The following is a 986,828-nucleotide window of genomic DNA, read 5'->3' as shown; positions in this document are numbered from 1 at the left end:
GGATGCAGTTTTCTGCAAAACCACACGATATGCATGCAAATGACGCTCTTGGCAGAACGCGCTTGTGGATTTCTACCAAACGACGTGAAAAGCATGCCAATGCTGCTCTTTGTAGAACCCGCACATGGATTTGTGCCAAAACGCGTTTTAAGCATGAATATGACACTTTTGGTAGACGAGGATGCAGTTTTCTGCAAAACCACACGATATGCATGCAAATGGTGCTTTTGGCAGAACGCGCGTGTGGATTTCTACCAAACGACGTGAAAAGCATGCCAATGCTGCTCTTTTTAGCACCCGCACATGGATTTGTGCCCAAACGCGTTTTAAGCATGAATATGCAACTTTTGGTAGACGAGGATGCAGTTTTCTGCAAAACCACACGATATGCATGCAAATGACGCTTTTGGCAGAACGCGCGTGTGGATTTCTACCAAACGACGTAAAAAGCATTCCAATGCTGCTCTTTTTAGAACCCGCACATGGATTTGTGCCAAAACGCGTTTTAAGCATGAATATGACACTTTTGGTAGACGAGGATGCAGTTTTCTGCAAAACCACACGATATGCATGCAAATGGTGCTTTTGGCAGAACGCGCGTGTGGATTTCTACCAAACGACGTGAAAAGCATGCCAATGCTGCTCTTTTTAGCACCCGCACATGGATTTGTGCCTAAACGCGTTTTAAGCATGAATATGCAACTTTTGGTAGACGAGGATGCAGTTTTCTGCAAAACCACACGATATGCATGCAAATGACGCTTTTGGCAGAACGCGCATGTGGATTTCTACCAAACGACGTGAAAAGCATGCCAATGCTGCTCTTTTTAGAACCCGCACATGCATTTGTGCCAAAACGCGTTTTAAGCATGAATATGACACTTTTGGTAGACGATGATGCAGTTTTCTGCAAAACCACACGATATGCATGCAAATGGTGCTTTTGGCAGAACGCGCGTGTGGATTTCTACCAAACGACGTGAAAAGCATGCCAATGCTGCTCTTTTTAGAACCCGCACATGGATTTGTGCCAAAACGCGTTTTAAGCATGAATATGACACTTTTGGTAGACGAGGATGCAGTTTTCTGCAAAACCACACGATATGCATGCAAATGGTGCTTTTGGCAGAACGCGCGTGTGGATTTCTACCAAATGACGTGAAAAGCATGCCAATGCTGCTCTTTTTAGCAACCGCACATGGATTTGTGCCCAAACGCGTTTTAAGCATGAATATGCAACTTTTGGTAGACGAGGATGCAGTTTTCTGCAAAACCACACGATATGCATGCAAATGACGCTTTTGCAGAACGCGCGTGTGGATTTCTACCAAACGACGTGAAAAGCATGCCAATGCTGCTCTTTTTAGAACCCGCACATGGATTTGTGCCAAAACGCGTTTTAAGCATGAATATGACACTTTTGGTAGACGAGGATGCAGTTTTCTGCAAAACCACACGATATGCATGCAAATGACGCTTTTGGCAGAACGCGCATGTGTATTTTTACCAAACGACGTGAAAAGCATGCCAATGCTGCTCTTTTTAGCACCCGCACATGGATTTGTGCGAAAACGCGTTTTAAGCATGAATATGCAACTTTTGGTAGACGAGGATGCAGTTTTCTGCAAAACCACACGATATGCATGCAAATGACGCTTTTGGCAGAACGCGCTTGTGGATTTCTACCAAACGAAGTGAAAAGCATGCCAATGCTGCTCTTTTTGGCACCCGCACATGGATTTGTGCCCAAACGCGTTTTAAGCATGAATATGCAACTTTTGGTAGACGAGGATGCAGTTTTCTGCAACACCACACGATATGCATGCAAATGACGCTTCTGGCAGAATGCGCTTGTGGATTTCTACCAAACGACGTGAAAAGCATGCCAATGCTGCTCTTTTTAGAACCCGCACATGGATTTGTGCCAAAACGCGTTTTAAGCATGAATATGACACTTTTGGTAGACGAGGATGCAGTTTTCTGCAAAACCACACGATATGCATGCAAATGGTGCTTTTGGCAGAACGCGCGTGTGGATTTCTACCAAACGACGTGAAAAGCATGCCAATGCTGCTCTTTTTAGAACCCGCACATGGATTTGTGCCAAAACGCGTTTTAAGCATGAATATGACACTTTTGGTAGACGAGGATGCAGTTTTCTGCAAAACCACACGATATGCATGCAAATGGTGCTTTTGGCAGAACGCGCGTGTGGATTTCTACCAAACGACGTGAAAAGCATGCCAATGCTGCTCTTTTTAGCACCCGCACATGAATTTGTGCCCAAACGCGTTTTAAGCATGAATATGCAACTTTTGGTAGACGAGGATGCAGTTTTCTGCAAAACCACACGATATGCATGCAAATGACGCTTTTGGCAGAACGCGCGTGTGGATTTCTACCAAACGACGTGAAAAGCATGCCAATGCTGCTCTTTTTAGAACCCGCACATGGATTTGTGCCAAAACGCGTTTTAAGCATGAATATGACACTTTTGGTAGACGAGGATGCAGTTTTCTGCAAAACCACACGATATGCATGCAAATGGTGCTTTTGGCAGAACGCGCGTGTGGATTTCTACCAAACGACGTGAAAAGCATGCCAATGCTGCTCTTTTTAGCACCCGCACATGGATTTGTGCCCAAACGCGTTTTAAGCATGAATATGCAACTTTTGGTAGACGAGGATGCAGTTTTCTGCAAAACCACACGATATGCATGAGAATGACGCTTTTGGCAGAACGCGCGTGTGGATTTCTACCAAACGACGTGAAAAGCATGCCAATGCTGCTCTTTTTAGAACCCGCACATGCATTTGTGCCAAAACGCGTTTTAAGCATGAATATGACACTTTTGGTAGACGAGGATGCAGTTTTCTGCAAAACCACACGATATGCATGCAAATGACGCTTTTGGCAGAACGCGCATGTGGATTTTTACCAAACGACGTGAAAAGCATGCCAATGCTGCTCTTTTTAGAACCCGCACATGGATTTGTGCCAAAACGCGTTTTAAGCATGAATATGACACTTTTGGTAGACGAGGATGCAGTTTTCTGCAAAACCACACGATATGCATGCAAATGGTGCTTTTGGCAGAACGCGCGTGTGGATTTCTACCAAACGACGTGAAAAGCATGCCAATGCTGCTCTTTTTAGCACCCGCACAAGGATTTGTGCGAAAACGCGTTTTAAGCATGAATATGCAACTTTTGGTAGACGAGGATGCAGTTTTCTGCAACACCACACGATATGCATGCAAATGACGCTTCTGGCAGAATGCGCTTGTGGATTTCTACCAAACGACGTGAAAAGCATGCCAATGCTGCTCTTTTTAGAACCCGCACATGGATTTGTGCCAAAACGCGTTTTAAGCATGAATATGACACTTTGGTAGACGAGGATGCAGTTTTCTGCAAAACCACACGATATGCATGCAAATGGTGCTTTTGGCAGAACGCGCGTGTGGATTTCTACCAAACGACGTGAAAAGCATGCCAATGCTGCTCTTTTTAGCACCCGCACATGGATTTGTGCCAAAACGCGTTTTAAGCATGAATATGACACTTTTGGTAGACGAGGATGCAGTTTTCTGCAAAACCACACGATATGCATGCAAATGGTGCTTTTGGCAGAACGCGCGTGTGGATTTCTACCAAACGACGTGAAAAGCATGCCAATGCTGCTCTTTTTAGCACCCGCACATGGATTTGTGCCCAAACGCGTTTTAAGCATGAATATGCAATTTTGGTAGACGAGGATGCAGTTTTCTGCAAAACCACACGATATCCATGCAAATGACGCTTTTGGCAGAACGCGCGTGTGGATTTCTACCAAACGACGTGAAAAGCATGCCAATGCTGCTCTTTTTAGAACCCGCACATGGATTTGTGCCAAAACGCGTTTTAAGCATGAATATGACACTTTTGGTAGACGAGGATGCAGTTTTCTGCAAAACCACACGATATGCATGCAAATGGTGCTTTTGGCAGAACGCGCGTGTGGATTTCTACCAAACGACGTGAAAAGCATGCCAATGCTGCTCTTTTTAGCACCCGCACATGGATTTGTGCCCAAACGCGTTTTAAGCATGAATATGCAACTTTTGGTAGACTAGGATGCAGTTTTCTGCAAAACCACACGATATGCATGAGAATGACGCTTTTGGCAGAACGCGCGTGTGGATTTCTACCAAACGACGTGAAAAGCATGCCAATGCTGCTCTTTTTAGAACCCGCACATGCATTTGTGCCAAAACGCGTTTTAAGCATGAATATGACACTTTTGGTAGACGAGGATGCAGTTTTCTGCAAAACCACACGATATGCATGCAAATGACGCTTTTGGCAGAACGCGCATGTGCATTTTTACCAAACGACGTGAAAAGCATGCCAATGCTGCTCTTTTTAGAACCCGCACATGGATTTGTGCCAAAACGCGTTTTAAGCATGAATATGACACTTTTGGTAGACGAGGATGCAGTTTTCTGCAAAACCACACGATATGCATGCAAATGGTGCTTTTGGCAGAACGCGCGTGTGGATTTCTACCAAACGACGTGAAAAGCATGCCAATGCTGCTCTTTTTAGCACCATCACATGGATTTGTGCGAAAACGCGTTTTAAGCATGAATATCCAACTTTTGGTAGACGAGGATGCAGTTTTCTGCAAAACCACACAATATGCATGCAAATGACGCTTCTGGCAGAATGCGCTTGTGGATTTCTACCAAACGACGTAAAAAGCATGCCAATGCTGCTCTTTTTAGAACCCGCACATGGATTTGTGCCAAAACGCGTTTTAAGCATGAATATGACACTTTTGGTAGACGAGGATGCAGTTTTCTGCAAAACCACACGATATGCATGCAAATGGTGCTTTTGGCAGAACGCGCGTGTGGATTTCTACCAAACGACGTGAAAAGCATGCCAATGCTGCTCTTTTTAGAACCCGCACATGGATTTGTGCCAAAACGCGTTTTAAGCATGAATATGACACTTTTGGTAGACGAGGATGCAGTTTTCTGCAAAACCACACGATATGCATGCAAATGGTGCTTTTGGCAGAACGCGCGTGTGGATTTCTACCAAACGACGTGAAAAGCATGCCAATGCTGCTCTTTTTAGCACCCGCACATGGATTTGTGCCCAAACGCGTTTTAAGCATGAATATGCAACTTTTGGTAGACGAGGATGCAGTTTTCTGCAAAACCACACGATATGCATGCAAATGACGCTTTTGGCAGAACGCGCGTGTGGATTTCTACCAAACGACGTGAAAAGCATGCCAATGCTGCTCTTTTTAGAACCCGCACAGGCATTTGTGCCAAAACGTGTTTTAGGCATGAATATGACACTTTTGGTAGACGAGGATGCAGTTTTCTGCAAAACCACACGATATGCATGCAAATGGTGCTTTTGGCAGAACGCGCGTGTGGATTTCTACCAAACGACGTGAAAAGCATGCCAATGCTGCTCTTTTTAGCACCCGCACATGGATTTGTGCCCAAACGCGTTTTAAGCATGAATATGCAACTTTTGGTAGACGAGGATGCAGTTTTCTGCAAAACCACACGATATGCATGCAAATGACGCTTTAGGCAGAACGCGCGTGTGGATTTCTACCAAACGACGTGAAAAGCATGCCAATGCTGCTCTTTTTAGAACCCGCACATGCATTTGTGCCAAAACGCGTTTTAAGCATGAATATGACACTTTTGGTAGACGAGGATGCAGTTTTCTGCAAAACCACACGATATGCATGCAAATGGTGCTTTTGGCAGAACGCGCGTGTGGATTTTCTACCAAACGACGTGAAAAGCATGCCAATGCTGCTCTTTTTAGAACCCGCACATGGATTTGTGCCAAAACGCGTTTTAAGCATGAATATGACACTTTTGGTAGACGAGGATGCAGTTTTCTGCAAAACCACACGATATGCATGCAAATGGTGCTTTTGGCAGAACGCGCGTGTGGATTTCTACCAAACGACGTGAAAAGCATGGCAATGCTGCTCTTTTTAGCACCCGCACATGGATTTGTGCCCAAACGCGTTTTAAGCATGAATATGCAACTTTTGGTAGACGAGGATGCAGTTTTCTGCAAAACCACACGATATGCATGCAAATGACGCTTTTGGCAGAACGCGCGTGTGGATTTCTACCAAACGACGTGAAAAGCATGCCAATGCTGCTCTTTTAAGAACCCGCACATAGATTTGTGCCAAAACGCGTTTTAAGCATGAATATGACACTTTTGGTAGACGAGGATGCAGTTTTCTGCAAAACCACACGATATGCATGCAAATGACGCTTTTGGCAGAACGCGCATGTGGATTTCTACCAAACGACGTGAAAAAACATGCCAATTCTGCTCTTTTTAGAACCCGCACATGGATTTGTGCCAAAAGGCGTTTTAAGCATGAATATGACACTTTTGGTAGACGAGGATGCAGTTTTCTGCAAAACCACACGATATGCATGCAAATGGTGCTTTTGGCAGAACGCGCGTGTGGATTTCTACCAAACGACGTGAAAAGCATGCCAATGCTGCTCTTTTTAGCACCCGCACATGGATTTGTGCCAAAACGTGTTTTAACCATGAATATGACACTTTTGGTAGACGAGGATGCAGTTTTCTGCAAAACCACACGATATGCATGCAAATGGTGCTTTTGGCAGAACGCGCGTGTGGATTTCTACCAAACGACGTGAAAAGCATGCCAATGCTGCTCTTTTTAGCACCCGCACATGGATTTGTGCCCAAACGCGTTTTAAGCATGAATATGCAACTTTTGGTAGACGAGGATGCAGTTTTCTGCAAAACCACACGATATGCATGCAAATGACGCTTTTGGCAGAACGCGCGTGTGGATTTCTACCAAACGACGTGAAAAGCATGCCAATGCTGCTCTTTTTAGAACCCGCACATGGATTTGTGCCAAAACGCGTTTTAAGCATGAATATGACACTTTTGGTAGACGAGGATGCAGTTTTCTGCAAAACCACACGATATGCATGCAAATGGTGCTTTTGGCAGAACGCGCGTGTGGATTTCTACCAAACGACGTGAAAAGCATGGCAATGCTGCTCTTTTTAGCACCCGCACATGGATATGTGCCCAAACGCGTTTTAAGCATGAATATGCAACTTTTGGTAGACGAGGATGCAGTTTTCTGCAAAACCACACGATATGCATGCAAATGACGCTTTTGGCAGAACGCGCGTGTGGATTTCTACCAAACGACGTGAAAAGCATGCCAATGCTGCTCTTTTTAGCACCCGCACATGGATTTGTGCCAAAACGCGTTTTAAGCATGAATATGACAATTTTGGTAGACGAGGATGCAGTTTTCTGCAAAACCACACGATATGCATGCAAATGGTGCTTTTGGCAGAACGCGCGTGTGGATTTCTACCAAACGACGTGAAAAGCATGCCAATGCTGCTCTTTTAGAACCCGCACATGGATTTGTGCCAAAACGCGTTTTAAGCATGAATATGACACTTTTGGTAGACGAGGATGCAGTTTTCTGCAAAACCACACGATATGCATGCAAATGGTGCTTTTGGCAGAACGCGCGTGTGGATTTCTACCAAACGACGTGAAAAGCATGCCAATGCTGCTCTTTTTAGCACCCGCACATGGATTTGGGCCAAAACGCGTTTTAAGCATGAATATGCAACTTTTGGTAGACGAGGATGCAGTTTTCTGCAAAACCACACGATATGCATGCAAATGACGCTTTTGGCAGAACGCGCGTGTGGATTTCTACCAAACGACGTGAAAAGCATACCAATGCTGCTCTTTTTAGAACCCGCACATGGATTTGTGCCAAAACGCGTTTTAAGCATGAATATGACACTTTTGGTAGATGAGGATGCAGTTTTCTGCAAAACCACACGATATGCATGCAAATGACGCTTTTGGCAGAACGCGCGTGTGGATTTCTACCAAACGACGTGAAAAGCATGCCAATGCTGCTCTTTTTAGAACCCGCACATGGATTTGTGCCAAAATGCGTTTTAAGCATGAATATGACACTTTTGGTAGACGAGGATGCAGTTTTCTGCAAAACCACACGATATGCATGCAAATGGTGCTTTTGGCAGAACGCGCGTGTGGATTTCTACCAAACGACGTGAAAAGCATGCCAATGCTGCTCTTTTTAGCACCCGCACATGGATTTGTGCGAAAACGCGTTTTAAGCATGAATATGCAACTTTTGGTAGACGAGGATGCAGTTTTCTGCAAAACCACACGATATGCATGCAAATGACGCTTTTGGCAGAACGCGCTTGTGGATTTCTACCAAACGAAGTGAAAAGCATGCCAATGCTGCTCTTTTTGGCACCCGCACATGGATTTGTGCCCAAACGCGTTTTAAGCATGAATATGCAACTTTTGGTAGACGAGGATGCAGTTTTCTGCAAAACCACACGATATGCATGCAAATGACGCTTTTGGCAGAACGCGCGTGTGGATTTCTACCAAACGACGTGAAAAGCATGCCAATGCTGCACTTTTTAGAAACCGCACATGGATTTGTGCCAAAACGCGTTTTAAGCATGAATATGACACTTTTGGTAGACGAGGATGCAGTTTTCTGCAAAACCACACGATATGCATGCAAATGGTGCTTTTGGCAGAACGCGCGTGTGGATTTCTACCAAACGACGTGAAAAGCATGCCAATGTTGCTCTTTTTAGCACCCGCACATGGATTTGTGCGAAAACGCGTTTTAAGCATGAATATGCAACTTTTGGTAGACGAGGATGCAGTTTTCTGCAAAACCACACGATATGCATGCAAATGACGCTTTTGGCAGAACGCGCTTGTGGATTTCTACCAAACAACGTGAAAAGCATGGCGACGCTGCTCTTTTTAGCACCCGCACAAGGATTTGTGCCAAAACGCGTTTTAAGCATGCATATGCATCTTTTGGTAGACGCGATTGCAGTTTTCTGTAAAACAACACGATATGCATGCAAATGGTGCTTTTGGCAGAACGCTCACGGGGATTTCTACCAACGACGTGAAAAGCAAGCCGATGCTGCTCTTTTTAGCACCCGCACAAGGATTTGTGCCAAAACGCGTTTTAAGCAGGCACATGCATCTTTTCGTAGACGCGGACGTTGTTTTCTGCAAAACCACACGATATGCATGCAAATGGTGCTTTTGGCAGAACGCGCACGTGGATTTCTACCAAACGACGTGAAAAGCATGGCGACGCTGCTCTTTTTAGCACCCGCACATGGATTTGTGCCAAAACGCGTTTTAAGCATGCACATGCATGTTTTGGTAGACGCGGACGTTGTTTTCTGCAAAACCACACGATATGCATGCAAAGGGTGCTCTTGGCAGAACGCACATGGATTTCTACCAAACGACGTGAAAAGCATGCCGATGCTGCTCTTTTTAGCACCCGCACATGGATTTGTGCCAAAACGCGTTTTAAGCATGCATATGCATCTTTTGGTAGACGCGATTGCAGTTTTCTGCAAAAACACACAATATGCATGCAAATGGTGCTTTTGGCAGAACGCGCGTGTGGATTTCTACCAAACGACGTGAAAAGCATGCCAATGCTGCTCTTTTTAGCACCATCACATGGATTTGTGCGAAAACGCGTTTTAAGCATGAATATGCAACTTTTGGTAGACGAGGATGCAGTTTTCTGCAAAACCACACGATATGCATGCAAATGACGCTTCTGGCAGAATGCGCTTGTGGATTTCTACCAAACGACGTAAAAAGCATGCCAATGCTGCTCTTTTTAGAACCCGCACATGGATTTGTGCCAAAACGCGTTTTAAGCATGAATATGACACTTTTGGTAGACGAGGATGCAGTTTTCTGCAAAACCACACGATATGCATGCAAATGGTGCTTTTGGCAGAACGCGCGTGTGGATTTCTACCAAACGACGTGAAAAGCATGCCAATGCTGCTCTTTTTAGAACCCGCACATGGATTTGTGCCAAAACGCGTTTTAAGCATGAATATGACACTTTTGGTAGACGAGGATGCAGTTTTCTGCAAAACCACACGATATGCATGCAAATGGTGCTTTTGGCAGAACGCGCGTGTGGATTTCTACCAAACGACGTGAAAAGCATGCCAATGCTGCTCTTTTTAGCACCCGCACATGGATTTGTGCCCAAACGCGTTTTAAGCATGAATATGCAACTTTTGGTAGACGAGGATGCAGTTTTCTGCAAAACCACACGATATGCATGCAAATGACGCTTTTGGCAGAACGCGCGTGTGGATTTCTACCAAACGACGTGAAAAGCATGCCAATGCTGCTCTTTTTAGAACCCGCACAGGCATTTGTGCCAAAACGCGTTTTAAGCATGAATATGACACTTTTGGTAGACGAGGATGCAGTTTTCTGCAAAACCACACGATATGCATGCAAATGGTGCTTTTGGCAGAACGCGCGTGTGGATTTCTACCAAACGACGTGAAAAGCATGCCAATGCTGCTCTTTTTAGCACCCGCACATGGATTTGTGCCCAAACGCGTTTTAAGCATGAATATGCAACTTTTGGTAGACGAGGATGCAGTTTTCTGCAAAACCACACGATATGCATGCAAATGACGCTTTTGGCAGAACGCGCGTGTGGATTTCTACCAAACGACGTGAAAAGCATGCCAATGCTGCTCTTTTTAGAACCCGCACATGGATTTGTGCCAAAACGCGTTTTAAGCATGAATATGACACTTTTGGTAGACGAGGATGCAGTTTTCTGCAAAACCACACGATATGCATGCAAATGGTGCTTTTGGCAGAACGCGCGTGTGGATTTCTACCAAACGACGTGAAAAGCATGGCAATGCTGCTCTTTTTAGCACCCGCACATGGATTTGTGCCCAAACGCGTTTTAAGCATGAATATGCAACTTTTGGTAGACGAGGATGCAGTTTTCTGCAAAACCACACGATATGCATGCAAATGACGCTTTTGGCAGAACGCGCGTGTGGATTTCTACCAAACGACGTGAAAAGCATGCCAATGCTGCTCTTTTAAGAACCCGCACATGGATTTGTGCCAAAACGCGTTTTAAGCATGAATATGACACTTTTGGTAGACGAGGATGCAGTTTTCTGCAAAACCACACGATATGCATGCAAATGACGCTTTTGGCAGAACGCGCATGTGGATTTCTACCAAACGACGTGAAAAACATGCCAATGCTGCTCTTTTTAGAACCCGCACATGGATTTGTGCCAAAACGCGTTTTAAGCATGAATATGACACTTTTGGTAGACGAGGATGCAGTTTTCTGCAAAACCACACGATATGCATGCAAATGGTGCTTTTGGCAGAACGCGCGTGTGGATTTCTACCAAACGACGTGAAAAGCATGCCAATGCTGCTCTTTTTAGCACCCGCACATGGATTTGTGCCAAAACGTGTTTTAACCATGAATATGACACTTTTGGTAGACGAGGATGCAGTTTTCTGCAAAACCACACGATATGCATGCAAATGGTGCTTTTGGCAGAACGCGCGTGTGGATTTCTACCAAACGACGTGAAAAGCATGCCAATGCTGCTCTTTTTAGCACCCGCACATGGATTTGTGCCCAAACGCGTTTTAAGCATGAATATGCAACTTTTGGTAGACGAGGATGCAGTTTTCTGCAAAACCACACGATATGCATGCAAATGACGCTTTTGGCAGAACGCGCGTGTGGATTTCTACCAAACGACGTGAAAAGCATGCCAATGCTGCTCTTTTTAGAACCCGCACATGGATTTGTGCCAAAACGCGTTTTAAGCATGAATATGACACTTTTGGTAGACGAGGATGCAGTTTTCTGCAAAACCACACGATATGCATGCAAATGGTGCTTTTGGCAAAACGCGCGTGTGGATTTCTACCAAACGACGTGAAAAGCATGGCAATGCTGCTCTTTTTAGCACCCGCACATGGATATGTGCCCAAACGCGTTTTAAGCATGAATATGCAACTTTTGGTAGACGAGGATGCAGTTTTCTGCAAAACCACACGATATGCATGCAAATGACGCTTTTGGCAGAACGCGCGTGTGGATTTCTACCAAACGACGTGAAAAGCATGCCAATGCTGCTCTTTTTAGCACCCGCACATGGATTTGTGCCAAAACGCGTTTTAAGCATGAATATGACACTTTTGGTAGACGAGGATGCAGTTTTCTGCAAAACCACACGATATGCATGCAAATGGTGCTTTTGGCAGAACGCGCGTGTGGATTTCTACCAAACGACGTGAAAAGCATGCCAATGCTGCTCTTTTTAGAACCCGCACATGGATTTGTGCCAAAACGCGTTTTAAGCATGAATATGACACTTTTGGTAGACGAGGATGCAGTTTTCTGCAAAACCACACGATATGCATGCAAATGGTGCTTTTGGCAGAACGCGCGTGTGGATTTCTACCAAACGACGTGAAAAGCATGCCAATGCTGCTCTTTTTAGCACCCGCACATGGATTTGGGCCAAAACGCGTTTTAAGCATGAATATGACACTTTTGGTAGACGAGGATGCAGTTTTCTGCAAAACCACACGATATGCATGCAAATGGTGCTTTTGGCAGAACGCGCGTGTGGATTTCTACCAAACGACGTGAAAAGCATGCCAATGCTGCTCTTTTTAGCACCCGCACATGGATTTGTGCCAAAACGTGTTTTAACCATGAATATGACACTTTTGGTAGACGAGGATGCAGTTTTCTGCAAAACCACACGATATGCATGCAAATGGTGCTTTTGGCAGAACGCGCGTGTGGATTTCTACCAAACGACGTGAAAAGCATGCCAATGCTGCTCTTTTTAGCACCCGCACATGGATTTGTGCCCAAACGCGTTTTAAGCATGAATATGCAACTTTTGGTAGACGAGGATGCAGTTTTCTGCAAAACCACACGATATGCATGCAAATGACGCTTTTGGCAGAACGCGCGTGTGGATTTCTACCAAACGACGTGAAAAGCATGCCAATGCTGCTCTTTTTAGAACCCGCACATGGATTTGTGCCAAAACGCGTTTTAAGCATGAATATGACACTTTTGGTAGACGAGGATGCAGTTTTCTGCAAAACCACACGATATGCATGCAAATGGTGCTTTTGGCAGAACGCGCGTGTGGATTTCTACCAAACGACGTGAAAAGCATGGCAATGCTGCTCTTTTTAGCACCCGCACATGGATTTGTGCCCAAACGCGTTTTAAGCATGAATATGCAACTTTTGGTAGACGAGGATGCAGTTTTCTGCAAAACCACACGATATGCATGCAAATGACGCTTTTGGCAGAACGCGCGTGTGGATTTCTACCAAACGACGTGAAAAGCATGCCAATGCTGCTCTTTTAAGAACCCGCACATGGATTTGTGCCAAAACGCGTTTTAAGCATGAATATGACACTTTTGGTAGACGAGGATGCAGTTTTCTGCAAAACCACACGATATGCATGCAAATGACGCTTTTGGCAGAACGCGCATGTGGATTTCTACCAAACGACGTGAAAAACATGCCAATGCTGCTCTTTTTAGAACCCGCACATGGATTTGTGCCAAAACGCGTTTTAAGCATGAATATGACACTTTTGGTAGACGAGGATGCAGTTTTCTGCAAAACCACACGATATGCATGCAAATGGTGCTTTTGGCAGAACGCGCGTGTGGATTTCTACCAAACGACGTGAAAAGCATGCCAATGCTGCTCTTTTTAGCACCCGCACATGGATTTGTGCCAAAACGTGTTTTAACCATGAATATGACACTTTTGGTAGACGAGGATGCAGTTTTCTGCAAAACCACACGATATGCATGCAAATGGTGCTTTTGGCAGAACGCGCGTGTGGATTTCTACCAAACGACGTGAAAAGCATGCCAATGCTGCTCTTTTTAGCACCCGCACATGGATTTGTGCCCAAACGCGTTTTAAGCATGAATATGCAACTTTTGGTAGACGAGGATGCAGTTTTCTGCAAAACCACACGATATGCATGCAAATGACGCTTTTGGCAGAACGCGCGTGTGGATTTCTACCAAACGACGTGAAAAGCATGCCAATGCTGCTCTTTTTAGAACCCGCACATGGATTTGTGCCAAAACGCGTTTTAAGCATGAATATGACACTTTTGGTAGACGAGGATGCAGTTTTCTGCAAAACCACACGATATGCATGCAAATGGTGCTTTTGGCAAAACGCGCGTGTGGATTTCTACCAAACGACGTGAAAAGCATGGCAATGCTGCTCTTTTTAGCACCCGCACATGGATATGTGCCCAAACGCGTTTTAAGCATGAATATGCAACTTTTGGTAGACGAGGATGCAGTTTTCTGCAAAACCACACGATATGCATGCAAATGACGCTTTTGGCAGAACGCGCGTGTGGATTTCTACCAAACGACGTGAAAAGCATGCCAATGCTGCTCTTTTTAGCACCCGCACATGGATTTGTGCCAAAACGCGTTTTAAGCATGAATATGACACTTTTGGTAGACGAGGATGCAGTTTTCTGCAAAACCACACGATATGCATGCAAATGGTGCTTTTGGCAGAACGCGCGTGTGGATTTCTACCAAACGACGTGAAAAGCATGCCAATGCTGCTCTTTTTAGAACCCGCACATGGATTTGTGCCAAAACGCGTTTTAAGCATGAATATGACACTTTTGGTAGACGAGGATGCAGTTTTCTGCAAAACCACACGATATGCATGCAAATGGTGCTTTTGGCAGAACGCGCGTGTGGATTTCTACCAAACGACGTGAAAAGCATGCCAATGCTGCTCTTTTTAGCACCCGCACATGGATTTGGGCCAAAACGCGTTTTAAGCATGAATATGACACTTTTGGTAGACGAGGATGCAGTTTTCTGCAAAACCACACGATATGCATGCAAATGGTGCTTTTGGCAGAACGCGCGTGTGGATTTCTACCAAACGACGTGAAAAGCATGCCAATGCTGCTCTTTTTTGCACCCGCACATGGATTTGTGCCAAAACGTGTTTTAACCATGAATATGACACTTTTGGTAGACGAGGATGCAGTTTTCTGCAAAACCACACGATATGCATGCAAATGGTGCTTTTGGCAGAACGCGCGTGTGGATTTCTACCAAACGACGTGAAAAGCATGCCAATGCTGCTCTTTTTAGCACCCGCACATGGATTTGTGCCCAAACGCGTTTTAAGCATGAATATGCAACTTTTGGTAGACGAGGATGCAGTTTTCTGCAAAACCACACGATATGCATGCAAATGACGCTTTTGGCAGAACGCGCGTGTGGATTTCTACCAAACGACGTGAAAAGCATGCCAATGCTGCTCTTTTTAGAACCCGCACATGGATTTGTGCCAAAACGCGTTTTAAGCATGAATATGACACTTTTGGTAGACGAGGATGCAGTTTTCTGCAAAACCACACGATATGCATGCAAATGGTGCTTTTGGCAGAACGCGCGTGTGGATTTCTACCAAACGACGTGAAAAGCATGGCAATGCTGCTCTTTTTAGCACCCGCACATGGATATGTGCCCAAACGCGTTTTAAGCATGAATATGCAACTTTTGGTAGACGAGGATGCAGTTTTCTGCAAAACCACACGATATGCATGCAAATGACGCTTTTGGCAGAACGCGCGTGTGGATTTCTACCAAACGACGTGAAAAGCATGCCAATGCTGCTCTTTTTAGCACCCGCACATGGATTTGTGCCAAAACGCGTTTTAAGCATGAATATGACACTTTTGGTAGACGAGGATGCAGTTTTCTGCAAAACCACACGATATGCATGCAAATGGTGCTTTTGGCAGAACGCGCGTGTGGATTTCTACCAAACGACGTGAAAAGCATGCCAATGCTGCTCTTTTTAGAACCCGCACATGGATTTGTGCCAAAACGCGTTTTAAGCATGAATATGACACTTTTGGTAGATGAGGATGCAGTTTTCTGCAAAACCACACGATATGCATGCAAATGACGCTTTTGGCAGAACGCGCGTGTGGATTTCTACCAAACGACGTGAAAAGCATGCCAATGCTGCTCTTTTTAGAACCCGCACATGGATTTGTGCCAAAACGCGTTTTAAGCATGAATATGACACTTTTGGTAGACGAGGATGCAGTTTTCTTCAAAACCACACGATATGCATGCAAATGGTGCTTTTGGCAGAACGCGCGTGTGGATTTCTACCAAACGACGTGAAAAGCATGCCAATGCTGCTCTTTTTAGCACCCGCACATGGATTTGTGCGAAAACGCGTTTTAAGCATGAATATGCAACTTTTGGTAGACGAGGATGCAGTTTTCTGCAAAACCACACGATATGCATGCAAATGACGCTTTTGGAAGAACGCGCTTGTGGATTTCTACCAAACGACGTGAAAAGCATGCCAATGCTGCTCTTTTTAGCACCCGCACATGGATTTGTGCGAAAACGCGTTTTAAGCATGAATATGCAACTTTTGGTAGACGAGGATGCAGTTTTCTGCAAAACCACACGATATGCATGCAAATGACGCTTTTGGCAGAACGCGCTTGTAGATTTCTACCAAACAACGTGAAAAGCATGGCGACGCTGCTCTTTTTAGCACCCGCACAAGGATTTGTGCCAAAACGCGTTTTAAGCATGCATATGCATCTTTTGGTAGACGCGATTGCAGTTTTCTGTAAAACAACACGATATGCATGCAAATGGTGCTTTTGGCAGAACGCTCACGTGGATTTCTACCAAACGACGTGAAAAGCAAGCCGATGCTGCTCTTTTTAGCACCCGCACAAGGATTTGTGCCAAAACGCGTTTTAAGCAGGCACATGCATCTTTTCGTAGACGCGGACGTTGTTTTCTGCAAAACCACACGATATGCATGCAAATGGTGCTTTTGGCAGAACGCGCACGTGGATTTCTACCAAACGACGTGAAAAGCATGGCGACGCTGCTCTTTTTAGCACCCGCACATGGATTTGTGCCAAAACGCGTTTTAAGCATGCACATGCATGTTTTGGTAGACGCGGACGTTGTTTTCTGCAAAACCACACGATATGCATGCAAAGGGTGCTCTTGGCAGAACGCACATGGATTTCTACCAAACGACGTGAAAAGCATGCCGATGCTGCTCTTTTTAGCACCCGCACATGGATTTGTGCCAAAACGCGTTTTAAGCATGCATATGCATCTTTTGGTAGACGCGATTGCAGTTTTCTGCAAAAACACACAATATGCATGCAAATGGCCCTTTTGGCAGAAAGCGCACGTGAATTTTTACCAAACGACGTGAAAAGCATGCCGATGCTGCTCTTTTTAGCACCCGCACATGGATTTGTGCCAAAGCGCGTTTTAAGCATGCATATGCATCTTTTGGTAGACGCGATTGCAGTTTTCTGTAAAACCACACGATATGCATGCAAATGGTGCTTTTGGCAGAACGCGCACGTGGATTTCTACCAAACGACCTGAAAAGCATGCCGATGCTGCTCTTTTTAGCACGCGCGCATGGATTTGTGCCAAAACGCTTGTTAAGCTTGCACATGCATCTTATGGTAGACGCGGACGTTGTTTTCTGCAAAACCACAAGATATGCATGCAAATGGCGCTTTTGGCATAACGCGCACGTGGATTTCTACCAAACGACGTGCTAAGCATGCCAATGCTGCTCTTTTTAGCACCCGCGCACGGATTTGTGCCAAAACGCTTGTTAAGCATGCACATGCATCTTTTGGTAGACGCGGACGTTGTTTTCTGCAAAACCACACGATACGCATGCAAATGGTGCTTTTGGCAGAACGCGCACGTGGATTTCTACCAAACGACGTGAAAAGCATGGCGACGCTGCTCTTTTTAGCACCCGCACATGGATTTGTGCCAAAACGCGTTTTAAGCATTCACATGGATCTTTTGGTAGACGCGGACGTTGTTTTCTGCAAAACCACAAGATATGCATGCAAAGGGTGCTCTTGGCAGAACGCACATGGATTTCTACCAAACGACGTGAAAAGCATGCCAATGCTGCTCTTTTAGCACGCGCACATGGATTTGTGCCAAAACGCGTTTTAAGCATGCACATGCATCTTTTTGTAGACGCGATTGCAGTTTTCTGCAAAACCACACGATATGCATGCAAACGGTCCTTTTGGCAGAACGCGCACGTGGATTTTTACCAAACGACGTGAAAAGCATGCCGATGCTGCTTTTTTCAGCACCCGCACATGGATTTGTGCCAAAACGCGTTTTAAGCATGCATATGCATCTTTTGGTAGACGCGATTGCAGTTTTCTGCAAAACCACACGATATGCATGCAAATGGTCCTTTTGGTAGAACGCGCACGTGGATTTCTACCAAACGACGTGAAAAGCATGCCGATGCTGCTCTTTTTAGCACCCGCACATGGATTTGAGCCAAAACGCGTTTTAAGCATGCACATGCATCTTTTGGTAGACGCAGACGTTGTTTTCTGCAAAACCACACGATATGCATACAAAGGGTGCTCTTGGCAGAACGCACATGGATTTCTACCAAACGACGCGAAAAGCATGCCGATGCTGCTCTTTTTAGCACCCGCACATGGATTTGTGCCAAAACGCGTTTTAAGCATGCATATGCATCTTTTGGTAGACGCGATTGCAGTTTTCTGCAAAACCACACAATATGCATGCAAATGGTCCTTTTGGCAGAACGCGCACGTGGATTTCAACCAAACGACGTGAAAAGCTTGCCGATGCTGCTCTTTTTAGCACCCGCACATGGATTTGTGCCAAAATGCGTTTTAAGCATGCATATGCATCTTTTGGTAGACGCGATTGCATTTTTCTGTAAAAACACACGATATGCATGCAAATGGTGCTTTTGGCAGAACGCGCACGTGGATTTCAACCAAACGACCTGAAAAGCTTGCCGATGCTGCTCTTTTTAGTACCCGCACATGGATTTGTGCCAAAACGCGTTTTAAGCATGCATATGCATCTTTTCGTAGACGCGGACGTTGTTTTCTGTAAAACCACACGATATGCATGCAAATGGTGCTTTTGGCAGAACGCGCACGTGGATTTCTACCAAACGACCTGAAAAGCATGCCGATGCTGCTCTTTTTAGCACGCGCGCATGGATTTGTGCCAAAACGCTTGTTAAGCATGCACATGCATCTTATGGTAGACGCGGACGTTGTTTTCTGCAAAACCACAAGGTATGCATGCAAATGGCGCTTTTGGCAGAACGCGCACGTGGATTTCTACCAAACGACGTGCTAAGCATGCCCATGCTGCTCTTTTTAGCACCCGCGCACGGATTTGTGCCAAAACGCTTGTTAAGCATACACATGCATCTTTTGGTAGACGCGGACGTTGTTTTCTGCAAAACCACACGATACGCATGCAAATGGTGCTTTTGGCAGAACGCGCACGTGGATTTCTACTAAACGACGTGAAAAGCATGGCGACGCTGCTCTTTTTAGCACCCGCACATGGATTTGTGCCAAAACGCGTTTTAAGCATGCACATGCATCTTTTGGTAGACGCGGGCGTTGTTTTCTGCAAAACCACACGATATGCAAGCAAAGGGTGCTCTTTGCAGAACGCGCATGCATTTCTACCAAACGACGTGAAAAGTATGCCGATGCTGCTCTTTTTAGCACCCGCACATGGATTTGTGCCAAAACGCGTTTTAAGCATGCATATGCATCTTTTGGTAGACGCGATTGCAGTTTTCTGTAAAACCACACGATATGCATGCAAATGGTGCTTTTGGCAGAACGCGCACGTGGATTTCTACCAAACGACCTGAAAAGCATGCCGATGCTGCTCTTTTTAGCACGCGCGCATGGATTTGTGCCAAAACGCTTGTTAAGCATGCACATGCATCTTATGGTAGACGCGGACGTTGTTTTCTGCAAAACCACAAGATATGCATGCAAATGGCGCTTTTGGCATAACGCGCACGTAGATTTCTACCAAACGACGTGCTAAGCATGCCCATGCTGCTCTTTTTAGCACCCGCGCACGGATTTGTGCCAAAACGCTTGTTAAGCATGCACATGCATCTTTTGGTAGACGCGGACGTTGTTTTCTGCAAAACCACACGATACGCATGCAAATGGTGCTTTTGGCAGAACGCGCACGTGGATTTCTAAGAAACGACGTGAAAAGCATGGCGACGCTGCTCTTTTTAGCACCCGCACATGCATTTGTGCCAAAACGTGTTTTAAGCATGCACATGCATCTTTTGGTAGACGCGGACGTTGTTTTCTGCAAAACCACAAGATATGCATGCAAAGGGTGCTCTTGGCAGAACGCACATGGATTTCTACCAAACGACGTGAAAAGCATGCCAATGCTGCTCTTTTAGCGCGCGCACATGGATTTGTGCCAAAACGCGTTTTAAGCATGCACATGCATCTTTTTGTAGACGCGGACGTAGTTTTCTGCAAAACCACACCATATGCATGCAAATGGTGCTTTTGGCAGAACGCGCACGTGGATTTCTAACAAACGGCGTGAAAAGCATGGCGACGCTGCACTTTTTAGCACCCGACCATGGATTTGTGCCAAAACACGTTTTAAGCATGCACATGCATCTTTTGGTAGACGCGGACGTTGTTTTCTGCAAAACCACACGATATGCATGCAAAGGGTGCTCTTGGCAGAACGCACATGGATTTCTACCAAACGACGTGAAAAGCATGCCGATTGCTCTCTTTTTAGCACCCGCGCATGGATTTGTGCCAAAACGCGTTTTAAGCATGCATATGCATCTTTTGGTAGACGCGATTGCAGTTTTCTGCAAAACCACACGATATGCATGCAAATGGTCCTTTTGGCAGAACGCGCACGTGGATTTCTACCAAACGACGTGAAAAGCATGCCGATGCTGCTTTTTTTAGCACCTGCGCATGGATTTGTGCCAAAACGCGTTTTAAGCATGCATATGCATGTTTTGGTAGACGCGATTGCAGTTTTCTGCAAAACCACGCGATATGCATGCAAATGGTCCTTTTGGCAGAACGCGCACGTGGATTTCTACCAAACGATGTGAAAAGCATGCCGATGCTGCTCTTTTTAGCACCCGCACATGGATTTGTGCCAAAACGCGTTTTAAGCATGCACATGCACCTTTTCGTAGACGCGCACGTGGTTTTCTGCAAAACCACACGATATGCATGCAAATGGTGCTTTTGGCAGAACGCGCACGTGGATTTCTACCAAACGACATGAAAAGCATGGAGACGCTGCTCTTTTTAGCATCCGCACATGGATTTGTGCCAAACCGCGTTTTAAGCATTCACATGCATCTTTTGGTAGACGCGGACGTTGTTTTCTGCAAAACCACACGATATGCATGCAAAGGGTGCTCTTGGCAGAACGCACATGAATTTCTACCAAACGACGTGAAAAGCATGCCGATGCTGCTCTTTTTAGCACCCACACATGGATTTGTGCCAAAACGCGTTTTAAGCATGCATATGCATCTTTTGGTAGACGCGAGTGCAGTTTTCTGTAAAACCACACCATATGCATGCAAATGGTGCTTTTGGCAGAACGCGCATGTGGATTTCTTCCAAACAACGCGAAAAGCATGTCGATGCTGCTCTTTTTAGCACGCGCGCATGGATTTGTGCCAAAACGCTTGTTAAGCATGCACATCTATCTTATGGTAGACGCGGACGTTGTTTTCTGCAAAACTACAAGATATGCATGCAAATGGCGCTTTTGTAAGAACGCGCACGTGGATTTCGACAAAACCACGTGCTAAGAATGCCGATGCTGCTCTTTTTAGCACCCGCACACGGATTTGTGCCAAAAGGCTTGTTCAGCATGCACATGCATCTTTTGGTAGACGCGGACGTTGTTTTCTGCAAAACCACACGATATGCATGCGAATGGTGCTTTTGGCAGAACGCGCACGTGGATTTCTACCAAACGACGTGAAAAGCATGGCGACGCTGCTCTTTTTAGCACCCGCACATGGATTTGTGCCAAAACGCGTTTTAAGCATGCACATGCATCTTTTGGTAGACGCGGACGTTGTTTTCTGCAAAACCACAGGATATGCATGCAAAGGGTGCTCTTGGCAGAACGCACATGGATTTCTACCAAACGACGTGAAAAGCATGCCAATGCTGCTCTTTTAGCACGCGCACATGGATTTGTGCCAAAACGCGTTTTAAGCATGCACATGCATCTTTTCGTAGACGCGGACGTGGTTTTCTGCAAAACCACACGATATGCATGAAAATGGTGCTTTTGGCAGAACGCGCACGTGGATTTCTACCAAACGACGTGAAAAGCAAGCCGATGCTGCTCTTTTTAGCACCCGCACAAGGATTTGTGCCAAAACGCGTTTTAAGCAGGCACATGCATCTTTTCGTAGACGCGGACGTTGTTTTCTGCAAAACCACACGATATGCATGCAAATGGTGCTTTTGGCAGAACGCGCACGTGGATTTTTACCAAACGACGTGAAAAGCATGGCGACGCTGCTCTTTTTAGCACCCGCACATGGATTTGTGCCAAAACGCGTTTTAAGCATGCACATGCATCTTTTGGTAGACGCGGACGTGGTTTTCTGCAAAACCACACGATATGCATGAAAATGGTGCTTTTGCAAGAACGCGCACGTGGATTTCTACCAAACGACGTGAAAAGCAAGCCGATGCTGCTCTTTTTAGCACCCGCACAAGGATTTGTGCCAAAACGCGTTTTAAGCAGGCACATGCATCTTTTCGTAGACGCGGACGTTGTTTTCTGCAAAACCACACGATATGCATGCAAAAGGTGCTTTTGGCAGAACGCGCACGTGGATTTCTACCAAAGGACGTGAAAAGCATGGCGACGCTGCTCTTTTTAGCACCCGCACATGGATTTGTGTCAAAACGCGTTTTAAGCATGCACATGCATCTTTTGGTAGACGCGGACGTTGTTTTCTGCAAAACCACACGATATGCATGCAAAGGGTGCTCTTGGCAGAACGCACATGAATTTCTACCAAACGACGTGAAAAGCATGCCGATGCTGCTCTTTTAGCACCCGCATATGGATTTGTGCGAAAACGCGTTTTAAGCATGCATATGCATCTTTTGGTAGACGCGATTGCAGTTTTCTGCAAAACCACACGATATGCATGAAAATGGTCCTTTTGGCAGAACGCGCACGTGGATTTCTACCAAACGACGTGAAAAGCATGCCGATGCTGCTCTTTTAAGCACCCGCACATGGATTTGTGCCAAAACGCGTTTTAAGCATGCATATGCATCTTTTGGTAGACGCGAGTGCAGTTTTCTGTAAAACCACACGATATGCATGCAAATGGTGCTTTTGGCAGAACGCGCACGTGGATTTCTACCAAACGACGTGAAAATTATGCCGATGCTGCTCTTTTTAGCACGCGCGCATGGATTTGTGCCAAAACGCTTGTTAAGCATGCACATCCATCCTATGGTAGACGCGGACGTTGTTTTCTGCAAAACTACAATATATGCATGCAAATGGCGCTTTTGGCAGAACGCGCACGTGGATTTCTACCAAACGACGTGCTAAGCATGCCGATGCTGCTCTTTTTAGCACCCGTGGACGGATTTGTGCCAAAACGCTTGTTAAACATGCACATGGATCTTTTGGTAGACGCGGACGTTGTTTTCTGCAAAACCACACGATATGCATGCAAATGGTGCTTTTGGCAGAACGCGCACGTGGATTTCTACCAAACGACGTGAAAAGCATGGCGACGCTGCTCTTTTTAGCACCCGCACATGGATTTGTGCCAAAACGCGTTTTAAGCATGCACATGCATTTTTTGGTAGACGCGGACGTTGTTTTCTGCAAAACCACACGATATGCATGCAAAGGGTGCTCTTGGCAGAACGCACATGGATTTCTACCAAACGACGTCAAAAGCATGCCAATGCTGCTCTTTTAGCACGCGCACATGAATTTGTGCCAAAACGCGTTTTAAGCATGCACATGCATCTTTTTGTAGACGCGGACGTAGTTTTCTGCAAAACCACACCATATGCATGCAAATGGTGTTTTTGGCAGAACGCGCATGTGGATTTCTACAAAACGACGTGAAAAGCATACCGATGCTGCTCTTTTTAGCACCCGCACATGGATTTGTGCCAAAACGCGTTTTAAGCATTCACATGCATCTTTTGGTAGACGCGGACGTTGTTTTCTGCAAAACTACACGATATGCATGCAAATGGTGCTTTTGGCAGAACGCGCACGTGTATTTCTACCAAACGACGTGCTAAGCATGCCGATGCTGCTCTTTTTAGCACCCGCGCATGGATTTGTGCCAAAACGCCCTTTAAGCATGCACATGCATCTTTTGGTAGACGCGGACGTTGTTTTCTGCAAAACCACAAGATATGCATGCAAATGGTGCTTTTGGCAGAACGCGCATGGGGATTTCTACCAAACGACGTGCTAAGCATGCCGATGCTGCTCTTTTTAGCACCCGCGCACGGATTTGTGCCAAAACGCTTGTTAAGCATGCACATGCATCTTTTGGTAGACGCGGATGTTGTTTTTTCCAAAACCACAAGATGTGCATGCAAATGCAGCTTTTGGCAGCGCGCGCACTTGGATTTCTACCAAACGACGTGCGAAGCATGCCGATGCTGCTCTTTTTAGCACCCGCCCACGGATTTGTGCCAAAACGCTTCTTAAGCATGCACATGCATCTTTTGGTATACGCGGACGTTGTTTACTGCATAACCACAAGATATGCATGCAAATGGTGCTTTTGGCACACCGCGCACTTGGATTTCTACGAAACGACGTGCTAATCATGCCGATGCTGCTCTTTTTAGCAACCGCGCATGTATTTGTGCCAAAACGCTTTTTAAGCATGCACATGCATCTTTTGGTAGACGCGGACGTTGTTTTCTGCAAAACCACACGATATGCATGCAAATGGTGCTTTTGTCAGAACGTGCACATGGATTTCCAAACGACGTGCTAAGCACGCCCATGCAGCTCATTTTAGCACCCGCGTATGCATTTGTGCCAAACCACTTGTTAAGCATGCACATATGTATGTTTTGGTAGACGCGGACGTTGTTTTCTGCCAAACCACAACCTATGCATGCACATGGTGCTTTTGGGAGAGCGCGCGCGGGCATTTCTGCCAAAGGACGTGCTAAGCACGCCCATGCTGCTCTTTTTAGCACCCGGGCAATGGATTTGTGCCAAACCACTTGTTAAGCATGCACATGCATGTTTTGGTAGACGCGGCCGTTGTTTTCTGCCAAACCACAACCTCTGCATGCACATGGTGCTTTTGGGAGAGCGCGCACGTGGATTTCTGCCAAAACACGTGCTAAGCACGCCCATGCTGCTCCTTTTAGCACCCGCGCATGGTTTTGTGCGAAACCACTTGTTAAGCATGCACATGCATCTTTTGGTTGACGCAGACATTGTTTTCTGCAAAACCACAAGTTAAGCATGCACATTGTGCTTTTGGCAGCGCGCGCACGTGGATTTCTACCACACGTCGTGCTAAGCACGCCCATGCTGCTCTTTTAAGCACCCGCACATGGATTTGTGCCAAACCACTTGCTAAGCATGCACAAGCATCTTTTGGTAGACGCGGATGCTGTTTTCTGCAAAACCACAAGTTATGCATGCACATGCTGCTTTTGGCAGAGCAGCGCGCACATGGATTTCTACCAAACGACGTGCAAAGCACGCCCATGCTGCTCTTTTTAGCACGCGCGCATGGATTTGTGCCAAACCAATTGTTTAGCATGCACATGCATCTTTTGGTAGACGCTTACGTTGTTTTCTGCAAAACCACAAGTTATGCATGGACATGCTGCTTTTGGCAGAGCGCGCCCGAGGATTTCTGCCAAGCGACGTGCTGAGCACGCCCATGCTGCTCTTCTTAGCACCCGCACTTGGATTTGTGCCAAACCACATTTTAAGCATGCACATCCCTTCTAGAAAATCCTATTTGTTTTCAGACGGTTTTCATCAAATAGGGTGATGGAACGGGATCCCGTTTATTCGTATTCTATCCTGGTCTGTTTAAATCCTGTTTATTCCTGTTTAAACCTGACCTGTTTAAATCCTATTTATTCTTGACCCGTTTAATTGCTGTTTAATCCTGACCCGTTTAATGCCCTGTCCTATCTAACCCAAACCTGTTTGCCCCTGTTCAGACCTATTTTTTGCTACATTCACCGCAGGTCTTTGCAGATTGGATTGGTGTTGCTTAATATAATTCACTCTTTAAACATATTTTGTACACTTTTGTATTTGTGATCAGCATTGAAGAGAAGTAGATCTGCATTATGTTTGCAACAAGAATGCCACTTTCACATGCAGGTTTGCCTGGTATATTGCTTGATACGAAGATGAACACAATTTTCGGAATAAATTGATTAGCACTACCAACACTGATATGATACATCATGAACAAGCTTTGTGTGACCTACGAGTACGTTCTCCATGTATGACCTACAAGAAAATGCACCCTGAAGAAGACTGTACTTCATTTTCATATTTACTACAAGTATGCAAATGTAATTCTTGCAAGTTTAGTACATGTTTGATTACTTTTATTCGTCTTACTGCAGTGCTTTTTGTTGTAATGGTTTGTTCACAAATCCAGAGTAAAGCGTAATTTTTGGGTGAAAAATGTCAGGCAAATTATTGGCATGTACTTGTAAGTGAAAAAGACAAGTATACTTTATTTAGGTATTTCTGTACATCCACTTGAGCTTTCATTAGGCCCGAAGGCCTCCGGCTTAAGTAACATGTCATAAATGTCCCAAGCACTGTTTATTGGACCTTCTAACGGTATTTCGATGCATCCAGTCTGCCGAGAGAAGACCGCTGGAATGGGTTGCTTGGGTGAGAGCGAGCAGGGCACCTGAAAAAGTCAAGCCAATAATTTATCTTGACTCATGCAACAGGTTAGCACATAGGCGAATTTGCCTATATTCCCACAGATAAGAAAGGTTCAGCATTCCGGTCATAGGAGATAATGAATAAATCCTATTGAAAAATATGTGGTTTCATGCAATGCCTATGTTTCAAGGGAACATAGATTACTATGGGAGAATAAGCTCTCATAATTAGCAGGCGATTGAAACAATTGTTATTGGAAAAAGATGGGCACATGGTTTGATTATTATTAACTAGTATTGAAGCAACAGAAAACAAATATGAAATACCTATAAAAACAACACCGACAGGTTGAGATAATAAATTATTCAGAAACTAAACCCTTCTGGCAGCAAAATACCGTATTGTACTGGCCTTGACATTGCGCTGCTCAGGCAGAGGGCATGGGATTGAATCCCGGCCACAATGGCTGCATTTCGAAGGCCGGGAAAAGCAAAAACCCCTACGTAAGGTCTATTGGGCAAACGTTAAAAATGACTAGGGATCCCACCAACTTGAAGTTATAAAAACTGGGGTAAATGTTAAGATAAGCAAACTCACAAAAGTAGAAGGCCCTGGCCATGCGAAGACCATATAAAGCCTTTCAAGGTAGGTGCCAGCGGCCGGTAAATTTCTTGCAAAAGCGAAATATAGCAGAAGCGGCATTTTTTCGTAGATCACTTTTGCAAGGTATTTTACATTTTGACACCCGACATGTTGGGCATCTATGGGCAACAGCAATTCTTGCACAGATCATAGCAAACACTGTTGCACTTAGGTATACATAGGCACATAGGTATAGGTACAGTCGCCGACTGATTTTCCGGACTCGAAAAATTCGGTCATGATTACTCAGTCTGCTTCATGGCACCGCCATTCTCCCCATGCACCATAATGTATAACAACTTCCGAAAGTTCGGACACCTTGCAACCTCTCGTCTGATTTTTCGGACACTCCTTGAGCCAACTCGATCGAGACCACCATGCACCGACTCTGACCATCGCATGGTTCGACTTGCTGAACGCCATTTTTGTTTTGAACGGAGCCTCCTTGCTGCCCCATGAAGTGGCGCTACCGCAAATCCCTGCTCATTATCATCGTTTCTGCCTGGTTTGTAGCTACAGCAGTTCCGGTCTCAGCTTAGTATGTCATGTCAAGACAATGCAGCAGCTGATTTGTTTGTTTCTTCGTGCACGACGCTGCGAGTACACCAGGTTTTTCGTTTGTGCGACTGATTTCGGCGTGATGATGTTTGACGAAGCAAGATGGGCCAATTCATTTCACTAATATCTAGAACAGCTACCTGTAAGCGCCACCTACCTTTCAACTACATTTGCAAAGCAAAAAACCTCATCCTAAAAAGTCTGCACTTGAAGACATTGGTAGCATCATCAGCGTGGGGCCTCAAGATAATTCGGCAAGCCAAGAAATTACTGACAGCACGAGTACAAGCATACCAACAGGAAATCAGTGGCTGAATAATGCACCTTCTACCAATTGGTAGACAGTGCATTTTCGCAAAGCCCTAACTACAGCAGATCATTGTTCAGGAGTTCCCGAATGCACCACTCTATGCCATTTTCACGCCGACCCTAGGGAAGCACCTCTGCACAGTTGCAAGAAAAAAAGCTGGATGCCCCAAGAGAAATGAGCCCCCTCAAGCCATGGAAGTTAATTTTACCTTGACTTCCTACAACAACTCTAAACCTAGGACTGCTGTTTTGCACAAGGAAACAAACGTCAACATTGGTGCCTCGCCCAACACAAGTGACCTGCGCCGTAGAAGGTGCCATCAGTCAGCCCACAGATGAGACCCCCACCAGTGCTGTCAGTGTGCTGTACAAATTGCAGAAGCACAGCCTACAAGCTTGTCTGCCTTAGTGGATCCCACCAATGAACGAAAACCAACAAATCAATTTTGTTTCGTGCTGAGAACAGTTGCCTCATGCTGGATTTTGAATCTAAATGAAGGACATGAATCTCGATAGCGCATCGGGCACTTCCATTTGAGACCCTTTCCGATACTTAAGCTCGTAACGATATCCCGCCAAGATAAGCGCCCATCGTTGCATGCGCGCAGCGGCCAAAGTTGGTATCGGCTTGCAGGCACCTAGAATGCCGAGTAATGGCTGGTGGTCCGTAAAAAGCGAAAAACGATGGTCGTACAGATAGCGATGAAAGTTCTTCAACCCATATATTATGGCCAACGCTTCTCTTTCCCTTTGCGACTACGCGCGTTCCGCTGCCGATAATGTTCGAGAGGCAAATGCAATGTGCCTTTCGTCCCCGTTTGGTTGCACATGCGAAATCACTGTGCCCAGTCCGTACTGGGATGCATCGCAACTGAGTACAAGTGGTCACTTTGGGTTGTAGTAGCAGAGTACAGGGCTCGAAGTGAGCAGCTTCTTTGTTTTGTGGAAAGCAGCAGCGCATTCTTTGGACCAGTGCCATCGCAGGCCTTTCTTTAAAAGAGCGTACAGCGGTGCTGCCACGGTCGCCAAGTTTGACAAGAACTTGGAATAAAATGGCAATATGTCCAAGAATGATTTCAATTCCGTTGCGTTTGAGGGTTCTGGCGCAGCCGTATTTGCTTTACCTTTTGATCCCAGAGGCTGGATTCCGGCTGCAGATATCCGAAGGTACCGAAATTCCCTTTGAAAAAACTTGCATTTTTCCTCTTGAAGAGTTACATTGGGGGCCTGAAACCGCTGGAGTACTTGTTCTAGCCGCTCGCGACAGTCCGACGTGATGGTACCTCCAATGATTACATAATCAATGTAACATCCTACGTGAGGAATACCACTGAGAATTCTGTCCATGGGCGACTGGAATACTGCCGGAGCGCTTGCCGCACTTGTTGTCAGCATCCGCCATGGTCCCGGGAAGCCACTTGCGTCGATCCCATCCTCGTCGCCATGTGTTGGGAACTACGTGTGGACGGGGACGCGCCCAGGCACGCAGCGTGACGAGCAAGAAGACCAGCGGGCTCCGGAACAAAGAATGCTTTATTCGGAACAGCGCGTGCTTCTTATACACTTTGGCCGTTGCTTATCCGCTTCTGATAATAAACAATGAACGACGCCTGTCGGCGCTATCACACCTATGCCTTGTCTGATTGTCCAGATTGATTTGTCTGTTCGTCTTCGTTCCATTTACTAGGCTTTGAAAGCTTACGTGTTATTGCAGTTTGTCGGCGCGACTACGCAATAATTTTTCTCAGTGGGTATGTGCCACAGTTTATGAGGCCATCATCATCAACAGCAAGCAAGCCTCGTCTCTCGTTTTTCCGGTTGATGATCTATTGTCTTAAGTGTTGAAAGTGTGGTTGCTTGGGCTGTGGAACAACCTGTGAAGTCGTTCGGCTTGCACCATTATGTCCGCGAAAGTAAGCTGGCATCTGTTATTCAACTCGTTTCTAACACCAGGGTTATAGCAGGCGTTCCATCTCAAAAGAGGCTACTAATCCACTCTGAGCTTGGAGAAGATTGAGCGGTTTGTCTCTCGCCTTCACGTTTCTTTTCAAGGCCGTTGGACTGTACCAAACCGTTGGCACTCTTTTCCTCGTTAAGCACAGTATCAGCTTCCGCTTATCCTGTTTCCGTGCCTTTCGGCTACACTTGCCCCACAAGGTGAATAAGTTTATTGCGGGTGACCGGCAAGTGAAACGATATAAAGGAGCGAGCGTGTGGCTCCTTGGCAAAGACGTCCTAGCAGACGGATCACAACTGATGTCCATCCTATATGCACCAATCGGCAGCATTTATCATTCTAACGTCATGTAAATGACTTGGCCAGCGTCGAGAACTGTGAGGAATGGAAAGCTGAAGTTGGAAAGGGGGCGCGATCGTTTATTTCTTTATTACCAGAGATTTTTTTCGAGGTCTGTACACCAATATTGAGTTAACATCACCCAATATTAAGGTGGCCTTAATGTGTACTTAGTGCACATATACTGAACCGAAAGCGGGGTGGATTAGCATTCCTTCAGTTCGCTGCCAATGCCGTTGAGTAACATGCGGCAGTCGAGCCGTTTGTGTCGAGACATCTGTGCGGTCCTGAACCTAATAGCATCTGTAGATATTGTTGATATTTGGTATCCTCAAGCGGAAATATTTTTTGTTAGCTGATCATTTATGTCGTACTCAGGAAAAAAAATTAGCTGCGGCTGCCCAAATATACTCATGATAATAAATTCTGAATTCGAGAGTAACAAGCGGCGCAACGTGTAAGTGCCCCGCTTGCAAAACGTGCGCCGCAAGGGCAAAACTACGGCTGGCCTTGTAGTTTTGCGCTTGTTTCCATCCACATGGTATTCTCAGGATATTGATAATTAACTGGGAAAAAAGATGAAGGTTTAACATAAGTGATTGTAAGCTTACAAGTCTACGTGTTTGGTATTCTTTCTACAGAAGGATGACGACGCCAACCAGACAGGTCAGAAAGCTGCTGGACCTAGCAATGCTCCTGCCGCTTCGCCAACGAGGCATAACCGGCGGAAATCAAGAAGAAGCGATGTAGCTTCTCCGGACGAGAATCCCAGAACCGGAAAAAAACGTGCCAGCCTCCATGGCTTCAAGAAGCAAAAGCGAGATGGTGCTCTCTCCACAGGGAGCTCGTTACTTCAGGAACGGAGGAGGCGCAAGTCATCAGGGAGAAACCGTTCAAAAGCGGCTTGCGTCGCCGGGCAAAATCCGCACAGAGAAGAAGCGCCTGTCGAAGAGTTATCCGAAGCGGCACTGGCCCTGCACGATGAGGACGCAGATGTCATCGCGGATAGAGACGAAAAACGCGCCGATAGTTCTGCGAAATTCATCCCGAACGTTAGCGACAACGGCCACACCCAAGTGCGATACGCAGTAGCCGACATAACGGCAAGCTTTTCCCCGATATCTTCTGACTTACGAGTAATACGTGCCTCCACAACAGGTGTGCGCAGCCCCGAGCCACTCTTGGTAGCCACAAGTATATTTTCAGCGGACGGGCAAGCAAAAGATATCTTTCCCGCAACAAGCCCCATTATGTCACCTTTAATACAAGCAGATTCCCTCGAAAAGGCCGTCAGTGAAGAAATCTCTTCTCGCAGACAGCGCATTCACCGTTCGCGACAAGTTTCTAATGCCTACAGGAGCAACCCCGCGGAATCCAAGTACGATGCTGGGCACAGTGGAAAGAATCCGGTGTCCGTGCAGCGTGGTATATCGAGAAAACGCTTTGATGTTCCGAGTCATTTGGGAGCGAAACGCATGCAAAGCGCTGCAACCAGCCCTAGGAAATCTTTTCACCGTGTTGAACCCAATGAAGATGCAAATATGGCAGGCCTTTCTATTACTGCCAGCGTAGGAAGAATAATGGCCAAAGGGGTTACCTTGAATGAACAAGAACGCCCTCCTGGAACCAACCAGAAGGAAACATTGCTGCCTAAACCACCTGGTTCTCAAGTTGCTAGAGACGTCAATAAATATTCTTTCGTGCACTCAGGTGTTCAACCAGAGGAAACGGAAGCTAAGGAAAGAGACCTTACTGATCAGATAACTGAAGGGCACCAATTTCACCGTTTAAACGTGCTGCGTGAAACTTACCGGGCACATAGTTCGCCACCGGTGATTGACGAGCAACACTCGTTTGGTAGGGAGGCACATCATGAAGTTACAGAGCGGCCATTTATGGACCTCTCACCAATACTAAACCAAGAACTTGCTCCTGATCAGAGTGCTTGCCCACGAGTGGCTGTGACCGCTCTAACTGAACACATGGCCCGCGCGAAGGAAAACGACCACCCTCAGAAACTGGACGGCTGCTCCCAGAGCAAGCAGCGAATCTCTGAGTACAAGGTCAGGGATCCGGCAATGGAACGTGACAGGCTGAGTGCGGCAGGAAAAAAAGGGGATCTGCCATCCCCCCTACCAACTAGGACAAGGACACGATGCCACGGGAAAAGGAGAGCGGACCCAGGCGCTCTGCTCAACCATGACGGCAGGTCCCGAGGGAATATCGATGTGAGTGAGAATGGAGCTTTTCCTTGTCCTCGACATGCAAGTAAGGAGAATAGACTGGACAAGTTGGGGATTACTCATGTTTAAGGTTAGCGTGTAACTCTTACAAGCACGGAGAGAAAAAACAAATTGACCGGACGAAGCACTGTCCAGTCATTCAGTGTATTTTATTGTTTCATGCGTAAGTTTTCAAAATTTTAATGCTACTCTTCAGAGAGGTCATTAGCAGCAAGGTTCAGTCTAGACATCGCGAGAAAAGCGACGACTAACTAGCGAGACGGAAATACATGCAGAACTAAAATCAGTTAGGACAGTCCCTTATTTATTCCTTGCTTTGGAGCTGAACCGTGCTCCTTCAAGGGAAACAAAAATATAGCGCCTTTTCTGCCTCAGAATTACTCTCTGTATCTCTTTTTATACCTCAAAACAATTACTTCCGCGCCAGGTACATTTCTTTATCGCTAACGTTTACAATAAGGGTGCACACACAGCAATCAACAGATTTCCTTATATAAGCTGCTTCAAATATTTCTTTCTATTTATGCGAAATACATTCTTTGCCTACTTCAGGCACTTTGGTCCGTCCGTCCGTCCGTCCGTCCGTCTCCGTCCGTCCGTCCGTCCGTCCGTCCGTCCGTCCGTCCGTCCGTCCGTCCGTCCGTCCGTCTGTCTGTCTGTCTGTCTGTCTGTCTGTCTGTCTGTCTGTCTGTCTGTCTGTCTGTCTGTCTGTCTGTCTGTCTGTCTGTCTGTCTGTCTGTCTGTCTGTCTGTCTGTCTGTCTGTCTGTCTGTCTGTCTGTCTGTCTGTCTGTCTGTCTGTCTGTCTGTCTGTCTGTCTGTCTGTCTGTCTGTCTGTCTGTCTGTCTGTCTGTCTGTCTGTCTGTCTGTCTGTCTGTCTGTCTGTCTGTCTGTCTGTCTGTCTGTCTGTCTGTCTGTCTGTCTGTCTGTCTGTCTGTCTGTCTGTCTGTCTGTCTGTCTGTCTGTCTGTCTGTCTGTCTGTCTGTCTGTCTGTCTGTCTGTCTGTCTGTCTGTCTGTCTGTCTGTCTGTCTGTCTGTCTGTCTGTCTGTCTGTCTGTCTGTCTGTCTGTCTGTCTGTCTGTCTGTCTGTCTGTCTGTCTGTCTGTCTGTCTGTCTGTCTGTCTGTCTGTCTGTCTGTCTGTCTGTCTGTCTGTCTGTCTGTCTGTCTGTCTGTCTGTCTGTCTGTCTGTCTGTCTGTCTGTCTGTCTGTCTGTCTGTCTGTCTGTCTGTCTGTCTGTCTGTCTGTCTGTCTGTCTGTCTGTCTGTCTGTCTGTCTGTCTGTCTGTCTGTCTGTCTGTCTGTCTGTCTGTCTGTCTGTCTGTCTGTCTGTCTGTCTGTCTGTCTGTCTGTCTGTCTGTCTGTCTGTCTGTCTGTCTGTCTGTCTGTCTGTCTGTCTGTCTGTCTGTCTGTCTGTCTGTCTGTCTGTCTGTCTGTCTGTCTGTCTGTCTGTCTGTCTGTCTGTCTGTCTGTCTGTCTGTCTGTCTGTCTTACAGGCGTGAAAGTCTTGTCAAATTTGAGTATGTGCCGCCAGCAGCAGTGGGGCAGTGGGTAAGACAAAAAAGAAAGAAGGCATTCGCCTAGCAGTAACTGAACTTCGGCTGGCGTTCAGGACCGTCGGTGCGTCCCAACAACTTATTTATTTATTTATTTATTTATTTATTTATTTATTTATTTATTTATTTATTTATTTATTTATTTATTCGGTATACCTACATCGCCAGTACGGCATTATCGTAGGCGGGTTAAAATACAGGTGGTCGCAATGGAAACATATTCAGCAACTTCAAAAGAATACATCAGCAAATACAACATACTTTAAGCACTGAAATTCGCTAAAGCGGAATAGAAACTAACAAAGTACAAAACAGAGTGAGTGACAAACTAACTAACAAAACAGAAAAAAGTAACGTATGTGCAGAGATGAATAACATAACAATCACAGAATATGGCTCTCAATAGCATTTTCAAAACTAGAAGCTGCCATCACTTCATTAATTCCAATCGATAATGGTGTTACGAAAAAATGAATACTTAAACACATTGGTATGGCACTGATAAGCTCTAATTTTGTTAGCGTGGTCTTTCCTAGATGAAACGTAATTCGGCTCCTTGACGAACAGTGTTTTGTCGATACCAGTTTTACTTTTATATATATTATACAGGAATTTCAATCTTAGGATTTTCCTGCGTGAAGAAAGAGTTCTAATAAAAAAATCCTCTCTACAAAGAAAAAAATAAATAAAAAATAATAAAAAAAAATAGAAATAATAAAAATAAATTCTCTCTACCAAGAGAGTGGTATAACAGAGTAACAGAGTAACAGAGTGGTGGAGGTGCAGGGTACACGACGTCGGCATACTACGGAGTCGCAGCCACTTGACTTCGCCGGAGCCGCCGTCTAGCCGGTCTCTCGCCGACAACGGTCATCATGCCACAGAACGGAGGACCAGACCCGGAGCCAGTTGCAACCCGCAAAAGTCAACGCCAGCTGCCGCCGCACACGATTACATGGAACCAGGCTCATTCGTGGGAAGAACGGGAGAAGACGTGTGCGAGTGGCCGATATAACCACTGGAACTCGGTCACAAAGCTTGACAACGTCGTCTTATATTTGAGAGAAACCGCACTGATGTAGTTCGAGAATGACGAAGAGTTCTTAACAACATGGGAGTTCTTTGTTAACGAAATAGGAAAATATTTTTGCGCCTCGAACTCGGATGGCAAAAAGAAACGTGCGGAGAGAACCCTGGGCAAAAGTGCTCAAACTCCGATAGAGACATGCACTACCTATATAGAAGTACTCAAGTTGTGCAAGATCACAAACGCGCGGATGTCTGAGGAAGACCGAGTCGTATATCTTCTGAAAGGCATCGCAGAAGGCGTTTAAAATTTTCTGATAGCTACAGATGACCTCACGTCCGTCTCAGATGTCTTGCGTCACTGCCGTACACTTGAGACGTTCAGACGAGTCGTATTGCGCCCAAATTTGGACGACTGGTAAACGTGACAACTGTCGTCAGCGTCGATATGAGTCCGTCCACTGCCCTTGCCTCTACTATTCTGGAAATAGTACGCGAAGAACTGCGGCGACACAATGAACTAGTGTGAAACACAGTTCAACTACCGCCTGTGTACGCAGTATATCACTTAGCCCCCGGAGCACCATGCGCTACTTTGCAACCGTCTGTGTGTGTCATGGACGTCGATGTGGCTCAGACGACGTGGCCATATTCAGAGACGTATCCGTCAAAACAGCGATATGGGCAACGTTTTCACCCCAGCCTTGATGCACAGAGGCAAACGGCTCCTGATCAGCGTACTGAGGCGCCGTACCAAGTTCCATGATCTGCCAGCCGAACGCTTTGAGCGGCATTTCGTCGAGCGTCCTCTGCCGTTGTACTACTACAACTGTGGTATCGAATGCCACGTGGCCCCCAACGGCGCCAGCCGCTGAGGTACGACCGATCAGTAATATCTCACCAGTAAAGCCGAGACCACACGTACGCTTGCGGACGCGCGTAAGCTCGCGTCCGCGCGCCTAGCGCCTGCGGCGCCTCGCGAGTAATGGCGGTTTGCATCCTAAAAGACGCGCGACAGCGCGCGCTCACTGGGCTCACTCACAGACGCCCTGGTAGGCACCGCTTCGTACTTTGTTATTGACAGTGTTTCAAAATGCTTCAATTTATATAAACGTAATTGTAAAATTTTTATACCTGTTAGAGCAGCGTAAAAAGGAAGGAACCACTTTCTTGCATGATATAAAACTGCTTCACCGAGAGAGGAACGCTTCGCGCCGTAGCTGCATAGCTGGGGCCGAATCTTATAACGGTTCGGAATACGAACCGTTCGCTTCGTCGCTTACGTCACTATATGTGCCACTCCCAAGCCGGCGGTGGAAGAAGGGGAGGACGCGACCAATAGATGAGAGGGTGCCACCTCTAAAGCGTACGTCATTATATGACGAGCTAATCGAGGAATTGCAGAATGTTTCCGCTTGCTAAATAAATGTAAAATATAAATTTAATATTTTACGCCAAGTTCTGAAGTATAAACGTGTGGTGCCGGGCGTTTACGCAATTCAGAAGTAATTTATTAATGTCATTCTTTTTTATTCTCAGCCGACAGGCGGTATCGCAAGCGTAAATGAGTTGGCAGAGCGCTGCGCTATGTCGTCTGCTACCAGGAGCTCGCAGGATGCACGCAACAGGAACGCACTGCCGGCACTTCTCAAGTAGCGAGCGCGACAAAACCATGAACTGTTTCTTAGGGACACCTTTACTAGCCGACTATATCAATTTTCGATCTTTTTTCGCCCTTCGTCATCGGCTCGGACATGACTCGCTCGCAGCCGCGCTGCCGCTGTCCCTGCGATAAGCCCCACGGCGCGTCGCGTGATAAAAGCAATAGAACTTGAAATCGAACATTACGATACACGGGCCCTGCATTGCTTGCGCGAAGTCAAATCGAACAAGTGTGGTGCTGACGGTGCGCGCTGTGCCGTAAAATTGAGTAACAAAGTGCGGCACTCGCGAACCAAAGAAAAAAAAGGCAGCCAAATAAGAGATCTCCACAATATCTTCCCGTCCTGACTGTATAGTTTTATCAGCCGAACGATGGAAGTGCTGAACCAGCCTAGGTTGAACCCTTCTGACTGCTGAACGGCGATCTGCAAGCTATTCACGCTGGCGATAGCACTGAGAATTCGATCTCACCATGCAAATATCTCCTTGGCATTGGCTTTGAAGCTGAGGTCACGGGAAAGCTGACCCAGCCCTTCAACCGGCCAACACAGTAATTGCGAGAGCAACTTTATGGACGGTGTCGGCAGCAGAGATCTAGGTCATTCCAATGAATGCTTCACGTCCGACCGACCTCTGGGAGCTGCAGGCCAGTGGCGATGAACAGCAGCGCGCAATATTCCTTCCTCTGCGTGGAATGGCCACTCGTACGCTTGCACCTGAGTCCCCTACATTTGATAGCGTAGCCTGCAAAAGGTTTACTTAGAAAGCCAGCAAGGGCGGTGCAACTCATTATCCGTCACTTCTTCGAACGCGTATCGCGCTTCCAGCCGTGGTCGACACCGAAAGAGGAACGCCACGCTGACGACGAAGGCAAGTAATAGCCTCCGAAGCAACCAACGCACGCGCGCGCGACGTCCGCGTGTCTCCGGAGTCGCGCGACCGGCGCGCGCGGCCAGGGTCACAAGCCAAAGCCAAGCCACAGCAACGGAACCCAAAGCGGACTACCCCTTCGCCGGTTCCTACGACCGGTTCGCTTTGAAGATGATTGACAGATGCTTGAGGTTGTCATAAATTGCGGTACCGCCCCGTTGCCTCTGCCGACCTGTGACGTAATCAAAATTTTGGCCAATCAGGTGAGGCCAAAGAAACGGTTCCCCAAGCGAACCGTTATAAGATTTGGCCCCTGGACGCGCCTACGCGAGTCAACCGAAGCGCTCGATAACAGAGCGGCGCTGTTTCCCGAGATCGCGCCGCGTTTCGACGCGTACGAGCCATGCCGCACCACCTGCGCATGCGTGGGCGTGTGAACGTGAGCTTGCGCGCGTCCGCAAGCGTACGTGTGGTCTGGGCTTAACGCGTTGCCCGTGCGTTCACATATCCAGGATGTGTGTCCAACGAGATCTTGGAAACGCTGCGAAACCGTTCACTGGCCTCCGATCGTAGCTTAATATCACCGCCTGCCTCTCGCGTAGGCCGGTCACCGTCTACCCGGCGCCGCTACCCGTCGCCTTCATCGGAAAACTAGTCAATAGGACCATTGGACGTGAGGCTGCTGGACAGTCTTCCAATATGAGAGAAATGCCTACGCCAATTCGCATACTGAAAAATAAGGTATGGGTAGGTGCAGATGGCGTCAAAACAGTGGCCTTAGTGGGCACTGGAGCAACCATTTCCTTAATGAGTTACGCTTTGAAATGCCTGCTAGGACGAAAATTGGTGTTTTCATGGGACCGCGCCGATGTGTTTCGTAGAGTTGATGGAGAACTATTGTACTCTCTAGGTGTGTGCAGTGCAGCAGTTAGCTTGGGTTGTGAAACTTTTAAGGTGGAGTTCGTAGTTTTACCTGATGCTACACATGACCTAATTCTGGGCCTCAATTTTCTGAAGCTTTGTGGTGCCAATGTTGATTGCCGAACGGGAGAAATTACTGTAGATTTCAGCTTTCCGGCCGTATTTGGGGAACACCCGCCGTGTTACGATAGTGGCCTTTGTGTGTCTGCAGATACCGTTGTACCACCGTTGTCTGCCAAATGTGCCCCAGTCACCTGCTCTCCTGCAACTGACAGGACATCTGACGCTACCGTAAAGGCCGTTCACCTTAGTTGCATTAAGAAGAATGTTCTAGTGCCCTATTGTACGCTGTCGGTTATCGACGGGCATGCTGTGTTATAGACGATAAATTGCTCCAATGAACGCACAATGCTACCGTGGGGTCTGAAACTTGCAGCTATTCGTGAACATCATGTATTGGCGCCCGCCATCCTTGCAGAAGCCCCCGAAGCCAAGGATAAGTTCCATTCTGATGCATGTGCCACGTACACTTCCATGATGGCTATGATAAACAAATCGCTCAGTACTAACCAACGTCAGGAACTGGAAAATATTCTACGGAAACACTTAGCAGTGCTCAACTTTTGCCACAAGAGGCTCCACCATCCTTTCCCCCTTCTCGTGTACAGCATCGTACAGACACGGGATCTCTCCAGCCTCTGTGACAAAAGCCATACCCGGTGTCACCTTCGGAGCGCAAGGTGATCGATGATCAAGTCCGTGACATGTTAAAGAAAAATATTATCCAAGTGCCGAGTAGTCCGTGGGCAGCCCCAGTAATTCTAGTCAAAAAGAAAGATGCACATGGTGATTTTTCGTTGATTACCGCCGCCTCAAAGCCGTTACCAACAAGGACGTATACCATTTGCCCCGGATCGATGATGCTATAGGTTGCCTTTCTTCGGCCTGATACTTTTCGAGTGCAGACTTGCGGTCCGGATACGGGCGGATTTCGATGCACAAGGCAGACAAGGAAAAACAGCATTAGTTACACCAGGGGCCCTATAACGTAAACCAATTCCAAACTTTTCTATTCCAATTCTGCAATCAGCCTTCTGCGATTGGTTGAAAATGTTTTTGGACCACACCCACTTCTCCTGTCTGTCACGCGATGTCACGAAAACCGCAATAACTCAACATCTGATAAGACGAGCACATACTGATTATACATGATTTGACAGAACGAAAGATAAATAGTTATATCTGATTCAACGCCTCTTCGCCATTAGCCCTCGGCTTTTGGACAAAAGTTCCGGGCTGCACCCACTTCACCTGCCTGTGACGCGATGTCACAAAACCGCAAAAACTCACCGCGTCATAGGGACGTGTGCGCGTCAAAGATGCATTAATATGCCGAACAAAACAGAATTTTCTTTTGAATAGCCGCAGGCTGCCCAGTTCCGAAAGGAATAAAAGATGGCTGCCGCCGATCGCTCAGGCACTGGCTACTCGCACCTGCTGGAGACCATGGATTTATTTGCGTGTAATGAAACTTGCGTGGCCGTGTAACGTTTTCGAGCCATTTCGGAACGTTTATGACCTTGTTCTGCAAACTATTCGTTGCTGAGGATCCGTTTTAGCATAATTTTTAAGCTTCCGTTGCATGCGGCCGCGATCGTCAGCGAGCCACTGAGAGCTATGTAAGGGAAAGTGGACCAATCGCAGACGCCGGCCCCACCCTCTTAATCCGGTGTTTGCGCAGGAATTGTATTCGAGGGGAAAGGTCCTGATCTATCCAAACCTTTAAATTCAAATTGTTTAGCTTGTAGGAATTAGCCAGAATACTGCATTGTCTTTTAGTGTAGAAACTTCCCTATGACTGACCGGTGCTGTCCTTGCCTGTGAGATCCCATGTGATGTGCACGTTCAATATCCGTTACCTCGAGGCCAAAGTGATCTCTGCAGAAGCTTTCAATGAAAACTTGAGGCGCCTAGTAGTCTTCTTTCTTTGCCTCGGGCAAGCCTATAAATATCAAACTTTTTCTGCACATGCGATTGTTGATGTCATCGACGAGTTCAACTATGTTAGGTTCAGAATCCCACCTATCAGAAAGAGATGAAAGATCGCTTTTGATGTCACCGGCACCTCTTTTTACTTCAGATAACGCTGTGACATTTCCCAAATTATCGTATAGCAAAGCTTCCACTTTCGAAAGCGATTCCTAAGGTCAGTTATTACTAATAAAATGTCCTTCATCTTACTGCTGATTTATTTTTGAAATTTTCGACGCGCGAGTCGGTATCCCTTAGGGCATCAAGAACCTTGTCTATCTTGTCAGGGTCGGGATCGACTTCGATGTCACCGCAGCAGATTAGGAGATGAACCGCATAAAACATAAGATCAATCAGTCGCCCTCACGGGCACCATCTAGCAAATGAACGAGCAGGTGCATGAAAACGAAGCCTTTCACTACTGCTACACCGTAGTCGTTGGCTATGGCTACCTATCCGCGCTCGATATGTGGCAATTTCAGCACCCACACTGTACACATATTTTTTTTCTGTTTACAGAATACTGCAGGCCAACTTCTGACCCAGGCAGCAGGGAATACGTTCATACAGTAATGTAATTAAATAAGTTCAAAAGAAAAGAAGTGCATATGAAATATGAAATACATTGAATCATATGAGGTACATTGAAGGATGATATAAATACATAAAAAACACATTCTACAAGCATACAATGCAAGGGATTGAATTGAAAGGAGAGAAATATTTACAGCACCAGTTTACACAGTTGACACAGTTTTTTTTTCGTGCTACCAGGCATGAAAGTACTCATGTGGTCACACGTTTATTTGATCATAGGCACTGAGTTTGGCATTTTCAGCGTGCACTGAGGTAAAGGTTACAACGATATGAACCTGCACTCACCCATAAAAGGCAGAAGAACGATGTTTAGCGCTTTTCACAAACGCTGGAAATCCCAACGAAGCACAATCCACAGGGCGAGCGATTTTGTTGAGCGCTTCATGGACAACTTTCCGCGTGGTTTGAAGTGAGTAGTCTGCATGTGTTATCTGGATGATGTGTTTTTCAGACGCACGTTTAGTGAACACAACGCTCGCCTCAGTTTTCTACTAGAGTGCCTAGACAAAGCACGCTTGGTACTAAACTCCGAAAAATCTCGCTTTGGAAAACGCCAAAAGGCCACCTAGCGGACAAAGAGGACATAAAAGCTTATCCAGCGAAAACGGCTGCGGTCGAAGCCTTTCAGCAACCTCGCTCAGTAAAAGAGCTTCGAAGCTTCTTGGCCCTCTGCTCATACTTCCGTCGGTTTATTCCCCGATTTTCTCACATTGCGCATTCGTTGACGAGTCTGCTTCAGAAAGGCGTTCACTTTGACTAGACCGAAGGATGTGCGTGTGCTTTTCGTGAACTGATGTTCCGGTTGACGAGCCATCCAGTTCTCAAACACGTCGACCTCTTGGCTCCCACAGAACTGCACATGGATGCTAGCGGTATTGGTGTCGGCGCTGTTCTTATTCAACGCTTCGACACCAAAGAACACGTCGTAGCGTACGCGAGTCGCCCTCTAAGCAAGCCCGAGCGCAATTACAACGTAAGAGAACAGAAATATCTAGCGGCGATTTTCCCAGTACAGCGCTTTCGGTCATACCTGTACGGACGCCCTTTCACCATCGTCACAGACAGACAGACAGACAGACAGACAATGAACTTTATTTGATCCTGAGGAGCTTCAGCGGAGGCCCCTATCGGGGACCCGCGGAAGCCGCTGGCCGCGTCCAAGTCGGGGCAGGAACGCCGTGATGTTCCGCCCTTTCTCGGGCCCTCTGGATTGCCTCTAGTTGTGTCTGGAGCGATGGGCTCCGGAGTGCCTCTTCCCAGTCGGCTTCGCTGGAGAGAGGGCCGTTAGGTAACGCGGGGCATTGCCAGAGCATGTGCGCTAAGGAACAATAGATATCATTACAGTCCGGACAGCTCGAATCGACGTCTCTGTAGATACGGCTGAGAAAGCCCAGCGAAGGGAATGCGCCCGTCTGGAGCATTCTAAGTAACACTGTCTGAGACCTGTCTAACTTACGATAACTTTTTGTGCTGGCTCGTCAATCTGCGTGATCCGTCTGGTGGGCTTGCAAGTTGGACACTCCGTCTACAGAAGTACGACTTCACCATTGCCTATAAAAGCGGTCGACGACATGCCAATGACGACTGCCTGTACCGGCTACCACTTCCCACGGTGGACTGTGAAGCGGACAAATTTGACCACTACATCGTATCCTTGGAGCCCGCATTTCCTGATCTCAATACCTTTAGGAGTGAGCAGCAAAACGACGACACTTTAAGACAACTGCTTCCTGCCAAACAGTATTCAACAGCCACTCGTTTTTGCACATGTAATGGGCGTCTATACGAGAAGAACTATTCTACGACAGGCTCACGATATCTCCTGGTGGTCCCGAAAAGTCTGCACACTTTCATCTTGCGCGATAATGCATGAAGAACCAACCTACGGACAAAGTTTAAGCACAAAAATGCTTAAACGCATTTTTGTTCTTGTCAATCGATGGCCACCAAACAAACGACCTAGCAAGCATTTTCATTCTTTGCATTCCAGGGTGTTCTTCATGCAGCAATGTTAATAGTGCTTCTTTGAGTTCGTCCGGAATGATCACTCACTGCCCCACGTGACACAGTCTTGCTCGTACGATAGTTCGTTTCGACGAACGTAAAAGGGCTGAAATTTATCGTCGTAGGGTGCGCGCCAGCCAGATAAGGTGAACTGCAGAACTTTGGAAATAAGGCGGTCCCTTTTAGCCGCAGCAGCAACTTGGCTCGCAGTGAGAGGCGTTGCATCAAACGCTGCAAGACATTCTTCAGTGTCGTCTTTATGCTTGACCAAAAGTGGAAGCCTTGAAAGTGCGTCGGCTCCATGTTTTTGCCGTTTTTGTAGCGCAGTGTGTACTGATAAGCTGCGAAGGTGATGGCCCAACGCTGAATCCTGGCTGCGGCCAAAGAAGGATTTCGTTTATCCGATGCCTAGATCCCCAACTGCGGTTGGTGGTCTGTATACAGCGTGAATTTGCGCCCGTATAAGCATCTATGAAACCTGCTTAGATCAAAAATCAGGGCCAGGGCTTCCTTCTCGCCTTGCGCATAGTTGCGCTCCGCTGCACTTAATGTTCTGGAGGCAAATGCGATGTGTCTTTCTGAGCCATCGGGTATGACGTGAAAAATAACGACCCCAAGACCGTAGACCGACGCGTCGTCGCTTAACCCGATTGGCTTTTTCATGTCGTAAAAAGTCAATACTTGACTGTCGATGAGGCGCTGCTTGGCTTCCTCGAATGATCTTGAGCATGCGTCCGTCCAGACCCAAGTCGTGTCCTTTTTGAGCAAGTCATACATTGGTGCAGCTACTGTAGCTAAATCTTTGATGAATTTTGCATAGAAATTCAGCAGGCCCAAGAAGGCTCGCAGTTCAGTTACGTTGCTTGGCTTAGGTGCTTCTGTGATTGCCTTTATCTTTGTTGCGGTTGGAAAAATGCCATCTGATGTCACTTTGTGTCCCAGATAAACAACGGATGGTTTGAAAAATTCACACTTCTGTTGTTTTTGGGTAATATGGTGCGTTGACAGTCGTTGAAGCACCTTTTCCACGGTTTCTTGACAGTCGTCTATGTTGTCGCCTACGACGTTGACGTCGTCGATATAGCAATCCACTTTTGGAATCCCTTTTAAGACTTCGTCCACTAAAGACTGAAAGATATCAGGTGCGCTAGAGATACCGAATGGAAAGCGCTGATATTGAAATAATCCGAGATGAGTGTTCCCCGTTAGCAGCGCTTTGCTTTCCTCAGCAAGCGGCACTTGTTGATAGGCTTGCGATAGATCCAAGACGCAAAAGCTCTTGCCTCCCGTGAGCATGGAGTACAAATCTTCCGGCAATGGCAATGGGTAATGGTCTGTTTTTAGAACAGGATTAACCGTGCCCTTGTAGTCGCCGCATAACCTTAATGCTGCGCCGCCTTTCTTCGCGACCACCACCAGAGGCGTTGCCCAGTCACTTTTCGTGACCCTCTTTAGTATTCCGGCTTGCTCGAGCTTTTCCAACTCATTTGCTACTTCGTCTTTGATAGCAAATTGTGTTGGCCATGCTTTTGAGAATACTGGTCGAGCCCTTTCCTTAACAAAGATGCGAGCTTCGAAGTTTTTGACGACACCCGGGGTGCTCTTGAAAACCTCGGGACACTTCTTCCGTAAAGCTTCTACCCTCTGCTCCGGTGGTCTCTCCGTGGACAGACTGTATACTGCTTTCCAGTTTATCTGCAGTTTTTCCAGCCAGTCTCTTCACATGAGAGCGGGAATCGGCGTTCCATTTCCCTGCACTGCCACCGCGGGCAAAGAGATCTCGCTTCCTTCCTGTTTGACTAATGCGTTTGCTGTTCCAAGTACCTTTTTTCTCCTGTGTAAGTGCGAAACGACACCTTTGATTCCACACATCTGACATGCGGGAAATACTGCTTATACAACTGGTCTGATACGATCGTGACTGCTGCACCGGTGTCAATTATCAGCGAAACAGTCTTCCCTTCCATGTTCAGGTCGATGCTGTAGCCCCTTGAACTTTTGCCCGAGTAGAACACAGTGTGACAATTCAAGTCTTCAGATTCGTCGTCCGTGGTGTCAGCATATCTGACAGCTTTCTCTCCTCTTTTGCAAACGGCTTGCAAATGCCCTTTTTTCTTACAATTTCTGTAGGTGTGGTTCCGATACCAACATTTTTCTCTCGCATGACGCTTTCCGCAATGCCTACACGCACTTTGTTGCTTTCCCTCTCGCTTATCTTTCGACCATAGAACCGTCGTCGATTTCTTTTGCTTATCACGGTGATGTTCGCCCTGAATGACGCTGACGCTGCGCTGTCTTGTGTCAAACTCGTGCATTTGCTTCGCCTGTTGCGCAGCGGACAAACATCCACGCAGAACAGATGATATCATGAATGCGTCATAAAAATGAAGCGCAGTCTGTTTTTGCTAACAGTTGTGGAATCGATCTCTCGTTCATGAAGAAAATTTAGAAGTAGAGGTATGCTGTGTTGGAACATTTGTTCTCCATATTTAGTTCGGCAAAACGGGACTTTCCAATACTCTTTAGTGCGTGTGTTGTATGTAGGTTGCCTAGTCCTCAAGTGCGATAACGACGTTATGATGTCTTCCTTAGTATTCATGCTCTGTTTGCATCGTATGGCCATATTATATGAATATAGATTACGAATAGGTACTACATTAAACCGATTGAAAAGCTGATCTACAGCGCTACATGAGCTAGTGAGTCGTTAAATTACCACATCGCATTGTAACACTAACGCGTAATACTACCCGATGTGTGTGAGAGTGGTGTGATTCGTAATTAGAATATTGTTTCGCTGCGCAGCAAAACCTCTTAGCATTTTCTCAAGTATCTGCGAGAGGTACGACTTTTTTATCGTTTATGTACCGTTGCTCTTGATGGGACATGAAGATTCCAGGAGTAACGTTTTTACGTAGCGCAGGCGCCAACACCGTCCCCTCCAGAGCTTAAGCAGAAGAAAAAACGATACTAAAATAAAAGGGCTTGTACACACCATGTCATTTCCCACCATTCTGTACCTTTAAAAACATTGGCAGTCACGCGGCAACTTACAGCAGTTCGCCTTGCTTCGGCCTCTTTTCTTCTTCTTTTTGCGTATTCTCGTTGTTCTGTATCAGCCAGGCGGTCTGATAAGATTGTACCGAGAATGACGTGTGCCTGACCGGCATGCAGCGTTATCTACAAAAGCACGCTGCTGCCTTGAATAAGGGGCTTTTTGCGTTGCTGCCACCGAAGCGTCTGTCTGCTGCTTAAAATAGAACATCTGGCGACGAGGACGGGATCCGGCGCGCAGCAAACCAACACCGGCCAGCAGCAGTCACGAGGCTGAACCGCCTACGGTGCAAGGCGACACGGAGCCCTTGCAGCCACGACTTCATCGACTGGAGCAGCGCAAGAACTTCAAGAAGCAAGGCGTCACGGAGCCCTTGCATGGACTTCAGCGGCTGGCTGGAGCAAGCGAACAAGAACCGACACTACGGACAAGCCACATCAAGGAACACGACTGGGCAGATAGGTGAAATTTGGTCATTATGGCAGAAGCCGGACGTGGTCCGAAGCTCGGCAGAATGACAGGATATGACCAAAAAATCGAAAACACACGCTCGTATTTTGAACGCTTCGAGAACTACGTAGACATAAATGATGTCCCTGCAGACAAGAAACTCAAATTGTTTCTGAATGTACTCGGCGCGCAAGCGTATAAAGAGCTAAAGAAGATAACTGTTCCTCATTTGCCTTCTCAGAAGACTTTCGAAGAAATTAAACAGCTCCTGGAAGCTCATTTCAGCCCAGCTCACTCAATTATCGCAGAGCGCTGTAAATTTTTTCGCCGAATGCAGCAAGAAAATGAAAGTGTCAAGGATTTCATCACTGAACTGAAGCATCTCGCCAGAGATTGCAATTACGGCACATCCTTAAATGATGCCTTAAGGGACAGACTAGTGGCTGGTTTGCGTGACGAGGAAACGCAACAGGCTCTTTTTGCACAGGCTGACTTGAAGTTCGAATTGGCGTGCAAAACAACGCTAGAAAAAGAACTATGAAATGAAATAAAATGCATATTAGTTTGCTGTCTGCAAACTAATATGCATTTTATTACGGACATTTCATTTCATGCATACGGCCCTGCAATTATCTGTATCTTCTGTATTTTTTTTCTTTTTTCCCAAAGAGAATATGTCCAATAGTAGTCCGTCCCTGAAATTTTGATATTGAAACGTATGCTGTATTTGTTTTTCAACGCTTCTTGTGCTCATATTATGTATGAAATGTTAGTCGCTGGTTTATACTACTGTATGCCTTGTAAAGGGAATACGAACCTTTGTCAAGTGAATTCACTTTCACTTTTTAGTTCGGACTTTCCCCCATTCAATATGGAAATAAGTTCAATTCAATTCAATTCAATAGATTGTCTTACCTTGGTGCGCACGATGATGTGGTCACACTGTCTTCTCAGCTGGAACTGTGGAACAAAGCCGCTGGTCAAATAGTTGTGTGACTCCAGGGATATTTTTTTTTTACCTTCAGCCGATCATGAGTAAAGAAGCTTTTAACATGCATAAGGCAGTCTTTGATATCCGAAAGCTCTGCCTTAGGTACGAGCGCAAGATCACATGATGCCTCTTTGGAAGCTAGCACAAGTGGATCGACGCCACCGCTGAGCTCCTCTTTCTCGACGTAGCGCTCCTTTGTAACGGCCTCTATATGCTGCGCGTACGCGTTTAAGCGAGTTAATGAGGGGCTGTCATTCATGCTTACACCTTTGCAAGAGATCGGCGCCTTACTTCACTCCTTTCAAAGTAAAAAAGCACATGCATCGACAGAGCTTCAACAGTGGAGATAGCATTTCTTGACAACGGCTCCCCAAAAATATGGCGGTTTCATAATGACCAACGCAGTTCGTGCCCTTTCCGCTACTGCGCCCGCCAGCCTGCTCTGACGCCACGTGAGTACCCCCTATACCATCCACCACCGTATCCCTACCCGATCAGGTTCCACCAAAAAGCGCTAGCTTTGCCAAATAAGTTCTGCGGAAGCCCGCAAGGTGGAGGAAAGTTCGTGAAAGGTAGAAAAGGTAACCAGTGCAACTGTGGCACGAAGACACAAAGGAAACCTCCTTACAGGTTTCTCAGAAGTAATGCTTCCCTGTTGAAGAAAGATTTCTCGGGGTCCGAGGAGGAAATGCAGTTGTGTAACCGTCCGATTCTTAGGTGGGAAGTCCTAGCTTCGAATCGCTGTGCCATCGGCAAGCGACCAGTTTTTTAATGACGAGGTGTACGATGACTCTTTGCTTGCCTACATGGGTTCTCATCTCGAAAGGCAGCCCTGTAGAGATTTACGAAGGATTGTGGCACCCCTTGTCACACCATAGCTTTGTTGAAATAGTCGAGAATCAGCGTTTGCTCTGGGAAGCAGACAAACGTTAGTATTACAATATCACTCTAATGGGGACGGGTACTGTTGCCTGATTTATTATAGGAGATCGTGGAGCAGATTTCCTTGGTGAAGCCTGTGTTCCAAGACAGATACCGTCGAGGAAGCTACATTATCTCGGCCGACATGGAGCAGTTCATTGCCAACCATGTCATCGCCACCGGGAGCGTTGCAGAGGCACAGGCTGACAAACTGGCTCCGTAAGTGCTGTCGCAATCGGACAGGTTGTACCGCAGCTGCTGTAGGGTACCTGAAACGTCATATGCATGCTGCAAATCATGTTATGAGCCTTAGGGTACAGAACTGGGCCAAACAAATGCAAAAGTAACCTTTCCGCGCGTAGGAAGTTTCATACTTGCTTATGCCCTGGCACGGTACTAAAACCGAAGATGCGAAACGCTACCGGATGGTCGTTGCGCATCAATCACCTCTTGGTGAGAAGAGCCAACAATTAGCCCCTTTCGTAGCTTTCATGAATCTAATTAGAAAGCTTAGATGCCTAACGTAGGTTACAGCTATTGGGCGTCCTACGGTCTAATTTCGCGCTCGTGCTCGCTCCCTATTCGTTGTGAGCCCGTTTCTTTTCATGAGGGTGTTCAGCCACTGGAGTAAAGCAATGCCTGCCGCCCTTCTGGTCCCTCAGTCCCGCCACCCTCGTGGATGATTGCGCTTCCTATCGAGATGGACGCATTACAGCGTAGTCAAAGAGGTTGTCTCTTTCTCGCTGCCCCAGACCATTCGCTCCATTTGTGAACCGTACGCGTCGGACTAAGGGGACCGTAACAGATAAAGTGTGAATTTTCTGCCAAACAAAATTGATGTCGCAGTCGTCGGTCTTTAACGGCTGATGAGCACTGGCAAGAGTTTCGTGGATTATACCTGTTGTGGCTGAGTGAACTCGCTCAAATGTGCCCACTACATCTAGGACTTAATGCCGAATTATGAAACTTTGAACGCCGAGTGAGAGGATAAATTTACCCACGATTGCGTCACGCGTGGAATATCGACTCCATCCGTGCATACAAAATATGCGTGATCAATCAATGGCTGTTTTCGTCTAAGCAAAAACACTAATGTTAGGCGCGTTGGTAGTAGGGTTGCAAAGATATAAGCTATAATGCTGTAACATAAAATGGTGATTAAGAGTTCTTTTGATTCAGGAAAATTTGTGGATTTGGTGTCCGGCTCTGACTGGGGCCTATTATCCGAGGAATCTTGTGCTAACAAAGCATTCAGCACTTTAAATGAGAAACTAACAGATATTATAAATACTTGTACGTCTGTATCCTCCATATCACGTTGGTATTCCACCCCAAGGCATCCGTGGATCACTAGAGGACTACTGCGCTCTATAAATAAAAAAGATAACCTCTTCAAAAAATTAAAACTCCAACCATTTAACCTCGCCCTTAAGGCTCGATTCAAATTATATTCACAAACTCTCACCGTCTTACATAAACAGGCTAAGAGAACCTACTATGAAAATAAAGTGCTCGAAAATGGGAATGACTGGAGAAAAAATTGGAATATAATTAAAGAATTTTTAAATCATAATCAACAAGACACACCTGTAACAGCGTTTCCTGACGGCACCAGCACTCTAACTGATCCTATAGATGTCGCAAATTCATTTAATGAATCATTTTTCAAGAGCTCTGCAGCCGGTGTCCCTAACTTGCCCAAGTTGCCCCGCGTGCCTCACTCCTTTTTCTTAAAACCCACATCGCCAAATGAAGTTCATCGCACTATAATAAGGCTCAAGACAACAGGCTGTGGCCTAGATTCAATTCATCCATCAAAAATCAAACTTGTTGCTCGTGAGTTATCTTTTGTCCTCTCTGATATTATTAACACTGCATTTCGTACCGGCGTTTTTCCAACGAGTCTCAAACAAGGAAAAGTCACTCCAGTATTTAAAAAAGGTGATCGAAATATCTTTTCTAATTATCGCCCTATAACGATACTGCCATTTTTTAGTAAAGTAATTGAGAAGCTCCTTGTTAATCGCCTAACGAACTACCTAACAAAATTTAACCTTTTAACTTCTAAGCAGTTTGGTTTTTGTGCTAACTTATCAACTGAATTAGCACTGATAAAGCACTGACAGCCTAAAGCAGTTTATCGACAATGGGCTATGGGCGGGAGCGGTATTTGTTGATTTAACTAAAGCTTTTGACACTATTAACCACTCCATTTTGTACGCTAAACTTGAATCATTTGGAATTTGTGGACCTGCTTTAGCTCTTTTGCAAAGCTACCTTACTAATAGAACCCAGGTTGTTAGATATGGAAGCATTTCATCCAACCCAATAACAACGAACCAGGGCGTTCCACAAGGATCAATTTTGGGTCCTCTGCTATTTCTCATTTACATTAATGACTTACCATCATCGCTTAACAGTTCTGAGTGCATCCTCTATGCTGACGATACAACGATATTCAGTAGTGATAAAGACATTAACAGTCTACTCAGAAAGTTAAACACCGATGTCACGAATCTTGTGTCTTGGTGTAAAAATAACTTGCTAAACGTAAACCCTGTTAAAACAAAGTTTATGTTATTTCACTCGTCCCAAAAAACGCCTACAAGAACCCCTGAACTATACATTGATAACTACGTCATTACCCCATCTAATTTTGTAACTTTCCTTGGTGTTACATTAGACCCCCAACTTAAGTATAACATTCACGTAAACTCTGTCACTAAGAAGACTGCTTTCGGCATCCGCGTGCTCATTGGAACAAGACACTGTTTTCAGCAATATATACTAAAATCACTTTACTACGCTTTCATTAACAGTCACCTTACTTACTGCATTTCATCATGGGGCAACACATATCCTGCACATCTGACAACCCTCATTCACCTTCAGAACCGGGCGGTCCGAATAATTACCCACAGTTAATACATCACATCAGCAGCGCCCATTTTTCGCACTCTTGAGATTCTACCATTAACTTGCACATTTCTACTGAAACTATGTCTTATGTTATATAGAAGTAGAAACCGTGACATTCCAGCTGAGTTACTTCCCTCAACGCAACTTTTCAATACAAATAACACGCGGTTTTCTGAAAATAATAATCTCTTGCTTCCTAAAGTCAACACTAACTACGGTAAAATGACAGCCTTCTTTTCCGCAATTTCATTTTGGAATTCACTGCCTTCAAATATTAAATCATGCTCTTCATTACACTGTTTCCGGCGGCTTCTAAAACAGTTCTTATTAACAACATACCTTACCTGATTATTCGACAAGTGTACATACTTTTATATGTGTGTCTATATATAGGTGTGTATCTATGTGTGCGTGTGTGTATACATTTATTACTGTGTAGCCATGTTTCATTATTTTTCTCTATTTATGTTGATAGATTATCAGTCGTTTGTAAATTAGTTTTGTTGCACTGTTGGATTGCCCACTTTTGTTCATAATCATTAAACTTCTATTCAATTAACGTGATGATAGTACCTTCAAGTGTATTTCAATATGGAATTATTCTTGCTAATTTTTGTATAATCTTCAACTACCCGATGTTTCAGTAATTACTTCTAATATGTTCATTGTATTTTCACGCTGTTCTTACCCTCGTGGCTAATCCTATATTACATATTTTGTGCATGTTGTAACAGGAGGTCCCCCTGACAGTTTTTACTTTGGGACCTCCTTCTGTATTACATTTTCTTTGTAATTGTATTGTATTGGGTAATAATAATAATAAACTTCAACCTAAACTTCAACATGTGTTCATTACATGCGATTTTAGTAAGTGACCCCCTGTGACCAGGTTTAAAGATTTTTCACGTAAAACAATACAAGTGTAAAATCAAAGAGAAAGAATCGTTCAGGATAACTTCGGTGCAAATATCCTACGTGGTCTAATTAGTTCAGTGGACATTCCGCAGGTCTTCTCATGTCCTCCATCCCTAAAAGTCTTAAATCAAAGTGGACAGGTGGGCGTTCGATTTTCGCTTGCCATTCTTAGTGGACGATGCAAGGCTCCCTTGTACAAAACTCGTTTCACACCAATTATAAAGAGAAATGTTGACGTGATAGCTCGTCATATTTCCGAGAGCGTGGTGTCTTGTGCAGTGGTATTGCGTAATTCGGAACTTGTAAGAGACTTGATGTTATACCGCATATGAAATTCTGGGCATTGACATTTTCGAGCAGGCACAAGCTCTTCCTTGTGCTGCTCCTCGGCACGCTGGCTGTCCTTTTGCTGCTTTTCTATATGCTACCCGAGAGCAGCGATGACCTCATTACAGTCAACACCACCAGTGGCCTGGCGCACGGCTTCGTCACCACTGTCCAAGGAAGGCAAGACAGCATTCTGGCATTTTTCGGATTACACTTTTGCGCGACTATGGTTAGCAATATGTTGTGAAGATATTGAAGCTGGTTATGATCCAGTGTATTCCTAGTCCCTTCGGAAAAAAAAACATACTTAGAATTTTTCATAATGTTAACTTCAATCATAGATGTCCTATATATATATATATATATATACAAGAAGAAAGGGGGTTAACCGAGGGGCCCGATTTTTGTTAGTCATACCATAAGAAGCCAACAAACACTGACACCTAAGACAACATAGGGGAAATTACTTGTGCTAAATAAATGGATTAATGAAACGATAAATTATTGGAAATTAAAGTGGATGAAAAAACAACTTGCCGCAGGTGGGAACCGAACCCACAACCTTCGCATTTAGCAGGAGGACAATATGAAAGGTCAATAAGCAGGAATAGGCTCCAAATAGGCAAATATGCAATCATTACTAGCATAATGAAAGTAGAAATAAAAAGTAAAGGGGTGACAATAACTAAAACATAAAATAGTGGTTACGCAAGTGTACAAAAAGTAATTTTCAAATATTTGTGTACAGCGTACTAGTGTATATGGCATAGGTTCAAATGCGTTTAGATAATTAACACAGCGATTTCACATTACGTGCAGTGTTTACATCGAAAGAAACGGGGAAAACTATAAAAAGTTAAAATAAACAATAAGCGATAACAACAGGTCCCCGACGAGGCTACCGACAATGAAATTGGGGGATGGGAGTGACATAGCATGTAATTAAAACAACTCTAATCCTTTAATACCTTCAATTGTACTAGTGAATTGAGGAAAGTTTTGATATTTGTGATAGATGGATACAGTTCATTCCATTGTTGTGTAGCTAGTGAAAAAAGAGAACGTTCAGTTTATTGGGGTCGTTCTAACGTCTAGTTCAGGATTCAGAACACGAGATGCATTTTGACGGGGCTATATTAAAGTTGTTGTGAAGAAGCTGGAACAAATACTTTAGGTGTACTTATATCGCTCTGTCTCATATCTAATAGCGTTTCTTGACTGGATGCAGCTAAAAGATGAGCCGGTGAGTCATTGTATTGTACTTATCATCGATAAATCTGATAGCTTTCCATTGTGGTCCTTCCAGATTTGCTAAGTTTGCCATTCTAGACAGAAGCCAAACTGAGCGTGTGCTGGTGGGCGAGTTGGTTATACATGATTGAAGCCAAACGACATTTGCGTATTCCACGATCGGTCTCATGAAAGGCCTGTAGACGAGCAACTTAAGAGAAGTAGGCGCAAGCTTTGGGCATCTTTCAAGAAAACGCACACACACACAAACACACAAACACACACACACACACACATATATATATATATATATATATATATATATATATATATATATATATATATATATATATATATATATATATATATATATATATTTATATATATATATATATACAGTAATGGCCTACTTGTATTGAGCCTGAGAGACGCGGCGAAGGACCCTCGACACAGTCCACTATGACGATGCGACTACCCGCACGAAGCAGGGCACACACATGCTGATGATAACATACAGATGATGCAGAAGTGCACAATAAACGCCCTCACTAATTTCCCCCATGCGAGAAAGGCCATCCTGGCCGCAGCCTAAAGGTACGGTGAACGCCGCCTGAAGGATTTCATACGAGAAACGTGTACCACTTCGGCAGAGCGGCAACGGCGGTGAGCTGAGGGAACAACACGAGTCACACGTTAATTAATGGGAGAAGCAATTTCCAAGACCGTGTATGGGCCAATAAAGCGGGACTGAAACTTCTCACACAATCCAGGAGTGTGAACTGGTGTCCACAGCAGCACTTCATCGCCGGGCTGGCAGAAAACTACGCGATGAGATGCGTCATAATGATTTTTGCGATCCTGTTCTCTGGCTTCGGTGTTGAAGCGGGCACGCTGGTGACAATGGTCAACGCGGGAAACATATTCTTCAAAGGAAGATGGACATGGAATGACAGGGGCAGAAATGAAAGAAACGTCCAGGAAGGAACTGGGCGAACGGCCATAAACAAGCTAGGATGGCGAGTAACCGGTTGTGCGTTGAACAGTGGTGTTATACACGAAGGTGACGAATGGCGAAATTGCGTCGCAATTTCTGTGATCTGGTTGAAAATATGCGGCTATCATGTCAGAGAGCGTATGATGAAACCGCTCAGTCAGGCCGTTCGCCTGAGGATGGTAACCTGAAGTAGTCTTGTGAGTTGTGCCAAAGGCTCTGAACACTTCGCCTACCAGTTCTGAAAGAAATGTTTTTCCGCAGTCGCTCAGAAGGACTCGAGGGGTGCTGTTAAGGAGGATTATGGCTTGAACAATGAAGGGAGCAACTTCGGAAGCTGATGCAGAAGGGACACAAGCTGTTTCGGCATAGCGCGTGAGGTGGTCGATGGCTGTAACTCTCAATTGACTACCGACTGGAGTCATGGGAAGTAGCCCATAGAGATCAATGTCAACAACCTCGAATGGTTCCGCAGGACACGATACCGGAAGTAGCTGCCCGGCGGGAGCTGATTTTGGCCGCTTTCGACGCTCGCAAATGCCACAGGAAGAGTCGTCTCTCACCACACTGGTAGACAGGCCAGGTCAGTAGAAGCGACTTCTTATGCGGTCGTAAGTATTCTGGATACCAAGGTGGCCAGCAGTCGAATCGTCGTGAGAGGCCTGAAGGACACTAGCACGAAGGCAGCGAGGCAGTACGGGCACCCAGCATTGTCCGTCAGGATGATGGATATGGCGGCACAGCAAGGAGTTTTGTAGCTTGAATTGTGTCAGCTCTCTACCGAGCCTGGCGTTAGGTGGGAGCGAAGCTCCGCGAAGGCGGTCTATAATACGTCGACAGTACGTATCGGCGAGTTGTTGAGACGAAAATTATTCATGGTCGTCCGAAGTGAGATGGTCAAGAGTGGCGAAGGGCAAAACCGCCGTAAAAGAGACGTCGTGGGTCGCGTCTCTGGAGGTAGTTGCGGAGTCATTGATGAGTGCGGCTGTAGGAAGCAAGCAGCGACAAAGAGCGTCTGCGTCTTTGTACTTCTTACCAAACTTGTAGATGATCTCAAAGTCATATTCTCAAAGTCATATTCAGTGACCAAGACATCCTGACACGTTCTTGAGTGTGGAGAGCCAACATAAGGCGTGATGGTCCATAGCGATGGTAAAATGGCGGCCGTGGAGATAAGGGCGAAACTTCTGGACGGATCAAACGACAGCTAGCCATTCCAGCTCGATGGGAGAAGTAATTCTCTTAAGATGGTGATATAGTTTTTCTCGGCAGGTGCGAATGCGTGGCTTGCATATGCAACGACTCTCTCACGCAAAGAGGTGTCTCGGCGGAGGAAAACAGCACCAATTCCATGGCCGCTAGCGTCCGTGTGCAAGATTGTGGGTGCAGTCCCATCAAAATGACACAGGGCAGGTTCAGATGTGAGGGCGCCCTTCAGCTGGTCAAAGGCAGGTTCACATTCCGGTGAGCACATGAAGGGGAGCACCAGAACGAAGTAGGTTGTGTAAAGGAGCACATATAGAGGTGAAGTCGCGTATAAATAGACCAAAATAGGAAGCGATGCCAAGGAAACTGCGCAGTTCCTTGGCATTTTGTGGTCGAGGAAAGCAAACCACCACCAAAATTTTGTGAGGATCAGGTCGAATAACATCCTTACTCACAATGTCACTTAACACCTTTATCGCCTTGCTTGCTAAATGGCACTTTTTGGTGTTGAGCTGAAGACCAGCGTTAGCGAGGCATGTGAGGACCTCGTCCAGGCGTTGCAGGTGCTGGGCAAATGTCGATGAGAAAATAACGATATCGTCCAGATAGCACAAGAATGTTTTCCACTTGACGCCGCGGAGAACAATGTCAATCGTGGGCTAAAAACTTGCGAGAGCGTTGCAGAGGCGCAAGAGCATGACGTTGAACTCGCAGATGCCGTCTGGGGTTGCAAATGCTGTCTTTTCTTTGTCGTCTTCGTGCATCGGAATTTGTCAGTAACCTGAACGCAGGTCCAGGGTAGAGAAGTACTCGGCACCTTGCAGAGAACCGAGGGCATCGTCAATGCGAGGCATAGGGTATCCATCCTTGCGCGTGATCTTGTTGAGCGCTCTGTAATCGACACAAAATCGCACGGAACTTCTTTGTTTCGGACCAAAACGATGGGAGATGACCAAGGGATACCAGAGGGGGCGGACGGTCGCCATCTTGCCGCCGAGCAGTGCGGACGTGTTTCGCATGGGCTGCGGACTTTCGACCGATGTTTGGCAACATTACGAACTACGACGACCTGGGAACATCACACCGAGATCAGTGAGGGCGCTGTGCACCTAACCGCTACGTTTTTGGAGACAAGACCTGCACATAGCCAGATTTCGGGCACTTCTCCCCCGAGCCGCACGTAGCCGTGCTGGGCCTACTTTAGGCCTACCTAAGAAGAAGAATGCGACGCCGCTTGCGTCATCCATCACCACCGACGACGGCAACGGCAAGGCCGCCGAGAAAGAGAAATCGGCCGCTGGCCAACCAACAATCAGAAGAAGGAGACCGCTTCCTCGCCTCCCGACCATGGATTATAAAGTGGTTTTCAGACCAAAAGTAGGCCTCGATCTCCGTTTCCACACCGCCACCACTCTCCTGAAAACGGTATGCCAGGGGCCCGACACGCACATCGCTACAGCTCGAAAGCAAGACCAGGTGCGTGTCAACCCAACCAATAATTCTTTCACCGTGGTCATCATTTTTGGAAGGCACGCGGAAGAAGCCACGATAGCAATAGCTATCACAAATACCGCAGCCAAAATAATTTTGTGCGACTCCAAGACGGCAGTGCCTAATTTTGCAGAAGGCAGAACCCATGAACCGGCGCTACCAATTCTAAAAAAAGTACATCTCACGCCCCGCCAGATCAAAATTATCTGGATCCCTGCGCACTCGTCCCATCCCGGGAACGAAGGGGCTCACGATTTCGCCCGAGGACTCGTCAACCGGGCAGTGAGCCAACCGATCCTGCGAGGAGCAAAACAGCGCATGATAACCTACCACGAAATTACGCAATACTATAAAAACTAAAGACTCGAATACCCACCCCTTGACAATTCTTTAACCAAAAACCAGCATGCGACGTGGAGGCAACTCCAAACACAGACCTTCCCCAACCCGTAAAAACTATCCATAGTCTACCCAGGGACCCACTTCCCCAAATGTACTCTATGCGAGGCCGACAAAGCCGATTTAGCACACATCTTGCACGGATGCCCTGAGCCCAAACCTAGAGCTGAATGGCAGCTAGCCAACTGGAAGCAGTGGGAGGCTGCGGTGACGAGCTCGGAACCCGCGGTTCAAGTGCAGGCCGTGACCTGGGCTTCAGAAGTCGCCGTAAGACACGGTCTGACGGCCACGTCACGAAGCCATCATGACTTCCCACATGTAATCTCACAAATCTTTTTCTGTTGACGAATTAAACTTTTTCCCACCACCACCACCAGGGTGCGGATTATCTAACGTTGCAGCATGTCGGCGACGTTTTCCTCAATAATCTCGCGCTCGGCTAGAGACACCCGATACGACCGGTGACGTACGATAGATCTGCCGTTTGTCTGAATGCGAGGCGTTGTGACGGAAGTCCAATCCAATGACGAAGAATGAGCATCCAATGACGTTTCATGCCTCTTCAACAAACTAAGTAACTGTTTGTCAGGAGTGACAAGCATAAAGAAAGAAAGAAGACGAGGAAGAAGGAGTGGAGCGAGCGCGTGGAGCCGCCATCTTGGAGGAGGGGCACGCGCAGAGAAGGACGTGGTGACCGGGCGCAGCGTTCCAAGAGAAGACGGCCGGAGATCGCCTGTCTGGGTCCTGCCCCAGATCTTAGGCGACACATAGACGTCCCGCCCGAGTACCAGGCTCGGCGAGCAGATGTCCGACGTCCCTGGAACTACCGCTGGCCCGGATCTACCTGCTAGGACAAGTCAGCGTTGCTGCCGCTGAACGTAGACGCGCGGAGGCTGGCTACAGCCAGTCACCATCCCGTCCGGAGAACCAAGCTGGGCCGGTGCGCACCGGGAGGGCCAGCCGGCACGAGCCCCGCTCTGCCGGAGCGCGACAGCCCCTCAGCGACCGTGCCGTCGTCACGTCGGCTGTGGCATCGTTGACGCCCGACAATAACAACGATTGACGACGACCAGATCGCATCGACGGACCACAGACCGGGGGACGCCGATACCCGCGCCGAACAGTACCGGTACTGTAAGCGCTCCTACTACAGCGAATAGACAATCGCCGCACAGACGTTTGTAAACGCGGTAGTGTGAGCGGAAAGCTTAGTAAGGGAGGACGCATGCCGTGTGCGATAAGTCGAATGTTACCGTGTTTTCCTGTTCTTAAAAGTCCGTATTGAATGAATGTTGTGTGTGCTGCACCTTGCGTTCATGTGTTCCTTCCGCTCGCTCAAGCAAGCGTACCAGGCGTTAACCTACTCGTGACAACATTGGCGAGCCTGCCAGGATCCCTTTAACTTCGTCACGTGCCTCGGGGTGTATTGAGTAGCGGAATGGACCTTGAACGTTTGATGGCGGCTGGGAGTGCCGCGGGCATGTCGGCTGAGGCCATAATAGCACTGTATCACGAGGAACAAAAGCGATTAAGAGAAGAACGCGTAGAGGCGCGAGAGGCTGCGAAGGAAGATGAGGAGAGAGCGAAGGCAGCTGAGGAGAGAGTCAAGGCAGCTGAGGAGAGAGCCAAGGCCGCTGACGAGAGAGCGAAGGATGCGGACGAGCGGGCATATAGGAATTTGATTTTGGAAAAAGAGCTTACAGAAAAGAAATTGCAGCTGCGCATGAGTAACAGTGGAGAAGAGGCAGGAAATAGCTCAGACGTGCTACCTAAGAGAATAGCGACAGTGTGTCCCCAAAAGCTTATCGCCCCTTTTGACGAAAGGCGATATGTCCTAGATGCCTACATGCAGCGTTTTGAGCGAATAGCAACTGGACAAGGCTGACCGAAGAGTGACTGGGTGACGGGATTGAGTATGTGTCTCGTAGGGGAAGCATTGGCCGTGTACAGCCGGATCTCAGAGACTGACGCACTACATTATGAAAAGGTAAAGAAGGCTCTCCTACAACGCTTCAGGCTAACGGCCGAAGGTTTGCGGGATAAATTCCAAAGCTCCAAGCCACACGATAACGAGACAGGCCAGCCATTCGCCGCTCGAATCTCCAACTACTTTGATCGTTGGTTGGACATGGCTAACGTAGAGAAGACATTTGAAGACTTGAGGGACAACATGATTGCAGAACAGTTCCTAGCATCATGTCATCAGGGCGTGGCAATATTCCTGAAAGAACGCAACTTGAGGACGGTGGCGGAACTATCTGAACACGCCGACCGCTATTTAGAAGCCCAAGGCCAAAAGAATTTGGGAAAGGGGAAGGAAGATAAAAAGACACCAGATGAAAGAGAACAGAGTCGAAGCACAATCAAATGTTTTATGTGTGACAGGATAGGGCATCGGGCTATGAATTGTCCCTTGGGTCGCACTCGCAGTTCGACCTTGAAGTGCGAGGAATGCGGACGGCAGGGACATACAATACAAACCTGTCGAGCTAATTCAGAAAATAATACTGCATGTGTTGTCGCGAGCAAAAGTCACATTTATGGTGAGAGGACGCAAATGGAACAGGAGTCCAGCGACAAAGCAAGTGCTGTCATGACGGTTCCGTCGTCTGACGACCCGGAGACCTCGATGCCAGTAGTAGAGGGAATGCTGCAGGGACGAAAAGTGTCTGTACTCAGAGACACTGGGTCCAACATTGTTCTGGTAAGACAATCCATGGTGCCGGAAAGAGATATCACCGGGACAGAAACGCCAGTTCGATTGGCGGATGGTACAGTAAGGCGAATGCCTATGGCTCGTGTGTTGCTTTTGATGCCTTATTATTGCGTCTGGATTGAAGCCCGGTGCGTCAAAGAACCGCTTTACGACGTCATTCTTGGGAATGTGCCAGGAGTCAGAAGAGTGGATGATCCAGATCCCCTCAGGAGTTTTCCCAATATCTAGATTACAAGTAGGACGGATCATGAATCCAGCGAAGCCGGTGGCAGAGACAACGGAAGAAGTTCGGATCCGTATACCGGAGAAGCTAGCATATTGTCAGTAGAGAAAAGCCCAAGGAACCATGATAGGAAAGATGTCGGTATAAAGAATACTTCAGGCACCGGCATCGATATAACTGCGACAGAAATGAAGCAAAGGCAAGAAGTGGACAGTACGCTGCGACATTATTTTGAAATGCTAGGGAAATGGATTCAGAATAAGAAGAGCCGGGTCGTACATAAGTTTCAGAAGGTCGGAGAATTACTTTACCGTATAGCCAGAACTCACGATGGAAGAGAAACACGACAGCTAGTAGTGCCAGTGAGTTTACGAAGAGCAGTCCTCGAGCTGGCGCACGACACTATAATGGCTCGCCATCAAGGAGTAAGGAAGACGACCAGCCGAGTATCAGAACAATTTTTTTGGCCGTGCATGCAAAGTGACACTAAAAGGTTTGTGAGTTCTTGCGAGGTATGTCAGAGAACCATACCAAAAAGGTTGATATCAAAGGTACCTCTAGGGACTACGCCTATTGAGAAACATTTCAAAAGGACGCAGGAATGGTCATCACAGAGTTGGTTGCTGAAAGCCCATACCAAGCAGACATCCTAGCAACAGAATTTACCCCTCAGAAGGCGAGGATATCAAGCATGATGTCTAAGCCGAGCGTATGTGAGAAAAGACGGGCTCAAGAATTGAAGAACAATGGACGCATCATCGCTTTGTCCGACAACTTTGACAAGCCCAGGGCATGCATGTCTGGGTCTCGCGCCAACCCCTGGTGGCATCCAAATCATTCTGCTCGAGGCAATTACGCGGCGAGGCGCCGGCGTCAAGAGTCAGGACTAGTGCACAGCTTCCTGTCTGGCTGTATCGATGTCACACAACTACCGGTAGGCAGGAGTACGCGGATTAAGTGAGTGAACGTGACACGAAGGACATCACTGACTTTGCGGAATATGTTCGTTTACGTGTTTACCGTGTGAATGTGTTCGTATACTGGGGAACAGTTTGCGGCGCATGCATATAGTGTTTAGAGCTTCTGAGGAGTTTTTCTGAAACATTCGCGGAATACAATGCCTTGTGAATGGTGCTGTCATTGACATTGACGTAGTGTTAAGACTCGGCATAAATTTGCATGATGCGCGGTGAAGCGTAGTGATGTGTGAATGAAGAAACGACGAAGTCAAGGTATATGTGGTGGGTGCAGTGAAGTGCGTGAAGTGCAGTGATGGGTGAACGAAGCGGTGAAGTGAAGTTATATGTGGTGTAGGGAAGTGAAGTGCGGTGTCCGTGTAAACCCAAGAGGTGACCAGCAGTGAAGAAAGTTTTCGCGGAGCGAAAACTCGGAAAACAAGGGGGCCATTGTCAGGAGTGACAAGCATAAAGAAAGAAAGAAAGAAGACGAGGAAGAAGGAGTGGAGCGAGCGCGTGGAGCCGCCATCTTGGAGGAGGGGCACGCGCAGAGAAGGACGTGGTGACCGGGCGCAGCGTTCCAAGAGAAGACGGCCGGAGATCGCCTGTCTGGGTCCTGCTCCAGATCTTAGGCGACACATCGACGTCCCGCCCGAGTACCAGGCTCGGCGAGTAGATGTCCGACGTCCCTGCAACCACCGCTGGCCCGGACCTACCTGCTAGGACAAGTCAGCGTTGCTGCCGCTGAACGTAGACGCGCGGAGGCTGGCTACAGCCAGTCACCATCCCGTCCGCAGAACCAAGCTGGGCCGGCGCGCACCGGGAGCGCCAGCCGGCACGAGCTCCGCTCTGCCGGAGCGCGACAGCCCCTCAGCGACCGTGTCGTCGTTACGTCGGCTGGGGCATCGGTGACGCCGGACCATAACAACGACTGACGATGACCAGATCGCATCGACGGACCACAGACCGGGGGACGCCGATAACCGCGCCGAACAGTACTGGTACTGTAAGCGCTCCTACTACAGCGAATAGACAATCGCCGCACAGACGTTTGTAAACGCGGTAGTGTGAGCGGAAAGCTTAGTAAGGGAGGACGCATGCCGTGTGCGATAAGTCGAATGTTACCGTGTTTTCCTGTTCCTAAAAGTCCGTATTGAATGAATGCTGTGCGTGCTGCACCTTGCGTTCGTGTGTTCCTTCCGCTCGCTCAAGCAAGCGTACCCGGCGTTAACCTACTCGTGACACTGTTGCGTCTGCGAAAGGGTCAGTAGGGGCTGATTACGGCTGCAAGAGCGGAGGTAGAGGGAGAATGTCCAGCATAAGTGATTTCAGGGGGAGCCGCCTTCAGGGGAACGACACAGAGAGGCTCGGAATAAACAACGCAAGCCAACGTGGAGCCTTTAGGAAGGAGAATTTTCACGGATGTTGTGTTCCTTGAGGCGAAAAGTGCAGATCCATTGTCAAATCTAACTACGCCTGATACAATGGCTATCTCCTTTGTGAAACAACGAGCAGAAGGTAATACTAACGCACATCCAGGTCCATGATGTCGGACGTGATGGTCAGAATTTGCTGACAGCCTGGAAGTAGCACGCTATCTTCTGCAGCGAGCAAGCGAAGTGGCTTGTACTTTTCATCGCCACGCAAATAATCAGTGTCGGTCATATGTACGACACGTTGCCCGCAGCAGATGGCAGCAGAAGCAGAGGCAAGGAAATCCGATCCTTAAATAAGCTGGTGGGAGCGTGGCGACAGCACAGCAAACGGTATGTGGCAGATAATGCCATCGATCATTACACTCACAGTACAAAACGACGAATGGCGGATAGAGTCCCCTTGAGCTGCAACCAGCAGTGGTCTATCGTAAGGCATTGTAACTTTCCTGAGACGCTTACACAACTCGGCATGCATAACAGATAAAGTGTCACGAGTGTCCACCAAGGCTTCAACTTGCACACCCACAACGAATACAGAAATCATATTACAAGGGCGCGCTGGAGGAATCTTGTCGGTAAAGGCAGTTTTTCCTGCGAAAACTGAATTACTTAGTTTTCCTGGCGACGGTCAACGGTGAATGTGGCAGGCCGGAGGGGTGACGAAGAGCGGCGGTAGGGCGAAGGTGAGCGGCGTCTGGTGCTGCGGTAACAATTCAGTGTCTCGGTCGTTGCGGGCGGAGTTGTGGAAAGGCGCGGAGGGGACGGGTAACGCCGGTTTTGACCTGTGGCACCACCAGAATACGCATCGCGTTCACTCATGTCACACCCGCGGCGCTCGTCTTGTTGGCGCTTGCGGCGAAAACAGGATATGTGGCCGCGATAACCACAGTAACAGCATATAGGATGAGATGGTTGCCAAGGCGGGTAGTAGGGCCCGCTTGATACGCTGGGAGATAGTGCGGTCAGATGGGGTGATGTAGGCTCAAGTAGTATTGAGGGGACATTGGCCGGAGGAGCGACACCAACCTGCGCGTATGTGGGTAGAGTCAATGTAGAACGGACGCCGGTTGGAGGCGCGGTAGCCGCCTGGGCGTATGTTAGCAGGGGGTAAGTAGCAGAAGGGTCAACATGCGCAGAGCATTTCATGGACGCGAGCTCCTCCATGATGACGCAGCACAACGTCCTACCAGAAGGCTGAGGAGGAAGGACCAATGGAGATGGAAAGCCAAGTGATTGAAGTTCCTCGCAGATAATCGCTAGAATCATTACACACAGGTCAGGGTCCGCCGTAGGACGGTGTTCGCAGTCGGGCTGCAAGCGTACGGACTCGAGCTCACCGAGGTGCTGGCACGTCAAAACGATTTCACCTACGGTAGCGAGGTTCCTCACGGCGAGCGCGTTGAAAGCCACAGCCCCAATGCCTTTCAGAATATGACGTACTCTGTCCGACTCAGCCACAGAATCATTGACACGGCAACAGAGTGCAAGCACATCCTCGATGTACGATGTGTAGGACTCACCGGAGTGTTATTTGCGAGCATCGACAGTTTTCTTTGCAAGGGCGGAGTGAACCGCCGGCGGTCCGAATACTTGTCGAAGCTGCCGCTTGCAAGTGGTCCAATCGGAGAAATCAATCTCATGGTTGAAAAACCAGGTCTTCGCGCCACACCCGTCAGATAGAACGAGACATGGTGGAGCTTGAGTAGATCATCCCATCAATTAGTAGAGCTTGCGCGCTCGCAATCGTCTAGCCAGTGTTCAACATCTTCACCGTGAAGACCAGTGAACAGATGGGGATCCCGCTGCTGGCAACTGATGATCAGAGAAGGTGCTGCTTGTGGCGTCGGGATGGTTACGGTAGAAGCGCAATACGTGCTGGCGGACAGTCGGCACAAGCGGCGACCTGTACGAAGCTCCAGGGAGTATGACAGGCGTGCAGAGGACGGGGGATTAAGAAGCACCTCCACCACTTGTGACGGCACAGTAAGGGCCGACTTTTATTGAGCCTCAGAGAAGCGGCGGAGGACCCTCGGCACAGTCCACTAAGATGATACGACTACCCACACGAAGAAGCGCACACACATGATGATGATAATATACAGATTATGCAGTAGTGCACAATAAATGCCCACAGCATATTATATATATATATATATATATATATATATATATATATATATATATATATATATATATATATATATATATATATATATATATATATATATTGTGAGACGAGGTTTAGGCAGCCAGTCTCTTCTTTATTCTCTCGAGACAGAGCCCCACCACCAGGCCCCAAAACGGTGATGATGAGTATGTACAGGTGAGAATATGAAGCGTATGAATAATGCTCACACTAATTGCCCCGCACGCGCAAGCGGCCAGCCAGGCCGCGTTTGGCAAGCGGCCAGCCAGGCCATTTGTTTGTGGGTGATATGCGGATGTCATCTTATGAACTGTGCCACAAGCTCCGAGTACTTCTGCGAGCATTGCTGACATGAAAGTCTTGCCGCGGTCACTTAACAGTACACGAGGGGCACCATGGCGCAGCACAATGGCATCTAGAAAGAAGGTGGCGACGTCGGAGGCTGAACTAGAGCGTAGAGGAGCTGTCTCTGCGTAACGTGTGAGCTGGTCAACAGCTGTCACGACCCATCGATGACCCGCTGGCGTTATGGGCAGAGGGCCGACTAGGTCTATCCCAACGATGGCAAACGGTGTCTCGGGACTTGGGATGGGCTGTAAAAGCCCAGCAGGAGGCGAAGTCGGTCGTTTCCGCCGTTGGCACTGAACGCAAGAAGCGACGTACTTGGCCACAAAGGTAGACATGCCTGGCCAAAAGAAACGGCTCCTAACGCGGTGGTACGTTTTGTGGAATCCCAAATGTCCAGCAGATGGGTCGTCGTGCAAGGCTTCAAGCACTTGTGTGCGCATCGAGCGTGGAAGAATAGGTACCCAGCTGTGTCCGTCGGAGTTGTATATGTAGCGGTACAGCACATCGTTGTCAAGCTTAAATAGTCGCAGTTGTCGACGTAATCTGGCATTTGGTGCAGATGTAGTTCCGCACAGGCGTTGGATGATGCTGTCGCAGTAGGGGTCAGAACGTTGACACGAGGCGAGATGAGTGAGGTGATTTGAAGATAACGTGTCAGTAACCATGAGAGGTAATAACGGTAATAACGGGAGTGACGACTTAGTCTCATCATCAAGTGGCGAGCAATGGAGAGGTGTACTCGAAGCTAATAATGGCAGCGGGCAGCGAGAGAGAGCGTCGGCATCTTGATGCTTTTTCCCAGACTTGTAGACAACGTCAAAGTCGTACTCTTGTAATCGTATCACCCAGCGACCAAGTCGTCCGGACAAATTTTTGATTGACGACAACCAGCATAAGGCGTGGTGGTCGGTTATGACCGTGAAATGGCGTCCGTAAAGATATGGTCGAAATTTTTGGATCGCCCAAACTACTGCGAGACATTCCTGTTCTGTGATCGAGTAATTCGTTTCGGCAGGTGTTAGTGCGCGACTGGCATAGGCAACAACTCTCTCTCGTGAGGTGGTATCACGCTGTAAAAGTACAGCACCGATCCCATGGCCACTAGCGTCGGTGTGCAAGCAAGTCGGTGCGTTGTCATCGAAGTGACAGAGGACAGGGTCGCTGGTTAATGCCTGCTTGAGGGCTTGGAAAGAAAGTTCGCATTCATCTGTCCAAGGGAAAGCAGAGCCCGACGTGAGCAACTTGTGTAGCGGCGACGCCATGGCTGCAAAATGACTGATGAAGCGGCGGAAGAAGGATGCCAGGCCTAAGAAACTTCGTAATTGCTTTTGATTTTCAGGGCGAGGGAAGCGATGCACGGCAGCAACCTTTTCGGGATCCGGTCGAATGCCATCTTTGCTGATAAGATGGCCCAATACTTTGATGTGCTTTCTGGCAAAATGGCATTTTGTTGTGTTGAGTTGGAGTCCAGCGTTGGAAATGCAAGTGAAAACTTCGTCCAAGCGCTCAAGGTGCTGACTAAAAGTTGTAGAAAAGATAACGATGTCATCTAAATAGCACAGACAGGTCTTCCACTTAAGGCCACGTAAAACTGTGTCGATCATGCGTTCAAATGTTGCAGGGCCATTACATAAACCGAATGGCATGACGTTAAACTCGTAAAGTCCGTCTGGCGTTGCAAAGGCTGTCTTGTCCTTGTCCGCTTCGTGCATGGGGATTTGCCAGTATCCGGATCGGAGGTCTAGACTAGAGAAATATTCTGCACCCTGGAGGGAGTCAATGGCATCGTCAATTCTTGGCATCGGATATACGTCTTTGCGCGTGATCTTATTAAGGGCTCGATAATCGACGCAGAATCGTACGGAGCCGTCTTTCTTGCGAACCAGCACGACAGGAGACGACCAAGAACTGGAGGATGGCCAAATGATGTCTCTTTTGAGCATGTCATCAACGTTATCCGCAATGATTTTCCGTTCTGCGGAAGACACGCGATACGGGCGGCGGCGTACAACCGAACTGCCTTCGGTTTCGATGCGATGTACTGCGACGGAAGTGCGCCCCAGAAGCTTGGAGTGGACGTCAAATAAGGCTCTGTGTTTGTGCAGGAGTGCCAGAAGGTCTTCTTTCTGCGCAGTGGTCAAATCGGGATTTATCGCAGCCGTTAAAGCTGCGGAAGCAGTGTGATAATCAGTTGTGGTAGACAAAGGTGGTGATTCGGTGTGAAGCGGTACCAGCGAAAGAGGCTCGGTGTCAGTAAAGCATGTCACAGTAGAGCCCTGGGAGAGCACAACTGGCGAAGAAGTAGGGTTATGAACAGCGACTGAGGCTCTGCCGTCCTGAAACCGTACTAGGCTAGGAGTAAGGCTAAGCCCACCAGAAATGCAGTAACCACTCGGTGCAAGGAACACATCACCATTAATAATAGTGTCGGAAGTCAGCGTCAGAATATGCTCAGTGCCCGCGGGAATGAAACAGTCGGTAGACGTGACAAAACGCAGGCTGTGATCATTGACAGAGGAGGAAGATTCAGTGTCTGTCATATGAATAGTTCGCTGACGGCAAGAGATTAAAGCTGAGGCGGAGGACAGGAAGTCCCATCCCAAAATCATCGCGTAAGTGCACGAAGACAGCACGACGAACTGAATGTGGTGGAGGATGCCATCAATGAAAACGCGCGCAGTGCAAACACTGGAGGGCTGAACAAGAACTGCATTAGCACAACGAAGGGGAGGGCCATTATACGGTGTCTTCACTTTTCGGAATCGAGAACACAAGTCAGCACTAATAACGGAAAGCGATGCACCTGTGTCAACCAAGGCTTCGATTCGGACACCTTCAACAAACACCAAAAGTACATTTGACGGGCGCTCCGGAGGCATTTCACGTTGTCCAAAAGATGCAGCTTCCCCTCCTGAAGCTGCACCATTTAGTTTTCCGGGCGGTGATCGGAGGACGAAGTAGCCGGTCGTAGAGGGGAAGAAGAGCGCCGCATCGGTGATGGAGAGCGACGACGCTGGAAACGCGATGAACTGGCAGTGTTGAAGTCCTGTGGAGATGGGGAACGTGGTGGATAATACACGTAGTCAGTACGCCGACGTCGTGGTACAGGGCCAGAAAACTGATCCCTTTCAAAGCCGTCATAGCCACGTCTTTCATCTTGCTGACGGCGTCGGCAAAACCTGGAAATGTGGCCACGGATGCCGCAGTAGTAACAAACCGGTCGAGGTGGGCTCCATGTGTTATAAGACGGAACAGGCGATGGTCTTGCAGTGAGAGGATTCAGGGACATGTGCGGTGCAGGTGCCTGTTGTGGTGGCTGCTGGGGGGGTGGGGCTATAGAGGCAACCTGAGCGTACGTTGGCGTATGGGTAGGGTGCGGGCTCGTGATTTGCGGGCAGGTCACTGCAGCTAGCTCTTCCCTCACGATATGGCGTAGGCCGCCACCAGGAGGCGTCAGATGGACCTCAGGAGGGTTGGACGAAGCTTGGGCGTGCAGTTCCTCACGGATGATGGAGCGAATCAAAGCACGTAGCTCGCTGTCGTTGGACGCCTTGAAATCAGATGTGTCAGGGGGCAAGCGGAGCATATGAAGGTCATCGAGACGCTGACACGTACTGATGATGTCGGCGACGGTAGTGGGATTCAGCACTACAAGAGCATTGAACGCCGCAGTCCCAATACCCTTGAGCAGGTGGCGTACACGGTCACTCTCTGCCATCGAGGTGTTCACGCGGCGGCAGAGGGCGAGGACGTCCTCTATGTACGAAGTGTAGGACTCGCCTGAGTGCTGTACACGCTCAGCAAGCTTCTTCTTAGCGATATCGGAGCGGACAGACGAGTTCGCGAAAATCTGGCGTAGCTGGTGTTTAAAGATGCTCCAGTTGACCAAATCGAGCTCATGATTGTAAAACCATGTTTTCGCAACTCCGGTTAGGTAGAAAGCGACGTGAGCAAGTTTTGCTGATTCGTTCCAGTGGTTGAAGTCACTCACGCGCTCGTATAGCTCCAACCAGTCTTCAACGTCGTCACCTGGAAGCCCAGCAAATACCGGTGGATCCTTCTGAGGGGTGGTGACTGTCCAAGAAGGGGTTCCCGCAGGAGTCGGCAAGGTGGATGTCGAGGTACTGGTCTGCTGGTCTTGCGACATGGTCGAGTGCAGTAGGTAGAGGCGGCGACCCGAGCGGAGCTCCAGGGATGTAGCGTAGGTGAAGCTGGAGAGAGACCGGGAGCGAGAGGGCGAAGGGACCGGACAGCACACTCCACCACTTGTGAGACGAGGTTTAGGCAGCCAGTCTCTTCTTTATTCTCTCGAGACAGAGCCCCACCACCAGGCCCCAAAACGGTGATGATGAGTATGTACAGGTGAGAATATGAAGCGTATGAATAACGCTCACAATATATATATATATATATATATATATATATATATATATATATATATATATATATATATATATATATACATATATATAAAACCCCACACAATGATGTGGGGCTCCCGCACCGCGGGACGGCGCGCGCAAAGGTCGGCGCCATGAAAGAAGATGAAGCTCGTGAGCTGCACGTTATTCTTCTGGCCCGCCAATAAAGAGAAGCGTCTATTTTGTAAGACTCCCTCTTGGATCTACGTTGCATTTTTGTCGTGGAAGTGCTGGGTACATACTACCACTCTCAGATCGAACACCGCCTACAAGCCTAGTACAAAGTCCGGCCGAGCTGACTGCAGTTTACGTACGGATAAGCCGTCAACTTCAAGGACTGCCGCCTGAGCACGAGGCTCCCAATCCAATCAGAATGATGAGTACATAAGTTCCGTCTTCTTCCTCAACGGCACCGACCGAGGTCGTTGTTAACCAGCCGTGAATTCCCACATCCTTCGATGGGGACGCCTTCGAGGATGTTTAGGACTGGCTCGATCACTTTGAGCGTGCCGCAGAATTCAACAGCTGGACACCAGAGCGCAAGCTGCGCAACGCCTACTTTGCCCTCGAGGACTATGGGCGGACATGGTTTGAGAATCGTCATGTGGTCCTATCGACCTGGGACTAATTCCGACGGCAGCTAATCAGCACATACGCCAGCCTCGATCGCAAGGAGAGAGCTGAATCTGCAATTCAGGCTAGAGTTCAGCGGCCGAACGAAAGTGTCGCGATGTTTGTCGAAGATATGTGCCAACTTTTCTGACGCGCGGATCCATCCCTGCCGGAAGAAAAGAAGCTAAGGAACTTGATGCGCGGCGTCAAGCAAGAGTTATTAGGTGGCCTAATATGCAACCCACCTAAGACCGTGGCAGAGTTTCTCGCGGAAGCCATATCCATGGAACTATCACTGCAACAGTGAACAAGGCAGTACAACCGCGACGTGCCGAGCCTATCGCGTGACCCTCTTGCTGTGCCCTTGGATAATACCGACGCCTTGCGGGAGTTCATTAGGCTTGTTGTCCGAGAAGAGCTTCAAAGACTTCAGGTGGCTCAGGTATCGGTACCACGACTCGCTCTGGCTCAGGTCGTCCGGGAGGAAATCAGGCAGGCAGCCCAAGTCCCAGAGTGACGCCAGACACCACAGCAGCAGGTACGGCAGCCACAACCTCGCATGTCGTATTCGGAAGCTGCGCGAAGTTCGTTGTCCCCTGCTTTTTACGATGTGCGCAACGTCGCGGACTTTCATTGTGTGCGCGCCGTTGAACAAGCAACTGCGACTTCAGGCCTCATCGCATGCCATTCATTGCTGAAACACGACCACCCAACAAGAGCGACGTATGGTTCACTGTAGACCGGAGGCCCTTGTGTATTCATTGCGGTGAACTCGATCACACCTCTACAGGGCCTGTCCTTAACGCCGAGCTGGCCTCTGTGGATTTTCGCTGCATGCGCCGTGCCCGCGCAATGGTGAACGCCCCCTGTAGATTGAAGCCTACCTCGCGGATGCCAGGACCTCGTTTGCCCCACGATTCCGTGTCCCCCGGTCACCGTTACCCACCGAAACAGGTCTTACAGCTCCGTCTTCACGCCGAGTGCAACAAGGCGTCACTCACCCAGTACTGCCTCCCGGGAAAACTGAGTCCAGTGACCTGCGGAGGTGAGTACACTGACGTTCCGAACGCTGAAAATTATCCACTACGATGACCGCGATATGAAGTAAAACAGTGTAGTTCGGTGTCAGTATCTTGCGACGTACCGGTTACCATAGATGACTACGAAGTCGCGGCGTTAAACGACACGGGTGCGGACACGTCTGTTGTGAGCCAGAATCTCGCGCGTACACTGAAAAAAATTTCGACGCGATGGAACGGAACTCATATTCGTACTGCAGGAGGGTACCTCATAACTTACAGGGCCGGTGCACGGCACGAGGCTGCATTCGGGGCTTCACGTAAATCGGCGACTTCGTCATTCTTCCTGAATGTTCAAAGGACCTTGTACTCGCCATGGATTTCTTTCAGGCGAACGGTGCCATCATCGGCCTGCAAAAGGCTACAGTCAGCTTCGCTACTACACTCGCCATAACAAACAGCAATGACAACGACCGTGACATCGCACTTCGCGTAGCTGACGATCACGTCACGTTGCCACCCAAGAGCAGCGTGCTTACCCTTGTCCGATGCGACATGGAGGACGACGACGAAGGAATTGCTGAGGCAAACATCCCCCTGCTCCTTGAGCGCCACATCTACATAGCCAGAGGGCTTCTTCAGGTGCGCAACAAAGGTGCAGTCGTCTTGCTAGCAAACATTAGCAACGAATATCGGCACGTACCGCGGGGAAAAACAATCGCATTTCTTCGCGAAATCATTGATGTTACTGACATTGCCACATTATAAATCGTATCGTCTCTGAAATCTGGGTTCCCCAGCCTAAAATAACGGATTCACGTTAACGCTGCTCTGCCAGACCACCAGAAAGACCGTCTACTGGGTCTCGTGTATGAATTTGCGGACTGTTTTTCAACGTCGTCCAAAGTACGGCGCACGTCCACCACAAAGCACCGCATTATAATTGGACGAGTCCACACGTCCTGTTTGTAAGCATCCTTACAGAGCACCTCCAATGAAAAGGGAAGCGATCCAGCATCAAGTGAAAGAGATGCTCCAAGACGACGGGATTCAGCCGTCCCCAAGCCCGTGGGCCTGCCCTGTAGTGTTAGTCAAGAAGAAAGACAACACGCTGCGCTTCTGTGTAGATTATAGAAAGTTGAACCGCGTCACCAAGCGCGATGCTTATCTATTGCCATACATCGACGACACATTGGATCGTCTACAACATGCCAAGTTTTTTTCTTCGTTGGATCTTAGATCAGGGTATTAACAAACCGAAGTTGATGAACAGGACCATGAAAAAACAGCGTTTGTGACACCTGACGGGCTTTATGAGTTCGAAGTTAACCCTTTCGGCCTCTGTTCCGCACCTGTCAACTTTCAGCGGATAATGGACACTGTGCTTGCTGAACTCAAATGGCAAACCTGCCTCGTATACTTGCACGACGTCGTCGTATTCTCGAGCACGTTTGACGAACATCTTGCACGACTCGAGAGCGTCCTCGCGGCGATCCGTACTGCTGAACCATAACTGCGCGTCAGCCTAGTTGGAACAGATTCATCCTAAAACTTAAACATCTTAAACGCACAAAAAGTTTTAAGATGAACCGTACTGCTGGCCTCACCATCAAGCCTGAAAAATGCTACTTCGGGTTCCAAGAGCTCAAACTTGTTGGCCATGTCACTGGTCCTAAAGGGTCCGACTATATTCCGACAAGTTAGCTGCCATAGCCGAGATTTCGCCACCCACAGATGAGAAGGCTGTCCAACCCTTGCTTGGTTTGTGCGCCTATTATAGGCGCTTCGTCGAGGGATTCTCGAGAATCGCTGAGCCTCTGGCACGGCTCAGACGCAACGATGTGCCTTTTATTTGGGCGGACAAGCAGCGACAGTCGTTCAATGAATTGCACAAGCGCTTGCAAGCGACCCCACTTCTTGCTCATTTTGACGAAGACGCTGACACTGAAATTCATACTGACGCCAGCAATACGGGTCTCAGTGCAGCTCTTGTGCAGTGGCAAGCTGGTGTGGAACGCCCCATTGCTTATCTAAGCCGCAGTCTCACCAAGGCTGAGAAAAAGTACTCAATCACCGAAAAAGAATGCTTAGCGGTTGAGTGGGCAAATAGTAAATTCCCACCCTACTTGTACGGTAGACCCTTTACTAAAGTCAGCGATCACCACGCCCTGTGGTGGCTTGCCAACCACAAGGATCGCTGAGGCAAACTAGCCCGTTGGACAATGCGCTTACAAGAGTACGACATTACAGTTGTCTACCGATCTCGAAGAAAGCACAGCGACGCTGGCTGTTTATCACGCGCACCACTCCCTACGACGTCCTCGGACCCTGACCATGACTTGCCATTTGTCGGCGTTATCGACGCCATAAAGATGGCTGAGCGCCAGTGCGCCGACCCTCAGCTGCTGCCGCTGATCGAGCACCTTAAAGGAGTTGAAGCTGCCTTACCCCGATCGCTCATGCGTGGCTTATCATCGTACTGTTTGCACAACAACGTAACTACAGGAAAAACTGCGGAAGCTGTCCAAATGCGTACCTACTTGTCGTGCCATCGGCACTGCGGCAAGACATTTTGCAAGCCTGCCATGATGAGCCATGCGCGGGACACCTCAGATTCGCTAAGACATTAGCAAGGATACGTCAGAAGTATTACTGGCATGAATACTTTGTTTAGCGCAAAACAACAGACACAAGAAAGACGACCCCACCCCCCCTCCAGGACAAGGCGCTACTCTCAACTGACATCATTTTCTTTCGTCACTCCTTTATAGACGGCTGAAACTAGAGGAACATGCGCAGTGAGCACCATGTGGAGGAACCACCAACATCCGATCCCAAGAACGCACTCATGCGACAGAATAAAAAAAAAACGTATTCAGCACTGCACAAGGTTAAGGAAAAGCACATTAATGCACTATGACCCCAATGACTGAATGAAGAATGCTTCCAATAACTCTTGGGCGGTGGCGTCACGGCTCTCTTTCAAAATCGTGTAATCACGAAACGTGGGTTTGCACTTACATATTTTACTGTGCTGAGCCAAACGGGAACATGTGCCAGTTAGTATGGATCGCTCATGTTCTCTAAGACGCTCGTTGACACAGCGGCCCGGCTGCCCTATGTAGACTTGGCCACATGTCAAGGGAATCTTATATACCACACCGACACTGCAATCTACAAACTTCGCGTGGTTCTTTTCCGAATCTGGTTTTTTGCTGGTTTTAGAAATACGGCTACACAACATTGACAATTTCTGAGGAGCACAAAACACTCCCGGAATTTGGTATCTAGTGGCTGCATTCTTCAGATTGTCGGCCACTCTATGGCAATACGGCACAACTTCAGGCATCATCTTTTGTGTAATACGCTTACTTTGGGGCGGCTTCCCTTTCAGTTTCTGAAGCAATACCTCCGAGACTGACGTCACCACCACGCTTCGGTAACCAGCAGCCTGCAGCCTATTTAACTGTGCAATAAAACTCAGGTTCGCGGAGCGATGAAAAGATTTAATTAACGATGATTCTAGACACATCAAAGCAATGGCGCATTTCACAATCTTTGAGTGCGCAGACGCGTATGGTGAAAGTTTCTTACGTGGATGTGGCGAGTACACCCAACAGGCATGGCCTGTTTGTAAGGATAGCTGCATATCTAAAAACTGGAGTTTACAGTCCTTAGATAGCTCATGTGTGAAAGGTAAACCTTTGTCGTTGTCATTGATCAGAGTTAAAATGTCAGCTACGGTAACGGAGCATTTATTGTTATTCTGTTTTATCACAACAAGAAAATCGACAAGATATCTAACAATTTGAACCGAGTCATTTTTTAAGGCACTCTTAAGAGCGCGGTCAACAAAGGATAAAAAAATATAACAAAGAGCAGCCGCCACACATGAACCAATACACACACCATTTTTCTGAATAAGAAGGTTACCATCGAATCGGATAAATGTTGCACTTAGATGAAATTCAAAAAGGGACGTGAAATTTTCCGATGACAACCCGGTCGCATTGCGAAAATCTACCTCGCCACTTTCTTCGATGCACGTCATCACACTGCGAAATAGCTCATCGTGCGGTATTGAGTAGTAATGATCTTCGACGTCAACAGAAAGAATGTCCGCTACTGTATGGTTGTCTTCCAGAAAGGAAAAAAAAAACATTGAAAGAATTCTTTATGCCATAAGGATAGTCAATAGTTAAATGCTTCAACTGTTTTTGAAAAAGCGGCTAACCAAAACCTGCCAACAGTTGTTTTCACAGACTATTGCACGAAAAGGCACATCCGGTTTGCGCGTTTTTGCCGTGCAAAAAACCCCTTGATCAAGCACCTTAAATTGTTTTACATCTTAAACAATCTTGGCGAAGCCTATATTTTCCAAAAGAGAAATGGCTTTGCGTTTAAGCTTCTGAGCTTTCTCATTTGCCGAATGAAGTTCTTGTTGACAGCCGGAATGGTTTTTTTTGTTGAAGAGCGCAGACGGAGCTATCACGAAACCACCCTCTTTGTCACTCAGTAACAGCCGAAGTTCATTGTCTATAAAGAAAGATACTGTTCTTTTCATCACAGCTGTCGAAAGTGGCGCGCTTCTGGTGACGGTCCTACGAAGGCAATCCACCCCATCGAGGAGGCACCGCTCCTTGTCCTCTAGCCCTCCTTTCCTTGCGATGTGCCTGTTCAAGGCCAGTAACTCATGTGCAGGAATTCTCGGTTCCGTGCTAACCTTCGGCCCATTCTTTAACAATGCAGCAACTTCGTCAGGAAGCCTGACGTCACTAATACCTGGAAACCAGCGGTGACAGGTCGCGCTTTTTTTCTTTCTGCGCAGGAGTTTGGACGAGAGGAGTAGCAGCAGCTGTAGCTACAGAATTCTGTAGTCTGAGTTGATAAACCCCTGTAGAAACGAAACTTCCTCTCGGCCACAATAGACGCATCGTGCGAATAGCAGAAAGCCCTTGACCCGTCGTACAAAAGGCGTACCTGCCGCCAAATTTTAGAACGAATAATCCGACACATTCGCTGTACGTGCCTCACGGAAGGCCTGACGTCCCCGAAGAGACTTGCCACGTCTTGAGGAACATGTCCATCCTTCATGCAGAACCTAAGTATCCTTGCATGGCACACAGCAAAAGCTATGTGACTGACCAGGACGGCAGGTTCTGGAGATGACGCAGACACACAAATATCAGAGCTCACAGTAGAAGAAAGATAGTTGAGCACAATGCGTTGGCAGGCTAGTTGGTGAGAACCCATGAATACTTTGTTTAGCGCAAAACCACAGACACAAGAAAGACGACCAGGACAAGCGCTACTCTCAACAGGCATTTTATTGCGTCACTCCTTTATAGACGGCTGAAACCAACATCCGATAACACGAGAGCACTCGTTTATTGTGGCCGAGAGGAAGTGTCGTTTGTACAGATGTCTATCAACTCAGACTACAAAATTCCGGTGGACACAGCTGCTGCGACTTCTCCGGCCCAGACTCGTGCGCCGAAAAAAAAAACGCAACCTGTCACCGCTGGTTTCCAGGTACTTGGTGACGTCAGGCTTCTTGACGAAGTTGCTGCATTGGTAAAGAATGGCCGAAGTTTAGCACGGAACCGACAATTCTTGCACATGAGCTACTCGCCTTGAACAGGTGCATCGCAAGGAAAGGAAGACTAGATGACAAGGAGTGGTGCCTCCTCGATGGGGTGGATTGCCTTCGTAGGACCGCCGCCGGGAGCACGCCACCTTCGACTGCTGTGATCAAAAGAACAGAATCTTTCTTTAGAGACAATGAGCTTCGGCTGTTACGGAATGACAGAGGGCGGTTTTGTGATAGCTCCGTCTGCGCTCTTCAACAAAGAAGCCACTCCGGCTGTCAACAAAAACTTCATTCTGACAAATGAGGAAGCTGACAAGGTAAAACGCAAAGCTATTTCTTCGTTGGAAAATATAAGCCTCACCAAGATTGTTAAAGATGTAAAAGACTGTAAGGTGCTTGCTCCAGTGGTATTTTTGCCATCAAAAACGCACAAAGCGGATGTGCCTTCCCCTACAATAGTAAGTGAAAACAACTGTTAGCAGGTTTTGGTTAGCCGCTTACTGCAAAAATATTTGAAGCATTTAACTATTGACGATCCTTATGGCACAAAAAATTCTTTCGATGTTGTTTCCTCTCTGGAAGACAACCATTCAGTAGCCGACATTTTTTTCTGTTAACGTCGAAGATCTTTACTTTTCGATACCGCACGATGAGCTATTTTGCAGTGTCATGACGTGCATCGAAGAAAGCGGCGAGATAGATTTTCGCAATGAAACCGATTTGGCACACCTAAATTTCATGTCCCTTCTTGAATTTTATCTATGTGCAACTTTTATCCGGTTCAAAGGTAACCTTCTTATTCAGAAAAATGGTGCGTGTATTGGTTCATGTGTGGTGGCGGCTCTTTGTAATATTTTTTTAATAGTTTGTCGGTCGCGCTCTTAAGAGTGCTCTAAACAATGACTCGGCTCAAGTATTTGGAAATGTTGACGATTTTCTTGTGATAGAACAGACTAACAACGAATGCTCCGTGACGGTAGCTGACATTTTAACTCTGTTCAATGACAATGGCAAAGGTGTAACTTTAACACATGAGCTATCTGGGGACTGTAAACTCCAGTTTTTAGATATGCAGCTATCCTTACAAACAGGCCACGCCTGTTGGGTGTACTCGCCACGTGCACGTACGGAACATTTACCATACGCGTCTGCGCATCAAAGATTGTGAAACGTGGAATTGCTTTGATGTGTCTAGAATCATCGTTAATGAAATCTTGTCATCAGTCTGCGAACCTGAGTTTCATTGCAAAGTTAAATAGGCTGCAGGCTGCTGGTTAACCAAGTGTGGTGGTGACGTCACTCTCGGAGGTATTGCTTCAGTAACTAAAAGGGAAGCGGCACCAAAGTAAGCGTATTACACAAAAGAAGATGCCTGAAGTTGTGCCGTATTGCCATAGAGTGGCTCACAATCTGAAGACTGTCGCCACTAAATACCAAATTCCGGTAGTATTTTCTGCTCTTCAGAAACTGGCAGTGTTGTGCAGCCGTATTTCTAAAGCAAGTAAAAACCAGATTGTGCGAAGAACAAGATGGCGCGATGTTTGTAGATTGCAGCGTCGGTGTGGTATATAAGATTCCCTTGTCATGTGGCCAACTGTATATAAGGCAGTCGGGCCACTGTGTTAACGAGCGCCTTAGAGAACATGACAGATCCACACCAACAGGCACAGGTTCCCGTTTGGCTCAGCATAGTAAAATATGTAAGTGCAAACCCACGTTTCATGATTACACGATTTTGAAAGAGAGCCGTGACGCCACCGCCCGAGAGTTATTGGAAGCATTCTTCATTCAGTCATTGGGGTCATAGTGCATTAGTGTGCCTTCCTTAACCTTGTGCAGTTCTGAATGTGGTTGTTTTGGATTCTGTCGCATGAGTGCGTTCTTGTGATCGGATGTTGGTGGTTCCACAACATGGTGCTCACTGCGCATGTTCCTCTAGTTTCAGCCGTCTATAAAGGAGCGACGCAATAAAATGATGTCAGTTAAGAGTAGCGCGTTGTCCTGGGTCGTCGTTCTTGTGTCTGTTGTTTTGCGCTAAACAAAGTATTCATGGATTCGCACCAACTAGCCCACCAGCGGCTTGTGCTGAGTATTACTCGCCCCACCTTTTTCTTCTGTGCAACGGCACGTGAAGACCTGCCATGATTATCAGCGCCGCAAGAAAACACCAGTTAAACCAGCTGGCATTCTCCACCCGGTGTACTCTCCTCAAGCACCGTTCCAACAAATAGGAATGGATTTACTTGGGCCCTTCCCAGTGGCCTCTTCGCACAACAAATGGATAGTCGTCGCTACGGACTACTTAACCCCGTACGTCGAAAACCAAAGCTATTCCGCAAGCAAACACGTATTAAGTGGCCAAGTTCTTTGTACACCACATTGTCCTACGGCATCGTGCACCGTTTTTTGTCATCACCGACCACGGTGCAGCCTTTACAACCGAACTTAGGCAGGACGTTCTCCAGCTGACGCATTGCTCTCACCGCAAGAGCACTGCCTATCACTCTCAAACCAATGGATTAAGTGAACGTCTGAACAGAACGCTGGCCGATATGCACTCCATGTATATCGACGTAGAGCACAAGACGTGGGACACAACGTGGCACAAGACTATGTGACCCTCGCCCATAACACTGCTGTACAGGTGACTACATAGTTTACGCCGTACGAACTTGTGTACCGGTGCCACGTCACGCCAACACTTGACGCTATGCTACCTCTGAATGATAATAGCCCGACCAGCGAACACGCGGAAGAGTTCGTACAAGAAGGTGTAGATAGGTGTACGGACAGCTCTTGAGTTAAAGCCACTCTCGCAAGCCGAAGAAGCACACCAGCTTGCTCGGCATCATATCCGGAGCCAACAGCATACCGACACCCTTCGATACAACCAGGGTCGACGCGACGCCCATTACAATACCGGCGCCTTCGTGTGGGTCTGTACGCCCATCCGTCACCGTGGACTCTGAAAAGTTGCGCCATCGGTATTTTGGTCCCTACAAGGTTGCACGCCGCCTCAGTAACCTGACCTACGAACTCGTCCCCGGCAGTTCTGACCCTGGTTCGCTCCGTCGTCGTCCAGGCGCAGAAGGTTTTCATGCAGTGCGCAGGAAACCCTACTATGCGCGCACGTGAACGCCGAGATATACCTGAGGAGCTCCATTTCTTGTCACTGAAAAAAATGTTTTTACGCGACCGAGACAGTCGCTTTTCGCATGGGGGGCAATTCACACAATGGTGTGGGGCTCCTGCACCACGGGACCCTGCACGCAAAGGTCGGCGCCATGAAAGACGATGAAGCTCGTGAGCTTCGTCGTCTTCTACCCACGTTAGAATATGCCGGCGTAATCTGGGACCCTTATCAGTCAGGCATAATTGTGAGACTGGAAAGAGTTCAACGTCGAGCAACATGGTTTATTCTATCGCGTTATTCATGACAGATTCAGTCCCCGAAATGCTCGGTTTGCTGGACTTGCCTATGGTCGCTGAACGCAGGCGCAAACCAAGGTTAAAGTTCTTTATTCTTCTCACTAAAAACGCATTCAACATCAATAGCGAACCGTAGTTGACAGCACGACAAGGTAGAACACTACGGAAAAGCAAATATACTAATTTTAAAATACCTCAGATGCACAGTAACGCTTACGCATTTTTTTCTTCCCAAGAACCATTAAAGAATGGAATGAATTACCGGTGTTAACGCGAGAAAGCATCAGTGCGGAAGAATTTGAGGAAAACTTACAGCAACATTGAAAGATGCACGCACGTATACTTGCTCACTTTTTTTTTGAAGGGGGGGGGGGGGTGTATGACCTCACTTATTAGCACTGCATTTATAGTCATATTGCTCGGAGTATCTGCAGAATATTTCGCTTATGTAAGTTATTTGTTCGCTTATGTTCACCTATTAAAACACTATTCATGTAGTGCCTTAGTCATGTACTGTACTAATTGCCGAAATACTGCTATCGACTTGTTTTATTTTTGTGCTATATGTATTATTGTAATACCAGGTATTAGAAGTGCTGCTTTGACCCACCCTGTAACGGCCGACAGGCCAACAGTATGAGTAAATGAAAAAAAAATAGCCAGAAAAAACAATATAAATATAGCGATGCCACTGGCGATGATAGCGATACCGTACACGTGGTGCACAGTGCAGAAATGAATCGTTCGTTTACTCAATATTACAATGCCAACCACTTGAAACCAACAATAAATAGCAATTATTACAATAAAAAGACACACGGAGATAATAAGGCACCGCGTGATAATACATTCAGGGTGCGGGTGAAGTGCACTGCTCAATTGCAGTACTCGTCATAGCGAACAGGATGAATCACCAGGGCTTTTATTGGCATGCGTACGGTAGAATACAGTGTCGTGTGGAGACTACGGACATTATGTGACACAGAATTCTCGCAACAGCGAAAAAAAAGACAATAATAACAGAGGGTTCTTTATAGAAAGCTGCGTCTCATGGCATATATAAGGCGTCGCGGCTAATTTCAAGGATGCTTAGTAGGCATGCTGGTTACTGTGCCTGTGCTTTCATTAATGCCAGACTACACGGTGTTAACCTTATAGACTAGGTAAGATTCGCGGACTTCGCGATCGTTATGGGAATGAAAGCCTGATTCAAGTATAGTGGCCTTGAGTTTTTCTAAAGAATGACCTGTTAAGCGAATATGTCTGGATAATAGTAGGTTAGGAAGTGTATTAGCATGCGATCTGTGGTTAATAAAGCGTATTTGAAATGACGTTTCTGTTTGGCCAACATACTGTTTTCTGCAGACTGTGCACTCAAGCATGTATACAACATTCGAGGTATCGCAATTGAAAGATCCGCGAAGTTTTAGGGTTAAGTAGGAGGACGTACTAATGACACTTTCTGTGGTTTGCATGTGCACACAAACCTTGCAACGCGCTTTGTTGCAGGGGGCACAGCCAGATGTCTTGTTGTGCTCATTTAATTTTGAGTATGTTAACATATCGCGGAGGTTCTTACACCGTCGGTAGATGACGCGAGGCGGTTCAGGAAAAATATCGAGAAGATGTTCACTTTGGGAAAGGATATTGTGGTGGCGTGTAAATATAGAAAATATTTTTGGTGCTGATGCCGAGAGCGTGAGTACAAGATTGGTGCTGTTATGTTTTACGGGTTACCGTTTTTCGCTAGGAATATCGGCTCTGCATAATTCATCTGCTCGGCATATGGCGTTGTCAACTAACTTTGACAGATACTGCCATTTAACGAGAGTACTTTTGAGTTGTTCGCAATTAGAAATGAAATCTTTGCGATCCGAGCACAATCGCTTGAAGCTGTGAGCCTGAATGTAGGCGATGCCGGTTTTGCAATGTCGCACATGGCTGCTCCGGAAATGTAGAAGCTGGTTACTATCAGCAGGTTTGCGAAAAAGTTTTCTCAATATTTTGCCTTGCGATAGCGTAACTGTGACATCCGGAAGGTTGAGCGAAGTTGACGAGTAATTGACTTTGACAAAGGCTGGTCAACCAGCCAAAACGTCAGTCAAATATACTGCGCTTATTGAACGCACGTCGCTCTCTTCTTCTTCATTATACTACCGGGGCCAGCGTGATTCCTCAGCCATAACTATTTACCCACAATGGCCCCCGCAACGACTACGTTAAAGCACATGAGCGTGAAATATCCCCGGAAGAAAACTTCCACAGTCATCATCGACGATTCACAGTTCAAGTATTTGTATCAGTATTTTTATACCGGTTCACAAGGAACACCGGCTTTCATTTCGGAAGTTGGCGCCAACATTGAAGATGTGCGGTCGCTGCTCAATTTTTGCCGGAAACGGCAAACACGCTGATGCTTCTGGTTGCCACAAATGACATGGTGTGAGCTAACGGAGCAGCAGCATTCGAGAAGTACCGATCTCTGGTGTATCTGATTAAGAGGACCATGCTGAATACCTGCAGAATTTCTGCTACGCAGATCCTTCCTCGTTGTTCCAATCGTCGCAATGGTAACCACAACATTTCCTTCGTCCGACGCTGCAACCGGGAGGCTTGCTATTTCCATCAACTGCTATGTAGATTCTGCAGTCGCTCAAAAAAAGTATTCTTCGTGGACCACGGCTTCCAATACCTTCCCCAAAGTAGGGTACTGGCTGCTGACGGTCTCCATCCGAGCTTCGAAGGTGTCGCGGTCATGGCTAGCCACATTCGTGAACTTTGCTGCAAGCACCCCGACAACGATGTGTCGCTGCGGCGTGAATTCGCGTCGTGCAACCCCTCGCATGGTGCCACCCTGAGTTCTCCTATGACGCCCTACTCTCAACCCTCTCCAGACGGCACCCACGGATCTCCCGTTTCGAAGCGTTGCAACCCTCGTAAAGGAAGCACACAGACTACTCCGTCTGTGGGTCACCGCTACCCTGTACGCAAGCCCTCCACTGGAGACAACACCGCTAACTGACTACCAGTGCCCGGCAACTCTGCTTCACATTTGCCTTCTCGTACGTTCTTAAAAGTTAGAAAGATTGCTGAGAAAGGCATCCGTTCTGAGTTGCATGTCACCACGTTGTTGCCCTACATGAGCGCTTTTGTAGCTCCAAAAGGCTTACAGCTAAGACTGAAGCCGGCCACCTCTGAACTTTCCGCATTTAACAAAACAAAGTGGCAACAGACTATAAATAATGCCTCGTTGGAGTTACTGCGTGTTGATCAGTACGTTGATCAACAATGTGTTGATCAATACAAATCGTGTTTCTTACGTCTTGATAGCGAAGAAAAGCGCCTCGCTACGCAGTTGGGGACGCGTGAATCTGAATACTTGGCAGCCTTTAAACACACTAAGAAGAACTTCTCTGCGCTCAAACGAAATAAGTTTTTTCGCGACGGTGTAGCCCCTACTCAATGTATTGCCAATGCAAAGAATGTCCTCGTTGAACCATCACTTATAAGTAAGCCCACTGAACCGAGCAGCAGCGTTGTAAACCTTTCCACGGTTACTCTCTCCGATGCTCATATAACTGCCTTATTGAAAGGTCTTACTTTTTGCCCTGCCTCAGATGGAGTCAGTGAATTTAAGCTTTTAAAAAACCTAGACAACTTTGCTAGATACATGCGCCTTAAACAGTACTTTCATAAGCACGATAGTGCTTGCGAAACTAGACTACTTGTGCCCACACACAAGCACTGTACACCACCGCCGCAACGCGATAAATGTCTAGATATGTACATCAATGCTGTACAACGGGCGCAGCGGTGGCGTAGAAGCAGAACACCCGCCTCGCGTGCAAGAGGTCCGTGGTTCGAATCCCGTTGCCGCGCAATTTTTCACCGGATTAAACGAAAACTCCGCGTGGTAATAAAATTGCATGAAGAGGCCTGGAGTGTGGCCTGATCCCGGTAACCAGAACCGGTAACGCACTCCCTCACCAGAGCAGGATTGGCCACCCTGGTGCAGTACTTGGCCACAACCTCCTATATGAACCCAACAATCAAACCTCGGCCCTCAGTCCCCAGCAGCTGCGAAGCAACTGACCACGGTGGCGGTCATACCTGCGACGCAGCAGAGGGTGCTACGAATCCCTGGCTCCGGACAGGCTGCCATTGGAATATGAACCTCGCAACGTTTTACGCTAGAAGGTTATCTAGTGAGGCGAGTCAAGTAGTGCCACTGGAGGAATTAGAGGGCAGTAAATGGGATATAATAGGGCTCAGTGAAGTCAGGAGGCCAAAGGAATCATATAAAGTGCTAAAAAGTGGGCACGTCCTGTGCTTAGCGGAGAGACGAGAAGTAAGAGTCGGATACCTTATTAATAAGAATATAGCTGGTAACATACAGGAATTCTATAGACACTGATATAGACGCAATATGAGAAAGATTTAAAGCCATTGTATCCCACTGCATCAACAACTATATTTCAATAAGAACCAAACGAATAAATAGAAATACCCATGGATAACACGTGATGTCATTCATGCGAAGCGCAAAGTGAAGCGGCTAAGAAAATCGCTCAAAACAAAAAAGGTCCTCGACATAAACGTAAACTGACGTGTGCTGTCAATGAAATGAAAGCAATGCTTAGGACAGCGAAAGCACATTTCTTTTCAGTTACGCTTCCTAACTTTTTAAAACATTCTCCTGGAAAGTTTTCGAAGTATCTGAGCCCCAAAAAACAAAGCAACCCTCTCAATTCTCAGGAACAAAATTGAAGTTTTGCAAATTCAATAAATACATACTTACAGTCTGTGTTCACTGCTGGCGATGGTCGGATTCCGTAGCTGAATCACTACAACCAGAGACCGCTAGGCATGCCAACGATAACTTAGTCAGGAGTTCTCAACTTATTACTATCAATAGACACAAAAAAAGGAAACGGCCAGGACAATATTCCCAACACTTTTCTTAAAAGATATGCCGAAGTCAACGCGAAATATCTACATCTAATATTTAACAAGTCCTTATCAACATGTAGCCTTGCAAAGGAATGGAAAATATCCAAAGTTTTCCCTGTTCATAAAGCAGGAAGCAAAAATGATGTTGGTAATTACAGAGCATTATCGCTAACGTCCACAGTAGGTAAATTATTAGAGCATAGCATATTAAAGCATATCACGAGCTATCTCGAGCAACCAGAAATATTATCGCCTCTCCAGCATGGTTTCCGGCGGGGACTTTCAACAATAACCCAATTACTTGAAGTAACGCATGACTTATCCCAAAGCATTGATAACCAAACAAGTTGAAGCATTAGATTTTTCGAAGGCGTTTGATAGAGTAACCCATCAAAAACGAATCAGCAAACTGAAAACAACTTTAGGCGATGGTTCTATTGTCAATTGGATTGAAGATTACCTAACCAACCGGTTTCAGTATGTTGTTCGTAACAATGAAATTTCTTTTATTGTACCAGTTACATCGGGGCTGCCTCAAGGGTGCGTCCTTGCTCCCACTTTATTCCTTATTTTTATTAATGATTTGAACATCCGCGTTAAAATTACGCTTTTTACCGACGACTGCATTCTTTTTAATGAAATTAACTCTATGAATGACCACGTTGATTTAAACAGCGCCCTTCACGATTTAGTGAAGTGGTGTAAAAACTGGCAGATGAAACTGAACATAAAAAAACGGCATTTTTATCTATAACTCGCAAAAAACATAGGTCGGACTTCGAATATACGATCAATAACATAGCAGTCACCCGAGTTCATGGGCATAAATATCTTGGCTTGATCATTTCACATGACCTAAGATGGGAATCGCGTATTAACAGTATCATACCATCTGCTTTAAAACGGCTGTTCTTCCACAGAAGAAGACTTCGAGCGGCACCACCGGAAATTAAACTGCTATCATACAACGTATTTATTCGCCCAGTTCTCGAATGTGGTAACACAATTTGGTTGCTTTATACACAACAGCTTATTAACAAACTAGAAGGAGTGCAGTGAAAGGCTATTACATTCATCTTTAACAAATACAAGAATACCGATTAACCTACCCAACTGCTAAAACAAGCCGGTATTCCTATTCTGCGAAACCGCGCCAAGCTAGCAAGACTAAAATTTTTGTTCAAATTATTGCACAACGCATTACGAACAAATACTTCGTTGTATATATCCCTAGCTGACACCAGACCTTCCCGCCATAAGCATTCATTAACACTTAACGAATATGCATTTCGCACTGACTGTTTTAGATATTCGTTCTTTCCTCTTGCAATAAGCGAATGGAATAGACTGGACCCCTTCATAACGACTAACACATCGTTGTCGAAATTTATAACCCTTGTAGAAGAGCTGTAGCGCAATAATTAGGTTATGTTAGCCGGAAATAACAACACTCATGTCATTGTATAAAATGAAATCTGTATTAGCATTGTATTTGCCTATGTATATAATGTCACCCCCTTTTGCCGAATGAAATGTACCCTTGTCTTATTTCCTACCATATGTGTATATGCTTTGTGTGGATTGCAAATATTGTTGAAATCATGTAAACCTATTTTTATCGCTATTTGTGATTGTATAATATATGCCCAACCTGTAAAAATCCCGCTGGGATTGACAGCATATGAAATACATAAATGATGACCAGGAAGTCGAAAGCTTCTGTGAAGAAGTTGAATCGGCGATGGGTAGACTGAAAACAAAATACACCATACTCTTGGGCGACTTCAATGCCAAGGTAGGCAAGAAGCAGGCTAGAGACAAGGCTGTAGGGGAATACGGCAAAGGCACTAGGAATAGCAGGGGAGAGTTATTAGCAGAGATTGCGGAACAAAATAATATGTGGATAATGAAAACCTTCTTCCGCAAGCGGGATAGCCGAAAGTGGACGTGGAGGAGCCCGAACGGCGAGTCTAGAAATGAAACAGACTTCATACTCTGCGTTAACCCTGGCCTCATACAAGATGTGGACGTGCTCAGCCAGGTGCGTTGCAGTGACCATATAATGGTAAGAACTCGAATTACTCTAAACCTGGGGTACATAAGAAGCCAATACATGAGATAACGGTAAGAGCGAAAATAGAGGCATTGCAGATCAAGCTACATAACAGGTATTCGGCTTTACCTCAGGAAGAGGACCTTAGTGTTGAAGCAATGAACGACAATCTTGTGGGCATCAGTAATGAGTGTGCAATAGAAGTCGGTGGTAACTCCGTTAGACAGGATGCCAGTAAGCTATCGCAGGAGATGAAAGATCTGATCAAGAAACGCCAATGTATGAAACCCTCTAACCCTACAGCTAGAATAGAACTGCCAGAACTTTCGAAGGTAATCAACAAGCGTAAGACAGCTGGCATAAGGAAGTATAACACGGATAAAATTGAACATGCTCTCAGGAACGGAGGAAGCCTAAAAGCAGTGAAGAAGAAACTAGGAATAGGCAAGAATCAGATGTATGCGTTAAGAGACAAAGCCGGCAATATCATTGCTCATATGGATGAGATCGTTGAAGTGGCTGAGGAGTTCTATTGAGATTTATTCAGCACCGGTGGCACCCACGACGATAATGGAAGAGAGAATAGTCTAGAGGAATTTCAAATCCCACAAGTAACGCCTCAAGAAGTAAAGAAAGCCTTGGGAGCTATGCAAAGGGGGAAGGCAGCTGGGGAGGATTAGCTAACACCAGATTTGTTGAAGGATGGTGGGCAGATTGTTCTAGAGAAACTGGCCAGCCTGCATACACAATGCCTCATGACTTCGAGCGTACCTGAATCTTGGAAAAACGGTAACATAATCCTAATCCACAAGAAAGGGGACGCCAAGGACTTGAAATATATAGACCGATCCGCTTACTGTCCGTTGCCTACAAAGTATTTACTAAGGTAATCGCAAATAGTGTAAAGAATACCTTAGACTTCAGTCAACCAAAGGACCAGGCAGGATTCCGTAAAAGCTACTCAACAATAGACCATATTCACGCTATCACTCAGCTGATAGAGAAATGTGCGGAATGTAACCAATTCTTATTTATAGCTTCCATTGATTACGAGAAAGCGTTTGATTTTGTCGAAACCTCAGCAGTCAAGGAGGCATTACGGAATCAGGGTGTAGACAAGCGGTATGTAAAAATACTGAAAATATCAACAGCGGTACCACAGCCACCGTAGTCCTCCATAAAGAAAGCAAGAATATCCCAATAAACAAAGGCGTCAGGCAAGGCGATACGATCTCTCCAATGCTATTCACAGCGTGTTTACAGGAGGTATTCAGAGACCTGGATTGGGAAGAATTGGGGATAAGGGTTAATGGAGTATACCTTAGTAACTTGCGATTCGCTGATGATATTGCCTTGCTTAGTAACTCAGGAGACCAACTGCAATGCATGCTCACTGACCTGGAGAGGCAAAGCCGAAGGGTGGGTCTAAAAATTAATCTGCAGAAAACTAAAGTAACGTTTAGCAGTCTCGGAAGAGAACAGCAGTTTACAATAGGTAGTGAGGAACTGGAACTGGTAAGGGAATACATCTACTTAGGACAGGTGGTGACTGCGGATCTGGATCATTAGACTGGAATAATCAGAAGAATAAGAATGGGCTGGGGTGCGCTTTGCAGGCATTCTCAGATCACGAACAGCAGGTTGCCATTATCCCTCAAGAGAAAAGCATATAACAGCTGCGTCTTACCAGTACTCACGAACGGGACAGATACCTGGAGGCTTACGAAAAGGGTTCTACATAAATTGAGGATGACGCAACGAGCTATGGAAAGAAGAATGATAGGGGTAACGTTACGGGATACGAAAAGAGCAGTTTGTGTGGCGGAACAAACGCGAGAGACTGGTATCTTAGTTGAAATCAAGAAAAAGAAATAGGCATGGGCAGGCCATTTAATGAGGAGGGAAGATAACGATGGCAATTAAGGGTTACGGACTGGATTGGAAGGGAAGGGAAGCATAGCAGAGGGAGGCAGAAAGTTAGGTGGGCGGATGAGATTTATAAGTTTGCAGGGACAACACGGTCACATTTAGTACATGACAGGGGTAGTTGGAGAAGCATGGGAGAGGCCTTGGCCCTGCAGTGGGCATACCTAGGATTTTGATGATGATGATGATGATAATTTTGATGATCATGATGATGTACAACGTGATATCCTCGAGACATACAACCCGAGTTCCTTATCGACCGAATCTGACGAAGGAAAAAAAAAGATCGCTAGAACCATTGGGCAATAACCATGACATTGTTATTAAACCTGAAGAGAAAGGAGGAGCTATTGTTCTCCTTAATAAGCAGGATAATATAGCAGAAGGTACCAGGCAACTCTTGGATGCCACTTTCTACGAATCACTTCCGGATGACCCAGCCGATAACTTTAAGGGCATTTTGAAGGATACGCTTATGGCACCACTCGGTTATGCGAAGCCGCTCGGTCACTTGTACCACTCAGTCTGGTGGCTGGTAGATTTTGCTTGCACCCGAAGATTCCCAAACCAGGAAACCCGGGCCGCCCGATTAATTCCGACGTAAACACTACAACTGAGAACCTATCGCGCTACGTAGACTCCCTTATATTGAGACGTATACTTATCTTTATCGGGCGACCACGTTTCGCCGCCGAACAAATGTAATCGCACAGCGAGGGACGCATCCGACGTTTCTGGAAAGTTATCGATGCTTCAACCCGGCTGTCTGTTGTCGCCGAACCTTGTGTTATCTGATTTCATCGCGTAACGCGAATGGTGTAGAACTTTGGGAAAGGCACGCGGGTCCGAACGATTAGTCTGGAACATTCGACGACTGCGCTATAAAAGCCGACGCGCTTGACCCGCTGATCAGATTTTCGATGATCGCCGACCGTGTTCGCCGCTTTTGTTGTGCTATAAGTGTAGCCTGTTTTGTGGGCACAGGTTCACCCAATAAAAGTTAGTTTTGTCTTTCACAGTATTGCTACTGTGTTTTTAACGTCACCACCACGTGAGAACTGGTGGAGGTGCTTTTGGTTCATGTACTGGACGCGCCCGACAAGCCATGATCCAAGCCCGGACCATAAAGAGAGCACCAACGTAGTCACGGACCATCGAGTAAGCCGTTGCCTAGAACAGCTGCCCCCGGAGCACGGACTGCTTCCTGAGAAGACCAAGAAGATTATGGCCAAGGCCCCCAAGGCAGCCCCAGTGTTCCCCATCGTGCTGCAGCAGCCCAGGGAACCACCGACGTTCCGCGGTTCCACATTTGAGGACATGGAAAGCTGGCTGGGAACATATGAGAGGGTCGCTACGTTTAACAGCTGGGCAAGCGACGACAAGCTGCGACATGTCTATTTCGCATTGGAGGACGCCGCCAGGACGTGGTTCGAGACTCGAGAAGCCACCTTGACGACGTGGGACCTGTTCCGCAGCGGCTTCCTGCAAACATTTACAAGCGTCGTGCGAAAAGAGCGAGCCCAAGCTCTACTGGTGACCAGAGCGCAGCTGCCGAATGAGACGATTGCGATCATCACTGAGGAAATCACCCGTCTGTTCCGCCACGCCAACCGGGAAATGTCAGAGGAGAAGAAAGTGGTGCGTGGTGTAAAGGAGGAACTTTTTGCCGGAATGGTAAGAAGCCCACCGAAGACCGTCGGTGAGTTCCTTCGTGAGGCGACGAACATTGAGAAGACACTGGAATTGCGGAACCGGCAATTCGACCGACGCACCAAGCCAACAAGCTACGCCGGCGTTCAATCAGTGGCCACCGACGACCTGCTCGAGACTGTCCGGGCAATCGTACGAGAGGAGCTTCAGAAGATCTTCCCTTCATCGCCACCTCAAGTGGCCTCAATCGCCGAAGTTGTCAAAGAAGTCCAGCAATCGCTCGGAGTTCCCGAGGTACAATCACAATCATCGCAGATCCAGCCAGAAGCGATGACCTATGCCGCCGTTGCACGCCGTCAAGGTCCCCCTCCGCGACCACGCCAAAGCCCTGTCACGCCGCAGTTTCGTCGTCCGCCGCCGCCGCCGCCAGCACGACCACCCGTCGCCCAGTGCACCTACGCTAGGAAGACGGATATTTGGCGCGCCCTCGACCACCGCCCGCTCTGCTACCACTGCGGCGAAGCCGGCCACGTCTACCCACGATGCCCATACCAGGAGATGGGACTGCGAGGTTTCGCCGTCAACGCTCCGCGGCCGCAGCACGGTGAACGCCCACGCGATATCGCCGACTACCTCGCCGCTACCTGTCGCCGCAGCGCCGACCACACCGGCCCATACCGTTGACCGGCCCAGCCCGGGGCCGGTCAACGAGCCCATATCCGAAAAACTAAAAGCAGCAACTGATGGAGGTGCGGTTGCTGTTCGTCGAACTGACGAAGATCCTCCGCCGCCGACGAAGACGACGAAGACGACGAAGAGACCATCTCGACTACATAATAACCCCCGTCAAGTGGACTGGCTTCCACTTTTTGTTCGGGCCTCCTTCCAAAGTTCTTTGGAAAAATAAACATGATTTGATTTGATTTGATCTCGCCTTCCAGACGAAGTCAGGAAGCCATGACTATAGCGACGAAAAATTGCTTGACGACGTGACGTTACAACTTCAGTTACGACACGACGCAGCCGTGATCCGACGCCAAGACCAAACTGCAACGCCAGACAAAGAACCACCGACCTCGACGTGCTTCTCGATGGACACGCAGTCACCGCCTTAGTGGACACAGGTGCTAATTACTCCGTCATGAGTGGACACATCACCGCCCAGTTGAAGGTTAAGACTGCATGGGAAGGCCCTCAAATTCGGACCGCTGGAGGACACCTGATTACGCCGACTGGAATCTGCACGGCAAGAATAACCGTTCATGACGGGACGTACCCTGCCACCTTCGTTATCCTCCAACAGTGTTTACGAGACGTCATTCTCGGTATGGACTTCGTGAACCAACACGGCGCAATCATCAATCTGAAGTCAAAGTCAATAACGCTGTCGGAAGATAAAGTCATACCGCTGGAGAGCCTTCGTAGTCACCACGCCTTGAGTGTGCTCGAAGATCAAGTAAGCAACCCGCCTCGCTCCAGCATTCTTATTTCGCTCGGCACCGAAATACCCGTTGACGTAGAAGGCGTCATCGAAGGCGACCAACGTCTTCTGCTCGACCATGAAATATGCGTCGCAAGAGGGATCGCTCGACTGCACGGAGGAAACACGAAAGTGTCACTGACAAACTTCAACCAGGAGTTCAAGCACATCAACAAGTGCACGATGATCGCATACATCGACGAAATTCTGAAAACGAGCAATGCGTTTGTCCTCTCAGATTCCATCGCATCCACCCCGACGACCGTAGTTCCCGAGCCAGACTTCGACATAAATCCAAGTCTCCACGTGATTAAGCGGCAACAGCTCAGAAGTCTGCTTCGACAATGCAAAGACTGCTTTTCGACGTCATCGAAGACTCGACAGACACCAGTCGCAAAGCATCGCATAATAATCGAAGAGTGCGCTCTACCACTCCGTCAAAGTCCTTACGGAGTTTCGCCGCGAGAACGTGAACCTATAAGAGAACACGTCGATGAAATGCTGCGTGGCGACATCATCCAGCTGTCGAAAAGCCCGTGGGCATCCCCTGTTGTCCTGGTGAAGAAAAAGGACGGAACCCTACGTTTCTGCGTCGAATTTCGTCGTCTGAACAAGACCACGAAGAAGGACGTATACCCCCTCCCATGGATAGACGACGCATTGGATCGGCTCTGCAACGCTAAGTACTTCTCCTCGATGGACCTTAAGTCTGGCTATTGGCAAATAGAAGTCGACGAAAGAGATCGCGAAAAGACCGCCTTCATCACCCCAGACGGCCTCTACGAGTTCAAGGTTATGCCATTTGTACTGTGCTCGGCGCCTGCAACGTTCCGGCGCGTGATGGACACAGTTTTAGCGGGATTTAAGTGGCAGACCTGTCTTGTTTACTTGGATGACGTCGTTGTTTTCGCCGGAAATTTCGACGATCACCTTAGGCGGCTTGCCACCGTACTAGAGGCCATCAAGTCATCAGGGCTCACTCTGAAGCCAGAAAAATGCCGCTTCGCTCACGATGAGCTTTTGTTCCTAGGCCACGTCATCAGTAAATCCGGAGTACGCCCCGACCCCCAGAAAACAGCTGCCATCGCAAACTTCCCGCAGCCCACCGACAAGAAAGCAGTGCGAAGATTCCTTGGCATGTGTGCTTACTACAGGCGCTTTGTCAAGGACTTTTCACGCATCACCGAGCCGTTGACACGTCTAACTAAATATGATGTTGAGTTCAAGTGGGAAACGCCGCAGGCCAATGCATTTGAAGAGCTCAAATGACGCGTGCAGTCGCCGGTACTTGCGCACTTCGACGAGTATGCCGATACAGAAATCCATACTGATGCCAGTAGCCTAGGCCTCGGTGCCGTTCTAGTCCAGAAGAAAAACGGAGTCGAACAGGCGATAGCTTACGCTAGCCGGTCACTGTCAAAAGCGGAAAGCAACTATTCGACGACCGAAGAAGAATGCCTCGCCATCGTTTGGGCTACAGCTAAATTTCGCTTTTATCTTTATGGCAGTCCATTCAAAGTCGTCAGTGACCATCACGCGTTGTGTTTTCTAGCGAGTATAATGGATCCTTCACGACGGCTGGCGCGGTGGAGCCTCAGACTACAAGAATACGACATCACTGTAACCTACAAGTCCGGACGAAAACACTCCGATGCCGATTGCCTATCACGCGCCCCCATTGACCCGCCGCCGCAAGACGACGAGAATGACGACGCCTTCCTTGGAATGATGAGCGCGGAAGACTTCGCTGAACAGCAATGGGCAGACCTGGCTCTAAAAGGCCTCATCGAATATTTGGAAGGGCACACCGACGTTGTCCCAAGGGCATTTAGGTGCGGATTATCTTCCTTCACGCTTCAAAACAATCTACTCATGAAGAAGAACTTCTCCCCAGTCCGCGCCAAGTACCTTCTTGTTGTCCCGCCAGGACTTCGCCCAGAAGTATTGCATGCCCTACATGATGATCCGACCGCTGGACACCTCGGATTTTCCCGGACACTATCGAGGATACAAGAAAAGCATTATTGGCCGCGCCTGACCGCCGACGTCGCGCGTTATGTCAGAACATACCGAGACTGTCAGCGACGCAAGACACCGCCGACAAGGCCAGCCGGATTACTACAGCCAATCGAGCCTCCTTGCCAACCATTCCAGCAGATCGGGATGGACTTGCTAGGACCCTTTCCGACGTCAACAACCGGAAATAAGTGGATCGTCGTGGCGACGGACTACCTCACCCGCTTCGCTGAAACTAAAGCACTGGCGAAAGGTAGCGCAGCCGAAGTGGCGAAATTCTTTGTCGAAAACATCCTGCTGCGACATTGCGCCTCAGAAGTCCTCATCACCGACAGAGGAACTGCCTTTACAGCGGACCTCACCCAAGCCATTCTGAAATACAGTCAAACAAGGCACAGGAGGACAGCGGCCTACCATCCGCAGACGAATGGTCTTACGGAGCGGCTGAATAAGACCCTCGCCGACATGCTAGCGATGTACGTCGACTTCGAACACAAGACCTGGGATTCCGTCCTGCCGTACGTCACATTCGCTTACAACACGGCGGTGCAAGAAACAACACAGATCACGCCGTTCAAGCTGGTCTACCGCAGGAACCCGACGATGACGCTCGACGCCATGCTGCCGCACGCCAGTGACGAGGAGAACCTTGACGTCGCTGCCTATCTCCAGCGCGCCGAAGAAGCCCGACAGCTCGCCCGCCTGCGGATTAAGAACCAGCAGAGGACCGACAGCCGACACTACAACCTCCGACGACGCTTCGTCGAGTACCAGCGCGGCGACGGTGTTTGGGTATGGACCCCGATACGCCGACGAGGACTCAGTGAGAAACTACTCCGACGCTATTTCGGACCCTACAAGGTCATCCGACGTATTGGCGCGCTGGACTATGAGGTCGTGCCAGACGGCATTTCGCATTCACAGCGGCGCCGCGCACGATCTGAAGTGGTCCACGTCATCATCATCATCATCATCATCATCATCAGCCTGCTTACGCCCACTGCAGGGCATAGGCGTCTCCCATACTTCTCCAACAACCCCGGTCATGTACTAATTGTGGCCATGCCGTGCCTGCAATCTTCTTAATCTCATCCGCCCACCTAACTTTCTGCCGCCCTCTGCTACGCTTCCCTTCCCTTGGAATCCACTCAGTAACCCTTAATGACCATCGGTTATCTTCCCTCCTCATTACATGTCCTGCCCATGCCCATTTCTTTTTCTTGATTTCAACTAAGATATCATTACCTCGCGTTTGTTCCCTCACCCAATCTGCTCTTTTCTTATCCCTTAACGTTACACCTATCATTCTTCTTTCCATAGCTCGTTGCGTCGTCCTCAATTTGAGTAGAACCCTTTTCGTAAGCCTCCAGGTTTCTACCCGTAGGTGAGTACTGGTAAGACACAGCTATTATATACTTTTCTCTTGAGGGATAATGGCAACCTGCTGTTCATGATCTGAGAATGCCTGCCAAATGCACCCCAGCCCATTCTTACTCTTCTGATTATTTCCGTCTCATGATCCGGATCCGCCGTCACTACCTGCCCTAAGTAGATGTATTCCCTTACGACTTCACGGGCCTCGCTGCCTATTGCAAATTGCTGTTCTCTTCCGAGACTGTTAATCATTACTTTAGTGTTCTGCAGATTAATTTTTAGACCCACTCTTCTGCTTTGCCTCTCCAGATCAGTGAGCATGCATTGCAATTAGTCCCCTGAGTTACTAAGCAAGGCAATATCATCAGCGAGTCGCAAGTTACTAAGGTATTCTCCATTAACTTTTATCCCAAATTCTACCCAATCCAGGTCTCTGAATACCTCCTGTAAAGACGCTGTGAATAGCATTGGAGATATCGTATCTGCCTGCCTCACGCCTTTCTTTATTGGGATTTTGTTGCTTTCTTTATGGAGGACTACGGTGGCTGTGCAGCCACTATAAATATCTTTCAGTATATTGACGCATGTACTTATCTTTATCGGGCGACCACGTTTCGCCGCCTAACAAATGTTATCGCACAGCGCGGGATGCACCTGCATGTATCCGAAGTTTCTGGAAAGTTATCGATGCTTCTATCCGGCTGTCTGTTGTCGCCGAACCCTGTCTCATCTGATTTCATCGCGTGACGCGAATGGTGTAGAACTTTGTGGAAGGCATGCGGGTCCGAACGATTAGTCTGGAACATTCGACGACTGCGCTATAAAAGCCGACGCGCTTGACCCGCTGATCAGCTTTTCGACGATCGCCGACCGTGTTCGCCTCTATCGTTGTGCTATAAGTGTAGCCTGTTTTGTGGGCACAGGTTCGCCCAATAAAAGTTAGTTTTGTCTTTCACAGTATTGCTACTGTGTTTTTAACGTCACCACCACGTGACAATATACAAGATTCCCGAAACATTTGCGTCATTTTTAAAAGATACCAATCACTTTCTTCAAGATGTATTAAATTTTGCCATTCCGCATAACGCAGTCCTTGTAGCACTCGACGTCACCTCTCCTTATACTAACATACCGCATGTCGATGGAATCGCAGCTGTACTTCAGACTTATGAAGAATAATATTTATAGAAACCTGTTGATAAAGAAACCGTGGGATCGTTGTTAACGCTCATATAGAAGCTTAATAACTTTGAATTTAATAATTGTCAATACGTTCAGATTAGTGGTACGTCAATGGGAGTTCGAATAGGCCCAAATTACGCTAATATCTTCATGGGTGCTCTGGAAAATGATTTTTTCTCCAATACTAACCTGCAACCTTTCTTTCATGAGCGTTTTATTGACCATGTCTTCTTAATTTGGGCTCACGTAGAGACTAGCCTGTTAAAGTTCATAGAAAGGCTCAATCACTTTAACCCTTCAATTAAATTTTTGCACAATTACTTGTCAACCTCGCTCAACTTTCTGGAAGTCACACTTACGCTATCACAGGGCAAATTATTGGCAAAGCTTTTTTGCACACTTACTGATAGGAACCAGCTTCTACATTTCCGGAGCAGCCATGTGCTACATTGCAAAACCGGCATTCCCTACAGTCAGGCTCACCGCTTCAAGCGACTGTGTTCGTATCGCAAAGATTTCATATCTAATTGCGAACAACTCAAAAGGGGTCTCGTTGAACGGCAGTATCCGTCAAAGTTAATTGACGACGTCATATGCCGAGCAGATCAATTAAGCAGGGCCGGTATTCCTAGCGAAAACCGGTTACCCGTAAAACGTAACAGCACCAATCTTTTACTAACATCCTCGGCATCAGCACCAAAAGTATTTTCTATATTGAAACGCCACCATATTGCCCTTTCCCAAAGTGAACATCTCGATATTTTTCTTGAACCACCTCGCGTCGTGTACCGACGGTGTAAGAACCTCCACGATATGTTAACAGCCTCCAAATTAAATGAACACAGCAAGACGTCTGGCTGCGCCCCACGCAACAAAGCGCGTTGCAAGGTGTGTGTGCACATGCAAACCACAGAGAGAGTGATTAGTACGTCCTCAGACTTCACCCTACAACTCCTCGGATCTTTTAGTTGCGATACCTCGAATGTTGTATAGATGCTTGAGTGCACAGTCAGTAGAAAACAGTATATTGACCAAACAGAAACCTGGTTCCGAATACGCTTTATTAACCACAGATCACATGCTAATACACTTCCTAGCCTACCATTATCAATACATATTCGCTTACCAGGCCAGTTTACCAGGCCAGTTAGAAAAACTAACGGCCACTATACTTGAATGAGGCTTTCATTCCCATCACGATCGCCAAGTCCGCGATTCTTACCTAATAAATAAGTATAACACCGTGTCATCTGGCAATAATGAAAGCACAGGCACACTAACCAGCATGCCTACTAAGCATCCTTTACATTAGCCGTGACACCTTATGTATGCCATGAGACGCAGTTTTCTTTCAAGAACCCTCACATATTATAGTCTTTTCTTTCTCTGTGGCGTCAATTGTGTGTCACATTATGTCCATGATCTGCACACGACACTGTATTCCACCGTACGCATGCCAATAAAAGCCCTGGTCATTCATCCTGCTCGTTATGACGACTACTGCTCATGAGCAGTGCACTTCATCCGCACCCTGAATGTACTATCGCGCGGTGCCTCATTATCTCCATGTTTCTTTTTATTGTTTAATTTTTATTTATTGTTGATTTCAAGTGGTTTGCATTGTAATATTGAGTAACCGAACGATTCAGTTCTACACTGTGCGCCACGTGCGTTGTATCGCGATCGCCAATGGCATCGCTATATTTATGCTGTTTTTTCTCGTTGTCATTACGTCGCATAACTTTATCTTGTATATTGCGGCTTTATAAGGAAGCCCAAATGCATGTACATGTTACTTTGAGAAAGGCTGGTCCTTCAGCTGTAACGTCAGTCAAATATACTCTGCTTATTGAACGTAGGTCGTACTCGTCTTCATATTACTTCCGGGGCCAGCGTGATTCCTCAGCCATACCTATGTATATATATATATATATATATATATATATATATATATATATATATATATATATATATAATGCGATGAGGTTTATTGTCGTTCACAACGGTGTGGAACGCTGGATAAATCAAAGCACTGCAAGGGCTGTCCGGGGCTCGCTCGCGATCATGGCACGGCCCTTCGTTTTCCTCTTCAGACGGCACATACGCAAGGGCGCGTCTGCTTTATTACAATGCCCCGGGAGTGAAGCGTAGCCATCCTGGCGACTCAGGGTGCGGAAAAAATGAGCGGGTCGTAATACGGTTTCAGGCGGTTGACATGTACTGTCTCGCGGCCACGACAACGCAGGTCTGGTGACATGGTGAGCGGCTCGACGATGTAACTTACCGGTGAAGTGGCCTCGATGATACGGTACGGACCATGATAACGGGCCAGGAGTTTGGAAGAAAGGCCAGGAATGTGGGCTGGTATCCAAAACCACACAAGCGAACCAGGAACAAAGTTGTGCGGTGGTTGATGATCACGGTCATGTCGTGTCTTTTGAAGTTCTTGAGTTTCACTAGTCAGGGTACGTGCCAGCTGACGGCAATCTTCAGCATATTTGGCGACTTCGGAAAGCGGAGTATACTCTGTAGCGTCAGGTTGGTATGGCAGTATGGCGTCGAAAGGACATAAAGGCTCACGGCCATAGACAAGGAAAAAGGGGGAAAAGCCGCTGGTCGCTTGTGTTGCGGTGTTGTACGCGAACGTAACAAAGGGAAGTATGGTGAAGTTGGAGTGGTCGGATGAAATATACATCCGCAACATGTCGCCAAGTACGTGATTGAAGCGCTCGGTCAGACCGTTTGTCTGGAGATGGTACGCGGTCGATTTGCGATGAATTATCCTGCACTCAGCGAGGAGGGCTTGGATACCCTCCGACACGAAGACACGGCCCCTATCACTCAGTAATTCTCGGGGAGCACCATGGCAAAGAGCAAAATTGCGAAGAATGAAAAAACCAACGTCACGGGCGGTCGCTGCTGGCAGAGCTGCAGTCTCAGCGTAGCGAGTAAGGTGATCTAGGTCGACAATAATCCAGCGATTTCCACGCCCGCTGCATGGAAACGGGCCATAGAGGTCGATGCCGACGCAGTCGAGCGGACGACACGGGCATGGTAGCATCTGAAACGGTCCTTTCAAACGCTGGGTAGGCGTCTTGCCTTGTTGGCATGTAGTGCAAGACTGAACGAACTTTTGCACAAAGTTGTACATGCCTCTCCAATAATAACGCTGACGCAACCTTTTGTAAGTTTTGAGGACGCCGGCATGGGCGCTTAGGGGATCAGAGTGAAAAGACGTGCAGACGTCAGAGCGCATATGACGAGGTATAGCGAGGAGCCATTTGCGTCCGTCGGGCATGTAGTTGCGACGATATAGAATGTTGTCCCGCACGGAAAAGTGGGTTGCTTGGCGACGCAGTGCTCGTGTCGAAGGGACATCAGACGGAGCAGCAAGGTAGTCGAGTAACATTGCAAGGGATGGGTCCTTGCGCTGCTCTGTGAGCATGTCAGGGATGGTGAACGGTGACAGGGTGGACGAGGAAGCTGACAACGACGCCAAATCAGGCGTCAGTGGGGAGCGAGAGAGCGCATCAGCGTCGGAGTGCTTGCGACCGGAGCGGTACATGACGCGGATGTCCTACTCTTGCAAGCGAAGCACCCAACGTCCCAAGCGTCCAGTCGGGTCTTTCAAGGAAGAAAGCCAACAAAGGGCATGGTGATCAGTAACAACGGCGAAAGAACGGCCGTAAAGGTATGGGCGAAATTTGCTTAGTGCCCAGATGATCACTAGGCACTCCTTTTCTGTGATGGAGTAATATAATTCTGCTTTCTTTAGAGTACGGCTCACATAAGCGACGACATATTCTTCATAGCCAGCTTTCTGTTGCGCTAAGACCGCGCCAAGGCCAACTCCACTAGCGTCAGTATGGACTTCCGTGGGAGAATCAGGTTCGTAGTGGCGAAGAATCGGTGGTGAGTTGAACAAGTGGCTTAACTGCCGAAACGCTGCATCACATTCAGGTGACCACGCTGCTATGCCGTTACTGGCAGAAAGTAAACTTGTCAAAGGTGCCATGATAGATGCGAAATTGCGTACGAAGGGACGAAAATAGGAACATAATCCAATAAAACTTCTGAAGGTTTTGATAGACGTGGGCGTTGGAAAGTCGGCAACGGCGCGGAGCTTGTCTGGGTCCAGGAGGACGCCGTCTTTCGAGATAACGTGACCCAATATGGTTAGTTTTCTTGCAGCAAAACGGCACTTCTTGAGGTTAAGCTGTAGGCCGGCAGATGTGAGACAGGCCAGAATGTCATGCAGGCGAGCGAGGTGTGTCGGAAAATCGGTAGAGAAAACGGCGATGTCGTCTAGGTAACATAAACAGGTCTTCCATTTCAGACCACGAAGGATGGTGTCGATCATACGCTCAAAAGTAGCAGGCGCGTTGCACAACCCGAAGGGCATGACGTTAAACTCGTAGAGGCCATCGGCTGTAACGAATGCGGTTTTCGGAAGGTCAGGCTCGGCCATTGGAACTTGCCAGTACCCGGAGCGCAAATCCATGGAACTGAAGTAATCTGCGCCTTGTAAACAATCGAGAGCGTCATCGATTCAAGGCAGTGGATAAACGACTTTTCTCGTTATCTTGTTTAGGCGTCTGTAGTCGACACAAAAGCGAATGGAGCCATCTTTTTTTCTCTCCAATACCACAGGTGAGACCAAGGATTTGAGAGGGACGGATGACTCTACGTTTGAGCATGTCGTCCACTTGCTCCGTGATGAGTCGGTGCTCTTCGGTGGAGACACGATACGGGCGCTGTCGCAAGGGGGAGTGGGAACCGGTTTCGATGGTGTGAGAAACACCGGTGGCACGGCCCAGTGACGTCTGATTACAGTCGAAGGAGTTGACAAGCTGGTGAAGGAGAGCGAGAAGTTGGCGGCGGTGAGGTAGGGAAAGAGCAGGGTCGATGGCGTTGTCAAAAACCACTGAAGGTGATGAGCCGGACACCGAAGCGATGGCGTCAACATGACGGAGGGAGTCGGTAGGAACATCGAGGTCGTCGACGTAGTTGACCTCCTGGAAGTATCCTACGGTCTCTCCACGCACTAGGCTAATCGGGTACTGGTAGTAGTTGCTGACCAGCATCACAGTCGACCCAGATGTTACAGTGAGCACGGCAAACGGAAGAACAATGCCCTTACGTTGAGCAAACACATCGGACGGCGTGAACACCACAGTGGCATCAGATGTGACATCAGACGACAAGACAACAGCCATCGACGACTCAGGCGGTATGGTTGTGTCGGCATCAACAGTGCGTTTGTCGGTAAAGTGAGGAGAGCTGGTCGGCAGTGATTCACATGGTGGTAAAAGCGACAATTCTTCACGCAAACAGTCAATGACCGCATGATGACGTTACAGCAAATCCCAACCAAGGATGAGGTCGTGAGAGCAAGATGGTAGCACGAAACACTCGATAATGTACAAAACGTCGTTGATGACAACACGGGCTGTGCATACAGCTCAAGGGTGAATTCGCTGCGCCCTGGCAGTGGAGAGCACGAGGCCAGAGGGAACTGTAGTCACTTTTCGTAGCTTGCGGCAAAGGCTCTCGTGAATGACGGAAACGGCTGCTCCGGTATCGACTAGTGCGACTGCGGGTACTCCCTCTACAAAAACGCTAATAACATTTTGCGGCGAAGATTGAGGTCTTGAAAACGTCGATGTATTTGCAGTTCTTGCCTCAGGAACTGCAGCAGTCAGTTTCCCTCTTCAGAGGGAACTCGACGACGCAGGGGCGAAATCGAACGCCGACGAGGGGAAGTAGAGCGCCGAGATTCTGACCGGCGATCAGTGTCGACACGTCGCGCTGAAAATGGAGGTGGGGCGGTGTATGGTGGCGCGTAGCTGGGCGTGTCAAAGCTGGTACGCTCAGTTGGGGTGCGGCGGCGACAGAAGCGCGCTACATGACCAGCAATGCCGCAGGCGAAGCAGATAGGCTGGTTGTCTTGAGTGCGCCACGTCTCGGTGGGACGCAAAAACTGTGGCGACGGTCGGGCAACTCGAAATGAAGCCGGATGCATGGGGGTTGAAAAGGAAGCTGTCTGTGCAGGTGGCCGCGCAACCATGGCTGCATAACTGAGCGGCAGTGACGTAGGGTGAGTGGCAAAAGTGGTATGGGCCAGCGGCACACTCACAGGATTGGGTGGGGGTGTTGTAGGAGCTGCAGGAAACGCTTCAGATATCTGAGTTCGGATGGCTTGCTGCAGCGTTGGAGGCAAAGTTGTGGTAGGTGCGTCGCTGTGAGGGAGCAGCGAGAGCTGCCAGGCCACCTCTTCACGAATGAAATCTTTATTATGCTGCGAGAGGGTCGAGTTTGTTATCTCCGCAGAAACCGCGACGCTCGAGACGGAATCGGCGTGCTGAATGTTCTGACAGGCGATGGAACGTTGGCGGCGCAGCTCGTCAAAGCTCTGGCAGAGATTAATGAGGACTGATACGCTAGTTGGGCTTTTGGCCAGCAACGTCTGGAATGCGCTGTCCTCGATGCCCTTGCGGATGTGTTTAATCTTGTCATCCTCTGACATGCTGGGATTTACCCGCTTGCACAAATCGAGAACATCCTCGATGTAGCTGGGGAATGTCTCTCCAGGCTGCTGTGCGCGCTGGCGTAGACGCTGCTCAGCGCGTAGCTTACGCACAGCCAGGCGATCAAAGACTTCAGCAAACAGAGTCTTCAACGCGGACCGGCTCGTAAAGTCTGATTCGTGGTTGAAAAACCAAAGTTTGGCTACGTCGGCTAGGTAGAAAGGCACGTGGGTCAGCTTAGACTGGTCATCCCATCTGTTATGGGCACTTACACGTTCGTACGATGACAGCCAGTCTTCGACGTCGTGTTCGGCGGTCCCACTGAAAATGGGTGGATCGCGTTGACGAGGGACGCAGGCGCAGATGACAGTGGCAGCCGGGGGTGCAGGCAACGTGGTGGCGGGATCAGGCATTGTGCTGGGCGATCTTGATGGCAGGGTTCGAGTGTGGAGCTCCAGGACGAGGCGAAGGATCTCAGCAACCTCCCCCAAATGCGATGAGGTTTATTGTCGTTCACACTGGTGTGGAACGCTAGATAAATCAAAACACTGCAAGGGCTGTCCGTAACACGGGGCTCGCTCGCGATCACGGCACGGTCCTGCGTCTTCCTCTTCAGACGGCACATAAGCAGGGGCGCGTCTGCTTCATTGCAATATATATGAATATATATATATATATATATATATATATATATATATATATATATATATATATATATATATATAGTGGTACGTGTAGAAAGATACAGGCGGAAGAGGCTATTTACATTGGACTGGAGCCAGAGAGCCAGGCCGACATTTTCTCGCGCCAAGGGCACAGACCCACTTCGTCGTCGTTCTCGCGGCGGCTCGTCTCTCGGGTATCTACCGATAATATCGTAATACCATGCCCCGGCGGCAAAAGCACCGTCACGGTGCTTTTAAATAACCAAGGCACGTGGAGAGTTGTAGGGGCTCATTCGGGTGACGTGGACAATATCACTGGTTGTCACACCGGAGGACATAGTGGGCTTGGCTAGAAAAATTTCAAAGGTGACATCGGTCACTTGGCGGAGCACGCGATATGGGCCGGTATAACAGGAAAGCAGTTTCTCACAAAGGCCAACTTTACGCGATGGTGACCAAAGCAACGCGAGGGTGCCGGTCGCAAAATGGACATCACGGTGACGCAGGTCGTAGCGTCACTTCTGTTTGTTTTGCGAGACTTGTAGATGAACGCGTGCAAGTTGACGAGCAAGGTCAGCACGGCCAATTGCATCACGGGCATAAGCGCTTGTTGAAGCTGTGGTGGACCGAAGCACGATGTCTAGTTGTAGCGTCGGTTCGCGGCCATACAAGAGGTAAAACGGAAAAAAGCCGGCAGTTTCGAGACGGGAAGAGTTGTATGCAAAGGTAATGTAGGCTAGAGCCAGGTCCCAGTCAAGGTGGTCGTCTGAAACGTATTTGAATAGCATGTCTGTAAGGGTGCGGTCCAAACGCTCAGTGAGCCCGTTCGTTTGAGGGTGGTAGGAGGTATTAAATTTATGCTGAGCAGAGCAGGCCCGCATCATGTCGTCAATGACTTTCGCCAAAAATGTACGGCCATGACGCGGAGCACCATGCATCAAAATGATATCATGTAGAAGGAAGTCCGCAACGTCAGTTGGGAAACTGGTCGGAAGATCGCGGGTTACGGCGTAGCGGGTTGCGTAGTCAGCCGCGACTGCAGCCCACTTGTTTATTGATGTAGATTCCGGAAATGGGCCGAGAAGGTCTAAGCTAACACGATGGAAGGGCTCGGCAGGGATGTCGAGCGGCTGCAGGTAAACAGCGGGGGGGCTGGGAAGGCTTCTTGCGTCGTTGACAAAGTTCACAAGCGCCTACGTAACGTCGTACAGAACGGGCAAGGCCCGGCCAGAAAAAACAGCGACGTACACGGTCATAGGTTCGAGATACGCCGAGGTGTCTTGCCGTTGGTGCGTCGTGGAGCTCTTCTAGAACGGTTGAGCGGAGGTGTTTAGGTACAAGTAGGAACTCAGAGCCGTCCGGATGAAGTTTACGACAGTACAGAGTACCGTCGCGGAGGATGAAGAGGCGTAGAGTGGCATCGGCCGGAGAGCGTTCAAAACGGTCGATGAGTCCTCTGATGTTGGCGTCACGACGTTGCTCGTCGGCGAAATGAAGCAGCTGCGACACATAGAATACACAAGCAGCACTGGTAATATTGGAGGAGTCGGGGTCGTCAACAGGGTAACGCGACAGGCTGTCAGCGTCTTGGTGCAGGCGGTCAGACTTGTAGACCACAGAATACGAAAATTCTTGTAGTCTCAAAGCCCATCGACCAAGCCGGCCTATAGGATCTTTTAGGGATGAGGGCCAGCAGATAGCATGATGGTAAGTGACTATGGAAAAAGGGTGACCGTAGAGGTAAGGACGGAACTTCGTAACCACCCAGACTACAGCAAGGCATTCTCGTTCCGTAATGGAATAGTTGCACTCCGATGGTGTGAGGAGGCGGCTTACATAAGCGATAACGCGATCCTGGCCACGTTGACGCTGGGCTAAGACGGCACCTACGCCATCACCGCTGGCATCTGTACGCAATTCTGTAGGGGCATCAGGGTCGAAGTGGGCGAGAATGGGTGATGAGGAGAGAAGAGTGACGAGACGATAGAAGACGGCGGCTTCTGCAGTACCCCACGGGAATTGTACGCCTTCCTTCAAAAGATTAGTGAGAGGTCTAGCAATTGCCGCAAAACCTTGAACGAAACAAAGAAAGTACGAGCATAGGCCGACAAAACTTCGAACGTCTGCGGCTGTCTTCGGAACCGGAAAGTCTCGGACAGCGCGAGTTTTCTCGGGATCAGGCTGCACTCCGGAAGCATCAACGAGGTGGCCAGAACAGTAATTTGGTGGTGGCCGACACGACATTTCGACGAGTTAAATTGCAGCTTTGCCTTTCTAAATACATCAAGTATAGCTGTTAGACGCTAAAGGTGAGTGTCGAACGTGGGCGAGAGGACGATGACGTCGTCGAGGTAGCAGAGACATGTGGACCATTTGAAACCACGGAGCAAGGAGTACATCATACGCTCAAAGGTGGCAGGGGCATCGCATAATGCAGACGGCAACGAAGATCGATAGAAGAGAATAGCTGGAACCGTGGAGGCAGTTAAGGGCGTCATCTATACGTGGGAGCGGGTAGACGTCCTTCTTAGTAATGTTGTTCAGATGGCGGTAGTCTACACAGAAGCGCCACGTGCCATCCTTCGTCTTAATCAACACTGCAGGTGACGCCCAGAGACTCGAAGAAGGCTCAATGATGTTTTTGTCTAGCATTTTGTTGACTTCGGTTTGAATTACTCGGCGTGCCAACGCAGAAACTCGATACAGTCGTCGGTGAATAGGAGTAGCATCGCCAGTAATAATCCGATGCTTGACCGCGAGCGTCTGGCCTAAAGGGCGATCGTCGAAGTCGAAAGTATCTCTGTAGGACGATAATAATTGGTAAAGGTCTTGAGCCTGCGCAGAAAACGGGTCCATTGCAACCATTTTCTGTATCTTGGGAATGGTGGCCGAGGCTGGCACGATGGGCCTGCTAAGCTCGCAAGAAGCATCGGTTGATAACGCTGTCACGTGATGGTACCCGAGACAATCAACGTTGGCAAGGCTAATACGTACCTTGCGGTAAAATTTGCTTTGCCAAACCAAAGTTAAAGATAGGTATGCGAGTGCGGTTCGCAGTAATAGTAAGTATACTGTGAAGCACGGTAACGTCATACTGTAGTGGAATGTCGGGCAGAGGAGTGACGAGGTACTGGCCATCAGGGACTGGTGGGGAAGACAAGAGTTAAATATAGGCTATTTATTTTGGCGACAGGCGAAAAAAGCCGGTGGGGCGTAGGTGGCACTGGGGTGCGTCAGAAGGTTCACCGAGAATCGGCAACTCAAGGCGAAGGGTACTGGCAGAGCAGTCAATGAGGGCAGAATGCGCGGAGAGAGAGTCGAGGCCGAGAATTAGGTCGTGGGGCCAATGAGCAATCACGGTGAAGAGAACAGGGGTGTGGCGGCCGGTAATGCTGACTCGTGCCGTACACATGCCGATAACAGGCACAGTACCGCCATCCGCAACACGGACGACGCGGGCCGACGCTGGGGTGAGGAGCTTTTTGAGTCGTCGTCGGAAGGCAGCACTCGTAATAGAAAGATGTGCGCCTGTATCGATGAGTGCAGTGACATGATAGCCGTCAACGTCAACGTCAAGAAGGTTTTGGTTCGTTGGTAACGTGGGCAGAGGATTTGAGGGCGGGGTCGACAACGCAGCTTCACCTCCAGAAGCTGCGTTTCTCTTTTGGTAATTTGTCCTTAACATTGACGAGTGATAGTGTGATTGTGTGATGAGTGATAGGTGTTGTGTACGTTGTCCCATGCGCGGACTGCGACTACGTGTACATTGGCGAAACTGGTGACTTTGAAAGGCGTCTTAAACAGCACAATTATGACGTCAGAAAAGAAAATGTGAAATCCAGTGCCTTGGCTGAGCATGCCACTTCAAGCGGCCACGCAATCGACTGGGGGAAGGCACGTGTCCTTGCCAGGGAAAAAGGGCTATCTCGACGCCTTTATCTTGAGTCCCTCATGACCCAGACTACGCCACACACTCTGAACAGGAGCGATGGCAATCTGCCGTCAGTGTATGCGCGCTGCCTGCGTCACGTGTTCTAGACTATTTAAGCGAGCTGCCCGAGCACCTTTGTTTATATTACCTGTGAACAAGGCTCCCATGTGGGAGCCGAAACGTCTTATTTTCTTTTGAATCTTTATTTGGTCGGCGAAGTGCCCCGGGTTTTTGTTTACCCTTTTAACCATGTTTCATCCCGACCAGACGGGCTTCCGTCAAACACTGAACTTCATTAACGGCCTGCATCATCGCAATCGTGGTTGCTGGCGGATCGGGAGGCGTTGCGGCAAAAGCTGGCGGACAGGCGGCCTCGAGCTTGCGGCGAACAATACGGGTGACGTCGTCACAGGTGGTAGCCTGACGTGGTCGACCCTCACATGTCGACGTAGCAGCAGTGTTGGGTAGCCGCGTGATGTGGTGTGTGATACGGCGGCTTTTAGCCTGTTCAAGGCAACAGCATTCTTTAATGATGGCGTCGATTGTCAAGACGTTGCCGAAAACAAGTAATTTGAAAGCGTCGTCGGCGATGCCATTTAGGCCATGTGACACTTTATCAGCTTCAGACATACCGTCGTCAGATTAGTAGAACTTGTTGTTGGGCGAGTTGGTAGGTATTAGCGAACATTGTTTAACTGCGCGAGCAAACGAGCCACAAAGACAGCGAGGGACAGGTCCCTCGCTGTCTTTGTGGCTCGTTTGCTCGCGCAGTTAAACAATGTTCGCTAATACCTACCAACTCGCCCAACAACAAGTTCTACTAAACTATGTATCTTCTACAGCGGGCTATGGTTTTTGTGTTCCCACTCCTGTAAACCGTGTTCCGGAGATCATCGCCAACATCGTCACTGCGAAGTGCCGCGCGCGCTTAAAAAAAAAAACTGCGCCCGTCCTTGTCCCTCGCTGTCTTTGTGGCTCGTTTGCTCGCGCAGTTAAACAATAATCGTCGTCCGATTTTCGGCATAGAACCAAGACGTCGAGTATGTATGAAACGTATGGCTCTGTAGATGTCTGAACACGAGACGCAAGAGCCTTTCTCGCGGCAACCTTGCGGCCAATGGGGTCGCCGAACAGTTCCCTGAGCGTTTGTTTGAAATTGCCCCAACTGGTTATCTCATCATCATGCGTTTCGTGCCACACGCGTGGGGTGCCGCCGAGATAAAATATGACATTGGCGAGCATGATCGTTGGGTCCCACCTGTTATTAGCGCTGGCATGTTCATATAGCTTGATCTATTTGTCGACGTCCTGTCCCTCCAGGCCAGAGAACACACCAGGGTCGCGATGTTGGGCAACCGTGACGACGGGAGCAGTCGGACAAGCCGAAGCCATTGCAGAGGTGGCCTCATCACCGGAAGGCATGGTGACAAGCTTGATGTACCGACCACTCCGGAGTTCTGTGGCGAGGACGGGGATCACTCACCTCCACCAGAATGTAACGTGTAGATAGATATAGACGGAAGAGGCTATTTACAAGCTATTCACACTGGATTGGAGGCAGAGCGCCAGGCCGACATTGTCTCGCGCCAAGGGCACAGACCCACTTCGTCGTCGTTCTCGCGGCGGCTGGTCTCTCGGGTATCTACCGATAATATCGCAATGATATATATATATATATATATATATATATATATATATATATATATATATATATATATATATATATATATATTGCTGCGGGAAGAAAACAGGCCCACAAGAGTAAAATAACGTATAATTACAGATTATGGATATGGCGTTAGGGCAACTGCCAGACTTCGTCTTTTTCTAGTCCAATTCAACTTCTTTCACTTCACCGTAACATCACCCTCCCGGCGGGGTAGCTCTGTCCCGGTGCAAGTTATACAGCCTCACTTAATGGGGGGACATTGGGCTTGAGCCTGGTGACGTGAACAACATCGCTGGTTACGTTGGGAGGCACTGAAGGCTGACCGACTGGGGCGATCTCGTATGTCACGTCGGACAGTTGGCGCAAGATCTGGTACGGGCCAGAAAAACGGGACAATAGTTTTTCCGACAAGCCGACGCGACGTGAAGGCGTTCAGAGAAGGACAAGGGAACCAGGTGAAAAATGGTGGTCTCGGTGCCGAAGGTCGTAGCGTCGCTTTTGAGAAGCTTGCGAGACTTTGAGGCGATCACGGGTGACATCTCGGGCCAGGGCGGCTAAGTCAATAGCATCGCGAGCGTAACCAGTGCTGGGTGATTGTACTGCGGAAGGTAGCAACGTGTCAAAAGGCAAGGTGGGGTCGCGGCCATACAAAAGGAAAAATGGTGAAACTCCGGCAGTGTCGTGACTGGACGAGTTGTATGCGAAAGTGACGTATGGTAAAGCGACGTCCCAGTCGCGGTGATCGTTGGAAACGTACATGGCGAGCATTTCAGTGAGTGTGCGGTTGAGTCGCTCGGTGAGGCCGTTCGTTTGAGGGTGGTACGTGGTAGCAATCTGATGTTCTATAGAACAGGAGCGGAGCAGATCATCGACGACCTTCGATAGAAAGTAGCGGCCGCGATCCGTCAGCAACTGGCGAGGGGCGCCGTGGTGCAGGATGACGTCTTTCAGTAAGAAGTCGGCGACATCTGTAGCGCAGCTGGTTGGAAGCGCTCGTGCGATGGCATATCTAGTGGCATAATCGGTTGCTACAGCAATCCATTTGTTTCCTTTGATGGAAATTGAAAACGGGCCAAGGAGGTCGAGGCCCACACGGAAGAAGGGCTCCGTAGGTATATCAATTGGTTGAAGCAAACCAGCGGGAGGCATAGCAGGTGTCTTCCGGTGCTGACAGAGGTCGCAAGAAGCGACTTAACGGCGCACAGAGCGATAAATGCCGGGCCAGAAGAAGCGGTGCCGCAGGTGGTCGTAAGTACGAGTGACACCCAGATGGCCAGCAGCAGGAGCGTCATGAAGTTGCTGGAGCACGGCGAGTCGAAGGTGCTTGGGGAAGACTAGGAGGAGCTCCGGGCCGTCAGGACGAGCGCTGCGACGGTATAAAGTTCCATCGCGCAAGGTGGACATCCGAAGGGACGGGTCATTGGGCGAGGAGCTTAGGCGTTCCATAATTGTTCGAAGAACAGGATCCTTGCGCTGCTCGTCGCCAATATGGAGGAAGCCGGAGAGGGACAGAACACTGATGTCTGAGTCTGCATCGGTATCGTCCGGTTGATCCACGGAAGTGCGGGACAGGCAGTCAGCTCCTTGATGCAGGCGCCCTGACTTATATATAATAGAAAATGTATATTCTTGTAGGCGCAATGCCCAACGTGCAAGTCGTCCAGTTGGGTCCTTCAAAGAGGAGAGCCAGCAGAGGGCGTGATGATCGGTCACAACGCAGAAGCTTCGACCGAAAAGGTACGGTCGAAATTTCGCGACCGCCCATACGAGCGCGAGAAGTTCTCTCAGTAATGGAGTAATTTCGCTCGGGCGTGGAAAGAAGGCGGCTAGCGTAGGCGATGACACGATCCTGGCCCTGTTGACGCTGAGCGAGGACAGCGCCGATGCCATGACCACTCGCGTCAGTTCGTACTTCGGTGGGCGCAGAAGGGTCAAAGTGTGAGAGAATCGGGGAAGTTGTAAGCCGCTCAATCAGGGGAGAGAAGGCTTTCTCCTGTAGTGGTCCCCAAGAGAAAGAGGCGTCTTTCTTAAGAAGATCAGTGAGAGGGTGAGCGATGTCGGCAAAATTCTGCACAAATCGCCGGAAACAAGAGCATAAGCCCAGAAAACTACGGACATCGTTCGTTGAACAAGGTAAAGGAAAATTTCGCACGGCGTGAACTTTCTGTGGATCAGGTTGGATTCCGGCGGCGTTTACGAGATGACCAAGCATGTTAATTTCACGGCGACCGAAATGGCACTTGGAGGAGTTTAGCTGAAGGCCAGCCCTGAAAAACACGAGAGTATGGTTGTGAGGCGCCGCAGGGGGCTCTCAAAGTTCGGCGAAAACACAATCACATCATCGAGGTAACACAGGCATGTAGACCACTTCAAGCCGCGCAAGAGAGAGTCCATCATGCGCTCGAATGTAGCTGGCGCATTGCATAATCCAAAGGGCATGACTTTAAATTGGTACAGACCATCCGGTGTGACGAAGGCGGTTTTCTCGCGGTCCATCTCATTGACGCTAATCTGCCAATAGCTGGAGCGGAGGTCAATTGATGAAAAGTATTTGGATATGTGAAGGCAGTCAAGAGCGTCATGAATGCGAGGCAGGGGATAAACATCCTTTTTTGTTATCCGGTTGAGGTGACGGTAGTCAACGCAGAAGCGCCACGAGTTGTCTTTTTTCTTTACTAAGACAACCGGTGATGCCCACGGGCTACTGGAAGGTTCAATGATGTCCTTGTCCATCATCCTGTCTACCTCTTTCTGTATGATGGCCCTTTCTGTTGCCGAGACACGATATGGCCGCCGATGAATGGGGATGGCGTCACCGGTGTTGATACGATGCGTGACAACAGATGTCTGGCCAAGTGGACGGTTGTCCAAATCAAAGATGTCCCGATAAGATGACAGGAGGTGACGAAGAGCTGTTGTTTGCTCGGAAGGAAGGTCGGATCGATCATCTTAGAAACATCGTCCGCAGGCGTCGAGCACGAAGGAGTGGATGACAAAGGTCCGTTCGTATTGACGAAGGATTCAGAGGTCAAAAAAGAAATCTGAAATTCTTCCAAAGGAGTGATATGCGCTACGGTGATACCGTGTGGCAACACATGTGACGAAAACCCAAAATTGAGGATGGGCACGCGAGCGTAGTTTTCGCGGATCCGAATTAAGGTGCTCGGTAGGGCAATATTACGCGACAAAACCACGTCAGTAAGCGGCGACACGACGTACTCGCCATCAGGTACGGGAGGACAGGGCGTCAGGAGGACATTTGTAGCCGCCTATGGAGACAGCCGTGCAAATTCAGCAGAACATAAGCGGTGTGGAGCACAAGTGGTTGCGTCGCCAGGAAGGGGCAGATCCAACTGTACAACACCTGCGGAGCAGTCGATTTGGGCAGAGTGTTTCGAAAGGAAGTCGAGGCCGAGAATTAGGTCGTGTGGACAGTGTTCAAGGACGATAAATAGAACAACGGTATAATGGCCCCCAATGGTCACACGTGCTGTGCACATTCCAAGGACTGGTGACGTACTCCCATCGGCGACTCGCACGGTGGACGGTGCGGCGGGGGTCAGAACCTTTTTGAGCCTTCGGCGGAGAGCAGCGCTCATAACTGAAAGCTGCGCTCCTGTATCGACGAGAGATCTAACAGGAACGCCATCAACTTCAATGTCCAGAATGTTTCCACATGTAGGCAGGGTCAACAGAGGATTTGTGGGCCGTGTCGGAGTTGCAGCTTCACCTCCGGGAGCTGCACCGCCTAGTTTCCCGAAGCGAAGCGACCGGTTGCAGAAGGAGACGAAGAGCGGTGAACGAGTGGCGAACGGGACCTACGACCTTGCGGAGACGGAGAGCGGCTGGATCTTGGTGGAGCACTGTTGGCGTTGATTTTCCTAGTCAGGGTATAGGGCGAGAAAGTACGATTGTCTCGTACTTGGCGGTAGTGACTCGGAGACGACCACCGAGGAGACGACGACCAGTGGTTGCGGCAATGACGGGCGATGTGTCCAATACCGGAACAATTAAAACAGATGGGTTTATCATCCGCTACGCGCCATTCAGCTGGGTTGCGGCGGAGTGGTGGAAAGCTTTGCGTGTGGGAGCGAGCGGTCGGAGAAATTTGGTAGGTGTTTGTTTGGCGGACCGAGCAGAGAGATGGAATGCCGAAACTTGCTATTTCCTCCCGAACGACCGCTTGTATAAGGGAGATAGCGGTTACGCTTTCCCGACAGTCTGAACGAACTGGAGCCGGGGCCATGGCCTCAAGCTCACGGCGAACGATGCGCGTTATTTCTTCCGGTCCTGTGGGCTGAACGAACCGCGGTGGGTCTTCGCAAGAAGATGTCGCGGCGGTATTGCGCAATCGGTCGAAAGTTTGAGTGACGCGGTGGCCCTTCGCTTGTTCGAAGCGCCGGCACTCCTTAATAATTGCATCCACAGTGGCACAATCCTTACACATCAAGAGATTGAACGCATCGTCTGCAATACCTTTCAATATATGGCCAATCTTGTCTGCCACCGTCATGTTGTCATCAGCCTTGCGACAGAGGGCCAGCACATCCTGTATGTACACGACATAGGATTCTGTGGACGTCTGAGCGCGGCACGCAAGTTCTTTTTTTGCTGCCAGCTGACGACCGACAGGTCTGCCAAACAGGGCTCGCATTTTTTCTTTGCAGACATCCCAGCTCGTTAGGTCAGCTTCATGTGTGTCATACCATTGCGTCGCAGTTCCCCTCAGATAAAATATTACGTTTGCAAGCATCATTGTAGAATCCCAAATATTGTTGTCGCACACCCGCTCGTACATCGTAAGCCAGTCCTCGACGTTGGCGTTGTCCGTGCCACAAAATGTTCCCGGGTCCCGTGGGTGAGTGAGGATGACCGTTGGCACGGGCTGCCGAGGCATTGTCGCTTGTGTCGGTTGATTTGCCATTGTGGCAGCAGGTAGATGACGTCCGCTGCGAAGTTCCGTGGTTGTACCCCGCACCTTCCACCAAAACGTTGCGGGAAGAAAACAGGCCCATAAGTGTAAAATAACGTATAGTTACAGATGATGGATATGGCGTTCAGGCAACTGCCAGACTTCGTCTTTCTCTAGTCCAATTAAACTTCTTCTTTCACTTCACCGTAACAATATATATTATTGTATTATACTCTCTCTCTCTCTCTCTCTCTCTATATATATATATATATATATATATATATATATATATATATATATATATATATAGCGCTGGCGTAGGGGTAGAGCATCCGCCTCGCGTACAAGCGGAACGTGGTTCGAATCCCGTGCCGCGCAATTTTCCACCGAATTAATAAAAAAATCCGCGTGTTGCTAAAATTGCACAAAAAGGCCTGGAGTGCGGCCTGATCCCGGTGACCAGAAGGGGCAACGCACTCCCTCACCAGAGCAATATTGGCCACCCTAGTCCAGTACTTCGCCACAACCTCTTACAGGTATACAACAATCAAACCCCGGCCCTCAGCCCCCAGCAGCTGCGAAGCAGGTCTGACTATGGCGGCGGTCAGACTTGCGACGCAGCATAGGGTGCTAAGAATCCCTAATTCAGGACAGGCAGGCCGCCATTGGAATGTGAACCTGGCAAGTTTAATGCCATAACGTTATCAAGTGAGGCGAGTCTGGCAGTGCTATTGGAGGAATTAGGGGGCAGCAAATGGGATATAGTAGGGCTCAGTGAAGTTAGGAGGACAAAAGAAGCATATACAGTGCTAAAAAGCGGGCACTTCCTGTGCTACCGTGGCTTAGCGGAGAGACGAGAACTAGGAGTCTGATTCCTGATTAATAAAGATATAACTGGATACATACACGAATTCTATAGTATTAACGAGAGGGTGGCAGGTCCTGTTGTGAAACCTAATAAGAGGTACAAATTGAAGGTCGCACAGGTCTACGCCCCTACATCCAGTCATCATGACCAGGAATTCGAAAGCTTCTATGAAGATGTGGAATCGGCGATGGTAAAGTCAAAACGAAATACACTGTACTGATGGGCGACTTCAATGCCACGGTAGGCAACAAGTAGGCTGGCGACAAGTCAGTGGGGGAATATGGCATAGGTTTTAGGAATAGCAGGAAAGAGTTATAGTTGAGGTTGGAGACCGAAACAATTAGTGCACAATGAATACCTTCTTCCGCAACGGCATTACTTGTGCTAAATATTTGTGCTTAATAAATGAAATGAAGAAACAGTAACGTAATGGAAATTAAAGTCGACAAAAAAACTTGCCGCAGGTGGGAACCGAAAGCACAACCTCCTCATATCATTGATTAAGCACAAGTAATTTCCCCCTATGTTGTCCTTGGTGTCAGTGTTTGTTGGCTTCTCATGTTATGACTAATAAAAATCGGGCCCCTCGGTTAGCCCCCTTTCTTCTCGTTTATTACATAACCAGGATCTCGAATCCGGCAACATTGATGCCTTCAGGTAGCATAGCTGGGTTTATTGACCAGTTGCCTTCACCCAAAAAGATCACGTTCTCGTGACGCCTGCGGCAACAAGGACGTTCGACGTCCGCCGCCAAGGTCTGAGTGGTGGCGCTGGCTAACACTCCCGGGGTTGTACTAGTACACATAAATACTGAAGAAAGTGGATGGCGAAACAGCGCCGCGGTAGCTCAGTCGGTAGAGCATCGAACGCGAAATGCGAAGGTTGTGGGTTCGGTTCACACCTGCGGCAAGTTGTTTTTTCATCCACTTTATTTCCATTACCTTTTCGTTCGTTCATTTCATTTATTAAGCACAAGTAATTTCCCCTATGTTGTCCTTGGTGTTAGTGTTTGTTGGCTTCTCATGGTATTACTATATATATATTTATATATAGTCACGTGGTGGTAACGTCAAAGAACACAGTAACAATACTGTGAAAAGCAAAACTAGCTTTTATTGGGCGAACCTGTGCCCACAAAACAGGTTACAATTAAAGTACAATGAGAGCGGCGAACGCAGTCGGCGATCGTCGAAAATCTGATCAGCGGGTCAAGTGCGTCGGCTTTTATACAGCAGTCATCGAATGTTCCAGACTAATCGTTCGGACCCGCATGCCTTCCACAAAGTTCTACAACATTCGAGTCACGCGATGAAATCAGATAACACAAGGTTCGGCGACAACACAGCGGATAGAAGCATCGATAACTTTCCAGAAACTTCGGATACATGCAGACGCGTCCCGCGCTGTGCGATAACATTTGTTAGGCGCCGAAACGTGGTCGCCTGTTAAATTTAAGTACACGTGTCAATACCCCCCTCTTAAAAAGCATCGACCCGATGCTGCAAACAAACGAAGTTAATAAACAAAAGCACTCTTAGCAAAGAAAACAAAAATAACGAAGTTCGTCAGCGTCCGTAAAAGGGTTTAAGGCGCACCATGTGGACCACTTCAGATCGAGCGCGGCGCCGCTGTGAATGTGAAATGCCGTCTGGCACGACCTCATAGTCCAGTGCGCCAATACGTAGGATGAACTTGAACTCGTAGAGGCCGTCTGGCGTGATGAAGGCAGTCTTTTCGCGATCTCTCTCGTCGACTTCTATTTGCCAGTAGCCAGACTTGAGGTCAATCGATGAAAAGTATTTAGCGTTGCAGAGCCGATCCAATGCGTCGTCTATCCGTGGAAGGGGGTACACATCCTTCTTCGTGATCTTGTTCAGTCAACGATAGTCGACGCAGAAGCGTAGGGTTCCGTCCTTTTTCTTTACGAGGATTACGGGAGAGGCCCACGGGCTTTTCGACGGCTGGATGATGTCGTCGCGCAGCATTTCGTCGACTTGTTGCCTAATAGCTTCACGTTCTCGCGTCGAAACTCGGCAAGGGCTCTGGCGGAGTGGTCGAGCGCTCTCTTCGGTTATTATGCGATGCTTTGCAACTGGTGTTTCTCGAATCCTCGATGACGTCGAAAAGCAGTCTTTGTATCGTCGGAGAAGACTTCTGATCTGTTGCTGCTTACTCATAGGAAGACTTGGATTCACGTCGAAGTCTGGTTCGGGGACAATGCTCATCGGGGTAGATGCGGCTGAATCCGAGAGGACAAAGGCATTGCTGGTTTCCACAATTTCCTCGATGTATGCGATTGTCGTGCCCTTGTTGATGTGCTTGAACCCTTGGCTGAAGTTGCTGAGCATAACTTCCACCTGCCCTCCGTGGAGTCGAGCGATCCCTCTTGCGACGCAAATTTCACGGTCGAGCAGTAGATGTTGGTCGCCCTCGATGACGCCTTCTATGTCAGCGGGTGTTTAAGTGCCGACGGAAATAATAATGCTGGCGCGCGGCGGGATGCTCACTTGATCTTCGAGCACACTCAAGGCGTGGTGACTACGACAGCTCTCCGGCGGTATCGCTTGATCTTGTGAAAGCGTTATCGACTTCGACTTCAGGTCGATGACTGCGTCATGTTGATTCAGGAAGTCCATGCCGAGAATGACGTCTCGTGAACACTGTTGGAGGACAAGGAAGGTGGCAGGGTAAGTCCGGTCATGAACGGTAATTCTTGCAGTGCAGATCCCAGTCGGCGTAATCAGGTGTCCTCCAGCGGTGCGTATTTGAGGGCCTTCCCATGCAGTCTTAACTTTCCTCAACTGGGCGGCGGTGGATCCACTCATGACGGAGTAATCGGCTCCTGTGTCTACTAAGGCGGTGACTGCGTGGCCGTCGAGAAGCACGTCGAGGCCGGTGGTTCTTTGTCTGGCGTTACAGTTAGGTCTCGGCGTCGGATCGCGGCTGCGTCGTGTTGAACTGAAGCTGGAACGTCGCGTCGTCAAGCCGTCTTTCGTCGGTGTAGTCTTGGCTTCCTGACTTCGTCGGAACGGCGGCGTGTCGTCATTAGGTCGTCGAGATGGTTTCTTCGTCGTCTTCGTCGGCGGCGGAGGATCTTCGTCAGTTCGACGAACAGCAACCGCACCTCCATCGGTTGCTGCTTTTAGTTTTCCGGATATGGGCTCGCAGAGCGGCCCCGGGCTGGGCCGGTGTATGGTCGGCGCTGCGGCGACAGGTAGCGGCCTGGTGACGGCGAACGGGACGGCCGTCGAGGGCTCCACTGAGTAGCGGCGAGGTAATAGGCGATGTCACGTGCGCGCGCGCCAAGCTGTGGACGCGGCGCATTCACGGCGAACCCTCGCAGTCCCATCTCCCGGTAGGGACATCGTCGGTCGACATGACCCGCTTCTCCGCAGTGGTAGCGGAGCCGGCGGTGCTCAGGAGCGCGCCAAATGTCCGTCTTCCTCGCGTAGGTGCGCTGGGCGAAGTGTGGTCGTGCTGGCGGTGGCGGCGGCGGACGACGGAACTGCGGCGTGACAGGGCCCTGGCGCGGTCGCGGAGGGGGTCCTTGACGGCGTGCGACGGCGGCGTAGGTCATCGCTTCTGGCTGGGGTTGCGGTAATTGAGATTGCACCTCCGGAATTCCAAGCGACCGCTGAACCTCATCTTTGACGATGTCAGCGATCGAGGCCCGCTGAACCTCATCTTTGACGATGTCAGCGATCGAGGCCACTTGAGGCTGCGACGACGGCAGGACCTTGCGCAGTTCTTCACGCACAATGGCCCTGATGGTTTCTTGAAGGTCGTCCGAACCTAGTCCTTGGATGGCATACTGCGGCGTGTGTCCCTGGCGGTTATACTGCCGGGTGCGCATCTCCAGAGTTTTCTCGATCGTCAATGCCTCTGCAGAAAACTCAGCTACAGTCTTCGGTGGGTTACGAATAAGTCCGGCGAAAAGGCCTTGCTTGACGCCGCGCATCAGGAAGCGAACTTTTTTCTCCTCCGACATTTCCGGGTCGGCGTGCCGGAAAAGACGGGCCATCTCCTCCGTGAAGATTGCGATCGTCTCGTTTGGCAGCTGCACTGTGGTTTCTAGTAGAGCTTGGGCTCGCTCTTTTCGCACGACGCTTGTAAACGTGTGCAAGAAGCCGCTTCGGGAAAGGTCCCACGTCGTTAAGGTGGCTTCCCGATTCTCGAACGACGTCCTGGCGGCGTCTTCCAATCTGAAATAGACATGCCGCAGCTTGTCGTCGCTGTCCCAATTGTTAAACTTAGCGACCCTCTCATACGTTTCGAGCCAGGTTTCCGGATCCTCGAATGTTGATCCGCGGAACGCCGGAGGTTCCCTGGGCTGCTGCAGCACGATGGGGGACGCTGGGGCTGCCATTGGGGTTGCCTTGTCCACAATCTTCTTGGTCTTCTCAGGTAGAAGTCCGTGCTCCGGGGGCAGCTGTTGAAGACGGCGGCTTGCTCGATGCTCCGGGACTACGTTGGTGTTTTATTTGTGCTCCGGGCTTGGATCACGGCTTGTCGGGGGCGTCCGGTACATGAAAGAAAAGCACGTCCACCAGATGTCACGGGGTAGTGACGGTGAAGAAAGCAAGAATACGGTGGAATACAAAACTAGCTTTTATTGGGCGAACCTGTGCCCACAAAAACAGGCTACCCTTATAGCACAGCGATAGCGGCGAACACGGTCGGCGATCGTCGGAAATGTGATCAGCGGGTCAAGTGCGTCGGCTTTTATACAGCAGTCATCGAATGTTCCAGACTAATCGTTCGGACCCGCATGCCTTCCACAATGTTCTACAACATTCGAGTCACGCGATGAAATCAGATAACACATGGTTCGGCGACAACACAGCGGATAGAAGCACCGATAACGTTCCAGAAACTTCGGATACATGCAGACGCGTCCCGCGCTGTGCGATAACATTTGTTAGGCGGCGAAACGTGGTCGCCTGTTAAATATAAGTACACGTGTCAATATATATATAAATATAAACGAGAAGGCAGGGGATTAACCGAGGGGCCCGATTTTTTCGTTAGTCATATAATAAGAAGCCAGCAGACACTGACACCAAGGATGGCATAGGGGAAATTTCTCATTATGCAAAAGAGAGGTGAGGCGTGCAGACAGGAGACAAGAGTATAGAAGTGGACAGCAGGGACGCCGACTATCAACTGAAGGGAGCACTGAGGCGAAAAGAGAAAGAAGACACATAACTCATCTGTGAAAGCTCAGGAATGGTATCACAACCTGTCAGTCGGGTACATGTGTCGATCTGCGAGAGAGATAACTGTTAAGGCACGGAATCTCTTCCTTATGTAAAGTAATCGAAGGCTGACTCACGCACGCACTTCCACCGTTATAGATATGCCATGCCTTTACCAAAAGACGCGTATCTTCATTCTTATGCCTGTACAATATCGCGCATTCATGTAACTCTGGCGTGCAGTTACAATCTTGGCAATGTAGGGAACGATTAGAAGGCGATCCACCGGTTAACGACCTTTTATGTTTCATTAGCCAGTGATTGATACACCGCCCCGTTTGGCCTACGTAGAACTGGCCACAGCTAAGGGAACTTTTATAAACCACACCCATACGACAGTCAGTGAACCTGTTCTTATTGTGCTTCACTGGAGAAATATTTTATTTCTTCACTGGAGTTTATCGTCTGCATGGCAGCACATGTTTTACCTAGCTTAGTGGGAGATGTGAAAGCAACATTAACATCATATCTATTTGAAACGTTTTTAAGCCTATGCGACATTGAATGGTCAGGTCAGATCAGTTTATTTCCTTAAAGGCCCCTTTATCAGAGGTGTTACAAAAATTCAACATGATAACAAAGGAAACATTTGAAAAGTGGTAGATACTTTGTATAAACAAGTGCATACTCGTGTCAAATTGTCATTTATAATAAAAAACAACAACAGTTAATTTGGCCGAAGAGAAGAAACAGTGGCAATGGACAAATAATTTCAGTAACTAGTGGAACATTTGAAAAAAGGTAGATACATTGCATACAATCAAAAACGTACGGCAGATGATGAATTTGTACAAAGAGGTAATTAATTTGACAAAATAGAAGCAAGCTCAGCAATGAACACATGGTGATTATCTGTATATACAACATGGTGGGGAAGGGCATTCCAAGCAGTTGCTGTTCGCGAAAAAAAGAAGCAGAGAAGGTAGTTGGGTGTGAGCGTGGTTTTAAAACTTGGAGTGGATGACGAGCGCGTTGCGATATTCTTGCGGGTGGAATGATGTATGGCACACGGTTAAGGGAACTGTAGAAATTTTTGATATGGGTTCCAGATTGCTGACGCATATTCGACTTTAGGCCGGATAAGTGATTTGTACGCCGCAAGTCTGACATCCTGAGGTGCATGACGCAAGTGGCGCCTCATAAATCCGAGTGTTTTGTACGCTGATGATACTATGCGTGTTGATATGCGTGCCCCAGTTAAGATCACAAGAAATTATGACGCCTACGTACTTGAATTATTTTACTGTTTCAATCCGATTGCTGGCTATTGTGTAAGAAGGTGAGAATGGTGTACAACTACGAGTAAATGGCATATGTTTACATTTTTTGGGATTAAGAGTCATTAGCTAATGGGCACACCAAGTCTGTACATGGCTGAGATTTTGTTGCAAATTGTCTCCATCAGTGTCAGTGTTAATGGTATGATAAAGCACGCAGTCATCAGCGAACATCCGAATTTTGCAAGTTACATGAAGGGGTAAGTCATTGATGTATATTAAGAATAGAAGTGGTCCAAGAACAGACCCCTGAGGTACGCCTGATCATACCGGGAAGTTGACGAAGGACTGGTCGTTGATAGTAACGAATCGCTCGCGCTTAGTGAGGAACGTTTCTAGCCATTTCAATACATCCATGTCTAAATTCAAGAAATAAAGTTTATTTAATGAGTAACGGTGAGGGACTTTGTCAAAAGCTTTTTCATAGTCGAGGAAGATAGCATCAGTTTGTTTATCACAGTCAAGATTCGCATGAAGGTCGTGAAGGAAAAGGGCTAGTTGGGTATCGCAAGAAAAGCCCTTACAAAATCCATGCTGAGCAGGGAAAAAAAATGTTGGCGTCTAAATGGTCCATGATGAGTGAGTAAATGACGTGCTCCCTTACCTCATATGGAAGACTTGTTAAGGAGATGGGGCGATAATTTAGTGGGTTATTCCTGTTGCCTCCCTTGTAAATAGGAATGAACTTTCCTACTTTCCACTCATAAGGGATGTAACCTGCTAAAGGTGACTGAGAAAACAAGAGACACAAAAATGTAGCTGAGATATGCTTAGTATTTTTTTAATAGTTTCGAGTTAATACCATCGACACCGGTGGATGAAGATAGCTTGAGGTTATCAATTACTTTGCAGATACCATCTATGGAGAACGCGATGGCCACTATTACAAATACTATGTTACTAGACATTAATGGTAGGGGAGAACTAGTATCTTTAGTAAAAACTGAGGCGAAGGCATAGTTGAACTAAATGGCGCAGTCAGAATAGCCGGAATGAATGTACGGAATGACTGTACGGAATAGCCACTACTGTTTTTTTGCTACTACTGCTTTCTGTAATCACGTCTGTCCCCCTATAAACCGACTTCTTTAGGCACTCAGCCACAGTGGCCACTGCTACACTAGGATAACCTGATTCTAATAGGCGCCAGACCTGCGCATTAAAACTGGCGCTCATTTCGGGCATGCAGGGTCTGGTGAGAGAAAACTTCAGGCACTTCTCTCACCTTAAGTCTTCTCTAGTGAGAGAAGACTTAAGTCTTCTCTCACTAAAGAAGGTTGCTGTAGCTGCTTAACATGAAAGTTCTTTATATGCTACATTGTCAGCGGTTTTCGGAGTCGCAAATCTGCTTGCTGACCAGCTAGTGAGTCGCCATCTAATTACAAGAAAGTCAATAAGAAGCTTCTGCGTGATGACGCAAAGACCGCTGTGGAGCTTTACTTGCACCATAATACGTATTCCCGTTCACGCAATGCCAGATCACCGGATAAGTGCAACGCGGCAACAATGCTGGTAGAGAGATTTTTTGTGAGGCTTTGGGTGGAGAGCACATAAAGCTGCAATGAGCTTTCATATTCTACTTATCTACTGGCGTAATGTTTTCGTTAGGGACATATTCATTGATGTGCAATCATTTTACGATTTTTCTTCTCCGAGAAAACTCGCGCAGCCCAATAAAGTTTTGTTGCGCCTTGTGTTTAAGTATCGAAACGGGAGTTGACCGCAATGCAATAGCATGGCTGGAGAGATGTGTGCTTACCTCAGCAGTTCTGGAGTGCCTGGCCATTTACGGATTTTCACCGCACATGTCGAAACGAGTTCACCGCTAGCGTCACGCCACGCCAAACTAATTTCACAACTGAAATACCTGATGCAACTCGTAGTTGAAGAAATTGGTTTTGGTGCTTGCGAGCGACAATCACGTACACGAAATACCCGCCTTATCCGCATATCTCCCGGAGGCCGCGCCATCCGCGCTTTGGTTCGCAACAGTCAAACTTACACTCGTGAGACCGTTAAAATCAATGATGTGTGAAAGTCCCTAGATGCGAGGCAACCCCATTCTTGCATTCCTAAGACTACGTAACAAAGCGCCACGCAAGAGAATCTTCGTTAACGAACTTACAGAGGCATCATCATGTGCGCAAAAGATTTCATGCGCATGGGCGTACACAGCACAATACGGGGGTTACGTACAAGTGTCATGGCACAGACACAAGTAAAAAAAAACAAAGAAAACAAAGGGCCGGCTGCACATGGATGTTGGCGCGCTGGTTTTTGTCGAGACGGCGCGAGCGCCACCACTTTACTCTGCTCCACTATTAGGATTCATTATGCAAAATAGAACTGAGGAGTGGAGACAGGACACAAGCGTAGAAAAGTGGACAACACGAACGCCGACTATCAACTGAAGGGAGCACTGAGCACTCAGCATTTCTATTTTGCATAATGAATCCTTACCAACTAGCTCAGCTTTCTGTCGTTCCACCAATAGGGATGCGCAGAACTCGCGACGCCTGCCCTCGCTGGAAGGCTCTGACTGAAAGATATAAGAATGTCACTGTGTTTTGTTGTATTCAGGTGGCTCAGTGGCAGCAGTATCAGCTTGAGAAGCGGAGTTCAGCCAAAGTGCATAGTTTTGCGTGGTGATGTTGCGATAGCCCCAGTATCTTGATTCTTAAAATACAGGATACACTCTTTCATGTATCTGAAATAGGTACGTATTCAATTTTTGAAAGGTATATTGTTATAAAGGTACAAGATACCCACAGAGTATCTAAGCTACATGTATCTTCGATACTGCGGAGCATTGAGTATAGCATTGCCATTTGTTGGGCGTGTTGGTAAATTGAAAGCATATTTAGCGCCAGCAAACAAGGACGTAAGGGAGACGACAACACAATGCGCTATAGGTAGCATAGTTCTCGCCACGTTGTTGAACTCGTCCTGGCAAGTTCCGTTTGGTGCGCAACTTGCGAACGGCTGGACGACCAAATAGCTCTGCGAATTTTGCTCTGTAGTCCAATGAGGTGGTAAGGTTAGTCTCGTGCTTGCGGGAGCTCTCACTGGCGATGTCAGTCAAGTAAAGGATGAGATTGTTGAGCGTGTGTGCGTCGTTGCATTTATTGTGCTTGCTTACGGTGTCGTATCACTTAAGTCCTGGTCGTCGGTTCCGCTGAAGAAACCAGGCTCGCGTAGCCGAACAACGCCACAACAGACCTCAGTCGGAGGTTGGCAAACAACCTGTTGCTCTTTGTCTGTGGCTTTGAGAGAAACTGGAGGCAAGGTAAAGCTGCAGAGTTCCGGGGCTGTAGCGAACCAGCAACCTCCACCAAATATAATGGGGGTTTGGGATGAACACTCTTTATAACTAAACACAATCTCAGCCAGCGAAGTGGCCTTTGAATAAAACAGCGCAAACCTAGCGCTCATCAATCGTCGTTTTCTTCTATTCTTCCAGCGTGATCAGCGCACTATGCTTCTTGAAATAGCTGTAATATTCTTCAAAACATATTAAACATCAAAGAACACTTTGCTTACAACCAATCGCCCCATATGCGAGGAATCGGCCGAAAATTTCTCGCCATCTTGTAGTGCTTCATTACTGCCTTCGAAACTCAAGCACATAACGTTATCATCATCCTGTCAGTATAAAATATGACATTGTGTCCGATATATAGGACATGCGGCATTTGTGGTTTAAACGGCAAAGAGAAACCCGATGGTGCACTTTATCCTAAACTTGTTCACACATTTTATTGTCGGAAAACTAACTAGTGATAGCAATCTGCGTTCGTGAAATGCCTTAGAGCACCTTTAAAATTGCATGGTTTGCCGCTTGGCATAGTATAGAAATGAACGCTGTCTCAAGCAACAGCGTCCGGAACCATGTGCAACACACACAGAGTAACAGGCGACACTGCCTTGAGCCCAACAATTCGGTGGGAGCTGCAGTATAACCACCGCGGTCGCGCGGTCCGGAACCCTCGAGGATGTGCATATTAAGAGATGCAAGCCAGGCGCTCAATATTTTTTTCCTCATCCGACGAACAACTCGCCCAACAATACCTCTTCTAGAAGGCAGGTCACGCTCCTGTATGGCTGCACTCTACTGCCACCCACGATAAATCACGTCATGATAGTTTAGTGCCTCCATGTGGCACAAACGCTACTAGATCCAAGCGCTCAACTTGAGTAAGCTTATGCCTCGCTTCTTTAATGCCATTGAATAGTTCTCAACCTGCGTTTGCTAATTTCTCCTTGAAGTGCTTATACGCAACAAGACTGTGCTGCACTCCATCGCACACATCGAGCGAATTTGTTGTGCGGCTACTAACCGTGTTACACGAAAACATGAAAAATGACCGACAAACTTTTCATAACGTGATTGTTCGTTAGAGAAGTGCAAAACGACGTGGCAAGGTCTGTGCAGAGTGCACTCGAACAGTCATGCCTGCTTGCTATATTTAAGGTCTTCTCGAAGTGGTAATAAATCTCGGGAGCAAAGTTAGCTAAGCACAGAGGACTATTCTTTGGTTGACGAGGTACGAACGCGTCACCTCCTTTGGGCCTGTCGCGGCCAAGGGCATACACCGTCCTTTCGTGGAGGTAATAGCGCGGCGGGTGTGCTTAGAGAACAATCGTAAACAAGGGCACTGTGCAGCTAAAACGGACAAAGCATGGACGCTCTTTCATCAAGTCTCTGTCACATGTCATGGAGTTCGAGACAGAGCACATCTTACCCCATCTTTTCCACATTTCAAATCAATAGCGCTAAGTAATCTCCGGCTTCGCCGCGGGTCGTTCCTGGAGCGGCGGGCCTGTGATGGCTCCTGGTGCGCGGAGTGCTGACTGCTTGCTGTAAAAAGCCTGTTGTTTATATGTCGCATATTGTCAAGTCAGTGTTGTGACAGTGAGCTTTCGTGGTGATCGAGTGAGATTTTGTCATGTTTGCCTGTGGGCTAGTGCAGTTAATTTAATTAGTATGTGAATGTTTACTACCGGTAGGCATCTTGACACTATTACGTTGTTGGCTGATGCATATAGGCCACTGCCCAGTCACATGATAAACTCAGACGTGGCGCTTTCAGGGACGTGTACACTTTTTTGGCAATCCCCTTCGCGGGCAGCGTGGCTTCTAAGGCACGTTTCTTGCAACCGAAACCGGTGACGTCACGGCGCGAGTTGGTGGCGAAGCGGGCGGACGCGTGTCTGCAGTCTAGGCCGGCGCCCGACGGAGTGATCTCCACTGGCAACACCACCGAGGACTGCCTGCAATTGAACGTGTGGACGCCAGTCGACCCAAGCCAGCGCTCGGTAAGGAACGATATCATGGGCGAGATCGACGAAAAGCTACGTTTAGGTGCCTCTGCATATAACAGCTGCTATTTCTTTTCACTTAGTTCTTACTGCTCACTTATACTTTATGGACTACTTTGTTCGATGACTATGTTCACGGCGTTGGCAATATTGCGCAAAACGGCTACCTGAATAATCGATCACAAGCGTTCGACGTCCGTTTAAATGAACTTCGTAAGAAAGTATTTAGGGATGGCACATGTTGAGTCCACAGCTCTTGCACAGTTTTTCCGTTCACAGTCGCGCAAAATCATGAAGACTGAATAATTTGGAACGCCTCCTAAATGTTTAGTACGCAAATGCATTGAAACGGTTACAGAATATTCTACACCAAGGTGTTCAATATCACCAAAACTTCAATACCACATTTAGCGTTTGACGTAGAAGTTCTGCGAAAACCCTCAAGGTGGAGAGAAGTAATTAATAAAGGGAAAATCAGACATCCAGCCTTTCGTACCAACTGCTACAAAGGAAACCCATACGGGTTCCTCGAAAGAAAAAGCCTCAGAGGTGAAGCCTCAGAGGTGAAGAAAAATGTGTCATGGTCCGGGGCTAGAGCCAGAGACTACCGCCTTTCCGAGGCAGCTGCTCTACCATCTGAGCTAACCAGGCGGCTAGCAGATGGGAGGGCGAAGTAGAATTTGTCGACAACACGAAGCAAAGGCAAGTGTTTGATGTTTCCGCAGAACTTCTACGTCAAACACTTGCCTTTGCTCCGTGTTGTTGACTAATTCGACGTCGCCTTGCCATCTTCTAGCCACCTGGTTAGCTCAGATGGTAGGACAGCTGCCACGGAAAGGCGGTGGTCCCGGGTTCGAGCCCCGGACGAGGACGAATTTTTCTTCAACTCTGAGGCTTTTTCTTTCTGGGAACCCGTATGGGTTCCCTTTGTAGCAATTGCTACGAACGGGTGGCTGTCCAATTTCCCTTTATTAACAATATTTTGATAAGCTATCTCATAATGCTTCAACTAGGTTTATGAAATAATATTGGTAATTCTGGAGAACGGATTACTGTAATCATCAATAATCCTATGTCTTATCCAGCTTCATTATAGCGTTTCAAGTCCTGTTTCGTACTGTTTAAGAAAATTTCTAAGTCGGAGAATAACAGCCCAACTATTTTTTCCTGTTACTATAATTAAAGAATCGCCTTTGACATATAGGCAAAATCTACACGCGAGACTGGATTGTTCGAATATAATTACAATATCTACACGGCAAATAAAAAAGTACTTATTTATATATCTGCAAGATATAAAGGTGAGGGTAGGGGCCAGAATAAAATGCAAGAGTAAAGACTGCAGGATCAGTTGTAAAAAAATTATAACAAAGGAAAGGTATTGAAAAAGTTGTAGTGTTTCAATAACAGCCAGACAAAATTATTTACAGAATATGGTTAATAAAATACAGACTGATACAAGCAGGCAATGTCCCCAAATAATATTATTATACGGTTTCGTACTATACAATATTTCATTGTAATTACTACTGATGCTTACTGATGATGCAGGTAGCTCATTCCATTTGACTGAAGTCCTAGGAAGGACTGTTTTTAAGCACGTGATGCTGCTATGACAGGGTACGTTAGCTTTCTCACGGGATCACGACGACTTGAATAATAAGGCGCTGCGTGGGAGCAAAGACATGTCTCAGTAGATTGTCTGAAAAAGGTAAATGGATGATTCTGTTGGAACGCGCTTCTCGGCAGCGCAAGGCGAGTGAGCCACGCGCGTCTAAAACAACAATGGAACTTTTTTTAGCTATGATACTCACGAAGATAGCTCAGCGTGCTCCGCGCGCATGCGCCCTTGGCACTACACTCAAGACCCCGTTATTTGTAGCCACAGTAGTGAGTGCGCGAACAATGGGCGCACTCGTACGGCCCGCTGTGGTTCGCGCAAGTTGATGCGCAACGGAGGTCTTGGTACGCCGCGTCAAGCTTTGTACGACCTTTCCTACCTTGTCTGTTTGCGGTGATGGAGCTCGAGTTGATGCAAGTAGTTCGCTGTCGCAGTCCACGTGTGCTGGTTTTACATAGTCCAACGAAACCACGTCGTGACGGCCAACTCAGTCGATCGTAATGTGCTTGTATCCACGTTTCACCACCCATGTACACACGGGGGCCGGAGTGGACGATGTACGGCATCGTGCCTCACAAAGACGCGAGAGCAAGAGGAGAGATCGCGGGCAAGACGTAAACAGGCTGTGCTGCTGGCGGACGCAGAGAGACAGCGCGTCGCTTCCTCATGATGTCCTGCAGTGGCAGGGCGTAGTCGGTGTTTGAATGAACGTTTGCCTATTTACCCTCAGCGATAAACTCCCCTGGAAGACCAAGTGTAGTTCAGCATACCAGTTCCGCCGAGCAGCACCGCATATCTGCCTTTAGGGCCATCCTAATTCCAAACAGAAGAAAAGGTAGTGCCTCCACCCAAGAGTGCTAGAAGTTGTCGTCGGGCTAGTCTTCAGCTGCCGATGGGACCTTTCCACCATATTGTTGCTGATGGGATGGCGGGCAGTTGTTTTGATGCGGGATGTTCCAAGGAGCCGTGTGATATTCGCGCAATAGGACAGACTCGAATTGCGTTCCCCGATCCGCAGTCACTGTAGATGGTGCTTTGAACCGGGCTACCCGGTATGTTAGAAATCACCCACCCCGGCGCCTCTCAGCGATAACGACCTGGAATGTATCACCTGTCTGGAGCAAATCGAGGAGATTCCCGCGACGGCGCTACGCTTTGCGAGGTATGTGTATGTCACTGCTCATGTAACATGCTTAGGCGAGGGTGTATATCCTGCTTCCCAAAATCAGTCGCTTTGTTGCCGGTGCTGCAACCGGAACTATAGAGTGTCACCATAGTGTAACCTTTACTAGACATTTTTTTGTGCGCAGTAAACGCGACCCCATTCACATTGTCGTTCAGGGATGGATGGGCCTTAGTAGCACCATTCATCACTAAGCAATATTAATACCCAAAGTGACATTCATGGTGATGTACCAACTTCTATTTTGCACCATCATGATTGTTCCACAAGCAGAACATGTGCCATATTTCCTGAAAACGTTATGCAAAGCGCCTTGAGTTTGGGAGCAGTTTATTCATGCTTGAAATAAGGGTATACTGGAAACTGAATATTTCATATTTGAAATAAAAGTAATAAATAATAATAATCGCAGTTATGTAAATTGCACCTAATAGTACATCTAAAGTTCAACACATTGATGTGTTATACATGGCTCTCATTTATACCGCTATTAAAAATAAATGCTGCCTGCCACGCTAGGTCATGTGGGAGGTAGTGCAGTATTTGGCCACTACCTCCCTCAGGACGTCTGAGGCGCAAATTGGGATCAAGTAGTGCAAGACAGGGGCAATGGGAGATCGCAGGGAGAGGCCTTCGTCCTACAGTGGTCATAAAAAATAGGCTGATGATGATTATGACCTCCCACATTTATGTTCACAGTAGAGTGCAGTAAACACTTCCGATGTCTCATAAATAACTTTGCGTGTGTTTACTGGTTCAGACCATACATTTGTTTACCAGATGTTACAGGGACCGCAAGATAGCAGCACCATTGCGTACACATGGTTTTGCAGATATAAGGACATTGTTGTACCTCAGTGTAGACATTTGGGCTTGTTGGTGTAACATGCTTGCACATTAGTTTCTTGTGCCAAAAAAACATGCACATAGAAGAATGAAGACACACACAGGCACCGTGTGTCTTCTTCGACGTCCATATGCTTTTTGCGCACAAGAAAATTTGGAAACATTGTTGTACCGGCTAGCTATAAATATGTGTGCGTGCACTGATGATTATTGGTACTATTGAAACTCGCAGGCCTACATCACTGAGAATCAGTTTTACCCACTGACAATGCACAACTGTGATGCTAAATGCACGGCCACCCCCTCAGTCTTCTGCGAGATGGCTCAAGAGCAAGGTAAGAATCCATCAGTGTACAGATACATTCACTCAACTGCATGCACATGTAGTATCTCATGCTCTTTTTGACATAAATAATCATCAAAATTAATTGCACTCAAATGCAGGTGCAAATTAAGGCATTGACCATGCCTCATCTGAAAAAGAAAACATGCCGACGCAAGGTATGTTATCAAAGGAACTTGTAACGCAGCTGCCTATAGGTGGAAATCATTTATGAGCTTCAAATTTTACTACTAATCCATGTAATGCACTCTAATTGCAGATGGCTCTCAAAATAATGCACGTATTAAAGTTACATCACAGTGCTTCAGAGGATTGTGCAGTCGTGAGCCACTAACTACTTTGGCCACAATGCAAGGTATGTATGCTCCTCCAATGCATATCAATTTAGGAACTCTCCAGGCCGATAACATTTCTGTGTTACATGGCAAAATAATAATACAATAATATTTGGGGTTTTACATGCCAAAACCACTTTCTGATTATGAGGCACGCCGTAGTGGAGGACTCCGGAAATTTTGACCACCTGGGGTTCTTTAACGTGCACCTAAATCTAAGCACACGGGTGTTTTCGCATTTCGCCCCCATCGAAATGCGGCCGCCGTGGCCGGGATTCGATCCCGCGACCTCGTGCTCAGCAGCCCAACACCATAGCCACTGAGCAACCACGGCGGGTATGGCAAAATGCCATTGTATGTGCTTCAGCATTGCGTAATATAGAAGCTTGCCCAATTCTCTGAACTGCTAAATTCAGTAAACATATATTTTTGGTATTGAAGCACAAAAAGGTTCACATGGAGGCCGACACATGCGCTTGTTGCATGCCAGTCTGAATGTGCAGACTTCTATACCATAAATAATAAGCCCAGTTGTCCATCCTTGTGCAAGAAACCTCGTTCTGTACTTCCTGATCCTTAATCTGAATACCCTTTGAATACAAGGGGTATTCAGATGCTGCACTGACGAGGGAAACTAGGAACACATCACAATACTGGCCATTTTCTGCAGCCACTCTTATTGATGCATTTTTATCTAGTGAAGTGCATTTGTTCATTGTTGTACTTTGTACACCCGCAAGCTTATGAGCAGGTGTTTTGTTTCCAATTCAGTTTCCTGTGCAACAAAGCCAGGGCGATCTCTTCTGAAGCCAAAAATGTGTGCATCTAGATTCAGCCTCGGGCAGGTGCCACAGCTACCAGGCAGAAGTGTGAGCAAAAATGGTACAAGTCTGCTCATATCATTGCTATTGGATGTGCTTTATGACTTAATTGCAGGCATATTTTCGATGTGTATTATATAATTGAGTGCTTATTCTCATTTATAACCTTCAGGATTTGACCTTGTCTGTGCAAATCCTGGGCAATCACTGTTGAAATGACACCAGGCATCGAACCTGCAGCAGGATGGGCAGCCAGTGACTTGCAGCATGCACACTGCCACCGAGTATAAAGTGTAGTGTCATTGACACATCGATGTGCTCTACAAGTTCATGACAGGTAGTGCAAATGTGTTTGTATTTGTGATTTTCAGTGGCCAGTTTTCATCACATGCAACCTGGGCAGTCACTCCTGAAAGAACACTGGGCAGTTCATGCACCCAACATGAAGCTAAATAGGTAGCCAGCAACTGGTGCTCTGGGAAAAACTGGTAAGTGCTAACAAGGCTGCTAGATATGCTATGTTTTGCTTAACTTATGCTGCAGATATATATTGCATAAGTGCCTATCCAACTTTTAGAGGCAATTCTTCCAGAAATACTACCTGGCCAATCAGTACTACGACAGCAGCAAGTAAATTATGTGCAAAGTCCAAAGCAGGACACACAACCACCTGCCAGCACTTTAGGCAAACGTGGTAAGTTAAATCTGACAAGTTATCATACTAGACTATTGGGCATGATATGTATGTTTGGTCAGTATGCAACAGCCATTCAAACTTCCAGGACTTAAAATTGGTACTGGCCAGTCACTGCTAAAGCGCAAGCAAGAACTTTGTGACCTAATACAAAGGATGCACAGTCAATCGTTCCTGGTGGGATCACAAGAGGTTAGTGTTGATGAATGGCCCTGCACAATTATAGGGCTCGAGTCTGCTTTTGAATACCGCTGCAAGTATGTATTTGGCATTTACAACTTTCAGAGTCCAGCAGCACAAGCATAGGCCAAGGTCAATCATTGTTAAAGTCACGAGCAGGTGAGGATAGATAAAAAACATGGAATGTGAAGTTTATGCGTGCAGAGTGGTACTACATTTGTGTATTTGACTCAGAATGCGGACTGCAATGGATCATATGCTGGATTATTTTCAGAAAGAAATGCTGAAACAGAGGCAGCAGCTGATATATTGATCCTGAAAAGGAGGCTCTTTGCATCACAGCGGAGAGTCAGAGTGTTGGAAACCGAAAACAGGAATCTCAAAGCAGGTATACAGTGCTATTCCTGTGACACCCCTTTGTGAATTTAACCTTGATTGGGATCACTATGGTGGAACAGGTAAAAGGGAAAAATAGACACAAGTAGTACCACAACCCCACATGGTAGCTTAGTAGCTATGGTGTTGCGCTGTAAAGCATGAGGTCCCGCAAACAAATCACGGCCCAGCGGCCAATTTTGATGGGGTCGAAATTCTTTTTCAGCGCCATTTCACCAATTCCACCACAGTTATATTATGTTCAAACTTGTGCAACAAGCAATTCTTGTGAATTTCATTTTTATGCATTGCACATCCAGGTATTGCAGGCTACCCAGACAGCGACCAGGCACTTTGTCTGCAGAAAGGGACAATGCTGGGTACAGCATGGAGCACGGAAACTGTTGTAAAGGCACTCAAACTAAAGCTGTCATGCCGCTCTCAAGGATACAACGTGGCCCGTGAACTGGGTATGCCTCTACCCTCAGAACGAACTCTACAGAGAAAATTATAAGGGTTCAAGTTTGCTCCTGGACTGCAGCTTGAAGTGATAGATTTGCTGAAAATTAAGGTGTGTACTGTTCCTGGTTATTCACTCTCTTCCTATTACTCACTGTATTCATATAGTCTCGCTATACCTCTAGCACATTTTGCTGTTCAATTGTACAGATGGCCCAGCTGTCACTCAAGGAGCGTCACGCAGTTCTGATGCTAGATGAAATGCAGATTAGCAAGGGTCTGGACTTTGACTCATCCACTTGCACCCTGCTGGGAAAGTCAACAATACCCTTGACCAGCAACATAATTCCGGAATCTTGCTATGCCACGCATGCCCATGTCTTTATGTTGGGAGGAATTTCTACTCCGTGGAAACAGACGGTAGCTTATGAGTTTACTGGTCATTCCTTCCTAGCTGACATAGTAAAGGAAAAGGTCAGTACGATCATAAGTACCTGTGAAGATGCGGGTGTTATATTACATGATGTTGTGACTGACATGGGGCCATGCAATCAGGCACTCTGGAGGCTATTTGGCATCACTGTCAGAAAAAAAGCTCGAAAGTGCCATGCTCCACACCCATGTGATAGTAACAGGCGGCTATATTTTATTGCCGACGCACCACATGTGTTGAAGAACTTGAGAGGGAATTGCACGAGAGGACACAAAATTCACCTTCCAGAAGATATTGTGGAAAGGAATAAACTGCAATAGCAGTGGTCTCCGCCAACCATGTCGAGCAACTTCTTGAATTGGAGGAAGACAATGACTTCCGCCTGGCCCCAAAATTAACCAACACCTGCCTGAGCCCAGGGCACTATGAAAAAATGAAGGTAGGCCCTGCATATTCGCTCATACATCATGACACCGCTGCTGTTTTGTACTGCCACGCCGAAAAGGGCAATCTTGAGAGGGACGCTCAAACAACTGCATGGTTCTTTGACAAGATGCACACTTGGTTTACACTAATCACATCCAGAACCCGGTAACCGGCTGAGAGACGTCTTGGTGCGAGAGGCGATGCCTTTTTTTAAGAAATATATGGCCTCGTCGAAGCAATAAAAATTGAAGGATGGAAATCATATTGACCGCAAAAAAGACGGGGACAGAGGAAGAAAACACATAAACAGTAATGATTTGCAGTAAGTACCAACTAGACCAAACTGAAGTTATTTTGAAGGAGGCAGCCGTGGATGGAAGCCAGTGCAGACAGGAACCATCCTGACCACAATTGCAGCCATGGAACTGCAGGAACACTTTGTAGTGAAAGAGCGCTTCCACTTTGTGCTGCTTTCCAGGCTAGGGCAGCATGCATTGGAAAACTTCTCAACAGAAAGAATGAAGAACCCCGTTCCATCTCCTCGCGAATTCAAGCCCGCACTGCACACTGCTTCTCTTGCTCAGTTTCTTCGGTGGAACCCCAGAGGGAACTATGAACGTTCAGACGCAGAGGAACTAATTGGATTTCCTGACAAAGTACAGCAGCCTTCTTTTGGTATTATATATCAGCCAGCACCACAGACAGTGGAAAACATCGAGTTAGATGACGCCTTCCTCTATGTGGGCGGCTATGCTGTAAGAAATGTAAAAAAAATTGCAGCACATGTCACATATGTGCAGATGCTATCACAGGTGAAGCTCTTGATGCCGCAGAAAACAAGTGGTTGCGGCTAAAGTCGTACTTGCCTGAAAAAATTCCGCTTGAATCGGCATCAAAAGCAGCACAAGGTTTGCTGAAGTATTGCGAGGCCTCATTTAAGATGCATGAGCAGAGCTTTTTATATAGCAGGATTCAGCTGCAGCATCTCACAGATGAAATTCTGAAGAACACAGTAAATGCAATACCCACATGCCATGATGTACCCCACAAAATAGTGAATTGTTTTTTGAAGATGATGATGCACATATTCTGCAACCACCAAAATGTGACAATCAAGAAGGGTGCTGCAACAGCCAAATGCAGCAGCAGAAGCATTGGAATGCATGAAGCCGCTCAAGCCATTCGATGACTGAAGAATGGTGACAAGCAGTTTTAGAAAAAAAATGTGCCGACTGTCACCTTTCTCCTGAAATTAAGTGTTTATGCATGTGGCACTTTTCGTTGCTGTATGTGATTAAGTTTTCAGAAGCGATTGTGAAATGACAGTCTAAAAATAATACAGGACTGCACGTAAGAGAAATATATAAGGCCGGGAGAGCAGCGCATGAAATCAAGCTAGTCATCACACTCTAGTCAGATTATTCAAACAGTTGGGAATGTGATGCTTAAATATTCAACTGGCATTTTATACGTGGTAGTTCATTGGGCATTTCAGGATACAGCGAAGTTCTTCCTATGTCTCAAGTATTCAGCTAGCACATTGTGAGGTCACATGCTTTACTTTGTTCAAGTTATACATAGGGTTTAGCTGAGTGGACCATCTGCAACGTCCTAAAGACGAGAATATACTCCTGTGACCACCAAAAATGGCGTATCAAAGATGCCTCAAGACCTAATTATAGGAGGAAAAAGCATCAGAATTCATCAAGCTGCAAAAGCCATTAGAAGACCAAGGAACTATGTTGTTACAATGCTGAACGGAAGGAGAGTGCAGGGTTGAAGGAGAGTGCAGGCTTGCAGTTAAAGATGATGGTGTGGACTTGCCTGCTCTGCCATTCACTTGTATATAACCTGTAAATACATTTCCCTGTTTTTTGCTCCTTGTATATTCAGAATCTTCTTGCCCTCTGCTGCGAGGTGTACGAGCGAATGCCAAAGAAAAGATGAACCATGTACTGACGGGCATAACAGACGACACATTTAACCCTCTTGCATACAAGAACTTACCAGCAGCGGTGGCATAAAGTGAATGCCAGTGTTTCAAAGAAGCTAAAAGCTGCCGAATCGCGCATCTGTATACCCGTATTCCAAATATAGCTGCAACATCATTGTGTGAAGACCATTCCGCACCTCAGCGGACCTCATCCTAGAGCAATGTTCGCATTGTCTGCAGAGAGATAGACATTGCATTGCTGGTTAGCTCCCAGACGGCTGCCCCTCGGCTATTTACACGCCAGAGTCGTTCGCCTTCACTACCACCTATCGACCTTGACTATAGGAATGTCGTCGTCTCGCAGTAATTTTTCGTCTTCTTCACCAACTGCCTTTCCAAACTTCCCAAATATGATCTGTACTAATCGTCCGCCTCAGCACGCCGACCAGTTACGTCGGTTCCTTGCCTCATTCAGCGAAATGTTTGACCTGAATGGTCGCCCTTTAGGTCCGACTTCCATCGAGAAGCATATCATTGACATTTGGGATGCCAATTCAATTTACCGGAGACCATACCGTCTGGCCTTGGATGAGCCTCAAGTGATTGAAACAGAAGTAGAAAAGATGCTTCCTCAAGGAATCATTAAGCCATATTCCAGCCCGTAGGCATCACCTGTAGCCGTAGTTAAAAAGGACAAAGCCTGGTGCTTCTGTGTGGATTACCGGCACTTGAACAACATAGTAAAAAGATGTTTACCCTATCCCACGCATCAATGACATCCTTGACTACTTTCACGGCGCAAAGTATTTTTCTTCCACTGTCCCTCATTCGGCTGCTGGCCGATGGCTGCAGACATGGACCGCGAGAAGACGGCCTTTGTAACACCGGGCGGTGTTACTCAATATAAACGCACGCCAATCGTGACATGCAGTTCTGGAGAGAAAACCTCTTGGTATCACCTCACTTCTATTATTTCAGAGCTTACGAATAGGGCGCCTTGTTGTCTGTGATCGAGCCTTCACAAGGTATTGCAAAACAATGGCCCGAAAAGAATGCGGGAGCACCGTTCAAAAAAATAAACTGGCCACTAGGGCAATACACGAAATCTGTCGGTTTGTTGCTATCTAGTCTAGTACCTAAGTGGGCTATATGCAACATCTTTAAAATGCTTTATGAAATACTGGCAATTGTAAAAAAAATGCAGGGAAGGAAAAGCAATATACTAATGATGTTCTATAGACATTTGTCAGCATTCTCTAGCAGATGACACGCACTTTAGCATTCTCAACACTTGTTGCAGGAACTCTTCAAAATGTACAACTGTAGATTTATGTTACAAAGTGACATACATGAGATCAGTGGTCTTATGGATTGCTCTACAAGCTGTATGCTTTGAACTGAAAAGTGAAATAAATGCGAAATTTTGTACTGGTCTTGCAATAATTTTGCACAAAGTTCAGCTTTACTTTGAACGCATTTGACCAGGGTGCGGGACCGAAGTTCCGATTCCTAGAGAGACAAATTTTTCAACTGCGAGGTCTGCTTACTAAGGAAACCTCTGCACTATTCTGCTATGTCAGGCGGAGAGCAATGGTCCCTGTGATAAGACTTCGTTTAGCTAGATGATTTCTGCAGAACATATTGGATTTTAAGGCCCTGCACTGCAGAACAGAGCACTTGGAAATCAGTTCTGTGGAAGACGGCAAGGTAGAGGAAGAATTGTGAAAGGGAAAGTTTGTCATCCACCCAACAGTAGCCGAAGCATTAAAAAATGTTGACTGACGTGGCTGCTTGGGCATGTTAATATGACATGATTGAAGATTTTAGCACACAAGACTAGCACGAGAAGTAGGCATGACGCACATGGGTACTGACTTTCTTGTCCTGCCATGCGCGAAAAGCTTCAATGATGAAAGAAGCCTGTATGGGTTATTGGAACAGTTTAGTTTGAAGCACGGGCCCAACATGTAGGCCAATTTGAAGCATGGGGCCATATGTAAAGGCACAACCCTGTTCCACTTTATGCAAGTATGACAGCTCTTTTAGGGATAGAGCGGTAGACGGTTTTGCCACACAGGTATTGCCTAACCGGTCGATGGATTCTGCCTTGATAATTTCCACTGTGCGGCAAACCAGTCTATTGCTCTATCTCGCAAGGAGCCATTGGGCTTGCATGATCACAAAAAAATGACTGCAGGTTGTGCATACGTGATGTAAAATAGGGTTTTGTCTCTATATATGGTCCCATGCTTCAAAATAAACTTGTAAGTCGGCACTTGTGTGCTTCATGTCTGCTTCTCGTCCAAGCCCTGTATGCTAAAAGCATCAGTTAGTATTTGTTCATACAATAGCCGTAGGTATAAGCCAATTTCACATTTACTTCACAAAGCTTGGGTAGCTCTTAAAGCATTCAGCAAATTAACGCTGCTTCACTTCACCAAAAACGCAGATGTACTTTCGACCAATAACTAAACTGCCGTACATCAAAATTTGAACGCTTTGAGTAAAGTTGAGTAAGTAAGGCTAAAAGCCCCTCCATCCTCGCTCCTGCCGGCATAAAACTTCGGTGGCGCGTGGATGGAAATGCTTTAGCACTTAGGCCAGGGACGGATACAAGCGCGACAACAGATGTATGACACGCCTACCACCCGAAATACTGCCGTGCTCGCCTCCTGAACACTCACAATAAAAAAAAATTGCCATCGTAATTTCACCTTCCAACACACATTTCGCCGTACACCTTTGCTCACGCCACAACACACGAACATATTTCGCCATACACATCTGCTCGCGTCACAACACTAACACAATTCGCAGTGCGCATCTGCTCGCGTCATCCACACAATTCGTCGTACACCTTTGCACGCGTTACAACACGTGCGCACGCACCAATTCACTGCACACCTCCGCTCATATCACACAAGAAAAGCACACTTGTTTCCACCATGTCACTGAATGCCCTCCACGCAAATTTGAACTTGTTATATTTCATGGCTTCGCGTCATTGCAGTTCTTCAAGTAGTGCACGCACTTGAGACGTTCGTTACCTTCGATCTACCGTACGAGACAAGTTCGAACTCAGAATCAACAGCATGAACTCTATGCGTCTGCCGTACGAATTGGCGTCGCGAACTCCGTCGCTAAAATCCCCTCCAGCCATACGTGCTGGCTGGAGGGGATTTATGCTTCCAAAGAAGAAGAGTTCAAAGGGGACAAGTTGTTGTATTCCGCTGAAGTAGTAGTTTGCGGTCGCTGTTTTTCAAATGCACGAAAAACGGGAGTGGTCTCCAAGCACCCAGGCACTACATTCCACTGTACGTTGTCTCTCGTGGCACAAGCCGTCGCAGGTTGACGTGAAGCAGCGAACACGACCAGATCGCCGATTACGATAGGCGGTGGTTCTTGGGTGGAATCGCATTAACAGTTTTAACCGCAGCTCTCTATCGACGCGAAAGTAAACAATGCTAAAAAACATACCGTCACTTCCACTCGGAACAGTAAGCTGAAGCTACGTAAGTTCCGCTTTACGCCGGAAGCTAAGGAGGTGAGAAGTAGAGGAGCGTGGAGGAGAAGGGTAGGTTGGCGGTACTTAACCTGGCTGGCGGTGGCGCGTAGATGCAGGGTCTTTAGGTAAAGAAGGCAGCAAAACTGTGATTAACGAAACTTGCGTTCTGTTGGGCGAAGTTGTGCCCTTTTGTGAACTTGTGCCCTATTGATTGCAATGAGTGCAAAAAAGTGCGCCAATGTTCGGTCGTGTGACCATTTTAGGGAAGTGCAAGAGCAGATACGAACGCGAAATCTTAGAAGCTTTTCACATTGAAAATGAGAAATAAATTTGTGTCCGTGATACGTTTTTGTCTTTAACGGATAAGGAACGGAATGGGCATGGAAGTACAAGCAGGATGACAGTCTCATACCGTATCTTGCTATTGCAGTTTCTGGCGATGCTCACCGAATGCGGTAGGAATCCTGCAGCCCCCGACGATGTCTTCAGCAGCATTTCTTCGACGAACACAGTTTCCAGGCGCGTAAACGGGGTGCAATCGCACCCACCTATCCGTGAGCATCTTGGCTTTCACACGTGGAGCGCGCCTGACACCCTTCCCGGACACTGCCAGCACTGCCACCTAGGCAGAGTGACGTCAACCCAGACATCGCCAAGCATAAAAGCGGACATCTCCCGTGTCGTCACCAGTGGGCATGGAAGTACAAGCAGGATGACAGTCTCATACCATATCTTCCTATTTGTGCAGTTTCTGGCGATGCTCACCGAATGCGGTAGGAATCCGGCAGCCCCCGACGTTGTCTTCAGCAGCATTTCTTCGACGAACACAGTTTCCAGGCGCGTCAACGGGGTGCAATCGCCCCCACCTATCCGTGAGCATCTTGGCTTTCACACTTGGAACACGCCTGACGCCCTTCCCGGGCACTGCCAGCACTGCCACCTAGGCAGAGTGACGTCAACCCAGATATCGCCAAGCATAAAAACGGACATCTCCCGTGTCGTCACCAGTGGGCATGGAAGTACAAGCAGGGTGACAGTCTCATACCGTATCTTCCTATTTGTGCAGGTCGGTCATTTTTCTATGCTGCCTACTGAATGTTTCAGGTCTGAAGACCGCTTTGTAATTGTGCTTCCATGCCCAGAAGCAGTGTGTGGTTCTTTTTGCAAATTACTGTTGTTGTTGAGTGGTGACATAGAGCAAAACCCTGGTCCGGATGATAACGTTATGGCCGAATTGCTTAAAACTGTAAAAGAAACAAACGCGCGTTGTATTCGCATTGAAACAAACCAAACCAGTATGTCACAGGTGATAGAAGAGCTTAAACTTTCACAGCAGTCCATCACACTTAGCATCACCGATATGAATGAACGCCTACAAGCTCTACAATGTCAGACTATTGGCTTTGAGACGTTGCAGCAAGAAGTGAGTCATACATGTCAAAATATAAAACGCGTGCAGCGAGAAACCACCACGCTTCGTGGGCGACTTGACGATGCCGAAGACAGGTCACGACGAGAAAATCTTATATTCTTCGGGATACCGTATGGCCCGTCTGAGAATGCGCGTCAGTGCGAAGAAACAATTATCTCTATCGCCTCAGACAAACTGGATATACGTTTACCACTTGATAGTATAGAGCGTTCACATCGAATCGGGAAATTTGCCAGCGGCAAAAATAGGCCTCTAGTGGTGAAGTTTACCACATTCAAGACAAAAGAGCTGGTGTTCTCCAAACGGTCGTCTTTAGCGGGAACTGGCATCAGCGTAAGCGAAGACTTTTGCGAAGCCACACGTCACGCTCGAAAGAAACTTTTGGAATTCGGTAGAGGCTTGAACACTAACTTCAAATTAAACTACAAAAGACTATTTTCGGAAGGAAAGTGCTACATGTTCAATGCCGACGAAAATTCCGTTATTGACGTGAACACTGGCAGCAAACGAGCAATGCTATGGCCATATCCCCAGGAGCAACGCATTCTGGACGTGTCTATGCGGGAAATAAATAGGCTCACGAGAGGGGTGGAGGCCCATCGGCAACAGCATCCGTAATCTTTACTAATATTCGGAGCGTTTTTCCTAAAAGAGATAGTTTGAACAGTTTAATTAACGATACCGGAGCTGATATTGTTGTACTAACGGAAACCTGGCTTTCTAACAAAATAGAGACACGCGAGCTCTTCCAATGCAACAAGAAATTTACTGTATATCGGCTAGACCACACCGATAAAATAGGCGGTGGTGTTTTAATTGCTATTAACTCTAGTTTTGAATCATTCCTTTTGAATGTAACTACTAATTTGGAATTGCTCTGGTGCTGCCTATCTATTGGTTTCAAAAAAATAATCATAGGGGTCTGTTATCGTCCCCCTAATCCCGATAGTGATTTTGCAGACAAAATTCTTGACACCCTAAGCGAAATATCCATTCAATTTCCTGGATCACCTATGTTTCTTTTAGGAGACTTTAATTTCCCCACTATCGACTGGTCGCGTTCCTGCCCCTTTTCTAATCCGACATCTGAAGAGGCTACATGATTTCTTAACGTTTGTGTAGATTTTAACCTTGCACAGCTCGTTATCAAACCAACACGCGTCACATCTACTACAAGTTCGTTGCTCGACTTGATTCTTACCACTCATGCTGATAAGGTTTCACCAGTAACCCACGTGCCTGGCCTAAGCGACCATGACATCTTACACTTTAACAATTCCATCCCGCCTACAAAAGTAAAGAAACGCACCAAGTATATTAGGGATTACAAAAAGGCTAACGTTAACGCTATAAACTCTGAGCTATCATCCTTTCTTGACTACTTCCTTATAACACATGTGGACTTATCAGTTCAAGAAATGTGGTTGTCTTTTAAAACTACAGTAATGCATGTTATCTACAAATATATTCCACTTAGAATAATTCGTCAGTCTTCTAACGCCCCTTGGTACAATATCCATCTGAAAAGATTATCCAACAAAAAATCCAGACTTTTTCGTTCCGCCAAAAGGTCATTAAACGCTGATCGATGGTTAGCATATACATCCGCTGCGAAAGCCTATACAAGCGCTTTAAAGACGTCCAAATTTAACTTCTTTAACTCAACCCTACCGTCTTTGCTAAAAACTAACCCAAAACGCTTTTGGAACGTTATGAAATGTACCAAAGATAGCGCTATAAGTCTCGTAAACGATTCAGGCGATCAAGTTCCGAATCATCTTCGCACTTCTGTACTAAACAACACGTTTGCCCATTCATTCTGCACAGAAAATTTAAGTGACTATCCCCCTTTTACATCCCTTAACATTCCGGTGATGGATCCCATTACCCTGGACCCAGCAGGTATCTGAGCCAGAATTTTCACGATAAAGCGGTCATCATCATGTGGTATTGACGGTATTAATTCCATGTTTCTCCAAAACACTGCAGAATACAGCTCCATCATACTTACCTTTATTTTTACTATATCACTTAACGACAGTACCCTACCCATTGATTGGAAGGTAAGGTTACCCCGCTTTTTAAATCGGGAAACCCACATCACCCTTTGAATTACAGACCCATCTCATTAACTTCCGTACCCTGCAAAATTTTTGAGCACATCATTTTCACTCACCTTGTAAACTTTCTGGAATCAAACAATTTTTTTAGCCCTTATCAGCACGGTTTCAGAAAATCCTTTTCTTGTGAAACATGTGGGGTCTTCGGGTCTCACAGGAGTACCGACCACCGCGGGTTCGAGCTTAGCGAGCCACAGGGCCGCGTCAGCCGTCAGCCTCTAGCGCCGCTGTGCGCGAGCTCAGGCCACAAGGGGCTACCGAGCGACGCACGCAAAAACACAGTATTGCCCTAAAATGAAGGAAACCGTTTATTGCCTCCAACGGCACCCAACACTGCACAAACGCCCGGTCCCGGGACGGCGGGAAACCAAAGGGGTCCCGCACCAAGGGCGAAAAATACAGCTAGGGGCGCCTGTAGCACGTCGCTGCGAGAGCACAGGCTCAAGCTGGGACGCGCCGCTAGGAAAAGTCTCGGCGGCTATGCTACTTGCTCTCGCGATAACCAATGGGCCAACTCGCGAGAGCTCGGGCAATCTCCTTCGGCTTGGGCCTCCGATGAGTGCGGCTCGGCGTGGTACGACCTCGCGCGAACACTAGGCACCCGTTCTTCGGCTTAGCGTCGAGATAGGAAACAACACGAGGTACGCGCTCCCCGCACGGGCAAAGGCGCCGTGCGTGAGCTCAATCCTAGTCACAAAGGTGTCGGCGGATGAGAGAGAGCATCGTACGTACCGGGTGCTGTCCGAAGGCAGAAGAGAGCCGGTACCGTCACGGCAGTAGCCACCAGGGGCCGCTGCGTGACGTCACTAGCTCCGCCCTCACCCGCGAACCATCGCGAGTGGAGCGCCACCGCTAAAAACCGGTTCGGAGCAAGGGCGACGTGGCTTGGATTACAGACATGGGTGAAATGCGCCCGCGCAATGGCGCGTCGAATTCCCCACATCCCCACAAACACAACTAATAACATTCACTAATGACTTGCATGCGTTCTTGGACTCGGGTTTTGCGATGGACTGTATTTTTTTAGACTTTTCTAAAGCCTTTGATAAAGTTAATCACCAGTTACTTATCTATAAGCTAAGCCTTTTAAATATTGACCCTTTAATATTCAAATGGATTTGTAGCTTTCTTTGTAATCGTACCCAATATGTAACCATCAATGACAATGACTCACCAGAGGTGCCAGTAGAATCGGGTGTACCACAAGGCTCTGTGTTGGCGCCATTACTTTTCCTCATTTATATTAACGACCTGCCTAATCAAATCACTAGCTCTATTTGTTTGTTTGCCGACGATTGCGTAATTTACCGAAAAATAACTAATGATTCTGATATAGTTACATTACAATCAGACCTTGATAACGTTACAACCTGGTGCTCCCACTGGCACATGAATCTTAACACTTCAAAATGTAAATTCATTAAAATCTCACGCAGCCAAGTATCTTTTTATACCTACCATCTTAACAAAATCACACTTGAATCAGTATCATGTTATAAATACCTTGGAGTGCACATTACAAATAATCTCTCATGGAAATGACATATCGAACACATTACATCAAAAGCTAACCACATGCTGGGCTATCTTGAACGAAATTTTTCACTCGCACCTTCTTCCCTGAAGAAGCAGCTATATGTCACCTACATTCGGCCTAATCTAGAGTATGCATCCTCAGTATGGGACCCTCATCAATTAACATTATTTACAGCTTAGAAGCAGTGCAGAATCGGTCCGTTCGTTTTATTCTTAACAATTACTAGCGCACAGCAAGCGTAACTAGCATCAGACTTGCCCTCAACATATCTCTCCTTTCCAAACGCAGAAAAATCGCTCGCCTTTGTCTGTTCCATAAAATATACCACTTAATTCCTACGCTCAAATCACGCTTTATCGAACCAGCCTCTTTTACTTCTGCACTCTTGGACCATCGTCACAAGGTGAACATCCCATTCCACAAAACGTCTACCTATGGTACTTCATTTCTTCCAAAATCATGCCAGGAATGGAATCACCTACCGGATCCACTAGTCTGTATAACTAACACAGATAACTTCCGTAAGGCACTTACTAATATTATCTAGTATGCCTTGATGTGAATGTATAACGAAGCAATTCCGTTTTCTCCTGAATAGTATTGTTGATAAGTTTTTATTTTTATTATCTACCTAATCTGTAAACATTGTATATTGTATTATACTTTATTTTCTAACATTATGTGCTTATTGTCTCACTCTAACCTGTCCTATACACCACGTATTTATATTTAATCTGTATTACTGAAGTTTTCCATTTTTCTTTGTATAATTGTATTTTTACCGCATTATGCTTTTTTGTGTCGCTCTCGAGTTATTTTTACGCTTACTATCCGTTGTCATCTGATTAGTATTCGTGTTTCCTTTCTCCTTTCTTGCATACTTATCTGTAATAATTAGCCCCTCCCCTCTGTAATGCTTCATTGCAAGCCCTGAGGGTACTATAAATAAATAAATAAATAAATACCTATCGAGTATGTAAAATATGATTTATAAGAAACTGTCATTCATGCGCAGGTCTTGGGAGGAGTGGAAGTTGCGCATGCGTTGGCTGTTTTCACATGGTAATGTAACTTCGAGGTGTTATTTGTGCACATGTCTTGGAAGAAGTTGAAGAGGCGCATGCGTTGGAGGTTACGTGCGGCAATGTTTATTTCAATGAAATACAGTTGAAAGTCCAGCGTCCGTCCGTGTCTAAGGCCTTTTCCTTGTGTGCGCGTCCTTTGTGTTTGTCTGGTACCCCCTTTTTCAAGTTCATCATGCACCAACTGGCCCAAGAGCTTGCGCTAATGCAAGTCAAACCTGTTTAGCAAAGAAGACACAGTATAGTTTAGAGGCTTCAAACCATAGTTCATACGTGAGTTAGAGACAGACCAGTATTCACGGTGTCGTGTAACGTGGTAGCGAATGTTGGTGTGGAGGTTAGCAACTTCAGGTAAAAATACGCCGTGTTAAAACTGTGATTTGTGTAGCTGTAAAAGACCGTAATCATACGGGTTGCATAAGCGAATGATGGGACATGTGCTTCTTAATGTGTTCTGTAAGGCACGGCAGCTATTGCTTTAAGCGCGTTCTTCGGCACAACTGAGAGCTTCATGATGTTTTTGTGTGTCCTACTGCCCCACATCAAAATGAAATATTTGAATTTGCATGAAAATTATGAGTGGTACAACACAAGCTTTGCTTTTAGAGGTAATAAACGCAAAAATGTTCTTAGTGAAAACTGAAAATACGCGGGCAAGTTTGCCTTGCAGATGCTCAGTATGAGCATCCCATAACATGAATTCATTGAAATGTACTCCCAGTGTTTTGACTGGGTTTGTAATTTCTACGACATCTCCTCCTAATTCAAGAGTAGCGCTGATAGAGACTAATTGCTAGCTATGAAAATGAGCTTACTTTTGTTAGAGTTTATAAGGAGAGAATTTTTAATGGATGGAGAGCGCAACTTTTCTAAGATTTTATTGGCTTATTTGGCCAAATCATTCGCATGAGTACCTGATAGAAATGAGCTCGTGTCGTCTGCATATATATTATACTGACTCTCAGTATCTCTTTCAATAAAACCATTTACATAAATATTGAATAGCGAAGGACGAAGCAGACTACCTTGAGGAACGCCGTGTAATAATATAACAGGACAAATCATGGTCGCCAATAACCACATATTGAATGTGGTTGCGCAAGCAAGCAGATAATAAACGAAATAACTCCCACGCCGTCAGTTCTGAGTTTTAGAACTGTCGTGTGGTTGGTCCCGCAAACGTATTCGAAAAATCTACAAATATTCCTAAAGTCATCAATTTGTTTTCTGTGTTTACCTATTTGATTTTTTTTTATTTAAACGTACTGCCACTGTCCAAAAAGGGAGGGCAAGAAACCTACAATACGAAAATGCAAATCGAATAGTGAGTATACTGGCGGAATGATTTCTTGTGGAGTAGTGAAGGTATTACAATGTTGTTTTTTATGCGAAACATCTACCGTCATCGAGTCATCAAGTGTACATCATAAATATGCTTCAACACAGGACTAGTACTAGGTGGATTAGATTAGATAGTTTTTTGCTTTTCTTGTGCATTATACAATTTTTACAGAGAGATGAATATTTGAAGAAACCAAGAACAACAACTCGCAAGTTTTGTATTGGTATTTGCAACACAATGGAATACGGTCGACGAGTCAAGTCTGCGAGGCGTGTAGGTGACTTTCATATCATTGTAAAGAGAATTCTAGTGATTGACTGAGAATAACATGTGATGGTAAGTTGTTCCATTCTCTGCTTGCGAGTGGAAAGAATGAAAATCTGAAACAGTCTGTGCTAAACCTGTAGTCTCGTAATGACTGGAGATGATTATGACATGTCTGTCTAGTCTCAGATTTACAAAATTAGCGGCAGCTGTCTGTAGAAAATATCTTATGTAACAGCTGGTAAATTACATTCAGACGAGAAAGTCTGGCATGGTTTTGTAAAGTGAGTAATCCGGCTCGGAATATTAGTTGGGATGGACAGGAACTTAGGTCGCACTCGTTGTAAATAAATTTCCCAGCTCCCTCTCTAGCACTGGTATTAGTTTATTAGTATATGGAAACCAATAGACGTTTGCGTACACTAGGATACCCCTAACAAATATAGTACAAGTGAGTAGTTTATTTTTCTGGTGTAGATTAATGGAGGCACCTTCGGAAACAGAAACATATTTTCAAAGCTTTCGGTGTTATATATACAAAGTTCATTTAGAAAGTTCTTTTTTTAGATGTTGTTTTTAGAATGTACTTCTTGTTTGAGAAATGGAACTTCGGTAGGCGATATTTCTCTAAAGCCAAACTGATTACTAGTTAATAAACCATATTTGTTAGAAAAATATAAGAAGACGCACATAGATAATACGTTTTAATCCTTGGAAAAAATTGGTAAAATCAATATGGGCCTATAATTACTGAAGACTACCTCAGCACCTTCTTTATGAAGGATGACCAATTTCGCTTTTTCAATCCTATGAAAAACACCGGTACAAAGAGACAAATTATAAACAAATGGTAAACTGTCTAGTACAGCGCGAAACGGAACCAGGGACACAGAAAAAAACGAGGACAAGCCTGTGTCTCCTGTCCCGCTTCGCACTATATCCCACAGTGTAAAATGGACAGCTGACCAGCACAAACCATCACCCTTATGTGTTAGAATTGGTCACATAACATCTATGACTTGTAATACAGGCGTCATTCTGAACAGAAGTGTCTGCGCATTATTTTGCTCTCATACGCCTAAAAGAGGCTATCACGTCATCACGATCACACTATAAGGCCCATGTCACAAGAAGCCAACATACACCGACAGCAAGGACAACATAGGGGAAATTACTCGTGTTTAATAAATGACGTAAATAAACGATAAAGAAACGGAAATAAAAGTGCATGAAATACCTTGCCGCAGGTGGGGAACGATCTCACAACCTTCGCGTTTCGCGTGCGATGCTCTACCAATTGAGCTACCGTGGCGCCGTCTCCCCGTCCACTTTTTTGAGTATTTATTTTTCCTTGTAGAACTCTGGGATTGTTAGCCAGCGCCAGCACTCGCATACCTTGGCGGAGGACGTGGAACATCCTTTCTGCCGCAGGCGTCGCGGGAACGTGATCTTTATGGTTGAAAGCAACCGGTCAATAAACCCACATGTACTATTTGAAGGCATCAATATTGCCAGATTTGAGGCCCTTGTTTCGTTATAAACCGGAAGAAAGGAGGTTAACCGTGGGGCCCGATTTTTATTAGTCATATCATAAGAAATGCGACAACCTTCGCGACAAGCGAAGGTTGTGCAATCGTTGTGCAATCGTTGTTTTTTCATCCATTTCCATTTATTTATTGTTTCTTTATTTCATTTATTAGGCACAAGTAATTTCCCTTATGTTGTCCTTGGTGACAGTGTTTCTTGGCTTCTTTTGACGTGAATAATAAAACTCGGGCCCCTCGGTTAGCCTCGTTTCTTCTGGTTTATTACATAACGAGGGTCTCGAATCCGGAAACAATGATGCCTCCAGGAAAAGGCCAAGAATTTGGTCTTCATTTAAGAACTTCATATTTCGTGAGAGATTATTTGCCTCTTTTTGAAGCTTGAGAAGGTGTTTCTGTAGATTTCTCACATTGTTTTTAGATTTGTCATGATGTTTCATTTCATTTATTGAAGCCTTAAAGGCTCGGAGGCATTACATGGAGAATGTTTAAACTTATAAAAAATTATGCGGTTTTAGGTGCCTAAGTCACTTGCTGATTATGAGACACGCCGTAGTGGGGGACTCCGGAAACTTGGGCCACCTGGCGTTCTTTAATGTGCAACTAAATATAAGTTAACTAGTATTTCGCATTTTGCCCCCATCGAAATGCGGCCGCCGTGGTCGGGATTCGATTCCGTGACCTCGTGCTTAGCAGCTCAACACCATAGCCACTTAGAAACCACGACGGGTGTGTATTTTAACTTACTGTGGGCTACTGTAAGGTTTGGAATATTGTAAGCTTTGCCGCCATAGAATCAAATGAATCGGTCGCACTAGTCAATGCGGTTTCCTTAAGGTGCACATCCTCGGAAATCGAAAAAAGTCATTTATAAGCATTGCTGACGTCTTCTCTATTCCCGGATCTCTCAGCGCACATCGTGTCTGCTGAAGTAGCAGCATATCTAAATTCTTGCGTAGTTGAGTGAAGGGAGTCCTCCTTTTCTCTTGATGAATCTTGTGTGGTTGCGTCATCACTCAGGAATGGAGGCGCATGGGCACATCGTTACCCTCGGTGGCCTTTGTTTTTTAGGAAGTTCTGCAAGCAAATAAGTAAAAAGAGAGAATGCGCATTACATATACATTGATATAGTGGCAACTTGAGCCGTAATAGAAAGCGCGCCAACAAACTTAATACATATGTGCACGAATCATTTCATGACATCGCTTTTTCTAATGCAGATAATTAAGTGATAAGCAATGTTGCAACTTCTATCACAGTTAGGAGGCATATTACTCACGCAAACGAAGGGGTTGCAGCACAGCGCCGGACAGGAATACCAGTGTAGCAGGCTATAAGAACGCACTAGCAAGTGCTGTGCTTGCGCCAACCAACCTTTCTTTTTCATCACTAGCAGTGCCGACCGAGAGCGCCAGCCTTTAGCGTCTGCGTCTGCGCGTATCGGCGTCGGTGGGCGTTAGAAATACTCGTCCACGAAGTGGAGACGAAGCTAACTGTACTCGTCGACGAAATGGAGACGTTGCTGTCTCGGTTTGCATGCAGCGATGACATCCGCGGGGAGCTCCGGGGGAGGTATCTTGACGTGGGCCGGTTTCAGATGGTCTAATGAGACTACCTATTCACGGCAATTCAGTAGGATGGTGGCGGACTTTGGTGTCTTGTGGAGGACACGGTATGCCCCATAGCAGGAGGGTGTGGGAGGTGCCTTTGCAGCGTCTCGTCTGAGAAAAAACGTGGGTCGAAGACGCAAGGTCCGAATGCACCAAGGTGGTGTGGTCCGTAGATGGAGGCGGGACGGGGCGCTGTTGCTGAATGCAGCCCTGTATGCTTTGAAGGTGCTGCAGCGGCTTGGGTTAGGGGCCCGAAGGAGCGAACTCTCCAGGATGCCGCAGAGGTGCACCATAGAGAAGTTCGGCTAGAGAATAGCCAAGGTCGAGACGAAGGAGAGCGCGTAGGCCCAGAATCACCATAGGAAGGTGGTCGACCCAGTGCTCCGGATCAAGGCGCGCAGTGAGAGCAGCCTTGAGCTAGCGGTATGGCCGCTCCACCATGCCGCTGGCACTGGCATGATCTGCAGTGGTACGGGAGTGTTGAGCGCCAGACAGGCGGCTGAGGGAAGTAAAGAGAGTACAGTGAAATTGCCGGCCGTGATCAGTCATTGCGCTGCTACGGCAGCCGAAGCTCGAAACCCATGCTGAAACGAAGGCTTTGGCGACCATTTCCGAAGTGATGTCCGGTATGGACATGGCTTCGGGCCGACGCATGAAGCAGTCGATCATTGTTAGAATGTACTGGTAGTAGTGAGAGGGAGGAAGTGGTCCAACCAAGTGCCGAGATGGACGTGGTCAAAGAGACAGCCTGCTGGCAAGAAAGACTGCTAGGGAGTCTTTTTGTGGCGGGCCGCTTTGGTGTTCTGGCACGCGAGGCACGAACGTGCCGACTGGTGAACATCGGTGTTAATACTTGGCTGTGTAGCGAAGTGCTAAGGGATCTGCATGCTGGTATGGCAGGTGCCGCGAATGGACTGGAAGAATGCACGACGGAAAGCAGCGGGAATGAAGGAGCGAAGTGCAGCCGTTGACATGTGCCACCACAGCGAGCCAGGCACAAAGTGAGGAGGAACGAGTTGTAGACGGAGGGCACGGAGATGGCCGAGCAGCTTTTGCAGTTCAGGGTCTTCCATCTTCATCCGAGCTAGAGGTTTCCAATGCGCAGTTCATGTACAAGTGCCAGTTGAGAGCGAATCAGCTGCCTTTTTTGTCGGTGCCTTTGATGTGCCGGATATGTGTCGTGAACTCCGACACATAGGCCAGATGACAACGTTCACGTGCGACGTACTTGGAAGTTTCTTGTACAGGGCATAACAGGCAGGAAAAACTACCAAACACCTCATGAATCTCAAAAGTATCACGAAACACGAAAGCAAATTAACCCATATTGCTTCCTGTACAGCCCAGTTCCACAGTTTTGGCGCAGAATATCTGTCCATGCTTCTCCTCATGCTCTTTGACTTTATAGAATGTTAGTGCTCCAACCGCGGTTTGCCGGCTAGCACTTTGTAAAAGAAATGAACTTTTATTGCAAGGAAGCCGTGTGGCGAGGACGATGCGCTGAACACAATGGCGGAGGGAGTGCCCAGAAACCGGTCCAGATGGCGTCGACTGGTTCAAAAGCTGGCATCACCTTAAGCGGTGCCGCGCACCGAGGCACCCTAGGGCGTCTTTCTTAGCACGGCAGAAGCAGCGCGCCAAATTCATGTTTTTTGTATTTGTGTTTTTGTTTTTTGGTGTTAGAATGGTTAGGTTAACCGAACAATCAATATATATTATTTTTCATGGTTTCCTGTTTCTTGGTCTTTATCCTTGGTACTGGTACGACACGCGACGAATGTGGTTGTTCTCTCGACGCGACCAAGGGCATCGCACTCTTGTTAGTTCGCTAAAGAAACTTAGGTTCATGAAGCATAACTGCGAGTCGGCCTAGTTGGAACAGATTCACTTTAAAAATTTGTGCGCAAATAAACAGGGACGAACAGGGCAATAGGAGCAACACAAGGACGAGCGCTTTCTAACAACTGGTTTATTTTTGAAGAACAATCTGCTTAAATACCAGGTCCCTGTTTCATCCCTGTTTGTTTGCACACAAAAAGCTTTAAGGTGAATCTTTTCCAGCTTGGCCGACTTGCTGTTATGCTTCAGTTGATTTCTAGTTCTTCCGGCCCTCTTTCTACTTGTCCGAACTGCAGCTCAAACAACCCAGCAGTTCAGCTGCCTATTATCGTGGTCTGCGAGTGCAGAGCACGGGTGTTAAGCTGGTCTTGAAACTTGGAAAATGCCCTGCTGAGGTTTTGTTGGTGACCGGATGGTTGTCCCCCTCTGTAGGACACGGGAGAAGAATAATGAAGATCTTGTGATCAGAGAGCCGGAGACATGTTAGACATTTTAAAGAATGTCTAAAGGTGGCCTGTTCGTCTGCTTCCGATGGTCTTTTCAAAGTGAAGGCTTTGCGGGACTGGTGCAGACAGGCAAATATTGTGAATGAGTTATTATGGAACAATGTTCGTCGAAAATCGCCGAAGAAGAAGAAAAGGGAAGTACCAGAGCGACGCCTTCTATTACTAGAGGGTGCATGGTGCAAGAACGGCATCAACAGGTACTCAAGTTGGGGCCAAAGCTCTGCGTGCAACCAAGGATCGGCATCATCGACAGGTTAGCACTTACAAGGGACATTGCCAGGTGTGTACCAGAGATAGAAAAGAACGATGTGTGGTGGAATGTGTCGACGTGGTGGCGAAAGCTTCGGTAAGCGATAGATCCAGACCAAATGTTGATAGGACTGCTAAGTACTTGGTTGAAAATAATCTGCGTGTTGTTCGAGCAGACAAGGAAGGCTTTCTAGTTGTTGCACCACATGATTGTTGTTTACAAAACGCTTTTTTTGCGGTGAACAAGTTCTTTAAGAAATGTGATGTGAATGCAGAAAACGAGAAAATGAAGGCGGTGGAGCTATTGAAGAAATGTGACGAAGTAAAACTTGCGTCACATGAAAAGAACTCAAAAGGAATGAAATTGGAGATATTTTTTTACGGCAAAAACACACAAGCAAGGAATTTCGTTAAGGCCAATTGTGTCCGAGTGAGGGTATTGACAGGTTCCGGTCGCGGGGTTACTGCAAAAAATGTTGAATTCCTTAGAAGTACAGGATCCGTACTTATTGAAAAACTCTGAAGGCGTGAATTTTCTGGCATCAGACAGTACAAACTGCAGCTGGGGAGTCAGCATAGATGTTCAAGATCTCTACTATTCCTTACCGCATGGGCCCCTAATAAGCAGTGTTAAAGATTGCATAGGAAATGAGAATGACGAGATGTCATTCTGCAACACGTGCGGCATCTCTGTTGAATCCTTTCTCGAACTTCTGCATTTTTGTTTAGCAAATACACATGTAGGATTCTGTGGCAAAACGTATATACAGGCAAGGGGTGTGTCATCATCATCATCAGCAGCAGCAGCAGCAGCAGCATCAGCAGCCTGGTTATGCCCTCTGCAGGGCAAAGGCCTCTCCTATACTTCTCCAACTACCCCGGTCATGTGCTAATTGTGGCCATGTTGTCCCTGCAAACTTCTTAATCTCATCCGCCCACCTACCTTTCTGCCGCCCTCTGCTACGCTTTCCTTCCCTTGGAATCCATTCCGTAACTATTAATGACCATCGGTTATCTTCCCTCCTCATTACGTGTCCTGCCCATGTCCATTTCTTTTTCATGATTTCTACTAAGATATCTTTAACTCACGTTTGTTCCCTCACCCAATCTGCTCTTTTTTTATCCCTTAACGTTACACCTACCATTCTTCATGTGTGTGCATCGGGTCAAAGGTAGCTCCAATCCTCAGTAGCATTTTTTGGGGAAGCATAGAGAGAGCACTTCGTTCGTAGCACTTGCTACGAACGGGTGGATGTCTGATTGTCCCTTTATTAACAGTCAGAGAGTTGACCAAAGATTGAGAAGGTGTAGGAAATAAGGTATACAGATATGCCGAAGACTACTTGATATTAGGCTATCATGCAGACCAGAGTGCTTTCAGGAATAGGGTTGTAGAAGCCTTCAATTCTCTGGGCAAGGGCTTAAGATTTATTTGGGAAGTACCGGTAGATTATAAGCTACAGTTTCTTGATGTCAAGTTAGAATTCCTACCGGAACCTGCGTATTGGTCATTCTCGCCCCGAGCTGGAAAACCGCTAATGAGCTGTGCTTCAAACCATTCCAGGCTTGTGAAGAATAGGATACTCATTTCATGTTTCCGGTCAGCGTTGTTGAAGTCATGTCACCACACTGTAAACATTGCCCTTTTTGAGCAAGTTGATAGGTTGAGCAAGGCTCGGTACCCGCTCGCTGTGATGCTGGCTCATGCGCTAGACTAATGAAAAAAAAAAGCCATAAAAAGGGTAAAGAACAATGCACAAAGGATCAAAGGCAGAAGGATATAGCTTCCAACATTTCAGTGATTCTGTATGTGCACGGCTTTTCACACAGACTTAAAAAAGATGGTTCGTAGTTACGGAGTAAAAAAGGTATTTTCGGCAAAAAACAATATAGGTAGTGTGTGTTCTAAGTTTAAAAATAATCTCGAAAGTAAGGATGGTGTAAATAAAGAATGTAGTGTTAAACATCCGCGCAAGAACCAATTTGTTTATTGCGCGAAGAACGTTGTTTACCAGATTTCTATGACGTGTGGTCATGTGTACGAAGGGTAGACTGCGAGATGCATTAACAAGAGGTTAAGGGAACACTTGTCTAGTCTAAAAGGTCGCCCTAGTACGCATTTGGCAATGCATTGCCATTAACATAATTGCTCACCTTGTCGTAGTAGCACCGAGATTTTGTATAGGCATAGGACTCAAACCGCGAGAGAAATTGTGGAAGCACACTGGATTGAAAAACAAAAAGAAAAATGCATCAGCCATCCTTCTGTTTCATTGTTGTATAAAGAAAATTCACTTCTATCATCACATCTTTAACGCATCTTATTGTAAGTGGTTGCTTCATGCGCCCTACTGCTTTTATGTAGACCGGGTGGCTTTGGTCCACGTCTTTTTATCACAAGTGTTGTTATATGAGCCATAGACGTGCTCTGTTGACTAGATCGCGCAGATCTGTAGGCATTTAAGCTCTTCAAAAATAAAACCAGTTGTTAGAAAGCGCTCGTCCTTGTGTTGCTCCTATTCTTCGCACCTGTTTGCGCACAAAATGTTTTAAGGTGAATTAGGTTCATGTTTGTAGTTTATTCCTCTTTTTCAAGTGACACAACCTCAAGCGCTATCCGGCTTTAACATTCCGTAGTAGCGGAACCTGCAGTGACCAGCATTTCCATTAGGGCGAAATGCGAAAACACCCATGTATTTAGAATGATTTCATCATCATCATCAACAGCATCATCATTATCAGCATGGCTACGCCCACTGCAGGGCAAAGGCCTCTCCCATACTCCTCCAACTACCCTGGTCGTGTGCTAATTGTGGCCATGTTGTCCCTGCAAACTTCTTAACCTCCTCCGTCCACCTAACTTTCTGCCGCCCCCTGCTACGCTTCCATTCTCTTGGAATCCAGTCCGTAACCCTCAATGACCCCCGGCTATCTTCCGTCCTCATTACATGCCCTGTCCATGCCCATATTTTTTCTTGATTTCAACCAAGATGTGATTACCTCGTGTTCGTTCCCTCATCCAATCTGCTCTCTTTCTTCTTCCTTAAGGTTACACCCATCATTCTTCCTTCGATAGCTCATTGCGTCGTCCTCAATTTAATTAGAACTCTTTTCGTAAGCCTCGAGGTTTCTATCCCGTAGGTGAGTACTGGTACGACAGATCTGTTATACAGTTTTCTCTTGAGGGATGATGGCAACCTGCTGTTCATGATCACGCGGTTCATGGCAGAATGCCTGCCAAACTCACCCCAGCCCATTCTTATTCTTCGGATTATTTATTCTCATGATCCGGATCCGTGGTCAAGCACCTGCCCTAACTACAGGTATTCCCTTACCACTTCCAGTGCCTCGCTACCTAAAGTAAACTGCTCTTCCCTCCGGAGACTAGTAAACATTACCTTAGTATTCTGCAGAATAATTTTGGACCCACTCTTCGGCTTTGCCTGTCTAGGGTAAGTACCATGCATTGCAATTCGTCCCCTGAGTTGGTAAGCAAGGCAATATCATAGGTGAATCGCAAGTTACTAAGGGATTCGCCATTACCTCTTATCCCCAATTCTTCCCAATCCAGGTCTCTGAATGCCTCTTGTAAACACCCTGTCAATAGCATTTGAGAGATCGTATCTCCCTGCCAGACGCCCTTCTTTATTGGAATTTTGTTGCTTTGTTTATGGAGGACTACGGCGGCTGTGCAGCTGCTATAGATATCTTTCAGTATTTTTACATGCGGCTCATCTACACCCTGATTCCGTAATGCCTGCGTGACTGCTGAGGTTTCGACTGAACCAAACGCTTTCTCGTAATCAATCAAATCTATATGTAAGGGTTGGTTATATTCCGCACAGTTCTCTATCCCCTGATTGATAGTATGAACATGGTATATTACTGAGTAGCCTTTATGAAATCCTGCTTGGTCCTTTGGTTGACAGAAGTCTAAGGTGTACCTCATTCTGTTGGCGATTATCTTAGTAAATACTTTGTAGACAACGGACAGTAAGCTGATCGGTCTATAATTTTTCAAGTCTTTGGCGTCCCCTTTCTTATGGATTCAGATTATGTTGGCCTTCTTCCAAGATTCCAGCACGCTCGAGCACATGAGGCATTGCGTATATAGTAGGGTGGCCATTTTCCTAGAACAATCTGCCCACCATCCAGCAAACGTCTGCTGCACCCTGATCCTGTCCAGTTGCCTTCCTCTTTTACATAGCCCACAAGACTTTCTTTACTTCTTCCTGCGTTACTTGTGGGATGTCAAATTCGTCCACACTATTCCCCCTTCCATTATCTTCGTGGGTGCTACAGGTGCTGTATAAATCTCAATACAACTCCTCATCCACTTGAACTATCTTATCCATATTAGTAATGATATCGCCGGCTTTGTCTCTTAAGGCATACATCTGATTCGTTCCTATTCTTAGTTTCTTCTTCACTACTTTTAGGCTTCCTCCGTTCCTGAGAGCCTGCTCAATTCTATCCATAATATACTTCCTTATATCAGCCATCTTACGCTTGTTGATTAACGGGGAAAGTTCTCTCAGTTCTATTCTAGCTGTAGGGTGAGCGGCTTTCATACATTGGCGTTTATTAATTAGATATTTAGTCTCCTACGATAGCTTACCGGTATCCTGTCTAACGAGGTTACCACCGGTTTCTTTTGCACACTCCTTAATGATGCCCATAACATGGTCGTTCATTGCTTCAACACTAAGGTCAGCTTCCTGAGTTGAAGCCGAATACCTCTCCTGTAGGTTGATCTGGAAATCCTGTATTTTCCCACTTTGATCTCATTGAACTCATTGGTCGCCTTCTTACGTACCAGTTTACTCCATTCCCTCCTCAAGTCTAAGCTAATTCGAGATCTTACCATCTTATGATCACTGCAGCGAACCTTGCCGAGCACGTCCACATCTTGTATAATGCCAGCGTTAGCGCAGAATATGAAGCCTATGTCATTTCTACTCTCACAATTCGGGCTCTTCCACGTCCACCTTCACTTATCACGCTGGAGGGAAAAGTATTCATTATCCGCAAATTATTCCTTTCTGCAAATTCTACTAATAACTCTCCCCTGCTATTCCTAGAACTTATGCAATATTTCCTCACTGACTTGTCTCCAGCCTGCTTCTTGCCTACCCTGGCATTGGGGTCACCCATCAGTATAGTGTATTTTGTTTTGACTTAACCCATCGCGGATTCCAAGTCTTCATGAAAGCTTTCGACTTTCTGGTCATCATGATTAGATATAGGAGCGTAGACCTGTAAGACCGTCAATTTGTACTTCTTATTAAGATAGCAACAAGAGCTCCCACCCTCTCGTTAATGCTGTAGAATTCCTGTATGTTACCAGCTATATCCTTGTTTATCAAGAACCCGACTCCTAGTTCTCGTTTCTCCGCTGAGCCCCGGTAGCACAGGACGTGCCCGCTTTTCAGCACTTTCTTTTGTCCTCCTAACCTCACCGAGCCCTATTACATCCCATATACGGCCCGCTGCTTCCTCTAATAGCACTGCTAGACTTGCCTCACTAAATAACGGCCTTCCAGAAAGTTGTACACCATTCGCGTCAGGTCATGAAATCAGATAACATAAGGTTCGGCGGTGACAGACAGCGGATAGAAGCATCGATAACTTTCCAGAAACTTCGGATACATGCAGGCGCGTCCCACGCTGTCCGACTACATTTGTTGGGCAGTGAAACGCGGTTGCCCGATAAAGATAAGTAAACGTGTCAATACTATAAGAAGCCAACAAACAATGACACCAAGGACAACATAGGGGAAAATACTTGTGCTTAATAACTGAAATAAAGAAATGATAAATTCATGGAAATGAAAGTGGATGAAAAAACAACTTGCCACAGGTGGAAACCGAACCCACAACCTTCACATTTCGCTTGCGATGCTCTACCAATTGAGCTACCGCGGTGCTGTTTCCCCATCCGCTTTTTTGGGGTAGTTATTTGTCCTAGTAGAACCCTGGAAACGTTAGCGAGCGCCACCACTTACATACCTTAGCGGTGGACGTGGAACGTCGTTTTTGCCGCAGGCGTGACGAGAACATGATCTTTTTTTTTTTGGGGTGCAGGCAACTGGTAAATAAACCCACACATGCTACCTGAAGGCATCAATGTTGTCGGATTTGAGACCCTCGTTATGTAATAGACGAGGAGAGGGTGTTAACAGAGGGTCCCGATTTTTATTAGTCATATGATAAGAAGCCAACAAACAATATCAAGGATAGCATAGGGGAAATTACTTGTGCTTAATAGATGAAATAAAGAAATGATAAATTCATGGAAATTAAAGTGGATGAAGAAACAACTTGCCGCAGGTGGGAATCGAACTCACAACCTTCACATTTTGCGTGCGATGCTCTACCAATTGAAGGTTGTGGGTTCGGTTCCCTCCTGCGGCAAGTTTTTTCATCCACTTTGATTTCCATGAATTTATTATTTCTTTATTTAATTTATTGGGAAACCCTTGAACTCGTAGAGGCCGTCTGGGGTGATGAAGGCCATTTTTTCGTGATTTCTTTGGTCGACTTCTATTTGCCAATAGCCAGACTTGAGGTCCATCGACGAGAAGTATTTAGCGTTTCAGAGCCGATCCAATGTGTCGTCTATTCGTGGAAGGGGGTATACGTCCTTCTTCGTGGTCTTGTTCAGACGACGATAATAGACGCAGAAACGTAGCGTTCCGTCCTTTTTTCTTTACTAGGACAACATGGGATGCCCACGGACGTTTCGACGACTGGATGATGTCGTCGCGCAGCATTTCGTCGAATCGTTCTCTTAGAGTTGCCCGTTCTCGCGGCGAAACTCGGTAAGGGCTCTGGCGCAGTGGTCGAGCGCACTCCTCGGTCATTATGCGATGCTTGGCGACTAGTGTTTGTCGAATCCTCGATGACATCGAGAAGAAGCCTTTGTATCGTTGGAGCAGACTTCTGAGCTGCTGTTGCTTAATCACGGGGACACTTGGATTAATGTCGTAGTCTGGTTTGGGAACCATCGTCGTCGGGGTAGATGCGGCGGAACCCGAGAGGACAAACGCATTAATGGTTTCCAGAATTTCCTCGATGTACGCTATCGTCGTGCCCTTGTTGATGTGCTTGAACTCTTGGCTGAAGTTTGTCAGCAACACTTCAGTTTTCGCTCCATGCAGTCGAGCGATCCCTCCTGCGTCGCAAATTTCGCGGTCTAGCAGTAAACGTTGGTCTCCTTCGATGACGCCTACGTCAGCGGGTGTTTCGGTGCTGACCGAAATAACAATGCTGGAGCGAGGCGGGATGCTAACTTTATCTTCTCTTCGAGCTCACTCAAGGCGTGGTGACTACGAGGGCGCTCCGGCAGTATCGCTTTATCTTCCGACAGCGTTATTGACTTCGACTTCAGGTCGATGATTGCGCCGTGTTGGTTCAGGAAGTCCATACTGAGAATGACGTCTCGTGAACACTGTTGGAGGATAACGAAGGTGGCAGGGTAAGCCCTGTCATGAATGGTTATTCTTGCCGTGCAGATTCCAGTCGGCGTGATGAGGTGCCCTCCAGCAGTCTAAATTTGAGGGCCCTCCCATGCAGTCTTAACCTTCTTCAACTGGGCGGCGATGTGTCCACTCATTACGGAGTAATCGGCTCCTGTGTCTACTAAGGCGGTGACTGTGTGGCCGTCGAGAAGCACGTCGAGGTTGGTGGTTCTTCGTCTGGCGTTGCAGTTAGGTCTTGGCGTCGGATCACGGCTGCGTCGTGTTGAACTGAAGTTGTAACGTCGCGTCAAGTCATTTTTCGTCGCTATAGTCTTGGTTTCCTGACTTCGTCTGGACGGCGAGATGTCGTTATGTCGTCGAGATGGTCTCTTCGTCGTCTTCGTTGGTGGCGGAGGATCTTCGTCAGTTCGATGAACAGCAACCGCACCTCCATCGGTTCCTGCTTTTAGTTTTCCGGATATGGGCTCGCAGAGCGGCCCCGGGCGTGGCCTGTGTATGGTCGGCGCAGCGGTGACAGGTAGCGGCCTCGTGACGGCGTAGGGGACGCTCGTCGCGAGCTCCACTGAGTAGCGGCGAGGTAGTCGGGGATGTCATGAGGGCGTTCACCCTCCTTCGGGCGCTGTGCGTTGACGGCGAATCCTCGCAATCCCCGGTCGTGGTATGGGCATCGGCGGTATACATGGCCGGCTTCGTCGCAGTGATAGCAGAGCGGGCGGTGGTTGGGGGCTTACCAAATATCTGTCTTCCTCGCGTAGGTGCACTGGGCGACGGGTGGGCGTGCTGGCGGCGGCGGCGGCGGACGATGGTACTGCGGCGTTACAGGACCCTGGCGTGGTCGCGGAGGGGGGCCTTAACGGTGTGCGACGGCGGCTTAGGTCATCGCTCCTGGCTGGGGCTGCAGTAACTAAGGTTGCACCTCAGGAACTCTAAGCGATCGCTGAACCTCATCTTTCACGATGTCGGCGATCGAGGCCACTTGAGGCTGCCACGAAGGCAGGGCCTTGCGCAGTTCTTCGCGCACAATGGCCCTGATGGTCTCTGGCAGGTCGTCGGAACCCAGTCCTTGGATGGCGTACTGCGGCGTGAGCCCCTCGCGGTTATATTCCCGGGTGAGCATCTCCAGAGTTTTCTCGATCTTCGATGCCTCTGCAGAAAACTCAGCTACGGTCTTTGGTGGGTTACGAATAAGTCTGGCGAAAAGTTCTTGCTTAACGCCACGCATCAGGAAGCGGACTTTTTTCTCCTCCGACATTTCCGGATCGGTGTGCCCGAAAAGACGGGCCATCTCCTCCGTGAAGATCGGCTCGCTCGTTTCGCACGACGCTTGTAAACATTTTCAAGAAGCCGCTTCGCAACAGGTCCTACATCGTTAAGATTGCTTCTCCATTCTCGAACCAGGTCCTGGCGGCGTCATCCAATGCGAAATAGACGTGCCGCAGCTTGTCGTCACTGTCCCAACTGTTAAACGTGGCGCCCCTCTCATACGTCTCCAGCCGGCTTTCCGGGTCCTCAAATGTGGAACCGCGGAACGTCGGTGGCTCCCTGGACTGCTGCAGAACTATTGGGGCTGCTCCGGCTGCCATTGGGGCTGTCTTCTTGGTCGTCTCTGGACGAACTTCTCTGACGACCTTCTTGGTCATCTCTGGTAGAATTCCGTGTTCCGGGGGCAGCTGCTGTAGCCGGCGGTTTGCTCGATGTTCCAGGACGGCGCTGGTGTTGTTTTTGCGGTCCGGACTTGGATTACGGCTTGTCGGGGGCGTCCGGTACATGAACCTAAAGCACCTACACCAGATGTCACGTGGGGGTGACGTTGAATAACACAGTAGCAATACTGTGAACGACAAAACTAACTTTTATTGGGCGAGCCTGTGCCCGCAAAACAGGCTACACTTATAGCAGAACGATAGCGGCGAACATGGTCGGCGATCGTCGAAAATCTTATGATCGAGTCAAGCGCGTCAGATTTTATACAGCAGTCGTCGAATGTTCCAGACTAATCGTTGGGACCCACGTGCCTTCCACAAAGTTCTCCACTATTCGCGTCGCGCATACATGCAATCAGATTACACATGTTGCGGTGAAAGACAGTGGACGGAACCATCGATAACATTCCAGAAACTTCTTTTAGATGCAGGCGCGTCCTGCGCTGCGCGATAACATTTGTTAGGCCGCCAAACGTGGTCGCCTGATAAAGATAAGTACACGTGTCAATAGTGTGGTTGGTACTAGAAGGAACCTACGCGTGCGTTATTCCGAGTGCAAGCTCCCTCACGCTTTGGAAGAAACACGGTTTCAGTCAGTACGCGAAGCAAACGGGGCAGTTTTTTCGTAGCATGCGTGTGCTAGGGTCACCAGTAGACCATCTAGAGCAGGAGAAGGATGAGCTAGGTAAACGGGTTGGGAAGCTAGAAAAGAAAGTCAAGAGCAAGCAGAAGCAGCAGAAAGTGGCAGAATATAAGCTAGCCAACGTAGAAATGAAGCTGAGGGCCTCCATTCCGCAAAGTAGTGGTGAACGCTTTGATGCGAGTATGGTGAACAAGGCTGGCACTAAAGCGAGAGCAGCTAAGGAAGGCGAGACTGCCCTGCCGGAAAATTGGCCGGTGCTTCAGTGATGGTCACGAAAAAAATTTGCTCGCAGACAACTTTTAGCTATGAAGGAGTCAAAGCGAATGGAGGCAAAGCGCGGAAAACAGAGAGCGCTTCTGAAGAGTCCCGCGTTTTCTTCCCCATTAGCTTAGGCTGGGGAAGAGAAAATATAAACACCTTATTAGCAATGGTTAAATCAAAACACACCACCGAATGTAAACGTTTATTTATTTTGCTGCTTTTCCCTTCTGCGTCTGGGCAAACGCGAAACTGTCACTCAACGAAGCTGCGTCGATTCATCGTTTGTTCTGAGCGAACAAAAAGCACAGTCAAATGCTGGCGGACTACTTGGCGCGGCAACATATGTGCAGAAGCTCCGCCCTCGTAGCTTTCCTATCATAACCACGGATAGTTGTCCGCCGGTATACCACTGATTTCCTGGCTGCGGAAGACAGCAAAGTTAAGGGTGAGGATGATACAATGGGGGAGGTCGTCGCACCACAGTTTCAGCTTCGGCCAGCGTGGAGGACGAATACTGTCGAGCTGTCTCGTTTGGGATTCAAACATGCGCAAAATAGGACAAGTGATAAGAGATAGGTTTAGTGCAGGCGAGCGAGTTCAGATTAGCGACCTTCCAGGGAAACCGATTAAGGAAGTTAAGGTGAAATCCAAGCAACACATGAGGGACACATTGGAGGAGAGGCAGTTAGTGGTGATAATGGGTGAAGTAATTGACGTGCTGCAAAGACAGGGGAGAGGGATCGCGAACCAAATAGCCAAAGGGTTTAGCAACGTGCGGATTGTTTCAAAGGAAGTGCACATCGCAGTGTACACAGTCCCAGAAACTGAAAGGCCGGAGTATGCAATTGAACATGCAGTGCTTGCAGTAAACCGGGAAATGTAGACGCTAGGTAAGGCGATGAATTTTATGGTCAGTGACATCAACCGAGAAGTGCACCGAGCAGGCCGCGAAGGTGCTTTTAGCGATACATTTAGCGACTATGAAGCAACAATGGTTGGACAATTATTTATTTATTTATTTATTTATTTATTTATTTATTTATTTATTTATTTATTTATTATACATCCAAGGTCCCTGAACAGGACATTACGTGAGGGGTGGGCATATTGAAAAAACGGCGTGTCAGGTTAGGTGATGTGACTTGAAAGACGGTCTTCGATGGCAGCTTTGAAACGAGAAATGTCGGTCATGAGGGCGATGTCAGAAGGAAGGGTATTCCTTTTACAGGCTGTGTATAGAAAAGAAGAACGTTGATACGTAGTGGAATGGGTGCACACAGCATTAGGATGTGTGTGGCGGGAACAACGATAGGCTGGAATGATGACCAGGTTACCTGTGGGCTGTAAATGAAAGAGCCGAAAAAATAAAAGAAGACGAGCACTTTTGCGGCGGGAGGCGACCGAGGGAAGACAAAACCTGGATTTTAAGGCTGAAACACTTGTGTTATAGGAGTAGTCAGAAAGAATGAATCTGGCCGCTCGGTTATGAACCGCTTCAATGGTGGTCATTATATTAACCTGATGGTTGTCATAAATAGCATAAGCATATTCTAGTTTAGTTCGGATTAAGGTTTTATATGCTAGTAGTTTGACTGAGGGAGATGCTGATGACAAGTTACGGCGTAGATAACCTTGTAATGGCCTAGTAATGGCTTGCAGGGAAGAAGATAAGTGACTAGATATACGCACGCCTAGATATTTTAACGTTTCACACTGTGTTAAAGGGCAGTTGTTAAGGGAGTAGGACGTTACTACATATTTACGACGCCGATGAATGCACACGTGGGAACACTTACTGATATTGAGGGACATGTACCATTTGCTCCACCATGCCTGGACTTGGAGGAGGTCTTCCTGAAGAGCGGAGCAGTCTAAAGCATTTGGTATTTGTCTATAAAACGCAATCGTCCGCGAAAAAGCGTATGTTGTATGATATGTTAAGTGGAAGGTCATTAATATATATGAGGAAGAGGAGACGCCCAAGGACAGAGCCTTGGGGCACACCGGATAGAAAAGGAGGTAGGATTAAGGAGATCGAGTTAGCGGAAACAAACTGAAGGCGCTCGGTTAGAAATATACGGATCCAATGAAAGATGTCTGGGTGAAGACTAAGGTGCGAGAGTTTGTGCAGAAAAGGAATATCGGCGAAAATCACTTTATCGAAGGCTTTTTCGAAGTCCAGAATGAGAGCATCAGTGGGGTTGTTGCGATCAACATGAGAATGCAAATCGTGTAGGAACAGAGCAAGTTGTGTGTCGCAAGAATGATCTCTGCTAAATCCGTGCTGATTAGGATGAATTTTCGGCAAGGAGAATTGAAGGTGAACTCCAGGAAACAAGGAAGGAATATTAAGTGTTGAATGATGTGACATGCCCGCAAAGGGTAGAGTTAGACCACAATCAGGCTAGGGAAAAGCGTACAAAGGATAAGAATAGAGACGGTAAACTTGTTGCATCAATATGCAGGGTTGTAGCAAACAGGAAAAATGGCTGGAAGTTCAGACGAAGCAGAATTACGAAGCTATTAGCGTATACGCATTGAACTAAACACATATTGACACGTGTACTTATCTTTATCGGGCGACACGTTTTGCCGCCTAGCAAATGTTATCGCACAGCGCGGGACGCGCCTGCATTTATGCGAAGTTTCTGGAAAGTTGTCGATGCCTCTATACGCTGTCTGTTGTCACCGAACCTTCTGTTATCTGATATCATCGCTCGACGCGAATGATGTAGAACTTTGTAGAAGGCATGCGGATCTCAACGATAAGTCTGGAACATTCGACGACTGCTGTATAAAAGCAGACGCGCTTGACCCGCTGATCAGATTCTGGACGATCGCCGAGCGTGTTCGCCGCTATCGTTGTGCTATAAGTGTAGCCTGTTTTGTGGGCACAGGTTCGCCCAATAAAAGTTAGTTTTGTTGTTCACAGTACTGCTACTGTGTTATTCAACGTCACGACCACGTGACATCTGGGGGAGGTGCTTGTGCGTTCATGTACCGAACGCCCCCGCAAAGCCACGATCCAAGCCCCAAGCCTCAGGACAAAACCAACGTCGACCAAGACCAGCGAGCTAGCCGCCGACTGCAAGGACTGCCCCCAGAGCACGGACTCCTACCTGAGGCGAGCAGGAAGATTGCCACCAAGTCCTCCCCAATGGCAGCCCCAGCATTCCCCGTCGTGCTGCAGCAGCCCAGGGAGCCCCCCACGTTCCGCGGTTCAACATTCGAGGACCCGGAAACCTGGCTCGAGACGTACGAGAGGGTCGCTGCATTTACCAGCTGGAACAGCGACGACAAACTGCGACATGTCTTCTTCGCATTGGAAGACGCTGCCAGGACGTGGTTGGAGAACAGAGAAGCCCCGTTAACGACCTGGGACCTTTTCCGAAGCGGCTTCCTGCAGACATTCACAAGCGTCGTACGCCGAGAACGAGCCCAAGCACTACTGGAAACCCGAGTGCAGCTGCCCAACGAGACCACCGCGATTTTTGCAGAAGAAATGAGCCGCCTATTCCGCCACGCCGACCCGGAAATGTCCGCAGAAAAGAAAATCCGGCTACTAATGCGTGGTGTTAAGGAGGAACTTTTCGCCGGTATGGTACGAAACCCACCGAAGACCGTCGACGAGTTTCTTCGCGAGGCCACTAGCATCGAAAAGACACTCGAGATGCGAAACCGGCAATTCGACCACCGCACCAACTCTACAAACTATGCCGGAGTTCAATCACTGGCCTCCGAAGGCCTGCGCGAGGCTATCAGGGCAGTCGTACGAGAGGAGCTTCAGAAGACCTTCCCGTCGTCGCAGCCTCAAGTGGCCTCGATCGCTGACATCGTCAAAGAGGAGGTTCAGTGGCCGCTTGGAGTTCCGAAGGTGCAACCTCAATTACCGCAACCCCACCGCAAAGCAATGACCTACGCCGGCGTCGTACGCCGTCAAGGCCCTCCTCCGCGACCGCGCCAGGGCCCTGTAACGCCGCAATTCCGTCGACCGCCGCCGCCGCCGACAGCGCGCCCACCCGTCGCCCAGCGGAGCTACCCGAGGAAGACCGACGTTTGGCGCGCTCCTGACCACCGCCCGCTCTGCTACCACTGCGGGGAAGCGGGTCACGTCTACCGACAATGTCCATACCGGGAAATCGGACTGCGAGGTTTCGCCGTCAACGCTCCGCGCCCGCAGCAAGGTGAACGCCCTCGCGATATCGCTGATAACTTCGCGGCTACTCAGTGGAGCTCTCGACGACCGTCGCGTACACCATCACCAGGCCGCTACCAGTCGCCGCAGCGCCGACCATACACTGGCCCAGCTCGGGGTCGGTCAGCGAGCCCACATCCGGAAAACTAAAAGCAGCAACCGATGGACGTGCGGTTGCTGTCCGTCGAACTGTCAAAGATCCTCCGCCGCCGACGAAGACGCCGAAGAAACTACCTCGACGATATAACGACACGCCGCCGTCCCGAAGAAGTCTGGGAGGAAAGAATGCGACGACGAAAGACGACCTGACGACGTCACATACCAGCCACAGGTCAACGCGACGCAGTCGTGATCCGACGCCAAGACCGAACTGTAATGCAAGACAAAGAGCCACCGACCTCGACGTGCTTCTCGACGGCCGCGCAGTCACCGCCTTAGTCGACACAGGGGCTGATTACTCCGTCATGAGTGGACACATCGCCGCCCAGTTGAAGAAAGTTAAGACTACGTGGGAAGGCCCTCTAATTCGTACCGCCGGAGGACACCTCATAACGCCGACTGGAATGTGCACGGCAAGAATTACCATTCACGACCGGACTTAACCTGTCACCTTCGTTATCCTCCAACAGTGTTCACGAGACGTCGTTCTCGGCATGGACTTCCTCAACCAACACGGCGCAGTAATCGACCTGAAGTCGAAGTCAATAACTCTGTCGGAAGACCATGCGATACGGTCGGAGAACGCTCGTAGTCACCGCGCCTTGAGTGTGCTCTAAGATCAAGTGAGCATCCCGCGTCGCTCCAGCATTGTTATTTCGGTCGGCACCGAAACACCCGCTGACGTAGAAAGTGTCATCGAAGGCGACCAACGTCTACTGCTAGACCGTGAAATTTGCGTCGCAAGAGGGATCGCTCGACTGCACGGAGGAAACACGAAAGTGTTGCTGACGAACTTCAGTCAGGAGTTGAAGCACATGAACAAGGGCACGACGATCGCATACATAGAGGACATTCTGGAAAACAGCAATGCGTTTGTCCTCTCGGATTCCGCCGCATCTTCCCGACGACCATGATTGCCGAACCAGACTACGACATTAATCCAAGTCTCCCCGTGATTAAGCAACAGCAGCTCAGAAGTCTGCTTCGGCTATACAACAGCTGCTTTTCGACGTCATCGAGGATTCGACAAACACCAGTCGCCAAGCATCGCATAATCACCGAGAAGTACACTCGACCACTGCGCCAGAGCCCTTACAGAGTTTCGCCGAGAGAACGTGAAGCTATCAGAGAACAAATCGACTAAATGCTGCGCGACGACATCATCCAGACGTCAAAAAGCCCGTGGGCATCCCCTGTTGTCCTGGTGAAGAAAAAAGACGGAACCCTTCGTTTCTGCGTCGATTATCGTCGTCTGAACAAGATCACGAAGAAGGACGTATACCCTCTACCACGGATAGACGACGCATTGGATCGGCTCTGCAACGCTAAGTACTTCTCCTCGATGGACCTCAAGTCTGGCTATTGGCAAATAGAGGTCGACGAAAGAGATCGTGAAAAGACCGCCTTCATCACCCCAGACGGCGTCTACGAGTTCAAGGTTATGCCCTTTGGACTGTGCTCGGCGCCTGAAACGTTCCAGCGCGTGATGGACACGGTTTTAGCAGGATTGAAGTGGCAGACCTGTCTCGTTAACTTGGGTGACGTCGTTGCATTCGCCGAAAGTTTTGACGATCACCTTAGGCGGCTTGCCACAGTACTAGAGGCCATCAAGTCATCAGGGCTCACTCTGAAGCCAGAAAAGTGCCGCTTCGCTTACGAGTAGCTTCTATTCCTAGGTCACGTCATCAGCAAATCCGGAGCACGCCCCGACCCGCAGAAAACAGCTGCCATTAAAAAGTTCCCGCAGCCCACTGACAAGAAGGCAGTGCGTAGATTTCTTGGCTTGTGTGCCTTCTACAGGCGATTTTTCAAGGACTTTTCACGCATCGCTGAGCCGCTGACACAACTAACTAAATGTGACGTCGAGTTCAAGTGGGAAACGCCACAGGCCGATGCATTTCAAGAACTCAAACGACGCATGCAGTCGCCGCCCGTACTTGCGCACTTCGACGAGCACGCCGATACCGAAATACACACTGACGCCAGTAGCCTAGGCCTCGGTGCCGTCCTAGTCCAGAGAAAAGATGGACATGAACACGTGATAGCTTACGCTAGCCGATCTTTGTCAAAAACAGAAGACAATTATTCTACAACCGAAAAGGAATGCCTCGCCATCGTTTGGGCCACAGCGAAATTTCGCCCTTACCTATATGGCAGGCCATTCAAGGTGGTCAGCGATCATCACGCGTTGTGTTGGCTAGCTGACCTAAAAGACCCTTCAGGACGGCTGGCACGGTGGAGCCTCAGGCTACAAGAATACGACATCACTGTAACATACAAGTCCGGACGAAAACACTCAGATGCCGATTGCCTATCCCGCGCCCCCATTGACCCGCCGCCGCAAGATGACGAGGATGACAACGCCTTCCTTGGAATAATAAGCGCGGAAGACTTCGCCGAAGAGCAACGAGAGACTCGGAGCTAAAAGCCATAGTCGAGTATTTGGAAGGGCACACCGACGTTGTCCCAAGGGCATTTAAGCATGGATTATCTTCGTTCACGCTTCAAAACAACCTACTCGTGAGGAACTTCTCACCAGTCCGCGCCAACTACCTTCTTGTTGTTCCGTCGGCGCTACGTCCAGAAGTACTGTACGCCCTACATGACGATCCGACCGCTGGGCACCTCGGTTTCTCCCGGACGCTATCGAGGATACAAGAAAGGTATTACTGGCCGCACCTAACCGCTGATGTCGCCCGTTACGTCAAGGCATGCCGCGACTGTCAGTGACGCAAGACCCCACCGACAAGACCAGCGGGATTACTACAGCCGATCCAGCCGCCTTACCGACCCTTTCAGCAGATCGGGATGGACTTGTTCGACATCAGCTTCCGGAAATAAGTGGATTGTCGTGGCGACGGACTATCTCACCCGCTTCGCTGAAACTAAAGCTCTACCGAAAGGCAGCGCAGCCGAAGTGGCTAAATTTTTCGTCGGGAACATCCTGTTGCGACATGGTGCTCCAGAAGTCCTCATCACCGATAGAGGAATGACTTTTACAGGAGAGCTCACCCAAGCCATTCTGCAATACAGCCAGACAAGCCACAGGAGGACAACTGCCTACCACCCGCAGACGAATGGTCTCACAGAGCGCCTCAACAAGACCCTCGCCGACATGCTAGCAAAATACGTCGACGTCGAGCACAAGACGTGGGACGCGGTCCGGCCGTGAGTGACCTTTGCATACAACAAGGCGGTGCAAGAAACAACACAGATACCGCCATTTAAGCTGGTTTGCGGCAGGAACCCGACGACGACGCTCGACGCCATGCTGCCGCGCCTAACTGACGAAGAGAATGTTGACGTCGCTAGCTATCTCCAGCGCACCGAAGCCCGACAGCTCGCCCGCCTGCGGATCAAGAGCCAGCAGAGGACCGACAGCCGACACTACAACCTCCGACGACGCTTCGTCGAGTACCAGCCTGGCGACCGTGTTTGGGTATGGACCCCGATACGCCGACGAGGACTTAGTGAGAAACTACTCCGACGCTATTTCGGACCCTACAAGGTCATCCGACGTATTGGCGCTCTGGACTATGAGATCGTGCCAGACGGCATTTCTCACTCACAGCGGCGCCGCGCACGATCTGAAGTGGTCCACGTGGTGCGCCCTAAACCGTTTTACGGACGCTGACGAACTTCGCCATTTTTGTTCTTTTCTTTGCTACGAGTGCTTTTGTTTATTACCTTCGTTTGTTTGCAGCATCGGGTCGATGCTTTTTAAGAGGGGGATATTGACACGTGTACTTACCTTTATCGGGCGACACGGTTTGCCACCTAGCAAATGTTATCGCACAGCGCGGGACGCGCCTGCGTTTATCCGAAGTTTCTGGAAAGTTGTCGACGCTTCTATCCGCTGTCTGTTGTCACCGAACCTTGTGTTATCTGATATCATCGCTTGACGCGAATGATGTAGAACTTTGTAGAAGGCATGCGGATCCCAACGATTAGTCTGGAACATTCGACGACTGCTGTATGAAAGCAGACGCGCTTGACCCGCTGATAAGATTTTCGACGATCGCCGAGCGTGTTCGCCGCTATCGTTGTGCTATAAAAGTAGCCTGTTTTGTGGGCACAGGTTCGCCCAATAAAAGTTAGTTTTGTCGTTCACAGTACTGCTACTGTGTTATTCAACGTCACGACCACGTGACAATATATATGATTTGTAGCATCCACCCATTATTGACAAATTTGTATGGGATGGCTGCAACGCAATGTCTGGGTCAAGGAAAGGCGGAGGCATAGGCATACTAATTAGGCAAGGTCTGAAGGGGAAAAGGGTAAAGGAGACACGTAAGGATCAATAATCGATTAGCGGCCCATGAGAACGCAGAAAGACATGGCTTGGAGTAGCTTCCTTACCTATGGACAGCTAATGACAGCAAAGATATAAACGAAGAATTGTGATTGCATTAAAAACAATATTATAGAGTTCAAGGAGTCGGGCCAGGCGATATTAGTGTGAGATATGAATGCGCACATCGAGAGTTTAGACGGATATACTGCTTACAACAGTTTTGTATTGCTGTATCTTTGCGATGAACGCAGCCCTAAAGTAGTGAACAGGGAGAATAAGTGTCAAAGGCAAGTAACGTGGCAATGCGGAAATAGGCAGTCATGTATCGATTACGGCTTAGTCTGAGAAACGGTCTAAGAAGGAACGAAAGAAATGACGCTAGATGAGCGTGGGAAAATAAGCCTGGATAACGGTAATGAAGCCTTAGCCCCAAGGCTAATGCTTTAACCCATTTGGGAGAGATACTAACTCAAATCACAAAGCAACAGTATCAAAATTTCTAAAAATAATGAAGAACAGATAAAAGAGTTCGCAAAGAACATAGTGAAGAAAATTGAGGCGTTTCCTACAACATTCTCGCAATATAAGGAACTGATAGACGTAATGCAGCAGAACAGCAGACACGGCAAAAGAATTGTTGTATTGGAAAGAGGAAACCGCCTAAATCATGGAACAAGGAAATGAAGCAAGCTATAGAAGAACGTAAGCAGGTGTCTAGGGATCACAGAGAAGCAAAAAGTTGGAATTACACAAAGAAGAGGTCCTCCAGAGACGTAACACAAATTTTAGGATGGGGGTTGAAGACTAATATGCAGAAGACAAAGATAATGTTCAATTGTCAGGGCATGGGAAAGCAGCCGCAATGGTTTCCACTAACAAGTTCTGCTTTTTTGTACAGTTGGCGTCCATGACTGGCACGTGCTTCATGGCTACTGCACTACCAACCACGCAGCCATCGGCCAGTGTCATCGACTTCGACTTATCCATGAAAATGTGTCCTCTCATCGATCGTGAATGCTTCGCTCAAGATCACGCAATCAATAGTGGAACGACAAGCCCCCCTACTGGTACCTGGCATTCTCAGCAACAGAACCATCATCGCTGGGACACTATATAAGCATCCAGCGCAGCCAAGCTCCTTTCAGTGGGCATGGGAAAGCAGCCACAATGGTTTCCATAAACATGTTCTGCAATTTTGCATAGTTGGCGTCCATCAAGGGTACGTGCTTCTTGGCTATTGCACTAGCAACCGCGCAGCCGTCAGTCAGCGATATCGACTTCGACTTACCCATGGGCGTGTGTCCTGTCATCGACCGTGACTGCTTCGCACAAGAATATGGAATCAGCAGTGAAACTACAAGCCCCCCCTCCCCTGCTGCTACCTGGCAACCTCAGCAGCAGAATCATCATGGCGGGGACACTACATAAGCATCCAGCGCACCCAAGCTCCTTTCATTGGGCATGGGAAAGCAGCCGCAATGGGTGCCATAAACAAGTTCTGCATTTTTGTACAGTTTACGTCCATCACGGGCACGTGCTTCATGGCGACCGCGCTACCAACCGCGCAGCCTTCAGTCAGCAATATCAACTTCTAACACATGGGCCTGTGTCCTGTCATCGATCGTGATTGCTTCGAACAAGACAACGCAATCAACCGTGGAACGAAAAGCCCCTCCCCCCACCACGCCGTCTATCTACTGCTTCCTAGCAACCTTAGCAACAGAATTAGCATCACTGGGACAATACATAAGCATCGAGCGCGCCCAAGCTCCTTTCAGTGGGCATGGGAAAGCAGCCGCAATAGTTTCCATAAACAAGTCCTGCGGTTTTCTACAGGTTAATCCATCTAAGGTCGTTTTTTTCAAACGTTCTAACAACAATGCGTTACTGCTATTCCCATGCAGAAGTTTGTTAGCCTCTGTTGTGATTTAGTGCGTTCATTTTTGTAAGGTATTCTTGCCTTGTGAGGACGTTGAGCTTAATCCGGGTCCTCACGAAGGAAAATGTTGCAAACAGCACAACATAGTAGCTGATATCTCTAATCTGTCTAAGTACTTAAACACTCGTCATGATAATCTGATCAAATCAATTGATGAAGCAAAGGAAAATGAAAGAGTACTCGATTCCAAGGTATCTGACATTACATCACGATTCACTAATTTTGAAGGCATAGTGAACTGCCTCGAAAGTATTCATGATGATTCACTCTTAACGCAATTGGTTATACAACACTTACGAACGAAAGTGCACTTCTACGAGCACAGTTAGACGATCGGGAAGACCGCGCCCGAATGCACAACCTTATATTCTATGGCATTAAAGACTATGCTACAGAGCCCAGCGCAAGCGCGGAAATAAACTTTCGCAATGAAACAAACATGCGCACTGACTTGGGTCGTTTATCCCAAACAAATCATCATCATCAGCCTGATTACCCCCTTTTTCAGGGCAAAGGCCTCTCCCATATTTCTCCAGCTACCTCGGTCACGTAACAACTGTAGCCATGTTGTTCCTGAAAACTTCTTAATCTCATCCGCCCACCTAACTTTCTGCCGCCCCCTGCTACGCTTCCCTTCCCTTGGAATCCAGTCCGTAACCCTTAATGACCATCGGTTATCTTCCCTCCTCATTAAATGTCCTGCCCATGCCTATTTCTTTTTCTTGATTTAAACTAAGATGTCATTAACTCGCGTTTGTTCCCTCACCCAATCTGCTCTTTTGCTATCCCTTAACGTTACACCTATCATTCTTCTTTCCATAGCTCGTTGCGTCGTCCTCAATTTGACTAGAACCCTTTTCGTAAGCCTCCAGGTTTCTGCCCCGTAGGTGAGTACTCGTAGGACACAGCTGTTATACACCCCAAACAGGTGCAGGCCCATAATCGTTCGGCTTTCCTCGTGTAAAGTTCACGACGACATTTTGTCCATGAAATCTAAACTTTGGGGCACAGGCGTCTCAGTTAGCGAAGATTTTTCAAAAGCCACCCGCACAACGAGAAGAAAGCTGCTAGAATTTGCGGAGGCAACTGGACAGCCATATACGTTGTACCACAGTAAGCTGATTGTGAACAAAATGATTTAGACCTATTGCCCTGTTACGGACAGAAGTTGCCAACTTGACGCAAGCAACACTACGTTAGCCAATCGTTCTGTTGCTGAAGCGTCAATAGCACAGCCTACTCCTTCGCAGAAATAGCTAAAGATTGCTTCTCGGAATAGCTTCTGTTTTGTCATGCAAGATACATAGCATAGTCAATAAACGTGACGCCCTCTCGTCACGGGTTGACTTCTGCTCAGCAGACATCGTTATTTTAACGGAAACGTGGCTCTCGGTGTCATTAGATAGCTCAGAACTTTTACACTACAAAAAGAAGTATAATTTTACAGATGCGATCGAGGCACGCGTGCGGGCTGCAATGTATTAATTGCAGTGAGTGAAGACTTTACATATTCTCGTTTCATCACCAATAAAATTCGTCTGCGCATGCATCCATATTAACCACAATGACGTCATCTTTTGTGCCTGATGCCCTCCTAGCATACCACCATGGTTTCGCTTCGAACTTTACGGCGTTTTTGAATAAATTACAAGTCAGGTACCATGCTGCGTCAACTTTTCTTATAGGAGCCTTCAATTCCCCTACAATATCATGGAAAGACCCTAACCCAGTGGCGAATAGCGGTTCCTCAGAATGCGAAGCGTTTATTAACAGCAAGCATATTTAGCGCCAGCAAACAAGGACGGAAGGGAGACGACAACACAATGCGCTAACTTCAACAACTCAATTTTCAGGAAGTACACCTATATAAACCATGCACAGTGGCGCCACCTTATCCAAATCTTACCCGTCCAAAAAAGCCGTCTCCTTATCTAACAGGTCGATTGAAGGGGCACTAACGCACGTGTCTCTATTCCGCCAGATAGCCAGGGGTTCAATGATCTCTCGCACGCCTTTATCTTTGTGCTTCGCAAGAACCCGGCAGGATTCATACACCGGCGCACAGCCGCATTCTTTACAGTGGGTTGATAGATGACCGTATTGCTTATTTTTCACAGTTTGGCAATGTTCCCGTAACCGGTCATTGAGACATCTCCCTGTCTGTCCGATATATTTTTTTCCCACAGGACAGCGGAAGCTCATATACAACACTCTCTATGCATCCCACTGGCGCTTTTCGATGATTCGTAGAGCACCCGGCAGCTGGCTGACGGTACGGGTCTGACAATCGACATATTTTTGCCAGCTTTTCTGGAGCGGAAAAGACCACTTTTGTGTCCACCCGGCTAGCCATTTTCTTAAGTTTATGTGCCGGTCTACGCAGGTAGGGCACTACTACTACCTTCCTTCTACGTTCCATCCCTTGATTTGCCCTGTCCTGAATTGTGCTATCTGACCTGCACCTTTTTAGCAGCCCCTCGACGACCGAAACTTGCACTGATTCCGGAAACCCTGCTGCCGATAACCTTCCCGATTGACCCATAAGGCTCGTATAGATCTTGTGGTGGCAAGACTTCTTTAGAGCATTTCCAAAGCAAAAGTTTCGCAATGCTCCTCTTGACGAGCTTCGAGTGGGCTGACCTATACGATAACAGGGGCTTATTAGCTGTAGGTTTATACTTCCAACACGTGTGCCGTTCCATGAACTCGAGCTGAATATCTAGGAAGCGCAGCACGTTATTGGAGGGCTCTTCAATCGTGAGAGTAAGTGGTCTAAGGCCTGCAGAAAATACTTCGTAAAGCTTGCCTACTGTAAAACGTGCGTCTGGTTCAAAATGAACGAAATAGTCGTCAACGCATCTGACAACTTTAACCACCTCGTGCTCCGACAAGGTACGGGATAGGTTTCTGTTATGGTGAGCCAGAAAAATGTTACTTAGTATGGGCGCCAAATATGAACCTATGCAAACCCTTTGCTTTTGAATGAATATGTCGACAATCCATGCTGCATATGTAGAGTGAAGGTAGCAACTAAGCATATCTAAAAACCCCTGAACAGAGAAACCTGCTGTATTTTGGAACGAAACCACACCATACTCGTCTATGCACTCTTCTACACAAGTTATGAGTTTCTTTTGAGGCAAGGAGTAGTACAAGTCCTTTATGTCAAAGGAGGAAGCTGATAAGCTTATGTCAGAATTTTCTTTCAGGAAATCTACGATTTCTGCAAAGCCCCTAACCAAAAATGGGTCGTCACCATTAAGAATTCGCAGCTGATCTTGCAAGAAAAGAGCGAACTTTTTCTGCCAGAAACTATTACCCTTAATGGGTAATCGGGTTTGTGCGTGTTCGCACTAAACATAATTTGAAGGCAACCAGGCTTTGCGTTGTCAATTTCACAAACCAACTGACTAAGGTCTGCCTTCTTACAAAGACGCTTTGCTTCTAGCTTGATTTTTCGGAGAATGCTTGATTTTCGGAGAAAACTGTCAAGAATGCGGCTGTGCGCCGGTGTATGAATCCCGACGGGTTCTTGCGAAGCACAAAGATAAAGACGTGCGAGAGATCATTGAAGCGCAGGCTATCTGGCGGAATAGAGACACGTGTGTTAGTTCCCCTTCAATCGACCTGTTAGATAAGGAGACGGCTTTTTTGGATGGGTAAGATTTGGATAAGGTGGCGCCACTGTGCATGGTTAATATAGGTGTACTTCCTGAAAATGAAGTTGTTGAAGTTAGCGCATTGTGTTGTCGTCTCCCTTCCGTCCTTCTTTGCTGGCGCTAAATATGCTTTCAAATTACCAACACGCCCAACAAATGGCAATGCTACGTTTATTAACACCTGTGCCGATTTTAATCTTACTCAATTAGTTAAGCTACCTACCCGTACGACGTCCTCGAGTGCAACCATCCTAAATATATTATGAACTTCTCACCTGTCAATGGTACAATCAATGTCACTTTTGCCAGGTTTGGGTCATCATGCTGCCATACAGTTCGATTTATTTTATACTTCACCCCGTGGACACAAAGCTGTGAGCACTATCACAGATCACGCGAGAGGGAACTTCACTTTGATAAATACTGATCTTGTAATTTTTTTGACCGAGTGCGTATTGTGCTTTCCTGATAGGTATGTACACGAGAACTGGCTTCTTTACAAATGAAAAGTATTCGAACTTACTAGCCGCTGCATACCACTTCGCAGAATCAAAGGAAACAATCGCGCACTTTGGTTCACACCATCGCTGAGACGCTTGCGCAATAACAAGCAGTGTCTCTGCAGAAAAGCCAGGCTATCGCCTGCCCCAGCACGTTGGGCAATATATCGTGCTACAGAAAGCGAGTATCCGCATGCTCTTTTACTAGCTATGACTATTTTTTCAAACAACGCTTCTCTCTGTGTTATCATTTCCACGAAAATTTTGGCATGTGGTAAAGAGTGATACGAAACAGACAGTCGAATTAACCACTGCCAGGATGTTGTCTCTAGGGATGATTGTTGCTCTTTACTTAACTCTGTCTGCACTATGTCATTAGTTAATACTGAACCAATTTCATTTCCTTATATTACTACGCATAATTTCTTTTGCAATTGACCGTCTCGTTATAGATTTTGCTTGGATAAGCCACCCAATCTGTAATACAGAGCTTTTTGCCCATGTTGTAGACAGTGTATATAAACCCAAAGTTTCTCACAAATCCTGAAACCTAGTCCTTCATCATACTTTCTATGATTTTTTCGTGGTCCCTAGAACATGGTGTGCTCCCGGACGATTGGTAGACCGGGAAGGTGGTTCCCTTGTAGAAGACCGGTAGTAAACATAACACTGATAACTATGGACCCATTTCACTGACTAGTGTACCTTCAAACTCATGGAGCATATCATTCCTTGTCATCTGGTAACATTTTTTGCAAACAAACACTTTGTTCACTACACAACAACACGGGTTTGGAAAGAATTACTCCTGCGAAACACAATTTTTGGCTTTCAATAATGGCTTATTTACCACTTTGTATAGCTCTTCCTTCATGGACTGCGTTTTCATAGATTTTACGAAAGAATTCGATTCGGTATGTCATGAATTACTACGCTTTAAGCTACACGCGCTTCATTTAGACCCTAACTTACTAAAATGGATAGTGCTTCTTGTTTGGGCGCACGCATTTTGTAACAGTTAACGACCACAATTGTGCTCCTTGTCCTGTGACATCGGGTGTACCACAAGGGTCAGTTCTAGGACTCTTGCTCTTTCTTGTTTCATTTAACGATCTACCTAACAACATTTGTTCGCCCAGAAAACGCTTCGCGGATGATAGCGTTTTTTATCGTGAAATGGTAACTGCTAATGACCATCTAACACTTTCTTTTTCATTTCATTTATTGAGCCTTCAGGGCCAAAGGCATTAAAGAGGGGAGTGGTTACAAAACAAATATACATAAATAGATACAATGCCTATTACAGAACAAGTATTATCCTCCTCCTGTTATACAATGTTAGTTAGTGCAGAAAGAAAATGCTGGTTATCAATTATGTCGACGATATCTGCGGGAAGGCGGTTCCATTCACGTGATGTACGAGGCAAGAAAGACTGAAATGCAGTTTTAGTGTGACATGTTTCAATACCAACTTTGTGACAATTAGCAATGCGATTTGATACGTATCTGGGGGACGAAATGAGGGAATCGCGTAGCATGGGGTGATGGTATAGTTTATGAAAAAAGGCTCAAACGAATTGTCTGCCGGCGGAATGCTAAAAGAGGTAAAGAACGATTAGCTTTCATGCTTGTTACACTTGCGGTACGGTTAAAGTTGGACAGGATAAAACGAGCAGCGTTATTTTGAACCAGCTCAAGTAAAGTTATCAGTTTTTCATGATCGGGATCCCATATCGCGGTAGCATAATCCAGATTAGGACGTATTGGTGTTTTATAAAGCAATGATTTCAAACAAGATGGAGTTTTGGAAAAGTTACGGCGCACGTAGTCCAACATGCGTTTAGCTTTGTTAGTAATGTCCTCAATATGGCGCGTCCAATTAGGTTCAGTAGAAATATGAACACTCAGGTATTTATATGAAGTAACCGCTTCTAACGCAACGTTATTTAGGTTGTACACAGGTGGAGAGTCGGCACTTTTTGATATTCGCATAATTTTGCAATTATTAGTGTTAAGTTCCATAAGCCACTCATTGCTCCAAAGAGAAATGTTAGAGAGGTCACGCTGAAGAATGTTAGCATCGTCGGGGGATCTTATTTCGCGGAAAACAACACAGTCATTAGCAAAGGAAAGAATATGTTAGGTGATACAATGAAATAGAGATCATTGATGTAAATAAGAAGTAAAAGGGGTCCAAGCACTGACCCCTGTGGCACGCCCGAGTATTCTTCGCTGAAAGGTGAGTTAAAATTATTACGGTAATTAAACTGCGATCGGTTAAGAAGAAACTATTTAATCCATTTCAGAACATTGTAGTCGATATTCAGTTGGGTTAGCTTTAAAAATAGTAAACGGTGCAAACCTTGTTGAATGCTTTCGAGTAATCTAGAAAAATGCAGTCAGCTGCTGATGCGCGATCAAAAATATGGTGACGTTTGATAGTGAAGCTTTGAAGCTGTGTTTCGCAAGAAAATCACTTACGAAAGCCAAGCTGTGCGGGTGTAAAAAAGAATTAGACTCGAGAAAGTTCAGAAGGTGAGTGAAGATGACGTGTTCTAATAGTTTGCAACAAGTACTAGTGAGCGACATGGGGAGGTAATTTGTAGGGGATGTTCTATTTCCTGATTTGAATATTGGAACCACCTTCCCGACTTTCCATTGTGTTGGGAGAATGGAACGATCGAGAGTCTGCTGGGATATCTTTGTTAGTATTACAGAACTGTAGATAATTGCATTTAAAAAAAAATTAGCATGAATGCAGCCAAAACCGGGCGATGAATGAAATTTTAGGGCATCAATAAATTTATCAACGTCAGATGAATCGATGAAAATTTGAGGCATAGTAGAGAAATTATACCGGAGTGGAACGGGATGCTTGGTGTTTGATGTGCGCGAGAAGTTCAGGACAAAGGTTTCGTTAAGTTCTGATGAGCATAAATGAGCCGGAATAGGGTCACCTGACGCGTCAGTTAATAGATTCTTCGGTATGCGGGTTGATGACGCGACAAAATCTTTTAATGTTGGTAGAGAGCATCGATGGAAAAGTGTTAGAAAGGAAGTTATCTTTTGCTTGTTTAAGCGCAGTTATATACGCATCGGTGGCAGCCTTGTATGCGTCCCAGTGTACGTTACATTGTGATAGCCTGGTTGTACGGTATCGGCGCTTTTTTCTGTTAGATAGGCGTCTTATATGGGCGGTATACCATGGGGCTTGAGGATTAGAAGTGATGGTGCGTCTTGGAACTTATTTATGAACATATCCAGTTAGTTTGCACATAGCGTTCGTCAAAGTTTCTGAAGAAGTTTTGAGTAAAAAGTTATAATATATTGGTAATGCCATTGAAGACTGCTCTATTATAATCTAGTATGGTTTTTTTTCTTTCTTGCAGGTTTAGGACAGGCAGTGTTAATATTGAAAATGAGCAAAGAGTGATCACCTATGTTAGGTAAATAGGCGATGGCTGAAGCAAAGTAGGCTCGATTTGTTAGGACCAAATCCAAAGTGTTGGCTGTGTTGACTTCAATTGGACCTACGTAGTATATATGCATGGGGCGAGACTTGGTTAAGGAAAGTAATATTAAGAAATGTAAGGCAATGAGAGTTACCCGCCGTACTTCTGACGATGCACCATGTACTTATTCTCTTAATAACGTGCCCCTAACCAAGTTTTCCACTTGCATATACCTTCGTATTTATATTTCTCAGAACCTTTCCTGGCAAACTCATGTTGATCACAAAAACTAGCAACGCTAATCGTACTCTTGGTTATATCAAACGTAACTTTAGTCTAGCTCCCACCAACTTAAAACTTTTGCCACAGAACTATAAAAACTTAGAGAAGGGAAACTGTACCTTCCCTAGTGCAACGAAAGTAAGAGTAGCGGTGGTGTTGTGAACTAGTGTTTGCGACCTAGAGATGGCACTGGTAAAATCAAAACTAATATCACCATCATTACGTAGTGAGCAATATGGCTGCTACGGTAGCGGCTGGTGGAGTCCGTTGCGCTGCGCGCTCGCTGGTTTTAAGCGTTTTGCTACCGCGTTTGGAGGGGACAGTGTTCTTGTGTACGATACCTTAAAATGACTACCGATACCTTCATTATATCGCCAGGTGACTGAGAGGCCTCAAATGGCAAAAAAAACACGTCAGACAAGTAAGCTTACATTGTTTATTGTCACTTGTGAAGAAGCAGTACATGCCCAAAATTTTCGCACAGGTCAGGTGGAGCTAATGCTTTCAATCACCAAGTTTACTACATACAGAAACACAGAGAGTAATCTGTTTACCGAAATTAAAAACTGAAATCGAGCCAAGTTATGTCATCGTGTTTGGCGTGCCACTAAAGCAAGGACAACGATATTGTGCTGGGCTACACTCGTACTTGTGTTGCGTACAATGCTGTTTAACGTGTTTCATACCATACGAGTGTTGTCTGCCTTCTAGGATTTCAGCTAGATGACAAAAAGAAACATAGGTGCTCGGCAAAGATGTACTGTCAGTAAGGTATGCTCGAGCTGCAATGTCGCATTGTTTTCATACCACATTGGCGATAGGCACGTTGTGTAGAGGAAAAAGAAACATTATGCTAAATGGTGGATCACATATTATGTGTTCTTGATATTTCTACTGCACATTTAGTGTTCAGGTGCAGCAGTAAAGGCTTTGACACAAGTGGAGTACTCGTAGGAAGGCGATCAACGTTATGGAGACGACCGTGCTTACAAAGACCTCTGAAAATATTGTGTATAAACAAGGACACTATCTAAACATATTGTTAGGGGAAGGAAGAAGCGTTCGTCTATATACAGGTGGCATTTATTGGCTGAGCCAACAAGCGTAGAGCGTCCATACGGCTAAACACTTTTTCGTCGTTTCTAAGACCACCATCAGCGTCGTCTTCTTTCCACATTACCGACTGTGACATCAACCCAGTCGGAAAAAGCACCTGATTGGTGCGGCTCATCGGTCTGAGAAAGGTGAGGTTTGAGACGGCTGACGTGGATGATGTCAGAGAGAGGTGAAGGCACCGTGGCATCCAGCGGAGACACTTCATATGTGACAGGTGTCACCTGGCGAAGGATGCGGTAAGGGCCATAGTATTGCGAGAGGAATTTCTCGGAAAGACCAACATGCCGAGTTGGATACCACACTAGCACAAGAGCATCTGGTTCGTAGTTCACGTCGTGATGGCGCTGGTCGTAACGGCACTTCTGGCGTGTCTGTGAAGCAGAAATACGAATTCGGGTAATCTGGCGTGCTTGGGTTGCTGTGGCTATTACATCCCGAGTGTACTCTGTCGGCGAGTCGAGTGTGGTCGAAAGGAGAGTCTCGAAAGGCAAAGTCGGCTCACGGCCGAAGAGGAGATAGAAGGGTCAATAGCCAGCTGTGTCGTGGCGCAAGGAATTGTAGGCGAACCTGACAAATGGTTGAGCAATGTCGCAGTCGCGATGATCAGAGGAAACATACATTGCTAGCATGTCAGGTATTGTGCTGTTCAGGCGTTCTGTAAGACCATTAGTTGGAGGATGGTAAACGGTAGTAAGTTTGTGTTTAGTAGCACATGATCGAAGTAGGTCGTCTATGACTTTGGCAAGAAAGTATAAGCCGCGATCGGTGAGAAGTTGACGAGGTGCACCGTGGTGCAAGATAATGTCGTGAAGCAGGAAATCAGCGTTGTCGGTAGCGCAACTGGTCGGTAGGGCTCTAGTAATGGCATAGCGAGTTGTATATTCCGTAGCGACGGCAATCCACCTATTTCCGTCCTTGGATATAGGGAATTGTCCAAGGAGATCAAGGCCGAAGCGAAAAAAAGGGTCAGCCGGTATATCCAAAGGCTGCAGCAGTCCGGCAGGAGGCACAGCTGGTATTTTTCGGCGTTGACACGACTCACACGCGGCAACGTAGTGCCGGACGGAGCGGTTGAGACAGGGCCAGAAAAACCATCGCTGAATTCGGTCATAGGTCCGCGTGACGCCAAGGTGTCCAGTGGTGGGAACGTCGTGCAGTTGCTGCAGTATAATCTGTTGCAGATGAGACGCAATGACGGTTAGGAGCTCGGGCCCGTCGGGGTGCATGTTGCGGCGATACCGGATGCCATATTGTAGTGCGAACATGTGAAGGGATGGGTCAGACAGAGCTGACAGCAGGCGTTCTATAATTGGGCGTAACGACTCATCGCGTCGTTGTTCAGCGCCAATGTCTTGCAAGGCTGAGAGCGAAAGAACGTAGATCGGTGCGACATCCACTAAACCGTCCGGTACACCGACGGGATGACCAGGCAGGCAGTCGGCATCCTGATGTAGACGACCCGACTTGTAGACCACAGTGTATGTGTATTCTTGCAGCCGTAGTGCCCAGCGACCGAGGCGTCCGGTGGGATCCTTGAGGGAGGAAAGCCAACAAGGGGCGTGGTGCTCGGTTGTAACTGTAAATGGTCGACCATATATGTAGGGTCGGAACTTTCCCACCACCCAAATGAGCGCGAGGCACTCACGCTCAGTAATCGAGTAATTGCGCTCGGCGGGAGAGAGGAGGCGACTGGCGTAGGCGATAATGTGGTCGTGCCCACATTGGCGTTGAGCTAAATGTGCGCCGATGCCGTAGCCACTGGCGTCAGTGCGGATTTCTGTCGGAGGGGAGGGGTCAAAATGGGCGAGAACAGGAGGTGTGGTAAGGAGCGTGATGAGCTGCGAGAAAGCAGGCGCTTGTTCAGAGCCCCAACAGAAAGGCACGTCTTTCTTCAGGAGGTCAGTAAGGGGGCGGTCAACATGGGCGAAATTTTCCACAAACCTGTGGAAGTAAGAGCAAAGGCCCATAAAGCTGCGAACATATTTGGCACAAGTTGGTATGGGGAAATCCTGCACAGCATGAACTTTAGCGGGGTCGGGGCGAATGCCTTACGAATCGACGAGGTGTCCGAGCATAGATATTTGACGGTGACCGAAGTGGCACTTGGATGAGTTGAGCTGCAAGACAACGGTGCGAAAAACAGAAAGAACAGATGAAAGTCTTTCAAGATGAGTCGCAAAAGTTGAAGAGAATAGGATGACGTTATCCAAGTAGCACAAACAGATGGACCATTTCAAACCATACAAGAGCATGTCCATCATCCGTTCAAAGGTCGCCGGGGCATTGCACAAGCCAAATGGCATTACTCGGAACTGATATAGTCCATCTGGTGCGAAGAATGCGGTTTTTTCACGGTCCTTTTCATCCACGGCAATTTGCCAATATCCAGAGCGAAGGTCTATGGATGAAAAATAAGTGGCACCGTGGAGACAATCCAGAGCATCTTCAATGCGGGGAAGTGGACACACATCTTTCTTGGTCATCGTGTTTAGATGACGATAGTCAACGCAGAATCGCCAGCTGTTATCCTTCTTTTTGACGAGAACAACAGGGGACGCCCACGGGCTGGAAGTGTGTTCAATAATCCCTTTGGCAAGCATCTTGTCAACCTCGCTCTGGATAAGTTGTCGCGCACAGTGCGACACCTGGTATGGGCGTCTGCGAACAGGTGCTGCATCGTCGGTATTTATCCGATGCGTCACGACTGTAGTTTGACGCAAAGGGCGATCGTTCAGATCGAAAATGCCGGAGTAGGACTCGAGGAGGCCACGGAGCTGTGCGGCTTGTTGGGTTGAGAGGCCCGGTGCAATCATCTTTGTAACGTCGTCGGTCGGGACTGATGCAGAAGGCGCAGAATGAGCAGTGGTTGAAGACGGCGCAACAGATAGAGCAGAAATTTGGCACTCGTGCGTTGGTGACAATGTGGCAACAGACATGCCTCGAGTGACTACTTGCGGGCGCTGTCCGAAATTTAGGATAGGAAGACATGTATGATTGTCCGCAACAGAAACGATGGTGTATGGGAAGGAGACATTGTGAGAAAGTAGGACTGACATCGCGGGAGTAAGGACATAGTCTCCGCCAGGTACAGGTGGGCTGGCTAAAACAGGGATGAAGGTTGCTGCAAGAAATGGAAGCGTATAAAATGTGCGGAACAAAGCTGAGCTGGAGCTTGAGCAGGAAGGTCAATGGGAACAGGTAGGGGTAGGTCAAGTTGTACTACACTGGCGGAACAGTAAATCGGAGCAGAATAGATGGACAAAAAGTCGAGCCCCAGGATCACATTGTGAGGGCAACGTTCAAGCACACTAAGCAAAACGGACGCGTGGCGACCGGTGACACTGACACGAGCAGTACACATTCCAAGAACAACCGGAGTTCCACCATCGGCGACCTGGAGCAGTCGATTCGGAGCAGGAGTAAGTATTTTTTTCAAGCGCGTTCGAAGCTCCGCACTCATGATGGAAATTTGGGCTCTAGTGTCGATGAGTGTTGTAACGGGCAAACCATCCACATCCTCCACGTCCAGAAGGTTCCGATTAGTAGGCAGGGTCAGCAGAGGAATTTCAGGCCGGTTTTCTAGACCAGCGTCACCTCCAGGAGCTGCCCCAGTTAGTTTCCCGTCGGAGAGCGGTGACGGTAAGCTGGGGATGGAGAGCGACGCAGCTGGGGCGAACGGGAGCGGCGACTATATGGTGATGGCGATCGGCTGGTCGCGGTGGCTCGAGCGTTGTCAGGCGCGTCTTCAACCTCGGTGGAGAGCGATGGCGGGCGAGGATTCAGTGGGGAGCGGCGGTAGGTAGGAAATCTTGGTCGAGGGCGGGCTGGCCAGGAACTTCGACAGTGGCGAGAGATGTGGCCCACACGTCCCCAGTAAAAGCAGATGGGTCTATCGTCATGGGTGCGCCATTCGGTCGGGTTGCGATAGCTCGGATATGGACCGTATTGGCTCCGGTGAACAGAGGCAGAGGCAGCAGGCGAAGCACAGTCAGGACGGCTGGCGGAGCAGATGGATGGAATACTCACATTGGCAAGTTCTTGGTGAATGACCGACTGAATGAGTTACACAAGTGGTCGGGTATCGTCGAAGCACTGCGTGACTGGCGTGGAAGGAGACGCTGCTTCGATTTCTCGCCGAACGATAGGCACGACGATCTCACAGGAGGTGGACTCACGCGGTGGACAAATGTCTTCGCACGTCGACGAAGCTGTGGTATTAGGTAGATGAGTAAACTGTCGAACTATGCGGCGACTCTTCGGGTCTTCAAAAGCGGCGGCATTCGTTAATGATCTCATTGAGCGTTGTGATGTTCTTATAAACAAGCAGGTTAAACGCGTCGTCCGCGATGCCCTTTAAGACGTGCCTGACCTTGCCTGTCTCTGCCATATTGTTATCTAATTTGCGGCAAACAGCGAGGTCGTCCTGGATATACGCCACGTAATATTCAGGGTACGACTGTGCATGGGTCCCAAGGTCCTTCTTCGCAGCACGTTGGCGGCCGACGGGTTTGCCAAACAAATCTCTAAGCTTCTGTTTACACTGGTCCCAACTCGCAATCTCTTGTTCATGTGTTTCGAACCAGATCCGTGCTATTTTCTTGATGTAGAATATTACATTAGCCAGCATAAGCGTGTTATCCCACCTGTTGTATGCGCTGACCCGTTCATAATTCTGTAACCAGTCATCGACGTCAACGTTGTCAATCCCGGAAAACATGCCAGGGTCGCGAGGCTGGGCCAGGATGACCGTCGGTGGCGACGACGGGGCCGCGGTTGAACTCTCTCTTTCGGATGACATGGCGACCAGGTTAGGTCCGCTGCGGAGCTCCGTCTTGCTCAAGTGATTACCCCGCACCTCCGCCAATGATGTAACGGGAAGGAAGAAGCGTTCGTCTATTTACAGGTGTCTTTTAATGGCTGAGCCAAGAAGCGTAGAGTATCGATACTGCTAAACACTTCTTCGTTGTCTCTAAGACCACCATCAGCGTCGTCTTCTTTCCACATTACCGACTGTGACTATATAAGTGTACCCAACTGATTCCCTGGACCCTTGTAAAATGCAATTTACGGTTTCGTGTTCAAGGAACATCTCGGTTTGGGTGTTCGAACAATGCAAAAAGGTTAAAAGGAGATGAACACTTCACTTGAGTAACAGAGTAGAGCAACGGAAGCCTCAGCCTGTAGCCAAAGTTTCAACAATCAAACATATTTGTGAGGACCGAGACGAAGATAAGTTGCCATGCCGAAGCTTTCCTTGCTAGTCCACTGTTGGTTGGCTGAATGTTACCTTCGATTACATTCCAAAAACATATTGGGAAGACACTGTCCTAAGGTATATCACCTGCTGTTTGAAGAGAAAGAAAAATTGATTTTGTTGGTTTGTCATGTTTCAGAAGTGTGGAGCAGGTCAATTGTGTGAAGTTGCCTGTTCTAGCCACCTCTTACGGTGCAGGGCTAGCCTATTCACTGATTTCATGAAAACTGGTCATGAGGCTTTTGTAGTTGCAAATGAAAAATGCAACATCCAGATATAATTCTATTGCTGTCATTTACCATCATGACAATGTTCGCTTAGATTTTGTCGCGTCCTATAAATGTATTGGTGCGCACATTACAAATATTTTAAATTGGACCAATATGGAGTATGCCATTAACAATACTATTCACCTGCTGGGGTACTTACAGTGCAACTTTTCCAAAGCTATGTCTACTTTAAAACTACACCTTTACGAGATGCTAATACGCTCAAAACTGGAATATGCATCTGAAATATGCGATCCCAGTCGCGTTAGTCTTATTACTTTACTCGAACTAGTACAAAATAACCCTGTTCGTTTCATTCTTTCTAATTATAAGCGTACCGCGGCTATAACCTTGATGAGACTAACCAGCACTTATTCTCCTACCTAATCGCCGCAGTCGCCATGTTTCGCTATTTCATAAAATTTTCGGTCATACCACACTTCACGACGACTTCATACCGTGGCCTCAAGTACACTTTAAACAGCATCGATCGTCACAGTAACGCAGGGATTGATTCTTACTACACGAAGTCTTTCTTTCAATCTTTCATCCCCCGTACATCTCAGGAATGGAACCACCTTCCCTCAAGTATCGTAGCCATCACCGATAACAAACTCTTTTTTGCAAAACGTTAGCTAACATTGTATGATCAGGAGAATAATTGCTTTACCAAAACTAACTGCTCTTGTTCGTTTGTTTTATTTTACTGCTTTGTACCCACTCCCCCCTTTAATGGCATATGACCCTGAGCGTACTTTAGGTAAAATATAGAATAATAAAATGAAGTGTGACTGCGAGAGGTTTAGTGAACATCATGCATCATTTCCTTAAATTGCACTGAGTGGTTTTGAAGGCTTTAAAATTCATTGCTGTTTCATGTAACAAATTAACGCTGTGAGGGAGCATGTGATACTTGATGGTAATGCCCGTCAATCAGATTTGCAAATAGCAGATGATAAGAGTTTGTGCATTAGCAAGTAGGACCTTACTACATGACGAGAAAAGAAACAAGTCGGGACTCAACTTGTTACTACTCCGATTGTCATAAAATGCCCTTAAAATCAAGTAAGCTTGTATGTCAAATTTTAGCATTCCTGCTCGGTACGATACAAAACTGTAGACTGCTGCTTTCCTGATAGCACTCACAGCCCTCTATGTGGTAAACTTGCAAACATTTTATGGTGAGACACGTTGTTGAAGAAGACCTGTTGTTATTACGGTGACCGTTGAGCTTCTTATGGCTTGGCGTGGACAGCTTGCAGACCAATAACCTCCCTTTTGTCCTTCTTCCTAAAAGATGAATCATGAAGCCTTGACAAACATGCAAGCAAGAATGATGGAACAAAATTTGTCCAATTAATGAACAGATCACAGTTCTAATTGAAGTGTTCAGAACCATACCTTGCGAGGATTCTGGCTCTGTGGTGACAGATTCACTGTTCAAAGGCGTGTGCGTGCGTGTGGTTTTCTGTCATGGGGCATTTAGTGCACTGTCCTTACTCATACATGCATCGCAAACTCACTCACGCGTCCACAATAGTAATTCAGGCTTTCTTCTTTTGCCTCCAGTCTCCAATATGCTGCTCATATTTGATCACGGCTTTGAACTCTATTATAGTCTCTGGACGTACAAGTAAAAAAATTATCAACACGTGATCAGATGTAGGAAACGCGGTGAAGAGAATGTTTCTGAGATCAAGATTAGTGAAAAAGATTTACGAATTACGTCACCAAGGATGACCGCGAGCACTCATTATGACAACACTGGTACGATGAAGTTTGGCAGCAGCGGTGAGCGAACCGCTCTTTGGGCTACCTTCCGCTTCAACGCGAAGTAGGCGCGCGAGGACGCAATGCACACGAAGCCATCGGCTTTTGGCGAACGTACAGGGTCCCGAATACGTTGCTTGAAGCAGTGCGCGCAAAAAAGACTTTGCGCGCACTGCTGCACTGTTCTCTCTAAAATTTTACAGAACGGTCGCATTTTCGCGTCGACTTCATTTTGTATACCACTTAGCACAGTAATTGCTTGGTTATTAAGAAACATATGCAAATTTGCCTGCACTTATGGGAATGTAAGCTGCTGCCGCGACTGCGCAAGCATAATCTTGTGTCATCGCCTGCCGTCAGCTAAAGAAAGTACCGTTTCAGGGAGGACAGTCGTCGGTTCCAGGAGCGGGAGACACGCGGTAGCCCTCCCTGAAACGCTGCCTTCTCCAGCTGACGCAGGCGGCGACACAAGCAGAACAATTTGCCTTGTTTTCTGGTGTCTTGCGATTTAGCCACTAGGGAATAAAACGAGGATATCACTTATGTCTGAACCACAGCAATACTGCTAAATAACTTTCCTGCTCACCCCCTTCCATTTCAGTTCTCACGAAACCCAGCAGAGCATATTTACCCTACAAAACTGTGGCCGGTTCATGCAGAGGTGACATCCTTCTTTCATTACAAGCAGCAGCATTGATACAAAAATATCATCATTGTCATTTGTTGTCCGTGTTGGTAAACTGAAAGCATATTTAGCGCCAGCAAGCAAGGATGGAAGGGAGCGCTTTGTGGTGTCGTCTCCCTTCCATCCGTGTTTGCTGGCGCTAAATATGCTTTCAATGTCGTCATTATCACCACAATCACCAATTTATTTTTATGTCCACTGCAGGACGAAGTCTACTGCGGCTGCCTGTGATTTTGGGGGCACGCCACCGTACGGAACAAGGTCATGCAACTGCCATTCTTTCTGCAGGCCGCCATTCAGTGGGCCATCGCCCATCTGCCAAACTGATTCGTGTGCAGCGAGGTAGCCTGGATGCTCCATCGCCACCTGCCATCTCGTAAGGAATACCTGCCCGTCCAACCCGAAGCGGATCATCGTCTCTTCGCTTTGCCTCCGTTCCTAGCCACGAACGCACTTTCCGTCTGGCAACGTGGCTGCACTATTGGTGAGGCCGCCCCGTCCCTGGTGCTACTTAACCCGGAACTGTTTCCCGGCCAGTCGGGGCACGCCACCGTACGGAACAAGTCATGCAACTGCCATTCTTTCTGCAGGCCGCCCTTCAATGGGCCATCGCCCCTCTGCCCAACTGCGTCGTCCGTAGCGAGGTAGCCTGGATGCTCCATCGCCACCTGCCATCTCATACGGAATACCTACCCGTCCAACCCGAAACGGATCATCGTCTCTTCACTTTGCCTCCGTTCCTGGCCATGAACACACTTTCCGTCTGGCAACGTGGCGTTACTATCAGTGAGGCAGCCCCGTCCCAGCTGCTACTTAACACGGAACTGTTTCTCGGCCAGTCGGGGCACGCCACCGTATGGAACAAGGTCATGCAACTGCCATTATTTCTGCAGGTTAGTTAACTTGCAAACGCAAGCTGCTTCCGTGCCAATGACCATTTCCTAATGGCGGTGTTGGGCCCCCCTGAGTTGATTTACAGTTGTCGCAATTATTTATGCAAGTCGTTATACTCCTGTTACGTTACTTTTCACTATGTATCTCTTTTGCGTATAGTGTGAGGTTTATAGCGCGTTAAAAAGACAAGGACGAAAGTGAGACGTGACACACACAGGCGCTAACTTGCAACAATCTTTATTTCGAGCAAGGCACCCACACATATATACAACTTTTTCGCGGTCATCCTAGATGCGCTGTTTACAAAAATACCCTTACACACTATTGCGCAGGTACGATAACTCTTTGCGGGAAAGGGCAATTGATGGTTTAGACACACAGTTATCGCCAAGCCTATCAATCATTTCTGCTTCTATAATTTCGCGGGTTATCCTACCTCGGGCTTTTCCCACAATGCAGCAGTCTCTGCATGCTGGAGCACATGTCGAGTGGTTACCATCATCCACCCCGGCAACAGTGTAGCTGCAATGCCTGCAGTGGGCGTCAAGGAACCCGCCCCGCTTTTCTGCTACATTATACCGGTGTTCTTTTAAACGCTCGTTGAGGCACCTTCCGCTTTGCCCGACGTAGTTCTTCCCACACTTTAAAGGAAGGTTGTAAACAACTTCTTCCACACATTCAACAAACGGTTCCTGGTGTTTCTTTTTGCACGTGCGCTTATCAGAGAGGTCTGGTCTGGTTAGTCTGCACAGGCATTGCAATTTTGTAGCAGCTGAAAACACAACCCTAACATTCACACATTGGCCTATTTTCTTTAAATGGTGCGATAAGTCGTGGATATATGGGATGACAGCAACGCTCCTCTTATCTACACAAGGCACGCTGGCGGAATTATTTGATAGCTTCGACTTGAGCAGACCCTCAGCAACGCTAATAAGTACATGTGTATGGTAACCTGCCAATCGAAGACAAAGGATCTGATCCTTCATGCTTTCGGTCATCAGCTCCGGGCATGACTTACATAATGCGTTTGACAAGCATGTCTTTGTGATTCCCCTCTTAACCAACTTAGAGTGCGCCGACTGATATGGGAGCAGTGGCTTGTTAGCGCGAGGCTCGTACTTCCAGCGTACATGGTCTGTGAAAAATAAAAAACCTAATGTCAAGAAATCGGATACTTCCGTCAATCGGCAGTTCATGCCTTATTTTTAGAGGAGATAAACCCTCGCGTATAAAAGAAAGTGCATTAGTGGTTAAAAAATTGCAACAGTTAGAACTGCAGTCAAGTAGAACTAAGAAGTCATCGACGTATCTAAAAACTTTGAGAATCTTAAAATCTGGAAGCCGACCGCTTATGTTCTTGTCTAGTTCAGCTAAAAATATGCCGCTAAGAATGGGAGCTATACACGATCCGATGCAAATTCTCTCCTTCTGTATAGAAGGCTGCCCTTTCCCCTGAATGAAACTAGACTGAAAATAAAAGCTAAGAAGTCCTAAGAAATCGTCATTCGACATCCCGGTGGTGTTAGCGAAGGCAACGTTTCCAAAGGCGTCAATAGAACTCTGAACACTGGAGAGCAGACCTGAGTGAGGTAAAGACTAAAACAGGTCTGGTATGTCTACAGAGAAGGCCTTAATATTCTTATGGGTTGACGACCTGAAATAATCGATTACTACATCAGAGTTCTTTACAAGAAACGGGTCCTGAATTGGCAACATGTGCAGCATTTTTTGAAGATACAATGCTATACATTTTTGCCAGGTGCTGTTTTCAGACACAATGGCTCGAAAAGGTGCGTCCATCTTGTGTGTCTTTACACTGAAGAACACATCAAGGCAATCAAGCTTGCTCGCACCTATCTCTTTTATAACACCATCTAAATGCAGGCGTTTACAAAGCTTCTTGGCATTCGCTTTCACTTTTGACGCGCACGGATTCCTACATGGGATAAACACTTTCTTTACTGCATCTAAGGATTTACTGCATCTTTGCATCTAAACGCATCTTTACTGCATCTTCGTCCTTGTCTTTTAAACGCGCTATAAACCTCACGATGTCTTACCAACAAGCCCAAATAATTGCTTTACTGCGTATGCTGGCTGGCGACGTGGAATTGAGCCCCGGCCCTGTCACAGGCACTGCTTCTTCATTTGAATCTATTTCCAATGCACTAACTCGTTTGGAATCTTCCCAAAGCACCGTGCTAAATGAACTCGCACTAATCCGTACTTCCCAAAGTAACATTGATGCTACGATCAGTGCTCTTTCTGCTCGTGTTGATATGTTTGAAAAAAGGGTTGATGAAGTTCAATCGCTGCATTCACAACATTCTTATGGCACAAGTGACTACTTCGCTAATATGGGTTGCCAATTAAAAGTGCTGGCTGAAAAATGTGACGACGCGGAAAACCGACAGAGGCATTCTAACCTGCTGTTCTTGGGAATTGCCGATGCTAACAACGAAAGCTGGGCACAATCAGAAATGCACGTAACCTCATCCTTATCCGAGAAGCTTAACACTTCCTTTGCAGCGGCTCATTTAGAGCGTGCACACAGACTTGGTCGCTTCCAGAAAAACAAAAATCGTCCCATCATCGCCAAATTCGCACGTTTTAAAGATAAAACCACCATCCTTCAAGCAGCTTCCAAACTTAAAGGCTCCTCTTTTGCGGTTCGGGAGGATTTCTCTACGAGCGTGCGCGCAGCGCGGCAAAAGTTATATTTGTTTGGTATACAAACGGGCTCCCAATTTTAAAATTCGTTTTGACAGGCTCATCATAGAAGACAAGCAGTTTGTTTATGACGCCGAGTCTGATTCAGTCATAGAACTAACAAAGTAGCCATCAACTCGAATTGAAAATCATCCATTTTCCCAATCTACCCTAGCCAGTTATGCGCCGTCAAGGAGCCCCACGTTTCACACGATGAGAGGCATGTTAACCAATGCTCGAAGCTTCATGCCGAAAAAAGAAACACTGGAAACCATCATCACGGATGATGACACTGGCATTGCTGTTATCACAGAGTCATGGCTAAACTCTGATATCGAGGACCATGAACTTCTGAACAACCCATCGCATACCGTTTATAGGCAAGATAGGACCGGTCGTCGGAGGGGTGGGGTCTTGGTATTTTGCAAACAATGGCTGGTCTGTTCTCGCTTGTCTACTGAAACTCGCCAAGAGATCCTTTGTCTCAAGATAGTACTGCCGACAAGCACGACCATACTGATTTCTTGGTACCATCCCCCTGATTTTGACATTACATTTACAAAAGAACTTAATTGCATCATCTCAATCTAATCTCCCGTTTTCGTCGTGCTAATCTCGTGCTATGCGGTGGCATCAACTTCCCGGATATTGACTGGGAAAACTGCATGGCTTCAACCCGCGCGTCCAAAGATTTCCTAGAAGCAGTTCTTATGTACAATCTTAGCTAAGTATTTACCAGACCTACTCACAGTAATAACATTCTTGATTTAGTACTTACTACCAATAATGAACTAATAAATTAATTACAGTATGTTAAAGGTGTTAGCGATCACAACATTTTGTTTTTTACCATAGCTATAGAACTTCATACCTGCCAGCCGTCTACTAAATACAGCCGAGATTACAATAAAGCAAACTTTGCAGAAATTAACAATCAGCTGGAATCATTTTTGTAGACTTCCATCAATCAGCATCTTCCAGAACAGTTGAGCAAAATTGGTTACTCTATAAACATGAACTTTGGTCTCTTCTTGATGCGCATGTTCCTCTTGTACGTATTCGCGGGGATGCCGGCAGACCCTGGTATTCTAACAACCTTAAAAAGCTATCGAGGAAAAAAAGCGCATTTTCGGCGAGCTCAAACGATGCAATAATCCGCAAAAATGGGGAAATACTTGACGGTATTGCGAAAATATGCAAGTTTGCTGAGACAATCTAAACGCAAATATTTCCACCAGGATCTCCTGAGCATTCTGCGTGTCAACCCTCGCAGATTCTGGAACTCGCTATCACTTAGACGTACTTCATGTCACAGTATCACAATAGTCAACTCGTACTGGTCTCCTGTTTCAGTGAATCAGCGTCCCGATGTCATGAACTCTTATTTTTGCTCAGTTTTCACTAATGAACCACCCGCTGATATTCCTACGTTGCCAACTACTCACTTTTCGGAAATTCCGGCTGTTTCTAAAAATACTCAAGGAATCTCCAATTTAATCGATCACCTTAAGCTTTCCAGTGCGCCAAGCCCAGACGGCATATTGGACAAAGCTTTAGAGGGCACCAAATCTCAATCTAGCCGCTTCTTGAAATTGATTTTCACTCAATCTATTGCCTCTTCCACTATTCCGAGTGATCGGAAAATTAGCAGTATTGTACTTGTGTACAAATCTTGTAGTCGTTCCAGTCCATGTAATTACCGCCCTATTTCCCTAACTTTCATACCTTGTAAAAATCTAGAGCATATATTGTAATCCAGCATTGCATCTCATTTAAACAAGCACTCTTTTTTCTTTCCCAATCAACATGGATGTAGACTAGGCCACTCATGTGAAACGCAGCTGTTCGAATTCACCACAGACGTTCAACTACAGCTTCACGCCCGTTTCCGAACCGACGTTATCTATTTTGACTTTGCAAATGCGTTCGTTCGTGTCGCCCATCTACGTCTTAACGCGAAACTTGCTTGTCTTCATCTCGACCCACTTCTACTGTCCTGGATTGAATGTTTTCTCACAAACCGCTCATAACACACTGTTATCGATAACCTCAAGTCGACAAGTAGTCCAGTCCTGTCAGGTGTACCACAGGGATCTCTGCTCGGACCTCTTTTGTTTTTAATTTTTATAAATGACCTCCCTTATAGCATTCTTTCATCAACTCTGTTATTCGCTGAAGACTGCGTCTTGTATCGGCGCATATCCTCCCATAATGACCAACTAATACTCCAGGAAGACCTAAGCAAAAAGCAAATTGGTGCTCTATTTGGCTCATGTCCCTCAACGTTTCCAAGTGCAAGTACATGTGTGTAACTCGCAAGCGGGACATCTTTAACGACCAGTACTTTCTTAATTCCACACCCCTGACTAAAGTTGACTCTTACCGTTATCTAGGCGTTACTATCACTAATCAGCTTACGTGGTCGGCACACATGCCTCAACTTACAAACGACTGTTCTAAACCACTTGGCCTATTCAAAAGATCGATTTTTCTGTCTCCTGTTGCCGTACGCAAGCTCGCCTATGAAACATTCATTCGTACTAAACTTGAGTATGCCTCAGCAATTTGGAACGCTCACAAGTCTCATCTTACTAACTCGCTCGAAGCAATGCAGAATCGCGCAGCACGTTTCATCGCTTCAAACTATGACTGGCATCGAAGTATAAGCGCCATAAAATCATCCCTCAGCATCCCTAGCTTAACACTTCGTAGGAAGATTTCACAACTTTCCCTTTCCCACAAACTCTATTATAATTTTCCACATCTGAGGAACACTCTTTTACTTCCGCCCAACTGCGTTTCTAAGCGTCTCTTTAACAATTTGAGTCTACAACGTCTCCATGGTTCCTCTAATGGCTTCAACAAATCTTTCTTACCTAGTGCTATTGAATTGTGGAACGCGCTTCTCAACAGCATAGTAAATGAAAGTAATCCAGATAAATTTGGACACCTACTGTCAAGTTTTTTAAACCCTTAGCCTACCACTACTATGCTGTTACTCTGTTATATTTCCCGTTGTGTTGCCATTTCTACTGCCGCTTCGTACCTTAACTTGTTTTGTTGTTTAAGTTTTCTTGCCCATCGTCTACTAGCATGTATACTAAGTTTCGTTTACCGTTGTACAAATTAGTTAACCATTGTATAATAATGACCATAATGTTTCTTGATGCTTTTGCCCCCCCCCCCTTATGTAATACCCTGAAAAGGGGCCTTAAGGGACAATGAATGATGATGATGATGATAATGATGATATCCATTTACCCCTGTCTTGCGCTAACTGATTCCAACTTCCTCTTGCATATTTCGTAATTTCATTACCCCACATCGATTATTGATGTGGGGTGATCGATGTGACCGCCATTATAGACTGCACTTCCTATCTCTTGGAACCCATTCTGTAACCACAATGGTCCTTCGGTTATCCACCCTACGCACAACAGGCCGGCCCATCTCCATTCTTTTCTGGTAATATCAGTCAGAATATCGGCTTTCCTCGCTTTCTCGCTTATCCACACTGCTCGCTTCCTGTTTCTGAACGTTACGCCTCACATTTTCGTTACATCGCTCTCTGAGCAGTCCTGAACTTGTTCTCGAGGTTCTCTGTTCACCTCCAAGATTCTGCTCCATGAGTTAGCACTGATAAAATGCAATGACACTGGTAAGCTCCCACTCAGCATTTGGCAATGCCTGTCGTAGGTAATCCAATCCATTTTTATTCTTTTTTAAGTATCCTCCTCTTGATCACTGTGCTCTGTGAGCAACTGACCTAGAGGTTGACTAGACGATCGTGAATTCCTTTTCCTTTCCCGGCTATTTCATTTCATTTATTTTCTCTCAGGGCCAAGGCATTACAGAGAGGAGTGGGGGGTATCAAAACAAATTAGAATACGCATTTTAGCAGCATAGCAGGCTTACTAAAAGGTATTAAAAAGGACGTTTTTGAATTCGTTAGCGTTGACGATTAAAACAACGGAAGCGGGAAGGTGCATCCAGTCGCCGCTTGTGGGAATGAAAGAATTGAAATGGAGGTTATTGCGGCAACATGACACGCTAGCCTTGAACTGATGATCGTTTCTGGAAGAAATGTACAATGATGGTAACAAAAGAGGGTCGTTTAAAGTGGGACTAATGATAGATTTTATGAAATAGACAAAGACGTGAAATTTCGCGACGCAGTGACAGGTTAAGAAAATCAAGATTGAATTTCATTGAAGTGAAACTTGCTGTACGCGAATAGTTAGATAAAATAAAACGCACTGCACGGTTCTGAATGGCTCCTATGCTGAGGCTAAGTGAACTGGCATGAGGATCGCAAATGAAAGATGCATATTCCAGCATGGGCCTAACTAGTGTTTTATAAAGGAAAAGCAGGCCCCGCACATTCTCGAGTTCCAGCGATAGCCGCAGAGGGCGAAAAATCAACCGTGGCGCGTTCCAGCATAAGCGCGCAAGGGGAGCTACTGTAATTTGGTCGCATACTTTAATTTGTATCTTTTTCTGCTAGGGGCTATCAACGCAGCTCAATATTGGATCTATTATTGTACATATAGTAACTGTCAAACATAGTTAACGTGCAATTTCTTGCAAAATGAACAGGCAACTTTTTTTATTAAACCTACGTTATTAAATCCTGTGCCTTATGACTTGAATAAAGGTTTTGAGACTTCACTGACTTGTGAAAATCAGCAGCCCACTGGTGTCGATTGCAGCCCGTGCCGTTTATCGATTCAAATTGTACGGCGGCTATATTTGCGAACGGGGTGGTCGTTTCTTTTGTCCGCATCATGCAGGTCCTCTTTAATTAGGCAACAATGATATCTCAGCCCGTTTGTGCGTCCGACATTCGATAGCCGCTGCCAGGCAAACGTGTTTAAACATGGTGAATTTTATCAGCTGCGGCATTCCACTGGCGTAATGGCTACATACATGGCTTCCGTCGTCAATGATCCGCCGCGTCTGGCCGCGTAATGACGGGTTGCTTGAAAGAAATGCACTGGCTAGCGTGAAATCTCGTCACTGGAACGGATTAACCTTGCAGCCTCTCGGTGTGAGCCCCGGTGAGTAAAAAAACACTGCTACGCAGTTTCAACTTTCGATTTCTTCCGGGGTGCGAGGCGGCTAAACCGATTAGTATAGTCAATTTTCTTTTCAAAGTAGAAAATCGTAATATTATTGCTATTCAAAGGCAATTAAAGTTCAAGCAATTCCAAGGTGATTTAAAGTTTGAGCGCCCAGCTGCCGCACCAACTTGTACTTTCATTCATTTGTGCCAAAGACGTCACCGGAATGGAATCACCTGCTTGCCTCTATCACCAGCAACCCTGGTTATTCTTCATTGAAGACGTACATCTGCAATGATGTACCACAACTGTACCACTACTCTCTGTAGCACCAGCACTGGCAACTCGAGTATTCCAAATAAGTAATACAAATAAATAAATAAATAAATAAATAAATAAATAAATAAATAAATGAGTAAATAAATAATGAGCACTACAATTTATACGACCAATGAAACTAAACGTGTTGTTTCATGTTGTGTAATAATTTCCTATCACAATCAATGACTCCCTTTCTGGCTAAACCGCGACATTTCTTTTTATTTTTGATATCTTATGACCCAATGTTTTACGCTCGCCTATCCATGAATAAAACAAATATATCGCTTTTTGCTACTTCGTGCGTGGCCGAGGCTTACGCGATTGTCAAGCGATGGTCACCGAACGTCTCATCAGACAGTTCACAGAATAAGTTCTTCCCGCAAAATGGTACGAATGAAATTATCCTGCGGGCATAGGAGGCAAGCTGACCATAGCGGCCAATCACTGCAGGGCTGACTGATGCCAAACTCTGGCGCTATAGCGAGCACACACGCACTCAACTTGCGCAGGGTGTCCTGCGCACGGTGCTCGTGGTCCTTCATGGGGCGGACTTCAAGTGGACACAAGACTACGACGGCTCGGGCCTTTCGGCTCTCGGTGACCTCGTGGTCGTAGTGCCGTACTACCGCCTGCACTTGCTCGGGTTTCTCAGCAACGGCACTGACGCTGCGCCGGGAAACCTCGCACTTCATGACCAGATACAGGCACGTACCACTTTGGTAGAGCCATACGTGAGATTTCCCACTGAGCGTAAGAAAAGGATGTAGTATTTCGCGCATATTGAAGCTGTGAGAGGTACTCGCGTTTTCAATGGAGTTCTGGACTCACGTGCTTACTGCGGCAAACTTTCGCAACGATTACCTCCAATTTTTTTACACCTAAAACAGGTGCATAATGTCAGTATGATTCGAGCTGAGAAGGTACAGAATGCCGTGGAGCATAAAAACAATATGGAACTTTCGCACAAAGGCGAAGCATTGAAATCAAGTTTTAGCGTCGCGCTCGAGCTTCTTGAACGTTGCTCTAACAGTACACGGAAACGTCACGGTGACGCGGCGCAGCTCGCGAGACAAACGCTACTGTGCAGCAATGAAAGCATCCCGATGGCATCACGCGAGGCAGGCGTGAGGGTGAGTGCCTCCACGTCCACGAGATTTCAACGAAGGAGACCCGTCAGCGCTCGTACAGATCTTGAAGCACACTCACTGTCTGTTCCGCTAGACAACCGAATGCACCACTCCGCCGTATGGGCACATTTTCCCGTAGGAATGCTAGCGTTTGTTCGGCCGTGTTTGAACGTGGCGCACGAAGCTCCTACTACAAGCCGTGAAAGGCACAATGCTGTCCTGGCTCCGCCGTAGGGCAGACTGAGTGCAACGTGGCAGTGCATTTAAATTGGCTTCCTTGAGTTGATGCGAAAGCGTCCAATGATCCACTGACCAAAAAAATTACATATATTGAGAGAATTGTCTCCTAATGTGTAGCATTCTTTGCATCAGTTCACGCTTTTGCCTGAGCTGATGTTTCTCTATGTTTAGCCTACGGCGCGATAACGCAAGACTACTCTGAACATAAATTGTTCCCAAGTCCAGACGTCATATTGACGTGGTTGTTTCTGCGAATGGGAGCGGGAACCCGTGACGTCTTTCAATCAACGGCTTTCATCATTTCCGGAAGCATGTTTTGCTTGTTTTGTACTCCTGAAGGGTCCGTATAGCGACATTATTTTAGATATAAATACCTAATAAAAGAATAACTTTGGGCTAGTGAAAGCAAAATTATTTGATAATCTTTTGATGCGCAAATGGTTCAAGCACATTTCAAAGCAAGCTCAAGTATTTCATTTTTCGAGCCATAGCCACACATGCGTCAATTCCACATCAACTCCATTTCGCTGTGCAGACATAAGATGGCGGCTGTGCTACAAAATCTGATTGGTTCCGTGACCCTCATTAAGTGCACCTTTGTCTATAACGCTGCGCGGTGACATTAGATCTAGGCTACCGAGGTGTACTTTCGCCTGAAAAAATTTTTGGAAGCTGGAAACATCATGGACATGAAAGCCTAAGGCAAGGTGAGTGAACGTCATTCTTGCTTGCGCCTAATGCCTGAACAGTAGCATGTGAACATTTGCGATGATCGTGTGATGCTTACTTTTGCTTTTATTGAGCTAGGAAACGCAAGAATACGTGAAGATTGGAAGGCAGTACATCTGAACAGATAGCCAGCAAACGTTTTTGTAAGCGGTCACAACTGTCTCCAAACGTCCAGAAGGTGCGCAGGGATTAATTCCCCCAGCCGGTTGCACAAGTTATTCGTCTTGGCTTAACTAGCCCGCGAAAACGTTGTGGTCCCTTTTAAATTATAATGTGGTGTAAACTTCTTCAGTGGTTTGGGGCCGGGAATATTTTTTCTTCTCTTCCACCTATCATTAGGAACTGGTAAATTTTCTACATAGGAGGGCACGAAATTTTTTATCCTGTTTACCGATTTTATATTTAAGGATCATGAACTGGGCAACAGCCACTGGGTTTTGCGGACTGCAGGGCAGATGCTGAATGTGCATGGCAGGGGCAGCTGACGGACGCGGAAACCGCGAAGGCCGTCACATTACACCAGTTTCTGCTTGAGAAAAATAGGCCGGTATGCACAATGCGGCCATGTTTTTATTTTTAGGGGATTTTTGTACATGTTAATGCAACTTGCACCTTCATCATTCATTACATGCATCTATAGTCGTTGGGTTGAAGTGCTCATTAGCTGGTGTATGTTTATATATCCGCTGTGGGGTGTTCTTTTAACTGCTTCATTAGGCCGTCACATAGCAATTTACATACGATTTGGATGGGTACATGTGCCACCACAGCGTGATGATCGTTTGTGTATCAATTTAATTGATCACCGGCATTAACTAGGCAGCAGCAAAGATGTGGTGTAGAGCTCCCATGCTTAAAGTTAATGCATCTATGTAATAAAAACGATTTATATTGCATGTTTGAGCACGTCATGGACCCTTGTGGTCTGAATGTGTGAGCTTTTTTATTGGCTTTACCATGTAGCATAGGAACACTGCATGATCCTTAAATGGAAAAGTGTTATTGCTCTCTTGGACTCCATCAGTAAATCACACTCCTGTATTTCTTACTGGCAGATGCGGTTCGGTAGCATTTGCTACCTTTTAAGAAAGTTGTAACATGACAGATCGTATAGAGTTTCTATTTTCATTTATCACCTGGCATGCATACGTTCTAGCCACCCTCAAGAGTAATCTTGATGAAACTACAACCCTTACAAACATTGTCATATCAACATTTACATTGCATATCCGCTAATTGCACACAGTGAATCTGCTTTGCTGGATCGTCAGCAGCTGGTGGAGGAGATGAGGGCGTGGCGCAGCTGCAGGTGGCAGCAGCTGGCACAGCAGACGCGGGACTTGCGGGGGGTGACTGCGCTTGTCCCAGGCACAATGCACCTTGGGTAGCCATTGCGCATGGCCTTCGCGAGACGCTTCAGCCGTGATGGACTTCAGTGTTTCTTTTTTTCGTTACACATCATACGTTAGTGCAACCAACTGCAAATGTAGCTTATCTTTCCATTTAAACTGACGCTGCGGCATTTGATGGTGGTGCTCGCAAGCTATTGAGGCCTGTGCTAGCAAGCCGTGTTAAATGATATGCAGATCACGCATGCCAGTGGGAACAAAAACTGATAATGCCATGATGCCACTTTAAACACAAATGCACATGAAACATGTTTTATATGTCGCGTGAAAGGATTATATGACTGTTTACAGCACACGCGTTAAATGATGGTTTCACAATCTGATTACTGGGCCTGCTGCAAGACACAATAGGGTGAAAAATATGTGTTGCTCCTTCATATTTTTCAAGTGTCTCTTCTTCATGCGTAGTTTTACTTGCTGTACAAGTTTGTTCCCATGAGAAAGTTATTACAAACTGCCAGTCCAATTTTTTTTTTACCTTTCTGGTTGGGTGTGATTCTATTATTCTGTTACCGTGATGTTTGAATATACGCTGCTTTTCAGGGAACTTTCAATTAAATTCAGTCAAATTCAATTGTGAACTTCACACATCAGGAATGCAGGGAGCAGGGGCAAAAACCTTGTGAATCGACAAGATTGATGTATATCCCTGTACCCTTACAGTCATTAGCAGCGTGACAGCGGTTGTTATCAACATCAGAGCATTATATAACATCATAAAAACTTCGATTCTAGCGAGAATGCAAAATCAGCACTTGTAAAATGCAAGAAATGTGAACAGACAAGGAACATGCAAATATAGTGAAATAAAAAATAAATAAATAAAACATATGCAACACAACGAACATTCAGAGCAAGTCTGTAGGGGTCCATGATACCTGATTAACAAAACTACTAAAAACGATTTACAAAGCAATATTTACGAATACTATGCCTCATACTGAGGACATATATAATTTGTAATAAGGGGGTAACTGCATTATACACACACAGACAACAAAAATTGAAATTAACAGGACGGGCGAAGATTCAAAACTATTTTATTACGTGATGGCACACACACACACATATATATACATACATATATATATATATATATATATATATATATATTGACACGTGTACTTTTTATCTTTATCGGGCGACTTCTGCTCACTGCCTAACAAATGTTATCGCACAGCGTCGGACGCGCCTGCATGTAACAGTTTCTGGAATGTTATCGCTGATTCGCTCTCTTTAATAATAATATTTTGAGTTTTACGTGCCAAAACCATTTTCTGATTATAAGGCACGCCGTAGTGGAGGACTCCGGAAATTTTGACCACCTGGGGTTCTTTAACGTGCACCTAAATCTAAGCACACGGCTGTTTTCGCATACCGCCCCCATCGAAATGCGGCCGCCGTGGCCGGGATTCGATCCCGCAACCTCGTACTCAGCAGCCCAACACCATAGCCACTGAGCAACCACGGCGGGTTCGCTCTCTTTCCCCGCAACTTGTGTAATCTGATTGCATGTATGCATGACGCGAATAGTGTAGAACCTTGTGGAAGACACGCGGGTCGCAGCGGTTGCTCTCGAACATTCGACGACTGATCTATAAAAGCCGACGTGCTTGACCCGCTGATCAGATTTTCGACGATGGTCGACTATGTTCGCCGCTATCGTCGTGCGTTAAATGTAGCGTGTCTTTGTGGGCACAGGTTCACCCAATAAAAGCTAGTTTTGTCTTTCGCAGTATTGCTACTGTGCTCTTTAACGTCACTTCCACGTGAAATCTGGTGGAGGTGCTTTCCGTCCATGTACTGGACGCACCCGACGAGCCGTGATCCAAGCCCGGACCGCAAAGAGAGCACCAACGTAGTCCCGGACCATCGAGCAAGCCATCGTCTACAACAGCTGCCCCCAGAGCACGGACGCCTAGCTGAGAAGACCAAGAAGATTGGGGCCAAGGCAACCACAAGGGCAGCCAGTGTCACCCATCGTACTTCAGCAACCCAGAGAGCCCCCTACCTTCCATGGAGCTACGTCGGAGGATCCGGAAACCTGGCTCAAAACCTTCGAAAGGATCTCGGTCTTCAACCACTGGACCCCTGAGGATAAGCTACGACATGTGTATTTCTCCTTGGAAGATGCCGCGAGGACTTGGTTCGAGAACCAGGAGTCCACCCTTGCGACATGAGACCTGTTCCGCAGTAACTTCCTGAGGATGCTCACGAGCATTGTCCGAAAAGAAAGGACCGAAGTTCTGCTGGAAACCCGAGGCCAACTACCCAATGAGACCATCGCCATCTTCACAGAAGAGATGACCCGTCTTTTCTGGCATGCCAACCCGGAAATGTCCGAAGAGAAAAAAGTGTGTTTCTTGATGCGAGGCGTAAAGCAATATCTTTTCGCCGGACTAATCCCAAACACACCTAAAACCGTAGCTGAGTTTCTGACAGGGGCTACGACAATTAAGAAAATTTTAGAAATGCGCACTAGGCAATATAACCACGAAGTGCTTACGCCATCAGGGCCATTGTGCGCGAAGAACTGCGTAAGGTGTTGCCTTCGTCGCAGACTCAAGTAGCCTCGATCGCTGATATCGTGAAATATGAAGTTCAGCGATCGCTGGGAGTTCGAGAGGTACAACATCAATTACCGCAGCCTCAGCCAGAAGTGATGACATGCGCCGCTGTCGCACGCCGTTAAGGTCCCCTCCACGACCACGTCAGGGCCCTGTTACGCCGCAATACCTTCATCGACTACCTCGCCACCACTCAGTGCAGCCCTTGACGACCGTCCTCTTCGCCGTTACCAGGCCGCTACCTGTCGCTGCAGCACCGAGCATACACTGGCCCCGCCCGCGGTAGGTCGGCGAGCCCATATCCGGAAAACTAAAAGCAGCAACCGACGGAGGTGCGGTTGCTGCTCTTCCAACCGATGGAGGTCCTCCGCCACCGACGAAGACACCAAAGAAAATACCTCGACGACACAACGACAGGCCGCCGTCACGACGAAGTATGGAAGCAAAGAATACGCCGAAGAAATACGACCTGACGACGCCACGTATCAGCCACAGGCCAACGCGACGCAGCCGTGATCCAACGCCAAGACCTAACTGTAACGCAACACAAAGAACCGCCGACCTCGACATGCTTCTCGATGGCCACACAGTCACCGCCTAAGTAGACACAGGAACCGATTACTCCGTCATGAGTGGACACATCGTCGCCCAGTTGAAGAAGGTTAAGACTACATGGGAGGGCCCTCAAATTCGGATCACTGGAGGACACCTCAATACGCCTACTGGAATCTGCACGGCAAGAATTACCGTTCATGACCGGACTTACCCTGCCATCTTCGTTATCCTCCAGCAGTGTTCACGAGACGTCATTCTCGGCATGGACTTCCGAACCAACGCGGCGCAATCATCGAATTGAAGTCGAAGTCGATAATGCTGCCACAAGGTCGAGTGATACCGCCAGAGAGCTCTCGTAGTCACCATGCCTTAAGCGTGCTCGAAAGTCAAGTCAGCATTCCGCCTCGCTCCAGTATTGTCATTTCCGTCAGCACCTAAACACCTGCCTACATAGAAGGCGTCACCGAGGGGGACCAACGTCTACTGCTAGAGCGTGAAATTTGCGTCGCAAGAGGGATCGATCGACTCCACGGAGGGAAAGCGGAAGTGATGCTAACCAACTTCAGCCAGGATTTCAAACACATCCACAAGGGCGTACGAAAGCGTACATCGAGGAAATTCTGGAAACCAGTAATGAGTTTGTTCTTTCTGGTTCAGCCGCATCTACCCCGACGATCATAGTTCCCGAACCAGACTTCGACGTAAATCCAAGTCTCCCCATGAGCAAGCAGCAAAAGCTCAGAAATCTTCTCCAACGATACAAGGACTGCTTTTCGATGCCATCGAGGATTGCACAAACACCAGTTGAAAATATCGCATAATAGCCGAAGAGTGCGCTCAACCACTCCGCCAGAGCCCTTACCGAGTTTCGACGCGAGAACCTGAAGCTTTCGGGTAACAAGTTGACAAAATGCTCTGGGACAACATCATCCAGCCGTCGAAAAGCCCGTGGGCGTCTCCTGTTGTCCTGGTGAAGAAAAAGGAAGGAACCTTACGTTTCTGCGTCGATGATCATCGACTGAACAAGATCCCAAAGAAAGACGTATACCCCCTTCGATGGATACACGACGCATTGGATCGGCTCTGCAACGCTAAATACTTCTCGTCGATGGACGTCAAGTCTCGCTAATGGTAAATAGAATTCGACGAGAGAGATCGCGAACAGACTGCCTTCATCACGCCAGGCGGGCTCTGCGAGTTCAAGGTCATGCCATTCGGACTGTGCTCGGCGTCTGCAACGTTCCAGCGCATCATGGCCACGGTGTTAGCAGGATCGAAGTGGAAGACCTGTCTTGTTTACTTGCCTGACGTCGATGTATTCGCCGGAAATTTCGACGATCACCTTAGGCGGCTTGCGACAGTACTAGAGGCTATCGAATCAACAAGGCTCACTCTGAAGCCAGAAAAGTGCCGCTTGGCTTACGATGAGCATCTGTTCCTAGGCCACGTCATCAGCAAATCCGGAGTACGCCCCGACCCGCAGAAAACAGCTGCCATCGCAAAGTTCCTGCATCCCATCGACAAGAAGGCAGTGCGTAGATTCCTTGGCATGTGTGCCTACTACAGGCGCTTTGTCAAGGACTTTTCATGCACCGCGGAGCCGCTACCGCATCTAACCAAATCTCATGTCGAGTTCAAGTGGCAAACGCCGCAGGCCGACGAATTTCAAGAACTAAAACGACGCATGCAGTCACCGCCGGTATTTGCAAATTTCGACGAAGACGCCGATACCGAAATCCACACTGATGCCAGTAGCCTAGGCCTCAGTGCCGTCCTAGTCCGGAAGAAAGACGGAAATGAACGGGTGATATGCTAGCCGGTCACTGTCAAAAGCGGAAGGCAATTATTCTACAACTGAAAAGAAATGCCTCGTCATCATTTGGGCTACAGCAAAATTCCGCCCTTCCCTAAATGGCAGGCGATTCAAAGTCGTCAGCGACCATAATGCGTTGTGTTGGCTGGCTAACCTAAAGGACCTTTCAGGACGGCTGGCGAGGTGGAGCCTCAGACTGCAAGAATATGATGTCACGGTAATCTACAAGTCCGGACGAAAACACTCAGACGCCGACTGCCTATTAGGCGCCCCCATCGATCCCTCAACGGAAGACGACGAGCATGACTATGCCTTCCTCGGAATAATAGGCGCAGAAGACTTCACTAAACAGCAACGAGCAGACCCGGTGCTAAAAAGCCTCGTGGAGTATTTGGAAGGGAACACCGACGTAGTAGCTAGGGCTTTTAAGCGCGGATTGTCTTGGTTCACATTACAAAACAACCTGCTCGTAAAGAAGAACTCCTCCCCAGTCTGCTCCAGCTACTTTCTTGTTGTTCCTTCAGCGCTGCGTCGAGAAGTACTGTACGCCCTACATGACGGTCCAACCGCTGGGCACCTCGGATTTTCCCAAACGTTGTCGAGGATGCTGGAAAGGTATTACTGGCCGCGTCTGACCACCGATGTCACCCGTTTTGTCAAGACATGCCGAAACTGTCAGCGACGCAAGACACCACCGTCGGCGTATCGGGGTCCAGACCCAAACACGGTCGCCGGGCTGGTACTCGACGAAGCGTCGTCGGAGGTTGTAGTGTCGGCTGTTGGTCCTCTGCTGGCTTTTGATTCGCAGGCGGGCGAGCTGTCGGGCTTCTTCGGCGCGCTGGAGATAGCTAGCGACGTCAACATTCTCTTCGTCAGTTACGTGCGGCAGCATGGCGTCAAGCGTCGTCGTCGGGTTCCTGCCGTAGACCAGCTTGAACGGCGTGATCTGTGTTGTTTCTTGCACCGCCGTGTTGTACGCAAAGGTTACGTACGGCAGGACTGCGTCCCACGTCTTGTGTTCGACGTCGACGTACATTGCTAGCATGTCGGCGAGGGTCTTGTTCAGGCTCTCCGTGAGACCATTCGTCTGCGGATGGTAGGCAGTTGTCCTCCTGTGGCTTGTCTGGCTGTACTGCAGAATGGCTTGGGTAAGCTCTGCTGTAAAAACCGTTCCTCTGTCGGTGATGAGGACTTCTGGGGCACCATGTCGCAGCAGGATGTTCTCGACGAAAAGTTTCGCCACTTCGGCTGCGCTGCCTTTTGGTAGAGCTTTAGTTTCACCAAAGCGGGTGAGATAGTCCGTCGCCACGACGATCCACTTAATCCCGGATGTTGATATCGGAAACGGCCCCAACAAATCCATCCCAATCTGCTGGAATGGTCGGCGAGGAGGTTCGATCGGCTGTAGTAATCCTGCTGGCCTTGCCGGTGGTGTCTTGCGTCGTTGACAGTCTCGGCATGTCTTGACGTAACGGGCGACATCGGCGGTCAGACGCGGCCAGTAATACCTTTCCTGTATTCTCGACAGCGTCCGGGAGAATCCGAGGTGCCCAGCGGTTGGATCGTCGTGTAGGGCGTGCAGTATTTCTGGACGCAGCACTGACGGTACAACAAGAAGGTAGCTGGCACGGACTGGTGAGAAGTTCTTCACGAGCAGGTTGTTTTGTATCGTGAATGACGACAACCCGCGCCTAAATGCCCTAGGGACAACGTCGGTGTTCCCTTCCAAATACTCGACGAGACCTTTTAGCTCCGGGTCTGCTCGTTGCTGTTTAGTGAAGTCTTCCGCGCTTATTATCCCAAGGAAGGCGTCGTCGTCCTCGTCGTCTTGCGGCGGAGGATCGATGGGGGCGCGCGATAAACAGTCGGCGTCGGAGTGTTTTCTTCCGGACTTGTATATTACCGTGACGTCATATTCTTGTAGTCTGAGGCTCCACCGCGCTAGCCGTCCTGAAGGGTCCTTTAAGTTAGCTAGCCAACACAATGCATGATGGTCACCGACGACTTTGAATGGCCTGCCACAGAGGTAAGGGTGGAATTTAGCTATAGCCCAAATGATGGCGAGGCATTCCTTTTCAGTCGTAGAATAGTTGCTTTCCGCTTTTGACAGCGACCGGCTAGCATACGGTATCACCCTTTCAAGTCCTTCTTTCCTCTGGACTAGGACGGCACCGAGGCCTAGGCTACTGGCGTCAGTGTGGATTTCGGTATCGGCGTCCTCGTCGAAGTGTGCAAGGACCGGCGGCGACTGCATGCGTCGTTTGAGTTCTTCAAATGCCTTGGCCTGCGGCGTTTCCCACTTGAACGCGACATCACATTTGGTTAGATGTGTTAGCGGCTCCGCGATGCGTGAGAAGTCCTTGACAAAGCGCCTATAGTAGGCAGACATGCCAAGGAATCTGCGCACTGCCTTCTTATTGGTGGGCCGCGGGAGCTTTGCGATGGCAGCTGTCTTCTGTGGGTCGGGGCGTACTCCTGATTTGCTGATCACGTGCCCTAGGAACAAAAGCTCATCGTAAGCGAAGCGGCACCGTGTTCGCCGCTATCGTTGTGCTATAAGTGTAGCCTGTTTTTGTGGGCACAGGTTCACCCAATAAAAGCTAGTTTTGTATTCCACCGTATTCTTGCTTTCTTCACCGTCACAACCCAGCACCTCCACTAGATGTCACGGGGTAGTGATGGTGAAGAAAGCAAGAATACGGTGGAATACAAAACTAGCTTTTATTGGGCGATCCTGTGCCCACAAAAACAGGCTACACCTATAGCACAACGATAGCGGCGAACACGGTCGGCGATCGTCGGAAATCTGATCAGCGGGTCAAGTGCGTCGGCTTTTATACAGCAGTCATCGAATGTTCCAGACTAATCGGTCGGACCCGCATGCCTTCCACAAAGTTCTACCACATTCGAGTCATGCGATGAAATCAGATAACACAAGGTTCGGCGACAACACAGCGGATAGAAGCATCGATAACTTTCCAGAAACTTCGGATACATGCAGACGCGTCCCGCGCTGTGCGATAACATTTGTTAGGCGGCGAAACGTGGTCGCCTGTTAAACATAAGTACACGTGTCAATATGCACTCTAGTGCATATGTATATGTCGCCGACTGTTCTGCGGCAGTGCACAGGGAACACGGACTTATTTTGTTCCTGTTACTCTGCATTCCCTGCCGCGCATCGACTGCTGTGAAGGGCCAATTCGTGCAGCAAAGACGGTTGCAATCTCATTATCTGCGGACATCGTTCGGGTGGCTACCTGGCGCATGCGTGCTTCATAACGAAGTTGGCTACGACGGTGGCGCCACACCAGCGTACTTAAGGAGGACGACAGCCAACTGCGACTACAGTTCGGCGACAGTGCACAGGGAACACGGACTTAACTTTTTCCTGGTATTCTGCAGTCCCTGCCACGGATCAACTGATGTGAAGGGCCGATTCGTCCAGCAAAGGCCGCTGCTATCTCATCATCTTCGGACATTGTTCGGGTGGCTGCCTGGCGCATGCATGCTCCATAGAGAAGTTGGCTACGACGGCGGCGCCGCACCAGCGTACTTAAGGAGGACGACAGCCAACTGCGACTACAGTTCGGCGACAGTGCACAGGGAACACGGACTTAATTTTTTCCTGTTACTCTGCAGGTGAGGCTAATTGCTATCCTCAAACAAATCCTTACAATGCTTGCAGTGCTGCCGAACACAACGTGGGCCACGAGTGTCGTATTGTTTCTCGTTGATCGAGAGCCTACTGTGCGCTGTCCTTGTATTCTTACCCCACTTCTCTTAGCTGCCCGCTTTCGACCTAGTTATGACTAAGGACGCCAAAGATTTTTTTAAGGCTCTTGATGAATTGAAGCGCGAACTTCGGGCTGAACTAAGGGGTTTGAAAGAAAGTGTGAAATAAATTCTGCAGTGACACATGTGATGGTGTAAATGATATTAAGCAAGAGTTAAAGGAATTGCGAAAAGAATTTCAAGGGTTAGTGAAAAGAAATGAAGAACTTGTAGCCGAGAACCGCAAATTGAGCAACAGAGTTGAAGAGCTGGAACAGCATCAGAGATCTAACGATCTGGAAATCAAGGGTGTGCCAACCGAAGGAGATGCTACAGAGGTCGTTAAGAAAATTGGCGTCTTCTTGGGTGAGCCAATCGTTGACACAGATATTGACATTTGTCATCGCGTCGCTGCACACAACTCGGAGGAGAAAAACATAGTAGTTCGTTTTGTACAGCGTACCAAGTGAAATGTAATCCTGCAAATAAGCAAAAAACAAAGGATAACTACGAAAGACCTTGCCTACGGAGGAGAAGTTTCTCCCGTATATGTGAATGAACATTTGACTGTCTTAAACAAAAGGCTTCTGGGGGCTGCGATTGCCAAGAAAAAGTCTGCAGGGTGGAAGTTCGTGTGGTGCTCTGGAGGGAAAATTCTTGCTCGAAAAGACGAGGGCTCGGTTGCTATCAGAATTCCTAAACAGTCTGATCTGGAGAACATAAACTAAGGATAATGGTGCACCCACCTGTTCGACACACTTCAGAAAAATGATGGCAGGACAAAATGATTGCCAGTGCTACGATTGCCAAACTTTTATTCAAAAGCACAGATCAAACAAAAGACAATTTTCAGATATACATATAAACATGCGAAGCCTAAAAAACAAAGTGAATAGTCTTGAGATACTTCTTTAGTCCCTACACATTAAGTTTTCTTCAATAGTATTAACAGAAAGTTGGCTAACATACACGGCACCGCACCTTCCTGGTTACAAGTGCGTAAGCCTTAGTACGGATATAAAAAAGGGTGGATGGTATAGCAATTTTTTATAAATGAGAGTGTATAGTATGAAGTGCTGAGCGACCTGACTAGATGCGATCAAGTTATTGAAAGCCTGTTTGTCACATTGTCGTACGTCACTGTTGGCGCGATCTACAGACCGCCAGCAGGCAAATCGATGGAATTTATCGACTTCATGGACAATGCTCTTCGCACTTTACAGACTAACAAAATCATTTATGCTTCTTGGTGACGTCAACATAAACACCATATCAGTTAGTCTATGCGCAAGAGACTTTCATGACATACTAAATTCCTATGCCTGTTCTAATCTGATATCACTGCCAACCAGGGTCAAAGTAGATGCTGCCACGTGCCTTGATATGTGTGTTACCCACATAGATGATGCAAATGTTACGGCTGGTGTTCTCAGATATGACATCAGCAATCATTTGCCAGTTTTCTGCTTGGGCTTACCTTCCGAGAAAAATGTTTTTCCTTAAGAAAAAATTTTGTATCGAGCAATCAATAATGAAACCTTGATGAAGTTTCATAACTATATAGCAGAAGAGAACTGGGATGATGTGTTCAAGCAACGCAACGCCACACTGGCTTACCAGGTCTTTTTGATGAAATTTCAGCATTGCTACGATTTGGCCTTTCCACTCCGAGAAATTGCCCAGAAAAGCAAACGGATTAGAAAGCCATGGGTTACTAGGCAGCTGCACCGAAGAATAAAAGAGAAAAACCGAAAATTTCAACAGTTTCTTAAAACCCGAGATCCATGCGTACTGAATGAATTCAAACAACTGAGAAAGAAATTGAACTCAGATCTGAAATACGCAAAGTTTAATTATTTCCAAACTAAATTCCAGGACGTTCAAAATGACGGCAAAAAAGACATGCGAGCTACTAAACAACATATTAGCAAGAAATCAAGCTGACTGTGGTGTGAAGGAAATCTGCATTGACAATGTGGTTCTAACTGGGAACAATTTAGTAGAAGCAATGAATCGGCATTTCATTAAAGTAGGTGTTTATTCAGGACTGCATGGCACTTCCACTGACTGCGTACATATAAATAGCTTGATGCAGTCAATCATGCTTGCCCCTACAACGTCTCATGAAATTGAAACAATAATAGGAAATCTAAAAAACGAAGTCGCATGTGAAGACGACGGGATAAAAGTTTTGCCTATTAAGCATGTGGTATGCTTGATAAGCCCCATATTATCGCATATAATAAATCAGATGCTTCTTGGCGGAGATTTTCCAGACGATTTGAAGATTGCAAAAGTTACACCTGTCTACAAAGGCAGTGGTGAGAAAAACATTAATAATTATAGGCCCATTTCAGTTCTGACAGTGTTTTCAAAGGTATTTGAATACGTCATCCATCACAGGCCAAGCGGTTTCTTTAATAAACACCGAGTAATAACAGAAGCTAGGTACGGCTTTCAAGCAAACAAATCAGCAGTGATTGCTCTCGTTGGCATAGAGGATAAGATAACTGAAAATATAGAAAAAAATCGCTCACTCTTGGCTTATTTAGATATTTCAGCAAAGCCTTCGACACTGTTCAACATAACATATTGTTAAGAAAATTGGAAAAATATGGTATTAGAGGAGTATCAATAAAACTAATCCGGAGTTATCTAGAGAAACGTTATCAATATGTACGTGTTAACAATTGGTCCTCCAGTAAACTCGAAGTACATCAGGGCGTTCCCCAGGGCTCTATTCTGGGACCCCTACTTTTTCTTATATATACAAATGATATTATAGCGATACATGGATCCCCGCAAATAATAATGTATGCAGACGATACTAATGTTTCTTTTCACCGGAGAAACCACGCAATGTTTAGAGACGTCTGTTAATGACTACTTATTACAGTTATCTGCATGGCTTCAAAGCAACCGCTTGCGTCTAAATCTAAATAAAACAAAGTACGTCATCTTTAAGCCAATTAATAAACATGACTGCTACCCGGTTAACATTAGATTTGAAGGACGCTTGCTGGAGCAGGTTACTGAACAAATGTTTTTAGGTGTCTGGTTTAACCACAATCTCTCTTGGAATACTCACTTTATTCAACTAAAATCAAGCCTTTCTCCCACCATTGATGCATTTACAAAGTACGACATCCAATACCCAAACGTTTAAAGCAGGCACTATACTATTCACTGGTTTACTCTAGAATGAGCTATGGAATCTTGACTTGGGGAACAACAACGGCTACTAACTACTACAAACGTAATGTATTACAAAAGCAAATCTTGCGCGTACTGGAAAATTTCAAAGGCAACAAGCAGTTATGGAGAACACAGCCGTTTGTTACCAAATATAACATGTTGAAGGCTGACCAGGTGTACTACTTTGGGCTATTGCAATGGATCAATAAATACAAGTTACATATTTCCGCAGTGCCCAGCTCAAGATCATACAGTACCCGAAACCCAAAACGAAAAATGTCGCAAGTAAGAACCAACTATGGAAGGCAAGCATTATCTTTTCAAATAACCAATGCTCTCAACAGAAGAGATATGCAAGTCGACTTTAATAACAATGTACATACATTTAAGAAATACTGTAGGAAGTTGCTTGTGAACAGTGACATTATGTTTTCATTATTGTAAATTACCTCACAGAGTGCGCTTTGTTCTCCCTTGCCATGCTCCTCTCAGCTACTGCAATTTTTATACATGGCTGTGAAATTGTGCTTGGTTTTTGTGTCTTGGTTTCTGTGATGAGTGCCATGGCTATGAATGATGTTGTTGAACGTGCTGACTGATAACTGAATTGCTGTGTTCTGTATTTACGTTGCAGACATTATGTTGCGTATGTAAATATTATGTACCAAATATTTGCTGACTTCATATTCTAGCAGTGACTAGTCTCCCTTTTTAATATTGCCCACTGTCTGAACCTATGATGTCTGCCTGACTGAACTTTGTTGATGTATTTTGTCTGTGTATATTGTGCAAGGGGGCCGGGGCCCTTGTCAGGCGCTCTGTCGCCTTTAGCCTCGGCCCCCTCTTAGACTGTCTGAGGAAACAATAATGAAAGAAAGAAAAAAAAAACTAGGGAGGGTACTGCAGGAGTGAAGGGGCTGATTTACTCTTGAAAGCGTTGTTTTACTCTAAAAAAATGTAGAGTGGAGTGAAAGGCCCTGTTCACTCATCAGCAAAGAGAGCGTGAACGGTGCTTTTCACTCTATCCTTCTGAGAAAGAGTAGGATGCCCGTTGTACTCTTGCGGCAATAGAGAACAAAATGTAGCGTAAACTTCTGCCTCAACTGTAGGAGGCTGGCCCCGAACATGGCGATGTATCACCCACGCACGCTGAACATGGAACACACCATTGTCTTCTAAGAGAATAGGCAGCCACAGTTCAAAGAAACGCGGAGCCAGCACTCTACTTTTTTGCTCGGAGATGCCCCACCGCACGCGCGCACAACATCGTGGTACAGCACAGCGCCGGAGAAAGCTTATCCGTCCTGCGAGCAGCAATGAAAGTCGCCCAAGGGAGGTCGTGTATCAGCCATCTTTTGTCGCCGCGAAAAGACGACAGTCGTTCGTCATTCGTTGGATATAACAACAAATCCTCCACGGTAAGTGAATTCTAACTCAGTACACATTCTGCGTATGTGACATGCTATCGCCAAGAATTGGTCGCGGCGCTTGGCCGACGCGATTGACAACGGATTAGGCAAGCGCTCTGTGTGTCTCGATGTCAATCGAAAAAGCCAGTCGTCGCGATAACTGCATGTGATTTTGCCACTGTCCTTAAGAGCTTTGAAAATCGCAAATGCTCTCAGAACCATGATGTGCTGAATAAGACGTGAGGTGAGATGACGCTTAAAATGGTTTGTTCATCAGCCCATGATTCTGAGCCCATGTGGAACGTGCTTAGCGCGCGCATTGTATCTAATTTTATTCAGTTTGGCAGTCTACTCTGCACGGAACGCTGTTGAAATAAGGAGTCACATAACAGAAAGCGTCATTTTGCTGACTGCATGCTTTTGTTATAAATAGGCCGAGCGCTTGACGGTGTCTTTAGGCCATGGGTAATCTGCGACCACTGACGTTACGTAGAGCGCCAGTGCTAGTTAGAATTTTTGCAGCAGGCATTCAGCTGCACTCTGCAAGAGGTCCATTGGGCGCGTTATCTTGAACTTACGGAAAGCACATGAGGAATTCATAATTTATGCTGAATAAAGTATAAAGTACAGCGGTGGCGGTAGAGCATCCACCTCGCCTGCAAGAGGACCATGCTTCCAATCCCGGTGCCGCGTAATTTTCCACCGGATTAAAAAAAAATCCACATGTTGATAAAATTGTATAAACAGGCTTGGAGTGTGGCCTGATCCCGGGGACCAGAAGCGGTAACGCACTGCCTCACCAGAGCAGGATTGACCAGCCTGGTGCAGTACTTGGCCACAACCTCTTATATGAATACAGCAATCAAAACCCGGCCCTCAGTCCCTAGCAGCTGTGAAGCCACTGACCACGGCGACGGTCAGACCTGTGACGAAGCAGAAGGTGCTAAGAATCCCTGGTTCCGGACAGGCCGCCATTGCACCAGAACGTTATCTAGTGAGGTGAGTCTAGCAGTGCTATTGGAGGAATTAGAGGGCAGCAAATGGGATATAATAGGGCTCAGTGAAGGTAGGAGGAGAAGGGAAGCATATACAGTGCTAAAAAGCGGGCGCGTCCTGTGCTACCGGGGCTACGAGAATTAGGAGTCTGATTCCTGATTAATAAGGATATAGCTGATAACATAGAGAAATTTTATAGCATTAACGAGAGGGTGGCAGGTCTTGTTGTCAAACCTAATAAGATGTACAAATTGAAAGCGGTACAGGTCTACGCTCCTACATCCAGTCACGAGGATCAGGAAGTGGAAAGCTTCTATGAAGACGTGGCATTGGCGATGTGTAAAGTCAAAACAAAATACACAATACTGATGGGCGACTTCAATGCCATGGTAGGCAAGAAGCAGGCTGGATACAAGTCAGTGGGGGAATATGACATAGGTTCTAGGAATAGCAGGGGAGAGGTATTAGTAGTTTCCAGATCGGTATAATTTGCGGATAATGAACACCTTCATTCACAAGCAGAATAAACGAAAGTGGACGCGCGGGAGCCCGAATTGTGAGACAAGAAATGCAATAGACCTTATACACTGCGCCAACCCTGGCATCATACAAGATGTGGACGCGCTCGGCAAGGTGCGCTGCTGTGACCACAGCATGGTAAAAACTCGAATCAGCGTAGTCTTGAGGAGGGAACGCAAGAATCCGGTACGTTACAAGCCGGTCAATGAGTTAGCGGTAAGAGGGAAATAGAGGATTTCCGGGTCAAGCTACAGAACAGGTATTCGGCTTTAACTCGGGAAGAGGTCCTTATTGAAGCAATGAACGACAATCTTATGCGCATCATTAAGGAGTGTGCAATTGAAGTCGGTAATAACACCGTTAGACAGGATACCAGTGAGCTATCGCAGGAGACGAAAGATCTGATCAAAAACGCCAATGTATGAAAGCCTCTAACCCTACCGCTAGAATAGAACTGGCAGAACTTTCAAAGCTAAGCAACAAGCGTAAGACAGCTGACATAAGGAAGTATAATATGGATAGAATCGAACATGCTCTCAAGAACGGAGGAAGCCTGAAAGCTGTGAAAAAGGAACTAGGAATCGGCAAGAATCAGATGTATGCTTTAAGAGACAAAGCCGGCAATATCATTACTAATATAGATGAGATAGTTCAAGTGGCGGAGGAGTTCTATAGAGATTCATACAGTACCGGTGGCACCCACGACGATAATTGAAGAAAGAATAGTCTAGACGAACTAGAAATCCCACAGGTAACGCCGCAAGAAGTAAACAAAGCCTTGGGAGCTATGCAAAGGGGGAAAGCAGCTGGGGAGGATTAGGTAACAGCACATTTGTTGAAGGATGGTGGGCAGATTGTTTTTATAAACTGGTCACCCTGTAAACGCAATGCCTCATGAATTCGAGCGTACCCGAACCTTGGAAGAACGGTAACACAATCCTAATCCATAAGAAAGGTGATGCCAAAGACTTGAAAAATTATAGACCGATCAGCTTACTGTCCATTACCTACAAAGTATTTACTAAGGTAATCGCAAATAGAATAAAGAACACATTAGAGTTCAGTCAACCAAAGGACAAGGTAGGATTTCGTAAAAGCTACTCAACAATAGACCATATTTACACTATCAATCAGCTGATAGAGAAATGTGCGGAATATAACCAACCCTTAAATATAGCTTTCATTGATTACGAGAAAGCGTCTGATTCTGTCGAAACCTCAGCAGTCATGGAGGCATCACGGAATCAGGATGTAGACGAGCGGTATGTAAAAATACTGAAAATATCAACAGCGGTACCACAGCCACCGTAGTCCTCCATAAAGAAAGCAACAATATCCCAATGAAGAAAGGCGTCCGGCAAGGCGATACGATCTCTCCAATGCTATTCACAGCATGTTTACAGGAGGTATGCAGAGGCCTGGATTGGGAAGAATTGGGGATAAGAGGTAATGGAGAATATCTTACTAACTTGTGATTCACTGATGATATTGCCTTGCTTAGTAACTCAGGGGACCAATTGCAATGCATGCTCACTGACCTGGAGAGGCAAAGCAGAACGGTGGGTCAAAAAATAATCTGCAGAAAACTAAAGTAATAGTTAACAGTCACGGAAGAGAACAGCAGTTTATGATAGCAGCGAGGCACTGGAAGTGGGAAGGGCAGGTAGTTACCGCAGACATCTACTTAGGGCAGATAGTGACGGCGGATCCCGGTCATGAGACTGAAATAATCAGAAGAATAAGAGTGGGCTGGGGTGCGTTTGGCAGGCATTCTCAGATCATGAACAGCAGGATGCCATTATCCCTCAAGAGAAAAGTGTATAACAGCTGTGTCTTACCAGTACTCACGTACGGAGCAGAAACCTGGAGACTTACGAAAAGGGTTCTGCCTAAATTGAGGACGACGCAGCGAGCTATGGAAATAAGAATGATGGGTGTAACGTTAAGGGATAAGACGAGAGCAGTTTGTGTGAGGGAACAAACGCGAGTTAACGACATCTTAGTTGAAATCAAGAAAAAGAAATTGGCATGGTCAGGACATGTATTGAGGAGGTAAGATACCCGATGGTCATTAAGGGCTACGGACGGGATTCCAAGGGAAGGGAAGCGCAGCATGGGGCGGCAGAAAGTTAGGTGGGCGGATGAGATTAAGAAGTTTGCAGAGACAACATGGCCACATTTAGTACATGACCGGGGTAGCTGAAGTATTGGAGAGGCCTTTGCCCTGCAGCGTCCGTAACCAGGCTGATGATCATGATGATGAAAGAATAAAGTATAAACCAGATGAAAGCGTTCTTGCACGTGACAGCGACAAGTGATGCGATGGCGATGGTTGTCGCGTTCGCTCGTCGCCTACAAGTCCTACCCCATGTGAGCGACGAAGTCGAGCGACGTCTCCCCGGTCTTGCCGGCATGAGGGCAGCAAGTACGCGTCGAATCTAGCGTGACTTGTGCTTTATTAGTTTAAGTTGATGTACTTTCTGTAAAGAGCTGCATAAAATATTTCCGAAGGTCCTGCATTAGGTTCTTATTTTTGCGCGTGTAAAAACTCAACCGTTTGCTCGTTCCGTGCTACAGTGAGTAGTATTTGAGTACGTACAGTGCGCACGGAATGAAACGCGTCAATTTAGGGCTAAGTAATGCGCATACTTTCGCTTCCACCGGCTGTAGCTCGTGTCACATCGACGTAATTTCGGTGCGTACACTTACCTCGTAGTCCTCGTCACCTTTGGTGACCAAATTCCTTGCGACATGACATGGTGCTCTCGCGTACTTTGCACGTATGCAGGGTTTTACTAAATGCTCCGTGTCGCGTTTCATTCCGTGAGCACTGTACATGCAGTTCCGGCTTCGCGTTATTGGCTAGTCGCTGACAGCACTTCTGCGCGATGAGCGATGAATTCTATATTTGCAAAACTGAGCAATCGAGCGACGAGACCGAGCTATCTGTGCATGCGACGGCCCGATCCGTCGTTCGTCGCTGTCGCGCACACAATCGCTCTCATGGGGTTAAGCCTTAAACCCCATATGAGCGATCTTGCGTGTGACAGCGACAAGCGATGCCATGGAGAAGGCTCTTGTGTTCGCTCTTAGCCTGCAAGTTGGACTACGTGCGAGTGAAGGTTTCAGGCGACGTCTCCTCAGTGTTGCTGGTATGAGGGCTGCAAATATGCGTCGCAATCAGCATAACGCGTGCTTTAGTAATTTAAGTGGATGCATTTTACTATAAAAAAGCAGCATCAAATATTTCTGAAGGTCTTGCAGTATGTTCTTATCCTTGCACGCATAAAAAAATCTATCGTTTGCTCGTTCTATTCGACAATGGATAGTATCTGACTAATGTACATCCAGTTCCGGCTTCGCACTATTGGCTAGTCACTCATAGCACTTACGGGCAACGGGTGACGAGCGACGAGTTATAGTTCTAGATTTGCAGAACCCAGCGATCTGTTCAAGCGACGACCCGTTTTGTCGCTGGTCGCCGTCGCAGAATATGGCTCTCATGGGGTTTAACCCTAAGGCTGAAATGTTCTTGCTCATGTAGTGAAATGGTGTGATATGTCCGATTTTATGTGTCGTGTTCGGGTTTTCGAGCAGGGCGCGAATCTGCAAGAGAGAGAGAGAGAAAGGCAAAGGAAAGACAGGGAGGTTAACCAGAGATTATCTCCGGTTGGCTACCCTGTTCTGGGGGAAGGGAAAGGGGATGCAATAGGTGAGAAAGAAAGAAGGATAAAAAAAAGAAAAAAGAAAAAAAAACTAAGCACACACACGCACGTACACACGAACTATTTCTGTGGGCACTGTCACGCAACCCGCAAAGGCATTCCTAGTCTTACGCAGTGTCACCGTACAGTCCTGCGCCACACAGTGTAGTGTCACAATTTGTCAGAAAGGCCCGTGTCTTTCAAGTATCGCAGCAGCGCCTTCATAGCGGATCGCGCTGATGTTCGCGTAGGCCGGGTTCCAAGGATCTTGTCTTCTGTCATTGGGCGCTTGTCCAGTTTGTCTAAGGTGGCTGAGAGGACAGTTCTTTGTAGGTTAAAACGAGAGCACTGACAAAGAAGATGCTCGATCGTTTCGTTGCACCCGCAGACGTCACACAGTGGGCTGTTGGCCATTCCGATAAGGAAAGAGTAGGCATTTGAAAAGGCTACTCCAAGCCATACACGGATAAGAAGGGTGCAGTCACGTCGTGGAAGCTCGGACGGAATATGGAGCCGTAAATTAGGGTCCAGAGTATGGAGGCGTGCACTTGTGAAAGCGGATGAATTCCACTGGGCTAATGTCAGGTCACGCGCAAGTGTGGCAAGTTTTTTCGCTGCGTCGGCTCTCGAAAGAGGAATGGCAACGCAGTTGACGCCGTCATGGGCAGATCGGGCAGCTGCGTCTGCTCGATCATTGCCATGTATGCCACAGTGACTAGGCAACCACTGATATATTATATCGTGTCCTTCGTCAACTAGTCGATGGTGGACTTCTCTGATCTCTGATTTTTCGTTTTGGGTTTCGGGTACTGTATGATCTTGAGCTGGGCACTGCGGAAATATGTAACTTGTATTTATTGATCCATTGCAATAGCCCAAAGTAGTACACCTGGTCAGCTTTCAACATGTTATATTTGGTAACAAACGGCTGTGTTCTCCATAACTGCTTGTTGCCTTTGAAATTTTCAAGTACGCGCAAGATTTGCTTTTGTAATACATTACGTTTGTAGTAGTTAGTAGCCGTTGTTGTTCCCCAAGTCAAGATTCTATAGCTCATTCTAGAGTAAACCAGTGAATAGTATAGTGCCTGCTTTAAACGTTTGGGTATTGGATGTCGTACTTTGTAAATGCATCAATGGTGGGAGAAAGGCTTGATTTTAGTTGAATAAAGTGAGTATTCCAAGAGAAGTTGTGGTTAAACCAGGCACCTAAAAACATTTGTTCAGTAACCTGCTCCAGCAAGCGTCCTTCAAATCTAATGTTAACCGGAAAGCAGTCATGTTTATTAATTGGCTTAAAGATGACGTACTTTGTTTTATTTATATTTAGACGCAAGCGATTGCTTTGAAGCCATGCAGATAACTGTAATAAGTAGTCATTAACAGACGTCTCTAAACATTGCGTGGTTTCTCCGGTGAAAAGAAACATTAGTATCGTCTGCATACATTATTAATTGCGGGGATCCATGTATCGCTATAATATCATTTGTATATATAAGAAAAAGTAGGGGTCCCAGAATAGAGCCCTGGGGAACGCCCTGATGTACTTCGAGTTTGCTGGAGGACCAATTGTTAACACGTACATATTGATAACGTTTCTCTAGATAACTCCGGATTAGTTTTATTGATACTCCTCTAATACCATATTTTTCTAATTTTCTTAACAATATGTTATGTTGAACAGTGTCGAAGGCTTTGCTTAAATGTCTAAATAAACCAAGAGTGAGCGATCTTTTTTCTATATTTTCAATTATCTTATCCTCTATGCCAACGAGAGCAATCACTGCTGATTTGTTTGCTTGAAAGCCGTACCTAGCTTCTGTTATTACTCTGTGTTTATTAAAGAAACCGCTTGGCCTGTGATTGATGACGTATTCAAATACCTTTGAAAACACTGTCAGAACTGAAATGGGCCTATAATTAATAATGTTTTTCTCACCACTGCCTTTGTAGACAGGTGTAACTTTTGCAATCTTCAAATCGTCTGGAAAATCTCCGCCAAGAAGCATCTGATTTATTATATGCGATAATATGGGGCTTATCAAGCATACCACATGCTTAATAGGCAAAACTTTTATCCCGTCGTCTCCACATGCGACTTCGTTTTTTAGATTTCCTATTATTGTTTCAATTTCATGAGACGTTGTAGGGGCAAGCATGATTGACTGCATCAAGCTATTTATATGTACGCAGTCAGTGGAAGTGCCATGCAGTCCTGAATAAACACCTACTTTAATGAAATGCCGATTCATTGCTTCTACTAAATTGTTCCCAGTTAGAACCACATTGTCAATGCAGATTTCCTTCACACCACAGTCAGCTTGATTTCTTGCTAATATGTTGTTTAGTAGCTCGCATGTCTTTTTTGCCGTCATTTTGAACGTCCTGGAATTTAGTTTGGAAATAATTAAACTTTGCGTATTTCAGATGTGAGTTCAATTTCTTTCTCAGTTGTTTGAATTCATTCAGTACTCATGGATCTCGGGTTTTAAGAAACTGTTGAAATTTTCGGTTTTTCTCTTTTATTCTTCGGTGCAGCTGCCTAGTAACCCATGGCTTTCTAATCCGTTTGCTTTTCTGGGCAATTTCTCGGAGTGGAAAGGCCAAATCGTAGCAATGCTGAAATTTCATCAAAAAGACCTGGTAAGCCAGTGTGGCGTTGCGTTGCTTGAACACATCATCCCAGTTCTCTTCTGCTATATAGTTATGAAACGTCATCAAGGTTTCATTATTGATTGCTCGATACAAAATTTTTTCTTAAGGAAAAACATTTTTCTCGGAAGGTAAGCCCAAGCAGAAAACTGGCAAATGATTGCTGATGTCATATCTGAGAACACCAGCCGTAACATTTGCATCATCTATGTGGGTAACACACATATCAAGGCACGTGGCAGCATCTACTGTGACCCTGGTTGGCAGTGATATCAGATTAGAACAGGCATAGGAATTTAGTATGTCATGAAAGTCTCTTGCGCATGGACTATCTGATATGGTGTCTATGTTGACGTCACCAAGAAGCATAAATGATTTTGTTAGTCTGTAAAGTGCGAAGAGCATTGTCGATGAAGTCGATAAATTCCATCGATTTGCCTGCTGGCGGTCTGTAGATCGCGCCAACAGTGACGTTCGACAATGTGACAAACAGGCTTTCAATAACTTGATCGCATCTAGTCAGGTCGCTCAGCACTTCATACTATACACTCTCATTTATAAAAAATTGCTATACCACCACCCCTTTTTTATATCCGTACTAAGGCTTACGCACTTGTAACCAGGAAGGTGCGGTGCCGTGTATGTTAGCCAACTTTCTGTTAATACTATTGAAGAAAACTTAATGTGTAGGGACTAAAGAAGTATCTCAAGACTATTCACTTTGTTTTTTAGGCTTCGCATGTTTATATGTATATCTGAAAATTGTCTTTTGTTTGATCTGTGCTTTTGAATAAAAGTTTGGCAATCGTAGCACTGGCAATCATTTTGTCCTGCCATCATTTTTCTGAAGTGTGTCGAACAGGTGGGTGCACCATTATCTTTAGTTTATGTTCTCCAGATCAGACTGTTTAGGAATTCTGATAGCAACCGAGCCCTCGTCTTTTCGAGCAAGAATTTTCCCTCCAGAGCACCACACGAACTTCCACCCTGCAGACTTTTTCTTGGCAATCGCAGCCCCCAGAAGCCTTTTGTTTAAGACAGTCAAATGTTCATTCACATATACGGGAGAAACTTCTCCTCCGTAGGCAAGGTCTTTCGTAGTTATCCTTTGTTTTTTGCTTATTTGCAGGATTACATTTCACTTGGTACGCTGTACAAAACGAACTACTATGTTTTTCTCCTCCGAGTTTTGTGCAGCGACGCGATGACAAATGTCAATATCTGTGTCAACGATTGGCTCACCCAAGAAGACGCCAATTTTCTTAACGACCTCTGTAGCATCTCCTTCGGTTGGCACACCCTTGATTTCCAGATCGTTAGATCTCTGATGCTGTTCCAGCTCTTCAACTCTGTTGCTCAATTTGCGGTTCTCGGCTACAAGTTCTTCATTTCTTTTCACTAACCCTTGAAATTCTTTTCGCAATTCCTTTAACTCTTGCTTAATATCATTTACACCATCACATGTGTCACTGCAGAATTTATTTCACACTTTCTTTCAAACCCCTTAGTTCAGCCCGAAGTTCGCGCTTCAATTCATCAAGAGCCCTAAAAAAATCATTGGCTTCCTTAGTCATAACTAGGTCGAAAGCGGGCAGCTAAGAGAAGTGGGGTAAGAATACAAGGACAGCGCACAGTAGGCTCTCGATCAACGAGAAACAATACGACACTCGTGGCCCACGTTGTGTTCGGCAACACTGCAAGGATTGTAAGGATTTGTTTGAGGATAGCAATTAGCCTCACCTGCAGAGTAACAGGAAAAAATTAAGTCCGTGTTCCCTGTGCACTGTCGCCAAACTGTAGTCGCAATTGGCTGTCGTCCTCCTTAAGTACGCTGGTGTGGCGCCGCCGTCGAAGCCAACTTCTCTATGGAGCATGCATGCGCCAGGCAGCCACCCCAACAATGTCCGAAGATGATGAGATAGCAGCCGTCTTTGATGGACGAATCGGCCCTTCACATCAGTTGATCCGTGGCAGGGACTGCAGAATACCAGGAAAAAGTTAAGTCCGTGTTCCCTGTGCACTGTCGCCGAACTGTAGTCGCAGTTGGCTGTCGTCCTCCTTAAGTACGCTGGTGTGGCGCCACCGTCGTAGCCAACTTCGTTATGAAGAACGCATGCGCCAGGTAGCCACCCGAACGATGTCCGCAGATGATGAGATTGCAACCGTCTTTGCTGCACGAATCGGCCCTTCACAGCAGTCGATGCGCGGCAGGGAATGCAGAGTAACAGGAACAAAATAAGTCCGTGTTCCCTGTGCACTGCCGCAGAACAGTCGGCGACATATACATATGCACTAGAGTGCATATTGACACGTGTACTTATGTTTAACAGGCGACCACGTTTCGCCGCCTAACAAATGTTATCGCACAGCGCGGGACGCGTCTGCATGTATCCGAAGTTTCTGGGATGGTTCCTCCTTAATAAAATGAAGAGCCGCACGCAGGGCTACGAGTTCAGCAGCTGTCGTTGATGATACATGTGACGTCTTTAGCTGTATCTTGACGGATCTTCTTGGTATCAGCACAGCGGCAGCTGCGCTTGCAGATGTAACTGAACCGTCGATGTAAACGTGTACGCGGCCACTGTGCACCTCATGTAAATGTTCTAACGTGGCCTGCTTAAGGGCAAACGAGGACATGTTGGCTTTCTTCATGATTCCTGGGATGGTGAGGCGTATGTCAGGTCTGTGCAGGCACCATAAAGGTAAGGATGGTCTTGCTGCAGGCATGTAGTTCGATGGCAATGAGGGGCGATTGGCATCAATTAAACGACTGAAAGTTGTGTGTGGGCTTTCTGTGGGTAGAGCGGCAAGATGGTGAGAAGGTAATCGGGCAACCTGCCGAATATGCGCCCTGAGAGCGTCGGTTGCCAAGTACGTTGATATTGGGTGGTCTGCAAGGGTGCTTATGTGTACGAACTCGGTGAATTCTCAAGCAGCGAGTTATGCATCGGCATCGAATATAATGGCTGCTTGGTGGAATTAAAATTGCAGGGGTGTTTTGCACACGCTTACAGTTTTGGACATGCCTGAGCTTCCGAGTTATGTCATATGAACAGCTACATCACCCTTCCTCTGGGGGTTACAAGCTTAATGGGTGCATTTTATACTGCATGGCAGATCAAAATGTGTTAATCGCTTAAATATATTTAGTGTAGAAATAAAGTATCAAAATAAAACGTTCCTTTTTTCCGTTACCAGTTGTCTGCCGTATACAAAACAAGGCGTTGGTCTAATAAACTAATCACTGCGGTCTAACTGCAACTTTTACTTGCCTTCACGAATGTAAAACTCTAGATCTAAAACTGCAGCAGTAGCAGAGTCAGTAAAAATGACTCCGTTGCGCACCTTATCAATGAAAATAAGTTCATGCCTTTTAGTAAGCTTAGATGCAGGCTGCAGTGAACTGTTCTTATTTTTAGTATTGAAATGTGGGTAAGCTCGCAATAACATGCCTTGTTGCCGATTCTTATAGGCACATCCAATCAAATCCATTGAACTGGAGGACCATATTTTCATGCCTACTGAGCATCATGTGTGCAGATATGATCCTCAAATTATGGGTTGAGCAGGCGTGGCACAACTAGAGATCGTGCGGGGAGCACACTGGACATGTGCTTAGAATATGTCCCAAGTGGTGTTTGCGACACACCAGAATAATGACACACTTATGACATCTGACAATGACCAATATTCTATTTACTGGTATGAGTTTTGTAACATTGCTGCTGTACGAGGATGGTCTGTTGGTTACTCCCTTTTTCTTTAAATATATAAATTGAAGTTAGTTTAGCAGCTGACTGTTGCAGTCATTTAGATGTTTCGCATGCATTTTAGTAAGAAGACTAAGAGCTACGATTTTCTTTAAGTGTGTTGACCGTATTTCTTGAGTGTTTCGATGTTGTTTTACAGCCTGTCCTCGGGTTGACTTTTGCACACAATATTTTTCAGGCACCGCTTTATATAGCGCAAGAAGGCAGCTGCAAGGACACAAGCATGTGAAAGAGCCAGTACAGCACGACTCTACGTACTGCAGAGGAGCGCACGCCAAAGAATCTAAATACATTGCCATGCAATTCAGACGAGAAAACTAGAATGTGGGTATATTGGGTGTACGATTTGAATAAATGTCAAGAAAACTTTCAAAATACAGTATGTCACACAAAGATGAAAATTCTTACGTGTTTTAGGCAATCCTCTTAACATGGTATATTTATGTAATGTCTCTGATGGGAAAGTCAAGATGGACTATGCTCTCTGGAGGATAAGAACAGGAGAAAATATCATTGAAAAGTTAGAAATGTGTTTAAAAAAAGATGATTGCTTTTGTGAGAAGTGACTGCTTTTTGTCTTGCCTCTCAAGAGATATATCCATGTGATAAAAAGTAGTGGTACAATGAAATTGAATATTTGCTTAGTGACAGAATACATACTTTCAATGAGAACGGTACCTGTGCTCACTATAAAAAGCAACCGCGCATGCTTGGTTAGGTGCTTACATAATTTAACAGCACGTGAATGCTAGGGTGCAAATACAAACCACTGTCATTCTGTATTTTAAATACTGACATCTATTGCTTCATCTATTTCTTACACCTAATTTTAGAAATATAGCTTCTTTGGTCCCAGAAGAAGGAAGCATTGGGGCAGAGTATGCCATGTTTGAGAACTCATTATCACTTACGTGCATGCTCACGAAACCAGTTAAATAAAACCGCTCGTGCCTCCCGAAGGAGCAATTAAGGCCTTTAACTACGTACACCGTGGTGCACACCTTAGGTCTTAGGAGCCACAGAGTCACTTGCAATTGAAAATTATTTTTATTATGTAATGTGGCTTCTTCTGTGGAATAGTCATATGATAGCTTCTGGCAGGTATTTCATATTTTAATTGCGGTGACTCAATCTACTTGCCAACCAAGTATCCTAGTGTAGGCAGAGATGTGTTCAATGCAAAGAACTGAGAGGAACACTTGTTCATCAATTGTTGGATGCGAATATATAGTGTTAATCCAGCAAAAGTGCGTTAGTTTGCTGGCTTCCACAGACAATTTTTATCAGGCAAAATGAATTTTAAAGCATTTTCGCACATGGTAAATTTCTGGACTTAGGATATAGTGCACCCTGAGGCAATGTATTAATCTTCCTAGACACATATGCACTTGTTTTGAGGCGAAGATAGGATGCTTTAGAGCGCGATAATTTTTCTTTAGCGCACCTTAACCACTTCAGTAAAACAAAGCTTTGGTTTAAGGTAGTTGGTTCATTGTGCAAGTATATACATTGCCGCATGGAAAATCCACTTGCATGAAACGGATATGCGAAACGGAATGGTGCCATTCCCAATTTACGGTTTGCTTCTTTGTCCTTTTCGTGCAGTCCCCTGCCTGTACTTATAATTATGTCGCCTTTGATGCAAAATGTTTATCTCATTTGATTTTGGCTCACATCTGAAGTCATGATATGCTCTAGTTGGCTTGTATTTTCAACTGGTCACAATAATTGATCATGTAACTACGCATGCTGCTCCTCAGAAGTATAGCATTCTTAGCGTAATGGGAATGAAAAGCTACCATACATGAAAAGAAATTCGATGCGCAAGCTTTTAATGTCAATGCTATTTGCAGTTTTATACTCATTTGCTACACACTAGATAATATTGTAAATATAATTTTATTTATTTGTGAGAAAGTATAATGGAGCAATCCTAACAGCACCTGGAAACTACTTTCGTGAGGAGGACAACCGAATAGAAAATATGATTTGCCACTGTACTGCTTTGAGACCAGGCAGGATATTGCTGCAGAATCACGACAGGACACTCTTAGAAACAATGGAGTGCAGCCCATACATGAAAAACTTTATGTAAAATATAAACAACGTTAGCTAGACCTACGGCCTTTCATAAGAATATACAACACATTTATAAATGCACTGTAGTCTCAGTCAGGAACATCCATACGCTGTACAGGACGTTACCAAATGAGCTGCTGTCTTGGAATATGGCACACAAAAGAAGTTTCTTGCACAATTTATCTACGTCACCAGCAACATTCCTAGCAGCTCAAGTGATAACCTCTGCCATTTAAATGCATGCGTTGTGTGCCAGAAATGCTTTTGCAGGCCAGTAATGCGGCGCATATTTCTCTTCGATCGTAGTGCCAACACTTGGCGAGTTTGTCACGTTTGTTCTATCTTTAACTTTCTATTGCATGCTTTATTTTTGAGGAGGTGGAGCCATTTGTTATAAAGGATATTTTTACACTGTAATACTAATGAAACTTTAGAGAATGTACTTATGTTTTGTTACAAAATGTGGTGTAATGTTCACGGGCACCATAATATCTAACTTTGTGTGCTTGTCCGTATGTTTCTCAAATGATTATCCAGTTTGTCTTGTGACTGATCAATAAAGATTTTGACTTTTTAAAACAGAAAATGTTCGATTTGAGTAACTCGGTGACTACAGATTACATCCAATTCGCCAAGCAAAAGTGCAGGAGCTGCTTATGAAGGAATCAAATAATCCCCACGTGTAAGTATTGCGAATCCCTTCTAACGTGATCATGGCTCTACATGCTCTTTCACGCTATTGGGAAGAGTACTAGCACTCTCTTATCAAGGAGTACAAGCGCTCTGTTTGGCGGAGTAGAAACACTCGGCTTGGAGGAGTAGAAGCACTCGGTCTGGGGGAGCGCTATTATCCTTGTGGGGAGAGTATTATCACTCTGCGGAAGAATACTAAAACTCTCTTGCTGTGGAGTAATAAAACTGCAAGATTATATTATATATAAATATAAATATTATATAATTAATAAATAAATATATAATTATTAGTATATATATATATATATATATATATATATATATATATATATATATATATATATATATATATATATATATATATATATATATATATATATATATATATATATATATATATATATATCAGCACCTATCAGCGCATATATATATGCCACCTGTCAGCATCAGATGGCATTCGCCCTGATGCTGACAGGGTTTCGGCAGTTCAGCACTTCCCTCGTCCCGAAAAGACCAAAGATTTGCGTAGTTTCCTAGGCCTCGCTTCCTATTTTCGCCGATTCTTACGAGGCTTCGCTTCAATAGCGTCACCTCTGCACAAATTACTGGGTTCTAATGTTCCCTTTGTATGGTCTCCCAAATGTGAATCTGCGTTCGCCCATCTGAAGCGCGCTCTCACATCTGAACCAGCACTACGCCATTTTGATGAAGCTGCTCCTACCCTCCTGCATACGGATGCTAGTGGTCACGGAATTGGGGGCATCCTCCTACAGCGAGACGACACTTTAGGTGACAGGGTCGTCACATATGCAAGTCGCGTTCTGCCAAAGGCTGAAAAGAGTTACACCATCATGGAGCAGGAATGCCTAGCTATCATTTGGTCTGTGCAGAGGTTTCTACCTTATCTTCACGGCCGCCAATCTACGATCGTTACAGACCATCATGCATTAGGCTGGCTTTCAACGCTGAAGAACTTGTCTGGGCGACTTGGTCGGTGGATTCTTCGTCTGCAAAAATACGACTTTACTATTGCCTACAAGTGCGGAAAAAACACCAAGATGCAGACGCGCTTTCTCGCTGTGCACCTCCTACGACACCATGCAATGGACCTCCAACTACCATCCGTGACAGGCTTTCGGGCGATCCCTCCTCACACGCTTTCTTGTTGGCCACTGTCGATGAGATGCCTCCACACGACAACAAATCCTTCCAATTTCATCAACTTGCCGAATCTTACTGTCGGCGCATCATAGACCACCTTCAAGGAGCTTCGTGCCCGCCCAACGCCCGCCTTCGTCGGCAGCTGACGCAATTTAAGATTGACAACCACATCCTATACCATCATGTCTTTCACCCTGACGGTCAACGCTGCGTTCCTGTCCTGCCACGCTCTCTACGTGCTCATGTCCTGCAGGCTTCTCATGACGACATGACTGCTGGTCACCTTGGTTTCCAGAAAACCTATGACCGTATCAAAGGTCGCTTCTACTGGCCTGGATTGTGCGCCGGTGTAGCGAGGTATGTCGCTTCCTGCGCCCTATGTCAGCGTCGAAAGCTCCCTACATCAGCTCCAAGCGGACAACTGCAACCGGTTCCATGTCCGTCGCAACCATTTGAGGTCATTGGCGTTGACCTGTATGGTCCTCTTCCTGTGACTCTCACCGGTAAACGATGGATTGTGACAGCCGTTGATCACTTGACACGCTACGCCGAAACAACTTGTGTGAGTTCTGCCTCAGCCTCTGAAGTTGCTGCACTCATACTTCAATCCTTAATACTGCGTCACGATGCTTCTCGCGTCCTCCTGAGCGACCGTGGAAAAGCATTCCTCTCGCAACTACTAGACGAAGTACTCAGAGCCTCCGGAACCACCCACAAGACTACCTCCAGTTACCATCCGCAAACCAACGGTCTCACAGAGCGATTTCATCGCACGCTGTCAGACATGCTAGCCATGTACATCGACCCGCATCACATAAACTGGGACGCAATTTTACCATTCGTGACTTTTGCATATAATACCACCCTTCAAAGCACGACCGGTTACTCGCCATTCTACCTTGTCTATGGTCGTTCGCCCTCTTCCTCTTCTGACGTCTCTTTCTTCGCGCCAACTGTCCATCAATGTCCATCCTCCTGTGAAGAATATGTGTCCCGCATTCTGCGTTGTCACCAGCTCGCCCGCATCAACGCCGGAGCACGGCAACAGGACCGCAAGCAGCATCTCATCTCAACTCTCATCGCGTCGTGTGCTTCCGTCCTGGCGAGGAAGTGCTACTCCGGACACCAGTTCGTACTCCGAGCTTGTGTGGCAAGTATCAGCTTCGGTTCATCAGTCCCTACAAAGTCTTGGAGCAGACTTTTTCGGGTAACTATCGCGTGGAACCAGTTATTGTTCCAAACGATCGCCGCTGCAGCGCCACTGAGATTGCCCACGTTTCCCGTATAAAGCCTTTCACGAGACGTTCACCGCCCCTTTGAATTGCGGCCAGGATGGCCGCTCTCGCGCGAGGGGACATTAGTGTGGGAATTTATAAGCTATTCTTTGTCATCTGCACATGATCATCATCATGAGGGGTTCATATGGGGTTCTTCTTCATCATCGCTTGAGGGGCTGGCTCTCGAGTGTGATCCGTGCTGTGGGCGTGGTCGGTCGCCCAGGCCTTAGGGCCCGTACATGGTCGCTCCGCACGTCCGTTCCGCCCTCGTCCGGTCGCGTGCGGATAGCTCTCTACTGGCGAGCGAGGAGCGGACGCAAGTTTCCCGTCCGGCCGCCTGCTCGTCTCTCATTGGCTGGTCCGAGGCGGATAGTTCGGCTGTCGTCACAGCAAACATGGCGCGTGCTCGAAGCGAAGCGAAGCAGGGACGCAAGGCCTAGGCTACAGCCGCGTCAGAAACAGTCTATTTTTTTCTCCTTTTTGTGATTTTTACCAGAGATATGTGGCACCCACGGAGATAGTCATCGGAAGAAGCAAGCCGGTGTACGCTTCCAGACCTCATCAGTGCGTGCGATCGCCAACAGAAACAGACGGAGCGCAGGAAGTGTGTGTTGTGTTTACGAGAGCGTCGGAAGAAATATTTCAAGCCGTCGACTTCGTGATTTCTTGTGCCATGCACACGCGAACTCCATCACATACACGTGCATTCTGAGCAGCACACACGTTCAAGTCGTGGCGAAATAAGTAGCGTCCGATTTGCGCACCCAGCGTGCACGTTTGGTTTCTGCTCTGTGTATGCCGATCGTTGCCGCGGTGTGGTGAACGCCAGCCCTTCGCAACTTACCAAAAGTAACGATACGATCAGTAGCGATAAGTTTTTATCGCCTAGTTATCGCTGCCATTCTGCGTGTGCTGTACTGCGTATGAGCCGTTTTGCCGGCTGCGATGCGCCGTGGTGACCGCGACGTTCGAGCTGTGCTCTTGCCGTTATGAAGTGCGTTTGTGAGCTACAAATCATGATATATATGTGCGATGTGTTGCAGCGTTACTGGGTGTAGAAGTGGTCGTACTACGCGATGTTCGTGTGCTCAGAAGTGAGCTGAGCATAAGTGTTGCCGATTGCGTTTTCTTATGTAGTCCGATAGAGAAGCCCTATCACACCGGCCTTTTCTGCTTCGTACATCTATCGTTTGTTTCAAAAGTTGTTACTGCACGGTTAAAGATGCTTCTATCGGTGGGGGGAAATTAGGGAACAACATTATAATTGCATACGTCAAGACGTTCAGCGCTGTCGTGAAATGTGGACGCGCCTGAGAGCACATGTCATGAATGCAATTAAAATTTCCCGAGACAGTATTAAGAGAACGGCTAAAAAAGAAAACACATGAGAAGGTAAGCACAGCAGCTTGTGAACCCGCTCCTATAATACCTCGACCCGCGTCTGTTTGTAAATGTATGTTTTCTTGCGTATGTCAATTTTTTTCTGTTTCCCAGATTTCTTTACGTTGGAGTTCTTCTTAGTTCTCGCATTTGTGTGTGAATACGTGCCTGTTTCCATGCGTGCTTGCGCTTACCATTATATCTGTCCTTTTATATTATATTAGCATTTGCTTTTGCTAGTTTTCTTTCAGGAAAGTCATTAGACATTTTCATAAACCAATCTCATTCAAAGCACTAACTCATGTACATGGCAGGGCAGGCCTCTTCCATCTCATTAAAACCTTTCTCACTGGTCTACCTCGTCTTCTCAGTCTGCCTACTCGCTGTGTTTTCTGTCCTTGCTTCTTGTGTTGTTGCTGCAGTGTGATTAACCAACTTGCTCAAAACAGATTTTCATCGCCTATGAAAACAGAAAGGTTTAGAGATAGATTTTCTTAAAAGCGTCATGGGGGTTGCACAGCAACTTAGCCTCTTACCTCAGTTCATGTTTATGCATCAGTGCATGTGGCAGCTCGCCAGAAGTGCACATGAAAGGGTGCCATATTGTGAAACTACACCTTGCTATGCTGTTGCATTTTTCATGCAATCAGTCTTAGTAAACGGATGGTTTCGCTGCCCATCACATATGATGGCAAAAAAGTTCAACACGAATAACATTGTGCAGTGGGGTGTCATTTCCTGTCTGATACTTTTGTCGTTGCAAAGACATTTTTCAGTAAATGGAGCCCAGCAAAGCAGTGCACTGATAGCTTTTGCAACTTTCACCATTTATTACTTCACAAATGTCATTGTTTGAACCTGGCCGTCGATCACTATGCCGATGGCTTGTGAATTTAATAATTGCCTCAATAAAACACATTCAACTTCACTCAGAATTTTTTAGTACAAACAATGCTAGCAAAGCTATTCAGGGTGAATAATTGTGCTTACATTGGTGTTACTTGCCGTGAGATAAACAAATACAACAATGGCTGCGACATGACTGTGATTTGACGTGCAGACTGCTAATGGTGCATTTCAAGCGTGCCTAACTAAGCTAATGATGTTTGATAATTGTTCTCCTATTCACATTACTTGCCTGGGCCAGGTAACCAAAATAATGCCGCCACATGAATGTGTGTTTGCATGCAAGCTGCCAACAGTGGCTGTCATTTTCTCATTGAGTGCTGCCGTTTCACAAACAGTGGCGACGACTTGACTGCGCTTTGACGTGCAGACTGCTAATGGTGCCTTTCAAGCGTGCCCTCGACTACTGCTATGAATAGTTACCCGACTGAGTATTTTGGGCCTAACTAAGCTAATGATGTTTGATAATTGTTCTCCTATTCGCATTACTTGCCTGGGCCAGGTAACCAAAATAAACAATGCCACCACATGAATGTGTGTTTGCATGCAAGCTGCCAGCAGTGGCTGTCATTTTCGCATTGAGTGCTGCCGTTTCACCAACAGTGGCGACGACTTGACTGCGCTTTGACGTGCAGACTGGTAATGGTGCCTTTCAAGCGTGCCCTCGACTACTGCTATGAATAGTTACCCGACTGAGTATTTCGGGCCTAACTAAGCTAATGATGTTTGATAATTGTTCTCCTATTCGCATTACTTGCCTTGGCCAGGTAACCAAAATATACAATGCCACCACATGAATGTGTGTTTGCATGCAAGCTGCCAACAGTGGCTGTCATTTTCGCATTGAGTGCTGCCGTTTCACCAACAGTGGCGACGACTTGACTGCGCTTTCACGTGGAGACTGCTAATGGTGCCTTTCAAGCGTGCCCTTGACTACTGCTATGAATAGTTACCCGACTGAGTATTTTGGGCCTAACTAAGCTAATGATGTTTGATAATTGTTCTCCTATTCGTATTACTTGCCTGGGCCAGGTAACCAAAATAAACAATGCCACCACATGAATGTGTGTTTGCATGCAAGCTGCCAACAGTGGCTGTCATTTTCTCATTGAGTGCTGCCGTTTCACCAACAGTGGCGACGACTTGACTGTGCTTTGACGTGCAGACTGCTAATGATGCCTTTCAAGCGTGCCCTCGACTACTGCTATTAATAGTTACCCGAATTAGTATTTTGGGCCTCACTAAGCGAATGATGTTTCATAATTGTTCTCTTATTCACATTACTTGCCTGGGCCAGGTAACCAAAATAAACAATGCCACCACATGAATGTGTGTTTGCATGCAAACTGCTAAAGTGGCGATCAATTTCGCGTTGACTAGTGCTGTTTCACCTACAATGGCTACAACATAGCTGCGGTTTGAAGTGCAGATGCTGAAGGTGCCTTTCAAGCATACCCCGATGACTGTTATTTCATGGTGTACTTGATGTACACAAACGTGTACAGCTATTATAAAAATTAAAATAGCATTACAACATTGGCTCATGTCATTTAGAACATACTCAAAAATTTTTAGAAGTGGAAACAAAGTTTCCACTTACCATATGCTCGTCGGATACAAAGGCTCAACTCTTTGTATCCCAGCTGCAACACATGTTGCCATTAGGAAGAGCTGCACCACAACTTCTGTGCTGTAGTTGGACCCCACTGAAACACGTGTTACATCAGTGCTTTGATACAGCCACACAGATTGCACAACCTGAGGAGCAGTTACCCGCCGTGATTGCTTAGTGGTTGTGGTGTTGGGCTGCTAAGCATGTGGCTACGGGATCGACTGCCAGCCACAGCGGCTGCATGCAGAGGAAGATGATTTACGTATGTAACAGTTACTCATCCCTTGAAATGTGAATGACCCAAACCTTCGCGAGCATATCAGTCGCAACCATCCAGCAGCACAAGTGGGAACACTTGTGCTATCCCAAACGAAAACAAGTAGAATAGTACCACCGTCTCAGCTGGTTTGTTGTGATTACCTTGCCTGCAAGTTGCTTGTTTATATTGGATAGGCTTCCTACTTCCTACAAATAGCTTGTATACATATTTGACCTGCACCACAAAGAGCTGATGTGACAAAAATGTGTACACCGTAGTGTTATGTTGCTTTTCATGGTGTCTCGGTTTACTTAATACAGTTTTGAATTTACAGATTGCTTCACATGTTTATAGCTAAACACCACTGAAAACTACTTGCATTGTGACTGCGAGGTCACAACACGAGGATTTGTGTGGTATCCTTCCTGTTCATCGGTGTGTCCTTGCACTATAAATGTAAAATGTCACACCTGCAAACCTGAGCATCCACCCTTACATTTCAAACACTTTTTTGAATGCTCGGCAGTTATGCTTACAAGCACATTGTGACAGCAAATCCACACCACCTTAATTTAAGTGCGATGTAAAGGATTGTTTGTGCATATCCAAGCTGTTCTAGCGTGCCTGCAGGGATACAGCATTGTCCAGTGGCACTGTATAGTTCAGGCGTAACAGTGAACTAGTAAACAAAACGGCTGATAATACTAAGCTGACCCATATGTAGGAGCATTATTTTATCTAACCCACATGCAAAGTTGCTTTCAGTGTACTGAATAACCGCAGCTTTGATTTACCAAGTTATATTACTGCACACACAGAGCGCTGAAACAAAGCCTGTACAATGGTGAGAAATGTGCCAAGGAATGAAAGATTACTTGTGATGTGTGGATTTGAATAGCAGATGTGAATGCATACCCAATTCACCAGTATGCATGTTTTCTGTTGGAACAATTTTACATTTGGCACAGAGGCTGAGCCACTGCGGCCTCTTGACTGCAAATTTCTGTGCTCTCACAGTGCTAATGGGAGTATCGTTCATTTGGCTACCCAAATAGTGTATAGGTAATGGAGCACTACAATCTTTCAGTTTTACACAGAACACCTTGTGCATTATTCACAAAACTGAACCTAAGGAACTATTCGCTGGTTTGTTATGGAAATAAAAAAATGACAATGAATGTTTCCTCGCTTTTTGTGTGGCCCTGTCTTCTGCCCTACGCACCTTCATTTCATTGTCATGTGCATGTTAAAACAGCAACTAAGTAAGAAAGACAAACACAAAACTACTAACTACATCAACCTTTTCACACCACAAGAGGTCACTGAGCTCGCTGCTAAGCTACACTTGATAATGTCGGTTTGCTCTCAAATAAATACAGGCACTAGCCAGCTGTTTAGGTTATGCTATGCATTTTTCATTTTCCTAAAATATGGCTGTGCATGAGCTAGCAAGGTTGTTACTACATAAATACATAAACAACATGCAGCTCATGCCCAACTAACTCATATAACCTGATTAGAGCTTATTTTTTAAAAGTAGAGTAATCAAAATAGAACATGCATGTATGATGCCGACAGTATCAAACAATCTCAAGTCGAACATCCTTGTTTGGTGCCATGGGTGAGAGAGGGAGCATGCCTGTCAAGGTACTGCTTAATTTTGTGTGCTTTGGTAATGTTTGTACATTGTTGAAATGTTAAATTAGGTATGTTAAGTAGTAAGCTGGCAACATATTGGGTAGCCAGGCTGGCAAGAAAGAATGCAATTGTTGGATTTCACTCAAAATAAGTTTTCCTATCAGCAATGTAAATTATATGCTTTCAAATAAGTACTCCCCTTGGAAACATATCTCATGAGTATGCATATATCTGCATAAGGTCACCGCTATACATACATATTGCTTTAAGCCAGTCATAATGAATTGTAGATTCACTGCTTAACCTTCAATTCCTTGCTGCATGAAGTTAACCACTTATGCATAACTTTTTTTTTTGCACACGGTGAGAACTTCAGTCATCGCTGAGCAAATAATTGAAGGAAAAGGCATTCCATGAATCCAACTGCTTTAAGCACTCTCTTAAAATTGGCAGACTGAAAAAAAAAAGCACGAGCAAGCGTGTCAGCAAGCTGTACTCGGAGCCTCACACGCGTGCTCAGTGGTAAAAAGGTGCGGTGCGTCTTGGCGACCTACGCAAATGCATTCCGCGACAGATGTGCGTGTGTTCCGTATTCTTGCAAGCTGTCACTAGCACTACAGAAACCGCGCCACCGCGCTTCCGGCGACACTATCAGTTTCGCGTGACGTAGAACGCATCACGTTGGATAATTAGAGAGGTTTTGTTCAACCAGCCAAGGCAGCGTGCACTGAAAGTAATCGTCCGAGAATACGTCGCGTGCTGCGACGTGATGCGGTTGCAATGCATCTGTAAAAGGTGGCGCAGATAAGACGACTGTGCAATGTTTCGAAGAAGGATGACGGTGCCAATGCAACACATACGGCTGAAGAACAGAATGTGGCAGCCTAGAGTCGCATTTTCACCGGAACGCGGAAACTTGAAATCAGCTCTGCGAAAATATGCCAGTGTCGTCTGCTGTCAAAGGTCGTTGCCAACCTTGAACACCTTTGCTCCGCCGAACGGTTGCCAGCTGTCAACAGGCCGCGTCGCCCAATAGGAGTGCGCGTGCGTTCCGGTCGTGCGGATTGAGCGTGCATCGAATTTTGCGACACCTTCCGCCTTTCGGGCTTCCGCACGCGGCCGGGCGAGGGCGGAACGGACGGGCGGAGCGACCATGTACGGGCCCTTAACGCGGAATAAACGTCGTGAGAGCGGCTGCGTCACTATATATATATATATATATATATATATATATATATATATATATATATATATATATATATATATATATATATATATATTGACACGTGGTAGTGACGGTAAAGAACACAGTAGCAGTGCTGTGAAAGACAAACTAGCTTTTTATTGGGCGAACCTGTGCCCACAAAACAGAGTACACTCAAAGCACAACGATAGCGGCGAACACAGTCGGCGATCGTCGAAAATCTGATCAGCGGGTCAGGCGTGTCGGCTTTTATACTGCAGTCGTCGAATGTTCCAGACTAATCGTTCGGACCCGCGTGCCTTCCACAAAGTTCTACACCATTCGCGTCACGCGAAGAAATCAGATAAGACAGGGTTCGGCGACAACAGACAGCCGGATGGAAGCATCGATAACTTTCCAGAAACTTCGGATGCATGCGCGTCCCTCGCTGTGCGATTACATTTGTTAGGCGGCGAAACCTGGTCGCCCGGTAAAGATAAGTACACGTGTCAATATATATATATATATATATATATATATATATATATATATATATATATATATATATATATATATATATATATATTGTGAGACGAGGTTTAGGCAGCCAGCCTCTTCTTTATTCTGCCGAGACAGAGCCCCACCACCAGGCCCCAAAACGGTGATGATGAGTATGTACAGGTGAGAATATGAAGCGTATGAATAATGCTCACACTAATTTCCCCGCACGCGCAAGCGGCCAGCCAGGCCGCGACTTAGCCAGGAGGGGAACGCCGAACGAATCGTTTTAGGCGCGAAACGTGAACGATCTCCGAACCACGACAACGATGGTCGGAAGAAACGTCTACGGGAGTAACGCGATAGTTCACGGGGGATGTTTGTTCGTTAATAATATAGGGTCCAAGAAAGCGGGATTCAAACTTCTCGCACAAACCGGGTGCACGAATGGGCGTCCAAAGAAGCACTTCCTCTCCGGGACGAAAGGAGACGTCGCGACGAGAGATGTCGTAACGTTGCTTGCGATCTAGCTGACTGACTTCTGTGTTGAAACGAGCACGTTGACGGCATTCCTCAAGTCTCGAAACGAACTGTTCGGGTGTACTGTCTGAGGTGTTAGTTGGAGCATTGAAGAAAGCGGCGTCGATGCTGAATATCGGTGAACGGCCGAAAACTAGGTAGAAAGGTGAGTATCCCGTAGTTCGTTGGATAGCGGTGTTGTGAGCAAAAGTCACGAAAGGTAAAAGTTTGTCCCAATTGTCGTGGTTTGGCCCGATATACATCGATATCATATCTATTAGTGTGCGATGAAATCGCTCGGTTAAGCCATTTGTTTGTGGGTGATATGCGGATGTCGTCTTATGAACTGTGCCACAAGCTCCGAGTACTTCTGCGAGCATTGTTGACATGAAAGTCTTGCCGCGGTCGCTTAACAGTACACGAGGGGCACCATGGCGCAGCACAATGGCATCTAGAAAGAAGGTGGCGACGTCGGAGGCTGAACTAGAGCGTAGAGGAGCGGTCTCTGCGTAGCGTGTGAGCTGGTCAACAGCTGTCACGACCCATCGATGACCCGCTGGCGTTATGGGCAGAGGGCCGACTAGGTCTATCCCAACGATGGCAAACGGTGTCTCGGGACATGGGATGGGCTGTAAAAGCCCAGCAGGAGGCGAAGTCAGTCGTTTCCGCCGTTGACACTGAACGCAAGAAGCGACGTACTTGGCCACAAAGGTAGACATGCCTGGCCAAAAGAAACGGCTCCTAACGCGGTGGTATGTTTTGTAGAATCCCAAATGGCCAGCAGATGGGTCGTCGTGCAAGGCTTCAAGGACTTGTGTGCGCATCGAGCGTGGAAGAATAGGTACCCAGCTGTGTCCGTCAGAGTTGTATATGTAGCGGTACAGCACATCGTTGTCAAGCTTAAATAGTCGCAGTTGTCGACGTAATCTGGCATTTGGTGTAGATGTAGTTCCGCACAGGCGTTGGATGATGCTGTCGCAGTAGGGGTCAGAACGTTGGCACGAGGCGAGGTGAGTGAGGTGATTGGAAGATAACGTGTCAGTAACCGAGAGAGGTAATAACGGTAATAACGGGAGTGACGACTTAGTCTCATCATCAAGTGGCGAGCAATGGGGAGGTGTACTCGAAGCTAATAGTGGCAACGGGCAGCGAGAGAGAGCGTCGGCATCTTGATGCTTTTTCCCAGACTTGTAGACAACGTCAAAGTCGTACTCTTGTAAGCGTACCACCCAGCGACCAAGTCGTCCGGACAAATGTTTGATTGACTACAACCAGCATAAAGCGTGGTGGTCGGTTATGACAGTGAAATGGCGTCCGTAAAGATATGGTCGAAATTTTTGGATCGCCCAAACTACTGCGAGACATTCCTGTTCTGTGATCGAGTAATTCGTTTCGGCAGGTGTTAGTGCGCGACTGGCATAGGCAACAACTCTCTCTCGTGAGGTGGTATCACGCTGTAAAAGTACAGCACCGATCCCATGTCCACTAGCGTCGGTATGCAAGCAAGTCGGTGCGTTGTCATCGAAGTGACAGAGGACAGGGTCGCTGGTTAATGTCTGCTTGAGGGCTTGGAAAGAAAGTTCGCATTCATCTGTCCAAGGGAAAGCAGAGCCCGACGTGAGCAACTTGTGTAGCGGCGACGCCATGGCTGCAAAATGACTGATGAAGCGGCGGAAGTAGGATGCCAGGCCTAAGAAACTTCTTAATTGCTTTTGATTTTCAGGGCGAGGGAAGCGATGCACGGCAGCAACCTTTTCGGGATCTGGTCGAATGCCATCTTTGCTGATAAGATGTCCCAATACTTTGATGTTCTTTCTGGCAAAATGGCATTTCTTTGTGTTGAGTTGGAGTCCAGCGTTGGAAATGCAAGTGAAAACTTCGTCCAAGCGCTCAAGGTGCTGACTAAAAGTTGTAGAAAAAATAACGATGTCATCTAAATAGCACAGACAGGTCTTCCACTTAAGGCCACGTAAAACTGTGTCGATCATGCGTTCAAATGTTGCAGGGGCATTACATAAACCGAACGGTATGACGTTGAACTCGTAAAGTCCGTCTGGCGTTGCAAAGGCTGTCTTGTCCTTGTCCGCTTCGTGCATGGGGATTTGCCAGTATCCGGATCGGAGGTCTAGACTAGAGAAATATTCTGCACCCTGGAGGGAGTCAATGGCATCGTCAATTCTGGGCATCGGATATACGTCTTTGCGCGTGATCTTATTAAGGGCTCGATAATCGACGCAGAATCGTACGGAGCCGTCTTTCTTGCGAACCAGCACGACAGGAGACGACCAAGAACTGGAGGAAGGCCGAATGATGTCTCTTTTAAGCATGTCATCAACGTTATCCGCAATGATTTTCCGTTCTGCGGAAGACACGCGATACGGGCGGCGGCGTACAACCGAACTGCCTTCGGTTTCGATGCGATGTACTGCGACGGAAGTGCGCCCCAGAAGCTTGGAGTGGACGTCAAATAAGGCTCTGTGTTTGTGCAGGAGTGCCAGAAGGTCTTCTTTCTGCGCAGTGGTCAAATCGGGATTTATCGCGGCCGTTAAAGCAGCGGCAGCAGTGTGATAATCAGTTGTGGTCGACAAAGGTGGTGATTCGGTGTGAAGCGGTACCAGCGAAAGAGGTTCGGTGTCAGTAAAGCATGTCACAGTAGAGCCCTGGGAGAGTACAACTGGCGAAGAAGTAGGGTTATGAACAGCGACTGAGGCTCTACCGTCCTGAAACCGTACTAGGCTAGGAGTAAGGCTAAGCCCACCAGAAATGCAGTAACCACTCGGTGCAAGGAACACATCACCATTAATAATAGTGTCGGAAGTCAGCGTCAAAATATGCTCAGTGCCCGCGGGAATGAAACAGTCGGTAGACGTGACAAAACGCAGGCTGTGATCATTGACAGAGGACGAAGATTCAGTGTCTGTCATATGAATAGTTCGCTGACGGCAAGAGATTAAAGCTGAGGCGGAGGACAGGAAGTCCCATCCAAAAATCATCGCGTAAGTGCACGAAGACAGCACGACGAACTGAATGTGGTGGAGGATGCCATCAATGAAAACGCGCGCAGTGCAAACACTGGAGGGCTGAACAAGAACTGCATTAGCACAACGAAGGGGAGGGTTATTATACGGTGTCTTCACTTTTCGCAATCGAGAACACAAATCAGCACTAATAACGGAAAGCGATGCACCTGTGTCAACCAAGGCTTCGATTCGGACACCTTCAACAAACACCAAAAGTACATTTGACGGGTGCTCCGGAGGCGTTTCACGTTGTCCAAAAGATGCAGCTTTCCCTCCTGAAGCTGCACCATTTAGTTTTCCGGGCGGTGATCGGAGGACGAAGTAGCCGGACGTAGAGGGGAAGAAGAGCGCCGCATCGGTGATGGAGAGCGACGACGCGGGAAACGCGATGAACTGGCAGTGTTGAAGTCCTGTGGAGATGGGGAACGTGGTGGATAATAAACGTAGTCAGAACGCCGACGTCGTGGTACAGGGCCAGAAAACTGATCCCTTTCAAAGCCGTCATAGCCACGTCTTTCATCTTGCTGACGGCGTCGGCAAAACCTGGAAATGTGGCCACGGATGCCGCAGTAGTAACAAACCGGTCGAGGTGGACTCCATGCGTTATAAGACGGAACAGGCGATGGTCTTGCATTGATAGGATTCAGGGACATGTGCGGTGCAGGTGCCTGTTGTGGTGGCTGCTGGGGGGGGTGGCGCTATAGAGGCAACCTGAGCGTACGTTGGCGTATGGATAGGGTGCGGGCTCGTGATTTGCGGGCAGGTCACGGCAGCTAGCTCTTCCCTCACGATATGGCGTAGGCCGCTACCAGGAGGCGTCAGATGGACCTCAGGAGGGTTTGACGAAGCTTGGGCGTGCAGTTCCTCACGGATGATGGAGCGAATCAAAGCACGTAGCTCGCTGTCGTTGGACGCCTTGAAATCAGATGTGTCAGGGTGTAAGCGGAGCATATGAAGGTCATCGAGACGCTGACACGTACTGATGATGTCGGCGACGGTAGTGGGATTCAGCACTACAAGAGCATCTAATGCCGCAGTCCCAATACCCTTGAGCAGATGGCGTACACGGTCACTCTCTGCCATCGAGGTGTTCACGCGGCGGCAGAGGGCGAGGACGTCCTCTATGTACGAAGTGTAGGACTCCCCTGAGTGCTGTACACGCTCAGCAAGCTTCTTCTTAGCGATATCGGAGCGGACAGACGAGTTCGCGAAAATCTGGCGTAGCTGGTGTTTAAAGATGCTCCAGTTGACCAAATCGAGCTCATGATTGTAAAACCATGTTTTCGCAACTCCGGTTAAGTAGAAGGCGACGTGAGCAAGTTTTGCTGATTCGTTCCAGTGGTTAAAGTCCCTCACGCGCTCGTATAGCTCCAACCAATCTTCAACGTCGTCACCTGGAAGCCCAGCAAATACCGGTGGATCCTTCTGAGGGGTGGTGACTGTCCAAGAAGGGGTTCCCGCAGGAGTCGGCAAGGTGGATGTCGTGGTACTGGTCTGCTGGTCTTGCGACATGGTCGAGTGCAGTTGGTAGAGGCGGCGACCCGAGCGGAGCTCCAGGGATGTAGCGTAGGTGAAGCTGGAGAGAGACCGGGAGCGAGAGGGCGAAGGGACCGGACAGCACACTCCACCACTTGTGAGACGAGGTTTAGGCAGCCAGCCTCTTCTTTATTCTGCCGAGACAGAGCCCCACCACCAGGCCCCAAAACGGTGATGATGAGTATGTACAGGTGAGAATATGAAGCGTATGAATAATGCTCACACTAAATATATATATATTGACACGTGTACTTGTCTTTATCGGGCGACCACGTTTAGCCGCCTAACAAATGTTATCGCACAGCGCGGGACGCGCTTGCATGTATCCGAACTTTCTGGAAAGTTATCGATGCTTCTATCCGCTGTCTGTTGTCGCCGAACCTTGTGTTATCTGATTTCATCGCTTGACGCGAATGGTGTAGAACTTTGTAGAAGGCATGCGGGTCCCAACGTTTAGTCTGGAACATTCGATGACTGCTGCATAAAAGCCGCGTTCAGATTGACCCGCTGATCAGATTTTCGACAATCGCCGACTGTGTTCGCCGCTTTCGTTGTGCTATAAGTGTAGCCTGTTTTGTGGGCACAGGTTTGCCCAATAAAAGCTAGTTTTGTATTCCACCGTACTGCTTCTTTCTTCGCCGTCACTACCACGTGACATCTGGTGGAGGTGCTTTACGTCCATGTACCGGACGCCCCCGACAAGCCGTAATACAAGCCCGGACCGCAAAGACAACACCAGCGCCGTCCCGGAACATCGAGCAAGCCGCCGTCTTCAACAGCTGCCCCCGGAGCACGGACTTCTACCTGAGAAGACCAAGAAGATTGTGGACAAGGCAACCCCAATGGCAGCCCCAGCATCCCCCATCGGGCTGCAGCAGCCCAGGGAACCTCCGACGTTCCGCGGATCAACATTCGAGGACCCGGAAACCTGGCTCGAAACGTATGAGAGGGTCGCTAAGTTTAACAGTTGGGACAGCGACGACAAGCTCCGGCATGTCTATTTCGCATTGGAAGACGCCGCCAGGACGTGGTTCGAGAATCGGGAAGCCACCTTAACGACGTGGGACCTTTTCCGAAGCGGATTCTTGCACACGTTTACAAGCGTCGTGCGAAAAGAGCGAGCCCAAGCTCTACTCGAAACCAGAGTACAGCTGCCAAACGAGACGATCGCAATCTTCACGGATGAGATGGCCCGTCTTTTCCGGCACGCCGACCCGGAAATGTCGGAGGAGAAAAAAGTTCGCTTCCTGATGCGCGGCGTCAAGCAAGACCTTTTTGCCGGACTTATTCGTAACCCACCGAAGACTGTGGCTGAGTTTTCTGCAGAGGCATCGACGATCGAGAAAACTCTGGAGATGCGCACCCGGCAATATAACCGCCAGGGGCACACGCCGCAGTATGCCATCCAAGGACTAGGTTCGGACGACCTTCAAGAGACCATCAGGGCCATTGTGCGCGAAGAACTGCGCAAGGTCCTGCCTTCGTCGCAGCCTCAAGTGGCCTCTATCGCCGACATCGTGAAGGAAGAGGTGCACCGATCCCTTGGAGTTCCTGAGATGCAACCAGAACCACCGCAGCCGGAAGCAATGACCTACGCCGCCGCCGTCGCCCGCCGTCAATGCCCCCCTGCGCCACCGCGCCAAGGTCCTGCAACACCGCAATTTCGTCGTCCACCGCCGCCGCCGCCAGCGCGCCCACCCGTCGCCCAGCGCACCTATACGAGGAAGACGGACATTTGGCGAGCCCCCGACCACCGCCCGCTCTGCTATCACTGCGGAGAAACCGGCCATGTGTACCGCCGATGCCCATACCGCGACATGGGACTGAGAGGGTTCGCCGTCAACGCGCCGCGCCCACAGCTTGGGGAGCGCCCACGTGACATTGCCGATTACCTAGCCGCCACTCAGTGGAACTCTCGACGACCGTCCCGTTCGCGGTCACCAGGCCGCTACCTGTCGCCGCAGCGCCGTCCATACACTGGCCCAGCCCGGGGCCGCTCTGCGAGCCCATACCCGGAAAACTAAAAGCAGCAACCGATGGAGGTGCGGTTGCTGTTCGTCGAACTGACGAAGATCCTCCACCACCGACGAAGGCGACGAAGAGACCATCTCGACGACATAACGACACGCCGCCGTCCCGACGAAGTCTGGAAGCCAAAACTACACCGACGAAAGACGACTTGACGACGTGACGTTCCAACCTCAGTTCAACACGACGCAGCCGTGATCCAACGCCAAGACCTAACTGCAATGCCAGACAAAGAACAACCGTCCTCGACGTGCTTCTCGACGGTCACGCAGTCACTGCCTTAGTCGACACAGGGGCCGATTACTCCGTAATGAGTGGACACATCGCCGCCCAGTTGAAGAAGGTTAAGGCCGCATGGGAAGGCCCTCAGATTCGCACCGCTGGAGGACACCTCATCACGCCGACTGGGATCTGCACGGCAAGAATAACCATTCATGACCGGACTTACCCTGCCACCTTCGTTATCCTCCAACAGTGTTCACGAGACGTCATTCTCGGTATGGACTTCCTGGACCAACACGGCGCATTCATCAACCTGAAGTCGAAGTCAGTAACGCTGTCGGAAGATAAAGCAATGCCGCCGGAGAGCCCTCGTAGTCACCACGCCTTGAGTGTGCTCGAAGATCAAGTGAGCGTCCCGCCTCGCTGCAGCATCGTTATTTCGGTCAGCACCGAAAGACCCGCTGACGTAGAAGGCGTCATTGAAGGCGACCAACGTCTACTCCTAGACCATGAAATTTGCGTCGCAAGAGGGATCGCTCGACTGCATGGAGGGAAAACTGAAGTGTTGCTGACAAACTTCAGCCAGGAGTTCAAGCACATCCACAAGGGCACGACGATCGCGTACATCGAGGAAATTCTGGAAACAAGTAATGCGTTTGTCCTCTCGGATTCCACCGCATCTACCCCGACGACTATGGTTCCCGAAAAAGACTACGACATTAATCCAAATCTCCCTATGGTTAAGCAACAGCAGCTCAGAAGTCTGCTCCGACGATACAAAGACTGCTTTTCGACGTCATCGAGGATTCGACAAACACCAGTCGCCAAGCATCGCATAATCACCGAGGAATGCGCTCGCCCACTCCGTCAGAGCCCTTACCGAGTTTCGGCGCGAGAACGTGAAGCTATACGAGAACAAGTCGACCAAATGCTGCGCGACGACATCATCCAGCCGTCGAAAAGCCCGTGGGCATCCCCTGTAGTTCTTGTTAAGAAAAAGGACGGAACCCTACGTTTCTGCGTCGATTATCGTCGTCTGAACAAGATCAGGAAGAAGGACGTATACCCCCTCCCACGGATAGACGACGCATTGGATCGGCTCTGCAACGCTAAATACTTCTCGTCCATGGACCTAAAGTCTGGCTATTGGCAAATAGAAGTCGACGAAAGAGATCGCGAAAAGACCGCCTTCATCACCCCAGACGGCCTCTACGAGTTCAAGGTTATGCCATTCGGACTGTGCTCGGCGCCTGCAACGTTCCAGCGCGTGATGGACACGGTTTTAGCAGGATTGAAGTGGCAGACCTGTCTCGTATACTTGGATGACGTCGTCGTCTTCGCCGGAAATTTCGACGTTCACCTTAGGCGGCTGGCAACAGTACTAGAGGCCATCAGGTCATCAGGACTTACTCTGAAGCCGGAAAAGTGCCGCTTCGCTTAGGAGGAGCTTCTATTTTTAGGCCACGTCATCAGCAAATCTGGAGTCCGCCCCGACCCGCAGAAGACAGCTGCCATAGCAACGTTCCCACAGCCCATCGACAAGAAGGCAGTGCGTAGATTTCTTGGCATGTGTGCCTACTACAGGCGATTTGTCAAGAACTTTTCACGCATCGCTGAACCGCTGACGCAGCTAACTAAATGCGACGTCGAGTTCAAGTGGGAAACGCCGCAGGCCGAGGCATTTCAAGAACTCAAATGACGCATGCAGTCGCCGCCCGTACATGCGCACTTCGACGATCACGCCGATACCGAAATCCACACTGACGCCATTAGCCTAGGCCTCGGCGCCGTCCTGGTCCAGAGAAAAGATGGACATGAACACGTGATAGCTTACGCTAGCCGGTCGTTGTCAAAAGCGGAAGGCAATTATTCTACAACCGAAAAGGAATGCCTCGCCATCGTTTGGGCTACAGCGAAATTTCGCCCCTACTTATATGGCAGGCCATTCAAAGTCGTCAGCGACCATCACGCCTTGTGTTGGCTAGCGAATTTAAAGGATCCCTCAGGACGGCTGGCACGGTGGAGCCTCAGACTACAAGAATACGACATCACCGTAACATACAAGTCCGGACGAAAACACTCAGACGCCGATTGCCTATCCCGCGCCCCCATTGACCCGCCGCCGCAAGATGACGAGGATGACGACGCCTTCCTTGGAATAATAAGCGCGGAAGACTTCGCCGAACAACAACGAGCGGACCCGGAACTTAAAGGCCTCGTCGATTGTTTGGAAGGGCACACCGACGTTGTCCCCAGGGCATTTAGGCGCGTATTATCTTCCTTCACGCTTCAAGACAGTCTGCTCGTGAAGAAGAACTTCTCGCCAGTCCGCGCCAATTACCTTCTTGTTGTCCCGTCAGGACTTCGTCCAGAAGTATTGCATGCCTTACATGACGATCCGACCGCTGGACACCTCGGATTTTCCCGGACACTATCGAGGATACAAGAAAAGTATTATTGCCCGCGCCTGACCGCCGACGTCGCCCGTTATGTCAGAACATGCCGAGACTGTCAGTGACGCAAGACACCGCCAACAAGGCCAGCCGGATCACTACAGCCAATCGAGCCTCCTTGCCGACCATTCCAGCAGATCGGGATGGACTTGCTGGGACCCTTTCCCACGTCAATAACCGGAAATAAGTGGATCGTCGTGGCGACGGACTACTTCACCCGCTTCGCTGAAACAAAAGCACTGCCGAAAGGTAGCGCAGCCGAAGTGGCGAAATTCTTTGTCGAAAACATCCTGCTGCGACATGGCGCCCCAGAAATCTTCATCACCGACCGAGGAACGGCCTTTACAGCGGAGCTCACCCAAGCCATTCTGAAATACAGTCAGACAAGGCACAGGAGGACAACGGCTTACCACCCGCAGACGAATGGTCTTACGGAGCGGCTGAATAAGACCCTCGCCGACATGCTAGCGATGTACGTCGACGTCGAACACAAGACCTGGGATGCCGTCCTGCCGTACGTAACATTCGCTTATAACACGGCGGTGCAAGAAACCACACAGATCACGCCGTTCAAGTTGGTTTACGGCAGGAACCCGACGACGACGCTTGACGCCATGCTGCCGCACGTAACTGACGAAGAGAATGTTGACGTCGCTAGCTATCTCCAGCGCGCCGAAGAAGCCCGACAACTCGCCCGCCTACGGATCAAAAACCAGCATCGTACGGACAGCTGACACTACAACCTCCGACGACGCTTCGTCAAGTACCAGCCCGGCGACCGTGTTTGGGTATGGACCCCGATACGCCGACGAGGACTGACTGAGAAACTATTGCGCCGCTATTTCGGACCTTACAAGGTCATTCGACGTGTTGGCGCACTGGATTATGAGGTCGTGCCAGACGGCATCTCTCATTCACAGCGGCGCCGCGCACGACCTGAAGTGGTCCACGTGGTGCGTCTTAAACCGTTTTACGGACGCTAACGAACTTCCCTTATTTTGTTCTTTTCATTGCTACGAGTGCTTATTTGTTACTTTCGTTAGTTTGCAGCATCGGGTCGATGCTTTTTAAGAGGGGGGTAATGACACGTGTACTTTTCTTTATCGGGCCACCACGTTTAGCCGCCTAACAAATGTTATCGCACAGCGCGGGACGCGCTTGCATGTATCCGAACTTTCTGGAAAGATATCGATGCTTCTATCCGCTGTCTGTTGTCGCCGAACCTTGTGTTATCTGATTTCATCGCTTGACGCGAATGCTGTAGAACTTTGTAGAAAAGCATGCGGGTCCCAACGTTTAGTCTGGAACATTCCATGACTGCTGTATAAAAGCCGACGCGCTTGCGATCAGATTTTCGACGATCACCGACTGTGTTCGCCGCTTTCGTTGTGCTATAAGTGTAGCCTGTTTTGTGGGCACAGGTTTGCCCAATAAAAGCTAGTTTTGTATTCCACCGTACTGCTTCTTTCGTCGCCGTCACTACCACGTGACAATATATATATATATATATATATATATATATATATATATATATATATATATATATATATATATATATTTATTTATTTATTTATTTATTTATCTATATTGACACGTGCACTTATATTTAACAGGGGACCACGTTTCGCCGCCTAACAAATGTTATCGCACAGCGCGGGACGCGTCTGCATGTATCCGAAGTTTCTGGAAAGTTATCGATGCTTCTATCCGCTGTGTTGTCGCCGAACCTCGTGTTATCTGATTTCATCGCGTGACTCGAATGTTGTAGAACTTTGTGGAAGGCATGCGGGTCCGAACGATTAGTCTGGAACATTCGATGACTGCTGTATAAAAGCCGGCGCACTTGACCCGCTGATCAGATTTCCGACGATCGCCGACCATGTTCGCCGCTATCGTTGTGCTATAAGTGTAGCCTGTTTTTGTGGGCACAGGTTCGCCCAATAAAAGCTAGTTTTGTATTCCACCGTATTCTTGCTTTCTTCACCGTCACTACCCCGTGACAATATTGTTACGTTCAAGCGCGTAAAAGGGACGCAGCCTAACCTGACACCACCCTAACCTGACATGCCTGGAAACGACTGCCAGATTCTCGAAGGATATGACGCGGCTTCAAGGCCAGCACCTGGTGTTCCGTGGCAATACTACCGGGTACCACTCACTTTCGGAGGAAAAGCCGGGGAAGATGTCGACAGCTGGCTCACGAACTACCGAAGGGTGAGCCGGTCTAACGGTTGGAACTCGACCGCACAGTTGTCCAATGTTGTGTTTCTCCCTTACCGATGCAGCCCTAGTCTGGTATGAGAATCACGAAGACACGCTCACTTCATGGGAGGTTTTCGTCGAAGAGCTCAGAGCGTGTTTTGGAGAATCTAGCGCAAAAGAAGAAACGTGCTGAACAGACGCTTTCGGAAAGAGTTCAGATTCCCCGCGAGACCTGTGCCACTTATACCGAAGAAGTGCTGAAACTGTGTAAAATAGTCAACTCTCAAATGTCTGAAGATGACAAAGTTGGACATTTGTTGAAAAGAATAGCCGAAGACGTCTAGAATGTTTTGATCGGCAGGGAAAGCTTGGATTCCGTGTCTGACCTCATTTGCCACTGCAGGACCTTTGAGACGCTGAAGATGTGACGGATAATATCGAAGTTTGGTCGCCTGGCTAATGTCACAACGGTGGCAAATGTAGACCCGAGCTCGTGTGTTGACCTTCCATGAACAATACGGCAGATTGTTCGCGAAGAGTTGCTCCATCAGGAAGAGATGTACCGTTGCACACCCGGCATCACTGGTGCTTACTTACCACATGAGATGAGAAACACGGCCGTTTTCGATTGCACGGCATCCCACCATTTAATCAGCGACCGTCGTGTATAGGTCTACCCCACAAACGAGAGGGACCATCAGCTATCAAGATAATGACTACGACCAATGCCCTCGCCGCACGCACGTCTCCCGGCGGCCGGTTCCTAGGCATAATGAATGTGACCCACCTGCTGGCTATGCAGTCAACAGCGACATGCGTGACGACGTGGAAGAACATCGAAATTTGCGGCATCTGCCGGTGTGTTTCCATTGCGGTGTCGCGGGCCACATTGCGAGGCTTTGCAATTGTCGCCTAACAACGTGGAGTAGTCGATCGGGGTCATCAATGAGGACCATCAATGAGTTGTTCTTCTATGAGGACAACTCAACAGCCGTACACCACCTCTTGGTCAGCTGGCGTCCCTCCCGGCAACGATTACTGGCAGAGAAGGTTTCGGAGCCACTCGCCGACATCTGACAGGATCTAATTAATACATTGTTGTGCCAAAAAAAAACGAAAAAAGTGACTTGGAAAGGAAGAGTACGAAACGACAGATTGAGCGCTGAGGAAGAGTACGAATCGACAGATTGAGCGCTACTCTTCCTTCCCAAGCCTTTTTTTTTTCTCTTTTTTTGGCACGACAATGTATTCATTATATTCCAACCAACTCGCCCACGAACAAGTTCTACTCATCTGACAGGAGTTTGACGCGACCGCCAACTTCTCGTGCACCGCGTTTACGTCAATCTCCATCGCCAGTGCGCCGCTCCTCCTCGCCTTCACGACCGGAACACTAGCTAGCGCGGCCGATGGGGGTAACGTCGCTCGACACGGGCAATCGACAGAAATGCCCCCTGCAGTTTCTATAAGTAAGAACAAAGCGCATTTACTTGTTGATGGTGCTCCTACAATGGCTTTAGTGGATACCGAAGCAACTGTATCCGTAATGAGTCTCGGTTTGAAATGTCGGTTATGGTGTATCCACACGACGGACGGCACCGCGCAAATCTGTGCCGCGGATGCTTATTCCGCCACCTGTCCAGCTGCGAAGCGCATCCAGACGATGGACGAACTGAGTAGACGACTGCGCCGGAAAAATAAAGATGGCGGCTACGCCCGAAGCGACTGCCGTCCGCCTCGAACCTGTCAAGTCGTCTTCGTCCACTGTGTGGCCCGTAACTTTCCCACTGAGGATTGTATTTGGTTTAAATTTGTGTCCAGAAGCTTCGACAGTAATGTATTTGTGATGAGTGGACACCGTTTCCGAAAGCGATACTCAGATTCTCGGCCTGTAGGCTTAAGAGTGGCTGTATTGGCTGAACATGGCCTCGAAGATGTAGCGGTGGCCCGGGCGGATCTCAGTGGCGGGAAGGTAATATAATTGCTTGTTTTTTACTCGCTCTAGATGGCGCCATCGGTGTAACAAAGACTTTGTCATAGGTATTTTCCCTCTGAATGAAAATGAAGATCGAAAGGAAATGACGGTTGGCCGCAAAGGCTGTTGTTTTGTCCGAATTGGACACGAATGGTGCCAGCAGCGATGAAGCTGTTTGAGAAAGATCCCAAAGCAGCGCTTGTTTCTAGACTGTAGAGCATGCTAGGCTAAATCCGTAGCATTCGACCCCCAAAATCCGGATGCGAAAAATAGCTCAGCATTTCCCCTCCGTGGGGGTCACGGACGACGCGCGGATCCGTGACGCGTAGTCACGTGATGCGCAGTCCGTCGCGAAATAGACGGATTTCGTCCGTCGTGTGGATCCACCATTAGGGCGCAAAGTTGTATTTCCGTGGGACCAGGCTGCAATGTTTTGTGGAGTGAGCGGCGGGTCGTTGCGCCCTGTTTGTGTGTGCACTGCTGAAGTATCCTTGGCTGGTGGAGTTTTCGCGACGGAGTTTGTAGTTATTCCCCGATCGACACACGAAGTGATTTTGGGCAGCGACTTTTTGCAGCAGTGTGGTGCGACCGTTGATTGTCGCACGGGGGTAGTTTGCGTCGATGGCCATGTTTCGTCCGTGCTCTTACAGTAGACTTGCAGTCAAGGGGAACTTTGTGTGTCTGCAGATACTGTTGTGCCTGCGTCCACCTCTGTGTGCGTGCCGGTTGCATGTCATGGTGAAGTTCCAGACAGTTGCGATGCCTCCGTAGAGCCAATGTATCTAAATTGTATGAAGAACATTGTTGTCCCTCATTCTGTGGTATCCATCGGCAAAGGGCGTGCTAGCTTGTGGAAGGCCAACTGCTCGACAGAACCTGTCTTGCTTCCAGACGGCTCGGAACTTGCCTATATTACAGAATACATGTCTTCGTCCAAAGCCGTACTAACAGACCCGCCGTGTGAATCTGCTGACCTTCACCACGTCTCAGGGAAAATGCTTCTGTCTATGATAAACAAGTCGCTCAGCGCAAGGGAGCGCCATACCTTGGTGGATACGTTTCTAAGCATCTGTCAGTGTTTGACTTTCCGCAGCCGTACAAAGCATTCTCGATTCCCAAGTCACGAACGCGCCATACTATCGATACGGGATTTGCGTGCCCGATCAGGCAAAAGCCTTATCGCGTGTCGCCTAACGAGCGCAAGATAATCAGGGAACAAGTGAGTGACATGGATGAAAAGGGGGGAATAAAGAGTCCACGAGTCCTTGGGCAGCTCCGGTCATACTCGTCAGAAAGAAAGACGGTAACTGGAGATTTTGCGTCGACTTTTAGAGACTAAACGCCGTCACTAAGAAGGATGTCTACCCGTTGCCCCGGATTGATGATGCGATTGATTGCCTTCATTCGGCCTCTTATTTTGCTTCAGTGGACCTACGCTCAGAATATTGGCCAATCCCGATACATCCGGAAGACAAGGAGAAAACAGCCTTCATAACCCCGATGGATTATTCGAATTCTGTGTGATGCCATTTGGGTTGTGCAACGCTCCAGCAACCTTTGAAAGGTTCATGGACACCATTCTGCGTGGGTTAAAATGGAACATCTCTATGTGCTATCTTGACGACGTTGTTATATTGGGGCGCACATTCAATGAGCACAATACGCGCCTGCATATTGTCCTCGACTGCATCAAAAACGCTGGTCTGGTTTTGAACTCCAACAAATGTAACTTTGCTGACTCTCAAACCCTTGTGCTGGGTCATCTTGTTGACAAAGACGCTATCCGGCCTGATTCCCTCTAGACGGCAGCTGTAGAGGCATTCACTGCACCGCAGTCAGTGAAGCAGCGTCATAGCTTTCTGCGTCTTTGCTCTTACTTTCGTCGATTTATTACTGGTTTTGCTGATGTCGCTTATCCTCTGACAAATCTTCTACATAAAGACGCACGGTTTGAGTGGACACCCCAGTACGAGTCTGCATTTACCCCAGTGCGAGTCTGCATTTCGTCAGTTAAAGTTCCTGCTGACCTCCCGACCTATCCTTCGCCAATTTAATCCTGCTGCGCCGACAGAAATCCGCAGATGCTAATGGCGTCGGTTTGGGCGCCGTCTTGGTCCAACGTTATAACGACCGTCAGCACGTGATTGCTTATGCAAGCCGCTCATTAAGCAAACCTGTACGAAATTACATGGTGACAGAGCAAGAATGCCTCGCTGTAATCTTTGGAGTTCAGCAATTTCTCTCGTACTTGTACGGACGCCCATTCCTAGTCGTCACAGATCACCATTCCCTGTGCTGGCTCATGAACCTTCGCGACCCTTGTGATCGCCTTGCGCGCTGGGCTTTGAGGTTGCAGGAATATAACTTTACTGTTTCCTATAAGAGTGGCCGAAAACATGCTGACGCAGACTGCCTTTCCCGTATGCCGCTTACCACGGCAGACGATTTTGATCATCTCGTCGCTTCTGTGACATCCGATATTCCAGGTATCGATGCGGTCAAAGCAGAACAACGAACACACACCAAATTGGAGCCACTCTTCACTTCTGCCCGTTCAAGTGCAACAAGCAGCTACTGTCTACGTGACGGGCTCCTGTACAAAAGGAACTACTCAAGCACCGGCGCACTCTTCCTTCTAGTGGTGCCGGAGCGTCTCCGGCCAGCAATCCTTCAGGCTATGCACGATGACCCTACCTCCGGTCACTTAGGCACTGTGCGCACCCTTTATCGCATTGAAGAACGCTTTTACTGGCCCCGGATTCGAGATTCGGTTGAGTTGTATGTCGCCAGCTGCATACAGTGCCAACGTCGGAAACGCCCAACCACTGCCCCATCTGGTCTCCTTCAACCTGTGCTGCCTTCCAGCTCACAGTTTCGGCAAGTTGGAATTGATCTGTTAGGCCCTTTTCCAAAGTCATCTAAGGGGAACCGCTGGATAATTGTCTGCGCTGACTATTTCACACGCTCTTGCAAAACGGTGGCTATACCATCAGCAACTGCCACCGAAGTGTCGCTTTTCTTACTCCGCGCTATTGTTCTGCGACATGGACCGCCTGGTGTTATCATAAGCGACCGGGGACGTCCATTCATGGCGGATATCGTGGAAGAGCTTGTGCTCGCACCTCAGGTACTCGACGCCGTATCATCCGCAAACGAACGGCCTCACTGAGCGCACTAATCGAACAGTCACCAATATGCTTTCCATGTATGCTGCGTCCGACATCCGTGCCTGTCTTGTGTGTTCCTTCTTTGTCCCTTGTTTTTGTGCGGTTGCATGATGCATTCCAATAACGATCACAAGAATTGGGATGAAGTTCTACCGTTTATTACTTACGCCTTCAACACCGCCAAGCGCGAGACAAGCGGCTACAGCCCCTTCTTCCTTCTATATGCTCGGCCGCCCCGGTATACGCTCGACACTGTTCTCCCTTTTTACCACTAGGACAATCCTACAGTCACCGATACGCTATGCCTCGCTGAAGAGGCTCGGAGACTTGCACGTCTGCGAACTTTGGCATCACATGAAAACTCCAAAGCCCGCTACGACGCACGAAATCGGCCTACTAAATATCACCCTTGTGATCTCGTTTGGCTTTCGACTTTCACAAGAAAGCGCGGTTTGTGCCAAAAGCTTCTTGAAAACTACGATGGACCGTATATTGTCATCGACAACGTCAGCGAAGTGAACTATGCTCTCGCGCGCCTCACGAACACTAATAGACGTTCTGCTAGGACACAAGGCGTGCTTGTCGCACGGTTGAAATCATGCATGCCAGGACAATCTAGTTGACTCGCCCAGGGGGTTTTGTCTGCGAGGAGAGGTAGGTTACGTCGAAGCACGTAAAAGGGACGCAGGGATCAAAAAGAGGAGCGAAGAGGAGAACGAAGACTGTGCAGCGGCCACTCCTGTTGTGCGTAGCCTGCCGTTCCTGGTCTCGCACGCCTAAATAAACCCTTCCACGCGCTTGTAACAATATATATATATATTGTTGCAAGCACGGGGAAAAGGGGTTTATTCAGGCGTGCGAGAGCAGGAACGGCAGGCTACGAACAACAGGAATGGCCGCTGCACCGTCTTCGTCCTCCTCTTCCCCTCTCTTCTTGATCCCCGCGTCCCTTTGACGCGCTTGGACGTAACATACCTCCCCTCGCAGACAAAGCCCCCTGGGCGAGTCAACTAACTTGTCGTGGCGTGCATGATTTCAACCGTGCGACATGTGCGACTTGTGTCCTAGCAGAACGTCTACCAGTGTTCGTGAGGCGCGCGAGAGTATAGTTCACTTCGTTGACTTTGTCGATGACAACATACGGTCCATCGTAGTTTGCCAGCAGCTTTTGACACAAACCGCGCTTCCTTGTGGGAGTCCAAAGCCAAACGAGATCACCAGGGTTATATGTAACTAGCCGATGTCGTGCGTCGTAGCGGACTTTGGAGTTTTCTTGTGATGCCAAAGTCCGAAGACGCGCAAGTCTCCGAGCCTCTTCAGTGAGGCACAGCGTATCGGCGACCGTAGGATTGTCGTGGTGGTAAAAAGGGAGGACAGTGTCGAGCGTATACCGGGGCGGCCGAGCATATAAAAGGAAGAAGGGGCTGTAGCCGGTTGTCTCGTGCTTGGCGGTGTTATATGCGTAAGTAATAAACGGTAGAACTTCATCCCAATTCTTGTGATCGGACGCAACATACATGGAAAGCATATTTGTGATCGTTCGATTAGTGCGCTCAGTGAGGCCGTTCGTTTGCGGATGATATGGCGTCGAGTGCCTGAGGTGCGAGTGACACAAACGCGCAAGTTCTTCCACTATATCCGCCGTGAATTGACGTCCCCGGTCGCTCATGATAACACCAGGTGGTCCATGTCGTAGAACAATAGCGTGAAGTAAGAAAAGCGACACTTCGGTGGCAGTTGCTGATGGTATAGCCGCCGTCTCGCAATAGCGTGTGAAATAGTCGGCGCAGACAATTATCCAGCGGTTCCCCTTAGATGACTTTGGAAAAGGGCCTAACAGATCAATTCCAACTTGCCGAAAGGGTGAGCTGGAAGGCGGCACAGGTTGAAGGAGACCAGATGGGGCAGTGGTTGGGCGTTTCCGACGTTGGCACTGTATGCAGCTGGCGACATAAAACTCAACCGAATGTCGCATCCGGGGCCAGTAAAAGCGTTCTTGAATGCGATAAAGTGTGCGCACAGTGCCTAAGTGCCCGGAGGTAGGGTCATCGTGCATAGCCTGAAGGATTGCTGGCCGGAGACGCTCCGGCACCACTAGAAGGAAGCGTGCACCCGTGCTTGAGTAGTTCCTTTTGTACAGGAGCCCGTCACGTACACAGTAGCTGCTTGTTGCACTTGAATGGGCAGAAGTAAAGAGTGGCTCCAATTTAGTGTCTGTCCGTTGTTCTGTTTTGAACGCATCGATATCTGGAAAAGCGGGTGTCACAGAAGCGACGAGATGATCAAAATCGTCTGCGTCGCAGTCCGTCGTGGCAAGCGGCATACGGGAAAGGCAGTCTGCGTCCGCGTGTTTTCGGCCACTCTTGTAGGAAACAGTGAAGTTATATTCCTGCAACCTCAAAGCCCAGCGCGCAAGGCGACCACAAGGGTCGCGAAGGTTCACGAGCCAGCACAGGGAATGGTGGTCTGTGACGACTTGGAATGGGCGTCCGTACAAGTACGAGCGAAATCGCTGAACCGCAAAGATTACAGCGAGGCATTCTTGCTCTGTCACCGTGTAATTCCGTTCAGGTTTGCTTAATGAGCGGCTTGCATAAGCAATCACGTGCTGACGGTCGTCATAGCGTTGGACCAATACGGCACCCAGACCAACGCCACTAGCATCTGTGTGGATTTCTGTCGGCGCAGTAGGATTGAAGTGGCGAAGGATAGGTCGAGAGGTTAACAGGAACTTCAGCTGACGAAATGCAGAATCGCACTCGGGTGTCCACTCAAACCGTGCGTCTTTATGTAGCAGATTTGTCAGAGGATAAGCGACGTCAGCAAAACCAGGAATAAATCGGCGAAAGTAAGAGCAAAGACCCAGAAAACTACGAAGTTGCTTCACTGACTGCGGTGCACTGAATGCCTCGACAGCTGCCGTCTTGAGGGGATCAGGCCGGATACCGTCTTTGTCAACAAGATGACCCAGCACAAGGGTTTGACGGTCACCAAATTTACATTTCTTGGAGTTCAGAACCAGGCCGGCGTTTTTGATGCAGTCGAGGACAATATCCAGGCGCGTATTGTGCTCATTGAATGTGCGCCCGAATATAACAACGTCGTCAAGATAGCACATACAGATGTTCCATTTTAACCCACGCAGAATGGTGTCCATGAACCTTTCAAAGGTTGCTGGAGCGTTGCACAACCCAAATGGCATCACATTGAATTCGAATAATCCATCCGGGGTTATGAAGGCTGTTTTCTCTCTGTCTGTCGGGTGTATCGGGATTTGCCAATATCCTGAGCGCAGGTCCACTGAAGAAAAATAAGAGGCCGAATGAAGGCAATCGATTGCATCATCAATCCGGGGCAGCGGGTAGACATCCTTCTTAGTCACGGCGTTTAATCTTCGATAATCGACGCAAAATCTCCAGTTACCGTCTTTTTTTCTGACGAGTATGACCGGAGCTGCCCAAGGACTCGAGGACTTTTGTATTATCCCATTTTTCATCATGTCACTCACTTGTTCCCCGATTATCTTGCGCTCGTTAGGCGACACGCGATAAGGCTTTTGCCTGATCGGGCGCGCAGATCCCGTATCGATAGTATGGCGCGTTCGTGACTCGGGAATCGAGAACGCTTTGTCCGGCTGCGCAAAGTCAAACACTGACAGATGTTTAGAAAGCGTATCCACCAAGGTATGGCGCTCCCTTGTGCTGAGCGACTTGTTAATCATAGACAGAAGCTTTTTGTCTGAGACTTGGCGAAGGTCAGCAGGTTCACACGGCGAGTCTGTTAGTACGGCTACGGACGAAGACGTGTATTCTGCAAAGTAGGCGAGTTTCAAGCCGTCTGGAAGCAGGACGGGTTCTGCCGAGCAGTTGGCCGTCCACAAGCCAGCACGCCCGTTGCCGATGGATACCACACAATGAGGGACAAAAACGTTCTTCTTCACACAATTTAGATGCATTGGCTCTACGGAGGCATCGAAACTGTCTGGCACTGCACCGCGACATACAACCGGCACGCACACCGAGGTGGACGCAGGCACAACAGTATCTGCAGACACACAAAGTTCACCTTGACTGCAAGTCTCCTCTAAGAGCCCGGACGAAACATGGCCATCGACGCAAACTTCCCCCGTGCGACAATCAACAGTCGCACCACACTGCCGCAAAAAGTCGATGCCCAAAATCACTTCGTGCGTCGATCGGGGAATAACTACAAACTCCGTCGCGAAAACTCCACCAGCCAAGGACACTTCAGCAGTGCACACACAAACAGGGCACAACGACTCGCCGCTCACTCCACAAAACGTTGCAGCCTGGTCCCACGGAAATACAACTTTGCGCCCCAACCGACCTTTAAAACCGAGACTCATTACGGATATAGTTGCCCCGGTATCCACTAAAGCCATTGTAGGAACACCATCCACAAATACATGCACTTTGTTCTTAATCATAGCAACTGCAGGGGGCATTTCTGTCGATAGCACGTGTCGAGCGACCTCACCCCCATCGGCCGCGCTAGCTAGTTTTCCGGTTGTGAAGGCGAGGCTGAGCGGCGCACTGGCGATGGAGATTGACGTAAACGCGGTGCACGAGAAGTTGGCGGTGGCGTCAAACTCCTGTCAGATGCCGGCGAGCGGCTCCGGAAGCTTCTCTGCCAGTAATCGTTGCCAGGAGGGACGCCAGCTGACCAAGAGGTGGTGCATGGCTGTTGAGCTGTCCTCGTAGGAGGTGTGGTCCTTGTTGAAGACCCCGATCGACGATTCCACGTTGTTGGGCGACGATTGCAAAATCTCGCTATGTGGCCCGCGACACCGCATTGGAAACACACCGGCAGATGCCGCAAATTTCGATGTTCTTGCACGTAGTCACGCATGTTGCTGTCGACTGCATAGCCAGCAGGTGGGTCCCATTCATCATGGCCAGGCATCGGCCGCCCGGAGGCGTGCGTGCGGCGAGGGCGTTGGTCGTAGTCATGATCTTGATAGCTCAGAGTCCCTCTCGTTTGTGGGGTAGACCTATACTCGACGGTCGCTGAGTGAACCGTGGGTTGCCATGCGGTCGAAACGGCCGTGTTTCGCATCTCGTGTGGTAAGTACGCACCAGCGATGCCGGGTGTGCAACGGTACATCTCTTCCCGATGGAGCAACTCTTCGCGAATAATCTGCCGTATTGTTGATGGAAGGTCAACACACGAACTCGGGTCTACACTTGCCACCGTTGTGACATTAGCCAGGCGACCAAACTTCGGTATTATCCGTCGCATCTTCAGCGTCTCAAAGGTCCTGCAGTGGCGAATGACGTCAGACACGGAATCCAAGCTTTCTTTGCCGATCAAAAAATTGTAGACGTCTTCGGCTATCCCTTTCAACAAATGTCCAACTTTGTCCTCTTCGGACATTTGAGAGTTCACTATTTTGCACAGTTTCAGGACTTCTTCGATATAAGTCGTACAGGTCTCGCCGGGAATCTGAGCTCTTTGCGAAAGCGTCTGTTCGGCGCGTTTCTTTTTTGCGCTAGAGTCTCCAAAACACGCTCTGAGCTCCTCTACGAAAAGCTCCCATGAAGTGAGCGTGTCTTCGTGATTCTCATACCAGACGAGTGCTGTGTCGGTAAGGGAAAACACAACATTTGACAACTGTGCGGTCGAGTTCCAACCATTAGATCGGCTCACCCTTCGGCAGTTTGTGAGCCACTCGTCGACATCTTCTCCGGCTTTTCCTCCGAAAGTGAGTGGCACCCGGTAGTATTGCCACGGAACGCCAGGTGCTGGCCTTGAAGCCGCGTCAGAACCTTCGGGAATCTGGCAGGCGTATTCAGTCATGTCAGGTGATGGTGGCGGAAGTCCGGCAAGTCGACGGCTTCGGCGAAGTTGTAGCAGCGTAGGCTCCGTGGTTACGAGCTGTACCCCGCACCGTCCACCAATTTGTTGCAAGCACGGGGAAAAGGGGTTTATTCAGGCGTGCGAGAGCAGGAACGGCAGGCTACGAACAACAGGAATGGCCGCTGCACCGTCTTCGTCCTCCTCTTCCCCTCTCTTCTTGATCCCCGCGTCCCTTTGACGCGCTTGGACGTAACAATATATATATATATATATATATATATATATATATGAAGCGGTCTGCGCTGGACGCATGAAAGAAGACGAAGGAAGGTGCTAGGGGAGAAGTGAGAAGGAAGAAGTTGAAATAAAATGGCGGACGACACCCGTCTCACTTAGATGATGTCATTTCTGTTGCCGTTCTAGTTAGGAACGCTACATTTTGGCGCAGCCGACAGTTTTCGAAGACCAGCGATGCGGGTGACGTTTTTCGTGGACCAGGCGTCATCAGAGTCTGTTGTGTTCACCCGATACCAAGTGCACGGTGAGCCAGCGACGGACCCCATCTTGCGAATACCGGATTTTTCCTTGCCTTTCGTGCTGAACACGGACGCATCACATTATGCTACCGGTGCAGTTCTATACCAGAAGCCATCCAAACAAGCTGATCAAACCAAACACTACGTCGTGGGGTACTACAGCTATACCCTGAAACCCGCCGAAATCAATTACTGTACCACAGAAAAGGAAGCTCTGGCCGTCCTTAAAGCTGTGCAGTACTTTCGTACTTACCTGGAAGGTGCCAAATTCATACTTTTCACGGACCATCAAGCATTGACTCAACTTCTGAGCATGGCCCAGCCAAGAGGCCGCATTGCTAGATGGGTGAACTATCTGCAACAATTTGATTTCGTAATTTCGCACCGTCCTGGCCCACTCCTCACTGACGCTGACGCACTATCAAGATTACTTGTACAGGAATCAAGCAATAATCCAGATACAATCAATCATATTAAGCTATGGGAAGGTACAGAAGAGCTCCAGTTTATCAATGGAAGGTATCACGTACCACCAACTATGATTCCAAGGATTCTTCATCTATACCACGACACCCCTGAATCGGGTGGACATGATGGCTTCTGGCGCACTTATAAGAAATTGCTCATGAGATTCACATGGCCGGGCATGAAGAACGACATCAGCCATTACATCCGCACATGCCACCTCTGCCAGGTGAACAAAGTTAAATTCAAGCAATCGACAGACGTTATGACAAACCCTGAATATTCAAGCATCCCGTTCGAAGTAATTCATTTGGACTTCGCGGAGCTCAAAAAGAAGGGGGAAGGAGTCAAGCGAACGCAAGCTTTCTTGCTCTCCATAGATGAGTGCACACGGACGATTGCGGCTAAAGCTGGCAAAGAAGACGCAAACAGCGTAATAGACCTCCTCAAAGCTGAGTGTTTTAAACACACAAAGACGCTCGTCTGCGACAACGGGCCGGCTTTTCGGAGTGCCAAATTATCAAAGTGGGCCCAGGAGCACGGCATCATGATAAAGTATTCTTCTCCATACCACCCGGCAGCAAACGGCCTAGCGGAACGTGCCATACGAGACATCAAACAGTATCTGAAGATGTATCCAGACTTTGCCGGTGGCTGGAAGTGCTGTCTCGAGGCCGCTGTGAAGCATCACAACAGATCATACACCACGAGTTTAGGCTGCAGCCCTCATTTTGTAACTTCAGGTACAGCGCCCATACTTCCTGCAGATCGTGAGCTAGGTCTCCTAGAGAACCTCGAACTTGCGGAAGTAAGGAAAACTGTCAAAGAACAGGAGGTATGCAAGCGCCGCATGAAGCGAAACTTTGATAAAAGGCACAGTAGCGAGATACCGGACATACAGCCTGGAGACTATGTCCTTGTAAGGAAAGGAGCTGTGCCCTCAAATTCAAAATATTGCGGACCATTTCAAGTTATTAAGACTGCATGCCAGCATGGAATATTGAAGAATGTCTGGTACACCGGAGCCTCGGGCCAAACGGAGTGCGCCGCTATTGGAAACGTATTCAAGTATTACCCCAGGAGGTGTAATTAAAAGAAATCCGGAAGAGTGAAGCGGTCTGCGCTGGACGCATGAAAGAAGACGAAGGAAGGTGCTAGGGGAGAAGTGAGAAGGAAGAAGTTGGAATAAAATGGCGGACGACACCCGTCTCACTTAGATGATGTCATTTCTGTTGCCGTTCTAGTTAGGAACGCTACAATATATACATATATATATATATATATATATATATATATATATATATATATATATATATATATATATATATATATATATATGTGTGTGTGTGTGTGTGTGTGTGTGTGTGTGTGTGTGTGTGTGTGTGTATATACAGCCCGCTGGGTGGGTAACTGTTACGTCCACTCGGAATCACGGCGATGACAGCGTTTTAGGGGGGCGACGTGAACAGGCTGCGTCTTCTTAGACCCGTAGCCATTGGAAACGAGATGAGCAATCGAATAAGTCACATCATTTAGGCGATTGGTAACGACGAAAGGCCCGGTGTAACAAGCCAGAAACTTCTGGCAAAGGCCGCGCTTGCGAAGTGGTGTCCAAAGCCATACTATGTCCCCTTTGTCGTATGGCACATTCTTATGGCGTGAATCGTAGCTGATCTTGGAGCGCTTCTGGGATGCCAACGTATGGAGCTGAGCTGTGCGGCGTGATTCCTTAGCGCGGCCGGGAGTCTAGGCAATAGAAGAGTCCTCATGAGGAGTAAGAGGAAGGATGGTGTCAAGGAAGCTGCGGGGTGGTCTGACATAAAGAAGATAGAAAGGACTGTAGCCGTTAGTTTCATGCTTTGAAGTGTTCCAGGCTTACTTGATAAAAGGGAAGGTATCATCCCAATTATTGGGCCTGGAATCGACGAACATCGAAAGAATGTCGGTCAAAGTTCTGTTAGCGCGCTCGACGAGACCATTTGTTTGTGTGGGATACGGGGTCGCGTGGCAAAACTGGCAAGTACAGAGACGCAACAGCTCTTCGACTATCTGGGCCATGAACTCGCGGCTATGAATAACACGAGGGGGTTCCATGACACTGTATAACGGAGGACAGGAGGAAGCTCTAAACATCAAGAGCCGTGGCCTGTGGCATCGCTGCGGTTTTAGCATAAGGCGTCAGTAGGTCGTAGCAGACTAGAATCTAACGGTTGTCGTTTCTTGAGCGCGGGAATGGGCCCAGAAGGTCCACTCCAACCATTTCTAAAGGAGTTGATGGTGGCGCCACAGGGGGAAAGAGTCCGACCGAAGCAGTAATAGGGCGCTAGAATTGCTGGCACCTGTTACAACTGGCGACATACTTTTCTATATCCTGTCGCATAATAGTCCAGTACAATCGGCCTTGAATTCGATGGCATGTTCTGGTGAAACCTAGGTGCCCAGTGGTCTAACCGTGCATAGCACGGAGCACGTGTGCTCGCAAATTCTTCGGGGCAACTAAGAGGCGGCGGGCGTCATCAGCCACCTAATTCTTCTTGTAGAGCAGACCATCTTGGCTGACAAAGCCATTTTTACCAGTTGGTTGAGCAGCTGAGGCGAAGAGGGCATCCAGGCTGCGGTCAATTCATGCGCACAGAGCAAACATTCATTCACGCATCTAATCAAACATTCATAACGCACCACGCTCAAGAAACCTCATCTCGGCCTTATATAATGATATCGAAGTATCGCTAACACACAAGCTGCCTTTCTTGCCTATGTGATAGGCTTGAACCAATTCCCTTGCTCTAGTATCTTGCGAGTTGCGAGCGGCGCCCTGCCCCGTTTTCATCTCTTGTGTGTGTCTGTTTATTTGGCGTCTTCACATTTTATAATAAATAGCACTTCTCGTTGGCTAAAGTGACATTTCTTGGAGTTGAGTGTAAGGGCAGCTTGTTCAAGGCACGTCAGAACAACGTCCAGTCGATGGTTGTGCTCTGCAAAAGTGCGGCCAAAAATTACGATATTTTCTAGATAACATAAACAAACCTCCCATTTCAGGCCACCCAGTATCGTGTCCATAAACCTTTCAAGTGTTGCAGGCGCGTTGCACTAACCAAACGGCATGATGTTGAATTGAAACAAGCCGTCTGGGGTCACACAAACGGTTTTCTCTTTGTCAGCCGAATGCACGGGTATGTGCCTGTTGCTCGATCGGAGGTCTGCAGATGAGAAGCAGGATGCGGAATGAAGGCAGTCGATAGTGTCATCGATCCGGGGAAGTGGATACATATCCGTTTTCATCGCAGAATTGAGACGCCAGTAGTCGACACAAAACCTCCAGGACCCATCTTTCTTTTCACAAGGATGACCAGCGCAGCCCAAGGACCAGAGGAATCTTGGATGACACTCTTGGCTAGCATGTCGTCGACCTGTTGAGCAACGATCTTGTGCTCTGACGCGGACATGCGGTGAGGCTTCTGCCTGATGGTTTGCGCTGACCCCGTGTCGATCCTGTGGCGAGCCCGTGTAGGTCGAACGCGAACTTTGTTAGCGCTCTGCGCGAAATAAAATAATGACGCATGCTTGCTAAGGACGCTGACCAAAGCTTGACGCTCCTCTGAAGGCAGTGACTAGTTGATCATTTTTTTAAAAAGACGACGAGTCTTCAAGGACACCGTAACCAGCCCCGCGCTCTTGCGCCTGTGCTGATACTGGTATCCACTTCAAAAGAGACTAGTCGCATACTGCTGGGTACAACAGACTGGGAGGCTAAATTTGACACCGACAGTGTAGTTGCTCCGCAGGCCACAGAGAGGACGCATCGAGGTACGAGCACACTTTTCAACAATTGCATCAAATGTACCGGCGTCGACGCCGCAAGCAGGAACGCAAACTCTGGATTAGGAACGTGCTGGTAAGACACCATCTTCGGTGACGGCGAGAGCGCGTGAACAGGAAGCAGGTTGGTCGGCAATAGGAGACAGGAAAAGCTCACCAGTACCGCAGTCAACAGTGGCAGCGCACTCTTGTAGAAAATGGAGGCCAAGAATTACGTTGTGAGTCGATTGAGCAAGCACTGCAAATTGGGCTTGATACACGTTATCGGAGAAATAAATGTTCGCGGTGCAAACACCAATAGGCAGAAGCAATTCTCCACTCACCGCAAGAAATGCACTAGCGTTATCCCAACGAAACATCACTTTACGGCCTAGTCAGGTTTTGAAATCCAGGCTGATAACGGGGACACTTGCTGATGTGTCCACTAAGGCCAATATAGCAACATTGTCCACTAAAGCATTGAATCTTGTTATGACACATTGTGACTGGCGGAGGCATAGGGATGTGTAGTGGATGAAGACTGGCGACCTCAGCTCCATTGATCGCGTCGCCTAGTTTTCCGATAACGGTGACGTGAGATGTCGTGGAGATGGAGACCTGTTCTGGCGTCAAGGCTGCGGCGTCAAGCCCCGCACAGAAGCTGGTGAGTCGCTACAGTAATTTTCCCGGTGGTTTGTCCTGCTATAAGAGTGAGCAGGCCAGCGTGTCCCGTCGCCGTTCCGATTACTATGCCACTAAAAAGTTCGCGGTCGCTCATGGGACGGTGGTGATGTGCGACGGCGATGAGGACAAAATCTGCCGACGTGACCGCGAATACCACATTGGAAGCAGATGGGCGCTCACGGGACGTACTGAAATTGTCAGTAGCACTGCTGGATAACTGGCACGGCCGTCCCACTCGTGAGAAACTGCAGGTGGTCTGGCTGAGTAACCGTCATGGAACTGATAACTGTGATGCGCTTTCATAGTAGGGTTTGGCACTCTTGAAGGAGGAATGAGTTTGTAGGCGTCTATGGAGGCGGCATTGATGGACGTCTCACGGAAGTAGCAGTGAGGAAAGGGCTCTCGAGCCCGCGTAGTCGAGAGGGAAGACGCCTTACGTTTGTCAAAGTCTTCGCGCACCACTTGCCGAATAACTGATGCAACGTTGGATGGAGCTAAAACCGCGTCAACACAGGCGACGTTAGTTAAGTGGGTCAGGCAGCCGAACTTCTGTGTGATACGCCGAGCTTTCAAGGCTTCAAATGTACGGCAGTGCCGAATGACGTGACTTCCAGACCCTCTTTTCCGATCAGGACCTGGTGCACGTCTTCGGCGATCCCTTTTTAAAGATGACCAACTTTGTTCTCTTCTGTCATCTGAGGGTCCAGGGCCTTGCACAACTTCAGCATTTCCTCGATGTACGTAGTGCAGGTTTCGCCGGGAACTTGGGTTCACTGCTTTTGGGTTTGCTCGGCACGCATCTTTTTAGCTGGTGAATCTCCGAAGAACTTCCTGATTTCGTCTACGAACGTTTCTCACGTCGTCATGCTTTATTCGCGGTTTTCAAGCCATACAGACGCGGTTCCCTTGAGGAAGAAGGCAACGTTGTTAGCATGCGCAGTGGCATTCCAGCCATTGAACCGACTTGCACATTGGTAAAAGCTGAGCCATTCATCCACGTCTTCCCCGGCTGTTCCGGCGAAGGTTCGTGGTTAGATGTGTGTGTCATCTTTCACACAATAAAATTCAGCTGCGCGCGTCGTGTCCATTTCTACTTCTGTTGTCCATGTGTTTATAGCGAAGTAACCCCTGTATTACAAGCTTCCACCAACTAGGCCAACTTACCGTTCTACGACATCTATATCACAAGGAATTAGCGGATTACTAGACTTTGTGATCAGTTTTCTTTTGTAATTTAAGCATAACAGTTTTTGCGCATATCTACTATAGATTCATTTAAATATCATGTTGTGGTAACTGTTACGGAAATTCCCCGTAAGGATTTTCATGCTATATTTTGTCAAGTTTGCATTATCACATCTTTAGTGCCTATCCAAGCCACAAGTGACCTTATCCTACACTTCTTGTTAACAGCCAGTTGCCTTTTACTTTTGATAGGTATTGTGATATTTCAGGTGTCCTTACCGATGACAGCAACACAATCTAGTCCCCTTTATAGTTAGGCACAGTTCGTAATGTACTTTACGTAGCCATCGACGTGGCCACTCTTGTACTGCATTCACTACCAGGCTGTTCTTGCACCTGTTGCTACAAGAAAGAGAATTGAAGTGCGAAGTGTTTCCGCACATATGTTGTTCTTTAAAAGCATGTGGCGGCTTTTTTATGCTGGTGGTTCATGAGGCGGCAGTAGTTATTGAACAGAAATTCTATTTTGTGCTACCAACATGTTGAATGCATAACAGTCAACACTCGTGACATATTTTCTGCTGTTAAGTGGCTGGGTTAAGGTGTTGGTTGTACATGATCTTTAAGAAATCATGCCATCATCATCATGCCAAGCTTTTGTAAGCGTGAAATCGCACCCTCTGTACTTACAGCTCTGTTTCGGAATGATTGTCATTTGCATTTATATAGGATGATGCTGAAGATCTGTTACATCCTTTTATTTACACCTTGGTTTGCGTGTACTTGATTTTCATCAAGGTTACACGCACTTGACCTAATATTTGCCAGTAAATGTAAAATTGTATATCTATTTGGAAAGGAACGTTCTTCCAAGGGAGAATGATCACTTGGTCTTTCAAAAAGGAACTTTGCAGTGGCTGTGTACAAAAACCGAGCAGGGCCTACAAGCTTTGTGTGAACACTACAGATAGTGGAGTAAAACGTGTCGTACTTTGCTGCACCCCAAATAGGATACAAGCAGACGAATGCCATTATCCTTCCATGCACAATGCAAAACGCGGTGAGGGTGTCGCTGGTGACTGTTAGTGAAAGGCATCAAGATGACAGTAGCAATAGCAGCAGCAAATTAAATGGTAAACTCCTGCCGCCCAGAGAAGTGGCTATGGTATTCTGCTGAGAAGCACAAGGTGTTCCATCCACAGCTACTAATAGAAAGTCTGTCACACAGTGTTAGTGTGGAATGATGCAATCATGTTCAGCAGTGACAGCTTAATGACACAGGCTACCTGAAAATACTGGTGATACCTTGAAGATGTGTTAAAAGAGAACAGGTAATTCACTAGTAGCCAAAACATCTTCGCATTTGCTCCTTCTTTCCATTAGGCATACGTGCGTGACACTGCAGGCACGTGCTTAGCGCTGCTGTTGGTGCTGCTGCTGGCGAAGCCACCTGCGCACCTTTCTCGTGTAGAGCTGGTGCTGCTACCGTGTTGCGCCAATAAGCTCATCACACCATCCCGGGCAGCACGTTCACGTTGGTGCAATGGTGGCCCCTGTGGTAGGGGCCACCATTGTCATCATCACTGCTGCTGTTGCAGCTGCCTTCAACGACGTCATCAAAGAAGCTGCCACATTCACCAAAACACATATTTTACAACACTGCACATGCTCAAACATAGTGGGCTGCACGGTTCGGTTCACATTAAAGGGCAGGGTACCGCTGAAGGCAGCGGAAGCGGCTCTTCAGATGCGCAATGCACCGCACTGCTACAGATCGCATGGCAGCGTGTGCGATTCTGTACCGGCCTTATGAACTGTGCGTGGGAGGATGGCATGCAACTGGAGTCTGGAGCCATGGTTCCAGAGGGTATTCGCTGTCACTTGCATGACCATAAAAATGATAATAAGTTATATCTTTATGCGTAAAATTGAGTGAGTGAGTGAAGCATGAGCCATGTAACATATACCTACCACACAGAGGCTGTAATATAAGAATGCACAGGCTGAGCGCCTGGCGCTACTGTGGTCTGCAAATATAACAACTGCGGGTAGATAGTAAAATGCCAATAAATAGTGTTCAGCAAGGTGGTTATTCGATAAAGTTGGAACTGCATTCTTTAACGAATATTAGTGCAAAAAGGAAAGTGGCCAGACACATGCGCTGCACTTCAAACTGAATATGCTAAATAAATAATAATTTGAAGTACCGCACATGTGTGTGACTACTTTCTGTATCGCACTGATGTTCCCGAGTAGTTAAGCTAATATAACATAAGTGGTTCAGGCTTCAACATTCTCTTATGGTGTGAGCGTACTTGAGCGTATGTAGCCAAAATTGCAACTGCATCAAGTTTTCCCTCTACTCACCGAGGAGGTGGTCGCCGGCTTTGGAATGTGTCTCTCCTGGAACGGACGACGTAACCACGTAGTCTTCCAGTGTGGGGTTGTGCGACTCTCACGCGTCTCTCGATGTCTTGTTTTCGCCCCATGGCTCGCGTCTCCTGTAATCCAGCTTATCCGCGCAGCTTACTGCCGGCGGCGCTTGGTCTGGTTGAAGCGCTTAGCGATGGATGGATGGATTCATGGATGGACGGACGGACGGACGGACGGACGGATGGATGGATGAATGGGTGTGTGGGTGGGTGGATGGATGGATGGATGGACGGATGGACGGACGGACGGATGGACGGACGGACGGAAACGGGGTGGTGGGTTGTGCGGCCAAGCTCTTGCTATTGAAAGTGAAAAATAAATTATACTGCCTAATGTCCTACCTAGGTTAAAAAAGAAAAAAAACGTGATGAATTTCTGTAACCAAATTTTCTCACCCCCAATCGTTAACTTTGTTTTCTTTAGGTCTCCGTTTTTTGTCGTTTTCCTACTTTATTTCCACGAATCTTCTTATCGCCTCTTACTAATCTCTGTTGCGGACATGTTTACTTTTCCACTGCTCTCGCTGAACCCAAGGGCTTCAAGGAGGCCAGTGGTTCCTGAATCGACCACTGGGCACACGTCTTCACATTCTTATAAACCATGCTCCATCGTTTCCTTAGCTTTACCGCAGCAAGGAAATGCTTCTTCTTACTCCTTATGTCTCGCTTTGTAGGTGCGTGTTCTAAGGCATCCTCATCTCGCTTCGAAAAGTAATGAGTTTCCCTTTGAGATATCATAAGTGATTTCTTTCTGGATTTCCTTTTCTCCTCATAAGTTGTCACTCATGGCAAGTTTCTTTTCCATTGCCGGCACCCATGAGATTACTTCAGCCTCTCTGACTTTCAGCTTGACGTTCTTTGTTGCTGTGTTGCTCACCTTACAGGCCGCATACTTGCTGGTAAGCTTCCTAGTTGTTTTCCTCCTCTGTGAATCGATGTTTTTCCTGTACAAATAGTTTAACACTCTTCCAGCTCATTTAGTTTCTTCCATATTCGACAGTCGTTCTTCATATTCAATTTTACTGTGGCCTTCACTGACTTCAAAATTTACCCAACCCATCTCCCCCTGTACAGCCAGCTTCATTTGTAGTCTTCCCGTGAGTGCCCAATGCGAGGCATCCCACTGACCTTGGGTTGCCATTCAGTCCTAATTGTACCCCTGATTTCAACAAACCACCGCCTTTCCAAAAGTAAGCCATGGAACTATTACACTTTGAGAAATGGTTTTAGGCGCAAAATAAGTAAGACGCAGACAACATAATAAAAGACACAGACAGGAGTGAAATAAAGCCGGAGTGGCCGTGGTTCCTTGGACAGCGCTGTGTCTTATCTGAGACAGAATGACCTGCACCTCTTAGTGGTGGACAAATAGGTGGGGTTTGTGCTCATGAAAAAAGACCCTTCGCCCTCAAGTATACTGAAGCTTATACGGAAGAATCTCAGCAGTGTACGGCTGTCAGCACCCAATGTAAAAGCTCAGGCTGTTCTGTGCAATAATCATGGCTTGCCTAGGTTAGCAAATAGCATCAGGGAGTGCAAAGAGAGTAATATTTGTGTTTTTTGACGCCAAAAGTCATACACCTTAGGTGCACTTCAGCGATAACAATTATTGGCAGGTGCTCGTCAGTCTGTATTTGTTGAAGCCGCTTAACAGTCTTGCAGTAGACGACTAGCCTTTAGTAAAAAATTCAGGTGACATTATTGCGTTTTTTGAAGACAATCGCTATCTCGGGTATTTTTTCTAGTTTGATGTTGAGATTTTTTACTCTATACACCGCAGGGAGCTTTTTATGGCTATGCGGTCATATATTGAAGAAAATGGGAATATATTCTTTCAGAACAAGGCTGAAGTTCCGGTAGAAAGCTTTTCAGCTCATTTGGAGTCTTATCTTGGGGAACGCTCGTCTCATTTGAAGATGAGCTGTCTGTTCAGATGAAGGGTATATGTATAAGATCATGTGTGGCGCCTGTGTTATGCGGCATTTTTCTTGCGAACATTGACCATGACTTGGAAACCGCTTTGTTAAAGGACAAGGTTTTGCAGATCTTTAGGTATGTGGTTGACTTTTTGATTGTTTTGCACAAGCAACAGGACGGTGCATACACAGAGTGTGTCAAGGACGTTTTAGACACTTCTAAAATGCTTCGACCGGGGCTCAAGTTTGCCCATTAGCTTCCTGCTTTGAACGAATGCAATTTTTAGACCTTCATCCTACCCTTGAATAAAACCAGGTTTGTTGTATGTACCGTTTCCGTGCACAGAAGGAATTCTCGCCAGTTCATTCCGCCCATTAGAAAACAGTAAAACGAGCTGTTGCAATTACTAGCTTACAGTTGGCTCCAAGTAGGTCTTGCACCCACGTCATTCAGGAAAAATTTAGTTTGCAGGAGCCCAGGCTTGGCTCGGCGCGCTTCCGTGCTTTGTTAGTTTCAGTGAGGGAAGTTTTGTTCAAGATATATCGTTGTGAGCCTAACAATGCTTTAGGAGAACGTGAAAAGAAACGGAAAACGAGCCCTTTTGTCATTCCGTATATACACAAAGTTGCTCATTCGTTAAAGAATGTTGCTTCTAAGTACGATGTACCAGTAGTGTTTTCGCTACCTCGGAAACTCTCTCGTATTTGTGCGCACCTGTCTTCCGCTAAAAGGTCCGAGCATTTAAAGAACCATGTAAAGTGTTTCTTGAACAATGTTCCACTGGCAACGTGTATAATATTCCTTTAGACTGCTGCAAGGTATACATCGGCCAGATTGGGCGTTGTGTAAATGACCGCCTGCGAGCGCATGATCTATCAATCAAGAATGTGACTGGCTCGTACTTGCCTTATCACTGCAAAGTAGGACCGTGTATTTATTCATTTATCTATTTATTCGAATACCCTAAAAGCCCGGCAGGCATTACATAGGGGGGGGGGGGGGACAACAGTAAGTACAAAGCAACGCAGTACTACGATGTGTACAGAAGTCACTGACCGGTAACAGCATATTCAAAAGAAAAACTTGAAATATAAAGCCATACAGCAACAATTATCAAAAAACATTCCATTGTTACAGAGAGTAGCGTTGTATATACACACATGTAAAAAATAGGGGAATGAGGTGGATGAAGGTTACAGCTCAAGGTGACGTTTCAGGCTGGTTACAAACGCTTCGTAGTCAATGACAGATGCAACGGTGCCAGGCAGAAGCTTCCATTGACGGATAACTAGGATGAGCGGCGAATGAAAGAAGAGGTTAGTGCGAGCAAAGATGGGTTCAATATTGAGTTGGTGGTCAATGCGTGGGAATATGCGATGCGCTGGCGTGAGACGAGACAGCAAAGGAAGAGTGCCTGTGATATAATTTGTGGAAAAAGGACAGAATTGAAAGCGTTCTAGGTCTTTCAAGAAGAAGTAACTTCGGAGTTTTCTTTATTTCAGTCACAATTGCTGTACGCCAGTATTTCTTCGATATGAATCGAGCAGCTTTATATTGAAGAGATTCCAATTTTGTTATTAAGTATGCTTAGTACGGGTTCCAAATCAAAGAGGCGTAATCCAACTGCGAGCGCACTAATGTGGTGTATGCTAAATCTTAGTGTCTGCATTAGCTAAACGCAAATTGCGTCTGATAAATCAAAGTGTTTTAGAGCCTTGTTAATGACCGTATCTATGTGAATGTTCCATGAAAGGTGAGATGCTAAATGGATCCCTAAATATTTTATGACAGGTACCGATTCTACGGTCATGAGGTTTAGAGTGTAATGGCAAGGTTCAGGATCAGTTTTTGTGGTAAATGTCATGACTTTTGTTGTCGAGGTATTAATTTCCATTTTCCATTGCGTGCACCAATTGTTAATTTTGTCTAAGTCCGATAGTAACTGAAGTGAATCAGGAGGCTCATTAATTTGCCTGTATATCACGCAATCATCTGCAAACAATCTGACCATAGAACTCAGTTTATTGCTTATGTCATTAATATAAACTAAGAATAAGATAGGTCCGAGTACAGACCCTTGTGGTACCCCAGATTTAACGTGGGAGAGGGTTGATGAATGACCATTAACAAAGACTAATTGGTAGCGATTGGCCAACACACTTTTAATCCAAAAAACAACCTTCGAATTAATGTTGAGATTGTCAAGTTTTTTTATTAGACGTTTGTGTGAAACTTTATCGAACGCTTTGGCGGAATCTGCAAATACGGCGTCTATATTCGAGTGAGCATGAAGAGCGCAATGAAGGTCAGTAATTAATTCGAACAGTTGTGTTTCGCAAGATCGACCGTAGAGGAAGCCTTGCTGATTCGCAAAAAAGAAGTTATGCTTCGCCAGATAGCTCATGATGGCCGATGAGATTATGCGTTCTTGTAAATTTGCAGCTGATGTTGGTTAGCGAAATCGGTCTGTAATTTGATGGGTTGGAGGCATCACCAGATTTGAAAAGGGGTATGACATGCGCAATTTTACAGCCGTTTGGGACAAAGCCCGTATCTATAGATTGCTGAAAAATTGCGGCTAAGATGGGGCATATTGCAGGCCTTGCCATTTTTAGCAATTTAGGACATATTCCATCTGTGCCGGGTGCCGAGTTAGTAAGGACATGGTCTATGGCAGAATATACGCCTTCTGATGGGACAGTTATGTCAGGCATAGTTGAGTGCAGCGGTGGGAATTGTAGGTCAGTAGGTAAGGGGCTCTCGTAAGTGAGTACTGAGCAGAAAAATCGGTTAAATTCCTCTGCTACTTCAAGGGAAGGAAGAAGATTACCTTCTTTATTTATGGTTACTGAGGAGGTTGAACTGTAACTTGGATTAACAACCCGCGAAATGTTTTTAGGATTGTTTATCATGTGTGAAAGGTCACTGTTATAAAATTTGTCCACCTCTGATTCAATTTCACTTTTGCGCAGTTTCGCATGTGCGTTGTGGTTGTTCCAATCCTGTTCAGATGCTGTCAGTTTAGCTTTTGCGTACAACCGTTTCTTTTCGTTTATGCATCGTTTCACGTGCCTTGTGAATCATTTGCTTTGTGTAGATGTGGTAATGGGGACTTTAGGCAAGTGTGTATCTTTCAGCAGAGTTAGTTTATCACGGATGAGGAACCAGTTCTCATTTGCACTCCGCATATTGAAAGAGTGTAAAACATGTGTGGAAAATAATGACAGTTCTTTAAGGAGAGTGTGCAGATTTGCTGTGGTATAATCAAATATAACTTTTTTATGTTTTTCTAATTTATTCCTGACTACTGTAAAATCGCACTGCAGTATCATGTGGTCACTGATGCCATCTAATACGGCTGCGTTGTCAGTGCAAGATCTAAGAAAGAATGACCACGCGTAGGTGTGGAAACTATTTGGTGCAGATTGAAAAGTGTTAGCACATCGAGAAAATCCTGGCATTCGCGCTTTCTTGTGCCGTGGAGGGCCTGAATGTCTTCCAATCAATATTCGGATTATTAAAGTCGCCGGCCAGGAATACTGGTGCGCGTGGAAATTTGTTCTGAATGTGAGTTAAAGATTCATTCAGGTGTTTAGGGAATTCCTCGGGTGAATCAGGTGGGCTATATCACACCCCAACGGCACATGTTAGAGACGGTGATAGACGTAACGTAATCCACAAAATTTCCAGGCACGATCCCGTATCAACAACAAACGCTTCCAAGCTTTTCCTTACCGCGATTATTACCCCACAGCGCGTGAAGTAATGCGGTCCTTCCTAAATAATGAAACCTGGATGGACAAAAATAGTTCGGAATTATCAACATCGGGAGATAACCAAGTCTCTTATCCTAACACTAGGTCAGCAGAGCATGCTTCCACATAAGAACAGAAATGATCTTGCTTTGCAAGGAGGCTACGGAAATGTGTCCCCAAAATTGACAACGCTGAATTTATCCCTTTATTTTGTAGTCAGTTGTCCTGAGTGGTCGTGTCGCCTTCATGGGGAGCAGTCATTTCATTTACACCGTTTTTCGAAAAATAGCCCCATCTGTAGAGTGGCGTCTAGGAAGAGCAGTCACTTCTCTAGTGGTGCTTCCTAATAAATTGCATCCTAGGTGAAAAGTCCTCTTCTGTCCAAACGGAAGCAGATTTAAGATCTTTCAGTTTGTATGAATTTTTGAGAACGCAGTGCTTATCTTTGAAATGTCAGAATTTTACAATTATCGGGCGGGTGTGGTTCTCCCTTCGTTCTCCTATTCTATAGGCTTGCTCGATTTCGCCAATTAAGATTCCCAAGTTCTTGCTTACAAAATTTGTCACAACATCTTCAGTATCATTCCATGTTTCCGTTGTCTGCTCAGCAATGTTTTTGAAGATCAAGGTATTTCTGCGCATTCTATTACTGAGGTCATCAACAAGTTTGCTAGACTGTCGCGTTTCAGTTGTTTCTATGCTTTGAAGCCTGTCTTGCGATTCTTTCAGCATCGAGCCCAAGGTGTTCACTTCCTTAGAGATGTCAGTGACAGCGGCCGAGCTTTCTTCTAGCTTAGATAAGCGCCGTTTGATTTCTGTAACGCTAAGCTGTGCATCTTTGATTTTTCCAAGAACTTCTTTTTGAAAATTTTCACTGGCTAATCTTGTTTCTTTAATTGCAGCAAGAACTTGATCCGATTTATCTGGGCGGGGATTTTTCTCAACGTCACCAGCACAGATTAGCGGCAGCCGTGTACACGACACAGCCAAAGTCAGTTGAGCGCCTAGGCATATCCCAGTGGCAGCGCAGCCTGGACGAAACCAAAAGGTGAAAATGACTAGGTATCCCTCCCAAATAGCGCAAAACAGCCTATTCGGACGCGGAATGTGAAAATATCAACACCGATCACAACAGAATTGACAGCTCAGAAAACTACAGTTGGAATTTGTGACCAAGACATTTTTTTTTCTACAGAAGCTGTGTATATGGGTCACACTCACCTAAGTGGGAAGAATAGAAGCGTGAATAGGAGCAAGGTTCGGCCGCAAATCCCACTCGGCAGCTGATGTTCGGTCTTTTTATTGTGATTCCAGAAGAGGGTGCTGCCGCTGGCAGCGATGGTGCTTGCGCTGTGGACTGTTTAAGACATGCGATGAGTTGATGAACGGGCGGCGAACTGATAATCCGGCAGGGATCCTAGTGAACAGGTGGCGGCAGGTAGCTGCCACGAATGGTCGGCCGTCAGCCAATCCGTGTAGGTTGGCGTCCACGGCACAGTCGTTCCGTCACCTAAGGGTGAAGAACAGAAGTGTTAATAGGAGCAAGGTTCGGCCGCAAATCCGCTTGAAAACACAAGCATATTAAGATAAAGTAGGGATAAGGTGGCACGGGAACGAGCAGAGGCGATGTATATCAGAAAGTTTGGTGGTCAATTTATTACCGTTTCATCATTGTGTATTTACGAGATTGATTTGAGGTTCCTAGTTGATAGAATGTGATTAGGTTTGGATTATATATCATGTGATCTCACTCGTGTAGGTTCCTGTTGGCATGCCCGAGCATATATAAGTGAAGCATGAGGAAAAATAAAAAAAAAAATTAGTTGCGAGTGTGCGCCTGTCCGTGTCTTTTATTCTGTTTTCCACGTCTTACTTTTTGCGCCTGGAACCATTATTTGTAAAAGCTATGCACCAACTAGACCGGCAGCAGACGTTAATGAACCATTCCACCCTTCCACATACCCCGGAGCACCTCATACCTATTGTATCAACATAGCGCTCTGTGCTTCTTTATGGCTGAATTTCTCTTCGCTTGTACTATTACTGTTTTTGTGTTAGTGTTTCCATATATCTATTGCCTTCGTTTATCTATGTACCAAGATATTTATGTTCTTTTACCCGAGATATTACCTGGCTCTGTATTGCCCTAGTCTCTTTACTGTTTTCATTGAGTACCACAACACCTGATATTCTAACGCTAAATTTCAGACCTAAATTCTCGCCTTCCTTTCAACAGATATTAGCCAGCCTTTACAAATCACTTTGTTTGTTAGCTGGCAAGTGTTGCGCTGCTGACGCCGCCTGGCGGTGGTGTTAGGCGCCACGGGGAGTAGGTTCTTCCTCTTTGGGCTTCAATCGGTAAGCTGCACGGACGTTCCGAGCGTGCACCGAATCATGCTTCTGCGAGACCGTCTCCCGAGGCCTCATTCAAATGCGCCACCGTTCGTATGACCGTACATAGGAAGCACGAAGCGTTGATGACCAGCACAGGGCGAACATATTCGTTCGCTACCGGTCGCGGTTACTCGAACTTTCTCAATGTGTCACACGTCCATCGGCATATTTTGTGAGTAGCAACTCGGCTAGCAGGCATTAGTCTACGAAAGGTGCAATAAATGCCCTTGTGATTGTTTGTCCTACTGTGCTCTCGTTTCTTTCACCCAACACAAGGAATGAGACCCCCCCCCCCCCCCCACTAGACATAGGTATCATGCTCCGTCCCCTGTCGCAGAGCGTCCACGGCAAGAATCTTCATGCCGCGTCACAGATCTGACGAAAGCGAGCACAGCGTCAGCCAAGCGTTGCTATTACAGGCAAATTGGCAGGTGAAAACCGGTACTTACGAACGTTGTGTTGATGCCATAATGCACCTTGCGTCACATGAAAGGCGCCTTCTGCTCACCCTTCGGTACGTTGACGGTGATAAAGCTAACGACCACACATCCGATGACTCAGAACGACAGAAAGCTGAGCTAGTAGGCAAGGATTCTAATACTATGCAAAAAAGAGGTGAGGCGTGCAGACAGGACACAAGAGTAGAGAAGTGGGCAATACGAACGCCTACTATCTACTGAAGGGATCACCGAGGCGAAGAAAGAAAGACGACACAAAACTCATCTGCGCAAGCCCAGCAATGGTATCACCACGTGCCAGTCGGGTACATGGGCCGGTCTACGTGAGAGATAACTGTTAAGGCACCCAATCTCTTCCTTATGTAAAGTAATTCTTTTTTAACTTTTTGGCACAATGAATCCTCGCCAACTAGCTCAGGTTTCTGTCGTTCTAAGCTTCAGTTGTAGTACTCTGAGGCCGTTTCCATGTTCCCCTACTTATCTGCACAATCCTGCTTCGTTAGCTTCCAAAATTGCGATATATATGTTCCGCGCTAGAACAATGTCGTGGTTCAGTCGTAATCGTGTCGTCCCATAGGGAGTTCAAATGATGTGCGGCTTCCTTCAACCATCAACTGGGCATGCCAGGAGGGTTGGAGCTATTCTTTCCGCTGAATCATGGCGCCAAGTTAGGTTCTGTCAAGATTGTCTAAAAGTCTTTTGCGCAACGCTGGGAGACGGTCGCCATTGGAACCGCCCCTACGCCGATCGGAACAGGGTAGCCGTGCAACACGCGGACTTCCTATGGAGAATGAAACTTCCGGAGCTTCAACAACGTAAGAGGAAACGCTATCTAATAATTCACCGTCAAATAACGTACTGGATCTTGGAGATGCCATCGTAAGTGATACCCATAGAAAAACCCTTGCTTTAGGTCCTAAACACTGATTTAAGCCTAACGTAAAGCCCGTTGACGTTTTCAGCATACCGCGCTACATAACCACATTGGACCCGGAAGAAGAACGCTCGCGCTGTGTTACAGGTTGCATTGCTAGCAATAAACAATCAAATTCTCATTTTAAGACGCCTGATCCTGTCCGACCGTTAGTTAATTACCTTGTGGAGCATAAATTTAGACCAGTAATATCAGAAAAGGAAGGTTATTTCATAATTATGCCAGATGACATGTTTTCAGAAAAAGCGATTTCAGCCATAGGAAAGAATTTACAGCCAGTAAAACTCAAGCCGTCGGCAGTTAAGCAACGTGTGGTCGATCTCCTGTCAAGACATAATCTTGATAGGGTTGTCTCTAATGTCACGAAAGCAAAATCCCTCACCTTAGAACTGTTTTTCCCGGTGAAGACCCATAAGCAAGAAATTCTATTTCGTGCTATGGTGTCAGAGAGAGGGACGTGGCAGGTTTGTGTCACTAGTTACCTACAAAACTGCGCTGCGCTACAAAACTGCGCAAAATGAGTGCGCTGCGCGGACTCATTCACGCACAAGGGCAAGAGTCGGCTTTTATTAACAGATGCGGTGTTTCCAGGGGAGCTTTTCTTGAAATTCTTTCAATGTACTTGAAGTCGACGCTGACTGCGTGGAGAGATGGCATTTTTCTGCAGAAATGAGGCATTTGTATTGGCTCAAAGGTTGCGCCTATTCTTAGCAATATTTACCTGACTAAGGTTGACTGCTGCTTAGAGAAAGCCTTAGGTGATAGCGTTATCAAGATATTTCGTTACGTTGATGATTACCTGATTTTCCGCAATAGGAAAGGATTCTATTCCGCTGCTATCTCAATAAGTGAGAAATTTAAACTTTATGGAGGAGGAATAAAGTTTACTAAGGAATTTCTTCAGCGACGTGTAATTCAGTTTCTTGACATTTCCTTGGTCTTCGAACAAAATCACGTTTGTTGGCAGTACTCCCCAAGGTCTTCGAAGCCGTTGCTAAACTTTCAGTCCAAGCATTCCAAAAAACGAAATTGCCATGCCGTGCCTTAAGTCTTCTCTCACCAGATCCTGCATGCACAAAACGAGCGCCAGTTTTAATGCGCAGGTCCAGCGCCTATTAGAAGCAGGTTATCTTAACGTAGCAGTGGCCACTGTAGCTGAGCGCCTAAAGATGTCGGTTTCGAGGGGGACGGACGCGATTACAGAAAGCAGTAATAGCAAAAAAAGGAGTAGTGGCTATTCCGTATATTCATTCAGTGTCGCACAGGCGTAAAAAGTTGCAAGTAGATACGATGTTAATGTTGCTTTCACTGCTCCCAATGGGCTAGGTAAGATATGCGCTGCCGTATGGAGGAAAAAGCAGCAGGTAAAAGGCAAAAAAGAACAGATATTTGTCCAGTGAAGCACAATAAGAACATCAGTTTTACTGACTGTCGTATGGGTTTGTTTATAAAATTCCCCTTAGCTGTGGTGAGTTCTACGTAGGGCAAACGGGACGGTGCATTAATCAGAGGCTAATGGAACATAAAATGTCGTTAACCGGTGGATCGCCTTCTAATCTTTCCCTACATTGCCAAGATTGTAACTGCACGCCAGAGTTAGATGAATGCGCGATATTGTACAGGCATAAGAATGAAGATACGCGTCTTATGGTATGGCGTATCTATAATGGTAGAAGTGCATGCGTGAGTCAGCTTTAATTACTTAACATACGGAAGAGATTAAGGGCCTTAACAGTTATCTCTCGCGTAGACTGGCACATATACCCGACTGGGACGTGGTGATACCGTTCCTGAGCTTGCGCGGATAAGTTTTGTGTCTTCTTTCTTTTTTCGCCTCAGTGCTCCTTCAGTTGATAGTAGGCGTTCGTGTTTTCCACTTCTATAATCTTGTGTCCTGTCTGCACGCTTCACCTCTTTTTTGCATAATGCATCCGATGGCGCCGGGAATAGCGCCGCGCTGAATGGCGCCTGTCTATCAAGGCCACCTTTTCCTACAACGACTTCAACAAGTGGACACACTTGTTGCCTGTCACGGCGTCGACGATTGTCTCTGCCACGCATCGCACGTACTTACTGACTGCAGGCTGGGTAATCTAAATCGCCTCATCGCCTCCTACCAAGGCGTGAGAACTCCCTATGGAGAAAGACCGCAATGCGCACAACACTTCTCGCTTCACCAACAGCGCTGTTGCGCGCACGTCTCCAAGTTCCTTAGAACGACAGAAAGCTAAGCTAGTTGGTAAAGATTCATTGGGTGGGTGGAGAGATGGCGGTTTTCTGCAAAAATCAGGCATTTGTATAGGCTCAAATGTTGCCCCTAGTCTTGCCAATATTTACCTGAGTAAGGTTGACAGCTGCTTAGAGAAAACCTTAGATGATAGCGTTATCTAGATATTTCATTACGTTGATGATTACCTGATTTTCTGCAATAGCGAAGAATTCGATTCCGCTGCTACCTCAGTAAGTTAGCAAGTTAAACTTTATGGAGGAGGACAAAAGTTTAACAACCAATTTCCTCAGTGACGCGTGATTCAGTTTCTTAACATTTCCTTGGTCTTTGAACGAAACCACGTTTGTTGGCAGTACTCCCCAAGATCTTCGAAGCCGTTGCTAAACTTTCAATCCAAGCATTCCAAGGTAGTAAAAAACGGAATTGCCATGTCGTGCCTTAAGTTTTCCCTCACCAGATCCTGCATCCACAAAATCAGCGCAAGTTTTGACGCGCAGGTCCGGTGCCTATTAAAAGCAGGTTATCCTAGTGTAGCAGTGGCCACTGTGGCTGAGCGCCTAAAGAAGTCGGTGTCGAGGGGGACGGACGTGAGAACAGAAACCAGTAATAGCAAAAAAAAAGAGTAGCGGCTATTCCGTACATTCAATCAGTGTCCCACAGGCTTAAAAAAGTTGCAAGTAGATATGATGGTAATGTTGATTTCACTGCTCCCAATGAGCTAGGTAAAATATGCGCTGCCGTACAGAGGAAAAAGGAACAGGTAAAAGGCAAGAAATGAACAGAAGTGTCCAGTGAAACACAATAAGAAAAAAAAATTGTTTACTGACTATCGTATGAGTGTGGTTTACGAAATTCCCCTTAGCTGTGGCCAGTTCTACGTAGGACATACGGGACGGTGTATCAATCAGAGGCTGATGGAACATAAAATGTCGTTAGCCCGCGGATCGCCTTCTAATCGTTCCCTACATTGCCAAGATTGTAACTGCACGCCAGAGTTAGATGAATGCGCTATATTGTACAGACATAAGAATGAAGATACGCGTCTTATGGTAGAGGCATGGCATATCTAGAATGGTGGAAGTGCATGCGTGAGTCAGCCTTCGATTACTTTACATAACGAAGAGATTAAGAGCCTTAACAGTTATCTCTCACTTTGACCGGTACATGTACCCGACTGACACGTGGTGATACCATTCCTGAGCTTGTGCAGATGAGTTTTGTGTCTTTTTTTTTCGCCTCAGTGCTCCCTTCAATTGATAGAAAAACGGCGCTCATGTAGTCCTCTTCTCTACTCTTGTGTCCTGTCTGCACGCCTCACCTCTTTTTTGCGTTATGATTCCAAGTTCCTCCCCACTGCTTCACGCAGCCACCGCATAGTTTCCTTCTTTAGGCAAGCGTTCGGCCGAAATAAGTCGTCTTGCATGTCAAATGCGTTCTCTGGCTCCCTTCTCCAACGCCCGAGCTGCCGCCGCTAACACCAACAAGAAGGCAATAATTTTACACTTCAAACGGAACGGGACAGTCTGCGGTTATTCCGAGATATTGTGGGGTTTGTTAGACATAATTAAGCATAGTTAGTTCGTGAAGGTTACTTTCACGTGTCATTTTTGGGACTCTTGATGTCGCTGGACATACAGGTAAATTGTCCGTGTCCTGAGGCATTTGGGCCTATCAGAGAGGGATAATGGCGGATTTGGGATAAAATACTTTGGAATAGTCTTACGTTACACCGACGCTAGCGTGCTTTTCTTTCCCTGTTGCCCCACCCTAAATTTAAAGTTGGCCCACGCCCAAATCCAGTTTGGCCAACCCCTATACCGCCCCTAAAATCAGGTTGCCCACCTGATTTTGGCAATCAACGTCAGCTCGGGCCAACATTCGATACGTATTGGCAGCTCCCGGCCCTATGATGGCCTAAAGTTAACAATGTCGTTCAATAAGGGCGGTGTAATTTTGATTCCTTCACCAGTGATGGTCTCATATCAACAGCGTGGATCGAACATTGGCTGGGGCATTCTGGCAGAGATCCAATGCTGGTTCTGTGTGCACATGTAGCGAACAATATTAGCACTGACATTCAACAAAGCGGCAATTATTGGACGGACATTCATCCGGATTTAGCCACATGGGTTAATAAGTTGATTTTCTTGGAAGAACACACGACAAGTAAGGAAATTTTTTCTTCGTGATCTTTCAAATAAATTTATGTACGACTTGCTAAGCTTAACTGACGTTTAAAAAGTCAATGGAAACTTAAATTGCGGGTTTTTACGCACTTAAACTACAATGTGAAGAAGAGGCATGTAGTAGTGGGGGACTTAGGATTTATCATACCCGCCTTTGGAAGTTTCACGAACACCTTTAGGATGGTACACGGGCGTTTTTCCACTTCACCCTCACCAAAATGTGCCACCTAAAAAAAGCCAATGCACAAGGTATCAAGCATGCATGGGAAGTCGCATATCGGGCAAAGTAGCCGCTGCTTCATTGATGGTGCAAGGGAACACGAGCTTCGGATAAGAAACAATGTTACTGCGCATTTGCCTGCGAATTGTGGATTTTGCATGTGCGCTCCGCAGCCTTGCAGGACCAACATTTGGGTTAAATCAAGAATTGCACTGCCGGAGAGCTTATAAAACCACTTTATATTGTCACCCCAGTAAAAACTTTTCTCAGGTTATTGGCTTACATGTATGTTGCCTAACCATAATTTGTGAATTTGATGGCCTGCAAGCCTATCGGTCTATGAACATACTAGCCTAATGAACTAGGCTACTAGTCGGCAAGAAATTGTGTAGGCGAGACAACTATATAAATGTATATGTTTGTTGATTGAATGAATCTTCATTTTGACTGTAACTGCACAACAGTCATTCAGGTTCAGTGCTTTTGAACACCTTAGACGCCAGTTGGTATTTATGATCGCTCACTGCATAAGTAAGCTCACCATTCCGTGTAAATTTCACTCATTGTATGTGTGTGATGTGCGAATCAGATTTTTAACATACTGAAGCAGTATGTGCAGAGATAAAATTTCATCATCTGAAAAATCTCTTTTCAATCGCCTCCTTCGACAGGGTGTTGTGCAAATTGTGAAAACGGCTCCACAAAAGAATCAATCATTATTGCCATAAAACAGAGAAAACTAAGTACATTACAATGTACTTAAATAAAGGGAAAATCAGACATCCACCCGTTCGTTGCAATTGCTACAAAGGAAGCCCATACGTGTTCCTCGAAGAAAAGCCTTGCAGTTCAAGAAAAATTGTTCCGGGTCCAGGGCTCGAACTCGGCACCACCGCCTTTCTCGAACAGCCGCTCCACCATTTGAGCTAACCAGGCGGCTGGCGGATGGCAGGGCGAATGAAGGTTTCTTTCACCCCGATGAATTTTTTTTCAACTGCGAGGTTGTTCTTTCGAGGAAGCAGTATGTGTTTGCTTTGTAGCAGTTGCTACGAACGGGCAAATATCTGATTTTCCCTTTATTAATTACTTATGTCCACCTTGCGGGTTTCCGCAAATGTGTTACGTAATACTCTTGCATTTACTTCAAGTTGTTGACAAATTTGACTTCGCGCTGCCATCTGTTAGGCGCCTGCTTAGCTTACATGGTAGAGTGGCTGCCCGGAAAAGGCGGTGGTCCCGTGTTCGAGTTCCGGATTAGGACGAATTTTTCTTCAACTGCGAGGCTTTCTCTCGAGGAACCCGAATGAATTTCCTTTGTAGCAATTGCTATGAACAGGTGGATGTCTGATTTTCTCTTCAATAATTACTTCTCTCCACCTTGAGTGTTTCCGCAGAACTATTACGACATTACAGTACACTGAGAAACATTGAGGAATTGAGCATTAACCCAATAGTTGGAATGACGCTACAATTGCTCCAATCTGCTACATTTCACTAAAGCTGCTCCAGGGTGAGTTGCGGTGCGCCATATCGCGGACCATGGCAAAGAGAACTTGATCGGAAGTTCAGCTGGCACTTGCCACCACCCCAGGTGAATGGCACCGCCGCATCTCCTACCATTATTAAAAATTAAATGAGCTAAAGGGTCACGCAGCTAATCCACTCCAGCGCAGTCGCACATGTCTACGGGCAGCCATTTAGAAATTCTATGTGGTTTGACAACACCTGTAGATGGAGTAGATGGTGCATTGCAGGTCGGCGAGGAATAAGCGCCCAGGAATACGCATACGAACAGCCGAGAAAGACAGAGAACAGGCGCTAACTCGCATCTATTTCATTTACAGCCAAGATAGGAAATATATGTGGAAAGGGTGACATGCGCACTGCATGACAACAATGGAAAAACATAAACCAAGCTTTTAAAGCAACAAAGAAAAACAAGGCTTTCAAACCCAGATTCGGAAGTTGGAAAAAGCAGGCTTTCCAACCTCGATGTTAACCGGAGTAGCTGAAGCCTTGCTGCGAAAATTGAAGAAAGAAAGCAGAAAAAAGGGCGACCAAGATGAGGTCACAAAAAGAAAAAGTTGGCTGGTTGTCATCCCGTATACTCATAAGGTAGCGCATAATGTGAATTATGTGGCGACGAAATATAAGGTTCCTGCGGTTTTTTCCGCCCCGAAGAAAGTGGCTGGCTTGTGCGTTCAAATTGATCCCAACAAGGTAAACAGAACGGAATGTAAAAGGAGACATGCAGCTCCACTTGTTAAATGTGTCATGGGAGTCGTATACCAAATTCCTCTCACATGCGGAAAGAAGTACATCGGACAAATCGGCCGCTGTATTAACGACTGATTAGCGGAACGAAATCGGGATTTACAAAATGGCACTGGTTCTCATCTGCCGCATCATTGTAAAGCCTGCGGAGAAGAAAGGAAGATTAAGTGTGTGGCAAGGCTGAAAGAAGCAAAGGTGTTAAACAGAAGTGAGGACCAGACAGCCCATTAACTGTTGGAGGCCTTCTATATTAAAAGAAACTGTAGCGATTGTGTTAGTGCCCCACCTATCTCAATTTATAAGAATGAAACTGCTTATCTTGATACACGGGCGTGCGATATGTGTGTGCCTCACCTATCTATTGTCTGCTTTTATTGTAAAACCCTCGAGCGCACGTGTGGTTCTTGCTACCCATCTTGATTTGTCCTTACATTCATTCGCATACGCGGTGAATAAACAGTCCGAAGTTGCGCCTGTCCCGTCTCGCTTGCTATGTGTTGTCTTTTTCGGCGATACAACCCTCTTCTGGAAACATGCACCAACTAGCCGCCCAACAAGTATTACATAGTAACAAGTCAAACCTAAATAACTAAAACTGCAACACACGTTCAAGAAATTTGATTTCTGCCTTGAAAAACCCCACACACGTATCGCTCACACATTTATCTCCCCCTTTCCTAATGTAAGAGGCTTCCAATAATTCAGGCGCAGTATTATCGCAACCTTTGCCTTCGATTCTTATCCGCGACTCAATAGTCTTATCCGCTAGTAGACTTATCCGCGACTTGACCGCGACTGAGTAGTCGCGGTTCACACACTGTGCAGTTGGAGTAATGATAAGACAAATTTGTCCCACTCCCCTAATAACCCTCAAATGACCCCCTCCCCGGTCATTAATGCAATGCCCAGTCTGGCCGATGTCAGCCAACCCATAGATGAACGGGATCCCCATACAGCAGTTAACAAACTGATTGGCATACTTTTTTCTGCATCCATTCGGAGTTCGATCACGCGAAATGCGTGAGCACGGCTGGGCGATCTTCTTCGGAGCTGAGAACACCACATGCACGCCATGTCGGTTCACCACGTTTTTCATGTGGCGGACCATGCTTTGCGCTCGATAACGGAAAGCAAGGCAAGTTTAAACATATTAGTATTTGACTGTAATTGCAGATGTGATTCTGCTGGGGAATGTTACCTGTATTTTAAACAAGGGTCCAATGTTCTGTCAAGAACCAAGGATTGCGGGGCATGAGATGCTCGCACTGAACAGTCGAACTGCTAGAAAGGCTTCAGGAGAAAACCAAGAAAGATGCTTGCTTGACGGTGTGGATGCGCTGATGAAGACTACAAGGACTACTGATCGCCGCTATTAGGATAGATTACGGGAGCTTGTCCTCATCATCATCATAATCAGCCTGCTTACGCCCACTGCCGGGCAAAGGCCTCCCCCATACTTCTCCAACAAGCCCGGTCATGTACTAATTGTGGCCATGTCATCCCTGCAAACTTCTTAATCTCATCCGCCCGCCTAACTTTCTGCCACCCCCTGCTACGCCTCCCTTCCCTTGGAATCTAATCCGTAACCCTTAATGACCATCGGTTATCTTCCCTCCTCTTTACGTGTCATGCACATGCCCCATTTCTATTTCTTGATTTCAACAAAGATGTCATTAATTCACGTTTGCTCCCTCACCCAATCTGCTCTTTTCTTATGCCTTAACCTTACACCCATCATTCTTCTTTCCATAGCTCGTTGCGTCGTCGTCAGTTTAAGTAGAAACCTTTCCGTAAGCCTCCAGCCCGTAGGTGAGTACTGGTAAGACACAGCTATTATATGCTTTTCTCTTGAGCGATAATGGCAGCCTGCTCTTCATGATATGAGATTATCTGCCAAACGCACCCCAGTCCATTCCTAATCTTCTGCTTATTTCCATCTCATGATCCGGATCCGCCGTCACTACCTGCCCTAAGTAGATGTATTCCCATACCACTTCCAGTGCCTCGCTAATTGTTGTAAATTGCTGTTCTCTTCCGAGACTGTTAAACATTACTTTAGTTTTCTGCAGGTTAATTTTCAGACCCACCCTTCTCCTTTGCCTCTCCAGGGCAGTGAGCATGCATTGCAATTGGTCCCCTGAGTTACTAAGCAAGGCAGTATCATCAGCGAATCGCAAGTTACTAAGGTATTCTCCATTAACTCCTATCACCAATTCTTCCCAATCCAGGTCTTTGAGTACCTCCTGTAAACATGCTGTGAAAAGCGTTCGAGAGGTCGTATCTCCCTGCCTGACGCCTTTCTTCATCGGGATTTTGTTGCTTTCTTTATGGAGGACTACGGTGGCTGTAGAGCCGCTATGGATATCTTTCAGTATTTTTACATACGGCTCGTCTACACCCTGATTCCGTAATGCCTCCATGACTGCTGAAGTTTCGACTTAATCAAACGCTTTCTCATAATTAATGAATGCTATATATAAGGGTTGGTTATATTCCGCATATTTCTCTATCACCTGATTGATAGTGTGAATATGGTCTATTGTCGAGTAGCCTTTACGGAATCCTGCCTGGTCCTTTGGTTGACAGAAGTCTAGAGCGTTCCTTATTCTATTTGCGATTACCTTAGTAAATACTTTGTAGGCAACTGACAGTAAGCTGATCGGTCTATCATTTTTCAAGTCTTTGGCGTCCCTTTTCTTATGGATTAGGATTATGTTGGCATTCTTCCAAGATTCCGGTACGCTCGAGGTCACGAGGCATTGCGTATAAAGGGCGGCCAGTTTCTCTAGAACAATCTGCCCACAATCCTTCAACAAATCTTCTGTTACCTGATGCTCCCCAGCTGCCTTCTCCATTGCATAGCTTCCAAGGCTTGCTTTACTTCTTCCGGCGTTACTTCTGGGATGTTAAATTCCTCTAGACTCTTCTATCTTCCTTTATCGTCGTGGGTGCCACCGGTTTTGTGTAAATTTCTATAGAACTCCACAGCCACATGAACTATATCATCCAAATTAGTAATGATATTGCTACGAGTAGCTAATGGCCTATGCTATTTACAATTTATTCACAGTGCAGCTAACGGAGGCGAAAAATGGCGACGCTATATCATGCGGGCACACGTCGTCTTCTTCCTCCTCTGTGCAGCCACACTGTGGCGGCTGTTCCGCATCGTCACCCCCGGCAGTAGAAGCACGGTCCCGGTACTTAATGTACACATCCGCGGTAAAAGATGTGTGGTATGACTTTAGTCTCTCCACGTGAACCATTTCACTTGCAGCTGACGATGACTATGAAAGGTCGCCGGGGATGATTTCGTACCTGACATCGGTCAGTTGTCGCACCACATGGTATGGGCCAGTGTAGCGCGAAAGCGGCTTTTCGGAAAGGCCCACACGTTGAATGGGTGACGAGAGAACCACCAGAGTACCCGGAGAAATGTGCACGTCGCGATGGTGGCAATCATAGTGGCGTCTTGATGCTCCTGCGAAGCCTCGAAATGGGTGCGGGGGAGCTCGCGTGCGTGGTCGGCGTGTGCGATAGCGTCCCGGGCTTATTCAGTGGCTGAACGTGTGGCCGAGGGCAGCAAAGTGTCCAAGGGCAACGCGGGTTCTCGGCCATATAGGAGATAGAATGGTGAGTAGCCGGTGGTGTCGTGACGCGATGAATTATACGCGAACGTCACATATGGTAAGTGAAGATCCCAGTCGTGGTGGTCGGTCGTAACGTACTTCGAAGGCATGTCGGTGATGGCATGGTTGAGGCGCTCCGTGAGGGCGTTGGTATGCGGGTTGAACTTGTGCTTTGTTGAGGACGAGCGGAGGATATCCTCGACGACTGCCGAGAGAAAACTGCGGCCACGGTCAGTAACTAATTGGCGCGCAGCACCGTGCACTAAAATGTCACAGAGAACAAAGTGAGCAACGTCAGTAACACAACTGGTTGGGAGGGCTCTGGTGATTGCGTACTGCATCGCATAATCAGTAGCGAGGGCCACTCATTTATTTCCGGAGCCCGAGAGAGGAAATGGTCCAAGAGTGTCTGGACCAACACGGAAAAAGGGTTCGGGTCGGATGTTGATCGGCTGGAGACATCAACCTGGAAGTGTGGAGGGCTTCTTCCGGCACTGACAAGGCTCAGAAGCGGTGACGTAGCGCCGCACGGAGCGGGCGAGACCCGGCCAAAGGAATCGACGGCGTACACGGTCGTATGTGCGCGAGACGCCCAAGTGTCCAGCCAAGGGGCCGTCGTGAAGTTGCTGCAGGGCATCGAACGCAGGTGTAATGGAATGACGAGCAGAAGATCAAGGCGGTGCGGATCGAAATTGTGGTGGTGAAATGTCCCCTCCTTGAGGACAAACAACCGAAGAGAGGTGTCACCAGGCGCTGACTGCAGACGGTCCATGAGGCCTCGTAATGAAGGATCGCGGCGTTGCTCGTTGCTGATGTGAAGCAACTGGGATACAGATAAAATGAAAGCGATGGTGTCCGCATCAGCCGGTTTGTCGACGGGGTAGCGGAACAAACAATCGGCATGCGGTTGCAAGCGTCCCGTCTTATATTCCACGGAGAAGGTATATTCTCGCAGGCGTAACGCCCAGCGAGCGAGTCGTCCCGTGGGGCCCATGAGCGAGGATAGCCAGCAGAGAGCGTGGTGATCAGTGATCACACAGAAGTGGCGTCCGTACAAGTACGGACGAAATTTTCCAACAGCCCATACAAGAGCGAGGCACTTTTTTTTTATTGCGATGAAGGCTTGCCCTTAAGGCATAATTCTTGGAGCGTATATGTGTATTATATGTGTATTGTGAGGCCTGTGTTGTGTATGAATTGAAGCAGTGTTTTGTAAAATCTGTTGTCATGTATCCAGCGGTCATAGCTGGTTGCCACACTGTAGCGGAGGCCGGTTTGCAGTAGGAGACGCGAGCGTTCCGATTGTAAACCCGTACATGTCCATAATAGGTGGTATGCATCTGATTCCACCACAGGAACGGAGCAGTATGGACATGTAGCACCGAGTGGTAAATGCGACCAGTTCCACCTTGACACAACAGCCGGTGTAAGGGCAACCCCGGCCCGAAGCCTCCTAAGCACAACTTCCTCCGCCCTAGTAAGGTGAAGGGGGAGGGAGCAGACACACGGTGGGATAAGAGCGCGTGTGTCCTGCCGGGGAACATTTTTACGGGCTCGCAGCGAGTTACGGGGTTGGGGTGGGAGGGGAATAGGTGGAGGATCAGGATTAGGAGGGCAGTGTGCCTGCTGGTCAGCAGCAATGTTGTGAGGGTTCGCTGAATGGCCTTGAATCCAGTGTACCTTGACGCAAGTAGCTGTCTTACTATTCATAGTGTGTATTCTCTCGCAGATTTCCATCGCCTTATCAACCTTCTTGAGTTCCTGAATAGCCGCTAAAGAATCCGTGAAGATATCTAGATTCTTGATGGTTGGCAGCTTAGATGTCGCATCTTGCACAGCGTCGTGGATGGCTTGAAGTTCGATTACTAAAGCGCTGGCTTCCGTAGATAAATAGCGCTGGTGGCCGCTGATAAAATTATGCGTAGTACTCAGGAATGATGTCCTTCCGCCGTCTGGGAGAATGGCAGCATCCGTATAGACTTTTCAGGTGTTAAAGCATGATGCATCGACGATGTTGTGTTCGTCAACAGTACCTGTTGTATCGCTGCGTCGTAACTTCGTTGGCCTATTAGTTGTGATGCTGGTGAATTCCCAGGGAGGCATTGGATAGGGCTGATTGTCAATCCGAGAGCCGCGGTGAAAATGAGCATGCAACGCAGCGACAGCCGGAATAAGTTGCTTTTTTATTTCACGTGCTTTTTCACGTTGCAAAATTAGCTCTGCAATTGTGTTGAGCTGGGCATTTTCCTGTAAGGTTGGTATCGGAGTGATGCGGGGCAGTGCTGTGATTGTGCGCATAGCATCGCGATTAATCGTCTCCAACTGTGCCAGCTGTGCCAAAGTCAGCGGTTGAAATTGTGCTTGATATAAAATTCTTGGCTGCAAAACTGCACGCACCAACCGTCGAGCTACGTCAGTACGAGCTCCAGCTGCTTTTGCTGCAATGCGACGAATAAGGTGAAGTGTTTTTGTCGAACTCTGTCTGGTTTTACGGAGCCAGTGTGCACCGCTGCCGGATTGGTGAATATCGAGACCCAGTATGCGGACCTCAGAAGCCTCAGGGATTGTCAGTGCGCCGAGTCTAAATGTAAAGGGGTGCTGCGTGATTCTTGTGCGTCCTTTCTTGTTGGCCACCATAACATAGCTTGATTTTTGGGCGGAAATGTCCAATCCTGCTTTCCGAGCGTAGTTGTTCAGCACATCAAGGGCTTCTTGAAGCTGTTGAGTTTGTCTAGATATATCTTTATGCACGGACCACAAAGTGACGTCATCCGCATAGATTAAGAACCTCACATCTGGAATCCGATGTAGTTGCCAGGCTAGAGGTATTAGAGCAACGTTGAAGAGAAGAGGAGCTAGAACCGAACCTTGTGGGACTCCTCTGTTCGATGTGAAGTATCCTTCTTGCATTCCATCTACTCTAATCGCAAATGTGCGATTCTGAAGGAATGAGTAGATGAATCTTATCACCCGCGGTGGAAGTCCCAGGTCGATGAGGTTGGCTATAATGATTTCATGGTCTATATTGTCATAAGCTTTCGTTATGTCCGTTGCTACTACCGTGCGCACAGCGTGACTGTGTGGAGAAACCTGTAAAACATCGTCTGATAACATAGAAAGTCCGTCTTCAGTTCCCAAGTAAGAACGGAATCCAATTTGAGCAGGATGATATTTATCGTGGCGTTCAAGCGACCAGGAAACTTGCGCTCTGTGATTGAATAATTGCAATCGGCGGGTGATAGAAGTCGGCTGGCATAGGCTATAACGCGATCATGTCCACACTGGCGCTGTGCTAACACTGCTCCAATGCCGTGACCACTGGCATCAGTTTGAACTTCCGTTGAGGCAGACGGATCAAAGTGGGCCAAACTTGGAGGTGTGCTAAGGACAGTAGTCAGCTGCGAGAAAGATGCGGCATGGTCAGGACCCCAAGAAAAAGGGGCGTCTTCCTTGAAGAGGTTGGTAAGGGGACGTGTGATGGTCGCACAATTCTTCACAAAGCGTCGAAAATAAGAGTACAGCCCTACGAAACTACGAACGTCTTTGGTAGACTACAGAAAAGGAAAGTTCGTAACGGCGCGAATTTTGTGCAGATCAGGTCACCCGCCTCTGGCATCCACGAGGTGTCCAAGGACCGTGATTTGGCGGCGAGCGAAGTGACATTTTGACGTGTTCAACTGGAGACCGGCGTGGCGGAACACGTCACGAATCGCTGAAAGACAGTCTGGATGGTTGTCGAATGTGGGCGAATAAACGATGACGTCATCCAGATAGCACAAACAGGTAGACTACTTGAACCTCTGAAGCAAAGAGTCCATCATTCGTTCGAAGGTGGTGGGCGCGTCACAGAGACTGAACGGCATCACTTTGAATTGATAAAGGCCGTCAGGGGTAACAAATGCAGTCTTCTCTCGGTCCACGTCGTCGGCGGATGTCTGCCAGTAGCCGGACCGTAAGCCGATAGAAGGAAAATAGGTGGCACCGTATAAGCAGTCTAGAGCGTCATCAATACGTGGCAAATGGTACACGTCCTTTTTTGTGATTTTGTTCAGCTGGCGATAATCTACACAAAAATGCCACGTTCCATCCTTCTTTTTGACAAATACGACGGGAGAAGCCCAGGGACTACAGGAAGGCTCGATAATGTCCTTTGCAAGCATCTTTTTTGCTTCCTGTTGTATAACAGGGGAATGCCAGCAAACTTTACAGTAGCAAAAAATCGAGAAGCAGACATACACAAAGAGACAGGAAGTTGGCTAATCTCTTTGTAAATGTCTGCGTACCAACTAGCCAAACAATCCAATCTCATGTTAGATAACAGCTCGTTCCAACGCAGAAACACGATATGGAAATCCGCCGTAGTGGCTCAGTGGCTATGGTGTTGGGTGCTGAGCACGAGGTCGCGCGACCAAATACCGGCCACGGCGGCCGCATTTCGGTGGGGGCGAAATGCGAAAACACCCATACTTAGATTTCGGTGCACGTTAAAGAACCCCAGGTGGTCAATATTTCCGGAGTCTTCCACTACGGCGTGCCTCATAATGAGAAAGTGATTTTGGCAAGTAAAACTCCATTTAATTTAATTTTAACGATATGGACATCGGTGAATAGGGTTCGCATCACCAGTATTTATGCCATGGGTCACAACGGACGTTTGACCTAAGGGTCGATTGTCAAAATGAAAAAATGTCGCGATAGCCTTCAAGAACGCGCCAATGGGCTTCAGCTTGAGCAGGTGCAAGGTCAGAGCAAACCGTCTTCTCAATGTCGACGTCAGTACCGTGCGATGACGTCATGGTATGGGCTGAGCTGTAACGATCTTCTACTGTGAATGACTCGACCTCATCATACTACAAAGCGCTAATAGTCAATGAGATCCCCTGATGCAGCACTTGCGCGGCTAGCGCGAAATTTTCAACGGGAAGGCAGGTGCGGTTGCCAGTAATTGCCGTCAGGTACAGCTGGTGAGGACAAGTCGACGCGTGTCACAGAGCGAGGCGGTTGGCAAATAAAATCCACGCAGCTCAAATCGCTTGGTGGCGGGTTCACCGGGTCGGCCAGAAGAGGCAAGTCAAGGTGAAGTGAGTCGGCCGAACAGTCATTGAGGACAGAATGATTGGCAAGGAAATTCAGACCGAGAATGGGTTCGTGAGGGCAATGCTCGATGATGGTAAAGAGGATGACGGTGTGTCTCTTAGCAATGGTGACTCGGGCAGAGCACATATGCCAACAATAGAGACAGTCCCTTCGCTGGCACCTTCGCGGGCAGTGGCGAGCGACATGTCCAATGCTTCGACAGTTAAAACAGATCGGCTTGTCTTTCAGGGTTCGCCATTCGGAGGGGTTGCGCTGTCTATAAGATGAGTAAGAAGAGTGGGGTGGGGACGTGCGTGGAGAAAGATTTATCGAGCGTACGGAACGAATGGATTACAGGCCGGCATTGGACAACTCTTGACGAAAGATGGCCTGGATCAAGGAGATTGTCACCGGAGAATGATCAGGTGATGGGAATGAAGGAGCCGCCTGTTGTGCTGCTTCGTCATCACAACGAAGAATGCGCGTCAAGTTGTCACATCGCCACGACTGGTGGAAGAGGTCGTCACAAGATGACGTAGCAGCTGTGTGTGGAAGTCGCGTGATGTGCTGGAATACCCGGCGGCGTTTAGCATGCTCGAGACGGCGACACTTCTTGAGGATCGTATCAATGCTGGTGATATTCGTAAACGCCAGTAATATGGAGGCGTCGTCAGCAATGCCTTAGAGGAAGTGATTAGCCTTATCCTCCTCACACATGTTGGGGCAAGCCTTGGCAAAAAGGGCCAAGACGTCGAGAATGTACGACACCTAGCACTCGGTCGACGTCTGTACACGTGTGGCAAGAGCTTTCTTGGCATTGACTTGGCGACCAAACGGATTGCCCAAAAAGGTCATGGAGCTTCTCTTTGAAGAGATCCCAGCTCTAGATCTCCTCTTCGTGAGTGTGTAACCATGACAGTGGAGCTCCACCGAGGTAGAATACGGCGTTGGCAAACACAATAGTCGCATCCCACCTGTGACTGGTGCTGACACGTTCGTATATGCGGAGCCAGTCGTCAACACCAGGACCGCCGACTCCGGTGAAAACACCAGGATCCCGTGGGGAGGGGGGGGATGGCGACGTAGCTAGGGGCTGCATTTAGAGACGCTTGCGTAGATGTAGTGCCGCCAGCAGTAGCCTAGTTGGACTTTCGCCGTTGCGACTGTTGCAGAGCTCCATGACGGGCACGGGGAACCTCCGCCTCCACCAAATTAATGTTACGTGTAACTTATACCCAATGCTATTTACAATTTATTTACAGGTAAGCTAACAGAGGCCAAAAATGGCGAGGCTATATCAAGCGGGCGCACGTCTTCCTCCTCAGTGCAGCCCCGCTGTGGCGGCTGTTCCGTTATCAATATTGCCGGCTTTGTCTCTTAACGCATACATCTGATTATTGCCTATTCCTAGTTTCTTATTCATTGCTGTTAGGCTTTCTCTATTCCTGAGAGCATGTTAAATTCTATCCATATTTTACTTCCTAATGTCAGCTGTCTTAGGCTTGTTGATTAACTTTGAAAGTATTGCCAGTTCTATTCTAGCTGTAGGGTTACAGGCTTTCATGCATTGGCGTTTCTTAATCAGATCTTTCGTCTCCTGCGATAGCTCACTAGTATCTTGTCTAACGACGTTACCACCGACTTCTATTCCACACTACTTAATAATGCCCATAAGATTGTCGTTCATTGCTTCAACACTAAGGTCCTCTTCCTGAGTTAAAGCCGAATATCTGTTGTGTAGCTTGATCCGGAATTCCTCTATTTTCCATCTTACCGCTAATGATTGATCGGCTGCTTATGTACGAGTTTCTTCCGTTCCCTCGTTAAGTCTAGGCTAATTCGAGTTCTTACCATCAAATGGTCACTGCAGCGCACCTTGCCGAGCACGTACACATCTTGTATGATGCCATGGTTAGCAGAGTATCAAGGATATTTCCTTTCTAGTCTCGCCATTTGGGCTCCTCCACGTCCAATTGCGGCTATCCCGCTTGTGGAAGAAGGTACGTATTCATTATCCGCATATTATTCTGTTCTGCAAACTCTATTAATAACTCTCCCCTGTTATTCCTAGAACCTATGCCATATTCCACCACTGACTTGTCTTCAGCCTGCTTCTTGCCTACCCAGGCATTGAAGTCACCCATCAGTATAGTGTAATTTGTTTTGACTTTACCCGTCGCTGATTCCACGTCTTCATAGAAGTTTTCGACTTCCTGGTCATCATGACTGGATGTAGTGGCATAGGCCAGTACGACCTTGAATTGATACCTCTTATTAAGTTTAGCAACAAGACCTACCACCCTCTCTTTAATGCTATGAAATTCCTGTATGTTACCAGCTAATCCTTATTAATCAAGAATCTGACTTCTAGTTCTTGTCGCTCCGCTAAGCCACGGTAGCACAGGACGTGCCCTCTGTTTAGCGCTGTACATGCTTCTTTGGTCCTCCTAACCTCATTGAGCCCTACTATATCGCAGTTACTGCCCACTAATTCCTCCAATAGCACTTCTACACTTTCCTCACTAGATAACAGCGTTAAACGTTGTCAGGTTCATATTGCCACATCCTATATGGTCGCCATGGGTATGTGCCAGGCGATGAGCACGCCGCTGAAGTAGCGCGCGAGTGAAAAAACAGAGACGACAATGACGTCGCGTTGACTGCTCCGATAAAGTGCTTCCATACGTCCTCTACGCCGGCTTTCCCGTCTTCTACAAGGCTGCGACACTGGTGGAGGTGCTGGGTAGGATAGCCTCATGCTCGGCACCCCTTCGCGGAGCGATACCTCGAAAACGGAATCACCTTCGTTCGTCGAAACTCCTCTTCACCGGTACAGTCGCCGCCTGCTAGGCCTGACGTCCGAGTTCAACCCTTTGCAGGACCTTGCTGGAACGCATCTACCTACTTCCGCCATGGCTACTGCAACTCCATCGCAGGTGACGCTGCAGAATCCCAAGATACCAGCAAGTTTCCATGGCGATGCTTTTTAAGATGTCCAAGATTGGCTGGACCAATTTGAGCGTGTCGCCAGTTATAATGTGTGGGGCTCCAAAGTAAAAGCTGTCTAATGTCTATTTCGTGCTTCAAGACAGTGCGCGGACGTGGTTTGTGAACCGGGAGAGAAGTTTGACCACATGGGATCCCTTGCGCACCCAGCTGCTAGACACGTACACTAGGACCGACAGAAGAGACACTGCGCAGCGCCTACTCGAATCCCGTATTCAAAAACCAAATGTGAGCGTAGCCATGTATGCAGAAGATATGACCCGCCTTTTCCGCAGAGCAGACCCTGAGATGGCCGAAGAAAGAAGTTACGCTATCGCGTGCGCGGAGTGAAGGAGGAACTGTTTGCCGGACTCGTGAGGAACCCACCGACGACAGTGGTCGAATTCACCAAGGAGGCTACCGCTATAGAACGGCCACTAAAGCAATGGTACCGCCAATATGATCGCGTGAACTCGCCGGTGAATGCTTCAGTTCTACCTGAGAGCTACGGCACGTCTCTGCGTGAAGTCATGTGGGAGATTGTGCGAGAGGAGATCCGGCAACTCGGGATTTCTCCTATGGCACCAGCGGTGGCTTCTGTCGCTGATATCGTTCGGGAGGAAGTTCGACAGGCCTTTTCGTCCCCCGACTGGCAGGTGGTGCCGCGACGACTAACCTACGCGGAAGCTGTCTGTCGTACACGTCCCGCGACTTCGATGCTGCTGACACCGTCGACCACTACGACGCAGCCAGCACCGCCACCCCCGACGCCATATGTTCGCCAGTCACAGCCGCCGCCAGCTATGCCGTGTCGCCGCCAGCCGATTGCTGCGCCTCGGTCTTACGGCGAATCCCCTGTGGGCTACCCGCTAAGAAAGACCGATTTGTGGCGTACCGCTGACCGCCGGCCGCTGTGCTTTCATTGCGGCGAAGCAGGACATGTTTATCGCGCTTGCCACTACCGCGCAGCTGGGTATCCAAGGTTTGCCAACTGCAGTTACCCTGTGTTTGATGCTGCACGTACCTGCGACAAAAATGCTACAAACTTTCGGCCGGAAGATTCAGCGACGCCGCGATCGCGTTCCCCTTCTCCGGCTCGTTATACCCCACCGACCCGTCGCGATTTTTCTGACGCCTCTAGGGACAGGTCCCCTAGCCCGCGCCGGGGAAACTAGAAGCTGCGACCTCCGGGGGTGAGGTTGCAAACCATCTAGCTTTCCAAGAGCCGCCATCACCGACGACCGGCGACTCTAAAACTCTGACCGACCTCTCCAACCGCACCCCCTGTAACCGATGCCGTCAGCGCCGATCTTGTCGTTTTCATTGACGGCCACCAAAAGGCCGCTCTCGTCGATACTGGTTCGCATTTTTCAATAATAAGTCAAAAGCTGGCCGACAGGTTGAGAAAAGTGAAGACGCCGTGGACCGGGCCCAACATCAGAACTGCTGACGGCCAGTTGATGACGCCGATCGGAAAGTGCACAGCCAGGATAGTAATCGCCAGTGAAACCTTCGTCGCCACCCTCGTCCTTCTCTGAGTGCTGCGAGGAACTTTTATTAGGTATGGATTTCTTGAGAGAATATGGTGCAGTGATTAATGTCCGTGACCTCGTCGTCACATTTTCTACGAGCTCAGGCGACGTTGACCACGCGGAGCACCAGCGACCCCGCCTACGTATCGCCGACGATGACGTCACGCTTCCGCCGCGAAGCTGTTCCCTCGTACCTGTTATCTGTGCCAACTTGAACACCGGGACTGGTGTCGCTGAACACATCGATGCACTGGTACTGATTCAAGGCGTTTCCGTCGCCAGGGCCGTAATTAACGTACACGACGGACGTGCTGAACTCCTGCTGACGAATTTTACCAGGGAACGTCGGCACATTGTTAGAGGCACGGCTGTTGCTTACTTAGACAAGTTTAACTCAATACAAGACTGCCTCTCAGTGGAGCACGCGACGGCCACCGTGGCAATGCCTGCCCCTTTGGTTGATATCAGTCCCACCTTCTCACCCGTCGAACGTAACAGCCTTCTTGAGCTCATCGATGAGTTTAAAAGCTGCTTTTCATCTACGTCATGAGTCAGCCAGACGCCGCTCACTAAGCATGGTATTGTTACCGAAGCCGACGCCAGACCAATTCGGCAGAATCCTTATCGTGTGGCACCGAAAGAGCGCGAGGCGATACAAACGCAAGTGAAGACGATGCTTGAGGACGGGGTTATTCGGCCATCTAAGAGTCCTTGGGCATCGGCTGTCGTGTTGGTGAAAAAGAAGGACGGTAAGCGGCGCTTCTGCGTCGACTATCGAAAACTCAACCAGATCACAAAGAAAGACGTTTATCCGCTGCCGCGTATCGACGATTCACTAGACAGGCTACGAAACGCACGTTACTTTTCGTCGATGGACTTGAAAAGCGGCTACTGGCAAATAGAAGTTGATGAGAGAGACCGTGAGAAGACCGCTTTTGTGACGCCCGACGGACTTTATGAATTTCAGGTGCTCCCCTTCCGTTTGTGTTCTGCGCCAGCAACGTATCAGCGACTAATGGACACGGTACTCTCAGGCCTCAAATGGCAAACCTGTCTGGTGTACCTCAACGACGTGTTTGTTTTCTCTGTCACGTTCGAGGAACACTTACGGAGACTAAAGACGGTCTTTGAAGCAATACGCACAGCTGGTCTAACTTTCAAACCTGAAAAGTGCCATTTTGGCTGTGAAGAACTTCAATTTCTCGGTCACGTTGTCAGTCGTGAAGGTGTCCGACCTGACCCTGATAAAATTTCTGCCGTTGCTACTTTCCCAGCGCCACCAGATAAAAGGGCCGTGCGACGTTTTCTGGGCCTTTGCGCCTACTACCGACGCCTTATTGCGGACTTTTCGCGCATCGCATGACCATTACCGAATCTAACCAGAGAAGATGTCCCCTTTGTATGGGGTGACGACCAGCAACGGGCGTTTCACGACCTACGGCAACGGCTGCAGATGCCTCCCGTGCTCGCACAGTTGGATTAAGGCGCTCGTATGATTCTTCATACCGACGCTAGTAATGTCGGCATCGGCGCAGTGCTTGTACAGCTGCAGGACGGCACCTGAAAGAGTGATTGCTTACGCCAGCAGGACGCTATCAAGGACGGAGGCAAACTACTCCACTACAGAAAAAGAATGTCTCGCAGTGGTGTGGGCCGTCCTTATGCTTCGGCCATATTTGTATGGTCGGTGTTTCACCGTTGTCAGTGATCATTATGCACTTTGCTGGCTGACCAATTTAAAGGATCCAGCTGGTCGGCTAGCGCATTGGAGTCTTCGTCTACAAGAGTTCGACTTCACGGTTGTCTACAAATCAGGGAAACGACACACCGACGCCGACTGCCTTTCTCGGTCTCCTGTTCAGACTGCAGTGCACGACGATGATGACACGGCTTTTCTAGGCGTGCTAGATACTGTCGCCGTTTCACGCCACCAACGCGAGGACGCAGAACTGGTTCCTCTTTTTGATTACTCAGATGGAAGAACAGGCAGCGTGCCGAGGTTATTCGCCAGAGGGCTGCCTTCATTCTGCTTACGCCACGGCGTTCTGTGTAAAAAGAACTTTTCACCTAGTGGCAGCAGCTACCTACTCGTCATTCCCGCATCTCTTCGCGACGAAGTCCTACATGCCTTTCACAACGAGCCGACCGCTGGTCACTTGGGCTACACTCGGACATTGGCAAGAATTAGGCTAAAGTACTATTGGCCGAGACTTGCGTCGGTCGTGAAACGTTACACACAGACATGCCTGGATTGCCAGCGCCGCAAAGCCCTACCCGGCAAGCCAACTGGACTGCTGTATCCTGTTAAGATACCGCAAGCGCCGTTCGAACAAATTGGCATGGACCTTTTAGGTCCGTTTCCATTGTCTACTGCCGGAAATAGATGGATAATCGTCGTTACGGATTGTCTTACGCGATACGCCGAAACAGGTGCTATCCAACGTGGAACAGCAGCCGAAGCAGCGCGATTTTTTGTTGAAGCCGTCATCCTCAGGCATGGCGCTCCCACAGTGGTCATAACAGACAGAGGATCTGCGTTCACAGCTGCGCTTCTGGATAACGTGTTGCGACTAAGTGGTACCACTCACCGAAACACCACGGCTTATCATCCCCAAAACGATGGGCTGACAGAACGCATGAATAAGACTCTGGACGACATGATGAGTATGGTCATCGACGTCGACCACAAGAAATGGGACGAGATTTTACCATATGTTACATTTGCGTATAACACGGCTCGCCAAGAGACAACACGCGTGACGCCTTTCAACCTCGTTTACGGACGCGAAGGGACAACAATGTTGGACGCAATGCTGCCGCACGAGTGTGGTGACGCCGAGACTGGTGCCGTGGAGTTTACGCAACGCGCAGAGGCAGCCAGACAGCTTGCGCGTTTGCGAATCAAAGAACAGGAATACGATGCCCGACGCTACAATCTTCGACACAGACCCGTCACATACAACGTCGGTGACCAGGTGTGGGTCTGGACTCCGATTCGTCGGCGGGGGCTGTCTGGAAAGCTCCTGCGAAGCTACTTCGGCCCGTACGCAGTTCTGCGCCACATCAGCGATGTTAATTATGAAGTTGTCCCCGACAGCCATAACTGCCCCAAACGCCGGCGGCATCTGCTCGAGGTTGTGCATGTGCTTCGTATGAAGCCATACATTTCCTCATGACCTCAACTTGGCGCCGTTTGTGCACAGCCTTCGGACGTTGGTGCATCGGCACGATACCTCTTTCTTCAAGGGGTAAGGGGGGGGGGGGCAAATGGCACATCCTATATTGTCGCCGCAGGTATGTGCCAGGCGATGAGAACGACGCTGAAGTAGCGCGCGAGTGCAAAAACAGAGACGACAACGACGTCGCGTTGACTGCTCTGATAAAGTGCTTCGATACGTCCTCTACGCCGGATTTCCCGTCTTCTACTAGGCTGCGTCAATATTACAATGGAGGCCTGTCCGGACCCAGATATTCTTAGCACCCTCTGCTGCGTCACCGGTCTGACTGCAGCCGTGGTCAGTTGCTTCGATGCTGCTGGGGACTGAGGGCCGGGGTTTGATTTTTGTATTCATACAGGAGGCTGTGGCCTGACAAGGTGCCAGGGTGGCCAATCCTGCTCTAGTGAGGGAGTGCATTACCGGTTCTGGTCCCCGGGATCAGGACGCACTGCAGGCCTGTCCATGCAATTTTATCAACTCGTGGATTTTTTTTTTTTATCCGGTGGAAAATCCGCTTTTTGCGACGCCAAACTGCGCATGTGCTGCGCCCTAGCGGCTGACGACCGAAACAATTTGGCAGGCGCACGGCCGGACCCGACTCTCTCCTCCGAGTGAGCGGTATGGCCGTGGCATGCGCTGCACTAGTCAGTGTCTTGCCGTTCTACACGGTGTACCCCGACGTATATCGCGACGACGCCTGCCCATCCGGCGGGCAAACCTCCACTCTAGCACACATGCTCCGGGAGAGTGGATCCCAGATACCCCAAGTTCAGCAAGGAGGAGTGGGACTCGCGTTTGCGTAGCCCCGCTCTAGACAAGCAAATCCTGGCTTTCCGGCATGGCTGTGACCGGGTCGGTGGAGTAGAACTGCCAGACCCAAAGAGGGACTACGTGGGGGTGCGACGAGTTCCCGTCTTCGCCGGAGCTCCAATAAAGTTCTTTCACTCACTTGTGAGCTTTGCCATTCTCGCTGTTGCGCCTATGGAACGCCTTTCCAACATTATTGCCATCGAAATTCGGCGCGATGCCAATGTCGTGTGTCGTTTACGGCTGCACCTGCCGTACCTATCCCAGCAGGGCAATGCGGATTTTCCGATTTCCGTCGGTAAAGTGCGATCGACAGTGCCGTGAAGCTTGGATTGGGGCTGCACTTTGTGACAGGTATGCATTGACATATGCAGTTTACCTCTCTGTTTTTGCGATTAGTGACTCATACGAATTATCTCGACGACGACGCAAATGTATGTTTGAGGTAGCGGAACAAGTGATCTCTGAGCTCGCTCGGCCTGGTTCAAAGTGTTGTTATTTCAATCGTCTCTGTGCGTCCATCGCTAGAATGCCGTCATTTCGCAACTTCACATCGTGCACACTTGCAGCTTTATAAACGCTCAGCGAATGCTCGTGATGTCGGCTTAGTTATCTGTCGGAGCTAAGCTCATCTGCACTGCCGGGCTGAGGATGCAAACAGCGTGCACTCTAAGTAGCTGATAGTGCTAGTTAGCAATCGTTGCTAGTTGTCGGTTCGTCGTTCTTGTCAGCACCAAGTAAAGTAATACTTACTTGCAGAAGGCTTTTGTGTTCGTTTAGTGAATCGGGATGTAGCATGGTATGTACTAAAGCTCATTTTACAAATACAAATACCTTTATTTATTTCAACATTGCGGTTGTTAGGGGTGCACCCAAAAAGCCTATGACTGGACTGACAGAGGGGCGCACCCCCGTACATAAACAGCGGCAGCAACAAAACACGGACTGAACAATAAAAAAATGACTACAGTGCACAGGTAAACATCATATTCAATAAAAGTTTGTGAACATCCTCTTGCAATAACAAATAAGTGAGGGTGGCAGAATTAACACGACACATAAATAATTCGTTTAGCGCAAAACAACGGACACAAGAAAGGCGATAGGACAAGGCCTTGTCCTGTCGCCTTTCTTGTGTCCATTGTTTTGCGCTAAACGAAGTATTTATAGATCCGCACCAACTAGCCCGCCAACACATTGTGCTGAATTTACACGATACGCTCAGGAACACTGAAGAATGCAAAACGAAGAATAACAATAAGAAAGGAAAAGGGTAAAAAGGAGGCGCGAACTTGCAGTAAAACAAAACCGTATCGTTAGGTACTCAGTGCTCATTGCGCCGCTTAAGAAGAGTTGGAATTACATGTCGGAGCATTTGACAACCGTAATTAGTGCAAAGGGATGGCACATACCAGACGTCGTTGTTACGTGTTGGGTAGTAACTAGCATTGGGCCGTAAGTTAGCTGTGTCATCAAAGAATGCGTCATAATTTTTCCGAATTTTTCATATCGTTTACTTAGCAATAGATTATATAGGTCATGATTTGGAGTTACCTTTAATGATGCGAAAAGGGGTTGAGTGTGAGCAGTAAACGGCGCATTCACGATGATACGAATGACCTTTTTCTGTATTTTCTATAGCCTATAGGTATTTGACCGTGTTGTTGTACGCCACGCCAGATGACAATATGAAAGGTTAGATAAAAATAGTGCATTTTAAACTCAACGTCTAACACTCAGAGGTAGTAGAGAGCGGACTTTGTATAACATGTCCGTGCATTTTGCAAATTTTTTAACCAGATTGTCTATGTGTATGTCCCATGAAAGATTACACTGCAGTGTCACACCTAGACACTTTACTGACTCCGCTATTTCAATGCTTTAAAAACCAAGCGTTCGTGTAGGTAAATGTTCCAGTGCTTTGTTCTTAAGTCTAAAAGTACAGCTTTAGTTTTGGTAGCGTTAATTTTCAATAAAGATTCAGTACTCCATTCGACCAATTTGTGCAGAGTTTCATTAGCGTTTAATTTCAAGTCATTAAGTGATTTAGCCCTAAAAAATATGCTGACATAATCTGCATACACTATGCTCACAATGTCGTTAATATAGATGTCAAAGAGCGTAAGTCCAAGAATACTGCCTTGTGACCTGCCAGAATGAATGGATCTAAAGTGCAATGAATAATTGTTAACTAGAACCCGTTGCTGGCGGTATTCTAAATATATAATTAAAAGCTGAAGGAATGTGCCACTAATTCGATAGTGCTCAAGTTTAAGGAATGATATTTTGTGATTTACGGAGTCGAATGCCTTCGAAAAATCCACGAAAACCCCAGAGTTCTTTTTCTTCAAATGATTCTAATATAATTTCCTTCGCGGTTAATAATGCTGTTTCTGTTGATTTTCCTGCGACAAAACCAAACTGGGAAGCTGGCATGACTTTGTGTTCGTTAATAAAGCTTGCAATGCGCACTTGACTTGTAAAAGCTTTTCAAACCATTTCGAAAAACTGGCAAGATCAATATAGGTCGGTAGTTGGAAAAATTATTTTCGTGTCCTCCTTTAAAAATTATGGTAACCTTGGCAACCTGTAGCTTTATCGGAAACGTTCCTGAGGAAAATGCCAAGTTTATTATGTATTCTAATATCGGTGCAAGTATGTGGGATGTGTACTTCGCTGGCAATATTTGGAGGTCGTCAATGTCCTTACTTTTACTATTCTTCAGCGACTATAGGAGCGACAGAACTTCGGTAGTTGTAAAAGGGGTTAAAAACGCGGTTGCGCTAACCTTTTGATTCATGCTGTTGAGGTATTGCTTGGGCTGCATGCCATCTGCAATGGACACGAAGAAATTATTGAAAGCATCAGCTAGTTGAAAACCGGACAAGTGAGTGCCATGTGTGACTATTTCATATACTACAGTCTTCTCTTTTAAGTTTAGCAAATTATTGAGCCTCCCCCAAACAATATCGGAGTGCTTTATTACTTCGTCGTTAAATTGGTTACTCATATAGTTTCTTTGGGCTTGCCGAATAATAATGTTTGCTGTATTTCTCGCTGCCTTAAACTTCTTCAAATCGTCAATATCTTTTGTTTTTAGAAAACGCTTAGAAAGTATGTTTTCAATTCATATAGCCTTTAAGCATTCCTTAGTTATCCACGGTTTACGTGCCTTGGAAGCTCGCACTCTTGTTTAGTATGGAAAAGACTCACAATACAGCAGCTTATAGGTGGAAATAAAAGTACCATAAGCTTCATCAACATCGGTTTCCTCATAGACGCTGCTCCAGTTTACTCGCGACAGTTTATCATAAAACGTTTGTGAAGTAGTCTGGGTTATGTCTTGAAGACGCATAGCAAACTTTTTTGCAGGTTTCTTAGGGGGAACTGTGAGATTTGTAATTAAACAAATTAGTAGTTGATCACTAAGATCAGCTGCCAGTGCACCAGGTATTGACAATTCATCACATGCATTAGTAATGAAGGTGTCTAGTAACATCGCTATTTCGGGCGTAATGAGTGTTGGTTGATTTATGATATTGAAAAATGCGTTGGTCTCTAGTATAGTGTAGAACTCTTGTCGAAGTGTTGACTTTTCAAGCAAGGTTACGTTCAAGTCACCGCCTAATATGAATGAGTGTGTATTTATGATCATTTACCCAGCTGAAGTACTCGTTCACAAAATGGAGAAATTTGTTACTGCTTCCCCTTGGTGGGCGGTATGTGACAGTAAAAGGCAAAAAATTAGATTTTAGAGTACACATCTCGTAGTCATCGGTTACAACACAGAAATTGTCAAGTAATTAGCATTTAAAAAGGTTTTCGACAGCATCGCAACCCCCCCACCTCTCTTAGATGCTCCGGTTAAGGAAAAATGTGGAGTATTCAGGTAGATTAAGAACAGCAGAGTGGCTTTCGTACGATGCCTCAGAGATCATGACAACGTCAAACGTAAAGCTTAAGCTGGAAAGAAAGGCACATATATCATCGCTTTTGTTTCGCGCTGATCGAGCATTGAGATGCAGAAACGGAATGTTACCGCTTTTTGTCTGATAACATGTGCTCAGCTTGTAAGGTGTCAAGAAATCATAACTTGAAGCGTTCACTGATGCCATGGTCTCGGAGACACGGTATGTTGCAGTCTATTAACGATAGCCATACGAAGGAGCCAAAAGAGTTTAAAAAACGATCTTTGAAAAAGAAATACCAATGTAAACTGCAATGGGCATACATATAGCATGGTAAAGAAACAATTTTTTTACCACGTCTGCGCACAAGTTGTACATTTTACAGGGCATGGCATAAAAGTAAGAAAATTTTAAGTCTACATCGAGGAAGAAGGCACTACAGACTCTCTTAGTGCAGCCATCACAAAGGTATTTACAAACCTTATTATTGGTTAGTCTAGCATCGCTGGCAGAAACAAGGGATAAGATGACGAAGAAGTAAATAGCCGTTTTAAATGTCAAAATGTCAAAATATTGCTACGGAACAGCCACCAGAGTGAGGCTGCAATGAGGAGAAAGAAGACGACGTGAGCCCGCTTGATATAGCGTCGCCATTTTGGCCTGCCGTTGCTTCCCTGTAAATAAGTTCTATATAGGATTAGGCTCCAGCTACACGTAACATTAATTTGGTGGAGCTGGACGTTCCCTGTACCCATCATGGAGCTTCGCAGCGTTCGCACCGGCGACAGTGCAACTTCCGCTCCTGCTGGCGGCACTTCATCTACGCAACCATCTCCACCTGCAGCCCCGACCTACGTCGCCGTTTTCCCCCCTCGAGATCCTGGTGTTTTCAACAAAGTCGGCAGTCCTGATGCTGACGACTGGCTCCGCTTATACGAACGTGTCAGCACCAGTCACAGGTGGGATCCGACTATTATGCTTGCGAACGTTCTTTTCTTCCTCGACGGAGCTCCACTTGCATGGTTCCAGACTCACGAATGGAATGGAATGGAAAACTTTATTCACTCTTCAAAGGTTTCAGCGGGTCGAGGCCGAAGTCTTCATTCTTGAAGCTTGAGTCCTCTTCAGCCATGGATGGGCCCCTAGTCCAGGGCTCCACTGAGCCGGGCCGCCTCGCACGCGTGCGCTATTAGAGCTCTTTGAGTCTCTAGCGCGCGGCTGGTGAGCCAGCTCTCCCATTGCTCCGCACTTGGTGTTTTGTGTTTGTGGAATGCCTGGTTTCTTGTACACTCCCATGTAATGTGGTATAATGTTGGCTTAGCTCCACACCACGGACAGGTCGCGCTATACTGCGTGGGGAACATCCTACTTAGTAGGTGTAAGTTTGGAAAGGTGCCCGTTTGCAGGCTCCTCCATCCTGCGGCCTCCTCCTTTGTTAATGCTTTATGTGGTGGCGGATATTGATATCTTAGACCCTTATAGAGGTTTAATATCTCTGAATAGCTGTTCGCGCAGTTGATCTGTGGCCCCTCTGGGGCGGTTGACGTTCCTGCTCGGCTGGTCATCCCTCGAGCTAGGCAGTCCGCCCCTTCGTTGCCCCTGATCCCTGCGTGGCTTGGTATCCAGATAATGTTATGTGTGGGTTGTCCCTCAGCGATTGGAACTCTGCTGAGGATCTTGAGCGCCGTGTTACTTATTCTGCCTCTTATATAGCTCCGGCACGCCTCTTGTGAATCTGTTAGAATATTGAGCGATATTCCTGTTCTATAACCTTCTTCCGCTGCCAGTGCGACAGCAATTTCCTCTGCCTCGGTTATGTTAGCCACCTCGGCCGTGAGTCCTGTGATTAATTCTCCTTGATTATTTACTACTACCGCTGCCGCGTTGTTTTTGTGTGCGTGTGAGTATAGGGACGCATCGGTATAGACTGTATTGTCCCGATGTCCCATCGTCTTTTCGTAAAACTCTGCCCTACCCTGTCTCCTACTCGCATGGAGGTTTGGGTCCATGTTGCGAGGGATAGGTTGTATGCGTAGTTTCTTTCTTAGTGGGTCTGGTATTGTGGCCCTGCTACTTTGTGATTTTTCTACTTCCCGACCTAGCTTTGTCAGGAGCGCCCTTCCCGTCGTTGTATTGCTGAGTCTTCGTACTTGTGCGTTGAGCTGGCTTTCCCTTAGTTCTTCAAAAGTGTTGCTGATTCCAAGTTGCATGAGTTTGTCGTTGGATGTGTTCCTTGGGAGGTGGAGAGCTGTTTTATACGCTTTCCGGAGGATAGTCTCCACTTGCTTTTTTTCGGTTTTGGTGATTGCATGGTACGGCAGTGAGTATGTGACCCGGCTGACTATCAGGCTGTTGACCAACCTGAGTGTGTCCTCCTCTTTCATGCCATATCACTTGTGTGCCACTCTGCTAATCATTCGGCCCACCTGTCCTGCTGCTTTGTTTAGCAGGCAAATTGTGTGGCTGCATTTCCGGCTTCCTTGCAACCACATGCCGAGGATTCTAATCATCTTTTGTTCCGGGATGTTCTGTCCTTCTAGCCTTACTTCGAGCAGGGCATCAGTGGGGTGTCTGCCCACCCTGAGGAGTTCAGATTTCTCCGTGGAGCATCTGAGGCCTCTTTGCTTTGTGTATTCTTCGATGCAGGTGGCAGCTTCTTGTAGTGCCTCTTGTTTATCCCCTAGTGTGCCTTGAGTAGTCCAGATCGTTATGTCGTCCGCGTACATTGCGTGACTGATTCCTTGGATCTTCCTAAGTTTCTTGGTAAGGATGACCATCGCTATGTTGAAGAGTACTGGCGAGATTACTGAGCCCTGCGGTGTGCCCTTGCATGGCGTTTGAAAGGCGTCACTCCGTAGGTCTCCTAGGCCTACTGTCGCTGTTCTGTCAGTTAGGAAGCTTCTGATATAGTCATGGACTTTCTTCCCGCAATTAGTCGTGTTAATCCCCTCCATAATGGCGGCGTGGGAGACGTTGTCAAAGGCTCCCTTAATGTCGATGGCCATGACCACGTTTTCCCCGTGTTTCGGCATTGTCTCGAGTACCTCTTCTTTTAGCTGTAGAAAGATATCTTGGGTAGACAAGTTTGCCCTGAAGCCGAACATGGTGTTGGGGTACCATCCTCCGTCTTCAAGATGCGTTTGGATTCTTCGGGTCACTATTCTTTCGTACAGCTTGCCTAGGCATGATGTAAGCGAAATTGGTCTGAGATTTTCAATTTGGAGTTTTTTGCCAGGTTTGGGAATCATCACCACTACGGCGTGTTTCCACTCCGCTGGTACTTTGCCATCCTCCCATAGTTTGTTGAGGTAGAGGGTGAGCTGATCAATTGCTTCGTCGCTGAGGTTTCGAATTAGCGAGTTTCGGATTTTGTCCGCCCCTGCTGCTGTGTTCTTTGTTGCAGCCCTTACAGCCTCGACGACCTCTTCTCTTGTGATGGGTCGGTCCGTAGTTGAGTTTTCGTCACCCTGGTAGTCGCCTCGGTAGCCTTCTATCGAGATCTTTCCGTAGCATTTTTCCCGTACTGCTTGGAGCAGTTGTTCGTCTGTTCCTTCATACTGGTGGATTAACCTCTGAATGGATTTGCTGCTTTCCGCCTTGCTCTTGCTCGGATCCATGAGTGTTCTGAGGATATGCCATGTTCTGGCTGTGCTTAGGGTGCCATTCAGTGAGGTACTAAACTGCTGCCACCCCTGCCTTGCCAGCTGCGTTGCATACTCCTCTGCTTGCTGAGTTATTTCGGCAATTTTCTTCTTAAGCTTTCTATTTAGCTTCTGACGCTTCCACCGCTTGGTTGGGCCTCGTCGTGCCTCCCATAACCTGAGGAGTCGTTTGTCCACTTCTGGTGCTTGTTCTGTTGGTTCCACTTCTTTTGTGTAGAGATCTCTTATTTGTCTGAGTTGATGGCTCCAATCCTCTGCCGAGGTTATGTCCCCTTTTAGCTGTTTACAGTGGAGTCTAAAGGCATCCCAGTCTGCTAGACTTGCCTTGCCAATCGTCCTCCTGGTGATTTCTGCCTCTGTGCTGACCCTGATGATGTAGTGGTCGCTGCCGAGGTTTTCTTGCAAGTTCTCCCATTCGACTTGCTTAGCGCCCCTGACAAAGGTTAGGTCGGGACACGTGTCCACGCTTACGCTATTGCCCTGTCTGGTGGGTTGCCTTTCATCTGTGAGTAGCTCGCAGCCTATGTTTTCCGCAGCTGTGCAGATACTGCGCCCTTTCTTGTCTTCTATTCTACTGCCCCACTGCGGACTCTTCGCATTGAAGTCTCCTGCTATTATTAGGGTGTTTTGCCCTGCAAGCTTCTTCGCTTTCGCAAAAAGCTTAATGAAGTTTCCTCTGTTTTTAGGTGGGCTATATAGATTGATTACGAAAGTGCTCTTCGCTTTCTTTTTCCGTTTTGGAATCACTTCGGACACTATATGTTCTAGATGTGTGTCTTCTAGTTCCTTATGTGTTATGGTTGTTATTTTGTTGCTTATTAAAGTCGCTGTTCGTCCATTTTCCTGACACGTATATCCTTTTACGGTTGGGATGCAATTTGTTTCCTGTAGTAGTATTAAATCTGGTGGATTTCCTCTAGTGTTAATGAACTGTTGCAGGAGCCCTTGCTTGCGCTTGTAGCTCCTGCAGTTCCACTGCCAAATCTCTAGTTGGTTTGGTCCTGCCATGTTGATGTATTGGTGTTGTTGTTTGTTCCCTGGGATTCTGATCCAAACCTGCGCTCGTTGTAGAGGCGGTCTCTGGTGTCGTTTACTGTTCTCTGTGTAGTTTGATTCTTTACGTAGTTGCGGAAGCTCTGGTCTTGCAGGGCTATCTTTTGATTTAGCTGCTGCATTTGCTGCTGCATTTGCTGCATGAAAGCTTTGAAGTCTTCAATTGAGGTGTTCCCCTCGCTAGTTTGCGTGCTCTCTATATGTTGCCGGGGCGGTGGTGGCGCCCTAACTGGTGAGAAACCTGCCTTTCTCATCTCTTGCATTTCCTGAATTAGGTCGTCTATTCTTTTCCTGAGCTGCCGAGTTTCTTCGCGGCAGAGCTCAAGTTCCTTTTTAAGATTACTGTTTTCGGCACAAAGCCTCTTCTCGTTTTCCGTCTGCATGCTTGTGTTATTGGTTATGTTGTTGTGCGGAGCAAAAAGCGTTTTGGGAGGGCCGGCTCCCCAGCTCACCTTAACTCCGCCGCTTTTCTTCTGCTGATTTGGCTTCGTCGTGGTCTGCTGGCCCGCGCCACCCAGAGGTGGGTAGGACTCGTCCCTCTCCCGGCTTCATCCCTGGCCTTGACTGTGGCTGCGCCCTCGACTGCGGCTCGTGGATTCACTCCGGTAGTCGATCTGTCGCTCTTGATCTTCATTCCGGAACCAGCGCGGTAGCCTTGCTCCGCTTCTGCTCCTGCTGCGTCCCCGCCGCTGCTGGTCCTGGGGTCCCCATCGTAGTTCGTTTGTCGGCTTTAGGCGTTGTTTGCAGTCGTTTGTGCCCGCCGCGTGGGAGCCCCCACAGAGCAGACACTTGGGTGTACATTGATGATGTTCTTCCGGATCTTTCTGGCCACATTGCTTGCAAGCTCTGATTCCAGGGGTCGGGCAGACGTCCGACCGGTGACCTTGCTGGCAGCAAATATAGCAAACTTGCCGCGTTGGTCTGTATGGATAACACCACATCTCTCCCCCGTAGTACAAAACTTGCTTGGGGAGGATGGGGCCATCAAAGGTGATAACAGCTGTGCTAGATCGGCCTAGCATTCTCGCCGCTAAAATCTTCACCCCTTGCGTGCGTGTTCGTAAGTTTGTCTTGAGTTCTTCGGCGGGGGTCCCCGGGTCCACCCCGTGAATGACCCCGCGCAGCGTTCCCTCCGGCGCCGCCACGTGCGCGTTGACGTCGTAGCTGTGCTCACCAACCTTCAGTTGCGTGATGCGCCTGACTTGATGAGCAGCACTTTCGTTGTCTGTACTAATTATGATGATGTTTGAGCCCGTGCGGAGCCGGATGATGAGGTCTTCAGCCCTGCATCCGTGTCCGGTGGCCGCAACCACCGCTCGCGCCACTTGGTGTGTCTGCAGGTTTTTCACTGCCAGTCCCTTCGGCCGGAGGACTATCTTTAAATCATCTCTGGGGAGAGGAGGCAGTATCCTCCTCGGCGCTCTCTCTCCCTCTCCTTGCTTTGTCACAGCTGGTGCGCCGTCTTTGCGCTTCGGCGAGTCAAGGGGATTTTCATTCCCTAGCTTCTTTCCCGCCAAACGTTCTGCTTGTCCGCTACGTTGTCGTTTTCTTTGCCGCTTGGATATGGCGATCTCCCAATCCGCGTCTGTGTCCTTGCCTTGATTCGCTTGTGACATTGGTGTCGCTGGGGTGCTGCCTTTCAGGGCTTGAGTAGTTACCGCAGCTCCGTGGGCGAGGGTCTCCCCGGCGGTGTCGCTGAAATCTTCATCCATAATTTCGTGTGTTTCCGCCATGAAACTTGTCGAAACTTGGGGTGGTAGGTGTGCTAGGTTGGGGTTGATGACTCGGGAAATCGCTCCAGGCTCTTCTGCCGCTGGCCGAGGCTGGGAGGGCCGCGGAGCCCCGCTACCGTGTTAGGCCTAATGGGCCTAGCTTCTGCCGGCCACGTAAGGAATCTTCAAGCTCGTGTAAATCCAAAAATAGTGGACCCACCGGCTCGAAAATGGTGTCCTCGTGGTCCGTTCCGCTTCCGGCGTCGGTTCCGACCAAAATGTGGACGGTCCAATTGGGTTAGACGGGTCAAAAATCCCGAAAACTACGGAGTGCATGTGAAGAAGCAGCCAGGGTCCCTCGATCTTCTTCTTCTTTCCAGACTCACGAAGAGGAAATCTCGAGCTGCGATCTCTTTAAAGAGAAGCTTCGCGACCTTTTTGGTAATCCGTTTGGTCGCCAAATCAATGCCAAGAAAGCCCTTGCCACACGTGTAAAGACGTCGACCGAGTCCTACGGGTCGTACATTCTCGACGTTTCGGCCCTTAGTGCCAAGACTGACCCGACCATGTCTGATGAAGATAAGGTTAATCACGTCCTCAAAGGCATTGCTGATGACGCCTTCAATTTGCTGGAGTTTACGAACGTCACCAGCATTTATGCGATCCTCAAGGAGTGCCGCCGTCTTGAGCATGCTAAAAGCCGCCGGGTATCCCAGCACATCACGCGACTTCCCAACACAGCTGCTACGTCATCCTGTGATGACCTCTTCCGCCAGCCGTCGTGATGTGACAACTTGACCCCTATCATTCGTCGTGAGGTGGAAGCGGCACAACCGGCGGCCCCTTCCTTCCCGTTACCTGATCATTTTCTGCTGACAATCTCCAACCAGGCCATCGTCCGTCAACAGTTGTCCAACGTCGGCGTGCAATCCATTCGTTCCGTACAAACGGAACTTTTGTCTCCACGCACGTCCCCACCGCACTCTTCTTACTCATCTTATGGACAGCGCGACCCCTCCGAATGGCGAACCATGGACGACAAGCCGATCTGTTTTAACTGCCTACACATTGGACATGTCGCTCAGCCCTGCCGCAGCCGCTGGACTTCTCCGACGCGCAATTATCCTGATCACCCCCCTCGTCCTTCAAGTGCATCCTTTTCCTTCGCCCCTTCTATGCCCATTCCATCATCTGACCCTACGACACCTTTGACACGACCCCGCTACTCACGCTCGCCTTCTCCCTCCCGCCCGCCTTCTCCCTCCCTCCGTCTATCTCGTTCGCCCCCGTCACGCCGTGGTCCTTCTCCGGCCTACTCGCCGCACCCCCGACTGGAAAACTAGACACTGCAGTTTCTGGAGGTGAAGCTGCATTGACGACATTGGCACGAAATCCTCGCTTCACCTTACCCACGAACAAGAATCTTTTCGACGTTCTCGTCGGCAATGTTAGGGTGTGCGCATTGATTGACACCGGGGCGCATGTGTCCATTATGAATGCTCCTCTTCGCCGTCGGCTCAAGAAAGTTCTGACGCCTGCCACGAAGCCAGTTGTACAAGTCGCCGACGGAGGAACTGTCGCTATTGTTGGCATGTGTTCTGCCCGAGTCACCATTGCTGAGAGACACACTCTCGTTCTCTTCACCGTCATCGAGCATTGCCCTCACGAACTCATTCTCGGTCTGGATTTTCTTGCCCATCATTCTGCCCTCATTGACTGTTCGGCCGGCTCACTTCGCCTTGACTTGCCTCTTCTTGCCGAGCCTGTGGATCCGCCTCCAAGCCATCTGAGCTGCATGGATTTTATACGCCTACCACCTCACTCTGTGACACAAGTCGACTTGTTGTCCTCACCAGCTGTACCTGACGGCAATTACGTGGCCGCACCAATTCCGGACGTTATGCTTACACATGGTGTTACCGTGCCGCACGCTGTGCTGAAAATTACTGGCAACCGCATCTGGCTTCTACTTGTCAATTTCGAGCTGAACACGCAAGTTCTGCCTCAGGGCATCCCCTTGGCTATAATTTGCGCTTTGCAGAATGATGAGGTCGAGCCATTCACAGTGGAAGATCGTTACAACTCAGCCCAAACCATGACGTCATCGCACGGTCCTCACGTCGAACTTAAGAAGATGGTCTCCTCTGACTTTAGACCTGCTCAAGCTGAAGCTCTTTGCCGCGCTCTTGAAGGCTATCGCGACATTTTTTACTTTGACAATAGACCCTTAGGTCAAACGTCCGTCGTGACCCATCGCATAAACACTTATGATGCGAACCCTATTCACCGACGTCCATATTGTGTTTCTGCGTCCGAACGAGCTGTTATCGAACAGGAAGTCAAAAAGATGCTTGCAAAGGACATTATCGAGCCTTCCTGTAGTCCCTGGGCTTCTCCCGTCGTATTTGTCAAAAAGAAGGATGGAACATGGCATTTTTGTGTAGATTATCGCCAGCTGAACAAAATCACAAAAAAAGGACGTGTACCCTTTGCCACGTATTGATGACGCTCTAGACTGCCTGTACGGTGCCAACTATTTTTCTTCTATCGACTTACGGTCTGGCTACTGGCAGGTATCCGTCGATGACATGGACAGAGAGAAGACTGCATTATTACCCCTGACGGCCTTTATCAGTTCAAGGTGATGCCTTTCGGTCTCTGTAACGCGCCCGCCACCTTCGAAAGAACGATGGGCTCTTTGCTTCAGGGGTTCAAGTGGTCCACCTGTTCGTGCTATCTGGACGAAGTCATCGTTTATTCGCCCACATTCGACACGCATCTAGACCGTCTTTCAGCGATTCTTGACGTGTTTCGCCACGCCGGTCTCCAGTTGAACTCGTAAAAATGTCATTTCGCTTGCCGCCAAATCACCATCCTTGAACACCTTGTAGACGCGAGAGGCGTGCGACCCGATCCGTACAAAATTCCCGCTGTTACGAATTTTCCTGTTCCGAAGTCTACCAAGGATGTTCGTAGTTTCGTAGGGCTGTGCTCTTCTTTCCGACGCTTTGTGAAGGATTTTACAACCATCGCACGTCCCCTTACTGATCTCTTGAAGAAAGACGCCCCTTTTTCTTGGGGTCCTGACCATGCCGCATCTTTCTCGCAGCTGACTACTCTCCTTACCACGCCTCCAAGTTTGGCTCACTTTGATCCGTCTGCCTCAACGGAAGTTCAAACTGATGCCAGTGGTCACGGCATTGGAGCAGTGTTAGCACAGTGCCAGCGTGGACACTCAATCACATTATTCAGTCACAGAGCGCAAGTGCCTCGCTCTTGTATGGGCTGTTGGGAAATTTCGTCCGTACTTGTACGGACGCCACTTCTGTGTGATCACTGATCACCACGCTCTCTGCTGGCTGTCCTCGCTCATGGACCCCACGGGACGACTCGCTCGCTGGGCGTTACGCCTGCGAGAATATACGTTCTCCGTGGAATATAAGACGGGACGCTTGCAACCGCATGCCGATTGTTTGTCCCGCTACCCCGTCGACAAACCGGCTGATGCGCACGCCATCGCTTGCGTTTTCTCTGTGTCCCATTTGCTTCAAATTGGCAACGAGCAACGGCGCGATCCTTCATTACGCGCCCTCATCGACCGTCTGGAGTCCACTCCTGGCGATGCCTCTCTCCGGATGCTTCTCCTTAAGGAGGGGGCAATATACCGCCGCAATTTTGATCCACATGGCCTTGGGTCTTTTGTTCGTTATTCCATCGCACCTGCGTTCAACTGTCCTCCATCAACTTCACGATGCTCCCTTGGCTGGACACTTGGTCGTCTTGCGCACATACGACCGTCTACGCCGTCGATTCTTTTAGCCGCGTCTCGCCCGCTCCGTGCGGCGCTACGTTGCCGCTTGTGAGCCCTGTCAGCACCGGAAGAACCACTCCAAAACTCCAGCTGAATGTCTCCAGCCGACCGACATCCCACTCGAACCCTTTTTCCGTGTTGGTCTAGACCTTCTTGGACCATTTCCTCTCTTGGGCTCCGGAAATAAATGGGCCGCCGTCGCCACCGATTATGCCACGGGGTACGCAATCACCAGAGCCCTCCCGACAAGTTGCGCTACTGCGTTGCTGACTTTCTGCTCTATAACATAATTTTAGCGCACGGTACTCCGCGCCATTTACTCACTGACCACGGCCGCAGCTTTCTGTCGGCAGTCGTCGAAGACATCCTCCGCTCCTGCTCTGCAAAGCACAAGTTCAGCACGTCCTACCACCTACAGACCAACGGCCTCACGGAGCGCCTCAACCGGACCATCACCGACATGCTTTCGAAGTACGTTGCGACCGACCACCACGACTGGGATCTTCACTTACCATATGTGATGTTCACGTATAATTCATATCGCCACGACACCGCCGGCTATTCGACATTCTATCTCCTCTATGGCCGAGAACCCGTGTTGCCCTTGGGCACATTGCTGCCCTCGGCTACACGTTCCGTCGCTGAATACACCCGCGACGCGATCGCACACGGCGACAACGCGCGCCAGCTTGCCCGCTCCCATCTCGAGGCCTCACAAGAGCATCAGAGATGCCTCTATGATTGCCACCATCGTGACGTGCACTTTTCTCCGGGTTCTCTGGTGCTTCTCTGGTCACCCGTTCACCGTGTGGGCCTTTCCGAAAAGCTGCTGTCGCGCTACACTGGCCCTTACCGTGTGGTACGTTAAGTGACCGATGTCACGTATGAAGTCATCTCCGCCGATCTCTCAGCATCATCATCAGCTGCAAGTGACATCGCTCACGTGGCAAGACTAAAACCATACCACACACCTTTCACCGCGGATGTGTAGATTAAGCAACGGGATGGTGCTTCAACAGCCGGGGGTGATGCCACGGAACGGCCGTCACAGTGTGGCTGCACCGAGGAGGACGAAGACGACGTGTGTGCCGGCTTGATATGGCGTCGCCATTTTGGCCTCCGTGAGCTTACCTGTAAATAAATTAGAAATATTATTCCGCTTCAGCTTCACGCAGCTATCTATCTATCTATATATATATATATATATATATATATATATATATATATATATATATATATATATATAAACGAGAAGAAAGGGGGTTAACCGAGGGACCCGATATTTATTAGTCTATAATGAGAAGCCAACAAACACTGACACCAAGTACAACATAGGGGAAATTGCATGTGCTTAATAAATGAAATAAAGTATTGATAAATTAATGGAAATTAAAGTGGATGAAAAAACAACTTGACGCAGGTGGGAACCGAACCCACAACCTTCGCATGTCGCGTGCGATGCTCTACCAATTGAGCTACCGCGGCGGCGTTTCCCCATCCACTTTCTTGGGTATTTATGTGTACTAGTAGAACCCTGGGAGTGTTAGCCAGCGCCCCCACTCACAGACCTTGGCGGCGGACGTGGAACGTCTTTTTTGCCGCAGGCGTCACGAGAACGTGATCTTTTCGGGTGAAGGCAACTGGTCAATAAACCCACATATGCTACCTGAAGGCATCAATGTTGCCGGATTCGAGACCCTCGTTATGTAGTAAACGAGAAGAAAGGGGGTTAACCGAGGCACCCGATATTTATTAGCCTATAATGAGAAGCCAACAAACACTGACACCAAGTGCAACATAGGGGAAATTGCATGTGCTTAATAAATGAAATAAAATAATGATAAATTAATGGAAATTAAAGTGGATGAAAAAACAACTTGCCGCAGGTGGGAACCGAACCCACAACCTTCGCATGTCGCGTGCGATGCTCTACCAATTGAGCTACCGCGGCGGCGTTTCCCCATCCACTTTCTTGGGTATTTATGTGTACTAGTACAACCCTGGGAGTGAACCCTGGGAGTGGGTTCGGTTCCCACCTGCGGCAAGTTGTTTTTTCATCCACTTTACTTTCCATTAATTTATCATTACTTTATTTCATTTATTAAGCACATGCAATTTCCCCTATGTTGTACTTGGTGTCAGTGTTTGTTGGCTTCTCATTATAGACTATATATATATATATACACACAAAGCTCGCGAAAGTTCTATTTCTACCCACAACCCACACAGACATTTACCAAATTTATGTGCAAATTCATTCATTATGTTGTTTACAGGAGCCTCCCTCATCAATCTGTCATCAATCCGACCACTTTTGACGTGTTTTGACTCTGTGCGCCGTCGACCAATTTTGGTACCATCGCTCAGTCACGCCTGCACCAACAAAGATGCTTTTTCTCGTAATGGAGCATATAATTCCTTCGCATTTATAAATATAACGGAGCACAAGGAAGCGTTTCTGGGTTTAGCAAATTATTCACAGTGAAAGAGACGCACGTACAAAGTGATTTGAACAGCATCCGGCCTTGATCGGAACTCATGCGTGGTGTCAGTGCAAAGTATTACACCCACTCTTATCAGTCGGAATGAAGATATCTTTCATACAAAAAGGAATATGCTACCCTACAGGAATGCTCATCAATCTTCCAAAAGAACAGGCGACCATTTATACACGGATGGCGCTTGCAATACCATGTCTGAAAATTCCATGTAAAGGCGGGAAAGTTGAAGTTAGAAACGCAGTAGCAAGGAACACAAACGCGTGACAAAAAACATTTCACGTCATCAAGCAAAGCCGCACAGAGCGAACTGACATGAATAATATAGACTCGGTCTGAAGTGACGGGTTGCCAATATAGACGAATTAATTTTCCTACCCTCCTCTTCAAATCAGACAGCATGGTATCAAATTTTTAAATCTGAAAACATTCACTGGCTTCACTATCCTAAACTGAATAGAACCTAAATTCAGGTAACGTTACTTTCAGGTTGTCAGGTTTCTAGATAGGCACGTTTGCCGACATGTTAACGCGGGATGTATGATACATAAAGCGTAATCTGAATATTAATTCAAGCCTACTTTCACGTAGTAGTGACGGTGAAGAGAGCAGCAAAACTGGGAATGGTGAAACTAGCATTTTATTGGACGAACATGCGCCCTGAAAACAGGCTGCACTCAAAGAACGGCGACAGCGGCGAATACCGCTTGCGATCGTCTACAATCTTATCTGTCGTTCAAGCGCGTCGGCTTTTAAAAACGAGTAATCAAAAGTTTCAGAGTAATCGGTGGTGCCCGGGTGTGTTCCAGAAAGTTCTGCACAATTCGCCTCGCACATGTAAATAAACTACACAAGCTTCGGTGACAACAGAACCATCGATAAAATTTGAGAAACTTCCGATACATGCGGGCGCGGCCTGCGTTGAGCGATAACATTTGTTACACGGTGAAAAGGGCTCACCCGAAAAAGATAAACATGTACAGGTGTCAGTGCCCCTCTCTAAAAAGCATCGTTCCGATGCTACAAACATAACAGGAAAGTGAAAAACAAAAGGACACTTATAAACAAAAGTAAGGAAACAAGAAAGAAATGAAGTGCGAAATAATAAAGTCCAAGAAAAGGAAAGTCAAAAGTTCAGCTACGCACAGTCTCAAACGTCGTTAGCGCCAGTAGAACGGCTTCAGTAGGACAACATGAACTATTTCGGGTTGCGAAATGTGCCGCTGTGATAGCGAAATGCCGTCTGGCACGACCTCGTAGTCGAGTGCGCCGATGCGTTCGATGGTCTTCTGGGATGCGAAATAGCGGCATATAAGCTTCTCGCTAAGTCCTCGTCAACGTATCTGGGTGCAACCCAAACACAGTCGCCAGGCTCGTATTCCACGTATGGACGTCGAAGATTGTAGTGCCAGCTGTCGATCCTGTGCTGATTTTTGATGTGCTAGCTGGCGAACTGTCTGACGTTTTCGGTGTGCGAAGTTGGCGGCGACGTTGAGATTCTCTTCGTGGGTGACATGCGACATCATGGCGTCGAGACTCATCATCGGCTTCCTTCCTATAGCAGCTTGAACGACGTCATTTGGGTTGATTGCAGTGCCGTGTTATACACGGCAGTGTTATGCAAGGGTACTTACGGCAGGACCGCATTTCACGTCTTGGCTCGACGTCGACGTACACTGCCAGCAAGTCGGCGAGGGTCTTTTCATGTGCTCCGTAGGACCATTCGTCTGCGGGTGGTAGGAAGTTGTCCTCCGGCGGCTTGTTTCGCTGTATTTCGATTGTCTTGGGTCAGCTCTGCTGTAAAGGCCATTACTCTGTCGGTGATGATGACTTCGGGGCACCATCTCAAGGCAGGATGTTCTCGACGGAGAATTTCGCCACTTCGGCTGCGCTACTTTTCGCAGAGCATTCGTTTCATCGAAGTTGGGTGAGGCAGTCCGTCGCCGCATCAATCCACTCATTTCCGGTTGTTGACGTCGGAAAGAGTCCCAACAAGTTCATTCCGATCTGCTCAAATGGTCGGCAAGGAGACTCGGTCGGGTGTAGTAATCCCGCTGGCCTTGTCGGTCGTATCTTGCGTCGCTGACAGTGCCGGCATGTTTGGACGTGACGTGCGAAGTCGGCGGCCAGGCGCGGCCAGTAATATATTTCCTGTATCCTCGATAGTATCCAGGATAATCCGAGCGACCTACTGGTCGGATCGTCATGTAGGGCGTGCAATGCTAGTGGACGTACCGCTGAGGGAACAACAAGGACGTAGTTGGCATGGACTGCTGAAAAGTTCTTTTTTACGAGTAGGTCGCCTTTAAACGAAAACGACGACAACCCTCACCTGATTCCCTAGGAAAACTTCGGTGTTTTCTTCCAAATACTCGATGAGGCTTTTAGCTCTGCATCTGCTCCTTGCTGTTCAGTGAAGTTTTGCTACCTTATTATTCCAAAGAAGGCATCGTCGTCCTAGCCATCTTGCAGTGACGGGTCGATGGGGGCGCGTCATAGGCACTGGGCACCAGAGTGTTTTCGTCCGGACTTGTAGATTACAGTGGTGTCATATTCTTGCAGTCTGAGGCTCTACCACATCAGGCGTCCTGAAGGTTCCCTTAAATTTGTTAGCCCACACCACGCTCGATCGTCGAAAACGACTTAGCAAAGGCATAGGTGAGGGTGGAATTTCGCTTTTGCCTGAATAATGACGAGGCATTGCTTTTCAGTCGTAGAAAATATCACCCGTTCAAGTCCTTCTTTCATCTGGACAAGGACGGCACCGAGGCCCAGGCTACTGGCTTCAGTGTCGATTTCGGTATCGGCATCCTCATCCTAGTGCGCAAGTACCGGCGCCGATTGCATGCATAGTTTGAGTTCTTAAAATGCGCCGACCTGCTGCGTTTCCCACTTCTACTCGACGTCACATTTGTATAGATATGTCAGTGGCTCAGAAAGGCATGAATGTCCTTTTCAAAGCGACTGCAGTAAGCACACACTCCAAGTTATCTACGCACTGCCTTCTTGTCGATGGGCTGTTGGAACTTTGCGATGGCAGCTGTTTTCTGCGGGTCGGGGCGTACTCCGGATTTGCTGATGACGGTGCCTGATCCAATGTTGATCCAATGCGTCTTCTATCCATGACAGGAGGTATATATCCTTCTACATGATCTTGTTAAGTCGACGACAATTGACGCAGAAACGCAGGGGCTTCCATCCTTTTCCTTGACCAAGACTAGAGGAGATGCACTGGCTGTCCGTCACCCTGATGATGTCGCTACGCAGTATTCCCTAGACGTGTTGCCCTGTAGCTTCACATTCCAGCGTTGAAACTCGGTAAGCGCTCTGGTGGAGTGGTCGAGGGAACTCTTCGGTTATTATGCAATGCTATGCAACTGGTGTTCGTCGAATCTTCGATGACATCGAAGAGCAGTGTTTGTATTGTCGGGGGCGATTCCTTAACCATTGCTGCTTACTCATGGGGAGGCATCGATTGATTTCGGAGTCTGGTTCAGGGACTATGGTCGTCGGGGTTAATGCGGCAGAATCTAAAAGGATAAACTCACTGCTGGTTTCCTCAATTTCCTCTGCGTGTGTGATCGTCCTCCTATGTGAATACAGCAATCAAACCCGCAGGATGGAAAACCAACAAGCCCAAGCTGCTATTCTAGCGAAGTACATTTCTAGTACCCCGGGCCCTTTTCAGTGTTTCCCTCTCGACTTCCCAGCACTCATTGCCCTCATTGTCAACGCTGTCTGCCGAGCGAGAACCATGTCATTCTGCGCACGTATGAAGATTCTTCCGCCGGGAGTGATTGCCCTGTTTGGAGGGCATGCACCCTAGATAGCCACGGGCGAAGATGTTTGAAGATTTTAAAATCTGAATTGTACCGCCAGGCCCGTCTGTACAGGGACTGCTTACGCCTACGTATCTCCAGCTGCACTCGGCAATGGCGGGATACGTTGCGCGTCATCGACAGGTCTACCGAGGCTCTGTGGAACGTCACCCTGGCGAAGCTACGCACCGACACTACCCTGAAACAAAGAACAGCAGAAACACGGACGCCTGGAAGCAGTGTCCATACCAGCGGAGTCGAGGCTCTCCCTCACTCGATCCTGGAGGTTCTACGTCATGGACCGAAATTTGCCGTCGAGCCGAGGACTTCTACGCCGGAACTACTGGCGATGGTGCGACGAGTTGCGCGCGCAGGGCCAGAGTCTGAAAGTGCCAGGTGCCTGTCCGACGGAGTCGACGTGGTCGCCCGTTGTAAAATGGGCGCGAAGAGCCTACCTGTGGGACAAGTGGTGACGTATTTGAAAGAAAATTTCCTTTCGTTGCTTACTTCTGACAAGGAGGGGGGCTTCGCTGTGATGCCGAAAGACATCTACCAATATAAGGCGTTAGAGGCCATAGGTTCTGTTTTTAACAGTCATGAAAAGTCTGTTCTGCGAAAGCAAAGTCAGCTGCAAAAATCTATGCGGAAATCTCAAGCTCGACCACCTTGTGCGTAGCATCGAAATTAGCAAAAAATCATCTCTTGACATGTTTTTCACTGTAAAAACGCATAAACCTGAGTGGCCCCTGCGGGTTATAGTATCTGCGAAGGGCACATGGCAGAAAACGATTGCCCCGTTTTTGCTAGAAAAACTAAAACTACTAACTGTTGACGATCCTTTCCAGGTGAAATCCTCAGACGATGTAATAAGGTTTTTAAAAGACAATTCTAGCACTGACTTTGCAGCATGCTCTGTAGAGGTTAAAGATTTATATTATTCGATCCCCCAACATGAAATTTTGGAGTGCGTGGAAGAATGTTAGATGCACATGGTGCTGTCGCTTTTCAGGAGGCCTCCGGGGTTTCTACTGGTGGGCTCCTGGAACTCCTTTCTGTATATTTGAAGTACACTTATGTTACGTGGGAAGAGAATGTGCACCTCTAGAAACGCGGCGTCTGTATAGGGTCATGTATTGCGCCAGTACTTAGCGATTTGTTTCTTGCCCAGAAAGATAGATTACTTCAGAACGCCCTAACCAGAACGAACGTCCGGGGAGTCTTACGGTATGTTGGCGATTACTTGGTTCTATGTGATGGCTCTGGCACGAATTCAGATGACGCAGTTTCGGAGGCACTAACATGCTTCAGTCATGCGCTCCAGCCGCTTGCTGTTACCCACGAGGTCCCCACGCAAGGGTCTTGATCCTTAATTCCTTAATCTCCGACTCGAGCTCTCCAAAGGGAAGGTCTGCTGGGCCTATGAACCCAGAGGCGACAAGGCACCACTGCCATTCGAATCAGCGCATTCAAAGCTAGTGAAGAGAGCAATTGCCCACCTTTGTCTAACAAACGCGGTCAAAAAATCGTGCATCCACGCAATGGAACGAAGTTTTCGTCGGCAGGTTGACCGGCTTAGTAGGGCTGGTTACCCGTCGCACCTTCTTGTGTCCGTTGCGGAATAAGTGAGCAAGACCCTAAAACTCGAGCGTGCCCATGGCGAGCCAGGTGGCGAGAAGCCAAAAATGAAAGAAAAACGACGGACCGTGGCCCTCCCATACGTGGACAACTTATCTCACCACTTCAAAAAGATTGGGCGCAAAGCTAGTGTTAATGTAGTGCTTACTGCCCCAAAAAAACTAAAAAGCCTCTGCCGACGCGTCGATGCTGAAGAGCCGATAAACCAGGAAGGGTGCACAATTAATCACCAGAATCGTTTTGTGGAGTGCACAGAAGCCGTGGTGCATTCAATACCTCTGAAATGTGGAAAAAGGTATATAGGGCAAACTTCTAGATGCGCAAATGAGAGACTAAAGGAACACAAACTTAGTGTCGAGCAGGCTAACAGGAATCTAGGCATACATATCAAGGATTGCCCCTCAAGAGATTGCGCCGCAGAGACGCTGTAAAGTGCTGAAGAAACACAATGACCAGCTGGTCCGGGAAATAATTGAGGCAGCCGAGATTACCAGACTTCGTGACCAACGCGTCAGACCGCCATCCTTGTTACTGACAAAAAAGAACTTGAGCTTTTGCACGTGCAACCGCTATCTTGAGTGCATAAAAGAAAAAAAGTGCTTGTTTCACTTGATGTGCGATCACTTGACTGGGACACGTGTGGGCAATGGTTATAAGAAGCCGTGTTTCTTTCGGAATAAACGTTGTTGAAAGTCAGCGCTTGTGGTGTCTTCCTGTCTCGCCTCTTGTCTACATTCTGCGCTGTTACTAGCAGAATCGAACCCTGGCCCTCAGTACCCAGTGGCGGCGAAGCAACTGATCACGCGGCGGTCAGACATGTGACGCAGCAGAGGGTGCTAAGAATCTCTGCTTCCAACACCTATTGAAAATTTTGTATGAGAAATTGAACGAGATGTATGCATATTGCACAGATTTGACGAGAAATTGAACGAGATGTATGCATGTCGCACAGATTTGACGAGAAATGAACGATATGAAGTGCATATTGAACAAACTCTCATAGAAAACAGGCGAGATCAGTATGATTTGCTCTGCAGAGTTTAGCGAAGTGCACGAGATTTATGCAATGTGCGATAAGAATGCATAGAGCCTGTATGACATGTGTGCGATGAGTTGTGTAGACCTGACGAGATTATGTATGACGTGTGTGAGGTGGCGTGTGATGTGTACGCACTGTAGTCGTATAAGCAACTTGATCTTTGAAAATGACTATAAATTGCATAAAAAGTGTGTGCACTTAAGTCGTAGTGCATAGAAAAGCTCATTCATGACAGTCAGATTTATCAGTTGTTTGTATAAATGCAAGAGCGTGATCGATGTGCTGTATGATCACATTGAATCATTGTGACACATATATACCAGCATAAACTACAGAGCAAATAATACGTTCAGAGCTCAACTTCTGGAAATTCATCGCCATCAAAGCTCGTGTCGGTATTTTTGATGCAATGGTTTTCACTTCGGGACGTATTCTCAGATGAACACTTATGGCTATACTACTGCCTTTGCATGACGCATTCCTCGACCCGCCAGTAAGCACTGGATAGCACAATGATATTGTCACGTGGTGGTGACGTTGAATAACACAGTAGCAATACTGTGAACGAGAAAACTAACTTTTATTGGGCGAACCTGTGCCCACAAAACAGGGTACACTTATAGCACAACGATAGCGGCGAACACGCTCGGCGATCGTCGAAAATCTGATCAGCGGGTCAAGCGCGTCGGCTTTTATACAACAGTCGTCGAATATTCTAGACTAACCGTTCGGACCCGCGTGCTTTCCACAAAGTTCTACACCATTCGCGTTACGCAATGAAATCAGATAACACAAGGTTCGGTGACAACAGACGGCCGGGTAGAAGCATGGATAACTTTCCAGAAACGTCGGATGCGTCCCTCGCTGTGCGATTACAGTTGTTAAGCGGCGAAACGTAGTCGCCCGATAAAGGTGCGAAACGTAGTCGCCCGAAATCCCACAGGTAACGCCGGAAGAAGTAAAGAAAGCCTTGGGAGATATGCAAAGGGGGAAGGCAGCTGGGGAGGATTAGGTAACAGCAGATTTGTTGAAGGATGGTGGGCAGATTGTTCTAAAGAAACTGGCCACCTTGTATACGCAATGCCTCATGACGTCGAGCGTACCGGAATCTTGAAAAAACGCTAATATAATCCTAATCCATTAGAAAGGGGACGCCAAAGACTTGAAAAATTATAGATGGATCAGCTTACTGCCCGTTGCCTAGAAACTATTTACTAAGGTAATCGCAAATAGAATCAGGAACACCTTAGACTTCTGTCAAGCAAAGGACCAGGCAGGATTCCGTAAAGGCTACTCAACAATATATCATATTCACACTATCAATCAGGTGATAGAGAAATGTGCGGAATACAACCAACCCTTATATATAGCTTTCATTTATTACGAGAAAGCGTTTGATTCTGTCGAAACCTCAGCAGTCATGGATGCATTACGGAACCAGGGTGTAGATGAGGCGTGTGTAAAAATACTGCAAGATATCTATAGCGGCTCCACAGCCACCATAGTCCTCCATAAAGAAAGCAACAAAATCCCAATAAAGAAAGGCGTCAGGCAGGGAGATACGATCTCTCCAATGCTATTCACAGCGTGTTTACAGGAGGTATTCAGAGACCTGGATTGGGAAGAATTGGGGATAAAAGTTAATGGAGAATACCTTAGTAACTTGCGATTCGCTGATGATATTGCCTTGCTTAGTAACTCAGGGGACCAATTGCAATGCATGCTCAATGACCTGGAGAGGCAAAGCAGAAGAGTGGGTCTAAAAATTAATCTGCAGAAAACTAAAGTAATGTTTAACAGTCTCGGAAGAGAACAGCAATTTACAATTGGTAGCGAGGCACTGGAAGTGGTAGGGGAATACATCTTTTTAGGGCAGGTAGTGACGGCGGATCCGGATCAGGAGACGGAAATAATCAGAAGAATAAGAATGGGCTGGGGTGCGTTTGGCAGGCATTCTCAGATCATGAACAGCAGGTTGCCTTGCTGGTGAAGCAGCGCACGAACACGGACACAGTGAAGACAAGCAGGAATAGACGACACTCGCTGCTTGTCTTCACTGTGTCCGTGTACGTGCGCTGCTTCACCAGCAAGGTACTATGATCACTCACCAACTAGCCCAACTTTCCACGTTACTGAGCAGGTTGCCATTATCCCTCAAGAGAAAAGTCTATAATAGCTGTGTCTTACCAGTACTCACCTACGGGGCAGAAACCTGGAGGCTTACGAAAAGGGTTCTACTTAAATTGAGGACGACGCAACGAGCTATGGAAAGAAGAATGATACGTGTAACGTTAAGGCATAAGAAAATAGCAGATTGGGTGAGGTAACAAACGTGAGTTAATGACATCTTAGTTGAAATAAAAAAAAAGAAATGGGCATGGGCAGGACATGTAATGAGGAGGGAAGATAACCGATGGTCATTAAGGGTTACGGACTGGATTCCATGGGAAGGGAAACGTAGCAGGCGGCGGCAGATAGTTAGGTGGGCGGATGAGATTAAGAAGTTTGCAGAGACGGCATGGCCACAATTAGTACATGACCGGGGTTGTTGGAGAAATATGGGAGAGGCCTTTGCCCTGCAGTGGGCGTAACCAGGCTGATGATGATGATGATGCATGACGTCAAGCATCGTCGTCGGGTTCCTGCCGTAAACCAGCTTAAACGGCGTGATCTGTGTTGTTTCTTGCACTGCCGTGTTGTACGCAAAGGTTACGTACGGCAGGACCGCGTCCCAGGTCTTGTGTTCGACGTCGACGTACATTGCTAGCATGTCGGCAAGCGTCTTGTTCAGGCGCTCCGTGAGACCATTCGTCTGCGGATGGTAGGCAGTTGTCCTCCAGTGGCTTGTCTGGCTGTACTGCAGAATGTCTTGGGTGAGCTCTGCTGTAAAAGCCGTTCCTCTGTCGGTGATGAGGACTTCTGGGGCACCATGTCGCAGCAGGATGTTCTCGACGAAACATTTCGCCACTGCGGCTGCGCTGCCTTTTGGTATAGCTTCAGTTTCAGCAAAATGGTTGAGATAGTCCGTGGCCACGACGATCCACTTATTCCCGGATCTTGATATTGGAAACGGCCCCAACAAATCCATCCCAATCTGCTGGAATGGTCGGCGAGGAGGTTCGATCGGCTGTATTAATCCTGCTGGCCTTGTCGGTGGTGTCTTGCGTCGATGACAGTCTCGGCATGTCTTGACGTAACGCGCGACGTCGGCGGTCAGACGCGGCCAGTAATACCTTTCCTGTATTCTCGGCAGCGTCCGGGAGAACCCGAGGTGCCTAGCGGTTGGATCGTCGTGTAGGGCATGCAGTGCTTCTGGACGCAGCGCTGACGGTACAACAAGAAGGTAGCTGGCGCGGACGGGTGAGAAGTTCTTCTTCACGAGCAGGTTGTTTTGTAGCGTGAACGAAGATAACCCGCGCTTAAATGCCCTAGGCACTACGTCGGTGTTCCCTTCCAAATACTCGACGAGGCCTTTTAGCTCCGGGTCGGCTCGTTGCTGTTTAGTGAAGTCTTCCGCGCTTATTATCCCAAGGAAGGCGTCGTCGTCCTCGTCGTCTTGCGGCGGGGGATCGGTGGATGCGCGCGATAAGCAGTCGGCGTCGGAGTGTTTTCTTCCGGACTTGTATATTACAGTGACGTCATATTCTTGTAGTCTGAGGCTCCACCGCGCCAGCCGGCCTGAAAGGTCCTTTAAGTTAGCTAGCCAACACAATGCGCGATGGTCACTGACGACTTTGAATGGCCTGCCATAGAGGTAAGGGCGGAATTTAGCTGTAGCCCAAATGATGGCGAGGCATTCCTTTTCAGTCGCAGAATAGTTGCTTTCCGCTTTTGACAGCGACCGGCTAGCATACGATATCATCCTTTCAAGTCCTTCTATCCTCTGGACTAGGACGGCACCGAGACGAGGACTACTGGCGTCAGTGTGGATTTCGGTATCGGCGTCCTCGTCGAAGTGTGCAAGTACCGGCGGCGTCTGCATGCGTCATTTGAGTTCTTGAAATGCCTTGGCCTGCCGCGTTTCCCACTTGAACGCGACATCACATTTGGTTAGATGTGTTAGTGGCTCCGCGATGCGTGAAAAGTCCTTGACAAAGCACCTATAGTAGGCACACATGCCAAGGAATCTGCGCACTGCCTTCTTGTCGGTTGGCTGCGGGAACTTTGCGATGGCAGCTGTCTTCTGTGGGTCGGGGCGTACTCCTGATTTGGTGATCACGTGGCTTAGGAACAAAAGCTCATCGTAAGCGAAACGGCACTTTTCTGGCTTCAGAGTGAGCCCTGATGACTTGATGGCTTCTAACACTGTCGCAAGCCGCCTAAGGTGATCGTCGAAATTTCCGGCGAAGACAACGACGTCATCCAGGCGAACAAGGCATGTCTGCCACTTGAGCCCGGCTAACACCGTGTCCATGACGCGCTGAAACGTTGCAGGCGCCGAGCACAGTCCGAATGGCATGACCTTGAACTCGTAGAGGCCGTCTGGCGTGATGAAGGCAGTCTTTTCGCGATCTCTCTCGTCGACCTCTGTTTGCCAATAGCCAGACTTGAGGTCCATCGACGAAAAGTATTTAGCGTTGCAGAGCCGATCCAATGTGTCGTCTATCCGTGGAAGGGGGTACACATCCTTCTTCGTGAACTTGTTCAGTCGATGATAATCGACGCAGAAGCGTATGGTTCCATCCTTTTTCTTTACCAGGACTACAGGAGAGGCCCACGGGCTTTTCGACGGCTGGACGATGTCGTCGCGCAGCATTTCGCCGACTTGTTGCCTAACAGCTTCACGTTCTCGCGTCGAAACTCGGTAAGGGCTCTGGCGTAGTGGTCGATGGCTCTCTTCGGTTATTATGCGATGCTTTGCAACTGGTGTTTGTCGAATCCTCGATGACGTCGAAAAGCAGTCTTTGTATCGTCGGGGAAGACTTCTGATCTGTTGCTGCTTACTCATAGGAAGACTTGGATTCACGTCGAAGTCTGGTTCGGGGACTATGCTCATCGGGGTAGATGCGGCTGAATCCGAGACCACAAAGGCATTGCTGGTTTCCACAATTTCCTCGATATATGCGATTGTCGTGCCCTTGTTGATGTGCTTGAACTCTTGGCTGAAGTTGGTTAGCATAACTTCCACTTGCCCTCCGTGGAGTCGAGCGGTCCCTCTTGCGACGCAAATTTCACGGTCGAGCAATGGATGTTGGTTGCCCTCGATGACGCCTTCTACGTCAGCGGGTGTTTCAGTGCCGACGGAAATAATAGTGCTGGAGCGCGGCGGGATGCTCACTTGATCTTCGAGCACACTCAAGGCGTGGTGACTACGATAGGTCTCCGGCGGTATCGCTTGATCTTGTGACAGCGTTATCGATTTCGACTTCAGGTCGATGACTGCGCCATGTTGATTCAAGAAGTCCATGCCGAGAATGACGTCTCGTGAACACTGTTGGAGGACAACGCAGGTGGCAGGGTAAGTCCGGTCATGAACGGTAATTCTTGCCGTGCAGATCCCTGTCGGCGTAATCAGGTGTCCTCCAGCGGTCCGAATTTGAGGGCCTTTCCATGCAGTCTTAACTTTCCTCAACTGGGTGGCGGAGTAATCGGCTCCTGTGTCTACTAAGGCGGTGACTGCTTGGCCGTCGAGAAGCACGTCGAGGTCGGTGGTTCTTTGTCTTGCGTTACAGTTAGGTCTTGGCGTCGCATCACGCCTGCGTCGTGTTGAGCAGAAGTTGGAACGTCGCGTCGTCAAGTCGTCTTTCATCGGTGTCGTCTTGGCTTCCCGATTTCGTCGGGACGGCGGCGTGTCGTTATGTCGTCGAGGTAGTTTCTTCGGTGTCTTCGTCGGCGGTGGAGGATCTTCGTCAGTTCGACGAACAGCAACGGCACCTCCATCGGTTGCTGCTTTTAGTTTTCCGGATATGGGCTCGCTGACCGGCCCCGGGCTAGGCCAGTGTATGGTCGGCGCTGCGGCGACAGGTAGCGGCCTGGTGATGGCGAACGCGATGGTCGTCGAGAGCTCCACTCAGTAGCGGTGAGGTAGTCGGCGATATCGCGGAGGCGTTCACCTTGCTGCGGGCGCGGAGCGTTTACGGCGAAACCTCGCAGTCCCATCTACCGGTATGGGCATCGTCGGTAGACATGACCCGCTTCTCCGCAGTGGTAGAAGAGCGGGCGGTGGTCAGGAACGCGCCAAATGTCCGTCTTCCTCGCGTAGGTGCGCTGGGCGACGGGTGGTCGTGCTGGCGGTGGCGGCGGCGGACGACAGAACTGCGGTGTGACAGGGCCCTGGCCCGGTCGCGGAGGGGGACCTTGACAGCGTGCGACGGCGGCGTAGGTTATCGCTTGCGGCTCAGGCTTGGGCGATACAGGGGCTACTCCAAGTTGTTGTTGGAGCTCCTCACGCACGGCGTCGGCAATCGAAGCCACTTGTGGCTGTGATGGTGGGAACAGCTTTTCTAGCTCCTCCCGCATGACCGCTCGGATAGTCTCGCGCAGGTCGTCGGTGGCCAGTGATTGAACTCCGGCGTAATTTGTCGAGTTCATGCGGCGGTCGAATTGCCGGTTTCACATCTCGAGTGTCTTCTCGATGCTGGTGGCCTCGCGAAAGAGACTCGTAGACGGTCTGCGGTGGGATTGGTACCATTCCGGCAAAGAGTTCCTCCTTCACACCACGCATCAGCAGGCGGACTTTCTTCTCCTCGGGCATTTCAGGGTCGGCGTGGCGGAAGAGACGGCTCATTTCTTCCGTGTAGATCGCGGTCGTCTCATTAGGTAGCTGCACCCGGGTTTCTAGTAGCGCTTGGGCTCGTTCTCGGCGTACGACGCTCGCGAATGTCTGCAGGAAGCCGCTTCGGAAAAGTTCCCAGGTCGGTAAGGTGGCTTCTCGGTTCTCGAACCACGTCCTGGCCGCGTCTTCCAAAGCGAAGAACACATATCGCAGTTTGTCGTCGCTGTTCCAGTTGTTAAAGGTAGCGACTCTCTCGTACGTCTCAAGCCAGTTTTCCGGGTCCTCGAAAGTTGAACCGCGGAACGTCGGAGGCTCCCTGGGCTGCTGCAGCATGACGGGTGACGCTGGGGCTGCCATTGGGGTAGACTGGGTGGCCATCTTCCTAGTCGTCTCGGGCAAAGGTCCGTGCTCCGGGGGCAGTCCTTGCAGCCTGCGGCTACCTCGCTGGTTCTTGTCGACGTTAGTGTCTTCCGAGTGAGGGCTTGGGTCACGGCTTTGTGGGGACGTCCGGTGCATGAACGCAAAGCACCTCCACTAGATGTCGCGTGGTGGTGACGTTGAATAACACAGTAGCATTACTGTGAACTACAAAACTAACTTTTATTGGGCGAACTTGTGGCCAGAAAACAGGCTACACTTATAGCACAACGATAGCGGCGAACACGCTCGGCGATCGTCGAAAATCTGATCAGCGGGTCAAGCGCGTCGGCTTTTATACAACAGTCGTCGAGTGTTCTAGACTAATCGTTCGGACCCGCGTGCTTTCCACAAAGTTCTACGTTAGTTCGTTAAGGTGGCTTCCCGATTCTCGAACCACGTCCTGGCGGCGTCTTCCAATGCGAAATAGACATGCCGCAGCTTGTCGTCGCTGTCCCAATTGTTAAACTTAGCGACCCTCTCATACGTTTCGAGCCAGGTTTCCGGATCCTCGAATGTTGATCCGCGGAACGCCGGAGGTTCCCTGGGCTGCTGCAGCACGATGGGGGACGCTGGGGCTGCCATTGGGGTTGCCTTGTCCACAATCTTCTTGGTCTTCTCAGGTAGAAGTCCGTGCTCCGGGGGCAGCTGTTGAAGACGGCGGCTTGCTCGATGCTCCGGGACTACGTTGGTGTTTTCTTTCTGCTCCGGGCTTGGATCACGGCTTGTCGGGGGCGTCCGGTACATGAACGAAAAGCACCTCCACCAGATGTCACGGGGTAGTGACGGTGAAGAAAGCAAGAATACGGTGGAATACAAAACTAGCTTTTATTGGGCGAACCTGTGCCCACAAAAACAGGCTACACTGATAGCACAACGATAGCGGTGAACACGGTCGGCGATCGTCGGAAATCTGATCAGCGGGTCAAGCGCGTCGGCTTTTATAAAACAGTCGTCGAATGTTCTAGACTAATCGTTCGGACCCTCGTGCTTTCCACAAAGTTCTACACCATTCGCGTTATGCGATGAAATCAGATAACACAAGGTTCGGCGACAACAGACAGCCGGGTAGAAGCATCGATAACTTTCCAGAAACGTCAGATGCGTCCCTCGCTGTGCGATTACAGTTGTTAAGCGGCGAAACGTGGTCGCCCGATAAAGGTAAGTACACGTGTCAATATTGTCGAAAGCTATCATCAGAGTTTGAGTCCCGTGTTCAGAGTAGATCTGCCTAAGATTTTATTGCAATATAGGAGTCAGGTACCATAAAAGTTTCATAATAAAATGTTATATGTTTGTTTGTGCACGCAGTAAAATAATCTGGCCATGTTATTATAGCACATTGGAGATGCTTCAAACAAGGACGAGTTGGCAAAGTTTATTGCAAGCAGTTTGATCAGTGATAAATTATGTATGCACTTAGTCACATCCTAATAATATCGCTTGCACCAGAGATATCAGTCAGAGATAGTATAAGGGCGAACTTGAACCTGCATATTTTCCAAATAGCCAAGTGCGTCAATCACAATACTGTCAAATACAAATCTGCTAAGAGCATGTCAGTGCCTGTTTATGTCCAATTGTAGAAGGCAGGCATGCGATTGGCCATGCATGCCCACATATAAACAAAAAGCAGAACCACAAGCCTGTGTAAACAGGTTGGTGCACAAATAGCCAAAATAGCAGTCAAAATCCATCGCACTATCTCACAAATAAATAAAACAAATATTGTAATTAAATAACAATCCCTAAAAATGTCATGTGATCAATTGTGCTAATGATCACAGTTACTCCTGTGAAAAAGTATTTGCACTAAGTGTTTCACAACTGGCTGAGAGAGCTTGACGGAGTAAAAATCCTCATATGTGCACCGCAGTGGCAAAAAAACGAGATGAGCGTCACAACCTGGTGACCATTATCTCCATACATACTACACAAAACTGAATTTCAATTTAAAGGAGAAATGACAAAACAGTTCGTGTGCCAATGATGGTTAGGCGCACTGCAATGGCTTGCCATGCGTTGAAAGCTGACCTCCAAGCAACCAAAATGTAAGTGACCCTACATTGAAGCCGGGTCTCTAAATGACGAACGTGTATCACATCCTGGCATTCGCGGACGCAGTCACCAAATGAAAAACACCATTGCAAATCGCAATAACGACGAATGTCACACGCATGCGCACACGGACAGAATGCGAGCAGTTTCCGAAAGCACTCGCGAAAGACTGTACGGACGTTCCTACGCGTTCCACGCATATCAGAAGCGCGCGCGCGCGCGCGCGCGCGCGCGCACACACACACACACACACAAACACACACACACACACACACACACACACGCACACACACAAAAGGCGAGCAGTTTCCGGAAGCACTCGCCAAATCCCGCCGGCGTGGCACCATTTCCCGTTGCACAAAGAACACCACTCATTAACAGTACACATCCGTAGAACGGTGCACAAGCCGGAACAAAGCGCACACGACTCGACGCCAAATCCGTCGTCGATTACGCCTCTGAGAAACGAACACCTTTTAACATTCACAAACCAAACGACGATGTGCTGCGAACTTCAAACAGATTTTACGGCCCTGTACGGTCGATAGGGCTGCTCCACAGGCTGTCCTCGCTCCTGAAAGCAATGTCAGCAAAGTTGTTGAAAAAGGCCGCCTAAAACACGCAGAAACATCGAAATAATACGCCTCTACTACCCACGCTACCCATACGATCACAGTTACCGGAACCACAGACGACGAAGTAAACAAAAGACGTCATTTCCCTTCATTTTGGACCGAAGTACTTTCTCAGTTGTGCGATTCTTCCTTTCGAGCAGGGTGCGACTTGTTCCTGGGACTGTGAGGGCGCTGCGGTCGAGCTCTGCATAAGGTCCCTCTATAATTTTCAAGGTAGCGCCATCTGCCGCGCGCGCCACCTAGGAAGTTCTTGTAGCAGACGGCGCCCACGCTAAACCGCGGCGCCGCGGCATTCGTGAGGTGAAGAAATATCTGCATACGCGCGGAAATAAACCCTTCTGGTGCCTGACTGTGGCGAAAAACGAAAGAAGGACCCGAACTGCTAAATTTAGTCCTTTAATTTCAAATAAGTGCTCCAAGAAAATAGCTCAAGAGAGCGTAATGAGGGCTTGATCGCCTCGATTCCGCGTGTTTACATTTCGTTCGTTTGCGCTCAATCGCCGCGCGAGCCTTGGTGATTGCTTACGCTTAATCCCGTATGCTCTGTGAAATCTTTTGCAAGTAAGTGTGCTGCGTACACATAGCGGTTGCATTGAACGAAGGAGTCGTGTAAAAATGAAGGCTGACAGTCGCTTGGACCGGAAAACTTTCGACATAACGTCGCTCAAACGTGCGATTCTCAACGCCCGTGACCCTCACGGCAACTAAACAACATCCTGTGTGTTTGTGGAAACGAGTGCGCCAACAGTCTTCTTGTCGCTGAGTGTGTCTGTCGTGTAGCGATTACACGACGACTGCTGTGTCTTGTGGTTCAATGCTACGAGCCAGCGCAACTGTCGTGACATGATGAAGAGGTGGTATGGATCGTGTCAGCGTGTCTCCTCGATCGTGTTCGGGCCGCCAGGGCGATCTGATCTCGCGGCACACCAACATCGAGCGTAGTGTGTGCGCGTGTGTGAATGTGGTTGACTGTTCTCGTGAACCGTGCGACGTCGCCGCGTAAACTCGAATCATGACGCGCATTGTTGTGTTTATCCCTTTTCGCCTCCGTGCACCGCTAAATCCCCGTAAGAATTAGAAGGCCCTTATACAAAACGCACGCGGATTTACCTAGCTATTACTGCACTGTGTTTTGCTGGCAATCCGCGTATCGCTTGTGGCGTTTTTCTTATGTTCATTTGCAGTTGTGTGTTTTTCATCAGTAAAATGGCATTGCCGATTACTGAAACATCTTCGAGTGTGAGGGAAACTTGCAAGGAACGAGCTCGCAGCTGTATGTAATGTACTTTGATATACTGTATTACGCTTTATCATTTGACGGCCAGTAGCTGTGGCTATGCAGTATTCGTTTTTAAAAACAGAGTAACGCAGGCACTTAGCTATACATTTATTCACATATGCAATGCACAAAATACGATTAGGATATTGGAAATTACATTTTGGACATGTTGTAAAGCGCAGTTAACAACGCGCGCACAAACACAGGAAAGTGTAAAAGTAGAATTCGCTGCTGAATTTTATTTTATATAGCACGTAACGCAATGCGGATATTTGTCAGCGAGTTAATGCGTTTCTGCCCCACTATTTACTTGCATGCTAGGTCATACTGCACTTGCTAAGTCAACGGGCTCGTAATGCACTAAAATCAGTAATCTCCACAAACTTCGGCCGTCAACATTCATGCGCGCGAATGAAATGATACTGCAGCTCTGCACACACAGGTGTATACTTTCTCTCGCACCTTCGTATCGCTCTAGTTACTTTCCTCGCATAGTCGTGCAGTTACCGACGGTTCAGTCTTTCCGTCAATTTCTATGCAACCAGAATTACCTTCTGGTTAGGTTTTGTTTGCTGCGCGGGATGCAAAATAACTTCTTGTCGTCCTCCGTCTGATCTCGGCACCCATCCGCACAGCAACAAGGCTTTTCGGTCCTTCGCATCCTAGGTCATGCCGACCTATTCAGTGGGCTCACAGCGTACTAAAATAAATAATCTCCACAAACATCGGCCCTCAACATTCATGCACGCGAGCGAAATACTATCACCGCTCGACGACACACGCACGTGTATACTTTTTATGGCACCTTTGTATCGTTGTATGTTACTTGCCTCGCATAGTCGTGCTGTTACCGACGGTTCAAAGTCCGTCCGTGCAATTCTGTGTAACCATACTTTTCGTCGACAAAGCCGGCAATATCATTACTAATATGGATGAGATAGTTGAAGTGGCTGAGGTGTTCTATAGAGATTTATACAGTACCAGTGGCACCCACGACGATAATGGAAGAGAAAATAGTCTAGAGGAATTCGAAATCCCGAAGGTAACGCCGGAAGAAGTAAAGAAAGCCTAAGGAGATATGCAAAGGGGGAAGGCAGCTGGGGAGGATCAGGTAACAGCAGATTTGTTGAAGGATGGTGGACAGATTGTTCTAGAGAAGCTGGCCACCCTGTATACGCAATGCCTCATGACCTCGAGCGTACCGGAATCTTGGAAGAATGCTAACATAATCCTAATCCATAAGAAAGGGGACGCCAAAGACTTGAAAAATTATAGACCGATCAGCTTACTGTCCGTTGCCTACAAAGTATTTACTAAGGTAATCGCAAATAGAATCAGGAACACCTTAGACTTCTGTCAACCAAAGGACCAGGCAGGATTCCGTAAAGGCTACTCAACAATAGACCATATTCACACTATCAATCAAGTGATAGAGAAATGTGCAGAATATAACCAACCCTTATATATAGCTTTCATTGATTACGAGAAGGCGTTTGATTCAGTCGAAACCTCAGCAGTCATAGAGGCATTACGGAATCAGGGTGTAGATGAGCCATATGTAAAAATATTGGAAGATATCTATAGTGGCTCCACAGCCACCGTAGTCCTCCATAAAGCAAGCAACAAAATCCCAATAAAGAAAGGCGTCAGGCAGGGAGATACGATATCTCCAATGCTATTCACAGCGTGTTTACAGGAGGTATTCAGAGACCGGGATTGGGAAGAATTGGGGATAAAAGTTGATGGAGAATACCTTAGTAACTTGCGATTCGCTGATGATATTGCCTTGTTTAGTAACTCAGGGGACCAATTGCAATGCATGCTCACTGACCTGGAGAGGCAAAGCAGACGAGTGGGTCTAAAAATTAATCTGCAGAAAACTAAAGTAATGCTTAACAGTCTCGGGAGACAACAGCAATTTACAATAGGCAGCGAGACACTGGAAGTCGTAAGGGAATACATCTACTTAGGACAGGTATTGACGGCGGATCCGGATCATGAGACGGAAATAATCAGAAGAATAAAAATGGGCTGGGGTGCGTTTGGCAGGCATTCCCAAATCATGAACAGCAGGTTGCAATTATCCCTCAAGAGAAAAGTATATAGTAGCTGTGTCTTACCAGTGCTCACTTACGGGGCAGAAACCTGGAGGCTTACGAAAAGGGTACTACTCAAATTAAGGACGACACAACGAGCTATGGAAAGAAGAATGATAGGTGTAACGTTAAGGGATAAGAAAAGAGCAGATTGGGTGAGGGAACAAACGCGAGTTAATGACATCTTAGTTGAAATCAAGAAAAAGAAATGGGCATGGGCAGGACATGTAATGAGGAGGGAAGATAACCGATGGTCATTAAGGGTTACGGACTGGATCCCAAGTGAAGGGAAGCGTAGCAGGGGGCGGCAGAAAGTTAGGTGGGCGGATGAGATTAGGAAGTTTGCAGGGACGGCATGGCCACAATTAGTACATGACCGGGGTTGTTGGAGAAATATGGGAGAGGCCTTTGCCCTGCAGTGAGCGTAACCAGGCTGATGATGATGATGATGATGATGATACTTTTCGTCTGGTTAGGTTCTGGTTGCCGCGCGCGATGCAAAATAACTTCTTGCCATCCTTCGTCCGGTTTCGGCACCCAACCGCACAGCAACAAGGCATTGCGGACCTCCCGGAACGAAATTATCGCAGCGATGTGCAAAGCACAACAGGCGAAACGCGCGCTCTTCGCCCGGCGCGCAGGGACTTTCATGGCGGCAAAGGGGCGGAGCAAGGTCACATGTCACCGATCAGGCTATCGCAGGCGTTGTCGGCTAGATCAAAGCCTGGCGGTACTTTTAAATGATTGAGGGACTTTAGCTCTGCACCAAGTGAGCGGCACTGCTTTGCTGACATGTGCACGTTACTTGAGGGTGTTTGCGCTTCTTGTGCTGTAGCCGATTTTATTTTCTCATTGCGTGTGCCTTGTCACTGTCCTCGGGCACGTGGCTGGCGGTCGAGGTCTTTTGCGTCCGGTCCAAGTTTTGCGCTCATGGAGACTCTAGTACCGGCGACGTGTGGGTCACCAAGCGTTAACATTGCGTGTGCAATTTGGTTTGTAGGCAGTGGCGTAGCAATAGGGGGGGCCGGGGGGCCGTGGGCCACGGGTGCACGGGGCCAGTAGGGGGGGGGGGGTGTCATATACGTCTGAAGACACCCGAAAATTGTCGATATCCTCGCCTTCCTCAACTACACCCGGGGGGGGGGGGGGGTGACAGAAGAGCTAAGGGCCCCGGGTGCGGGACGACCTAGCTACGCCGCTGTTTGTAGGCCCCCTTTTTTTCCATCTCGCTCCTTTCTTCGGACGTGCACCCCCCAGTATGGTATCTGTAGAATATTAATCTTCAGCTTAAACAACAACAGAAAGAAATAATGGCTGCTTTATTCAGCGAGCACCATGTAAATGCCGAGTGCCGTGACTAACAACCATACTGTGCCAGTCTATAGCAGACGACGCTCGGATGCTTGGCGCGGAGGTCGATGGCAGTGCTGCGGTGGCGGGAATGGCAGCGGGCTGCATGGTGCGCATAGGCGAGGAGTTGGGGTACTTAAAAAGGATCTATAAACGTTGTTGCGCCGGGCGGCCGATGTGATGCTGATCGTTCGATCATATTTATGCGGTGCTTAGAGAACATGTGCTCCTTTTTTGTTTGAATTATCGATCACTAAGCCCTGGGGCCTGTGCAACGCTATTAGCTAGCTGTATGTTTCCTGCGGTGCGCCGTTGTTGATTATCGTAGTGCGGTCAATTCGCGCTTTCTTTGGCCCCGGCTCATGAGAAGCTGTTGTACTCTCGCCGCTCCCGCATCGGGTCACAGCGCACGGAAGAATGTGTTGATAGTTGTGCTATCGCATGCTGTAGTTCACTGCAATTAAACACTACGCTGGACGGACTGTTGCTGCAGTCGATGCGGCGTGAACGGACACGAAGAAGCGCTCACCTCGGAAGGTAAGTCCGGCGCCTGGCGCATTCTTATGGTTCATGTAGTGTACCTTGTCATGCGCAGCAGAAGATGATTAGTACAGCTACAAGAACAATAACAGTGATTCCCTAATGTTCGTTCGATATCGGAGTGCACATTTGGCAAAAAGTTTCACGAAAATTACCCCGAGATTGATGTTGCTAAGAGCTTCATCTATTGTTTATTTTCTTTTTGTTATGAAGTACGCTAGCGCCGGGTCATCGCTTGGTCTGAACGGGCACAAAAATTCAAGCAGGAAATGTCACTGCTTCTGTACGTAATTTCTCAGCAAGAAATCGTATAGACAATTCTAGAAGTACGTTGATGTGTTGTGCAAATGTTTTCACAGCTAACGTTAACGCGCGACGGCATCGAAATGATCTGACTCGTGAGAAGATTTTAGCTTGTATGCAAACTTTTATGCTTTTAGATTGTCGCCAAGGCAACCTGTATTTCTTGTGTTTAGTGTTCTGTTTGTTTTCGTGCCTTTCACACGTTGCATAACCGCCTGTGATGTAAGAATGAAATATTTAATTTCTCTAAGCGGATGCAGCTTCATGTAGCTGGCTGTACGAAAGCTTTCCACAATTTGACGCTATGCTGTCAAATCACAAGTTTGTAGTTTCAGCAGTGATTACAATAAGCTGAACATTTATTGTTTAGGGATGTCACAATTTCCTGAGACGGAGGCATCTCTGCACCACATAGGAGGCTGCGGTACTATGCAGCTTGAACAGCACGACAAAGCATCTGATCTGCCTGCTTTGACAAGGTACGTACTAAACGGTCACAGCCATTTATGTGTTCTAGGGTCTGTTCGTGTATTTGGTACCTGCCAACTTTTCTGAGTTTCTCATGCAATGTATAAATTATTGCTATTCTAGAATTTTACTAATATTCCATTAAGTAATGAGAATGAAGTTCTATTAGTGAAGATGTTCTAAAGCTGTTGAGAAATGGGGTGGCATAGGATTGCGAAAATGCACGTAAAAAAGAGTCATGGCGCTTTGCTTTCTAAATTCCTAGCAATGAAAACTCCCTAACAAAAATAGCAAAGGGACACTTGCTTTAGGTAAGTTTATTAAGATACGTTCCAGAAGCAGGCTAAGTTTGCAGCAACAAAAGCACGGAGAAAAACTCACTGATCTAAAAACATGTTAGTTTCTGCTTTTCCAAGTGTGCTGTTTGTGTACAGTGTGTCAAGGTAAATAATGGTTAATAATGTATGCATAGAAAAATGTGGATGCTGAGGGAAAGCTTTAGGAAAGTGCGTGCTGTCTTTCCAACACAGGAATTCTGTCTAGAATTTTTGTAAAATATGAAGTGCACAGGTTGGCAAACAATGTTCAACACTTTTGCTTTAGATTTTAATGTAGCCAGTTCATTATGTGTCCCTAGTATAGCTTAGCATCAAGCTTGAAGCTAATCTCTTATGTCACATCAGTTGCAGGTTGCAATAACGTGGTATCACAAACTGCTTGTTACGCATGTCAGTCAACCTGGTGCAGTTGTCACAGGTGAGAGTATAACTGAAAGCTGCGCATTCTTTGCCCTTCTGCACATGATGTGGGATAGAGTTCGAACTATGCTATAGTGCCACCATCTCCCTCACCTTCTCTTCCTCATTATTCTGTCAACTTGCAATAATATGCAGAACTTCTAGAGGCTTGATTATGGTGTTGTCTGCTGAACTTGGCTGATGTGAATTTCAGTAGTTTGGGGTACCCTCAAAGCTATGCTGTACTTTGCATTGATTTTAAATTGGTCAATTTGACATATGTGAATGGCTGTGGCATTCTGAGAGAAACAAGGCCTCTTGTGAATAATGCATATATGCATTATTAGCATTTTCTAACACTCTTTCAAGAAGCAGCCTATAGGCTGCTCCCCGAAGAAGTGACCGCTTTTGCTTACGCTACGTGGCAGTCTGGTCCAGTTTACTTAACTTGTCTGCCGTCTATGCACGCGGAGGAGAGAAGCGAAAAGTGGACCTTCGATTTGTTTTTGCACAGATGGCTCATACATTGCACTTTTCTTATCTCGCAGGCTTTGTTAACTCAAAGCTTTCTATGGGCGAATATCAGCATTTCATTCCTATTTATACCTAATAAGAATTACTTTGTTGACAGTGTCACTTTTTATATTATACTCTTGTAACACTAAGCTCACTTGTTTTAATGGAAGTGTTGCTGGGCCTGCAGAAAGAGTAAGCAGACTACTGTGTTGCTGATCAGTGCTGATCTCCACGTCCGAGCTGGTCCCACAACATCCAGGCACCACTGTGCTTTGCTTCATTGACAAGGTAATATGATATAGACACCTTGAACCTCAGTATCAGTTTTGAGAAATATGCTAAGACACAAGAGTTGACTTTGGTGATAAATACACTCGTGTTTTTTTTAAGCGTTCTTCTTGCAGTGTTCCTCATGTACATGTTTTCAGAAGTTGCTTAAATGCAAACTGCCATGAAACTTGTTTATGCCTTAAAGTAGCACTCTTTCACCAAGAGAAAAAGCCCTATTTATAGCACAATTCATAAGAAAAGTGAGGAGGGGACAGGACATAACAGTCTAACAGCCATCCAATTTTCCTGCTTGCACAGCAATATAAAGTGAGAGGTGAAAGGGCAAGAACAGATAAATCGACAATGCATGTTGCTCACACAACTGCGAAAAGGAGCATGGCTACTATAACACTTGTTTTACAATGATAAATAAGCAGTCTTGCTATCTGATAATCCACTGGAGGTCGAGCCAACTCGCAGATTCTCTGTCACACATATAAGGAAAGGCTCACAAATCTTGCCAGCCCTATGCTCGTAACACATTGCCACAGTTGCATAGTTTTCAAACAAACTAATGCTAGTGAGCTTTGCACTACCAAGTGACCACCAAATGACCTGAGCATTCAGTTAACATAGTTGCAGATCCAGTCATTTATACATTGGCCTGTTTTGCCGACGTGGTGTCTACTGCACGACAGTGGTATTTAATATCCATCAACACCCCTGTGCTCTACATACTCTTTCTTGCATGCTTTTTTTTCACAGGTAGTGGAAGGCTACTTGATACCAGAACAATTTGGTTTGCTCTGCACATGATAGTGAACTTGCAAGTCGAATATTAAACATGGAATTGGGTAGAAAGATGTGGTATTTTTTGTGCCCTGGTGCATTCAGATTGTGCAGAGGCTTCAAGCTTGTATTGACGAAAATTGGGATGAAGCCATAAGAGGAGAATTGTAAAAGTGTAACGAAAGCCTCCTGATAGATATGCTGAGTTGTGCTCCTGTGGACACTTATTGGTTATCCCTACTGGGTAACGCTGTTAGGGTTATGGACGCTTTGACACTGTAGGGCCTACAAGATGGCTAGCATTACGGAACACATTAAAACGACTGTAGGGATGCATGTCGTGCTATGGTATCATAATCGGCCCAGAAAGTGACCACCTTTGCTTACACTACGTGGCAATCTGGTCCAGTTTACTTAACCTGACTGCCATCTATGCACGAAGAGGAGAAGGAACTAAAAAATGAAGGGACCTTTGATTAATGTTCTTGTACAGATGGCCCATACATTGCATGTTTCTTATGTTGCAGGCTTTGTTACTTAAAGCTTTCTACGGGCGAATATCAGCATTTCATACCTAATAAGTATTGCTTTGTTCACAGTGTCACTTTCTACATTTACCGTATTTACTCTCATAATGATCGCACTCACGTAATGATCGCCGCCCTGAATTTTGTCGTCCAAATTCGATTTTTTTTATTTCCTGTGTAATGATCGCACCCCTAACTTGCCGCAGCGATACGCCATGTGCCAAGTCTAGCTGTTGCTGATCGCGCTTACCATCTGTCGAATGCTACGCGACAACTCTTCAAGATGAACCAAGCGGTCTGCACGCACCAAACATTTTTAAGCAGATGCTCGTTTTCATTCCTTTCATCACTTTCCGCACTTCCATGACAAAAAAGCTACAACCAAAATTGCCTTTATTATGTGTAGGCTTTGTAATGGTTGTGGTCAACAACAACAAAAAAGGTGCCTTTCGATTCTTCTCATCCGCACTCGTGGGCACGCAACAAATCACGACCGGCAACGATAGCAGCCACGTTTACACTGATACGTTAGAAGTGTACCATATCCATACGCCGACACTTGTAACACAGCTAAGATATTTTCCCACCCTTAGCGGAAACGTGCTGTATTAGAATAGTAGTGAAGACAAATGCCGCAGTTTCCGCAGCATGCCCACCGTGTCTTTCTATGTCACTGGCAGCTAAGCGTGCCCATCTGTTTCTGCCCCCTCATAGTGGACATGGCGACGTTATTGCCACAAACTTACCGATATTAACGATATTATTCATTGCTGATATGGAAGAAACTTTCAATGCAAGTAATGTACTCGAGAGAAAAAAAAAATTACGTTTGGCGCATTTGGTGTTTGCTACGCGGGCCGCCACTTTTGTTTCAGTGTCCCGCACTACATACAGTGGCAGCCACCTATTTGTTGACCTGTTGCCATCCCGCAGCAAGCGCGGGATGAAAAAAATTCTTTTTGCGGGAAATTTAACCGGCATAATGATCACACACCTGAATTTGCGACCATTTTTTTTACAAGAAAGTGCGATCATTATGCGAGTAAATACAGCACTCTTGTAACACCAAGCTCACTTGTTTTATTGCAGGTGTGGCTGGGCCTGCAGAAAAGCTGTAAGCAGACTGCAGTGTTGCTGATCAGTGCTGATCTCCACGTCCGAGCTGGTCCCACAACATCCAGGCACCACTGCTTTCACAAGGTAATATGTTGTGGACACCTTGCACCTCAGTATCAGTTTTGAGTTTGACTTGATAAATATTTAAGAAGACACAAGGGTTGGCCTTGGTGATAAATACACTCGTGTTCTTTTTTTAGAGTGCTCTTTCTGCAGTGTTCCTCATGTACATGTTTTCAGAGGATGTTTACACTCCTTAAATGCAAACTGCCATGGAGCTTGTTTAGGCCTCAAACTAGAACTCTTTCACCAAGAAAAAATCCTCATTTAACGTAGAATTCATAAGGAAGGTAAGGAGGTGACAGCCAGTGTCTAACTATCCAGTTTGACTGCTTGCTCAGCAATATCAAGTGAGAAGCGAAAGGGCAAGAACAGATAAATCGGCAATGCATGTTGCTCGCACAACTGCGAATGCGACACATGGCATGGCTACTATGAATGCTGATATGACGATAAAAATATTGTAGTTTTTACATTAGCCGGTAAGCTAATTAATCTTTTACACCAGCAAACGACCAGATTGGTAGCTGTTGTTGTTGCACTACTTCAGGAGTAAGATATTATTTTTAATGAAAATTGAGTAGTGCTGCGGTTAGCGAAGCTATTTCTGCTTGTACAATAAATTAGGCATTCTTAAAGAGGCGTCATATAACAATTGTGTTAATGTGCCACATAATTAGTAAAGTGAGGGGAGGTTTAAGTAAGCGACAGAAGAAGATTAACCTTGTCGTACAAACAGATCCTTGTCTGAGCTGTCGTCACTGTGATGCAACGGCTCCCAGATAGCTTAAAAGCCTTAAAGAAAAAGCCTTAAAAAGCTGACGCAATAATACGAAAAGCCATTGTAGAAAGTGTGGTTGCATCTTTGTTTGACCAGTGCAGTATCGGGGGCAGGGCCAGACAGCAGCTGAAATGTTATGTAATAGAAGCTGTTCATATTCAGTGCTCTAACATGCTAACAAAAACTGTCATTTAGTTTCTATAGTGGTATTAAAGATGCATTAATCTTTCCTATAAACAATTCTGCACTAGAATCTATGCAGTGTTTTCCATCTGCATATTCCGCAGTGCGGTAGCAAAAAGCTGTGAAATCTGTGTATTCACTTGCATGAGCTGGTTATACTTGTTCATTTAATGTAAAATACTTGTGGAAAAGTATTAGACTATTTCTGTGGTCTTGTATTGCAATTCTGAAGCCATTTCTATTGTTTGTGAAACACGAACTTTTACCAAAGACGAGAACAAGACAATGCGAGGACGAGCACTTGCTTTCAACTGCTGTGGTTAATCTTGAAATATCAATTTACATAGGTAGAAAACTCATAAGCCTCCGTGTTCTCTTTTTCCTGTTTCTCTGTGAGATGTTCACGCTTTACACACAATATTATGCAAGAACCAGCCCAATCAGTTATGCAGTGGAGCTACCTATTGTGCATGTCAGTTCCAATGGCTTGTTGTAATCTAAGAGGGCCGGCTGCTTTGTTTACATTTTTGTGCAGATGCATACGAGCACTGTTTCAAAAATGCCGAGCACTGTGGATACAGAGGCTAGGAGGCTGAAGGACCTGAACAAGCACCTGGCCCCTATGCTTCGGGATGCCAAATAAAGATGGTTTGTGTTAATTGTGGGCCCTAAAAAGTGTCGTCTTTGTCTCTGAGCTGGCACATCGGCCGACTCACGTGATCGAAATTAATCGCTGCAATGTTGGCAGAAGGTGTTACTGTGTGGAACTTCACCAATAATATTGTATGCACAAAAGAACTCATTCAACACAAATGCGAACACTTGTAGAAAGCAGCTAAACAAGAATAGTGTCATTTTGCATAGCTGAATGAGAACATTTTCATGTAGCATACACAAACGACAACGATATCGTTGAGCATCGCCGTGCGAGAACTATCTCGTCAAGCATAGCTATGCGAGCATAATCTCGTTTAAATACCCACACGAGAACGATCTCGTTCAGTGATGATGTGCACTCGTACACATGTGACGTACGACGTCGTTGAGTCTACGGAGCAATAATAGCGTACAGAAGTTCTCGTGAAATTCTCATACATATTTTTTTCAATAGGGACAGGCCGCCATTGGAGTCTGACCCTGGCAACGTTTAACGCTAGAACGTAGTCTAGTGAGGCGAGTCTAGCAGTGCTATTGGAGGAATTAGTGGGAAGTAAATTGGATATAATAGGGCTCAGTGAGGTTAGGAGGACAGAAGAAGCATATACAGCGCTGAAAAGCGTGCACGTACTCTGCTACTGGGGCTTAGCAGAGAGACGAGAACTAGGAGCTGTATTCCTGATTATTAAGGATATAGCTGGTAACCTACAGGAATTCTATAGCATTAACGAGAGGGTGACAGGTATTGTTGTGAAACCTTAAAGTGGTACAAATTGAAGGTCGTGCAGGTTTACGCCCCTACATTCAGTCATGATTACTAGGAAGTCGAATGCTTCTATGATGGGTAAACTCAAAACAAAATACTTTTTACTGATGGGCGACTTCAATACCAGGGTAGGCAAGAAGCAGGCTGGAGTCATGTCAGTGGGGGAATATGGAATAATAATAATACTAATACTAACATAAATTCTACTACTACTACTAATAATAATTATAATAATAATATTTATTGTTGCCATCTTACAATAATCGTACATCAGAAGGCAGGCCCGTCAAAGCCAAGGAAGTGCCTTGCGTGACTTGGCAAGGCATGTCGGCAAACAAAGTCAAAATGGCCACATGTACAGAAATTAAAAGCTCGTGAAGTTTATCACACAACAATCAAATAGAAATCTCAGCTGAAATCAGTGACAGAAGAAATACAAGAAACAAGAAAAGAGAAATGTAGTATTATACATATCTTATAGTGCCTTCAACATTTTTTTCAAGGTTCGTTTCGAAGTCGCAGTAAATGTGTGATCAGGTAGTTCATTGAATATTCTTGGGACATGAGCATACCTACTAGCTTTACCAAATCTTGTGTTGCAGTGCGGTACTATAAAACGCAATGTTTTCCGCAGTGCACGGGGAGCAATATATTCCTGTTTGAAATCAGGGTTCCAAAAATGTTTTACCACAACCGTTTGAGTGAACAAAGTTTGAAATGACGGAAGACCCAGATGTATAAACACGTTCACATTGTCGGCCGAGGAATAGTTATAAGCAATGGACTTCAATATATTTTTTTAGAATTCTGTCAATTCGACAGAGCCATCGAGATGAGCAAAACCCGAACAATGTAATGCTATAACGTAACACACTGTATGCTAAGGCGTGCATGATAGCGATTTTTACAGACATCGGAACAATGAATTTAATGTTAAAAAGCAGCGAGGAATCCCTTCTGAGCCTGCCGCAAAGATATGTCATGTGATCATTCCATGAGAGGTCACTGTCAAAGAAAAGACCAAGGTATTTAATGGAGTTTACATATTCTACAGGGGCACACTGACACGATTGACAAGTACGACATTGTAGAAACAAGGGTAAATTTGTAACCGTTGCTTTAAGTGGATTTCTAAAACACATCATTTTTGTTTTTTCTTTGTTTATTGACAAACAGTCGTTAGCAAACCAGGTCACTGCATCGTACACACTCTCTTGAAGTAACGCAATTGCTTTTGAATAACAGATATGTTTAGTTAAAAGGACAGTGTCATCTGCATACTGAAGTACCATACATTTCGATACAGCTGAAGAAAAGTCATTTATAAATATGTTATAAAAAAGAGGAGACAATATAGAGCCCTGAGGCACTCCAGCTTTCAAAGGTAGCTTGTTATTGATGAATAATTCGTTGTCTAAAGATATCACCTGCGAACGGCCGGACAAAAAATTTTTTTTAGGAACTGGTAAAATGGCCCCCTGAAACCGAGCAGGAATAGTTTTTCAAGCAGGAGTTCGTGGTTCACAGTATCGAATGCTTTAGTAGTATCGAGGAACAAGGCGCATGCAAACACGTTTTGTTCTAAAGCTGTAGTTAATTCGCCTGGAAATTCCTCGAGCAGAGCAATGGTGCCCCGTCCCGCGACAACGCCGAACTGACGACTCGATATAACGGAAAACTTATCTAGAAATGACGTCATAGTTTCTAACAGAAATTTTTCTATTATTTGTGACATGATAGGCAAGATCGAAATAGGTCGGTAACTGTCCACAATACCTTTCTTTCCTCCTTTAAATAATGGAGATACAATAGCCGTTTTTAATTCCGCTGGCATTGTAGCTGTCTCTAGGAATCCATTAGGTATGACCAAAAGAATACGCGATAGTGCGTTGAAGTTTCGTTGGAGCAGAGATACCGACATACCGTCTATACCAGCTGGCTTATGTCGCCTAAACCCTGCAACTATTCTTGTGAGTGTGTCGAATGTTATCGTCGGTAAAAACGCGGAAGCAGATATGATTTTTTCTTTTCCAGAGCGGCCAGCTGGCACCGTTGAGGTTGCTCCCAAAACGCGCGCGAAATGTTGATTGAAGATTGTGGCTGTCTGTGCAAGATCACATGGGAAAGCGTCAGCTAGCTTTGAATTGGTAGTGTCTTTCTCGCGTAGGTGGTTTATCAGTGACCACGTCTTCGCCGGGTTTCGAGCCGATAATTGAAACTGGCATTGAAAGTAGCGCCGCCTTGCGCATCGTATAAGGGCGACGACTTTATTCCTTGCGGTTCTGTAGCTAGCGCGAAGCTCAGCATTGCTTGGAGTTCGTTTAAGCCGTTTACACAGCAAGTCTCGGTAGGCGATTGCGTTCATCATATCCATGGTAAGCCAGTTATGATTTCTTCTTTGTTTAGTTAGAACAATTCGAGTGCAGGCTTCTTGAAAGCTGCGTATTTCCGAACAAAATTGTTCATAGATAAACACTGGCACTCCGGAAACAATCAGTGAAGACCAGTCGAACCTGCCAATAATAATAATAATAATAATAATAATAATAATAATAATAATAATAATAATAATAATAATAATAATAATAATAATAATAATAATAATAATAATAATAATAATAATAATAATAATAATAAAAATAATAATAACATTATTATTATTACAGTGAACTCTCACTTGAATGAGCTTCAAGGGACCAAAGGAAATAGTTCACTAAACTGAATATTCACTAGACCAACATAAGAGATGGCATACAGAGTCAAAAGTTTGAAGTGCGATTCATGGAGCAAAAGACATGGCATCCATAATGTTAGAAATGTGTGAAATGGAATTTATGCATATCAACAAGTACAAGGTTCATAACAGTTATAACGCTGCCTTTCTAAGTTAGAAAAAAAATCTGAAATCTTCTGCACTTGTACTTTTAAAGCACAGGAAGTAACAAAACTGTCCGAAGTGTCAGTGTTTTTGTACACTTCATCTCGCACAGCTTGCTGTTGAGATACAAAGTCTGTCAACTTTCCAATGTACCCTACAACCTCAGCTAGAGTTTTAGGGCTTCAAAGTGGCTCGGCAGTTGCCTCTTCTTCGTCTGTTCTTCGAAAGAAAGAGACGAAGACCATGCCACGACTAGCCGGTCGGAAAAAAACACACACACCACGTGCTTCGTGGTGTGACACATCGCCGCTTTGCTCTGGCGACGTTGTAAGCGCAAGCGATGTTACTTTGTTCATGGCCTCCGGGATTACATGCTTGCTCGTTTTGTGCGGGCGATCTCGGACGCCATGCCTCGTTGCCGTTCGTTTTCCGCACCGCCCCTTTGCCCCAAGGGCGCTGTAGCGCCAGCGACTTTACATTGCCGCTGGAGCGGCGGTTTGATGAAGGTGGGCATCGGTTCTGATCATAAAAATAAGCCTTAGCCCTCTGAGCGAGTTCGTTGAACTGAAATATTGACCCTTCCGAAATTCGTTCAAGTGAAATATTTTTGCATAGAATCTATAAGAAAACTGCCGGTGATTTTTAAAAAGTTCGTTATACTGAAATATTCGATAAACCGACATTCGTACAACTGAGAGTTTACTGTAATAATAATAATAATAATAATAATAATAATAATAATAAATCTTTTATTGCACATAACGTATACAGGGCAATGAAACGGGCCTGTCAAAGCCTCTAGTGGCTTGAGGGACTTGGCCCGGCAAAGTCGGCAGACGGACGTGCAGTAAAACATAAAATAAGAACATAATATAAACACAATATATCAACACAATACTAACATGAAATCAATAGTGACCAAGGTGCAAAAAGTTACGAAAAGTAACATCAACAAGAAATGAAAAATAAAGAACAAGGAACAGTATTTTAACAATTCGTGCCTGATCATGAACATTCTTCAGGCATATAGGAACCGTGTTACAATGCGTGAACCATGATTTTTAGCATTTTTTTTGATGTTGCGGAAAACATTTCCTCTGGTAAGTCATTAAAAATTTGGGGAACATAAACACAGCGCCTGGCTTCCCCATGTCTTGTTGAAGAGCGCGGCACCTGAAAACGAATGGAACTACGCAGGTTTCGGGAGGCTGTATGACGTGTTTTGAAACTGCTGTCCCAGAAATGTTGCACGACTACAGTTTGTAGAAAGAGTGTTCGAAAGCATGGAAGACCAAGGGCTGTGAAAATATTATCAGACACAGAAAAGGGGGCGTTATATGCTATGTTTCTTAGTATGTTTCTTAATAAAGTGTCAACTCTGTTTTGCCATCTGGCTGAGCAAAAAGCAAAAACAGTAATCCCATATCTGAGAATACTGTACACCAGAGCATGCGCAACATTCTTCTTTATGTGAAAAGGAACAATGGATTTTATATGGAAAAACAACCAGGCCGCGCTCCGAAGCTTACCACAAACATGTGATAACTGGCTGTGCCAAGACATATCACTGTCGAAGAAGACACCCAAGTATTTTACCGAAGTCACATAGGTGAGAGGCACGCACTGACAGGGATAACAGCCGTGAACATGTAGAAAAACGGGCGCATCTATAGTTGTTAGTTTTAGTGGGGATCTGAAGCAAACGAGTTTCGTTTTAATTGGGTTAACCTCCAAGCAGTTATTAGTGAACCAAGTCATTGTTTTGTGTATATTATTCTGGAGATTAGTAATGGCCATGTTGTAAGAAAAGTGCTTGGAAAGCAAAACAGTGTCATCGGCATATTGAAATAATACACCTTTGGAAATAACGTGAGATAAGTCATTAACGAACAAATTGAACAGAAGAGGCGATAATATGGAGCCCTGTGGAACTCCGGCCTTCATTGGAAGTTGACTACTTACATTTGTCATGCCGTCTAAAACAACCACTTGTGAACGACCGGAAAGGTAATTCTTGAGCACATCATAAAACGGACCTCTGAAGCCTATGGAGTATAGTTTTTCTAATAAAATACCATGATGAACTGTTTCAAAAGCTTTAGAAATGTCTAAAAATAAAGCAACACTAAACATATTTTGATCGAAAGCTGAAAAAAGTTCATCGGAGAACTCTTCCAGAAGAGCTACAGTACCACGACCAGGAACGAAACCAAACTGGCGGGTTGACAAAATGGAAAATTTTTCAACAAACGATGACATAGATCTCAAAAGAAATTTCTCGATTATATGGGAAAGTATAGGCAAGATCGAGATAGGTCGATAGTTTTTCATGTCGTCTTTTTGTCCTCCTTTAAAGAGCGGTTTAACTAAAGCAGTTTTAAGTTCATCCGGGAAAAACACAGTGCGCAGAAAACCATTTAGCATGAAGATCAGCACATCAGACAATGCCTCGAAGTTTCTTTGGAGCAGATTTGCTGACAAGCCGTCAATACCAGGAGGTTTATTCCGTTTGAAACTAAAGATTATATCACGCAGTTCTTCTTTTGTAATGCTGGCTAGAAAAGCGGACGCAGAGTTTGATTCTTTCAACGTGTATTGGTATGTCTGACTGGAAGATGATTTCTCTGAGGCTAGTGCAAAAAAACGATTAAAACTATCTGCGACTTCAACGCAATCTCCCGGAAAGAAAGAAAGCGGGGAGGTACTTGCAGAATTTTTGCCACGAAGGTGGTTTATCAATGACCACGTTTTAGCGGCATTCCTTGACGACTGGCGAAATTCTTGAGAAAAGTACTGGCGCTTCGTGGACCTTAGCAGAGCGACCACCCTATTTCTTGCGGCTTTATACTGCAGTCGTAAGGCTTGATTTTTTGGTACCCGTTTGCACCGTCTCCAAAGTATGTCTCTGTATGAAATGGCACGGATTACGTCGGAGGTCAACCAGTTATATTCTCTTCGGCGCTTTTTTATTACGACGCGTAATAAAATAATAATTTTATAATAATTATAAAAAATAATAATAATAATAATAATAATAATAATAATAATAATAATAGTGATATTGTTTATTGCCACAACATATGCAATACAACACAAGCAGACTGGTCTAAGCCTTACTTCGCTCTTAAGACCGTGCCAATGAATGCGATAGACAAGGCAAAAAAAATATACCTAAATTTATGAGACATGAAGGAAAAAAAATAAAAATAAAACGAATGGCAAAAAATTGAAAAGAAGAAGATAACATTTGGTTAACTACATATAACAAAAGTTGAAGAGGTAAGCATTGCGTTGCAAAAAAAAAGGAAAAGAGGTTAATTTTACTGTAGCTGTTTTAAGAAGTGCTGGAGCGTGCTTTTTGATGTCGCGTTTAAAATTTCCTCTGGTAATTTGTTAAATATGACAGGCACGTAAGCACAGCGTCTGGCCGCGCCATACCTTGAGGCTGAACGCCGAACTACATAACGGACATGTTTTCTAAGCTCCCTTGCGGCGGCACTTTTTGTTTGAAAGCGGAATTCCAGAAATGTTTAACGACAACTATTTCTATACGCAATGAATGGAAGTTCGGTAGACCAAGTTCACGAAAGATATTTGCAGACGTTACTATTGGGGAATTGTATGCAACATTTTTAAGAATGTTGTTATAATCCGGTCTACCCTGCATCTCCAGCATTCAGAACAAAAGCTAAAGACTGTAAAGCCGTACCTCAACACACCGTAACCTAGGGCATGTGATATAATCTTTTTTACGGAAAAGGGCGCAATAATTTAGATAATAAACATCAGCCACGCTACTGACCTCAGTTTAGAACAAATAAGTGATAAGTGATGTTGCCATGATAAATTACTATCGAAATAGATTCCGAGATACTTATTTAACAAAATCGACGTATGGAATTGGCGCACAGTTACAACGAACCCAGTCTGACTCATGCAAGTAGAGAGGCATGTTAATAACTCTAGTCTTAAGTGGGGAGCGAAAACAAACAAGTTTTGTTTTTTGGCATTTACAACAATTCCATTATTAGAAAACCAAAGCATTGTTTTGTACACGTCATTTTGCAACATTTCCGTGGACGTTTTATAAGAAAGGTGTTTCGCTAATAATACAGTGTCGTCAGCGTACTGGAATACTGAACATATCGAAATTGCCAAAGGGAAGTCGTTAACGAAGATATTAAGCAACAATGGCGACCAAATGGACCCCTGAAGAACTCCAGCTTTTACCGGCAGCTTAGAACTAAATACGCCCTTATCATCGGTAGAGACCACCTGAAATCTGTTGCTCAAGTAGTTTTCAAGAACCTTGTAAAAAGGCCCACGAAATCCCCAAAAATGCAGTTTACTAAAAAAGCTTTGACGATTCAGGGTGCGAAACGCTTTCGCTGCATTTAAAAATAGCGCACATGAGAAAAAAGTCTGATCGAATGCCGAGAACGGTTGATCTGAAAATTCCTGAAGCAGCGCCACAGTACCACGGCCTGAAATAAAGCTAAACTGTCGATGGGTCAGGATAGAAAATTTGTTAAGAAAAGAAGACATAGTGTGCAAAAGAACTTTTTCTAAGACCTGAGCAATAATCGGCAATATAGAAATTGGCCGATAGTTTTCAATACTATCTTTCTTCCCTGACTTGCGTAGTGGTACAACAACTGCAGCTTTTAAGCATTCTGGAATTTCGTCGCCTTCCGAAAAACCATTCAGTATATGCAGGATAATATCTGACCAGCAAAACTTTTTGTTGGGCTAGTTGGTGCATAACTGAAGTACTATAGCGCCAAACAGACGACACAAGAAGAAGAGACACGGACGAGCGCTTACTAACAACTGATGGTTTAATGACGGAAACACACAATATAATAATATATGGGGTTTTACGTGCCAAAACCATTTTCTGATTATGAGGCACGCCGTAGTGGGGGACTCCGGAAATTTTGACCACCTGGGGTTCTTTAACGTGCACCTAAATCTAAGTACACGGGTGTTTTCGCATTTCGCCTCCATCGAAATGCGGCCGCCGTGGCCGGGATTCGATACCACGACCTCGTGCTCAGCAGCCTAACACCATAGCCACTTAGCAAACACACAATATATATACACAAATTTGACGGCGCAACTCGCGCATTGTCAAAACATCACATGGTAAATGGGCAAAAGGCGATAGAACGATTGTGAATGTGACGTTCGTGAAGATGACATGTGGTGTACAGGGCCAAATGACTATAAATGATAATGGTTACGCGATACACAAACACCGCCGTAAGGGAGTACCTCCTAAAGAACTAAAAGATTAGGAATGTTCACCAGGCGCGGACGGCGCAGCAACATGCTCAGATTTAACTATGGGCTTCTACAAATGACATCTCACTTTTATGAAGAATTTTCGATGGTTCGCTTACGCATTCAATGCCCTTCCTTTTAATGTGGAAGGCTTCCTTCAGCTCGCGGGCCACGCTGTCTCGACTTCTGTCCAGAATGATGGTCTCTCTTAGGCGAGGCTTGCACCCGCACTCTTTGCAGTGGATGGCCATATTGGAGCCTGTTCCTTTCTCCTGTGACCTTTCGTGTTCTTTCAGCCTTTCATTTAGACACCGCCCCGTTTGTCCTATGTAAACGTTTTTGCATGAGAGCGGAATTTGATATACTACCCCTTCGTTGCAACTGACAAGTGGATTGGTATGCTCGGTTCCGCAGGTCACGCGTTCTGTTTTCTGGTTGTTAACGCGGGCGCACAATGTAGCAAGTTTTGAAGGGGCTGAGAAAACAACCGGGACTTTGAATTTACTCGCGACCTTTTTCAGGTTGTGCGCTACGCGGTGGGAGTACGGTACAACTACAGGTCTTAATCTCCTGGTTTGTTCTTGCGTGTTTTTTCTTGCTTTCCCTTTTATCTTCCGGAGCAGGCTCTCTACTACAGAACTTAGAACTGTCTGTGGGAACCCCGCCTCCTTTAGACTTTCAATCTGCTGATGGAAGCTGCTCCATATGGCATGCTTACATGACTTCCTCGTAGCCGATTCCAATGCCCCTTTGGCTATCGCTCTTTTTACGGTCTTAGAGTGGGCTGACTCATAAGACAAGAGCTCTTATTGCGCTCGGGGTTGGTACTTCCAGTGCACTTCAGCTCCCAGGCTGAGCTCGAGGTCTAAAAACTGTAACTTATTGTTCTTCGGTACATCAAAGGTGTATTCTATACCATGGCTATATTTCATAAAAACATCTAGCATCTCTTTGACTGTTTCTTGGTGGCCTGGTGGATCCTGTCTGTTTAACACAATTAGGAAATCATCTACATATCTAAATACTTTCAAAACCTTCTGTTTGTCAAGCATGCTGTCCAAAACGCTATCAACGGCCGAAAGAAAAATGTTGCTACGCAGGACCCTATACAGATGCCCTTCTTTTGAACATAAACCCTATCATCAAACTGAACAAGCGTGGAACTGAGATAAAACTTCAGAAGTCTGATGAAATTTTCAACTGACATGCCCACAGAATTCTGAACCGAAATGGTGCCTTTCTTTTCAATACATGCCTGGACAGCTGAAAACAGTTCCTTGTGTGGGATAGAATAGAAAAGATCTTTAACATCGACCGAGAAAAAACCACCTATGGTACCCCAAGACTGTAAAAATCCTACCACATCATAGGAGTTCCTTGTTTCGAAAGGATCTTCTATGTTAAGTGAACTCAAATGCTTTAACAGAAACTGGCTAACATGACGTTGCCAAGATTCCCTTTCGCTCACGATACACCGGAACGGAACTTCTTCTTTGTGGGTCTTAGCGGTAAAAAACATGCCCAAAGTCTTATTTTTGCACTTACTTATGGCATTTGCTATTTTTCCTAGTTCCAGTTCCTTGCAGACGGACACAGCTTGAGATTTCGCCCTAGCCGGCTTGAGGCTTGACGTGGCGAAATTCTTTTCCACAGCTCGGCAGGCCTTCTCCTTGTAATTTCTTTGCGGGAGCACAACGAAGCCTCCTGCCTTGTCATCCTGTAAAAGCAGCAGGTTATTGTCCTTGAAGAATGTGACAACTTTGTTAATCCCAGATCGGTTGCTCGAAGATTTCTTCGTAACTGTTCTTGACAGAGCGTCCACTCATTCCAGTAGGCACCTTTCCTGGTCTTCAGGTGACGCCTTCTCGGCAACACGCCTATTCAAAGAAAGTAGCTCGTGCGCTGCAGTTTCAGGTTCGAGGCTGAACTTCGGTCCCTTCACCAGCACGTTTTTTACATCCTCCGTGACTTGTACTTGTCCCAGGATTTTTACGGCACCACTGGCCTTCTTCTTGTCTGGCGGCTTGGGTGTGTTGTTTAGCATATGTCGCCACCAGAATTCCACCGTTTGAGCCGCAAGCTTCCTGTGTTCCAATGCGCGATGCGCGAGTTGGAACACATGCGTGAGTTGCGCCGCCAAATTTGTGTATATATATTGTTTGTTTCCGTCATTAAAGCATCAGTTGTTAGTAAGCGCTCGTCCGTGTCTCTTCTTCTTGTGTCGTCTGCTTGGCGCTATAGTACTTCAATAATATCTGACAGCGCATTGAAATTCCTTCTGATGGTGTGTAAAGAAATTCCATCATATCCAGTGGAATTGTTAGGACAGAAACTGAAAATAATTTCTTCCAGATCACCCCTCAAAATTTTCGGAAGAAAAGCCGACGCAGATATGGAATGCCCTAACGGCGGAGTGCTTGTATATGGAGAGACGGCCCTTTGGGACGCTTTAACAAAGTGTCTTTTGAAAGCATCAGCCACGTCTGTGGGAGGTTGTTGAAAAGCACCGAAAATAGACCGGTTATAGAAACTCACTCCTCTGAGATGATTTACCAAAGACCAACTTTTGCTAACATTATTTGAAGATTATCGGAATTCATAAAAAATGTAACGGCGTTTGGCGGCACGCAGACAAGCAACAACTCTATTTCTTGCCGACTTGTATTCTAATCAGAGTCTTTGGTTTCTGGGATTTCTTTTGCAGCGTTTCCACAAGTTGTCTCGATACGAAATGGAAGCAAGAATTTCCGTGTTCATCCAGCAGTGACCCTTTCTTATCGGCTTAGCTATCAGCCGTGTGCAACGTAATTCAAAATTTTTCATTTGCATACAGAACCTTTCATATACTTTACCCGAAGAATCTTCTTTGGTAAAGGATGCCCAATCAAACGAAACGATAAGGTTATCAAGCTTGGATTGATTAACAGTAGGGACAAGGCATTTACGCTGCCCAGATCCAGTTTTCACCGATGACGTTCCAGACGCGTCTAGTAAAACAAAACGGCATGCTACAAAATAGTGGTCCGCCATCCGTTGTACAATAGTTCATGGCCTAAATGAACAGCTGGGAGCTCTGACCGCTATGTGATCTAAACAAAATCGCACTAGGCTATTATTAACTAATTCCGCTCTAGTAGGAGCTGCAATTGTACATTCCAGACCATAAGCGGATAACGTAGATAAATAATCACAAACAGTCACATTTTCAGGGCATAAAATATTTATATTCATGTCACCGATCAAGCAAAAGTGGTCCACTGAGCTCTACTGCCGCAGAGCTTGTTCAAGCTCAACAAGAAACCGTGAAAGGCTGCATGCGGGTGGTCGATAAATTGATAAGATATGGACAGAAAATGACCTCTTACAAACTTTGACCATCATAGATTCGGCATGTACAAAAGATGCATCAACAGATGAAACTTCACAGTTGTCGTTTACATAGAGAGCAATGCCTCCGCCACGACGCCCGATTTGTGTGACAAAATGTGAGGAAAAGCCCTGCAAGGTAAACGTATCAAGGCAAGCCTGGGAAACATTGATTTCTGTAATCACAAATACGTCTGCAATGTTAGCTGCCGATTCAGCCAGAAATTAAAATTCGCCCCTGTATTTTCGCAGATTTCGAATATTAACCCATTAGGGACCGGTTTTTTTATTTTCTTGCTACCTTGAAATAAATGTCATATCTTAATCACATTTATACTAATAATTCACATGCAAGAAATTATTACTCTTGCCTAATTAGTTTTTGAAATATAGCCCGTGACCATATGGTCACACTGGGCCCTTACACTACAGCAAAATACGCGAAGTTAAAAACATTTATTTCAAGCCATGGAACATCACAAAAAACATATATAGCGAATAGTCGAGGACTTATTTAGTGTGATATGATATAAATAATCGAGCACACATGCCGACGTCATATTTGTGCACCGCGCGGTTTCAATTATCTCATCCGCACCTCCACCTCTTGCCATTAGGTACTGGTGCAACAAAGTGGGCCACTTGGTCATACCGTGTACCAGTCAGGACATCACCAGTCTTTGGTATTCTGCGTTGACCAGGTCCTCTAGGCTTATTGTTCCATCGCATCAGGTAGCTTTGTGCAATTTGCCTGTGGAATTCCACCTATGTGACGTTGAACCCTGTGCTACGAATTAGCGCCTAAGCGTTGCTGATAGATACATCACAAAGTGAAGTGAAAATTGGCCACCACCACTTTTTGCTACGGATTGCAATCCTATAGGCGCCTGCATTTGCATGCATCTCGTCCGTACCTCCTATAAATTTTGTACTTAGCAACAGTGTGGGATGGGCCACCTTGATTCGCTTCTTGTCAACATACGAGTACTTGCCCTATCGAGTACGGTATTGTCAAAAAGATCGAACAACTCAACAAGTGGAAAGTCCCTGTAAGCAGCAAAGTTTGGGTCGGGAAATATGCCAAGGCTTGTCTGGAGATCACCCTTCGTCCACTTGGAAGCAGTGGATAATTTTGCCGGAATGGCCGCATCAACTACAGAAGAAGAAACCTCTGATATTCTGTCACCTTGCCCGCCGGGGTCGTCATCGTCCGAGTCGCATCCACCAATGCGGCGTCCGTCAGAGAAAACAGTTTCAGCGCCGGCTAATAGCTATCACCTGCTTAGAATGTCAATGAGCCCACCTGAGCCTTCATCGGCTGAGTTTTCATCAGAATAGGTGCTAGCCTCTGGCGGCTCGATATAAACCATTGACACGTGGTCATGTTCCTCTATGACTGCTTCGCTATTTCTTCCAACATGAACCTATGCAGACAATAAAATAAGAAATAACCAATGTGGGAACGCGCCACCAGCCGTGCACGAGATGAGAATGCAGTTAAAAAACATAAAAAGTTAGGTAGCCTAAAGGCCTAGCGTGACCATATGGCAACGCGCAAGATAACACGCACGTTCATGAATAAATCGAACATTATTCTTTCACAAATGCTCATCGAAGGTCACATATTCAAAGAGCAATACGGAGGTAAGGATATCGGACTATTGCTTAAACAAGTAGCGAAAGAAAAACACATTACCCCTTGGAGTGATGCATGGCGACGCTGCTCGCACAGCAACACTTATTCCCGCTTTTGCGAGGGGCTCCCACAATACGACGGACAGCTGGTGCCACTTGGTATCTATAAAGGGAACTCTAATCTGTCAAACGGCACGTCAAAGGCGATTTTGGTGCCGCTTTGTTAATCCTAATTAATTGAAATGCACTGTGCAGTCTAAAGTGACCATATCGTCACGCTGGTCTTTAATGGGTTAACGTTCACAATGGTAAAATCTTCATCAGAACTGCACGAAAAGTTTTTTAAGTTTCAGCGCAATCAATTTTTTAAAGTTCAGTGCAATCAGACATTTGACGTTCCTGATGATTATTATTATTATTATTATTATTATTATTATTATTATTATTATTATTCCCTGCTGGAGGTTGAGGCGATTCATCGTCTGCCGGGCAAACGTAACTCTATTCCAAGGGTCCTTGTGCGTTTCACTTCAATTGCTGCCAGAAACATTCTGTTCGATGCCCAAGGAAAGCTTCTACAACTCTGCGAAGCTACTTTGCTTGAAAAGATATTTTTGAACGAAAACCTGACAAGACTAAACCGTGACCTATTCTGGCGTGCTAGGACTAGAGCAAAGCAAATGGAGTACAAGTTTGCCTGGGTGAAGCGTGGCAAGATTTTTGTGAAAAAGAGTGAAGGATCGTCGCTTCTTCGAATAATCAGACATGCTGACTTGGACAACATTGTGTAGCTATCATGGCCAACACGTGCTACCAGCTTCCACATTTTCAGTCGTTCAAGGACACTTTTGGTGTGAGCGTTGATAATGATTTCACTATTGTAAATACCAATATCAGGAGCCTTCGCAAATACTGGGAAGAATTCAAGCTTGTCGCTAAGTCAGGAATAGGATTCGTCGATGTATTCGTGCTGACAGAAATCAATACTTCAGAAACCTGCTTGCGTACATTTTCAGTGCCAGGCTATCAAAGTCGTTTTGTGATAAGGCCTCATCGTCGAGGTGGTGGAATCGCCATCTTTGTAAGCGATAAATTTGATGTTTTATCAATAGACGTGAACTTCGCGCATGCGGAATGTTTAGCGTTGAAGATAACTTGCGGTGCCCGGTGTTTAAGTTTGTTGGCTGTATATCGACCGCCGTGCGCTAGTATCACCCGATTTCTGTTAGAACTCGAAGAAATATTGCACCTTTGGAATTCCGTGGAAGAAGTATGTTTAGTGGGCGACTTAAACATAAATACATTGTGCCCTACAATGGGTACCGTTTCCGATTACTTGTCTGTCCTGTCCTCATGTGGTTTAATAAATACGACAACATTTCCTACTCGTGAAGAAATGGTTAACGATCATCTAACTAGTTCATGTATAGACCACATTGTCTTACGTGCTCCTAACTACTCGTTTGCCTCCTGTGTTATATTACAGCGCTTCGCGGATCACTATCTGGTTGCTTGTCGTTCGTCTCCATCTTTTCCTTTATCAAATGCTTCACGAAGCGCTGTTCCAAATAACCTCATCTATATTACAATAACGGACCATAAAGTCTTAGATAGCTTAATTAGCAATTTTAACTGGTTAGCAATAACTGAGTCTAATTCACCGGAGGAGGTCTGTAGTATCCTCTGCGAACAAATAAGGAAGTTTGAGAACAATTCTAAACGCGTCGTAATAAAAAAGCGCCGAAGAGAATATAACTGGTTGACCGCCGACGTAATCCGTGCCATTTCATACAGAGACATACTTTGGAGACGGTGCAAACGGGTACCAAAAAATCAAGCCTTACGACTGCAGTATAAAGCCGCGAGAAATAGGGTGGTCGCTCTGCTAAGGTCCACGAAGCGCCAGTACTTTTCTCAAGAATTTCGCCAGTCGTCAAGGAATGCCGCTTAAACGTGGTCATTGATAAACCACCTTCGTGGCAAACATTCTGCAAGTACCTCCCCGCTTTCTTTCTTTCCGGGAGATTGCGTTGAAGTCGCAGATAGTTTTAATCGTTTTTTTGCACTGGCCTCAGAGAAATCATCTTCCAGTCAGACATACCAATACACGTTGAAAGAATCAAACTCTGCGTCCGCTTTTCTAGCCAGCATTACAAAAGAAGAACTGCGTGATATAATCTTTAGCTTCAAGCGGAATAAACCTCCTGGTATTGACGGCTTGTCAGCAAATTTGCTCCAAAGAAACTTCGAGGCATTGTCTGATGTGCTGATCTTCATGCTAAATGGTTTTCTGCGCACTGCGTTTTTCCCGGATGAACTTAAAACTGCTTTAGTTAAACCGCTCTTTAAAGGAGGACAAAAAGACGACATGAAAAACTATCGACCCATCTCGATCTTGCCTATACTTTCCCATATATTCGAGAAATTTCTTTTGAGATCTATGTCATCCTTTGTTGAAAAATTTTCCATTTTGTCAACTCGCCAGTTTGGTTTCGTTCCTGGTCGTGGTACTGTAGCTCTTCTGGAAGAGTTATCTTGAAAATGTCCAACGCAAATGCGTCAGGTTCATATATAATTGTTATAGTTGGAAAAAATCCCCATCAGCCCTTTTGCAAACAGCCAATTTAGAGACCCTACAGGTAAGACGACACCAGGACAAACTAAAAATGTTCTACTTAATTTACCATAACCAACTTGGAATAAATAAAAATGCCTATTTTCATTCAATTACCCAGCGACAAACCCGTTCCTTCCATTCAAAGAAGGTGAGCGAGTTCTTGTGCAGAACAAATACATTCAAAGCCTCATTTTTCCCGAGCACAATTCGTACATGGAATAACCTACCTGCCAATGTGGTTGAGTGTTCGACGGTGTCTTCTTTCTTGAGCGCATTCCGTAATAGCTAACGTTACTTCACATTGTCGTGGCATATTGTTTGTACTCCGCTTTGTATGGCTTATGTGGGTTCTTCTCATGCCGTACTTGCTCGACCAAATGTACATTGTATTCCTACATGCTGTATTGTTATGTACCCCACTCCTGCCTAAAGCCTGACATCCAGGCTGGCAGTATGTAATAAATAAATAAATGAACTTTTTTCAGCTTTCGATCAAAATATGTTTAGTGTTGCTTTATTTTTAGACATTTCTAAAGCTTTTGAAACAGTTCATCATGGTATTTTATTAGAAAAACTATACTCGATAGGCTTCAGAGGTCCGTTTTATGATGTGCTCAAGAATTACCTTTCCGGTCGTTCACAAGTGGTTGTTTTAGACGGGATGACAAATGTAAGTAGTCTACTTCCAATGAAGGCCGGAGTTCCACAGGGCTCCATATTATCACCTCTTCTGTTCAATTTGTTCGTTAATGACTTATCTCACGTTATTTCCAAAGGTGTATTATTTCAATATGCCGATGACACTGTTTTGCTTTCCAAGCACTTTTCTTATAACATGGCCATTACTAATCTCCAGAATAATATACACAAAACAATGACTTGGTTCACTAATAACTGCTTGGAGGTTAACCCAATTAAAACGAAACTCGTTTGCTTCAGATCTCCACTAAAACTAACAACTATAGATGCGCCCGTTTGTCTACATGTTCACGGCTGTTATCCCTGTCGGTGCGTGCCTGTCACCTATGTGAATTCGGTAAAATACTTGGGTGTCTTCTTCGACAGTGATATGTCTTGGCACAGCCAGTTATCACATGTTTGTGGTAAGCTTCGGAGCGCGGCCTGGTTGTTTTTCCATATAAAATGCATTGTTCCTTTTCACATAAAAAATAATATTGCGCATGCTCTGGTGTACACTATTCTCAGATATGGGATTACTGTTTTTGCTTTTTGCTCAGCCAGATGGCAAAACAGAGTTGACACTTTATTAAGAAACATACTAAGAAACATAGCATATAACGCCCCCTTTTCTGTGTCTGATAATATTTTCACAGCCCTTGGTCTTCCATGCTTTCGAACACTCTTTCTACAGACTGTAGTATTGCAACATTTCTGGGACAGCAGTTTCAAAACACGTCATACAGCCTCCCGAAACCTGCGTAGTTCCATTCGTTTTAAGGTGCCGCGCTCTTCAACAAGGCATGGGGAAGCCAGGCGCTGTGTTTATGTTCCCCAAATTTTTAATGACTTACCAGAGGAAATGTTTTCCGCAACATAAAAAAAATGCTAAAAATCATGGTTCACGCATTGTAACACGGTTCCTATAGGCCTGAAAAATGTTCATGATCAGGCACGAATTGTTAAAATACTGTTCCTTGCTCTTTATTTTTCATTTCTTGTTGATGTTACTTTTCGTAACTTTTTGCACCTTGGTCACTATTGATTTCATGTTAGTATTGTGTTGATATATTGTGTTTATATTATGTTCTTATTTTATGTTTTACTGCACGTCCGTCTGCCGACTTTGCCGGGCCAAGTCCCTCAAGCCACTAGAGGCTTTGACAGGCCCGTTCCATTGCCCTGTATACGTTATGTGCAATAAAAGATTTATTATTATTATTATTATTATTATTATTATTATTATTATTATTATTATTATTATTATTATTATTATTATTATTATTATTATTATTATTATTGTGTCAACAGTCCGGCTGGCAGTTGGCAGTCCGGCGGAGCGTGTGAACCTGTCATAATCGCTTGTTCTTCTTGTTAGGTCTGCCTGCGTCGTAGCACTCGAAAACGGTTGACGTGCCTGGTCTATCTACCGCATGGATCGCAAGCTCTGCACCATCTGACGTCATCAACCCACCAGACACCTGACTCTTGCACGTGCTGAGCTGGCATCGTTCAACGAGGGTCCAGCGCCGACCAATCAAAGCATCACACGAAGAACTGGAAACTGTAAAACCGAGCGTTCCCCCACGATCGGCTGCAGTCCGGCGGAGCGTGTGAACCTGTCATAATCGCTTGTTCTTCTTGTTAGGTCTGCCTGCGTCGTAGCACTCGAAAACGGTTGACGTGCCTGGTCTATCTACCGCATGGATCGCAAGCTCTGCACCGTCTGACGTCATCAACCCACCAGACACCTGACTCTTGCACGTGCTGAGCTGGCATCGTTCAACGAGGGTCCAGCGCCGACCAATCAAAGCATCACACGAAGAACTGGAAACTGTAAAACCGAGCGTTCCCCCACGATCGGCTGCAGTCCGGCGGAGCGTGTGAACCTGTCATAATCGCTTGTTCTTCTTGTTAGGTAAGAACAGTTGCCTATGATTCTCTGTTGTTTTCACCTTTCTCCGCCGGACTGACTCGTTGAGCTCGTGAAAGTACCTCGTTTTCTTTTATCATGGTATTTGAAGAGTGCATTGCTTGCCACAGTGCGTTACCCGACGATGGTCGTTTTATGTCGTGCGCTGAATGTAAACATGGCTACCATTTGGGCCAACCTTGTTCAGGCATAGCACTTAGTACTTTTGCGAACAAGAGCCAAGCTAAGCGAGAAACGTGGGTCTGCAAAACCTGTCGGGCTGGCAGGCAGCGAGACGCTTCAGCATCGCAGATGGATTGTAGCCAGGCAGGTAACAGCAGTTCTGTAGAGCCATCCTTGGCTTCTGAGCTCAGGGAGATAAAAGACAGTATTGCTTCTTTGTTAACTCTGCATGCAAAAGTGGATTCCCTGCTTCTGCTGAAAACTGAGTTTACTAAGCTTTCTATGACTGTTAATAACCTAGAGGAATCAGTCTCATTTGTGTCTAAACAGTATGACTCAGTACTGAAGGAGGTGAAAGCGAACAAAGAACGCGGAAAGGACCAGGAAGAGGAAATTTTGCGCTTGAATGAAACGGTCAAGGCCCAAGCGATACAACTTGATCTTCTTCAGGATGTACAGAATGAGAACGAACAATACAATAGAAAGAATAACTTGGAAATTGAAGGCCTTCCACTGGAACAAAATGAAAACCTCGGGCATGTTTTATCAGAGGTAGCCATTAAGCTAGAGCTAACGAACTTTTCAAGCGCTGATATAGAAGCGGTGCACCGCTTGCCTAGTAAACGTAAAACAATCCCGACAGTCGTGATACGATTCACTTCGATAGCAGCGAGAGAAGCTTGGTTTGATTCACGAGGAATGCTGTGGCGATTACACCAGAACGGTTCTCTACCCAAATTGTTTTTCAACGATAACATGGCAAAGGCAAATCGCAGTTTGTTTTGGCGTGCAAGAACCGTATCTAAGGAGAACGGGTACAAGTTCACCTGGGTAAAAGGTGGTAAGATTTTTGTAAAGAAGAACGAAGGTGCACCTTTGATCCGAGTAATCAGGCCAGCTGATATTGCTAGGATTGTTTAAGCAGCATGGCGTCTAGTTTCTGTGTGGTTCCTGATTTTAGAAGTTTCAAAAGTACGTTTGGCTTGAGGTCACAACATAATTTTACTTTCGTCAGCGTAAACATAAGAAGCCTACGAAAGTACTGGAATGAATTTAAAGAGATAGCGGAAGCGGCTAGCAATTACGTTGACGCTTTTGTTCTCACTGAGATAAATATACCACAAGTCGGGGCTGATATGTTTGCGCTGTCTGGTTATCGTTCACATTTCGTGACCCGGCCACGAGGGCGTGGAGGGGGTTTAGCGATTTTTGTTCGTGACATGTATGTGACGTCTGGAATAGATATTACGTTCGTTCATGCGGAATGCCTGGCCATAAAAATAAATCTTTCAAATACAGATCTAATCCTACTTTCGATATATCGTCCACCTTGTAACAGTGTGAGGCGATTCTTGGGAGAGCTCGATGAAATACTGGGCAAATGGGGTTCAGCTGTGCAGTTATGCTTAGCTGGTGATTTGAACATAAATACGCTATGCGTCACTTCAACCACTGTTTCCGATTACTTATCCATTTTGTCTTCTTATGGTTTGGAATCCATCATAAATCATCCGACTAGAGAAGAGTGCTTAAATAACCGAGTCGTAGCGTCCTGCATAGACCACATTGTGGTGCGCGCATCTGACTATTCTGTGGCTGCTTGCGTCATAAATCAGAGATTAGCTGACCACTACTTTGTGGCATGTCGCCTTTCGAAGCCTTCTCTATCTACAGAACATCAATCAGTTGGGAACACAAAAAGAAATAACATGAAAATCCAAATAACTAATACAAAAATGTTGGACCAACACATCACTAATTTTGCCTGGTCTTTGCTAATTGATGGCAGTGCACCCGATAAGGTATACGAAAAGTTCTCCACTCAACTTAAACACTTTGAGCGCCTAAGCACATATACTGTCATGAAAAAATGCAGAAATAATGTTAGCTGGCTTAATGCCGATATTATGCGTGCCATATCTTTTAGGGATTGGCTCTGGAAGCGCTGCAAACGCTCTCCTAAAGATGAGAGATTAAAAGCTGAATATAAAATTACAAGAAACAGGGTAGTCGGGCTCTTGCGAACAGCAAAGAGAATGTATTTTTTTAATAAATTCAACCAGTCGCGCAAACGTCCCGCGAAAACGTGGTCTATAATAAATAATCTTAGGAGAGGAAGTGACGTGCCTTCTAATCCCATTGACACATTTCTAGATGACAAAATAGTGGTAGTTAACGCATTCAACCGCTTTTTTTCGCGGGCTTCTGAAAACGCTTTATCCCAACAGGAAAATAATAGCACGTTGAAGGAATCTGTATCGGCATCCGCTTTCTTGCCTAGCTTAGCAAAACCTGACCTGAAAAGGATTCTTTTTAGTTTCCGGCAAAATAAACCACCAGGAATAGATGGCATACCTGTAGGCACTCTGCGAAGAAACTTCGATGTGCTTGCTAACATCTTGCTTTTTTTAATCAATGGCTTTTTAGAAACTGCAGTAATTCCCGAGACTCTGAAAACGGCTATAGTTAAGCCACTATATAAAGGAGGCAGGAAAGATAACATTGAAAACTATCGGCCAATCTCAATTTTGCCGGTACTTTCCCAAATACTAGAAAAATTCCTTTACGAATGCATGATGTCTTTCTTAATGAAGTTTTCGATTTTATCGCCCAGACGGTTTGGTTTTGTTGTGAATCGAGGTACCACAGTCCTACTGGAAGAATTCTCAGATGAAGTATATTCTGCATTAGAAAACAACTTATTCACCTGTGCGCTATTTCTAGACATAGCGAAAGCTTTTGACACAGTTAATCATAACATTTTACTAGAGAAATTAACTTTAATGGGATTCAGAGGACCATTCCACAGGGTACTGCGAAACTACATGTGTGGTAGGTCACAGATAGTTATGGGTGACAAGGAAACCCTCAGTAGCAAGCAATGGCTTACAGCCTGTGTTCCCCAGGGCTCAATTTTATCACCTCTGTTATTTAACATATTCGTAAACGATCTTCCTCTAGTAATTGATAAAGACACTATATATCAATATGCTGACGATACGGTTATATTAACAAAGCATATAAATTATGAAAAGGCTGTGGGCGCCCTGCAAAATACAATACACAGTGTAATGCACTGGTTTGCGAAAAATTGTATAAATGTAAATATCAGGAAGACACAGTTAATATGTTTTAGAAATCCCTTAAAGACCACAGCAATAAACATTCCAGTATTCTTACATGACCAGCACTGCATTTCATGTACATGTACCCCTGTTCAGTATGTAGACTCTGTGAAATATCTCGGTTTATTTATTGATAGCAGCATGTCGTGGCAGCATCATCTGGCATATCTGTGTGGCAAACTTAGAAGTGTCGCTTGGTTGCTTTTTAATATAAAAGGTTTCACGCCATTATCAGTAAAGAAAACCATAGTACATGCACTCGCATACAGCATCTTGCGATACGGAATCACCGTTTTCGCTTTCTGCGCATTGAGATGGCAGACGAGAATTGACAGTTTACTAAAAAATATATTGAAAAGTGTTGCCTATGGGTGCGGCAAGATGTCAGGTGACAATTCATTATCCGCGTTAGGTTTTCCTTCATTTCAGTCATTATTTAAGCAAACTGTTGTTCTTCGTTATTTCTGGAACGACCAATTGAGAGAAAAATATGTAGCTCCTCGACTTTTGAGGGACAACATTCGTTTCAATGTTCCTCGTTCGTCAACTCGGTATGGTGAGGCACGGAGATGCGTCTATGTGCCCAAAATCTTTAATGATCTACCTGACGAATTTTTCTCGGTTCAGTCAAAAAAGGTTTTAAAGAAGATGTCATCTTCCATTTGAGTTTTCTTTTATGTATTGGTATGTGTTTATTGGAAGTAATTTGGTTGTATTAACCTGCATATCTTTATGAGCTTACAAAAATGTTCATTACGTTGCCATAACTTGTTTTTAATTTTGTTTTTTGTTCTATGTAAGCATAAAAAAAATGTTCACTATGTTGAACTACCATGTATCAAATTTTCTGTTTATTCATCTATAGAAGCGTGAAAATATGTTCACGCTACATTGTATTAACATGTATTTAATTTTCATTTTGTTTGCACAATGTTTTGTCGGCACTAAGGTTACGCATGTATGTACATACACTGACCTCATCGCTGTTGCCGGCACTGCCGGGCCTAGTCACACAAGCCATTTAGGCTTAGACAGGCCCGCTTACTATGTATTTTTTCTTGTGGTGCATAAATAAATATTATTATTATTATTATTATCATTATTATTATTATTATTATTGCCATCTTACAATATTCCCACATCAGAAGGCAGGCCCGTCAGAGCCAAGGAAGTGGCTTGCGTGACATGGACCGGCATGTCGCCAAGCGAAGTCAAAATGGCAACATGTACAGAAATGAAAAGCTGGTGAAGTTTATCACAACAAAATGAAACAGAAACTCAGCTGAAATCAGTGACAAAAGAAATACAAGAAACAAGAAAAGAGAAGATTTAGTATTGCACATATCTTACAGGGCCTTCAACTTTTTTTTTTTCAAGTTTCGTTTCGAAGTTGCAGTAAATATATGATCAGGTAGGTCATTGAATACTTTTGGGACATAAGCATACCTACTAGCTTTACCAAATTTTGTGTTGCAGTGCGGTACCATAAAACGCAATGTTTTGCGCACTGCACGGGTAGCAATATATTCCTGATTGAAATCAGGGTTCCAAAAATGTATTACCACAACCTTTTGAGTGAACAAAGATTTAAATGACGGAAGACCCAGATGTATAATCAAGTTCACATTGCCGTCCGAGGAAGAGTTATAAGCAATTGACTTCAACATGTTTTTTAGAATTCTGTCAACTCGACAGAGCCATCGAGATTAGCAAAACCCGAACAATGTAATGTTATTATGTAACACACTGTATGCTAACGCGTGCAGATAGGGATTTTTACAGGCATCGGAACAATGGATTTAATGTTAAAAAGCAGCGATGAAACACTTTTGAGCCTGCCGCAAAGATATGTCATGTGATCATTCCATGAGAGGTCACTGTCAAAGAAAACACCAAGGTATTTAATGGACCTTACATAATCTACACGGGCACACTGACACGACTGGCAAGTATGACAGTGCAGAAGCAAGGGTAAATTTGTAACCATTGTCTTTCAAGCAGGAGTTTGTGGGTCACAGTATCGAAGGCTTTAAGAGTATCGAGAAACAATGCACTTGCAAACATGTTTTGTTCTAAAGCTGCGTTTAATTCGTCTGAAAATTTTGCGAGCAGAGCGATGGTGCCCCGTCCCGCGACAAAGCCGAACTAACGGCTTGATATAACTGAAAACTTATCTAGAAGTGATGTCATAGTTTCTAAAAGAATTTTTTTCTATTATTTGCGACATGATAAGCAAGATCGAAATACGTCGGTAACTGTCCACAATACATTTCTTCTCACCTTTAAATAATGGAGACACAATAGCCGTTTTTAATTCCCCCGGCATTGTAGGTGGCTCTAGGAATCGTTCTTGCGATCCCTCTTGTGATGTGAATTTCGCGATCGAGCAGTAGACGTTGATCACCATCAATGATACCTTCTACGTGTGCAGGTGTTTCGGAAGAACTTCAGTTTGGCCTAGTTGGTATTTACTGCAAATCATATTGACCGCAAAAAAGACGGGGACAGAGGAAGAAAACACATAAACAGCACAGGCGGTAACTTTCAACTGTTTTATTCATAGCAGCCAGTGGGCATATATAGGCAAAAGGAACATGCGCAGATCGCGGCACACAAGAATGCACATCAGCTTAGCGTGGCAACCAATTATCAAACAAATCCATTTCCGCCTGAAACAACCTAATGGAGGTATCGCTAACACAATCTTGGCCTTTCTTATTTATATGGTAAGCCTCCATCAGTTCACGTGCAGTCTGGTCAAGGCTTCTGCCCAGAATCTTTACCTCCTCAAAAAGAGGTGCACAGCGACAGGCATTGCAGTGCGCAGGTGAGTGCGCCAACTCATCTTTCTTTAACTTTTGCTCATGCTCCCTGGCTCGATCATTTAGGCACCGTCCAGTCTGCCCTATGCAGGACTTGCCACAGGCCAGGGGGATTTCATACACAACTCCTACATTGCATTTGGCATACGGCTTGGTGTGGTTCTTACCACAACCTAGCCTTCCTTTAGGATCACGGGAGGTGCGGGGGCAGAGCCGCGCCAGCTTAAAAGGGGCTGAAAAGACAAGGGGGACTCCAAACCTGCCTGCCACCTTCCTTAGGTTGTGAGCGAGCCTGTGGATATATGGTACTACTTCAGGTCTTATGGCCATAGAAGTCGTCCTCACCCTTGATTTGCCCCTAGATCCTTCTACCTTCTGCAGGAGGGTTTCCACCACTGGCGTTACCATCGAGTCAGGGAACCCTGCCGTCTTAAGACGGGAAATCTGATTGTCAAAGGCAAGCTGCATCTTGTGCACACACGATTTGCGGAGAGCCGACTCTAAGCAGACCATCGCTACTCCTCGCTTAACAATCTTTGACTGGGAGGAATCGTATGGCACCAAGCCCTTTTGTGCCCGAGGTACGTGCTGCCAGCACGCGTGACCTTTAGCAAAGGAAATGCGTAGGTCTAAAAAGCGCAGGGAATTGTCGAGTGGAAGTTCGTGAGTAAAAGAAAGCCCTTTGCCAAGTTGTTTAAAAACGGCTAAAATGCTGTCACAAGAAGTTAGACTTCCTTGCCCGTTAAAAACAATTCAAAAGTCATCTATATACCTAGAAACTTTTAAAATGTTTAAAAAAGCCCCCCCCCCCCCAAACGCCTGATCAAGCGCTTTGTCAATGGTAGCTAAAAAATGTTACACAAAAGTGGTGCAAGGCACGAGCCGATGCAGATTCCACGTTTCTGCAAATAGAACTGTTCGTCATAAATGATAAAAGTGCTATTAAGATAGGTTTCTAAAAGGGCTAAAAACTCTTCCACCGAAATACCAACTGCGTTCTGGAAGCGAATGGTGCCGTTTTCTTCAATACACATCCTCACAGCACCAAACAAATGTCTATGAGGAACGGAGTAGAAAAGATCTTCCACTTCAACCGAAAAAGCCGGACCTATGTCCTGGTTAGCCCTTAGAAACTCAACAACCTCGTCAGAGCTTTTTGCTACAAAGGGGTCAGATATAACAAGCGTCTTTAAACTCCTTAAAATGAAGCGGCTGACTTGAACCTGCCACGTTCCACGCTCGCTAAATGGGATGCCGGGTTTATGCGTCTTCGTAGTAAAGAAAACATTTAGCGCGGCACCTGAAGCGCTACTGATGTCCCTAGCTAGTTTATTGAGATTAAGAGACTTGCACATTCTTATAACCCTGCCTTTTACTCAAGTTTCAGAGTTCTTAATAGGTTTAAAATTCTTCATGAGTGCCTCAGAGGCTTCAGCACCAAACATGCCCTTCGGGAGCACAACAAATCCCCCTTCTTTGTCTGCTTCCAAAAGAACAAGCTCGTTGTCTTTACAAAACGTCAAAGTCCTATGAATGGCGGATACAGTTCGATTAGGAGCCGGTTGCGAGACACTCCTGCTAAGACAGGCAACACCTTCCAACAGGCACCTGTCATGGTGATCCTGCGGAGCCTTCTTCGCCACCCGCCTGTTCAGAGCAGCCAGTTCATGGGCAGGAACTTGATGCTCGACGCTGTACTTCGGTCTTTTAGCAAGCAGGGCGGTCATGTCTTCTGGGATGCTTGCATCGCCCAGAACAAGCGGCTTATTTCCTTGTCCCTGACTAGCCCTCGTATCCTTCCATGCCCTAAGAAAACGACCAACCATGTTCCAGTAATACTCAGTCAACTGATGAGAGGCACGTCAAGCGGCCTTCAAATCCTTTTCCGCATGTCATTCTGTAGCTTTAGTAAAGCATATGATGCGACTAAAGATGCGATGCGACTGATCGTTGATCGATGCGACTGATCGTTGATCGTTGATATGATGCGACTAATCGTTGAGCAGTTAGACTGCTCAACGTTTGGCCTCGCATCATATGCTTTCCTAAAGCTACAGAATGGCATGCGGAAAAGGATTTGAAGGCCGCTAGACGTGCCTCCCATCAGTTGACCGAGTATTACTGGAACAACATGGTTGGAACAACCCAGGGAGCCGGAAATAATTCTGGATTTTGTGTAGAATGTCTTTTCCACGCTCGAAAAAACGTTTCACCGTGAAAATTGCGAACTCGGGCGTGACTTCGCGACAACGTCCATACACCGTGAGTTAACGCAAGCAGTCCCATCCGAGCACAAAGTTTAAAGGGCGTTTTGATGGCGAACAGGCTCGCCGCTGCATGTCGCGGAGGCCGCAGAATCTACAGAGCGCATGGATGTCAATTACGAAACTTTATGAGTATAAGGTTCTCATAAACTATTGATGTGAAACGTGCAAAGTTCCAAAGTTGCGCTATGGATTTTCAATTGCGGAACTTTGTTGGTGTAATGCTGTTATAAACGTTTGAAGCGAAAGTGTATTGACTTTTCTAAAGTCGTACATCGCAACATACAACAAGGCAAGCCAAATCAACAAACTGTCAGACAAGTTGGCAAAGCACGCAGTGAGGTCCGATGAGACGAAGCGTTGTGGTGGTTCATTTGTGCCGCCATTTCAAACAAAAAATACCATTTTTGTCACCTACTCCAAAGCATCCATGTCAAGACACTAAAGTTAGCAAAGGTACCAACGTTCTTATTATTTTTTCTACTTGGACTTTTATTCACGCAGGCACATTGAGCCTCTTCAATGTTTTTGTTTTCGCTACCCGCGGGCTGCCGGAGCCAGCAAGACCGCATGCGCTTTTCTCGTGTTGCCCCGACACCGCGCGGCGTACTTGGATACTTGGATGCGACCACCGCGCGGCGTACTTGCGCGGCGTACTTGGAAACAGTTCAACGAAGGACGTGAAAGTTGCAAAGACGATCCAAGAACAGGCCAAAGCCAGTGTGCAATCACGCACAACAGAATTGCAAAGGTTGATGAGCTGATGAGACAAGAACGGAAGATAAGCATCGATGAACCGGCCGAGCGTGTGAACATTAGCCATGGTTCCGTTTACGCCATAATTCATGAACATCTCGGTTATCGGCTCTTGTGCATGCAATGGATGCCCAAGATTTTTACTGCGAGTCGGCCTAGTTGGAACAGATTCATCTCAAAACTTATTGTGCGCAAACAAACAGGGACGAAGAATAGAAGAAACACAAGGAAGCGCTCGTCCTTGTGTGTCTTCTATTCTTCGTCCCTGTTTGTTTGCGCACAATACTTTTTCACAAGATTTTGAACCACCGCCAGATGACGGAGAAGTTCGGCGCTGCCTTGACTCATCTGATCCGGTATCGCAATGAGGGTGCTGACTTCTTTTCTGCAGTTGTGATCGGGGACGAACCATGGTGCCACTACTAATAGCCTGAAGCACGACGGCAACGCTTACAGTGAAAACATTCGAATTCACCAGCCCCAAGAATTCAAAGGCCATAATTTCCACCGGAAAGGTATTGTTGACTGTATTTTAGATCGTCAGCAGCCATTATTGATAGAGTTTGCTAAATATTGAAACACTATCAATTCTTTCCGATATTGTGAAACGCGGCATCGGCTGCGTTTCTCAATCAAGAACAAACGACATGGAAAATCGACGAATGGGGTCATCTTGTTCCCCGTCAATGCCCATCCCCACGTCGCTGATGTGGTTAATATAAAACTGGCGAAGTTCAAGTGGGAAATGCCGCAATATCCGCCATACAGCTCAGATCTGTCACTTGCGACTTCCACATTTTGGGGGAACTAAAGCAAACGGCTCAAGGCAACCAGATTCTTGTCGGACGATTACGTGAAAGAGCAAGCTGCAGACTTTTTGGAGCAGCAACCCAAGGAGTTTTATGAGATGGGAATCACGCGACTCGTTAGTCAATGGGACAAATGTCTAAATGCTCATGGAGACTACTCCTGAATAAAGTACCCCGTTTGCCATATATTCGCATTGGTTCCCTTTCATTTGACTCGCCCTTGTATATTTAGCCAAACTCCTGCTTTTATACGTGCGCTCTGTTGCGACTATAATTTCGGTGCAATTACTCACGATACACGACTGGTGACAGCTGCTCCTACGTAATACATTGGAGCAAATGATAGCGTCATTGACCTTTTTCACTGGCCGTTGCATGTGTGCCAGAATGTAAACAAGGTTCTTGAATGACGAAGTTTAACATATTTCTCGTCAACTTGTTCATTTCATGGCCTTTACAATCTTCATATCAGCGACATGCAACGCTTTGCAGGTTTTGAACTGATACAGTTCTAAAGTTCGTGTGGTATTTTCTTTAATTATTGAATAGACATAAACATGGAAGCATTGATATCAGTTACTTTGAGCATAATTTTTGGCAGAAAAGAGTATAATATTTGATAAAAAAACTAATTATTTTGATTGTTTTGACAGTGCGTAGCGTTCAAGAATTCGTTTGCAGCATCTTTGGCAATCGAAATGTAGTTATTATTGATGTATTTGATCCTCGACAGATTGTTTAAGAGGATCCTTTAGCTCGGGCACAACTTCAACGTGATCTACTCAGATACATGTAAAACTCAGAAACGCTTTTCTGAGAGAACCCCTGAATTGCTTCTAATGAAATTTCTTGCATTTGAGAGGGAAAGTTGCATTCTAGTGTCTGTTGGAAGCAGAATGTTGATTTAGGGCCTGAATTTTGTTTAAAACAGTTTTAAAATATCGGAAGTTCGAAAAAAATCGAAGCACGGTGTTTACAAACTAATAGGCCTGCATCAAGAACCGATATCACCGTCCTGTAAGCGGCATCTACTATAGCAGTCGAAGCCGACAAATTTGGTATGTCAGTGTGTATCTTACCTGAATTGGTTGAGTTGTGCACAAGGGTTCTGCACAAGCCGTATTCCCATAATACTAAGTTTTTTGAGATTCCTGTGTAACATATCAATTTCGTCCGCTGTAGATGCACTATTAGGTGCAAGTCACAGAATTGTGATATGATTTTTTATTGTTGAGTTAGAGTTTTAAACTTAATAGTATCACTTTCTCAAAATTTGCAGTTTTTTCCAATTTTTAATAAATAATTGACAACCTAAATCAAAAATTCGAAACGAACAGTCACTATAATTTAACCTTTTCTTTCAAATGCAACAAACCTCGCGAACTTCGGTGCTGTGGCTGCTGAGAAAAAGGAATTCTCCTTCTGCATGTGTTTAGATAGGAGCACCCGAGCTAAAGCTACCTCTTAAGGAGGAGGCCGAACTGCAACTGAGCCCCTCCCCCCCGAACGCAATTTCTGGCTACGCCACTGACCATCGCCACTAAGAAATCACGGTGGTCTGCCTCCACTACCTTAAATAAAGTAGCATGAAACAGTGGTTCACAGACACTGTCGTACGTTGCATTCAGGTAATTTGGTTTTTTGGCAGGCGCTGCGGTGGACCGAGCACAACGCAGAGAAGTTCGGCGGAAATGCGACCTCTGTGGTTCTGGTGGGCCATGGCGCCGGTGCTGTGTCCATCGGGCTGCACCTGGTGTCGCCTGTTTGGGAACGCTCCCTGGTCAACGTCTCCCGCATCGTTCTGATGAGCGGATCGCCCCTGCAGCCCTTCGCAAACAACAGCGAACTTGCTTCAGTTGCCTCCTCCCTAGGATGCAACCTGGTGAGTCTCTCTTCGAATCCCGCGTTTCGAGCGTGCGAGGCTGCGGCCGGCGAAGTGACGCCGGTGGCGGAAGCATCGCCGCACATTTGCGCCATGTCTAATTCGACGCCTCAAAGGGGCCCTGAACCACCGTTCCGCCTTGGCGAAATCACATACCTTTCTGGACGGTTTATATCGTAATAAAGTGCATTCCCATACGCGGCTGCTATTGATAGCTGCGATCTGTTACGTAGCGTAGACATCGCGGCCACCGCGGGGTGCCCCCACGAGTCCACTGGCTAAGCCCACTGCGGCTCGCTGAGGTCAACCACATTTGGCTTACGTTTGTCGCGTCGTAGGCACTGAAATCTGAGGTTGTGGCGTCTGCGTTAGCAACCAAAATTAAATGTGAACTGCATGCCACAGGGACATTTAGACGGCGGAGGATTGCGGGCACGACCCACTCTGCCGTGGCCTCCTTAGTGCAAGCCATTGAAAAACTATGCAGAAAGGTTGAAATCCGGGCCTGTTGGTACATACTTGAAGGGAAAATAACAATATAATACACAAAGGACAAGAGGAGAAGTTCACACCACAACGACTGGACTATCATTAGGAAACTAGTTGTGGCACCGCGGAAGTCGCGTTTCATCGCCAGTAACTCCCCTTCTGCTGCACGCATTGAAGTACTTTTTGCGGCAAAGTATTTATGAAATACCGTATTTAAGCTTCAATTTCTCCTCTTCGATAAAAAATGCGCAGTTTCGCCCAAAAGGCGAATCATCGATTGCTATAGCAAATAAATGGACAGCTATACGAAGTAAGGACAGCAGTCCTATAGGCCGTATAAAATTGTAAACATACGCATGTTAAGTAAATTAAGAAGCATCGTGCCATGCGCGTGCGAGCAAACATGGACAGATCTCACACTACAGCTCACGTAGATGCAAGAGACAACACTCAGAGTGTTGCAATCCAACATGATCCGGCACCCACGGAGCCTTCATTTCGTCTTCCCTACCAACATAAAGACCAACATAAATACCGCGAACAGCTTCCAATGCACCGGCATATTGTCATAGATTGCTAATAAAATCTAGTCTTGCCTCCTCTAAACCCTACCCCCCACCCACAAAAACAGTAGGAAACGCTGCTATCAACTTCCGCCTCTCGAATAAGATCACGTTGGCTGAGAGTGCGGTTGCAACAAAGGCGGCGCATGGATTCCCGTGAAGGCGGAACCACTCACCACTCCTGCAAATTAAGCGATCTTTAGGTTCTTTAAAGATCTTTTCTCTCTCTTTCTCTCTATCTCTCGGTCGCTCACTCGATTATCACGGAGACTCGGTGTTAAAAGGCTGTAGTGAAAAAACGTGGCAGCAGCAGCGAGAGAATTTGCCTTCTTGCAGCCGCTTGCATCAACACCAACCTAATCACGAAAACACAGCGAAGAGAGGGAAATGTATCTACAACATAGGACTTTCAAGATACAGCGGCCTCGCTGGGCGCGCCCGGTTGCGCGGGCCGCCTGGAGTGTAACGCGTTCCCCCCACCTCACTACCCTTCCACCGAAATCTTGCTCACGGCGGAAGGTGGCGCGCTTCCTCCCTGCTTTGGTTCGCTGCGTGCGTTAGATTGAGCCGCGATCACCGGCTTACCCTCGCACGCTTTCAGGAGCACATACGCTGTATGGTGCGCGGCGATGATCTTATCGGCCTTGGACTCTAAGAGAACCGTAGGGCGACGCCGACGCGGGTGGCAGAAATGCGCATGGAGTGTCCATGTGATCGCAGTCGCAATAAAATGGTTCAGGGCCCCTTTAATGCCCCGCGTGTGACGCGCTTTCACGTTAAGAGGGGCAATATCCCTGTCTCAGCAATTGACTAACGCGGGCGCGAGCCACGCGTGGTGCAGTTTTGCTACGGCGGCGCATAGTGGTCGCGTGGGTGCTCTATGGCTTCAGCCTAGCGTCACACCAGCGCCAGCATGATAACTAGCGGCGTTAGCCACGCAGTTGTCGCGTGAATGAAACATGCTCACGCACGGCCAAGCTGCTACACGCCAGACCAGAGTGCATAGCGCAGTACTTTCGCGGGCTCGTAGCGTAGCATGCTGGCTCATAGCTCGGGTGCACTGAAGAGAGCGTGCTGAGTTTGCGCGATTTTGCCAAATGGACACGCACTCGGTCGGCTCGCTCGCGGGTGCATACACTGCTGCAACAGCAGATCACCACACTGCTACGGGGCAGGTTCAACGTGATCCTGGCGTCACCGTTATGACGTTCAGGTATTCGCAGGGCACTGCCTTGCACGCCGGAGGCTCTTCTACAGCGAAGCTGTGTATTAGCTGTAGCTGAGAGCGAGCAAGCCGAAAACATACGCAAACGCATATCGCCGCTCGCGTCGGAGTTCCCATTAACGTGTTCCTATGGGTAGGCAGTGCAACCCGGACGAAGGACGAGAGGAAGTACACAGTACGAGCGCAGACTAACAACCGGGTTGTCCGGGTTGCGCGGCCCACCCATAGGAACATGTTCAATCATCAACTCGCCCAGCTTGCCGTGTTAATTCGTATTAACGGCCAGCTGTGTCGAAAACGGTGCTCCGTCGTGGTTGTCTCTCTGTGAAGTATTATATTTTGCGTGACGTAGTGTGCGCCTGATAAATTGATCAAGTAAACGTTTTGCTACAATTTCGCTCCACCGTTCTTATGCGAAGGCCACGCGTCATCCACATGCCTGAAGAGCAACGTATCTACAAGAAGTGACAGCAAGAGCTGCGGCGGGAGGGAGGCCGCCGACGTCGTGTCAACCCGGCGCCCCGAGAGCAAGATCGTGCCCACGATGTGGCACGCAAGCGATTAGCAAGAGTAGACGACGCAAACCGCGACGCCGCATATACGACGGCAAGGATACCGCAAAGAGTTGTCGATGTCACGAGCACAAGGTGTCGATATTTGACGGCGCCTACGCGAGGTTCCAAAGAGACTTTCTAGATCGCTACTTCGGAGCAAGCTGCCGATTAAGTGACTGCCTGCAGTTCGATAGCGACCAATCAGAAATGAACAGCATACGGTCGAAAAAGCGACGGCTGAAGACGGTGGATGGCGGTCGTGGTGCATTAGATGCAGGAACATTGGGCAGCTTTGAGTCCGCAGCACGGGTAGGCAGGCGCAGACAAAGGCTAACTTGCATCGGTTAACTACAACGCGTCTAAAGAAGTTCTCATAAAGGCTTCGCTTCCATGTCTCTTGACGACAAACCTTTACGTGTAGCCGCATGTACCGGCGCATCTTCCAAAGCTCAACGCCGATCGGGTCTGCTTCGCTGGTCATCCACCTTCACACTCTCTCAAAATAAAGAGTTCCGGAACTCTCTTCGAGGGGGTATTTACTTGTTCCATATATACCTCGCCTTTCCATAGTAGATCAACCTCCTTTTTGATGGAACAGAATCGTTTCCCGCCCCCCGACCGAACTTTATTAGTCAACTGTTTGCTGGCGCATCTACAGAAGGTCAGCGCCGGTCGGGTCACCTTCGCTGGTCGTCCACCGTCACACAGTCTCTAAACAAACAGTTCCGGGAACTCTCTTGATGGGAGCATCTACTTGTCCCATATTTAGCTCCTTTTTCCAGAGTAGATCGACCTACTTTGAGAGAGAAGAATGCTCCCCACCGACAGAACTTTATCACTCAACCTCGTGCCGGTGTATCTTCCGAAGTTCAACGCTGATCGGGTCAGCTTCGCGGGGGATCCACCTTCGCATACTCTCAAAACAAAGAGTTCTGAAAACTATCTTCGAGGGAGTATCTACTTCTTCCATATTTAGCTCCCTTTCCCAGAGTAGATCGACCTCCTTTTTTGAGGGAGCAGAATCGTTTCCTGCCCCCCGACAGAACTTAATTACTCAACCGCTGGCCGGTGCATCTAGCGAAGCTCAACACCGGTCGGGTCACCTTCGCTGGTCGTCCATCGTCACACAGTCTCTAAACAAATAGTTCCGGGAACTGTCTTGGAGGGAGCATCTACTTGTCCCATATGTAGCTCCATTTGCCATAGTAGATCGACCTCCTTTGAGAGAGAGCAGACACTGCCCTCGCCCCCCCCCCCACCGAACTTTATTACTCGACCGCTTGCTGACGCATCCTCAGAAGCTAAATGTCGATCGGGTCAGTTTGGCGGGTCATCCACATTCACACACTCTCAAAACAAAGAGTTCCGTGAACTCTCTTCGAGGGAGTATCTACTTGTCCCTTATTTGGCTACCTTTTACAGAGCAGATCGACCTCCTTTGAGAGAGAGCAGAATACTTCCTTCCCCGACAGAACTTTGTTGCTCAACCGTGTGACGGCAAATCTTCGAAGCACAACGCCGATCGCGTCAGCTTCAGTGGTCATCCACCATCACACACTCTCAAAACAAAGAGTTCGGGAAACTTTCTTCGAGGGTGTATTTACGTGTTCCATATTTAGCTCCCTTTTCCAGAGTAGATCGACCTGCTTTGAGAGAGAGCGGAATACTCCCCACCGACAGAACTTCATTACTCAACCTCGTGCCGGCGCATCTTACGAAGCTCCACGCCACTCAGTTCAGCTTCAGGGGTCATCCACTGTTGCGGTAAACATACATTCATTTATGAAAGGTGTTTTTCATATCTGATTGAGCGTACAGATCACTAACTCATTGTTTCAAGCTTAATTTAGAGCAGGCTGTTTGAGGCCGGGCTTTGACGGTTAAAGACAAAATAGTTCAGCAACAGTGCGCCGCAGCGGAGGAGCGAGCCACAGGAGCAAGCTTCGGCGCGCGTCTGAGCTTCCGTCCAGTGGTTGCGTGCCCTCTTCCTCCGACCAACGCGAAATGTAGCGATCGCTTTCCGAGGCGTGCCAATGGTTTGGGCATAATACGACGCAGGCCAGGCGACAAACGGACGCCTTAGCGGACTCCTTTGGCGGACGCCGTAGGGACGCGTTGTCGGCGCTCGTGTGTCCTGAAAGCGGTCCGCGATGGTGCTAAAGTGCTCACCCGCGCAGGCCTCATTTTCAAAGCGATCTGGGGTGTTTTCAGAATGCGCCTTGTGCCAGTAGTTTCGTATGGGCTTCGCTTTTGACGTTTCGTACGCCTTGAAGCGACAGATGCATGGAGGTCAATCCCTAACTCCAGCATTTTCACAGACTGTTCCGCTGTCATCGAGCTATGTGCGTTCATGTTTACCTGTGTGCGCGTGACACCGTGCTGGCTAATTTAGTTAAAACACATTGATGGGCTTGGTGGCTTGAATCCATGATAGAATTTGTAAGCGCGACTGAACAAAGACGTAGAAAAAGCAGACACACAAGGACAGCTCCATGTGTCTGTTTCCTTCTACTTCCTCGTTGAGTTAAGCTTACACATTTCATCAGTGTTAATTTAGTTAGTAAGCGAATGTTTGCAAGTTTATGCGGCCGATACACGTACTATCCTTACTTCGTAGAGTTATCTACTAATTTGCTATCGCAATTGGTACATCGCCTTTCCGGCTTAACTGCGACTTTTTTAAGTGCAGCTTTATTATGCCTGTGTGTGTAGGGCTACCAGGACATCGCCAGCATCATTTTTGAAGGGGGAAGGGTTCAAATTGAGAAGACCATTGGCGCACGTTTTTTTGCTGTTTAAAGAAAGGGTTTTTCTTCTTGTTATACTACGTGTACAACAAGTGTCCACTAGCTTTCTTGATGGGGAGAGGGGTCTGAGAGCAGAAGTTCGGGCATTGGTTGCAGTTCACTAGGGTTGAGGATTGGGTGCGCTGTTATTGCATTCTAGAACTGGTACAGCGCAACATACAAAGAGAGCAACAAGCCGAGCCGAGCAAGGAACAGAGCGCTGTTCCTTTATCTGGCCGGCTCGGCTTGTTTCTTCCTTTGTATGTTGCGCTGTACCAGTTGTAGAATAGGGTACAGTTCGCCATGCTTTTCTTAGCAGTCTTCTTCCTACTCGATGCAGCTGTAGTGGCGCCAGGAATTCAGCAATGTACACGGGGGCCGTCAGGAAAATTATGTGGAAAGTGGTGATGGCATTCCCCGAGCGAGTGCTCAGAGAGTTGACAAAGCACGCTTGTAAAGTGTGTTTTGTGGACTTTAGCCGTGACGACGTGTCCTTAAGCGAGGAAGAAAATTCCGCTGGGTGTGGCTTTCTAAACCTATTTTGCTGCAGAGGGCCACCAACCGGCAGTTTTTTGCTCAAACGAGCATGACGGGGGGTAGTTAACCAGCCGAGAGTGACTAAGAGCGCTTGGGAGGTTTGGCGAGACGAGTGTTGCCTCCGTAGACGCAGGGTAAAAGCAGAGGCAGTGAGACGATCTACGCGTTTTTGTTGCGGTTACTGGAGTGAGCGATATCGACCCCTTAACCACAGATGGTCGGGATAAGAAGAGCAGGTTGCCTGGTCGCATCCCGGCAGGAAGGCTCGCTGCGGAAAGAAACGCTGTCCTCCATCAGACTTTGGTTAATCCTTTGAGTTGCGAGCATGCATTCGGCTAATCGAGGGGCGCCATCTCGGAACACCACCACTAACTACGAACATCGATCCCTAACCATTATACTTATCTATATCATGGTATGCGCACATCATACTATGACTGAGATGGAAAACTAGGTAGCAATTCATTGGAAAGTATGTCGGTAGATCGTGGGACAAACTTGTCAAGCAAACTCGCCTTCTAAAAAGCAAAACGTCACTGTCTACTGCCTTTCATACACAGCCGCGTTTACATGAATGTGACAGAATGCCACAACAGCGCATCGCATTTTCTAGCGCACCACGAGTAATACGATGCGCCAGCATTTACACGTGGCGCATCAGCCCTGGTGGCGGCTGACGCATCCAAGGTAAAGCAGTGCACCGTCGCCACGCCACGCTGCAGCTCGACGAGTGCAGCAGGTCCACAGCAAATTCCATTTCCCACAATTCTTAATGCGATGCGATCGCGTTTACATGCAGAGAGAAAATGCACTTTCTCGTTTCCATTCATCCTTGTCTGGCGCTTTGATGTGACGAGCTTTACTAGCGCATTAGCCCCGTGTGCTAGAAAGTTGATGGGATGAGATGCGATGCGCCAGTTGTCCCATTAATATAAATTCGGCTACTGTATAATGTCCGAGGAACATGTAAAAATACACCCGACACGCAGAACAACGATTGACCAACTTCACAAAATGGTGGGTCAGATGAAGCTTGCAACGCTGCAGGGTTCTCTCACTAAACTATTTTCGCGTTGTAAATTGGTCATGTGATGGCGTTAAAGGCGCCCCACGCTGCTGGCCGCAGAGATGACAAGACGGCTGCAGCGTAACTGAAAACCGCCGTGACAGGGGACTAACCAAGGTAAACTCCTGCGGCTCGTTTTCGCCAGCGCCACTTCCGCAGGCCCCTGGTAGGGCTTACACCATGATCATCATCATAATAAAAACATTGGGCTAGGCGGCAGCAATCCCGGCAACATGCCGAACAATTCCTTTTGCTTCATGCTACAGGTTACGCCGCTTACTCGCGGAAACCAAGCTTCGACTAGCGCCTGTGCTGCTTCGACAACGTTGGTGGGCGTCGACCAAGACGCTGGCGTGCATTCATCGACACGTGGTGAATGCGGCATCATGAATCGACAAAGTTTTCCATGCGTCAGAAGTCCGGCTATCGCCTCCACAACAGTGACGTCAAGTCACATGCCCCATCGGACAGCTATAAAGGCGCCGGACCAGCTGTGCTTCACCAGTGGGCTAGGCGGCAGCAATCCCGGCAACATGCTGAACAATTCCTTTTGCTTCATGCTACAGGTTACGCCGCTTACTTGCGGAAACCAAGCTTCGACTAGCGCCTGTGCTGCTTCGACAACGTTGGTGGGCGTCGACCAAGACGCTGGCGTGCATTCATCGACACGTGGTGAATGCGGCATCATGAATCGACAAAGTTTTCCATGCGTCACAAGTCCGGGTATCGCCTCCACAACAGTGACGTCAAGTCACATGCCCCATCGGACAGCTATAAAGGCGCCGGACGAGGTGTGCTTCACCAGTGGGCTAGGCGGCAGCAATCCCGGCAACATGCTGAACAATTCCTTTTGCTTCATGCTACAGGTTACGCCGCTTACTCGCGGAAACCAAGCTTCGACTAGCGCCTGTGCTGCTTCGACAACGTTGGTGGGCGTCGACCAAGACGCTGGCGTGCATTCATCGACACGTGGTGAATGCGGCATCATGAATCGACAAAGTTTTCCATGCGTCACAAGTCCGGGTATCGCCTCCACAACAGTGACGTCAAGTCACATGCCCCATCGGACAGCTATAAAGGCGCCGGACGAGGTGTGCTTCACCAGTGGGCTAGGCGGCAGCAATCCCGGCAACATGCTGAACAATTCCTTTTGCTTCATGCTACAGGTTACGCCGCTTACTCGCGGAAACCAAGCTTCGACTAGCGCCTGTGCTGCTTCGACAACGTTGGTGGGCGTCGACCAAGACGCTGGCGTGCATTCATCGACACGTGGTGAATGCGGCATCATGAATCGACAAAGTTTTCCATGCGTCAGAAGTCCGGCTATCGCCTCCACAACAGTGACGTCAAGTCACATGCCCCATCGGACAGCTATAAAGGCGCCGGACCAGCTGTGCTTCACCAGTGGGCTAGGCGGCAGCAATCCCGGCAACATGCTGAACAATTCCTTTTGCTTCATGCTACAGGTTACGCCGCTTACTTGCGGAAACCAAGCTTCGACTAGCGCCTGTGCTGCTTCGACAACGTTGGTGGGCGTCGACCAAGACGCTGGCGTGCATTCATCGACACGTGGTGAATGCGGCATCATGAATCGACAAAGTTTTCCATGCGTCACAAGTCCGGGTATCGCCTCCACAACAGTGACGTCAAGTCACATGCCCCATCGGACAGCTATAAAGGCGCCGGACGAGGTGTGCTTCACCAGTGGGCTAGGCGGCAGCAATCCCGGCAACATGCTGAACAATTCCTTTTGCTTCATGCTACAGGTTACGCCGCTTACTCGCGGAAACCAAGCTTCGACTAGCGCCTGTGCTGCTTCGACAACGTTGGTGGGCGTCGACCAAGACGCTGGCGTGCATTCATCGACACGTGGTGAATGCGGCATCATGAATCGACAAAGTTTTCCATGCGTCACAAGTCCGGGTATCGCCTCCACAACAGTGACGTCAAGTCACATGCCCCATCGGACAGCTATAAAGGCGCCGGACGAGGTGTGCTTCACCAGTGGGCTAGGCGGCAGCAATCCCGGCAACATGCTGAACAATTCCTTTTGCTTCATGCTACAGGTTACGCCGCTTACTCGCGGAAACCAAGCTTCGACTAGCGCCTGTGCTGCTTCGACAACGTTGGTGGGCGTCGACCAAGACGCTGGCGTGCATTCATCGACACGTGGTGAATGCGGCATCATGAATCGACAAAGTTTTCCATGCGTCACAAGTCCGGGTATCGCCTCCACAACAGTGACGTCAAGTCACATGCCCCATCGGACAGCTATAAAGGCGCCGGACGAGGTGTGCTTCACCAGTGGGCTAGGCGGCAGCAATCCCGGCAACATGCTGAACAATTCCTTTTGCTTCATGCTACAGGTTACGCCGCTTACTCGCGGAAACCAAGCTTCGACTAGCGCCTGTGCTGCTTCGACAACGTTGGTGGGCGTGGACCAAGACGCTGGCGTGCATTCATCGACACGTGGTGAATGCGGCATCATGAATCGACAAAGTTTTCCATGCGTCACAAGTCCGGGTATCGCCTCCACAACAGTGACGTCAAGTCACATGCCCCATCGGACAGCTATAAAGGCGCCGGACGAGGTGTGCTTCACCAGTGGGCTAGGCGGCAGCAATCCCGGCAACATGCTGAACAATTCCTTTTGCTTCATGCTACAGGTTACGCCGCTTACTCGCGGAAACCAAGCTTCGACTAGCGCCTGTGCTGCTTCGACAACGTTGGTGGGCGTGGACCAAGACGCTGGCGTGCATTCATCGACACGTGGTGAATGCGGCATCATGAATCGACAAAGTTTTCCATGCGTCACAAGTCCGGGTATCGCTTCCACAACAGTGACGTCAAGTCACATGCCCCATCGAACAGCTATAAAGGCGCCGGACGAGCTGTGCTTCACCAGTGGGCTAGGCGGCAGCAATCCCGGCAACATGCTGAACAATCCCTTTTGCTTCATGCTACAGGTTAGTAGATATATGCCAACTCGTAGTTATTGATCGGATAACCGGTTTTCGCTGCTGCGGCCCTGCCCACTGCGTGTTAATTATTTTTGTCTAGTATAATTAGCTCATTAATTAGAGATCTTCTGGTTTGCGGAGACGTAGAAGAAAATCAAGGTCCAACAGAAAAAGATCTCTTGCTAGAACTGTTAAATGGGCAAAGTAAAATTCTTTCTACTATAAATGATATGCAAGCAACACAGAATGATATGCAAAGGAGCCAATCAAAATTAACAGAAAGAACTGATGACATCGAGCGTCGATTGGGTGGTTTAAGCGCACTGAACTCTAACGTAGAAAGCATCAAAACAACAATAACGAACCTCGAGGAAGAACTCGCTAACATTAGTGAACATTTTGATGATCTAGAAAACAGAAGTAGGAGAAATAACTTAATAATTTATGGCTTACATGAACCTAGAGTTGAAACTTCAGAATACTTAGAATGAAATGTAAAAGATGAAGTCTTTAGTAAAAAACTAGGCATAGAAACACATAGAAAGAACACATAGAAACAGGCATAGAAAGGTGTCACAGACTCGGAAGAAAAGACGACAATAAAACCCGTCCAGTGATTCTAAAATTTCTTGACTACCGAGAGAAGAATGCCCTGCTTAGAGCATCGCATAAACTAAAGGACAGTGAACTGTCACTATCTGAAGACTTTCCTAAGCGAGTACGTGACACAGGGAGGCTTTTATGGGAGAGTTCTAAGGAAGAAAGGCAGAAAAACATGAAAGTAAGGCTGCATTACGATAAGTTGAGTATCAACGGGACTTTGTTTGGCTGGGATGCTGAAAAAAAGATGCCGTTATAAGCTGAAGAAATCAAGTTCTGAAAATTGACAGACTAAGCGCAGGCGTGGCTCTTTAGGAATACTTAACGCAAATTGTAGGAGCATTATAAACAAGCGTACACAGTTAGAGGGAATTATTTTGTCGTATAACCTAGATATCATTGTATTGACGGAGACATGGTTAAATGAAGAAATATATGATAGCGAGTTCATTCCACATGGGTATAGCGTATTCAGAAAAAACAGAGGTAGCAGGGGCGGAGGTGTAGCCATCTTTTCCAAGGATAACATTAAGCTCTTAAAGGTGCCTGATTTATGAGATGTTGAGTGCATATTCTGCAAGGCCTACCATGAAAATATTCGATATGTCATAGCTGCTCTGTACCGACCTCCTAATTCTGGTGTTGAAGTTTTGGATTCTTTGAAGCTATACATGAGCGAGCATGTGAAACCCGCTGACCGCATTATTCTCTCGGGAGATTTTAACTTTCCAAGCATTGATTGGGAAACGATGTCGGTCAAACGTGATAACGACAACTTAGGGGAGGTCATGCTGGACATAGTCTTTTCTTTTAATTTACTACAGTTAGTGGATACCTGTACTAGAATACAGGGTAATTCTGAAACAATCCTGGACCTCTTTTTTGTAAGTGGGACCATAAGTAGTCACACTAAGTGCGATGTATTTCCCGGTATATCGGATCACGAGGCTGTGTTACTAACCATGAATAATATGAATTGGAAAGACAGCTTTAGCGCTGTCTGATTCCGCAATTTCTCCCGAGCTGATGATGTTTCGATTATAGATACGCTTTCGTTTTACTTAGATTCATTTTCAGAGAATATTGTAGATGTGCAGGAACTATGGGAACGCATTAAAGGTATGCTTAATAAATGCATTCAAAAGTATGTACCAACTATTGTTAAGAAAAGAAAAAAGAATCCCTGGATTTCTCGGGAGACGCTGAGATTGAAAAGGCAGCTAACTATTTTCGCGCGTACAAATTGCTTTAAATATTCTTTCTTTCCTAGAACAATAAATGATTGGATCTCTCTGCCGGCCGATGTATTCCTGTCCAATAACATATTACATGCCATTGAAAAACTGCATTTCGAATAAACGTGCGACCGCATGAGTACTTTAATGCGTGTTATCATGAAAAAAAAAACCTGTGTAAACTGTGGAAACTGTTACTGTAAATATTTCTTTCCTTTCAATTCAATCCCTTGCATTGTATGCTTGTAGAATGTGTTTTTCTGTATTTATATCATCCTTCAATGTACCTCATATGATTCAATGTATTTCATATTTCATATGCAATTCTTTTCTTTGAACGCATTTAATTACATTACTGTATGAACATATTCCCTCCTGCCTGGGTCACAAGTTGGCCTGCAGTACTCTGTAAATAAATAAAAATAAAAAAGAGGTTAAAAGATAAAATGAAAAAATCAAGCAGTGCTTCACCAGATCAATGGAAGAAATTTCTCTCTTTCATCTAAACTTCGGATCCAATTATCTACTGAGAAACAACGTTACTATGAAGAATCATTGCCTAAATTCATCACAGCGTCTCCAGATAAATTTTGGCGGGAGGTGTCACCGAAACATTACTAATGCGATGTTTTTGAAGTTGATGGCATTCACTTGAATGATGAAGAAAAAACTGCTAACTTATTTAATGAGCATTTCCATTCAGTTTTTACAAGTGATGATGGTGTCTTACCTATGTTTGAGAATTGTTTGCCCACTATTTCTGACGTATCAATAAGTGAACAGGGCATATTCCACATGCCTTTAAAACTTGATGAAAATAAAAGTTCAGGCCCAGACGATATACCCAACACTTTCCTAAAAAGGTATGCCGAATGGGTTTCGAAATACTTGTACATTGTGTTTTTACGTTCCTTGGAAGAAGGTCAACTCCCGAATGACTGGAGAACAGCCCGAGTAACACCACTTCTTAAACAAGGTGCCAAACAGTCTATAAAGAATTACCGTCCGGTATCTTTAACCTCTAACACTTGCAAATTATTAGAGCACATAATACATAAACATATCGTGGATTTTTTAGATACACATAACATCTTAACTAAATGCCAGTATGGATTTCGGAAAGGGTACTCAATTTGCACACATCTAGTTGCTACTATACATGATTTTGCCGTATCTGTAAATAACGTAAAACAAATTGATGCAATTTTTATGGACTTCTCCAAAGCTTTCGACAAAGCATCACACAGGAAATTGTTATTTAAATTAAATAGTCTGCTTAAAAACTCTCAACTTGTTAATTGGATATCAGCGTATTTGAACAATCGCCAACATTTTGTTGCGTTCAAAGAACATCAATCTAAGCAGTTACTAGAAAAATCGGGTGTCCCGCAGGGCTCGGTCCTAGGGCCACTCCTTTTTCTTATGTATGTAAACGACATGGTAGAAGGCATCTCTATCAAAATAAAATTATACGCGGACAATTGTGTTCTATATACGGAGGTTAATGATCAATCTGATCATGCATTGTTAAACAATGATTTTCAGCGTGTTGTTTGTTGGTGTAAGCGGTGGCAGATGTGTATAAACTTCGACAAGACCGTTTTCATGCGGATCACTCGTAAGAAGAGGCCCTCATCGTTTCCGTATAATTTTAACAATGTGCTTTTGTCTGAAGTGTCTGAAAACAAATATCTTGGGCTATGGATTTCCAACAATCTTAGGTGGAACAAACATATTCCCTACGTTACAGCGAATGCTTATAGAAAGTTATTCTTTTTTAAGAAGAACATTACCTGTGGCTACCCCTGCTGTAAGAAGATTAGCATACGCGTCCATTGTACTCTCAGTCTTAGACTATGCTGCAATACTATGGGACCCCTATACAAAATGTAATATTCTGAAACTAGAGAATGTCAAAAAAAAGCCGTACAGTTCATTTATAACAACTTTCGACGTAGCTCAATCACTGAACTACAAGCTCGCGCTAACCTAATCCCATTATCCGATAGAAACCACTCATCGAGACTAAAATTTTTAAATCAATTAGTTAAGGGGCATTGTAAAGTCGAGGTTAGCGAATGGATTACATTTTCTTCCGGTTATTCGACACGCCAAAGACATGAACTAACAATAACACCTTTTCGTTCTCATAATGACTCTTTCAAGTATTCATTTTTTCCACGAACAGTCAGACTGGAATAATCTCAGCAGCTGTACCGTTCAAGCAGACTCTTTGTCAGCTTTCGCATCCCTTCTTGATGGCTGAAACATAATTGGTTATATTATAGTGACTGTCTATATGATTTATACGTTGAGTGTTCGTCTATTTCATTTGCACGTTTGATAAATGTTTTGCTTAATTTTTCTTTTATTCTTTCTTGACTGTGACCTAGGCATGTACATATATTTCGTTTGCCATTATGTTGTATTTTCTCTCATGTATTGTAACCCACCCTGCTAAATGCCCGGTGGGGATTGCAGTATCAATAGGTAAATAAAAATAAAAATACGGCTTTGTCGCTGGAAACTCTAATCTATGCGACCTGCCGCCAAATCAGATGGTGCTTTTGGCACGCAAACCGAACAATTTAAATAATTAGATGTTTGGGAAGAAATGGTAAGTGCTAAAGCTTCCTATGAAGCCTCGTGCAAAGTGTTTTAAAGCATAATTTTGAGAAGCTTCAGAAAAGTCGACTTAGCTTGGCCTCATGATAAAATCTCACTATAAATCATGATAAAAGAAAATCACTGGAGAAACACCATATATAGTAACAACCATCAAAATGGTCTAGGGACTACGGTGATTTTACTCACTACGCAAGAGCGTTGTCGTTCCTCGGCAGTCAGTTGACGTCAGCCAAGAGAGGCAGTGGGCGTGTCTCCTTGGCCAACCGGCGGGCGCCTTCGTGACGGCGGAGGCGTACACCAACCTAGTGGCTGGACCGTCATTCGACTCGGACTGCTTGCCGCAGCGCTGGCCGCAGCGAAGCGACCGGCTGCATCTCAAGCAAGTGCTTATTGGAAACTCGGCCCACGATGGGGTCACCGAGGTAAGACTCGCGATGCTTCATGCCCCCTTCTTCTTGGAATGGCTCTCCCATGGTAGGCGTTGAAAAATACGGTGTCAAATCTGGAACAATCATATTTTTCTGTTGTTTGCAATCAAAAAGGCGTCACAACAGCCATATATTTTACTCTTTCTTGACTCTGACCGCAAGTGGTAGTTAGTACACACACGAATATGTTTTTGATTAACATGGTTAGACCTGATTGCTTGAAAACCAAAAGTTGAGGAGAGGAAATAAACTAATGACAAAATAAACTCAACATAAATTTCACAGCGAAGCTGAACCGCCACTATAAGCGCTTAGAAACACTGTTTTTATGGTGCGCTGAAAAAACTATTTCATTCAAGAAAATTGCCCGTACGACTCTATTAGGGGAAAACTGCGCCATAAACGGTGTAAAACAAAGATGATATGGTAAGTTAACCCCTTGGCTATGAAGTTGTCAATGACAGCCCTAACTGCTTTTTGGTGATAAATGTCATATATCAGAACTCGAAAGCCCAGTTCCTTCTCCGAGTGCAGAAGATTAAGCTGATTGTCTTGTAGCAGCTTCATTATATAAACGCTCGCCAAGGGGATGGAATCGGTCATGGACGGTGTGCCCCTGCCTGCCGTAGTTCTTAGAAGGACGACTCGATCGGACCTGTCTAGCTTCGTGGGAGCGCGGAACACGGGACCGAGGCTGTCTCAAACGCTATTCACTTGTTGGTTTTTAATGGCCAGAAGCAGCTTCTTGGGAAGAGCCGTCAAAATCTTTAGCCATAGAAACTATGACACCTCGTTGGCTCTCCACCGTCCTTGAAGAAACTAACATGATACCTTCCAGGGGAAGCCTGCTGGGAACAAGCCAATAGGAGACGCTCTTTGTCAAATCTGATTTGTCTCTATGATTCGGACCTCACAATGCGGTGAATTCCTGAGCGGGGTGACGCGATGCTGGGGACGGGTAAACGCTCAGCGGCTTTGCAGTATAACAAGGCTGAGAGTTGGGCTAGGTGGTTGGTTCTTTATACCAAAGTGTAAAGAGCGCAATAAAGGACACGGAGAAGACTGAACAGCGCAGGCTTCACTAGCTGGAACTTCTACGCTCTGGTCACTCATTCGTCGGTCAACGCCGTCGACATCTTGGTGAGAAGAACGCCGCTTTTTTCGTCACTCCGCCTCTATCCATCCACGTAGAACTGCTGCACGCGCATACACTCGTGGTCTGCCCTAACCCGCGTGGTGTCGCTAGTGTCCTATTCCTGCGTGTATTTGTTTCTTGCTGCGAATTTTTCATTTCGGTTTATTTTGTGTTTCTTTTCACGCTAGTTATCTTAAACGTCTTGTGTGTGGTTTTGGAACGAAGGGCTTCGTCCATAATTGGGTTTTCGGGCGCTCCACCGGAGGGAACCGTCTGAAAAATAAAGAATGAAAAGAGCTTTAATCATAGTATAAGAGATTAAACCCGATATCGCTTTCCTCTAGCGCCTGTTCCACCCGTACCACGTAAATCTCAAACAGCAGCGGGGATAAATGGCACACCTGCCTCAGTCCCTTGTTAATATCAACTTTCCCCTCATTCCTCGTCCCTTCTCATTCAGCGCAAACGGCATTTTTTCGGTAAATCTATTTCAAAAGGTCCGCGCATGCGGGGAGTCGAGCGCTGTCTGGTGTTGCTGCAAGGAACCCAGCGGCGCACGTGCCGCGTGCCTTCCGCTGTTATTGCATTGGTTTTACAGGGCCCCTCACCAGGCCACATTGAAAATTTTTTTACTTGATGAAAGTTGTTACGTACCCTCTAAGGAGCGTACTACCACTAGAATCTTTGTCAAATTGGTTTATAAATAGCCGAGATAATAATATTTCAGCGCCGCGAAACCACGATTTTAGGAGGCGAGCGCAACTGCCAACATAACGCTCTCACCACTCGCCCCCGCCTAGCCTGCGCAAGAGAAATTCCTTCCCTGCGTTCTCCCATACCGGATCTGGAAGATCACGTGAGGCATACTTCACGGGCCCCGCCTTCCTTTTATTGCCCTGCCTTTTTTGCTGCGCGGCGCACTTTCTCTGATGCAGCGCGCCAGCATACGCGCTGTGAACGAGAACACCTGACTAGCTGTATAAGTCAGTCCTATACGAACACTAAGACTGAAAAAAGCGGCTCAGAGAGCGTGATCGCGTGCTGGAACGATCACGGTAGGAAATGACAGTTTCGCTGTCTGCGCGCCCAACTGCCCTGTATAAGAAGAAGCACACGAAATAGAAATACATCTCTCTTACTACAGCACAAAGTGAAACAAAGACACCCATACAATCGGTTTGTGGCTTTTATTATTATTGCGATAGCAATTATATGGACACTTCAAGCGCATTTGTGCCATCGCCGTGAGGTTCCGTATAAAGCCCATGGGCGATAAAATCGTCTCCGCGCACCGTGTGCTGTATGCGCCAGTGTAAGAGTACAATGGCGAGCCGGCGATCGCGACTCAACCTCTCAAGAAAAAAATTGGAGGACGCTTAAGTTTCGCCTTCAAGAGTGGAACGCGACAGCGTTCCTGTCGACCCGCCAAGGGGTGACAATGGGCTACGGCGCAGCGACTACGCGCCCCGCATCGGACGCGGTGAGCGTCGAGCAAAGCAGCGTTCGGCGCGGCAACGAAATGTGCGCCTGAGCAAGCGACACACGCCTGAGCCTTAGAAAGAGCTCGTTTCTAAGGCAACACCGCATTCACTAGAGGCGCGTTTGTGCCGCTTTGAAGCATCAAACTGGTGGCTGAGTGGTAGCGTCTCCGTCTCACCCTCCGGAGACCCTGGTTCGATTCCCACCCAGCCCATCTTGCAAGTTGTTTTTTATTCATAAAGTGCCTGCTGGGATTTATCGCTCATGGCCAACGCCACCGACACCGATGCCGACGACACCGGCTTTTCTGCGACACGAGGTCCTTAACGCTGTCGCATTAAAAGAGGGAGCGCGACGTCTTCCATCATGCGCACGGTTCCAGGGGAAAGCGTTTGCTCTTCCGGGCGTCTCGTGCACCTCCTCGCGCCCTCCCGGGAAGCTGTATTTGAAAGCCATCTGCGACGCGTGCGTCTAAATGTCGTACAAAAATCCCTCATGTGACCTGATCCTATGTGCCTAGGGACGGCATCGTTTAGGGATTTTTGAAAAGGCACGACAGGGGCGCCGAGTGACGCCATGGCGTCTTCGTCCTTGGCCTGATCGTTTTCTAGGCCGCGCGTTGTTCAACATTGCTCATGTGATTGTGCTTGCGTTAATTGGGTGTTGGTTGTATGTTCTGTGTTACTTGGCGGAAATCCGTGATCAGTGGTGGTTCGGCAGTGCGGCTTTGGCCTCGGGGAGCTCTGGCAGTACAGAATCTGCGTTGTGTGACCCGTGCTTCCTTGAGGAAGTGACAAGTGAAATGTCGAAGTGGCCTAGTGCCTCGGCTGCCAGGTTCTACGAACCGCGATGTGGCGTCACCGTGTCCGACTTTGCTTAACGGATATCGAGGGATGTGCTGCTCGCTACAAGTCATGTAAATGTGACTGCGCTGAATATGTATTTGATGTGCTTCAAACGAGTAGTGCAACCCTGCAGCGGGGGTGGTGGAGCAGCAGAGTTGCTTAGGTGCTCCATTAGCGCGTTCACAGACGTGCTCCCGTTTTGGTCTCAATAGTGGCTGTCGCGGGATTGTGGTGTGCTCCTTGCCTAATATGAACTTTACGATGCTCACACGCAGCATGTAAACGTTTTTCCGTGCTATCTGCCATTTGCACGACGACCGAGTTGAAAACGAGGCATATATCTGTATTCTTTGCGTTTGTGTTGTAAATTATCTACTATTGTGGAATTGCTTGGGTCTTATCCCGCAAGGAGTAGGAACGTAAACATATAAACATATTTCTGTGTGCCTGAAATATTGAATTACCCATAACACCCTTTACGGCTGATAAGTGGGCTACACAGCCCGTTTGAATCAGCTACCTTTTGTTTCGGTGCTCTTCCGTGTGGTCGACTGATGCATGGTGCGCATTTATAGAAGGAAATAGCGCTAAAAAAGACACGGACGAGTAATGACATGGACGGGCGCAATCTCGTCCATGTCTTTTTTTTAGCGCAATTCCCTTCTTTAAGTATGTACGACCGACTCGCCCAACAACGTGCTCTCCTGAAGTGCGCATTTATTTCTGTACTGTTGTAAAAACCATTTGTTTATTCACTGCTTCTTTGCCGCAGTACATTTTAGTTACGCGGTGAAGCATCCTAGAAGTGGTAGGCAGCCGCTATCACCTAACATAGTATGTCCACTTAGGCGACCTGAGACGTGGTGGGTGCGCGAGTGCATAACTAAATAGCACCTATTATGTCCAGTGACAGTGGCCCCTTTCCACTTTTCGTATGCTTCACCACAGTACACTGCTAAGGCTTCACCACGAAACATCGAAGTATTGCAAGAAAGGCAATCCTAAAAAGCCCAATTATGCAACGTTTATTTTAAGGCTTGCTACACCACAATACAGGGGTGGATATACGCATCATGCAGTAAAGCATACTAAAAGGGGAAGTGCACATAGGTTTACACTGCTCATTATCTTCAATTGTGATATAATGTGCAAGCGCATCTGTGCTCGTGGTAAGTTTCGACAATTCTTTGTAAATTACAAATTCATATTGCAGGGAACGTTACTAATACACATTCACCATTATGGAACACATTATTCACCTTCAACGCAGGAACACAATGCGGATTCATGTCCATGCATTTGGCTGGACTGCACATATTCTTTGAGAAATGATTCGTTGTTCATATGTGCACTGGTACTTTAGTGTAAACTGGAGGGCTGAAATTGATGTGGAAGCACAATTTTAATAAGGGGACAAGATGTTGCTAAGGCAGCTGAAACGGAGCATTTTTTTTTTCCAGGCACCTTTTCTACTAGAAGCTTCCATTAAAGTGTTTCGAGCCTCTTTGAGCCAGCATATAGTGTATATAAAAATCAGGCACTGATTGAGCTTGGGAACATCACCTATGCTCTCGGCAGTAAGCTGTGCGCAGGAGAAGTTCATGCCTATCTACAGTAAAATAATATATGGCACGACCAAACAAAATAAAAAAGGGGTGGGCTGCAGCAATACTAAGTGCTAAATGGTGCTTTATCCTTTCCCTTCAGCTTTCTGTTTTTGTGCTTTTTATTACGGATCCTCCACAGTAACCACGTGAGTGCCGAACTTGTGCTTGTTGGTTTTGAGGTCTCAAAGTTGTTACTAACAGAATAATGTGATAAAGGAACAAGAGCTTGGAGGCATCCAGCCACCTTGCTTGCCTCATGGTGTCGCTCCATGAGCACCATTAGCTTCCAGACCAACTAGGAAGAGGTTTGTTGCAATTGCTTCTGAACTATATTGCCACCATGCCAACAGTGCTCTCAATCACAACTTTTGGAGAGTAGAACGCTTGCACCCAGCAAAGTCTAAGAAGGAACCATTCAAGATGTGCGAAGTGGGCTTTTTGAAGCTGGCAGAATTGCTGATAGGGCTTTGCCTGTCTGCTCTCTTTATGGATGCACAACGATGATTTCCTCTTTCAGAGGGATTGTTTCAGAGGCTATTACATGGCAACAGTGTTGGGTGTTTGTAGCAGAGAAGCTTTTCTTTGCCCACTGTCAATTATCTGTACCTTCTTCAGTGCCCCTGTGAAGGGCCTACTTTTTGGACACACAGTGCTGTCCATGCATGCATGCATATTTAGCTTGTAAAGACGTCTATTACCCCTTGCCTCAAGCTGGCCCTTGCTGGCGTCACCCAAGAAAGCATTGGGGAGTATGGCGGTGAACACTTACAAAACACTGCAGATACAAATGAAAGCAGATTAATAGAGCTGCTGTTTTTGTTTTTTCGTCCGCTCCATCCTCGTCAGTTACAATGAGCAGTTCTTTGTTCGAACAGAAGGCATATGTAGGTGGTCCTACATAGCCTGCAGGCTGACTTGACGTGTTATAACGGAGACCTGCCTGAGAACGTTATCAATGTGTATATGCAAAAAACTTCTCATGTGTTGATGACTTCCTTCTCTTGTTTCCCACTTTGCCTGATGAAGCCAGCAACAGGGTCAACCAGATGTTGACCAGGCTTCCTACTAGTTTTCCCAGCCTCTCCTTTACCAGGGTGCTGCTCATAGATATCTGTTCTCTTGACCTTGCGCTGCACTTCAACCAAGGCCACACGAGCTAAATCTATAGCATACGATCAAAAAAGTGCTGTACATCATGTTGCTCCAAACTCATGACATATGCTACAAAGCCTTGAGGAACACCCTCATTTATTTACGCCCTCATCATACTGTATGAAGCTTCGCATGATAATTGCAACGATTAACATCTGCTGGGTTTTCAGTGTTATTCCTGTCCAGCTTGCTGAAAGGTATACTAATTTTTTATTTAAAAATACCTTACAGGCCTCAAAGTGAGGCATTGAGTAAGGAGGGCAGTACACAGAAAATACATAGAATACAAGACACCTATAAACCGCATCTGTTTACGACCTACAACCGGAAGTGCAACTGAGATGAAAAAAGAATTATTTAGTTCACGATTCACATTACGGAAAAGAAGAAAACATAATATAATAAGAAGGAATAAATCACACAGATTGTTTTCAGTGAAGATGTGTAATTAACAATATCAGTGTGTTAAACAGTAATAATGAATAAAAAATGCTAGAAGAGTTACGGACGCGACATTCCAACGGAGCGGTAAACCATAGCGACATAACGGTAATAATGCGACAGGAAGCTGTAAAGAATAGTGCAAGTATAGAAAGCATTGTGCGACAAACGTAAAACTTCACATTTCTTTATTTATTTAGTCATGAATTCAGTCAAGGCAGCAGGAATGAATCGTAGTTGGACTGGCATGCAATGCTGTCCGGGAGCGAATTCGATATTTTGATTGCACGAGGAAGAGCAGAGTAATGGTTCAATATGCAAAATAGAAGTGAGGCGTGCAGACAGGACACAAGAGTAGAGAAGTGGACAACACGAACGCCTGTACTCTTCTCTACTCTTGTGTCCTGTCTGCGCGCCTCACTTCTATTTTGCATTATGAATGCTTACCAACTAGCTCAGCTTTCTGTCGTTCAGAGTAATGGAATGCTTTTGTAGACCAGTAAAGGCGGGCATAGCTGAAATGATTATGAAGCCTATGTGACGTGGAGTGGGGTCGTTTCAAGCTTTCGGGTGTTCGAGTGGAGTGAAGGAATTTGTAGAACAGTGATAAAAGGGCAATGTCTCGGCGAGTGTTAAAGGATTGTAACGAAAGCTTAGGTTTTATTTGTGTTACACTAGACTGGTAGCTGTAATCGTTTATGATGAAGCGGCTTGCTCTGTTCTGGATCCGTGCTAGCATTTCAATGAGGCATTTCTGGTGAGGGGACCAAATGGGAGATGTACATTCAAGCTTGGGACGAACGAGAGTTAGGTAAGCTAGCTTGCGAACATTTGAAGGAACATTTCTTAAGCTGCGTTGCAAGTACCCCAACGATTGGGAGGCATTAGCTGAAACGGACGTGATATGCTCTGTCCAAGAAAGATTCGATATGAATAGAACTCCTAGATACTTATATTGTGTAGTTGTTGTAACAATGTAATTGTTAGTATGGTAGAGATAGGGTGAGGCTGCCGACTTCCGGGTAAACGACATTACCAGATGTTCAACATGCTTCCTACTAGTTTTCCCAGCCTCTCCTTTACCAGGGTGCTGCTAATAGATATCTGTTTTCTTGACCTAGCGCTGCACTTCAACCATGGCCACACTTGTTGAATCTATAGCATGCGATAAAAAAGTGCTGTACATCATGTTGCTCCAAACTCATGACATGTGCTAGAAAGCCTTGAGGAACACCCTCATTTAGTTACGCCCTCATTATACAGTATGAAGCTTCGCATGATAAGTGCGACGATTAACATCTGCAGTGTTTTCAGTGTTATTCCTATCCAGCTTACTGAAAGGTATCCCGAGTGTTTCAAAAGCAAGACTGCTGCCAGACAAGGACTACATAAAGCGAGCGTTGCTATAACCACATATGTCACACAATATGAATAAGGCCACTGAGTGTACAGGCGGTTTACTTCATATCCAACAAGGTTTGTTCTCCCTTTACAAGTGAGTAAACAACTTGCCCCGAAGACACGGCCTCTGACAAACTATGTGCCAGGTGCTGTGTCCCCCTGCAAAGCTGAAGATGCGTACAAGATTCTGACAACTCGCAGCAGCTTCTACACTGGGCAAACAGGTCACTATTGAAACGACTGCTTTTACTAACATGCTAATAACACGAAAACGGGCAGAAATTTGGCTATTCATTGCCCCAACTGCAGGTGCAAGCTACTCTTCCACCAGATGTGTGTTGTTCACAAGAACTGAGCTATACAAATGCACATAAGAACGATATTTGAAAGCAGTGTTTTTAGAGTTGAACAATATTCTGCAAAAGCAGCGCTACCTGCAGCGCTGGTGCCTTATAGCCATAATCCATCACTGTGGCACCATGCAAAGGCGATATTTGTGAATGATTAACTTCTACTTATATTTATGGTGGCAATACACTTCAAGTATATATCATTCATATTGTGTGCAATTTGGTTAAATGATGTCAACTATGATAGCCATTCCTAACCTTAAATGCATCAAAAAAGCAAAAATAGGCAACAAATTTTAATTAAAAAAAACAAAGACAACCAGTGCACATCATCATCATCATCAGCCTGGTTACGCCCACTGCAGGGCAAAGGCCTCTCCCATATTTCTCCAACAACCCCGGTCATGTACTAATTGTGGCCATGCTGTCCCTGCAAACTTCTTAAATCCGCCCACCTAGCTTTCTGCCGCCCCCTGCTACGCTTCCGTTCCCTTGGAATCCAGTTCGTAACCCTTAGTGACCATCGGTTATCTTCCCTCCTCATTACATGTCCGGCCCCTGCCCATTTTTTTCTTGATTTCAACTAAGATGTCATTAACTCGCGTTTGTTCCCTCACCCAATCTGCTCTTTTCTTATCCTTTAACGTTACACCTATCATTCTTCTTTCCATAGCTCGTTGCGTTGTCCTCAATTTGAGTAGAACTCTTTTCGTAAGCCTCCAGGTTTCTGCCCCATAGGTGAGTACTGGTAAGATACAGCTATTGTATACTTTTCTCTTGAGCGATAATGGCAACCTGCTGTTCATGATCTGAGAATGCCTGCCAAACGCACCCTGATAAGTGACAAACTTTCTTTTACTTGAAAAAAAAAATGTCATGTGCAAGTATGCCACCAGCAGTGGGCAGCAAGCTTTCAAGCTTGGGTGACAGAGGTAAAGCTTGGCAAAATGCTACGCTCAAATGTAAAACAGCCTTGGACACAGAAAACAGATATTATAGTGCACAGAATGAAAGGGCAACACTCCATCCAAGAATACTCTATGGCACCGCATACTTGACATGGTGTAAAAGATGTTTACATGCCCTCCCCATAAACTAACTGAAACAAAAGCAAAACCAAGGAAAGCATTCCTGAAAATGCAATGTGCAGAGTCTGAAATCCCCAAAAAACTACCCAAGAAAGGTTTCACTAAGACTTTCAATGATTAAAATTGTCAATCTGTCTCGTCACTTCTTAATGAACCTGCACAGCTGAACAGTGATTCTAGCAGAATGCCAGCAAACTTGTGAGTAGAAAAAAAATCAAGAGGCAGACACAGACAAAGAGACAGGATCTGATCTTCATCCATGAAAACGACGTCCCCCAAGTCTGTACTGAACATGCGATGGCACAACAAAACAAAAACACTCTCAACACCTTATCTATACACGTCTACAGTTATCAAGAAATAAAAGCTGTTTCTTTGTTAGGAACACAGATGGCGCGCTTACACTCTTCTCGGGGCCAAGTTTATAGATGCGATAGGCTTCAATAAGCTCTCTTTCCTGCTGAGTCTTAGCCTTCGCGAAGTTTGAAACGTCACTGAAAATAGGGTTACAACAGCGCTCCTTACAATGCAGTGGAAGATTGTCTCCTGTGCCTGTGGGTATTAGATTTGCATGCTCACGCATGCGATCATTCACACAACGACCGGTTTGCTCTATGTGATATCTACCACATTTCAACGGAATACTGTGCACTACACATGTGTCGGACATGCAGTGCATCACGATATGCTTGGTATTGCACGTACTCTTTCACGAACTGTGCTGCAAGACCCTCATGCAAAGTTTTCCAAGCTTATAAGGCGCAGGACAAACCAAACTGCATTTCTTGCAGGGCATTCGGGAGGACAACAAACCCACCTTCCTTATCGGACTGCAGAATTCCAAGGTCATTGTCCACGAAGAAACGTACAACAGGCCGCATGAGCTTTTCCGAGGGATCACGATAAGGTCCTGAATTCTGGATTTGTTCAATACCCTCCGATAAGCACCTTCCGTTCTGCTCGGAAGGCGCTTTTCGTGATATCTCCGGGACAGTGGCTAGAAGCTGGTGACCACGCAAGCTCGGTGCCAAGGTGAACTTGGGTCCCTTGACCAGTCCCTTGGGTCCTTTGAACTTGGGTTCCTTGACTACTTCGTTCACTAAGAAAGTCAAAGAAGCTTTGGAGAAAAACTACAAGGCTGTGTGTGTAAAACCAGAAAAAGTGAAAAGAAGTGCTTTGGAGTTGCTAAAGAGGCCTAACCTGGAGTTGTTAGAAAATACTGTTAAGAAGAGCAAGGGTGATGTACTTTCCGCGTTTTTCAAACTAAAAAGGCACAAGCCTGACTACCGTATGAGAATCATAGTGACAGAAGAAGGCTCATGAGAGAAGGCTGTTGGAAGGTTCTCGCAACGTTCCTTGAATGCCCTTGCCACTGAGGACCCATACGGCATTGACAGTTCAAACGTAGTGGTCGACGCATTGAGATCGAGAGTGCTAACAGCGAACACGGCGATTTCTGTGGAGATTGAAGAACTGTACTATTCTTTTTGTGGCAGTGCCGGAAGCTATTGAACACCAAGGAGAGACTTCTTTTGAATGTAGTTGTGGCCTCTCGACTAAGAGTTTTATGGAACTGTTATCTTTTTATTTGTCGGCAACTTTTGTTAAATTCGCTGGCAAGATGTTTTTACAGAAGAATGGTATATGTATAGGGTCCAGTGTTGCGCCGGTACTGTGTGATATTTTCCTAGCGAAATTCCACAAGTCTCTGTCAGACGCCATTACCGATTACCGTGTTGCCCGGGTGTTTAGATATGTCGACGATTTCTTGGTTCTCTTAAATGTCAAAGTGATTGTCTCATTGATATCATTTGCAGTATTTTATCAGCTTTTCAGCATTTCTCTCGACATCTTACTTTCACGCATGAGGCAACACAAGAAAATTCCACCAGGTTTTTAAATTTGACTCTAATCTTTCACACTCAAGGGACTATTAGCCCACCCCGCAGGGGCGTCTGCGTCAGCAGGCGTTTGGTGTGTTGCGACACCACGTACCCGAGCACACGAGGGTTTGAGCCTCCCCCGTTTAACCGTGCGTGGCTTAGCCGTGTCCGGTGAAAGGGGATCCTGGGGGTTGAGCCGATGCTGGGTGTTCGGACCTTTAAGGCCCCCCGGCCGAGGCAACACACCCCTTTGGCCTCGGCTTCACGTAGACGGCACCCCCGCACTGACCCACCCGGGGAAAATGGGTATTTGCCTTTTCCTGTCTCTCTCTCCCCCCAGCCTTCGTCTTTCTCTTACTTTTTCATCTTTCCTGTCTTCTCCTAGCTTCCGTTTACGTCCAATATTTCCAGGAAGCAAGGGTTAACCTTGTGTGAATAACCAACCTAGGATATCTCATATTTGGTTAAAGTGATAACGTGCAGCTGGCTTTTGCAGGACCTGTTTTTACAGTCCCTGTAACGTCCCCTTGTAAGGCTCCACGGTGAGTGGCTGGCGTTATTGCCGAAAATTAAGTTCTCCTATGGCCAATTCCTTCCCACCCCTCCTTGATCACCCTCAGAAAAGAGGGCGCACCGAAGATGTATTCATGTTCTTTGGTCGTGAAAGACCCAACTTCCCACGATTTCATGTGATTCAGTCGGAAAAGTCAGACACACAAGTACGCACAATCTCCCCATTGCTAGTTTCAAAGTCTTTAACTGAGGCTCTTCGTCAAGCTTACAAGGCAACAAAGATGGCAAGTGGCGATCTCCACTTGGCGCTCCAGAATTTCAAACAATTTGAAAAGCTACCCAGTCTCGTGTCGTTTGGGGACGTTCAAGTGACAGTGACTCCGCACCGCACTATGAACACTACCCGCGGCGTTGTCTCAGACGATGATTTGCTTCAGCTGACAGACGCAGAGCTCTTGGAGGGATTTAGTGAGCAAAATGTTGTCAATGTGAAAAGAATAAAGGTGAGGCGCGACGGTAAATAGATTGCGACCAAACACATAATAAACCCTTCAATTCAAGTGTCCTGCCCGAGTCAATCGAGGCCGGGTACATCAAGCTCCGTGTTAGGCCGTACGTGCCAAACCCACTCCGTTGTTTCAAATGCCAGCGCTCGGTCACAGCTTGCGAGCTGCCGCGGCCGCCAAACTGGTGGTAAATGCAGTGCCAAAGAACACACCACTGAAACTTGCGAGAACGCTCTCCACTGTGTAAACTGTTATGGAGAGCACACCGCGTACTCGCGGTCGGGCCCATCCTGGAAGAAAGAAAGAGAAATAGTAACACTCAAAGTTAAAGAAAATATCTCATTCAAGGAGGCACGCAGGCGGGTAGCATACCTGCCAAAGAAAAGCTTTGCCGAAGTGGCGCGTCAGGGGGCAGCGTCACAACGGCCTCCGGTGGCTTCAAAAGAACTTCACATTGGCCTAGTTGGTACTTACTGCATATCATATTGACCACAACTAAGACGGGGACAGAGGGAGAAAACACATAAACAGCACGGGCGGTACTGTTTTATTCACAGCAGCCCGTGGGCAGCAGCCCGTGCTGTTTATGTGATTTCTCCCTCTGTCCCCGTCTTAGTTGCGGTCAATATGATGTGCTCCGGTGGCTGTCCGACCCAAAAGCCGTGAGTCGGCAGTCACGACACCTTCTCCCGCGGTGGTTTCAGCTAGCGCTGCTCCGTCAACCGAGGAGAAGGGACGATCGACCCCGAAGGTGGGCGCAGCCGAGACTCCCTCAACCTCCCAGGTTCCTTCCAGCGCTGGCAACGGCCGGCGCAGCCAAATCTCCCAGGGAGCCCCATCGACCTCCGGGCTGGTGGGCGCAGGGGTCTTGCCCTCCAAGGCAGGACCCTCCCTGACAACATCTCACTCGCAAGAGCATGTGTCCTGCGCCTCACAAGAGGCAATAAACACTACACCTGTCCTCACGGCGCGTCAAGCGCCTAAGGAGCAGCGAGGCTCCCTCGAACGCTCCAGAAAGGGTAGAACCCCCGTTACAGGGCCTGGAAAGAGCTCTGTAACCTAAGGCATCACCTCCGTTTCCGTAAACACAGCACCATTTTTTTCTTTAAATAAGGATACACAAATCATTCAATGGAACGTCAGAGGTCTCTTTAGAAACCTTGATGATCTACAAAAACTCATCCACCAACACAATCCAAAAGTGCTGCGTTTACAGGAAACACACTTAAAACCAAAACACACACATTTTCTCCGACAGCCCGTTACTTTTCGCAAAGATCGCGACGATGCTATCGCACCATCGGGTGGTGTCGCCATTGTAGTTCAAAAAAGCATAGCGTGTCAACGTTTACAGCTAAGAATGGCCCTCGAAGCAGTGGCGGTTCGAGTTGTCCTGCTAAACAAACTCATCACTATTTGTTCACTTTACAAACCCCCACATTACAAACTAAACAAACCTGAATTTCAGTCCTTCATAGATGAATTGCAAGAACCTTATGTTGTTCTTGGCGATTTCAATGCACACAACACCTTGTGGGGAGACTCTCGTTTTGATGCGCGAGGTCGTCTCTTTGAACTGTTCCTTTTTTCTTCTGGAGCGTGCCTTCTATATAAGAAAGAGCCCACATATGCAAACAGAACCTTTTCGTCAATAGATCTTAGTATAGTCTATACTGCCCGAACTCGAATGGGAAGTTACGAGCAATCCTTACGGGAGCGATCACTTCCCCGTACTGCAAAGAACATCCAAAGAAAATGAATTTCCTCCACAAGCTCCTAGGTGAAAAATAGATACAGCCGACTGGGAGAAATTTCGAACTCTCACTAGCATCTCATGGGCTGATATGTCTTCTTTAGAAACTCATGCTGCTGTGGAGTATTTTACAGCGTTCATAATAGAGGCTGCATCTAAATGCATATCTGAAGGAAGTGGCTTGGCATGCAGACGGCGCGTCCCGTGGTGGAAAGATGAATGTAGAATCGCACGTAGAAATCGGAACAAAGTGTGGGGGTTGATGCGCGCTTCGCCCACTGCAGAAAATCTTGTCAACTTTCAAAAAGTAAAATCACAAGGCAGTAGAACCCGCAGGCAGGCCAGAAGAGAAACTTGCCAGAACGTTTTACCGAGTATTGAATCGTTTACAGATGAGGCCAAAGTCTGGAACAGACTTTGGCCTCATCTGGTAAATAGGCCTATTGGTATTTGGCCTATTTGGTAAATAGAATTGGAGGTTGACCAGCGTATTCACTCCCACTGGAAAATACACAAGACGACACACTGCAAGATTAGGCAGACTCACTTGGGGAGCACGTTCAGAGCGTGTCGAGTTCCACCAATTATTCAATACCCTCTCGCAAATACAAATAAATAGAAGAATGCAAGCCACTCATAAGAAAGTGTTAGCAGAATGAACGGTTCAACCGTCCTTTTAGTATTGCAGAATTGAGAGCTGCCTTGAGCGCATGCAGGAGCTCTGCACCGCGATCCGATAGAATCATGTATGAAATGATCAAAAACTTACATAATGACACGCAAGTAACACTACTTGCACTTTTCAACACCATCTGGTACGCAGGGTACCTTCCAATGACATGGAAAGAAGCCATTGTGGTACCTGTTTTGAAACAAGGGAAAGACCCTTCTTCAGTGGCAAGTTACCGCCCGATAGCCCTCACAAGCTGCATGTGTAAGGTATTTGAAAAAATGATAAACCGGCGACTCATCCATTTCCTTGATCAAAACAATATGCTTGATCCCTATCAGTGTGGCTTCCGAGAAGGGCGCTGCACAACCGACCATCTTGTACGTATTGAAGGACATATTCGTGACGCGCTTGTACACAAACAGTTCTTCTTATCGATATTCCTCGATATGGAGAAGGCGTATGATACGAACTGGCGCTGCAGAATCTTGCGAGATTTGTCAGAAATGGGCATTCATGGCAATATGCTAAACGTAATGAAAAGCTACTTGTCTAATCGTACCTTCCGGGTGAAAGTATGCAATGTGCTGTCACGTCCTTTTACACAAGAAACCGGTGTACCCCAGGGTGGCGTGCTCAGTTGCACACTCTTTATTGTTAAGATGACAACACTTCGTGCTTCCTTACCACCGGCAATTTTGTATTCCGTCTATGTGGACGACTTTCAAATAGGTTTCAAATCCTGTAACCTCGCAGTGTGCGAGAGACAGGTACAGCATGGTTTGAACAAGGTGTCAGGGTGGGCAGAGAAAAATGGATTCAAAATCAATCCTCAGAAGAGTTCTTGTGTTTTGTTTACAAGGAAGAGAGGCCTGGTTCCGGATCCCTGCTTAGAAATGTGTGGACAACAGATACCTGTAAACAAAGAAGACAAATTTCTAGGTGTCATACTTGACTACAGACTCACTTTCGTCCCCCACATTGAACATATTAAAGAAAAGTGTCTAAATACAATGAACATAATCAAACTTCTATCCCAGATTACGTGGGGTAGTGTTAGGAAGTGCCTAATGAATCTCTATAAAAGCCTCATTCGATCACGACTAGACTATGGCGCCGTGATTTATCACTCTGCCTCCCCCCCCCCAGGCGCACTAAAGATCCACCATCTAGGAATCCGACTGGCCACTGGCGCTTTCAGAACGAGTCCCATACAAAATTTATATGTAGAATCAAATAAGTGCTCACTTCATGTGCAGAGAACATACATCAGCCAAACATACTTTCTGAAAATCCACTCAAATCCTCAACATGCCTGCATTAATACCATTAATGACAAGACATATGCTACACTCTTTCGCAATCGTCCCTCCGTAAGATAGCCTTTCTCGCTGCGTGTGAGGGAGCTTAGTGAAGAAATGCACATTCCACTCCTCGAGCTTCGCCTAATGCATCCAGCCAAGCTCCTACCTCCTTGGGAGTGGCAGCTCATACAATGTGATATATCGTTCATGGAAGTCACAAAGGATGCTCCAGAGATTGAAATCAAGATGCATTTCCGGGAACTCCAGCACAAATACTCCTGCACGGAGTTCTACACAGACGCATCAAAGTCACACGACGAGGTGTCCTATTGTCCTTCTCAGAATCCGACGTACTGCATCCGGAAACTAGTATCTTTATGGCTGAGGCCTACTCAATGCTGTTGGCCGTAAAGCATATAAATAAATCACAACTCCAGAAATCAGTTATATATATGGACTCCCTCAGTGTTGTGAAGGCCTTGATGTCTTTCTGTAATCACAAAAATCCAGTATTTATTTAACCCTACTCCGCACTGTGCAAAGCTTATATATCTAACCAACATGTGATCATATGCTGGGTGCCTGGACATAGGGGCATCGAGGGAAACGTTCTAGCCGACCAGATGGCCACATCAATTTCATTGCATGCAGTTAATCCTACTGCTTCGGTCCGTGTCACAAACCTGAAGCCTTTCTTAAGGAGGAAACTACGAAACCACTGGCAACGCATGTGGGTTGAAGAAATAAATAATAAACTGCATGTAATAAAGCGACAATTAGGTTTCTGGCCTCCTGTAACAAAAAATGGCTGTGGCTTAGGTAAGGTTAAGCCCAGGATGCGAAGCATACTAGCCTTTATTTTAGTTGTTGAACCACTGTTTAGCCTGGTGAACTGCTGTTGCTTGGCTATATTTGGTTCGGCTAGACGAAGAAACAACTCATGCATTACTTCTTCGCCTTCAAGAGTGGAACGCGAGAGCGTTCCCGTCGACCCGCCAAGGGGTGTAAGACAATGGGCTACAGGGCAGCGACTACGCGCCCCGCGTTGGACGCGGTGAGCGTCGAGCAAAGCAGCGTTCGGCGCGGCAACGAAATGTGCGCCTGAGCAAGAGACGCACGCCTTAGAAACAGCTTGTTTCTAAGGCAACACCGCATTCACTAGAGGCGCTTTTGTACCGCTTTGAAGCATCGTACTCGTGGCTCAGTGGTAGCGTCTCCGTCCCACACTCCGGAGACCCTGGTTCGATTCCCACCCAGCCCGTCTTGCAAGAGTTGAGCCAAAGCCACTTCTCCTCTGTCGTGACGTCACGGTGTCACGTGATTTCATGGCGACACCGCCGCGCCTGAGGAGCTGGGTTGAGCTCTCGTAATATGCTTCGCATAAAACCCGCCGGACAGATGTTCTATTCTACCGTCTAAGAATAGGACACACTATTGGCACACAACTTTTTACTCACGGGAAACGAGCCTCCAACCTGTGGTAGATGCGGGGAGAGGCTGACCGTCCTCCACGTCCTACTGGAGTGTCCTCACGTACAATGTGTGTACGTGAGGACACACATTGTACTTTAAAGCTGAATTCGGGAAGCCGAATCCTTAAGAAAAAAAAAACATTTTCTCTTAGCATACCGGCACCACATCCCCCTTTATCCTGTTATGTTACTGGGTCCAGAACCACTCCTTGACACCAACACCGTCCTAGGTTTTTTGAAACATGTTGTGTTGCATGTTATTAGCCCCACACGTTCGTAGCGCTTTCTCTCTCCAGAGGATGCCGCTGCGATAATTATTTTCAATATCACATGCCTCTAGGCCCTTGTGGTTCAAGGGCTCTGGCGAGGCAGTAGGGCTGTAAGCAATTTAACAACTCGCGTATTTTAAACAATGCATCATTCTTTTACCATGGATTTTAATGTTCAAAGCATTCGTCATTATTCATCGCCAGAATTTTATAGCATGTAGATTTTACGCACTCTACAGCGACTATTTTTAGGCCACTTTACTGCCAAGTCACATCTTCCATAATACATCGTTAACACTATCACTTGTCACGGCTCTCTTTGGCCAAACCTGGCCCTTGCGCCACAAAACACCACACATAATCACCATATATATATTCTACTATATATTCTACGCCACTTACAGCTACATATTTTCGGCCCTTCTACAGCCATGTAACATCTACCATGAGGAATTCATTGTGCACGCCATCCATCATACATCGTCAACATTACCACTTCTCGTGGCGCTCTTTGGCAAAACCTGGCCCTTGCACCATAAAACACCACACATCATCATCACTATTAGCCCAGCGAATGTGACAAGATATAAAAAGACGTTGCTACCGTACCAATCCACTCACTCGAAACTGGTGAAGCGTGCCATAGCCTCTTTGTGCTTGTCGAATGCGGTGGATAAGAGTTGTTCACATCTAATGCAAGACAGTGCCACCCAGCAAGAAAGGAGACTGTTAGCGGCAGGCTATCCACAGACTTTGATCACTCCAGTGGCTGAATCTGTGTACAGGTGTTTGAACACGAAAAACAGGGGGGATCTCGAAGTGCGAGACTAAATAAAAAAGTACTTGGTGGTTATGCCATATGTACATGGCATTTTACAAAGATTGAAAAAGGTTGCGGCAAGAAAAGACGTCAGTTTCGTTTGTTCTGCTCCTTGTAAGCTTCAAAAATTTGCATGAGGGTCTCGCAGCACTGTTCGCGAAAGAGTACGTGCAATACCAAGCATGTCGTGAAGCACCGCACGTGCGACACATGTGTAGTGTACAGTAGTAGTCCGTTGAAATGTGGTAGAGATTACATAGGGCAAACCGGTTGCTGTGTGAACGATCGCATGCGTGTGCATGCAGATCTAATACCAACAGGCACAGGAGGCAATCTTCCGCTGCATTGTAAGGAGTGCGGTTGTAACCCTCTCTTCAGTGACGTTTCAATCTTTGCGAAGGCTAAGACTCAGCAGGAAAGAGAGCTGATTGAATCCTATCGCATCTATAAACTTGGCTCCGAGAAGTATGTAAGCGCGCCATCTGTGTTCCTAACCAAGAAAGAGCTTTTATTTCTTGATAACTGTAGACGTGTATAGATAAGGTGTTGAGAGTGTTTTTGTTTTGTTGTGCCTGCGCATGTTCAGTACGGACTCGGGGGATGTCGTTTTCATGAATGTAGATCAGTTGTTAATCGAGCCACTGTCCTCTCTCTTTGTCTACGTCTGTCTCTTAATTTTTTTTCTACCCTCCAGTTTGCTGTCATTCTCGTAAGATAACCATGTACCAACTAGCCCAACAAGCCACTCTCATGAACAGCTGAACAGGAAAGAAAGCCCAATAGCAGGGCCGTAGAAAATGTCACCAAAGAAATATACTTTGCTTACCAAGGATACCTTCGGTGTAGTTGTTGTCTGACTTTGCACAATAATTTTGTATAAGCTTTTCTTGTTTAGAGTGGTTTAGTAGATAGGGAAAAATGGCCATAAGAGCACCAGGTGTATGCATAGTTCATGCACGAAACGCCACTGCTTTCTTACTTTTATTCTTTTTCTCTACTACTAGGCATGAGTATTTAATTGCCTAATAGCACTGCGAACATCCTACTTTAAAACACAAAATTGGGCAAGTTGGGAGAAATAAAATAGCAGTTTCACTCGTAATGTGAAACAATGATGCAGTAGCTGGGGAAATATGCACAGGAAGCTTGCTTCAAGCTGTGTTTATTGAAGTGAACACTTGCCAATGTAAGTCAGTTCTCTGTTAAAGAAGTAAATTAGGTACGAGTCGTAGTTATTTATGGGAGTTGTACCATCCCAGTGTTGAAGTGGAACGACTAGACGTTTCTTCCTCTTCTGTCATATCCGGACTTCGCCACTGGTCTCCACCTAAACAACCCTTAACTTCTTACTGCTGAATTTGTTTTGGTTTTCTCAAATCTGTATTTGGGCTACCCATTGCTAGGTCTCGCGCTGTGCTTGAGGAAAACGAGACACCAACGGCCCCATCCATTAAATCTGAGAAGCCAAGCAGTAGAAGAATATTAATGAAGCAGATGCACCCAATCACTATCATTACATGTAAGAAGAAAAATTAACACAGGACTGCCTTCGTAAGTGGAAAGGTGATGTGTCAGAACATAAAGGCATGGACGCCAGCTATACATACAGCACGCAAACATTGAGCAGGTGTTAGCCAATTATGGCACCTGTTGGCTTGATTGCGCTCTCCAGGATCAGTATTCACCACTGCTGTACCTTCAGCGGAGTGGCGGAAATATAGAATTATGGACTGCCAATCTTTTGATCAGAGGGTTGAATCCTCGCCCCACAATGAGGACTTTATTTGCAGTATTCTAGCAAGAAATTTGGGAATTCCAGTGACAACACCAGTACCCATCAGAAAAACCAAGGGAGTTAGCCCATGTCAGCTATTGCTGTAAAGAAGACTGGCATAAGCCCAAGCACATGCCTCTGTTCTGGCTGTGCTCCCCTACTTTGGCGCTACAGTTAATGATCTCGAATGAGTTCAAGGAGCAAGAATTTAGCCCAGAAAAAATATTGCGCTTAACAGCTGTATCTAGTTGTATCATTTTGCCTATGCAGATTTATACAACCCAGTCAACACTTGCCTAAAGCACATGAGTGGCTTCCTGAAAAAAAAAAGATGAGCTTTTGATATTGCTTCGGAGAAAATTCATCTGTTTCAGCCTTACTGCACATTTTGGTATAGCTTATCACTAACTGTTACGTCACCTTCTTAGCGCATCAGCGAATCACTCCAGCAACCAAATGTGCTGGTCCGGGTTTTACGTGCATTTGCACCTGTGCAGTTGGTAAAACGTCTTTGGCGGTTTACTGTACCTTCATATTTCAAACATTTGGTTGCATAAGAGGTTTTAGCAATACTGGCAACTCTAATGCCTGGGCAGGCTTCACGAAAGGCCACCAGTACCTCCTGGTTGCAGACTGTGCTCGACATTCTTCTTGGTTCGACTGTGACTAAGAACCTATATATCTTCCCTCCAAAACGGCTGGTATTGGCGAAGCTTTGATGCAGAAAGAGACTATTGTCGCATGTGTCAACCTTAGGCCAGAAACCGATCTGGCACAGGTGGAAATAGTCCTGTCTTTCCCATGCCATGGTTCAGCCTCGCGAGGCATATTCCTTCAGTCAATTTGTACACTGTCAGTGTGAGAGAGACTGATTAAAGGTTGGCTATGGTGTCAGGTTTCTTGGCTGGTTTCAGTACTGGCATCATGGCCAAGTGTTTCCACCGTGTGGGAAATTTCAATATTCCAGTTTTCATTTATTACAAGGAATAGTGCTTGCTTCCTCGTTTCAGCAAGATTCCTCAACATCTGCAAAATGACTCCATCTTTGCCATGTGCGTTTTAAGGGTTGACATGTTCGAGAGCAACAACAGGTTCTGCCATCGTAAAGAGGCTTTACATTCCTCCCTTGGCAAGTGGTCATTAAAGTGCGTATTACAACTCTGGTGACAGTCAGTCACTGAGAGGTGGTTGGGGAAAGCATCTGCAGCTTGTTCCTCAAATTATTCAGATGTGCACGGAAGATTGAGCAGCGTGTTTTCAATAGTATTAGAGTATTTGGTTCATCCTGTTTTAGCCGATAATGTGTCGCATCTTACTGAGACCTATACATTCAAGTGACACGCACTGGTCCATCCACTAGTCTCTGCTAAGTTTCTTACTATGTCATCTTGCCTGCTCATCTTGTGCAGAACATTGATCAGGGTTTGTTGCGCGTAGCGACAATTTAAGTACGCAGTATGCAGCTTGGCTTCCTCACCCCAAAGTTGCTGCAGGTGCTTGTCAGGGCTGGATGCTGCCCCAGTAAGTTCTAAATCGCATGTCTCTCTTTGCAGTTTGTAAAGGATGCGTATTGCTAGCGATTCTTCAACACCTGCACAGTCTGCAGACTCAAGTGCATTACGGAAATGGTCCCTGCCTGATACCCTGATGTTGCGAATGTGGCACATTTTCACCTCTACACCAAGTGTTAAACTGGATAATGGTCGCTGCCTCTTGGGAAAGAGTCGCACTGACACTCTGGATAAAGGCCCCAGTTGCCCATGCTGGTTTTAATGGAGGGTGTGGCAGTTGGGATAGTTGGTGTCATTTGTTAATTTGAGATCTGTGGTGTCTGCTTCGTCAAGATGGCGTCCTCTTGGCCGTACGTCATTGCATCCTCAATGTGGGTGATGTGCATTGAGCTCACCTTGACTGAGTATTCTGTGCTCTGGAAAGAAACCTGAAGATGTCAAAGCCAAGTCAAGTCCCCTCGGCTGCGGTGCCTGGTTTTGGGAGAGAGGTAGACCAATGCCAAAACGGCTTCGTTTCATTGCCTTAGTCTGCAGCACACCACCACAACTTTCTGATCAGACATATGTTCATTTAAGCTGTTCTTTCCTTCTCCTTATTCAATAACAGCCAATTTTAGGAGTTGCAAATAAAGCTGACTTCAAAAGACTGCTGATTTTTAGTTAATTCTAGCAGCTCATTGCGTGGTTAATTCTCTAGTTGGTCATGACACGCTTCCTGCTTAAAAAATGAACTGCTTAAAGAATTTTTTTAGTAATATTAGGACAGGCAACTCTAACTAAGTGATTACGGATTTTGTCGCAAAATGTGGCAATGAGCTAGGCAGATGCTCTCACGACAGCGTAGTGTTCAGGTTGTATGTGTATAGAAGAAACAAAATTGGAGTTGGGGAGTTCAAAGCCCTATTTTTACAGCCCCTCTTTATACTGCTGACATTTGAGAGCTTTAGAATAGTGGACGCAAGCAGCTTGCGTAAACAAGAACCCTGTTTGCGTAGTTCTGGGACCCATGTGGTTTGCATAACCAAGCAGCACACGAGTCACTTGCATCTTCTTATCCAACGATATTATTTTTAGTGTAACGCAACCAATATCGCAGTAAGTCTGATCAACCTGCATCAATAGACTAGAATTTTTTAAGGGCTTAAGGTGTGTCGGTTGAGTGTTTAAAGCAATTCACCACACCCTTGGCCACTAGACTTGTGCCTTCCAGTATTACTTGCTAATATACTCTTGAGGTGTCTACATTGTTTTTCTGTGCTGTAAAATTAGTTTGATAGTCCTAATAATATTGTTAAGGTGAAGATCTGGCCTGTTGTATTGGCCATGTCATTCTAAAACTGTTAGGTCTGACACTGTCGAAGCATTTGGCAACTTTAATAAGCTTCACCTCACTACACATGTGTGCTGCGGTGGGGCCATTCAGCGTGTGCTAATAAAAATACCGGGAAATAGGGAGATCAAGAGCACCTGAGATTATAGTAAAGCGGGCGGGGCAGTAGCTTCAGGGTAACGGGGACATCAAAGCTGGAACTAGGGCTGCCACACATCCCGTCACCGCAATACAGTTTGCTTCATCGCATTACACAAGTGTTGCGGTGAAGTTATTGAAGACGCACATATACACAATCATTCGTCCCAACTTTACACAGAAGCTCGCATCCTATTGCTAAAGCTAATAGCGCGAAAAACGGGCAGAGATACAGCTGAACAAAACGGCACAGTATTAGGCTCCACCTCACCGTGTTTATCGCGCCATTAGTACGAATAATATTAAACACCTACTCTGCATTTTAGTTCGCGGAATTCTGGCAGACCATGTGACGTCACAAAAGCTCCGTTAATTTCACAGCACTACGAAATAACTGTCGTAAAGTCCACAATAAAATAAATAACATGAAGTCACAGATGGTGCACTAGCGCTGAACACGATTGAAAACATGCGCTGCCCTATTTCAAGGACGCATGTACAGTTGTTAGCAAACACCACCTTAAGCATATTATTAACGTAACGTAAGTTGTGGCGAAGAACACGTACAATACATCGGCATACGACGCCCGTCAAGTAACGGTGCATGTGCGATGTGATGACGCTGCTGCACAGCGCCGGTTCGCAAATTGCTTTGCCGAGGTGCTACGCCACTTCAATATTTCGATCGTCAGCACCACTGAATTCTTCAGAAATATGGGTCTCACACCACCAGAGTTCACCGAGATCAAAGCCGACATGCCACACAACTACTGCGGCACGACTTTTCGCCAACAATTACTGAACCTACTGCGGAGGCATATTACGACCAGCGGTCGGCGTGGGCCGAAGATTCAACTCGCCACAAACCAACTTTGGCGCCACGGCATCACTTGGCGCCATATCGTCGCGCCTTCTCAAAAGTCCCTAAACGATCCTGTTCCTAGGCACCTAGGTTTAGGTCACGTGAGAAATTTTTGTACGACGTTTAGACGCACGTATCTTCGACGTGTACGGGGTCCACCGGGCGCAAGGGCAACGGACGATCGCGGCTTAAAACCCCTTGATAATTTGAAAGTAGCGACACTCTCCTCCTCGCGGCGCTTTCCTCCTCGACTCTCCTCGCCCGCCAGCTGCGCACAGAACCCTTTTTCTCCTGGGCTCCCATGGGCTCCCGTGGACGGGCTGCAGCATTCAATGGAGGCGCGCTATTGTGGGCCAGTTGCACGCCCCAGTGATGTTGAACATTTTGAGAAATACTGATAACAGCATCGATAACGCTGAAGGCAACGTTTATGAGGTGGTTGGTATTTTCTTAAAACGGCATGAACTGAATGTACTGATGTAAAAGGAGCTTTGAGACGAGTTCTGTTGGGGGCGAGCTCCACCACTGGAAAAGCTGGCGCCACCGTCAGCGTGACGTGGCATGAGGGATGGGCACAGCGGCTGCGTTGGCTGCTTCGGAAGCGCCGAAGCACTGACAACGAAGTTTTAAAGTCCCACCTGCGCCGCGCTTCTTACTAAGTGGTGAGGCTTTACCGCCTTGGGTGTCTGCTTGACAACATTTGAAAGTACTCTAATAGGTAGTGGCTGCCTTTGGAGGCTTGCGTCATGGTAGGCTACTGCTTGGTGCCACAGTGCCGGACGTACACAATGGAGCACGGTATCAGCCTTATTCACAGGTAGCCGCAGGGCAAAGAGCTGCGTGAAGTTTGGCTGGCGAAACTTAGAACCGGCGGACAGCCATCGTCTACAACTCGATTAGGCAGCAAGCACAGATGCGAGGATGCTTTCTGCTACGGCACCGGGACAGCGCGATGTTTGGTGAGTAGCAGGAAATGCGCACTGAGACGCTCGCCCACACCCGGCTAATGTCATGGCGGTTTGGTCTATGAACTTGTAGACGCTAGATACTGGCAAGTTCACTGGAACGGAAAGGGAGCGGTAAGACGCGCATCAAAAAAGGCCTGACATATGGTCATGTTTGTTATAAATTAACGCACTGGATTACGAAAAAGAAGCAGAGGGTAATCGCACGCTGGAAAGACCGATAAACACACAGTGCGACGCAACTTGAGAAATAATATTGATATATCTAAGAAGTTAGAAGACAGAAAAATATTGAATCGTTGCAACGGCACATCACATGTCGCCATAGGCGTCGAAGTCTCTATATCGAAATTATTTTGGAACAGTTATGATAGCGTCCATGCAGCAATGGTTGCTAGTGTACTGTCAAATGCTCACATGCTGTGGCCTAAAGCTCACGGCATGGTGCAAAAACGCGCTCACAGCGAAATGAAAACATTGGGCTCGGACATGCATGCAGATGCGCAGTCGATCGCCGCGAACCCGTGCGATCACTGCATTCAGGTTTCATTCTGTTATGGCCCATTTGGTTACACAGACAGCCCACTATAAGAACATATTTCACATAGTTTACTCTCAGCATTTGCCTACCTTTCACGCAAGAAGCCGGTTCGGGAGACTCCATCGCGGTGACCACGAGCAGTGGCGTTAATTGTACGCATTCGGTAAAGGGATAGCATCTGTAAACGATTTTGTGCTTTCAGTTTGCGCAAAATTATTATATCGACAGTCAAGAACTTCCCTCGTTTTGAGAGTTCCTACGTAAATGTCCAGTAGGGCTGCCACGTGGTGTTTTTACTGAGCACCGTAAGCGAAACCTATGAGGAGCGCGCCGCGTGATCCCTGATACTACGCAACGGAGGCGCTTCCGACAGATGGCGACTCCGTAACTGCTCGCCCCCAATACTTCAGACAATTTTTCTGCCACATCACAAGTTGCTTTACTTTGTGCGCCTTATCTAGTATTGCTTGTGGCACATCCTTTTGTGTGTGGCTTATTAAGCGAAAGCCTTTGATCTCTGTTTCAAGGTCGCGTTCTGAGATACAGAAAATAATACGTGACCGAAAGAAGGCCGGACACCAACCAAAGCATACGCAGCCATGCATAAGAGATGATTACTCGCTAGCAAAGTTAAGTAATCTTTTATTAGTGATCGGATTAAGAAAAATTAAGGTGTATTTAAAAGGGTTAGGCTTTATTAAGGATCATTAAGGTGGATTGAAATTGATGAAGGTGGATCAAAGTGAATGAAGGTGTACTAAGGTGCATTTAAAGGTTATGGTGGATTAGGGAGGATAAGGGCGGATTAAGAAGGAATAAGGCCGATAAGGTGCATTAGGGTGGATGAAGGTGGATTATGTGCCTTAGGGAGGATTGTGGTGCATTAGGGTTGATTAAAATACATGAATGAGTAATATGCTGGATTAAGGAGGATTAGGGTGGGTTAAAGCCGGTGAATGTGAATTAGGGTGCATTAAGGAGGATCATCGTGGATTACGGTACATTAAAGTGAATGAAGGAGGATTAGGGCGGAGTAACAAGGGTTAAGGTGAATTGAGAAGGTTTAGGCTTAATTGAGGTCGATGAAGGGGGATGAATGAAGACGGCTTACGCATATTGAAAGGAAGCTTGATTTATTTGCCGAGCAACCCGCACAAAAATGACTGTTGATTAACCATTGATATATTGTTAGAGAATCGGTGAAACAACGGACTTGAACAAATTTTCAAAGGCAATTGAGTTTGCTCAACACTTGCACAACAATATTAACGTTGAGTGCTCTCAATAAAAAATTTATTGGGCAATTTGTGTTGACTTTTGTAGCTGTTTTTTGTTGTGTTAGGCAGGATACCAGCAAACTATCGCAGGAGACGAAAGATCTGATCAAGAAACGCCAATGTATGAAAGCATCTAACCCTACAGCTAGAATAGAACTGGCAGAACTTTCGAAGTTAATGAACAAGCGTAAGACAGCTGACATAGGTTCAATATGGATAGAATTGAACATGCTCTCAGGAACAGAGGAAGCCTAAAAACAGTGAAGAAGAAACTAGCAATTGGCAAGAATCAGACGTATGCGTTAAGAGACAAAGCCGGCAATATAATTACTAATATGGATGAGATAGTTCAAGTGGCTGAGGAGTTCCATAGAGATTTATACAGTACCAGTGGCACCCACGACGATAATGGAATAGAAAATAGTCTAGACGAATTCGAAATCCCAAAGGCAACGCCGGATGAAGTAAAGAAAGCCTTGGGAGAAATGCAAAGGGGGAAGGTAGCTGGGGAGGATCAGGTAACAGCAGATTTGTTGAAGGATGGTGGACAGATTGTTCTAGAGAAACTGGCCACCCTGTATACGCAATGCCTCATGACCTCTAGCGTACCGGAATCTCGGAAGAACGCTAACATAATCCTAATCCATAAGAAAGGGGACGCCAAAGACTTGAAAAATTATAGACCGATCAGCTTACTGTCCGTTGCGTACAAACTATTTACTAAGGTAATCGCAAATAGAATCAGGAGCACCTTAGACTTCTGTCAAGCAAAGGACTAGGCAGGATTCCGTAAAGGCTACTCAACAATAGATCGTATTGACACTATCAATCAGGTGATAGAGAAATGTGTGGAATATAACCAACCCTTATATATAGCTTTCATTGATTACGAGAAAGGGTTTGATTCTGTCGAAACCTCAGCAGTCATGGAGGCATTACGGAATCAGGGTGTAGACGAGCCGGATGTAAAAATACTGAGATATCTATAGCGGCTCCACAGCCACCGTAGTCCTCCATAAAGCAAGCAACAAAATCCCAATAAAAAAAGGCGTCAGGCAGAGAGATACGATATCTCCGATGCTATTCACAGCGTGTTTACAGGAGGTATTCAGAGACTTGGATTGGGAAGGATTGGGGATAAAAGGTAATGGAGAATACCTTAGTAACTTGGGATTCGCTGATGATAGTGCCTTGCTTAGTAACTCAGGGGACCAATTGCAATGCATGCTCACTGACCTGGACAGGCAAAGCAGAAGAGTGGGTTTAAAAATTAATCTGCGGGAAACTAAAGTAATGCTTAACAATCTCGGAAGAGAACAGCAATTTAGAATAGGCCGCGAGGTACTGGAAGTCGTAAGGGAATACGTCTACTTAGGGCAGGTAGTGACCGCGACTCCGGACCACGAGACGGAAATAATCAGAAGAATAAGAATGGGCTGGGGTGCGTTTGACAGGCTTTCTCAGATCATGAACAGCAGGTTGCCATTATCCCTCAAGAGAAAAGTATACAATAGCTGTGTCTTACCAGTGCTCACCTACGGGGCAGAAACCTGGAGGCTTACGAAAAGGGTTCTACTCAAATTGAGGACGACGCAACGAGCTATGGAAAGAAGAATGATAGGTGTAATGTTAAGGGATAAGAAAAGAGCAGATTGGGTGACGGAACAAACGCGAGCTAATGACATCTTAGTTGAAATCAAGAAAAAGAAATGGACATGGGCAGGACATTTAATGAGGAGGGAAGATAACCGATGGTCATTAAGGGTTACGGACTGGATCCCAAGGGAACGGAAGCGTAGCAGGGGGCGGCAGAAAGTTAGGTGGGCGGATGAGATTAAGAAGTTTGCGGGCACGGCATGGCCACAATTAGTACATGACCGGGGTTGTTGGAGAAGCATGGGAGAGGCCTTTGCCCTGCAGTGGGCGTAACCAGGCTGATGATGATTTGTTGTGTAGCAGTTGAGTCCAGTATCAATAATTAGGACTCGCATATGAAGACATTCAAAAAATTTAATGCGAAACGTTCCAACCTCATTGCTGTCGCTTTGCGGCAGATAGGTTCTTCTTTCGCCTCGTTTTCATGAAAAGAAAATAATGTGTGACTGATGGGGTGGCATTGAACGCCAGCCGTTGAGTCCGGTGCTCTAACCATTAGGCCACGAACGCGCGCATCTTCCTCTAGTTCGACAGCCAGTAAGTTCTGAGATGCTTGGCGCGTGCGCAGCATGGTATTTCCTCGTGCTGTCGCTAAAGCTGGCGCTTTCAAGCGCCTATCTCCGGGACCGCCCCACTTTCGTAGCCGTTTTCTCTCTCTAAAAACTGCAGCGTAAGACTAGCTTCATGACCGCCCAAGTTCATCACGATTTATTTCTTCGCCGGTGTACAAATGCCATCGTCGTTTTAACATACCCTAGATGACATAGAAATTGGTACGATCCAAAATGAGCTCGTTTCGAAGAGCAGAAGAATGCGAAGTTCACTCGCAAACACGGTGACTACGCGCAGGAGGCGTTCCCCAAAAGTAGACACGGCGGCAGCGCGGCCGGCGATAAGACAGGCGCCGACACGCGACGACACTACCTTCGAGCATCCGACGCGCTGTGGGAACCGTAGGATCCAAGCGGCGCACATGCTGCAAACATACACAAGAGAGATCTTCGAATTTCCTGCGACGCAGCCTCTGTCCGGAAAGTAGATATAGCTGTTTTTATCCAACGGCCGTGGTACTAGAGAGAAAACTTTGGGATCGCAGCTTTGAGAACGTTTTGAGGTCGCAGCACGCAGCTGCTGTAACCATTGACTTCAAAGAGCTTCTGATTCAGAAAGAGCCGCAACAGTGTCGCAGCTAATCGCTGTATCTGCGGTTGCTCCCGACTCTCTCCTTGCAAGAAGGGTGCGATTTATTTGAGCCTCGCCGAACTGTCGTCCTCTCCCAAGCCTCCAGGACAGGTCCCTGACGTTCAGTTAAATAGAACACCAAAGGAAAATGAAAGAAACACAGGTAACGGACTCTTATCACACCTTACTTGTGACCTCATCTGCAAAGGTGCTATAAACTATTCTAATAGCGTTACTTTTGTAAAAATGATAAAATTAGTAGTAATTTTTATTCCTAGATGGCGCTACAAACGTCAAGGCAGGGTTCGGGTGTGTGTGCGTGCGCACGTGGTTGCAACCGTTGTAGCTTCGTTTTGAGCACACTTTTGCAACAGTGCACATCGTTACCGCTAGTTTCGTGCCGGCTTATTTTGGTCGTAGTATTTGTTGTTTACGCTACAAATTAGGTTCTTCTTAAATCTTTACGAAGGTTAGGGGATGAAAAATTATTACTAATCAATTAGTCGTTTTTCCATGCGGTTATATTGTGTTTGAAATATTTTTATAACTCCATACGATAGTGAAGCTGTGAACGGCTTTCGGACTTAGTTAGTTGGTCGCCTTGTGCGGTGGTTCACGTTTCGTGCTTATCGATTAAAGTATTTTTTTTCTTTTCGGTCATCATGACGCACATTTTAGTGAAATGCTTTAACGACGATAAGTGGGTCGTTTATCGGTTGAAGTTCTTTGCTGAGTGAGCTACTAGTCTTCGACTGATGTGCGAGCCTGGCTGTTGTGATGAATTGCGTGGCAGAGGTCATGATGCCTGTTGGAGAGAAGGCGCCGGGAAAGAGTCGCAGCCGAGCTTCTGCAGATAGGTAAGTAATCTCCTTTTCTTGGGCACGTAGCCTTTTTTCTGTTTTGACATTGACAAGTGCGAGATGTTAAGCACACCGTTCACTTTCTTGAAGCAAACCGTATGCCCCGCAGCGAAAGCGCGCGATACTAACGATCGCTGCTGCCGTCACTTCGTTTGAAACAATAGTAGGCGAAGAGGCAGCGGCGCCCTACGTGCGTAAAATTGCAGTGCTTCATTTGTTCCTGCCTAATGACCTTTCCTTAATTTGTATGAGAGTACACAATTGGAACATAAGGATCAGCTTCTCTGAGCAGTGATAATTTTGTACAGTTGCCACGCCATATCTTTCATAGGGGCTCACGTGGGCTGTCTAAGCGCTTGTTATCGCGTTCCAATACGTGAGAGGCGCGCTGCCGTTCAAGGTATTTAGGCAGACACTACGAGCTTAGGAGAACCGCGACAAATAATTGTGCAGCAGGTGTGCAGCTGTGCTACGTTTGTACCACACTCCTACCGTCACGCTTAAGCATTTCGTAACTATGGCGGTCGCCGTCGCAACTTGGGGCTCGAGGTCGTGGATACGATCCCTGCAGCGGCCGCATTCCAAAGGAGCGCAATGCAAAAACGCTCGTGCATTGTGCATTGTGTGCACTTAAACATTTCCAGAAAGTCACAATTATTACGAAGTCCCCAACTACGACCTGCCTCATAATCGGAGCGTTGGTCTCGCACGCAAGACATCATGGTGATTTTTTTAAAATCCGTAGTGACTCATCGTGTACCATACGGTTAGTGTGATCACCTTTTGTGCCGTAGCGGTTAGGCGCACCTCGATTTAGGTTGCGCCTAGCGGTGCGGCGCACCGCAAAATATATATCGCCTGTTTGGGATTTGCGGAGAAGGGCCAACCGATAAGTCGCAGCTTCCACGCGGTGACTGTTCACGGATACACAGCGCCGACGGGCTTGCCTTATCGCCTATCACTGCCAAAACTACCGCAGTAAGCATCTTTATCTAGCGCGGTGCGTTTCTGTTGAATGCGTACTGAACAATTTTAATTGGCGATAACCGAAACATGCCGTCGTTCTCTCTGCTGCCTCATTGAGCTGGGCCGATCCGAATGTGCGTTGCTTGCAGAAGCCAAAGGAGCGCCACTCAGTGCGTTGTCGCCTCGAGCACCGTTTGCGCGGCGAAGAATGACGCATGCATGAAGCTAGCTCACTGTGCAGACTCTACCGCGCAAAACGCACAAGGGCGTGTACGCAACGTTCTGCACACAAATCGCGTGGGATGTTCGGAGACACGCCGGAGCGGCTAGCTTCAAAGAAGCAGTGCATGTTCTCACTCGTACAGGCACCCTCACGCTCGCATCGCTCTCGGCGTATCTTTAGGTCATTCCTGCTGCTGGACATCTACCCAAAGATTTGATATCTGCTTGGTGTTGGCTTTGCACTGTCGCGTGGTCTTTGGTTCTGCGAGAGAGCTGGGAATATTTCTCCCCGCTGTGAAACATCGCTGTGCGTATCTTAGCTAACATTTACCATAGTGACCCATTTCTTCCTTTTCCAGAGAGCACTCGTAAAGAGTCGCAAATTTTTACTTTCCAGTATAGTGTGTACTTCTATTTTGTGCGTAGTTATGTGCAGTGTCTGGCAGATTCTGAATCCGCGCAATCTCATTTTCCGTCCGCATTCCCTTCTCGCAGGTTATACATGCAGCAAATGCCCAGATGCTAAAGTGTTCTACGTCAAGAGCAGCTTGGCGTCGTGCAAGAGACACCCGTTGATATGTGGCTGATTAACTAGCAAGCTCACATCTTTGTTGCCACTCTCCATCAAGTGAGATTTTTAACTATTTTTTGTGCGGCTCTGTGGTGCAGTAGCTGCCGCATGGACGTTGTGAAGGCTTACTTTTGATTTGCTCTGACTTTTAGTAGTGAAAGACGGGATACGTTTTGAGGGAGGTATTTCGTTTTGCTTTCGAGAATGTTTACCAGCCTAACCAAGTGATACGTGCGTACTGGAAACAGCAACGCCAACAGAAGCGGACGACGAAATGGGTAGGAGCACACACGAGCGCAAGTTCAGCTTTTACATAAATTATCTTGTCTCGGTATACACCCTGCATTAGTACATTGGATTGGAAATTACCTGTCTGGACGAAGACAGCATGTTTTAATAAACGGCACTAAATCAACACCTGTCACCGTAACCTCTGGCGTGCCCCAAGGGTCTGTTTTGGGGCCTTTGTTATTTTTAGTCTTTATAAATGACATTGTGCACAATCTAGAATGCAAAGTGAGGTTATATGCTGATGATTGTGCCATATACAAGAATGTAGAAAATGATTGTGATGTTAGTAGTTTGCAGAATGATCTAAACAAAATTCATGCTTGGTGCATTAAGTGGGGCATGTCTTTGAACAATGCTAAATGCCAACTTGTGTCATTCACCCGTAAACGCTTTCCTGTGAGATCAGTGTATAAATTCGACGGACTACTTCTTGAAAAGGTCGAACACTACAAATACCTCGGGGTATATTTTTCAGAAAACTTAACATGGAACAGACATATTCACTACTTATCCTTAAAATCATCTCGTATACTAAACCTTGTTAGACGTAATTTTTATAACGCCCCCCAGAAAGTAAAAGAACTGCTTTACATAACAAATGTTCGTCCGGTACTCGAATACGCTTGCCAGGTATGGGACCCTCAAAGCTCTAAACTTATAGAAAAGCTCGAACGCGTCCAAAACCGCGCTGCAAGATTTGTTTCTGGTAATTATAACTTCCGTAGCAGTATAACATTGCTTAAAGAGGACCTTGGTTGGAAAACACTAGCACACCGCCGATTAACTGCAAAATTAGAACTTTTTTTGCGAATCTACTTTGATCTCACAGGAATAAACAAGAACTTGTACATTTTTCCTCCCCACTTCATTTCTAAACGATGTGATCACGAGCTGAAAGTCCTTGAAATGCGCTGTCGTACTGATGTCTACCGTAATTCATTTTTTCCGCATGTTTCCGCACATTGGAATAGGCTTCCCAGGAGCATTGGTGAATGTAAAACGTGTTCAGAGTTTCTGTCTTTATTGTCACGCAGTCTGTCGTAGTATATTATCCCGTTTTCTTTATATCACTTGGCTGGCATTGCACTTCATGCGATAGTGCACCCTTTCCATTTCTGTCTTGCAAATTTGCACCGCATTTCACAAGACCGTTTTGCGGTCGAGATGAATCATCTATGTTACGTATTTTGTTACTTTTACCACCTGTGCTCTGCTGTATCAAGTTTTTTCTCACATGTTCACTTTTCTTCAATTTGTGCCCCCTTGCAATAATGCCCTTGTGGCGCTTCAGGTACTTGTATAAATAAATAAATAAATAAATAAATAAATAAATAAATAAATAAATAAATAAATAAGTTTATTTTTGAAGACAGGGGTATTAAAGACGCTGGTCAATTTAACAAAGGTCAAGAGCCGTGCATGCGTGGCAGAAACAGCCACGAGTGACCAGAAAAAATGTGAAAAAGTCATGTAATGTAGAATAAACGTGCGTGAAAAACGAGAACTATCAGAGAAATCTTTCGAAAAAGCGAAATATTTGTCTGATGAGTGATACTACCCAACGAGAAATACTCTTGAGAACTGCAAGTCTTTCCCACTAAGGGCAACTGATAACTTTGTTATGCATTTGTTTCGTTTGTGATCAATAAATATTGCTTCTGGAACTCCTCTGGTGTAGAGGTATAGAGCAGAAAGAACGGTTGTTTCATCACAAAGACCAGAACACAAGATCACTTGTGGAAGAATAATTTATTGATCACGAATGAAAATTCATAAGCAAGGTTTCTGTGACCCTTAGTGGGAAAGAGTTGCTAAGATATTTCACTTTAATATCACTTACAGGACAAACCTTTCCGTTTTCATGTGTTTTTTTTTTGTTTTTGACGCACATGCTTCTTCGACAGTATAAGTCTTTCGGTCATTTTTTGTTCTGCTGGGCTGTTTCTGCTGGACATCCATGGCTTTTTCTTTGTGAAGTTGGCCAATGTGTTTAAAATGTTTGTCTTCACGAATAAACTTCTAGTTGAGTCAGCGTTCCTGTAGTTTCCTACCTTAATTCATCCTTCTCGTCTCTGTTTGGGTGGTTGTCAAATATGAATGTACACCGAATTGGCGAAGTGTCCATAAAATTGATACATGAAATATTTGCGCTGTTTATTTCAGTAAGAACGCTATAGGGTCGTATCTTCTCTGTTTTTAACACTGATGTACATTTTTCTAGTTCCACTTCAAGGAGTCCCCTAAGGAAGCCAATAAGAGTGATGTTAACTTCATTTGTGTGAGATTTATGAATTTCATCCATTCAAGGCATGACATGTCACAAGCCTGTAGGTATGCAAGTATTCGTACTTTTTAAACATACAGCTCTAGATTTCGGTTCTCATGACGCTGCTTTGTACTGTGCTGCATTCTCCAGGCGCAGGAACCTTCTTTTATGCCGTCAGTACATGGGCTCTTTTTGTATATATTGGAGAAAAAATTATCTTGAGCTCATTTGTGCATGTATATCACTTGTAATTTCTTTTCAACACGAGTGCTGTATCTCCCTCTGTCTTTGTTACTGCTCTGTCCCAATTTTTTTGCAACTTTTATGTATATTATGCCATAAAATTCTGGTAGCATTTTATAACATTTTACCTGTGCAATTAAGGTCATTGGTTTTTCGTATACGCATTTATTTGCGTTTTTCACTGTCTCACCAAACTGGCTATCCAGTCATTGAAACCTTTTCCCATTCTTTATGATGATTTCTGGGGTACTTGATATTGCAAGTGCAGGTGACCATCTATTTGGATATTTGGAATTGTGTTAGCCGTGTGTTACTCCCGATTTTCTGTGCTAAATAATTGTACTTTCTCTTATCGTTCAAGGTATTAGCCTTGCCTTATCTCTTTATTGACTGAGGTACCACTTAGTTGCTGGTTATAGTGAAAAAGGCCCCAAAAAGTGCTCTAATTAGCTTTGTGCAAGTCCAGAAAGATTACCTGAAAATGAGCTCACTAAATTGAGGAAATTCCACCAACAAACTCTTCTGTACCTCAATTTAAAATATACAAATGGTGTGCTGTTCTTACAAACCTGGCTCGTCAGAAACATGATTTAGGTGTTCACCATGCCAGACAACTTTATATATGTGTCATCAATTTGTAGCTAAGTTGAGTGATGGTACTTTATAAAATAATTTTGCAACCTGAAAATATATACGCCTCGGATGACAAAAAGCTCAGACAAGTCTACTTTGGTACTTCATTAAATTTTAATCGCGGTAAAAGACGTGCTAAAGCTTGTATATATTTACGTGAAGTCATTTGTTTCAAGTCTGTTATTTTGCCTTACAATCAGCCGTAACTGTTCCTGTGATGGGTTAGTGTGCAAAATATTTTAACGTAACGTATTCAGATGTCTTGTGTGTGTTCACACGCCAGCAGCTTCAAGTGTTCATGTGTTCAAAGTTGGTTGTTAAAAGGGTATGCTTAAGCAAAACTTTTTGTTGGACTAGTTGGTGCATTACTGAAGTACTATAGCGCCAAACAGACGACACAAGAAGAAGAGACACGGACGAGCGCTTACTAACAACTGATGATTTAATGACGGAAACACAAAATATATAATATAATATATAATATTATAATCGAAAATTCTCTATAAAAGTGAGATGTCATTTTTAGAAGCCCATAGTTAAATCTGAGCATGTTGCTGCGCCGTCCGCGCCTGGTGAACATTCCTAATCTTTTAGTTTTTTAGGGGGTACTCCCTTAAGGCGGTGTTTGTGTATCGCGTAACCCTTATCATTTATAGTCATTTGGCCCTGTACAACACGTGTCATCTTCACGAACGTCACATTCACAATCGTTCTATCGCCTTTTGCCCATTTACCATGTGATGTTTTGACAATGCGCGAGTTGCGCCGCCAAATTTGTGTATATATATTGTGTGTTTCCGTCATTAAAGCATCAGTTGTTAGTAAGCGCTCGTCCGTGTCTCTTGTTCTTGTGTCGTCTGTTTGGCGCTATAGTACTTCGGTATGCTTAAGCCCTGCTTTTTGAGTCGCTTTGCCGTCTAGTCATAAACTTAAGTCGCAAGTGAAGACCACAATGATCGTTTTGATTTAATTCACATGTATAGGTTTTTCAGATGTATTTACACTGGTAAGAGTGCTGTAGGTACTAGCCTATGTCTCCAGGTTCCATGTAGTGGTGCCCTATGTACTGTAATAATGTTTCATGGGCACACATCTTTATGTAAATAAAGGTACATAAAATTGATCATTTTCTCCTTTGCTTTTGTTTGTGAAAGTTATGAGCAGGCACAGGGGCATGTAAGTGTGAATAGCAAAGCAATTTCAATATATAAATAAAAATCCACTAGCCCAACTAAATGTCAATCATATTTCAATGGCCATTTCTGAAACCTCAGTGTCATCTCAACTGGGCCACAACGTACTTTTCAGTGCTGTGACAACAATAACTCAACAACAGGTCAACAGAACTACCATAACGTCAGTTCAATGCATTTTTAATGGTAACTCAAGAACTATTCAACAAAATAAACACAAGCCGTTTAAGCACAATGGAATTTCAATGGTAACTTAACAATTATTCAACTTGGAGACACCCAATGGTGTTCCCGTGAAATTTCAGTGACCAATATTCAAGACCACTCAACAATCAGCGCAACAATTCTCCAACAAAATTTCCACAATTCCTCAATGAAAAACTCAACATTGACCAGTAATAAATCAATGCCTTCTCAATACTTTTTTTCGTACGGGAAGGTGTGAAGCTGGCAAATACCGAGGCTACTGTTAAAACTCTCGAAAGCACTGTTCAGTGTCAACAAAAAAAAATACGAGATATTGAAGACAGAGCCCGGCGTAATAATCTGATTGTGTTCGGTGTAAAGGAAAGTGTTAACGTGACGCGAGAAGACAGAAAATAAGGTCATCAGGAAGATATTTTTCACACTGCTTGGTGTTAAACCGACGTCTGTCGAAAGAATTCACAGACTTGGTAAAAGAAGGGATGACCATGATTGATTCGTTATTTTACGCTTGTACGACTACAATGAAAAAAATGCTATCTTCAAAAACTGCAACAAACTGAAAGGCACGAAGATAAGTATCGCTGACGAGTACTCGTACGAGACGCTTCAAAAAAGAAAGTTGCTCTTTCAATCGGCTAAAACTGATAAAAATGAAGGATCTGAGGTAGGGCTTGTTCATGACAAGCTTTTCGTTAACGACATCCCTAATACATGGAAGCCCACTCTAACTGTAGGGTGAGGATGCGCAGTAACGCCGAAGCCGGCCCCCATGGCCAAGACTGATAAAGAAAAGGGCATGAGCTCAGGCTGATAAACGTAAACGCTCGCAGCATTGGGAAAAAGGTTGACGAACTTGAATACGTGTCGCTATTACATGATCCACATATATTACCAATAACTGAAACGTGGCTGCGTGAGGGCATTGCGGACTATGAAGTCTTTCCCAGCGCATATAACGTGCTTCGTACAGATAGGGCGTCGAGAGGCGGAGGCGTTGCACTGTTAGTTATAAATCACTTAGATATGAAGTTCTGCCGTCAATTTATGCGCATAAAAGCGTATGGTGTAAGTTGTGTTTTTCACCATTTTGCGTTGGGGATCGGTGTAACTTATAGACCCCCGGGAAGCCTTATTGAGTTCTTTGCGAAGATTGATCAGCATTTAACACCAATAACTACAGATAGAAGCAAAGTTATTTTGGTGGGTGATTTCAACTTACCGGGAGGAAATTGGGATGCAAGAATACCTGGGACACTTGAGAGGCCGCATGTGGAACTTATGCTAGAAATCAAGGTGAAACATGGCTTGGTTAAAGTGGTCGAAAAAGCTACGCGAATTCAAGGAAATTCCAACGCCCTTTTAGACCTCTTATTGCTATCAGAGAGTACATTTGAATATAATATTGATGTGGGGGAAGGAACCTCGGAGAATAAAATGGTCGTAGCCATTCTAAAGAATATAAAATGTTTAAATAAAAACCGGAGAGCTCATGTCTATAATTTTCACCGAGCCGATGATACGGCCGTCTTAGATTATTTAGAATTGACTTTAGACCTTATGCCGAAAAAAAATGATGTAGATGAATTATGGAGGTATTTTACAGAGGTGGTCACCAGTTCATTATGTCTGTTTGACCCAAAAAGAGCCAAGCGTTTACATAAAAGCAATCTATGGATTTGTCGTAAGTTAATACATTTAAAACGTCAGCTACGTCGTGCGCGGCAACGAAAACCGAAAAATCCCGAGAGAATGTTGGCCCTTAGCACTCAAGTTCACCAGAAATTAAAAGCGTCTAAAACGTCCTTTTTGGCCACAACAGTAATTACCTTAAAACATCACCTCAAAAATTTTGGTGATACATTGCCCGATAAAAGCCTTCAATCAGTGGAATAGTTGTAAATGATACCGTGTGCAACAATCCCCAAATTATGGCACAAGAATTCAACACTATTTTCGGTTCTGTATTCAGCCGAAGAGATGAGAGTGCTGCAATAGATATAGAATGCGAGGACCATACTAATGATATCATTTTTATCTCTAAAGAAGGCATAGTCGACATGTTGCTAAAATTGGACGTCGAATAGTCTCCTGGTCCTGACAAATACCGAATGAGTATTTAAAACGGTACTGTGAATGGATTGCGCACATCTTGGTTAAAATGTTTTGTCTGTCATTAATGAATGGGGCATTACCATGTCAATGGTTATTAGCAAGGATTGTGCCTGTTTATAAGACTGGAGGCAGGCTAGACACTAGGAACTACCGTCCGATTTCCATAACTTGTACGGCTTGCAAAATCTTGGAGCATATAATTAGTAAACAGTTAGTAGAATATTGTCACATGCTAGTGACGTAAAAGAACACAGTAGCAATACTGCGAAAGACAAAACTAGCTTTTATTGGGCCAACTTGTGCCCACAAAGACAGGCTACACTTACATCGATAGCGGCGAACACAGTCGGCGACCGTCGACAATCTGATCAGCGGGTCAAGCGCGTCGGCTTTTATAGATCAGTCGTCGAATGTTCCAGAGTAACCGCTGGGACCCGCATGCCTTCCACAAAGTTCCATACTATTCGCGTCGCGCATACATGCAATCAGATTACACAAGTTGAGGGGAAAGACAGCGGGTGAAACCATAGATAACATTCCAGAAACGTCTTTTACATGCAGGCGCGTCCTGTGCTTTGCGATAACATTTGTTAGGTGGTGAGAAGTGGTCGCCCGATAAAGATAAAGAAGTACACGTGTCAATATATTGAAAACAATAACATTTTTTACAACAAACAACATCGTTTTCGAAGGGGTCTGTCAAGTGTCAAGCAAGTATTTGAAACAATACACAGTTTTGCAGAAGCCCTTAATTGTCGCGAACAAGTTGTTGTCATCGCTCTGGATTTACCAAAGGCATTTGATAGGATTAGCCATAGCAAGCTTATTGAAAAGCTGTTGGGTATAACGTAAATACAAAAATTAGTAAGTTCATTCAGGCTTACTTACACAACAGACAACAGTTTGTTGAAATGGATGGCGAGTGCTCCTCTTACTTTCCTGTATCATCAGGTGTACCTCAGGGGTCGGTTTTGGGCCCAATTTTGTTCCTACTGTATATTGACGCGTCTATTCTTCTATGCAGACGACAACGAAGATAGGAACATTGACGGACTTCATCTAGTGGGTCAGGGGGATTCGGCGAGGAAGAAGAGGACGTGTCTCTGGCCTGTTTTGTATTTGAGCAAGTCCTGCGGTTCTTGAACGTCTCCCTGTCGACTGTCCGCGTTGTACTGCGACACTGGTGGGCGTGCGGGGTACTGACCACGCCTGATGCTCGGGAGTCCTTCCGAAAGTCGTTCCCCATAATGCGGACACGTTATCACCAGTTACGACACCCGTGCATCGCTTTAGTAGTCAACTGCTAGGCCTTGCTCCGGAGTTCTGCCCTCTTCAACCACCTCTCTCCAGGAGCTCCACACATCTCGCAATAGTCGAAACCAGCCCACTGCAAGCACCCCAAAGCAGCGGGTTTTCCAGTCCACAGCAAGTAACCGTTCTGCATCCTCTGGTTCCCGATCGCTATCGCGGCGCAGTCTTCGAAGACATTGAAGACTGGCTTGACAAATATGAACGCGTCGCGCAGAATTATCAGTGGACTGAGCAGCGAAATTTCTCCCACGTCTATTTCGCCCTTTACGACAGTGGCCATACTTGGTACGAAAACCGCGAAGCTAGCCTAACGACATGAAATGTCTTTCGTCAGAAAATCACGGATACTTTTGCGAGTGCCGGCCGACGCGACTGTGCCCAGCAGATGATGGAGCTAAGGGTACAACAACCTAATGAGTCGGTCACAATGTTCGCCGAGGACATGGCCCGCCTCTTTCGTAGAGCCGACCAGAACAAGACTGAAGAAAGAAAGTTGCGCTACCTATGCGAGGTGTAAAAGAGCGGTTGTTCGCGGGACTTGTGCGGCATCCACCAGTTGCTCTCGCTGACTTTATCAAAGACGCTACGGCTATTGAGCGGGCCCTTCATCAGAGATGCAGACAGTACGATCGACTGTCCACTAGCACCACCATCAATGCCGCCGCACTGACTGGCGAGTATCAGAACCCCTTGCGGGAATGGATCAGAGAACTCGTCAGAGAAGAGGTTCAAATGGATTCTGACACCGACAGTGGATAGACCGGTAGCGTCAATCGCCGGAGTGGTGCTTGACGAAATCAGACAGGCGTTACCGGCAGCCGATCTTCTAGATCACTAGCGTCCCATGACCTACGCAGCCGCTGTCCGATGTCCACCACTCGTTACAACCACACCGCCGTCCCACCAGCCTCCGACAGTCGCTCCTTGGTCGCCGCCGCAAGAGGAGGCTTCGAGACGCGCACCCGTTATGCCGCTGCAGTCCCACCAGCAGCCGTCGTTCGCCGCGCCTTGGTCAACGCCACAAAACGACGCTACGGGACGGCCACAATTTCGGAGGACCGACGTATGGCACACCGTCGATAGGCGCGCACTCTGTTTTCACTGTGGAGGCGCCGGCCACATTTCGCGTCATTGCTGGGATCGCGACACATCATTTCAATCTTTTCGTCTGCGGTCCTATGGTCGACGTGCAAGTGACGACTCCATGCTACGCCGCGACAAAACTGCTTTTCAGGGACCTCCAATAGCGCACCCGAATGACGAGTCTGTGCCGCATGTTCAGTCCGATTTCGGCCGTTGGTCGCGCTCTCCAACTCCTGCACGTCAGATGCTTTCCCCTACCAGACATACTTTTTCTTACCTCCGAGGACGAAGGTCGCCCAGCCCACGCCGGGGAAACTGAAGGCGGCGACCTCTGGGGGTAAGGTTGCAGGCCCACCGCCAGACAATAAAAAGCTCCCGACACTGACGCCGTAGAATGACGTGAAGCCGATAAACCCTGCCACTGAAGAAATTGTGAGCGCCGACATTGATGTTTTGGTGGATAGACAGCCAGTCACAGCGTTAGTCGAAACTGGTGCCGACTTCTCTATAATGAGTCAGGAACTCGTCCTCCGCCTGAAGAAAGTAAAGACACCATGGATGGAACCCCACATTAGGACGCCAGGCGGGCAATTTCTCATGCCTATTGGAAGATGTACTGCTACAATTAGCATCCGGGATTCTTCTTTCGTGGCCACTTTCATCGTTCTTCCTGTGTGCTCTAAAGATGTAATTATTGGGATGGATTTCCAGAAAAAATATGGCGCCGTAATTAACATCCCGGACCGCATGGTGGCCTTCTATAAGAGACCTTGTTCAGTCCATTGCTTATCGCCGCAACGCAGCTCCTTTCGTCTAGCAGAAGACGACGTCGTCATCCCACCTCGATCATGTATTCTTGTATCGGTAGCAAGTGACGCACCGTTTCATTGCGAGGGAGCTACCGACCAAATACCCACGTTGTTGCTTACTCACGCTGTGTCGGTCGCACGAGGAATCGTAAATGTCACCGGCGGGCGCACTAACTTGTTACTAACCAATTTTAGCACTGAGCGACGGTACCTTCCAAAGGCCACGACTGTGGCTTATTTTGATGGTGTTGCGGATGTTCGTGGCTGCTGTTCGCTACTCGAAGAAGCACCTACGCAAGACCCAGCTTCTACACTTGACGTCAGCACTGCTTTGTCGCAGCATGAACGAGAGCGGCTTCTCGCGCTATTGTAGAAGTTCAATGATTATTTTGCGACGACAGCCAGCGTCGGACGGACGCCTCTAACGAAGCATCGGATAATTACAGAAGATACGGCAAGACGAATTCACCAAAATCCTTATCGTGTGACTCCCAGAGAACGTGAAGCCATACAACAAGTGACAAAAATGCTGGCAGACGACGTGATTCAACCATCAACAAGTCCCTGGGCATCCCTTGTAGTTCTAGTTAAGAAAAAAGACGGCAGCTTGCGTTTCGGCGTGGACTACCGAAAACTAAATCAAGTGACATAGAAAGAGGCGTACCCGCTTCCCCGTATAGATGATTCACTCGACAGGCTTCGTCACGCGCGTTACTTCTCTTCAATGGACCTAAAAAGCGGATATTGGCAAATCGAGGTAGATCCGAGAGACCACGAAAAAAACTGCTTTTGTGACGCCAGATGGCCTATGCGAATTTAAAGTCTTGCCTTTCGGCTTGTGCTCTGCCTCTGCTACATCCCAACGCCTCAAGCATACTGTGCTTTCGGGTTTGAAGTGGAAAACCTTCTTAGTGTACCTGGACGACGTAATCGTGTTCTCAGCAACTTTTGAAGAACACCTCGAATGGCTTGAAGCAGTTCTGCAGTCCATCCGGTCCGCCGTCCTCACGCTGAAGCCGGAGAAGTGCCACTTTGGCTTCGCGGAACTACAGTTTCTCAGTCACGTCGTCAGCCACGCAGGTGTTCACCCAGATCCTGAGAAAATTGCTGCCGTAGCACAGTTTCCCGCACCATCCGTTAAAAAAGGCTGTCAGGCGCTTCCTAGGCCTCTGTGCCTATTACCGGTGGTTTATCGCGGACTTCGCTCGTATTGCGTCGCCGTTAACTCACCTGACGAGAGACGACGTTACTTTTGTATTGGACGACGACGAGCAAGGTGCATTCAGTGACTTGCGGGAACGTCTCCAGACACCTCCGGTGCCTGCTCACTTTGATGAGACCGCTCCTACATTGCTCCACACTGATGCCAGCAATGTCGGCTAGGGAGCTGTTTTTCCGCAGTGGCAGGAGGGCAGAGAAAAGGTACTTGCCTATGCCAGCAGAACACTCTCACGCACAGAGGTTAATTACTCCACAACTGAGAAGGAACGCCCCGCCGTAATATGGGTGGTTATAAAATTTCGCTCATGGTTGCATGGCCACCACTTCACAGTTATCAGCCACCACCATTCACCGTATTGGTTGGCAAACCTTAAAGACCCTTAGGGACGACTGGTGCGTTGGAGCCTATGGTTGCAAGAGTTTGACATGACTGTCAAGTACATGTCGGGGAAACGACATACGGATGCTGACTGCCTGTCTCTATCACTGATAGAGTCGTCTCCTCCACCCGAAGAAGACTCGGCATTCCTCTGTGCTCTGGACACATCCACCATCGCCCAACAACAACGGGACGACTCTGAGTTGCTTGAGTTCATCCATTACTTAGAGGGCAGATCTGCGAAACCACCTAGAGTTTTCGCAAGAGGAATGTTGTCGTTTTGTTTGCGGGCGAAAGTCTTCTACCAAAGAAACTTTTCTTCGACCGGGTCCCCCTATCTGCTCGTCATTCCTGCAGCTCTTTGTATGGAAGTACTTCAAGCCTGTCACAACGAGGCGACTTCTGGTCACTTAGGCTACACGAGAACATTGGCCAGAGTGCAACAGGGGTACTACTGGCCGAGACTTAACATCACCCTGAAACATCACGTGCGCAAGTGCGCACTTGCCTCTACTGCCAGAGGCGCAAGTCGCCTCCGTCGAAACCAGCCGGCCTCCTGCAACCCGTCCAGGTTCCTCGCACACCATTTGACCAAAATCGGAATGGATATATTGTGTCCACTTCCTACTGCTACTGCAGGGAATCACTTTGTTATCGTAGCAACCGACTATCTCACACGTTACGTTGAAACAAAGGCAATCCAGAGAAGCACAGCAGCCGAGGTGGCGCGCTTTTTCATTGAGCACATTATGTTGCGACACGGCGCACCAACCGTCGTAATAAGAGACCGAGGAACCGCATTCACGGCTGCGCTTTTAGATCACGTCTTGCTGCTAAGTGGAACGGATCATCGAAAATCAACCGCCTACCATCCACAAACCAACAGATTAACAGAACGCCTAAACAGAACAATAGAAGACGTGCTCTCCGTGTACGTGGATGTTGAACATAAAAATTTGGACGACATCCTACCGTATATCACCTTTGCATATAACATGGCGAAACAAGAGTCAATGCGCATGAATCCGTTCACAGTTGGTCATGGATGGGGTGTATAAACAATGTTGGATGCGATGCTTCCACATGACTTTGACGACACTGATACGGACGCCGTTGTGTTTACGCAACGCGCAGAAGAGGCTCGGCAACTCGTGCGCTTGCGGATCTGCCAGCAGCAAGACTACGACGCAGGGCGCTATGATCTTCACCGTCGAATAGTAATCTACGACATCGGCGACAGAGTGTGGGTTTCGACACCCATACGGAAACGAGGTCACTCCGAGAAGCTGTTAAGGTGACGCTTCAGACCATATCGAGTATTGCGCCGACTCAGTGACGTCACGTACGAGGTCGTCCCCGATATTCCCACTCCTACGCGGCGCCGCACGCACCGTCCTGAACTTGTGCACGTTGTTCGCATGAAGCCGTATGTGATCGAATAACTGTACGCGAGAGACCTTTACTTCCGCAAGTGACACTTCTGGTCTAGCATTGGGACGATGCTCTCTTACGGAGCGACAAATGACTTGTCTATTCTTCTATGCAGACGACAAGGAAGATAGGGAAATTAACGGACTTCATCTAGAGAGTCAGGGAGACTCAGCGAGGACGAAGAGGACGTGTCTCTGGCCTGTTTTGTATTTGAAGAAGTTGTCCTGCGGTTCTTGAACGTCTTCCTGTCTACTGTCCGCGTTGTACTGCGACAATATTAATGATATCGCAACTGATGTACATCCTATGATGTAAGTGCGGTCGTTTGCCGATGACCGCCTCTTGTTTTGCCGCGTTAAGAGTTTTTCGGATCAAGAACGACTAAATGATGCTTTATGTCGAATTTTTAATTGGTGGGGAAAATGGCATATGCAAATCAATTTTGATAAATCTGTTTGCATGACAGTTACGAATAAGAAAACTCCATTGATGTTTTCATAGGCTGTATATAATAATGTAATTAAGCGTTCCACAAACCTAAATTATCTTGGCGTAACAATCACTAGTAACCTCCACTGGAATGAACACGTCGAAAACGTATGTGAATCAGCCCAGCACAAGCTCGGTTTGTTACGCCGTAAATTGAGAGATGCTGCACCAGATATTAAACTTAGGCACACACTACCATTGTTAGACCAAATTTAGAGTATGCTTGCATAATTTGGGACCCTCATCAACACATAACAGGTAAATTAGAGCGCATTCAGCTAATGGCGGTTAGGTTTATTTTTTCTGATTACGACAAAAAGGCCCTCGGTAACCTCCATGCTCGTCAGGGCTGGCCTCACTATGTTGACTGTGCGCAGGAAAATCGCCCGCCTTAAGTTTTATGCGAAGCATATTAACGTAGGTTTCGGGCCTTCGCGCGACGCCCGGCGGTGGCCACCATTGACCCTGAAGTGGGGTCACGTGACATGACGTCACGTGATGACGTCACACAGGCTGCAGATGGGGCCTCATATCGCGCCATCGGTCGCCTCCCGGCGGTGGCTACCATTGACCTTCAAGTGACCTTCAAGTAGGTCACGTGACATGACGTCACGTGATGACGTCACAGCGGCTGCAGATGGGGCCTCATATCGCGCCGTCGGTCGCCTCCCGGCGGTGGCCACTATTGACCCTGAAGTGAGATCACATGATGTGAGGTCACGTGATGACGTCACACCGGCTGCAGATGGGGCCTCATATCGCGCCGTCTGACGTCGCCCGGCGGAGGCCTCCACGCTTCGGTTCGCGCCGTCGCGCGCGACGCGGCGTCGGTGGCACCATCGCTGCATCGTGTGATACATGCTTCGCATCCACTGGGCTTAACCTTGATAAGCCTAGAATTTTTTTTTTTATATCAACTCTGTCACAATAAGCTGAAACTGAATTCCAGTTTGTATTTTAAGCCTCCTGGAATGGTTTCACCACGAACTAACCACAATTACGCTATAATGCCTTATGTGCCAAGAGTTGATGTCTTTAAGCACACTTTCATTGTCAAGACAATTGTTGAGTGGAATAACTTGAATTCTTGTGTGTTTCCGAGCAGTAACATGGTTGACTCTTTTGAAGAAAACTTTACTGCGTTCTTTGCATGAATTTTGTGCTCTGTATTCCCACCCTGTAACAGCCCGGCAGGGCTCACAGTATTGAAAATAAAAAAATAATAGGGAAGTAAGCTGGAATAAGGTGTGTTAAGGAGGATTAAGGCCGATTAAGGAGGATGCAGGATTAGCATGGATGAAGTATTAAGGTTTAGTACTGCAGGCTTTACAGCATTGTTCCTCCTTCATCCACCCTAATCCTTGTTCATACACCTTAATCGTCCTCGTACACCGTAATCAGTCTTATTAATCCTTCATTAAACCTAATTCACCTTAATCCACCCTAATCCACCCTAATACTCCTTCAAGCACCTTAATCTTCTTTCATACACATTAATTGAAATTCATGCACCTTATTCAACCTTAATCCTGCTTAACACACCCTAATCCATCTCTATCAAACCTAATCCAGCTTAATAATGATTTATTTCCATCACCATTACATTGATGGAGGGGATGGGAATAAAAGCGATTGACGCTTGACTAAGTTCCCACCCTCCGTACAGCAGGTGAGCAGTGGCATGCGACGGCACCTCTGTCAAGAGAGCAAATACGAAGTCAAAGAAAGGATTAGTATAAAAACAAGTTTGCAAAATACACAATCACCTGTGCGTGTGAAAAAAATATAAACCGATTAAAAAAAATACAAGTACAGCAACTGAGAGCGAAAACGCTTACGAAACAGCGAAATAACAGCAACCAAAATGCGCTTGTGAACGTTTTTGTGAACACAAAACGTTCACTGATGTCTAAATGCTGGACAATCAAAGCGACGCGTTAATGAGAAAGTAGTCGCGAAGGTTAGAGCAGCTAATACTTCCCAAGTCTATATTTTCATCAATTAATTTGTTAAGTAAGGTTGGAAGTTGAAATGCTACCATTTGGCGCCCATAGTTTGTTCTTAGTTTTGGTAATACCCCGTGTGGTTTATACCGGCGTGGATATGTGCAATGAAATAATTCGATCGGGGCTAAGTCAGATATATTACTTATGCATCTTCTTTGTTCTAGTTTGTAGGTGCGTAGTAGTCTATAGGCATAGAGGTTGAAAACGTTAATGATCTTGTTCTTGAAAAAAAGTTTTTTGTTGAGTGTCTACTTGGCAGGTTATGACTAATCTGAGGGCCCGTTTTTCGAGAGTTCTTAGTTTTTTCAGACCGGTTTGTGTAGCAGTACCCCATACTAATGATCATTAGTTTAGATGTGAGCGAAATATTGCATGATATAGAGAGAGCTTTACCTTTTGTGGGAGATAATTTTTGGAACGCGTTAAAGGCTCTAGACGCCTTTAATGCTACATCGTCTATGTGGTCGTCCCACAGCATGTTTTCGGTGAATGTTACGCCAAGTGTTTTGAATGACCTTACTAACTCAATCTGGTCTCTGCTATAAAATAACTCACCGAAATCACCGCATTCTTTATTTTTGGGACGAAAAAGTACTGCCTTTGACTTTGCAGTATTAACAGACAAAAGATTTTTATCGGACCATACATGTATTTTTTCCAGGAGCACATTTGCATTTGTGCTTAGCTTACTACTGCTATCGTCAGATAAGAACAAACTAGTATCATCGGCGTAGAATATGAAACGAACATTAGTATCCACACTGACGATATCATTAATGTACAGGTTAAAAAGCAATGGTCCTAAGATACTCCCTTGGGGTACCCCGCACGAAACTGTTCGTAAAGTTGACTTATATTCGTTTATCTGAACATACTGTCGTCTGTGCGATAGGTAAGATTTAATTAAGAGTAATGCTGCGCCTCTAATTCCATAACATTCAAGCTTCTGAAACAAGATGCTATAATTTATGCAATCAAAGGCTTTGCTGTAATCTAAGAAGATTCCCAAGACGAGGTTCCTATGTTCAAAGTTCCTTAGAATATATTCCTTCTGGTGTAAAAGAGCAAGTTCCGTCGATCGGCTTTTTCTGAAGCCATACTGGTTGTCAGAAAGTATACTGTGTTTATTTAAAAAACTTTCAACTCGCTTAAGAATGAGCTTCTCGAACACTTTTGAGAAGACGGGCAGAATACTGATTGGTCTATAGTTCCCGAAGTCATTTTTGCTACCTTTTTTATATATGACTGCTACTCTAGCAATCTGCAATCTCGGGGGAAAAGTGGCCGTTTCTAAGCATAAGTTGTGTATGTGCTCCAATGGCGCAGCAATGATATCAATGACGTGCTTAACTGGACGTATCTGTATATTTTCCACATCACACGATGTACTGTTCTTTAGGCCTCTGAACGTAGACAAAATTTCACTTGTAGAGACAGGTTCTAGAAAAAAAGACGTGGGACATCTATCAATAGTTACGTGAGTTGTGTCTGCTGAGGATTTCGGTGCGGCCGTAAAAAAGTTGTTAATTTTTTCTGCAAGAGAATTACCTGAGTATTCTATTCCATCGCTTGTAATTTTATATGGAGTTGTAACCTGCGAGATGCCAGAGTCGAGTGGCCGGATTTTACGCCAGATCTTATCAGGACGATTTAATGCAGCTGCAAAGTAGTTTTCGTAATGTCTGAGCTTTGCCTGTCGTATGTCAGAATTTAATTTATTTCTGCATTTCTTAAAGCGCTCAAGAACAAGAGTATCTTTTGTATCAATAAATAGTTGATACAATTTGTGCTTTTCTTTAATACGCGGGTAGAGTTGACGTGATATCCACGGTTTTCTTATTGTTTTAGGTAGCCTCTTTAATTTTGGAACGAAATGCTTGTTATAGACCTGAGTGAATGCGTCGAGGAATAAGTCATAGGCGCTGTCCGCCCTAGCTTCGCGATATATATCAGAAAAGTCTACACCTAGAAGGTCCGTGCGAAAGCTTTCTAGGGAACCTTCCGTTACACATTGATACATAGCATTTATACCAAGGTAGCGTTTCAAAACCTCCTTCTGGCAAAATAAATATATGCCCATATGATCGCTTATATCACAGCATGTAACTCCTGAGTGCATGAGTGGAGAATTATTATTTGTTAAAAATAGATCGATACAAGTTTGGGAAGTAGGGGTTATGCGGGTTGCTGTGGTTATCATATTTGTGACACAGTAACATCTAAGTAACACATCAAAATTCACGCTGTTCATGGTTGTACATAACATATCTATGTTGATGTCGCCACCGATGATCCCGTCGTACTTGTTGCTCTTTGCCAAGCTTAGATAAGATTCCATGATTTCAAGAAATGAGTCCATGTTACCAGACGGCGGCCTGTAGACCACGGACATTACAATGTTTCCAGATATAACTGAAAGGATTTCAACATCATCCTTCAGGTAGCTGAATTCGTTCAAAATTTCACACTTAAAATGGTCATTAACAAGTATGCATACACCACCTCCACGGGAGGTTTTTCGATTCAAGGAAAAAGTTGAAAATGACGGCAATTCAAAGGTGTCACTGTCGGTCAGCCAAGTCTCAGAGATCATAATAACATCAAAAGGGAAACTGAAGCTGTCTAAGAAAATAGAAAATTCATCTACCTTATTCCTAACTGACCTAGCGTTAAGGTGAAAACATTTAAGTACTGACAGGCTTTTCAATTCGAAGCTAACACTGTTACTGATTTCGCATGGGAGAGGTATGCATTTGGTGCCATCATGCTGTAGGGGGTATTAAGTGCAACAGACAAATGGAACCTGTTTATGATGTTACGTCCGCAAGGTCACTCTCATCTCGAATTATTTGAGCAGAATCACCTTCCTTTTGGCGAACAAGCACCTTGCCGTTTGAGCACCAAACAAACCGGCAATTGTTTTTCTTGGCCCAATCTTTTGTTTGCAGAAGTAACAATTTAGTTCTTCGAGTCAGGTTCTCACATAGGTAGGTGTTTTTTCCATTCCCCGCCAGAGACTTTCGGTTTTGAAGCCATTGGTCTCTTTGTGCTTGTCGTTGAAACCGCACAATAATGGGTGGTATCTTGTTCGCTTTTGCGGGAAGGCGGTGGCAGGCCTCAATGTCACTCTCATTAATTTCTGCAACACCGATTTGCTTAGCCACTTCGTTCACTTTCGCTAGGAGGTTCTCATTCTCAGATTTAGCAACACCATGAATTTATATGTTCTTTTTTCTGCTTCGGAATTCCAACTCGTCCAAATCGGTGTTAAGCTGAGAGAGATGTTCATCCCATCGCGTATTCTCGACCCGTGCCACTCTTTTTCGCAGGTGCGTAATTTCTTTTCCATGATTATGAAGACGCTTGATGATTTCATCGAAATGGTCAGACATCGTCTGAACGGACTGTTCAATGTTATTCACCTTATCTTTCAGCGGCATTAGACTGTCTAGTTTTTTATTCAGCTCTAGGAAAGCAGAGGCCATGTCAAAAGCAGGAGCCTGGGCTGGGGGGGGGGGGGGCATTTTTCAGCTACGAGAAGTCCCCGTTTTGCATGTACGACAGAGGAACGCTTTACGAGAACGAGCACTCAATGATTTACCCGACTCAGAAACTCCGGAGCAGCCTTGTACATGATATGGGTATTGACAGTCTTTGCATTTGACCAAGCTTTCAGGAGTATCAATTGTTTTGTTGCAAGCGATGCAAACTTCTTCCTCTGTATCCGTCATCAAAAACAGTTATATAGAACACCCACGTTGTGACAGGTTTGGCAGCGGCAGTGACGCTAGAATAGAGCCACAGGGCAAAATTAACAGGAAAAAGTGCACCAACCTGAAAGAAGTGCAAAAATCGTGTAAGCCGTGGAAGCCCGTGTCCGTCGCTCGCCACTGCCACTGCCAAACTGCCGAGAGCAGGGGCGCGGCCGGTTATCACAGATGGTAAAAGCAGCGCATGGTTGTTGGATCAACTTGTCGACGGCCGATGTGTCCTGGGTGTCGAAGAAATATAACTGCTTTAACCAAGTTGTTCAGCCCGCGTAGACGGCAAATAAATTCCAAGAGCAAAGCTGGATGACAGCCAGACGGCCAAAGCAGGAGCGGACCTGAAAGAAGTGCAAAAATCGTGTAAGCCGTGGAAGCCCGTGTCCGTCGCTCACCACTGCCACTGCCAAACTGCCGAGAGCGGGGGCGTGGCCGGTTATCACAGATGGTAAAAGCAGCGCATGGTTGTTGGATCAACTTGTCGACGGCCGATGTGTCCTGATAGAAGTGCAAAAAATCGTGTAAGCCGTGGAAGCCCGTGTCCGTCGCTCGCCACTGCCTGATCCTGATCCTGATGAGCTCCTACAGATTTCGATACAGATGAAGAGCTCCTACAGATTTCGACAAGCTTGAAGAAAGATGACGGAAGTGATCAGCCCATTTAAGATGTTCGTCAAATATTACGCCAAGAGGTTTATATTTACTTACGATTTCGATAGAGTAGTCTCCAATAAGCAGTGGGATTGATATGGTTACTTTCCGATTTATCGAACGAAAAATAACCGCCTTTGTTTTATTATGATTAATCTTTAAACTGTTTACATGTGACCAGTTACGGAGGCTTTCCAATATGACGTTCGCTTCAAAGAGGAGTTCATTCGATGAGTTTCCAGATAAAAATAAACTAGTGTCGTCGGCATATATTATAAATTCCGCCTTCTTGGAAATATGAACGAGATCGTTTATATATACGTTAAAGAGGAACGGATCTAAGATACTGCCCTGCGGTACTCCGCATCTTATATACTCAAAACTGGAGCTACAACCATCAACACATACGGATTGCTGCCGTTCTTCAAGATATGACTTTATCAACTTAAGCGGATTGCCTCTTATACCGTATGCATAAAGTTTATCTATAAGAATGTTATGATTAATGCAGTCAAATGCTTTGCTGAAATCGACAAAAATGCCTAATGTTAGAAGTTTATTTTCAATGTTTTGCAAAATTAGTTCTTTTTGTTTAGGTAGCGCAGACTCCGTAGGTAAGCCTTGTCTAAAACCAAATTGGGAATCTGTAAAAAGGCGATTATCGTTAAAGTAAATTTACAAACGCTTAAGCAAAATTTTTTCTAGTGGTTTCGAGAAAATTGGCAGAATCGATACTGGCCGATAGTTGCCCATGTCTTGTGTCGTCCCAGATTTATGGATAACAATCACTTTGGCTAGTTTTAGTCTGTCTGGGAAGGCTGATGAAGATATCGACAGGTTAAATATATACGATAAGTGAGGTGCAAGAAGGTCAGCTACAAATTTTATTGGTTTTACTGACAGACCCTCTGCGTCAAGGCTGGAGCTATTCTTTAAGGCCATTAGTGTAGCAAAAACTTCGGATGGGTGCGTAGGCTGGAGAAAAAAAGAGTCAAGTGTCTGTACAGAAATTAGGCAGGTAGCATCTTTGTTGTAGTCCGTTTTCGGGAGACCAGTAAAATGTTTGTTGAAGCTATCCGCTAGTTCAGTACCCATTAAGGTTACACCGTTCGTTGTAAGACCTCCTATAGAATTGGAGGGCTTGGACATGTTAAGGACTGCGTTTATTGATTTCCAAACTAATTTTGCATCACAGCGACCGTCTTTCTCATATATATTCGTATAATATTCCTTCCGCGCCTTCCGCTACTCGCTGTTTAATTTATTTCTGAACTGTTTGAAGGCAGTCAGATCGGGCGAATCTCGGCTGGATAAAAATTTTTGAAACATCTTGTCTTTCTTTTTTATCTGTTTATAAAGAGACGGCGTAATCCATGGTTTTCTCATTTTTTTTAGATTGGCGCTTTGTGGACCACGGGAAACTTGCATCATATATTTCACGAAATTTATTTATAAATATATTGTACGCTTCATCTGCACTGTTATTAGTATAAATTTCGGACCAGTCAGCAGTGTTTATCATTTCTCTGAATTTATTAAGATTTGTGTCATTAATTGACTGATAGGTAGTAAGGGCTCTTCTAGTGAAAGTTGAAAGTTTTTGAACAACCGACACAAAAACTGGACAGTGGTCGCTAAGGTCGGACGACAATGTACCAGCGCATTCGACAGTAGTGTATGCATTCACGACGTATAAATCTATAGTTGTCTGGCTGGAAGCCGTAATTCTTGTGGGAGACAATATTACGTTTGTAAAACCATTGGATTCAATTATGTTGGCAAGACTAAGTGACGTGTAATTATCTTCAGCTATATTTATATTGAAATCGCCACCCATGAGCACTATATAACGGTTACTAGAACAGAATTCTAGAAATTTGTTTGCATAATTTAGAAACTGGTCACTGTTCCCGCTCGGGGGCCTATACACTACCGATAAGATTTGATGGTTATGACGTAATGTGAGAACTTCATAGTCATTTGTTATAACTGTAAATTCATCAACAAGCTCGAGTGCGTAACAAGATTTAATATAAACTGCCAGGCCGCCCCCGCGGGTCCCTCTGTTCAAGAAAAAGCGCGAGAATGATTCCATCGAAATGAGATCATTTTCTTGTGCCCACCATGTTTCAGTAAACATAAAACAATCAAAAGATACCGGAAGATCATGTATCAGCTGACCTAGTTGTTCGTGTTTATGCCTCGTTGAGTGAATGTTTAAATGCAACGCTGAGAACAAGCCTTTCTTTTTCATACTAGATCCCAGTTCACAGGGGCAAACACGTTCAAAATACCGATTGACTGTCATCAAGAAATGATAAGAAGAATAAAGTACGTGACCATATGGAAAATGGTTGGCAAATGCAACATGTGCAACTGCAAGGCCGAGTTCTTGCTGACATATGCACATATCCCTGGTACAGTAACAAATAATCACGTGGGACTGTTAATTTGTACGATATAAACTTGGGCAATCAAACTGGATGCTTCGTCATGACTGAAACTGTTTAGTGCCAGAAGCTTAAGCACGGGGACACAACAACGTAACATGACGCAATTCGTTTTGGGTATAATATACTCACAAGGGATGTACGAGGGTATAACAAAACTTCTACAGAATAAACATGTCGCACTGCAAGTGCGCTTGGCTTCAGAAACATAGGCATGCGACATATTTTCAAACGTTACCATTTCTGAGCCAGTGACACCTTTTGCTTTAGTCATTATCTGATGACGCAGTGAGCCTCGCAATGTCCTCTCTGCATGCAATTCTGATTGTGGGCGTATCGTCGGTTTGACGAGCAAAGATTTTACCATTGCGCACCCAAACATGCTTCCATTTGGCTTGGCGCTTCTGCGCAGTTGCCTCGCCCAGAATGCGCTTGAGTTCAGGGTAAAGGTGCTCATTAACAAAAATTCGCATGTCAGAACCAAAACCAATGTCAGAGCATACCAATTTCGCAGCGCGCGCTTTGTGGAGAAAAGCGTCACGGACCTGCCTCCGATTGAACTGCACGAGTATATTTTTTACTGCCGAGTTTGCTGTCGGGACGCGGTGAATTACGTAAATGTCAGTTGGCAAAATAGAGGCATTCGCTTTTGCTGCAATTCTACCTATTATCTCAGTTAGGTTCTCTGGCATGTTGCAAGGAACACCTTTGATTTCAACATTTGTGTTTCGAGAGTATTGTTCAGCATGCAGGAGACGACTTTCATGAGCCTTCAACTGCTGTGCAAGGTCACTGCACCGACTTTCAAGTTGAACGTTCGCCTCTTTCAGTTGTTTGTTCTCCACTTTCATTCTATCATACTCTTTACTAATGAACGTCAGGCTGTTCTTCACCTCCCTCATTTCTTTCCGAAAATCTCTCTCGAATGTATCTCTAAAATCTTTGAACTCTGCATGAAGTTCATGTTTCAGTTCCTCGAAAAGAGCCCTGATTTCTTTAGACATTGCAATGCAAAATACACCGTGGCAGCAGCAGCAACAGCAGGAAACCAAACGAAAAAATAAATTCAGTAAAACAGTACAGCGCAGACCTGCGTGGAAGAAGCACACGATTGTGAGTACGTCGTCGCTGTTTTCCGTTGCCGCTGCTGCCGAAATGAACCTTGAGCGGGAGCGCTCGCAGCTTTTGTAGTAGTCTTCTCCTCGAAGAGCCAATGGGAATTACTGTCCGGGTTACGTCACAGGCCTCCAGCAGCACGTGTCATACGGCCAGGTGACGAAACTTTGCTGATATGACGAGCTAGGTGATCAGCTATGTTAGGCCGCAGAAACTTGATGTAGAACAGACCTTGAGCGGGAGCGCTCGCAGCTTTTGTAGTAGTCTTCTCCTCGAAGAGCCAATGGGAATTACTGTCCGGGTTACGTCACAGGCCTCCAACAGCACGTGTCATACGGCCAGGTGACGAAACTTTGCTGATATGACGAGCTAGGTGATCAGCTATGTTAGGCCGCAGAAACTTGATGTAGAACAGGCCTGCCTGGAAGAAGCACGCGATTGTGAGTACGTCGTCACTGTTTTCCGTTACCGCTGCTGCCAAAATTATAACCCTAATAAATTATAAACCCTAATTCACCTTAATCCACCCTAATCTGCCTAAGTCCTCCTTCATCCGCCTTAATCCTCTTTCATACACCTTAATCCTTATTCATGCACCTTAATCCACCTTAATACTCGGTAATACTCTAATCCACCCTAATCCTCTCTAATTCACCTTAATTCAATCATTAATGAATCATTAGTTAACTTGGCTTATCATTCGCTTATACAGGGGTGGACATGCTTTGGGTCGCTTCTGGCCTTCCTTGGGTAACGTGATATTTTCTGCTCAGAAGGCAACCTTGAAACAGCGATCTAAAGGATTTCGCCCTAAAACTTAAATGCAATGTGGACTAGCTAGCACTGATCAGCTGCACTACCATGGGTATTGCGATACCTGCAATACCACGGTATTTTTTCAGGGCTTGCATTCTTTGTATCTGACTAACGCACAGAACGACGCAAAGCAGAAATAATAGCTCCTCTACAAGCCGTATTTAAGTTTTCAGTAAACCAGGCAGCGGATGCTAACACTCACCAAAAGTGCTATCGAGAGGCTGTATCTTCGCGCATAATTTTTCACAACGGAAAGCAATATCTATAGCGCTGCGTTTCTGACTGAATAACATAACAGTTGGCGACGTGCCAGGTGATGGAGCAGCCGCAGAATATTAAGCATACTGAGTACAACCGCATTTTTATGCAACGTACACATTGCCGCAACAGAAATGCTGGTGATTAGGCAGGAAGAATGAAAAAAATGTAGCATTATGGTGTGCTTTGCTACGAGCAATAAGAAAGACGTCTCACCTCGCAAACAACGCTGTTCTTGGAACAAAGTTCCTTCGGCCAATGTTATGCAGCCACTGCTTCCTGCGCAAGCCGTCACTTTTTCCTTCTGGTATCATAAAGACGGCATAACCACTTTCAGGCTTCTCATTGCAGTTATATGCGCAACAGCATGGCATAGCGCTAGCACATATAGCAGTGAACAGCGTAGAACGTTCGGAGGCGAGGAGGTCGCGCGGTTGCGGCAGAATTCAAAGAGTGGCGGTACTTTCAAATTATCATGGGTCTTTATCACGGCACAATCTTGCGCGCCACATATGGAGCAAAGCGGGTAGGCAAACGGGAGGGAAAGAGGGGGGGTATCCACTCTTCCAAAAAGGGCGTAGTTTTCACTAGTGTTCCTGTATATGCTCCCGCAGGGAGCAGACTGTTGCGTAGGTCCGCCAGTATGTCCCAGCTATGAAGTGAAGCCACTCCTCGCGCACGCAGGAGCCAAATGCCGCGTGAAGTTCCATTTGCTTTTTATGCGAATCATATTACTAGAGCTCAACCCAGCTCCTCAGGCGCGGCGGTGTCGCCTTCAATACCACGTGACACCGTGACGTCACGACAGAGGAGAAACGGCGCTCCAACTCGCGCCGTCGCTCGCGGCGTCGCGGCGGTATATAAGCAGCTGCGCTTGCCTCTACTAGACACTCACGAGGTGAGATGCCTCCTGCAGACGGAGCTGCTCGTTGGAATGAGAAGCGAAGGTTGCGGCGTGCTACAGAGACTGTTTCTAGGTGGCTTTGCTACGGCGCAGCGACTACGCGCCCCGCATCGGACGCGGTGAGCGTCGAGCAACGCAGCGTTCGGCGCGACAACGAAATGTGCGCCTAAGCAAGCGCCGCACGCCTGAGCCGACGCCGACGACACCGGCTTTTCTGCGACACGAGCTCCTTAAAGCTGTCGCGTTAAAATAAAGGCTAGTATGCTTCGCATCCTGGGCTTAACCTTAGCTAAGCCACCGCCAGTTTTTTTTTTTTGTCTGCTGGTCAGCAGCTACATGCGCGAATTTGGAAGCGCTGAGCAAGATGGCACTTTTTAATCTGTGCTACGCTCGAAAAATTGGCGCAGCCGGAAAGGGGTAGGGTTCCAACCCCCGGAATTTTGTAAGTACATATTGTCACGTCCAAGTGCGTAAAAGGGATGCGGGGATCAAGCAGAGAAGGGAAGAGGAGAACGAAGACTGTGCAGCGGCCATTCCTGCTGTTCGTAGCCTGCCGTTCCTGCACTCGCACGCCTAAATAAACCCCTTTTCCCCGTGCTTGTAACAAGTTGGTGGACGGGGCGGGGTACGCTTCGTAACCACGGAGCCTACGCTGCTACAACTTCGCGGAAGCCGTCGACTTGCCGGACTTCCGCCACCCTCACCTGACATGCCGAAATACGCCTGCCAGATTCCCGAAGGATCTGACGCGGCTTCAAGGGCAGCACCTGGTGTTCCGTGGCAATACTCACCGGGTGCCACTCACTTTCGGAGGAAAAGCCGGAAAGATGTCGACGAATGGCTCACGAACTACTGAAGGGTGAGCCGGTCTAAACGTTGGAACTCGACCGTCCAATGTTGTGTTTTTCCTCAGCGGCACAGCGCTCGTCTGGTACGAGAATCACGAAGACACGCTCACTTCATGGGAGCTTTTCGTCGAGGAGCTCAGAGCGTGTTTTGGAGATTGTAGCGCAAAAAAGAAACGCGCTGAACAGACGCTTCCGCAAAGAGCTCAGATTCCCGGCGAGACCTGTATGACTTCTATCGAAGAAGTGCTGCAACTGTGTAACATGGTCAACTCTCATATGTCTGAAGATGACAAAGCTGGACATTTGTTGAAAGGAATAGCCGAAGACGTCTACAATTTCTTGATCGGCAAGGAAAGCTTGGATTCCGTATCTGACGTCATTCGCCACTGCAGGACCTTTGAGACGCTGAAGATGCGACGGATAATACCGAAGTTTGGTCGACTGGCTAATGTCACGACGGTGGCAAGTGTACACCCGAGCTCGTGTGTTTACCTTCCATCCACAATACGGCAGATTATTCGCGAAGAGTTGCTCCATCAGGAAGAGATGTACTGTTGCACACCCGGCATCACTGGCGCGTACTCACCACACGAGATGAGAAACACTGCCGTTTCGACCACATGGCAACCCACGGTTCACTACCCCACAAATGGCAGGTCTACCCACAAACGAGAGGGACCCCCAAGGAAGGTCTACCCCACAAACGAGAGGGACCATGAGCTATCAAGGTCATGACTACGACCAACGCCCACGCCGCACGCACGCCTCCCGGTGGTCGATGCCTAGCCATGATGAATGTGACCCACCTGCTGTATATGCAGTCGACAGCAACATGCGCGACTACATGGAAGAACATCGAAATTTGCGGCATCTGCCGGTGTGTTTCCAATGCGGTGTCGCGGGCCACATAGTGAGGTTTTGCAATCGTCGCCCAACAACGTGGAATGGTCGATCCGTGTCTTCAACAAGGCCCACACCTCCTATAAAGAGAACTCAACAGCCGTACACCACCTCTTGGTCAGCTGGCGTCCCTCCCGGCAAAGATTACTGGCCGAGAAGCTTTCGGAGCCGCTCGCCGGCATCTGACATGAGTTTGACGCCACCGCCATCTTCTCGTGCACCGCGTTTACGTCAATCTCCATCGCCAGTGCGCCGCTCCGCCTTGCATTCACAACCGGAAAACTAGCTAGCGTGGCCGATGGGGTTGAGGTCGCTCGACACGTGCTATCGACAGAAATGCCCCCTGCAGTTGCTATGATTAAGAACAAAGTGCACGTACTTGTTGATGGTGTTTCTACAATGGCTTTAGTGGATACTGGAGCAACTGTATCCGTAATAAGTCTCGGTTTTAAAGGTCGGTTGGGGCGCAAAGTTGTATTTCGGTGGGACCAGGCTGCAACGTTTTGTTGAATGTGCGGCGAGTCGTTGCGCCCTGTTTTTGTGTGCACTGCTGGTGGAGAGTGTCCAGCAACCTTTGAAAGGTTGATGGACACCATTCTGCGTGGGTTAAAGAGAAACATCTGTATGTGCTATCTTGACGACGTTGTTATATTTGGGCGCACATTTATTAAGCACAATACGCGCCTTGATATTGTCCTCGACTGCATCAAAAACGCTGGCCTGGTTCTGAACTCGAAGAAATGTAACTTTGGTGACCGTCAAACCTTTGTGCTGGGTCATCTTGTTGACAAAGACTGTATCCGGCCTGATCCTCTCAAGACGGCAGCTGTCGAGGCATTCAGTGCACCGCAGTCAGTGAAGCAACTTCGTAGTTTTCTGGGTCTTTGCTCTTACTTTCGCCGATTTATTCCTGGTTTTGCTGATGTTGTTTATCCCCTGACAAATCTGCTACATAAAGACGCACGGTTTGAGTGGACACCCGAGTGCGATTCTGTATTTCGTCAGCTGAAGTTCCTGTTAACCTCCCCCCTCTCCTTCGCCACTTCAATCCTACTGCGCCGGCAGAAATCCACACAGATGCTACTGGAGTTCTTCTGGGTGCCGTCTTGGTCCAACGCTATGACGACCATCAGCACGTGTTTGTTTATGCAAGCCACTCATTAAGCAAACCTGAACGCAATTAGACGGGGACAGAGCAAGAATGCCTCGCTGTAATCTTTGCGGTACAGCGATTTCGCTCGTACTTGAACCGACGCCCATTCCAAGTCGTCACAGACCACCATTGCCTGTGCTGGCTCGTGAGCCTTCACGACCCTTGTGGTCGCCTTGCGTGGTGAGCTTTGAGGTTGCAGTAATATAACTTCACTGTTTCCTACAAGAGTGGCCGAAAATATGCTGACGCTGACTGCCTTTCCCGTATGCCACTTGCCACGACGGACTGCGACGCAGACGATTTTACTCATCTCGTCGCTTCTGTGACACCCGCTTTTCCAGATATCGATGCCTTCAAAGTAGAACAATGGACCGACACTAAATTGGAGCCACTCTTTACTTCTGCCCATTCAAGTGCAACAAGCAGCTACTGTGTACGTGACGGGCTCCTGTAAAAAAAGGAACTACTCATGCAGGGATGCACGCTTCCTTCTAGTGGTGCCGGCACGTCTCCAGCAAGCAATCCTTCAGGCTATGCACGATGACCCTAACTCCAATCACTTAGACACTTTGCGCACCCTTTATCGCATTCAAGAACGCTTTTACTGGCCCCGGATGCGACATTCGGTTGAGTTGTATGTCGCCAGCTGCATACAGTGCCAACGTCGGAAACGCCCAGCCACTGCCCGATCTGGTCTCCTTCAACCTGTGCTGCCTTCCAGCTCACCCTTTCGGCAAGTTGCAATTGATCTGTTAGGCCCTTTTCCAAAGTCATCTAAGGGGAACCGCTGGATAATGTCTGCGCCGACTATTCCACACGCTATTGCGAGACGGCGGCTATACCATCAGCAACTGCCACCGAAGTGTCGATTTTCTTACTCCACGCTATTTGTCTGTGACATGGACTACCTGGTGTTATCATAAGCGACCGGGGGCGTGAATTCACGGCGGATATCATTGAAGAGCTTGTGCGTTTATGTAACTCGCACTTCAGGCACTCGTCCCCGTATCATCCGCAAACGAACGGCTTCACTGAGCGCACTAATCGAACAATCACCAATATGCTTTCCATGTATGTTGCGTCCGATCGCAAGAATCGGGATGAAGTTCTACCGCTTATTACTTACGCCTACAACACCGCCAAGCACGAGACAAACGGCTACAGCCCCTTCTTCCTTGTATATGCTCGGCCGCCCCGGTATACGCTCGACACTGTCCTCCCTTTTTACCACCACGACATTCCTACGGTCGCCGATACGCTGCGCCTCACTGAAGAGGCTCGGAGACTTGCGCGTCTGCGGACGTTGGCATGACAAGAACACTCCAAAGCCCGCTACGACGAATGACATCGGCCTGTTACATATCACCCTGGTGATCTAGTTTGGCTTTGGACTCCCACAAGGAAGCGCGGTTTGTGTCAAAAGCTACTGGCAAACTACGATGGACCGTATGTTGTCATCAACAAAGTCAGTGAAGTGAACTATACTCTCGGGCGCCTCACGAACACTGGTAGACGTTCTGCTAGGACACAAGTAGCGTATGTCGCACGGCTGAAATCATGCACGCCACGACAAGCTAGTTGGCTCGCCCAGGGGGCTTTGTCTGCGAGGAGAGGTATGTTACGTCCAAGCGCGTAAAAGGGAGGCAGGGATCAAGAAGAGAACGGAAGAGGAGAACGAAGACTGTGCTGCGGCCATTCCTGTTCGCAGCCTGCCGTTCCTGCTCTCGCACGCCTAAATAAACCCCTTTTCCCCGTGCTTGTAACAAGATATACACAGATATACAAACACACGCACGAACGTAAATGTAGGGGGTAGGACACCGCTCCATCACGGGAATAGAAATATGATTACGGGCATAGCTTAAACAGCTCAAAATTTTGTGTGCAAATGCGCTATTCCTTGCAACAAAATGCAACGCAATGTTTTCCAGCATGCATATAAGTTTCCTCACCGAGGCCAGAAGGCAAGAAGTCTTTTAACGGGTGTTTAAAGGAAATTTTATACACGTAAGGTGAACAATTATGTAGACGCTTTGGCTGCTGAAACCAGCGAATTAGTGATCGTTGCCAAGAGAACTATCGTGCCTGCAGTTCTGTCAGGGACCGTTAACAAAGCGTCATTTATCACTAACCGTCGTTCACAGCAGCTACACGTTTTCAATAAATGCGCTGCCTACACATAGATTTAGACGCATTTCAAATGTTCACAAACGCTCATTTCATGCAAAGCTTATTTTTACGATTCATTTATAATTAATACTAACCAGCTGATTTGTAGCAGGAAATCTTCCAGTGGAAAATGATTCAAGATGCACGAGCTTCTAGAGCAAATTTACTGCGTGCAAGGTAATGGATGACCAATGACTGGTGGCATCAGGGGAAGAGTGCAGGTTCTTGGAGCCTTGGCGGTCAGAATTCACAGCAACTGGAAAGGCAACAAGCTATTATGAAGAACACGTTATTTTTGTTGCATTAATCGCGCCAAACTGGCACACTTGCAAATTATTCACACATTGCAGACTGTAGTAAGACAACACATTTTTCTTGATTCTTTTTCATACTAATCGGGTCAGTTTACTGTAACACAGTGCCTATTAAACATACAGGCGGAAGATTACGTTGCTCACGTCGAGTAAGGCCGATCGAACAAGCGAGATATTGGGGGCGGTAAGTGCGTAAGCTATCACAGCTGTCTCAAAAACCGGAAGCGCGCGAGGTTTTCGCTTATTGCAAAACAATGAACACTAGCACGTCAATCAACGTTACATGGAGAATCAAAACACCGACAACAATAAAAAAAATCATAGGTGAGGAAAAGCAGGGTTCAGTGGGCAAATTGTATCCTCTAGTATTTGCACTGTTTTGAAAGCAATGTTCTATAGCCGCATAGTCAGAGCAATAGTACAAGCAACACAGCGAATTGACCAGGTTGGTCACGTAATATTATTGCCGCATATGTGCAGCACGAAACAGACGCGTCGTTCCTTCTTTTCCCGCGTATGTGTCGCACTTCACATTTACGCCAAAAAAAATCCTACAGGTACCTTTCATGCTACCTGTACGCATCTCAGCGTCAACCGGGGTGTTACTCGAGATAACTGCTGCTGTGGTGTAAACAAAGAAAATTCACCTCTGTAAACAAAACAAAAGCATCTCGCATATCGCGGGCCCTTTTGGAGATGGCCGTTCACGGCTAGGACACAGTAGCAATACCAGTCACTGGTGCACGTCTCTCCATCTGCGCGTTACCGAAAAAAAATTGTTTGCCACCGTCCGTGTGCTTTGTGCAGTTGGTGCGCTGCACACCATCACTGGATTACATGTGTAAATATAATGTGTTTCGTATCACGTCACCTAGATCCTTGACTTAATATCCTCGAATACCGTACCTAGAGCCTGGAGTCCATGAATGCAACGCACGCTCGACAGTCCAGTGATTGCAGTGTCGATGGCGCTGACGGAAGTGACCACTAGACATTCGCACCCGTAAAGTTGGCTTCGCAGCAGCACAGTTGAACACTTGACGTCATTTTGTCACACGTGACAGCGCTCAGAGAATAGCTCTGCGAGCGGCACCGGAAAAGTTATGTGCAACTCAGCTGCCTGCGGGAGCATATACAGAAACACTAGTTTTCACGGCCGCGCGCGATCGCGCGCGCCGCGCCGTATTTTGAAACGGATCTGGAAAAAAAAAATTTATTATGGAGTTTTACGTGGCAAAACCACTTTATGATTATTAGGCATGCCATAGTGCAGGACTCCGGAAATTTCGGATCTGAAACAGCTAATACCTTTGTGCGCGCTGTTTTCTGGACTGTCGTGTTTCCGCGATGAACGACACCGTCAAACACGAATGGGAAAGAACCCCCGCCTTTATTGCTCCGTAGTATATATACATATGTGTGCATGTCACGCATGCGCAGGGCATCGTGTCAATTGCCGTGGCATGACAAGAACTAAACACGACAACAAAGCAACGATTATGCCACATCTCCCCTCTTCCAATATAACAACCAACTAAATTACGATAAATAGAGTCAAAAGAAACGTACTGCTTTATATTCAGAAGTCCCGTAACGGGCTGGTTTTCTTACAGCTCTGCCGAATCGTGTAACGTATTCGCCTGGTACCTGCGGCGAAACATTACCATGGTCCTGTTTGGGGTCACATTGGAGGGCTTGGAAGTTAGCCTGATTGCTAACTTCTGCATTTTCCAGGCTAGGTGGAAACTGGTATGTCTCGTTGTACGAGTCTAGAATTCTGCTTGGCACTTGCTTGACTAGAAATTTCCTGTTGCGTTAGATCTGGATGCCGCTCTCCAACGCGACGACATACGACAGCGGCCATTTTACCCTCTGACAGATGACACCTTTTTGCCTGCAGTCCTTGACCCAGACAGAATCACCGGGTGCCAATGGGAAAAGGTGTCGGGCCGCATGACGGCGGTAATAATTTTGCCGCTGCTTTTCCCGGACAACTGCATCATTCTTCCGTACCTCTCTCAGGTTGGGTGTCTGTTACTAGTCTGCCGGATGGATAGGCAGGGTTCTACGAAGCTGCCGCCCCATGAGCAGCTCCGCTGGCGTCTTGCCTAGTGGTCCCGGAATGTCACTGTAGGCTAACAGAGCCGGATAGGGATCATGAGACTTTAGCCGTAGCCATTTTACCACTTTCACCATTCATTCTACCTCTCCGTTTGCCTGCGGGTACCTAGGGCTACACGTCACACCTTGGAATCCATAGGCCTTCGGGGGCTGCTTAAATTCTTCACTGACAAATTGAGCACCGTTATCCGTAACAAGCACTTCGGGTATGCCGTGCCTGGCGAAGACGTCTTTGACATGGCCAACAACACAAGTACTGTTGAGCGATTGCAGCAAATACAATTCTGGAAATCAAGATAGAAAATGCACTAAGAGCAAGTAGTTACGGCCGTTGAGATGGAAGATATCTGCTGCGACCCTTTGCCAAGGTCGAAGGGGTGTCTGGGTAGGGATCATTGGTTCACTTGGCTGTTCTCGGAACTGCGAACACACGCGGCAATTGACAACCAAAGAAGCAAGTTCAGAGCTCAAGCCCGGCCATCAAACAGACTCCCGTGCTCTCGCCCTCCATCTCACAATACATTGATGACCTTCGTGAAGCAGACTTAGCATTCTATTCTGGAGCGAGAGGGGCACAACGAGGCGAGTGCCATGCATGAGAGCCCCTTTACACACTCTCAATGTTGCGCGGTACGGCCACTATGGCCTAATAATGCTTGATAGCGAAGTTGGGCCGAGCCAACCTTGACGAAGGTAACGGCACAACGTACGGCAGGACTCGTCCTTTGCCTGCTCTTCGGCGACCAGTCTAAAGTGATCCGATTCACCCAACTCGATAATGCAACAGTAACAAATGAGTTCACTTCATCCACAGAAAGGAACCCTCGCACTGGTGCTCTAGAAAGTGAAGAAAGCAATTTCCAAATTTTTCCCAGGATCATATACCACATCAAAACTGAATCGCATCAGACGCATTCGGAATCTCTGAATGCGCGGCGGTACCAAATCTAGGGCAGTCTTTCCTAGGAAAATCACTAGCGGTTTGTGATCCGTCTCCAGCGTTATGTGTATGCCACGCACATAACTTTCGAGACGCTCAGTCGCCCATGTTGGAGCTAGGGTCACCTTTTCAATTTGCGCGTAGCGCATCTTTGTTGGAGTCAGTGATCTTGAAACAAATATAACTGCCCGTCTCTCTTTGTTTGGTTGTACCTGAAGTAAAACTGCACCTAAACTGTACGACGACGCGTCTGCAGAAAGAATGGTTTGATTCCGTGGATCAAACTTTGCCATACACCTATCAGAAAAGATAGCGCGTTTTATGCTGTCAAACGCCATCTGCTGAGGCGTAGCCCAAATCCACTCACTGTGCTTGTGCAGCAGCTGACGTAACGGGGCAGACTTCTCAGCTAAGGCTGGAATAAACCGCGAGAAATGATTTGCAAGACCAAAAAATCTCCGCATGTCAGCAACATTTTCAGGCGGCTTCATATCCGTGATCGCTACAACTTTTGCATGATCTGGCAGTATGCCTACTTTGCTCACTCAGCATCCCAAAAAACATAGCATTTTATACTGAACTGACATTTTTCATGATTCAAAGTTATGCCGGCTTCCGTCAGGTGTTCTAAAGTCTGAAACAATCGCTCATCATGCTCTTTCTGTGAAGAACCAAAGACTAACACATCGTCCATTAAGTTTACGACTCCCAGCATTCCATCAAGAATTTCACACATTTGCCTTTGAAAATATTCAGGAGCAGAGGTTATGCCAAACGGCTGGCGTTCAAAGCAATAACGTCCAAAGGGGGTAATAAACGTGGTCAATAGCTGACAATCCTTGCTTAGCTTTACTTGATGGAATCCCGAGTTCGCGCCAGGTTTAGAAAGCACAGCTGCCCCACTTAGTAACCCGAGTGTCTCATCAACAGTGGGGAGCATAAATCGCTCACGTTTCACCCATTATTGAGTTGGGTTAGGTCAACACATATTCGCACTTGCCCGAACGGCTTCAAGACGGGCACTATGCCAGCACACCACTCGGCTCGCCCTTCCACTTTACGAATGACCCCGTTCTTTTCCATTTCTTCTAGCTCGCGTTTCACGCCGTCCCTCAGCGGGATGGGTATACAACGAATGGTGTAAATGGCATAGGGCACTGCGTCTGCTTTGAGATTATTACAGTATTCTCCTTTCATGGTACCCAAACCTCAGAACAAAGAGAGGAAGCACGTTTGCACAGCTTGGTGGATCGAAACTTCGTCTACAAATTTCACTTTTCTGAAAGCTTCTATTGCTGGCAAGCCTAAAATGACATTACTCCCCGAGTTAATGACGAAAACGTCCCGCCTAATCAAACATCGTTTCCACAGAATGTCTGCAGTGAACTGTCCTTTCAGATCTAACACTTCATCGCCTGGCCCTTTTAAGATTACGTTGGAACGCTCTAGAGTCTTGGGTACGCCAGGAAACGGTGCTGGAAAAACGTTTACCTCTGCTCCTGTGTCAATCTTAGCAGACACTGTGACCCCATTAATACCTGAACAAAACGAGCTCTTGTAATTGTACCAGCTAAAGTCCCAACAAAATAGATGGCACACTCTGTATCTCACTCAATGTAGCTGTCCGGGGAACACTGCACAAACCTACCTCGGATGCGCTTGCTTCGGCTATCGTGAAGTTCTGCTTTTGTGGGCAGACCCCGGCGAAATGTCCCCATCGTTGGCACCTGTAGGAGATTGCCCCCCCTGCCGGGCACGATGAGGTTGAATGACATGCCCTGCCGCAAGCAGCAAACTTTCGGACGTCTTCTTTTGCCCATTGGTCCTCTGGACGTCCCCGGCTTGCTCGTCGATGAATTCCGTCGACCTCTAAGCTGGCTGGTTGGTGGTATGAACTGCTGTGAAGTTCCTGTTGTTGCTGTACCGCTTCCTTCATCCTTGCCTTTGTCAGTGCCGTTTTCAGAGTCAGTGCAGCGTCCATTTGTAGGGCCTCGGACAACTTTGTGTCACGTAGTCCAACCACGAAACGGTCGAGGTTGATCCGTTCTTTTATCACGCCATAGTCACATTTCTCTGCCAAAGTGTGTAGGGCCATTACATACTGGTCCATCGATTCGCCTGAAACTTGGTGGCGGTGATGAAAACACACACTTTCGTAGACCAAATTGCGCGTGGCGATGAAGTAGGCGTCGAAACGTTTTTTCACCACTTCATAGTCCTTTGACTGTTCTTCCGACAGCTCAAAAGTGTTGAACACGTTCCGTGCCTGCCGCCCCATGGTATAGAGCATTATCGAATTTGGCGTGCGTACCTGAGCCTCTTGAGTTTGTTCATTAAGGCCAGAAGCAAATCGATAATCATCGAATTCTTGCACCCACGCTGGCCACTCTGACGCCTTGTCAAAGTTGAAGCTCGTTGGTGGCTGTACCGGAAAGAGCTGGCGCGAAATACTAGTTTCCTCACGCGCCATGGCTCGAACCTGTTGTTCCGTTATCGTGTCCGAGCCGAGGACACCAACGATAAAGGTCGGCCGTACCCGTATCTTCTCACGTCACCCGTGGTTCCACTCAATTTGCGAAGGGCACTTCTGACACCATGTCGTGTTTCCGCTACGAATGACACCGTCATGAACATGAACTGGAAAGAACCCCCGCCTTTATTGCTCCGTAGTATATATACATATGTGTGCATGTCACACATGCGTAAGGCATCGCATCAAGGGCCGTGCCCTGACAAGAACTAGACACGATAACACAACAACGATTATGCCACAAGGCCCCTCTTTCGCCGAAGCGAAAGATCGCACGAAGGTGACTTCACTCGCTGTGCTACCGCGCTTGCTCACACCTATGTTTTGAGAGCGACTATCAGTGGTCATTGAGGGTTATGTGTTCATGTTTACTTGTGCGCTCTGACACGATACTTGCTAATTCAGATAGTAAGCGAATGTTTCCAAGCTTACACAGCTGTCACGATTCACCCGGGTGACAAAGGATAACTGACCGCCGAGCAGCTGTGCTCGCCGGTGTTCGTTGGTGGGGTGACCAATGTTGCCTAACTGAGCCGAGCAGGCCACCGAGTCTGGCGGCCCAACGAAGGTTATGCCCGAGGGGGCGTCACGTGCTTGCTACACCACTTTACCCCCAGTTTGTTTGTCGGCAACAAAAAAAGCTTCCAAGTACAATGTACGAGGCTCTGCCTCCGTTCTAGCCGGGTGGACGGTGCCTGCTATCCAGGCGAGTAACGGTCCGGTACTCCGCCTGGGCAGCGGTGTTGATGGGCCGGGTGTGGCAACGCCAGGTGCTGCAGGAGCCAGCCTCACTCCATCGAATGAATCCGCAGTGGTCGGCCTTGTGAGTGGGGCTGGATTTGACACCGGCACAACAGACGCTGCACCATTTGCAACGCTTGCCGCCACCGAGGTGGGTGGTGCTCCGCTGGAAGCGCCTGGTAGTGGTGTTCCGCTGGAAGTGTTCCCGCTATCCTCCTGCGCGCTGAACTTTGAAGTGGCCATCGAGGGTGTTGGCCAGGTCCCGAGGCGAGGCCTAACAAGGTCGGCGTTTCCATGCCATGGGGCCCTGTCTGGAATGCGGACGAGCAGCGATGAGGCACTGGCAGGAGACGCCACCTGTCCGGCGGACCAGGCTGGGCAGGACGGAAGTTCCTGGCGAAAACTGGAGCTCCCAAATACGGCAAAGGCCGGGGACGGCACGCTCGGCCAGTAGCCAGCTTCTGCTTCAGCTGCTTCAGGAGCACTGTGGATCGGATGTCCGGGTGCAAGCCGTCCAAGGTTGTCTTGAACATCCCACTTAGCAGGAGCTCACAGGGGGCACGGCCAGTGACATCCAGGGACGCGGTCCGGTTGTGAAATATTGACACGTGTACTTATCTTTATCGGGCGACCACGTTTCGCCGCTTAACAACTGTAATCGCACAGCGAGGGACGCACCTGAATGTATCCGATGTTTCTGGAAAGTTATCGATGCTTCTACCTTTCTGTCTGTTGTCGCCGAACCTTGTGTTATCTGATTTCATCGCGTAACGCGAATGGTGTAGAACTTTGTGGAAGGCACACGGGTCCGAACGACTAGTCTAGAACATTCGACGACTGCTCTATAAAAGCCGACGCACTTGACCCGCTGATCAGATTTTCGACGATCGCCGACTGTGTTCGCCGCTATCGTTGTGCTTTAAGTGTAGCCTGTTTTGTGGGCCCAGGTTCGCCCAATAAAAGCTAGTTTTGTCTTTCACAGTACTGCTACTGTGTTCTTTCTTCACCGTCACTACCACGTGACATCTGGTGGAGGTGCTAGTGCGTTCATGTACCGAACGCCCCCGCAAAGCCGCGATCCAAGCCCGAAGCTCGAGGACAAAACCGACACCGCCCAAGACCAGCGTGCTAGCCGCAGACTGCAAGGACTGCCCCCAGAGCACGGACTTCTACCTGAGGCGACAAAGAAGATCGTGGTAAAGACAACCTCAATGGCTGCCCCAGCGTCCCCCGTTATCTTACAACAACCCCGCGACCCACCGACCTTCCATGGAGCAGCGACTGAAGACCCGGAATCCTGGCTGGAGACCTACGACCGAATCGCGACATTCAACAACTGGGACTCCGACGACAAGCTGCGGCATGTCTACTTCGCCTTAGAAGACGCCGCCAGAACGTGGTTTGAGAACCGGGAGTCGACCTTAACGACATGGGACCTCTTCCGTAGCGGCTTCCTGCGCACCTTTACGAGCGTCGTGCGCAAGGAAAGGGCCGAAGCCTTGCTGGACGCCCGAGTGCAGCTACCGAACGAGAACGTTGCTATCTTCACGGAAGAAATGAAACGTCTCTTCCGCCACGCCGATCCGGATATGCCCGAAGAGAAGAAAGTCCGCCTTCTCATGCGTGGTGTGAAGGAAGAACTTTTCGGCGCAATGGTACGAAGCCCACCGAAGACCGTAGAAGAGTTCCTTCGCGAGGCCACCAGCATCGAGAAGACACTCGAAATGCGAAACCGGCAATTCGACCGCCGTACAAGCTCTACCCACTACGCAGGAATTCAATCACTGGCCACGGACGATCTGCGCGAGACCATCAGGGCCATAGTGCGCGAAGAACTGCGCAAGGTCTTGCCTTCGTCGCAGCCTCAAGTGGCCTCGATCGCCGACATCGTTAAAGAAGAGGTGCACCGATCGCTTGGAGTTCCTGAGGTGCAACCAGAATCACCACAGCCCCAACCGGAAGCGATTACCTACGCCGCCGTCGCACGCCGTCAAGGCCCCCCTCCGCGACCGCGCCAGGGCCCTGTGACGCCGCAATTCCGTCGTCCGCCGCCACCGCCGCCAGCACGCCCACCCGTCGCCCAGCGCGCCTACGCGAGGAAGACGGACATTTGGCAGGCCCCCGACCACCGCCCGCTCTGCTATCACTGCGGAGAAGCCGGCCATGTGTACAGCCGATGCCCATACCGCGACTTGGGACTGAGAGGGTTCGCCGTGAATGCGCCGCGTCCACAGCTTGGCGAGCGCCCACGTGAAATCGCCGATTACCTCGCCGCTACTCAGTGGAGCCCTCGACGGCCGTCCCGTTCGCCGTCACCAGGCCGCTACCTGTCGCCGCAGCGCCGACCATACACCGGCCCAGCCCGGGGCCGCTCTGCGAGCCCATATCCGGAAAACTAAAAGCAGCAACCGATGGAGGTGCGGTTGCTGTTCGTCGAACTGACGAAGATCCTCCGCCGCCGACGAATACGACGAAGAAACCATCTCGACGACCTAATGACGAGACGCCGCCGTTCCGACGAAGTCAGGAAGCCAAGTCTGCACCGACGAAAGACGGCTTGACGACGCGACGTTCCAGCTTCAGTTCAACACGACGCAGCCGTGATCCGACGCCAAGACCTAACTGTAACGCCAGACAAAGAACCACCGACCTCGACGTGCTTCTCGACGGCCACGCTGTTACCGCCTTAGTGGACACAGCGGCTGATTACTCCGTCATGAGTGGACACATCGCCGCCCAGTTGAAGAAGGTTAAGACTGCATGGGAAGGCCCTCAAATTCGCACCGCTGGAGGACACCTGATTACGCCGACTGGAATCTGCACGGCAAGGATAACCATTCATGACCGGACTTACCCTGCCAACTTCGTTATCCTCCAACAGTGTTCTCGAGACGTCATTCTCGGTATGGACTTCCTGAACCAACACGGCGCAGTCATCGACCTGAAGTCGAAGTCAATAACGCTGTCGGAAGATAAAGCGATACCGCCGGAGAGCCCTCGTAGTCACCATGCCTTGAGTGTGCTCGAAGACCAAGTGAGCATCACGCCCCGCTCCAGCATTGTTATTTCGGTCGGCACCGAAATACCCGCTGACGTAGAAGGTGTCATCGAAGGCGACCAACGCCTCCTGCTAGACCGTGAAATTTGCGTCGCAAGAGGGATCGCTCGACTGCATGAAGGGAAAACTGAAGTGTTGCTGACAAACTTCAGCCCGGAGTTCAAGCACATCAACAAGGGCACGACGATCGCGTACATCGAGGAAATTGTGGAAACCAGTCATGCGTTTGTCCTCTCGGATTCCGCCACATCTACCCCGACGACCACGGTTCCCGAACCAGACTACGACATTAATCCAAGTCTCCCAGTGATTAAGCAACAGCAGCTCAGAAGTCTCCTCCGACGATACAAAGACTGCTTTTCGACGACATCGAGGATTCGACAAACACCAGTCGCCAAGCATCGCATAATCACCGAGGAGTACGCTCGACCACTCCGCCAAAGCCCTTACCGAGTTTCGCCGCGAGAACGCGAAGCTATAAGAGAACAAGTCGACGAAATGCTGCGCGACGACATCATCCAGCCGTCGAAAAGCCCATGGGCATCCCCTGTTGTCCTGGTGAAGAAAAAGGACGGAACCCTACGTTTCTGCGTCGATTATCGTCGTCTGAACAAGATCACGAAGAAGGACGTATACCCCCTTCCACGGATAGACGACGCATTGGATCGGCTCTGCAATGCTAAAAACTTCTCATCGATGGACCTCAAGTCTGGGTATTGGCAAATAGAAGTCGACGAAAGAGATCGCGAAAAGACGGCCTTCATCACCCCAGACGGCCTCTACGAGTTCAAGGTTATGCCATTCGGACTGTGCTCGGCGCCTGCAACGTTCCAGCGCGTCATGGACACCGTGTTAGCAGGATTGAAGTGGCAGACCTGTCTCGTTTACTTGGATGACGTCGTCGTCTTCGCCGGAAATTTCGACGATCACCTGAGGCGGCTTGCGACAGTACTAGACGCCATCAAGTCAGCAGGGCTCACTCTGAAGCCAGAAAAATGCCGCTTCGCTTACGACGAGCTTCTGTTCCTAGGCCACGTCATCAGTAAATCCTGAGTACGTCCCGACCCGCAGAAAACAGCTGCCATCGCAAAGTTCCCGCAGCCCACCGACAAGAAGGCAGTGCGTAGATTCCTTGGCATGTGTGCCTACTACAGGCGCTTTGTCAAGGACTTTTCACGCATCGCCGAGCCGTACAGAATACGACATCACCGTAACATACAAGTCCGGACGAAAACACTCAGACGCCGATTGCCTATCGCGCGCCCCCATTGACCCGCCGCCGCAAGATGACGAGGATGGCGACGCCTTCCTTGGAATAATAAGCGCGGAAGACTTCGCCGAACAACAACGAGCGGACCCGGAACTTAAAGGCCTGGTGGAATATTTGGAAGGGCACACCGACGTTGTCCCCAGGGCATTTAAGCGCGGACTATCTTCCTTCACGCTTCTAAACAATCTCCTCGTGAAGAAGAACTTTTCACCAGTCCGCGCCAACTACCTTCTTATTGTCCCGTCAGGACTTCGTCCAGAAGTATTGCACGCCCTACATGACGATCCGACCGCTGGACACCTCGGTTTTTCCCGGACACTCTCGAGGATACAACAAAAGTATTATTGGCCGCGCCTGACCGCCGACGTAGCCCATTATGTCACGTGTACTTATCTTTATCGGGCGACCACGTTTCGCCGCTTAACAACTGTAATCGCACAGCGAGGGACGCACCTGAATGTATCCGATGTTTCTGGAAAGTTATCGATGCTTCTACCTTTCTGTCTGTTGTCGCCGAACCTTGTGTTATCTGATTTCATCGCGTAACGCGAATGGTGTAGAACTTTGTGGAAGGCACACGGGTCCGAACGATTAGTCTGGAACATTCGATGACTGCTCTATAAAAGCCGACGCACTTGACCCGCTGATCAGATTTTCGACGATCGCCGACTGTGTTCGCCGCTATCGTTGTGCTTTAAGTGTAGCCTGTTTTGTGGGCACAGGTTCGCCCAATAAAAGCTAGTTTTGTCTTTCACAGTACTGCTACTGTGTTCTTTCTTCACCGTCACTACCACGTGACAATAGTATCCGGGCAATGTGCGTCCGGAAATCCCCAGTCTGGCTCCTCTTGAGCTTGCCCTTCAAGGTTTGCACGACCCGCTCGGCTGCACCGTTTGAAGCAAGGTCCTACGGCGGAACCATCATCCGGCGGATTCCATTCTTCGTCTGCCAGGCCAGCTACTCTGTGCTGATGAAAGCAGGACCATTGTCGGACACGATGACGTCTGGCAAGCCCTGGACGCCGAAGACCTGTCGTGGCGCTGCAATGGTCGCGCCTGCTGATGGAGTGGTGACAGGTAGAACCTGTACCCACTTCGTCGAAAAGGCGTCCAACACCACCTTGAAGGTCCCCCCAAAATTCACATGTAAGCGGGACCAGGGTCTCTGTGGGAATGGCCACGCGGTGATTTCCACGTGACGTGACGCCCGCCGAAGCTCCTCGCAGATGTGGCAGCTCTGCACAATGTGAGCGATGTCCTAGTCCAGGCAAGACCATTACCATGGGACCGGGTCACCATCTTGGTCTTTTCTTGGTCACTATCGTGGTGCCCACACCAGGATGACCCACTTGCAGCAACTGCAGGACCCTGGACCGGAGACTTTGTGGGATCGCCACCCTGGAACCCCACAGTAGGCAGCCCCACTGCAACCTCAGCACGGTAGCCTTTTGGTTATAGGCCTGCTGACCCACTTTCCTCCCCACGGGACACCACCTTGACCACCCGAGACAGGACTGGGTCCCGGCTGGTCGCTTGCGATAACGGAGATCTAGAGAGCACCTCCATGTACGCGTGCTCCAGCATGAACACTTCAGCAGGTTCTGGAACAGCATCAGGCACTTCTGGCAGGGGCAGGCGGCTCAGGGCATCAGCAGGTTCCAGGTCGTATCCCGGTAGGCAAACCAGCTGGTAACTGTAAGCTGCCATCCACCAGGCCCAGCGTACCACTCGAGGTGTTGCCTGCACAGGAACTGCCTTGTCAGGCCCCAGCAGCCTCAATAGCGACTTGTGGTCCGTGACCGCCTGAAACTTCCGGCTCCACTGATGCTGGTGGAAGCGCTCGACACTGAACATAAGCGTTAGGCCTTCCTTGTGCAGCTGGCTGTAGCGTTGCTCTGCAGCAAGAAGCCGACGAGAAGCAAACGACACAGGGCGTTCCTGGCCATCCTTGCTGTGTGCAAGGACGGCTCCCACGCCGTACGGCGACGCATCTACGGTCAGGACGACAGGCTTGGCAGGATAGAAGTGTACCTGCAGTCGAGCCTCGGTGACTAGCTCCTTGCTGTGCTAGAAAGCTCGGTCCTGCTCCTTTTTCCAGACCCATTGCTGACCATCTCGAAGCAGAAGAGGGAGCGGCTGTAGATGCTCCAACAAGTTAGGCAGAAAACTCCCGTAGAAGTTGATGAGGCCGAGGTAGCTCTGAAGCTCCTTCTTTTTCCGGATCTTAGGGGCCTTGAGCACAGCATCAACTTTGCGGGGAGCCGGGGCTAGGCCAGCCTGGGAAATGACATGTCTCATGTACTCAACACTGGAGGCCAGAAAAATGCCCTTTTCCAGCTTGAGCTTGACGCTGGCGTCCTCCATTCGTACCAGGATGTTGTGCACGATTTGCAGGTGGTCCCCGTCATCGCGACCAGTAACCATGATGCCATCCATGTACACGGCCACATGCCTCATGCCCCCGAAGAGGTTGTCCATCTCCCTCTGAAATATGGCTGGTGCTGAGGTCACGCCCAACGGTAAGCGCATGTACTGGAAGAGCCCCAAAGTTGTCGATATTGTGACATACTTCTGGGAGGCATCCTGGAGCACCAGCTGCTGGTGCGCATCTCTGAAGCCGAGCTTGATAAAGGTATGTCCACCGGACAACGCTGACCAGAGATCTTCAATCCGGGGCTACGGGTACTTCTCGACGGTAGCGACGGGGTTGGTGGTAACCTTGAAATCCCCGCAGATCCTGACACTGCCATGCCGCTTGAGGACTGGTACGATGGGAGCTGCCCATTCAGATGTCTTGACGGGCACCAGGATGCCCTCTCACTGTAACCGTTGCAGCTCCTGGGTGTCCCCGTCCTTCAGGGCAAACGGCAGTGGGTGAGGCTCGAAAAAACGTAGCTTGGCTCCCTCAGGTACTTAGATACCGGCCGTCGTGCCGGCGAATGTGCCCGCCTTTTCCTAGAACAGGGATTGAACTCGGTCTGGAGGCTGGGGACGTCTTTCAGCACATGCAGGCTAGCTTCATGGTACTCTGATAGACAATCGTCCAGTGCATGAATCCAGTTTCGGCCCAGAAGCGTCGGCGACGACCCCTTGTTTAATTAAAGCGAAAGGTTGAATCCCTGTCGCCAAAGCGAACGCGGACCTGTGCCTGACATTTGACCTGGGAGAGCTGCCCGTAGTACCTGCGCAGCATCAAGCCTGAAGCCTCGACAGACACCCCGGGGAAGGTGCGCTTCAACCGTTTCCCGGCCATGTCAGACATGCTGGCCCCTGTTTCCAGCTCCGTGGAAATGGGGTGCCCACACATTTCGACCCCCGCAGGGGTGTCTACGTCAGCAGGCGTTTGGTGTGTTGCGACACCACGTACCCGAGCACATGGGGTTGGACCCTCCCGCGTGTAGCCGTGCGTGGCTTAGCCGTGTCCGGGGAAAAGGGGATCTTGGGGGTTGAGCCAATGCCGGGTGTTCGGACCTTTACGGCCCCTCGGCGGTGGCAACACACCTCTTTGGCCTCTGCTTCACGTAGACGGCACCCCCGGACTGACCCACCCGGGGGAAATCGGTAGTCGCCTTTTCCTGTCTCTCTCTTCTCAAACCTTCGTCTTTATCTCTTACTTTACTACTTTCCTGTCTTCTTCTCTCTTCTATTTACTTCCTTTCTCCTTGGCGCCAAGGGTTAACCCTGTGTGGCTATCCAACCTTGGGTACACCATATTCGGTTATAGTGATGGCGTACGACTGGCGTCGTGCAGACTTGTATGCAAGCTCTGCCGCGTCCCCTCGTTTGGCTCCGTGGTGGGCGGTCGGCGCTGTTGCCGAATGTACATATATTTTCATGGAAACTTCCTTCCCCTCCCTTGTTGATCGCCCTCAGAAACGAGGGCGCACCGAAGATGTCTTCAAGTTTTTTGGACACCAAATCCAGAATTTTCCGCGGTTCCACGTTATCCACTCTGAAAAGCCAAAGAAAGCAGTTCGAAATATTTCGCCATTCCTTTTCTCAAAGTCCTTGACTGATGTTTTTGGTCCAGGTTACAAGGTGTCGAGAATGGGAAGCGGTGACCTCCTCTTGGAGCTCCGCGATCTGAAACAATATGAGAATATACAGAAATTAGTGTCATTTGGGGAGACCCCCATAACAGTAACCCCGCACCGTACAATGAACACCACCCGTGGTGTTGTGTCAGATGATGATTTGATTGACCCAACTGAGGCGGAGCTCCTGGAGGGCTTCAGCGAAAAAAATGTGATCAACGTCAGAAGAATTAAGATGAGGCGGGATGGTAAAGAGATTCAGACGAAGCACTTAATAATCACCTTTGGTTCAAGTGTCTTGCCCGAGTCAATCGAGGCCGGGTATATCAAGCTCCGTGTCAGGCCATACTTGCCAAACCCACTCCGTTGTTTCAAATGCCAGCGCTTCGGCCACAGCTCGCAGAGCTGCCGAGGTCGCCAAACTTGTGCTAAATGCAGTGCCCATGAACACACCACTGAAACTTGTGAGAATGCTCTTCACTGTGTAAACTGTGATGGGGAGCACGCTGCGTACTCGCGGTCGTGCCCCTCCTGGAAGAAGGAAAAAGAAATAGTAACCATCAAAGTAAAAGAGAACATATCGTTCAAAGAGGCACGCAGGCGGGTTTCATACCTGCCCAAGAAAAGTTTTGCTGATGTGACGCGTCAGGGGGCAGTGACACAACGGCCACCGGCGGCTGTCCGACCCACAACCAGCGAGTCGGCAGTCACGCCATGTGCCCCCGCGGTGGTTGCAGCTAGCCCTGCTCCGTCAAGCCACCAGACGGGGCCACCGACCCCGAAGGTGGGCGCAGCTGAGGCTGCCCCAACCTGCAGTCAAAGCGCAGCCAAATCCCCCACGGAGCCCCATCGACTGGTGGGTGCAGGGGTCTTGCCCTCCAAGGCAGGGCCCTCGCTGGTAAATTCTCGCTCGCAAGAGCACGTGTCCGGTGCCTCACAAGAGGCAATGGACACTACACCTATCCTCAAGGCGCACCCAGCGCCTAAGGAGCGGCGAGGCTCCCTCGAACGCTCCAGAAAGAGTAGAACGCCCATTACAGGGCCTCGAAAGAGCTCTGTAACTTAAGGCATCACCTCCGTTTCCATACAAACAGCACTTATTTACCTTCAAAATGGCGACACAAATTATTCAATGGAACGTCAGAGGTCTTTTTAGGAACCTTGATGACGTGCAAGAGCTTATACAAAAACACAATCCAAAAGTGCTGTGTCTACAGGAAACACATTTAAACCCACAACACACAAACTTTCTCCGACAGTATGTCAAGTTCTGCAAAGATCGCGATGATGCTGTCGTATCATCAGGCGGTGTTGCCATTTGTATTCACAAAAGTATTTCCTGTCAGCGTTTACAGCTACAAACGCCCCTTGAGGCAGTGGCGGTTCGAGCTGTTTTCCTAAATAAACTCATCACCATTAGCTCTCTTTACGTGCCCCCACACTACAAGTTAACGAAACACGAATTCCAATCCTTTATAGATCAATTGCCAGAACCTTATGTTCTTCTTGGCGATTTCAATGCGCACAGATCCCTGTGGGGCGACTCTCGTATAGACGCGCGAGGACGTCTTGTTGAGCAGTTCCTTTTTTCTTCAGGTGCGTGCTTGCTGAATAAGAAGAAACCCACTTATTACTGTCTTGCAAACAATACCTTTTCTTCAATTGATCTGAGCATAGTTTCCCCGTCTGTACTGCCCGAACTCGATTGGGAAGTTACAAATAATCCCTACGGAAGCGACCACTTCCCCATACTATTAAGAACACTTACAGAAAATGAATATCTACCACAGGCTCCTAGGTGGAAGATTGACACAGCAGAGTGGGAGGAATTCCGAAATTTAACTAGTATATCATGGGGTGACATGTGTTCCTTAGAAATCGATGCTGCTGTGGAATACTTCACAGCCTTCATAATGGATGCCGCATGTAAATGCATACGTGAAGTAAGTGGCTCGGCATGCAAACGGCATGTCCCGTGGTGGAACGATGAATGTAGAGTCGCACGTAGGAATCAAAACAAGGCGTGGGGGTTGCTACGTGCTTCGCTCACTGCAGAGAATCTTGTTAACTTCAAGAAAGTTAAGTCTCAAGGCAGGAGAACCCGCCGACAGGCCAGAAGAGAGAGTTGGCAAAAGTTTTTATCGAACATCAACTCGTTTACAGATGAGGCGAAAGTCTGGAACCGCGTAAATAGAATTAGAGGCAGACAAACATATTCACTCCCTCTGGTAAACACACAGGGTGATACGCTGCAACATCAGGCAGACTCACTTGGAGAACACTTTGAGAGTGTGTCAAGTTCAAAACATTATTCGAAATCCTTCCTAAAGTATAAACAAGTAGAAGAATGTAAGCCACTCAAAAGAAAATGTCTACAGAATGAATCGTACAACTGCCCTTTCAGTATTGCCGAGTTCAGAGCTGCCTTGAGCTCATGCAAGAGCTCTGTACCGGGATCAGACAGAATCATGTATGAAATGATCAAAAACCTACCCAGTGATACCCAAGTTACACTACTCACACTTTTCAACACCATTTGGGCTGCAGGATACCTCCCAACTGCATGGAAAGAAGCCATTGTGGTTCCTGTTTTGAAACAAGGCAAAGATCCTTCCTTAGTGGCAAGTTACCGCCCGATCGCCCTCACGAGTTGCCTTTGTAAGGTATTTGAAAAAATGGTTAATCGGCGACTCATCCATTTCCTTGAAATGAGCAAAATGCTTGATCCGTATCAGTGCGGCTTCCTAGAAGGGCGATCCACAACCGATCATCTCGTACGTGTTGAAAGAAATATCCGGGACGCATTTATACATAAACAGTTCTTCCTATCGATATTTCTCGATATGGAAAAGGCGTATGACACGACGTGGCGTTACGGAATCATAAGAGACCTGTCATAAATGGGCATCCACGGTAATATGCTTAATATAATAAAAAGCTATTAGTCAAATCGTACCTTCCGGGTAAAAGTCGGCAATGCACTCTCACGGCCTTTTACGCAAGAAACGGGTGTACCCCAAGGAGGCGTTCTCCACTGCACGCTCTTTATCATGAAGATGAACACGCTTCGTGCTTCATTACCACCCGCCATCTTTTACTCTGTCTACGTGGATGACATTCAAATAGCTTTCAAATCCTGTAACCTCGCAGTCTGCGAGAGACAGGTACAGCATGGTTTGAACAAGGTGTCAGGGTGGGCAGAGAAAAGTGGATTCAAACTCAATCCTCACAAGAGTTCTTGTGTTTTGTTTACAAGGAAGAGAGGCCTGGTTCCAGATCCCTGCTTAGAAGTGTGTGGACAACAGATACATGTAAACAAAGAACACAAATTCCTAGGTGTCATACTTGACTACAGACTCACTTTCGTCCCCCACATTAAACATATTAAAGAAAAATGTCTCAAAACAATGAACATAATGAAACTTCTATCCCAGACTACGTGGGGTAGTGACAGGAAGTGTTTATTGAAACTCTATAAAAGCCTCATTCGATCACGATTAGACTACGGTGCTGTGATTTATCACTCTGCCGCCCCGAGCGCACTAAAGATGCTAGACCCAGTCCACCATCTAGGAATCCGACTGGCCACAGGCGCTTTCAGAACAAGTCACATACAAAGTTTATATGCAGAATCGAATGAGTGGTCACTTCATCTTCAGAGAACATACATCAGCCAAACATATTTTCTGAAAGTCCACTCAAATCCTCAACATCCCTGTTTTAATACCATTAATGACAACATGACATATGCTACACTCTTTCGCAATCGTCCTTCCGTAAGACAGCCTTTCTCTCTGCGTGTGAGCGAGCTTAGTGAAGAAATGCACGTTCCTCTCCTCGAGCTTCGCCTAATGCATCCAGCCAAGCTGCTACCTCCTTGGGAGTGGCAGCTCATACAATGCGATATATCTTTCATGCAAGTTACAAAACACGCTTCAGACATTGAAATCCAAATGCATTTCCGGGAACTCCAGCACACACACTCCTGCACGGAGTTCTACACAGACGCATCGAAGTCACACGACGGGGTGTCCTATGCAGCCGTCGGTCCATCCTTCTCGGAATCCGACGTACTGCATCCGGAAACTAGTATCTTCACGGCTGAGGCCTACGCACTATTGTCGGCTGTGAAGCTTATCAGGAAATCAAAACTCCAGAAAGCAGTCATATATACGGATTCCCTTAGTGTTGTGAAGGCCTTAATGACATTCTCTAACCACAAAAATCCTGTTATAATTGAACTCTATTCCGTCTTATGTAAAGCATATGTATCTAACCAGCATGTGTTTATATGCTGGGTGCCAGGTCATAGGGCCATCGAAGGTAATGTTCTGGCGGACCAGATGGCCACGTCAGTTGCATGGCATTCTGCTAATCCCGCCGCTGCAGTTCCTGTCACAGATCTGAAGCCCTTCTTACGGAGGAAACTACGGAACCACTGGCAACGCCTATGGGACGCGGAAACAAATAATAAGCTCCACGTGATAAAGCCACAGTTAGGTTTCTGGCCCTCTGTAACAAAATCACGCCGAACAGATGTCCTATTCTGTGGTCTCAGAATAGGACACACATTTGCCACGCATAACTATTTACTCACTGAAAATGATCCTCCAACCTGCGGTAGATGTGGGGAGAGGCTGACCGTCCTCCACGTCCTCCTGGAGTGTCGGGAAGCCGAATATGAAAGAAAGAAACATTATCCCTTAGCATACCGGCAGCGCATCCCCCTTCATCCTGTTATGTTACTCGGCCCAGAACCTTTATTTGACACCAACGCAGTACTAAGTTTTCTGAAAGATGTTGTCTTGCATGTATTTAGCCCCACATGTTCGCAGCGGGTCCTCTCCTCAGAGGATGCCGCTGCGATAGCTCTTTAGTATAGCACATGCCTCTAGGCCCTTGTGTTTCAAGGGCTCTGGCGAGGCAGCCGTGCTGGAAGTAATTTTACCATCCTATATATTTTTATTTTGCATCATTCTTCTACGATGGATTTTAAAGTTCATAGTATTCGTCATTAATCATTGCCATAATTTTAGAGTACATAGATTTTACGCACTTTACAGCGACTATTTTTAGGCCACCTTACAGCCAAGTCACATCTTCCATAAAACATCGTTAACACTACCACTTGGCATGGCGCTCTTTAGCCAAACCTGGCCCTTGCGCCACAAAACACCACACATCATCATCATCATTTTGACGGTCAGCATGTACGGTGGCACAGACGACGGCGGAAAGCCTGTGTGCCACATGTCAAAAATCGGTGTGTCCTCGGCCACAACGCATAACCTGGCCGCGGAAGAACTTGAGCCTGCTGCCGCACGCCCGCGCTGCGTACCCTAGCGACGGCTACCCTGGCCACGGGCTTGTGTGGTACCTCGGCTTGAACTAGGCTGCTGCTGCTGTTGTTTCTTGTTCGTCCTCCCCCTTCGGCATACACCTGCCAGCTGCCCAGTTTTGCCGCACGTGAAGCATTGTGCTTGAAAGAACTGACACTGTCAGGGGGAGAGGGCACCCCCACAGCGACCGCAGGTACTGCCCTTTGTCGCCAACTTGTTGACCGCCGCTTCCGCCGACGGTGAGCCAGTCGCTCAGGCAATCTGGCTGGTGTCCTTGGCGGCAGCTTCCATTGCCAGCGCTGCCTTCACAGCGTCGTCTAGCAAGTGGTCGGGAAGCTGCAGGAGTCGGGTCTGCATGGCGGTGTTGTGGATGCCGCAGATGAAATGGTCCCGGAGCAGCGAGTCCAGCTGGTCCCCGAAAACGCAGGCACTCGCTGACCCTCGTAGCACAGCAACGAAGGGTCCGCAGGTCTCTCCTTCCCGGCTGCTCTGGTTGTTGAAGCAGCAACGCTTCATTAGTATGGACATTGCTGGGTTGAAATGCGAGCGCAGTATGAGGAGCAGCTCACCCAGCGTCCTAACATGCAGGGTGGCTGGCTTGAAAAGGTCGAGCAGGAGACTGAAGACGCGGGTACGGCAGCTGGCCAGGAAAATGTCCCGCTATTTGGCCTAGGGTGTGTCGTTAGCACGAAAGAACACGTGGACTTGCTCCTCGTAAATTGGCTAGAAGGACCCATCTCCCTCGAGCAGCTCGAGCCTTCCGTACAGCGGCATGGCGGCAGCAACGGGGGCCGGTGCTTCGCCACTCTCGGCGGCGTGGGATGATCCGTGGGTACTCGTCGCCAGTGTCGTGATCCGCCCGGGTTCGTGAATCAGGGAGGGCTCGAGGCACCCTCCGTTAGATAGAAGCTCCGCATCGTGGTGGTGACAAACGATGATTGACCGCCGAGCAGCTGTGCTCGCCGGTGTTTATTGGTGGGTTGACCAATCTTGCCTAACTGAGCCTGGCGGGTCACCGAGCCTGGCGGGCCAACGAAGATTACACCCGAGGGGCGTAACATGCTTGCTGCAACAGCCTATAAAACTACTAGCCTTATTTCGTACAGGTGTGTACTACTTTGTAATGGCAATCGATGCTTCGCCTTCCGGGCGAGACTGCGACTTTCCTTCTCAAGACTCTAATTGCATTGAAGCAACATATCGAAAAATAACTGTTGTTGCCTTGAATAATTGTCAAAGTCACGTGCCACTAGAGTGACGTCAGAGCACTGCCATGCTCGTAGGCGCACTTGTGTGATATATTGTCACGATTTCAAAAAAACAGGACGCAGGACCAGTATGCGAGAAACAAAACCTGCTCTGTATTCAGAGACCACAAGAGCAGACGCGCCAACTTCGTCTTCTTTCAAAGGGTTGCTGCTCGTGTACCTCAATGCGTTTTCTGCTGTTCTCGTGCTAGTCTTTCATCATCATCATCAGCCTGGCTACGCCCACTGCCGCGCAAAGGCCTCTCCCATACTTCACAAGCTACCTTTATTCTTTAGTCGTGACATTAGCCTCTCTTCCTAAAAAGCATCGTCCGGATGCTTTATCGTCACTACAAAGGAGCACGACATGCTTGCGTTGCAGTGAATTCAGTCGGACTAATAGGGCTCCATCCAAACCACGTGCACAACTTACGGCAGATGCCGTCGACGTCTTGAGCAATGCGGACTATCGGGATCAACCTCATAGTTGACATCAGTGAGCCGAAGAACTTTATACGGCCCGAAGTAGCGCGTTAACAGTTTCTCCGAAAGGCTAGGACGGCGAATGGGAGTCAAAACCCAAACTCTCTTTCCGGGCTCGTAGGAGACTTGTCGGTGGCGAAAATTATAGCGTCTCGAGTGATGATCCTGGTGGCTATGAATACGTATTTGAGCAAGTTGTCGCCCTTCTTCAGCACGCTGAGTGAAGTATTCAACATCCGCTTCAATGCCATCGCATTCATGGGGCATCATCGCATCTAGCATAGTTGTGACTTCATAACTATGTAGAAGACAGAACTCTGTGATTCGTGTCATCTCTTGCTGAGACGTGTTGTATGCGAAGCTGACAGACGGCAAGGTTTCATCCCAGTTCTTGTGCTCCACATCCGCGTACATGGAGAGCATATCCGCGAGCGTCTTACTCAGGCGTTCTGCCAATCCGTTCATTTGCGGATGGAACACCTTTCTTCACTGGTGAGCTGTTCCACTAAGTCTTAATACTGTGTCCAGTAGCTCGGCTGGAAATTCACTTCCGCTGTCAGTTATTACTACTGCTGGAGCACCATGCCTCAGTACAACATTATAAAAAATCGAGCTGCTTCACTTGCCATGCTCCTCTCCGCTCCAGAGCATTAGTTTCGGCGTAGCGAGTGAGGTAGTCCATCTGTATGCTCGTCAATCTGTGGGCCGCAGCAGAAGTTCGGAGTGGGCCTAGAATATTGACACGTGTACTTATCTTTACCGGGTGACCAAGTTTGGCCGCCTAGCAAATGTTATCGTGCCGCGAAGGACGCGCCGGCATGTAAAAGAAGTTTCTGGAATGTTATCGATGGCTCCCTCCACTGTTCTCACAGCATTTTGCGTAATTTGATTGCATGTACGCGCGACGCGAATAGTGTAAAATTTGTGGAAGGCACGCGGCTCCCATCGGTTAATCTGGAACATTGCACGACTGATCTATAAAAGCCGACGCGCTTGACCCGCTGATCAGATTTCCGACGATCGCCGACCGTGTTCGCCGCTATCATTGTGCTATAAGTGTAGCCTGTTTTGTGGGCACAGGTTCGCCCAATAAAAGCTAGTTTTGTATTCCACCATACTGCTTCTTTCTTCACCGTCACTACCACGTGACATCTGGTGGAGGTGCTTTTTGTTCATGTACGGGACGCCCCGAATAAGCCGTGATTCCAGCCCAGACCGCAAACAGAACACCAACGAAGTCCCGGACCACCGAGCAAGCCGCCGTCTTCAACAGCTGCCCCCGGAGCACGGACTTCTACCTGAGAAGACCAAGAAGATTGTGGCCAAGGCAACCCCAATGGCAGCTCCAGCGTCCCCCATTGTGCTGCAGCAGCCCAGGGAACCACCTACGTTCCGCGGTTCCACATTTGAGGACCCGGAAACCTGGCTGGAAACGTATGAGAGGGTCGTTACGTTTAACAACTGGGCAAGTGACGACAAGCTACGACATGTCTATTTCGCATTGGAGGACGCCGCCAAGACGTGGTTCGAGAATCTAGAAGCCACCTTGACGACGTGGGACCTCTTCCGAAGCGGCTTCCTGCAAACATTTCAAAGCGTCGTGCGAAAAGAGCGAGCCCAAGCGCTACTGGAGACAAGAGCGCAGCTGCCGAATGAGACGGTCGCGATCTTCACTGAGGAAATGAGCCGTCTGTTCCGCCACGCCGACCCCGAAATGTCCGAGGAGAAGAAAGTACGTCTACTGATGCGTGGTGTAAAAGAGGAACTTTTCACCGGTATGGTAAGAAGCCCACCGAAGACCGTCGACGAGTTTCTTCGTGAGGCGACGAGCATCGAGAAGACACTGGAATTGCGGAACCGGTAATTCGACCGACGCACCAAGCCAACAAGCTGAGGTTTCTGAGGTGCGACCACAATTACCGCAGCCCCAGCCAGAAGCGATGACTTATGCCGCCGTCGCACGCCGTCAAGCGCCCCCTCCGCGACAACGCCAGGGCCCTGTAACTCCGCAATTCCGTCGTCCACCGCCGCCGCCGCCAGCACGCCCACCCGTCGCCCACCGCACCAACGCGAGGAAGACAGACATTTGGCGCGCCCCCGACGACCGCCCGCTCTGCTACCACTGCGGCGAAGCCGGCCATGTGTACCGCCGATGCCCATACCGCGACCTGGGATTGCGAGGCTTCGCCGTCAACGAACAGCGCCCGAGGGAAGGTGAATGACCTCGTGACATCGCCGACTACCTCGCCGCTGCTCAGTGGAGCCCTCGACGACCGTCGCGTTCGCCATCACCAGGCCGCTACCTGTCGCCGCAGCGCCGACCATACACTGGCCCAGCCCGGGGCTGGTCAGCGAGCCCATATCCGGAAAACTAAAAGCAGCAACCGATGGACGTGCGGTTGCTGTTCGTCGAACTGACGAAGATCCTCCGCCGCCGACGAAGACGATGTAGAAACGATCTCGACGACATAACAACGACACGCCGCCGTCCCGGTGAAGTCAGGAAGGCAAGACTACACCGACGAACGACGACTTGACGACGCGACGTTCCAACTTCAGTTCAACAAGATGCAGCGGCGATCCGACGCCACGACCTAACTGCAACGCCAGACAAAGAACCACCGACCTTGACGTGCTTCTCGACGGCCTCGCAGTCATTGCCTTAGTCGACACAGGGGCCGATTACTCCGTAATGAGTGGACACATCGCAGACCAGTTGAAGAAGGTTAAGACTGCATGGGAGGGGCCCTAAATTCGGACCGCTGGAGGGCACCTCATTTCGCCGACTGGAATCTGCACGGCTAAAATTACCATTCATGACCGGACTTACCCTGCCACCTTCGTTATCCTCCAACAGTGTTCACGAGACGTCATTCTCGGCATGAACTTCCTGAATCAACATGGCGCAGTCATCGACCTGAAGTCGAAATCGATAACGCTGTCACAAGATCAAGCGATACCGCCGGAGATTTGTCGTAGTCACCACGCCTTGAGTGTGCTCGAAGATCAAGTGAGCATCCCGCCGCGTTGCAGCATTACTATTTCCGTGGGCACTGAAACACCCGCTGACGTAGAAGGCGTTATCGAGGGCGACCAACATCTACTGCTCGACCATGAAATTTGCGTCGCAAGAGGGATCGCTCGACTCCACGGAGGGCAAGTGGAAGTTATGCTGACCAACTTCAGCCAAGAGTTCAAGCACATCAACAAGGGCACGACAATCGAATACATTGAGGAAATTGTGGAAACCAGCAATGCCTTTGTCCTCTCGGATTCCACCGCATCTACCCCGACGACTATGGTTCCCGAAAAAGACTACGACATTAATCCAAATCTCCCTATGGTTAAGCAACAGCAGCTCAGAAGTCTGCTCCGACGATACAAAGACTGCTTTTCAACGTCATCGAGGATTCGACAAACACCAGTTGCAAAGCATCGCATAAAAACCGAAGAGAGCGCTCGACCACTCCGCCAGAGCCCTTACCGAGTTTCGACGCGAGAACATGAAGCTATTAGGCAACAAGTCGACGAAATCCTGCGCGACGACATCATCCAGCCGTCAAAAAGCCCGTGGGCCTCTCCTGTAGTCCTGGTAAAGAAAAAGGACGGAACCCTACGATCCTGCGTCGATTATCGTCGACTGAACAAGATCACGTTGAAGGATGTGTACCGCCTTCAACGGATAGATGACGCATTGGATCGGCTCTGCAACGCTAAATACTTCTCGTCGATGGACCTCAAGTCTGGCTACTGGCAAATAGAAGTCGACGAGAGAGATCACGAAAAGACTGCCTTCATCACGCCAGACGGTTTCTACGAGTTCAAGGTCATGCAATTCGGACTGTGCTCGGCGCCTGCAACGTTTCAGTGCGTCATGGACACGGTGTTAGCCGGACTGAAGTGGCAGACGTGCCTTGTTTACCTGGATGACGTCGTTGTCTTCGCCGGAAATTTCGACGATCACCTTAGGCGGCTTGCGACAGTGTTAGAAGCCATCAAGTCATCAGGGCTCACTCTGAAGCCGGAAAAGTGCCGTTTCGCTTACGATCAGCAAATCAGGAGTACGCCCCGACCCACAGAATACAGCTGCCATCGCAAAGTTCCCGCAGCCAACCGACAAGAAGGCAGTGCGCAGATTCCTTGACATGTGTGCCTACTATAGGCGCTTTGTCAAGGAATTTTCACGCATCGCGGAGCCGCTAACACATCTAACCAAATGTGATGTCGCGTTCAAGTGGGAAATGCCTCAGGCCAAGGCATTTCAAGAACTCAAACGACGCATGCAGTCGCCGCCGGTACTGGCACACTTCGACGAGGACGCCGATACCGAAATCCACACTGATGCCAGTAGCCTAGGCCTCGGTGCCGTCCTAGTCCAGAGGAAAGAAGGACTTGAAAGGGTGATATCGTATGCTAGCCGGTCGCTGTCAAAAGCAGAAAGCAACTATTCTACGACTGAAAAGGAATGCCTCGCCATCATTTGGGCTAAAGCTAAATTCTGCCCTTACCTCTATGGCAGGCCATTCAAAGTCTTCAGTGACCATCACGCATTGTGTTGGCTAGCTAACTTAAAGAACCCTTCAGGACGGCTGGTGCGGTGGAGCCTCAGACTACAAGAATATGACGTCACGGTAATATTTAAGTCCAGAAGAAAACGCTCCGACGCCGACTGCTTATCGCGCGCCCCCATCGATCCCCCACCGCAAGACGACGAGGGCGACGACGCCTTCCTTGGGATAATAAGCACGGAAGACTTCACTAAACAGCAACGAGCCGACCCCGAGCTAAAAGGCCTCGTCGAGTATTTCGAAGGGAACACCGACGTTGTCCCTAGGGCATTTAGGCGCCCGTTGTCTTCGTTCACGCTACAAAACACCCTGCTCGTGAAGAAGAACTTCTCACCAGTCCGCGCCAGCTACCTTCTTGTTGTACCGTCAGCGCTGCGTCCAGAAATACTGCACGCCCTACACGCCGATCCAACCGCTGGGCACCTCGGATTCCCCCGGACGCTGTCGAGAATACAGGAAAGGTATTACTGGCCGAGTCTGACCGCCGACGTCGCCCGTTACGTCAAGACATGCCGAGACTGTCAGCGACTCAAGACACCGCCGACAAGGCCAGCCGGATTACTACAGCCAACCGAGCCTCCTTGCCGGCCATTTCAGCAGATCGGGATGGACATGCTGGGACCCTTTCCGACGTCAACTACCGGAAATAAGTGGATCGTCGTGGCGACAGACTACCTCACCCGCTTCGCTGAAACTAAGGCACTGCCGAAAGGTAGCGCAGCCGAAGTGGCGAAATTTTTGTCGAAAACATCCTGCTGTGACATGGCGCCCCAGAAGTCCTCATCACCGACAGAGGAACGGCCTTTACAGCGGAGCTCACTCAAGCCATTCTGAACTACAGTCAGACAAGGCACAGGAGGATAACGGCCTACCACCCGCAGACGAATGGTCTTACGGAGCGGCTGAATAAGACCCTCGCCGACATGCTAGTGATGTACGTCGACGTCGAACACAAGACCTGGGATGCCGTCCCGCCGTACGGAACATTCGCTTACAACACGGCGGTGCAAGAAACAACACAGATCACGCCGTTCAAATTGGTTTACGGCAGGAACCCGACGACGACGCTCGACGCCATGTTGCCGCATATCACTGACGAAGAAAATCTTGACGTCGCTACCTATCTCCAGCGCGCCGAAGAAGCCCGACAACTCGCCCGCCTACGGATCAAAAACCAGCAGCGTACCGACAGCCGACACTACAATCTCCGACGGCACTTCGCTATATCTGTAGCGGCTGTGCAGCCGCTACAGATATCTTTCAGTATTTTTACATACGGCTCATCAACGCCATGATTCCGCAATGCCTCCATTACTTCTGAGGTTTCGACTAAATCAAGCGCTTTCTCCTAATCATTAAAAGATATATGCAAAGGTTGGTTATATTCCGCACATTTTTCTATCACCAGATTGATAGTGTGAATATGGTTAAGTGTTGAGTAGCCTTTACGGAATCCTGCCTGGTCCTTTGGTTGACGGAAGTCTAAAGAGTTCTGGATTCTATTTGCAGTTACCTTAGTAAATACTTCGTGGGCAATGGACAGTAAGCTGATCGGTCTATAATTTTTCAAGTCTTTGGCGTCCCCTTTCTTATGGATTAGGATTATATTAGCGTTTTTCCAAGATTAGAGTACGCTCGAAGTCACGAGGGATTGCGTATACAGGGTGGCCAGTTTTTCTAGAACAATCTGCCCACCAACCTTCAACAAATCTGCTGTTACCTGATCCTTCCCAGCTGCCTTCCCCCTTTGCATAGCTCCCAAGGCTTTCTTTACTTCTTCCTGCGTTACCCGTGGGATTTCGAATTCCTCTAGACTATTCTCTCTTCCATTATCGTCGTGGGTGCCGCTGGTACTGTATAAATCTCTATAGAACTCCTCAGCCACTTGAACTATCTCACCCATATTAGTAATGATATTGCCGGCTTTGTCTCTTAACGCATACATCTCATTCTTACCAATTCCTTGTTTCTTCTTCACTGCTTTTAGGCTGCCTCCGTTCTTGAGAGCATGTTCAATTCTATCCATATTATACTTCCTTATGTCAGCTGTTTTACGCTTGTTGATTAACTTCGAAAGTTCAGGCAGTTCTATTCTAGCTGTAGGGTTAGAGGCTTTCATACATTGGAGTTTCTTGATCGGATCTCGTCAAGAAAGCTATACTGCTGTGTATATCGGTAATTACAAGCATGTAAATTACAGAAGTCGCAGTTAAATGCGTAGCGAAGAACAGTCGCGGACAGAATAAAATAGACCACGGCGAAGGCGGCCGGAGCGGCTGCGATGCCGCACCCCGGCGCTGCTATCTAAAGCCCCTTGATAATTGGAATGTAGCGGCACTCTCCTCCTCACAGCGCTTTCCTCCTCGTTTCTCCTCGCCCGGCGGCTGCGCACGGCGCGCTATTCCTCCTGGGCTCCAGCGGACGGGCCGCAGGATTCCATGGAGGTGTGTTATTTTGGGCCAGTTGCGCGCCCCAGTGGGGTTGAAAATTTTCAGAAATGCTAATAACAGCATTGATAATTCTGGAGGCAACGTTTATGAGGAGGTTGTTTTTTTCTTAAAGCTGTACGAACTGGGTATACTGATTTAAAGGGAGCTTTGAGGCGATCGTTCTATACTCCAGACAATTTTTCTGCCACATGATCAGATGCTCTACTTCGTGCGCCTGGTCTAGTATTGCTTGTGACACATCCCTTTGTGTGTGGCTTTTTAAGCGAAAGCCTTAGACCTCTGTTTCAAGGTCCCCGTTGTGAGCTACAGAAAATATTACGTGACCGAAGGAAGGCGGGAAGCGAACCAAAGCATGTGCAGCCGCGTATAAGAGATGAATTATGATTACCAAAGTAATGATTGATTAGTGATTGGATTGTTGTTCATGCACCCTAATCCACCCCAATCGGTCTTAATACCCTTTCATCAACACTACACCTTAATCCACCATAACCCGCCTTAATCCTCCTCCACGCACCTTAATCTTTATTCATGCATCTTAATCCTTCGTAATGCACTCTAATCCACCTCAATCTTCTTTATTACACTCCAATCAACCTTAATCCTCCCTAATCAACCTTATGTCAACCACTAATTATTCATTAATTACCTTAGGTAATCATTCTCTTATACAGGTTGGACATGCTTTGGGTCCCCTCTGGCCTTCCTTGGGTCACGTGATACTTCCAGTTTACAACGCCACCTTGAAAGAAAGATCTAAAGGCTTTCGCCTTAAAACTTAAAAAAGCTCAATTTTGACTAGTTAACGCTCATCACCTACAATACTACGGGGATACTTGCCAATAATTTTTTCAGGGCGCAAAGCAGCATCAATAACACTGCGCTTCCGACTGAATAACAACAGTTAGCGACGTGCGAAGGGATGCAGCCGCCCCAGAATATTAAGCACACTGAGGACAACCGCAACGAAAACGCTGGTGAGCAGGCCGCAAGAATGAAAAAAAAATGCAGCATTACAGGATGCTTTGCTACGAGCTATAAGAAAGACTCCTCAGCTCGCAAAACACGCTTTTCGTTGTCAGAACAAAGTTGCTTCGGCTAATTTCATGCAGCCACTGCTTCCTACGCAAGCCGTTACGCTTTCGTTGTGGCATCATAAAAAGGCATAACCATCTTCAGGCTTCTTACTGCAGGTATATGGGCAACCGCCTGGCAAAGTGCTAGCACGTGCACATAGACCATAAACACTGCGCACAACGTTCGCTACGCCGAGCTAAAGCACCGAGCCAGCCGTGCTCAGGAGGAAAATGGCGCGAACGAAAAAGAAAAACACAAGCAAAACTGAAGATCCGCCCGTTTCCAAGGGCAACGGCAGGGAGACCAATCGTCGTGCAGAAAAACGGGGGCAAAACTGGTTGCCGCGGGGGAACGCGCAAGGGGCGAGGAGGAGGCAAGGAGGTCGCGCGGTGCCGGCAGAGTTCAAAGAGTGTCGCTACTTTCAAATTATCAAGGGACTTTACTGCTATCGCGCTTCGCGGACTCAGGACGAGAGTGCCTCGAGTGACGTCAATCTTCTCCCCCGTACCCTCGCTCTCGCGCTGGTGCTTGTCATGCTTGATACCTTTCTAGTGCGCCGTCCGGCTGCTCGGCTGTTGACGGTCGGGACGAAGGGGCGCGTGAATCGCCAGTTGTTCAGCGCTTTGCGCTTTCGCGCAGTAGCGGACGGCCGCATCTCGTCAAAGCGCCACGCTTTGAAAGAACCAGAACCCGATTGTGTTTTTGTCGGCGATTTGCAGTCGCGGAAACATTTACATGAAGCACGGCTTCGGTTAAAAAATGCGGACCAGTGCCAACTTGTGCAAAACGAGGCTGGTGTCTAGAGGTCTTCCCTCACATGCACGTCCCTTTTAGCCCGCAGCCTCTCAAAACGTTTAGCATCGCCTTAAAGGTCTTCAATAGTAGGCAGCAGCGCGAGATGACGCCGCTGTATCCGCAACGTCTGATACACTTCCGGAATGGGTTGTCGGGGCTGCGATATTTATCTGCGCCCAGCTCACGCTGCAGCTGAGGGCTGTCACCTTAAAGCCGCAGGCCTTATACATTATTATTTTTCTTTCCGTCATGTGACCACGATACTGCGTAGGCAAAGGATCGCTGCGCTGTCTCGTCTGCTAGACACAGAATTATCCGTGCGCGACGGGTTGTCGATACATACGCGGCATCGTAGTCACACGACAAAAAAAAGATGTATAGGGCCTGCGGATTTAAGGTGGCAGCCGTTAGCTGCAGCGTAAGCTAGATGATGAGAACTACCGCACTCCCCACAACCCCTTCCGGCAACGCATCAGACGTTGCGGCTATAGCAGCGTCATCTCGCGCTGCTCCCTACGCTTAAAGACCGCTAAGCCGATTCTAAAAGTTTTAAGCGGCTACGAGCTCAAAGGGACGCGCATGCGAGGGAAGACGTCTCGACACTAGGCGCCTTTTTCACTAGTTGGCACTGGTCCGCGTTTTTTAACCGCAGCCGTGCTTCATTTTATTCTGTCCGTGGCTGCAAATCTCCGACAAAAACAAAAAATCGTGCTCTGGTTCCTTGACAGCGCGGTGGTTTGATGACCTGCGGCCGTCCGCCACTACGCGATAGCGCAAAGTGCTGAGTTACTGGCGATTCAGGCGCCCCTTCATCCCGACCATCAGCAGAAGAGCAGCCGAACGGCACACTAAAAATGTTTCAAGCAGGAGAAGCACCAGCGCGAGAGCGAGGGGGCGGAGAAGTTTGACCACAGAACACCTATACAAACTTAGAGAAGGAAAACTGTGCCTTCCACAGTGCTACGGAAATAAGCGTAGCGGTGGCGTCGTGAACTAACGTATGCGACCACAGGTGGCGCTGTACAACAGGAAACGGAAACGGGGTTTTGCACAGTACGGCCGCTTTTCCAGGTGTTCTGTGGCATTACTGGGTTTCTGGCTGCTGCGCCTCGATCGTGCTCCCGCCAGTTTAGTTGCTGTGTAGCAAACGTAGCGCCTACATATCCAGAGTGTGCCTTAACTCGATATGACTCAGCGCTACACGTATTCTGCTGAGCCTCGATCGTGCCCCCGCCAGTTAGGCTGCTGTGTGGCAAACGTAGCGCCTACATATATATGTAGGTGCTACGTTTGCCACACAGCAACCAGCAGCAACAACCACAGCAACGCCGTTTGGAAAGCATGCTATCTAACGCTGCGAGAAGCTCCTTTTACAAGCACGCATCCTTGAAACGAAGGCTACCATAAAGCGCTTGGAGAACGATGTGTTCTTTTGCCAACGCATGCTTGAGCGCTCCGTTCCCACGGAATTCCGCGAGATTTTACTCTACTCTAACGGAGCAGCTACGGCGACTCGACAGAAAAGAGAAAGGTGCCAGGAAAAGAAGTTTTCGTCTCTGCTGGACGAAAGTCCGGCCCCTGACAACCAAGCTGGTGTTTGCAACTTGTCATACGACCTTGATACCGCAGAGCTTCATCTACTAAACCGCGACCTGAATTTCAACATTGGTACCACGCCAAGTATACGAAAAATGGCTTGTGCAGTTGAGGAGGCAGTGCGCCATGTCGAGCCGTCTCTGCAGAATGAAGCAAGTACCCGCGCTGTTGGGGCTCTTTCAAAGCTTCGTAATGCTAGGACCTCAAGTATCAGCCACCTCGATAAGGTAGCCCTAAAAAGACTGCAAAATAACAAAGCCATTGCCATCTTGCCTGCGGACAAAGGGAATGCCGCGGTTGTCATGAATCGGGATGACTACGTTTCAATGATGACGGAACATCTCCAGGACCTGACCACATATTCAAAATCAACCGGGACCCCACAAAAAAGACTGAGTCAGAACTTCAGAAGCTACTGACTGACATTTTCAAGATAGTGCCTCCCGAAAAGAAGCATCTGTATAACCAGCTGCTGTGCCACAACGGCTCAGCTCCAGCAATATACGGCCTGCCTAAGGTTCACAAACCTAATGTCCCGCTGCGGCCAATAGTAGACTACACCCGCTCTCCGTTGCACCGTCTCTCTGCCTATCTTCATGGTGTGCTCCGACCCCTCGTTGGACGAACGCCGACATACGTAAAGGACTCCGCTGATTTTGTCGACAAGGTCAGGAACGTGACTTTAGGGAGCGAAGACGTCATGGTTTCCTTTGACGTCAAGTCTATGTTCACACGCATACCTGTGGCTTATGCTGTTGACTGCTGCCCAACAGCATTACAAAACGACACATCTCTGCCTTTGCGCACCCCATTCGAAGTCGACGACGTGTGCCGCCTCTTGGATATTTGCTTACGCAACACATATTTTTCATTTAATGGTTCATTCTACAGGCAGGTCTTTGGAACGGCAATGGGAGCATCGGTGTCAGTGCCATGTGCCAACATTGCTTTGGAGGCCCTCGAAGACAGAGCCCTCACGACGTTTCAGCCCACCCCAAAATTGTTCCTGCGGTATGTCGACGACTGTTTTTCTATTATCCGCCGCGAAGACGTCGTACCTTTTCTGCAGCACCTGAACTCTTTCCAAAGCACAATAGAATTCACCGTTGAAGAAGAAGTTAATGGTTGCTTGGCCTTCCTTGACGTTGAAGTCATGCGTACTGCATTCGGCCTTTCCACGAGTGTTTACCGAAAGCCTACACACACAGGGAAATATCTCCACTTTGATTCGGCCCATCCCCTTGGACAAAAACGATCTGTTGCCTCCACATTGTTCACCCGTGCATTCCGATTATGCTCGACTACTGACGCACGCAGAGCTGAGTTGAAGAGAGTGACGCAGGATTTGGTCAGCAATGGCTACCCTGGCCATATTATAAAGACTGAATAAAAGCAGGCGTCATCTACAAAATTCCTTGCCAGGACTGCCATGCGTGCTACGTAGGCGAGACGGGGAACTTTAAAAGAAGGCTACAGCAGCATCGCAATGATGTAGCCAAAGGACACACGGTCTCCAGCGCCCTGGCAGAGCACCATGAAAAGACTGGGCACAGTATTAACTGGAATTCGGCTTCTATCATCGAAAGAGAAAAAAAATTATCATCCCGATTGCTCCTTGAATCATTCTGCATACAATCTACTACTAACAAGATAAACCGGACACGGGGACCCCTCCCTGAGTTGTTTTCAAGCGCATTACGTCTTCCGACGCATATATAATAAAGACCACCATGCATTCGCTCATTGTGAACAAGGCACCCGTATTGGGCGCCGAAACGACAATCCGTGTTTTGTAATTTTTTCAGTTGGCGAGTGTACGTTTATTCAGCCATTGAGGTACTCTCGTCGCGAGCGAGCGAAGCGTGATAGGAGTGCCATGGTGCAGCCCCGCAGCCGCTCCGACCGCCTTCGCCGTGATCCATTTTATTATGTCCGCGACTGTACGTTTCCGCTACATTTCTTCTGCGCTTTCCGCACACGCAGAGCCATCTTGCGGCAAACACGAACACCCCCTCCTTTCAATGTACGGCGCTGCCCCGATAGGTGGCGCGCCACGCACGCATTGGGTAGCAATGGGGCTGTGCGGGGACCGGTGCGAGGCGCGTCGCGGCCCCGACTCCCTCTCCCCTGACGACGCTTCGCCGTGCTCTTTCATGGGCTGCAGAATCAAGTGTTCTTCATTTCTTTAGACCACTATCTATCTATCTCTCTGCCCGTGCCGATCAAGACGTTTGGCTGGCGTAGATCATTTCCCACTCCTAGAAACCAAGTTCTTTGGCTCGTTCCGCTTGCTCAGGCGCACGTTTCGTTGCCGCGCCGAACGGTGCGTTGCTCGACGCTCACCGCGTGATTGGTGGGTGCAAGGTGCGATGCGGGGCGCCCCGTAAGTGATCGCTGTGCCCTAGCGCATTGTCTTGCACCCCTTGGCGGTCGACAGGAACGCTGTCGCGTTCCACTCTTGAGGGCGGAGCTTAAGCGTCCTCCAATTGTTTTTTTACTAACGCCACTTGAGACGCCCAAGGGCTCTTCGACGACTCAATAACGTCTTCTTCAAGCATTCTTTTACTTGAATTTCTATGGCTTCGCATTCCTGTGGGGTCACTTGGTACAGGTTCTGCCATATTGGCCTGGCTCTATCATCAGTGATAATTCGATGTTTAGTCATCTGCGTTCCAGATCTATCTATCTATCGATAGATAGATCTGGAAGCACGGAAGCAGGCTGGTGGAACCACCTTGTTCTACAGTGAAACAGTCTGTGCCGTGACTAAACTCTTCGACGTATGCGAGTGTCATACCTCTTGTAAGATGCCGGCGCTCATGGCTAAAATTTGTCACGAGAACTTCTGTGTGACCACAGTTGATGTTGACGACGCCTCTGACAATGGATATACCATGGCCGAATAGCGGCGCCGAAATTCGTTAGGCGACAGCGTCGGAGTTGCTTCGTATGTTGCATGTCGCCGACAGAAGGAAGCATGAGCGCGGTCGTGTAGTCATGTCGTCATCGGCGACGCGTAAATGTCCACATCGCTGCTCTGTACAGAGTACAACTGAACCTAGGCCCATCCTAAACGTGACCGACCTGTTTGGAATGTCTATAACGGTGCCCTATTCATGCAGAAAACTCATTCCCAAGATCAGGTGTTTGCAGCACTCCGACAAAACGACAAAAGTAGCAACGAAGGCCCAGGCACCGATATTATTTCTACCGGTAACTTTGCCTTGTGGGCGTCATCAATTGCCCTCCTACAGTTCTTATATGGAAATCCGTCCCCGAAGTCTTGACTTTCGTAAAGCAATCGGCGAGTTCTTGGCTTATTGAAGAGAAGTCCGCGCCAGTATCTACCGGTGCTGTCACTGGCCGTCCGTTTATGTAAACGGCGAGGTCGGCGCTAACAATTTCCATTGGAGTCGGCAGCGTCCTATTGTCCGGTCGTACTGATGGGCGTTGGGGGTGTTGTACCATCTCGACGGGCGGCAGCCTTCCCCCCAGAGGTCGCCGCTTTTAGTTTCCCCGACGAGGACTAGGGGACCGGCCCCGGACTGCATCGGTGTAACTGGGACGGTGCGGTAAAGTGCTCGGTGTATGTGACGGAGAGTGGGGTCTACGTTACGGTGGAGTGAATGGCTGTGCTGGCGTGAATGCGCTTGTGCCGCATCGGTTGTCCAAACGAGCGCGAAGGAAGGTCTGGTATCAAGAATCACGATACGGGCAAAAACGGTAAATATAGCCGGCTTCCCCGCAATGCGGATGTCCGTCGACGGAGCGCCACAAGTCCATCTTGCGGACAAGTGATGGACTGATGGGCCACTCTTGCGACCAAGTTGGTGTAGTCGGTGCAGGGAAGTAGGATGTCGTTCCCACGGGCGTATAAGGCTGCGGGGTTCGCAACGCCGGCGGGTGGTACGGATGGGTTAATGACTGCTTGTAAGGACGAGGCAGGGGTGACGAGCTGTGCGGCGCTGGGGTTGGATGACGCAGGTCGGACGCGTAGTTTATAGACCGCTCGTCTGGTAGCGATTCAGGCAAAGAAATCGCTTGCCTGATTTCCTGCCGTACTTCCTCCTTGACAGAAGCCACCACAGGTTCTTACTGAGTCACCACAAGGTTGCGAAGATCCTCCCCAGCGACCTCACGGTTGATCTCACGTAGGGAACACTCACTACCGGCAAATAGTGCAGCGGCGCTGATTGAGGCATTTCTCGGTCGTTCGTATTGGCGGCGCCATTGTTGACGTGTTTGTAGTAGCCTCGAACTTCACAACAGCTGTAGGCGGGTTCCGGAGAAAACCAGCGAACAGTTGCTCCTTGACGCTTCGCATCAAATGTCGGATTTTCTTGTTTCCGGCATCGCGTGGTCAGCTTGGCAAAAGAGGCGGGTCAAGTCCTCCGTAAACATGGCAACGCTCTCATTCGGTTTTTGAATACGCCAATCGATGAGTTGCTGAGCCGAATGGTGACGATCGTTGTTAACGAAAGTATCTAAAAGTTGCTGCCGAAATTCATTCCAGGAAGACCGTGTGCCCTCCCAGTTCCCGTATCATGTACGAACACTGTCCGCCAGGGCGAAATACACGTGCGAAAGTTTCTGTTCCGAGGTCCAACGATTCGCCTTGGTGACTCTCTCATAATGTTCGAGCCAATCCTCGACGTCCTCAAAAACGTCACCGTCGAAGGTCTCGGGAATACGAGGGTGCCTAAAGGCTACCTGTGAGGCGCCTGCTGTTGCCATTTCTTCAGACGGAGGACTCCTTGGCTGGGGGAATTCCAAGGGAATTACCTCAGGGCTAAGACCTCGCTGTCAATGACTGTAGCAATGGATGGGAGTATCCATGGCCGGAATTTGTTGCGGGTTCGGACTGGAAATACTGTTCCACAGTGGAGTTCCGAGCATCAAGTGCTCAAGACCAGTACCTCCACCAGTGTCACGACCTCAATAAAGCAGGACGCAGGACCCGGATGCGAGAAACAAAAACTAGTTCTGTATTCGGACACCACAAGAGCCGATGCGCGAACTTCGCCTTTTTTCAAAGAAAGCGTGGTCACTGCTCGTGCACCTCAATTCGTTTTCTTCTGTTCTCGTGCGAGCGCTTAGTCATGACAATATTTGGACTCTCCAGCTGGGAGCACAGTGCCCGTGAGGAGAAGGGCAAAGAGTGTTTGCTTTGAAATTTAAGCTGCTGCCGTACTGCGCACAGATGTAATACTTAGCTGATACGATATTAGCACACAGTGCGTGAGCTACGCTTGTCAGCTCAAAATGGTCAGACCTGGTGAGGGGCCCTCTAAAGCGACACTAAAGGCAAATACTAAGTTTATTTGGACTGTTTAAATACCATTCCAGAAACCTCGCGACGCTTCTTTCGGGCTACGAAAATACATTGTTTACAAGAAAATTGCATCGAAAGGGTCGGAATACCTTTTTCAAAATTTTAATTTCCCGCCACTCACCCAGGGCTTGGTGGCGTTACAAACGCCATCACCTACCTTTGCTGCCGTCAGTGAGTAAAACGGCGCCCGACGGATGGCGGTACCGAGCCAAGACAGAGCTGTACATTCGCTGCCGAAGCTGCTTTTTGGTCAAGGGCGTATGCCATTCGGGCATCCCGCAACATCACGTGGAAGTTGAATTCTCTGCTGCTTGCAATGTGTGCGTGTTTTGCGAATAAATGAATGAATAAAATTTTATTTGAAACGGCTCTTCGTCCGTGCCATCCGTCGCTTCGTTGCCGTGTGATCATGCAGTAGCGCCCGGAGCGGGGCACGTCCAGGTGGCGCCCTGGACGTGCCTTATGTGTTGCACAAGGAACGACCAAAATTCGGCTCGGTGAGGTTCAGGCGGAGTGGTCCAGCTCTCCCAACAGCAAGGAATAGATGGGCCCAAGGAAGAGGTGGGGAGATAGTGAGGCGAGGACTGTGCACGGGGGCAGGACATGTACGTGTGGCGGACGTCGGAATAGCCGCCGCACACCGGACATGCCGGGTGGCCGCGGCGTTGTTCAATAATGTGTTGCATGGCGTCATTCACCGAGTTTAAGCCTGACGAATTCGGGAGCCGTCGGGGGGGGGGGGGTGAAGGAGGGATCGGGGGCCGGAAGGGTACATGCAGACGAGCGCAGTTCGCGCACCTTAGCGCGGCTTTGTTTGCGGTATTCAGCGTGGTGCATTCTGGCGCAATAGGTGTCAGGCCATGAAATAGGAGCGCTCGGTATTTTAGACTCGCGAGCGAAGGAGTGAGCACGCTCATATCCCGGTATCCCGTGATGGCCTGGCATCCACTCCAAGAGGGCGTGAAGTGAGGGATGCTGTTGCATGTGTAGCGCCAGGGATGCCTCAATATGACAGGGAAGTAGGTTGTTTGCGAAAGAACGAAGGGCTTCCTGGCTGTCTGAGGGAACGGTTATGGTTGGCGTGGAGTGAGGGGGAATAGTAATGGCTTCCGATATGGCAAGGATCTCGGCGTTGGTTGGAGGCGGTACTCCGCTATGCCAACGAGTGATGTCACCCTGAGGGCCGATGACTGCCGTCTTGGAGGCGGTCGGTGAGATGGTGGCGTCAACATAGTAGGTGTCATGCGCTGGGTCAGTTAGATGGGTCGCCCGCGCCTGTCGTCTGCCTGCGATGCGTTTGCAGTGCATATTCCGGGGTATCGGTCGGACTTCGATTCGAGGGATTAGATATCGATGGTGGAGGGTCGATGGTAAGAGGTGGAAGGGGTGAAGTGTCGTGTCCCAACATTCGCAGGATGGCGCGTCCCTGGGACGAGGTGCTCAGACGGAGATACTGAGATTCCCTGTGGGTTCGGACCTTAATGTGCAAGGTGTTTTGCAGGGTTGCGCGTTCAACATCGATGCTATGGGCGTACCTGGGAACATCCATTTCAATGCGGTGACATGTTCGCAAAGAAGCCTCGAGTCATTTGTTCTGGGTGCGTGTAGGTGCAACGTATGGCAGGCCATAGAGGATTCGGGAGTAGATTGCTGCCTCGGCAATTTTACGGAGCTCGTGTTCAACCAGGCCTGTGTGGCGCTTGCTTACGCGTGTCATCATCTGTATGACCTGACTTGCCTGATGGAGAATGCGCCGTAGCCAATCCGCACTACCTCCATTCTCTTGCCACAGAAATCCGAGGATGCGGACGAATTTCCTCACGGGATAGGTTCGCCGGTCATCGTCAAGGTGATGTGGGCGCATTCAACAGCTCCTTTGCGCGTAGAGAAATTCAGTACGACGACGTACTCAAATTTTTCTGGGGAGCATGTGAGGCCTAGCTGGTGTATGTAGGTGTCGACGATGTCTAAGCCGGTTTGAAGTGTGGCTTCCTGCTCTCCTGGGTTTCCGGTGGCACACCAAAGTGCGATGTCGTCAGTGTATATTGCATGGCGTAATCCTGTAACGAGGTTGAGCTTTGCGGGGAGGTCCTTCATCGCCAAGTTGAAGAGAGTCGGTGACAGAATGGAACCTTGTGGCTTTCCTCAGTTTTTAGGGAAGTGCATGGATGGTTGGGTGTCCGGACCCTAGAAGCGCACTTGCCAACCACTGAGGAAGCCGCAGGCGTAGCGAACTATGCGTTATCCATGTTTAGTGGCTGTTAGGTTGTCAATGATGGCTTAGTGCAGGACATTATCGAAGGCACGTTTGATATCCAAGCCTACAATTGACCGGAGTTCTGCCGAGCTAGGGTGATCATAGACATCTGCGGTAATTTGCAGGGCCACGTCTTGGGCGCATGCGTGACTGCGGAAGCCGATGACTGTGTCTGGGAAATGGTCCTTGTTCTCAAGGTTCCATTCTAGTCTCGTCAGGGCAATCTTTTCCATCAGTTTTCTCACGCACGATGTGAGGGATATCGGTCGAAGGTTTTTAAGCGTGTTGGAAGGCTTGCCAGGTTTGAGGAGGAAAATAACTAAAGCTTACTTCCATGACTCGGGAATGTTCCCCGTCTCGCATGCATGGTTAATGAGGTGTAGAAGGTGCTTCTGGTGTTTTTAAGGCAAGTTGCGGAGCATGGTATATGTTATCTGATCTGGACCCGGAGTTGTATTGCGTCGGAGCTGCATGAGTGCTGACCGCAGCTTCTGGAGTGTAAATGCGAAGTCAATCCCTTCTGGCTTGGTTGGTGTATGGACCGGGTCCCGATTGAACAAACCAACAGCACGCGTGTCAAGACAACAGTGAACCCTTATGTTTATTGGGCTGGGCATTTTATACCAGAGCGAGGGAAAGGGGGTAGTGGAAATAGAGGGCAAGGAAAGGCAGGTGTCGTTCCAGCGTGCCAAGATACCTTGTGCTCGTTGAACTGATACGATACATCTTCCCCTTCAACGCTGTTGGTTTGTCTGCTGGGAGGTTTGATCGTATCGCAGACGTTCAGGAGGACGGGTGTGACGCAGCGACCTTCGTTGTGGCAGAACTTGTTGCGAAGGTGGCTGCGTACAACTAACTTGTTGCGAAGGTGGCTGCGTACAACTAACTTGTTGCGAAGGCGGCTGCGTACAACTAACTTGTTGAGAAGGCGGCTGCGTACACGTTGCCACTGGCGCACTTGAATCGGATGTGCGAGATTCTAGAGAAGCCGGAACCTGGCCTTCATGGCAATACTCTTCGTCTGTAGTGTCCTCAAAAGGTTCGTTCGTTGCCAAGAGGTGCTGTCGATTACGGCGTAAGGTGTTATGGTCCTGCGTTTCCACATAGAAGGAACGTGGTCCGACTGATCTAAGCACTTTGGCTTTTCATGCCCATGCCGTCCCCTTTATGCCAATGACGTCGTTGCTCTTGAGGCCAGGAAGTACGCGCCTGTTGTGCTTGCCCTGCTTGTGCTTTTTGACTCGCGTGGCAGCAAGGGGTCTGAAGTCCGGTATTGGTGTGCGCAGAGGTCTTCCTTGCAACAGCTCCCCTGGTGAGCGGCCATCCTCCAGTGGATTTGCTCTGCAATTCAGGATGCCAAGCCAAAAGTTTCATTCGCATCCTTAGTCTTTTCAAGAATGCGCTTTATTTGTACACCTTTCTCGGCAAGACCGTTTGAGTGAGGGTACTTGGGCTGGATGTGACATGTTTTAAATCGTACTGCTGAGCAAATAGCGCAAATTCATTTCTGGCAAACTGTGGGCCATTATCTGTGCAAAGGTCGGTCGGTATACCATGACGAGAAAAGTTGGCCCCCAATTTTCGCATCACAGAACTGGCTGTGGTATTAGGCAATAGTTCCACGTCAGGAAAGTTCGACGTTGAGTCATAGGTGCACAGGTAATGTTCGCCGCCGTACTGAAACAAATCAACACCGACACGGTACCAGGCTTGTGTGGTTGTTGGGCACAAGATGCGTGGTTCTAATTGCTGTTTATACGCATAAGTCTGGCACACTGTACATTTGTGGATTAGCATTTTAATGATAGCGTTTAGATTTGCCCAGTATACTAACTCTTGCTCGGGCTTTGCATTTTCCAATGCCGGGATACCCTGCATGAATGCGCTTTAATATTTCCAAGCGCATGCTACTTTGGACTATCACCTTCGTTCCTTTCAAAAGGATTCCTTTTACTACAGAGAGCTCATAAGCAACGGGCTTTAGCGGACCTTCCACAGCACACCCCTGCCCAAACTTTTGAAGTACCTGGTTGAGATATAAGTCACGCTCGGTTGCACTTGCAGGCCTTTGAACGGTTCTTACAATTACGAGTGGCGATACTATGGTGACTCCGTGAACTTCGACGTCACTTGTGGGCGAGGCTGTGTCATCTTGAGGAGCAGGTGCCCGGGAAAGCATGTCTGCCGCCACCATCTGCTTTCCGGGAACAAAAGGTAAGGTGTAATTATATTTCAACAACTGCAGAAAGAAACGTTGTACTCTCGGCGGCATATCAGCGGTGGCTTTTTTTGTATGTCAATTATGGGCGATGGTCGCTCTCAAGAATGAACGGGTGACCGCACACAAAGTGATAAAACTTTTCACATCCGAAAACCAACGCCAGAGATTCCTTTTCGATTAGCAATAGCGTTGCTCCGATTCGCTCAGAGCTCTTAAAGCGTAAGCCACAGGCCTCCAGCTACTTCCGTGACGTTGCATCAGTGCCGAGCCGACGCCGTACTGAGAGGCGTCTGATGTTATCTTTGTTTCTCAGCCGGGCTCAAAAATTGCTAGAAGTGGCGATTTACTGAGCTCTTTGCATATAGCCTCCCACTCACTTTCATGATTAGGCCTCCAGTCAAACACAACGTCGTTTTTTAGCAATGGACGCAGAATGGAAGTGCGCTGAGAGAGCGACGGCACATATTTGCCAAAGTAGTTGACAACGCCCAAGAGCATTTGTACCGCTAGCTTGTTCTGTGGTGCGGGCATCTTCAGCAGAGCTTCGACCAAAGCAGCGTCAGGACGTATGCTCCTGTTGCTGATAATGTCACCAAGAGATAAGACTTCCTCAACACCGAACAGGCATTTTGATGCAATAAATGTCAGCCCCGCTTTTGCTGCTGCTCGTGACGCGTTTCACAGCCTGTCATCGTGTTCTTCTCTGGTAGCGCCCCAAGGGAGCACATCATCCACATATACACGCACACCTGGCAGGCCATCGAATATTTTATTGAGCGCCTTCTGAAACACTTCGCTTGCCAATGAAATGCCAAAAGGCAGTCGAAGAAGCCGATAACGGCCAAATGAAGTTGCAAACGTGCATATTTTGGAAGACTGCTCATCCAGAGGGATCTGATGAAACCCGGCGTTAACGTCAAGGCGAGAAAACATATTCGTGCCTGCAAGCTCCGCTTCTATGTCTTCTCTGCGGGGCATCTGATAATGCTCCCTCTTAAGGGATTCATTAATTTTTCTTGGGTCCATGCATACCCGCAGCTTGTTGTCGTCTTTAAGCACGATGACCAGTGGGCTTACCCCATCTGTCGGGCTGCTGACTTTTTGAATGATGCCCTCCGCTTCCATTCGTTGTAGTTCCACACGCAGAGGTCTCGGAGCGCCAAAGGCATTCGTCTGGCTTTCTGAATGACGGGCACAGCATCCTCGCGAAGGGTGATCCTGTACTAGCGCTGTACACGGCCTGTTTCCTTAAAGAGCTGCGGAAATCCCTCGACGAGCGCTGAGCTGCTGCTCGTTGTTACCGCATCAACATTCCGCTTGATAAGCCACACGTCCTCTGAGGCTTTTAGACCAAGGAGGGTGCTGTGGTCTTTCTTAACAACGAAAAAGTCAGTGTATATCTTACGGTCACCAATCGTAACCTGCGTCGAAAACCTGCCGAGCTGTTTGATGACGTTGCCGCTATACGACCGTAGAACTGCGTGGCTTGTGTTCAGCGAACCGGCTTTCAATTTTCGAAAAAACGACAGAGGTATAAGATTTGCTTGAGACCCTGTGCCGATCTTGAAGTTGATGTCCTTGCCTTCAATATTTGCTGTCATGATCCAGTCCCGGTCGCTGATAATATTACCGATGGCGACGTCCAACACATTGAAATCGTCGTTTTGGTCCTAGGTCTTAAAATCGTGCTGTACCTCACGGACGGTTCCTCATGTTTCGCAGCATAATGCGAAATGGTTACGCCCCTTGCACAAGTAGGATGTTTTCCCGTAGGCTGGACAGAGTCGTGCTGAGTGTGTTCGGCTGCAGCGGAAACATTTAAAGACTTGCCGTGGTCCTTGCGCAGCGCTTCGGCTCGATGATGCTGCCAGCACGTGAAGTTCCCCGTCTGTCTTCTGTCACAGCACGTTCTCGCGTGCTAACATTTCGCCGCCTTGCATATAGCAACAGCTTTATCCAGGGTAAGCAACTTGTCCATTAGCATCTTCTCTCGAAGCTTCTGGGAGTTATTGCCAAATACAATTTGGGCCCGCACCATCTCGTTCATCATCCTTCCGAAGTTGCAGAACTGTGCTTGTCTCTTGAGCGCGCGAAGGAAGTGTTCAAAAGGTTCAGCTTCGTTCTGGAGTCGAGAGCGGAAGACGTAACGCTCGTAAATTATGTTTTGTTGCTCGACGTAGTATTCCTCAAGTTTACCTATGACAGTCGCATAGTCTTGATTGTCCCCGTCTTCGCTGAACGTGAAGTTATTGTAAATTTCAAGGGCCTCCTCACCAGCCACGCTGAAGAAAAGTGCTGTCTTCGCTGCCTCTAACCTCGGTTTTTCGTGGCATTCCGTGGCTGCCAGAAAAAAAATCAAACTTTTGCCTGAACAGCTTCCACGTCCTTCCTCCGTTGGTCGCCAGGCCCAGAGGTTCCGGTGGCTTTACGTACTCCATGTCCTTGGTCTTCTGTTGCACTTCTGACACCATGTATCGACGGGGTCCCGGTCGAAGAAACCAACAGCAGGCGTGTCAAGACAACAGCGAACCCTTACGTTTATTGTGCTGGGCATTTCGTACCAGAGCGAGGGAAAGGGGGTAGTGGAAATAGAGGGCAAGGAAAGGCACGTGGCGTTCCAGCGTGCCAAGATAGCTCGTGTTCGTTGAACTGATACGATACAGTTGGTGATTGCGAAAAGGGTGCAAGTGGTGGTGGGTTGAACTCCGGATAAAATGTCTCTTGCAGTTCTTGGATAATTTTTCCTGTTGAGCGCCCGGTCTGCATTGGATATCGTTGGAGGGCGTAGCGAGGTTTGGCTTGGACCATGAGAGTGCAAAATATTTGCCATGCTATAGGTGTGTGAAGCTGGTCATTGAGGTCTTCACATGTTTTCACCACCGTTGAGATGCCAGTTGGTCAGCGTATTCCTGGCTCTCCTCAGTTATGTTGTGTATATGTTGGTGGAGGGTCCTATTATTTATTGCACGGCGCCACCAGCTCACGAGTCTGCGGCGTCGTTCCCGGAAGGTTAAGAGGTGAGTGTCGACCTGGGGTTGATCTTCTATGGCGGCAATGCGGGAAGCATGTTGGGACACAATCTGCTTTTTTTTGTTTTTATGAGGTTGTTATTCCATGATTGGGGGGCCCGAGCCACGCTGGTTTGCCGCGATCTCAGCGCAACGTATGTACACTATGTACATGAGGTCACGGCATCGCGACCTCAGCGGGGTTTGTAGGCTCTCTTCCCAAGCACGCACCTCCATTGCCGGACGCCAGGGCTGAGGCGGCTGCTTGTACCCGTCTTCTAACACCGGTGGGTGCCCGGCGGCGGGGTTCGATCGTCCCACCTCCCGCAGCCGATGCGGGCGTCCTAACCACTAGGCCACGGCTAGCCCACGAGAAAACTAACTTTTATTGGGCGAACCTGTGCCCACAAAAACAGGCTACACTTATAGCACAACGATAGCGGCGAACACGGTCGGCGATCGTCGGAAAAACTGATCAGCGGGTCAAGCGCGTCGGCTTTTATAGATCAGTCGTCGAATGTTCCAGATTACCTGATGGGACCCGCGTGTCTTCCACAAAGTTCTACACCATTCATGTCACGCGATGAAATCTGATAACACAAGGTTCGGCGACAACAGACACGCGGATAGAAGCATCGATAACTTTCCAGAAACTTCGGATACATGCAAGCGCGTCCCGCGCTGCGCGATAAGATTTGTTAGGCGGTGAAACCTGGTCGCCCGATAAATATAAATACACGTGTCAATACCCCCCTCTTAAAAAGCATCGTCCCGATGCTACAAAGAGAGCGAAACACAAAGGGACACTTAATAAACATAAGTAACAAACCAACGAAAAGAAATAAAGTCCAAAGGTCAGTTACGCGAAGTCCCAAAGTTCGTCAACGCTGGTGGTACGGCTTGAGCCGCACAACGTGGACAATTTCAGGTCGTGAGCGGCGCCGCTGTGACAGCGAAATGCCGTCTGGCACGACCTCGTAGTCCAGTGCACCAATACGTCGGATGATCTTGTACGGTCCAAAATAGCGACGCAAAAGCTTCTCGCTCAGTCCTCGTCGGCGTATAGGGGTCCATACCCAAACACGGTCGCCGGGCTGGTACTCGACGAAGCGTCGTCGGAGATTGTAGTGTCGGCTGTCGGTCCTCTGCTGGTTCTTGATTCGCAGGCGGGCGAGCTGTCGGGCTTCTTCGGCGCGCTGGAGATAGGTAGCGACGTCAAGATTCTCTTCGTCCGTTACGTGCGGCAGCATGGCGTCGAGCGTCGTCGCCGGGTTCCTGCCGTAAACCAACTTGAACGGCGTGATCTGTGTTGTTTCTTGCACCGCCGTGTTATAAGCGAATGTTACGTACGGCAGGACGGCATCCCAGGTCTTGTGTTCGACGTCGACGTACATCGCTAGCATGTCGGCGAGGGTCTTATTCAGCCGCTCCGTAAGACCATTCGTCTGCGGGTGGTAAGCCGTTGTCCTCCTGTGCCTTGTCTGACTGTATTTCAGAATGGCTTGGGTGAGCTCCGCTGTAAAGGCCGTTCCTCGGTCGGTGATGAGGACTTCTGGGGCGCCATGTCGCAGCAGGATGTTTTCGATAAAGAATTTCGCCACTTCGGCTGCGCTACCTTTCGGCAGTGCTTTTGTTTCAGCGAAGCGGGTGAGGTAGTCCGTCGCCACGACGATCCACTTATTTCCGGTTATTGACGTCGGAAAGGGTCCCAGCAAGTCCATCCCGATCTGCTGGAATGGTCGGCAAGGAGGCTCGATTGGCTGTAGTAATCCGGCTGGCCTTGTCGGCGGTGTCTTGCGACTGACAGAACATGCGTCGCTGACAGTCTCGGCATGTTCCGACATAACGGGCGACGTCGGCGGTCAGGCGCGGCCAATAATACTTTTCTTGTATCCTTGTATCCTTGTCCGGGAAAATCCTAGGTGTCCAGCGGTCGGATCGTCATGTAGGGCATGCAATACTTCTGGACGAAGTCCTGACGGGACAACAAGAAGGTAATTGGCGCGGACTGGCGAGAAGTTCTTCTTCACGAGTAGACTGTCTTGAAGCGTGAAGGAAGATAATCCGCGCTTAAATGCCCTGGGGACAACGTCGGTGTGCCCTTCCAAATAATTGACGAGGCCTTTAAGTTCCGGGTCCGCTCGTTGTTGTTCGGCGAAGTCTTCCGCGCTTATTATTCCAAGGAAGGCGTCGTCATCCTCGTCATCTTGCGGCGGCGGGTCAATGGGGGCGCGCGATAGGCAATCGGCGTCTGAGTGTTTTCGTCCGGACTTGTATGTTACGGTGATGTCGTATTCTTGTAGTCTGAGGCTCCACCGTGCCAGCCGTCCTGAGGGATCCTTTAAATTCGCTAGCCAACACAAGGCGTGATGGTCGCTGACGACTTTGAATGGCCTGCCATATAGGTAAGCGCGAAATTTCGCTGTAGCCCAAACGATGGCGAGGCATTCCTTTTCGGTTGTAGAATAATTGCCTTCCGCTTTTGACAACGACCGGCTAGCGTAAGCTGTCACGTGTTCATGTCCATCTTTTCTCTGGACCAGGACGGCGCCGAGGCCTAGGCTACTGGCGTCAGTGTGGATTTCGGTATCGGCGTGTTCGTCGAAGTGCGCAAGTACGGGCGGCGACTGCATGCGTCGTTTGAGTTCTTGAAATGCCTCGGCCTGCGGCGTTTCCCACTTGAACTCGACGTCGCATTTAGTTAGCTGCGTCAGCGCCTCAGCGATGCGTGAAAAGTCCTTGACAAAGCGCCTATAGTAGGCACACATGCCAAGGAATCTGCGCACTGCCTTCTTGTCGATTGGCTGCGGGAACTTTGCGATGGCAGCTGTCTTCTGCGGGTCGGGGCGTACTCCAGATTTGCTGATGACATGGCCTAGGAATAGAAGCTCATCGTAAGCGAAGTGACACTTTTCCGGCTTCAGGGTGAGCCCTGATGACTTGATGGCCTCTAATACTGTCGCAAGCCGCTTAAGGTGATCGTCGAAATTTCCGGCGAAGACGACGACGTCATCCAAGTAAACAAGACAGGTCTGCCACTTCAATCCTGCTAAAACTGTGTCCATCACGCGCTGGAACGTTGCAGGCGCCGAGCACAGTCCAAACGGCATAACCTTGAATTCATAGAGGCCGTCTGGCGTGATGAAGGCGGTCTTTTCGCGATCCCTTTCATCGACTTCTATTTGCCAGTAGCCAGACTTGAGGTCCATCGATGAGAAGTATTTAGCATTGCAGAGCCGATCTAATGCGTCGTCTATCCGTGGGAGGGGGTATACGTCTTTCTTCGTGATTTTGTTCAGTCGACGATAATCGACGCAGAAACGTAGGGTTCCGTCCTTTTTCTTCACTAAAACAACTGGAGACGCCCACGGGCTTTTCAACGGCTGGATGATGTCGTCGCGCAGCATTTCGTCGACTTGTTGTCCTATAGCTTCGCGTTCTCGCGTCGAAACTCGGTAAGGGCTCTGGCGTAGTGGTCGAGCGCTCTCTTCGGTGATTATGCGATGCTTTGCGACTGGTGTTTGTCGAATCCTTGATGACGTCGAAAAGCAGTCTTTGTATCGTCGAAGCAGACTTCTGAGCTGTTGCTGCTTAATCACGGGGAGACTTGGATTTATGTTGAAGTCTGGCTCGGGAACTACGGTCGTCGGGGTAGATGCAACAGAATCCGAGAGGACGAAGGCATCGCTGGTTTCCTGTATTTCCTCGATGAATGCGATCGTCGTGCCCTTGTTGATGTGCTTGAACTCCTGGCTGAAGTTTGTCAGCAACACTCTCGTGTTTCCTCCGTGCAGTCGAGCGATCCCTCTTGCGACGCAAATTTCACGGTCGAGTAGTAGACGTTGGTCGCCTTCGATGACGCCTTCTACGTCAGCGGGTGTTTCGGTGCCGACCGAAATAACGATGCTGGAGCGAGGCGGGATGCTCACTTGATCTTCGAGCACACTCAAGGCGTGGTGGCTACAAGGGCGCTCCGATGGTATCGCTTGATCTTCCGACAGTGTTATTGACTGCGACTTCAGGTCGATGATGGCGCCGTGTTTGTTCAGGAAGTCCATGCCGAGAATGACGTCTCGTGAACACTGTTGCAGGATAACGAAGGTGGCAGGGTAAGTCCGGTCATGAATGGTAATTCTTGCCGTGCAGATTCCAGTCGGCGTAATGAGGTGCCCTCCAGCGGTCCGAATTTGGGGGCCCTCCCATGCAGTCTTAACCTTCTTCAACTGGGTGGCGATGCGTCCACTCATTACGGAGTATCCGGCCCCTGTGTCGACTAAGGCAGTGACTGCGTGGCCGTCGAGAAGCACGTCAAGGTCGGTGGTTCTTTGTCTGGCGTTGCAGTTAGGTCGTGGCGTCGGATCACGGCTGCGTCGTGTTGAACTGAAGCTGGAACGTCGCTTCGTCAAGTCGTCTTTCGTCGGTGTAGTCTTAGCTTCCTGACTTCGTCGGGACGGCGGCGTGTCGTCATTAGGTCGTCGAGACGGTTTCTTCGTCGTCTTCGTCGGCGGCGGAGGATCTTCGTCAATTCGACGAACAGCAACCGCACCTCCATCGGTTGCTGCTTTTAGTTTTCCGGATATGGGCTCGCAGAGCGGCCCCGGGCTGGGCCGGTGTATGGTCGGTGCTGCGGCGACAGGTAGCGGCCTGGTGACGGCGAACGGGACGGTCGTCGAGGGCTCCACTGAGTAGCGGCGAGGTAATCGGCGATGTCACGAGGGCGTTCACCTTCCCTCGGGCGCTGTGCGTTCACGGCGAAGCCTCGCAATCCCAGGTCGCGGTATGGGCATCGGCGGTACACGTGCCCGGCTTCGCCGCAGTGGTAGCAGAGCGGGCGGTGGTCGGCGGCGCGCCAAATGTCCGTCTTCCTCGCGTAGGTGCGCTGGGCGACGGGTGGGCGTGCTGGCGGCGGCGGCGGTGGACGACGGAATTGCGGCGTTACAGGGACCTGGCGTTGTCGCGGAGGGGGAGCTTGACGGCGTGCGATGGCGGCGTAAGTCATCGCTTCTGGCTGGGGCTGCGGTAATTGTGGTTGCACCTCAGGAACTCCTAGCGATCGGTGCACCTCTTCTTTCACGACGTCGGCGATCGAGGCCACTTGAGGCTGCGACGATGGCAAGACCTTGCGCAGTTCTTCGCGCACGATGGCCCTGATGGTCTCGCATAAATCGTCCGTGGCCAGTGATTGAATTCCGGAGTAGCTTGTTGGCTTGGTGCGTCGGTCAAATTGCCGGTTCCGCAATTCCAGTGTCTTCTCGATGCTCGTCGCCTCACGAAGAAACTCGTCGACGGTCTTCGGTGGACTTCTTACCATACCGGCGAAAAGTTCCTCCTTTACGCCACGCATCAGTAGACGTACTTTCTTCTCCTCGGACATTTCTGGGTCGGCGTGGCGGAACAGACGGCTCATTTCCTCAGTGAAAATCGCGATCGTCTCATTCGGCAGCTGCGCTCTTGTCTCCAGTAGAGCTTGGGCTCGTTCTTTTCGCACGACGCTTTGAAATGTTTTCAGGAAGCCGCTTCGGAAGAGGTCCCACGTCGTCAAGGTGGCTTCTCGATTCTCGAACCACGTCTTGGCGGCGTCCTCCAATGCGAAATAGACATGTCGTAGCTTGTCGTCGCTTGCCCAGTTGTTAAACGTAGCGACCCTCTCATACGTTTCCAGCCAGGTTTCCGGGTCCTCAAATGTGGAACCGCGGAACGTCGGTGGTTCCCTGGGCTGCTGCAGGACGATGGGGGACGCTGGGGCTGCCATTGCGGTTGCCTTGGCCACAATCTTCTTGGTCTTCTCAGGTAGAAGTCCGTGCTCCGGGGGCAGCTGTTGAAGACGGCGGCTTGCTCGGCGGTCCGGGATTACGTTGGTGTTCTGTTCGCGGTCTGGGCTGGGATCACGGCTTGTCGGGGGCGTCCTGTACATGGACGAAAAGCACCTCCACCAGATGCCACGTGGTAGTGACGGTGAAGAAAGAAGCAATAACACAGTAGCAATACTGTGAACGAGAAAACTAACTTTTATTGGGCGAACATGTGCCCACAAAAACAGGCTACACTTATAGCACAACGATAGCGGCGAACACGGTCGGCGATCGTCGGAAAAACTGATCAGCGGGTCAAGCGCGTCGGCTTTTATAGATCAGTCGTCGAATGTTCCAGATTACCTGATGGGACCCGCCTGTCTTCCACAAAGTTCTACACCATTCATGTCACGCGATGAAATCTGATAACACAAGGTTCGGCGACAACAGACACGCGGATAGAAGCATCGATAACTTTCCAGAAACTTCGGATACATGCAAGCGCGTCCCGCGCTGCGCGATAAGATTTGTTAGGCGGTGAAACCTGGTCGCCCGATAAATATAAATACACGTGTCAATATTGTTTGTCCATTCTGTTGGGTTAGTGTTTTCATCAATGTCATCCAGTTCGAGTCGTTTACGCGCCTTGTTTCAGTTAACGAGACAGGTGCTTTTGTGCCGAGGTGTCCGACTTGGCATATGTGTACGTAAGGGAAGCCGGATCTCAATAATAGAGTGATCGCTCTCCAGAGTGTCTTGGGTATTCACGCATTGAATGTTATGTGGACACAGCGGCACGGCCATGACAATGTCATCAAACGTACCTCTACCTCTGCAGGTTTTTGCTGGCTGCTTGCTCTTCGTCTCAGGCGGATCGGCATCGTTCCCTGCTGAAGGATGCTGCCTGCACCTTGACGGAATCAACGCTGCGCAATGGCCCCATGGATTCAGCTCATTCTGCGCATCTTCATCCGGCTTCGACATTTTCCGCCTCCCACACGCGGATAAGGAATATGGCGCACCATCTTCGGGCATGCTGTTGTCACCACACCATCACGGGACAACAAGACCCCAGCGCATATAAAAGGCGCTCCTGCAAGCTCCTGCTTCAGCGGACACGGCCGCACGGCCGGGACAATGTCACCAAACGTACCTCTACCTGTGCAGGTTTTTGCTGGCTGCTTGCTCTTCGTTGCTGGCGGATCGGCATTTTTCCCTCCTGAAGGATGCTACCTGCACCTTGACGGAATCAACGCTGCGCAATGGCCCCATGCATTCAGCTCGTTCTGCGCATCTTCATCCGGCTTCGACATTTCCCGCCTCCCACACGCGGATAAGGACTACGGCGCACTATCTTCGGGCACGCTGACGTCACCACACCATCACGGGACAGCAAGACCAGTGCATATAAAAGGTGCTCCTGCAAGCTCTTGCTTCAGTGGACACGGCGGCACAGCCGTGACAATGTCACCAAACGTACCTCTACCTGTGCAGGTTTCTGATGCAAAGTATGGCTTCCGTAGTGATAGCCCTTGTATACTAGTGCTGCCGTGTTCACACGGGTTTTTCAGTTATGTGTGTGACTGTTTTTCGATTTCACTACTTTTACTCAAGCTGTCTGGAAACATTGAATCCGATCCCGGCCCTGTTACTGAAAAAATGTTTACTGAACTAATCATCACACAGAAAGAAATTTTGTCCAAAATATCGGAAGTTCAGCGAAACCAAACATCGTCTGAGTCACGCATTCCTGGAATACAAACCAGGCTTCGGGCTACTGAAAACAAACTGCAGAGCCTTGACGGAACACACAAAAGGCTTGACGACTTAGAAACTGCTACGGAAGGTGACGGCTTGACAATGAATAGTATCTCCAAGCAGCTTGACGACTTAAAAAAACCGATCTCGTCGCAACAACCTCATAATTCGAGGTGTAAAAGAGGAAGGGTGCGAATTTGTGGAGATCTTGCTGAAGAAGATAAGTGACAATATGTTCGGAGAAAAACTCGGACACAAACTTAACTTCATCGAAAGAATTGATAGACTAGGAAAGAGAATGCCGGGCAAGGACCGTCCTGTTATTTTGAAGCTAAATAATTTTAAAGATAAGATGAAAATTATGCAGAACTGCCACAAGCTCAAAGGTAGTCAAACAAGCATATCAGAGGAGCATTCTAAAGGAGTTGTTGATATGCGCAAAAAGCTGTGGAATTCGTCAAATGTGGAGAGGAGCAATGGCCTGAAAGTTAAATTACTTTTCAATAAGATTGAAATTGGTGACGACCTTTACAATTGGGATGGAGTAACCGCTCAGAGAGTGAAGTGTCATACCCCTGCAGAAAACGATGAAGTGTGACTCAATAATTCTCCCAACGCAAGCTTTAAGGCGATAAATATAAACGCCAGAAGCATTGTAAACAAAGCAACTGTCATTGAAAGCCTTATCTTGGAACACGAACCACATATACTAGTAATAACTGAAACTTGGCTTCATCAGGATGTATCGGACGAGGAAGTCACGCCGCCAAATTATTTAATAGAAAGAAGAGATCGGATAAAAAGAGGGGGACGAGTGGCAATGGTGGTCAAAAGTGGTATAGTATTTTCTGTTTGATATGGTCTAAGTAACATGGAATCAGTTTAGAATAAAGTTAGGTTAAATAACCGTTCCGTGATAGTAGGTGGTGTGTGCAGATCCCCAAACTCCCCTGTAGATATGCTTGTTAGCTTAAGAAATTTCATGGACAGGAATTTAAAACAGGACGACTCAATCCTACATTTAGGTGATTTTAACTTGCCCGGAACTTACTGGAATACGCTCTCATTTAGTGCAACGGATATGCCTAGCTGTGAAGAACTAATTGAGCTTGCATTTTGTTATAACCTAACTCAAGTTGCAGAAGGTTACACCAGAGTATGCGAAGCAACATCATCACTTCTAGACCTAGTCTTTATATCCTCAGAACTGCTACCACATCTTTGTGATTGCGAACCCTGCGAAGGTAAATCTGATCGCAAAATTGTAATAATGGTTTTAGATATGGTGCCAGATCGTTCGCATAGTAAACGTAAGACGTTTCTAAACTTTGCAGCCGCTGACGACGTTGGTGTGTTGGAATGCCTCGAGGGTTCATTTGATGATTTTACGCATCTTGCCGATAATGGTGCTCCCGTAAACAAATTATGGGACTACTTTTCAAACATGTTGGAATATTGTATTACGCACTTTATTCTCAAGCTTTCAAAATGTACAAGGAAGAAGAATCCCTGGATAACAAGAGAAATTATACACATGAAGCAGAAATTAAAAAGAAAACGGAGGGCTAACAGGATTAAGTCTGTTCCTGGCGTTAGCAGTGCCATTAGCCAAATGAATAAGCAACTCAAGCATCTTGTCAAGGTGGATAAGGACAAGTGCTACAATGTAAAACTAACAATTTTTTAATAGAGGCGCCTGCCTCGAAAAAATGTAGACAAAAATAATGCAGAAAGAGCTGAAAACCTTAACTCGTTTTTTTTTTTCATCCGTCTTCACTTCTGCCGACGGCTTGTCACCAAAAGTAGCAGACGCACCTGGCTGCCCTCCAGTTCAAGACTTACAAGTCGCAGAGCAAGGAGTGCTTAACTTGCTGCTTCAATTGTCTGTAAAGAAAAGCCTAGATGGAATCCCCTATGAATTCCTGCTTAGATATGCAGAGTGGGTTGCCAAATACCTCACAAAGGTTTTCAAATACCCATTGCCTCGAGTTCTTTTCCGTCCGTTTGGAAATATGCCAAAGTTATTGCGGTCCATAAGAGTGGTGGTTCTTCATCGGTTGTCAATAATTTCCGACCGATTTCTGTCCTTTGTACATGTTCTAAGTTGCTTGAGCATATTGTATTTAAACACCTCATGGAATATCTTGAAAATAATAACATACTTCATCCTTCTCAACATGGGTTCCGAACAGGCCTTCATGCAATTTCCCAGCTCATAGAAACCGTTCACGATCTTTCCGAGGGAATAAACAGCCGTGGCCAAACTGACATATTATTCTTGGACTTTTCAAAAGCATTCGATAAGGTATCCCATCCAAAGTTGCTGCTAAAAGTTAATGCTATATTCAGGAACTCCAAAATAACACACTGGTTTTCTTCCTACCTCACCTCCCGTGAACACTTTGACACCTCGAAGGTTTTCAATCGTCTTCTTCCCCTGTGGTTTCAGGTGTTCCACAGGGAAGTGTCTTGGGCCCCCTTTTTTTTGGTTTTCATAAATGTTCTCCCAAAAACTATCACGGTCCCAACGAGACTTTTCGCTGATGACTGTGTCGTATACAAAACAATTAGGACCCCAACTGATCAAGAAGAACTGAACGCAAATCTGCATGCAATAGAACATTGGTGCGCTAAGTGGCAGATGGTGCTTAACTCTGACAAATCCGTAATTATGTAAGTTACTAGAAAGAAAAACATGATGATATGCCCTTACTCCATTGCAGGTAAACCAGTTAATAGAGTCCATCAGCATAATTATCTCGGCTTAACCTTCACTTCTGACCTATACTGGAATACATACTTATTTATTGATTTATCTATTTATTTATTTATTTAAAGTACCCTCAGGGCCCAGAAGGGCATTACAGAGGGGGTGGGTACAATAATAATAATAATAAATACATGCTCAAACACCTATTAGTATTAAAGTTATACATTCAAAACATAATCAGGTATTGCCGTCTTGAAAAATGATGCCTCCTCGATGCAGGCGATGGAGGGGGGAAGGCGGTTCCACTCGGCACTGGTTTTCGGCAGGAATGAGTCAGAGAAAACAGTTTTGTCACAGAAAGTAATGAACACTTTAAACCGATGATCAAGACGCGACGACATGTACGAAGGCTCTGGAATTAAGTCTTGTTTAAGCTAGCTGTTTTGGTAAAAGATTTTTTGAAAAAGGCAGAGACGGGAAATTTTTCTTCGAATGTGCAAGTTAATAAGGCCAAGGTTTGACTTCATAAAAGAAACGCTAGATGTGCGGGAATAATTAGAAAGGATGAAACATGCTGAGCTGTTCTGAACTGACTCAACGGTATCTGCTAGTGTTTTACTTAGATAATGTATGCTCCAAGTCACGCAAAGCAATTCGGGCACTAAGACGAAAAATCCGTAATGCAACTCCCCATGTAAAAACACTCACTTATACCACCCTTGTAAAACCTGTAATTGAATATGGCAAAATTGTTTGGGATCCTTACACTGCGTCTTACAAATTAAAGATTGAGAAAGTTCAGAAACTTGCTTCCCGTTTCATTTTCAATAAATATCGCCGAACTGATTTGCCAACCGAATTATGTAAATTAGCAAACCTTAAAAGTTTAGAATACTGCACTAACGTAGATGGGCTGAAGTTCCTTCATCTTTTAATTCATGGCCACTTGAATATCAGCATATCACCATATTTTACAATACACCCTAATGATACATCAAAACATCGCCACTCCATGTACATTACTGTGCCGCGTTCTTATAACGATTGTTTTAAGTACAGTTTTTTACCTCGTGCTGTTAAACAGTGGAACATGCTGCCTGATTCCATTGTAAATATAAACTCCCATGATGCCTCTCTAGAATGCCTGAAATCTTACCTGGACCGTAGTTCACCAATGTAATAATTGTGCCTCAGCACTTGCATGCGTTTTCTTATCTACTGTTTGGTTTTTCTTTTGTCTTTTGCGCCGATATCGTATTTGTGAAATGTGCTTTGTTTAGAATGTGAATTTATTAGATTTTCCACTCGTGTAATACCCTGAGGAAGGCTGGCAGTATCAATAAATGAATGAATGAATAGGGGCTGATTGTTCAAGTGAGATCAGCGTTTTTGTCCTTCTCACGTGGGTTCCCCAAGCTGGTGGGAGTGGCAATGTCGTTTAGGAGGGAGACTTTGTAGTTTGACATGACATGACATGTAGTTTGACATGTCTAACTTGCGGCCGAGCGCTGATGTTTGTTCATATCCCCAAGAAGGGCGTCGACAGCTGAAGTCTGCGAGGATTAGGACAGTATGGTGAGGTGTTAAGCGTTGCTGAGAGGGGTCGTAGCTCGATAACGGCCAGATATTTTGGTTGGGCGTCCAATAACAGTTTAAAATAGCTAGACTGCGACCATGAACGTATGTCCTCGTTCTCACGAGCTCCGTAGTCGGTGTATTCATATGTGTACTGTCGAGTTGGATTGTGGGTAAGGAGTTCTTGACGTAAGTCACCGTCACTGTAGGAGCAAGTGGGTCTGAAGCGCCCCGTTGTTTGCATGTAATACTAGGAGCAACAAAATGTTCATAGCCAGCGAGGGGAAAGGCACCGTGGGTCTCCTGCAACACAAGAATATCCGGTTCTGTTTTCAAGAATAGCATATTTAGTAGGAGACGTTTCTTGCGTCTCAAACCACGACAGTTCCATTGCCATATCGTGAGAGAAGGGGATGGTGGAGTTTGGATCAGAGTTGTTTGCCTAGAGTTAGGGGCACGTTGTGATTTAGAAGGGTTATCGGGGATGGGGCATTTGTGTGGGTGCATAGTGTCCCTTATTTGTTGGAGGCAGGTGGAAATTTGCGCAAATTGGTTTGACAAGGGGGTTAGAGCGGTTAGAATGGCGCGTTGCATCTGTTCAGTAATTATAGTTGCAATAGTAGATTCAATCGCTTGTTGCACGATGCGACGAACACATCCATCTAACTCTTCTGACAGAAGGTCGGTGCTCAATGGGGAGGGCTGCGGAGTTAGGGCAGTTTCTGGGAGAGCTGTACCACTTACCTTCAAAGGCGTAGACTGCGTCTGTCGCTGGTGTGGTAGCGCAGACCAGTTAGGGTCGTCAGTAGCAGGCTTAGGTTTAGGAAGTTGTTGCCATGAAGGATGGCGCGGATCGAATTTGTCACATTGTGATTTAGCTGTCTGGCTCTGTCTGAAGTCCACCTTCTGCTTGTGGGTGGACTTCGGTTTCGGTTTGGGCCGATTTTGACTGGGCTTGCGGTTGTGACTTTGACTCCGGTTGCGACTGCGACTACGGCTAGGGCTGCAGTCGGTGTCGAGTGCCGAGTACCGGTTGCTGGTTGGCACGCCGGAATCTTCTCGAGTCGGCGGTCGTGAGAGATGGTGGGCTGCCTGGTGATTTGGATTCATGGGTGTCGGTGGTTTGCGTCGGTGAAGTGCCTCCTCTGCAGCGCGGTGGTGTGGGCCCTTTGCGTCCGTAGCCGGGTGGTCACTCCCACGGTTGCAGCAGCGCATATCGCACTCGTGAGGAGTTGTTGTCCAGGGGGGGAAATGTTGCCCACAAGATCTGCAGCAGGAATATGTCAAGGCGTTGGGGCAGACATCAGATCCGTGTTTCAGGCTGTAACAATGCCTGCACTAAAGGCATTTCGGCTTCGGTGGGTACAGCCGGTAGACTGCTGAAAACAGGATGGCGCTCTTTGGTATTTCAGGGCCCTCTACCGGGATGATGAGAGACGCCGTCTTGCTAAGTCACCGAAAAGACAGAATTTTCGGCCCGAGTAAGGAGTTCTTCCCGTACTGCAGCTTCACAAAAGGAGAGTGGTACACCGTGCAGGACGGCGTGGGCGTTCTGTGGGTCGTTGGCACAGTACGCACTTAGAGGGTGCGATTTTCCGCAAACATCCACGGACTGTTAGGCGAGTAGTTTGTTGGTGGCCGATGCATGGTACGTGTTGATGGCGATGAGGTTTTGGGCGGTTCGAATTTTAACGAACGTGTCCTGCCTCTCAAAATTGGCAAGGTGGGCCACCCGACGAATTTGTAGGCTCAACTTGATGAGTGCTACTGGGGAGAGGTTGAAGCCATCGGTCAACTTCACAACTATGGTGGTTGCCTCATACTGCCGTGGTGCTGAAGAGGTCACGCACGTAAATTCTCCCTGTGAAGCATCACCAAAGTCCATGCCCTGTGCGTTCATCGTGGTGGATTGCGCGGCTGCGAAGCTACGGCTGCGATGCAGTCGTAGCTGTTGAGTGCGGCGGATGCATGCCGAGCACGGCAGCGGCGGTGGTGAAGCGCCTGCAGTGCGGCGCAGGGTCGGGGGGCCCTGTGCTGTCGCCGGCCGAGCCGATGTTTAGGCGAGGCGCAGTGCGGCGGGCCAAAGTTCACAGGGAGCTCTCAGACTTCGGCGGAGCTCTCGTTGCGCACGTCCGCTCGGGGCAAGCTCTGAGCACCGAATCCCGTTTTGCGAGCGAATAGTCTTGAGTAATTTGAAATCCCACAAGTAACGCAGGCAGAAGTAAAGAAAGCCTTGGGAGCCACGCAAAAGGGGAAGGCAGCTGGGAAGGACCAGGTAACAGCAGATTTGCTGAATGATGGTGCGCAGATTGTTCTAGAAGAACTGGCCATCCTGTATACACAATGCCTCATGACCTCGAGCGTACCGGAATCTTGGAAGAACGGTAACAATAATCCAAATCCACCAGAAAGGGGACGCCAAAGGCTTGAAAAATTATAGACTGATCAGCCTAGTGTCCTTTGCCTACAATGTATTTACTAACGTAATCGCAAATAGAATGAGGAACACCTTAGACTTCTGTCAACCGAAGGACCAGGCAGGATTTCGGAAAGGCTACTCACCAATAGACCACATTCATATTATCGATCAGGTGATAGAGAAATGTGCGGAGTATAACCAACCCTTATATATAGCTTCCATTGATTCCAAGAAAGCGTTTGATTCAGTCGCAACCTCAGCAGTCATGGATGCATTACGGAATCAGAGTTTAGACGAGCCGTATATAAAGCACTCAAAGATATATATAGCGGCTCCACAGTCACCGTATTACTCCATAAAGAAAGGCACAAAATCCCAATAAAGAAATGCGTCAGGCAGGGAGATACGATCTCTCCAATGTTATCGACAGCGATTTAGATGAGGTATTCAGAGACCTGGATTAGAAAGAATTGGGGATAAGAGTTAATGGAGAATACCTTGGTAACTTGCGATTGGCTGATGATGTTCCCTTGCTTAGTAACTCAGGCGACACATTGCAATGCATGCTCCTGACCAGGAGAAACAAAGCAGAAGGGTGGGTATGAAAATTAATCTGCACAAAATTAAAGTGTAATGCAGTGTTTGAACAGTTCAGTTGGTAGCATCTGTTCGTAACCGAGGAGGAAGGTCGCGCAGAGCAGGAACAGCTGGTTGCCCGAACGGCTCACGCTCGTGCTAAGCACTGGTGATCCGGCTGGCCCACTGGTTCCACTGCAGGCACGGAACTGACGATCTGGCTGGCCTTGTCCTTGTGCTCTTATTCTTCATTACAATTACCCCCGGTGCAAAAGCGGAGCCATCCTGGCGACTTGCGACGTGGAGACGAGCGGCTCATAGAATTGCTTCAGGCGGTGAACGTGAACAACATCCCGTCCACGGCGGCGCTTGTCGGATGTCGGTGTAAGTGGCTCTATGACATACTTGACCAAAGAGGTGCGTTCGACGATGCGGTATGGTTCATCGTACTGCGAGAGAAATTTTGTCGAAAGTCCAGGCGTGGTAGCAGGCACGGACAGCAAGACAAGTGTGCCGGGAGCGAAGTTCGGATTCGTAGCGTCGCCATCACGATTGGCTTTTTGTCGTTGTTGTTCGGCGGAGGTGAACTTTCGGGCTAATTTATGGCATTTCTCGGCGTATCGGGTGACGGCTGAAGCGGGAGCACACACTGACGCGTCTGGTGTATAAGGCAAAACCGTATCGGTGGTATGGGAAGGATCGCGACCATATAGAAGAAAGGATGGAGAACGTCCTGTAGTACTTTGTGTAGCCGTATTATATGCGTATGTGACAAATGGGAGGATGATGTCCCAGTTTGTATGCTCCGATGAAACGTACATGGTGAGCATATTACCTAGGGTGCGATTGAAACGCTCCGTCAGCCCGTTAGCTTGAGGATGGTAGGCCGTGGTGGTCCGGTGAACTATGCGGCATTGAGGACGCAGCGCTTCAACCACTTGCGACAAAAACACACGGCCTCTATCACTCAGCAGCTCCCGAGGTGGGCCATGACGAAGAATGAAACGATGGAGCAGAACGGATGCAACGTCATTGGCGGTCGCTGCAGGTAGAGCCGCGGTTTCGGCATAGCGTTTAAGGTGATCAACTGCGACAATAATTCATTGTTTGCCAGCGGGTGTAAGCGGTAGTGGCCCGTACAGGTCCATTCCCACACGGTCGAAGGCACGAGCAGGGCGCGGCAGCGGCTGTAATAAACCGTGGGCTGGATGAGGCGGAGATTTGCGGCGTTGGCATTGCGGGCACGAGCGGACAAACGTTTGGACAAAAGTAAACATTCCTCGCCAGTAGTAACGTTGCCGCAGGCGCTCATACGTCTTCAAAACGCCTGCGTGTGCGCATTGTGGGTCAGTATGGAAAGACGCGCTCATGTCGGAACGCAAAGTCTTAGGGATAACCAGGAGCCACTTGCGACCATCGGGCTGGTAGTTGCGTCGATAGAAGAGGTTATCCAGGACCGCAAAGTGGGCAGCCTGGCGACGCAGGGAGCGGCAGATGGGAGATGCAGGCTAGCCAGAAAGGAGATCCAGAAGAGAAGCCACCCAAGAATCTTTGCGCTGTTCTGATGCGCAGGCGGCGATGTCGACCGAGGATACCGCCTCAATGGTGGAGAGGGAGGCCGTGTCGGCTGGCAGCGGAGAGCGGGAGAGAGCGTCGGCGTCAGTGTGCTTGCGACCTGAGCGGTAGATGACCTGTATAGCGTATTCTTGAATGCGCAGAGCCCAGCGGGCAAGGCGTCGAGACGGGTCTTTTAAAGAGGATAACCAACAAAGGACGTGATGGTCAGTAACGACATGGAAAGGCCTGCCATATAAATAGGGCGAAACTTCCCGAGTGCCCAAACGATGGCCAAGCATTCTTTTTCTGTGACGCTGTAATTGCGTTCCGCTTTGGTCAGCGCACGACTGGCGTAAGCAACGACGTTCTCGGAGTAGCCAGGCTTGCGCTGTGCAAGGAAAGCGCCAAGGCCAATACCATTGGCATTGGCATGCACTTCAGTTGGGGTGGTGGGGTCGTAGTGTCGCAGTATAGGTGGAGACGTCAGGAGACGGCGTAAGGTCACAAACGCGGTGTCGCAAGCAGGAGACCAGGAGGCTAGGCCATTGGCGCCACCTAAGAGTTGTGTCAAAGGTGATATAATTGAGGGAAAATTGCGAACAAAGCGTCTGAAGTAAGAGCAGAGGCCGATGAAGGCGCGGAGTTCTTTGAGTGTCTTAGGTTTCGGAAACTCTGTCACAGCGAGAAGATTTGATGGGTCAGGGCAAATGCCGCCTTGTGATACGACGTGACCTAGAATCATGAGCTTGCGCACGGCGAACTGGCACTTTTTCAGGTTCAGCTGCAGGCCTGCGTTGGTCAAGCACATCAACACTTGCCTAAGGAGAAGAAGATGCGTGCTGAAATCAGGGGCGAACACAACGATGTCGTCGAGGTAGCACAAACACGTGCTCCATTTGAGACCACGCAAGATATTGTCCATCATTCGTTCAAACGTAGCAGGCGCATTGCATGGGCCAAATGGCATCACATTAAATTCCTATAAACCATCTGGAGTAATGAATGCTGTTTTAGGGCGATCAACTGCTGACATCGGGACCTGCCAGTAGCCCGAACGTAAATCCAACGAAGAAAAAAATTCAGCGCCTTGCAAGCTCTCCAGAGCGTCGTCAATGCGTGGTAGAGGGTAGACATCTTTTCGCGTTATCTTATTAGGACGGCAATAATCGACGCAGAACCGAATAGAACCAACTTTTTTGTGACGAGAACCACCGGTGATGCCCATGGGCTATTGGAAGGCCGAATGACGCCACGCTCAAGGATGTCATCCACGTGCTCACTGATCACCTGACGTTCCTTGGCGGATATGCGGTACGGGTGCTGCCGCAGTGGCGCGTTGGAGCCAGTGTCGATGTGGTGGCTGACGGTTGACGTGCGACCCAGAGTAGGCTGAGCGACGTCAAAAGAAGAACGGAACTGGGCAAGCAGGTAAAGAAGCTGCGAGCGCTGCTCGGAAGTAAGGTCATCGGCAATGAGAGGTGTGAATGAGGCAGGTGATGGCGGAGCAGAAGTGGAAAGTGCACAGAAGTCAGTGAGCACTGTATACGAAGCATCCGTCACGTCGGTTATAAACATGTCATCAAGCGGCTGAACATGGCCGAGTGCTTCACCGCAAAGAGCCGTCAGGGCTGTAGGAAGCGGATTGCAGGCAACGATGGTGCTGAGACCGGCTGAAATGTCAAGCGTGGCGAAAGGGAGGGGAACATCTTTGCGGCTTATGAAGAGTTCCGAAGGAGTGAAGAGGACAGTGCCTCCAGACAGCGCCACAGAAGACGGGAACAACGGCAGACGAGTACGGCGGTATGGCGATGTCTTCCCGAAGGACTAGCTTAGCGGGAAGAGATGTGGCGCCGACGAGGGGTACGTCACACAGAGGCGATAATTCGACTTCAGCACGTGCAAAATTGATGACGGCGTTATTTCGCGAAAGAAAGTCCCATCCAAGCATTACGTCGTGAGAGCAGGACTGAAGAACCACAAAGTCCACAATATACAGAACGCCATGAATAACAACTCTAGCTGTGCATGCTGCTGAAAGCTTCACTGGCGGGGCGCTTGCTGTGGGAAGAGAAAACCCAGAAAATGGCGTCGTAACTTTTCGTAAGGCGTGAGAGAGACGTTCGTTTCGGACAGACACGGCTGCTCCAGTATCAATTAGCGCAATGGTAGGGAGCCCGTCCACAGTAAGGTCGACAACGTTCGAAGGTGACAATAGAGGACTTGTACAGATCGATGGTGACGCAGTTCTTGCCTCCTGAACTGCGGCGCTTAGTTTTCCTCTTGCGTGGGTGAAGGGCGCCGACGCAAAGGAGATAACGAGCGGCGAATTGGGGAAGGCGAATGACGTGGAAGGACCGGGCGCTCGGCTGGTGGCCTGTTCGACTGCCGACTAAGATAAGTGTCTTGAAAAAGGTGCACGTCGGCGTAGGGAGGCGACTGCACCAACCCTTCAGAGTGCAGCATGCGGCGGCGGCGAAGTCGTGCAACATGGCCGGGAATACCGCAGACATAACATATGGGCCTGTTGTCTTGTGTGCGCCAAGGATTAGCAAATGCAGGAGCAGGTCGATGAACGGGATGACGAACGGGTGGTAACGGCCGTGGATGTAGCGCAACGAGTGGTTGACGAGGAGGCTGCGCGGCGACGGATGCGTAAGTAGGTGGCGCGGCGCCAGGGTACAGCTGATGCTGCATTGGTAGAGCCTCAACAACTTGAGGCTGCGCGGCGATGGATGCGTAAGTAAGTGGCGCGGCGACAGGGTACTGCTGATGCTGCATAGGTAGGGCCTCAGCAACGTGCTCTTCAATAACACGCCGGAGCGTAGGGGCGAGCTGTGTAGGAGGCTGTGGCGGCAGCGGCTGCTGTTGGGGTATCTCAGCAAAGGGCATTAGAGAGAGCTGACGTGCAGTTTCCTCCCGCGCGAAATCTTGCATTTGTGTGAGCAGGGGGGAGCGATCAGGGAGGACGGTCATGGAAGAGAGCGACTCGTCAGCCACTGAGGGGCGCCTGGTCAAATCGCGCTGCCTTCTCAACTCCTCGTAGCTTGGCACAAGTTTATGAGCTCTGCTACGGTGCGCGGACTCTTGGCGATCAATATTTGAAAAATGTCATCGGCGATGCCCTTCAAAATGTGCTTTAATTTCTCATTTTCGGGCATAGAAGCATCCACACGTTTGCACAGGTCGAAAACCTGTTACATCGAAGAGGTTCTCGGCCTGTGCAAACGTCCGGATGCTTCTATGCCCGAAAATGACAAATTAAAGCACATTTTGTCGGGCATCGCCGATGACTTTTTTCAAATGTTGATCGCCAAGAGTCCGCGCACCGTAGCAGAGCTCAAAAACTTGTTTAACTGGCTTGTTGCGCTCGCTCTCGTAACCGCTGCTCGACGCGCAACTTGTGGACGGCGGGGCGACCGAAAACTTCAGTGAAACTGGCCTTGAACACGGACCAGGACTGAAAGTCGGCTTCGTGATTTTTAAACCACAGGTGAGCCACTCCCGCAAGGTGGAAGATGACGGCATTTAACTTGGCGGTATCGTCCCATCGATTGTGCAACCTCACCCGTTCGTATGTAGACAACCAGTCATTGACGTCCTGCTCATCCGCACCGCTGAAAACCGCTGGATGGCGTTGCGGGAAAGCGCCAGAGCAGGCAACGGAGGGTGGCGGTGACGTCGGCTGGGGAGAGGCAGGCATGACGAGAGGCAGAGTCCGAGACCGGAGTTCCAGGGTGTAGATGTTCTTGAATACCCCGCGCCTTCCACCAATTGTAATGCAGTGTTTGAACAGTTCAGTTGGTAGCGTCTGTTCGAAATCGAGAAGGAAGGTTACGCAGAGCAGGAACAGCTGGTTGCCTGAACGGCTCACGCTCGTGCTAAGCATTGGCGATCCGGCTGGCCCACTGGTTCCACTGCAGGCACGGAACTGACGATCTGGCTGGCCTTGTCCTTGTGCTCTTCTTCTTCATTACAAAGGTAATGTTTAGTAGTCTCGGACGAGAACAGCAGTTTACGATAGGTAGCGAGGCACTGGAAGTGGTAAGACAATACATCTACTTAAGGCATGTAGTTACGGCGGGTCCGGATCATGGGACTGAAATAATCAGAAGAATAAGAATGGGCTGGAGTGCGTTTGGTAGGCATTCTCAGATCATCAACAGCAGGTTGCCATTATCGCTCAAGATAAAAGTGTATAACAGCTGTGTCTTACCAGTACTCACGTACAGGGCAAATACCTAAAGGCTTACGAAAAAGGTTCTACTTAAATTGAGGACGACGCAACGAGCTATGGAAATAATAATCATGGGTGTAACGTTAAGGGATAAGAACAGAGCAGATTGGTTGAGGGAAAAAACGCGAGTTAATGAAATCTTAGTTGAAATCAAGGAAAAGCAATGGGCATATGCAGGACATGATAAAAGGCGTGTTTAGCGTGACGCAGTGCGTCAACATAGCTCTCTGCGGCTTCATAATATTTACTCCATGCTCATGCGCATGGGATAAATATTATGAAGCTGAACAGAGCTACGTTGACGCACTGCGCCGCGCTAAACACTCCTTTTGTTACAATAATCTACCAAACCTATTAATGAATAACCCGACGCAGTTTTGGAGAGTTATAAACAATAGCGAAACGCGCACTAATAAGATAACTAACGAATCGAATGAAATTATTAATGATTCCGATTGCGTCGACGTGTTTAATTCGGCCTTTGCTTCTGTGTTCACAATCGAATCTAATGCGCCTCCCGTTTCGTTATCACTTAGTGTACGCTCGTCAGTGCCACCCATTGCTTTCAATGTAGACGGTATTTGTGCGATCATTGACAAAATCAAGTGTTCATCATCTTCCAGCATGGACGAGATTAGCTCAAAATTGTTAAAAAACACTAAGCTTATTTCTGCAGCATATTTGTCTTTGATATGTGCCCAGTATCTTTCTTTAGGTTTCATTCCAGATGACTGGAAAATTGGGAAGGTCGTTCCAGTCCACAAATCAGGTAGCAGAAACTCGCCTCTTAACTACCGCCCCATCTCCCTAACAAGCGTCTCCTGCAAAATCATGCAACATGTCATCTTCTCTCTTATCATGAATTTTCTTGACTTGAATCATTTTTCCATCCCGCCCAGCACGGATTCCGCAAAGGCTCCTCCTGTGAAACACAGCTGGCCATTTTCCTGCAAGATGTTCGCACTAACCTTGACAGTAGCATACAGACTGACGCAATTTTCCTGGATTTCTCTAGGGCCTTCGATAACGTTCTTCATCAGCGTTTAATACTGAAACTTACAAGACCTAATTTGTATCCTGATGTTTAGAATTAGATCACTGAATTTCTTAGCAACCGCTCCCAATCCCAACATCCCAACCGCTCCCAACATCAGGCGTCCCTCAAGGATCGGTTCTTTAGCCCTCTATTATTTTTAATATATAGTAATGACTTACCTTCACATGTGTCCCGTAAAATCCGAATGTTCACCAATGATTGTGTCATTTATCGCACTGTACGTAACACCTGCCTAACACCTGCCTAACCCAACCTAACCTAACCTAACCTAACCTGCCCTGCAGGAAGACCTCGCCAACATACTTACATGGTGTGGCGATTGGTTAATGAAACTTAATGTACAAAAATCTAAAGTTATGCCTTTCACTCGTAGCAGTAATCTCCTGGTATTTCCCTACCAAATTAGAAGCATGTCTCTCGAACTAGTAGAGTCCTATAAATACCTAGATGTCACTGTATGCAATGACCTGCCTTGGCATAAACATATTTATAACATCATATCATCTGCTAAAAAACACTCGGTTTTTTTAAACGTAATCTCCGCCAGGCACCTCAAAACGTAAAACTGCTTGCCTATAAGTCCCTTGTTCGGGCAAAACTTGAATAAGCATCTGCCCGCACCAAACATGTCTTATCACCTCGCTTGAATCTATTCAGAACCGCACTACTAGGTTCATTCACTCACAATATTCATATGGTGTCAGTATTTCCGCACTTAAAACACAATCCGGACTAACACTACTATCTAACCGCCAACGCATTGCTAGTCTTGAGCTCCATCACAAGTTCTTTTTCAGTACCCTTCATCATGCGCCATACATCGTTCCTGCGGCACGCATGTCTCACCGCACGAGTCATCCGCAGCAAGTCGCACGCCCGCGTGCCCCAACCACTCATTTTTCGGCCTCGTTCATTCCTCGAGCAGCTAAAGACTGGAACGGCCTTCCTGCTGACATTGTTAGCGTCACTTCCCTGTCTTTATTCCTACAGCGTGTGATTGATCACTCTGAATATAACTAATGAAGTGTACCAAATGTGGAACTTATGTTAAACCCACCCCTTGTATAATACCCCTTCTGGGTGTCTTTAGGGAAAATAACCTGAACTGAACTGAACATGTAATGAGGAAGGAAGATAACCGACGGTCACTAAGGGATATGGACTGGATTCCAAGGGAAGGGAAGCGCAGCAGGGGGTGGCAGAAAGTTAGCTCGGCGGATGAGATTAAGAAGTTTGCAGGGACAACATGGCCACATTTAGTACGTGACCGGGGTAGTTGGAGAAATATGGGAGAGGTCTTTGCCCTGGAGCGGGTGTAACTAGGATGACGACGATGACGATTATGATGATGATGATGATGATCATTTTGCTTTGTCTCTCTAGGTCATTGAGGATGCAGTGTAATTCGTCCCCTGAGTTACTAAGCAAGGCAATATAATCAGCGAATCACAAGTTACTAAGGTATTCTCCGTTAACTCTTGTCCCCAAGTGTTCCCAATCCAGGTGTCTGAATACCTCCTGTAAACACGCTGTGAATAGCATTGGAGAGATCGTATCTGCCTACCTGACACCCTTCTTTATTGGGATTTTGTTGGTTTCTTAACGGAGCCCTACGGTGGCTGTGGAGCCACTACAGATGTCTTTCAGTATTTTTACATGCGGCACGTCTACACGCTGATTCCGTAATGCCTGCATGACTGCTGAGGCTTCGACTTAATCAAACGCTTCCTCGTAATCAATGAAAGCTATATATAAGGGTTGGTTATACTCCGCAAATTTCTCTATCACCTGATTGATAATGTGAATATGGTCTATTGTTGAGTAGCCTTTAGGAAATCCTGCCTGGTCCTTTGGTTGACAGAAGTCTAAGGTAGGGATCCCATACTGTGGATGCATATTCTAGCTTTGGTCGCACTAATGTTTTGTAGAGGGTAAGCTTTATCGGCATAGACGCTGCAGCGAAATTTCGACGCAAGTATCCAAGAAAGCATTATGAAACATTGTTCCAGCACACATTTGGACAAGAACGAGGAGAGAAAGACCACACGAACGCCGGACTTCAACTGAATTTTATTCATCGAAAAGAGGGCTTTATATACACAAGGGGAGGGGGTGGGGGACTGCTAGTGCGCAGGACCACTCAAAAATGTTTCCTTGGTGTAGGCAAAGGTCATCCGAGGTGTCAAAACAAAAAAAAAGAAAAAGTTTTCCCTCTCTTTTTTAGATCACTCAGTACAATCTTGTTGATCTCCCGCCCTACCTTGCTGATTCGACACACCCGTTTGCCCTGAGATAATCAATTTCTTTTGTCCCGAGTGCAACAGAAGGAGCACTGACACAGTAGTCGTTTTCATTGTGGATACAACACGCTTCAAATATTTTCCAGTGTTTCTGATTGCTATATTGGCGCAAAACGCGTGTTCGTTCGAAAAACGCCTTGCATGCTAGCTTGTGCGAGCAACGGCGAATGTGGTCGGCTAAATGACCAGCGCCACTTGGTGATGTAGCATTCCTGCGGTGCTCTAGCAAGCGTTCATTCAGACAGCGCCCGGTTTGGCCAATATAGCATTTCCCACAGGCGAGGGGAATACTGTACACAACGCCGACGTCACATTCAATGAGGGCTTTGGTATGCTTTATTTTGCAAGCTGGCTTCTTCTGGGATTCGTTTACTAGGCGACACATTCGTCCTAGCTTTTCCGGTGCTGAGAACACAACACGCACCCCACACCTGTCGCCAACCTTCTTGAGGCGGTGAGAAACCTGGTGCCAATAGGGCACTACGACAGGGCGCTTTTGCGGGCGTGCGTCTTTTTTACCACCTGCGCCTGCCAGCAGCCTTTGCCTCACGAATCTGGCTCTCTACCACCGAGGCCACGATTGCTCCGGGAAACCCAGCCTTCTCCAGACGCCTTAGCTGGGCGTCGATGCTGTCACGAACTTGATGTTCGCATGACTTGTCTAGAGCAGAGCGGATGCAGTTTTTTGCTATAGCTCTTTTTACGATCTTGGAGTGGGCCGATTGATAATTCAGAATTTGTTTTTTCGACCGTGGCTTGTACTGCCAGCACACGCGCGCTCCATGAAAAATAAGGAACAAGTCGAGGTACTGGATGCGACTATCTTGTGGCAGTTCGTGCCTGAACTTCATTCCAAAGGCGTTACTAGCAAAAATATCGAGAATGTTGTTTATACTATTGCCTTTATCCTGAGCATCAGTCGTATTCATTACCGCGAGGTAATCGTCGACATACTTAAAAACTTTCTGCACGCCTGCGTTGTAAAGGGACGCTTGAATGCGCTTGTCAATACTTGCTAAGAAAATATCGCTTAAAAGTGGAGCTAGGCAAGAGCCGATGCACATTCCTTCTTTTTGGATAAAACAGCTGTCATTAAAAGTGACAATGGTGGATGAGAGATAAAAGGAAATTAGCTCTAAAAAATTGTCGGTTGATAACCCAGTCATGTTTTGGAAGGCCACTGGTGCCATGTCTTCTATGTGGCTTCTAACCGCGCTGAAAAGCTCAGGATGAGGCAATGAGTAAAACAAATCTTCTACATTGATAGAAAATGCAAACCTCTTTTGACACGAGGTTTCACAGCCAGAAAAATATTCGATAACCTCTGTAGAATTCTTTACCAGGAAAGGGTCGTCTAACGGAATGGTACTAAGGTGCTTCTGCAGATACCTTAACAAGATGCCCTGCCAGGAGCCCTTCTCAGTGACAATAGCCCTGAATTTTATAGATTCCTTGTGGGTCTTTACAGTGAAGAAAACACTCAAAGACACAATGTCAGCAGCGTTGATGCTCTTTCTTAATTTTTCTAGGTTGAGCTCTTCACATAAAGCAATAGCCTTTTTCTTCACTTTAGCTAACGACACATTCACTGGGACAAAGTTTTTTGCGATAGCCTCATTTGCCTTCTGTAGGAACAGACCTTTTGGCATCACAACAAAGCTGCCCTTTTTGTCCCCAACTAATAGGTTAAGACCTTTGCTCTTCAAGTAGTTAACAGTGAATCTGACAGGTAATTTTGGAGCAAAAGGCGCACCTCTATGTTGCAGTGACTCTACGCCTTCAGATATACATCGTTCTTATTAATCTGAACTGGCTGCCACACCCACATTTGTGACTATAGACAGCATTCGTACCGGTTTTTCTTTAGGCTGGATGCAAAACTTAGGATCATGGCTTAGCACTGCTGCAACCCTTTCAGGCAAGTCACACTCACCGATGCAGGTAACTTGCTTTGGAGCAACATGCTGTCGCACTTGCGCCTTCTTCAACGCACGCAGATTTCTAAGACACATGCTCCACAAAAACTCGGAAGTCCTTGTAGCCTCACTGTTCAGCGTTCGGAAAAGTGGGTAACCATTCTGTCCAGGCACTAACGAAGCGGAGTAGGTGCGCAGGCAGTTCTGGAGGTGTCTGATCTGTCGCCATAGCTTGGAGCGCATAATATTCATTATCCTTCTTGAATGTCGGGCAGATGGGAAGCACGGCGCAAACAGGGCATGAACACCACACACCTCGGATGACCTTTGCCTACACCAAGGAAATATTTTTGAGTGGTCCTGCGCACTAGCAGTCCCCCGCCCCCTCCCCATGTGTATATAAAGCCCTCTTTTCGATGAATAAAATTCAGTTGAAGTCCGGCGTTCGTGTTGTCTTTCTCTCCTCGTCCTTGTCTAAATGTGCGCTGGAACAATGTTTCATAATGCTAATCATAACCAACTAGCCCAGCTGTCCATACTTAGCGGTATCCAAGAAACCGGTTAGCACTATTAGTGACGTGTTTGATGAAGTTCAGTTCAGTTCAGTTTATTGTCCTTAAACACCCCCGGAGGGGGTATTGCATAAGGGGTGGGTTTAACATAAGTTCCACATTTTGTACACTTCATAAGTTATATTGAAAGTGATCAATCACACGCTGTAGGAATGAAGACAGGCAAGTGATGCTAACAATGACAGCAGGAAGGCCGTTCCAGTCTTTAGCTGCTCGAGGAATGAATGAGGCGGAAAATGAGTGGTTCGGGAAATATGAACACCTAGGCATTTATACGAGTTGACGGATTCAAGAGAAGTATCGTGAAGTAAATAAACATGCGTGTTGTCAGTGTTAGTGCGGCCCGATACATGCGTTGTTTTACATTTATTAGGGTTTAGCCGCGTGAGCTATTTCTCACACCAGTTGGAAATGCTTCTATAATCGTCTTGAAGCTTATCAGAGTCAGTGTGGTTAGTTATTTTACGATAAATGACGCAGTCATCTGCGAAATGCCTGATAGAGGAGGGGAAACGCATTTATAGGAAGGTCGTTTATGTAAATCACGACAAGCAGAGCTCCCAGTACCGATCCCTTTGGTACTCTCGATGCTACGGAAGTGCGAGAGGATGAACATTCATTAGCCGAAACATACTGAGTTCGATTAGACAGAAAGTTTAAATCCAGTTGAGTACATTAGGGTCAATGTTAAGCATGCTAAGTTTAATAATGAGGAGATCATGTGAAACAGTGTCGAAAGCTTTTACAAAGTTTAAAAACACGCAATCTACATCGAAGCCCATGTCAGCATGGGTAAATAGGTCATTAATAAAACATATGAGTTGCGTTTCACATGAAAATTTTTTCCTGAAATCGTGTTGTTCATTTGAAAAAAAAAGAAATTAGACTGAAGGAAATCAATCAGATGAGAATGAATAATATGCGCCAATATTTTGCATGGTATTCTTGTCAGTGATATAGGACGATAGTTATCGGGGGAATAAGTGTTACCTGATGTGGGGACCGGAACAACCTTGCCAACCCTCCAATCACTTGTAAGTACCGACAGCACATTGGTCGAAAGGTTGACTCACCGGCGTTATGGAACCAACATTAAATGGCAGAAGTGTTTGCGGTCGAACTCTCAACCTTTGTTGTTAATTACGGTAAGGTGGTTGAGACAGTTAATTAAGTTAGACGAAATTAAGGCACTCGGACCCACGATCTTCGGTGGCAGTCGTACCCAAAACCTTTGGTGTTAAGGCGAATTTTATTAGTGCACGTTTTATTAAGGTACAGTTAACTAAGGCACTCAGATACACGATATTTGGTGGGAGTCGAACATACGACATTCGGTGTTAAATAAGGCGAAGTTAATGAAACTAGACGTCATTAAGATAGTGTTAAGGCACTCGAACCCTCGACCTTTCATGAGAGTCGAGCCCACGGCTTGTTCTTTTGTTAAAAGGGCGAATGTAATTAGGGCCCAGGTAACTAACGTACATTTAATGAAGGTGCTCGAAACCACGGCCTTCTGGGAGTTAAACCCTGGACTTTAAAACTTTTGCAAATTTTTCGCCTCATGAGCCATCCAACGCTTTCGCATTAATACAAATGAACAGAAAACAGTCAATGTGAATTATTTGAATAGTACGTATAGTAGGCATCTGAATTAGTATGTCAAGTAATTTAATTATTTATTTATTTAGTCACACTGTTGGAGCTTTGTTGAGGGTCGTTACAGGGAGGGTACATGAATAAGGTTCTCAGCACAAGCACACATTATGCAATGGTCAACTAACAAATGACTGCATATTAATTGAAATGACTATCAATTAAAGCTTCAAAATCGCATACATGATTTCTCTGCACAGCTTTTTCTGGTAAGTTGTTCCATAAGCTTATGACGTCAGGAAAAAAGAAAACCGATACAAATCAGTACGGGTTCTTATTGGCTGCACCGGGAGGGTCTCATGAGCGCTCAGGCTTTCGCCTTCAGCCTCTTTAGCGTATGCTTAAGTGATTCAATTTTCGCATACGGAGATGAAGAAATTTCGCGATCCCATTCTTATTAGCGGCGAGAATTAGGAGTGGCGCCCTCTCGCGAGTGACGTCACGGCCAGGACGCCGCTCGCTTCGGCTCGCTCGGCTGCCGCGCGCGCTCGTTCCCTTCGTGTATGCTTGGGGTATGGATGGCTCGAGCCGTACGTATTGAAGAATACGCCGGCTTCGTTCAGCTGCCATACCTTAACCACAGTTTCTTCTTCAAAAGCGTGTGGGTCGAGAAAGTTTGCGGGTTGGATATCGCAAGCTAAATAGCGTTGCTAGGTTTTGCAATGCATATATGCGCCTTGTCTATCGGTAAATTTTGACTAAAAAAAGAATATCTGCAAATTCAACGCGCGAAGTTGTGTATGATGCTTCGCTAAACACTTAACATTCCTTTAGTATTTAGCTATGAGAGGCATTGCATTTTACGTGGAAGAAAAATTTGGTAATTGGCGTCAACATGTTATCCGATGTTAGAAAGACACTGCCCAGCGAAGCTGTCATCATGATTCCTATTACTCTGGTGTGTTGTTCTATTCAAATATGGCCATTCATTAGTGCATAAAAAAATAGCTAGGCGCGCATTTCTTATGAAAACGTTTGCTGCTACTTTCATCCCCCTCTGAAACAGGCCTCCAAAAAACGAATTGCTCATGGCTGCTAACACGACGGCGCGTCATGTAGAGTATTTACATAGTTAATTCACAAACACCATAGTAGCAATCACCTGAGAGAAATATTTCGTTGTTAAGATCGAGAGCCACTCAATTGAAATTGATGAAATGTTTCATAGTGGCCCTCAGTAGCCTTTATCGACAATATGGCACACCCCTGATCACGTAACGGTAGCAATCGACTGTCCGTATGGCGAGGCACGCTATGTTCGCGAAACCCATCAGTCACTACAACTTCGAATTAAAACCATAAAGCATTTTTTACAGCGCCAACTGGAATGGCTAAAGTATTCTCGAGAGACTACACCGCAGCTTAGATTGCCTACAAAAGGAAAATTCAAGCACCTTCTGTCTCACCATGTCTCGATACAGCGTTATTTAATTATACAAACGGATAACTATTCGCTTCGTCGGTACATAAAAGAGAACCTTGCAGGCTAAATGAAGTTTGCTCCAATACAATCGCAAACATTCATAAAGAAAGCACCACAAGCCTTGCATATACTTTCACTTGATTTCTGACCCTCCACCGGGGGAATTTCGATATCTTCAATATGTCCCATACTACTAGTCATTGACGCTTCCACTTCTTTCTGGCTGCAGCTATGCGGTCCAGCAGGCATACTTCACTAAAAAAATTGGGCTGAGCAGCCTGTGTCAGTTCGCCAAACAGATTCGTCATGTATATTCCTCAAGCAACAAGCACCAATAAATTTCTCAAGTGAGTTTGATTTGATTTATTAATTTCCATTTACACACACACACGTACACAGGAGTGGTAAATGGAGGTGGATGAGGGAAAAAAGCCGCACAGACGCGGCTTCAGGTAACCTCACCCCGTTAGGTACAATATGGCTGCAAGGAGTAACACGTCAAGCGCCATATAAATTACATTTATGTAGTGGCCATAAAACATTGCAGTTATACAATATATGAAAGGACAGTGAAATATTTCCACAATAAAAATGCAAAACACACTGCGGCATTGAAATAAATAAATGATATACACTTGGTTACATATACAAAAAAAGAGGAACATAACATGCATTATTAATCATTAACAAACGCGCTCTAAAGAGGTGAGTTGAACGTGTAGCACGGAAAAGGGAATATATATTGGTACATTCCTATTTGTACTCTGTAAATAGCTGTAAGCCTTCATTAACTTTACTTCAAATTTCCGCCGCTTGAAAAAATGAACACGTGAAGAACCACATAATGTTGACAAGCAGTTAAAGAAGCAAGTGAGGCGTGTAGAATCTAAGCTGCAGTATTAGTTAAGTCCCCGTGCTATTGCCGAGCGTTTGTGTGAGGAAATGCAAAAATTCGATCTTATACCATGAACTACTCGTCGTGAGCAAACCTGTTTTAGCGGAATAAAATCAACGTAACTGCTGTAGAAGTCATATATAGCCAGCTTTGTGACATACTTGTTGCACCGCGGCAGGTATGGTATCATAACTGGATTCCTATGGGCTATGCTTTTGCGATTGTCTATCCGCGTATGAAAAACCCGCAATGGGCTGGTCTGCGTTGCTTCGGTTGGCACTGTAGCGTTGCCTTCGAGAGCTGCATTGTTGTCTGAGAAATTAGCTCTTTGAATAAATGTTCACAAAGGAAGACGTCGTAAAAATATATTTGAGACAACCACTATAAGTATACAAGCAGAGAAAACGAGGGCGAACAAACGAAAACACCGCAGAAAGCGCCCGGACAACGCCCGAACTGTAGCAGACGACAGGCGCGAGCCCGTGCCCTGACGTCACGCGAGCGGCGCTCGCAGCGCCGCTCGCGTTCGTTCTCGAGGCTAATACACCTGGGTCATGAAGCTGAGTTGCGGTGACGGGCGGCAAAGAGACAGTGAGGGGGGGGGGGGGGGGGACTGTCACTCGCTCACGCATTCATTCGCTCATGTCATTCGATTACATTGACGATCGGCGTCAATGGTTTCTAAATATATTTTTCTTCTGTTTATTTCACTTTAACTTAGCTTTGCTTAGCCACTAGGTGCAAATGGCGCTCCGAGTCCACTTGTATCGCGCATTTCGAATGTAAAAGAGCGGCGCAGTGTTGTTGTGGAGCAGAGACGCGCATCAGATACTATTGGCGGCGAGGAGATACGGAGTCGCCATCTATCGGAAGCGCCTCGCTGGCGTAGTATGAGGGATCACGCGGCGCGCTCCTCATAGGTTTTCCTGTCAGCGCTCACTGAAAACACCGCGCGCGAGCTCTCCCGGACATTTCTGTAAGTACTTTCAAAACCAGAGAAGTTTCTTACTGTCGAAATAATAATCTTAGGCAAACTGAAAGCACACAAACGTTTACAGACGCTATCTCTTTACCGAATACGTACAGTGAACGCCACTGCGTTTGTCGCCGCGATGAAGTCTCCCGAACCGGTTTCTTGCGTGAAAGGTAGGCAAACGCTGAGAGCAAAGTATGTGAAATATGTTCTTATAGTGTTTGTATAACTAAATGGAGCGTAATAGAACGAAGCCTCAATGTAGCGATCGCGCAGATTCGCAGCGACCGACTGCGCGTCTGCATGCTTGTCCGCGCACTGTTTCGCTTTCTCCGCGCGCGCGTTCTCGCACCGTGCCATGAGCTTTTTAAGGCCCAACCACACGCTGTGAATCGTGCGCGCCTGGCTGCGCGTCACGCGTCTGCGAGGCCGTACGCGCCTGTCCTACGCGTCTAGAGAGGGCAGACGCGCAGGAAACGCGCGCGTCAAGGAGGTCTTGATCTTGGGCGTCATTTTGAGCGTACGCGACGGAAGTGGCAGCTTGTGCACGGACGTCACGTGGGCCGCATGTACACTTCCGGTGGTTCGGAAAGGTTGTTGAAGTTTCAGAATCGTGCGGAGACGCCGGGAGTCGCCGCTGGTTTCGTGTCGATAGATCACAAAGGCTATGGAGGCGATCAACAACGAAGCGCTGATCGCCTGCGTTGAGGCTCGACCTGCGCTTTGGTATCAGGCGAAACACAAGCGCCACTAGAACAAGCACTTGACGAGGTGGTCGTGGATCGTCATGCCCAACGCTGCCGAACAGGTGAGTGCTCGGAATTTTATACGGGCGTCATAGCGGAGCAGTTTCAATCGCGATCGAGCCCGATCGCGGTCGGATTTGATGATCACGATTGCCTGTACCGCGCGATCTGCGTAGAACCGATCGTGATCGAGAAATTTGATCGCGCTCGAAGCCTATCTGTGTGGCACTGGTATAAGCTGCCTCTCTCATCAGCAGACTCGCAGATGTCGAAAACGCATTTCATCGGTGCAGATGACGTTATCACAGCGCTGCAGAAGTGATGGAAGTCCCTGGGGAATAAATTTCGGCGCCTGGGAAGACGTTTCAGAAAGAAAAGAGCCGCGCCGTGCCAGTCGACGTTCACGACGACGTCATCTGGCTGTTTTTCGACCAGATGATATTTCTGCGCTACACAATGGAGTGTAGACCGTAAGTGATCTTGAAGTTTCCATCTAGGACGGCGTGTTAAAAATGAAACACGGGATTTTAGTGCTTTCCCTTTACCACGCTAACCGGCGATGCCGTATGTTTATATTATAGCTGGCAATGCACCGTACTTATGCGAATTGACTCAAAATTGTGCTTACGCAAGCAAGTCGACGCACAGTACGCATTATATCCAGCTTTGTCTAATTGGCGATAAAATATTTGTGCTGCATCGCCGCTCCGATTATCGCATATTTCGTTAAATGTGATCCGGTAAGAGGACATACAAGCAGTACAAGAATAGCTTTGTATATTTATTTATTTAGGTACCCACAAAGCCAGTTTGGCTTTGCAGTGGGGAGCAGAGAAAGCAGAAATACAGGTACAAAATAACAAGTAAAATAGCACTTAAAAACCTAACAATAAAGCATAAGACAGAAGTACAGAGAATATCACGTACAAATTAGCAGGATGTCTAAAAAGAAAAGGGCTTGCATGATGCACACACTAAAACAATGCACAAAACATGCAAGTAGTTTTTTTTTTATTCTGTGCACTGATCCTAGAAGGCAGTGTGCAAGTCAATGGCCAGTATTTAACTAAGTATTGAATGTTGCTATATTCACGTGTACCTTGGGCACTTCAATGCACAGTATTAATTTTGCATTTTGTTGCTTGCCAGCAGTGTGCAAATCGATGCTTTATCACAGATCCTCAAATATTACCTAGCTTGCTTAGGGATTCTTTCAGTGTCCTCATGCTGTAGGAATAAATGCGCCATAGTACTGACGACATTGTCAGCTGTGTAATTGATAATTCTTTTTGTGTCTGCTCAGCAGTGTCCTTACCTAATTGTCAGCCTGCGGTTATTCTGCAGATCCCAGGTGCTGTGGTTACTGGTTTAAGCGAAGCTTTCCCGATGTTTTTGGAGAACGCTTTTCCTGCTTAGCAAAATTTCCAAGGAAGGACTAGATGATCCAGTTTAACATATTCACACTGTGCAAAAAATGATTATTGAAATTTTACATGCCAAAACCACGATCTAGTTACATTATTTTAATTGGTATTTGCATTACGTCCAGTACTGGTCACTCGTGCAACACAGTAGCCAGTAGTCAGCTGGGATGACAATGGTTCCACGACTACATTAATATCAGTATGAGGCGAGCTATTTGGCAAGACAGTAGGAGCAGCGGTAGGAAAGTCCAGAGAAGAGGCAAAAAAAGCTTGGCTGTAAGAAACCTTCTGGAAGGGTTTGCTCGCTAAGGTCAACTTTGATGGGCCAAAGCACCCTGTACAAGGCAGATGGCAAGAAGACAAACATTATTAGACGTAACTTCCTAAATACAAACAACAAATGCACTGACTACTACGTACACAACTTCACACTGTGTTTAGACGTACATTCAGTTAAGAAAAACAGTTTAGAATGAGATGAAGTTTACAAGCAAGTGAAAGGAAAGCAAAGTTACAAGCCAAGAATGTTTCAAGTAGAAAAAACTAGAACAGGAGAGAGCCTTATGGTAAAGCAAGACCTAACGGTACTACTACTCTATGTTTAGAAAGTGCAAGCATAGGTCTTTCAACATGAAATTTATTAAATGGTTTTACTGAGTAAATGTAGTGGAATGCTTCCTGCTAATTATTTCAAAACTGAAACATTCCAAATATCATGCACTGTTTTGAGTAGAAGTAATCACTAGGCTTTAGGCATGCAGATCTCGTAATAACTGCTTAAATGCATCACAAGCAAAAACAGAAAAAGATACAAAAGCTACACTGACGCGCATGCAGAAACTGTTCATTCTGGTTGTGTAGGCAAGCCACTTTAGTCCCTACAAAACTGATTCAGAGCTTCAGTGTACTCTAATAAAATCACACACTAAAACAAATGTCGACGGATTTGAGCCTTCATATATTTTTGCATCCAGACTGGCACATTATTTACACATTGACAGTATGTGCAAACCTTATTACGCTCACATGCAGGATGTCCGCCAACCTTCCACCAGTGCCCCCATCGAGTGACGAGGGAAGTGCTGCAGACATCTTAACAAAAAATGTGCCAGTTTTCCGACCTGGCAACACTTGAAGTGCCATCACCGTCAAGTGAATAGTCACAAGCGCCAGCATCGACTCTGGGTTTGGCGTCGCATGGGTCTGTGGAGTCTCAGGACATTTTGGAATCTCTTGAATCACCGATGTTTCAAGAAGTACTGTTTCTTGAGGATTCTGAGGCACACCACAGCAGTCCGCAGTCAAAAGCATCGCTGGCTTCAGCAGGCAGTCGTAGGCTGGATACGTTAGGAAGCATTGCTTCTGAAGCAAAGTCAAGGGGGAGGAAAAGGAAAAAGAAAGATTAGAGTCAGTTAATATTGGAGGAATTAGGCAATGTTTCAAGTGCAATCAAAATATGCAAACCACAGGACGACCTCGAACTTTTGCCGTCTCTCTTCTCAAACACATTAGAGAGGCCAGTGAGGATACGCATCTTGACTTGAAAATTAAATTGATGCAAGTAGGAGAGTAATTCAAAGACTAATGTTTTTTAATGTATACTTTTTGTGTAATAAAGCCAAGAGACAATGAAACAAAAAGAAATCATTGATGAATGTAATTACTTTATATCGAAATGGAAAAATAAGGAGGAAAATGAAAGTATATGAAAAGGTAGCTTCCCACTAATGGGAGACGAACCCACAACCTTTGAATTATGCTTGCATTGCTTTACCAGTAGAGCTGCAGCAATGGCTATTCCTCTGCAAACTTTCTTGGGCCTGTATGTGCATGTACTAGATCTCAACCTGGTAGAGTTAGCCAGTGCTACTCGTGCAAGAACACTCCAAGAGCCTAATCTAGTACACATAATTGTGTACTACGGGTGCTGTCTAGTACACATAATTGTGTACGGGTGCTGCTGCTGCTTTTCCTGGACAATCTACCGAGTCTACCCCGCTGTCTGGATGGGCCCATGGTGAACGTTTGGCTGAACGATACCAGCGCCTTCATAACGGAACCGTCTGCGGATTGCTGCCCGCCTTTGGGTTGCCTGCATCACATTGCCTCGCCAACGCTGGAAGCCACTACCATGTTCGTCGGGCAACAAGGGGCCACGTCACTTATCTGGCCGCTTGAAAAAGGAGGGATTCCTGCGGATACCGTATGCCACGACACTGCTGCTATGCATCCCTACTCACGCAGAACACTTGTACAGGTTAGTTATTTGGAAACTAAGTGTTACCGGCACAATAATGTTCGTCTCTTTGCGGTGTCGTGGCCCCCTTGTTTAATTGATTATGTGAAGTATGTGCGCGCGGCTGTGTTGTACTTTTGGCGCCTTTTGGTTCTCGCGGGTGACGTGGAGGTAAACCCGGGCCCTATGACAAAAGCGCAAGAAGATAAGCTTGATGCCGTGGCAGCAACAGTTCAGCGTCTTGAAGCGAACAACTTAAGCCTTTCTGAGTCTATAAATAAGGTTCTGCACATCCACGTCACCCTTGAGAACGACCTTAAACTGTTAACCAAAAGGGTTACGGAATTGGAGTCCAAACTTGAAACACTACCTTCTAATCAGCCTGTTTCTAATGAAAATACTGACATCTCTAAAATTCAGGACAAGGTGGACGACTTGGAAAATCGCTCAAGGCGGTCAAACGTGTTGTTTTTTGGCATTAATGACAGCGATGCAGCTGAGCCTTGGGAAAACTCAGAGCGGCATGTGAGGGAATTTTGCTCTCAAAAGCTTGGCATTGCTGTTACCTCCGTTGCCAGAGCTCACCGCTTAGGACGTTTTTCGACAGACAAGAAGCGACCCATCATTGCTAAATTTTATAATGAAAAAGAAGTCGAATCTGTCCTTAGTCTTGGCTACAAACTAAAGAACACCAATTTAAGTATATCACGCGATTACTCTGAGGCAGTTCGGCTGAAACGCCGTGGACTGTGGCAGTTTTCTAAAACGATAAGGAGGGAGGGGGACTGCATTCGTCTGTCGTTCAATAAACTTCGTGTGAACAATGATGTTTATCTCTGGGATACCACTGGCAATCGGGCTGTGCGTGTGTCCGAGTCTTCTACCGAATGACACAATCAAAGTCACTATGATGCTTCCGATCGTGCACCACCATTATTGTCGGGACCGAAGTGTTTAGATAAGATGTGTTTCCTATACACTAACATCAGAAGCGTTACGGCGAAAAGTGTTGCCCTCTCCTCCCTTATCGACTCCACTGGAGCCTCGATATTAGCACTGACTGAAACGTGGCTTAACGATTATATTGCCGACGATAACATCCTTTCATGCGAATCAAGTTTTAATTTTTTTTGATGTGACAGAAAGGACAGGAGAGGAGGTGGCGTCCTTATTGCGGCGAAGCAAGAACTCATTATCGTACCAGTTGTTGTTTCCTCTTTTCCGGAATGTATATTCATCTCGATAAAGTGCATTACTACAAATATTATTGCTGGTGTGTTGTACCGTCCTCCAGACCTGAACGATGGGTTTGCTGACGAATTTTGTCGCCTACTGACTGATGTGTGTACGCGTTTTCCAAATTCCGTCCTAATTATCTTTGGTGATTTTAATTTCCCCAGTATCAATTGGGACATTCTATCTGTCTCACCAAGTGATAAGGATGCGCACGCTTTTCTGCAGTCTTGTCTAGATTTTCACCTAACTCAGCTCATTACAAAGCCCACGCGATCCACAGGTACCACTGCCAACATTCTCGACCTGATCCTAACCAATAATCCCGATGCCTTTTCTAAAATATTTCACCTTAGTCGTCTTTCTGACCATGACATCATTACCGGGTGCATAAATCACCGTATGCTTGACAGGAAAACTACCTCAAAGCTGATCAGGTGTTATAACAGGGCTAATTTTGACCAGATGAATCTCGAATTAACCACTTTTTCTGGGCGGTTCTTAGCCGAATGTACTTTCCGTTCCATTGAACAGAACTGGTCGCTGTTCAAAACAACCCTACTTAACCTCATTACAAGATTCATACCGGTTATCTCAATTAGGTGCAGTAAAAGAGCGCCTTGGTTCAACGAACGGCTGCGAAGAGCCAATAAAAAGAAAAAGCGTTTGTATAGGCAGGCAGTTGCTAACAACCTATTAACTACGTGGGAAACCTACAGGAAAAGCGACAAGGATTACCAAATAATGCTGAAAGCCACCCGGCGCCAGTTTTTCAGTGACGTCTTACCCACTATGCTATCTAATAATCCCCAAACATTTTGGAGCGTAATTAACCCACATTCACGCCCCATTTCATCCTTAACAAATTGCAATGGTGATCAGCTGGATGATGCCCATTCTGCTCAACTTTTTAACAACGCTTTTTCGTCTGTTTTCACTCATGAAGTCATTACCCCTTCTTTAGCACTCAGTTCACTTCACGATTATTCCATGCCCTCTATAGTTATAAGTGATGGTGGTATTCTTTCTTTATTAAATAACCTTAAAGATACTACAAGCACCGACCCGCTTGGCTTTAACTACAAAATTCTTCGAAATATATCTCAGAGTATTTTTCAAGTCCTTTCTGCACTTTTTTCTCAGTCTTTATCATCTGGCTGCATCCCTCATGACTGGCGAGTAGCTAAAGTAATCCCAATTTTCAAATCTGGCAGCCGCTCTGATCCCCTAAACTTTAGACCCATTTCACTGACTTGCACCTTCTCAAAGCTCCTTGAACATGTCATACACACCCATATCATTAATTATCTTGAAGATCACAACATCATATATAAATATCAGCACGGTTTTCGCAAGGGATTTTCTTGCGACACTCAGCTTGCTGGATTTACTAACGACTTATTTACTTTAGTAGACGCCGGGTTTCAAGTCGACGCTTTGTTTCTCGATTTTTCTAAGGCATTTGATCGGGTCCCCCACCATAGACTACTACTCAAGTTATCGCATCTCAATGTTCACCCTCAGGTTTTAGCATGGATTAAAGACTTCCTCTCATCTCGCGTTCAGTTCACAGCTGTTAATGGTTCTAACTCTTCGATGGCTCAAGTCACATCCGGTGTACCCCAGGGGAGCGTGCTTGGTCCCCTGCTCTTTCTAATATTTATTAATGACCTACCCAATTGTGTATCTTCCCAAATCAGACTGTTCGCGGACGACTGTCTTGTGTACCGAGCCATTAAATGTGAAACTGTCCACCAATTTTTACAAACTGACCTCGATTCAATTAACACTTGGTGTTCATCGTGGCTAATGATGCTAAACCACTCTAAGACAAAGCTGGTCTCCTTTACAAGAAACTCTTCCCGCATCCCAACTGCATACACTATTAATCACGTAACAGTTGAGACAGCTTCTACTTACAAATATTTAGTGGTTCACCTTCAGTCCGACTTAACCTGGAACTATCACATCGATCTGATTTTAGCAGCTGCTAACCGTTCTCTTGGCCTCTTAAAACGTAACCTTCGACACGCTCCAGCGCCTGTGCGTAAACTTGCTTATATCACCCTAATCCGTCCGAAAATCGAGTACGCTTCAGCCATATGGGACCCGGATCAAACCTACCTCATAGATAACATCGAATCCCTGCAGAACCGTGCTGCTCGTTTCAATTTTTCAGATTACTCACGTTTCACTAGCGTCACATTGTTAAAGGCTCGTGCTGGTCTTGATAACCTTTCCCATCGTCGCAAACTTGCTCGCTTAACACTTTTTCACAAAATTTACCATCATCCGTTGCTTCATGACGATTTCTTTCAATCACCATCGGCGGTCTTTCCACGCCGTGACCATCCTTTCAAGATCAAACGCATCATTTGCCGCACTTCATCTTTTGCGAAATCATTCATACCCAAAACAATTATTGAGTGGAACCAGCTGCCTGATTCAATCGCAACTGAAATGAATTCGTCCAAGTTTCATGAACTTCTAAAAAATGAATGTGATGAGTAGCTTTTTTTTTCTAGTTTTGTTCCATTACCGCAATGTGTTTGATTTTTAATATATATACATTTTTTGTGTTTTGTTTACTACGATGCGTTTTTTTTTCATTATGTCTCATTGAGTGTTGTTGTTCTGTTTTTTTTTTATTCTTTGCCTATTCCTTGAATACGCTTCTCTGGGTTGCTTGTAGAATTTTTGTCACCCCCTATGTAATACCCTCGTTGTGAGGGCCTTTAGGGGTTTCTTGAAATAATAATAATAATAATAATAATAATAATAATAATAATAATAATAATAATAATAATAATAATAATAATAATAATAATAAACATTCTATGAAATTGATTGTGGAATAGCCTCCAGCTCAATTGCTTTTGGTTTTAGCTCCCACCAGTGCCAAGTTATATTTTGTCCACTTTCATGTCCCTTCTCCTTGTGATGTTGACATTACAAAAAAAATGACAGTTATTTTTCTTTATGCTTTATATACGTTTCCTTGTCTGTTGTTGTCATGTCAAAGCCCCTCAGCTCTTCTTTTTTGTTCATTTTACATTGTGTTGTATCCATATTATTGTGCGGTATTCAAGAATTTCATAAAGTTGATATCTGTGGGCCTGGTTGGCTGGCCAATGCTGCTGTAGAGATGTGTGAACATGTTTTAGCAACACACCTACGCTAAAGAAGCACCGACTTGCAACTAAAGGTTTGTTGTTGCAAGACAGATGTTTATCGCTTTCATCAGTGTTTACTCATTCAGCCTGTCTTGCAGCAATGAACCTTTTTGTGTTCACCACCTGTGCATGAAGAGTTTGTGCATGCATGTAGAGATGCCTGTACATGCCTGTAAATAAAAAGAAATGTAATGAACCTTCAACCAGACCCCATTGAAAATTTCGGTTATATGCTGCAAGTTGTAAAGCTTGTCGGGGCGTTCTAGCAGCGCAAGCATTTTTCACATTGTTTTATTATTATTAGAAGAGGTAGCAGAAAGGGAAGTCTTGCCACTACATAGCCAGGAGGTGAGCTTCACTGTCAACATAGACAACCTCTACCTCTTCCACAACTATCATCCACAAGCAACATCCCTTGAATTTTTTTTCTTTGTGTTCCGTGGCTCAGTTCCAGAGTTGGTTTTGCATGTTCTGCATTGGATGTTTGGCCAGTCTTTGTACGTAATCAGTGACATTGAAGGCAGTGTGTAAATTAGACACTCATACGTATGACCCTGCTTCTCTGGCAGGAAGCAGGGCTACCTGACGGGAGCCGTGAACAGCATGTGAGCTTTAAAAAATTTCTTAAGCTGAAAAATATTTAAGAAATTTCTGCAGCTGTCGTGCTGTTCTGCAGTTGTTTAATACTTTGCAGGCACGAGCACCACTATATGACTTACACACCACTGCAGAGTCTAGCCACCGTCATTTATGTCTTACCGGGATGCCAAGTAGCTTGAATGGAAGTTGAACAAAAATTAGTACGCATGTCTCAATTGTTTGAATACTAATTATGATGACATGATTTTTCTTGACAATGATCTCCATGGCTGTGGGGGCCCTTTTCGCGTGACATATGATCAAAATTCATTTGTGTACGTTAGCTACCACTTTGTTTTTAATACTACATGTGCAAGCATACCTCAGTGCATGTTTTACAGGTTGCGCAAGGTCAAAAGCACTGAGGTAGCTTTTGTGTGATGCCAGTCGATGGCAGTTTTTTTTAGAGTTAGCCGTAACTGTTACACTGGTGATGCAGTAAGTGGAAACTTTCAGTCTCTGTAAATCATGCAATCATTTTTTTCTTGTATTTCTTTTCACGCGCATCATCAGTACCATCATTACTATTTCTTGTTTTGTATCAGCATTTCGTGTCCCATTTTTTAAATTTGTTTGTGAGTTAATGAATAGTTGTGTATAATTCTGTATTCTGTGGAAAGAGAGAAATAAAGATGATTATTATTATATTATTGTTATTATTATGTATTAGTATTTTTTATGCACGCTCATTGTCAATCGTTTCCTTCTTTCTTTTGTTTTGCTTCAATGTTTTGTGACTCCTTCCTGATTTGGCTTCCAAAAGGCGGCGGGCAGTAATATGTAAATAAAATAAAATAAATGATACATTAAATGACAAAGAAACGGTGTTCTGTATTACTCTAGGGGCACCTGTCCTTTACCAACCTCAATGCTACAGCAAGTCGTTCTCCAGGCTTCAGGGGTTTCTCGAATGTGGTGCTGCCATGTGAGGTCCTCTGTTAAAAAGCTCAATAGCTTGTCCAAGAGCTGCGGCGCCTTGCGAAAGAACTTGTAGAAAAGGCCGTGGTCATCCTGACGTATCCGTTGCATCTGTAAAAAATGGTGCATTATTGCCTGGCAGCAAGACCATGCCCTGTCCACATACACGCGCAGGTATCAGGAGCTGTACACTTTTCACTGACACACACGTATAGCCACTAGCCATCATTAATTTTACCCCCTGCTTTGTTTATGTGCTTGAATACAAACAGTGGTTCGGCAAAACAGGAGAGCCAGTCAACGGTATATTAAAATCGTGCGCCCACTGCCAAGAAACTTGCGAAATTAGTCGCACAGAATTTTAACCTGCCCCCCAGGTCACAATTTAATTGCATTACACTTCACATTCTACAGTCACACTTCTGAGAGACAGAAAATATAGGAAATCGTATCTCGTCCACAAGCTTCATATAAGACAACCAACACGTGTAAAAAGCTGTTTTTGAATCTATGTGCTATACTAATGGCACAAATATAACTAGCAGTCCTTAGCTTTTTGTAGGGGTGTGCTAATACCGAATAGTATATTTAGAATCGAATCAAATGAAGAAAAATTATCTGGATATCAAATAAAATATCGAATAGCAGAAAATGTGTTACAAAACTTAATCTTTACAAATTTTGTGCAAGAAAAGAGGGTGCTGCACAAGCTCTGTGTAAACAGTATAGTCTACTGTTAACAATGAAGGGAGCTCCAAATTAGTATTACAGATTGTCTGTTAAATAGAATCAAGCGCTTTTTCCCCTCTGACGCTGAACATTTAATGACCGTATGTCGCAAGGCATACATGGGTTAGACAGGCGGCGGTTGAAACGTCGTGAGGTGTCGTCACCACGCATCCAATATACTATCTGTATGCTTCCGGCGGCTAATCAGCCCGATCTTCGCCTGTGCTTTCGAGCTTTCCGAACTACACCATGCTCTTGTCGTTCCCCCTCTTCGCGTACGTCACGTTATCGTTTCGATCGGTGCTGTCAACCTGGACGAACCTTGCACCGACGACGTGATGCTGTTCTGCGAATTGGGCGTTCGCGCGCTGCGAGTACGATCCCCCATTACTACTTTAACCCTTTCACTTATGCGCGCATTTAAAAACGCTGATAAGTAATTGCTGCCCTAACGAAGATAAGTCCCCATGTCCAAAAACTGGCTCCTAGTTCTACCACTGTGGATCGTCGAAAGGAAAGAAGTTACTCACAGCCGTAAAGTCCATCTTCTTTACGCAGTTGAAAGACTGGCCGGACCCACCAACGTCGCCGCCGAGGCCACAGACGCTTTCTGCGCTCCCGCCGTCTTTGCAAGAGCAGCAGCAGCAAAAGCTTCTTTCTCATGTGGTACATTGCGGGGAGAGAACGCTGATGCCGGCGAAGCAAGCGGCTAAGCAAGAGCTCGGCAGCAACGTCGTGCGTGGTCGCGCGCAGATGTGAGCTGCAGTTGTGAGCAAGCAGACGCTATCGCGCGTAATGTTGATAATTGATGTAACTTTTCTTGCCATAAGGATGTATAGATACAAACAGCGTGTATTTCTCAACTTAAAAACAATGTACTAGCTCTAACATTGATAAATTAAATAAGAATGGCTAGCCATAATGAAATTAAAGATAAACTTTTCTCAAAGCCAAAGACGACCGTTTCCGCCATCGCTGGGCCGCTGGTCTGTCAGCCCTGTGCTACGCGCAGCGAAGCGCGCACGTATGCGCGTATCGTGTGGCTGGACGCCCTTCCCTTCGTCACCCGCGTACGCGCACGCAGACGCGTACGCTTACGTGTACGCGTAGCGAGACGCGTATCCCGAGCTGCGTGTGGTTGGACCTTTAGGCCGCAGAATATGAGCATTTGACAGTATACAAGCAACTGTTGTTGCGTGGGCAGTATCAGAGCTGTTCATAAATAATTTCATTGTAGAGATTTCGACGCCTACGGGGACTGTGATGTGCCGTCGCGACAAATCAATCTTTTTATGCGAAGCATATTACGAGAGCTCAATCCAGCTCCTCAGGCGCGGCGGTGTCGCCTTGAAACCACGTGACACCGTGACGTCACGACAGAGGAGAAGTGGCTTTGGCTCAACTCTTGCAAGATGGGCTGGGTGGGAATCGAACCAGGGTCTCCGGAGTGTGAGACGGAGACGCTACCACTAAGCCACGAGTACGATGCTTCAAAGCGGTACAAAAGCGCCTCTAGTGAATGCGGTGTTGCCTTAGAAACGAGCTGTTTCTAAGGCTCAGGCGTGCGTCGCTTGCTCAGGCGCCCGTTTCGTTGCCGCGCCGAACGCTGCGTTGCTCGACGCTCACCGCGTCCAATGCGGTGCGTCAAAGGCGAAGCAGAGTAACGCATGAGTAACGCATGAGCCGAACCAAATATAGCCAAGCAACAGCAGTTCACCAAGCTAAACAGTGGTTCAACAACTAAAATAAAGGCTAGTATGCTTCGCATCCTGGGCTTAACCTTACCTAAGCCACAGCCATTTTTTTTTCTTCTAAATTATCTCGCCTCTCAATATTATTTCTCGAGTGGCGTCGCACTGTATGTTTATCGGTGTTCTCAGCGTGCAATTTTCCGCTGCCTCTTTTTTGTAATCCAGTGCATTAATTCATAACACAAACATGACCATATGCCGTGCTCTTCTTTAAATGTGCTTCTTACCGCTGCCTTTCCACTCCACTGAACTTGCCAGTATCTATAGCATCGACAAGTTCATAGACCAAACCGCCAAGACATTAGTCGGGCATCGAACTCGCACGACCGTCTCAGTGCGCGTTTTCAGAACATCGCAGACCGGGCGCCGTAGCAGAAATCTTCCTAGCGTCTGTGCTTGCTGCATACCCGAGTTGTAGCCAATGACTGTTTGCTGGGTTTATGTTTCGCGAGCCAAGCTTGACGCAGCTTCTTGTCATGCGGCTACGTGTGAATAAGGCTGACACCGGCCTCCGTTACGTGCGTCTGGCCCTGCGGCACCGAGCAGTAGCCTACCATGTTGCGCGCCTTCAAAGGCAGCCACTACCTTGATCACAAATAATAACGTACATCGCAAAGCACAAGGACAGCGATAGACGACATACACAGCGCTGTGTATGTCGTCTATCCCTGTCCTTGTGCTTTGCGCTGTACTTTATTATTTTTCATCATGAATTACCAACTAGCCTAAGCAACCACCCTAGTTCAGCCACTACCTATTGTAGTGCTTTCAAGCATTGTGAAGTAGACACACAAAGCGGGAAAATCTCGTCAATAAATGAGGACCGCAGCGTACGAGGCAATTTAAACTCGTTTTGAGCTCGCTTCGGCGGGACCGAAGCAGCCGATGCGGCCGCTATGTCCACGTGATCCCTCCTAGCACGTCACGCTGATGGTGGCGCCAGCTTTTCCAGTGGTGGAGCTCGAGGCCAATACTTCGTTTCAGACATCAGATGGTACGCTGTGGAAGTTACGCACGTAGCTCGGTGACGACAAATGTATCACTCCGTGCGGTCAGCCCATGCTTCACTGCACGCCAACGGCGTTTGCTCGCGCGAGCGTGCACGTGATGGTGCCGCGACGGGCTGTCAAAAAAAAGCCGAAAAGAAACGCAACGAACAATAGATTGTCTGTTTGTCACTGTTTGTCAAACAATAGATTATTATTTGTCAAACAATAGATTATCTGTTTGTCAAACAACAGTTTGTCTGTTTCTCACTATAAAAAATTTTAATTCAGTACTAAGCCTGTATAAAGACTGTTTCGTACAATTCCTGTCATGTTCATCAAACTATTTCTAAGTACAAACGCGGCCACTGCAAGAAGTCTCTCTAGCGTCCACAGCGTCGCACCTGATGTCCGAAACAATAGTATAATGTCCATAATTTCTGGTTATGTAGCTGATCAACTCTGCTCTTGGCCACTGGATCTTATGGTTGCGATAAGGGCCGATGGCGCTAACAATATTCCTCAATTCATTGTAGATTCCGACTGCCTATTTTTATTCACGTGATAATAGCGGTAGACCTCAACGCTCGCCGGCTACCACGCTGTCTTGATGAAAAAAAGGTGGCACGCGCAAACCGTAAACCGCATAGAGGGCACGCGCAAACCGCATGAATTCATACCCTCGAGTGAGCAGAGCTCCTGAGGAGCAAAAACGATGATGAACGATCGTCTGCTAGACGCATGAAAGATTATTTCCAACTTTTTCTTGCGCCCAACAGATTTCGTTTCTCAATTTTTTATGGATAGAGCAGCTGAACAGTCAGTCCGACTTAGGATCCATTCGGCGAACGGGGAGAAGAGGAGCGGACTTTTCTATCACACACGTTTTCATCATCATCAGCCTGGTTACGCCCACTGCAGGGCAAAGGCCTCTCCCATATTTCTCCAACAACTCCGGTCATGGACTAATTGTGGCCACACCGCCCCTGCAATCTTCTTAATCTCATCCGCCCACCTAACTTTCTGCCGCCCCCTGCTACGCTTCCCTTCCCTTGGGATCCAGTCCGTAACCCTTAATGACCATCGGTTATCATCCCTCCTCATTACATGTCCTGCCCATCCCCATTTCTTTTTCTTGATTTCAACTAAGATGTCATTAACTCGCGTTTGTTCCCTCACCCAGTCTGCTCTTTTCTTATCCCTTAACGTTACACCTATCATTCTTCTTTCCATAGCTCGTTGCGTCGTCCTCAGTTTGAGTAGAACCTTTTTCGTAAGCCTCCAGGTTTCTGCCCCGTAGGTGAGTACTGGTAAGACACAGCTATTATACACTTTTCTCTTGAGGGATAATGGCAGCCTGCTGTTCATGATCTGAGAATGCCTGCCAAACGCACCCCAGCCCATTCTCATTCTTCTGATTATTTCCGCCTCATGATCCGGATCCGCCGTCACTACCTGCCCTAAGTAGATGTATTCCCTTACGCCTTCCAGTGCCTCGCTGCCTATTGTAAATTGCTGTTCTCTTCCGAGACTGTTAAACATTACTTTAGTTTTCTGCAGCTTAATTTTTAGACCCACTCTTCTGCTTTGCCTCTCCGGGTCAGTGAGCATACATTGCAATTGGTCCGCTGAGTTACAAAGCAAGGCAATATCATCAGCGAATCGCAAGTTACTAAGGTACTCTCCATTAACTATCATCCCCGATTCTTCCCAATCCATGTCTCTGAATACCTCCTGTAAACATGCTGTGAATAGCATTGGAGACATCGAATCTCCCTGCCTGACACCTTTCTTTATTGGGATTTTGTTGCTTGCTTTATGGAGGACTACGGTGGCTGTGGAGCCGCTATAGATATCATTCAGTATTTTTACATACGGCTCGTCTACACCCTGATTCCGTAATGCCTCCATGACTGCTGAGGTTTCGGCAGAATCAAACGCTTTCTCGTAATCAGTGAATGCTATATATAAGGGTTGGTTATATTCCGCACATATCTCTATCACCTGATTGATAGTGTGAATATGATCTATTGTTGAGTAGCCTTTACGGAATCCTGCCTGGTCTTTCGCTTGACAGAAGTCTAAGGTGTCCCTGATTCTATCTGCGATTACCTTAGTAAATAGTTTGTAGGCAACGGACCGTAAGCTGATCGGTCTATAATTTTTAAAGTCTTTGGCGTCTCCTCTCTTATGAATTAGGATTATGTTAGCGTTCTTCCAAGATTCCGGTACGCTCGAGGTCATGAGGCATTGCGTATACAGGGTGGCCAGTTTCTCTAGAGCAATCTGTCCACCATCCTTCAACAATTCTGCTGTTACCTGATCCTCCCCAGCTGCCTTCCCCCTTTGCATATCTCCCAAGGCTTTCTTTACTTCTTCCGGCGTTACCTTTGAGATTTCAAATTCCTTTAGACTATTTTCTCTTCCATTATCGTCGTGGGTGCCGCTGGTACTGTATAAATCTATATAGAACTCCTCAGCCACTTGAACTATATCATCCATATTAGTAATGATATTGCCGGCTTTCTCTCTTAACGCATACATCTGATTACCACACGTTTTGTAGCTCTCTCATTCTTGCCACCGCCCAATGTTGCCGAGGACATTGTTCATCACCAATTTAAATTAAATTTCTTTGCTTCAGCGATTCCGTTGACAGGGAAAGAAGAAGCCGGAGTGTGCGGACACATTCATTTGGGCTCTTGTTTCTACCAGTGCTTCCATGGCAATGTTTAAGCATTTCAAGGGAATTTTCGTGCACACCGGCTTCGTGAAGTTGCAAGGACTCTGTGGGCACTTTCCTAGACACCGTGAGTGTTTATCTCTACCTTATACAGTGATTTTACCATCGTCGCTCGACCGCCACCTGGCTAGCCCGAACGAGGGGAGCCTCTTATCCGACCTGGCGAGGGCGCGCTAGTCCAGCGCCATGTCTGGCGTGTTGCTCTCTTCCACGTCGTCACCGCCGCCGCTTCGGCTGCAATTTTTTTTGCTCAGATATGGAATACCAGATGACTGGGGAGGGCATTGCCCTGGAGGAAATCACCCCGGATCAAGGCTGGCAGACTGCCACGTCTTGCCGTGCCACAGCCAAAGGTGAGAGCGTTCACCCTACTCCACCATACGGCGTGTTGAAACGCGGAGGAACCGAGACCGCAGCCGTGCAAACGTTAAAAACACCATCATCCGTGCGACCAAAATGTCACAATTGCCAAAAGATGGTATCCGTATTATTATAAGGCCTCGTGGGGAACTTAACATAGCAATGGTTGGCCCTGGGTGGCGGTGGTTGCCGACGCCATTGCCGCCTCAGCCGGCCTCGGCATGGCACTACAACACCTGCACACGCCATACCCCAACAGCAAGCAGAATATCTTAGTGGCAAGCACTCCGCTCAGAGAAAATGCTAACCGCTACGTGCGAATAAAGCGAATTTGCGTCGAAGGAATTACGCACGAGATCGGCGCCTACGAACCGGCACTGCAGTTCACTTTGTCATCCGCGGGGTGCCCGTGCAAGACGGCCTGACGGCCTGATGCAATGCATCAGGTGTCATCCGCGGGGTGCCCGTGCAAGACGGCCTGACGAACATCGACTCGAAAATCACCAAGGACTGAAATCCGCTGGCATTGCCCTCCAAGCGTATTGGCACCCCCACCGCAGTAATCGTGACATTCGACGGCCATCGAGTGCCCAATTTCGTGTGCAACGGATCGGTTCTCATGCACGGCACGATATACCACAGGCAGATCGATATATGATACGCCTGTGGTTAGCTCGGCGACCATGTGGACGTGCGCCCCAACCCCAGAGACGTTATCTGCCGAGGGTGTGGTGCCCCGATCCCCACTCGGGAGCACCACTGTGCACCAAAATGTAAGTAAACGGTGACCCCCATCTCACCGCTGACAAAGCCTGCAAGGAACGCTACCATATTCCACACGTAGTGCGACGACAGCGGTGGGAGAGAGCACGCTCGATGAGGAACGGCGACGACTGTACTACAATGCCGAAGTCCGCCATCGCTACCACAACGACGACTACCCGCACATCCCTCGAGGTGCCCGGGCAGCTGACAACAACCGATCTCGGTCCAGATCCAGGGGCCGATCTCGGAACCGTTCCATACGGGCATCGAGATCCCGGAGCCGACCCCGGGCCCACTCCCGTGGTTATCCGCACGGCGTATCTCGGGACTACTCCGATTCTAGCTCCAGGTCCAGGCCCAGGTCCGGTTCCGGCTCCCGTTCTGGATCCCGCTCGAGACCTCCTGTCAACGATCCTCAAGCTCGCCTGGCACCAACAACGAGAAACAAGAAGTGATGCACCCTCACCGGACGGACGTCATCCTGGGAAGAAGAAACGACACCATATCAGAGGTAGGGTCGGGCTCACTCCCAGAGCACGATGCACTCACTAACACATCCGACATAGCGTTACTCAGACGTGAAAATGCCGCTATGAAAGAAACAATCCTCAACCTTACGGTCACCATTGTCGAACTGCAAAACGACAGGAGCGCGCGCGCAGCCATTATGCCCGCTGCCGACAACACTGCTAAGGCAGTAGCCCTGTCACCACCGCCGGAACCTGTTAGCGCTGGTAGCGTCATCGCTCGCGCCCGACCAGAACTGAAATACCAGTTAGATGAGATTTAAAGTACGCTGTTGGCAAATAATGACAGCCTCCGGTTTCTCGGAGAGAATATGGCCCACTTAAAGTCCACCCTCACGGCCCACGGTAATCGGCTGCGGACAGTCAAACATTATCTCGAAAACGTCGTAGCCCCACCATTGCCGCGGGTAAGCCGGTCTCACCCCAACACCTCATGCGCACTCCAACTTCATACGCGGACCCCTTCCAAATGACGGGTGCCCTGGCCGACCCCTACAAGCATCGTGATGGCCCGGCCAGATGAAGTGCTCCGCATCTGGCAGTGGAACTGTAGGAGTTTCAGTGCGCGGAAAGCCTACCTGCAACAATGCCTAGGCAGCCACAACGCTAAGCTCCACGTAATCCTACTGCAAGGAACTCTGACACACACCGCCACGTTGACCGGTTACCATTGGTTACGCGGATTCGTGGGAGGACGCGGTACCGTGACGCTGGTCTCTAAAAAGCTGACCTGCCCCACACATGACCTCGGCACGTCCGAGGTGGACAACGTCATGACAGAGATTCTCCCAGATTAAGCGCCCCGACAAAGTACGTACATCCTCAACGTGTACAACAGCCCCAGAGAAAAGAGTCAACGTTTCCGACGCCTATTGTAGGGAGCCATTCGTCTGGCAGGCCAAAACCACTCGTGAAAGCTGGCGATTTTAACGCTGCGCATCGAAACTGGGGTACGTGTACGGCACCCCCAAGAGTACCACGATGTAGCAGCATTCCAACGACCTGTATCTCACTCTAGTGACGGACAAGGCGTTCCCTATCCGCATCGGCACGTCCTCGCACAGAGACACCACCCGGATCTCTGTTTCGTGAAGAACACAGTCCAAGACCGTTGGCCGAATCTTAAGAGGATTTTGGCAGTGACCATCTCATACTGGCCCTGCACTTGACCACCATTGTCAGGAAGCACAAGTCGTACAGGTGGGTGGACTGGGACTTCTTGCGCAAAGCTCGTGCCTCACGACTCCCTCTCGACACTGCCCCGAACCTCAAGACGTGGATGGCTCAGCTCAAGCCCGACGTAGGTCAGACCACGAAAAGAGTCAGCATGGACATGCCAGCCAAGAAGATGGACAGCCACCTCGCCCACTTGCTCGACGCCAAACAGCCTATGCTGACACGATGGAAGAGCCAGCGTCTCAACAGCAGGCTCCGCACATGCGTTGCAGAACTGAACAAGAACATAACGAAACACTGCAGCATCCTATCCAAACAGCAGTGGGACGAGGTTTGTAACTCGGTCGACGGACAATTCCTCAGCGGTAAGATCTGGCACCTCCTCAAACACCTGCTCGACGACTCCAACACACGCACGAACCAGCCCCATTCGCTCACCAAAGTCCTTCACGAAGCTAAAGACATCGCTTCGATGGATTACGTCGTCAAGACCCTTGTGTATACGTGCCTGCCGATACCCACAGGCCTTCCGACCCTACATCCCGATTACACAGGTACCGACAACACCCTCCTCGACACCAACTTTTCCGTCGATGAGGGGCGTGGACTCTCCACGAACTGAATGGCAGTTCTGCCCCGTGCTGCGATGGCATAACCAACATGCTCCCGCGAAACTTAGACGACCCTTCGGTAGTGTACCTAACGGGCGCCATCAGTGACGTTTGGGGGCGGGCCGAGTTACCTGACCCCTGGAAACTCGCCGAGACGATCATCATTCCAAAACAGGGCAAGGCACCTGGCATCCATAACCTTCACCCCATCTCGCTCACGTCATGCGTGGGTGAAGTGGCCGAGAATGTCGTACTCAACAAAGTCGGCTGGTATCTCGAAGGCCATTCTGTTTCACACACCGAATGATCAGCTTCCGACCCGGGCTCTCGACACAAGATACGATGCTTCTCCTGAAACACCAAATGACAGACGCAAGGACCACTAGGGGCACCGCTGCCATATTCGGCCTCGAGCTGGAGAAGGCGTTCGATATCATCGAGCACTCGGCAATACTTAAGGTGATGGCCAACCTAGGGCTCCGGCACTGGTTTATAGAGTTCGTCCGCTCCTTACTAACCTATCACAAGGCCATGCTCCATGCCGGAGACGTCACGTCGGAAGAAGTCGAGCTCAGACTGCATGGCACCCCCCAGGGCTCCATCCTCTCGCCGACGCTGTTCAACCTGGTGATGATCGGGCTCTCCGAACGCCTCTCGAAGATACGAGGTCTCAACCATACGGTATACGTGGAGGAAATCATCATCTGGTGCTCCGCGGTGTCGGACGGCTTTATCGTATCCACTCTGCGGGAGGAAGTCGAAACCGCCGAGTCCTACATCTACATGGGCCACAAGTGCTCCTCCGCCAAATCGGAGCTGTTGCTGTACTGTCCAAAACGACAAGGCAAAGGGGCTAGGGAGTCAAAACCCCCGACCAAGCGCAACATCACCATCCGCACCAGAGACCGTCGCCCAATTCCCAGGGTCGACTCCATCCGGCTACTGGGAATTATAATCAAGGCGGGCGCATCAAACATCCAAATGGTCCATAAGCTTACGACAAAGACGGACAACGCGATACGACTCGCACGCAGAGTGGCCAACCGTCACCATGGCCTATAAGACAATATGCTACGTCTCGTACACGCGTTAGCCCAATGCCACTTTACCTATGTCGCAGCAACGCACAAGTGGAAACAATTAGAGCGTGACAAGCTCAATACACTCATCTGAAAGGTATTAAAGCGCGCCCTCGGGCTCCCGATCACTACGCCCACGTGTCGACTCCTCGAGCTCGGGGTGCACAAAACGCTCGAAGAGATCGCCGAAGCTCAGGAGAGAGCGCAGACGATACGAATGACGACGACCAAGACGAGCCGTCGCATCTTGCGCGAGCTTGGCTACTTCCCACCGAGCACCCAGAATTCCCTGGAGTCTACGCCGATTGCCCGCGAGCACCGCGTCCTGATCATGATCGCACCAATTGCGCGAAATGTACTCCGTAACAAAATCGAGGCAGGCGCCTAGTCCGGGCGACCGCATTCCTCACACACATAAACAAGCGGACGACATAACTTTCGTGGACGCCGTCCTCTACTAGTGCAACTGAGCCTTCGCCGCGATAGTGGTCTCGTCCACGCAGCGTACACTAAACGCCGCCACGCTATTCACACGTGACCCCGAAGTGACGGGGCTAGTGGTCATAGCCCTGGCAATGCTCGAGGATAAGCGAAAGATAATATTAAGCGAGTCGAGACAAGCTGTCGAAACGTTAGCGAGAGGAGTCGTTTACGACCAGGCGTTACGCATCCTCCGCGGTGCTGATCCGATCACCCTGAAGCACCAGACCATCATCTGGGTTTTCGCCAACCTGGGTCGGATCCCGGGCGCCCCCCCCTCCCCCCCCCACCTCAACGAGAGAGCCCACGACGCTGCGCGCGCGCTTACCGACCGCGCCGTCACCCAGAGGCGACCGCGTCTCGATGAGTTGGAGGCGAAAAGGGACGCCCCAGTAACGTACAATGAACTCACCAAACACTTACTTGTGACGACGTCTCGTTCCGCCCCCGCACCCGAAACAGGCCGCAGGCGCTAACGCTACGCTTGTTAGAAACACTTACCTATCCGAACGCCGCCACGTTACACATCATCTACCCGGACGTCCACCCCGATGATGCGTGGCCTTTGTGCGAGGTCATGGCGACTCCAGAAGCGCTCCGCCCGTTTCTACCTCGGACAAGTGGGAGAAGACCCTACGAAGCCCGCTCCTACAAGACCAGCAATGGACCGTCGAGCAGGCTCGTGCGGCGGTCGTCAGCTACTCCGTCGCGGTTCCTGCGTGGGACATGCCCACTGCGCGCCGACGTGCGTCCTGCAGGAGCTTTATTAAAGTTCGTTCACTCCAATCCTTGCTTCAGCAAGCTCTTTAACTGCAAAATTTCTATATTTACCTAGGTATTCGTTCTGCCAATGATCCCAAAATGTTTTCAGGTCTTCGTCTCGTTTTGGGAAAGGAACGCGAACTTGTAGGTGAATTATCTTATCCTCGCCAAAGAAATGTCGTAGATGCTTAATCGGGCTCATCAGGGAATCTGCTTATTTTCAGAGATGCACGTCCACTCGTCGCTGAACCACCTCTGTTGCTCGACACCTATCAGGTGGCATACAGGTCCTTGAAGCTCTTTAGTGGAAAGCTCCTGTGATGACATCTCTGATTTGAGTTTCGCCGTGCACTCAGTGTGATTCTTAACATTTTGATATGAGCACTCAACCACTCCGCGTCAATTATCCTCTCTAAGGTGGCTTCGTGTTGACAACATGAATGTACGGTGTGTTAACGCGTTCCGGTTCTCATTTTTGCGCGTCTTGAGAAAAGTCCTGTGGCCACCTTCAATGATCGGTCATCCATTTCTGTCCATGCCACCCCAGCTCTGCCTTCTGTAATCGGTCAGCGGAGAGTCTTCTCGTCAATAAGTCTGCTGGATTTTCTTTGCCTTGGCAGAAGCACCAAAAAAGAAGAATCCATTAAATTGTGGATTTCGGCCACCCGGTTTCTGACGAAGGTATTCCAGGTAGTCGGTTCCTTTCGAATCCAGCAGAGCGTAATTTGTGAGTCTGACAAAGTTGTTACTTATTTGAAGTGTAGGTGGCAGTTGCTTGAAATATAACAGTACATGCGTGCCGCTAGCAACGCGGACAATAGCTTAAGTCGAGTCAGTATCATTGTTTTGATTGGCGCAACTTTTGTCCTTGCGAACCGAGTTATACTACAAGCATTGCCCGTAGAATCAAACATGGATGCATAATCAACTGCTGCGTTGGCTGATTCGCTTGCGTCGGAAAATATGCGCTGATTTGTTTAGAGAGATTATGGGGATTTACGTGCCAAAACCACTTTATGATTATGAGGCACGCCGTATTGGACGACTCCGGAAATTTCGACCACTTCGGGTTCTTTAACGTGCACCTAAATCTAAGTAAATGGGTGTTTTCGCATTTCGCCCCCATCGAAATGCGGCCGCCGTGGCCGGGATATGATCCCGCGACCTCGTGCTCAGCAGCCCAACACCATAGCCACTGAGCAACCACGGCGGATATACCGATTTGTTTCGAAGATCGGGCTTTGCACCCCAGCGCCCAAAAATCTGAAAATGCTGTAGTCTTCAAGACAAGCTCCTTCTTGACTCACTTTCTCCTATGCGTCCGCTAGATGGGATGGTAAAGGCTCATCCCACTCGAGATTCGCTCTATGAAGGTCTTGAAAAATGTCTTTGCTCTCATAAGACAAGGAGACATGAGACCTAAGGGGTCATAAAATCTTGCCGCAGATAGCATAGGAAAACGCTTATTTACTTCAGGCTTTGAAATAAAGTGCAAGGTCCTCACAGGCTGCAAAAAAAAACCTCTCATTGTAAGTAATCCAGGTCAATCCAATAACTGAATGTTCCTGACGGTGCAGAATGTATTTGTTCCTGTGACGTGATTGAGTCACTAAAAGTGAAAGTCACAGCAGGATGATTCCTTCTTCAATTTTCTATGTTCACAGAATCATCTCTGAATATCTCAATAATTTCTGCATGCATCCTAATGGCCTCTTCTTTCGTCTCCGCTCCGATCAGAAGGTCGTTCTTGTACATCAATTTCTGAAGCAGGAGAGCTGTCGGTTTGTAGCTATCCTCCGCACACCGAAAATGATGTTGCCACATGGCCATCAAAATAAAACGACTTGAAGTTCATGCAAATGGCACTCTGGCCATGCTACAGGTTTCTTGTTCCGGTAAGGGTTGGTTTGTCCGAGGAGGCGTTCTGAACCAGAGGAATCATTGGAATCTCTGTCCTCCTTCTGAAGGCTGATTTGAAGAAAGGCCTTTTCCACATCTTCTGTCATAGCGACATTGCATCGCTGGAAACTCAAAAGTAGTGTGACTATATTTTAGCTTAGGCTCAGCCCGCATTCTAACTTTTGATTAATTGATTTCGTTCCACGTTCGTGCGAGGACGCTTCGAAAACCATGCGAATCTTTGTCTTACTCCGGTCTTCCTTGATCTCCGCTCGATGCGGCATGTAGTAAAGACGAAATTTGCTCGTGAAACTTGAATAGCGCACTCTTTCTCCTGACGATTCTTTCAGATATGCATGAATGATTTTGTCGTACCTTGCCAAGAGGATGCGATTCTTGTTGAGCATGCGAATCAAAATGTGTTTAGCATCCACAGAGAAATTGTCTGCCAGGTCTACGTTTTCTTCCAGAAAATCAAACTTGACATCGACCGTCCCGTTTTAGTTATAATTTTCGCCAGTTCATGTAGCGTCAGTTCACTATTTAGCCCGCTCTCTTCATCAGTTTGGACACCTAGACTCCGGGTCCCGAAACCGCGTGGGAACCCCCGAAAGAGTGTGCTCTTCTACGTAGTTCGGAGCACAATAGCGCTGGAACAGCGAAGTTGTTGCCTAGGAAAGGAAGTGACCCTTGCAGATTCTATCCTAATGTAGTATGCATAGCTTTCAGTTTCTGCCATTTCTTCTACACAGTTTTGAAATTTCCAGCCAGAAGTTGACCTTAATGGTCTGAACGTATAAGTATCGCTGCAGAATTACCGTTGTCTTCATTTAATTAAAGGACTCTTGTATCCAATCTAGTTTCAACTTCGTCATATTTTTTTTTTCATCTGGAATGGGAATGTGCTCGGTACAGATGGCCTCCACTTCTAGAGCTTCATTTCAATAGGTTTATCCACCTTTTCGGAGAAGACAATCACGCGGTTTCTCGTCAGTGTCTTCCGAGTCTTCTGTGCTCTGAAAACTTCTCCTGTCACCGTTTCCTCTTGCAGAAACTGACAGCCGAGTGTGCGTGATGCCGTTATAGTAAGAGAGCTGCATTGACTTCTGCCGTCGAAAAGTATCCTGTAGTGCTTTGCAGATGCCGTGCCTGCCAATCTCGTTGTCAAAGACTGCAATGATATTACGAGGCTTGCATGTTGGGAAATAAGGATAGCTGCTATCACAGGATCCTCATTCTCTTTCTTCTTGAAGTCAGGATTACACATAGATGTGAGATGACGTCGAGATGTCTATCGCAACTTCGTCTTCCTCTACAGTTCCTTACCACGTGAGCTTGCCTCAGATATCGAAAACATCGCCCGTCCATTGTGAGAACCTGCTTCTTGTATGTCAGACTGACTGTCTGACATACAAATTGTTGTCGCAAATTTCGTCACTATACTTAGAGAATTGCGAACAGGCCAGGCATCTCTGACACATCTTGTAGAGTCGCTGCTCATGGTATGTTGCGATTCTAAACAGACCTCGATGACTTTTTATTTTCCTGGACGAATTCTGGCGTTTTTGTAGACGCATATGTTGGCACTGCTTCTCGCCACTGAAGATGATGATCCTAGTCCTCCAGAAGACTTCATAACTGCTCCTTTGATTTCGTCATCCGGTGCTCTGAGTCAATTCCCGCCTGAAATGTTGATGCCACTATGAACACCGCCATCGGCTTTTGAAAGTCATGAAATTTAAGCACTATGTCTGACGGGAAGACTCGCCAGAGAATCTCCCATAACACGGAGCAGTAAGTGAAGAGGCTCGTTTCAAGAGCTTTCAGACTCCTTATGCACTTGGTGATAGAGGTCTTGAATTTGCGTGGCGTTTGAAGACGATGACACTGGTCTCGGACTAGGAGGCTTTGAGGTGCTCCTCAAAGATTATACTTTTATCTGCGAACCGGTAATTAAAGTCGTTCGCAGTACTGAGCTCTTCCTTATTGTGTACTGCCTTCGAAAACTGTGTCGAAAACGATGTGATTGGTTTTCATTACCATTAAATTTTATGAGTTCTAACTGCGGGAGTCCAGGTTTGACGCTGACGGGAGCTTGACTGCTTGTCTGGCGCGAACCTTGAGACGTACGGCTGTTTCGAAGCTCCAATACGTTGATGTCAAAGCTTTGATGTCATTGTAACAAGCTTGTCTCCAAAATTGCTAGCTCCTAACGTCTCATTTTCGATTATGTTTTAAGGCGTCCCGTTTGAAATGTTCTCACTATTTTCCTTACCTGCAGACAGAGTGCGTCACTTCGATCACGTAAAACACAGACTTGTGGCTGTTGATAGCTATTGCTGTTCTTGTAGAATACCTTCCGCTTCTTTTTGAATGTCATCCGATTGGAGCGTAAGCACTGGCGCGGTCGGAGCAGCCCTTCCATGAGACAGTTGGCAGCCGGGAAGTCGTCGCCAAATGTACAGGTATCACAGCGTGATACCGCGTGAATCGATGAAGTTGGTGTCATTCAGAAGATCCCGCGTTGGGGGCGTTTTGGCACCTTGTGGTAAGCCGACTAAAAAGAGATGGCACCTCCGGAACGGATACTCTCCTTTTCATAGAAGAACGAGTTAAAACAGGGCTTTATGCCCTAGAGCGACAGGAACTGGTTAGCCGAAACAATCACGCCTTATCGCCTGCTTGACAGATGAAATACGAAGTTCCAACAACAATATTCTGACTGCAGCTAATCAATTGGATGCAGTTTTCACTAACTTTAACCATGATATAATAAATGGTACTAACTGGTGCCAGAAGACTGGAGCCATTACAGGGCCAGTAAATCTAATTTTAGTGCAGCGGTGGCGTAGAGGCAGAACACCCACCTCGCGTGCAAAAGGTCCGTGGTTCAAATCCCGGTGCCGGCAATTTTCCACCGGATTAAAAAAAGCGCGTGTTGATAAAATTGCACAAACAGGCCTCGAGTGTGGCCTGATCCCGGTGACCAGAACCAGTCACGCACTCCCTCACAAGAGCAGGATTGGCCACCCTGGTGCAGTACTTGACCACAACCCCCTATATGAACACAACAATCAAACCCCGGCCCTCAGTCCCCAGCAGCTGCGAAGCAACTGACCACGGCGGCGGTCAGACCTGCGACGCAGCAGAGGCTGCTAAGAATCACTGGCTCCGGACAGGCCGCCATTGGAATATGAACCTGGCAATGTTTAACGCTAGAACGTTATCTAGTGAGGTGAGTCTAGCAGTGCCATTGGAGGAATTAGAGGGCAGTAAAAAAAGGACGACGCAACGAGCTATGGAAAGGAGAATGATAGGTGAAACGTTAAGGGATAAGAAAAGAGCAGATTGGGTGAGGGAACAAACGCGAGTTAATGACATCTTAGTTGAAATCAAGAAAAAGAAATGGGCATGGGCAGGACATGTCATGAGGAGGGAAGATAACCGATGGTGATTAAGGGTTACGGACTGGATCCCAAGGGAAGAGAAGCGTAGCAGGGGATGGCAGAAAGTTAGGTGGGCGGATGAGATTAAGAAGTTTGCAGGCACGGCATGGCCACAATTAGTACATGAACGGGGTTGTTGGAGAAGTATGGGAGAGGCCTTTGGCCTGCAGTGGGCGTATCCAGGCTGATGGTGAAATCAAATTTTGTCATCTCATCAGCTCGTCGAATTATTTCTTGCTCTCTCTATGTTTGTAGTGATTACGCTAAACTATGCTACTGGCGATTCTACATCTCTCGGGCTTTAGCTCGGTAAACACATGAAAGTCCATAGCCCTATAGCTTCGCTTATGCACAGATCGGCATACGGTATTTAGATTGTCGGTTTGCGGTACCTTTTGTCGCTTTCTTGCGCTTTCATTCGTAGTCACCTAATCTATTACATCTCATCATGAGGCAACCGGTACGCTACTCAATTATCCTCAGTTCAACAAATTCAGAATCATGCCATATGTGTAATAAACTTTAGTGGTATTATGTTTAACGCTTCTTCGTTACTTTTTATTACGCAACATCTGATTAATAGATTTTCTTGATATTTTGATGTTCGAGTACGAGTCCGAAAGCTTCCATTTCCTGTGCTACATCCCAGTCAGTTTCATCACGTTCAGTCCACTCGTTTGGCTGCATAAGTAACTGCTTACTACGTTAGTCGAAAACTATTTACAGGCAGCTCAACGATAGTTTTCAATATGTTTAAATAAGAAATGCATTGCCTGCTCGTGTAAAAAGCGTCACGTTGATTCATTTAAAATGAAATTGCGTTTGTAAGTGTTGAATATATAGTCATTTTTCAGAATTTTATTTGTTCGCAATGTTGTGTTTGTTGGACATTCACATTTGTAGGCTTAACGTATTTTCATCACGTTCAGTCGACTCGTTTTGCTGCATAAGTAACTGCTTAATACGTTAGTCGACAACTATTTACAGGCAGCTCAATGATAGTTTTCGCTCTGCCTAAATAAGAAATGTATTGCCTGCAGGTATAAAATAGCGTCCCATTGATTCATTTAAAATGAAATTACGCTTGTATGTGTTGAATATATTGCTACGGAACAGCCGCCACAGTGAGGCTGCACTGAGGAGGAAGAAGACGACGTGGGCCCACTTGATATAGCGTCGCAATTTTGGGCCTTCCGTTAGCTTCCCTGTAAATAAATTGTATATAGTATTGGGCTCCAGCTACACGTAACATTATATTGGTGGAGGTGCTGGGTATTGATCCCCGTACTTTTCGCAATTCATTTCGCAGTCATTTTTCATAATTTTATTTTGTATTTGTTAATTTTTTTATTTATTTGACATTTACATTTGTAGGCTTAACGTATTTTTTCGTAATTCTGTTTGCTTGCAATGTTGTACTGTATTTTGTGAAAGTTTTATATTGTATAATGATAGTTGTCATGAATAAAATTATGCTCTCTGCTTTCAAATGTACACTTTAGACTTACGAAAATCAAATTGAAATTGAAAGCAAATGCGAGTCTTGGGTAAAGTAAGAACCGGGTGGGGTGGAGTGCTCACAGTAGCAGCTATGGCTTGAATAGTCCCCCCTTGAGCTCCAAGCACTGCAGGCACATGGATGGATGGATACAACTTTCTTGTACGTCCGGCAAGGTTTAACGTGACCCGGGCTCAGGTCTCCCACGGAGGAACGTCAAGGCCCTGCCTGAACGCCGCCTCACGGGCTTGCTGGACTGCCCACGTCTGGATTCCGAGGTCTGAGCTGTGCAGAGCGGCGGCCCACCTCGACGACAGGGTCTCCTGAGTAACTGCCATCCCTCCTATAACTGCATTGCACTCCCACAGCATGTGTTTGAGTGTTGCTGGTCCTTCCTGGCACAATTTGCACGTGTCGTCCTGATGCTTATCTGGGAAGATGCGTTTGAGACGGAATGGATTAGGGAACGTGTTTGTCTGGAGTTGTCGGCAGGCGACGGCCTGCCTCCTGTTCAATTTGGGACTCGGCGGGGGGTATATCCTTCTGGCGTTCAAATATGCACAGGTGATGTCGTTGTATCTTGTGAGCCTGTCCCGTTCTGCTCGAGAAGCGTTCGCTATCGTGCGAGAGGCGTTGCCCTGTTCGGCGCGGCATGTCATGTCTCGCGCCGTTCGGTGCGCCGTCTCGTTTAGGTTCGGCAGCGCGTCGCCTTCCGTGGTGACGTGCGCGGGGAACCATATGATCCTCGAGCTCGCGGTTTTGGATCTGCCCGCTTTGGCCAGAATGGACATGGCTTCCTTGGAAATTCGACCTTTGGCATAATTCTTTACTGCCGTTTGCGAGTCACTTAGTACGACTTCGCATTCCTGTTCTGTGAGGGCCAGCGTAATCGCTACTTCCTCCGCTATTTCTGAGTGTTTGGTGTATACACTGCATGTGGTTCTGATTTTTGATTCTGCGTCTATGACTACGGCGGCGTATGTTTGGCCGTTCGCATATTCGGCTGCGTCGACACAGTGCGCGTTTCTGTCCCTGCCGAATGAACGGAGCAGAGCCTCGCCTCTTGCCTTTCGTCTACCTCGGTTGTAATCGGGGTGCACGTTTCTTGGGATGGTTGCCACCGTAATGGTCTCTCTGATTTTGTTGGGGATTTGCATTTTCTGGCCGTGCTGGTTGTGGTACGTTATGCCGAGCGTGTTCATAATGTGTCTTCCCGTCGTGGTGGTCGACAGGCGTTCGAGCTGCGAGATGGGTTGTGCTTCGGCTATGTCTTCTATGGTGTTGTATATGCCCAGCTGAGTCAGGAGCTCGGTGCTCGTCGATTCCGGTAGGCCCAGGGCTATCTTGTACGTTTTCCTTATGAGCGTGTTAATCTTGTTCTTTTCCGTGACGTACCAGTTGTGGTAGGCGGCTACATAGGCGATGTGGCTGACAACGAGTGAGTGGATCCGTCGAATGACGTTGTCATCCTTCATGCCTGCGTGTCTATTGGTTAGTCTCTTTATGAGTCTCGTGCGCTGATGACTTTGCCTTCGATCTTCCTCACGGTTTCACCGTTAGCTCCGTTGGCCTCAATGATCATTCCGAGGATTTTGATCTTGTTTACCTTGGGGATTGCGTTTCCGTCTTGGGTGTACAGGCCGATTTCCTCGTACTCCCGGGGTCCTGTGTAGCTCTTTGGTGGCATGCCTCTGCGCGTGGGCCGGTAAAGGAGTAGTTCGGATTTGCTCGGGGAGCATTTGAGGCCCGTTCCTTGGAGGTACTCTTCCACTTTGTTAATGGCCGTTTATAGTGCGTGTTCAATTTGCCCATCACTGCCGCGGTCTGCCCATATCGTTATATCGTTTGCGTATATAGCGTGGTGGATTCCTTCGATTTCGCGTAGTTTGCTGGGGAGACTCAGCATGACTAAGTTGAAAAGGAGCGGAGATATAACTGAGCCCTGGGGGGTACCTGCACTTCCCTGGGCTCGTTCTTCAGACTCGAGGTCGCCAACCGTGAGGGTGGCTTTGCGATCGTTCAGAAAGTCCCTCACGTAGTTATCGGACCTTTCCCCCAGGTTCAGATTAGACACTTGTTTAAGGATCGACTCGTGAGCGACGTTGTCGAATGCTTTCTCCAGGTCTAGTCCTAGGATGGCTCTGGTGTTTCTTGTCTTGTCGTCAAGGATCTGGTTCTTTAGTTGTAACATGACGTCCTGCGTGGACAGGCGGGATCGGAAGCCTATCATGGTGTGGGGGTAGGCTTCCGTCTCTTCTAGATGGCTGTTGATACGGTTCAGGAAGGCGTGTTCCAAGACCTTACCCACGCACGACGTGAGAGAGATTGGGCGTAGGTTCTCCAAGCTCAACGGCTTTCCGTGCTTGGGTATGAGGATAGCCTTGGACCTCTTCCACTGCTCCGAGATGCGGCCTTCTCTCCAGCACTTGTTCATATAGCCCGTGAGTTTGGTAACAGATATGTCGTCCAGGTTTTTGAGCGTTTTGTTGTTAACCCTGTCCGGTCCTGGGGCTGACTTGCTGTTGAGTCCTTGGAGTGCCGTTCTGATTTCCGCCTCACTGAAGTCTTCATCTAACTTGGGACTAGGACTGCCAGTGTACCGGCCGTGCTCGACCATCGGTCGTTGCGGGAGTTATTTGTCGCAGAGTTTCATGACGATTTGCTTTTCGCTCGCCGCCCCTTTTTCTTTGCGCAGAAGTCTCTGCATGTCGGCTCTTTGCTTGGATTTGCACTGGGTTTCGCCCAGCAGGTGCCTCAGCAGTCGCCACGTATTTCCGTTGTGGAGTTGGCCATCCGCGGCATTGCAGACTTCGTCCCACTGTTGCTTGCTCAAGGTGTTGCAGTGCTCTTCGATTTGTTTGTTTAAGTCGGCTATCTTTTTTCTCAGCTTTCGACTGAACCGTTGGCCTTGCCATCGGGTTTTTATGGATTTCTTGGCTTCCCAGAGGTGGGCGAGGCGACCGTCCATCTTCTCCGTCAGGAAATCGGGAGTGATGGTTTGCGTGGCCTCCCCGACATCCCTGGTCAAGTCTGCGACCCATCTGTCAATGTCACCGATTGGCTCGTCGTCTTGCCTGATATCCCGGTGCTTGCGGAACTTGTCCCAGTCTGTCCATTTGAAGCTTTTGACTGGGAGGGTGGTTCCCGCTCGGGGGATCGTGATCTCGATGATCATGTGGTCGCTACCTTGGTCTTCTAGGGTGTTTCTCCAGGTAGCCCTCTCGATGTTTTTGACCATTGTTAAGTCCGGTGTGGTATCTCTTGCAACCGAATTGCAACCAAAATATTGTTGCGTTCCTAGTTAAAGGACACAGTAGACTTAAAGCACTGCTGTGGAACTGGCGTCCATCTCGTCTACATTTATTTCTCACTTCTCTCTTCTCTTCCTCTGTCCCCCCGGTTCCCGCGCTTCTTCATCTTCTATTCGAAGGCTCATACCGCTTCACCCTTCCAGGTTTCTTTTGCTAACCCCTCCTGGGGTAATACTTGAAAACGTTTCCAATCGAGGCACATTCAACTGAGCCCCGTTTATCAATGTACCACACAGTCTTCAATATTCCTTTCTGAGTGGCTGTCTTTGTCACAGAGTAAGGACCATAAAATTTCGCACTGGACTCTCTTACTCCTTTCCTAACTATGATGAGGTCGGTGACTTGAATGTCTGGGATAGCTGAGCAATGTCTCTTGTCAAAATTTTTGTTCATTCGTTTACGGTACCTCTCCTCCTGTGATTTTCGTTTCCTTTCCTCGACGATCTTGAGATTTTCTAACAGCCCCAGTTCAAGGTCCGCTTGAAGAATAGGGGTCTCTCCTGAAGAAGCGAACTGCGGGCTGCATCCCAAGCCACTGGTGTAGGAGCGATTGTGATGTCTTACAGCTGCTTCTAACGAGCATTTCCATCAACCAGGGAAACTATCGTACATCCTGATCTATTGCTTCACATCTCGTATAGCACGCTCTGCAAGCCCATTCGCCGCGGGATGGTATGGTGCACAGAATTTGATTGATATATTGTGGTCTCGAGCCCATCTTGCTAATTTTTCACTCTTGAACGCTGGTCCGTTGTCACATACGATCTTCCTGGTTGTCCTAAACATATCCCGTTGGAGGAGGGCGATGACACTATTCGCATCTTCTTGTCCTGCCCGTGCCGTGACCATCCTGGTGCACTCAACTATGGCCGGAAGAAAAGCTTGCGTTTTTCGGACTCCTTCTCGTTTCTTATTTAGCTCGGCAAAATCCATGTGTATAACTTCAAAAGACACGTTCGAGTGGCAAGGTATTATCATGGCGTCCGTAGGCTGCTTGTATTTCACTTTGTTGACTTGACAAATGTGGCATGAACGAACGTTTGATTGACGTCTTCTTTCCTGTGAGGCCACGTAAATCTCTTGACTAGGTTGTTGTAGGTGCGCCAAAATCCGTCGTGTCCTCCAGATTCTGGGCTATCGTGGTACAAATAAAGCACCCTGGGAACCAGCGTTGGCAGGACTTGATAGCGACCTGCCACAAAAATTAATTGTTCAGTGCCTTCCCACAATTTTACTTCATTGATTTCTTCCGATTGTTCTTTATTGGCCTGTATCATCAGTCTAGACAATGCATCTGCATCAGTCAAAAGGGGTCCAGGTCTGTGGGAGATGGTGAAATCAAACTGCTGCAAGTAGTTCACCCATCTGGCGATACGTCCCTTAGGTTGGGCCATATTCAAGAGATGAGTGAGTGCCTGGTGATCCGTGAACAAAGTAAACTTCGCACCTTCTAGGTACGTACGGAAGTACTGAATTGCTTTAAGGACAGCAAGAGCTTCCTTTTCAGTAGTGGTGTAGTTGACTTCAGGTGGCTTGAGGGTGTAGCTGTAGTAGCCTACTACATGTCGCTTTTCTCGGCCGGATGCTTCTGGACATTTCTGGTAGACTGCACCTGTTCCATAATGTGAGGCGTCGGTATTCAGTTCAAAGGCAGTCGATGAGCTAAGCCAGTGGACAGTACAAGGGTACTCCCGGAGGACTAGGCCGACTGGAGAAAGAAACTTTTCAGATCTGTGCCTGCAGAATGGCTGCGCACCCAAGGTCACTTACATAATTATATCCTGGAATCCAGAGAGAATGCGAACTACGTCACCTTTTAGCAGTGTTATTGGCTGATCAAGTCGTGTAGAAATGAAACAAGTATTGCAGAGCGCTTAATGACGAGGACAACGCCAGTCTACCACTTAGTCTATCGTGCACTCGGCATTACATACCTCGAATCGCTTCTTGTGCAGATTGAGTTGAAACGGAAGATGCAGGGCGCCCGAGACCTGACAGGACTCCTAATTGAGGAGCTAGCGTCTCTTGCTCTGACTGATTTCGACCAACTGCTCGCCTTGTACAATAATGGCACGGGTTGCAGTGACCTTGGGTGCGCAGCCATTCTGCAGGCAGAGATCTGAAAAGTTTCTTTCTCCAGTCGGCCTAGTCCTCCGGGAGTACCCTTGTACTGTCCACTGGCTTAGCTCATCGACTGCCTATTGGACGACACATCTCTTTAGTCTTGTTGACGTTCCGCGCTTTGCCAGAATAAATGTTGCGATAATTTACCTGATTGCTTGGAGGTGGCACGCGCTCTCATCCGCTCCATTGGCAGTGCTATTCGTGCCAGCACTGCACAGGTGCATTAAGCAGAATCCTGCTTTGGAATTATATTGGCGTAGACATTTATTGTGTTTCATTTATTAGTACGCTCAAAGCCACAAGGCATTACACAATGGCATTGACATTATAAATGGAAGCGCTGAACATACTGTTTACCAAAGGCGTTTACGGGCGCAGTTTGGTCTAGCCAGAGGCGCCGAATAGCCAGCGTCTAGACAGTCGGCAGGAATGACGCTGCAACCAGCTTGACTGATGTAGTAGTCGTTTTGTATCTATTAAACAGTGTTGGCGTCCTGGGACCAAAAAGAAACATGTTTGAACTGCTTGATAAAGTACACACTGTGCATTCCTTATGTAAGGCTATTAGTACACATTGCAAAAATTTTGAAATTTCTCTATGCAATGATACACTGGCGAAAGGAATAACAAAAGGAATATTTTAGTCATTTTGCTCTACGATGCGCCTTTGATTTTCTCATTGAAGCTGCATTAACACTGAGGGTATTTGCTTTCGTTTAGAGCACCCTTGCTTACATAATTATATCCTGGAATCCAGAGAGAATGAGAACTACGTCACATTTTAGCAGTGTTATTGGCTGATCAAGTCGTGTAGCAATGAAACAAGTGTTGCAGAGCGCTTAATGACGAGGACAACGCCAGTCTACCATTTAGTGTATCGTGCACTCGGCATTACATACCTCGAATCGCTTCTTGTGCAGATTGAGTTGAAACGGAAGATGCAGGGCGCCCGAGACCTGACAGGACTCCTAATTGAGGAGCTAGCATCTCTTGGTCTGACTGATTTCGACCAACTGCTCGCCTTGTACATTAATGGCACGGGTTGCAGTGACCTTGGGTGCGCAGCCATACTTAAGGTAGGTGCGCGCATGAGTGATTAAGCTTAATCTACGCCATCGCTCCGGGTTGGAGTGACGTGTAAACGAAGTGTACTGGTGATTCAGCGCCATCAGCTAGAATGTTTCGCCTGCGCATTGACTTCCCCATATGGTAGCGTTGGTTACGTTATCATGCCTGACACCATTAGGCTCAGCAAGAGTGAATTTGCATGCGTGTCTTTTACCTCTGACGTGCCGATCACAATTCACTCAACGAATACTCGCGATAGCTTCTTGCTCCCTACAATGACAGCAACAAGTTGATGGTAAAAGCAGCCGTCGCTTACTTTTATTTCACGTTGACTACAAACTTTTAGCGATGCCATTTAATTACTACTGAGATTAGCTATCTGTTGGCATGGTGCTATAGGCCTGGAGAGAGGGCACAGAGCCGAGAAAGTGTTTTGATTTCCACCAAGCAAATGACACCACATCGTTAGCATTCTCGGTACGTCGTCGATGCGGAACACTGTAAACACCTGGTTTTTTACTACGAGAAGAAAGGGGGTTAACCGAGGGGCCCGATTTTTATTAGTCATATCATAAGCCAACAAACACCGACACCAAGGACAACATAGGGGAAATTACTTGTGCCTAATAAATGAAACAACGAAACGATAAATTAATGGAAATAAAAGTGGATGAAAAACAACTTGCCGCCGGTGGGAACCGAATCCACAACCTTCGCATTTCGCCTGCGATGCTCTACCAATTGAGCTACCGCGGCGCCATTTTCCCATCCACTTTCTTGGGTATTTATGTGTCGTAGTAGAATCCTGGGAGTGTTAGCCAGCGCCACCACTCACAGACCTTGGCGGCGGACGTGGAACGTCTCTTTTGCCGCAGGCGTCACGCGAACGTGATCATTTAGGGTGAAGGCAAGTGGTCAATAAACCCACATATGCTACCTGAAGGCATCAATGTTGCCGGATTCGAGACCCTCGTTATGTAATGAACGAGAAGAATGGGGGTTAACTGAGGGGCCTGATATTTATTAGTCATATCACGAGAAGCCAACAAACACTGACACCAAGGACAACATAGGGGAAATTACTTGTGCCTAATAAATGAAATAAAGAAACGATAAATTAATGGAAATTAAAGTGGATGAAAAAACAACTTGCCGCTGGTGGGAACCGAACCCACAATGCGAACGTCCGTCGCCAAGGTCTGTGAGTGGTGGTGCTGGCTAACACTCCAAGGGTTCTACTAGGATACATAAATACACAAGAAAGTGCATGGGAAAATGGCGCCGCGGTAGCTGAATTGGTAGAACATCGTATGCGAAATGCGAAGGTTGTGGGTTCAGTTCCCACCTGCTGCAAGTTGTTTTTTCATCCACTTTTATTTCCATTTTTTATCGTTTCTTTTTTCATTTATTAAGCACAAGTAATTTCTCCTATATTGTCCTTGGTGTCAGTGTTTGTTGGCTTCTTATGATAGTTTTTTACTACATCATATAAATGACTCTGCGGCTCCTTAGAAATTTGGCAAGAAAATGCTTTCTATCTGCAGACAAGGTTGGCAGGAACATATGCGGCATATATTGTTCCGGGTCGTGCAGCAGGTAGCAAACAATCTCGCATAGAAGATTACTGACTGTCCCCCCACACATTCAAGGCCTCCCCTATTTTGTGCCACCTGCCGTGGTGGCGCAGTAGCTTTGGTGTCTTCCTACCGAACCTGAGGTCGTGCAATAACATCCTAACCATGCTATGGTGGCTGCATTGTTGTGGAATTAGAGGTGGATAACATTTAACATATGGAATAATGACAGACGCCCGCTCGCTTCGAGCGCATTAAGAAGACTCATTTATTTTTGTCTAGAAGGTACAGGAAAGGGGAGAGAGTAGAGAGAAAGGGAATGTCACAATACACTGTTCCAAACAGTCTTTCTTGCAGCCCACGCGTGCAAGCAACCAGATCCAAGCCTGAAAGGCGCCACCGCACTACCCGTCGCTGTCCGTAGAACGCGCCCGCCAGTGATTTTCACGCAGTTTGAGGGGTGTCAAGTGTCCAGCGCTTCTGCCACAGAGACCTCAGCAGTACCGTTTTACGTGGGGGAGTCCTCCTCGCCACATTGTCGGCGGCCCCCAGCGCGGGGGTCCTTTAGCTCCAGAATGGAGGATATGCAATAACCTCCCCCGGATGAGCGAACTATTATTCAGCTCATTGCTCCACAATCTCTAAGGGATACAGCAGCTGCATCGCTCTCTTCACCTCTTTTCTCCCACCTAATACCAATTTTTAGGGCTGCACCCTGCCCTCTCTACCCATAATTTTTTCCTTAATTCTGGCGGTCTCCCCCATGTGGCGTTTCAAGTGGTTTTCCCTGAGAAGCACCAAGGCATCTTTCTTCAGATCACTCGATGTCGTTGGTCGGCACATATGTGCCGATCGGAACTCCAATAAGTACTCTTTCCGCCACCATCTGAAACCATCGGCCATGGCAGTCCAGTACTTCCAGCGTCATGACAGATGCATGCCATAGCCAGGAATTTCATCCGGCAGCAGGTGTGGAGGAAAGGTCATCAACTTTCTTCCGACTAAGAAGTGCGCCGGTGACAGTAGTCGTGGCTCTTGAGCATCATCCTAGTGTTACGTTCGTCCGGCGGGTACTGGCGATCTTCGGGGAAGCGACCGACGGAAAGACGCCACCATGTCTGCTGCGACGACTCGCATTGAAAGGACGGCAATATGTCAGTACCCAGTCAATCGGCGCCACCATGGTTGCAGCGGTGACTCGTTTTATAAGGAGGACAATGCGGTGCGTCCCCAACGGAAGGGCGCCGAGATGGCTTGACGCAGTCGGCGGAGCAAGTATTGTTAGTGTCTACGATGTCACCGTCAAGGTCTGTTTGGAGCAGGGGAGCTCCTGGAAGATATTTTATTGGTGCCATCTCAGGCAGCTTAGAAGTCGTCAGTCAATGGCCAGACGCGAAGGCCATCTGCGGGGTCGACTCTGGGATAAAGAGGCGCCTGCTCGGGGCAGCACCAGGTCTACGAGAACTCACTCATCTCGGCGTGGTCAGTGCAACCTGCACGGAAGTGAGGGCGTCAAAACTCCCCTTCAACGGCGGGTCGGCTCGATGCCTTTAGGCGCTCCAAATCGGTCGGTGGTGAACTGCAGTTTTCCCTCACCTTGGGATCTAGGGAGGACAGAATGTATTTAAGGAGCCGTTGGCGGCTCCTCAGTGTGCATTCCTCTTTCAGTCATGTTAGACTGATGAACGGTGACGTTCTCAAGTAGATACTATAAATCAATCCCATATTCCTCGTTGTCGATGAGAACAAGTCTCTCCCTTCAACAACGTCCTCGGCGTGGACAAGTTCGACTATGCCATGGGCCAGCTACCATATATTTCATGCCCTACCCCAATCCTTACAACTGGCTGACAGTGGTGAGATGGACTTTGCGACGTGGGGCTGTATCTGCGGTGAGTGCTTGATTCTTGCTCCGACTTTCTGGGCTTCATTTTGTGGTTGCTCTGTTTAGAACACTAGAGAAGCTAGATTGCCGATTGTTAGCTAGGTTGCGTTTTCCTAGCGTATCCAGCTTTTCTGGACACAAGGGGTTTAGTTCGCGTTAGTGCCACCACGTGGCGTACTGGCCTTAAACTTTTCAAACTTCCCGCGATGACGCGTGATGACGTCAACAAAAAAATAAAAGCTATCCCTGCGCATTGAACTTCGCCGCAATGCTTGTCCCACCGGCGTTATCAGTGTTCTTGATAAAGCGTTTCGCTCGTCGGCTGGAAATTACTCGTCATCCTAAGAGCGTTTAGTCGCGACGAGCGATGGTTGATTCTGGGCTTTCGATGCAGTTCGTACTTTTTCTTTTCTTTTCTTTGTCTTTTTTTTTCATTATATGGAGTAAAGAAGCTAGCCTAACCGTCAGAAGCACTTCGGGGCAGCCTTTCTTCAGTCGGCACACATTGTTAACGTCCGAACATCGCACAGCGTCTACTAGAGACGCTGTCGTGGACGGATTTTGATGTTCCCCTATCGAATTCGTTAAGGTGCACACAATTATTTCACTAGCGACTTTGCAATGCGCACTCGTGGGCTACCGCCGCAGCTGCTAATCTAGATGTGCTTAAGTATTAAGACATATACATGTATAGGTTTGTTTTTCACCGTGACACAAAAGTCACGACACAAGAGTTGAGCAAACTGTCCCTATGTCGTCGCAAGGTGTGAGACCGGGTTGGTTGGTATTCCATGCTAAAGTGACAACGCAAGAGCGAACACGGGACACTAAAGAGGCGACAACGATAAGCGCAAACTTCCAAGTGGGCGCTTGTCCTTGTAGCGTCTTTAGCGTCCCCTGTCTACTCTTGCGCTAGTCACCTCAGTCTGTGTCGTCGTCCGTTAGCATGCTATAGCCGAAGCTGCTCGCAATATTACACCACCATTTACTGGCCACCAGGCCAGGTACACCCTTGGGTATGACATATACAGTACTTGCAGGTTGTTTCCAAAGTAGTCTCCTATGGCGGTTATCCACGTGCGTGAAGCAAGAACGCTATTTAAAATTATTGTGCAGTAATATATGCGGGATTTGTATGTGCTCCTTATTCTCTACCATGTTGCCGTTCCACCTTTATTATATAGCCACAATGTAGACTAGCAGCTATCGAACGCCATAAAGGCTATATCCACATACTCAAAGACCTCGCGCACAACTCCTGACACTTAGTTGCATTCAAGAGTTGTGCGACTGCCCAGGACATCCTTAACGAATGTTCCATAACACATTATATATGAGGTTTTACTTCCCAAAACCATGATTTCATTATGAGGCAAACCATAGTGGAGGATTCGGGAATAATTTAGACCACTTGAAATTTCTTAACGTGCGCCTAACCCTTAGTACGCGGGTTTTAGCATTTCACACCCATTGAAACACGGCTGCCGTGGTTGGGATTCGATCCCGAGACCTCGTGATTAGCAGCCGAGCCCAATAAAAGCTAAGCAACGATGGAGGGAAAGGAATGTTCTCACTAGGAGGAAGGTGACAGCCGGCACGTGAGGCAATTTGTTCCCATCCTCATTGCGCGAGAATTGGTACCATCTATCGAAAAATGACACCATAAAATGCACTGTATTCAATGTGATGCAGTCCGCGTCCAATATTTCAGACCCAAATCATACCGTAACTACTGACGACCAGGCATCTCGCTAATACGTGCAGTCGCTTGACAGCTGCCGAGCGCTGGCATCGGCCACAGGAGCTACTTGACCTTTGTTCAACACTTGCCGACATTCTCGCCTTTTTTCGCGCCATTGCGTTTCACCTGAACTGCTTCAACAGCCAATTTATTTGGTCACCCTGTCAACGTTATGGTTGCTTATTTTTAAGTAATCTTTTATATTTAGGCTAATGCTGTCCTGAAATTTCCAGCGGTTTCAACCTTCCCAAAATTCCCGCATTTTTGTCGGCCTCTGTTCATATTTTAGAGGATTTTAATAGACGGGGAAACCATTATGTGGCCCCCTGACCAAGCCGCTCAAAAAGTCATTTTATATCCCTGAGGTCTTGTGCAAGCTTCTGCCTTCTTGCCGTTCATCAACCTCCTGATTTCCCTGCCAACTGTATGCCATTTTGACGACTCCAATCCCACGGAAGTTGGCAACGATATATGTCCATGGGATAAAAGCCATTTAAATCAAGTCTACTGTAGATATTACAGCCACTTTTTCTCGCTGTGAAATGGAAATATTCCGTTAATGAGTGTCATTCTTAAGCATTTATATTGACCGTAAAAAAATTATGCGGATCCCATGTATGTGCGAATCGATGTAAGCAATGCTTTCTGTGTTTGTTGTCATTGTCATACGTAATCTCCACAGAGTAGACAGGCACTCTCTAATGAAATGCTGTCAATGTTTGCCTGATTACGCCTGGCATTGTGATGCAAATAAACGGAACTTCATCTCATTTTCTCAGAAATAAACACTGAATGAAATGCTGACGTAATCCTAAACAAGATCAACAAGCGCCGTAGTGCTCGATCTTATGATGTCCCTATTCGTAAGCTTATATTCGTGATTTATTTATTTATTGTTTTTTTTTCTGGGGGGGGGGGGGAGCGCGATGTGCTCTTGTACCCTAGAAATGTCCGTCGGACGTCTCTGATGTGCTCGTCTTTATTCTCAAGTACCCAACCAAAACTCTCATCGCTGCAACTTCATGCTGTCCGGGTGGCAGGTCACCATGGCGAGTCGCGCTAGTATGACCACGCTGATTCATTAGGGCTTACATATACAATTTTTTGCGTCACACTTTGCCACATTCATTTTTCAAACTATGCCAAAGCTCGAAAAGGGCGGCCAACTCACTACTTCCCTTTCCTCTGTTTACTTCCGCAAAGTGTGTGTTTATCGCTGTGGTTACCAAATACGCCCTGCGGTATGCTACCACTCAAGCCTTTTTGGCGCCTGAGCAACTGAAGTCGCAGGCTTTATTCAACATGGCGTCGACGTTCAATATGGCTATCCTCAATTACTTTTCGTGGACTTCGCTCACCGCGTTCTCTCCAGTGTCATCTCTTACACTACACGCTCCTGCTAGACATAACACAAACAGGCAACGACCTTATTGAAGTATCAATTACACGCTAGTTGACACGCTGTCGATGGATATTTCCACTGAGCACCGGGATTGGAGCGTAGTCTTGTCTATGGTGGCATTATCAGTCTACAGTCTCACTCAACAACACCGCTCGTTACTCATCACGTTTTTTTTTTTTGTCGACAAGAGCATAGTGTATTTCCTCTGAATGTGCTTTCGGCTTTAGGTCTGACCTTGCACGCCCGCTTATTCTGTTACGTTGACGGCGACTGTTGTCATCAGGCTGCCGCCTCATTCTGAGCTTCGCAGTCACCAGAGAGCACAGAAAGCTGTCTTCGCAAATAAACCACCGGGATTCAAGCCCATCTCCCAAATGCACCCTCTTGCATTTGGGAGATGGGCATGCTAACCATTACGCTACCACCTGCCTCCACCAATATCTGTTTATCGGCCTTCCCACTTCACGTTTTTGCCGCAGACGCAGGCAGAACGGATGCAGAAACGAAAAAAAACTAAAGATTGCTTGAGCCGCCAGCTGACACATGACCCTAACTTTGGCAGGTTATTCTCATTGGAGCGCATGTAGGCTTGCGGCTGCGTGCAGATTGTGGGTCGTCTTAGCTTTATTGTAAATTTGCTTTCACCGACTCTCTCTAGCTATAACTGGAATGCCGGAGAAAAGTGAGAGCTACCGTTGAATATTTTTTCTTGTTTTCTAGGATTAAACCAAAAACGTTCATTTACACAAATAGTGATTTTTTAAAGAAATGGCATAAGGATACTATATTTCGAGTTCAAGTCGTTGTGCCAATACAGGCCGGCAACACGTATCGACGAAAGGGCATCACAGTGCCGATGCACGCGGCAAGTTACTGAATGAAGAAAACAGAAAACGACTGTTTTTCAGTCCTCGCACCATATTGTACACAGAACACAAGGCACCCACCACCATGACATTTTATTTTTGACAACAGCGACACACAGTGGCGGACTGATATACTTGCTAAAGGGGTTTCATTTTATTTTTTCATCACAGAACCGCAAGCACAGATTGCTTCGCGCGTATACCGCAGCCACGCGTACTGTGGCCGCGCTCCTTTTCCTCTAACAATGTGGCCTCCGGCGGCTTCACGCGCTCCAGTAGGTGGCGGATTGGACTGTCACTCCAGAAGTTAAAACACATAACCTCTTTGCATAGAAACGATGGCATCATTGTTAACATATTGTTGGCTTGGATATGTTTCGCACGAGGCCCAAGACCCTGTCTTCTAACTCGTTCTTATGTTTACGTTCGCGTCTCTGCCTTGAAGGGACGCGCACAGTAACATGCTGCAATGGTGCTTGCGTTGAGCGTATGTAAGACAAAAAACGCGGTTCTAAAATGTCTGCATGTTCACTAACTTTTGCAGTAACCCATGTTTATAGAATTCGCAAAGCATAGTAGTAGTATAGTAAGAGTCACGAGTATGGCATCCGTAACCGCAAGCTTCACGTTATGGTCATAACTTGTCCGGACAGCGTAGTTGTAATCCAGAGATCCTGCCACTAAGGAATACGTGGTTAGGCATGGCTGATGAATAAGTAATTGCGAAGATTGGTTTTCAGTAAAAGTTTGTTACCAAGAACGGCGGGAGCTTATACTGCCGCAAAGGACGGATGCTGGGCGGCGACTCCAATCATTTACTCGGCACATCACACATCTACACTGGAATTCAACTGGTTTCGCCAAGTCTTCCTTATTTTCTCTCGCCCCTAGCTGCGAGTTCGCCTGTCACCCGGGCCCCAGCTTTTCCTCTTTGTCCCCCGCTTCTTTTCCAATCTGCTGAGACGTGCTTCCACGGATTCTTGTGTCACGGATCTCCTCCGGGGAACACTCTGGCCGAAAGAATGGACTAGGTGACAGGTGTACCCACACAGATGCACATTTAATACAACCCACGCGACACGAACATCAGCACACAAATTTCACAAAACTAAGACACAAGATACAAAAACTATCAGTACACACGAACTGGCAACACTGCCACTAGCGTTCTATTCAGAGTGGTTGGCGTTCGTGGTCACGTCTGGTTTGGTGCGAGCGTGGCGTGGTGTGGGTCCCGTAGCCGGCGTCGGAGTGGCGTTCGACGTTCTAGGGCTGGCGTCGCTGGAGGCGTCGTTGGTTGCGTCGTACACGCTCCCGGTCCAAGCGCCCGTGGAGGTGTGGCCGATGACGTTGGCGTTGGGGCACCACCCGAAAGGGTGGCAACAGCGGTAGAGACACCCCTGGCCGTAGCAGGTGGTAGCGTCCTCCGTGGACTTCCCGGAACGGGCTCAGGAACAGCAGGAAGTCTGCGGTGCAAAGCCGTAGAACACGAGCACACCGGAGCTGTAGCCGGCATCGCTCTCTTCCAGTCGAGTCTCCGGTCGAGTTCTCCCCCCGTGACCCGCCGAGTCTCCGCTGCTTTCTTCTCCCCCCGTGACTCGCCCTTCCTCGCCCTTTTATAGCCTTCTTGTTAGTCCACGTAATCCTTCTCTTCGTCTTCTTTTCTTCTCCAGCAATCATCTCTTGTCACCTCACTGAGAACTTCATTATCTTCATTCGTCTTCGGTTAATCCACGTCATTCTTAACGCCATCCTCGTCGTCGTCTTGAAACCTTCCTTCGTCTACCATGTTATTTTATCTTCCCTCTTATATGTGACAAGGGCCCCCTCTCTCAAGAGTTTTTCCCTGACAAACTGCTCAAGTCGTCCTTCTCTTCAAGCCGTCCAGCCAGCCGACTATCTTCTGTGGCGATTCTGGCCCCAGCACACCAAACAGCACAATGCAGATGACCAGCACACACCAAAGGCACACCACTAACACATCACTGCCGTTGTCCATACGGTGTTCTAAACATGTTAATGTCCACACCTAAACTGCGTTTTCAGAGCAATGCAATTGTCCACACGGTGTCCTTAAGAAACATGTTAATGTCCAAAACACACTCCTTTGTATAATCACATAACAATCACAACAACACCAACAACACGATACATCCCTCAAATACATACATAGCAGCAACAACAAAATACCGCCCAGAGATAGCTAGAGCTGTTCAGTTGGCTCTACTCATGAAGTCCGCTCCAACGTTATCCTTGCCTTTAATATATTCCCCCTGAAATGAGTATTCTTGTAAGGCCCAACTGGACTGGACTTACTGGACTCCTTACTCCGCTTGTCCTTGCTACGCTTTTCTTTGCTTCCACGCTTATCCTTGTTGTGTTTCTCCATGCTTTGTTGCTTTACTTTACTTCTCCTTGCTGTGTTTCTTCTTGTTGCTCCTTTTTTTTGCGGTGCTTCTCCTTGGAGGTCCGCTCCTTGCTTGAGTTCTCCTTATTGACTTTGTCAGTCTTCCCCTTGCTGGACTTCGCCTTGCCAGCCTTCTTGCTTCTGGATCTCGAGCTGCCTTCCTTAGAGGAGCCTTTCTTGGCCTTCTTGGACTTGCGCTTGACTCCCCCTTTCTCTTTGATGCTCTTGCCGCTCTTGCTGCTTTTGCTGCTTAGCCAGGGACAGAAACCCCTCTTTTTCTTCTTCTCTCCACTATCCTTGCATTTGTTTATCTTGTCTTTGCTCTTGCTCTTCTTGTCTTGGGACTTGTCTTTGCTCGCGCGCTTCTTGTCTTTGGACTTCTTCTCCTTACCCTCTTTCCTTCTTTCCAAACGTTGCGCTGCTCTCCCTGTCACTTGAGCTCTTGTCTCCACTGCCGAGGAGACACTAACTGCCCCATCCCCACCACTCGCCTGAGCTGTCATGGGCCTTTCCTCCTTTGGGTGTTCTTCAAAGTCGAGCATCCTCCACTCGGGATCGGGGTCATCGATACTTCTTTCACCCGTAATGTTTCCTACGATGAGGTCGTAGATGGGTTGCTCTACGCATTTTGCCACTTCCTGTCGAGCATAATATGGTGTGGACACTAGAATTATGGCTTCAGGAAGGTACGCTACTGCGCTATCTGCGTGAGTGAGAGTCGACGTTTCCCCTATAAGCTCCTCGTCCTTTACCAGGCTTCTCCTAACGAAAACTGTGTTGGCTCCACTGTCTCTAAGCTCCAATACAGGACGGTCCCCTATTTGCCCAACCACCAACGGCATTGCTTCTTTTGACTCGAGTGCTCCACTCACCACATCATTTATTAGCGGGGTTTGCTCTCCTTTCCGCGGTGGAACTTCTGATGGGGTGACAAGTTCTGCCCGACAGTGGACAACGCATGCAGCTTGGTCTTGCCCCAGAGCTATCCGCTCCAATCGTGGCGGATACGCGTCCAAATCATCTCTTTTGTCATCAAAAGGAGCCCTTGAGTTTCTTCGACAAACCCTGGCCGGTCTAGGAGATTCGGCACCCACTAATGAACGCTGATCATCGTCCATGATCCCCTAATATCCTCCTGCAATATGCGCCTGTTTCCACAAAAGGAACTGCTTCTCACGTTCTATCCTTCTTTTCTCCTGCTCTTCTGCCTCGCGAGCTCTTGTAGCCTCTCGCTCATCTGCCTCGCGAGCACTTCTAGCCTCTCGCTCTTCTGCCTCACGAGCTCTTCTAGCCTCTAGCTTCTCTGCCTCGCTAGCGTCTGCGCGTGCTTGCGCCCTTTCCTCTCTCTGCCTCTTTGCTTCTTCTTTCCTCTCGTCCCAGAGACGCATCGCCTCTTCCTTGCTTAGCCCTAGCTTGAGCGCAAGTTCTAGCGTTTTCTCCAAATCCATACTTTCTGCCGTCGAGAGATCGGAAAGATCTGAGACAAAGCAAAAAGAAACAAGGAAATGAATCCTGGCAGGATCGCCACTTGTCTTTGTCACGGATCTCCTCCGGGGAACACTCTGGCTGAAAGAATGAACTAGGCGACAGGCGTACCCACACAGATGCACATTTAATACAACCCACGCGACATGAACAGCAGCACACAAACTTAACAAAACTAACACACAATATACAAAAACTATCAGTACACACGAACTGGCAACACTGCCACTAGCGTTCTATTCAGAGTGGTTGGCGTTCGTGGTCACGTCTGGTTTGGTGCGAGCGTGGCGTGGTGTGGGTCCCGTAGCCGGCGTCGGAGTGGCGTTCGACGTTCTAGGGCTGGCGTCGCTGGAGGCGTCGTTGGTTGCGTCGTACACGCTCCCGGTCCAAGCGCCCGTGGTGGTGTGGCCGATGACGTTGGCGTTGGGGCACCACCCGGAAGGGTGGCAACAGCGGTAGAGACACCCCTGTCCGTAGCAGGTGGTGGCATCCTCCGTGGACTTCCCGGAACGCGCTCAGGAACGGCAGGAAGTCTGCGGTGCAAAGCCGTAGAACACTAGCACGCCGGAGCAGTAGCTGGCATCGCTCTCTTCCGGTCGAACCGTCCCTCACCCGCCGAGTCTCCGCTGCTTTCTTCTCCCCCCCCGTGACTCGCCCTTCCTCGCCCTTTTATAGCCGTCTTGTTAGTCCACGTAATCCTTCTCTTCGTCTTCTTCTCTTCTCCACCAATCATCTCTTCTCACCTCACTGAGAACTTCTCCTTTATCTTCTTTCGTCTTCGGTTAATCCACGTCATTCTCAACGCCATCCTCGTCGTCTTCTTGAAACCTTTCTTCGTCTACCATGTTATTTTATCTTCCCTCTTATATGTGACATCTTGCTCCTCCTTTTTCTCAATAAATGAAGGCATTCATTCATGCATTCCTAAGTTACTGCAGAAAATAGCGTGTCTCCATAACCACCCTGTCTCTCACCTGGACTATCACATCGCAAAACACAGTTGCTATGTTGCAAATGGCTGTGCGTCACATATACAATTTTCTAGAAATGGCCAGTAGCACGGCGGGCAATTTTCTGTGGGTGGCGAGACAGTATATAGAACACCTCCTCTGACATATCCACACTCAGTGCTCTGCTTCGTAAGCTACTATTAGCCCCTACGACGAAGTACGAAATGAAAGAAACCTAGCTGGGCTGGTCGCGGGCAGCTCTTTTATGCGAAGCATATTACGAGAACTCAACCCAGCTCCTCAGGCGCGGCGGTGTCGCCTTCAATACCACGTGACACCGTGACGTCACGACAGAGGAGAAACGGGGCTCCAACTCGCTCGCGGCGCCGCGGCGGTATATAAGCAGCTGCGCTCGCCTCTGCTAGACACTCACGAGGTCAGATGACTCCTGGAGACAGAGCTGCTCGTTGGAATGAGAAGCGAAGGTTGCGGCGTGCTACAGAGACTGATTTTCTAGGTGGCTTTGGCTCAACTCTTGCAAGATGGGCTGGGTGGGAGTCGAACCAGGGTCTCCGGAGTGCGAGACGGAGACGCTACCACTGAGCCACGAGTACGATGCTTCAAAGCGGTACAAAAGCGCCTCTAGTGAATGCGGTGTTGCCTTAGAAACGAGCTGTTTCTAAGACTCAGGCGTGCGTCGCTTGCTCAGGCGCACATTTCGTTGCCGCGCCGAACGCTGCGTTGCTCGACGCTCACCGCGTCCAATGCGGGGCGCGTAGTCGCTGCGCCGTAGCCCATTGTCTTACACCCCTTGGCGGGTCGACGGGAACGCTGTCGCGTTCCACTCTTGAAGGCGAAGCAGAGTAACGCATGAGTTGTTTCTTCGTCTAGCCGAACCCTATATAGCCAAGCAGCAGCAGTTCACCAGGCTAAACAGTGGTTCAACAACTAAGATAAAGGCTAGTATGCTTCGCATCCTGGGCTTAACCTTAGCTAAGCCACAGCCATTTTTTGGATTCGTGATGCGTCGATTTAAAAAATATATATTTCTTATCTAAGCCTAAATGATAGCGATATAGGCAAGGTGAGTTACGGTAGCTCCTTGACTTGGACTAACGACGCTCTTCACGCAGCACTTTCGTCTTATTTGTGTTTGCGAACGGGAATAAAAGATAGGAGGGTAACACGCCTTCCTCAAATGAAACATTCGGAATAACCCTTTGTTTGGCGGTTGGACATATGTCTGCGGTCCCCGATACGAACCACCTGCAAGTCTGTACCACCTTGCAAAGGGAAACTCAGAGGAAACGTTGTCAAACAGATACGCTTTTAATTATCATAAGTATACGTTTATTGAAATTCGTTACCATGAGGTGAAAGCCGACTAATAAGCATCTAAATTTTATATCTTTTTAAAACATCCTGTTAATAAAAGGTTGCTGTGCTTTACAGCCCCCTAAATTAAAAAGCAAATTATGAAAAATGAATTGGTGCGGTAAATGTGTAAACGTAGACGCAATAAAAGGCCTAGTCCTTTTCTCAGTATTAACTCAATGAAGATGGAGCACCTCTATACTCTCACGTTGTAGTAATGTCAAGAACAAAACACTTCCAAAAGAGTCAGTCACGAATGTTGCTAATTATAAGATGAGCTTGCGCTGGAAAAGAAAATAACACCCAAACATAACGTATTACGTGGCTGCGCGCAAAGTGCTTCCTCTGATTGCGATCTACGGACGAAGGCATCGGTTCGTCATCGGTTCATTGCAGCGCAATCTCGGGTGGTCAAATGTGATGGAGAATGTGCGCCAGTATTCGCTTCACGCGCGCAATCTGATAAGATAACGCTCTTTCGCTATTGAATCCGTGACAACATACTGGATATTAGAAACACATGCAGGCGCATCTTGAGCTAACTGATAACTTTGTAACTGTGGTTAGACGCTAAAAAAAGCCCCCCGCGCCCCCATAAAACAATACAGTTGCTTTCAATATTATCTGAAAGATGGTACTTGTGGTTTCAAAACGGCCCCCAAGACTGCACAGCGGCGCCGCCATAGAGGAAATTCAAGAGCGAACCACTTTCCAATTACTGGTATTTATCAAACCAGCATACCGTGGTTCAATGTAGCCCTGTAGTCTAGGGGCCAGTTCCACCACGGATACTGTGTCGGAGCTCATATTTCTTGTCAGCAATAATTGTCACAAAATCACAGTATTTTTTCTTTAGCTCTTATCATTAGACAGCTAAAATACATCCAGCCAAACCCTCACCTTAATGTTTCATTACTTTTCGTTCTAACGTACATATCCGTGCTGATCCATATGTTACAAAGTACTGAAAGTGTGCCCAATGCTTTCCTCCAGAAAGCTGTTTTCATTCCTTATTATGCCAGGAAACCCAGCGTGATGCCACCAGCGCTCAGAAACCTAATCGGGAGCGCGCACAATGTTCTCGCACTTTGTGGAATGTACCGTAGCACTGAGGTGCTTCTTGTATAATGTATAAGAATCGGTTGTAAAGACAGACGTGCAAGGTTGGGCCATGTGCTTAAGCTCATGAAGTTGATTTGTGCCAAGATAACCTATCCAAGCTTTCACACTTACTTTATAAGACGTGTACAGCACCATCAATATGCCGGCTGCTTTTAACTGCACGAAACAACACTATTGAAACGATGCAAACAATGTTAACATCATATTATTATTCGAGTGTTCAGATTGGTAAGCTCTAGATGCGGAGTAAGTTGAGAAGTTGTTTGCGTAATTGACAAAGCTACGTTTATTACATTTTCAGTAATGGTTCTTACGTGGCTAAAGAAAATGAGCAGTTTGGAGCCTGTCCTCGACATTATGCAGCCAAGCGAAAAAAATTCGACTAAACGTGCTTCTGTAAGAGCCATGCGAACAAAAATATTCCAAGTAAACACTCTTGGAAGACACGACTGACGCGGAAAAAGGACATCTGTGAAGTCACAGAAAGAGCAACACTTCACGGCGGGACACAAAGCAGGAACCACACGCACACTGCGCTAACTTTAAACGCTGTTCTTTATGTGATAATGAAGCAACTAGCCCGTCAGTCATTCCTTCCAAGCCTGTAAAGTCAACCTGGCCACATCTAGCCTTTTGTGATGCTGTCATCCATAGTATGGCCCCGTGAACATGTTCCCCATGGCCACATAGTCGCGTTCCATTTTTGTTCATGCTGCTTTCTCGAAGGCAAGCATTTTAAAGTTTTGGTGTAAATACGGCAGTGAACGTGTGCTGCCGAAAGCTTCCTTGGTCGCAGTAGCGATGCATAACGGAATGATGGTGCAGATTTAGCGGATCGCTGGCATCAAGACAATGCTCTGCCGCCGAGGGAAGGAGGATAATGAAAGTGAACAGCTTGGTAGCTGCCCAAGGAGCCGTGCCGATGGTGGCGGTGGCATCACGACGAAATCTGAGGCGGCGATATTGACGGCTGAGGCGTTTTTTTATCTTTCATTCCTTTTTTTACACCGAAGTCGTTAAGAGTAAGCTTTAACTCGCGCCCAACTCCGACGCGGCCTATTCAAATAGATGCAAAACGCCGAAACGCTTTTCTGAGATAACCCCTGGGTCGACTTTAATGAAAATTGCTGGATTCGGGAGAGAAAGGTAAATTCTAGTGACTATTGGAGGGGGAATTTCTATTTAGGGCTTGAATTCTGGCAAAAGATTTTCAGAAATTCGAAAGTGCGAAAAATACAAAAGCACGAAGTTTACAAATTATTAACTCCGCATCAATATCTGATATCGCGGTTCTGTAAACTTTTTATTTATTTATTTATTTACCCACAGCGCCACAGTGGCATTACCTTACATTACAAACGAAAAAAAATATTACAATGGCAGTCACAATGACAATGCAAACACTTCAGTGTCAGTAATATTAACAAGAAATGAAAATAAAGCATTCCATTCTCGAACAGTGTGAGGAAAAAACGACATCTTGAACATATCGGTTCTTGACCTGAATTCACGCACTTTATGATTATGATCAACCCGCTCGGATCTCTAGTGTGGATGAAAAATGTACTTCTCCCTAGAAATAGCAATCTCACCGTAATATATGTTATGAAAAAAATTAAGCCTTAGCTTTCTTCTTCTTACTTCAAGGGGTTCCCATTTTAATTGCTGTTTTATGCCAGACACACTAATGTATCTACTATAATTCCCAGAAACGTAGCGAGCCGCTAAGTTCTGGATTCTTTCTAATTTTTGTCTGTCAGTCTTTGTCGGCGGGTCCCATACAGTACAAGCATATTCCAACGCGGACCTAATATACGTTTTAAATAGTAAATTCCTAGAGTCTTGCGGAAACATTCTCGTGTTACGGCGCAAAAAACCCAGCATTTTGCAAGCTTTCCCAGCAACATAATCAACATGTCGATGCCAACATAGTCTTGAGGTGATGTACACACCTAAATACTTATATTCGAGAACAGTTTCCAAGAAGTGGCCGTTTAAGTTATAGACGTAATTAGGTACATTCTTTTTCCTCGTGATACACATGTGCACTGTTTTTTGCAAATTTATATTCATGTGCCACTGTTCGCACCACCGGTGCAATGTATTTAGGTCTTCCTGCAAAGCAAGCGAATCCTGTGAATTTTGCACTTCTCTGTAGACCACACAGTCATCAGCGAAGAGTCGCATGTGGGAAGTAATATTCTCTGATATGTCGTTAATGGACACAAGATAAAGCAACGGTCCCAAAACTGACCCCTGTTGGACGCCTGACGTGACGGAAGTTGCATTTGATTTGGCTCCGTTTATTGTGACATACTGACACCTTAAACTTAAATATTCCCTAATCCATTCTACAACCTTCTCATTCACATTTAAACAACGCAACTTGTGGACTAAGAGACCATGATCTACTACGTCAAAAGCCTTTTTGAAATCAATGAATATGCAGTCAATGATGCTACAACGATCCATAGCTTCGCAAACCTCATGAACAAACTCGGTTAGTTGTGTAACACAGGATTTCCCTTGCCGGAAGCCGTGCTGATTTGGATTTAACAAGGGATTGAGATGATTCATTATGTTCGTATATAGGATGTGCTCTGGAGTTTTACAGACATTACTTATTAAGGATATAGGACGGTAATTAGAGACCAACTCCCGAGGCCCGCTCTTATGAATAGGGACCACGCAGGCAACCTTCCAATCTATAGGAAGAGAACTAGTGAGCAAAGATTTCTTGAATAGGAGAGCTAAAAACAAGATACAGATTCGGCACACAACTTTAAAAGGCCATTGCACAAACCATCAGGGCCTCCAGCTTTGGACGCATCTAGTCGCTGAAGTAATGCAGTAATTCCCCTTTCATCTATTTCTATGGGTGCCATAGGATTAAGCTGAACTGGCTGATAAGCGATGTCACAGGTCGTGCTGGGCGGAAATACCGAACTGAAAAAATCATTGAAGGAGTTTGCTTTTTCAAGACTGCCGTCTATCATGTGGCCATTGTGCGCTATGGTTGGAATGCCTACATTATCTTTACCATTGCGTTTGACGTATCGCCGGAATTCCTTTGGGTTCTTTTGGAACCTTGACGAGAAGGAGTCAAGGAAGCCCTTTTTAGCTTTTGCAACAGCCATCTGTAGAGCATTGTTAGCCGCCTCTAAGTTTGTTTTCGTCAAGGGGTTTCAATTCTTCTTATATCTTTTAAACGTTCTTTGGCGTTTGTTATGAAGGCGTCGTAAATCAGCATTGAACCACGGCTTATTCTTCCAACACCTTGGCGACTGCACCCATGAAGGAACAAACCTTTCCTGTAAATCTAACATTCTGTTTTTGAAACTAAGCCACAGATCATTAACACTCCAAGTTTCTGACAAGGCCTCATAAAGCGGAAAGTAAGCCTCTAACGCTAAGTCTACTTCTGTAGTATTAGCTTTTGAGTAATTATATATCTTTCTTGCTGCACTCGATTTCGCTTTTTCATACGACACCTGTATTTGACAAAAAACTGATTCATGATCACTGATTCCTGGCAGGACTAAAGTGGACGAAACCCAAGCTGGTCGATTTGTCAGTACTAAATCTAATGTATTGGTTAGTCGAGTTGCTTCGGTCACCATCTGGGTCAATGCGATGTCATGCATGATATTTACGAATTCTTTCCCTGCAGCAGAAGCAGCTCCGCACGAGCTAGATTGTTGATTAAAACAGAGCTCTCATAAGTTGAAGTCTCCTCCTATCACAAGGCACTCTGCTTGTATCATTTCTACTGTTTTGTACAATTCTCGCATTATATCAACCGAGCTTCCAGGGGGCCTATAGAAGGAGCAAGCAGATAAACCTTTCCCGTTTGGCAACCTAATCCGGCACCAGACAGCTTCGCATGACCCAACTGGCACTTCAAGATGGGAGCAAGATATAGTATGATGAACTAATATAAAGACACCCCCTCCATGACTGTTCCTGTGTTTCCTGTAGCATGTGTAATCAGCTGGAAAAACTTCACTATCTCCGATATCAGAATGGAGCCATGATTCTGTGCCCAGAACCACGGAGGGCTCTGTCATGCGCAGTAGGTTTTCCAAATTTTCCGCCTTATTTCTGATGCTTCGGCAGTTCACAACCAAAAAAGAAATGTTAGATACTGATACCGGCTTGTATCATGCACTCTCAACAACTTGCCCTAGACCTTCATCATACACATATTTTGTATCATTTAGGTGCAGAACATCATACTTCAGTTTTACACGAGTGCCTTCACTCTTATGCAGCTTCGAAACATCCCACAGGAACTTCCTTTTGCGACGTATAGTCTCAGAGAAATCTTCCGATATACTAACAGTTTTCCCTTTCAGCTTCTTCGCGTTGGCTAAGACGCTTTGTTTTTCTTTCAAAGAAGCAAATTTAGCAATGATAGGTCGTTTCCTTCCTTCATGGTGTTTCCCCAGTCTGTGTGCTACTTCAATGTGCATGGGGCCTACACCAAGGTCAGACACTATTTCCATGACGTGTCTTTTAGACGTCTCGGGAGCCTCGTGGGTCTCTGTATCAGAAATTCCGTAAAATAGCAAATTAGAACGTCGACTTCTGTTTTCCATATCATCTACTTTCTTCAATAAGTTCTTCACCACAGTTTGGCTGTCTTCGCATTGTTTCCTGCATGTGGTTAAGGTTGATTTAACACCTTCAAACTGCTCGATAGTTTCTTCTAAGCTCTCGATTCGCTTCTGTAGGTCATGTAATGCAGTCATACCCTCCTCCTGCTTTGCTTCAATAGCTTCTAATTTTGATTTAATTTCATTCTGTCCTTCCAGAAGCATGTTTAATGTACCTTGCATACCGGGCCCGGGATTCAACTCGACATCCCCACACAAAAGTAACAAGAGAAAATAAAAAGCATAACTACGCAACAGGACAAAGCGTCGACGCTCAGAACGCCTGACACATCGCGACTGTGCGCTTGCAAACACAATCTGGGGCGGAACCGGCAAAACATGTAGATCAATATGTGACACAAATCCTTAAAACAATCACCAACCTGCGTAAGCAGAAAAAATTCCGTGTAACGCAATGGCATAGCTGCGCCGGTTATACGCCCCAAGTTGACACTGACGGTTCCGCCTTCTTGAAGGCTGCATACGTGTCGATGCGGCTCCCAATGTTCGTAGGATGGCAGTGGACACTTGTCAAACTCAGCTGGAGCACAATTTCTGTCGATGAAAACGTTGGATAGAAGTTCACCGCTGTCGGGAATGGTTGATGCTGGTAGCAGAGCAATTCCTTTGTGGTCGACGAGAAGCAGTGCATCGGCAAAGCCACTGATAACCTGCGTAAGCAGAAAAAATTCCGTGTAACGCAACGGCATAGCTGCGCCGGTTACACGCCCCAAGTTGACACTGATGGTTCCGCCTTCTTGTAGGCTGCATACGTGTCGATGCGGCTCCCAATGTTCGTAGGATGGCAGTGGACACTTGTCAAACTCAGCTGGAGCACATTTTCCGTCGATGAAAACGTTGGATAGATGTTCACCGCTGTCGGGAATGGTTGATTCTGGTAGCAGAGCGATTCCTTTGTGGTCGACTTGAAGCAGTGCATCGGCAAAGCCAATGATAACCTGCGTAAGCAGAAAAAATTCCGTGTAACGCAACGGCATAGCTGCGCCGGTTACACGCCCCCCAGCATCCTTTAGACAATTCAAAGCGGACAAATCCAATATGCCGATTTATCTCTTACGTGAAGTCGTTACGTTGTGAACAAGGGTTGTGGAAAAGCTGTATTTCCATATCACTTAACTTTTTTTAGATTCATGCGTAATATATCAATTTCGTCTGCGTTAGATGCAATGTACAGAATTGTGATATCAGTTTTTGTTGCCGAAAGACAGAGTTGTAAACATGATGGTATCGTTTTCTGAAAATGTTCGATTTTTGCCAATTTTGAATAAACAAATGATGACCTAAATCCAAAATCCTAAACCAACAGCCGCTAGATTTTAAGTTTTTCTTTTAAGTGCAACAAACCATGTAAAATTTGATGCAGTGGTTGTGGAGAAAAGCGAATTCTCCTTTTACATGTATTGAGATAGGACCTCCAGATCTCGAGCTAAAGGTTCCTCTTAAGGGCTACTTTCCCCACTATCGCGTCCGCGTGTAGAGCAAAATCCCGAAGATATTGTAATACCGGCCTGACCCGCAGCGGAGGTGAAGCAAGCGCTCAGTTCTCCCCCTACGTGGGCTGATCCCGAATGTAACGGCATGCCAGGCCGACCTGCGGCGGAGGTGAAGCAGGCATTAAGCACTCCCCATGCGTGGGCTGATCCAGAAGACAGTGCAATGCGGGGCCGACATACGTCGGAGGTGCAGTTCACCATTAAGGGGCCCACATACCAAGCTTTGCTGGTCATCTTCACAGAGTGGGAGGGCACTGAGATTTTTTACTTATCAAACATCAGGTCATCGACGGCGAAACCAGGGATACCAGTGGGTCCGGTGGCGGCATGGCGAACGCCCGTTTCAAGCACGTCTGTTTCATCTGGCAGATTGCCGCTATCACCAGTAGTCCCGATATTCTGCTACCAGATCCTGCAACCGACACGCCGCACAGGCTCCTACCGCGATCGAGCAGCGCCCAAACCGACAGGGGTGTTCGATCTGCGCCTGCGCAGGGATGCGCTGCTGTTCCGGAGATGTATTTTCCGTCCATTAGCGTGCCTTTGAACAACTATCTCTACCGCACACGTCATGGTACAAAGGTGGCGCTGGCAGCATGGATGCCCAAGGCTATAAGAGCAGCTCCGTGGGATCACTACGTCAGTGGGTCCGGTGACGGCATGGTGAACGCCCGTTTCAAGCACGTCTGTTTCATCTTGCAGATTGCCGCTATCACCAGTAGTCCCGATGTTCTGCTACCTGATCCTGCAGCCAACACGCCGCACAGGTTCCTACCGCAATCGAGCAGCGCCCAAACCGACAGTAGTGTTCGATATGCGCCTGCGCAGGGATGCGCTGCTGTTCCGGAGATGGATTTTCCATCCATTAGCGTGCCTTTGAACAACTATCTCTACCGCACACGTCATGGTACAAAGGTGGCGCTTGCAGCATGGATGGCCAAGGCTATAAGAGCAGCTCCGTGGGATCACTACTTCAGTGGGTCCGGTGGCGGCATGGCGAATGCCCGTTTCAAGCACGTCTGTTTCATCTTGCAGGTAACATACAATTGTAAATGTTACAGAGATAATCGCTGTTTGCTGCTGCTGCCGGACCCTCTGAATTGTACTGTCGTTTTGAAAGAATTGGTGCATTGCCTAAAAATGTCATTGCTGTTGCTTTGCGGTGACGTTGAGACCAATCCTGGACCAAATGTGGACCCGGTAGCTGCGCGACAGTGCAGTCTACTAATCCGCTGCTTTTCATGATGCAGGTGTTTGCTCTCGCCGTCCGCCTACTTCTAACCGTTCCACCGTCTGCCTCATGTGGATCTGTGCCTTCCGCGAACCTGCCCTACCACAATCAACACATCTCGGATCAACCCACAACGTCATCAGAGCTGCATGTGCCATCACTGCCATCAGTCTATCGCATCTCGGATCATCAGTGGACAACCCCATCGCCAGGAACATCATCCGCTGCTGCTACAAAACGCGTGCGCTCATCGCCACCACTCTGTGGGCCCGGTAGCTGCGCGACAGTGCAGTCTACTAATCCGCTGCTTTTCATGATGCAGGTTGGTGATAAATTTTCTCTGTTCGCTAAAAAAAGTAGTAACCTTTTCCTGATGCAGCTACCGAGCCCTCAGTGCTGTGCCTGTATTGTTGCCGAATGTTCGCATGTTATTCGTATTTTATTGCTATTGTCGGGTGACGTAGAAACTAACCCAGGCCCGACCGTTTCCCCACAGTACTTGCCGAGCTCCAGAAACTAACTGCCGGGCAAACCGCGTTATTGTCTGATTTACAAGACATTAAACAACAGCTGAAAACTACTGACACAACATTGGTCGACCTAACCAAACGCATGGACGCTCTGGAATCCCACTACACTACCATTTCTGCTCTCCACTCTGAAATAGACACCCTGAAAACTTTAACAACCGAACTTACCTGCAAGGTCGACAAACTGGAAATACGAGTGGACGACGCAGAAAATCGCTCCCGTCGTAACAATCTCATTTTTTACAATGTTCCGGACACTAACCCCGCTGAAACCTTTGCAGACTCGGAACAAACCGTCATTCGCCATTGCTCTCAACAACTAGGCTTTGACATCGACCCTCATTTAATAGAGCGTGCTCACCGTCTCGGGCGTCACTCATCTAATCGTACTAGGCCTATCATAGTAAAATTCACATCGTCCAAAACTAAAGAAAGCATTCTATCATGTGGTTATAAACTTAAAGGCACGAACTACAGCATTGGCGAAGACTTTTCCGCTTCTGTCCGTAACACTCGCAAAAATCTTGTAGCCTATGCCAGATCGGTATCCGATAAGTTCTCCCTGCGCTTCAAAACTTTGCACATTGGTCCGAAACGCTACACATTCGATGAAGCTTCACAAACAGTAAAAGAAGTGAAATAGCAATCATCTCACCGTCAATCGACAGGCCATTCTAAGCATGTTCAACAACAAGCACTTTCATTGTCAGCTATTTTTTCTAACGTGCGCAGCTTCATTTCAAAACGCGACATTATTTCAAATATCGTCTCATCTTCCGCCAGCAACCTACTAATCTTGACGGAAACGTGGCTAAACAGCGACATCTGTGATAGTGAAGTCCTTGCCGACCTGCCTAATTTCCGTGTCTTCCGCAAGGATCGACCAGATAGGAGGGGAGGGGGAGTACTGATTGCAACCAGACATGAACTATCATGTACAACCATTAATATTTCATCAGACATAGAAATGTTATGGGTCTTATGTCACGCTTCACCTCAGTCCGTTTTGATTGGCGTTTGCTACAGGCCTCCTAACAGTCCGGATTTCCCCACAAAACTGAATAATGCAATAAATGAAATTAAAACGAAGCATCCAAACACCTGTACTCTTTTATTTGGAGACTTCAATTTCCCGAGTATTGATTGGCATAATCTAACTACCACAGGTAACAGGGATGCTAACGAATTTCTTGATGTTTGCCTTAATTTTAATCTTGTTCAAATTATATCGGAGCCAACCCGTGTAACTGAGGACTGCGCTAACATTCTCGACCTAATATTAACGGATAATCCGGAATACGTTCATTCCATCACGCATCTACCAGGCGTCAGCGATCACCAAGTCATACAAGCCGACTTCACCATTAAAACATTTTCACGGACAACTAGCAAACGTACCATCCGGCTTTATGATAAAGGAAACTATACTGCCATAAATAATGAACTTCGCACATTCTTACCCCGTTTTCAGTCTGACTTTAATCAAAGAACTATCCACGATAACTGGCACTTGTTTAAGACAAAAATTGAAGGTTTGGTTGACAGGTTTATTCCGAGCATAATTATAAGAACTAACCCCCTAAACCCTTCGTTCACAAACTCACTCAAACGCCTTGAAAACAAAAAGAAGCGTCTTTTTCGTTCAGCCAAGTTGCGGCCTAGTCAGAACGCTTGGGACAAGTATTATGCAGCGGAAAAAACTTACCTACAAAATGTGCGAGAAGCCAAGCACTCTTTCTTTCATTATGACCTGCCAAACATGTTGTCTACTAACCCCCGTAGGTTCTGGCAAGTCATTACTCCCCAGAATAGACGCACAATTTCCCTCACCGATGCATCAGGTGAAACTATCTGTGAATCCGAATGCGCCAACATTTTTAACGCAGCGTTTTCATCCGCGTTTACTAATGAAACCGATCCGGTTGTTTCTTCCAACCCCGCTATTATTCAGGAGACAATGCCTTCGCTTGTATTTTCTTCAGAAGGGATTTTGTCCCTAATAGAAAACTTAAAGCTTTCATCCTCTGCTGGCATTGACAACATCAACGCTAAGATTCTGCAGAACACCAAAGATACATGTTCATCCCTGTTGTGCATGTTATTCACTCAGTCACTCCTCACAGGCCAACTGCCCAAAGAATGGAAACAAGGGAAGGTCGTTCCAGTCCACAAATCAGGTAACAAGGACTCGCCTCTAAATTACCGTCCCATTTCTCTAACTAGTATTCCCTGAAAAATCATGGAACACGTCATCTATACTCACATCATGACATTTCTCGACTCGAATAACTTTTTCAATCCTGCCCAGCACGGGTTTCGCCGTGGTTACTCCTGCGAGACTCAGCTTGCCACCTTCTTACACGATCTGCACTCTAACCTTGATTGTAATCTTCAGTCTGACGTAATATTTTTAGATTTTGCTAAAGCCTTTGACAAAGTGCCCCATAAACGCCTTCTTATAAAGCTTTCCCGCTTAAATTTTGACCCTATTATACTAAAGTGGATTGAAGAATTCTTGACTAATCGTTCACAATTCGTCACCATTAATAATAGGAATTCTAATTCAGTCTCTAACTTCAGGCGTCCCACAAGGATCCGTGCTGGGCCCGCTACTTTTCCTAATATACATAAATGATTTACCATTAAACGTAACATCTAGCATACGTATGTTCGCGGATGACTGTGTGATATATCGTGTTATTAATTCCACCGCTGACCAATCTTCTCTTCAAAGTGATCTTAATGCAGTCCAGGACTGGTGTAACGAGTGGCTAATGGAACTTAACCCGCGTAAGTGTAAATATTTGTCCATTCACCGTCGCCGTAATTCCCTCCTATTTCCTTATGTAATATCTGAAGTTCCGGTAGAACTAGTTCATTCATACAATTATTTAGGAGTAACAATTTCGAGCGATCTTTCCTGGAATCCTCATGTTACTAACCTAATATCATCCGCGAACAGGACTTCAGGATTTTTAAAACGCCATCTGCATCACGCTCCTCAACATGTAAAATTGTTAGCCTACAAATCATTTGTCAGGTCAAAACTAGAATTTGCATCGCCTATTTGGAATCCTTATCAGGCATACCTAATTAATGATCTTGAATCTGTACAGAATCGCGCCGCTCGTTTCATCCACTCATCATATTCCTTTGACATCAGCGTTTCCTCCTTAAAAACTGCATCCGCATTATCCCCCTTATCGCTCCGTCGTCGCATTGCCAGCCTAGCTTTATTTCACAAATTCTTTCATAGCCATATGCGCATCCCACCTTATATCCTTCCTCCTACACGCATATCTCACCGCACCAGCCATCAGCTACAGGTTGCCCGTCCACGCTCACGCACTGTCACGTTTTCAAATTCTTTTTTTCTTCGCACAGCTGCAGACTGGAACGGCCTTCCTAACGACGTTGCTGTCATTATGTGCCCATCCAAGTTCACCGAAAATGTAAAAAACTTCCTGTTATTGTGACTATGTATTTTTATTCTTGCCACCCCTTATGTAACGCTCCATTTATTGGAGCCTTTAAGGTAATAAAATGAAAAAATGAAATGAAATGCTGTCGCAACTGCTGGCTGGGCAGGCCCGCATTAGCCAAGATATAGCTAGACTATCTGAAACGGTTGCATCCTTTGACAGTTGTCTAAAAAATGTTGAGGAAATGGCGGCGACTACGGCAAACATTGCACCACGTGAAGTCGAGGTTTTGAGGGAAGCCCGTCTGGTCGGGAGGCATCATGAAGAAGGGTAAAACGAAGGACACCGACCACTGAATGAATACAAGAAAAGACGTTTCGGCTCCCCTGACGGGAGCCTTGTTCACAATGAAATCAAGGGCGTGCGATACAATGTTTATATGGTTTTAAAATATGATGTAAGCAGCGCGTTTAGATGGGGGGAGGGTTCCGTCATTCCGGTTGAGGGTGTTATCTGTCATTTGGATTAGGAGAGATTCCAAGTGGTGTCTTGACGTCAAATTTCTTTCTTTTTCTAATATCTTGGCGTTATCCCAATCAATCCTATGGTCCAAGTCATCTGCATGCTCTGCCAAGGCGTTTGATGCGACTTTTTTTCTTTTTTACATCGTTGATATGCTGCTTCAACCGTGTAAGCGAACTGGAGCACACCGTCGGTGAGCTTCAAAAACTAGTAGGCAAGCTAGATCATCAGAACGATGAGTTAGAAAATCGACTCCGTAAAAAGAATTTGGTTATTGATGGCTTGCGTGAGAAGCCTTCCGAGTCGGCTGATGATCTGCTTAAAACTGTATTGGAACTCGTATCAGGTAAACTCGGTGTAAAACGTGACGACATAGAGCGTTGCCACAGGCTTGGAGCTGAAAGAAAAGATAAACCTCGGCCGGTAATCATTAAATTACTGGATTTCAGAACAAAGGTTGCTATATTGAACAACGCCAGGAAGTTTTAAGGGAACTAATATATATATATATATATAAACGAGGACTACTCTGCACGGGTACGGATGGCACGTAGAGCCCTGTGGCAGAATTCGCAAGATATGCGCAAGAATGCTTGTAAATTTAGACTTAAACACGACACACTCACGATCGATGGTGTTCGTTACATGTGGGACGCTGATAAGAATGTCATTGTTCAGGCTTCAGCGCGTTCGCCTTCAACGGTGTCAGCCTCTGTGCCTTCGGCTCCCGTGAAATTGGCTTCTGCAAAAGCAACTGGAAGAATAGAGCTTCGGCTAATACTACTTCGGCTCGTGTTGACTGACGCTGCGAGCAGAATATAACTGTCCTCAATGTAGATGCGAGGAGTGTACTCAACAAAGTTGAAGCTCTCAATTGTTTGGTGGAAAGCCACAACCCATCAATTGTCTGTCTTACTGAGACTTGGTTACATGAATCTGTTATTGATATCGAAATTTTGCCTCCCGCTTATGCACTACTTCGGAAGGACAGAGATGTTGGCCGTGGTGGTGTTGTGGCAGTTCTCATTAAAACAAGCCCGAAATTTTCTTTATTGCCTGAACTTCCTGGCATTGAGGCTATTTGGTGCAAAGTATACAACAGAGGTATTGTAATAGTTGTTGGTGTTATTTATCGCCCTCCGAACTCTGACGATATTTTTCGTGCTATCAATGAGTACCTTACTAGTAACAAGTTGTGTGGTTGCAAATTATTGTTAGCTGGGGATTTCAATCTCCCATGCATTAACTGAAGCACACTTACCCCAACTGGCCGTGATAGGGCGCTTTGTGCTTCCCTGATCGACCTGGTTATTTCATTTGGGTTAACTCAACTTGTGGATTTCGTAACGCACGAAAACCCAATATTAGACCTTGTATTTGTAATCCAACAACTCTTATCGCACGGAGTTAAATGTGAAGTCACCGAAGGCTTATCTGACCACAAAGCAGTTGAAATTGCCTTGAACTTATGTGCCCTCGCCTAAGACCTGCATTCACAACTGTTTTGAACTTTTCTGCAGCTGACGATACTTACGTACTTGACACTTTAGCCTCAACTTTTGATGACTTCCAATCCTGTAGTGAACTGTACAATGCAGACACGCTGCTCCTTAAATTTTGTGACATTGTCCATGAATGCCTGTCAAAGTACGTGCCCCAAAGATGTATTAAACGGAACCAAAGACACTCTTGGTATAATAGGGAGATAATTCAGCTCACTCGTCGCATTAAGCGGCTGCGTAAGCAAAGCGGTTCCGAGTGTAAGAACAATGCTTCTTCATTCAACACGTTGAAGTCTAAATTAAGAGCGAAAATGCAAGAGGCTAAGAGCTTTTACTTTAATAATAGATTGCCTACATTTATGAAAAAAAATCCATCTAGGTTCTGGAGATTGATTAGTCCTGCATCGTCTGTGCCTTCTTCCTTTATTCTTAATGACCAATCCTGCTCCCAATCTGAAGCTATAGCCAATGCCTTCAACAACTTCTTCGAATCTCTTTTTTCTACCGATAATGGCACCAATCCCCCATTTTCCGCGTGCCGCAATCTGCCCTCTCTTCCAAATCCTGATGTAACCTCCTCTGGAATACATAACCTCATATTAAAACTTGATGTAACGAAAAGCCCAGGCCACGACAGCATTCCAAGTATGTTCCTAAAGAGGTACTCGGAATGGTGCGCATGCTATCTGACTATAATATTTAAAAAATCAATAGACTCTACAACAGTTCCCCGGCTGTGGAAACTGGCTAATGTCGTGCCCGCATTCAAGGCAGGAAACAAACAAATAATACCGAATTATAGGCCAATATCTTTACTTTCCACCAGCTCTAAACTCTTGGAGCACATTATTCACAAGCACATTGTGGAATACCTAAATGCCAACAATATTCTTTCCCAATCGCAGCACGGTTTCGGTGCTGGCTAGTCCACTGTTATGTAGTTGCTTGAATTTACGCACGACATTGCTTCTTCCCTTAACAGCCGAGGACAGCTTGATGCCATATTTATTGACTATTCTAAGGCCTTCGATTTGGTTTGCCATGCTAAGCTTTTAGTTAAACTTCGTACATATTTGGTGACAGCAAGCTGGTTGCTTGGATAGCTGATTACTTACGGTCGCGCTCTCAGTTTGTTACGTATAACCACGCGAAGTCGTCAGAGGTACAGATTACATCTGGGGTGCCGCAAGGCTCGGTGCTGGGGCCACTTTTCTTCATTATTTTCATAAATGACGTAGCAGAAATCATTGGCGATACTCAAGTTAAACTTAGAATGTATGCAGACGACTGCGTAATCTACAACACCATCTCTGATGCTCATGATCAGGTTGCTCTAAATAACGTTTTTTCATTGTTTTGTAACTGGAGTGAAACCTGGCAAATGTCTATTAACTAAAAGAAGACTGTAGCAATGACCTTTTCAAACAAGAAACAGCCCCTTTCTTTTACTTATACTAATGACGGGGTCGGTCTAATACATGTTACGGAGTTTAAGTACCTCGGTGTAACTCTAGCGTCAAATTTAAAATTGCATAAGCATGTTGAAATAATCTGCAATAAGGCTCGTCGTAAACTTTGGTATCTCCAGCGCCCGTTAAGCAACTCAACAAGAGAATGCAAATTGACTGCGTACAAAACTTTGGGCAGGCCCATACTAGAATATGCATCGGTTGTTTGGTCACCTCACCTCAAGCACGACATAGCTATGCTAGAATATGTCCAAAAAAAAGCAATCAGGTTCATTTTTTGTCGCTATGACCGGCAATTCTCGCCTACTTCGCATGCACATGTTTTAACGTTGCAATTCCTCGAACATCGGCGTAATTCTGATCGCGTTATCCTTCTTCATAAGATAGTTCACACCGGCTTGAGTGTTCTCGCACCGATTTCTTTTGTTGCAGCTTCTGCACGCTGTACTCGACGATCTGATCCCCTGAACACTGTGCCCTTCAAGTCGAATATTGATTCTTTTAAGTTTTCCTTCTTTCCGCGGATGGTGGATTTATGGAATAAACTTGATGTGTCTCTGCGCAGATTCGGTACTTAGGATTTTGAAAAAGAATTGCGTAATATGTATTCTGGTAATGTTTTCTAGTATTCTGGTGAATTTTGTTAAAAGTACTTGAAATTGTATTTTTTATTATTATTCTGCACTCACTCCTGCTATGTCTCAGAAACTGAGACAGCAGTATGTGTAAATAAAAAAAAGCCGTCCTCGGGCTCGACCTAGAAAGTGCCTTTGACAAAGTGACGCACTCTGCCATCCTCGCGCAGGTATCCCATCTAAACCTAGGCGAGAGGTCGTACGAATATTTCAAATACTTCCTCACCGGCAGAACGGCGGAGCTCAGAGCCGGCGACCTGAAGACGGACGAGAAGACATTAGGGAGCCAGGGCACTTGTTATGGTTCAAGTTGCCAAAAGACTATGCCAGCTTGAAGGACTGAAGCACACGATATACGCGGACGACATTAAGCTGTGGGTGGACGGGGGCTGTGATGCGCGCATAAAATCCACACTACAGATGGCCGTCGACACGATCTCAGAAAGCCTGGAATGTACGGGACTGCGTCGCCCCCTAAGTCAGAGCTCCTGCTTTACCAACCGATCAAAACGCACAGAATCAAGAAGCAAAGGAAACACGAAAAGATCAAGATCCGCACTAGGGAGGGTAACACAATGCCGACGGTCAGCAAAATCCGAGTCCTGGCCTCGACGATTGAAGCGCTCGGCAGGAACAGAGACACCGTCATTTCCATCATGGGTAAGAGCCCGTACATGGTCGCTCCGCCCGTCCGTTCCGCCCTCGTCCGGCCGCGTGCAGAAGCCCGAAAGGCGGAAGGTGTCGCAAAATTCGATGCACGCTCAATCCGCACGAGCGGAACGCACGCGCACTCCTATAGGGCGACGCGGCCTGTTGACAGCTAGCAACCGTTCGGCGGAGCAAAGGTGTTCAAGGTTGGCAACGACCTTTGACAGCAGACGACACTGGCATATTTTTGCAGATCTGATTTCAAGTTTCCGCGTTCCGGTGAAAATGCGACTCTAGGGGCCAAATCTTATAACGGTTCGCTTGGGGAACCGTTCCTTTGGCCTCACCTGATTGGCCAAAATTTTGATTAGGTCACAGGTCGTCAGAGGCAGCGGGGCGGTATCGCAATTTTCGAATACGTCACGCATCTGTCAATCATCTTCAAAGCCAACCGGTCGTAGGAACCGGCGAAGGGGTAGTCCGCTTTGGGTTCCGTTGCTGTGGCTTGGCTGTTGCCTTGTGACCCTGGCCGCGCGCGCCGGTCGCGCGCGCGTGCGTTGGTTGCTTCGGAGGCTATTACTTGCCTTCGTCGTCTGCTTGGCGTTGCTCTTTCGGTGTCGACCACGGCTGGAAATGCGATACGCTTTCGAAGAAGTGACGGATAATGAGTTGCGCCGCCCTTGCTGGCTTTCTAAGTAGACCTTTTGCAGGCTACGCTATCAAACGGAGGAGACTCGGGTGCAAGCGTACGAGTGGCCATTCCACGCAGACGAAGGAATATTGCGCGCTGCGGTTCATCGCCACCGGCCTGCAGCTCCCAGAGCTCAGTCGGACGCGAAGCATTCGTCTGAATCGCCTAGATCTCTGCTGCCGGCATTGTCCACAATGTTGCTCTCGCAATTACTGTGTTGGCCCGCTGAAGGGCTGGGTCAGCTTTCCCGTGACATCAGCTTCAAAGTCAATGCCGAGGAGATATTTGCATGGTGAGATCGAATTCCCAGTGCTATCGCCAGTGTGAATAGCTCGCAAATCGCCGTTCAGCAGTCAGAAGGGTTCAACCTAGGCTGGCTCAGCGCTTCCTTCGTTCGGCTGATAAGACTATACAGGCAGGACGGAAAGGTATTGTAGAGCTCTCTTATTTGGCTGCCCTTTTTTCTCTATTTCCGGAGTGCCATACTTGTTTCTCAATTTCACGGCACAGCGCGCACCATCAGCACCGCACACTTCGATTCGACTTCGCGCAGGAAACGCAGGGCCCTTATACCGTAATGTTCAATTTAAGTTCCATTGCTTCTATCACGCGACGCGCCGTGGGGCAGATCGCATGCATAGCGGCAGCGCGGCGGCGAGCGAGTCATGTCCGAGCCGATGACGAAGGGCGAAAAAAGAAGGAAAACTGATATAGTCGGCTAGTAAAGGTGTCCCTAAGAACCAGTTCACGGTTTTGTTGCGCTATCTATTTGAGAAGTGCTGGCAGTCCGTTCCTGTTGCATGCATCGTGCGAGCTCCTGGTAGCAGACAACATAGCGCTGCGCTCTGCCCACTCCATGGCCAACTCATTTACGCTTACGATACCGCCTGTGGGCTGAGAATGAAAAAAGAATGACATTAATAAATTACTTCTGCATTGCGTAAACGCCCGGCGCCACAAGTTTTTACTTGAAAACTTGGCGTATAATATTTAATTTATACTTTACATTTGTTTAGCAAGGAGAAACATTCTCCAATTCCTTGATTAGCTCGTCATATAGTGACGTACACTTCAGAGGTGGCACCCTCTCATCTATTGGTCGCGTCCTCCCCTTCTTGCACCGCCGGCTTGGGAGTGGCACATCAAGTGACGTAAGTGGGGAAGCGAACGGTTCGTATTCCGAACCGTTATAAAATTTGGCCCTTGGCTGCCACATTCTGTTCTGTAGCCGTATGTGTTGCATTGGCATCGTCATCCTTCTTCGAAACATTGCACAGTCGCGTTATCTGCGCCACCTTTTACAGATGCATTGCAATCGCATCACGTCGCAGCACGCGACGTATTCTAGGATGATTACTTTCAGTGCGCGCTTCCTTGGCTGGTTGAACAAAACCGCTCTAATTATCCAACGTGCTGCGTTCTGCGTCACGCGAAACTGACAGTGTCGCCGGAAGCGCGGTTGCGTGGTTTCTGTAGTGCTAGTGACAGCTTGCAAGAATACGGAACTCCCGCATCTGTCTTGGAATGCATTTGCGTAGGTCGCCAAGACGCACCTTTTTATCACTGAGCACGCGTGTGAGGCTCCGAGTACAGCTTGCTGATACGCTTGCTCGTGCTTTTTTTTTCACCCTGCCAATTTTAGGAGAGTGCTTAAAGCAGTTGGATTCATGGAATGCCTTTTCCTTAAATTATTTGCTCAGCGATGACTGAAGTTCTCACCGTGTGCAAAAAAAAAGTTATGCATAAGTGGTTAACTTCATGCAGCAAGGAATTGAAGGTTAAGCAGTGAATGTACAATTATTATGACATGCTTAAAGCAATATGTATGCATAGCGGTGACCTTATGCAAATATATGCATACTCATGAGATATGTTTCCAAGGGGAGTACTTACTTGAAAGCATATAATTTACATTGCTGATAAGAAAACTTATTTTGAGTGAAATCAAACAATTGCATTCTTTCTTGCCAGCCTGGCTAGCCAATATGTTGCCACCTTACTACATACCATACCTAATTTAACATTTCAACACTGTACAAACATTACCAAAGCGCACAAAATTAGGCAGTACCTTGACAGGCATGCTCCCTCTTTCACCCATTGCACCAAACAAGGATGTTCGACTTGAGATTGTTTGATACTGTCGGCATCATACATGCGTGTTCTATTTTGATTGCTCTACATATAAAAAATAAGCTCTAATCAGGTTATTAGAGTTAGTTGGACATGAGCTGCATGTTGTTTATGTATTTATGAAGTAAACAACCTTGCTAGATCATGCACAGCCATATTTTAGGAAAATGAAAAATGCATAGCATAACATTAACAGCTGGCCAGTGCCTGTATTTATTTGAAAGCAAACCGACATTATCAAGTGTAGCTTAGCAGTGAGTTCAGTGACCTCTTGTGGTCTGAAAAGGTTGATGTAGTTAGTAGTGTGTGTTTGTCTTTCTTACTTAGTTGCTGTTTTAACATGCACATGACAATGAAATGAAGGTGCGTAGTGCAGAAGACAGGGCCACACAAAAAGCGAGGAAACATTCATTGTCATTTTTTTTAATTCCATAGCAAACCAGCGAGTAGTTCCTTAGGTTCAGTTTTGTGAATAATGCACAAGGTGTTCTGCGTGAAACTGAAAGATTGTAGTGCTCTATTACCTATTCACTATTTGGGTAGCCAAATGAACGATACTCCCATTAGCACTGTGAGAGCACAGACATTTGCAGTCAAGAGGCCGTGGTGGCTCAGCCTCTGTGCCAAATGTAAAATTGTTCCAAAAGAAAACATGCACACTGGTGAATTGGGTATGCATTCACATCTACTATTCAAATCCACACATCACAAGTAATCTTTCATGCCTTGGCACATTTCTCACCATTGTACAGACTTTGTTTCAGCGCTCTGTGTGTGCAGTGATATAACTCGGCAAATCAAAGCTGCGGTTATTCAGTACACTGAAAGCAACTTTGCGTGTGTGTTAGATAATATAATGCTCCTACATATGGGTCAGCTTAGTATTATCAGCCGCTTTGTTTACTAGTTCACTGTTACGCCTGAACTATACGGTAGCACTGGACAATGTTGTATCCCTGCAGGCACGCTAGAACAGCTTGGATATACACAAACAACCCTTTACATCGCACCTAAATTAAGGTGTTGTAGATTTGCTGTCACAACGTGCTTGTAAGCATAACTGCCGAGCATTCAAAAAAGTGTTTGAAATGTAAGGGTGGATGCTCAGGCTTGCATGTGTGATGTTTTACATTTATAGTGCAAGGACACACCGATGAACAGGAAGGATACCACACAAATCCTCGTGCTGTAGTCACAATGCAAGTAGTTTTTAGTGGTTTTTAGCTCTAAACATGTGAAGCAATCTGTAAATCCAAAACGGTGTTAAGTACGCTGAGACACCATGAAAAGCAACATAACACTAAGGTGTACACATTTTTTTTTCCCATCAGCTCTTTGTGGTGCAGGTCAAATATGTATACAAGCTATTTGTAGGAAGGAGGAAGCCTATCCAATATAAACAAGGAACTTGCAGGCAAGTTAATCGCAACAAACCAGCTGAGACGGTGGTACTATTCTACTTGTTTTCGTTTGTGATAGCACAAGTGTTCCCACTTGTGCTTCTGGATGGTTGTGACTGATATGCTCGCGAAGGTTTGGGTCATTCACATTTCAAGGGATGAGTAACTGTTACATACGTAAATGTGTAAATGTGCAGCTGGGATAGAAAGAGTTGAGCCTATGTATTCGATGAGCATATGGTATGTATAAACTTTGTTTCCACTCGTAAAAATGTTTGAGTATGTTCTAAATGACATGAGCCAATGTTGTAATGCTATTTTAATTTTTAAAATAGCTGTACACGTTTGTGTACGTCAAGTACACCATGGAATAACAGTCATCGGGGTATGCTGGAAAGGCACCTTCAGCATCTGCACTTCAAACCGCAGCCATGTCGTAGCCATTGTAGGTGAAACAGCAGTAGTCAACGCGAAATTGACCGCCACTTTAGCAGTTTGCATGCAAACACACATTCATGTGGTGGCATTGTTTATTTTGGTCACCTAGCCCAGGCAAGTAATGTGAATAAGAGAACAATTATCAAACATCATTAGCTTAGTGAGGCCCAAAATACTAATTCGGGTAACTATCAATAGCCGTAGTCGAGGGCACGCTGGAAAGGCACCATTAGCAGTCTACACGTTAAAGCGCAGTCAAGTCGTCGCCACTGTTGTTGAAACGGCAGCACTCAATGCGGAAATGACAGCCACTGTTGGCAGCTTGCATGCAAACACACATTCATGTGGTGGCATTGTTTATTTTGGTTACCTGGCCGAGGCAAGTAATGCGAATAGGAGAACAATTATCAAACATCATTAGCTTAGTGAGGCCCAAAATACTCAGTCGGGCAACTATTAATAGCAGTAGTCGAGGGCACGCTTGAAATGCACCGTTAGCAGTCTGCACGTCAAATCAGTCATGTCGCAGCCATTGTTGTATTTGTTTATCTGACGGCAAGTAACACCAATGTAAGCACAATAACTCACCCAGAATAGCTTTGCTAGCATTGTTTGTACTAAAAAAATTCTGAGTGAAGTTGAATGTGTTTTATTGAGGCAATTATTTGATTCACAAGCCATCGGCATAGCGATCGACCACCAGGCTGAAACAATGACATTTGTGAAGTAATAAATGGTGAAAGTTGCAAAAGCTATCAATGCACTGCTTTACTGGGCTCCATTTACTGAAAAATGTCTTTTTAACGACGAAAGCATCAGACAGGAAATGACACCCCACTGCACAATCTTATTCGTGTTGAAATTTTTTGCCATCATATGTGATGGGCAGCGAAACATCCGTTTACTAAGACTGATTGCATGGAAAATGCAACAGCATAGCGAGGTGTAGTTTCACAATATGGCACCCTTTCATATGCACTTCTGGCGAGCTGTCACATGCACTGATGCATAAACATGAACAGAGGTAAGAGCCTAAGTTGCTGTGCAACCCCCATGATGCTTTTAAGAAAATCCATCTCTAAACCTTTCTGTTTTCATAGGCGATCAAAATATGTTTTGAGCAAGTTGGTTAATCACACTGCAGCAACAACATAAGAAGCAAGGACAGAAAACACAACGTGTAGGCAGATTGAGAAGACGAGGTAGATCAGTGAGAAAGGTTTTAATGAGATGGAAGAGGCCAGCCCTGCCGTGTACATGAGTTAGTGCTTTGAATAAAATTGGTTAATGAAAATGTGTAATGACTTTGCTGAAAGAAAACTAGCAAAGGCAAATGCTAATATAATATAAAAGGACAGAAATAATGGTAAGCGCAAGCTCGCATGGAAGCAGGCACGTATTCACACACAAATGCGAGAACTAAGAAAAACTCCAACGTAATGAAATGTGGGAAATAGAAAAAAAATTGACAAACGCAAGAAAACATACATTTACAAACAGACGCGGGTCGAGGTATTATAGGAGCGGGTTCACAAGCTGCTGTGCTTACCTTCTCATACGTTTTCTTTTTTAACCGTTCTCTTAACACTGTCTTGGGAATTTTTATTTGCATTCATGACATTAGTGCTCCCAGGCGCGTCCACATTTCACGACAGAGCTGAACGTCTTGACGTATGCAATTATAATGTTGTTCCCTAATTTCCCCCCACCGAAAGAAGCATCTTTAACCGTGCAGTAACAACTTTTGAAACAAACTATAGATGCACGAAGCAGAAAAGGCCGGTGTCATAGGGCTTCTCTATCGGGCTACCACATAAGAAAACGCAATCGGCAACACTTATGCTCAGCTCACTTCTGAGCACACGAACATCGCGTAGTACGACCACTTCTACACCCAGTAACGCTGCAACACATCGCACATATATATCACGATTTGTAGCTCGCAAACGCACTTCATAACAGCAAGGGCACAGCTCGAACGTCGCAGTCACCACGGCGCATCGCAGCCGGCAAAACGGCTCATACGCAGTATAGCACACGCAGAATGGCAGCGGTAACCAGGCGATAAAAACTTATCGCTACTGATCGTATCGTTACTTCTGAAAGTTGCGAAGGGCTGGCGTTCACCACTCCGCGGCAACGATGCGGATACACAGAGCAGAAACCAAACGTGTACGCTGGGTGCGCCAATCGGACGCTACTTATTTTGCCACGCCTTGAACGTGTGCTGCTCAGAATGCACGTGTATGTGATATAGTTCTCGTCTGCGACGCACACGCGAAGCATGGCACAAGAAATCGCGAAGTCGACAGCTTCAAATATTTCTTCCGCCGCTCTCGTAAGCACAACACACACTTCCTGCGCTCCGTCTGTTTCTGTTGGCGATCGCACGCACTGATGAGGGCTGGAAGGGTACACCGGCTTGCTTCTTCCGATGACTATCTCCGTGTGTGCCACATATCTCTAGTAAAAATCACAAAAAGATGAAAAAATAGACTGTTTCTGACGCGGCTGTAGCCTAGGCCTTGCATCCCCTCTTCGCTTCGCTTCGAGCACGCGCCATGTTTGCTGTGACGACAGCCGAACCATCCGCTTCGGACCAGCCAATGAGAGACGAGCAGGCGTGCGGACGGGAAAGTTGCGTCCGCTCCTCGCTCACCAGTAGAAGGCCATCCGCACGCAGCCGGACGAGGGCGAAACGGACGAGCCGAGCGACCATGTACGGGCCCTAAGGCGGCCTACGCCACCAGACTGCTCAAACGCGTTACCACTAAGAAGGGAGTCATGAAGGAGGAAAACATCCGACTTATACACTCCTTCGTACTCTGCCACATAGTTCACGTGGCAGCCTTCCACAAGTGGGTGAAAAGCGAAAAGAACAAGCTAGACATCCTAATCTGGAGGGCTTACAAGACACCCCTCGGTCTACCCGAAACTACCAACACGAAACGTCTCCTCCAGCTGGGCATACACAACACGCTCGACGAGATCGCTGAAGTGCAAAGAGCCGCTCAGTCGCAAAGACTGTCATCAACAAAGGCCGGAAGAAAGATCCTGTGTAGTCTAGGCATCTGTTATCACGAACAGCAGGGACCAAAATGCCCGGTTCCTGACCACGTACGATGAAACGCGCGGGTTGACCCCTTGCCGAGGAACATGCCCCTGGAATTCAACGAAGGCAGAAGACGCGCTAGAGCCAAGGCACTGACGGACCTGCACGCGGAAGACACCGGTGCCAGATACGTGGATGCAGCCGAATATGCCGGCCGCAACGGCTTCGCGATCGCGGTGGTCGACTTCGGAGGCAACGTGCGGGCGACCAACAGCACACCGAGGAAGCAAGCGGAGGAAGCAGAAGAAATAGCCATCGCCCTGGCCATCGTAGACCGAGAATGCCACATGATCCTCAGCGACTCCAGACAGGCGGTGAGGAACTACGCCAAAGCAAGAATTGCCCCAATGGCGGCACGCATCCTGCTCTGACAGGCAGACTGCGACAAGAAGACTCGAATTATGTGGTTCTCGGCGCACGCAGGACAAGCGTCGGAGAAGCGTGCAAATCGCAACGAAGCGGCACACGCCCGAACGCGAGGGCTAACCGACCGCGCCCAAAGCAACGGCTGCCCGCTGTGGTTCAGCGCCAAAGACCGGATGACAAGCTATAACAAAGTGACCAAGGCTTTCGGCTGGCCCGCAGACTTCTCCCGCCGCCCTGCAAAGGGCTGAGCAGGTCGCAGGCCATTCTGTTCGGGCAACTACAAAGAAGAACGCTTCCAAGGCCGGCGCTATTGCATAGGGTATTAGCCCCGAGAATTAGGAGTGGCGCCCTCTCGCGAGTGACGTCACGGCCAGGACGCCGCTCGCTCCGGCTCGCTCGGCTGCCGCGCGCGCTCGTTCCCTTCGTGTATGCTTGGGGCATGGGTGGCTCGAGCCGAAAGTATTGAAGAATACGTCGGCTTCTTTCAGCTGCCATACCTTAACCACAGTTTCTTCTTCAAGAGCGTGTGAGTCGAGAAACTTTGCGGCTTGGATATCGCAAGCTAAGTAGCGTTAAAGGGGTCTACTAGGTTTTGCAATGCATATATGCGCCGTGTCTATCGGTAAATTTTGACTAAAAAAAGAATATCTGCAAATTCAACGCTCGAAGTTGTGTATGATGCTTCGCTAAACATTTAACATTCCTTTAGTATTCAGCTATGAGAGGCATTGCATTTTACGTGGAAGAAAAATTTGGTAATTGGCGTCAACATGTTATCTGATTTTAGAAAGACACTGCCCAGCGAAGCTCTCATCATGATTCCTATTACTCTGGTGTGTTGTTCTATTCAAATATGGTCATTCATTAATGCGCAAAAAAATAGTTAGGCGCGCATTTCTTAAGAAAAAGTTTGCTGCTACTTTCATCCCCCTCTGAAACAGGCCTCCAAAAAAACGAATTGCTCATGGCTGCTAACACGACGGCGCGTCATGTAGAGTATTTACATAGTTAATTCACAAACACCATAGTAGCAATCACCTGAGAAAAAAGTTTCGTTGTTAAGATCGAGAGCCACTCAATTGAAAGTGATGAAATGTTTCATAGTGGCCCTCAGTAGCCTTTATCGACAATATGGCACACCCCTGATCACGTAACGGTAGCAATCGACTGTTCGTATGGCTAGGCACGCTATGTTCGCGAAACCCATCAGTTCACTACAACTTCGAATTAAAACCATAAAGCATGTTTTTTACAGCGCCAACTGGAATGGCTAAAGTATTCTCTAGCTACTACACCGCAGCTTAGATTTCCTGTATACAAAAGGAAAATTCAAGCACCTTCTGTCTCGCCATGTCTCGATCCAGCGTTATTCAATTATACAAACGGATAACTATTCGCTTCGTCGGTACATAAAAGAGAACCTTGCAGGCAAATTAAGTTTGCTCCAATCCAATCGCAAACATTAATAAAGAAAGCACCACAAGCCTTGCATATACTTTCACTTGATTTCTGACCCTCCACCGGGGGAATTTCGATATCTTCAATATGTCCCATACTACTAATCATTGACGCTTCGACTTCTTTCTGGCTGCAGCGATGCGGTCCAGCAGGCATACTTCACTAAAAAAATTGGGCCGAGCAGCCTGTGTCAGTTCGCCAAACTGATTCGTCATGTATATTCCTCAAGCAGCAAGCACCAGTAAATTTCTCAAGTGAGTTTGATTTGATTTAATAATTTCCATTTACACACACACATGTACAGAGGAGTGGTAAGTGGAGGTGGATGAGGGAAAAAAGGCGCACAGACGCGGCTTGAGGTAACCTCACCCCCTTAGGTACAATATGGCTGCATGGGGCAACACATCAAGCGCCATATAAATTACATTTATATAGTGGCCACAAAACATTGCAGTTATACAATATATGAAAGAACAGTGAAATATTTCCACAATAACAATGCAAAACACACTGCGGCATTGAAATAAATAAATGATATACACTAGGTAACATAGACAAAAAAAGAGGAACATAACATACATTATTAATCATTAACAAACGCGCTCTAAAGAGGTGAGTTGAACGTGTAGCACGGAAAAGGGAATATATATTGGTACATTCCTATTTGTGCTCTGTAAATAGCTGTAAGCCTTCATTAACTTTACTTCAAGTTTCCGCCGTTTAAAAAAAATTAACACGTGAAGAACCGCCTAATGTTGACAAGCAGTTAAAGAAGCAAGTGAGGCGTGTAGAATCTAAGCTCCAGTATTAGTTAAGTCCCCGTGCTACTGCCGAGCGTTTCTGTGAGGAAATGCGAAAATTCGATATTATACCATAAACTACTCGTCGTGAGCAAACCTGTTTTAGCGGAATAAAATCAACGTAACTGCTGTAGAAGTCATATATAGCCAGCTTTGTGACATACTTGTTGCACCACGGCAGGTATGGTATCATAACTGGATTCCTATAGGCTATGCTCTTGCGATTGTCTATCCGCATATGAAAAACCCGCAATGGGCTGGTCTGCGTAGCTTCGGCTGGCACTGTAGCGTTGCCTTCGAGAGCTGCATTGTTGTCTAAGAAATGAGCTCTTTGAATAAATGTTCGCAAAGGAAGACGTCGTAAAAATATATTTGAGACGACCACCATAAGTATACAAGCAGAGAGAACGAGGGCGAACAAACGAAAACACCGCAGAAAGCGCCTGGACAACGCCCGAACTGTAGCGGACGACAGGCGCGAGTCCGTCCCCTGACGTCACGCGAGCGGCGCTCGCAGCGCCGCTCGTGTTCGTTCTCGGGGCTAATACCCAGAATCGCACCTCCATGACAAGGGCAGAGCGTGCTGCAGGGAGAAGGCCACATTCGAGCACATGCTATGGGATTGCTCCAAACATCCAAGTGAAGCTAACTCAGGACATATACCGCCGAAGCTTGAGGAAGCAACGCGGAGCGATGACCAAGAAAAACAACCCCAGGCCGTCCAGCAGGTCATCGAGGTGCTGGCTAGGCAGGAGCCTGGCGAGCCGGCAACGGCGAGCAGGGATCCTCGCAGAGCACCCGCCACGATGACGACGTATAGGCTACGTCCAAAGCGCGCCTTCGCGCTTTACTGGAGGCTCAATAAACGTTTTCACAATCCAATCCAATTACTTATACGCGTTGGTCCTGCATGCGTCTGTGATAAAAACAAGCAGGTATGCATAGAGAATCTGAGGTGGCGGCGGCAGGTGGCAGCGCAGAAGTTAGCATGCCCAGTCCCTGCACGTACTTATATCTGCATTGACATGGGTTCGTGGTGGTGATAGCGACCAAAGCTCTACTTTTTCTGCGCGCTCTAGCCATTGTAATACTAAGGATGTAGTTAGCATGCCCAGCCACTGAATGCAAATTGCAACAGTTACGAGCGGTGGAATCCGGCTGGGGCTGATTGTGAAGAAAGCTTCCTTTCTCTGTCCACTCTCGCGATGGTGAAGCTAAAATGAGGAGGAGGCCTGACGGACACAACGTTGATGGTAACCATAACAGAATGGATGAACGACCTGCGGAAGGACAAAGCAGACCAAGTTTTTAGCGCTTGTCCTAGAGTAAAGCACTACAATGGCCAGTATGCCCTTATGGGGATGGTAGACTGAACTGCTTCTCACTGCTAATACTGGACTGATACTAAGAAAATACTCCGTTCGCAGACACCACGCTACACTAAAATTAGCAAAACAATATCAGTTTATAAACTGATAGTGGCATTATCTGGTGTCCTTCTTGAGCGAGTGGAGGGCATAAAGGTCCTGGCAATGAAATGGTAGTATCTTTGTTTTTTCAGAAGTTGCACACAAACAAAATTCGTTGAAGTGATCGGAGAGCGATCTACCAGCGGACACCAACGCGCAAATAAAAAATAATTGCTGGTTTCAGATCTTCCAATGTACTTTGCGCTTAGCTACTATCTGTAATATCTTCTTTTTCTTTTTGTGCTATTATGAAGAGGAAAAATCCACATTACTACAATATCAACAACAGTACACAAAATATAGGCTAGCTTTGAAGCTGTGATCACGTACCGCACTTTAGTACATTCAGCACATGTAGTGCTGGGGCAACACGGGCAACACGTTTGAGCAAAATGATTAGGTTTTCGGTCAAAGCACTGTGACAGGCGGGAAGAAATCGTTCTCGTGCCCGGTCGAAACAATACCATCTGAAATCTAATTTACCTATACATATTTTTTGAAAATTCACTATAACCCTTTATACATTCGCTTCTTATTAGTTATATACTAGCTTGCCTCGCCAATCTTAAAAATGTATTCTCTTTCCGGGAGAAGACTTTCGTGAAAAATGACCCAACATAACAGTTAAACATCCAGCAAGGTTCCTATACAGATGATTTACGAAATTGTGCGCTGAGAACGTGTCGACTAGCGTGCGATTGAAGGTTGAATTATGGTCGCTGTAAGCTTGTGTTGCGTCTAGCACGAGCGAGTGGTGTTAGCGATGACATTGCTGTGGAAATGGTCAGCTCGGTGTGCGATTTGTTCTTGTGGATCTCCACATTGAACGTCGCAGTCGTCACGATGAGAGCACTCCTGTGACATTATTAGCTCAGTGGGCTGGGAAGGCTCGAGTGGTAGCTCACCTTGACGGCTATTGGGTAACAATTATTAATATACGTACTTTGCGATGATGAAAAATATGCAGAAACACCACTGGTGTTGTCTAACTATTCGTAAACAGGCCCCCAAATTTCAATTGACCCACCCCGAACATTAGGTAGGCCCACCCCCAAATTTAAATTTGGCACACCCTCAAATTCAAATTGGCCCACCCTCAAAGTTAAGGTTGGCCACGCCCAATTTTCTTTTCGTCCAGCCTTCAACTTCAAGTTCGCCCAATCCCAAATTTCAATTGGGCCACCCCTAATTTTCAAGTTGGTCTACGCACGAATTTCCATAAATCGTCCTCCAAATTTCGAGTCGACACACCCCAAAATTTAGGTTGGCCCATCTCCATATCGCCCCCAAATTCAGATTGGCCGACCCCGAGATTTCCCCCCCCCCCATTTAGGTAGGACAAACCCCATATCACCCCCAAATGCAGATTGGCCCGCCTCCACAGCATCACCAAATTTATGTTGGCCCACTCCAATACCACCTGCAAATTGAGGTTGGCCCACCCCCATATCCGTCCCAAACTAATGCTGCCCCACCCCTCGATCACTTCAAATTTAGGATGGCCCACCGCAAATCACCCACCAATTAAGGTTAGTCCACCCGTATATCACCCCCAAATTCAGCTTGGCCCAGCCGCACGTCACCCCTATGGTTAGAGTGGCCCAGCCCCCATATTTCCCCAAACTTAGGCTTGCCCACTCCTATATCACCTTAAATTTAGGTTGGGCCACCTCCATATGAGCCTCAAATTCAGCTTGGCTCTTTGCCATTTCACCCCAAATTTAGGTTGGGCCACTCCGATATCACTACCGAATTCAACTTGGCCCATCCGTGTATCACGTCCATATTGTTACGTAGGAAGACGCAGACGAAAAGCTATGTACAAAGATATTTACAAGGAAAATACGCTGCGCTTGGCCAAGAGGCGACAGCCCGCGCAAGCTTCTAACCGTCGTCGTCGTCTTCACACTGCTGGCCTTTCGTGATCGCACATATTGTGCCGTAGCACTACCCCCGGCTGCAAAAGCGCCGTCCCGGAGCGACTAAAGATCGGACTCGGAAGCAGTGTAGTAGGCCTTGAGCCTACTGACGTGTACGACATCACTAGATGCCACAGGAGAGGACGAGGTTGAGCCCACAGGAGCAATTTCGTAAGTCACAGGCGTCACCTGGCGCAGCACGCGGTAGGGCCCTGTGTATCGCGAAAGAAGCTTCTCTGAAGTCCGACGTGACGAGAGGGCGACCACAGGAGCACGAGCGCACCAGGTGAAAATTGTACGTCACGATGGCGGGCGTTGTACTGACACTGCTGAGTGGTCTGTGAGGCCGTAAGTCGAGCACGGGCAAGCTGGCGTGCATGGTCGGCGAGGGCGATGGCGTCGCGCGCATACTCGCTTGTTGAGACCGCAGCAGGAGGAAGTGCCGTGTCTAGGGGCAAGGTAGGTTCGCTACCGTACAATAGATAAAAGGGAGAAAATCCGGCGGTGTCGTGCCGGGAAGAATTGTACGCAAATGTTACGTAAGGAAGGGCAATGTCCCAGTCGTGGTGGTCCTTGGAAACGTACTTGGCCAGCATATCGGTAAGAGTACGGTTTAACCGCTCTGTCAGGCCATTGGTTTGAGGATGGTATGAAGTAGTCAGTTTGTGTTGAATGGAACAGGAACGCACAATGTCAGCAATAACTTTCGAGAGGAAGTTTCGACCACGGTCAGTAAGCAGCTGTCGCGGGGCGCCATGAAGCAAGATAATGTCACGCAAGAGAAAGTCAGCGACGTCAGTGGCGCAGCTGGTAGGGAGAGCCCTAGTGATAGCGTATCGGGTGGCGTAATCAGTCGCGACGGCTACCCATTTGTTCCCAGAGGATGACGTGGGAAAGGGACCGAGCAGGTCTAATCCAACACGAAAGAACGGTTCCACAGGGACGGTGATCGGCTGGAGATGACCGGCAGGTAGCACCTGAGGTGTCTTCCGACGCTGGCAGGGATCACAGGCAGCAACATAGCGTCGAACGGAGCGAGCGAGACCAGGCCAATAGAAGCGGCGGCGGACGCGGTCGTACGTGCGGGTTACCCCAAAATGTCCTGCAGTGGGTGCGTCATGCATATCAAAGAGCACAGTCTGTCGTAGATGTTGTGGCACGACAAGAAGAAGATCAGGGCCATCAGGGAGGAAGCTCCTTCGGTACAGAATGCCGCCCTGGAGGACATATCGGCGAACGGATGCGTCGGTAGGTGTAGAGCGCAGACGCTCGATGAGTACTCGCAGCGATAGGTCTCGGTACTGCTCATCGGCGATGTTAGCGAAGGCAGACACAGAGAAAATGCCGGCGGCGGTACTACTGTCGGCGGCGTCAGGCTCGTCTACCGGGGAGCGAGACAGGCAGTCAGCGTCCTTGTGTAGTCGGCCAGATTTGTAGGTGACAGAGAACGAATAGTCTTGGAGGCGTAAGGCCCAGCGACCAAGTCTTCCTGAAGGGTCTTTCAATGAGCATAACCAACAAAGCGCGTGATGGTCTGTGACAACGGAAAAGGATCGGCCATATAAGTATGGGCGGAATTTCGCAACCGCCCAAACTAGGGCCAGACACTCACGCTCAGTGATGGAATAGTTGCGCTCCGCGGGTGAGAGGAGCCTGCTGGCGTAAGCGATAACACGGTCGTGGCCACGCTGGCGTTGTGCCAGTACTGCTCCAATTCCGTGACCGCTGGCGTCAGTACGGACTTCGGTAGGCGCAGAAGGATCGAAATGGGCCAGAACTGGAGGCGTTGTGAGAATGTCGATTAGATGAGAGAATGCAGAAGCCTCGTTATCGCCCCACTGGAAAGGAGCGTCTTTTTTCAAAAGGTCGGTTAGTGGTCGTGCAATGGCGGCGAAATTCCTCACGAAACGGCGGAAGTACGAACAAAGGCCGATGAAGCTGCGCACATCCTGGACACACTTCGGAACAGGGAAGTGCGCATCAGCATGGATCTTGCCTGGGTCCGGTTGCACTCCGTTCGCGTCAACGAGATGTCCAAGGACGGTAATCTGGCGACGGCCGAATTGGCACTTCGATGCGTTGAGTTGCAGACGGGCTCGACGAAAAATGTCCAGGACTGCTGAGAGGCGCTCGAGGTGCGTAGCGAACGTTGGGGAGAATACGATAACGTCGTCCAAGTAGCACAAGCACGTGGACCATTTGAAACCGTGAAGAAGGGAGTCCATCATGCGTTCAAAAGTGGGAGGAGCGTTACATAGGCCGAACGGCATCACCTTGAATTGATAAAGACCGTAGGGTGTTACAAAAGCAGTCTTCTCGCGGTCGAGATCGTCCACGGCAATCTGCCAATAGCCGGAGCGAAGGTCAATAGAGGAGAAATAGCCAGCACCGTGGAGGCAGTCAAGGGCGTCATCAATCCGAGGTAGGGGATACACGTCCTTTTTGGTAACCCTGTTAAGGTGCCGATAATCCACGCAAAAGCGCCATGAGCCATCCTTCTTTTTCACCAGCACAACCCGGTGACGCCCAAGTACTACATGACGGTTCAATAATGTTCTTGGCAAGCATTTTGCGAACTTCTGCGTGAATAACTTGACGCTCAGCTGGGGACACTCGATACGGGCGGCGATGAATAGGAGGGGCATCGCCGGTATTAATGCGATGTTTGACAGCTGTAGTTTGGGCCAAAGGACGATTGTTAAAGTCAAAAATATCGTGGTAGGAAAACAGAACGCGGTAGAGTTCACGAGCGTGCTCGGAGGGCAAGTCGGGGGCAATCATTTTCCGTAAGTCAGCGATGGTACAATTTGTCGACTGCGATGGTAGAGGAGTATCGGATGAAGTGTCGTCTACTGCAATGTATGCTACTGAGTGATCCTCGAATGAACAAAGCTTGGCCAAAGACATCCCACGTGGCAGCACTTGTGTCGTCAAGCCAAAGTTGACCACTGGCAGGCAGACGCAATTCGCCGTAATAGATAAAACTGTATGGGGTACTGTGATCCCGTGTGTAAGGAGGACGTCTTGCATAGGAGCCGCGATGTAGTGACCGTCGGGGACTGGTGGGGATGACACTAGGTCAACGTTGGTCAGTGCCGAAGGTGGCAAGCGAACGAAGTCGGCGGAACTTAGGCGACTGGGGTGGGGTTCAGCAGGATCCAGAACAGGCAGGTCAAGGCGGAGAGTACTGGCAGAACAGTCGATGAGAGCAGAATGTGCGGAGAGGAAGTCTAAGCCGAGGATGATGTCGTGGGGACAGTGGGCGATGACTGTGAATAGCACGATTGTTGAGCGATCGGCGAAGGAGACGTGGGCGGTACACATATCAATTACGGGGGCTGATCCGCCATCGGCGACACGGACAACAGGCGTCGTGGCGGGCGTGGTAATTTTCTTGAGCCGGTTACGAAGGTCAGCGCTCATTACGGACAAATGCGCTCCAGTGTCTATGAGAGCAGACACGGAAACACCGTCGACTTGCACGTCAAGAAGGTTCAGATGAGTGGGCAAAGTCAGTAGAGGATTTGGCGGCGTAGGGAGCAATGCAGCGTCACCTCGAGGCGCTGCATCGTCTAGTTTTCCGGCTGGGAGCGGCGTTCGAAGGGAGTCGGCGAGTAGGAGCGACGGGGCTGGGGAGAGCGAGATTGTCGTCCTTGGGGCGAAGGCGAACGAGAATAGGGGCGGTTCGTTGCAGGAGAATCAGTGGCGGCATTATCGGAGCGTGCGGAATAGGGACCAGAAGGGCCACCAGAGGAGCGAGAGTAGGCAGTATAAGTAGACCGGATCGGGGAACTCCAGCGACTACGACAGTACCGAGAAATGTGCCCGATTCGATGGCAGTGGAAACAAATAGGCTTGTCGTCAGCAGTGCGCCATTCAGATGGGTTGCGGAAACGTGGTGGGTAAGAAGATGCGGGACGGGGCGAAATCGAAGAAGCCGGGCGGGTATCAGGGCGATGGGCCGAGCAGATGGTGTGAAGACCCATGTTTTCAAACTCCTGGCGGACAACTGCCTGGATCAGTGAGACCGTGACTGCAGAAGTGTTGGTGGGACTGGAGTCGAAGGCAGCCGGATAGGCGGCCTCGATCTCACGCCGGACGATCCTGGTAACATCGGCAGTGTTGTTGGGACGAGGAGCGTCGGCACAGGAAGATGTCGCTGGGGTGTTGGGCAGACGGGCAAACTTCGGGTCAATACGTCGGCTTTTGGCGAGTTCCAGGTGGCGGCACTCTTTTATAACAGCATCCACCGTGGCTACGTTGTTGCAAACGAGCAAGTTGTAGGCGTCATCGGCAATGCCTTTGAGGATGTGGGAAACCTTGTCTGACTCAGTCATGTGGGTGTCAACTTTGCGGCACAGAGCCAAGACGTCCTGAATGTACGTGACATAGGGCTCTGTTGACGTCTGCACACGGCCGGAAAGCGCCTTCTGCGCGGCAAGTTGTTGACCGTAGGGGTTGCCGAACAAGTCTCGAAGCTGTGTCTTAAGTGAATCCCAACTGGTGAGCTCATTTTCGTGCGTACGATACCAAACTCGAGGTGTGCCACGGAGGTAAAAGACTACGTTGGCGAGCATAATAGTAGGGTCCCACCGGTTATTGCGGCTGACTTGTTCATACAGGCTGATCCAGTCATCGACGTCTTCCCCATCGTGGCCCGAGAATACGCCAGGATCACGGGGAGCGGGGAGAGTGATGTAGGTCGGCGAAGTGGCAGCAGGTGTCGGAGCCGGCGGAGTCGGGTTGTCGTCACCGGGAGCCATGAAGGAAGGCTCGACGTACCGTCCACTGCGAAGCTCCGTGACGAGGTACAGGGAACGTCCACCTCCACCAGATATGTTACGTAGGAAGACGCAGACGAAAAGCTATGTACAAATATATTTACAAGGAAAATACGCTGCGCTTGGCCAAGAGGCGACAGCCCGCGCAAGCTTCTAACCGTCGTCGTCGTCTTCACACTGCTGGCCTTTCGTGATCGCACATATTGTGCCGTAGCAATATTTTAGAGCGCAGCTCTTTGGCGTCCGTTCCTGGGTTTCGCGTCGTCGTCGGCGTTGTCGTCGGCGTTGTCGTCGGCCTCGTAACCAGCTCGCCGACGAATCTGCTCCGCGGCCGCGCATGCGCGCTGTCGGCTCTCCGGGCGAGGGAGGATAATGGAAGGGAGGAGGAGAGACTGTGGAGGAGGGCTGGCTACACAAATGGCTCTTTGGCGTCCGTTCCTCGGTTTCGCGTCGGCGTTGTCGTCGGCCTCGTAACCAGCTCCGCCCCCCTTTCATCCCCCCAGCGCTAGCAGCGACCGACTGATACCGCTTTCGTGAGTCCGCTACCGCACTCACGAAAGACGTCGTGCACTTCCTGCAACTCGCATTATACCGTCCATCTATCCACACCGATGTTAGTAGTGGGGGACTTTAATGTTGACATAAAGACAAACAGCAATTTCCTAACACTTATGCGGGAGAACATCCCGTTCCTCTCGCTCGTAACGCGTCCCACGGCTGTGACAACCTCGCGAGGCACTTGTATAGATCTCGTCTTTGAGAATCAAGCATTGGTGTACCAAGTCGAACATATATCAGTCTATTTCTCCGACCACAAAGCTTCCTTCATGACTGTCAAGAACTGTTACTGGAGTCTTTGTTAAAGGTATACGTGTGAAAAATAAAAAAAAATTATGTGATAGCGCATACATGTGTTGCTCGATTTCTTCGCCTCAATCTATCGAAAAGGTGAAACAGCTTATTTGCTGCGCTCAAATTTCGCATTAGGAAGTAACGTAATCGTCGGTAATTTTTTGCTGATGCCACTTCCAATTTCAAGTTGGCCACCCCAACCTTTCTTATAAAGACCGATGTACTCATATGGGAAATGCATCAAGTTTTTGGCGTTACAGACACGACTTTGCTACCAAATTGCTGGGGTACACGCGAAAGAATGCTGCGCATTAAAAGCAAATGCCTCGAACGAGGGACGCCATACGTTGATCCTAAATACTGACGGATAGCCAAGCTCGCTTCTCTGTAGAGCGACCGGGGCAGACACATAAGGGAACATTTATTCAAATGGTCTTTTTACGGCCACACCTACGGATTCATGCCACTTGGCTGTAGGGAACACATTACCAGTAGCTATTGATCCACACGCTGCACATCTCCTAGTTGGTGCATTTCGTATTTGGATGAATATTTAGTAACAATTACCATTCGGGCAGCGACTCAGCCTAGCAGACCCTTTTTTCCACACGAATGTTGGATAGGAATGGCACTGGCCCCCTGGTGGCATTGTGGCCCAGGTGGACCTGATTCCCTCGGAGTATGTGCCATTAAGGACAGGCAAAAGTGGCAGAAAACAGACCTTCGAGAAGAACGCAATAACAATAGCCATTTTGTTCTCCTGGGTTCCACGCCACAAAGCACGAAAAGTTTTTTTGCATAACACAAAGCTATTCGCAAGCTTCTAGTTATGATGTGCAATGAATAAAATCTTCATAAATGCGTTGCCTTAACAAATCAACACGACGCTGCTGTTTTTTAGGAAGGAAAAATAGAAAACATAATATTTCAAGAGAACTACTGGAAAAACAGAACCGAAAGCAAACCATGAGTTTTGTGTTTCTGCCATCTGGTGAGAGACTATAAAACTAAGTCGTATGCGGTTTTTGAAAAAAACTACGCCACTGAAAAACCAGAACCGAAACCAAATGTTGGGTTTTCTGTTTCTGCCATCTAGTGAGAGACTACAAAATTAGGTCCTATGCGGCTTAAAAAAGAAGTGCGAAGCAGGAAGCGAACCGCGGCTACCGCGACGCGGGACTAAAGGTGTGCGCGATTCTACCGTTCGGGCACGGCTTCCGAGGCTTCGCCCAGTGGTACGCTCATCTTTTTATAGATACCACGTAAATTTTCACGACAGTGTTACAAAAAACGCTTCTGGGAACAGTGTTACGCGATGTGTGTAGAGTCGAGATAGGCATCAATCGAAAGCTGAGTGTCCAGGCTACATACGCTGCTCTGGGCATTACGATAGACGCTGTAGTTTAACCACAAGCATTGATATTGCCTAGAAAATCGAGTACAAATTTTCGTCGTTTCCATAGGCTTCCATTGCTAAATCTTTGTCCGCTGTGGGCACAAAATTCTTACGTACCATAGAGTGATCACTGCATTTGGCTCGTGTGGATTGTTTTCCAGAACACGTCTGTCACCTGCCTTTTTCAATAATCGACCTGCAGCTTTTGTTATTCGCGAAAAACCCGCTCGTTCCATTTAAAATGCGCTAGCTTCGTGCCGGGGCCGCTTGGGGTGCTAGTTGGTACGTGTCGACTAAAGCTGGATATGGTAGGTTTAGCGAGCAGGACGAAGGCAGTAAAGCAGCAATCATGGAGTTAAGGACAGTGCTAAGCGACGAATTGTTGATTGTTGGTTAGGAACTGGGCCTAGAGATACACAAGTAAATGCTAAAATGTTAAATATGGAAGCTTATTTCCGAAAAGGCCGATGTGGAGGACGTTAAAATTGGGCTAGAACTTCTTAGGAAAACAGAAACGGGACAATGAGAGAGAAGAACGGGACAGAGAAAAACGCGAGTTGAGAACAATGCACCTCGAGCTTGAAAGAAAACGTTTGGAGCTGTCTCAATGAAATGAAGGGGCTCTGGGACGGTCAAGTGAGACAGAAGTATACCGCATGGACACGCTGGTAAAGCCATTTGAGGTCAGGAACGACATAGACTTGTTCCTAGGAAATTTTGAAAGGACTTGCGAGAAGATGAACGTCTGCCCGAGTTCATGGCAACAGCGATTGTTGCCCATGTTGCCGTGTGAGGCTGCGGAAGTAATCGCCAGACTCAGTGCGCAGGATCCATATTATTATGCGAAAGATAAGGCTAGTCTTTTGAAAAAGTACCGACTTTCAGCGTAAGCTTTTTGCCAGAGGTATAGAAGCACAGGCAAGAAGGATAGCAAGGGATATCCGGAGTTTGCATATAGCTTAAAGGACAACCTAGTCCGATGGTTGAAAAGCGCGGAAGCGTACGAGAGCAGATACATGATTATTGACTGCATGTGTCTAGAGCTGCTTTAGAGAAGCATCGCACAATCTGTGAAGCTGTGGGTGCAAGAAAGGGGATATGTAAATATTGTTGAAAGGGCGGCTGAATTAACCGAAGAGTTCGCAACGCACAGAAAGCTGAACGCCGAGGACGGAAATTTGGATGGCCGAGATAGACCACGGAAACCATTTCCGTTCAAAAAGGGTTCGAAGACTACGACGGAGCCTGTCGACGTGGAGGAAAAGCCCTCACAAAAGAGCGAGGAGAAATCAAATGGCGAAACCGTCCAACAAGCGCAGAAATGAAAATTCGAATCTTTTAGGCCAATCCTCTACTACAAGTGGCACAAACTCGGACATATCGCTGTAAACTGCGGGAAGCCTAGCTTGGTTTCCTTCTACATGGATGAAAAAAACGAGCATGTGGAACTAAAAACAAAGTCAGGTTACAGGTACTTGTTTACCATGCTGTGTACGGCTACAAAGTTTGCAGAAGCAATCTTTCTGAAAGAGCTCAACTTCACCGAAGTAGTAGACGCACTTTTGACAATATTCGCATGAGTTGGGCTTCCAGCCGAAATTCAGGCGGATCAAGCGTCAGTATTCACCAGCCCACTGACTTTCACATTCTTACAAAAGTGCGAGGTAAAATTGATACACAGTTCAGTCTATCACCCCGAGTCAAATAGTGTAGAGAGGTGGCATTCAGTGCTTCAGCGAGTTTTGCGGGCCCTCTGTTACGTGCACGAAGAGCACTGGGAGAATTGCCTTCCGGCCACTTTGTTTGCTTTGCGAACGGTTCCTCATGAAGCTACATGGTTCTCGCCAGCAGAACTAGTGTATAGGAGGACACTCCATTCTCCACGGAGAATGTTAAGAGAGGTGTAGGAGGAAAGAGGAGAGAGTCCAACAGTGGTAGAATACGTGTTAAATCTGCTATAACGGCTAAGTTCAACCCAAGAACTAGACGAAAAGGACATGGGAGTAGCTCAAAAGAACGCCAAATTCTATTACAAGAATGCCAGGCTTCGCACGTTCAACGCCGGAGACCAGGTAATGATCCTCAAACCTTCAGGAAAGAACAAGCTTGAAGTTCACTAGGACGGACCCATTAAAGTGTTGCATACACATTCAGATACTAACTATGCTCTGAAAATGCCGGGTTGCAGGAAGGAGGTCAGGATATACCACTGCGATTTGATGGAGCCGTACGTAGAGAGGAGCCCAGTCGTTAACAATACCATGAAAGAGCAGGATAATAATAATAATAATAATAATAATAATAATAATAATACTTTATTGATGACTTGACAAACATACAGTGCAAGAATCGGGCCTGCCAAAGCCACAGTGGGCTTGAACGGCAGTGCCTGGCAGACAGCGACAGAGCCATCAGTAACTCGTTATTAAACAATAGTGAGAAAAAACAACACACACATACACTCACATGACAGGCTTCCAGTCATGCATTCATGTGTCTAAGAGCCTTTCTAAGACCATATTTTGTTTTCACGTCTTGTATGCTTTGAGGAAGTAGATTAAACATTGCTGGGACATAGTAGTTACGAAGCCTTCGACCATATCTCGTCTTACAGCGGGGTTTAATGTAAGGATTCTTTGGTCTCAGGGAACGGACAGGCACATAAGGAATATTATACTGACTTAACCAAAAATGTTTTAAGATAACAGTTTCGAGCAGCAAAGAATTGAAATCAGGTAAAGACAAAGTTTTGAACACATCAGATTTGGGGGAGACATCATAAGCAACATGCTTCAGAATGCCACGAAAGACGGAGTTGACCCGGCTTACCAAATGTTGAGCGCCATGACCATATGTAGATATCCCATACCGGATTACACTGTAGCATAAGGCATCTACTACAAGCTTTCGGACAGACAATGGCATGTAAAATTTTATGTTACACAAAACACAAGACACTGCGCGAAGTTTTTGACAAATATATGCGAAATGAGAGTTCCAGGATAAATCACTGTCAAAAAAGACACCAAGGTATTTAATTGAACAAGCGTATTGCACAGGGGCACACGAACAGGGATTGCAATGTGATGTGTGCAAATATAACGGGGAGGATAGGGTAACTTGCTTGACAGGGTTGTGGAAACAGATTAGTTGGGTTTTGGACGCATTTATATGGACTACATTATTCTGAAACCAGTCCATCACTCTTGTTGTTGCCATTTGTAAAGAAAAGATGGCGTCAGTGTAACTTCGAGCGTGTGAAACAAGGACAGTGTCATCAGCATACTGATATAATCTGACATTCACAACATTAGATAAATCATTAAAATATAAGTCAAATAATAACGGACCTAAAATTGAACCCTGGGGGACGCCAGCTTTAATTTCGGTCAGGCTGCTACGAAATTTTCCAATAGACACAAGTTGTTGCCTATGATCTAAGAAGTTTTTCAGAAGCCGCAAAAACGCACCCCGATAGCCTAGCAAAGAAAGTTTGGTTAGCAATATGCTATGGCAGACGCTGTCAAACGCTTTGCGGACGTCTAGAAACAGTGCACAAGCAATCTGATTGTGTTCAAACCAAGAGTTTAGTGAATCGGAAAAATCTTCAAGCAGCAACTGCGTACCCCGATTCGGCACAAAACCATACTGGCTAGGAGATAACACGCCATGATTGCTTAAAAAGCTGCTCATTGTCTTGAGCAGATGTTTTTCCAATATCTGCCCAATGCATGAAAGGATAGAAATAGGCCGGTAGTTTTCAATATTGTTGCGTGCGCCACTTTTAAAAAAAGGAATGACCAGCGCATTCTTCAGATTATAGGGAATGATACCAGTGGTAATTATATTGTTTAAAATGAGTAGTAGCACATCTTTTATTGCTTCGAAAGTTCTGCGCAGCTCTAATATTGAAACACGATCAATTCCAGGAGATTTATTTGGTTTTAGACTGAAAAGGATTGATTTGAGGTCATGTTCCTAAAACATGGGAAGAAGGGCGGATTCGGTAATACTAGTTTGCAATGTGCAGGTATCTGGATGAGGTTTCGCTACACCAGACACTTTTGAAAAAAATGAGTTAAAATCATTAGCGGTGGCAGTACCATTTGAAGAAAAATGAGACATCAGATCAACATGGCAATTAGCGTTTACATCACCACCTCTAAGATTGTTAATTAGGGACCATGTTTTCCTACTGTCACAACGAGCGTCCGTGAATTTTGCTCGTAAGTTATTGCGTTTTGCTAGACATATCATAGCATTGACCTTATTTCGAAGCTCTTTGTACCGAAGCCGCAAAGCAGTACAATTAGGACTTCTCTTTGTTTGAACCCATAACAAGTCTGTTGCTTGTATTGCCGTGAGTATTTCTGTAGACATCCATTTTTGGTCCAATTTACGTTGTTTGATTTTACAGACCCGTGTAGCTGCAAGCCGGAAATCGGTGAATAGTGCAACAAAGTTGTCATAAGCGTCGCCAGGAGGAACAGTCATCAAAAAGTTATGCCAGTCGTGATTCATTACAAATTTTTCGAAAGCCAAGGTGTCAACAAATGATATTTGTTTGACTTCGTTTGGAGCGACCAAGATGGTAGCGTCATCTGTTAGAGAGCAGCAGACCATGTAATGATCAGCAAGTTTCGTTGTAATAACGGCAGATTTGACACTTAAGTTATCTGCACGTATATTTATGTGATCTATGCAAGATGTGACAAGATGACCAGCAAGGAATTCTTCGCGTGTAGGTTCACAGATCGTGTTTTGCAAGCCCCATTTGGAAATGACGTCCAAATAATTGCCAACTATCGTTGCTGAAGGGCGTAACGTTTCAATGTTGACATCCCCAATTAGGCAAACATGGTCCATTGACGACATCGAGGCCAGGGCAGTATCAAGTTCATCCAGGAATATACGACCATTGCCACACGGTGGGCGATAAACCGCAAGCAGAATTAGTGACAAGGAAGGTGCGCAAAGACGCACTGCCACAATTTCAGCTTGGGAAAACGAGAAAGTCAGCTCAGTTGTTGCCCATGTGTCCCGGATGAAAACTGCCACGCCTCCTCCCCTTTTAATTGGCCTAGTGTATGAAAAAACTTGGTATCCAATAATCTGATACTGATTGATGCAGGCGGACGGTATATTAATCTCGGTAAGCACGATCGCATCGAAATAGGAGCTGAGAGGAGTAACTAAGGCCTGAAAATGATCCCAATGTTTTCTAATACTACGAATGTTGACGTGAACAGCACGGAAGGCGCAACCATTAGGATTTGGGAAGAAACTAAGAACCTCGTTTAGATTAGTACATGTCTTGAAGGCAACTTTGTTCATGCTCATGCAATACTCTCGAGATCAGATGCCTTAATGATATGCAGAATAGGTGCATCTTCATCCCTCTTAGCCAGTATCCTGCAGTTTTTGGTCCAAACGAATTTAAATTTTGATTCTTTGCCTTTCTGCCTTGCCAGCCGATACAGTTCCCGTTGGGCACGCGAAAGATTATCCTTGAAGTAAAGCCGTGGAAAGGTACTGTCTTGAGCAAGGTCACGTAGGATTCCTCGTGCAGCGAGCCATTGCTGTTTGGCCCAAACAGTGTGCATTTGCGCAAGGACTACAGGAATGGTATTGCTGCGCACGGGAAGTCGGTGCACAGCAGAAACATCGGTCAGTTTGAATTCGGAAATGCTTAGCTTCGCCGCCAGTCCTGACAAGGATGATACGAGTACCAAGTTTAATGAGTATAAGGCAAGCTCCAACTCTGGGATCACCCTAGAAGAAAATGTAAAACATTCGGTAAGCTTGCACGCTCTTACACCCGAGCAGCTGGATGAGCTACGAGGGCAGTTAGGGGATTATCTCAACAGATTCAGCCATTGTCCAGATAGAACTACACTAATAACGCATGAAATAGAGCTGACATCAACCGAACCCGTAAGATGAAAGCTTCACAGTGTGTATGCACGACAGAGAGAGATTATGGAGGCAGAGATACAGCGCATGCTAAAGTTGGGAGGCATGGAGCCCACTGAGAGTGAATACACGTCCCCTCTAATACTTGTAGAAACCCCTAATAAGGACCATCGTCCGTGTGTTGACTACAAGAAGGTTAATACCATCACTAGGGATCAGCTGTACCCGATACCGAACATTGAGGATTGAATTGAAAGAGTTAGCGCATCTGAATACATTTCATTTCAGTGGGCATGGCAGACCAAGCGTCGGCATGATGTCTAAGCCTTTCTTATGCATCGTGCAGGCTTTTCTGCTGAGCTTAGCCGGAGCGTCAACGCCGCTTCATCAATTTTCTGCCCATTTCAAGATACCACCGGATGATTCTTGCTCGTGGACAGCGGAAACAGCGACGCAATTCGTCGTTTTTGAGGACATAATCTGCGACGCACCCTCAGCGCCACGTCGGGACAAGTGGCGCCATCATGCCTGAATGGCGAAGAACAGCTGCAGCTCTGCGAGTTCAGTGGGCATGGCAGACCGAGCTTCGGCATGATGTCTAAGCCTTTCTTCTGTATCGTGCTGGTTAGTTCATACTTTACTATGCTTAGAAGTGATTGCCGCAGTATATTGGTGATGCCATCCCCACAACAGTGCGTCATCATAGCGTGCCAGCTTCTTGCTGTGGCCAAGTGGAATGGAACCGTGGCCCACAGACAGCAGACCTTCTGAAACAACTGTTGGAAGGGCAACACAAACTTACCGCTGAAGTGGCGGCACTTAGGACTCAGCAAAGCACGATGGCAAAGTTAATGTCAGATATGGCGTTACGTTTCGACGAAATCAATAAAAAAGGTGCTCGCGTTGCATATCCCTTGAAGAATCAGTGAATCTTATGCATAAAAAAATTATTGACCTACAGGACCGCAGCAGGCGGTCAAATTTGACTGTTTTTGGGGTAGAAGAACGCAGTGCCAAAACTGTTAGCGATCTGAAGCGAAAAAGTCTTGAGGGATATCTTTTCACAGAAACTTAATATTACCTGCAACTCAGTTGGGAAAATTCATCGGTTGGGCAAACCTGGCAAAAATAGGCCAGTTATAGTATGCTTTCAAGATTATAATGAAAAACAGCATGTATTGAAAACCGCAAACAAGCTGAAAGGATCGAAAACAACAGATCAAAATGATTTTTCTCTTGACACGCGCAGAAAACGGAAACTTTTGTGGGAGAGTGCAAAATGTGAAAAAGAACTGGGCAAGAAAGTAAGCCTTATCAATGATAACCTTTGAGTAGATGGGAAAATGTTGATGTGGGACGAAAACACTAACTCCAAAATAGAATTAAGTACTCGTCAAAGATCCATCCCTTTATGAATTAGTTCGACTACGTAGAATCTAAGGGTTTAAAACATCAACGCGCGCAGCGTAGTGAATAAAAGTGCCCAGCTTGAGGCTACCCTTTTAAGTTACGAAACACATGTTGTTGTGATTACTGAGACTAGGCTGCGCGATGACATTGATAACAAAAGTGTTTTTCCACCGTTTTATAAAGTATTTCGTCGTGACAGGCCTTCTAGAGGAGGCGGTGCAGCTGTACTAGTCAAACATTGTATACCTGCTTTTCTACTTCAGCAGATTAAAAATCATGAAAGTATCAGCCTAAACCTTCGCTGTTGGGGGTGATCCTTGTATTATTCTCTTTTTATCGCGCACCTGAGTCACCTGTCCAGTTCCTAAATGACATTTATGACCATATGTCGGCTTTTTCACAGGATAAAATGCTTCTCGTTGGTGACTTCAATCTGCCTGGTGTTAACTGTGATTAGGCTGCTTACAGTTACGATCAGAATGTCGATTACTTCATTGATATTATGCTAACAAATACCTTGCCACAAATTATGGCACAGCCGACGCGCTTACAAGGAGGTAGTGAGACTATGCTTAATCTCATTTTTATTGGTCGCTCTATTGAAAATTTTGTCATCTCTGTAGAAAAAGGTATTTCGGATCATGAACTTGTATACTTTTCATGTCCCATGGAACGTTGCGATACTGCCCCTGATAAAACAGTGATTTTGAAGGACTTTTCCCATGCCAGAGATGAAAGTGTTTTGGACTACTTGGCTCACAGGCTGAGCGAATTTGATGGGAATGACGTCGTGGTGCTCTGGAATAAGTTCGAAGAAATGTGCCATTTCTGTGTCGATAATGTTATTGCAAACAAAGTTAAAAATAAGTCCAAACGTAAACCGTGGATTACACGAAAAGTACTGCAACTTAAAAGAAAACTAAAAAGGCTAAAGCGACCGCATGCCCTTTGCACTGAAATCCAGAACATTCAAGAGGCCTTGAATTAGGCTGTATTCAAGGCTAAGCAACGGTATTTTCAATACCCAGTGCACCAGAAAAATTCTGGATCCATCTAGCTAGCAAAAAGAGACCCATTGATTGCATTGTCCACTACGGTGTTACTGAGAAGCGATGTATAGCGGAACATTTTAATCAATTTTTTCAGAGCGTATTTTCAAATCTCTCGAACCATTTACCCTTCAGCCGTACACCCTGTTATCTAGAACCTGCTGTCATATCGACGCCCGGCGTGGTTTCTATGCTGCTAAATTTAAAAACGAAATCATCACCAGGACCGGATAACATTCCAAATGCCTTTTTGCGCCGCTATGCAGGGATGGTTGCACGCTTTCTAGTGCGCATTATAAATGTATACTTATCTTCCGCCGCCCTTCACAAAGATTGGCGATCGGCTCGTGCTGTACCGGTGCTTAAGAAAAGCGAAGCGACATTAATAACGAACTATCGACCAATTTCCCTTACTTCATCTTGCTGCAAACTATTGGAACATATCATAGCTAACCAAATAAAAGAATTCTTAACTGACAACAGCATCCTCACACCGTTACATCATGGCTTTAGGAAGGGGTTTTCCACCGTCCCTCAGTTGGCTTCAGTCATCCACAGCTTTGATTCTTGATTCTTGATAAACCTGGTGAAATCGATGCTATATTCCTGGATTACAGAAAAGCATTTGATCTTGTTTGTCACCATAAACTAATTGAGAAGCTCGAAAACATAAAAGTGCCGTTATACTTAATTAGCTGGGACCCTGCATACTTAAATGAGCGCACACAATTCGTCAGCATAACCGATTACCTCTCGGATGTGCCAGTTACTTCCAGTGTTCCGCAAGGCAGCGTGCTTGGCACCTTGTTATTTTTAATATATAATAATGATATTGCAGAAGCAATCGCTAACCCCGTTCAATTAAGATTGTTTGCTGATGATTGGTGTTTTATTTAATGGAATTAAATGCCACGAAGACCAAGTTCCCTTAAATTATACCCTTCAGAGCATTCATTCCTGGTGCCAACAGTGGAACATGGAGCTCAACATTAATAATACAGTTTCTATGAGAATTACTTCAAAAAAGCACACGTTACCGTTTACTTACAATCTTGGATCTCAACCCTTATCCGGAGTCGAGGAATATAGGTACCTGGGGTTATATGATCATGATCTTTCCTGGAACAAGCATATCTCTACTGCATGTGCTTCAGCTTTAAGAAAACTTGGTCTGCTCAGGCATAAATTAAGAATGGCACCTCCGGAAACCAAGCTGTTGGCTTACGACTATGTTATAAGGTCTACTCTAGAATATGCGGCAATTGTTTGGCACCCGTACACGAAACGCAACATCGATGCATTAGAAAAAATTCAGCGAAAAGCTGTATGCTTTATATTTTCAAAGTACCGCCCAACTGACTCTCCCTCAAACTTAATGAAAATGAATCATATATAAACGCTAAAATTGAGAAGGAAAATTCAAAGGATTAAATTCCTCTATTTGCTTCAGTATAACATTAATAATCATCATCAGCCTGGTTACGCCCACTGCAGGGCAAAGGCATCTCCCATACTTCTCTAACTACCCCGGTCATGTACTAATTGTGGCCATGTTGTCCCTCCAAACTTCCTAATCTCATCTGCCCACCTAACTTTCTGTCACCCCCTGCTACGCTTCCCTTCCCTTGGAATCGAGTCCGTAACCCTTAATGACCATCGGTTATCTTTCCTCCTCATTACATGTCCTGCCCACGCCCACTTCTTCTTCTTGATTTCAACTAAGATGTCATTAACGCGCATCTGTGCCCTCACCCAATCTGCTCTTTTCTTATCCGTCAACGTTACACCCATCATTCTTCTTTCCATACCTCGTTTCGTTGTCCTCAATTTAAGTACAACCCTTTTCGTAAGCCTCCAGGTTTCTGCCCCGTATGTGAGTACTGGTAACACGCAGCTGTTATACACTTTCCTCTTGAGAGATAATGGCATCCTGCTGTTCATGATCTCAGAATGGCTGCCAAACGCACCCCAGCCTATTCTTATTCTTCGAAATATTTCGCTCTCATGATCCGGATCAGCAGTCACTACCTATCCTAAGTAGATGTATTCCCTTACCACTTCCAGTGCCTCGCTACCTATCGTAAACTGCTGTTCCTTTCCGAGACTGTTAAACACTACTTTAGTTTTCTGCAGATTTATTTTTAGTCCCACCCTTCTGCTTTGCCTCTCCAGGTCAGTGAGCATGCATTGCAGTTGGTCCCCTGAGTTACTAAGCAAGGCGATATCATCAGCGAAGCGCAGGTTACTAAGGTATTCTCCGTTTACTCTTATCCCCAGTTCTTCCCAATCCAGGTCTCAGAATACCTCCTGTAAACACGCTGTCAATAACATTGGAGGGATCGTATCTCCCTGCCTGACGCATTTCTTTATTGGGATTTTGTTCCTTTCTTCCGCTATAGATATCTTTCAGTATTTTTACGTACGGCTCGTGTACACCCTGATTCCGCATTGCCTCCGTGACTGTGATGTGTCCACTCATTACGGAGTAATCTACCCCTGTGTCCACTAAGGCGGTAACTGCGTGGTCGTCGAGAAGCACATTGAGGTCGATTGTTCTTTGTCTGGCGTTGCAATTAGGTCTTGGCGTCGGATCACGGCTGCGTCATGTTGAACTGAAGCTGGAACGTCGCGTCGTCAAACAGTCTTTCGTCGGTGTAGTCTTGGTTTTCTAATGAAGAAGAAGAGCACAAGGACAAGGCCAGCCAGATCGTCTGTTCCCGGCCTGCGGTCGAACCAGTGAGCCAGCCGGATCGCCAGTGCTTAGCGCGAGCATAAGCCGTTCGGGCAACCAGCTGTTCCTGCTCTCCGTGACTTTCCTTCTCGATTACGAACAGACGCTACCAACTGAACTGTTCAAACACTCCATTACAATTGGTGGAAGGTGCGGGGTATTCAAGAACATCTACACCCTGGAACTCCAGTCTCGGACTCTGCCTCCCGTAATGCCTGCCTCTCCCCAGCCGACGTCGCCGCCACCCTCCGTTGCCTGCTCTGGCGCTTTCCCGCAACGCCATCTAGCGGTTTTCAGCGGTGCGGATGAGCAGGACGTCACTGACTGGTTGTCTACATACGAATGGGTGAGCTTGCACAATCGATGGGACGATACCGCCAAGTTAAATGCCGTCATCTTCTACCTTGCGGGAGTAGCTCACCTGTGGTCTAAAAATCACGAAGCCGACTTTCAGTCCTGGCCCGCGTTCAAGGCCAGTTTCGCTGAAGTTTTCGGCCGCCCCGCCGTCCACAAGTTGCGCGTCGAGCAGCGGTTACCAGAGCGAGCGCAACAACTCGGTGAAACATTAACCTGTTACATCGAAGAGGTTCTCTACCTGTGCAGGCGTGTGGATGCTTCTATGTCCGAAAATGAGAAATTGAAGCACATTTTGAAGGGCATCGCCGATGACATTTTTCAAATGTTGATCGCCAAGAGTCCGCACACCGTAGCAGAGTTCATAAACTTGTGCCAAAGCTACGACGAGTTGAGAAGGCAGCGCTATTTCACCAGGCGCCCCTTCGAGGCTGACGAGGCCCTCTCTTCCATGACCATCACGCCCTTTGTTGGTTATCCTCTTTAAAAGACCCGTCTGGACGCCTTGCCCGCTGGGCTCTGCGCACTCAAGAATACGATATACACCCCATCTACTACTCAGGTCGCAAGCACACTGACGCCAACGCTCTGTCCCGCTCTCCGCTGCCAGCCGTCACGGCCTCCCTCTCCACGATTGAGGTGGTATCCTCGGTCGACATCGCCACCTGAGCATCAGAACAGCGCGAAGATCCTTGGGTGGCCTCTCTTCTGGATCTCCTTTCTGGCTCGCCTGCATCTCCCATCTCTCGCTCCCTGCGTCGCCAGGCTGCCCACTTTGCTGTCCGGGATAACCTCTTGTATCGACGCAACTACCAGCCCGATGGTCGCACGTGGCTCTTGTTTATCCCTAACACTTTGCGTTCCGACATGTGCGTGTCTTTCCATACTCACCCAGAATGTGCACACGCAGGCATTTTGAAGACGTATGACCGCCTGCGGCAACGTTACTGCTGGTGAGGAATGTTTACTTTTGTCCAAAAGTTTGTCCACTCGTGCCCGCAATGCCAACGCCGCAAATCTCCACCTCATCCTGCCTACGGTTTATTACGGCCGCTTCCGTGCCCTGCTCGTGCTTTCGACCATGTGGGAATTGACCTCTACGGGCCGCTACCCCTAACACCCGCTGGCACACGCTGGATTATTGTCGCAGCTGATCACTTGACACACTATGTTGAAACCGCTGCTCTACCTGCAGCGACCGCCAGTGACGTTGCATCCTCTCTGCTCCATCGTTTCATTCTTCGTCATGGCCCACCAAGGTAGCTGCTGAGTGATAGAGGCCGTGTGTTTTTGTCGCCAGTGCTTGAAGCACTGCTTGCTCAATGCCGCATAGTTCACCGGACCACCGCGGCGTACCATCCTCAAACTAACGGGCTTACGCAGCGTTTCAATCGCACCCTAGGTGATATGCTCGCCATATACGTTTCATCGGAGCATACAAACTGGGACATCTTCCTCCCATTTGTCACGTACGCATATAATACGGCTACACAAAGTACTACAGGATTTTCTCTATACTTTCTTCTCTACGGTCGCGATCCTTCCCATACCATCGATACGGTTTTGCCTTATACACCAGACGCGTCAGAGTGTGCTCCCGTTTCAGCCGCCGCCCGATACGCCGAGGAATGCCGTCGATTAGCCCGAAAGTTCACCTCCGCCGATCAACGACAAAAAGCCAATCGTGATGGCGACGCTACGAATCGGAACTTCGCTCCCGGCACACTTGTCTTGCTGCCCGTGCCTGCTACCACGCCTGGACTTTCGGCAAAATGTCTATCGCAGTATTATGGACCATACCGCATCGTCAAACGCACCTCTCCGGTCAACTATGTCATAGAGCCGCTTACACCGACATCCGACAAGTGCCGCCCTGGACGTGATGTTGTTCACGTTCACCGCCCGAAACAATTCTATGACCCGCTCGTCTCCACATCGTAAGTCGCCAGGATGGCTCCGCTTTTGCAGTGGGGGTAATTGTAATGAAGAAGAAAAGCACAAGGACAAGGCCAGCCAGGTCGTCTGTTCCCGTGCCTGCAGTCAAACCAGTGGGCCAGCCGGATCGCCAGTGCTTAGCGCGAGCGTGAGCCGTTCGGGCAACCAGCTGTTCCTGCTCTGCGTGACCTTCCTTCTCGATTACGAACAGACGCTACCAACTGAACTGTTCAAACACTCCATTACAGTTTCAAGACTTCTGGGGACGGCGGCGTGTCATTATTATGTCGTCGAGATGGTCTCTTCGTGGTCTTCGTCGGTGGCGGAGGATCTTCGTCAGTTCGACGGACAGCAACGGCACCTCCATCGGTTGCTGCTTTTAATTTTCTGGATGTGAGCTCGCAGACCAGTCCCGGGCTGTGCCAGTATATGGTCGGCGCTGCGACGACAGGTTGCGGCTTGGTGACGGCGAACTGGATGGTCATCGAGGCCTCCACTGAGTGGTGGCGAGGCAGTCGGTGAATTCGCGAGGTCGTTCACAAAGCTGTTGTCGTGGCGCATTCACGGCGAACCCTCGTAGTCCCATCTCCCTGTATGGGTATCGGCGGATGTTGTGACCCACTTCTCCGCAGTGGTAGCAGAGCGGGCGGTAGTCAGGAGCTCGCCAAATGTCCGTCTTCCTCGCGTAGCGGCGCTGGGCGACGGGCGGGCGGGCTGGCGGTGGACGGCGGAATTGCGGCGTTATAGGGCCCTGGCGTGGTCATGGAGGGGAGCCTTGACGGCGGGTGACGGCGGCGTAGGTAATCGCTTCCGGCTGGGGCTGCGGTGATTCTGGTTGCAGCTCAGGATCTCCAAGCTATCGGTCAGGCTCATCTTTGACGATTTCGGCGATTGAGGCTACTTGAGGCTGCGACCTTGGGTACAACCTCTGCAGCTCTTCCCGTACGACCGCTCCGATAGTCTCGCTCAGATTGTGGGTGGCCAGTGATTGAATTCCTGCGTTACTGGTAAAGGTCGTGCGGCGGTTGAATTGCCGGTTCCGCATTTCGAGTGTCTTCTCGATGCTGGTGGCCTCGCGAAGGAAATCTTCTACGGTCTTCGGTGGGCTTCGTATCATTGCGCCGAAATGTGCTTCCTTCACACCCCGCATGAGAAGGCGGACGTTATTCTCCTCGGGCATATCCGGGTCGGCGTGGCGGAATAGACGGTTAATTTCTTACGTGAATATGGCAACGATCTCGTTAGGTAGCTGCACTCGGGCGTCCACCGTGGCTTCAGCCCATTGTTTGCGCATGATGCTCGTAAAGGTGCGCAGGAAGCCGCTACGGAACAGGTTCCATGTTGTCCTGGTCGACTCCCGGTTCTCAAACCACGTTCTGGCGGCGTCTTCTAAGGCAAAGTATACATGCCACAGCTTGTCATTGGAGTCCCAGCTGTTGAAAGTAGCGATTCGTTCGTAGGTCTCCAGCCAGGATTCCGAGTCTTCAGTCGATGCTCCATGGAAGGTCGGTGGGTCCCGAGATTGCTGTAGGATAACGGGGACGCTGGGGCAGCCATTGGGGTTGTTTTGACCAAGATCTTTTTTGTCGTCTCAGGTAGAAGTTCGTGCTTTGGGGGCAGTTCTTGCAGTCTGTGGCTAGCACGCTGGTCTTGGGCGATGCTGGTTTTGTCCTCGGGCTTCGGGCTTGGATCGCGACTTTGCGGGAGCGTTTGATTCGTGAACGCAGTAGCACCTCCGCCAGATATCACGTGGTAGTGACGGTTGAGAAGACAGCAAAGCTGTGATTAACGAAACGAGCGTTTTTTTTGGCGGAACGTGTGCCCTCAAAAACAGGCTACACTTAAAGAACAACGTTTGCGGCGAACATGATCAGCGGGCGTCGAAATCTGATCAGCGGGCCAAGCGCGTCGACTTTTATTGATCAGTCGCCGAATGTTCCAGAGTAATCGCTGGAACCTGCATGCCTTCCACAATGTTCTACGCCATTCGCATCACGCATACAGGCCATCAGATTACACAAGGTTCGGCGACAACAGACAGTGGATGGAACCATCGATAACATTCCAGAAACTTTTGAGTTATCGCGCAGCGCAGGACGCGCTGCACGATAACATTTGTTAGGAGGTGAAACGTGTCGCCCGATAAAGACAAGTACACGTGTCAATATTGCTACGGAACTGTGTTTACAATATAGAAGAGGCGAGCAGTGAGAAGACGACGACGCCGATTGGAGGCTAGCGCGGGCTGTGGCCTCCTGGCGATGTGTGGTGTATTCGCTTGTAAATATACTTGCATATAGCTTTTAGTCTGCGTCTTCCTACGTAACATATCTGGTTGAGGTGGACGCTCCCTGTACCTCGTCACGGAGCTTCGCAGTGGACGGTAACGTGTCATCCGGACGCGTGCAGACGTGAACGGACCCCTATGTCACGTACTATCAGGACGTCTTGGCTCTGTGCCGCAAAGTTCGCGCACACAAGACTGAGTCCGACAAGGTCTCCCACATCCTCAAAGGCATTGCGGATGACGCCTTCAACTTGCTCGTTTTCAACAACGTGGCGACTCTGGATGCAACTGTGAGTGGGCACGGCAGCACCGCAACCGCCATGCCGTCTAATCAGCGATTTTCGTTCCTCGAGCAGGTACTGCTGCTTTGCGCATCGATTCAAGCGCAAGCCCCGGACATGTGCATCGTCGTATCGGCTGCTGACGCGGCCGGCATCAGCGTTGGAACGTTGGATAGCCTCATACCCGGAAGCCATGGAACGACGCCTACTGTCTGGGACAAGCCTATAAAGCTGGCACCTTTGGGAGTCGGCTTCAGTGGGCACGGCAGCACCGCAACCGCCATGCCGTCTAATCAGCGATTTTTGTTCCTCGAGCAGGTACTGCTGCTTTGCGCATCGATTCAAGCGCAAGCCCCGGACATGTGCATCGTCGGATCGGCTGCTGACGCGGCCGGTATCAGCGTTGGAACGTTGGATAGCCTCATACCCGGAAGTCATGGAACGACGCCTACTGTCTGGGACAAGCCTATAAAGCTGGCACCTTTGGGAGTCGGCTTCAGTGGGCACGGCAGCACCGCAACCGCCATGCCGTCTAATCAGCGATTTTTGTTCCTCGAGCAGGTACTGCTGCTTTGCGCATCGATTCAAGCGCAAGCCCCGGACATGTGCATCGTCGGATCGGCTGCTGACGCGGCCGGTATCAGCGTTAGAACGTTGGATAGCCTCATACCCGGAAGCCATGGAACGACGCCTACTGTCTGGGACAAGCCTATAAAGCTGGCACCTTTGGGAGTCGGCTTCAGTGGGCACGGCAGCACCGCAACCGCCATGCCGTCTAATCAGCGATTTTTGTTCCTCGAGCAGGTACTGCTGCTTTGCGCATCGATTCAAGCGCAAGCCCCGGACATGTGCATCGTCGGATCGGCTGCTGACGCGGCCGGTATCAGCGTTAGAACGTTGGATAGCCTCATACCCGGAAGCCATGGAACGACGCCTACTGTCTGGGACAAGCCTATAAAGCTGGCACCTTTGGGAGTCGGCTTCAGTGGGCACGGCAGCACCGCAACCGCCATGCCGTCTAATCAGCGATTTTTGTTCCTCGAGCAGGTGAGTTACTATACCAAATTTGGTTACAGAAACGACAACCGTTTTGTTGTAGTGCTGCCGTGCCCGAGTGTGCTTTTTTCCGAATTTGCATCTATGTGCCTCTTGTTGTCCGGTGATGTAGAGCTAAATCCAGGGCCTGACACTAAGGTTTTGTTGAAGGAGCTTTGCGATGGGCAAAAAGCAATTCAAAAGGATCTAGATAGCCTCGGAAAGCGGCTCGAGTGTGTAGAAAAGAGCATTCAAATCGTTAGGGATCAAGCAAACAGTATAGTGAAGTTAACAAAAACTGTTAAAGAACTAAACGAGACCATCGTGAAGCAACAGGAGAGGTTGATAAATTTAGAGGATAGAAGCCGGCGAAACAACCTCGTGGTCTTTGGAATCAAAGAAAGCGAAAACGAATCCGCTGATGACCTTAACACAAAAGTTCTAAGTGAAGTTTTTGAAGAAAAACTTGGTGTGACGTTGAACACGGTAGAAAGAATTCACAGAATTGGCAAGAAAAATAGTAGGCACCCTCGACCAGTGATCTTGAGACTTTATGACTGCAGAGAAAAATCAAAACTGTACCAAAACTGCAAGAAACCTAAAGGAAGCGGCATTTCGATTGGCGATGACTTTTCCAAGGAAACACTGGCAAAACGCAAGCTGCTCTGGAATTCGGCAAAACAGGAACGTGATGATGGCAAACGAGTCCGTCTTAATTATGATAAGTTAACAATAAACAGCGACGTGTTTGCCTGGGATTACTCTAAGAACCGCCGAGTACGAATACGCCAAAATAACCCTCCACCGGCCGAAGGCTCGGAATGAAGCCATGTGAGCCTAAAGTATTCTGATTTTCGATTAATTAACTTCAATGCTAGGAGCCTTACGAATAAAATTACTGACCTCGAATACTTACTGGCCAGCTATGATCCACACATTGTCACTATTAGTGAAACATGGCTTCGTCCCGAAATAAAAGATCATGAAATTATACCCCCCGGCTACAAAATATTTCGCAATGATCGAGAATCGCGAGGAGGAGGTGTAGCCATCATAGTGAAAGAAAATGTTCAGTGCCTACAGATGCAAGGCATTCCGAATCACGGGAGTGTTTGGTGTCAAATAAACTTTGAAAATTCGTCATTTATTATTGGAGCATTGTACAGGCCACCAAGCGCGCACGTATCATATTTAGAAGATTTACAACGCCACTTGGAGGGACTTCAACCCTCGAAATATAAGCTGATTCTCGCGGGTGATTTTAACCTCGGGGGTATTGACTGGAATAATTTGACAATTGATACAAAAGAGCGGGCTTCCTGTGAAGTTCTTCTTGATATCGCGTTCAATCATGATTTGAGGCAGGTTGTCCGTGAAAACACACGTATAGCAGGATTAGCACAGTCTACGCTTGACTTGTTTCTTGATACATGTTTCGATAATTACAAAGTACAAATTCAAAGTGGACTATCTGATCACAAACTTATTTCTGTAGAACTTAAAACTGATCTTACTTCTGCCCGAAATAAAGCAAAGACCACACTTGTTTGCCAGTATGACAGAGCCGATGACACGAGCATTATCGACTACTTATCATTTACGTTGGACAGTTTCAGAGCAGAAAGTGACGTCAATGACTTGTGGCTGCGGTTTAAAGATATTGTCTCGTATTGTATCTCAACGTTTGTACCATTGCGAAAAATAAAACAAAAGAAACAAAATCCATGGGTAAACAGAGAAATAATTCATTTAAAGAGGCAAATCGCCCGCCAAAGACTGAAGAGAAAAAGGAACCACGAAAAAATAGCTCTGTTATCACGGCAATTACGAACTAAGCTTCACACAGCCAAAGAAAAGTATTACACCGAAACCTTCTCCAACTTTATGGTCTCCTCCCCACACCGTTTTTGGCGTCACTTATCACAGCCCGAAAATAACCAACATAGTATTATCATGAACGGTTCGGTTCTGCACGATGACGGAGCGATAGCGTCACATTATAACACGTTTTTTCAGTCTGTTTTTTCCCCGCGGTCTGGTGGTGATGCGTCGCAATATCAGATGCCTGGCCATCGTTCTTCGGAAATGCCGGACGTAAACGTAACGTACGAAGGCGTCGTTTCCCTCCTGCTAAACATTAACATAAAAAAATTTAATGGTCCCGACGATATACCAAATGCTTTTTTACGTAGATATGCGGAATGGATTGGACACTATCTTACGATCATTTTTAAAGCGTCACTTGAACAAAACGCGTCCCAAATGACTGGTTAGTGGCCAAGGTTGTCCCAGTTTTCAAATCAGGAGACCGGAAAAAAAAAATTGAAAATTACCGCCCCATTTCCTTATCTTGTGTATGCTGTAAACTTCTCGAGCATATAATATCAAAATCAATATACACCTACCTGGAAGACAAGAAACTTCTATATTCCAATCAGCATGGTTTTAGGCGAAATCTTTCGACAGTGACGCAACTGGTTGAAACAATTGATGATTTCGCGAAGGCTTTGAATAACAAGGGACAGATTGACTGTATTTGTCTTGACATGTCCAAAGCCTTCGACAGAGTCCCTCATTCAGAACTCATTGATAAGTTGGTTCATCTTGGCATAAACTACAATGTAACACAATGGATTCGTGCCTACCTAACAGGCAGAACTCAGTACGTAGAAATTAATGGCTCCAAATCAGAATTATTAGACGTCACATCGGGTGTTCCACAAGGGTCTGTGTTGGGTCCAGTCTTATTTCTTGTTTATGTTAACGATATTGCGCAATCTATTAACAAAGACATAAGGGTGCGACTCTTCGCAGATGATTGCCTCCTGTATAAACAGATAAACAGCCAGGACGATTCGAAAATTCTTAACGAAGCTCTGCAGGTGGTTGAACAGTGGTGTGAAATTTCAAAAATGAAAATTAACAGAAATAAAACTTTTCTATTTCGCGTCACAAACAAGACAAAACATGTTGTTGACTTTAACTACACCCTGGGTTCATTTGCACTTGCCGCAGTTGATAGCCTTAAATATTTAGGCGTAACTATTTCCAAGAACCTGAGTTGGAAGGAGCACGTTAAAAACATTTGTTCGACAGCAGAAATGAAACTCTGGTTTTTGCGTAGGAAGCTCAAGCTTGCTTCGAAAGACTCTAAGTTAACTGCCTACCTATATCTGGTAAGACCCACACTGGAATACGCCAGTATTTATTTATTTATTTATTTATTTATTTATTTATTGATTGATTGATACTGCGGTCCTGTTACCAGGACCTTAGCAGGGTGGATACAAAGTGAAAAACATCCAAGTAAATATACAGCGATACATAACATAGGTCACTCGCGATGTACAAATGCAAGCAGTTACTGAATAACATAGAAAATCACTCGCTACATAAACATAGGTGCGATTCAAATAATGGCAATGAGCATTGAGTTACAACGTCATTAGTAAGATTATTCCATTCAACAATAGTTCTGGGGAAAAAGGAAAATTTGAAGCAATTCTTTTTAGTAATTAACGGTGTTATTGTCTGTGAGTGTCGATGACGTGTAGCATAACCAGTAGAGAAAGTGATAAATCGTGATGTATCAATGTTGTAGTGCCCCTTTATGAGCTGAAATAAAAACTTTAAACGGCATGTTTGGTTCCTTTGTGTCACAGGTGGCAATCCACTTCTCCTGAGAAGCTCCGTAACTGAAGTGCGACCATACGAATTATATATGAATCGTACTGCCCTTTTTTGAACTTTTTCTAGTTTAGTAATGTTTCTTTTAGTAAAGGGATCCCATATGACAATTGCGTATTCCAACATTGGTCGAATGATGGCATTGTAAGAAAGAAACCGCACAGGAGGCGTAGCGAATTTTAGAGAGCGTCTTAGGAAAAATTGTTTTCGAAGGCAGTTTGCCGTGACAATGTCAACATGTTTGTTCCACGAGAGAGTGTTAGTAATCCAGAGGCCAAGGTATTTATATGCGGTTACTTCAGAAAGCATGATGTTTTCGGTATTGTAGTTGTACAATAAAGGCGTGTTTTTTAACGATATTCTCATAAAGACAGTTTTATCGAAGTTAATTTCCATTTGCCAATCATTGCACCATGTTACTATGCTTTTAAAGGCATCATTCAGTCTAATTTGATCGTCAACAGAGGAAATTTTTTCGTACAGAACACAGTCATCAGCGTACAACCTAATACCCACAGAAATGTGATCCACAATGTCATTTATGTAAAGTAAAAACAGAAGCGGACCAAGAACTGATCCTTGGGGGACGCCGGAATCAACGGGCACCTTATCTGAACTGGCTGAATTTAGTGTTACAAACTGACGTCGGTTAGTCAAATAACTCTTTATCCAGGCGAGTAGTTTGTTATTTTGCAGAATGTAGCTTAGCTTATGCAACAATTTGTTATGCGAGACTTTATCAAACGCCTTACGGAAATCCATGAATATTACGTCTGTTTGTTTACCCTCGTTTATGGCTGCTGCAAAGTCATGAATGATTTCTGCAAGTTGAGTATTAGTTGAAAATCCTCGCCTAAAGCCGTGCTGCATGCAGGTAAGTAGCTTATGTTCTTCAATAAAAGCATTTATATGTTTGTGAATAATATGCTCTAATATTTTACAAGCTGTCGAGGTTAGCGAAATTGGACGGTAATTCTAATGAGTGTTTTGTCACCAGATTTGTGCAAAGGCACGATTCTGGCATCCCGCCAATCATCAGGTACTGCAGCTTCGTTTAAAGACCCAGTGTACAGAACATGTAAGTATTTTGCACACCACTCAGCATAACGTTTCAAGAAAGCATTTGGAATATTGTCTGGTCCAGGAGATTTTTTTACCTCAAGGTTTAACAGCAGGTTTAAAATGCCATGTTCACTTATTACAACATCAGGAATAGGAGGTACGGACACTTCAAAAGGCGGAAGACGGCCGTCATCTTGCGTAAATATGTCTCTGAAATTTTGATTGAATGCCATCGAAGTCCCTGCGTCATCCTGCACGCAGCCACCATAAACTACACGTCCGTCGTTAGAGCGAGACTTCGGGCTCACCAATCTCCAAAATTTTTCAGGTGACCTTTTGATAATGGATGGCAGCGTTATATCGAAATAGTTTTTCTTATCATGCGCAATCTTGTTCTTCACCTCCTCCGATATCTGTTCGACCATTAGTTTCAAGTCAGACCTGTTTGTCGTTCTCGCCCTCTTCTTTAGGCGTTTGAATTTTCGCTGCAGCTGCAGCGTTCCTCGACTTATCCATGGATTTCGAAAGTTATGTTTTTAGCTATCCTTGGCACGAAACGCTGAATGCATTCGTGAATTACCCCCTTGAAGAAAAGCCACAAATCATTTACCGAACAAGTGCTGTTTCTGAAAGAGTCATAATTAAAACAGAGTATCAAGAATCGACTCGTCTTCTGCTTTAGAAAAATTAGGAAACAACCTGAGATTGCCTCGCTGCTCCAATGCGACGCCCTCTAACGTCACGACTACTGCTTTGTGATCTGAAATGCCGGAGGTAACGCTGCAGATCACTTTGTCTTTAATATTCCCACTTATAAGGAACAGATCAAGGACTGACTCAGAGCCGTTCTGAATTCTGGTTGCCTCATTTACAACTTGCAAGAGGTCGAAGTTGAACACAATGTTTAACATTTCATTCTCGACACTTTTGGCACTGGTTATCGAAAAGGTGTTCCAGAGCAGATTGGGAAGGTTAAAATCACCTGCCAGAATCAGTTTGTCTTCAGGCTTTACGTGGCGATGCATATACTGGTTAAGCTGTTCAAATATTGTGGCAGGTGAATTCGGAGGCCTGTAAACTGCTCCTAAAAGGTAGCAGACTTTATTTATGTAAAGTTTGCAAAATAGGCTTTCCACGCCTGTTACGTCAGGCATTGCTATAACATGTAATGAAGATTTCAAAAGAACCGCTACGCCTCCTCCTCTTCGATCACGATCTTTTCGAAAAACGTTGTAGTTTCTTGGAACGAACTCACTGTCAAAAACGTCTTCGTTCAGCCACGTTTCTGTGAGCACAACTAAATCAGGATCGTGGCAGACCAACAGCGCTTCAAAGGACTCGATCTTATTCATGATGCTGCGGCAGTTAACATTAAGGATGGTGATGTTCCGCCTATCTAATATTATAGGTCACGTCTTATTTTTTGCTATATTGAAACGCCCTCCCTTCTCCTCATTCCACCCGTACAGTGTGCCGTTTACGATTAGCTTGTCAAAGACCAGCTTAGCTTTCGCGCCTTCTGCTCGTTCTTGTGCTGAGCTCAGCCAAAGTTTCTTTCTTGTTTCGCGCACGTCTTTCGAAAAATCCTCCAATATTGAATACTTACTTCCTTTTAGCTTTGGACACGCCTTCAGTATCGACACTTTATCTCGGTGGTCGAGCAGTTTGATTATAACTGGACGAGCCTTTCCCTTCTTTTTCCCAATTCTATGACACCTTTCAATATTGTTAACAGTGAGGCCGAGCTTCGCCAAAAAAATGTCGTTTCTTATTGTATTCGTAAGTTCATCAGGGCTTTCAGTGGTTTCTTCTAGTATGCCAAATATAACTAAATTATTCCTTCGACTTCTGTTCTCTAGTTCGTCGACCTTGAATGTCAAGAATGACACGTTACTTTCAAGTTTTACTACTGTAGATTTCAATTCCTTCATTTCTGCCTTTAACTCAGCTATTACGTTCATCTGTGCTTCTAAACCATTGATTCTCTCGGACACGCTTACAATGTCAGCTTCCATTTTCCCCTGTTTTGCCAGAACATCATTGATAGATGCAGTCATGTTACTCTGCCCCTGAAGAAGTTCCATCAACATTTCACGCTCAGTTGGGCCTGGGTTGGCCTCAACGTCACCACATAGCAAAAGATTCTGTTTAAATGACAAAATACATGAAAAGAAATCAATATTGGGCAGGCACGGCAGCAACACCAAAAAGCGGTCATCATTACGGTAGCCTTGTGTAGGTAAGTAAAGACCAACCTGCACAGCGTAGCGAAACGGTTTCGTCAACATGTCTGATGTGCCGCTGCCATGCCCACTGGTTGCAGTCGCTGCGTCGAAGCCTTTTATACCGTCTCGAACGTTCACGTGATGAGATGTGACTAGCTTTGGCGCAGTCGCAGATGCTGTCACGGTTGCAACGTTGATTTCCGTGATGAAACACTGGTCCACACGTGCCGTTCCGTCTAAGCCGCTGGATTGAAGATCATTTGTAGGCAGCCTTGTCGTCGCAAAGCCCAGCATTATGGACTGCATGCCCAGAGCCACTGCGAGAACCTGCACAGCGTAGCGAAATGGGTTCGTCAACATGTCTGATGTGCCGCTGCCATGCCCACTGGTTGCAGTCGCTGCGTCGAAGCCTTTTATACCGTCTCGAACGTTCACGTGATGAGATGTGACTAGCTTTGGCGCAGTCGCAGATGCTGTCACGGTTGCAACGTTGATTTCCGTGATGAAACACTGGTCCACACGTGCCGTTCCGTCTAAGCCGCTGGATTGAAGATCATTTGTAGGCAGCCTTGTCGTCGCAAAGCCCAGCATTATGGACTGCATGCCCAGAGCCACTGCGAGAACCTGCACAGCGTAGCGAAACGGGTTCGTCAACATGCCTGATGTGCCGCTGCCATGCCCATTGTTTGGGACCCTTATGAAACAGGATTGATAACCATGATTGAAAGAGTCCAACGAAGAGCCGCTCGATTTATTCTGTCTCGTTACTCGCAAACTGATTCTGTTACAGAAATGCTGCAATTACTTCACTTACCCTCCCTAGCAGAACGACGCCATGTAGCCAGACTTAAGTTTCTTTTTTTGCTTTGGAAAGGGCATTTCAACATAAATACTACTCCCTATTTAGCACCAAAACAAGGCAGAACCTCAAGCGGTACGCATGAACATTATTTCCGGATATCTCAACTCCACATTAATGCATACGCCAATTCTTTCTTCCCCAGAACAATAAATGAATGGAACAGACTACCAAAAGCCATTGTTCAATGTGATACCGTTACACAATTTGAAAACAATCTGAGGCAAATCATGCCCTAAACAAAATTATGTGCATTATGTTACACCAACACAGATTGTGTTTATTGTCCCTGCATATTGCTTTTGTATTTGTGCTCTTACTAGTTTCCTGGTTTTTATGAATGTATGCTCAAAAGCAGTGTTTTATGTATAATTTGCGTGCATTGTGTATAATGTACATTATGTTCTTCATTTTCTGTGCTGTACCCCACCCCTGTAATGGCCTCCGGGCCAACAGTATGACTAAATAAAAAAAAATAAAAAGAGTGCCGCCACCTGGAACTCGCTAAAAGCCGACGTATTGACCAGCAGTTTGCCGGTCTGCCCCATACCCCCGCGACATCTTCCTGTGCCGACGCTCCTCGTCCCACCAAAACTGGCGATGTTACCCGGATCGTCCGGCGTAAGATCGAGGCCGCCTATCCAGCTGCTTTCAACTCCAGCCCCTCCAACGCACTTGTAGTCACGGTTTCCCTCATCCAGGTAGTTGTCCGCCAGGAATTCGCAAACATGGGTCTTCACAGGATCTTCTCGGCCCATCGCCCTGATACCCACCCGGCTTCATCGATTCCGCCCGTCGAGTCGGCGAGTCGGCGAGCTTCATCGAGTGTTCAAGGGGAGTATGGTAGCGCGATTCAAAGACGGGACAAGAGAAGACACAAAGGGACACACAACAACAACCAACAAGCCCACATTGCAACCCTCGTGAACTTTATTTCTAGTACATCGGGCTCTTTTATGCATGTGCTTCGAAAACCAGAAGAAACAGTTGCACTCATAGCCAAAGTGGTGTGCAAAGCCCGGTCTCTGGGGTTTTGTATGCGCGAGAAATTCCTGCCTGAAGACGTCGGAACCCTCTTCGGAGGATGCGCTCCTTCAGCAGGGCACGGGTCGAGGATCCTGAAGATTATGCGTGCAGAATGGCTGCGGCAAGCGCGACTTTTAAGGGCCCACCTCGGCGCACAACTGCGCCGCACCTACGAACCTAGTGTGGCGAATAACCAAGTTCGCAAGTACTCCGCTCTGACACAACAAGTCACGGAATACCTTTGGCAACATCAACTGAGGCAGCTCCGGATAGAAGCTTCTATGGAGCGGCACGTTCCATCGAACCGCACAAGCAGCAAGGTCGACATTCCCGAAGGAGTTGCCCTGCCAGAAGAGGTGCATCAAGTCCTAGAACGAGGTCCTAAGTTCGCCATGGAAGCAAAGAGCACGAAACCGGAGCTACTTTCTCTCATACGGCAGATCTCCAGACGTGCACCAGAAGACGAAGGCGTGAGGATGAACTCTGAAGGCGTGGATGTCCTGAACAAATGTAAGCTTCAAAGTTCCAAGTTACCAGTGAAACACGTTGTTACGTACCTAGTTAAAAATGCACTGTCTGTCCTACCTGCTGATAAAGAAGGAGGCTTTGTACTATTGTCACATTGTAGTTACAACGAAAAAGGCTAATGAAGCACTAGCAGCCGTGTTCAATGAACATAAAGAAATTTCACTGGTGAAAGTCAAGAGCAGAGCTGTAGCGATGTGCCGGCACATGAACCTAGATAAAGTATTGAAATCAATAGGAAAAAGCAAGAATGACAGTCTAGATGTGTTTTTTAGCGCGAAAACTCACAAAAAAGGTGTCCCGTTCAGAGTAATAGTATCGGAGAGAGGCACATGGCAGAAATCTATTGCAGTCTATTTATTAGACAAGCTTAACCTGCTCGAGATTAAGGATCCGTTCATCAGGAGAAATTCCGAGGAAGTAGCGCTGTGTGTGTCCCTTTGTGTCTTCTCTTGTCCCGTCTTTGAATCGCGCTACCATACTCCCCTTGAAGATGCATTACCAACAAGCCCACATTGCAACCCTCGTGAACTTCATCGAGTCGGCGAGCTGGGCCGCATACTCTGCTGTTCGTAGGGTGAGCTCGGCGATGCGAATTTTTGCGCGTTTTTGGCGGCGCCACCTACGGACGAGGCTATGCCGCACCTCCCATAAGTGCAGAAGGTGGTTGTTCACCTCCGGCGTGGCCTCCGATAGTTGAACTTGAGTTTCCGTCGAGCGAAGGTGTGCAACCAATTCTTGTGAGCATGAGTGGTTACCTTGTTCGTGGATAGCGGCCAAATTAGTGCAGTTTTGCCGAAACTTGGTCTAGTCGATTAGGCGGGCTTGGGCGTGAGCTCTTGCCAGTGGTTTGCTTCTGACGGTTGTGTTGAGTATGCAGTGATCCCTGCCGAGGGTTTCCTCGGTGTTGGCCCATTCTGCGTGTCTAATGTTCTTGGTGAAGGTAAGGTCCAGACACGTGCCCCGAGTCACGGAGTTACCCATCCGCGTTGGATGCGAAGGGTCGGTTTGAAGAGTCAGGCCCAACGGGGACGCAAGTTCAGCTAGCTTGCGCCCGCGCTTTTCTTCACGCACGTTCCCCCAGAGCGTGCTGTGAGCGTTGAAATCGCCAACGATTACCAGGGGGTCCCTGCCCGCAGCCTTCAGGCCGCGATTGAAGAGGACTGCGAAAGTTATGTTTTTGAGCTATAATAGATGTTGAGTATGTGTAATGGTGCGTTTTGTTTCTTAAGTGGAAGAAGGGTGACCATCACATAGGTAAAATCAGTATTGACTTCCAAATCAACCTGGTTGGCTGCATAATTTTTGTGCGCGCAGATACAGGAAGAGGGGTCCTGCTGGAACGAGGGACCATTTGTAAGGGTGGAGCTGCTCGCTGGCTCCTGGAGGGCAACCACCGCGGGGAGTGAAGCGAATATTAAAAAGAAAAGCCGGAGGTCCGCCCGCTTGGCGCGCAGAGGAATCCCCGGCAGTTCCATTGGGTAATTTGGATATAGGTGGCTGAAATGGTGCGGGGAGAGTGCCTAATTTGAGGGGTGTCCGCCATGGTCTTTGAAGGGTAAGACCGATTGCAGGGACGCTGCTCCGGAGCCAGCACTCGCGGGGAGGGGAGCATCTTCCATTAAGGAGATTGAGCTGCTGTCATTGTCTTCTGCTTCAGTTTCAATGGTGCGGCGCGACGTTTTAGGACAGAGGCTAGAAACATCTTTGATAAGACCGCCGGTTCTTCGGACGCCACGCGAGGATTGCGCGATGTGCTGTGCCACGATTGTCGCTATGTTTTCAGTTATTTTGGCAATGGCGGAGGCGATTGCCACGGAAGTGTGACTTTCTAGGTTGTTGAAACGGGCGTCTATGCGGGCCTCTAGACTGGCCTCAAGTGTAGCTTTCGCGCTCAGTGCTGCATTCGGTGCCGCGGGCTCACTCTCCATTACCTCAGTTGCGGTGGTAGAGGGGGGAGTGGTAGGCTGTTTTGACTGCGATTTGATGATTTGACTGCGATATTGAGGAGCGTAATTTTGTTGAGCAGCATCTCAATTTGGCCCTCGAGAGCTGCTATCTGGGCTTGCTCGGCACGGGGGGGGGGGGGAGGGGGAAGGAGAGGATGTAGGGGAAGAGGAGGCAGCCCTGCCCGTACCGCTCACCTGCGCTCCGTGTTTCACGGTGTTGGCCCAGGCCCTGGCCTTGCCTCGTGGTGGCGACGTCGACAGCTTTCCAGTGCCGCCGTGTGGTGGCGGCTGCGTCGACGGTTGCTTGCCGGCTCCTCCGGTAGGTGGCGCCGGCTTCTTGGTGTTGCTCGCAGTAAAATTGAGTATGAAGAACGGAAGAGGATTATGGAAGAAAGTAAATGGGCTATGAAGGTGTTCAGGTATCTATACAGGAAAAAAAAACATTGATTCACATTGGAGGAAAAGAACTAGGGAGCTTACCAGCAAGTATGCGGCCTGTATGGTGGGCAACACAGCAACAAAGGCCAAGCGGAAACTCAGAGAGGCTGAAATAATCTCCTGGGTGGCGGCAATCAAGAAGGAACTTGCCATGAGTAACTAAAAGAGGAAAAAAAGAAATCAGGAAAGAAACCATTTATGATAACTCAAAGAGAAGCTCATTACATTTCGAAGCGAGATCGGGATGCCTTAGGACACGCACCTGTGAAGCGAGATATATATAAGAAGGAAGAAGAAGCAGGTGCTTGCTGCGGAACAGCTAGGGAAACGATGGAGCATGTTTTATTAGAATGTCGCGTCGAATTAGGCACCAATGGCCTCCTGGAAGTCCTTGGGTTCAGCGGGAGCAATGGTAAAGCAAACATGTCCGTAATAGGCATTAGTAAGAGGCGATTGGAGGATTGGTGGAAGAAAAGTAGGGAAACGACAAAAGACGGAGACGTACAAAAGCACAGATCGCAACAGGGGATCCAAAAATTTGGGCGTGGTAGTTCATAGTGTTTTTTCTTTTCTTTTTTTATTGTTTAACCTAGGTAGGACATTAGGCAGCATAATAGCAAGAGCTTGGTGGCGGAACCCACCGCCCCGTTCCAATGAGGACGCTCATAACATCCATCCATCCATGCATGCTGTCGTCCCGGCTCGGTGACTCACCGGGGAGGCCAAGAAGGTGGCTCTTCTTCTTAGCCGCTATTTTCCTCTTTGCCCCGCCCTTCAGGGCGGCCATCTTGTCTGTGCGGAATTTTGCCGCACACTCCCGTGAGTTTGTAGCATGTCCACCACCACAAACAGAGCACCGTGGAACACACTCGTGAGGGACACGCACCACCTCCACAAACGGGGCTTGTTGCCCGCAGAGTACGCACATGTTCTGCTGCATGTTGGGACAAGCATCCGCTCGGTGGCTGACAGCCCCACACAGGCCGCAGGCCGGGATTGTGCGGTAGTAGGTTTGCACTTGGATGAGCATGTTCTCAGAGTGCACAAAACGCGGTTTCTCCCTGGACGCGAAGGTTACCCGAGCTTTGTTAGAGGAACCGAATTTCCTCACCTCAACAATGGTGCCTGCTCTCCACTGCACCTGCTCTCGAAGCGATTCAGTGTTGTCAGAGTTGCTGATGACGATGACGCCGTGGCAGATATCGCCTCCGTCTTACCTTAGGTATCCGTGGAGCAAAATCGCCCCACGCTCGGTGTTAATTGAGAAGTCCCCGTGGAGCCGATCTGCCGCCGCCGGGTTCGGGGTGTGGATCACTATCAGGTTTGGTTCACGGAACGGCAGAACCGTAATAGTCCTTGCCACCTAAGTCCCGAGGTAGGCCGTAATGGTGGAACCATAGGGGTTATCCGAAAAGGTTTGGTGCAGCGACTCATATTTGCGTGGCTTGAGCACGACCACGAAGTCATCAGGGCCCGGTTTTGAAAATGCCCGAGGCTTCCAGCTGGTAAGGGCCTTGCGTTTGCTACCCGCAGCGCGCGACGGGGGAGGCTGCGTCTCACCGGCCGGTGTGCCGGAGGCCGGGGCGGCGATGGGCGCCGCCGTCTTGGCTTGAACGAGCCAGCGACGCGCGACCGCTTCATTGAAAGATTAGTGCCGAAATGTCGCAATAGGAGCGGAGTTTTGATCTTCTGATGTTGAGACCGTCGTCCAGGCCATGGTGTCGGGACCATAACCCCTCAGGAATGACGCGGGAGCCGTCCTTTTACCTCGGGAGGCCGGTTCCACGCCGCCGGGCGTCCACGTCGCCATGTGGCCTAACGGTGTCGCCCACGTAGGCGGGTGTAATTCGGTCGTAAAATCGTCAAAAGTGGTCCAACCTGGTGAACATTAGTATCCACGTAGTCCAGACGGTTTGCTGCGTCGATTGACATCGGTCTTGCTGGGGTGCAGAGGATTGAGCCGTGACTCCAAATGAAAATTGAGGGAACCGATACACCACACGTCTTGCGCCGTCGCGCGCTAGCAGCGTCCCCTCTTTTGCTGGGGGCGTAATGAAAGAAGGCCCGTGTACTGTGTGTTGGGGACATGTTAAACATCCACAGGTGGTCAAAACAATGACGTCGTCGCCACTACTGCGTACCTTATAATCATATCGAGCTTTTGGCATTACAATCTAAAAATCTAAATTAAAAAGTGAAACATTTTTCGTTCCGGTTTTCGTTTTGGTTCAACGAACATCGTTAGGTTCTGGTGCAACTCCAGAGCGAAAAAAAAATACCGATTCAAATCCGTTCGAACAGATTCAAGTTTATATGCATAACTGAAGAATAATGACAGAAAAACAGCATAAATTATTTTTTTTGAGAAAATCTCGATGCTGCTGCAAAACTGTACGAAAAGATGCGTGTTGTTCTTTGGGCTGTGCATTGTTAGTATATTATTTATTTATTTTTTGTTTGAAAATACTAGCAGCCCTTTTCATGGCAAAGGTAGCAATGCGTACAATAACGTATTACACGCTATACAATAAACACTAAACACACAGCAGTGCATATGATGAGGCATACACAAACAATATTAAGATGAATTAATGACACTTAGTGCACCAGCTTGGGGCATTTAGTACAGCACTATAAGGTAACAAAAACTGAAATCATGCGCCACTAAACAGAGTATTGTTGAATGTGGGTCCGTAACTGCTCGCAGTCAGTCGCGCTTACCACTCTCACAGGCAGTTTATTCCATTCTCTAGCATTTTGCAAAAAGACAGAATATTTAAAACAATCGTTAGAAAATCTACACTCGATCACGCACTTTGAATATGCATTCCTTACTACCCGCGACGTTGTCTCCGTTATGTAGCGTTCCCTGTTTACCAGCACAAAGTGATTCCTAATGCTGTCAAAAAGGCTCAGCCTTTTCTGTTTCCTTCGCATTTTAAGTAAAGGAAGGTTTGTCTTTTCATAAAGCGGTGACACCGAGTCTTGTCTTCGGTATTTGGAAAAAATGAAGCGCTAGGCACGCCGTTGCACACCTAATTTCTTGGCGTTCTTTTCGTCGCATGGATCCCAGACTTCACACGCATATTCTATTATAGGATGAACTAGCATTTTGCACACCGTAAGTTTGGATTATGGGGGTGCTTGTTTGAAAGTCCGTCGGATAAATCCTAATCTTTGATTTGCCTTGCTTGCTATATTATCAATTTGCGTCGTCCAACTGTTATTTGCAGTCAAAATTACACCCAAGTACCTGTATTCGGTCACTCGAGTTAGTGGAGTACCTGATAGGGGGTAGTTGAACTGTAAATTGGCGTGTTTGTGCGATATTGTCATGCATACATTTTTTTCCAAGTTCACTGACATTTGCAATTTCCTACGGATTCATGTATTTGATCTGAGTAAGAATTAAGTTTAAATTGGTCAGCTTCGGAGGTTACTTAGGTGAAAATAACGCAATCATCTGCAAATAATTTGGCTTGAATTGATGGGTCTGCTATCAGGTCATATTAGGAAGAGTGGGGGTCCCAGCACACAGCCCTGCGGCACTCCGGTGACAACCTCACATATTGTATACTGGCTTTCTTTAACACTAAGAACTGTCGATGAGCAAAACTAGAACAAGGGGAAAGCAGGAGCCAACGTTTCGACAAGTGGACTTGCCTTCTTCAAAGTGACATATGCTTTCCTTGCCACAGTATATATAGGTGGGGTTACAGAACTGTCGAGGATTTATTAGAAAAGCTTCGACCTATTGGACAACTTTGCAGTTACCTAGCACGACTCTTAACTTCAATAATAGTTTCGTCTCACTAATCTTATCGAATGCCTTTTTAAAATCTGGATAAATTATATCTACCTGGCGTCTTCGATGTAGCACTTCACAGATGAAATGCACTGTTTCCACAAGTTGTGTCACTGTCGAGCGGCTGCTACCAAAACCATGCTGAGACTCACTGAAGAAATTTTTGCTCGTCAGACATTCTCTGATGTGTTTGTAGACAATGTGTTCGAAAATCTTGCATGGTGTTCAGGTCAGTCCAATAGGGCTGTAGTTGGAAACACATTTAAGGTCTGCGCCTTTTGGGTATTGGGATAATTTTACTTAATTTCCGATCGTCAGGTAGAGCCCCCGACGACAGTGATTTTCGAAAGATAACTAAGAGGTATTTGACCCCACACTCTGCATACCTCATTAAACTGCGTTAGCAATTTCATCAGGTCCAGACGATATACATTGTTTTAGATTGAGCAATAGCTTAAATATACCTCGCTCAGAAAGCTGCAGAGAAAGGAAGCAACGGGAAGCGCAAAAGTTGCCTACTTCGCCATTGTCTGTTGTAAAAACACTGGAGAAGAAAGTGTTCAGCTCATTTGCAATATTCGTTTCATTAGTAATAAAGCCTTGAGTCGTGTTCAACTTAGAGATTGCTTATTATCTTTTGAAAAGTGCCTCCAGAACTTCTGACGTGACCCTTTAAGGAACTTTGGCATTGTAACACTAAAATACTTCTGTTTGGAGTTCCTTCAACTCTTTTTATGAGCGCAATAATCTGTTCTAACAGATGTAAATCCCGCACAAGTTTTTAAATTGTTTTGTATCGTTGTATCTTCCTTTTCAAATGGATAATTTCGCGTGATATTCAGTGGTTATGCACACGTTTCTTTTTTACCCTTAAGAGCAAAACCTGGGCTAGCATTTGTGTTCAAGGGCTTCAAACATTAGCCAAACATTGCTTATATCCGTATTTTGTACAAAGCTCCTTAAACCGTTCAGAACAACTGTTCAATTCGTCCAGTATAGCTGTATCATCCGCCATATTATAGTCCCTGTAAGTCGAAACACGTATGGATATATTTCCATTTTGCTGCAACGTCAGTGTTATGCCAATGATGGAACGATCAGAAATTCCAGGAAGAATCTGAACTTTGTGCGGCCAGAGTAACAAGTTTTCACTCCGAATTATAAGGTCAAGCACAGGTTTGCTGGCTTGCTCAACGCGAGCGTATTCTTGACAACTTGGTGAAGACTGCGAAAAACACATTTCGATTTGTGCGTTGGCAAGCTCGCATTCCCTATTGCCAAAAGAAAAATAAGAAATGTGCACCAGCACCGATGCTGGAATCAATGTGAAGCGAAGCTGTAGTGCGAGAGAGAAAGAAAATACCCATTGAGGAAATGCAGACGGCGCCTTTAGCCTGCTGCTCTTCTCCTCAGGGGGAAGAGATAGAGGAGGAATATGATCATTGACGATGAGGATAGGCAGTTGGTTGTTAATATACACGCGTGCAAGTCCGATGGGCCAGTTCACAGCGTTGAATCTGCAAGCAAGGACCCAGTAACAGTTCTTTGTTCTATGGTCTGTAGGTATTAATTGAGTTGAAGTGAATTTGATTCCGCAACAAGAAAAAGTTACAAGGAGGACAGGTAAAAGCTATGAGAACAGCTTGACGAGCCCTGACACCCTAGCACACAGGGAATCATATAAGCGTGAGGCTAGGGGAGTACGACCTACTAAGAGGCCACACTTAGAGGAGATATAAAACGTCACTTGAAAAGGGGATTATACAGTAGTAAAAGAAATTGGAAATCATCGTATCACATCATTATACAAACATTAAACGCAGTTTTTTTTTTGTGATGTACTCGATATGTCAATCCTATTTTCTTTTATTATGTGGTTTAGAAGTATGGGCAATTGAAATTTTAACATTTCATTTCCGTAATTGGTTCTACATTTGGCGGCGTACCGCACTTCAGAATGGCGTACATTATAAGCAGAGAAGTTTTTCTCTAGCTTTGCTAGGTTTGCCATGGCGTCATTATTTTTCAGCAAACCGTGTTTATATAAACGGCATAGCTTGTACTCATACATTGGTGGAACCTGAATGATGTGGTGCTTCTCAAACAAGTCTGCAGTGTGGTAGAGATATGGGACGATATGAACAGGCTAGGCCTAAAGCACTTTTTTGCGGGACGGAAAGTTTGCTAATGTTTGAAGCTGTTGTTGTTGACCACACAAGAAACGCGTATTTCAATAGAAAAGAAAATAAAGAGTTATATATGAGTATGTTAACAGAGGTAGGAAACTATAGTAGCAGTGGCGGCACATAATACCCGTTGTCCTAGAAAGTTTATTAATAATTTAGTCCATGTGATCATCCCCTGTCATGTTTTGTGAAAAATACGCGCCCAGTGATATGAAGCTTTTTACCCCTTCGATTTTAGAGTTATTTAACGAAATGGTGGGTAACTGTCCATATGTGTGGCGGGAGTGAGATCAAACAGCCTTCGTTTTATTAATGTTTAGTTTTAGGGAGTTCATTTGAGCCCATGCATTAATTTCAGACAGTGCGCTATTTAATCGACTACCCAAATCCGCACATGATTTGCCCGAAAAGAATAAACTCATATCATCAGCATAGATTATGTAATGGGCTGTTTCATCAATGTGGACAATCTCATTATTATAAAGTATGAACAGAAACAGTCCCTGGATGCTTCCCTGAGGGATGCTTGTTTAATTAGACTTTATTGAGGAATGTTTTCTTTCAATGACTACAAATTGAGTACGGTATAGTAAATACGACTTGATTAAATTGTGCGCGATACCTCCTATGCCATAGTGATCTAGCTTTTGAAGCACAATATCATAATTAATGAGGTCGAAGTTTTTTTAAAAGTCTAAAAAAAGCCCAAGTACCATATTTCTGTGGTCGAAATTTTCTAGAATGAATTTCTTTTGGGCGAGTACTGCTAGCTCTGTAGACTGGTTTCTGCAAAAACAAAACTGTGCAAAACTTATGTTGAAGCGGCCAGTGAAAGAGGTCAGGCATTCCAAAAGTTTCTCCAAACCTTTGGAAAATATAATTTGGCAGAACTGATACAGGTCGGTAGTTGGACATATCATTTCTATTACCATTTTTATATACTAAAGTTAATTTTGCTGTCTACATATTTCAAGAGAAAATGCCGTGGATAAACACATATTGCAGATGTAGGTAAGACAGGGTGCTAGTGTAGCAATGACATATTTTATTGGCTTCATCTGAATATTATCTGCATCAGCGGCTTTGCTATTGCTGCTGCTATTGCTCCGCTATTGCTGTATTCCTGCAGTTAGAAATGTAGCTACAAACTCACCATATGAAACTGGCTTTAGAAATATGGTTTGGTTAGTTCGATCATTCACATATCTTAGGTCAGCGCTGCTGGTGGTAGCATCACCAACTGATAGGAGGAAGTCGTTAAATGCATTAGGTAGCTCAGGGCCTTGAATTTCTATTCCACCTTCTACGATTTTGGTTACTGTCTGCAATGCACAACAAATTACAGTCTTACGTGCTTTCCAAACATTTCCTGTGCATCCGTGTGTTGAGTTGAACAGGTTAGAATTTTAATGCTTTTTGGCATCATGAAGGTGTTTAGTGATAAAATTGCTGTATATCTTGAAAACTTTCAGGGTGTCAGGAGATTTACTCACTATAAATGCCTTTAATAAAAGGTCCCGCTTTCCCATAAGGTTGAGGCATTCTTTATTTCCCCAAGGTTTCCGACTTTCTTTACAAGTTTTAAAAGTCCTGACGGGAACATGCAAAGTGTAAGTCACAAAACTTCTTCACAAACAAATCGTATGCCAAGTTGGGATAGCTCGTTGCGAATACTTTGTTCCAGTTTCTTTTGCCTTAGCGGTCTACAAAAGCGGATGGTGTTTCAGGAGTAATTAGTCTGTATGAAAATTCCGAATGTGGTCGTTTAGGTTCGTTACTCAATTGGCTGACAAACATATAGGCAAGTGGTCGCTAATATTATGAATTAAAGTGCCAGCCTTAACAAATGAAGGATCAAAATTGGTTAAAAACAAACGTAAAGTGTTGTTGATTGTGGAGTTATTCGTGTGGGGGATGCTATAAATTCTGACACGAATGAGAGTTTAACAGCGATTCGAGTTATGATTTAGCACAGCTATCAGCTAACATGCTGATGTTGAAGTCACCACATAGAATTAATGCCTATTTTCTTTCACTGATGAATTCTAACAGAGAGTTCAAAAAGGAGAAAAACAGACGGATAATATTTCAAGGAGGGCGGTAAGAAACACAAAAAAACTGAAGTACCACATCTGATAGCAAGCGTTTCATAAAAGGAGTGATGCAGCAGAATTCTGCCATTAGTTCAGAATCAATTAAGTTGGAGATCAGCATTGCTACGCCACCATGCCTTTTGCCTTTGCGGTTCATGTAGTAAGATTTGTATGTTGGAGATGTAAAGGCGTTCTCTTCCGAAGCAAACCACATTTCTGAATACATCGCAACATCAAAGTGTACTTGCGCTTTGATTATTGAACACAACATATATATATATATATATATATATATATTGACATGTGTACTTGTCTTTATCGGGCAACACGTTTTGCCGCCTAACAAATGTTATCGCACAGCGCGGGACGCGCCTGCATGTATCCGAAGTTTCTGGAAAGTTATAGATACTTCGATCCGCTGTGTTGTCGCCGAACCTTGCGTTATCTGATTTCATCGCTTGACACGAATGGTGCAGAACTTTGTTGAAGGCATGCGGGTCCCAACGATTAATCTGGAACATTGGATGACTGCTGTATAAAAGCCGACGCGCTTGACCCACTGATCAGATTTACGACGATCGCCGACTGCGTTCGCCGCTCTCGTTGTGCTTTAAGTGTAGCGTGTTTTGTGCGCACAGGTTCGCCCAATAAAAGCTAGTTTTTGCCTTTCACAGTATTGCTACTGTGTTCTTTGACGTCACAACCACGTGACATCTGGTGGAGGTGCTTTTCGTTCATGTACCGGACGCCCTCGACAAGCCGTGATCCAAGCCCGGACCGCAAAGAGAACACCAACGTAGTCCCGGAGCATCGAGCAAGCCGCCGTCTTCAACAGCTGCCCCCGGAGCACGGACTTCTACCTGAGAAGACCAAGAGGATTTTGGCCAAGGCAACCCCAATGGCAGCCCCAGCGTCCCCCATCGTGCTGCAGTAGCCCAGGGAACCTCCGACGTTCCGCGGATCAACAATCGAGGACCCGGAAACCTGGCTTGAGACGTATGAGAGGGTCGCTACGTTTAACTGTTGGGACAGCGACGACAAGCTGCGGCATGTCTATTTCGCACTGGAAGACGCCGCCAGGACCTGGTTCGAGAATCGGGAAGCAACCTTAACGACGTGGGACCTGTTCCGAAGCGGCTTCGTGCAAACGTTTACAAGCGTCGTACGAAAAGAGCGAGCCCAAGCACTACTAGAAACCAGAGTGCAGCTGCCATACGAGACGATCGCGATCTTCACGGAGGCGATGGCCCGTCTTTTCCGGCATCCCGACCCAGAAATGCCAGAGGAGAAAAAAGTCCGCTTCCTTATGCGGGGTGTCAAGCAAGAACTTTTCGCAGGACTTATCCGTAACCCGCCGAAGACCATAGCTGAGTTTTCTGCAGAGGCATCGACGATCGAGAAAACTCTGAAGATGCGCACCCGGCAATATAACCGCCAGGGGCTCACGCCGCAGTACGCCATCCAAGGACTGGATTCCGACAACCTTCAGGAGACCATCAGGGCCATTGTGCGCGAAGAACTGCGCAAGGTCCTGCCTTCGCCACAGCCCCAAGTGGCTTCGATCGCCGACATCGTGAAAGAAGAGGTGCACCGATCACTTGGAGTTCCCGAGCTGCAACCACAATTACCGCAGCCCCAGCCAGAAGCGATGACATACGCCGCCGTCGCACGCCGTCAAGGTCCCCCTCCGCGACCACGCCAGGGCCCTGCAACAACGCAATTCCGTCGTCCGCCACCGCCGCCGACAGCGCGGCCACCCGTCGCCCAGCGGAGCTACCCGAGGAAGACCGACGTTTGGCGCGATCCTGACCACCGCCCGCTCTGCTACCATTGAGGGGAAGCGGGTCATGTCTACCGACGATGTCCATACCGGGAAATGGGACTGCGAGGTTTCGCCGTCAACACTCCGCGCCCACAGCAAGGTGAACGCCCTCGCGATATCGCTGACTACCTCGCGGCTACTCAGTGGAGCTCTCGACGACCGTCGCGTTCACCATCACCAGGCCGCTACCTGTCGCCGCAGCGCCGCCCATACACTGGCCCAGCTCGGGGACGGTCAGCGAGCCCATATCCGGAAAACTAAAAGCAGTAACCGATGGAGGTGCGGTTGCTGTCCGTCGAACTGTCGAAGATCCTCCGCCGCCGACGAAGACGCAGAAGAAACTACCTCGACGACATAACGACACGCCGCCGTCCCGACGATGTCTGGAAGGAAAGAATGCGACGACGAAAGACGACCTGACGACGTCACATACCAGCCACAGGTCAACGCGACGCAGTCGTGATCCAACGCCAAGACCGAACTGTAATGCAAGACAAAGAGCCACCGACCTCGACGAGCACGTCTCGACGGCCACGCAGTCACCGCCTTAGTCGACACAGGGGCTGATTACTCCGTCATGAGTGGACACATCGCCGCCCAGTTGAAGAAAGTTAAGACTACGTGGGAAGGCCCTCAAATTCGTACCGCCGGAGGACACCTCATCACGCCGACTGGAATGTGCATGGCAAGAATCACCATTCATGACCGGACTTACCCTGTCACCTTCGTCATCCTCCAACAGTGTTCACGAGACGTCATTCTCGGCATGGACTTCCTCAACCAACACGGCGCAGTCATCGACCTGAAGTCGAAGTCAATAACTCTGTCGGAAGACCATGCGATACCGTCGGAGAACCGTCGTAGTTACCACGCCTTGAGTGTACTCGAAGATCAAGTGAGCATCCCGCCTCGCTCCAGCATTGTTATTGCGGTCGGCACCCAAACACCCGCTGACGTAGAAGGTGTCATCGAAGGCGACCAACGTCTACTGCTAGACCGTGAAAATTGCGTCGCAAGAGGGATCGCTCGACTGCATGGAGGAAACACGGAAGTGTTGCTGACAAACTTCAGCCAGGAGTTCAAGCACATCAACAAGGGCACGACGATCGCATACATCGAGGAAATTCTGGAAAACAGCAATGCGTTTGTCCTCTCGGATTCCGCCGCATCTACCCCGACGACCATGGTTGCCGAACCAGACTACGACATTAATCCAAGTCTCCCCGTGATTAAGCAACAGCAGCTCAGAATTCTGCTCCGGCGATACAAAAGCTGCTTTTCGACGTCTTCGAGGCATCGACAAACACCAGTCGCCAAGTATCGCATAATCACCGAGGAGCACGCTCGACCACTTCGCCAGAGCCCTTACCGAGTTTCGGCGCGAGAACGTGAAGCTATAAGAGAACAAGTCGACGAAATGCTGCGCGACGACATCATCCAGCCGTCGAAAAGCCCGTGAGCATCCCCTGTTTTCCTGGTGAAGAAAAAGGACGGAACCCTTCGTTTCTGCGTCGATTATCGTCGTCTGAACGAGATCACGAAGAAGAACGTATACCCTCTCCCATGGATAGACGACGCGTTGGATTGGCTCTGCAACGCTAAATACTTCTCCTCGATGGACCCCAAGTCTGGCTATTGGCAAATAGAAGTCGACGAAAGAGATCGTGAAAAGACAGCCTTCATCACCCCAGACGGCTTCTACGAGTTCAAGGTTATGCCATTTGGACTGTGCTCGGCGCCTGCAACGTTCTAGCACGTGATGGACACGGTTTTAGCAGGATTGAAGTGGCAGACCTGTCTCGTTTACTTGAATGACGTCGTTGTATTCGCCGAAAGTTTTGACGATCACCTTAGGCGGCTTGCCGCAGTACTAGAGGACATCAAGTCACCAGGGCTCACTCTGAAGCCAGAAAAGTGCCGCTTCGCTTACGATGAGCTTCTATTTCTAGGCCACGTCATCAGCAAATCCGGAGTAGCCCCGACCCGCAGAAAACAGCTGCCATCGCAAAGTTCCCGCAGCCCACCGACAAGAAGGCAGTGCGTAAATTTCTTGGCATGTGCGCCTACTACAGGCGATTTGTCAAGGACTTTTCACGCATCGCTGAGCCGCTGACACAACTAACTAAATGTGACGTCGAGTTCAAGTGGGAAACGCCACAGGCCGACGCTTTTCAAGAACTCAAACGACGCATGCAGTCGCCGCCCGTACTTGCGCACTTCGACGAGCACGCCGATACCGAAATACACACTGACGCCAGTAGCCTAGGCCTCGGTGCCATCCTAGTCCAGAGAAAAGATGGACATGGACACGTGATAGCTTACGCTAGCCGATCATTGTCAAAAGCAGAAGGCAATTATTCTACAACCGAAAACAAATGCCTCGCCATCGTTTGGGCTACAGCGAAATTTCGCCCTTACCTATATGGCAGGCCATTCAAGGTGGTCAGCGATCATCCCGCGTTGTGTTGGCTAGCTAACCTAAAAGACCCTTCAGGACGGCTGGCACGGTGGAGCCTCAGGCTACAAGAATATGACATCACTGTAACCTACAAGTCCGGACGAAAACACTCAGATGCCGATTGCCTATCCCGCGCCCCCATTGACCCGCCACCGCAAGATGACGAGGATGACGACGCCTTCCTTGGAATAATAAGCGCGGAAGACTTCGCCGAACAGCAACGAGGGGACTCGGAGCTAAATGCCCTAGTCGAGTATTTGGAAGGGCACACCGAAGTTGTCCCAAGGGCATTTAAGCGTGGATAATCTACGTTCACGCTTCAAAACAACCTACTCGAGAAGAAGAACTTCTCACCAGTCCGCGCCAACTACCTTCTTGTTGTTCCGTCGGCGCTACGCCCAGAAGTGCTGCACGCCCTACATGACGATCCGACCGCTGGGCACCTCGGTTTCTCCCGGACGCTATCGAGGATACAAGAAAGGTATTACTGGCCGCGCCTAACCGCCGATGTCGCCCGTTACGTCAAGACATGCCGCGACTGTCAGCGACGCAAGACACCGCCGACAAGACCAGCGGGATTACTACAGCCGATCCAGCCTCCTTACCGACCTTTTCAGCAGATCGGGATGGACTTGTTGGGACCGTTTCCGACATCAGCTTCCGGAAATAGGTGGATTGTCGTGGTGACGGATTATCTCACCCGCTTCGCTGAAACTAAAGCTCTACCGAAAGGCACCGCAACCGAAGTGGCTAAATTTTTCGTCGAGAACATCCTGTTGCGACATGGTGCTCCAGAAGTCCTCATCACCGACAGAGGAACAGCTTTTACAGCAGAGCTCACCCAAGCCATTCTGGAATACAGCCAGACAAGCCACAGGAGGACAACTGTCTACCACCCGCAGAGGAATGGTCTCACAGAGCGCCTCAACAAGACCCTCGCCGACATGCTAGCAATGTACGTCGACGTCGAGCACAAGACGTGGGACGCGGTCCTGCCGTACGTGACCTTTGCATACAACATGGCGGCGCAAGAAACAACACAGATAACGCCATTTAAGCTGGTTTACGGCAGGAACCCGACGACGACGCTCGACGCCATGCTGCCGCACGTAACTGACGAAGAGAATGTTGACGTCGCTAGCTATCTCCAGCGCGCCGAAGAAGCCCGACAGCTCGCCCGCCTGCGGATCAAGAGCCAGCAGAGGACCGACGGCCGTCACTACAACCTCCGACGACGCTTCGTCGAGTACCAGCCTGGAGCCCGTGTTTCGGTATGGACCCCGATACGCCGCCGAGGACTCAGTGAGAAACTACTGCGGCGCTATTTCGGACCCCACAAGGTCATCCGACGTATTGGCGCACTGGACTATAAGGTCGTGCCAGACGGTATTTCGCATTCACAGCGACGTCGCGCACGACCTGAAGTGGTCCACGTTGTGCGTCTTAAACCGTTTTACGGACGCTAACGAACTTTCCTTATTTTCTTTTTTTTTTTCTTTGCTACGAGTGCTTATTTATTACTTTCGTTTGTTTGCAGCATCGGGTCGATGCTATTTAAGAGGGGGGTATTGACACGTGTACTTGTCTTTATCGGGCGACACGTTTTGCCGCCTAACAAATGTTATCGCACAGCGCGGCACGCGCCTGCATGCATCCGAAGTTTCTGGAAAGTTATCGATACTTCTATCCGCTGTCTGGTGTCGCCGAACCTTGCGTTATCTGATTTCATCGCTTGACACGAATGGTGCAGAACTTTGTAGAAGGCATGCGGGTCCCAACGATTAATCTGGAACATTCGATGACTGCTGTATAAAAGCCGACGCGCTTGACACGCTGATCTGATTTACGACGATCGCCGACTGTGTTCGCATCTCTCGTTGTGCTTTAAGTGTATCGTGTTTTGTGGGCACAGGTTCGCCCAATAAAAGCTAGTTTTTGCCTTTCTCAATATTGCTACTGTGTTCTTTGAGGTCACGACCCCGTGACAATATATATATATATATATATATATATATATATATATATATATATATATATATATATATATTGTGTGGAACATGCCATATGAACACAACAATCAAACACGGCCCTCAGTCCCCAGCGGCTGCGAAGCAACTGACCACGGCGGTGGTCAGACCTGCGACACAGCAGAGGATGCTAAGAATCCCTGGCTCCGGACAGGCCGCCATTGGAATATGAACCCGGCAACATTTAACGCTAGAACGTTATCTAGTGAGGCGAGTGTAGCAGGGCTATTAAAGGAATTAGAGGGCAGTAAATGGGATATAATAGTGCTCAGTGAAGTTAGGAGGCCAAAAGAGGCATATACAGTGTTAAAAAGCGGGCACGTCCTGTGCTACCGGGGCTTAGCGGAGAGACGAGAACTAGGAGTCGGATTATTGATAGATAAGAATATGGCTGGTGACATACAGGAATTCTATAGCATTAACGAGCGGGTGGCTGGCCTTGTTGTGGAACATAATAAGAGGTACAAATTGTAGGTCGTACAGGTCTATACCCCTTCATCCAGTCCTGATGACCAGGAAGTCGAATGCTTCTATTAAGACGTGGAATCGGCGATGGGTAGAGTGAAAACAATATACACTATACTCATCAGCGACTTCAATGCCAAGGTAGGCAATAAGCAGGCTGGAGACAAGGCAGTGGGGGAATATGGCATAGGCACTAGGAATAGCAGGGCAGAGTTATTAGTAGATTTGTGGAACAGAATAGTACGCGGATAATGAATACCTTCTTCCGCAAGTGGGACAGCTGAAAGTCGACGTGGAGGAAACCGAATGGCGAGACTAGAAATGAAATAGACTTCATACTCGCGCTGACCCTGGCATCATACAAGATGTGGACGTGCTCGGGAAGGTGCGTTGCAGTGACCATAGGATTCTAACTACCCGAATTAGCCTAGACCTGAGGAGGGAACGGATGAAATTGGTACTGTAAGGAAGAAGTGCGCCGTGCAGAGCTCCGCAGCCGGATCGCCAATGCTACTGAAGTGGGGCTCGGGCTAGACGCTGTTCCTGGTGACACTGGCTAACGCTGTTGCGTCTTTTTGTCCACGTCCATCGTGCCGTCCACAGCCATGTCGGACTTCTTTGTCATAATTGGTGGAGGTTCGGGGTAAAAACAGGGCTAGGCATCGGAGGCGGTGCCCGGAAGGTCGGCGGTCATGGTCGTGCGACGGCGTCGGCGTAAGTCAATGGGGCGGTTGGTTGAGGCGCCCGTTCCAGAGGAAGGACCTCGGGCACTTGTTCGTCTATAACATGTCGTAGGGTCGGACTAAGGGACGAACTTGACTCCAGCGGTTTGGAGATGAGGGAGAGTTGGCGAGCTACTTCTTCCCGGACGAAAGCCTTGATCTACGAGAGGAGGGTGGAATCTTGAATAGGGGAGGTCAAGCCGGACAACGATTCCTGATGGGGAACAGGACGGCGAGTGAGGATGCGTGGACGGCGGAGCTTGTCATAGCTTTGGCACAGTTCAATAACTTGTGCAACAGTGCAGCGGCTCTTTAACTTTTATCCCCAATTCTTCCCAATCCAGGTCTCTGAATACCTCCTGTAAACACGCTGTGAATAGCATTGGAGAGATCGTATCTCCCTGTCTGACGCCTTTCTTTATTGGGATTTTGTTGCTTTCTTTATGGAGGACTACGGTGGCTGTGGAGCCGCTATAGATATCTTTCAGTGTTTTTACATACGTGATTACGGTATGCCTCCATGACTGCTGAGGTTTCGACAGAATCAAACGCTTTCTCGTAATCAATGAATGCTATATATAAGGGTTGGTTATATTCCGCACATTTCTCTATCACCTGATTGATAGTGTGAATATGATCTATTGTTGAGTAGCCTTTACAGAATCCTGCCTGGTCCTTTGCTTGACAGAAGTCTAAGGTGTTCCTGATTCTATTTGCGATTACCTTAGTGAATAGCTAGTAGGCAACGGACAGTAAGCTGATCAGTCTATAATTTTTCAAGTCTTTGGCGTCCCCTTTCTTATGGATTAGGAATATGTTAGCGTACTTCCAAGATTCCGGTATGCTCGAGATAATGAGGCATTGCGTATACAGGGTGGCCAGTTTTTCCAGAACAATCTGCCCACCATCCTTCAACAAATCTGATGTTACCTGATCCTCCCCAGCTGCCTTCCCACTTTGCATATCTCCTAAGGCTTTCTTTTGAAATAAGCATCTGAAATGCGTCCTCGTTGATACCCTTCATTATATGCTTGATTTTATTCCCCTCAGTCATGGAGGCATCGACGCGTTTACAGAGATCGATGACATCTTCGATGTAGCTGGTGAAGGTCTCACCAGGCTGCTGAGAGCGCGACGGCCAAGAATATGTTGTTGCTTACGCGAGCCGCACTCTGACGAAAGCTGAAGCGAACTATTCCGTCACGGAAAAAGAATGTCCCGCGTAAGACAACGGATGGTCGTACGCGGCTGTGCGTGGGTCGTCACGTGGATGAAGTGGACGGCGGCGGCACAGGCGTGCAACGTGTCCGGGAATACCGCACGAATAGCAGATGGGCCGATTGTCCGGTGTGCGCCGGGGATTAATTACTGGATGGGTTGCAGGTCGTGGCGGCATAGGGTTTATATGGATGTCGTCAATGAGGGATAACTTGGTGCAGGAAAGCGAAACGTCATCAGATATGGCATTGCCAAGCAAAGAGAAGGTGTCTTCTGCACGGGAGCAATCAATGACAGCTTGGTGACGGGAGAGAAAGCCCCAACCTAAAATAATATCGTGGGAACAGGGGGAAGAACGACGAACTCGACTTTGTAGAGCACTCCTTGAATTTCAATTCTGGCGGTGCACGCAGCCACCGGCTGGACGTGCTGTGCTCGCCCAGCGAAAACCCGGCTGCCAAGAACATGTTGTTAATTACGCGAGCCGCACTCTGACGAAAGCTGATGCGAACTATTCCGTCACGGAAAAAGGAAGTCTCGCGATCGTCTGGGCCACCACAAAATTTCGCCCGTACCTGTACGGCCGGTCCTTCAGTGTCGTTACCGATCACCACGCACTTTGCTGGTTGTCATCTCTCAAGGATTCCTGCGGCCGCCTAGCCCGGTGGGCACTGAGGCTCCAAATGTACGATATCCGGGTTGTCTACCACTCAAGCAAGAAGCACGCCGATGCCGATGCTCTTTCGCGCTCGCCTGTCCCCGCCGACATTGTCAGTGTGTCCTTCCTAGACGACCCACTTCTCCCATTCGCTTCTGTCGACATGGCTTTGGAGCAGCGCAAGGACTCCTGGATTTCATCTTTGATAGAATACATCTCTAATTCACCTACACGCCCACCATACCGAGCGTTACGCCGAAAAGCTTCGCACTTTGCCATCCGCGACGGAATTGTCTATCGCCGTAACTACAGTTCTGAAGGCCGCAAATGGCTGCTTGTAATACCTCGGCAGCTGCGCACTGATGTATGCACCGCTTTCCATGCCGACCCTCAGTGCGCACACGCTGGTCACTTCAAGAGACTACGTCCTAGGTTTTGTTTGCGTAGTATGTACACATTTGTGCAAAAGTACATTCGCTCTTGCACAGAATGTCAACGCCGGAAGCCTGACCCTTGCCGCCCTTCTGGACCAATGCAACCTTTGCCGTGCCCTTTGCGACCCTTTGACCGGGTTGGGATAGACCTATACGGGCGTCTGCCATACGCAGCTGCTGGCAATCGCTGGGTCATTCTAGCTGTAGAGCATCTCACGAGGTATGCCGAAACGGCCGCTCTGCTAGCCGCGACGGCTCCTGACGCTGCCTCCTTCCTCCTTCAACGCTTCGTTCTACATCACGGCGCTCCCCGCGAACTCCTGAGCGACCGTGGCCGCGTCTTTCTCGCCGATGTCATTCAAGAATTTCTCGCTGAACGCCGCATTATTCATCGCTGTACCACCGCATATCACCCCCAAACAAATGCATTGACAGAGCGCTTTAACCGAACTCTTGGCGACATGCTTTCGATGTATGTCGCCTTCAACCACACCAACTGGGACCTCATCCTTCCCTATGTAGCGTACGCCTACAATACGGCACCGCAGTCAACGACGGGCTTTTCTTCCTTCTTTCATCTATATGGCTGCGAGCCATCATTTCTCATTGACACTATTCTTCCTTACCGTCCCGACTTATCAGAGGGTACACCTGTTTCCGAAGCCGCCCGGTATGCAGAAGATTGTCGTCAACTAGCTCGTTCCCTTACAACGCAAGAACAAGCCCTTCAGAAATTTCGTCATCACGACGGGTGCCCCCACCATCAGTTTTCGCCTGACGCTCTCGTTTGGTTATGGGTGCCTCCTACTTCGACACCAGATGTCTCCTCCGAGTTTGTATCCCGATACCATGGGGCCTACCAGGTTCTACAGCAAACTTCTCCGGTGAACTACGTCATCGAACCTCTGACACCCCCTACAGACCTGCACCACCGAAGCCCCGAAACTGTGCATGTCGATCGGCTCACGCCGTATCACGAGCCCTTCGTCCTCAAGACGTCTTAGGCCTCCTGTGCGGCTCCGTCTTCAGCGAGGGGGGAAGTTGTAAGGAAGAAGAAGTGCGCCCTGCAGAGCTTCGCAGCCGGATCGCCAATGCTACTGAAGTGGGTGTCGGGCTAGACGCTGTTGCTGGTGCGACTGGCTAAGCCAACGCTGTTGAGTCTTCTTGTCAGCATCCATCGTGCCGCCCATAGCCGTGTCGGACTTCTTTGCCATAGTACATAAAAAGCCGATCAATGAGTTATCGATAAGAGGAAAAATAGAGGAATTCCAGATAAAGCTACAGAACAGGTATTCGGCTTCAACTCAGGAAGAGGACCTTAGTGTTTAAACACTGAACGACAATCTTGTAGGCATCATTAAGGAATGTGGAATAGAAGTTGGTGGTAACTCCGTTAAACAGGATACCAGTAAGCTATCGTAAGAGACGAAAGATATGATCAAGAAACGCCAATGTACGAAAGCCTCTAACCCTGCAGCTAGAATAGAACTGGCAGAACTTTCCAAGTTAATCAACAAGCGTAAGACAGCTGACATAAGGAAGTATAATATGGATAGAATTGAACATGCTCTCAGGAACGGAGGAAGCCTAAAAGCAGTGAAGAAGAAACTAGGAATTGGCAAGAATCAAATGTATGCGTTAAGAGACAAAGCCGGCAATATCATTACTAATACGGATGAGATAGTTCAAGTGGCTGAGGAGTTCTATAGAGATTTATACAGTACCAGTGGCACCCACGACGATAATGGAAGATAGAATAGTCTAGAGGAATTCGATATCCCACAGGTAACGCCGGAAGAACTAAAGAAAGCCTTTGGAGCTATGCAAAGGGGGAAAGCAGCTGGGGAGGATCAGGTAAGAGCAGATTTGTTGAAGGATGGTGGGCAGATTGTTCTGGAAAAACTGGCCACCCTGTATACGCAATGCCTCATTATCTCGAGCATACTGGAATCTTGGAAGTACGCTAACATATTCCTAATCCATAAGAAAGGGGACGCCAAAAACTTGAAAAATTATAGACCGATCAGTTTACTATCAATTGCCTACAAACTATTTACTAAGGCAATCGCAAATAGAATCAGGAACACCTTAGACTTCTGTGAAGCAAAGGACCAGGCAGGATTCTGTAAAGTCTACTCAATAATAGACCATTATTAAAGGGAAATTCAGACATTCCGTTCGTAGTAATTGCTACAAAGGAAACCCATGCGGGTTCCTCGAAAGAAAAGCCCCAGAGTTGAAGAAAAATTGGTCCTAGTCCGGGACCTGTTCCCGGGACACCGCCTTTCCGGGGCAGCCGCTCTAGCATCTGAGCTAACCAGGCGGCTAGAAGATGGCAGGGCGAAGTCGAATTTGTCGACAACACTTGAAGCATAGGCAAGTGTTTGACGTAGTAGCTCTGCGGAAACATCAAACACTTGCCTTTGCTTCGTGTTGTCGACAAATTCCACTTCGCCCTGCCATCTGCTAGCCGCCTGGTTAGCTCAGGTGGTAGAGCAGCTGCCCCGGAAAGGCGGTAGTCTCTGGTTCTAGCCCCGCACCATGACACATTTTTCTTCACCTCTCAGGCTTTTTCTTTCGAGGAACCCGTATGGGTTTCCTTTGTAGCAATTGCTACGAACGGGTGGATGTCTGATTTTCCCTTTATTAATGGTCTATTGTTGAGTAGACTTTACGGAATCCTGCCTGGTCTTTTGTTTCACAAAAGTCTAAGGTGTTCCTGATTCTATTTGCGATTGCCTTAGTAAATAGATTAAGAAGTTTGCGGGGACGACATGGTCACAATTAGTACATGACCGGAGTTATTGAAGAAGTGTGGGAGAGGCCTTTGCCCTGCAGTGGGCGTAACCAGGCTGATGATGATGATGGTGATAATGGTGACTTGCGCTTCACTAAAAAAAATAATCGAGTACATCCTGCTAATTTCTAGCAGATCTAAGGTACGAATGAACTCAACTAAGGCATTTTTGGCAACCAGTATCATAGAAGTTTTAAGGTTTATAACATCTACCTGCGCAGTTGAGGAAGGAAGCATGGTGAGAGGGATACTAAAAGAAATATCAGGATAGAGCGCCAGGTAAAATTATATCACAGCTTATCAACATCAGCCGAGCAACGAATGACAATGGCGCTGTCCCCCTTTGTTTTACCTACAAGAATCTTGCCATTACAATGCTATGAAAACGGTAGCCATTGCACTCTGTCCATTTTTTTGCGCAGTGGAGCAGCTCTCTGTTATGTTTGGTCATCTCCTCAGTGATCGAACCACCCGACGAAATATTCCTGAGGGCTTTCCGCTTTTCCAGCCACTTATCGTGGGTTGGCTGCTGGGCTAATCGAACAACAATTCCAGGTGTTTTGCTTGGCTTTGGTGGTAGTCTGTGAATAGCGCCGATGTCATTCCCCGTCAGCTTGGGTAGGTTAACAGTCTTAGCCAGCTCATTCAACCTACACAGCAAATCCTCGTTTAGCGCAGCTCGAATGTCGTGTACATCTATGTGTGCAACATCACACGCGTTGGCCTTACGAACCACGAAGCAATAAGCCATCGCTACCTTTCACGTCATCTCATTCTAAGCTGGGTGAACGAGCAGTGGCTAAATCATGCTACCATAAGGCGCTTTACAAATCATGCGCGCACTACATGCAAGATAGCTTCAATCATCAAGCAGATCATCTGGTAAACGCTGGTTATCCCAAGTTGTTGATAGTGTCAGTGTCAGAGGCTATCCTCAGTAGTTTAAGCAAAAACAGAAAAGAACAAAGGGTAGATTCGATGACAGGAAAAGAAAAAGTAAAAACCACTGTAGTGCCTTATATTCATCAGATGTCCCATAGAATAAAAGAGATAGCTAACAGAGCATGTGTCAAAGTAGTTTTCTCGGCGCCAAATAAGCTTGGCAAAATGTGCAAAATGTGCAAAATGGTTAATAATGATTTCGTTCCAAGTCAGTGCAACATCAAACATGAAAATCAATTCGTCTCTTGTAAAGAGGGAGTTGTCTAAGCCATTCCGTTTTCATGCGGCAGGCTTTATGCAGGTCAAATGGAGAGATGCCTTAATGAACGCCTGAAGGAGCGCAACAATAATGTGTATAATACAGTAAAAGGGCATCTTGGGCATCCACTGTAGAGACTACGACACCAAGGCCTGCCACCCTGACTGCCCTAGAACAAAAATTTTAAGTAAACATAGTAACGAACTAACGCGTGAAATCATCGAACCAGCACACATCGCTTGGTCAAAAGACGCATGCGTCAGTAGCCCCTCCTTACCCATTACGTCCAAAGAACTAGCATGTTTCAGGGACGTGAAATTGTTCGTGTAGGCACACTCATGCCTTATTATGAGCCCTGTCCTCTGCTGAGAGACAGTTACTGCGCTGCACTTTACCCCAACCTTTCCTTCCCATCAAGAATCTCCTTCTCTCTCTTAGCGGGGGGATATGATGATAAGAGGGCACGACACCTGGCTGACGAACAAGATGCCTAAGCCACCGCTACTGCTTTTGCAGGTATTGCTGCGGATTTTCACCGCCACAACAACGAACAATAGACTACTGGCTTTCTTCCGAGTACCTTGTCGCAATGACACCATGGACTGCACTATCTTTGATCATCGTTCGGCAAGTGTGACATCATTACTCGACACCGTACTTAAACAGCCTCGATGCGACATCCGCTTCAGAGGACACGGCACCTGGTTGACGAACAAGATGCCTAAGCCACCGCTACTGCTTTTGCAGGTATTGCTGCGGATTTTCACCGCCACAACAACGAACAATAGACTACTGGCTTTCTTCCGAGTACCTCAGGGCAATGACACCATGGACTGCACTATCTTTGATCATCGTTCCGCAAGTGTGACGTCATTACTGGACAACGTACTTAAGGAGTCTCGATGTGACATCCGCTTCAGAAGGCACGGCACCTGGCTGACCAACAAGATGCCTAAGCCACCACTACTGCTTTTGCAGGCAAGTGCTATTGACAATACAATTGTTTATCGTAGCGACAACCGCTTTTTGATAGTATTGCCGTGCCCTCGGAAGTGTTGTGATATTTTGTATGACTGCTGGTCAATGCTTCTCTTGTTGCTTAATGCGGGAGATCTTGAGAATCCCGGACCCAAGGTAAACGAAATGCTAGAAGAAGTTATTCGGAATCAGACTGCGTTCGCTCGTAAGATGCATGACATTAAAGGTGAAATTGTCACACTGAGCGCAATGACAGATTGGATACAGAGCCTCTTTGATGCAGTTGATACAATGAACAAAATACATAAACCTGATGTGCCGATGCGACCTATTGTTGATTTTACTCGCTCTTTGCTTCATAAACTGTCGAAATACCTTCATAAGGTTCTTTCCCCTCTCGTTAGTAGAGGCAGCACGCACGTTCACCATTCTGAAGACTTCATAAACAAGATTCGTCATTTTACTCTCGACGATCAAGAAGCGCTTGTCTCGTTCGACGTCGTGTCGCTTTTTACAAGCGTTCCTATTCGACTCGCCGCGGAAACTTGCACCGCCGCTCTGGACGATGACCCTACCGTACCAGAAAGGACGCCCATCGACGTTCCTGACTTGAAGAGGCTCCTCCTGTTCTGCCTGGAGAACACCTACTTCACTTTTGAAGGCACCTTCTACAGGCAAGTGCACGGGACACCGATGGGCGCATCCATTTCGGTAACCACTGCAAATTTAACTATGGAATGGCTTGAGCGTCGAGCACTCGCCTCTTTCAACTCGCCGCCCAGAGTCTTCCTACGTTACGTAGACGATGTGTTCTGCATAATTCAGCGAGAACAAATTCCTTCATTTTTGTCACATTTGAACAGTATTGAAGCGTCCTTACAATTCACAGCCGAGGAAGAAAAAGGTGGCGAGCTTCCTTTTCTGGACGTCCTCGTAAAACGTGACAGGCGCAGTCTGGCATTCACCGTGTACAGAAAGAGCACACACACAGGCAGGTATCTGCATTTTAATTCAGTGCACCTGATAAACCAGAAAATATCGGTAGTAGCCTCTCTTGTCGGCAGAACCAAGCGTAACTGCACAACGCCACAAAGCCGTGCTGCCGACCTACAAGAGGTCCACCGTAATCTTTCGGCATGTGGCTACCCGAAGTCGTTTGTGAACTCGGTGGAACGCCATCTGCCTCAGCCCCCAAGGCCTGACTGTGTGCTCCCAAGAAAACGCGCCCCCATAGCGTATGTGCGCGGTGTGAGCGAGGGCTTAGCCCGCGTTCTACGTGGCTATGACCTCCAGGTAGCTCACGTACCGTCCCAAAAATTACGCCACCGGCTGGTAAACGTGAAAGACAAGCTTCCAAAGAATAAGTTTCCTGGCATGGTCTAGGGGATTCCATGTGAACACTGCGACTGCGTATATATCGGCGAGACAGGAAATTTCGAACAGTGGTTGAAGCAGCATATCAACGATGTAAAAAAAAGAAAAAAGTCGCCTCAAATGCCTTGGCAGAGCATGCAGATGACTTGGACTACAGGATTGATTGGGATAATGCCAAGATACTAGAAAAAGAAAGAAATTTGACGTCAAGACACCACTTGGAATCTCTCATAATCCAAATGACAGATAACACCCTCAACCGGAATGACGGAACCCTCCCCCCCCATCTACACGCGCTGCTTACATCATATTTTAAAACCATATAAACATTTTATCGCACGCCCTTGATTTCATTGTGAACAAGGCTCCCGTCAGGGGAGCCGAAACGTCTTTTCTTGTACTCATTCAGTGGTCGGTGTCCTTCTTTTTACCCTTCTTAATGAACAGCAGGATTGGGAATTTAGAAAGCATAGTTCAAGAACAGGCTGCAAGGTTAGTCGATTACGAGAACAGAAGCCGGCGTACTAATTTGTTAGAATTTGGTGTCACTGAAACGGGAACTGACTATGGCGTATAAACAGAGTCAAAGCCAAAGGAACTTGTTCTGGAGAATATATTTAAATAAACTATGGGTGTACAGGTTCATAAAATTTGAGCGAATGCATCGCCTTGGTAAACCTCAACCAGTAAAATGTAAACCAGTTATTCTTAAGTTTTACGATATCAGAGAAAAGCAAAGCTTGCTCAAAAAAGGCGCAAAACTAAAGGATACTGTTTGGCGTATTAGCTCTGGCTATGTCAAAGAAACATTAGATATACGCAGAAAGCTATAGGAAAGCGCAACCACAGACAGGGCCAAGAAAGCAAAGGTCCTGCTCGTTCATGACAAACGTCGCTTAAACAACGATACATATTTTTGGGATCACAACCGCAATGAACGCTGCCTGCTGTCTAAAAGCTTAGGGCATAGGGCTGATACAAGAAAAAAGCACAGGTCAGATCGGCGAAGCGGCACTGATGATCCTGATACCATAGGCAACACCTCGGGCTCATCACCACAGCTATAGCTATGCATTTTAAGTTTGAATGCGCGAAGTATTGTAAATGAGACTGCACAGTTAGAATATCTGTTCCTTTCACAAAACGCACATCTTGTGGTAATAACAGAAACGTGGTTGCATAAAAATATGTCTGACGACTGTACTGCTCCTCCCGGCTATAAATTGTTTAGGAAAGACAGGGACACACGTGGTGGGAGCGTTTGTATCATAGTAAAAAAACTCTGTATCTGCTGTATTGATGGATTGCGATTTCGCTGAAATGGTTTGGTGCAAGATTGAATTTCATGGTATTGCCTACATCGTTGGAGCAGTGTATCGCCCACCTTACGCCTCGCCTGCGTTGCTGGAAAACCTAAACAGTTTACTATGTGCAAATGTCAAAGCAGACACGAGATTAATAATGACCGGCGATTTTAATCTTCATCACATAGATTGGCAAAACCCATGTACTGTTGGCTCCGACTCATCTAGAGTAGAGAAGCTATTGAAACTTAAGTTCATATATAATCTAAACCAAATCGCACAAGAACACACACGAGTAACGGCCACATCGCGGTCATTGTTGGATCTGGTGTTTGTGTCAGATAAAGTAGGTGCTTATATTGTTAACGTTGCGAATGGTATCTCTGAGCACAAGATGATTATTGTTACAATGACAGTGGGAACAAGTGTTTGTTTCAGGCCCAACATCCCTGTACGCATTAAGGATTATGGACGCGCAGATGATGTTTCCATGCTTGACTACCTGCATTCTGCGTTTGCTGACTTTGAAATTGATTTCCATGCTAAAACAGTAGAAAAGTTGTGGCAGAACTTTAAGGTAAATGTACAACACTGAGAGGACACCTATATCCCTAAACGCCTAAAGAAGACAAAGCACCGAAGCCCCTGGTTAACCAGGAACATAATTCATATGAGTATAAAAATTAAAAAAGCAAAAATAAATCTACTCAGGTTTCGCGACTTCAAGCTGAGTTGAAGCAAGCCCTGCACGATTCTAAAAAAAATTCCTCGTTGACACACTTAGCCGCTTCCTCAGAACATCACGCAAAAGTTTTGACGATACTTTAGCGATAAAAAGGAAGAAGTGCAGGAAATCAGGAAAGAAGGTCAAGTTCTGATAAACAAAAAAGATATTGTAGAACACTTTATTCACTTCTATCAGTCCGTGTTACCAGGAACGATTATGACGTCGATGTTAGCTCAGAAAGGACAGAGCCTAGCCAAATGGATGACATTCTAATTGCACAGGAGGGTGTATTTCAGCAGCTATTCAATTTCGATGCAAAAAAAGCGTATGGACCAGATGACATAGCGACCCAGTTTCTTCAAAGATATGCTGAATGGGCGTCCCGTTACTTCACACTTATATTTCAAAACTCATTGGAAGCTCATTCTGTACCGCAAGATTGGCGCAGAACATAAATACAATAGTTATGCCGGTGTTTAAAGGCGGCGATTGAACAATAGTTCAAGTTCAAGTTCAAATTTATTGTTCTTCTAGTACAGACTAAAAACTTCCTCCCGGGCTAAAAGCTGCCGTCAGCAGCTTGACTGGGCCCAGGAGGCATTACACATGGCAGCACGATAACAGTGACCTTTTTGGTACAAAAAAAAAAACTTAAGCAGAAATTTACTACACATAAACTAAACATAAAATTGAAAACTCAGATACATGCTTATGACAGGATATGTAAGAAACAACAAGACATTTTTGTACAAATGAAACAAAAAAGCAAAAAAGAAAACATGGTCATTTACACGCATCGTTATACGTGAACATATATGTTATAGGTCAACGAAATACATCTTCAACTCTTTACGGGAGAATTCATTAGCGTGAACATGATTATTTAGAATTTTCGGCAAATTGTGTTTAATAGATTGTTACTTATACTCGGTGCGAAAGCGCGGTACAAGCCAAGGTTCAGGGTTTCTGCAGCTTGTTTTCTGACGGATGCTCCGTGGTCAATTCAAAGGAATCTAAAACGATGCGGGAAAGTCAAATATTACAGCCGCAACAGGCTGCGCGTCAGTAATGACGTAGTTACATCACCTGCAAGTTACGTCAGTAGTTACACGCAGTTACAGTACTTACATCGATAGTTACATCACCTGCAACATCATTGTGACATTCTAACGGAATAACTTATATTGAAATTTAAACTATAATACGTTTTTTTTTATTAACCTCAAGTCCCACGTGTATCACAAAAGCGGAATAACGTCCACGACGTCTTGCTAACATCTACTCTCAATGGTGTTAATATGTAGAGCGCATTTTCAAATATGTTTCCTATTGTTATTTTTTATTAAAATATTGCGGACCATATTTTGTATCCACCAAGCAGAGTGGATACAAAATTATTTGAAAACACAGAATGAAAAAATTACCGACGATTACGTTACTTCCTAATGCGAAATTTGAGCGCAGCAAATAAGCTGTTTCACCTTTTCGATAGATTGAGGCAAAGAAATCGAGCAACACATGTATGCGCTATCACATAATTTTTTTTTTCACACGTATTCCTTTAACAAAGACTCCACTAACAGTTCTTGACAGTCATGAAGGAAGCTTTGTGGTCGGAGAAATAGACTGATATATGTTCGACTTGGTACACCAATGCTTGATTCTCAAAGACGAGATCTATACAAGTGCCTCGCGAGGTTGTCACAGCCGTGGGACGCGTTACGAGCGAGAGGAACGGGATGTTCTCCCGCATAAGTGTTAGGAAATTGCTGTTTGTCTTTATGTCAACATTAAAGTCCCCCACTACTAACATCGGTGTGGATCGATGGACGGTTAATGCCAGTTGCAGGAAGTGCACGACGTCTTTCGTGAGTGCGGTAGCGGACTCACGAAAGCGGTATCAGTCGGTCGCTGCTAGCGCTGGGGGGATGAAAGGGGGGCGGAGCTGGTTACGAGGCCGACGACAACGCCGACGCGAAACCCAGGAACGGACGCCAAAGAGCCATTTGTGTAGCCAGCCCTCCTCCAGAGTCTCTCCTCCTCCCTTCCATTATCCTCCCTCGCCCGGAGAGCCGACAGCGCGCATGCGCGGCCGCGGAGCAGATTCGTCGGCGAGCTGGTTACGAGGCCGACGACAACGCCGACGACAACGCCGACGACGACGCGAAACCCAGGAACGGACGCCAAAGAGCTGCGCTCTAAAAGTAGCACATGCCAGTGAGTATGAAGTGCGGCTTCGTACACTGTAAACGGAAATGAGCCGAAAAGGACATAATAAGTGATGTGACCTCCCTTGAGACTACGTGCCTGAAAACCGTGCTCCCTTACAGTGGTGCAGAAATGTTCAGCGTCCTCCATTTTGCTCCCTCGCAAAATGGGGATGAAAGAAGGAGAAAGAACCTCAGTTCTACATCCTTTTTAAGAGGGAGTTTAGAAGATAGAGGCCTCCCTTTAGCGTGAGCGGAGTTCTCTGTTTCTTATTTTATGCGGTATTTTATTTTATTATGCACATTTGTGAGAAGGAGACGAGAAAGGAAACATATATTGTCCAAGTGGTTCTTTTTCTTTATTTTTACTTCTGCAAATTTATACATTTCCAGAGTGCAAGCCAGCTTATTTAGGGCGATATAATAGACGATTTGCTCGTCTCGTCGACCACAATATCCTGTCGCGCTGCCAGAACCCCCGGTCGGCACCTGACGACCTGACTTCGGAAGCGGGACCATGCAAAACTTCGACGGCTTCGGCCGCAGAATGTCTTCGCTTCTGTTCGTTTTCCCATCAACTAAAAGTGAAACTGAAGGCAAAGCCCGCGAAGCGCCACTGTCGTCGGCGCCGGTGGCGGCACCTGTTTTGCTCTTCGTATATTTCTGCGTGTGTGTCTATGTGCATTCTTACGAGAAAATTACGGCGGCCTTCGGAGAGTGTTTCGGGTAATGTGAAACTTCACAATAAAACTACCTGCCCCACTGCGCAGCACGGCGGTGATCGCCCACCGCGTAGCCATCGCCTTGTGATCTGTGTACTACAATGCACTTTTGCGGTTCGCGCAGCCGTGCTCAGGCATTCCCTACTTCCCAACGATATGAAAGCAGCAAGTGAAACCTCACCCACAGTCCCCACAAAATCGGAGTGCGTACGGTGTCGACTGCTTTGGAAACGGCGCGTTTCGGATTACCGCTTGCCCAGTTGCCTCAGGTTTCACGCGGCCTTATATATTCAGCTGCGGTGGTGAGTGCGGCGCGGACCCATTGCGCAATGCACATAATGCTCACACCTTTTATGTTGTGGTGTTGAGACCCGTCGGTCCGCTCAAGAAAACTCTAGGAGCTAGGGCCGCACAAAAAAGACATTGTTTTTGTTTTTTTCAATTTCTCGCGTTTTACGTGCCGAAACCACGATCTGATTACGAGGCACGCCGCATGCAGTTGGGGACTTCGGATTAACATTGACCTCCTGGGGTTCTTTGCCGTGCACAGTTATTTAATGCACGGCACGTGGGCGTTCTTGCACGCCACCATGTCGAAGTGGGGCCGCCGTGGCCAGGATTTGATCCTGCGACCTCGTGCTTAATACTAAGCACAACGCCAAGGACACTTATAGCAACCACGGCGGTTCAAAGAGTGTTGTATTTTCGTCGTGAGGTGTGTTTGATAACCATTCCCTAAGTGTCTATATAGGTTGTGACAGCGATTTGTGTCACAGCAACATTATTTTTAAGGCGGTAAATTACTGTTATGGAGCATGAACAATGCAAACAGCCAGCCTGTTTCTGTGTTAAATGGAGGCACGCAGTGTGTGCACACAATTATGTTCATTTTGTCAGTTTTGTGAAATAAGCTTCAAACTGCATGCATTTTTAGTGGGAAATCCGTACCAGCACTTTCTTGTACCAAATTGTCTATGCACAAAAGTTTGTGCATTAGAAATAAACTTCAGGCAGTTACAGCATACAATTTCTTTTTCTGTATGCAGACACCAACTGCGTTTTCACAGTCATGTATTGCATGTTTGACCAGTGCTGAAAAGGATAAATGGAATAATTTCAAAGAAGCCTGCGAATTTGTCTTCTTGGTCAGGCTTTGATGTATTTTACTAACATATGTTCATGTGCAGATGTCGTGTGAATGCATACTTAGTTACGTTTCACTGCATTAAAAGAAAGCACCTAGCCAATCTCAATTCTTTTTCATGTTTCTTGCCCTTGGCGTGTCCACATACCTGAATGTATTCTGAGTTTTTGTACCAAGACAACAGCAGGGCATCACACATGCTAGAAACATTAAAACAAAGAACAAGGAATGTGGTACAATTGATCCACAGAGTCACAAAACAACAAAGAAGCTTCAAAGAAGCGGATGCAGTCAGACTTGTGCAAGCATTCATTATTAGCAGGGTGACCTTTAGCATCCTCTTTCAAAAATTAAATAAGGCTGAAATGTCTAAAGTGAGCTCCATCATCAGGGCAGTTAGGGCTCCTAAAAACACAAGTGCCAAAAATCTGGAGGCTCTTGGTATTCACAACACATATGAAGAACATGCCACAGCAGTGGTCACGCCTCAGACAGAACGTCTGAATTCGACAAAACAAGGAAAGGCCCTATTGCAAAAGGTGGGATATCCCCTGAGAGCGCAGTATGGCTTGGACAAAAAAGTTTCGCTACCCAGACAACCAAGAGAGAAAATTCTAGTTTCACCAATGCCAAAGAATATGAGCACGGAACAAAAACAAAGCAGAAAAGCGCAATCAAAGACTTTACAAAAGAAATATGAAGGAAATCCAGACAAATACTACACAGATGTGTGTAGAGTGGCAACAGACAAATTAACGATAGTGGCCTTCAATCGATCCACAGTGATAACAACCTCCATTTGGAACCCTTCAACCTGTACAGTGGATGCAGCAGCCATAGCACTGGCCTTTCAAGATGCAGAAGCAAAAGAAACAATCTGCATTGGCCATGATGTACTCTAAGGCAGCATGCTGTTCTTTAATGATAGGTACCGTCCCACACAAAATTCACACAATTGCACCAGGTGATAATTTGGTGCCCGGCGCATTCTGGACTCGAGGGAAATGAGAGGGCAGACCGAACTGCTCGGGCAATAAGCAACCGAGCACTAGTTGGTCCTTTCAAGGTACCCTCCATTGACCCACAGCACACCTTCGAAAACCAGGAAACAGAGAGACAAAAGTACAGCAGCCCGCACCCCAACCTTATGGGAGAACAGGCCAGGCATTAGCGCTGTGTACAGACTAACAGATATCTACACCTACAAATACGCAGTAAGATACACCCTGCATTCTAGGAAAGTACGTGTTCTTGGTGCGGGGAGCTGCCAACTCTTGCCCACGTAACATGGATGTATAAACTACAGCCTCCAAATTCCAATTCGCTCCTTATGGTGCAAGTGCCAAGTAAGAGACACTGGGATGTTTGGCTTGCTAGTGAAGATGCAGAGAGCCAGAGAGCTCTTCTCGATCAAGCCCAGCAAACCACAGAGACTAGTGGAGCCCTGAACTGAGGCACGCACCGACAGCCCAAACCACTAAGAGAAATAAAGTTTATACTACTATTACTTGCCCTTAGAGCTATCAGCCATCAAGTTTAAGTGCAAAACAAATGAGCCACATGTCACTTGATTCATTCAGTTTCCATCCAGAAAATGGACTCTTTGTTGAGGCATGCATGATTGATAGTGTATGTGCAACATTTTGTTGCAACAGAGGGGCATGTTATATGGAAACCGACGTAAACATTAATACACTCTGCAGCAACTTGTCCTGAATTGAACTTTTAAAAATAAAGAGCAATTTCAATAAATGACAAAATGTGTTTATTTTTTATCTCGCTGAGTAGTGTGCTACCGTCTGAGTTTTTTTTGTTGTTGTTGTTCCACGTGGTAGAGGTGCGTGGCTGTCATTGTACTGCTTTTAAGCTTCTGCAGTAAGTGTGTTTCTGGCACCTGGTGCAAATTCTCAAAGCAAATATGTTTCAGATAATTGTGAATTCTAGTCAAACATGACACACATATTGCTGTATTTGTCTTGGAAAATTTATTCAGGCAAGCAGCTTTTATAGCTTCAGTAAATTATTCATTGTGGCCAATTCAGCTGACCTTTTTCAAGACTAACCATTAATTTTACAGCAGTGGCTTGCTAATATCCTAGTATTCAGTGTGTATACTGCTTCTTTTCAGGTATGTTAACATCATACAAGTCTGCAGTCCTAAGAACTTAAACAGCCAGAGGTCACATTGCAAAGACGGAGATGTGAGTATCAAGAAACAAAATCAATAATGAAGGTAGCAAGAAGTACTCACAAGCAAATGTTTATTGTCACAGCGATGCAAGAATAATACAGCCCATGCAGGGTGTGCGCGTAAGCCAGATAATAGCCACAAAAAACAAAGCCTACTCATATATCACAGCCATTTTAATCAAAAATGACGTTTAACTCCAGTGCACGCATAATGAAGCCTTGCTACTTATGCCAATTTACTAGCATTACCGCCCAGTACTGCTGTGCTCCTGAATGGTGGCTCACACTTGCAGGCAGCAATAGGTGCAGCTACATCTATCATTCGTGCATCACTCATTTTGGACAATACACACTTTGCTGCAAGGAAAAAGAGCCACAATATAGCTTTCTAACAATTCTTGGCAATTAGTTTGAGAGAGGCGTTTCCAACCACACCAGACTAGACCAGAACTACCTTGCAGCATACTCGACACTGGGAACGTAACTTCTTGCCCCTGAAGCCAAAATTTCGGTATACCTGGCATAAGACGATGTGCAGACAATGCTCACCTGGCCTCTGCCCTCCTCGCCCTCCCCCCCCCCACCCAACACACGTACAAAAATATTCCTGGCTACGGCACTGGACCTTGTTACAAGAAATAGAAGTACAGATCCTTGGTCTCAATGTTCGCCACTCTGGAACACGATAAAATTGGCTAGGAAAAGTAAAAGAGGCACCAATGTCAACCTTCCAGCTGATATGAAGGATTGCTTCAACATATGCACGGGCATGTACCGAAGTAGCAAGTAATGTTGTTTGGTCTATACTCCAGCCACGTATCATTTATCAGGCTCAGTTTTACTGGCTCTCACCGAAGCAGAAGGACCAGATTGAGATTATTATTCAGAATATAATGAGGGCAATGGCTGCTCTCCCTCTGTTCGTTCAAGAACACGCCCAGGTGAACAACATGGCAGCGTTTCTAATTCAATGGGAATGAGCATGTGAATTAAAGAGGTTGCATGGTGCAGTCACTTCTGATTGCTTGGGTGCAAAAACAGACTTAGGGCTATGGCACTGCTGTGCACTGTTGTTCCTTTGGACCAACGTATTTTGTACAGACGCTGCTATTACAGGAGATGGAAGCATAGTATGAGTCAGCCTTAAGTACTTCCCTCTTTATAAAAATAAATAATATACAATGGATGTGTGCAACTCTACTTGAGCTTCATACCATACATGACAAGGGTCTGCAGAACAGGGCTGGTACACGGTAAACTCACACATGACACCAATGAGGCAGCCTCATTTTTATCAAACGTCGCCCAAATACAGACACACACCAATTTCTTGAGTGCCATTTAACAGCTGAAGCAATACAGTAAAGCCACGTAGCTTTGTCAGAAGATACACAAGCTTCACAACTACTCACTTTTAATGCTTGCTTACACTAGGTACAGGGACACATCCCTGGCCTTTTCAATGCCATGGCACATAACAAAGCACACAACAACATCAACGACATGTATCTACCCGCACCTCTTCTGCCAGGCTCGCTTACCGTCTTTCTACTCCGGAAAATTTTCTCTGATGCGACACATGCTTTTACGATCAAATTCAACGAGCCTTTGCTGCATCAATTTTGCCAGCACTGTCAAGGACACAGTATTCTTAACTGCAATTTATCATCAGGAAATGCGTAATTTTAATAATGTGAGCGCAGGCATTTTGACTCACTTATTATGAATGGAAAGAAATGTCACTACTGCCTCAATGAAGAGAGTAATCTTCTTCAGTTGTAGAGTCAGTGTAGCTTCATACAATACTGTTTCACAGCAAGTTTGCACAAAGGATCATTACAGGCAGGGAATTATAGGCCTAATTGTGCTTTTCACTTGTTCTGAATGTGACCTTAAAGCATTGTGTGTAAAAAGGGCAAATGTTCTTTGAACTGGAGCATCTATAAGCAAGTAGAATTTTGCCTTTTGAGACTTTTTAGCAGCCATGGTGGAGAGATTAAATTGCCAATGTATCTCTATAAGTCATGTCTCTAAATATGCACGTGGTGCTTAGGAAGGTAAATTGTTTTTAACCAGGGAGGGACATACGGAAAAACATTTAGTGAGAAGAGGATCTGTAAGGTTGCCAGCCTTGACTCGGGCCACCCAGGCATTATGTGTAGTGAGGCATAGCCTTTCCACCGCTGCCCGGGCCCACTGGATAGCCCATAGTTGGTCGTGTAGTTCCGAGCTAGTCAGAGCGCTTAGCCATCGCTCCTCGAGAAGGCCCGGTTCTATCTTGTCCTCTACATATACTGATCTGATCTGTGTGCACTTCCATAAGATGTGGGTCATGCCTGCGTGTTCGTGTTTGCAGAGCTTGCAGCTCATGTCTGAGTATTGTGTTGAATTTACTCTGTTTAAATGTACTGGGTTTCGGAATTTTCTGGTTTGCAACCTTCTCCAAACTGTTTCTTGAGACCTGTCGAGTTGTTTGTGGGGTCATGGGTAGGTTTCTCTTCGTTTCGTATAGTGTGTCAGTATGTCGTGGTACCTGTCCAGTCTGTCCCTGCTGTCTCGTATTGCTACTTTGTTGCCCTCGCCTCCCCGCAGTCCTTCCTGTTTCCCCGGGGTTGCAGGGTGTTGGGCCATCACTGTCCGAGCCGCAGTGGGTTAGTTCTCGCGCGGCTCGATGGGCCTTCTGGTGAGGTTGGGAGGGCCATTCATGCATGGTTACTTCTCCCATATGTGCCGGGATCCATTTGAGGTATTTGGGTTATGTGAGAGAACACAAATGTATTGTTCCAAAATAGTACGATGCTACTCCGCTGTTAGAACGGTGATTCAGAAGAGCTCTCTAACTCCATTGACTAAATTTTCAGAGGTGATTGCAATTGGGGATTCCCCTGTTACTCTGGTATTGCTAGTCTGGTGCTTACGGTCGGCGATATACACAGCATACCACTCTTGGAGCTCAACTTTCAAGAGCTAAGAGGCATGTCATGGGTGATTAAATCATGGATTTTCTCAGACAGATGGAATTGTCACATTAAAACTGTGTAGAAGCATTTCATCTTCTGTACAGCTGTGAAACGGTGGTAGTTTTGTGCAGTATAGCCTCCAAAATGCCTGACCAGTGGCGTTCTTTGTTGAGCCGACCATTCAGGCCTCCCCACTAGCTAAATTGTGGACACCACAGGTAGTATCTCCTCCATGCTGGGTTACGAGTTTATTACGCTTTTTGTTAAACAAAGAAATTATTTATTCTTTATTTCTGCTGTCATTTTGATGACCTGTCTATGCTTTTTGTTTCCAAAGGCTATAATATTTTCATTATTATGGCCTTCAATTTTTAACATTGTAATATCCCACATAATCTACCGTGATTACTCTTAAGAGGGAAATCAATATAGAACAAACAGTAGATGTGGGCAAATGTATGTGCATTAATTGACTTCAACAGTCACCTGCGAAAGCTTAAAGTCAGGTTGCTGAATGGATTGAATAATCTCAGTTGGAAAGCAGCACTGAGTGTGTTCATATGCCTCTGACTCATCCAGTATACGTAAATGCATGCCTAACCAAGACACTTTTAGACTTTAGTACAATAAGTTAATATGTTGTGTAATGCTGTTCAGTTGAGACTGTGAATGGAACTGTTATTAAAATGAGCAAGCTAGAGACAACTATTGCAGTGTTTAATGCACTGTGTTTATAATTTGTGCTAAGTGCAGCATGATATTGCAAAGGAACATAAATAATGCTCATCTCAATGTTTCTATCTATGCCTTTCAATCATCTCTTAGCCTCTCTGAAATTAGGGAGCAGGGCATCACAAAGGCACTGCTGCTTACGTTTATAATGGAGACATCAGTGGTTTCAGACAGAGTCAACTCCTGCCCCTTAATATGAACATATGTTTGGCACATATGCAATATGTACGGTACTGTACATATATATGCCACGCTCATCATTCGTCTACACGCTAATAGGAAGTTCGTTTATAGTTGTGTGCGAGAAAAATACTAAACATCATTTCATCGGCCTGTCGTCGGCGAGCAATATATATTTCTCATCAGTGCCTCTCAACTGCACCTGCCAATTCGACCGAGTCATACATACATGCGGTGCGATTCGGCAAACACGAACCTATCTTCAGGGCCAGTATATCACATGGACTCCTTTCTCGGGGTTACCGTTATTATTATTACCTACCGTCCATATAAACGACCTATCGGTGATGGCGTACGCGCAGCACCGCAAGGAAAGGCCCTAGAGAGTACGGCACCTCGATCCGGCCTGCCTGCTCTATCGCCGACGACGTCGCAGGAAAAAATATATACATTGGCTTTAAGCATAACCGTAGGAATAAAGTGATCGCAATCGCACCTACTGTGTAACACAATAAGAAAAACAAAGCGAATGCCAATTAACACAGCTGCGATACACGGAAGCGGCCGACGTTTCACGTAGCGTCAAGACGCTAGCCTAATTGTTGACAAAACATGATTTTGCGACTAGTGCTGGCCACACAGAAAGCGTTGTCGGCCGCATATGCCAAGCTCGCTCCGAGGACACTCAGGGCGGCCAAGCAATTGCTGACTCGGGCCCGGGCCGGGCTTGGACCTAGGAGCGTCTGGCCGGGGAACATTCACTGGCGACAGCCGGGAAGTCAGCGAGTCGCTGAAAGGTCTTGCGCGAGCCAAACGCAAGCGAAATTCAAATATGTTCTTTTCGACTACAAATTTACAATATCCACCGTCTACAATCGGGCAGCGCGAAGCATTGGGCCGCGCAACTGCTAAGAACCCTCGGGCTAATCACAGGTCATATATCGAACCCCGAGTCGTAAGAATGGCCTATTTTCCCATGCCCTTCACCTGCGGGGTTCCCTCACGCAGCGAGCATACCATCCAAAAGTCAATCTATTATTGCCCGACCGGCATCGCGTACGGCGGACGTGACGCGGCACACAACGACAGAAGCTTCACCCAAGCCGGATTAGCAAACGGCAAGAAACTGCCGTATTGTAATAAGTCGTGGTTATCAGCGCGTGAAATGACGAGGAATAGCTCGATCATAACCTACGCTTGTCCATACCAGCCTAGTCGCTGTGGTCGCGGATATGACACATCGCGTTACAGAAAAGTGTTCACAAAGCATTAGCAGCCCTGCTCGTGTATTTAAAAACATATTCTACTCATCGTACCTTTGCGCTAGCTGTTACCAAAACTAAGGTAAATCCTAACTAATTCGCTCACCTTGTAGTCTTGCTGACATAATATGACTGGTGAAAGTTATTCTAATGCATGCACATATATTGTATTCACATGTGCATATATTGATTGTTTACTTCAGCATGAAAAAAAAGGATGCTTCATCTGTATAATTTCACATCATTACATTTTCCTTCCTTTCTTTCCTTTTTTTTGTTTTTACTGTTGTGGTGGGTTGAGTACAATATATACAAATAAAATATATATGTCACTTTTGCACTACTGCATCACTTAGGAACAGCAAATCAGCAATCATGATGACAGAAATGTTAATTTTCCTATTATTTTTTAAATTTGTATTCAGTATGAGACAGCTCAGACTTAATTAGCTTGCTTGCTTTTTAACAACCTCTTGGTCAACGGCGACACGTATGTTTGGGACTCGGAAGTAAACTGTGCAGTGCATCTGTCTCAGCATTCTTTGGAATGACAAGCCACATTTCACCTTCTGCAAGTGTGGAAACTGACAGTTTATGCAACCACTCACCTATAACACTTCTACAAAACTCTCATTCTTATACACACATGGTTGAAGTGTGATGTGAAAATATATGTCACTTTCATCACTCATTGATTCGTGCGCGACATCTTTTGTGCTAACCAAGACGTGGCTAAACGATACCATCTCCAATAAAATTTTTCTTTCCATATCTGCATAAAACACTTTTTGTTGTGAATGATGCAACTGCGTAGAAGTTGGCATACTCATAGCTTTAATAAATAATTTCTTGCTGTTCCAGCTGGAATTCGTTCATTCCTTGAGCACATTTTCATTTCACTTCAATGCTTAAGCAGAATGTTATCATAGGCGCAAACTACTGCCCTCCGGGTGTAAATTAAGCATTTTCGAGCGAGTTTCAAAACATTCTAAATGAAGTGCATATGCTATTTTGGCATTCTACTCTGATCATTTGTGGCAATTTCAATTTCTCCGTTATTAACTGGACAACAGACTCTGTCACAGCTGCTCACGCTCAATAGCATGTTCTCCTTCATTCCTGTCTACACTTCCCGTTACCTCATCTCATTACTCTTCCAACCTGTTCATCATGTACATTGGCCCATATTCTACATCTCATCAGAGGTAGAAAAATTAACACTCAAATATGCAAACCTTCAAAATTGCCCTGGCCCTACCATCTATGGCTTCGACTACGAGACTTCTCAAGATGGGCGTACACAACCCCCGGAAAGAATTAGCAAGCTCATAAAGCCAGTCAGTTAGAATGACTTAACCTCACGCCCACCGGGAGATCACAAGGAAAGCAGACAAACCCGAGTGGATGCCCTATCGCGAAGCCACAGGCAAGATCCGGTCGCCAGGTACATCGACGCAGCCAAATACCCGCCAAGAAATGCTTACGCCCTGAACATCGTAGATTCTCAGGGCAGAGCACTAGCATCTGCCACAGTCCATGCACAAAACCCTGAGACTGCAGAAGAGACTGCAATCACCCTAGCAACTAACACGTGCAAGGATGCAGCTGTCGTTTTTTCTGATTCTGAAGCAGCTGTCAGGAACTACGCTAAGGATCACGTGTTGACAGAAGCACTAAAGATATTGAAGCACGACAGCACTCCGATCCCCTGCACCTGCGTGAACTGGGTTCCTGTGCATGACGGGATGGAGGGGAACGAAGCAGCACATGCCAGGGCCTGAGGCCACACCTGCCGGGCCAACCCTTCCTACTCTCAAAGATGCCCGGTCTGCGTCAGCAGGGGCAGAGACCGTACCGTCACCTACTCAGCGATCCTTCAACATCACAGGCTGGAATGGAGGTCGTACCCACCACCTCACCCAAAGCTCACCAAAGAAAGTACCACACTCGGAAGACTACGGAGTAACACTTACACCCACGGAATGCTCATGCACAGACTATACCCAATGCTACGAGGATACCACTGCCCAATGTGCGATTTACCAGACACGTTGGCGCACCTGATCCTCGAGTGTCCATGGCATCTAGATACAAACGCATCGCCTTCACTGAAAGAATATAACGCCAGACAAGAAAGCGAAGACCTCATCGAAACGTGGGAGGCCAAGCTCGTCTCCGAAGGCCTGGAACAACAATGACACCTCGTCGCCAGGGGCAAGGAGGCAGCGAAGGCCAGAGGGTTCCTGGAATTAGGAGACCTCCCACCGAGAGTAGAACTGGGATTTAACTCGGGATACTGTTTCAAAAATAAATGTTTATTCCTCCTCCTCATCTTGACGAGCGATCCTCTAATTTGTTCCGGCATTACTCACCTGGACGGGCTGTCTGATCATGCTGATCATGCTGATCATGTCTGATAGTTGGTGTGCTTAACTTTTCTTTAACAAAAAAGAAAACATGTCATGGCAAAGATACATATTATGTGACAAAGAATGCCACATGCTACTAAAATCCACACGTCAGCAGACTTACAACTATGATTAATCATGAATAACAGTGATTATGGCATGTAATAAACCCCTATTCACAGCCTGACATAATCCTAATTCTGGTGGTGACGTAGTTCCCGAGTTATAGTGTGTGCAGTCATTAAATGACATGTTTTGTTGAGTGTCCACCTAGCTGCGAAGACATCACTGCATGCCCTGACTTCCCCATGCAATCTGACATGTCTGAAATTGTTAATAATGAGTCGAGCATTTTTACCTTACTAAATAGATAAAAAAATTCATCTACATGAGGTCACAGCGAACTTAATAAGGAGCTACTCAAGAATGTGTCACAGTGTCTCGACATACCCCCCTGGCTCCATTCCTAAGACTGGCGAGTGGCTAAACTCATCCCATTCTATAAATCGGGCCAGTGTTTATCACCCCTTAGCTACCAATGAAGATCATCAACCAGTATAATATGCAAACTTATGGAACACATTATTAATTCACACGTCATCAACTATTTCGAAGATCCCAGTTGAACATTCAACTACCAGCACAGGTTTTCATTTACATTACGACTTAACATCAAACCACCACATTTACTCCATCTTTGCAGCAGTTGGTCACTCTCTTGGCATCATCAAATGAAACCTAAGGCATGCTCTTGTAAACATACGCAAACTTGCTTACACTACACTAATCCACACAAAGCTCGAATACGCATCGCTAATATAGTACTCTTGCAGGTATACATTGTTGACGAGATTGCATTTGTTCAAAACTGGGCTGCTCACCTCCATATTTTCCAACTGTTCATCTTACACTTGCGCGTCATCATTGAAAGCACGTACTGATTTACAAGCACTATTCCTTCGCCACAAATCAGTGCGTCTTTGCCGGCTTGACAAACTTTATAATCGTTCTTCTCTTCACAATCATTTCTTTCAGTCACCACCTGTCGTCTTTTCATGCCGGGATCACCACCTCAAATTCAAGCGCACACCATGTCGCACGTTACAATATGCATGCTCTTTTACACCCTGCACCATCACTCGATGGAACTGCGTTCCCTCTGATATTGTCACAGAATCTGACATTAAAATTTTATGACGTGCTACGCACTGTTAATTAGTTGCCTTTTTATTTACATTCTTGTTTAGTTGTTTTTGTGAGTTACTAATAAATACCTGTATTAATACCGTAGTTCATGTGGGCATGCATATTTTCAACATTTGATTGTGCTGTGTGCCTAACTTTCGTTATGCACACAGCACAGCAAATCATAAGAATTGCAAAACGAAAGTTTAGCAATTCTTATGATTTCTTACATTCTGTTTCCTAATAGCTAAGCAATGTTAGCATATCTTTGTTCTGTACTGCGTCCTATTATTTATTGTAACTGCTACTTTGCAATCTCATTTATGTTTGCACTCCTCCCTCCCCTGTTATATGATGCGCTCAACTGAATGCCTTTAAGGGCACCATTGAGCGCTGCAACACTGCTACTTTGATGTAGCAGTGTTGTGAGGCATTTTGCCACCCCACGTAAAGTCAAACTACTGCACTCCTCTCCACTCTAGCACCAAATTCAGGTGCATCATATAAAGAATTTTAAGGCACATTGTAAGGCATTAGTAACTAATATGGGAAAAAAGTTGGTGCATGGGTTTCCAGGCATCACATCATTGTTATTTCAAAAGTCAGTCATTAAAAGTGCATTTGAAATTGGATATTTTACAGAATCCAACATTGTCCTTTGCCCAATGGTGAAATGTAAAGGTTAAAGTGGGGTGAGGTACGACTAGGTGCGATGTGCCCATCTAGAGCTGCCAAACCTAAGTGGCCACCTGTTTCGCCTACCGCACAAAATACCTCTGCTTGGCTGTGTTGCTGGTCAGAAAGATACATAAAAAATAACAGAAGGTGCTGCTGTGACAATATATTCGCAAAAGTCTTACATAATTTTACAGGTGCCATCCATGAGCATTAAAACATGGCCTGCACAAACGCACAGTATCTTTAGAGGAAATTGTAGGGTTATATCTTGCATACAGAAATGTAGAAAAGTGTAAACAAGGCATTGTGCTAAAATTTGTCTTGTGAATTCCTACTGTGCCAACTGTGCAGATTGATGACACATAGTTTGATGTGGGACCTAGCCCAATGCACATGTACACAAAGGAAAATGATTTACCTCTTAAATATGTGAAATGACGCCTAGGTATGCAGAATAAGTTTTCAGCTCTGTATGCTTCAGTGTTATGCTAGAAGAAAACGTTTTTTTGTATGTTGCTGATTTACAATTATATACCAACTATGCATATAGAAGAAGAATCTGCAATCCTTTAGGCTGCGTGTTAAAATACCATGTATACAAACCCAGAGAAAACATGGGGAAGGCGGGAGATGGAAATTCAAGGCGATGAGCAAAATGAGAACAAGGCGAAAGCAGGAGCCAACGTTTCAACAAGTGGGCTTGTCTTCTTCAAGGCGACATATGCTTTGCTCGCCACAGTTACAGATATTAAGAATTAGGTTGGTGCATATGCACACAATTGTTTATCCTTTTTTCTGTGGATTGATTGCATTTCACCTACTAACAACTGAAAGATATCAGTCAACGTAAGATGAAAATAGTGTACTTTGCAGAAGGTATATATAGATATATAGCACCAGTGATTACGTTACGACCTTTCACAAGTCGTGACACGCCTGACACACCATGCTCACCGCTGGGTTGTTGTGCTTTCAGTGCCACATGTTTTTTTGGGCACAGGCTTTAGCATTAAAGAGTTAATGCTTTGAAGTGATGTTGCCAGTGCGTTATTCCACACTGTCACGACAACGCGACAATGCTCTGAAGTATATTTATACATTTGACAGCAAGAATTCCATAGTCACTTTCTGTGGCATGAATGAAGGAGATGCAGATCTGAATCATTATCATTATTGTATAGACATATTATTACTGTAATAACTATTAATATACGTCGTTGTACTGTGTGGTAGTACAATATATAGTATACCAATCAACACAGTCGGTGCTCAAAGTTAGCCGGGGCTCGAGGGAGTCCGGCCTCTCTTCCATTTCCTGAGGAAGGGCTCGGCCCCGCCTTTGCAGGTCAACTGTAATGCTGCGGCACCCATTGGACAAGCACTGAACGTGATTTTATTGCCAGTAGTGCCTTGTTAGGGGAAATTGCAACTATCCAATTTTTGGAATCATGACCCAAATAAATAACAACTCGGTTTACAACCTCTGTCTGAGCAGCGTGATCGCGAATGCCTTAAATTGCTGCATAATCTAATTAACACCCCACGCTACTCATTAAAGAACGACTACCTGTCTCCTGATAAATGAAACCTGCTAGGAATAGCCACAAACTTAACCTTGCACCATTTCAACTGCATACTAACCTATTTAGGTGTAGCTTCTTTCCTCATACAATTGAAAAATGGAACTTAATTACTCCCAGGTGAAACTAGGTCACTGCCTTTAGAGAAAGTTTTGTATAATTTAAATTGATTCATGCTGTGTTTTTTACACTTATTTTATCTTTTATTTTGAAGTTATCATGTTCCTTAAGGTGTTGAAGTTGATTTGTGCAGAAGAATATTTGTTATATGCAGTGTACAAACCCACTCCTGTGATAGCCCAATTGGGCTGCAGTATGTGAAAAAAAATAAAAGAAATGAATAAGTGATTAATCAGCTGACAGCAAATGAGCAAAGAGAAGGCACCTGCTATATTGTCCTACTAGCTTCTGCATGCATTTCCCCAAGGCATTGCACATGACAGTCAGCACCCTTAATTGCTCGAATAATAAGATTCTTGACACAGCTAGCATACCCAGTCATGAGTCAGTTGAGTGTGAACCTACCTGTTTGTGAATTATTGAAGGTTCACCTTCGTTTCTTAGTTTACAAATTAATTTTAATTCGTTCATTTTTGCATTACGAGTACAGTGCTACACCATGCATGTACTTTGTACACTTATGCAGTAAGCAGGTGTGAAACTATGAAATGTATTCTTGTAGTGCGCTGAGGTTTTAGGTCCTTTCGGCGCTGCTTACCACCGGTACCGCTAGCCGTTACCAGCAGTGGTGCGGCCGGTATGTCGATACCGCTGGAGTGCTTTATTGAGCGATATGTGTGAACGTGACACGCGCCCCTTGCCCGTAAACCCGTACGCGTGCCGCGTCAACAGGAACACGCTGGTTTTCTTTTTCTGGTGAAAATGGGGCACAACATCAAATAAACGAAGCTTTGCACAACACGTTTAAAAACAGACAAACACGAAAGAATCACGTCCAATCTGACTCATCATTAACATGTCTACTTGGCCAACGATTTCGCGGCTGTCATTTGTATTTGTTAGGTTGTTAATTATGCTGTTTCTCACTGGTGAACCAAGCGAGACTGTACTAGTAATCATGCAAGCCTTTCGTTTTATTGCATTTCGTGATTTGCTCGTCCGGCTCCCTTTGCGGACGAGAAGCAGCCTAATACTCGCTCCAAAATAGTGTCGCTCTATTTAAACCCCATTCAATCAAGATCAGTGTCCTCAAAATTGAGCCACAATACGTAAGGAATATCGTTTAAAGGCCGCAGGCCAGCTGACAATGGACATAAATCGGAGGGGCCAAGGAAACTAATCTAAAACATTGTTTGCCGTGAGTATTTTCTAAATAGCATGTGCCTTATATCCTAAATAAATAATTATAAAGAAATCTAGACGGACATATGTTAGAACTTTGTTTCGTTCCGTCCATATTAAACTCTTCTAGGTGGCGCCACAACAGCTCATCGAAATGAACGCGGCGCGAATTGAAATCTACGGCGAGATTTGAGCGCGGGAAGTTGCTGTGTGCCGGTACGCCGGGGTAGGCTAGACAGCTCAAAATTTCCTGTTTGTCCCTACGAAGCAGCAGTATTTGACAGAAAATAATAATACTTTGATGCTCTTCTCACGCCTACAAGCGAGGATGGCGTGATTAACAACACAGCGTAATGAGCAGCGGTGAACGCCAACGAACTACACCACCAACCTGGACAAAGCATTTTGGTAAGCTTATATTTTATTTCTTGTTTGCAAAGTTTGTCGTAGGCAAACAATTTTTTCTTTATTTCTAAAAGGATCGCATTTGACTTCGCTATCGTGAGTCTCACGTCGTGAACAACGGCTTCTGTGATATCCAGAACGTATTGATTTGCTCAGTGCGCATACATGATGTAAGACGATACTGCTGATATGCAATAAGCAGAACTGTCCCTCCAGAACTCTATATTGTACTGGAGGGAAAAGACGCGAACATAATATGTCAGTTAAATAAAAACGACACGTCTCGTTTTTACTCGTCCTTTTGATTTAATTACTGTATATTTTGTTAATATATTGTCATATGGTTTACCAGCCATGGCCGGATTTTGTGCTCTCGTTCTCGCGTGGAAATGTCCCGGTTTGCTGAGGGGGCGCTGTGAGCAGCGCCAGACAGGGCGCGATTCCCCCGGTTATTGAGCCCCTGGCCAAAAACTTATTTCTGGTATAGGAAATATTTTCACAGCTCTTCACTATACCCACAGTGGTTGCTCATAGTGGCTATTGTGTTGGGCTGCTAAGCGCGAGGTCGTAAGATTGAATCCCGGCCACGGCGGCCGCATTTTTATGGGGGCGGAATGCGGAAACACCCGTGTACTTTGACTTAAGTGCACGTTAAAGAACCCCAGGCGGTCAAAACTATTTCGGTGTCCCCCCCCTATGGCGTGCCTCATAATCAGATCGTGGTTTTGAAAGGTAAAACTCCATTATTTATTTTTTTACATCAGCACTATGTGTTTTGTTATGTTCTCCCTTTCTTTAAGCTTGTTGGTACAAGCCTTTTCCTTAGTTTTAGCTTTAAGATTTGATCATATTCTCTCGGTGCATAATGCATTTATATACAACAACCGTGGATAGAAGCTGCGATTGTTTGAGTCGTAGCGCCTTTCCTCTCAGTTTTAGTGATTGCATGTCATTGGAAATGTGTAAGGTCGGAAATGCTTGTTTTCATCCTTCACATTCTACAATACTAATTTATACTAGGGTAATTAAAACTTGCAAAATGCAGTGTGAAACGTAATACTAAACTTTATTTATACAAAGAAAATTAACAATATTTTCAATGTCCCTTTTTAATAGCATCATCATGCACTGTGGACACGGAACTGGTTCGAAGGCACAAACTGACTGAATGAATTCTTGTCTTGCTTTAGCATAACTCAGTTCGAGCATGAAAAAAAATGTACAGGTGAGAGGAGGATGAGCGCTAACTTCCAACTGGTTTTATTCCATGACCCTACTGCACATTATATGCGCCACTCATAGCACACATGAGAAAAACAATTGAAACAACAACCTTACAAGAAGCATACGGCTGCAGTTCAATGAAAATGTGCCGACCAACTTAGAAAGTAAAGTTCCTTGTCTGATAAAGATAGAAGTGTGTACTCACGCACATCCTAACGTATTTGCCAATGGCATTAGCCTCAATAATCTCACGCATCAGCTGAGCACGGCTGCATCCGATGATGACACATTCTTTAGAAAAACTAATTTGCATTCACAAGTCTTGCAATGCATGGCAAGGGACCTACTTCGTTAACTTTTATGAAGGTTGTAACTATGCTCGCGCAAGCAATCATCTGTCTAATGTAGATGCCTTGCACGAAAAGGGAAACTTGTATACCACAGCTCAAGTGCAATCAACATGCCTGTTCATGACTTTTTTTTCAAACAGTGTGTCAAAACTTGTGTAAAATACTGGCAAACATGCAATGACTAGTACGTCACTTCACATTTATTCTGCAATACTCTGCTATTTCAACTGCAGGTTGCCGAGAATTAAAAATTACCAGAAGGTACTACTCGAATGGTGTTCGCTGTACCTTGATGAGTGTTGTTCATGGCAGCCACTGCAAATATTGCTCATTCATTGTGCACAAATATGTTTCACTAGCTACATTTTTCAATTTACCTAATCGATGAGATGTCAGCGAAAACGTTTTGTATCATGGTTACAAATGGCCGGTAACCGCATTTAAAACAGCCTAGGATTTGTGAAGACTTCCTTTAACGAGAAAAAGCCTAGGAAATAACTAAAAGGTGAAAATAAACTGTCCTGACCATGACAACGCTTCAGCACATCAAATATTGCATCAATCTTTAAGCAAACTTTGCCAAATAGGGGCACTGGGAATTAGCAGCTGCAGTTTTTTCTCGACATGTCAGCAGTTTTTGGCGTGCAAGTACAGTCCCTACCAAACGAGAAGTAGCGCGATCTTGGTGACCGTTCACTTTGCGAACCTTTACAAGACTGTACCCCAGGTTTGCAGATTCGTAATATATGCAGTGCGCTGATGACAATGTTTCCGTCTGAGACCACTTATATTACTGATGCGGGGCGCATTGCCACGTGAAGTTTTAAAGAAAAATTTGCATGTTTTGTATTTTTTTTGTCGAAAAAAAAGGCCACACTTGACCTAGGTTATAGTAACGCTGTTAAGGGTCATTTCTCGGCGTATTCCACAACCTTTGCATTGGCGCCGTGTTGGATAAGCAAGGAAATAAACATTCGTTACAATTACATAATAATTGCTTGTTCACAATGGAAAAAAAAAAACTTGAGTAGCACTAACATAAGCCTATCAACATAGAGTGGGCGATGTTCACGGAAAACACTCATTTATTTTTCTCTTGGCCACAGTTAGTTGTCACACCCAGTATGTAATTTTATGGTGGTTTCCGAGAAACCTGTGGAGGTCTCCTTCGTAGCTTCATGCTAAAGTAGGATGGGTGAAAATATTTCCCGTTATGAATTTTACTTGCTTTGCAGGCTTCAGAAGAACTGATCTACCATAATCAAAGAGTGCTCGGTAAAGTAAAATAAGGAACACCTTTTCTTCATATGCCTGTATTTCACTCATTGACCTTTCCTAAACTGCTCTTGTAAACATGTATTTACTGCTCCAAAATGGGTAATTCATGCTCCAGTGTGTCAAATTTGCTGCTCCCAGAGCTGTTTTAAAACTTCTTTGACTGCTTCCATCCCTGTATGAGTGGTCCATATAATGTTTAACGAAATTATGACTGGCATCCCAGAAACTTCAACATGTTAGCATCCGTCTGTCAAAGTGCATGCATCTCAACATTTTGGCTAGAACTGATCACTTTATTTGCTGCAGGACTGAAGCTGCCTTGATATCTACAATACATTGGATACTACGTGCAGGATAATGAATGGCTACCTGAACGCCGCTTGAAGCGGCAAGCTCTACAGCATCACTTATGCTCCTTTCCATGGGTTGGCAACAGGAACCATGGCACGCAGCTCTACAGGCACCTATGCTCTTCACTACCTTCGGAGGAGATGCATTGGTATGCTGTACATATTGTCACGTGGTGGTGACGTTAAGAACACAGTAGCAATACTGTGAAAGACAAAACTAACCTTTATTGGGTGAACCTGTGCCCACAAAACAGGCTACACTTATAGCACAACGATAGCGGCGAACACGGGCGGCAATCGTCGAAAATCTGATCAGCGGGTCAAGCGCGTCGGCTTTTATAGAGCAGTCATCGAATGTTCGAGACTAATCGTTTGGACCCGCGTGCCTTCCACAAAGTTCTACACCATTCGGGTCAGGTGATGAAATCAGATAACATACCGTTCGGCGACAACAAACAGCGGATAGAAGCATCGATAACGTTCCAGAAACTTCGGATACATACAGGCGCGTCCCACGCTGTGCGATTACATTTGTTAGGCTGCGAAACGTGGTTGCCCGATAAAGATAAGTATACGTGTCAATACCCCCCTGTTAAAAAGCATCGCCCCGACGCTACAAATATAAGAGAGCGAAACACAAAAGGACACTTATTAAACAGAAGTAACAAAACAACAAAAAGAAACAAAGTCCAAAGGCCAGTTACGCGAAGCCCCAAAGTTCATTAACGCTGGTAGTACGGCTTGAGTCGCACAACATGGAACATTTCAGGTCGTGAGCAGCGCCGCTGTGATAGCGAAATGCCGTCTGGCACGACCTCATAGTCGAGCGCGCCAATACGTCGGATGATCTTGTACGGTCCGAAATAGCGACGCAAAAGCTTCTCGCTCAGTCCTCGTCGGCGTATAGGGGTCCATACCCAAACACGGTCGCCGGGCTGGTATTCGACGAAGCGTCGTCGGAGGTTGTAGTGTCGGCTGTCGGTCCTATGCTGGTTTTTGATCCGCAGGCAGGCGAGCTGTCGGGCTTCTTCGGGGCGCTGGAGATAGGTAGCGACGTCAACATTCTCTTCGTCAGTGACGTGGGGCAGCATGGCGTCGAGCGTCGTCGTCGGGTTCCTGCCGTAAACCAGCTTAAACGGCGTGATCTGTGTTGTTTCTTGCACCGCCGTGTTGTAAGCGAATGTTACGTACGGCAGGACGGCATCCCAGGTCTTGTGTTCGGCGTCGACGTACATCGCTAGCATGTCGGCGAGGGTCTTATTCAGCCGCTCCGTAAGACCATTCGTCTGCGGGTGGTAGGCCGTGGTCCTCCTGTGCCTTGTCTGACTGTATTTCAAAATGGCTTGGGTGAGCTCCGCTGTAAAGGGCGTTCCTCTGTCGGTGATGAGGACTTCTGGGGCGACATGTCGAAGCAGGATGTTTTCGACAAAGAATTTCGCCACTTCGGCTGCGCTACCTTTCGGCAGTGCTTTAGCTGCAGCGCAGCGGGTGAGGTAGTCTGTCGCCACGACGATCCACTTATTTCCGGTTCTTGACGTCGAAAAGGGTCCCAGCAAGTCCATCCCGATCTGCTGCAATGGTCGGCAAGGAGGCTCGATCGGCCGTAGTAATCCGGCTGGCCTTGTCGGCGGTGTCTTGCGTCGCTGACAGTCTCGGCATGTTCTGACATAACGGGCGACGTCGGCGGTCACGCGGGGCCAATAATACTTTTCTTGTATCCTCGATAGTGTCCGGGAAAAACCGAGGTGTCCAGCCGTCGGATCGTCATGTAGGGCGTGCAATACTTCTGGACGAAGTCCTGACGGGACAACAAGAATGTAGTTGGCGCGGACTGGTGAAAAGTTCTTCACGAGGAGATTGTTTTGAAGCGTGAAGGAAGATAAGCCGCGCCTAAATGCCCTGGGGACAACGTCGGTGTGCCCTTCCAAATATTCCACCAGACCTTTTAGCTCCGGGTCTGCCCGTTGCTGTTCAGCGAAGTCTTCCGCGCTTATCATGCCAAGGAAGGCGTCGTCATCTTCGTCATCTTGCGGCGGCGGGTCAATGGGGGCGCGTGATAGGCAATCGGCATCGGAGTGTTTTCGTCCGGACTTATAGGTTACAGTGATGTCGTATTCTTGTAGTCTGATGCTCCGCCGCGCCAGTCGTCCTGAAGGATCCTTTATACTCGCTAGCCAACACAGCGCGTGATGGTCACTGACGAATTTGAATGGCCTACCATAAAGATAAGGGCGAAATTTAGCTGTAGCCCAAACGATGGCGAGGCATTCCTTTTCGGTCGTAGAATAGTTGCCTACCGCTTTCGACCGCGACCGGCTAGCGTAAGATATCACCTGTTCGACTCCGTTTTTCCTCTGGACTAGAACGGCACCGAGGCCTAGGCTACTGGCGTCAGTATGGATTTCTGTATCGGCGTACTCGTCGAAGTGCGCAAGTACCGGCGGCGACTGCATGCGTCGTTTGAGTTCTTCAAATGCGCCGGCCTGCGGCGTTTTCCACTTGAACTCAACATCACATTTAGTTAGACGTGTCAACGGCTCGGCGATGCGTGAAAAGTCCATGACAAAGCGCCTGTAGTAGGCACACATGCCAAGGAATCTACGCACTGCCTTCTTGTCGGTGGGCTGCGGGAACTTTGCGATGGCAGCTGTTTTTGGGGGGTCGGGGCGTACTCTGGATTTACTAATCACGTGGCCTAGGAACAGAAGCTCGTCGTAAGCGAAGCGGCATTTTTCTGGCTTAAGAGTGAGCCCTGATGACTTCATGGCCTCTAGTACGGTGGCAAGCCGCCTAAGGTGGTCGTCGAAATTTCCGGCGAATACAACGACGTCATCCAAGTTAACGAGACAGGTCTGCCATTTCAATCCCGCTAAAACCGTGTCCATCAAGCGCTGGAACGTTGCAGGCGCCGAGCACAGTCAAAATGGCATAACCTTGAACTCGTAGAGGCCGTCTGGGGTGATGAAGGCGGTCTTTTCGAGATCTCTTTCGTCGACTTCTATTTGCCAATAGCCACACTTGAGGTCCATCGTGGAGAAGTACTTAGCGTTGCAGAGCCGATCCAATAACTTGGACCAAGAAGATTGTGGCCAAGGCAACCGCAATGGCAGCCCCAGCGTCCCCCATCGTCCTGCAGCAGCCCAGGCAACCACCGACGTTCCACGGTTCCACATTTGAGGACCCGGAAACCTGGCTGGAAACGTATGAGAGGGTCGCTACGTTTAACAACTGGGCAAGCGACGACAAGCTACGACATGTCTATTTCGCATTGGAGGACGCCGCCAAGACGTGGTTCGAGAATCGAGAAGCCACCTTGACGACGTGGGACCTCTTCCGAAGCGGCTTCCTGCAAACATTTCAAAGCGTCGTGCGAAAAGAGCGAGCCCAAGCTCTACTGGAGATAAGAGCGCAGCTGCCGAATGAGACGATCGCGATTTTCACTGAGGAAATGAGCCATCTGTTCCGCCACGCCGACCCAGAAATGTCCGAGGAGAAGAAAGTACGTCTACTGATGCGTGGCGTAAAGGAGGAACTTTTCGCCGGTATGGTAAGAAACCCACCGTAGACCGTCGACGAGTTTCTTCGTGAGGCGCCGAGCATCGAGAAGACACTGGAATTGCGGAACCGGCAATTTGACCGACGCACCAAGCCAACAATCTACTCCGGAATTCAATCACTTGCCACGGACGATTTATGCGAGACCATCAGGGCCATCGTGCGCGAAGAACAGCGCAAGGTCTTGCCATCATCGCAGCCTCAAGCGGCCTCGATCGCCGACATCGTGAAAGAAGAGGTGCACCGATCGCTAGGAGTTCCTGAAGTGCAACCACAATTACCGCAGCCCCAGCCAGAAGCGATGACTTACGCCGCCATCGCACGCCGTCAAGCTCCCCCTCCGCGACATCGCCAGGTCCCTGTAACGCCGCAATTCCGCCGTCCACCGCCGCCGCCGCCAGCACGCCCACCCGTAGCCCAGCGCACCTACGTGAGGAAGACGGACATTTGGCGCGCCCCCGACCACCGCCCGCTCTGCTACCACTGCGGCGAAGCCGGGCACGTGTACCGCCGATGCCCATACCGCGACCTGGGATTGCGAGGCTTCGCCATGAACGCACAGCGCCCGAGGGAAGGTGAACGCCCTCGTGACATCGCCGATTACCTCGCCGCTACTCAGTGGAGCCCTCGGCGACCGTCCCGTTCGCCGTCACCAGGCCGCTACCTGTCGCCGCAGCACCGACCATACACCGGCCCAGCCCGGGGCCGCTCTGCGAGCCCATATCCGGAAAACTAAAAGCAGCAACCGATGGAGGTGCGGTTGCTGTTCGTCGAACTGACGAAGAAATTCCGCCGCCGACGAAGACGACAAAGGAACCATCTCGACGACCTAATGACGACACGCCGCCGTCCCGACGAACTCAGGAAGCCAAGACTACACCGACGAAAGACGACTTGACGAAGCGACGTTCCAGCTTCAGTTCAACACGACGCAGCCGTGATCCGACGCCACGACCTAACTGCAACGCCATACAAAGAACCACCGACCTTGACGTACTTCTCGACGGCCACGCAGTTACTGCCTTAGTCGACACAGGGGCCGATTACTCCGTAATGAGTGGACACATCGCCGCCCAGTTGAAGAAGGTTAAGACGGCATGGGAGGGCCCTATTTGAACTTCACTGATGGCACCGGTTATTGGAATCTCAGCGCTGCCACCAGCTGTTGGAACCTCAGTGCTGACACCCATTATTGCAATCGGACCGCTGGCGCCCGTTGTCGCAAATGAGTCGCAAGCCCCGAGGGTAGCGTTGGCCTGGCGGCCTGGGGCACACTGGAAGCATCTGAAGGTCCCGGCAAAGAATGAGTCGACTGCTAACAGAACAACTTGTTTATTCTAGCATCGCAAAAGAGCGGCCGGTCAGGTCGACCGAAGTGGAGAGACGGGAGAGCACGCTTCTCGACTGAAGAATTCGGAGCCTCTCTCTTGGCGTTCGGGAGCAGCTGCTTTTATACTCTTGGCGTCGCGGGCAAGAAGGAAGGTCACGGGATGACACCACGTGACAGCGAGGCACGGACGGACTGAGAGACATGTAGAGACGAGTGTAGTGACGCATCAGCCGGGCCGGCGCCGGTCAGACCTCCTCGCTTCACACTTGGGGAGCTCCTCTCCCCGGCTGCCGCGCTTTGACAAGCGTGGGCACACACACACACACGCACACACAAAGACACGTGGCACTGAACATGCCGGGACGCGCTCGGCGGGGATGCGTCGCGGCCGCTCCGAACGGGCCAAAATGTCCGCCGCTTTGAACGAAGCCCCGGCGTCCGTTGCATCTGCGCCGGCTACACCGCGCGTCGTAGGCGAAACGTGACAGACCGCCCCGCCGGGGGAAGGAGATCCCGATGGTCAGGGGACTGCATCCGCTGTCCGGAGGGATGTCGCTCGATGATGCTCATAACCGAAGTCGGTCGTCCCTCGGCGTTTCTTGAGCGCAGCGCACCGAGAAGGCCTCGTTCTCACGTTCAGGTTCACACAGGGCACTGCAAAGTGACATCGGGAGAGTTGTCATTTTTCTCTCGTTCGCAGCAAGCGTTAGAACTACGCCGAAACTCAGCCGCTCAGTCAGCAAGCACGGCACGACCCTCACTAAGCCATGCCAGGCTCTTTCCCCTTTTATACTACTGCCTAGTTCCTTACAGTAGTCTAGCAGCACTCAGAACGCGTCCACAAATCGGAAAATTGCACTAGAAAGCACATCATCACTTTGAAACATTACACAAAAGCAGTATGTTAAAAATCCTGCCTCAGGAAGAAAAACTTCAATAACAAACAATTTTGAGGCTGATTCCCACGTTAGGGGCTTTGACTTAAGCCATCGGCGTTACCGTTGAGACTCCCCTTTTTGTAACGCACCTCAAAGGAATATTGTTGCAAAGCGAGGCTCCAGCGCAGGAGGCGGCCATTTTTGGGAGAGACGGTCTGCAGCCATTGGAGAGGGCAGTGATCCGTCTCAATGATAAACCTCGAGCCGGCTAGGTAGCATGACAATTTCTGAACAGCCCACACGAGACACGCACACTCTTTCTTGGTGGCGCTGTACGCCTGCTCACGACTGGTCAGCTTACGACTAGCATACAGGACGGGGTGTTCTACTTCTCCATTTTCCCGTTGGCACAGTACAACGCCCATGCCTCGCTCACTAGCATCGCACTGAACAACGAACCCTTTGGTGTAGTCGGGCGATCGTAGCGCAGGCTGGCTTGTTAGGGCGCTCTTTAGGGCGCTAAAAGCTCTTTCCTTTGTCTCGTCCCAGACGACTGTTTGCGGCTCTGTCTTTCTTAGAGAATCCGTCAGGGGAGCCGCGATATCAGAGTACCTGGGGATGTACCTCTGATAGTAGCCGGCGACACCTAAGAACGACCGAATATCGGTCTTCGGGCGCGGTTGCGGAAAGTCTCGCACAGCGGCCACCTTTATTTCAGACGGGCGGCGACGACCCCGACCAATCACGTGACCAAGGTAGACAACCTCGGCCTGTGCTAACTGGCACTCGGGAGCCTTGACTGTCAAGCCCGCTTCGCGCAGGCGGGTTAGCACTGCCCGCAATTGTGCCATATGCTCAGACCAGGATGCGGAGAATATCGCTACGTCGTCTAAATACGGTAAAGCGAATTCTTGCTGTCCCCGCAACACTTTATCCATGAGGCTTGAAAAACAGTATGGCGCGTTCTTCAAACCAAAACTCAACACTTTAGGACGGAATGTTCCCATTGGTGAAATGAACGCCGCATACCTACTAGCCTCTTCTGTAAGTGGAACCTGCCAATAACCCCTGACAAGATCTAGGGTGGAAATAAACTGAGCGCTACTAACTTTCTCAAGGCGCTCTTCGATGTTAGGGATCGGATAAATTTGATCTTTAGTTATGGAATTTAGCCTGCGGTAGTCGACACAAGGACGAGGTTCCTTGCCCGGTACCTCAACTAAAATCAAAGGCGAGGTATAATCTCTCACCCGCCTCAATAACACCGAGCTGTAGCATCTTCTTTACCTCAGCCTCCATAATATCGTGCTGGCGGGGTGACACCCGGTACGCCTTGGATCGTACTGGCTCTGGGGAGGTAAGTTCTATATCATGGGTAAGGACAGAAGTCCTACCGGGCCTCTCAGAGAACTGACCTTGAAACTCTTGTAAGAGCTGGTGTAGTTCGGTTTTCTGCTCAGGCGACAGCGGTGCTTTACTGATTAAGTCACTAATGACTTGATCGGCGTCTTCCCTGTTCGTCACTGAGCCTAGTCCCGGAAGTTCGACCGGAAGCTCTTCGGGAGCGTTTACCATCATACACACTACTGCTTCGCGTTGTTTATAGGGTTTGAGCAGATTACAGTGGTAAACTTGCTGTGCTTTCCGTGTTCCTGGCAGACTGACCACGTAGTTGACGTCCGACAGTTTTTGAACAATCCGTGCTGGGCCCTCCCACTGCACGTCGAGTTTGTTTTTTAGCGATGTGCGCAATATCATGACCTCATCGCCCAGCTCAAAACGACGGGCCCTGGCTGTCCGATCATAATAAACCTTGGCCCTCTGCTGGGCCTTTGCCACTGCTTCACCTGACAACTCCTGTGCCCTTCTTAAGCGTTCGAGGAGCTTCAGCACGTACTCCACCACAACTGGGTCGTCGCCGCTGCCTTCCCACGATTCTCGAAGCATGCGAAGCCGAGACCGCAGCGAGCGACCGTACACCAGCTCAGCTGGCGAAAACCCCGTAGCCGCATGCGGCGTGGTCCGTAATGCAAACATCACCCCAGGCAGACACAGCTCCCAGTCGGTTTGATGTTCAAAACACAATGCTCTCAACACGCGCTTCATGACGGAGTGGAGCTTCTCAACGGAATTCGACTGGGGGTGGTGCACTGAGCTGTGTAACAGCTTTACCCCGCACCTTTCGAGAAAGGTTGTCGTCAAAGCGCTAGTAAACACTGTGCCCTGATCTGATTCGATTTCCGCAGGAAAACCAACTCGCGCAAATATGGACAGCAGTGCATTGACTATCTCAACTGAGCTGAGTTCTTTAAGCGGCACTGCTTCAGGGAACTTTGTCGCTGGGCAGATCAGTCAAAATGTGTCTGTACCCCGTGGCTGTTACCGGCAGAGGTCCCACTGTATCAATAACGAGCCGTCTTAAAAGGCTCCGCAATGAGAGGTACCAACATCAACGGCGCCCTCGATTTGTCCCCTGGTTTGCCCACCCGCTGACAGGTGTCACATGTCTTCACAAAGTGGTCTGCGTCCCGAAAACACCCTGGCAAATAGTACTCTTGCAAGAGACTGCCCTTAGTTTTCTTAACTCCTAGGTGTCCGGACCACGAACCCCCATGCGACAAGCGCAACAGATCCTGACGATAGCATTGAGGCACGATCAGCTGATCGAACTCCACTCCCCTGCGGTCTAGATACTTCCGGTACAGGACCCCACCTCTTTCCACAAAGCGAGCATTTTTCTTGGCGATACCTTCCTTGACAATGCAGCGTATGTTTTCTAGGCTGCCATCCTTCTTTTGCTCGGCTATCAAAGCCGCACGGCTGACTTTTAGCAACCTATTAAGTCCGTCTGACGTAGGCGCGATGAGGAAGTCTGCAGATAGCTCTTCTAACTTTCCCGCATCGGGAATTTCCTCTCCAGTATCTGGTGCTTTTAACGCTACAGGCTCAATTTTATTCAGTTCGGGCGAAGTGGCGAAATGTTTCGTCGAGAACATCCTGCTGCGACATGGTGCCCCGGAAGTACTCATCACCGACAGAGGAACGGCTTTTACAGCAGAGCTCACCCAAGCCATTCTGCAGTACAGCCAGACGAGCCACAGGAGGACAACTGCCTACCAACCGCAGACGAATGGTCTCACGGAGCGCCTGAACAAGACCCTTGCCGACATGCTTGCAATGTACGTCGACGTTGAGCACAAGACGTGGGACGCGGTCCTGCCGTATGTCACCTTCACCTACAACACGGCGATGCAAGAAACAACACAGATCACGCCATTCAAGTTGGTTTACGGCAGGAACCCGACGACGACGCTCGACGCCGTGCTGCCGCATGTCACTGACGAGGAGAATCTTGACGTCGCTACCTATCTCCAGCGCGCCGAAGAAGCCCGACAGCTCGCCCGCCTACGGATCAAGACCCAGCAGCGTACCGCCAGCCGACACTACAACCTCCGACGACGCTTCGTCGAGTACCAGCCCGGCGACCGTATTTGAATATGGACCCCGATACGCCGGCGAGGACTCAGTGAGAAGCTGCTGCGACGCTATTTCGGACCCTACAAGGTCATCCGACGTATTGGCGCACTAGACTATGAGGTCGTGCCAGACGGCATTTCGCACTCACAGCGGCGCCGCGCACGATCTGAAGTGGTCCACGTGGTGCGCCTTAAACCATTTTACGGACGCTGATGAACTTCCTTAGTTTGTTGTTTTCTTTGCTACGAGTGCTTTTCTTTGTTACTTTCGTTTGTTTGCAGCATCGGGTCGATGCTTTTTAAGAGGGGGGTAATGACACGTGTACTTATCTTTATCGGGCCACCACGTTTCGCCGCTTAACAACTGTAATCGTAGAGCGAGGGACGCGCCGGCATGTATCCGACGTTTCTGGAAAGTTATCGACGCTTCTATCCGCGTGTCTGTTGTCGCCGAACCTTGTGTTATCACATTTCATCGCGTGACACGAATGGTGTAGAACTTTGTGGAAGACACGCGGGTCCCATCAGTTAATCTAGAACATTCGACGACTGTTCTATAAAAGCCAACGCGCTTGACCCGCTGATCAGTTTTTCCGACGATCGCCGACCGTGTTCGCCGCTATCGTTGTGCTATAAGTGTAGCCTGTTTTTGTGGGCACAGGTTCGCCCAATAAAAGCTAGTTTTGTATTCCACCGTATTGCTCCTTTCTTCACCGTCACTACCACGTCACAATATGAATAATAAAAATCGGGCCCCTCGGTTAACCTGCTTTCTTCTCATTCATTCATAACAAGGGTCTTGAATCCGGCAACACTGATACCTTCAGTTGGCATGTGGGGCTTTACTGACCAGTTGCCTTCACCCAAAAAGATCGCATACTTGTGACGCCTGCAGCAGAAAGGATGTTCCACATTTACCACCAAGGTTTGTGAGTAGTGGTGCTGGCTAACGCTCCTAGGGTTAGTTGTAGTAGTAACACATAAATACCCCAGAAAGTGGATGAGAAGACGGCGCTGCTTTAGCTCAATTGGTAGAGCATCGCATGCGTAATACATAGACGTGGGATCGTTCCCCACCTGCAGCAAGATGTTTTTTCATCCATTTTCAATTTCAATAATTTATATTATATTTCATTTAGTAAGTGATTACCCTATGTTGTCCTTGGTGTCGTCGTTGGCATCTTATGATTACTAAAAATCAGGCCGCTTGGTTAACCCCCTTCTCATTCACCAGCAGTCAGTGGAATTCCTTGGACACATTGTATTGGCATACGGCGTCAGCGCTGACCCTGAAAAGGTCAATGTGCTGTGTTAGGCAGCAGGGCCAACAGACGAAGGATGTAGAAGTGAGGTCTTTCTTGGGCTGGCCCGCCACCTGGTCTATTTTTGCCAAGGCTCTCACAGCTCACAAACCATTACGTGATCTGCTTCACAGTGATGCTGAATCCAACAAAAAGCCATTGACGACGATACCGGTGCTCACCCAGTACAACCGTCAGTCTTCTCACTGTGTCTGCATATGCATCACCCTACAATCTTGGGGCAGTCCTACAAGAGACAGAAGGTCGTAAGCTTGCAGTTGACTGTGCCTCAAGGTCCCTCTCTGACATAGAGACATAATATGCTTGTATAGAGAAAAAAGCACTGGCAGTTACATGGGCCTGCAAACATTCTGCTGCTACCTGGTAGGTCTGCAGTTTCATGTAGAAAGAGACCATAAGCCGCTAGTGCTGCTGCTGTCATCGAACTGCCTGGGTGAACTGAGTCCACATCTGCAACGGGTCCGAATGAGATTGCTGGAGCTTGATTGCCCCATTTCCCACATCTTTGGCAAGGAAATATGCCCCACTGACGTGCTCTCAAGGAAACTGCGGAAATAAACAGACAATAGCAGCCCAGGGACCCTCAGCAAGGCCATCATAGAACACGAAATTCTTACGATGGAACTGCTGCCTGCCTCCCAAGAATTGCTAGAGAGTGTAAAGGCCACGCAAATGAATGATCCTGTTTTAGCAAGGGTCAGGGACTACTGTACGTCGTGGCCCAAACAAATTGCTTCCCCCAGAAGTGCAGAGGTATGCAGAATTTGCCCACGAACTGACACTTGTGGATGGCATTTTGCTCAAAGGCAGTTACTTTACATCCCACTGAATATGCAAAGTGATGTGCTTGAGCGCTTGCATACTGGTCATCAGGGTGTTGGAAGATGTAAGTTTTGAGCCACTCAGTCAGTCTGGTGGCCGGATATTGACCAACACATCCACAGTTATGTGTCAAAATGACCTGTCTGTCAATAGCACTGTAAACCAGACACAGCCCGTGATACACACCCCACTTTTAGAACAGCCACGGGAAGTGATTGGCATTGATCTCTTCTGTTAGAATGGAGAGAATTGCCTCATAGTGGTGGACTACTACTCGAGCTTCTTTGAACACATGAAGTTGAGGCGTACTACCACACAGAACATGACTCAAGCACTGAGTCAGATCATCGCTCACTTTGAGACACCAGCTATTATATGACAGGATAGCGGTCCTCAGTTCGCTTTGGCACAATTCACCATGTTTGTCTAGCAATGGGAATCATGTGATGTAACCAGTTGCACCTACTTACACCAGAGCAACGGCGCTGCAGAAAGAACTGTACAGATGGCTAAGCAGTTGCTCAAGAAGTCATCCAACATTCACAAGGCTCTGCTTGCTCATCACGACCTCCAGGCAAAGATGGGCTCACACTTGCTGAACTCATAGGAAAATGTCTCAAAACCGATGTGACGGTGGCACCAAGAATGCTGAAGCCACTGGGGAACACCGGGACATTAAAAGAAAAGAAATGAAGCATATATGGTCAAGCAGCACAATACGACTGGCAACACAGGACTTTGAAAAAAGACCCTATCCAACCAAAGGCTGCCGTCCGTATCCTGTCCGGTGCTGCAACAGGGACAGTAGTTGGGCCAGCTCACACTTAACGTTCATATGTAGTGAGCGCAGCTAGTGGTCTCACTCGATGCACAAGTAAGCATTTACAGCCGTTGCAACCTGGAGCATTCACAAGAAGTGGACGTAAGAGTTCGAAGAGGGCGTGAGAAGTAAGAGCTCCAAGTCGGCTCAACTTATGACCTGAGCCACTTTAAAGAAAGGGAGGTGTGTGCGTCACCGCAACGAGATGGCGCTACGTACACCATCGTGTGAGATGTGGAACGATGCCTCTGGGAGAGCAGCCCAGAGCATGTGAGCAAAGCCGGCATGTCCCCTTGCATTTTTCCATATGTAACCTATTATACAGTTGTCAGTTAAAAAAAAAGTGTATGCTCGTCACTTGATCACGACACATAGCAGTGAAGATAGACAAATAGCGGAAGGTGCAATGTCCAAGATTTCTGGACATGCTTGTGCCACCTCATTCTTCAATACATATGAGAACAGAAATTTTTTTGTAAGAATCGATACGACATAAAATGAGCAAAAATCTGTATAAGCCAGTTTGTGGTGTAGAGTAGTGGATGTCAAATAAGGAAAAAGAAGGACAGACTGTAAATGAAAGGGATTGACAAAGCGAGGTTTTGAGTTGTAGCAGAAGGGGAGAGGAAAGGGGCTACTCGTGTTGGGTTCTTTCAGGAGTTGAGATAAAAATCAGAAACACGAAATAATTTACATGCAGTGGTAGGCACTGTCAATCCAGTGCGCCATGTTTTCTAAGAAAGCAGGACCTATTCATATACTCTCTCTCGAAGTTCATAAAAGAGGGGGAAGGATGAAGGGCTGCAAAGAAGGGAACAGGGTCAGACAAATTGAGGTGTAGCGACTTGTGTAAACCGAAAGCAAAACACATTCATACACATACTCGTGAGAAATAGAAAAAAAAAGAAAATGAATAATTACACAGTCACTCCCACTCTGATATTAAAAAGTTTATGATATCAGTTGTGCATTCATGTTTCTACTGCTCACAAGAATACATTTTAAGTTAGGGATGACAAGTGCGTGTGTTAACAATGCTCACCTACATTGGTCTTCTTTTGTTTTTATATTCTGCTAATGTTCTCTTCCCCTTTCATCAGTACAGCGTCCAATTTGGCTTGTGTAGAGCTTACCACAAGTAAGAGGTTATTTGGTAAACCATTCCAATGGCACAATTCACGAACGGTGTTGCATGCCTTCTGTTAAAAGCAGCTGTATTTTTACACTCAAGCATGGGAACAAAGCTTAGATGGCTTCTTCAGAACCAGCGGCACAAATGGGGCCCCATATTTGTCATCCAACTTCTTCAGTCAGTGCAACTGCTGTGCTCATGAGGCAGTGCCTCTGGCTGCTCCAAACTGCGCGCTTTTGTCTTTTGCTGCTTTCAACTCCTGAAGTTTTTGCAGTAGGGATTCTGAGATCCCAATGTTGAGAGTGAGGGAGGCCAACTGCTATGAACCTGCCAACCTGAGCACAAAAGCTATTGCGCATTGTGTGAATACACATTTTTAAAGCTGATTCAAGCCACATTGGGGCAATAGTGGGTTTAACATGGCTGTAGGCTGGTTCATACAGTAGCTAACCATTCTTTGCTCTTGGTTGGTAACTTCGGGAAACATGCTTTAGACTGACCATCAAATGTTTACCTAAGATATGCAGCGCATCGTCAATGGGTTAATGAAGTTGTGTCTGACGAAGTCTTGTCCAGTTAGGAAGAGTCAAGGGAAAAAACATAACTGACACTGACCTACGTGAAAAATTATTTAAAAACACGTGGGAGCCTTGCTAACAATGCTTTCGCCATGCGTGTCTCATGCGTAAAAGTTAGTCCTTTTCCATGCCTGTTAAAACGATTTCAAATGTAATCTACTGTACTCTCATGTGTCATGTTAGAGTTAGGTTGTGAAAGAATTAAGATATCGATGTATCTAATGACACTTAGAGCCACGGCTTTGTCAAATATGTAGTGATGTAATGTCACAAAGCACAGTAGCATTGTGATTATCACATCTCAATACTCCTACTGCAAAAGCTTAAATGCCAAATGCAATGAAATTTCACTTTGGCTAAATTGGTAATAAATGGGTAGTAAATACTACTTTAGTGATCTTGGAAAAGCTGTGGAGCTGATAACTGTCTAATTTTCTTTTTGGTATTCTTTCAATAGTGCATTAGCAGATGACGCATGAACCTGGTGGTTAGTGGCTATGACGAGAGTCCACATCGCCTTCAGGTTTTTTATCACACTGCGGGCAGCTGCAGGTGGTTCCTTATCTCGTAGGCCACACTAAGGAGCCTTGCAATCTGAGTCATGCGTCACCGCCAGTGACTAGTAATTGTGGCATTCCTTTCAGTCTCGCTATCAAGAATGCTAGAAGGCTGTTTTGTATTTACACTGTTTGAATCATTTTCTTACGCAGCCTTAACTTTTGTTGTAGTTGGGCTTTAAGGGCTGTAAAACAGCAAAAGGCAGCAGTGCACACACTTAAAGGCAGCTGAAGCAGCTGGAATTACTGCCTCATGAGCACCCAGTGACGCACTCACTGCAGAAGGTTGCTGACAAGCATGGGCTCTGAGTTTGGCTGTTTGATGTTGCGCTGCCAAGCCTGAAGGTGGATGATAAAATTGTAGGTGTGGCAGCTGCATTTTGATAGGTGTTAAATGCAAAAATGCATGTGTGCTGTGCATTGTATGCACAGTAGAGTAACCAAGGGGGTCAAAATTAATCCAGATTCCCTCGTACTTCATGCCTCATAATTATATTGTGGTTTTGGCACATAAAACTACAGAATTTGGTTCAATTTATTAGTTGGTGCTCTTTGATTTTCCAGTTCTCTAATTTTCTTTCTTAGAAAAGCTCTGTTCTTGCTACAAATGATGAATTTTTTATTACGAAAGGCTAACCTTCAATCTAACTTGACTCATAATTTTCCTTTAGTGTCCCTTTACCGTGGATTAAAAGCATGCAACACTAATACTTTTGCATTAATTTTTATTTGACTCGTGCTCAACAGCTAGATGGCATAGAAGCTGAACTACTACTGTGGGCTTCAAGTTGGTAGGTTGCCGTATAAAAGCTTGTCTTTTCTTTTAGAGATAAAAACACCTGAGCCTGGTTTTGTCTTTAGATTGACTACTGAGAAAGGCAAACATCACTTGCATGATAGATAAGTGATTAGTTAATTGTGCTCTGTTTTTGCCCCCTGCCCAAAAAAGGAAAGTGAACATAATTGTATATTGTAGTGAAAGAACTTGAAACTAGGAAGCGAAATGCACTTAACCATTTCCCTACTGAGGATGAGCAAGGCATGTCATTGAAATTTGTGCCTGTACAACTGAGGCTGCGCTGGGTCCATCAGAAGTAAAACCACAAAGTTCTGCTTCGCCGTCCATAGGTTTGGTTCCACTACACACTCTTTTTAATGCATGATAGATAATACCGCAGTGCAGTATGTTTCTGCACTGACAGCCAACTTTTCAAAATGATGTCATCATCTTGTAGAAGCCCGGATTGAGAACTCCCGGAGTCAACCTCACAAAACAAAGAATGCAAATCCTTAGCTACTCATGTCATGGCTTAGAAATAAAAATGAAATTCAAAGGTTTTGTATGCCATAACTACAATTTGAGCTTAAGACATGCTGTAGTGAGGGACTTCAGAATAATTTTGACCATGGGGGGTTCCTTAACATGTACCCAGTGCACGGTACACAGGTATTTTTGCATTTCGCCCCCATTAAAATGTGGCGGCTGTGGCTGGGACTCAAGCCCTTGGGCTTAGTAGCGCCGCACCATAGCCACTATGCCCCCACAGTGGGTATGGTATGTAGTAAATGAGAAGAAAGGGGGTTAACCGAGGGGCCCCATTTTTATTAGTCATCATATGAAGCCAACAAACACTGACACCAAGGACAACATAGGGGAAATTACTTGAGCATAATAAATGAAATAAAGAAACGATAAATTCATCGAAATGAAAGTGGATGAAAAAACTTGCCGCAGGTGGGGAACGATCCCACAAGTTGCGAGGATTTAGATCCATGGTTAACCCCTTTTCTTCTGATTTATTACATAATGAGGCTCCCGAATCAGGCAACATTGATGCCTTCGGGCAGCATGTGTGGGTTTATTGACCGGTTGGCTTCACCCAAAAAAGATCACATTCTCGTGACGCCTGCGGCTGAAAGGGGGTTTCACGTCTGCCGCCATCGTCTGTGAGTGGTGGCACTGGATAACACTCCCAGGGTTCTACAAGGAAACATAAATACCCAAGAAAGTTGATGGGAAACGGCGCCACGGTAGCTCTATTGGTAGAGAATCGCACGCGAAATGCGAAGGTTGTGGGATCGTTCCCCACCTGCGGCAAGTAGTTTTTTTTTATCCACTTTCATTTCCATTAATTTGTCGTTTTATTTCATTTATTAAGCTCAAGTAATTTCTCCTATGTTGTCTTTCGTGTTAGTGCTTGTTGCCTTCTTATGATATCACTAACGAAAATCGGGGCCCTCGCTTAACCCCCTTTTTTCCTGGAATAACATGTTTCATGGAGGATAAGAAAAGTATGCTTGACTTTCTTCCAAAATATATGCTTCATGTAGACTGTTTCTAGGTCCTTGTCTGTTTGCAGCGTAAAAACATAAAAATCAGCTAGCAAAAGACAGCAGAAGGTTGTAAACGAACTGCAGATTTGACAGTAATGAAAAGTCTTCACAAAGAATAGCCAATAAAAAATGTTTGGAAATTTCCGTGGTTTTCTGAGAATAAAATTGGCATGGAAAAGGTTAATCTTGTATGGGGCACCAAGAAATGTAGCGAAACAAATTACCGTATTTATTTGAATCTAGGCTATTTTTATTCAAATAATCATGTTCCTAACTCTAGGGCCGGCTTAGATTCGAGGATTTAAAAAAAATGCGCCAGTTTTACATTGAAACTGCTAAATATGGTACATAGCTAGCGCCATCTAGAAAAGTCAGTATAGCAGCCGCTACTAGCCATGCCAGTAGACAACCGTACACAAGCGGGGTCGCCATTTTGACCTGTGTTGTGTTGGTCGTATCTGTGTGCGGCGTGGTGTAATTGCTATGGCACGAAGCCGGTGAAACTACAGTGCCGCTTTCAAGCGAAAAGTTGTGATAGCCGCAGAGGCATCGTCGAACCTTCAAGCCAGGCGGGACTTCGGTGTCGACGGGTAAAACGTCCGTCGTTGGAGGGGACAACGACAGCAGCTCTTTGTGTGCGCCGCAACGTGGATGGCATTTAGCGAACCAAAGAAAGGCCATTACCATGAAGTGGAGACAGTTTTGGACAACTTTGTTGCGACACAGAGAGCAGCTGCCCTTCCAGTGACAACAGAAGTGCTCCATGCGAAAGCTAGGGAGCTTTCGAGGGAGCGAGGCCTAATGCCAAAGGATTTCAAAGCCAGCCGGAGCTGGCTTCAGAAATTCATGAAGCGCTTTGGCTTCAGCCTCCAACGTCGCACTTCAATCACCCAGAAGCTGCCAAGCGATTTCAAAGAAAAGCTGGTAGCTTTTCAGCGCTATGTGCTGAGAAAGAGAGTAGCGGCAGGCTACAACCTTGGGTAAATCGGCAACGTTGACCAGACGGCTGTGTATTTTGATATGCCAGTGGCATACACCGTGAATGAAAAGGGTGCCAAGGAGGTGAAGGTGCGCTCTGCGGGCTACAACAAGCAGTGCGCAGCTGTGATGCTGTGCTGCACAGCTGATGGACATAAACTCCCTCCTTATAGGATATTTAAAAGGAAGACCGTGCCTGCTCGAGAAACTTTCCCAAGAAATGTCATTGTGCAGGTAAATGAGAATGGATGGATTACGGGTGCGATTGTGGAAGAGTAGGTTTAGATTGTGTGGCGATGGCGTCCAGGAGCCCTTTTGACGAAGAACTCGCTCCTTGTTGTCGACTCACCGTGGGCACTTGACTGACAACGTGAAGGCAGCACTCGCACAAGTGAACACGGACGTCGCTGTCATACTGGGCGGCATGACAGGCCAGTTGCAGCCACTTGATGTCTGCATCAACAAGCCTTTCAAGGATCGTCTGTGGAAATATTACATGGACTGGTTGACTGACGAAGACCATATGCTAATGGCAACGGCCGCATCAAACATGCATCGCTATCGCAGCTGGCGGGCTGGGTAGCTCAGCCTGGGATGACATCCCAGGTACATTGATCATGCACGCCTTTAAAAAGGGCAGAATATCTAATGTGCTTGACGGTACTGAAGATAGTGCACTGTTTGAAGGTGACAGGGACAAGGAACACAGCGATGAGTCTAGCAGTGACGATGACGTTGAATGAGCTCTGCACGTTCAGATTCAATACATACTGTTTCCATTTTGTGAACGCTGTCCTCGCTTTTTTTGTTTGGCCTACATTCGAGGTAATATATATATATATTTTGGTTTCATACTTTAGGGGGTCGGGTAGAATCGGGGTCGGCCTAGATTCGAGTAAATACGCTAGTCACCTAACTCTATGTGCGTAGTGAATCGAGGGTAAATGCTCTATAAAAATTACATTTTTGACCAGAGGTGGTGATTATTTTCTGACAAATGTCGATCTTTGTCTGCTCATATGGAAAACCTCAATCACATCCTTCTCAGCTCTGTCACGGCTATTTGCAACTAATCTCATGCTGGAAGATAGGGAAACACCCATGGCTCATATGTGCAGCCAGATGGCTACTGTAGTTATTCTTCATGCAAGTTCTGGGTTCACCCACTCCCTCATTGAAACACTGATAATGATTACAATTGCTAATACTAGTTTCCATGCAGGAGCAAAATCAGCTTGTAGTCGATGCTAGTCCTGTTGGTAGGTCTTAATCTTTGTTTTTTCATGCTATCATACTTCTAAGAATAAATAATCTTGCGTACTATTGCTGAAAGCTGGGAGAGTTGGTTACTGGCATTAGGAAACAGTTACTACACTATAAGATTAAACACACGAAATGCACAGGATGAGCACTGCACACGAACTTGTTTTAGTACATGAGTGCGATTACATGCATGCATAAAAGGCTCACATTTGCAGCAAAATGTGACTATACGTGACATATAAGATACATCACTCATTCTATTTTGCGTTGACCATACATTTTTTTCAAATAATCAATTTTCCTATTCCAGATTTCAATAGAAGGTGTGCTATTGCATTTATCGGTTTGTCTGGGAAGGCCCTTATATATCAGTGTGCACTTCTAGCTTTAAATTTTCTGAGTATTTTGTGCTGTTGTATTTTGCCATGTATTGACATCTTTTACAATGTCTTGCAAGTTTTTCAGGTCTTGCTAACACGCTAACCTGCGCAGAGTGCGCAGCCTGTCTTTGAGGCACCTTTGAGTGTCTTTAATGCCTTAAGCAGCAAGTGTTACGTAGGATAGACCAGGATTTGTGGTAATGGCAGGCTGCAGGAGCATCGTGCACAGATGTAGGTGGTAACAGCATCTGGATATCTCACAAAACATTGCAAAAGATGCCAAACTGCCAAAATTTGACTGTACACATGCACTTTGCAAATATAAGGCAGGGAAGTGCAGATTTGGTTACTAGGCCTCTTCCATCCAAGAAACCAATCACTGCATTAACAAACCTTCTACAGCGGTCTTGATTAAAGAAGTTGGTTACTTGAACATTATAATGTGCGACATGGGTGCATCATGAATCACATGGTTTATATGTCGTGCATTGTGAAATTTCCTGCGAATGTGTCGTTTTTGTATATGTAGTCATTGTTTAGTGAGGTCATTTCATTTCCAGCACCCATTCTCTGCATATCATGTTGGTATTTTGTTTTGTCTTAGAACTGTAATTATGTTTCATAAAACCTTACATTGCTAAAATTAGACTTTGGAGCAGTTTGGTCTTTTCATCCACATTCTTGTTTTTGTCATTTCCCTTACCATGTAAGCATCTTTCTGGAGCACTTCCAGTATTTCGTCATGCTCTTCCGTTTAAAAGCCAGATGTCTGTCTCTGAGCAGCCCAAACCACTTGAAGCATGCAAGCTCTGGGCATTCGTGGCCCAGCTCTTGCGCTCATCCACAGTTATTTGACTAACAGAACTCAAGTTGCAAATTTCGGAGGTTCACTCTCACGTACTAAACCAGTCACTAGGGATGTCCCACAAGGCTCACTTTTAGGCCCTTTACTTTTCCTGGTGTACATTAATGATCTTCCTCACTGTTTAACCAGTACTTCATCTATTCTATATGATGACGACACGACTATATGTACTAATAGCAAATGCCTAAATACTGTAATAAAACGACTAAATTCTGACCTAAGCAACTTATCTGCCTGGTGCACAAGTAACAAACTTCACATCAACCCTTCGAAAACTCAGTTTATGCTTTTTCATACACATAAACGCGTCATCGCGCCCGCGCCACCGCTCGTCTTACAAACTCATGTTCTCTCACCTGCACATGAAGTTGTCTTCCTTGGCGTCAAACATGACCCCCAACTTAAATTGAACTTGCATGCTGACATGGTCTCAAAAATATTGCCTTTGGAATAAGAGTACTAATCCTAACGCGTTCGTATTTTCCACTAAACGTTAGAACTTCACTTTATTACGCATTTATTCACTCACTTGCAATACTGCATCTCAGTTTGGGGAAACACATATTGCTCGCACATAATACATCTACAACATTTACCAGATCAAGCCTTGAGGATCATTAATGTCTCTAGTTACATGTCACATGCAGTAACAATTTTCAGTTCCTTAAAAATAATATCATTACGTTACATGCTCCAGCTCAAATTGATTTTACTAATATACCGCACACTAAATCATGAAACAATTTTAGATGCATTAAATAACTCTGCTTTTACCAACACTAACAATACGAGATTTTCCTCTAACAACGAATTTTTACTCCCGCGAATAAACACTTATTATGGAATGTTTACATCGCTTTTTACGGCCATTGAATACTGGAACAAACTACCACCCCATATTAAAGCCTGCCGCACAACATTAACATTCAGGAGAGAGACGAAGAAATATTTACCAACGACACTACTGGCTACTGATTCATTACTCTAAGTATATATTGTGTACAAATCTATTTCCCAGTGTTCAATGATTCTGTACTTACCTATTGTATCGACAACCTTTATTTATTGGTTATTCTATATCTTCCTTTGTCTTCTTTTTTATCCTTTCTTAGGTATTTCAAATTTTTTGTCGCATAGTCTATATAAAATTTGTACTTTGCGTATTGTATGCATATATATATTTCTAATTATCTGTTACATTAACCCCGTGTTATTTAACATATGTCATTCCTATGTTTCCATAACGTGTCCATTACTACATATTTATTTATTCATACGCTGTATCGGGTTCATTTGCTTGTGTTTTGAACTTCAATTACTGTAAGCAACTTTTTGTATTTGTTTATTTTTCATTAACTTCGTGTTTTCAGATGTCTTTCGCTGCTATGTTGCCAAAATGCATTAATTCATGCAATGTTAAATTAATAATAGGAGGTCCCCCTGACAGTTATTGTAACTCCGGGACCTCCTTCTGTACTAATGATGAATGATGAAAAGAAAAGAATCTGATGCATTCTCAATAGAACTTCATAGTGAACGTATAGCTAAAAATATTTTTCAGGGGATGAAGCACTTCTGTAACTGCCGAGTTTTGCAGCAACGAAGAAACAGAATGCTTGCATCTGTGTATTCTATATATATTTTTTCTTTGTATCATCTTTTATCTGACTGTCTGTCAGCATGGTAACATTGCATATTGCCTTCTTTGTTAACATTCATAGGCTCCTAATTGCTCCTATAATGTTTTTGTCCTCACATTTTCTGCAGTATCCTTCACCAGAAGGACAACTAGCAGTTCACCTGATTTACCACTTTTACAGGCAACAAATTAACCATAATAGTAGTGCCATGCCCATTGCTTAAAAGCTCCTAAACAATTTTACACATCAGAAAGTTCCTTGAATTTATGCAAGCAGGTGCTGTTTATAAGATGGCTGAATGCTCATGTGATTGGTTCTTTAGGCTAATGTGAAAGAAAAACCCCAGTGCCTGTGTTGCTTTATGATGTTGACCTGTATTTATTATTACGTTGGTGAACTATGTGTGCACTCTGAATATATGCGCATTACTACTGCTGTTTTGTATAATCTGTGTATAATAAAACAACGCATTGTATTATCAAGAACACATTCATTTTATTAGTTTTTGTAATGTGTTGTCACGATTTCCTTTCATTGTCAGCGCTGCTAGGCATCCTAATACTTAATTAAAGATCTTTTGCAGATATAGAGTTGATTCCAAATTTCAGAAACATTTATTCATGCAGCTATTGTCTTTTAATGATAACCTCTTTCTTCAATACAAAATAGGGGTTCCTAAAATGGATATTCGTACCTATACACCACCCTAGCTGGATGAAAATACTTTTCAGAAATTGCTCGAAGGTCTATTTTATTTAATCAAGTCAGAATAAGAAGATACTCTTTGCAGACACAATACATTAATGGTCCATCTCAATTAATGAAACTTTCTGGAAAGCCTTGTGGTCATACATAGAAACACTTGTTTGTAGCTTTGTCAGTGCCGTGATGTTTCAGCCTTAGTCTACAAGATAACGATGCTCACACGATGTGAAATTTTAATGAAGTATTTTGTGTGTGCGTTCTGCAACTTAAAAGGAAGAGGTCCAAACACTGGCCAAAATGGTTTAAAACAGTTATTTGCATTTTGGCTCCCTCTGGGAGTTTTGTTCACAAGGCTTCCGTGGGGGAGCCAAAACGTAAATAACTGTTTTAAGCAATTTTGGTCAGTGTCTGGACCTCTTCCTTTTAGTATGCATCATGCCGACCAGACGGGCTTTTGTCACACTCTAGACTTCATCCAGTCTGCAACTGTACAATGCGTTCGTGTTGTCCACTTCTCTACTTTCATGCCCTGTCTGCACACCTCTCCTTTTTTTGCATAATGAATCTTTAGCAACTAGCTCAGCTTTCGGTCATTCTAATGTACAATGGGCTGTAACTTTTCCTAAAATCTGAGGTGGCCAAGATACACTTGGCGTGGTAGCATTGAATGGCCCAGCACTGCTGAATAATTCATGATGCTATGTTTAAATATTCATGTGGTGTCAGTTTGCAATACAATAGTACATAATGTATTTACACTTGGTTTTTCAGGATGCTCCCTATCATGCGCTGCCATCTGAACAGTACCATGGCTTTTTGTGTGGATTCCTTCCCTTTTGAAGGCCACCACTGCTTGCACAGCATCACAGCCTGCCTGCCTTGATATTGCGGAAGAAGAAAATACAAAATGCCTATTTTTTTAAATGCGTGCATGGCTCCACGCAAAACACCACCTGCCATCGGGGTGATAGGGCTTTTTGCAGAGAAAATGTTTGTAATAATGCTTTGTGTGTGCCCTGGTGGATAAATGCTGGCCTCTTTGCCTGTGTAAAAATTTCACACTTATGGATACTGTTAAGGGTTCCTGTATTGTTATTAGACACAGGTTCCTGTTAAGGATTCCTGTACTAGAAATGTTTGTTTCATTATAAAACTAAAAATTATAGTTGAATTGCTGCTTTGTGTGATATGCAATATTCTGCTGAAGGTGATCAGCAGAGGTCGAACAAGTGTTATATCAGGTGGAGAAATTTTTCTGAGAAGGGGACTTCTTCGTTAGGGTAACAACTGTTTTCCTTGGCAGTATTTATACAGCTCACTTTTTTCTCCATTTCATGGATATCCAGCAAAATGACTGAGTGCATAGGGAGGGTGAGGCAAGTTTAAATGCTCAACATGGGGATTTAGTTGGGATAGCAAGGCGTGTAGAAGTAGGGGAGTTTGGCAGGTTGCTGACACCGATTTCTATTCGTGATCTTGTTGTTTGTGTCCATGTCAGTTATATAATGCGAGGCGTCTTCTGAGGCCAGAAATTTTGAAAAAACTCCTTATAGTTGTGGAAATCTAGTACGTACCCCCACAGTGACACATACCATAGGTATGTGTCACTGTGGCCATTTAGTTATACGCACTTGGGGCCACTGGGTAGATGCAGCTCTTCAATGAAATTTTTTGGCACAAACTTGTGTATGTACACTGGGTGTGTGCCACTGCATATGTGCCACTCTTTAATGAACCTCTTTGATGCTGTCTTAGGTCATGGGGCATCACAACAAGAACCTATGTAGTGACATCTGTGTAAGCATGTAAGTGTGAGCTGAAATTGTCTGCTTGGATTTTCTTTCCCTGACGACAAGTCCCCTTGTTGAATAGACTTCAGCCTGAAATATCACCTGTTTGACTACTGTTATCACATTATGCCCATTTTGCTGTGAACTTGTCATGTTCTCTAGCTGGCAAGCCTGAATTTTTGGTATTGCACAGTGCTAAGGAAATTGATTCAGAGTGGGTGGTACTACCTCGGCTTTTTCTTTGCAGCTGCGTGTTACATGAGAGAATAAGTTGTACGTAGATGCCGATTAAAAATAGCATAGGTATCCAAAGGTACTTTCATAATGTTCTAGGTCAATGGTGCTGTCTGGCCTTGCATCATTCCTTGTAGCATGCTCGTTTACGTGCAAAAGCAAATGTGGCCTGTTCTAATGCATGCAAGGACTGCGCAATAGTTCATGACGTTTTGAGCCACTCAGTTTTAGTCTTGGCTGCACTTGTGGATTTTCAACTACTGAAGCTTGCAAAACGCTTGAATTTCCTGTCAAACTGGTTTGTTTGTTTCTACCCAACTTATTGAATTATTCCACTTTCATTATGCTAATAGTCATTGATGGTACTGCCATGCTGGCACTTTTGATTCTGGAACTGCAATAAATTTTCAGACGTTTTAATGCTTTGTCATAATTTTTGCACCTCGTTAGACACAATCTACTAAACACACACGAAAAACTCCCTTCAACCTCGTAATTCCCAAAAGGCGCATAATAAATTCCCAGACCTACCTGTAAAAGCTCTAATAAAGAGCTTAAATTCACTCCCAGAACATCTGTTTAAAACTCCCTTAATAAGAAAGCTCCCTAAAGCTGTAAAAATGAACTCCCAAACATTCTCTTATATTATCCCATAAAAAGCAAAAATTCAACTCTGAAAATTAACCATAATTGCTCGCTTAAGCAAAGCTCCCGAAATATGGGAGAGAGAGACAGAGAGAAACTTTATTGTACTTGTAAAAATTTGAAGGAGGGGTGGTCGGAGCCTCTCAGTCCAGGGCCCCACTGGCCTCTGCCGCCTGCCTGACCTGGCTAATTAAGGACTTTTGTCCTGCCAGGTTGGAGCGGGCGAGCTGTGCCTCCCACTGCTACATTGTCCTACTGGCGTTTGGCCTATCAGGGTGCTTAGTGCACTCCCAGGTTATGTGCATTAGGGTAGGTATGCCACCGCACCAAGGACAGTTGGCCCTATAACGAGTGGGATACATGGCGTTTAGCAATTTTAAATGGGGGAACACCCCGGTCTGTATTTTACGCCAATCGGCGGCCTCTTCCCCGTTAAGTTGTGGGTGAGGCGGCGGGTATTTTCTTCGGAACATTTGCTCCTATGTTTACACCTAAGCACTCCTACAAGGAGGCAAAATAATTTCCCAAAGGTCTCCTTCAACACTCCCTTAAGCCAAACGTTTCCGAAAATGTACGTAAGAACTCCCATCGCTTCTCCTATAAATTCCCATGAGCAGCAAAATAAAATACCCATGCCAACTTGTAAAAGCTCCTAATAAAAACTTCCATAGTGCTGGTGTCCAAAAGAGGAATAAAAACCTCCCAACGTTCCCCATAAAGACTCCTGCAACCGCTCAGGGGTAGGTTTTCAAAGGAGAATTAAAAAACTCCCATAATTCCCCATAAAACCACCAAACACAAGGGTGTGAAAAAAACTCCGTTCGAATGGAGGATATTGTCCTCCCTTAAGGGCTTGAGTTATTCAACGAGGCCAAAACACCCTAAAAGGGTCAAACCTGTTTACAGTGTATGCTGTGCGCTGCTGACTACATCCGTGCTGTGCCGTCCGGTAGTCAAAGCGTCTTTGTTTTTACTTGTGTGATTTTTCTTCACACCACTGAAGGAGATGCACAGGCGTCTTTTCTTGAGGGCCTCGTGGTCGTTGCTATGGTTTAGGTGGAAACAGACAAGGGGCGTTGCAATTAGGCGGTCTGTGTCTCTTACACTGCATTGCTCCTGAAGTGAGCTCATCGTCCTGGAGGAAGTCGGGCCTTAAAGGAATGCATCAATCTTTAAAGCAGAACCTTTGTGGAGTGGGACGTGTTTTAATGCTGTGGGTGGTAGCGGTTGTACTGTGAAGAGGGAGGAGAGATCGGAAGGGGAAGAGGGAGGGATGTGCGGCTCCTAGAGGGCGGAGATGGGGAGAGCGGTATTAGGCGCACGTGCACTGGTTAGCGCAAGCGATGGCATCATAGGCTTAACTGAGGCCAAGGTGCAGTGTAAAGTTTTCGTTTTAGAAAGCGATCACCTAATTCAGCTGCAGAGGCGACACCGCAAGCTCGCTACGGATGATGCGATGGGTCGGCCGCCACGGTGTAGCGCTAGCGAAACCACTGCTCACTCGATTTCATAGAGTGTCCGCATGCCCTCGTAAACTGACAGGGAGTTGAACCCACTACCTGTGCTCTTAATTAAGGCGAATTTAATGAGTATGCTCCACCTTAGGTGGCAGTCGGCCCCTCGATCTTTTCTGGGAGTCGAACGCACGACCTTTGCTGTTAATAAGGTAAATTAGGCAATCCATTTCTTTATAAGAAAGCGTGAAGCCGACGCGAATAATTGTCAGGATGACCCGTTGTCGTAATTAAGGCAAATATACTTATGGGACTGTTAATTAAGATAAAGTACATTCGGCACTCAAACCCACGACCTTTGGTGGGAGTCGAAATTACTGGATTTGTTTCCGTTTATTTACCCCAAAGGCCCAGCTTCGGCATTACATGGGGAGGGAGGGGGGAGAACAATCGATATACAAAGGTATAAGGCAACGTGCATATATGGATATTCAACTTACGTGAAGTTGTACATGCTATGCAACCTTTACATCACTTCTCATTCGGCAGCATCATAGGCCAATAATTGATACATTGAAGAAACAATAATCTTACAACCTCTGACATCTGAAGAAATGTTGGAAAAAATGTTAATTTTAATATTTTCCGAATGTTTGATTACGTGATTCTTTGACTATAATATGGTCAGGTATTTCGGCTATATTACTTGGGAGATGATTACATTCCGAAATAGCTAAGTACAGACATTACTCACGCAGACAGTGCTCACATTACTAATATTTCTACATCTGCATTTCGAAAGCTATGGGTTTTACGAAGAAAAGCTAAAAAGTGCCTCTGCACACATAAAAAAATTGGCTTACGAGACTTGTGTGCGGTCTTTACTTTAATATGCTTCAGTAGTGTGGGACCCATACACAAAAAGAGATATAATGATCCTTGAAAAAGTCAATAGGAACGCGGTTAGGTTTATATACGGAAAATATAAAAGGGAAGACTCTCCTTCGCAGTTATTGGTCTCAAATAACATTCATACACTAGAAACTCACAGGAAGATTAATAGATTGATATTCTTGGACAATATTTTAACAGGAAAAAATAGGTTCCAGCTTCCAGAGTGCATTAAGCGTCCTCTAGTGAGAAGGACTCGGAGCGTTCATGAGCATTCACTTGCCCCCATCTTCGCCAAAACTAACAGCTTTGAGTACAGTTTTTTTCCCTAGAACAGTACAAGATTAGAATTCGTTACCGGCATCTGTTTTTCCCTCACAAAATTTTTCTGATGTGTTACATCGTCTAATTAACTGATATGTATGTTTTGTATCCTTGTGCTGCTAATATTGTATAATTTTATTCTTTTGGTTTCCGTATGCTGCTAATATTGTACAATTTTATTCTTTTTGTTTATTCTTTTGATATATGTGGGCTGCTAACATTGTATAAATTTTATTCTCTTGGTTATGTAACAATGCAAATTCATTCCTGCTTGGGCCAAGCAATGGCCTGCAGTATTCTGAAAAAAAAACTGCAATAGTTTAGTACGTGCAAATGGTTGTTAGACCTTAAATTCGTGATCAATTCGTGGGAATTCCCTTTTGGCTGGTAAGATGTGTGCCTGAGACAAGATATTTGGGTGATGAAAAAGCTGATGGAAGAAAGTTAGCCGGGATATTTTTTTTCTAACCTGCAATGGGATGAGTCCTAGGTCATGTTTCATTTTGGTGACGCTTGAATGTTGTGTATAGTTACCTGTATAAACCGCGCTGCCTTGTTCTGAAAAGATTCTAATTTGTAAATAATATGCATCTGGTGTGGGTTCCATGTAAATGTGGCATACTCAAGCTCTGAACGAAGTACGGTGGTGTATGCAAGAAGCTTGGTATCACTGTTAGCCTGATGAAGCGTTCGACGAATGAAGCCAAGAGATTTGCATGCAGCGGAAACAACACAACTACATGATTATGCTAAGACAAGTCGGAGAAAGATGAACAGCTAGATATTTAAATGATTCTGCAGTTTCTAGAGCATCATCATTAAGAAAGTATGTGTTTCGTAATTTCACTGCATGTAGTAAATCTTATAAGTTTAGTTTTCGAGGTATTTATGCTCATTTGCCAGTCTGAGCACCATCTTTCAATCCTGTTCAAGTCATTTTGCAATTTATAATAGTCAGCTTTACTTTTTAGTGGGCGATACAGAGCGCAGTCATTGGCATATAACCAGATTTCCGAGTCTATACCCTGATGAATATCATTTATATAAATTAAGATAGAGGGGTTTCCAAAACGGAACCTTGAGGCACACCGGACTCAATAGGTTGAAATGACCAACGGACATTATTAACTACGACAGCTTGTCGTCTGGTACTTAAATATTCTTTAACCCAATTCATAATTACTTTTCCGTCAACTTTAATCAGCTTCATTTTATGTATGAGGTGGATATGAGCCACACGGTCAAAGGCCTTAGCAAAATCTATAAATGTGGCGTCAATTTGTGTAAGTTCGAGAAGATTAAAGTGAATATCTGTAGTTAATTCAAGAAGCTGGTATTCACATGACCGGCCTTGTTGAAAACCATACTGGTTTGCCAGTATAATGTGGTTACTAGCCCTATACAGCATGATTTGAGAAGATAACACGTGTTTAAATAGTTTGCATACAACTGACGTAAGGGATATAGGCCTATAGTCTCGTAGCTTGTTTTTATCGCCGGTTTTTATATTAGTATCACATGCGCCCATTTCCAGTCATCGAGATACTGTGGAAACAATAGTGTCACGTGGTGGTGACGTTAAGAACACAGTAGCAATACTGTGATAGACAAAACTAACTTTTATTGGGCGAACCTGTGCTCACAAAACAGGCTACACTTATAGCACAACGATAGCGGCGAACACGGTCGGCGATCGTCGAAAATCTGATCAGCGGGTCAAGCCCGTCGGCTTTTATAGAGCATTCGTCGAATGTTCCAGCCTAATCGTTCGGACCCGCATGCCTTCCACAAAGTTCTACACCATTCGCGTTACGCGATAAAATCAGATAACACAATGTTCAGCGACAGCAGACAGCCGGGTAGAAGCATCGATAACTTTCCAGAAACGTCGGATGCATGCAGGCGCGTCCCGCGCTGTGCGATAACAGTTAAGCGGCGAAACGTGGTCGCCCGATAAAGATAAGTACACGTGTCAATACCCCCCTCTTAAAAAGCATCGTCCCGATGCTACAAATATAAGAGAGCGAAACACAAAAGGACACTTATTAAACATAAGTAACAAAACAACGAAAAGAAACAAAGTCCAAAGGTCAGTCATGGAAAGCCCCAAAGTTCATTAACGCTGGTAGTACGGCTTGAGTCGCACAACGTGGACTATTTCAGGTCGTGAGCGGCGCCGCTGTGACAGCGAAATGCCGTTTGGCACGACCTCATAGTCCAGTGCGTCAATACGTCGGATGACCTTGTAGGGTCCGAAATAGCGTCGGAGTAGTTTCTCACTGAGTCCTCGTCGGCGTATCGGGGTCCATACCCAAACACGGTCGCCGGGCTGGTACTCGACGAAGCGTCGTCGGAGGTTGTAGTGTCGGCTGTCGGTACGCTGCTGGTTTTTGATCCGTAGGCGGGCGAGTTGTCGGGCTTCTTCGGCGCGCTGTAGATAGGTAGCGACGTCAAGATTCTCTTCGTCAGTGACGTGCGGCAACATGGCGTCGAGCGTCGTCGTCGGGTTCCTGCCATAAACCAACTTGAACGGCGTGATCTGTGTTGTTTCTTGCACCGCCGTGTTGTACGCAAAGGTTACGTACGGCAGGACCGCGTCCCACGTCTTGTGTTCGACGTCGACGTACATCGCTAGCATGTCGGCAAGCGTCTTGTTCAGGCGCTCCGTGAGACCATTCGTCTGCGGATGGTAGGCAGTTGTCCTCCTGTGGCTTGTCTGGCTGTACTGCAGAATGGCTTGGGTGAGCTCTGCTGTAAAAGCCGTTCCTCTGTCGGTGATGAGGACTTCTGGGGCACCATGTCGCAGCAGGATGTTCTCCACGAAAAATTTCGCCACTTCGGCTGCGCTGCCTTTTGGTAGAGCTTTAGTTTCAGCAAAACGGGTGAGATAGTCCGTCGCCACGACAATCCACTTATTCCCGGATGTTGATATCGGAAACGGCCCCAACAAATCCATCCCAATCTGCTGGAATGGTCGGCGAGGAGGTTCGATCGGCTGTAGTAATCCTGCTGGCCTTGTCGGTGGTGTCTTGCGTCGTTGACAGTCTCGGCATGTCTTGACGTAACGGGCGACGTCGGCGGTCAGACGTGGCCAGTAATACCTTTCCTGTATTCTCGACAGCGTCCGGGAGAATCCGAGGTGCCCAGCGGTTGGATCGTCGTGTAGGGCGTGCAGTATTTCTGGACGCAGCGCTGACGGTACAACAAGAAGGTAGCTGGTGCGGACTGGCGAGAAGTTCTTCTTCACGAGCAGGTTGTTTTGTAGCGTGAATGAAGACAACGCGCGCTTAAATGCCCTAGGGACAACGTCGGTGTTCCCTTCCAAATACTCGACGAGACCTTTTAGCTCCGGGTCGGCTCGTTGCTGTTTAGTGAAGTCTTCCGCGCTTATTATCCCAAGGAAGGCGTCGTCGTCCTCGTCGTCTTGCGGCGGGGGATCGATGGGGGCGCGCGATAAGCAGTCGGCGTCGGAGTGTTTTCTTCCGGACTTGTATATTACCGTGACGTCGTATTCTTGTAGTCTGAGGCTCCACCGCGCCAGCCGTCCTGAAGGGTCCTTTAAGTTAGCTAGCCAACACAATGCGTGATGGTCACTGACGACTTTGAATGGCCTGCCATAGAGGTAAGGGCGGAATTTAGCTGTAGCCCAAATGATGGCGAGGCATTCCTTTTCAGTCGTAGAATAGTTGCTTTCCGCTTTTGACAGCGACCGGCTAGCATACGATATCACCCTTTCAAGTCCTTCTTTCCTCTGGACTAGGACGGCACCGAGGCCTAGGCTACTGGCGTCAGTGTGGATTTCGGTATCGGCGTCCTCGTCGAAGTGCGCAAGTACCGGCGGCGACTGCATGCGTCGTTTGAGTTCTTGAAATGCCTTGGCCTGAGGCGTTTCCCACTTGAACGCGACATCACATTTGGTTAGATGTGTTAGCGGCTCCGCGATGCGTGAAAAGTCCTTGACAAAGCGCCTATAGTAGGCACACATGCCAAGGAATCTGCGCACTGCCTTCTTGTCGGTTGGCTGCGGGAACTTTGCGATGGCAGCTGTCTTCTGTGGGTCGGGGCGTACTCCTGATTTGCTGATCACGTGGCCTAGGAACAAAAGCTCATCGTAAGCGAAACGGCACTTTTCCGGCTTCAGAGTGAGCCCTGATGACTTGATGGCTTCTAACACGGTCGCAAGCCGCCTAAGGTGATCGTCGAAATTCCCGGCGAAGACAACGACGTCATCCAGGTAAACAAGGCACGTCTGCCACTTCAGTCCGGCTAACACCGTGTCCATGACGCGCTGAAACGTTGCAGGCGCCGAGCACAGTCCGAATGGCATGACCTTGAACTCGTACAGGCCGTCTGGCGTGATGAAGGCAGTCTTTTCGCGATCTCTCTCGTCGACTTCTATTTGCCAGTAGCCAGACTTGAGGTCCATCGACGAGAAGTATTTAGCGTTGCAGAGCTGTCCAATGCGTCGTCTATCCGTGGAAGGGGGTACACATCCTTCTTCGTGATCTTGTTCAGTCGACGATAATCGACGCAGAAGCGTAGGGTTCCGTCTTTTTTCTTTACCAGGACTACAGGAGAGGCCCACGGGCTTTTCGACGGCAGGATGATGTCGTCGCGCAGCATTTCGTCGACTTGTTGCCTAATAGCTTCACGTTCTCGCGTCGAAACTCGGTAAGGGCTCTGGCGGAGTGGTCGAGCGCTCTCTTCGGTTATTATGCGATGCTTTGCAACTGGTGTTTGTCGAATCCTTGATGACGTCGAAAAGCAGTCTTTGTATCGTCGGAGAAGACTTCTGATCTGTTGCTGCTTACTCATAGGAAGTCTTGGATTCACGTTGAAGTCTGGTTCGGGGATTATGCTCATCGAGGTAGATACGGCTGAATCCGAGAGGACAAAGGCATTGCTGGTTTCCACAATTTCCTCGATGTATGCGATTGTCGTGCCTTTGTTGATGTGCTTGAACTCTTGGCTGAAGTTGGTTAGCATAACTTCCACTTGCCCTGCGTGGAGTCGAGCGATCCCTCTTGCGACGCAAATTTCACGGTCGAGCAGTAGATGTTGGTCACCCTCGATGACGCCTTCCACGTCAGCGGGTGTTTCAGTGCCGACGGAAATAATAATGCTGGAACGCGGCGGGATGCTCACTTGATCTTCGAGCACACTCAAGGCGTGTTGACTACGGCAGGTCTCCGGTGGTATCGCTTGAACTTGTGACAGCGTTATCGATTTCGACTTCAGGTCGATGACTGTGCCATACTGATTCAAGAAGTCCATGCCGAGAATGACGTCTCGTGAACACTGTTGGAGGACAACAAAGGTGGCAGGGTAAGTCCGGTCATGAACGGTAATTCTTGCCGTGCAGATCCCTGTCGGCGTAATCAGGTGTCCTCCAGCGGTCCGAATTTGGGGGCCCTCCCATGCAGTCTTAACCTTCTTCAACTGGGCGGCGATGTGTCCACTCATTACGGAGTAATCGGCCCCTGTGTCGACTAAGGCAGTGACTGCCTGGCCGTCGAGAAGTACGTCGAGGTCGGTGGTTCTTTGTCTGGCGTTGCAGTTGGGTCTTGGCGTCGGATCACGGCTGCGTCGTGTTGAACTGAAGTTGGAACGTCGCGTCGTCAAGTCGTCGTTCGTCGGTGTAGTCTTGCCTTCCTGACTTCGTCGGGACGGCGGCGTGTCGTTGTTATGTCGTCGAGATGGTTTCTTCGTCGTATTCGTCGGCGGCGGAGGATCTTCGTCAGTTCGACGAACAGCAACCGCACCTCCATCGGTTGCTGCTTTTAGTTTTCCGGATATGGGCTCGCTGACCGGCCCCGGGCTGGGCCAGTGTATGGTCGGCGCTGCGGCGACAGGTAGCGGCCTGGTGATGGCGAACGGGACGGCCGTCGAGGGCTCCACTGAGTAGCGGCGAGGTAATCGGCGATGTCACGTGGTCGCTCGCCAAGCTGTGGACGCGGCGCGTTGACGGCGAAACCTCGCAGTCCCATCTCCCGGTACGGACATCGTCGGTAGACGTGACCCGCTTCTCCGCAGTGGTAGCAGAGCGGGCGGTGGTCAGGAGCACGCCAGATGTCCGTCTTCCTCGCGTAGGTGCGCTGGGCGACGGGTGGTCGTGCTGGCGGCGGTGGCGGCGGACGACGAAACTGCGGCGTGACAGGGCCCTGGCGCGGTCGCGGAGGGGGTCCTTGACGGCGTGCGACGGCGGCGTAGGTCATCGCTTGCGGCTCACGCTGCGGCGATTCAGGGGCTACTCCAAGTTGTTGTTGGAGTTCCTCACGCACGGCGTCGGCAATCGAAGCCACTTGAGGCTGTGATGATGGGAACAGCTTTTGTAGCTCCTCCCGCACGACAGCTCGGATAGTCTCGCGTAGGTCGTCGGCGGCCAGTGACTGAACTCCGAAGTAGTTTGTCGAGGTCGTGCGGCGGTCGAATTGCCGGTTTCGCATCTCGAGTGTCTTCTCGATGCTGGTGGCCTCGTGAAGAAACTCGTCGACGGTCTTCGGTGGGCTTCGTACCATTCCGGCAAAAAGTTCCTCCTTCACACCACGCATCAGCAGGCGGACTTTCTTCTCCTCGGGCATTTCAGGGTCGGCGTGGCGGAAGAGACGGCTCATTTCTTCCGTGTAGATCGCGGTCGTCTCATTAGGTAGCTGCACCCGGGTTTCTAGTAGCGCTTGGGCTCGTTCTCGGCGTACGACGCTTGCGAATGTCTTCAGGAAGCCGCTTCGGAAAAGTTCCCAGGTTGTTAAGGTGGCTTCTCGGTTTTCGAACCACGTCCTGGCCGCGTCTTCCAAAGCGAAGAACACATATCGCAGTTTGTCGTCGCTGTTCCAGTTGTTAAAGGTAGCGACTCTTTCGTACGTCTCAAGCCAGCTTTCCGGGTCCTCGAAAGTTGAACCGCGGAACGTCGGAGGCTCCCTGGGCTGCTGCAGCACGACGGGTGACGCTGGTGCTGCCATTGGGGTGGACTTGGTGGCCATCCTTCTAGTCGTCTCGGGCAAAAGTCCGTGTTCCGGGGGCAGTCCTTGCAGCCTGCGGCTATCTCGCTGGTTCTTGTCGACGTTGGTGTCTTCCGAGTGAGGGCTTGGGTCACGGCTTTGTGGGGGCGTCCGGTGCATGAACGCAAAGCACCTCCACCAGATGTCACGTGGTGGTGACGTTAAGAACACAGTAGCAATACTGTGATAGACAAAACTAACTTTTATTGGGCGAACCTGTGCCCACAAAACAGGCTACACTTATAGCACAACGATAGCGGCGAACACGGTCGGCGATCGTCGAAAATCTGATCAGCGGGTCAAGCCCGTCGGCTTTTATAGAGCATTCGTCGAATGTTCCAGCCTAATCGTTCGGACCCGCATGCCTTCCACAAAGTTCTACACCATTCGCGTTACGCGATAAAATCAGATAACACAATGTTCAGCGACAGCAGACAGCCGGGTAGAAGCATCGATAACTTTCCAGAAACGTCGGATGCATGCAGGCGCGTCCCGCGCTGTGCGATAACAGTTAAGCGGCGAAACGTGGTCGCCCGATAAAGATAAGTACACGTGTCAATAGTGTAAACATAAGAGCAGAATTGTTCTTTGTCATTTTTGGTAACTAAGTACAAATGCCGTGACCAGGGCTGGAAAACGATGGTGAACGCTCAATAGCTATCACAGTACCGTCATTTGTCACAGTTATACATTCCATGAAGGGAGAGCTATCAGAAAACTGTGTTGAGATATCTAGGGGCTTTTCGTAATTAAATACACTACAAAAGAAAAAATAAACCGATAAGCAACATCCATGACATCAATTGCAGCACCAGACTCAGTGTCAAAAACAGGCAACTCTTTGGTAGGTGCCGGAGAAATGACCTTCCAAAAAGTTTTTGTATCTGTTTTTAGAAAGTGTGAAATATTCTTGTTGAAAACTTATATGTGGCATTCTCAATATGTTATGCACATTTATTAGAAAGCGATAAATGTTCTGACTTAACTTCATTAGATTTTGCGCTTCTTGCTTCTCGAAACAAACGTTTCTTTTTATTCGAATATCGCTTTTTCTCTCGAGTAAACAATTGCTTGCCTGCTGTTTCATCGATCCATTTTTTTTTACTATCTCTCTCGCAGTCTTTACAACTCGTCACGAAAACGAATTCATTTATCTTGCAATGAACAGTTTTCATACGTGTGCATAAATGACAGGTAAAATTTAAACAGCTAAGAGTTGAAGCCTTCGGGATCTGCTTTAGAATAGTCATGAATCTTTGTTTTTTTTCGTGGTTTCCTCACGCTTTGCGTTTTAAAGGTACAATGTATGACACGATGGTCACTGATATACTCTAGTACATTCACGGTAGCACGTTCGGGGCGTGTTGTTAGAAGCAAATCAAGAATAGCATTGTGCCGCGTAGGGATTTCGATAAGTTGAGACAACTGAAAACATTCTAAAAGGTCAACAAAATCTGCACATTGGCGTGTCTGGCGCGTGCTAGGGGATCTTAAAGCAGACCGCTCTATGCCTGGGAAGTTAAAATCGCCTGCCAAAATTATGGGAGAGTTATTATATTGGGATTGGACGGAGCCTAATACAGACTGCAGTTCCTCAGAAAGTTAGGTGGCCTATAGCATGCTCAAATAACGGAAGTTAAAGCTGGTAAATAGCATGCACCCCAAATAGTTTCAAGAATGCTGCCAGTAGGAATGAGTTTTTCCTTTATAGATTATCTTTTCATAATTATATACTATATATGAGCGAACCGGCCAAATCTGCGAGTTGAATTCTAATGGACATTGTGAAGGCCCAGAACCGTACCCTTGACCTTTGGTGGGAATGGAACCCATGGCCTTTGGTGTTAATTAGGGGGAAGTTATTTATACACTCATGACTACGGCCCAACATATAGATATGGGTGAACCAGCCATATCTACAAGCTGGATTCCACTGGACATTATTAAGGTCAAGAGTCGAATCTTCGACCGTTGGTGGTAGTGGAACACACAACCTTTGATGTTGATTATAACCAAGTTACAAGCCCTCGAACCCATTAGCTTTGGTGGTGGTGGCACCCTCGCCCTTTGTTTGGACCAAAATTCAACGGCATCAAAGTTTATGGTGCCGCCATTGATGCTCGAAGCCTGGTCCATTGCTGGGAGTCGAACCCATGACGTTTGGTATTGTTCAAGGCAGAATTAATGAATATAGAGGTAAATAAAACACTCGAACCCAAGACCTTTGGTGGGATAAAACAAGTAATAGGAGCTAACGACGCAGTGTAATGAGAATGTCTAGTTATTGAATGTGTCGGGAGCCCGCAGGCTTCATCCTCTTTAGCGTAGGCTAAAGTGACTGTCAAATTGTCATCCGTGCGCACCCTCCTTTTGTGCGAGTAAAGGAAACCCAAATCATTGTGTCTCGTTCAGGAGATGTACGGCGACGTGCTGTTCAAGTGTCCGGTGTTGTACTTCTCCGAGTACTTGAGCTCTCTCAGCCACACCGTCTTCTCCTACTATCTGGACTACGACTCTCGGGCAAGCAATGAACCAGATCAAACTCCCCACGACGATCTTGCCATGCTCTTCGGAGAGCCACTGAGTGGCGTTTCTACAAACGCAGGCAGGAACCTGAGCCGCAAGCTGATTGACATCATCAGTGGCTTCGCCAAAAATGGGTAAAGAAAGGCCGACGCGATGTGCGCAAGAATGCCCGAGCGAAAGCTCTTCCTTCATCTACTGTCTGCGTAGTTCATGTAAATCTCAAAGACTGCCAAACATCTAAGAGATTGAGGACAGCTCAAGCAGACCTCAATGACAATCACAAAATATTTAGCGCATGTTACAGGTCACCTAGTTCAACTCACCCGTTTTGTAGTGAAATGTCCTAAATTTTGAGCGACATGACACAGCTGTCTCCCTCAAGCCCTTCATTCTTGGTTGTCGACCTTAACTCTACGGCGAATCACTATAGCACCTAACTTCTACTTATGAACAGTGACTGTGAGGGCAACACGTTCGTTAACCGAAGTCTTGATTGCAATCTCATGCAACTTGCAACTAAACCGCTGAGACGATTAAGTCGTTTTGTCACGATTCTGCAACTCATTTTAACCACAGCCCCTATCCTCCGCTGTAGCGTTCAACATTTGTCTTGCGTTAGTGATCACTGCATTATATTTTTTTACTTGCACACTTGCTACCTTTCTGTAAAATCAACTCAAGTTATTCCCGAATGCCGACATCGCTGCTAATATTTCTGGATTACCACCGTTCATTTGTGAATGCATTTAGTGTTTGTATGGTAGAGGTATACTGGGCCTTCTTTAACGATAACATGCGCAATAGACCGTTATATTCCACAAAAGTGTATAACAAATAAATCACGGGCTTCAAATTTTAACGCACAACTTAAAGGCTGACTAAATAGAAAGAAGAGGTTCTTTCGTACCACAAAGGCATCAAGAAATGCCATATGGTGGATTACTTATATCACCGTTAATAACGAGTTTAGGCAGGCTATCACACGCCCTCAGGGTGATTTTTCTCGTTTCACACAACCGACCCCTGTACGGAACCTCAAAAATGCAGGTGCCCTCTAAATGGCAAAAATAAAGATTCCTTTGGAGTTTGCGACATGAGGTATATGTTGCGTACTAAATAATGTGTTTATCTCGTTGTTTTCACAACACACTATTACTTACGAGCAGGGAACTGCGCTAAACGACAGTACGACGAGAAGGACGCAGACCACTGCGCTGACTAATAAACAGCTGTTTTTATTCTTTCAGTCAGCACATATATGTTCTACCAATATAGCGAAGAGAACAAAACAAATAAAGGAACTGAAATTCAGCATGCGCAGAGGCAGTGCAATCGATGAGATAGGAAAGTTCTCTCCTTTGGAAGGAGCGAAATCGAGGGGAGGCTTACACATGCGTCGCCACTATTGTGGATGTGAAAGGTTTGAGCAATTATTCAAACGCAACACAGTTCGGCTTCGCACAGCAGTAACCGCCCCTTGAGAAGCGGGCTTAAGCTGCTCCTATGTGACAAAGGTGGATTTGTCCTGATGCCTAGTGGCTTGTACATGAGCTAAGCGGATTCGGCCATTCTAGGCAACTTCCAGGCAGTGCAAGGAGTTTCTGCTGTCATTGCTGACAAAGGGGGCGGATGATCCCTGAAGCGGTGATTTGAACGGCTTTTCCCTCCGCCTCCTGTCACGCTGTACTGAAACGAAACGAATAAAGCAATCAATCAAAGATGAAAATAACGGCTGCTGAACTACGCGAAAATGCCAGACTCTCTAAACTGTCCTGTTTCGTAAAGGCCTGCCAAAGAAGTAGTCTTTCGGTGCTTTCCACCACCGAGACTCCCAAGGTACTGTGCCCTTCTGGGCTAGTTTCTGAGCGCAGAACCTTCCAACAACATGTGGAAGTTTTTATTCCGGCATTCTTGTGCCTCCTCGAAATTGTTGACCTCCTCCTTTTTTACTTGCACACTTGCTACCTTTCTGTAAAATCAACTCAAGTTATTCACGAATGCCGACATCGCTGCTAATATTTCTGGATTACCACCGTTCATTTGTGAATGCATTTAGTGTTTGTATGGTAGAGGTAAACTGGGCCTTCTTTAACGATAACATGCGCAATAGACCGTTATATTCCACAAAAGTGTATAACAAATAAATTCAAACAAATAAAAATAACGCCAAGTGCTTCCTCCACCATATTCCGTGAAAATTATCCAAAGGCTGTCCGAGCTTTTTCCTTGGACATCAATGTATTATACTACTCTTTGCCTCAAGAAGATGTATACATCGAAGATGGCCATTGCATTGACAAATACGGTGTTCCTAACTTTCAGAATAGATGTGGCATCAATGTCAACAGGTCGTTAGCGCTCTTAACGTTCTATATGCTATCAACTTTAATCAGCAAGGTAGATAAGCTTTTTATACAAAGGAAAGGTGTTCGCATCAGCTCATGGTTGCCCCTGTTCTGGAATTTTACTATCCAGCTATGACAGCAATCTTGAAACCAAGCTTAGCCAAACGAACACTGTAACTAGGTGGCAAGATTGGTCAGTTGGTGAGGATTTATCGCAAGGTTCGTAACAGCGTAACACAAGAGCATTGTAAAAGTGGTGCTACACGTTGAGGACTTTCCTCGCGATGATTCTCCTGACGTGCAGCCTGCTCCTGCTATAATATGTGGCGTGTTCCACACAGTATTACGTTCTTTTGAGTTCACCACGAAGGATCCATCAGATAAATCGCTGTACTTCTTAGATTTGGACGCCTCGTTCTTCAACAACCCTCTATGCTTAACCACGTCCAGCTAGAACAACCTTTATCCTACGGTTATTTAGGTGTAACTATATCATCTAACTTATCCTGAAAATGTCACATCGATTCCATAATCACTACCGCAAATCGTATGTTAGGCTACTTGAGGTGAAACTTTAGGAAATCCTCTTCACCAATCAAACTACTATTGTATAGAAGACTAGTTCGTTCCAAGTTGGAATACGCTGCTGCGATTTCGGGACCCATACAATGCTACTCTTATAAATACGCTTGAAAGGGTTCAGAATAATTCCACTCGTTTCATTCTCTCAAACTACGACCGTTCTTCTAGCATAACTTTTATGAAAAGCAACTTCTGTCTACCATCTTTATCACTGTGCACAAATGCTTCTCGCGCATGCCTATTTCATAAAGTATTTCATCATCATATTCTTAGCAGTGAGCTTATTCTAGCACCTACTTATCTGTCATCTCGAGTTGATCACCGCCATAAAGTAACAGGCACTTTTCGTCACATAAACAGGTTTTTATATTCACTTATTCCACATACAATGAACGACTGGAACCACTTATCTGATGACATCGTGTCAATTGAAGACAGCGCACTTTTCCGTCGAACCTTGCTTACTTTCTCTCAACTGTCACCATGCCCGTAGCCACATGCGCTCTACTTGTGCAAACGTAATCGTGCCGTATTTTCCTTATGTCCATTTCCGGTTACGCTAGGTTTACATAATTTCAATGTCATAGTATTCTTGTTATTTGATTTCTTAATGATTACGTCCACTGCTTTTGTCGCTTGAGAGTGTGTGAAATAAATAAATAAATAAATATGGTAGTTATGGCTACTCGGTCTCATACCAGCCTTTTCCGTTTTGCCTCGGCCCACTCAAACAAATTTAGGCGCGGTGTTTCAAGATCTTTCATGAAGGCGGCCTTATTAGGTCTTGTAACGGCCAAGTAGATGCAAGCTTCGAATCGGGAGTAGCTCGGCTGAAGCTCGCACGTTTGCCTATAACGCTTTTGACTAGCATGGCTGAAAGTCTCTCAGCAGAACTTTAGAGGAATCACTCGGCAGCCCCTCAATGTGACAACCACTTGCAGCAAAAGGTGGCGGTTATCCCATATATGCACCAGGTCACGCATAATCTCGTAAAGGTTGTCAGCAGAGGAGGCGTTAGGTTGTTGCTCAGTGCCCGAAATAACTTAGGTACCCAGGGCCAACAAGTCGATCGGGCGATGGAGAGCAAAAGAAAAGTTAAAAGCAGCACAGGCACCGTTTTCTTGATTGTTGTGATGGTGCAGTTTAAGAAGTTCCGCTTTAATGTATGTGTTTATATATTGGTCAAATGGGGCGGTGCATCAATGACTGCATGCGCAAACACACAAAGAAGGTTCAAAAACAAGCTAGAGATGGTGCATTTTCACTGCATCGCAATGAATGCGGCTGCAAGCCGTCTTTTAAAGATTTGAGCTTCCCAAAATAACACGATGAACGCGCACGCCCTATTTGTGAAACCTTCCCATCCATAATAGTTACAACGCATCTGTAAGCCTCCCCTCAATTTCACAAGTTCCATAAGAGATAGCTTTCCTATCAGATTGATTACATTGCCTCTGCGTATGCTGAATTTATGTTCCTTTTTTGTTTCCTTCTGTTTTTCGCAATTGTGGTAGAGTATATATAATAGGCTGAGTGAATGAATAAAAACACTTTTTTGTTGTTAGTCAGTGCTGTGGTCTGTGTCCCTCTCTACGTCCTATCGTTAAGCGGTGTTTTCTGCTCGTAGTTATGAACCAGCAAGCCCAAATGGGTACGCTTCTTCTGCTGTTCACTCCGACTCTTCTGACCAATTTTTCCTTATGTATCCTGTTTTGTTTGCATGAACTGTTATTTATGTTAAATTGCAAATCTTAACTTCACCGCTGTGCTTACCCTGACGGTACTAATTCTAAGTTACTGAAATGTGCAGCGGTGAATTCTTTGCGAGTTATTTCTCAGAGTATTTGCACATTTTTCCCTACAAAATGAGTGGAACGAGTGGAACACAAAAAAGGTATCTCTCACTGTCCTGTAAACTACAGACCAATATCATTGACCAGCGCCAAGGGAAGGGAAGCGCAGTCGAGGTCGGCAGAAAATTAGACGGCGTGATGAAATTGGAAAGTTTGAAGGCGCAAGTTGGATTCGACTCGCGCAAGACAGAGGTAATTGGGGATCTGTGGGAGAGGCCTTCGTCCGGAACAGTAGAGATTAAAATGAGCTGGTGATTATGAAGCCTGCATTTCTTGTAATCTCATGCAACACCTCATCTACTCATACGTCGTATGAGTTTATGAATCTAAGCATTTTTTTCTCTACTTGTCAGCATGGTTTCTAAGCATCCTTTTCCTGGTGAACACTGTTTTGGTATTTACTGACTCATTTTGCGCTCTTCATAATTGGTTTTGTTGTCGAGTGTATATTTCTAGATATTGCTCAGGCAGAATCCCCTTTTCCTACCACCCGAATCTCAGCTGAGTTATTCTTTTCCAAACGTGGTAGGTTGACCTCGATTCTAATCTTTTAGGTTGAAATAAATGTCTTTCTTTAACCGCTTTCATAATTCTGCGGACCATAATGATTTTTGTTTCGTTTCTTTAATCTAGCCTCAGGGATCGCTTATGGAACAGCTGCTCGTCCTCATATACATTAGTGATCTTCCTACCCAAATACTTTCCACAAGATTGTTTGCTGATGATTCTTTAATATAGAGCATAAACTTAATTATGGGGCTTTACGTGCCAAAACCACGATCTGATTATGAGGCATGCCGTAGTGGGGACTCCGGAAATTCGGACCAGCTGGGGTTTCTTAACGTGCGCATAAATTTAGGTACACAGGTGTTTTCGCATTTCGCCTCCATCGAAATGCGGCCGCCGTGGTGAGGATTCGATTCCGCGACCTCGTGCTTAGCAGCCCCTGTGATTCTAGCCCCTGTTACCCTATTGGTTTGCACATTCGCCTTGGTAATATTTCCCGAAGGTTTTCTCTTTCGTTAATGAGACGTAACAAGTGTAAAAGTACGCGCACTTACCGCCTGCCTGACTCTAGTAATCCTGCTGCGTACACTCTTACAAAGACACACCTAACAGCTTTCGCTTTTCATAAATATCCAGGTGTCACTATAACCCCGAATATATCATGAGTATTGCATGTTAATTATGTCGGTGAATACGCTAACTACGTGTTAAGCTTTTTGCGCCAAAACGTCTCCCGCAGCACCACTACCTTGAAGCTTCAACTTGACAAGACGCCGGTCAGAGACAAACTTCAGTATGTCTGCTGAATTTGGGATCCTGGCCAGTCAACACTAGCAAACATTTTAGAATCTGTCCATAATCGTAACACCTGGATTCTTCTTTCTAACTTAATTTAGACTTTGTTCAACTATTTCCTCCAAGAAACTAACGCTTGACTTAGCACATTTCGCTCTGCACGGAAAATGTTCTCGATTGTGCCTTTTCCATTAAATGTGTTACTTTGATAGGATGCTTAACACTTCAAAAATATTTCCTCCATCACCCATCGTACTCTCATTGATCATTCTCGAAAAGTGCCTTTTTGTGGCGCTAGTTTCCTCAGACTCAATTGTATCAGGATCTAGGAGTTTGTTGGTAAAGCTGCATTACAGGGAGCAGCGCGAAAAATAGGCAATAACGAGACATATCTCTTCTTGCCCTTCCTCTCTACAAAGCGGTCTGGCGATAAAGAATACCGAAATAAAATACCTCCAATCAACCAATGCTTAATACCCATGGTGAGTGCATTGTGAATTGAATATTCATTCAGTTTTATTGCATATATAAAATGAGTACATTTGCCGGCAAAAAGACGTCCGATAGTGGAACACTGCAGGGGGACCTTTTATGATATTGTAACCAACATTTACCGCAGCCGTTCATAAGAAAACTAAGTTATTTTGGGTGCACCTGTGCCCGTCAAGTTAAGAGCCTCAACACTCAAACAAAATGATTATGATGATCATAGGGATAGTGATCTATAGGAGGAAATGACGCTTAATTCTGCAAACCTGGAGGAAACACAGTGAAGCCTCGTCAGGTTGGAGGGCGAAAGGGAGTGCGTACTGAAAGTGTATCGAGAACGAGAGAGAACGAGGGCGAGTAGATTATACTATGTGCAGAAGAGGACAGGTTGCAATCCTCAACAAAAGGACCAGCACTGTAGCGGGCGCTTACAAGGTGGCGATCCACGTTGCATCTACGAACTGCATCAGGCTTCGCAGCTCAGGAGCTGGGGACGCAATGAGAACAGCAGGTCAATCGCTGTGGCCGTCGGAAGGCCCTGACATCTGTAGGTGGTGATGACTATAAAGCGTTATTGCGCCAAGAATGGGCAAGAGGAGGTGGTCGGGAATCTCGCGGTCCCCACACCCCTTGCAGGCATCGTGGTTCGTTTCCTCGAGCGTCGCCTCGAGGCCTCCCGCGTGGCCGAGTGGAGCGCAGGCGCTGGGCCTGATGTTAGGTCCAGCACTTTGACGGCGCTTGCGGGCAGCAAGACCGACTCCATGGCATCGATGCAGCCTGAAATCGGTCTCCGTCACACGAATTTGCCGAATTCTGAATCAACACTAAGCGGAGTCACCGAAAATCCGCTCAAAGCTCAAGAAATGGAAGCCGACCACCTCGAGGCCACCTCCGACCTAGAGGCAGCGGAAACCGAGAACTACGAAGACGCCTTTATGCTTCACGAAGCAGCGGACCCCACAAATCATCCGAAGAGTGAGTACGATTGGACACTCTTCCTGACCAAGCGCTAAATTAAGGCCCAAAAACGCGGTTTACGGAATGCCGCCATATTGAAGACCGGAGAGCCCCAGGCAGGGGCAAACAATGGCAAGATGGCGCCGGCGAGTGCCGTCACAACGGGCGACGCAGCTGCCTGCGCGGAAAGCGCGAGCGCACCAAACTAAATCGGAGGGAGAGCAACGCAGCAGCCTAGGCAAAGGGTGCCACCGCTCCCGAAAAATGACGCGAAGATTATTATTACACCGAAGGATGGATTACCGGTGAAGGCACTACAAGGAGCCGATGTAGCGAGAGCCATCGTTGCGGCCTGCGGAAACAAGATTAGAGGTGGCAAGGACTTTATCATCAGATTGCGACTAGGCTCCAACATCATAATAGCGAGCACACCAAGCGACGAGACCGCGAAGATAATTTGAGGAATCACCAGCTTGAATTTCGGAGGACGCTCCTTTCAAGTCAACACCTACGTAGCGACACCTGAAGATTGCAAGCATGCCTTGGTCTACGGGATAGACACCGGGACCACGTAAGAAGAATTGATGGAAAAGCTGACACTGCGCACCCAGGGTGTAACCATGCTGAGGGCCAGAATGCTGGGGAAGTCGAAGACAGCCCTCATTGCCTTCGACGGACCCTTCATTCCCAGGATGGTCAACTGCGGGGGTGGCGAATACAAATGCCACCCATACCGACCAACGGAGGCAAGTGTGCTACAACTGCGGACAGCAAGGCAACAGATCTGACGTATGTCCGACGCCGGATGCCAAGGCCTGCAGGCAGTCCGGATCACGGAACCCGCCGGAAGGACATCAATACCAGCCAAAGTGCCTGGTATGTGGAGGCGACCATGCCACCGGGTCCAGGGACTGCAAGGAGCGCCTGAAGTAGTTCAAGGAGCTTCGCGGGCCAGCCTATGGCGGGCGGCAAAGCCGCCAAAAGAGCCGGAGTGGGCAGCAGCAGCAGCAGCATCGGAAGAGATGGCTCAGCTCAGAGGGCGACCAGAGCCAATCCCAGAACCAGAGCCAGGAGCGGAGGGGGAGTTCGCGGAGCCGTTCACGGAACAGTTCACGAAGCCGATCATGGACCAACGCTCCCCAGTCATCCCAAGGCATCAAGGGAGACAAGCAACAGCCGCAGCAGCAGCGGCACCAGAAGAAGCAGAAGCCCAACAACAACATTAACAACGGCAAGGTGAGCTGTGATGCAGGCCCTCCCAAGTCGCTTGTTCCGCACTCGGGTAACAATAGTCGAAATAACATCAGTACACACGAGACTCAGTTAGAAAAAGAAAATAAGGTCCTCAGACAGAAGGTAGAGGAGCAGCATAAAAAGATTGAAGAGCTAATGAGAGCAGTTAGGGACCCCCAATCGGGAGCCCCTCACAGGGCATCGCATCCACAAGAACAGGCATCAGAAGCACCCGAATACTTTGTCAAGTTCATGGCAGAGATGAGACAGAAATTCAACCTAATAGAGCAACGAATAGATATGCAAAACACAGACATACGCAACATGCGTAAACAAGAAAGAACACAAGGGGTCAAAGACAAATTTGACCTGCGACGTCCAACATTAGGCCTGTATTCAGATAACTAATCATGGCCAGACCCAATAAAGGAAAAGGCAAAAACGAAAAACTTGAAATCTGGCAGTGGAATTGCAGAGGCTAGCGAAGAAAACAAGGACAATTACAACAGTTCATCAACAAACAGTTCATTCCGCCAGACGTCATTGCTCTGCAAGAGACCTGGGGCTTCACGCCAAAATTACAGGAGTATACACGCCAAACAAACGAGGTCACTGGTCGAACAGCCATTCTGATCAGCAACACCCTTGCCGCCATAGCACACGAAAGATTGCTGACACAGACCGAAATTATACCGAAAAAGAACGGGGGAAGTACTTTTATTGTAAACGTATACAGTCCTCCAAAACAGAAGACGGGCAAATTCACGCACCTCTTCCACGGTGTGAGCAGGTTGGCTAAAAACAACACGCTCGTAATTGTTGGAGACTTCAACGCCAAGGATCCTAGCTGGGGATACAAGACCACGAATAAAAAAGGTACAACAGTCAAGGAGGTGGCTGACAACATAAACTGCCAACTCTTAACGGACCCAGAGGTCCCCACCAGGATGGGAAACAGCGTCCAGGAGGACACCAGCCCTGACCTCACCTTCGTAAGAAGAGCGAGACAGGCGGTCTGGCAAAATATGCTGGAAAACCTCGGTAGTGATCATTACATCATCAAGACGCAAATAGGAATGGCTCACGTAAAGCGTTGGATAGGTACAGCAAAAATAACGGATTGGGATGCCTTTAGACAAGCCTGTGATGGACATCCGCTGGGCGCGATACTGTCAATCGAGGAATGGGGGAATATGCTGAAGGAAAGGCAAAGCGAGTACACCAAGGAGATTGACCGCACAGAGCAAATACCGGAGGTTGACTCTAGGCTGCTTCGGCTATGGTAGGCAAGACAGAGTCTGACCAAAAGGTGGAAAGCTAAAGCTGAAGATTGCAGAAATTACGCAAAAGACAGAAGAGTATGTGGAACAATTGGCGAGAGCAAATTGGCAGCAATTTAGCAATTCCTTAGGCGGAACCCTGAGTACCGCCCGAACGTGGAGCATACTCACAGCACTCCTGGACCCGACTAAAACCAAGTCGGAGAACAACAAGGCCATACAGAGGCTGGTTCACCAGTTTCAGGGCTCAGAGTATGAGCTCATAGAAAGAGTAAGGCACAAGTGTTTCGGGGACGGTGACCCAGCAGCCTACGCGGAGTGCTACAAGGGGAAAGAAAATTCTGATCTGGATAGGGCTATAACCAAAGAGGAAGTATACGCAGCAATGAGAAATACCACAAGGAATACGGCTGCAGGCGCAGACAATATATAAAACGCGCTGATTCGCAACCTCAGTGATGAGCTGGTAGGCGAACTTACTATCTCAACAAGCACTGGGCGGAGGAGACAGTGCCCGAGGAGTGGAACCATTCGGAGGTAGTGATGATTCCAAAACCTGGCAAAAAACTGCAAGTAGAAAATCTTAGACCTATCTCTCTCACCTCATGCTTAGGCAAGCTGTACGAGCGGGTGGTTACAATGAGGCTACAAAATTATATGGAGGACAACGAGCTGTACCCCCCCCCCAGCATGTTTGCATTCCACACTAAATTATCGACGAAGACGTGCTCCTCCAGCTCAAGGAGGAGGTGCTCAGCAACGTCCCACGAAACAGCGAACACGTCATCATGGCACTGGACATTAAAGGAGCCTTCGGCGATGTCAGCCACGAAGCCATACTCACAGGAATGGATAGCCTGAACTGTGGCAGAAGGATTCATGGCTACGTCAAGGCCTTCTGCTCTAACCGGACAGCAACAATCGGCCTGGGAGCAGTCAGATCAGAGAACTTTCGCACCCCAAACAAGGGAATTCCTCAAGGGTCGGTCATCTCCCCCATCCCCTTCAACATCGCAATGATCGGGCTAGCAAGTCAACTTAAGCAACTTGAAGGCATACGGCACGCCATTTACGCTGACATCACGGTATGGGTGAACCGGGGATCGCTCAGCGAAAAAGAAGAGTGCCTGCAAAAAGCGGCCACCTGCATAGAAACAGGTGAGGCCAGGGGCCTCAACTGCTCGACGGAGAAGTCCGAGCTCCTAAGGGTGTGGCGAGGCAAACAAAATCGAATGGTTCCTACAAGCGATGAGCTCAGCCAAAACGTATACCTCGCGGGACAACGCAATCCGGAGAAGACCACCATTCGGATCCTGGGGATGTGGCTTCAGTCCAATCAACGGTGCAATCATACTCTGACACTGCTGAAGACTGCCACCATACAGGTAGCCCGTATGATCAACAGAGTATCTAACAAGAGACATGGTATGAAGGAGAGCGACACACTTAGGCTAGTCACTAGCCTCGTGGTTAGCAGAGTGGTGTACAGCCTTCCCTACCACAAATGCATCAAGCAAGAAGAACAAGCGGACGCCATACTGCGAAAGGCATACAAAACTGCGCTTCACCTGCCGCAGCGCACATCGACCGAGAAACTAATGGCCCTGGGACTGCACAATACCTTCAGTGAACTAAGAGAAGCACTACTATGCTCTCAGGCACGTAGGTTGATGCAGGCCCCCACGGAAAGGGTGCTCCTGCGAAGATATGGCAGCGGCAACATGATCCAAGAGATCGAACATACCGAGGCCATTCCGGACAAGTATCGCAGTACACTGCGAGTCGCACCGATACCCAAGAATATGGACCGGAACCTTCACAAGGCACGTAGAGAAGCAAGAGCGGAGTACGTGCAGAGAACCCTGGCGAACAAGGACAACACAAGGTATACGGACACGGCAACGTTCGTCAAAGACGGAAGACACAACAGCAGAGCAGTGGCGTCGGTGGTTAATTCGGGCCTCAAGGAGATCACCAGCGCATCACTACCTGACTGCACGGTAGTCGAGGACGAAGAGGCAGCTGTGGCTCTGGCAGCGCTGGAGGGCTATCGATCTGGCAGGTCCCTAACAATAATAACAGACCCTCAAGCAGCAGGCCGTAATTATACAAACAGCAGAATTGGGCGCAGAGCACGCCACATACTCTGCTCATGCGACCCAGGAAACAAAGTTCAGCATACCATAATCTGGGTGCCAGGGCACACTGGCATAACAGGGAACCAAGAGGCGGATAGGATAGCTCGAGGGCATACCAACCGGGCGTCCAACACATCCAGCCTTGAGGAACCCGAGTCAGTACCCATGGGCTACTCAGATATCCTAAATTATTATAAAGGGGTTAGACTGAAGTACCCACTCCCGGATAAGGATCTGAGCAGAGAGGATGTTGTTGCATGGCGACAACTGCAGACCGGTACTTTCCCGAATCTAAACCTTCTGAATAAAATTTTCCCGACACAATATGAGGCTAAGTGCCCATGGTGCGGAGAGAAACCATATCTGTACCACATATCATGGGCCTGTCAAAATATTGGGTCCCCAACTATCTATAAAATTAAAAACCCGAGTGTGGGAGAGTATGCTTTCCAGTGTAAGCTTGAACGGCCAAGAGCGCCTTGTAGAGCGAGCTCGCGGGTTGGCCATACTCAAGGGAGCCTTGGACTAGGGCACCAACCCTGTGATTGCAGACAGAAGAATCCATTAAAAGATGGAAAAGGCCATCTGAAGCCGCGAAGATCTCTTTCCTAGAGCTCAATAAATGTTTTCCGATCCGATCCGATCAACTATCGCGAACATGAACCGCCAATCTCCCCAGCACGTGGTGTGCTCGTACGCACGGACCAGCGTGGCATGCGTTGCTTTGCTGGACGGTTGTAGTTTGGCAGATGTTTGGCAGATGCTGGACGGTTGTAGTTTGGCAGATCCGGTAAGCGTCCTTTGTTTTTCAGAATGCTAGCGGCAGTGTGCCACAGAAAAGAAGAAAAAGCGAAAACGAAGTACAGTAGGAAAAATTATTACAACTGAAGTACCAGCAGTTTGCATATAACAAAGCAACATTTCAATCATAGTACTTAAACAAACAAAATAATACATTAACCCAAAAGGACAAAGCTCAGGTTTATTCCACAAATCATCATATGACCAAACCTTAGTATTGGTTAGAAATTTTCTCTTTAAGCTGATGTTTACATGACGTCTTATAAACTGCAGATTTATTAGTATAGGGCATGGATTTCCGCAATTCAACTAAAACAAAACGGTCTCTCTAGATACCAGAGTTATAGCACGGACCTTCGAAAGTAACAAAGTTATTGTATAGTGAAAAACGTATAACATTTGAGTTGCTAAGTTCTTCCATAAAAAGACATTTCAAGAGGATATGAACTTTATTTGGTGGTTATCCAAATACGTTAACATTGCGAGCAGAAAACAGCGCTAAACAACAGGACGAAGAGAAGGACAACAGCGCTGATTAGCAACCAAGTGCATTTATTCTTTCAGTCAACATATATATACTGCACCGCAATACCAAAGCACAGAATCAACAGAATTCAGCATGCGCAGAGGCAAATATTCTAATTAATGCGATAGGAAGGCAAACTCCTTAGGAAGCAGACAAATGGAGGGAACGCTTACGCATGCTTCTCCGCTATTATGAATGTGAAAAGCGTCGGGAATAAGACCTGCGCGGTCATCCCGGTATTTTTACAGATAGATCACATCTTTAAAAGGCGGCTTGCAGTCACATTCATTGTAATGCAGTGATAATTGCGCATCTCTTGTTCGTTTTTGAATTTTGTTTGAGTGCTCGCGCATGTGGTCATTGATGCACTGCCCCATTTGACCGACATAACAACGCTTTTATGAAAGCGCAATCTTATAAACCACGCAGTCGCAGTAGTCAACAACAAACCTCTGGCTGTGCTGCTTCTTACAACTTTTTTGTTGTTCTCGGTCACCGGATTGACTTGATGGCACAGACTATCTAACTTATTTCTGGCAGTGAACAGCGACTTAACACCTGGCCTGCTGACAACCATTTTTGAGATTGTGCACAACCTGGTGCACATGTGGGATTACTGCAACCATTTGTGTGAGTGATTTTCAGATTGAATAGCTGCCGATTGCTTTTTTTTTAAGGTTTGTTGCGAGGCTTTCAGCGATGCTAGTTAAAAGCCGTAACGGGTAACCTGCGAGTTTCAGCCTGGCTATTTGGAATTTGAAGCTTGCATCTATTTGGTGGTCACAAGACCTCATGAGGGCCGCCTTCATGCAAGATCTTGCAATTCCGCGCTTAACTATCTTTGAGTGCGCTGGAGAAAAACGAAGAAGGCTCTGATGAGACTGAGGAGCATAACCCCAACATACATGATTGCTTGAGAATGACAGCTCCAAGTCGTAAAAGCGCACCTAGTTTTCTGAAGGATGCTTCGTGGTCAATTCAAAGGAATCTAAAACTTTTCGGAACAGGTCAAATATTATAGCAACAGCAGGCTGGGCGTCAGGAGTGTTAGTTTTGTAAAAAATTAAAAAAGTTATCAACGTATCGCATCACTTTTACAGCGCTCGTCTGGCTGAGCTTAGTTCTAAGATTGCGGTCATGGCTGGCCAATAAAATGTCGCTAAGAACAGGGTCAATACGTGAACCGATGCACACACCTTTCTTTGTATAGAAAGCCTATCCTCCCTGGAGACAAACGTGGAAAGCATGTAAAGCCTTAAGAGCTCTAAAAACTTGTCCACATTGATACCGCATGCATCCTGAAACTTAAGAACACCGTATTTGTCAATGCAATAGCCAACTTCGATGCATACATCTTCTTCAGGCAAATAATAATATAAGTCCTTGATGTCCACGGAAGACGCTCGGGCAGCCTTTAGACATTCCTTAAGGAGAAGCGTGGAGACAGTACCTGGCGTCTTTATGAGGAAGGGGTCATCGTGTCTAGGAGGCACAAATGTTTTTGCAGGAACGCTTCCACTTGTCGCTGCCAGGTTCCGGGCTCACCAAAAAATGACCCGAAAAGGGCACACTTTCTTTTCGAAGCTTTCCACATTCACAATAGCGGCGAAGCATGTGTAAGCCTTCCATCCATTTCTCTAGTTCCAAATGAGATTACCTTCCAATCCCAATTATTGCAATTTTTGCCCTGCGCACGCTGAATGCTGTTGATTATGTGCTTTGCGATAGCGGTGAAGTATATGTATGCTAACTGAAAGAATCAAGACACTTGGTTGTTAGTCGGCGCTGTTGTCTGTGGCTCTCTCTTCGTCATGTTGTTTAGCGCTGTTTAGTTCTCGTAATCATGAACCAACCAGCCCAAATGTGTAGTCTTCTACGTTAACATTCAGTTTCACTAGGTTAATGCAGTTTATGTTGAGCCTATGGCAAGATATCAGTAACATGAGGTCGGCGGGTACTCCTTGTAAGAATGCGGATGGCTTATTTTTACGCTTTGCAGCGAAGAAATAAGACAGTGCTAGCCTTGTCCCTGTGAAATTATGCAATAATTTAGATGGCTATGGATGAGCGCGCAGTGTTGAGTACAGAAAGCACGTAAATAAAAATACAACTCATCCGTGAGGAACACCCTAATTCTGTAACAAGTTTTTCTTTATACTTCTTGGATAGGCAAACTCAATTTTAACCGAGAATCAAGCTCGACGCGGAGGAACGAATGGATAACTAGCACGCAGAATGGAACGGTTGAATGTATAACTAGCATACGTCATAAAAAAGGGGCATAATGTATGTGTCATTTATACACGTTCAATTATTTACTACGAACTTAGTTTTGAAAGGAATAATGTGAACTTTATAGCAACCATATCATGTGGTGACGTCTACGAAATAAACATTAAGGGCACTGTCACATTGCTTAGACAATTACCATCAAATACAGAAGGGGTGTCCTCGGCATATAGGATGTATTCCCTTGTTGTCGCGTGAAATTTGGGCAGGTCATTAGTATATAATAAAATAACAGCGTAACAAGAATTGAACCATGTGTGATGCCGGTGTTAGCCGTCTTTTTGTTAAATAAGATGCCGTTAGACATGAAAATTAAGTTAACGTGACTTAGGTGCAGTGAGTATGTTCCTGAGTGGCAACATGTTTGAGTATGCTTCGTCCAATTTTTCTACAACTTGCTTGGCATGAGTGTGGCCGATGCATAAAAACAAACTTTCGCCCAGCAATTTTATCGGACACGGCGGTTCTCAAGGGGAAGAGTGGGGCATAGCGCACGGAAGTTCTGAAGAATTGAGTAAAACTCTTGCCTCTTATATCTCGCATAATCCATCTGTTTATCTACTATGCCTACGATATCGTGTTTTCACTCGGTCATCATCATCATCAGCCTAGTTACGCCCACTGCAGGGCAAAGGCCTCTCCCATACTTTTCCAACTACCCCGGTCATGTACTAATTGTGGCCATGTTGTCCCTGCAAACGTCTTAATGTCATCCGCCCACCTAACTTTCTGCCACCCCCTGCTACGCTTCCCTTCCCTTGGAATCCAGTCCGTAACCCTTAATGACCATCGGTTATCTCCCCTCCTCATTACATGTCCGGCCCATGTCCATTTCTTTTTCTTTATTTCAACTAAGATGATATTTACCCGCGTTTGTGCCCTCACCCATTCTGCTCTTTTCTTATCCCTTAACGTTACACCGATCATTCTTCTTTCCATAGCTCGTTGCGTCGTCCTCAATTTCAGCAGAACCCTTTTCGTAAGCCTCCAGGTTTCTGCCCCATATGTGAGTACTGGTAGCACACAGCTGTTATACACTTTCCTTTTGGGGAATAGTGGCAACCTGCTGTTCATGATTTGAGAATGCCTGCCAAACGCACCCCAGCCAATTCGTATTCTTATGATTATTTCAGTCTCATGATTCGGATCCGTGGTCACTACCTGCCCTAAGTAGGTGTATTCCCTTACCACTTCCAGTGCCTCGCTGCCTATCGTAAACTGCTGTTCTCTCCCGAGACTGTTAAACATTACTTTAGTTTTCTGCAGAATAATTTTCAGACCCACCCTTCTGCTTTGCCTCTCCAGGTAAGTGAGCATGCATTGCAATTAGTCTCCTGAGTTACAAAGCAAAGCCATATCATCTGCGAATCGCAAGTTGCTAAGGTATTCTCCATCAACTTTTATTCCCCATTCTTCCCACTCCAGGTCTCTGAATACCTCCTGTAAACATGCGGTGAATAGCATTGCAGAGATCGTATCTCCCTGTCTGACGCCTTTCTTTATTGGGATTTTGTTGCTTTCTTTGTGGAGGACTACGGTGGCTCTCGAGCCGCTATAGATATCTTCCAGTATTTTTACGTATGGCTCATCTACACCCTGATTCCGTAATGCCCCCATGACTGCTGAGGTTTCGACTGAATCAAACACTTTCTCGTAATGAATGAAAGCTATATATAAGGGTTCGTTATATTCTGCACATTTTTCTATCACCTGATTGATAGTGTGAATATGGTCTATTGTTGAGTAGCCTTTACGGAATCCTGCATGGTCCTTTGGTTGACAGAAGTCTAAGGTGTTCCTGATTCCAATTGCGATTACCTTAGTAAATACTTTGTAGGCGACGGACAGTAAGCTGATCGGTCTATAATTTTTCAAGTCTTTGGCATCCGCTTTCTTATGGATTAGGATTATGTTAGCGTTCTTCCAAGATTCCGGTACGCTCGAGGTTATGAGGCATTGCGTATACAGGGTGGCCAGTTTCTCTAGAACAATCTGACCACCATCCTTCAACAAATCTGCTTTTACCTGATCCTCCCCAGCTGCCTTCCCCCTTTGCATAGCTCCTAAGGCTTTCTTTACTTCTTCTGGCGTTACCTGCGGGATTTCGAATTCCTCTAGGCTATTTTCGCTTCCACGATCGTCGTGGGCGCCACTGGTACTATATAAATCTCTGTAGAACTCCTCAGCCACTTCAACTATCTCATCCATATTAGTAACGATATTGCCGGCTTTGTCTCTCAACGCACACATCTGATTCTTGCCTATTCCTAGTTTCTTCTTGACTGTTTTTAGGCTTCCTCCGTTCTCGAGAGCCTGTTCAATTCAATCCATATTATAGTTCCTGGTGTCCGCTGTCTTACGCTTGTTGATTAACTTAGAAAGTTCTGCCAGTTCTATTCTAGCTGTAGGGTTAGAGGCTTTCATACATTGACGTTTCTTGATCAGATCTTTTGTCTCCTGCGATAGCTTACTGGTTTCCTGTCTAACGGGTTTACCACCGACTTCTATTGCGCACTCCTTAATGATGCCCATGAGATTGTCGTTCATTGCTTCAACACTAAGGTCCTCTTCCTGAGTTAAAGCCGAATACCTGTTCTGTAGCTTGATGCGGAATCCCTCTAGTTTTCCTCTTACCGCTAACTCATTGATTGGCTTCTTGTGTACCAGTTTCTTCCGTTGCCTCCTCAAGTCTAGGCTAATTCGAGTTCTTACCATCTTATGGTCACTGCAGCGTACCTTGCCGAGCACGTCTACATCTTGTATGATGCCAGGGTTCGCGCAGAGTATGAAGTCGATTTCATTTCTAGTCTCACCGTTCGGGCTCCTCCACGTCCATTTTCGACTAACCCGCTTGCGGAAAAAGGTATTCATTATCCGCATATTATTCTGTTCTGCAAACTCTACTAATAACTCTCCTCTGCTATTCCTAGAGCCTATGCCATATTCCCCCACTGACTTGTCTCCAGCCTGCTTCTTGCCTACCTTGGCATTGAAGTCGCCCATCAGTATAGTGTATTTTGTTTTGACTTTACCCATCGCCAATTCTACGTCTTCATAAAAGCTTTCGACTTCCTGGTCATCATGACTACATGTAGGGGCACAGACTTGTACCACCTTCAATTTGTACCTCTTATTAAGTTTCACAACAAGACCTGCCACCCTCTCGTTAATGCTATAGAATTCCTGTATGTTACCAGCTATTTCCTTATTATTCAGGAATCCGACTCCTAGTTCTCGTCTCTCCACTAAGCCCCGGTAACACAATACATGCCCGCTTTTTAGCACTGTATATGCTTCTTTTGTCCTCCTAACCTCACTGAGCCCTATTATATCCCATTTACTACCCTATAATTCCTCCAATAACACTGCTAGACTCGCCTCACTAGATAACGTTCTAACGTTAAACGTTGCCAGGTTCAGATTCCAATGGCGGCCTGTGCGGAGCCAGGTATTCTTAGCACCCTCTGCAGCGTCACAGATCTGACCGCCGCCGTGGTCAGTTGCTTCGCGGCTGCTGGGGACTGAGGGCCGGGGTTTGATTGTTGTATTCATATGGGAGGTTGTGGCCGAGTACTGCACCAGGGTGGCCAATCCTGCTCTGGTGAGAGAGTGCGTTACCGGTTCTGGTCGCCGGGATCAGGCCGCACTCCAGGCCTGTTTGTGCGATTTTCTCAACACACGGTTTCTTTTTTTATTTTCCGGTGGAGAATAGCGCGGCACCGGGATTTGAACCACGGTCCTCTTGCACGGGAGACAGATACGCCGCCGCGGTAGCTCAATTGGTAGAGCATCGCACGCGACATGCGAAGGTTGTGGGTTCGGTTCCCACCTGCGGCAAGTTGTTTTTTGATCCACTTTAATTTCCATTAATTTATCATTACTTTATTTCATTTATTAAGCACATGCAATTTCCCCTATGTTGTACTTGGTGTCAGTGTTTGTTGGCTTCTCATTATATGACTATATATATATATATATATATATATATATATATATGCATATATATTTAAGAGGGTTCCCGTACAGTCATAAAATAAAGGAAAAGACATTAAAAAGAAAGAAAAGAAACGAAAAAAGGGGAAAAAAGGAACATGACAGGCGATTTGAACTCATGACCCGTGGATGTTGCCCGGAAAGATAGCTCAGTCGGTTTGTTCGTCAGGCCGCGGGTTACTTTCACACACCATAGCTCCTGCTCCGAGCCTCATACTTACCTGGAAAGGGACTGGTGTTGTCCGCGACACATCATAATTTCTTAGGAAAAAAGGGGGGGGGTAAAGATGAGGGGGGAAATATGCGCTCACCGAGAGGTCATCGTCAGCACGGGACTACCACCAGGCTGAGATGTGGGGGAACTTCGCGGCCGGAACGAAGCCTCCCTTTTCCGCCGCCGGCCCATAGGGGGAAACGCGCTTTCCGATCGCTCAAGGTTGCGAGGGCACAATAGTATAGCTCTAGCGTCTAGGAAAAGCTTAAAAAGGTGCGAGGGCGGCACGCATAGCGTGGGGAGCTAGCCGCCATAATAGCTATCTCAAGGACTGCTGCTGACGAGGGCGAAATACTTTCGTGTAATTATAATAAACCTAATAGGACTACTTTCGAAAGAACAAAAAAAAGAAAGGAAACGGCCCAGAGGGCTATACTACGAGAGCTATGACTGATAATTTTCTATATATATATGTATCCATCTCATCTATGGGATCGCATGCGCGCGTTGTTGCTTTGTCTCTAAGAATCAAGGAAAGGAAAGCAAAATTGCAGCGCCGTGGTTTTAAAGCGCACCCGTGGTAGAGAAACGTAAGGCGATATAAGCGAGCGTGGCTAAGATACGCACGTGAAAAACTGCCTCAAAATAGTTAGACTTGAGGGAAATCTTCGTTAACAAACGATAGCACAGCAATCAGCATTCGAATATAATTATAGCCTTAATAATAATTGTAAATATTCATATCATCTATTTGATCTAATGCGCACGCTATTGCTTTGTCTCTGCGTGTAGTAGTTAAAAGAGCCAGTTTAAGGTGATATAGGCGTGCGTGGCCATGATACGCACACGACAAACTGCCTTAAAATATTTAGACTTGAGGGGAAAGCTTCGGTAACAAACTATAACACGGCAATCAGCACTCGAATACGACGAGAGAAATTATTGAGACATGAAAAATTCCCTTGAAATAAATATGGTTTGCGAGACAAATGCCTGTAAGTATTGAACCTCTTAAGAGATGAGGGGGGAAATATGCGCTCACCGAGAGGTCATCGTCAGCACGGGACCACCACCAGGCTGAGATGTGGGGGAACTTCGCGGCCGGAACGGAGCCTCCCTTCTCCGCCGGCCCAGAGGGGGAAACGCGCTTTCCGATCGCTCAAGGTTGTGAGGGCACAATAGTATAGCTCTAGCGTACTCGGTAGGAGGAGGTAAATGTCGAATCTCAAGGTAGTGTTTTCAGCTCCCGACAAACTGTCACGCCTCTGTAAGCGAAGTGTGGGTTCTTGAAAGACAATCAATGTCATGTCCAAAAACAAGTTTGTTTCATTCATCGTATATCAAGGGAAATCTTTATTTTTGACACAAATTAGTCGCGCACACTCAACCATCAAGCCACAAATTCGCTTGACAAAGGACTCGGGACGGCAGAAATCTATTGAAGGAGCCATCGCCTCCAAAGTCTTCTACCGCAATAGAGTACCCTGCCAAGCTCTGCGAGGAAGATGTCAACAACAACCGCAAGACAAACCGAGTGCATCTCAAATGCTGCTGTACCATGCATTGTCAACGTGCCTCACACGCCTAAGCCGTTCCATGAGTTACGTAAATATACCACGCGAGGACACCTTTGAGGACGTCGAAGACTTGTTAGACGATTTCGACTGGATCGCCGCCTTTAGTGACTGGGCTGATCGCCGTAAGTTGAAGAACGTCTACTTTTTCTTTTTAGGCGCGGCAAGAATCTGGTACAGACACCACGAAGCTTCATTTACTAGCTGGCAGGACACCTACGCACTGCTTCGCGACGCTTTCAGCACCCCCGAAATGAAAGAAAGAGCTCAACAGGCACTATCTTTGAGGCTCCAAATGCCGAACGAAGCCGTTGCCATGGTCGTCACAGACATGAAGCGACTGTTCCGTCTGGCCGACACACTAATTCGAGAAGCGAAAAGGTGCGTCTCCTCATGCGAGGCGTCAAAGAACAGCTTTTAGCGGGCCTCGTGCGCAATCCTCCTACAACAGTGTCTCAGTTCGTCCGTGAGGCAACAGTCATGGAACGCACGCTTCGGCAGCAGATCTCGCAGTGTGAAAGCCAGACCACCACGACTGCTGCATGCTTGCTTGTACCTGCAAATGATGACGGGAAATCCCTTACCGAACTAATACGGCAAATTGTTCGAGAACTCCAGAAGTGTTATGGATCGGTTCTGGCACCTCCGAGTGCCGCGGCTCTTACCAACGTCATTCGGGAGGAAATCAGGCAGGTATTTCTTCCCTCGCCAACAACACGTACCGAAACCCCACGTTCTCGTACGCGCATGCTCTTCGAGTTTTCACGCCGTAGACGGCCTGTTTCTCGCAGCCGCCTGATGCGATTGCTCGATGGGTCCTAAGTCCAATTCACCGCACGACTCTGCAAGCATCCTTTCATCCTGGTCCGCGCAAGTCCACGGTATGGAGCGCTCCCCACAGCGGTCCGTTGTGCCACAACTGTGGGGATGTATGTTTGGACACTTGACTGCGACTGCCAGTACCGACGGATGGGTCGGCGGAGATACCACACGAATGCCCGTTGCCTGCGCTAAGGCGGACGCCCGCACGAAATCGAGGAGTACTCGGAAAGCAACCGTATTCCTCCTGCCCCGCAGCGAAGACAGTCATGGTCGCCATCACCTTGTCGACACGCGTCATCAAACCGCGCTCGAGCAGCTTTTGATTCTATTGCAGTCAGTGGCGGAAGCCCGCACTGGGGAAGCTGAAAACGGCGACATCCGGGGCTGAGGGCGCTGTCATGCAAAATGTCAAATATCCTCCACCGAGGCCACCCACTCGCAACGTACCGCTGATGTCTTCATTCGAAACCGTCAAAATAACTTCCGCTGCTATTACTGTTTCCGTCGACTGTTATCCAGTAACCGCACTTATCGATAGAGAAGCTGATCACTTGGTTATGAGTGCCTCAGTGGCCACTCGGTTACGCAAGGTGCTGACAGCATGGGACGGCCCGCATCTGATCATGACTCGAGGACACGTCGTGCTCCCCACTGGACGATACACTGCCGGACTTGCAATTTGTACTTCCACTTTGTAGTGTCTTTCCTTGTGCTGCCCAAGTTTTCTCAGCTGGTTATATCGGGCATTGATTTTCTTCATGAATAAGGGGCGACCATTCATCTGTGTAACTTGTTCGTGACTTTTTCTATCTTCCTTCGGATTCGAGTGTGGAAATGAACATCGCCAAGCGGCTTTATGCATAGTCGATGACTGTTTAACGTTACCGTCTCGAATTAGCATCTTCATCCTCGTTGAGCGCCCTCAAGACCAGCTAGGAATACGTACCGCCGAAATAGCCTCGCCATTTTGCAGGCTCGAGAAACTGGTGTAACACGAGGTCTGGTAGAGCTCCAAAGCAGGAAAACCGCAATCCTAGTTACTAAATTCACTGGCGAATACAAGCACTTCGCGAGGCATACCACCATATAGGCACGACAATGTCGATTCAGGAACACAGCGATGGGGAGTTTACCTGTCACATCAATGGTTATCCAGAGCTGCAACAACCCGAAAAGGAGAGGCTCCTCAGTCTATTATCATCATTTAGTGACTGCTTCGCCACCGCGTCGAAAGTCAAGCAGATTCGTCTATCCAAACACAGAATCATCAGTGAACCGGTCATCCAACCTGTTCGCCAACACGTTTACCACGTGTCGCAGAGAGAACAGGATGCTGTTTGTCATCAAGTTAAACAAATGCTAGATGATGATGTCATTCAACCATCGACAAGTCGTTGGGCTTCACCTGTTGTACTACTTAAGAAGAAAGAAGGTTAACTACAATTCTGTGTCAATTATCGCAAACTGAACAAGATCACGAAAAAAGGCGTTTATCCCCTTTCTTGGATTGACGACTCTTTGGATTGCCTGCGGCATGCCCGTTACTTCCTGCCCATAAATCTGCGTAGTGGGTACTCGCAGATTGAAGTTGACGAACGGGACCAGGAAAATATGGAGTTTATAACACCCGACGGCCTCTATGAATTTAAGGACCTCCCTTTCAGATTTTGTTCAGCTGCGACCACATTTCCACTCATGATGGACACAGTTTTATCTGACCTCAATTGGCACTTGTGTTTAGGCTACTTGGACGAGTTATTTTTTTCACCACATTTGAGCAACACTTCGAGCGGAAGGCTTCAGGTGGTTGTTCAGGCCATCCGCACCGCCAGCCTATCTCTGAAGCCTGAAAAATGTCACTTTGGATACGAGGAGCTTAAAATTCTGGCTCATATTTTCAGCAGCATCGGTGTTCGCCCTGACCCTGACAAAGCCACGGCAGTTGCTCTGTTCCCGATACAGAAGGCAAAGCACGATGTCCGCCGATTTGTAGGGCTTTGGGCGTATTACCTCCCTTTTGTGCCCAATTTTTTTAGATTGCCGAACCTTTGCAACGACTCATCAAGAACGACGTCGCATTTGTTTGGGGCCTGGCACGATCCGACGCTTTCCATGACCTTCAGCAACCTCTACAGACACATGTAGTTTAGAAGAACTTGTTGTTGGGGAGTTGGTAGATATTAGCGAACATTGTTTAAATGCGCGAACAAACGAACCACAAAGACAGCAAGGGACATGGACGGGCGCAGAAAGTTTATTCCACAACGCCCACATATAAGTACACTCCCGACATACACCACTGCGCGTGCGCGAAAAAAGGCAAGATAAAAGAAAATAAAACCTTGTATAAGCAAAACGCGACCTACCTACGCTCGTCAAGAAACCTCATCTCAGTGTTGTGTAACTAAACTGAGGTGTCACTGACGCATTCTTGTCCCTTCTTTCTAATATGGTACGCCTCGAGTAGCTCTCTGGCTCGGCTATCTCGGCAGCGGCACAAAATCTTTGTTTCCTTCATGATCGGCTTGCACGTGCACGCCAGGCAGTGGACAGGCAAGTGCCCATTCGTTTTATTTCTAATAGACAATTCATGCTCACGCAAGCGCACATTCACACACCTTGCTGTTTGGCCTGTGTAAACTTTGCCGCATGATAGAGGTATCTGATATACTACTCCAACACTGCAATCTACGTGGGAAATGGAGTGCTTTGTTCCGCAACCTTGGAAGTTATTTTTACTTCTTCCTATGCGCGAGCATAGCCCAGCGAACTTGCCGGGAGCCGAGAACGCTATCTCAACTCCATACCGTTTCACAACCTTCTTTAAGTTGTGGCAAGTCTTGTGAGCATAAGGCACAACTGTACGTTTCTTATTTTTGCGCTCCCTTGCGTCTTCGGCAACATTGCCTTCCATCTTTATCTTCTTAAGCACTGCCTCCACTACTGCTGAAATGACTGATTGCGGGAAACCGGCTTCTTCCAGCCCTACAATCTGCCTGTCAACTAGGCAAGGGACATTGACTGCGCCTGTCCTTGTCCCTTGCTGTCCTTGTGGTTCGTTTGTTCACACAGTTAAACAATGTTCGCGTCTACAGACACCACTGACCTTCGTGATTGACACAGGAGTGCCTACTGATGCTAGCAATGCTGGTCTCGGAACGACACTTGTACAATTTAAACTGGTGTTGAACGCGTTATTGCTTCTGCCAGCTGCGCGTTGCCTGCTGCTCAAAAAAGTACTCAGCGACTACAAAAGAATGCCTGGTGGTCGTGTGGGCTATTCAGAAGTGCCGGCCATATTTCTACGAGCGTATTCCGCGTCGTGAGCGACCACCACTCTCTCTGCTGACTGGCAAATCTCAAGGACTCTTCACGCCGTCTCGCAAGATGGAGCCTTCGGTTACTGCGATTTGACGTGACAATCGTCTATAAGTCTTGTCAGAAACACACCGATGCCGACTGTGTCTCCCGCTCCATCGAACGCACCCCACTAGATACTGGCGACCACTGTGTTTTTTTTGTACTCTTTCGTCTTTAAACCTAGCTCAATAGCGACGCCAAGATTCCCAGCTGCAACCTTTGATTGCACACTTTGAGGGAAGCCGCCAACAGCCCCCGCTGCAGTTCGCGCGTCACTTATCCTCTTTCTGCCTATGCAGTGACATCCTATACAAGCGGAAATTTCACCCTACGGAAACCGTTTTCCTGCTCGCTGTCCCCGCTTCTGTTCGCGACATTTTACGTGCATGCACGACGAACCAACATCCGGGCATCTCTATTTATTTATTTATTTATTTATTTATTTATTTACTCTCATACCCACAGCGCCGTTTAGGCATTACAGTGGGGGGGGGAGGGGGTTACATAGATCAATGTAAACAGGTTATGGCATCCAATAAGCAGCATTAAACTATACAATACAATGAGAAAAAAAAGAAAAAAACGCAAGGCAACAGAAATGGTACATGAGGATATCAACGGCATCATACAATTAAGTAATAAATCATTATGTAATGATAGCAAAGTCTACAATTACTATATTGACACGTGTACTCATCTTTATCGGGCGACCACGTTTCGCCGCCTAACGAATGTTGTCGCACAGCCCGGGACGCGCTTGCATGTAGCCGAAGTTTCTGGAAAGTTATGGATGCTTCTATCCACTGTCTGTGGTCGCCGAACCTTATGTTATCTGATTTTATCGCCTGACGCGAATGGTGTAGAACTTTGCGGAAGGCACGCGGGTCCCAACGATTAGTCTGGAACATTCGACGATTGATGCATAAAAGCCGACGCGCTTGACCCGCTGATCAGATTTTCGATGATCTCCAACCGTGTTCGCCACTATCGTTGTGCTAAATGTGTAGCCTCTGTTTGTGGGCACAGGTTCGCCCAATAAAAGTTAGTTTTGTATTTCACAGTATTGCTACTGTGTTCTTCAACGTCACCACCACGTGACAACATACTGCAAAGTAAAGAAGAAAATTTCAAAGAGCATTTGCAAAATGTTCATTAATAAGTATACCATCTACGGCAGCAGGCAGTCGATTTCATTCTAAAATGGTTTTGCGGAAAAAAGTGCTTTTGAAAAGCTTAGTTCTACAACTGTATTCCTTAACCTTGTGCTCATGATCTTTTCGTCTGGATATTTAATGTGGCTGAAGAATATACTTATTACGGTATATTCGAATTTGGCAACAAAATATATTGCGAAAAACTTTGAAGCGTAATGCCGGCCTTCTCTTTTCTAAGGTGTCCCATTTTAATGTTTGTTTTCCACTTGTAATACTAAGGTTTCTGTCATAGTTGCCGATTGCGTACCGTGCTGCTACATTCCGAACTCTCTCAAGTTTATCTCGGTTGGTACACGTAGGAGGGTCCCATACGGTACATCCATATTCTAAAATGGGTCTAACATGGCTTTTGTACCGAAGATCACGAGCCTGCTGGGGAAAGAGTTTTGTATTGCGCAGTAGAAATGGTGACACTTTGCATGTCTTTGCTGTAATGAAATCAACGTACCTGTGCCAACATATGGACGGTGTGAGGAATGCACCCAAGTACTTGTACTCGGAAACAATCTGCAATGTGGAACCCGATAGATAACATACGGCTTCTGGCATACACTTTTTAGTAAAGTGCATGTGGACCGTTTTCTGTGTGTTTATTTGCATAAGTGACTCTCTGCACCAGTTTTGTAGTTTAACTAAATCATTTTGCAATATAACCGTATCGGCAATGCTTGTAATTGTCCCTATATATTACCAGACCATCAGCAAACAATCTTACGGAAGAAACAACAGTGTTGAGAAAGTCATTTATAAATATTAAGAAAAGTAATGGGCCCGGTACCGAGCCCTGGGGGATGCCAGACGTTACGCGGGCCCCACTAGATTCTGCGCCATTTACCACTACATGCTGAAACCGCAAAGAAAGTTATTCCTGAATCCGTGGAATTACTTGTTCATTAATATAAACCAACGTAGTTTACGCACAAGGAATGTGTGATCCCCATGTCGCAAGCTTTTCTAAAATCTACCAACACCGAGTCAACACAAGAACGAGCATCCAGTGCACCACAAACTTCATGAACGAATTCTGGTAATTCAGTTGTTAAGCCATTGCCTGAAACCATGCTGTTTCTGATTCAGGAGGTTATGATTGACAATGTGTGTCATTATGTTACTGCACTAGACGTGCTTTAATACTTTGCACACAGTACTTGTTAGAGATGTCGGTCTGTAATTGCTGACTAGTTTGCGAGGACCCGATTTATACACTGGCACAACGCACGCCATCTTCCATTCGTGTGGTAGGACCACAGTGTTCAACGACTACGAATATAGTATCTTAGCAAAGGGAGTAATGAACGGCGCACACAATTTGGGAAAGGCGCCTGTCAATCCATCAGGCCCCCCTGCTTAGCTGGAATCTATGCGTTCAAGAAGAGACCGTATTCCACTTATATCAATGATTATATCATCCATGTTTTGAATGACCTCATTAGCAGACGGATGCGGAATTGCGCTCGAGGTACTGGGTGAGAAAATGGAAGAAAAAAGCTTGTTGAAGCAGTTGTATTTTTCTAAGCTATTTTCAATTTCCACTCCGTCATGCTGAAGGGATGGAATACATACTTTGTCTTTTCTATTACATTTGACAAGATTCCAGAAGAGCTTTATTGTTGTTTGAAATCGAGAAGCCAAAGCATCAAATAATTCTTTTTTTTTGCCTGGCGGATTTTGTTTGCAGCATTTTGGTTATGGTCGCAAGTTGATCGCAAGTTTCCGAGACGGAGTTTCTTTTATATTTCCTGTATACCCTATTCCTCTTACTAGTAAGGCGTCGCAGCTCCCCATGAAACGATTGCTTAGATTTAGCACGCCGTTTGGTCTGCACCCACGACGGCAAATACTTTTCTTGCATCTCAAGCATTTTTGCTTTAAAACGGACCCATCACTCATAAACGCCGATTGTTTCAAAAAGTATCTCGAATTCGGGAAGGAATTCCTGTAATGCAAGTCCTATTTCATTTATGTTGGCTTGGCTGTAATTATACATCCATCTGGCCCCCGAGTTTTGCGTCTTTTCGTACGTCAACTTCATATCACAAACCACAGCTTTATGGTCGCTAATACCTGGCACCACCAAAACTTTCCTAACCCAATCTGGCTGATTAGTTAAAATTAAGTCTAAGACGTTATTTTGTCTCGTACCTTCTGTTACCACCTCGGTTAAGGAAAAACTGCTTAGTATCATCAAGAATTGCTTTGCCAATGCAGATGTAGCCCTAGTATTAAAAGGCTGCTTATTCCAAGAAAGCACTGGGAAGTTAAAGTCCCCGCCAATGACAAGGTAATCTGTATTGATTGCATATTGCGTACGTCCGTACTCTGGCAAGGATCAAGCAGAATCACTACTGGCAAAAACTCACAAACACCGTGAAGCAGTACGTCAGAAGTTGCTTCAGCCTGTGCGACCTCCTTGCTCACCTTTTGAACAAGTCGGGATGAATTTACTTGGCCCGTTTCCCAAGTCTTCAGCCGATAACCACAAGATTGTTATCGCCAGCGATTACCTCACTCGGTACTGCGAAACCCAAGGTGTTCAGCGAGCTACTGCCCCTGGTGGACGATTCTGCCTATATTAGGAGCAGCGCCTCAGCTGAATCTTCAGTTCGACAGCAGTGCACCACAGAGCAACGACTAATTTCTGTATCTTCTGCAGGTGAGCAATCTAATTTTGTATTGTATAAAGCCCGAAATCTTGACTGTGCACTGCTGCCGAACACAGCAAACATTGTATTTGACACTGCCATTGCTTTTGTTGGGTACTTCTGTAAGGCACTTCCTATACTTAACCGTAAATGAGTAAGGACGGGAAAGATATTGCCTAGGCGCTTGAGGACCTGAGGCAAGAACTAAGTACAGATCTCAGATCATTGAAAGAAAGTGTGAAAAACTGCAACGATACCTGTGATGGTGTCAGTGAAATCATAAGTGAAATGAAAGAACTTAGAAAGGAAGTTCAAAGTCTTTCAAAGAAAAAAAACCTGAAGCTAAAAGCTGCAGATTGAGTGAAAAGATAGATCAACTAGAACAGTATCAAAGGATGTACAACTTGGAAATAAAAGGAGTGCCTGAGGAAGGTGACGTTGTCGATGTTGTGAGGAGGATCGGGAGTACTCTGAATGAACCGATTGCTGAATCGGACATTGACATCTGCCATCGTGTGCCCACATCAAACTCCTCCGAAAAAAACATTGTTGTCCGTTTTGTACAACGCATAAAACGGGACAAAATTTTGCAAAAAGCAAGAAAGCAGAGGATGACTACAAAAGATCTTGATTATGGTGGAGACGGCACACCCATCTATGTGAACGAGCATCTGACCCGCTCAAACAAGATAATTCTGGGTGCTGCGATCGCTCAGAAAAAAGTAGCAGGATGGAAGTTTGTGTGGGTGACTGGCGGGAAAATTTTCGCCCGTAAGGACGAGCGAGTCACTAGCCACAGAATTAGCAACGTTGCGGACATACAGCAGATAATTGTATAAAAAAAACTGTACAAGCTGTACAGTGCAAAACAGCTCAAATGGAAGACATACCACAGGAATGCCACTATTAAGAATGTGATCATTTAATTGAAAAATACAAAGAAGGCGAAAGAAAGTTTTCAGCAATTCATCTAAATATGAGAAGCCTTAAAAATAAGGTTCAAGATCTTGAAATGTTTCTGCAGTCAATTAGCTTATAGTTTACCGCTATAGTACTCACGGAAACTTGGCTATCAGATGAAATCGAACCCCCTTACCTTCAAGGTTACAAATGGGAAAGCATAAGTAGAAAAAACAAAAGAGGTGGTGGGATAGCCATTTACTTAAAAGATAACTTACCGCATAAGGTATTAGACAGCATGTGCAGAATGTATGAAAATGTCGAGAGCTTATCGGTGAAAGTGCTTAACACCATTGTCTGCGCCGTGTACAGGCCACCTTCTGGCTGCGTATCTGAATTCATGTCATTTTTTGAAAATTCACTTAGCTCTTTTAGCTCGGCGAATGCGCCATTTATGATCCTTGGAGATATAGATATTGACACAATATCCGGTAACTTACATGCTAACACATTTCGAGACGCTGTTCATCAGTACGCGTGCAACAATGTGATAACACTGCCCACTAGGGTGACCGTTGACACGGTCACATCCCTTGACATCTGCGTCACAAACATAGATTGCGATGGTCTTTCCGCTGGTGTAATCTTGAATGACATCAGCGATCACCTGCCCGTGTTTTGCCTAACAAATGCATCCTACAAGGAACAACATAATGATGAAGGAAACCTCTTGCTCCGCACGGTAAACGAAACTACGCTAAACATGTTCAGCTGCCTTATCAACCAAGAAAGCTGGCAGGCCGTTTATGATGAGCATAACCCCAGAACTGCGCACAAGATCTTCTTGGATAAATTTAAACAGTGCTACAAGACAGCCTTTCCTCTGCGAAAGCAGAAAAAAAGAAATAAAAAAGTTAGAAAACCATGGATAACTCCGGACTTATACAAACGAATACGTAAAAAAAATAAATTTGTACCACAGTTTCATTAGCTCTCGTAATTGTGACATATTGACTGAGTTTAAAAAATTCAGAAATAAATTAAACTTCGATTTGAAAAAGGCAAGGTATGATTATGACGAAAGAAAATTTTACAAAATTCAAAACGATCAACGTAGACTGTGGAAGACAGTGAACGATATAACTGGACGAGGGCGGAAAACGCACATCGTGAATGAAATTGTAATCGATAATGCCAGTGTAGTTGGGCAACAGCTTGTTGATGAAATGAATCGACACTTTGTTAGCACAGGGGTATATAGTGTACAAGACTTGGAAGCGGATATTTTCATGACTGCAGGGCAGGTTGATTCCATTATGCTTACACCAGCGACTCCTACTGAAATTGAAGCAATTATCATGACCCTAGAAAACAAAGCAGCATGCGGGGAAGACGAAATAAAAGTCTTACCTGTCAAGTATGTCGCTAATCTTATAAGTCCTGTATTAACCCATATAATAAATGAGATGCTTACACGCGGCGAGTTCCCAGATGAATTAAAAATAGCTAAGGTCACCCCTGTCTACAAGGGTGGCGATGAGAAAAAGCTTACCAACTACAGTCCGATATCTGTTTTGCCGGTGTTTTCCAAGATATTTGAGCGTGTTATGAATGATAGGCTTACTCCTTTTTTCATAAACACAAAATAATCACGAAGTCGCAGTATGGCTTTCAAAAGGATAAGTCTGCAGAACTAGCTTTAACAAACATAAAGGACAAAATAATTGAAAATATTGAGAACAAACTGCTCACTCTGGGGATTTTCTTGGATTTAAAAAAAGCATTTGACACTGTCCAGCACGATATCCTCCTAAAGAAGCTTGCTGCGTATGGTGTTCGAGGAGTAGCACAGAATTTAATTACATCATATTTCTCAAATCGGTATCAGTATGTATGCGTCGACAATCTGGTATCGCAAAAATTGAAAGTCGAATATGGCGTTCCTCAAGGATCAATCTTCGGACCCTTCTTATTTCTTGTATACATAAATGATATAACGTCGATACCAAACTCCCCTGAAATAATAATGTATGCTGACGACACTAATATCTTCTTTACTGGCACTACAAAAGAGGTCATAGAATCATCAGCTAACAGTTACCTCTTACACCTCTCCAGGTAGCTTAAAAGCAACCGGCTGAGTTTAAACACAAGCAAAACCAAATATTTAATTTTTAAGCCAGCAAATAAAAGAGACCCCTGTTGTGTTCATCTGCACATTGAGGACGCGTTACTGGAACAAGTTACAGAGCAAAAGTTCTTGGGCGTATGGTTTACAGAGGACCTTACTTGGAATACTCATGTTGACAAATTAAAAAGTGAGCTATCTCGAGTTACTGGCTGCATGTATAAAATACAAAATATACTACCCACGTGGTTGAAACAAACATTATATTACTCACTTTTCTATTCAAAACTCAGTTATGGTATTTTAGTCTGAGGAACTACCACAGCTTCAAACTACAACAAACTAATCCTTGTACAAAAGAAAATATTGAGAATGTGTGAAAACTATGTGGGTGACAAACGAGGACTCCGAACAAAACCGCTCTTCATTAAATATAGCATGCTTAAAGCAGATCAAGTTTATTATTTCAAACTACTCCAGTGGATATATAAAAATAGGCTGCACTCAATACCTGTCGACAGTTGCACCTCATACCCAATACGTAAACCACACTATGTAAAGCCCGCCACAAGAACTAATTACGGAAAGCAAACATTGAATTATCAAACGAATCATATAATAAACAGTAATCACTTTAACGTACAATACACAAAATCCTCCCACAGCTTCAAAAATGACTGTAAAAACCTATTAGTGGGCAGTGACATTGCATCTTCAGTTTGAGTAACTTGTGCTCATCCCTGATAACAAATGTAACCTCAGTTATGTTACAGATTTTTCTCAGCGCTTGTAACTCATGTTTGCCATTGTTTCGGCATCTACATTGTGTGTCAGTCTAAACCTTCGTTTTTTTCTGAAATGTTTCTATGTACTGATCTACTTACTGTATGTGCTATTTATTTTCGAGCAAGTGATTCTATGGTTTTATTTTCTGTGTTGACTTCTGATGTAAGCCAATTTTATTGTTATGTAATACTTATTGCGTATGTATCTTCTACTTTTTCGAAATCTATCCCGTTGAATCAAAAGTAATGCTTTGGAGACATGTGTTCTGAATAATTGAATTTTTCGTTGTTGTGTGCTGTAAAAAAAATGTTCGACAAATATGTATGTGAATGATATGTCATGCTGCCTTGAACTGTAGGGGCGCAGAGGCTCTGTCAGGCATTTTGTCTTTACCTTTGCCCTTACACGGAGAGAATCCATGAAACAAACAATTAAGAAAGAAAGAAAGAAAGAAAGATGTAGCCAACGTCTTTGCGGCTTCTACATGGGGCTCCCGCTATCGTCATCACAGACAGTGGTACGGCCTTCATGGCGCAGTTTGTTCGAGATATTCTACAGCTGAGTGGAATAACGCACTTCACAGGAACTGCGTATCACCCGCAGACTAATGGGTTAGCTGAACGTCTGAACAAAACGATTACAGATATGCTTTTCATGTATATCACGACGGATAATAAAAATTGGGGCGAACTGCTTCCGTATGTCACAGTAGCGTATCATACTGCGCTACAAGAAACCACCGCGTTTTCTATTTTTCATCTGGTCTACGGACACGATGTCACCACTATGCTCGACGTGATGCCCCTACCAACTTCGTCTCAACCTACCACACCAGATAGGGACGTTCTTGCTGAGCGTGCCGAAGAATCACACCTTGCACGGCAACGAATCCTATCTCGACAAACTCAAGATGCTCGTCGATAGAAGATGTGCCACAAAGATGTAACATACAACCCGGAAGATATCGTATGGGTTTGGACCCCTATACGTCAACAGGCTGCTCAGAAATATTATTGCACCGAACTTTAGGCGCTACATAGTTTTGAATCACCTGAGTCCTGTCAGCTACGAAGTTGTCCCAGCCGAAACATCACCACAATCTAGTAGACCCCGTTCCTCTGACGTTGGTTACATTACCAGGAAGAAGTCCTACCACTCGCGCTGGCTTCCATTCACGAAATTTGTGGCGCGGTACCTGTCCTCTCTTCCGTTGTCTTTCTCATTTATTTGGTCTTCTACTTGTGATATTTAGCTCATCCCCATTTTTTTTTTGCTTAACTTTCGTGTAGTCGTATCGAGACGAAGCCTCTCTTCTTTTTGGGGCGAGGGAGGTGTAATGCCATGCGCTAGTAGCGCTCTAAGCCGAGGACGAAGTAAGTGTGGTAGCTCCTTCAGGAACGAACAGTAGTGACCGTCCGCTTGGAACTGACTGCCTTTTCCTCTCGCGACAATACACACGCAAATTCTGATGTGCAATGTGCTAAATAAAGGGGCTGCGTCAGCGTAAAAGGAAACACCAGAAATTATTCTTACTGCTTTTTTCTGTAATTTGTACAGGGATGAAATATTTGCGTGCGAACTTGTACCCCAAACTAAGTGACTATATGTACAAGGTAATATATAAGGTTAATATTGTCACAGTCGGTAATGTGGGAAGAAAAGGACGATTATGGTGGCCTTGCTACGACGAAGAAGAGTTTAGCATTATCGCTGCTCTACGCTTGTTGGCTCAGCCATTAAAAGCCGTCTGTAAATAGACGCGCGCTTCTTCCTTCCCGTAACATCATTGGTGGAGGTACGGGGTTATCACTTGCGCAAGACGGTGCTCCGCAGTGGACGTAACCTGGCCGCCATGTCATTCGAAGGAGAGAGTTCAACCACGGCCCCGTCGTCGCCGCCGACGGTCATCCTGGCCCAGCCTCGCGACACTGGTATCTTTTCCAGGATCGACATCGTTGACGTCGAAGACTGGTTGCAGAATTACGAACGGTTCAGCGCGCACAACAGGTGGAATAACACGCTTATTCTGGCTAATATAATATTCTACCTCAAGAAAACAGCACGGGTCTGGTTCGAAACACACGAAGAATAGATTACGAGTTGGGACCAGTGCAAACAGAAGCTAAGAGATTTGCTCCGCTAGCCCGTCGGCCGCCAACGTGCTGCGAAGAAGGACTTTGGGACCCGTGTACAGACGTCCACTGAATCTTACGTGGCGTATATCCAGGACGTCCTCGCTCTCTGCCGCAAAGTGGATAACAATATGGTAGAGGCAGACAAGGTCATCCGCGTTTTAAGAGGCATCGCGGACGACGCGTTTAACCTGCTTGTTTACAAGAACACAACAAGGGTAAATGAGATCATTAACCAATGTCACCGCTTTGCAGACGCGAAGAATCGCTGCTGCATAGTTCAGCAGTTTACGCGTCTACCTAATACTGCATCTTCATCGACGTGCGAAGACGTTTGTTCACCGCGTGAGCCCACCTCCTGCGAGATCGTCGTACGTATCGTTCAGAGAGAAATCGAAGCAGCTTCTCCTGCCACGCCAGTGACGCAGTGCTTCGACGATTCCCGGCCGCTTGTGTCTCTCATTCAGTCGGTCATTCGCGAAGAACTTGCCAATGTGGGTCTTCCGTCCATCTGCTCCGCCAGCCGTCCTGACTTTGCTTCGTTTGCTGCCTCTGACCCTTTTCACCGGAGTCAATACGGTCCATATCCGAGCTATGGCAACCCGGCCGAATGGCGCACACATTACGATAGACTCATCTGCTTTTACTGCGGAGGTGTGGGCCGCATCTCTCGCCGCTGTCGAAGTTCCTGGCCAGCCCACTCCCGACCAAGCTTTCTCGCCTACCACCGCTCCCCACTGAATCCTCGCCCGCCATCACTCTCCACCGAGGTTGAAGACGCACCTGACAACGCTCGAGCCACCGCGACCAGCAGCTCGCCACCACCACATAGTCGCCGCTCCCGTTCGCCCCACCTGCGTCACTCTCCATCCCCAGCTTACCGTCGCCGCTCTCCGACGGGAAACTAACTGGGGCTGCTTCTGGAGGTGACGCTGCTCTAAAACCCCGGCCTGAAATTCCTCTGCTGACCCTGCCTACTAATCGGAACCTTCTGGACGTGGACGTGGATGGTTTGCCCGTTACAACACTCATCGACACTGGAGCCCAAATTTCCATCATGAGTGCTGAGCCTCGAATGCGCTCGAAGAAAGTACTCACTCCTGCTCCTACTCGACTGCTCCAGGTCGCCGACGGTGGAACTCCGGCTGTGCTTGGCATGTGTACTGCTCGTGTCAGTGTCGCCGATCGCCACGTGTCCGTTGTGTTTAGTGTGCTCGAACGTTTCCGTCACAATGTGATCCTCGGACTCGACTTTTTGGAAGCCCATTCTGCTTGGACTGACTGTTCCGCTGGTGTTGTACAACTTGACCTACCCCTAGCTGTTCCAGTTGTCCAACCTGCTCAAGCTCCAACTCAGCTTTGTTACTTAAATGATATTGAGCGACAAGAAAACGACACGGACGTGAATGAAGACGACACACCAAGCGTAAACTTTCAACTAAGTTTATTGTGCCACTGCGTCGATTTTATACATGGCAGGCAGTGTATACCGCGCATGCGCTTACAAGAAAATGAAGTGCGAATTCATGTAATATAGTTACAAGTCATGTGATGCCGCGTCCAAGAAACCTAATTCTTTTTCTCTGAGAGCCAGAGACGGGAAGCTAACACACTTATGAACCAATTTCGCGATCATCTGCGCTTTAGATATTTCACGGAAGAGCTGCGTGCTACCACGGGGAACAATCGTGCATTGATCCTTACGAGGTTTGCATCCATGATCGCGACAGTGAATCGTCAAGAAACCACCAGAGCTGTTTTTTACATTGTTGCTGTGTTCGCGGAGCCGATAATTGATACAACGCCCACTTTGTCCGATAAATTTCTTCCCACGTGAAAGCGGGAGGTTGTACACCACCCGGCTGACACCCTCGATAAACTTTGTGCGGTGATGCTTTCTGCACTTATCCGAAGGGACGGCAATTGGATCCGTCAGCCTGTAAAGCCTGCCGAGCTTGTTGGGAGCAGAAAAAACGACTCTTACATTCGCCCTTTGGGCCGTTTTTTTCAAGCTATGTGATATCCCGTGCATGTACGGCATGACACTGATTTCAGGGCGTATGCCGGGAGGGGCATCGGTAATTGACTTCTGCGTGCTGGATCGCGCTTTTCTTAAAATGCGTTGCGCGATAGACACTAGCACCACCCTAGGATACCCAGCCAAGGACAGACGTAAAGTTTGTTTTTCAAAGCTTACGTCCACTACATGACAGCAAGACTTGCTATGCGCATTCTTGAAGCACAAACTCATAATGGCGCGCTTAACAAGCTTAGAATGTGCGGACGTATACGGCAGAACTGGTTTGTTAGCTCGCGGCTCATACGACCAACACGGGTGGCTGTCTTGAAAGCTCAGGCGAAGATCAAGGAAACAAAGAGACCTATCTACCGGCATCTCATGAGTAGCTTGAAGGGGGACTAAAGCTCACTCTCAAATCACCAAAAGGGCCATTGCTGAACAGATTATTGAGCAATCTTTGAAGAAGTCATTTACGCATGCCATGCAGGCCAGCTTCGACATGCAAATTTCTAGGCTGAAAGAGGCTGGCTTCCCTGATGTGGTTGTGATGGCAGTGGTTGAAACGTTCGAAAAGAGGAAAGCGCCTCAAAAAGTAAACTCTGATGTTGCCAACAAAGCTTCAAAGACAGTCGTAATTCCATATGTTCAAAGAACTGCACACAATCTGAAGAAGATAGCAACCAAGCATGGTGGCCCACTCGTTTTCTCGGCTCCCTGCAAGCCGAGTTACCTTTGCGCCCACATTGGGAGACTTCACGCCAGAAAGAAGCAAGGTGGCTGTGGCATGAAACACAAGAACCCCCATGTAGATTGCCAAGTTGGCGTTATTTATCAGAATCTACTGACATGCGGCAAGACCTACATAGGCCAGACGGGCCGTTGTTTGAACGTGCGAATCCGAGAACACGAAAGGTCAGTTATAAACCGGGAGCAACGTCATTTACCCATGCATTGCTTAGATCATAAATGCAGGCTAAGATCCTGCGCAAGTGCAATAACGAAAAAGCACGAGAACTTCTAGAGGCATATTGACACGTATACTTATCTTTATCGGGCAGCCACGTTTCACAGCCTAACAAAAGTAATCGCACAGCGTGGGACGCGCCTGTATGTACCGAAGTTTCTGGAACGTTATCGATGCTTCTATCTGCTGTCTGTTGTCGCTGAACGTTATGTTATCTGATTGCATCACTTGACGCGAATGGTGTAGAACTTTGTGGAAGGCATGCGGGTCCGAACGATTAGTCTGGAACATTCGATGACTGCTCTATAAAAGCCGACGCGCTTGACCCGCTGATCAGATTTTCGACGATCGCCGACTGTGTTCGCCGCTTTCCTTGTGCTATAAGTGTAGCCTGTTTTGTGGGCACAGGTTCGCCCAATAAAAGCTAGTTTTGTATTCCACCGTACTGCTTCTTTCTTCGCCGTCACTACCACGTGACATCTGGTGGAGGTGCTAGTGCGTTCATGTACCGAACGCCCCCGCAAAGTCGCGATCCAAGCCCAAAGCCCGAGGACAAAACTAACATCGCCGAAGACCATCGTGCTAGCCGCAGACTGCAAAGACTGCCCCCACAGCACGGACTTCTGCCTGAAACGACAAAGAAGATAGTGATCAAGACAACCAAAATGGCTGCCCCAGTGTCCCCCGTTATCCTACAGCAACCTCGGGACCCACCAACTTTCCATGGAGCAGCAACCGAGGACCCGGAATACTGGCTGGAGACGTACGAGCGAATCGCGACTTTCAACAACTAGGACTCCGACGACAAGTTGCGGCACGTATACTTCGCCCTAGAAGACGCCGCCAGAACGTGGTTCGAGAACAGGGAGTCGACATTGACAACATGGGACCTGTTCCGTACCGGCTTCATGCGCACCTTTACAAGCGTCGTGCGCAAGGAAAGGGCCGAAGCTCTACTAGAAACCAGAGTGCAGCTGCCAAACGAGACGATCGCAATCTTCACGGAGGAGATGGCCCGTCTTTTCCGGCACGCCGACCCGGATATGTCGGAGGAGAAAAAAGTTCGCTTCCTGATGCGCGGCATCAAGCAAGACCTTTTCGCCGGACTTATTCGTAACCCACCGAAGACTGTGGCTGAGTTTTGTGCAGAGGCATCGACGATCGAGAAAACTCTGGAGATGCGCACCCGGCAATATAACCGCCAGGGGCACACGCCGCAGTATGCCATCCAAAGACTAGGTTCGGACGACCTTCAAGAAACCATCAGGGTCATTGTGCGCGAAGAACTTCGCAAGGTCCTGCCTTCGTCGCAGCCTCAAGTGGCCTCTATCGCCGACATCGTGAAGAAAGAGGTGCACCGATCCCTTGGAGTTGCTGAGGTGCAACCAGAACCACCGCAGCCGGAAGCAATGACATACGCCGCCGCCGTCGCCCGCCGTCAAGGCCCCCCTGCGCGACGGCGCCATTGTCCTGCAACACCGCAATTCCGTCGTCCACCGCCGCCGCCGCCAGCGCACCCACCCGTCGCCCAGGGCGCCTATACGAGGAAGACGGACATTTGGCGAGCCCCCGACCACCGCCCGCTCTGCTATCACTGCGGAGAAGCCGGCCATGTGTACCGCCGATGCCCATACCGCGACATTGGACTGAGAGGGTTCGCCGTCAACGCGCCGCGTCCACAGCTTGGGGAACGCCCACGTGACATTGCCGATTACCTAGCCGCCACTCAGTGGAACTCTCGACGGCCGTCCCGTTCGCCGTCACCAGGCCGCTACCTGTCGCCGCAGCGCCGTCCATACACTGGTCCAGCCCGGGGCCGCTCTACGAGCCCATACCCGGAAAACTAAAAGCAGCAACCGATGGAGGTGCGGTTGCTGTTCGTCGAACTGACGAAGATCCTCCGACGCCGACGAAGACGACGAAGAGACCATCTCGACGACATAACGACATGCCGCCGTCCCGACGAAGTCTGGAAGCCAAAACTACACCGACGAAAGACGACTTGACGACGCGACGTTCCAGTTTCAGTTCAACACGACGCAGACGTGATCCGATGCCAAGACCTAACTGCAACGCCAAACAAAGAACCACCGACCTCGACGTACTTCTCGACGGCCACGCAGTCACCGCTTTAGTCGACACAGGGGCTGATTACTCCGTCATGAGTGGACACATCGCCGCCCAGTTGAAGAAGGTTAAGACTGCATGGGAAGGCCCTCAAATTCGCACCGCAGGAGGACACCTCATCACGCCGACTGGAATCTGCACGGCAAGAATAAGCATTCATGACCGAACTTACCCTGCCACTTTCGTTATCCTCCAACAGTGTTCACGAGACGTCATTCTCGGTATGGACTTCCTGAACCAACACGGCGCAATCATCGACCTGAAGTCACAGTCAATAACGCTGTCGGGAGATAAAGCGATACCGCCGGAGAGCCCTCGTAGTCACCATGCCTTGAGTGTGCTCGAAGATCAAGTGAGCATCCCGCCTCACTCTAGCATTGCTATTTTGGTCGGCACCGAAACACCCGCTGACGTAGAAGGCGTCATCGAAGGCGACCAACGTCTTCTGCTCGACCGTGAAATTTGCGTCGCAAGAGGGATCGCTCGACTGCACGGAGGAAACACGAAAGTGTTGCTGACAAACTTCAGCAAGGAGTTCAAGCACATCAACAAGCGCACGACCATCGCATACATCGAGGAAATTGTGGAAACCAGCGATGCCTTTGTCCTGTCGGATTCTGTCGCATCTACCCCGACGACTGTAGTTCCCGAGCCAGACTTCGACATAAGTCCAAGTCTCCCAGTGATTAAGCAGCAACAGCTCAGAAGTCTGCTTCGACGATACAAAAGCTGCTTTTCGACGTCATCGAGGATTCGACAAACACCAGTCGCAAAGCATCGCATAATAACCGAAGAATGCGCTCGACCACTACGCCAGAGCCCTTACCGAGTTTCGGCGCGAGAACGTGAAGCTATAAGAGAACAAGTCGACGAAATGCTGCGCGACGACATCATCCAGCCGTCGAAAAGCCCGTGGGCATCCCCTGTTGTTCTGGTGAAGAAAAAGGACGAAACCCTACGTTTCTGCGTCGATTATCGTCGTCTGAACAAGATCACGAAGAAGGACGTATACCCCCTCCCACGGATAGACGACGCATTGGATCGGCTCTGCAACGCTAAATACTTCTCGTCGATGGACCTCAAGTCTGGCTATTGGCAAATAGAAGTCGACGAAAGAGATCGCGAAAAGACCGCCTTCATCACCCCAGACGGCCTCTACGAGTTCAAGGTTATGCCATTTGGACTGTGCTCGGCGCCTGCAACGTTCCAGCGCGTCATGGACACGGTTTTAGCAGGATTGAAGTGGCAGACCTGTCTCGTTTACTTGGATGATGTCGTTGTCTTCGCCGAAAATTTCAACGATCACCTTAGGCGGCTTGCAACAGTACTCGAGGCCATCAAGTCATCAGGGCTCACTCTGAAGCCAGAAAAGTGCCGCTTCGCCTACGATGAGCTTCTGTTCCTAGGCCACGTCATCAGCAAGTCTGGAGTCCGCCCCGACCCGCAGAAGACAGCTGCCATCGCAAAGTTCCCGCAGCCCACCGACAAGAAGGCAGTGCGTAGATTTCTTGGCATGTGTGCTTACTACAGGCGATTCGTCAAGGACTTTTCACGCATCGCTGAGCCGCTGACACAGCTAACTAAATGTGACATGGAGTTCAAGTGGGAAACGCCGCAGGCCGACGCATTTGAAGAACTCAAACGACGCATGCAGACTCCGCCCCTACTTCCGCACTTCGACGAGCACGCCGATACCGAAATTCACGCTGACGCCAGTAGCCTAGGCCTCGGTGCCGTCCTAGTCCAGAGAAAAGATGGACATGAACACGTGATAGCTTACGCTAGCCGGTCGTTGTCAAAAGCGGAAGGCAATTATTCCACAACGGAAAAGGAATGCCTCGCCATCGTTTGGGCTACAGCGAAATTTCGCCCCTACCTATATGGCAGGCCATTCAGAGTGGTCAGCGATCATCACGCGTTGTGTTGGCTAGCTAACTTAAAGGACCCTTCAGGACGGCTGGCACGGTGCAGCCTCAGACTACAAGAATACGACATTACTGTAACATACAAGTCCGGACGAAAACACTCAGATGCCGATTGCCTATCACGCGCCCCCATGGACCCGCCGCCGCAAGATTACGAGGATGACGACGCCTTCCTTTGAATAATAAGCGCGGAAGACTTCGCTGATCAACAACGAGGGGACCCGGAGCTAAAAGCCCGTGTCGAGTATTTGGAAGGGCACACCGACGTTGTCCCTAGGGCATTTAAGCGTGGACTATCTTCGTTCACGCTACAAAACAACCTACTCGTGAAGAAAAACTTTTCACCAGTCCGCGCCAACTACCTTCTTGTTGTTCCGTCGGCGCTGCGTCCAGAAGTACTGCACGCCTTACACGACGATCCAACCGCTGGGCACCTGGGATTCTCCCTGACGCTCTCGAGAATACAGGAAAGGTATTACTGGCCGCGTCTGACCGCCGACGTCGCCCGTTACGTTAAGACATGCCGAGACTGTCAACGACGCAAGACACCACCGACAAGGCCAGCAGGGTTACTACAACCGATCGAACCTCCTCGTCGACCATTCGAGCAGATTGGGATGGATTTGTTGGGGCCGTTTCCGACGTCAACATCCGGGAATAAGTGGATCGTCGTGGCGACGGACTATCTCACCCGCTTCGCTGAAACAAAAGCTCTACCGAAAGGCAGAGCAGCCGAGGTGGCGAAACTTTTCGTCGTGAACATCCTGCTGCGACATGGCGCCCCAAAAGTCCTTATCACCGACAGAGGAACGGCTTTTACAGCAGAGCTCACCCAAGCCATTCTGCAATATAGCCAGACAAACCACAGGAGGACAACTGCCTACCCTCCGCAAACGAATGGTCTCACGGAGCGCCTGAATAAGACCCTCGCCGACATGCTAGCGATGTACAGGCTCGTACACTCTTAGGGTGAACACGGCTCACCGTGGCCGCGCTCCGCGGGGCGCCAGTGTGTCCGGCGCGGCGGCGCATCGAAGCTGAGCGGCGAAGGCGCACACGGACCGAGGGGAGGAGCTTCGCGTCGTCTGCTACAGCGCTGGAGCGCGCCGCTCTAGCTTTGCTGTAAAGTATGCTTCGCTAGACCCAGGTTACTGAGCGACCGAGGCGGCGTGGCGGAAGGCGCACTTCACTTACTGGAGCATTTTCCAGCTAGTTCGGTCTACAGCTTCTGAACAGCCTGATTAATCATATACATTAACAGAAACAAGCTTATCACCACATAAATCACTTAGCATGTTTTTATAAGTGATGAGGGTAAAAATACAGTCATTTTTTTCGCGCTCTTTATTAGTCTTTGGCGTAGAGGCGACGCTTGATAGTCGTGTCAGAGACATCACCCATACAGAGGCCGTTCTTAATTTCCCGAGCGATAAAGGTCGGGTATGCAGCAGCCGCCGCAACAATGGTCATGTATTCAGCTTCAGTGGTCGCTCTTTGCCGGGCTTTACGGGGAGCATCCGCAATTCTTCCATCCTTCTTGTAAGCCTGGACTATTCGATTCACAGTTTTCAGTGGCCTTTTTGTCATCTACGATGTAACGTGTTGAGAATAGTTTTGTAGGCACAGATCTAGAATGCGTCTTCTTTCTTTTGCCAGTACCCCCGACATGGCCAGTTTCCGACAGTGCACCGGGGAAATAAAATCCTGCACTGTTACAGCGTTTTTGTCGCCGAAGTGCCCCGGCAACCGACAAGCGAACAAAATGCCATTCATCATGCAAGTCGACAGAAATGCGTTTAATGGAAACACCTCTGCTGTCTTTCGATTTGACGAGTCATCCCAGAATATTTAACTCGTGAGCGGCCAGTCACTCACTTGAGCAGCCGTTGGCTGCACCACACCACCATATTAAGCTAAAATGGAGTAGCATGACCTAGGCCAAAAAGAAGGGGGGGGGGAGGCGGGGGGGGGGGGGGAGGCGGTAGATCCGGCTGACGCCCATGGTCAGTTAAAAAGTAGACTGGCCCGAACATAGCAATCTGGCTTGGGCCGGGCTTGGCTTTTACAAATTTCGAGCCCGTTGGCCGACCACCGGCATGCTGTCGGCAGACGACACCGGGCCGGCCTCATGACCGCCGGTTTAATTATCATGGCCACGTTCGTCCAACACACGGACCGGCCACTTCCCCACGACGGCAACAGCATCGCTTGTTCAAGGCAAGGGTTCCTGTGCCGTATTCATATTTGAGTTTTACCCACGCAGCCTCGCCACCCCCCTAGCCCCTAAAGAAAGAGAAATCAATTCCTCCTTTTCTCCAAATTTATCCGATGCCCCCCTATATGGCGTAACGCAGAGGCCATGTGCCGCTTCGGGACGCATACCGCACAATTATATGCTAGTGAGAATATACATATGACCTATTCCGAGGAAATACTGAAATGAAATACAAGCGAGTAACGACTTAATTACCCGGAAAGACGTAATTTAAGCTAGAAAACAGACATGTATATTATAGATTTTCCACTTCAGTTACGCGGTTGGGCAAGGCCTGATTGTCCCAACGTGGGAGCGGCCCGCAGCGCGCTGAGTCGCGTACCTCAGGACCTTATTAAAGTTTTGCATCCATTCATCCATCCATTCAATTACCTATTCAAAACGGACAGAAGGGCATTCGGATGCGGCGTGCATCGACTCCAAGGAGAAAAAAACAAACAACCAAATAAACGACGGCGCCACATGTTTCACTCCACCTAATCAATGTAATCAAATAACTGACCGACGATTCCTCTAAATAAGAATGCGACTTCTCACGTCAGGTAGCCGTCAAAGGACCGGCACCGCTTCGGCGATTTTAACCAATCTGTGACAACAAAAATATGATGTAGAAAGATGAAAAGGGGGAGTAAAACTGCCGCCAAATCAGTTGCTATGCAGGTGAGAGCCCTTTCCAACATCGCGTAAAGCGCTCCATGCACCCCTACCAGCGACAATAACGCGTCAATAAGAAAGTCGCGAAGTAGCGGATGTCACTTCTTAGTTGCTGTCGAAGTAATATTATTGCCCTCCTTAATGGTAAAATCGATGGCAAACATGATGATGCATGATCGAACAATCGTTCTCTAACTTTCTGTGGAATTTATTGCGGGTTTCGGTGGCTTTTTTTGGTCAATTAAGCAAATTCGTTCTAGCATCAAGAGATGCGCGAAATGGCGCGCTCGGCTCATCACATGATGACTCCAACGAAGAAGAGCGCGCCTAATAGGTTTCTCGGTATGCACTACACCAAGTGATGTGAGAGTAAAATAAAATGGCACCAGTCTAATAAAGAGCGCGAAGAAGTGACTGTATTTTTACCCTCATCACTTATTAAAAACATGCTAAGTGATTTATGTGGTGATAAGCTTGTTTCTGTTAATGTATATTGATTAAGCAGGCTGTTCAGAAGCTGTAGACCGAACCAGCTGGAAAATGCTCCAGTAAGTGAAGTGCGCCTTCCCGCCACGCCGCCTCGGTCGCTCAGTCACCTGGGTCTAGCGAAGTGTACTTTACAGCAAAGCCAGAGCGGCGCACTCCAGCGCTGTAGCAGACGACGCGAACCGCCTCCCCGAAGTCCGTGTGCGCCTGCGCCGCTTCGCTTCGATGCGCCGCCGCTCCGGACGCACTGGCGCCCCGCGGAGCGCGGCCACGGTGAGCCGTGTTCACCCTAAGAGTGGACGAGCCTGTACGTCGACGTTGAGCACAAGACGTGGGACGCGGTCCTGCCGTATGTAACCTTCGCTTACAACACGGCGGTGCAAGAAACAGCACAGATCACGCCGTTTAAGCTGGTTTACGGCAGGAACCCGACGACGACGCTCGACGCCATGCTGCCCCACGTCATTGACGAAGAGAATGTTGACGTCGCTAGCTATCTCCAGCGCGCCGAAGAAGCCCGACAGCTCGCCCGCCCGCGGATCAAGGACCAACAGAGGACCGACAGCCGATACTACAACCTCCGACGACGCTTCGTCGAGTACCAGCCCGGCGACCGTGTTTGGGTATGGACCCCGATACGCCGACGAGGACTCAGTGAGAAACTACTCCGACGCTATTTCGGACCCTACAAGGTCATCCGACGCATTGGCGCTCTGGACTATGAGGTCGTGCCAGACGGCATTTCGCATTCACAGCGGCGCCGCACACGATCTTAAGTGGTCCACGTGGTGCGCCTTAAACCATTTTACGGACGCTGACAAACTTCGCATTTTTGTTCTTTTCTTTGCTACGAGTGCTTTTGTTTATTACCTTCGTTTCTTTGCAGCATCGGGTCGATGCTTTTTAAGAGGGGGGTATTGACACGTATACTTATCTTTATCGGGCAGCCACGTTTCGCAGCCTAACAAATGTAATCGCACAGCGTGGGACGCGCCTGTATGTACCGAAGTTTCTGGAACGTTATCGATGCTTCTATCCGCTGTCTGTTGTCGCTGAACGTTATGTTATCTGATTGCATCACTCGACGCGAATGGTGTAGAACTTTGTGGAAGGCATGCGGGTCCGAACAATTAGTCTGGAACATTCGATGACTGCTCTATAAAAGCCGACGAGCTTGACCCGCTGATCAGATTTTCGACGATCGCCGACTGTATTCGCCGCTTTCCTTGTGCTATAAGTGTAGCCTGTTTTGTGGGCACAGGTTCGCCCAATAAAAGCTAGTTTTGTATTCCACCGTACTGCTTCTTTCTTCGCCGTCACTACCACGTGACAATATTATATAAAAGAGAAAGGACAAACATGCATCAGTGACACATCGGTCATGCTTTGCAATAGGGAGGCACGTTTCCCAGATAATATGCTTAGCTGAGCCACGCCATTGGTTTTTCTGATTTTGTGCTTTTTCTTGTTTTCTGCTGCTGATACCCTGATGCGCCTGCGCTGGCATGGTCTGATATTTAAGTGTTTTCCTCGAATAAACTTGTTGTTTGTCTGCGCATGTCCCGTCTTCATCCTTGTGATCGTCTACTATGCGCAACCAATCTTTCCACATACAAATAACCATGCTCGGACACCTCGTCGATTCGTCAAGCATTCGCCCCAATCCCGCTAAAGTTCATGCTATGCAGAATTTCCCCGTACCAGCTTGTGCCAAAGATGAACGCAGCTTTATTGGCCTGTGCTCTTACTTCCACAGGTTTGTGGAAAATTTCGCCCATGTGGCCTGTCCTCTGACTGACCTCCTGAAGAAAGACGTTCCTTTCTTTTGGGGCTCTGAACAAGCGTCTGCTTTCTCGCAGCTCATCACGCTGCTCACCACACCTCCTGTTCTCGCCTCTTTTGACGCCTCCGCTCCGACAGAAATCCGCACTGGCGCCAGTGGCTACGGCATTGCCGCAGTTTTAGCTCAACGCTAATGTGGGCACGACCACGTCATCGCTTACGCCAGCCGCCTTCACTGTCCCGCAGAGCGCAATTACTCGATTACTGAGCGCGAGTGTCTCGCCCTCATTTGAGCGGTGGGCAAGTTCCGACCTTACATATATTGTCACGCGGTGGTGACGTTGAAAAACAAAGTAGCAATACTGTGAAATACAAAACTAACTTTTATTGGGCGAACCTGTGCCCACAAGAACAGGCTATACATATAGCACAGCGATAGCGGCGAACATGGTCGGCGATCGTCGAAAAATCTGATCAGCGGGTCAAGCGCGTCGGCTTTTATACAGCAGTCGTCGAATGTTCCAGACTAATCGTTGGGACCTGCGTGCCTTCCACAAAGTTCTACACCATTCGCGTCAGGCGATGAAATCAGATAACATAAGGTTCGGCGACGATAGACAGCGGATGGAAGCATCGATAACTTTCCAGAAACTTCGGATACATGCAGGCGCGTCCCGCGCTGTGCGATGACATTTGTTAGGCGGCGAAGCGTGGTCGCCCGATAAAGATAAGTACACGTCTCAGTATGGTCGACCATTTGCAGTTACAACCGACCACCACGCCCTTTGTGGGCTTTCTTTCCTCAAGGATCCCACCGGATGCCTCGGTCGCAGGGCCCTAATGCTGCAGGAATACACATACATGGTGGTCTACAAGTCGGGTCATCTACATCAGGACGCCGACTGCCTGTCTTGTCATCCCGTCGATGTACCGGACGGTTTAGTGGATGTCGCATCGATCTGCGTTATTTCGCTCTCTGCCAAGCTTGCAAGACATTGGCGCTTAACAACGACGCGACCAGTCGTTACGCCCCATTATCGAACGCCTGCTCTCTGATCCGTCTGACCCATTCCTACACACGTTCAAGCTAGAAATGGCATCCTGTATTGCCGCAACATGCACCCCGACGGGCCCGAGCTCCTAACCGTCATTCCGTCTCATCTGAGACGGATTGTACTGCAGCAACTGCACGACGTTGCCACAGCTGGACACCTTGGCGTCATGCGGACCTATGACCGAATTTGGTGACGGCGTTTCTGGCCCCGTCTCAACCACTCCCTCCGGCGCTACGTTGCCGCGTGTGAGTCGTTTCAATGCCGGAAAAGACCCGCTGTACTTCCTGCTGGACGGCTGCAGCCTTTGGGTATACCGGCCGACCCTTTTTTCGCCTTGGCATTGATCTTCTCGGACCATTCCCTTTATGCAATGACGAAAATAGGTGGAGTGCCGTCGCTACGGACTATACAACTCGCTATGCCAATACTAGAGCCCTAGCGACCAGCTGCACCACCGACGCCGCTGATTTCTTGCTTCACGACGTTATCTTGTACCATGGTGCACCTCGTCAACTTCTCATCGATCGCGGCAGATACTTTCTTGCCAAAGTCATAGACAACCTACTTCGATCATGTTCTACTAAACGAAAACTTACTACCACTTGCCATCCTCAAACTAGCGGTTTTACCGAGCGCCCGAACTTCACATTAACTGACATGTTAGCAATGTATGTTTCCTCCGATCATCGCGACTGGGACATTGCTCTACCATTTGTCACGTTCGCCTACAATTCCTCGCGCCACGACACAGCTGGCTATTCTCCCTAATATCTCCTCTTCGGCCGTGAGCCGGCTTTGCCTTTCGAGACTGTCCTTTCGACCACACTCGACTCGCCGACAGAGTACACTCGGGATGCCATAGCAACAGCGACCCAAGCACGCCAGATTACTCGCATTCGTCTTTCTGCTTCATAGGCACGCCAGAAGTGCCGTTATGACCAGCGCCATCACGATGTGTACTATGAACCAGGTGCTATTGTGCTAGTTTGGTATCCAACTCGGCGTGCTGGTCTTTCGGAGGAATTCCTCTTGCGATACTATGGCCCTTACCGCATCCTTCGCCAGGTGACCCCTGTCACATATGAAGTGTCTCCGCTAGATGCCACGGTGCCTTCACCTCTCTCTGACATCATCTACGTCAACCGTCTCAAACCTTACCTTTCTCAGACCGATGAGCCGCCCCAATAAGGTGCTTTTTCCGACGGGTGTGATATCACAGTCGGTAATGTGGGAAGAAAAGGACGATGATGGTGGCCTTGGAGACGACGAAGAGTTAAGTTTTATCGCTGCTCTACGCTTGTTGGCTCAGCCATTAAAAGCCATCTGTAAATAGACGCACGCTTCTTCCTTCCCGTAACAATATATATGGTTAGATAGAAATAAAGCATTAAAAATTAGTTATTCGACATCCTTCGGCAAGAAATACCAGTATCTAGATAACACTTGAGCAATTTTGGTGAGTTGAGCAATGAGGTTATAGATGTGGCTTTCCCATACATATTCTCCTAAAATGCAATGCCAAGCTTCTTCTTATATATATAGACGACATGACATCAATATTGATTTCACCTAGTTACAAAGGGGCACCGATTTGTGTTCTGTTTTTACGTCAAAATAAACTAATCGCTTTGGCTTTTGGCATTTTAATTTCAGCGACGATACGTCACTACAATCACAAAGCTTTTGAAGCATTTTGTTGCGTTTTAATTTAATTCTGTAATTGTTTCGCATGAAAAGAATAAAGTTGTGTCATCCACGTTAATTATAGATATGGCATCGTCATGAATGTGTACATCGCCTACGTAATCCTTTTGACCTACGAGAAGAAGCACGTGAGACAAATGAGCCTGAATAAAGGAAAAATTGTGTGCGTAACGACTCCTCAGTATTCTCAGCCTTTCATTGTAAGCGCAATTTCAAGCTAACAGATTCATCGAAAGGTGCAGGCACCAATAGCAATGATCTCATACTGAACTATGGTGAGGCGAGACGAAGTAGGCGTGCCGTTGTTGTTACTGTCCAAATGAGAAATGTATTATTTTTCACGTGTGGGGTATGTTCCATTCATGGGGCAGACCATTTCATTCATATACGTAAAATATGTTTTGTTTCTTTCTCCTTATCCCTGCTTGCTGACTTGTTTCTTTATGCGCGACGTCAGACCACGATGTATGTTTATGTTCAGCCAAATACGTGCTTGATTACCAATAACTGCAGTGGGAATTAATAGCCTGTCATCGTCGCCCTTTTCGTATGTGTTATCGTAGGATACGCTTTGTTCATAATTATACATAGCTATATTGCCCAAATTCATTCCTTACATTTATAGACCATGATACTCTATAATCGGAACCTCCATAGCGCTTAAAAAGACGCTGACAGACATAAACGGCAACGCGTTGTTTCTCTGTCTCTCCCTTTTGTTTTTTTTTTGGCGATATTGAGGTTCCCAGTATATGACAGACCAGCTAGCCAGAACCAACACATCGGTCCATGTAGCGACACCTGCCGGTTATCGGAAAAGGCCGCCAAAAAGGTGTGTGAGGGAGTACTGCAACAGTATTGTCGTACTTGCGTATACAAGAAGCAGAAATACGCTGCATGCGCAATAGACACAAATTATGCACCACTTGGACCGATAATGCGAGTAGATTGCGTCAGAACCAGGCATTCCATTTGAACTGCGTTCCTCTCGCGTTCTTATACGTAGTTATGACTACGAAATGATAACCAACAATACCGCCATGATCGCGCTCACAAGCATATTGTCACGTAGTAGTGACGGTAAAAAAAGCTGCGAAGCTGGGAATGAAAAAGCTAGTGTTTTATTGGGCCAACCTGCGCCCTCGAAACACAATACACTCAAAGAACGGCGATAGCGGTGAACACTCAACACTCAACGGCGATAGCGGTGAACACAGTCGGCGATCGTCAAAAATCTGATCAAGCGCGTCGGTTTCGATACATCACTCACCAAAGGTTCCGGAGTAATCGCTGGGACCCACGTGATTTCAAGAAAGTTCTATACCATTCCCGTCGCGCGATCAAATCAGATGCACAAGGTTTGGTGGCAACAGACAGCGGAGAGAACCACCGATAACTTTCGAGAAAGTTCCGATACATGCGGGTGCGTCCTGCGCTGTGTGACAACATTTGTTAGGCGGTGAAACGCGGTCACCCGATAAAGATAAAAACAAGTACACGTGCCAATACTCCCCTCTTAAAATTATAGTCCCGACGGTACAAACGTAAGAGAGCGAAACACTAAGGACACTTATTAAACAAAAGTTACAAAACGAAGTCCAAAGTAACACAGTCCAAAAAAAATTAATTCCTAAGGTCAGCTACGCAAAGTTTCAAAGTTCATTAGCGTTGGTAGAACGGCTTAAGTAGCTCAACGTGGAATATTTCAGGTCGTGAACGGCGCTGCTGTGATAGCGAAATACTGTCTGGCACGACCTCATACTCGAGTGCGCCAATGCCTCGGATGATCTTGTGGGGTCCGAAATAGCGGCGTAAAAGCTTCTCGCTAAGTTCTCGTCGGCGTATTGGGGTCCAAACCCAAGCACGGTCACCGGGCTGTTACTCGATGTAGCATCGTCTAAGGCTGTTATGTCGGCTGGTGGTCCTCTACTGATTCTTGGTCCCAGGCGAGCGAGCTGTCGACCTTCTTCGGCGTTTTGAAGATAGGTGACGACGTCAGGATTCTCTCTGTCGGTGGCGTGCGGCAGCATGGCGTCGAGAGCCGTCGTCGGGTTCCTGCCGTAAACCAGCTTGAAAGGCGGGATCTGCATTCTTTCTTCGTCCCCGTGTTGTGAGCGAAGGCTACTTACGCCAGGACAGCATCCCAGGTTTTGTGTTCCACGTCGTCGTGCATTGCTAGCATGTCGGCGGGGTTCTTAAGTTCGGGCACTATGTAAGACCATTCGTCTGCGGGTGGTAAGCAGTTGCAATCCTATCGCTTGTCTGGCTGAATTGCAGAATGACATGGATGAGCTCCGCTGTAGAGGCCGTTCCTCTGTCGGTGATGAGGAATTCTGGAGCTCCATGTCGCAGCAGAATGTTCTCGACGAAGAATTTCACCACTAGGGCTGCGCTACCTTTTGGCAGCGCTTTCGCTTCAGCGAAGCAGGCGAGGTAATCCGTCACTGCGACGGTCCCCTTATTTCCGGGTGTTTAGGTCAGAAAGGGTCCCAACAAGTCCATCCCGATCTGACGAAATGGCTGGCAAGGAGGCTAGATCGGCTTTAGTAATCCCGCTGTCCTTGTCGATGTTGTCTTGCGTCGCTGTCAGTCTTGGCATGTCGTGACGTAACGGTCGACGTCGGCAGTCAGGTGCGGCCAGTACTACTTTTCCTGTATTCTCGATAGCGTCTGGGACAATCCGAGGTGCCGAGCGGTCGGTATATCGTGCAGGGGGTGCAGTACTTCTGGACGCAGCGCTGAGGGAACAACAAGAAGCATGTTGGCGCGAACAGGGGATAAGTTCTTTACGAGTACGTTGCTTTGAAAACTCGCTCAAATTCCCTAGGGACAACGTCGGTGTTCCCTTCCAAATACTCGACGAGGCTTTTTAGCTGCGGGTCTGCTCATTGCTGCTCAGCGAAATCTTCCGCGCTTATTATTCCAAGGAAGGCGTCGTCAAATTTGTCATATCGCGGCGGGGGGTCAATAGGGGCATGTGATAGGCAATCCGCATTCAGTGTGTTTATTCCGGACCTATAGATTGCAGTGATGTCATATTCTTGCAGTCTGAGGCTCCACCGCACTAGCCGTCCTTAAGGGTTCCTTAAATTTGCTAGCCAACAGAACGCGTGAAGGTCACTGACGACATTGAATGATCTGCCTTATAGGCAAGGGCGGAATTTTACTGTAGCCCAAATGATGGCGAGGTATTCCTTTTCGTTCGTAGAATAATTGCCTTCCGCTTTTGGCAGCGACCGGCTAGTGTAAGCTATCACCCGTTCAAATGTGTCTTTCCTCTTGCCAGGACGCCATCAAGGCCTAGGCAACTGGCGTGAGTGGATTTCGGTATCGGCGTCCTCGTCGAAGTGCGCAAGTACCATCGGCGACTGCATGCGTCATTTGAGTTCTTGAAATAAGTCGGCCTGAGGGGTTTCCTATTGCAACTCTATATCACAATTAGATGTCTCAGAGGCTCAGCGATGCATGAAAAGTCCTTGACAAGGTGCCTGTTGTAGGCACACATGCCAAGGAATCTATGCACTGCCTTCTTGTCAATGTGCTGCGGGAAATTTGCGATGGGAGCTGTGCAGATTTGCTGATGATGTGGCCTAGGAACGGCAGCTAATCGTAAGCGAAACGGCACTTTTCCGTCTTCAGAGTAAACCCCGATGACTGGATGGCCTCTAGTACTGTCGTAAGCCGCCTAAGGTGATCGTCGAAATTCCCAGCGAAGACGATGACGTCATACAAGTACACAAGACAGGTCACGGTGAATTTCATGGTTGAGCAGTAGATGTTGGTCCCCCTCGATAAGTCTTTCTACGTCTGCAGGTGTTTTGGTGCCGACGGAAATGACAATGCTGGAGCGGGGCGGGATGCTCAATTGATCTGGTAGCACACCCAAAGCGTGGTGACTACGAAAGCTCACCACTTAAACCCTGCTAAAACTGTGTGGTTCACGCTCTGGAACCTTGCAGGCTCCGAGCACAGACAGCATATGGCATGATATTGAACTCGTAGAGGCCGTCAGGCGTGATGAAGGCGGTCTTTTCGCGATCTCTCTCGTCGACTTTTATTTGCCAGTAGCCAGATCTGGGACCCATCGACGAGAAGTATTTAGCTTTGCAGAGACGATCCAATGCATCATCTATCCGTGGGAGGGGCTATGCGTGCTTCTTTGTGGGCTTGTTCAGTTGACGATAATTGAAGCAGAAAACGGGGTTCCGTCTCTTTTCTTCACCAAGAGAAGAGGAGATGCACACGGGTTTCTCGACAGCTGGATGATATCATCGCGCAGCATTTTGTCGACATGTTGTCATGTAGCTTCACGTTCTCGCATCTAAACTCAGTAAGGGCTCTGGCGGAGAGGTCAAGCGCACTCTTCAGTTATTATGTGATGCTTTGCGACTGGTGTTTCTCGAATCCTCGATGACGTTGAAAAGCAGTCTTTGTGTCGTCGAAGTAGACTTCTGAGCTGTTGGTGCTTAATCATAGGGAGACTTGGATTTATGCCGATGTCTGGTTCGGGAACTGCGGTGGTCGGGTAGATGCAGACGAATCAGAGAGGACAAACGCAGTGCCGGTTTTCAGATTTTCCTCGCTGTATGCGATCGTCGTGCCCTTGTTGATGTGTTTGAACTCCTAGATGAAGTTTGTCAGCAACACTTTCGTTTTTCCTCCGTGCATTCGAGCGATTCCTCTTGCGGCACCAATTTTATGGTTGAGCAGTAGACGTTCGTCACTCTCGACGAAGCCTTCTACGTCTTCAGGTGTTTCGGTGCGGGCGGAAATAACAATGATAGAGCGTGGCAGGATGTTTACTTGATCTCCTGCGAGCACACTCAAGGCGTGGTGGCTACGACAGCTCTCCGGCGGTATCGCTTGATCTTCCGACAGCGTTATCGACTTCGACTTCAAGTCGATGATTGCACTGTGGTGGTTCAGGAAATCCATGCCGAGAATCACGTCTCGTGAACAGTGTTGGACGATAACGAAGGTGACAGGGCAGGTCCGGTCTCGAACTGTAGTTCTTGCGGTGCAGATTCTCATCTGCGTTATTAGGTGTCCTCCAGGTGTCCGCATTTTAAGGCCTTCCCATGCAGTCGTAACTTTCTTCAACTGGGCAGTTATGTGTGCACTCATTACGGAGTAATCGCACCCTGTGTCCACTAAAGCGATGACTACATGGCAATCGAGAAGTACGTCGAGATCGATGGTTCCTTGTGTTGCGTTGCAATTAAGTCTTAGCGTCGGATCACGACTGCGTCGTGTTGAACTTTGGCTGGAACGTCGCGTCATCAGGTCTTGTTTTCCCGGCGTATTCCTCGCGTCTACGCTTGGCCGGGATGGCGACTTCTCGTTGATATTTCGTCGAGATCGTCTTTTTGTCGTCTTCGTCGGTGGCGGAGGTTCTTCGTCAGTTCGACGAATAGCGACCGCACTTCCATCAGTTGCTACTTTTACTTTTCCGGATATAGGCTCGCAGACCGGCCCCGGGCTGGGACAGTGTATGGTCGGCGTTGCGGCGAGAGGTAACGGCCTGGTGACGGCGAACGGAACGGTTGTCGAGCGCTCTACTGAGTAGCAGCGAGGTAGTCGACGACATCGCGAGGTCCTTCGCCAAGGTGTGGTCGCGACGTGTTAACGGCGAACCCTCGCAGTCCCATTTCCCGGTATGGGCATCGGCGGTAGACGGGACCCGCTCCTCCGCAGTGGTATCAGAGCGGTGTGGTCAGGAGCGCGCGAGACGTCTGTTATCCTTGGTTAGCTTCGCAGGACGACAGGTGGGCCAGCTGGCGGCGGCGGGCGGCGGAACTGCATCGTTACAGCGCCCTCGCATGGGTGCGGAGGGGGGATAGTTCACCGCTTCAGGCTGGGCCTGCGGCGATTCCGGCTGCGCGTCGGGAAGTACCAGTGACCGCTGGATTTCTTCTCTGACGACGTCAGCAATCGAGGCAACCTGAGGCTGGGATCTTGGCAACATTCTCTGAAGTTCCTCTTGTGCCACTATGCTAATGGTCTCACGCAGGTCGTCGTTGGTCAGCGATTGAACTCCGGCGTAGCTTATCGAGTTCGTGCGGCGGCTGAATATTCAGTTCTCCATTTACAGGGTTTTGTCGATGGTTGTTTCTTCAGAAATAAATTCAGCAACAGTACCTGGCGAGATCGGAATCGATCCGTCGAAGAGCACTTTTTTACCCCAAGCATGAGGAAGCGAGTTTTCTTCTCCTCAGGCATATCCGGGTCGGCGTGGCGGAACAAGCGGGTCATCTCCTCGGCAAAATCGCCTTGTTCTTGTTGGGTCGTTGTACTCAAGTTATACTCTAGTACCTGCCACCCTCTCTACATGAGAGGGGGGCAGTTCTTGTGAAAATAAAGAAGAGGTACAAAATGAAGGTTGTACAGGTCTACGCCCCTACATCCAGTCATGATGACGAGCAAGTCGAAAGCTTCTATAAAGACGTGGAATCGGCGATGAGTAGAGTGAAAACAAAATACACTATACTAATGGGCGACTTTCATGCCAAGGTAGGCAAGAAGCAGGTTGGAGACAAGGCAGTGGGGGAATGCGGCATAGGCATTAGGAATAGCAGAGGAGAGATATTAGTAGAGTTTGTGGAACAGAATAATATGCGGATAATGAATACCTTCTTCCGCAAGCGGCATTGCCGAAAGTGGACGTGGAGGAGCCCGAACGGTGAGACCAGAAATGAAATAGACTTCATACTCTGCGCTAGCCCTGGCATCATACAAGGTGTGGACGTGCTCAGCAAGGTGCTCTGGAGTGACGATAGGATGGTAAAAACTCGAATAAGCCAAGAACTGAGGAGGGAACGGAAGAAACTGGTACATAAGAAGCCGATGAATGGGTTAGCGGTAAGAAGAAAAATAGAGGAATTCCAGATCAAGCTACAAAACAGGTATTCCGCTTTAACTCAGGAAGAGGATCTTAGTGTTGAAGCAATAAACGACAATCTTGTGGGCATCATTAAGGAGTTTGCAATGGAAGTCGGTGGTAACTCCGTTGGGCATAATACCAGTAAACTATCGCAGGAGACGAAAGATCTGATCAAGAAACGCCAATGTATGAAAGCCTCTAACCCTACAACTAAAATAGAACTGGCAGAACTTTCCAAGTTAATCAACAAGCGTCAGACAGCTGACATAAGGAAGTATAATATGGATAGAATTGAACATGCTCTCAAGAACGGAGGAAGCCTAAAAGCAGTGAAGAAAAAACTAGGAATTGGCAAGAATCAGATGTATGCGTTAACAGACAAAGCCGACAATTTCATTACTAATACGGATGAGATAGTTCAAGTGGCTGAGGAGTTCTATAGAGATTTATACAGTACCAGTGTCACTCACGAACGATAATGGAAGAGAGAATAGTCTAGAAGAATTAGAAATCCCACAGCTAATGCGGAAGACGTAAAGAAAGCCTTGGGAAATATGCAAAGGGGGAAGGCGGCTGGGAAGGATCAGGTAACAGCAGATTTGTTGAAGAATGGTGGGCAGATTGTTCTAGAGAAACTGGCCACCCTGTATATGCAATGCCTCATGACCTCGAGCGTACCGGAATCTTGGAAGAACGCTAACATATTCCTAATCCATAAGAAAGGGGACGCCAAATATTTGAAAAGGTATAGACCGATCAGCTTACTGTCCGTCGCCCACAAAGTATTTACTAAGGTAATCACCAATAGAATCAGGAACACCTTAGATGTCTGTCAACCAAAATACCAGGCAGGATTCCGTAAAGGCTACTCAACAATAGACCATATTCACACTATCAATCAGGTGACAGAGAAATGTGCGGAATATAACGAACCCTTATATAGCTTTCATTGATTACGAGAAAGCGTTTGATTCAATCGAAACCTCAGCAGTCATGGAGGCATTCCGGAATCAGGGTGTAGACCAGCCGCATGTAAAAATACTGGAAGATATCTATAGCGGCTCTACAGCCACCGCAGTCCTCCATAAAGAAAGCAACAAAATCCCAATAAAGAAAGGCGTCAGGCAGGGAGATACGATCTCTCCAATTCAATTCAGTGTGTGTAAAGGAGGTGTTCAGTGACCTGGATTGCGAAGAATTGGGGATAAGAGTTAATGGAGAATACCTTATTAACTTGCGATTCGTTGACGATATTGCCTTGCTTAGTAACTCAGGGGACCAATTGCAATGCGTGCTCACTGACCTGGAGAGGCAAAGCAGAAGAGTGGGTCTAAAAATTATTCTGCAGAAAACTAAAGTACTGTTTTACAGTCGCGGAAGAGAACAGCAATTTAAAATAGGTAGCGAGGCACTGGAAGTGGTAAAGGAATACATCTACTTAGGGCAGGTAGTGATGGCGGATCCGGATCATCAGACGGAAATAATCAGAAGAATAGGAATGGGCTGTGGTGCGTTTGGAAGGCATTCTCAGGTCATGAACAGCAAGTTGCCATTATCTCTCAAGAGAGAAGTGTATATAATAGCGGTGTCTTACCAGTACTCACCTACGGGGCCGAAACCTGGAGGCTTACGAAAAAGGGTTCTACTCAAATTGAGGATGACGCAACGAGCTACAGAAAGAATGATGGGTGTAACGCTGAGGGATAAGAAAAGAGCAGATTGGGTGAGGGAACAAACGCGAGTTAATGACATTTTAGTTGAAATAAAGAAAAAGAAATGGGCATAGACAGGACATGTAATGAGGAGGAGAGATAACCGATGGTCATTAAGGAATACGGACTGGGTTCCAAGGGATGGGAAGCGTAGCAGGGGGCGGCAGAAAGTCAGGTGGGCGGATGAGATTAAGAAGTTTGCAGGGACGATATGGCCACAATTATTACATGACTGGGGTTGTTGGAGAAGTATGGGAGAGGCCTTTGCCCTGCAAAGGGTGTAACCAGGCTGATGATGATGATGACTTTAGTTTGTAGCATGACTTTGGCCCTAGCTTTGCGCACGACGCTCGTAAATGTCTGCAGGAAGCCACTTCAGAACAGGTCCGATGTTTTCAAGGTCGACTCCCGGTTCTCGAACCACGTTCTGGCAGCGTCTTCTGTGGCGAATTATACATGCCGCAGCTTGTATAGGAGTTGCAGTTGTTGAAAGTCGCGATTCATTCATCTGTCTCGAGCCAGGTTTCTGGTTCTTCAGACGATGATCTATGGAAGGTTGGTGGGTCTCGAGGTTCTTGCATAAGAAAGGGTGATGGTGGGGCAGTCATTAAGGTTTCTCACTTGGGCTTGATTCCTCTGGTCTTCTCGGAAAGAGGTCCGCACTCCGGTCGCAGTCCTTGCTGCCTACGGCTTGCTCGCTGGTCCCCGATGATGTTGGTGTTGCCTCCGGGTTTCGGGCTTGGATCGCGGCTGTGCGCGGGCGTACGGTAAAATGAACGTAAAACTCCGCCACCAGATGTCACGTAGTAGTGACGGTGAAGAAGGCAGCAAAACTGTGATTAACGAAACTATCGCTTTATTGGGCGAACTTGTGCCCTCGAAAGTAGGCTACACTCAAAGAGCAACGATAACGGTGAACGCACTCGGCGATCGGCGAAAATCTGATCAGCGGGTCAAGCGGGTTGCTTTTTATACATAAGTCGTCGAAGGTTCCAGAGTAACCACTGGGACCCTCGTGTTTCCCACAAAGTTCTACATTATTCGCGTCGCGCATACAAGTAATCAAATTACACAATGTTCGGTGAAAGCACAGCGGATAGAACCATCGATAACTTTAGAGAATCTTCCCGTGCATGCAGGCGCGCCCTGCGCTGTGCGATAACATTTGTTGGGCGGTAAAACACGGTCCCCCGATAAAGATCAAGTACACGTGCCAGTATTGCTTCTGCACGCACGAAACAGAAATAATTCCAGAGGAGAGTAAATGTCTCACCGCCTAGCGAATTCCCGAATAAGAGCTTAATATACTCCATTCATACGGAGCTTTTTTTAACTCGATCTCTCGCAAGAGTTTTCATGGTGTTCAATTAGGAGTAAATATTACTTCATTTCTTGCAAGAGCTTTTTAGGTGTTCAAATTGGAGAGAATATTACCTCATTTCTCGAAGGGGCTTTTAGCTATCCTAGTTGGAGTGAATATTACTTCATTTGTTGAAATAATTTTTAAGTGTTTTAATTAGAGTGAATATTACTTCTATACTCCGAATGGTTTTAGGGATTTCTTGTGCAGCAAATATTGCTTCATCTCTGGAAAGCTTTCCTTAGGTGTCATAAGTGGAGTAAATTTCCCCATTTCTGAAGAGAGTTTCTCGAGATTTTGCTACATAATTTACACTTTTCTTCCTGCAATGAAATGAACGCCCAGCTTTCGTGCCGTGGCTTGAGGATACCTATTGTTGAACGATGAAATAATGCGAGTACAATGTTCTGTGCTGGTAACAACCTCTGCCGTGATTTATTTTGTTTCCCTCCAATCAGAATACTAGAAAACAGGGCGCAACAAACAATGAGACCAATAAGGATAATGGCTAATCGCCATTATGGGATGAAAGAGGACAATTTGGTACTAGTCCAGGCTTTTGTCATTAGCCGCATAGTATACGTGACCCCTTACCTAAATCTCCAAGGAGCAGAACAGACAAAAATTGAAGCCATCATTACACGGTTATTCAAACAAGCCATAGGCTTGGCGATAAACGCATCGGATGACGGGCTCCTAGCCTTAGGTGTCCACAATACATTCGAAGAACTCATAGAAGCCCATACGATAGCGCAATACGAAACACTCACACAAACACCTACTGGCAGACGCATACTTAAGAAGCTTAGAGTAACATACGCATCACAGTATGGTACTAATGGAGACATTCCCCAAGACACAAGGAAGCAGCTTATTATCCCACCGTTCCCCAAAAATATGCATCCCGTACACCAGAGGGAAAGGCGGGAGGAAAGGGCAAGGGCTATACAAAGGCCATTGCAACGCTCTTACGACGTGGTGTACGTCGACGCAGCAGAGTACACGACTAATCAGAACATGTCTATCGTTGCAGTGAACTCGGAAGGTGACCTTAAGGTCAGCGGATCTATTGTAGCCAACAGAGCCGAGGTGGCTGAGGAGTAGGCCATTGCTCTCACAATGGTTTACACACTGGCCACGATAATAGTCAGTGATTCTAAAATCGCAATACAAATTACGCAAAGGGGCGCGTTTCGCCGGAATCACAACGAATCCTGGCAAACTTCCGCGGTCAGCGGGTTGTCCAAATCACCTGGCCGCCTTCGCACTTCTCTGTTCCCGGCAAACAAGCGGCCGACACCGTGGCTCGAGGACTCACAAGCCGAGCCACAGGGGTGCCACGGCTGGGGCTGACAGGGAACCAGTTGCTTGGCTACAGGGAGATAGCTAACCATTACAAATTGGGGAGGGTGCGTTTTCCTCCCGCACACCCATCACATAGTAAGCAGCAGGCAGTGGCGTGGCGCCTCCTTCAAACAAATACGTATTAAAATCCGGTGACTTATTATCATTATTACCCAGACCAATATTCGGCCAAATGTAAATTGTGTCAAGAAAGGGGCGACCTGGATTACATTATCTGGGCCTACCTTTGGGGGCCCTGAGAGGGCCAAAAAATTAAGTTTCGGAAGCATTGGGAGACCGTGTTGCTCAGCTCGGCCCCCGAAAACCAACTTTTTGCCGTCCAGCAGGCCGAGGGTGCCGCTAGCGCTCAAGATCTTTTGGCCGCCATCTAGGCGGGGTTGGCCTCCCCACAATCTGCAGGCTATATAAATAAAAGTTATTTCTCTGTCTCTCTTCCTCCTTTCCAGTTATGTATAATGCTTTATTTATATATAATACTTCACTGGAGGTTAATATTGAATGTATGTATTGTAATAGCATTTATTTACCCATCTAGTTAAGTGCCCTTTCTCGACTAGACAACTCTTTTCAATAACCTAAACAAAACGCGAAGTCAGTCAAATGAAACGCGCGTCAGCGCTTCCACGTTCGCAAGAGGATGTGACGTTAATATGATTAGAGATTGCATGACGAATTTTTTCTTGACACCACTAGCCAATGGAATTCTTGACAGAAGTCCATGCTCGCTTAGGTATTTGTTGTTAGCATTTCAACGTACGTAATGAGTTAATAAAGAAAATAAAACTCAGGGTTGTTCGGATAGCTTTATGAACGGTATTTTATTATCTGTAGGCACTAAAACATCACATGGGAGACAAAACATGCCGGAAAACACAGCATTCGAGGAAAATTACGCGTAATAAGAACATGTTCCTTGGATTCATACACACCATTTAGAAACCATATGAAGTATACAATCTGTGGACGAGAGTTTTTCTTCAAGACGAAGAAGAAAGGAAACAGACTAGCATGGCAGCGGACCGACAATGTTTTGAAAATGGTTCTGATTCAATATGCGGCATTGTGAAAAGTACGGAGGTCATCCTACATTTCGAAATTGGAAGGAGCTGGAGTTTTGCTAAATCACTGACTACAACAGTCCCGTAATTGCAGCAATTAGTTAACACGCTGAAACGACATGTACAGAAAATTAGACTGCCTGATCGAAGTTCAAGTTAGGCATTGCGCCAAAGAACCATAAAGTGTCTGCATGGTCTCCTGCACGCTGGGAGAGTGAAAACATGCAGGCACCCAATTAACAATGGCCTCGCGGCATTCCGGTGGCGTCCACAGAACTTGTCAAACGACGCTTGCTTGCCTCGCGCCCGCTGTAGTCAGTCACGCGTCTGCGCACTAAACAATGTCAAAGCGTCACCAGCAAGTGCATACAAACGCTACTGCATCGTGTGGAGGCGGCATCTCGTGTGCCGCCTCCACACCCTCGAGGGCTCGGGCATGGGCCAGCGTGCCACCGAGTTCAGCACTCGCATCGCCTCTTTGCCTCAACTCCTCCCCCTGCCGCCTTCACCGCACGCCTCCACGCTCATGGACGTAAACATCACCGTCCCGGGCGTCAAGAGCAAGCGTCAAACAGTACTGTGTGCCATGCAGCAGGAGACGGCTGCATTGATCTTCGAACATCTACGCGACCGACTCCTAGTGTACACTGACGAATCCGTGTCCAGTGACGGTTCCGCCACTGCCGCGTGCACGACACCGGACATTTCTGCATCTCTACAGTGCCGCCTTCGTTTTCCTGCCTCGTCGACAGCCGCCGAACTCGCGGCGATTGAGCTCGCGGCTGACCTACTTCTTCAGCAGTGCGGTGTCTCGTCTGCCGCGATACTGTCGGATTCGCGTGCGGCTCTGTGCATGCTGTGGAAGGACTGTGCCGGTCTTCCGCTTGTGCAGCGCGTGAGATCGAAACTGCGCCACCTCATAAATCAGGGCTGCTATTTGGAATTGCAGTGGGTCCCCGCGCACATCGGCCTGCCCGGGAACGAAGCGGCCGACGCCCTCGCGAAGCAAGCTCTCTCGGCTCGCTTCCCCCTCGCCAGCTCCGTTACCCGTTTCGACGTGGCCAAGACGGCGATACTGCGCATCCTCCGCGCGCAGCAACCGGATCCGTGCGTTGCTGCATGGATCCGCAGCACGCCCCCTCACCTCCTCCCTCGCGCGGGTTTATCCCGCTGGGACCGCTCGTTTCTCCTTCGCCTGGGCGTCGGCTGCAACAACACGGCCGCCAGAATGCGCAGACTGCACGGAAGAGGCAGCCCCGCGTGCTTGGACTGCGGCGAGGAGGAGACGCTTGAGCACCTTCTGCTCCACTGCCCAGCCTTCGATGTTGAGCGTACTGCGGTCTTTGCATCATACCGTCATGTGGGACTGCCTTGTGACTCGGAGGGAGCACTTCTCTTTCCGGCAGCCCACGCTTCCATTGTCAAGAAAGTGCTTCCTGCCCTACTTGATTTTTGCTGTGAAACGCAGATGAGAGCGCGGCTGTAAGCCCCGCATTGCTTCTTCAACCTCCTTGTTATTTTTTTTCTGCCTTTTTTTTCTTCTCTCCCTGATCTTTTTCTCCCCACTCCCCTTTCCCTGTGCAGTGCTGTTGAGGTGTCCTCCTCTGAGAGACAGTTGCGGCACTGCGCTTATCTCTTCCTCTCCTTCAAAAGTCACTACACATCGAAACTCAAAGCCGAAGCACACGGATGAAATTTTCATCGGTAGGCATCCATGAAAAAGCAGCGATGTAAACACACGTAGCAAAACGCGCGCGCTCATACACGCGCACATGCTACATTTTCACGCACTCCTTCTCGCACAAGCACGCAAGCACAGACACGCTATCCGTCGTCACAAAATCTATGCGCTTGGTATAGTATTCTCATGGTATTCTCAACTTGAATCGGGTTGCTAAAGCAAGCGGTTGCGCCACATTAAAGACACCTCCTCCTCTCCGCATAAACATGTAACGCGATTGCGAATACGTTTAGGCTCACATGGTTCCCGCAGCATCGCCCGCCTTTCTCGCACAATATTATCCTTGCACGCTACGACCAAGGCGTCCATAAGAGCACAAGTAAATGGCACTACTCCGATTGCACGTACCACTAGCTATAGTAATCACTCACGAAAAATCGTTTCACCACGTTTCACCTGAGGTGACTGATGCAAGATTGGCTCCGCTGGACGAAGCTCGTCGCGAATGCGTTACATTGCTGCTGCCTGGTCAAGAGGAGCTGTCGAGGGATGTTAGGCCTAAAACGGCGTCTTCAGAGTGTCGTCGACGGTAGTCTGAATCTCCGGCGTGTGTGGCATTTACCGGCTCGGATGACGCAGGCCTATCTTTCCGCGCAAATTAAACACTTCATTGCATTCACCTGTGGGCTACAAAAAATGAAATAAATGTAAACATTAGTGAAACGAAGGCAGTTTTCTTTGACCCACGAAATAAATTCTGCGAAATCCTCCGACTACTGCTAAACGTTTTCGAAATAGAAGTTGCAAAAATTTTAAAACGCTTGGCGTGATTTTCTCCAATAATTTGCCTTTGGATGCTCACATCAATTATCTGTCGAAAAAGCTGTCCAAACTAATTGGTCTGATGCGTCGGCATTGCCTTACTTTCCCTCTTACTGTCAACAATATTGGCGGCGAGGAGTTACGGAGTCGCCATCTATCGGAAGCGCCTCGCTGGCGTTTTATGAGGGATCACGTGGCGCGCTCCTCATGGGTTTTGCTGTCAGCGCTCACTGAAAACACCACGCGCGAGCTCTCCCTGACATTTCTGTAAGTACTTTCGAAACAAGAGAAGTTTCTTACTGTCTAAATAATAATCTTGGGCAAACTGAAAGCACACAATCATTTACAGACGCTACCTCTTTACTGAATACGTAGTACATTGAACGCCACTGCGCGCGGTCGCAGCCATGGAGTCTCCCGAACCGGCTTCTTGCGTGAAAGGTAGATAAACGCTGAGAGCAAACTATGTGAAATATGTTCTTATAGCGTTTGTATAACTAAATGGAGCGTAATAGAACGAAGACTCAATGCAACGATCGCGCAGATTCGCAGCGACGGACTGCGCGTCTGCATGCTTGTCCGCGCACTGTTTCGCTTTCTCCGCGCGCGCGTTTTCGCACCGTGCCATGAGCTTTAGGTCACAGAATATGAGCATTTGACAATATACAAGCAACCATTGTTGCGTGGGTGCTATCAGAGCTGTTCAAAAATAATTTCATTGTAGAGACTTCGACGCCTGTGATGTACCGTCGCGATGATTCAATCTTTTTTTTTCTAATTTCTTTGACGTTTCAGTACTATTTCTCGAGTTGCATCGCACTGTATGTTTATCGGTGTCCTAAGCGTGCAATTTCCCGCTGCTCCTTTTTTTGTAATCCAGTGCATTAATTCATAACACAAACATGACCATATGCCATGCTTTTTTAAAATGTGCTTCTTACCGCTGCCTTTCCACTCCACTGAACTTGCCAGTATCTACAGCATCGACAAGTTCATAGGCCAAACCGTCATGACATTAGTCGGGCAGCGGACTCGGGCGAGCGTCTCAGCTGCGCGTTTTCAGAACATCGCAGACCGGGCGCCGTAGCAGAAATCATCCTCGCGTCTGTGCTTGCTGCATACCCGAGTTGTAGCCGATGACTGTTTTCCGGTTTTACGTCTCGCGAGCCAAGCTTCACGCAGCTTCTTGTCCTGCGGCTACGTGTGGATAAGGCTGACACCGGCCTCCGTTATGTGCGTCCGGCCCTGCAGCACCGAGCAGTAGCCTACCATGTTGCGCGCCTTCAAAGGAAGCCACTACCTATTGTAGTGCTTTCAAGCGTTGTAAAGGAGACATTCGAAGCGGGAAAATTTCGCCACTAAATGAGGACCGCAGCGTACGAGGGAATTTAAACTCGTTTTCAGCTCGCATCGGCGCGCCCGAAGCAACCGACGCGGCCGCTATGTCCACGTGATCCCTCCTAGCACTTCACGCCGGCGGTGGCGCCAGCTTTTCCAGTGGTGGAGCTCGAGGCCAATATTGTAGAATGCTTTATTTTCTTCTACGCTAAACTACACTGTAAGCAAAAATTAGCCGAGATGGGAGTTTTATCGGCTTATCAGCCCCAATACCTCCCATGCCCCAAGCATTTACTCCGTCATAGCGGAGTGAAGATGGCATATGTCTTCATTATACTCTGATAGGTCAGGACCGGAGTATAAAAACGACATGACACGATTATACTCCGCACGGAGTTTCAGGTCACGTGGTTGGAAACTCCCCACGGAGTTAATAGCGACGTGCGTGCGTGTGTCAGCGCGCGTCAGTGTGAAGCTTGTGGAGCTGCAGTGCCTCCGCTGGGTTATTTCATGTGATCATTTGCCGAGAGAACGTATCATCAGTGCACCGAGTAGCTGCAACGACCGATTAGTGTTTTGTGTGAACGTGTCAAAGTTATTTGCACTCGCTGCTCAAATGCGCTGGACGTCTTCCCTGGGTTGCACGCTCGAAAATCCGCGATAACATTTTCGGTGTCCCAGAAAACGCCAATGCGACAAGATGTCGTGTGCCTGTGCAAGGCATGTTTTGGATGTGTACAGCCGCTCAACCTACGAGATCGCGCCGTTTGTACATTGGACGCAAAACAATTCGTGGTATACAACTGTCGGTAGCAGTTCACAAACTTGAGCAAATTGTAGCAGAAAGTGCGACTTCTCCGTCACAGCGACGATTACTAATCGAAGCAGACGACGAAATGTATCACGCTGCCTCCTCATTGCGTCGTCTGCAGCCGTCGCTGCCGCTTCCCTGGCAGTCCTATTGCAAAACCCAGTACCCAGTGTCCAATACAACGCCGGATTATGGGCCCGTGTCGCGCGCTGCATGCTGGGGCGCTAGTCAGGCACGGCTTACTGGTGCGAAAAAGAGCTCTAGCGCGGTAAATACGCGATTCCCGGAAACGTATATATATCTTTATATTATAGAAAGCAATAAAGAACGTACTAGTGAAAAAAAAAGGCCGGACTAGGAATCGATCGATCGACCTTCATATCCCAAGCGTGGTGCTTTACCACTACGCCATATCAGCAGGTGGTAGCTCATGAATAATTTACTATATTTTAGTTGGGTAGAGGCAGGTCTCGTACAGCTAGTAAATGCGTTATCGCCCAGCAACTAAAACTCATGCCTGTACCAGAGAAATAAAGTTGCTGTTCTTATTGAGTAGTATGCTTGGAAGTGTCACACCATCGATTTTCACTTGCGAGAGGTACTTTAACTACGAAAAAGTCCTAAATTAACCGCCGACACGGGAAGTTGTATGGGCTATTACTACTGATTTTGATAGCCGTGTCTTGTTCTTCAGGCATGGGATATGCAACGTTTTCTAAGTTCAGTGATGCGATTCAATTGACACGTCCGTTTAGTCATATATCTTCGTCAGAGAAGCGCAGACTAGTGCTGGCAGCCTTCGGCGACAGCACGTATGCTTGTGTTTATGAAGCGTCACATCGGTGCGCATCGCTTCTTGTACTGGCACCGGAGACACGAAAGAAAAAAAACAGTTTATTTAAGAACAGCGATGCGAAAGTTGAAATATGGAGTGATTTATCCTTGTTTAGACTTGTTGATTCCTGAGCCCAGACGCGCCGATAGCGTGCAGACGGACTCGGCGGATACGCCTGAGCTTCGGTGGGGACCTATCTCGGCGCGGGTAGCTGGCCAAAGCTAAAATGCGTGTATTTGAGCCCCAGAACCTTCTTTTAGTACAATAGGGAAAGTGGAAGCGCGCGAATCGCCTCAACGTCATTGTCGGTGCGATAATATCAATCAGCGGTAGGCTTCAAACTCGCGGTCCGTTCGAGCGCGTCTGAGCAACTTGTGGATTTCATGTCCACTCTACAACACCATAGAGAAACACTGCGACAACGGCGACAAATTCCTCTCATATGTTACGCGCAAACTACTAAAAAACGCGGCGTCCTCTGCGTCTGCGTGATTTCGTTCAAGAATTTAGCTATGCGCCCAGTCCAAAGGGAAAATGCAAAAAACGAGAGTGATCTTCAGTGTCAAATGTGCATGTATAAACAGGGCAGCTTACGCACCTTTGCACCAAGCTGCGACACGAAATAGAGCGTTATGACCCCAAGATATAACGTTATTTAGGACAAGAGACTAGTATCAAGCTATGAAATTGTATAAAGGATTTAATATTCAGCAACGATCGTCCTCGCGCATTTATTGTGTGACGGAAACTCAGAAAAACTGTGGAGGAATCTTGATAATATATTGGAGCGGAAACAACGCGCAGAACCTATTGAAAACATTAGCCTAGAAGGTCGTTTAGTGTCCGAAACAGACATGGTGAATGCGTTTAACGAATACTTCCTGAACAGAGAAACACAAGCGCATACGCACCCGAAAACCACTCTCTCCCTACCTGGAAACCCACACACAATCTTTTTCCGTCCAACTAATGTTGACGAGGTCTGCTCTGTATTTATGGCGATGAAAAACTCTAAAAGCTGTGATTCAGACGACCTGCAGATAAAACCCATAAAATATGTCATACATGATATAGCCCCCATTCTAGTTCATATCTATAATAACTCTATTGCTGAGGGCATCTTTCCATCAAAAATGAAAGTTGCTAAAGTCATTCCAATATATAAGAAGGCTGCCAGGCTCAATATTCAAAATTATCGCCCCATATCAATTTTACCGCACTTTTCTAAGGGACTTGAAAAAATAATATTTATCCAGTTAACATCCTTCTGTGAAAAATATCGCGTTGTCAGAAAGCTCAGTATGGCTTTCAAAAAAACAAATCAACACAGTTAGCACTACTACACCAGAAAGACCATATACTACAAAACTTTGAAAGGAAGCAACTGACAATAGGTATATTTGTAGAATTTACTCAGGCGTTCGATCATATTAATCATAACCTATTATTAACAAAGCTTGATACGTATGGTATCAGGGGCCTCCCACTGCAGCTAATTAAGTCATATTTAGAAAAAAGACGGCAATATGTGCACATAAATAACTTTAAATCGTTTTCTGGAGAAATAAAAACAGGAGTCCCACAAGGAAGCATTCTTGGACCGCTACTTTTTAACTTATACATAAACGATATTGTTCTGATCTATCCCAAGGCTAAATTTATCATATATGCAGACGACACTAGTGCGTTCATTTCATCGGCATCTTATACTAGTTTAATAAACAGCGCAAACGAGTTTCTCCAGAACATATCCTCATGGTCTATAGAAAATTATCTAAAATTAAATTCAAATAAGACAAAAGCCGTAATCTTTTATGCGAAAGGCACGAAGATTCCACAAAGACACACTTCAGAGATGAACAAAGGGAGCATAGAAATAGTAAACGAAATTAAAGTATTAGGTACATACTTCTCTAGTACGCTAAATTGGGATCGACAAGTAGACTCTGTAGTACAAAAGCTTAGCCGTATCACAGGAATGCTAAACAAGAACAGATATCGTCTACCAACATCCGTAAAAATATTAATTTATCACTCACTATTTGCATCGCAGATTAATTATACACACCTTGTGTGGGGCACAACAACTGAAACTAACCTCAGGAAAATACACTTACTACAGAAAAAGATCGTACGTATAATTGCAAATGTGCCATATCACAGTCACAGTGAACACCTTTTTAAACAATACAACATACCTACAATCTACTCTCTATACAACCGCTCTCTCCTTCGTACATGGCACTCAAACTCAAACTCTGAAAACAGCGTATTTAATGAAATTGCTTGTCTGCAAAGAAATACAGCTACCTACATTACCCGACACGGAGAATATTGGTCTATACCCCCTTCAAGAACGAACTACGGTTTGCAAATGACGAAAAATAAAATACCCAGACTGCTTAATACATTACATGACGCTGGTATTGACATCATTAACATAACACGGTCAGAACTGTCGTTACTTATCAGAACTTTCTCCTAAATAATGAATCAAACGTAATTCCTTTCTCACCTGTATTCACATGTGTGTCTTGTTAATGTTTGCAATGACATAATTTTTGCTCGTCCTTTTCTTTCACTTAATAATTCCAATAATAATCGACCATCGATTCTTTTCACCTTTAATTATGCATCGTCAAGTGTACGCGATTTTCACTTTTATTTATGTATTGCCAAGTGTATGTAATGTGGTGGTGCCTACTACCTGCATTGCTTTTATTTGTACTTATCCCATTTCTTTTCTCCCATTTCTTGTCTGTTTGTTCCGTCATAGAAAAGTCTCTTGATTGATGATTGTAAGTATTATTTATATGTAATGTTCTTTGCGTGCGGATGATTGCGCTACTCACTGCCACCATGTAACACGGGGGCTAAGGGCACCTCAAGCTGCCTCATTGCAGCTTTTATCTTAGCCCTCGTCATTGTATTTTAGCAATGGAAACAAATAAAGAAAAGAAAGAAAGAAAGAACCAGCGCGGCACAAACACACCCAGCGCAGTTTCCAGTGTGAACCAGCGAACTGCAGCGAGAACCAGCGCCTGTACAGCACAAACCAGTGCGCCCGAGAGTCATGGCAGTGGAACCAGCGTCTCGTCCAGTGAGACCCAGCGTTCTCACTGGTGTCCCAGTCAGTGCCAGCGAGCGCCAGCGTCCCCGTGTGCGATCCAGTGTAAAAAAAAAAATGGCTGTGGCTTAGCCAAGGTTAAGCCCAGGATGCGAAGCATACTAGCCTTTATTTTAGTTGTTGAACCACTGTTTAGCCTGGTGAACTGCTGTTGCTTGGCTATATTTGGTTCGGCTAGACGAAGAAACAATTCATGCAGGCCAGCGCACGAGCTGAGACCCGGCTATGTAGCTACGCGGCCGCAAGCGAGCGCACGAGTTGAGCCTCCGCAGCTGTTATGGCGTCATATGGTAGCTACGCGGCCGCGCGCGGCGCAGCAAGGAAGAGCGTGGTTGTGCGGCTAGTATGCTTCGCATAAAAACGTGCTGGTTTCACACTGGAAGGCACTGGAAGCAACAGACTTGAGCGGCGGCGCTCTCCCTCGCGTTCGGAAAACACCTGCTTTGCGCGCGATCCGCCTTGCAACGCGTCGGAGTGGTTTCCGCGGCGATTCATGTGGTATATAGGAACAAGCCCCTGCAAACATGACCAGAATACTTCGCAGCAAAAAGCTGCAAACAAACGTCTATGCTCAGCACTCCTTCGTTTTACACAAAACGATCTTACTAAACGCGAGTGTCGATGTTATGTCGATGCGATGTTATCAACGCGAGTGTCGCCGCAGCGGAGTGCTGTCTGATATCGCTGGGAGCCACTAGGCTTAGAACCTATATTCGTCAGGACAATAACGTATCTACAATTTTGTCGTGTCTGATGAAAATGCCGCTGGCTGTCTTGACATGGTTGGCAGCGATGAGCAAACACATACGCAAGCCACGCAAACCACTGCGACTCACGATCGCGGTGCTGCCCGCCTATATACGAGTCAACTTGTATCGCGGATGTCGAGTTGTGACTAAATTAATGAAGGTCGTGCCTCAGGGACGGGCTGGCCACTTTTAAAACGCCGGGCCCTTTGGAGCTGGCTAGTTATATAGGTCGAGGTGGTCGTTAAGCACAGTTGCAGAACCAATGAACCAAGAAAAGTGGCCGTCAGCCGACATTGTGTGGCCATGACATAAATAAACTGCCAACATATAAGCAGAACACGCATAATCACGTTACTGTAACCAGAGAGGATGAATAGTGTAACCTAGTGTCTCATGTTACCAATGTTATATGTGCTATGCTGAATGAAATCTCTATAAACTTACGCCAAGACAAACTGCCTTAATCTTACTAAACATAGAAAGTTAAGGCTAAGCTTTAATAACATCAGCTTTACACGTGTGACAGGTGGGCCAGTACGTATCGATTCACCCTAGCTTTTGGAACAGGCTAACCTACTGAAACTCCTTCAAAGTGCAAGCTGCTATACCATATCTAATACCGGTCACAATGGACATTTTAATGTCATTGGATGCAAATTACATTCAGTGCAATAAATGCCATTCGACCTGTGGTGGTGGTACACAACAAAAATTGATGTCATTCAGTCATGATATCAATGGCAATCATTGCTAAAAAAAATGGTGAGAGAACAAGAGTAAGGTATATGTAGAACGTCTATGTAGAAAGTCAACTTATTTTAACATAAATATGGCGTGTCACTTCACCAGAATAACACGCATATAAAACTTCCAATTCCAGAATTTCTAGCCACTACAAGCAAAAACAAGGCTTGACCAGCTTAGTAGCCATAGCCAATGAATTGAAGACAAACAATACGACTGACATGGCAGTGCTGGACGACGCTCGGTTGCAGTAGCCGAAGCAGTTAGTTGATGTGTGCTTTGCATTGTGAACAAAGCAATCAGAGGAAGAGGCGAGACTGTCAAATAGATCCATACAGGCGCCCGACTGCTTGCAGTATGACTGACTAGTAAAGCGACTGCCGCCAGACGCCACTGAGGTGGAGAGTAAAAAACATTTTGTGAAAGCCTGCCGTACAGCTTTCCTCTAGTAAAAATAGCAGATGCTTTAAATAACACAAAATTAATTACCTCTTTACATCACTGCTTCTGAAATTATGGATGCTCAATGTGATTTTAGTCATTCACCACGAGTGCAAAGATGACTGATTTTTTTCAGATTCATTTGATTGCAGAAGTAATTCGATTCTAATGGCTATAAATATTGCTGCGTAACAACCGAATAATGTCATTCAATGCTAATGCCATTCGATTCGAATGACAATAAAATTTCCAGTGTGACAGGAGTATAACACAACCGATTGTGAGCCACTGGCCATGTTACCACTATCCATTCATCTTTAGAATGCTGATTAATTACGTTTCAGAATGATTTCATTAAATATGCTAGTCCTATTCCCAAGCCTGTGTGAATCAGTCACTTGTGAAGAAACTTTCCATTTTTCTGTGAATTATGGGTTAGGTTGCTGCATCAGCTCAGATAGGGTACCAGAAATTGTTTCTACCCGTCAAATGACGAAACTCAAGTCTACAGTTACCTTCATTGCCTTTACATTGCACTTATTGTGCAAAGTATAAATGGTATTGCAGCTTTCGAAAAACCGATTCAAAATCAGCTATTTATTTTGCATCCGCATTTTTCTCATGGTGCACATCCTTCTACAGAAATTGCTATATCAATGTCAGCAGTAGAAGCAAAACTAAGGTACATCATTCTTGTCGCAGATTTTTAGATAACATTTGAATATGAAGTATATTGCAAGCAATCAGTGCAGGCTGAAATTATTTATTTGCTTCATGACTTACAAACAACAGGCGATGGAGGAATCAGATTTTGTGTATTCATATAAATACTTTGTACATACAAAGTAACTGTGCACGGCACAACATATAATTCTCCTGAATTCATGGCGAAAGATTGTAACGCATACTGTTGAGTAATATCTCATGGTGTCTTTTTAACTCTAGAAGTGAACAGTGCACCCATAAAATTTTTGTACTTGGAGCAAATTATATGAAGAAATCATATATACTACTTCAGATGAGTAAACAATTACATTTGCCTTTAACATAGTTCACAGCCCTCAGCACTGAGAACATGCTAGAGATATTGACACATCATAGCAAGATTCGCATACTGTAACAAGTTTAGATATTTTGCTTTACAGCTCGATGTCCAGAGCTGGATTGGTATTATCTTTTAAAATTTCCACTCACGCCAATTTTCAAGGAATAAAAAGCCGGATTATTTCAGCCCCATTACAGATATTTGTTTTCTTTATTATCAAGCAAGAACGTCTATAAAAGGCCACTCATTGAAATGCTATAAAGCAGTGATTTGGGCTTGTTGGTAAGACATCGTGAGGCTTATAGCGCGTTAAAAAGACAAGGACGAAGGTGAGACGTGACACAGCCTGTGTGTGTCACGTCTCACCTTCGTCCTTGTCTTTTTAACGCGCTATAAGCCTCACCACTCATTGAAGAAGGCAAACAAAACACAAAATTCCACAATCACAATGCAAGGTCATGCAAACGCCTCGTGGGTTCTATCGCAGATGCAGGTAAATCACAAAGATAACGAGGAAGCACTAGGTAATCGCGTTTATTCGCTGGAACGCACTGCAGCCACTTGGCTGCAAAAACATCGTACACCACCGCACATTTCTAGCACACACCATGTAGGACACATGTACGCTGCAGAGATATGTGTTTTTTTCTGAGGAATGTTCGTGAGTCGCACGATAAACACAGAAGGCACGGGCGACAGGCGCGCAACTCGCGCACATTGAACACACCGGCACGAAAGCAGATGCGGACGACACCGGTGTAACCTGCGCTACACGAGTGATGAAGCCTGGTAGATTTGATGCTTTCCGACTGAAACAGTTACAACATGCACGGAAACATCGCACGCTGCACAAACGTACATCTGATATCGTGTCAACAATTCCTGAGGCTACAGTTGATGTTGACGACAGCAGAAAGTTATTTAAAACGAAGTGACAACGCACGTAGCACGGGCAGGAGCTCATAACGTCATGAAAAAACTTCAATACAGCTGACTTGAAGTGCGGATCTCGGAGGCCATACTTTTGCTGGCTGCATACGGCAGAAGTTGTTCAAAATCGAAAATACGCCATAAAGTTTTTTTCTACAGTGAAGTACAGCGTGCAATATAGACGCTTCAATGTTGTTGTTTTTTTTTTGTCTCACAACTATACCTAGTTGGGCGCAATACAGCACAAAATGAGTGCGTACTGTTTAATATTAAGGTATCACGGGGGCCACACAACCGCACAGGTCTACAAATGACGCTCGCCTCATGCGATCGGTTGGTGGCGCAACCCACCAACCTGTTTCAAAGGAGACGCTCATAGCATTCATTCGTCTACACTGCTCTCTATTTTGCAACTGCCGGTCACCGGTCGGTTGCGCGAGCCGTTGTGACGTGTTTGTCTAATCGTGTTGTTGTGTGTTTGGTGTAACGAAATGGGACTTAGTTCGCGAACACAGAAGTGCCAGAAGATAGCTTGTGTCTCTCTGAAAACTCGCCATATACGTGGCGTGCCAGGCAAATGGCTACCAACGATTTTCATGCCCTGGAGTGCGTTCTCTTTTGTGTCTGGTTGTGGGAAGTTCGCTGGACGTCGCAACGAAATAATGTGTATTATTAGCGTGCCTCAGCTCGTCCACTACGTAACAGCGTGTAGGCTGGGTGTCGACGCAGCACCGGCAACTTGGAGAGCGCTTTTCGACCGCGTCGTACCATTCAAAAGGTAAGTAATCGTGCGTGCTAACTACACGTGTATTGTGCGTGCTTCTCGTGCGTGCACAGAGTGCACGAGCGTAAAATAGAACCAATAGAACTGCCACGGCAACTGTGGAACCCATGCTGATGCTTGCTGAGCGCTGGTTGTCAGAACTTAGCTAGGCAAGTTTATTGTCTTAATGCGAAATTGAAAATGATTATAAGCGTTTTCTTCCGTTGAGAAAGATTACGTTCGGAAATAATCGTGTTCATCCTGTGCGCCTGTGCGTGAGCTCCCGCTTTTCTGCTTAAGTTGCATAACAACGCTCATCTGCATCTTGACAGATTCTAACTGCAATTACGTTTCCTCGCGTATATATGCTTCTACGTTGTAAATAATCTCTGCTTACGCGGTTCGGAATTTACGAGTAGTTTTAGAAAAAAAAAAACGTAAGCAGTCAAAGCTTGCAACTGGTACAGCTTAATAAAAATTTTTAGGACAAGATGTGTTGACATAACTTATGCATAACTAAACATGACACGAGACAGTTGCTTATACTAAGTCATGAAAAAATTGAATTGGTATGTAAACAAAGATTTCTTTGTAATGTGTTGCTGCTGTGTGCGTGTCAAAAATTTCACGGTGATGAAGGGGTCCCTCTGTTGCCACCCTTCATTATAGCAAACATTATTTTCGTGACTATTTTTAGATGCTCCTTGCATGTGTTCACACTGTGACAGCTTTAATGTGCCACTGCTATAAATTGACTGCGAACTTATTTTGTAGTGGCGAGGCCGTAACCCACACCAGTGTCCACATAATGGAGGAGCCAGCAGAAATGCAGGGAAACCTCGGATGACTGCCATAGCGCAGTGTGTAATCTGATTGCTTGGTTCAGGTATGCATGGTGTGTATGTGTTCCAAAGAGTAGGACCTCGGTATTATTCGTGAATAACTTTATTAACATATTACTCAACACAGCTTACTAAGTAGGCTAAGTATTTTTGCAACTTGCTGCTTATTTGTTTTCATAGCTGTTATGCACATATTGTTTTCTATATAAAACTAGATCTAACATGTCCTGATGTTAAGTATTTTTTCTTGCATCAATTGCTTGGATGCAATTTAAATTTCATTTTTGTTGGACGGAATAGTTCTTGCGGAAACCCGCAAGGTGGAGAGAAGTAATTAAGGGAAAATCGGACATCCACCCATTCGTTGCAACTGCTACAAAGGAAACCTGTACGGCTTCCTCGAAAGAAAACCCTCGAAGTTCAAGAAAAATTCGTCATGGTCCGGGACTTGAACCTGGGACCTCCGCTTTTCCGGGGCAGCCGCTCTACCATCTAAGCTAACGAGGCGGCTAGGAAATGGTAGGGCGAAGTCAAATATGTCAACAGCTGACAAATGCTGTCTGATTTTCCCTTTATTATTTTTAAAAGAGCGTAGGTTTGTGGCATGTTGGTATTCCATAACTTTTAGGTTTTTGGCGCACAAAAAGGGGTGAGAGACAGGTACGACGCGGATACAGCGCTAACTTCCAACAAATGTTTTATTCTACGAAGCGGTACACATATATATAGGCAACAGACAACAGCGTACGCATGCGCGTATGTACTGGTTTCTAATCAAATGAGACAGCAACGAGACATGTGTAATGGAAAGTTAAGATGATATCAAAGATGAAAAAGTGACCATGCATAGCCAAAAAAGTTTTTGTAATTGCAAGATTAAAATGCCATCTCCGTCAAGCCACCCTCTGTGACGTTTAAAAAATCTAATTCTTTTTTTGAAAGATCGATTGAAGGGGCGTGCTAACACAGATTATTGAAGCGGCGAAGATCGCTAGTTTGGGGAATGCTCGTGTTAGCGCACCTTCATTCGATCTTTCAAAAAAAAATTTGATTTTTTTAACTTGTCACAGAGGGTGGCTTGATGGAGATGGCATTTTATTTGCCAATGGCAGAATAACTGCCACTGGCAAATACTCATTTGATGAGCGTGAACTTTTTGAAATGATACATGAAGGTCATTATTCACTGTGCTGCAGTTACCAGCTCTAACATATGGGTAACAGCACAATCATGATCACTAGAAAGGGGACACATACACACAGTGCTGGCAAACAACTGGTTTTATTGGCAAGGATAGCAACCTTATATATGCCAGTGAAGCAAAGGAAATGAAGGGGATAACATGTCAAGGGTGATAGCGTGCTAACCACTTAAAGCAAGATACAGCCAACCAAGCGCGACAATATGCAAACAATTATTTTTCTTAGCCATCTGAAGCCCCGGTAGCCACATGCAGAAGATCAAATTCAGCATCAAAGAGAGCAAGAGAAGGTGTGCTAAAGCACCTGCTACCAAATTTTCTAATGTGGTAGGCTTCTAAACTGATGCGTGCGGTCTCGTCACTGCCCTTTCCTAGAATCATCTCTTTCAACCAGGCCACCCAATCCGTATGCTTGCTAACGTTCGCAACTAAATGTGCATATTTATCATCTCGTTGCTTCTTTTTTTCACTTTTTGAGTGTGTTCCCCTAAATGGTCATTGACACAGCGACCAGTTTCGCCGACATAAACCACCCCACATGACATGGGGATGCAATACACCACTCCAGTGGAACATTTTACTAACGGCGGTTGGTGGTTCTTCTGGCATCCACGTTTTCTGGCATTACAGATATGTGGCCACAACTTTCCCAGATTAATTGGGGCAGAGGAACAAACTGGCACACCATGCCCACTTGCCACCTTCTTAAGATTGTGGGAAAATTTATTAATGTAAGGGACCACCTCTGTCTTACGTGCCTTCCATTGATCCTCAGCCATTGTACTTCCTGATCCTCACTTGAATTTTGGAAGTAGGATTTCAGAAACGGCAGTCAAGACCAAGACGGGGAACCTGCAGCCAAAGGTGGCTTGCCTGATTATTAAACGTGGTCTTAATCTGATGTGGGCACAATTTTTGGAGAGCTGATGCCATACGCAACACCGCTATACCTCTTTTAATTGTCTTAGAGTGTGCCGAGTCAAAGGGCAGCAACTCCTTCTTAGCTCGTCGGTAGTAGCCCCAGCAAACATGTCCATCACAGAACCTGATTTCTAGGTCTAAAAACTGTAAACTTGAAAGGCACGGGAGTTCATGGGTGAAACGCAACCAATGCCCATGTTTGCTAAAAATAGAAAATATTTTGCCTAATGTAGAGGGGTAGGGGAAGGTGGGCTGCTTTTTTAAAAGCACTAAAACATTCTCAATATACCTAAAAATTTTAAAACCGGCATCCATTAAACATCTGTTCCAGTGCATTTTCCACCTTGGCCAGAAAAATGTCAGAAAGAATAGGGGCTACGCACGAGCCTATGCAGATGCCATCGCGCTGCAGAAATGACTACTCGTCAAATACAATAAATGTAGTTAATTTAGAGAAAATGAGGTATCCACCATATCGTAGCAATTGCTACAAAGGAAACCCATGCGGGTTCCTTAAAGAAAAGCCTCGCAGTTGAAAAATTCGTCCTAGTCCGGTACTCGAACCCAGGACCACTGCCTTTCCAGGGCAGCCACTCAACCAGCTGAGCTAACCCGGTGGCTAGCAGGTAGTAGGGTAGCAGATGTCAATCGTAGCAAATATTTGCTACGATTGACATCTGCTACCCTACTGCTTTGGCGGATGTCTAATTTCTAATTTTCCCATAAATAATTACTTACCTTCACCTTGCGGGTTTCCGCAGAACTATTACCGCAATAGAAGTAGAGTTCAAATGAAACTGCAATAATGATAGAAAGTTATGAACAGACAAACCGACAGTGTTCTGGAAGGATACGTCGCCATTTTCAATGCAGTCTTTGACACACGCTAGCAGTTGATCCTGCGGAACGGAATGAAGCAAGTCCTGCACGTCTGCTGAAAAACCGAAACCAACATGATCATTTCCCTCTTAAATCTACTACTGCGACTGATTGCTTTAGAAGAAATGGATCGTTCAAAGCTAGCGTCTTGAGCTTCTTAGCAAAAACTGGCAAACACACTTCGGCCACGATCCCTCTTCACTAAAAATAGTGCTAAATGGAACTTCGGGCTTATGTGTCTTGGCTGTGAAAAACCCCCTCAAACTGTTCCCTCTGCTGTTAGATATGTCCCTGGCAAACTTTTTGAGGTCTAATTGCTTACAAAACTCAACGAACTTGGTTTTTACTTGCACTTCACTTTTCTCTCCGAGGTCAAAGTTCTTATTAGCCGCTAGCAAACCTTTTTCATTGTAAATTCCCTTAGGTAAAACAATGAACCCACCCTGTTTGTCAGCTTGCATAAGCATCAGGTTGTTACTCTTAAAGGAAGAGATGTCATTCAACAATCTAGTACGGTACTACTCCGGGGTTTTCGGAGCAAACTTTCGCAGGCAGTCAGTACCTTCAAGAAGGCAGCTGTCCCGATTATCATCTTTTCCTGAGTGGCCACTTTTTGATTCATTGCAGTGATATCATGAGCAGGAACATCAGCTTGGACCCCAAATTTGGATCCTTTCTGCAGAGGTTGCAGAATCTTCTCTGGTATATGGACGTCGCCCATGGCACTGACATTGGCTCAGACGCAACTGGCTAAGGCGATCGGTCTGTAGGAGGAGAGCTCGTTAGGGTATTTCCCCGGTTTAAGCAGGCCTACAACGCGACTGCATTTCCAAGAATCTGGAACATTTCCTGTCTCCCACATCATATTATAATAAGATAGAAGAAGACGTCATGATTCGATGCCAAGATGGGTAACCTCGGCACCAGGACAGACGGAATCGCTTACGATTACCAAGGGAATTTACAATGAAAAATTTTTGGTAGCGGCTAAGAAGAACTGTGTCCCTGGAGAGAAAAGTGAAGTGCGAGGAAAAATTAAGTTCGTTGAGTTTTGTAAGCAATTACACCTTGCAAAGTTTGCCAGGGACATATCTAACAGCAGAGGGAACAGTTTCAGGGGGGTTTTCAGAGCCAAGACACATAAGTCCAAAGTTCCATTTAGCACTATTGTGAGTGAACAGGGATCGTGGCAGAAGTGTGTTAGCCAGTTTTTGCTAAAGAAGCTCAAGGCGCTAGCTTTAAACGACCCATTACTTGTAAAGAAATCAGTCGCAGTAGTACAGTTCTTAGAGGGAAGTGATCATGTTGGTTTCGGTCTTTCGGAAGATGTGCTGGAGCTGTTTTATTCTGTTCCACAGAATCAACTGCTAGCATGTGACAAAGAGTGCATAGAAGATAACGGCGATGTATCCTTCCAGAACACCGTTGGTTTGGCCGTTCATAATTTTCCATCTTTATTGCAGTTTTATTCGAACTCGACTTTTATTGTATTTGACAAGCAGCTGTTTTTGCAGTGCGATGGCATCTGCATAGGATCTTGCGTAGCCCCTATTCTTTATGGCATTTTTCAGGTCAAGGTGGACAACACACTGGAACAAGTGTTCAATGGGGGGCCAGTTTTTAAAATTTTTAGGCATGTTGACACTTATTTGGTGCTTCTATAAACAGCAGCCCACCTTCACCTACCCCTCTACAGTAGGCAAAGTGTTATCTATATTTAGCAAACATGGACGTGAGTTGCCTTTCATCCTTGAACTCCCGGACCTTTCAATTTTAGGTTTTATACCTAAAAATCACGTTCACTGATGGACATGTTGGCTGGGCCTCCAACCCACGGGCTAAGGAATTGCTGCCCTTTCACTCGGCGCACTCCAAGACAATTAAGAGAAGTATACAAGCGTTGCATAAGGAATAGGCTCTCCAAAAATCGTGCCCACATCAGATTAAGCTCAGTTTTCATAATCAGGTAAGCCGTCTTTCAGCTGCAGGGTTCCCCATCTTGGTCTTGACTGCCACTTCAAAAGTCCTCCTTGAAAAGTTCAAGTGTGGATGTGGAAGTACAATGGTTGAGGATCAACTGAAGGCACCTAAAACGGAGGTGCTCCCTTACATCCACAAACTTTCCCACAATCTTAAGGTGGCAAGTAGGCACGGTGTGCCAATTTGTTTTTATGCCTGAAATAAGCTGGGAAAGTTGTGTCAATGTATATGTAATGCCAGAAGAACCACCAACCACCGTTAGTAAAATGTTCCACTGGAGTGGTGTCTTGCATCCCCATGTCATGTGGGATGTTTTCTGTCCGTGAAATTGCTTGCTGTATCAATGACCGTTCAGGGGAACACCCTCAAAAACTGAAAAAAAACACTAGATGAGAAATATGCACATTTAGTTGCACACGTTAGCAAGTATACGGATTGTGTGGCCCAGTTGAAAGTCATGACGATTCTAGGAAAGAGCAGTGACAAGACTGCGCGCATCAGTTTAAAAGCCTTCCACGTTATAAAATTCGGTAGCAACTGTTTTAGCACCCCACACTTTGCTCTCTTTGATGCTGAATCTGATCTTCTGGGTGCGGCTATCGGGGCTTCAAATTGCAAAGGAAAAGAAAAATTATTGTTTGCGTTTTGTTGTGTTTGGTTGGCTCCATTGCGCTTGTGAACTTGGCACGCTGTCACCCTCGACATGATTTTCCCTTTCATTTCCCTTGCTTCACTCTGGCATATACAGGGTGTCCCACATAACGTGAGCCAAGAATTTAAAAATGAAAGGCGCGTGTGAAGGGAATTGAACGAAACCCATACTATTCGGAATAGCCTATAGTAACTCAGACAATTTTTTTTGTTTTCCCCATAACTTGCTAATTAAATAAGTTTAATTACAGAACTTTTAGTTATTGGCTGAGAACCCCAAGTATGGTACGCAGATTTGTAGAGCACCTTCAGAAACCACCGATCGAGTTCTGTCCTTTACTAAATGCCTCATGTAGTCCCTTTTTCCGGGTTACAAAGAAAGCCCATGAAATATGAAGAAGGCCACGTGATGGAGCATGCTGGTGACGAGAAAGTGGCAGGGAATTCTTTATCTCATTGGCACCGCTCCGCCTGCAGCATGCATTTTCGCCATCATCCGACGGGAGCTTACCTTGTTCACCGAAGGCACGCTTGAGAAGAGCACAATACCATTGCGCTGGCACTCTGTCACGGGCCTTGTTTCATATTTCGCGGGCTTTCTTTGCAACTCAGAAGAAATGACTATGTGAGACATATCGTAAAGCAAACAACTCGATCGGTGGTTTCTGAACGGGCTCTACAAATCTGTGTGCCATACTTGGGGCCCTCAGCCAATAATTAAAGAGTTGGGTAAATAAATTTGAATATTTGGTGAGTGATGGGGAAAACAAAGGATTGTAGCAGTTACTATAGGCTATTGCGAATAGTATGCATTCGGTTCAGTTCGCTTCCAACGTGCCTTTCATTTTTTAAAAAATTATTGACTCAAGTTATGTGAGACACCCTACAAGGTGTGCTGAGACACGCAAGGTGTGCTATCCTTGCCAATAAAATCGGTTGTTAGTTAGCGCTGTGTGTACATGTCTGCCTTCTTGTGGTCTGTTTGTGCTGTTACCCATATGTTTAGAGATAAACCAACTCTCCCAAACGAAGTATTGATGACGTTACTGCAGTACTGAGGTGTTTTCTAGTAAGTTTGATTTTTTTCTCTCCCATTAAAAAAAGTTTGGCAAGCTACGCCCCTTCATGCAAGTAGGCATTGTAGCAGTTAAGAGTCTATGTCCAGTTACATTATTTTTCACCTTAAGTAAGCACAGCATAGATCACATAGTTAGCTGATAGATCCGTGTATTGATGCTCAATCATTAAAGAGCACTATTTTGTACATAGTGCTCAATTGTCTGGTTGCTTTTGCTGTAGCATTTGCTTGTTGTTGCTCATGGAATGAATTGAATTTCAACTCCACCACATAGAACATTCCGATTGGCACTTCTGTAATTTTAATAGTGATAATCAACCAACAAGCCCTAATTCAACAGCTGTCATGAATAATTTCTAATGCTTGGGGTCCCTTTTCATGTGTTCTGTTTCACACTATGTATTTGGTCAGCACAGTGGGCATTTTTCTAATGAGTCTGCTTGGTGCTGTTGAGGTCAGAATATCTTCAACCAGCAAGTCTAAATTATAATGCTATCAGTAAAACTTCGATTACTGGGCAGATGAAAGCATTTTATCTCATTCTAAACGTATCTTTGTTGTAACCACCAGTGTCTAGAGCAAGTATCATATGCACAGCAACTCACAAGTATTTAAGTTGGATGGGCGAGCATCTATAGCTAAGTATACCTGTGCATATACTTTCTACATATTAGCTAGTGTTTTAGCCACACGAAACAGCCTATGTTGTGTTTGCTGAAGTCAAATTTATGGTTGATGCACCTGGTTTTTGTTGTGTACTTACACTTCTGTGGTCTCTTAAGCACTGTAGTCGTGTGACAGCTGAAGTATTGCAGTAGTGTCGAAGTTAGCGGGCTATACTATGCGAACACATACCTATCACCGTATTCGTGCATTTTCTGAGAACCAGCTGTGTTCACTAGTTGAAATTTGTAGTGTCCTTATGAGTTTGCCGTTCAGTTCATGTAACCTTTCAGGACAGAATTTGCACAGGGAGGTAAGGGAGACCATACAACATGACTGCTGCTAACAACTGTCTCTTTAGTTTCATGGAAGGATTAAAAATAACAATATCACTGGATATGTGCTTATATTGTGCACAAGTTCTTTCAGAGGGGAGATGTAAGTTGTGATATAAAGGCATTAAACCACGATAAACAGTATTTGCATAAAAAGAAAAGTAAATATGTGCAGAATAATTTCTATTGCTTGTCATCTAGAAAGGACGCTTTTTTTGCATTGACAATAAAGGCTGGCTCACACGTTTTATTTATATGGTACGCCTCACTGATTTCTCTCGTCAATTCTTCACCGTGGGTGGAAACAGATGAACGATCTTAATTTAGCCTGAGGCCCTATCGCGGCAATGTACGTCCTAGTTGGACGAGCATACTGGTGATTTCTTTGGCACACATTTGGCACATTTAGCTATGGCCAGTCTGCCCTGTGTACATTTGACCACATGTGAAAGGAATACAGTACACTGCCTCTCACAGACACTAGACAAACTTGCTTTAACGAAGCAAACCTCGTTTGCCTGCTCGCCTTTCTCAATTCACTTGTGTACTGTTGTGCATGTGTATACATATGTATGTGTGTACAAATGTGTATCCCTAGCAAGCAGTCTACAAGAGAATTGATAAAGGCAACCAGGCTAGGGAGGCTTGCTTAGTTAAAGATACCACCAAATTTGTCTTGCGTCCGTTAGCAGTAGTGTAGTCTATTCCTTTGATGATCTGTATATTTGGTCAAATGTACATTGGGCAGACTGGCTGGTGCCTCAACATGCACCCAGGAGAGCACCATATGTCCCACATGACAATGCATTGACATGACTGGTGCTATGCATCAGATTTAGATTGTTCATCTGTTTTGTTCACCTCTGGTAACTGAATGGCCAACAAAATCAGTAAGGAATACCACTTAAATACTGGCACGTGTCAGTCCGCTCTCATTATTATTGCATGAAAATGAGGAACGCTCTCTAAATGACACAGAATATCAATCACTCTGTGCTTTCTAATTCTATTTGTTATGCAACATTTGCCCTCATTCTAAAAGAACGTTTGTGCAGTACAAGTGCACATGCAGTGTAAATAATTTCTTTATTTCTTCCCATAAAATAAACATTTAAACATTGAATTGGTAGCTTTTGTGCCCCGTGGTCTCTCTTCTGTCCCTTGTTCTGTACGCAAAAGTTAAACATGAACATGCACCAACTTTCTCAGTTACTCATCAGTCAGTGTTGATAAACTCAAAATGTTTCCAGCCAGAACATCCTTACCATTTATGTCACGTCCAGTCAGTATACTACTACTCTGGCTTTTCATAAAGCATGCTAATATGTACTTCTGCATTTATAGTTTATGTAATGATAGCCTAACAGCACAAGCCAAGAGTTGTAGATATACAAGCTGTATTTTGCCTATCACTAATTGTTTAGAGGGTGATCAGAGGCGGAAACTAAGAGAGCTCTTCTGATTGGCTGGTACAACCTGTACAACACCACAGTAACTTTCTCTTAAGCGAGTTCGACTTTGCTAAATGCCATGCTGTTGTAGTGCAACAAACTGCAAAACGAAAGATACGAAAGGACAGAAAGAAGGGAAAGAAAGATGGCACTACACTCAAACTGTTTATTAGGCACAAAACTTGCTACATATATATTGCGCACACTCTTGACATCAGGGGCAGCAAAAACAGTGATAGGTCATGTTGTTCGTGTGAAACCCAACATTTTCATTTCCACATCATATAAAAACATATGTTTGACTAACACATGCTTGACCACTGATCCGAATGTGATATGCCTCTAGTAGTTCCCGCGAGGTTGTATCTCTACTCTTACCTGGGATTCTCACCTCAGGAAAACGTGGCTTACAGGAGCACGATTTGCAATGTGGAGAGAGATGGGTGTTCATACCCTTTTTTAAATTGTTTTTGTTCCCTCATTCGGTCATTCACACACTGGCCAATCTGCCCGACACAGGTTTTCCATAACATAGCAGTGTCTGGTAAACCACGGCAGTGGACCGCTTTTCCACATAACGTTTCTGTCTAGTTTCAAGCATCATGTCCAGCAGTATTTAAATTCCAGATTTCCTCATTCGGTCATCACCTAGTGGCAGAAACCTCGCTGCAGCAACTCAGATGTAACAATAATCTGAAGGGGAGTGAGGGAAGTAAGCACGATTCCCAAAGAAAGGCTCAGGTGGCACCTTATTACCACAGGATGAGCCACAGCCTCAAGGCGGCGAACAGGTATGAGGTACCTGTTGTTTTCTTCCTCGAACAAGCTGTCTTGCCTATGTCCCTGAATCATAGAATGTGCAGTGCAAACATATAGTCAAACATGCAAAATGCTACGTGGAAAAGTGTTCCACAGCTGTGGTTTATCAGATACCGCTATGTTACAGGAAAACCTACATCGGGCAGACTGGCCGTTGTGTGAACGACTAAATGAGGGAACATGCAAACAATTTAAAAGCGCATGTGAACGCCCATTTTTCTGCGTATTGTATACCGTGCTGCTGTACTGTAAGCCACGTTTTTCTGTGGTGAGAATCCTAGGTAAGAGTAGCGATAAAACTGCGCAGGAAGTGCTAGAGGCATGTCACATCCGTATAACTGGTCAAGCGTGTGTTAGTCAAACATCTGTTTTGTTATATGATGCAAAAAGAAATTGTTGGGTTTGACGCAAACAAAAAGACCTGACACTTCCTCTTTTCTTCCCCTGATGTCGAGAGTGTGCGCATATATATGTAGCAAGTTTCGTGTCTAATAAACAAATGAGTGTGGCGCCATCTTTCCCTTTTTTCTGTCCTTTAGAGCCTTTCTCTTTCCAGTTTTTTGTGCTAAAACACCATGCCGTACAACCTGTACCACTTTCTACGCTTCACAAAGCTGAATGTCAACTTGGGCTCACTGAAACTGGTTATGTATTGCTGGTGTAGTCTTTAAAGATTGCTTTCAAACAGAGATAAGCCGTATAATTTTGTGTGGAGCCCCTACACTAATGCTACTGGACATACTTCTTTTTGCTGCCAGCAGTTAGTGACATAAAACCAATGGCCGATTGCACAAACAATAAAAATGCATAAAAAATGCTTGATGTCAGATTTCTCAGGTTCCTGTAAACAAAGCAAATTAGCTGCTTTAATGAGAAAGTTTGGCAGACTGGGTGGGAATAGAACCTGGGGTGAGAAACAAGGACACTTCTATGATGGCATAATATCCATATCGTTTTGGAAGTAACCGTTGCAGATGTAAATGCTACTGAGGGTGAGCTGTGGGTCGTGCCAAGAACTAGGTCCTTAAAATCGGTTGTCAGTCCCTTTAAAGTGTGCCTACTGTGTGTGTCATATTGTGCACGTCACATTGCAGCCATCTGGTTCACTAAAGATGCTTTCACGTTCCTACACGTAAGCAGTCTTAATATGTCTCTGCCCTTTTATTGCAGGTACACCTAGGAAATGTAAACATTGATGAGGAGTGGCACCTGCTCTAGTGCCATGGCTTGGACTCTGTTCTGCAAAGAACCGGCGAAACTGGTGTGGGGCGTTCTGGCACTCAGGATAGGAGCATCACAGGGGCTCTTTGGTGGTGCCTTCTGAACGACTGCAATGTCATTGAGAAGCCGGCATTGAGCCTTCATAAATTGGAAGCTGTGGACAGTATCATCGACATTGTTTCAAATTTGTTTGTGTAATGTTTGTAACAACACATGTATTACAGTGAAATGATTAATTTTCCAGATGCACTTGATGCATATCTTTCGAGATGTGGTGCCCCTGACCGTAGCCTAGCAGACATGCTGAGAGAAATAAGTAAGCGTGTAATTGCAAACATGTTTGCATGCAGTCAACCTCATTATTTGAAGTCGTGGGGGCATCCATGCGAAATGCCAGGACTAAGCAAACGCAACCAAAATGGTTTAAAATATATATTTATGTTTCCGCTTCCCACGGGAGCCTTGTTCACAATGAAACCAGCAGCAGAATAGGTAGCGTTATCTGCAGCTCAAAACACGATTAAGGTACTTGGCATACATGGACATGGATGATTAGAGATTCAAGATAAAGACACGCAAAATGATTTCATTCCTTAACAATCGAGCGATATTTTTCCTAGCTAATTGTGACGTAGTTGCGCAGTGCTCGGCCAGGGCATTCGATGTAAAGTTTCGTTTCTGGACATCATTCCTGTGCTGTTTAAGTCTTTTGTTGGAGTTGCCGGTTTCTTTGATGTAGACATACTGACAGTTCGCACACCAAAGGCCCTACACTACGCCTGGGAACTTGTCGTTTTCCGTACGGTCTTTCACATGCATGAGCTCGTGTTTAAATTTTGCAATGTGCACAGCCTGCACATCGTATGACCACAACGCATGCAAGGGCCTCGCTTATGCAGGGTACATATGGTATTGAAGCCCATCTTTCGGGGGGTCCAGGGTGGTTGGGTACTGCGCAAGCCAGCTGGCACCCTACTGTGTCAATGAAGAACTCAGGGTATCCACAAGCCATCAATTCCCAGTGCACAAGTGAATTGTCTGCCATGTGGTTTTCTGCTGTTGTGGACACATTTTTCACCCAACAAGAGAGAGAGCAGACAACAGGCCTCTTTTGCGAAGCAGGGTGCACCAATGTGTAGTTGAGGTAGCGCCCCATGTGAGTTAGCTTCCTAAACACCTCGAATAAGAGGTTTGGCCCTTTACGTTGCACGAGGCTGTCCAAGAATGACAGTTGGCCTTCACATTCCGATTCTATGGTGAACTTAATTGCTGCTTGCATTACTGTTTAAGTCAGCCGTGAAGAGGTGAACATTCTGTTGTTGCAAAGCTCTGAAACAGTCGACATATCTGAAGAAGACCTTAGGTGTCGATGAAAATGAGTAAACCTTGAGTTAAACCTCGACCTCTTCACGGCTCACCTAAACAATATGCAAGGAAAATTAGGTTCACCATAGAAGTGGAATGTGAAGGTCATCTGCCATTTTTGGACACCGTTGTGCCACGCGAAGGGCCAAACCTGTTATTCGAGGTGTTTAGGAAGCTAACTCACACAGGGCGCTACTTCAACTACACATTGGTGCACCCTGCTTCGCAAGAGGTCTGTTGCCTGGTCTCTCCTTCGTTGGGTGAAAAATGTGTGCACAACAGCAGAAGACCACATGGCAGACAATTCGCTTGTGCAGTGGGACATGATGGCTTGGGGACACCCTGAGTACTTCATTGACTCAGTAGGATGCCAGCTGGCTCACGCAGTACCCACCCACCCTGGACCCCCCCAAAAAACGGGCTTCAATACCGTACATCCGTGGCATAAGCGAGACCCTTGCTCATGTGAAAGGGCACGGCAGGAAGAAGAAATCCTGACAGGCTTGCCAACTGTCACGAATTTCAGCGCTCCAGGAATGGATAGAGACGCAATGCAAATATGTTAAATATTTTTTCCCAAGACACAATATAACCCAAAACGAATGAACAGCAAAGTGCGCACAAAATAAACCCTGTACACAAGAGATATTCACAAAACTAGGTATATAATCAAAACAAATGAGATATTAGCTGTTTAATGTTTATAGTCTGACTGGCCAAGTGACACAGTCCACAAGAATTGGATGTTCTGACTGTCAGAGTAGCAGTGAACGTCGGCATGGCGTGGTACAAGATCACGGGGGTTGCAATGTGGGCTTGTTGGTTATGCATCTTCAAGGGGAGTATGGTAGCGTGATTCAAAGACGGCACAAGAGAAGACACAAAGGGACACACACAGCGCTGTGTGTGTCCCTTTGTGTCTTCTCTTGTCCCGCCTTTGAATCGCGCTACCATACTCCCCTTGAAAGTGGTACAAGATTTCAGCCTGGGTAGTGCCAACATAGCGTAGACATAGACCTTCATTGTGAGTGACGAGGACAAGCCCCCTTACGAGACTTGTATTGCACAGGACGCAGTCTGGACTAGTCGGGCATTGTGTGGCTGACGTGGTCAGGTGATTGTGGCACTGGACAAAGCCGGTTATGGCAGCGTGGCGTTGGGCCGGGGTTGCAGAGCATACTCATGGCGATGTAGTCAGGTCTTGGAAGCTGTTGTTGGACAACTCTTGGAGGTCCTCTCGTCTGTCCATGGTCCCAAGCTACTACTTCCCATCTCCAAAGCACAGCTAGAGAGGCGACTGCCTTGCTTCTCACTCATGTCAGCAATGCACGCTCCTTGGTTTTCCTCCCCTTTTCCTTCAATTTTTCTCTGACACTTCACATGCTTCCTCACCTCATGTATCCATTCTCCATTTCACTGACCAATGTCGTCTGCTCCACATTATCACACATGCTCTGCCGGTGGCTCGTGACAGTGTGAAAAGGGAAAAAGCGTAGCAGTTTGGGCGAGTTGGTATGTCATGACTGTTTTAGGCTTGTAGCGCAGCTCGGAAGTTAGCGCTCACTCTGTTTCCCGTTCCCTTTGATTACCCCTACCTTATTCCTTTTTTGCTCTTCCGAGCTGCGCTACAAGCCTAAAACAGTCATGAAAAGGGAAAGCATGGCAGCAACCATATCCACGTGTCAGTCAGCACTGTTTGTCTTTTGTTTTATCTCATCTGTTGGTACTGTTCCTTGCCAAGGTGGTTTGTATTCAACATATGAAAAGAGTGCAGTGCAAACCGGAAAAGAGATAGTACCCCGGCTTGAATGGAAGCATACTCCTTTGACTTCAGTTGCACAAATGGCCAGGAGTGTACACCTTGAGACACTCTAGTTTATGGTATTGTAGGTCTTGAAGGCTGTGGAATTGGCTAACATGGCTAAAACTTTTCTGCATGCTTCACTTGATGATTCTCGTAAACCGCAAGTGTTCTCAGCATTATGTTGAAATGCCTTATGCCATTTTAATGTGATATTTAACATGCCTCCCTTCTCTGCTATTAGTGCACTTTTTATTTCGTTGCTTATATGTACCTTTTATATACTTATTAGTTGTGTATTATCTACAGTGTCATTGTCTTACAGCGACACTGTTACGAGGTGTTTCCCAATGGTTACAGTCTATATTCTGTTTTTATTTATGTGCAATATATGCAGTGCCATTGAGGCTTCCAAAAACTTAAGTGATGCTGTTAAGAAAAGCTACACTGTGGATGCAGCTGCATTAAATGTAAATTCAATGCTGGTTCGGAGCCTTGAACTTGTTTTGAAACATAATTATCAACAATTATAAAATAAAAGGTACCTGCATGTACCTTGTTTCAATACATAGCTTATTTGCACGGTTTCTTAATAATTCATAATTTTTGTTTCTCGCATTTTATTATACTGGCTTTGTGTTAAAAGTCAGCAAGGACCTTGTATGGCTGCTGCCGTAAAATCAGATGCCAAGCTGCTCCTAGTCTGCATGCAGGCTATCACTAATACAAACAGCCTTGACCATGCTCGAGCGCAGCAGCACTTGCTGTGTGTAAGCAAGGCTGTGAGCCAGCAATCAGGTCTCTTATTCCTCTAAAGGGTGTGAGAAATCTCTTATAATAATGTTGTCAAATTGGCACAGTAAAACTTCATTTGGGCCTAGTTGGTACACAATTCTGAACTTGACGTTACAGTGCAAACACCTAAGACGAACAACATGAAGCGCCAGTGTGTGTCATGTCTTTTTGTGGTTCGTCTTAGGTGTTTGCGCGGTAACGTTAGGTTCAGATTGGCACACTTCTCTGAAAGATTTTTTTTTACTTTTTATCCTTCCCAAGATGTTATGGAATGAAGCTTCCAAAAGTTGTAATCTCAACTAGTCCACATGTTCTTTTATGATGCGGTCTTCAGCACTGCCTGTTTTTTGCCTTTAATCGTCAGAAGTGAGCCCAGGCGGTGGTTCTGAGGCTCTGTAAGCCTTCTTGCACCAGCAGCATTGTCCAGGTGGAATATCAGTAAGGAAGCTTGGATGACGGCCATCAGAAGCCCACTTGTCATTATTCTGCCACTTTTGTTGCTTTTCTTCAGACTGCTTTTTCTTTCAATGTTATTGTGTTAAGAAATTTAGGCATGGTCTATGTTCGGAGCTAAGGACTTGATTCACCGGCGTCAAAGTTCCTAGAGTCAGTCTGTGCAAGGAATCGTGAGGCGGTGCTGCTATTAAGGGGATGCACTTTCACCCACTCTTAAAATCGGGGTACAATACAATGAACATTTTACCATCCCTTACGACTATCTCTTAGCCACAATGTTTACCTTTCGGTAATATGGGGGAAAAAAGGAAAGCTGAACTCTGCTTTATTTAGTCCACTCTGCCTGCTTGTCACAGTAAAAATGGCTCTGTTAGTGCCTATCAGAACTTTCATTTTCCTAGTCATTTAATTTTGAAGTGCAATAAGTGTTTTGGCGTCTTCTCAACTTTTTGCTCCTTTAACTCTTGCACATGTCAATATCAATGAGAAATGATGTCCTCTTTACCTTTTGTAGTACCACACTCTATATTTGTCGGAGAATGTACTGTTATAGCTATGTTATTTCTACAATGACTGCATTGCGCCTTGTTAAGGCACTTGTGGCTGATTTCCATGTATATTTTATGTACTTCATAAGGTCTTGGCTTCGCGGGATCGAATCCCGGCCACGGCGGCCGCATTTCGATGGGGGCGAAATGCGAAAACACCCGTGTACTTAGATTTAGGTGCACGTTAAAGAACCCCAGGTGGTCAAAATTTCCGGAGTCCCCCACTACGGCGTGCCTCATAATCAGAAAGTGGTTTTGGCACGTAAAACCCTATATATTAAAGGTCTTGGCTTAAACCTGCAGCTGGATGAGTTGCTTTCTATTCTTACTGTTTGGTTTGTGCACATAACACATGGGCTAGAATGAATCAAAAACCCGTTGAGAGATTGTGCTTGCATCGTCCATTTCTTCCTTGCCTCTGCTTATGCAATAAATTTATTTTCTACAAAGCACTACTCTGCTTACTTTTGTTTGCATCATCTAGCTTGCAAACCAATATATTGTGTATTTCTCAGTGTGGAAAATCAATATTGAAAATTCTTAAATTGGCATACTAGCCGAGTCATGTGAACAGACACTCCCATATGTTCCTGAAAAAATTGGAGGACGCTTAAGCTTCGCCTTCAAGAGTGGAATGCGACAGCGTTCCCGTCGACCCGCCAAGGGGTGTAAAACAATGGGCAACGGCGCAGCGACTACGCGCCCCGCATCGGATGCGGTGAGCGTCGAGCAACGCAGCGTTCGGCGCGGCAACGAAATGTGCGCCTGAGCAAGCGACGCACGCCTGAGCCTTAGAAACAGCTCGTTTCTAAGGCAACACCGCATTCACTAGAGGTGCTTTTGTACCGCTTTGAAGCATCAAACTCGTGGCTCAGTGGTAGCGTCTCCGTCTCACACTCCGGAGACCCTGGTTCGATTTCCCACCCAGCCCATCTTGCAAGTTATTTTTTATTCATGAAGTGTCTGCTGGAATTTATCGCTCGCGGCCAACGCCGCCGACGCCGACGATACCGGCTTTTGTGCAACACGAGCTCCTTAACGCTGTTGCGTTAAAACTTCCGTGATCAAAGTAAAAAAGTATTCCCATAGCTTCCTGCAAAAGCTCCGTGATGGATGTAAACACATGCTCCCATAATTCCCTGTATAAGCTCCTTGATGGAGATAAACATATACTCCCCTATTTCCCTAAAAAAGCTCCGCGATGGAGCTAAACATTTGCTCTCATAGTTCCCTGCAAAAGCTCTTTTATGGAGGTAAACCTATACTCCCATGGTTCCCTGCAAAAGCTCCGCGATGGAGGTAAACATATATTCCCATAATTCCCCGCAGAAGCTCCGCGATGGAAGTAAACATATACTCCCATAAGTACCTCCACAACCTCCGTTCAGCAGCGGAGTAAATCTTTTACTCCGCCTACCCGGAGTAAATTTACCTCCCATCAGGGAATGCGCTAGAGGACAAATCATTTACTCCCATCTCGGATCATTTTTGCTAACAGTGTGTGGTACACTAGTTTGGGAAACAACTAAAGAAAATATGAAGAAACTTCTTTACTTCAGAAGCGTGTAATACGCCTTGTTTTCGAAGCTCCTTACCTGCCTCACAGAGAGGACATGTTCAACAAGCCTAAAGGTACCCTGAAACAATTTTGACGATTTTCTACAAACGTACTGAGTCGTTAGAGTAGGTCCTTTTGATCATTAATTGGCTCATCTAAATGCTCCGTGTAAAGCGTGTAATTTCTTATAAGTTTTTAAAAATGCACATCGCTGCTGATCGTAGCACACTGTTCGGAGGAATTTTAAACCGCCCCTACCCATATGACACAAATCACCCTAATGAAGTCAATGGGGCGAGCTATCCGATTGGCTGACCAGGGCGCGTGATCGATAATTTTTCCAGCTTTATGGTAAACAAATGATTTTCATAATAGTTGGAATGTTAGTTAATTTGTTTTTATAAAAAGAAAGTAACATAAAGGGAATGCGCAAGAACAATTTTTCAATACACTTAAGCACTTCCGGCACACATCAAGTGTCGTCTGCTTGTGTTACAACGGGCTCCATTTTTGACGAGAGCTCCGCCGTCACTGTCGGTCTGTCTTTTCGCGAGTGCTATGATTCGACTTTGTTGCGTTGTGGAGTGCAAACGTAGTGAATAGCAATATGTCAAGCTGCGACATCGTGTCCCTCTGCAAGGCAGTAGATGAGCGGACTGGCTGCAGCGCATGGGATTGGCGCTATCCGATCGGCGCGAGGATTTGCGCGATTAAGGCCGTCGCTTTACATTGGAAGATTACTAACGCAATAGCGTTTCGCGAGTCCGGTATTAAGGTAAACGCAAGCTCAAGGGAACAGGGCCTGGCCGTGTCCCTCGCGTGTCGTTTCATGGGATGAACAGCAGCGCAAATGTGAATGGTCTGCATGGTGCAGCCACCTGGTGGCATAGAGCTCAACCAGACACAGTAGCACTAACAAAATGTATCCTTCTTTGCTGCTGTTGCAAATTTTTTACAGGAGGGTATTCGTTAACACGTTGTTCTTGTAAATGTTTAAAAGGTTTTACACTTGGTTAGAGCCATATGAGCTTTTTGCCTGGTTAAGCTCTGCGCCAAAGGGTGACTGGACCGTGCAGACTGATCAGGCAGCTCAAGTACGTCTACGCTATAGTTCCTTTATCAGGTTGAGTTTATGCTTCCACCGTTCCGCCGAAACATTCAGCTAGGTAGTGGTTACCGGAATACCAGACACGTTCGGCGCTGCGACAGAATGCTCGCAACGCACGCTTCTTCTATAGCTCTCGCTTGGGGTCGACGGCCAAGCGGCTAGCGGGGAGGTTTCGTGCGGGCGGGGGCGGGCTCCAAAACAATCGGACGTGGACGATGTGACGTCGCATCGTGACACAGAACCAGTGAAGCTGGAGCTTAGCATTGATCGCTCGGCGAACGAGTTGAGGAGGAAAAGCATGGCTAAGGAGGAGGGTAACTTGTGATCGCTTGTAGCTCCACTAATAGGTAACGCTTCACTTAAATTGTGGTGCGAATTTTCTACTTGAGCTGTACCCTACGCATCTACAAAATTTGTCCGAACCGTATCAGGGGCCCTTTAAGCTTGTTAACGGACAACGTATGCACAATTTCAGAGTACTTCGACAGCACAACCTGGAAACGAAGAAAAATTACCTTCTAAAATCACTGATGAGGTTGCAGAAAAATTCCCCTACATACATCACACGCTATCCCGAAATATGGAAAGTTGATAGATGCCGCACGATCTACGGTAAGCAAGTGCTAAAGTACACATTACCAACCTTGTTAAGTGCGTTGGCCAAAAATGGCATGGATATAGAATTGATCCATTTGAACCAGCTACGCAGCACATATGTATAGGTCTCTATTGTTTTATTTATTTATTTACTTATTTCAAGATTACTGCCAGCCTCTGGTTAGAGGCCATAAGCAGAAGTGGTTACATACACGGCGAACAAGACTGAGTACAAGGTGTGAAGCGTGAGCAAAATGAAAAAGCACTGGATTTGAAAATATAAGCAGCGTGTCATTTGAGAAAACGTAGCAATTAGCGCTAACAATATTAAATTATTCCAGAAGAAAATGTAAACTGCTCTTAGCGCCAAGTTGACAAACACTTAAGAGACAGAAAAACCAAACTAGAACAATATATGCATACCACGCATTTTATTTTTGTTGAAACACTACTTGTATTTATTATTTTTTATTTATATATTTATTTATTTCACATTAACACAACAGGCCCTCTAGGGAGGGTCCAGTGGCTTTTCTACAACGTTTTTGTATATTTATGGATTTTCTTTATGCACATATTTGCCTCTTTGCATTGTTCTTGTATTGTTCTTTTTTTGAAGTTTTTGCATTTCCTGCAAATTGATTTTCACCTCTGCGTGTATCAAGTTGATGCCACAGTATGCCATGCTATACACATGCTGTGCACGGGCTCAATCAGGCTTTTTCACGATTTTTGTCCGTGCTCCAAACATCTGGCGGATGTTCAAAAACTGAATTGAATGGATGTCGTTACTGTCATATATAAGAAGCCAACAAACACTGACACCAAGGACAACATAGGGGAAATATACATGTGCTTAATAAATGAAATGAAGAAACGATAAATTATTGGAAATTAAAGTGGATGAAAGAACAACTTGCCGCATGTGGGAACTGCAATGCGAAGGTTGTGGGTTCGGTTCACACCTGCGGCAAGTTGTTCTTTCATCCACTTTAATTTCCATTAATATATCGTTTCTTCATTTCATTTATTAAGCACATGTATATTTCCCCTATGTTGTCCTTGGTGTCAGTGTCTGTTTGCTTCTCATGAAATGACTAATAAAAATCGGGCCCCTCGGTCAACCCCCTCTCTTCTCGTTTGTTGCTGTCATATAGTGACGCCAAATGCTTGTAAAAAAGGCCGCTGATTGTCCAAATAGTATGCATGAGAGGAAGGGCACGAAAGAAGAAACGATTGCAGAGCCGCAACTAACACGACTGTGCCCAGCTTATGCGACTGCCGCATTAGCCTCTACTTGACTCCTTGTACGTATGAGATTTCTCGTGAGGAAAAAAACTAAAGCATTAACGACCGATTTTTATACAGCTACGAGCGTAGGGAAAGAATTCACGTTCGTCTATTAAGTACATTCTTGCTCGTAGTCGATTGGGCTAGTTGGTCTGAGATTGTAAATTCGAAAGCGACGCAAAAAAGACACATACACATAAAGAAGACATGAAATACGCAGACAAGCTTTCCGCGTCTTTCGTGTCTTCTTTATGTGTATGTGTATTCTTGCGCTGTTTTTGTAAGTTACGATGAAGTAAAATTTGGTGACGAGGAGTTTAAATGGGTTGTGCTTCGCGTCTCATACATATACCGGCTATAAGTTATATTTACAGAGCACGGAGAAAATACGTTTTCACTTTCTTTCACGGCACAACGTTCTCACTTTAATAAACTGCTTTTGTAAATGGAGTTGAATCATGTAATTCGGATATTTTTTTTGCTCCGTCATTCGATTAAAACGCTAAAATCCTAGTTTTATGTTTTTTTTTATTTCATGGTTAGGGAGTAAATATATAGAGTTGTGGAGTTTTATAAGGTAATAAAAGAATAAAAAGCCCTATTCAGACTGATTTATGTTTATAGTGTAGGGAGGAAGACGAAGAAGTGACTCTTGTGTGGAACCCCGTTTTCAACTGCTCTCATTTTGCGAGTATTTTTGCGTGTTTTCGGGAGGCGCCACTTCCGAGACCTTCGGCGATGGAAGTGGAGTCAGCTAGACGTCCGGTGGAGACCGACGTCATAGCGTCGAGCGCTCCGAGGAAGCGCAATCATCCTGATGAGCGACACAGGCAGCAAGGACACCTTGCTGTACTACTCTGCTTCAGAAGATCTGTCGGATGATGGCGACTACTTGACAGTTGTGAGGCAAAAAGGAAAGAGGAGAATTGTCACTGCCTCCTCGTCTTCAACAAGGACGACGGCGGCAGCAAAGGCCCATGACAGGGCTCATACCATCCTCTTCTTGCCCGAGACGCCGACCGAGAACCTGAATCGGCTAAACAGGCAAGCCATATCTCTAAGCCTAGAAGGTCTTTTTCCAAATTAGATCACGGATATGAGAGTTAACACCCGTAAGAACATTCTCGCGGCTGACGTCAAGAACAGAGCAGCATTGGATATCTTCAGTAGAGTGAGAATGATGGGCAAGATAAATGTTCGCACCATAATACCACAGAACAGCAATACTATATCAGGTGTGATTTGTGATGTCGATAAGTCAGTCGACGACAACGATCTGCCTATTTTGGTCAAACCCGCCACAGCAGATGTAACTATTATTGAAATACGTCGCCTAGGAGATTCACGCTGTGTGAGGATAACTTTCAAGGGAGGTAGCTTGCCGTCCCACGTGAATGTTGGATTCTTTCGTCATCCAGTGCGACCGTTCGTTCCAAACCACTTCAGTGCCGTAATTGTTTGAAGATCGGGCATGTCAGCGGCATATGCAAAAATTCGTCCGTGTACGCCAGATGTTCTGAGCAGCACAGCGCTGATGCTTGCCGTGCGACTCACTTCAAGTGTGCCAATTGCTCCAGTCCCCATGAAGCATTCTCGAAAGACTGCCCGAGACACAAGACAGAGCCGAAAGTCCTAAAACAAATGGTAAGACACAACTCAACTCACAGAGAGGCCGCCGCCAATGTGCGATGGCGTAGTGTCCGCCGACACCGTAGACGATCCTCGTCTACTAGAAATACTGATACCGTCGCAAAACAGACGATACTTCCTGAGGCTGGTGCTCCCAAGGCGCTCACCCACAGTAACAACACGGTGTCTGATGACGCAGCGAATACCTCTACTGCAAACAACTGGCCTGCCCTTCCGACATCAAGCCCTCCAGCCCAACAAGGGTCGATGGTGGACTACCGACGAACCAATGAGGGCACAGATCACGTGCGAGGTCAAGACAAGCAAGTAATTGCCATAATAAAATATCTAGTGAAAGTCATTCACGCGTTGATAAATGACATGCAGACGCCATCTGCTCGACGTGCACTACAAGTGCTGGATGGCCTGGATCCGGTTCTTGCGAGCCTCAAGTAGCAAGCACAATGGCTCGACCGCGTCAGCCATTCTTCAGACAAGTCAAGCAAGCATCTATTATGCAATGGAATGCCCGTGGCCTGAAATCCCGCAGTGATTTTCGCCATTGCGTTTCCACCAATCGATTCCCCAATGTTGTCGTCTGTGAACCGAAACTACAGAAACCCGTCCGGATCTCAGGCTATGAACCTCATGTGTCATCGACTTGTACCGACATTAGCCAAGTGAACATCCACATACGGTGTGAACTGACTTACGTTGTTCATCCAGTACGGCCACATGACACTAATCAGTATGTGTGTTTGACCGTGAAAAAACAAAACCTTGCGTTTACTTTAGTGGGCGCTTACCTTTCTCCATGAAGTCGTTTCGATAGGCAGAGACTGAGTGACATTATAGATACAACACCTGGTACATGGATTGTTGTTGGGGACTTCAACGCGCATCATTCACTTTGGGGAAGCAACAAGATACATTCCAAAGGAAGAAACCTCGTGTCCTTTGCTTGCGACCATGAACTTTGTGGTTTCAATGATGCCAGTCCCACGTTTCTGCACGGCCGGACGTACAGTAGTTATTTAGACTTAGCATTTGTTTCGCGATGCCTCACTCGCTGCGTCCATTGGTTCGCAGATATAGAAACCCACGGAAGCGACCACATTCCTACCTACCTGAAGATAAAAGGACTCACCAAATCCGTTCCATCAAATTGTAAACAAGCAATCGATTGGCTCGTGTTTAAATCACTCATGGAAGACGCATGCCACGAAGGCACTTCGTCCACACTAGAACTTGAGATCACCAATGCTATGCAGAATGCTATGTGCTCATTTCGGCCAATAGAAAAACACACAGATTTTGATTCGGGAATAAGAGCCTCCGTGCAATCCGCCGGCGAGCGAAGCGATGGTACAGACGGACTAAATCATTCTACGACCTTAGAGAGGCCAGAGGCATTCAAAAGAAAATGCAGCATCGCCTTGCTGTACTGCAAAATCAACGCTGGAAATCGTTTTGCGAGTTTCTCGACCCGCGTAAACCTCTGTCGGTTGTCTGGAGAACCTCTGTCGGTTGTCAGTCCTCATAAATGTGTTTCTTTCGCTCATAAATTCCTTAAAAATGCTGTTACTATTGTGCGGTGATGTGGAAACTAACCCTGGCCCCGATATTGAAAAAAATGTTGCTCGAATTACTCTCGGGACAAACAAAAATTAGCCAAGAGCTAGCGGCTCTTTCCTCTAGGGTTGTTTCCTTCGAAGAGCGGTTAACTGGTATAGAGCAGTCTATTGCACCAATTGCTGAAGTTGCATCGCGGGTATCTGAGCTTGAAAAGGCTGTAACTGACCTTCGAGTGATCGTTAATAAATTAACTCGCAAAAACGACGATTTAGAAAACAGGTCCCGCAGCAATAACTTGCTTATATTCGGTCTTGCTGAAAGCTTCCGCGAATCTTCAGAGGAGTTGCTGAAAGCGGTAACTGAACTGATTACATCGAAACTAGAAATTAACTGCAGCGATATCGAACGCTGTCATAGGGTGGGAATGCGAAAGAGCAATAATCCAAGACCTGTAATTATTAAGTTGCTGGATTTTAGAACTATGGTTGCTATATTAAGAAACGCGAAATAGTTGAAGGGCACAAACATATTTATAAATGAAGACTTCTCTGTTCGCGTGAGGCAGGTGCGGAGGGAGCTCTGGCAGAATTCCGCTGACATAAGGAAAAATGCGCAAAAAGCCTGGTTGCACTATGATCATCTGTTGGTGGACAACGTTCGGTACTCTTGGGATGATAGCAAAAAAGTTATCGTTAGAGAAAGCCGTCGCTTGACCGCTATAGACAACGATTGACAGTTTCGAGAGCAATGCTTCACGCTTTTGAATTTAAATGCACGTAGCCTCATTAACAAAATTGAAAGCTTTAACTGGCTAATAGAATGTTATACTCCATCAATTATATCTGTGACTGAGACTTGGCTAAACGAATCCATTCTTGACCATGAGTTCTTGCCTCCTAGTTACACGGTTTTGAGAAAAGACAGGCCTTCTGGCCGTGGTGGCGGAGTAGCACTTTTTATTAAGAGTGGTATTGAATTCTCTTTACTACCTCAACTTCCAGATGTTGAATCAATATGGTGTAAATTAAAAATTGATGGTCTCGCTATTGTTATCGGTGCTATCTACCGTCCGCCAAACTCCGCCCCTGACGTTTTTTCGGCTATCAGTGATTATATTGTCCGACATAAGCTCAACTGTTCTAAACTGGTACTAACCGGTGACTTTAACGCACCCGCTATAGATTGGCATTCGTTATCATCAACTGGCCGTGATAGGATAATTTGTGATTCGTTAATTGACATGTCAGTAGCTTTCGATCTATCGCAGCTGGTTGTCGATACAACGCGCGAAGATGCTGTCTTAGATCTTGTTTTTGTCAATGATGACCTGGTAAAGAATGGATATCAGTGCCATGTTGTTGACGGAATTTCCGACCATAAGGCTGTTATTGTTCGCCTAAATGTTGCTTGTGTACCAGTACGACCAACGTTTAAAACTGTCCTGAATTTTGAGCGTGCTGACGACACTTCTATTATTGCTAAACTTGCATCATGCTTTGATGATTTTGTGTCTTGTAGTGAACACAACAGTGTTGATATGTTGACTAACCAATTTTATGGTATAGCTAATGAGTGTATAGCGCAATTTGTTCCTCAAAAGAGTATAAAACGGCATGCTACACACCCGTGGTATACCAGACCAATTATACAACTCAAACGTCGCATTAAGCGACTGCGAAAACGACGTAATGCACAAAATAATGACGGGGAGTCCCTAAATAAATTACTTAAATCTGAACTAAAATCCAAAATGAGTGAGGCTAGAAGGTTCTATTTCAATACCACATTATCCTCTTTTATGAAAAATAATCCACTTAAGTTTTGGAAAACCATCAACCCTGCTACCTCCTGCCCGTCATCCTTCGTAATAAATGATGTGTCCTGTTCGGAGCCTTCGATAATCTCGGAGGCGTTTAATGGCTATTTCAAATCTGTGTTTGGAGATGACAATGGTACCACCCCCGACATTGGTATTATCCAGGAAATGCCTCCGTATCCAGTAATTGAAATAAGCTATACCGGTATTTATAACCTTCTTTTGAACATCGACATTACTAAGGGTGCCGGACCGGATGGTATACCAAACATGTTTTTGAAGCGCTATGCAGAATGGAATGCTCATTACCTAACCATAATTTTTTGTAAGTCATTAGAGACATGTACTGTACCGGCCATTTGGAAAATCGCCAACGTAATTCCTGTGTTCAAATCGGGTAATAAGCAACTAATTTCCAACTACAGGCCTATCTCGTTAACAACCACTTGTTGCAAACTCTTAGAGCACATAATTCACAAACATGTCCTTCAGTATTTAACTACTAATAATATATTGTCGCAGAATCAACATGGTTTCCGCTCTGGTTTTTCTACAACTACTCAACTCATTGAATTCACTCATGACATCGCTTCGGCTCTAAATAATCGAGGTCAGGTTGATGCCATATTCATAGATTATAGCAAAGCGTTTGATATGGTGTGCCACAGACAACTTCTTCTTAGGCTCAGTAAAATTATTAACGATGATAAAATACTTGGCTGGATAGCTGATTGGCTACATTTAAGATCTCAGTATGTTACTTTTAATCACGCGCAGTCATCGTCGGCCACAGTCACTTCCGGGGTACCACAGGGCTCAGTCCTTGGGCCCCTGCTGTTCATTATTTATATTAACGATGTCACACAGGTCATTAGGGACACACCAGTGAAACTGCGATTGTACGCCGACGACTGCGTGCTCTATACCACAGTAGCTAACAGACGAGATCAAGAGGTTCTCAACAATGTATTTTCGTCCTTTTGTGGTTGGAGCAATGCGTGGCAAATGAGTATTAATTACCAAAAAACTGTACAAATGACTTTCACTAATAAAAAGCAGCCGCTCAATTTCAGTTATAGCTGTAATGGGCACTACCTAAATTCTGTGAATACCTTCAAATATCTTGGAGTTACCTTCACTGAAAACTTAAAATGGCATCTTCATATCGAAACAATTTGCGCTAGGGCACTTAGGAAACTGGGATATTCAAAGCGAACCCTCAAATTCTCAACTAAGGACTGCAAATTAACAGCTTATAAATGCCTCGTCAGGCCATTACTAGAGTGCGCCTCAGTGGTTTGGGCACCATACACTGCACTTGACATTAGTAAGCTTGAAGCTATACAAAAGAAAGCAATACGGTTCATTTTTAGCCGAAATGACCGCAACTTTTCTCCCTCATCTCACGCATGCGCATTATCAATAGAACCCTTGGCTCATCGACGCACACTTGAACGTATCACTTTGCTACACAAGATTGTACACGGCCAAAGTTGCATTGATGCCCCGATTTCCTTCAGTCATCCCACTGGGCGTGCCACGCGCCGTTCACACCCACTTAATACTGTTCCTTTCCAGTCTTTTGTAAATTGTTTTAAGTATTCGTTTTTTCCAAGCACTGTTGAAATTTGGAACAACCTAGCTGGTTCCTTGCGGGAAAAACCTAATGAAGAGTTTGTGAAGAGTTTGTGAGTTTGTGAAGAATTGTCTAACCATATTTTGTAATTACGTTTCAAGTTCATTGTATGTTGTGTTGATCGAATCTCTGATGTATCCACTCCTGCTATGTCTCATGTATTGAGACAGCAGTATCTGTAAATAAATAAATAAATAAATAAATAAAATAAATCCGTGGACTTCGAACAGCTCCTCAACAGCGTCGTCCATTTAAGTCTCTAGCCCTACATCAAGGACGCCGAGAAGTCGAGGTAGCCGAAGATTACTGCGCAAGGATCGCGGGTCCGGCGCTCACGTGTTCACCTTGCGCACCTATTCCCATTGTGCTCTCTTGCTCCCGAGATCCTCGTATAGACGCTGCTTTCTCCATCGAAGAACTGGAGGCCACGCTTGCTGAGTGCAGGCGATCTTCGTCACCAGGACACGATGGCATCACATACTCTGCGCTTGCAAACCTTGGTCCAGAGGCCAGAGATGCGCTTCTTGGCCCATACAACGCATCACGGCATGACGGCCTGGTCCCTACAACTTGGAAATCCAGTCGGCTTGTTCCGCTCCTCAAGGCTGGCAAATGCCCGTTGGAATTGTCATCTTACCGTCCAGTAACACTGGCCCGCTGTGTCGGCAAGGTGATGGAGGGAATGATCCTTACATGGTTAGAATGCTACTTGGAATTTTACAATGTCTATATCCAGAGGTAATGGCTGGTTTTCGACGTGGCCGCTCGTCAATAGATAGATAGATCAACCTGGAAGCATACGTACAACACCAGAAACATCTGAAACGAATCACTGCGGCCCTATTCTTTGATGTTAAAGGTGCGTACGACAATGTCGATCATTGTGCAATTCTGGACGCCTTAGAAGCTGTAGGGATTGGAGGACGCACCTTTCGCTGGATATGCAACTATTTGAATGGAAGATCTTTCTTTATTTTGACTGAAGACGAACCAACGCCATCTAGCTATACCAGTCTTGGTGTACCGCAAGGCGGAGTACTCAGCCCTACCCTTTTCAACCTGGTGGTCCTTGGTCTCGCTGATTCGTTAGCGCAAACCGTTAGACTCTCCGTATATGCAGATAACATTTGCGTATGGGCTTCAGGCGTGGCACGTGTACAAGTCCGCGCACGACTTCAGAAAGCCTCAACGGCTGTGTCAACATACCTAAGAAAACAAGGCCTGGAGCTTTCCGCTGAGAAATGTGCACTCGTTGCTTTTACTCGCAAAGCGATGGCCCCGTATGTTTTGCGGAATAATGACCGAATTATGCGATATAGACGAACGCAACGATTTCTTGGCGCCATCATTGATAGAGACTTGTCTTGGAACCATCACATCTCGTACATGACAAAGCGTTTGGCCGCCATTGTGGACCTTTTTGCGTTTCTCGGCGGGAAGTCCTGGGGTGCAACAGTACCGTCAATGTTGCAACTATATAAAGCACTGTTTTTAGGCTTCCTGTGGTACAGCTTACCTGTACTAGGAAATACTTGCACTACGAATATTCGCAAACTCAAGAGTGTGCGCGCCCAAGCACTCGGGACTTGTCTCGGTATTCCCAAAGCTACGTCATCGATGGCGACAGTGACCATAGACAGAGACGCTCCTTTGACAGTCTACATTGATACGGATGTCCTGAGAGCGCACATCCGACACCTGACTCAGATTCCCTCACACCATCTTGCTTGCTTGCCAGCAAAAAGGCCACTTTCAACTTTTGCTGAAACTATTGTAAGACATCAGTCCTACTTGCCATCAGAATTTACGGCCCGCTACACGATTGTCAGATCCATTGCGGTGTCTGCACCGGCCGCAAGTGCAACTGACAATTCCAGGAACCAAAGAAAGATGGAGCACCATTGCAAGCTCTGAAACAAGTAACTTTGCAGCACATTCACAACATGCACAAATTCCGGCAACATCTATACACAGATGGTTTAGAAAAACTCAACAGAGCTACTGCAGTCATCAGTCTGGCACAATCTGAGGAAATCAAATTAAGAACTTCATGTGTGACTGCATTGACGAGTGCAGAACTCGCGGCGCTCCATGCTGCACTTCATTTCATTAAGCAGAATCTACCGCAACAATGGAAGTCTTTAGTGACTCCAAGGCAGCCCTTCAGTGCATACGAAGCCCAATGCGCCATGGACCCAATGAACAACTGGCCTCAGAAATTCGGCACATATATCATCAAAGCCATGACAAGGGACACAACATAGTCTTTCAGCGGCTTCCAGGATATTGTAACATCAGCGGGAATGACCACGCCGACGTAGCCACCCGATCTGCACATGAAAGTGGTCGAGTCTTCATTCCGCTTTCGCGAACAGACGCTGCTGCTGAGCTGCGATTGATGTCCCGTGAGTGTACCTTGCCCCTGGGGGACTCGAATGTTTTCACCATGTGTCGGTTGTGTTCGTTGTCTCCGGACATACGGGTGCACTTCCCGCCTGGATTACCACGACGTGAACAGACCATGTTCTACCGTCTGTGGCTAGGCGTTGCCTTTACAAACTCATATGCTTTCCGAACTAAACGTTACAGCGCAAACATATAAGACGAGCCACAATAAGAAAAACACGACACACACTGGCGCTGACTAACAACTTTTTTCCTTTCGTCATCGATGCATATATATACCTAGGCCACATAATCGCGCAGGCGCAGAGAATACATTACTGACATCTGCCAACTTATCGTATACGTAAACGTAGGAAATCAAATTCTGATTGGTGCAGGGACAACGATGTGTCACTAATGCAATTATTTCCTTGTCTTTTTATCTGATATGCCTCTAAGGCAAGCCGCGCATGTTCATTCTTGCTTATTCCAAGAATTATCGTCGATCAAGTCGCGCCTCACAATTGCTGGAAGAGTATATATGCCCAACCAGGTGCGCTCCTTTATCTACATTTTTGTTTACTTTTTGCGCATGTTCCCTGAGTCGCTCATTCACGCAACGCCCTGCTTGGCCAACGTATGTCTTACCACATGAGAGTGGAATGCCATAAACCACGGCGACAGCGCGCGACACGTATGAGGCATCATGCCTAATTTGGCATCCTCCTCTGTTCTCTCCGCAGGTGCGGGAACATAGCTTTGAAAGCTTGTTTGGCGCAGAAATTGCCAAAGGAACGCCATGCCTGCAAGCAACTTACTTGAGTTGATGGGTCACCTTATGTATATAAGGGACCACCACAGGCATTCGCGTTTCATGTTCGGCGGCCGGCATTTTTGATGTTTCACTTCTCTTGAGCAGAGCTTCAACCACTGCAGTCAAAAGCGACATAGGGAACCCAGCTGCCAAAGGTCGGCTGATCTGATTGTCAAAACGTTCTTGCATCTTGTGCACACACGAACTCTTAAGTGCCAATTCTATACATGACGACGCAATACCTCTTTTCACAATCTTCGAGTGCGCAGACCTGAAGGACAACAGTTCCTTTTTCGTACGGGGTTGATGCGCCCAACACACATGACATTCACAGAATTCAAGCTTCAGTTCCAAGAACTGCAATGCACTGTTTTGTGAACTCTCGTGGGTAAACTTACGACCTGTCCATGTACCTTAAAATCTTCTAAAACCTTATTGATCCTATCCTGGTAGGACGAGTCAAGCGATAAAAATACCAAAAAATCATCGACATATCTAAAAACCTTTAAAACTTTCCGCTCAATAAAAGCATGGTCTAAAGAGTGATCCACATTAGACAAAAAAATATCCACAAGGACGGGAGCAACACATGATCCAATACCAATACCATTCCTTTGTATATACGGTTCGTCATTAAAAACAACAAAAGTAGCTCTAAGGTAATATTCTAAAAGACTTAAAAGATTTCCCACTGAAAGTTTGGCATGATTTTGGAACGAGATCTTACCACTACATTCAATACATTCATGTAGCGAAGACAGGAGTTGACGCTGTGGAACTGAATAAAATAAATCTTCATCAACAGAAAAACCATAACCTACATCCTTATTCCCACGCAAGAACTGCACCACGTCATTCGAATTCTTTGTTCGAAGAGGGTCGTTCACTGTTAGCAACTTTAAGTTCTTCAGTGAACGACCCTTCCCGAACAAAGAATTCGAATGACGTGGTGCAGTTCTTGCGTGGGAATAAGGATGTAGGTTATGGTTTTTCTGTTGATGATTTATTTTATTCAGCTCCACAGCGTGAACTCCTGTCTTGGGTACATGAATGTATTGAATATAGTGGTACGATCTCGATGCAGAATCATGCCGGACTTTCAGTGGGAAATTTTTATGTCTTTTAGAATATTACCTTAGAGCTACTTTTATTGTTTTCAATGACCAACCGTATTTACAACGGAATGGTATTTGTATTGGATCATGTGTTGCTCCCGTCCTTGTGGATCTTTTATGCGAAGCATATTACTAGAGCTCAACCCAGCTCTTCAGGCGCGGCGGTGTCGCCTTAAATACCACGTGACACCGTGACGTCACGACAGAGCAGAAACGGGGCTCCAACTCGCGGCGTCACTCGCGGCGTCGCGGCGGTATATAAGCAGCTGTGCTTTTTTCTAGGTGGCTTTGGCTCAACTCTTGCAAGATGGGCTGGGTGGGAATCGAACCAGGGTCTCCGGAGTGTGAGACGGAGACGCTACCACTGAGCCACGAGTACGATGCTTCAAAGCGGTACAAAAGCGCCTCTAGTGAATGCGGTGTTGCCTTAGAAACGAGCTGTTTCTAAGGCTCAGGCGTGCGTCGCTTGCTCAGGCGCACATTTCGTTGCCGCGCCGAACGCTGCGTTGCTCGACGCTCACCGCGTCCAATGCGGGGCGCGTAGTCGCTGCGCCGTAGCCCATTGTCTTACACCCCTTGGCGGGTCGACGGGAACGCTGTCGCGTTCCACTCTTGAAGGCGAAGCAGAGTAACGCATAAGTTGTTTCGTCGTCTAGCCGAACCAAATATAGCCAAGCAACAGGAGTTCACCAGGCTAAACAGTGGTTCAACAGCTAAAATAAAGGCTAGTATGCTTCGCATCCTGGGCTTAACCTTAGCTAAGCCACAGCCATTTTTTTTTGTCTAGTGTGGTTCATTCTTTAGACCATGCTGTTATTGAGCGGAATGTTTTAAAGTTTTTAGATATGTCAATGATTTTTTGGTATTTTCATCACTTGACTCGTCCTACCAGGATACGATCAGTAAGGTTTTAGAAGATCTTAAGGTACATGGACAAGGTCTTAAGTTTACCCACGAGAGTCCACAAACAGTGTATTGCAGTTCTTGGAACTGAAGCTTGAATTTTGTGAATGCCATGTGTGTTGAGGTTGAAACTGAAGTTTATTTTCTTTCAAAGATGAAAGAGGGAACTGCGACAAAAGGCGGTAAAGCCTGACGAGGTCACAGATCCCCAGAACAGCCGATACAGCAGTGAGCAACACAGAAATAAATATTAACATAGTATGATAGTGAAAAATACATTGCATCAAAACAACATTGCATCAAATACACTGCATCATATTATGATAGTGAACAAACATTTCATGAAACGACAGTATTACCGTGAAAAATATTACTTTTGACACAAAGACAGCGCACCATAAATCAAAGGCAGTGTATAAACATGGCATGAGGTCGATAAAGAAAACACACACATAAACAACTTCATACGAAAACAAGAGATGCTTCGCTAAGTAAAAAACTGAAATCAAATTGAGTCTGTGCTAATTAGCAACTTCTTTATGTCTTTTTTAAATTTGTTGTTAGGGAGATCAAACATGACGCCTGAAGATGGGTTATTGAGAACAACTGTAATCTGGTAATCGAGCTATTGTTTGCCGTAATTTGTCCTCGTTTTAGGGACCAAGATTCTATGTTGCCGAAGGGTATATTTAGAAGGAGGGCGGTTTGGAGCAATGGAATACAAACGATTACGATGGATGTACTGTAACAGGCGATATATGTAAACATGATTTGCTTTAAGTAAGTTATGCTTATGATAGAGTGGTAATGTTGGTAGGCTTCCGGGCCTACCATGGTAACCCTCAATAGCCCGCAATGCCTTCTTTTGCAACAGCAATCACTTCTGTGAATTATTTATTGTTGTAGTGCCCCAGACCAGTGCACAATAGGAGAATTTGGAAAAAAATAGTGCATAGTATATGGACACCATTAGGGAAACGGGCAAGAGATCGCTGATCCGGTAAAGACAACCTACAGTTTTACTAAGGTCCGTAATAAATTTTGAAATATGTGTGTTCCATGATAAGTGCTCATTAAACCAGACACCAAGAAATTTCTGAGTTGTTACCTGTTGCAGTTTTGTGTTCGCGCATATTAGGTTAAGTGTGTAATGAACAGAGGCATTAATAGATCTGAAAATTATGTACCTCGTTTTTGAGAAGTTGAAACTAAACTTATTCGCCTGCATCCAAGCGTATAATTTTACCAAATAAGCGTTCACGATAGTTTGTAATTCCGGCAGAGTACGTTAAGGGAAAAAATATTTGTATTGTCAGCGTACATAACCAAATCTGGAGAATCAGGTATGTTACAGATGTCGTTTCTATACAAAAAAAAACAAAAACGGACCTAATATAGACCCCTGCGGAACCCCTTGGGTAATGCGCAAACTGTCCGAAACAAAATTATTCCATTTAGCGTATTGTATTCTGTTATTTAAGTAACTTTTCACCAGGTTTAGAGCTATTCCGCGTATCCCGTAACTGTTCAGTTTACTCAAAAGAATTTCAAGCTGTACGCAGTGAAAAACTTTCAGGAGGTCTAAGAACAAACCGAGAGTGTATGCTCTGGATTCAATGTTGTCAATGATCTTGATTTATTTTTCAAAAAAACCATACTGAGAAGGTTTAATAATGTTATGTACGCTAAAGAACCTTTCTAATCTACTATTAATGGCTCCCTCAAATACCTTCGATAACACTGATAACACGTAGATGGGCCGATAGTTCGCGATTTCATTTCGATTTCCTCCTTTATATATAGGACAAATACGAGCAATCTTCAATTCATCTGGGAACGTACCACTTGTGAAGATCAAATTTATCTTGTACGCTAAAACCTCGCATAATAATGCAGACCCATACTTCAATGGTATCACTTTGATGTCGTCATGGCCTGCTGAGACATTGTTTTTTTTTTTATTTTCCCAATGTAGGTAGCTACTTCTTGTGGGATCACAGGCAGCAACGAAATAGAGTTAGGTAAAGTGATAATGAGTTTGCATACAGGAGAATTAGACAGAGCTAGATCTAATGTAGGCTTGCCAGCTTCAATGAAGAAATGTTTTGTGGTGTTACCTAATTGAGTCCCGCTAACTTGGGACTTAAATTCAGCAATTTCCGAGAGGGTTCCTGCACTTGTTTGTTTATTAGTTCGTTTATCTCACCCCAAGCTTTCTTGCGATCATCTATAAATTCTGGAAAACCATTTTGACTAGTAAGGTGTTTTTGCAAACTTGAGGTCTTTATTTAGCTTATTCCTAATTTTTTGAGTTCTCTAAAAAGGGCTGCATCGCGAGTACGTACAAAGTGATGATACATTTTATTTTTAATACGTACCCTGTTATATAACACTTTATCAACCCACGACTTTCTAGATTTTCGGAAATTGTCTTTTACTTCAATTGCAGGAAATGCAGCATTATAACATTCCATGAACTTGGCAAGAAAAGCAGTATACGCCGCGTTGACTTCAGATATGCTGTATACGTTCTCCCAACATATATTCTGAATAGGAGTCATAAATTTGGTGAGATTTTCATCGGAAATTACCCTAGTTACCCTCGTGGCATTTTTCGATACTGTCTTAATGCGTTTCACAGGACGAAAACAAAAAAATCGGGATATGGTCCCTGATTTCACAAGATAACAGGCCAGACTCCGTTTCTGGAGACACCATATTTGTAACACACACATCCAGCAGGGAAGCTGTAGCAACGCTAATTCTGGTAGGCTTGTTTATGGTTTACTGTGATCATCGTGCATGAGGTTAATATTAATATCACCCATTATTACAAAAGGCAACCGGGAATTGGCGAGGTTCAAGAGCAAGTTTTCGAAAAATTTGAAAAAAGGCAGTTTGTTCCCTGCGGGAGGTCTGTATACAACAGCTACAATCACACTGGACAGTGATACGGCTAAACACTCAACATTGGAATTTGTTACAGAAATTTCGTCTAACACAGACTGTGGATAGCAACTTTTTACATACACTGCAAGACCGCTACCTCTCATATTCGAACGAAGGAGGCCATGATACTGGTAATATTTGAATGGAAGATGGTCATCGTGCGTTGTAAGCCATGTTTCGGTAAGCAAAAGCACATCAAACGGTCGGTTTATTGATCCAAGAAACATATCTAGACCGTCATGTTTGTTCTTCATACTGCGGACATTAATATGCATAGCAGAGAACATTTCTGTGAGAGGAGTAAACTTATCGATAAAGCAAGAAGCATCACAATGAATACAGTGCGGCGGACAATCCATGATATCGACTGGCTAGTCACCAGCTGACAAAGATGTGGATGCCTAATCGGTCATTTTACTCAGGTCAGATCGTGCACAAATTTTTATTGTGTCAGAAGTTTCATCCCTGCGTGCAAAGATTTTGCCTCCGTTTGTCCAAACAAATTTCCAACCAACTTCTTTCTTACGGGCAATGGTTGCTCCCAGCAGTTGTTTGTTGCCGTAAGTCAAGTGTTCGTTGACATAGATGCGCCCGCTATCATTGAGACCAAGGTCCCTGTTAGATAGCGTGTGCTTTCTTGCCTTAGAAAGAAATGCATGGCGCTTATCTCGGTGGACAAAGCGGACCAAAATGTTGGTTTCACCTTTACTACTGATGGGAAGCTTGTGACACATGTCTAAGTTGGCGATAGAAACTTCTTCATTGATGGCCTCGCCAAGTTTCTCAATTACTTCTCTGGGTTCAATATCTGACTTCACACCTTCGATTTCTCGGTTGTTTAAGCAGCTGTATTGTTCAAGTTCTTCCACTTTTTGGGCCAAGCGTTTTGTTTTCAGATCGAAGATTTTCATTACAGATTACAAGATCGCTAATCTCCTTTCTTAGCGCCTTTATATCAGAGTTGATAACTTTCGTCTCGTCACAAGTGTCGCTACAGAACTTCAGGCTATTCTTGACGGAACGCAACTCAGTCCTCATCTCACGTTTGAAATCTTCTAAAGCCTTCATGATGTTTTTTTTCTTTCGACATGACACAGGAACGGCAGAAAAGCAAATACGCAAATGATTGAAGTTTTCAAGTTTGGCAGCAGTGCGCTGTTCAAATCGTTCACCTGCAAAGAGCAGAGGGAGTTAGCGACGTGCGTTCCGTTTGCGCACCGCTGCCAAACTGTTGCAGATCCAGGAGCGTCGCTGTTTATATGCTCGTAGAAAACAGCTGTCAGGCGCCGATTGGACGCCGATTGCGGCCCAGGTACTGCAGGAAATCTGCTGTGTCCAGGCAGGAGTGGTTGCGCAGTGTAGTCCGACGGAGCTCAGGCACGTGTGACGAAAGGTAGACGTTTGATGCTGCAAAGAGCAGAGGGAATTAGCCACATGCTTTCCGTTTGCGCACCGTTGCCAAACTGTTGCAGATCCAGGAGTGTCGCTGTTTATATGCTCGTAGAAAACAGCTGTCAGGCGCCGATTGGACGCCGATTGCGGCCCAGGTACTGCAGGAAATCCGCTGTGTCCAGGCAGGAGTGGTTGCGCAGTGTAGTCCGACGGAGCTCAGGCACTTGTTACGAAATGTAGACGTTTGATGCTGCAAAAAGCAGAGGGAATTAGCGACATGCTTTCCGTTTGAGCACCGCTGCCAAACAGTTGGGCGTATCAACCCCGTGCGAAAAGGAACTGTTGTCCTTCAGGTCTGCGCACTCGAAGATTGTGAAAACAGGTATTGCGTCGTCATGTATAGAATTGGCACTTAAGAGTTCCTGTGTGCACAAGATGCAAGAACGTTTTGACAATCAGATCAGCCGACTTTTGGCAGCTGGGTTCCCTATGTCGCTTTTGACTGCAGTGGTTGAAGCTCTGATCCAGAGAAGTAAGACCACAAAAAGGCCGGCCACCGAACGCTAAACGCGAAGGCCTGCTGTGGTCCCTTATATACATAAGGTGACCCATCAACTCAAGTAAGTTTCTTGCAGGCATGACGTTCCTTAGGCAATTTCTGCGCCAAAGAATCTTTCAAAGCTATGTTCCCGCACCTGCGGAGAGAACAGAGGAGGATGCCAAATTCGGCATGATGCCTCATACGTGTCGTGCGCTGTCGGTGGGGTTTATGGCATTCCACTCTCATGTGGTAAGACATACGTTGGCCAGAAAGGGCGTTGCGTCAATGAGCGACTCAGGGAACATGCGCAAAAAGTAAACAAAAATGTAGATAAAGGAGCGCACCTGGTTGCGCATATAAAATCTTGCAGCAATTGTGAGGCGCGACTGGATCGGACGATAATTCTTGGAAAAAGCAAGAATGAACATGCGCGGCTTGCCTTAGAGGCCTATCACATAAAAAGACAAGGAAATGATTGCATTAGTGACACATCGTTGTCCCTGCACCAATCAGAATTTGATTTCCTACGTTTACGTATACGATAAGTTGGCAAATGTCAGTAATGTATTCTCTGCGCCTGCGCGATTATGTGGCCTACGTATATATATGCATCGACGACGAAAGGAAAAAAGTTGTTAGTCAGCGCCAGTGTGTGTCATGTCCTTTTTGTGGCTCGTCTTATGTATTTGTGCTGTTACGTTTAGTTCAGAAGTATGTACCAACTAGGCCCAAATGAAGTGTTACTCATATGCTTTCCTCATAGGAATGGTCAACAGCCCCATGTGCGACACATGTAACGTCGACGAGACGCTAGCACACATTATCAGTGTCTGCCCGTGGTACAGTGCTGAGAGACAAGTGATGTGTAGAGTACTGGACCTGTTGGACAATCGTTCACTTTCAGAAATTAAAGCTTTAGGCCAATCCTCCGAAAGAACTTCCGCGTTGAAGGCTTTACTCGCGTTATTGAGGTTCTTGCGGTCCACGGGGCTTCACGACAGACTAAGAATGCCGCCCTCTAGCGCTCTGTGGCGTACGCGCTTTGTTCGTGCTTGTCTCCCTTTCTTTCTATCTGCCCCTTCCACTCTGTTTCTCTTTTCATCCGCCTTAACCCTTCCCCCTGCGCAGGGTAGCCAACCAGAACTACCTCTAGTTAACCTCCCTGCCTTTCTCTGCATTATTTTTTCTCTCTCTCTCTTTTATAGTGTAGGTTGTGTATGTTTGTGTACTGTATGATTTGTGAGCACGAGAGCGCTAGATAAGCAGGCAGTGCCCCATGCACCGCAGCTGTTTCGCGTGCTCCGTGGGATAAACCCTCGTACATTTACCGAGGTGAAGTCAATGCTCGTTCGTATATACTTCAATTTTTTTTCACATTGCTGAACTGATCAGTGCTCAGTAGGCACTACATACATGAGGTTTGTTGCGTCACAATGCCGCTGCAGGGTTCGTTGACACGACGCCATTATTCGCAGACAACTGCCGCATGCCAGCGACGCTGCTTGGCCCCAGTTCTCTTCCCCTGACACCCAGAACTGCAACGTCGTGATTGGACACATGGAGAACAAGCTGGTCACCGACACGAGGACGGGAAAGTGCAGCCTCCTGCGCAGGTTCATACTCCCTGCGGACTTCCATCGAGAGGCTGACGGGGGATAGCGCATGTTCGCTACTCTGATGGCGCCAGCAGGTGGCGCGGGCTGCTACTTTGGAGCTAGTGTGTGTTTGCGCCACGTCGTTCGAGCGCAGTGCTCCGTAATAAGTTGCTGACTGTTTACTATCCTTCGGCACAGCTTGTCGCGTATGGCACCATTTCAATATGTTAGCGCTCTGTTATGAAACATGGATCTAATGCGGGCTACTCGCAAACGTATATGCTCCATTTTTTCTGGAACTGTGCATTGCGCTAAACGAATTAGCTTTTTCTTTGTTGGCACGGTTATATAGTGCCTAAATACCCAATGTATTTCGAACCTGAGTTGATGTAGTACGAGACCGCATCTCACTCTTCTCTGCTCGACCATCGGCCACTTCCATTTCGAGACGTCGGCTCTAACGTCGACAAGCGTGGTCACTTTCACCCATTTGGTGCGCCTTGCGAGAAATGGCAATGCGGACGAAGATGAACAGCTGAGAAACCGTGCCATTGAAGAACAAAAGGATCCACACCAGTTTATCATTTCCGTATTAGCTTCCAGAAATGTATAGTTTCCTGAAAACACTTCCGAGACAGTGAAGCGCATGAGAAATCGACGCTCAAAATTGCGAGTTGCCCCTCTCTCATGCGTCGTGCGTTTTGGCAGCACTCTCAGCCATCAAGTCCCGTCACTAGCCCCTGTCGCAGCCTCGTACTTCCGTGCGTGCTTTTCTGTCTAAATGAACCCCTACCTATATATTGTGCACCATAACCATACGTGGTTATTCTAACAACGTGGTCGGCATGAGCTGGAGGGACGGATTACTGAAGACAAAATTATCGAGTCATTTTTTTTAGCAACGATGTTCACTTACCAGATTTTCGGTAAACTTTTGAGAAACTTGTTCGAGGCGTGCCGGGGCGCAGTGCTTGCAGTATTGCGAGCTGTACTTACTTGCGTGACCGACGACCACTTACTGCTAACTGCGAGAATTCAACTTTATCAATGAGGCCGCATCACTAGCACTCGTGATGCAAATAGTTTATTGAAGCTTCATGGAGTCGCAAGGATTAAAATCAGCCTTGTTTGATGTCATTTGCATATATTACGTAAGCTGCTTCAACCAGGGCGAGCTCGGTCAGACAGCTTACTGGCCCCCTACGCACTCGTGAATGTTTAGGCGCTGTGTGTTCGGTCGGGTACGATAGGTGGCAATAAGTCGAGTTTTCACCTTCGCATTTAACGATGCAGTGCTACAGCCACGGGGCACCGCTTGCGGGAATCAGAGAGAGATTGCTTTCCTATTGCGTCGTTTAAACTCCACCATTCTTAATAAGCTTTACCGTGCCTCCCAGCTAACTTTAGCAAAGCAATCAAAAAGCTAATAAAACACAGTTCACGATAAGGTTACAAAAACTGCCGTGCTCCGCCGCCAAAAGACTGACGCAACAAGATGCGAATGCGTACGCATACGGCGACGACAAATCATTTTTGTCGCATCGGCAGATTTACATGCTTTCCTTAGGTCTGATAATCGTATCTTGCACCGTGTTTTTGAAATCTTTCTTCTTTCTTCTAGCAACTTGTCTACCATTAGCTGGCTCATCCTACATGAGCCACATTATAAATGATGTCACTTTGTAGTAACGGCTAACAACCGTGCTAGCACAACATCTAAAGAGCTATTCAGTGGCCGAACCCATCAATACAATGATAGTGGCGAGTGCACCTGTCGATCGCCGAAATCTCATGTGCAGATCAGACCTCTTTCTGCAGGGTGTCCCAACTGTTATGCGCTAAGATTTAAAAAATACGCAAATGTCGCGCAGCTGCACAGAACCAAGGTATTATTGTTTGCTGCGGCATGGAGATACTCTCCTTGTTTTTTTTTTGCATGCCGCCTAGTTACATAATTATTCTTCATTAGTTAAAGAACTTCTCCAATATTATATTAAGATTAAAAGTGCCGATGAGAAAATTCTAGACTAGCAAGAAAAACTGACGATACAGCTTTATGTTGCTGGATACGTGCTGCCTAAAAGTGTTTTCCAAGTGAGAAAGAAGCCCCTAGAATACATGCAAAGAGCCTCGTGTGGCCAGTCCTGTGGCAAACAAAAAAGGCGGGTCTTCTAATCCTTGGTGGAACGCAGAGTGCACACGTGAGTACAGTATAAGAAAAGCGGAGTTGCAAAAACAACGTCATAACGAGTGCCCTATCAATTGCAGACACTATAGGTTCGCGGCAGCAACAGATCAAAAAACAGTTGCAAATTCGAAAGACAACATTGATTGTCATCACTTCGACCACCAACAAAAAAACACTCTTTCCATTCGGCAGAAATAGGAAGGTCCCTCTGACAAAAATAAACGTCCACTCTTTGGCTGCAGCAACTTGCGAATTGGCCAAGTTGCTGGAAGATATTTCTAATGGTCTGTAATGTCGCTTCAAGTCAATATTGCCTACTTTCGCCTCCGCATGGTGAAGACTTCGACGAAGGTACAGTTTCGGAGCTGAAAAGTGTACTAAGCCAGCTGCCTAATTCAGCGCCAGGCCCCGATGGCATTACTACGGCAATTATAAACAATTTTCGCCGCACGCATTACTTACCATGGTAAAGCATTCCATTAAATATTCGTGGACTTCTCCGGAATGGACACTTGCAAAAGCAATCCCATTATAAAAAAGAATCGAGGTGCCAGTTATGAGCAAAACGAGTACAAGGTGAAAGCAGGAGCCAACGTTTCGACAAGTGGGCTTTTCTTCTTCAAGGCGACATATGCTTTCATCGCCACAGTCTATATAGACCGTTTTTTAGTAGGCGCCGCCATTTTGTGAATGTAGTGGCTCCGCCTATGAGCATCGCCATACTGGCTGGGGTGAAAGCAGTCTTTTGCATGGCAAGTATACACTCAGCGGTAGGTTCTGGCGTTTGTTTTCGCGGTCGTGCAATCTGTTTAGTATGACGTGCGTCTCCTACGTGGTAAACGGTTCTGTGAGACGTGCTGAAGTAGTTTAAAGGAGCATTGACACAAACATTTGAAGCCTAGATAACTTGTGAGATCGATTCAGTTGGTCACACACACATCGTCAATAATATATCAGCGGCGAATATTGCTTAGAACATCAGCAGAACTGATAGTTGGGCGAGTTGGTACGAATACGAATTCATAGTAAAATATTCTTGCTCGCACAATTGACAAGGACAATTGACCAGCAGACGACTCTTCCTGGACTGGTGCAAAACAGCGGATAGGACAACGGAGTTCCTCTGGAACACGGTGAGACCGCTCTTGCCCACTGTCAAGAAGGCACCTCCTACAGAAGGAAGAGTGGTACGGCTCGGGGAATATTTTATTCCAGAAAAGGACAACAAGCTTCTCCAGCTTGGGCCAAAGTTCGCGCTGGAACCGACACTGTGTCCACCTGCGAAGCTGGCAGCAACGAGAGCCGTTTCCCGACTGGTTCCTGAGGAAGAACGTGCAAGGTGTGTTTCTGAATGTGTAGACGCTATCGCGAAGGCAAAAACTGCATGTGTGAGTCCCAACAGGCTCAACCTAGTAGCAGGAGACTTGGCTTCCAGAGGGTTACGTGTTCTTACCGCCGATAAAGAAGGATGTTTTGTTGTGCTACCCGATGGCATGTTTCGTGAAAAAGCTTGTGAAGCTATAGATAAAAATTTCAAGAGAACTGATGTTAAGCCTGCCAAACAAAAACAGCGTGCTATTGAATTACTGCGTTCCCTTAATTTAGAAAACTTATGTGCCTCAGTGAAAAAAGCAAAGGGCCTGCATCTTGAAGTGTTTTTCTCATGTAAAACGCACAAACCTGGAGAGCCGTTCAGAGCCATTGTCACTGAAAGAAGCACCTGGCAGCAGCAGGTAGCATCGTATATCCAGAAACAGCTTTCCTCGTTAAGAATCCCAGATCCGTTAGCAATCTGTAATTCTGAGGCTGTTGTACAATATTTGAGGGAAAACAAAACAAAGGGATGCAGCGCCTTCAGTGTCGACGTACAAGATTTGTTTTACTCGATTCCCCACACAGAGCTGTTAAAAAATGTTAAAATGTGTATTTGTGAAGATAATGATGAAGTAAAATTTAGAAATGACAGCGGAACAACCGTGGAAAGCTTTATGGAAATACTACTCTTTTATCTTAGTTCTACGTTTGTTGGTTGGAATGAAGCAATGTATGTGCAAAAATCAGGTATATGTATAGGCTCCAAGGTAGCGCCAATACTAAGCGATATTTTTCTAGCTCATGTTGACAAAAGTATTCACAGTGCTTTAGGAAGCTTGGCAAAACTTTTCCGATTTGTTGATGATTTTTTGGTTATTTTTGATGGGAATGAACATGGATGTAATGTGGTTAATGTACTGAAAGTGTTCCACGAATGTGGCCTAGGCCTTAAGTTTACCCACGAGATTGCTAAAGAAAATGAACTACAATTTCCCGATCTTTCTCTGCGATTGCTACCCGATCACACATGCTGGATGTACAGCCCTAGATCAAAAAAGCCCATATTACACTTCAAATCAGGACATTCGAAGATTGTAAAAAGCGGAATTGCAGTGTCTTGCCTTCGGGCAGCGTTGGTCAAATCTTGTTGCCACCGACTAAAAGAAAGCTTTGCTAATCAGGTAACTAGACTAGCCTCAGTGGGATTCCCGGAACACATTATAGTCAGAGCGGCTGAAAAGGTAATAAGAATAGTAAAGGGTGTACAACATACAGATTCAAGGAACAGGCTTAGCACAAACAAAAAACGCCTTGCAGTTGTACCTTACGTACATTATTTTTCCCATGGGCTAAAGAATGTTGCCAGCCGGTATGGCGTTGAAGTAGTTTTCAGCGCTCCTAACAAGGTGCAAAAACTGTGTCAAGCTATTTCCAGAAAATTAGACAATAAGGTAAAAAAATGCAGCTGCGGTTTAAAAGACGATAACAAATTCACAAAATGCAGAATAGGTGTTGTGTACCGGCTTCCATTGACCTGTGGCAGCATGTACATAGGACAAACCGGTCGGTGCATAAACACCCGTCTAAAAGAACATGAGCGTTCCCTTGGTAAAGAAAATCATTCGCACTTGTCGAACCACTGCATTCTATGTCATTGTGATCCGATATTTTTTAACACTGACATTTTGTTTTCAGATAATAATAAACTAACACGTGAAATCGCAGAAGCATTTCATATCAAAAAGTGCGCTGAAAGATGCATAAGCCAACCATCGATTGTAATCGCTGAAAATGAATTCGCTTTCTTAAATACTGGTTGAACCTTCTTAATCTGTGTTTAATCTGTTTATGTTTTACTGACCACTCTTCTTGCACATGCTCAGCGCTGATAGCTAAGGTATATATGTTCTGTATCTTTCCGAAAATAAAATAGTTGTGAGTAAGCGCTCGTGTGTCCCCTTCACTGTGTCCTTGTCAATTGTGCGCGCAAGAATATTTTACTATGAATTCGTATTGCTTAGAACATATTTAAATCAATTTTAAAGTACGTGCGCGCAGCCAACCGCAAAGCAGACCACCTCGCGACATTGACATCAACAGAGATTGACACCAACCGACATTGACATCAGCCGAGCCAAGAAAACGCTACCTCATGTGGCTACGTCACGAATTTTCGTTGGCTGCCATGCGGCGCACATGTGCTCTTCTCCTCTGTTGTTGCTTGTTCTAGCTGTTGTACTTGTAGTGGGACGCTCTCCGTGTCGCTGCAACTGTAGTTTTTGTCGTGTCCATCGGGATATTTCCCACACTATCAGCTTGACTGCGCTGCCACAACGTTCAACGCCGATTTGTTGTGTCTTACCATTGATTCTGGCCGATGCGAGGGTTTCGTTGAGGTTCGTCCTCGTCATTGTCGGCCGCCATATCTGAGTCGCTAAGGGATTGTCCACGTCTAAAGGGCGAGACGCATGGTGCGATTTTCCGTGCGATCTGTAGTATGGCACGTCGTCTGCGACTTGCCGCATGCGGCGATTCGGGACACATGGTACGAATGAGCGAGCGGCAACCCAGCGCCCCTGCGTACAAGTTCGGAATGCTGCGTAACTTCGAACAGAAAGTGAAAGCAACCGTGTTTGCAGAGCTATCTTGTATGAAACAAACGATGACTATAAAATATAAACACGTGTATGCGAGCACTGTAGATGTGTTTTCGCAAGGCCGCATTAGCAGTATCGGATCCGTTGACCGCCGCCGATGGTCAAGAGCCGGCAGGCATAGCTCGCTGGGCACACCGAATCCGACACCGGCTGCGCTTGTGACACGATCGCTTGCAGTTCGTATAACGAAGCTCATGTGTTAGTCGGCCCAACGTGTACACAGTTATGTCACGCTTAAATTGCAGCTAGCTAAATTGCTTAAATTGCAGATCAAGCTACAGAACAGGTATTCCGCTTTAACTCAGGAAGAGGACCTTAGTGTTGAAGCAATGAACGACACTCTTGTGGGCATCATTAGGGAGTGTGCAATGGAAGTCGGTGGTAACTCCGTTAGGCAGTATACCAGCAAACTATCGTAAGAGACAAAAGACCTGGTCAAGAAACGCCAATGTATGAAAGCCTCTAACCCTACAGCTAGAATAGAACTGGCAGAACTTTCGAAGTCAATCAACAAGCGTAACACAGCTGACATAGGGAAGTATAATATGGATGGTATGGGACATGCTCTTAGGAACGGAGGACGCATAAAAACAGTGAAAAAGAACCTAGCAATTGGCAAGAATCAGATGTATGCGTTAAGAAACAAAGCTGGCAATATCATTACTAATATGGATGAGATAGTTCAAGTGGCTGAGGAGTCCTATAGAGATTTATACAGTACCAGTGGCACCCACGGCGATAATGGAAGAGAAAATAGTCTAGAGGAATTCGAAATCCCACACGTAACGCCGGAAGAAGTAAAGAAAGCCTTGGGAGATATGCAAAGGCGGAAGGCAGCTGGGGAGGATCAGATAACAGCGGATTTGTTGAAGGATGGTGGGCAGATTGTTCTAGAGGAACTGGCCACCCTGTATACGCAATGCCTCATGACCTCGAGCGTACCGGAATCTTGGAAGAACGCTAACATAATCCTAATCCATAAGAAAGGGGACGCCAAAGGCTTGAAAAATTATAGACCGATCAGCTTACTGTCCGTTGCCTACAAACTATTTACTAAGGTAATCGCCATTAAAATCAGGTACACCTTAGACTTCTGTCAAGCAAAGGACCAGGCAGGATTCCGTAAAGGCTACTCAACCATAGGCCATATTCACACTATCAATCAGGTGATAGAGAAATGTGCGGAATATAACCAACCCTTATATATAGCTTTCATTGATTACGAGAAAGCGTTTGATTCTGTCGAAACCTCAGCAGTCATGGAGGCATTGCGGAATCAGGGTGTAGGCGAGCCGTATGTAAAAATACTGAAAGATATCTATAGCGGCTCCACAACCACCGTAGTCCTCCATAAAGAAAGCAACAAAATCCCAACAAAGAAAGGCATCAGACAGGGAGATACGATCTCTCCAAAGCTATTCACAGCCTGTTTACAGGAGGTATTCGGAGACCTGGATTGGGAAGAATTGGGGATAAAAGTTAATGGAGAATACCTTAGAAACTTGCGATTCGCTGATGATATTGCCTTGCTTAGTAACTCAGGAGACCAACTGCAATGCATGCTCACTGACCTGGAGAGGCAATGCAGAAGAGTGGGTCTAAAAATAATCTGCAGACAACTAAAGTAATGTTTAACAGTCTCGGAAGAGAACAGCAATTTACAATAGGTAGCGAGGCACTGGAAGTGGTAAGGGAATACATCTACTTAGGGCAGGTAGTGACGGCGGATCCGGATCATGAGACGGAAATAATCAGAAGGATAAGAATGGTCTGGGGTGCGTTTGGCAGGCATTCTCAGATCATGAACAGCAGGTTGCCATTATCCCTCAAGGGAAAAGTATATAATAGCTGTGTCTTACCAGTACTCACCTACGGGGCAGAAACCTGGAGGCTTACATAAAGGGTTCTACTCAAATTGAGGATGACGCAACGAGCTATGGAAAGAAGAATGATAGGTGTAACGTTAAGGGATAAGAAAAGAGCAGAATGGGTGAGGGAACAAACGTGAGTTAATGACATCTTAGTTGAAATCAAGAAAAAGAAATGGACATGGGCCGGACATGCAATGAGGAGGGGAGATAACCGATGGTCATTAAGGGTTACGGACTGGATTCCAAGGGAAGGGAAGCGTAGCAGGGGGCGGCAGAAAGTTAGGTGGGCGGATGACATTAAGACGTTTGCAGGGACAACATGGCCACAATTAGTACATGACCGGGGTAGTTGGAGAAGTATGGGAGAGGCCTTTGCCCTGCAGTGGGCCTAACTAGGCTGATGATGATGACGTTTTAAAACTCGCACTCTTTCGAGGTCACTTTTTTCTAGAAGTTATTTCGTGTCAGAAACAAATTGTAGCCCATTTATGTGCCGCCGTCAGCGGCGAAAAAGGCCCGCGTTTCGACCAGGGAGAGAAAAAATTACCGACGATTACGTTACTCCCTAATGCGAAATTTGAGCGCAGCAAATAAGCTGTTTCACCTTTTCGATAGAATGACGGGTCTTACACTCACCGCATTAAGTTGTGGAAGGTGCGCTGGCCTCGAGGGATATTTGTAACCGTTTGTTGTCTAAAAATGAGGAATGTCACCTTTCCGCACAGATTGCATGCATGAAGAACACAGTCTGAATTGACACAAGTCCGAGTTGGGAAACGCGCACCGGAGATTCTCACGGCACGTATCCGGAAGCGGTTTCACGTCATTTTGGAACCAGAGCCGATCACACACTGAACACACACTTCCAAACGGATTGTCTGTAAACTGTCGCCGGAAAGCATTTGTTTCACCCTGACTGTTTGCGAGCCTTTGTTTGCGTTTGGCCTCGGCCTCGGCCGCGCGAAGGGTAGAGTCTTCTCTGCGACGGCGATGAGCTTCTGCTTCAGCCTCGCTTACTGCTGGTTGCTCTCGACGGCGGCGATGAGCCTCCGCTTCGGCGGTGCGAACGGCAGGGTCTTCTCGGCGGCGGCGATGAGCTTCTGCTTCAGCCTCGCTTACTGCTGGTTGCTCTCGATGGCGGCGATGAGCCTCCGCTTCGGCGGCGCGAACTGCAGGGTCTTCTCGGCGGCGGCGATGAGCTTCTGCTTCAGCCTCGCTTACTGCTGGTTGCTCTCGACGGCGGCGATGAGCCTCCGCTTCGGCGGCGCGAACGGCAGGGTCTTCTCGGCGGCGGCGCTTAGCCTCTGCTTCGGCGACGCGTACTCCTGGATCATCTCGACGGCGGCGACGCTAAGCTTCTGCTTCGGCGGCACGCACCTCTGGATTCTGACGGCGACGGCGCTGGGCCTCTGCTCTGGCAGCTCGTTTAGCAGCAGCAGCAGCAGCAGCAGACGGAGGACTTCCATCGGTCGTCTCGCTCATGGCTCAGAAAGAACTGGCAGATAATTTCGCAGTGGCGAACGGCAGCGGCAATTTCGGCTCGGGCGGTGCACATATACAGATCCGCCGCCACCGATCTGGCTCTCTGATTGCCACCGCACAGGGGTCGCATTGGAGGAGGAGCGAAGAAAGGAATTAAGTTCGAGCCGGCGCTTTGACAACCGGAGACTCGCAGGAAGAGGGGGGAGGGGGGCGGCGTGTACACCCAGCGGCAAACGATGGGGGCAGAAGCGCGCGCAGCAAGCGGACAACACGATAAAGGGAGGAGGGAAGAGATAGCAGCGACTGACTGATGCCGCTGACGCCGATAGTGAGTCAACCCCAGCTGCGGAGTTGGTTTCAGGGACAACGCCGCCGATGCCGACACAAACAATATGATACCCTCGCTTCCGCAGCGCTAAGAACCAGGTCTAGCCGTGGGAAGGTGGTCACGTATTCGTCGACGTGCCGGGGCCTACGTGAAATAACCGGCGCGTCGGCAACTGAAGAGCACCGTATCCGCCACACAAGAACAGGGGGGGGGGGGACCCTTTCCTCCTCTTTCTGCATGGCGGCGACGGTGTTCTATGCAGTCACGTTATCTTGACTCTCTAGCGGCGTCAGCGGCATCCAGCGGTATCAGTCGGTCGCTGCTAGCGCTGGGGGGATGAAAGGGGGGCGGAGCTGGTTACGAGGCCGACGACAACGCCGACGACGACGCGAAACCCAGGAACGGACGCCAAAGAGCTGCGCTCTAAAAAAAAAACAGACATGATCGGAGCGGCGAGGTGCCCGCTCGCCGGCCCGCCCCGCCGGGTCTACCACGTGGCCATGACGTTCACGCTACCGGCGCTGTCATTGCTGCGGTCGTCCGACCGATGCGGCAGTCGCGCGACAATAGGGAGTTTTAGTGTTGGTGACGCAAGCGGCTTGCGTATGCAAGAACTAGGGGCGACGTTACTGCGCATGCGCAGACCGCTACGTCTACTTGCGTCCTTGGGTTGTTGGAGCGGCCGAAAACATCGCTGTCCCTAAGAGGTCACGTTACCCACGTGACTCTTGTGGTGTAGGAGAACTTACGAGTAGCTAACGGGTAGATAATCTAATAAATCTTTCGCCAAATGTCGACAGACATCGTTTTTATGTGCATTAGAGAGGTTTAGCATGTCTGGTATTCGGATAAACGCAGTTGGGGTGTTGGGGCGGAGCCATAAATGGGAGCGTCCTGCTTGGTGCATCCACCTGGCGGCGCAAAGCTCAAATCGACAAAAGCAGCTAATATTGCTGTAACCAAGTCTTATCTTATTTCGCTGCTGGTGTAAATTATCGGCACTGGCTTAATTGTGTTGTTGCCAAAAATGTATACCCGCAGCAAAGTAAAATACACTTGGTTACTGCAATATTAGCTGTTTTTGTATGTTTGCGCTTTGCGCCACCAGGTGGCGGCACCATGCAGGCCGCTCTAGTTCATGGCTCCGCCCCAACGCCCCAGCCTGCGTTTACCCGATTACCGGACGCTGTAAACCTCTCTATTAACTGCTTATAATAAAAAGAGTTTAGTGTACTTTACTTTATATGCTTCATTTCATATTTTATAACATGATAACGCAGCAACGATCAGACGTTGGTGGTGCTGCGAGCGCATGCGACCTCATTGCGGTTTGCGTTTGGGGCCGCTAACCTATAACACGTTTCTGCTTGCGTACGCAAACGCAAACGCACCCAAGAGCTTGGGGCCCCAACGCCTTGCGTCCCCAATACTAATTCAGCAAGCTGGTCGCGCACGCTGGCTGCGCGTCAGAGCATACGTCCTGGCTTTTTGCGAACACGTGGCCACTTTGTTTACACTCACGTTTGTCCCGTCTCGTTGCTCTCTAGAACCGAAACTGCGACTGGTCGCTACAACAAACACTGCAAATAATTACCTGTCGCGCTCTGAAGTAAATGAGGTTTCGGGCCGTCATTACTGGGTTATTAACTGCTTATTAAAGCAGAAAAAACCACGTGGATTATTTTTTATGTCAGTACTCCTTTAATGCGTCATGGCTGGAATTTCTGTTGGCGTTGAGGTGGATGGAACACACAACGCGATGTGTGCGCGAATATTTGAGCCTACAATCTGCCTCGGAGATCACTTGTGTATTTCTGAATATTCCAATCACTATCGTGACCTTATTGCAGTATTATCCTCTATTTCTAAGCTGCGGTTTGGGAGCCATGAAACGTACGCGACGATCGTAAAAGTGTGCATACCGTTCTGCTACGATAGGAGCTGTGATGTTATACTTTGACAAGCGTTCAAACTGTTCGCTGCAGGTTACATTGCGTGACTATTTGGTTCGATGGATGAGGTTTCCGACTCTGAATAAAATAGTTTTGGCAAGCAATAGTAGCATACTTTACAGTCTGAATTAAGCTTGTCCAGCAAAGGGACTCTTTACAAACTGCGCGAGCGTCCTAAGCAGTAGTAGGTCCTGGATTACAGATATATTTGTTCTATATACCGCATGGTCCAAGCATACGGCATCAGCGGTTATATATTTATAAACGTTGTGCGTCGTGACTATACGAGGTCGTATTGCGGCATTAGTGCGTTTTCTCTTGTTTTTCGAGAAAGAGGATAATAACCGAAATTTTTTTTCGGTTGTGTTCATTCCGTTCTTTACGACGCACTCACACGTATTACGAAAATTTTGTCCTGAAAAATAGGCATCGCATTTTCCCTCGCATCCCTCTCATATATTTTGGCTGTATGCAGGCCAAAAAGGCAATGCCGAAGCGCACAGCTTACATATGTATCGCGCTGGTTCACTAACCGCAGTGATCGCCGTGTTGAGCAGCGCCATCGGCTTCATGCAGGAAGGCTAGCGTAGACATATGGTAATTTGAAGCCTACTAGACTTGAAATGCGTGAGAACGATGCCGGTGCATCACTAATATTTGACAGCGCCTGCCGCTTAGATGTTTCGTGGTTGACTTAAGTTGGCCATGCACGAGCATGCGCTCTTATGCTTTATGTTTTGCTCCCTACGCCAAGCAATCAGATTGTGAACAGATTTACCATTCCATGCTGTTAATACAGAGACACTGGTTTTCTTTGTTGAATTAAAACCGATATAAGCAAAATAGTTCACAACACATACATAACCGCGGTAAATAAAGCACGTCACATTTTTGCGCCCCCAAGAGATATTTCCGCCTACTGTAGTTACCGATGCACTGAAAGGCTTCCCTGACTAACTTATATGAACGGACATGGCATAAATGTCAGAAAGTGCGATCTAAAACATCTCGAAATCGTTCCGCACCACGCGACAGCAATACTTTCAAGCAGCGCCGCGCCAGATGGCTCAAGCCAGAGAGGAGGAAAGGCTCTCCACGCGCCCTATCCTCCTCGCTCGATGAAAAGGTCTATACACCAGAACACCGTGAATTCAAAGGGCGCCGCCATATTGATGAGCGCCGGTCGCGCCATCTATCCCAAGCGGCGCGAAGTAGCAGGCCTGGGCTGCCACGCCGGGAGATGCGGCCCGGCGCGAAAGCGAAACTTGGGCTTTTTAGCTGGGCGGAAGGCGTGTTTCACGTTTTTTCTAACCTGTCATTTTCGCTGTCTGGATTCAATCAAACTTCAAGACCTCGTGCAAGTCCACAATGGACACACTGAGTGCTGTGCAGACTGCAGAAGCGAATACATCGGGTAGGTACGCTATTACGTTTGTACAAACCGCGCGCTATATGCTAGAACACCTGTGAGCTCTTTGGCACGTAACCTGTGAAGGAATTTACAGCACTGTGTTGGTGCCATATATTATTAACGCACGCAGAACACTGTCATCTGCACTTTCAGTTTGGTCTTGTTTGTAATGGTCTCTACTGGGTTGGCCGCGCTTGGCAACCAACTGGCGAGGTCGTTTGACTGCCTGGTTAGCAAACGCCTGCCCTTCACCACCTGCACACTGAAAACAAAATAGATGTTATAGTAAGAAGGGCTGTAGTTCTTTCCCATGCCATCACTTTTGCGAAGATATAAAGTCCTCTCAAAATGAAATAGAAAATACACCAGGCCAATTGTATCGTGCAACCACTTAAGAGTACAACATTCAGAACAAAAGCCTACAGCACTCGAACAAGCAGCATATGATGCTAAACCTGCACTCATTGGAAAATGAGGTACTACAGTAGTTATAATGTTCAACTACATGTGCAGTCAAAGCCCGTATAACAGGGCGAGCATGACAGATGCAGGTGTTGTACAGTTGCACAAACCATGACAGGGCACGTAAAATTACTATCCCTACTTAAAGCTGCATCATCAGGACCCCTTTGGTACAAGACAACAACCGCACCTACATTCCAAGAAATTAGCCCCACCAACTGCAGCTACCTGGTACCAGACCTGTTTCGCTTGTGCGAGGCCATCGGATTGTTGGCGCTCCCTTAGAAAAGAAAACAGTAAAAAAAAACTAGTGAGAACGATCAAAATTTTGTTACAAAATACAAGAATAATTAAGCACCTTATTTTCCTCGCCATATGAACGGAAATATTTTGCGCTTTGCCCCGCATAACAGCCCGCACGCAGTTTAGAGTTCAGGAGGCTCAAATGAATTCGTTACGAATGACACCTGCAACACCAGCTCGTAAAGGTAGGTGCGCTGCAAGAACACCTTCGGCGACGAGTAGTCGTCGTTTACGTTTCTGTGGACGCACGCTACGTGACGAGTAGACTTCGGTTTACTTTCATTAGCAATAACGCTCACCAGCAAGGCCTACAACTTGTCGTTCACGATTAATGGTCATTCCGTGCACCAGCTGCAATTATCGCTAACCGCAAACTCAACTGTTCCGCTTAACCGTAGGGAGCTCTGTCTGAATGAAAACACGAAAAGGCTTGCCTTTCTGTTATAGCCAAGGCGAAGCACCGGCGCGGGATTCTGCTCTGTAGGCTTGTTGCCCAGAAAGTGCTCGGAGCAAACCTGCGTATTACGTTTGTAGGGCGCAAAGTTGAACGTGGCACCAAAATATACACAGATCGAATACTCACTCGTGCATTTTCACTGGGTTGGTAGTTCTTCCTATTCACTGCAGCTATCCACCGGTGGCGCAGCTTGGCATTCTTCGTTGCGGATGGAAATCGGCACAGGCTGAAAACACCGCACCGGCACGATTCCCTACGTGTGCTGTGCTCTTCGCAAACAGCGCTAAGCAACCTGCTCCTTTTCCGATGGTTGTTTTGGCATCCAAACACGACGCAATGATGCCCAGATGACTTCTTCTACTTTGGATCCGTGTGAACGGGCACATTTCCGCACTTCGGATCTCTAGAGCTGGCGCTTGCCATGTCTACTGGTCGCCGGCGAACACACTTTGGCAGCCCAGTACAAAATAGCGCCGGTCGACCGGGCAACCCGGGTGCGAGAGTATGCGTTCGGTTAGTCTGGGTGCGAGACTAGCGTGTTCTGGTCTATAGGTGGGGTTCTTCTAACCGGGAGAGGGCGTAATGCCCGAACCACTGGCACGCGCTGGAAAGCTTCGGCGCACGCCGAAGGGTCAAATGCGCCAAAGCGTCGGTAGGGAACTCGGCGAAGCGGAACGTCGCGCAGCAATTATGTCTACTGCCGATGCTAGAAGTTTGCCGACGGGCGGCGAAGCTGCGCCGGCGTGCACCAATGAAAGGCTGCGACGCCTCGCAGGCGTCAACCAATCGGAGGCTGCGGAGCCTTCGCCTGCTAGGCCTGTAATGGCCGACCGTGCGAAGGCGCCCGGCACCAACGATCGTCCGAGTTTTTTGGACGCACGACGCGCGCGACAGTGTTCCTGAAAGACAGTGTTGTAATAGTAAGCCGACAACGACACGACCGACCTACCGATGACCGTGGGTTGTGGCAGTGCGACGTGGATCCGAAGCGACTTCGAACGACGCCGACTAATCCAACCTGCCCACTGGGTTCCGCCGGGCTCGGTACGATCGTCTGCTAAAACAGCCAACCGAATCACGATTGCCGCAACGTCGGTGCTTGTTGTATGTGCATTTTGTTGTGCTCAAAACGAACGGAAACACGTTTACGAGTTCCGAAGTTTGGATAATCAACACTCGCCTATCACCGATGTTGTTTACGTTACGCGTAGGCCTAGCGCATCCATCGAGTTCGTAACTGGCGAGTGAACGAACTCACCTGAGAAATCTGTAGAAGGAAATGAATTTTCAGGTCCGTTTGGTGCTGCAGTGATTTAAAATATGGCACTCTTGACTTCGTGTGACCTGCGATGTGGTGAATGAACCGTGTGGAAGTTGGGTTTGTCAACCGCGGCGTGTTTCGTGTGGTGTCGGTTGACTCAAGTTTAACGGGCAAGCTCTGCGCTGTTTCCAGTGGTAAAGATAACTTCCGAAAGCGAAATACACTAGTAGCCGAACTATTGGAAGTACTTGCATAATCAGCCGTGCCGCCTTTTTCAGCTGACACTGTGTTCTTCTATTCGGCATGTGAATCCAGTTCAGTACAAGTTCACTGTACTCATTTACTCACTTCTTTCTAGTGCGTCCGTCTTTTGGGTTAGTTGGCCATAAATCACTCGTGTAGCAATCAAGAACACTGACGCACTGAAGCATACGTGACAACGAAGTCATGTTTGAGTCAGTGTGTCGTTATAGTTCAGCACTGGAAAAAGAAATTATCTGTTTGCAACGTGTGCCCTGTGTGCAGTGCATAGCAGGACCTGCATCATGCAAGACCTATGCATGTAGCAGCGTATACCACGATTGCTTCGATGCCCGCTTGAGAAGCAGCAAGTACTGAGTCAATGAAACTGTAATTGATTTTTTATCTCACTTTTTGCTTATGGAAAGTGTAGATGGTGTGAGTGCATTGTGGGGAAGGTGAAAAGGTGGCATCAGTGTTTTGTGCAGTCAGTATGCTTAAACTGCTGGAATCCCTTCAGCTTCTACTAAAGTGTTTCTTGCTGCGATTCTATAAATTGTAGTCAGGACAAAGATGTACTCAAAACCAAGTTACTAATCCATCTGCGCTGAATGTGTTTGATTAACAAGTTAACGCTTCCACAACAACAATATGCCGATGCACAGCATATGTGCTTACAATAAATACATTCCGTAAAGGTGAACGACTGGGCCTACAATATCAAACTTTGTAGTAGCACCGTAAAAAGTGCTGCCATGCGTATCAGCCACAACGAAACTGCTGCACGTCCAACCTTCTTCCTTGGAGGCACTTCTATAAAGACTGTTCGGGCCCTTCCCATTCTGGGTGTAGCATTTAGCTGTTCTCTCAACTTTTCCGCATATGTCACCAGCACTGTATGTAAGCACCGACCCTTTCTTGGGCTTGTGTCCCGTGTCTCCCTTCCCTGATGACCTAAGGTTTTCCGAGCTCTCTACACTTCTATCATTCTGTCACGACTTGAGTACTGCTCATCAGTGTACTTTCCGTACCAAACTCGCGACGCTAACAAACTTAAGCTTGTTCAGCGCCGGACAATACGCACCCTTTACTCCCGTCTTTTCCATTGTCACAAGCTCATGCCAGCCTTCGAGGATTGCCTCAAACCCCTCAAGTAGCACACCCTGCAATACCAATGCAACATTGCACTAGTCTATACTGCAGTGTGTTTGACGTCTCTCTAAACAGCACTAATCTTTCTTCAGTTCGTCTGAACAAGTGGTCAGCACAGCCTGAGCCCTCATCACGCCTGTATGGCCCGACACCACAACTCCATGATTATATCTGGCATGCAGAGCTTTCTCTCCACCCCCCTGGCTATTTGGATTCTCCTTCCTTGGAACCAGACTTCGTTAGCACTCCTGTGTGTTGTGCACCTGTAGAGTGTGTGCGTGTGTGCCGTGCTGTTATTGAGCAAGTGTGTGTGCACGTGAAGGGGAAGGAAGTGTCTTCTGCATCCTGCAAATTCCTCCTTTAAATGGCTGGTTATCAGATGCTCTAACGTACAGGCATCAGCCTTCATTATAGTCTAGTGTTCCAAGTTACCACTAAGATTATTATTGTTATTATTATTATTATTAGAATCATCACTTTGACGACAATGATTGTGTTGAAGCCAGCGTGACACATAATTCAAAATATTTCTAGAGCTTTGTGGGCTCTCTCTTCTAAATGGAGTGCTCTCTCTTCTATGTGCGTCTTCTTCATGAAAATAGTGGTGTTGTCTCGAACACTGCTGATGCCTTTGCAGAACATTTCTGTTTGCTATATGGTGTGAAATATGCTTCAAGTAACCTTCCTACTCAGTCTGGCGCAGTGTATGCTAACAGTCAATGAAAACCTCGTTTCCAAGTATATGAAGTGCCTTAAACTTTACCTTAAACTTTCCCTTTCTTGTGGTGTTGATGGTATTTCCTCCACAGAGCTTAAGACATATGGAAGCATACTTGTTCCTCGTTCTCACAAGCATCTTCAATAGTTCCCTAAAGTCTAATACCTTTTCTAGCACTCGGAAGGTGGCATGAACATTGCCCATGCACAAATCAGGTGCTAGATGTGCAGTTACTAACTGCCGACCTATATCTATTCGCTTCAGTGCGTCAGGTGTTTGAATAGATATGGGATTCCTCGCTTTCTGTTAGCGCTAAGAGCATTTTAATAAATGAACAGCATGACTTTGTGTGCCGACATTTCAGACTGTCAGACTATTTCAGACTGTCAACAGTATTCACTACTTCATCGACTTCCAAAAAGACATTTTTTCACTCTCAAACTGGTGCAGAAGCAATAAGTACTCTTAAATGCTTCCAACACTATGGCATTAAGTTATATGCACAAAACGCACCATGTGAAATTTTGATACACTCTACGTGATGCTCCACTCCTTAGGGTCGATGAAATGAAAGATCTTGATGTGTACTTCGACAAAATGCTAAGCTTCTCCACATAGATAATGAAACAAGATGCCCTTCAAGCTCTTAGAATTGCATGCCGTATATTGCATGATTTCCACTCACCTGCTGTGTTTCTGAAATTCTGCTATGTGCCTCCAACTACTAGAGTATGCCTCTGTAGGAGGGGGCTGCAATGAGGAAATCTAATTCTGACCTCATTGAACGCATCCAGAATAAATTGATGTCTATCTTCAAGCACCACTTTTGCCATTCTGGCGACCACAGTTGAGCCTTCTCAAATATTCTTCAACTCGTACCTCTAGATTCAAGTCTTAATTAATCGCACCTTTTGTTCCTGTATAAGGTGGTCCATGACATTATACATTCCTCAAATCTTCTTGATCATATGCATTTGTTTGTGCCGCAACAGTAAACCAGGTAGCATTCCACATTCGTTGCCTGGGCTTGTTACAAGATTGTGCTAATAAGACTCGACTCCAAAACATACTTCAGAGTTCATTTCCTGTGTTTTGTGTATCTGTAGATAATCGCGTAGGATTAACTCCCTTTTACTTTTCCGCGTTTCCTTTTTCCATATTTGTTTCTTTTTCTTCCATTTTTCTTGTCTTCTGCATTCATGTTTTCTCTACATTTTGTCTCACATAGTGCTCGTTAAGTGCACCAGTACAAAGGCTCTCTAGCTGTTCCTGGGCACTACAATAAAGATTTGAATGATTGACTGAGATACTGAGAAATATCTTATAATATATTATACTGAGATAATATCTCAGTATAAAATTGTGCTTGTTAAGTACGTACTAGTATACCATTTTAGTGCAGTGGCTTTCGTTCAATTAAAAAAAGGGCATGAATTAAGAAGAGAGAGAGAAAATGATAAATGAAAGCTAGGGAGGTTAACCAGGACTGAGCCCGGTTGGCTACCCTACACTGGGGAAAGGGAAAGGGGGACGGAAAGATTAAAAGAAGAGAAAGTCCACTGGGGATATCAGTCGGTCACTCAGTCTGGATCACAGATGCTGACTCAATCCGGTATCTTTCAAATATCGCAGCAGCGCTTTTGTGACCTTTTGTAACTGCGATATGCGAGGCCATGGTCCCAAGATCTTGTTCAAGGTGAACGACTTTCCATCTAGCTGATTGGGAGCTCTGCAGAGGTCTTGCCTTTCAGCTTCAAAAGATGGGCGGTATCACATTAGGTGTTCTATGGCTTCCTCGACACCGCAGGCATTGCACTAGGCGCTATCAGCCATTCCAATCAAAAATGCATATGCACTGGTGAATGCGACGCCCAAACGTAAGCGGCACAGCACTGTTTCCTCATTTTGCAGAAGACCTGGTAACAGTCGCAGTTGCACACAGGGATCGAGGGAATGCAATCGCTGTTGAGTGAATTCAGGTGTGTGCCCCTTTTCCACTGTCAAAAGAGTGCGCTAGCTTGCCTAAGTGTTGGGCTGCGTCGGTCCGCGATAAAGGTACAGAAACAAGGGTTGCTCCTTCTTGGGCTTTCCTAGCAGCTTCGTCAGCGAGGTCGTTGCCGGAGATACCGCAATGACCAGGCAGCCACTGAAACACGACGTCGTGTCCTTTCGTGATCATGTGATGGTGCATTTCTCGTATCTCCGACACGAGTTGTTCACATGACCCGCGACGAAGAGATGACAGAAGACATAGTAAGGCCGCCTTTGAACCGCAGAATATTTGAACGAAAAAACCAGTCAAAAACACAAAGGACAAGAGGAGAAGTTCACGTCACAACGACTGGACTATCAACTGTGCAACGACGGGCATTTGTGCTGGATGTTTTCACCTAGGGGCAAGAAAGCTCTTTTACCATTTGGATCTGCACACTCAAAGATTGTAAGAAGAGGGATTGCAATGAATTGTTTCCGCAATGCACTTGAAAAAAGCTGTCACCACGCCATGAAAAGTAGCTTTGACGCACAATCCCAACGTCTAGAAGCCGCAGGGTTCCCTCCGGCTCTTTTGAAAGCGGTGGCTGAATCGTTACTTCAGAGGCTAAAGAAGGAACGTACGGAGCTGGTAGATCGTGGGGCTATTGAACGTAAGAAACTTGAAGTTATGCCGTACGTGCATAAAGTGAGCCACAGTATTAAGAAAGTTGCCGCCAAGCAGGGAGTATGTGTTATTTTTTCTGCCCCTTGTAAGCTTTCGGGTCTGTGTTCGCGCATTTCTCGAGGCAGGGCAAGGAACCATGTTTGCACAACGCAGCATGAAAATCGTTTCACGGCATGTGCTGCAGGGGTTGTTTATAAGTTCCCTCTCACGTGCGAAAGATTTTACATAGGCCAAACCGGTCGATGTATTAATGACCGCCTGCATGAGCACCACTCCTCCCTGGGGTCAGATAACGGTGGAAACTTGCCTCGCCATTGCAATGAGTGTGGTTGTTATCCTTTGTTTAGCAATGTGACGATTCTTGGTAGGGGCAAGGGCAAAGAAGAGCGTGAAATCTTGGAAGCGTACTTCATCAGTTTATTAGGTGATGACTGCGTTAGTACAACCTCGGTGCGCTTACAAGAAAAAGAATTTGAATTTCTAAGACGGTCCCGATAGAAACGGTGCTGTCTTTTCATGCTATGTGATAAGTGATGATGCGGTTGCGCATGCTCTGCTGCCCTTGCTGGGACTACACCGATTCTAATAAACCACAGTTGATAGTCCAGTCGTTGTGACGTGAACTTCTCCTCTTGTCCTTTGTGTTTTTGACTGGTTTTTTCGTTCAAGTATGTACCAACTGGCCCAGATTTCAACCCTTCCGCAGAGTATTGCCCTCCGATCAGCCGGTTGGTTATTATTATAATCAACGGCACCTCGGAGGGCAACAAGCTCCGAACCGGTCGATGTTGTCAAGTGAGAAATCTTGTATTGGATGCTTAGTGATCGTGATGGTATAACCACTGCGCTGGTGGAGCTGGTCTGAGTGGAAGAACCATCCGTGTATATGTGGACTCGATCGAAGTAGAAAGTGTGCAAACAATCCAGAGCTGCTTGCTTCAAGGCCGAGGCAGGCAGGACGGTCTTCTTTCTTATCCCTGGAACCGTAAGACGCACTTGAGGTTGTTTTAAACGCCACAAAGCTGAGGTTGAACGCGCTGAGGGTGTGAAGCCCGATGGTAAGGAGGCACGATGGATGCTGACCTTGTTGGAGAAGGACGCCTGTGGTCGTCGTTCTGGCATGAATTAAGAAAGTGCAATAATATGCTATGTGCCTGATCATATGCATTGTGCTATTAATTTCTTCTGAGTTTTAATAATGGCTGGCTACTGTATCCAGTGTTGCGCAATAAAATAATATGCCACAGCAATTATTGCGTGCCTCGCAGAACAAATTGAATATATCTTTCTCGGTCAAAACATCATAGCAGGCTGAAAACAATAAACTGCAATTTTTTTTTCTGTGGTGACGAAGTGTATAAATTGTGAAAATAACCTGTTTATATATTTCTTATACGTTACTATGCAAATGAGCTGCTCCCATACATTCGAATAGGTGCTTCAATGGTACGACTTGGCAAAGGGCAACGAAAGACTCCTATTAAAACCCTCCAATTCTCAAGCTTGTATTATCTGACGGTATGTCAGAGACAAGATACGAATTACATACATTTTAGCCATTCTATAGTCGGATACAACTTTAGAAAAAAGGGGGCGTTTACTCCTCCGAGGCGAATGCACACGAGCATCCACCAATGGGCGCGCACTCTGGGCCGGCGTCATGCACCGTACGGCCGGTGACTTCGCCGCTTCGGTCATCTGGGCGGGGCCTCCCCTTTTTTCTAAAGTTGTATCCGACTATAGGTTGCTTTTTTGTGGGAGTGCTACAGGTGTTTCAATTAAGTTTAGCTGATTTTCTCAGAACCCTCTTTTTCACGTTTCTCTCATGCACCAGCAAGCATAATTATATTGACACGGACGCTTTATCTGTATCCGGTTACCGTATTCCACCGGCTAAAAAATGTTAAACGTTATCGCTCGGTGCAGGATGCGCCTGAACGTATCGGAAGTTTCGCGAATGTTATCGGTGGTTCTGTCATCGACGAACCTTGCTAATCTGATTGCATACGCGACACGAATTGTGTTGTAGTTTCTGGAAGGCGCGCGGGCACCATTGAATAGGCTGTAACTTTCGACGACTGCCGTATGCAAACCGACGCGCTGGACCCGCAGATGAGATTTTCTACGATTGCCGACACTGCTCGCTGCTATCGTTGCGATTGAGCCGGCACTATTCATTTACCGTCACTACTAAGTGGCAATATTTCCAACACAGATTTTTTTCAGTTAAACAATTTATACAGTTTTTCAATTCTTACATAGTTGGCTGTGCAATGAGCTACCAAAAAATGAAATGGTGCAACAGTTTTTGATATATGGCATCGTCGTGCAGGTGTTTGCAAAGCGATCTTGCAGACAGACGACGCGCGAGCGCTGATGTCGATATTTTGTACACTATAGTTACTTCAAGAATGAAAAACTGTTGCGGCAGGTGTATATTCATTATTCAAACGTGTTTTTTTATATCTAAAAGCACATACAGATCACTAACCACTTGTTTCAAGCTTAGTTTACAGCAGGCTGTTTTAGGCCGGACTTTGACGGATGAAGACGGAATAGTCCAGCAACAATGCGCCGCATACGAGGAGCGAGCTTCGGAGCGCGTCGGAGCTTGTCTCCAGTGGTTGCGCGCCCTTTCGTTCCAGCCGAAGCGAAGCGACACGTTCGCTTGCCAGCGCGCGCCGAAGCTTTCAGCGCGTGCTAGTGGTTGGGGCATAAGGCGGTTGGATGCGGCAACGAGCGAAGATCTGTTAGCGTATCGAATTGAGAATAAAGGAGGGCTGTGCACAAGGCCGGGGACCTGGCCGTCTGTCAATCACGCGTCAACGCCCGCGTGTCGGGCGGCGTGTCAAGGGCATGCGCAGGAGCCCTCTATTACCTGTTTCACTGGTGGTCGTAGGCAACCGTGTTTCTGAAAGAGATAACACAAGGAGCTGCTGAAACTGGTGCTCGTAAAAAAAAGAAAGGAAGAAAAGGAAAAAAGGAAAATATTCAAATGGTATAAATAAACAAGGGGGGGGACGTAAAGAAGGGAAAAAATAAAAAGAAAAGAAAACCAAGGAAAAAAAGGATCCGCTAAGAGACCAAACTACCTGTTGTTGCCTATAGGTTAAAATTTAGCATAGCGACCATATTCTGAAGCGCCCTTTGGAGCGTTTATGCCTATTGGCTGCAATGTCTGGAGCTTATGGATAAGGTATGATTCTCTGTACTTTATTTCTCGTTCAGAACGGAAATTTGACTGAGATGTAGAGTTAAAGTTCATCAAAGTTGGTTGAAATGCCCGGCGACGGCTTTGGGAAGCTTTGTAGCTCTGTCCGCGCGATGTCTGTTTATTCTGACGTTCACTGAGTGTCCTGTTTCACCGACATATTGTTTATTACACAAGGAATATTCAAGCGTATAAATTACATCCGAACTCGGATCGCGCGATCTGAATATCCCTTCATGATGCGCAAGCACAAACAAGCAGGCCCCTTTTGCTAAAGCAGGCTGATTTATTCTCAGTTCGACACGCTAACACACCTTCGTTCGCTGCCGCACTGCCCCCACCCCCACCTTACGCCCTCTCCCCTTTAGAAGAAGCCCACCTATATATGCTGTGGCGAGGAAAACACATGTCACCTTCAAGAAAACAAGTCCACTTGTCGAAACGTTGGCTCCTGCTTTCACCTTGTTCTCGTTTTGCTCATCATCTTGAATTTCCATCTCCAGCCTTCCCCGTGTTTTACCAAGCAGCCGTTTATGCATTAGATAACATTCGGCCAATATCTTTTACATCTAACCGAGTAATGCTTATCGAAAAAATTTTATACGACCGCATAGATAATTGGCTGGTAGAGAACATGATTTTGAGCCCATGGCAAATAGGCTTCAGGTGTGGGTGCTCGATTTATTTGGCCCATGTCAACCTAGAAAGTCGTATTCAACTAGCTTTATGCCAGAAAAAATATGCAGCCTTAGTAACTTTAGATGCCGCTAAGGCATAAGTCAGTTTAGGACATGTAAGCCTAAGAAATGCGCTTCAGGATGCAGGTCTGCCAAATTATTTTGTTCGCATGGGCTTGTGAAATATACTGCTGTGTGAATTATACTGAACATCCCTGCATGGGTAGGGAATTTTACTGCTGTAAATGGGGATTGACTTCAATAAGGTATCAACAGGCAAGATGTCTACCACAAGGATCAGCCCTATCGACATTGCTGGTTCATGTTTTACGGAGCACTGTAACTTTGCAACCTGATGTACAAGTGTACGTATACGCCGACGACATACCATTTTTTCCTGCATCGGCAGATTTACATGCTTTCTGCCAAACCCTACAGTCCTTTAGAGCCGCCTCTACTTGTGGCTTGATGGCATCAACCTCTCTCTAAACATAAGGAAAACCGCCATCCTTATTTTCTCTCGAAGCATGCTGTGCAAATTTCTATTCTTTAGCGTCAAGAAAGTACCCCACAGGTGAATTCACTTATTTGGGTTCAATGTGCACCGAAAAGCTTAACTGCAGTCCGCATATAATAGAGGATATTACCTCAAAGGGAACACGCTGTTAAGAACGGCCCGCTGACGTGCAAGTTTTGTCAACCAGTTGCGACCGCAGGCGTCAACTTTTCCTGGAGCGTCGCCGCAAACCTCTTGCCACGGCGTGACTAAGTCGACGGTGTCTCGAAAACAATACGCGCGTCTTCAACTCTCCGTCGCTGGAGCCGAGTTTGACGAAGCAGGCTTTATGCCTGCACTCGCCACCGCCGCCCTGGTCTGCCGCCAGCGGGAAAGTGCCGCGGGAACGTCGACGGAGACCCCTTCCCACGCACCGTTATTGCAGTAAGCCCCGAGTTCTACGAAGCCAGTCAGACCTCGGCGACCTCCGTGAACCTGTGTGTGTGTGTGTGTGCGTGCGCGCGTGTGCGTGTGTGTGCGTGTGTGTGTGTGTGTGTGTGTGTGTGTATGTGTGTGTGTGTGTGTGTGTGTGTAAGCCCTCGCGCAAAGAGGCGGCCGTTTCCGTCACCTGGGTATCGAGGGAGGACCGAGTGTTTATAAACCGCTGTTGTGCGGATGCTCAGGACACTCTCTTAAGCAATCATGTTAAACTGGTACACTCTCTCAAGCAGTCATGTTAGGCTTACGTACTTTCTCTCACTGTCATGCTAGACTGATTAACTGCATGTAAATACTGTAAATAAACCCATATTCCTCGTTCTCGATGGCAAGCAGTCCCTTTCATCAACGTCCTCAGCGTGGATAAGTTTTACGATGGCATGGGCGAGCTACCTTCTAATTCATGCCCGACTCCAATCTTGACAACGAGCTACGAACGGTGGTATTGAGCCCCCAATCCTAGCAACGCGCAGCAGCAATGCTGCGTACACTGTGCAGCAATCGATTAGGGTTGCCCTCATTATCATGCCCTCATTAAGATCTATTGCATTCGCCTGATAATAGAATTGGGCTGCGTCTTCTTCTCTGGCGGACATGCGTACAAAATTCAGCGTCTCGATCCGACAGGCATTGCGTTTATGTCTTGGTCTACCTAGATGTGTGGCTAACATATCAAGACGCATGGCTGCCTTCTCTTCTCATGCGATTTCATATCCTAACCATGCAAACTTTTCTAAAGATATACGCATCACCACAGAGCAGGTCACAGTATGTTTTCAATAATGAATCGGCCTCATATTTAGCTATCAATGGTATCAATAGCGTGGCCCTGAAATTTTCGTACAAAAACTATTAGACCCAATAAATGTTCCCCTGTGCGAGTTGCTCCTACTAAATGCCTCTGTTCCAGTCGCTAAAATGGAATTTCATTATATTTTGCCAAGCAACGCTAAACATTTGCCTATCAATATCTGAATAGTAAATTGGAAGATCACCTTTCACACCTGGTTATACACAGCGTTATACTAACTGATGCTTCTGTCTGTGACGAAAAGGCACATGTGAGCATTGTATCGCGCACATCTGAACTGCTTTTTCCATTCGGTTACCTCACTTCATGCCTAACTTTGAGGCGGAATTATTGACAATTGACTTGGCTTTGCGCAAATTACCACCATCTCTGTCATCAGCGATTGCCTGTCTGTCTGTTCTTCGCTAACCGCATCTAAATTTTCAGATTCATTTAAAAATGTGTATTCGCTTCTCCAAAGACACTTACGTCTTGGTAGTTTTTATTTTATTTATTTATTTACAAATACTGCAGGCAGCAGTGCTACCCAAGCTGGAGAGGGTTACTAAAGGTGAATTCGCAAAGAACGTCCCCAAAGGTTCACTCACAATAGTACATTCAACAACACAAGCAGGCAGGTGCTTCCATTGGTCGATCATGCAGGGGAAAAAAATGAATTTTGGAATTGTTTTCTGGCATAATATGGCCTTATCACTTTTGTGTGGGCTAATCTTGATGATCTTTGTGGGGCAGAAAGTAAGTGTGATTAGCATGCCAATCCTGTTTTGGTGTGATAAAGAAAGTACAAGAATTTCAACCTGGCAATCTGCCTGCTTAACTGGAGCGACTCTCCTGTTGCCTCAAGCCCCGACCACTGGCACGCGTCGGAAAGCTTCGGCCGAAGCGTCAAAGTGTAGTTTAGGAACAAGGCGAAGCGTGACGATGCGCAGTGACTATGTCGACTGCCGATGCTAGAAGTTCGCCGACGCGAGGCGAAGCTTCGCCGGCGTGAACGAATGGGAGGCTGCGACGCGTCGCGGTGGCGTCAACCAATCGGAGGCTGTGGAGCCTTCGGCTGCTATGCCTATGATGGCCGCAGATGCGAAGGTGCCGATACCAGCAATTGTCCGAGTTCTTTGGACGTACGACGCGCGCGACAGTGTTCCTGAAGGAAAGTGTTGAAATAGTAGGCCGACAATGACACGACAGACGACCATGGGTCGTGGTAGTGCGACGTGGATCCGAAGCGATTCTGAACGACGCCGACTAATCCAACCTGAAGTGTATAGGCTTGGGCTGCTTGGTAATACATAGTTATGGAAGCATAGCGCGGGAAGGACGATCGACAAAGACGAGAGAGGACAAGCGCTAACTTTCAACACACCGTTTATTGCGGAAGAGGAGCATATATACGCAAGTAAAGCTGCTAAGGGAAAGAAGGACAGAAAAGGTTGACACAAACGCCACATGCCGTCATGCCATGAATTCAAGCTCTGTGGTTGATAATGCCACAGACGGCCGGCTTCCTTGCTTTCTCTTCTCAGGTCATTGCGGTGCCGGTACAAAATGGCCGTCTTATCGAAAAAGGGATGGCAAGGCTGTTGTGCAACACACTTTTTACAATGGGCCACCACATGACCATCTCTGGAAATGTTACCCACCAAATTACTGCGCTGTTGAAGACGCACATTCAAACATCTGCCCGTTTGGTCAATGTAGTTCCTTCCACATGAGAGTGGAATTTTGTACAGAACCCTCATGCAAGCCATGTAGGCATCTGTGTGTTTAATTGTAGCATTAAGGCTTCCGCATTCGAGTAGGGTAGTTGTTTTTGCAAACATTCAACAGCTTTTTTTTTTGGCACCGTGAAAACCAATTTTTCGCCAGAACGTGGCCCTAACTTCCTTAGATTGTGAGACACCTTAGGCAGGTAAGGTATCACGGTTACTTTTCTTTCTTCTTTTTCTCTTCCGCTCTCTGCTCGTCGTTCATGCTTGATGTAATTTTCGTTCTGCGTAGGAGCCGTATCGCTGCCAATAATCAGATCCACGCCTTCGGCGACATGATCTCCAGGAAGACGTCAGCGGGACCTTGAGCCTCGGTCCAAATTTCGCTGTCCAACCAAGGACAGATGCAGTGAAACTTCTTACCTGTGTCCGGGAAGTAGCGAAGCGTGCGCCGGTGAACGAAAGTGATTCCTGCGTGTCCCAGGGAGTGAATGATCTCTTAAAATGCGCATAGGAGCGTCCTGATGTGCGACTGAAATGAGTGGTTTCTTCCCTTCAGGAGCACAGTCCTTGCGTTCTGCCAGTGAATAAAGAGGGCGAGTTTGCAGTATTGAGGCATGTGGTGTTCCGCTCAAAGGCATATGAAGCGATCCATGCTGTCCGCGCGTTTTGCGGAAGCAGGTCAAGTCGCGAGCGAAGAAGTTGTGCGAGCAGTTCAACCTGATGAGCGCTTTGAAGAAAATGGAGGGTAGCGACTATGGCTGTCAAGATATGTTTTTTCGGCGAAGGCTCACAAAGTAGAATGACCGTTTCGCGTCATCATTTGAGTCAGGTATGTGGCAAAAATGTGTCGCGAGTTTACTGTAAGGGCACCTGAAATTGCTAATTGTGGATGATCCTTCCTTGACAACAGATTCTTTAGCCGTTATTGACTTTATCAGATAGCGAACAGAAATGTTCTGCAAAAGCATCAGCAGTGTTTGTGAAAATATTACCATTTTCATCAAGGAGACATACATCTTTGGCACTCTTTCTACAAGAGTGTATGCGTACGAAGCTCCAGAAATATTTTGATTTACGTGTCACGCTGGCTCAACACAATCCATGTGGTCGTAGTGATGATTCTAACAACAACAACAACAGCAACAACAATAATAATATCAATAATATTATCTTTATTGCCATAACACATATACAGCATTATAATCAGGCCTGTTTAAGCCTAGAAGGGCTTGTGGAAGATGGCCCTGCAGAATTGGCAAGGCACTACATTGAAATAGAAAAACAATCACATATCAAAGAAAAATAATGGCGCTGTTACATAAAGCACGCGACATTATATTTGGCTGCGCAAATTTATTACAGCAGTACCGAGACTTCATAAAACGAACAAAACAGACAACACAAAATGCAAGAATTCGAATCTTTCAAACAATTTCCACATAATTGTTACCTGAGATAAAAAGGCAAAGCAATGTGAATATGGAACATGTTTAACCTACAGAGCGCGTATCATCTTTTTCAGTCGTATTTTCGAAGTTGCTGTGAAAATGCCCTCTGTTAGATTGTGAAACAGATTAGGAGCGTACACACATCGCCGAGCCTCACCGTATCTCGTTGCGGAACGAGGCACAGTGAGATGCAATCCCGAAAGGAGCATGCGCACAGGTTTATGCTCGACTTTGAAATCCGAGTCCCAAAAATGACATAGCACCGCTGTTTCAACAAACAATGAGCGGAACGATGGAAAGCCTACGGCGGTAAATATGTTTCGAGAAGAAAGCAGAGGCGAGTTACACGCTACACTTTGGAGCATGTTTTTTAAAAGAGCGTCCACCAGGCTCTGCCAAAGCGCAGAAGAGAAGGCGAAAATTGTGACACCATACCTTAATATTCCGTACGCAAGAGCGTGCATAATTATTTCTTTGACTGAAAAGGGAACTAATAAATGTAATTTGTTGAACAAAATGTCGTGATGAACTGTCTACAAGGCTTCACTAATATCTAGGACTAATGCAAGGCTAAACAAATTTTTCTCGAACGCGGAAAAAATTTCATCCAGAAAGGATTCTAAAAGTAAGGTAGTACCTTTACCGCCGACAAAACCAAACTAATGAGGGGACAAAATCGAGAACTTGCTAATGAAAGAAAGCATTATTTCCAAAAGATACTTTTCTAACACTTGGGACAGTACAGGCAAAATAGATATGGATCTATATTTTTCAATTACATCCTTTGTTTCTCCTTTGTGAAGTGGCTTGACTAAAGCAGTTTTTAGTCTTTCCGGAATAGAAGAATCGTCCAAAAACCCGTTAAGCATAAAAAGAAGAATGCCCCACAGGGTTTCAAAGTTTCTTTGGAGCATGCGCGCTGAAAGGCCATCAAGACCAGGTGGTTTGTTCTGTCTGAAGCTGAAAATAATCCTACGTAAGCCAAGTCCCGACAACTGCGGCAGGAAGGCTGAGGCAGATATAGATTTTTGGAGTGTGCAGTCCAGAGCATGCCGTTGATTAGCTCCGTCAGACGAACGAGCAAAATGGCGGTTAAAAATATTAGTCGTTGTTGCGGGTTCCTTCGAAAAGCAATGAATGGCACATCTCGATTCTGCTTTTCCTCGAAGATGATTTATTAAAGACCAAGTCGTTGCTGGGTTTTTCAAGGCTAGATTAAATTGATGTAAAAAATACAACCTTTTTGCCGATCTAATAAGGGCAACTGCCCTATTTCTAGCTGCTGTGTACTCAGCGCGAAATGTTACATTTTGGGGGGTACGTTTCGAACGTTTCCACAAGACATCTCTTTCCGCTATAGCACGAATTACGTTAGCATTTATCCAGTTATGATGTTTTCGGTGTTTCCTTGTTACAGTTTTTTTGCCAAGTTTTCAAATGTTCGTATTCGTTCACAAAAGCAGTCGTAGACATGTGCAGCCTTTGAGTTCATTAATGTAGACCAATCAAATGCCCTAATTAGGTCATCGAGCTTACGCTGGTCTATTATAGAAACCTGAACGCTGCTAGGTGAGTCCTCTGCGCAAGCGCGTGTTGTTAATGGGGTTGCCGACACAAAGTGGCAAGCCACAAAATAATGACCTGCCAAACGCTTTTTTGTGACACATGACTCTAAAGAATAACTTGAAGTACGAACCAAAATATGATGCATGAACTGACTACATGCTCATTTACCAGGTCTTCCATGGTTGAAATGTTTGTCGTACTTTAAATCCCGTGAGAAGCTAAAAGGGATAAGTGTCCCGCTACCGCACCCTTTGTGTGACAACGAACGTTGGTGTTGAAGTCTCCAACTAGGCATATTTAATCCACCGGGTTGAGTCATTGTAAGAAGGCTTCCAATTCTATTAAAAAGCGACTGACACTATTTGATGGAGGATGATAAAACGCGAATACAGGTAGCAGGAACCACCCCTGAGCCACTTTGATAGCAAGAGATTCCGCAAAAGTGAATGAAACATCAATGTGTGACACGTCATGCACGTTTTTGACGAAAATAGCAATCCCTCCTCCTCGCCGATATGATCGTGTTGCAAAGTGCGGCTGATAACCGTTGAACAAACGTATCCAGGCCTGTATCTGCGATGTTAATTTCTGTAATAACAAACAAATCCCCAAACCGAAGTGTTGAAGTGACAATCATTTTGAATTCACCCCAGAATTTCCGTAAGCTTCTAATGTTAAGATTAATAATTGTCCAGTCACCTTTCGACTTGGGTCTGCAGCTGTCACAGAAAGACTGAAAATTGGGAAACTCTTGGCAGGTGCTTGCCATTATGTTAGACAATCATTTCAACGTCTGCTAACATGTTGATTCGAATCAGAGTCGAGGATTCATCTTTCTTTGCGAAAATTTTTTCGGCTTTGACCCAAGTGAACTCGTATCCCTTTTCTTTTGCTACTGTCCTTACTCGCCAAAATAATTCTCAATTTTGCTTGATTGAAGTTTCCTTGAAAAATAGTTTTGGCAATTCATCAGAGTGATGGAGCTCCCACAAATTGCCACGAACCTGGAACCACCTTTCCTTAGCCGTAACAGACGTGAAACGCACCAGCACTGTGAGAATCGAATCGCGTTTTTCTTGTAAGCGATGAACAGCCATCAGATCTGATAGGGTGAAATCCGCCCATCCCAGTTTATGAGGAGCTGCACCAACGTCTGCTTCAAGTCTTCGTGATGTTCTTGAGGAAGGCCGTGAATTTCCAGATTAGCATGGCGGCTATATTGCTCACTCTCATTTTGAACATCATGCAGACGCTGAAGCTGCTCTGCCTGCATTGGCACTGTAGAAGATAAAACGGCAATCTCAGATTCGTACTTTGCATTTTGAGTCCTGAATTCGTTTAGCTGAGTGATAACCGAGTCGTACTTATTCAACATAAATATCACCGCTTCCTCCAGATGGTCAACGGACTGAGGTTAATTTCGAAAAATCTTCTTTGAGGCCTAGAAGTGTGTCCACTTTTTGAGTCAGGAATGGCAAGCAGACAAAACTCTTTTATGTCCTTGAGCTCAGCCGCCAGTGACGCATTCGGCATGGCATTATCGACTACATGAGAAATATCAGACTGTGAAGCGGAACCAGCCCGGCTCTTTGTAATTCTACAGGTTTTGCAGATCCAAGCTTCTCTCTCAGACAACTCCATTATGGTGAACGTATTTTGGGCAATACCAGAACAAGATTGGCCTAAGTGATAGGAATGATTACAGCTTGAACACTTCATTAACTTTCCAAGTCAGTGGGCAGCTGCTTGTGACAAACAATGCAATTTTCATCATCGCCCGACATGCTGATTTCATGAGGTAGCAACAAAATCGCAATCAACAACCAAAAATTGCAGTCGGCGGCGATAAAACTAACAAAAAAAGTAATAGTGTGGCAACACTCCACCTGTTAAAAAAGCGAGGTATCAGCCTTGGCCGAGGGTATCGCGGCCAACTGCAAGGAATCGTGGGCGTCCGGCCAAAATATATAAGTGCCCCTCTGCCAGAGTTTCCAGGTGAGTAGACGATTGTCGCTGAATCCAGAGACTAGCAACCCTTTCCTGGTGTAGCAAAATGATGGACCGGTTCTGCGACGCTTGACGAAAATCCCGGAATTCTGGAGTAGCAGCGGGGGCGGTCGCTTGAAAATCGGCAAACCAGTTGCAGTGCAGCCCCAACATGCTCCCGCGGCGCATCTGTAATCTGTTAAAAAACCAGTTATCAGCCTTGGTCGAGGGTATCGCCGCCAACTAATAATAATAATAATAATAATAATAATAATAATAATAATAATAATAATAATAATAATAATAATAATAATAATAATAATAATAATAATAATAATCTAAGTGGTAACATGGCACTCTGGACTAAATAAAGGCTGATGCCTATATGTTGGAGAGGCTGATAGCCACCCACCTAGAACAGTAATTTGTAAGGTGCACAAGACACCCCCTTCCACTCCACGTGCACGCACACGCAAACACAGACACTTGCTCAATCACACAGCACGCCACACACGCACACAGTGGACGGGCGCGCAAAACACAGGAGTGCCAATTTAGTCTGGTCGCAAGGAAAATGAGTCCGAATTGCCGGGGTGGTGGGGTGAGAAAGCTCTGTATGCCCGATATAAACATGTAGTTGTGGTGTCGGGCCATGCAGGCCTGATGGGGCTCAGGCTGTGCTGACTAATGTTCAGATAAAATGAAGAAGAAAGATGACTGCTGTCCAGAGAGCCGTCAAGGAACCTGCAGACTAGATTAGTTACGCTGGTATTGCAGGGTGCTCCACTTGAGGGCTTTGAGGGAATCCTCGTAGGCTGGCATGACCTTGTGACAAACGAAAAGACGGGAATAGAGGGTGCGTGTTTTCCGGCGCTGAACAAGCTTAATTTTGTTAGCGTTGCGAGTTCGGTACGGGGGCTAACTGATGAGCAGTACTGAATTCGTGATACAATGATAGAAGTGCAGAGCACTCGAAAAACCTGAGGTAATCAGGAAAGGGAGACACTGGACCCAAACCCAAGAATGGGCCAGTGCTTAGATACAGTGCTTGTGACATATGCGGAAAAGTTGAGAGAAGAGCTGAATGTTACACCCAGAATGGAAAGGGCCCGAACAGTCCCTATAGAGCTGCCTCCGAGTAAGTAAGTTGGACCCGCAGCAGTTTTGTTGTGGCTGATACGCATGGCAGCATGTTTTGCAGTGCTACTAAAAAGTTTCTTATTGTAGGCCCAGTCGTTCACCTTTACAGAATGTATTTATTTCAAGCACATATGCTGCGCATCGGCAGAATTTGCTGTGGAAGTATTAACGTGTTAATTAAACACATTCTGCGCAGATGTATTAGTAACTTGGTTTCGAGTACATCTTTGTCCTGACTACAATGTATAGTATCGCCGCAAGAAACATTTAAGTAGAAACTGATTGCTTTTGAGCAGTTTAAACCCATTAAAGACCAGCGTGACCATATGGTCACGGTAGTCTGCACAGTGAATTTCATTAAATTAAGATTAACAAAACGGCACCAAAATCGCCTTTGACATGCCGGTAGACAGATGAGAGTTCCCTTAATGGATATCAAGTGGCTGCAGGTGTCAGTCGTTTTGTGGGAGCCCCTCGCAAAAGCGGGAATAAGTGTCGCTGTGCGAGCAGCGTCGCCATGCATCACTCCAAGGGGTAATGTGTTTTTTTTTTCGCTACTTGTTTAAGCAATAGTCCGATATCCTTGCCTCCATATTGCTCTTCTAATATGTGACCTTCAATGACCATTTGTGAAAGATTTATGTTTGATTTATCCATCAACGAGCTTGTTTTCTTCCGCGTTGCCATATGGTCACGCTGGGCCTTTAGGCTACCTAAATTTTCATCTTTTTTAACTGCATTCTCATCTCTTGCACAGCTTCTGGCACATTCCCGCAGTGTTTATTTCTTATTTTATTGTCTGAATAGGTTGATGTTCGAATAAATAGCGAAGATATTCGAAGGAGACGATGAAGACCTGTCAGTGGTTTATATCGACCCGCGAGAGGCTAGCACCTATTGGGATGAAGAGTTGGCCGATGAAGACTCAGGAGGCTCATTGACAATCTAATCTGGCGGCAGCTATGAGCCGGCGCGGAAACTGCTTTCTCTGACGGACGCCGCATTGGTGGATCCAACTCGGACGAGGACGACCCCAGGCGGGCGAGGTGATGGAACATGCGAGGTTTCTTCTGGCGTAGTTGATGCGGCCATTCCTGCGAAATTATCCACTGCTTCTAAGTGGACGAACATAATCTCCAGAAAAGCCTTGGCATATTTCCCTACCCAAACTTTGCTGCTTACAGGGCCTTTTCCCCTGTTGAGTTGTTCGTAATCTTTTTTGACGAAGCCGTCGAGGAGCTGCTAGTCGAACAAACAAGAAAGTATGCGCTATTTTTCAATATGCCCGATCCGGAGGTTACCAAAGAAGAAATAGGTTTTCTTGGAGTGCTCGTTTTGTCCGGCTATAACCGCTTGCAAGGGGAAAAGTGTTATTGGGACAGCGGCTTGGATATGCACAACACGATGGCCTACAATGCTTTGCGGAGAAATCACTTCGTAGAGATAATTCGATTCCTGCTCTGTGCGAAATGCAAGCCTAACGCTTAGTGACAAGTTGGCAAAGTCGCGTCCATTGATGGCACTATTGAAAGCAAAGATTCTGGAGCACTTTCAACTTGTGCGTCACCTGAGCTATGACCAAAGTATGATTGAGTATTATGATCGTCATGGCTGTAAACACTTTATACGCGGAAAGGCTATCCGCTTCGGGTTTAAAGTACGCCGCCTAAATGCCAAGAAGGAATACTTTGTACACTTCAAAGTGTATAAAGGCAAACAGGGGATCCCGGAACATCTGAAAAATATGAAAAGGACTTCGGAAAAGCAGCGGTGCCACTTCTTCAAATGGTGGATGAACTCGCAGCAGAGACGCACGACCTTCCTTTCTTTTTCTATTTTGATAATTTATTCCCAGGCATGCCGCTACCCAGGCATGTCAAGGCACAGGGCTACGATGGCACGGGCACAGTGAAGCAGAACCATGTTCCCAAAGAATGCCCTATCACTCGACCTCAATTCGTCATGCGCCAACCTCGCGGGCACGAAGAGCCCGTGCAGAGCGACAGTCGGATAATTGTTGTCCGCTGGACGGACAATTCTGCAGTATTGATCATAAGCACCATTCACGGCGTAGAGCCAATGTCGTCTGCAGACAGGTACTCTCGTTTTCAGAAGGAGCAAATTGAGGTGGCCCGCAATAAACACTGTTGCTCAGTACAAGTGTTATGAGAGGTACGGACCAGATTGATGCAAATGTAGGCGCCCAAGGGATTGTTTTCCGTGGCAAAAAGTGGTGGTGGCCGATTTTCACTTCACTTTGTGATGTATCTATCAGAAACGTTTGGGCGCTAACTCGCAGCACAGGGTTCAACGTCACGCAGGTGGAATTCCGCTGGCAAATTGCACAAAGCTACCTGATGCGGTGGGACAATAAGATAGAGGACCTGGTCAACGCAGAATCCCAAAGACTGGTGATGTCCTGTCTGGTACACGGTATGACCAAGTGGCCTACTTTGTTGCACCAATACCTAATGGCAAGAGGTGGAGGTGTGCATGATATAATTGCAACAGCGCAGCGCACACACAATGCACAAAGTATGACGACGGCATGTGTATTCCATGACTCAAACCAAATCACACTAAATAAGTGCTCGACTATTCGCTATGTATGTTGTTAGTGATGTTTCATGGCTTGAAATAAATGTTTTTCACTTCGCGTAAGAAAATATGCTTCGAGTAACCCTTCTCAGTCTGGAACGGTGGGTGCGCTATCAGTCAATGAAAACGTTGTTTTCAAGTGTATGAAGTGCCTCAAACCTTCCCTTTCTTGTGGTGCTGGTGGTATTTCTTCCGCAGAGCTTAATCCTTCGAGACGCTGTCTACACAATTGTGCACAGCAGTAGAGTGAATCAATAACAAAAGCACTGATGAAAGTAATGGTACTTAAAATGCATTTCATCAATCTTGAAACACGTATTATTGGAACTGTGCTGCAATTTCGAATAACGTGCACAATGTTTTAGCAAAATGAATATGAAGGTAGACTGCTGTTTTTTCTTTTTCTTTTGCTCTGTGTCACTATGCTTTATGCAGCGGGTTTACTTCTTTCGTTGTTTTGGACCTCATGCACCAGGCATAATTTTCAACTTGCTAGATAAATGCTTTTCAAGTTTTTCAAGACACAATATAGTATAGGTTCTCATATTTGATCTTCCTGTAGTGAGTTTTCGCATGGAGTCGAAATTGTGTAAAATTGCCAAAACTCACTAAAAATTAAAAATTCTTAATGTTTTCTGCAGCTGTACACTTTCTATGATTCCAAAGATGCAAGAGATGTGGTGAAAGGAAGTTTTCAATCAACGTGATAAAGTAGCGTCTGAAAGGGTTAAGGCGTATACTTGTTCCCTGTTCTCACAAGTATCTACAATAGTTCCCTAAAGTCTAGTACGTTTTCTAGCACTCGGAAGGTAGCATGGACATTGCCCGTGAACAAATTGGGTGCTAGTTGTGCAGTTACTAGCTGCCGGCCTATATCGATCCTCAGCCGTGCGTAAAAAGTGTTTGAATAGGTATTGGATTCCTTGCTTTCTGTTAGTGCTAAGAGCGCTTTAATAAATAAACAGCATGGCTTTGTGTGCCAACGACTTAAAACTATTTGAGACTGTCAACAACGTTCACCACTGCATCGACCTTCAAAAAGAAATTTTTTCACTCTCAGAGTGGTGCAAGAACAATAGGTACTCATAAATGCTTCCAATAATATGACATTAATTTGTTGCTGAATTAGGAAGGAACAGCGCTACCTAAGACGGTCACTAGAGGGAGAACGACACAGGACAAGCCCTTGTCCTGTGAATTATATGCTGAAAACACACCATGTGAAACTTTCATACACCCTACGAGATGCTTCACTCCTTATCACCGATGAAATGAAAGATCTTGGTGTGTGTGTGTGTGAAAACGTTTATTGTACTGAGGTCCGGAGGCTCGACTTCTCAAGCCAAGGCGGGCCGCTCCCACGTTGGCACTGTCAGGCCAAGCCTTTCAGCGACATCATGGGCCCTCTGGACTGCCCTTAGTTGGTCCTGAAACAATGTGCTTTGAATCCTTTTCTCCCACTGTGTCCATTCTTCAACGAGGTTGGGGAGAGTCGCGGGACACCCCGCCAGCATATGTCTGATTCCAATGATGCCATTACAATCATTGCATTCCATCTTAATCTCCCTCTCTGGATATATTTTATTAATGGTGTACGGTGTGGGATATGTACCCGTTTGCAATAAGCGCAGTGAGACTGCCTGAGCCCTGTTCAATTTTGAATGTGGCAATGGGAATTGTCTGCGTCCTAAATAGTAATGTTTGGTAACATCATTGTATGTTAATAAATGGTCTCTGGATTCCCTCGCTTGATGGTGAACGGCTCGGTTGTGACTGTCACGATTAGCAAGTCCTCGTGCCAAGTCATGAGCAACCTCATTGAGGTTTACCCGAGTCTCGTCCACTTTCCCCATATGCGCAGGAAACCATCGGATTTCAGTTGTCATAATCACAATGTTTTCAAAAAGTTTAGCTGCAACTCCAGCTACGTAGCCTTTATCAAAACACTTTAGAGCGGTTTTCGAATCACTGTAAATGAAGGCCCACTTAATACTCCTGATGGCTAGAGCAATTGCCGCTTGTTCCGCCACCGTGGGGTCCTTGGTAAAAATTCTGAGAGCGTCTTGCACCTTCCCTTGATAATTTGATACAATGGCCGTGTAGGCTTCTTTACCGTTCACCCAGGCGGCATCAACTATAGCTGCCAGTTGCTTCTGCTGCTCTATTTCCTTCAAGAGTGCTTTAGCTCTTGCCTTTCTCCTTTCGACATTATATTCTGGATGCATGTCTCTGGGGAGAGGGTTGGTTCTGATCTTGCTCCTAACTTCAGTCATTAATTCTACTTCAGCCTCTATTGGACTCCTCGATGTATTCAGTTCTGCACCTATTGCCTGTAATATGTTCCTGCCAGCTCGTGACTTTGTCAATCTTTCGTGTTGCGCTAGCTGTTGGGCCTCCGCAATTTCTTGCATTGTATTGTGCACCCCTAGACTCATGAGTTTGTCGGTTGCAGCATTACTGGGTATACCTAGGGCTACTTTAACGAGCTTCCTGAGCATCACATGAAGTTTGTTAAGTTCTGCCTGCTTCCATTTGAATAATCCAGCCACATAAGTGAAGTGACAGAGAGCAAAGGCATGTATTATCCTCAAAGCGCTGTCTTCTCCCAGGCCTCTGTGTCTATTGGTAATTCTCCTTAGTAACCTAATGACCTCATCTGTTTTATTCGAGATATGTTGTATTGTTCTGTAGTTAGTATTGTTTCCGTCTATGTGATACCCAAGAACCTTGATTTTTTCAACCAGCCTGATTGCGGATCCTTCATGAGTATATAAGCACACTCTTGGCTCATCTTCCGGAATGTAACCTCTTGGTTTACGACCTTTTCTGCAATGTTTAATGACTAAGAGTTCTGATTTGGCTGCCGAGCATTTCAACCCCATGGCTTTCAGTGTGTTCTCTACAACGTATAAACTTTCCTGTAATCTATTCTCTGTCTGTCCTATATTGCCCTTGGCACTCCATATGGTTATGTCGTCGGCATATATCACATAACGTATACCCTCAATTTTCTCCAGAATTCTTGCAACCTTGGACATTGCTAAATTGAATAGCATGGGGTGAGAGCACAGCCCCTTGTTGAGTGCCCCTATTTCCCAAATTCTTAGCTTCTGATTTAAGCTCACCCAGCATGAGTTGTGCAGTTCTATTTCTAAGAAAGTCCTTAATCATGTTAAAAAGTCTCTTACCCAAACCCATCTCCGAGAGAACGTCAAGTATTGCCTTATGCTTTATACGATCAAAAGCTTTTTCCACATCCAATCCCAAAAGAGCTTTCGTATGCGCTGGGCTAGCCTGTATAAGTTGATGTTTGATCAGCAGCATAGAATCCTGACTTGACAGCCCTGGACGAAAGCCGATCAGGTTGTATGGGAGGATCTCGTTCTGCTCAACGTATTTTGTGAGTCGATTTAGGATGACATGTTCCATAGCTTTGCCTAGACATGACGTTAAGGAAATAGGACGGAGGTTGTCTAGAGTGAGTTGTTTGCCTGGCTTTGGTATGAGGATAGTATTGGCCACCCTCCATTCCTCTGAGTATACCCCTTTTCTCCAACATTCATTGAAGTGTTCAGTTAGATAATAGATTGATGCATCATCTAGATTTCTTAATATCTTGTTAGTTATTCCGTCAGGTCCAGCCGCCGATCTACCATTAAGACTGTGAAGAGCGGCCCTCACTTCACTCTCAGTAAAGTCCCGGTCAAATTCTTCACATATGCATCCCGTATACTCGGGGCTCTCCTCTCCTTCGTTTGGTTGTTTAAGTGGGAGATATTTGGCTGCGAGACTATCCATGATATCTTTCTCTGTTTTGTCTTGGCTTTCCTGATGAACCAACTTAGCTATAGCTGTTCTCTTGCTTGTCTTTGTTTCATTCTCGTTGAGCAAGTGCTTGAGGAGGTTCCAGCTACCTCCATGTTTGATTCTACCATCAGCCGAATTACAGATCTCATCCCACTGTTGCTTCACGAGGGTCTTCGAATGATCATCAATTTCTCTGTTTAATTGCGCTATTTTTTTCTTAGCCTTCTGTTAAGTCTCTGCGTTTTCCATCTCTGTAATATAGCCTGTTTGGCCTCAATCATATGCGCCAGCCTGCTGTCCATAGCTTCAAAATTTTCCTCTGTCCTGATTTCTTTAGTGGCCTCCTTGACGTCCTCTCTGAGCTGGATGACCCATGTCTGAAGGGGCTCCTGCTCGGCATGTGGAGGCCCCACTGTCCCTCTGTTCACCCTATTTTTTCTGAAGTGATCCCAATCAGTGAATTTGAAGATTCTTGTTTCCTGTCTCGGTATGCGTATGGTTATGTGTATTATGTAATGATCGCTTCCGAGATCCAAGTTTGAATTTGCCCAATTGGCTCCTCTTGAATTGTTCACAAAAGTAAGATCTGGCGTGGAGTCCCTGCTTGTGGAAGTGCCACAACGGGTGGGATACGCAGGATCAGTAATCAAGCATATTCCCAGATCCATGGCAAGACTCCATAGCTCCTCTCCCTTCTTTGTGTTCCAAGCGTATCCCCATGTATGATAGGGAGCATTAAAGTCCCCTCCAATAATGAGAGGGGAGTTTTTGGCAACCGAAAGCACCTTGTTGAAGAGTGCTCTAAACCTTTGTCTCATGTCGTTAGGACTGCTGTAAATATTCAAGCAGAAAATGCTTTGCGTCTTACCTCTGTTTCTTTTAAGTATAATCTCAACTAGAATAAATTCAAACCTGGAATGTCTAAGGTGAATCTCATGCTCAATGTACGGCAACATTCTGTCAATAAGGGTCGCCAACCCCCTTCCCAATCTTTTGTCTCTACATATACCTTTGTACCCAGTGAGCTTAATTTCGTCCGCTAAGGTTTCCTGCAGCATAATTACCTTTGGCCTGGCCTCAGATGACCTGATCACCTGTTGCAGTGCGGCTTTTTTGTGTTGGAACCCACGACAATTCCATTGCCACACGTTAAATCCATGATTACTGTCCATTGTTATTAGGTGAGGATGCCTTTCTATTACCTGCTATTTTCCTCTTTGTGGTGGCCCCCAACAATCCAGGAATGGACTTTATACTATCCGCCTCCGATGGCAGATACTCATCGTCGTCATCCCCTCGCGCCTCCATTTTCCTAAGTCTTTTCTCTGCCGTTAGCCTCCATTTCCACAATTTGTCCACTTTAAAGTTGGTCGTTTCCACAGTCTCTCTTAACGCTTTAATTGCCTCTTTTATTTCACTGAGGGCTGAGAAGACTGAATCACCCTCGGAACTCACCGCTCTCTTTTTAGGGGCAGGGGAGCTGGATTCCCCTGGATCGTTGCTTTTGCTCACAGGTCTATCTATCTCTACACTAGCAGGGCTTGACTGCTCTTTTTTACGAAGCTCTACTACCTGCCTGGTCAATTCTTCATTAGCTTTTCTTAAAGAGGCTACTTCTTTAATTAATTGCTCAATTCTGGCATCATTGTCATCACCCACAGCCGCCGAGGCGCCCCCAGCAACCCTCGCCATACCTTTGACTTTGTCAGCCCAGGTGGTTCCTGGCGTCGTCTTCTCGCCAGGGATTGAGTCTCTTTGCACGAAGTGCACCTGCGTGTCCCTTGAATTGGAGCGCCTTCTCTCCCTGGATAGCGAACGATGCCTGGATCTGGTGCGACTCCTGGAGCGCGAGTGCTCCCTGTCCTCAGGGCGATGGTTGGGCGCCAGCTGATGCGCCTCCGAGTGCGCTCTTGTTGACGACCGAGTCCTGTTGCGCTCTCTTCGACGGAGTCGTACGACGTAAGGGACTTGAAATCTTTTCTTACAAAATTTGTCGCCGGTAGGGTGATCGCCGTCACAAAATATACACCTAGGTACACACACATGTTCATCTCCTGGGTTGCGAGTTCCACAACCTCTGCACTGAACAAAGTCAGGTGTTGGACACACATCAGAGCGGTGCCCGACCCTTCCGCAGGTGAAGCAGACGTCGAATTGCTTCCTGTAAAGGTAGCATCTCACTAGTGTGGATCCATACCTGACAAAATTTGGCACTTTGAGTCCATCGAAAAGTACTATGACCGATTCCGACGTCTTGATGCGCTTAGCAGCCAGCGCAAGCGGGTTCAAGTCATGCACGATATTTCTTGTTATCATAGCTTGGGAGTCTCTGATGTCCACTCTTCGGATGACGCCTTTGCATGTGGCATGTGGTGCCGCTTCGTATGCATTTACCTCGTATTCCGCTGCCATGATCTTGAAAGACTTGATTCTGACGTACTTCGCAGCATGTTCGGGCTTAGGTGTGCTGACTACGATGATATTTTGCGTGAAGTTTGGGCAGACAACATCTTCACGGGCCTCGTCTTCCGTTAGGCCGGACGCCTCAATGACTGCACAACCAATCGTGGTGGTGCTCACCTTGTTCAAATTGAGCCCTCCTCGAGGCCGTATAATGATCTTGCTGTGCTCCTCAGGCAGTTGAGGCATTCTCGAAGCTCTGATAACCCGATTCTTAATGATTCCACCGACGGCGGTTTTCTTGGCGCCATGATCTCGGTTAAAACACGCTGGCGGGCTAGTTGGTTAGAATCCATGGTAGAGTGTACAAGCGCGACTTGGACGAGGACGAAGAAAGAAACAGATACACAGACACAGCGCTTCACTTTCAACTATATATTTTATTTTCGCACGCATCGATAAATATATACCGTGCGAGCGGAAACAAACGTGACAGCAAAAAAGAACATTGAGTGGTACATTTCGTTGAACCGGACACGTGTGCAAGGAAAGGGAAAAAAAGGGGAAACAAACATCTACTACAATTGTCCCGAAGACAAGCCAAGGAATCGTATCTCCTTTTCCGAAAGTGATACCGAAGGTTTGCTTACGCACTTTTGCTGTAATTTTGCTATCTCGTGTGCCTCTACAATCTCCCTCGTCATCCTGCTATGAGCCTTATACAGAACGGAAGTGCTTTCAAACATGGGCTTGCAGGAACAATCTCGGCAGTGAACGCCCAAGTGACCCGAGATTACCTTATTGACATTGTATTGATGCTCCCTTAATCTATCGTTGATGCATCTGCCGGTTTGACCAATATACGTGTTTCCGCATGAAAGTGGGATGGCATAGACAACGTTATGAGTACAGGTTACAAATTGTTGGCGATGTCGGGTAGAACATGAGGGCCTTCTGTTATTTTCTGTGTTAACCTGTTTGCATAGCTTCTGTAGACGCTCAGGGGCAGAGAAAACTACGTCTACTCCCGATTTCGCCGCTATTCTTCTGAGATTATGAGAAATGCAATGAATGTATGGCACCACAGCAACTTTCTTTGCTCTAGTATTGGTACTACTTGCATTCGACGCGTTTTGCATGCGTTTTTGATCTCGCTGACTGCGTGGCAATGTGCTCTCCTCATCCACAGCCTTTGTGCTAGCTCGTGATCTTCGGCCAGCCACGACTTGCCAGCCTAAGTCTTCCTGAGCATTGTTTCTTTCATTTCCAGAAAAATCGTCATCCTCCATGCTTGTATCCGCCATGCCTGCGGGCAGGTGGGCTGACTAGGCCCAACAAGGGCCCTACTCCTCACTAAGCTTAGCTCCGCTAAGCTCAAGTCGGCGTCTAGGAGCAGAAAAGGTTCTGTAAAATTGTGAAAATAGGAGCCCCACCTCGAATCTTGGTGTCAGTCGATTCGCCGTCGCTTCGTGGATCCGGTGGTATGCTTCTTTTCGTTGTACTCTCAAAATTGGCAAGCGGAGCATGGAAAAAGAAACGGAGCCGATGCTTCCACGTCTGTTGAGTTGAGGCCGGACAAATGTTGCGTGCCGGAGTCTTGGAAGAACGCTAACATAATCCTAATCCATGAGAAAGGGGACGCCAAAGACTTGAAAAATTATAGACCTGTCAGCTTACTCTCCGTTGCCTACAAACTATTTACTAAGGTAATCGCAAATAGAATCAGGAACACCTTAGACTTCTGTTAAGCAAAGGACCAGGCAGGATTCCGTAAAGGCTACTCAACAATAGATCATATTCACACTATCAATCAGGTCATAGAGAAATGTGCGGAATATAACCAACCCTTACATATAGCTTTCATTGATTATGAAAAAGCGTTTGATGTAGTCGAAACCTCAGCAGTCATGGAGGCATTACGGAATCAGGGTGTAAACGAGCCATATGTAAAGATGTAATATGTAGCCATATGTAAAGTATATGTAACCATATGTAAAGGAAATAAAGTGAAGATACTGAAAGATATCTATAGCGGCTCCACAGCCCCCGTAGTCCTCCATAAAGCAAGCAACAAAATCCCACTAAAGAAAGGCGTCAGGTAGGGAGATACGATCTCTCCATTGCTATTCACAGCGTGTTTACAGGAGGTATTCAGAGACCAGGATTGGGAAGAATTGGGGATAATGGAGAATACCTTAGTAACTTGAGATTCGCTGATGATATTGCCTTGCTTAGTAACTCAGGAAACCAATTGCAATGCATGCTCACTGACCTGGGGAGGCAAAGCAGAAGAGTGGGTCTAAAAATTAATCAGCAGAAAACTAAAGTAATGTTTAACAGTCTTGGAAGAGAACAGCAATTTACAATAGGCAGTGAGGCACTGGAAGTCGTAAGGGTATACATCTACTCAGGGCAGGTAGTGACGGCGCATCCGGATCATGAGACGGAAATAATCAGAAGAATAAGAATGTGCTGGGGTGCGTTTGGCAGGCATTCTCAGATCACGAACAGCAGGTTGCCATTATCCCTCAAGAGAAAAGTATATAATAGCTGTGTCTTACCAGTACTCACCTACGGGGCAGAAACCTGGAGGCTTACGAAAAGGGTTCTACTCAAATTGAGGACGACGCACCGAGCTATGGAAAGAAGAATGATAGGTGTAACGTTAAGGGATAAGAAAAGAGCAGATTGGGTGAGGGAACAAACGCGAGTTAATGACATCTTAGTTGAAATCAAGAAAAAGAAATGGGCATGGGCAGGACATGTAATGAGGAGGGAAGATAACCGATGGTCATTAAGGGTTACGGACTGGATTCCAAGGGAAGGGAAGCGTAGCAGGGGACGACAGAAAGTTAGGTGGGCGGATGAGATTAAGAAGTTTGCAGGGACGGCATGGCCACAATTAGTACATGACCAGGGTTGTTGGAGAAGCATGGGAGAGGCCTTTTCCCTGCAGTGGGCGTAACCAGGCTGATGATAATGATGATGATGATGAAATGTTGCATATGCAAGCTTCCGGATGCTGGTTGTGGCGTTTTGTAGGTTCTTTGTAAATACCACAAAATTTGTGAGCCTTTGGCGCAAACGGCGGTGACGTGGGATGCCTAGGACAGGTTAGGAGCGAGGTGAACTCCGTAATATTTATATGAATATGCTTCGGAAACCTGAGAGTAGTTAAGAAAATAGGGGAACTTAGAATTGACGTGCTTACAGCTAAAAGTGATAACGTTACATTTAGATTCGTTAAAATGCATTTGCCAGGTACTACACCAATCAGAAACATCCTTTAGGTCATTTTGAAGTGCAATGTGGTGTCGATAAAATTAATGGTACGGTAAGTTATGCAATCGTCAGCAAAAAGACGGATGGAAGAGGATGTGTTAGTAGGCAGGTCGTTGATGTATATGATGTAGATGTAAAGTAAGGGTCCTAAAACACTACCTTGTGGAACACCGAAAGTGACATAGCAAGGGGGCGAATACAAGCTGTTAACAATTGTGAGCTGCTGGCGAAGTGGCATACGATTCCGTAGCCAAGAAAGAGTTAGCGAATCTAGCCGGAGTGAAGATAATTTCGAGATTACACGACAATGAGCGGCACGGTCATATTGCTTTTGAGTAATCAAGGAAGGTACAATCGGATTGTTTGTCGGTATTCATGCTAAAATGTTGGTCGGTTGTGAGTTCAAATAGCTGTGAATCACATGAAAATCCTTATTTGAAACCAGGTTGGTTACTAAAAAAGAAATTATTGGACTCAAGGTGGCTGTAGACATGAGAAGCAATGATATGTTCAAGTAATTTACAAGAAATGTAAAACTGGGGTCCTTTATCGCAGGAAAGGGACTAAATACAGTGGCAAGACGCGTTCACAGCACTAACTTCCAACAATTGTTTTATTCCACGACGCGGTACACAAGGGGAAAATCAGACATCCACCCGTTCATAGCACTTTTCCCTTTATTCATTACTTCTCTCCACCTTGCGGGTTTCCGCAGAACTACTACGTCAAACTCTTGACTTTGCTTCGCGTTGTCGACAAATTCGACTTCGCCCTGCCATCTGCTAGCCGCCTGGGGTTAGCTCAGATGGTAGAGCGGCTTCCCCCGAAAAGGCGGTGGTCCCGGGTTCGAGTTCGGACCAGGACGAATTTTTCTTCAATTCTGAGGCTTTTCTCCCATGGAACCTGTATGGGTTTCCTTTGTTGCAATTGCTACGAGCTGGTAGATGTCTTACTTTCCCTTTACTCATACGTGAGCTTCCGTCACTGCGGCGCGATGTAGAAAAAAAAGCTACTGCAAATTACTTTGCGCAATCACCGTTGTGAACATCTGATTTCTCGCATCTCAATTGTCCTTGGAGCAACAAGTGGTGCCCCACTAGGTTTATTGAAGTAAAGATTACGAGACTACAGTGTTGAGAACCCCCTCCCCCCCTTTCCCTTGAGCATTCACCTCCACAGGTTTGGTTTGACACTACCACCTTTGTGTGCTTTATGCAAGGAGAGTGAATCTCCGCAACACTTCTTTATTACATGCCCCTTTTTGAGCAATCACCAGCAACAACAACAAAAAAACATTTTTTGACTAACCTTCCAAAAGCTTGGCTTGAATTTGATTCTTCCTGTCATTCTGTCCTTTGGGGCTACGGTACTGGGTTACAGCCACAGCAATGTTTGTGGAGCCTTCTGGATCTTTCTGCGTAAGTTCCTTTTAGTCCTTTCAACCCAGGCAATGTATGTCTGAATAAACGAACTGAACTGAACTGAACTGAAGTTGAAAAGAATTACATGCCTGAACTCTTTTAATACTTATTTTGCTCACCTAATTCATTTTTATGTAGTACTCAGATAATTGATTATTCATATCTGTAACAGAAGACACTTTATATTCCATTTGCAAGATACTCATTTATATACACTTTAAATTATTCTTTAAAAATTTGTTGTTGTTTTTTCACCTCCCGATTGATGGCAGATCTCCCAGAGTGGGCTGCGCCATTTCACTACGACACAAGAACCAGAAGAAAGGGCAAAGGCAGGGAGGTCCTACGCTGGGAATAGAGGGAAGGAGGTGATAAAGTAATAGGAAAGTAGAGAAAGAGAAAAAGAAGGAGCACTGATACACAATCACAGTCCCCTCTATCACTGCATACTGTCACCGTATCACTTATAGTATCACTTGTAGGGCTATAAGCATCAGTTCAGGCTACAACCGCTTGCCATGTTTGTAGTCCTCAAAAGCTGCAACAGTTCCCTCGTCACACTCCGCTGTGATGGCTTGTGATGTCGGCATTCTAAAATGATTTCTCTGTTAAATGTATTTTATCAAGGTGCACTATGGCGATTGCGAGTAATCGTTTCTGTAAATTGTAGCGAGGACAATCATAGAGGAAATGTTGAAGAGTCTCCTCGCTATCACAGTCATCACACGGTGCGTCGTCGGCCAATCCAATTCGGAAAGCAAAATACTTCGTTAAGGCCACTCCTAGCCATATTCGAAAAAGTCGGGTAGCTTCGCGTCGGCAGGGTCCAGCTGGAACGGGAAGGCGGAGCGAAGAGTCCAGGTGGTGCAGGTGGTTGGTCGCCTTGTAAACGTGGGATGTTCCACAAGGAAAACGTGATAAGAAGTGTGAGCATTCGAAGTTTAGAGCGGCATCTGTCTTTGACAATGGTATGGACTCCTCTTTACCGCCTTGAAGACCCTACTGAGCAGCGTTAACGGAAAGCTCGTTACCCATGACGCTACTTAGACTTCGAAGCCACTGAAACGTCACGTGATGTAATTGTTCAGCCAAGGTATATAATTTTATTTATTTTATTTATTTATGGTACCCTCAAGGCCCCAAGGCATTACAGAGGGGAGTGGGAAAACGAGAAGCATAACAATGAAGTACGGAAAATAAGCAATGTAGCGTGCTAGTAATTCTTAATTGTACAGTACTATGTAATATCTTGCCTAATGTTTGTAAGTACGACAGTCAATGTAAACAAAATAGCATCTTGATCATTCCTGTTAGTACAATGTTAACCAGCGTCGTCCTTAGTCGCTTGTAAGTGCGGCAAGTAAATGAAATAACATGTTAATAATTCCTAATTTTACAATGTTAGCTAATGCCTTACGAAAGAGTATGTTCTCGACACTAGATACAATTTCACAAGGAAGGTGGTTCCACTGCCGTGATGATCTGGGAAAAATAGATTGACTGAAGGTGTTAGTGTTGCCTGTTTGAAGTACGACCTTATGGCGATGATCTATGCGGCTCGATAGGTAATGAGGTTGAGAAATGAAGTTACTGTGAAAGGACGAATGGTAATAAAATTTGTGAAACAGTGTCAAACGTGCTATTGTTCTACGAGATGCAAGTGATGGAAGAGATAGATTGTCTTTCATTGATTTTATGCTAGCAGTACGGTTATAATTTGAAAATATGAATCGGACTGAATTATTTTGGACAAGCTCCAGTGAGGAAATAAGGTTTTCATGCTACGGGTCCCACACAGCTGCAGCGTATTCCAATTTACGACGCACTAATGACTGGTCAAGTAATATTTTTAAGGATGGTGGTGCTTTGGAAAACATGTGGCGTAAGTAACCGAGCATGCTATTAGCTTTAATTATTGTGTACCCAGTGTATCATACTTAGCCACAACGGAAGCAGACGAGCTGATAGCAGCGCATCCTTCTTTCCCCTAACCACTTCTGCGCATGCGGCACCCTCTCACACGACGATATAAAAGCAACCACAATAAAGAGACAGCCAGTTTTTCGATGCCCAACCACTGTGTGTGTCGACTTGCTCAGACGCGCACGATACACTCAGTGTGAAGTTTCCAGGTTAGTTTTTCTGTTATATGAACTCCTAAGTATTTGTACGAGTTAACGGGTTCTAGAGGAATTTTATTTAGATAGTAAGTAGGAAGGGTACTGGTACTGATTAGTTCCCTAATCTCAATTAACAGTTATCGTGTGGTCCACGCCGCAGGGATTATAGTGAGGACTGTAGTACTGCTTTTGAGTCACTGAATATTGACCATATTCAAGGTTCGTGGCTGACGGGGGGAGACGACGTGCAGCGTGAGGAGCTGCAAGTTCCCCAGCGGTCATCATCGTTGGGTGACACGTCTTGAAACGGACAGTACTGGCTCTCGCTCGGGAAAACCACAGATCCGGAGGAACAGTTGCGAGTTGTCGATTCATCCTTATAAATATGAACGTGGTCGGCGTACCCCTCGTAGAAAAGGAGCAGGGTTGGTTGTTTAAGAGCAGATGATGACAGCTCAGATTTTTTTCTGATTCCTGGTAAGGTGAAGTGCACTGCAGGTGAAACCGAACAACATGGAGCAATCGATGGCTTACTTGCGAAGACGATGCCTGGTGGAAGGTGGGTGCAACAATCCTAAATCATATTACAAGACAATGCCTGCGGCCTTTCTGGCGGTAGTGTTGCATGATGATGGGAACGGGCTCGTGCAAAGTGCCTAATGGACACTCCCAGCACTTCCACCACAATTCGCGTTTGTATTGAGTGATCACGGATGATTACAATAGTCACCGCTGTTGAGATACAGTTTATCCGTACTGACCAAGACTTGGAGGACAAATCTCCCTGCTCTACAAGCTATTCCGGCTCGGGTTCTCAAAGTTTTCTTGGTATGCCCAGATGTGCAAACGGACGCAAATTTGAGATCGAGACACTGGAGCACCAAAATCTTTTAAGAATGCAAAGTACTTGGCTCCTCATTGATTTAAAGGTAGCTATAGCGTCGCGGCTGCTGTTACAGATGACGTGCAGAAACGCTATGCACTTCTGGGAGTGCAATGCTTTAGGGTCACAGATATTTAGGCCGCCTCCATCTTCAGCTGGGGGAACACCAAGTGAGAGGGCGGCCGCACAGGTTCTACAAGACACATAATTATAACGCTCAACAAGCGTGCGAACGACCGCTTACCACTTGCGTTATGCGTAGCAAACGCATTATTGTAAACTCGAAAAGTTAAATCGCCGTCACATTTAGCTCGCAGATTTGTGAATTTGCGTTGTCGGAAATTTATGGAAATGAACAAAGCGCTCTTGACGTGGTAGTTGGATTCGAACAAATACTTTAACAAAGGGGGAAAATGCCACAAATAGGTACGCACGTCTACGGCAAATCACCGTGAAACGCTTGCGGATCTTCAACGCTGTTTAAGGTCCTTGGAAATTATTTACAATTGCGGATAGGTTGTTCGCAGCAAACGAAATGAATGCGGTGTATAAGTTTACGTAAACAAAACAAAGAGCAATGGTGGTGAAATAAATATCTTCCTTGTATATCTGAAATTAAGCTGAGCTGCGCTAGGCTGTTTTGCGTATGTAGTCGAAGGTACTGTAGTCGAGGGTGCTGTAGTCAAAGGTACGCATTAATCTTGATCTAATATTTCATAACGTTCTTTGCAACGTAAATATACACGAAAACTGCAGTATCTCATTAAAGGAAAACGAGATATAGCCGGGTTTCAAACCACCACCTCATGTAAAGCCACAGACCATTATTGTCACTGAGCCGACTTTTAAATTGGTCGTGTACATCGGTTTATATTTGGCTTCCTACCGTTTCACCAAACCTTAGCTGCACGCGGCATAAGGATGGCGCGTGCACAATGAAATACATGGCTTCGGACGTCTCCCCTTAATGCGAGTGTGCGAAAAGAACGGAACTATTAAAAGTTCTACAAAATAATGCGCCTTACTTAAGGCACTTGAGTGAAGCATGCCTTTGAACATTGACCAGTTACAGATGATTTTATGCATTTACTCCCGTCGCTTAACAACCCATCAGGAATTGTACTCGGCTTCCACACTTCCACTGCGCGAAAAATAAATCAGAAAAAGAAATGGAGAAATCTGTCTGTGGCAGTAAGCATAACGCTAGCAGCGGCACTATCTGGTACAATTTCACTTATCGGACGTCCACTTTCAGGAGTGACATGACAAAGTGGGCCTCCCGCTGATTTTGTAAGTATGGAAGAAAACGGTACAGTGTTTCGTCCCAACACGGCCATTTAGACGTTTGCTACGAGGCAACTAAACCCGTCCATCAGCGCCTATTCAGAAGACAACGCAGAGTCGACACCGACTACCAATCGGTCCACAAAAGGACCCTCTACGAGTACGTGAGGGCTTGAACTACCGATGGAAAGGGTGAACGTCAAATGCTACCTAAGAACAGCAGCGACCTCGGATTCCCAGATTGCGGCGCGCTTGCTAAATTTCCTAAATTTCCTAAATAAGCTTAATTTGCCAAATATGCAGGGTATATTTAGCACTATCGGAGGTGGAGTGCAGCGGAACAATGCGATCGTGATTTGCCGGGATAAAATTCATCAGATTTCCTTGCCAAGGCGCTTGAGGAAGACGATGGTATTAAAAACGGAAACCGTTCATGTAGAGAGTGGCTGACGTGTCCTGAAGTGAACACAGACATTCAATATGCTCCTGCATATTGTCACGTGGTAGTGACGGCGAAGAAAGAAGCAGTACGGTGGAATACAAAACTAGCTTTTATTGGGCGAACCTGTGCCCACAAAACAGGCTACACTTATAGCACAACGAAAGCGGCGAACACAGTCGGCGATCGCCGACAATCTTATCTGCGGGTCAAGTGCGTCGGCTTTTATAGATCAGTCGTCGAATGTTCCAGATTAACTGATGGGACCCGCGTGTCTTCCACAAAGTTCTACACATTCGTGTCACGCGATGAAATCTGATAACACAAGGTTCGGCGACAACAGACACGCGGATAGAAGCATCAATAACTTTCCAGAAACGTCGGATACATGCAGGCGCGTCCCTCGCTGTGCGATTACAGTTGTTAAGCGGCGAAGCGTGGTTGCCCGATAAAGATAAGTACACGTGGCATTACCCCCCTCTTAAAAAGCATCGACCCGATGCTGCAAACAAACGAAAGTAACAAAGAAAAGCACTCGTAGCAAAGGAAACAACAAACTAATGCTATCTTCGGCTGGTCGCTTCCATCCCCCGAAGCAGAGGCGGGCAGATCCGGCGTTCCCCGAGCTCAGAGGTAGAGGACGAGCGCGCAAGCCAAACGTGCAACTCGCTCTCGGAGGAGGCAATGGCAGATGCTAAACCACGTGACTACTACCAACGTCCGATGTTTCGCTTATCGAAAGCTCCCGGCGCTGCCGGGAAAACCGGCGGACGCGCCGGCGGGACGAGCGTTCGTCGCAGTGGCCTAGGTTGCCTAGGTTACGGTGGGCCGTCGCCAACAGCAGCGACGCGGCTCTGCGATGACGTTTCAATTTCGACGACTGCTCCGACGACAGGGCTCGGAGCGCCTCAGAGCGCTCGAAGGTGGAGGAGAGCAATCGAGAAGAACCAGCCGAACGCAGGGCGGGCACCCTCTTTCAACCAGCCGAAGACAACGCCGCTCGCGAGAGCGCTCCAGAGCGCTCAGAAACGACCAGTCGAAGATGGCATAAGGAAGTTCATCACCGTCCGTAAAATGGTTTAAGGCGCACCACGTGGACCACTTCAGATCGTGCGCGGCGCCGCTGTGAGTGCGAAATGCCGTCTGGCACGACCTCATAGTCTAGTGCGCCAATACGCCGGATGACCTTGTAGGGTCCGAAATAGCGTCGCAGCAGCTTCTCACTGAGTCCTCGCCGGCGTATCGGGGTCCATACCAAAACACGGTCGCCGGGCTGGTACTCGACGGAGCGTCGTCGGAGGTTGTAGTGTCGGCTGTCGGTACGCTGCTGAGTCTTGAACCGTAGGCGGGCGAGCTGTCGGGCTTCTTCGGCGCGCTGGAGATAGGTAGCGACGTCAAGATTCTCCTCCTCAGTGACGTGCGGCAGCATGGCGTCGAGCGTCGAGCGTCGTCGTCGGGTTCCTGCCGTAAACCAACTTGAACGGCGCGATCAGTGTTGTTTCTTGCACCGCCGTGTTATAAGCGAATGTTACGTACGGCAGGACGGCATCCCAGGTCTTGTGTTCGACGTCGACGTACATACATCGCTAGCATGTCGGCGAGGGTTTTATTCAGCCGCTCCGTAAGACCATTCGTCTGCGGGTGGTAAGCCGTTCTCCTCCTGTGCCTTGTCTGACTGTATTTCAGAATGGCTTGGGTGAGCTCCGCTGTAAAGGCCGTTCCTCGGTCGGTGATCAGGACATCTGGGGCGCCATGTCGCAGCAGGATGTTTTCGACAAAGAATTTCGCCACTTCGGCTGCGCTACCTTTCGGCAGTGCTTTTGTTTCAGCGAAGCGGGTGAGGTAGTCCGTCGCCACGACGATCCACATATTTCCGGTTATTGACGTCGGAAAGGGTCCCAGCAAGTCCATCCCGATCTGCTGGAATGGTCGGCAAGGAGGCTCGATTGGCTGTAGTAATCCGGCTGGCCTTGTCGGCGGTGTCTTGCGTCGCTGACAGTCTCGGCATGTTCTGACATAACGGCGACGTCGGCGGTCAGGTGCGGCCAATAATACTTTTCTTGTATCCTCGATAGTGTCCAGGAAAATCCGAGGTGTCCAGCGGTCGGATCGTCCTGTAGGGCATGCAATACTTCTGGACGAAGTCCTGACGGGACGACAAGAAGGTAATTGGCGCGGACTGGCGAGAAGTTCTTCTTCACGAGTAGACTGTCTTGAAGCGTGAAGGAAGATAATCCGCGCTTAAATGCCCTGGGGACAACGTCAGTGTGCCCTTCCAAATAATCGACGACGCCTTTAAGTTCCGGGTCCGCTCGTTGTTGTTCGGCGAAGTCTTCCGCGCTTATTATTCCAAGGAAGGCGTCGTCATCCTCGTCATCTTGTGGCGGCGGGTCAATGGGGGCGCGGGATAGGCAATCGGCGTCTGAGTGTTTTCGTCCGGACTTGTATGTTACGGTGATGTCGTATTCTTGTAGTCTGAGGCTCCACCGTGCCAGTCGTCCTGAGGGATCCTTTAAATACGCTAGCCAACACAAGGCGTGATGGTCGCTGACGACTTTGAATGGCCTGCCATATAAGTAAGGGCGAAATTTCGCTGTAGCCCAGACGATGGCGAGGCATTCCTTTTCGGTTGTAGAATAATTGCCTTCCGCTTTTGACAACGACCGGCTAGCGTAAGCTATCACGTGTTCATGTCCACCTTTTCTCTGGGCCAGGACGGCGCCGAGGCCTAGGCTACTGGCGTCAGTGTGGATTTCGGTATCGGCGTGATCGTCGAAGTGCGCAAGTACGGGCGGCGACTGCATGCGTCGTTTGAGTTCTTGAAATGCCTCGGCCTGCGGCGTTTCCCACTTGAACTCGACGTCGCATTTAGTTAGCTGCGTCAGCGGCTCAGCGATGCGTGAAAAGTTCTTGACAAATCGCCTGTAGTAGGCACACATGCCAAGAAATCTACGCACTGCCTTCTTGTCGATGGGCTGTGGGAACTTTGCTATGGCAGCTGTCTTCTGCGGGTCGGGGCGGACTCCAGATTTCTGATGACGTGGCCTAAAAATAGAAGCTCCTCGTAAGCGAAGCGGCACTTTTCCGGCTTCAGAGTAAGTCCTGATGACCTGATGGCCTCTAGTATTGTTGCCAGCCGCCTAAGGTGAACGTCGAAATTTCCGGCGAAGACGACGACGTCATCCAAGTATACGAGACAGGTCTGCCACTTCAATCCTGCTAAAACCGTGTCCATCACGCGCTGGAACGTTGCAGGCGCCGAGCACAGTCCGAATGGCATAACCTTGAACTCGTAGAGGCCGTCTGGGGTGATGAAGGCGGTCTTTTCGCGATCTCTTTCGTCGACTTCTATTCGCCAATAGCCAGACTTTAGGTCCATGAACGAGAAGTATTTAGCGTTGCAGAGCCGATCCAATGCGTCGTCTATCCGTGGGAGGGGGTATACGTCCTTCTTCATGATCTTGTTCAGACGACGATAATCGACGCAGAATCGTAGGGTTCCGTCCTTTTTCTTTACCAGAACAACAGGGGATGCCCAAGGGCTTTTCGACGGCTGGATGATGTCGTCGCGCAGCATTTCGTTGACTTGTTCTCTTATAGCTTCACGTTCTCGCGCCGAAACTCGGTAAGGGCTCTGACGGAGTGGGCGAGCGCATTCCTCGGTGACTATGCGATGCTTGGCGACTGGTGTTTGTCGAATCCTCGGTGACGTCGAAAAGCAGCCTTTGTATCGTCGGAGCAGACTTCTGAGCTGCTGTTGCTTAATAATGGGGAGATTTGGATTAATGTCGTAGTCTGGTTCGGGAACCATGGTCGTCGGGGTAGATGCGGCGGAATCCGAGAGGACAAACGCATTACTTGTTTCCAGAACTTCCTCGATTTACGCGATCGTCGTGCCCTTGTTGATGTGCTTGAACTCCTGGCTTAAGTTTGTCAGCAACACTTCAGTTTTCCCTCCATGCAGTCGAGCGATCCCTCTTGCGACGCAAATTTCATGGTCTAGCAGTAGACGTTGGTCGCCTTCAATGACGCCTTCTACGCCATCGGGTGTTTCGGTGCTGACCGAAATAACGATGCTGCAGCGAGGCGGGACGCTCACTTGATCTTCGAGCACACTCAAGGCGTGGTGACTACGAGGGCTCTACGGCGGCATTGCTTTATCTTCCGACAGCGTTACTGACTTCGACTTCAGGTTGATGATTGCGCCGTGTTGGTCCAGGAAGTCCATACCGAGAATGACGTCTCGTGAACACTGTTGGAGGATAACGAAAGGTGGCAGGGTAAGTCCGGTCATGAATGGTTATTCTTGCCATGCAGATCCCAGTCGGCGTGATGAGGTGTCCTCCAGCGGTGCGAATCTGAGGGCCTTCCCATGCGGTCTTAACTTTCTTCAACAGGGCGGCGATGTGTCCACTCATTACGGAGTAATCGGCCCCTGTGTCGACTAAGGCAGTGACTGCGTGGCCGTCGAGAAGCACGTCGAGGTCGGTTGTTCTTTGTCTGGCATTGCAGTTAGGTCTTGGCGTTGGATCACGGCTGCGTCGCGTTGAACTGAGGTTGGAACGTCGCGTCGTCAAGTCGTCTTTCGTCGGTGTAGTTTTGGCTTCCGGACTTCGTCGGGACGGCGGCGTGTCGTTATGTCGTCGAGATGGTCTCTTCGTCGTCTTCGTCGGCGGCGGAGGATCTTCGTCAGTTCGACGAACAGCAACCGCACCTCCATCGGTTGCTGCTTTTAGTTTTCCGGGTATGGGCTCGAGGAGCGGCCCCGGGCTGGGCCAGTGTGTGGACGGCGCTGCGGCGACAGGTAGCGGCCTGGTGACGGCGAACGGGACGGTCGTCGAAAGTTCCACTGAGTGGCGGCTAGGTAATCGGCAATGTCACGTGGGTGCTCCCCAAGCTGTGGACGCGGCGCGTTGACGGCGAACCCTCTCAGTCCCATGTCGCGGTATGGGCATCGGCGGTACACATGGCCGGCTTCTCCGCAGTGATAGCAGAGCGGGCGGTGGTCGAGGGCTCACCAAATGTCCGTCTTCCTCGTATAGGTGCGCTGGGCGACGGGTGGGTGCGCTGGCGGCGGCGGCGGTGGACGACGGAATTGCGGTGTTGCAGGACCTTGGCGCGGTCGCGCAGGGGGGCCTTGACGGCGGGCGACGGCGGCGGCATAGGTCATTGCTTCCGGCTGCGGTGGTTCTGGTTGCACCTCAGGAACTCCAAGCGATCGGTGCACCTCTTCCTTCACATCCCCGCAGGGGCGTCTGCGTCAGCAGGCGTTTGGTGTGTTGCGACACCACGGACCCGAGCACACGAGGGTCGGACCCTCCCGCGTGTAGCCATGCGCGGCTTAGCCGTGTCCGGGGAAAGGGGGATCCTGGGGGTTGAGCCGATGCCGGGTGTTCGGACCTTTAAGGCCCCCCGACGGAGGCAACACACCCCTTTGGCCTCTGCTTCACGTAGACGGCACCCCCGGACTGACCCACCCGGGGGAAATCGGCAGTCGCCTTTTCCTGTCTCTCTCTTCCTACAACCTTCGTCTTTCCCTTACTTTCCACCTTTCCTGTCTCCTTCTCCCTTCTATTTACTTCCTTATTCTTGGCGGCAAGGGTTAACCCTGTGTGGCTATCCAACCTTGGGTACACCATATTTCGTTATAGTGGCGGCGTACGACTGGCGTCGTGCAGACTTGCATGCAAGCTCTGCCGCGTCCCCTCGTTGGGCTCCGTGGTGGGCGGTCGGCGCTGTTGCCGAATTTTTATGTATTTTCATGGAAACTTCCTTCCCCAAACTTCCCGATCGCCCTCAGAAACGAGGGCGCACCGAAGATGTATTTCAGTTTTTTGGACACCAAATGCAGAATTTCCCCCGGTTCCATGTTATTCACTCCGAAAAGCCAAACAAAGCAGTGCGAAACATTTCACCATTCCTTGTGTCAAAGTCCTTGACTGATGTTTTTGGTCCAGGTTACAAGGTGTCCAGGATGGCAAGCGGTGACCTCCTCTTGGAGCTCCGCGATTTGAAACAATATCAAAAACTATCGAAACTAGTGTCATTTGGGGAGACCCACATAACAGTAACCCCGCACCGTACATTGAACACCACCCGCGGTGTTGTGTCGGATGACGATCTGCTTGAACTGACTGAAGCGGAACTCCTGGAGGGCTTCAGTGAGCAAAATGTTATCAATGTCAGAAGAATTAAGATAAGGCGAGATGGCAAAGAGATCCAGACCAAGCACCTAATAATCACATTTGGTTCAAGTGTTCTGCTCGAGTCAATCGAGGCCGGGTACATCAAGTTCCGTGTTAGGCCGTACGTGCCCAACCCACTCCGTTGTTTCAAATGCCAGCGCTTTGGCCACAGCTCGCAGAGCTGCCGAGGCCGCCAAACTTGTGCCAAATGTAGTAATCAAGAACACACTTCTGAAGCTTGTGAGAACGCTCTCCACTGTGTAAATTGTGACGGGGATCACGCCGCGTACTCGCGGTCGTGCCCCTCTTGGAAAAAAGAAAAGGAAATTTTAACAATTAAAGTTAAGGAAAATATAACTGCAAAAGAGTACGCATTTGGGCTGGTTGGTTCATGATTACGAGCAATAAAAACAGCGCTAAACGACGGGACGAGTGAAGGGACACAGACAACGGCGCTGACTAACAACCAAAGTGTGTTTATTCCGTCAGTCAGCATATATATGCTCCTGACGACGTGAACCAGCCAACCAGCCCAAATGCGTACTCTTTTGCAGTTTATTTCTTCTACATCGGGCTCTTTTCCTTCGTGTGTGCCTTTCTCGTGTTTCCGTTCTTCAGTCATTTGCATCAATTTGCTCGCCACCGCAACTTGTAGAGCTCGCCTCTACACTTACTCGCTCAAGCATTCTTACCTACCGCCGGAAGTCGCTGTGTTGTTCGGGGGACTGATGCCCTCGGAGGGCCACATCAAGAGAACGTGCCGGATTTTGCGCTCTGAAGCATTTCGACAGGTACGCTTCTACACCGACTGCTTGCAGGTTGTGAACCAGAACGAGCTGCATTTCCACAGTGCTCAGAAGAAGTTCCATCAAGATTTGCGAATGGCGTCTCAGACAGCAGACTTCCTGTGGGGCAACTTGGTGGTTCGACTGCCTAGGAGAGGACGTAGGAATCCGGGGCAAGGCCAAGAGGTAACAACATTCGGGGATGCCTCAATTCCCAACAATGTTGCCGATCTACTCAAGCTTGGTCCTAAATTTTGTGAGCACCCTTCTCTGGACAAGACGGAACTGCTCAGCCTCGTCAGGACAGCTGCCGGTAGAGCAAGAACAGATGAAGCTGACAGATGCATCAGAGAAGGTGTCGACTGCCTGCCCCAGCAGGTCAAAAAAAGGCAACACAGTTCGGCTCCGCACAGCAGTGACCGTCCTTCGAAATGCGGGGCTCAAGCTGCTCCTATCCGACAAAGAAGGCGGTTTTGTCGTGATGCCTGGTGACCTGTACAAGAGCAAAGCTGATTCGGCCATTCTAGGCAACTTCAAGGAAGTGCATGGGGTGGCTCCTGCGAAGGTCAAAACAAAGGCTGTTCAGCTCTGCGAAAAAGCCGGACTCTCCAAGTTGGCCTCCTCCATAAAGGCCTGCAAGGAAACCAGCCTTTCGGTGTTTTTCAGTGCCAAGACGCACAAAGAACTGTGCCCGTTTCGGGCCATTGTTTCTGAGCGTGCAACCTGGCAACGACAATTGGGATGGTTCCTGCAAAGGTTTTTGTGCCTCCTCGACATTGATGACCCCTTCCTCATAAAGACGCCAGGTACTGTCTCCACCTTCCTCCGTGAGGAATGTCCAGAGGCTGTCCGAGCCTTTTCCATGGACATCAAGGACTTGTACTACTCCTTGCCTCAAGATGATGTATGCATTGAAGTCGGCCACTGCATAGACAAATATGGCATTCTTAGGTTTCAGAATGCATGTGGTATCAACGTCGACAAGTTTTTAGAGCTTTTAAGGTTTTATATGCTTTCCACTTTCGTTTCAATGGAGGATAAGCTTTTTATACAGAAGAAAGGTGTGTGCATCGGTTCATGTATAGCCCCTGTTCTTAGTGACATTTTATTAGCCAGCTATGACCGCAATCTTGTAACAAAGCTCAGCCAGACAAGCACTGTAAAAGTGATGCGATACGTCGATGACTTTCTAATTTTTACAATACTAACGCCACTGACGCGCAGCCTGCTGCTGCTATAATATTTGACTTGTTCCGCACAGTTCTAGATTCTTTCGAATTGACCACGGAGCATCCGTCAGGCAACAAACTCCGTTTCCTAGACTTGGAGATAACGTTCTCAAGCAATCATGTATGTTGGGGTTACGCTCCTAGGTCTCGTAAGCACCTTCTTCCATTTTCGTCCGCGCACTCAAAGATAGTCAAGCGCGGTATAGCGAGTTCCTGCATGAAGGCGGCCCTCATCCGGTCATGTGACCACCAAGTGGATGTAAGCTTCGAAAAGCAAGTAGCCAGACTGAAGCTCGCAGGGTTCTCGGTACCACTATTGACCAGCATCGCCGAAAGCCTCGTAGCGAACCTTAAAGGAAAGCAGTCGGCAGCTGCTCTGTCCGAGAATCGCTCACGGCAAGTGGTTGCGGTAATACCATATGTTCACCAGGTTGCGCACAACCTCAAAAAGGTTGTCAGTAGGGCAGGCGTCAGGTTGCTGTTTACTGCCAAAAATAAGTTAGGAAGCCTGTGCCACCAAGTAAATAGGATAAACAATTACAACAAAAAAAGTTGTAAAAAACAGCACAGACAGAGGTTTGTTGCTGACTGTTGTGACTGTGTGGTTTACAAGATCCCTCTTTCATGCAAGCGTTTTTATATCGGCCAAACGGGGCGTTGCATCAACGACCGCATGCGCGAGCACTTGAACAAATTTCAAAAACGGGCAAAAGATAGTCAGTTGTCACTACATTGCAATGAATGCGGTTGCAAGCCATCCTTCGAAGGTGTAACCTATCTGTCAAAATATCGTGATGACCGCGCACGCCTTATATCCGAAGCCTTCCACATTCACGTTAGTGGTGATGCATGTGTAAGCCTCCCATCCATTTCTCTCCTTCCAAAGGAGATTGCCTTCTTATCACATTAATTGCATTCCCCCTGCGCATGCCCTATCCTGTAGATTCCATGGTTTCAGATAGTGGCGGAGCATATATATGCTGACTGACGGAATAAACACACTTTGGTTGTTAGTCAGCGCCGTTGTCTGTGTCCCTTCACTCGTCCCGTCGTTTAGCGCTGTTTTTATTGCTGGAAAATATAACGTTCAAAGAGGCACGCAGGCGGGTAGCATACCTGCCAAAGAAAAGCTTTGCCGAAGTGGCGCGTCAGGGGGAAGCGTCACAACGGCCTCCGGCGACTGTCCGACCCACACGCAGTGAGTCGGCCGTTACGCCATCTGCCCCCACGGTGGTTGCAGCTAGCGCTGCTCCGCCAACCGAGGAAAAGGGGCCATCGACCCCGAAGGTAGGCGCAGCCGAGGCTGCCTCAACCTCCCAGGTCCCTTCCAGTGCTGGCAATGGCCGGCGCAGTGAAATCCCCCAGGGAACCCCATCGACCTCCAGGCTGGTGGGCGCAGGGGTCTTGCCCTCCAAGGCGGGCCCTTCCCTGGTAACTTCTCGCTCACAAGAGCACGTGTCCGGCGCCTCACAAGAGGCAATGGACACTACACCTACCCCCAAGGCGCCCCAGGCGCCTAAGGAGCGGCGAGGTTCCCTCGAACGCTTCAAAAAGAGCAAAACCCCGGTTACAGGGCCTCGAAAGGGCTCTGTAATCTAAGACATGCCTTCCGTTTCCGTAAACACAGCACCAATTAAATTTAAAATATGGATACACAAATCATTCAATGGAATGTCAGAGGTCTACTTAGGAATCTTGATGATGTTCAAGAACTTATCCATAAACACAATCCAAAAGTGCTGTGTTTACAGGAAACACACTTAAAATCCAAACACACAAACTTTCTTCGACAGTATGTAACATTTCGCAAAGATCGCGATGATGCCGTCGCATCATCGGGTGGTGTTGCAATTATAATTCAAAAAAGCATAGCCTGTCAACGTGTACAGCTACGAACGGCCCTTGAGGCAGTGGCGGTTCGGGCTATTCTGCTAAAGAAACTTATCACTATTTCCTCTCTTTATATTCCCCCACATTATAAACTAAGCAAACATGAATTTCAGTCCTTTATTGATGAATTGCCGGAACCCTATGTTGTTCTTGGCGATTTCAATGCTCATAACTATCTGTGGGGCGACCCTCATATAGATGCGCGAGGACGTCTTGTCGAACAATTCCTTTTTTCTTCTGGTGCGTATCTGTTGAATAACAAGCAACACACATATTACTCGCTAGCAAACAGAACCTATTCTTCCATAGATCTTAGCATAGTCTCCCCGTCTATACTGCCTGAACTTGAATGGGAAGTTGCCGACAACCCTTACGGCAGCGACCACTTCCCTATACTGCTAAGATCACCTAAAGAAAATGAATATCCACTACACGCTCCTAGGTGGAAGATTGACACAGCAGACTGGGAGAGGTTCCGAAACTTAACTAGTATATCATGGGATGGCATGTCTTCTTTAGAAATCGATGCTGCTGTGGACTACTTCACAGCCTTCGTAATAGATGCCGCATCTAAATGCATACGTGAATTAAGCGGCTCGGCATGCAAACGGCATGTCCCGTGGTGGAACAATGAATACAGAATCGCACGTAGGAATCAGAACAAAGCGTGGGAGTTGCTACGCGCTTCGCCCACTGCAGAAAATCTTGTCAACTTTAAAAAAGTAAAATCCCAAGGTAGGAGAACCCGCCGACAGGCCAGAAGAGAAAGCTGGCAAAAGTATCTATCGAGCATTAACTCGTTTAGGGATGAGGCCAAAGCCTGGAACAGAGTTAATAGGATTAGAGGGAGGCAAACATACTCAGTCCCCCTGGTAAACACACAAAGCGATACACTGCAAGACCAGGCAGATTCACTTGGGGAATATTTTGAGAGCGTGTCAAGTACATCAAATTATACACAATCCTTTCTCAAATACAAACAAACAGAAGAACGTAAGCCACTTATAAGAAAAGGTCGAAATAATGAGCCTTACAACCGTCCATTTTGTATTGCCGAATTGAGAGCTGCCTTGAGCGCATGCAACAGCTCCGCACCAGGATCTGATAGAATCATGTATGAAATGCTCAAAAACTTACACAATGACACGCAGGTTACACTACTCACACTTTTCAACACCATTTGGGATGCAGGGTACCTTCCAACCGCATGGAAGGAAGCCATTGTGGTCCCTGTTTTGAAACAAGGCAAGGACCCTTCCTCAGTATCAAGTTACCGCCCGATAGCCCTCACAAGTTGCATTTGTAAGGTGTTTGAAAAAATGATTAACCGGCGACTCATTCATTTCCTTGAACAGAGCAAAATCCTTGATCCCTATCAGTGCGGCTTCCGAGAAGGGCGCTCCACAACTGACCATCTTATACGTGTAGAAGCAAATATCCGGGACGCATTTGTGCACAAACAATTCTTATCCATATTCCTCGATATGGAGAAGGCGTACGATACGACGTGGCGTTACGGAATCCTACGAGACTTGTTAGAAATGGGTATCCATGGAAATATGCTTAACCTAATAGAAAGCTATCTGTCCAGTCGTACCTTCCGGGTAAAAGTCGGCAATGTACTATCACGACCTTTTATACAAGAAACGGGTGTACCCCAAGGAGGCGTGCTCAGTTGCACACTTTTCATCGTGAAGATGAACACGCTTCGCGCTTCTTTACCACCGGCAATATTTTATTCTGTCTACGTGGACGATATACAAATAGCTTTCAAATCTTGTAACCTCGCATTCTGCGAGAGGCAGGTACAGCATGGCCTGAACAAAGTCTCAATGTGGGCAGACAATAATGGATTTAAGATCAATCCTAACAAAAGCTCTTGCGTTCTTTTTACAAGAAAGAGAGGAATGATCCCAGATCCTTGCTTAGAACTTTGTGGACAACAAATACCCGTGAACAAAGAGCACAAGTTTCTAGGTGTTATACTAGACTACAGACTCACTTTTGTCCCCCACATAAAACATATTAAAGAAAAATGTCTGAAAACAATGAACCTAATGAAACTTCTATCCCATACATCGTGGGGTAGTGACAGGAAGTGCTTAATTAATCTCTATAAGAGCCTGATCCGTTCACGATTAGATTATGGTGCCGTGATCTACCATTCTGCAGCCCCCAGCGCGCTAAAGATGCTAGATCCGGTCCACCATCTAGGTATCCGTTTAGCCACAGGAGCTTTCAGAACGAGTCCCGTACAAAGTTTATATGCAGAATCGAATGAGTGGTCGCTTCATATCCAGAGAACGTACATCAGCCAAACATATTTACTGAAAGTCCACTCAAATCCTGAACATCCCTGTTTTAATACCGTTAATGACGTGACATATGCTACACTCTTTCGCAATCGTCCCTCCGTAAGACAGCCTTTCTCGCTGCGTGTGAGGGAGCTTAGTGAAGAAATGCATGTTCCACTCCTCGAGCTTCCCCTAATGCATCCAACCAAGCTGCTACCTCCTTGGGAGTGGCAGCTCATACAATGTGATATATCTTTCATGGAAGTCACAAAGCATGCTCCAGAGACTGAAATCCAAATGCATTTCCGCGAACTCCAGTACAAATACTCCTGCACTGAGTTCTACACAGATGCATCGAAGTCACGCGAGGGGGTGTCATTAGCAGCCGTCGGTCCATCCTTCTCGGAATCCGATTTACTGCATCCGGAAACTAGTATCTTCACGGCTGAGGCCTACGCAATATTGTCGACCGTGAAGCATATAAGGAAATCAAACCTCGAAAAATCAGTTATATATACGGACTCCCTTAGTGTTGTGAAGTCTTTGATGTCGTTCTGTAAGCACGAAAATCCTATAATAATTGAACTCTATTCCATCTTATGTAAAGCATATGTATCAAACCAGCATGTGATTATATGCTGGGTGCCTGGCCATAGGGGCATCCAGGGTAATGTTCTAGCGGACCAGATGGCCACATCAATTGCATCACACACTGTTAATTCTACCGCTGCGGTCCCTGTCACAGACCTGAAACCCTTCTTAAGAAGGAAACTGCGAAACTACTGGCAACGATTGTGGGACCTGGAAACAAATAATAAGTTGCATGTAATAAAGCCAAAATTAGGTTTCTGGCCTCCTGTAACAAAATCACGCCGTACAGATGTCCTATTCTGTCGCCTAAGAATAGGACACACATTTGGCACGCACAACTTTTTACTCACTGGAAACGAGCCTCCAACCTGCGGTAGATGCGGGGAGAGGCTGACTGTCCTCCACGTCCTGCTGGAGTGTCGGGAAGCCGAATATGAAAGAAAGAAGCATTTTCCCCTAGCATACCGGCAGCACATCCCCCTTCATCCTGTTATGTTACTCGGTGCAGAACCGCTCTTTGACACCAGCACTGTCCTAGGTTTTCTGAAAGATGTTGTATTACATGTAACTAGCCCATACGTTCGTAGCGCCTCCTCTCTATAGAGGATAGCGCTGTGATAGTTGTTTCGAATAGCACATGCCTCTCGTCCCTTGGGTTCAAGGGTTTTGGCGAGGCAGTGGTGCCCTTAGAAAATTTTAGCATCTCACATATTTTGTACATTGCATCATTTTTCCCAATACATTCTAGTGTTCATAGTATTCGTCATTAGTCATCGCCATAATTTTATAGCACGTAGATTTTACGCACTTTACAGCGACAATTTTTAGGCCACTTTACAGCCAAGTCACATCTCCATAATAAATCGTCAACATCACCACTTGTCATGGCGCTCTTTGGCCAAACCTGGCCCTTGCGCAATTAAACACCACATATCATCATCATCATCTTCCTTCACGATGTCGGCGATAGAGGCCACTTGAGGCTGCGACGAAAGCAGGACCTTGCGCAATTCTTCGCGCACAATGGCCCTGATGGTCTCTTGAAGGTCGTCCGAACCTAGTCCTTGGATGGCATACTTCGGCGTCTGCCCCTGGCGGTTATATTGCCGGGTGCGCACCTCCAGAGTTTTCTCGATCGTCGATGCCTCTGCAGAAAACTCAGCCACAGTCTTCGGTGGGTTACGAATAAGTCCGGCGAAAAGGTCTTGCTTGACGCCGCGCATCAGGAAGCGAACTTTTTTCTCTTCCGACATTTCCGGGTCGGCGTGCCGGAAAAGACGGGCCATCTCCTCCGTGAAGATTGCCATCGTCTCGTTTGGCAGCTGCACTCTAGTTTCTAGTAGAGCTTGGGCTCGCTCTTTTCGCACGACGCTTCTAAACGTGTGCAAGAAGCCGCTTCGGAAAAGGAACCACGTCGTTAAGGTGGCTTCCCGATTCTCGAACCACGTCCTAGCGGCGTCTTCCAATGCGAAATAGACATGCCGCAGCTTGTCGTCGCTGTCCCAACTGTTAAACTTAGCGACCCTCTCATACGTTTCGAGCCAGGTTTCCGGGTCCTCGAATGTTGATCCGCGGAACGTCGGAGGTTCCCTGGGCTGCTGCAGCACGATGGGGGATGCTGGGGCTACCATTGGGGTTGCCTTGTCCACAATCTTCTTGGTCTTCTCAGGTAGAAGTCCGTGCTTCGGGGGCAGCTGTTGAAGACGGCGGCTTGCTCGATGTTCCGGGACGGCGCTGGTGTTGTCTTTGCGGTCCGGGCTTGTATTACGGCTTGTCGGGGGCGTCCGGTACATGGACGTAAAGCACCTCCACCAGATCTCACGTGGTAGTGACGGCGAAGAAAGAAGCAGTACGGTGGAATACAAAACTAGCTTTTATTGGGCGAACCTGTGCCCACAAAACAGGCTACACTTATAGCACAACGAAAGCGGCGAACACAGTCGGCGATCGTCGAAAATCTGATCTGCGGGTCAAGCGCGTCGGCTTTTATAGATCAGTCGTCGAATGTTCCAGATTAACTGATGGGACCCGCGTGTCTTCCACAAAGTTCTACACCATTCGTGTCACGCGATGAAATCTGATAACACAAGGTTCGGCGACAACAGACACGCGGATAGAAGCATCGACAACTTTCCAGAAACGTCGGATACATGCAGGCGCGTCCCTCGCTGTGCGATTACAGTTGTTAAGCGGCGAAACGTGCTTGCCCGATAAAGATAAGTACACGTGTCACTATGGCTGCCACATGTGGATCCAGTGTGCCTAATGTCAAATAAACCCTACTGCATTCCTCCTGACGCACTCGTCAGTGGGCTTGGAGATTCCTGGCCCAAACACCGCCTCAAGCTGCAAAACAGCGAATAGAGGAGTGGTTGACGCCCCATATGTATGCGTCGTCTCTTTGTTGTCTGCTTGGGGACGGTATAGTGAACTGATGATTGTTTGTCACGTTTTAATAAATTTATATTTAATTTGAAAAAGAACATCTTTTTTCTTAGCAAGGTCGTGTGTGCTTAGCCCCGGACTGGGGTTGGCCGACAGGCAACGGCTCCGGGGACAAATGGCAGCGGCGCTTAATGACGAGGGCCCCAATTCTAATATGGTTGAGCAGTGTCGAGCTGGTGGCGGAAACAAGTGCACGAGGCGCGGCACCATGGAGCCTTGGTGAGGGAGAGTCAAAGGTGAGCGAACGCTATTTGGTGTGCCCCGCCTATGTTACAAGGTGCGTTTGTACTTGCAGTAGCACGGGTGGCGACCGCCTCCCTGGCTGGCGGGGACGCGTCCTCGAGATGTCAGGTTCTCAGGCCCTCATCGGCGTTCACAGGCTCGTGTTTGAGTCTCCGGTTAATGCGGTAAGTTTGTGCATGAATACTATCAGTTTTTAAGCGGACCGAGCGGACCGAGCGATGCAATTAGAGAACGTCTGGGATTTGGTACCCAAGGGGAAGAGCAGCGTGGCTCATGTTCACTAAAAGAACTCTTTGTGGCGTGTTTGTAGGGCTTAGCGAATCGCAGGTTGCGTTTGTGCTTTGATATTCACTAAAAGAGGTGTTTGTGCGTGGGCAGTAATGGATGGGTTCATTAGTACACAGTAGTTGCCTCGTGTCGCTCGCGACCGTGATCAGTAATGCGTTAGCTGTATAGTCACCGCAAGGCAGCAATGCATTGCGAAGCGATGCTTTTGACACATGTTTCACACTTAGGCACCGGAAGAAGGCCCCAGCTCGACTTTGACGCCCACACCGAGCAAGCAGGTCAGCGCCCCGAGCGAGCAGCCCGCCGAAAGGTAGGCACGGTCGGTGTCAGTTGGCACGGCTGCGGGTACCAGAGGTATGTCATGTGAGTTCCAGCGTGTTTACAGCAGCATGTGTTTATTGCAGCAACGTATTTATACAAGCATGTAACTAGTGTTCTAAGTTTACGCTGAGTTTACTCTTTTAAATTAGCAGCAGGTGGACAGCAACATAGATCTCTTCCGGCAGACTTCTTGTTCAGCCATAGCCTCGACGTGCTGGCATCGCGGAGTTGCTATCGAGAATGTCAGGCCAATGTTCGCGCAGCCTAGAACGGGCCGACAACATTGTCGCGGTCAGTTGGTAATTTTATGGCATCCCTGTATTTGGCAACAAATGGGCTGATAATGTTCTACCTGCGCCCCTACATACGAGACGCATAGAAGAAATAAAAAAAGGAAAAAAATTCAATAAAATAATCATCTCACTTGTCAGCACAGACACCCTGCTGCACAATTTCCTTTTTTTTTTAATGACAACACATACGTAGGTGACACATACATTAAACGTAGACCACAAATAGGTTTTGCAGCCTTGAAAGCAAATGATGACACAAGTGAAGACACCCTAAAGCTAATGGGAGGTTCATACAAGGTTAAAGGTAAAGTAACCATGTTCTTTTTTCTAAATGGTGCTCCCTGCATGAATTCAGAAGTTGCTGCAATACGTCGATTCTCCAAGCAAAAAAAAAGTGAATTATTTATTTCTTTATTTTAAATGCTTTCAAGGCCCGTAGGCACTACAGAAAGGTGTGGTACATATACACAGAAAAAGAATCCAGATCAATAAATAAAATATTTGTTAGATGGCATAGAAAACAGCAGTTTTGAACCTCTATGAGTCTATATAGTGGCGACCGATGCGGGGAGATAGTTCCAGTAATTGCAGGTGCGAGGTAAAAAAAAAAAGTAGCAGTACGCGTTTGTGCGACAAGATGGCACGAAAACTTTATGGAGGTGATCGTTGTGGGACGAAAAGTAGGAAGGAGGAGTAGGAAGTTTTCCTTTTTATACCGGGTTGTGGTAAATCTTGTGCAAAAGGCAGAGGCGACTGTATGCATGACGTACTGAAAGTTCCGGTATGTTAAGGGTTTGCTTCATGAGTGTTACGCTAGCATGACGAGAGTAATTAGATAGAATAAAGCGGGGCGCACGGTTCTGAATGGCTTCGAGGGAGAGGGTTAGTGATGCATTAGGGGGATCCCAGATGGCCAAGGCATATTCTAATTTTGATCGAACAAGTGTTTTGTAGAGCGTCAGTTTTAAAGATGCAGGAACGGCGTAAAAGTTTCTGCGTAGATAGCCTAGCGTGCGATTAGCGTTAGAAGTCATAAATTCAACATGCTTGTGCCATGATAGATCGTGAGTGATGTAAAGGCCGAGATACTTGTAAAAATTAACTTGACAGAGAGGAGCGCCATTCAGAAAATACATGCGTGTGTCAGTATTGTTAGAGCGGCGTGATACACGCATATATTTACATTTATTTACGTTTAGTTTCATGTTCCACGCATTGCACCATAAAAATTGTTAAGGTCTTCATATAGTTTAGTGGAATCGGCGGGGTCAATAATCTTATGATATAATACACAGTCGTCAGCAAAGGGGTAATTGAAGACGATTTCACGCAGTCAGGGAGGTCGTGAATATATATTAGGAAGAGCAGAGGCTCGAGGACGGATCCCTGCGGGACCCCTGATGTAACCGATGAAAAAGCAGACAAAGCGTTATTGGCGGTTACGTACTGAGTTAGATGGGAAAGGAAGTCCTTAATCCAGTGGCCACGGAACCGTATCATGGGACTGAAATAATCAGAAAAATAAGAATGGGCTGGTGTGCGTTTGGCAGGCATTCTCAAATCATGAATAGCAGTTTGCCACTATCCCGCAGGATAAAGGTATATAACAGCTGTGTCTTACCAGTACTCACGTATGGGGCGGAAACCTGGAGCCTTACGAAGAGGGTTCTGCTTTATTTGAGGACGACGCAACCAACTATGGAAAGAAGAATGATGGGTATAACGTTAAGGGATAAGAATAGAGCAGTCTGGGTGCGGGAACGAACGCGAGGTAATGACATCTTAGTTGAAATGAAGAAAAATAAATGGGCATGGGCAGGACATTTAATGAGGAGAGAAGATAACCGATGGTCATTAAGGGTTACGGACTGGATTCCAAGGCAAGGGAAGCGTAGCAGGGGGCGGCAGAAAGCCAGCAGCAGCGTGAGCTGGGCGCAGAGAACAGTGCACCCCCGACAACCCATTCAGGCAGCGCACCAGACGTTGCGGCGCCGTGGCGCCGTCACCTCGCGCTGCTACCTACGATTAAATAGCGCTAAGCCGATGTCAGAGGTTTGGAGAGGCTGCGATGTAAAAGGGACGCGCATGCAAGAACAGACGTCTCGACACGCATGAGGCGCCTTTTTCACTTGTTGGCACTGGTCCGCATTTTTTGCCCGAAGCCATGGCTCATTTCATTGCGTCCGCGACTGTAAATCGCCGACAAACGAAAAACATCGAGTTTGGTTCCTTCACAGCGCGGCGCTTTGATGGGCTGCGGCCGTCCGGTAGTGCGCGACAGCGCTAAGTGCTGAACTACTGGCGATTCACGCGCCCCTTCGTCCCAACCATCAGCAGCAGAGGAGCCGAACGTGGCACCAGAAATTTATCGAGCGCGACAAGCGCCAGCGCTAGAGCGAGGGTGCGGAGAAGTTCGTCACTCGCCGTACTCGGGGTACTTTCGTCGCGAGCGCACGAAACTAAACCCCCTTGATAATTTGAAAATAGCGACACTCTCCACCTCACGGCGCTTTCCTCCTCGATTCTCCTCGCCCGCCGACTGCGCACGGCGCGCTTTTCCTCCTGGGCTACCGCGCATGGGCCGCAGGATTCTATGGAGGCGTGTTATTTTGGGCCAGTTGCGTGCTCCAATGGGGTTGAAAATTTTGAGAAATGCTAATAACAGCATCTGTAATGCTGGAGGCAACGTTTATGAGGAGGTTGGTTTTTTTCTTAAAGCCATATGAACGGGGTATACCGCTGTAAAGGGAGCTTTGAGACGAGTACTATATACTCCAGACAATTTTTCTGCCACATGATCAGATGCTTTACTTCGTGCTTCTGATCTAGTATTGCTTGTGACACATCCCTTTTTGTGTGTGGCTTACTAAGCGAAAGCCTTAGACCTCTGTGTCAAGGTCCCGTTGGGAGTTACAGAAAATATCATGTGACCGAAAGAAGGCGAGAAGTGAACCAAAGCATGTGCAGCCACGTATATGAGATGATTAATGATTAGCAAAGTACTGATTGATTAGTGATTGGATTAAGATGAATTCAGGTGTAATAAGGGGGATTAAGGTGGATTAAAGTCGATGAAGGTGCAGTAGGGTGAATGAACGTGAATTAAGGTGTATAAAGGAGGACTAGGTTGGATTAAGGTCGATGAAGGTGGATGAAGGTGTGTTGAGGTGCATTAAGGACGATTATAGTGGATTACGGAGGATTAAAGTGCATGAAGAAGGATAAGAGTGGATAAAGAAGGATTAAGGTGCATTAAGGAGGGTTATGGTGGGCTAGGGAGAATTGAAGTGAATGAAGGAATATTAGGGTGGACTAAGGTAGATGAATGTGGATTCGGGTGGATTAAGGTGAATTAAAGACGATTATGGTGAATTAGGGTGGATTATAGCGAATGAGGAAGCATTCGGGTTGATTAAAGAAGATTAGATTGCATTAGGGAGGGTTAGAGGAGATTAAGGTTGATGAAGGTGGATTAGGGTGCATTAAGGACGACTTTCGTGGATTATGGCGGAATAAAGTGAATGAAGGGTGATTAAGGTCGTTGAATGGGGACTAGGTGGATAAATGTGAATTAGAAAGATTACGGTAGACAATTCGGTCGTAATACTCAATGAACCCTAATCCACCATATTGCTCCTTCATCCACCCTAATCCAGCTTAATACTCCCAATCCACCTTAATACAACCTAATCAACCTACATCGCCCCTAATGCACATTAGCCTACCCTATATGGTCTTAATCCTCCTTTATCAACCCTAATCCATCATAATCCGCCTTCATCCACCTCCATCCACCTTAATCCTTATCCATGCACCTTATTCGAACTTATTCCTGCTTAATAGTCCCAATCTACCTTAATACACTCTAATCCACCTCTATCAAATCTAATCCAGCTCCATGGTCCCTAATCCACCTTGTTCTACCTTAATCCGCCGTAATCTGTCTTAATCCTCCTTTATCAACCCTAATTCAACGTAATCCACATCGATCAACCTTAATCTACCTTTATGCAGATTAATCCACCCTAATCCGCGGTCATGCACCCTTATTCACCCGAATCGGTCAATACCCTTTCATCAACCCTTCACCTTAATCCACCATAATCCAACTTAATCATCCTCCATCCACCTTAATCTTTACTCATGCATCTTAATCTTTCTAATGCTCCTTAATCCACATTAATCTTCTTTAATATACTCTAGTCAACCTTAATCCACCCTAATCCACCTTATGTCAATCACTAATTATTCATTAATTACCTTGAGTAATCATTCTCTTACATAGGGGTGGTCATGCTTTGGGTCACCTGTGGCCTTCTTTGGGTCACGTGATACTTCCAGTTTACAACGCGACCTTGAAACAGATCTAAAGGCTTTCGCCTTAAAACTTAAAAAAAGAACTCAATGTTGACTAGCTAACGCCCATCACCTGCAATACCACGGGTATACTTGCCACTAATTTTTTTAGGGCGCAAACCAGAATCTATTATGCGGCACTTCCGACTGAATAACAGATAGCGACGTGCGAGGTGATGGAGCCGCCCCAGAATATTAAGGATACCGAGGACAACCGCGACAAAAACACTGGTGAGCAGGCCGGCAAATGAAAAACATGCAGCATTACGGCATGCTTTGCTACGAGCATAAGAAAGACGCCTCAGCTCACGAACAACGCTGTTCTTTGTCGGAACAACGTAATTTCGGCCAATGTCATGCAGCAACTGCTTCCTGCGCATGCCGTCACGCTTTCCTTGTGGTATCATAAAAACGGCATAATCATCTTCGCGCTTCTTGCTGCAGTTATATGCGCAACAGCCCAGCATAGCGCTAGACATGGAGCAGGAAACAGCGTAAACGTTCGCTACGCCGAGCTAAAGCGCCGAGCCAGCCCTGCCCAGGAAGAAAATGGCGTGAACGAAAAAAGAAAAACACAAGCAAAACTCAAGACGCGCGTGTTTCCAAGGGCGACGGCAGGGAGACCAATCGTCGTGTAGAAAAACGGGGGCAAAACTGGTTGCCGCGGGGGAACGCGCAAGGGGCGAGGAGGAGGCGAGGAGGCCGCGCGGCGGCGGCAGTGTTCCAAAGAGTGTCGCTACTTTCAAATTATCAAGGGATCTTACGCTAAAACGCGATAGCAGTGCCGGCCCCGCGGCCGCTCCGGCCGCTTTCACCGTGGTCCATTTTATTCTGTCCGCGACTGTACATTCAACAGGTGACTTGTCGTTCCACACGAGGAAATCACTCGAAAAAAGTTGAATTCGCCTGCAGAACCGATCTTCAGTAATTCATTTTTTCCTCGAACTATTCGAGAATAGAGCCGGCTCAGTGCACACATTGTCGAGAAACCCACCATACAGTTATTCTTAAGCGCTTTATAATTCTTCCATCAGCCTTCCATTCTCAGCAACCCTTAACATCTCGCGACATATTTTATGGTTCTCCCGCAAAATGCTTCGATAAGTGATGAATTACAGCAGTTTTGCCATATCGAGCGACGCGCATGCACAGCTTGAATGGTGCGTGTTGTGATTTAATTTTTCCTTGTCAAGCACTCTGTCAATATATCAGTGTACAATTTTATATCTGTAGCACGGGTTTGTATGCAAGCCACGTGCAAACTATCGGTCTTCGCTGCTTTTCAGCGCGTGGTGCAAGCCTTGTGTAATGTGTTCTTGTCTTCTTATTTTTGATTATTTCTTCATATGTACTGTCCACTCCTGCCCATGGCCTTCTCTGAAAGCTGGCAGTATTTATCAAATAAGTCAAATAAAAATAAATATACACCAGCTCCGTCATAATCTAGCATAATTTGTGAGCTCTACCTACTGCTAACGTGCGCCTTAAGAGTGAAGTAGATCATTAAATGGTCGTTTATTCCTTGCAGGCGCGTTAGCGGAGAAACCAAGTTGAGTGCAGTGGTAAGAATAAGGTCCAATGTGCTGGCAGAAGTCTGTGGAGAACGCGTGGGTTAATGTACAAGTTGGATGAAATTGAAATCATTGCAGAGGTCTAGCAATTTGTGAAAGTCTGGTGAACTTTGTTTAACAGCAACGGAGTCATTCGACCACACAAAATTCAGAAAATTGAAGTCTCCAAGTATAAACAAAGGTAACGTATGGTATCTAATAACAATATGATTAATTGCATAATGAAGTTCATTACAAAAAGAAATAGAAGCAGCAAGCGGTCTATAAAAACACAGAAAATGAACTCGCGCTTAGCAAGGATCACTCGTACACACACAAGTTCTAATGATGAAAGAAGGGGAATGTTTTGTGACACAAAAGCATGTTTCATTATTTACGTCAAACGTCAAGAGTATGTTAGATAGCTATCAAGACTCCCCCTCATGATCGAGTGCCGCGGTCATATCGGTAGAGATTATAAGGGCTTTCGCAATCCAATATTTCACTGATTCTTATTTTTGCGGACAGCCAAGTTTCAATAATGATAGCAATATTAGCGGAACAAGAATCAATGGCTGGTGACAAAGCAACACGTTTGTTGAGTACACTCCATGCATTAGTGTACTGTATGGATACGTCTTGCGGATGGGGTCGAAATGCGAAAACACCCGTGTACTTAGATTTAGGTGCATGTTAAAGAACTCCAGGTGGTCGAAATTTCCGCAGTCCTCCACTACGGCGTGCCTCATAATCAGGAATTGGTTTTGGCGCATAAAACCCCATAACCTTTTATTACGTCTTGCGCTTTCTGGCGTGCAACAGGTGGTTATGAAGAAACATTTAGTTGAGTGACTGTAGACTCAGTTACGGTAGCGTGCGTATTCAGGGACGGAAAAGTTTCGCAGTTGCTATCGGTGGCTGCACAGTAGGCACACGTTTTTCTGTTGATGAAAACTTTGTTTTGATGAAGTGTGAAGGGTTGTTTGCCGGCGTTTCCAAAATTGATAAGTTTTTTAGGCAGTTGCCACATACATTTACAAAAATCTTCGCCAACAGATACACCTCAGCCTTTTAGCTTTGCCCTCTGGAAAAGGATACTCTCTTTATTCTACAATGCAGAGAACATAACAATTATTGGGCGGGTCTTATTCCCAGAAAACGACCCCAAACAGGGCGCTCGGGATATAGCCGTGTCAGGAATTGAAATATTGAGATGCAATGTAAGTGTGTCCCCAACTCGGGTTTCAGACTCAGCCCAATTCTCGGTGGGACTATCGGCGAGTCCGTAATAAAGCAGATTATACGTCCTCGATCGATACTCAAGATCATCAAGGCGAGAATTAAGGGCAATATTCTCCTTTTTGAGTAATTCCTTGACTGCGCCGCTGATTTCAGCCATAGGGGGCGAGCTCTCAAAATTATCAACGAAGGATTCAATCTTGTTCAGTCTGGCAGTTAAATCAGACACCTTTTGAGCGAGCGCCTCTTGTTTTTGTTTAAGGTCAGCTATAGCACCGATAACCTCAGCGTGTCTCGAGTCAAATTTTGATGAGAGGTTATACTGTGGATCACTGAGAGGCCCAGGACTCACCTCCACATCGCCACAGACAAGGTACTTCTTTGTAACTAGGATACATTCATAAAAACATGGGAAGAAAACACTTGGGCACAAAATAAGCAGCAAAAAAGAGTTCTTCGATCGCTTACAATATAGTGACGGTTGTCTACCAACCTGCATGTAGAACAAGAACTCGTTTGTGAGTGACGAAGGCACCGCCGCCGCTATCTCGTGCCCACTGAAGGCAGGCGCCGGATCCTTGGTGCTTTTGTAATATTCTGGCCGGACTGTCAGTGACGATGCCGCTGACCAGCCAGTGATGGGCGGGACGCTGTTATCCAAGTAAGGTAGATAGCACATGCCATCATAGTCGAAAGTCGATGACGTAAACGGCGTCACCGGTGAAAGCACTGAAGCTTCGGACAGGGCAGATGTGCCCAGCAACGTGACGAACTGCATGTAGACGGCAAAGCGTTCGCCATTTGTCCGAGATTCTTGGCCTTCGAGCTAGGGGGATTACACCTTGCCGGTACAGCTGCTGCCGTTGATGCCGGTGGTGATTCGAGTGTGAGGAGCCGTCTCTTTCCCCCTTTCAAATGCCGAGGTTGTCCGCGGCTTAGCGCCGTGGCGGCAGGAGGGTGATAGGACCATAACACCCGGCTTTCCGTAGCCTTCGAAGCACCTGCCCCACTCGAGGCTTGACGGCTGCTGCAAGAGGCGTCGATGTTGCGAATGACACCACGAAATGCTTGGCTGCTACTAGATTGGACGTTCCGGAGCCTGCACGTAGCGAGGGGACCTCGGCGCGCGGTAGGTCGTTGGCCGGCGACTGGTAGCTGATGACCACCGCCGGCCCTCGTCGTTTCGCTGCTGGCGGAAGCCAGGGGGCTTGGGCACTGGCTCTCATAGTGGCCTCGTCCGCCGCACTAGAAGCAGGCTGGAGTTCTCCTGCTTGTATCTTCTGCGCCTTACTGGGCGGTGGCCGCTACAGTCTTGCTGTGGCCTTGGGTGCCTCGCCATGCTGTTGCAGGTTCCTGGACCGGAGGCTGGAAAGGTACCTGGGTGGCAAAGGTGTGGCGACTGAACGGATCCACCGCCCTTGAAGGCGGTGGATCCCGGGTGGATCCCACATTCCACGGGCTTGCAATTCGAGAACCGCTGCACGTGCAAGACGGCTCGAGGGATGCCTGAGGCGGGGTGGAGGTTGGTAAAAGAGCTTTGCCAACATCGGCGCCTGAATATCGGACGCCGCTTTAGCGAGATCATCAAGCGAAGAGAAGGTACGGTGCCTTAAATAAGCCTGAAAGCGTGAGTGACATTGCCGGATTGCCCGGGTGATTCTTTCCGTTTCGGGCGCTGACTGGTCTGCGGTCTCGTAAAGCTCCTCAAAGGACAGTATGTATTCTTGGAGGTTTTCATCCTCCGCCTGACTACGGGTGCGAAGCTCGTCTTTCATGTGGACAATGTGGCTGGGGGGAACTTTGTAATGACTGGCAACGACGCCAGCGGCCGGAGCACCGAGTAAGGGACACGGGCGAAACGCGCTTAAGAAGAACGTCACCCGAATGGTTTCCGCATCGCGGTAATCTTGAATTTCCTAAAGGAAGTCCACCGCCAATTTTTTGTCTGTGTGCCCTTCATATGTAGGCACAGCTAGCTGCAAACGGGAACTGCCTGATGGCGTTATGTTTGTCTGAAGTTTGAGCAGCGCAGTCAGCTGGGCAACAATGCTGGACATATTGTGCGGGTGCGTCCTGGTCGTTTTCGTCAGGCATTGTACTGGTGATTTCATGAGTAGGATTTTCAACCGAGCCCTCCGTGACTTTACCCGAACGTAGGCGCATTAAAATGCTGGCGGTGCATCTCTGGCGTTCAAATTGGACGCGGGCAGAGTGGTGCGATGGTATGGTCAAGCAATGGTCAAGTGATTCTGTGGAGGAGGGATAGCGCGGAATAGCTGGGCACAAGGGGGAGTAAGAACCGGAATAACAATGTTGACTGAGCTTATAGGCGTATCAGAGCGGTTGGGTACTAATGCGTTAGCTGTGGGACCCGATATCGAAGCGAAGCAATTACAGCCTAGGGGGAATCGCCAGCTGCCTCGAGATGGGGGCGGTTCCCTTGTTCCCATGCTCGTGGTCCCCGCGGTGCGGAAGCGTACTCCATGCAGACAATCCGAGAAACGACAAGAAAGATGAACGGCAAGTTGGGTGCCAGATGAAGGTTCCTCGCCTTTACTGCGACCAGCACTACAGCCGAGACAAGCACGACAAAGTAACAGTGGCGCAAAAAATAGAAACCGCTTTAATTTACGAAGTAACGAAGCACTCAAAGAATTACCGCAGTCTCGTGGCCGATAGCACATAAGAACAAGATAAAGAAGCAGGCACCAGAAGAGCAAGGTAACCATATGTACAGGCAAAGGGGAGCGACCAAAGAAGGCCGTAATAACCCATCAATCAGCACAATCTTACGGTCGATAACAGCATGCGAAAGGCGAAAGAGCAAGCAAGCACCGAAGTGGGCGCGCAGGCCCAGTCGAAAAAGCGAACAACAAAAGCCCTCGTTTAGGCGGACACATTGCAAAAACGCTTTTCCCTCTCTCCGCAGCACGCTCGGAAAAAAACCTAGACGGGCCGTGCTTCACAAGTGCCGCACCAGGCCCGCGCCCCCCAAAAAGCCCCGAGTGCCGTCTCAGCCATCTCCGCTGCCTTCTTATCGGGCAGCCGCCTTTCCAGCAGCCCCCGCACGAGTTCTTACTCTCACGCGATCGGTGCGCATGCTGCATGCAACGAGTGCTGTTATGGCGCACGTTTCAAAGGCCTCCCCCGTGCGCGCTGCAGAAGAGGACCCAAGGGCCCGACAAGTTCAGACCGAACAAAGACGCTTCTTGCATCCATTAGAGCACAACGTGATCCCTATGAGTCGAATGAATCAAGTTTCTATTTCAGTTTCTTTCTGTGTATACATTAAGTTGGCCATCATGATGGCCGAGTGCATCCCGTTGCGTTCAACAAAACGCACAATTTCAGACAAGACGTCTTGTGTGGAACTAATCTCAGTACAGTCTCGGATCGAAGAAGAAGCGCCTCCTTTCTGGAGGGAACCCGTGCTCACGAGCACATGTAGCCAGCAGCTACTTTAACGGAAAAGAATAAAAAAGAATGCCTGATGCTTTGAGCCTCGCTACTTGTCAGCAAACTGTACGCCATCATAAACATTTGATGCCGAAACCCGGGACCGAACCAGGGAAGAAGCGCCTCTTTCCTGGAGGGAGCCCGTGCTCACGAGCACATGCAACCAGGGGCTACATGAACGAAAGGAGGTGCTTCTTCTTCGATCCGAGGCTATGCTGAGATTAATTCAACACACTCCCGGCTGCCAAATCACTCGTTCAGCTTGAGCTAATAAAGCTTTTGTATCGGTCTGGCGGTAATAACTCCTTACGGTTGTTGAATCTTGCAAGAGCGGCCATGGCTATCAACACCCTTTTAGACTTCATGAACCCTTGCGAGTTTCCACATTTGTCGAGGTAATTCATCGTCGTGGACTATGACGATGCCTCCAGTCTTTATTTCGTTGGTGGGTCTCCCATGGGAAAAGTGCGTGCTCTCGGATCACTTCCCTGTGCGGCACGTAATTAACCCTTGTCGGATCCAGAGGTGTCCCTTCAACAATCTCCGCATGTCCAGCCCGCAGATACTCTCGTATGGTGTTGTCATACATTTATAAAGTGCTTGCTTCGGGAGACAAGTTTCCTAATCTTGTTATTGCGACTTGCTTGTTGTCCGAGAGCTCGACCTCTTCCTTCCAGGGCAACATCATTTCGTATCTTCCGTTCCTAAGAGTGATGGTTTCCTCGAGTTTCATCAATACCGGACTGAGCCTGCTCTCATTGTCAACGGCGTCTGATATTTCCACGCTCTCGAGTTCCCAAAATGAGCAGACGAATTTGTCGCTCTCTTGTACACTCATCTTCAGTACGCAGACCATGATCCACGAGGCTGTTATATCTGATGCCATGCAGTTGGTGCTGCCTTGAAACATCCACCCTAGCTTAGAGTTGATAGCGATCAGTGTCTCATTGTTCTCGCAACGAGTGACTTCACCTGTGATCACAGTCCACATTTGGTCGGAACCGATGAGAACGCTTATGACTGCTTCCCCGACAGCGGATTCGTATAGCCGGGGATCAGCGATGTCCTTCCCAGACTTCTTAATTTCCGCGACGAACGGTGAGCTGGTTGTGCTTGCCTTGACATCTAGGAATATGTGTGGAATTTCTAGCGCTTGCAAGGCAACTTCCATATCAGAGAACTGGCTCCGCAGACGGAGCTGTACAACGCGCCGCTTCGGCGCTGCTCGATTCGACTTGCTTGCAAACGTATTGAACGCAATGATGGTAGAGCCCATCCCCTGCAACTTCAGCTGTCATACGATAGCCGTTCTGTGACGAACGTGCGCTAACTGCCTCCGTCTATGACACCTCTGATATATCGACAGGTGACGTCTGTTACTGCCCAAGCTCGGAACGTCTGCAGGAGGACGCTGGTTGATGAATCCTCGATGGTACGCCGATGTTTCCCTAAAGATGCCCACACAGTCGTGTTTGGGCTTTGATTCCTTGCTATTATTGGAGTTGTTCTGCCGTTTTCCCGTTTCATCTGGCTTACGTTTTGCGGATCACATACACTTTTCACATGGCGTCCTTGGCAGGTAGAGCAGGTAACCCTATGTTACAATCACACGCCCTATGACCTTTAGTAGTTCATCGAAAACACCTCTTGTCTCCTGATAAAATTTGCTTCTTTTGTGATAGTGGGAGATCAACTGCGCTGTCTTCCGTGGAATGTTGACTAGACTTACAAAACACAGTTGTCAGGTACTTTCAGAGTGTTGTTGTGGAGGACTGAATACGTGGGTTTCAAGTCAGGAAAATGGCGAGGTTTGTTTGGCGCATTCTCTCTTCCTGGAATCGCAAACTGGCTTTTCGCTAAGCTCTCCAAATCGATGGACAGGAAATTAAATAGGCGTTCCAGCTCCGTAATAAACACTGCATTGCTGATATCACTTGTCACCCGAATGGCGTCAGGCCTGTGGTACTGTACCACTATATCGTGTGGTAAAGCAAGCAGCAACAGTAGCACAACATTGTGGAAAAGGACACCTTGCTAACCCCCAATGTCTCCAGTCCGCGTATGCTGATGAGGATCTGGTCGTACTGCTTGCGAATACCTGTCGAGTCACTTGAACGTACCGAAGGCAAAGTATGAAGCCTGGAGAAGTACTCCTCTTCGGGTCTTCTTCTATCGCCGAAGCGTTTATAAGTATATCGATGGCGTGCTTGTAGCAAGCTTTTGTTGCAGGCAGTCCGACAATTGCTGAGGCTGCGTTGCCTCTTAGGAAGAACCTCAGTTGGTTAAACTTCTCCGTCGCTGTGAGGCTTCCGTTGCGGTGCATCATCTGGTCGAATTGTTCCCAGAAGTCGTTCCATCGACACAAATCACCAGCAGATGGGGCGATGGTAAACTTCTCTGGATTTAAATTCTTCTCTGGATGGTAAATTCTCTGGAGCCAAGCTTTGGTAGCTTGGCTCCAGAGAATCCCGCTGCACTGACTGTCTATGAAGTCCGAAGCTCTGGTGTTGATGATGCGACAACAGGGTCTCGCTTGCTAAGCAGCTCATTCATGACGCTGGTAGCGTTGTCTTCATATTCCACAACGGCGTTGTATTCTGGCTCAAACTCTTCATCAACTCTGTGGCTCTCCAGCTCCTGGTTGATCTTGTCCAGCTCATCGTTATTCACCTTGATACGCCGGTAAGTAGTGTTGAGCTGATGTAGCGTGGCTGTTTCATCACTGAGAAGAACTCTTGCCTCGTTGATAAGCCTGGTGTTCAGAGATCGCCTCTACGTTTGCTTCGATCGCATCCTCATCATGATGGTCAGTTCACTCGTAGCCTTCCGTGGACTCCGGTAGTAGATCCCGGGTCTTCGGCACCAAATGTTTAAGATGGCGTATGGTTTACTGACAAGAAGCGAGGTTCAAAGCGTCAGGCATTATTTTTATTCGTTGCCGTTCAGGTAGACCTTGGCTCATGTGTCTCTGCTTGAAAAGCAACAAATCAGTCTGACTAGTTCGAAACACTGCCACACAAAACGAATGTCTTAGTATCACACATACACCCTTGTAACAGCATTAGAAGCATCGCAGTACAAATAAGCATGCTAAGAAATAAGCAGTAGGACCACGAAAGTGGAACGTAGAAAAAATTATCAGAGTTATCAGAATATGAAGCCAGCAGAAAGCTGCACTGTAATGCAGTGGCTTTAAATAAGGAATGAACATGTGCAGAAGTATCACAGAAATGTGTAGTCATTGTATCACATTCGTGGATGCAGGTGAAGTCGCAAAAAAATAAAATCTGCGTGGCAAATCATTTGTACCGTGCACAGATCATTAGAACATCACTGAGTCTGGACATGGCTTTTTCAACAAAATATACGGAGCTCGCAAAGACATTGGAATTTGTTCATTTAAACGTCCCATCAGCCCTAAACAAGCACCTCCCATTTGACATGATCCAGCTCACGTTTGCCTGAAATTGCAGTACAAAAGAAAAACAGATCGAAAAATAAACAATCCGGTGTGGTAGCACTATTTCAACAGAAGAAAATTATATTGCATTGCCCACTTGCGCATTTAGTTTGTTTGGCCCATCGCTCCAGAAAAAAAGAAATTGAAGCTCCCGCTGGGTCACTTCCTTCTTGCGGCCCCTTGCTGGATAGACGTGCAGAGGGCTTGCGCCAGGACGCCGATGTGGTGGAGTTCACCCAACTCCTCCCCATGTTGCTGCACCATAGCTGCTGCCTGGCAGTCATTGTAGGCTAGCCTCGTCGGTGAGGCGTTCAAGAGTTGTGGCCTTACGCACCGCCACATCATTCATCTCTCGAAGCATCGGGAAGTCAAAAAGTATGCCAAGAATGTTAGGCTTACGCACATTTTCCTCAGAACCTATGGACATTTTCCTCTCCGTAGAAAATTGATTGGCCCAACGGCATCCGTAAGTGGTGTGGAGTTAGATGGAGGAGCTATGCACTCCTTGTATTACGGACAAATGTGGCTCATGAATTCATATTCTATAATCTCGTCAAACGTATCCCTCAAGTCGAACCGCTAACGAGTTTGCAACAGCAGGATGATAATTGGTGAAGTGTCCCAGTCGTGTCAGCTTTAGAAGTGGTGTGCGTGCGTATTACCATTGACAATAGGGATTGCATATTTTGCTTATGTTACAGACCCCCAACTGCACCCCGTTCTTTATGTGATGAACCTCTCCCTTCTCTCGCTTCCCCTTCTCCCTTCCCCCAGCGTAGGGTAGCCAACCAGACTATTGACTGGTTAACATCCCTGCCTTCCTATATTACTCTCTCTCTCTCTCTCTCTTTCATGACGTCGTAAATAATATAGTTACGCGATACCCCACATTGCCTTTTTTTCTGTTGGGAGATTTCAACCTTCCAGACACCTCATGGCACAGTTGTGCCGCCACTATCCCAGCAAATACTTCGGAATGCGCACAGTTTCTTGGTGTTTGTTCCAATTTCAACCTCACAGCTTGTTGATGAACCTACTCGTACTACTGCAATTTCCGCTAAGATAATCGATCTCGTTTTTACTACTACACCTGATTTGGTTTCCAAACTTACTTATATCCCTGGTTTAAGTGACCACTTGATTATTCATTTCACTTTGGGTGCCCATGTTTCTACTAAAAAGAGCTTCAAGATTGCTCGCGATTACAAGCACGCCGATACGGCTTCTATCACGGCAGAAATGGAATCATTCACAGCTGCTTACATTCTTGTTTTTGACGAACGCTCAGTTAAGGATAACTGGCAACTTTTCAAAAATAAACTACTATCCTTAATTGAGAGTTATATACATCAACGAAAGATACCCTCGAACACCAGATCGCCATGGTTCAACAACTCTCTTAAACGTCTGCGCAGCAAAAAGTAACGGTTATTCAGCCGGGCCAAGCAATCAAATCTCCCCGCTCATTGGTCAACATACCGTCAAGAGGAAACGGAGTACATCCAAATGGCTAGCACCACTAAAACTACCTTCTTGAGTGTTACACTGCCCTCGTTTCTTCAAACGAGTCTGCGCAAGTTTTGGAATGTTGTTAATGGCACTAAAACAAACATTATACATTTAACTTACCCTGATGGCACCAGTGTTCCACCTAATCACTGTTGCAGCGTTTTGAATGAGGCGTTTGTCTCTTTCCTCAATGCCAATATCATCGTCAATTTACCGAGTGCACCAAATTCAAACTTCCCTGTGATGGATCCCATAATAATTGACTGGGTTGGTATTAGCCGGCTAACCAATAATCTGCAGATTTCGTCTGCCAGTGGGCCTGATAGTTTTCATTCAAAAATATGGAAATGCACTGAGGTGTTTTCATCTGCTATTCTTTCTAACACTTTTGCTTATTCGTTGCAGTATTCTTCGCTCCCGCGTGACTGGAAGAATGGAAAGGTGGTTCCAGTCCCAAAGTCAGGCAATGCGCATGCGCCCGAGAACTACCGTCCCATTTCATTGACAAGCATCCCGTGCGAACCTTTGGAACACATCATTTACTCTCACCTTGTTGAATTTTCGGAAACAAATTCATTCTTTCATTCCTGTCAACATGGCTTCAGAAAAATGTACTCGTGCGAAGCCCAACTAGCTTGCTTTATTAATGATCTTTTTGCTGTATCTGACAGCAACATTGACGTTCACTGTATTTTCTTGGACTATGCTAAGGCCTTTGATACCGTAACGCACAATTTACTAAACCCTAAACTCGATCAGCTTAACATTGATCCTTTAGTATTAGCCTGGATTAAGGAGTTCCTTTCCAATTTAACTCAGTAACCTAATCTAACGTAACCGCCAATAACGCTTCCTCTGCTCTTTCATCGGTTACATCAGGGGTCCCGCAGGGATCCGTCCTTGGGCCTATGCTCTTTCTGATATATATTCACGATCTCCCTGACTGCGTGAAATTGTCTTCAATTAACCTATTTGCTGACGGCTGCGTAATATATCATAACATTAGTGACCCCGCCGATTACACTAAACTATAAGAAGACCTCAACAATTTATATGGTGCAATGCGTGGAACATGAAACTAAGCGTAAATGAATGTAAATATATGCGTATATCACGCCTGTCTAACAATACTGACGCACGCATGTATTTTCTGAATAGCGCTCCTCTCTGTCAAGGTAATTTTTACAAGTATCTCGGCGTTTCCATCACTCCCGATCTATCGTGGCACAAGCATGTTGAATTTATAATTTCTAACACTAATCGCGCGCAAGGCTATCTACGCAGAAACGTTTACGCCGTTCCTGCATCTTTGAAACTGACCCTCTACAAAACACTTGTTCGATCAAAATTAGAATATGCCTCGGCCATCTGGGATCCCCCTAAAGTATTACTAACCCTCTCCCTCGAAGCCATTCAGAACCGCGCGCCCCACTTTATTCTATCTAATTACTCTCGTCATGTTAGCTAACACTCATGAAGCAAACCCTTAACATACCGGAACTTTCAGTACGTCATGCACACAGTCGCCTCTGCCTTTTCCGCAAGATTTACCACAACCCGGTATTAAAAGGAAAACGTCCTACTCCTCCTTCCTAATTTTCGTCCCACAACGATCACCTCCATAAAGTTTTCGTGCCATCTTGTCGCACAATCCTTTCTGTAGTGCCTACGGCCTACACTGGCCTTGAAAGCATTAAAAAAAATTAATATTTCACTTTTTTTTTTGCTTGGAGAATCGACGTAATGCAGCAACTTCTGAATTCATGCAGGGAGCACCATTTAGAAAAAAGAACATTGTTACTTTACCTTTAACCTTGTATGAGCCTCCCACAAGTTTTAGGGTGTCCTCACTTTTGTCATCAATTGCTTTCAAGGCTGCAAAACCTATTTGTGGTCTACGTCATGTTAGCGTTCTTCCAAGATTCCGGTACGCTCAAGGTCATGAGGCATTGTGTATACAGGGTGGCCAGTTTTTCTAGAACAATGTGCCCACCATCCTTCAACATAGCTGCTGTTACTTGATCCACACCAGCTGCCTTCCGTCTTTGCATAGCTCCCAAGGCGTTCTTTACTTCTTCCGGCGTCACTTGTGGGATTTCAAATTCCTCTAGACTATTCTCTCTCACATTATTGTCGTGGGTGCCAATGGTACTGTATAAATCTCTATAGAACCTCTCAGCCACTTTAACTATCTAATCCATATTAGTAATAATATTGCCTGCTTTCTCTCCTAACGCATGCATCTGATTATTGCCCATTTCTAGTTTCTTCTTCACTGGTTTTAGGCTTCCTCCGTTCCAGAGAGCATGTAAAATTCTATCCATATTATACTTCCTTATGACAGCTGTCTTACGCTTGTTGATTACCTTCGAAAGTTCTGCCAGTTCTATTCTAACTGTAGGGTTAGAGGCTTTCATACATTGGTGTTTCTTGATCAGATCTTTCGTCTCCTGCGATAGTTTACTGGTGTTTTGCCCAACGAAGTTACCACCGACTTCCATTTGCAAACTCCTTAATGATGCCCACAAGATTGTCGTTTATTGCTTCAACACTAAGGTCTTCTTCCTGAGTTAAAGCCAAATACCTGTTCTGTAGCTTGATCTGGAATTTCTCTATTTTTCCTCTTACCGCTAACTAATTGATCAGCTTCTTATGCACCAGTTTCTTCCGTTCCCTCCTCAGGTCTAGGCTAATTCGAGCTCTTACCATCCTATGGTCACTGCAGCGCACCTTGCTGAGCACGTCCACATCTTGTATGATGCCAGGGCTAGCGCAGAGTATGAGGTCTATTTCATTTCTAGTCTCGCCGTTCGGGCTCCTCCACGTCCACTTTCGCCTATCCCCCTTGCGGAAGAAGGTATTCATAATGCGCATAATATTCTGTTCCGCAAACACTGCTAATACCTCTGCCCTGCTATTCTTAGTGCCTATGCCATATTCCCCCACTGCCTTGTCTCCAGCCTGCTTCTTGCCTACCTTGGCATTAAAGTCGCCCATTACTATAGTGTATTTTGTTTTCACTCTACCCATCGCCGATTCCATGTCTTCATAGAAGCTTTTGACTTCCTGGTCATCATGACGGGATGTAGGGGTGTAAACCTGTACGACCTTCAATTTGTACCTCTTAAGTTTCACAAGACCTGCCACCCTCTCATTATTGCTGTAGAATTCCTGTATTTTACCAGCTATATTGTTATTAATCAGGAATCAGACTCCTATTTCCCGTCTCTCCGCTAAGCCCCGGTAGCACAGGACGTGCCCACTTTTTAGCTCTGTATATGCTTCTTTTAGCCTCCTAACTTCGCTGAGCGCTATTATATCCCATTGACTGCCCTCTAATTCCTCCAATAGCACCGCTAGACTCGCTTCACTGGATAATGTTCTAGCGTTAAACGTTGGCAGGTTCATTTTCCAATGGCAGCCTGTTCGGAGCCAGGGATTCTTAGCACCCTCAACTGCGTCGCCGGTCAACCGCCACCCTGGTCAGTTGCTCCGCAGCTCCTGGGGACCGAGGGCCGGGGTTTGATCGTTGTGTTCATATAGGGGGTTGTGGCCAAAAACTGCACCAGGGTGGCCATTCCTGCTCTGGTGATGGAGTGCGTTACCGGTTCTGGTCACCGGGATCAGGCCATACTCCAGGCCTGTTTATGCAATTTTATCAGGACGCGGATTTTTTTCTGCTCTTTTTTTTAAATGCGGTGGAAAATTGCGCGGCACCGGGATTCGAATCATGGACCTCTTGCACGCGAGGCAGGCATTCTACCTCTACGCCACCGCTGGACTCTCGTACACATACACATACACATATATTTCTATCTTCTTGTGTATCGTATAGGTTTTCTTTAGTCTGTCAGGGTGAATTGTGTAAGGTTTTTAATAGCCCTTGCACACATACTTCATTTTTACTGATGTATCATATATGTTTTTTTCTCTTAGTCTCTATATTATTTTCGGTCTTGTTATTGTGCATTTATGTAAGTAATTTATTGCGAGTGTCTAACAATGTTTCGATTTTTGATGCAACCACCATGTATGTATGCCTTGTAACGGACCATCGGCCCAGTCAAGCAGTTTTTCCAACAGCTTTACCCTTTGGTATCCACCAGAATACTTGCGTTTCTGGAAATAAAGTATATACCTATCTATCTATATCTAATTCGGTAGCACGATGAGGGTCACGACTTTTGGTCTGCAATTGTGACCGGGGTCGAATAATGGTGCCGCTACTACGAGCCTGAAATACCACGGCAAATCCTACAGTGGAAGCATTTCAATTCGCTACTCCCAAGGAAAGTGTTGTGTCTTCGTCATGATAGCTCTGCGCATGCGCAGTGTACTTTCGTTCCTTCTTTCCACTCCCACTTCCCTTCCCACTTCAGGGGATAAATGCTATCGCATGCCCCGAAATAAACGTCTTCTATGTTCCAGCGGTCTGTACCTCGTAACTGTTCGGGCCGCGTGCCGTGGCTATGCTACAGTGGCGACGAGCCAGGATACCCCCATTCGGTGAAAGAAGACCCGGAATCGGCAACCGCGAAGGAAGCCTCGCCGACGACAAGCATGGCTCATCATATGCTCCCTGCATTCAACGAAGTTATAGATAAGTGGAAGCCGTATCTCATTAAGGCAGATGCCTACTTTGAAGCTAACGGAATCACCGATTCAGCCAAAAAGAGAGCACTTCTCGTGGCAGCATTGAGCACGCAAACCGTGCAAGTATTAGCCGTCAGGGTCGCACCGCGAGCCCCAAACGCGTTGAGCTTCGAGCAAGTTGTCGAGGTGCTAAACGAGTACTATGATCCGAAGCGACATGAAATAACGGAAAGTTTCAAGTTTTTTAACCGCTGCCAGGTGGAAGGAGAATCTGTCACGCAGTTTCTGGTGGAAATACGCCGCATAGCCGATGACTGCAATTTTGGCAACGCCCTGGAGCGGATGCTCAGGGATCGTATTGTATGCGGTGTGCGGTCAAAGGCCCTACAGAAGCAATTACTGGCAAAGGCCGACCTCACGTTAGCGGAGGCTGAAGCGCTCGCAATTTCAGCTGAAACTGTCGAGAATGATGCTATGAAAATGTCATCCGAGCCAAAGGTTTTATTGAAATTGCAGGTGGCTCGAAAAACGCCCTCCGGGGAAAACAGAAACGCTGAAGAACATCTAGAATGCGGAAGGTGCGGCAGCTCAAAACAAGATGATGTCAGTTGCGGATGGGCGAATGCACGTAGCTATCGCTGTGGGCGGCGGGGGCACCTTGCTAAGAAATGTCAAAGTCATCCTAACCACGGAAGGTTAGCTACCAGAGCGATGCACGCAAATACACTGGCCATAACGGAAACAACGCCAATGGACGAGAGCAGTGATGAAGTCCACCTTTGGAAATTGGTTTCGGAACGTAAGAATGTTATTGAGCCGCCAATCCGCCGCTCATTTACATGGGGCGGCGTTCAAGTACCCATGGAAGTCGACACCGGGTCACCAGTACGCGTCATTTCTCGGGAGCTGTACATGAAGCATCGAAACCATTGGCCTGCCCTGAAGCCATCACGTGTGAAGTTGTCTTGCTACGCAGGGTGGTTACCGGTGCTTGGCGACCTGACATTACGTGTGGTCTTCAAAGACGTGCTCGTTGACTGTCCCCTCACAGTGCTCGACTGGGAAGGGCCAAGCCTTTGCGGAAGGGACCTGCTGACGCTGCTGGACAAAGCTGGTGCACCGGTGCTACATGTGACACCGGCCTGCGGAGCCACAGAAACGAGCGAAATGGACACCTGCAAGGTTAAGGCCATTTTCACAGACTACCAGGACATCTTTACCACGGAACTCGGTCTAATGAAGGGTCCTCCAGCAAGCCTGCACCTCAAAGATGGAGCAATTCCAAAGTTTTGTAAGGCGAGACCTCTTCCTTATGCTTTACGCGACAAGATAGCTATGGAGCTGGACCGACTCGTTTCCCTTGGCATCTTATCGCCAGTCAGCCATTCGGATTGGGCAACGCCCATAGTACCGGTGTTAAAGACAAATGGCTCGGTGCGGATTTCTGGCAACTTTAAAGTTACATTGAATCCGGTTTGTGCACTCGAACAGTATCCTATTCCTGTAATCGAGGATATGTTCGCAGCTTTAAATGGCGGTGAATGTTTCAGCCCCCTCGACTTGCGCGACGCTTACAGTCAGGTGCCTCTAGACGAAGCCGCACGCAAACTTTGCGTAATCAATACGCACAAAGGCTTATTTTGCTATAACCGGCTGCCGTTCGGAATATCGTTGGCACCGTCGATCTTCCAGAGAAAAATCGACACGATTATCAGTGGCTTACCCGGAGTTCAAGCCTATCTTGATGATGTAATCGTTTCCGAGAAGAAAGGCGATAATGGAGAGCGACTGAAAGCCGTTCTAGAGCGTTTTCTGGATCATGGGGTTAAGTTAGGCCATGACAAATGTAAATTTCGACAACCGGCAGTTGTATACCTCCGACATCGCATTGACGGCGAGGGCCTTCATCCAATAGAAAACAACGTGAAAGCTATCATGCGCACACCTTATCCACAGAACGTGACCGAACTAGGGGCATTTATCGGAATGTTGACTTTCTACGCGAAATTTTTGCCAAACATGTTAACGTACCTAGCACCGCTGTATAAACTATTGGAAAAGAACGCACGGTGGCAATGGAACGCACCGCAAAAGGCCGCCTTCGATGCAGCAAAAGAAAGTCTGAAAAATGCGCCAATTCTTGTACATTTCGATCCTGCAAAGGAACTCAAGCTAGAGTGCGATGCGTCTTCACTGGGTGTCGGAGCAGTTCTGTTTCACTCTATCAATAACGTAAATACACCGATAGGTTTTCGCTCAAGAACACTGACCCAAGCAGAGCGGAACTACTCCCAGTTAGAACGCGAAGCGTTGGCTTTGGTTTTCGGTGTAACGAAATTCCGGGACTATCTTCTAGGTCGTGAATTTACGTTGGTTACGGATCATCAACCACTCGTCAGCCTGCTGAGACCCGACCGCCTGAGGCCGACTATGGCGGCTGCGCGACTTCAACGCTGGGCGCTGTACCTCGGAGGCTACAAATACAAGCTTCAGTATGTTCCTGGGAAACAACTACTGAACTGGGATGCCCTCAGCAGACTACCGCAGCAGACCACTGGAGACGTACTTGAAGGTGAGCCCCCGGAGTACGTACTCGCACTTGAAAGCTTAGATGAAGGGGTGGTCTCAACGCGTGAATTGAAGGACCTAACGGCCGTCGACTCGGCATTGCGTAAGGTTAAAGATTACGTGTTACACGGTTGGCCAAAAAGCAAGACAAACATAAAGCCCGATTTAGCACCGTATTATGAGCGTACGCTAGAATTGTCCTTGGCACACGACCTCGTGTACTGGGCAAATCGCGTCGTCATACCAAGTGACGCCAGAGAGCGTCTTCTACAACTTCTTCACGAAACCCACGAAGGATCATCGGCTATGAAAGCTGTGGCACGCTCCCTGACAATTCAGAGCGATCCAGGCAGCTGCAAGCAACAGCTCGAAACTAAGCCTTTTCTACTGCTTTCTCAGGATCCGGCGCCCGACCTGACTACAGCACCACGCTTGCCATCGATAGCCGCACAGGCGACTGGTCCCTTCAACAACCTGCGCACTTCGCCACACGTGTACAACTTGATATGGAAGATCCAGTGACTTGGTGTGGCAGTGGCATCTCATGCGCATAACAAGAGTTCAGCCCTTTCTGCGCAACTGACTACCGCTTAAAAAATTACCGACGATTACGTTACTTCCTAATGCGAAATTTGAGCGCAGCAAATAAGCTGTTTCACTTTTCGATAGATTGAGGCAAAGAAATCGAGCAACACATGTATGCGCTATCACAGAATTTTTTTTTGGGCACGCACCTCTGGATTCTGACGGCGACGGCGCTGGGCCTCTGCTCTGGCAGCTCCTTTAGCAGCAGCAGCAGACGGAGGACCTCCATCGGTCGTCTCGCTCATGGCTCAGAAAGAACTGGCAGATAATTTCGCAGTGGCGAACGGCAGCGGCAATTTCGGCTCGGGCGGTGCACATATACAGATCCGCCGCCACCGATCTGGCTCTCTGATTGCCACCGCACAGGGCGAACGGCAGCGGCAATTTCGGCTCGGGCGGTGCACATATACAGATCCGCCGCCACCGATCTGGCTCTCTGATTGCCACCGCACAGGGGTTGCATTGGAGGAGGAGCGAAGAAAGGAATTAAGTTCGAGCCGGCGCTTTGACAACCGGAGACTCACAGGAAGAGGGGGGAGGGGGGCGGCGTGTACACCCAGCGGCAAACGATGGGGGCAGAAGCGCGCGCAGCAAGCGGACAACACGATAAAGGGAGGAGGGAAGAGATAGCAGCGACTGACTGATGCCGCTGACGCCGATAGTGAGTCAACCCCAGCTGCGGAGTTGGTTTCAGGGACAACGCCGCCGATGCCGACACAAACAATATGATACCCTCGCTTCCGCAGCGCTAAGAACCAGGTCTAGCCGTGGGAAGGTGGTCACGTATTCGTCGACGTGCCGGGGCCTACGTGAAATAACCGGCGCGTCGGCAATGAAGAGCACCCTATCCGCCACACAAGAACAGGGGGGGAGGGGGGGGACCCTTTCCTCTTCTTTCTGCATGGCGGTGACGGTGTTCTATGCAGTCACGTTATCATGGCTCTCTAGCGGCGTCAGCGGCATCCAGCGGTATCAGTCGGTCGCTGCTAGCGCTGGGGGGATGAAAGGGGGGCGGAGCTGGTTACGAGGCCGACGACAACGCCGACGACGACGCGAAACCCAGGAACGGACGCCAAAGAGCTGCGCTCTAAAAGACGTGCCCGACCTTCATCGGCCACAATTCAGAGCGATCCAGGCAGCTGCAAGCAACAGCTCGAAACTAAGCCTTTTCTACTGCTTTCTGAAGGATCCGGCGCCCGACCTGACTACAGCACCGCGCTTGCCATCGATAGCCGCACAGGTGACTGGTCCCTCCAACAACCTGCGCAATTCGCCACACGTGTACAACTTGATACGGAAGATCCAGTGACTTGGTGTGGCAGTGGCATCTCATGCGCATAACAAGAGTTCAGCCCTTTCTGCGCAACTGACTACCGCTTAAAAAGACGTGCCCGACCTTCATCGGCCACAATTCAGAGCGATCCAGGCAGCTGCAAGCAACAGCTCGAAACTAAGCCTTTTCTACTGCTTTCTGCAGGATCCGGCGCCCGACCTGACTACAGCACCGCGCTTGCCATCGATAGCCGCACAGGTGACTGGTCCCTCCAACAACCTGCGCAATTCGCCACACGTGTACAACTTGATACGGAAGATCGAGTGACTTGGTGTGGCAGTGGCATCTCATGCGCATAACAAGAGTTCAGCCCTTTCTGCGCAACTGACTACCGCTTAAAAAGACGTGCCCGACCTTCATCGGCCACAATTCAGAGCGATCCAGGCAGCTGCAAGCAACAGCTCGAAACTAAGCCTTTTCTACTGCTTTCTGCAGGTACGTTCTACAGGTGTTTTTTCTGCTTGATATTATTCTTAGGCTCCTGGATCACTCTGTTTCTACTGTTTATTGTTAAATATGGGTGATAATCCTTTAAAAAACCTTGGACAGACACTTGCTGACAAACCACCGTCGACTGTTAAAGAACTGGCAAAGGCTCTAGTTGATGTTACTTCGCGCCTTGAACAGATCACTACAATAATCAGAGCAGACATCAAAGGTATAGCTGATGATAACACGAAATCATCTACCGATATGGAAGGACTCAAAGATTCTATGACCCACATGAACTCCATATTTGAGCAACTCAGAGCAGAAGTGAAAGGCGTGTGCAGTGAACTCACTGAGGTAAAGGAGAAGCAGTCCGACCACAGTCGAGATATAAGGGAATTAAACACGCAAGTAAAACCATGAGGAAGGAAATGATAGAGCTAAAGCAGTATAGCCGTCGGAACAACTTGGAAATCAAAAACGTCCCTGCATCTACTGAAGAATCTTTACCCGATATGATGCTGAAGATAGCCACATGCCTGAAGGAGGAGCTTCGACTGGAAGGCATTGATGTGGTTCATCGGGTTCCGACAAAAGACAAAGGACGACCAAACATTGTCGTTAAGTTTGTTTCCAGGAACGTTCGTGACCGTCTGCTGCAGAGTGCTAAACGTAACAGGTTAACGACATCGTCACTTGGTCTTGAAAGGAATGAAACTGTGTACATTAATGAGCATCTTTGTCCAGAGTACAAGATCTTGCTCGGCAAAGCCATACAAACGAAGCGGTATAAAAACTGGAAGTTCGCTTGGGTGCCACAATCTAAGATCCTAATGAGGAAGCTTGAAAATTCCACTGTACTGCACATAAGAACTGAAGACCTAGCCAACGTTATCTAGTGTTCATATCTCTAACTAGCTACTGCTTTTCGTCCTTATGGCATATTCAATCACTGAAGTTAACACCGAATTTCATGCAAAACCATGCATTTCTATACTTCACTGCAACATCAGAAGCCGGAATAGAAACAAAGATTTATTGTGCGCATTTTTAGCGCAGCATCAGTTTTCCTGCGACATCATTGCGCTCTCGGAAACATGGCTAAGAAACAGCGAACACATTCCGATTTCCGGTTATCATTTTCTATCTAATCCAAGACAGACTTCATCACGTGGCGGAGGTGTTGCCTTGTATGTTAGACAAGAACTAACCCATATCGAAATGCCTCAATTGCTTATACGTAATGATAACATTGAATCACTTTTTATCGCAATACCTACAGGCATGGTAATAGGCGTAGTCTATCGACCACCCAGTTCAATTTTACAACAGTTTTACAGTGTTCTGGAAACCATTCTTTCCGGTTTGACCGATAGAAACTTTAACTCTGTAGTTGTAACCGGGGACTTCAACATAGACACTTACGGAGACCTAAATGCCGAATATTCTTTGTTATTACAATCATACAATTACAAGAACACAATCTCTCAACCCACAAGAATTACAGCAACCTCAGCCACAATCATCGACCATATTCTATGCAATCATAATAATATTCTCACAGGTGTATACAATACGAGTATAACAGATCACTCTCCTGTCTTTGCATTGATACCTAATGATGGAAGCATTACTAGGAATGAACTAAATCCACACACAGGTCGAATAAATTACTCGCTGCTTCGTGATAAAATTAAGAAGATAAATTTCTCTGACGTACTGACTGCAGACAACAATACCGAATGTGACAAGCTACTGAAAACCCTCTCCCGTGTCATCTCTGAATGCACAACAACCAATCATCACAGGTACAAGCAGCCGTTGTGTCCATGGATGACTAAGACTATATTAAGCGCCATTAAGGAAAGAGACACTTGGTATCAGAAGGGGAAACAGCAAAGACATAATATGTACTATTTACAGCAGTTTCGTAGCTCCTGAAATTTTGTCGTTGCAATCAGTCGTATAAGGAAAAAAGAGTTTAACGCGCAACTGATCCGTAAGGCTCAGGGTAATTCTAGAAAGATGTGGGACATTATTAACAACGTAATTAGTGCACCTGTGAAAAGGCGCATTGCTCCTGACCGGATTGACACCGAAAAAGTTGATGAGTTTAACACATACTTCACCAACGTTGGGCCAGTTCTAGCTGACAGTATAACTCATCAGACATGTGATGTTAATTACCCGTTATTGTGCTGCACATTTTGCCTTAAATCAATAGAAGATACTCTAGTACAAAATATATTAACCGATATGAATGTTAACAAGGCGGCTGGTCACGATGGCATTACTGTCAAAGTTTTAAAAGATAACGTTGACCTCCTCTGCCCTGTTCTTACAGCCATTTTCAATCTTCATATCGCACGCGGTACATACCCTGAAGCTCTAAAGATTGCTAAAGTACCTCCTATATATAAATGTGGTTATTATAATGTCCCTGGAAGTTATCGACCAATCTCGGTTTTGAGTATTATTAATACCGTGTTTGAAATGTTATTTCTATTCAATTGAAAGAGTACTTGAGCACAAACAACATTTTAAATGAATCTCAGCATGGCTTCGGAACCGGTCGCTCTACGTCCTCAGCAGTACTAGAATTGTCGCAGCATATAAACGAAGCACTCCATAATAATGAATTAGCCCTAGTAATATTTCTAGACCTCAAGAAGGCTTTCGATACAGTTATTCATTCCATACTACTGAAGAAACTTCAATACTACGGTTTCAGTGCCAGTAATTTCAATTTATTTTCTAGTTACTTAACCAACCGACAGCAGTTTGTTAAAATTACTAATTTTACGTCTTCGTGTTCTTTTGTTAAAACTGGTGCGCCCCAGGGGTCTGTCCTAGGACCAATTTTATTTTCTTTGTATGTCAACGATTTTCCTTCAATTCTCACATCTGCCAAAGCTGTCATGTACGCGGACGATACTGCACTAGTGTTTACAGGCAAAACACTTCACAAAATAATACAGATTGCTAATAAAGAACTAATCTGTGTTTCATCGTGGTTTGGAGCAAACAAACTTACACTTAACAAAGCTAAAACTCACTACATGATTTTTCATTCTAGGCATAGTGATGTTAACAGTGCACCCCTGCAAATATATCTTGATAATAGCATTCTGGAACAGGTGAACACAATTAAATATCTGGGCGTGACACTAGACAGTAGTTTAAACTGGAAGCCACACATTGATAATGTATGTTCGAAGCTAGCGTCAGCGTGTTATGGGCTCTTAAAGGCGAGGGCATGCTTCGATATTTCGGTACTAAAAATAATCTACTTTTCTCTCTTTCATTGTCATATGACATACTGTTGCGAATCATGGTCGTCCACATTTAAAACGAATTTGGATCCAATTTTGCGCTTACAAAAGAGAGCGGTGCGGATAATGACGTTTTCTAGTACATTCGAATCCAGCAGTCATTTATTTTGCAGGTTGAAAATACTTCCCTTTACCCTATCCTCCGAAATGAAAGTTGCTATTTTAGTGAATAACATAATATGTCGCAATCACTCATTGTCGTTTAGTATATTTGTGATTCCTACACGAAACACTAGACACGCCACTAACATAAATTTCAATTTACCAGTTACCCGAAACACATACGGTCAAAGACTAATTCAGTATCATGGTACAAAGATATTGAATGCCTTACCAATAGAAGTGAAGAGTGCCAGTAACTTTTTATTTTCCATAAAAAGATTATATCTCTCAAAAATTAGTTAAGAATGTTGCTTTGTCTTTGTGGTGATATTTTTTCTGCAATACTATTCTATTGTCGCACTGATGTATGTTTTTCTTTTTTCCCTCTTGTTTCTAATCCTGTACAATTATGTATAATCAATATACATTTGTTCATCACTGTCCTGATCACCGCAGCACAAACGCATGTATACCACATGGGCCCACACTAGCCTTGGCTATGGGCCCAACAGTTGTTTGCTTATGTTGATGTACAAATTCATGATGAATAAATAATGTCTAATGTCTACTTTTGGTGGCCAGGACTTGACCGCGACATAGAGCAGCGTGCGGCCAACTGCAGGAATTGCATAGCACATTTACCCATGCCACCGGCCTCACCTCCCCTAAACTGGCCGAAGACGGAAGAACGGTGGTCGCGGATTCATATCGACTTCGCAGGACCCGTAACCGGGAAGATGGTCCTAGTTGTAGTGGACGCGCACTCCAAATGGATCGAAGCGATTCCTATGAAGCATGCAAATGTGGAAAGCACAATAAGGGCTCTGAGAAGCATATTTGCCCGTTTTGGTGTGCCGCGTACAATCATATCGGACAACGGCACACAGTTCACGAGTAAGGAATTTGCCACATTTGCAGCAAAAAACAACATCACGCATCTGTGCACGGCACCTTTTCATCCACAGTCAAGCGGAGCTGCTGAAAGCGTGGTGCGAACGATAAAGGAGGGTATTAAGAAAATGACGGGAGGCGATCTCGACGAGAAATTGGTATGGTTACTGTTCAATTATAGACGAACACCTCTGAAGACTGGAAAATCACCTTCGGAGATGCTCCTCGGGTATCAAATAAGATCGCGTCTAGGCACCTGCTTCCCTGTGACTGTTACAGGTCCAACTGAGGAGAGCCACGACTGGACACTGCCGCCAGACAGCAGCGTGTACGTCCGCAATTACGGACAGGGAGAGAAGTGGATACTTGGTCGCGTCAAATCGGCGACCGGAGCACGAATGGTAACCGTAGAGACTCCCACTGCCATTGTCAAGCGCCACGTCGATCAGGTGCGCCGCCGCTCGGATTCATCACCAAGGTTTCCAGATACGACTGCTCGTGGTCCAGGGTCCAACCAGACGCCAGGTCCCAGCACGGCCACCAATGCAACCACTAGCTTGGAAGCGGCCGCCCCAGTTAATTCTCCAGATGCAGGCCAAATTGCGGATGACAGCATTCGACCTCACACCCCTCCTCTCCCAACTAGCTTGAGTCCGGCCGAAGCTTCGCAGCAAGTCCTGCGCCGGTCAACGAGGCAGCGCAAGCCAGTGCAACGGTTTCATTATTGAGGAGAGGGCAGTGTTGTGTCTTCGTCATGATAGTTCTGCGCATGCGCAGTGTACTTTCGTTCCTTCTTTCCACTCCCACTTCCCTTCCCACTTCAGGGGATAAATGCTATCGCATGCCCCGAAATAAACGTCTTCTATGTTCCAGCGGTCTGTACCTCGTAACTGTTCGGGCCGCGTGCCGTGGCTATACTACAGAAAGCAAAGGCCGTCATTTCTGCCGGAAAGGTGTTGTTGACCTTTTTTTCGATTACCAGGGGCCAATATCGATTGAATTTGCTAAACCTAGAGAGACTGTCGATCGTTTCCAATATCGTGAAACGATGGATCGGCTGCGTGTCGCAATCAAGATCAAACGACGTGGAAAATTGTGGAATGGGGTCATCTCGGTCTACAACAATACCCGTCCCCATGTCGCTGATGTAGTTAATACAAAACTGGAAAAGTTCTAGTGGGAAACGCTGCAACATCCGCCATACAGCCCAGACCTGTCGCCTTGCGTCTTCCACATATTACAGCCTTTAAAAAAACAGCTTAGGGGAACTAGATTCGTGTCAGACGATGACGTGAAAGAGTCAGTTACAGACTTTTTGAAACAGCAACCCGAGGCGTTTCATAAGACGGTACTCACTCAACTTGTTAATCAGTGGGACAAATGTCTAAATGCTCATGGAAACTACTTTTAAAAAAAGTACCCCGTTTGTCATATATTCGCATTGGCTCACTTTCATTTTATTCTTTCTCGTATATTTTGCAGAACTACTGCTTTGATATGTGCTCTCTGTTGTGACTATAATTTCGGAGCAACTACTCACATTACACGACCGATGACAGCTGCTCCTGCGCAATACACTCCAGTGAAGGACAGCGCCATTGAGACCTTTCTCGGGTCGTTGCGTAGTAACAAAGCTGTAAACTAGGTTTTTGAAGGACACACACACTCGCACGCACACACACACACGCACACACACACACACACACACACACACACACACACACACATATATATATATATATATATATATATATATATATATATGCAAATGAGAGAAAGGCTGGGAGGCTAAGTTTTATAAACCTTCTTCCTGTTCATTCTTCTTCATTTCATGCCCTATATATTTTTCATATCAGCGGCATGCACCGCTTTGCTGATTTCAAACCGATATATTTCTAAAGTTCGTGTAATACTAACTTTACTTATCAAACATAAAGGAAGCATGGAAGCATTGATATTAGTTATTTCAGGCACAATTTTTGAGACATACACGAGTATTTTCTTTTATGAAAGAGTACTTATTTTACTCGTATTGACAGTGCGTAGCGTTCAAGAATTCGTCTGCAGCATTTTTGGCAATGGGAACGATGTTAGCAATGATGTCTAATGTATTTGATCCCTGGGTAATTTCTATAAGGCGGAGTCTGAGCTGCAAATTGAGCCCTGGAAAACTAGCCTGGTGGAATCAAGCGGCATCTACTGGAGCGACGTCATCTGCCGATGTACGCCGCAACTCACTCCCACTGTTATCAGCATACTCGTGAAGGCAAGTGACATCTACCGAAGTGACCGTATCTACCGGATCACCTACAAAAGGGGGTGTCCGTGCGCCAGCCCGTCACTTGGCAGCAAGGGTTGCGGCAGCGAACAAGGAACTAATTCCGTCACCATACTTCGTACAGGTTGCAATTCACGCCTGCAGCTATCGATGGCCTAGTGGAATCAAGCGGCATCTACTGCAGTGACGTAATCTACCGATTCACGTCACAACTCACGCTCTCTGTTATCTGTATACTCGTGAAGTCAAGCGACATCTACTGGAGTGACCGTATCTACTGGATCTCCTACAAAAGGGGGTGACCACGCCAGCCCGTCACTTGGCAGATAGAGTTGCAGTAGCGAGCAAGCAACTAATTCCCTCCGCATACTTCGTACAGGTTTGTCTCCTATGAACGTGTGCATTTCCAAATTTATTTATTTATTTGCTTAATATAGCCGCAAGGTACGGTTGTACATTGCAGAGGGGAGGGGCAAGGTAAAGGCAGAGGCAGAGGCAGAGGCAGAGGAAAAAAATTATAAGTACAAAGAAGCAAAAAACTTTCAAAAAAAGCGTGAAAGCTAAATACGTGGAAGTCAACAAACTAATAAAAGGAACAGGCAAAAATAGGAAATTCATCTTTGTTGCCTTGCTTTGTTCAGCCTTGTTGCCACAAGTGTCTGTTGTGTTCGTTTGAAGATGCCGTCGTGTGGAGCAAGCGAAAGAAATGGAATCAATACATGCCAAAATGAAATCAATGCAAGAAAGTCTTAGCATGTTTAATGGGCTGTATGAATCCGTGAAAGTAAAGAATTAGACCATTTCGAAGAAAAATAGGTTGTTGAAGGATGAAAATGCGAAGCTGTATCAATGTCTCATGTCTCTAGAACAGTACTCTGGCCATAACAGTGTTGAAGTAACAGGCATTGCCGTCACGGAAGGTGCAAACTGCCTGGCCGTAATACAAATCATTGGTGAAAAGATTGGCTATCCTGTCATCCCCTCCGACGTTGACATTGCTCATCGTGTCCCCGCCAAAAAGACAAGAGCATTATCACACGATTCTTTTCAAGGTCCAAGCGAGCTGAATTCATTAGTAAAGCTAAAAAGGCTAAGCTCACCACATCAGCCATTGGATTTTCGTGAAACAGTGATTGCCCGTTTTTCGTGAATGATCACCTCACGCCTGAGAACAAGCGACTTTTCGTGCAAGCTCTCTAATTGAAAAAGACTAAAGTATGGCGATTCCTATGGACTGAAAACTGCACAATTAAACCAGGAAGACTGAGAATAGCCGCGTTTATCGCATTTCAGGTGTAAGCGATCTGGCTATTTTCCCATAATCAGTGCGCCTGCACCCAGTTTTTCCGAGGTAAATCCTCACCATGAATAGAGGCATGTTTTCATGTGATAAGATGAAAACGTTGTTACACGACAAATAACCCGAAATTTTGTTCATTCACTTCAATATCCGAAGTCTGCACAAGCATCATGATGACCTCTCGAACCTTCTTTCTATACTTACACAATATTTTTTAATATTCCTGTCTGAAACATGGCTAACACCAGTAGATGGCAATCCATTTGGTCTGCCAGGATATACTAGCGAATATAGTTACCGTGGTATTCAGCAAAGTGGTGGATCTGTCATTTTTGTGAATTCCTCGATTGCGTACACCCGTCGTCATGATCTCTTGTTCCGCAATTTGTTGTGCGAGTCTGTCTGGCTGGAGCTCGACCGGAATGTCCTGTGCCTCAATAACCGAAATACAATCCTGGCATCCACTTATCGTTTCCCCTCATCGTCGTATTCGAACTTTTTTTCACAGCTAGAAGAAATACTCAGCGTCTTAACCAATGAAAACAAGAACATCATCATCTGCGGTGACATTAACATATACATACATAATCCGAACTGTCAGTCATGTTCTGATGATACCAACTGCTTATTTAGCTACGGTTTCTCTTCCTTAATTGATGTTCCAACCAGGTGCGACACTTCTGGTTCTTGCATATTGACATATCATATATTTTCCTCGTCATCTTCTGATTGTATCACTGGAACAATAGATTATTCCATTACTGACCACTATCCTCTGTTCATCTTTCTGGGGGTCGCAAAACGTACGCAGTGTCACGAATATTCCAAAAGTTCTTTCAATGAAACTTTATTTATAAAGAAGGTACAAGGCACTTATTGGAACAGTGTTTTTCAGGAGAACTGTACTAACGGGGCGCACTTGATATTTTTATCAACAATAGCAAATTATATTAATGAGTGCACAACTCATGTGTCCTTTAGGCATAGATTTTCGTCTCCCAGAAATCCATGGATTACAAATGCGTTGCTGCGCTCTATAACAAAAAAGAATAATCTTCACTAAAAGGTGAAACTGCAGCCTTTCAACACAGCTTTGAGAAGTAAATATAAGAATTATAGCAATATCCTTTCCGGTATGCTTAAACGCGCAAAACAGGATTATTATGAAAGACGGGAAATTCAGAACGGAACGAATACCAGGCGTAATTCGGACCTTAATAAAGGATTTCTTAATGTTACAGAGTCTAACACGGGCATTAAAAAAATAATTTACAACAACGAGGAATGCACAAACGAGGCTGACATATCAAATGCTTTTACTGATCATTTTGCCGCTTGCCAGAACACGCTATTGCCTAGTGTTGTACGCCATCTTCCACGCTGCCCTCAGTCATTTTCCTCGACCGGTTTCTTCCGAAGAAGTTTTAAGTGTAATTTCTTCTCTTAAAGTTACTGGACCTGGCCTAGATTCTATTCAGCCTTCTAGAATAAGACTGGTTGCAGCAGACATATAATTCCTGTTTGCAGATATCGTTAACAAAATTTTTAGCACAGGCATATTTCCTGATTTGCTCAAACATGGTAAAGTAGTCCCTGTGTTGAAAAACGGGTTCTCGTAAAAAAATGAATAACTACCGCCCAATTTGCATTTTGCCGTTTTTAGTAAGGCCATTAAAAAACGTATTTGCACTCCTCTAACGCACCTTGTAAAAAAATTAAACTTGTTTCTCCATTCCAGTTTGGTTTTAGGCAGGATTATTTGACGGATTTGGTTTTAGTTAACTTCACGGATAACATTAAACGATTTATTGACGAAGGGTTAGTAGCAGGAGCCATATTCACCGATCTAACAAGAGCATTTGACACTCTAGATTATTCTATTCTTGTGTATAAGCTCGAATCTTTTGGTATTACTGGCCCACCGTTAAATCTTATTCGTAGCTACTTGTCTAACGGGCCTGAAGTAGTGTACCTTAATGGCGAATTCTCTTTTACTAAAGTAATTCACTTTGGCTTTCCCCAAGGCTCTATAGTCGGTCCATCGTTGTTCTTATTATTTATAAATGATCTACCTAATGTACTTGCCACTTCTGCTTGTTATATGCTGATGACACGACCATTTACTCATCAAGGAAATCGCTTACCGCGCTTCAAGACACATTAACACATTAACACTGATCTTACCAATGTGTATTCCTGGCGCACTGATAATCAACTTCAAATCAATCCTTTAAAAACAACGTTTTTACTATTCCATAACCCAAAAACGGCGATTTATTTTCCATAACTGTCTCGTGCTATACTTATGTTATACCGACACCTGATACTGTTAAATTTCTGGGTGTTACCTTCTACAAAAACCTTAAGTTCAATAGCCATGCCAACGCGCTAATAAAAAAGGCTTCAGTTGGCATCCGCATTATCATAAAACACGTGCATTCTTTCAACCTCATGTTATTACATCGTTGTATCATGCTTATATTAATAGTAATTTGTCATACTCTTTATCTTCATGGGCTAATACATATGCCATTCATTTCAAACCACTTGAGCGTCTTCAAAATCAGGCAATAAAATTAATTACTTTTAGCTCATTCCGCTGCAGCTCTTTACCTATCTATCAGCATCTTAACGTTTTATCCATTCAACAGTTGTTCTATCACAAGTTGTTAGTCATCACATTTCGTCTCTTTCATCGTGAAATAACCTTAGACAGTCTTCCTTTTCATAACCTCATCAACGAAAATATTACTAGGTTTTCAGAACGCAATTATCTTCTATTACCTAAAATCAGATCTAACTATGTAAAATTTGCACTTGGTTTCTACGGTATTTCACTTTCGAATCGCATCCCTGTTAACAATAACTAATCTCTTTCATTGCAGCTTTTTAAACACAATATGAAAGGAATACTATTAACAGAGCCATCTTTCCTTTTGTCATAAATACATTTTCATAATTATTACATTTTCTTTACATTACTTTTATTATTGAATCCTTAGGCTTCATACTTCTGTAAAACACTTTGTATTTTTCTTCGTTAGTAATATGCAGAAGGGCCAAATGTTTTTGCTCACCACTAGGTATTCCTGCTTATGATTATTCATTGTGATATTACTGTATAAAGCTGTGTTTAGTACATACCTGATTGTTTTCCATGTAATATACCTTGTTCCCTACGAATTGTATTTCTTAACGCATTTTTTTTTCCTTTTTTTCTTATGTTTGTTTGTTCGCCCTCTACTTGCTGCTCTAATATTCTTATTCACCCACTAATGATAGGAGGTCCCCCTGGCAGTTTCTCACTCTGGGACCTCCTGATGCTGTACATAATGTGTAAGCCCGTTTCTTGTACATGCAATAACAATTAAGTTGACCTTGACACCTTCTCCTCATTTTTTCAGCAGTCGCTTGCAACTGCTGTGCCATTCTTATAACACGCAAGTTTTCCTTCTATGGATGCCATCTTTTTAGACTGGGTGGGCATCGGCTAACTTATCAGCACTCTAAAAATTTCTTCGCCTTATGGCCCTGACTCTATAAACTCAGAAATGCTAAAATGCACTGAATTGTTTTCTTCTATTGTCGATGATTTGTGACCATTCTTTACAGCTTTCTGCCCTACTCAAAGACTGGAAGGTGGGAAAGCTGGTTCTGGTTCATAAATAAGGTGACGTCCATTACGCTAATAATTACCGTCCAATTTTTTTAACATGCATCCCAAGTAAAATGTTAGATCATATAATTTATTCACATCTGATTAAGTTTCTCGAGACCAACTCTTTCTTTAACAACGTGCAGCATGGCTTTAGAAATTATTTTCCTATGAAACGCAGCTGCCTTCTTTTACAATGATTTGTTCAACAATGCGGATCAGAAAATTGACAGCAACTGCGTATTTCTGGACTTCTCGCGAGCCTTCCATTCTGTTTCTGACGATTTACTGATCTTTAAACTTTCCCTTCTTAATATTGGCCCCAAGGTATTTGCATGGCTGAAGGATTCCTTCTTTAACACTACCCAGTATGTAACCTCTAACGAAGTTTCGTCCAGACCTTGTTGCGTAACATCCGGTGTACCACAAGGCTCGGTACTCGGTCAATTGCTTTTTCTGATCTACAATAATGACCTTCCGGACTCTATCTCTAACTCAACCATTAGGCTATTCGTGGACGATTGTGTCGTCTATGGCGAAATAACTAACATTAGTGATTCTGGTAAGCTACATGATGACCTGGATAGCGCTATCCAACTAGTGCAAGAAATGGCTAATGCAGCTTAACACAACCAAGTGCAAAAGTATGCGCGTCTCCTCTAGCTCTTTCTTTTCTGATCTATTCCCATATTCTGTTAACGGTACTACTCTGTCGGTCGTTAAATCCTATAAATAAATTGGTCTGTATGTTATATAAAGTACGAGTTAAAATACACTCATTTATTTACAGGTATCCGTCTTTTCAGCGCGGTTAGAAGCTACGTTGAAGACATGGCACCAGTGGCCTTCCAAAACATGACTGGGTTATCAACCGACAATTTTTTAGAACTAATTTCCTTTTATCTCTCATCCACCATTATCACTTTTAATGATAGCTGTTTTATCCAAAAAGAAGGAGTGTGCATCGGCTCTTGCCTAGCACCACTTTTAAGCGATATTTTTTAGCAAGTATTGACAAGCGAATTCAAGCGTCCCTTTACAACGCAGGCGTGCAGAAAGTTTTTAGATATGTCGACGATTACCTCGTGGTATAGAATACGACTGATGCTCAGGATAAAGGCAATAGTATAAACAACATTCTCGATATTTTTGCTAGTAACGCCTTTGGAATGAAGTTCACGCATGAACTGCCGCAAGATGGTCGCATCCAGTACCTCGACTTATGTCTGATTTTTCATGGAGCGCGCGTGTGCTGGCAGTACAAGCCACGGTCGAAAAAACAAATTCTGAATTATCAATCGGCCCACTCCAAGCTCGTAAAAAGAGCTATAGCAAAAAACTGCATCCGCTCTGCTCTAGACAAGTCATGCGAACATCAAGTTCGTGACAGCGTCGACGCCCAGCTAAGGCGTCTGGAGAAGGCTGGGTTCCACGGAGAAATCGTGGCCTCGGTGGTAGAGAGCCAGATCCGCGAGGCAAAGGCTGGTGGGAGGCGCAGGCTGAAAAAAGACGCACGCCCGCAAAAGCGCCCTGTCGTAGTGCCCTATTGGCACCAGGTGTCTCACCGCCTTAACAAGGTTGGCGACAGGTGCGGGGTGCGTGCTGTGTTTTCAGCACCGGAAAAGCTGGGACGAATGTGTCGCCTTGTAAACCAATCCCAGAAGAAACCAGCCTGCAAAATTAAGCACACCAAAGCCCTCGTTGAATGTGCCGTCGGCGTTGTGTACAGTATTCCCCTCGCCTGTGGGAAATGCTATATCGGCCAAACCGGGCGCTGTCTGAATGAACGCTTGCTAGAGCATCGCAGGAATGCTACATCACTAAGTGGCGCTGGTCATTTAGCCGACCACATACGCCGTTGCTCGCACAAGCCAGCATGCGAGGCTTTTTTCGAACGAACACGCGTGTTGCGCAAATATAGCGATCAGAAACACCGGGAAATATTTGAAGCGTGTTGTATCTCCAATGCAAACGAGAACTGTGTCAGTGCTCCCTCTGTTGCACTCGGCAAAAAAGAAATTGATTATCTCAGGGCAAACGGATGTGTCGAATCAGCTAGGCAGGGCGGGACATGAACAAGTTTGTACTGTGTGACGTAAATGGAAAGGGAAAAAAAAGAAAAAAAAATTATCCTTTTATTTTTTGACACCTGTGATGACCTTGCCTAGTCCAAGGAAATATTTTTGAGTGGTCCTGCGCAGTAGCAGTCCCCCACCCCCTCCCCCTGAGTACATAAAGCCCTGTTTCCAATGAATAAAACTCAGTTGAAGTCCGGCGTTTGTGTTGTCTTTCTCGCCTCGTCCTTGTTCAAATGTGCGCTGGAATTATGTTTCACAATGCTAATCATAACCAACTAGCCCAGCTGTCCATACTTAGCATACTTATTGATCAATTCTTTTCTTCCTCTTCCTCCCCTGTTCTCGTCTCTTCTGTTTTCTTATTCTTCGCCGGTACATCACATCCTCCCGGACTTCGGTTTTCATCCCTCCTGGGATGATAGGGTATGACATTTCCCACTGTTGCTATTTCAATTTTTCCTTCCGGTCCCAAATAGTGTAGCGATTTCAAAATTCCTTGTTGCTTGATGGTCTTCATCACTGTGTAGGGCCCAGCGAATCTGGACTTCGGTCCATCTAAACTCCTCCGGACTAAAATTGTATCTCCAGGCTCTATTACAGGCATCTTCGAGCTATGTCGCAGATCGAAGTGTCTCTTCATGGTTGATCTGTAGCGTGCAAGCTCCTCTTCTGTCTTGCGCCTTTCCTGCAGATCTACTTTCCCAACGATTCCAAGGTCGTAGTCTGCCGGTAGCCAAGTTTTTTCGCCTAATGCAGCAAAGTTAGGCGTGCATCCTAATCCCATGGTATGTGAATGATTGTGGTGCCTGACTGCTGCTTCCAAGGCACACTTCCATCCTCCGCGGAAATTGTGGTAAATTACGATGAATGTTTTCTAATCCCGAATGAGCCTCTCAGCTAGGCCGTTTCCTTCTGGATGGTAGGGTGTGGCAAATCTCAGGGCAATCCCTCTATCACGGGCCCATGCTTGAAGCTTCTTACTGCGGAAAGCTGGCCCGTTGTCGGAGACCACTACCTTGGTGTTCTTGGACATATTCCGCTCCGCTAACGTCAACACAGAATTGGTGTCTTCCTTTCCTGGCTTTGCAGCTGGCAAGCGTGTGCATTCATCTAATGCGACAAGGAATGCTTGGGTCTCACTGACTCCCTCTCCTCGCTTTCTATTTCGGCAAAATCTAGATGAATTACTTCAAATGGTACTTGGAAATGGTTGGCGATGACCATTTGATTCCCTCTTGGACGATACTTGGCCATGTTAATTTGGCACTGGTGACAGGTTTGCACGTAGTTCTGGATATCTTCCTTCATATTTTTTCAGACGAATCGACTTTTTATCTTCCAATAAGTTTTGCAGAACCCATCATGCCCTCCTGACTCTGGGCTGTCAAGATAGAGATAAAACTTTATTGTGTCCTTGATGGGGTTAAGGGGTGGCGGGGGTCGGGAGGCTAACCCCCAATCCCCCCCTTCCTCAGACGGCGGCCAGTTCTTGCTTCCTGGCGGCGTCTTCATTGCAGAGTGCGGTAGGTTAGGGTCGGCAATGTACAGTAAACGCCTCTTCTCGAAAAAATTATCCATGGCTGTCCCTTCTGTGTGCCTCAAAGCTATTGCGTCGTCCCATCTGTCAACCGGATTTCGTTCAAAAGCAGAAAAAAAACTATCTTTCCACTTGTGCCATGAATCACGGCATTGACTTGCGATTCGCATGTCCCACCATACTCTGGCATTGCCAGATAAAAAACGGCGCATGTTACACACTTTGTCGTCCAATGACGTCCAGTGGTTTTGCGCACATGCGTATTCATAAAATCTGAGCCACAAGTTGGCGGCACTGGACACCCAATCGAAACTATCGGGCTTGAACTCTTCTTGATGTGGTTTCAGTGCTCTTAGTGAGTCGCTAACTGCTTCGAAAATCAGTCGCTGTTGCTCAAACTGCGTGGTCTGCTGCTGAAACAGCGCTTGCAACAAGGCGTTATTCGTGTGTTCAGTCTCGTTCTTGGAATTTATCCTTGAATGTCCCGGAAACATAACCTCAAGTTCAGACATAGAAGCATCGATTCTTACCACACCTTTCTCAACGAGGGCCGCTTCGTTCAGTTGACTCTTCTCAGTGATGATGCGAAGCATTTCCGATGATGTCACTGATTCCTGAAGAAGCACTGGACCTTCGTCATCAAGCTGGTAGGTCTTCACGGTCGTCTGCCCATCTGTTCTTCTTGCCAACGTCACTTCAAGCCACATGGTCGGCTGCGCCAAATATAAAGTACGAGTTAAAGTACACTTATATATTTACAGGTATCCATCTTGATCACTTTTTCTTCCTCTTCCTCCCCTGTTCTGGTCTCTTCTGTCTTCTTCTTCACCGGAACATCACATGTTACGAGCAACCTTTCATGGAATATGCATGTTGCATATGTCACTAACAATGCTAACCGAACGTTTGGCTATTATTTGAGACGAAACTCGTTCATCGACACTCGTTTGTCCAAAATTAGAATATGCTTGTGCCATATGGGACCCTGCTCATGCCAATCTTGCTTGCCATTTCCCTTGAATGCATTCAAAACCGCGCCACCCATTTAAATCCCTCAAATTATTCAAGTCCTCCTAGCGTCACGTCCATGACAACAACACTAGATCTACCTGACCTTTGGTTACGTCACTAGTACTTTCGTCTCTGTCTTTTGCATACAGTATATTACTTCAACCCTTCTCTTAAAGAAAATATTTTCACCGCACCAAGTTATATCTCATCTCACAACGACCATCAACACAAGATTGAAGTGCCATCTTCTCCAACTAACTTGTACCATTCTTCCTTTTTGCCAAGGGCAGTCATTGAATTGAATTGAGCAGCCATTGAATTTGTGACACCACCAGCATCAAGATCGCCATTCAAAGTTCCTTATAGTTTAATTTTCTATTCTTGCCCTGTGCTGCAATTATTGTATATTTTACCACTCCTTTCTGTTGTGCCTATCCAGTGGCGTAGCCAGAAATTTTGTTCGGGGGGGGCTACGCCACTGGCCCAATATCTCTCTCTCTCTCTCTCTCTCTCTCTCTCTCTCTCTCTATATATATATATATATATATATATATATATATATATATATATATATATAAAAGCTGCACGTTGCAGCTCAGCCTCCTCCTTAAGAGGAAGCTTTAGCTCGGGTGCTCCTATTTAAGTACATGTAGAAAGGGAATTCGTTTTACCCTGCAACCACTTCACCAAATTTGAGGAGGTTTGTTGCATTTAAAAGAAACAGTTTAATTCCAGTGACTACTGATACTCGAATTTTTCATTTAGGTGTTCAATTATTTATTAAAAATTGGCCAAAATTGAAAATTTTCAGAAAACGAAACTATCAAGTTTAAAACTCCGTGACTGAACAATGAAAAATTATATCACAATTCTGTGAATAGCATCTAATAGTACATCTACAGTGGACAAAATAGATATGTTACACATGAATCTCAAAAAAATTCAGTATTGTGGAAATACGGCTTTTGCAGATGCCTTGTACACAACGTAACCAATTCACGTAAGATACAAACTGACATAGCAAACTTGTCCGCTTTGACTGTTATAATAAATGCAGTTTACAGAACCACAATATCTGTTCTTCATGCATAGCTATTAGTCTCTAAACGTCGTGCTTCTATTTTTTCAAACTTTCGAATTTTCCAAAATATTTTAAACAAAATTCAGGCCCTAAATTGAAGTTCTGTTTCCAACAGACACTAGGTTTTAACTTTCTCTCTCAAATGCAACCAATTTCAATAAAAGCGATGAGCAGGATTATCTCAGAAAAGCGTTTCTGCGTTTTACAAGTATTTGAATAGGCCGCGTCGGATTGGGCCCGAGCTAAAGCTTCCTCTTAAACAATTTATCGAGGGATCAAATACATGAATAATAACTGCATTGTCATTGCCAAAGATGCTGCAAACGAATTCTTGAAAGCTACGCACTGTAAATACAAGTAAAACATGTATTTTTTCATAAATTATTATACTCGTATGTGCGAAAAATTGTGCCCAATATAACTGACGTCAATGCTTCCATGTTTTTTGTCTATTTATTAAGTAAAGAAAATATCACACGAACTTTAGAACTATATCAGTTCGAAACCAGGAAAGCAGTGCATGCCGCTGATATGAAAAATTAAAAGGCAATGAACTGAACAAGTTGAGGACAAATATGTTATTGAAACTTTGTCATTGATGAACCCTGCTTACATTTTTGTATATATGCAATGGCCAGTGAAAAATCTCAATGACGGTGTCGTTTGTTCCAATGTATTACGCAGGAGTAGCTCTCCCTTGTCGTGTATCGTGAGTAATTGCACCGAAGTTATAGTCGCGACAGAGAGCACGTATGAAAAGCAGGAGTTCTGCAAGATATATGAGGGCAAGTCAAATGAATGAGCCAACAACGGGGTACTTTATTTAAAAGAAGTCTTCATGAGAATTTAGACATTTGTCCTATTGACTAACGAGTCGCGTGATTCCCGTCTTATAAAACTCCTTGGGTTGCTGCTTCAAAAAGTCTGTATCTGGTTCCCTTTAGCTGTTTTTTCGGTTGCCCAAAAATGTAGAAGTCACAAGGTGACAGGTCTGAGCTGTATGGCGGATGTTGCAGCGTTTCCCACTTGAACTTCGTCAGTTTTGTATTAACCACACAAGCGACGTGGGGACAGGCATAGTCGTGGAACAAGATGACCCCATTCGTCAATTTTCCACGTTGTTCGTTCTTGATTGCGACACGCTGCCGCTCTGGCGTTTTACAATATCGGGAACAATTGATAGCCTCTCAAGATTTAGCAATTTCTATCAGTAATGGACCCTGTCGATCGAAAAAAAAAGTCAACAACACCTTTTCAGCGGAAATGAAGGCCTTTACGTTCTTTGTGCGTGGTAAATTCGAATGTTTTCACTGTAAGCTTTGCCGTCGTGTTTCAGGCTCGTAGTAGTGGCACCAAGGTTCGTCCCCGATCACAGTTGCAAACAAGAAGGTGTCATGCTCATTGTGATACCCAATCAGATGAGTCAAGGCAGCGCGAAACTTCTCCGTCTTCTCGCGATGGATAAAAATCTTGGGGATCTATTGCACACCTAAGAGCCGATAACCGAGAAGCTCATGAATTATGGCGGGAACCGAACCGTGACTGATGTTCAGACGGTCTGCCAGTTCATCGATGCTTATCCTCCGTTCTTGTTTCAGCAGCTCACGAACCTTTGAAATTGTGTGGGGGGTGATTGCACGATGGTTTCGGCCCGGTCTTGCAATGTCTTTGCAACGTCCTTTGAACCGTTTGCTCCAACGCTTCACAGTGGTCAATGAAATGCAGTGTTCAACGTACACGGCAGTCATATGGTGATTAATTTCTGTTTTGGAAACACCTTCAGCTGTCAAAAACTTCGCGACACCGAGCTGTTCAACTTTTGAAGTGTCCATTATGTGACGCAACCATATTCAACCCAGTGTATGAGAGCATTAAAGAACATTTATCTTCACACCTGCGTGTCACTTTTGTAAATGAGACATGCCGTTCTCCTGCGCGCATGCCTCGCAGATAATGAACCGAGCCATTATTGCGTGGTTAGGGTAGGCTCACTTTCATTTGACTCGCCCTCGTACATTAGAAATGCAAAGATACACTGGGATATGCAAATGCGAAAATACGGCTTGATAAAGGACAAAGAAGTGTCACTGGAAACAAAGTTCACTGCATGTATACACAAAACTTCGCAACAAGATATTTAAGTATACGTATAAGTCTCCAATGCGTCTATGTATGTAAGAAGAAGTAACTGTATATAATGCGTCAAACAAGGCAAATAAACATGTTGCACAATCATAGATTCACAGAATCCTATATTCCGCCCCCATTCCATCCACTCCCCCCGATGTATTGCACGCGACGGAAGGCGGCGCGTTTGCTCCCCGCTTTTCTCCTTTGCGCACACAAGACTGAGCCACCATCGTCGGCTCACCCATTCCACCTCCCCTCCTACGCTTTCACTCGCACATACAGCATGTAGCGCGTGGTCACGATGTTATCACCCTTGGACTTTATACGAAACATGAGGGCGATAGCAGGAATACGCCTGGAGTGTCCATATAGGTGCTTTCGCAATAATATAATAAACGTATCCAGCAACTGAAGCGTCCCTTCGCCCATTACTTTCTGCAAAAGAACTATCAAAATCGAACTTTCATTATGCGACAATTCGCTACGCCGCAACAATGTATTTTTTTCTTCTGTGAGGCGGAGGCACCAAAATGAAAGAAAAAACGCATAGGAAAGTATGTTGGCCAGAATCTAATGCCTACTTCGGGCACCTAATGGGGCTACGGAAGGAATACCGAAGAAAACATGAGACGCTTGGTCCACTGAGAACCATACGCATACTGCTCAGTATCCTACAGCGGCGAAACAAGACTTTCCAGAAAGGTTCCGCTCAAGGAATGCGGTGCAATCCTTCGAGTCCCCACAGTAATGGCAGCGAGCGACCATTGTTTTTTTTTTCTCGTCTGCTAGCCAGAAAGCGTCCAAAACCCTGTCCGGTGAAAATCCACTCGGCCAGAGCAAAGTGAACGCGCACCGAAGTGAACGCGCACCGAAGTGCACCGCACGGTGGTCGGGGCCATACGATAAAAACGTTTGCGCTCTGGCTGGCTCTGGCAGCCCGCGGGTAGGATAGCGAGAACAAAAAAAGAAAAAAAAAAGAGGCTCAATGTGTCCTCGCGAATAAAAGGCAAAGTAGAAAAAATAAATAAGAACGTAGTTACTTTGGCAGGCTTTAGTGTCTTGACATGGATGTTCTGGCGTAGGTTTAAAAAAATGTTGATATTTATTTATGTGACATGACGGCACAAATGAACCACCCCAACGCTTCGTCTCATTGGACCTCGCTGCCTGCTTTGTCAACTCGTCTGCTAGTGTGTTGATTTGGCTTGTCTCGTTGTATGTTCCGATGTAAGACTTTAGAAAAGTCAATAGACCTTTGGCGTCAAATGTTTATAACAACATTAAACCCACAAAGTTCCGCAATTGAAAATCTAAAGCACAACTTTGGAAATGTCAATGCACCTTTCACATCAAGAGCTTATGAGATTTATACCCATAAAGTTTCGCAATTGATATCCATGCGCTCCATAGATTCCGTGGCCTCAGTGAGATGCCGCGGTGAGCCCGCTCACCATCAAAGCGCCCTTGAAACGTTGGGACTGCTTGGCGTTATGTGACTCCCGGTGTATGGGCGTTTCCACGAAATCCAGCGCGAGTTTGCAATCTTCGCGGTTAAATGTCTTTTCAAGCGTCAAAAAGACATTCTAGACAAAATCCAGAGTGATTTCCGGCGCCGGGGGTCACTTTGGTCGGCGGTGCATGGACAGCACAAAAAAAAATTTCGGGGGGGGCTGAAGCCCCATAAGTCCCCCCCCCCTGGCTACGCCCCTGTGCCTATCAGGCCTCGAGAATGTAAAATAAATAAATAAATAAATAAATAAATAAATAAATAAATGGTTACCATCAATGACCGAAAACTTCGGCAACGCTTCCTATACCTTCCAGGACTTTCTTGTCCTGTGATTTTGGGCCGTAACTTCATAGCCAAAGCAGGAATCGTGCTCGATCTCTCTAAAGGCACCTACCAGTACGGCATGCATGCACACCCACTCAAGTTCATGACTAAGCCACGAGAACCACTGTCAAATCTATTTACCGCGAATATCTCTGCGGTCTCCCAGACCGGTAGTTGTATTCTGTTCTCAAGTATTGCAGATGGTCTCCAGCCGAGAAGACTAGAGTCGAGACAGCGCTTAAACCATTTGCCGAAATGTTCACGGAGGCTTTTGGCAGCGTTAATGTGCTGACTCATAGGATCGACACCAGATGCGACCGATCCATTCGTTTCAACCCGGGGCTTCTAAGGATCCACAAGCGAGCACTTCTTGACATTGCCCTAGACGAAATTATCGCTACCGATGCAGTAAGAGAGCGCTTCGGCTTTCTCAATTTTACTAGCACCTAAGAAAGATGACGCCGCGTGGTTCTGCGTCGACTACCGTCGGATGCACGCTGTCATAGTTCGAGACTCGTACCCCTTCCCATCAATTGATTCAGTGATGTATTCACTTGGGTCAACAAAGTTCTTTACCACTTTAGACTGTAACAGGGGCATCCACCAAAATCTGATCGTTCCCTGCGATATTGCAAAGATTGCATTCACTTGCCATCGGGGACTGTTCGTATTTGTCCGATTGCCTTTCGGTTTGTGCAATTCACCTGCGAAGTTTCAGCGTGTAAAAGATATTGTGCTTCAGGACGCCAAATAAAATTATGCGATTGCTTACATAGCTGACGTGGCAATGTTTACGAAAACCCTGGAGGAGCATCTCCTTCACCTAACCATCGTTTTACAACAAATGCAGGACGGAGGCATCACCATTAACCTCCGGAAGGTTCAATTGGTTTTGACCAGAAGCAACCTTCTTGGTTTTGTTATTGAGCAAAGCACATTCTGGCCAGACGAGGAGAAACTCCAGGCCATAGCACAGCTTCAGTGGCGTAGCCAGAAATTTTGTTCGGGGGGGGGGGCTACGCCACTGGCCCAATCTCTCTCTCTCTCACTCTCTCTCTCTCTCTCTCTCTCTCTCTATATATATATATATATATATATATATATATATATATATATATATATATATATATATATATATATATATATATATATATATAATAGCTGCACGTTGCAGCTCAACCTCCTCCTTAAGAGGAAGCTTTAGCTCGGGTGCTCCTATTTAAGTACATGTAGAAAGGGAATTCGTTTTACCCTGCAACCACTTCACCAAATTTGAGGAGGTTTGTTGCATTTAAAAGAAACAGTTTAATTCCAGTGACTACTGATACTCGAATTTTTCATTTAGGTGCTCAATTATTTATTAAAAATTGGCCAAAATTGAAAATTTTCAGAAAACGAAACTATCAAGTTTAAAACTCCGTGACTGAACAATGAAAAATTATATCACAATTCTGTGAATAGCATCTAATAGTACATCTACAGTGGACAAAATAGATATGTTACACATGAATCTCAAAAAAATTCAGTATTGTGGAAATACGGCTTTTGCAGAAGCCTTGTACACAACGTAACCAATTCACGTAAGATACAAACTGACATAGCAAACTTGTCCGCTTTGACTGATATAATAAATGCAGTTTACAGAACCACAATATCTGTTCTTCATGCATAGCTATTAGTCTGTAAACGTCGTGCTTCTATTTTTTCAAACTTTCGAATTTTCCAAAATATTTTAAACAAAATTCAGGCCCTAAATTGAAGTTCTGTTTCCAACAGACACTAGGTTTTAACTTTCTCTCTCAAATGCAACCAATTTCAATAAAAGCGATGAGCAGGATTTTCTCAGAAAAGCGTTTCTGCGTTTTACAAGTATTTGAATAGGCCGCGTCGGATTGGGCCCGAGCTAAAGCTTCCTCTTAAACAATTTATCGAGGGATCAAATACATGAATAATAACTGCATTGTCATTGCCAAAGATGCTGCAAACGAATTCTTGAAAGCTACGCACTGTAAATACAAGTAAAACATGTATTTTTTCATAAAATATTATACTCGTATGTGCGAAAAATTGTGCCCAATATAACTGACGTCAATGCTTCCATGTTTTTTGTCTATTTATTAAGTAAAGAAAATATCACACGAACTTTAGAACTATATCAGTTCGAAACCAGGAAAGCAGTGCATGCCGCTGATATGAAAAATTAAAAGGCAATGAACTGAACAAGTTGAGGACAAATATGTTATTGAAACTTTGTCATTGATGAACCGTGCTTACATTCTTGTATATATGCAATGGCCAGTGAAAAATCTCAATGACGGTGTCGTTTGTTCCAATGTATTACGCAGGAGTAGCTGTCCCTTGTCGTGTATCGTGAGTAATTGCACCGAAGTTATAGTCGCGACAGAGAGCACGTATGAAAAGCAGGAGTTCTGCAAGATATATGAGGGCAAGTCAAATGAATGAGCCAACAACGGGGTACTTTATTTAAAAGTAGTCTTCATGAGAATTTAGACATTTGTCCTATTGACTAACGAGTCGCGCGATTCCCGTCTTATAAAACTCCTTGGGTTGCTGCTTCAAAAAGTCTGTATCTGGTTCCCTTTAGCTGTTTTTTCGGTTGCCCAAAAATGTAGAAGTCACAAGGTGACAGGTCTGAGCTGTATGGCGGATGTTGCAGCGTTTCCCACTTGAACTTCGTCAGTTTTGTATTAACCACACAAGCGACGTGGGGACAGGCATAGTCGTGGAACAAGATGACCCCATTCGTCAATTTTCCACGTTGTTCGTTCTTGATTGCGACACGCTGCCGCTCTGGCGTTTTACAATATCGGGAACAATTGATAGCCTCTCAAGATTTAGCAATTTCTATCAGTAATGGACCCTGTCGATCGAAAAAAAAAAGTCAACAACACCTTTTCAGCGGAAATGAAGGCCTTTACGTTCTTTGTGCGTGGTAAATTCGAATGTTTCCACTGTAAGCTTTGCCGTCGTGTTTCAGGCTCGTAGTAGTGGCACCAAGGTTCGTCCCCGATCACAGTTGCAAACAAGAAGGTGTCATGCTCATTGTGATACCCAATCAGATGAGTCAAGGCAGCGCGAAACTTCTCCGTCTTCTCGCGATGGATAAAAATCTTGGGGATCTATTGCACACCTAAGAGCCGATAACCGAGAAGCTCATGAATTATGGCGGGAACCGAACCGTGACTGATGTTCAGACGGTCTGCCAGTTCATCGATGCTTATCCTCCGTTCTTGTTTCAGCAGCTCACGAACCTTTGAAATTGTGTGGGGGGTGATTGCACGATGGTTTCGGCCCAGTCTTGCAATGTCTTTGCAACGTCCTTTGAACCGTTTGCTCCAACGCTTCACAGTGGTCAATGAAATGCAGTGTTCAACGTACACGGCAGTCATATGGTGATTAATTTCTGTTTTGGAAACACCTTCAGCTGTCAAAAACTTCGCGACACCGAGCTGTTCAACTTTTGAAGTGTCCATTATGTGACGCAACCATATTCAACCCAGTGTATGAGAGCATTAAAGAACATTTATCTTCACACCTGCGTGTCACTTTTGTAAATGAGACATGCCGTTCTCCTGCGCGCATGCCTCGCAGATAATGAACCGAGCCATTATTGCGTGGTTAGGGTAGGCTCACTTTCATTTGACTCGCCCTCGTACATTAGAAATGCAAAGATACACTGGGATATGCAAATGCGAAAATACGGCTTGATAAAGGACAAAGAAGTGTCACTGGAAACAAAGTTCACTGCATGTATACACAAAACTTCGCAACAAGATATTTAAGTATACGTATAAGTCTCCAATGCGTCTATGTATGTAAGAAGAAGTAACTGTATATAATGCGTCAAACAAGGCAAATAAACATGTTGCACAATCATAGATTCACAGAATCCTATATTCCGCCCCCATTCCATCCACTCCCCCCGATGTATTGCACGCGACGGAAGGCGGCGCGTTTGCTCCCCGCTTTTCTCCTTTGCGCACACAAGACTGAGCCACCATCGTCGGCTCACCCATTCCACCTCCCCTCCTACGCTTTCACTCGCACATACAGCATGTAGCGCGTGGTCACGATGTTATCACCCTTGGACTTTATACGAAACATGAGGGCGATAGCAGGAATACGCCTGGAGTGTCCATATAGGTGCTTTCGCAATAATATAATAAACGTATCCAGCAACTGAAGCGTCCCCTCGCCCATTACTTTCTGCAAAAGAACTATCAAAATCGAACTTTCATTATGCGACAATTCGCTACGCCGCAACAATGTATTTTTTTCTTCTGTGAGGCGGAGGCACCAAAATGAAAAAAAAAACGCATAGGAAAGTATGTTGGCCAGAATCTAATGCCTACTTCGGGCACCTAATGGGGCTACGGAAGGAATACCGAAGAAAACATGAGACGCTTGGTCCACTGAGAACCATACGCATACTGCTCAGTATCCTACAGCGGCGAAACAAGACTTTCCAGAAAGGTTCCGCTCAAGGAATGCGGTGCAATCCTTCGAGTCCCCACAGTAATGGCAGCGAGCGACCATTGTTTTTTTTTTCTCGTCTGCTAGCCAGAAAGCGTCCAAAACCCTGTCCGGTGAAAATCCACTCGGCCAGAGCAAAGTGAACGCGCACCGAAGTGAACGCGCACCGAAGTGCACCGCACGGTGGTCGGGGCCATACGAGAAAAACGTTTGCGCTCTGGCTGGCTCTGGCAGCCCGCGGGTAGGATAGCGAGAACAAAAAAAGAAAAAAAAAGAGGCTCAATGTGTCCTCGCGAATAAAAGGCAAAGTAGAAAAAATAAATAAGAACGTAGTTACTTTGGCAGGCTTTAGTGTCTTGACATGGATGTTCTGGCGTAGGTTTAAAAAAATGTTGATATTTATTTATGTGACATGACGGCACAAATGAACCACCCCAACGCTTCGTCTCATTGGACCTCGCTGCCTGCTTTGTCAACTCGTCTGCTAGTGTGTTGATTTGGCTTGTCTCGTTGTATGTTCCGATGTAAGACTTTAGAAAAGTCAATAGACCTTTGGCGTCAAATGTTTATAACAACATTAAACCCACAAAGTTCCGCAATTGAAAATCTAAAGCACAACTTTGGAAATGTCAATGCACCTTTCACATCAAGAGCTTATGAGATTTATACCCATAAAGTTTCGCAATTGATATCCATGCGCTCCATAGATTCCGTGGCCTCAGTGAGATGCCGCGGTGAGCCCGCTCACCATCAAAGCGCCCTTGAAACGTTGGGACTGCTTGGCGTTATGTGACTCCCGGTGTATGGGCGTTTCCACGATATCCAGCCCGAGTTTGCAATCTTCGCGGTTAAATGTCTTTTCAAGCGTCAAAAAGACATTCTAGACAAAATCCAGAGTGATTTCCGGCGCCGGGGGTCACTTTGGTCGGCGGTGCATGGACAGCACAAAAAAAATTTCGGGGGGGGCTGAAGCCCCATAAGCCCCCCCCCCCTGGCTACGCCCCTGTGCCTATCAGGCCTCGAGAATGTAAAATAAATAAATAAATAAATAAATAAATAAATAAATAAATGGTTACCATCAATGACCGAAAACTTCGGCAACGCTTCCTATACCTTCCAGGACTTTCTTGTCCTGTGATTTTGGGCCGTAACTTCATAGCCAAAGCAGGAATCGTGCTCGATCTCTCTAAAGGCACCTACCAGTACGGCATGCATGCACACCCACTCAAGTTCATGACTAAGCCACGAGAACCACTGTCAAATCTATTTACCGCGAATATCTCTGCGGTCTCCCAGACCGGTAGTTGTATTCTGTTCTCAAGTATTGCAGATGGTCTCCAGCCTAGACTAGAAAGACTAGAATCGAGACAGCGCTTGAACCATTTGCCGAAATGTTCACGGAGGCTTTTGGCAGCGTTAATGTGCTGACTCATAGGATCGACACCAGATGCGACCGATCCATTCGTTTCAACCCGCGGCTTCTAAGGATCCACAAGCGAGCACTTCTTGACATTGCCCTAGACGAAATTATCGCTACCGATGCAGTAAGAGAGCGCTTCGGCTTTCTCAATTTTACTAGCACCTAAGAAAGATGACGCCGCGTGGTTCTGCGTCGACTACCGTCGGATGCACGCTGTCATAGTTCGAGACTCGTACCCCTTCCCATCAATTGATTCAGTGATGTATTCACTTGGGTCAACAAAGTTCTTTACCACTTTAGACTGTAACAGGGGCATCCACCAAAATCTGATCGTTCCCTGCGATATTGCAAAGATTGCATTCACTTGCCATCGGGGACTGTTCGTATTTGTCCGATTGCCTTTCGGTTTGTGCAATTCACCTGCGAAGTTTCAGCGTGTAAAAGATATTGTGCTTCAGGACGCCAAATAAAATTATGCGATTGCTTACATAGCTGACGTGGCAATGTTTACGAAAACCCTGGAGGAGCATCTCCTTCACCTAACCATCGTTTTACAACAAATGCAGGACGGAGGCATCACCATTAACCTCCGGAAGGTTCAATTGGTTTTGACCAGAAGCAACCTTCTTGGTTTTGTTATTGAGCAAAGCACATTCTGGCCAGACGAGGAGAAACTCCAGGCCATAGCACAGCTTCAGTGGCGTAGCCAGAAATTTTGTTCGGGGGGGGGGGGGGGCTACGCCACTGGCCCAATATCTCTCTCTCTCTCTCTCTCTCTCTCTCTATATATATATATATATATATATATATATATATATATATATATATATATATATATATATATATATACATATATACATAATAGCTGCACGTTGCAGCTCAACCTCCTCCTTAAGAGGAAGCTTTAGCTCGGGTGCTCCTATTTAAGTACATGTAGAAAGGGAATTCGTTTTACCCTGCAACCACTTCACCAAATTTGAGGAGGTTTGTTGCATTTAAAAGAAACAGTTTAATTCCAGTGACTACTGATACTCGAATTTTTCATTTAGGTGCTCAATTATTTATTAAAAATTGGCCAAAATTGAAAATTTTCAGAAAACGAAACTATCAAGTTTAAAACTCCGTGACTGAACAATGAAAAATTATATCACAATTCTGTGAATAGCATCTAATAGTACATCTACAGTGGACAAAATAGATATGTTACACATGAATCTCAAAAAAATTCAGTATTGTGGAAATACGGCTTTTGCAGAAGCCTTGTACACAACGTAACCAATTCACGTAAGATACAAACTGACATAGCAAACTTGTCCGCTTTGACTGTTATAATAAATGCAGTTTACAGAACCACAATATCTGTTCTTCATGCATAGCTATTAGTCTGTAAACGTCGTGCTTCTATTTTTTCAAACTTTCGAATTTTCCAAAATATTTTAAACAAAATTCAGGCCCTAAATTGAAGTTCTGTTTCCAACAGACACTAGGTTTTAACTTTCTCTCTCAAATGCAACCAATTTCAATAAAAGCGATGAGCAGGATTATCTCAGAAAAGCGTTTCTGCGTTTTACAAGTATTTGAATAGGCCACGTCGGATTGGGCCCGAGCTAAAGCTTCCTCTTAAACAATTTATCGAGGGATCAAATACATGAATAATAACTGCATTGTCATTGCCAAAGATGCTGCAAACGAATTCTTGAAAGCTACGCACTGTAAATACAAGTAAAACATGTATTTTTTCATAAAATATTATACTCGTATGTGCGAAAAATTGTGCCCAATATAACTGACGTCAATGCTTCCATGTTTTTTGTCTATTTATTAAGTAAAGAAAATATCACACGAACTTTAGAACTATATCAGTTCGAAACCAGGAAAGCAGTGCATGCCGCTGATATGAAAAATTAAAAGGCAATGAACTGAACAAGTTGAGGACAAATATGTTATTGAAACTTTGTCATTGATGAACCGTGCTTACATTCTTGTATATATGCAATGGCCAGTGAAAAATCTCAATGACGGTGTCGTTTGTTCCAATGTATTACGCAGGAGTAGCTCTCCCTTGTCGTGTATCGTGAGTAATTGCACCGAAGTTATAGTCGCGACAGAGAGCACGTATGAAAAGCAGGAGTTCTGCAAGATATATGAGGGCAAGTCAAATGAATGAGCCAACAACGGGGTACTTTATTTAAAAGTAGTCTTCATGAGAATTTAGACATTTGTCCTATTGACTAACGAGTCGCGTGATTCCCGTCTTATAAAACTCCTTGGGTTGCTGCTTCAAAAAGTCTGTATCTGGTTCCCTTTAGCTGTTTTTTCGGTTGCCCAAAAATGTAGAAGTCACAAGGTGACAGGTCTGAGCTGTATGGCGGATGTTACAGCGTTTCCCACTTGAACTTCGTCAGTTTTGTATTAACCACACAAGCGACGTGGGGACAGGCATAGTCGTGGAACAAGATGACCCCATTCGTCAATTTTCCACGTTGTTCGTTCTTGATTGCGACACGCTGCCGCTCTGGCGTTTTACAATATCGGGAACAATTGATAGCCTCTCAAGATTTAGCAATTTCTATCAGTAATGGACCCTGTCGATCGAAAAAAAAAGTCAACAACACCTTTTCAGCGGAAATGAAGGCCTTTACGTTCTTTGTGCGTGGTAAATTCGAATGTTTCCACTGTACGCTTTGCCGTCGTGTTTCAGGCTCGTAGTAGTGGCACCAATGTTCGTCCCCGATCACAGTTGCAAACAAGAAGGTGTCATGCTCATTGTGATACCCAATCAGATGAGTCAAGGCAGCGCGAAACTTCTCCGTCTTCTCGCGATGGATAAAAATCTTGGGGATCTATTGCACACCTAAGAGCCGATAACCGAGAAGCTCATGAATTATGGCGGGAACCGAACCGTGACTGATGTTCAGACGGTCTGCCAGTTCATCGATGCTTATCCTCCGTTCTTGTTTCAGCAGCTCACGAACCTTTGAAATTGTGTGGGGGGTGATTGCACGATGGTTTCGGCCCGGTCTTGCAATGTCTTTGCAACGTCCTTTGAACCGTTTGCTCCAACGCTTCACAGTGGTCAATGAAATGCAGTGTTCAACGTACACGGCAGTCATATGGTGATTAATTTCTGTTTTGGAAACACCTTCACCTGTCAAAAACTTCGGGACACCGAGCTGTTCAACTTTTGAAGTGTCCATTATGTGACGCAACCATATTCAACCCAGTGTATGAGAGCATTAAAGAACATTTATCTTCACACCTGCGTGTCACTTTTGTAAATGAGACATGCCGTTCTCCTGCGCGCATGCCTCGCAGATAATGAACCGAGCCATTATTGCGTGGTTAGGGTAGGCTCACTTTCATTTGACTCGCCCTCGTACATTAGAAATGCAAAGATACACTGGGACATGCAAATGCGAAAATACGGCTTGATAAAGGACAAAGAAGTGTCACTGGAAACAAAGTTCACTGCATGTATACACAAAACTTCGCAACAAGATATTTAAGTATACGTATAAGTCTCCAATGCGTCTATGTATGTAAGAAGAAGTAACTGTATATAATGCGTCAAACAAGGCAAATAAACATGTTGCACAATCATAGATTCACAGAATCCTATATTCCGCCCCCATTCCATCCACTCCCCCCGATGTATTGCACGCGACGGAAGGCGGCGCGTTTGCTCCCCGCTTTTCTCCTTTGCGCACACAAGACTGAGCCACCATCGTCGGCTCACCCATTCCACCTCCCCTCCTACGCTTTCACTCGCACATACAGCATGTAGCGCGTGGTCACGATGTTATCACCCTTGGACTTTATACGAAACATGAGGGCGATAGCAGGAATACGCCTGGAGTGTCCATATAGGTGCTTTCGCAATAATATAATAAACGTATCCAGCAACTGAAGCGTCCCCTCGCCCATTACTTTCTGCAAAAGAACTATCAAAATCGAACTTTCATTATGCGACAATTCGCTACGCCGCAACAATGTATTTTTTTCTTCTGTGAGGCGGAGGCACCAAAATGAAAAAAAAAACGCATAGGAAAGTATGTTGGCCAGAATCTAATGCCTACTTCGGGCACCTAATGGGGCTACGGAAGGAATACCGAAGAAAACATGAGACGCTTGGTCCACTGAGAACCATACGCATACTGCTCAGTATCCTACAGCGGCGAAACAAGACTTTCCAGAAAGGTTCCGCTCAAGGAATGCGGTGCAATCCTTCGAGTCCCCACAGTAATGGCAGCGAGCGACCATTGTTTTTTTTTTTTCTCGTCTGCTAGCCAGAAAGCGTCCAAAACCCTGTCCGGTGAAAATCCACTCGGCCAGAGCAAAGTGAACGCGCACCGAAGTGAACGCGCACCGAAGTGCACCGCACGGTGGTCGGGGCCATACGAGAAAAACGTTTGCGCTCTGGCTGGCTCTGGCAGCCCGCGGGTAGGATAGCGAGAACAAAAAAAGAAAAAAAAAAGAGGCTCAATGTGTCCTCGCGAATAAAAGGCAAAGTAGAAAAAATAAATAAGAACGTAGTTACTTTGGCAGGCTTTAGTGTCTTGACATGGATGTTCTGGCGTAGGTTTAAAAAAATGTTGATATTTATTTATGTGACATGACGGCACAAATGAACCACCCCAACGCTTCGTCTCATTGGACCTCGCTGCCTGCTTTGTCAACTCGTCTGCTAGTGTGTTGATTTGCCTTGTCTCGTTGTATGTTCCGATGTAAGACTTTAGAAAAGTCAATAGACCTTTGGCGTCAAATGTTTATAACAACATTAAACCCACAAAGTTCCGCAATTGAAAATCTAAAGCACAACTTTGGAAATGTCAATGCACCTTTCACATCAAGAGCTTATGAGATTTATACCCATAAAGTTTCGCAATTGATATCCATGCGCTCCATAGATTCCGTGGCCTCAGTGAGATGCCGCGGTGAGCCCGCTCACCATCAAAGCGCCCTTGAAACGTTGGGACTGCTTGGCGTTATGTGACTCCCGGTGTATGGGCGTTTCCACGAAATCCAGCCCGAGTTTGCAATCTTCGCGGTTAAATGTCTTTTCAAGCGTCAAAAAGACATTCTAGACAAAATCCAGAGTGATTTCCGGCGCCGGGGGTCACTTTGGTCGGCGGTGCATGGACAGCACAAAAAAAATTTCGGGGGGGGCTGAAGCCCCATAAGCCCCCCCCCCCCCCTGGCTACGCCCCTGTGCCTATCAGGCCTCGAGAATGTAAAATAAATAAATAAATAAATAAATAAATAAATAAATAAATAAATAAATGGTTACCATCAATGAACGAAAACTTCGGCAACGCTTCCTATACCTTCCAGGACTTTCTTGTCCTGTGATTTTGGGCCGTAACTTCATAGCCAAAGCAGGAATCGTGCTCGATCTCTCTAAAGGCACCTACCAGTACGGCATGCATGCACACCCACTCAAGTTCATGACTAAGCCACGAGAACCACTGTCAAATCTATTTACCGCGAATATCTCTGCGGTCTCCCAGACCGGTAGTTGTATTCTGTTCTCAAGTATTGCAGATGGTCTCCAGCCTAGACTAGAAAGACTAGAATCGAGACAGCGCTTGAACCATTTGCCGAAATGTTCACGGAGGCTTTTGGCAGCGTTAATGTGCTGACTCATAGGATCGACACCAGATGCGACCGATCCATTCGTTTCAACCCGCGGCTTCTAAGGATCCACAAGCGAGCACTTCTTGACATTGCCCTAGACGAAATTATCGCTACCGATGCAGTAAGAGAGCCCTTCGGCTTTCTCAATTTTACTAGCACCTAAGAAAGATGACGCCGCGTGGTTCTGCGTCGACTACCGTCGGATGCACGCTGTCATAGTTCGAGACTCGTACCCCTTCCCATCAATTGATTCAGTGATGTATTCACTTGGGTCAACAAAGTTCTTTACCACTTTAGACTGTAACAGGGGCATCCACCAAAATCTGATCGTTCCCTGCGATATTGCAAAGATTGCATTCACTTGCCATCGGGGACTGTTCGTATTTGTCCGATTGCCTTTCGGTTTGTGCAATTCACCTGCGAAGTTTCAGCGTGTAAAAGATATTGTGCTTCAGGACGCCAAATAAAATTATGCGATTGCTTACATAGCTGACGTGGCAATGTTTACGAAAACCCTGGAGGAGCATCTCCTTCACCTAACCATCGTTTTACAACAAATGCAGGACGGAGGCATCACCATTAACCTCCGGAAGGTTCAATTGGTTTTGACCAGAAGCAACCTTCTTGGTTTTGTTATTGAGCAAAGCACATTCTGGCCAGACGAGGAGAAACTCCAGGCCATAGCACTGCTTCAGTGGCGTAGCCAGAAATTTTGTTCGGGGGGAGGGCTACGCCACTGGCCCAATATCTCTCTCTCTCTCTCTCTCTCTCTATATATATATATATATATATATATATATATATATATATATATATATATATATATATATATATATATATATATACATATATATACATAATAGCTGCACGTTGCAGCTCAACCTCCTCCTTAAGAGGAAGCTTTAGCTCGGGTGCTCCTATTTAAGTACATGTAGAAAGGGAATTCGTTTTACCCTGCAACCACTTCACCAAATTTGAGGAGGTTTGTTGCATTTAAAAGAAACAGTTTAATTCCAGTGACTACTGATACTCGAATTTTTCATTTAGGTGCTCAATTATTTATTAAAAATTGGCCAAAATTGAAAATTTTCAGAAAACGAAACTATCAAGTTTAAAACTCCGTGACTGAACAATGAAAAATTATATCACAATTCTGTGAATAGCATCTAATAGTACATCTACAGTGGACAAAATAGATATGTTACACATGAATCTCAAAAAAATTCAGTATTGTGGAAATACGGCTTTTGCAGAAGCCTTGTACACAACGTAACCAATTCACGTAAGATACAAACTGACATAGCAAACTTGTCCGCTTTGACTGTTATAATAAATGCAGTTTACAGAACCACAATATCTGTTCTTCATGCATAGCTATTAGTCTGTAAACGTCGTGCTTCTATTTTTTCAAACTTTCGAATTTTCCAAAATATTTTAAACAAAATTCAGGCCCTAAATTGAAGTTCTGTTTCCAACAGACACTAGGTTTTAACTTTCTCTCTCAAATGCAACCAATTTCAATAAATGCGATGAGCAGGATTATCTCAGAAAAGCGTTTCTGCGTTTTACAAGTATTTGAATAGGCCACGTCGGATTGGGCCCGAGCTAAAGCTTCCTCTTAAACAATTTATCGAGGGATCAAATACATGAATAATAACTGCATTGTCATTGCCAAAGATGCTGCAAACGAATTCTTGAAAGCTACGCACTGTAAATACAAGTAAAACATGTATTTTTTCATAAAATATTATACTCGTATGTGCGAAAAATTGTGCCCAATATAACTGACGTCAATGCTTCCATGTTTTTTGTCTATTTATTAAGTAAAGAAAATATCACACGAACTTTAGAACTATATCAGTTCGAAACCAGGAAAGCAGTGCATGCCGCTGATATGAAAAATTAAAAGGCAATGAACTGAACAAGTTCAGGACAAATATGTTATTGAAACTTTGTCATTGATGAACCGTGCTTACATTCTTGTATATATGCAATGGCCAGTGAAAAATCTCAATGACGGTGTCGTTTGTTCCAATGTATTACGCAGGAGTAGCTCTCCCTTGTCGTGTATCGTGAGTAATTGCACCGAAGTTATAGTCGCGACAGAGAGCACGTATGAAAAGCAGGAGTTCTGCAAGATATATGAGGGCAAGTCAAATGAATGAGCCAACAACGGGGTACTTTATTTAAAAGAAGTCTTCATGAGAATTTAGACATTTGTCCTATTGACTAACGAGTCGCGTGATTCCCGTCTTATAAAACTCCTTGGGTTGCTGCTTCAAAAAGTCTGTATCTGGTTCCCTTTAGCTGTTTTTTCGGTTGCCCAAAAATGTAGAAGTCACAAGGTGACAGGTCTGAGCTGTATGGCGGATGTTGCAGCGTTTCCCACTTGAACTTCGTCAGTTTTGTATTAACCACACAAGCGACGTGGGGACAGGCATAGTCGTGGAACAAGATGACCCCATTCGTCAATTTTCCACGTTGTTCGTTCTTGATTGCGACACGCTGCCGCTCTGGCGTTTTACAATATCGGGAACAATTGATAGCCTCTCAAGATTTAGCAATTTCTATCAGTAATGGACCCTGTCGATCGAAAAAAAAAAGTCAACAACACCTTTTCAGCGGAAATGAAGGCCTTTACGTTCTTTGTGCGTGGTAAATTCGAATGTTTCCACTGTAAGCTTTGCCGTCGTGTTTCAGGCTCGT

General features: G+C 46.9%; 3 protein-coding genes, 4 long non-coding RNA genes and 1 pseudogene across 12 annotated transcripts; 5 read left to right on the top strand and 3 right to left on the bottom strand.

The window, feature by feature from the left end:
- The first annotated feature begins 30,112 nt into the window (after positions 1-30,112).
- Positions 30,113-858,176, top strand: LOC135908158 (cholinesterase-like). 6 transcript variants are annotated; one of them, XR_011511618.1, is made up of 10 exons: positions 30,113-30,250; positions 31,275-32,861; positions 49,020-49,174; positions 53,150-53,296; positions 128,155-128,380; positions 202,224-202,418; positions 383,888-384,121; positions 398,980-399,186; positions 504,654-504,803; positions 573,676-573,793. XR_011511618.1 is itself a non-coding variant. In XM_070532651.1 (10 exons), exons 1-10 carry the CDS (start codon positions 30,239-30,241, stop codon positions 857,534-857,536), a joined length of 3,195 nt encoding a protein of 1,064 aa, XP_070388752.1. In that variant the 5' UTR covers positions 30,113-30,238; the 3' UTR covers positions 857,537-858,172. The 6 variants fall into 6 exon arrangements, 4 of the variants coding, with proteins under 4 accessions (XP_070388752.1, XP_070388753.1, XP_070388754.1 ...); XM_070532651.1 differs by lacking the exons at positions 504,654-504,803; positions 573,676-573,793 and adding exons at positions 741,237-741,484; positions 857,353-858,172; XR_011511619.1 differs by lacking the exon at positions 398,980-399,186.
- On the bottom strand, positions 77,562-142,338 carry LOC135908140 (uncharacterized). Its single transcript, XR_010566221.2, has 3 exons — positions 141,985-142,338; positions 77,943-78,055; positions 77,562-77,876 (listed from the first exon to the last, which is right to left on the bottom strand). It is a non-coding gene; the product is annotated as an uncharacterized lncRNA (long non-coding RNA).
- LOC135908141 (uncharacterized) lies at positions 347,476-351,530 on the top strand. The gene is made up of 3 exons (XR_011514550.1): positions 347,476-347,520; positions 348,950-349,050; positions 351,438-351,530. It is a non-coding gene; the product is annotated as an uncharacterized lncRNA (long non-coding RNA).
- LOC139060920 (uncharacterized) lies at positions 467,384-468,283 on the bottom strand. The gene has a single exon (XM_070540423.1). The coding sequence runs from the start codon at positions 468,281-468,283 to the stop codon at positions 467,384-467,386; it is 900 nt and encodes a 299-aa protein (XP_070396524.1).
- On the top strand, positions 539,663-542,569 carry LOC135908142 (uncharacterized). Its single transcript, XR_010566223.2, has 3 exons — positions 539,663-540,036; positions 540,268-540,444; positions 542,431-542,569. It is a non-coding gene; the product is annotated as an uncharacterized lncRNA (long non-coding RNA).
- Positions 596,215-633,106, top strand: LOC139060636 (uncharacterized). The gene is made up of 3 exons (XM_070539838.1): positions 596,215-596,922; positions 597,138-597,440; positions 632,921-633,106. Exons 1-3 carry the CDS (start codon positions 596,215-596,217, stop codon positions 633,104-633,106), a joined length of 1,197 nt encoding a protein of 398 aa, XP_070395939.1.
- On the bottom strand, positions 649,008-657,237 carry LOC135908138 (uncharacterized; annotated as a pseudogene).
- LOC139059989 (uncharacterized) lies at positions 817,279-829,882 on the top strand. The gene is made up of 3 exons (XR_011514545.1): positions 817,279-817,578; positions 818,338-818,449; positions 829,554-829,882. It is a non-coding gene; the product is annotated as an uncharacterized lncRNA (long non-coding RNA).
- Positions 858,177-986,828: the final 128,652 nt, after the last annotated feature.

Source organism: Dermacentor albipictus, chromosome 1, assembly GCF_038994185.2.
Source record: "Dermacentor albipictus isolate Rhodes 1998 colony chromosome 1, USDA_Dalb.pri_finalv2, whole genome shotgun sequence".
NCBI lineage: Eukaryota > Metazoa > Arthropoda > Arachnida > Ixodida > Ixodidae > Dermacentor > Dermacentor albipictus.
This window is presented reverse-complemented; position numbering and strand designations above follow the sequence as displayed.

Coding starts and splice junctions, on each gene's coding strand:
- LOC135908158 (XM_070532651.1), top strand. Junction 49,175..53,149: donor CAGGCTGACAAACTGGCTCC/GTAAGTGCTGTC, acceptor ATTTTCGAGCAG/GCACAAGCTCTTCCTTGTGC. Junction 53,297..128,154: donor GTCACCACTGTCCAAGGAAG/GCAAGACAGCAT, acceptor TGGCGCTTTCAG/GGACGTGTACACTTTTTTGG.
- LOC139060920 (XM_070540423.1), bottom strand. CDS start 468,283: ATGGCGCGTGAGGAAACTAGTATTTCGCGCCAGCTCTTTCCGGTACAG.
- LOC139060636 (XM_070539838.1), top strand. CDS start 596,215: ATGGCGAACGCCCGTTTCAAGCACGTCTGTTTCATCTGGCAGATTGCC. Junction 596,923..597,137: donor ACGTCTGTTTCATCTTGCAG/GTAACATACAAT, acceptor TTCATGATGCAG/GTGTTTGCTCTCGCCGTCCG. Junction 597,441..632,920: donor CGCTGCTTTTCATGATGCAG/GTTGGTGATAAA, acceptor TGCATCGTGCAG/GCTTTTCTGCTGAGCTTAGC.